General features: G+C 42.7%; 3 protein-coding genes, 6 long non-coding RNA genes, 2 other non-coding genes and 4 pseudogenes across 45 annotated transcripts; 11 read left to right on the top strand and 4 right to left on the bottom strand.

The window, feature by feature from the left end:
- Positions 1 to 190,071: 190,071 nt before the first annotated feature.
- Positions 190,072 to 191,437, top strand: LOC133246823 (kidney mitochondrial carrier protein 1-like; annotated as a pseudogene).
- Positions 191,438 to 270,922: 79,485 nt separating this feature from the next.
- LOC133246430 (uncharacterized) lies at positions 270,923 to 276,272 on the top strand. The gene is made up of 4 exons (XR_009736034.1): positions 270,923 to 271,848; positions 273,693 to 274,039; positions 275,015 to 275,135; positions 275,248 to 276,272. It is a non-coding gene; the product is annotated as an uncharacterized LOC133246430 (long non-coding RNA).
- A 101,884-nt stretch (positions 276,273 to 378,156) lies between these two features.
- PODXL (podocalyxin like) lies at positions 378,157 to 427,611 on the top strand. Of its 2 annotated transcripts, XM_061415401.1 has the most exons (8): positions 378,157 to 378,498; positions 417,569 to 418,168; positions 419,072 to 419,292; positions 419,785 to 419,856; positions 421,713 to 421,860; positions 422,071 to 422,132; positions 422,398 to 422,565; positions 423,581 to 427,611. In XM_061415401.1, the coding sequence occupies exons 1-8, from the start codon at positions 378,435 to 378,437 to the stop codon at positions 423,773 to 423,775; spliced, it is 1,530 nt and encodes a 509-aa protein (XP_061271385.1). In that variant the 5' UTR covers positions 378,157 to 378,434; the 3' UTR covers positions 423,776 to 427,611. The 2 variants fall into 2 exon arrangements, with proteins under 2 accessions (XP_061271385.1, XP_061271386.1); XM_061415402.1 differs by lacking the exons at positions 422,071 to 422,132; positions 423,581 to 427,611 and having other exon boundaries at positions 378,299 to 378,498.
- Positions 427,612 to 430,506: 2,895 nt separating this feature from the next.
- Positions 430,507 to 822,587, bottom strand: MKLN1 (muskelin 1). 8 transcript variants are annotated; one of them, XM_061415397.1, is made up of 20 exons: positions 822,500 to 822,587; positions 799,364 to 799,486; positions 795,837 to 795,904; positions 587,682 to 587,751; positions 569,925 to 570,067; positions 568,138 to 568,226; positions 557,132 to 557,241; positions 553,974 to 554,166; positions 535,971 to 536,048; positions 532,753 to 532,818; positions 517,725 to 517,837; positions 507,395 to 507,607; positions 499,736 to 499,957; positions 496,752 to 496,881; positions 465,843 to 465,990; positions 464,772 to 464,886; positions 462,792 to 462,931; positions 455,554 to 455,656; positions 445,595 to 445,649; positions 430,507 to 440,239 (listed from the first exon to the last, which is right to left on the bottom strand). In XM_061415397.1, the coding sequence occupies exons 3-20, from the start codon at positions 795,842 to 795,844 to the stop codon at positions 440,118 to 440,120; spliced, it is 2,118 nt and encodes a 705-aa protein (XP_061271381.1). In that variant the 5' UTR covers positions 795,845 to 795,904; positions 799,364 to 799,486; positions 822,500 to 822,587; the 3' UTR covers positions 430,507 to 440,117. The 8 variants fall into 8 exon arrangements, with proteins under 8 accessions (XP_061271381.1, XP_061271380.1, XP_061271376.1 ...); XM_061415396.1 differs by lacking the exon at positions 795,837 to 795,904 and having other exon boundaries at positions 822,500 to 822,581; XM_061415392.1 differs by lacking the exons at positions 795,837 to 795,904; positions 799,364 to 799,486; positions 822,500 to 822,587 and adding exons at positions 607,861 to 607,950; positions 646,750 to 646,887.
- LOC133246758 (transcription factor BTF3-like) lies at positions 509,183 to 509,749 on the top strand (annotated as a pseudogene).
- On the top strand, positions 510,900 to 510,971 carry TRNAE-UUC (transfer RNA glutamic acid (anticodon UUC)). The gene has a single exon. It is a non-coding gene; the product is annotated as a tRNA-Glu (tRNA).
- On the top strand, positions 600,081 to 600,411 carry LOC133246759 (ragulator complex protein LAMTOR5-like; annotated as a pseudogene).
- LOC133246763 (uncharacterized) lies at positions 646,966 to 712,692 on the top strand. Its single transcript, XR_009736163.1, has 7 exons — positions 646,966 to 647,584; positions 683,012 to 683,147; positions 690,483 to 690,668; positions 696,044 to 696,168; positions 702,656 to 704,848; positions 706,788 to 706,901; positions 710,232 to 712,692. It is a non-coding gene; the product is annotated as an uncharacterized LOC133246763 (long non-coding RNA).
- LOC133246765 (uncharacterized) lies at positions 736,899 to 761,419 on the top strand. The gene is made up of 4 exons (XR_009736165.1): positions 736,899 to 737,176; positions 750,567 to 750,677; positions 757,559 to 757,781; positions 758,177 to 761,419. It is a non-coding gene; the product is annotated as an uncharacterized LOC133246765 (long non-coding RNA).
- A 177-nt stretch (positions 822,588 to 822,764) lies between the features above and the next one.
- Positions 822,765 to 1,063,037, top strand: LOC133246761 (uncharacterized). Of its 27 annotated transcripts, none has more exons than XR_009736162.1 (10): positions 824,998 to 849,685; positions 875,410 to 875,512; positions 898,242 to 898,412; positions 935,228 to 935,298; positions 938,211 to 938,266; positions 956,266 to 974,537; positions 1,018,473 to 1,018,635; positions 1,028,369 to 1,034,296; positions 1,036,927 to 1,037,028; positions 1,054,664 to 1,063,037. It is a non-coding gene; the product is annotated as an uncharacterized LOC133246761 (long non-coding RNA). The 27 variants fall into 27 exon arrangements; XR_009736158.1 differs by having other exon boundaries at positions 1,036,927 to 1,037,199; XR_009736153.1 differs by having other exon boundaries at positions 1,036,927 to 1,042,173.
- LOC133246760 (dnaJ homolog subfamily C member 8-like) lies at positions 900,820 to 901,765 on the bottom strand (annotated as a pseudogene).
- Positions 1,011,309 to 1,020,580, bottom strand: LOC133246764 (uncharacterized). Its single transcript, XR_009736164.1, has 2 exons — positions 1,020,490 to 1,020,580; positions 1,011,309 to 1,015,625 (listed from the first exon to the last, which is right to left on the bottom strand). It is a non-coding gene; the product is annotated as an uncharacterized LOC133246764 (long non-coding RNA).
- Positions 1,029,673 to 1,073,478, bottom strand: LOC133246766 (uncharacterized). The gene is made up of 4 exons (XR_009736166.1): positions 1,073,385 to 1,073,478; positions 1,056,708 to 1,056,933; positions 1,043,892 to 1,043,984; positions 1,029,673 to 1,036,324 (listed from the first exon to the last, which is right to left on the bottom strand). It is a non-coding gene; the product is annotated as an uncharacterized LOC133246766 (long non-coding RNA).
- LOC133246966 (small nucleolar RNA SNORA13) lies at positions 1,069,986 to 1,070,119 on the top strand. The gene has a single exon (XR_009736212.1). It is a non-coding gene; the product is annotated as a small nucleolar RNA SNORA13 (small nucleolar RNA).
- A 70,975-nt stretch (positions 1,073,479 to 1,144,453) lies between the features above and the next one.
- Positions 1,144,454 to 1,148,673, top strand: KLF14 (KLF transcription factor 14). The gene has a single exon (XM_061414731.1). The coding sequence runs from the start codon at positions 1,144,477 to 1,144,479 to the stop codon at positions 1,145,458 to 1,145,460; it is 984 nt and encodes a 327-aa protein (XP_061270715.1). The 5' UTR covers positions 1,144,454 to 1,144,476; the 3' UTR covers positions 1,145,461 to 1,148,673.
- The last annotated feature ends 4,760 nt before the right edge of the window (positions 1,148,674 to 1,153,433 follow it).

Here is a 1,153,433-nt window from a genome sequence, read left to right as displayed (position 1 = left end):
TCTTATCCATTCATCTGCTGATGGGCATCTAGGTTGCTTCCATGTCCTGGCTATTATAAACAGTGCTGCGATGAACATTGGGGTACACGTGTCTCTTTCAATTCTGGTTTCCTCGGTGTGTATGCCCAGCAGTGGGATTGCTGGATCATAAGGCAGTTCTATGTCCAGTTTTTTAAGCAATCTCCACACTGTTCTCCGTAGTGGCTGTACTAGTTTGCATTCCCACCAACAGTGCAAGAGTGTTCCCTTTTCTCCACACCCTCTCCAGCATTTATTGCTTGTAGACTTTTGGATAGCAGCCATTCTGACTGGCATGAAATGGTACCTCATTTTGGTTTTGATTTGCATTTTTCTGATAATGAGTGATGTTGAGCATCTTTTCACGTGTTTGTTAGCCATCTATATGTCTTTGGAGAAATGTCTGTTTAGTTCTTTGGCCCATTTTTTGACTGGGTCATTTATTTTTCTGGAATTGAGCTGCAGGAGTTGCTTGTATATTTTTGAGATTAGTTGTTTGTCAGTTGCTTCATTTGCTATTATTTTCTCCCATTCTGAAAGCTGTCTTTTCACCTTGCTTATAGTTTCCTGTGTTGTGCAGAAGCTTTTAATTTTAATTAGGTCCAATTTGTTTATTTTTTGCTTTTATTTCCAATATTCTGGGAGGTGGGTCATAGAGGATCCTGCTATGATTTATGTCGGAGAGTATTTTGCCTATGTTCTCCGCAAGGAGTTTTATAGTTTCTGGTCTTACGTTTAGATCTTTAATCCACTTTCAGTTTATTTTTGTGTATGGTGTTAGAAAGTGTTCCGGTTTCATTCTTTTATAAGTGGTTGACCAGTTTTCCCAGCACCACTTGTTAAAGAGATTGTCTTTTCTCCATTGTGTATTCTTGCCTCCTTTGTCAAAGATAAGGTGTCCATAGGTACGTGGATGTATTATAGATTATGATAAATAATCTATAATAATCTTTTGTATTATAGATTATTATAAGATACTGAATATAGTTCCCTGTGACATACAAATCCTTGTTATTTATCTATCATATACATATATAATAGTATACTGATGTACAAATATCTATTCAAGTCTCTGCTTTTCATTCTTCGGAGTCTATAGCCAGAAACAGAACTTCTGGGTCACATTTATAATGCTATGTTTAAAGTTTTTTGAGGAACTGCCACACTGTTTTTCTTAACGGCCGCACCATTTTGCATTCCTACCAGTAATGCACAAGGGTTTCAATTTCTCCACATCCACATCTAAACTCTTCTCAGTTTTTGTTTTTTATAGTGGCCATCCTAATGGGTGTGAAATGGTATCTCATTATGGTTTTGATTCGCATTTCCCTAATGATTGGTGATGTCCAGCATCTTTTCATGTGCTTATTGGCCGTATCAATTGCTGCCTTACTCTGGAAGAAAAATCTGTGTATAACAAAGCTGCTTAAAGTCTAGCACATTATAGAAATACTTCAGAGTTACAGTCTAACTTAGCCCCTCTTTAAAACATTTGACTTGACTTCCTCTCAACTTCATAAATCTCCCTCTTTTTAACCCTAAGGAGTTTTATAATAGACCATTCAGGAAACCTCAAGTATCATCACCCCGGATGCAGCCTCCCAACACTTGACTTGGTTGTCACTTCTTTCTTGGTCTCCATAACATAAGCAAAAATCTCTTCAAATGCCTTCCCCTACGTTTCTCATAAACACCAACCTATCCAGACTTCCCTGGTGGTCCAGTGGTTAAGAATCCACCTGCCAATGCAGAGGACACCAGTTCAATCCCTGGTGAGGGAAGATTCCACACAGAATCTTAGCTCCCACAGAACAGCTAAGCCCGTGCACCGCAACTACTGAGCCCACGAGCTACAGCTGCTGAGTGCCCACGTGTAGAGCCTATGCTCTGCAATCACTGCAAGAGAAACCACGGCAAGGAAGCCCGCACACCACAGGGAGTAGCCCCGCTCATCACGAGAGAAAGCCCATGTGCAGCAACAAAGAGCCAGGGCTGCTAAAAATTAATTATAAATTTTTCTTATGAAGACCAAACTATCCCCTTTGTCTCCTCATCTGCTCGGTCCTTCGGAGGAGGCTAAGTTGGAAAGCACAGGTCCCTGCAGCCACCGTCCGGCACTCACCACAGTCACACCATAGCCTTGGTCTCCAGCTCTCCTGCATCTACTCAGCCCTCATCCTGTTTAACAATGACTTATCAAAGCAGATGGTGTGCATGTTGGACCCCCCTGGTCTGGCTCATCTGCAAATGCCCTGACCAAGGTCAACATCAGGAGCTTCATCTGCAGTTGGGGTTGGTGGCCCTGCCCCAGCAGATGGTGTTACTCCAGCAGGAGGATCGAACTCACTAGCTATGTTTTCTATCTCAGCTCTCTGTTAGTTTCTTTCAGAGAATGTATTACAAATTGTGTTCAGTTGATCATTTAAAAAAATTTTTTTACACATTCTTAATGTCAGGCACTATGCTAGGTCCAGGGGTACAACTATGAACAAAATTTGATAGAACGTGTTTTCTCATAGAGCTTCTGGTAGGATGGAGAAAATGTATATTAATTTCTTTTAAAATCACAGCCATGTGTGTATAATACAAAGTGCGTGAGTACTATAAAGAAATTGCTATTTCAGAATATAACCAAGAAGCTAGCACTGGACTGGGGCATGGGTAGGCCTCCCAGGAGAAGTGATGGTTCAGCCAGCACTGGAAGGATTACCAGAGGTTAACCAGGCAAAGGGAAGAGGGTGGCTGTCCAGGGAGAAGGAAGGACATCTGAAAAGATCTTCAGCAAGATGAAGTGAAATGCTAGCAAGGTCAGGATGGCAGCTATGCAGAGAATGAAGTGGGGAGTGGAACATGATGAAACTGGGAGCTACCTAGCAGCCCCAAACCAGGCCTTGTAGATCTTGATGGAGAACTTAGTTAAATCCCAGGAGGAAAAGGAAGCTGCTCAAGTGTTATAAGTAGGAGATGGGTCAAGATTGGGAGTCAATCATATCCAGGTTGTGGAAGATCATTCTAACAATGGTGTGGGAAATAGTTTGGTAAAGCCTGGGGAGAGCTGAGACACCAACTGGTAGGCTTTCAGGGTATTCTGGGGAGAAAGGATGGTAGTTGATTGGAGGGATGGTTGTAGAAATAGAGAGAAGTAGACAGATTAGGAAGGTATTTAGAAATCAAAATCAACAGGAAAGTGTGTTAATTCTAGATGTATTCAATCTAGACATTGAAGAAGGAAAGCAGCATGGAAAACTTCTAGATTTCTGACTTAAGAAACCGAGTGGATTGAAACAGGGAAAACTAAAACAGAAAATCAGAAAATTAGACCTGAATCAGGCAGAGGCTCCCAGAGGGAGGGGGATCATGAGTGTGCTCTTAGACTGTGGAGTTGGAGGTACCTTTGAGAAATGCAGGTGGAGATATTGTAGCATTCAGAAAAGCAGTAATAGAGTACACCCAGGTCAAGAGCTAGTAGAAAGGTATGAGCCATAGGTCTAACGTAAGAGTTCATTGATGTATATGTGAAGAACTGGATGTTGCCATGCCCCCTCAAATTCATGTATTGAAATTCTAACTCCCAACATGATGGTATTAACAACTGGGGCCTTTGGGAAGTCATTAGGTCACAGGGTGCGGTTCTCATGAATGGGATTAGTGCCCTTATAATTAAGTTTAACTCCATGGTTTTGGGTTTGAGGAACTGACAGTATAGAGTTGACCTTTAGCTGGGATGGGGGAATCTGTGGAAGCAGTAAGTTTTGGGGTACAGATCACCAGCTCAGTTCTGGCCTGTTAAGCTGGAGGTATCTTTAGAGCTATTAAGAGGTTGTGAGAATAAGGAGTTCTGAAGAGGCAGGGCTGGAGATAGAAAATGTTGAGCCATCAGCACATAGATGGTATTTAAAGCCAATGGGATTGGATGAGGTCACCATGAGGATGAGTAAAATTTAAAAAAGAAGTCTGAGCCCTAGGCCCTGGGATATTCCAAGGTTTAGAGGGCAGGAAGTTGGGTGAAGTCAGCACCAGAGCTTGAGAGGGAAAGACCAGTAAAGAAGGAGAAGAGCCAGAAGAAAGGGGTGTTTTATAAGCCAAGAGAAGAAATGCTTCCAGGAAGAAAGAGTAAACCATTGAATGAAATACAGCTGGTCCAGTTAGAGGAGAATCAAGGAATGACCACTAGAATGGCAAGTTGGACATCACTGGTGATCTTCAAAAGATTAGTTTCCACAAATTCATCTCCTGAGTCTGGAAAAGGCTCAAGAGAGAACAGAAGGAGAAATATCAGAACCTATAAGCACAGACAACTTTTCTAGGAGTTTTGCTGTAAAGCAAACAAGATAAGTGGGGTGGGAGCTGGAAGGGAGGATGAAGCCAAAAATGAATTTTAAGCTTTTTTCAGATGGAAGAAATAGCAACATATATGAATGCTCATGGGAATGGTCAGCACAGTACAGGAATAAAATGAATAGGGAGAAGACGAATGAGTAATTTAGGAGATAACAGTGGAAATTGCTGCAGAAATGCCTTTGAGTAGTAAGGGAGGGGAGCCAGTCCTTAAGTAGAAGGGTTAATCTAGGGCTAAAGTAGGGACCACTCACAAGCAGAGGCAGAACAATGTGGCCACTTGACAATTCGGGGTTTTAAGTCTGGGAGGCCTGGTGTGCTGCCGTCCATGGGGTCACAAAGAGTCGGACAGGACTGGGCAACTGAACAACAACAAACAAAACCCAGTCAAGCCTCTGAAGGGCTGCCTTGCGCCGATTCCCTACCCCCATCCAAGGGTGTGGGTAGATTCAGACGTCAATTCCTTTCCCAGGATCACCTTTTATGTACTTCTTACCATTTACTGTGGGATCACTGGTTGGGGGAGCTGTATTAGGTACCACCTATAGTACAACTCAATTCTTTTACAGTGAAAACACTACAAAAAGAGTACTCTGAGCCCATTTTTACAGAGGAGGAAACTGATGGATGGGAAGGTTATAACCTGCCAAGATCACATAGCGAGTAACTGACAGGGCCAAGAGTGGAACCCAGTCTAATCCAAAATCCTTGTTTTAGCTGCTATTACATCATCTCTGAATTTCTGTCTGAAAAGCAGAATAGGAACAACTTTTGTTTAAAAGCTCATAGTAATTTTCCTCTCTTCCCCTCTCTGAAATTACCGCAGGGCCAGTTTTCTCTAAGGTGAAGTCTCAATCCAGCCTTGACAGAAGAGAAGATCTGCATATGAATGGCAGGTCAAGGCTAGAGATAACCAGTTGAAATTCTGCCACTAGTGGGAGGGGGAGGTGGGACGAGAGGTGAGGTAAGAGGGAAATTAGAGACCACCACTGTAGTCAGGGCTTCCCTTGTTGCTCAGCTGGTAAAGAATCCGCCCACAATGAGGGAGACCTGAGTTCGATCCCTGGGTTGGGAAGATCCCTTGGAGAAGGGAAAGGCTACCCACTCCAGTACCCACTCCAGTATTCTGGCCTAGAGAAATCCATGGACAGTCCATGGGGTCGAAAAGAGTCAGACACAACTGAGTGACTTTCATTCACTTCACTGTAGTCTAGTGGACAAGACTCTGAGCAAACTCCCAGAGATAGTGAAGAACAGGGAAGCCTGGTGTGCTGGAGCTCATGGGGTCACAAAGTCATACATGACTGAGCAACTGAACTGAACTGACTGTAGTCTAATGGACAAAAGTTTGGGCAAACTCCCAGAGCTAGTGAAGAACAGAGAAGGCTGGTGTGCTGGAATCCTTGGGGTCGCAAAGAGTTGGACATGACTGAGTAACTGAACAACAACTGTAGTCCATGTGACCATGGTCCAGATGCTTTGTCCAGGACCAAGTGGAGGGAGGTGGAAACAGGAACTGAAATCTCTGAGAAGGAAGGGTCTCCACAGTCCCTCCCTCTACGGAGCTCCCCATCATTGTATTTCCCCAAATGTCTGGTATCTGCTGCCCATGTAATAGCTTATCTATTGTTGGCAGCCCCAGCCAACATCTTGGTCATGACAGTCCTGATAAAGCATTCCACTTCTAACCGATCTTGTCACTGCATGATGGTCACCCAGAGCATTCTTCTCAGACTAGACTAGTATCCAAAATTATCAAAGAGCATGGCACTGAAAAATTATGACAAAAAAGAGAGTAAGCCTCGGTAGCTCAGGTAGTAAAGAACCTGCCTGCGATGCAGGAGATCCAGGTTCGATCCCTGGGTCAGGAAGATCCCCTGAAGAAGGGAATAGTTACCTAGTCCAGTATTCTTGCCTGGAAAATTCCATGGATAGAGGAGCCTGGTGGACTGCAGTCTATGGGGTCACAAAGAGCTAGACATGATTGAGCAACTAACATTACGGCACCGAAAAAATACGACAAGAAGGAGGCATGCCTTGGTGGCAGCACTTTGGAGAACCCTAAGGCTTGGCTCTCCCAAGGCTCAAGGCAGGGAAGAAAAGAATATTGAAATCAAATATTGTTTACTTTTCCCCAGTATTCATTACCAAGAAAATGAAAAAAAAATCACATTATTTTTTAAGTAAACACATGCGTTTGATTACTTTTCCTGTTAAACTTAGATGGTATTCAAAGCCACACGACTTCAAATTATATTTTATTTTCCATAATTTTCTGTATTTCTGAAAATATCTGCAATAAGCATGCATTGCATTTATAATGGGGGGTTAGATGTTCAATCGTTTTTCAAAGACAATCTGGAAATATGATGCCCAAGAAGGTAGTGAAATGGCTGGTGTGCTGCAAGAAAGATGCGGGCTCTAGCAGAAATGCCTCACCCAGGTTGGATGGCTTCTAGCTTGTGAGTCTGATGTAAGAGCAGATGCTGCAGTATCAGTTTCGATCATTAGTGGAAATGTGCTGGGGGACTGCACTATGCTCAGAGCTTGCGGGAAAAATACTTGGCTGGTCCTGGGACCCCGGAAAGAACAACTCCACTCATCTCAGGCTACTTAGCAAGGAGAGAATTAACCTACACAGGGAGGCAGCCTACAATTAGTCATTCCCTGGCTCTTAGGGCTTTCTAAGAAGTTCCTTTTCCTTCCAAGGGGAACGATGGATTTCCAAGCATCCCAGGAGAATCTTGCTGTATTCAAAGAACATACATGTCCTGAAAAAGTTTTTTGTAAATCAAATTTTCGTATACTAAATCCTAATTTCCCCTCCTTTTATTATTATAGTAAGAAACCTTCTTGAGAAAATCCACTCTTGGGTCTATGACACAAGCAAAAGACAGCATGCTTTTTTGTAACAGGCATTTTTTTTTTTTTTAATGGTAAGGCTCAGGGGTCTTCACTGGTGGTCCAGTGGCTAAGAATCTGCCTTGTAATGCAGGGGATATGAGTTCAATCCCTGGTCAGGGAACTAAGATCCAACATGCCATGGAACATCTAGGTCCTTGCACTGCAACTTACCGAGGCCACGTGCCACAGCTAGAGAGTCTGTGCACTGAAGCGAAAGACCCTGCATGAAGTAACAACGATCCCTTTGTCTCAACTAAGACCCAAGGCAGTCAAATACATAAATAAACATTTTTTAAAAATGATGAGACTCAAAATATGGCACAAGTGATACATTTCTGGGAATAAGTTATAAAACATGACTGTAAGTAGACAGAAGACAGGAGAAAAGGGGGATAACAGAGGATGAGATGGTTGGATGGCACCACTGACTCAATGGACATGAGTTTCAGCAAACACCAGGAGATGGAGAAGGGCAGGGAAGCCTGGCGTGCTGCAGTCCATGGGGTCGCAAAGAGTTAGACATGACTTAGCAACTAAACAACAAGACTGAAATACTTGTCTCCTTGGCTAGCAGCTTATGGTCCAGAGGAAACCCAAGAATCTTAGCTGAACTGAATAAAAGACTAGAAGATCTGGAAGAGTCTTCTAAAAAAGCCAGTGCATTTGGATATTAAACTCTTATCTCTCAGTTCCAAACTTAACCGTCTCTTCTTGAGAGCTTGTTTGGAGTTTCTAGCAGGGAAGCGCAGCTACTTATATATCCTAGGTGATTGAAGGTGCTGGAGGGAAGCTGGGTGGCTGGAGATCCTTCAGGCATGCTGCCCCACCCAGCAATGCTGCTCTGGTCCCAGAGTAGCAGCTGGTTCCAACTTCCAGTTCTTTCCATGCCCCAAGAACTAGCTCATTGTGCCCCCTTCTTAGCCATGGTATGTTGAAGCAAGCTTGCTTCACAGAATTTCAGAAATTTGTGAACTAATTTTGAGCACAGTTGCCGTTATAAGTAAAGTTCTATAAAGCCTACTGTATCCATTTATGAGGGCTGCAAAGCATACAAACTGGGTGACTTCAGTGACAGAAATGATAAATCCTTGTTACTGGAATTCCTTCCAGCATACTGCCCACCCCCCAGAAATGGTGCTCTGGTTCAAAAGTGGTAGCTGGTTCCAACTTCCAGTTCTTTCCATGCTCCCAGAACTAGCTCATTGTGCCTGGAACTGAGAAATGTTTTGTCTCAATTCTAGAGGCAAGAAGTCCAAGATAAGGTGTCTGCAGGAATGATTCTCTTCCAGGGCTAGGAGGGATGCTCTGTTCCATGCCTGTCTCCTGGTTTCTGGTGGTTTGCTGGCAGTCTTTGGCATTTCTTGGTTTGTAGAAGAAGCCACCTTTATGGTGATGGGACACTTATATATCTAGATTGTGGCCATGGTGGTTATATAAATCTGTATATATGACAAAATGTCACACAATTATATACAAAGATGTAAGTGCAAAACTGGTAAAATCTAGGTCAGTAGTTAAATTAATTGCATTGTGCCATTCTTTTACCTGGTTTTCATGATGTATAGATGTCACTACCGGAGGAAGCTGAGTGATAGGTACTGCTTTTGCAGCCCCTTGTGAGTCTATAATTATTTCAAAATAAAAAAAGTTCTAATGGACCTAGAGACTATCAAGCCAAGTGAAGTAAGTCAGACAAAGACAAATATTATATGATATTATTTATATGTGGAATCTAAAAAAACAGTACAAATGAACATTTATAAAACAGAAACAGACTCACAGACATAGAAAACAAATGTATGGTTACCAAAGGAGATGGAGGTAGGGATACATTGAGTATGGGATTAATAGATACACACTACTATATATAAAGCAGATAAACAAGGACTTACTGTACAGCACAGGGAACTATATTCAATATCTTGTAATAAACTATAATGTAAAAGAATTGGGAAGAAAAGAATATACATATGTGTGTGTGTAAATGAATCACTTTGCTGTATGTCTAAAACATAGCTTGTAAATCAACTGTACTTCAATTAAAAAAAAATGTTTAAACCAACAAAGGTAATTAATACCCCCAAACTTATTATTCCCTGTTTACTTACATTTTACTATCGTCGCTGTCCATGAGGTCCCAGCTCTGCAGGTCCCTTTTTCCACACTTCCACCTTCTTCCCCCAGCCTAGGAATAGCAGCTGTTTCCTGCACTTATTATATCTGTGCTACCTCAATGCTCCTTTTTTGCTTTTGCAATTCCTTAACACCTGTTTAAGTAAACCCTTATATTAAATTCTCTTTGTTAATTATGTTTGTTTTCCTGACTGATGTAACCAGTCAATACAAGTATTCTCCAAATGATGCAAATGGCTTATGTGATGCTAGAAGACAAAGCATTTTCATTTCCCCAAACTACAAAAAGCCCAGACTTATATGCCTTTTCTGATTACCCCAGGATTTTATTTTAGAAAAGCAGCCTTCCCAGAGGATGCAGAAAAGCAGAGCTTGCCTTGGCCCAGAAGGAAGCACAGAAAAGAATTAGGGAAAAAAGAATATAGATATACACATCTGTGTGTGTGTGTGTGACCAAATCACTTTGCTGCATCCCTGGACCTAACACAACATTGTAAACCAACTAGATAGCAAAAGCTGTCTAAGGAGCCTAGATATGTGATGTCAGAGTAGTTTCAGACAATCGAACTTCATTTTAAAATATTAATGATTTCCTTCCTGATTAGAAAGGTTATCTATGCTTGCATAGTACACTACAAACGGTATAAATAATAGAGACAATCCCAACATCTAGAGGTCTATCACTGTTACTATTTTGATGTACTGTCTTTCATAATTCTTGTGGTATATAACATAAGCAATTCATATCTGTAATATATATATATATATGTATGTATGCTTTTAAATATGTAAAATGAATTGGGTTCATTTACAGATACTGCTTAGGCTACCCAGGTGGTGCTAGTGGTAAAGAATCTGCCTGCCGGCAGGAGAGTAAGAGACAGGGGTTCAATTCCTGGCTTGGGAAGATCCCCTGGAGGCGGGAATGGCAATCCACTCTAGTATTCTTGCCTGGAGAATCCCATGGACAGAGGAGCCTGGTGGGTACAGTCCATGGGGCTGCATAGAGTCAGACACAATTGAAGCGACTTAGCATGCACACACAGATACCACTCCAGTTTTTAAGAAAATTATCAATCCACTCTTCCTCCCTCTGATAAATAAACACAGGCTTTAGGTAAGGATTCCAGCAGAGAGGAAGCTCAGAGGACATGGCTGGGCTCGTGTCCAAACAGGCTTTCTAGTTGACATCCCATCCCCACCTCAGTCTTCAGAATGGGATTCTCAAGGCACACACCTCACCAGTCAGGTGTGGGTGAGAGGACTCGCTGCTCTGAACTCTCTGATCCCCAGAGCAGGTGGTGCACAGCAGACCTGGGAGGGCAAGCCTGGCCCCACCTCCTGCACTCACACCTGGAGCAGAAACAGAGCACTTCTCCCCCCCTGCCCCTGGCATCCAGGTCTGTCCACTCTGGGGAGCAGCCACTGTACACATTGTGCATTTAAACTCCCCCAAAGAGGACTGATGAGCAGAGGGTGTTCAAGCTCATTGTCTCACCAGCTAAGAAAATCATTCCTTCTCTTTTGCTGAGAAGCAAGTGAGAAAAAAAAAAAAAAAAGTGGAAAGAAAAACAATGCTTTCTTGCCAAAGTTCCCTCTTGGAAACATGCGTTCCAAGGAATAGGTAAACCCTCAGAGACAGTGTTTAGATCTTGTTCTTTTCAAGTAACACAGATTTGTGAGCATCTATCTGTCATCAAAATAGCATCAAAAACTGGGTCATTTGTAGTGATGTGGATGGACCTAGAGTCTGTAAGACAGAGTGAAGAAGTCAGAAAGAGAAAAATAAATATCATATTTTAATGCATACACATACGGGATCTAGAAAAATAGTACAGATGAACCTATTTTCAGGGCAGGAATAGAGACACAGATGTAGAGAACAGGTATGTGCATACAGTAGGAAGAGGGGGGTGGGATGATTTGGGAGAGTAGCATTGACAGTGTATTGCTGCATAGTCCAGGGAGCTTGGCTTGGGGCTCCATGATACCTAGAAGGGTGGAATGGGGGTAGGGGGTGGGAGGGAGGTTCAAGAGGGAAGGGACATGCATATACAGAGCTGACTCATGTTATACAACAGAAACTAACACGACATTGTAAAGGAATTACTGCTGTTTGTTGCTGTCGTTCAGCTGCTGAGTCCAACTTGTTTGTGACTCTATGGACTATAGCCCGCCAGGCTCCTCTGTCCTTAGAATTTCCCAGGCGAGAATATTGGAGTGAGTTGGCATTTCCTTCTCCAGGGGATCTTCCTGACCCGCGTATCAAACCCACACCATCTGCATTGCAGGTGGGTTCTTTACCACTGAGCCTCCAGTAAGCCCAAAGGAATTCTATCCCAGTATTCAAAAAAAAACGTGATTTTATATTTTTTGTCTTATTATAAAATAATACACAGTTATCATAGAAATTAGGCAGCTTTAGAAGAAAATGAGAAGAAAAAGAGTAATCCCACCATCCAAAATAACCACTGCTAGCATTTCCCCGTAAATCCTTCTAATCTCTGTTCTGTGTATACATATACATTACTTTTAACTGAATTACAAAGTGTAGGTTGTTTAATAACATGTGTTTTCATTCACTGTGTCTAAAACCCCTTTACTTATTTCCTCACTCCTCTGTTGCTATGTAACCAGCTATATCGAAACCTAGTGGGTTAGACTTCCCCAGGGGCTCAGGCAGTAAAGAATCTGCCTGCGATGCAGGAGACACAGGAGACCTGGGTTCTATCCCTGGGCTGGGAAGATCCCCTGGCGAAGGGAATGGCAACCCACTCCAGGATTCTTGCCTGGAAAATCTCATGGACAGAGGAGCCTGGAGGGCTACAGTCCACGGGGTCGCAAACGAGTCAGACACGACTGAGCAACGAACAGTCGCTATGAGTGAGTCACAACGGAGCGACTGCGACTGAGCAACTAACACACACAATGGTTTAAAGCAATAATTTTCTTTTTTTTCTTTTTTTTTTAAACTTTTATTTTATTTTTAAACTTTACATAATTGTATTAGTTTTGCCAAATATCAAAATGAATCCACCACAGGTATACATGTGTTCCCCATCCTGAACCCTCCTCCCTCCTCCCTCCCCATACCATCCCTCTGGGTCGTCCCAGTGCACTAGCCCCAAGCATCCAGTATCGTGCATCGAACCTGGACTGGCATTTCTTTTACTCATGATTTTGTGGTTTGGGGCCCAACCACATTCCAGGCAATGGAGAAATTGTCTCCAGCCCCCAGAGGGAAGCTGCAAGATCACGTTGCTGAAGAGCAGGTAGGATGGAGGATATCTCTATAGCCATCTTTGGAAAATACAGTGTGCTACTAGCTTATTAAAGAGTCTTCTTCATAATTGTCATGGCTGAATAACATCTATTTTTAAATACATCATCACTGATATAACAAAATTCAGTGTTTGCAAATTTTAGAAACATTGTTATAAACACTTCTATGATGAACATTATAAAACTTTATCTGCATCTCTGAAAATGTGTATCAGGATAAAATATTACAGAGGAATTACTGGGGTAAAGCTGCTTGATATAAATGGCCAAATTAAGTTCCAGGAAAACACTGATTTAGACCCACTTCACTTGAAAGTGTTTTACTCTCTGAAAGAAAAATGATCCCATCAACACTCTTCTTTAAAAATACTGTTGACTATTTTCATCTATTATTTGTCCATGGCTTTTTGGTTTTCAGATGTGAAAGTAATTCCCACTGAAATTTTCAGTGGAGTTTAATTAATCCTATAAATGAACCTGGGATGAACAGGCCTCTCTTCAATATTCAGTCTTCTGGTCTGGAAATCTTTGACTCTGGTCTTTTTTTATATTCATCAGGAGAAATTGCTAATGTTCATTGTTGAGTTATTCCTAGCATATTATACTTTTGTAATTGTTTTAAGTAGAAACACTTTCCCTATTATATATTTAAACCAACTATTGCTGTTAAATTGGGAAAGTGCTTACTTTGTATACTTATTCATATTCAGCCATCTTCCTAATTTTTTATTAGCTCTAGTAGGTTGTCAATTGATTCTGTTAGGTTTTCTGGGTAGACAATCATATTAATTTTTGGCTTCCTTTCAGGTAGCCTAATTTCTGCTTCCTATCTTTTTGCATTGGCTAGGATATCCAGGACAATATCAGTTACTATCATGAGACCAGATATTTTTATCTTATTCCTCATCTGAACCAGAATATATCTGATGTTTCCCCTTTAAATATGATAAATGCTATTATTTAATATAAATATTCATTATCATTAAAAAATACCTTCTATTTCTAGTTTACTAAATCTTTTTTATTCAGAATTGGTGCAGAATTTTTCTGAAGTGCCTTCTAGATATTTTCTGAAATCATTCAGATTTTCTCTTTAGACTTACTAATATCATATTATATTCCATAATATTAAATGATTTTTGTATTTCAAGAATAACCCAATAAAATCATCATGGGTTGTTCTTATATACTAATAAAATTGATTTACCAGCACTTTATTTAGAAATCTTGTGTCTATATATAGTGAGAATTATTTGTATTCCATTTTACATTTCTGAAAGTCTTTTACAGGATTATACTTGTTTTGTAAAGTGAATGGGAAGGTTTTAATATTTTTCTCTACTCCAGAACAGTTTAAATGGCATGGAAATTACTTGCTCCTTTAAAAGTTAAAAGCAAAATCACATAAAATTGGAGCATATTTAGACATCAATTTTTTACCTAAGTATTAATCTAATTAGATTATCTAATTTTTCTTGAATTAGTCATCAGTGTCAGGTAGATTTTTTAATATATTAGCATAAAGTTGTTTTTGTTAAATTATCATTTGAAATTATTATATCTGTTAATACATTTACTTTGTAATATAAAACTACATAGGCATTTTCATCTCTGCATTTTCTCTTGCCATGATAATATTAGCCATAAATTGTCTATTTTATCATTTAGTAATAAAAATTACTCAAATTTCCTAAACTATTTTTGTTTTAAATGAGCTAATATTTTGAATAACTTTTTAAATACTGATTTCCATATGTTTGATTTACCGTTATTTTTCATTATACTAAAGAAATATGGCCTATACACTGTTCATCCTTGTCAATTTATTATGTTTACTTATGATCCAAAGATATGTATTTTATTTTTAAAAGGTTGTTCTTTTTTTATTTTTTGAGGAAACACTTTAAAATACATTTTGACATGCAACATTTAGTCCTGAGTTTTGTCTCCTATGGACAGTTGGGGCAAAGAAGAACAATTTTGCAAAAGAATGTGAATGGCCACCTTTACAGTGGACAGAGCTTCAACTCTGAGGATGTCTTACTGGTTTTTCCTCCTCTTGTGAGAAGCTATGTATCTTTTTTAAATGTTCTCAGCACACTCCCCAGAGATGAGGATAAAGCTAGGAAGGCTCCCTTCCACCAGAGGATGAGGTCATTTATGTTCCTCCATCCCTCCACTTTCAGCCCCACTTCAGTGCCCGCCTTAGAAATGAAAGCAGATGCCCAGGAAGAGATGTGAAAGAGCTCCTTGGTCAAGGAACTAGCACCTGCATGCCACAGCTAAGACCTGGAGCAGCCAAACAAATAGCAAATAAATATTTTTAAAAAAAAACAATGCTACCTGGACGGCATCACTTCTTTACTGCATTCTTACATCTGAGCCATACTCATTCTCTTCACGACATTTTGTTGTCATTTTTGTGCTATCTCACCCAGACTCTTCATCAGAACATTCTCCAAGATGGAGCTAAGTAGACCGCATAGAATCTACTCCTCTTTAGTGTTACTAGACCTACCTGCGGTTGTTTTCATCATAATGTCACTTCCTAAAGGTCACGGATATACACAATATAGGAGCTTCCCACGTGGCACTACTGGTAAAGAACCTGCCTGCCAATGCAGGAGATAAAAGAGATGCGGGTTCCATCCCTGGTTTGGAAAGATCCCCAGGAGGAGGGCTGGCAACCTACTCCAGTATTCTTGCCAGGAGAATCCCATGGACAGAGGAGCCTGGCAGGCTACAGTCCATGGGGTTGCAAAGAGTCGGACACAACTGAAGCGACTTAGCATGCATGCATATGTATGCATTTTTGGCCTCACCGCACAGCATACGGGATCTAGTTCCCTGACTAAGGAACGAACCCATGCCCCTTGCACTAGCATCTCAGAGTCTTCACCACTAGACTGCCAGGTAAGTCCCCTGCTTGGCATCTTAGTCCCCCAGCCACATCTTCTGAAACTGTCAGACATCTTAGGAGAAAACTAGCCAGAAAATCCATGCTCACCTTTCACCAGCTTTCCCTCTTGTCACAGGACTTGGTCCAATAATTCTTCATTGTCCTGTAATTTTCCTGATACTTTCAAACACGTTTTTTTGACTGGCTTGCCGGATCTTAGTTCCCCAACCAAGGATCACACTGGCGGGCCCCCATCAGTGAAAGTACCAAGTCCTAACCACTGGACTGCCAGGGAAGTCCCTAACAGATTTTTAAAGATACACTTCATCTAGCCTTTCTAGCCATTCTCAGCAGAAGAATGAGTCTGAACTGCCGATTCAACTGCTACTAGAAACAGCAGTCTGTCAGATATCACATCTTCAGAGAATATAAAACAAAAGTGATGACAGAGGAGTGACTGCTCAGAGGAGTCAGATACTTTGGGGCGCACTTCTGGATGGTATACACAACAATTCTGCTATCTCCTTGCTCAGAAGTTAGTCACATGGCCATGCCTGGCTTTAAGGGTGGGAAGAAAATGTAGGCGGTTAGCATGTCATATTACCAGCCCAAATAAAATCTAGGTTTTATTATTATGGGCAAAATAAGAAAAGAATGGATATTGGATAAGCAACACAGTCTACACCACATACCTCATCTATAAAATGGAAGTAATGTTAATACCTAACTTATAAAGTTGATATGAGGATTAAAGGATATAGTGAAGGTAAACTTCTTAGCAAAGTGCCTAGTATATGGTGACCAGTCAATAAATGTTAGCAATAATACTAGTTATGACAGTACAGCAAGTCCCATATGTATGCACCTACAAGTTACGAACAATCAAAGACGCGAATGTGCTTGCACGTCCACTCAGTCACGCTAGTTCACATGTCTGGCAAACATGATCACATGCACGCACCCTCCACAGGTGGCTGTGCTTTTGTGTACCTTACTGTACAGAACTGTACAGAGTACGTAGTACAGTATCTTTATTTCAAGCCCAGGATGTCCAGAAGCAAGCGGAAAAGCAGTGATGATGTAGCTGGCACTGCTAAGAAGGCACTGTTCATTTTTAAGGCACAGGACCTGAAATTTGAACGGTACGTAAAGGCTATAGCAGTGGTTCAGATTACAATCCAGTGCTACCGTGTCACCTATGATGAGGAAAAAAAGAGCTACTACCCAGACATTACTGGATCATTTTTTCATGAGGGTAGACAGAATTGTGCGCTTCCCAAGTGGCTCAGTGGTAAAGAATCTGCCTGCCAATGCAGGAGACACAGGAGATGTGAGTTCGATCCATGGATACAGAACATCCCCTGGAAAAGAAAGTGGCTATCCCCTGTAGTATTTCTGCCTGGAAAATTCCCATGGACAGGGAGCCTGGTGGACTACAGTCCATGGGGTAGCAAAGAGTCAGACACAACTGAGCACAGCACACACAGATAGAACTGAATTCAGCAAGGAACGAGAACCTGTGCCATCAACATCAGGTGTGAGCAAAATTACAGCTTGCCCTCTGTCCCCTACTGCTGACAATCCTTCAGTCAGTAATTCTTCTTGCCTGTTCACTGGATGTCAGCCCCCATACACCAGCTGTTGTACTGTACTACTGTGCTTTTCAAGGACCTGTATTATAAGGCTAAAAATATTTTTTGTTTTTGTGTTCCATGTATTATTTGTGTGAAATGTATTATAAACCTATTACAGTACAGTACTATATAGTCGATTGTTAGCTGGGTAACCAGGCCAACTTTGTTGAACTTACAAACACATTGGGCTTATGAACACACTCTCAAAACAGAACTTGCTCATATGTTGGGGACTTACTCCACAGGAATTTGAATATAATAGACTATTAGATGATAAACAGGGAAAAGAACCAATGTTCTGAACCTCCTTTCTCTAATTTCTCATAGTCACTTAAAGTCCTTTATAAATTCAGTCAGATAAACTTTAGGGGACAAAATTTCCCCTACCATTGCTTTGTTTCAAATAGCTGAATATTTGTTTGATTTATAATAGCTGATTATAAATCTAGCCCATAGTTGGTATTAAGACACATTTAAGTTTCCCTTATAATTACGTTCTGGATTATCCTAGACGGTCCAGTATTTGATCTAGCTTCCTTCTTTTCAATCTAACAAATGTATAAATAAATGGGATTTACTTTTCAAACATTTGTAAGGCCCATCTCATTAAACAGTAATATAACCCACGCTTCGAAACAAATCCTTTTGTCAGGTAAAAGTCCTGATTTTCAGTTGCACAGGTAGTACTCAAATTGCTCAGAACAGCTTCTTGTGATATTTGAGGATATCTTGACAGTTCTCTGCCTTCCTTTCTACTACTTAGGACAACTACACCCAGACTGTCATATATATATATAGTAATGGAAAAATTTTAGGGGTCACAGAACTTTTCGTTCCAACAAAGTGACCACAGAAACTAAGGCATATCCACCTTCTTCCAAGGATTCAGATAGGAATGAGTAGGTATGCGTGTGTATCTATCTGTGTGTGAGTATATGTGCTGGAACCCCAGCATGGGAGCAGTGTCACTGTTGATGATTAGGAGAAGGAGAAAAATTACCGGAGTGACACAAATTACTAATTACTTTATTATGCAGTGAGAAGAATAAGAAGCTGGAAGTTGTTTTAGCAAATTCTATTTTTAAGCAAATAATTGTTGGGTTTCCAATGCTCCGAATTAAGTAATTCTCCTCAAGACCTTCTTTACGTCTCCTTCTTTGAACTCCAGGGACTGGCAAAGAATTGCAGCTGCCTCTGGGATGGGTTTAGAATTTCATTTGCAATTTTTTTTTTCCCCAAACATGCTATTCTCAAAATGAGCTAGCTTTGGGGGTGTTTTCTTCTCCCCTGTAATTAGGAGTTACTGGGTCATCCACAGCTTTCCCACCCATTCTATACAAGGTGCTGTTGAGTAATATAAAGAGACTTAAAAGGAAAAAAAAAAGAACTTGGGCCCAATTTTAAGACCAGGCACTGCTCCCTCCCTGACTATGTGACCTTGGGGCATATCCTGTAACCTTCACTCCTGCTAAATGTACAAGGTACTGTGTTTTTTAAACTGAGAAGCACTGTGCATACTTATGCATTGTTATTAAGATGGCCAAGAATGGCAACAGCAAGATAGCTGCATAATAAGAATTACAATAGCTCACATTTTTAGGAGGTTTTGTGGATTTATTATATGCCTGGTGCTCGGCTGGTTTGGGGGCTTTACATGCATTAACTCATACAGCCTTCACTACTGCCCTTGGAAGCAGGTACTAGCATCTTCCCGTGTTGCCCATCAGCTGCAGAGAGGGTGAGAACTGGCCCAGGGTCACAGAGTTAGGGAGTGGCAGAGCCCAGGTTCAAGCCCAGATAGACATGCTGGATCTACAGTCTGGGCTTAGCTGCTGCACAGCATCACAGGCTCAGAGCGGAAGGTGACAACGACCCACAGGCCAGCATATGCGGGCTCAATTCTTGGCCCTCCACTTTCCAACCATAGGCAGAGGCATCCCCTTACGGCATCAAAGAGATGTTCTTCATTTAGTTACAGTTTCAAAACTGGCCGGTTTTAGCCAGAAGTAATCAAGATGGAGAAAGAGGGAAGAATGATGTGATTAGGTCGTTCGGATGTGAGGTAGTAATAGGTACTGAGCTGGCAAATGACTAGACAGGAGTCCAGAGCTGCTCACTGCTCCCCCAAACCACTATCAATACCCCCAAGAGGGACCCCCAAGAGGGACCCAGAATAATCAACCTCTAATTTTTAGGTCCGTCTACCTGCTCACCAGCAGGTTCTGAGAGTTTGGAGAAGCAGAGTCAGTAAGACTTGATAAGGGGGCTTTCCTGGTGGCTCAGTGGTAAAAAATCCACCTGCCAATGCAGGAGACATGATTTCGATCCCTGGTCCAGGAAGATCCCACATGCAGCGGGGCATCTAAGCCCATGCGCCACAACTACTGAGCCCATGCTCTAGAGCCCACATGCCACAGCTGCAGAAGCCCACACACCCTAGAGCTGTGCCCCACAGCAGGAGAAGCCACTGCAGTGAGTGATCCACACACCACCACTAGCGAGTAGCCCTCCTCGCTGCAACTAGAGAAAAGCCTACACAACAACAGAGGCCCGCACAGCCAAAACTAGACAAATAAAACTATATTGTAAAAGATTTGATAAGAGCAAGCAGGGAGGGGGAAATTCTGAGTGGAGGAAGAGACACTGGCCCAGGCAGTAGTCCCCAAAGGCCAGGTGTGTCTGCATGGGAGGCTCTGTGGTCTAGAGAAGGGCTGTGTGAAACAAAATTAATTCAGGGGATGGCGGTGGGCACAGCAGGAGGATTGAGACCACCTATGCCCCCTTCAGCATCCTGCCTCCGTCAGATTTCACAACCAGGAGGTACATGATTCCCTTAACAAAAGTCAAGAGGCCAAGTGGAGGCTGGGTCGCGTGTGTACGGGGCCGGAAGTGCTCTGCGAGGCACAGAGGCAATGACTCAGCCATGGGCAGAGGTCTGGGTTAGAGACTGTAGACAGCCTTGGGTACCTCACCAAGCTACAGTTTCCCTTCTACAACCTAGAGATAACTGTTGCCTCCCTGGCTGTCTGCATGTGGTGCTCATGAGCAGCACCAGAGACTGTGCTTTGCAAACATCCCTGGGGAGCCAGGTGAAAATGCTGGTGAAGAAGGATGCGGTCCCCAGTGCCTGGACCCTGGGGCAGAGCAATGTCTGCCTGGCCAGACCCCAATCTCGCTGGCAAATTTAAGCTGGAAAGACAGAAGAGAGGAGCAGCCAAGGAAGTGAAGCTGGTAGATGCGGACGATGACCTTGCTGAGATCCCAAAGTCAAGGGAGCAGAAACCACGCAGCACAGCCGTCACCACCTCCAGAAACAGGATCCCATTCAAGGTCAGCGTTAAACAGCAGAGGTGCTCCTGGGCCCCAGGCAGCTCAGAACCTTGGCCAGACTGGCAAACATTCCAGCAGGAGGTTAGCAAAATTGCTGCCAACTTAAGTGAGCCTCCTTTGTGGCACTGCAGGGGTCCGTGTTTGTTCTGCGATATTTTCCATTGCTATGTATAGAAAAGAGGGCTCCAGCCCATCCACATTGCAGGCTTCAGTTAGCGAGTGCCCGAGACAAAGGTGGGCCACGTGCAGAGAGGGGTGCTGTGAGGCAGTGGGAAGGCAGGTGAAGCTGATAAACACTGGGAGAGCTGGGGAAACGTGTCCAGACTGGCAGGGCATCACAAGGTTGCATTTCTGGAGCAGTGTGAGCACCTTCAGCAGAGCAGCAATGCTGTTAATAGTAGGAGCTGGGGGCTTCTGATCCCAGACCACCAGGGTTTGTGTGAATCTGAGAAAACAATTTCACCTGTCTGAGCCCCACTGCCCCGTGAGTGATATTAACATAATAAACCTGCATGCATGCTAAGTTGCTTCAGTCATGTCCGACTTTTTGCGTCCACCAGGCTCCTCTTTGCATGGAATTCTCCAGGCAAGAATACTGGAGTGGGTTGCCACGTCTTCCTCCAGGGGATCTTCCCAACCCAGGGATTGAACCCCTGTCTCTTGTAGCTCCTGCAGTGTCAGGCACGTTCTTTACCACTAGCACCACCTGGGAAGCCCTATAATAAACCTAATCCTGACTTGAAACCAATTCCAACATTCCTCTGGATCATATAAAGATATCGGAGGGCGTGATGATGGATCGGGATGATGTTATGTGCTACAGCCTAGTACATGGGACATGTGCGGTCATATGTTCAGTCATGCCTGCCCCTGCCCAGACCACCAAGTTCTATTAGAGAGGATTTCTGACCAGTGACCAATCCAATTTGAACAAAGGGAACTCACCCTAGACAGAGTGGAATGTGCTGTCACACTGGCTTCCCCAGAGAGCCTCGATCCCATGGGAGAGCTGCTGGCTGGCTGGGTGGCTGGCTGGGTGTGCAGAGACCAAGGCCAGCAAGTCCTGAGCCTCTTTCTCTGTGCTGTCAACCCTTTTCCTTAGTCTTCGGCATGAGGCTGAAGGAGAAATAGAGAAGGACAAGGAGGGAAAGGAGTCCCAGACTCTGGGGGCCATCAGAGGTTGGTGTCACACCCCCAGGGGCTGAGATGTCAAAGGGCTTTTCTGCCCAGTCTCTGTCCTGAGGGCCACCAGTGTGCAGACATCTCCAGCAGCAGGGGACAGGGCAGTAGAGGGATTCGCTGGACAGACATCAGAAGGCCAGGGCGGGAGACCAAGTGAAGGAATTCCACCTTGTCCACATTTCAAGGTCATCCCCACCCCTGCAAGGTCACATAGCACCTTCATCTCCTGTGGACAATGTACTGTTTATAAGTAGCCCCATTGAGAAAACTAGCAGATAGATGGGGATGGGGACACGAGAAGGTAAAGGTGGGAACAGGTGATTAGAGCTTTGCACATAATGAAATAACTTCTTTAAATGAAAGAGTGTAGGTAAAAGAGGTCATCAGGTGTATTTACACAGTGTCTGTCCCCAGTCACAGACACCCTTGAGGACAGGGGCCTGCAGTCCTAGCACCACCATTAGAACTGGAACATAATAGGAATCAATAGAAAAATGTTTTGGAAAGAATGAGTGAACAAATAGCAGAGGCTCCTATAGTCCATGTATAGGGTGTGTCCAAGCTACAAGCACCTAAAAGAGGTTACAGATGGAGCATATGTGAAAAAGGGTCAAAGAAAAGCCAGTCCCTCTGGCTGCTCTTTCTCTGCTTCCAGGTCACAGACTTCTCTGCCAACCACTTCCTGAAACTCACCTGCCTAAAACCCTGCTTCACCCTGCCTCTCCCTGCTCGACAACCTCCCGTGGCTCCCTACTTTCTTCTGTGGCTTTTAAGCCTTTGCACCCCCTCTTCCTGCTCTGCTGGTCACTCATCGCAACCAGCCCCTCCCACTGGTCACCATCCTTCCTCGCTTCCTAGCCCAACCCAAACAGCCTCCAAAATCCATTTGCTTAATGGCTCCAGCTGCTAAGAATCTGCCCTATCTATGAAACCTCCAGGTGTCCACCGTCTGGGTGGCACAATTCACCCTTGACAGATCGTCAGTCCCTATTCTCTGGGTTAGTGCTCCCTCACCGCGGAGGCTGGATTCCCAGCAGAATTCCAGTGCCCCCTGTTGTCTGTATCCCCCCTCTCAGAACCCAGTTTGCAGTTGACTGATAAATCACATCTGAGAACTAATGGAGGAAATTCACTTTAACCAGCACCTACTGGTTAAACACCAGCTTCCTGGGGAGAAAGGAGGGATGCTAACAGCCAGTTCTAACAGGGCGGCCAGTGCTCCAGTGGGGTGAGCACTGAGGGGAGACACCCAACTCACCCCCACAGAGCTTGAAGAGAATGGTCTCCCCAGGGAGATAGCTGCAGGGACTCAGGAGGAGTCGGCAAGGCAACATGTCCACAGGCAGCGGCCATCACTCACACAAGGGCAGGGACGCAGATGAAGCAAGGGGCAGGCTGGCATGGCAGTCCGAGGCCTCATGTGTCTCGGTCTTGTCTAGCTTGGATTGGTGCTCAGTGTTTGAGGAACAAGATGTCCTGAGAGCAATTTCTCAGCTAACTAGTTGTTCAAGTAAACCAAGGGAGGTCTGCTTACGGACTACAATGCCTAGAAGTATGAAAGTCACTCAGTGGTATCTGACACTTTGCAACCCCATGGACTATAGCCCGACAGGCTCCTCTGTCCATGGAATTCTCCAGGCAAGAATACTGGAGTGGGTAGCCTATCCCATCTCCAGGGGAACTTCCCGAGCCAGGAATAGAACCAGAATCTCCTACATTGCAGGCGGATTCTTTACCAGCTGAGCTACCAGGGAAGACCCTGTAGTGCCTAAGACCCACTGAAAAAAGGTCCAGATACAGATGGCCAACAGGCACATGAAGAGATGCTCAACATCACTCATTATTAGAGGAATGCAAATCAAAACTACAGTGAAAGTAGTTCACACCAGTCAGAATGGTCATCAGCAAAAAGTCTACAAATATCCAAAAAAGTCTACAAATAATAAATGCTAGAGAAAGGGTGGAGAAAAGGGAACCCCACCCTGCACTGTGAGTAGGAATGTAAATTGGTAGAGTCACTATGGAAAACAGTATGGAGATTTCTCAAAAAAACTAAAAACAAAGTAGTCATATGATCCAGCAATCCCACTCCTGGACATATATCCATATATCTAATTTAAAAAGATCCATGCACCCCAGTGTGCATAACAGCACTATTTACAATAGCCAAGACATGGAAGCACCCTAAAAGATGAGTGGATAAAGAAGATGTGATACACACATGTATACAGACACATATGTATACAACAGAATGTTCCTCAGCCATAAAAAAAGAATAAAATAATACCACTTGTAGCCACATGGATGGACCTAGATACTATCGTACTAAGTGAAGTAAGTCAGACAAAGACAACTATCTGATATCACTTCTATGTGGAATCTAAAACACAGCACAAATGAACTTATTTATGAAACAGAGACAGACTCACAGACACAGAAGACAAACTTGTGTTTACCAAGGGGGAAAGGGTATAAGAAGGGATAACTTAGAAGCTTGGGATTAACAGATATATGCTACAATGTATAAAATAGATGAACAACAGGACGTACTGTATAGAGCAGGGAACTATATTCAACATCTTATAATATCCTATAGTGGAAAAGAACCTGAAAAAAGAGTGTGTGCATATATATATATTTATGTATGTCTAATCCTCCTAAGAATCATGAGAATGGTTGTTAACCCCATTGAACAGATAAGGAAACTGACGGGCTTACAGAGGTTACGTGTGCCTCATTCGAGTCCCTACCTCTAGCCAGGTTCATTTAAGAGAGTATTTGGTGGGGGGTGTGTGTGTGGGCATGTGTATTCTAGTGGCCTTTTAGTGACCCTCAGGTCACACAGAGGATGTCGCCATCAATTCTGTCATTTCACGAATTGGTTGTAAGACTTTGGACAAATTATGTGCCTTCTCTGTGGACCTCAGGGTCTTTATGCTTGTGTGTTTGCTTTTTAAACCTGTAAAATGCTGGAAGTGGCAGTAGATGGGGTGAACTTGGGGCAAGGAGAGGTGAGATCAGAAAAATGACATCCCGTCTGTGCCAACCTTATAGGATTCTCTACCAGATCTCTTCCCCCTAATTTTTATACCCATTACATTTCTCATTTCCAGAACCAGCCTCCCAAAAGCCACCCTCCAAATCAAGCCCCAAGCTATATTTCCTGGCTTCAGAATCCTTGCCTTCATCTATAACCAGGTTTCCCTTGTGGCTCAGCTGGTAAAGAATCCGCTTGCAAAGCAGGAGACCTGGGCCCTATCCCTGGGTTGGGAAGATCCCCTGGAGAAGGGAAAGACTACCCACTTCCAGTATTTTGGCCTGGAGAATTCCATGGACTCTATAGTCCATGGGGTCGCAAAGAGTTGGACACAACTGAGCAACTTTCACTAGCACTAGCCCAAGTTCGTCAAGGAGTTAGCTGGTCAGGGCTCATTGCCTTTCCACCCCAGGGACAGTCATAAATGTTGGGAAAGGAAATGAGAAAGAGAGCACCAGGGCACACTAGAGCTGGGAGACACCCCAGGGACCATCTACAATCCCCTCATTTTACAGGTGAGGAGTTGGGGGTCACAGAGGAGCTGAGAAACTCACCTTCACTCCACCAAAGATGCCACCCACATACTTCCTTCAAGACATTTACAGACTAACCATGGATCATCATTACATGGAAAGTAGGTGGATCAACAGGCAGTGGGGATTGAAGGTAGTGATCTACGGGCACGGGGGCTGTCAAAAAGAGATGCTCAGAATGACTGAAGAATTCTTCCTGAAATAAAAGTGTTGTGTAGCAGGCACTGAAGTGTAGAAGAACATGGAGAAGTTTGCTTGAAGGCTTTAAAGTAGAAATAATCTAAGAGGCTGTGCCATGCGGTCATTTGTGGCTAGTTGTCCCTGCCAATATCCGAGCTCCTCTTCTTTCTTAGAAGTAGATTTCCTGATTTTTCACTAGGCACATAAACACCCACAATTAAAACTACATTTCCCAGCCCCGCTTGCTGGTCAAGCCTCATCAGGCAGGCTTGACCGATGAGATCTAAGGTAGAAGGGTTGAAACTTCCAGGAATGAACATGACCTTCTCTCTTCCTCTCTCCCACCAACTCTAGTGCACACATGATGATTGGTCCTGAGCAGATGTCCTAGATCATGAGGTGCCATGCTAACATGTCAGAGCAGATAGTTTCGGACTGCCTACCCCCAACTTCTTTCCATTCTATGTTAAGTCACTTGTATTAAATTGGCCTTGTTTTCTCTCAATTGAATCTAATTCTAGCTAATACAGAGATAGAAGAGAAATAAGTTCAGAAGCCTCTGAAAAGATCCAGAAACCTAAACAGGGAAGATAGCCTTGTAGAGTTAAAATGAATTGAGACAGATTCTGACACTGACATTCTGGTGCACCTACTGGATATTCTAGATAGACTGTTGGTTTTCAAACCTGGTTGTGCATCAGAATCACCTGGAGAGTTTCTTTTTATTTATTTATTTATTTATTGGCTGTGCTAGGTCTCTGTTGCTGTGCGTGGGCTTTCTCTAACTGCAAAGAGTGGGGGCTACTTACTGCGGTTGAGAGAGCGTCTCTTGCTGTAGAGCACATGCTCTAGAGCTCAGGCTTCAGTAATTGTGACTTAGTTGCTCTACCATGTTGGATCCTCCTGGAGCAGGGATCAAGCCCGTGTCTCCTGCATTGATAGGTGGATTCTTAACCACTGAACCACCAGGGAAGTCCCTGGAGAGTTCTTCAAGCACAGATTGCTGGGCCCCACCTCAGAGTTTCTGATTCAGTTAATTTGGGAAGTTGTTGTTGTTCAGTGACTCAGTCGTGTCTGACTCTTTGCGACCCCATGGACTGCAGCACACCAGGCTTTCCTGTCCTTCTTATCTCCAGTTTAAAGGCATCAATTCTTTGGCACTCAGCCTTCTTTAACTCTCACATCCATACATGACTACTGGAAAAACCATAGCTTTGACTATACGCAGACCTTTGTTGGGCCTGAAAATTTACATGTCTAATGAGTTACCAGGATGCTGGTGGTTCAGGGGACCACATTTTGAGAACCACTATTCTAGACTTTTCAAAGATACTCACCCAAACTCAGTTTTCTTGGGTGGATCTCAACTTTGCACACTGACAAGGAAATGTGATGATTTTTAAGCTGCTTTCAAAGATGATGGAATGTATGGAGGCAGGAGAGGGTCTGAGCAACAGCTTGGGTGAGCTGAGCATCCAGTGAAGAGGAGATTTGTGATGCAAATGATTTACTGGTGTTCAGCTGGGAGCAGAAGGGATTTCAATATGGTGAGCCAAATCGAATTCATTACCTGACAATTAGCTCTAAATTAATGCAAGACTGTGCTGCCCAACTGTGCTCTAAGGGAGAGGGTCCCTGACAGCTTGAGATGGGCAGGATCTGACACATTGATCTTAGCTGGATGCAGGCAGGGCTTTTTCCCAGTTTGCAAGGGTACCCAGAGCTCAGAGAACAGCCATCGCCCCACTCAGAGGCCCTCTCCAAGTTCACCCCCTCCAGACTTGGCCCTGATTAACCCAACTCAGCTCCATCCAGAGTGGACTTGTCTTTAAAAGCCCTTGCACCTCCAGGTTTCGTTCCTTGGGAGACTGCCCTGGGCCTGCACACAGGCTGGCTGCTAATTCTTCAGCAATGAGATGTTGCAGGTTGAAGCTCATTAAATTTTAGGGGAGCAAATGGTTAGCATCGTGTGAGTATACTTGACCTCCTTAATGGAAGTTGCAATTCCCTGGAGGATAGGAATTATTTTCCTTGTTTCTTTGATTAATTTTCTCCCCATTCTTCCCCTTTCTTCCTCTCCCCTATTCTTCCTACTCTGCCCCGGGATACTTCCCCTCGGGGCCCCTGATAGGGGACACACAAAAGATGACCATGATAAATGATGGCCAGTGGATTGAGCATAAGCATTATATACTAGAATACAGGTCCTGATGGCCTCTGACCACATAAAATTCATGGGATAGTCTAAGAGACAGAAAAGGAAGGAGTTAAAAAAAAAAAACCCAAAAAGTTGTGCTCTGTGGCCCTCAAGGACCTTATAAAGAGTAAAGTGCAAGGCACTCTGCAGACCACTGCTGAAAAATCCGATAAGAATTCCAGCTCAGAATGAGGACCCTTTCCCTTCTTCCCAGGACAGTCAGCCCTGCCACGTGCCAAGAGCATCCTCCTCTGTTTTGGGCACAAAAGGTCACCAGCCAAGGGTACTCCCCCGAGCCCTGTCCTTCTCCCAAATTCTCAGGATCAGTAATTCTAAAAAGCCAAGTTGAGCAAAGTAAACAAAACAAGAAGGGCAAAAAGGCCTTGGAGTTCCAGCTCCACCCTGAATGCCTGACCAAAGCCCCTTCCAAGCAAGGGCTTTACTTTCCATCATTGCCTCATCACACACACACACATCTGCATCTCTGATAGACCTCATTTAAAGTACTTCACTGGTTTGGATAAATGGGCCCCCTGTGTTTTCCCTTGCTTGAACTGTGCTGAATTGACATTCAGAAGGAGAACCAAGCCCATCTCTACGCACTGGTCATATTCTTTCTAAATAATAGCTATCTCAGATAATTTGTGGACAGAATCTGAGTTTAAAAAAATTAAGGATACCAAATTATTTGTGTATATTGCTTTACAAAATGTTTTAACTTCCATTAGCTTTTCCTTCTAAAAAAATGTTTTTACTTTTCATCTTTATTGAGGGATAACTTGCGAATACAATTGTATGCGTTTATAGTGTACAATGTAATGATCTGATATATGTATATGCATTATGGAATGATTACCAAGATCAAGATAATCAACATATCCATCACTTTATGTAGTTAACTCTTTGTGTGTGTGTGTGTGTGTGTGTGTGATAAGAGTGCTTAAGATCAACTCTTAGCAACTTTCAAATATACAATACCAAATTAAATATAGTCACCTTGCTTACATTAGCACCTTAAAACGTGTTCTTCTTACAGTTAGAATTTTGTACCCTTTGATTTACATCACTCCATTCCCCCTCCACACCCCCAGTCTATGGCAACCACCGTTTTATTATTTGTGTCTATGGAATCATCTTTTTTTAAAGATTCTGCATGTAAATGATACCACACAGGCTTTGCTTTTCTCTGTCCATGACCTTATTTGATTACCCTAATCATTCCTGGGCTTATCTCCTTGATATAGAACAGCAATGGTCAGTCACAGGACCAAGGCCTCAACAGTGGCCTTTGACTCTCAACTGGGTGCTCTTCCCATCAGACCAGGTCCTCCTTACCACCTGCAGCAGGTAAGGTACACAAGACCTGAGTTCATAAAACACATGTGTGTGTTTGCACGACAGCCTCACCTTCGACCCACCTCCACTACCATCGTCATCACACTGGTTAAACCCCTGAATCAAAGAGTTGTCAAGGAAAATAAAAAATGTCTGGAAAACATGATATATTAAAAATAGCATCTGTATTAGGTAATGTTCTCCTGATAAATGGGCCCAATAGGAGATGCCCATGTATGTGTGTATAAGTATGTGTGTGTATGTTCTTTAAAGGAATTGGCTCATGTAATTGTATGAAATAAGTCCAGATGACCAGGGGCTCCAACATCAAGTCTGGTGCATCACATCACCACATTTGCCCAGGTCTGGATGATAACGCATTATGACCTGGACCACACTTTCTGGATAACAGTCCTCCAGTTGATGTTCCTCAGCATCTGCAAGGCCTTTGTCCTGGAGACCTCCATCCCCCCTGTTCCCTGGGCAGCTGGACAGCACTGCTGGCCCACACAGTGGGGGTGGACCCTATCAGTCGCCACTGCCAACAGGCGCTCTTAGACTCGCTGCCCTAGACAGTCACATGCCTTTCCCAGGTTGGGGGTTTCAGTGAAGTATTTGGGGAAGTACTGGGGGGAAAAGTTTTGGAAACTCAGGGAGGATTTGATGCTGGGACAATTCTTTTTTTCAGCTTATAAACAACACAGATTTTTTCCCTAAATTTCTAGCAGCCAGGAAGTCCAAGATCAAGGCACCAGCATAGTTTTGAGGCAGAATTTCTTCTACAGAAAACCTCCATTTTTAACTCACATGGCCTTCAACTGATTGGATGAGGCCCACCCGTGTTACTGAGGGTATGGTCCTTTGCGCGTGCATGCTAAGTCACTTCAGTCGTGTCTGACTCTTTGCGACCCTATAGACAGCCTACCAGGCTCTTCTGTCCATGGGGATTCTCCAGGCAAGAATACTGGAGTGGGTTGCCATTTCCTCCTCCAGAGGATCTTCCTGACCCAGAGATTGAACCCATGTCCTTGGCTCTCCTGCACTGGCAGACAGGTTCTTTACCACTAGCTCCACCTGGGAAGCCCCATAATGTCCTTTGAAAGTGAAAGTCTCTCAGTCGTGTCTGACTCCTTGCAACCCATGGACTATACAGTCCATGGAACTCTCCAGGCCAGAATACTGGAGTGGGTAGCCTTTCCCTTCTCCAGGGCATCTTCTCAACCCAGGGATTGAACCCAGGTCTACTCATTGCAGGTGGGTTCTTTACCAGCTGAGCCACAGGGAAAGCCCAAGAATACTGGAGTGGGCAGCCTATCCCTTTTCTAGCAGATCTTCCTGACCCAGGGATTGAACTGGTGTCTCCTGCATGGCAAGCGGATTCTTCACCAACTGAGCTATCAGAGAAGCCCATAACTTAAAGCCAGTCGATTGCAGATGTAACCACACTTAGCAGATACCCTCACAATAACATGTTTTATTGAGTAACTGAGCCAGGTCAAGTAACTAGAGCCAGGTCAAGATGAGACATAAAACTATCACATCATCGAAAACAATCTTCTGTTGAAGCTGGAAGAGCTCTGGGGGAGACAAACGCTCCTCTCCTCAACCGAAACCCAGAAATGGAATTTTTAAAAAAGGGGAGAATGCCCCTTTCTGTGACCCAGAGGAGGGTGGCGGCTTTCGTCCTGTCCTGCCAGGAGTTTGACAAGCAAGTTCCTACCAGGGGGCAGGGATCTGGATAAAACTCCCCTCCCCACAACACTGGGTCCTGCCCGCTCCCATGGGTGCCCTCATGACAGATACAGAGAAGATGGGGAAAAACAGCTGCCAACAAATAGGCTCAAAGACCACCCCCCACCCACCCCAGATCCGCTCACCATCTAATCGCCTCCAGATCCTGGAGCAGCAATGAGCTGAGTCCCCACACTCACCCTCACCCTCCCGTGAAACAGTCACCCTGCGATGGATTTTCCTGATTAGCTTATTTCTCACATTTGATAAATAACACCTGCCCCGTTCCAGCGCTTTCCTCTGACTCAGTTTATTAACAACATTCGAGATTTTTCTTCTCCCGTGATGGGTGCTAAAGGCACAAACTTCTAACTAATCATGCCGAGGGGAGGGCTCCAGCCATCCGTGGCTTTGCGCCAGGCAGTGACATGGTATTTGTCAAGGGTTGACGGAGGCAATCCAGCGTTCAGGGAAAGAGTTCTGCTTCTGGGGTCAGGCTAGAGGGTTATCCTGGCCCTGCCTCGGCCTCCGAGTGGCCTTGAGCAAGTCTGTAATCTCCAGGAACCACGGCAACACCATCATCTGAAAAGAGAGTGTCCCTACCTACAAAGTGGGGACAGTTCATGGGACATCAGTATGAAAAGGCACCTTTGAAGTATAAAGTGCTTTGTGAATCCAGGGGCTGAGCCACTTCCGTCCTCACTGTCCTGAACCCCATCTGAGTCTCATCACCCTCATGGCCTCAGGCTGCTCTGCTTTGGGGCCTCCTCTGGTTCTTACTGCTGTGAAAGTGAGTGCATGCTCAGGCGTGTCTAACTCTTTGCAATTCCATGGACTGTAGCCCACCAGGCTCCTCTGTCCATGGGATTCTCCAGGCAAGAATACTGGAGCAGGTTTCCAGGCCCTCCTCCAGGGGAATCTTCCCAACCCAGAGATCAAACCCATATGTCCTGCAGCTCCTTCTTTGGCAGGTGGATTCTTTACCACTGAGCCACCTGAAAAGTCATTGCTATGTACACACAACCACAAACACAGAGGCATTAACAACAACCATTTTCACAGAGGCATGTATATGTAGGGCTGGGTCCCTTTGATGTTCACCTGAAACTATTACAACATTGCTAATTGGTTATACCCCAATACAAAATAAAAAGTTAAACAACAACAACAATTTCCTTACATTCAGGGATTCTGTCGGCTGGGAATTCAGAAAGAGCCCAGCTAGAATGGCTCTCTGTGCTCCATGATGAGGCCTCAGGTGGAAAAAGTCAGAGGCTGGAGGAGTGACTCAAAAACCAGGCACCAGAATCATCTGAAGACCCATGCACTCACAGGTCTGCTCTTGGCGGGACCTCACCTGGAATGTCGGCCAGAACATCTGCACCTGGGCCCTCTGGGGGATGGCTGGGCTTCCTCACAGTGTGGTGGCTGGGTCCCAGGGGCACGCATCCCAGGGGAGCCAGTGGATACTCGTTGGACTGGCCTCAGGAGTCACGTAGCCTCGCTTCCACTGTGAACACTTCCATTCAGATTCATGGGAAGGAAGAGAGGCCACCACCTCTAGATGGGAAGTCCTACTGTAGAAACAGTGCGTAGGAAGGAAGACATTTTTGAAAAATTCAATCTACCAGGGGGTCTGAGTCACGAGATGAATGAACAAGCCAACGGGTTAGAATTCTGGACCAGGGAAGTGACTTGGCAGATGCTGCATCCCCCTATTACTGGTCATTTCTGGCTCCAGGCTTCCATGGAGATCAGCACAGACTGTACCCATCCCAGGAAATATGCCCTGAGCAAAGATCAAACCATGAAGTGTCCAGAGGGTGGGGGCAGATGGCACAACAGCTCTTTCTTCCCATTCCTGACCTCTCTGCCTACCCCAAGGCCTGAGCTGGTCTTGGTATGTACGTCTCCCCATTTCCCAGAATGAGCCCAGCCTCCCACTCCACAAGCAATGCTCCCCAGGGCCGGGTCCTCTGAGGAATTCATAGTAAACCCTCGTTACTTAAAGTGTGTTCCATGGAGGGCAGCACTGGCACTACCCAGAATCTTGACTACAAATACAGAATCTCTCATGGACAGAGGAACCTGGCAGACGGCAGTCCATGGGGTTGCACAGAGTCAGACATGACTGAAGCGACTGAGCACACACTGGGCCCACCTTAGACCTAGGGAATGAGAACCTGCATTTTAACAAGATCTCCGAGTGATTCTGATGTGAAAAAAGCTGGAACAGCATCAGAGTAGGGGAAAGAGAATGGGATTTGAAAGATGAAGGCTACTGAGTATTGGTTCTGGCTTTGTCTAATAGCTGGGCAAATTCAAACAAGTTATTTAACCTCCCTGAACCTCAGTTTCCCTAAGTGTAAATTAGGTATCATAGGCGTGTGTGTGTGTGTGTGTGTGTGTGTGTGTGTGATTACTCCTCCCAGGGCTGGCAGTGCATAAAGTTCAACCCTGAGGGCCAAGCACGGCCATCAGCTTCCCCACCCCTCCACTTGACCGAGGACTGTCTCCTGTCTATTATGGAGTCTGCAAGGAACCCGTGATCAGAGTGGCCTGCAGCGTGGCCAGCATTTCAGGGAGGCATAAGGCTCTGGGAACCCCTCTGGGAGACAGCAGGCTCCTTAAGAGGTGAGAAGAATTCAGGATGCCTGCTTTCTTTTGGAAAAGTTATTTATTTTTTCTAATAGACACTATTTATCGCTCATTTACAGGAGTTCTGACTGGGGCCTTTGTCGCCCTTTAGACTCTGAAAATTAGGTCAATCCCCTCCAGAATTTACTTCTGCTGGGAAACCTGCCTGGCTATGGCAGTGAGGGGCCCTGCCAGGGACTAGGGGCTTAGTGAGGATTTGAAGAACCATGGTCCCTGCACCCAGCGGCAGTCCCCAAGGTCACCACGCTCCCCGCCAACCGACACCCAGGCCTGCCAGGCTCATGCCAGGGTGGTATGAGGGGGGAGGACTTTATATAAAAATCATGGCTCAGTACAATCTTGGAAAGCAGAAGAAAGTGTTGATAAAAAAAATCTTAACATGATATTCATATATTCAGTACCTCTAAGCCTTTCTTTAAAATGTACATCAAAACGATCCCATCCTTCCCCTACGCTATAAGCTTTCAAGTGAAATTTTTACAAAAATCATTAAGTGAAGCTTATGAGAAGCAGTCCTTACTCTATCAGGACCAACAGCTGTAAGTCCATCTTTAGATCTAACTGCAAGTTTTGCTGCTTTAAGTGTCTCCAACTTAGCACCCAGCACCTTGAACACAGTACCTTCTCAGCAAGTACACAGCAGGTGGTTGTCCCAGAAGCCTAGGCCCCGATGTGGGTACAAAAACCTCTCCATTTCTTTTGATTTCCCGGGAGGTCTGGTCCTACATGGTGACCCAGTCCAGGTATGTTCAGGGCCTTAAAGTCCAGCTGGCCTCCTCCCAACCAAGAGTCTGGATGGTCACCAAATTGCCCTTCAAAGATGGGCACACTGCCGTGGGGACATTTGACTACATTTCCCAAAGAAAACTGGCATTGAGGTTACCTCGTGAATTAGAAATAAGAATAGGGAAGTTCTGAACCACAGAGAGCTGGGACTTTCTAGAATAAGTTCTGGGAAGCTGATTCTGCTGCTAATCGGTAGGATGACCAGGCTTCAGTTTTTCTTCTGGACCTTGTCAACCTGACCTGTCTTTTTGTGAACACCTAAGCAGTCTGTGAGATGCCCTGTCTGGTTTGGAGGGTCACATCTGTGACAGTGTTCTCTGAAGTCATTTATTGGACTATTTCAAAACATTACAACTGAAAGTGCAGGCACTACATACATGTTAATAATAATAATGGTCCTATACCGAGCCATCAGCCATCAGGTCCTGGGAGGTCCCCTGGGGGTCTAAGGAGTGGGGATGCAGAGGTCCAAGCTCAGCCTTCTCTGACTCACTGTGGGGCCTGCGGGCCAAGCCCCTGCCCCAGCGCCGTCCATGAGAAGGCTCAGCCATCCCTGCCTCCATCTGACGGAGACGTGCCGGAGACAAACTGATAAAGTGCTTGCAAGCGGATTGCTGACAGCAGATCACACCTCGGCCCCGGCAGCTGCCCCGCGGGGGAGCCAGGCCTCCTCCACTCCATCTGGCTGATCCACAGCCGCATAATCTGGTTACTACAGACAAGGTCTGATGCTTGGGTCCCCACAGAGCCATGTCAGGGCCGGCTCTCCTGGCTAGACGTGGAGGAGGTCCATCTCCATGGGACGGGATCACTCCCAGCCCTCACAGACCTTTGGGCATAAAGGCCAAAGTCGAGGGGTATCTGATAGTGGGATGGGGATTCTCAGGTCCCCTCTGTCTCAGGCAAGATTTGGAGGGCTTGCTAAACTTTCATCACAGACCAAGGGCTGATTGTGGGCTACAATGTGAATGGGCCAAATTGAACCCTGGCTGGCCAGATCCCCTTACCCAGAACCACCTCCACCTTCCTATAAATACTTCCCCATTCTCTGACCCTAACTTTGCTGCCCAGGGTCTCAGCTTCTCAGGGGAGCACCATATCCACTTGCAACAAGCCAGCAATCCTCAAACCTGGCAATGCATCTGCATGTGCCAACGCAAGGGCCTCCCCTTCTTTCCAGGAGCTTTCTGGAGGCAGAGTAGGATGAAGGAAAGGGCAGGAGGTGAGCTTCTAATAGCATTAGGGATCCAGCGTGAAGTAGCTGGGAGAAGAGAGGAGAGGGACCCATGACAGACCTGGGGAGGTGGTGTTCAGGAGGGGTGGGGCCTTGCGAGGTGATGCCTGTTCCTCACAGATGCCGGGGTCAGACAGTTCAGGTGTCTGCAAGAGCACCACCTTCTGAGGGGTGCTACAAATCCTCATGCATCATTTCAAGTGTTTGTGCAAGAGTCTGCCAAGACACAAGACGAAGAAGTTTCACACTGCCCACTACCAGAGCTCCTCTCCAGTGTGTGCCCGTGGAAGTTTCCAGAACACCCAACCTTGCCCACCACCCCTCAGCCTGCCCGCAGCCCCAGGTATGCCCCACCTCTGCCTTCTCCCCGGCTCCCAGGCAAAGTGGCCAGCCCTCAGTTCTCCGGCTCAGTTTCCATCTGCCACTCTCCTGGGGGACTTCCGTCCAGGGGTTCCTGTTAGAGCAAGCTTGTGTATACAATGAATGGAGCCACTCAGCAGCAGCTGGTGAGTGTTTTCAATGAGTTGGAAAATCAGGTTGAATGTATCATGAAATATGGTGCTTACACTGAAGCCCAGACATGCGGGCTAAGTGCTTCATGATTAGACCTGCCTTTACCCACTGCCCCGCCGCCCTTTCTCCTCACCCTCATCTCTCCTTCTCCAGGGTTTTTAAAGTTAAAATCTGCCTAAATATTTTATTAATATGTTGTAAGAGATGCTTCTTCAAGTAAGTGGTTCTTTGCCTTAGGGGTCAATGTGATCTTTTGCAAACAGCAGGCCCAGCGTGTTGGCTTGGATATGCACATGAGTTCATGAGAGCGTTCCTGTGTGTGTAGGTGTCGAATACATGTTTAGTGGGGGTGCCTGCCTGTACAAGTTGTTGTGCTTGCATTTCTGTCCCACGTGTATTTGTGCATCACACACAAACACCACACACACACATACAACCTGGCCCCCAGAGCTATATGGTGTCTGTTTTCAGTTTCTGAATATCTTGAGGGGCTATAGTCTGTCTAGATGGATGGACAGAGAGAACATTGCAGATGACTACCAAGATGTATTCTGCTAAATGATCAGAAACCCCCTCTCAAACCCCCCACAGTCTCAGGAATTGCAGCCCAGGGAGGTCAAGTCTTCAAAGGTCAGCTACCCACTTCTAAGCAGATGCAAACCTATCCCCCAGCCTTCCTTCTTTCCTTCCACTCCTGCCTCTCTGCCCTCCTCCTCATGGTGTTCCTTCCCTCCCAGCCTCCTCCTCCTTCATTTCCCTTCTCCAAGGAGCCAGATGTTAGACAAGCTTGACAAGGACCCCGAGAGCACAGACATGAGAATGGGAAACCATTCTGAAACCTGAAACCATCACCAGCCTTTCATTTCATGGATGAGTAAACCAGGGCTCAGAGATGCAGCGAGATCTCTCCCAAATGCCCCAGGAGGTGATGCCAGAGCCAAATCAGAGCCCAGACTTGCCTAGCCTTTTCCACACACTACCCTGAGAGGAGGAAAACCATTTCATTGGCTCTCTTCCCCACAGAGTGTCAGGATAGAGTGAGTGTGAGTGGGAATGTCCCCAGTGATGGAGAGGCATCTAACCTCAGGGATTCCCTTCCCAGTGACAGGAAGGAGAGGGTACTGGGACACGGGAGCAACGGCCCTGCTGCTATGGGACCTCTGGTGTGACTTTAAAGGGGCCACCTCGGTCCCCACACGCCCCCAGCACATAGTCATCAGAGTCCCAACTCCAACCAGTATAACCGTGGAAAGAAACCATGAGAAGGGGCCAACATGAATCCCAGTTTTGAGCCCTAGCAGGGGCTAAGGACACAGTTGCTGTTCAGTTGCCCAGTCGTGTTCAACTCTTTGCAACCCCATGGACTGTAGCCCGCCAGATTCCCCTATCCATAGGATTTTCCGGGCAAGAATACTGGAGTAGGTTGCCATTTCCTCCTCCGGGGGATCTTCCCAACCCAGGGATCGAACCCGTGCCTCCTGCATTGGCAGGCAGATACTTTACTGCTGAGCCATCAGGGAAGACCCAGACAGCCCTCCAGTTCAGCCCTTGGGTTATGCAGGAACTCTGCACAGGGGGAACCCAACAACTTGCCCTGGGGTCACACAGGTATGTCCAGGTTTGCGTCCATAGAGAACCTTTCTGCTTAAAGACCCCATCCTTTGTGCCACTAGTAGCAGGTCCCTATAGCGCTCGTATGAGAACAATGCTCGGCAAGGCCATCACATGAGGATACTGATTCAAGCCAACGTGTCCACATGGCAGCAGCGTCCCCACAAGCCCAGCAGTCTCTTCCTCTGTCTGCCACACCCTACCATTCCTCTGCCTCCCTGGAGACTGAGCCAGAAGACAGAGGAGGAAGTGGAGAGCGGGGACACAGGTGTGCCTGGGTCTCCAGTCTGCCTGCGACTCCCCAGGCAGAAGTGGGCAAAGTATTGCCCGCACTTTCCTCCCACACAGCCCCGAAGAAGCCCGACTGACTGACGCACAGGGCTAAGGAAGGGCTGGTAATGAGTCGTTCTCCAAGGTCAGGAGCGCCCTCTGCTGTTACTACAGTGAATCGCGGGTCCCAGCCTGCGCTCAGAGATGGTCCTTTGAAAAATCAGTCTACTGGCCTGCATCCTCCCGTAGGAAGGGCTTACAGAGCAGGGTCGGTGGAAATGAACCAGAAGGCCTCCCTTTTCCTGAGTGTAGGAGCCGAGTCTGTCCTCTGAAGACCCAGATGGGGAGGGTGTGGGAATTGGGAAGGAGGAAAATTCATGCATTTGTGTTAGTCGCTTCAGTCGTGTCCAACTCCTTGTGATCCTATGGACTATATAGCTCACCAGGTTCCTCTGTCCATGGGATTCTCCAGGCAAGAATATTGGAGAGGGTTACCATGCCCTCCTCCAGGGGATATTCCTGACCCAAGGATTGAACACACCTCTCTTACATCTCCTGCTGCCTAATTCTTTAGGCAGAGAGACTTTTATTTGGGATTTAGGTCAAAGGCAGAGGCCTTCTCTCCCCTTCGTCCTCTCCATGTATTTCCAGAAGCCCCTCTCACTTCTTCAAAGACCAAGCTGTGTCAATGGAGTGAATGGCCCAACAAAGAGCCCAGGGGAGCCACAGCATCAGTGAAGATTTTACTCAGTCACCCCAGTTAAACAATGTCTGTTTGGGCCACTTTGAGCCTGAGCCAAAGCACAGTGTAGCAGCAGGAAGCACCCAAGACGAGGAAATCTGGGGTCTGGGTCTATTTCTACCATTATAGGGTCTGCTTCTATTTCTACCACTTACCGTTTATCTTTGACTAAGTGTGTTTGCTCCATGCCTCAGTTTTCTCACCTGCAAGACGGACCTTCTAATACCTTGCTTTATAACTCAGAGATGTGTCCTGGAAAATTCTCTTAGGTAACAAACATGTAGCAGCGTTAGCAAATGGGGGTAAAGGTACCCTGGTCTTTTTTCTTTCCCATGAAATGGGCAATTGCAGTGGGAAGATGCAGACAGAGCCAGGGCCATCTTCTCTGCGTGGACTCTGACTCTGAAATGTCGCTGGTATTTCCATCTTAGCTCTTGCCTGTGTCCTTGGACTCTCACCTTAAGGCAAGGCATTGTCAAGGTTGTATAAATAAAAATGCTGTGCGGGGCAGTGGGGGGTTGGATCCAGAAGGTGAAAGTCAGATGATCTGCTTTAGCAGTCAGCCTCCTGGAAGGCAGGGGCTGCCTGGAGCTAAGTCCAGAGGATTTGGAGTAGGAAAGGGCAACGCTGCAGGGTCAGCGTCCCAGGGACAGCCTGAGGACCCTAGGATAGGGGCCTAGAGGCAGGAAGGGAAGGACAGCTTTCTCTGAATTTCGAATCGTCCTGGGACCCAGCCCTGAGTTGAATTTACCTGGCAGAGAGGTCAAGAGCATCAGTGGGAACCAGCTGGAAAGCAAGGTTCTCTCTGTCCCTGTTCCTGAGACAGCTCCTGAACTTCATCACCTACCCCAGTGCAGCCAGACTGCTTCCCCAGCACGCAGCATCCAGCAAGCGCACACAAAGAATCATTATTACGATGATCATCGGCATCATCATTGTGATAACAGTCCTAGCACTCTTATTTCCTGCCTGATGTTCCCTTCTTCGAATTTCCACTTCCTCATCAACAAAAACAAGAATGATCTTTGCCCCTCTTCAGCTTCCCGGGTTGCAGGGGTCGGGGGAGAGGGAGAGCCATATCCCAGGTGCATCTGCGGAGGACAGTTCCAGAGGGACCCAAAATGCTATTATTGAAAGCTAAATGTTCCGTGGCGAAAAGCTGCTGTAGCAATCTTTGCCTGCACTTGATTTGAATGGGCACATTACCGTAATGTCCCAGTGCTGCTGTCAGCACCGGAGAGGTTGAGCTATTTGTAACCATGAGATGCATGAGCAGCATAAAGATCAAATGGTGGAGGGAAGCTGGTCGGGCTTACCTGAGAAAGCAGGGCCATTGGCTTTGAATACACCTGGAATTGGTGGGCAGCCACCTGCCTCAGACACCACTGCCCCCATGGTCTCCTGTGGGGAGGGCAGAAGGGATGGATGGCAGCGGGGTCGGGGAGAGAGAAGACAAAGGTGAGTAGTGTATCCTGTGGGGCCATCATGAGGGGGAGAGAGAGAGAATCCAGGTACAACCCCACCTCCAGTGCCATCACAGATGTTAGAAGTCCAGTCTCCACCTGCTGCTGATCTAAGAGCATCACCGGCCCTCCACAGAGCTTCCTGGGCCCCTTAGAGCTGGGTTGAGAGGATGGTCCTCGGTTCTAGTCTATTCCTCTCCAGAGGAGCAGTGGACCCCAAGGCTCAGCCAGGGGTGGAGATGGGAGTGGGGGGTGCTCTCATTGGACTTGGGGAGTAGCAGGAAACAGAAGCCAGTGGGCAGCCCAGAATCCTGCTGAAAACCACAAGAGTCCCTCAAGCCTACGGCTGCCTTGCAGTTCCCCTAGCCCTCTCCCACCTCACGGCAGGTCCTTCCAACTTTCCCATCAGGCCTGCTGGGATGGACATTTGCAACTGTTTCCAGCACCAGGAGCGGGGCTGGGAGGGATGTCAACTCTAATTTCCCACGGGATGGCCAGACCCCCTCCCATGTGTTTCGTTTTCCTCCAGACCCTCAGATCTCCGGCCTTGGTTTTGTATACTGGGAGTAGTTGATGTTCGCCACGGACTCGCTCACTCCTGACGTTCTCACTGTCTTCACTAGACTCCCTCTCCAGATGCCATGGACCAGCCAAGCCCGAGATTCTCCTGGGCACCTCCTCCTCCCCTCCCCCACCCTATCATACTAGGAATTTCCTCCCAGACTTGCTGCTTCATTTCACCCTTTTATTGTCACGAAACATACGTATTCATCGTTTTAGCTATTTGTAAGTACACGATTTGATGGCATTAAGTACATTCACAAGGTTTTATACTATCACCAGCGTTTATACACCAAAGTTTGTCATCATCCCCGACACCCCCAACATAAACTCTATTCCCAATAAACAGTAACTCCCCATTCTCCCTGCCCTCATCCCAGCTAACCACTATTCTACCTTCTATCTCTATACATTTGTCTATTCCAGGTACTGCACATAAGTGAAATTATACAACGTTTATCCTTCTGTGTCAGACTGTTCCACTCAGCATATTTTCAAGGTCCATGCATCATGTTGTAATACATATCAAGATTTCATTTATTTTTATGGCTGAATAATATTCATTACACACACACACACATATATATACATATATATATATATATATATATACACATTGTGAATATGTGTGTGTGTGTGTGTGTGTGTGTGTATATAAAATTGTGAACAGTGATGCTACAAATACGGGTGTACGAACATCTATTTTGAATCCTCTTGGGTACATGCTAGGCATGGAATTGCTGGGTCATATGGTAGCTCTCTGTTTAACTTTTTGAGGGGCCATCAAACTGTTTTTCCCAGTGACTGAACCATTTTAGTTTTCCATCAGCAAGGCATGAAGGCTTCAATTGCTCCATATCCTCACCAATACTTATTTTCAAGTTTTTTAATTATAACTATCCTAGGAGGTGATAAGTGGTTTCATTTCACTCTTAAGCCCCCTCAATGCCCAAGATACTTGTCGTATTGTCTGAGAATGGTCCTATTCTTGTAGTACATGGGGTATAAATAATCTGGTTTCAGAGGGAAAGCCAAGAGGGTAAGACCTGTGTATGGTTCCCTCAGGACCACCATTTTCACTTCCACGTCCCGCTCGGTGGTGACCAGGGTGGCGTGTGGAGGTGACAGCTCTCTCCCTGAGGTCCTGGAGTCCAGCTGTGTCCCCCTTTCCCACTGACAGAAGCTGGAATGCCAGAGGCCGCAAGAATAGTTTTTGAGGAACAGGGAGAAAAAGAAAGAAAAGTGAACGAGAAAGAGCTGGACGAGTGTGAGGTTGAAAGGGCAGAGCCCAGGAGTGAAAGCGAGGAGAGGAGAAGAGAGATTGAAGAGGGGAGCTAATCACAGACTCCAGTCTCCTGAGAAGTGGGTTTCACGGCTCCTTCTCTGCATTTGATTCTTCTCTCACGGGTCTGAGCTGGAAAATTACAGAGGTTCTGCTGCGGAACTCCCTGCCACCTTAGCCCTATAGCAGCTTCAGAGGATAGAGGGGGTCAGCTTTTCCTGGGGGCCCCATCAGGGCCAGAGGCTAAGCCTCAGGTGGCCCTGAGAACACCAGTCAAAGACCCAGCAGACTGGAGAATCCAGCTGTTGTCAATGCAGCTGTTGCTCCGGGCATCGCCAAGGAAGCGTATCTTTGCAGACCTTCGAGGGGCGCAGGTTGGTCCAGGAGCGGGAGGGCCTGGGAACCGGGTCACAGTGGGACCTGCATGGGGCGGTTGATTAGCCAGTGGCTATCTGCCTGCTTCTTCTTGTCCAGACGGCTCTGGAAAGGCAGAAGAGATGCTCAGAGGCTCACTCAACCCAAACTGCAGGACAGGGAGATGCGCGGAAAAGGGACGAGAAGAAGCCCGGGGAGGCCAGGAGAGAAGACCTGGGGCAGCGGGGAGGCCTGGGACACGTTGATCAAATGTCAATCGAGCGCGTAAGTCTAAACCACAACACGTTCCCCTCTCAGCTCCCTCTCTCTCCCCCTCGCTCCCCGTCTCTCTCCGTTACTATCAAAGCAAAATTTATGAAGGGCTCGAGGCACTGGATATTCCTTGTATTTCAATCTAACTTTTTGCAATCTCAAGTGAACAGCTTGGCTGCTTCTGCCTGTCAGGGAATTTAAATTGCAGATGGGAGGGTGAGCCAGCCGCCCCGGCAGGAACAGCCCCGCTGGTGCGCACCATCATCGCCTAGCAACTAGGCTGGGAAGAACCTGACAGAGCCGCGGAAAGTTCCACTCTGGAAAGTGACCTTGACCCCGGGCATCTCCTGGGAAAAGAAAGGGAGCTTCCCAGAAAGAAGAGTCAGCCAGGTAAGAGGTGTGCTCAGTGGAGGAACACAGCCACAGACACCACGGGCGTGTCCTTCTTTGACATACCTGACTTCTGCCTGGTTTGTGACATTCCATTGTTTTGGAGATTGTTTTCACATCAAAGACACCACCCTTCTTCTCTGTGTACCCTTCACACCTCACACATTGACAATGTGTGGAGAGAGATGAGAATGAATAACACACACACACACACACACACACAATCACATGCAGAGATAGGCGCTTACACTGCTGAAAACACAAACCACAAGCAAATACCTACAGCAGCTAAAAGAAGTAGCAAATCCACTATGTCTGCTCCCCTTTGGACCTCAGTTCTCCAGGATGGAACTGGTGTGGCCTTTGGCCTTGGTCAGAGTTAGCGTTAGAGAGTTTGCTATACTTAGCATCCTCATCTAAAAACAAACAGCATCCCAAACGCACTTAAGGTCATCAACAAGGAATATTTGGTTTTGTTTCATTTAGATGCTAAGCTGTGTTTAACTCTTTTGCAACCCCATGGACTGTAGCCCACCAGGCTCCTCTGCCCATGAGATTCTCCAGGCAAGAACACTGAGCGGGTTGCCATTTCCTTCTCCAGGGGATCTTCTGATCCAGGGATCAAACCCACGTCTCCTGCATTGGCAGGTGTATTCTTTACCATCTGAGCCACCTGGGAACCCTCATCAAGGCATATGCTTTTACTTAAATAACCGACTTTGAGAATGAATACGTAAACAGTAGCCCAATGCGTCTGTTTGTCAAAATCTACACATATCGGTGTTCCCCCAACTTGGAGGCATAATGGACACTCTGCACACACTCATGGAAAAACACACCCACATCAGATACACCCATTTCCAGCATGTGTGCAGAAGATACCTGATGTATTTCTGGGTTCCTGTTATGAGTTGTATTGTGTCCTTGTTATGAGTTGTATTGTGTCCTTCCTCAAAAAAAAAAAAAAAGGATATGCTGAAGTTGTAATCCCTGGAGCCTTGGAACGTGCCTTACTTAGAAATAGTCACTGCAAATGTAATTAGTCTAGACGAGGTCGTAGTGGACTAGGGTGTCATAGGACTGGAGTACTTCTAAGAAGACGGGATGGGCCGCGGGGATACACAGAGACTTAGGGAGGATGCTGCGTGAAGGTGAAGAGACTGGAGTGATGCAGCTGCAAGCAGGGAGCACCACATATGGCCGGCAAACCAGCAGAAGCTGCAAGAGGCCAGGAAAGGATCCTCTCTGTAGGTTTCAGACAGAGTGCGGTCTACTCCACTGGATTTCAGGCTTTTTCGGGACCAGGAGATGATCCGTTTCTACAGTTTTAAGCCACCCAGTTTGCAGCCCTGAGGAATAACACAATCTTCCTTTGTTGACTCTGTAGGAGGGGACCAGAAAGGCCCAAGTGTTGGCAGTGAGAGCTCGGAGTGAGACAGAAATGGGTCTGCACAGGGGTGAGCTTGGGCCCTGGATGGGCCTCTGGATGCAGAGGCTGGCGTGGAGTTTGAGGGTTTGAAAAAATCTCTGTGACTCGGGGAAAAGAGCTGGGTATTGACTTTTTGGCTAAATTGTGGTTTTTCATTAGGAGTTTCTTCAGTGGATGATCCCTGGCCCTTGAGTGTCCTGTGGGGGAGCAGTGATCTCAGAGTGTTGAGGCAAGCACCTCCAGGTCCTCGCCCTGGTCTTCCTCACACCTGTCAACCCCACTCACCAGGCACTTCTCCACTGCTGCCTGGTCCTGTCTTTTAGCTTGTCCTTCTCCCCCATGTGTGGGTCTGTGTGTGGGGAGTATGCATCTTCCAGGACTGGCACCACACCATGTCCTTCACTGGATCCCGCAGAATGCTGTGCGTTTAGTAGGTGCTCAATAAAATGTGTGGGAATTGAGGGTTGAGGCACCCAAACTTGAAAACCATGATTCACACAAAGATGCCTAGTTAGTCACCACCAGTGGAATTAGGACGCTCACCTACTCATTTCTGAATTGTTATTATTGCTATATTTTCAGTACCCCATTCATTGTGTCCATGATCATATTTTCCCCTTTAACTCATTCAGGTATATTCACATCTGATACCTAGGTCTTCCTGGAAATTCCAGAAGGTAGGTATAATGGGTATGATCACCCCATAGTCAGAAACTAGACAGATCTGCATATTGGAGGAGGAGGAAACTGGACAAGAGTTGGGAGAAGATGGTTCTAGACCCGCCCACTGATAGGGCAGGTTACTTCACCTCCCCTATCAGTGTCTGCAACATGTGAAATGAAGGTATGTATTTATGTTACAGTCCATGGGGTCACAAAGAGTTGGACACATCTGAGCGACTGAGCATACACATCTATGCTTTAAGCAAACTGCAGATGACTCCTGACCTCTAATTTCCCAATTATGGTAGACAGAGAAAAGTGCCACCCAGGTCCTCTTCTGTGGTCCCTCGAGGTCAGCTTCAGCTGATGGAACTAAGCCCACAAGATCAAGTATGAGCAAGGCACAAGTATCAAAGGCCGGGGTGTCCTTTTGCCTTATGAGCAGTCCTCACTCCAGCGCCCAGGCTTTGAGACCATATCCCAGACTCAGTCCAACTTCCTCCCCTTTCCAAGCCTATCTCCTACCCTATCCTTCAGCACTGTGGATTTCCTAAGTTCATCTTGCAGCCCAAACCCTACCCCAGCATCCGCGTCCAGAAGGCCCAACCTACGGCATCAACTTGCTCCTCTGCAGACTTAAAAAATTGTGGTAAAATACACATAACATTAAATGTATTATTTGAACCATTTTAAGGTACCATTCAGCGTGTGTGTGTGTGTGTGTGTGTGTGTGTACGCAGGCACACACAGGTACACAGTCGTGTCCAACTTTCCGTGTCCAACCCCATGGACTGTAGCCTGCCAGACTCTTCTGTCCATGGAATTTTCCAGGCAAGAATGCTGGAGTGAGTTGCCATTTCTTTCTCCAGGGGATTTTCCTGACCCGGAGATCAAACCTGTGTCTCTTGCATTGGCAGGCTGGTTCTCTACCATCTGAACCATTTGGGAAGCCCCAAACTGCTTCCCTGTTCCATGAATTCTTTTCATGGAATTCTTTGGACAAGAATACTGGAGTGGGTAGCCATTCCCTTCTGCAGGGGATCTTCCCGACCCAGAGACTGAGCCAGGTTCTCCTTCAGTGTAGACAAATTCTTTACCATCTGAGCCACCAGGGAAGTCCCAGTGGCATTAAGTAAATTCTCATTGTTCGGCAATCATCGTCACCATCCATCTTCCCAGTTTTTTCATCTTCCCCAACTGCAATTCTATACCCATGAAACACTAACTCCACATTCTCCCTTCCCCAAGAAGCCACCATTCAACTTTCTGTCTCCATGAATCTGACTACTCTAGGGACCTCACATAATAGGAATCACACAGTATGTCTTGTCATGCCTGGCTTGTATCACTTAACTTGAATCTCCAAGGTTTATCCATGTTGTAGCATTTGTCAGAATTCCTCCCTTTGGGGCTGAATAATATTTCAGTGTATGTACAGACCACATTTTGTCCATCCATCCACTCATCTGCCAATGGACACTTGGGTTGCTTTCGCCTTTGGCTATTATGAATAGTGCCATGCAGATATATTTTTATCTCATGCCAACTCATTCCCATATACAAATGGGCCTTCCTAGCCTCTTTCAGGATGACCAAGAGCTAAGAGGAAGGGCAGACACAGTCATCTTCCCCTGTTAACACTGCCTGTATATTCCTTGCAGAGACAGGAGGTGAGCATGGGTCCCCACTCTGCAGTTTGCCTTGCCAGCACCCGCTATCCACACAGCCAGGGAGAGCCCCGGGAAGATGGCTGTATTAGAAATAATAGTGCCTGACCTCAAAGAAAAACATGATTGATTGCATTAATTCTACAACAGCTTCTGAAAGCCTAATGTGCGCCAGGCACAGTGCTAGGCATGTGTCACTTCGCCACTGTGACCCCCCTTCCAAGAGCTGGGCGGCCCTGGAACTGGGTCTCCAAATATAACAGGGCAACTAGGCACAGGACATGTGCCCCAATGTGCTGCCCACTTTAGTACAGAGACTGTGTCCCTGCTTTAAAGACCTGGTTCCTTGACCTTTAGGGCAATACCCAGTTCCTCTGCTGCATCCATTCATCCATCCAGGCATCCCATAGTTGTCTTTTCACCTGCCAGTCACCATGTTAGAGAAGTGAAGTTCAAGAGTGCCTTCCACATGGATAAGAGAGGAGCCCCCTGTCCACACACACCCATTGTGAGACATACTGCCGGGGGTGAAGACATGCCTCTCATTACCAAACAGTGACAGAGCCTCTGACCCAACTCCCATGGGAATGTAAGCACGCCATCCATTGCCCACACGGTCAGCAGTCAGTGGGTCTGAGAGCATCACCTCTGGCAGCTCTTTATCCGAGACCTCAGGCTAATCAGCATTATTCAATCACCAACAGAGCAGCAGGCCAGCCACCTACCTTCAGAGACCCCACCACTGCCTCCTTAAAACCCACCTCAGCACCAAGTGGTCCCTGATGAAGCTTGCAAACAGGGACTCGGCTGCCAGTCATCACCTCAGGAAGGAAGGAAAAACCCAAACTGAAAGCACGTGAGCGTCCCCTCTGTGCCAGAGACCCCGCTGCCTGTCACAAGCCAGACATGATGTATAGGAATAATAAGGCCCCTTGAATTACCCATTAAGTGCTGTCAGCAAATCATATGATTTCTTTTTTAATATTGCACATATCTAGCCCCTGGAAAATGATGATGGTGTTATCTCTGCTGGCTGGATGATAAACAGAGCTTCCCCCCGCCCCCCGCTGCCCTCCACAGCCGGGGAGGCACAGCCCCTCCTCCACAGTCATCTCTAAGGAGAGGAAGGAGGAGAGACTCAGCCCGCACTCCCGTTCCTGTATCTTGGGCTTCGAGCCCGCAGTCTTCTGGCCACCTGTGTGGATACAGGAGGATTCACAACTTCCCTACCTTGTACCTCCCTCCAGCCAACTTTCCGTGGCTTCCTAGAAATCATAGCTGCTGTGTAGATGTCTGTAGATGTAGATGTTACTTGCTCTGCTGTGTAGACGTCATTTGCTCAGAGTAGCCGTCTCCGACTCCCCCGTGTTAACTAAAGCAGGACCCTCCACAAGTCTTCCTCCAAGCACCTGCGTTTTTACTCCTGGCATCCCACATGTGTGTTTGTTCAACACATCACTCATGAGACAACCTGCTCTGGGGAGTGTGGGGGAGCAGAAACCACAGCATAACCCCACGATAGGCACACAGTAGGACCCCAGGAGCCACGTGCTAATAACTTAGAAGTAAATATTCATTAATGGAGAAGGAAATGGCAACCCACTCCAATGTTCTTGCCTGAAGAATCCCAGGGATTGGGGAGCCTGGTGGGCTGCCGTCTATGGGGTCGCACAGAGTCGGACACAACTGAAGTGACTTAGCAGCAGCAGCAGCAGCAAACCCTGCTCCATTGCACTGGGCCACATTTCCTAGAGCAATCAGTATTCTTGAACTTTGGTGTGCATCAGAATCACCTGAAAGGTTTCTTAAACCACAGATTCTCTGGGCCCCACCCCCGGCTTCTGATTCACTAGATCTGGGGTGGGGAGAGGGGGCCTGTGCATTTGCATTTCCAACCAGCTGCCAGCTGATGACCATGCTGCTGGTCCAGGGACCCCCCACTTTGAGAATCACATCCTGAGAGAACTCATAAATGCAGGCACCCGTCTCCTGCCCTTCTGCCTTCTGGCCACATGAAGACAAGTGACAAGGGCAGAAAACAGAGCTCTGCAGATCCAGTTTGTCCAAGCTGAATAAACTTCTTCTCATTCCTAATAGTTGGAAGGTAAATTGAGGCCAATGGATGCAGAGCGAGGTGGGCTGTTCAGTGAGTTGGCAAAAACAACGCAGAAACCCGCACACCAGATACACAGCTTCCTGTTCCAATCACTGAGCTGCACTTTTCTGACACCAACTGTAGAAATGAGTTGGCTTCCAAGTGGCTTATTAGAGAACAAATTATTCCCTGTTTTGCTACTCTTTCCATTTGAGTTAATCTGCAAGTCTAAAGTCCAAGCAGGTGCCAGAGTTATTCCTGCAACTGGCACCAAATTGCATTCAGAAAGCACAATTAGCACTTCGTTAATGCGCTTCAGAATGGGATAATCTACATATTACCCAAAGGCGGCCTCAGTCCCCACTGCACTTCACCTTAATGTGCCAAAGTGCAGGTTGCCCTGCTCACAGGCCTTAGCAAATCCAGCGTTTGCCAGGCAGCTGTCCTGCACTTGTCACTTAAACAGAGCAGGGGGACCCCCTGGCGAGAGCAGTTAAGCATCTCAGATGCAGTCTCACTTCGTCTTCCTTCCCATCCTTTTTCTTCCTGAACTATTCAGGCCACAGACCACTGTGGGCAGAGGGCAGCCTAGAAAAGTGAGCAGCTGTGTGCCCAGACAGAGGGGAGATGCTGTGACCCAGAGCTGAGTGCCGGAGCCCACATGTGGAGAAGAGGACCCAAGAGGGACAGTTCAGCTCAGGGTCAGGAGGCTGAGCACTGTAAGAGGTTCCTACATGGGATGGGGGCTTCAGGGGGAGCCTAGTGTGGAGGGCTGGAGCTCTGGGGAATAAGGAGGGAGTCCCTTCAGAGGGCAGCCAGGCGAGGGGGTGGGTACCCAAGAGGACTGAGAGGGGCTTCTGCACCACGTTGAGGGGACAGCATCCTGGTACAGGCTGGGAGGCCAAGAAGGATGAGGAGGGCATCTTGCCAGAAAGCGGTGGTAGCAGCAAGGGCAGATTGATATCAATAACCTCAGATATGCAGATGACACCACCCTTATGGCAGAAAGTGAAGAGGAACTAAAAAGCCTCTTGATGAAAGTGAAAGTGGAGAGTGAAAAAGTTGGCTTACAGCTCAACATTCAGAAAACGAAGATCATGGCATCTGGTCCCATCACTTCATGGGAAATAGATGGGGAAACAGTAGAAACAGTGGCAGAGTTTATTTTTGGGGGCTCCAAAATCACTGCAGATGGTGACTGCAGCCATGAAATTAAAAGATGCTTACTCCTTGGAAGGAAAGTTATGACCAACCTAGATAGCATATTCAAAAGCAGAGACATTACTTTGCCAACCAAGGTCCGTCTAGTCAAGACTATGGTTTTTCCTGTGGTCATGTACAGATGTGGGAGTTGGATTGTGAAGAAGGCTGAGCACCAAAGAATTGATGCTTTTGAAGTATGGTGTTGGAGAAGACTCTTGAGAGTCCCTTGGACTGAAAGGAGATCCAACCAGTCCATTCTGAAGGAGATCAGCCCTGGGATTTCTTTGGAAGGAATGATGCTAAAGCTCAAACTCCAGTACTTTGGCCACCTCATTGGAAGAGTTGACTCATTGGAAAAGACTGATGCTGGGAGGGATTGGGGGCAGGAGGAGAAGGGGATGACAGAGAATGAGATGGCTGGATGGCATCACTGACTCGATGGACATAAGTCTGGGTGAACTCTGGGAGTTGGTGATAGACAGGGAGGGCTGGCGTGCTGAGATTCATGGGGTTGCAAAGAGTCAGACACGACTGAGCGACTGAACTGAACTGAACTGAAGGGAAGATTGATCAAGTAAGGACTTCCCTGGTGGCTCAGTCGGTAAAGATTCTGCCTGCAATGCAGGAGACCTGGGTTCGATCCCTGGGTCGGGAAGATGTCCCGGAAAAGGAAATGGCAACCCACTCTGATATTCTTGTCTGGGAAATCCCATTGACAGAGGAGCTTAGCAGACTACAGTCCATGGGGTCTCAAAAGTCAGATATAACTTAATGACTAAACCACCACCACCACCACCAAGAAAGGGAAGCAGGAGTCAAATTTCTCACTGTTAGAGAAGGAAACTACAAGCATAAAGAGGAAGAAAACTAAAGTGAATCCAGAGGTGTTAGATTGGAATTTGGTGGAATCTATGTAAACTGATGGCTTTTAATATTTAGTTAGACAAATATGTGGGCTTCCCTGGTGCCTCAGATGGTAAAGAATCTGCCTGCAATGCAGTAGACAGACCCAGGGTCAATCCCTGGATCAGGAAGATCCCCTGGAGAAGGGAATGGCTACCCACCCCATTATTCTTGCCTGGAGAATACCATGAACAGAGGACCCTGGCAGGCTACAGTCCATAGGGTCATAAAAAGTCAGACACGACTGAGTGACTAACACTTTCACTTGGACAAATATATAAATACCGATGCAACTGTACGTGCAGACACACACATATTTCCCCACTCTATTCACCAAAAGGGTCTGGGAGCCACGCCAGTACCAGTGTGTATACACCTAGCCCTTAGATCTTGGTTTCTAAATATCATTCTCGACTGTAAGGAACCAGGGCTTCCTGAAAAAATTGACTGATTCCAGACCAGGGCAGGAAGAGTACAATACAAACATGGATTTTCTTACTTTACAAGAAGAGAGGAAGCATTCAAAGAACAATGGGGACTTGTGAAAAGGACACCAAAGGCAGTTTGAAAGGATTCCCACCAGGCATCTCTGAGACAATTTCAGCATTAAAATAAATAATGGTAATAAGGGACAATCCAGTGCATAAAATAAGAAATGCAAGTTCAACCTGATAGAGATAAATGAATAAATTGGAGTTTGATAAGGAATGGAATATTTACCTAATCTCAGAGCATCTCCACACAGTTATTTACAAAAAGGAAAAGAGTAACTCTGCCGTGGGGAAGGCTGGTGACACCAGTTTAAACAAAAGTAATCAAAGTCCATATCACCAGGTCTGGGACAAATCAGAATCATGTGATGCCTGATAAGGTGAGAAGATGAGAAGAACACAACAGCACTTCTGTGAATCTCCTGCCAAAGATGCGTAGACTGAATCTAATCATGAGGAAACATCAGACAAACCCAGGGTAAGGGACATTAATCAAAAGAGTTGGCCCGGAGTCTTCAAAAGTGTCAATGTCTTGAAAGTTAAGAAAAGATTGGGAATCTGTTCCAGATTGAAGGAGATTTGGGAGACAATGGCAATGAAATGCAGTGTGACCCTAGACTGGATCCTTTTACTGTAAAAATCACCACTGGGGCAGCTGGCAAAACTTGACTGGGGCCTGAGGATTAAATGCTAGTAACGAATCAGCTCACTTCCTGCCTTTGATGACTGTTCATGGTCACATAAGAGCATGTCCTTGTTTGTAGGATATATAAACTGAAGTATTCATCCCTAGTGGCTCAGTGGCAAAGAATCTGCCTTCTAATGCAGGAGACACAGGTTCGATCCCTGAGTCAGGAAGATCCCCTGAAGAAGGAAATGTCAACTCACTCCAGTATTCATGCCTGGGAAATCCCATGGACAGAGGAGCCTGGCAGGCTACAGTCCATGGACTCACAAAAGAGTCAGACACAACCTAGCAACTAAACAACAACAGCATTCACGGGTGATGGGCATTATGTCAGCAACATACTCTGAAATAGCTGAGAGAGAAGAGCATGTTTTGCACTGTACATGCAGCTTTCTGATATAATTGAGGTTGTTTCCAGAAAACCATGCAAGAAGCTACAGCAGTGATGACAACAAAAGACTTGGGTCTCCTTCAGCCAGAATGGTCTGGCCCTGCTCTCAATGAGCTCAGCCAGCTTAAAGACACTGCATGAGTCAGCCTCATGCCACCAGGGTGAGGTCATCACAGTCGTGCCTGCCATTTCAAGCATCCTGAGTGGAAGAGTGGCTTGAGGGGAGATCGGTGGGGATGCTGTGTCCTCCTGAAGCCCTGCGTTGATTCTGGGAAGGATCCAGGCCTCTGGGAAGTCAGAAGTCTCTATCACTGATGTGAGCACTGGGTCTTTGGGAAGGTGAGCAGCATCTGCCTTCCGGTCCTGTGGATGGTCCTCATGGACGTTTCTCTCCAGGGCTCTATCCTCCAAGACTTTGCCTCTCTCCTCCTCCTCCTTCTCCTGAGGAAGGCTGGCTGGAGGAATGTCTATGCCAGAGCACGTCCTGAAAAGCACATGTGGGTAGGTCTTGGGAGTCTGACTGGCTTGCTAAGGATGAGAAGCCCCCTTCAGTGTAGACTGGAGCCCTCATCCATGTACCGCAGTGAAAAAAAGCACAGACTAACTGATTCACCCCCAGGACGGGGTGACCAGGTGGCGAGGGGTCTGACAACCACATCATGAGAGGAGAAAAACCAGAAGAGATGGAACATATGTCTTCAAATGTTTGAAGGGGTGGCCCATTGGGGAGACTGGATTTATGCCTTTGTGGCTTCAGCTTAATACCTGGAACCAGTGGTGGAGGATGAAAAGAGGGGGTGTTCAGCTTCACTTGAGGAAGGCACTTTCTAATACTGGATCTATCCAGCATGGCTCGGGGCCCTTGGGTGGACCGGCGTGCTGGGAGTGGGAAAGCAGACACTGATGAAAGCTGCAGCAGCGACCTTGTCAAAGCTAGGATAAATCCAGGAAAGACCAGATTACCCTACAAGGCTCTGATTAGAAAAGGAGCCAGAACTTCAGTAAACAGAGCAAAGACAGACATTTGGTGTGAGCTCAGTGCTCACATCATTGATAGAGACTTCCAACTTCCCAATTAGGGACATTAGGCCAGTAGGACCGATCCACCATTCCAGAGCACCTCTGTCTCCCCAGCAGCTCACTTTCTGCCACCCAGCTCCAACTCTTTCAGCATCAAAGTTGAATAGATACACTATAAACCCTGAGGAAGGCAAGACCTCAAAGCACATTGACCCATGGTGTCTGGGACTCTGTGGCCCCCCAGATGTCCCCACAGAGGCTGCCCCCCAAGTCCAGCTTGGACCGTAGTCCCACCTGTTCCCAAAGACCTCTGCTCTGGCCTCTCCCAAAAGCAAGACGGTGGCCTGCCTGGTGAACCTCCTCCTTTCATCACCTGTTTCTCTTCCTTCAACGCTTGAACCACTGTCCCTACGTCACACAGGTGAACAATCCTCAGGCTTCAGGTTACAACTCCTAAGTGAGACAGGAGATCTGTGCTCTTCTTCCCACTTCACCAAGAGCTGGTGAAGAAGAAGGGTCATTGGAGCCCCTGGTTAGAAACAGTAGAGGGCAGCAAGTTTTATCACCATCATGATTCACTTGGAGACAAAGGTTATTTCAGAGCAGATTTTCCCATCATCCATGGATAAGTCCCGCAGAAACACATATCCCATGTGGTTTCACATTTGGGTTCATTGCTCCAGTTGGATTTATTAAAAGAAGGAGACGGTGATTTTTTAAGAAGGCAGAGAAAGGGGCTTTACAATAGCACACGGGGATGATGTTAGAGCTTATTGGGTTGTCGCGTTGGATACATTATTCCCCAGGGGCCTGAATAAAGAATTGGAGCAGCGAGATCTTATTTGACATTTGATGTTTCAATTTCTCAAGGAACATTACGCCTGTTGAATTTGCAGCTAGGATGCAATACCGAGCAGACCCAGTAGCCAGCTCCCCGCTTCTCAGCACTCACAGGACGAGTTTAAGGGAGACTAGTTCAGGTTTATCAGACCCTTTTATTATTCAACTTGTACCCACCCAGATCCCTGGGCATGAATCACTTTTACAAGACCCACTTGTATTTGGCAACTTTGTGTCTCAGAGTTTAACCACAAAGTTCAAAGCTGAATGCAACTGACAATCAGCCTGTTTTTTTCATTTCATGGTACCTCTAACGGATAACCCCTCTCCACGCCCTGATCTGCCCAGTGAACGCACCATGCACAAGTGTGGATGGTGGGCTGGCAGACCCCAGACCTGGTCGCTGCACTGGCTCTACCATTAAGTCACCAGTAACCTTCGCAACCTCCCCTAGAACTCCCTTGCCTCTGTGATCATCCGTGTTCTACGCACTTCTCAGAATGATGGGGAAGAGATCATGAGATCATGGATAGGCAAGTGCTCGGAATAATAGGGAGTGCTTTACATATATAAAATTAGGTGCCATATAGTCAGAATCAGGTTTAAAAAATGGGATCTGAACACAGGGCTGTGGAGCACAGAGGTCTGGATCATGTTCTGGTCCTTCCCCTCATTTCACAGGTAAGAAGGCAGGCTACTCACAGGACAATGGCAAGCCGGTCAGGTTTGGATGAGTTGTGATGGTGGCACCCCATATTTAAATGCCCACCCAATGGCCACTGCTTGATTATCTGCATTGACAGGGAGCTCACTTCCTCGAAGGCAGCACCTTCCACCTTTGAAAGGCTTAGGAGACTTCCCAGAAGTGCGAGGAAGAGGAAGCAAATTTTGTGGCTTTTTCTGTACCAAATCATTTGGTCCAGGTGACACTAAACCCACACCCTAGACTGTCTCTGCTCCTTTCCCTATACAGTGTCTGGCCAGGGGGTTGTTCCCTATGATACTTCTCTCCTCCAGTCTGTGCAGCCCTGCATCCCTGGTCCCTTTGTTCGCTCTGCACATCAGTCTCTTTGCCATCCTGGTGACCCTGCAATCTACATGGTCTCATCTGACCAGCACTAGCTCCCAGCTCATCACTTTGGTGCGGCGACCTTGTCCTCGGCAGCTGCAGGTCTGAATATTCAGGATCTCTTCACTCACTTTCTGACAGAGCGGCTACCATCAGCAGCTCTTGAAATCGAATGGGAAGCAGGGGGATCAGGTCTGGACAGGTAGAACTTCCACGTGCTCCCAGTCCACTGTTGATACCTAGCACAAAATTTAAGGCCTTGAAACAACCCAGCAAGGCAGACATAGAGCCTGAGGCATGGCTGGGCGCTGGACAGGGGCTGGCACTCCGAAAAGGAAGCACCCTGTGCTGTAGAAGATGGCAAGAGAGACCCGTTGCCATGGTGACTGTTGGGCAGCCTAGACTGCTGCAGCCTGTGAGAAGAAGGCACGAAGAAGGATCATAGTGAGCTGTAGGAATTCACCCACGACCACCATGCAGCCCACCAGGGGCATGACCAGGGCTGGTCCCTTGGCTGGTCACAGGGCTGGAAACGGTGCCTGGGCTGTTCCCCTTGTGGCCCGGGAGGAGGAGGGGATGAGGATGACATTAACCATCCTGGAGGAGATGGGGAGGTCTTCAGGGGGGTGTGTGTATGATGTGTGTCTGTGTATGCAATGTGTGATGGTGTAATATCTGTGATGTGTGTGTCTGTGTAGGGGGGATGTTCTGTGTGTGTGATACATGATGAGTGTGATATGTGTGATGTACGTGATATAACTGTGATGTGTGTGTCTGTGTGTGTATCTGTGTGACGTGTGTGTGTGTGTATGATCTGGTGTGTGTGCTATATGTGTCTGTGCCATGGGTCTGTGTGTAGTATGATCGTATGTGTAATATCTTTTATGTGTGTCTGTGTCTATAGGGGGGTGTTCTCTGTGTGTGATAGGTGATGTGTGATGTGTGTGTGTGATGTGTCTATATGTGATGTGTGTGATTTGTGTGTGTCTGTGTATGATTATGATGAGTGTGTCTGTGTGTGATGGGTGACGTGTCTGACATGTGTAATGTGTGCCTGTTGGGGGATGTTCTGTGTAACACATGCTCTGTGTGATGTATGTGATAGAAGTGTGATGTTTGTGTCTACCTGTGTATCTGTGTGATGTGTGTGTCTGTATGTATCTGTGTGACCATGACATGTGCATGATGTGTATGTCTGTGTGTGTGTATCTGTGTCACGTGTCTGTGCAGTGTGTGCAATGCCTGTGATGTGGGTCTGTCTATGTGGCGGGGAGATATTCTGGGTTTGTAACACATGATGTGTGTGATGTGTGAGGCCTGTGTCAGTATATGATATGTGCGTTTATGGGTGATGTGTCTGTATGTGACGTGTGTCTGTATGTGATGTTTGTGTCTGTGTGTATCTGTGTGATGTGTCTTTATGTATAGTGTTGTCCTGGGTATGTAATATCTGTGAGGTGTGTGTCTGTGTGTGGGGAGATGCTTTGTGTGGGTAATACATGATGTGTGTGATGTGTGATGTATGTGATGTGTCTATGTGTGATGTGTGTGTCTGTGCTAAGACACTGAGCTGACCCAGCCTCAGTGCCCCCTTGGGTGAAGCCTCCTTCTTTTCAGACCCAACAGCACAGGAGCTGGAGGGTGTTGACTTGAGGCTGAGTGAGCCGCCCCTCCCTGGTGCCCTAGAGCAGGGTGCCCACGCCTCTATTAGCACTAATTACACTGCGCTCTGATCATGTGTCTACAGGCTGGCTCCCCTCTGGAGCAGCTGGAACCGAGGCTTAATCTGATTTCTAAGTCCCCGAGTCCCAGCACTACTGTGTGTCCTTAGCACGAGGTAGATGTCCAGTGAGTGTCGCCTGACTGAACGACTCTGCCAAGGACAAGATCAGAGTGTTTGGACTTAAAATAGCAGCATGCAAGATCAAGGCTTATTCACACAGCAGCCTGGGGCGCCTGTTCTGCTGGGCATGGAGCTGAGATGCATCCTCACTGTCACGGAGCTCACATGGGGCGAGAGGGACATGCAGACTGTGACCCTCCTTCCCCCATGGCGGGGACATGGCCAGGAGGCAGGTTTGCTGTGCTGGTCAGTGACAGCACCAGGAGAGGAGCCCAGAAGACCCCACCACTCCAGCATTCACGCAGCAGGCTACTGAGGAAGGACTGGTCTTATTTCATGTTTATTTAGTTGCTTCCAATTTCCATCCAGTCCACCCAGTCTTTTTGGTATACGAGTTTATACATTTTGGACAAAGGTACGTAGAATTGTGTGAGCACAACGAAGATAACTGAACCATTCCCTCACTGCTCTGTTTAGTCTTGTTAACTAACCTCCTATATTTTATCAGTCCCTTGAGAGTCCCTTGGACAGCAAGGAGATCAAACCAGTCAATCCTAAAGGAAATCAATCCTGAATATTCATTGGAAGGACTGATGCTGAAGCTGAAGCTCCAATACTTTGGCCACCTGCTGCAAAGAGCCAACTCATTGGAAAAGACCCTGATGCTGGGAATGATTGAGGGCAGGAGGAGAAGGGGATGATAGAGGATGAGATGGTTGGATGGCATCATCAACTCAATGGACATGAGTTTGAGCAGACTCCGGGAGATAGTGAAGGACAGGGGAGCCTGGTGTGCTGCAGTCCATGGAGTTGCTAAGAGTTGGATATGACTGAGCGACTGAACAGCAACAACAAATTTTTATTTCATATCCCCTGTTAGTGGAGATGAGTTAACTGAAGACTGAGTCAGTTCCTTCCAGTAGCCTACTCAGATCTGCCCCTTCTCCGAGCCCTATTTGACATTTCAAAGCAACAGAGGGCAATACAGGGCAAAGGAAGGTGGGATCTGTACCAAGTCACCTCAAGAAAGAAGCGTTTTCCTCTAGAATTCCCCTTGAATGGGAGGGACGCACAAGCCAGGGAAGGAACTCTGTGAGGACAGACTTTGCCACACTGTACACATCTGAAAAGTTACACCCGATCCCAATTTTATCAGTCTTTTGCCTATCAGTCTTTTGTCTCTTGCTGGTCATCAACCTTTGGTTCCATTTCCATCACCTTCCCACCTACCTGTGCACCCTCTTGAGGTTTTAGGGAAGTAGAAAATTGATCTAAAAACTCACTTTCAAATAAATGTCACTAGAGATTGCTATTATTTAGAAGGAACCTTTAAGAATATTTTTCAAGGGATAAATATTATCCTAGGAGAACGAGCATATGCAAACGCTTTTTAAAACCATCAGAGGTTGGAATCTGTCCATTCATATTACGTTGCTTTTTCAAGTGGTTCTGTAGGATGTGGCTGACTTCTTCCAAGTTTGCTGTTATTACGCTGAATGCTGTTGGAGCTTTGCCTCTGAAACTGCCTTCAGAGTCAGTGTATGAGACATACAAGAAGACCAGCCTCACTGTCAAGTGTATTCCCCCCTCTCCAGTCCTTGAGGGCTAATCTCTATTGATTTGCATTATCCTGATGCCCAACCTCAAGGTCAGGAATAGAGCCGGCAAGCGTCATTAATTTGGAATCCACTATTTTGGAAAAAGATATCATTCAGACAGCAAACTTGAGCCATCCAGTTTCTCTCTTTGAAGGAAGGATTTGTTAAGGAAACTAATCGTACGTGTAAATCAGAAGGAAATTATTTAAAACCCCTTATAAGAATAAACTCAAGCATTCTCGAACACACCTTAGACTAGAGCACCCTTTCTTACCCAACATACTTGTATGCCCATTATAAGCTGTCTTTATTAACCAGACATCCCCCCGTGGACTTGTAGAGATAGTACTTTTTTTGACCTACTTTCCATTACCATCAGCACTGGGGTAGAGGGAAGTTGCACCTGTTTAAAATGATCTCATAATTCAAACTCCTTTTTGTAGCACTCCAGCAAATTCAGACCAACCTTCCTCACGTTAGCCTGAATTAATGAGGTTTGATTGTACTAGAGGGAATCATATGAAATCAGCAATATTCAATCATTTTGGACCTTTAAAATGGCGACTGGATAGAAAAATGATACTGATGAACCTGTAGGGCAGGAATAGAGACATAGATGTAGGGAATAGATTTGTGGACATAGGGAGGAAGAGAAGGTGGGATGAATTGAGACAGTAGCCCTGACATATGTACACCACCGTGTGTGAAATAGACAGCTAGTAGGAAGCTGCTGTATTTTTAGTCCAGGGAGCTCAGCTCAATGCTCTGGATGACCTAGAGGGATGGGGTTGGGGGTGGGGGAGGGAGGACCAGAGGGAGGGAATATATGTATACTTATAGAAGATTCATGCTATTGTACAGCAGAAACTAACACATTAAAAATAAAAAATTTTTAATTAAAATTAAAAATTCTGTTTTTAATTTCAAAAATGGTGACTTTTATATGGTTCAATCTAACATATTTCTTTTCTGGGACTTGGACTTTCCAAGGAACCAAAAGCATTCCCAATTTCCACACTTTCTTCATCTATTTTAAAGACACAAGTAAGAGAGTGGGATTGAATACTCAACCTCCAGCCCTCTGCACTCAGTTTACAAGTACAGAACCTGGAAGAGTTAACAGAAGAAAACTGCTCAAAACACAACTGCTGCAAACTAGGATGGAAAAAGTACTAAAACAAAAATAAATAGAACTTCAGAGAATTGTCATCTCACTGCTGCTTTCCCATCACCCAAACTCTCACCTTCTCCTTTACACCAGGCTGCCAATCTAGAAATCACTTCAGGGACAAAATATATCTTGCCTGCCCATAAGTGTAATCCATTAGAGCCCAAGAGATTCTGACTATGTGAAGAAAATCTCCCATGTCAGACTCCTGAAAGGCTTGGGATGAGAGGGGAGCAAATTAAAGTTTAATAGAATGGAACCTCAGGAAATGGACAAATGTAAATTAGGAGAAAGAAACAGAAATTATTCTCATTTTTACAAGGCTCCTCATTAACTTACTTGATAGCATCCTAAGAATTTGTTTAAGAAATGCAGGGATGTGCAAGCTCAAGAGTGTAAGATTGACTCTCTCTGCTTCCGGGCAAGGAAATGGATTTGCACTGCAGAAAGAAAGGGTTTCTGATGAGTATTAAGAACTTACTGGATTGTGAAGGCTAGGAGAAGCCAGGGAACCCAAGAGTGGCAGACTGTGGAATGCCTTTGTCCAGGGGTGTCATAATGGAGGAGACCCACTTTGCAAGATTGGGGTAGATTCTGTCTTTTTCTGCCAGACTTCCCCCTCGTCCCCCCCTACCCGCCCCCATCTCACCCTCCCCTCCCCCTACCCCCCTGCCTCCTTTGGCCACAGAGTGCCTCTAGAAGGCTCTGTGTGCACTGGGAAACCAGCAGACAAGCCTGAGACAATGGTTTCCTCTGCAAGGCTCAGGGGCTCACCCAACCCTCAGGAGGCTCTTCTAAGACAATCCTCCCGGAAAGACTCTGTCTGCGGGAGCCACATGGAACTGGCTGTCACCAAGCATCAAATTCCTGAAACAGAGACATAGATGCAGCTACCTAAGGGGGCATGTCCTCTGCACTGAGGCAAGGAGTAGAAGGAGCAGTTTACGTTTAGCTTATTTTCTGTTTTTATTTTTTAAAAAGATGTATTGACTGCATCTATTCCTTCATTCAGCAGATTCAACTGATGTCACTGAGATGCAACAATCTCCTCAGGAGCCTGTTTCTTTCCTGTCGTCCCGTCAAGTCACCTTCATCCGAAGGTCAATCCTAATTAAAGTCTCAATACTTCCCAATACTTCTGCAGCTACACGTCCAGGGAGAGAGAAGTTGGGGCTCTTCTAGAAAGACTCAGAAGGCAAAGCGGCATTTTTCCTGGTGTGTTTAGCTTATTTTTAACCAGGTGACAAACAAACATGGCCTCCCAGGCGGTACAGTAGTAAAGAATCCGCCTGCCAATGCAGACGACACAGGTGCAGGTTCCATCCCTGAGTCAGGAAGACCCCCTAGAGGAGGAGATGGCAGCCCACTCCAGTATTCTTGCCTGGATAATTCCATGGACAGAGGAGTATGGCGGGCTACAGTCCATGGGGTTGGAAAGAGCCGGAAGCAACTGAGCACGCGCACGCATGCACGACGTACAGACATGGAGAATGAGAATGCGAGCGGGGTTTGAAGCTACGACCTTTCCTGAGGGAGCTTCTGCAAGAGGCAGTCTCCAAGGGCCAGCTCGATCTCCTACACCCCGTGCTGCAGGAAGGGAGCACTCCTCTCTCCTGTAAAGCCAAACAGACCTGCCACTTGAGTCTCCCTCTCCCACTGACTTGGCACAGAGTGGTGGTTTATGGCAACAGAATCGATGTGGCTCTAAAGGTAAATTGAAAACGCCAAGAGGAGCGAATTATCACATGAAAATGCAAATTGTTCCTTATCTGGGCTGCTCCACAGACGCTATGATTCATCATCGACTGTTCAGCTGTATTTCCAAGTAAGATCTCAGTGAGAAGGGTAGAAAGGCAGAGCCCAGCTACATTCTGCCTGGAGAGATTTATAGCTCCTTTTATCCAGATGTAAAGCACACGGTGTTGGGAGGGAATATGAAACCTATACAGTCTCAATCTATCATGTAATCCTTATTCGAGGAGGGCCAAAGGACACACAAGCATATACTTATATCCTCCCAAATTTCCTCTCTCCAGACGTGCACACACCTCCCTTTCAAGCAGTGCACCTTTACTTCACCTTCTTGTGTTGTTGTGCGCTTAGTCAGTCGTGTCTGACTCTTTGTGACCCCATGGACTGTAGCCCGCCAGGCTCCTCTGTCCATGGGGACTCTCCAGGCAAGAATCCAGGAATGGGTTACCATGCCCTCCTCCAGGGGATCTCCCAACCCAGGAATCGAACCAGGGTCTCCTGCATTGCAGGCGGATTCTTTACCAACTGAGCTACCTTTACCTTCTAACCCGAAGGCAAACTTATCATCCATCCATCCAAGTTTCCTTCACTCATTTACTCATTTTTAGTGGATGTACTGAGGAATCCATCAAGCCTTTACTGCCAGCTACATACACAGTTTCTGACTAAGAAAAGGAATCCAAGTGGCTTTTTCCATATTTTCTTTTGCCAGCATTCAGAAAGGGCACTTGTTAAAGAAGAAACTCCACACTCGAGAACTGGACCAGGGCTCAGCGTGTGACCTGAAAGCAATCATCTAAAAAGCTGGAACTCAAGGAAAGCCATCCCTCCTTAGGGTCAGAAGAGAACACTTACATAATAGCACTCTTGATGTGCCAGCCCAGCCCGAGTGCTTCATAAATATTAATTAATTTACTGAGCTGCATAGATGAGTGTGCCCTGAGTGAGTCACTGGCCCTCTGGCCCTCACTCCACTTCTGGAAACGACCATGGAGAAAAATCACATAAGCTCAGGGTGCTGGTTCCCTAAAGGGCCACACCCTTGCATCCGTTGTGGAGGCTCCACACATCCTACTGAGGGACAGACTTGGATCTGGGTGACTGGGCTGCTTCCCCAGGTGCCCAGATATCTCATGATTCTCTGTGTGTCTCTTCCTTGTCATCTGAGAGGCCTGACCAGTAAACAGCCATGATAAATATTATTGCAAAACAAAATGTTATTCCACCAGTGTTTCAGGCACACAGTTCCTGCAGGGGAGGGGTGTAGAGACTTGGGGCCAGCGCCAAACCCTGCTGGTTTCTGAGAGCTACTGCAACAAACTGGGAGACTTAGAACAACAGAAATATAGTCATGCAGTTCTGGAGAAGTCTGAAATCAAGTTGTGGGCAGGACCAGTCTCCCTCCAGGTACACCAGGGAAGAAAGATCTGTTCCAGGCCTCTCTCAAGCTCCTAGCAGTTCACTGGCTTGCAGCAGCAGAATTCCAATCATTAGATAGCATTCTCCCTGTGTGCCTGTCTGGGTCCAAAGTTCCTCCTTTTATAAGGACACCAGTCATATTGGATTAGGCACTCACTGTACTCCAGCCTGATGTCATCTCAGCTAATTACATCTGCAAATGCCCCGTTTCCAAATAAGGTCACATTCTGAGGCGCTGGGGGTTAGGACAATGACATATGATGACTACCAGCTTAAGGATTCGCGCTTTGCAAGAGGTTGTCTTGGGACTGCAGACTCCAATTAGGGGGCCCCCACACTTGAAATTTGGCCTTAAAAATCCTTCTGTCACTAGCTTTTTGGATGTCCAGAGACAATATTGAGGGGTTATGTGAGGGGTCTACTACCCCAGCTACCTGTGAATGTTTCAGCAGGAAAGATGATATGATTGGCATCCCCAAAGCTCAAATGCTCAAAAGCCAACAGCACTGCCTCGTGCATCCCACTTCCCACCCCACCCACATTTGATGCTCAGCTTTAAGAAAGATGGGGGATTTCTCTTTGCCTAAAACATACTGGCTGTCCTCCCAGGGTGGAGTTGCACTGAGGATGAGTGTTTGACCATCCTTCTCATGCCAAGAGACACATGCCTCCCAGACCTCCACCTTTTCTACCCCACTCCCACCCTCAAGGACCACTCCACAGATACCTGTATTCACAAGAAATTAAGAGCTGATCAGACCGTCTGTGGAAGGCCATCTATACTTCCTTCAACTTTTAGAATCTAAAAAAGGCAGAGTAAGCCTGATTTTTAAATTTTTTAAAAATATTTGTTTTCGTTTATTTATTTGGCTGTGTTGAGTTATTTGGCTGTGTCGAGTCTTAGCTGTGGCACAAAGGATTTCATTGCGGCATGTGAACTTGGCTGCAGCATGTGGGATCTAGTTCCCTGATCCAGGATCAAACCTGGGCCCCCTACATTGGGAATGCAGAGTCTTAGCCACTAGACCACCAGGGAAGCCCAGCACCTAATTTTTTAATCAGATTTAATGAAGGTAACTTAGATACACCAAATTTTATAAATAATTCAGTGAGTTTTGACAAATATACACAGACTGGAACCAATATAGAATATTTCTGTCATCCTAAAAACTCCCTTGTGCTTCTTAGTCATCAATATCCTTCCCCGACCTCTTCTGGCAACTGTTGATCTGCTTTCTGTCTCCATAGTTCTGCCTTTTACAGAAAGTGATAAAAATGAAATGAAAAAACATGCAGTCTTTTTTGCCAGCCTTTCTTCACCTAGCAAAATGTTTGAGATTCTTCACGTGGTTGTTCATTCCTTTTCGTTGCTGAATAGTATTCCATTGTATGCATTTGCCACCGTTTGTTTATGCTTTTATCTGCCAATAAACATCTGGGTTGGGCCCAACTTGGGTGCAATTAGAGTAAAGAATGAACATTTGAATGTATGTATGTCTTTGTGTTTGTATACGTATTTGTTTGTCTTGGGTAGATACTTAGGAGCAGGGTTCTAAGAAACTGCTAAACTGCTTTCCAATTTGTCTGTACCATTTTGCATTCTCAGCAGCAAGGTATGAGTTCATGTTTCTCCACATCTTCATTAAATCTTGAAATTGTCAGTTCCTTAATTTTTAGTGATATGGGTAGCTCACTGTGGTATTAATTTGCATTTCCCTAATGACTAATAAAGTTAATCATCTTTTCATGTGCTCACTTGCTATTTATCTATCTTCTTTGGTGAAGTGTCTGTTTAAATCTGTTGCTTATTTTCTATCAAGGCTTTTGTCTTCTTAATTAAGTTTTAAGGATTCTAATCCATGAATGTGTTATATATCTCCATTTATTAAAATCTTTAATTTCTTTTGGTAGTTGTTTCATAGTTTTCAACATGAAAGTCTTGCACATATTTTGTTAAATTTTCATAATTCTATCATACTTGTCCTGCATTAATTGTGATGATCTTACAGTTTTTCTTCTTTAGATGATTCAGTTTCAAATATTAAGCCAACCTAATGTCACTAAGATAACCTCCCTTGGTCAGGATATAGTTTTTATATGTTGAAGAATTTTAGTTAAATGTTAAGATTTTATTAAGGAGATTGTGTCTATGTTCACGCAGAATATAGTTTTCTTTTCTTATCATGTCTTTGGTTTTGGTATCCGAGTAATGCTGGCTTCATAAAATGTGTTGGGAAGTGTTCTCTTCTACTTTCTGGAAGAGATTGTGTAGACTTGATATTATTTTTCTTTAAATGTTTGATAGAATTAATTGGTGAGACCCTCTGGGCCTGTAGTTTTCTTTGCTGAAAGAGATTTCTGTTTTGTTTTTGAAAGATTCTAAACTATGAATAAATCTCCTTAATAAATATTGGAATACTAAGATTATGGCTTTCTTTTCAGATGGTAGTTTGTGTCTTTGCAGGCATTGGTTTATTTCATCTAAGTTATCAAAGTGATTGTTATAAAGTTGTTTCTTTCTCTTTATTATCCTCTCAATGTTTGTAAGGCCTGTAGTAATGCCCTATTTCTCATTCCTGTTATTGGCAATTTGCATGTTTTTTCTCCTTGATCGGTCAGGCTAGAGGTTTATTCATTTTATTTATCTTTGTGAAAAAATAGATTTTGGTTTCATTGATTTTCTGTATTGTTCTCCTGTTTTCTGTTTCATTGATTTTTGCACTTCATTATTTTCTTCTATCGGCTTAGTTTAGGTTTAATTTTCTCTTCTTTTTCTAGTTTTTTGAGATGGAAGCTGATACCTTTTATATGAAATCTATCTGCTTTTCTGATATAAGAATTTAACACTGGAACTTCCCTGGTGGTCCATTGGCTGAGAATCTGCCTTCCGATGCAGGGGACGCAGGTTCCATTCCTGGTCAGAGAACTAAGGTCCATCATCACAGGGCAATCAAACCTACACACCACAACAAGAGAAGAGCCTGCTCACTCTAGAGCCTGTGCCCCACAAGAGAAGCCCATGTGCCATAACAAAGACCCAGTGCAGCCAAAAAAAAAGGAACTTAATGCTATAAATTTCTCTGTAATCACTCCTTTGGTTATAACTCACACAACGTTCAATTCAGTTCAGTTCAGTTCAGTCGCTCAGTCGTGTCCGACTCTTTGCGACCCCATGAATCACAGCACACCAGGCCTCCCTGTCCATCACCAACTCCCGGAGTTCACTCAAACTTGTGGCCATCGAGTCAGTGATGCCATCCAGCCATCTCATCCTCTGTCGTCCCCTTCTCCTCCTGCCCCCAATCCTTCCCAGCATCAAGGTCTTTTCCAATGAGTCAACTCTTCGCATGAGGTGACCAACATATTGGAGTTTCAGCTTTAGCATCAGTTCTTCCAGGGAACACTCAGGACTGATCTCCTTTAGGATGGACTGGTTGGACCTCCTTGCAGTCCAAGGGACTCTCAAGAGTCTTCTCCAACACCACAGTTCAAAAGCATCAATTCTTCGGCGCTCAGCTTTCTTCACAGTCCAACTCTCACATCCATACATGACCATTGGAAAAACCATAGCCTTGACTAGATGGATCTTTGTTGGCAAAGTAATGTCTCTGCTTTTGAATATGCTGTCTAGGTTGGTCATAACTTTCCTTCCAAGAAGTAAGCATCTTTTAATTTCATGGCTTCAATCACCATTTGCAGTGATTTTGGAGCCCAAAAAATTGAAGTTTGACACTGTTTCTACTGTTTCCCCATCTATCTCCCATGCAGTGATGGGACCAGATGCCATGATCTTAGTTTTCTGAATGTTGAGCTTTAAGCCAACTTTTTCACTCTCCTCTTTCACTTTCATCAAGAGGCTTTTTAGTTCCTCTTCACTTTCTGCCATAAGGGTGGTGTCGTCTGCATATCTGAGGTTATTGATATTTCTCCCAACAACCTTGATTCCAGCTTGTGCTTCTTCCAGCCCAGCGTTTCTCATGATGTACTCTGCATATAAGTTAAATAAGCAGGGTGACAATATACAACCTTGACGTACTCCTTTTCCTATTTGGAACCAGTCTGTTGTTCCGTGTCCAGTTCCTACTGTTGCTTCCTGACCTGCATATAGGTTTCTCAAGAGGCAGGTCAGGTGGTCTGGTATTCCCATCTCTTTCAGAATTTTCCACATTTTATTGTTATCCACACAGTCAAAGGCTTTGGCATAGTCAATAAAGCAGAAATAGATGTTTTTCTGGAACTCTCTTGCTTTTTCCATGATCCAGCGGATGTTGGCAATTTGATCTCTGGTTCCTCTGCCTTTTCTAAAACCAGCTTGAACATCAGGAAGTTCACAATTCATGTATTGCTGAAGCCTGGCTTGGAGAATTTTGAGCATTACTTTACTAGCGTGTGAGATGAGTGCAATTGTGCAGTAGTTTGAGCATTCTTTGGCATTGCCTTTCTTTGGGATTGGAATGAAAACTGACCTTTTCCAGTCCTGTGGCCACTGCTGAGTTTTCCAAATTTGCTGGCATATTGAGGGCAGCACTTTCACAGCATCATCTTTCAGGATTTGAAATAGCTCAACTGGAATTCCATCACCTCCACTAGCTTTGTTCGTAGTGATGCTTTCTAAGGCCCACTTGACTTCACATTCCAGGATGTCTGGCTCTAGGTCAGTGATCACACCATCATGATTACCTGGGTCGTGAAGCTCTTTTTTGTACAGTTCTTCTGTATATTCTTGACGTTTCTTCTTAATATCTTCTCCTTCTGTTAGGTCCATACCATTTCTGTCCTTTATCAAGCCCATCTTTGCATGAAATGTTCCCTTGTTATCTCTTAATTTTCTTGAAAAGGTCTCTAGTCTTTCCCATTCTGTTGTTTTCCTATTTCTTTGCACTGATCACTGAGGAAGGCTTTCTTATCTCTCCTTGCTATTCTTTGGAACTCTGCATTCAGATGCTTATATCTTTCCTTTTCTCCTTTGCTTTTCGCGTCTCTTCTTTTCACAGCTATTTGTAAGACCTCCTCAGACAGCCATTTTGCTTTTCTGCATTTCTTTTCCATGGGGATAGTCTTGATCCCTGTCTCCTGTACAATGTCACGAACCTCTGTCCATAGTTCATCAGGCACTCTGTCTATCAGATCTAGTCCTTTAAATCTATTTCTCACTTCCACTGTATAAATATAAGGGATTTGATTTAGGTTATACCTGAATGGTCTAGTGGTTTTTCCTACTTTCTTCAATTTAAGTCTAAATTTGGCAATAAGGAGTTCATGATCTGAGCCACAGTCAGCTCCCAGTCTTGTTTTTTCTGACTGTATAGGGCTTCTCCATCTTTGGCTGCAAAGAATATAATCAATCACTTTACTTTCATCTTATTCAAAATATTTTCTAATTTTCCTCTTGATTTCTTACTTGACTCATGGATTACTTCAAAGCACATTATTGATTTCCAAACATTTAATGATTTTAAATATTTTTTGTAGACTTCTAGTTTAATTCTGTTATGATCAGAAAGGATACTTCTTATCATTTTAATCCTAAATTTACTGAGACTTGTTTTATGTTCCAGAATGCAGTCTGTTTTGGTGAGAATGGATAAAGAAGATGTGATAACATATATACAATGGAATGTTACTCAACTATAATAAGGAACACATTTGAGTCAGTTCTAATGAGGTGGATGAACCTAGAGCTTATTATACAGAGTGAAGTGAGTCAGAAAGAGAAAAGCAAATTTCGTATATTAATGCATATATATGGAATCTAGAAAGAAGGTACTGAGGATCCTATTTGCAAAGCAGCAAAGGAAATGCAGACATAAAGAACAGACTTTTGGACACAGGAGAAGAAAAGTGTGGGATGATTTGAGACAGTAGCATTGAAACATACATTAGCATATGTAAAATAGATAGCCAGTGGGAATCTGAGGTATGACACAGGGACCCAAATCTGGTGCTCTGCAACAACCTCGAGGGGTGGGATTGGGTGGGAGGTGGGAGAGAGGTTAAAGAGGGAGGGGAATATGTATACCTATGACTCTTTCATGTTGATATATGGAAGAAATCATCACAATATTGTAATTATCCTCCAATTAACAATAAAATAAAATTGAAAAAAAAAAAAAAAGAGCATGTAGTCTGCTCTTGTTGGGTTCAGTTCAGTTCAGTCGCTCAGTCATGTCCGACTCTTTGGGACCCCATCAACCGCAGCATGCCAGGCCTCCCTGTCCATCACCAACTCCCAGAGTCCAGCCAAACCCATGTCCATTGAGCCATCCAACCATTTCATCCTCAGTCTTGTTGGGTAGCATGTTTTATAAATATTAATCAATTCAAGTTTGACCTAATAGTGTTCAAGACTTCTGGATCCTTATAGACTTTTTGTCTTATTATTCTATAAATTTTAAAGAAAGAAACACTGGGTAAAGAAGTAAAGAAAGAATCACTGGGATTTCCAACTAATTGTGGGGTTTTCTACTTCTCCTTTCTTTCAGCTTTGGTTCATGTATTTTTAAGCTGTATTTTTAGGAGCTTATGCCTTCAGGACTTTTATGTTTTCTTGGTAAGTTGACTCTTCTATCATTATGTAACCTTCCTCTTTATTGCGAGCAATTTTCCTTACTCTGAAGCCTGATATCTGGTATTAATAAAGTCATTCCAGCTTTCTTTCAATCACGGCTAGCATAGCACAATTTTTTCCATCCTTTTACTTTTAACCTATCTTTGTCTTTATATTTAAAGTGAATTTCTTATGGGTGTGGGCTTCCCTGGTGGCTCAGCTGGTAAAGAATCTGCCTGCAGTGTGGGAGACCTGGGTTCGATCCATGGGTTGGGAAGATCCCCTGGAGAAGAGAAAGGTTACCCACTCCAGTATTCTGGCCTGGAAAATTGCATGGACTGTATAGTCCATGGGGTCGCACAGAGTCAGACGTGACTGAGCGACTTTCACTTCTTATAGGTGCATGTAGTGTGTTTTGCTTTTATTAGTCACACTGACCAGTCCTTTTTATTTGGAATGTTTAGACTACTTATATGTAATATATATAATCATTTACATGATTGATTGAGTTTAAAACTATCATCCTGTTATTTGTTTTCTATCTGTGCCATCTCCATCTGTTCTCTCTTTTTCTTGTTTTTTGTCTTTTTTTGAAGTGAAGTGAAGTGAAGTCGCTCAGTCGTGTCTGACTCTGCTATTCCATGGACTGTAGCCCACCAAGCTCCTCCATCCATGGCATTTTCCAGGCAAGAGTACTGGAGTGGGGCGCCATTTCCTTCTCCAAGGGATCTTCCTGACCCAGGGATCAAATACCCGGGTCTTCCGCATTGTAGGCAGACGCTTTGCCCTCTGATCCACAAGGAAAGTTACACACCGTTTTATCTTCAATATTAGCTACAGCTTTGTTTTGTGGTTGCTTTGGTGTTTGCTAAATTATCCCAACCTACTTTCCAATAACGTTATGCGTCACACATACAGAGTCAGAACTTTATAATAGCATATTTCCATTTCTCCCTCTCCTCTCTTTTGTTACTGGCATACATTTATCTCAAGTAATGCTATAAACCATAAATTACATCGTTTTCTTTTCCACTTGAGACAGTCAATGATTATGTAACACAGTTTAAAATTGAAAACAATTTATTTTATACCTATTTCTATATTTATCACCTGCAGAACTCTTCATTCATCTGTAGAGACCCAAACTTTTACCTGTCTTCATATTTCTTCTCCCTGAAGAATCTTTTTTTTTTTTTAAATTCAGGCCCACTGTAATGTATTCTCTCACCTTTTTTTTTGTCTGAAAAAGTCTTCATTTCAGCTTCAATGTTAAAAGATATTCTTGTTAGGTTAGATTTCTAGGCTGAGAGTTTATTTTTTTATCATAACCTTAAAACGTTGCTCCATTACCTCTGGTTTGCTTGGTTTATGATAAGAAGCCTATTATCATTTTTATCTTTGTCCCTTTACACATAATACCCCTTTTTTCCTTTGGCTGGTTTTGTGATTTCCTGATTATCTCTGGCTTTGACCAACTTGATTATGATGTGCCTTGGTATGATTTTCTTTATGCTTCTTCTACTTTGATCTTGTTGAAATTGCTGGATCTATGGCTTCATATTTTTTATTGTACTTTAGAAACTGCCTATTTTCTCTTGAAACATTTTTCCTGTCTCACCCTTTCCTCTTTTTCTTCTGTGACACCAGTAACATACAAGAGGCCACATAATATTGTACCATAGGTCACCGATGCTCTGTTTATTTCTGTAGTATTTTTCCTCTCTGCTTAATTTTGAATCACTTTTATACTATTTCTTTCAGCTCATTGATCCTTACTTCTGTAGTGTCTTATCCACTGTAATTCCATCCAGTATATTTTTTATTTCAGATATTGTTTTTCCTCTCCAGAAGTTCCATTTGACCTCCCTTTGTATCCCGCATTTCTCTCCTCTTCATGTTCACATTCTACTATACTTTCTTGAATATCTGTATAATTTTTATAATGATGGGTGGCTTTAACATCCTTGTCTACTAATTTCATCATTTCTGTCATGGCTTGGTCTATTTCTATTAACTGATTTTATTCTCAATTATTCATCTTATTTTCTTGCTTTCTTATGTCTTATAATTATGTAAGAGTGTGTGTGTGTGTGTGTGTGTGTGTGTGTGTGTGTGTGTGTTAGATTCTGCTCTCATATATACAGGGCTTCCCTGGTGGCTCAGATGGTAAAGAATCTGACTGCAATGTGGGAGACCCTTGTTCAATCCCTGAGTTGGGAGGATCCCCTGGAGACAGGCATGGCAACCCACTCCAGTATTCCTGCCTGGAGAATCCCATGGACAGAGGAGTCTGGCGGGCTACAGTCCATAGGGTCGCAAAGAGTCGGACATAACTGAAGTGACTTAACACGCACATACTTGGAATGCATTGGATGCTCTTGAGACTTGCTTTAAGCTTTGTTAGGGCAGGTCCACAACAACCATTATTCCTTGGGGTGTTGTGGCTCTACTACTGAAAAAAAAAACTTCTCCTCTGAGGATTCTACCCAATGCTGCATTTATTAGGAGATCTTCCCACTCTAGCTGGTGGGAACATGAATTATTCCTGCCCCTCTGTGAGCTCTAGGAACTCTTCGCTCTACGATTTCTAGTGGGTTCCCCCGGTTGTGGTGAGTTTCCTCTCGTGCACGTGCAGATCAGTACTCAGCCAAAGATGCTAGGGGACTTCTGAAGACCTTCAGAGCTCTTTCTCTGTACAATTCCATTCCATTCTCTCTGCTACCCCACATGGCAAATTCCAGGTACCATGGCTTCCCCAAACTGATTTCTGTCTTCTCAAACCAACAAGGTCAACAAGCTATGTGCTGTTCCCTCCACCCTCACCTCACACTGCAACCCTAGTGTCTGCCTCCAGGAGTAAACTGGAACCCTAGAGGGTTCATCTTTCTTGTTTTTCTTCTCTTGGGGATCCCATTCCTATGCTGTTAATACCTGCTGTCCAATGTCTCCCAAACCATTGCTTCAGAGGTGTTGTTTTGTTTTTTGCTGTTTAAAGTTAAGAGCATAAATCTGGTCCCAGTCACTATAGGATGGCTGACAGTGGAAGTAGGTATCTATCTCTGAGGGATGTTGAAGGACAAATGTCCACATTTCCTGCACTGATCTATCCCACTGTCTCATTTAACTCCATTGTTATCTCTTGTCTCCCACATATTTTCTCTAGACTGTCTTCTGAACGGCCATATTTTAGACCTACAGGAAAGGATTCAGCATAAAGTCCCCAGGGTACTGCCAGGGCTTTTCCAAATGCAGGCATGTATCTCCAGCCTGCAGAAAAACAAACCAAAGCTTAGTACAATGCTCCCTTGATCTCTTACAGAGAGACAGGTGAACCTGGTGAAATGACCTGACCCTCATCAGTGGGTTTACTGAATGAAGTCCTAGGCTAGAAATTGAGGAAAGCAGGGTTCAAGTTTCATTCTGTGACGTAGCAACTGTGTTCATTTGGGCATGTCACTGAGGTCAGTTTTCTCATCTGAATATTTAAGAGATTGAACAAGATGATCTTTAAGTATCCTACTAACTTTGAGGTTATGATCCTGGGATCTATCTGTAAAGTAAACCTGACCATGGTCCTTTCCGTCACCTTGTTCACATGGATAAGTTATGCAAGAACCAGTCATGCCCTGGTTCTGAACACCACCACCCATCAGTTCTCTATAAGGCAGAAGAGGGTCTTTCAGGTAGGGGGAAGACGCATCGTGGAAGCAGGGTGGTCCCACTGGATGAGGATGCTTCCAGAATGGTCCTGCTTCCATGCTCTCATACAAGTGAATGCAGGACCATTGTCTAACTGCTGCTGCTGCTGCTGCTAAGTCACATCAGTCGTGTCAGACTCTGTGCAACCCCATAGGCAGCAGCCCACCAGGCTCCCATCCCTGGGATTCTCTAGGCAAGAATACTGGAGTGGGTTGTCATTTCCTTCTCCAGTGCATGAAAGTGAAAAGTGAAAGTGAAGTCACTCAGTCATGTCCGACTCTTCGAGACCCCATGGGCTGTAGCCTACCAGGCTCCTCCATCCATGGGATTTCCCAGGCAAGAGTACTGGAGTGGGTTGCCATTGCCTTCTCCATTGTCTAACTAGGCCCACCCTTTATTTTGTTCACTCAAAAAGACATCCATGCATGATTCCATTTGCCAGCATCTTCTTTCCCATCAACGATGTGCCACCATATATAAACACATGTTCCACATTCCTGTTCAGGCCAACTCTGACAGATCCAGTCTTCACTCCCCTCCCCAAATGCCACAGGGCAGAGGATCTTCCCTTCCCCACTCCATCTGTTCCTACCTTGACAGCCAGCCACTGGGTGCTCTAATCACGACTGTACAACAGCTCTGGGCCCAGCATGAAGAGTAGAGGAACAGTGAGGAGTCGACAGGGGGTTGCTAAGAGCATTGCTGCTGCTAAGTCGCTTCAGTCGTGTCCAACTCTGTGCGACCCCATAGATGGCAGCCCACCAGGCTCCACCGTCCCTGGGGTTCTCCAGGCAAGAGTACTGGAGTGGGTTGCCATTGCCTTTACATCATCCCAACCTCAAATGCTCCCAAGGTCTGGCAATCAAGTCCTGAGAACACATTTTACTCCCAGCAGAAATCTAGTGCAGGAACCTTAGGAAGCAGATAGTCATCTTCTGACTCTAGCCACTCCATCCTCTCCATTCTTGGGTGACCCTGGGCAGGCACCTTCCTTCCGTAGGCCTCTGTTCCCTCCTACCTAAAGTGGGGTACAGCATTTCTGGACCCTCTGTGAACTCAGGGATGTTGATGGGACAAATAAGGTCTTAAATAAAAGGACAGAGTTTGCTAAATGCAAGGTGGTGGTAACAGCGCTGAGATAATTGGCTTTCCTGCACTGACTAGCTGCAAATACATACACACAGGAACTTTATTTTCCGGCTTTCAGGCTGTTAAAAGATGCTGTGATTTCCCGGTTCACCCCTAGAGTTTCTTTGTGTTGTCCTGAAGAGAAAGAGAGGGGAAGGAGGTGGGGGTTGGGAGCAGATTTACTCCACAGTTGCTATTTCTAGAGGAGCCAGGCTTGTTGATTGCAGAGATTGCTATCTCTCTTAGGCTCAGGGAAGGTCACCTTCAAACCAGACTCTCCTTTCCTCCTAGTGCTCGGTGCAGGCAGAACCTGGGGCAGTGGTGGACCAAGAACGGGGGTGGGTAGGTGCTGTGCAGACGACGCCCTGAGAGCTAAGAATCCAGGTAGGGGTAAAGGAAATAGGGTGAGAGTGAGTCTGAGAGCCACTTCCTGCAATAGATTACAGCACATGTCTGGGAGGAATCTGAGTTGTTTTTAATAATAATACCCTTGTCTGCCTTGGCTCTTGCTAGGAAGACAATGGGTTATGCATGGATGAAGGAAGGGTTATACATGAATGTCAGAGATCACTGAACACAGCCAATGCCTTGGAGGCAAGACTCAGGAAAGGAAGAGAGCTGGCAGAAGCATTCCCAAAGATGTGATGTTAGTTGCAGGAAGAGAAGAGAAAAAGGCCATTCAAACACTGGTCCAGGCCCCCCTTGGCTCCAGGGAGGAGGAGAGGTGGGGTGCAACCCATGAGAGAATGAGGGCCCACAGAGAATAGACTTCCTGGGACAAGATCCAACATCATCTACCGTAGAGTCCAGACCACGTGCCAATATTTTCAGGAAGGAAGAGACCAGAGTGGTGGCATCCCTAAGGGAGAGTATAAGCCGAGCTGCTCCTTGTTATCCACCTGTGTCCATATCATTCTCCCCCTTCCCACGTGTCTCTCTGTTCTGCCCTGTTGAGGTTCACTGGGTGACCCCCACTCAACCCTCAGCCAGAGCAAATTACAGTGTTCTGGACTCTTTCAAGCAGACCTCCAGGGGCCATTTTCATGTTCCCTGAGGAGGCTCTGCATCTCTGCACAGAGCCAGCCAGCATGCAGGGAGTCCCCAAAGAGAGGGCTTTGAAATGGGGTCTCTTACTTACTGGAAGCAATGAGGTGTTTTTTTGTTTGTTTTTTAAGACCCTCAGTTCAGTTCAATCACTCAGTCATGTCCGACTCTTTGCGACCCCATGGACTGCAGCATCCCAGGCTTCCCTGTCCATCACCAAATCCTGGAGTTTACTCAAACTCATGTCCATTGAGTCGGTGATGCCATCCAACCATCTCATCCTCGGCCATCCCCTTCTCCTCCTGCCTTCAGTCTTTTCCAGCATCAGGGTCTTTTCCAATGAGTCAGTTCTTTGCATCAAGTGGCCAAAGTATTGGAGTTTCAGCTTCAGCATCAGTCCCTCCAATGAATACTCAGGATTTATCTCCTTTAGGATTAACTGGTTTGATCTCCTTGCAGTCCAAGGGACTCTCAAGAATCTTCTCCAACACCACAGTTCAAAAGCATCAATTCTTCAGCGCTCACCTTTCTTTATAGTCCAACTCTCACATCCACACATGACTACCAGAAAAGCCATAATTTTGACTAGATAGACCTTTGTTGGCAAAGTAATGTCTCTGCTTTTCAAAATATGCTGTCTAGGTTGGTCATAGGTTTTCTTCCAAGAAGCAAGCATCTTTTAATTTCATGGCTGCAGTCACCATCTGCAGTGATTTTGGAGCCCCCAAAAATAAAATCTCTCACTGCTTCCATTGTTTCCCCATCTATTTGCTATCTATTTCCCCATCTATTCCCCCATCTATTTAACACCCTATTTCAACCTTAAAGCCTGGGGAATTCTATCTCTGAAGCTCCCAGTGGGTCCAGGGAAGGATCAGGTTGGGGTGGAGAGGGAGTATTAGTAAAGATCAAATCTAGCACACGGTGCTTTCCGTTCACCCTCATTTCACTCCAGGTCTCTGGATCTGGCCTCTGGGAGCTAAGGGAGAATCTCGGGTTTTATTTCTGGTGGTGGTGGTGGTATAGTGTGTGAGTGTGTGTCAGCAAGTATCTGTGTGTGAGCTGAAACATATGTATTCACCTTGCCCCTTGGGTATCATTGGCCTTCATTTTGATGCCTCTGATGGCTGAGTGTTCCCCTGGCCTCTCAATCAAACTCTACCCTTGGTGCAGTAATCTGTCTTTAACAACTCCCACTGCCAGTCAATAAAATGTCAATTTGGTTCTCCTTTTGTTAAATCTTAAACCTGTGTAATGCCGCTCCTTTCTTGGCTTGTTCAGTCAAGCTCATGTTTACCCCCGCTGCTTTCCCCACCTCCTCAGCAAGGTCACCTTGTCCTCGAGCAGAGGAACAGAGATGCTCAAGTGGAGGGTGTCGCAGAGCTGTAGGGGTTTGGAGACCAGAATGGTGGGAGCCCACAAGCGTCTCCAGTTTTCCTTAGCTCTTGGAAATGCTGACAAACCAGCCTCCTGTATCACTGAATTCCTTGACTTTCCCAAACTCGCTCTTCAGGTGAGTAGCATTAAAGTGGACATGCATGAGCACTGAGAACCAGACTCAGCTCCATCAGTCACTGCTGCTGCTGCTGCTAAGTCGCTTCAGTCGTGTCTGACTCTGTGCGACCCCATAGACGGTAGCCCACCAGGCTCCCCCGTCCCTGGGATTCTCCAGGAAGGAACACTGGAGTGGGTTGCCATTTCCTTCTCCAATGCATGAAAGTGAAAAGTGAAAGTGAAGTTGCTCAGTCGTGTCCGACTCTTATCGACCCCATGGACTGCAGCCCACCAGGCTCCTCCATCCATGGGATTTTCCAGGCAAGAGTACTGGAGTGGGGTGCCATTGCCTTCTCCGCCATCAGTCACTAACCATATGATTTAACTTCTCTGGATCTCAGTTTACCATATCTGCAATGGGCATAATAACAATATCCTCACTGTCCAAGAGGACTAAAGGAGTTAACACATGTAAAAACATGTTCTAAGCTGGGAACAAGGAGGCTGAATGGCAGGAAGGAGCGGTCTGAGGCTCTGGAGTCAGAAACTGTAGGCAAGTTACTTAGCTCTCCAGCTTCAGTTTTCCCACACACAAAACTTGGGCTCATTGTGAAGAGTTGAATTAGATAGCCTACACGAAATATTGGAACACAGAAGGTGAACTCTGAATGTGAGGTCTCCTCCACATCCACTTTCCCAGGCTTCCCCTTGGAACAGACTCTGTGACTCACTGAATTTTTTTTTTTTTTTTTTTGAGTGGTGATTGTTTGAGTGTGCTTCTGGACACAGGAGCCCCAGGAGCCTTCATCAAAACTCAATTCAAGGAGAGTCAATTCATCGCTTTCATTTTGCCAAATAAAATAAAATGGGTGGCTTCCCATCAATGGAGTCTCAGAAAAATTACTTTTGGCAAGTAAGCCCACCTCCCAGAGGAATGCTCCAGAACTGGGCTGATCCGGATTGGTGAGTCCTTGGCTCTGAGGCAGGAAGCAGTTGACTTTTAGTCCTTCATGTTGGCAGCTGAGCCCTATGATCTGTAAGGTCTCCTATGGGTTTTTTTTTTTTTCTCACTACTGCTCATTTATCAATACATCACCCCCGAATCTGTGAGGTCAGGACTAGTAGAGTTCAGAGGATTCACCCAGGGTCACATAACCCCCAAGTGGTGGTCACAGGTTGCCCAGCTATAATGGCACTTACTTTCTTCAAGACAGCATCTTTGCCCTCACCTTAAGACTCACTGATGAAAGTGAAAGAGGAGAGTGAAAAAGTTGGCTTAAAGCTCAACATTCGGAAAACAAAGATCATGGCATCCAGTCCCATCACTTCATGGGAAATAGATGGGGAAACAGTGGAAACAGTGTCAGACTTTATTTTGGGGGGCTCCAAAATCACTGCAGATGGTGACTGCAGCCATGAAATTAAAAGACGCTTACTCCTTGGAAGGAAAGTTATGACCAACCTAGATAACATATTCAAAAGCAGAGACATTACTTTGCCAATAAAGGTCCGTCTAGTCGAGGCTATGGTTTTTCCTGGGGTCATGTATGGATGTGAGAGTTGGACGGTGAAGAAGGCTGAGTGCCAAAGAATTGATGCTTTTGAACTGTGGTGTTGGAGAAGATTCTTGAGAGTGCCTTGGACTGCAAGGAGATCCAACCAGTCCATTCTGAAGGAGATCAGCCCTGGGATTTTTTTGGAAGGAGTGATGCTAAAGCTGAAACTCCAGTACTTTGGCCACCTCATTGGAAGAGTTGACTCATTGGAAAAGACTGTGATGCTGGGAGGGATTGGGGGCAGGAGGAGAAGGGGACGACAGAGGATGAGATGGCTGGATGGCATCACTGACTCAATGGATGTGAGTCTGAGTGAACTCCGGGAGTTGGTGACGGACAGGGAGGCCTGGCGTGCTGTGATTCATGGGGTTGCAAAGAGTCAGACACAACTGAGCGACTGAACTGAACTGAACTGAACTAAGACTCATTGGATTTCCCAGGTGGCACAGTGGTAAAGAATCTGCTTGCCAAAGCAGGAGCATGAAGAGACACGGGTCCTGGGTTGGGAAGATTCCCTGCAGCAAGAAATGGCAACCCACTCCAGGATTCTTGCCTGGACAATTCCATGGTCAGAGAAGCCTGGGGGGCTACAATCCACAGGGCCTCAAAGAGTCAGACACAACTGAGCACAGAACATAGGTAAGATTTATTAGGTTCTGTACCTGTTACAAAAGTCAAGGAAGGCTCAGGCCGAGGGAGCATGCGGTGGACTCTGTGCTCCAACAAGGCAAGCCTTTGCTCTCTCTGAGGGAGCAGGTGTTCTTCTAGCTCAAAAGACTTCAAGCCTTTGGTCTCTGTGGCCCAACATATGGTCTTTCTCCCCCAAATTCTAAGGATGGAGGACCTGCCTGTTGCCAATTTACCCTCTAGGATCATGGCTCCTCGAAGCCAACTCCCTAATCCATCTGAAGCTTTCAATTAAAAATTGCCTGTGGAAGCATCCCAGGCAACTGATTGATGGGCTGTGTCTGAGGAAGCCGATCAGACCAAGCTCAGGGATTTGAGACATAGCTATATCTACTTCCCTGAAAGGCACACCCCACCCCCAAGCCACTCCCGCCTCCAGATTTCAGCAGCATCAGGACCCATCGAGGACTGCTGGATGTGCCTTGAACATCTGACGGCTGTCAGCAGGGAGGGCTCCACCAATTAGTCCATCCATGAACAGGAATCAGATAGAAGGCCTTAACTGCCCTGGGACCCACATGAGAATGTCAGCGTTCTACAGGAGGGTGACAGGACAAGAGTGTGGAGCAAATAGAGATTATGGCTCTAAGAGAAATAGGAGTCAGTAGCAGAGAACACGGAGTTCTCTACCGCCTAGATGTCCTGCTATTAAGGAACTGAAGTCCTCCAAATTCCTTCTCTTAAACTCCTCTCAAATTCCTAGTCTCCCATCTTTTCCCAAGGCTGTCCTGTCTTGTCTTATCCTTTCTGACTTTGAGTCTATCAACAGCCTCTTAAATGTTCAAAAGGGTATCTGATTTCCACATGTCAACTGGGTGATCCATTCCAATGAAAGTTGGTTTAAAATTCCATTTGCTTAGGGCACAAGCATGTATACGTGTGTGTGTGCTAAGCTGCTTCAGTCATGTCTGACTCTGTGCAATCCTATGGACTGTAGCCCACCAGGCTCCTCTGTCCATGGGATTCTCCAGGCAAGAATATTGGAGTGGGTTGCCATACTCTCCTTCAGAGGATCTTCCTGACCCAGGGATTGAACACACATCTCATTTGTTTTCTGCATTGTCAGGCAGGTTCTTTACCACTAGCCCCACCTGGGAAGCCCAGAGGCATGTATACACCCCAGGGAATACATAAGATGCATTAGGGTAGAGAAGGGGGAAAAAATTAAACTTCTGTTTATTTTTCTAAGAACAAATTTAAAGAAATTAACCTTTACTAATATATATATATATATATATACATATATATATATATATATGTATATATATATATATATATATATATATATAAAATAGTCATCTTGATACTGACACTCCTGCTCAGTCCATGAGTGGAGCAAGCAGGGGGAGAATGGAGGCCCTACAACTAAAGGGTTGATGGTATGTCCTCATTCAATCCTTCATCTTCAGCCTTTTTTATTTTTTGTATAATCAATCTCAGTTCAGTTCAGTTGCTCAGTCATGTCTGACTCTTTGAAACCCCATGGACTGCAGCTTGCCAGACTTCCCTGTCCATCACCAACTCCCGGAGCCTACTCAAACTCATGTCCATTGAGTCAGTGATGCAGTCCAACCATCTCATCCTCTGCTGCCCCCTTCTCCTCCTGCCTTCAATCTTTCCCAACATCAGGGTCTTTTCCAGTGAGTCAACTCTTCACATCAAGTGGCCAAAGTATTGGAGCTTCAGCTTCAGCATCAGTCCTTCCAATGAATATTCAGGAATGATTTCCTTTAGGATTTCCAAGTTGTATTCAATCATATTAGTCATAATCCCTGATCCATATAACATTTCATCATTAGTCTTTAATTTATTTATGTATTTATGTATTTTTAACGATGCAATAAGCACCCATCAATCTACCATCCAACAGGAAGGCTAGGACCTCAATGATAATTTCCATTCAGCCATGCAGCCATTTGCCATCCCATCATCCTGCTGTCCCTGCCTAAGGCAGCCGCCATTCTGAATCACAGGTCCATTGTTCCTTAATATAGTAACAATTTTTCCTCTAATATAGTGCTAACTTGTCTGCATGTATTCCTTAAAGGTGAAGATTTTTATTTCAGTTGATCTTCAGTTCAGTTCAGTTGCTCAGTTGTGTCCGACTCTTTGCGACCCCATGAATTGCAGCACGCCAGGCCTCCCTGTCCATCACCAACTCCCAGAGTTCACCCAAATTCTTATCCATCAAGTCTGTGAGGCCAGCCAGCCATCTCATCCTCTGTCGTCCCCTTCTCCTGCCCCAGTCCCTCCCAGCATCAGAGTCTTTTCCAATGAGTCAACTCTTCGCATCAGGTGGCCAAAGTATTGGAGTTTCAGCTTTAGCATCAGTCCTTCCAAAGAACACCCAGGACTGATCTCCTTTAGAATGGACTGGCTGGATCTCCTTGAAGTCCAAGGGACTCTCAAGAGTCTTCTCCAACACCACAGTTCAAAAGCATCAATTCTTACCACTCTAAAAAAAGGGTGGGGGGGTACTGTGCTGTATGTAATCAGAGCCTTTTCTTCCTTCACTTCACATTGCTTTGCTAAGATGCTTCCATATTGCTTCATGTCACAGAGGTTTATTCATTTTCATTGCTGTGTAATATTCCTTTATGTGACTATTCTACAGTTTATTCATCTACTCTCCTGTTTGTGGGCATTTGGGTTACTTACATTAATAAAGTTTATTTTAAAATTAAATGAAGTGCAAACATCCAAGAATAGCCAGGACAGTCTTGAATATATGTATGTGATATATATTAGCATATGTAAATATACCCTCTGGAAGGATTTATACACAGAATATATATCCCTGAAGTGTGTAAAAATACTGCTATGCTACTGCTGGCTTCATCAACTAGGATTAACCTCATTGTTCTAACTCACTTTTTGTTAGTAAGGAGAAACCTAATCACAAGATCTGCTAAATTACATAGTATATGTACATGTCAAATTGTATCTGGAGGTACTGCTGGGGATAAACCCACTGGGGATGTAAATCAAATAAAAATACTTAAGGTGCAAAAAAAGAATATATAAAGAATATAAAAATTCACTAAAAGTAGGATAAATTATCCAGTTTAAAATGGGAAGAGACTCAAATACATCATAAAAAAGAATATCCACATGACCAATTAATATATGAAAAGATGCTCAATCTTATCGATCTTCAAAGAAACCAAAAAAAAAAAAAAAAAAAAAACCATGGTAAGATATGACCTCACACTCAACACAATGATGAAAATGTGAAAGACTGACAACATGAAGTGTTGATGAGGATGTCAAGAAACTAGAACTCTCATACCCTCAGGCAAGAACACAGATTGGTACAACATCAGAACAGAGGCATTGTCTATCCAAGTTGTGTATAGATATACTCTATAACTCAGCAATTTCACTACTAGATATACAGCCAAAGGACATGCATACATATGTACACCAAAGGACAGGCATAAGAATGTTTATAGAAGCATTATTCATCATTGTTTCGTGTATGTATGCTCAGTCACTCAGTTGTGTCTGACTCTTTGCAAGCCCATGGACTGTAACCTACCAGGCTCCTCTTTCCCAGGGGTCAAACCTGTGTCTCCCGCACTGGCAAGCAGATTCTTTACCACTGAGTCATCTGGGAGGCTCTCATTGTTTAGTACCACTTGCAAATTCTGCCCCAGGAACACACATGCCCTAGGCATATGTACAACAGGCTATAAGAGAGACTGGAGGACTTCCCTGGTGACCCAGTGGCTAAGACTCTGTGCTCTCAATGCAGGGCATCAGGTTCAATCCCTGGTCAGGAAACTAGATCCCACAAGCCACAATTAAGAGTTCTCATGCTGCAACTAAAGACTGTGCATACTGCAAGGGAGACTGAAGGTCCCACATGCTGTGACTAAGACCTGGCACAGCCAAACAAATAAAATGAAACCCATCAACAACTAAAGTTATAAAAAAGAGAGAGTCTGGAACTTGGCTTTCCTCAAAAGGGAGTGTGAGGAGAGTATTCCTGGGGACAATGGGCTATGGAGAGGAGCTCCCCTCAGCCCCTTTAGAAAACAGTGATTGTCTTTGTAGAATAACAAGTTGGGGATCCAGTACTAAATATCTTTTCTTGTGTTGTTGGAAGAGGGTGTTTTCTATGACCAGTGTGCTCTCTTGGCAGAATTCTATTAGCCTTTGCCCTGCTTCATTCTGTACTCCAAGGCCAGATTTGCTTGTTATTCCAGGTGTTTCTTGACTTCCTACTTTTGCATTCCAGTCCCCTATAATGAAAAGGACATCTTTTTTGGGTGTTAGTTCTAGCAGGTCTTGTAGGTCTTCATAGAACCATTCAACTTCAGCTTCTTCAGCATTACTGGTTGGGGCATAGACTTGGATTACCTTGATATTGAATGGTTTGCCTTGGAAATGAACAGAGATGATTCTGCCGTTTTTGAGATTGCATCCAAGTACTGCATTTCGGACTCTTTTGTTGACTATGATGGCTATTCCATTTCTTCTAAGGGATTCCTGCCCACAGTAGTAGATATCATGGTCATCTGAGTTAAATTCACCCATTCCAGTCCATCTTAGTTCACTGATTCCTAGAATATCAATGTTCACTCTTGCCATCTCCTGTTTGACCACTTCCAATTTGCCTTGATTCATGGACCTAACATTCCTGGTTCCTATGCAATATTGCTCTTTAATTGAATCTTGCTTCTATCACCAGTCCCATCCACAACTGGGTGTTGTTTTTGCTTTGGCTCCATCCCTTCACTCTTTCTGGAGTTATTTCTCCACTGATCTCCAGCAGCATATTGGGTACCTACTGACCTGGAGAGTTCATCTTTCAATGTCCTATCTTTTTGCCTTTTCATACTGTTCATGGGGTTCTTGAGGCAAGAATACTGAAGCAGTTTGCCATTCCCTTCTCCAGTGGACCACATTCTGTCAGACATCTCCACCATGACCCGTCTGTCTTGGGTGGCTCCACGCGGCATGGCTTAGTTTCACTGAGTTAGACAAGGCTGTGGTCCGTGTGATCAGATTGGTTAGTTGTCTGTGATTGTGATTTCAGTCTGTCAGATATGCAAATGACATCACCCTTATGGCAGAAAGTGAAGAAGAACTAAAGAGCCTCTTGATGAAAATGAAAGAGGAGAGTGAAAAAGTTGGTTTTAAAGCTCAACATTCAGAAAACTAAGATCATGGCATCCAGTCCCATCACTTCATGGGAAGTAGATGGGGAAACAGTGGAAACAATGGCTGACTTTATTTTTCTGGGCTCCAAAATCACTGTGGATGGTGATTGCAGCCATGAAATTAAAAGACGCTTGCTCCTTGGAAGAAAAGTTATGACCAACCTAGACAGCATATTAAAAAGCAGAGACATTACTTTGCCAACAAAGGTTCGTCTAGTCAAGCCTACGGTTTTTCCAGTGGTCATGTATGGATGTGAGAGTTGGACCATAAAGAAAGCTGAGCTCTGAAGAATTGATGCTTTTGAACTGTGGTGTTGGAGAAGACTCTTGAGAGTCCCTTGGTCTGCAAGGAGATCCAACCAGTCCATCCTAAAGGAGATTAGTCCTGGGTGTTCACTGGAGGGACTGATGTTGAAGCTGATACTCCAATACTTTGGCCACCTGATGCAGAGAGCTGACTCAGTTGAAAAGACCCTGATACTGGGACAGATTGAGGGCAGGAAGAGAAGGGGACGACAGAGGATAAGATGGTTGGATGGCATCACCGACTCAATGGACGTGGGTTTGGGTGGACTCTGGGAGTTGGTGATGGACAGGGAGGCCTGGCGTGCTTCCATTCATGGGATTGCAAAGAGTCAGACACAACTGAGCAAATGAACTGAACTAAATATCTACTTAACATCAGACTTTTCTTTAGATGAAAAAAATATTGTGTTTTGGACTCCAGTTATTCAACTTGGACTAAACATAATCCATCCTTATGACCCAAGGCCAATATGGTTCCATGCATGGCCTGCTGGTCCATTCATTCATTCATGCATACATTCACTCCTTTTTGTTCAGCCAACTCTAAATGTAGAAGAATATACACAACATATTTGTGTATTCCTCACCTTGCCTGGCCCCCTCCCTCAGTGCTCCCTATCTGTGTCAGAGATAAGCATTATACTAAATCTTGTGCTTTATTTTTCAATGTATCACCAATATATGTATGCCTCATATTATTCATCTTTTAAGGTTTAATGTTGAAGTTTAGAAAACAGGTATTGTACTCTGTAAGCCTTCTAGGACTTGCTTTTCTCTATTCATTATGTTCCAAGATTCACCTGTGTTGTTACGTGCAGTTCACTCATTTTCATTGCTATAAAAATCTCCATTTTGTAAAGATATCATTATTCATTTATCCATTCTTCACCCTGTGGGCCTTTGAGTTGTTTCCAGACAGTGCTGCTGTGAACACTCTTTTTCCTGTCCTAACACCCACCATCTCTCACACTATTGTTAAGGCTATGTTATGCTTTCAGACTTGTATTTCTGGAAAGGTGATAATGATAATAATATGATGATGACAGCTGACACTTGTCTGATGTTAATATTGTTACAGAACACCTTTATCAACGTGATCTAACTCAACAGCTCTAGACATAAGCCAGCCCATCACAGGGTTGGGACATGGCTGAATCCAGGGCCTCTGGGTCTTATTTAGCGAATCATTCTGATCCACTTTTGGATATCAGGACTTAATTACCATCTTTGTCCCTGTAAAGACTAGTTTCAGTGCAATACACTATTAAAAATGGGTGGGACATTTTATGTCAGTGGGCATTTGAGTAAACTGAGGCATATATTGAAATACAAAGGCCATCAGAAAGCAGCCAGAGCTGGTACCATTCAAGATTCTTTTCCCCTTCTCCAGCCAAAGTTGAGATGCTCCAGTTCCTGTGGGAGACCTGGGCTGCCTGGAAGGTAGGATTCCTCTTACAAAGGTCTACCTGGCACCTTTTGTCCCAGGATGAGAGCGAGTTGCCCTTGACCCTTTTCTGGCTGGCTGACTGTCTCTCCCAGTTCCCACATCAACTCCTCTCTTGGGAGGCCAGGCTTGGCGGCAGGATGCCAGCCCTTCTTCTGCTCCTCCTCCCCATCACTGAATAATGAATACCGGCTAAGTGATGGGCTGGTGCCAGTGACCTCCTAGCAAATCTTCCCCTTGGAACTTGGATCAATAACACTCAGCTGCTTCTTTTCAGTTTGGAAGGCGGGCAGCAGGAAACCCAGCCTAAGCCCTTCCCCTCCAGAGACACTGCTCTGACAACCCCCAAGCCCACCCTCACAGGCTCTTACTGATCCCCAAAGTGAAGCAGTGTGTCCACAGAAGTTTGACCACCCTTGTGTCTGCAGTCCGAGTCCCCCATCTCCCCTTGGAATATGAGGGTTATGCTCCATCTCCAGGAAAAGGGCTCTTGTCCTGAGTGCTCTGGCCTGGGTCACCACAGGAGCCCAGGGGAGACTATGTTTTGGATCTGTCAGCAGCCATCAGCCATCTCACAACCTTGAGTTGCGTGGGTTGGGATTGGAGAGGAAGAGAGGGAAAGAGGAAGTGTTTCCACATAGACGGTCAATTCAACAACCTTCGCTGTTCTCTGTGTCTGATCGAGGCACTGTCAGGCCCAGCCTGATTTGGGGATTCACGCCCTCTTTGGGATGCCATACTGTAGAGCAGAAAGAGAAAGAACACTAACACTCACAGCGTGCTTCCCTTGCGCAGGCTCTGCTCCAAGCCCGTGGCTTATAGCTCTTTGAATCCTTAGTAACCTACCAGGTGCATACTAGTGTCTCCGTTTCAGAGATAGAGAAACTGAAGCACAGAGAGGTTAAGTGACTTGTTCAGGGTCGCAATGCCCGTGGGCAGTTGAGCTATAAACTGAATGCAGGCAGTCAAGTTCTACAATGCATGGTCTATGCCACTACACTACACCAAAATCAAGGTATTGACAGAATCAGTTTCTTCTGAGACTTCTCTCATTGGTTTGTAGACTGAGTAGACCAGACTTAAAGGAGAATCTTTATTCTTTCTCTCTTATCTGTTTCATCCACAGAATCAATGCTGTCCAGCATCAGCTACTATTTTCCTGGGTCAAAGATGTGTGTCTGGGACCCCAGATGACCTGCAGTCCATTTACTGAGTGCTCACTGGGTGTGTGGAGCTGAAGCTCCAACACTTTGGCCACCTGATGCAAAGAGCCAACTCACTGGAAAAGACTCTGATGCTTGGAAAGACTGAGGGCAGAGAAGGGGGCAACAGAGGATGATATAGTAGGATGGCATGACTGACTCAATGGACATGAGTTTGAGCAAACTCCAGGAGATAGCAAAGAACAGGGAAGCCTGGCATGCTGCAGTCTATTGGGTTGCAAAGTGTCAGACACAACTGAGTGACTGAACAACAATACTGGGTGTGTGTCCGTGGGGATATGGAATGGACTTGAGATTGGGTCCCAGCATAACCCTCATTCAGAAGGGCCCACAGAGCTCTGATGATCACTGCCTTGTCCAGGTGGATGTGGACTTGTCGTGGACCTGTGGTTGGAGTCATAATTCCCAGCTCTCAGTCCCACCTTGGAGTGGGTCCTCCACTGGGCCGCCAGCCTTCCTCTCTTCCCTCATCATATATTCCTGAGACTTCACACCAAAAGGGAGAAGGACATGGCAACTCACTCCTGTATTCTTGCCTGGAGAATCCTGTGGACAGAGGAGCCTTGTGGGCTGCTATCCATGGGGTCACACAGAGTCGGACATGACTGAAGCAACTTCGCATGCATGCGTTGGAGGAGAAAATGGCAACCCACTCCAGTATTCTTGCCTGGAGAATCCCAGAGACAGGGGATCCTGGTGGGCTGCCATCTATGGGGTCGCACAAAGTCGGATACAACTGAAGCAACTTAGCAGCAGCAGCACTCCAAAAGAGCCCATCCTCCCCACCTTGCTTCCCCATCACCAGTCCTTCTAGACTAAAATCACCTGGCCCCAATTCTAGGGGAGAACAGCTCATCCTGTGATGGTGCCTTCCAGTCCTCAGGATCTTTGGATCTGATTTAAACTTGCTACACTGACCACCACCCCCCACCCTAGGAGAGAAGGGCAGGATTCCTCCAGCCCCAGCTGCCCACATCCCTCATTCACCTCATCCATCATCCTGACAGATAGGCCCTGGAGAGAAGCCACAAGCAGGACAGGGGTAATTAGGATCCATTAAGGAGATGAGGCTGAGCTGCAGGGGGACCATTCATTGCCCAGACTCTCTTCTAAATGGGGCCATCAGCAACAGTGAGCTTGCTCCCTACTGCTCCCCAAGTTCCTGGAGAGGATGAGACAACAGTGGGTAAATGAGCATCTTGAGGACAGAGAGGACTGGATTTGAGGCAAGGGGACCACAGGCCACATTCCTGCAGAGGAGGCAGGGAACTGAGAAGGGCCAGCAGGACCCCCAGCAGGATCAGCAGCCTCCCCATGTGGCCCAGCCTAGGGCCCACCTTTTCAGAGGCAATGAAGAAGGCAGCTCCGGGTACTCCGTGGCTCCTATGGGCCATCTCCAGAGGGCCCCTGCCAGAAAGCAACGGTGCTTCATAAGAGAGGGTTACAGACTGCAGAACCCTCAGCAGTCTCCTCAAGCACCTTCTTCCCGATTAATTTGTCAGACTGGCTGCTTCCCTGACAGAATGAGAATGTTCAATAGCCAGACTTCAGTTTGTGGTTTTTTTTTTTTTTTCTATTTTGATCAGATCAGAAGAATGGTGGGAAGGGGAGGGAATGGCAGATGGTGCCAGGGTGAACAAAGGGGTAAAGTGTGAGAAGCCTCCCCTGCAGGGGAACCAAAATCTGTGCTCTTGTGCACTTGTTCCAGGATGTGGGGTCAACGCAGGAGAACACTGGTGACCCATGCCTGCTCACACACCCCTTGTGCACCAGGACATGACTGGAGAACAGAGCTCCCAGTCATCAGATGCTGCCAATCACCAGAAGCCTGCAGAACCCTCAGGAACAGACTGGTTGTCTTGTCCTGGCAGGCCCTCCCTTTGGGGGAGAGAATACTGCCAGGAAAGCATCTACCATCCAGATGCAGATGTGCAGAGAAGATGAGGCAGTGATCCCTAAATCAAGGTGTGGTGCTCTACCATCCATGACTAGTTCCCTCCTCGAGGTGGTGGAGACAACATTTACCTCCGTCTCCTTGCCAGGAGATAGGCTTGGAGATGCTGAATGACATGCCAAGGTCACACAGCTAGTAAACAGCCCAGTCTGGACCCAATCAGCCCCTCTTTTCAGCAGAAAGTCCAGATCTTTAATACATGCTGCAGCTGCTAAATCACTTCAGTTGTGTCCAACTCTGTGCAACCCACCAAGCTCCCCCGTCCCTGGGATTCTCCAGGCAAGAACACTGGAGTGGGTTGCCATTTCCTTCTCCAATGCATGAAAGTGAAAAGTAAAAGTCAAGTCGCTCAGTCATGTCCGACTCTTAGCAACCCCATGGACTGCAGCCTACCAGGCTCCTCCGTCCATGGGATTTTCCAGGCAAGAGTACTGGAGTGGGGTGCCATTGCTTTCTCCGTTAATACATGAGAGCTATTTATATCATCTAAATCCTGGCAAGTCATCCATACCTTCATAACCCAGTTCCTCTTTAGGAATGTGAATTCTTGACTCATGCATTCATTCATCCAGAGCTGATGAGAAATTGGCCCTATAAGAAAATTTGCAAAAAGGGAACCGTCCAGCACTATTGGTGGGAAAGTTAAGTTGACCCAGCCACTACGAAAACAGTATGGAGGTCTCTCAGAAAACTAAAAAGAGAATTACCATAAGACTCAGCAATCCCACTCCTGGGCATATATCCAGACAAAACTATAATTCAAAAAGATACATACACTTCTATGTTCATATCAGCACTATTTATAATAGCCAAGACACAAAAACAACCTGTCCACAGACAGACGAATGGATAAATAAGATATGGCACATATGTACAATGGAATATTACTCAGCCATAAAAAAAGAATGAAATAATGCCATTAAAAGCAACATGGATGCAACTAGAGATTATTATACGAAGTGAAGTTAAGTCAGAAGGAGAAAGACAAATACCATGTGATATCACTTATGCGTGACATAAACCTAAAAGTATGACACAAATGAGCCTATCTGTAAAACAGAAACAGATTCATGGACATAGAGAAGACTTACGGCTGCCAAGTGAGAGGCAGTTGGGAGAGCGATGGAGTGGGAGGTTGGGCTTAGCAGATGTAAGCTATTATATATAGAAAGGATAAACAACAACATCCTACTGTATAGCACAGGGAGCTACTGATAAATTCAGTATCCCATGATAAACTATAATGGAAAAGAATATAAAAAAGAATGTATATGTATATATAACTGAATCATTTTGCTGTACATCAGAAATTAACTCAATATTGTAAATCAACTATACTTTCATTAAAATTTAAAAAAGGAAATTGGTCCCATGATCTTGATACCTATATGCTATGCCCACATGCAGTGGTGGGACATGTCCTGATTTACACCAGACCATGATGTTGAGTTCCAGAAAAACATCTATTTCTGCTTTATTGACTATGCCAAAGCCTTTGACTGTGTGGATCACAATGAACTGTGGAAAATTCTGAAAGAGATGGGAATACCAGACCACCTGACCTGCCTCTTGAGAAACCTGTATGCAGGTCAGGAAGCATCAGTTAGAACTGGACATGGAACAACAGACTGGTTCCAAATAGGAAAAGGAGTACATCAAGGCTGTATATTGCCACCCTGCTTATTTAACTTCTATGCAGAGTACATCATGAGAAACGCTGGGCTGGAAGAAGCACAAGCTGGAATCAAGATTGCTGGGAGAAATATCAATAACCTCAGATATGCAGATGACACCACCTTTATGGCAGAAAGTGAAGAGGAACTAAAAAGCCTCTTGATAAAAGTGGAAGTGGAGAGTGAAAAAGTTGGCTTAAAACTCAACATTCAGAAAACGAAGATCATGGCATCTGGTCCCATCACTTCATGGGAAATAGATGGGGAAACAGTGGAAACAGTGTCAGACTTTATTTTTGGGGGCTCCAAAATCACTGCAGATGGTGACTGCAGCCATGAAATTGAAAGACGCTTACTCCTTGGAAGAAAAGCTATGACTAACCTAGATAGCATAGTGAAAAGCAGAGACATTACTTTGCCAACAAAGGTCCGTCTAGTCAAGGCTATAGTTTTTCCAGTGGTCATGTATGGATGTGAGAGTTGGACTGTGAAGAAAGCTGAGCACTGAAGAATTGATGCCTTTGAACTGTGGTGTTGGAGAAGACTCTTGAGAGTCCCTTGGACTGCAAGGAGATCCAACCAGTCCATTCTGAAGGAGATCAGCCCTGGGATTTCTTTGGAAGGAATGATGCTAAAGCTGAAACTCCAGTACTTTGGCCACCTCATGCGAAGATTTGACTCATTGGAAAAGACTGTGATGCTGGGAGGGATTAGGGGCAGGAGGAGAAGGGGACGACAGAGGATGAGATGGCTGGATGGCATCACTGACTCGATGGACGTGAGTCTGGGTGAACTCCGGGAGTTGGTGATGGACAGGGAGGCCTGGCTTGCTGCGATTCATGGGGTCGCAAAGAGTTGGACACGACTGAGCAACTGAACTGAACTGATGATGTTGAGACAAAAATCTGATAGTCCAGGGTCCCAGAGCATCACATTCCGTGGACTAAGAAGAGTCCAGAAATTTTCCCCCTTTGGTCACGTAGTTGAACCCTGTACTCCTTGAGTAAAAAAGCAAGAAAATGTATTTTGAATATAATTCAGTGTCTGGTGTAGCACAAATGCTGTCTGAAATGTGTTTGTTGGGTCTTTAGCAGTTTTTTTGTTCTTCCTTTGTGACATCAAGTTCCATGATGTCTGCTGAAAGGAGCTAGGAGACAGTGTTTCCGGACCACAGACAGCAGCTCCAGTAAACTGCCCAAAGTATCCTGCATCCTGCTGTCCAGGATCCCCTGGAAGGCTCGCCTTAGCTTCCTCTTTCTCGAGGCTCTTGGAGAGCAGAAATGGATAAAAATCTGAATCTTGAGTACCTGAGTCTGGGTGCACCTCCTGCAGGGACAGAGCTGCTTCTGCCTTTCTTTGCTGTTTTAGTCAAAGTAGTAGATAAGCCCACAAGAGACCAGGAGATGGGAGATGGCAATGACTAATGTGCTGAGATACACTAGATGGATAGGTAGATAGATAGCACTGAGGCTTGATATTAAGTATGTATGTGTGCTAAGTCGCTCAGTCATGTCCTACCCTTTGCAGCCCCATGGACTGTGGCTCACAAGGCTCCTCTGTCCATGAAATTTTCTGAGCAAGAATATTGGAATGGATTGCCATTTCCTACTCCAAGGGATCTTCCCTACCCAGAGATTAAAACTGTATCTCTTGCATCTCCTGCATCGGTAGGTGAGTTCTTTACCACTAGAGCCACCTGGGATGATCCTAAGTATTCAGTTCAGTTCAGTCGCTCAGTTGTGTCCGACTCTTTGCGACCCCATGAACTGCAGCATGCCAGGCCTCCCTGTCCGTCACCAACTCCTGGAGTTCACTCAGACTCACGTCCATCGAGTCGGTGATGCCATCCAGCCATCTCATCCTCTGTCATCCCCTTCTAAGAGGGACTAATAATTCAGACAGGCAGAAACTGGGAATCCACCTGAGGTTTCCCAAGATAGACTGCAGTGAATGGCTGTACACTTGCACTGAATGGCCGTATACGGCAGCTTTCTTGTTTCCTTTGTCCTTTCGTTGTTTTGATTAATTGTTTCTCAGCACCCTGTTACTTTGGAGAAGGAAGTGGCAACCCACTCCAGTATCCTTGCCTGGAAAATCTCATGGACAGAGGAGCCTGGCGGGCTATAATCAATAGAGTCACAAAGAGTCAGACACAGTTGATGAGTAAGTGCTCACTCACTCACTCATCCTGTTATTTCTCTCATTCCTTTGAAAGGATGAAGTCGCAGTGACCCGTAAAATGTTCACTTTCACTTGCACATTGATGTCATACACTTGTAATTTTGGAAATACGAATGGACACAAAGCTCTTGATCAAGACAGCTCCAGGAACCTCTCCTGCCTCTCCCGGAAGTGGGTTGTTGTCAGGTGTGTTCCATGCCTAGAAGGACCCTCTGATGAAAAAGGCCCTACATTTGGTTTAAAGCATGTGGTCACTATCTAGAGTTCCTCTATCATTTTTTAACAAGAAGCCCCACATTTTCATTTCATACCTGGCCCTGCAAATCACGTATGCTTCTCTCTCTAAGTTAGGTTTGCCTGGGATATGGCTGAACTCCAATGGTAGGTGGACACCATATAATAAAGTCTCCCAATAAAAGATTCATTGCAGCATCTCTGCCTCTTCTGGTTCTTACCTAGCTCCCCAGCACCGTTAATGGCCATGACTCATAGCAGAAGGGCAAATCCTATTAGCCAGTACTCAGTCTGATGCCAAATTTCCTGAGCTCAGCTGTCTGGCTAGCCTGGCTCATTCATGAAGAGACAGAACAAATGGAAGCACAAAGATTGTTGTCTGGACCTGGGTTTTAATAGTAAGTCACTTCCTTTGTTCAGAAAACCTGAGTGAGCTGAGAGTGATTTCCCTGGTCCTAGGGACTCTAATCGGAGAAAGCAATGGCACCCTACTCCAGTACTCTTGCCTGGAAAATCCCATGGATGGAGGACCCTGGTGGGCCGCAGTCCATGGGGTCACTAAGAGTCGGACACGACTGAGCGACTTCACTTTTACTTTTCACTTTTCTGCACTGGAGAAAGAAATGGCAACCCACTCCAGTGCTCTTGCCTGGAGAATCCCAGGGATGGGGGAGCCTGGTGGGCTGCCGTCTATGGGGTCTCACAGAGTCAGACACGACTGAAGTGACTTAGCAGCAGCAGCAGCAGGGACTCTAATGGACCCCATAAGAAACATGAAGCTGTTATTCTTATGCAGCTCATGCCTGTTCCCTCCCCACTTCTCCATTGTTCCAGATAAATGTCATTCACCTATTCCTACAACAAGCATCACTAGATTGCTCCAGGCTGTCCTAGGCATTGGGGATCCAAATGTAAACAGAGAGACTCAGTCTATGCCGTCAAGGATCTTATGGTCTCATCACAAAAGAGACCCAAATACCTCATTCAGCCATATGCACATTCACATGGGAAGGCCCAACTGCCACATTTCAGCCCTGGCACTTATTGTTATCCTCATCGGAGTGTCAGCTCCTCTCTTCTGCCAAACCATGCCTAGCTAACTGAACATCCAGAAGCCAGCTCAAAGTCTGTTTCTATGAGGAGTCCTTCCCCTTCCAGCTCCATGTGGGCCACTCACTGCTTTGTGGCACTCTACTCAGCCGCCTCTGTGCTGCATCCACCTGGGGATCCATGGGCTTCTGTGCCTCTGCGTTCCTTGGTTCCTCTGAGGATTATAGATTTCCCAGCTTGATAGGAAGTGCACAGATCTGGAATCTGTTTTCCCGTGTCCCCTCGTTACTGTCCCTGATGTAGCAGGTACTGTTTGCTGCCAACACAAACTCATTGCCCTCTTCCTCCTGGCCAGTGGGCCTCAATTTTGTTTCACACTTTTCTCAAGGCTATCTCACTGGGAAAGATGACTTTATCTCTATCCTCCTCACCCTAGGAAAGTGAGGCATAAATCTTAAAGGGTCTATGAGGATCCCATTGTTCTTCCATTATTGGATTCAAAAAGAGTTGTATGCCCCAGTTTTAGCCAATGAGATGTGAGAGGAATGATGGGGTGGCTTCCAAAAGTAGATTTTCAACAGATAAAAATAAAATCCTGGGAGGACATGGTCCCTTCTCTTTGGTTGGATCATGTCATGTCTGCATAGGATGCATGGAACTATGGCAGCTATTTTGTGACCATGAGGGACACAACTGGCAGGTTGAGTGAGCAATGATGGAGAGGACCCAGGTCCCAGACAGTACGGCTGAACAGGTATTAACCAACCTGAAACCACCCTACCTACTTTCAGGATTCTTGTTATGTAACTTAATTCTCTTTATCACTTAATATATATTTATTTAGGTTTACTTTCTTTGTTACTGAAATGTCCTAAGTAATAAACATGGTTTTGGCTATAAAATATGTGCCTTACAGGCTTTCTCTGACTAAACGTTGGGTACAGGGCAGGCAGGCTGGCAGATCCCCTTGGAGCTGAGCTAATTAGACTGCTTGTAAGAAATATGAATGGCCCATCAGAAAAAGAATAAAGACATCCTGGTGTTTCTGGGTTCTAGTTCTTACTCTGTCCCTGACTGTAATTTTGACAGCATAGAATAAAGGAAACTAAGACATTGAGGAGGAAAGTCTTGACCTTGGTTGTACCACAAACTAAAGAAACTCAATCTAGACCACCTGCTTGGAACTAATCCCAAATAAAACTGGGACATAAGAAAAATATATCTTGTTAAACCAAGATTCTTTTGTATCAAACTGTTCAACTCTTTGTTGTTGATGTTCATCCCAGGTAATTGCTCTATGCCCCACTTTCCATCCCTTGTTTTATGCTCAAGATAAAAAGGGCCTACCCACAAATAGAAATGTTTGCATTTTAATTATTTTAGAGATAATTATTTATAGCCAAAAGATTGAATCTTTAATGGTGGAATTTCAGACTTCATCAATTCTAGATGATCTACTTTTAGACAGGTAGATGTTCCCAAAATCCTACTATATTCAGTTCAGTTCAGTCACTCAGTCGTGTCTGACTGTTTGTGATCCCATGAATGGCAGCACGCCAGGCCTCCCTGTCTATCACCAACTCCCAGAGTTCACTCAGACTCATGTCCATCGAGTAGGTGATGCCATCTAGCCATCTCATCCTCTGTCGTCCCCTTCTCCTCCTGCCCCCAATCCCTCCCAGCATCACAGTCTTTTCCAATGAGTCAACTCTTCCGATGAGGTGGCCAAAGTACTGGAGTTTCAGCTTTAGCATCATTCCTTCCAAAGAAATCCCAGGGCTGATCTCTTTTAGAATGGACTGCTTGGATCTCCTTGCAGTCCAAGGGACTCTCAAGAGTCTTCTCCAACACCACAGTTCAAAAGCATCAATTCTTCAGCACTCAGCTTTCTTCACAACCCAACTCTCACATCCATACATGACTACTGGAAAAACCATAGCCTTGACTAGATGGACCTTTGTTGGCAAAGAAATGTCTCTGCCTTTGAATATGCTATCTAGGTTGGTCATAACTTTCCTTCCAAGGAGTAAGCGTCTTTTAATTTCATGGCTGCAGTCACCATCTGCAGTGATTTTGGAGCCCAAAAAAATAAAGTCAGCCACTGTTTCCACTGTTTCCCCATCTATTTCCCATGAAGTGATGGAACCAGATGCCATGATCTTAGTTTTCTGAATGTTGAGCTTTAAGCCAACTTTTTCACTCTACTCTTTCACTTTCATCAAGAGGCTTTTTAGTAGCCACTAATTTCTCCTGCTTGGAGGCAGGCCTCACTCCTGCCTTACTCTGCTCTGACAGGTAAGCTTATCTTTGCTATCATGACCTACTCTCTGCCCTAAGGCAGATTTTGGCTGACCCCTACTGGCCAGTGGACATTTTTGTTTGCCCCAGTTAAAAAATCTGAGCTGGTGAAAGAGAAAGAATGGGTCTGACAGTGACCTATTACCTCTCTGCTTCCCAGAAGCAGGAAGAAACAACAGCAACAAATCACATTAACTAATGTAATGGAGTGGTGAGAACACTCTGGGCTACCCCCAGCAGGGTGGAGAAGCTCACAGATGTAGCAGCCATCTTCAGCATTGCCCTGGCTTCAGGGAAAGAAGGTGGCCTTTGGCTACAGGTCCTATTTCTCTTGGGACTACCCAGGTGGCTCAGTGGTAAAGAATCCACCTGCCAATGCAGGAAACATGGGTTTGGGTCAGGAGGATTCCCTGGAGAAGGGAATGGCTATCCACTCCATTATTCTTACCTGGAGAATCCCATGGACAGAAGAGCCTGGTGGGCTACAGTCCACGGAGTCACAAAGAGTAGGGCATGACTGAGTGAACAAGCACACACATGCACATCTATGTCTTCTGCATTTCCAAGTCTCACTGTGCTGAGAATGTACAGCTTCAAAAAGACCTGAGACAGGAGTTCACTGAAGGAGCAAAACTGCTTCCAAGGAGACAAGAGAATGGTGAGGGAGAGATACAGGTTCCCCTGACCACTGTTGAGGCTTCACGGTGGAAGCAAGGAAGGAAGGGATGAAGGGAAGGAGGAAGAAAGGAAGAGAAGAAAGGAAGAATGACTAGGGAAGTAAGAGGGAGAGATGTAAGTTCAGGCGGAGAGGCAGGCCATTGCCTTCTAAACACGAGTCCCTGAGTGGAAGCTTCTCCTCTAAGTGTCTACCCAGCCTGTCTCAGTGGCCTCAGACAGGAAGGGCTTGGCAGGCAGGTGCCGATGCTAAGAGACTAGCCACCTCATCAGCACACAGATGAGATGAAGACGGTGTAGACATGGACACTGCTCCCAGTGCCCTGCAGGCCCCTTCCTGCAGCACTGACCTCCCTGTGCAATAGGTGCTGAGACGGGAGGGCAGCATGGGTTATCTTCCTCTTCAGTGAGCTAGAGGCCATGCCAGGATGGAATCCACTGGTGTGTGCCCGGCTGCTGTGGTAACTCCTGCTCTGGAGCCAAAGCTGCGGGAATGCAGCCTTCTGGAGTGACTACAGAGAGTCACATTTCCCATTTTAGAGCCACTAAACTGGGTCCCCTTGGTGTCCTACATTGTCCCCATGCTACCCACGAGACCTCTGAAGGCAGGGGGCTTCCTGCCCTACCCTAACTTAAAGTGCCTGGTGGTTCCCAGTCTCTAAAAGCATCATTTTAAAGTGGAAAGAAATTCTTAACAAAATTCTAGCAATCAGAATCCAACAACACATTAAAAAGATCATACACCATGACCAAGTGGTCTTTATCCCAGGGATGCAAGGATTCTTCAATATCCGCAAGTCAATTAATGTAATACACCACATTAACAAATTGAAAAATAAAAGCCATATGATTATCTCAATAGATGCAGAGAAAGCCTTTGACAAAATTCAACATCCATTTATGATAAAAACTCTCCAGAAAGCAGGAATAGAAGGAACATACCTCAACATAATAAAAGCTATATATGACAAACCCACAGCAAACATTATCCTCAATGGTGAAAAATTGAAAGCATTTCCCCTAAAGTCAGGAACAAGACAAGTGTGCCCACTCTCACCACTACTATTCAACATAGTTTTGGAAGTTTTGGCCACAGCAATCAGAGCAGAAAAAGAAATAAAAAGAATCCAAATTGGAAAAGAAGAAGTAAAACTCTCACTGTTTGCAGATGACATGATCCTCTACATAGAAAACCCTAAAGACTCCACCAGAAAATTACTAGAGCTAATCAATTAATATAGTAAAGTTGCAGGATATAAAATAAACACACAGAAATCCCTTACATTCCTATACACTAATCGTGAGAAAATAGAAAAAGGAATTAAGGAAACAATCCCATTCACTATTACAACAAAAAGAATAAAATACTTAGGAACATATCTACCTAAAGAAACTAAAGACCTATATATAGAAAACTATAAAACACTGGTGAAAGAAATCAGAGGACACTAATAGATGGAGAAATATACCATGTTCATGGATCGGAAGAATCAATATAGTGAAAATGAGTATACTACCCAAAGCAATCTAGAGATTCAATGCAATCCCTATCAAGCTACCAACAGTATTTTTTGCAGAGCTAGAACAAATAATTTCACAATTTGTATGGAAATACAAAAAAAAAAAAAAAAACCCTCTAATAGCCAAAGCAAACTTGAGAAAGAAGAATGGAACTGGAGGAATCAACCTGCCTGACTTCAGGTTCTACTACAAAGCCACAGTCATCAAGACAGTATGGTACTGGCACAAAGACAGAAATATAGATCAATGGAACAAAATAGAAAGCCCAGAGATAAACCCATGCACCTATGGACACCTTATCTTTGACAAAGGAGACAAGAATACACAATGGAGAAAAGACGATCTCTGTAACAAGTGGTGCTGGGAAAACTGGTCAACCACTTGTAAAAGAATGAAACTAGACATTTTCTAACACCATACACAAAAATAAACTCAAAATGGATTAAAGATCTAAACATAAGACCAGAAACTATAAAACTCTTAGAGGATAACATAGGCAAAACACTCTCCAACATACATCACAGCAGAATCCTCTATGACCCACCTCCCAGAATATTGGAAATAAAAGCAAAAATAAACAAATGGGATCTAATTAAAATTAAAAGCTTCTGCACAACAAAAGAAACTATAAGCAAGGTGAAAAGACAGCCTTCAGAATGGGAGAAAATAATAGCAAATGAAGCAACTGACAAACAACTAATCTCAAAAATATACAAGCAACTCCTGCAGCTCAATTCCAGAAAAATAAACGACCCAATCAAAAAATGGGCCAAAGAACTAAATAGACATTTCTCCAAAGACGTACAGATGGCTAACAAACACATGAAAAGATGCTCAACATCTTCACTCATTATCAGAGAAATGCAAATCAAAACCACAATGAGGTACCATTTCACACCAGTCAGAATGGCTGCGATCCAAAAGTCTACAAGCAATAAATGCTGGAGAAGATGTGGAGAAAAGGGAACCCTCTTACATTGTTGGTAGGAATGCAGACTAGTACAGCCACTATGGAGAACAGTGTGGAGATTCCTTAAAAAACTGGAAATAGAACTGCCATATGACCCAGCAATCCCACTGCTGGGCATACACACCAAGGAAACCAGAGTTGAAAGAGACACATGTACCCCAGTGTTCATCACAGCACTGTTTATAATAGCCAGGACATGGAAGCAACCTAGATGTCCATCAGCAGATGAATGGATAAGAAAGCTGTGGTACATATACACAATGGAGTATTACTCAGCCATTAAAAAGAATACATTTGAATCAGTTCTAATGAAGTGGATGAAACTGGAGCCTATTATACAGAGTGAAGTAAACCAGAAAGAAAAATGCCAATACAGTATATTAACGCATATATATATGGAATTTAGAAAGATGGTAAACGATAACCCTGTATGCAAGACAGCAAAAGAGACACAGATGTACAGAACAGTCTTTTGGACTCTGTTGGGGGGGGATGATTTGGGAGAATGGCATTGAAACATGTATAATATCATATAAGAAACGAATCACCAGTCCAGGTTTGATGCAGGATACAGGATGCTTGGGGCTGGTGCACTGGGATGACCCAGAGGGATGGTATGGGGAGGGAGGTGGGGGTGGGGGGGTTCAGGATTGGGAACACGTGTACACCCATGGCGGATTCATGTTGATGTCTGGCAAAAGCAATACAATATTGTAAAGTAATTAGCCTCTAATTAAAATAAATTAATTTAAATTTAAAAAAAAATAAAGTGGAAAGAGCCTGAGTCACACACCTCTGGTCCTACAGCTTTTGAGACACACCTGGGCTAGTTGGAATAAAACCGCATGGTCCAGGAAAAATTTATGTGATGACAGAAATGTCCCACATCTATGCTATTCAATTGGAGAATGAAATGGAAACCCACTCCAGTATTCTTGCCTGGAGAATTCCATGGACAAAGGAGCCTGGTGGGCTACAGTCCACGGAGTCCAAAGAGTTGGACATGACTGAGTGACTTAGCATGCTGTTCAATGCACAACCAGCTGGCTCACATGGCTAGGGTGACTGATGCAACTGAAAAAAAACTGAGTTTTCAGCTTTGAAAGTGAAAGTGTTAGTCATTCAGTTGTGTCCGACTCTTTGCAATCCCATGGACTATAGCCTCTGTCCATAGAATTCTCCAGGTGAGAATATTGGAGTGGGTAGCCATTCCCTTCTCCAGGGGATTTTCCTGACCCAGGGATTGAACCTGGGTTTCCCACATTGCAGGCAGACTCTTTACCATCTGAGCCACCAGGGAAATGTAACCTTAATGAGTAGAAATTTCAATGCAAAGATCCTCATGTGGCCAGTGATTACCACATAGGACAGAGAAGGAAAACTTAAGGCCTCCCACAGCACCACCAGGGATGCCAAGTAACAGGAGAACAGTAGGAGAATACTATGCTAACCCCCTCGAGGAGGAAAACCCACTGAGGGAGGACAGCTAACTGGCAGAAATCAAAAGTCCTTCTCCACAAACAGCCATTTTCACACTAAAAGTTCCAAGCATCAGTGGGCGATAAAAACCCAGAAAAATGTGGCAAACGGAACAGCTACACACATTTGTCAGCTCAACAAGAGGGAAGAGTGGGACACACATACACAGCAGGGTTGCAGAACAGAGAACCTGTCACTTTTCACTTACATCCTGCAGGGATCTGATGCCGTGAAAGAGACCCGTGTGTGTTAAGTCACTTCAGTCATGTCTGACTCTGCGACCCTACAGACTGTAGCCCACCAGGCTCTTCTGCCCATGGGATTCTCCAGGCAAGAATACTGGAGTGGGTTGCCATGCCTTCCTCCAGGGGATCTTCCTGATCCAGAGATCAAACCCATGTCTCTTATGTCTCCTGCATTAGCGGGTGGGTTTTTTACCACTAGTGCCACTTGGGAAGCCGGTGAAAGGGACAAAGATAACAAACCCCAGGATGAACAGGCTTTGGGGTGTATGATGAATTGAAACCTTGTTTGCCGTCTGTTTTGGAGGGTTCCTGCTGTGGGACTATCTCACAGGTCGGAACTTCCGTTTAATATCAGTAAGATCCTTCTGGGGTTTCAAAATGCCTGGGCTGGGATCTGAGTTAGACTTTTCTACTATCACCTGTGTGAAGGTCAGGTCAGGTCCCAGCCTATCAGTGTCTGGGCAGTTGTGTGATCTAGTGAAAACAAAGTCTTTAGCCTCTCATTTGCATTTAGTTCAGGTCATCAGTGGAGAAGGCAATGGCACCCCACTCCAGTACTCTTGCCTAGAAAATCCCATGGAAGGAGGAGCCTGGTAGGCTGCAGTCCATGGGGTTGCTAAGAGTCGGACATGACTGAGCGACTTCACTTTCACTTTTCACTTTCATGCATTGGAGAAGGAAATGGCAACCCACTCCAGTGTTCTTGCCTGGAGAATCCCAGGGACGGGGGAGCCTGGTGGGCTGCCATCTATGGGGTCGCACAGAGTCGGACATGAGTGAAGTGACTTAGCAGCAGCAGCAGCAGGTCATCAACATGACTGGGGAGGCTGTTCTAGGAAGAAAGGTAGATGATAAAATACGAGGTATGCATTCCAGACAAGCAGACAGAGAGAGGGTACCACAGTCACTGGGGGAGCCAACAGCGTGAGGGGACTCACATTCCACCCCCTGACCTGTTCTTCATCTGGTGTCCCTTATCTCAAAATGACAACCCACCAGCTACTCACATGCCCAGAGAGAAAGTTGGCAGGGGTCACCTCAGATAGTTCCTAGACACTTTCTTTTTCTTCAGCCCCATATCAGATCGGTCATTAAGCCCTGCTGGTTCTACACCAGAAATGTTTCCAAACCGCCCTCGTCATGGCCTTCACTACTTCCTCAGGGACTCTGGCCATTTCTCAGCAGGACTCTGCCTGTGTCCGTTCACCACCTTCCCTCTCTCAGTCCATTTTCTCTCACTTGCTGGGGGTACCAGACTGAAAATCACTCATGAAGTGTGGTTCTATTTAGCCTAACGGGCAACACCAACACCCCTCAGTGGCAAGCATGGCTTCTCAGGAGCCAGTCACAGGGTTTCTCTCCAATCTCCCCTCATACAGGTCTGCCACATGGACCCACACTCTGGTCCACTGTGTTTCTTGCCATTGGCTCTACATGCCTGTGTCTTTGACACACCCTCCCTGTGCCTAAAATGCTCTTCTCCTCCCAACGAACTCTGTGAAGCGTTTTTGGATGCAAGGAGAATCAGACACTTCCGTCCTCTGTGCTCCCAAAAACCTCCTGTGCAGACTGTGTTTTTGTATTCCAAGGCCTGTCTTCTTTTTAGATGGGGAGCTCTGAGCTCCTCAGCGCCTGGGAATATGGTTTCTCAGTCATTTCTATTTCCTGCTCACCTTGCATGTCCCTGGAATATAATGGGTATTTGATAAATAAAAGAATGAATGAATGAAAAGTAGGTTCATCAGACTAAAAGCACAAGACTGCACTTCTCAAGCCCTAACATGCACACGAATCGCCTAAATACTAAAGAGCACAGTCTGACCCACCAGGTCAGAGTAGGGCCTGAAAGTCTGCATTTCTATTCAGCTCCCAGGTGACGCTGATGTGTTGAGCGCGCATCATGGTAACCACACTTTCAGTAGTCAACACAGACCTCCTGTAAGTGGGGAAACACAGAGACCAAACAAACCTTGTCTGTCACTCAGCCATACAACCAAACACCTCTCAGCTATTCAGAACGAGGCTCCATTTATTGACGTGGGTGTATGCTAAGTGAACACATGCAGAAAAGATATAGAACAGCACCCTGCATTGTTTAAATATAACTAGATAAATTCAAGCATGCCTTGTTTTATTGCTCTTTACTTTAGTGTACTTCGCAGATACTGCATTTTTTACAAATTGAAGTTTTGCAGCAACTCTGTGTCAAGTAAGTCTATTGGCACCATTTTTCCAACAGTATTTGCTCACTTGCTGTCTCTGTGTTACATTTTGAGAATTCTCACAATATTTCAAGCTTTTTCATTATTAGTATGCTTGTTCTGGTGATCTGTGACCACTAATCTTTGATGCTACTATTGCAAAAAGATTATGACTCTCTGAAGGCTCAGATGATGGTTAGCACTTCTTTTAGCCACAAATCATTTTTAATTATGTTCATTTCTTTTGAAACATATGGCTATTGCACCCTTAACAGACTACAATGTCATGTAGACTAACTTTTACATGCACTGGGAAACCAAGAAAACTTGGACTTGCTTTATTGTGATAATTGCTTTATTGTAGTTGTCTGGAACCAGCCCACAGAATCTCCTAGGATGCCTGTGATAGAATTTATCAGATAGATGGAAGGAAGGAAAAAAGGAAAGGGAAGGGAAGGGAGGAGATAAGAGAAGGAGGAGGATAAGAGAGAGAAGAAAAAGAAAAAGGCATATTTTATCAGAGTGTTGATAGTGGTTGTCTCTGGGGAATGGAATAGCAGGCATTTAATTTTTTTTTTCTTTGTAAGTATCTGAATTTTCCCATTTTCTACAGTAATCATCCATTCTTTTATAACATTAAAGCTATTTTTATCTTTAAAATTTGCCCAAGAATATACTTCCTCATTTTCTGCACCTCCTGAAAACAAGCTGACAGCTCAGTGGGGGTCCCGGGTCCTCCATCAGGGATTGCTCCACGGCCTTTTGTGAAGGGATGGATGGTACAAGGGCAGGAAACAGCTGTGAGAAGCCCCAGGCCAAGCAGCAGCCACCTCCCAGAAAAGGTGCTCTAAACACCCAGAAGAGTAAGTCAACCATCCTCACCACTGACTGTACAACCCAGGGCAAGAGATGACCCTGGGTCTTGGGATGGGGCCAAACACTGTAGCTAAAATATATGTGCGGGTTTACAGAGAAAATCATGCCAGTTCACATCCATGACTGATAGGCCCGTGAGACTCTCAACTCTTGTCCTCTGGCTTCTCCCTGGGGCTCTTTCTTTCTGCACAACATTGCTTCATTCTCACCCCCTTTGAATAGTTTAAGTCCATAAGATGCTGTCCTTAATGAATCCTTCCTTCTTATACCACAGGGACATGGAGCACCCTGATTATTTGAGTTTTTCAAATAGGAAAACAGGCAGAATAAGGACCCAGGGAGAGAGAGCTGCCAGTGTCGTGTTCCAGCCCTAAACCTGGAAGAGCTGTGTTTCGGAAAAAAACTTCTGACCTTATTTCTCTCTATGCATTTCTCTTACTCCTCTGGAAACCAGAACCCAGGGCCTAGGTAAGGGTCTTATCAACAGAGGTCTAAAGGAGGGGAAAGTGCATCCAAGAGCAGCTGGGCCCTCCCGCCCAATCCAGCACTGTGGGCGCCATGAGCACACAGCCTCTCTTTGTGAGCTGGGGCCACGGTGCTGATAAACAAGGCCAGGGTCACATGCAGGGGGATGCCAAGCTGCCATGGTAAGGAGACTGAAAGCGTTTGGTGGCTTTAAATTAAGCAGCCTATTTCTCTCTCACGTAATAGTCCAGGGTGGGTTTTCAGGCTGAAGGCACAGCTCTGCTCCATGTGGGCATGCAGGACCCTGGCTGGTAGCCATTCTACAATCTCTAATGCCTGATTTTCTAGGCTCCCCGGGCATTGCCTTTCCAGGCAGCCAGAAGGCAGAAAGGATGTGGAATGGTATGATGGGAGGGGTCTATGGTCCGGATCTGGAAGGGGCCATCATCACTTCTGTTCATGTTCCACTTCTAGGTCTCAGTTCCATGTCCACATCTAAGAGCAAGGGAGGGGGAGTCATACTAGCTACAAGCCCAGGAAGAAGAGAGGGTGCATTTTTACAGACAGTTGCAGCTTCTACCACTTCATCACCTAGAGTCAGACTCCAAACTTTAGGGTCACAAATGATTACTGGGCACCTACCTACTATGTGCCAGACACTATACGAGGCGCCAGAGGCTCAAAGATGAGTAGGACACAGTCCCTGCCCTTGCGGGGTCCCGACATAGGGACTGAAGAGAGTCACTGAGACCAGCAGCACAGGGTCTGTGCGAGAGGAAACACAACCAGCCCAGTAGATGTGCACTTAGCAGTTCTAACATGGATAATGAGAAAGGGGATTTGTGCTCCATGGACATGCAAACAGGGACTTGTGGGAATCTGTGGATGATTTCCTTGGGCATATATCTGTGGGCAGAGTGCCCCAAAGTAGGTGTGTGTGTGTGTGTGTGTGTCTGTGTGTGTTTGAATGGGGGAGGGTGCGGGGGCGGGGGGCACACACACTGAAGTGCTTGATGTATATCGGGCATGTAGGAGAGAAAGAGAGAGTGGATTAAACAATATTCAGGACTACTCAACATCCTTAGCTGACATGAGCATTTCCTCTCTATTCTGAAGACCAACAGCTACATCATCTAGATCTAGAAGTCTAAATAATTTTAAATGAACTTTAATTCTCCCTTTAATATTCTCTATTCTTCTAATAAAAGCTCTAATTAAGAAAAAAAAATACATGTACCTAGTATGGAGAGAGTAACATGGAAATTTACAATACCATATGTAAAATAGATAGCCAATGAGAAGTTGCTGTATGACTCAGGGAGCTCAAACAGGGGCTCTGCGACAACTTGAAGGGCGGGAAGGGAAGGGAGATGGGAGGGAGATTCAGGAAGGAGGAAACACAGGTGTACCTATGGCTGATTCTTGTTGATGTATGACAGAAAACCACAAAATTCTATAAAGCAATTATCCTTCAATTTAAAAATTAAAAAAAAAAATACATGCACCTCGATGTTCATAGCAGCACTGTTTACAATAGCCAAGACATGGAAGCAACCTAAATGTCCATTAACAGATGAGTGGATAAAGAAGATGTGGTATATACACATATACCATATATGTATACACACACCATATATATATATACACCATATATATACCATATACATATAGAAATATTTTATATATAGGAATATTATATACAGAGGAATAGGAATATTCCTTGGCAATAAAAAAAGAATAAAACAATGCCATTGCAGCATCATGGATGGACCTAGAGACAGTCATACTAAATAAATTGTCAGGCAGAGAAAGACAAATATCATACATACCATTTATATGTGGAACTTAAATAATGCTAATGAACTTATTTACAAAACAGAAATAGTCTCAGAGACATAGAAAACAAACTTAGATTACCAAAAAGGAAAGGTGGAGGGATGGAATAAATCAGGAGCATGAGATTAACAAATACACACTACTATGTGTGAAATTAACTAGAAGAATTTACTGTACAGCACAGGGAACTCATTGGGAAGGTCCCTGATGCTGGGAAAGATTGAGGGTAAGAAGAGAAGGGGACGACAGAAGAAGAGATGGTTGGATGGCTTCACTGACCCAATGGACACGAGTTTGAGCAGACTCTGAGAGATAGTGAAGGACAGGGAAGCCTGGTGTGCTGCAGTCCATGGGATCGCAAAGTCAGACAGGACTTAGTGACTGAACAACAGGGAACTCCATTCAATATCTTGTTATAGTCTATAATGGAAAAGAATCTGAAAAGGAATATATATATATATATATATATATATATATATATATAAAACGGAATCACTGCTGTATATATAAAGCTAACACAGTATTGTAAAACAACTACACTTCAGTTTAATAAGTAGAGACTATGAAAACATATAGTCTCTCTTATTCTTAGATTTCTGCCCAGAACGACTCAGTTCCACGTTCCAGAATTTCTTAGGCTGCTCTCCTGTAATCGTCCAGCCAGTGTCTCAGCCTCTCACTGTCCCGCAGTCTTCTGTCATGCTGGCGAGGGAACAGCAACCACCACTGAGTGGGGCCCAGTGACCAGTGGTCCAGGCCCCAGAGAGCCTAAATGGAAATGCATCTGTTTGGGTGCTTTCTCAAAGACCCAGACATCTGGGCCTTCCCAGGAGGGCTCACAGCCCTACACAGAACCAGCGTGGACTGGATCGTTTCCCCAGAAGAACAGGCAAGCAGACAGCACTGGGTGATTTTCTGTCCAGAAATACAAAGGTGCTATGGTGTAGGAAGAACAAGACTCCAGGTGGATGGAGGATATTGCACAGATTAATAAACTCAGGGAGAGTCGGGCATCTTCACAGAAGGCGGGGGACACAGGGCTTTGGCTGGAGCAGTGGCCCACAGAGGACCACCAACGGGTAGTGATAAGCTGAGGGGCCCGTGAGCTTTCAGTATTTTTAGGCAAAGAGCAAGGATCCAAGCCATTTGGTTCCAGTAGCAGAAGCTGCTGCAAAACCAAATGAGTTGCTCCTAACAGCAGGCCCCTCAGAAAGATACTCAGGTCACCCTAAGAGACCCCACTCTCTGCCCAGCACTTCCCCTCCTTGGGGGCAAATCTGCTGGCCAACCTCTCCCCACACACAGGCCTCCTCCTGCTTCCAGGCTAAGGGATGGAGAAGCAGTGGGACAGGGTCACCACCCCGCCTCCATCCAGGTGGGGTCACCCTCACCCTGAGTCTGGCTGCTCTGTGGGGAGGAGAGAAACCTATAGACATATTAACTATTAACATATTAACCACAAGGATTTGCCCCAGCTGCAGAGAGCTGTTTAGCTGGCAAGACCCTTTAGTTTCTACTGTCACCACCCGCCCTGCCCCGTGTCCCTGGGTAGCTGACCAAAGAAGGGAGGAGGTACCCTGCTCCATCCCTCATCCGCACAGACTCAGACCCACAAGGGGCCACCCACACAGGCACCGGCCCTGGCTCCCACCGGCCCGTGGCCTTTGCCTGGCTGTGCCCTGCCCCCTTGCTGGCACGCAGCATGCTCCCTTGATGGCCCTGTCCTGGAAGGAGGCATTGTCCCCACCCCCAGGGGCTAGAGGGATCCTCAGAGGACATTCAACAGCTGCTCCTGCCTCTGGGAAGGACAGGCGGCTCCTGAGTCATCGCAGGCAGATGGGAGCCTGTCCTATTTTTTTTCAAAATACCCACAAGAAATGCCACCATCTGCTTAGGTAGTCAAATGTGTCTGATGATCTGACAAGGCCAAATGGGAATCCATGACAGCACCATTTACTGCTGGGACCAGCAAGCGGAGAAAACGGAGAGAACCCCTTCTCTCAGAACAGCAGGCTCCAGTTTGCAGGGTACTTTCTGGGGAGCTTTGCAGCTTCCAAGGGTCCTACCTGTGGAGCTTGTAAAAGAAGCACTGTTTTTTAAATGTGGGTCCCGTTCTCCAGACTCAGCAGGAGTAGGTCTGGGACGTGATGACCTGGGCTTCTGTGGCTTGAAAAGGCCTGCAGGTGTTCCTGGCGCACAGACAAAACTGAGAGGCCCTGGGCTGCATCATCTCACCACTTCCTCACAGAGAGAAAGACGTCCCTGAGAGATGGAAGACACGTTCTGTTATTCCCAACTTGTAAGTGAGAAAACTCAGGCTCGGGACACCTAAACAACTTGCCCAGGCTAACGCATTTAACTAAGCTTAGATCAAAGAGCAAAGTCAGGGCTCTGGTCCATGTTTCCCCATCTCACCACACTGTCCCATCAGAAGAGGGATGGAGAGGATGCTAGGAAGCTCCCCTGGCTCAAGGATGTACTTCCCAGGGAGGGTAGAGCCTGTGAGTCACTCACACCTTGGTTAATCTAACAGTGTTCAGTCACGTCAAGTTTCCACATCATTGTGGGGAAAGACAGCAAATCAATGAAATGGAGGTTATCTTTCCAAACTTCCAGCAGTGTCAACAGAAGACCAGCCCCAACCAGGAGTGGTACATGTGCCCCATAACTGTTTAAGGCAGTTTCCAAGCTCTTCTGATGCTAAAAATCTCCTGAGACACTTAATCAAAACCGCAAATTCTTTGTGGGGGGAAAAAAAAATTAAAGGGAAAAAAGAAAAAAACTGAGTCAGAATCTCCAGGAAAAGGACTGGAGAAAACAGCTTTAGCAAGTGCCCTGGTGATCCTTGTGATCACAGAAGTTGGGGACATTGTTCTAAGGCCGTGGTTCTCCACAGCACAGGGCAGAGATTTCAGCATGGCAGGACTCCCACTCAGTACTTACACCTTTAACGTCCTTGCAGCCTCTCAGGTGACAGAAAGTGACATCTAGAGCTGGATTTCTTAGCCTTCCATAACTGACATTTGGGAGCAGATCACTCCTTCCTGTGAGGGGGACTGTCCTGTGCATTGTAGAGTGTCTAGCAGCATCCCCAGCCTCTACCCACTAAATGCCAAGAGTACTTGCTACCCAGCTCTGATGATCAAACCATCTCCAGACATTGCCCAGCACCCTGGAGGACAAAGTCTCCCCAAGCTGAGAACCGCTGGTCTAGTGTGGAGACCCGTGAGTGGGGTTGGCTCTGCTACTGGCCGCCATGTACACTGAGGCCGCACTTAACTTCTTGAAGCCTCAAGACCTCCATCTGTGAAACAGGGCTGAGGTCTGTCTTACAGCAATGTTGTGAAGATGGATTACCATCCGGAATATAAGCATTCTGATTCACTTAGTAAAAAGCATCCAGAGGTGGAGGGACTTAGCCATGTGTCCCTTAAAGCAGCAGGATTAATCCAACAGTAAACCCCATAAGGGCCTTGTTATGGACTGAAGTGCACCCGCCCCACGCCACCCCCACTCATCTGCAGGAGTTCTAACCCCTAGTATCTCAGAGCATGACTGTACTGGGTGAGAGGGCCTTCAAAGAGGTAATTAGTTACTGAGCCCAACACACAGTTAGGGTGGGCTCTCATCCAGTCTGGTGGGTGTCCCTAAAGAAGAGAACGGGTGGAAACTCAAAGACACCAGGGATATGTGTGCACAGAGGAAAGACCACCTGAGGAACCATGAGGAGATGGCCATCCACCATCTCCACAAAGGACAGAGGCCTGGGGGAGAAACCAACCCTGCCGACACCTTGATCATGGACTTCCAGCCTCCAATACTGCGAGATTATGAGCTTCTGCGGTTTAAAGCCACCCCGTCTGTGGCGTTTTGTGATGTCAGCTCAGGCAAACTCATCCAGGCCTCTTCCTTGACTCTGCCACCGAAGCAGACACTTGTCCCAGATCCTGCTCTTGGCATCGACCATCTCTACCACCATCTGGTCATCTGGCTCTCATTTCCCTCCACTTTTCCCTGGGAAGGGGTCAGGGGCAGGAGGGAACCACACAGCCCCTCACAAGCAAATCCCAGGGTGACTAGGTAATTAATCTTCCACATCCAACACATTCACTCGCTCTCCAGCCTAAAGCCTTTTCGGGGGAGCTTAACAACAGTACACAGGACTAAGCCTCCAGCACGGATTCCTCGCTAAATGTAGGTTTTTCCGCTCAGGGTAATAATACCCTCTGTGCCTACACCACAGTGATAAAAAGCCATCTAGATGAGGGTGCGCTTTCCCAGTGTTTAGTAATCAGCATTTCAGTAGCACCTGCTTAGAAATTTGATTTTCTGGAGAGAGCACCTGGGGACCAGGCTTTTGTTAATAATTTAAGAGCAATACACCACACAGGTGACCCTCCATGGACACAGGACATATAAAGATATAGAGCGTGTCCTAATAACAGCTTTCACCTACCTCCATCCTGCTGGGATCGGGCACAGTTATAAGTGCTGCATACACGAGCAACTCTCTGAATTGGCGCCTTTGGTATTTTCGTTGTAAATGAGGAAACTGAGGCACCAAGAAGTTCTGCATCTTGTCCGAGGTCCACTGTCTTGGTCCAGTGAGTGGCCAGACCAGGAGCCAAAGCCCAAGGTGTATGGACGTCCTGAGGAGAGGAAGTGGGTCCTGTTCATTTGGGCTGCAGCCCTTCCCCACACCCACAAAGCGAGCACACAGATGTATCCACTCATGCCACTCAAGCAGCCCCGACAGGAGAAGCACTATAGGGTCATGGCAAAAGCATGAATCTTTGTGGGGAATCCTGACTCCTCCACCAAACAGCTGTGTCATCCCGGGCCAGCTACTTATTTCTCTAAGCCTGAGCTTCCTCAACTGTGCAAATGTGAACACCCCTCACAGGCTATTTTAAGGAAATAACAGGAAAGTCTCAGCCATAAAATGCCTCGGGGGGCACCAGGCACCAAAGTTCCTCAATGAATGTGTGTTCTCTTCCCTCTCCACCACTTCTTGCTGAAGGACTTTGTCACCAACTCTTCAACTTGGAGAAATCTTCCTCTCATGTCAGGTGGGCTTCCCTCGTGGCTCAGTCAGTAAGAAGCCACCTACAGTGCAGGAGACCCGGGTGGGGAAGATCCCCTGGAGAAGGGAATGTCTACCCACCCAGTATTCTTGCTTGGGGAATTCCATGGACCCTGGCGGGCTACAGTCCATAGGGTCACAAAGAGACACAACTAAGCGACTAATTTTCACCGTTTCACGTGTCAGAAATCATCCCCCAAGACCACTGGTGTCTCCAATTTGCTCAAAGGCTGGTTGACCAGTGCACGTAACCAGAGGCTTGTTATCTTCTGTGTTGAATTTGTCCCCCACCATTCCACAACCCATATTGGAGTGTCTACCATGTGCCCAGCTGTTTTAAGCCCTTGGATCTTTCAGTGAATAGGACGGAGATGGGCTGCTGTCCTTACAGAGCACACACTCCAAACTCACAACAAACTGTGTTTGACTGGTTGCTTAAATGCAGAGTCCTGACTATAGGGTCCTATTCACCTGGTTCTCTCCCAAGGACTGCTCTGGTCTACAGGGGATTTGAGCAGAATAGATAACCACCTCTGGAGCCTTGGTGGGGGGTTTCTTCTGTATGGCCTGGAATCAAGCTCCTATCAGTTGTTAACACCTGGGGGTGAAAATGCTTATCTGAGAAGGAACACAGCCCCCCACCCTGTCTCCCAGCCCTTATCCAAAGCTCTACAACGTGTCCTCCAAGCGACAGGGAGTGGGGTTCACCATTTCTGTCGCCAAGTGAGGGGAGGACAGGAGACAGGGTGAAACCAGAACCTTCGGGGCTTCTACTCTGAAGGGGGTTTCTGGGCAGCCCTCTGGGGCCTCAGCCTCCTTGCCTTTCCTGGACTGGAGGGGAGAGGAGGGTTAGAGAGCCAGGGCCCAGGCCCTTTCACGTCTGTGAAGGAGACATCTAAATTTAAGTTTTAGAAACCAGACTTCTTTAGAAGCCGCAGTGCCTCGCCCCACTGTCTCCGATGTCATGGATACAGACAGGAGTCGTTTCTTGCCTTGGGGAGAGAGAGAAATTGAATCTAGAGACATCACGTGGATCATCGTAGTAGCATCTCTTATATTAAAAGAAAAAAAAAAAGGAAAAAAAAAACACCCCACCAAAGAGGCAGCGGCCAAATTAATTGTTTTCCTGATTAACAAAACACAATTAAGCCCCAAATGCTGACGCTCGGGGGAAGGTTGTTTGTGGTTTTTTCCGGGGACCTTTCTAGCCACCGAGCAATGACAGCTTCATTCTGATCCCAGCAAGAGGGGCTGAGAGAGAAATAACACTGCAGACTCATTACAGCCGCACTGTCTGATTCCTCTCCCGGGAAGCCAGCCCAGTCTCAGGTTGGGGGGACACAAAACAGAGGAATGCTGTCACTGGGCAGCAATGAGCCAGGCCAAGGGGCAGCCAGCAGCCCCAGGAGCATGAGGGGAGAGGGAAGGTGGGTGGGAGTTGGGGCTCTTGGAGGACAGGGAGCCTGGAGGTCAGAGGGCCCAGAACTGCTCCCTGCAGAAACTAACCTTTCCATGAGAACCTGTTCAATTAGGAAGGAAAGATGGGAGGGAGGGAAGGAAGGTGGAAAGGGAGGAAGAGATTGATTCGTGTACTTTACTAGAACTGCAGAGTGGGGACAATGAGACATATTCCCCAGTTGTGAAAGCAGTAATGATAATACTTACTTACTGAGCATCTACAAGGGTGGCTCAGACATCTGCCTGGTGGCTCAGACAGAAAAGAATCCACCCATGCAGGAGACCTGGGTTTAATCCCTGGATTGGGAAGATACCCTGGAGAAGGCAATGGCGACCGATGCCAGTACTCCCTGCTGCTGCTGCTGCTAAGTTGCTTTAGTCATGTCCAACTCTGTGTGACCTCATAGACGGCAGCCCACCAGGCTCCCCCGTCCCTGGGATTCTCCAGGCAAGAACACTGGAGTGGGTTGCCATTTCCTTCTCCAGTGCATGAAAGTGAAAAGTGAAAGGGAAGTCGCTCAGTCATGCCCAACTCTTAGCAACCCCATGGACTGCAGCCCACCAGGCTCCTCCATCCATGGGATTTTCCAGGCAAGGTGCCATCGCCTTCTCCAGTGGGCTACAATCCCTAGGGTCACAAAGAGACAGCCTGACTGAAGCAACCTAGCACAGCACTACTATTTTCCAGGCCTACTGCTAAAAGCAACCAGTATCTCACTCCACCTTCCCAATTATCCTGCTCATTTTAAATGTACGCTCACAGAAGTTGAGTAGTTTGTCTGAGATCTCACCTGAGAAGCAGATTTGCCCCCAAGTCTCTGGGACTCAAACTTGCATGTTGTCAACAAGAGTCTTAGCAGCATTTTCTCCTAGAGGCTACCAGCCAAGGCACTGACCCTCTCTGGGACAAGGCTCAAGGCAGCAGGATCAGCTACTCCTTCTGCCTGGCCAGCCCCTTTGTGCTGGTCCAGGGTTTCCATGGAGCTAAATTATGGTAGGTGGAGAACTCCTCGGGGCCCATGTCTGCAGACACTCTCCACACTCACGTTGACCTCTAACTCTGGAGATGCCTTTCCACTCATCGACTTGGAGCTGGTGGGGTAAGAGCAGGATGAAAGAGGGAGGGACAGCCAAGGGCAGAGGAAGGCAAAGAAGCAAGATGAGCCGGGCAAACAGATGTAGCCCAGCCATGGCTCCAACCCCTTTGGTGGGCAGGCCCAGAACAACACAGGACCATCCCTGGATGTTCCCCACCGATGCAGGGCTCACTCATCCAAAGTCCTCAGCCACACAGAGAACCTCTGAGAGCCAGGCTTGGAGCTGACAAAGCCTCCCAGGGAGGAAACTACAGAGGTTTAAATAGGCAACGACATGAAGCGAAGAACTCCAGACTCTCAGCTGGAGCTGAGTATCAACAGTGAAAAAGCATCTTAAGCCACTTGACTGCATCTTAGCTCTTCAGATATTTTATGCATGACCTAACAGCTAAACCTTAATGAAAGCCAGTTACATAAATTTGGGGAAAACAGCACCAAAAGCACTTCTTATAACACAAGACATCAGCTCCTTTATTGTTTCATTGCTCTTGGCATAAATGAAAGTTACTGAGAGCAAGTACTCCACAGGGCTACATCATTTTGGTATTTTTCACCTTACTCTCAGGAGTACTGACTTCAAAGATCATTTACCATCAGCACAAAAAAAAAAAAAATCTATCTTTGATATCCTTTTTTTTTTTTTACTGATTCAACACTCATCAACTATTAGGATGCATTGCTCACCTTTATCTACAGCTCTGGAAAACAACATGTGCTTCAAAAATTACTTAGGCCACTAGACTCTAGAGTCATGAATGTCATGACTCTAGTCATGAGAGTCATGACTCTAGCCTAGTCTAGTCATGACTCTAGTCAAAAGGTCAAGGGAATGCCCTTGGCAGTCCAGTGGTTAGGACTTAGCACTTTCACTGCAGTGGTCTGGGTTCAATCCCTGCTTGGGGAATTAAGATTCTGCAAGCCACACAGAGAGGCAGAAAAAAAAGGAAGTCAAACAAGACTTTGAACGAAGGTTATCATAAGGAAGTCCAAGCAGATGTATCAATATGCGGGCCTGGGGGAGAAGTCCAGTTGTGTACCTAAAACTCATGATCTGGAGTTGGACTTCTTGGGCTCAGTACCTGGTTCTACCACTTACTGTTTGTGTTTGAACAGTATTTAGAGCAGCTTAAGCCTCCTGACTTCATCCTAGCTCTTCAGATATTTTACGAATCAGAGACCAGCCTGATGTTAGTGAAAGCTGTGAACCTAGGTGGGGCAAGCATCTTAAGCCAAGCCTCAGTTCCCTGAGGCGGTAATGGTATCTGTCTCAACCACTGTAGGGATATTACAGGAACCAATCCTTGGGAAGCACTTGGCACAGACACCACTTGATAAAAGTAAGCTATCATTACTGGATTTTTCCTATGATTAAAAAATATATTGAAAATAATTGGACTGATGAGTCAGGACTGTGAATGTTTATTGTTATCATGAAATCCATGGCCAAGGTCAATGGTGAGGCATTGGCATGAATGTAATAACATTGGCTTCTGCCTCTAAGCCTCCTGTGACATCAGTTGACAAAAACTGCCTCAGTCAGTCACTCACTCTGGGCCCTGCCCTGTCCCTTCTCTGTGTAGTGGCATACACCACCCTCTGAGGGCCTTTCCAGCTACAATGCTGTGTCCTTTGTTGGGGTGAGGGGGCAATGCAGGGAGGATCTACTGCATCTGCACTGGTGAGAGGGGGAAGCTCTTGCCTGGAATGGATCCCTTTACCTCTGGCCGGCCAGTTCTCATCTGTTTCACATTCTCCCCTCCTGCATGAGGCTGCACCAACTTCCCTTGGTGGGGCATGAGTAGCTGGGATGATAGGATGAGGATCATATTGTTCCCTCACACACACACATGTGCACACTCACACACACACACATGCACACACACTGCCTCTTGTGTCTGATGCCTTGGTAGCAAAAGGCAGGATGATTTAAGCCTCCTCTGGGGATAGTGTCTGCACCAGCTGGTGCCTCCAACAGAAGAGGCTGTTAACCCTCCCTCAAAGGGTCTGGAATGAGAACAGCTGGATTACTGGCAGGAAAAAGAAGAGAAAGCAGACCCCCCCCCCTCATCCCACCTGCACTCCACTGGACCAGTTGTCTTGCTCGTCACTCAGACCCAATACAGGCTGATGCCGGGGCCCAGCAGGAATGGAGGCAGCGGGTGTGCGGCCACGGGAAGGCCCTGTCCCACCTGGTCTCCCTGAGACTTGCTGCTTCCTCAGGAAGGGAGACACGAGGGACCATGTTTTGTGGCTGAGTCCTAAACTCTGGCTCACCGTCCTTTCAACCAGCTGCCCTGAGCCTCAGTGTTCCTAGCTGGTGGTCACAGTGGCTGCTCGGACCCTGCCTGATCACAGGGAGATCAAGCTTGAGATAACAAGCACAAAATGTAAAAACAGCTCAGAGAAACAGTCCCAAACCTCAAGATGGGAGATCGGAACGTGCCATCTCAAAGCAGCAGCACCCAGGGTGAACCTGCCACATTCGGTTACAGAATTCGAAGACAGACACCTCCCAGGGAGAACCATGCCTGCCCAATGGCTCCTCTGGGGCTCCCGGGTATAGAGCTTCAGACCTTCTGTGCAAAGATTGCCGAGCAACTCCTTAGCATCTCCTTCCCTTCAGACTTGCAAATTCTCTGCTCCCCACTCCCCATCTCCTGTCCACTCACAGGAGACTGAGGAGGTCAGGGGGCTCTCCTACACAAGGTGCTAAATCTCAGGTTCTGCTCCCTTGCTTGATAAACAAGCATTGTTTGTTTCCCCATGTCCACCACAGCCTCCGGGAGTAGGGCCCTCAGAATTCCCCACCCAGGGACTTCCCCGGAGGTCCAGTGACCTCCCAAAGCAGGGTTCGATCCCTGGTCAGGGATCTAGATCCCATTTGCCACAACTGAAGATCCCACATCCATGCAGCAACTAAGTCTGAAGATCTCGAGCGCCACAACTAAGACTTTCTGCAACCACATAAATAGTAAATAAATCAATCTTAAAAATACTTTTGTAAAAAAAGTTCCCTGATCCAGCAGTGAGAGCCAGAGGCCGGGTTCCTGACTCAGGGGCCACCACGTGATCAGTTAAGTCCTCAGTCCTTCTCTGCTTCAGGCCCCACATCTCTAAAATATTGACAATCATCCCCATCCTGCCTAATTCCAAGGGATGTTTCAAGAAGCAAAATGAAGGTACTTGGGGTAGGAAGTATGATTTAAATGTAAACTATTTATGAAGGTTTTATAACTCTTTCATATTACTTTTGCATGGGATTATTCTGGAGTAAGAAAATCTCTTCAGGAGTTCTGCTATCCTATTGGAAGTTAATGAACCACAGAAAAGTAATAATAAGACTGGGGGTGGGAAAAATAAAACATAACAAATAAAAGTCCCTTCTGGAATCCAGGGACCAAAAGTCTTCATGCCACCACCAGACAAAGTCCTTCCTCTCAGAAACGTGACCTTCATCACGGGGGAGGTAATGGTACATGGGGGTCAACATGCTGCTCAAACAGTCCCTGTAGGACTCACAGTCTTCTCTCTCGTGGAACTCTTCCCACTGCTCCAGAGCTTGAATAAAAAGGCCAAGAAAATAAGATTGTATAAAGTCACGTCTATGCCCCCAGGCCTTAAGCATCCACTAAGAGAAAAAGGTCCAGGCAGCTGTTCTGAGCCATGGACCTTCTATCTCTCAAGCTAAAAGGACTCTCCAGAGAAGACATGATGTTGATCATGATGATGAGCCACTCTCATGACCATCACTCATTGAACCACTCACTTGACCTGGTTTAATGATAGCTTCACAACCTCTTTGTAAGGTTACTAGAAGCATCAGTCAGAGCAACAGTTCTCAAATGTAAGCATGCTCCAGAAGCATGTGAAGGGTTTAAGAACCCAGATTGCTGGGCCCACCCCCACTGAGTAGTTACCCTTCAGTCAGTCTGGGGTAGGGCCCAAGAACTGGTATTTCTAACAAATAAGTAGATGGTGCAGATTGTGCTGCTGGGGATCATACTCATAAGTTAGGGTTCAGAAGAGACTCCATTCAAATGAAGTTCCAAAATCACTGTGGACAGTGACTGCAACCTTGAAAGACACTAGCTCCTTGGAAGAAAAGCTATGACAAACCTAGACAGCGTATGAAGAAGCAGAGACATCACTTTGCCAACAAAGGTCCATATAGTCAAAGCTATGGTTTTTCCATAGTCACGTACGGATGTGAGAGTTGGACCATAAAGAAAGCTGAGCGCCGAAGAATTTATGCTTTTGAATCATAGTGCTGGAGAAGACTCTTGAGAGTCCCTTGGACAGCAAGGAGATCAAACCAGTTAATCCTAAAGGAAATAAATCCTGAATATTCACCGGAAGGCCTAATGCTAAAGCTCCAATACTTTGGCCACCTGAAACAAAAGGCCAACTCATTGGAAAAGACCCTGATGCTGAGAAAGATTGAAGGCAGGAGGAGAAGGGGATGACAGAGGATGAGATGGTTGGATGACATCACCAACTCAATGGACATGAGTTTGAGCAAATTCCAGGAGATGGTGAAGGACAGGGAAGCCTACAGTCCACAGGGTCAAAAAGAGTCGGACATGACTGAGTAACTGAACAACAACACCCTGGGCTATCTACCCACAGCCATAAAATTTTACAAATAGCTGCACGGAGGTTCCAGTCTAAGTCCTCTACTGATGCCAAATCTTTCACACATTCCTGGTTGCCTCGTTGTCTCTTGGGGCTGAACCCAGGGAGGGTAAAGTGTGCAGGGCTGGTCCTGAATGCATCTAGTGTTTACAGCCTTTTGAGGAAGGTCTGAGGACAGGACAAGGGAAGGAAACAGGACCAGATGTGTGACACTTGGAAGAGGCCTAGTGGCCACTTGGGTCAAATTCTGCAGGAAGGAGAGACTTACAGCAGTCATCCGGACTTGCTTTATTTCCATGCCCAGTTCCACCACTTGCCGGATGCAGTCCACATGGTGACTGTGCCTAAGGTCCCAAGTCAAATGGTCACCCCATAAACTTGCTGTGAGGTCGACCTCCAAAACCCAGGCCCGTGCCATGTGACAGGATCCAAGTTGCAATGAAGTCAGTCCAACCAGTGGCTGTGACTCAGTTTCCTTGTTTATTAAAGAGGAGAATGATTCCTGTCCCCTTAAGGCCTCAGCACAACTGTGTACATAAGCAGGACTTAAAAACAAATACCCAGTACTAGCAGCTCCTTTGCACAGGTGTTTTGTAAACATCCCTGACTTCACCGTCTCAGTGATGTGGCGCTCTCTGTGGAGGTTTGCAAAGCACTTTCCAAACGTGCTCCTTGTTGTTGATGTTGGCACGAGCTTTAAAAGATTCCTGGATGGAAGTGTTTCCTGTAGATTTTAACTCGATCCTCTCCCCTAAAATTTTTATCATAAGAGAAAATAAATTGACGGTTTTGCTCAGTGGCCATCCCATTTCAGCAGCTCCATCTCCCAGCCTTGGCACCTCTACGCTTGCTGCCACCGGTGGCCACATCGAGCACTCATTAAAGGCAAATTGGGTTTTTAAAAATAGTGAGGCATCTGCATGTAGTGTTGTTTTATCATTACAATTAGGCAAATGGGCTTCTAAATCAAATGCGAAATGATTTCAGAAGGATTTATAGTCGGCACAAGACGCCGGCTCAGGGCCGGCCCTGGACAGGTCAGCCGCATCCCTGCTCATCATCCCGTGAGGCTGCTGGAAAGGGAGCCCGAGGGAGAACTTGGCAGCAGCATTTCTGCTCTGTCCCCATCACGTTCACAGTCCCTGTGACTCTGTGGAGGGTGATTCCTGGCTCTTAGAATCCAGCCTGTAAAAGACAGAATCCTCTCACCTGTGTCCTCCCTGAGTGTGTGCTAAGTCATTTCAACCGTGTCCAGCTCTGTGCGATCCTATGGACTGCAGCCCGCCAGGCTCCCCTGTCCATGGGATTCTCCAGGCAAGAATACTGGAGTGGGTTGCCATGCCCTCCTGCAGGGGATCTTCCCAACCCAGGGATCGAACCTGTGTCTCTAACCTCTAACCTGCATTCTTTACCACTAGCACTACTTGGGAAGCCCCTCCTGTGTCCTGACCCTTCAAATCTTGGCCATCAGGGGAGCGTCTACTTATTCTACCTTTGAGAAGCACCAGCCTGCCACTAAATCCTGGGGATCACCACCTCCATTCTGCCCCAGATAAACTTTAAAAACTCCAAAGGCAGTTTTTCAGAGCCAATTGCCTAGAAAGAAGGGTCAGTGATGGTTATCTATAAGCACCTGATCAATGTCTTTGACGTCTGGTGGTGTTACTCACTCAGTCGTGTCCGACTCTTTGCAACCCCTTACATCTATCACCCCTTACACAGTTAATATTCCCTTGCAAAGAATCATGCCTTCTAAAATCAGACAGTGAGATCTGTGTCATCCATTCAATTCCCCTTTTTTGCCATGGCTACCAGACATCTCAAAACTAAATTTAATATTCAATTGCTGTCACTTAAGTAGCCTGGATTTTTAGTGTAATTATCTCTGCCCCTTCTTCTCTATGGTTTTCAGCTTCTATTTTATGTCTTATTGAACACATGCCAGCCTCAGAGCTAACATTAACCCTCCCTTTCAGCAGGGGTGGAAAGGATCTTACAATGTTTCAGGGAGCTGGAAGTGGCCCAAATTCATTAATGAGCTGAGCCATAGACCAGTGTTCCTAATAGGGTTCTTAGGGTGTTAGAATGATCCCAGAAGGGAAATGAAAAGAGACCTCTGATTCTATTTATCGAGTGTCCTCTCTGTCCCAGTCACCTCTAAATATCTGATTTCATCTAATCCTCACCACGACCCTCTGAAATTGGGTCAGTCAGTTTCTATAACCCTCAGTTGCCTCATCTGTAATCTGGGAACAGGTTTCTTATTCAAGTTCTTATGGTTAATTAATGGGGCTGGGATTAGCTGCATGATACATCTGACCTCAGAGCACACCCCAGCCCAGCCTACATAGTGCTTTTATGGGAAACAGAGAAGGACATAGCTCTGGCAAGACCCAGTCCTACAGTGCCAGAGACAGTTGATCATGCAAACAGTGTGTGTTCCACAGTCAGGGGCAAGTTAGTACCCCACTTCTTCGTTCTCAGAAACAGCCCCGAGCTAGGCGGAGATCATCAGTCCTCACCAAAATCTTTGTTCTCCTTCTTTTGGGGCCATATTACTCAGTCCCTGAGCCCTTAGGTGGGGCCACGTGGCCGGCACCATGTACATCTGGGGCGTTGCAGGTTGAGCTAGTAGTAAAGAACCTGCCTGCCAGTGCAGGAGATGTAAGAAATGTGGGTTCAATCCCTGGCTCAGGAAGATCCCCGGGAGAAAGGTATGGCAGCCCACTCCAGTATTCTTGCCTGGAGAATCCCATGGACAGAGGATCCTGGCAGGCTTCAGTCGATAGGGTCACACAGAGTCAGACACAACTGAAGTGACTTAGCACATACGCCCCATATACATCACTTCCTGGCTTGACCTGTAAACAGCTCCCCACCCTCTCTTCCCCTCCCCCTGGCTGAACAGAACACCTTGAGGACGAGGGAAGGATGGAGTCCCAAATTGAGAGGAGTCTAGAGGTCCTTGAATGACTCAGTGGAGCTGAGCCCATTTCATCTCCTTCAAATTTCACTGGACTGTGACATGAATAAAGAAATAAAATTTGATTGTGTTTAGGCTCCTGAAATTTGGGGGTTATTTGTTATTGGGGGTCATTTTTTATGGTGCTTGACTCACCCTACTGCAAGCCTAACCATGTTGCTTCCTTTTAACAGGCTTGCCTGAAAAGATTCCAGGGATCTAAGTTTAAAAACTTAATACAGTTCTGATTCAAGAGGTTGTAGGGAGGACATGATTCCGTTTCCTTGTTCCTCTAACTGAAGTTGTCCACAAATCACCCCTACTCGAAGGAGCTTCAAGAACATTTCAAGTTAATCTCCCTTTCTGCTCAGAGCGTCAGTCATACCTGTGAGTCATAGAACTGCAGGGTGTTCGAGCTGAAAGGCACCTCTGAGATAATTATCACAAATTTGGAAGATAGGAAAACAAAGGCCAAGATGTCTGGCTTGCTGGCAGTTTCAGAGCTGAGACTAAAGCCCAAGGCTGGTGACTCTGGATCCAGGGCTCCTGCTCTCCCTGGACAGATGGAAGCCAGGCTCAGGAGGCTGAAGAGATGAAGGCAGCCCAGCCTTGTCTGTCAACCCTCCTAGGGAAGCAGGGAGTGTTCAGAGGAAGGCTGCTCTGCGGATGGAGCCCACTGGTGCCCTCCACTGGACAGACTCAGTCCTACACCTCCAGACACGTCCAAATTGCAGGATTCCTAATGGAGACATGGAACTATGGCAACGCTCTCTGGGTGTCCATGGCCACAATCAGCGCCTGTGTTAAAACCCCTTTGAGATCGTGAGCTAGTCCCTGGCATGTCCCTGCATTTTCCAGTCAATGGATCCTGCCTCCCGTACAAATGTATGTCACTTCAGGCAGGGACACTTGAGTCGACTTCTCTTTCATGCCAAAAGCAGGAAGCACAGCTTCCCGAATCAGAGCCTCCTCTCTTTCCACCCAGCCCTCCCCGACTCTGCTTCACTGCCTCTGTGAAAATAGAGAATGTCCTCCCTCTAAGGTCCTGTCTCTTTTTTAAAAAAATTTAGTTTCCAGCTCTCCATGAAATTAGCATTTGTCCTCTCTAATTGTATTTGTGGACGCATCAGAATAGAAAAGAAAGGAACCCAGGAGAAAAAGAGGTAATAAAAGCTTCCATCTAAATGACACCCGGGTGGAAAATGAGAAACGGGGCCCGGAGGCCAGTGTGCTTGTTGCAGCCTCTCTGCAGGCTGCCCTGAACAAAAGCTTGCTGGGGACGAAGTGCGGTCTGGCGGTGGCCAGCGTGCTGAACAGGGCACCAGAGAGGAATCGTTCTCTATTGAAAAGGCAATTTTCTCCGAGATGGTGAAGAGCCTCTGCCTGACACTGAGACTCAATTTCCCCAGCTCTTTAAAGCAAATGATTAAATAATCGTGGTAAGTCAGACATGACATTTCATCTCACCAGTCCTCTTTGTGTGTGCATTAGTCACCCAGTCGTGTCTGACTGTTTGCGACCCCATGGACTGTAACCAACCAGGTTCCTCTGTCCGTGGAATTCTCCAGGCAAGAACACTGGAATAAGTTGCCATTCCCTTCTCCAGGGGATCTTCCCAACCCAGGGATCGAACCCAGGTCTCCTGCATTGCAGGTGGATTCTTTACTGTCTAAGCCACCAGGGAAGCCCAGTTCCCTTTGCAGAAGTGCAAAACCAGGCCCAGAGAAGGACAGGACTTAACGTAAAATCACCCCACTGAGACACTCAGCCCAGAGCTCAAGGCTATCTCCTTTTCCCTACACAAGAAATGCAACTCTTCATCTGCCTGGGGCATAGTCCTGTCCATCCCCAGAGGGAAAGAACAAGCAACATTTTAAAGTACTTCTGCCACAAGATTTTAGGAACCAGGAGTTCCAGTGAACACTGAACATGGCATAAGGGGCTGATTCCAGATGTCTTGGGTGAACTCAGAGATGTAAATCAGGGGACTCAGGGTTCTAGACAAATCTACCATAATGCCCATTGTGGATAATGAGCCTGGCCACCCTGCTCCATAAGACTAGCATGAAAGATTTGATGAAAAAATATAATCCAAAATTTTACCTTGCTTTGTTTCTGGAGAGGAGACCCTTAGGGTGAATCTCAACCGATTTCTTTATTCATAACCATTTAAAACAGATGGATTCATAGAAATGAACTTCAGGACTCTGCTCCCTAAACCAGCTTGGAGGCTTACACAGGAAGCTAAAGACCCGCAGACTACAAAACATTCTCAAAGCATAAAAGGAGTTTCTTAATTATTTATAAAAATGGCTGTTTATTCGAGTACCATCCTCTTCATCATCTAGGTCCCTGGCAGCTTCTTGATGGATGAATGCCTCCTCCACCGTCTCACCTAACACTGCATCTCACCCACAGGTCCCTTCCCATCCTCAGAAAGCCTTGAAAACAAAATCTTTGCCTTGTTTCCTTCTGTGTTCCCAGCAACGAGGACATCTAATGTGTCATAGGTATTCAATAAATATCTGCTGAATGACTGAATGAATAAGATAACCCTGTTTTGTTCTAAGATTCTGTTTTTTATTTATGTTACTATCCATCCATCATCCATCTCACTAGAATGGGCCTTCCCCTGAGAGGAGACACCTGTCTTATTCCCACCATATTGCCATTGCCAATAATAGTGTCTGACCCATAATAGGTGCTCAATAAAAAGATGTTGAATGACTGCTTCAGAACCCTTGGGCTGGGGTCAAGGTGATTATCTCAATCAAGAAATCTACCTGCCTCCACTCATGTGCAAGGAGCTGGGATAATTTTTTAAAGGTATAAAGCATGTACCTTCCTCCCAAATTTCCCAGAGATTCATGGGGGAGATGGAGACCTGAACAAATGATTGCAAATGAGGTACAAAGCAAGAAAGTGAAAGTGAAGTCACTCAGTCGTGTCTGACTCTTTGCGACCCCATGGACTGTAGCCTACTAGGCTCCTCAATCCATGGAATTTTCCAGACAAGAGTACTGGAGTGGGTTGCCATTTCCTTCTCCAGGGAATCTTCCCAACCCAGGGATCAAACCCGGGTCTCCCGCACTGCAGGCAGACGCTTTATCGTCTGAGCCACCAGGGATTACAAAGCAAGAAGCCATCTCTAATTCAAACACCAGGAAGTCTTTAGAGAGCATGTGATACTTGAATTTGTTGTTGAAGTAAAACAGAGAGATGAAAATATGGAAAAAGACATTCAAAGAAGGGATGATTTGAAGGCAAAGGCATATTCAAGAGTCTAGTTAGGAGGGATTGTGAAAAGGTTGAAGCTAGAATTTCTGGTCCAGACCAGGTTATGCTGAGAAGTTTAACTTTGGTCTATAGGCCAAAAATTCCCAAACTACTCAAACTGAGAACAATTTCTCCCCCTTTTTAAGAACTCTATGTAAACCAGCTGTATGAAGGTAAAGTATTCATTCATATAGAACAAATAAAACTTCAAAGTCCAAAAACGTATGAAGTCCATACTTTTACTCCAGAAACATAAAACGATGATCAGCAATTACGATTTAAGAAACAAATAACTTCTGTGCTTCACTGTCATTTGATAAGTATATCTTTTAAGTTGTTTGATTAGAAAACAAAGAAACGTATAACTGTATGACATACACAAGACTTATTAAACAAATCTGTTTTGTATTGCACGGATGGCCACAGCATTAACCTGTATGGAAAAAGTGACACACGTGTCTCCTGGACGCACTGATAGTTTCGTGAAGCACACTGCGGGTTACTGAGCCCTAGTTCTACGGGCGTCCTCTAAGGTGGGGAGCCACTGCTAAAAGCCATAGGAAGTCATAAATGATGGTGTGTGCGTACGTGCTAAGTCACTTCAGTCATGTCCGACTCTGCAACCCCGTGGACTGTAGCCTGCCAGGCTCCTCTGTCCATGGCAATTCTCCAGGCAAGAATACTGGAGTGAGTTGCCATGATCTGGCTGTTAGCCAGCAGTTAACTTGCAGACTAGAGAAGGGTGCTCCGGGGTACTGGAACAAAGGTGTCCTCATTTGTGAAAGACAGATGAACAGAGGCAAGGATCTCACCCTACTTCTTGCTCCATACCCTACCCCAGCTCGGAAAAACAACCACCAAGCGATGGCCCGTAGGTAACAGTGAACCAAACTGCCCTCTCATGTTGATTTTCAACCACTGAGCCCTGACCACCAGCAAGGGGAAAAAGTCTTAAATGAATCGTATGCAGTCTTGCAGGCTGGGCCCCACACTCTTCCAAGCACCTAACATTTTGGTGAATTTCCTTCTAGACTTTTCCCTGGGTGTATCAGGATCACAGCGCCACGTTCACTTTTTCTTCCCACTCTCTACATTATTCATACTGCTGTGTCATAAAACATTTTTCTAAAAACACGATTTTTAGTTGTCACATAATATTCCACTCAAGAATGCCCCGTAATTTACCATGCTCCCATTGTTGGGCGCGTAGAGGGTTTCCAATATTTCACCATTATAAATAGCTCTGTGAGGCACATTCTAGCACATAAATCTCCGTGCACATCTCTGATTATTTCCTTGGGGCAGATTCCTAGGAGTGTGATTGCTGGAATGTTTGCCATTGTGATGGATCTCACGCCGCACTGTTCCCCCCTGCCTGGTGTTTTTTAGTGGCAAAAGATAAATACCCATGAAGGGATGCATGTAGGGGCTAAAAAAAAAAAGGAGCTCTAAGTGAGCGCCGCTGATGTATCTCAGCAAAAAGGAGATCCTTCCCAAGGGCTAATCTGGGTGACAAGCAAGGCTAGTTATTTATTCGTAGCATTTCACTGACCCCTTCTGTCCAAAAGGGACAGACCTCGAAGAAGAAGAACTCATATATCATATGAAAATGTCAGGGGGAGTGGGAAAGAGAAGACTGCCAATGGTGCAGGGACTCAGCAGCCCAAGACCCAAGGAGAATGACAACAGGCAGAGTCGGAGGGCTTTTCGCTGTCTGCCCTCTGCTGCAAGGATTGCCAGATAAAACACAAGATGCCCAGTCAACAAATTTCCAACAAACACCAAATAATTATTTTAGTAAGTGTGTCTCACGAAATGTTGGGGACATAATATACTAAAAAAAAAAAATACTCTTCTGAAATTCTGATTTAACAAACATGGTGGATTTTTATTTGTTGGGTTGGGCAAATCTACCTACTGCACCATTACTGCACAGGAGCTCTTAAGAGCAGCAACCACACCATTAGGAGGTGAATGTGAATTGAGGGGATATAGCGTGGTGTCCAGGAAATTGAGAGCACTAGTTTAAAGGAGGTGGGGCTGCAGCTTGTTACCAATGAGGGGATTTATTTACAGGATCTCAGCTCAAGGGTCCCTGCCCTTGAGAAAGCCACAGAGAGGGACTACCCTGGTGGGCCAGTGGTTAAGAATCTGCCTGCCAATGCAGGGGACACAGGTTTGATCCCTGGCGCAAGAAGATCCTACCTGCCATGGAGCAACTAAGCCCACACATCACAACTACAGAAACCTCATGTGCCTAGAACCTGTGCTCAGAAACGAGAGAAGCCATCTCAGTGAAAAGCCCTGGCAGTGCAATGTAGCCCCCACTCGGCACAGCTAGAGAAAGCCCACAACAACAGCAACAAAGACCCAGGGCAACCAAAATAAAATAAATAAACACAATTTTAAAAAAGAGTCACAGAGAGATCCAGAGATACTGTGGGGGTCTGATTGCAGCCTCTTCGGGACACGGGGACAAGGATTGCTGGGCAAAGAAATGAATGGACCACACCAGACTAAGGCTATGCCCGTTGCAATTTTTCCAGGAGGAACATAAGGGAGGCAGCTACAAACAAGCAGAAAAATAGTTTTCTCCCAGACCTCACTTCTGCCAGCACACTGCTTTATTTAAGAGAGGAGAAGGAAAAGAAAACTCTCCCTTTACACACACACACACCCTTTCCTGTGGTCGTGCCTTGGCAGTCCCTCGCACAATATGCTCTAAATTAATAGCTTCGGGGAGATAATGGTTTATAAAGCAGAAGTTTGTATGCAACCAGGGAAAATGCTCTGCTCCTCATTATACAGCTATATTTTTCTTTTGCAGTCAGATTATGGGCAAACAAGGTTAAATGCACACACAGACACACACAGAGGCAAATAGGCTTCAATTTTCTGCTCTGTGACCCGCCGCCTCAAACTCCCTTCTTTGACTTTGCTTTGATGATTTTTCTTGCTTCCATGTTTCTCCTGTCCTAACCTCCCTCCTTATCTTCTCCGGCTCATTATACTTTGCTGTTGCTGGTCGGTTGCTAAGTTGTGTCCAACTCTTTGTGACCCCACGGACTGCAGCATGCCAGGCTTCCCTGTCCTTCACCATTATGCTTGGTCCTTGTTTATTTTCTTTCCCCCTTTTTCCTTTTTCTATTTCTGTGCTTTCTTGGTTTTCTTATTCTTCATTCTTTTTTTAAAGAATTTTTTTGATGTGGACCACTTTAAAAATCTTTATTGAATCTGTTACAATATTGCTTCTATTTTTATGTTTTGGCTCTTTGGCTAGGAGGCATGAGGGATCTCAGTTCTCTGACTGGGGATCAAACCCACACCCCTGGCAGTGAAAGGTGAAATCTTAACCACTGGACCACCAGGGAAGTCCCTTATTCATTCTTTGCCTTTCTCTTTGAAGCAGGAGAATGGCCCAGTCAAAAATAAATTTAAAATCATAGAATGTTAGGGAAAAAAAGGTGTCTTTGAAATGATTCTGATGCCAAGAAACCGAGGTTCATGAACGCTAAAGGGACTTTGTCAAGATAGCATGGTTTCTGAGTGCTTAGGATTGGGGTCCAATCAGCCCTCTCTTAACTCAGTTCCCTTTCCACTGAAGCAAACTCTTTCTCCTAAGGTCTGGCATCAGTTGGTAAGCTGAGGGGCTTTCTGTTTTGGGCTGAACTGTGTTCCCCTAAGTGATAATTCTGTGTCCTAATCACCCATCCTCATTGTACCTGTGAATGTGACCTTATTGGGAAACAGGCTTTTAGCCAATGTAATCACGTTAGGATGCAGTCATGCTGGAAGAGGCCAGGTCCTAAGTCTGACGGCCCGTGTCCTTATAAGAAGGCTCTGTAAAGACATAAGAACACTGAGATATACAAGAAGGCCATGTGACATGGGGGAGGGGCTGGAGCAAGGCAGCTCTAAAATCTAAGGATAACTGATGGGCTGGCAACTTCGGAGAGAGACAGGAGACCTCTCCCTCAGAGCCTCCAACAAGAATCAAACCCAAGTTTGGACTTCTCGCCTCCAGAATTGCGAGAGAATGTGTAAGTCGGCCACCATGTGATCATGTGTTACGGCAGCTGCAGGAACTAATGCACCTTCCCATGTTCACACTCAACAAACACAGAGTGGGCGGACTGGGGTCTACAGTGTGGATCTGCAGCCCCAGGCTCTCCTCCCTCCTCTAAGAGCTGCCACATCATCCTGAGAAAAAGGACCAGAGGAACATCTCCCATGGCCAGAGGTCGGACCTGGGATTTCTGAGCTATAAGCAGGACAACACATGGTCCTTGCTTTCCAGACGCTTCTGTATAAAGAAGGCCATGCTAAGTAATGGCTGCAGGGCTTTCAAAAAGGAGGCCAGGCTGGGGAATTTGGGGCAGAATGGATACATGTATATGTGTGACTGAGTCCCCTTGCTGTTCGCCTGAAACCATCACAACATTGTTAATCAGCTATACCCCAACACAAAGTAAAAAGTTTAAAAATAAAAATTAAGAAAAATAAAAGCAACATCCATTTGATTTAACCTCCCCCAAAAGAAAAGGGGGACCAGGCTGCCACAGCCCCAAATCAAGGGACTTCTGAACCTGAAGCTCCATCCAGAGGGAAAAGAAGAACAGCCCTTTATTTCCAGAGCAGGACACCCCTCAGATCCTCGGAGGATGGCAGAGGGCAGGCCAACCATGAGGACACTCCTGTGAGCCAGCAGCTCTCTGGGGCTTGGATATTCAACGTGTCCCACCAGAACTCGAACACTCCCTAGAGCTGGCCTTAGCTTGACTGGGGCAAGTGAGGCTGGGTGGGGAGGGGATTTGGGAGTTGTGAAGTGGGGAGTCCCACGCTGGCTGGTACCCCTCCTCAAACATCCACACACCCCAGGTCTGCATTGGGCATAGCCTTTGAGTCCTTTGGGGCTTCCCTGGTAGCTCAGACAGTAAAGAATCTGCCTGCCATGCAGGAGACCAGGGTTCGATACCTGGGTCGGAAAGGTCCCCTAGAGAAGGGAATGGCTACCCATTCCAGAATTCTTGCCTGGAAAATCCCATGGACGGAGGAGCCTGGTAGGCTACAGTCCATGGGGTCGCAAGGAGTCGGACACGACTGAGTGACTTCACTTTTCACTTCCAGAATTCTTGCCAGGAGAATCCCAAGGACAGAGGAGCCTGGAAGGATACAAAGAGTCAGACACGACTGAGTACTAAGTACATGCACACCTCGACTCCCAGAACTGCCAAGCGACTCAGCCAGGCCCAGAGGGGAGCTCTTCTTCCTGTAGGGGGTGTGGAGAAAAATAGGGGCAAGCGGGGAGGGGCTCTTCCAAAGCTGACCCTCGTATCCCCAGTGTCAGCAGAAAACAGGTGGCAAGGCCCAGCACTCTGGGCCCTGTTCAACCGTGACTCTGGGGGACTTGCCTGTTCTTGGCGCCCAGCAAATTAAAATGTCCTTTATATTTATAACAGGGACAATAATCCGCCTTAGGTTTTGAAGTCAAGGCAGAATAGAGTCAATTCTGCTCCCTTGTCAGATGCTAATCTGACTCACTGATAATGAAGAAAGGAGAAGGAAATCAGAGGGGAAAGCCAGGTTGGTCTGCGTCATCAGAGGATTTGCAAGGGAAGAGGGGCTTTGAATTAAAATTCAATATTAGGAGGTAGGGAAATCAAATGCAGAGAGACTGGCCTGAAAGTGATACGGGAGTTGATGGGGAGAGAGAGAGACAGAGATGGGGGTGGGTGGCGGGGGGAATGACAGCTGTGCTGGCTTAGGGAGAAAAGAATTGGAAGAAACAGAATAATAATGCTCTACATCTGAAATCAGATTACAGATTCCCCTCCTGAATTAACTCCGGGGAGAGCGCTGGGGGCAAAGTGTGGGGGGTGCCGGATGATAACAGTGGATTTTCCATGAGCCTTTATCTTTTATTTTCGTTTCCCCACTTTGTGAGTTTGGGCTCTTCTGGGCGGGGAGGGAGGTCAGTAAAACATTAAGAGCTGAAGGAGAGAAGCAGGGGGAAAGAAGGAACAAATAGCACCTTCTGTGTCTGGCTCAAGAGAAAGTTCAGAATCGGATTCGGTTGCTTTTGCCCCATGTCTTGAATTAAAAGATTAAACAAAAAAAGTAGGGTCTCTCTTTTTTTTTTTTTTCATCCAGAAAATGGAGAGTACAAAAAATGTTCTATTCCCAAAGTTTGAGTTTACATGTCCTGGCATGTCCCTCCCGATCCATCCCTTGGGTGTCTTTGTTCCTGTTTTGGGGGGACACAGTACAAGCTCTTTAACAAGCTCTAGGGACCCCCAAAGTGAAATGTGAGTACATCGCATGGCATCTATTTCAAGGCAGACCATCCCAAACACGCCCTCCAAATTCACTGAAAACTCATTGAGCTGTTGGCACATGATGCGGGAAAAACAAAAACCAGAGGGAATCGTATTTATATAAGGAAAACCTGTCCTGCTGTCAAATGATTCAAAGGGTAAGAAAGCGATTCCTTCTACAGGAGCTTCGGCCAGTGCCCCTCTCTTCTGCCCGTTCGCTGTCATTTTCTAGACCAGAGCTGCTCCTGTGCTGGAAGGCTCCTGCCTTGGCCTCTATGTTTCTCCATGTTAAATGAAACTGGGTCCCTTGTCTTCTCCTCACTGTCTTGGCCGGGGTGGCTATCACAAAGTGCCATAGACTAGTTGACTTATGAACCACAGAAATGATTTCTTATAGCTCTAGAGGCTAGAAGTCCCAGATCAGGGTGCCAGCACGGTTGAGTTCTGGTGAAGCCTTCTTCCAAGCCACAGGCTGACTTCTTCTTGTATCCTCACTTGATAGAAAGGAGATGAGAGGCATAGGAGATGTAAGTTAGATAAAAGTTAAAAGTGGGTGCCAGCACAGGGCAAGATAACAGGCACTTTTCTGCCCTACTCCCCCTAGCGGTCATCACCCAGAATTGTCAGTATTCATTTGCCTTTGGTGATGCCTGCTAGAGCGGAGAAGGCAATGGCACCCCACTCCAGTACTCTTGCCTGGAAAATCCCATGTGCGGAGGAGCCTGGTAGGCTGCAGTCCATGGGGTCACGAAGAGTTGGACATGACTGAGCGACTTGACTTTCACTTTTCACTTTCACTCATTGGAGAAGGAAATGGCAACCCACTCCAGTGTTCTTGCCTGGAGAATCCCAGGGACGGAGGAGCCTGGTAGGCTGCCGTCTATGGGGTCACACAGAGTCGGACATGACTGAAGCGACTGAGCAGCAGCAGCAGCAGCAGCAGCAGCAGTAGCAGCAGCAGCAGCAGCTAGAGAGTGACCCCTTGAGAATGGGGATGTTCAGGTAAGCCTTGCATCCCCAGATGCAAGACAGGACTCCTTAAGACAGGAGGCTCACAAGAACAAACCTACCAGGACTTGCACTCTGCCTAAGGCTGCTTTGGGCCCTGTGACTCTCTGATGTTTGCCCCATACAAAAAATCCCCTTGGTTCAAAAAATAAAAATCCTCCCTGGAGAAAGACCAGCTATTTACTGAGTGCCACCTGCCACATGGGTTAATCCAGGCCTAGACTTTTCCTTTATGGCCAAGCCCATTTCAACCACAGCTGATGTTCCATCTGACCCTCAGAACCGTTGAGAAATGAGGGGCAATAAATCGCCATCCACTGACCCAGCCCTGGCTCACTGCCACCGCCATCACCTCTGCCTCCACACCTCAGAAGAAAGACTTACCAGAGCCGCAGATGCTGCCGAACTTCAATTAGGCCCTGCTGGCAAATTAGTCACGCAGGGTGACATTTTCCAATCATAGAACATTAGCATCCTCCCTAATTATGAAATTGTAGAACTGACTTGTTTGGGAGCAAACAAGACCCTTCCTCCCGGCATTCTCGAGTGTGTGCACAGGAGCACATGCATCCCAGTGCACACACACACGCAGGCTCATGCTTGGGGCCATGGGGTCATGGGGCCACAGGGCCATGGGGTCATGGGGCCACAGGGCCAGGGGACCCGCTTCTCCTCCGAGGTTGTTAAAAGTTGACTTTGCATTTTGCTTGGAAGAGAGGAAAATGTCATGAAGGAAACCCATAAAGCTGAGGGAGCATTTCTAAGAATTTCGCAGATGAACAGAATTGCAGGAAACAAAGGCTGTAGTGCTAGGAGCATTAAACCAGTCTGAGACAATACCATCTGCTCTTTCCATTTAGACCCATTGCCAAGGGTCTGCATTTAAGAGCGAGATGCCTCAGGTTCACCCTGATGCTTGCCTATTCTGTGACTCTGTGGACCTTGTTGGACCTGACATCCCCTCCCTCACCTGTAAGATGGGAACATATACTTCTCCGAATTCATTCATTCAGCAAAGATGTACTAAGTGTCTCCACCACTCTGGGCACTGCCCGAGGCCCTGAAGACGGTGGTGAATGAGGAAGCATAAACGCATCTGTAAACATCTGCACGTGGCCTGATGCTCTTACAACTTCAATGCAAGGATCCCGAGCATCATGGCAGAAAACACGGGTCACCCAGCAGTCGGCGGGTGGCCGCTGCCTAACAACACTGGCCTTGGGGTTTCCCCTAGTTACACAGGCAGCTCTTCCAGGTCAAGGGTCTCTTCTGAGCAGCCCTCCCTGCTGGAACCTCCCAATCGGTATTAGATACAGTTTGTGTCACTAAAAAGGAATGAACTTTTAGAGAGTGTGAAAAAAAAGTTAAGTATACAAGTGAATAGCTATAGGCATTTCCATATTAAAAGTGAGGGAATAAAGAGACAATAAATGATCGGTACATTGTATATATATATGTATATGTATGTATGTATATATATATATATATATATATATGCTGTTCTGTTTGGAGAAGGAAATGGCAACTCACTCCAGTGTTCTTGGCTGGAGAATCCCAGGGATGGGAAGCTTGGTGGGCTGCCGTCTATGGGGTCACACAGAGTCGGACACGACTGAAGCGACGCAGCAGCAGCAGCAGCATGCTGTTCTGTGCTCAGTCACATCTGACTCTTCACCACCCTATTGACTGTAGCCCTCTGTCTATGGGATTATTCTGGCAAGAATACTGGAGTGAGTTGCCATTTCTTCCTCCAGGGAATCTTCCCGACCCAGGGATCAAACTTATGTCCCTTGTGGCTCCTGCACTGGCAGGCAGATTCTTAACCACTGAGCCACCTAAGTGTTAGTTGCTCAGTCGTGTTGGACTCTGCGACCCCATGGACTGTAGCCCACCAGGCTTCTCTGTCCATGGAATTCTCCAGGCAAGAACACTGGAGTGGGCTGCCATTCCCTTCTCCAGAGGATCTTCCCAGCCCAGGGATTGAACCCAGGTCTCCTTCATTGCAGGCAGATTCTTTACTGTCTGCGCCACCAGGGAAGCCCTATATATATATGTAAAATACATATACTATATATACACATATGGATATATGTGCATGCTTATATAAATGTGCGTGCTTGTGTATGTATGTGTGTGTACGTGTGTGTATGTGTCTGTGCTGTGTGTGTCTGTGTTTATGCACGTGTGTGTGTAGTCATACACCCACTTCCATATTCTGTTTATTTCAGAGTTACCTTAAGGTATAACTAAGCAGGTTAATTTTCTAGCAAAGGGTCTAGCACACAGTGGGCATCACTAAGCATTATCTCTCAGTCCTCTGGCTGTCCTCGCTTTAGGACACTCGAAACTGATGACAAGCCAGCCCTTCTATGCGGTACCACCAGCACTGCACTTCCAAAGAACACGGAAGTCTGTACGTGCAGCTCTACTAAAATAAAGCCTGACCACCACGCCACTTCATACATAACACCACTACCTGACCAGTCCACTGTCTCCCATCTTGAGGGTGACATGGTCAGGTCAGAGGGGCAGAGACAGCCACCACCTTGCCAGTAAGCCCAGTGCTGCCCACATTGAACCTGGGAAAGACAGCTACTCATTCAGATTTACACTTTACGGGTCCTCCTTCCTCCCACCTGAGGCCGCCGCTCCACGCACACTGTCAGGGCGCAACTACTTGAGCTCTGAGCGCCATGGAGCTGGCTTAGGCTTTTGAGCTCCCTGCATTAGCCTCCTGTTTGCCCACGCACTCTCCACTGCTCCAAGCGTACCAGCTCTAATTACCAGCCAGAGGCAGACCTTCCAGGCTATGTTCCTTTGAAGTATTGCTCTCTCCCCTCTGAGTTGTATCAGAACAAAACAACCCAGACAGAGCCCCGCCCCCTCCGCACGGCATACCGCCAGTCGTGAAGACGTCATTGGATTGCCTCCTCGGGTTTTTTTTTTTTTTTTTGTAAGTGCCGTTCCTTGTCGCCACAGATTGATCTGCCAGTTAAATATTTAGACGTGCTCATCTGCCTTTGTCATAAAAACACCTCTTGACTTTGAGCAATGAGCAAGGAGGCACTGAGGCTGTAGCTATTCCCTGCCTGAAACCTGGGGAGAGAGGGAGGTGGCGTTCAAAGGAGTACACCACCTCAAATCCAATCAACCCACCTTGATCGAGTTCAGCACACCCAACCTCCAGATTTGGGAAGGCCTACAGGGGGACTTTCTATCCTCAGATGGCCAAATTCCTGGGTTCTACTCAACCAGACCCCCTGGTCTCTCTCAGTCAGTCTGTCCTGCCCCAGCCCTCCCAAACATCAAATGGCTTTCCTGCCAGTTAGTTCATGTCATCTTCATAGTATCCCTAAGAAAACTAAAAGTGCCAGCAATATGGCACGACACACATGATCTCCTTTAATTGTCACGACACAATCACTCATAAGCTGAGATTCCTTGTCCTGATTTACTAGTGAGGCAGCTGAGGCTCACAGAGGTTAAATGAATAACGGTTGGCCAAGGTCACTCAGGAGGGAGAGAGGGGTCTGTGACTACAACTTAGGTATCCCAACTCCCACAAATGTGTTCTTTCCCCCAGATATCCAGAGAAGGTCACCATCTACGTGGACCCTCAAAACTCATGCTTGATCACCTCGGCCAAAAAGTCCCTTTGTTCCTCTGCAACTTCTGCAGAAGCACAAGATCTTTCCTGGGAAATCTGGCTTGTTCCTGTTCACGGGGAGAAGTCAAAGGCCAAACAGACTGAACCACTCAGCTCCCAGCTTGAACGTTTAATCTAGACGGTACTTTTCAGAGCCATGGCCATCAAAGCTCTGGGACACTGCACTGACTGAACGTAAAGTGGACTTTGGAAGGTGGGAGGTCATTAAAAACTCTTCAAGGACAATCAAGAAGGGTTTGGGGCAAGGTGAGGACGAGGGGGTCCTACAATGGACCACAGAGGACAGCACAGCACGGAGGCTGTTTGAATGCTCCCAAGCACACAGTGCAACAAGCCCCGTGTTTGCTCTGATGGAAAAAAAAGTTTGCAAAGAAATCCTTCCTTTCATTCCCCTGTTCAGTTGGAACTGTCTGAGAAGAAGGCTGAGCTGAGAACTGCATGGGATCAAAGCCTGCAGGAAGAGAAGCAACTTCTGCTCAGAGTGTTCACAGGCTCTGCAGTGAATAGTCAGATGGAAGAGGTCAGTTACTGGATCCAACTGTCTCCCAGATGAGAAGACTGAGGCTTCAAGAGAATTCTGAGTGCCTTACAGAGAATTCTATGCTTGTCAGTAGCAAGAGTTCAGAATTCCCAGCTCCCAATCCAGCTTACTAGTTCTATCTCCAATCCTTCCATCTCTCAACTCTCTGTGTGTTGACTCCGAGTCCTTTACTACTGTATGTGTTCTTCTTGGAATGGATAGGGGTCTCAGATGGCTCCATCTTACACAAGTTCCGCTGGTGACATTGAAGAAAAGACTTCCCTCTCCTGGTCCATAAATTAGCTTTGCTAGAGTCACATCCCCAATCCTCAGCTCAGTTAATGTATCCATGATGGTGGAGGCACAGAGAGTGGAATCAGCAGCCTCCACCAGAAGGACCAGAAATGGAAGAGAGGCAGTTTCCCCAAAGAAATGGCAGGAAAAAGAAATCGAGACAAATACAGTAGATGCCTACATACAAAAGCAACTCAGACATTCATGCTTCATGAGATTGTTTTTTTTTTTTTTAATGCAATCTCAAAATTTTCTACAGAATATTTTGTGTTTTAGATTCAAGGAACAGGGAAGAGAAAGCCAAACTCGGGTCTCTGATCCTAACTCATATTTTCCAAGCTGAATTTTTTTCAGAGAAGGCCTGCCTTTGGAGTCATCAGGAGCTGTGCTGAGCTGCTAATAAAGTAGTTTCTCCATTTGACTACTGTTTTATTATGAACGTGCTTCCCTCTTGGCTCAGTCAGTAGGAAATCTGCCTACAATGCGGTAGACCCAGTTCGATCCCTGGGTCAGGAAGATTCCCTGGAGAAGGGAATGGAAACCCACTCCAGTATTCTTGCCTGGAGAATTTCATGGACAGAGGAGGCTGGTGGGCTACAGCTCAGGGGGTCACAAAGAGTAGGACAGGACAGAGCAACTAACGCATTTTATTTTGAAAATCCTTCCTCCATCAGGTATCACCAGTGGAAGTTGTGTAAGAGTTGTAGGAGCAGAATGGTGAAAAATAAGATTTGTAGATAGCAAATCCCTCATACTTCTTCAGCCCTCTGTGCCCCCCACCCCACCTGACTGGTCTTTTCCTGAACCTGCACTTGTAAAAACCAAAGGAAGTGATTAAGAAGAAGACAGGGGAGAAAAGTATAAAGTGGGATGTGCAGTCAAGGGAGGTTGACACCTGCTCCTACTTGGGCAGCAGACTTCAAAAGATTCTAAGCCAAGCTTCAGAGCCCTTCCCCATCACCCAACCTCCACATTAGCTCCTTGGGAGGCTCTGTATTAGAAGAGTCTCACATTTCTCCAGAGAAGGCATACAGATGGCCAATAGGCACATGAGAAGATGCTCAATATCATCAAAATTACAATAAGGAATCACTACACATTGATCAACCCACTCCAGTATTCTTGCCTGGAGAATCCCATGGGCAGAGGAGCCTGGCAGGCTACAGTCCATAAGGTCGCAAAGAGTCAAGTATGACTAAAGTGACTTAGCATGAATGCACACATCAGTCAGAATGGCCATCACTAAAAATCTATAAATAGCAAATGCTAGAGAGCATGTGGATAAAAAGAAACCCTCTGATACTGTTGGAGGGAATGTAAGTGGAAAGTCTTTCCACTAAGGAAAAGACTGTGGAGTTGCCTCAGAAAACTAAACATAGCCTTACCATATGATCCAGCAATCCCATTCCTGGGCATGTATCAAGACAAAACTAAAATTCAAAAAGATCCATGCACCGCATGTTCATAGCAGCACTGTTTACAATAGCCAAGAGAGGGAAGCAACCTCAGTGTCCATCAACAGAGGAACAGATAAAGAAGATGTGGTGCACATATACAATGGAATGCTACTCAGCCTTTAAAAAGGAATGAAATCATGTCATTTATAGTGACACGGATGCAACTACAGATTATCATACTAGGTGAAGTAAGTCACAAAGAGAAAGACAAATACTACATGACATCACTTATGTGTGGAATCTGAAATACAACACAAATGAACCTGTCTACAAAACAGAAGCAGACTCACAGACATAGAAAACAGACTTGTGGTTGCCAAGGGGGCAGGGGTTGGAGGAGGGATGGAGGAGGAGGTTGGGGTTAGATGTAAGGTATTATATATAGAATGAATAAATAACCAAGTACTACTGTATAGCATGGGGAACCTTATTCAACACACTGTGTTAAATTATGATAGAAAAGGGTTTTTTTTAAGAATACATATATGCGTACATATGTATAACTGAATCACTTTTCTATATAACAGAAACAGAAATTAACATGACATTGTAAATCAACTATACTTAAATTAAAAATAAATAAATAGAAGAATCTCAAAGATCTCAGCCGATGATGCTGATAACACTGAACAATAGCATTAGGTGACCTAGAGATTAGTGTTTATCCATCACTTACCAACTAAGGGACCTTGAGCATATTACTTAGCATTTGTGATTCTCAGTTCCCTCATCTATAAAATGAGAAGAGTGGTTGTTACCCCTATACCCAGAGTTGTCTTGAGAAGTAAACGAGAAAACGTCTTTAAAATGCTTAAGCATTCAAAAAGTGTTAGGTGTCTTGTCATTGCTGCAACTGCTGCTAAGTCACTTCAGTCATGTCCGACTCTGTGCGACCCCATAGACGGCAGCCCGTTAGGTTCCTCTGTCCCTGGGATTCTCCAGGCAAGAATACTGGAGTGGGTTGCCATTTCCTTCTCCAATGCATGAAAGTGAAAAGTGAAAGTGAAGTCGCTCAGTCGTGTCCGACTCTTCAAGACCCCATGGACTGCAGCCTGCCAGGCTCCTCCGTCCATGGGATTTTCCAGGCAAGAGTACTGGAGTGGGGTGCCATTGCCTTCTCCGTCTTGTCATTAGCAGCTGTGTATATGTTGAGTCCACAGACTGAAGAAAAAGTATGTCTCAGCCAGACATGAACTGTTTTTCCAGTGTGCTGTTTTAATGAATTAACTATAAACTCATTGAAAACTGGCACTGAATAATGTCCCCTACAATAATTATATGTGTTCTCTGTCAGCAAGCAGTCACAGTATAGCTACTCCTATGCTGAGTTTTTTTCAATTAAAAGAATCCCCATACTCAAAAAAATAGGTGGAAAAGCACCAATATACATCACAGTATGGTCTTTAGAGTGACTTAGATTCTGCGGATGTTATAACTCAAATCCAAAGCTGAGTACTGGATCGCTATCATTTTCAAAGAATGACGCTCTTTCTCTATTGCCCTTTACTACTATTGCTTACAAAGAAATTAGGTAGAATTCATGGCATCAGCAAGCATTAAATATCCCCATCTGTCCTGCTTACCCTAGGAGTTTTGCTCACCTGGATCTTTCTCTCCTGCCCATGATGGATGGCCAGGAGTCACACTGTCAGATTGACTTCCAATCCATAAATAGCTCTGCCATTTAGATGCCATGGGGATAACATTAATACCAAACACAAAGACTAAATAAAAAGCCTTTAGCAACTGAATGGCCCTTAGATTCCAGAGGTATTGATCCAGGGGAGCCTGCTAAGTTATTATGACTACAGTTCTGCTCTGAGAAATCTGTGATCCTGAGAAAAGTTAGCAGAAGTCACAGTCACCTTTAACTACAAAGCACAGCAATGGGACTGTGGGGCCGGCTCACTGCCCCCTGCTATGTTCCAAGGCCTGAATCCATCCGTCCACATTCTGAGTCAGCTGGGGAAAAGCGCTGCGACTCAGTTTCCCCAGACCAACAAAACCCCCAAATTTACAGCACTTCTGACTTCTGTTGTTCATCTCCTAAAATGTCTCCAAAATGGGATGAATATCATTACATTTCTGTATATGAAGAATTTACATAATGAGGAAATTATGGTCAAGTGACTTAAGCGCTCACTTCCCTGATGGCTCAGTGGTAAAGAATCCACCTACAGTGAAGGAGACTCGAGTTCAATCCCTGGGTTGGGAAGATCCCCTGGAGGAGGAAATGGTAACTCACTCCAGTATTCTTGCCTAAAAAATCACAAACAGCGGGGCCTGGCGGGCTACAGTCCAAAAGGTCCCAAAGAGTCAGATATGACTGAGAGACGAAGAACACATGCACAGCTTAAGTGCTAAATTTACTGTTACAGCTAAGGCAAGAAGCTTCCAATGGAAGCCTTCAGACTGGCTCCTGGACCCTGTATCCATCCATTTGGATCATCTCCTAAAGTCTTAATGGATTCAGGGCTCAGACTCTACCCAGCGTTGAGAGTTGCTATCTCTTAGAATTATTGATGCCCCTGTCCCTTAATAATCCCCCACATTTCAGGCTTGGGCTAAATTGAACACACTACCTTGGAATTAGGATTAAGCCACAGGCCTGAGGCAAGCACCAGCCAGCCTTGCCTGGTGCCACCTGGAGCGATGGTGGAAGGGGCTGGCCTTGCATGGGTCCTGGCTTCTCTGGGCGTCGTGCAGATGCGGTGTGGGGCTGGGCTGCAGACTGGTACAGGGCGGGACTGTGTGTCAGCAGAGGAACCCACACCCTGAGGTTCTCCTTTTATGGGGCAAGCATGACAGTGGCCTTGAAAGTAAGTTAGAACCTGCCTGAATGTGGGTGCCAAATGCTCTCAATTCAGGTACCAGCTATTCAACAGGGGTGACTGGGAATGCTGGCTGCAGGGCACCTGGAGAATATGGAGGCTGGGGAAGTTGAGTGCTCACAGCTCCTTCTGCTGATGAGGGAAGGCAGATGTGGTCCCAGTTAGCTTGTTACCAAACTGTTTCACCTGAAGACACCCTGGAGACATTCAGCGGCCAGTACTGCTTGCTCTGAATACTTCGGATTTTGGACTGTAGAGCTCTCCCTAGGGTGCGTGCATGGTAAGTCACTTCAGTCATGTCCAGATCTTTGCGACCCCATGGACTGTAGCCAGGCAGCCTCCTCTGTCCATCGGATTCTCCAGGCAAGAATACTGGAGTGGGTTCCATGCCCTCTTTCAGGGGATCTTCCCGACCCAGGGATCCAAACCCAGTCTCTTATGTCTCCTGCACTGGCAGGTGGGTTCTTTACCACTAGCGCCACCTGGGAAGCCCCTCACTAGGTAGGGGCAGCATAGAAGAGAAAGAAGAGAGAAAGGGCTTTCTATAGTGCCAGTGAGCTTCTCTGTCTCTTCTTCCCAGGATCAGAACTCCAAGAGGTTGTATGTCCTGGGCTACGTGATTCATCATAAAGGTGAAGTAAAGTAACCACAGAGGTGCAAACACCCACTCACAGCTATTCTCCCCAGTCTGGGTATCACCCTGGAACATGGAATTTTGACCCTGCACCTGGTCATGGCTGACACATCCATTTGTAGACCCCGAAGTAAACCTGGGCCATCACATTCTCTTCCAACTGGGGATTCATCTTATGCAGTAATCAGAGCCCCAGCTGGGGAAATCAAGCACAAACTTGCACAATGGCAGTGACCAGGGGGAGGAGCTCCCAGGACCCTCATGGGATCTCCAGATACCCCCTAGTTTTTTCCCCCTTTCTGATCTTGGTTGTTTAACACATTTCTTTGAGCCATGAGATTTCCCATTATCCCTTCCCCAAATTCCCCTTTTGCTTAAACTAGCCGGAATTGATTTCTGCTATTTGAAAACAAACAAGTCTCTTAATTAGTGTGCGCGGAATGACTGTTTTCAAGTTCTTCTGTATCATTCTCATATGTAAACTATTCTGAAAGAGAAAAAATGGGTTTCTTTCATAAGCCTCTGGGACAAACATTTTTTTAAAAATCAAAAACCTTTTTAAAATTAGCAAAGATGTGATTTTCCAAAATTCCATTAATGTAGAAGACATGCTGGTAAAGAAAAAGAACAAGAGTTGCCTGGGAAAGGTTTGTCATAAGCTCAAAAGCTCTTCCTTTGAGGAATTTTTTTTTCTCTGTTTGGAGTGTGGGAGGAACCAAGGGAACGGTGGTTGGGGGTGGGGCACGGGAGGAGTGGGTATAGACTGGGAGAGCCACTTTCAAACGCAAGCAGCCCTCACCGGCCTTGATTTGGGGAGGCAGCGGTGGGCATGAGCTTGGTTGCCATTTCTCAGGTATAAGGTTCTAGGCATCCTCACTGGCAGGCTATAGCATTTTCTGTTTATGTCTGGAGTCATGCCCAGTGCCTGACATCATTGCCCAGGGATTAAAGATAAGTTCTGATTGACGCTACCCACATTTAAATCCTGGCTCTCACCTTGGAGAACACTATGAAGTTTCCTTTAAAAACTAAAAATAGATCTACATATGACCTTGCAATTCCACTCCTGGGCATATACCCAGAGAAAAACAAGGTTTAAATCAATACATGTATACCAGTGTTCATTGCAGCACTGTTTACAATAGCCAAGACATGGAAGCAACCTAAATGTTGCATCAGCAGAGGAATGGATAAAGAAGATGTAGTACATATACACAATGGAATACTGCTCAGCCATTAAAAAGAATGAAATAATGCCATTTGCAGCAACATGGTTCAACCTAGAGATTGTCACACTGAGTGAAGTAAGTCAGACAGAGGAGAAATATGATATCCTTTATATGCAGAATCTAATAAGAAATGATACAAATGAACTTGTTTACGAAACAGAAAGAGAGTCACAGACTTAGGGAACAAACACATGTTTGCCAGGGCAGAGAAATGGGGCAAGGGAGAGTTAGGGAGCTCGGGATCAACATGTACACACTGCTGTATTTTAGATGGATAACGAAAAAGTTCCTGCTATATAGCACAGGGAATTGTGCCCAACGTTATGTGGCAGCCTGGATGGGAGGGGAGATTGGGGGAGAATGGATATGAGTACATGTATAGCTGAGTCCCTTGGCTGTCCACCTTAAACATCACAACACTGTTACTTGGCTACACTCCAATATAAAATTAAAGTTAAAAAAAATAATATTAATAAATAAATCCTAGCTCTGTAAGATCCTTGAACAAGCTACTTCAACTCTTTGAGCCTCAGTATCCTTATCTTTCTGGAAAATGAAATGACATCCCACTCCAGTATTCTTGCCTGAGAAATCTCTTGGACAAACGAGTCTGGCAGGCCACAGTCCACGGAATCACAAAAGAGTCAGACAGGACTTAGTGACTAAACAACAACAAGCCCTTACCTTTAAAGGGGGAGTAGTAGCAACCTACTACCTCATAAAATTTTTATAATAATTAAATAAGATTTAAAATGTAAAATGCTTAGAAAACTAACTGCCAACAAGTAAGTGCTCACCAAATGGTTGGTTGCTATTATTATATTATATTCTAGCACCACTCTAAATTAGACAGTTAGCTGGAGGAAAGAGAAATAGGAAGACATTCTAGAAGCAAAACTTAAATTATTTTTGAAAAATGGTTTATTTTTGTGAAGGAGCTGTTATTATCCTCTAGAACTAATTAGAGAAGCAATGAAACACTTAACACTTTGCCTCCTCTGATAAAACTTAAGTAGGGTTATTAGACGGATCAGCAGGAGAAGAGTTAGAAGTGATTTTCTGAAAAACTCTGCACCAGGCTGAGGACATTTTTGACACTTGAACCACCAAAAGAAAGTTAAGTATTCTCCTTGTAAGCTGAGTAGGGAGACCAAGAGGAGGTTAAAGTGGTAATTAATGGCCTAAGAGGATGCAACGAAAAGGTACTTAATTTGACAACAGATGTTTCTATTTCTCTTAATATTATTCTATATTGTTTCCCTTGTTTTATCTCATAATTAAGAACCAGTAGCTATATTGACAAAGAGTTCTGTTTTTCTAGGAAAATGCATGAGAGTCTTGATCAAACAGTACGTTTCTATTCCATTCCGATAATTCATGCTCTGGATCTTGGGGGCAAGCTGAACCATTCACTGAATGAAGGCTGATGCTTTAGATATTTTATCATTGACTTCATTTCATGCCTTATTTCACTTCATTAGTTCACTTAGTCAAACAGCTCTCTATGGCAGATACTGCTCTCCTCATTTTGCAAGTAAAGATATAAGGACGTGCGTCAATTCACAAGCTAACATTCTACTGAGAGCTTTCCATGTGCTAAGCACTGAGGAAGGTATTTTTTTCAAATATAATCCCTTTCATCTTTTTAACAACCTATTATTATTCTCATCTTTCTTGCAGAAAAAGAAACTAAGGCTTATGTAAGTTCTGTAATGTATCAACTTCACATAGATAGGTGAGGGCTGGGTTTGAACTTGACTCTTAGATGACTTGATGCCAGTAGTTCAGAAAGATTAAAGTCTAGGTCTTTAGTGAGGACCCTTCTCTCTAACTCCTTTGTGCCTTTCAGGTCCCAGCAGGAACATACTGCTTGCATATTTTTAGTATTAAAAATGCCATTCTCATCGTAATTAGATTTATCATGGTGATCATTTTGAAATGTATAGATATATTGAATCACTATATTCTGTACTAGGAATTAACATAGTGTTGCAGGTCAATTATACTTCAAAAACAAGCAAACTCACAGAAAAAAAGAGATCAGGTTTGCGGTTACAGAGGCAGGGGAGGGGGATCGGGTGAAGGTAGTAAAAAGGTACAAACTTCCAATTTTAAGATAAGTAAGTGAGGGAGAGGATAAATGTATACATATAGCTGATTTACTTTGTTGTACAACAGAAGCTAAGAACATTGTAAAGCCATTATATTTCAACAAAAAAAGATAAATGAGTATTAGGGCTGTAATATACAACATGGTAAATATAGTTAACGCTGCTGCACATTATATATGAAAGTTGTTAAGAGAATAAATCCTAAGATTTCTCATCATGAGGAATAATTATTCCTATTTCTTTCACTTTTGCATCTATATGAGATGATGGATATTCACTAAACATATTGTGGTCATCATTTCATGATATTGTTGTTGTTCAGTCACTCAGTCGTATCCGACTCTGCAACCCCATGGACTGCAGCACGCCAGGCTTCCTTGTCCTCTACTGTCTACCAAACTTTGCTCAGATTATGTCCACTGGGTCGGTGATTCTATCTAACCATCTCATGTATGTAAGTCAAATCATTATTCTATACACCTTAAACTTATACAGTGCTGTATACAATCCCTGGGTCAGGAAGATCCCTGGATCCCATGGAGAAAGAAATAGCAACCTATTCCAGTAGTCTTGCCTAGAAAATCCCATGGACAAAAGAGCCTGGTGGGCTACAGTCCGTGGGGTCGCAAAAGAGTTGGACATGACGTAGCAACTAAATGACAACAACACATCAATGATATCTCAGTAAAACTGGAAGAAAAAAAAAATGCTATTCTCCAAGTGACGACATAAGGCTTCCCTGGTGGCTCAGATGGTAAAGCATCTGCCTACAATGCAGGAGACCCGGGTTCGATCCCTGGGTCGGGAAGATTCTCTGGAGAAGGAAATGGCACCCCACTCCAGTACTCTTGCCTGGAAAATCCCATGGACGGAGGAGCCTGGTAGGCTACCGTCTATGGGGTCGCAAAGAGTCGGACACGACTGAGCGACTTCACTTTCAAGTGACAACAAACAAAGCTGTCTTCAAAACAAAAATATTTCCAGTGTATTCTAGTAGCTTCAGGGCCCCTGAGCAGAACCTAGGCAGTGATCGTACAAAAAGTCACGGTTCCTCAGCAAGAAGTCTAGTGTTTCCACAGCCCTGGAGTCCATGGGCAGGCCCCCGTGGGCTTGCACGTTATTTACCGCCCCCTCACGTCACATGAGTCAATCAGAGCATTCAGGTAGGGCTGGGCCCCAAGGGAAAGAGCTGAGACCTACCTTTCCAGTTAACAAAAATCTTCAAAGAATGAGTATGGAGGTATGAAGTTTTTTACACTTTGAAGCAAAGACCATAACAACAATGATGCTAATAATGCTAGTCAAAGCGCAGGCTCTAGCAGAGCACTCACTAGCATCCCCCATCTGAGATCAGCCCCCCCGTTCATTTGTATTGTCTTTTCATCTTGGTTCTTTATTGTGTCCCCTTACTGCCTCTCATGCCTAAACTAGTGTTATATGGCTATCAACAAAGGAAATGTGTTTTATTATCTTAATGGTATACAAATTTAACAGAAAGTTAGGAAATGGGGAGGAGGAAGTAAGCATGTTTTACCATAGATGTTGGTGGGCACTGGTGTGGGCTCTGAGTCTCCAAGAGCCACAGTGGAAGCCACCCTGTCACTCAGGCTGCCTCGTGCTGGGAGTGGACACATGTGAGAGCTGGCTGCATGGATGGGAAGGGAAGATCCCATGTTGGAGACCTCAGTCCTGCAAGGTGCTGAATGCTGGGTCTGTGGCAATAAGTTGTATTTCATGGGTGGGATGGAGAGGCAGCTGTTTTTTGTTTTTGTTTTGTTTTTTTCTCTTATCTGGCAGAAAAGTCTTTTGACCTAAAGGCCAAGGACCAGTGTCAACTGCAGCTGAGGCTACCAGCCATGACCCCCATAGAGCGCTCAAAACAGGGAAAAGCCATCACCAAAGATGAGCAGAACTTTTCAGCCCTTCCTCAATCCTTGATGCAAAAAGGCACAGGCCAGTTAGTGCGCCTGAAAACCAGAAGTAAGCAGAGGAGGTGTGACCTTCTGGAGGGGGCGCTGTGTAGGTTTACAGGACACTGGGCTTCTGAGTCAGGATTTCTGCAGGATCCTGAGAACCCACCCCTGGGCTGACCCAACCAGCCCAGAAGCAGAGGCGAGGACGCAGCATCCTAGATTAGAGGGGGCACTGGCAGGTTCATGGCGGAGCTCTCCCCAGCACTCCGACACACAGACACCCACTCACTCCCGCTCCCTTCCCCCAAGGCCTCTTGCTAATGAGAGCAGATTTATAAGGCTGCTCCTGGGAGAGAGCTGCTCAGCTGTCAACCTGGCTTCCCCCCAGGTTCTCAATGGGGCCTCCAATTTCCAGAGCCAAGAGGCAGGGTTTGACTCACTGAACATTCGGGAACTGCTGACATGGCCAGATGCCGTGCAGGATTCCTGGGACATCAGGAAGGATAAGTCCAGCCCCTGAGGGGCTTCCAGCTAGTGGAGAGTCAGACATGTGTGCAAATAACCTTCAGACACGCCATAGTTGACCTGCCTGCCCCAGGCCAGACAGACATCCCCAGGAGGCTAAGGATGTAGGTCCAAACTCCATGAAGGGCCGTCTCACACGGTACCAAGTAAGTGGGCTCTACTCAGCCCTTAACTGAGCCCCACTCACATGTAAGCAATTTGTTCAGTAAGAAACTGGGACGGTGATACACAAACTACTACATACAAAACAAATAAGCAAAGGTATATTAAGGGTATATGAAGGGAAATACAGTCACTATTTTGTAATACGTTAAATGAAGTATAATGTATAAAAATATTGAATCCCTATGTTATACACCTGAAACTAATATAATATGGTCACCCAACTATACTTCAATTTATTTTTTAGACCACTTTTTATTTCATATTGAAGTACAGCCAGTTAACAATGTTGTGATAGTTTCAGGTGGACAGCAAAGGGATATATATACACGTATCCAGGTGGCTCCGGAGAAGGCAGTGGCACCCCACTCCAGTACTCTTGCCTGGAAAATCCCATGGACAGAGGAGCCTGGTAGGCTGCAGTCCATGGGGTCGCTAAGAGTCGGGCATGACTGAGCAACTTCACTTTCACTTTTCACTTTTATGCATTGGAGAAGGAAATGGCAACCCACTCCAGTATTCTTGCCTGGAGAATCCCAGGGACAGAGGAACCTAGTGGTCTGCCATCTATGGGGTCGCACAGAGTCGGACACGACTGAAGCGACTTAGCAGCAGCAGCAGCAGCATCCAGGTGGCTCAGATGGTAAAGAGTCTGCCTGCATTACAGGAGACCTGGGATCAATCCCTGGGTCAGGAAGATCCCCTGGAGAAGGAAATGGCAACCCACTCCAGTATTCTTGCCTGGAAAATCCCAAGGTTGGAGGAGCGTGGTGGGCTACAGTCCATAGGGTTGCAAAGAGTCGGACACAACTGAGCAACTTCACTTATTCTCCCCCAAACTCCCCTCCCATCCAAGCTGCCACATATTACTGAGCAGAGTTCCCTGTGCTATACAGTAGGACTTTGTTGGTTATCCATTTTAAATGTATTTTTATTTTTGGCCACACCATGTGACATATGGGATCTAAAATCCCTGGGATTGAACCCACGTCCCCTGCAGTGGAAGCGCGGTCAACCACTGGACAGCCAGGGAAGTTCCTACTTCAATTTGAAAAGAAAGAAATTGAGGGCTTCCCTGGTGGCTCAGAGGTTAAAGAGTCTGCCTGCAATGCGGGAGACCTAGGTTCAATCCCTGGGTTGGGAAGATCCCCTGGAGAAGGAAATGGCAACCCATTCCAGTGTTCTTGCCTGGAGAATCCCATGGACGGGGGAGCAAAGAGTCAGACACAACTGACTGACTTCACTTCACTTCACTTCTGGTGGCTTAATGGTAAAGAACCGGCCTGCCAATGCAGCAGATACCGGTTCCAACCCTATTCCAGGAAGATCCCATATGCCTCAGGACAACTAAGCCCATGTACCACAACTACTGAAGCCCACGCTCCTAGAGCCAGTGCTCCGCAACCACAGAAGCCACTTCAATGAGAAACCAGCATGTTGCAACCAAGAGTAACCCCTATTTGTTGCCACTGGAAGAAGGCTCCCACAGCAATGAAGACACAGTGCAACTACAAATAAATAAATAAATAAAAATTGGGGGGATGACATTTCACATCTGTTCCCCAAGCACAGTTTCTCAAGTTGACAGTAAAGCAAAAATTATGTATCAAAAAAAATCCTGGTAAAAATTGTTTATCAATTTGGACTAATTCAGATGGATGAGCCTCCACTGGCACTGAAAAATAGTAGGTCTGCATGAAATAATGAGGTCCCAGCAGACAGGTTTCCACAGGATTCTCCCCATTTCTCAGAAAGGAGACAAAGGATCAGTACCTGACTCATCCCCACTTATTGCTACTCCCCTCTCACAAACTCCACTCCCCAAAGGACCCTCCCCTCCGTCGGCCCCCTCTCAAGCTTAGCACTGAGCTCATAGAGATTGTTCTGATGATGAGACTGTGGCCTTGCTGAGGATGGAAAGAAGGGGGTGACTGATGTGCTGTGTGTATATACGTCCCAGGAGGGGTCGGGGGGAGGGCCCCTGGAGCCCTCCCCAGGGCAGAAGTGGCAGGTAGAGCATGGAGTGTTCAGGAAAGGCAGGTGATGAGCAGATTTGACAGGCCCCCTGCTTATGGGAAGCCAGCGCCTCCTCCCCAACCCAGCCCAGATCTCCCTCTACCTGCCTCGAAACCACATATATTCAAGATAGAATTGTCATGCCACCTAGATCACTCACCTGCCTCAACCTTCTTCCAAATTAGGTCAATTAGTTTTCAATCCCACTCTCAACTTCACAATAACTTGGCTTTACATGAACATGTCAGGGAAGGACCTCTTTCTTGAAGGAGAGTGCTCTTTTGGTAGGTTTTTCTCCTCTTCTGGCCAAAGAGGAGCTTGAGGCACAAGAGGTAAAAAAAATAAAATAAAATGAAACAAATTCTCTAGCAGTCTAGTGGTTGGGACTTGACACTTTCACTAGCATGGCCTGGGTTCAATCCCTGGTTGGGGAACTTAATTAAGATTCCCACAAGCATGTGGTGCAGCAAAATAAACAAATAAATAAAAAGACAAAATGTAAAAATACAATGCAGTCAGCCCTCCACATCTGTGAGTTCTGCATCTGTGAATTCAATTAACCACAGATGGAAAATATTCAGAAAGAATATTCTAGAAAGTTCCAAAAAACAAAACATATCTGCCACAAAGAGGCAACCATTTAAATAGCTTGTCCATTGTATCAGGTATTATTACAAGTAATCAAGAAATGACTTAAAGTATACAGGAGGATGTGTGCCCGTTATATACAAATACTGTTGTTGCTGTTCCGTCGCCCGTCATGTTTGACTCTTTGTGACCCCATGGACTGTAGGACAACAGGCCTCCCTGTCTTTCACCATCTCCCAGAGTTTGCCCAAGTTCATGTTCATTGTGTCAGTGATGCCATCCAGCCATCTCATCATCTGATACCCTCTTCTCTTTCTGCCCTCGATCTTTTCCCAGCATCAGGGACTTTTCCAGTGAGTTGTCTATTTGCATCAGGTAACCAAAATATTGGAGCTTCAGGATTGAACTCCCTTAAGATTGACCAGTTTGATCTCCTTGCTGTCCAAGGGACTTTCAGGAGTCTTCTCCAGCACCATAGTTTGAAAACATCAGTTCATAGGCGTTCTGCCTTCCTTACAGTCCAGCTCTCACAGCCATGCCTGACCACTGGGAAGACCACAGCCTTGACAATATGGACCTTTGTCCGGACTATACAGACGTGACTGAAGCAACTGAGCATGCACACATGGGAGCTCCTGGAGCCAGTTCCTAGGCAGCTCAAGCCTCCCACATCTTCCTGCTGAGAATACCTGGCGGGAGCTTCCTTGGCCCCTTCAGAGACAGGTGCATGCCAGGGGTTCGTGCTTTCTAAGTGACCCTTTTCTGAGGAATAGACACCCCACTCCCCTACCCCTGGGAATATATTCCACAGAATGTTTCCAAGGTCTCTAGGAGAATTCCAGAAGGACTGAGACTCAGTCACCCACAGTGACAACCAACTCATTAAATCACTCTTTACTGCCCCTTCTCCCTCAACTGCCTCCTTGGGTCTTTCCCAAGACAAATTACTTGTACCAAAATACTACTTGTCTCAGGGTAAGTTTGGCAGGGAATCCAAACAAAGACATCTGTTAGGGAGTCAGCTGTATCCCCAGAAAAGGTATGTTGAAATCCCAACCCCCAGGACTTCAAGTGAGCAAGTAAGTGAAAGTCGCTCAGTCATGTCCAACTGTTTGTGACCCCATGGACTGTAGCCCACCAGGCTCCTCTGTCCATGGAATTCTCCAGGCAAGAATACTGGAGTGGGTAGCCATTCCCTTCTCCAGGGGATCTTTTCAACTCAGGGATCACATTCAGGTCTCCCACATTGCAGGCAGATTCTTTACCATCTGAGCCACCAGGGAGGCCCCAGGACCTCAGAATGTGACCCTATTTAAAAATAAGCTGAGGCTTCCCTGGTGCTCCAATGGTAAGAATCCACTTGACAACACAGGAGACACAGGTTCGATCCCTGGTCTGGGACGTAACCCCCATGCTGCAGAGCAACTAAGCCCGTGTACCACAACTGCTGAGCTTGGGCTCCAGAGCCCGGGAGCAGCAACTACTGAGCCTACAAGTCGCAACTAGAGAAAAGCCCACATAGCAACAAAGACCCAGCACCGCCAAAAATAAATAAATAATATTATTTTAAAAAATAATTCCATTTCTGGTGTGATTAATTAAGATTAGGTGATACTGGAGTCAGGTGGTCTGTAGTCTGATATGACTGATGTCCCTTTAAGAGGAGGAAAGGAGTGACACCGAGGCAGAAAACAGGTATGTGATGATAGAAGAGCGATTACGGTGATACATCGACAGGCCAAGGGATGCCGACAAACACCAGAAGCTACCGAAGTCCAGTAAAGTTTCTCCCCTACAAGTTTCAGAGAGAGTGTGGCTCTGCCAGCACCTTGATTCTGGATGTCTGGCCTCCAGAACCATGAGACAATAATCTCCTGTTGTTTCACCCACCCCGTCTGCGGCCTTTTGTTAGAGCAGCACCTAACGATAGAGTCTGCTGCTGCTGCGGATGCTGTGTCACTTCAGTTGTGTCCAACTCTGTGCGACCCCATAGACGGCAGCCCACCAAGCTCCCCCGTCCCTGGGATTCTCCAGGCAAGAACACTGGAGTGGGTTGCCATTTCCTTCTCCAATGCGTGAAAGTGAAAAGTGAAAGTCAAGTCGCTCAGTCATGCCTGACTCTTCGCAACCCCATGGACTGCAGCCTACCAGGCTCTTCCGTCCATGGGATTTTCTAGGCAAGAGTACTGGAGTGGGGTGCTTTCGGATAAACTGAGTTACTGGAATGGGGTGCCTCAGGATAAACCTGAGTGTGGGGCTCAGTGACTCTGGCTGTGAAACTCAGAGGTGCGTGTGGTCCCCCCTGAGATGGTCACCCTCATCTCTGCAGCCTCCTCTCAAAGTGTGAGGACAGGATCTACTAGGCTTGCAAGGCGCTCTAAGAAGCAAAGACAGCTGCGGCTGTGGACACAAGGGACTCGGCGGACGGTCTGTACCCCCCTGCCCCTCCCATTTCCATCCCCCTTAAGCCTAATACCACAATCCCTTACTGATATTAAAAACTGACAAGGAATTTTGCCACCGGCACTAGCATTTTAATATTGAAAGGTTGCAAAATCTAATAAGAGCTACAAGGAGGTTGATGGGGGTGGCGTTATTTTTTCCCCTTTTCGAGCTGCAATAGAACTGGGATTCAATAAGCAAATGTGACAGAATGTGTAATTTCCCCTTGATCCGCTGCGACCAGGCATTTCCTGTTTAATAACCTTAAGCCAGCCTCGGCCCCCTCCAGAGGGTCCTCCTGCCCCGAGCATCTCCCCTCTCCATCTTATCAGAATAATCCTTCATTTGAACGCAGCTCAGACTGGCACTTTGGTGGCACCTTATCACCGCTTGAAGACACAAAGGGAACACGCTGAAATATTATTTTTCCCCTTTGTGGAAAGGCGTTAATGAGATCTTCCTGCCATTGCCCTGCCCCAAGACAGTAGGAGATTCCCTGATCCCAGCCCTTTCTGGTCAGATCCCAGCTTTGAAAACTGCCCATAAAAGAGGGTGTTCCTGGCCCATGCTCAGAACAAATGAGGGGGGCCAGGACAGAAAATTGCCAACTAGAAAGTGACAAGCAATGGGAGGAGCCTCCCCCTGACCTGGAAGAGTGGGCTCTGAGTGTGAGTGTCAGACACACGTGACAATAACAGGAGGGGAGGGCAGCAGAGGACTCTGGGGAGCGGTCTGGGCAGGCCAACAAGCACAGAGCAAGCCACACTGCAGGGAGGGATCCTGCAGCCCACTGGGCCACCTGTCCTAGACTCTGAGCGGGGCCCCAGCTCAGGAGAGAGCCGAGACGGGTGCTGAGCCCTTGAGGAACAGAATGAAGTCACTGGTTCCTGTGTCAGTTTTCTGGAATTAGTCAAAGAGAGCTTTGCTAGTCCTCAGAAAAGAGGTCTGAAGTATAAGAGGGAAAGAGTCACTGACCATCCACTATGGGCTGAACTGTGTCTCCCCAAAATTCATGCGTTGAAACCTGAATCCCCAACGTGACTCTATTTGGAGACAAAGCCCTTAAGGAAGTAACTAAGACTGGATGAGGTTCAATATGATCCAATGATCCAATATGACTGGTGTCCTTGTAAGAAAAGGAAGAGACACCAGATATGCTCACAAGAGGAAAGGCCACATGAGGACACAGTGAGAAGAGGGCCATCTGCAAGCCAGGAAGAAAGGCCTCAGGAAAAGCCAAGCCTTGACCTTGGACTTCTAGTCTCCAGAAATGCAAGAAAATAAAACTCTGTTGTTAAAGCCACCAGTGCGTGGTATTTTTGTTATGGCAGCCTGAGCAGACTAATACATCATCCTTCATTCTTACTACAATCCCCACACTAGAGCCCAGAGAGGAGAAGTTACTTGTCCCAGGTCACACAGCTTGCTCAGAACTAGAAAGAAAACAAAGGCCTGCTCTCAGTTCTGTGCTAATTCTGTTCCACCAGCTTCCTCACAAAAGAACAAAGGACTTGCTCCGAAAAGAGTCAGCACTACCTAATAAATACACACACACATACACACACACACACACACACACACACACACACATACTCAAAAGCACCTGAATTTTTAATAAAGGAGTAAAAATCCCTAACCTCCACAGCTCTGAGAGCTCCTAGGCAGGAATGATAGAGCTTCTTCATTCTCTGCCACACAAACCATCATGGTGAGGGCTTGGTATTTATTTGGATAAACAATAATCTCCCCTAAATGGCAGCCAGCCGCTGAGGGTCACCTGACTGATAACATTTGCAGTTGCTACGTTACTCAGCTCCTAATTTGCTGTCATTTGTTACTTGGAGCTCATGGAATTCCCTGCAAAGCTAAAGGAGGCAGACAGGAAACCACGCTGGCTGGAGTGGGCAATGCTAGATTCCCAGCCAATTACACCCTGGCCCCATGAGTGTCCCAGCCAGGGTCCCCAGCTCTGATGGACAGCAAACTTTCCCCGCAGGCTCCCTTCTCCTTGGGCCACAAGGGGAAAGGATGTTCACAGGAGTAGAGGAGACACAGACGTGGCCCCAGGTAGATAGAAGGTGGGGGGTAGACCAGAAAGCTTCCATTAAGGATCCTCTAATGTTTAACACCGACTCAACGGACATGAATTTGAGCAAACTCCAGGAGATAGTGAAACACAGGAAAGCCTGGCCTCCTGCAGACCATGCGATTGCAAAGCTTCAGACATGACTTAACAACTGAACACCAACACATTTAGCATCAGTAGCCAGAACTCAGACACCACGTGGTGAGTGGAAAAGAGCACCAAATGTGAAACCCAAAGACCTGGCTTTGAGTGCAGGTTCTACTGAAAATAGCTGTTTGCCTTGGAGAAATGTTTAGACCTCTTGGAGATTTGGTTTTGTCAGCTATAACCAGTTTACGGACGAATATAACCCACAAGGGATCTACTAGCACCACCTGGTGCATGACGGGTTACGGAAATATTTGGTCCTTCTTCTGTGCTACCTACAAGTGTGCCTTGGATGAAGGGCTGGCCTTCAGCTCTCAGACGACTGGGAAGGAGCAGCTGGGACAACCATAAAGACAGACAAAGGCAAGAGAGAGTAGGACAGAAGTCAAGTAGAAAGACAGCACCTGTCCTGCCCTCCTCACTCACCCTCTTCTGCAAAGGGTCCTGAGGACCAGGGAGGGGAGATCTGAGGGCAGGCTTGAGAGTTGGCATGAAGAATCTTCCTGATCCCCTCTGGCAGCCCTGGTAGAACAAAACTTGGACCATTAATGTGAAATGGCCTATGTACAGCAAAAAGGCTCCAGGCCTTTCTGATAAAGTAGATTACATAGAGCTCTCCTGTAGGGATCTCATTTATCCACACTTTTCTGCACAGCCTATGGGGCTCCCGTTTGCATGCATGTGTGCGTGTTCAGTCACGTCCGACTCTTTGCGACTCTGTGGACTGCAGCACACCAGTCTTCTGTCCCTGGGATCTCCCAGGCAAGAACACTGAAGTGGGTTGCCATGTCCTCCTCTAGGGGATCTTCACGACCCAGAGATCAAACTCGTATATCCTGAGTCTCCTACATTGGCAGGTGGATTCTTTACCGCTGAGCCTCCTGGGAAGACTTTTCTGTTTGCCTATATGTCTGTAAAAATATTTGGGAACAAGTTCAAGGAAAAGATCTTCCTCCCAGAAGAGTGTTATATCATGTATAAGGTAATTTACTTTCAAACATGTCAGTATAAACAAGATTAGATGTATGTAAACTATTTCTCAGTACACTTCAGAGGTGGTGAGCATTCAAGAGGTCCTAAAATTAACACTCCCAAGTGGGCTGATGGCAGTAGTGGGCAATCAGCACGGAGAAACCCTTATCAGGAACCATCTTCTGCAGAGCTGTTTATTAGCATTAAAATTACCAGTGTCAAAAAGTCTACTAAGTCAGGTTGCCACATGAAGGTTGCCATAAAGAGGACGAGCCTAACCATCAGCTTATATAAATGTACATGCCTGGAGCAACAGCTTGGAGACTGGAAAACAACCAGATCTGATCAAGGTGATCAGAGCAGTCCTCAGGATATCCATGCAGCTAACAAAGGCTGTGATCTAATCAATGGCTTGGCAGAATGCTGCCATCAAAAGCCATGCTCCTTTTCTAGTTTCTCCATGCAGGATCAGATTTCTGTGAACACCTCCCTTCTTCAAGGCTTCTGCCAGCACTGAGCAGGGAGGAGGGGCTGTGATCATGACCAGGTGTTCTGGTCCACCTGCTGCAGAGTGTGGTTGTCAGGGACAAGCCCTGGAATCAGTCTGCTGCTGCTGCTGCTAAGTCGCTTCAGTCGTGTCCGACTCTGTGTGACCCCAGAGACGGCAGCCCACCAGGCTCCCCCGTCCCTGGGATTCTCCAGGCAAGAACACTGGAGTGGGTTGCCATTCTCTTCTCCAATGCATGAAAGCGAAAAGTGAAAGTGAAGTCGCTCAGTCGTGCCCAACCCTTCGTGACCCCATGGACTGCAGCCTACCAGGCTCCTCGGTCCATGGGATTTTCCAGGCAAGAGTACTGGAGTACCCAGGTTGCCATTGCCTTTTCTGGAATCAGTCTGGCTGTTTTCAATTCTGCCCTCCCTCCCCACCCCCCATTCATTAGCTGTGGGCCCTGGGCATGCTTCTTAGCCTCTCCATGCCTCAGCAAATACAGGTAAAGGGCTTAGAATCCTGCTCAGCAAGTAATAAGTGCACTACTAGGCAGCATTATTAATTATCACCCCAAAGGAGAGACTTGAACACCACCCCACCCAGGCTCCTGGATACCAGGTTTTAACTGTGATAATAATAACTACCTTTTAAAGAGAATCTCAGTCACTACACGCACATTCTATCAGCCCCTTTACATCCATTCTACTAGTTCCTGAATCCCCACAGCAGCTCTTTGGGGGTAGCTAAATATTCTTGTCCCCTTCTTATAGATGATGAAGAAGCTTAGAAAGATTAAGTGACTTGCTCCCTGCCACACAGCCCAAAGCAGGGGAACCAGGACATAAACCAAATTCATGTGATTCCAGAGCCTGGGTTCTTTTGTTTTTTAAAAGATTTTTTTTTTTAATGTGGACCATTTTTAGAGTCTTTTTTGAATTTCTTACAATATTGCCTCTGTTTTATGTTTTAGTTTTTTGGCCATGAGGCATGTGAAACCTTAGTTTCCTGACCAAGAATCAAACCCACGTCCCCTGCATTAGAAGGAGAAGTTTAACCACTGGACTGCCAGGAAGTCCCCAGAGCCTGGGTTCTTAACTACCACAAAACCCACCGCTCCTAGGCATGCCACGCACCTTACTGGGACTATTTTGTCTCTCCATGTTGACTTTTCTACCAGAGAGAGAACTCATGGACAATGGAATGGCTCTCTCCATTGGCAACTCCATCCCACTTTGAATTAATACAGGAGTGTTTAGATTTATGTGGCAGTCTCTTGGTGGCTCAGTCGGTAAAGAATCTGCCTGCAATGCAGGAGACCCAGGTTTAATCCCTGGGTCAGGAAGATCCCTGGGAGAAGGAAATGCCAATCCACTCCAGTATTCTTGCCTGGGAAATCCCATGGAAAGAGGAGACTGGTGGAGTACAGTCCATGGGGTCGCCAGAGTCTGACATGACTTAGCAATGAAACCACCACCACCTTTTATGACTCCAGTGGTATTAGGGGTTCACAGTTTTTTTAATTTAAAGATCCCAGTGCTATGGCCCCACTCTGGACCAATTAAATGCAAATATCGGGACTGTGACCCAAGCATCTGTATTTTTTACAGCTCCCCAAGGAACAACAATGCCTCCAAGGCCATGAACCACCCAATGACGGTTCAACAGCAAGGCGGAATCTAACAGACTCTCAGAGTATTAAGCATCTGATTCTACAACATCTGAAGTTCTGAGTCTGGCCACCAGGACAAAGTATATTCCCACTGACAAAAGCATCTCCCTCCCAATTCTCAGAGCAGGGGACAGGGGATAAACACTCAGCTCAAAAGTAAGGCTTTGCAGGAGAAAGAAGGACATGCTATATTTGTGACATCATGGATGGAACTTGAGGACATTATGCGGAATGAAATATGTCAAACAGAGAAAGAAAAATACTGTATGATATCATTTGTGTGTGGAATCTAAAAGAAAGTGGAACCTGGAGAAGCAGAAACTAGAACCGTGGTTACCAGCTGCTGGATGGTGGAGGGAAAGAAAACATGATAATCAAAGAGTTCAAACTTCCCCCTACATGATGAATAAGTTCCGGTGATCTAATGTGCAGCATGGTGATTCTATTTAATACTATGTATACTTGAAAGTTGCTAAGAGCATTGATTTAAACGTTCTCACCACAAATAAGAAATGCGATGGATGCGATGCGATTCAGATGTTCGCCAAAGAAGCTATGTGGTAATTGTTCTGCCACATAGTAATGCACACCTTAAACATAGACGACGTTATGTCAATTATGTATCCATAAAGCTGGAAAAACAGTAAATATGGGTAACATGAAAATAAAGTTTTTTACAAATAAATTAAAATATTAAGATTTTTTTTTTTTTAATCGAGGCTTTGCCTCCCTCCCCACAGAGAGAATAGTCCATGGGAGCCTGGGCTTTCCCTACACACCCCTCACGTAGTCTCCCAGAAACAGCCGCAAGCACTGCCCTCTAGGCAGCTCGTATCAGGCCTTCATCAGTGTCCCCAAGGCAGCCTCAGATACCACATTTGAATCTGGACATTTGGTTATTATTCTCAAAATGAAGGATCAGGCATTGCCTGGGACATAATGAGTTGAATACAATTTTATGGGTCTCTCTGGGAAGGCCAGGAGGGGCGCTGGGAAGGAGGGGGCGGGCAGGGGGAGGGTAGGCGGGATAACAACTCCTGAGTCTCTCTCCAGGGGCAGATAGAAAGCCTAAAGCAGAATCTTCAGAAGATGCTGGCAATCAGCGACATTAGCATACAAACTGCCTCCTCCAGACGTCAGCTCCTGGCAGCCAAGGACCCATCAGGGGCAGCAGGCTCTTAGCCCTGCAATAAAGACTTATAAAAGCTCACTGATGCCAAACCTCTTGGGAGGCCTGCAGAAAGGAGACAGCAGTGTCAGAGCTGAAGACTGAGAATTCAGAGATGGTCAGAGAGAACCATAGGCTGAGGGTAGAGAGTAGGTGGACGGCCATTCTTGGAGAAGCCAAGAGAGATGCCAGAACCGTCTTCGCGCCGTGGAGGACCTGAGTGAGGAGAGAAGGCACTGGCCTGCTGTAGGCGCGGAGCCTGGAGTCACCTCTCAGCAAAGCTGGGGAGAAAAGCCACTGCCCCTAGGAAGATGCTAGAATAGTGCCCCCTACAGGCCTCACCTCCCATAGCACGTGTCCCAGATGGCATCAGTGTTCAGTTTGCTTGGCTGAATTCTGACAGGTTTCTTCTTGCTTGTAGCCCCATCGTCCTTCACTTAGAGCATTTACTCTAGAAAATGCTAGAAACTTCTAAATTCTTATAAATGAAAAAATTGTAAATTTTTTCAAGTGCTGCCTACAGATACGGCCATATGACTTCATTACCACATAATTCTCAGTTAATTATTATAGATGAGGGGAAAGGGGTTGGGGGTGGATAAATTAGGAATTTGGGATTAGCAGATACACACTACTATATATTAAAGAGATAAGCAACAAGGACCTACCGTATAGCACAGAGAACTATATTCAATATCTTATAATAACACATAATGGAAAAGAATCTGAGAAGAATATATACATGTATGTATGTATGTACATGCATATGCACATGGGCTTCCCCAGTGGCTCAGAGGTAAAGAATCTGCCTGCAATGCCGGAGCCGCAGGAGACATGGGTTGGATCCCTGGAAGATCCCCTGGAGGAGGGCATGGCAACCCACTCCAGTATTCTTGCCTGGAGAATCCCATGGACAGAGGAGCTTGGCAGGTTACAGTCCATGGGGCTGCAAAGAGTTAGACATGACTGTGCCTGCTAAATTGTTTCAGTCATCTCCCACTCTTTGTGACCCCATGGACTGCAGCCCACCAAGCTCCTCTGTCCAAGGGATTCTCCAGGCAAGAACTCTGGGATGGGTTGCCGTGCCCTCCTCCACAGGATCTTCCCGACCCAAGGATCAAACCCACATCTTCTGTGTCTCCTGCCCTGGCACTCCTACCACTAGCACCATCTGGGAAGCCCAGCACATGTGTGTGTATATATATATATATATATATATGTATAACTGAATCACTTTATGGCACAACTGAAGCATTGAACATGACTATACTTCAGATTTAAAAATTAAGTAAAATAGGAAAAAAATTAACATAGACTATCTTTGTCCTTGTTGAGGTTGGAGTTTTATTCATTTTGGAGTCCATCTAGATTAAAAAAAATAAATACCTGTTAAGATATTTAACAAGATGGTGTGAGACTAATATGATTAAAATAGCAAATTGTATTTAGCACTTTCTTTCAGCCACTGTCTAAATGCCTTACATGAATTATCTCATTTAATGTTTTCAACAACCCTATGAGGAAGGTCCTAATAAAATCTATTATAGAAAAGAAAACAGAGAGAAGCTGAGTGATTTGCCTAAGATCACCTAATTAAGTGCCAGAGTCTGTATATGAACCCAGAGAGCCTGACCTTGTAATACTTTCGACCACCTCCTACACTACAATTCATCTCACCACCAGAATCAAAGCATATCTTCTTGGCAAATCCTCTTCTTGGGCTGCTCTAAGAGAATCACCAACAGCTAAAAGAACCGTTGTTCTATTGGACTCATCAAACAGTAGACAACTGGCCTATTGCTGGCATTTATATATTGCATTACCGCTTTCTCCCAAAACATCTCATGTCGACTGTTCTATAATACTATAATGCCCACACGGTCTGGATTTTCCAGAGTAATCTTGATTACTCAATCGTGTGACCTATTTTCTACATAAACCACAAAAAGTTAGAGGAATTACAATGTGTTCACATTCAAAAGAGCTTCAAACTCTGTTTTTCCCACCCAAAGGAGTCCCAGATTCCTTTGTCAGATTTCCTTTGTCAAAATTCCTTGGGCTCTGAAAACACAGCCCTGGAACCCTATTGACGGAGGAGTTTTAGCCCACTTCTTACTCCTGGCTGAGGCTATTTACACTTCAGCAAAGCCATTATGCCACGTGGTACCACCACCACAGCTGAGCCAGAGTGGCTCCCAGCCATAGGCGCTGGTGTTTAATTAGCCTCCATATACCTATTGACTGCCATCATCATCCCCGAGCCAATTCTTATTCATACAGACCTCTGGTGGTAGCACAACTATTTTCCAGCAGCCTGATTCTCTCCCCTAGAGAACAGCCAGCAGATTGTCATAAAGCACTGATGCAAGTCCTCCCTGCTCCCTGTATCATGCTGCTACGCCATGGCACCGAGCCCTGTGCAGACCTGGCCAGGTCACACAGAGCCCGGCCGGTGCCAGGAACACATGTGGCCAGGCATTCTGTTGGTCCTGGGGTTTATAGACTGCACACACCCTCACCCACCCACCCATCCCATACCCATGTGTTTGTACAACCCTCCTCTGTGTCATGTCCAAGAAACAAGGAAAATATCCTTGGCCAAGAGCCACGGAGACTGGTGCTTCCAAATGACTGATTCTCAGTTGAAGGCAGGTGAAAGGCAGCCATTTGTATATATCTCCTAACTATCTGCCCTCCCTGGGTCGGGAATATCCCCTGGAGAAGGAAATAGCAATCCACTCCAGTATTCTTGCCTGGAGAATCCCATGGACAGAGGGGCCTGCTGGGCTACAGTCCCTGGTGTTGCAAAGAGTCAGCTAACACTTTCATCTGCCCTCCAGGTAACCCATTGGCCATTGAGCCTTTAATTGATATCACCAGCTTCCTGAAAGCTGTCCCCGTCTCATGACACAAGGGTCATTGGATATGTGGCCTAGAGTGCCAGGCTTTTTCACCCACTCTCCAATAACTCACGTATTTTGATATATATAAAATTACTTAGCCCTTTGCATTTGAAGAGGAAGTTTACATTAAAATATTATCAGCACATGTCAAGGTATTAAATAAAAATCAAAGGCACCATGTTGAGTTAAAGACAGAGTCCATGTCCTCCAGAGCAAGAGCTATAAGCCTGGGGAAAGAGAGGGTGGAGGGCAGACAAATGGTCTGGGGAGACGACAGATGGAAGCAAGCATGGCTATATTTGGTCACCACTGATCCATCACACAAGTTCAAGCAAGTCCATCCTCTACACACCAGTTGACCTGCATGGCCGTGTAATAGAGCAAGACCATGACAAGCTGTCATCACTGAGCTGGGCATGATGAAAGCAAGACCAGAAGGTGAGCAATATGGTCAGAAACCTAGAGAGCAATAGCAAGATGTTAAAGCAGAGTGGACTTCGGAGTATGGCCATGGTTAAACACAAAGAGAGCAAAGTGAGAGATGCTGAATCCAGTAAGGGTATGAGAATCCAACTGGCACCTCTAGGCAGGAACTGGAAAGACTGCAAGGCATTGAGATGGAATGGAAAGGCAGTCCAAGTAAACTCGACAGAGTCAATTCTGAGGGGGCTGGTCTCTCTTACCCGCTCATCAGCACCCATTTTAATGTGTTAATGTGCCTCCTTCGATTTGCATATGTTCCTGGAAAATGCATACTGTGGCTTTGTGTGCCTGCATTTTTCATTGATACAAATTATTGTGCTTATTAAAGGGAGATCTCATTCCCTTTTTCTTAACTCTTCTCGTGAGCACTCTGTTTAAGACCCTCCCGCACTGCAGTGGGTATATCCAATCTCTGTTTCTAACCACTGTGTTTCTGGTCTGCAGGGAGTACCCGCCACATTGTGATCTGGACTCCCCTGATGATGGTAGCCTAGACTGCCTCCAACTTCTCATCACCGTGAAACGATGGGGCCATGAGCCTCCTTGCACATGCCACTAGGGACCTGTGAAAGAATTTCTTTGGGATATGTGCCCAGGAATGAAATTACTGGGTCACATGGGAAATACATTCTTCATTTAACTAAACAGTGTGAGATGGCTTTCTTAAGGGTTGCACACCCTAAGCACCCACCAGGGCCAGGCAATTCCTCTATCCGAGGGTTTTCCTTTGAAGGTCTGGTGCTCAGCCCCTTTCAACTCTTCTCTGTGTGTACCAGGCACCTAATTATCAGCCAGGCAGAGCCCCAAGCAAGAGGAGTTACCCACTTCTTCCCCAGGTGACCACCTAAGTATTCTAAGAGACAATGCATGCTTGCCCACAGCTGTAAAATTCTTCCAGCTCCTCCCTAAATATTCCTTCTTTATTGTCAGGATATCAGAGCATGAAAGAATGAAGGCATATTTTTAGGCAGTATGTTTCAAGCCCATCCCAAGGCTCTTGACCTATTGGCTCCAGCTGCCAACACCCATAAACCCATAATAAAGTTACTATTCAAAAATCTATACTACGTCAACCATGGCTTTGTGAGTCCAGTAAGATTCTGTGCCAATACACCGAGCTTTACGTTGGCTTTCTTCTAATATATGTATGTGTGTAAATGAATAATTGCAGGATCTATAGATTTGACTTGGCTGCCAAGACCTTAAGGCATAAAACTATGTCTCAAATCTCTAGGCCTGGGGCACATACCTTTTTTCTTACCTCTTCTTATTGCACTTCTCTCTGATTGCATTTCATCCTCCCTAAAAGTGACCACTGTCCTGTTTAAAGATGGAGAACCAGTCGGTGCTCTGCATTCCTTTTTACATCTTGATTACAGACGAGCTTGTCGCAGAGACTTCTAGCTGTTCCACCACATCCATTCTTCATGTTTTCATGGCAATGGGATTTGGGGTTAGCCCATGGTAGGTAGCCCAGATGAAGTCTGTACTTCCTAGTTTTCTTGTAGGAAAAAATTATTATCAATGGGATGTGTGTAACTCCTAGGCCACATGCTTAAAATAGAAGTGCCAGGACTTCCCTGATGGTCCGGTGGTTAAGAATCTATCTTCCAGTGCAGGGGAGGCAGGTTTGATCCCTGGTCAGGGAACTAAGATCCCACACGCCCCAGGGCAACTAAGCCCACGCGCCACAACTAGAGAGACGCATGTGCGCGACAAGGAAAGATCCCACATGCAACAGGGAAGACCCTGAGTGCCAACACTGGGGCCGGACACAGCCCAGGATAAATAAATAAATAATACTTTAAAAAAACACTGGTAAGGTAACAGAAATTTCAAAAAATAAAAATAAATAAAGGTGATGGTGTAACCCTTCCTTTTTGGCCTCCTCACACTGGCTGGAAGGGGGACGTGACGATGAGAGCTAGGCAGCATCTTGGATCATAAGATGATGCGATCTGGAATCATAAGAATGACAGAGAACCCGCAGCAAAGAATCTTGGGTCTCCAATGACTGCTAAGCTACGCCCAGAAGACCTGGAAAGCCCACCTAGTCATTCCAATGGAAAAAGAAAACTTTTCTCTAATATTACATATGAGCCTAACTAATACAGATACATATCAGGGTCCAGACAGCCTATGTTTTCGGTTCTGCAGACCATACAATCTTTGTTGCAACTATTCACCTCTGCCTTTGGAGCACAAAAGCAGCCAGGGATTACAAATGGGTGTGGCTATGTTCCAACAAAACTTTGTAAAAATAGACCTTCTTTAATCAGACTTGGCCCACAGGCTACAGTTTGCTACCCTTGATACACAGTAGCACTGACACATTTTTAGACTTTATGTAAATGGCATCACACCCTATGTATCCTTCTGCTACTTACTTTCTTTGCTCCACATTATGTTTTTGACATTTCTCCATGTTATATATGTAGATTTAGTTCAATCATTTCCATCACCAGAAACTAGAACATTGAATGACTGTTTCACAATTTACTCATCCATTTGTCTGTTGGTCATTCAGATTGTTTCTAATCATATCATTCTCACAGTGTTACAATGCACACTCATGTAAATGTCTCCTAAAGCATGTGTGAGTTTCTCTAGAATTCACACCTGGGAATGAAATCACTGTATCCACAAGACATGTGCATTTGCAGCTTTACTAGCTGTTACCAAACTTTCTCTCCATGACTGTACCAATGAAACCTCCCATTAGCATATGATGGCTCCCCTTGGCTCCACATTATTACCCATTCTTGCTATTATAAGATTTCCTAAATTTTGCCAGTCTGACAGATCAGAAATTTGTATCTCACTGTAATTTTTAATTTTTACTTGCCTGTTTACTAATGAGGTTGAGCATTTTCTCATATCTTCACCAGTTATTTAGACATTCATTTTATAAAACTCTCTGATCATATCCCATCTTTTTTTCTGTTATGTTATTTGTATTTTTCACACTGATTTGTAAGAGGCTTTCTCATATTCTGGTTACTAATTATTTATCTTTTATAAGCTTTACAAACATCTTTTCTGAGCCTGTAACTTGACTTTTAACTTGTATTTTGATACACAAGTATTTTTTGTTTTCATATAGACAAATCTATCAAACTTCTCATTTTGGCTATGCTTCTGGCACTTTGTTTAAGAAACCCTCCCTACATCCAAGGTCATGGAAATATTTCCTTCCAATTCTTCCAATATTCTGAAATTTCCTTTCTCTCATTTAGGTCTCTAAAGGTCCTGAAATCTATTTTTGTATAGGTTGGAAAGAGAAATCGAATTTTTTCCCATTATGAATTACCATTGCCATTTTTAAAATACCCTATGCATTCCTAACAGATCTGCAGTGTATCTGTGTATGCAGTGTCACATATTAAATTCCATATATCTGTGATTTTATTTCTCGGCTCTCTTTTCTGTCTCTTTGGTCTCTTTTGTGTTTTTCCTTTTCAAAACCAAACTGCCCTAATCACTTGGGCAATTTTATGATAAAGCTTGATTTCTGGTAAACTGATGTCCCTAACTCTTGTCCTTTTTCCTCAAAATTATCTTGGATATTCCTGGTCCTTCCTTTGTTCTCCCAGGTAAATTTTAGATACAGCTTACCAGGTTCTATGAAAAAAAACAGTTGTTGGAATTTTGCCTTAAATTGTATTCAGTTTATGCATTCATCTGGAGATAATTGACATCTTTACAACAGCGAGTCTTCCTAACCACTCTGTCTCTTGCACTTCCCCAGCATCAGATGATAATAATTTGAGGCAGATTTATGACCAACTGAACCACTGTAATCAAAGATTGCTGATTAATGTTTCTGTGTCAACCCAGAGAAAAGTTTTCACTGCTTTGCTACAGGATTCTGTCCCTGGCCCTGGCCCTTTGAAAATATGTCAATCAATTATTCAGATAACCCCAAGCTGATGGCAAGAGCACATGCCATAGATGATGTAATCAAAATTCAGCATGATCTCAAGTCTAGAATGCATGGCCCCAGCCAAAAAGATAAAATTTAACAAGGATGAATGCATAGCCCAGCAGCAGTCTCTGAAATTCACTTGCACAAATGCAGAATGATTGCAGAGGAAACAGTGACTTGCCAGCTGTTTATGTGAAAAGGATTTTGTGGCACAAGAGAGGCAGTTAGGCAGTCATTGATCACAAACCTAATATGAAGCAATAATATGATGTGACCATTTAAAAGAGCTAATGCAAACATATTAAGGTACAATATGCAGTTCAAGGTGAATTACGAGTTCCCTGTGCTCCGCTGTAATCTGATCACACTCATAGCACTTGCTTCATCTTTGGGTGTCACACCACCATATCTCAGAGCTTCTAAAGAAGGATCAACAAATTGGTGAGACGTGGGAAGCTTCTCATTCAATGTCTGGACAAAGAGGCATCCATGCTGTGATTGTTCTTGTGGTGGACAACACAGACAAAAGTTACAGCTGTCCAGCCTGTGTAGGAAAAAGCTCGTCTTCATCACCCTGAGGATGTCCCCAGCAGAGGAGAGGTCAGGTATACAGGGTGTAGTGAGCTTGCTGCTGCTCAAGTCATACTAGCAGATGTTCAGTGGCCATTTCCCAGGCTAGGAGTAGATAGACCACTTGCCTGGGGTGACTTTTCACTCTCCTATGTGATTAGTGGCTGAGGCTTTAAGATCTCTCACTCCTTTCTGCCTAGTCCCAAGCAAGCTTCTTCAATCACAGATTTGGGGAAGAAACTACACTGGAGGTGAGTACAAGAACAAAGAATAATTATAAAATCAAGGTTTTTTTCCCAGATTAGGAAGGATTTCATTATCTTTTTTACTTAAAAGAATGCATCTACGAAATATTTCAAACATACCCAAAAATCACAGAGAAGATTAAGGCAAATACCCACCTGGCCACCACTGAGCATTAACTGCTAAACCTTTTCATACTGCGTAAGATTTTCAAAGAGAAATAAAGCATGACAGCTATGGTTAGAGTCCTCGCCCCTACTCTATCCCATTTCCTGTAAGAAACAAGTCTCTGAAATCAGTGTATACCCTTCTTGTCTATGTATCTGAGTCTTACTATATGTGTTTCCTTAAAAGTATGCAATATTATTGTATGTGTTTGTAATATTTATGGAAATGGCTTCATGCTATTTATAATATTCTGTAATTGCTTACTTAGGAGACCATCATGAACAAGGCTGACACAAGCATCCTTGCACACATCTCCTTATCTATGTACAACTGTCTCTAGAGTATGTACACCTAGACGTGAAGCTGCTGGATCACAGTCTTCATATCTTACATTTTATCTGATACTGCCTGGTAGGCTGTGCCCACCAGCACTGTAAGACAGTTCCCAGTATCCCACATCCTTGCTGATACTAATAAATTTTTAAACTTGGTTGCTAAATCGAAGGGCAGGGAATGGCATCTCCTTGAGGGATTTTTTTTTTTTTTTTTTTTGCTTTCCGGATACTGGTAAGACTGAACACTTTTCATATATTTATTGGCTATTCAGGATTCCTCATCTGTGAATTGCTTCCTATTTATCCTCTGTCCATTTTCAGTGGCTCATTTATCTTTTTCTTACTGATTTGTGGAATTCTCATGTCCAGTTGTCCCTCAGTATTCCCGGGGGTTGCTTCCTGAACCTCCTGCAGATACCAAACTCCAGGGGGATGCTCAAGTTCCTTATATAAAATGGTGTAATATTTGCATAAAACCCACGCATATCCTCCTGTACACTTTAAATCATCACTAGATTATTTATAATACTGAATACAATGCAAATACTATGTAAATCGTTGTAAATACAATGTAAATGCTATGTAAATACTTGCTGATGCACAGCAAATTTCAAGTTTTACCTTTTGGAACTTTGAGCAATTTTTTAAAACTATTTTGTTTTGCAGTTGGTTAAATCCACAGATGTGGAGCCTGTGGGTACAGAGGGCTGACTGTACTCTGGATATTTATCCTTCATGGATTACATGCAGGGAAATATCTTCTCTCGTGGCTTATTTTCTTGTGGCTTATTTTCTTTCTAGCTCAGCTCTGATTCTAGTCTCACTCCAAACTGAGCCATTCTTCGGAAATCACCTGTTATGTCTGCTGTCACTTAGAACTCGTCGCTTGTTTTACCAAGCAAGTCTTCTGGTGGTTGTTTTATGACACAAAGCTTGCAATTCTAGTAACTTCCAGCAGGGAGTGCTTTTATTTGTGGTAAGAGAGTTCAAGGATTAAGCCATTGAGAGATTTTTTTTCCCCAAAGCAACCAATTCTGTTTCTTCAACACCAGTTAGGAGTCTGACGATTGAATTCAGTTTTTGCCACCAACTATCTGGATTTAGCCTCAGACTTCACAGATTTAAGGGCTTTGTCCCAAAGACTGCCCCTACTTCAGACACTGGCCCTTCTCCTGTCCCTCCTTCCTACTGCTCCTCATGCCTGGAGACCCAGAGCAGGTCTAAACTGTTCACCACCCTTCAGCACCATTTGTTTGAGAATCACTGTCCTGAACCACAGGGTTCTGATGACTATATCCAACCGGACCCCAGTGCTGTCATTTAGGATTGATCAGTCCTAAGATGCAAAGCCAGGTCCAGCAAGGAGGGCAGGAGCTTCCTGAAAATTCTCTCCTCTTCCATTGTTGAGCTTTGGATGCCTTGTGTAACAGGCTGCTCTGTCACTCCTCGGGGCTCTGCCTATATGCTGTTTTTCATGTTATCCAGACATTTTTAAAAGGTCCACATCTTTGGAATAAAGCCTTAAAAAGGAAGGGAATTCATAATCCTGGCACAACATAGATGAACCTTGAAGACATAATGCTAAGTGAAATAATCAGACTCAAAAAGACACATACTGTACCACTCCACTTGTATATCTAGAGTATATATCTAGATATATGTATATATATATATATATATCTAGAGTAGGTGGAGTCGTAGAATGGAGTAAAATGATGGTTGCCAAGAGCTGCATATGGGAGAAGTGGAGAGTCGTCATTCAAAGTTTCAGTTTTGCAAGATGAAAAAGTTTGGCAAAACTGGTAATACAGCAACATGAATGCGTTAACTGAATCATACATTTAAAAATGGTTAAGATGGTAAATGTTTTCTGTTTTGTATATTTTACATTTTAAAATAAAGGGTCCATGTTATCTGCATCTTTTGTAGGTTTCCCCAGTACTGCCTAACACCATGCACATGAATGGTACTCATTCTTCATCAAAACACTTTTATCAGTCATTGTAGACATTTCCACAGCCATTATCTTATTTAATGTGATTTAATCCTCACAGTAATCTTGCGAGGTAAGTATCTTAACCTAATAAATAGATAAGGAAAGAGGCTTATCAACATTCTGTGACTTTCCCACAGCTAACTGGAAACAAAACTAGTGGGGACCCCAGGTCTCCAACTCCAACTGAGTATTATTTCCACCATAATACCTCAGTTTCCTTACTGACCTGTAGATCCAGAACTCAATTGCTCAGACCCAGACTACCAGGCAGTGTTCCAGAAGCTCCCCAACATCAACAGCTAAGGATATATATTCACATGTCAACCAAGGCTCAGAAAGTGACTGCTTGTGAGTGTGAGTGTGTGTGTGTGTGTGTGTGTGTGTGCACGCACGTGTGAGTACTGTCAAAAAAGAAAATTACCACTTCAGGTGCACAGAAGGAAAAACCCACAGACTCTCAAACCCCAGAGTAAGTGCAATAGTTCTCCAACACAGGCGTGACAAAGTCAGAGAAGAAGCAGCCTTATAATCTGTTGCCATGGGCAACATAACACAATTCAATCCCCGTGTCCTTGGCATATATGTGGCTTTCTGTCCTCAGGCCTCACAGATTGAAGTAGCTGAGCAAGGACCACAGAGAGTTCTTCCTCAAGGAGCATCCATCCCACCCTGTTAGCTCAGGATGAAGACAACTCGAAAATAAATCCCTTGAGCAGAGACTCCTCTGAGAAAGGAGAGGGGAGAGGCTGAAAGGCCAGAGGAAAATGGCAGCCATAGGCCAACAGATCATGCTCAAATGGGATAGAGTGTATGAAGCTCTGAAAACTGGTAGAAGGAACTTTTCTCAGGCAAATGGTTCTGACAGAAACCCTGAGCTCCTATTGCTGACACAAGAAGGTCACACAGTCATGCTTTGGGGACCGATGCAAGAAATTCTAAGATTTCTCATGAATAGTCTCTAGTTCAGCATCTTAGTTTTCTCTATACACACAGTGTGACTCACTGCCCTCCCCATTCTCCTGGCCTCATTCCTCTCCTCCTTCCCCAACTCTGACCCTCCCTCTTGTCTGCTTCCCTGACCTCTGGTACCCTGGAAGGACACCATGGAAGTGAACTGGAGAGGGACAAGGAAATGGGCCCCATGAAATGACAGAAGAACGAGATTCCATCTGTCCTAAAATCTTCTAGGCTTTGTCAGAGCCTGCCTTATGCCAGAAAAAGTAAAGCAAAACCTCAAGCTTTTTAATTTTCAGTAAAATCCACTGTCTTCATAGCCCAACACACATCCTCTTCTCTCTTACTCAACAGCCAAACATATAAAATCAGGAAAATGGAAGAAAATAGAAATGCTGGAGTATTTCAATCAACAAGCAAATCTCTTTTAAGTTGCTAAGTCCATCCATGAGGTACTTACACTAAGCTCTGGAAGACAGAGTTGATACACAAGAAATATATCTTGTCCTGATAACCATGTTATTAATGAGTTGTATTAGTCAGGATCTGACCAGCGACCTTAGCTAAGTCACATAACCTCTCTGAGCCTCCGGTTCCCCATAAACGAAATTGGAAAGAGAAGGAGAGGTGGAAAAGAGTACATCTCCTCCCTGCCTGCCTGCAAAGGATGAGCAGAAACAGGGCTAGCAGATCTGTGGTCCTCTGTGTTCAAATAAGGGCTATGCAGGAAGACCTGCATCACTACAGACACACCTGGGAGCTGTAACCTGTCCCTCCTGTTTCACTGTGCTTCAATAGCGAGACCTTGACTAAACCCTTGAAAAGGACTTTCTAATGGCTATTATTCCATCCAGAGCAGAACAAAGAGGAAGGGGCCTTGTGCTCCATCATAAAGGGCCCCCCTAGACAATACCATGGAGAAGGCGATGGCACCCCACTCCAGTACTCTTGCCTGGAAAATCCCATGGGCGGAGGAGCCTGGTGGGCTGCAGTCCATGGGGTCGCTAAGAGTCAGACAGGACTGAGCGACTTCACTTTCACTTTTCAGTTTTATGCATTGGAGAAGGAAATGGCAACCCACTCCAGTGTTCTTGCCTGGAGAATCCCATGGACGGAGGTGCCTGATGGGCTGCCGTCTATGGGGTCACACAGAGTCAGACACAACTGAAGCGACTTAGCAGCAGCAGACAATACCAAGCCGCCTGCAAACCTACAGACTTGTCTGAGGCTAGTCTACAGGGGGTTATTGTAATTCAGGTCAACCAGCTGGTCATTTCTGTTCATCTGTCAAATAAGACTCCTAGACAGGTCATGTTACTACATTTGGCTCTGTTTTCTAGATGACAGACGCATTGGCAGTCCTCACTTATGGGGAAGGAAGAGATATTCCTGTGTTATTGAAGTGTCCCTTCCCTCTGCACCCAGCCTCTTGATGATCAGAATGGTTTGGGAACTTCAGGCCTCAGACTCTCTACTTGGTGGCATGTTTAGCAATGATCTCGATGAAAAGCAGGTAACACTTCTCCCAAAAAGATATCAGTTTTTAACTTACGCTGTTCAGTCATTGAGTCATTGTGACCCCATGGGCTGCAGCATGCCACACTGCCCTGTCTTTCATTATCTCCTGGAGTTTGCTCAAATTTATGTTTGTTGAGTAGGTAACGCTATCTAACCACCTCATCCTCTGCTGCCCCTTCTCCTGTTGCCTTCAGTGTTTCCCATCATCAGGGTCTTTTCCAATGAATTGGCTCTTCCCATCAGGTTGCCAAAGTATTGGAGCTTCAGCTTCAGCATCAGTCCTTCCAGTGAATATTCAGGGTTGATTCCCTTTAGGATCGAGGGACTCTCAAGAACTTTACCTGGTACTAAAAGCAATATAAGTAGCTAACACTTAGATAGCCTTTACCCTGTACCAGGCTTTCTTCTGTTCTTCATTCCATATGTTAACAATGTAATCCTCACTCCAGCCTGAATGATGGTTGCCCACTTCAGAGGGAAGGAAACTACTCAGGAATATGTATATTTCAGATTTTCAGAGAGGATTCTATGAGCAAAAAAACCTAAGAGATCTAAAGGAATAAGCAGCCAAAGGTGGAGTTCCAAGCTCCTAGCTAGGTGAGTTTGCTCAAACTCACATCCATCTAGTCAGTGATGCCATCCAACCATCTCATTCTCTGTCATCCCCTTCTCCTCCTGCCTTCAATCTTTCCCAGCATCAGGGCCTTTTCCAGTAAGTCAGTTCTTCAAATCAGGTAGCCAAAGTATTCCAGTTTCAGCTTCAGCATCAGTCCTTCCAATGAATATTCAAGACCGATTTCCTTTACGATTGACTGGTTTGATCTCCTTCGAGTCCAAGGGACTCTCAAGAGTCTTCTCCAACACCACAGTTCAAAAGTATCAATTCTTCAGTGCTCAGCTTTCTTTATAGTCCAAACTCTCACACCCATACATGACTACTGGAAAAACAATAGCTTTGACTAGACGGACCTTTGTCGGCAAAGTAATGTCTCTTCTTTTTAATATGCTACCTAGGTTGGTCATAGCTTTTGTTCCAAAGAGCAAGCATCTTTTAATTTCATGGCTGCAGTCAACATCTGCATTGATTTTGGAGCACAAGAAAATAAAGTCTCTCACTGTTTCCATTGTTCCCCATCTATTTGCCATGAAGCGATGGGACCGGATGCCATGATCTTCGTTCTTTGAAACTTGAATTTTAAGCCAGCTTTTTCACTCTCTTCTTTGATTTTCATCAAGAGGCTCTTTAGTTCCTCTTCACTTTATGCCCTAAGGGTGGTGTCATCTGCATATCTGAGGTTATTGATATTTCTCCTGGCAATCTTGATTCCAGCTTGTGCTTCATCCAGCCCAGCATTTCACATGATGTGTTCTGCATATAAGTAAAATAAGCAGGGTGACAATATACAGCCTTGACTTATTCCTTTCCCAATTTGGAAACAGTCCATTGTTCCATATCCGGTTTTAACTGCTGCTTCTCGACCTGCATACAGGTTTCTTAAGAGGTAGGTCAGGTGGTCTGGTATTCCCATCTCTTTAAGAATTTTCCACAGTTTGTTGTGATCCACACAGTCAAAGGCTTTAGCATAGTCAATGAAACAGAAGTAGATGCTTTTCTGGAATTCTCTTGCTTTTTCTACCATCCAACGGATGTTGGCAATTTGATCTCCAGTTCCTCTGCCTTTTCTAAATCTAGCTTGAACATCTGGAAGTTCTCAGCTCACATACTGTTGAAGGCTAGCTTGGAGAATTTTGAGCATTACTTTGCTAGCATGTGAGATGAGTGCAATTGTGTGGTAGTTTGAACTACTGCACTTTGGCATTGCTTTTCTTTGGGACTGGAATGAAAACTGACCTTTTCCAGTCCTGTGGCCATTGCTGAGTTTTCCAAATTTGCTGGCATATTGAGTGTAGTACTTCCACAGCATCATCTTTTAGGATTTGAAATATTCAACTGGAATTCCATCACCTCCACTAGCTTTGTTCGTAGTGATTCTTCCTAAGGCCCACTTGACTTTGCACTCCAGGATGTCTGGCTCTAGGTGAGTGATCACACCATCGTGGCCATCTGGGTCGTGAAGACGTTTTTTGTACAGTTGTTCTGTGTATTCTTGCCACCTCTTCTTAACATCTTCTGCTTCTGTTAGGTCATACCATTTCTGTCTTTTATTGTGTGCCTATCTTTGCATGAAATGTTCCCTTGGTATCTCTAATTTTCTTGAGGAGATCTCTAGTCTTTCCCATTCTATTGTTTTCCTCTGCTTCATTGCATTGATCAGTGAGGAAGGCTTTCTTCTCTCTCCTTGCTATTCTTTGGAACTCTGCATTCAGATGGATATATCTTTCCTTTTCTCCTTTGCCTTTAGCTTCTCTTCTTTTCTCAGCTATTTGTAAGGCCTCCTCAGAAAACCATTTTGCCTTTTTTCATTTCTTTTTCTTGAGGATGGCTTTTTCTCAGGGATGATATATTTCAGGAGAGATGGCTGGGGGTTCTGAGAAGGGTGACTCCTTGCTGGCCACTGGTAGCCCTATCCACCCTGGCCTCTCAGCACTGCAACGCTTATGTGAACATGGATTCAAGGATATTTGTGTATCCTGTGGTAGCACCAGTCTAAAAGGCCCCAGAGGAAGTGCTCTCTACCTCTGAAGAGCCTGCTTCTATGTCGGCACACTACCCACATGAACATAATTCTTCCTCCACTTGAAATGGGACCCACTTTTTGGGTTTTCGATGTTCTGTGCTCATTAAGATAAAGGGGCTGGTACCATGTGTGGGGCAGCGGCCATCCAGGGAGGGTCACACCAGCTCCTAGTCTACTGGCCTGTGGGTTGGCCAAAGGTCACTGGGTCAGAGAGGTGGTTGGGGAGGCCAGGCAGGCACCCTGCATCCAAAAGAGGAAGGAGAGTTGTATTTCCATCCTCAGGGCCCAAGGAGTGTAGTCAGGGCAGCATCAGAACCCAAGGGATTAATACAGCCTTGTGCTCTGCAGCCTGTGGACACATCAAGATGTGGTCCTAAGCTGGACACACTGACAGCAGCCTGAGGGCTTCTGTTGCTGGTTTCTTTTCTTTAAAAAAAAAAAAAAAAAAAAGCTATATAACCCATGGCCTGCTATCCAGACCCTACCTGGCTAGCTGGCTGGCCAGCCGATCCTGGAGATTGAAAGGGACTTGCTGGGAGAGGAACAGGTACCAATCGTGATCAGCATGTTGGGAACACAGCTTTCCAAACTTGTGTGTTCAGTCACCAGGTTGTATCCAACTCTTTGTGACCCCATGAACTGCAGCACACCAGGCCTCCCTGTCCCTCATCTCCCAGAGTTTGCTCAAGTTCACGCCCACTGAATCATGACACCATCCAACCATCTCATCCTCTGTTGTCCTCTTCTCCTCCTGCCTTCAATCTTTCCCAGCAATATGATATTTTCCCATGAGTCAGTTCTTCGCATCACGTGGCAAAAGTACTGGAGCTTCAGCTTCAGCATCAGTTCTTCAGTGAATATTCAGGATTGATTTCCTTTAGGATGGACTGATTTGATCTCCTTGCTGTCTAGGGGCCTCTCAAGAGTTCTCCAGTGCCACAATTCAAAAGAATCAATTCTTCAGGGCTCTGCCTTCTTTATGGTCCCAAACATACCAGGACCTTTAAAAAAATTACCTGGTGTCTGTGTAAATATGCACTGCCAGATCCCATCTTCCGAGATCAGAATTCAGGAGGTCTGGAGCTGGGCCAAGGTGTTTGCCTGTTAACAAACATCCCAGGTAACTCTGACACAGGCTGTCTGGGGGCTCTGGAGGCAGCATGTTGAGTAACGCAGAGCTCCCCAGCGTGGACAACGTGATCAGTGCACAAGCAGCATAGGCATCATCAATTCAAAGCCCTGGCCCCACTCCATTCCCACCGAGTCTGAATCTACACAAGCACATTGAGGGAGAAGAACAGCTCTGGAGCCACAGTTCCAATAGTATGAGTCAGAATCACTGCAGAGCCTGTTAAAATGCAGATTGCTGGACCTCACCCCCACAGTTTCTGACTCAGGTGGTCTGGGGTGGAACTCAGTCCTGTGTTTTTTCCAGTTTTCCCAGGGATGCTGATGACTCAGGGACCGCACTCTGAAAACCACTGCCCTAATCTAGAGCAGATTTTCTCAGCCTGGCTGCACACAGTCATCATCTAGAAACCTTTAAAAGCTACTGCTGCCTGGGTCCCACCCTCAGAAGCTCTGGGTTCATTAGGCTCAAGCCTAGCTGGGGCATTTGAACATTTAGAAGCTCTTTTATTGTTGATGTTTAGTTGCTCAGTAGTGTCTGACTCTTTGTGAGCCCGTGGACTGTAGCCCGCCAGGCTCCGTGGGATTTCCCAGGCAAGAATATTAGAGTGGGTTGCCATTTCCTCCTCCAGGGGATCTCCCTGACTGAGGGGTCAAATCTACATGTCCCACATTGGTAGGTGGATTCTTTACCATCCGAGCCACCAGTAAAGCCCTTAGAAGCTCTGAAGGTGACCTTAATTGCAGACAAGGTTGAGAATGGTGGTTCTGGAGTCAGACAACCTGGATACAAATCCCAGCTTCACCACTAACCAGCTGGTGAGTGGGGAAAACTTACCTAGCCTCTTCCACTGCCCACACCCCCGGCCCCACTCCGTGGTCTGCCTGGAGAAGAGCCCCAGTACCCTGCCCATGAACCTAATGGACGGGGGTGGCATGGAGGTTTCATGTATATGCTTCAAAGGGTATCAAACAAGATGTCAGCAGGTGAAACTTTTTCCACGTCCAGTTCACAAATAGCTGGTGCCTTGACTTCTACTTATACCTCTGCCTGTTTCTCTCACCGCATTTTAACTCTACATGTCAAGATAAAAGAGACCCTCAAGCGAGTGCTCACCACATGGCAAGTGCCTTAAGTACATCATCTCATTTAATCGAATCTTTACAGCAGCCTTACAGGGTTGATACCACGATGTCCATTTTCCCGGTAAGAAAATCAAGGGTCAAAGAGGTCCAGCTGACTTTCCCAAGCCAGTACGTCTAGAAAGTGGACCGTCAGAATGTGAATTTCATGTAGACTCTAGGGTTGCCTCTGCTGCCCACTTACCTCACTGCCTCCCCTCCCCAGGAGCTCTGCTGCTTCTCAGCCTAGAAGTTTCTGCAAGAGAATGGGCCAGGGAGGTGGAGGCCACCCCCAAGGACTCATTCTCCCACCTCCAGGTGAGCTTGATGTTTTGAGCGCCACTGGCCTCTGAGATCTGAGTTAATGTATCATCATTACCAGCCCAGGGACACAGTCCCAGACACAAACAAGGTTTCATGTTCCTGACAAATACAAGTGGATTTTTTCTTTAAACATCAGAATAAAGCTGCTCTGCTAAGCTCTCCATGAAGGTGCAAATTGCTAATCTCATCTGAATGTGTCATTGGTTTACCTGGGCTTCATCTAAAGGTTTTGATACAAGAGTCGAGGAATAATATATAAAGTTTCTGATATGAGTTCTACTAATACTTGAGCTTGAGATGAATTCTTAGTTGTTTGTTATGGAAGCCAATTTCTTTTTTTTTTTTTTCAATTTCTTTTTTTAAATGGGGTTGGCAAGCAAGACAAGGACAAGACAGAAATGAACCAATAAAATCAAGAGCAGGGATTAAGTAAAGTCCTGGAGTTTGCCACAGAATGGGGATAAAGGAAAGATGGTAATAGTGCTTCTTCTAAAAAAGACAAGTTGGATTTTATATATATATATATATAAAGTTTCTGGAGAAATAATTTAATTTTGAGACTGTCTCCAGAAATCGGCTGGGCTTATCTTTCTCCCATGAAGAGTAAAGATTGCCCTTTTTCAGGCCAGAGGGGAATCTCATTTCCCCTCTCCTTATCATTTATTAGAAATCAAAATATTGTTTCAAATGGATGTGTTTAATATTTCAGACAATATAATGTGTCCAGAACAAAAGGGCAACATTGGTAGGCAGGCAACAGGGAGTAGAAAGGAGATGAAAAAAGATCCTGAATCACATAGACAAAGGTTTCTCTCCAATCTCTCCCACTTCGTTCCATGAGGCTTGGCTCATTGGTCATCTTCTGATTCTTGAATTTCCTTAATCCTGAAAATGGAGAAAGTAACAAGAGGATTTCCTTCCCTTACTCTACAGCATAGGTGTGGTCCAACAGCATTGATTTTTAACATTTACTTTATAAAGTAAACTTCCAGTGATTCAAGTGATTTTGGCTGCATAGAAACTAAGATGTTTCCCACTGAAAACCCCACCCCGTAAAATTCTGACAACAAAAACTTATGACCTTGATCATATCTATGAGCAGTATGGTCCACCTGAGTGGCTTATTTTCCCTCTGGGGTCTTGTCTGTATCTCAGACTCCTCTTGACTATGGTCTGCCATCTTCCCTAGCCTCCTCTCATATCTAAACACCTGACTGCATGTGCCCTAGACCAACTTCCCTGTTGGTTCTTTCTGGGTATTAAAAAAATGCCTGATGGAGGGACTTCCCTGGTGGTCCAGAGGTTAACAACCTGCCTTGCAATGCAGGGGACGTGGGTTCGATCCCTGGTGGGGGAACTAAGATCCTACATGCTGCCCAGCAACTGAGCCCACGCGCCACAACTAGAGAGCCCCTGAGCCACGACAAAAGACCTTGTACGACACAATGAAGATTCCCCAGGCTGCAACGGAGACCCAGTGCAGCTAAGAACCTTTTTAAATGCCTGATGAAGCCACTCTCCAGTTTTATGCTCCACAGTTACTGTCTCCACTGAACTCCTGATGAGCCCCAGACTCTGTGATCAGTAAAATGTCATTCCTCCATGTCAGCAATGTGGCGAGTTTAAAACTCAGCGTGTCAAGTTTACCTGTAATGAGAGACACCTCCACGAACCCGCATGACAGGATCAGCATGAGGAATACTGACAAAGCAGCCAATTCAATTACCAAACATCCTTACCGCGTGAAGTGCTATGAGAACGCTAAGTAATAACGTTATGGCTTCATCTGAAAGATGTGTGTGTCACCCAGGAATGTCCCTAAGTCAGGAACACCATTTGCAATAAGTCATCGTTAATTAACGCTAAATGACTAGCCCCTGCCGGGGGAAGCAGGCAGTATTAAACTGACATCAGTGTGTGAAGAGTTCATTATGGTTAATGTTATGAGAGCACAGACTGAAGGACTTAATAGTGGATTAGAAGGTGTTTATGTCCAAACACCTCGAGGTGGGCTCCACAGCTGCCACACACAAAGATGCTGGCTGGTTGCTAAGGAAGAGGATGGGTGACTTGGAGGCCTAAGAAGAGGCTCTCGCAGCGTGGGACCATGCGGCAAAGTGCTGGGGGGACAAACAGGAGAGGGAGAGAGCTCACCCACCCTAGGCCTCATCCTTTCCATCTTTCACGTCATTTCCACCAGAGTCTGGGAGATTGAGCAGAAACAATGAGCAAAGAGAGGCAGGTGTCACCTAGGGCGAGTGTCAGCTGGGGAGCGAGATCAGCATGGGTGTCAGGTGGAGGGGGAGCGAGGCTATTTGGAAAACTCTTCAGCTGATTCCGTTTCGCCACACTACCTGCGCGCCCTCCCCAGCCACCCACCTATTGTCATACCGTGGCATTGCCCTGTTCAGTTATTGCTGGAAACTATAAGGCAAACGATGCTAACAAAATGTGTGAGGCACATGATCACAGATCAACAGTGCCATACGCAATATAATCATGAATCTATAGATACATTATAAAGCAAAATGAAAGAATGTAGTGCTGGTGGTGTTCAGTTGCTAAGTCCCGTCCAGCTCTTTGCGACCTTGTGGACTGCAGCACACCAGGCTTCTCTGTCCTCCACCATCTCCCAGGGTTTGCTTAAATTCACGTCCACTGAGTCAGTGACGCACTCTAACCATCTCATCCTCTGCCGCCCCCTTCTCCTTTTGCCTTCAACCTTTCCCAACATCAGAGTCTTTTCCAAATGAGTCGGCTCTTAGCATCAGGTGGCCAAAGTATTGGAGCATCAGCTTCAGCAACAGTCCATCCAATGAACGTTCAGAGTTGATTTCCTAGGATTGTACCTGACACAAACACTAATTCTCCACCCTGCAGTAGCTGCAGCACAGATGGCGAGAAAAGGATAATGGTTCCTAAACCACACACAGGATGCTGCACCCTGCGGCTGCTGCCTCAGGGTTCTTCCTTGAAACCCCCAAAGTGATAGGACCTAGTGGTAAATGCAGTTTATCCCCAAGTCTCTTTATTCAACCATAATAGATGCTTATTTAAAAAGAGGATCATTTGTTTTGCTACTAACAAACCATAAGCATAAAGATTAAAATTGCAAAGCTTTTGTTTAAGATCTATGGCTTTTTATACATTCATTCACTCCCAGGCATTTGAAGGGCACTTTTCTAGCTTTCAAGATACACAAAGGAGAGAGACCAAAGGCTTGCCCTCAAGGCACTCACATGCTAGAAGGTCACAGAGTCAAGGGTGCAAACAGGCAAACAGAGAATGGAGGAGAAGAGGGATCCACAGGTTGTGCAGAGCAGGTAGGGATTGAAGAGGTGATGAAGGTGGCTTAGGGGCAGCTTCTCAGAGAAATACGTGTAGGTTGAGGTTCCCCTGGGGAGTCAAGGTTAAGGTCATTGTAAGCAAAGGGAACAACATAAGTGGAAATGCCAGGGCCAAATCCTTCTATACCCTTGAGGAGGGAGCTCTTTCTACCAGCAGAAATAACTGGACCGGGTGAATACCAGTCTAGGCAGTACAGGGAGCCCATGGGTTTCCTCGTCTAAGATAGCCAGACTAAAGGAACTGTGTGCCCTGGACCTAGTAACTCAGGTGTCAAGGTCGCCATCTGGGGGCATGGATCCAGAGACGCGAGCAGAGAAAGGGGTCCCTAAAGAGAAACAGGTGAGAATGAGTGCACAGAGGCAGGGACCCCCAGGGTACTGTGTGATCCCAAAGAGAGAGAGAGAGAGAATGCTGTCTTTCTAGGACCCAGTTCTAGAACTTTGTGAAATTCAACCATTCTTATGGGTCTTGAATTCGGTGAAATATTCTCGATTCCTTCGAATAAAGTCCCTTTAATTTAAGGCTGTGGGAGGGGGATTGTGGACAGGGCACCAGTGAACAAGAGACACTGACCAGTCCTGGGAAGAAGTGGGCTACCCTGCCCCCTGGTCTACAGTGCCCACGACAGGGGTGATCACAGACGGACTCGGCATTCATCATCACCAGAAGGAAGTCAGAGGACGATAGGCAACAGGATTGGATTAGGGACCGAGGGGCTGAGTTCACCAGAAGGTCTTCACACTTCCTCATCAGCTTTTTACAAAGATAAAAATCTCTGAAGCACTTGCAGTTTCTCTAGAGAAAGACGTGAGATAAATACAAGTTATCATTCACAAAAGGGTCTTTCTTCTTTATTATAAAGCCATCGGAAAGGAATTGCTTTTCCAGGCCACAAGAGAGCTGCAGCCGTATCTCAACAGGTAACCTTGAAAATCAGACACAATAACTGTCCCTTTGCTGAGTTTTTCTTCCCTAACCCACCATCCCTCCAAAAGCGCACTTCTCCATTAATACCTTTTTCCTATAATGAGACTGATAACACCTCCTTCTCTGCAGACAGAGCCATCATGGCTGCCAGTGGGGCTGGACCCTGCCCAGCTGTCAGCTCAGCACCCATCACTGTCTGAGCCACGCTGCTGCTGGCTTCTGGGGAGAGCACGCGAGCCAGAGAAAGTGAGAGTTCTCATCTGTCTTTTCACAAAGACCAGCCTCCTGAGCTAAAGTTTATCTATAGCAGCTTAAGGAATTCTGCTTTTAAAAGCAGAAAGGAAAAGCCCTTCCTGTGTTATATCATTTCTTCACAATTCTTTCTGTGGGGACAGGATGTTGGTGTCAATAAAACTGTACTTAAATATTTCAAATCTACATTGTCAACCTGTAGACCTATAGATGGACACAGGTGAAGAAGAAGGAAACATCTGGTATGAGGCAGATGAGAGTGTCTAAGAGGAAGTCACTGGATAAGTGGGCTTCATAGAAGCTGAGGCCAAAGTTTGAGGAAGGGAAGGATGGAGATCTGAATTGAAGAGCCCAGCAAGCATGTTCTTGGAACTCAAGGATGCTGAGGGAAAACTCCACCCTGGGGGCTGCTACAGCAAGAAGCTATCCCCTCAGGACAAGTTCTCTGACTGTGGATCTCCTCTCCAGTTGAACTTCCAAATAATTCTGTGGCATCTATTGGGCAGCCATGAAATTAAAAGATACTTGCTCCTTGGGAGAAAAGCTATGGCAAACCTAGACAGCATATTAAAAAGCAGAGATACCACTTTGCCGACAAAGGTCTATCGAGTCAAAGCTATGATTTTTCCAGTCGTCATATACAGATGTTAGAGTTGAACCATAAAGAACAAGAATTGATGCTTTTGAACTGTGGTGCTACAGAAGACTCTTGAGAGTCCCTTGGACTGCAAGGAGATCCAACCAGTCCATCCTAAAAGAAATCAGTCCTGAATATTCATTGGAAGGACTGATGCTGAAGCTGAAGCTCCAATACTTTGGCCACTTGATGGGAAGAGTTGACTCATTAGAAAAGACCCTGATGCTGGGGAAGATTGAAGGCAGGAGGAGAAGGGGATGACAGAGGATGAGATGGTCGGATGCCATCACTAGCTCAATGGATATGAGTTTGAGCAAGCTCTGGGAGATGGTAAAGGACAGGGAGGCCTGGTGTGCTGTAGTCCATGGGGTCACAAAGAGTCAGACATGACTGAGCGACTGAACAACAGATTTATTGGGAAATACAGGTTTTTGAGGAGTCCTGGTTTGTGGAAACCTGCTGAGAGGCCCTCCCTGTGAAATGGCTTCAGGAAGTAGCTGGACCACCTGAATGGTCTCCAGCCTCTGAGTCTCATCACGCCAGCAGTGAGACTCAGATGTAACACTCTCCCGTGTCTGATCTTTCATCCCAGGGACATTCTAGAAGACTGAGATAATCTTGAGGACATTCCTCTGGTCCACACCAGTCACATGGGGCACCAACCATAGGGGCTTGGTGTCCACAGGCACATGCTCAGATTTGTTGCCATTTGGAGTTGAAAAGCCACCAGATTCTTCAAATGCAACCCTCTACATATCCTATATATAATAGCACAGTTGAAACATTTGGCTGTCACCTATTGTTCTCCACAATGTTTGCATTTTATACAGTTAGGCTGTCACTGTTAGAACCTAATTTCTGTCTAGCTGGCCCCATGGGAGACATGGCACTGCCTAACTTGAACTTGCCCACCATACTGGAGGAAGTTTGGCCTGAACAAGTTCTCCAGAAGGGCTCCTTGGGTCACATCACCTCTTACAATTTGTTTTGAGGTGAGTCTGGGTTCTGTGCTTCAAAAACAGCATTATTTAGAAGACTGTCTACCTATCTGTTACCTACTGTTGCCTAATTACCCCTCAACTTAGCAGCTTTAAACAGCATCTCACAGTTGGTGTGGGTCAATAATCCAGGCATGGCTTCGCTGGGTGTTTCTGCCTCAAGGTGTCCACGGGCTACAGTCAGGGTATCACCAGGGTTGCAGCATCTCAGGGCTCAGCCAGGGAGGGTGCCCTGCTTCCCAAGTTGACCCATGGGGTTGTTGGCTAGACTGTTTCCTTGAGACTGTTGGACCGAGTTCCTGGCTGGCTGTTGGCCAGAAGCCTCCCCTAGTTTCTTGCCCCAGGGGCCCCACAAGAGAGCCGCTTACAACACAGCATTGTTTCCATCAGAGTGAGCAAATGACAGCCTTAAAGAGAATTCAGGAGATAGAAACCACAGCCTTTGGTGACTTAACTCAGAAGTGACATCCCATTAGCTGTGTTGAGATCTGTTCACTAGAAGCAAATTGGTGGTCCAGTGGCTAAGACTCCACACTCCCAATGCAGGGGGCCAGGTTCCATCCCTGATCAAGAAACTAGATCCCACATGCCGCAACTAAGAGTTCGTATGCCACAACTTTAAAAAAAAAAGATCTTGCATGCCGCAACTAAAACTTGATGCGGCCAAATAAATACATAAAACTTTTTTAAAAAGCAAATAGAAGAAGTAAACTGCTAAGTGCTCCCATGCTCTAGGGGAGAGGATTCAGAAGGACATGAATCCAGCAGATGGAGGTCATTTGGGGGCCACAGTGGAGGGGGCTTACCACGGACCACCTTACCTAATACCATCTTCATTTACATGTCTCTGCTACAGTGATTGTCCAAAGTAAGAAAAAAACAAAAACTCTTTGATCAGATTGTATCTTTGCAGTAGTCAACCGCCCCCACCAAGCTTGTGCTCAAGGGGTAGGTAGGCCCCGGTGGCCATGTCTGTATATTTGACCTCCCTTCACACCACATCCGCTGGGAAATCTGACCAAAGATGGGCCAATCAGATTCCTCTCCAGGGAATCAACTAGGAAAGCGGTCCCCAACCTTTTTGGTACCAGGAACCTGTTCCATGGGAAATAATACTTTCATGGACAGTGAAGGGGGATGGTTTCAGGATGATTCAGCTGCATCACATTTATTGTGCACTTTATTTCTAATACTATTACATCAGCTCCACCTCAGATCACTAGGCATTAGGTCCCAGGGGTTGGGGACCCCTAATTTAGGATACAAACGAAGTTAAACTGAATGATCAAGCAGAAGCTAGGCCAGAGCCTGAGGACGAACTGAACAAAGTCGCCCTCAGACTGCAGTTATCAGAGGATGGGAGCCAGGCATGAGCAGAAGGAACCGGCCTGCAGGAGAGAGGCCAGAGAGTCTTGGGTGCAGATGGGCAAGGACGAGAGGTCGTGAGGCCCAGCAGAGACAGAAGCAGGGAGCCTGGCCTTCTTTCGCCCTTACCTGTTTATTCCGTCTCTGCAGGGCGCCCTCCCACCCTCCACTGGGTCAGCCTGAGTGGACTTTGTTTCTGAGCCATCAAAGTCTGCCTCAGCCAAGTCCTTCCCAGTCTGTTTCATCTTCTGGAAAATAATTAATATAATCAGTTCAATCTCACCCCAGAAATTGACCTTTGAGATAGCAAACTGTGTGCAGAGCAAAGCACATTTTTTTTTTTTTCAAAGCACAGGTGCTATTCAATGCATTTCTGTAGGCCTGTATTGAGATGGGGTTAGAGTTGGCTTCCCTGGTGGCTCGGACAATAAAAGAATCTATTTACCTGCAATGCAAGAGACCTGGGTTCAATCCCTGGATCAGGAAGATCCCCTAGAGAAGAGAATGGCTACCCACTCCAGTAGTCTTGCCTGGAGAATTTCATGGACAGAGGAGCCTGGTGGGCTACAGTCCACGGGGTCACAAAGGGTCAGACGTGACTGAGCGACTAACACTTTCACTTTCAGAGTTGTCTAAGTGAACTAAAAGGGAAATGAAATTATGGAAACGGGAATTTGACTTCTCCAGCAAACTGCTCAGAGGCCGCTAAACTAGAACTAGAGGGACTTCCCTGGTGGTCCAGTGGCTAAGACTCTGAGCTCCCAGTGCAGGGTCCAGGTTCAATCTCTGGTCGGGGAACTAGATCCCACATGCTATAACAAAAACTACCATATGCTGACAAGTAAGGATCTCACATGCAAAATAACAAACATTTTATATATTTCCTTCTAGTCTTTTTTCATACAAAAATGAAGTGTGTGTGTGTGTATATATATACATACATACACTGGCACAGCTTAATTTAATTAATTAATTAAATTGAAAAAACTAGAACTAGAGAGCCGATGCACTTAGCCCTCCACATGGAGTACCATGTCGTATAAATATGTGCCACACACTCACACAAATATGCATTCGTGAGCTCTCATACATAAGTGGCCACACCACACTTTACAAACTAGGAAATGATTCCCAAGTATATAGCAACTTCTCTTCACTTTTTGCAATATATCACAAGACATGTGTACCCCTTGAGTCAGCTCCCATATGGATTCACTTTCCAGAGCACATTTTCGAAGCATTCAACAGTCTGTCAATAGAGAAACCAACTCATCGAGTAGTTTACAGGACTCCCCCAGGCAATGCACGTAAATATTGCAAACAGCGAGTTTATACCGCCAACTCACTGTGGAAACCCAGAAGAATAAGATTTTACACATTCTCTTCCCAAAGGAAATCAGACTGAGTGTTAGAAGCTGGTATGGTACTGCACCCCCTTCATTGATGTAGCCTGAAAAAATTTCTTTTATATTTTTCATACAAATCATGATTTTTTTTAATTACAAAACTAATATGTGTTCACCATGAGGAATCTCGAAATTCTAAAAAGTACAGAAGAGAAAATAAGGGTGCTTATAAATGCAACCACCAAGAGACAACTAAGGCTTGTTTTTATGTATTTCCTTCTAGTCTTTTTTCATACATATATGGAAGTATATATATATGTATATATATATTTGAATAATATATCTACCTAGTATTATATAGCATGAGAAGTATGGGGAGAAACCTTAGCTTTCCAGATGGCGCTAGTGGTAAAGAACACGCCTGCCAATGCAAGAGACATAAGAGATGCCAGTTCCATCCCTAGGTCAAGAAGATCAGCTGGAGAAAGAAATCCACTCCAGTATTCTTGCCTGGAGAACCGCATGGACAAAGGAGCCTGGCAGGCTGTAGTTCATAGGGTCACAAAGAGTGGAACATGGCTGAAGTGACTTTGCATGCATGCATGCATATATTCTAAACAGGTGAACTTCACGGTATGTAAACTACAGGTCAATAAAGCTGCTTTTTAAAAAATCATAATGAGTTACCACTATATATCTTTTAGAATGGCTAGTATTAAAAACAAAAAATAAATATTTTTTTAAACCCTGAAAATTCCAAATACTAGTAAGGATGTGGAAGAACGAGAATCTTGGTGGGAGTACAAAATGATGCAGCCATTTTGGAAAAGGGTTTGACAGTTTCTTACAAAGTTAAACGTGTGCTTCCTGTAGTACCTGACAATCCTGCTCCTAGGTATTTACCCAGAAGAAATGACACAAAACGGCCACATAAAAACCTGCACACAAATGTTCATAACAGCTTCATTCATACTAACCTCAAACCACAAGGACAGCAAAGTTCACCAGCAGGACACCAGAAAAACAAATTGGAATGCTTATTCAGTAGAATGCGTGGTAGCAACGTCAAAGAATTACCAATAGCAGCAACAGCAGACTTGAATCTCAAAACCATTATGCTGCCTGAAAGAAGCTCTACAGATAAGACTATATTGTTCCATTTATATGAAATCCTAGAAAAAGGAAATCGAATCTATCACAAGAGGAAAAAGATCAATGATCACCTGGACCTGAGAGTAGGGGGGAAGCAATGGAAGGAAAAGAAGCATGAGGACATTGGGGGGAGTAATGGAAATATTGATTGGGGCTATGGTTACACAATGGTACACGTTTTTCTAAACTCACTATATTGTATACTTAAAATTGTTAAATTTTACCTTTTCAATGAGTCTTATTTTTTTTTGCAAAAAGAGAAAACTCATCAAACCATACACTTAAAGTAGGTGCACTTTTTTCTATGTAAATTGTGACTCAATTAAGTTGAGCTTTTAAAATGGAAAATTATATATATTGCACTGTGCTCATTTTCGTGGGCCATTAAATACTTTTCAAAAGTACCTTAGTTTGAGTATTATGTAGCTGTACTATTCAGTGTTATCGATGTGCCACAACTCAATTAGCCAGTCCATAGTAGCTGGATATTTAAGTTTTGCTTTGTTTTGGTTTTTGCTGCTGAAAACAACATTGCAACAAACATCTGTGTGCATGAATCTTTGTGTTTTAGATTCCTAGAGAAGCAACTGTTGGGTCAAAGAGTAGGGATATTTTCAATACATTTGGAAGAACGTCTTCTTAAATCTGATTCCCTTAACTGTGGGGGTAGGAAGTCACAGTGATTGAAGGAGGGTAGTCACTTTTTCCACAGCTCCTCTGTTAGTGGAGAGAAGTTTATATGAATTCCCACTGAAAGGAGCAGAGGACTAAAGAAGTCATGGGTCCTTGTCCTGGTCCAGTCACTTGACGTGTAACCTTGAGTCATTTTCCCTCTTTGCTGCTGCTGCTGCTGCTAAGTCGCTTCAGTCATGTCCAACTCTGTGTGACCCCATAGACGGCAGCCCACCAGACTCCCCTGTCCCTGGGATTCTCCAGGCAAGAACACTGGAGTGGGTTGCCATTTCCTTCTCCAATGCATAAAAGTGAAAAGGGAAAGTGAAGTCGCCCAGTCGTGTCCGACTCTTCTCGACCCCATGGACTGCAGCCCATCAGACTCCTCCGTCCATGGGATTTTCCAGGCAAGAATACTGGCGTTTTCCTCTTTAAATACTGTTTAATCTCCAAAATGAGAGTAGTGACTTATGGTAGGTAAATATTTTCTGCACAGAGAAAAATAGGCACTAACCATAAAATAAACAATAGATCATTGAAAATAAAAACTTGTGTTCATTAAAAGACATTATTAAGAGAGAAGACTAACCAGAGACTGAAAGAAGGTAATCACAAAACATGTATTCAACTAAGGACTTGTATCCAGAATTCCTAAAAACAAGAAGAAAACAAATAATAAAGTAGACAAAAGATATGAACATTCACTTCATACACACACAGACACACACAGAGATAAATATTCAAATCGCCATCATGCAGACAAAAATGTGCTCAATACTGTTAGTCATATAGGAAAGCAAACTAACACAAGATACCACTATATATCTAACAAAATGGATAAAATAAATAAGACTGACAATGTTTTTAAGAAGGTGGAGCAACAAGCACTCTTTTCCATTGCTGGAGGAAGTGTAAAATGGAACAGTCGCTTTGGGAAATCAGAAGTACCTGTTAAAATGCAATGGACTTGGACTCCGCAATCCTAACCCTAAGGACACCTGTACTCTAGAAAAAAATCAGTAAATATTATATCATTAAAAGGCACGTACAAGAAATTTCATAGCAGTTTTATTCCTAATAGCCAAAAATTTGAGAAACTCATATGTCCAGCAACAGGATAACAAATCAGTCGTGCTTAATGCATGGGGAAAGCTCTCAGACACAAAGTCAGTGAAAAGAAGCGAGACTTCAGGGACACATACCGACAGATAAGATTTGTATAACGTTCAACAGGCAAAACTAACCTCTGGTGGTAAACTCAGAACAGTGGTTACTTCTGGTATGGATGGTGATGGCATGGACTAAGAAGGGGCGTGAGGGAAGAAGCTTCTGGGGTCAGGTCGTGCTCTGGGTCCTGCTCCTGGCGGTTGTTACAAAGGTGGAAACACGAAAAACTTCACTGAGCTGTCTACCTAAGGTGTGTGCACTTCCCTATAAATTGTTATAAGCTCCATGTGCTTCCCAGGTGCTTCAGCGGTAAAGAATTCACCTGCCAATGCAGGAAATGCAAGAAACGTGGGTTCAGCCTCTTTTTCAGCTCCCTCGAAGCTGCCGATTCCATCTGCTGCTGACCCAGAGCTAGAGAAGACACAGGGCCGCCACTGCCCCAGAAAACCCTGTTAGAGGCTATGCTTCTGTGAACGAAAAGAAGGGGCAGCGGTGAGCATGTCGGCCCTGAAGCCCTTGGTGTATGGAGGCCTGGCCTCCATCAAGGTGGAGCGCAGTACCTTTCCAATTGATTTAACCAAGACACGGCTTCAGATTCAAGGCCAGAAGAATGATGCAAACTTTAAAGAAATCAGGTATGGAGGAATGTTGAATGCATTAGTGAGGATAGGCAGAGAGGAAGGCCTGAAAGCACTATATTCAGGGATTGCCCCAGCGATGTTACACCAGGCTTCCTATGGCACCATCAAGATAGGCACCTATCAGAGCTTGAAGTGGTTATTTGTCAAGTGTCCAGAAGATGAAACCCTTCTGATAAATGTGGTCTGTGGGATTCTCTGGAGTCATATCCTCAAGCATTGTTAATCCAACAGATGTTTTGAAGATATGAATGCAAGCTAAAGCAACACCCTGCAAGGAGGAATGATAGGCAACTTCATTAACATTTACCAGAAAGAGGGAAAGACAGGACTGTGGAAGGGCATATCCTTACCGCTCAGAGGGCTGCTACTGTGGGCTTCGTGGAGCTGCCGGTCTACAGCCTCACCAAGAAGCATCTGATTCTCTCAGGCCTGATGGGAGACACTGTGTATACCCATTTCCTCTCAAGCTTCACCTGTGGGCTGGCAGGAGCCCTGGCCTCAAACCCTGTCAATATGTTGAGAACATGTACAATGAATCAGAGAGTCCTCTGCGATGACAAACGCCCTGGCTACAAAGATACCCTGGATTGCTTGTTACAGACATGGAAGAATGAAGGGTTTTTGCTCTATATAAAGGGTTTTGGCTAAATTGGTTGGGAGTTGGTCCTTGGAATCTTATTTTCTTAGTGACATATGAGCAGTTGAAGAAACTGGATTTGTGACAAGTCAAGACTGCATGAGACATCCACTGAAAAGGCTCACTTCTGAAATAGTGAAGCTTCCTGTCTTTCCCACTGCTTCTCACTGCTTGGCCCACCACAGATTGAGGTGTGAGCAACAGGTGAGGACAGGATTAGCTCAGATCCCTGTGTCCTGGCATCGGACGCTCTGCACCAAACGTTTAACTGTAACATCCAGACACTAGTCCTTACCATTCAAGTGCCCTTCGACATCAAAGATAACAGGAAATGCATGTTTCTTGCTAAAGAAAAATTACATGATCAGTAACTGTGGACCATTTCCTTCAGGAGAAGAGTAACTCCTGGTGCATCTCAGTTCATAGCCAAGACTCCCAGACTGTTCTAAAGAAGCTCTTTGGGACCATGGGATAGAACCTCTGAGACGGTGTTACTGTTCCTGAGCTTTGGGGGGAGCTTTGGCTTCATGTCCGCTGAAGAAACTCACACATGGAGACCTGGTGTATCCCAAGTATAAACAGAGCAGGATAGAGATCCCTGGAACATTGCACTGCTTTGTAATTTCCTATTTTGGCAGGATTCTTTCACTTTATAATAAGTGACTTTTAAGCCTTTGACCACTCGACCTTTGTGAGGACTTGTTACAAAGTATTACCATCTAAACTCATGATGGTGTGAGAGGTTGGCTCGGAAGGTAGCAACATCTGTGTTGTGGGGGGGTGTGTTTAAGCAACTTGGGTTCTGTCCTAGGTAATGGTAGTACTGGGTTAGCCAAAAAGTTTGTTCAGGTTGTAAGAGCTTAGGAAAAATCTGAACAAACTCTTTGGCCAAGTCAATAATTTGCTCTGTGATGTTAACAAAGTTTCTATCTCCCAATATGTAAAATGGGGATAATGACATCTATTGATACTGAGTGTCAGGTGAGGAAAACAGTAGCTCCTACTGCTAGACTTATAGGATAAGTATTTTTACATCATGGTGTCATACAGCCATAATTCCAGAATAAATAGATCCTGTGTATGAAGAGTCATTTTATCATGGACTTCTCCCAAGCGAGGTCCTGTGATAAAACTCTTGTGAAAGAGGCTAACGTTCTATTATGTTTCCCTTCGTGAAACATGGCAAGTGAATCAAAGAGTTGATTTTTCCAGATTTCCTGGGTTTTACTTTAGTTCTGGTCACGTTTGTTAAAATATTTCCTGTCTTGGACTTCCTTATCAGTTTGGATGGAAAATACTTGCTTGAAATTTGAAAAGCAATATTTTTGTATACCTAGAGTCTGATAAGAGGTATAAAATAGCTTCTTTCTTTTCTTTCAAAGACAGGATATCATTCTTCTTTCTCGTCTTCATCTTACTCTTGCAAAATAGAAAGTGACTCTGAGAGAGTCCCATGTCCTTTATATTTCTAGACGACATCCCTAGGAAAGGAAATATGTTTAACATTCACTTGGGTAACTTTGGTTCTACCCTTAGAGTGTGCTCACTCAGTTGTGTCCAACTCTTAGCCACCCCATGGACTGTAGCCCACCAGGCTCCTCTGTCCATGGGATTCTCCAGGCAAGAATACTGGAGTAGGTTGCCATTTCCTTCTCCAGGGGATCTCCCTGACCCAGGGATTGAACCCATGTCTCTTGTGTCTCCTGCATTGGCAGGCAGATTCTTGACCACTGAGCCACATGGGAAGCCCTATGAGAGTAACATTAAATACCTATTCATTGGGGCTCAGGACAGTCACCTCTGCAGTGTATGCATGCTCCCAGTCTGTCCAGCCCCTGGACTGCTTCCTCCTTTGAAGCAAAATAGAAGGCACACAGATTTTTCTTGAGGATTGGGCAATTTTCCTCCCGATCTCCCTCACCTTGCCTTCTTTATTAATGCTGACTTTGAAAATAAGATTTTGTGAAGCAGGATTTCCATTCCAAAAAGAAGAGCTAAGGCAGGAACAGAGGAGGTCAGAGGTGTTGATTGCTTCAAGACTCAGATGGAAATCTAGTTCTCACTGACCAGTTCCAGATGTGACACTAGAGAGCCGAGCCCCTTCAGGCCTCGTCCGTCCTACTGAACCATATCTTTAGAGAGGAGACTTCTCTTCTTACCAGAACATTCCACTGATGTAAGGGCTTTCTACAGAAAGGCTTTCACTTTTGAGTTCCTTGAGTTTAAAGGATGACTTTTTATGAGCCACTCTTTGCTTTTTTTCCCTTAATATAGAAAACATTGTAAGTGTACATATAATTCCTAAAACAGTAGAAGCGAGTTCATTTTGAAGACCATGAAAAGATTGAATGTCATGCAATATTCATTATATAAGTTTTTTCAAATATGTACATGTTCACAGCAGGAAGAAAAGAAAACCAAACCTCCTTGTAAAAGGTTAGCATATTTTTAAGACAAAAATGTTTTTCTTCAGTGCAGACTTATTAAATACCTTATAGAACGAGTCTTAACCTGTTTTGATTTTTTTTTTTCTGTTTCCTGAAAGAGTAATGCAGTTGTTGAAGCTTCTAACCAAGAAAGAATTTGAAGGACTGGGAGACTTGGTCCCTTTGTCTTCAGGGCTGTGATTATAAATTCTCTCCCCCCTTCCCCTTGGGTATTGTTAAATGTAGCAGAGGGATTTTTAGCTTTTATAACCCAAATGAAGAAAGTGGATTTTTTTGTTTGCTTGTGGATTTGTGTAATCATTGATGGCTAAGTGTTGGCTGATTGTGATATAAAGAACGGCTTCTGTTTTCTGTATTTATTCATGCACCAGAAATAGTGTATATGATTACATAAAGACTATAAAAGTTTTCATAAGCCTTTATATTTTGAGCTCTTTATTTAAACATTGCTGGAAAATGTGGCATAAACCTTGTTTCAGTATTTAATAAACTGTAGTAATATATAATAACCAAAAAAAAAGGAAATGCAAGCTTGATCCCTGGGTTGGGAAGATCCCCTGGAGGAGGGCATGGCAACCCACTCCAGTATTTATACCTGGGAAATCCCAGGGACAGAGGAGCCTGGTGAGCTATGTCCATGGGCCCACAAAGAGTCAAGGACGACAACAACCAACAAGCTCCATAAAAAATAAATGAATGCAAATTAAATACAATGAAAGCATTGGACTAGATGATAGTTAAGGTTTTCCCAACCTTGTAGGATCTCTTCACATCTTGTTCTCTTTGCATCTTTGCTTCACTTGCTCAAGCTCCCCTACTCTAAAAGCTGCAACTATCACTCCACCTGGGGAGTCCAAGCATTTGCAACTTTCCAGCAGAGCTCAGTCAAGTTCATTCCATCAGGATGTACATGTCCTGCATCTCACCCACAGCACAACTTATCCAAAACAAAACACAGCCTCATCCTCCCCCTCAGCACTCTCCAGAGCACGCATCAAGCAGTGTGGCTCCCTGGCTCACACTGAAGAGGAAAATTTTAAATTTTACATAACCTCCTTCTCATTCTGCCTCTATAGCTCAGTTTGCCCCTTACAAAATCTAGATCACATAGGTCACGTAGTCTCAGAAAAGTGGGGACTTGCAATACTAGGAGCTGGAGTTTGTCTCACTGACCCTTGTCCTGCTCTTTGCAATCGTCCAGCCCCTGCAAACCTGCTTAATCATGCCTGTCCAGGCCAGGCATCCCCCTCCCCATCTTGACTGCTATTCCCGTGCTTGCAAAACCCCTTAGTTTAAACCAGCCTATTAACAGCTAGTGTTGCCCACTACAGTCTGTCTATAAAAACTCTGTAATCCCTTTGTTCAGGGCTCAGAGCTTGGAGCATTAACTCCTCTGGGCCCGCTGGTGTAATAAACCTGAGTTCTCCAACTCTCCAAGTGTGGTGCTTGCTTTCTCGAGTACTTGTTTCTGCAACAACACCGTTTCCCCTTCTCTGGGAACACCCCTAATGCTCAGGACTGAGTCTCCAGAGAATAAGTCTGTAGCCATGATTCTAACCCATTCCACAGCTCCTGACACTCAGAGGAGGCACCTCTGCTAAGCTGGGCCAGATTCTCTCTCCTATGAATTTAAAATTTGCACTGAGAGCCTAGGGGTTCCTAAGGCACTGAAGATAATGTCACAGAAGAAAGATCCACAAATCCTCTTCACTCAAGCATCAGAAACTTCCTTCAATGGTCCCCTTGGGTATTCAGTTCTTCCTTTTGGTTGGAAGGATTCCTACTCTATATTCCTTTTTTAAGTTGTTTTTTTTTTTTTTGGACTTGCACTGTTTTTAAAGTCTTTATTGAATTTGAATCAACCATGTTTTGGTTTTTTGGCCTTGAGGTATGTGGGATCTTATACCCCTGACCAAGAATTGGATTCATATCTCCCCTGCATTGGAAGGCAAAGTCTTAACTCCTGAACCACCAGGGAAGTCCCCCTACTCTATATTCTTGCATTAAATGTCCTTTTGTATTTTAACTCAGTTCAGTTCAGTCACTTAGTCATGTGCGACTCTGCAACCCCGTGGACCTCAGCACGCTAGGCCTCCCTGTCCATCACCAACTCCTGGAGTTTACCCAAACGCATGTCCATTGAGTCAGTGATGCCATCTAACCATCTCATCCGCTGTCGTTCCCTTCTCCTCCTGCCTTCAATTTTCCCAGCATCAGGGTCTTTTCCAACAAGTCAGTTCTTCACATCAGGTAGCCAAAGTATTGGAGTTTCAACTTCAACATCAGTCCTTCCAATGAACACTCAGGACTGATCTCCTTTAGGATGGACTGGTTGGATCTCCTTGCAGTCCAAGGGACTCCCAAGAGTCTTCTCCAACACCACACTTCAAAAGCATCAATTCTTCAGCGCTCAGCCTTCTTCACAGTCCAACTCTCACATCCATACATGACCACTGGAAAAAACCATAGCCTTGACTAGATGGTCCTTTGTTGGCAAAGTAATGTCTCTGCTTTTTAATATGCTGTCTAGGTTGTATTTCAACTAGCTAATGCCATTTCCTGTTGCTTACAATCCAAAGAATTTAACTATATGCCCTTCCCAAAGCCCACCCTGTCCTCTCTAGTGCTCTGTTCTCATGATTTATTCATGACTTTGTCCTCATCTTGTTTACCTAGTCGACAACTTGGTTTCCTCTCTGTTTCCACTGAATCTTGTCTGACCCATACCTGAAACTTTTCTCAGCTGGTTCTCTCCTTTCCAAGTCTTGAGACTGATGCCTACATCTGGGCCCCTGTTGTTGCTAATCTGAGCTAATCTGATGAAGGTTCCTCTCTGCTCCCCATCCCATCCTTGACCTCTCCAATTCATCATTCACAGTTCTGTTAGAGCTTCCTAAAGCCCAGCTCTGACCAAGCCATTTCCTGTTTATCAACCTTGCCAGCTCCCCATCATATTCTAGAACATGCACGTAGGCTCCTTAGTGTGCCACAAGGCCGTTCTCAACAGCTTCAACTTGCCTTGCTAGTCTCAGCTCAGGCTCTGTTATTCCTCCCAAGTCATATGTGTTGCCTTCCAATTGAACATGACACTCACAGGCTCCCAACATGCAAATTCACCCCTCTGGGCCTTTGCTAACTCAGTTCCCTTTGTTTAAATGTCCTACCACAGCCTGCCTGTCCTCACATCTTCCGTGATAGTTGAAACCTCACCTGGTCTCCGAAACCCAGATAAAAGGTAGCATGTATATGAAGCTTGCCCTTCCTGGAGGTCATCATCCAAAGTGCTTTATTCATTCTTCTGTTGTGAGTGTGTAATTCCTGACCCGGAGGGACAGCTATTTGCATCTGTGTATGTCTGTCTCTTCCAGTAGACTTGCTCCTTGTGAGCACAGACCAGACCTGTTTCCTACTCTAAATTCCTGCCTACCACAGTCCCTGGCATGGAATCAGTGCTCAGTAAACGGGTGTGGAATTGAATTTTCTAGACCTGCGGTGAAAAACAAATGAAAATGGGAGAGGAGTGGTGTAAGCAGAGGCTCTAGGGGGACACAGCAACCTGAGAGAATGAAAGAACAGGCGCAGAAGGAGAAAATCCTTTGGAAATGTATCTCTCCTCCAGGACAATTTTATGATCAAAGGGGACAAATGCTGCCCAACTAATCTAGCTCCACCCTGGCACAAGAACTAATGGCCGATGAGACGAGGTACAGATGCCAAAGCTGACAACAAAAGCACAGGAGAGAGGCCAGGGATTCCTGTTTCCCTAAGCCTGGCTCTGAAACACCTGGGCCCTGAGGCTAGACGCATCACTTCAACCCCCACCTGTCCTGACGGGCGGGTTTGCTCTCCTACACCCAGTGGCATACCAACCAGCTGTTTTAAAAATCAGCAAAATAAAGCAGAAAAGACAAATCCTTCATGGTGTTGCCACTACCCCTGGCAGAGAAATGATGAAGATAAAAGAAAGAATGGGTTGGTTAAGCCAATCTGAATCTCAATAACATGCCCATGAGGCCTAAGACTTCCAGGTGATGGAGAGTCAGCAAGCACAATACCAATCTACCTGGGAAAGGGGTTACAAAGGGGGAATAAGGAGGGGAGGAGATCGAATGGCTTTTTATAGCCCCTAATATCTCTTCTGACAGCAGCCCTCATGGCCTCCGTGTGCCAGGATGCTGGCAAGATGAATGGATTTTCTTCCTGTTAAATACCATTACCTGGAGCACTGGGAAAAATGAAGAATGGGTTGCAGTCTCACATCCAAGCATCTATCTCTTTTCTTCTAATGAAGGGAAAAAAACTACCAAAACAAAACAAATCCCGCATGTCCTCCCCAATCTATCCCCACTTCCTACAACATATATAAATAACTTCAGGGAAAACATGTAGCCCACAGAGCTGCAAAGTTCACCTCCCAACACTCATGCCCAGCACATATAGACGGTGCTGAGGTGGTGAAGTTCAAATCTAGCCCATCAGCATAGTCAGGTCCACACTAGGTCAAGAACATACTTGGAGATCCATTAAGTCCCTTTTAAGAGCCTGTTATCTTTAGAGCCCAATAGCGCTTTCCATTAAGAGGCATCACATGGATGCCACTCTGCCACAGGTGCAAATGATTCTGCTTGTTGAAGGGACTCTCAGTTACTTAAGTGATCTGAGGCATCCATGTGCATCACAACAAAGGAAGGAAGCCAAATATCATTTGTGGTCCCACCTCCAGCAGGGATCATGATCAGAGTCTCAGGACCAGTGGTTCTGAGCCTCAGCTACATGTAGATCAAGAAGAAGCTTAAAAAAAAAAAGGAGGAGTAGCTGAGAAGCTAAAAAAAAAAAAGAAAAAGAAAAAAAGAAAACCACTGGTGCCTGGGCGAAAAATAATTGGAAAAGAAAATGATTTTTAAAGATTATTTATAGTAGTTTATCAAAACATATACTCAGGGATAAATCTAAAATATGTGCAAAGATCTGTATCTTGAAAGCTATAAATTTCTCACTATTGTGAGAAACACAGAAATATGTCAGGTAATGGAAGTATTATGTGAGTTTAAGAAAGCCATAAAATTCAAGGTTGGTATTAAAAATTGATATTTGGCAAAACTAATACAATTATGTAAAGTTTAAAAATAAAATAAAATTAAAAAATAAAAATAAAAAACAAAAAAAAAACAAAAAAAAATCAACTGTATTCTTCTGTATTAGCAGCAGTCAATTGGAAAATGAAATTTTAAAATAATCCTATGTAAATAGCACCAAAAACATAAAATACTGGGAATAAATCTAGTAAAAGTCATCTAAGCCACCCCCTTGAAAATTACAAAACACCGTGAAATACAGTAAATAAGACCTAAATAAATGGAGATGACCCATATTCAGTTTGGAATACTCAATGTTGTTAAGATATCAATTCTCCCCAAATTAATCTGTAGTGTCAATGCATTCTCAATAAAAATCTCAGCAGGCTTACTCTGTGGAAATTGACAAGCTGATTCTAAAATTCATATGGAAATGCAAAGGATCTAAAAAAGCTGAAACAATTTTGAAAAAGAATAAACTTAGAGGTTTTATGCTGACTGATTTCAAGATTTTCCATAGCCTATGTATAGGAATATAGGGGCTTCCCTGGTGGCTCAGACAGTAAAGCATCTGCCTGCAATCTGGGAGACCAGGGTTCGATCCCTGGGTTGGGAAGATTCCTGGAAAAGGAAATGGCAACCCACTCCAGTACTCTCGCCTGGAAAATTCCAGGGGTAGAGGAGCCTTGTAGGCTACAGTCCATGGGGTTGCAAAGAGTCAGACAAGACTGAGTGACTTCACTTCACTTCATAGGTATACAGGTCAATGCACCAAAAGGGCAAATCCAGAAAGAGACACAGAAATATGTGGTCAGTTGATTTTTCAAACAAAGGTAAAAACATAATTTAATAGAGAAAGGATAGTCTTTTCATAAATGGTTTGGGATAATTGAATGTTCATAGAAAAAAATAAACCATGGCCTGTTCCTCACACCGTATACAACTTTGACTTGGAATTAATCACAGACCTAAGCATAAAAGTTAAACTACAAAACATCTGGAAGAAAATTTAGGACAAAAACCTTTGTTTGGGGGGTAAAGATTCCATACGACACAGAAAGCATGAATCTCAAAAAATTGGCAAATTAAACATTATCAAGATTTTTAACTTCTGCTCTTTGACACAGCTAAGAAAATGACAAGGCAAGCTACAGAAGGAAATATTTGGTGTGTGTGTGCTCATGGCCATTTTCTGAGTAAATTTCCATAGCTCTCCATCTGGCTCTTCCCGAGGCCAGTGATCCACACTCCAAATCGAAGAATTTCAGAGGGAACATGGGCCATCATCTCACCCAATTGTCTTCTAAATTAGAATCCTGAGACCTAGAGTTCATTGAAAGTAAAACCGGTACTTGAAAACAAGGCTCCTAAATTCTGGCCCATTACTGTTTCACCAGAAGATCTGAATTCTTTTTTAACATTCTTTAATTGCAGTAAAATACACATAACATAAAATTTACCATCTTAACCATTTGTAAATGTACAGTTCAGTGGTATTAAGTGCATTCACATTGTTGTGAATTATCACAACATTATCACACATTATCACCACCATCCGTATCCAGAATCTCCTTCATCTTGTAAAACTGAAACCATGGACTCCTTCCCCCTGTGTCCCTAGCAAGTTTAGTTCAGCTCTCTGTCTCTATGGATCCGAGTGCTCTAAGTCCTCATATAAAAGGAATCATACAACATTTCTCTTTTTCTGGACTCAATTGGTTCACTTAGCATAATATCTGTAGGGTTCATCTATATTGTAGCACGTGCCAGGATTGCCTGCCTTTTCAGGGATGAATGATATTCTGTTTCATAAGTAGAGAACACATTCTGTTTATACATCCACTTATTGATGGACACAGGCTGCTACCATGTTTTGGCTATTGTATATAAAGTTGCTGTGAATATGGGTACAAAAAATTAAAAAATAGATTACCAGGTCATCCATAAATTCCACTTCTGGGCACTTTGGAGCAACTTCTAGACTGTTTTCTGCAGTGGCATTTTACATTCCCACAAACAGGGCACGTGGGTCTAGTTTCTCTGCATTCTCACCAACACTTGTTATTTTGGTTGTATGGTAGCCATTCTAATGTGTGTGAGGTGGTTTGGAGTTGCATTTTGTTGTTGCTGTTGTTGTTTATTGTTGAGTTGTCGGAGTTCTTTATATATTCTGAATACTAACCCCGTCAAATATATAATTCACAAATACTTTCTCCCATTTCATAGGTTACCTTTTCATTCTGTTGATTGTGTCCTTTGGTGCAGAGAACACAGGTTCATTTTGCAAGAAGACTTCATGAGATTTGGAGAGGTGGGGGTGGAAGGCAGAATATAGACAACATGCAATTTTTACTCTGCAGAGCTGGGTTTCCCTGGTGGCTCAGATGGTAAAGAATTGGCCTGCAATGCAGGAGACCCAGGTTCAATCCCTGGGTTGGGAAGATCCCCTGGAAAAGGGAATGGCTACCCATGCCAGTATTCTTACCTGGAGAATGCCATGGACAGAGGAACCTGGCAGGCTATAGTCCATAGGGTCACAAAAGAGTCAGAGATGACTGAGCAACTAACACTTCCACTTTTTTTCACTTTACTCTGCAGAGTTAAATAGTACAAACATATATCAAATAGAATTCTGCTTCTAACGTGGAGGCCAAGGTAAGGGTGAAAGCACCAAGGAATGAACACCATTAACAGCAGCCCCGAGGCCTTTGTCACAGTATTTTGAGCTAAACCCTCTGATTCTTGAGTGCTAACTCTGTACTGAAATCTGGGCTAGCAAAACCCAGGGTACCTGTCCTCAGGGATCTCACGATCAAGTTGTAGAGATAAAAAACAAATGCCACACACACACACACAAAATAAGTGAGGTGCCAAAACAAACAAATAAAAAAAAAGATATCCAAAGCGGGGAAAAAAACAAGCAATGCCACAACCTTGAGGGAACTACATCCTAAAAATACAGTGGATCTGTTAAAGCACACAACCCGATGATCAGATTGGACTTATAACGATATTAAACAGGGTGCACTGAGGAGGAGAGGAGGTGGCAGTGAGACTTGGAAAAGGTGGTGAATTTAAAACCACTGCAAGAGTTCAAGGAAGATGATCCAAGACCTGTAACTCTTCCAAGAGCAGTAGAGAGGGTGGAAAAAAGGATTCAAGAGAAATGGACAGGATTTCATAACAGAATGGAATAAAGGGGAGAATATCAAACAATGCCTGCATTTTGGGCTTAGTTTGTTTACTGGCTGCCACAAGCCAAGACAAAGAACATAGGCAGTGGAACTGATGCGAAGAAAAGATGGAGAGACTGATTTTGGTCCTTTGGTCATACAGGACATACAGGGAGAGATGCACAATGGGCGGTTAGAAACAGGGATCTGGAGCTAAGGAAAGAAAAATAAATCAGAAAAATAACATTGGTAGTGAAAGATATGAGAGAGGGTAAGCTATTGGAGAAGGCAATGGCAACCCACTCCAGTACTCTTGCCTGGAAAATCCCATGGACGGAGGAACCTGGTAGGCTGCAGTCCATGGGGTCGCACAGAGTCGGACACGACTGAAGCGACTTAGCAGCAGCAGCAGCAAGCTACTGGAAGAGGCTGGTTTGAATGAAAAGAAAGGAAAGCTGAGAAAAGAACCTACATTTAAAACAGGGAGGAGGGAGGAAGATGAGGCCCCCAATTAGGGAGACTTTGAATTTGAATGGTCAAGTGTTCACTCAAAATGTGCCAACGTTTAGTCAAAATGATGAGACCGTGAATTGAGCAGCAGGAACCTTGAGGCCAAGCCTTTCTGGGAAACAGTGAACTAGAATTTCCTTTATACTTTCTGTAAAGGTAGAAGATTCAGAAGTTCCAATTCTTCAGCTGCTATAGGGATTTTGTGAACATGAATCAAGTTTCACGAATCTTTTTGGAGAAGGGCCGACATGCGATGGATATGAGTGATCCTAGGAGACAGAAGCCCAGAGGACTCCCAACTGTCTACATTTGAGTACAAGACCCATGAGACTCTTAAACACAGAAGTGTTTCCCCTTCGATTCAGGATCAATACTCACTTTTCCTCATGGGCCAGATTTCTGTGTATTTGTATTAAAAAGGAAGAAAACTCAGCCCTGAGAATTGTGATTCACCTAAGTGTGAGCTCTGAAGCTTTGGAATCATGACTAGGAAATTGCCACCTCACACATCTTTCGGCTCAATCACCAAGGCCACGCAGAGTCAGCGTTATCGAGCAAAGTGATGACACCTGATGGCCTGTAAAGTGTTATATGATTCAAAGTGTGTCCTGCAATCTGTTATTTTATCTCCTGAATCAGAGAGCAACCTGGTTAAAGTTTTTAGAAAGGGACAAGCAGGCCATTTTTCAAACGAATGACAGGGCTTCTCTTCTGAACAACTCAATTAAGAGGGTCAGGGGAACGAATGGGAAAAGCGATGAAGGTGAAACCCTCCTTGGCCCTGATCCAGGTCCTTGAAGATACTGAGAAACCCTCATGCACACATCACCATGACCAATCTGTCAGAAACACCAGAAGCTGACATGGGCAGGATAGATGGGCTTCCAAAAAGAAAAACAGTAATAACAATCTCACACTTTATAAATTTGGAGTTATGTTTTCAAGGAATAACACGTAGAGGTGATTATCTCACGGAAAAAATGCACATGGCACATAGCTGGCCAGACTGGCATTGACATGCATATGATGCAGGCTTACATATTTATTTGCAAAACACAATGTAATAGAAATGGACATCATACTTTGCATTTATATGGCAACTATTTCTCCAAGGACCTCAAAGGATTCTGCAGCAGTTACTGGATTCATCCTTGTTACACGCTTGTAAAATGAAGGCGAGGCAAGGATCACTCATCCCATTTTATTAAAGAGGAAGCAGATGTCCCAAGAGGATACATGAGCTGGCCAAGGGCATACTATGACTCATTTGTTTGCTCAGAACCATGTAGGGACTGAAATTAGTCCCAAATTGTCCTTGTGCTTGCTAATTTTTCCTATAAACTTCTGAAAAGGAAGTGATTCTGTTTCTCAGCCTTATGTTTGCGATTCAGGCCATCAAATGGACAGGGGGGGATGAACTGGGGAAGGGAAGAGGTCAATAAGCGTGCGGCATTTCTCTTTTTCCCTTCAGTGGCCTGCTGCTGGCAGTGTTCTTAAGGACAGATCCAGGGCTCTCGACAACAAAGAGGGGGAAACCTTCCTGCTGTCGTGGCTCCACAACAGCTAACACGGAATGACCGCCCACAATGCACAGTTTTAGTGTCCACTCCAGTGCATTTTGTCATTTATCTTCCAACTACTATGTGAGGTATTGTTTCCTTATAAAGATGAGAAGGAGGCTCAGAGAGATGGGATGACCTGCCCGTGGTCCTCTAACAAGTTCGGGCTCTGGATGTGAGTATGGTTGTATTCCTTTCAACAGCTGTGCACCTCCACTTTGTTACACTGACAAGACTTCACTAGGCAGGCATACAACAGAAGTCTTAGAGTCACAGCCTAGAGGCATTTAAGAAAGCTAGAGCCAACCTGGGGCTCCACCCCCTCCCACAGATATTCCAAATAGCAGAGCAGGGTGAGTGCTGATGTCACTCCATTCTCTCTGGACAGATCCACTGGAAATGGCTTAGCTGTCAAGTCACTATGTGTCCAGGATAGTTGAGGCCTCCTTGGTACCAGATTCATACCTGTGTCTGCCCCAGACCTGAGCTAGTAGCGGAGCAGGCTGACTTCTATGAGCAGGGGAAGGACGGGAAGGTGATACCCTGGAGGCTGCCCCAGTGCACCCTCTTCCCACCCACTCTGAGCACTGCTCTTTGGCACTTGAGAGTTCTGACCACCACTGGGCAGCATGAGTAGGCCTGTCTTTCAGGGGCCTAACATTCTTCACATAGAGAGAAACCAAGGTTCAGACTTGTCCCAAGTTACCGAGGAAATCAGAAAGTAAGAAAGTACTAAGGATCATTTTCTCTGATGTTCTAATGTAGGTTTTGGTCCCTAGAACAAGATATTACAAGTGGTAGAAAAAAGCCAGCCTCTGGTAATAGGGGTTGGAAAAAAGAGGACCAGTGGCTTTAGTGGGTACCTTACTCTGCTTTACATACTTCATATGCATCATCTCATTTATCCCCACAACTCAAAGGCATAGGCATTCTTATCCCCATTCTACAGATAAGGAAAGAGAAGCTCAGAGTTTAAATAGCAGAGCAAATATGTAACAAAACCTGGATTTCAAACATGTATCTGTGAGGTTCGTGCCCTTTCCATTAAGCCTCACTAGCTTTGCCTGGGAAATCCCATGGACAGAGGAGCCTGTCCATGGGGTCGCAAGAGAGTCAGACACAGCTTAGCAACTAAACAACAACAGTCTCAGGAGTTTGATGTTGTGCCCTTCCCCTGATGACATAATCGCAACGGTAGCTGGGAAGGTTCCAGCCCATCACTGGAGCAAAGACGCGAGTCACAGATGCAGACAAGGCCAAGTGCAGGTGAGACGCCTTCTTCGAGAGGCACTGCAGTCATGGATGCAAGTCACAGAGGTAATCCTAAAATTCTGGCAGTTACAAAAACTGAGTTTAAAAAAAAAGATTGTTGTTAGTTAAATATATGTTTCATCTAAAGCAATACATCTGATAAATTATCATTTCAACATGTAACCAATATAAAAATAATAATGATACAGCACATATTCTTTTTCTATTGTTCAGTTCAGTTCAGTTCAGTCGCTCAGTCGTGTCTGACTTTTTGCAACCCCATGAATCGCAGCACGCCAGGCCTCCCTGTCCATCACCAACTCCCGGAGTTCACTCAGACTCACGTCCATCGAGTCAGTGATGCCATCCAGCCATCTCATCCTCTGTCGTCCCCTTCTCCTCCTGCCTCCAATCCCTCCCAGCATCAGAGTCTTTTCAAATGAGTCAACTCTTCACATGAGGTGGCCAAAGTACTGGAGTTTCGGCTTTAGCATCATTCCTTCCAAAGAAATCCCAGGGCTGCTCTCCTTCAGAATGGACTGGTTGGATCTCCTTGCAGTCCAAGGGACTCTCAAGAGTCTTCTCCAACACCACAGTTCAAAAGCATCAATTCTTCGGCGCTCAGCTTTCTTCACAGTCCAACTCTCACATCCATACATGACCACAGGAAAAATCATAGCCTTGACTAGATGAGGAAAAACCATAGCTTTGACTAGATGAGGAAAAACCATAGCCTTGACTAGACGAGGAAAAACCATAGCCTTGACTAGACGAAACTTTGTGGGCAGAGTAATGTCTCTGCTTTTGAATATGCTATCTAGGTTGGTCATAACTTCCTTCCAAGGAGCAAGCGTCTTTTAATTTCATGGCTGCAGTCACCATCTGTAGTGATTTTGGAGCCCAGAAAAATAAAGTCTGACACTGTTTCCACTGTTTCCCCATCTATTTTCCATGAAGTGATGGGACTGGATGCCATGATCTTCGTTTTCTGAATGTTGAGCTTTAAGCCAACTTTTTCACTCTCCACTTTCACTTTCATCAAGAGGCTTTTTAGTTCCTCTTCACTTTCTGCCATAAGGGTGGTGTCATCTGCATATCTGAGGTTATTGATATTTCTCCTGGCAATCTTGATTCCAGCTTGTGTTTCTTCCAGTCCAGCATTTCTCATAATGTACTCTGCATAGAAGTTAAATAAGCAGGGTGACAATATAAGCCTTGATGTACTCCTTTTCCTATTTGGAACCAGTCTGTTGTTCCATGTCCAGTTTTCTGTTGTTAGGTCCCTGAAATCTATAGTGTGTTTTATACTTGGAACACATCCCCAGTTTGGAGAAGCCACATTTCAAGTGCTCAAGACACACGTGTGGTTAGTGGCTACCATATCAGACAGCATGGGTCTAGAAGAAAATTGCATGGATGGAGGCTTGGAATGCTTGGATTGAGGTCCTAATTCTGAAAAACTACCAAGGCCACTTTAATGGTTGAGAACCTAGACCCTGGAAACAGACTCGCCTGGCTTTGAATGCCAGCTGCACCACAAGCCAGCTGCATGTCCTTGGGCAAGAAACTTAGCCTCCGTTGCCTCAGTTTTCTCATCTGTAACATGGAGATAGCAACAATACCTATCTCGTAGAGTCTGTGAGGGTGAAATGTGGAATCCTTGTAAGTGACAGGGATAGGCAGAGAGTAAACAATGCAAAGGCACCAGCTATTATTTTTGTTTTTATTATTATTATTTTCACTGGGACTCAGTTTCCTAATCTGTAAAATAAGGATGTTGGAGACACAGGATGTTGCAATCCTTTCTTGCTATGTTGTTTAATGCAAACTGGGCTGGGAATCCAATGCTGTGTCTGGTCTCTGAGCATCAGTTCAGAAGCAGGCACTGGGGAGGGAATCAAGTCCAGCCTGGCCCTATAGAGGAGGCTTGTAAAATATGCCTATGGCTTGTGGGAGGGGAAGGTGGAGGCAGGTGGAAGGACTCGCCAGCTCTTTTGTCATCAGTGGTAGAACGTGCTCCCTCCATCCTGGGCTCATGCTGACTCACTCCCTGGACACACTCCACACGCTCACAGGGTGTCCTCCATGGACTTACCACGTCCCCAGTTACAATCCGTCAGCAATGTGAACCTCTGAACTAGAAGAAATTCAAGCTGGGCTTGCGGTTTGGAGTAAAACCATCCTTTCTCAAGTGCCTCCAGCACCAGCTAAGAGAAGAGAATCCCCTAGGGGATGGTGACCCCCAAAGCTTTGCACACCAGCTGTCCTTGGGGCTGAGAGATGAATGGGAAGCTGGGTGGTCAAAAGGCCAAACACTTGAAAAGCTGTGAATGAAGATGCCAAAATCATAGCAGTAGCTGTCCCAAGGGCCGCTGCTCAGAGAATCCTAGCTGTCTGGCTTCTTTCCCCTAGAGACCAAACTGATGAGTTTTAGAAATTCAAGGTAGAAACAGCCCTGTAGGTCAGGCACCTCCTCCCCAGGGAAACTGGCAGGGGAGGGCGCATCCCCACTCTCCTCTCCAGGGATTGTGCCAGCCCCTCTTGGAGGGACTCGGAGGCTGGCACCTCTCCTACTTCTCCTGGGGGCAGAAATCTGCAGCCTAAACATCTCGGTATCAGAAATCCATCCTTCCCAGGATACCAAAGAGAAGGGCTGCTCACCTCAGAGATAGAAGCACATCAACCAAAGCACAGCCCTCCTGCTGAGCAGCGGTTTCCAGACAGCTGTTCCTGTAGATTTGCAGAGAGCTGCATTCTCCCACATCGGCAAGAGAGACACCAAAGACGCGGGGGTCACAGGCCCACCCATGATTGGGGAGTCAAGCACAATCCCAGGGCAGCGTGTGCGTGTGTGCAAAGCTGCTTCAGTCATAACTGACTCTTTGCAACTCTATGGACTGCAGCCCACCAGGCTCCTCTGTCTATGGGATTCTCCAGGCAAGAATACTGGAGTGGGTTGCCATTCCCTTCCCCAGGGGATCTCTCCAACCTAGGGATCAAGCCAGCATCTCTTTTGTCTCCTGCATAGGCAGGTGGGTTCTTTACCACTAGGGCCGCCTGGGAAGCACAAAAACACTATTCCCAGCCCCAGAGGAGGCAAGAATAGGACTCAGAGACCCTCACACTGTAACAACTTTGGCTCCTGGGAGCACCGGGTCCTGAGTCCTCTTTCTTCTCTGAGCTGGACTGAAGGGATGTTTGCACACCTCCCAACACACGGACTGAATCTGACATATTTCAGTATGCTGGGCTGGTTGAGTGCCCTCGACACCCATTGTTAAGGGGCCATGTTCTTCCTTTGAAACCTGCTGAGAGAGGCTTAGCGGCTGAGCTGCACCTGTTAAGAGCCCCCAGAATCCCACCATCTAAATCAGAAAGGCTGGTTCTGGGCCACAGGAATGGAGCTGCCGCCAGGCCTGTATCATCAGTACCACCATCTCACACCCATCAACCTGGACCCAACTGTAGCTTCTCCCAGAAGAGCCAGACAGACAACGCTTCTTTTTTATTTTTATTTTTTAAAATATTCATTCCTTTATTTGGCTGTGCCGGATCTTAGTGACAGCATGCAGGATCTTTAGTTGCAGCGTGTGAACTCTTAGTTGCAGGATGTTGGAGCTAGTTCCTTGACCAGGGATCGAACCCTGTATCGGAAGCATGCGGTCTTAGCCACTGGACAGAGCTTCTTAACTGCGGCGGTCAAACAACATGACCCCAACCCAAGTTGGTCCCAAAGGGAGTTTCCTGTCTGCCCCGTGAAAGGAAATGAAGATCCTACAGGACTTGGACCAGAGAACTGGAACGTGGAGATGGACCACACAGGAGTTTTCCACTCGACGAGAAAAGCAAGTTTTCCGCTCCAAGGCCACCTGTGGCCGCAGCTTCGGTGCCTCTCCAGGCCTGTTCTCCCGCTCATTAGTTAAATGTGCCAACTCAAGAAAAGAAATCAAGGGCTGCTTAGCTTTCCCCACTGGCCCTGTCAATCGTTCCAACGAAGACAATTCCTGCCACACAGTCAAGAAATGGGCCCCCGTGGGCCCAGGAACAGCTCCATCCCCACAAATGTATTTACACAGCACAGTGCTTGTTCTTCACGTTTCGCCAGGAGCCCTCCTCTCCTGAGTGCCTCCGGGAGGTTTTACACCTGAGAAGGCTCTTGGCTGCTGCTCTGCGCACATCCCTCCTGGACCATCAGAACAGACAGACAGTCTGGCTGTGTGGAGATGCCGCCTCCCCCAGCAGGCCGTCTCTGCTGCTGACAGAAGGTTCTCCAGCCGGCGGGGGTGGGCTGGGCCAGGCGGGCTCCTGCAGAACATGTCTCAGTACTCCATGCTCCCTGTCTCAGGCTGCTTCCTCAGCTGTCTGAGATGCTGTCCTCAAGGTGAAGAGAGAAGATGAAAGCTCAGGTTACAACAAGGACTTTGTAGAGGGAAAGAGTGAATGAAGGGAGAGCTACTCTGGGTGGGCTCTGCACCACCCATCACTGACCTTGGGGCCTGGGGCTTCCCAAGTGGTGCTAGCGGTAAAGAACCCGCCTGCCAATGCAGGGGACTTAAGAGACATGGGTTAGATCCTTGGGTCAGGAAGATCACCTGGAGGAGGAAATGGCAACCCACTCCAGTATACGTGCCTGGAAAATTCCATGAACAGAGATGCCTGACGGGCTACAGTCCATGGGGTCACAAAGAGTCAGACATGACTGAAGCGACTTAGCACACACATGGGTTTAGGGATTAAATTCCTTCTCCTCTCTCTGATTAGAGCAGACCTGATCAACACGGGTGTCAACCTGTGAACCAATGTGCAAATGAAATTGTGTCTCTTTTGCTCCAAACCCTCCAAAGATGGCCCATTTCTTGCACAAGAAAAGCCAAAGTCCTTCCCACTGAACTGTGAGGCCCTAGAGACTTTAGCTTCCCTCTCCTTCTCCTCATCCCCCTCACTCAACTCTGTCCCTACCACAACAGCCTCCTTGGTGCTGCTCACACACGCCAGGCTCACTTCTTCCTCAGGGTCTTTGCACTTGCTGTCCTCTTACCTGGACCCCTCTTTCCTTGAGTAGCCAACTGGCTCCTTCCTCACTTCCTGCAAGGCTTTGTTTAAAATATTATTCTCTCAAAAAAAAAAATTTTATTCTCTCAACAAAGCCTGTACTGACCACTCCATTTACAACTGTACACACCTTGGCATACCAACCGTTACCCCACCTTCTCACCGTGCACTTCATTTATTTATTATTTGTCACATCACCGCACTATTCACTGATTTCTTGTGTTTATCTGTTTATGTACATGGGGAGGGCTGGGACTTTGGGTCTGTTTTTTTCACAGTTACACCCTCAGCACCTAGAACAGCGCCTGACCCACATACCAAATGCCTCATAAATGTTTGTTGACTAAATGTACATGTTGATGGAGTCCTATCTTGGGGCAAATTAGACTTGCCAATTAGAAAAAGTGGTTGACAGGAAAGGAATAGGATAAGAGTCCAAAGCAACCAGCAGTAAAGACAGAAGCATTGGTGTCAAGTCGGATCAAGAAAATGGAAATTTTGAGAGAGGAGAGAAAATGAATGGTATAAATTCATGCTACATATTTCCCAGCCAGGTGAGTAGATGCACTCTCTACCTGCTTGGAGGTAAGTGTTACCATCCCATTCAGTGGGTGGGGAAACTAACTCCCAGGAATGGTGATTCCGGTATCTCATGTGGTCCTTCCTAAATGACATAGAACTTGGCTGTGGCTCAAAGTCCAGCAGCCAAAAATAAAGAAGGCTTGTTTTCCAAACCAGCCACCACTGTGGTGATAGCTTATATTCTTCCACCTGCAACTTGCTATTGACTGGGTTCTTTAGCTCCTTTTTTGCTGTGCAGTTTTCAAAGTAATCTTTAACCTATGGGTAGGCCCTTTTCAAAAGAAGACCACCATGCTGTTGAAGGGGGCTTCCCTGGTAGCTTAGCTGGTAAAGAATCCGCCTGCAATGTGGGAGACCCAGGTTCAATCCCTGGGTTGGGAAGATCCCCTAGAGGAGGGCAAGGCTACCCACTCCAGTATTTGGGCCTGGAGAATTCCAGGGACAGAGGAGCCTGGCAAGCTATAGTCCATGGGGTTGCAAAGAGTCAGACATGACTGAGCATCTAAGCACATGCTGTTGAAAGCAGGAGAAGGGACATAATATGAAAGTGAATGGTCGGGTCCAGGCAATGTTCCCTTGCACATATATGCCCCAACACCCACAATGAAGGGATGTCCAGGTGACAATGGAAACAATTCTCTGTCCTTAAAACAGCTGGAAATGGTCTTTTCCTCTCCCACTGAATAATTTGGAAGTGATTTTGAAAATGCAATACAAGGAGGGCAGTCTTTTTTCTTCCTTCTCACCTTAAAAGTACACACTGCTTCCCAGAGCCTGATTAATGTTAAATATGACCTTTTGCAAAGTTTCTTGGCAGGTTAATTTATGATCCTTCCAGATTCTAATGTATCAGGCAGTGGCTGTTTATGTGTTTGACAAAGTATACTTTGTCCAGAGTTGATATGTTTTACCAGATCTTCTGTAGCTCACTCCCCCTTTCTCTCTCTTGCTCTTTCCATCTCTCTTCTAGTCTAACTTTGGGTATTTAATCAACCTTACTTGGAAGAAAACATGAATGTATTTATGAATTCTCAGTCCCTGAGTTGCCATGCACACTGTATTAGCTTATTACCATGTCTCCAAGATAATTCTTCCCTCTCATCTCATTACACCTGTGCTTTCGAGTTCAGGGAGATCTCAGCCCAACCAAAATTAGTTTTAATGTTTGGTTTGCTCCAAGAGCTGCTTTGAGGGTCTCTGTCTTGAACAGGTGTATCCATTCCTTACATCCTTATTGCCTTTGCCTTTGTTCTTCTCGGTCTCAGAAAGAGAAATCTAGTGAATTAGATGGGAGCCTCACGAGGTTGGTTCAGCCCAAGAATATAACTAAGCTTAATGAGCATGTAGATACGTTCACGTGTACCAGGAGTGGATGGGACCCGGGAGCCACTCCATCCTTAGAAGGTGTGCCAGGGATGTCAACCCTGACTTACATGGAAGTTTCAGGATATCAGAGGTTTTAGCCTTCCCTCTTCAGAGCATAGAACAGTGCTCAGCACACAGTAGGTATCTGACTTTTGTTGAAAGAAAGAAGTTAAGATAGCAAGGGAGCAAAGAGAGCAAGAAGACCACATGCTATAATACAAAGACCCCCAAGCCCTTTGTCAGAGGGGTGGGGACAAGAGTTTGGGACCATAAGGCAAGTTTCAGATTTTTATGATGGAGACCCAGGGAGCAAGATGCCAGCACCTCCTTAGCTGTCACCACCTAAGAACCTACAGACGCTCAGAACCTACACCTTCCCCCCAATCTGCAGCTCCCTCTAAGCTCTCAAAGCAGGCTTCTGTATTATATTTGGACCGGCATTTCTGAACACATCATGGATGTCTTTACCACAACAGTGAAGACAGGAAGGAGCAAAAGGATCATGGAGCTACATCAAAGGGCCAGATGAAGCAAGAGGATGTGGATTGTGGGATTTCTCCAGAAATATCCTGCTGCCTGGAGAAAGAGCAAGAGAAAGGGGATGGTTGAGTTTGTCCGAAGTCAAGAGTTAGCCAAATAACTGCAACATAGGGTCAAGAGGACAAGGAGTGGGTGAGGTCTGATTGATCATAGGTCCAGGCCGCACAGAGGGAGCAGAAGCCAAGGGTTCATGACGTCTGATATCTTTTGGTCCACACATTTTGGGGTGGTACAAATCTTGGGCTTCCCTGATAGCTCAGACAGTAAAGAATTTGCCTGCAATGCAGGAGACCCAGATTCAATCCCTGGGTCAAGAAGATCCCCTGGAGAAAGGAATGGCATCCCATGCCAGTATTCTTGCCTGGAGAATTCTATGGAAAGAGGAGCCTGCTGCTGCTGCTAAGTCACTTCAGTCATGTCCGACTCTGTGCGACCCCACAGACAGCAGCCCACCAGGCTCCCCTGTCCCTGGGATTCTCCAGGTAAGAACTGGTGGGCTGCAAAGAGTCAGACACGACTAAGCGACTAATACACACTCACACAAATACACACACACAAATCTTGGATGGGATCATTTATTTTCTAGCCATCTTGGCATCAGTTACATACACTCAACTTTTTGTCCTCCCAAGGAGGACATAGAATAGAGTTGAGCAGAGCTTCCATTCACACTACGCAACTTTGGAGGCTGCTTACGTGGTGTGACAGTGGCTTTCCAGGACCCTAGAGCCCATGAACCTCACTTGTGAGAAAAAGAGACAGATATCACCTCTGTTGTGTGATTTGAAGGACAAGGGGAAGGCTGCGGGGACTCCCTGCCCCAAGCCTTCTGACAGCCTGCCACAGTGCCTGAAATTTCCTTATTCACTGCTAAAGTTTACTGTACAGAAATACTAATAGAGTGCAAATTTTATCTGAAGGGAGTCATGCAGCTGAGATGGTATGAAAAGTTGAGAATGAGACCAAGCTGGGTTTAGATCCAGTGTGATCTAAACCCAGCTCTCTCTATAGCACTGTGATACCTGGCAAATTGCTTAGAATCCAAAAGACCCTCTGTTCTTATTTCTAAAAATGTGAATTCAATCAACCTTGTAGGGCTATAGCAAGGATGGACGGGCAGGTAGAGAGCAATTAGCATGGTGGCTGACACACAGTGAGGACTCAAAGTGCATTTGCTCTTATTATCTTTATCACTGCGAAGGTATGGTGGGAAAGCACTGGACGAGTCAGGAGCCATGGTTTCCAGTCCCTTATTTTTCCACTGATGAACTCCATGACCTTTTTAGGGTCACTTTACTCCTCTAGGCTCAGTTTCCAGAGAAACTTGAGTGGATTCATTCATTCAACATTGGTACTGAGCTCCTGATATGTGGCAGATACTGTTCATCAGCTAGATGATCAATAAATGAATAAACAGGTATATGATGCTCTCTTTTGCCAAGAGAACACATTGGTCATAGCAAACACCCTCTTCCAACAACACAAGAGAAGAGTCTACACATGGACATCATCAGATGGTCAATACTGAAATCAGATTGCTTATATTCTTTGCAGCCAAAGATAGAGAAACTCTATACAGTCAGTCAGCAAAAACAAGACCAGGAGTTGACTGTGGCTTAGATCATGAACTCCTTATCACCAAATTCGGACTTAAATTGAAAAAAGTAGGGAAAACCACTAGACCATTTTATCATGCGTGCATGCATGCATGCATTGGAGAATGAAATGGGAACCCACTCCAGTATTCTTGCCTGGAGAATCCCAGGGACAGAGGAGCCTGGTGGGCTGCCATCTGTGGGGTCCCACAGAGTCAGACACGACTGACGTGACTTAGCAGCAGCAGCAGCATTCAGGTATGACCTAAATCAAATCCCTTAGGTTTATACAGTGGAAGTCACAAACAGGTTCAAGAGATTAGATCTGATAGAGTAACTGAAGAACTATGGATGGAGGTTTGTAACACTATACAGGAGGGAGGGATCAAGACCATCCTCAAGAAAAAGAAATACAAAAAGTCAAAATGGTTGTCTGAGGAGGCCTTACAAATAGCTGAGAAAAGAAGAGAAGTGAAAGGCAAAGGAGAAAAGAAAAGATACACCCGTTTGAATGCAGAGTTCCAAAAAATAGCAAGGAGAGATAAGAACGCCTTTCTAAGTGATCAATGCAAAGAAATAGAGGAATACAATAGAATAGGAAAGACTAGAGATCTCTTCAAGAAATTTAGAGATACCAAGGGAACATTTCATGCAAAGATGAGCACAATAAAGGACAGAAACAGTATGGACCTAACAGAAGCAGAAGATATTAAGAAGAGGTGGCAAGAATACACAGAAGAACTGTACAAAAAAAAATCTTCATGACCCAGATAACCACGATGGTGTGACCACTCACCTACAGCCAGACGTCCAGGAGTGCAAAATCAAGTGGGCCTTAGGAAGCATCACTATGAACAAAGATAGTGGAGATGATGGAATTCCAGTTGAGCTATTTCAAATCCTAAAAGATGACACTGTGAATGTGCTGCAGTCAATATGCCAGCAAATTTGGAAAACTCAGCAGTGGCCACAGGACTGGAAAAAGTCAGTTTTCATTCCAATCCCAAAGAAAGGCAATGCCAAAGAATGCTCAAACTACCACACAATTGCACTCATCTCACATGCTAGCAAAGTAATGCTCAAAATTCTCCAAGCCAGGCTTCAACAGTAAGTGAACCAAGAACTTCCAGATGTTTAAGCTGGATTTAGAAAAGGCAGAGGAACCAGAGATCAAATTGCCAACATCTGCTGGATCATAGAAAAAGCAAGAGAATTACAGAAAAACATTTACTTCTGCTTTATTGACTATGCCAAAGCCTTTGACTGTATGGATCACAACAAATTGTGGAAGATTCTTAAAGAGATGGGAATGCCAGACCACTTTACCTGCCTCTTGAGAAATCTGTATGCAGGTCAAGAAGCAACAGTTAGAACTAGACATGGAACAACAGACTGGTTCCAAATAGGAAAAGGAGTAGGTCAAGCTATATATTGTTGCCCTAGTTATTTAACTTCTATGCAAAGTACATCATAGGAAATGTTGGGCTGGATGAAGCACAAGCTGGAATCAAGATTGCCAGGAGAAATATCATTAACCTCAGATATGCAGATAACACCACCCTTATGGAAGAAAGCAAAGAGGAACTAAAGAGCCTCTTGATGAAAGTGAAAGAGGAGAGTGAAATAGTTGGCTTAAAACTCAACATTCAAAAAACTAAGTTCATGGCATCTGGTCCCATCACTTCATGGCAGGTAGGTGGGAAAACAATGGAAACAGTGAGAGACTTTATTTTGGGGGGCTCCAAAATCACTGCTGATGGTGACTGCAGCCATGAAATTAAAAGACACTTACTCCTTGGAAGGAAAGTTATGACCAAGCTAGATACCATATTAAAAAGAAGAGACATTACTTTGTCAACAAAGGTCCGTCTAGTCAAGGCTATGGTTTTTCCAGTGGTTATGTATGGATGTGAGAGTTGGACTATAAAGAAAGCTGAGCACCAAAGAATTGATGCTTTTAACTGTGGTGTTAGAGAAGACTCTTGAGAGTCCCTTGACAGCAAGGAGATCCAATCAGTCCATCCTAAAGGAGATCAGTCCTGAATATTCATTGGAAGGACTGATGCTGAAGCTGAAACTCCAATACTTTGGCCACCTGATGTGAAGAGCTGACTCATTTGAAAAGACCCTGATGCTGGGAAAGATTAAAGGTGGGAGGAGAGGGGGACGGCAGAGGATGAGAAGGTTGGATGGCATCACCGACTCAATGAACATGAGTGTGAGCACTCTCCAGGAGTTGGTGATGAACAGGGAAGCCTGGCATGCTGCAGTTCGTGGGGTCACAAAGAGTCAGACACGACTGAGCAACCCAACTGACTGAACTGAAGTATGTGAAATAGCGGTAATAGTAAGAAGATTATTAAGATGTAGTTTTATGGGGCTTCCTTGCTGGTCCAAAGGCTAAGACTCTGTGCTCCCAATGCAGGGGGCCCGGGTTCAATCCCTAGTCAGGGAACTAGATCCTACATGCCACAACTTAAAGATTCCTCCTGCTGCAATGAAGATTGAAGATCTGCTATGCTGCACCTAAGACCTGGTGCAGCCAGCCAAATAAGTGATAAATAAAATAAATACTTTTTAAATGTAGTTTTATGATGGAAAGGTGCTAGTGACCACTTTAAATGTTCAAGGAAGATCCATGTGAGGAGGTGATTTTTATACAGAGGTCTACAATGATACCTGGAGAAGGAAATGGCAACCCACTCCAGTACTCTTGCCTAGAAAATTCCATGGATAGAGGAGCCTGGTAGGCTGCAGTCCATGCGGTCACTAAGAGTCAGACATGACTAAGCGACTTCACTTTCACTTTTCACTTTTATGCACTGGAGAAGGAAATGGCAACCCACTCCAGTGTTCTTGCCTGGAGAATCCCAGGGACGGGGGAGCCTGGTGAGCTGCCTTCTATGGGGTCGCACAGAGTCGGACACGACTGAAGTGACTTAGCAGCAACAGTAAACAGATATTATGAACAACTCTATGCCCACAAATTTTACAACTTATACAAAATGGACCAATTTCTTCAGAGATATAAACTTCCAAAACTCACACAAGGAGAAATAGATACTACAAATAGACTTACATATAAATGAAATATATTGAATGAATATTTAATAACCTTCCAAAAAGGAAAGCACCAGGGCTAGATGGTCTCACTGGTGAATTCTACCAAACATTTAAGGAAGAAAACGTATCAGTTCTCTATAATCTCTTCCAGAAAATAAAAACAGAAGGAATATTTTCTAACTCATGCTATGAGATCAGCATTGCTCTAATACCAAACCCAAATATAAACGTCATAAGAAAGGAAGGTGCAATGGTTGGATGACATCTCTGATTCAATGCAGATGAGTTTGAGCAAGCTCTGGGAGATGGTGAAGAATAGGGAAGCCTGGCGTGCTGCAGTCCTTGGGTCACAAAGAGTTGGACACGATTAAATGACTGAACATATATGCATAAGAAAGGAAAACTAAAGACAAATATGACTCGTGAACATAGATGCAAAAATATTCAAAAACCAAATCCAAAATGGTAAGAATTATACACATAATCAAATGGAATTTATTCCAGATAGGCGAGCCTGGTTCAACATTTGAAAATCAATCAATGCAATCAACTAATGTAAAAATAAACAGGCTAAAGAAGAAAAATTATACGATCATATCAGTAAAAGCAAAATATGCATTTGACAAAAATCCAACACCCATTCAGAATAGAAAGCCTCAGCAAAGTAAGAAGAGAGGATAACTTCCTTAACTTGATAAAGAATATCTACAAATGCCTACAATTAATATTATACTTAACAGTAAGAGACTAGGAGCCTTTCCCCTAAGATTAGGGGCAAGAAAAGGATGACTCCTCTCACCACTCTATTCAGCATCATATTAGAAGTCTCAGCTAATAAAATAAGTCAATAAAAGGACACCAGATTTATAGAGAGAGAAAAGGAAGAAATAAAACTGTCATTGTTTGCAGATGACATAATTGTCCATGTAGACAATTCCAAAGAACCTGAAAAAATCCAAAAAACAACAACAAAAAAACTATCTCTGAAACTAGTAAGCAATCATAGCAAGGGTTCAGGATACCAGGCTAACATACAAAAGTTGTTTTCCTATATACCAAGAAAGAAGAACTGAAATTTGAAATTCAAAGCAGAATATCATCTAAATAAGCATCAGAAAGTTTAAATACTTAGGTATAAATCTAACAAAATAAGCACAGAACCTATATGTGCTGTGCTTAGTCACTCAGTCGTGTCTGACTCTTTGCAAACCATGGACTGTAGCCTGCCAGGCTCCTCCGTCCATGGGGACTCTCCAGGTAAGAATACTGGAGTGGGTTGCCAGGCCCTCCTCTGGGTGGTCTTCCCAATCCAGGGTCTCCCACATTGCAGGTAGATTCTTTACCATTTGAGCCATCAGGGGCGGAAACTATAAAATCCTGATGAAATAAATCAAAGATCTAAATAAAGAGAGAAATATTCCACGTTCACAAACTGGAAGACTCAATATTGTTAAGATGTCAGTTCTTCCCAACTTGACCACAGTTTTAATACAGTCTACTGAAAATTCTAGCCAGCTATTTTGTGGATATCAATAAAATAATTATCAACAAAATGATTCTAAAGTTTATACAGAAAGGAAAGGAGGGACATCCCTGGTGGTCCAATGGTTAAGAATCCACCTTCCAATTCAGGGGATGCAGGTTTGATCCCTGGTAAGGGAACTAAGATCCCACATGCCACCACACCATGCCGAAACTACTGAGCCCACTTGCCACAAATAGAGAGACACTCAAGCACTGCAACAGAAGGTCTCTCATGCTGCAGTGAAGATCCTGCATGCTGCAGCTAATACCTAATGCAACCAAATAAATAAGTAAATATTTTTTAAAAAAAGAAAACAAAAGACACAGAATAGTCAACACAATATTGAAGAACAAAGTCAAAAGACAAATGTTTTCTGACTTCAAGACTATCTAAAGTTACAGTAATCAAGAAAGTGTAGTTCTGGAAGGAAAATAGACAATTAAATCAATGAAATGTAACAGAGTTCAGAAACAGGCCCACACAAATATAGGCCAATGGTCTTTGACAAAGGAGCAAAGGAGATGAGATGAATGATAGTGTTTTCAACAAATGGTCCTGGAACAATTAGACATCCTTATGCAAAAATTCAAAAAGCAGAGGCGTCACTTTGCCAACAAAGGTCTGTATTGTCAAAGCTATGGTTTTTCCAGTAGCCATGTATGGAACTTGAGAGTTGAACCATAAAGAAGGCTGAGCATTGAAGAACTGATGCTCTCAAACTGTGGTCCTGGAGAAGACTCTTGAGAGTCCCTTAGACAGCAAGGAGATCCAAACAGTCAATCCTAAAGGAAATCAACCCTGAATATTTATTGGAAGGGTTAATGCTGAAGCTGAAGGTCCAATAGTTTGACCACCTAATGGGAAGAGCCAACTGATTGGAAAAAACTCTACTGATTGGAAAAGACCCTGATGCTGGGAAAGACTGAAGGAAAAAGTAGAAGAAGGCAACAGAGGATGAAAAGGTTAGATAGCCTCACTGGCTCAATGGACATGAATTTGAGCAAACTCCAGGAGATAGTGAAGGACAGGGAAACCTGGAATGCTACAGTCCATGGGGTCGCCAAAGTCAAATCCAAGTTAGCGACTGAACAACAATAACAATGCAAAAATTTAATCTGATACACTTTCTACCTTTCACAAAAAATTAATTCAAAATGGATCATGAACCTAAATACAAAAGGAAAAACTATAAAACTACTGGAGGGTAACATGGAAGAAAATTTAGGTGATCTTGGGTTTGGAAAAGAGCTTTCAGATACAATACCACATGTACAATGCATTAAAGAAAAAAATTGATAAGTTGGACTTTATTAATGTTAAGAGCTACTGATCTGCAAAAGACACTGTTAAGAAATGGAAAGACAAGCCACAGATGGGGAGAATATATTTGCAAAACACCATCTGATAAAGGCCTTGAATCCCAAATGGAAAACAAGCTCTTAAAGCTCAACAGTAAGAAAACAAACAACCCAGTTTAAAAATGGGCGAAAGATCTAAACAGACATCTCACCAAAGAAGACACAGATGACAAACAAATGTATGAATAGATGTTCAACATCATATGTCATTAGGGAACTGCAAGTTAAAACGATAATGAAATCCCAGTATACACCTATTAGAAATCGCTAAAGTCTCAAAGAACCCTGGGGACTTACCTGGCGGTCCTGTGGTAAGATTCTGTGATCCCAATGCAGAGGGCCCAGTTTCGATCCCTGGTCAGGGTACTAGAGTCCGCTAGCCACAATTGAGAGCCCACAAGCCACAGTTAAAGATCACACACTTGACAACAAAGATCCCACATGCTGCAACTAAGACCTGGAACAATCAAATAAAAAAAGAAAAGAAACCTGAACAGGGAACTATATTCAACATCTTGTGATAGAGTATAATGAAAAAGAAATCTGAAATTACATATATATAGTTGAATATATATATAATTGAACCACTGTTCTGTACACCAGAAACTAACATTGTAAATCAACTATACTTCAGTAAATTTTTTCAACCACAATGTAAGTTACAAAAGAAAATAAATAAATACACAAATGTTCATTTGCTTATTCACCCTGCTCCCCCACCAAAAAAAAATAGTTCAACCAATCTGATTGACAGGTTGCTGCTGCTGCTGCTAAGTCGCTTCAGTTGTGTCCGACTCTGTGCGACCCCATAGACGGCAGCCCACCAGGCTCCCCCATCCCTGGGATTCTCCAGGCAAGAACACTGGAGAGGGTTGCCATTTCCTTCTCCAATGCATGAAAGGGAAAAGTCAAAGTGAAGTGGCTCAGTCCTGTCCGACTCTTAGCGACCCCATGGACTGCAGCCTACCAGGCGGAGGCCCATGGGATTTTCCAGGCAAGAGTACTGGAGTGGGGTGCCATTGCCTTCTCCGATTGACAGGTTAGCAGTTTCTTATTTTTGACAAAGCCAAATATAGTTTTACCATGTGATCCAGCAACTGCACTCTCAGGTATTTACCCAATTGAACTGAAAACTTATGTCCACACAAGACCTGTGCAAGAATGATTATAACAGCTTTATTTACAATAGCCCCAAACTGAAAGCAATGTCCTTCCATATTTGAATGGATAAGCAAACTGCATTCCATATGATAAAATATTACTCAGTGATAAAAGAAATAAGTAAGCTACGAACTTGTGAAAAAATATGAAGGAAAGTTAAAGGCATAGTGAAAGCAGCTAGTCTGAAAGGGCCACATACTGTATGATTCCAACTCTCTGACATTCTGGAAAAGGAAAAACTACAGAGACATTAAAAACATCAAGGATTTGGGACTTCCCTGATGGTCCAGTGGTTAAGAATCGACCTTCCAATGCAGGGGGTGGAGGGGTTCAAGTCCTGGTTAGGGAACTAAAATCCCACATGCTTCAGGGGAATTAAGACCCCACTCCAAGACTACTGAGTACACAGGACATGATGAAGATCCTGCGACAAAGATGCCTGTGTGCCACCAAAAAGGCCCAGAGAAACCAAATAAATCAGTAAGTAGTTTTCTTTAATGTCAAAGACTGCCAGAAGTTGAGGGGAAAGAAGGTAGGATAAATAACTGAAGCATAGGGGTTTAGGGCTTCAAAACCCTTCTGTATGATAGGGCAATGACAGATACATGACACGCATTTGTCAAAACCCGTAAAACTGTAAAAGACTAAGAGTGGGTCCCAATGTAAACTAATGATATATTGGTGTCGTTCATTAATTGTAACAAATATACCACACTAATGTGTGGTATTAATAACAGAGGAAATTGTTAAGGTGGAGGTGGTACATGGAACTCTTTGAACTAGCCTCTCAATTCTTTAAAACTAAAATCATGCTAAAAAAAGAAAAAAAAAAGCAATGGCTTTAAAAAAAATATATATATATATGTGTGTGTGTGTGTGTGTGTGTGTGTATATATATATGTTTGGCCAAAAAGTTAATTTGGGTTTTCCCATACAATATTATGGAAAACGTGAACAAACTTTTTGGCCAATCCAATCCCTTAACCCAACAATGGTTCTCTTCTTGCTCACACTTCATGTCCACATCAGTTTGACTGCCTTTTCCTCACTGGGGACGGCCTGTTTGGTGGAGCCTTCTCATCTTGAGGGCTTCCCTAGTGGCTCAGACACCAAAGAATTTTTTTCCTGCAGTGTTGGAGACCCAGCTTTGATCCCTGGGTTGGGAAGATCACATGGAGAAGGAAATGGCAATCCACTCCAGTATTCTTGCTTAGAGAATTCCATGGACAGAGAAGCCTGGCGGGCTAGTCCAAGGGACCCATCCTGAATATTCACTAGGCACTATGGCAAGAATAACACAGAAAATCATGCAATGACTTTCACAGCTTTGTCCCAGAATGGGTCCATCAGTTCTGCTCACATTTGACTGTGATCAAGTCACTTAGCCACACCCACCTTCAAGGGGTGGGTGATAAACTCTTACCCTGAAGGGGCTTCCCAGGTGGCGCTAGTGGTAAAGAACCGCCTGACAATACAGCAGTTGTAAGAAACTCAGGTTTGATCCCTGGGTCTGGAAGATCTCCTGGAGGAGGGCATGGCAATCCACTCCAGTATTCTTGCTTGGAGAATTCCATGGACAGAGGAGCCTGGTAGGCTACAGCCCACAGGGTCAAAAAGAGTTGGACATAACTGAAGCAACTTAGCATAGTATGCATGTTCCTAGAAAAAGAAAAATCAGAATACCCGTCATGAGCCCTATTGACTAGCATGCCCTGACTCCTATTCCCATCCCCATCCAATGTCATCAAAAAGACACAGGGCAAGACCCTTGTGCATGGGGAACTTCAAGCCAGTGTGTAAGAAAACACTGATGCTCAAAGACAGAGCTTCCGCCAGCCCTCTAATCCCTGCTGGTGGCCTCGCTCTACTTCAAGCAAGTTCCACCCACTTAATAGCTCCCACACTCTGAAACCTCTCCTGGAAAAACTAGGTCTTTATTATAAGGCTCTCCCTCAGCTTCATAGCCTCTGTGTCAACTTACAAGAGGGGAAAAGTCCAGAGAGAGACAGAAGGGAGGCCGAGAAAAATGTGTGTTTCAAAAAGCCTTTGTCAGTGAGAAGATCAAGGACCTTGGCCCTGGATTTCACTCCACTGAGTACTGCTCAGCAAGCTGCTTGACCTGTCTCTTCACCTGCCGCCACCAAAGGAGATGACAGGTGACCAAAGAACACATTAGTTGTAAGGAACCGTGAAGCTTTGTTCTGTTCATCGTGGCCAAGAATGCGTTAAACATTCTAAACCCGAGATCAGTGGAAGAAAGGGTGTTACTAAGGACTACCTGATGTGTGTGTGGCAAAAATTTAATTCCAACCACTTTAAAAGAAAAAGGAATGAACTGGTCTGTGCAACCAGAAATCTGAAAGGCAGGCCTCATTTCAGAAATGTCTAGATTCAAGGATTGATTTGAAATCATTAGATTTCTCTCTCTTTCTCTGTCCTCTGACTTTGCAGTTCTGTGTTGGTTTCATTCTCAGGTCATTGTCTCCCATATGCTACAAAATAGGGCCTCTAAACTTGCACCTCTAAATTTAGGGAGTTCAATCTGCCTCAGACATTTCTGTCAGGACAAGAGAGAGACAGAGAATACTTCTTCCATGGTTCCAGCACAAGTACCAGAAAGATGTTGATTGATCCAACCTAGATCACATGTGAACCAGGCACCATGGCCACTGTATTTCAGTCACACAGACTGATATGAAATAGACATTTTGAGCTCACAGATTGACATCAAATAAGCTTCTTGTTAGAAAAAGTTCTCACCTTCCATGGGAGAAGACAGACTAATGCTACACTACCTGAGCCTATCATAGAGGGGGAGACAGACTCAAGAAACACACACCCACTCAGAGAGCCTTTCTATCCTCAAACTGTCCACCCTGAAAATGGGTCTTGGTTCCAGGATCACCTAAGGCTGAAAAAAGACAGAATGACTCCTCCAGAGGTAGAGCCCTGCTCACATCTTCCATAACTGTGGGACAAGCTGTGGACACTCTTTCAGCCTTTTCTTGGTTGAACAGCTTTGCAACATGCATACCCACCCCATGCCCCACCAAGAGCCCATGAGAATCTTGAGGAAAACGCTGGTCTCTATTTTTCTTTGCATTCCATCAGGTGGCTCAGGAATAGTCATTCAATCAATGTTGAATGGATGCCTAGATCCACAAATCCATGGATAGAGAGAATAAGGAGTTTCTAAGAAAGTAGAAGACATGATCCCTGACACCAGATCTTTTTACTTTGTCAAGGACAGTCAGAATATCTTTTAAGGGACTTCCCTGGCAGTCCAATGGTTAAGATTCCACACTTCCACTGCAAGGGCTGTGGGTTCGATCTCAGGTCAGGGTACTAAGATCCCACACACCACAGGTGTGTCCAGAAAAAAAGAATACCTTTTAACAGAGCAGATTTACAAGTAAAAACAGCAACAAGCGTAAATTAACCCCATTTGATTTGAGTCCGAGAGTGATCAGAGAATGCCAAGTAACAGAGAAAGCAAAGTTGGGTTTCCACAGTTATGGAGTTCACTGAGAGACAGCTTTTGCTTCTTATTGTTTGTGTGCAAAACTTAATCACCCTCAGTAATGTGATCCTCAAATGAGAGGGACACATGGTGGATGCAGAGAGCAGCTTGGATGGGAAGGGCCCGTGGCGCTTTGATTAGTACAGAGGAACAAGCCCCACGGCTCTAATTCCTGCCCAAGTCTGGAAGCATCTACGTCCGCCTCCCTTCCTTGGCCACCAGTGCCCTACTCATCTTAACCGTCTTCCATCTGGGGTTAGGGAACTTCTCCACTGGCAGAGGGTGGAAGTCCCTCCAAGCCTTCCTCCTCTGACATATGCAGTCTGCACATTAGCATGGTAATGTCTCATGCCATTAGTGAGTAACGTGCTGAATAATTAGGCTATGAAAATCGAACGGCAGGGATTTTTGTTTTATTAGCAATTTTCCATCCTATTGTGTTAATTTCATCTTGTGTCAGCCGGCTTTCTGAGTAAACAATGATCACAGGCAGACATCATTTCCCAGCACATTGTGCTGCCGTGGGTGACTTAACAGACCAGAAAATGGTTTAAGTTGCCTTTTGTCTTGCAGTCTCTGCCTTCTGTTGATGTCACAATATCTGCAGTCCCTGGTTTCTTAAGGCCCTGGAATATTCATTTCCTTTTTATCTGCATGTGTCTGCCTCTGCCTGTCTGTTCTCAGTCTGCCTTTATGTCCATCCTTGTTTTTTTTTTTTTTTTTCCTTCCTCTTTCTGCTATCTCCTCTCCTATACTTCTGTGTGTAGAAGTATCGGTAATGATATTCCACTTGTCCAGAATCGTATCCTATTTAAAGAATTTTCACATCTCTCTTGCATTCTCTCCCCCTCCCCCTTCATTTTTTCCATACACCTTCCTTTGTTTCTTTCACTTTCCTCCCCAGTTGATCTGCTATCTTCTCATCATTCCCTCCTCCTCACTCCCTCCACTCTTCGTTCTACCTAGCTCCTGAAATGCTATCTCTCAGCCTCTCATCACACTCTCCAGTTCATCCTCTCCCTCCTGCTCACTGAGATTTCTAGCTGACAGATGATTAATATTTGGCCCAGCCATGCTGGAAAGTTTAATGCTTTTTTCTGTGACATCCCCACAGTCATCAAACATCTGCAAGTTTCTCCCAGAGCTGAGAAAAAGTTCTGTTACTTAGGACGTCATTGATGTCCAAGTTACAAAAGCAGCTGCCAAGTTCCCAAGAAAGATGGTGGCAAAAGATAAGAGCAGGATTTACCTGGGTCGCCACATGGGGCAGATCTGGTAGGGGAGGGGACATGCCTTTTGGTAGCCCTTCTTCCATTCCACTCCTTTCTCTCTGGCTCCAAGAGGATATGTATCTGGATTCCTCAAAGCAGGATACTGCTCACTGGCTCTACTCAAATATCCAGGTCAAAGAACTAAAACAATAAGGTCATATATACTTTCTAAAAAAAATTTACTGGAGTATAGTTGATTTAAAACGTTGTGTTAGTTTCCGCTGTACAACAAAATAAATCGGTTATACATATATGTATATCCACTCTTTTTTCTGCATCTTTTCACATATATCTCATTACAGAGTATTGAGAAGAGGTCCCTGTGCTACAGTGTAGGCCCTTATTAGTTATCTATTTTATATATAGTAGTGTATATATGTCCATCTCAATCTACTTTTTTAAAAACACATGGTTAAATGCCAGTTACTCAAGGGCTTGATCTATGCATCCATAGAATACTAGTAACCTGCAGGCTGTCATCTGGGACAGCAGTTTGAGACAAGCCAAAGCAATTTATGGTTTTCATAATTAACCCAGAAAATGCAACACAGTTACTCTCCCTGCTAGAAGCATAAATACTATTCTTTTTATTTTGCCCACTCTTGGATCCTCATCATTCAGCCCCATTTCATTGTCCCTCCTCTATAATGCCCAATATATACATGGCTATTTGGCTTTGTAAAAAATCAGCCTGCTTAAAATTTGAGATTTTAGCCCTACAAAGCCTGGCATGACTCTTGTGTAAAATAAGTCCAGGAAAGATAAAAGGAGCTTTTGAAAGACACCAAGACCAAAAAGGATCTGATATTTTTGTGAACCTAATATACCCTATATGATTTTTGTGAATCATATACCCAGAACTGTGCAGTGAAGGTACAAAAGATATGAAATATATCTTCTGTGGCCTCAAGAAAATGTCAATTAGCCAACAGACTAAGAACATGCAACTGTTATAATGTGTGAAATAAGCTACACATAAAATTGTACTTCCAAAAAGAAATAGTTAATGTGGTTTCAGGAAGTCAATGGTGATTTTAAGTCAGGTTTTAAACATTCCTGGATGGAGAGACAAAACAACCAAAGCACAAAGGTGGAAATGCACATGGTCTGGGGTCACAGAAAAAGTGGCCTCGCTGATGCAAACAGTAATCACTACTGGATGGTAGGGAGGCTGGTGGGTGCTCCCAGTTGTGATCCTGGTACAGCCGCCTAGCAAACATCACCCCAGGACTGGACCACAAAGACCATTATGTTTAGTTCACCATGGGCCAATCTTAGAACCAGAAATGGGCTAGTCACCCCTCACTCCTGCTACACCTTCTTTCGTTCAGCTCTCACCAACTGTCCACATCTAAATATGTCCTGCATCAGGCACACAAACAGGACCGCTGCCCCAGCTAAAATTACCAGTCACATAAGACATCCCCTAGCACAGAACATCAGCGTTCAGCACCATGGCCAGCTCCTGAGGCAGGAGAAGGGCGAGAAACCCAGAAAGGGCAGTCAAGAAAATATAATTGTTCTCTCACAGTCAGCCACACTGCTCTGGTTCTTCCCTTTGTCTCTGATGCTTCTTCCCTAGTGTCCACTCAGGACCACAGTGTCTTGGTGTCCATGAAGACTGACTGTGTTATACTAACATGTTCACTGATTAACCAGTAGAGGAAGAGAAAGGAAAGCTACATATGTACACAGATTCCTCCCCTCTCTAAGAAGCTGATTGCATTTGACAACAGCTTCAAATTCCTCCCCACCCTCTTCCATTTGATGACTAAGAGAGCAGGTCCTGGAGTCAGGCTGTCTGGACTAAGTTCCTCCACCTTGAAGCTGTATAACCTTGGGCAAGTTACATAACTTCCCTCTCTTGCTCCCTCCCTCCCCTCACTTCCATTTTTGGAGGTGATAATAGTACCTATAATATTGAATTAGTGAAGACTGAAAAATAAAGTGATTCTTTACCATCTGAGCCACCAGGGAAGCCCCAGGAACAGACAGAGCACCCATAAATGGCTTTGTTGTTGCTGTTCCTCTTGTTACTATTCTTGGTTAAGCATATTCCTGCCTCAGAGCCCATTCATTTACTATTTCCTAGGTTTAGAAACTTTCTCCAAAATCTTCATGTGGCTTGCTCCCTTACATCTTTGAGTAATCAGTGAGGCCTTCCCTGACCACACCCTAAAAAACAGTCCCACCCTTTCTGCTAGACTCCTACCTTCCATTCCTGCTTTATTTCTCTACCTGAAATATAGCACATTCTGACATTTTAAATATTACTGCTATGTTTTTTTTTTCTTTCCCTTTTTAGGACATGAGCTCCACAAAGGCATGGATTCTATATCCCTAGAGACATTAAACATGACTGGCAAGTCCATGCTCTAAACTATTTGTTGAATGCAACAGTATTAATAATATTAAGATGATTATTCAGGAATTTTTTTCTATTTTATATGGGAGCAAACTGCGACATTAAAAGAATGTGGCCCACCTATTTAAATGCAAGTTTCAATGCTCTTGATGAAGGTGAAAGAGGAGAGTGAAAAAGCTCACTTAAAACTCAACATTCAAAAAAACTAAGATCATGGCATCTGGTCCCATTACTTTATGGCAAATAGATGGGCAAACAATGGAAACAGTAACAGACTTTATCTTCTTGGGCTCCAAAATCACTGTGGATGGTGACTGTAGTCATGAAATTAAAAGTTGCTTGTTCCTTGGAGGAAATACTATGAAAACCTAGACAGCATATTAAAAAGCAGAGACATCACTTTGCCGACAAAGATCCATATAGTAAAAGCTATGGTTTTTCCAGTAGTCATGTACAGATGAGAGAGTTGGAAGAAAAAGAAAGTTGATTGCCAAAGAATTGATGCTTTTGAACTGTGGTGCTGGAAAAGACTCTTGAGAGTCCCTTGGAAAGCAAGGAGATCCAACCAGTCAATCCTAAAGGAAATCAACCCTGAATATTCTTTGGAAGGACCAATGCTGAAGCTGAAGCTCCATTACTAGGCCACCTGATGTGAAGAGCCAACTCATTGGAAAAGACTCTGATGCTGGGAAAGATTGAAGGCAGGAGAAGAGGGTAAAAAAATGAGATGGTTGGATGTCATCATCAACTCAGTGGACATGAATTTGAGTGAACTCCAAGAGATAGTGAAGGACAGGGAAGTCTGGCATGCTGCAGTCCATGAGGTCTCAAAGAGTCAGACACAATTTAGCGACTGAACAAGAACAAGTCAATTCTCAAATGAATCAAGAGCCAACTCTTCAATCTATTGCACCAGAACAATCCATAAGTCAATGTGGTGTTCAGACAGCTCAAGAAGGTGGGTTCCTTTTCTCAGGGAGAGTTCTTGTTTAACAGTTCTTCATCTCCTCCATGCACACCCAGAGACCAGTCTGGGACTCTGGGGAGACTGCAAAAGGCTAGCAAAGCTCTAAGGACATCCCAAGAGGCACACTGTAGAATCCCGCCTAGCAGGTTCTGCCTGACTTCAGACCTTTGACATGGGGACTTGTCTAAGGCCAGACAGGGCCCAGCACTGAGAAGGCTGTGCCAGCAGGGTTCTGATACATCAGGGTTCCTTGTCTCCTCTTCTCCCACAGCAGACAGTGTCTCCATGAACCACCGTGTCCATGAACCTCCTTACCGACCCTCTGCCCTCCAAGGAGGGACTGTGGATATGAGACCCATGCTCCACCCTTGGCCAGCACATTGTCAACATGAAAGGCATAGGGAAGGCATCATTCTGAATCTCCCACAAAGGAGTCTGCTTCCCAAATGGCCAGAGTCTTCACTATAACCTGTTTATGTAAGTCCTTGCATCAGAGCCAAGATGAAAGTGGAGACAGGCTTGACAAGGAGGAACTATTCTAGTTAAGAAGGGACTCAATGATAAGGATGGAGAAGTCCAAATTTGGGCTGCTATAGCCAACCTGGGCAGTTACTTTTTCCAAACTCTAAGCCTGGAAGGTGAGATAAGACCACTCAGGAAGGACAGCTCAAGGAACAGATGAGTGATGGAAGCCCTGGTTCTGGTTTTGTTATGGGAAAGCCTTTAAAACCAGGCACAGTCCAGAACAACTGAGTCCTAAGGAGCAGGAAAAGTCACAACACACATCCCTCTCCCCCTGCCAGGCACAAAGGACATCTTCCACTAACGAGGAAGTCAAAGGAGAACCCTGATGGCCCCAAAGCCAGGGGCTCCACCTCATAGGAAGGAATGACATGCTGTGGTTTGTTCAGCACCAACTAGAGAGCTTGTTCAAAATGCACACCAGGGCTTCCCTTGTGGTCTGGTGGTTAAGAATTCACTTGCTAGTGCAGGGGACACAGGTTCAATCCATGGTCTGGGAAGATCCCACATGTCTCGGGGCAACTAAGCCCATGCACCACAATGACTGAGCCCACGCACCTAGAGCCTGTGCTTGGCAACAAGAGAAACCACCATAGTGAGAAGCCTATGCACCACAACTAGAGTGTATCTCCCACTCGCTGCAACTAAAGGAAGCCCGTATGCAGCAATGAAGACCCAGAACAGCCAAAAAAAAGAGTAATAATTTAATTAATTTTAAAAAAGTTTTAATGCAGACCTGCTGAATCAGAATCTCTGGGGTTGAGCATCTGGACACCGCATGGACAATTCTCCTGCACCCTGCATTTTGGAAGATTTGCCATAAATAGTTTGCCCTGTTGAAGCAGAGTAGTTCAAATTACTCCACTCAACTTTTTGTGAGGCCTTCCATGCTCTGGACTCTGTGCAAGCAGCTGACCTTCCTGGTATATGCAGTTTGAGAAGCTGTGGGGTCACCACATGTGGCCTCCTATCCATACAGTGGTAGGCAGTAGACCCTGGTCCATGAAGCATCAGCTGAGAAGCTGCTGCTCGGTCCAGCAGAGCTGCCTCCAGAGTTAGAAACCAGCCTTGGCCTCGGCATCTGACTGGAGTTCATTCTCAGTGCCTGATGGGAGCAGCAGTGGGCGGAGAGGGAGGGCCCAGTGACCCTGGGAAACTGACACTCTCCTGCTCCCATATCTCACCCCATACATCAATCTCCTATTTACCTCTCTCTCCCCCTTCCTACTCAACTACTTACAGATTCACAGAAGCCCAGACACACGTGTGGAGAAGGGACATTAGCGGTCATCCAGCTCAGGTGCCACCTGATACAGTCCTGTTGTTCATTTCTCTGCTGTCTCCTTCTCTCTGCTACATTGTGAGGTCTGCTCAGGGTCACCCCCAAAAAGACACACGTTTGTCTGCACTACTTGGCAGCTAAAAGCTTGTTAATCTACAATCCAAAACCAGTAAAAGCCACAGTGAGGATCTCGTATATCCAAAACCTGGCACCTAAATGGTTGGCAGAGTGGCCTCTACTTCCCCAGGAAGGACAAAAAAAGATTCTATGAAAGTTCAGCCTGCCCCGGAGAATATTGGCAGCATGTTGTGTTCCCTTACACTAGTTTGATGGCTTTCGATCTTGCTTTCAAACTTGCTTCCCCAAAGGCACTAATACTGGAAGTAGAATTACGTCTAATTTCAGCTCATCACGTCTAACCACCCTCAGGAATCACAGAAAAGTAATTTCTCATGGTCCTGTTGGGGGTAGGTATGGAGAGGGGGTGGTCAGAGATCAAAGCCCCTGGCCATCTCGTAAATCTTGGCCTTCATCACTGCAGGTATGTCTAACGTCCAAGTCATGTGCTGTTCTGTCCAGAGCACCCACTCATCAAGGGCAGGGCTTTGTCTGTTTAGGTCATGGTTGGATCCTTTACAAATACTCAGTGAAGACAATATGCAAGAGCCTAAGAAGAAGAACTTGGCAGTCAGCCTCAGCAAACAGTGCAGATGCCAGAGCTTAGAACAGCTTCCCACCAAAACCATGCATGAAAGACCTTGGGCCACCAGATTTGCTTCACGACTCTCACAGAAAACATCAACCAGCCCTATCAGTAGTTTAGCAACCTTGGAAGGAAAGCAACAACCAACCTAGACAGTGTATTAAAAAGCAGAGATTCCACTTTGCCAACAAAGATCCATGTAGTCAAAACTACAGTTTTTACAGTAGTCATGTAAAGAAGGTATGTGCACCAAAGAATTGATGCTTTCAAACTGTGGTGTTGGATAAGATTCTTGAGAGTCCCTTGGACGGCAAGGAGATTCAACCAGTCAATCCTAAAGGAAATCAATCCTGAATATTCATTGAAGAACTGATGCTAAAGCTCCAACACTTTGGCTACCTGATGGCCAACTCATTGGAAAAGACCCTGATGCTGAAACTGTGGTGTTGGATAAGATTCTTGAGAGTCCCTTGGATGGCAAGGAGATTCAACCAGTCAATCCTAAAGGAAATCAATCCTGAATATTCATTGAAGAACTGATGCTAAAGCTCCAACACTTTGGCTACCTGATGGCCAACTCATTGGAAAAGACCCTGATGCTGGGAAAGACTGAGGGCAAGAGGAGTTGAGAGCAACTCCTGAACTGAACAACAACAAGAACAAATGAATAAGAATCATCTTCTGCCTATGCAACACAGAGTCTCTCAAAAAAGGCTTAAATTCAAGATCCTACTGAGTTAAGGAATTTCAATGAAGGAGCAACGGCTTGGAACCATAAATTCGATTTCACCATTAACATGCTGTGATCTTCCTGGACTCTGTGTTTGAATCTGAAAAATAAGGGCTTGGTAGTGAGAGGATAAATGAACTCATGCTTTTACTGCTTATCAGAGCTTCCTGGAGAAATTATGCCCCACATGCAAGGTCGTGATATTAATGACATATTCAGGTGCTTCCTAAAGTTTGGACCTAGTATTAGAGGGTAATGGCTAGCTGTTTCATCTCCTCCAGACCACATCAAGCAAAATGTCCTGGCATTAAAGAAATGACCTGCTCTCATCTTCTGCAGATTTTTACCATTCGCATTGGCTTCCTGATGGCAGGAGATATTGCAAAGTCAGTTGGTCCCAAGGATATAAATTGACTTCTCAGTTTGGTGATGCTCACTTTCTCTCTCTCTTCTCCTCTCCCTCTCCCTGCTCCTCCTCCTCTTCCCCTTCACTTTGTCCAGTCCATACAGGCAACATGTCAGTAGCTGTTGTCCCAACAGCCGCAGTTGCACAGTCAACAGCAGAAGAGGCAGCCAGTGAGCAGCACATGAGAAGCTTTCCTTCTCTTCATTTCAGGAAGTGAGAAAAGCTTACGCCAAGTGATGGTGAGGGGCTTGGCTGCTTTAGAATCTCAGTCCTCTTCCAGGAGCCTGGCACCGGGCACAGGAATCGCCATGAACACACATACCAGCAGGGCAGCTTCCAGCTGGCGTTGGGGGGTAGCACCCTCAGCACTTTTGGGAGGAGCTGGGAAGGAAGGGGCCAGAGCCAGCTTCTGGCTAGAGCTGAGATGCAGCCATGACAAGAGGCACGGCAGAGCTCAAAGCCATAAGGTAGCACCGTGGAGTTGGACACAACTTCTAACAAGGAAATCCATCTGTCTTTTAGACTCAGGGAGGGAAAATCCTTTGCTGAAGATCACATGATGATGGAAAGGAAAGGCCAAACTTTTCAAAAGACCCAGGCTCTGCTTCAGAGCATTGGAAACTGAGGCAATCAGTAAACAAACACAAAACACCAAAGTAACCAGGTTCTCTCAGCCCTCTGGCACCGCCAACCTGAGCCATGCTTCCTGACAAAGCACCCAGCCAATAATACATGTCCTCATAGTACCTAATGAGGCTTCCCTGGTGGCTCAGATGGTAAAGAATCCACCTGCCATAGGAAACACGGGTTCAATCCCTAGGTTGGGAAGATCCCCTGGAGGGGATCATGACAACCTACTCCAGTATTCTTGCCTGCAGAATCCCATGGACAAAGGAGTCTGGCTGGCTACAGTCCATAGGGTCACAAAGAGTCAGACATGATAACACTTCACATATTGTACATAACATTTGGATAAGACATTAGATTTGCAAAAGCTTTCTAGGAAAAGCTTTACGTGTCAGGACCTTTGCTCAAGGTGGCAGGCCCTGCTCCCCACAGAAGCAGCTCCTGTCACTGCAAGCCCTAACATTGCTCTGGATCAAACTGCTTCTCCATTCCTTTCCCTGACATCACACTCCTGGGACTCTGGGCTCCAGGAGTGGGATCCCAGCCCCACCCCAACCCAATCCAGACCAAGATGCCTCCTCTGCTCTCCCAGCAGGCACTCGGCTAAAACACCTGGGAAGCAAGCACCCAGAGCAAGTGGAGGAAGGGGAAGAGAGAATATGCCTCTGATAAACAAGCAAGGGGACCAAGGCCAGCGGATGGCCTGGGTTCAGAGCTGGTCCATTCCTACCAGCTGCGTGTTCCTGCAGGTGTTTTTAACCTCTGTGCCTCAAATTTCTCACCCAGAATACAAAGATGGATACATCAGCCTTCTGGCCACTGTTGAGGGACACAGGGAAATGAGTGAAGGGCAGAGCCTCGCAGGTGCCTGGCCCCTAGCGAATGTGTAGTAACAAATGGTACCATAATAAGGCGGCTGGGGAGGGAGGGTGGCATTTCCATAGGACAGGTGGAGTCTTACAGTCAAGGAAGCAATTTTTTTTATTTGTTCTTACTGTGTTTAGTCATTAATTTAGTCATTAAGTCTGCCTCTTTTGCAACCCCATGGACTGTAGCCCACCAGACTCCTTCATCCATGGGATTTCCCAGGCAAGAACACTGGAGTGGGTTGCCATTTCCTTCTCCAGGGGTCTTCCTGACCCAGGGATCAGACCCACACCTTTTGCATTGGCAGGCGGATTCTTTACCACTGAGCTACCAGGGAAGCCCGTGTTTTTTAGGTATGTATGTATTTTGCTGTGCCAGGTCTTCCTTGTGGGATCTAACCTGACAAGGGATTGTTTCCTGACCAGGGATCGAACCCAGCCCCCTGCATTGGGAACCTGGAGTCTTAGCCACGGGACATACCAGGGAAGTCCCAAAAAGGCGATTTTGAACTACTTGAAGTGTAGGAGATATGCCCTTCCTATGCCACTTTGTAAATTTCCTAAAAATTTACCTGTGGACACACAACTCCCACTGACTTGGGGTTCCCATTCCCTTATTGAAATGTCCCTTCCTCCTCTGATTATCTTTTTTAATTTTTTTCAATTAATTTATTTATTTTAATTGGAGGCTAATTACTTTACAATATTGTAATGGTTTTTGCCAAACATCGACATGAATCAGCCACAGGCGCACATGTGTTCCCCATCCAGAACTCCCCTCCCATCTCCCTCCCCATTCCATCCTCCTGATCATCTTTTTTAAAGCCCCTGAATCCTAGGCTAGAGGGGCCTTTAGTGAGCCCTTGACCTCTGGGGTCCTTGGTGAAATCCGACTCCAAGAAGAGCAGGGGGAAGACACAGTCGAATTTCTCCTCTCCCACCCCCTGAGCATCTTCCTGTCTCCTGTCCTGTGCCCTAAGCCTCTTCCTCCCCCAGGTCTCTGACACCTGTTAGGGTGAGCGCCGAGTCTCCTTCCATCCTGGGATCCCCCTCCAGAGCCCACACCTGTATTTGTTAATCAAGCCGCGGAGGATGCAGTAATTGCCCGGCAGAAAACACGGGTGCAGATGTTAGGGAGCGCCGGGGCAAAAGCACTAAATGAGATTCTTGTTTTCCAAACAGAGCCCGAGATTTAATTACAGGCTTTCCAAGTGCTTATTAAAAACCCTTCTTTTTTTCCCTTATTGTTTTCCTGCATGGCGCATATTGAATCAGCCACTGCTGTTGTCTTGTTTTTGGAGCGTTCATAAAAAGAACCGATGTGGAAAATTGCAAACACAGATTGTACCCAAACAATATCTTTTCCCTTTGCTTTTCTTTCTGGTCTTTCTTCCTGCTGAATAACACCACCAGAGGTTGTATGCAGCGAACATCCGGGCTCTTTCCCGACAGCCAAACGGGGTCTTTTTGACATGCAGGGACCACCCCTGCACTTGCCTGAGAAAAGAGTGTGGAGGCAACTGAAACTTGCTCTGAGACCAGAAGGGGAAGATCACACACCCCGTGGGAAAGGATCAGAAGACCTGAGATTACAGACCATCAGAGTCAAAAAGGCCTTCGGTGATGGCCATTACATCACCGGACAGGTATGGAAACTTCTAGCCAAGAGGGGAAGTGATGGAGCCAAGACAAAGCATTTCTCCTGCCCAAGCAGACTGAAGAACTTTCCACTAAAATACAAAGACCCTCTTGCTTCTTGGGAGCCTCGTGTCCAGAAAGAGCCTTGGGCTCTCCTTTTCAGCCCATAAAGCTCCTCATCAGAAAATGTGGATGGTCTCTGGGTGCCTTCTCAAGAGGAACATCCCATCTGGAGAGCCGACAGTGCACCCTGCCAAGTCCCATCACTGTTCCAGAGGGGCAAGGTGCAGCCAGACACACTGCCATCCAGGTGCTCGAAAGCTTAATTGCCACTCACCTCCGAATGAAGTCATCTTTAGAAAAACTAGCCTGTTCCCAGGCCTTTCTCCATAAGTTCCCAGGGATAAAATCCTAAGGACACACTGGGGAAAGAGACTGGATTCCCCCGGCGTTGCCAGGTCTCCACCAGCGCTGCCCCAGCCACCATCTCCTGCTTTCCCCACTCGCCGACTCTCCTGATCTGGAACCCAGCTTTCGAAGAAGCTGTGTCTCCTCACTCCCTGGCATCTTCCCTCCCTGCAGCTCCACTGACAGGCCTGGGGAGGGAGGGTGCAATTAGTGCCAATTTAGAGGAGCGATGCAGACACAGGGAAGTTTCTCATGAGGTTCTCATGAACATTAAGTTTCTCATTAATAAAATTCTATTCCTTCACCTGTCCCCTTCTCCTTGTGACCTACAAGCAGCAGCAGCCAGCCTCCCATCCTCCTTTCTGCTCAATATCCCTTTCCTTGTCAGGACAGCAGGGGAGAGCCAGGGAATGGAGCTGGCCCCCTCCCTGCTTGCTCCAGGCAGAGTCCCTCTGAGCTCAGCCTCTGCCCACTAGAAGGGGCTCTCCCAGCTGATGAGGGTGCCATTCGTCCTGAGATATGGGCCAAGGCCTTGGCTGTGTGACTCCAGAAGAGAACTCTCGAGTTCTTCCTCAAGATCCTCCTGAACTTCTCAGTCCTCCAAATCCTATTTTTCAACCTCACATGAGGGAGGGAGTTGGGGCAGGAGGAACCAAGGGAAGAGAAGGCAACTGGCAATTCTTAATCCATCCACTCACACAGAAAGCCAAGGTCCGAGGCAGACCTCAAGGGGCATCCAAGCCCAGCGCCCTGACATGCAGGGCACCTCATCCCTTTGGAGCTGGGGGCCACTCAGGAGGCTGGGCGAAGTGTGGCAACGCCAAGAACAACTTTGACGGTCTGGTGTCTCTGCTGATAATTTCACCAGCAGAATCATGAACCGTGGGGAAAAGGGGCTGTGCTAGATGTTCTAGTTGATTCTCCATTGCCATTTCATCCAGAGCTGGCAAGGCAAGAAACCACACTTCCCAGACCATCAGGTTCTGCTGATCAGATGCATTCTTGCCAAATCTGGAGAGAGTCGCCCCCAGGGGCGGCCGCATCTCTGCAGAGTCGCGGTCAGGCAGGCAGGCCAGGCAGACACAAGTGCTGGCGGTGGCTGGGCTCCAGGGCCCACGGTCATATCACCAAGCCAAGAGTGGGCTGAGCTGTGACAGTGACATAGAGGCAACCCTGATGGGGCATTTCTCCTACCCAGAGCCTTCAGCTTCCTTTACTCTTCCAAGGATTTTGTGACGTCCTCATTCTCTGTATAAAATATCTTTCTGCTTGAAATACCTAGAGTGGTTTCTATTTCCTGCCTTAAAGCCTGACTGCAGCATTCCATACATACAGGGTCTCTAGAGGTCTCTGTCAATCCTAAAGGAAATCAGTCCTGAATGTTCATTGGAAGGACTGATGCTGAAGCTGAAACTCCAGTACTTTGGCCGCCCAATGTGAAGAACTGACTCGTTGAAAAAGACCCTGATGCTGGGAAAGACTGAAGGCAAGAGGAGAAGAACTGCCTTCTTCTTCAGAGGATGAGATGGTTGGATGGCATCACCGACTAGTTGGACATGAGTTTGAGCAAGCTCCGGGAGTTGGTGAAGGACAGGGAACCCTGGCATGCTGCCGTCCCTGGGGTCACAAGGAGTCAGACACGACTGAGTGACTGAGCTGAACTGACTGAACTGAATTGAGAGGTCTCCATATCCATTTTGCAGATGAAGTTCAGAGAGGTGAAGTTACTTCCCCAAGGACCCACAGCAATATCGAGGCAGAGCTGGGACTGGATTCAACCTTCCCTACTCTAACCCAGAGCTCATTTCAGCAGCAGGTGACAAGGAAAATAACTGTCCCTTTAAGACAGACTTTCCTCTTTCCACTAAGTCCTGTCTTCCCAGCTCCCATGGGTCTGTGCATGTGAGTCCATGTGTAAATCCCCAGGCACAGCTGAGCATTTGCCCTGGCACTTCAACGCAGCACACACTGACACTGAGGTGTTTTGTCCCTGATGCCACCAAAAGTCCAAGCGACTCAGCTGCAACCTCGGGGCTGTGGTTCTATTAAAGCTCTTTCAGCGAACAAGCTTTCATTTCATGGACAATTCAGAATCTCCTTTCAGAGGAAATTGATGTTTTGCCAGGCATTTTCCCACTTGAGAGATGGTCAGAACTCAGGGTAAGAGCTGGTAAAGACAATGTAAGTCACCAGCTTAGAACAACAAATAAAAAAGCTGAACTGATGAGAAGAGTTCCTGAAAATGATGCAACTGAAAACGTGTGTCTCCCTGAGGAAACTGCCACCAGCCCCTCACCTGGAGCCCAGAGCAGTGATTTACTAAAGACACGACAGACATGGTCCACATCAACCGGCTCCCGGGTGCTGTGGATGTGGGTTTATCAGGCTCCGCTGGAACTTTAGGAAGTTGTGGCCAAGACTTTGGCTTGGGCAGAGCTTCATTCCAAAAATGGGAAACTCTTGGACCTTAGGGAGATGACCATGGCCATTGGAATACCAAACATGGGAAGGATACGTGGAGGATGGGGGGATGGAGAAAGATCCTGCCGGGAAGCAATGTATTAGAACTTCAGAGAGTCCATCACTATTCTCCCCCTTCTCCAGTTCTTCTTTTCTGAGTCCAAGATGAGCTGCCTTGTAAGAACCAGGGTGGCCTGTTTGGGATGGAGTTCCAGCACTACAAACCCCCAGGAGGTGGGACAGGACAAGCCCTCCCCCATCTTTCTCCCTGCCCAATGGCTCAAGATTCCCTTGGTTCCAAAACCAATATAGACCAGGACCATCTCAGGGAAATGCTTTTATCAGACTTTATCAAAATGAAAAAATAAAAGTAAGAAAAATGCAGGGGGTGTGTGTGTGTGTGCGTGCACAAGTTTTCCAACTTCCCTTTCTTGGGCAGAGTTATCCTTCATTCTGAGATTATTCCCTTCCTGGGAACAGTCCCTTTTTCCTGTTAAAATATCCTTTCTTTTATTAATTGATAATAATAACAGTGGTTTTGTTGTTAAATCAGTGTTTCATTCCCTTTTCTTTTTTTAACATTCTTACTAGACAAAAGAAGTCAGCTTGCTCGTATTAGCCCTGGTTGGTGAGTTTTTCTTTTTCACCCGTCTGTGCAGCACAGAGGCCAGCACCTCACTCCTCCTTTGTAAGACTCAGGCGCAGAGGCCCCAGGCAGTTTCTGCCCTTCTCTCCCCTTAGGGTCTCCCCTTCCAATACAGCAGGGAGCCAGAACTAGGAGGCTAGTGACCCTGTACACCTTCCTAAGAAAATGATGGGTACCTGAGACTGCATCACCCTCTGGGGGGCCCACCTCCCTGCCCACCTCTGCCGTCTCCCACTAGTTCATTGAAAACTATGTCACTTACTGCCCCCAGGGAAACCTCAAATTATCACAAAGGGCTATTGGTGAGTGTGTGAGATTTGAATCCATCTCAAAATCAAGCCTGTCCTCTTAAGAAGGCTCTCAGTTCCAAGTGAGCTCCTGCCCAGCATGTATAACACTTGTATGATTAGCCTCATGCTTGCCTCTGCCCAGGCTCCCCACTGCCTGCAAGGTTCCCTCTGCTGTTCCCAACTGCCCCCAGCTTTACCACGTTTGTAACCCAAATGCAAAATGAGCCAAAGAGAACCATCCTGCAGACACACACACACAGACACACACACACACACACATACCCCTCCCATTGTAGGCTAAAGCCCCAGTCTCTGCAGGTCTCTACCCAGAGTGTGCTTGCCCATCACCCCAAGCCATAGGAATGGGCTCTCCATACCAAGGGGTCCCCATTAACTGAGTTTTTCCCACCTTCACCCTGCAGCCAATCATCCCAGCAAGCTACAGGGTCACCTCCTACAAAAGGAGGAAACTGAGGAAGGAGGCGAACTCCCCGTGGGTTGGAAGGAGGAAGAGATTGGGGACTTTGGCGGAGGGGTTCTAGCCACTGTCTGCTTCTTTTCCCCAGGTTTTGAAACACTGTTGGGAAGAAAACCTCCCACCACGATGTCAGCACAGCCAGACAAGGGGCTTGATGACCAACAAGGGGACAAAGGGAGGACACGGGGAGAATTCCAGCGTCACCAGCACCAGCACGGCTGGAGCAGAGTGGAGCGCGAGAAGAAAGGGAGATGGGCAGCCCGAGGAGGGAGGGCAGAGAGGACAGGTTCGCTGGGACTCTGCCCCAGAAGTTTACCACGGAAGCAGAAGATGACCCAGGAGACCCCGCAGAGCTGGGGCCCAGGGGGTTACGATGACATGACCAGTGGGGAGCACTGGAGTGCCCCTCACAAACTCCCCAGCCCCTCCCAGAACACTCTCCCCTGGGTCTGGAGACAACACTTCCATCTATCACCCATCTGCTGCCCTGGGCACCTTCAGCATCCACGCTGCCCTTCAGATCTCAGACCACAGGCCTCCATGTGTATCCACAGGTCCGGGAGGGCCTGGGCTCACTCTCCACAGTGTCATGCACTCCCGGTTACCATAGTTACCACCACCCCTCCCAACACCTTCCGCAGGTCAGAACTCAGACCTGGCTTTTCTCTCAAGCGGCCTGGCCTCCCTTTCCAGCCTGGCAGGTCGTTGCTAGGCATACAGAACAATTCCAGCCTGTGTTAGGGCCGACTCAGAGCCAAAACTCTTCTGCTCATCACAGCATCTTTTACCTCCATCACTCACCTTCAATTTGCCAGGCCAAACCCAAACTTGCTCTGGGTTGCCATGGCAACTCATCTTACAATCACATATGCCCTGACCCCAGAGCTAAGGGACTAAGATCTGGGCTTTTAAATGTTTGAGGTGGCTGTGGAGGAGGACAGAAGGTGTGCTGGATACTGAAGTAAGAGCATGAATGCAGGGGCTGTCTCTATAGTAAAAAATGAAAACAAGCAAATAAGAAACAAGACGCTTCTTGAATCTACCTACCTCCCTCTGGCCCTGACTGGCCCTAGTCTAGTCAACCAGCTCTCCCCCATGGAGTAGGCTAATAGCAAGTAAGACTAGAAAAACACGGGAGCAGGCTCTTAGCAGGCTCCAGGAGAGGCCCCTGAATCCATTCTCCATCCGCAGCCAAGGGTTGTTTTCTAACTCGGAAGTGTGTTGTGTCAGCCCCTGCTGGATGGCCTCCGGGAATTGCCCTTGCCCTCAGGATAAAGTCCCCTCCTGGAGCCAGGCCCTTCATGATCAAGCTCCAGCCACCATTCTGGCCTTCATCCATGAGCCCTCAATCCCTGACCTGCTCTCTATGATTCAACCACCCTGAATTTCCTGTAATTCCCCAAACCTACCTTTCTCTGTCCTCTGAGTCTTTTGTTTATGCTGTTCCCTCTGCCTAAAATGCTGATCCCCTTTGTCTAGCTACTTTCTATTCAGCCTTTGGGATGCACCTTGGTTACCACTTACTCCAGAAAGCCTTCCCTGATACCCACCAACTAAGCCGGGTGCCCCTGCATGTTCTCCATGGCCCTTTTTCCTTCCCCTCTTTTTTTTTTTTTTTTGGTGGGGGGGAGTCAAGCAGAGTGGGAAGTTGCACCTCACAGCTTGTGGGATTTTAGTTCCCCAACAAGGGGATTGAACCCAGATCCAGTGGAGTCCTAACCACTGGATGGCCAGAGAAGTCCCTATCCTCCCCCTCCTTGAGGATTATCACGTGTATTGGCTGGTCTACCTCCCCACCTGACTCGAAGCTTTCCAAGGGCGAGGGTGATGGTCTTTATTCATATCTGTGTCCCCAACACTAAGTCCATTGCAGAACACAAGAGCCAAGGAATTCAAGGTGTGAATGGATGAATGACATGAAGATGGGAGGGAAGTTTCTGCATGTGTGACTGTCGATATATCATGATTACAGAAAGCTAATATAAGATTTGCTGACTGAACCCTCTCCACTTGCCTTGGCTTGCAGAATCACCGCTCAGGCCTTCAACCTGAAAAAAATAGACATGAAGTTACTTCCTACATTCTTACAGAAGCTTCCAGAAATTTATGAGAAGGCTCTGTCTCCAACTACTCTCACACCTTCTTCCCTAAACACAAGCAGAAGACAAGAGAGAAGTCCAGATAACTTTCAGAAAAACAGAGTTAAAGACCTGGGGCAAAGAACACTGTGGATTTTTCCTCCCTTTTCCTTTGGGAAGAGGTGGAAGATGCTTCTCTGAATCTGAGTCAAGACAAGCTGGCTCCAAGAGAATAGACTGTGGAGACTGGAAGTGGCTGCAAGAAGAAGATGCTACATCTCGTTCACCCCCAGCAGGAGAAGGGCTGGGTCACCCCTGGTCTGTTGGGACACCTCTTGCCCCTCCTCCCCAGCCCCCAAGGCAGGGACAGCCCAGAGCTCTCTCCTATAGCACCACTAAGGATGATGACTTCTGCTCCTAAGAGAGCAGCCCGGCCCCCACCACTGCACCATCATCTCTGGAGGAGGGCAGGGGACCACTGACCTGGATGGCTGGTGAAGAAATGAACTGTATACCAGACCAGACCAGGAGCCCTTTATTTCCATCAAGGGGACTGGAAAGCCAGGGCTCTGTCTGAGATGTCACTAGGAGATGGGAAGGGAGACTCTTCCTGTATCCCTCTTTGCATCCCTCTCAGTTCAGACTGTTCAATAAGCCAGTTCCGTCAGAAGAGGGTAATTTGTACACCCTTTGGGTCTGGAGACATAAGGGCACTGCGAAGAATAATTATGGAAAAGTCCCTCCCCAAGGCTGCAAATGAGCTTCTAGGCTCCCTCTTCCCAAGTTATTTCCTTTTTTTTTTTTTTTCCCCCCATGTTATTTCCATTGTAAAACATTCAGCTTCTGGATGAAGGTTCAGCACTGAGGTCAGTCATGCAAATGCAGAATCTACACCAAATGCTGCTCTCAGCCAGCCAGAGAAGACAGAATGGGTGCAGCGTCAGGCTAGGATACTTCCTCCATCATTCACTGAAATGTGTGCTTTGGCATCCTGACGGCAAAGCGTACAAGCAAATGCAGAACGAACCTGACTCAGCCAGAGCACATGGCACCCCCAGCTCCGCTCAGCTTTGGACAAGACCATGGCTCACAGCTGTGAATCTTGAAGTCGCATTTCTGCCCAACCAGCCCCGATCCAAGAGGGAAATTTCATCCCCTTTGGTTCCTAAAATGATCTGTTCTTCTCACTCCCCTCTTTCCTGCCTCCAGCTCCTTCGGTCTAAATATTTATGACGTCATGATTCATTAACATTCCTCCCAGGATATCTTTAATAAATACGCCGAGGGGTGAAAGCTCCTGCTTGAATATTAAATATTAAATTTATAAGACATATAATCCTCCTAATTAAGTTGAATTTAGTCTTGTGCATTAGATTAAGAGAGAGAAAGTGAAAAATCAAGCTGTGGCCACCAAAAAGCCCAGGGACTTGGAAGGTGGCAGAGCTGAGTTTGGCCATTGTAAATTCTAGCAGTTCCATCCTCTGCTCCTTGGGACACAGTCCCGCAGCATCTCTGGGGCCAGAGCCAGGTAGCCAGGCAAGGCTCAGAGAGCATTCCTTCTCTGTCATCCCTGGTCTCTGCACACAGGTCAGACTCCGATTCTTGCTGTCCATTCAGAGTAACGGGACTTCCAGTGCATTCTAGCCATCCTGACCTTGTAACTCCCCATCCATAGGTGGGTCCCCAGCCCCTCAGCCAAGTCATCCTATGGAAGAGCAACCCTCTAGGACACTCATTCTCCATGCTTCCTTCCCAACGGTATGGGAAGTTGGGGGTGTCCCCGGCTGTCTGTGAGTTTCTTCAGTTCTGGGTTCATTTCACGATGGAATCTACTTGAAGCATTTTCAATGCTGTTAAGGTCTGTCCCTCCCTGGCCTGTTCATTATCCCCTGAAAAAAAAAAAAGTCCCTCCCACAGTGCCCCTTCCCACCTCTCAGGCCTCCTGGGGCTGTCTGTGCTGCCTGCCCTTCTTTGTAGAAAGTCACACCCTGGGTGTCACTCTCTCGCTTCCTCACTGTGTAAGGAGGCCCCACACATACACAGTCATCGTTCAGATTCTACAAGGAATAAAGTCGGCCCTCTGAGAGCTGACTGTCCACAGGCTGCCTCCAGAGTTGAAAAAACTGGGTGACCAGCTCAGAGAATTACTGTGCCTAGTGGGAAGCTACATGGCCAATGAAGGACCAGAGAGAAGCCTTTGAAAGCAAGGTTCCTGGTTACCTGGCTCCCCCGGGTGGTGCTGTTGGGGGCTCTCTGTGCTGCAGGAATTCAGAGCAAAGGGTCAGGAGGAGTTAGGGCAGGCTTCTAGATGGAGGAGTGTGCATGGGGTGGGGGGTAGGTAGGACCTAAAGAGACAAAGAGGATGGAGAGATTTGGAAGGGGGTCAGCAGGTAAGGAGGGAGACAGCTTCCGCAGACACACCACAGTCAGCTCCCTCGGGGGAGGCTCATATTCCTCCCTAGACAGAGCCATGGGGTCGAGGACCGGGGCGGAAGGACCGGAGCAGGCTCCTTCTGCATCTTCCAGTGCTTCCGTCCTGCTGAAGAAGAGACTGACTCTGTAAAGAAAAACCCTCGCCTCTCTGTGCCCTCGTGTGACATTGCCGGTCTGGCGGCAGCTTTCCTTGCAATCGATGGGAAGCGGCTGCTGGTATAAGCTAGCTTTCACCGGTAATGGGAGAGAAAACAGCCTCTGGCCCTTTCTGTAAAGGAGAAAAGCAGCAGAGTGCTCTGAATTCCAAGTGGAAAAGCAGATCAGAAGAAAGTGGGATGTTCCTGAGACTTTCCGTCTCTGCTTCGTGGGACACGCGATCCAGGAGATCCTTGCTGCTCAGAGCCCAGTGGGGACGACAACACTGCACTCAGAATAAAACCGGGGAATAGAAGAGCCACCAGTCCTGGGGGCTGAGGGAGTGAGTGCAGGCAGAACTCAGCCTGGATAAGGGTCTAAAGCTGATGAAACCCAAAGAAAATACAGAGTTCTCAATGCAGCAGAGTAAGCAGGATCCCTCCTGGGATGGCGCTGGCTGTGACTAGCTGGACCAATATTCTAGGAGCTGAGGCTTCTCTGCCCAAGACTTGCAGAAGGATGCCTCTTTCCTGGGCACCTGTTAACGCCCACCCAGAAGCAGCTTGGGTGAAAAGTGGAATCGAGAGTCTGATCACACCTGCTGCTGCTAAGTCACTTCAGTCGTGTCCAACTCTGTGCAACCCCATAGACGGCAGCCCACCAGACTCCCCCGTCCCTGGGATTCTCCAGGCAAGAACACTGGAGTGGGTTGCCATTTCCTTCTCCAATGCATGAAAGTGAAAAGTGAAAGTGAAGTCGCTCAGTCGTGTCCGACTCTTAGCAACCCCATGGACTGCAGCCCACCAGGCTCCTCCATCCATGGGATTTTCCAGGCAAGAGTACTGGAGTGGGGTGCCATTGCCTTCTCCGCTGATCACAGCAGTGCTTGATAAATATGCATGAAAAGAATGGGACGGAAACACTGCTGAGTGTTTACAGTGGTTATCTCCAAGTCATAGAATTGTGGGTGATTTTTATGTATCTTCCCCATCAGCCCTCCCCCTTAATTACTCTATTATTCTTAAGCGTCTGTCCGCTATAAATCCTTAAGCCTGCGGGCTCTTGTTGCATTTTAAATGACCAGTCTGAAAGCATGTTGTCAATAACTTCCTATGAGAGAGAAAGGAGCAGACAGACACAGACTGCGACCACAGGAAGCAGCTCCAGACAGACCCACAGGAGACAAGAGGCTGGTGGCTGGACTCAGGGTCAGCTGGTCAATACCCTTGGAGCCGGGCCCAGCGCTCTCTACCTGCAAGATCGCAGGTGGAAATCACATCAAGAAAGGAAGCCTTTGCCAAGAACAGAGAGGAGCCAAGAAGGCCAGGAAAGCAAAGCATTGATCTTGAGAAATTCTGCTTGAGGAGCTGAGCTCAGTCTAGAAAGGGAATCTGACGTACGGGGGAGGGGAGCAGAAAGGTACAGAATGAGAGGGCATGTGCAGAAGAGTGGGGTGCACCCAGGCGTGGGGGGGGTACCCAGTAATTAACCCTGGGAATAGGAAAGCAGAATACGGGGGTGGAAAGGCCTGAGGTGGAGCTGGGCCATTGTCCAGTTCATCCGTCAGGGTCAGGGACAGGCTCGCTTGAATCGGGCTGCGTGGGGAGCTGGCAAAGCCACCCGAGCCCTTCTGGCATTTCCTCTGACGTCCACATCCATTATGTCTGCTGATGTTCTCAGGAATTGGATTTTAGACTCCTGGGCGGGAAAGGACAGGGATAACAGGATTACAGCACTTCCTGTGACTTCAACACACACACGCCACACAGCAGGCAGGTGAGCTCCAAAAGGAGCCGGCTCAGGGCAGCAGCTGAGCCCTCCTCTCCCAGAGTCACTCCACTGGGGACATGTGAGTGGCCACCCCCCGAGCAGCGACCTCTGCAGTCACCCTGCGGAGCTCATGGCTCCTCTCAGCAACACACCCCCACCTTCCAGCCCCTAAGAAGCAGCTGCAACATATGATGGAGGGGGACTGGGGAGTGCCAGAGTTCTCCCTTACCACTTACGTCAACTCAGCACTGCAGGCTTGGTCTGAATCAAACCCGTGTCTCCTGCATTGGCGGGCAGATTCTTTACTCCGGAGCCACTGGGAAGCCCTGGAAGGCTCAGGATATAACATTAAATCTATCATTTGGGGCAGAGTCATCCTAGGAGAAAGTGCTCCTGTTTTAGGGACCAGCAGAAAGATTTCTCACGTCCGCCGACAAGTGCCGTATCTCAGAGACCAAACAACCTCAGATAGAAGTCCAAAAAATAGTGAGCAAAGGAAAGTTGGAGGCAGAAGTAGCAATGTTTTCGGGAAAGCGGGGCAAAACCTGGAACACTTGCTGGGGTGATTGTCTGCTGTCAGGAAAGCAGTATGGAGTGGAAAAGGGTCCAACAGAAAACCATTAGTGACCTGAGATTGGAACTCCTAAGGAAATCCTCGGGGTCTCTTCAGTACTGACTTACTCAACCCTAAGAGGAGCCAAGAAGACAAGATGTCCTTCTGTCTGTGTCTCAAAGAGCCCTAATCCAGACTGAGACAGATGACACCATCAGGCCTAGGGGCTGTCAGGGGTGGGGGGTGGCAATGTGATGTGGGAAAAGGTAAAATACTGGCCCTTGAAATTTTGACACTCATTCTTGAGTACACGAGGGTCTGAGCCTCCTGGCCTCTCCTTTATGATGATTATCTGCACCTTCTCGACCCTTGGCCTGCCAAGAGGGATGCTGAAATGAGCCCAGGACTTCCCCTAACTCCTATTGTCATGCTCACCCCCTAGAACCCTAAACAGGAACCAAGATAAGGCCAAGAGAAAGGAGACGCAAGCAGGAGAGCACAGGCTTGGATGTGAGGGAACCGACACCCACTGTGGTCAGGCTTGTTCTCCTAGGACCCGAGTTGTCAGAGGGGGTTAGGGCATAATCCCTTCTAGTGACCAACAGTGCAGATTTGTGGGTTTTATTGTCAACACAGAGCTCCCTACTGAACTGGCATCTGGCCAGCTCTCTAGAGTTACCTCATGCTTTCAGGATAAAGCATGGCCTGTGTTTGGCCTGCCGACGATCTCGTTAGAAAATTAGACAATGGAGAATGGGTCTGCGGTCTAACTATCTGACAGTCATGGCCACATCCATTTGTACTGGTTTAAACTCTCCTCTGAAGCACCAAATGCAGATATACAGACACTGGAAACCACAGCTCCTGGGAGCCCGTCTGCCTGTGAGTTGGCAGTAGCCTCCCCAGGTCCACTCCCAGCAGCATCCGCAGAGGAGACGCCACGTCCCTTTGCTCCTACTCTCAGCCCTAAGGTTCACCTCCCCTAGCCAACTCCCATCTCTCCATCCTCCACTTGCTGCTTTTTGGGTTGCCCAGGGCAACACCATCACATCCAGAGGCTGCCTCAAAATCTCCATCTCGGGACTTTCCTGACGGTCCAGTGATTAAAACCCCGCACTTCTGGTGCAGGGAGCATGGATCTGATCACTGGTCAGGGAACTAAGATCCCACAGGCTGCACAGTGAGGTCAAAAAAAAAAAAAAAACAGTAAAAGCAACAACAATAAAATGATCTGCTCTGGATGTCGGTAAAGCAAGATATTTAAAAAAAAAAAAAACTCTCCAGCATCCTAGAGAGGGCAGGCGGGTAGGGGATTATGTCTGGCAGCTGCTTGCCCTGTTTTCTCTCAAATCTCCACTCCAGCTGCCTGGGAAATCTCTGATTAACTCCCACATTGGTTGGCAATTAACCAGTGAGGCCTGGCAGAGCCTCGGTACTGGAGTCTCTGGGATGTCACCTTGCTCTGCTTGGCGGGGGAGGGAACCCCTAGGAGGGGGTTTCAGGAAAGCAAGAAGCTACTCCAGTGCCCACTTCCCAAGGCCTGTGTACCCAGCAATGCCTTCCTTCTGGGCATCAAATGCCTAAAGACAGCTGCGATTATTTTTCCTGAGACGTAGCACATGTCTGATATACTATGTGTTTATATGTGTGTATTCAAACAGAGCTCACGGACAGAGGAGGGGCATGGAGCATTGTTGTTAATACTGTTTCCTGTAATCACATTGCACCGTTATCTAGCCTACAAATAATGATGGGATTAAAATAACTGCAGGGAGATGTGGCCCTGGAGAAAGGTTACCAAAATGGACGGAACCAGCCTTGCTGGTCACCTGATTTTCACCTATATGCCAACATTTGTTTGGATGCAGGGAAAGCCCTCACACTCAGAAAGTCAGAGGAAACTTTTTTGTGAACAAATAAAAGCTCTCTAGGGCTTCCCAGGTGGCTCAGTGGTAAAGAACCCACCTGACAATGCAGGAGACATGGGTTTGATCCCTGGGTTGGGAAGACCCCTCAGAGAAGGAAATGGCAACCCACTCCAGTATTCCTGCCTGGAAAATCCCATGGACAGAGGAGGCTGGCGGGCTACTATGGTCCATGGGGTCGCAAAGAGTCAGACACGACTTAACAACTAAACAAATAAAGCAAAAGCACTGTAATCAGATGTCTGCTTAATAACAGTTTTTATGTTGGCTGAGATGTTTTATTTAAGGATGTTTAGAAGTAAGCACAGTCTTGAAAGAATAGCAGATAATATGCTATAGATAAACTTCCTATTTCATTTTTGAAACAATTATTGGTACTTTATACCTGCTGCTGCTGCTGCTAAGTTGCTTCAGTCATGTCCGACTCTGTGCAACCCCAGAGATGACAGCCCACCAGGCTCCCCCGTCCCTGGGATTCTCCAGGCAAGAACACTGGAGTGGGTTGCCATTTCCTTCCCCAATGCCTGAAAGTGAAAAGGGAAAGTGAAGTCGCTTCAGTGGTGCCAACTCTTAGTGACCCCAGGGACTGCAGCCTACCAGGCTCCCCCGTCCCTGGGATTCTCCAGGCAAGAACACTGGAGTGGGTTGCCATTTCCTTCTCCAATGCATGAAAGTGAAAAGGGAAAGTGAAGTCACTCAGTCGTGCCAACTCTTAGTGACCCCGTGGACTGCAGCCTACCAGGCTCCTCCGTCCATGGGATTTTCCAGGCAAGAGTACTGGAGTGGGTTGCCATTGCCTTCTCTGACTTTATATCTAGACAAGAGAAATACAAACATGATGAGGTCCTTGCTTTCACTATTTTCAACTTTCAAAAATATCAGTCAAAACTTTTTTTTAAAAAAAGTTTTCAAATCAGATATTGAACACCATGTTGATGCTCCCTTAAAAAAAAAAGAATGAATTAATATCAATTTCCAACAATGCGGCAGATGAGATAGCTGAAAAGTCTCCTGTTGACCAACTACTTAGAAATGCTGGATAAAATAAAACATTGTTTAAATGCTTGGTTGCTCTCATAAGAAAGCAAAGAAAATAACCAGAGGAGGAAAAATGAAAAAGGAAAAGGAAGCTGAAAACCAGAGTGGAAAGTGGTGCTGAGGCTGTGGCTGCACTCAGAGCATTTTCTGGTCTCGATTAAGGGGGAAAAAAAATAAAGAACCTTGGGCTTGCATAGCCATCAAGGTACAAGGGACAAAGTCACAGGCCAGGATGAGATGTGGAATCACATCTGAAAAATCATAACACTTGGAGAGCTATGTCTCTGTGCAAGGATGAACTAGAAAAAAATCTATGCACTGTCAAAGGAAAATGGCACAGAGTCCATCTCTTGGGTCCTGGGGACTGGGTAGCCAAAAAATATCTTCATTTTCTTTGTACAATTTTATTTATTTATTGGGCTATGCTGGGTCTTCGTTGCTGCGTGGACTTTTTCTTTAGTAGCAGTAAGGGGAAATTACTCTTTAGTTGTGGTGTGCCGGCTTCTCATTCAGAGAAGGAAACAACAACCCACTCTAGTATTCTTGCCTAGAGAATCCTGTGGACAGAGGAGCCTGGTGGGCTGCTGTCCATAGGGTCGCACAGAGTCAGACACGACTGAAGCGACTTAGCATGCATGCATGCACTGGAGAAGGAAATGGCCACCCACTCTAGTGTTCTTGCCTGGAGAATCCCAGGAACAGAGGAGCCTGGTGGGCTGCCGTCCATGCGGTCGCACAGAGTCCGACACGACTGGAGCAACTTAGCAGCAGCAGCAGCAGCAGGCTTCTCATTGCCGCGGCTTCTCTAGTTGCAGAGCGCAGGCTCCAGGCACGAGGGTTTTAGTAGCTGTGGCTCCCAGGCTCTAGAGCACAAGCTCAGTAGTTGTGGTGCACGGACTTAGTTGCTCCACAGCGTGTGGGATCTTCCTGGACCAGGGATTGAACCCGTGTCGCCTGCATTGGCAGGCAGATTCTTTACCACTGAGCCATCTTTAACATTTCATAAGCACAGGCTCATCTTACACTAACTGCATAGTCTCAGAACCGCCCAACTGAGGAAGTCACATAGAAGTGGCCCTGCTGACAATGTCCTGAGCACATGATACAAACAAGTGTAAGCCATCTCTAGAAGGAGACACTCTGATATACACCGCACAGGATACCACTCATAAAGCTTCGTTACGTAAAAGCTGATCAGTCCAAATCACAAAACACACAAGGAAACGAGAGAGCAAACAAATCACTGGAAACAGCAACCAGCAGAACCTGACCCACAGGTGTGTTAGTTCATAGAATGATTCGATACAGGCTGCCAAATTAAAAATTCAAGAGTGTAAAATAAAGAGTCAAAAGCAAGAAAGGAATAAGATAATGTTTTTAAGTGGTGTGGAATTTCTAGAAATAAATTTGCTGTCATTAAATTTTAAAACTCAGTGAAGACTACTATTTCCTGCAAGAATTTGCAGGATTGTTGGATAGATTTTCCATCTGAAAAGGAAAAAAACTAAATGTTAGATGCATTTTTTTTTAATTTCTTTAAAAATCTCAAAGAGCTGGCAACTAAGAAATGATGAGATCAAAATCTATATGACAAAGGGAATCAAGAATCCTGAAGTTACCTTTGTCCTGATGGCATTTGTCAAAGTAAGAGAACTTGAATCTAAAGTTTACTCAAACTCACAAAGCTTAGAAGACGAAAGACAAAGCCCAAGACCTCCCAACATGGAGAGTCTGAAAGTGAACCTCTTTCCATAAAGTTAGGAAGCCAAAAGGTTATGCACAAGGTAAGTAGGGATAAGCCCAGCTTACCCTCCTACTCCCAGCGACTGTAAGAAGAGTTGCCTTGGCACAAAGGAAAGCAGGAGGAAAAAAATGAACTGTCATTGAAAACCTGTAACCACAAGTCAGATTTGCAGCCCACTTAGATTGCTTACTAACCTCAAACAATTAATTCAGCTTAAATAGGTTAGTACCAATAGAACCCACTGGCATATGAAAGAAGTAAACAAAGTCATCTCTGAAAGAATGGACTTTATTCTGGGGACTCAAAGAAATACCACAAATAATTACCCATAAAAGTACTGCAGCTTAGTCAAAAGTAACCAAGTACACGATGGAGCGAAACACTAATAAGCAGAAACTATATACAGCAGGAACAGACCTTCAAAGGCATCATGTATTGAAACTATAGTGATACATTATAGAAAAATATATGTATTCTTCAAATAAATAAAAGGCTAGCTATAAAAATATGCAGGCTAACAGAAAACTATCTTCCAAGTGACCAAGAAGATTTGCTTCTGCTGCTGCTGCTGCTAAGTCGCTTCAGTCGTGTCCGACTCTGTGCGACCCCAGAGATGGCAGCCCACCAGGCTCCCCTGTCCCTGGGATACTCCAGGTAAGAACACTGGAGTGGGTTGCCGTTTCCTTCTCCAATGCATGAAAGTGAAAAGTGAAAGTGAAGTCGTTCAGTCGTTTCTGGCAGATTTGAGAAAGAACCAAATTGGAATTGTAGAATTAAAGTGGTTAAGTCATTAAGTCGCTTCAGTCGTGTCCAGCCCTTTGTGACCCCATGGACCCCGTGGACCCACCAGGCTTCTCTGTCCATGGGATTTTCCAGGCAAGAATACTGGAGTGGCTTGCCATTTCTTTCTCCAAGATTTAAAGACAAATTAGAATTAAAAACTCAGTGGATGACTTTAACAGCAGTGTAGACCATCTAAAAAGGTAACTAGTAAAAGAGAAGATAAAGTTGAAGAAAGCAACTCCATGGAACAATGGAATCAAGATATAAACAGTCTACAGAGAAAAAAATCCAGAAAGTTGGAAAAAACATCCCACACTTATAATCAAAAATCACCTGACAATCTGAAAATTGACTATTTTTGTTGAGCCTATCAGAGAGCTGAGGTTCTAAGGAAAAGGAGATTTTAGGAAACAGGAAGAGCCTGGTAAAAGGGTAAAAACTTTCAGCTATAACATGAATTACATCTGAAAATCTAATGCATAACATGACTATAATTGATAATGCCGTATCGTGTAATTGAAATTTGCTGAGAGAGTAGAACTTAAGTATTCTCACCGAAAAATAAAAAGATAAACATGTGAGGTAATAAGTTTAGTAATTAACTTAAATGTGGGAATCCTTTCATTGTATGCATATATTAAACATTACAATTTTATTTCCCAATTATATCTCAGTAAAGTTGAAAAATCAAAATATTTTTAAATAAAATAATTTGAAATGAAAAAAATTTTTGACAATGACAACATTACAAATCAAAATTTCTGGACACCGCTAGGGGGACATTTCTAATCTTAATTGCATATATTAGATAAAAAGAAAGGATGACATTTTCATAACCACAAAATTGAAAGCTTAAATAAAATGAATAATCTTTTACCAAAATTTTTAATAGCTGGCCCAAGGAAAATAGAATATACACTAATTGTTAAAGTAATTAAATCAGCAGTTAAAATCCATTTTGGGGGTGGATGAATCCCTGGGCCAGATTGTTTCATGAGCATATTCTATCAAATCCTCAAGAATAAATTTCAACCTTATTCAAAAGGTTTTTAACAGGATAAAAAGGAATAAAACTCATTAATTTATGAGGCTTCCAAAACTTTGATTCCAAAATCAAACAAGGATAATACAAGAAAGAAACATTTCAAGCCAAACTCATTCACAATAATGGATGTAAAAATGTTGAATAAAATTTTAACAAACTGAGTCAAATAATGTTTAAAATCATAATACATCACAACCATGTAAATTTCCTCACAAAGGCAAGGAAAATTCAATACTAGAAGATCTACCGACATAATAAATCACATTAAGAAAAGGCAGAAAAAGCACGTAATCAATGGAGTAGAGACAGATAATCTTTTGATTAAAAAAGCATTAGGTACTTCAAAAATCATATCAAGTAGACACAGAAGGGATCTTCTTAATAGCCACCAAAAACTTTATCAAACATTGTACTTATGGGGAAATAGAAGAATTTCTTTTTAAAATAAGGAATAAGGTAAGAATACCATATTCATTGTCTCTACTGAGCATTTCACTAAAGGTATAAAACTGTAAATCTACACAAATAATATGATTTCCATATAGAAGATCTAAGACTTTTTAAAATAATTAAACTTAATAAGAGGGAGGATTCAGCAAAGTTTAGGGATATAAAATTATTATACAAAAATCAGTCATAATTCCACACATCAACATAAAAAAGTTAGAACATTTAGTTTAAGAAATACAACTTACGATAGCAAAAAAAACTAAAAAGTATCTAAGACTAAATCTAATAAGGTGTGCAAGATCCCTCTTTTAATATGTATTTATTTGTTTGGCTGTACCGGGTCTTAGATTCAGCACATGGGATCTTTGATCTTTGTAGCAATATGCAGAATCCTTAATGCGGGATTATAGTTCCCAGACCAGGGGTCGAACCTGGGCTCCCTGCAGTGGGAGTGCAGAGACTTAGCCACTAGACCCAGGGAAGTTCCTGCATGACTCTTTTAGACAAATTATAAAGCACTATTTCATACTATCAAAGATGATCTAAAAATTTGAGAAGTATAAAAGGATGAGAAGACTAAATATCATTAAAAAAATAATTATTTTCCCCAAACAAAAGTATAATTTAGTGAAATTCCAATCAAAAGTCCATAGAAACTGACAAGTTGTAGGAGAAGTAAATGACCAAGAATAGCCAAAAATTTGAAAAAGGGAAATCACATGGGTGGACTTGCCCTCTCTAAAATCAAGGCTACTAATAAGGTTATAGTAATCAAGACACTGTTGGCATAAGGGGGATCATCAGGTTAACTAGGGACAATCGAGGGTCCAAACAGAGACTTGTGCCTATAAAAATAACTTGATATATGACACAGGTGGCATTGCAGATCAGCAGGGGTAAGAATGGAATATCCAAATCAGAGGTCCTGGGACAATTACTCATATGGAAATATAATTGATTTGGTTGCTACCTCACATCTTACACACACACACACACAGTTGCAAGTAGATTAAGACCTATAAATGAAAAGCAAAACTTTAAAAAACCTTTAGAAATATTTAAACTATGGGAAAACATCTTGTGACCTATAGGCTGGAAAGAAATTTCTTAGTAAGACACAAAAAGCACAGGTTGTTGAAGAAAAGACTGATAAGTTCAACCAGGACAAAATTAAAACTTTCAGGGCATCAGTTCAATTCAGTCCAGTCACTCAGTTGTGTCCAGCTCTTTGTGAACCCATGAATCGAAGCATGCCAGGCCTCCCTGTCCATCACCAACTCCCGGAGTTCACTCAAACTCATGTCCATCGAGTCGGTGATGCCATCCAGCCATCTCATCCTCTGTCATCCCCTTCTCCTCCTGCCCCCAATCCCTCCCAGCATCAGAGTCTTTTCCAATGAGTCAACTCTTCACATGAGGTGGCCAAAGTACTGGAGTTTCAGCTTTCGCATCATTCCCTCCAAAGAAATCCCAGGGCTGATCTCCTTCAGAATGGACTGGTTGGATCTCCTTGCAGTCCAAGGGACTCTCAAGAGTCTTCTCCAACACTACAGTTCAAAAGCATCAATTCTTCGGCGCTCAGCCTTCTTCACAGTCCAACTCTCACATCCATACATGACCACAGGAAAAACCATAGTCTTGACTAGACGGACCTTTGTTGGCAAAGTAATGTCTCTGCTTTTGAATATGCTATCTAGGTTGGTCATCAGATAAACATAATTAACATACAAGCCATAGACATCAAGAAGTTACTTGCGATGCACTAAACAATACAGAAATTCTATCCATGATAAGAAACTCCTAAAAATAATAAATAAACCACCCAATGGACAAATAGACAAAGAATGAGTAGAGATTCATTAAAGGATATGCCAAAATGCTCATAAAGCATATTTTTTTAATGCTCAACACCACCAGAAAACAAGGAACACAAATTCAAACCACAGTAAAATTCCATTTCATACCCATCAGATTGGCAAAAATTGTGACACTACTGGATGCTGGCAGTGATGTGGCACAATAGGAATTCTCTTATGGTCCTAGGAAAGCCACTCTAAAGTACAGCTGGGCAACACCAGTCATTATACGCTAAAGATGTATATAACACATACCCATGGCCCAGCAATTCCACTCCAAAATATGTCCCCTAAAACTCTTCTATATATGGCCAAGAAGACTTTTATTAAATGATTATTGTAGCATTGGCTATAATAAGGAAAAATTGAAATACCCTAAATGTCCATCAAAGAAATGGTTAATTATAGCAAATTAATTCAGTAGACTATGCCACCATTTTAAATGATTAACCTAAAGTAATATATACCATTTGACAAATCTAAAAAAGCATATTTCAAGTGAAAAAAAAATCAAGTTGTAGGATCAGCACAATTTGATAGCATGACACCATTTATATAGTTCTAAAATATGTAAAACAATATGTCACATTATTTAAGGATACATTCTATATATAATAGCTTACATCTGCTAACCCCAACCTCTCATTCCATCCTTCCCCCAGCACCCTCCCATCTTGGCTGCCACAAGTCTGTGAGTCTGTTTCTTTTTTTGTAGATAGGTTTATTTGTGTCAGATTTTAGACTGTGAATTTTACATTCACATATAAGTGATGTCATACAGTACTTCTTTCTCTTTCACTTAGTATGATAATCTCTAGGTCTGTCCACATTGCTGCAAATGGCATTATTTCATTCTTTTTATGACTGAGTAATATTCCATTGCATATATACACTGCATCTTCTTTATCCATTCATCTGTTAATGGACATTTAGTTTTCTTCCATATCTTGGCTGTTGTAAGCAGTTCTGCTATGAATGTGGGGTACATGAATCTTTTTGATTATAGTTTTTTCAGATATCTGCCCAGGAATGGGGCTGCTAGATTATATGGCAACTCCATTTTCGGCTTTTTGAGGAACGTCCATACTGTTTTTCATAGTGGCTGCACCAGTATGTTTAACTTTTAAGAAATTGTCAGATTACATTCCAGAGTGGTCCTTTTCCTTATTCATCAGAAGTGTATGATAGACCCAAGTCCTCCACAGTCTCAGCAGCAGCTAAACTTGTCATTATTTTCTTTCTATTTTAGCTGACAGGTATGTAGAAATATCTCATCATGGTCTTAACAGCATTTCCCTGACAATTGCTGATGTTGAACATGTTTTCATGTGCTTACTTGCCACCTCTGTTTCCTCCTTGATGAAATGTCTCTCCATATTTTTTGTCCATTTTCTAATTCGATTGCTTGGCTTTTTTGTGTTGTTTTAAGATTTCTTCATATACTCTAGACATAAGTTCTTTATCAGACATGGGGTTTGCAAATATTTTCTCCCAGTCTGTAATTCATCTTTTCGTTCTCTTAACAAGACCTGACACAAAGCAAGAGATTTTAATTTTGATGATGTTCAATTTATCCATTTTTTTTCTTTTATGTATGCTTTGGTGTCATGTCTAAGAACTCTTTGCCAGGTCCTATATTTTCTTCTAAGTGTTTTGTAGTTTTATCTTTTATATTTAAATCTATATATTCCACTTTTTATTATAATTATAGCTAATTTTTGCATAAGGTGTAATATTAAGTCGATTCCTTTTTTTGGGTGGGGGGAGGGGTGCCTATGGATATCCAATTACCCTAGCACAATTTGTTGAAAAGACTATGCTTTCTCCATTAAAATATTTTTGTACCTTTATCAAAAATCAGTTGGTCGCACTTGTCTGGTTCTCTACCCTATTCTACTGGTCTATGAGTCTATCCCTCTACCAACACTGCACTGCCTTGGCTACTGTGTGTGTGCCCGGTCACTTAGTCATGTCCAGCTCTTTGTGACGCACGGACTGTAGCCCACCAGACTCCTCTGTCCATGGGATTTCCGAGGTAAGAATCCTGGAGTGGGTGGCCATTTCCTACTCCAGGGGATCTTCCCAGACCAAGGATGGAACCCACACCTCCTGCATTAGCAGGCAGATTCTTTACCACTGAGCCACCTGGGAAACCCTACTGTGCTATACAGTAAGTCTAAATATATATAAGATTGGTTTAATATTTTAAAACTCAATCCATCAATGTAATTTACATACAAACAGACAAAAGAAGAAAAATCGTACACTGACAAATTCAGCACATTTATGATTAAAAACTTTCAGAAAACTAGAAATAGAGGGGCATTTCCTCAACATCTACAAAAAAAGATACAATCAATATACATAATAGTGAAAGACTGAATGCATTCCTTCTAAGATCAGAAAGCAAGTGGGCTTGACCACTGCCACCACCGCTATTCAACATAATACCAAAACTTAAAGGTAGCACACTAAGGCAAGAAAAAGAAATAAAACCCATGCAGAGCACAAAGAGAGAAATTAAACTGTCCCAATGTGCAGCGACGTGACATGATCATCTGGGCAGAAAATTACAGAACCTACTGAAAAGAAAGAAGAAAAGAACTCCTAGAACTAATGAGTTCAGCACAGTCAGAGGGCACAAGATCAACATGTGAAGATCAACTCTATTTCTACATACCAGCAATGAACACGTGGAAATCAAAATTGAAATTTTATATATGCCGTTTACTGCTGCTGCTACTGCTAAGTCACTTCAGTCGTGTCCGCCTCTGTGCGACCCCAGAGACAGCAGCCCACCAGGCTCCCTTGTCCCTGGGATTCTCCAGGCAAGAACACTGGAGTGGGTTGCCATTTCCTTCTCCAATGCATGAAAGTGAAAATGAAAGTGAAGTCACTCAGTCGTGTCAGACTCTTAGCAACCCCATGGATTGCGGCCTACCAGGCTCCTCTGCCTATGGGGTTTTCCAGGCAAGAGTACTGGAGTGGGGTGCCATTGCCTTCTCCGTATGCCATTTACAATAACTCATAAAGAAATTAAATAGGTATAATTCTTTCAAAGGTGTGTAAAACTTACATGTTATACACTACAAAACACTCATGAAAGAAATCAAAGCTCTAGTTAAATGACATACTGTGTTCATGGATTAAAAGACTCTACATAGCAAAGGTGTTGATTCTCCCCAAATTGATACTCAGATTAAATACAATTTCTACCAAAATCCCAGCAAGATTTTTTTGTTAATGTTTATAATTTTAAAAAATGTCCTAGATCAACCAGTTTTTGCAGATTTTGACTGAAAGAATGAATATCTGTGTGCATGTGTGCACATATATGTGTATGATTAGGCCTTAATTAGGGAAATACAACTCATTGTTGTGGTTGGCTATTTATGAAGGGCAGGTGGGGCTGGGAGTCGAAAATGTCCTCCTCCCCAATGAAGCTCTGCTGCCGCTGCTGCTAAGTCGCTTCAGTCGTGTCCAACTCTGTGCGACCCCATAGATGGCAGCCCACCAGGCTCCCCTGTCCCTGGGATTCTCCAGACATGAACACTGGAGGGGGTCGCCATTTCCTTCTCCAATGCATGAAAGTGAAAAGTGAAAGTGAAGTCACTCAGTCGTGTCTGACTCTCAGCAACCCCATGGACTGCAGCCTACCAGACTCCTCCGTCCATGGGATTGTCCTGGCAAGAGTACTGGAGTGGGTGCCATTGCCTTCTCCAATGAAGCTCAAGTTATATGAAATATAAACCAGAATCACAGGTGAAACAAGGAGGTGCATGGACCCCTGGATGTTACAGCTTGAGCTCAGAAACATTTGTACTTTGCCTTTTCTCCCTTCACCCTCATCTGAGGACTGCACGGGAGATATTTCTCTCCCTCGTAGCTGCCTTTCAACACCAAGCTGAACATGACAAGGTCCTCAATAAATTTCAGATTTGACTCTTTCTGTAGTCACTTCACTGCACTCCTCTGTACCCAACCTCTGCCAAGCTAACAGAGATCCAAAATCTACCTGGGCCATTTTAGACCTGCGGCTCTCTTCCTTGCCTGCATCTTGCCCAACCAGGATATCACGTATGCTTTGTATTCTTCCATCTTCCTCCAACTGTTGTTTTCTGCCTCTACACTCCCACTGGTGCACAGGTGTCCCAGTCTCATTACAGAACACTCATTAATATTCACCATGGGTACACTTGCGGGTGTCCTCCCTACCCACAGATGTGTCTAGACTTCTATGAATATCAGCACTGAGAAAGAGATTAAAAATCAGTGGTTAATCAACAGGGAAGATGCAGGTGGGGCTCAGAGCGATGTGGCTGAGGAGGGCACCTGGAGTGGCTTGACTATGATGCCACTCACAAATCAGTTTGACAGATGATCCTATGAGAAAGTCAAATTCTATTAAATAACCTCTCTTGGTAGTGCTTGGGAATTTGGTTGGTTGATGATCCAAAAACTCACAGAGTCCACTGCTCACACTTCAATCCAGACTCCTTGATGCTGTGTAAACTTAGCCCTGATAAGACCTCATTGAATTCAACAACTCTGCTAAATTCAAGGCAACTTGAAATGCTCTGCAATTGTTCACATGGTACTCCTGGCCAAAACACTGGCTCTGGCTTCACTGCCAGTGGTGGACAGGGTGGCCTGTAATTAAGCAGTCAATGAGTAATAGCTGCCTGAATGCTAAGTGCCAGGTGCCAAACTAAGCACATTGGCAGGTAAAAAAAAACAACAACAACAACAAACTAGCTTTGGTCTCTGCTTTCCAGGATCTTACAATCTAATGGCAGGGAGAAGAGCCATCACATAAGAAACTGAGAACTCTTCAATAAGGTACTGATGTCTAAATTTGCTGAGAGATCCAACATTTACCTGGGCCATTTCAGATTCACATGGTCCTCGTTTTTGCCTGCGTCTGGCCCAGCCAGGAATACTGATGTCTACATTTGCAGATAGGTTAAATGGAGTGAATAAATGGAGATATCAAGAAAGCCTTCATGGCCAGGGCAAGATTTTTTCTGGGTCTTGCCCTGGCCATGGGATGGCTAGTGCCTCCACGGGAGGAGAGAAGAATGGCTGCTGTTTGAAGCAGAAGGAACTCACCAGCCCCACAGAGGGAGCTGGCCAACCAGCTGCTGTGCCCACATCCACAGCTACTCTGGGTCACTCTTCCAAAGTGAGAGGGAAGTACGTGGAAATGATGGCCACTGCGACTCACCCAGGTGGAGCCCCACTCAGCAGTTCCCCCTGGAACTTCAGGAGATCAGCCACTGACCCTTCAGAAAAGCACATCTTAGAGAAGCAAAGACTTGGTGGCGACAGACTCAAGCTCAAACAAGCTACATTTACTCTCTAAGCCTCAGTTTCATGTTTCAAACGGGAACCAAATTCATAGGATTGTTGTGAAGAACAAATAAAATAATGTCTATGCATTTCCTGGAACATAACATACACTTCATAAAAAGTAACTCTTGTGGTTGTCTTATGCAGTCCATATTCGTGTAGATTTATTTATCTACCCCCTCACTCTTCATTTCTTCTTGTATTCCTGGTCTTCCCTCCGGAATCCTTTTCCTGCAGTCTGAAGAATATTTTTAGTGCTTTAGGATAGGTCTTCAGGTGAGGGGTTCTGTTTTTGTTTACCCCAAAATGCTTCATTTCACTTTAACTTTTGAAGCAATTATTTTCTTTTAGCACTTCAAAGACAGTGTTACATTGTCTTCTGGTTTCCATCATTTCTGGTGAGAAGACAGCTGTGGATCTTATTTCTGTTTGTTTGAAGGTCACATACATTTTTCCCTCTTTGGCTGTCTTTAAGATTTTTTTCAAATCTTTGCCTTTGTGTCTGGCCATTTTACTCTGATGAGCCTAGATAATATGGGTTTTCTTTGTATTTATCCTGCCTGAGGTTCATGGTGCTTCTTGAGCCCATAGCTTGTCTTCCATCACTTTCACAAAATCCCTGGTTATTATTTCTTTAGACATTGTTTCTGCCCCATTATCTCTCTCCTCTCTTTCTGGGATTTTCAATGCATGTATGTTAGACCTTTTCACTATATTCCTTCTATTTCTTATGCTCGTTTCTGAATTTTACATTTTTTCTTTATCTGGGTATTTTCAAATCCCTATTCTCTTCATATCTATCAAATCTACTGTTAAACCCAGCCTAGCCTATGGTATATTTTTCAGCTCTAGAATTTTCCTTGTTTCTGTTTATAGATTTCAGTTCTCTGTTGAAGTTCTCCATCTTCTCATGTAACGTCCTGAATATGTCCATTTTTAATGTCCAGTTCTCCTCATTCTAAGACGTGCCTCTTCTATGGGTTTATTTCTACTGCCTCTTTTTCTCCATGTTTTTGGTCATGTGGTCTTGTTTCTTGAGATGACTTGATTACTAGTTCTCCGCACAGTTATCTTCCAAACAAAACCCTCAACCCAACACATGTCTCTGAATTTGGTTCTTAACCTCTCTCTCTTTCCTTACTGAGTGGTTTTAGAATTCTGGCAAGTTTATGTCCTTATTCTTCAAACATAAAATAATGGTGTCATGCTTGTATTCCAAACGGTATTTGAGGATCTCAGGAACCAGCCTACCTTTCCACCTTTCCCCTCACACATCCTACACTCACATGAAGCAGAACCAGTTATCACTGCCGTTGCTTTGTTCTTCTACCCCAGTGCACACCTCAGCTATTTCCAGCACACAGTCTGCCCCTTTGTTCATAGCCGACTATCCAAACCCTATTGTCTAAGTCCCAGATTAAATGACATCCTCCATAATTAAACCTTGACTCCTCAGAATCTGTATTAATGGCATCCTTCTCTGAACTCCTAGGGCCTTTTCCTGGAGTGTTAGTTATGCCCAGGTCCTACTTCCCCACCAGCTAACCCACAGGAGGGTGGTGGACAGTCCCTGTGTCTGTCTTCCGAGGATCCAGTCTCCCTCTCATGGCACAGTCATGGGCTTACCTGACTCTCCTCTCAGCAACTGCCTCTCCCCTCTCTCGGACCACATGGCTTCAGCAGAACTACTTCCCTCCTGACTCCCAGAACCTGTGAACTTCACCCAGAGAACTAGCGTGGGATGTGGGCATGGCTAAGCTGGAAAGATGTCACATGATGTCATGTCTCTGTCTGCAACCCTGAGGAAGCTCCCATTTCACTTAAAAGGACAAGCCAAGGAGGCTCTAGATAGATTGTGCGCTCCCCTAGTCCCCTCGCATCTCTTCTGCTATTCTTCACCTCCTGTCCGCCTCAGCCACACCACTGCTTTGATTCTCCTCAGACACACCAGGTCCATTCCCGCCTCAATGCCTTTGCTCCATCTGGTCCCATGGCTGGACCTCTCTTCCCTCAGACATCCATTTGACTGACTCCAGATGGAGACCTGCAGGAGGCCGTGCAAACCTCACTTTCCTGGCGAGGGCTCATCCTGACTCCCATTTTCAGGTAGCATCCACTACCCAACATTCCTTAAAGCCCCTAACTCTGCTTCCTGTCCTCTTTCTCTCCAACAGACTCTGTAATTTGCTTATTCATAGCTTCCCTAATCAGAGAAGGCAATGGCACCCCTCTCCAGTACTCTTGCCTGAAAAATCCCATGGACGGAGGAGCCTGGAAGGCTGCAGTCCATGGGGTCGCTGAGGGTCGGACACGACTGTGCGACTTCACTTTCACTTTTCACTTTTCACTTTCATGCATTGGAGAAGGAAATGGCAACCCACTCCAGTATTCTTGCCTGGAGAATCCCAGGGACAGGGGAGCCTAGTGGGCTGCTGTCTATGGGGTCACACAGAGTCGGACACGACTGAAGTGACTTAGCAGCAGCAGCAGCTTCCCTAATGGCTCAATCCATCTGCAGTGCGGGAGACCTGGGTTCGATCTCTGGGTTGGGAAGATCCCCTGGAGAAGGGAAAGGCTACCCACTCCAGTATTCCAGTCTGGAGAATCCCATGGATTGTATAGTCCACGGGGTCACAAAGAGTCAGACACCGCTTTACTTATGTTTACACTGTATGTACATACACACTGGAATCCAAACTCCTGAGGGAAGGAATCGTCCGCTGGGCTCACTGATATCCCTCAAACCGTAGAACGGTATCCAGCTCAGAGCAGGCACTGTATACATGTTCACTGACTGCTGCGTGTGGAATCATCTCCTGTCTCCATAAGCAGCCTCACTGCATGGCACGCTCCATATGTGGACTTGAAAGATGCTTCTGTTCAGGCAGGGTGAGAGCTCTGTGACAGTCCCAACTTTAGGAGCCCCTATATCTGCTCTCATGGGCAGGGACACCCCCTCTGCCCTGTAGCCACCCATGCCCCACTCCCCACTCGGAGGGAAATCCTATTAACCAGGCATAGGAATCAAGTCAGGGAAACAAAGACTTCATTTGGACTCTGGGAAATGGAGATGGGGCTAAATAGAAATTCTATATAAGAGACTTCCCTGGTGGTCCAGTAGCTAAGACCCAGCGCTCCCAATGCGGGGGGTCCAGGTTCAATGCCTAGTTAGGGAACTAGATCCCACATGCTGCAACTAAGAGTTCACATGCCTGCAGCCATGACATTAAAAGACGCTTGCTCCTTGGAAGGAAAGTTATGACCAACTTAAACCAACTTAAAAAAAAAAGCCTATTAAGAAGCACAGACATCACTTTGCCAACAAAGGTCCATCTAGTCAAGGCTATGGCTTTTCCAGTGGTCATGTATGGAAGTGAGAATTGGACTATAAAGAAAGCTGAACGCCAAAGAATTGATGCTTTTGAACTGTGGTATTGGAGAAGACTCTTGAGAGTCCCTTGGACTGCAAGGAGATCCAACCAGTCCATCCTAAAGGAAATCAGTCCTGAATATTCATTGGAAGGACTGATGCTGAAGCTGAAACTCCAATACTTTGGCCACCTGAAGTGAAGAACTGACTCATTTGAAAAGACCCTGATGCTGGGAAAGATTGAAGGTGGGGGGAGAAGGGGATGACAGAGGATGAGATGGTTGGATGGCATAACCGACTCAATGGGCATGAGTTTGAGTAAACTCCAGGAATTGGTAATGGACAGGGAGGCCTGGCGTGCTGCAGTCCATGGGGTCATCGAGAATTGGACACAACTGAGCAACTGAACTGAACTGAAAAATCCTGCATGCTGCCACTAAGACTCAGTGCAGCCAAATAAACATTGGGGGGGGGGGGGAAACTCTATGTAAAATAAATCTGTCCAAATGTAGTAAAATAAATCTAGGGCTAGAATAAATCAGAGGCTCAGTGTAGCCCAAACGGCCTCTGATGTCAAAATGCAAATGTTCACCAAGAATGCTATGCTTTTGCACTTCACAGGTCCTTTCATAGCTATTATTTCACATTCTCTTCAAAACGGCTCTAAGAAAAAAAATCTTTCCCATCTTAGAAGTTGAGGAACTGGTGCTCTAGAAGAAAAGACACCTATAAAGTTGTCCAGCTATGTGGAGATGCTAGAAGATAAGTCTCAGGATTCAGAGAGCAGAAATTTCCCTTTGGGGTGTGTGAAGCCCAGGGGTGTACATAGGTGTTCCCTGGGGACCTGAGGCCACAGCCTAGACATGGCCTGTCTCCGCAGAGCATCAATTCTATCCTGAAGCTCATCAAAATAATAAATGTTATTTTTACAGCAAAACAAATGTGGGTTTTGTATAAAGCACAGTGCAAAACCTTTGCATGAATTATTAAGACTTTCAAATTGGACTCATAACAAATTTCCACATTTACAAAAGTCAGCTTTGGTACCATTATTCCCCAACCCTGCCTGGCTCTTACTAGCCGTGTGTGTGACTTTGGACAAATGACTTAACTTCTCTGAGCCCAGTTTTTGTCACGTAAAATGGAATGATAATGGCCTCCTCACAAGCCAGTTGTTATGAAGATCAAATTAAGATACATACAAGAAACTCTGCAACCTGACAGATGGGAGAAAAAAATGAAAACATTCATTTTTTATCATTATTATGTGGGAACATTAGATGAGAACCAAGAAGCAATCACCCCATTAAAATCCCCAAACTCCTAAGATGTCCAATTTAAGGTTTCACTTGAGAAGCAAGAACTGGAAAAGATTTAGAGGACAGAAATTGCAAAAATGATTAGGGATTAAAGAGCAAGATGCTTGAGGAAAGGTTAAAGGAACCTGATTTTCTTTGAACTTGAGGAGGAAAGAGCTGAAAGAGAGACTTGGAAAGAATCTTCACAAAATAAAGAAAAAATTTCAAATGTTGTCTACCTCTACCAGGGCTGGAAGGGGACACCACTCAGTGGGGGAAGTAGGGAGGGAGAGGGCCCTTAGGCATCAGGGTATCCATGTGTCTCTTAGGAACCTTAGAACCAATGAGAGAAGAGTAGAACCCACTTCCCCGGAGATGTCCTTGGAGATCCTGAAGATGGGGTGCCGATGCATGGACAAGGAGGAGCTGGTCCTCTAAGCAGACAGCTTGGCCACCTGCAGGGTGAAGTCTGACACACCTTGAGCCCAAATTTCCCACATTATCCTCCCACTGGCCCTGCCTGGCTGCCTGCGGTTCTAGTCTTAAGGTTTTATGATTCCAGAGAATACAGGTTACCTGGAAGGCATCATCCTTTGAGTCATTAAGAGTCTTTAACACTGTAACTTATTCAAATTTCTCCTATCAACCAGGGGAATCCTCAGGAAAGAGACCCAGAGCTAGTATGTGGTGAAACTTAGATGAGAGAAAGGCGGACACAGCCTAGCTGAAGACTGCCAGGGAGCATGGAGGGGAATTGCCTAGAGCAGGGACAGGCCGGAAGACGAACATTCCTCACTGACCCTGCACTCATTCTACTTTCAGAAGGAGCTCCACAAAGGCAGGGGCTTTGAGTGTTGATGACGTTATTCCCGGAGAACCTGGTCACCGGCCGCCCCCCCCCCTCCCCGCCCCCGCACATTGACGGTCTAGCTTTCAGGGATACACCCCCAGGCAGGTGCCAGTCATCGCTGTGACCTCTAGGGCGCTGGGCCCTGGGTCTGACCTGTGCCCCATCACTTCCTGCTCAGGGATCCCAGTGCCGAACCTGAACTGCAGACTCTCCGGGGACCTCTCACTCCAGCCCTGGCCCCCATCCGTCCAGTGTTCCTCACTGCCTCTCCCCACGCCGTGCCTGCCTTGCCCCTCCTCCCTGTCCCTGTCTCTTTCCCTCTGCCTGTCCCCAGGCCAGCCAACCCATTCATCCTGTCTCCTTCCCCACTCTGTCCTGCCTCCTACCTGATCTGTCCTCCTCCTCCCAGATCTGTAACATCTCTCCTCCCCGTTCTACCGTGCTACATACATGCCCAGCTCTGTCCCCTGGCTCTGTCCTGCTCACCCTTCTAGCCCCACATCTGGAGTACAGCTGGCTCTCATTAGAGGAGGGCGGCTCGAGACTATTCATGGGACCTGAAATGGGACACCAATCCCCCTCCCTAACTTAAAAAAAGGCACCTGGTGCGTAGTGAAAGTCGCTCAGTCATGTCTGACTCTTTCCAGCTCCATGGGCTATACAGGCCATGGAATTCTCCAGGTCAGAATACTGGAGTGGGTAGCCATTCCCTTCTCCAGGGGCTCTTCCCAACCCAGGGATCAAACCCAGGTCTCCCCCATTGTAGGCGGATTCTTTAACCAGGTGAGCCACAAGGGAAGCCCTGGTGCTTAGTAGGTGCTCAATAAATACCAGTGAACCGATGAGGAAGTGAATGCATGCTACTCTATGAGTAATTTAATGGCAGTCACACCAGAAAGCATAAGAGTGGAAAAAACAAAACACCCTGATGCCCTCATCCCAGAATATTCCACAGCAGTGAGTATTTCTCAGGTGTGAGAAGACAGCATGTGATTCCTGCTTTCTGGGGAGACAGATCCTGTGAGCGAGATCCTGCCATCACCCCTGGGAAGCCAAGTGATTGCCAAGGCTCAGGATGTGACTGCCTGCTGTTTCTGATGGAGGAGGGAACAATGACAACTGCAAACAACGATACTGCCCTCGCCCTGAAGCCCCCCTGAGCCCTCAAAAAACCCCTATGGGCAAAACACAACCGAAACACAAGTCCACGCTGTTCCATCCCGACTCACTCAGCAGGCGGTGCTGCAAATCCCTAGAAGCCCTGGACCGAGTTCCTGTGGACAGTGAGCCTCATCCTGTGACAACATCCAGATGCTGAGGGAGCCGGATAACTGCTGGGAAGGAACCCGGCACCACTTTCACTCTTGACTCGGCAGCACCCAGGAGTGCAGAGGAAGGGAGATGGCTGAGTGCAGGAGCAGGGGCCCCGGAAGCAGGGCCAGGAGGGAACCGGGGTTCATGTCGGGAGGGCAGGGGTCTGAGCAGGGGGCAGGGGTCCAGGCCAGGGGACCTGCCTCCAGGCCTGCTGGGGTGCTGTGGGCACCCTTGCTCAGCAGGGTGCCATGGAGGGCCCGGCCGGGTGACCCACATGCCTGCTCCCATCCCATCCTCTGTGCTCATCTGAGCTGCCTCGTGGCCCCTCCATTGGGGCAGGGAGCTCAGTGGACACAAGCAAGCCCCTGAGGACGGCACGGGGGTGGAGGTGGGGGGGCCTCACTGCTGGTCAGCATCATCCAGGACATCACCTCCCAAGCTCCTGCTCTCCAAAAAGGTCAGCACTTGTTTCCAGGCCTGGCTCTCGGGTGGTCCTGTGACACCAGGCCTTCAGCTAGCCCATCACACTCAGCCCAGGTCGGCAATTCACTCCTGACCTGCCTGCTGCACGCGTGCTCACCGACTGGGCCTTCTGGTCCCAGCGAGGGAGCGCAGGTGAGAGGTCAAGGTGTGAGGTGCTACTGCCCCCTGCTGGCAGCTTTCAGAATATACCATGGACTATACAGTCCATGGAATTCTCCAGCCAAAATACTGGAGTGAGTACACTTTCCCTTCTCCAGGGGATCTTCCCAACCCAGGGATCGAACCCAGGTCTCCCACATTGCAAGGCAGATTCTTTACCAGCTGAGCCACAGGGAAGCCCAAGCATTCTGGAGTGGGTAGCCTATCCCCTCTCCAGGGGTTTGGATCTTCCTGACCCAAGAATCGAACCAGGGTCTCCTGCATTGCAGGCAGATTCTTTACCAACTGAGCTATCAGGGAAGTCCCACAATATTCCAGGCTGAGGTCAAAGAAGACAGCACAGGCCAGGACAACCTCCCTTCCTCCACTCAGCCTCACCCAGGAAGACACTGGCTCGATGGCTCCTACTGGGGCTGTGGGACTGGCCATGTCCAGGAGAGGGGCCAGCTTGCAGAGTGGGAACAGGCAGCCCAGAAAATGAGAGGGGGAAGGAGAGCAGAGAGAGGGAGGTCCCCAGCCCCCCAGAAGAGTAACCGTAACAACAACTCCATGTAGACATTCTTCAAGGGACCCAGAGGGACTCACGTACATGGATAACCACCCCGAATCTGAGCAACCCGAAGGGCAAGACAGGGCAGGGTGGGTTTCCTTCCACTTTGCAGATGAGAAAGGAGGAGACCCAAGGGGTCTTACCCACATCACACAGCCAGGTGCGAAATGAGACCCCCAACATGGGGTCTGCCTTCCTGGCCCAGGGCTCTGAAAGATCATTTAAACAAGTGTTTTGGGACCCCTGTGAGAGGTCCCAGAACATCTGTGATTACAAGGTCCCATCCTGACAAAAACACACGCCCCCACACTGCCAAGGCCCGGCTTGTCACCTGGCTATGGCCAGGTGTGGTCTAGGAGAGGCCCGGATCTGGCCACAGTCTGAGTTCTCTGTAAAAGGCTGAAAAGCACCTTCAGTAGGGATGAGCAAAGATCAGAGAAAACAGAAGCATCTCAGAGCACGGAGACCGCCCCTCCTCCCCGGACAGCCCATAGGATGCAGACATCCTGGGCTAGTGGCTGCAAGGCTGGAGCGCGAATGGTTTGCTTACTGGACATCACGATCCTGTACCAAGTGACCAGCATGGCCATCCCTAGGGAGGAGCCACGGTCCTTAGGTAAAGGTAGCCAAAGGCTCTGGGCTCTCTGCCAGCCCACATCCTTTCAGTTTGGGAACCTTCTTGTCTTCTCCCTGGGGGGCAGAGCATCCCCTGATCAGTGTCGGCAACCTCTATCCACACTCTCCCCACCCTCCCTGCTTCCTGGTCTCCTGCCTGAGCCCCCTGCCCAGCACTGCCCTCCGCCTCCTCCTGCACCTCCCCCGGCTCTCACCAGGCCAGGGTCAAGCACAGGGCTGGCCTTTCCAAGCAGAATTAAACTGATTGGAAAGAAACAAACGCATCCTTCATCCCTGCTTCTCTGAGTCGGCCACAAGCAACAGCAAAATGTATCCTACAGTCTGGTCGGAGGAGCAGGTGACAAATGGGCGACTTGTTCATCCTCTGGATTTTTTTTTTTTTTTAGTGCTCAGAGAGGAGAGGAGGAATATTTATTAGTGAGGAAATGGGACTTGTCGGAGCCTATGAACGCCCCCACACACGTCTGCTCTCAAGGAAGAAGGAAGACAAGTTGAGGAATTCAGAACCCTCATGAGCTATGGAGTGGTCTCTCCAAGCAGGGGCTACAATCAGATGCTCCCACCAGCTAGAAAGAGGGGCTGCCTGGCAGAAAACACAGCCCAGCTCCCAGCAGCGGCAGCTCTGGGGCTCATTTCCAGCACTAGGAGCCTGGCCTACACCTGCCATCCCTGACCCCTCCCTGCCAACCTGGGCCAGATGAGCTTACCTGCGTGTGTGCATGCATGCTGAGTCGCTTCAGTCATGTCCAACTCTGTGTGACCCTATGGACTGTAGCCTGCCAGGCTTCTCTGCCCATGGGCTTCTCCAGGCAAGAATACTAGAGTGGGTTGCCATGCCCTCCTCCAGGGGATCTACCCGACCCAGGGATCATGAGCCTGCAAATGTGCCAAGTCGGTTCCAGAAATGCTTTCAGCGGGAGGCGCCACCTCCGTGGGGACTCTAGGCTCTTTAGCTCCTGCCCTCCGGACATCCACGGTCTCAGGTCGCACCTGGGCAGCAGTCTTGGTCTCATCCACTTCCCCACCCGACCCTGTCCCTTAAGGAGCCGGCGCTCACTGCCCATGCCTTCCTCGGGGACTGCTTTCCAACAGCTAAGACAGCATTCAGCCCCAGACAGCCAGAGGGATGGATGAGACTCCATCCTTGTCCTCACAGAACCTTCACTCCTGAAACAGATGATTGGTGACAAAAAATCCCATAGCTGTGGCACTTCACCGTTCCGAAGAGTGTTTATGCAATTATTTCATTTCGGATGCCTAAGGGAGCTGCGAAAGGGCTGGTTTTCAAGCCTCCGCTTCTCGGAAGTGACAACTGAGTCTCAGATTGATGAGGGTAAGTCCCAACCAGAGCCTGACTGGGACGTCAGCTCAAAGCTCCCCCACTTGACTGCCCACAACTGGACGCCAGGACAGGGTCCTCTCGCCATTTGCAGGGGCGGGAGAGGGTTTGATTGATGCCGTCACGGAGACACGTTGAGGTCCTAAGATCTGAGGTGTGGAGCCTGGGATGTGGGACTCCACCCACACTAACGTCACTCATAAACCAATGTCCTTCCATGGAAACAACCCAGGCTAGGGAGGGCGGACAGATCATCTCTGTTTCTGAACCATGGGCTAGAAGACGACGGACAGGTGAGGAGGCTCAAACCAGCAGTTCAGAACCTGGGGCTCACTGGCACTGCCTGGGGTCACCTTTTAAATGAACCCTCTGCATAGGTGACCCTGTTTCACAGCATTTCCCAGGCTCTGTATAGCCCAGGGGCTGAGAAATGCCTGTCTAGACAGTGTCTCTGAAAGAAGACTTGGCCGAAGACTTTTCCTCCCCATCATTTCTCCTGATCTCCCAGCCCCAGCAGCCGAGGCCAAAGACCTTCCGGGAGCTCTACAGCCCACGCTGTCTGAGCCTCATGCGTGGGCCTCTCCTGTCCTCTGCTGGACAAGCTGTAGCAGTGCAACCACATCCCTGTGCAACCCAAATGCAGAAATCGCCTTTCCTCCCATCACCTTGCCAGTCTTTGCTCTTTTCCCACAGGATGCTGTTCCTGAACCCTACGCCAGGGCCAGACTGATGGGGAAGGAGCCTTTCCTTCTATTCTCTCATTTCTATTCCCTATTCCTCCTCCTGCAAACGAGGACCCCTCCTTTCCGATCCCAGCACTCAGGGACTGCCTCCTTCCACAGGGCTGACACCCTGCCTGATATGGGCGGGCTTTCCCTGCACTGTGACCCTATCTCTCCAGGTCTCCCTGCCTGGATCTCATCTCTTCCTTCTGCCTGCCAATCTGACCACCTCACCCACCACAGGCATGGACCTCCAGTAAGAGCTGAGCTGGCCCCCAGACATCCAGCAGTGAGCACGACGCCCAGCCGTGAGCACCAGCTCCTGTTTCTGAGCCTCTGCTCCTCTGGGTCTGCATGACCTGCTTCTTGGCCCTGATTCAACCCACTTCAGTTTAACTGACATGGACCCCTGCTTTTAGCAGGCATCTTTCTGGCGGCAGTGGGGACCACAGAGTTCAGTCTGCCAGGGAAGGTGGACGTGGGTAAAAGTCATCATAGTAGAGGATACGGGGTGCTTAACTTTATGAGGACAGTGAACCAGGTGCCCCTGGAGGGGAGCTCTGTGGGGAAAGGATTAGAGTCACAAGCTGATGGGTGACCAGTGTCACCAGAGGGGAGTGGGGCAGGGAGGCTACTGTAATGACTGACATCTACTGGACACCACCTTTACCTATGTTATCATCTACATTTGTCCTCCAGTTAAATTATTATCCAAAGTGTACAGACGACAGTGCCTCAGAGCTAGAAGAGCTAGCCCCTGGTCCCATAGCTACAGAATTATCTGACTCTGGTCTCATCTTCCTCGCATCATATTCTGTTGTTTCTCCAGCAAAAAGCAGAGCCCAAGCAAACAAGTGGAGCCTGGAGGCTCACCCAGGAACAAGCGTGTTCCCAGAGAGGTGGACACAGAGCTGAGTGGTTTTATAGTAGACAGGATGCCAAGACCTTCACCTTCAGAGTTTTGCAAACAGTGGGCAAAGAGGGCAAGACGAGGAGTGGGTGACCAGCTGTCCCTCGATAACCCTTCTCTTCTTTCACTAGTTGAACCCTGAGTTTATCACTTAATTTTTGGGCACCCTAAGTAAAACTACATTCCCTGACTCTCCTTGCTGACAGGTGGGACCATGTGGCTCGGGAGATGTGAGAAGAACTTGTGCAAACTTCTCGGTGATGCTTTTCAAGGAGGGAGCCTGCCTTCCCTTCCGCTTGCGCTTCTTCCACCGACTGGCCTGCAGCTAAGCTTCTATGGTACCTGGTGTCTCACCAACAAGGGCAACATCACAGAACCAGCAGAGTGAGGACCCAGAAGACGCTGTGTGCCAGGCACCACAGAGCTGCTGTGCTGACACGGCAGTCCCCGGTGAAAGAGAAATGGACTTCTCGGGTGTTTCAGCTGCTGTTATTTATGGTCCCTCTGTTGGTGGGGTCTGTCAGGGTCTTGGCCAGAGAGGATGAAGTTGGAGGTGAGTGTGAAGAGGCGCGGTGATGGTAGGTCCTAGAAGGATCCTGCAGGTAAGTCCAACAGGACTTGGAATCTGATTGGATGTGGGATATGACGGAAATTCCTTGGCGGTCCAGCGGTTAAGATGCCACACTTCCTGTGCAAAGGGGTGAGGGTTCAGTCCCTGGTTGGGGAACTAAGATCCTGCATGCTGTGCAGCCAAGGCAAAGAATGTGGGCTGTGAGGATAGAGGACCAGCCTGGCATTAAATTGGCAGCGGAAAGGAGGTGCTGAGACAGGCTGTCCTTTTCTGCTTCTGTCATTTCACTTCTGCATCTAACTTCCCCCTCAGACATCTCTTCTTCAGGACCTCTCCTCTCCCTGGATCCAAAATCACCTTGCCACGACCTCTCTTGCTATATCCCTCACATGTGCTTCTCTTTTTGCTAGAACACCCCCTCCAGCCTACACCACCTTTGCCCCACACTGCCTTTGCCTGACTAACTCATAGCATCTGTTACTGACTCAATGCAAATATCGGAGAAGGCAATGGCGATCCACTCCAGTACTCTTGCCTGGAAAATCCCATGGACGGAGGAGGCTGGTAGGCTGCAGTCCATGGGGTCGCTAAGAGTTGGACACGACTGAAGGTACTTAGCAGCAGCAGCAGCAATGCAAATATGCCTCCCCCAGGAAGCTTCTCTGACTCCCCTGAACTGCATAAGGTTCCCATCCTCTGCACTTTCACACCGTCCAGCACTCCCTTCTGTGTCACCCTGGACTTGTCTGTGCTGGAAGCGTTTTCTTCATGGTCCATGTCGCTCACGTCACCAGGAGCTCCTTGGGAACAGAGACCATAAGCATCTTTGGATTCCTATTCTTTGGAACAGTGTGTGTCTTATGATGGGGCTTCAAGAAATGTCACTCTGCAGGATTTCCCTTTATCCTCGTTTCCCAAAATCACCCTCCAGCTTCCCCCTACCATCGCCCTCTGCAGATTTCACTGTCTGGGTTCCAGCCCTTAAATGCATCAAAAACAAAAACAAGCCAGCGATGTCAGGCGGCCTTCCGCAGCCACCCCTCCCCATGCTCTGACTCAGAAGTGCCATTATCAAAAGGTAACAGGTTTCTTCTATATTCTTACTCCCCATTTGGGGCAGGGAAAAAAAAACATGAAGTGAGCTTTCTCAAGGATGTTTAACTTGAAATGTTCTGTGCCTTAAAATTTAGGTCTCCATTTCAGAAATGATTCAGCCTCAGATGAAAGGGAAAGTTATGAAACACCATGCACGTCAAATCTCCATATACCTTTTCCTCCTAATGCAGCAAAATGATACCTTTATCGCCGTTCAATCAAAGGCTCACCGAGGGAGATAGGGCTGTAGCAGTCATCATCGGATGTTTCCAGCAACCCCTCGCACCAATCTATTGCACAGCATCACCATTCTAAACCCATGAAAGGCTTCCTCAATTTCTCTCCCCCTCATCATCAGCCACACCAGATATTTATTGACTGCCTGTTATACTCAGGACACTCTGCCAGATGCGGGGAAGGAAAAGTTGAGGAGAGATTTCTGAGGGACTGTGAAAAGGGGTACATCTGTACCTTAGAAGTAAGTTATCTGCCTCTGAAATGAGTCTCGAGGGAAAGGAGACAAACACCGTGGCTTTGATAAAGAAAAACGGTCCAGACCAATGGGCACCGTCAGACTGCTCTGCGTGCAATTTTGGCCGAGTGCAGAAAAATGATGCCCTCATAATTATTCAACTGCACGGTAACCAGATCGATATGCTACATCCATATCCCACCCCCCACAGCCTGCCGCTTCTCCCCCAGCACCGCCAATACGAGCCAGCGGGCAACATGTATCCGCGATCCTGTGCCCCATTTGGTCATGAAAATGTGAGGATTGAATGTATCACTGTTCTGAAGTCAAGAAGATCTACACTTTTGAAAAGGGCGGTCTATCTCCAAAATCAGTCGCACGGAGAAGTAAAACAAACGCGACGCTTTTACGGAGAAAAGACAGAACTCTATGGACCCCAAATCTCCACATGCCTATTTTAATGAGCACGAGAAAATGACAGGAACATCATTGTTCTACAAATGTTCTGAGTCACTCAGCAAGTGAAGCCTTTATCCATTTTATTTTCTGAGTATTTCTTTAAATTTCTTTCCACCTTCTAATCACTGAGCATCATTACTAGCAAAATATTAAAATTTACCTGCTACTCATTTGTGCAAGAAAATTTAAAGGAAAATTATTCAATATTTTGAATCGAGGGAGTTTATATATTTGACACACACCATTTCTGTGTCCGGGCTTCCTAGGTGGCACAGCAGTAAAGAATCCACCTGCCAATACAAGAGAAGCAAGAGACATAGGTTCAATCCCTGGGTCAGGAAGATCCCCTGGAGGAGGAAATGGCAACCCACTCCAGTATTCTGCCGGGGCAATCCCCTGGACAGAGGAGCCTGGTGGGCTACAGTCCACAGGGTCACAAAGAGTCGGACATGACATGCACACATATCTATATCGAGTCTCTGTGCCCTAAAGGAAGTAGGCCTCCATCCCCATTTAGAGTGAAGAGCCTAAAAGAAACCAAAAACCGATCTCATCATCCCTAAGGATGAGAAGACTGAGCCCAGGAAGGCGCAGAGCCATCCCAGTCACAATACCGTGACCCCAAGACCCCACTCTGGGTTTCCTGGGCACCAAGCCAGCTGGAAGTGCCCCTCCCCCTACTTCTCCCAGTGCAAAGTGCTGCACCCAAGCCCACTTCTCATGGGAATAGTGGATGTCCTCCCTGCTCCCCCCACCCCTGGCAGAGGAGCTGCCACTCCCCGGACGCCCCAGGTCACCAGGGGCTAAACAACTGGTGCTCCCAGAAAACTCCCAGTAACAGCTGGAGCAGGAAACCTGGACCCCCTATGTCAGGCAGTAAGGGCTCCCTTGCCTGCTACTGGATCACGCTCACACTTGCCTCTGAAATAAGACAGACCCTAGCCGTCGGAATGCAAAACCCCGCTGCGCATCCAGCAGAGCCCACCCTGCCATGGCTCTTTGCAAGGATGATGGGAGGATGGTGTGGACTGTGCGTTGCATGCTCCCTTTTTCCACCCTCACTCCCAGAGAAGCCTAGCTCTTAACCTAGGCTTCATGTGACATTGTGGGATGGGTACCACTCTTGTTGCATAACAGATGGATGGGCGCCCAGAGGGGACCCCTCTGCGTGGCCATGGTGATACTCACAGGCCACTATGGCATGCCGAACCAGTTAGCAGCAAGAGATGGGAAGAAAACCCACCACCCATCTCCCAATCTGCTATCTTGCTATCACTTACTCCACAATACTTCTGTGTAGCTGGTAACACATACACTCCTGAGGGTTCTCCAGAGAACCAGAACCTATGGCAGATGTATACATACATAGAAAGAGGTAGAGGCAGAAAGAGACTCATCACATGGAGTAGGCCCACACAATGGAGGCTGGGAAGCCCCAAGTCTGCAGGCAAACTGGATATCCAGCAGGTCCCACTGTGTAAGTTCCATTCAAAAGCCAGCCACCTCAAAACCCAAGAGGAGCCCACTTTTCAGTTCCAATCTGAAGGCAGGAAAAAAAAATCAATGTCTCAGTTCAAATAGACAGAAGTTCCCTCTTAGCCTTTTTGTTCCACTGAGATCTTCAGCAGATTGGATGAGGCCCACCCACCTTAAAGAGGGCAATCTGCTTTACTCAGTACTAGTCTCTTGATGAAAGTGAAAGAGGAGAGTGAAAAAGTTGGCTTAAAGCTCAACATTCAGAAAACAAAGATCATGGCATCCGGTCCCATCACTTCATGGGAAATAGATGGGGAAACAGTGGAAACAGTGTTAGGCTTTATTTTGGGGGACTCCAAAATCACTGCAGATGGTGATTGCAGCCATGAAATTAAAAGACGCTTACTCCTTGGAAGGAAAGTTATGACCAACCTAGATAGCATATTTAAAAGCAGAGACATTACTTTGCCAACAAAGGTCCGTCTAGTCAAGGCTGTGGTTTTTCCAGTGGTCATGTATGGATGTGAGAGTTGGACTGTGAAGAAAGCTGAGCGCCAAAGAATTGATGCTTTTGAACTGTGGTGTTGGAGAAGACTCTTGAGAGTCCCTTGGACTGCAAGGAGATCCAACCAGTTCGTTCTAAAGGAAATCAGTCCTGCATGTTCATTGGAAGGACTGATGCTAAAGCTGAAACTCCAATACTTTGGCCACCTCATGCAAAGAGTTGACTCATTGGAAAAGACTCTGATGCTGGGAGGGATTGGGAGCCGGAGGAGAAGGGGATGACAGAGGATGAGATGGCTGGACGGCATCACCAACTTGATGGACGTGAGTTTGAGTAAACTCTGGGAGTTGGTGATGGACAGGGAGGTCTGGCGTGCTGCGATTCATGGGGTCGCAAAGAGTTGGACACGACTGAGTAACTGAACTGAACTGAATCCAGATATTAATCTCATCCAGAAATACCCTTCCCAGGTGGTACTAGTGGTAAAGAATCCACCTGTCAATGCAGGAGATGTAAGAGACACAGGTTTGATCCCTGGGTCAAGAAGATGCCCTGAGAAGGGCATGGCAACCCACTCCAGTATTCTTGCCTGAAGAATCCCATGAAGAGAGGAGCCCGGGGGGTGGGGGGCGGGTGGTGCTATAGTCCATAGCGTCACAAAGAGTTGGACATGACTGGAGTGACTGAGCATGCATGGATACACTCAGATGTAACATTCAACCAAATATCTGGACACCCTATGGCCCAGTCTAGCTGACACATAAAACTAGCCCCTACCATAACATATAGTACAGTCATCCATAGGTAGCCCAGGAAAGGTTATTTAACATTTGAAGTTCCTTAATGGAGATACACAGGCTTCCCCAGTGGCTCAGTAGTAAAAAAAAAAAAAAAAAAAAATCCGCCTGTAATGCAGGAGATGCAGGAGACACGGGTTCGATCCCTGGGTTGGGAAGATCCTTGGAGGAGGACATGGCAACCCACTCCAGTATTTTTGCCTGGAGAATCCCAAGGACAGAGGAGCCTGGCAGGCCCATAGCGTCACAAAGAGCTGGACACGACTGAAGCCACTGAGCACATGTGCACATGATGGAATTAAACAGGCAGGCAGTTAGCATGTGAAGCAGGCAGTTAGCATTTGAAATGCTCTCATGAACATCCCACACCCAACAATTACTGACAAGCATTCCAGCCAACTTAATCTCTGATCCACACTAATCATTTTGGTTAATTAGTAGAATGAATGTTGGAAAATATTTTTGTTGCTAAACTGAATGCTGTTCAAGATGCATGGATTGGCTAAAAGACCTCACGGGCATTCTCACCCATGAGTGAGTGGAGGAGAAGAATCCACGGAGCCCGGTAGCCCGTGCCTTTCAGAGTAGCTCCCAGGCCTTGGGATTCCATCAGTGCTTACGGAGGTCTGTCACCTGGTCCCAGTTAGATAGCTGAATGCTCTGCTAAGCGTTGCTTCATCCATCCATCCCCAGTATGTAAAGTGCACAGAAGAAAGCCCAGGGAACAGGGAGCTGGGACATCACAGAACTTATAAACCTTGGTGTAGTAGGGGTGTGAGGAGGCCTATCCTTCACCTGTCTGTAAATAATAGAAGGGATTGCTATCAACCAAAAAGAACTTAAAATAGCGATGACCTAATTGCCTTGGATGTCTGCAACACCATTCATTCACTGCTCTGTCTCCTAACCCCCCTGTTCACCTTCCACTATCATTGCTGTGCTCTCCTCCTTAAGGAACAGAATCAGGATTCAAAACCACTTTGACAAACTAGAATATGGACTGTGGTTCACAAGACGAAATTTCACCTAGGTAAATGTACAGTCCCACGTTGAAGGTTACATACTGTCTGCTGCCAGACTGTAGGATGGGTTGGAAAGTGGGGTTTGCAGCCGACTTGCACCATAATCTGTGAATGGTGTAAACTTAATAGAAGTTTATTGAGTCAAGAGTGAGGACACTCAGGGAAAAGCATTAAGTGTTTTGATGACACCTAAAGATCTGGGGAAAGAGCAATTTCACAGCACTCTGCCCTGGTCAAACCACATCTGGAATATGGCGATAAAATCTGGGTACCATATTTTTAAAGTCATTTTGACAAATGAGAATACATCCAGAGGAGAGTGACCAGGAAAATAAGACGTCTTAACATTATAAATTCCATTTAGACAAAGAATTCATGAGATTTATCTTGGAGAAGAGACAACAAAGGGAAGAGGTATTTAAACATCAAATAGCTGAAGGCTTATTATAAGGAGAGCATTTTGTAGATGAGGAGATTGACAAGGGATGTTTGCCTAAACTGAATAACGAGTTAAGTGTCCAGCAATGGCAAGTACTGGCTATGAGATAATTATTCCCTTATGCAGTAGGTACTATTGCAACCATCATCATCACCACCCATCCTTATCCTTACCATCATCCTTATCCTCATCATTACCAGCATCGTCACATCCCTGTTTCACACACGAGGCATAAGAACTGAGAAAAGCCAACTAAGTCACTCTATAGCAGGTTGCTCATTAAAAAGTCATTTCCAACACTACCATTCTATTATTTTTTAATTATCCAAGAAGCAATCTTTTCTCTTTTCTCCCTGAATGGAGAGAAGAGAAGGGGAGTCAGGCCACCCCGAGGTCTCACATTTCTTCTTCGATATTAGGCAGACTCACAGGGTTCAGGCCCCAGCCTACTATTCACCATCAGGCACCCTTAGCATGCTGTTTGCCCCTCTAGTCTTTAGCGCCTCACCTGTGAGATGAAATTGCCAGAAAGAAACTCCTCGTGGAGTTCTGTGCAGATTGACTGAGCTAAGGCAGTTGCTAATATGCCAGTAAACACACCAGAAATGTTAGCTAATTACCATCCACCTTGAACTTGCTGAGCACCACGCAGACACAGATGTGGTTCCCATTCATAGAGCTTATAATCAAGCTCCAAAGCCCTCTTCTTCCGGGAAAAAAAAAAAACAAATTGAGGGTCTGGAAAACCCTCCAGGGGTTGTTCAGGCCTAGAAATCTCAAGGGAATGGTTTTCCATTCCAGATCCTCAACCTCCAAGCAGCTTCCCCCCAGAGCTGATCAACCTGCAAACACCTGCAGCGGGGGCCTCTGCTCGGTTTCCCTTCTCCCACTTTATGAAAGGAAGGCACCCTTCCTACCCACCCAAACCGTCAGTGCGCTGCTTGATTCCAGGTATGAAAATCCCTAGGGTACCAGACCAAACAGCAAGGTTGAAACACTGGACTGTGTGATGAGAAAATAGGTGACTTGAACTTCCCTGGCGGTCTAGAGGTTGAGTCCACCAGCCAGTGCAGTTGTCTGGTCAGTCTCCTGACCAGAGATTGAACATGGGCCCTCGACCGTGAGAGCTCAGAGTCCTAACCACTGGACTGCCAGGAAATTCCTCTACTACTTCCTTTTAAACATTGAAACTATATCATTTTCTCTTTGAACTCATTTCTCTGTAACACTTTAAAATAATTTTATGATCTAATACTTTGCCTTTAAAAGTACTTTAAATCATCTTATACTCCTCAGCAGCACAAAGCAACATAAAGTTGGTTGGGACATAGGTTCGATCCCTGGTTCGGGAAGATTCCACATGTTATAGTGCAGCTAGGCCCGTACCCCACAACTACTGAAGCCTGAGCGCCTAGAGTCCATGCTCCACAATAAGAGAGGCCCCTGCAATGAGAAGACTGCACACGGCAACCAGAGGGGTCCCCCGCTTGCAGCAACTAGAGAGGGCCCGAAGGCAGTAATGGAGACCCAGCACAGCCAGAAAGAAAGAAATTGACTGCCTTCGGTTTTTGTCAATCATGATTTTTTTCAATTCTTTCCTTGCTCAAAAATCAGAGGAGAAGCTAATCAAACTAAGTGATAGGTTGCAAAAAATAATTTTTGCTGCTGAATCGCCATGTGACCATGTAATTTGGGCTTAAAAAGTTTAAACAAAGTTAAAGAACTGAGCAACAGGTAGCATGAAAAATCCTTCTTTTCCAAATCCTCTTATTTATGTGAATGAAGTTGTTCAGTGCTCATATGATAAAAATAAAAAGAAGTGAGATATACTGACTCCTGTCTCATTCAAGAAATAGCAATATTTGCCCAGGGAGACTTGGCCAGTCCCATCTACCTCCTGAAATATTTCCATTTTTTTAATATTTAACTATTTATAAAATTTTGTAATGTATTTATGTTCTTTTGATCCATAGCTTATTCATAATAATTGCAAAAAAAAAAAAAACTCAATACAGAAAAATGTTCAACACTTAAGGATTTAAAATCACAAGAAATAAAATTTAACTTTATGTTGCTTTGTGTTGCTGAGAAATATAAGACCATTTAAAATACTTATAAAGACAAAGCATTAGATCATAAAATTATTTTAAAGTGGTACAGAAAAATGAGCTTAAAGTAAAAATGATATAAAGTTTCAAACGCTTAGAAAAGAATTTGTACAGGAATTTCCTGGTGGTCCAGTGGTTAAGACTCTGTGTTCTCTCTGCCGAGGGCCCAGGTTCAATCCATGATCAAGGAACTAAGATCCCACAGACCATGTTGTACAGCCAAAAAATAAAATTGTATGTGTATTTTGAATAAATGAAGATAGATATCAAATCTCTACCATTTTAAAAAGTGATGTAACAGTTTTTAATGAACATATTTCAGATACACTGGAAGTTATATCTTTTGCAATTATTTCAACTTATTTTGAAATTGTTCATAAGGGAATTCCAAAATGTGCTAAAAAAAAAAAAAAACACATCAGTTTTCAAATTTCTTTTAACTAAATGAGAGAAAAGATCCCTGGAGCAGATAACATTTCAGATCAGATCAGATCAGATCAGTCGCTCATTCGTGTCCGACTCTTTGCGACCCCATGAATCGCAGCATGCCAGGCCTCCCTGTCCATCACCAACTCCCGGAGTTCACTGAGACTCACGTCCATCGAGTCAGTGATGCCATCCAGCCATTTCATCCTCTGTCGTCCCCTTCTCCTCCTGCCCCCTGTCCCTAAAAGGCTACGGAAGAGGAACTTAAGAGCCTCTTGATGAAAGTGAAAGAGGAGAGTGAAAAAGTTGGCTTAAAGCTCAACTTTCAGAAAACTAAGATCATGGCATCCAGTCCCATCACTTCATGGGAAACAGATGGGGAAACAGTGGAAACAGTATCAGACTTTATTTTTGAGGGGGCTCCAAAATCACTGCAGATGGTGATTGCAGCCATGAAATTAAAAGATGCTTAGTCCTTGGAAGGAAAGTTATGACCAACCTAGATGGCATATTCAAAAGCAGAGACATTACTTTGCCAACAAAGGTCCGTCTAGTCAAGGCTATGCTTTTTCCAGTGGTCATGTATGAATGTGAAAGTTGGACTGTGAAGAAAGCTGAGTGCCAAAGAATTGATGCTTTTGAACTGTGGTGTTGGAGAAGACTCTTGAGAGTCCCTTGGACTGCAAGGAGATCCAACCAGTCCATTCTAAAGGAGATCAGTCCTGCGTGTTCTTTGGAAGGACTGATGCTAAAGCTGAAACTCCAATACTTTGGCCACCTATGTGAAGAGTTGACTCATTGGAAAAGACTCTGATGCTGGGAGGGATTGGGGGCGGGAGGAGAAGGGGACGACAGAGGATGAGATGGCTGGATGGCATCACCGACTCGATGGACATGAGTTTGGGTGAACTCCAGGAGTTGGTGATGGACAGGGAGGCCTGGGATGCTGCGATTCATGGGGTCACAAAGAGTCAGACACTGAGGGACTGAACTGAACTGAAAAGGCTACTGACACATTAACACAACCAATCTGGCCTTCTCTTCCCTTCTCCTCTCTTTCTCAAGAAGCATAACTCCTATTAAGTAAACAGGAGGGCCTAGATTCAGATTCCAGTGAGATGGGGATTAAACTAACCTGAACTTTTCTTGAAATTCTGGAAAAAATACAACCAAAAAAGTATTGTAAGTATGGTGTTAGTATAGTCACTAAGTCGTGTCCAACGCTTGCAACCCCTGTGGACAGAGGAGCCTGACAAGCTACAGTCTATGGGACACTCCAGGCAAGAATACTGGAGTGGGTTGCCATTTCCTTCTCCAGGGATTTTAAGTATAGCTGATCTCATAAGAAAAAGTAAGGGCGGATTCTCCAGTGCCAGAAATCAAGTGGGAACTGAAATCCATGGTTTGTGATGACATTGCTGCTGCTCCCAGTTAATCTGCCCCAGTTAAGTCTGCACCGCTCAATTCAGTAACCAGGACCATCCTCTATCCAAGCATCAGAAATGACACTTACCTGGTACAAGGGAACCAAGATCCCTGCATATAGCCAGAACTCTCAAAGAGATGCAACCTCAGTAAAGAGATGGATTATAAAAATTCACTCACTAGCACAGGGAGACCTCAAGGAAACTAATCTGTTCGTTCCTAGTTTATTAGAATCAAGTAGAGAAGTCTCAGCTGAGAATTCTAGGCACTGGGGCTGTGACTCACAAAGGGATTTGAAATTACACTAGGGATCTAGGACTCTCCAAAAAGAGGAATTAACATGAAATGGATCCGTGACCAGAGATAACCCAGGAAGCTCAGGAGGAACCTGTACTTAACCCTCAGATCAAGCCCCCCCTATACCCAAGATAAGAGGTCACAATCCAAAATTTCAATTCCAAATTATAAGGAAACAGTCGCCTTGAATAAGAACCAGCAGACAAAACAAGCAAGGGTACGAGAAACCCAAAATTTCAGGTAAAGGAGAAATTGAGAGAGACAAATCAGAATATTCAAAATAATGAGACATACACAAAATAATTAAAGGTATAAAGGCAACACACACCATTGAAAGAAGAACAAGCTATTTTAGAAAAGATGCCAAAGAAATCTCAGGGCAGAGTGGTGGGAAGTGCCTCTACACTGTCCAACAACTGTTAAGGCCCCAGTTGGACAAGACCTGCAGAGGGTCTAGAGAATGACTAACAGGCAAAGGGAAAACCAGATGGTTGCAAGCCCATCGTTCGTGCCATGTAGATACCAGGGTGCACCAGGGCTGCCCTCGGAGTGCACCCATCACCCTGCACTTCGGAGCAAAGCCCAGCTCCATCTAATAACCCGTCAGCAGTCCCCTCCTAGACTACCTCTGCTGTTTGCAGAGTTAATAAGAAAAACAGTGGCTTGTTGTTTTCCCTTGTTTTTAAGATCAGTTGTGGGGCGCAGGTTAGTTGGCAGCAGAGAGAGCCGCAGTGCTGAGTCAGCAAAACCCGAGACTGAGCCGACTCCCCCGCAGTACAGAATCTGCAGAGAAAACGCAGACTCACTGCCTGAGATGGCACCTCAGGGCTCATCCTCTTCAACCTTTGTTTTCCTTGAGAGGAAACTGAGGCCCAGGAAAAAGCGACTCGAGAGAGTTGCTGCATCCAATTTCTGCATCCAGTCTGTGAAAGGGCTGAAGCTCAGACTTGGGCTTTCCAGCTCTGAGGCCACAGTACAACGGGCTGAGAGCAGACCTGTGCCCATGGCCAACTTGCCCTTTCTGCTGCCTCCGTCTGGTGAGGCCCCTCCTTGACCCTTCTCAACTCAGAGCCCTGATGCACCCCTCTTCCATCAGTGCAGCCATTTAAGCAGGCAGAGAGGATAAGATGGACAGGAAGCAAGCATCACTCTGCTGCTGCTGCTGCTAAGTCGCTTCAGTCGTGTCCAATTCTGTGCGACCCCATAGACGGCAGCCCACTAGGCTCCCCGTCCCTGGGATTCTCCAGGCAAGAACACTGGAGTGGGTAGCATCACTCCACATAGCAGTAAATCATATGAGAATTGTCTGTGTGTTTTTCAGAGATGCTGTCTTGAAGGGGAAATCTGATCAATTGTACTGATAAGACTTTACTTCCAGTCGCATTCCATGTGTTCGCGTGTTCAGTCATGTATGCCTCTTTGTGACCCCACCAGACTCCTCTGTCCAGGAGATTTCCCAGGCAAGAATACTGGAGTGGGTTGCCATTTCCTCCTCCAGGGGATCTTCCCAACCCAGGGATCGAACTCACATCTCTTACACCTCCTGCACTGGCAGGCAGATTCTTTACCACCTCTGCCACCTGGGAACCCCAAGTTGCATTCTAGTAAAAGAATCTCTAATGGTGATACTTCCTAGGGACAGGAAGAGACAAGAGAGAAACCTGAGCACCCCCCACCACCATCTTTCAGGCCACATTTAGGCCACCCCATTTAGCTTCTCAGCAAGCTAACCGTGATGAAAGAGCCTAAGAGGGAGGACTGGAAAAGGAGGAAAGGGACAAAACAACACCTCGGAGATGAGGCAGGCTGCAGCGAGCCAACAGAGGATCTGGAAAAGAACAAGGCTAATTTAGGCTCTGAACGTGACTCGGAGCCACCAGGAGCAGCTGTGTTCCTGCTCTGTCCCCCACCTCCTCCCCTGCCTTGCCCATCATTCACTCCCCCAGGGCCCTCAAAAGCTTCTGCCCGCACCACGGGACCTGCCGGCTCCCGCAGGAGAGAGCAGCTTCTCTTCCCTTGGTGACATTTCTGTGTGGGTTGCTAATCCCAGGTACAAGCATGCCATGCAGTACTGGGAAAAAAGAGGGTAAGGCTTGTTCCCCAGGGACTGCGGTCTCAACGCAGGTGGGCCTTCCTACCTGAGGAAGCAGGTAGGTCCCACCCTCTGCACATGATCCGGGGACTGCAGAGGGGACTCAAAGGACAATGACGTGGGACTGAAAGGCAGGTGTTCCACTAACGAGCACAGATGCACGGCCCTAGTCAGCAGCACGGGCTCTGCAGACAGACAAACCTTCTGCTCATGTGGTTTCAGGTAAATGATTCATCTCTCCAAGCCGCAGGCTTCTCATCCATAAAAGAGGAATGACAACAGCTACCCCAAAGGGGTACTGTGAGCATTAAATGAGACAGGGCACATAAAAGCACCCAGTTCAGTGCCCTGCATGCAGGAGATACCTAATAAATGTTACTTCCCTTCTCTTCCCTTCTCCTCCAGGGGCCAGGCACCAGTGAAGATTTAAAGAATACACAAACGGTGACCGCAGAGAAAAGTTATGTTCAGAGGAGAAAGGCTACAGACACGAACGAGGATTGGACCAGACAGGTCAAAGACGGGACACCAGCCAGACTGAACCAATCTCAGCCCCCTTCATTAAAGGCTGGATAAATCTCAAAAGTATAACCACAAGTGGAAAGGGCAACTTGCAGAATACACGATTCTATTTGTACACGTTTTTAAACCTATGTAGCATTATTATATACTGTTTATGGAAGTATATGTAACTGCTAAGTTAAACAAGCAGGGCTCATGGGTATAATCAGAAAGTGACTTCATCATTATCTATTAATGTTTCTTTAAGTTTATTCTGTCAGGCATGTCCTTCCTCTGCCCTAGAATGAAATCTAGACAGTTCTAGTCAATAAAAAATGTCCTGCAGTCAATAAGTCATGTCTATCTTAGTGTAATCATCATGGTTCTCAACTTTATTTGGTGACCCCATTTATCAAGTATTGTCATAATAATGCCACATAATAAACCACCCCAAAGCTCAGGGACACTCAGAAATAGGCATCTGTTTCTAGCTCATAAGTAGGGGGCAGTTTGCTGACCTTGGTAGGGCTTGCTCCAGGCTGCAAGTGCTGTTTGGGACTCTTCCACGTCTTTCACTCTTTAGGAGAGCACATTCTACCTGGGTCATGTTCTCCTGATGAGGGCAGAAATGCAAGAGGAAAGTCCTCATTGCAAGTGCATGGCAAGCCTTTACTCACATGACATCTACTAACATTCCATGGGCAAGTCACATGACCAAACCCAATACCAGCCCACTGCGGAAATACACTTCACCACTGTGATCAGGTGGCAGGTGGCAGGGGGATCAAAGCCATGCTCCCCAGTGCCACCATCGAGCTATCCAGTGTAGAGCAAGCCTGGCTTCTTCTCTCCTTCCCTCCTTGGTGCTTTTGCCCCTCCTCCCCCACATTGCCAATCCTGGTTCCTGACCTCTCCAGGTCCACGAATAGGGAAGCGGGAGGAGAAAGGGGCAGGAGAATTCTCACTTGATATGGGGGCCACCATCTCTGAGCCATCTCTGAGTGATCATTCACCCTGCTTAACAAATGGGACAAAAAGCAGAATTGCACAGGAGCACCTAAATCTATTTTTTTCCAGGCCCTTCTTAGTGCACTTTGTGTTACTCTGATCTTCCTACAGAATTAAAGTTCATAAACGCTGTCGTGTGTGTCTGTCCAGGTTGGGGTGGAACCAGGGGGAGCCAACTTGGTTAAAGGCTGAAAGAAACATTCCCAGGAGAACTTCGTGAACACTCTCAAGGGTCCTCCAGAGTTTGAGGATCTAGAGTTCTAAGGCTCCTGGTGACAGCCAACGCATGCCTCATCTGGCCGTCACTTGCTCCTTCCTCGGCCCCTGGGCTTCTGGAGATGTCCCAGCCTCTATCTGCAGAAGACTCTTCACCCCCTTCTCCCATAGGCTCTCCTCTTGGCAGGTTTGGAGGAGCCCATGCAGCTCTCCTGCCCTTGAGGCTCCAATGGATCTCATGTTCTTCTCATCAACAAACTACGGGAGAGTGGGTAGACCCCGGTGAAGCCACCTTCCTCTGCTCCAACTTCAAAGCATCTGGTCTTTACTGCCTCCCTCATACACTTTAGATTTCTCAAGTGAGAGGCTGTGGCCTGTCCACCAAGCACCCCAAAGTGCAGAGGACACTAATCAAAGCTTGAGGTGAGAAGCGAGTACCCCCCACCCCTCCCCTTGGGGGTAAGGGGATAGTTAGATGACATTCACATGTAAATCAACAGACTCTGAGGAAAGCAGATTGCCCTCCATAGTGTGGGTGGGTTTCATCCCATCAGTTGAAGACATTCATAGAAAAAAACCACCCTCGCCTTTGAAGAAGGGATTCTGCCAGCCGACTACCTACGGACTCAAACTACATTGTCAGCTCTGCTGCAGGTCTCCAGCCTGCTGACCCACCCTGCACATTTTGGACTTGCCAAACCTCCACGATTGCGTAAGCCAATTCTTTAATATAAATAAAGAAATAAACAGACACATGTACATCCTGTTTTTTTCTGTTTCACTGGAGAAATCCAATACCAGGACTTCTTGGCAGACGGGCGAGATGAGCATCATAGCTGGGGGCAGTTTTCTTTCTCTTCTTTGAAAACCTGCTGGGCCAGTTCCTGCCTTTTGCCTCAGTGCATTTTATCTCGGGGTCAAGTTGTGTTGCTTTTGGCCCAAGACTGCTTTAGAGACAAATGCATTCCTGGAAACTACGCTGTAAATCCAATTGTTAAAAGGCAAACTGTACTTTCCCATGAAAACAATGTTATGTGGAATAGTAACTGTAGGGTAATACTCAGCACTTGTGTAGAACTTTGCAAAAGACTTTCCCATATCACATACTCTACTGCATTTAGTCCTGGAAGGCAGGCTCTGTGCTCTCTTCAGTGCATGGATGAAGAAATGAGGCTCAGAGAAACGCTTTGCTCAGGGTCACATGACTGTTGGGGATGGAACTAGGACTCAACCCTGACTCAGAGCCTTTCCAGCATCTCCTTAACCAAGTAAGGTCTCAGCCTCAACAGCATCACACACACAACAAAAAAGTCCTCCAAATGTAAAGATTCCAAAACCCTAGCCTCCACAATCATTCAAAATTATAAAATGTTGCTCTGAAGTCACATAAAACAGGCAAATGAGCATATGGGTTACTCAAGAGACCCCCCAAACTATAAAGCAGACATATAACACATAAATAATCGTCACTACCCACCAGCAAGCTGCTAACCTGAGACTCCCGTGTGTCACCATCCACGGAAACACTCTCTGAGCGATCATTCACACCACTTAACAAATGGAACAAAACACAGAATTGCACAGGGGCCCCCGGAATCTATTTTTCTCCAGTCCTTTCTTAGTGTCCTCTGTGTAACTTTGATCTTCCTATAGAATTAAAATCCATAAACGGTGAGGTGTGTGTCTGTCCAGGTTGGGGTGGAACCAGGGGGAGACAACTTGGTTAAAGCGTGAAAGTGTTAGTCACTCAGTTGTGTCACTCTTTGGGACCCCATGGATTGCAGCCCGCCAGGCTCCTCTGTCCATGGGGTTTCCCAGGCAAGAATACTGGGGTGGGTTGCCTTTTTCTTCTCCAGGATATCTTCCCAACCCAGTAATCGAACCTGGGTCTCCTGCACTGCAGACAGATCCCTTACTGTCTGAGCCACCAGGGAAGCCTTCGCAGACAAGGGCGGGGCTAGAAGCACCATGAAGTAGAGGCTGAAAGGATGTGAGTGTGAGAGCTGGGAAGCCAGGAAGGCCACAGCCCCTGTCCATGGGCTGGTGTCTCCTCCCCATCGCCTCTAGTGCTGCTTTCAGCCCCATCAGGAAACATCCCTGAGGCCTCAGTCTGCTCCGCCCTGTCTCAGCAGGGCTTCCTTTGCTGACTCTAGGACCTGCCTGGTTTCCTCCTCTGTCACCTCTCTCTTGGCCCCGCATGTCTGCACATGCAGCCAGGCCCCCAGCTCTGGCGCACCCTGTCCCTGATGGACCAGAAATAAGCAGGACCTATGGGCGCTCAGCATCAATCAGTCTTGCTCTGCCTTGTCCCCTGCCCCTTCCCTCTTCATGTTCCGCTCCCAGTTCTGGTTTCTGCTCTGTCTCGTGGGGAAGAAACAGCTGTGGAAACGAGCCGGACCCCTGTGGTCCCCCCAGACTGGGATCGGGGGCTCTCACTGCCCAGTGGAGCCTGCAGGGCCCCTTAGCCTGACGCCTCCCACACAGACCATTAGCCCACGGGTCCAGGACTCCAGTTCATCCTTTGTGCCTAGTCTGGGGGGCTTCCCAGGCTCTCTGCACCCCTAGCTCTGAACAGCCACCCTGAAGCCAACTGCCCATGGGCAATAAGCCATGGGCACTCCCTCAGGCCACTGGGCTCACCCATCTATGGGCTTCACCATCTGCACCCCTGCCCCTGGGACACTGGGACGGCCCCCACAGGCCACAGGGTCAGGCATGACGCCTTCTGCACCACACATCAGGCTCCAGGGGCATCTTGGACCCAAAATGCCAGGGAAGTAACTCAGGAAAGCAACAGGAAGGCATGCAGGAGAAACTCTAGTGGCTGGAGCTATAAAAGACCTGAAAAGGATGCACATAAAAATAAGATTTAGAGGCTTCCCTAGAGGTCCAGGGGTTAAGACTTCGCCTTCCAGTGCAGGAGGTTCAGGTTTGATCCCACACGCCTCATGGCCAAAAAGGAAACAAACATAAAACAGAAGCAATATTATAACAAATTCAGTTCAGTCCAGTCATTCAGTCCTGTCCGACTCTTTGCAATCCCATGGACCACAGCACACCAGGCCTCCCTGTCCATCACCAACTCCCAAAGTTGACTCAAATTCATGTCCATTGAGTCGGTGAAGCCATCCAATCATCTCATCCTCTGTTGTCCCCTTCTCTTCCCACCTTCAATCATTCCCAGCATCAGGGTCTTTTCCAGTGAGTCAGTTCTTCACTTCAGGTGGCCAGAGTATTGCAGTTTCAGCTTCAGCATCAGTCCTTCCAATGAATATTCAGGACTGATCTCCTTTAGGATGGACTGGTTGGATCTCCTTGTAGTCCTAGGGATTCTCAAGAGTCTTCTCAAACACCACAGTTCAAAAGCATCAATTCTTTGGCACCAAACTTTCTTTATAGTCCAACTCTCACAGGACCACTGGAAAAACTATAGCCTTGACTAGACGGACCTTTGTTAGCAAAGTAATGTCTCTGCTTTTTAATATGCTGTCTAGGTTGGTCATAGCTTTTCTTCCAAGGAGCAAGCATCTTTTAATTTCATGGCTGCAGTCACCATCTTCAGTGATTTTGGAGACCAAAAAAATAAAGTCTGTCATTTTTTCCCACTGTTTCCCCATTTATTTGCCATGAAGTGATGCGACCAGATGCCATGATCTTCGTTTTTTGAATGTTGAGTTTTAAGCCAACTTTTTCACTCTCCCCTTTCACTTTCATCAAAAGGCTCTTTAGTTCTTCACTTTCTGCCATAAGGGTGGTGTCATCTGCATATCTGAGGTTATTGGTATTTCTCCCAGCAATCTTGATTCCAGCTTGTGCTTCATCCAGCCCAGTGTTTCTCATACTGTATTCTGCATATAAGTTAAATAAGAAAATAAGCAAATATAACAAATTAAAAACTTTTTAAATGATCCACATTGAGAAAAAAATCTTTAAAAACATAGTAGGATTTAAACCACCAGCCCCTAACCCAAGCCAACATCAAGGGGAATAGAACTGCCCCTGGTCCCTCAAACGGCCTCAGATCTTTGTCCCTGTGATCCCACGAGTTTCACACATACTGACCTATGGAAGGGAGAACTCAGCACCTAATGAAGAGGGTCACGTGTGTAATCTTCTCTACCTCCTGGACTGTGAGGACTAATTCCAGCAGGTCTGGGATTCGCCTGATCTCTGCCTGTGAAATCCGCAATGTCCTCGGACTGATCTTGGTGGAGGCAGAAGACACACTGATTAAGAGTGTTGCTCTGTAACAGCGCCCCCAAGGACTAGGGTGGTTTCTACCAGCTTGTCGGCTTTGTACTGGTTTGCAGCTGGTCCCGGGGAGACCCTAGAGGCGCTGCCACTAGGTGAGGCTGTGGAGAGAGGCTCTGCCTGAGTGTCAGCAGATACTAGAGTGGGAAATGGCAACCCAGTCCAGTATTCTTGCCTGGAAAATTCCATGGACAGAGGAGCCTGCCAGGCTATAGTCCATGGGGTCGCAAAGAGTCGGACACGACTGAGCACGCACGCGCCCCACGGTGGGTATGAAAAACCCAGGAAGAGGCTCCATCCGGGGCTCAGATGCACATGTCGGGGGCTCCTGGTTTGAGGGAGATCACATCTTGCCGTGGCCCCTGACAGAGGGAGGCGATGGGAGCTGGGGCCTGATTTCTCCAGACCCCCTGCCTTGAGCAGCCTCTGGCTGTGATGCTATCTCCACTTTGATGTTATTCCGGTTAATAAATTGTAGGTTTGCAAGCACCATCATTTGCGGTCTTTGAGTCTTTTTGAGTCATTGAAGCTGTTTAGCTGCTCCTGTTAGTGCATCCCCACTGTGATGGATTGAACCGGGCACCCCTCAAAATCCACACGGTGAAGCCCTAACTCCCAGCACATCAACATGTGACCTTATTTGGAAATGAGGTCCTTGCAGATGCAATTAGTTGAGTCATCACTAGCGCAGTGCTCACGCTCGCACTCAGTCCCTCAGTCGTGTCCAACTCTTTGTGACCTCACGGACTGTAGCCCACCAGCCTCCTCTCTCTGTTGGACTTATCAGGCAAGAATGCTGGAACGGGTTGCCATGCCCTCCTCCAGGGGGTCTTCCCAACCCAGGGATCAAACCCACGTCTCCTGAAGCTCCCGCACTGGCAGGTGGGTTCTTTTACCATTGAGCCAGGTAGGAAACCCCTACTAGAGTAGGCAGGGCCCCTAATCCAGCATGACTGTCATCTTTATAAAAAAGGACATCTGAATGTAGGGATAACTCCATGTGAAGACTGAGCTACAACCAACTGCCACAACCAAGCAATCACCAGAAGCTTGGAGAAAGGCCTGGAACAGATCCTTCTCTAGTGCCTTCAGAGGGAACATGGCCACACACACCTTGACCTCAGGCATCGAGCCTCCAGTGGATAAACTTCTGTTGTTTAATCCACCCAGTTCGTGATGCTTTGTGACATCAGTTTGAGCAACCCAGTACACCTCTGAAAGGCTTTATTACCTCCCTGTCCTGCCTGCAAGAAACGCTGTAGTCAACTCAGGCGCCTCTAGATCTTCCCCTTCTGTATGGGACCTGTTGACTTTCACTCTCTTATCCTGATCTTGGGTGGCCTTGGCCTTCAGTGGCTTGAAGCAGGATTTAAATTCCTGGTCCGAGACTGAGGTTAGATCACAGCAGCGGCAGCTGAATCCTAGGCGCTAGACCGGTGGTCACTGACAAGGCCCTGGCCCTTCAGCTTTGCGGAAAAGAACTCCCACAAAGAAGGAAAGTAGTGAGACAAGTAAAGTGTTTATTAGAAGGAAAAAAGAGTACGGCACGTGTGGATCGACACCCAGGTGGACTCAGAGAGCTGCGCCCTTGTGGTAGTCTGAATTATTTATACGGGGCATTTCTTCTGAGTTTCCTTTGACCAATCATTTTGACTTGCCTAGTTCTGAGTCCATATTTGATATATCTCAGGATCCTCCCCTACACACTCACACATCTCTCAGCCAAGATGTATTCCAAGAAAGTGGCCTATGGGTAACTTAGCATCACTCCCCTCTGGACCTCCGAGAAGTTTTCTAGTCAGGAAGGTCTCCTTGACTTTGAGAATGAGAAGTATGTGGTCCTATTGTTTAGTTGCTAAGTCATGTCTGACTCTCTGCAACCCCGTGGGCTGTAGCCCACCAGGCTCCTCTGTCCATGGGATTTCCCAGGCAAGAATCCTGGAGTGGGCTGCCATTTTCTTCTCCAGGGAATCTTCCCAACTCAGGGATGGAACCTGTGTCTCCTGCATTAGCAGGCAGATTCTTTACCACTAAACCACCAGGGAAGCCCAGTTTGTGGTCTATTATCTCTCATTTGGGCAGGGCCCAGCCTCCTCTCTTGACTGTCCTGCTATTAGGACATGAAATTTGGAATTTGGACATGATATTTTGGAGTTTCTGTCCACAGGGAATGACCCCCAGTTGCTCACCCAGAGGTGGCTCATCTTCCTCCTGCTTCAATCCCAAAGCAAATGTGTTCTCTTTTTAGCCACAGGAGAGAAGGAGCTTGTCCATAGCATGGGGGAATGCTGCATACTCTGCTATCCAACATGGCACGCTGATCAGGTTCAGAATCATCGATTCAGATGAGGTGAGGGCCTGAGGAGTCAGGTCATCAGCCTTACAATTTATAGAGGAGGACTCAGAGAGAAGAATTGTTTGGGGTCTCACCGCTGCTCACTCATAGAAGGAATGTGAAAACAGCTGAGGAATTCTGGCGCTCACTCCAGTGCACTTGTCATCAGTTGAATCCCAGGTTTCTTCCCCAGCAATGACTTTTGTCACCAGCTGCCCTGAAGTGTGGCTGTCTTGCTCATTAGAAGTTAATTGCATTTAGAAGAGGGACCTTGATGAAGTCATCTTTGTAACCTCTTCTGTCATCCTAGGCGGAGGTGTTGAATAAACATTTTGATTGGATTGATCAGAGCATGCTTTCCTGTTCAAAGCTAGCAGATTCACAAAGGAATAAGACGCCAGGCCAGTTTTTTCTCAAAGTGTGTCCAGAGGAAACTCGCATGAGTAAAACATGACTTCCTTTTTTCAAATATATTTCAGTTTTGCAACAAGCCAAATAAAATTTAGTAACAACCTAACCGGTACAGTTTCTCATACCCTCTTTCCTCAGTTCACCTGGCTTGGAATCTCACTTTCAGTGTAGTAAAATCTACCAAACCTGTCAGACTTCAATAAGAGTTGATTCTAAGTTCTAGGTCACTTGGCTGGCACTCCAACAAAAAAAATCTTTTTGTGTTCCATGAAGTTGTATGGCATTGCACAGCAAAGGAACCTCTCACAAATAAATCTTCCAGTTTTCCCCAGATGTATTAGAATGAGTTTTTGAGGGGGCGGGGGGCTGTGCTGGGTCTTTGTTGCTGCACACGGGGGTTTTCTCTAGTTGCGGCAAGTGGGGGCTGCTCTTCATTGCTGTGCGTGGGCTTCTCATTGCAGTGGCTTCTCTTGTGGAGCACAGGCTCTAGGCGCACGGGCTTCAGAAGTTGCAGCATGCAGGCGCAGCAGTTGTGGTTCCTGGGTTCTAGAGCTCAGGCTCAGGAGTTGTGCCCCCACGAGCTTAGTTGCTCCTCAGCATATGGAACCTTCCCAGACCAGGGATCAAACCTGTGCCCCCTGCATTGGCAGGTGGATTTCTATCTACTGTGCCACCAGGAAAGTCCTGGACTGAGTTTTCATGCAGCTGGACTCTCTGTGCAAACAGTGAGTACCATCTTTGAGCTGCAGACCTATAGAAAGTTGACCTTGGGAGAATAAATTTATGCTCCTGATCCAGACTGCTGACTTAGTTGTAAATGAAGCATTCAAAGCCTCCGCTGCAGACAATACACTGAGAATTTCTGGAGGTGAGACCAGAAAACAGACCCCAGGTGATGTTTAACTCACAGGAAAGCCTCTGTTCTCAGCTTGGGCTGTACAGAGGAATCACCTGCCCGAAGAGCTTTAAAATCCAAAATGCGTGCTCCCCACCCCAGAGTCTAAGTAAACTGGTCTGAGTGAGGCCTTGACCTAGGGATTTTTAAGAACTCCCCCAGGGATGCTCTGTGCAGGCATGATGGCAACCCTGGCACTATAGCTTTGAGAGACTGAAACATCCTGTGTTAAGAAGGTGACTAACTCGTGAGTTTGCACAGGACTCCCCAGTCTGAAAACTCAAAGTTCCATGTCCCCTTCAGTCCTGGGAGTGCTGGGACTATTGGCCATCTAAAAAAGATTTGCATCCACATTCAACTAAAAACCAACAGGGCACAGAGCAGGAAGCAAAGCACTGAGCCTAATGCTTTCCCAGTTAGGCGCCCCCTCCCCACCCCAGGGCCAGCTTCCTCCACCGTCTCCTTTGGGAACCCGCAGTGCTGCTGCAGGGTGTGGCTGCCCCAGGGCTCCAGTCCTGATTTCCTGATAATTCAAAAAGCATTTCCTGGTTGGCCTGAAGTTTCTGTTTCCCATTCCCTCCCACACTATATTTAGGCACAGCAGACAGTTCCTGCCTGGGCCTGCCCTACCCACCCGGGTGTCTATCCCAGCCCCTGGAACCTAGCAGGATAGGCCTACAAGATGAAGGGTCTGATCCCAGGGGCTAGGCCCCTGCCATCCAGGGGGGCAGCGGAGTGCCCAGGTGGTGCTGTCGCCACCCCCATGGCCCACTCTGACTTGGTGGGGTGCCCCCAGGCTACACTGCTTTTTTGTTTATCTTACAAGCTTTAAAATAGTATTTCCCCATTTCCTTTTCCTTAGGCCTGGCTGTTCTAAGCTTCCTGTATATGCATCAGTCTACAGCCTCAGTTCAGTTCCGTTCAGTCACTCAGTCGTGTCTGACTCTTTGCGACTCCATCGACTGCAGCACGCCAGGCCTCCCTGTCCATCACCAACTTCCGGAGTTTACTCAAACTCATGTCCATTAAGTTGGTTATGCCATCCAACCATCTCATCCTCTGCGTCCCCTAGAGGCTGAGAAACCCAACAGAAGAGTCTATCAAGTAGCCCCACTACAATTACCCACACTGGATAGCAAAGTTTCAGGCCTGAAGGGCTGCCTTTAGTCTGTCAAACACTTCCTGTGTGTTAGGCACTATATTTATTTTGTTTGAGTTCACAGCATTATCATGAGATGACAAGAGTCTCTATTTCTGGGTCAGGAACCTGAGGCTCAGAGAGGTAAACAACTTACCCCAGGTCACACAGCAGTAGAGCTGTCACCTGATCCCAGATGGACTGGCTGATAGTCTGCGTGTCCGCATTTCCCAAACTTTTTCATTAGTGCCCTTCTCAGGAGACTTTGTAGTCATTTTTTTCCCCTCTAATCAGGCGCTCCCTCCCGCATGAAATTTTAATAATATAGATACCCTGCGTATCTGTGTAGGTACTATATGGCTACATAATACACAAACAGAGAAGACTGTTTTCCTCTTCAAGAACCACTGCATCTCCTCGGGAGTGGTCTCACTCCTGTTAAGAAGGCCAGCAGGGCCTGAAGTCTGACTGATTCCTTCCTTTAGTATTGGATATAGGTAGAGAAGTGAAGTGAAGTGTTAGTCACTCAGTCATGTCCCACTCTTCTCGATCCCACAGACTGTAACCCACCAGGCTCCTCTGTCCATGGGATTTCCCAGGCAAGAATACTGGAGTGGGTTACCATTTCCTTCTCCAGGGGATCTTCCTGACGCAGGGATCAAACCCAGGTCTCCTGTATTTCAGGCAGATTCTTTATCTTCTGAGCCACCAGGGAAGCCCAGGTGGAGAAGAAGGGTAAATCCATAAAGAAGGTTCTCCCAAACGAATCTTCCCCAAAACTCCAGTGTGAAAAGAAGAGCTGGTTCATAAAAAGAGCTCGATGTCAAACATGTCTGCGGAAAGCTGAAGGTAGGACCATCCCACCTCCTGGAGAGTCGTCTTACCAAAATCCCTGAGGAGCTACTTAGAAACGCACCCATTTTATTTTTACACCAATACATATTAACTAAAGACCACAAATGTCTCCTCTTTATCCCTCTGCACTTGAAACTCACGTTTACACATTAATATTTATAACTTTTTTCTTTTAAAAAAATATATATTTAATTGGCTACACTGGGTCTTAGCTGCAGCACTCGGGATCTTTGATCTCCATTGTGGCATTTGGGGTCTAGTTCCTTGACCAGCGATCGAATCTGGGCCCCCTGCACTGCAAGCGCAGAGCCTTAGGCACCCGACCACCAGGGAAGTCTCTTTCCTTTCTTTTAATTTTTGTTTTTCTTTGGCCCTATCACACAGCTTGTGGGATCTTAATTCCGCAACCAGAGATTGAACCCACGTACTCAGCAGTGAAAGCACAGAGTCCTAACCAGTGGACTATGAAGGAATTCCCTCATAAATTATTTTGAATTCATATTGTAAATGCTGCTGTAGATAGAGAGTTGTCTTCTTTTCTAGAGTGGGTCTTTCTGGTGATGTTTGGCCCAGAAGGTGAACAAACAGCTTTTTCTGTGAGTCGGTCAAGGCAGGCCAACCGGTCCACAGAGCTCTGACCATCAGTCCAGAGAACACGCAACACAGACCCAGACCTCCACGCCAGATTCCAGGCAGGAGCAGGCAGCAGAAAGATGTTTCACGATACAGTCATGAAATCCTCATTTATTTGACTCCCTGGTGGCTCAGACAGTAAAGAATCTGCCTGCAATTCAGAAGACCCGGGTTAGATTCCCTGGGTCGGGAAGATCCCCTGGAGAAGGAATTGGCACCCCACTCCAGTATTCTTGTCTGGGAAACCCCATGTACAGAGGAAGCTGGTAGGCTACAGTCCATGGGGTCGCAAAAGAGTCGAACACGACTGCTCGACTAACATCAGATCCTCATTTATTTGACACAAGCCTGTTGCCCGTCTTCTTTGTGCCACAGGGTGGAGCTGCTGGGGTTGGGGCCCCACCGTCTATGTGGTGGTGTCTGCATCCTGGCTCACAGCAGCTGGCACGCTGAGCCTCCCCGAGGCAGGTCCTGCTCTGCATCACTGGTCTATCAAACCTTTAACATCACCTGCCCCCTGCTCTGTACCAGAACCCTCTGGGGACCGCAGCGACGACACAGCCGAGTCAGAGCACTTATCCTGAAGTGGCCTCTCGGCTTGCCCGTCGAGACCCTCGGGGGCAGGTGTGTGTTTATGCATCTTGCTGTCCCCGTGTCTAGCACGGTGCCATGCGTGTTCCGAGCACCGAATAAATACTTGTTGCATCAGTAACCAAATCCACGCGTGAGTGAAAGACTCACTCCCTGAGCAGGGGGGATAGCAAGCCCAGTGGTGTCCCAAGGAGCCAAACAGCTCTGTAGGGAACAGGAGTAGCAACCAGAACACCTGGACAGCACACCAGCCCCTAGTCCTGGTGTTTAATTGTGTAGGAAACCTGCACTGTGTAATGTTATTAGTCACCAATAAGTCCCTTGTTTTTAAAATCCTTGTTAGGAAAAATAAAGCAGCTGAGTATGGTATGGAAATGTCTACACCCCCGTCACCCAGGCACTGTGCAAAGTGATGGGAATTCCGCTGGGGCCCCTGGAGGACAGACAGACGGCCACCAGGAGGGCCAGGGTGCAAGCTGGGGTAACACTGATACACAAAGTCCTGTCAGGGCACCCACCCCCAGCATCTGTCTCATCCTCACACGGCCCCAGGAAGCAGGCAGCTTTGGAGTGGTTGTTGTTGTTCAGTCGCTCAGTTGTGTCCAGCTGTGCGACCCCATGGACTGCAGCACGCCAGGCTTCCCTGTCCATCACCAGCTCCCGGATCTTGCTCAAACTCATGTCCATCAAGTCGGTGATGCCATCCAACCATCTCATCCTCTGTCATCCCCTTCTCCTCCTCCCCCCAATCCCTCCCAGCATCAGGGTCTTTTCCAATGAGTCAGCTCTTCACATCAGGTGGCCAAACTATTAGAGCTTCAGCTTCAGCATCAGTCCTTCCAATGAATATTCAGGGTTGATTTCCTTTAGGATGGACCCCCATTTTTGCTTGAGAAGTTTGGGGAGCCTGGGGAGAAACTCGGCTGCCTCGGGTGCAGAGGTGGAGGAAGAAGGGTAGAGGAGGGGGTCGGAGGCAGGAACAGAGCACGCGCTACCATGCTCAGCCACCAGGTGGCAGGCCCAGGCCCGCTGAGCTGACTATGGTGTCTGGGCGGCCACCCAGAGCGCAGCCTGAGGCAGAGGCCAAGGAGAGAGTGTGGGGAATAGGCCAAAGGACAACACACACACACACCACACACACACACACCACAACACCTATATACCATACATACATACTCCACACACCACTTAGAGTTGGCTTAAAACTCAACATTCAGAAAACTAAGATCATGGCATCCAGTCCCATCACTTCATGGCAAATAGATGGGGAAACAATGGAAACAGTGAGAGACTTTATTTTGGGGGCTCCAAAATCACTGCAGATGAATGAAATTAAAAGACACTTGCTCCTTGGAAGAAAAGCTATGACCAACCTAGACAGCATATTAAAAAACAGAGACATTATTTTGCCAACAAAGGTCCATCTAGTCAAAGCTATGGTTTTTCCAGTAGTCATGTACGGACGTGAGAGTTGGACTATAAAGAAAGCTGAGCACTGAAGAATTGATGCTTTTGAACTGTGGTGTTGGAGAAGACTCTTGAGAGTCCCTTGGACTGCAAGGAGATCCAACCAGTCCATCCTAAAGGAAATCAGTCCTGAATATTCATTGGAAGAGCTGATGCTGAAGCTGAAACTCCAACACTTTGGCCACCTGATTAGAAGAATTGACTCATTGGAAAAGACCCTGACCTGATGCTGGGAAAGACAGAAAGCAGGAGAAAGGAACAACAGAGGATGAGATGGTTGGATGGCATCACCGACTCCATGGGCATGAGTTTGAGTAAGCTCCAGGAATCTGTGATAGACAGGGAAGCCTGGCATAGTACAGTCCATTGGGGTAGCAAAGAGTCGGACATGACTGAGCGACTGAACTGAACACACCACTTACCACACACACACACCACACAACACCTATACAACACATACAGACCATCACCGTTTTGGTAGATGCTAAGTCTCCTTTTTCCAGCTCTTCTATCCTCTCCCCCTCCCTTTTTCTCCTCAGTATCTACAAATTCCAAACCTTTCATCATTATCTCTTCCCAAATACTCCTGTCTCATGCCTCTCTCCCCCATCCACTCCCCAAATATCAGCGTTTCCCTCCCCTCCACATCGTCAGAGGTGAAAGAAAACCTCCCGCCAGCAGAACGTTTTCTGCTTTGTCAAGTGCTTTCTCGCCCTCTTTCTCCTTTGACTGTCTCCACAATCCTCAGAGGCAAGTATTATCATCACCATTTTTAGAAACAGGGAACAGCCTTAAGGGGTGCCCTCCTGGCCCATCCAGAGTGGACGGGACCAGAGGCCAGCCCTTCAGACTCCCGGAGTGTCCCTTGGCCTCTGCAACCCCCACAGGTGATGCCCCACATTCTTACTCAACACTCCCCGCTCTGGACATCCAGAGGCCCGCCCTCTGTGTACCGACATGGCAGAAGTGGGGTGTGAGGAGACGGAGGGTCTCTGCCCCCGGGGCCCCCGCTCATTCGCAGAGGGCTTCTCCAGTGGGCCTGCTTCTCCCGAGTCTCCACCCTCCCAAGGCCAGAGCTCAATTTCTCCAGGGCCCAACACAGATGGAAGTAGACGTGGATGGAAGTAGAGAAAACTGAGAAAGTCACCTGAAGCTTTAAAAATGGGTGCTTCTGTTGAAATGTGCCCAGGGATTTATGCCTCAACACAGAGGTCCCAGGGACCTGGGGTCCTGGCGCGCCCTGGCCGCACAACAGAGGTCAAGACCTCCACCCACACTTCCTCCCTTCAAGCTGTTTTAAGTTCAACAGAAGGGCTCATGCCTCCTTAGGGAGGCACGAGGCACCTTCATAAGCACTGCCTGGACACGGGTTTCTCCATCTGCGTGTGCGGACCTCCAGGTGGGTCCTCGCAGGGACGCTGGGAAGCAGGAATAACACTGAACACCTGAGACAGGGACAAGCAGAGGACGGGATGGGGCGACAGTGACGGTGCAGCTCCCACCGCTCTGCCTCTCTAGGGAAGCCCGCCTCCCCACTCCAACCCGAGTCCCTTGCAGGCTGAGCCCCTTCAGGGCGGCTTTCAGACCTTCGGGTGTGGGCAGCTGCTTCTGGACTTGAGAGAGGCCCCGAAGTCTCGGCCATCATCCTAGGGCCAGGACTAGAGTGGGGCGAGCAAGGTAACCAGGGCATAAATGTAGGGCACTCCCCTGGGCACCTCTCTTATGTCTCCCTAGTACCAGCCGAGCTCTCGCCTTCCAGCCCCACAACCACTCTGCCTCCTTCCCAACCATCCTGCTCCCTGGATCTGCAGTATTTCTACCTCTGTGTCTGAAAAATGGGAGGCGTAGATCTCACACAGCTGGTACGATGACCAAATGAGATAAAGCTGTAGTTTCCAAGCCTTTTTTAGCTCCAGAATCCATTGTTTGCTTTGTTTTTTTAATTATTTTTATCTTCTGGAACATTTATCAAAGTAGTACAGGTTCATGGCTGAATCCTTTGAGAGGCTGCTCTGTGACACAACAGGGTTCTTAGGAATCAGGAAAGTGACAAAGAACAATGACCCTATTTGTGTCCACTTGTAGTGGACATTCCCGGCTACGAGTGAAAATGTCTCTCTCAGTGGTGGGTATCCCAGATGCTAAGATAGCGCTCGGCAGGGGGTGGACACTCAACAATGGCCAGTTAGGTCAGAATCCGAATGTGTGCTGAATACTCCATTGACTGATGGATGGATAAGTCAAATATAGTATATTTGTATGACTGAATATTATCCAGCCTCTTAAAATGGACGTGGACATGGATACATAGCAATGTGGGTGAAGTTTGAGGACATCATGCTAAGTGATACAAGCCAGTCACAAAGACAGATACTGTGTGAGTCCACTCGTAAGAGGTACTTAGAGTAGTCAACTTCACAGAGACTGGAAAGCAGAATGGTGGTTGTCAGGGGCTTGGAGAAGGGGGCGATGGGGAGTTGATGTTTAAGGGGTATGGAGTTTCAGTTCTACAAGAGGAAGAAGTTCTGGAGACCTGTGGCACAGCTATGTAGAGTACTACTCACGTGTACATTTAAATGGTTAACATGGTCAGTTTTACATGGTGTTTAAACCACAATTAAAAATAAGTAAATAACAATAAAAGAACCCAAGTCAAACAGGGGCCGATCAAACGCTATGTGGGAAATTTGAGACTGTGCGGCCAGGAGCACCCCTCCCACCCCACCCAACAGTCTCACCCAGCAGAAAGAAAACAAATTTCTTCTTTTTTTTTTTTTTAGAAAACAAATTTCTAGCAACCACCACGCCAGCCTCAAATGGGAAGGGAAGTCACAATGCATACTGTGGAGGAGGTGGACGGGAGTTTGCTCATGGGATGCTTGAGAGAATGTATGAGTTAACAGTCTGTTATGTGGGTTGAAGGCCAGCTGAAGTATCTCCTTCCCAGGCACCAAACTGCAGACATCAGCTCAGTGCTGGTAGACCCTCATCTAATGACTGTCTGGATTCCTGGTTCCTTGTTCTGTGCAAGCCTGGGGTGCACGACCAGGGCTCCTCAACACACTTCCAGGGCCAGAGTTCCCTGCAGCAGCTACCTGGAGAGCCCAGACAGTTGGCAGCTAGATGGAACCCCCTAGTGACTGCACTGTTTCTGTCTACAAGAAGCTACTCAAAAGTGGGCATTATGATGTGGCTTTGGCAGATCCAGTGCCCTGGCCAGGAGGGAGCAGAGTGGACCCATCCAGAAGACAAGTGGTGAAGATGTTTCTGAGCCCCTGGGCAAAGAACCTGGGCAGAAGCTTGCAGAGGTGAGCTCGTCAGGGTAGCCAGGGGCTGGAGATGGAAGCCAAGCCCCATCACCTTTGAGCCTTGGCTCTACCACTTAAGAAGAAATGCTTCGTGAGCTCATGATAGATGACAGACACTTGGCTCAGCTGGTCTTAGTTAGACCTCCTGACACCCTAACAGGTGGGTGCCGATGTTCCATGTCCCAGAAATGGAGCCGAAGGCTCTGAGAGGTTGACAGTCATACAGTCAAGGGGGTACAGAGGAGGAATTGGAAATCAAGTCTGCCTCTGAGGTCCCAGCACCACAGCCTCCCATTCCCCACCTTGAATCTGGGCAACCAGCCATCATGGCCATCCAGGGCTTCAACACAGTGACTTCACCAACTTGGCTTCTCTGAGCAGGTAAGGTTCAGCTCAGGAAGAGCATCTTCCAACCACTGAGCAGTAGAAAGTGTCAAGGTGAGAGGGTGGCTGCCAGGCTCTCAAAAACCTGCTTCCTAACTCTCTACCTTTCCCAAAGGCCTACCAGTTTCCAAACCTTTTCTTCCTGCCTTTCTAGCCTCAGACTTCCCCACCCCTCAACCCGTGGTCTTAGGAGAAAAATAACCCCATACATTGCATCCTGGCCTCTTGGGGCCAGTCTTTTCTGCTCTAGCTCTGAGTTTTCTCAGTCCTGCCTCTTTTCGTCCCTTCTCCAGCCTCTCCTTACCACCCTGGGATCCTGCTCCATTTTCCTACCAGGAACATATCTATCTTCCTCCATCTCTCATTTTCACAGAAGGGAAACACACAGCGAAACAGCACTACAAACAGAAATGAGGATGCTTGGGCTGGAATCCTCCCAAGGGTGGGCTCAGCTCGGGGGAGGAGACATTCCTGGATTGGGGGCTGGGAGTCAAGGGTTATCTCCGAGCTGATTGCACTTAAAACTGGCTGCCTCACTTCAAAGGGGCTTTTACTGCTAGTTGTGGGTTCTGGCAATCAGAGCCTGTCCCCTGAGCATGCAGAAAACCTGTGAGAAGGAACAGAGCCAGAGGCCCTGCCACACCAGCCCCTGCAGGTCCCAGGCACAGGACTTAGGCTTTGGGGACAGAATTCAGAGCTATTTCCAGTCATAGCTGGGAATCTGGCCTCTCCTCAGGGTGGCCTCTTTTGTGACAAAGGGAGAAACTGAGGCAGAGGACAGGTGGGACCTAGTGCTGGTACCTATGCTAAGCAGGTAGTACAAGAGCAATGAGGAGACCCCCGGGGCCCCTGGACCTGTCTCTCTGCTCCCCCCACCTCCAAGGTGCTTGCCTCCTTTGCAGGCTCTTGCCTCACCACCTGCAGCAACAGTGCTCAACAAAAAGGGGACCAGGGGGACCCAGAATCCAGCATATGTAGTACTTTACACATGCTTCCTCAGGACCTGCGCTTTGGGTCCATTGTCTAGGATAAATTAGAAAGAACAGGGACTTCCCTGGCTGTCCAGGGCTTAAGACTTCACCTTCCTGTGCAGGGGGTGTGGGTTTGACCCCTGGTCAGGGGGCGGAGATCCCACATGCCTTGTGCCAAGAAAACAAAACATAAAACTGAAGCAATATTGTAACAAATTCAAGAAAGACTTTTAAAATTGTCCCCATCAAAAAATTCTTTTTAAAAAATTAGAATAATAATTGATGGTCTTTACACTGAGCACTTACTTATACCAAGGATTTTACATACATTTTCACCTTTAAACCTCCTAACCACCCAGTAAGGCAGGTGTTACACACCTAAAAATGAGGAAAATGTCTCAACATCACTAACCATTAGGGAAATACTCATCAAAACCACAACATACGGCTTCACACCCTTAGGATGGCTATTATCAAAACACAACAGAAAATAAGTGTTGGCAAGAATACAGAGAAATTGGAACACTTAGGCCCCATTGGTGGGAATGTGAAATGGTACACCCACTAAAGAAAACAGTACTGTGGTTCCTCAAACAGCTGAAAAGGAATTATCATGGATCCAGCAATCCCACTACTGGGCATATACCCAAAAGAACAGAAAGCAGAGTCTTGAAGAGATATTTGGATAGCCATGTTCATAGTGGCATTCACAAGAGCCAAGAGGTTGAAGCAACCCAAACGTCCATCAACAGATGAATGGATAAATAATGGTTTACACACACAATTGAATATTATTCAGCCATTAAAAAGAAGAGAATTCTGACAACTGCTACAATAGTCACAAAAAGATAAACACTGTTGGGCAATTAATCTATGACAAAGGAGGAAAGAATATACAAGTGGAAAAGACAATCTCTTCAACAAGTGGTGCTGAGGAAACTAGACAGCTACATGTAATACATTGAGAATAGAACATTTCTTCACACTATGTACAAAAATAAACTCAAAATGGATTAAAGACCTAAATGTAAGACCTGAAGCCATAAAACTCCTATGTTCTCTACATAGGCGAAACATTCTTTGACATAAATTGCAGCAATATTTTTTTGTTCTGTCCCTTAAGGCAAAAGAAATAAAAGCAAAAATAAACAAATAGGACCTAATTAAACTTAAACCTTTATGCATGGCAAAGGAAACCACTGACAAAACAAAAAAACAACCTACAGAATGGGAGAAAATATTTGCAGGTGATATGACCACCATAGGGTTAACATCCAAAACTCTATAAACAGCTCATACAACTCAATATCAAAAAAAAAAAACCAGATAACCCAATCAAAACATGGGCAGAAGACCTGAACAGAAATGTTTCCAAAGACGTACGGATGGTCAACAGGCACACGGAAAGATGCTCAATATGCCTACTAATTACAGAAAGGCAAATCAAAACAATGTTTTACCTCCCATCTGTCCGAATGGCTGTCATCAAAAAACCTACAAGCAACAAATGTTGGAGGGGATGCGGAGAAAAGGAACCCTTGTGTACTGTTGATGAGAATGTAAGTTTGACACAGCCAGTAATGAAAACGGTAGGGAAGTTCCTCAAATTAAAATCTGAACTACCATATGATTCAGCAATTCCACTCCGAGGTATAAATCCAGGAAAAAACACTAATTTGAAAAGAAACTTGCAACCCAATGTTCATAGCACCATTTACAATAGCCAAGACACAGAAGCAACCTAAATGTCCATCAACAGATGAATGGATAAAGAAGGTGTGAGATATATATTTATATATACAGGAATTCCTTGATGGTCTAATGGTTAGGATGCCACACTTCCACTGTCAAAGGCCTGGATTCAATCCCTGGTCAGGGAACTAAGATCTCAGAAGCCACACGGCACAGTTAAAAAACAATACACACACACACACACACAGGAATATTACTCATGAAAAAGAACAAAATATTGCCATTTGCAGCAACATGGATGGACCTAGAGAATACTACATGTTCGTGCTCAGTCGTGTCTGACTCTTTGCCACCCTGTGGGCTGTGGCCCATCCTCTGTCCATGGGATTATCCTGGCAAGAATACTGGAGTGGGTTGCCATTTCTTCTTCCAGCAGATCTTCTCAGCCCAGGATCGAACCCACTTCTCTTGCATCTCCTGCATTGGCAGGAGATCCTTTACCACTAGCGCCGCCTTGAAAGCCCTTAGACGACATTATGCTTAGTGAAATAAGCCAGACAAAGACAAATATACTCTGCTGCTGCTGCTGCTAAGTCACTTCAGTCGTGTCCGACTCTGTGAGACCCCATAGACGGCAGCCCACCAGGCTCCCCCGTCCTTGGGATTCTCCAGGCAAGAACATGGGAGTGGGTTGCCATTTCCTTCTCCAATGCATGAAAGTGAAAAGTGAAAGTGAAGTCAGTCGCTCTGCTGCTGCTGCTAAGTCGCTTCAGTTGTGTCCAACTCTACTCGACCCCAGAGACGGCAGCCCACCAGGCTCCACCGTCCCTGGGATTCTCCAGGCAAGAACACTGGAGTGGGTTGCCATTTCCTTCTCCAATGCATGAAAGTGAAAAGTGAAAGTGAAGTCGCTCAGTCGTATCCGATTCTTAGCAACCCCATGGACTGCAGCCTACCAGGCTCCTCCATCCATGGGATTTTCCAGGCAAGAGTACTGGAGTGGGGTGCCATTGCCTTCTCCCAAATATACTCTGAAATATCACTTATATGTGCAATCTAAAAAATAATACAAATTAATATATGTGCAAAACAAACAGACTCACAGAAACAAAATTGTGGTTACCAAAGAGGAGAAGGAAAAGGGAGGGACAAATTAAGGGCATGGAATTAAGAGATACAAACTACCATGTACAAAATAGATAGCAATAAGGATATATTGTGTAGCAGAAAATAACAGCCACTATCTTGTAATAACCTTTAATAGAGTATAATCTGTAAAAATACTGAATCACTCTGCTATGTATCTGAAACTAAAGGAATATTGTAAATCAACTTTACTTCAACTTTTAAAAAGATAAATATGTTATGATTCCATTTATAGGACGCATTTGAAGTAGTCACATTCACAGAAACAAAGCAAAGGGTGGCTGCCAGGGCCTGGGAGAGGAAAGAATGTTCAGTGGGTCCAGAGTTTCAGTTGCACAGGATGAAAAAGTTCTGGAGACAGGCTGCTCAACATGTGAATGTGCTTTACACTACTGAACTGTACACTTAAAGTAGTTGGTGTTAGCTGCTCAGTCGTGTCCAACTCTTTGCAATGCCATGAACTGTAGCCCGACAGGTTCCTCTGTCCATGGGATTCTCCAGGCAAGAACCCTGGAGTGGGGTACCACTCCTTTCTCCAGGGGATCTTCCCAACCCAGGAATCGAAGCTGCATCTCCTGCATTACAGGCAGATTCTTTACCATCTGAGCCACTAGAGAAGCCATATAGTAGTTAAAACGGCAAATTTGATGTCATGTGTATTCTACCATGATGAAAAGTTTAAAAATGAAGTATCTAGAGTCTCTCCCCAGGGTCAGAACTGAGATCTGAGTTCAGGTCCACCCGGGGCCAGAGTTCATGCTTTTAACCACCCAACCTCCCAAAGCCAAGGGCCTCTGTAGAGTCGGCCACACTCTCTTGCTTGTGCCCGTGGTGACCACGAGCATTCCTGTCCTAGGTGACACCCCTGCTGACCGCACAGTGTCGGGCACATGCACCAACCGAGCGCCCATGCTCCAGGCTCTGTACTGGGCACAAGGGCATGATGGTGAATACGACAGTCCCTGTCCTCCTGGCATTTACAATCTAGGGAGGGCAGCCAGATGGTAAGCATGTAAACAAAGAAATGTCCAAGAAAATTACAGACAGTGGTAATACCTGTTAAGGAAATAACCACGAACCATGAAGGCAAATAACTGCGGCTAAGAGAAAAGAACAGATGGCCTGAGCTAGACTTGGAGGAGAAGGACTCCTAGGGGAGCAGACATCTTAATGGGTCCTAACGATTGACTTGGGGAGGCTATTCCAACCACAGGATACAGTCCATACAAAGACCTTGAGCCAGAACAAGCAGCAAAACCGAGAAATGGATGGCCAGAGGCAGAGGACACGGGATTCACAGATGGGGTGGAAAGGGCAGGGCTGGGTCACGGGGCCCTTGTTGGGTGTCCTGTCCTGCATAGCCTGGGTTTCCCAAGGGCCAGAGGAAGCACTTGGAGGGTTGCAAGCAGGGGGTGAGGTGGTCTGATTTTTGCTTCAGAGATAACCCAGGGGTCTTTTCTTTGTGAAGTTAACTTTCCCTTGGGGTGCATCTAGCCTCTACTCCATCGACCAGCAGAACTCAGGGCTCAGACCAGGACTTCTCAGAGTCATGTGCTCACACGCCCTGGCTCTTCTGCACATCCCCCCAGTGGTGGCAAACTGTCATTTTCACTGGGCCACCTTTGGGGAAAAGAGGGGCTTGGACACAGCCCCACTCACCCAGAGCAGCTGAGAACTGCTCTGAGCTAGCACTGGGGTCGCTCATTCTGTCTGGCCCCAGCCTCGGCTTCCTCCATCTATAATACAGAGTACTGAATGAATTTTCCAGATTGCTCATCTCTAACCAATTATGATTTAAGGAGGGACATGGGCACTGGTTTTCCCAAGTTACAAGGTAGTCTTTCACCGAAATGAAGAGTTTTAGCATCATCAGATTGAGTTTACTAAGACGCTCAGGAGAGTTGGGAGCTGTCCTCACAAGATCCAGCTGATGTGCAGAGATGAAGGTTCTGAAGTCCCTGATCACCAACTCAATGGACATGAGTTTGGGTAAACTCCTGGAGTTGGTGATGGACAGGGAGGCCTGGCATGCTGCTGTTCATGGGGTCGCAAAGAGTCAGACACAATGGAGCAACTGAACTGAAGTCCCTGATCATCAACAGAACCACACAGAGTGCCCAGGTGCTCCACTCCCGCCCTCCAGAGTATCAACCCAGGGTCCCCAGTGTTCGCCCTGCCATTGGCAGGAGCCTGGACTCACAGGATTTGAAGAGTCATGATTATCACACCGGCTGCCTTCTAAGACCCATCTAGGACTTTCTGAATTTTTTTGGCCATGTCTCAAGGCATGTGGGATCTTAGTTCCCCAACCAGGAATCGAACCTGCATCCCCAGAAGTGAAGCACTGGAAGTGCAGAGCCTTAACCACTGGACTCCCAGGAAAGTCCATGGGCCTTCTGAAACCACTTTATCAGCTCCTGTGTGCATATGCATGCTAAGTTGCTCCATCGGGTCTGACTCTTTGTGACCCCATGAACTGTAGCCCACCATGCTCCTCTGTCCATGGAACTCTCCAGGCAAGAATACAGGAGTGGGTTGCCATGCCAGTCTCCAGGGGATCTTCTCAACTCAGGAATCGAATCTGCGTCTCTTAGGTCTCCGGCACTGGCAGGCAGGTTCTTTATCACTAGCGCCATCTTATCAGCCCCTAGGCCTGACATAACAACTCTTCACCTGCTCAAAAGGTTAGAATTCCATGGGGAGAGGCAATGCTTCTGCTCAGGCAATGCTGACAAGCTCCTTGTGTGCTCAGACTGGGCCAATCCTTCGCTCTTCTCTGAGCCTGAGGGACTCCATCTGGGCTCTCCTCTTTCTGATCCCCAGCCCTCCTGCCAACCCCGTTCTCTGGTTCCTACAATGGCCACCCTTAAGAGTTTGGGTGGTGATCTAGTGGCTAAGACTCTGTGCTACCAATGCAGGGGGCCCAGGCTCGATCTCTGGTCAGGATCTAGAACCCCCATACCACAACAAAGAGTTCACGTGGCACACCTGAAAATAGACCCTCCTGCCTCAAGTAAGACCTGTTGTAGCCAAATAAATAAATTTAAAAAAATTTTAAAGGGTTTCGGTATGGAAGTCTCCCTCTTCAGTCCTCTCACCATACATTCCCTGGAGTATAAACCTCATACCTCTGCTGAGGGAACCCAGACACACCTCTAGCCCTCACCTATGTGAAGACCTGGCTCATTGGAAAAGACCCTGATGCTGGGAAAGATTGAGGGCAGGAGGAGAAGGGGACGACAGAGAATGAGATGGCTGGATGGCATCACCTACTCGATGGACACGGGTTTGAGCAAGCTCCGAGTGATGGTGGTGGACAGGGAAGCCTGGAGTGCTGCAGTCCGTGGGTTCGCAAAGAGTTGGGCATGACTGCACTGAACTGAGTCCTCATCTAGCTCCTCCTGGTCAGGGCATGTCCTACAGATGCCTCAAGCTTGGCTGACATGAAAATAATTATTTCCCATGGATTCCCTGATGGTCCAGCGGTTAGGACTCAGTGCTTCCTCTACCCGGGTGCATGGATTCTACCCGGGTCAGGGAACGAGGGTCTCATAAGCCAAAATAAAAAGGAAATAAAAATAATTATTTCCTTTCCCAAACTGGCTCCTCCTCCCGGGTTCCCAAAGCCCTGAAAAGCCACATCACTTGGAAGCCAGACACCCATCATCGTGGACTTCACCCCTTGTCACCTCCGGCAGGATGCCATCAGTTTTATTTCCAGTGTGTCTCTCTCCTCTGTCCTTTCCTCACCATCCCCACCACTGAGACCCTCTCTCGGGTTTCCATCATCTGTCACCTGGGTTACTAAAGTATTATCTCACATGGCCCCTAAACCCTCAAATCCCCCCAACGCCTACCACCAGAGGGGTTTTTCCAAAACACAGGTCTGATCGTGTTATTTCATTGCTTCAAAATCGTTCCTGGTTCCCCATGGTCTTCAAGCCCTTTCCAATCTGACCTCAGCCACCCTTCAGGGTCCGTTCTCACCACTCTTCTAAGCACCCTGTGTGCGTGCTAAGTCATTCAGTCTTGTCCGACTCTTTGTGACCCAGTGGACTGTAGGCCACCAGTTTCCTCTGTCCATAGGATTCTCCAGGCAAGACTACTGGAGTGGGTGGCCATGCCTCCTCCGGGGGATCTTCCTGACCCAGGGATCGAACATGAATCTCTAAGTCTCCTGCACTGGCAGGCAGGTTCTTGACCACTAGCATCACCTGGGAAGCCCCGCTAAGCACTTACTCATCTTTCCTAAACATGTCATGCACTTTTCAGGCATGTTCTCCATGCTGTTCCTCTGCCTAGAATCCTCCTCCATCCTTCCTCCACTAGGCATAATCTAGACTCCATTCAAATGCCTTCTCCTCCGAGGTGCTCTCTCTGCCCCTCCCAGCTCCATTCTGAGGGTTCCCTCTTTCCTCTGGACTCATCACCTTGCCCTTGCCTTTCAGCAGACTCAGTCTTGGTCCCCTTCCAGTGGCTTGTTCCACCAGCCTGGGGCTCCTTAACGAGGCAGGTCCCACCTCTACACCGCCCCACCTGGATCCTCTCAGTATTGAGCACATCAGATATTCAAACACTGACAGAACCCAACTCTTTCATTCATACACTTGTTTAGCCAGTCAATAAATATTTATTTAAACTGAGCTCTATGCAAAGCATAGTTTTAAGCACTAGGTGTACAAGGAAGCTTGATCTAGAATCTACTTGGCAGCTAAGGGACACTCCTACCTCTGCTTCCAGACAAGTGAGAAGGGTCACGGGAAGGTTGCAAAGATGACAGGGGCTCCTTGGAGGGCAACATCCTAGCACAGGTGCAGCCTTCATCCTCAAGATCCAAGTGGCCCCCCGGCATGGATGGCTGGCCACCAGTGTTGAATACCAGCGTCATTTTCCAGTTTTATTCTGTCCAATTGGCTGCTCACTGTGCCGGGAGCCTCACGGAGTCTTCAGTTCCCACCACCCTTCAAGGTCCCAGATTCCATGACTTTTGAGAAGTCCTCCCTGCCTGCCCCTCTCACCCCCGACACACACACTCCTAGAGCATCCACTCTTCTGCCTCAGGTACAGTTCGGCTCCCCCAGTTATTTTCTATCTATTCGTCCTGCTATTTGTATCAGTCAGCATCCCAGAAAGAGACAAAGGGCACACGTTAACTGAGATAACTGTGGGAGAGTGTTTAAATAAAGCATCTATTTTCAAAGGTGTGGGCAGGTTAGAGAGGAACCAGAAGAGATATGGCTATACCCCAAGGCCACCAACAGATGTCTGTCACACCTTTAACTGAAGGAACGAGGGGAAGGACCATCACTGGATCCCGGAAGGAGAGGTTCAACTAGGATCCCAAGCGGGCAGAGCTAGCCAGAGCTGGCTTTCCTAGCCAGCACCCAGGCTCTATTACCACCGTCCTCCCCTCGTCTCCCACGCCCACAGCATCTATCCATCCAGTGTCCTGCACCTTCAGAGCCAGAGAGGTGACCTAGAGCTGGAGCTGCTTCCTGCAAATGCCGATGCTGACCCAGACCCTGATGTTCATCGAGAGGGGCCCACCCAATGCCAAGACACAGTGCTGGTCACGCAGATGTATTTGAATTTTTCGTCTTCATTCCCTAACTCACACAGGCACTCTGGGTTTTCCCCCTAAGACTGCCCCAATGCCTGGGTGAGGAATATGGGGACCACGTTACCCCTTTCTAGGGGTACCCATGGTTTTCTATCCATGAGAACAAATCACCTGTCCAGAGAGGGAGGCTGGGAGAAAGCAGCCAGGGGAATTCCAGGCTCCTTACAACACCATTTGACATCACTCCCCAAGTTGTACCAGGAACGGGGAGGCCCATAAGTCCGCTTGAAGCTTCTCTAAACAGCAGAGTTCTGGAGACAAGGCAGCTCTGGCCGCAGCCCCCACGTGCGATCTCGCACGGGGTCTGGGGCCTTGCCCTTTATCATCATGTCAGCTCACTGAGAGCCCAGCCTCATCAGAGCCATAAACAAGGAGCGGGGGTGGAGGCGGAGGGGGTGATGGACTGCTTTTTTGGCAGCAGAGTCAATTAATAAGGAAGTTTAAAGGGGCATTGTGTTATTCCACTTATGAAAAGAATGTGACCTGGGACCACAGTTCCAGGTACCTGCTCTCAGCAGCTCTGGTGTTGCTCGGAGTGATAAGGGCGGCTCTGGGGGAGTGAGGATTTGTCTGGTCTCCTGAGAGTGGTTTTACTGAGCAGTGGCAAGGAACTCACAGTCAGCAGGTTCATCGGAGCCCTCTGCCATTCCCCAAAAGCCCAGGCTGCCCCTTACAGGTCAAGCCCCTCCCCAACCCCCCACCTCCAGCGGGATTCCCAGACCTCTGTGGCACGTCACCGCCTGCCTACTCTGTGTCCTGTTTTCTGTCTTCTAAGATACGACCGAGCCCAATCTGGTTCCCAGTCCTGTGCAGATGTGGCCCTGCCAGGCATGAGGTTTGAATGGATGGACTATACTACACCAGCTTCAGCACCTGTGCCAACATCAGTGCAGAAGCACAAGCAACTGGGAAGCCGCTTGAAGGCACTGGAGAAAGAACAGTCTCACATACCGACTGATGCCTGCAATTCCACCGTTAGACAGTCATTCCTTTAACTTAAAGAGTGAATTTTCAGGAGTTCTCTGTTCTGGGAGAGGGGAGTGTTCCTGCCACCCCTTCCCACCAGGTGGCCACATGTTCATTCCAATGGCAGCCTTCCAGAGACAATGGTCTTGGCCTTGGCTGGAGCACCTGAGGCCAGGCACAGAGGGGATTGTGGCCTGCTAGTGAGGAAACTCTGCTACAGGCTGGTCTTATCAAGACTAAGCACATAGCACATCAAGACTAAGTGATTCTGTGGGAAAAGGAATACCCAAGGATCCGCAGCTGTGGATCCTCAGCTGTGTGAGCTTGAGAAGGTCACTTCTCCTGAGTCTCAGTGTTCCCGACTCTAAAATGAAGAGGAACATAAGTGGTCCCTGCTCCCAGCTCACAGACACATGGCAGCATGTAGGTCTCATGCCCCAGGACTAGCCAGAGGCGGGGCCCTGGCAGGTCCTGTGCACGTTGAAGGCGGCATCCTTGCGCAGCTCAAAGTACTCCTCAGCTGCTTTCAGGCTTCTTCCTAAGTCTTCCTTCTGGTCCTCAGGCCCCTCCCCCCAGCCCCCAGCCTTGGGTTCCATTCTTCCTTCTGGACCATGCAGATATGGCCTTCATCCCAAACTGTCTTCTAGTCTTCTGAGTTCAGACAGGAGCAAGGTCTTTGGCCACCAGGGTCTGTCCTTTGCCTTGAGGTTGGACATGACCTTCCCAAGAAGTCCCCCCCAGTGCCCCTGGAGAGCCAGATCCCTGAGGATTAGGGGAACAGCTGGGCTTCCAGGACCCCGGGGGCCCCACCCTCGGCTCACCCCTTCAGCTCTGCCCCTCAGCCCTGTGCTCTCATCATCTCTCCAGCAGTGGCTCCAGAGCTGGAAGCCTCTCTGCCCCTCCTCCTGCAGCCCCATGGGCTTTACCTTCAGCACCTCTGAACCCCATGCTCTGGGATTGTAAGACCATAACCTCCTCTGGGTGGGGGAGCCCCACTTCCCACGTGTTCCTAGACCATCACCATCCCCCCCTCCTTTTCTGGTAGTTCAAGGTCACATTAGTCAAGACCTCAAAGTATGAACTTTTTTCCTCATTCTGGTCAACAGCTCTACCATACTAGATCCCTATCTCATTCCCATTAAAGCTCCTGACTTACAGGAGAGAAAGATGCTGACCAAAAGCCACCCTAAGCTTTCCATGTGAAAAGGCTCCATGACAATTCTTGGGCAGGACATCAAGGTCTTTGAATCACCCCCTTTCCAGAGGCAATAGCCATCAACCCCAAGACATCCCAAGAAAACCCTAAAAGCCAGGCTTTCTTGAGCACAACTGGCCCAGTCCCTGGGGCTCTCTTTCATTTAGAATCACTTGGGCAAAGGGGAGGTTAGTGGGTTCTTTTTTCTTAATGATTTTCTTGGTCTTGCTGTGTCCTGGGTTAGCATCCTGTCCCTTTGCCACATGTCGGGGTGGTGGGAGGAGGTGATGGTCATTCATGAGAGTGAGGCCTGAGCAAGGCTGATGTCTGGGAGCCGTGTTTGCAGGTGTGCCCTACCCTCAGAAACCACCTATACACACCATGTATAAGTGTATCAGTGACAGAAAACAGCTGTGACTTTGTGTTTGCCAGTGACTCATAATTCAGCTTAACTTAGCTCCTCTAAAGGGACTTAAAGAAAGTTGAGCACCGAAGAACTGATGCTTTTGAACTGTGGTGTTGGAGAAGACGCTTGAGAGTCCCTTGGACTGCAAGGAGATCCAATCAGTCCATCCTAAAGGAAATCACTCCTGAATATTCATTGGAAGGACTGATGCTGAAGCTCCAATACTTTGGCCACCTGATGCGAAAAACTGATTCATTGGAAAAGACCCTGATGCTGGGAAAGATTGAAGGCAGGAGGAAAAGGGGATGACAGAAGATGAGATGGTTGGATGTCATCACAGACTCAATGGACATGAGTTTGAATAAGCTCCAGGAGTTGGTGATGGACAGGGAGGCCTGGCATGCTGCAGTCCATGGGGTCACAAAGAGTTGGACACAACTGAATGACTGAACTGAACTGAACTGAAAGGACTTAACACTTTAAAAGATTATTTTTCCAACGCCACCTCAGCTAGAACCCGCACTCCAGGATGAAGCAAAGCGGCTTGACCCAAGTGTAAAATATCCATGTTTAAAACACAGATGTGATGCCTCATCATCAAATTTGTTTATGTCTTTCTTTCCTTCCTTCCTTCATTCCTTCCTCCCTTCTCTCCCGCCTTCTTACTTTATCTGTCCAAAGGAGGCTACGATCAACAATGCAGCTAGCTGGTTCTCCAGTTCCAGAGCACCAGCAGGAAGCTTAGAAAGAGGAAAGAACAGGAAAGAAAATACCACTTGAGTCATCAATATTCTGAAGAGAGTTCCAAGTAGTTACTGAATAGGTACCAAAAGTTTACACGCTTTAGAGTCTACCCAGAGTGGGATATTAAGAGCAAACTGGCACGGGGAGGAGATCCCTGATCTTAAGAGTGTCATTAGGGAGAATGACCACCCACAAACCCAGGGCGCTCCTTTTCAAAGACACGGCCCCTTCACTCAGTGGACCACAGACTCGAGCCAGGACGGCCCTTCCTATGTCCTCAAGGACACCCAGAGACCCTCCAGCCTGATGCAGCCAGAAATCCCCTCTTCCAAACAGCTGAATGTCCGCCAAACGCCTCTGCCTGGGCCTGAGGGTCAAAGTGCAGAGGGTGGTATTTTTTAATCTTGTTGCCTTTCTGTCTCTTTGTTCTTCCTTGAGCCTCATTATCTTGAGAGGTCTTTAATAACTGAGCTGGCCTGGAACATTCCTCCTCCCCTTCTCCCACATGGGTTTTGCCATCCCACATGGGTTTTGTCTGTGGAGGAGGAATGGTGGAGTCTCATGCTGCCCTGAGGGCCTCCTGCCAGGGGCAGCTGGCCCCGGTTTGGGGGAGACTGGGAAGAGAGGATCCTGGAGGCGCCACTGAGTCCATCAACCACAGGAAATGAGATGTTAGCAGAAAAGATCTGTCCGTCAGCACTTCTGCCCTGCCCTGTGCATGTCAGCATACACAGACACACACCCTACACACACGTACACCCGTGAGTTCTCCAGCTTACAAGGCCTGAGTCATTGTGTCCTGTAAGTTGTTGAGGGGTTCTGCGGAAGACGTTCTAGGGTGGAATGTGCCAAATCAGGCCTTTTCCTACAGCTCAGGACAACTCTGGGAACACACCCCCATGAACAAGATATTATCTACACCAACAGAGAGTCCCCAGCTGGTCAACATTCGAGTGGCAACTATAGAAGCATTCTCCCGAATGCTTCGAGTCCAAGCTCGCTCTGCTCACCACAAGATAGGCCAGTGAATCAGAGACGAAGTGTTGGGACTAGGAAGAGACTTGATTCTGAAGCCGGCTGACCGAGAAGCTGGCAGGCTAGCTCCTCAAAACAACCATCTTGTAGGGGCCTGGTTGGATCGGAGATGCGGGCAGAGGGTGAGGAAACAAAGTAAAAAGACTGTTCAGTCCTTGAAAATGTCCCCTAGACCTGGCAAGCCTCAGGCAGGAGAATGCGTTAGTTTCACTTCCTAACTGTCCTTTGCAGGTGGGCGGTCCAGGTCGTCCTCCCCTCCCGGAGGCAGGGCCTTATGTATGCCTACAATAACCAAAGCGGCAAGCCGAGGGTTAAAGTCACAGAAGCAGATCCAGCACAAATTCTAAATTAACACTTTCCGGTTACAAAACTATCAGGTTTCCTGTCAGTCCAGGTCGGGGAAGGGAGGCTGGTACAGTCAAGCCCTCAGATGGGACGCTGCGCTGGCAGGGAGGCACCGAGGAGGAAGCCAGGGCCCCACCCCAAGGGACCCCAGGCTTTCAGAGGGGCCGCAGTGTACACAGCAGGTTGCAAGCAGGGGCCTAATAAACCAAATCCTGCAGGAGCATCAGCGAGGGAGCCGGGGACGTAACCGGAGGGATGAGGCACTGGAGCGGAGCCTTAACCTCTGAGGGGCATCTATGTTCTCTCCTAGGGCAGCAGACACAGGAGCGGAGCCCTGAGGGGGACAGGCCTGGCTGGGAGCGGCTGGACCACAAGCCAGCTGAGGGCTGGTGAGGCTAGGTACAAAAGCAGGACCGGATCACAGAAGACTTGAATATTGGGATGAGAGTCTGGATTTCATTTATTCTAGGAAATGGGTTTCCAGCAAAGACTTTCTAATAAAGCAAAGACCCCAGAGGCTGACTGTGTGTGTGTGTGTGTTAGTCGTTCAGTTGTGTCTGACTCTTTGCAACCCCATGCACTGTAGCCTGCCAGGCTCCTCTGTCCATGGGATTCTCCAGGCAAGAATACTAGAGTGGGTTGCCATGCCCTTCTCCAGGGGATCTTCCCACCCCAGGGATCAAACCCTGGTCTCCTGCATTGCAGGCAGATTCTTTCCCATCTGAGCCACCAGGGAAGCCTCCAGAGACTGATTGCTGCTGCTGCTGCTGTTGCTAAGTCGCTTCAGTCGTGTCCGACTCTGTGCGACCCCATAGACGGCAGCCCACCAGGCTCCCCCGTCCCTGGGATTCTCCAGGCAAGAACACTGGAGTGGGTTGCCATTTCCTTCTCCAATGCATGATTGCCAGGGTTCAAATCTGAGCTCTGCCACTTAGTAGGTATGTGGCCTTGGGAAAGATGTTTAGTGTCTCTCTGCCTCAGTTTTCTCATCTGTCAAATGGGATACTGTGCTTCATCAATTATAAGATACACACTTCCCCACATTTTCAAACATCTAAAATCATCTTAGAATCACTGGCTAGGTGGCCATAATGACAGTTGTCTGCAGCTATGTGTGCATATCAAATATTGCAGAATCATTTGGTAGAAAATCCACACTTTTAAGAAATCCTGCATCACTCTTAATGGCACAGAGAAATTATGTGAGAGAAAAACAGATGCTGATGATTCTGAGCCTAAAAGCAATTCAGAAAGGTGGAACTCTGAAGATGTTCCCCTGCTTGGGGAACTGGAATCCTGCAAGCCATGTGACATGGCTGGAAAAAAAAAAGAAAATCTAGACATTTATTGCACCTATAAATTTTCTTAAATATGCACAAGACAGACATATGATTTTGAAAATCTATGTAAGTTCAGTTCAGGTCAGTCGCTCAGTCGTGTCCGACTCTGTGTGACCCCATAGACGGCAGCCCACCAGGCTTCCCCGTCCCTGGGATTCTCCAGGCAAGAAGACTGGAGTGGGTTGCTATTTCCTTCTCCAATGCATGAAAGGGAAAAGTGAAAGTGAAGTCGCTCAGTCATGTCCAACTCTTAGCGACCCCAAGGACTGCATCCTACCAGGCTCCTCTGTCCATGGATTTTCCAGGCAAGAGTACTGGAGTGGGGTGCCATTGCCTTCTCCATAATAATTTCCATATATATGCTGTCAAGTAAATAACCTGATCTGTGTTTGAGAAATGTTCCTGGCGGGGCTGTACTTTATAAAGGAGGATATGAGGGGCACAGGGCAGGTGCCTGCAGTGGTCTAGGAGAGAGCTAGTGGGAGCCCACGTTAATCAGGACCATGGGGATGGAGAGGACTGATGGGAGGACTGGGAAGAATTCTGGAGCTGGTCCTCGCACATCCTTTTCAGGATGCGTGTGTATGACAAAGAGGGAGGAGGTTAAAACATCCCCAGAGGTTTCTGGCTGGGATCACAGAGTGATGACCTCACTTGAAATGAGAAATCAGAGAAGAAGGTGTGGGGAAGGAAGGAAAGACTGATGTGTGGGGGACACGTTGAGTGGGGACATCTGTGGGACAGCCAGATAGAAGCATCTGGCGAGAAGCTGGGAATTAAGGCTCGGCACCCAACCGGCACATCCAAGACTGTGGAAAGAGCAAAGGAAGAGAGGGGGCCAAGGAGAGAGGGCAGGAAGGAGGGACAGAGGGAGGGACAAATGAATGACAAAGCAAGAAATGAAGGAACAAAGGGGAGCTGAACCGAGTCTCGCCCACCATGCATGGCGTCAGTCACTGTTACCATTGGAAGCCTCGTCCCATTCTCTTTAATACTTGAGTTATTTGTATTGTAGTGGTAGCTATTTGTATTGTATGGTAGTCTCCCCCAACTAAACAGCAAGCTGAGCTCAGGGACCACGTCTCCTCCCGTTTGTAACTCAGGGCTTAGCCCAGCCCCCAGCACATGCCGGCTCTTCCATGAGTATCTGTGGTACTACATCTTCCGAGGGGAAAAGCCTTGAAGCCTCATCCTCTGGTCCACTGGCCCTTCACTCTGCTCCCTCAAACCACGCCTGGCAACCACGAGACAAAACTTGTTGGGAACCAGAATGGATCAGGAGGAAAGATGCAGGCTTCTTGCCAGCATCCGCATTCGACCAGATGAAGAGGGAAGAGAGAGACCCAACCAGAAAGGAAAAGACAACGCAAGACAGGATGGCTGAACACAAGATGAGGAGAGAGAAATGAGAACCTTCCGAGCGTTGGCCGTTGCATCTGCCGGGAGTCCCTGATTGCTGTCCCTTGCTGTGACCTCAGTGCCCAACACCAGGAATCACCTCCAGGCTCCCAGTTCAAGTGCTCTCCAGGCTGTGTCTCTGCGTGGGTGGAAAGAGCCATGACCAGGAGCTAAGCTGCAGGGCCGTCAGCCCCTCTGTGGCCGGGACATCTGGAGCCAAGCCCCTCACCTCACAGGATGGACTCGGTCTCCTGGTCTGGCCCGTGAGAGGCGGACAGAGTGGATGCTGGCTCCTCCGTGACCCGGAGACTCTGAGTCTCCCTCCCCTCTCCTGTGCCTTTCTCCATCACATGGGAAGAGCTAGCTGCACCTCACCACGTCACCTTCCTGGTGCTTTGCCAGCACTTTCCAAAGGTGGCCTTTGGTGTGGGACCTCCCGTCCTCTCCCAGCCACTGGGTCTCTATTTCTTTTATACCAATCACCCTCCTCCGGGCTCAGCAGTCCACACCTCAGCTCTGCCTCACAGGGTGGGTCTCGGTCAGTCATCGGGGTCAGTCCTCAGAGTGCCTTTCCTGCGCCCCCATGGAGCACCCCCCCACCCATGACCCAGAGGCCTGGCCGCCAGTCCCAAGCATGCCCCTGTGATCACGTCATTGTTCTGGGTGAGTCACTTGTCCCGTTCAAGGGAAAAGTCTGAAAGGCAAGTTTGGGGCCACCCCCTGGGACATACCCTCCACCTTTCTGAGACATCCCTACTCTGAGGGGACAGTCCAGCCTGCCCAGACTGCACCCTGGGTCTCAGGTTGACAAAGCAGGCAAGGAAGGGGATGGCCCACAGCAGGAACTGAGCCCTGATAAACGTTAGCCAGCCAAAAGGGCAGCTGGGGCGGCCATGAACCAGGGGAGGCAAAGGAAAACAGACGCTGGATGAGATCAGGGAAACGGCACCCCACCCTGCTCCACACCAGCACTTTCCGTGGGTGCCCCGGGGATGGATCCAGGTCTATTTTTGGTCACTGCCCACCCCCTTCCCGTCGCAGCCCCATCCCAGAAAGGCTCAGTCTGCTCCCTGGTCAGCGCCCTGGCCTGCCTAGCCTGGTCCTCGGGGCATTCCACCCCACCATGGAGCAGCGAGACCTTCCAGAATGCCTGGGAATGTTCCGCTGCCTCCACCCTACCCCTGTCCCTCATCCTTTCCTTATCCCCACTAGCTGAGAGAGAACAAAGTCACCTGACTTCATCGGAACTGGGAAAGGGGAGCCGAGACACTGAAATGTAGGGGACACCTGAGGTCCCCGGGAGACCACAGAAGGCCAGGGCCTGGGACGTTTGGGATTGGGCCTGGAAAATGGTAGCCATGACGGTCCTCAGAAATTAACGGGCTTTGCAAAGAGACCCTGGACCAGAATTCAAGTTGGAGGGACACTCATAGGAAGGAGGAGATTCCACGGAGACATTCTGGAAGCTGAAACTGAAATACAAAGCTTCCTAGAGAGGTGGAGGGCGGCAACCCGAATGGCGGGTCTGAGGAATGAGAACCCTGCAAGGCCCTGAGATTTGCAGGAAGGGCTCCTTGGAGAGCAAAGATGGGCAAGCCAGCCCAAGTGCCAGTTACTAGGAGGTGAAAACCTGGGGAAGACCCAGAAGAAGTGAAAGAAATACAGTCCAGACTTTGGAAATGGGGCAGAGGACTAAGGCTCTCTGTGGGCTTAGCTAAGGGAGATACCTACTAGCAGAAGTTGATTTTTTGATGCACTTTATGTCTTGGCACTTGGTTTATCCAGTTGTCAAAACTCCACCTCCCCCAGGCGTGCTTCCTGATGTGCAGAGACCATCTTCTGTTCACCCTTGTTTCTGCTGACAAGTGCTCAGTCGTGCCCAATTCTTTGGGACCCCATGGACTGTAGCCCACCAGGATCCTCTGTCCATGGGATTTTTCCAAGGAAGAATACTGGAATGAGTTGCCATTTCCTTCTCCAGGGCATCTTCCTGACTCAGGGATCAAGCCCAGGTCTCTTGAGTCTGCTGCATTGGCAGGTGGATTCTTTACCACTAGTGCCACCTGGGAAGCCTTGTCTCCAACAGTGTGATACTCGACATTTGTAAGAAACCCATCAGACCATACCCAGGACCTCCAGCTGGGTTTGTAACCTAATCAGCTCCCGGTCCCAGTCCCAGGAAATGATGCAAGTGAGCCTCAAATTAATGAAAGAAAAGCCCTGTTCAGTCAAGTCAAGGGTGTGACCTGGGGACTCAAGTGACTTCCTCGCTCTGAATTCTGGTCCTAATGAGAGCTCTGGGCTGGCTCCCAGGTGGAGGGCACTGCCCTGGCTGCCGGCTGTTTTCCGAAGGGGAGCAGCTGGGCCCCGCTGTGTTTTCAGAACTCAACGTTGCCTCTGGCATCAGCAAATAGCACCAGAAAGTTTCATCAGAAAATCAGAAACCAGGAACTAAATAAATAAATATAAAGGAACCAACAACAGCTCCCTCTCATCACTCTAATTAAAAAAAAATACAAAAAAAAAAAAAATACACAGTCCACTCTGGTCAGCTTTCTGCTGCTCCTTGATGCCCCCTACACTTACACACCACACACACACACACACACAGGTTCACAGGCATCAGGGGACCTGCACAAAGGTCATAGCCTGGGGCCAGGGGAAATTTCTCAGCCCCAAGTATGGCCGCTGCTCCTAGGTGCCCTCTCCCCCTTCACCCCATCAGCATTGGTATTCACGCTTTTTCCAGAACCTGCCCAGCCTAGGTCCCTACCTCTGCATCTCCACACCTACTGTCTTCAATGGCTGGAAAACCCTCCCATCATAAGCTCTCACCTTTGCTCCGTTCAAATGCTGCTCAAAGATCACCCCTTTCTCTAGGCCTTCTCTACAGGCCTTATCTAAAATAACACTTGTGTGGCCGGCTGCCCTCTAACCCTTTATTCTAGTTTCGTTTTCTTCAAAACACCCATCTCTCCGTGAAGCTAAGAGTCACGTTTTGCTGGCTTGTTATCGGTTCCCACTCACCCAGCCCCGACTCCTCCCCGCCCCCACCACCTTCACCCGCCTCAGCCCCACACACTGGGACACCCCACGGACAGGGACTGCCATGCTCGCTGTTGTCCCCCAAGCTGCTTGAACTGTGTCAGATACACAGCAAGCTTTCAACACAGAGGTGTCTACTGAATGAAGTGCGATTCCTCCCATGCCAAGCTGCCTCATCTGACTTACCGCCAGCATCTGAGGGGCTGTTTCCAGTCGAGAGAGCTCCTACCCACTGCTGTCACAAGGCCCCTTCGGACGGCAGCACACGAATGGCCGTTACGCTAGCCTCCTTGTGTCAGGCCCTCCGCTAGCTTCTCTGTGTGTATTAGATCTTTCCTTCCATGTAAGAACCTCATGCTTTCAGCAATTCTGGCTCCACTCAACAGATGAGAAAACCAGGGCTCGGAGAAGGAACTTCAAGTTGCCCAAGCTCATTGGAGTACTCCAGGAAAGAGCCCGGGCTTAAAATCAGATCTGTTGGACTCCAAAGCTCAGCCACAGAGAAGCTTTTTCCTGGGACAACATTAGAGTGACTGAACCATCCCCACTAAAACCCCCTCCCCGCCTCCCACCCAGCCCTGCATCAGTGAGTATAAGCCCACAACCCAGGTCTAGGGAAGGGCACTTTTCCACCTTCCCTACCCACAGCACCTAGAGTGCTGAAGGGATTAACGGGGCTTGTCTCCCTTCACACCCAAGCTCCCAAGTGGAGGTTAATCAGTTTCTTGTCTCAGAATTGTCTGCCAGATAGCATGGGGCAGGGGCCCTCTCTCAGACCCTCCACCCTTTCCCTGAAGCCGATAGCCATCTCTAGAACTTATCTCAGTCAGAGGAGGAAACTGTCAGCCCAACTTTGTCAGCCCATCGCAGCTGGACTCCCCAGGCCCCGCCGCCTAGGACAATGGGGCGGGCTTCCGGCCAGGACAGCAGCAAGATGGGGGGAGGCAGGGCCCCAGGCCAGCCAGGGGAAGGCAGAATTCACGGCACTGGCAGGGAGACGGCCTGGCCATCTATTAGACTCCCTGCAAGTCTCAGGGACAAGCCACTTCCCTAGGGGGGTGGGGAGGGGGTACCTTTATCTCAAAGGGATGCAGCTGGGAGCCCTTAGGGAAAGGTGGTTTCTCAGCCTTGGTGAGTTTCCTCTGCCCAGTGCTCTCTCTCTCCCTCTCTCTCTCTCTCTCTCTCTCCCTCTCTCTCTCTCTCTCGGCACTTTGCAAACATCCTCTCAGGGAAACCTTCACCATACTCTGTGAACTAGGTGCTTTTGTTCTTTTAAGTGTAGCTGATCTCAACTTTTAATGATTTATTACTTTAAATTTTTATTTATTTATTTATTTGGCCACACCAAGCAGCCTGTGGGATCTTAGTTCTCCGACCGGGGATCGAACTCACACTTCCAGCACTGGAAGCACAGAATCTTAACCACTGGACCGCCAGGGAAGTCCCCAGGAGGTACTTTTCTTGTTCCCAGTTTACAGAAGAGGAAACTAAAGATCAGGGGGTCAGACAACTCCCCACAAGTCACTTCTGTGCTGTGTTTCTAACGTCAAGGAGAATGAGTTCAGCTCTGCTATCTGACATCCTTTCCCTTCCCCATCCACACAACGAGGGGTTCTGGGCTCTCTGGCACCTTCCCCGGGGCAATGAGAATATTCGTGTTGTCTACACAGACCACCCCTGCCCCGGCCAGGCCACCTGCAGCTCAGCACCCTCACAAACGTATGGAGATGCTGTCCTGTCCAGTCCTGGTTATAATTCGTGCTTCACACAGTCTCCCAGTTCTGGGGGTTCTGGAGTCTCTGGGCATGGCCATCTCACCACCCACAGTTGGCTCCGTCGGGGAGGACGGGCTGGGGATCCAGAGGTTGGAATTTCAGGCTCAGTCTGCTGCTCCCCAGAGTGTGATCTCTCTGTGCTGGATGTTGGGAAACCTGCTCACTTAGAGGTCCTCAGAGGACTCACAGTGAGCTAGAGACCCCAAGGCCACTGTGGGGAAGGTGCCAGGTGCTGAGCTGGTGAAAGAACAGTAGAGATGGCACTATCCGGAGGGTGAGGAAGGACATGTGTGATGTCAACACTGGCTGAGCCTTGTCCTGCTGGGGACGCCAAGGCAGAACAAGTGCCCCCAAAGGTCCCAGGTTGAATCCGGGCAGAATAAATCATCCTGGGATCCAGTCTACCCAAACATGAGTCATGCCATCCAATCCCTTTTCTCCTCCTGTACAATCTCCATGACCATGCAGACTGTTTGAACCTCACAAACCCCAGAATCTAGCTGATCAGCCAACGAGGCTCAGAAAACACACAGAAACCTTTAAGACTGCTTCCAGCAGAAGGAATAAAATCACCTTCTTGTAAGACAACATCATTTTGAGAACTCTGTCAAGAACCATGTGGACAGATTCTAGGGCTCATTGTTGAGGCTGAAAATTAAATTGTTGCTGCACTCAGACCAAAGATCCAGTTGATTTTTTTATTTGGGACCCTGGTACCCCGGCAGACCCTTGGAGGTTCCTGTCAACTCTATTTTTGTCCCTGTGTCTGGGAAAACTGACTAAATTTCCTTTTATTTGGAACCAAGCCCAACTCTGAAGTTGGGTGGATGTAGCCACACTTCCGCACCCAAGTTTCCGTAGGTTTGAAAACAACGCTGGATGTTGCAGGGAACAGCTGTGTTAACAAGCATGGTTCTTATCTGTCCCAGCCTAGTCCTGCCGGGGTGTCCTGGAGGGCCAGGGCACTGACTGAAGAGTGGCCAGCCACACCCGCTGGGGCCAGAGTTACAAAGAGGTTGGGTCATCAGATAAGGGTCTCAGAGCAAACCCTTAGAAAATGACCACAGGAGTCACTTCACTAGCAGAAGGGACTCTTGCCTCCAAAACTGCCTCCAGAACTCCTAGCAGAAAAATCAGCCTGATTATCCTCATGCTGCCTGGATCACATCCTTCCTCAGCCTTTCAACACCCAAATCTGAACTGGCACAGGTTGGACACGGTGGGCATCATTCTCAGTGTCCCTGGCCCTCTTTGCCCAGGTTCTGGCTTTCTCATCAACTACCAGCCCCCAGAGGGCAGGCCCCTATCTGTGTCCTCTTCCAGAGCATCTAGTGCAAATCCATGCCACTCCCTTTGTCAACACTAGGGCCTCTCTGCCTCTGCCCAGCTGCCCCACAGGTCCTTGACCCTGGCTACACATCAGAGGCATCTGGGGGGCCTTGGAAATTACTACAGGCTCCTCCCAGAGGCTCTGATGCGACTGGGACAGGATACAACTCAGACGCTGGCATTTTTAAAATGTGCAGCCAAGGCTAAGGATCTCTGCTCTAGAGTGTGAACACAACTTGGAGGCAGAGACTGCTCACTCTAAGAGCTGGGAGGTTGAACCGGATAATCCAGGCAGAACATATTAACCTCCTCACGGAGCATCTTTGCAGAAGCAAAGAGATTGATATAGGACGTCATCAGACTGGGGCCGCAGGCTTGGAGAAGGGCATTAGGCCCAGAATAGAATCTTCCTCCCTTGCAAGGAAGAGATTATGACTTCTGGGCACGGGAGAGATTAAAGTATCTACTAATGTAGGTGGTATGAGAACTGGTCAATCAAAACAGGTCACTGAGCACCAGGATGGACACCTGCTGAAAGCCAGCCCAGCTCTGAGCCCTGTGTATTCATCCTTTCAAACTTTCCTCAATAGTCACTACACAACAAAATATTCAATAAACATTTTTGTTTTTTGAGTATAAAAGTAATGCTTGCTCATGGTAGGAAACGCAGGAAAGCATAACCAAAAATTGTCCACAGTCTACCATCTGGAGACAATCACCATGAGCATACACAGGGTGCCTCTCTTCCCTAGCTCTCAGAAAGCCCACATGTGCCTTGCTCTGCTCAGCTCCGGCTGGTGCCTCCCACTGACAGGCCAAGAGTCCTACCTACAGTCAGAGGAAGAGCATCCGATGGCCCCGAGCCTCTCCAGGTCACTCCCATCACTCATTCCTCCTGAGAATGCAGGAAAGGGCAGGAAATCAGAGCACCCTCAGAAAAGAAAGGAAAAGTGAGTAAGCTGGGTGGGATGGGACCACCCAAGGGCAGACTGAGTCAATCAGCAAATATTCCTGGAGGGCAAGGAATCTGGGGGATACAAGACATGACACCCAAGCCCCACCACCACCCTTGAGAACGTTACTGTATAATTAAAGCAACCAGACAGCTCCCCGCCTCTGCCAACCACGGAAGTTAAATGAGTTAATAACTATGAAATACTTAGAACAGTATCTAGAACACAGTAAGTGCTCTCTAAATGTTTGCTGATAGTCTTACTTTTTATGACCCAAGACGACTGGCATGTACGTTCCAAGAGAGTGATAAAGATCAAAAGGGCTCTTTGTTTGCAGGGAAGAAAGATTGTTGAGGGTGTGAGGGGCGGGGATGGAGTCCCAGATCCTGGGAGTGGACGAAGCCCCCAGCCCTGAGCTTTGGCAACATGCCAGAAGCCAAGCCAGGGCCCACAAGAACTTGGACAACCTATAGCTGGTCTCTCTTCCTCCAGCTCTTTTCTTCTTCGGCAGCAGGATGAAGCAGGCAGGATGCACCCAGGCAGGTTCTAAAAAGTTCACACAGTCGCGGTGCCCGTTCTTGGCTGGGTAAGAGCTGCTGGCTTCACTCTGAAGGGGAATCCCCAGAAGGGCTGTGGGGAGGATCTGGGAAAGGCCCCCTAGCCTTGGCAAGCAGAGGGGAGTTTTAGAGTCTGAATGAGGAGATGCAAGGGACGAAGGGGCTGGTAGCCCAGTGCCCAGGAACAGGGAGGCAGGGAGGGCCAGGATGTCTACTGGGCAGGGAAGGGAAACCTAAGCTGTGTAGCTGGCTGATTGGCGTGTGACCTCCACAGAACCTCCAAGACAGTCCACACTTCCCCCTGGGCTCAGGCTGTGCCAAAGTGCCGGCTGACCCCAAGCCTGGCACGGGCGGCCACAGCTCCCCCAGGGCTCCTACAGAGGCTCACAGAGGCTGCTCTTGATGTTCATTTCAAGCCCATCTGGGCTCCAAGGGATAAACCAGCAGAGAAGGCAGAACCAGCCTTACAGGATGTCCTGGGGGGTGTCAAATCCAATGGGGGCTATGCAGCGGAGGTACTCAGGCTGGTTCACACACAAAGATGTTTATGTGAAAGACTTCAAAAGGAAACCAAAAATTCCCCTCTAAGTACATGTATTATCCGTCTTGTCACTCCATCCGCTCACTCACTGGGTGGTGAATCTTGGAAACTGTGCTGAGTGAGGGATGAGCCCACAAGCAGTGCCTTTGATCCGTCCTTATCTACCCTGGAGGGACGGGAGGCCCAGGGCCCAGCTCAGCCCCCTACCTATAATTCATACACTCTGGCCTCCTGGCTCTGGAGGGGCTTGGGTGGTGAAACCTTGGTCCTAGCCGGTACCAGCCACACCCTCCACCCAGGCCCTGGGGATTAGGGCGTGGGGGACTCCTGCATTCATGCGGACCACCTCCCCTCAAATCCCCTGCCAGTGGGGGTGGGGGCTGCTTGGGTTTCTGTGGGCCCCAACCTAGAGGCAGGTCACATAGCATGTCAGCTGGAGAAGAGAGGAAGTGAGACTGTTTCTCCCCTGGAACCTCAGACCTTCCTCTGAGACAAGCCCGTTTCCATGGCTTCCGCCTCTGACCAAACCCAGTGATTCAGTCCCAGTGACTGGAGCCAGGAAGTGCCCTCCTTAGCTCCTAGCAGACCCACCTCGGCAGCTCCAGGAGAACAAGATCCAGGCAACAGCCCTGGGACAGGCCTGCCACCCGCTCCCCATGTCTCCAATAAACCTCAGCTATCACTGCTCCCTAGCAAGGCCATCATCGCCCAGGATAAGGACATCCATTCTATACCCTGTTCAACCCTGAGTTCAACTAAATGCCGTGCCTTTAGTCTCTGTGAGCATGCATGCGTGCTAAGTCACTTCAATGGTGTCAAACTCTTCGAGACCCCATGGACTGTAGCCCACTAGGCTCCTCTGTCCATGGAACTCCATAGGAAAGAATACTGGAGTGGGTTGACATTTCCTTCTCCAGGGGATCTTCCCCACCTAGGGATCGAACCCACATCTCTTATATCCCTGCATTGACAGGCAGGCCTTTACCACTAGCACCACCTAGGAAGGACCTTTAGTCCCTAGATCCTGGGGGTTGACAAAGGAAGGTCTCTGAGGGAAGGGACATGTCGTTTCCAGGCTGCTCTCTGTTCAGGACCTATTTCTTTGGTTTGTGGTTGGCAGGAGGAGAATGTTTCCTGGGCCCAGGTCTCATCCAGTTCCACCATCTGTTATCAGCTGCCCCATGTGCCAACCCCACAGTGGGGGTGTTGGCAGAAGATAGGCTGGCCCCTTGGCTGCCCAGCACACCCCATACCTGCTGGAGGCTCCCTCCATCACCACTTTCAGAAGTCAAGGAGACGGCCCAGCTTCACAGTCAAAGGGCTGCCTCCCTTTAAAGGGCACCCAGTTAATATTTCATCTCTAGAGATGAACAGGACTGGTAACATCAGTGTGGCTACTCCAGGGCTCAGAGTGAAGATTGTTCAGGGCTTCTGTGAATTCTGGTTTGTGCTTCTGTATCAGGAACCTCAATGCTCCCTCCTGTCCGACAACCTGGAGAGGTGGAGAGGGCAGGCACAACTGTCTCCATTTCATCCACAAGAAGATGAGAGATGGAGAAAAGTTTTGTGGCTTCCCTGAGATCTCATTGCCGCTACGTGACAGCCAAATTGACCCTCCAGCTCCTGGCTCTTGTCTGTGACCTGCATGTGCTAGGGAAGTGAAGCTGCCTGACACAGTTCTATTCTCCGGCTCCTCGGGGCACTCCGGGAACAGGAGGGAGGGCATAGCTGCTCCGTGTGAACCTCAAGGATGGTGATACACCCAGACATCCACATATCCTTACAACCATTTGTTCACTCACCAAATATTTATTAAGCACATACCCTGTCAAGCACTGTGCCAGGAGCTGGTGGCAGAGATGCCACTCCTTTTGAGGTGAAAATGTGAAAAGATTTCCATCTAAAATAGACCAAGAGGATATTTAAAAAAAAAAAAAAATGGAGACTTTCCCACATGCGCCCTCAGGGAAAAAAAAAAACCTTTGGAACTGGGAGACTGGTTTCCCCATAAATGCCTGATTTACAGAAAAGAGAGACTTATCTCCTGACCAACAAGCCAATGAACTCTCTGTGGGACTCCGGCTAGACTGCCCCCTCTTTGTACTCCTTGCCTGTAATAAAATTCCCCGAAACTGCCGCTGTTGCAGTAGCTTGCTACCAATGGTGTTTTGCAAAATTGCAATTTATCTGCTATTCCCTGAATAGACAAACTCAATTTCTAGTAATTTGAGCTTGCTTCAGCTTACCTCTTTACTTAGATCGATGGGAGAGACAGAAGTTAAACTGCTAATGCCAATAAAGCCTCTGGAATGGGAGTCTAGTCTAGGAGCCAAAGGAAGGATTCTGGGAATAAGTCCATTTCAAGAGACCCCTGAAGGGTGAAGATGAGTTACCAGGCCATGAGGAAGAGCACAGACACCTCATCACCCAGGTGGAGATCTTTAGCAAACGGTCGGATGGGAGGGGGGTCTAGACTGCATACAAAGACTTGAAAATTATTAGCCTTTATATATTATAGATAACAATCAGCCTTTCCATGCCCCAAATCCAACCATCTTCCCAAGTAAGAGTAGCATACAAACAGTTTTTTAAATAAGTTCCCTGTTTCTGTTACTGATGGGGGTTCTTGGTCTCTTTAATCAATAGAAATTGGTAAGAAGCCAGACAAGAAGTACAGGCAAGGTTTTACTGGGACTCGCAGCATGAGGAAAGAAAACAAGTCACAGGTTCCCTTGCTTACCCACTGAGTGGGGGCAAGCTGGTCCCTTAAATGCGGTGAGGGTGGAGGGGTGGCTTAGGTGATCTGCCCACCCCCTTGGTGGTGCTGTGTGCAGAAATCACAGGGCAGTTCTCTGCTTTTCTCTGGGCACCTCAGAAGAGGCAGTCAGGTTTTGGCCATTTTGTATCTTGTTTATAATTTGCCCCAACTGCACAGGCTCACATGCAGTTATTTTTAGTCCCTTACAGTTTCTTTGCATTCTATTGGTTGAGGAGAAGTTTGTCCAGGTGCAAGCGCTGAAGCAAGGGTCCGGGACCCTAGCCCCAGCCTATCTCATTTCTAGTGCCATCAGCTGGCCCCACTAAACTCTTTTCATCGGAAAGTCTATATCCAGTGGCCCCATCTCCAAGGCCAGCGTTCTGCCTGGAGTCCACCATCTCCCTCTGCTACCTGTATCTCCATCCAGACTGGGTTTGCCTCTCTCTTCCTCTGCTCTACCCTCACACCAGTATAAGAGCTTCCCGTCATGAGCTGACGGTTCTCATCCCCCTTGGCTCCCTTGAGCCAACATCCAGGTTCTCTCCTTCCCTTTCTGAATCCGGCACATGCCCTTTGCTCAGATCCACGTTCCCTGCTCTCCACTGCTCTGTGTAGCAGTTGGGATTGAGTCCTGCCAACTATGTTTTCCAAGATCAGTTGAGAACTTCCATACCTGGTTGTTCTGTGAAATTGGAGAACAAGGTAGGAGAAAGAAAGAAAGAAGGGCGTTTCTCCTCCTTCTGTCTGTTCTGGGTGGGGTCTCCAGCAGGAGCTGTGCCTCATTATTACTTTCAGCTCCCATCAGGCAGCCCTGTGACCCAATGAACTGGATTTGCCTCTTAGTGGATGACTAAAGACACAACCCGGAGAAGGCAATGGCACCCCACTCCAGTACTCTTGCCTGGAAAATCCCATGGATGGAGGAGCCTGGTGGGCTGCAGTCCATGGGGTCGCTGAGAGTCGGACGCGACTGAGCGACTTCAATTTCACTTTTCACTTTCATGCATTGGAGAAGGAAATGGCAACCCACTCCAGTGTTCTTGCCTGGAGAATCCCAGGGACGGGGGAGCCTGGTGGGCTGCCATCTATGGGGTCGCACAGAGTCGGACACAACTGAAGCGACTTAGCAAAGACACAACCAAGCCAAAGATCAGAAAAAGGGTGGATTTATGACCTGCAGCAAGTAAGGAAGAACACTAGGGATCTTTCCCAAAGCAGTGACTCCCTTAACAGCAAAATTGGGAAAGCTTTAAGCTAAGAGTCCTTCAGCTCTCTCCCGGGACTCAAGCCCAGCCAAAACTAATGAAATTCAGGCTCTGATGTCTCATTGCAAAAATTCATTGAGAGACAAAGTGATAAGAGGTGGATTTGTTAGGATCCAGAGAGAAGCCTGGAAGGCTGCAGTCCATGGGGTCACTAGAGTCGGACATGACTGAGCGACTTCACTTTCACTTTTCACTTTCATGCATTGGAGAAGGAAATGGCAACGCACTCCAGTGTTCTTGCCTGGAGAATCCCAGGGATGGGGAGCCTGGTGGGCTGCCGTCTGTGGGGTCGCACAGAGTCGGACACGACTGAAGCGACTTTGTAGTAGTAGTAAGCTAAGAGTACAGGCATATTCATGAAGGGGCTTGAGCGGAGAATTCAGCATAGAATCGGAACAAAGGTCGAAAGAGTCAGTAGAAGTTGCCAGAGTGAGAAAAGATTAACAGCATCATCCCTTAGGTTTCAGTGGATCTAGTGCTTAAACTCTTCAGGCTAATCTTTACCATTGAAACAGAATCCTGAGTCTTTACAACTGATACATTATCTTTGCTATTGTTACTTCTCTCGCCTGATAACAGTTGTTTGTCCCTGCATTCTTTTGTTCCCTTAAGATCACTAATTACTGAGACTATTCAAGACCAAGGATTGTGGCCAGGGCTTAGACCACAAAAAAATGGTCTCAGCCCACAATGGCTTTTCTTATATCAAGAAAACCGTGCCTGGGTTCTCTTTCTCCAGGATCCCCCTGCCATAACTGGTTACAGCCCCTGACGGGATCCCAGATCCCACTAGATGTCCCTGAGTCTGCACTCTGACTGCCAGATGGTCTTCCTTCATGATGTGAGGTCCCAAAAGGAGGCTCTGATTCATGGCTGCCAAAACACCACCCCATCCTTTTTCTTCCAGTCTCAACTTCCAGTGAAGCCACGCTCGGGCTTCCTCACCACTCTCTATTTGGCCTTTCTACAGTTCCAGCGATCTTGTGACGGGCTACCTGCGTTACGTTCCCTCTTTTGCAGTGCTTCTCAAACTTTTCAGTTTTAGGATTCCTTTCCATTCTTAAATATCTTTTGTGATCTTGTAATTTATAATAAATATATATTTGTTCTTCATTACCATTCCTGGCACAAGGTTTGGAATTTCCCAAGTGAAGAGAGCACAAAACATGTCTTTTGTTACGGTAACAAGGTGACTTTGGAAAAGCCTCTAAGGATGGGGGCTGGTTGCTACATTTTGCTAGTGGTCCAGTGGTCCAGATAGTTGTCCGTGTGTGTGTTCAGTCACATCCAACTCTTTGGGATCCCATGAACTGTAGCCTACCAGGCTCCTCTGTCCATGGAATTTTCCAAACAAGAATATTGGAGTGGGTTGCCATTTCTTCCTCCAGGGGATCTTCCCAATCCAGGGACTGAACACACATCTCTTACATCTCCAGCACTGGTGGGAGAATTCTTTACCACTGCGCCATCTGAGAAGCCCAGTCCAAATAGGTAGGCTGTGCCAAACCATAAATACCATGCACAGTCTAACAAGTGTTAGAGGGTTCTACTTGGCACCTCGAGGCTGCTTCCAACTTCTACTGCTGTCACCTAAATATGATCTAAGGGGATGGAGCGTGGTATGGGTTTCAGCTGAAGGAGACCTGACCAATAGGATGTGGGATGTGGGCAGAAGTCAAATGCTTCCCAGGTGGCTCAGTGGTAAAGAGTCCGCCTGCCAATGCAGGAGATGTGGGTTCGACTGAGCATGCACGCACAGGGCAGTACCTCAAATGCCTTGCGAAGTGCTGACACATAGTAGGGTCTCCATAAATACATGTTCAATGAATGAATAAACTCTCAGCCCTGTCAAAACCAGACAATGTGATTTTAAACAAATGACTTCATTTGCTCTGTCTGGACCATAGCCTGTCCTGCAATAAATGAGAGCCTGAGCACGGGATCATCCAGTCCCTCCCAGGGCCAGACTCCATGTCAGCAGAGGAGCCCTGTCCACCAGACAGGCTGTGCTGGGGGACACAGAAGACAAGAACTCAGCTGCAGCTACTGCTGCTGCAGCTGTCGCTTCAGTCGTGTCCGACTCTGTGCGACCCCATTAGATGGCAGCCCACCAGGCTCTGCCGTCCCTGGGATTCTCCAGGCAAGAACACTGGAGTGGGTTGCCATTTCCTTCTCCAATGCATGAAAGTGAAAAGTGAAAGTGAAGTCGCTCAGTCGTGTCTGACTCCTAGCAACCCCATCCAGGCAAGAGTACTGGAGTGGGGTGCCATTGCCTTCTCTGGAAGAACTCAGTACTCCAGACCAAAGGAGCATGGGCATCCATGGGCGACTTGAATGCCAAGAATGTGGCAAGGAGGTCTTGCAGGGCAAGCGATAGGGCCTGGCCCTCATGCCCTGTACCCTAGAACCTCCTTCTGCTTCTGTGACTCCCCCGAGGTTAAAAAATGTGGTTGGAAAAAAAAAGTGGTTGAGGCTTCCCTGGAGATCCAATGGTTAAGAATTCATCTTCCAAAGCAGGGGGTGCATGTTCAATCCCTGGTCAGAGAGCTAAGATCCCACATACCTTGGGCATAAAACATAAAACAGAAGCAGAATTGTAACAAATTCAATAAAGACTTTAAGAAAAATAGTCCACATTATTAAAAAAAAAAAAAAAAAAGAGCTAGTTACAGAACTGCAGAGGGCTTTCCCCAGTCTCTGGCTCCCAATTGTCTGTCCAGAAACCTTGCAAACACAGAGCCTGGGGCCTGGGACTCAATATGTGGCCTCCTTCAGTCACTCATGAACTATGATGCACTGGGCGCTGTTTGAAATGCTGGGACATAGTGGCGCGTATACTAGTCTGTGCCCTCATTCAGGTCTGGGAAACAAGTGCAAAACAACTGATCTATTTCAGGTGGTAGTAAGTGTCGCAAAGAACAGCTGGAGTAGTTAGGGGAGGCTCGTCCACCCATCATCCTATCCTGGGCTAAAATTCAGGGAGGGACTGCCAATGAGGGGTGGGGGAGAAAGAGAAGGAAGGAGAAAAGGAAGAGGAAGTGGTTCACAGAGTGGGTGGAGGGGGGCCCTGGGGTCCTTGCATGGGGCTGGGAGGCAGACTCGGCCTGCTCCCCTCAGCCGAGCCCTGTCAGAGGCCAAGAGCTGCGGCTTTCCTGGCACTCAGCTCAAGTTCATCCTCTCTGCCCCCTGGCTTTTATCCAGGAGGCCTCCTGCCCTGAGCCTGGGAGCTCCTGACAGTCTGCCAGCTGCCCCAGAGGCCTGGATGGGGCCCCAGGGGAGACTTTTGAAAGACAGAGATGGGTCCCCAAGAGTGATGGCTGAGTATGAGTCCACTAATGTGGACTGGCTGGGATTATTCATTTATTTCTGATGAAAGAGTGAAAACACAACAGCATTTTCCCTGGAAATCAAGGAAAGTGTTTGACCCTGTCATTTTGAGAGGTCTCCAGGGCTGCTCCCCAACTCTCCGAGGCCTGTCTGTCAGGCGCAGGGAAAAAACTGAACTCCAGGGATCGGTGAGTCACCACTGCGTGATGGTGGAGTGGCCCAGCTCTGGGAGGGCAGATATGGAGGGGACTGACTCAGGGTTGCTGTGGAGACAGGGGCAGGGGTGTGTGTGTTGCGGGCAGGGGGTGCAGGGGAAGGCCAGGAGAAACAGGCCATGGCTCTAGCTGGTGTCACACAGCTCCATCCCAGAAGGCCACCTGCTGCTCCATCTCTACCCCACAGTACCCAAGTCAACCTCCTAGACTCCTTTGTCCATGAAGTCTTCCCAGATCCTCTCACCTGGATGGGAACTATTTACTCATTTGTTCATTTATTAGCAAACATTGACTGCACCTTCCACGTGGCAGTGGCTGTGTGTTGTGCTTAGTCTCTCTCGACTCTTTTGCGACCCCATGGATTAGAGCCTGCCAGGCTCCTGTCCATGGGATTCTCCCGGCAAGAACACTGGAGTGGGTTGCCATTTCCTATTCCAGGAGATTTTCCCAACCCAAGGATCAAACCCATGTCTCCTGCATCTCCTGTATTGCAGGCAGATTCTTTACCGCTGAGCCACCAGGGAAGCCCGTAGCAGTGGATATAGAAAATTAGAACAATCCTTTCTTTAAGAGGATCACGTTCTACTGGAGCAAATAAGGGAAAGAGCTGAAAGAGTGTTACATGCACGTACGTATACCTGTCTATCCAGCTCACATATGATGTTGGGAGCACATGGGAGGCTGTTTTGAGGGATGGTGGGATCTGCCAGGCAGAAGACAAGAGTCCTTACAAAGGAACAAAGAGACATGGGATGGTCCACAGGAGTGAAAACAGAGAAAACACAGTCACCTCCTCAACCTAATGGGTCCTAAATAAACCATTGCCCATAACTTGCCTCCACAGTTTATACTAACCAAGGACTTCAACATATCTACCGGATCCACATTCAATACCCCATTAACCGTGACTGCAAGTGGCAGAACAGAGGCCGAGCCCCTCGTTCTCATTCCCCGTCTGATTGTCAAATTGCGGTGGGGGAGGGGTGGGAGACAAGTATAACAACTTTCAAATGTAGTAGAAGGTATCAAAATGGAAGTAGCGTGACCAACTCTCCCAGTTTTATTACTGAAAATCCCACATCCCTGGAAGTCCTTGGGCCCTGAGTAAACCGTAACAGCTGGTCCCCCTCGGAAGGGAAACAGAGACCTTCCACGGTGGTCTAGCGGTTGAGACCCTTCCCTCCCAATGTAGGGGCACAGGTTCAGTCCCTGGCTGAGGAACTAAGATGCCACGTGCCACACAGCACGGCCAAAAAATTTAAAAAAAGAAAGAAAAGAAATGGAGACAGGAGAAGAGAGGAGAGGAAGCCAGGGCAAATGGATCTAGCAACCTCCTTGTTGAGGTGAAGGTCAGCTGTAGGTGGACAGAGGATATGTGTAAAAATGGGGTGCTCAGTCGTGTCCAATTACTTGTGACTCCATGGACCGTAGCCCACCAGGATCCTCTGTCCACGTAATTTTCCAGGCAAGAATACTGGAATGGGTTGCCATTTCCTTCTAGACTCTTCCTTTGGAAATATTTAACCCACCATGCCCCCCGCCCCACTGTCACTCCCTTCCTGGTTCCTCCTGGGCAGTTGTCATCTGTCTCCAACTTGTAGCCTCCACACAGTCCCCCCAGCAGGGCCACACTTCCTCCTCACCTCTCACTGACCCCGTGGAGGGCACGCTGGGATTCGGCTTCCCTCGGAAAGATCCAGTGCATCTGGTATCTCCTCCTGGTTCTTGTAGCACAGGCCCCACTGGGGCTGTCTCCAAGACTCTGTGTTTAACCCGTTCTTGTCTTGAGTGCCAGCACACTCCCTGCATACAGAAACCCCATCGCTCACATCCTGCGCCCCCCGACCCCCTGCTGCAGCCTGGAACTCCGAGGCGGGGTTTATTGTTGTTCAGTCACTCAGTCATGTCCAACTCTTTGTGACCCCATGAACAGCAGCACACCATGCTTCCCTGTCTTTCACCATCTCCTGGAGTTTGTTCAAACTCACAACCATTGAGTCGGTGATAAGAGGGTTTTGGGGCAGCTTAAGCTCTGAACAATACGACTCTTTGGGTCTCCCCTAGAAAGGAGGCCTCTAACAGCCCCCACCCCACTCCGGCCGAGGCAGAGGCGGGTGGGGCACTAATGTTGTTCCACCAATGCCACGCGTCCGCCAGACCCGTGGGCCACCAGTCATGCTCAATGCCGCCTCTGTTGCGAGGTTGCTCGTGAAAAGCCCTGTGTTGCGGCTCCCGGCTCCAGCGAGGTCCTGATACAAGGTCTCCATTCATCCTCCTCGGCCACACAGGCAGCCCCTGCTCCCTGAGGAAAGTTGCCTGGGGTCGGGGTACAGGATGCATGTTCCTCCCAGTTCTACAGAGGCCAAGTAAATGATGCCCGGGTTCTGTCTGTCTGCCCAGTACTGCCTGGCAGCTGCTGCCTGAGAAATCCTGCCAGGGTCTCTGGGTCACAGGTGGGCCTCTGGGGAGCCCACTGTCTCAGCCAACAGCCATCCAAGCTCCTGGCGGCCACGACATGAAAGGAGAGGACAGACACAACAAAGCAAATGAATGCAACTTCCTTGGTTCATCTTTCAATGAGCAAAGGGAAGAAAAACTGCTGTCGGCAAGGTACCTACCCCTCCCGACTAATGGATCAGTCAGATCCAAGGGAGAGGCTGCTGGCTGGGGCTGTAGCAGTTAGAGAGCCTGCTAATTGACTTCTTTTTTAACCCATTATTGAATTTCTTAAAATACTGCTTCTGTTTTACGTTTTTGGCCACAAGCCATGAGGGATGTTAGCTCCCTGACCAGGGATCAAACCCATAATCCCCTGCATCGGAAGGCGAAGTCTTAACCACTGGACCACTAGGGAGAACTGCCAGCCAATTTTGGTTTTTGAAGCTCACTCGGCATGGCGTACTACTGAAACCAAGCAGAGCCTCTGGGGCTCTCCAGGATACAAATGACTTTCTATGTCCCCCTCTTTCTTGTTCGTAGGAAAAAGGCTTCAGCTTCCTAGGCCTTCCCTGAGTTCCGAAAGACAGATTCAAACAGTTACTAATTAGGGGAGGGAAGGAATGCAGAAACAAAGGAAAGGTAGTCGAAAAAGAAGCATGCAGTTTGGGGCAGAGTCCTGGCTCCTCCTCAAGAGATATACAGGATGATCTGATACAAGTATCTCTGAGTTCTGTGGGAATGAAGGCCCCCAACCAGGTGGAGGATGGTTACTTCAGGCTGAGCACAACATGTGGATCTCAGAATGGTAGAAACCAGAAGGCTGATAACTGAGATTCCTGGAACATCACCCCATTACCTACCCACCAAGCAATCTGAAAGTCAAACAACCTACAGCTCTCACCCCAAATTTGTCTTTAAACACTCTTCCCTGAAATCCATGAGGGAGTTTGAGTCTTTTGAGTATGAGCTGCCTGTTCTCCTTGCTTAATTCTTGCAATAAACCTGCCTCTGCCCCAAATTCTGATGTTCTGGTGGGCCTCACTCATTTTGTGTCTGGCACATGAACTTGGGTTCCACCACACTACTCTGCAGAGCAACTGGAAAGTGCATCGGAGTTACCTGGAGGGCTTGTTACAACACAGGATTGCTGGGCCGGCTTCCACTCGATGGTGCAATAGGGTGGGGGTGGGGCCTGGTCATCTGCATTTCCAGCAAGTTCCCAGGTGATGCTGATTCTGGGATCAGGGACCTCACTTTGGAAACCACTGGGAGAGGGTCTCCCCTGACCTCAAGGAGGTTACCAATCATTTGAGGCCAATATCCATGTGAGTTCCTAAAGACACTTCCAAAGCAGAAACTACTAAGAATGCAATTCAGGGCTCTGAGGTCAGGCCTGCCTGACATCAAGGGAGGAGGTGGGACTGTTAGGGGAAACGCTGACTGAAACTGCCCGCCCTGGCCAGCACCATAGTAACCATTTGTGTGAGTTATTTTATGACAGGAGGTCCTATTGAGAAACATGCAACTAATAAGCCACCACCAAGTGGAAGAGTTCAGAAAAGGGTGAAAGGAGACACCACATGTCCTACCACTTCCCAGAATCCTCCTCCCTGGCATCCATCTTGGCTGAGCAATGTGTCCGTCACCAGGAAGGACCCTAAGTCAGAGTGATTGGCCAGAGACAACATGGAAACTAATCCCATCACCATAAAATCCGAGCCTTCAAGCCAAGTGGCAGAGCAGTTCTGGGTTCCTTTTACCTTCCTGCTCTCTGCCTGGGTGTCCTTGCCCATTAAAGTCTCTCGCTCTGTCAGCATGTGTGTCTCCTCGGACAATTCATTTCCAAGTGTTAGACAAGAGCCTCCTTGAGGGCCCTAGAAGGAGATTCCCCTTCCTGCAACAGGGCTGCTCAGAGAACTTTTAGGGAAAAGTGGCTCGAGCTCGATGGAGACCATGATAGCAGTGATGAAGAAGCAGGGAGTCTGTGAAGCACCATACTAAAAGTGGGAGCTGGGGGGAGGAGAGGATGGGAGGTGTCCTTCGTGTTAGATGGGATAAAGATAGATAAGAGTCAAGGAGGCGAGGACACTGTTCAGAGGGTCGGGCGGGATAACAGCCAAGCAAGGAAGGGCAGCCATATTGAAGGGCATTGTGGGGGGTGAGCTGTAGAGGCTGGGAAGAGAGGACCCTTGAGTGCCACACCAAGACCTCTGGGCCAGATGCTGTGGCCAGAGAGTGCTGCTATAGGTTTTAAAGTCGGTGCTGGCATGACTAAGTCAGTGATAGAGGAAATTATTCTGGCAGCCGGCAGGGAGCAAGGAGAGCCTGGGCAAGTCTATAAGTTGGTTAGGTCAAGGCAAGCCATGAGCTAGGTGATTTCCCTTATGTTGTCATGTTTATTGGTGTGGTCTTACGTGGGTTGTGTAATTCTAAAAGTAATATCACTACCAACCCCTCCTCCAACAGTTATCTGTGGGCTGGGATAATTTCTGTTTTTCTCACCTTCTGAGGGATCACAGGGACTCCCAAAGATTAGACTGTCCTGCACAGGAGGGACAGGAGATTAGTGTCAAATAAACAGGAAATGAGGGTTGCCAGATGGTCGCCCACACTGCCAAGGGCCCCAGAGCATTGAATGTCACTCTCTGTCTCAAAGATGTTTCAAAATGACAACTCCTCAGGCTCTTTTCCAATCTTCTTTTACTCCTTATGATGTTCTGGAAGCTAATTCCCTTTCTTTAAAAAAAAAAAAAGTTCATTTATTTATTTTAATTGGAGGCTAATTACTTTACAATATTGTAGTGGATTTTGCCATACATTGACATGAATCAGCCATGGGTGTACATGTGTTCCCCATCCTGAACCCCCCGCCCCCCTCCCTGCCCATCCCATCCCTCAGGGTCATCCCAGTGCACCAGCCCTGAGAACCCTGCCTCATGCATCGAACCTGAACTGACGAACTATTTCACATATGATAATATACATGTTTCAACGCTATTCTCTCAAATCATCCCACCCTCACCTTCTCCCACAGAGTCCAAAAGACTTCTTTACATCTGTGTCTCTCCTGCTGCCTCGCATATAGGGTCATCGTTGTTAAGCCTCCAGAGGGGAAAGAGAAAAGAACCCTAAGCCAAGTGAAGAGTCCTCTTACAGGCCTCGGGCAGAAAGTGAAAATGTTCCCATTGCCCCAGAGTGGGTGAGGTGCATCCATCTCCCTGACCCGCTATCACAGCGGGTGGGGCGGGGATGGGGGGTGTGGAAATGGCGGGGTGGGGGAGCAGAGGAGTGGGGGAGGGGACAGCGAGCCAGGCAGAGACTGGGCTGCCCAGTGGAAGCCACTCCCGAGGCCCACCCTACGATCTGGGTTCACAGAGGTATCTTCTTACATGAGCATGAGCAGGAGGTTGAGCAGGGAGGTTCCTAAGTTCATTTCTCCTCAGATACAAGCTTTTAGCAAATGGGCAGCAGGCCAGGAGAAGAAAGCTGCCACCCTATCCTCAGCGCCCGTGGAGCTGAGCCAGAGGCTGGGGGAGATGCTGTTTGAAGGAGGCGCTCTGGAAATTCCTCGCATTTTTTGGCCCTTTGTCTCTGGGCATTGAGATGGAGATCCACATTTGACTCTGCAGAGAGCTCTCAGTCTCGCCTTTGCATTCAAAAGGAAGATCCTAGCAGAGAACTCAAAGAATCTGGTGGCTGTTTTCTCATCTCAAAGACCAAACTGAGGCACTTGGGGGTGGGGGAACATGGGGAGATCAGTTTTTCTCTAGCTCCGTCTTCACTCCACTTCCCCCTCTCACCTCTGGCCCCGCCCCCAGTCCAGGTCATCGGTACTGTCTTGTGAGGCTGCTTTCTGAGATGAGATGTCCTCCAGCACTCTCTGAATCCTCAGGGAGCATCAGAGGCACCCATGAGCTGGCAGACGCAACTGGGAGCCAGGCCGCCTGGGCCCTGATGGCTCTGCCAGACCTCAAGTCAGTCCCCGTGGACCCGATGTTACATTCCTCCCCTCTCCCAGCACAGAGAAGGGAGTGGCCTTGTCCTCTCGCTTCCCATCCCCGTAGTGCTGAGGAGACCAAAGGGGACAGTCAGGCCGTGTCGAATGTAAGAACAGCGCTCATAAGGAGCAGGAACACCATGGCTAGGCTCCAAGAAGAGATCAGCAGGAAGCCCCCTTTGGCGGGTGATTTCAGATGCCAAGTACCCAGGGCCAGCAGGGCTTTGGCAGTTGTGAATAACATCCCTCTGATATCAGTTTGAGATCTGAATCCATTCCCCTCTCCCACCAAAGGCCATTTTGCATCCTAATCAACCAATTCACAAAGCTGGGGAGGAGAGGAAGTGAGGTAGGGGGAGGAGCAGGGGTCCCTGCTGTGACTAATGGCCCAGCCTGCCCCTGAATACCATCAGTTACCTTTCTCAGCTCACTTCTTTCCAGGACTCCAAATCACCCATGCTCTGAAGCACTTGAGTTACCACATCCCTTTTGTGGCCAAGATGAAGTCTTCATCAAGGAATCAAGGGCCCCACAGGAGGAGGGATCCTGCAGATAAAATGAAGCAGACATGTCTGTGACAGTTCCCCGGTACTTCCTCAACCAACCCCTCTCAGAGATCCTTGGACCTCTTGTCAGGTTTCGTCTTCACCAGACCTCTCCCACAGACCTGATCTTCTTCTAAGAAGTTTTTAAAAATGATCTAAGGTAAGGGCAGCAGCTATTGGTAAATGAGTTTGTCAGGTCACCACCAACTCATTGCATCTTGTTGTCGCTCAGTCATGTCCAACTCTCTGCGACCCCATAGACTGTAGCACACCAGGCTTCCCTGTCCTTCACCATCTCCTGGAGTTTGCTCAAACTCATGCCCATTGAGTCAATGATGCCACCCAACTCATCGTGTGACACCAGGCAAATCACTTAACCTCTGAGCTTGAGTTTTCTCCTCTGAAAAATAAAGGATTGGACAAGAAGACCTCCGAGATCCCTTCCAGACAAGACAGCCTAAGTGTGAGATCCACATCTTACCACGGGGACCCCTCCTCATCACCCCTCCATTGTCCAGGTGCTGGCCCTCCCTCTGGGTTTGGCTGGTGCTCGAATTTAGTTTCTAATTCCTTCATGGCCTCAATCCCTATGTGGGTGGCTGCACACTGAGAACCACAGGCAGAGGACCGCCACCCTTCTGTGCAACGTTAGCTTCCTAACCAAACTGTGCACTTCTCCAGACACTGAAAGTATCACAGTGTTCCCCAAGAGGATCCAATTCTCAATGCTGGGGCCATAAACACTGAGAACTCATCTGGGTTCTGGCAACATCTCCAAAAGTGTGTCCACACCTACCTGCTTTGGGGGGTTTGTTTTTTGCTTTTCAACTTTGAAGAACATATTTTCCTAGGGAAAGGGATTGTATTGAATTGCCTAGCCATAACACTCCCCTTCTTCTCTCTGAAGATGGGCTCCAAACTATTAATATTTTACCATGACATCCTGAACGTCCAGAAAATCGGTTGTGCTAGACCCCTCCCCTCCTGGATACAGTGTTCACTTCCTTATACATGAGTCACAAGCTCTTTACAGAGCTCCCTGTGTTTCAGTGGATGTGAGTAAGTGTGTGGATCACAATAAACTGTGGAAAATTCTGAAAGAGATGCGACTATCAGACCACCTGACCTGCCTCTTGAGAAACCTATATGCAGGTCAGGAAGCAACAGTTAGAACTGGACATGGAACAACAGACTGGTTCCAAATAGGAAAAGGAGCACGTCAAGGATGTATATTGCCACCTTGCTTATTTAACTTATATGCAGAGTACATCATGTGAAACGCTGGGCTGGTAGAAGCACAAACTGGAATCAAGATTGCCGGGAGAAATATCAATAAGCTCAGATATGCAGATGACACCACCCTTATGGCAGAAAGTGAAGAGGAACTAAAGAGCCTCTTGAAGAAAGTGAAAGAGGAGAGTGAAATAGTTAGCTTAAAGCTCAACATTCAGAAAACCAAGATCATGGCATCTGGTTCCATCACTTCATGGGAAACAGATGGGGAAACAGTGGAAATAGTGGCTGACTTTATTTTTCTGGGCTCCAAAATCACTGCAGACGGTGATTCAGTTCAGTTCACTTCAGTTGCTCAGTCGTGTCCAACTCCTTGTGACCCCATGAACTGCAGCACGCCAGGCCTCCCTATCCATCACCAACGTCCGGATACTACCCAAATCCATGTCCATTGAGTTGGTGACGCCATCCAACCATCTCATCCTCTGTTGTCCCCTTCTCCTCCTGCCCTCAATCTTTCCCAGCATCAGGCTCTTTTCAAATGAGTCAGCTCTTTGCATCAGGTGGCCAAAGTATTGGAGTTTCAGCTTCAATATCAGTCCTTCCAATGAATATTCAGGGTCTATTTCCTTTAGGATGGGCTGGATTGATCTCCTTGCAGTCCAAGGGACTCTCAAGAGTCTTCTCCAACATCACAGTTCAAAAGCGTCAAAGCATCAATTCTTCTGTGCTCAGACTTTTTTATGGTCCAATTCTCACATCCAAACGTGACTACTGGAAAAACCATGGTTTTGACTAAATGGACCTTTGTTGGCAAAGTAATGTCTCTACTTTTTAATACCCTGTCTAGGTTTGTCATAGCTTTCTTCCAAGGAGCAAGTGTCTTTTAATTTCATGGCTGCAATCACCATCTGCAATGGTTTTGGAGCCCAAGAAAATAAAGTCTGTCACTGTTTCCATTGTTTCTTCATCTATTTGCCATGAAGTGATGGGACCAGATGCCATGATCTTAGTTTTTTGAATGTTGAGATTTAAGCCAGCCTTTTCACTCTCCTCTTTCACCTTCATCAAGAGGCTCTTTAGTTCCTCTTTGCTTTCTGCCATAAGGGTGGTGTCATCTGCATCAGTTCAGATCAGTTACTCAGTCGTGTCCAACTCTTTGCGACCCCATGGACTGCAGCACACCAGGCTTCCCTGTCCATCACCAACTTCAAACTCATGTCTATCGAGTCGGTGATGCCATCCAACCATCTCATCCTCTGTCATCCCCTTCACCTCCTGCCTTCAATCTTTCCCAGCATGAGGGTCTTTTCAAATGAGTCTGTTCTTTGCATCAGGTGGCCAAAGTATGGCAGTTTCACCTTCAGCATCAGTCCTTCCAATGAATATTCAGGACTGATTTCCTTTGGGATGGACTGGTTGGATCTCCTTGCAGTCCAAGGGACTCTCAAGCATCTTCTCCAACACCACAGTTCAAAAGCATCAATTCTTTGGCGCTCAGCTTTCTTTATAGTCTAACTCTCACATCCATACATGACTACTGGAAAAACTATAGCTTTGACTAGACGGATCTTTGTTGGCAAAGTAATGTCTGTGCTTTTTAACATGCTGTCTAGGTTGGTCAAAACTTTTCTTCCAAGGAACAAGTGTTTTTTATTTTTTATTTTTTTCCGGGGTCATGGACCTGAGAGAATCGGGGACTAGACCTCTGATGGCATGAAAGCCAAGGGGGTCCAGCATGACCTGACATTCTATGATGTGGTACAGATGGGACCATGGGAACCCGCTGGGTCTCCTGCCCACACCTCTCCACCTACTTCTAACTTAGGGCTCTTTTCATGTCTCCTCACACTGAAAACTCAAGTTCAGGCTGGAAATTAACTCCAGCATGTTAATCAAAGGGCTTGTAGTATTAGTTGCTCAGCTGTGTCCAACTCTTTGAGACCCCACGGACTGTAGCCCACCAGGCTCCTCTGTCCATGGAGTTCTCCAAGCAAGAATACTGGAGTGGGTTGCCATTTCCTTCTCCAAGTTTTTTAATTTCATGGCTGCAGTCACCATTTGCAGTGATTTTGGAGCCCCCAAAGTAAAGTGTGTCACTGTTTCCATTGTTTCCTCATCTATTTTCCATGAAGTGGTGGGACCAGATGCCATGATCTTGGTTTTTTGAACATTGAGTTTTAAGCCAACTTTTTCACTCTCCTCTTTCACTTTCATCAAGTGGCTCTTTAGTTCTTCACTTTCTGCCATAAGGGTGGTGTCATCTGCATATCTGAACTTATTGATATTTCTCCCAGCAATCTTGATTCCAGCTTGTGCTTCATCCAGTCCAGCATTTCTCATTATGTACTCTGCATATAAGTTAAAAAAGCAGGGTGACAATATACAGCCTTGATGTTCTCCTTTCCCAATTTGGAACCAGTCTGTTGTTCCATGTCCAGTTCTAACTGTTGCTTCTTGACCTGCATACAGATTTCTCAGGAGGCAGGTCAGGTGGTCTGGTATTTCCATCTCTTTCAGAATTTTCCATAGTTGGCTGTGATCCACACAGTCAAAGGCTTTGGTAGTCAATAAAGCAGAAATAGATGCTTTTCTGGAACGCTCTCACTTTTTGATCCAACAGATGTTGGCAATTTGATCTCTGGTTCCTCTGCCTTTTCTAAATCCAGCTTGAACATCTAGAAGTTCACGGTTCATGCACTGTTGAAGCCTGGCTTGGAGAATTTTGAGCATTACTTTGCTAGCATGTGAGATGAGTGCAATTGTGTGGTAGTTTGAACATTCTTTGGCATTGCCTTCATTCAAGGCAATTGCTTGCATTCCCTCGTTGAAGAAATGAAAATTGACCTTTTCCAGTCCTGTGGCCACTGCTGAGTTTTCCAAATTTGCTGGCATACTGAGTGCAGCACTTTCACAGCATCATCTTTCAGGATTTGAAATAGCTCAACTGGAATTCCATCACCTCCACTTGCTTTGTTTGCAGTGACGCTTTCTAAGGCCCACTTGACTTTACATTCCAGGATGTCTGGCTCTAGGTGAGTGATCACACCATCATGATTAGCTGGATCATGAAGATCTTTTTTGTATAGTTCTTCTGTGTATTCTTACCACCTCTTCTTAATATCTTCTGCTTCTGTTCGGTCCATACAATTTCTGTCCTTTATCGAGCCCATCTTTGCATGAAATGTTCCCTTGGGATCTCTAATTTTCTTAAAGAGATCTCTGGTCTTTCCCATTCTATTGTTTTCGTCTTATTTCATTGCATTGATCACTTAGGAAAGCTTTCTTAACTTTCCTTGCTCTTCTTTGGAACTTTGCATTCAGATGGATATATCTTTCCTTTTTTAATCTGAGGTTATTGATATTTCTCCTGGCAATCTTGATTCCAGCTTAGAGCTAGTGATACTTGAACCAGTCAAATTTTCCTGCCTACGAGTTTGGATGCAACACAGAGTGGGCAGCCAAAAAGGTTGTCTGTGAGAGAGGCGGAATGACACGGAAAGATAAGCTGGGACAGAGAGAAATCCTTCCGTCCCTGGCGGCAGACCAAAGTTGGATCAATGCGCTCCTGCTAGTGAGAAGCTATAGGTCCAGCCTGTGGACCCTGCGTCCCCAGGACCTACCTCGCAGGCCTGGAGGCCACAGTGGTGTCCTGATAAAGCTTCTGAAATGGGGCTGTATGCCCTCCGGAACCACCTCCGTGCCCTGAATTTCCCTACAGGTTAGATGTGCTGCTTGTGGGATTTCTGGTACCCTTCCCAGAGTCACAGTCTGTGAAACGGAGACCCCAAGGGAAGTGCAGTTTCCAGATCTGAGGCTGGGCGGGCTCATACTGCCAGAGAGGGTTTCCTTTCCCACCGTATCCATCTCAGACCCTCAGTGAGGACAGTTCCCCACCCTCCCCAGCCCCGGCGCCCCTTCCAGACACATCTCAGCTCTCTCTCTGGGTGATGAGGACCATTCTCAAGCACCTCCTATTGTGTCGGGTCCCATGAGTCCACTCCACCCCATGCGTTCCACTCTGACTGGGCCCTACAGTTTGAGGGGAGTGAAACTGGAGAAGAATGTGTGGAAGTTTGGGGCTTTCATCTCTTAAACAAATAGCAAATTCCTTGGGCTGCCGCTGCTGGAATTGAACAATGACGAACTGGGGGGAGGCTCTACAGCGTTACCTTAGCAACGCCCAGGCTGTTTTCAGGCGAGGGCTAGTAAAAGATGAACGGGAACAAAAATAATAAAGGGACGACTCTGGATGGGGTCCAGGAATGGGGGTCTTCTGGCTGAATGTGTGTGTTTTGTGCTTTGTGGTGTTTTCAGGCCTCCTTTCAGCTAAGTTTCCTCTCAGCTCCCCCAGTGTGTTCCACCGTCAGTGAGGCCGTCCACTAGAATACTAATGCGAGGCCAAGGAAAAACAGCGAGCCATGTTAGGGCCGGGTTAGGTAGGGAAAGACATCACAGCTGGGACCACCTAAGCAAGAAGTGACATGTGTGAAGCCTGCCAGGCTGGCTCTCGAATTCATGAAGGTCAAGGGAGAAAGAGGGCGAGGTTCTTCAAAGGTATCCGGTGCCTGGGCCTTAGGCAGGACAGAGGCTTGTATACTGGCAATCCATCAGACCCTTGCCACTCACAGTGTGGTCCATGGAGCAGTGGCAGAGACATCACCTGGGAGCTTGATAGAAATACAGACTGTAGGACTGCCCCAGGCCTCCTGACGAGGGTCTGCATTTTGACAAGACCCCAGGTAATTCAGTCTTTGTCTCTCCCAGGTTCCTATAAAATCTGCCTTTGTCATGTCAAAGTGGACTACCGCTCACACAAAAACAGGCATACCCAGTTTGCTGATAGTGCATTTTGGTGTTTATTTTTTAACACTGATTTTTTTGTTTGTTTGTTTGTTTTGGCCAAGCTGTGTAGCTTATGGGATCTTAGTTCCCTGAACAGGTATGGATCTGTGACCCCTGCAGTAGAAAAGTGGAGTCTTAACCGCTGGATCCCCAGGGAAGTTCCAACACTGATTTTTTGTGATGATAATGGCAATGATGATGCTGATGATGAAGATGACATTAGATTCTGTTAGGGGTTGAATTGTGTCCCTCCACCAAAGGATATGTTCAAATCCTAACCCCCAGGACCTGTGAACATGACCTTATTTGGAAATAGGGTCTTTGCAGATGAGATCAAGTTAAGATGAGGTGATTAGGATTGCCCTAATCCAATGGCTAGTGTCCTTATAAGAAGAGGGAGGGATTTCGCTGGTGGTCTAGTGGCTGAGACTCCATGCTCCCAATGCAGGGGGTCCAGGTTCGACCCCTGGTTAGGGAGCTAGATCCCACATGCTACAACTGAGAGTTCGCATGCTGCAGATAAAGATCCTGCATGTCTCAACTAAGGCCTGGTGCAGCCAAATAAATAAATATGTTTGAAAGAAAAAAGAGGGAAATTTGGGCAGCAGACGCCAGGGGAGAATGCCATGTAATGACAGAGGCAGAGATTGGAGTTACCTTGCCAGGAGCCAAGGAATGCCAAGGATTGCAGACAGCTGCCAGAAACTAGCAGAGAAACCTGAAACAGATTCTTCCTCTGAGCCCCTACTGCTACTGCTAAGTCACTTCAGTCGTGTCTGACTCTGTGCGACCCCATGAACTGCAGCCTACCAGGCTCCTCCGTCCATGGGATTTTCTAGGCAAGAGTACTGGAGTGGGTTGCCATTGCCTTCTCAGAGTCTGAGCCCCTAAGGAGGAACCAACCTCCCAACATCTTGATATCAGAGTGTGAGATGGTCAATGTCTATTGTTTTAAGCCACCTAGCTTGTGATACTTTGTTAAAGCAGCCCTAGGAAACTCATAGAAAAACTTTTCTTTTTTTTCCCTGACATTTCTTTTCTTAAAGCACTTTCACATACAGTATCTTGTGAAAGCAGAGGCATTTTATGATAGGCCTCTATCATAAATAGAGGCCTATTTATGATAGATAAATTAAATTCAGTTTTTCAAATAAGAAAGTCCCTTCTTTTACTTCAAGAGGTCACAGGCAGTACTATAGCTAGACCCAACCCAGGGCTGTCTCATGCCCAGAGGGCTTGTGAAAAAGGACTCACAGGGCCTGTGGACCTGTGCATGCATGCCTAGACCTGGGCAGCTGCCTTTGCCCCTCAGGACACTGAATAAGAGGGAAGACTAGTCACTCAAAGGTGACATCTGCAGGGTGTGTCCTAGCCCCACACTGGACACAGCTCAAGTAGGCTTCTATCTTATCATCCTAAAGCTTGCATCTGAGTTGTCGGATGTCACCTCCATAGTGACATTTTCCCAAACCCTCCAATTTTATTTTCCTCACAACACTTCACACCATCCATAATGCTGCTGCTTATTTATTTAAGCACTTTCATACCTCCTAACTCCTTGTGCTAGAAGGTACATTCTGGTCCCCAGAATACAGCCTTGCCCTTGACCGTTTCTCAATAAATAATTGGAAGAGAACCTGTTCAAAATATTACACCATGTGCAGGTTTTGCTGTTGTCATGCTGTGCTTAGTCGCTCAGTTGTGTCCAACTCTTTGTGACCCCATGGACTGCAGCCTGCCAGGCTCCTCTGTCCATGGTATTCTCTAGGCAAGAATACTGGAGTGGGTTGCCATGCCCTCCTCCAGGCGATCTTCCCAATCCAGGGGTCAAACTCAGGTCTCCCGCATTACAGGCAGATTCCTTACCATCTGAACCACCAGGGAAACTCTTTCTTGTTTTTTAGTCACTAAGTCATGTCCAGCTTTTTTGCAACCCCATGGACTGTAGCCCACCAGACTCCTTTGTCCACGGGATTCTCCAGGCAGGAATTCTGGAGTAGGTGGTCATTTCCTTCTCCAGGGGATCTTCTCAATCTAGGGATTGAACCTGAGTCTCCTGAATTGGCAGGTGGATTCTTTACCATGGAAGCCCTCACGTGCAGGTACTGACACTGGAAAGAATGTGTCAAGTCCATACCCAGTCCATGGAAAAATGGCCGTGATTATTTTTTTAAATGTCTCTTCTTTTATTTATTCGGCTGTGCCAGGTTCTAGTTGTGGCCTGCAGCATCTTTAGCTGTGGCACGTGGGATCTACTTCCCCGATTGGGGAATTGAGCCTAGGGGCCCCTGCATTGGCAGGCAGAGTCTCATCCACCAGACCACAGGGAAGTGCTGGCTGTGATATTACTGAGGTGAGGGAGCAATTTGCACAGCAACACACATCATATGCTTCTGGTTTTGAATATATATCCCAAATACCTACCTCTGTTAGCCCGCGGATCCCTGTTGGAGGTGGGGTGGCAGGGGAGGGGTGAGAGTCGGGAGCCAGGGACCAGGGCCAGCTAAAGGAGATGGGACGTAAGGCAGAGGCTGTGAGGACAGAGAACTTGCCAAAGTCACATCACAGCAGGGACAAGCAGGAGGGAGACCAAGGACAAACCGTACCTCCATCACCAAGGGCCAAGAGCCAACCAGGCCACAGGTCAGGGGCTCTCTCCTCTCTTCTACTCCTGGTGACATTGAATTGTGCAATCTGGGAGGGTGGCAGCTGGTAGGAATCAGCTTTTGTTCCTATGTGACACAATATGGAGTCCCCAGGGAACGCTAGGACTATTCTAGGCTGAAAACCAACAACGGAAGTGATGACAAGTAGGTGGAGCTGCTCCCTCAGGTGGGGGCGAGGGTAGGTCCGCTGGGTGGGTTAGCATAGTAGAGTGTAACCAGGGGAATATGCCCAGAAGGCCAGCCAGGAGCGGCTTATCTTTCCACCCACCACATTCATGACACAGGGTGCACACACACCCATGCACATGACCAGGGGACAGGGTGGGGTGGAGGGGACAGTGGGCGTGGGGTGGAGGGTGACAGTGAGGGTGGGGTGGAGGGGACAGTGAGGGTGGGGTGGAGGGGACAGTGGGGGTGGGAGGCGTCTCTCTGCTTCTTTGTCACACAAAGGAGAAGCAGGGGTTCCTGTCCTCAGGGAGACTGACCAGTCCAAGGGTTGGCGGGGAAGCTCAAGAGGGAGGGAGTATATGTATACTTATAGCTGATACGTGTTGTACAGCAGAAACCAACGAAACATGACAAAGCAATTATTCCCCAATTCAAAAGGTACTTCCTGGGCTTCCCTGGTGGCTTAGTGGTGGAGTCTGCCTGCCAGTGCCAAAGACACCGGTTCGATCTCTGATCCAGGAAGATCCCACATGTAGCAGAACAGCTGAGCCCATGTGCCACAATTACTGAGCCTGTGCTCTAGAGCCTGGGAGCCACAAATACTGAGGCCCACACCCCCTGGAGAAGCCCTGCAATAGAAGAAGCACCGCGATGGGAAGCCCATACTCCACAACCAGGGAGTAGCCCCCACTTGCCACAACTAGAGAAAAGCCCGTGCAGTAATGAAGATCAGCACAGCCATAAATAAAGACATCAATAACATTGTTTTTAAAAAGATATTCCCTATGATAAACCATTAGGGAAAAAAATATGAAAGAATTCATGTATGCATATAATCGCATCACTTTGCTGTCCAATAGGAATTAACAACATTGGAAATCAAGTATATGTCAATAAAAAAATAAATAAGAAAAAGTCAACACAAGCTCCCCCACAACCCACTGCCAACTAAGTTTTAGAAAGAAAAAAACCACCTCTGCCTGCTACCACCTCCCCTCATCCACCCCCCCACCCCCCACCAAATGGCAATTGTTTTAGGAGTACCTCCCATAAATTTTCTACACTTAGCCAAACTGCTCTTCCTTACACAAGCCCAGGCTCTCCTGCTTTGGGCCTTTGTTCAGCTTCTAGCCGTTTCCTCTGAGTAAAAGGGCACCTCCCTCCTGCTTTCCGCTAGTCTCCCTGATACAGACAGAAGCAGCTGGGGGCTCTCCCTTCAGCCAGCCCCGAGCAGGCCTGGCCCCTGTGTAGGGCTGGCCTGGACTCTGACCTTAGCTCTGTTGCCTAAACCTCTTAGCCTCCATGTTCTTGTGCATAAAGCGTTACCACAGGACCTCTCACTAGGATTACAAGCATCGGTGCACATAGAGACCACCCCTGGTGCCACGAGTATAAAAGATGCTCAGTAGAAGGGGGGATTGTTATATCAGCACACTGGACATGGAGGAGGAAATAAAGACTGATGAGCCAAGGTTGCAACCCACCTACCACAGGCCAGCCTTCTGCTTGGAGAAGTGAGACAGACCTGCAGGGAGAGAAACCAGGAGGGAAGTGCCAACAGTAACAATTCCAGGCAGCACCTTGGCCTCACGTGCTCTCAATGTGACTGCAGCACCCAGCCTTGCCCAGGTGGCATCTGACAGCACCTGTTGGAGCCACCTGTGACCATTCTGCCCCAGGGCTCCTTCGTGACCAGGAGAGCCCCTCTGGACATACTCACAGGTGATGAGATAAGCTCTGCCGTGATGAGGGGGTGGGAGCTGCTCGATAACCGCTGTCCTGTCCTTCCCAGGGGCACAGTTCTGAGACCCATTCTCTGTGCTCCTCAGAGCTTCCTGGCAGGACAAGCCCTGGCCGCCACGGCAGCGACCCACCTGAAAAGGCGTCCTCAGATTGGCCTGCCCTCCTTCCCTGTTCACTCTCTTCACTCCTCCACTCCTGTGCTCTGGGATCACTTCCCTAAATGCCTCACCTGGATCCAGGTCCTGAATCCAGGTCTCAGGCTTTCCCAGGGGGATTGAGATTAAGACAAGGGGGCAGTGGTCAGGGCACAGGCCGGGGCTACCAGCTGGGGTGGGAGTGGCCCCTGCTCACCTCCTCTCAGTGCGTTAGTCAGGATGTCCAGAGAAACAGAACCAGTAGTATGTGTAATGTATGATGAAGAGGGGATTCATCACAGGAACTGGCTCATGCCGTGATGGAGGCTGAGAAGCCCTGTGATCCTGTCTGCAGACTGTAGAACCAGGGAAGCTGGTGGGTAACTCAGCCCAAGGCTGAAGGTCTGAGGATGGGGGCGAGGGGTGCCGGGGGCCTAGGTCCCGGTCTTGGTCTTAAAGCCTGAGAATCAGGAGCACCATGTCCTACGCCCGAGGACAGGAGAGGGTGGACATCTCGGCTCAAGCAGAAACGGCCAATTCACTGCCTCTTTGTTCTGTCCAGGCCCTCAGAGGGATTGGGGCAGCCCCACCCACATGGGTGAGGGCACCTTCTTTACTGAGTCTATGGACTTAAACACTGGGTTGGCCAAAAAGTTCACTGGGGTTTTTCCATAAGATGTTAAGGATGCCCATCCAGGGCAGAGGGCGTGGACGAGGACAGTGCCAGCTGCGCATCCCGCTCAGTGTCTGGGGGCCGAGGCTTCAAGGAGGAAGGTGCTTTCTGAGATGGAGAGGATGGGCCGGCCCTTCCACAGAGAGGAAGCTGCCTGAACGGGGACCCAGAGACAGGAAAACCCATGCCTGTTAGAAGAGACGGGAGGCCCCTGGAAGGAGGGCAGTCTCGCCAGCAGGGCTCCAAGGGCTTCAGGTGAATCCTGGAGGCTTCCCGGGACACCTTGAGGCATCTGGACCACGTCCCATGGCGCTGAGAGCCTCCGCTGCTACTGGGCAATGCAGGCTTAGCTGCATTTTCTAAGAAGTTGGGGAGGGGTGGGTGGGCTGGGCCAGGAGCCTGCTCCACACTCACCTTGAGCATACACACCCCCCTCACACGAGCACTGCACACACACACACACCACCCTCCCCAGACCCACACTGGACACTCACACATACACACCACACATGCACACATCCTGCCCACACACACCGCATACACACACTGCACACTCTCACCCACACCCCAGAACACATACTGGATCCATACACACTAGCCCACACACGTCCATTACATTCACCTGTCTCACACCCTCCACATCTACAACCACCAAGCCCATACACGGCACTCACACATACACATACACCACACCCCACACACACATGCTTAGCACCACAGCGGGTTGTGCCTCCAATAAACACAGGTGGAAAACTGCCTCCTGAACAAGCTGAAAGAGTAAAACATAAAAAACCTGCAGTCTCCGGGGCTGTTGTTGGGCATTCAGACCTGAATAAGGTCTGGAACTGATTTTGGGGTGACCTTAGGGAACCCTGAATATTCATTGGGAGGATTGATGCTAAAGATGAAGCTCCAGTACTTTGGCCACCTGATGTGAAGAGCTGACTCATTGGAAAACATCCTGATGCTGGGAAAGATTGAGGGCAGGAGGAGAAGGGGGCAACAGAGATTAGATAGTTGGATGGTATCATTAACTCAGAGGACATGAGTTTGAGCAAACTCCAGGAGATAGTGGAGGACAGGGAAGCCTGGTGTGCTACAATCTATGTGGTCGCAGAGAGTTGGACATGATTAAGTGACTGAATGACAACAACAGGGAACTCCAGCCTCCACTTCCCATCAGAATCTGAGGGACTTCTGTCTGCTGCCCAGGGAGAGACTGGACTGGGCAGTGAGGTGCCCCCCCCGCCCTCCGCTCCGAGCTGAGCCACAGCCCCAGTCCTGCTCCCATCGTGTTCTCCCTCTGAGGCGCTTTGGCACCTTCCTGTCTCAGACAACCCTGTCCTGGGAGGGCCCTCTCTTGCCTCAGTCTCGGATAAGGCAGGTTATCTGTCCATCTGCTGGCCGCTGACCTGTTTATCTTCTTAGGGCTCTCTTCCTGAAATAACCTGGGGTTATCTCAGCTGCCCGAGCACGCGGCCCTCCTGACAGCCTCCCTCTCAGCGAGAGGGGCCGTTCATCACTGGCAGTTTTAAATGCCTTTCATCCAGGCCTGAATTCCACACATTATTAGGCCAAACTGGAGGCCATCGGGGAAGGGCCGGCACCTCCACGCCCACCAGACCCCCAAACTGCAGGCCCTGCTCAGGAGCCAGGTGGCCTCTCTCTGCTGCCGGGCAGGGCAGTCATGCTGCCCACTGTGCTCTCACCCCAGCACCGGGAAGCCAGGCGGCCTCTCCCTGCTGCCGGGCAGGGTGGTCGTGCTGCCCACTGCGCTCTCACCCCTGCACCGGGAAGCCAGGCGGCCTCTCTCTGCTGCCGGGCAGGGTGGTTGTGCTGCTCCCTGCACTGTCACTCCAGGACCGGGAGGCTGGGCACGTCCTTGCGGACCCAGCCATCCCCTCAGAACTGGCAAGCTCGAGATCGAGCTCATCCTCTGGCTTCTTCCAAACCTCCCATCTCACCCACATTTCCCCCCATTCAGTCGCGTCAAAACCCTTCTAGGCTCCTGGATTAAAATCTCAGGCACAGTCCACACCCTTCCCATCCCATCCTGGCGTTGCCCCGCACCAGCACCACCGCCCAAGGCCCCGTCCCTGCCCTTGCAGGCTGGAGCCCTCGGACAACTCCCTGGGTCCTGGTTTCCAAGCCCCTTCCACATGGCTGCCAGGCTAACAGTCTTCAGTTAGCATTTCACCCTGGCACCATGCTGCTCATGAAACGTCCGTGGCTCCCTATTAATGACTGAGGGCTTCCCAGGTCGCTCAGTAGTTAAAGAATCTGCCTGCAATGCAGGAGACACAGAAGATGCAGGTTCGATCCCTGGGTTGGGAAGATCCCCTGGAGAAGGAAATGGCAACCCACTCCAGTATTCTTGCCTGGAGAATCCTATGGATGGAGGAGCCTGGCGGGCTGCAGTCCACAGGGTGCGAAGATATGACTGAAGGGACTGAGGATGCAAGGCCAAACATATTTGTCTGGCTCCCAAGGTGCATGCCCACCTACCTAACATTCACATCCCACTTGTCCAGTTAGGAGTATCTCTGCTCCAGGCCAGGCCAGACCCCTTACACCAGGGATACATGCCGGCCCTTTGGGGCCTCTGTGCCTTGGCTCAGGCTGACCCACTGACCAGAAATACCCTTCTGTATTTCATCCCCTCACCAAGAACCCCGATGCCTCCCAGTCCCCATTTTGCTAAGTCCTCTTAGACGCTTTCCAGTAATTCATCTATTCAGCCAGTATTAATTGAGCCCTTTCACCATGAACAAGGCTTTCACTGACTGGCCTCCCCTCTGAGCTCCAACAACACAAGGAATGCCCGCCCCACACTTCCGCACGGAATCCCTGAGGTCTTGCAGGGCATCACCATTACAGGTCTGTAGTCTAGACAGCCCAGTATCCCACTCCTTCTGTGCCCTAGACCATGGCTCCTAGACGTGGGGATGTTACATGCTGCACGTGCTGGTTGTTTTGTTTCTGATCAGGGGGCCAGCACAGGGCTGTCAGTTTTTTGTGTCATCAAATAAAAACATTTTTTTTAATTACCGTGATTTCACCAACAAAAGCACATTTTAACACTCACAAAGTAGCACCGGGAAAGTAGGAAGAACATCAACGCAGAGTAAAGGACACTCCTTGAAATTGAAGAAGCTTAGCAGGATGGAACTTGCCTGGAGAATCCCAGGGACAGAGGAGCCTGTTGGGTACCGTCTATGGGGTCACACAGAGTCAGACACGACTGACATGACTTAGCAGCAGCAGCAGCAGCAGGATGGAAAAATTCACTGCGTTTCTCTTCTTCATTTCAGAAATAATCTCAGAATAAAAGGACAGTGCTTTCAAATGGATAAATCTAGTAAACCGGAAAATTCATTGTTTCTTTTTCTTCAGTTCTCAGGGGACGGGTGACTATTTTATCAACACCTGTCCCAGTGTTCTGAAGCCTCTGTCTGCAGCTCCTCACCAGGTGAAAACAGTTCGAGTGGAATGAGGGGTGGATGTCTTTGTTCAGTTGTTGCCTGGAGAAGCCTCATGAGTCTCCTCTCACCAGATCCAGCCTGGGAGCCAGAGGCATGGCTGGCTGGGCAGTGGTGACCCCATGCCTTCAGCTCTGTCTCAGGTCTCAGACACACAGGCTGAATTTTTGCTTCTCTGTAGGCAGACAGGTATTCGTGACACTGATTGCATCTCTTTCTTGGGCAGTAAAATCCTAGAGCCTCAAGGGAGGCAGGTGGGATGGGAGCACCTGGCTGGTGGGGCACAAGAAAATCCAATAGGTCACAGAAACAGATACCCTCCCGCAAAGGGCTCATGGCTCCAAGCTGATCAGGAGCAGAGCTGGGGTCAGACCCCAGAGCCCCTGTCCCACACCTGCGATTCTGCCCTTTCCGGGCCCTGTCTGAGCTGGGCTTCTTCAAGAAAGAAATACGACTGAAACTTCCATTTCTCGGCCCTGGACCATCCCACCCCCACCCCAGCCACTTCCATAAAAAAACCACTGCTGCCTGGAGGAGCGGGGAGAGAGGATTTTTCCAAAGGATGCGTGTGTGTATTGTTGGGAGCCGCAAGCATTTCGGTGAACTCCAGGTCACGGCACAGCCTGACAAATGGCAGGAAGTTCGGGGCTTGGGCCTGACATTTTTTGCACAAAGGGCCTACAGCCCAGCCAGGTGAGCTGGGCTTGGGGACGGACACGGGGCCACCGCCCGCCACTTCCTGCCCTTTGTTGGCCCATGTGACAGCCTTCTCGAAAGGGCCTTTCTTTTGTGCCCGGCTCCCGTTCTTTATAGCGAGGAGTGTCTCAATATAGAAACGGGTGGGCCCCAAGTCAGCAGCAGGATGTGGGAATGCAGACTGGCAGGATGCCCACCAGCAGGGGCAGGATCGTCGAGTTCAAATAACGGGGCCGTGGAGTCCTGATAATAGCCTGTCGGGTATTTATATGCCCGACAAGACATTGCACAGGCTCCACTGGCACGTTTCAGGGGGTCAGGAGTCTGTCGGTCCATCAGCTCTCCTGTCAGCACCACCCTTTGCTTCTCCTGCCTGGGCTGCCTTCACTTGATCATGAATCAGGTCTGCCGGGCCCAAACCCTCCAAGTCAGCGTGGGCTCCTGAGGGACCCTTCCTTCTCGCCATAGGAAAACCTTTGTTGTCAGATTCCTCAGGGTTAGACTCTGCTTCTAGATAGCTGGCAGTGTGTCTGTGGGCATCAATTCCCCAGTAGACCTTTTTAAGCTCTCAGTCTTCTTTAAAAAAATTTTTTTTTTTTTTAAATTAGGCCACTTGGTAAATGGGACTTAGTTCCCTGACCAGTGGTCGAACCCATGCCCCTTGCATTGGAAGATTGGAATCCTAACCACTGGGCTGCCAGGGAAATCCCACAGACTTTTCTTCATTGTCCTCATTTGCAATGGAATCCTTTCTAGAAGGAATCATACCCTCCTGATGCCTCAGAAGACATAGAACAGAATTTGAGTTTTTCAGAAATGGTACAAAATAATCTACTTACAAAACAGAGACTCACAGACCTAGAGAATGAGCTTATGGTTGCCAGGGGTGAAGGGATACTTAGGGAATAGATAGATTGGGACAGACGGGTACACAATGCTGTATTTAAAATGGACAACCAACAAGGACCTACTGTTATAGCACAGAGAACTCTGCTCAATCTTACGTGGCAGCCTGGATGGGAGGGGGGTTTAGGGGAAACGGATACATGTATATGTATGGGTGAGTCCCTTAGCTATTCCTCTGAAACTATCAAAACACTATCAGTTATACTCCAATACAAAATAAAAAGTTAAAAAAAAAAAAAGCCACAAGAGACCTCATCTCACATTTGTCAGAATGGCTATAATTTTTTAAAAAGATGAGAGTTGGCAAGGTTGTGGAGAAACTGGAACTCTTCTGGGTATTTATCCACATTAAATGTGTAAATGACATCTCAATAAAATTATGACCAAAAAATTTGAAAAAAAAAGAATTTGCATTTTTCTTGGGAACTCAGGATCTTGGCTTGGCACCCTGTGTAAGCAGTATAAAGGACCCTGGGAGAAAGAGAAAGGACTCACCTTCATGCCATTTCTCACCTTGCCTGGCTAGCTGTGCAAACTTGAGCAAGCTTCTTCACCTCTCTGGCTCTCAGAGGTAGCCTGACGACACCAAGCGTTGATCTTAATTCTCATGTTCTGTGGTCGCATTTGTTCTGTACCACGTGGTCATACAGTGATGTCAGTACAAAAGCTACTGAGGTACCTAAGGCCCTTTGACCCACACAAGACATCATAGCTGACTTTGACTTGTCATAACCATTTTTGGTAGACTGCTTTCTGGTATACCTAGTTTATTTATGTATTTTTTTAAGATAGCCTAAAGGTTAGTTTTAGACTGCTGTTTACAGACCCACCTCTCTTTCAAGTTTGTGACTTTTTTTTTTAGGTTTCTGACTTCTTAATCTGCTAGAATTATGTGCACATGAAGAGTTAATAGACTCAGAGTAAATACACAAAGTCGTGGATTTACATGTATACTTTATGACATATTTCTGACTAATAAGTGACTTCTTTTTTTCCTTTCTTGACTCTTGCAGAGGGATGAAGTTATCAGAAAGGTGAAACCTGGAAGAGTGCCTTTCCATATATTCCTATGGTGGCTTCAGGGAACATATTGGAAGTTTATTAAATTCTTATTGAACCAGATAACCTCCCCTTCTACTCAGAATTCACGTAGAGTCGGCCTCATCCAAGTTTATTTTTGAGCTAAGGTGTAGGGTGTGAACTGAACCGACAGACCTGTTTGTTGGACAAAATCCTGCTCCTCCTCCTGTTTCCCACAAAACAGAGCATCCCCTCGCTTCTTCATGGCCTCCTTCCTCTTACATGGATCCCCATCCATTATTTCCCCAGAAGGAAGGGGACGAGGCACTGGTTAGGTTTCCCCTCCCCAGAGTGAGATTTGGAAACTCTGGATATTTCTAGAGGTTAGAACCTCTAGGGAGGCAGAGCTCTAAAAGTGATAATAATGAACATCTGCATAGATTTCAAAATGCACAGAGCACTTTTCCATGCTATAGTTCACTTAGTCAACCCTCCAATCCTGAGGTGGTATCAGCTGTACGTGGGGGCTCAACTGAGACCAGCTACAGCCGAGTGGTTTTGCAAGGTTAATCTGGAAGCCCGGGGCTTTTCCAGTGCATCCAACCTTCTTAGCTGGAGGGGTGGTAGGGATGTTGAGAGCTGGAGCTGGGGGCCACCTTCTTCTAAGGGCAGGAAGACAGTTTTCTTTGCATAGAGAGGGAGGTGAGGAGGAGGCGGGAGGGAGGGAGTACAAGATGCCAAGGAAGACACAAGCTTCCCCACTGGAATAAGGTTGTTTCTGGTGGATTCAGCACCTTTCTTCACCGTCAGGGTGCCCGAGGAAGAACCCAGGATTTGGGAGCCGAAGATTAGAAGACATGGGCAGGACTCTGAAGTCTTCTCATCCCACGGAAAATAGAATTCTCTGATCTCCTGGACAGTCCTGTTCTCTGCAAAAGGAGAATGATGACAATAATGAGAATAACAGCATGGAGGAGAATTCCTGCTCCCATCCACCCTCACAAGGTAAACGTGAAGATAGACATGAGCTGAGCGTGTGGAGATGCTCTTACGAAGTAAACCTTAATATTCTGGTGGGTTGTCTTGTTTTCACTCACTCCACAGATAGTTACGGAACATTTACCATGCTCTGGGCACTGAGGTAGACCCCGAGGACTCGCTGATGGAAAAAGACATGGGACCTGTGACATGTGTCCTCCTGGGCCTCACTGCCCCTGCTTTGGTCCCGTTAGGCTATGGGGCCACTTCTTTAGGCATCAGGGTCCCCTTACCCATTTAACCATTGTCATAGGAATTAAGCGACTTCATTTCTATAAAATATGTACATCTAAGACTGCACCTGTCACAGAGGGAATGAACACTCCATAATTGTGTTCTCTGAAAGGGCCCTTTAATGTCACAGCTCTCTCTGAACAAGAAGATTAGGGTTTTTGTGCCCTAACCTCAGTCCCTGGCTGAAGGACTTCCCTTCACCCACACCACACATCGCCCCCTGCAACCCCATCAATGCAGATGAAGATGGGCCTCTGAACTCTGACATGTGCGTGCAGTCTTGAGGGATGTGTATGTATATGTGCGTGTCTTCTTTATTGCCTTAACCTCTCCAAATAGAACACAGTTCCTGGCAGGTAGGGACTCACTCAACCAGCCCCTTCTCCCCTGGGACAGGAAGGGACAGGCAAGCTGTCCATCTCATCAAGTCAGGGAGAAATCCCTCACAGCTCTAGTTCTACTGATTTTCCTTCTGGCTCATCACTGAAGTGTGAAGTATTCTGACAGCACAGCAAGGAAGAATCAGGAAGTGCTTGCGACACTGAAGGCAAAGGCGGAATAATTTAATAATCTAAGGAACATTGGCTACTCTGTTTTCTCAGATACAACCAATTCAGGGGCAAAAAGGAGCCACAGAGACTATAAACTGGCCAGTATTTCCCTGGCTCCCTGCTCCCTGGGCCCTGCCCTCCTCAATCCCAGCCTATCACTAGGGAGTGTGCCATGTAAGAACACAGCTCTCCAGTCTGGCTGCCGACATCATGCCCACCTGCCCTGGTGCAGGCCCGGATGACACCTTTGTGCTAATAATTAGGAGAGGGGCCCTCGTGTTTTGGGCAGGCCACGCCCACTCTAGCTGACACTCCCCAGCTGTGTAGCAGCTCTCCAGGTTCCTGCCATGATGGCTGCCTCTCCATGCTGCTGATGCTGCTGCCTACAGACCTACTCTCTGCCCTGATGGAACCTCTGGCCATTGCAGCCTGGGCCACTCATGCTTCCTGCTCTCTCGATGCCTAGTGTCTCTTTCTGGTTTTATTTTCTTTGTGATTCAGCCCCCCTCTGTATGGGAGCTTGGGAACAGGTATTTGCTGGCCTCAGAGTTGAAACTTCTTGGGATGGCTGGTTAAGACCTTGCCTTCCAATGTGGGGGATGTGGGTTTGATCCCTGGTCAGGGAGCTAGCTAAGCTCCCACCTGCTTCATGGCCAAAAAAAACCCAAAACATAACAACAATGTAACAAATTCAAGAAAGACTTTAAAAATGGTCCACATCACACACACACACACACACACACAAATTTTTTTTTTAAAGAATTGAAACCTCTCTGGCCTGGCCTGTTGTTCTAGAACCTGAGTGACGTGCATGATTCTATTCTTCCCTAAGATGTTTCCTGCCAGGAAGCTCCTGGACTCTCATGGGTGTCAAGGCCTCTCTCTTCTAGACCTAGGTCCTGGTGAAGACACAGTCTGGCTATTGGCAGAGCCCAGTCAGAGTCTCTGTTTTACAGTTGCCTTCTATGCCTGCAAACCCACCTGTAGTACCTCTGTTGAATCCCTTCAGACAGATAGGCCCTCCTGGGAGCACCCATTTGACCTTTTAAATTGCTTTCACTGCTAGAAAGTTCTTCCTTCATTCACTTGACAATTCTTTGTAGAAACCATTCTTTAGTCTGAGACCCAGCCCTCTATTCTGGGGACAGGCCAGGTGGGGGTCTCTGCTCACACAGAGCTTAAATCTAAATTGGGGGCGTGGAGGTAGAAAACACAGAGAATACAAATGATAATGAGATGTTTGAAAAAAACTGAGCTTGGCGACGGGGAAGCTCCAGGAGGCAGAGGATGATACCTCGGAGGCTTCTCTGAGGAGGTGGTGTTCAGGGTGGAGACCTGGTCCACTGGGGACCAGAGGGATCAACCATGGGGATGGTAAGGACAGAGGCTCCAAGAGCAGAAGAGTGAATCTGGGAAGGAAGGCCCATGGGCCTGGAACAGGCGCTGGGAAGGGACTTTGGCCTCCACTTATGAAGGACGTGGGGCAGTGGGGAGGAAAGAAGTGGGGACTGTTGTTGTTCGGTCACTCAGTCACTCTTTGCAACCCCATGGACTGCAGCATGCCAGGCTTCCCTGTCCTTCACCAACTCCCGGAGTTTGCTCAGACTCATGTCCATCGAGTCGGTGATGCCATCCAACCATCTCATCCTCTGTCATCCCCTTCTCTTCCTGCCTTCAATCTTTCCCAGCTTCAGAGTCTTTTCCAGTGAGTCGGCTCTTCACATCAAAGTACTGGAGCTTCAGCTTCAGAGTCCTCACTTTACAGGAATCCTTCCTCTTTAGGGCAAAAACTGTCACCATCTCCACCAGCAACACACTTCTCACCTCTCATCAGCTGATCCTTCTCCCCAGTACACCCCTCCACCCCAGCCTTCTGGCCCTGGGGAACGCCTCCTTAACTGTGAGATCCCATTCAAAATTTCCCTCCTCTGAGAAGCTCCCACCTGCAGGCAGAGGTGATTGCTCCTCCCTGTCCTCCGAGGAGCTTTGTCCCCTCTGCTGGACATTTCTCCCACTCTCAAGGTGACAGTAAGAGAGTGAGCTTGGAGGCAGACCCAGCCTGGCTCCACCTCAACAGCTGTGTGGCGTGGGATATTCATTTCCTCTGCTGTTGTTTAGTCGCTCAGTCATGTCCTATGAGACCCCATGGACTGTAGCTCGCCAGGCTTCTCTGTCCATGGGATTTTGCAGGCAAGAATGCTGGAGTAGATAAGCCATTTCCTTCTCCAGGGGATCTTCCCGACCCAGGGATCAAACCCATGTCTCCTGCATTGGCAGGCGAATTCTTTACCACTGAGCCACCAGGGATTTCCCAGGGCTGCTCTAGTAAAGGACCACAAACTGGGTGGCTTAAATTCACAGAAATGTAGACACTGTCTCACAGTTCTGGAGGCCAGAAGTCTGAAATCAGGGTGTTGTAATGTGGATTCTTTCTGCAGATTCTGGAAAAACCTGTCCATGCCTCTCAACTAGCTTCTGGACACGGCTGGTAACCTTGGCCTTCCTTGACTGGTAGACACACGGCTCCAATCTCTGCCTCCGTCTTCACGTGCCATCTTCTCCCATGTATCTATCTTCACCTGGTCCTCTCCTCTTTGTCTCTCTCCTCATCTTAAAAGTTCACCAACCATGTGGGATCAAGGGACCATCCCATTCCAGTGTGAATTTATTTTAGCTTAATTACATCTGCAACTGCCCTGTTTCCAAAGAAGGCTGCTTTTCAGATACCGGGTGTCAGGACTTCAACATTTTTTTGGTGGGGGGAAACACAATTCAACCCATAACACCTGGGTTAGCTTAAACTGCTTCCTCCTCTCTCAAACACATTTGAAAAGTATCTTCCTTCTAACACAGAGATTAAATGAGCTAATGGGTGGCTAAATTTGCCATGGTGCCTACTAAACCTTCAAAAATGTAGCTGCTGATGTTAATAATAGCTGGTCCGTCCATTATGAGTTCTTCCAGGTGGACATCATACCTTATTCCTTTTTCTTTTTAATCCTCAGTGTCTAGTGCAAAGTTTGTGCTCAGAAATTTTTGGTGTCTGAATGAGCTGCTGCCATTTTAAAGGCAATGTTAAGATCAAAGGAGTGATTTTGAACATCTCTGTCCCCATCAAAGAAAATGTATTGGGAGAATTAGGCAATGGTTCAAACTTTCTTGGATAAGTTTATAATGAGCTCTGGATGCCTAAAAGGTCTCTCAAGATTTATTAAATTATTAAATCAAAAAATGCCTCCAAATTATTATCTCAAAGTAGCTTCAAATTAGTCTCAAAAAGCCTTTTTAAAAAATTCTTTGATGGGCAGGGAGAAATATTGTTAATTAATCTTTTAATTAATACTTATCATAAGCAATATATCAGTCCTAGAGAAAATTTAGGAGGCAGCAATGCCGTCTTTTTTATGTACTGCCTGTACATTTTACGGCTCACTGTGGCCCTCTGTGTTATTAATATGATTGGTATAATTATGTACTTTTGTAAAACGCTTTGGAGCATACTTTTATTATTTTAAGTGATTATAAAGGTTTATGGTTCTTTGCTCTTATGACCTCTCCAGTCATATTAGTATTTTTTGAGCCCAAGTCTTTATTTCAGAATGTAACCTCCGACTGCAGCATTATTTTTATGGAGAAAATGGGACCTGCTTTACAATGACTCATTCAACGGTTAGTTTCCAGGGACAGAGAATAGAGAAAAGTGATAATTCTCTTTTAAAACTTGACTTCACCACCCCACGCCCCCCTTACTTTCCTATCCCCCACTCTCGCCCCAGGCTGTCTCTGGGTACAGGCTGAATTAACTGAAACAAGATGCATCTCAACCCCGTCCTAAGTGGTAGCTCTTTTTGAGCAGGATTCAAGGTTTCTGTTATATTCATCTTGAGGTCCAGTTTCTTTCACAGCCTGTGCTCATGTTGGGCTTAGTAAATGTTGGATTTTAATTTATGGGCTGCTATATTATTGAATATCCCAAGTAAAGTCTCAGTGGCTGCTGCTGCTGCTGCTAAGTCACTTCAGTCGTGTCCGACTCTGTGTGACCCCATAGACGGCAGCCCACCAGGCTCCCCTGTCCCTGGGATTCTCCAGGCAAGAACACTGGAGTGGGTTGCCATTTCCTTCTCCAATGCATGAAAGTGAAAAGTGAAAGTGAAGTAGCTCAGTCGTGTCCAACTCTTAGCAACCCCATGGACTGCAGCTTACCAAGCTCCTCCGTCTATGGGATTTTCTAGGCAAGAGTACTGGAGTGGGGTGCCATTGCCTTCTCCAGTCTCAGTGGCGCTAGTGGTAAAGAACCCGTCTGCCAATGAAGGAGACGTAAGAGACACAAATTTGATCCTTGGGTCAGGAAGATCCCCCGGAGGAGGAAATGGCAACCACTTCAGTACTCTTGCCTGGAGAACCACATAGACAGAGGAGCCTGGCGGGCTATAGTCCATAGAGTCACAGAGTCAGACATGACTAAACCGACTTAGCATGGACCCACAGGCAGAGTCAACACATAAAAAAGCATATATAATATATATTTTGTATCTGCTACATATTTTAGTTGTGATATATATGTAGCTGCCATGTTTTTATAGCTAATATATACTTACTGCATATACACATATATATGTAACATATATTATAGCCCAAACAGATTATTTTTTCTTGCACATGCATAAAATAATCTCTGGAAGAATACAAAAGAAAGGAATAGCATTGGTTGTTCTGTGGGGAGGAGTGTGAGTGGCTGGGGGAGAGGTTGAAGGGAGTAATCACTGTATTCCATTTGGACTTCCTGAATCATGTGGATTGTTACCTATTCCAAAAACTGTTTTAAGTGCATCTATGCCCAGAATCGATAGTTAGATAATCATTTTTGTCCTTGCTGATGTGTCTCTTCCTAAAGCCATAAACTGTGTTTTTCAGGAAGGCACACACAATTTCCATTATAAACTTCTAAAAGTCTAGGATTATCACTTTCACTCATTCTTTATCTTCCAGGATCCCAACTAAGTGTGATGCTCACCCTGGTCCCCAGAATTACTTGAGACAGAAGCTACTATCTTAGTGTTCGTCAATTTTTCAATCAGCAAACATTGGTGGAGGCTCTTCTAGGGCTGGGGCGCCGGCAGTGGGTGTAAAGTGACATCCTCCCTTGAAAGCCAGGGCAGAGGTGGCGGAGCTGGTGGGGCCGACTCAGGTGCCACCATTTATCATAGTTTAGCAAAAGCCCAATGTGGACACGAATAAAGCCCCACAGGGGAGAGAAACTCAGAACACAAACTTCAGAAGGAACTAGGAACTGGTGGCTCAGATGGTTAAGAATCTGCCTGCAATGTAGAAGACACAAGTTCAGTTCCTGGGTTGGGAAGATCCCCTGGAGAAGGGAATAGCTACCCATTCCAGTATTTTTGTCTGGCGAATTCCATGGACAGAGGAGCCTAGCAGGCTACAGTCCATAGTGTCACAAAGAGTCAGACATGAGTGAGGGACTTAACACTAAACTGGGTGCAGTCCTCCCTTGGGACAGAGGGACAAACCTCTGTGTTTTGACCCTCACACCCTTTCTACATTTGTCACTATTTCTGGTCTAGGGGGTGGACCCAGGGCTCCACTAAAAACAGCACAGACCGCACATCTATAAACTGTCCCCCAAGGGTTCCAGGGTTTAAACCAATCTTGAGGCACACCATCATACGACATGGAGTGTTCATTCCAAGATTTCAAATGATTTGCCACATCAACCTGTGCAAAGTCTGAAAGAGATTGATTAAATAAATAATAATGAGTAATAGCTACAAAAAGTGTTATATTTTTCAAACCTTAACAATTTTTGCCTCCCCAGCTGCTTTGAAACCTCTCTGAAAAAGAGTTAGGGCTGATATAGTCTCCCCATTTTGTAGATAAAGAAACTAACACATTCTGATCAGAGAATTCCCTGATATCATGAGCTGCTGCTGCTGCTAAGTCACTTCAGTCGTGTCCGACTCTGTGTGACCCCATAGACGGCAGCCCACCAGGCTCCCCCGTCCCTGGGATTCTCCAGGCAAGAACACTGGAGTGGGTGATATCATGAGCTAGTTGATGATAAAACAAAGAACAGAAATACAACTTTCTGTTGTATTTTTTTCAAATTATCTCTGGAATTTTATTTGTTTATCCAATCAGTCTTCACTGAGCACCTACCATGGGCAGGCACCATGCTAGGCCCTGGGATGTAAGAGGGGTCATAGAGAGAGAGGGTCATGGCCTTGTGTGTAGTCAGGAAGCCCAAAACTGCACACAGAGAAATAAACAAGAAATGGATGAGCCATCCCTGCTATGAAGGAAGAGATGCTGGGAGAGAACTCCTTAAGCGCCAGGATTCTTTGGACCTGGGATAAAATGTCAGGATTCTTTCCGGTTTGAGCAGAGCTCTGCATTGCCTCCCTGCTGCACAGAGGCAGAGCCTACCACCCCAGCTGTGCACTCTGAGTGTGTAAGTGTTACCAGAATGCCCTGGTGACAGGGGAAAACAATGCTTCAGAGGTTGATGAGGTCATGGGAACCTTCAGAGCTACATCCCAGCCCTGTCCCGTAGCTGTTGTTCATCCAGCCTGTTTATCTTTGTGGGTCTGCAGCTCTGTCCCCATAGTTTCACTCACCTCTGTAGCAAGGAAGAAGGATACCTGGGCGAGATACCTTTCCCCAAGACCTAAGTCCCCCAAATGGAGTGTGTCCCCCAAGAGGAGAAGTAATAATGGGGTTGCATAATCCTAGGTTTTATGAATCAAGGAAGAGTGAATAAAAAACTTTAACAAATACCAACCAGTTAAGGCAGTTTGGAAGATCACTGGGCGTGAGAAAGGGGAACAGTGATACAAACACACTGGGGGTAAAAAGTACATTGGGGGTGCTACAATTCTGACTTTTGCAGATGGAGCAAGAAACCCTGGGATGTGAAGAGTCCAGTGATGAAATGAAAAGTTCTTGCACGTGTTTAACTTAAACACAGACATGGTCTTTAGTTCTTGTGTATTGTATCCTGAGGTATCAGTAACAGAAAACTGTCAGGCTAAATATATGCCAATTTTTATTTAAGTTGGGTGGGCTTCTTTGGGGATACAGGGGAGTGTGGGTTTTAACAAGTGTCAGTTCAGTTCAGTTCAGTCGCTCAGTCGTGTCCGACTCTTTGCGACCCCATGAATCGCAGCGCGCCAGGCCTCCCTGTCCATCACCAACTCCCGGGGTTCATTCAGACTCACGTCCATCGGGTCAGTGATGCCATCCAGCCATCTCATCCTCTGTTGTTAACAAGTGTAGGAGGGGTCTTATGGTGAACCAATCATTTCCCGAATTGAGAAAAACACCAGTTGCCTGCTATACCCGCATTATGTTGTAGATTGCTCCTAGGAGCAGATATTTCATCTTCCTCATATTTATGAGACAGGTCAGGCAAGATAATAGTACAATAAATATCACTTTTCATTCATGTATGTTTTCATTCTCTGAATAGTATAATGATTTTAGGAGTCAGGCTGCTGGATGCGAATCCCGAGTCCACTACTCAACACCTGTGTGATCTTAGGTCAGCTACTTCATTTCCATGAACACCTCAGTTTCCTTATCCATCAAATGGGGTACAACACTTGGTCTTAGCCCAAAGGAAGAGAAGCGAGGAGCCTGGTGTGCTGCAGTTCATGGGGTTGCAAAGAGGGGGACACGACTTAGCAACTGAACGACAACAACAAAGCCTGATTTTGCAGCCCGAAGCTTGGCCTACCTAGAGGCAACCACGATGGGAAAACCTGTCGTTCTGGGGCAGGACCCGCTTTTCTGACCCAGCATGAGGGCCTCCGAGAGGGGAAATGTCTGCCAAGGAGCAGCATGAGCTGCTGTTGACCGTTGAGCAATCGCCCTGTTGCCCCTGCTCCTTCCAAGAGAGGTGGGAAGTAGACCAGTTCTTTTGTTGACCCAAGAATATGACCCTCCATTTATTGAGTGTCAACTAGGCATCACATACTCCCTCACATTCTCACGGTGATTCTGCAAGATTCACGCTGCTACTGCTGCTAAGTCACTTCAGTCGTGTCGGACTCTGTGCGACCCCATGGACGGCAGCCCACCAGGCTCCCCCATCCCTGGGATTCTCCAGGCAAGAACACTGGAGTGGGTTGCCATTTCCTTCTCCAATGCATGAAAGTGAAAAGTGAAAGTCAAGTCGCTCAGTCGTATCCGACTCTTAGCGATCCCATGGACTGCAGCCCACCAGGCTCCTCCATCCATGGGATTTTCCAGGCAAGAGTACTGGAGTGGGGTGCCATTGCCTTCTCTGAAGATTCACGGTATTATTTATTTTATAGAAAAAAAGAGGCTCCAACTCAGAGAAGTTAAGTAAAAGCCCAAGGTCACAGAGCTATTAAATCACAGAAGATTCGAACTGCCGCTGACTCACTCCAAGGCCATTTCTCCTCTGCCAATCCCACACCTTCAGCAACGGAGCTTCTTTGCCTGAGATCACTCCTTCCATCTCTGCTTCACCTCTCATTTCCTGGAACTTCTTCCCTTGAACTGGATTCTTCCTCTTTGCTCACAATCATGGGTGCCTCTTCAATTTTAATACATCGAACACACAAATACAACCAAACCTTTCCCTCGACCCCACATTTTCCCTCCTCCCACACTCAATGCCTCTGTTTCCTCATCTCCATACACTCCCCCAAGTTACTGTATGTCGTTCAGATCACTCCAGACGAGATTTCCAGTGACTCTCCCATTGCCAGATCCAATCTGTAAATTTCAGTTTTTACAGCAGGTGACCCTAGACCATCTTATTACTACAATATCCACTTCTCTCTGTTTCCACGGCACCCTTCTCTCTTGGTTACCTCCTAGGCAGCTCCAAATCCCCCATCTCCACTTCCTCAGCCTATTCCATGAGAGCTGAAAGGCTCTGCCTCCAGCTTCTTCTCACAGCAGAGCATCCCAGGGTAATAACCACTGCCATGTCTCCACCCCTGCCTGCACACCGATGGCTCTCCAATCTCTTTCCTGTCCTGACCTCAGTGTCACAGACAGAGCTTCAGTGTCACCGATAGAGCTTCAGTGTCACAGATAAAACTTCTAGACATGGCCCCTGAGTGCCTCAGGGGCCTTCAGAGTCATCACATTCAAAATAGGACTCTTCTTTTTCTACTCCCAAACTTGCTGCTATGTCCTCGACCTCAGTTAGTGACATTAAACCTTGGCACTTGATAATTCACCCAGAAACCCAAGTAAGCCTAGACTCCTTCCATGGCTCCATGCCCTCGACATATCACACATACCATGCCCACATCCAGCAAGTCACCAAGTCCTATCGATTCTGCTCTCCAAATACCTCATGCATCAGGCCCTGTAACTGAACATACGTTTGACTGCTTGCCCTTCAACAGCCAATAAATGGAGGAGCAAGTTTCAAAGAGAAGAAAGATGCTTTATTCATAAAAGCCAGCAATCTGGAGAGAAAGTGGACTTGTATGCAGGGCCTGGCTCCGAAGATTCTGTTCAGCCATGACAATTTTTAAAGGGAAAAAGGGGGAAACAATTTCAATTAATTATTAAGGCAGGAGGTCAGATTCGCCATCATCTTTCCATTGGGTGCAGGCCTGTTGACTTCTTCCCCTCTTCCTTGGGACTCTGTCTTGCTCTGCTGATCTGCCTGCAATTGAATATTCTCTTACCCTCATGGCCCACCTGCAGATTTACTAAGCAGATGCTGGAGGTAGAGAGTCAGTCATTCTTTAACTGTTTAATTCTTCATTCTTATTCCTTCTAATCCAGAAAAGGAATCAACAGTTTAGGTAAGGCGTTGTGGATATTTAGAAAAGCAGAAATCAGGAGCTAAATTAAATATTGCCTAATGAGCTCATCTTTATGATTAAGGTCTAAGGAAAATAGGGATGAACAAACAGCAAAGAGGCCAAGGAGCTGCCTAGAGCCCCTCCTCGTCTTTCCCACCACCACTGTCTGAGCTCAGGCCCTGTAGGAGTAAGTGCCTTAGCCTCCCAAAGCCCTGTGCTCACCTCCAGTCTCGAATCTGCCCCCTGAGCCTCTGTCCACTGCAGCTAGAGTGATCTCCCTCATTGGCAAGTTGGTCCTGTCTCCTCCAGCTTCTGACCCTTCGGGGATTCTCCATTGTCTAAGAATCTCATCCCACCCACCTCTCCAGTCCCATCTTCCATCCCTGCCCGCACACCTTGAACTCTACTTAAGACAAAACACCAGCCTACAGGCCCCTCTTCACTTTCACCCATTGCTCCACCTGTCCAAAGTGCTTTGCTTTTCGTTCTTCTCCTGGTGAAGTCCTACACCTTCTTCAAGATCCTGTTCCCTCCTCACAAGCCATTCCTGACCTCCCCAGGTGATGCTGAGTTTGTCCTGCTCTCTGCTTCCCACATGCCTGCTCATGACACTTGTTATAGCCTCTACAACACCTCAGCTATGTCTGTGCATAGGTGTTGCTTCTCCCCCAGGAGGGCCGAGGCTATTCTATCCACATTGTCATTCTTAGCACTGAGCACAGAGCCTGGCATTCTACGCTGTCTGTGTAGATGCTGTTGAATACTAATAGGTAAATGTATGATTTTGGGAAGAGATGCCCAATTTGAACCTCAGCTGATATTCATGGAATCACAAAACTTAGCAGTCAGAGATAAAGCCCAGCTTCAGAGATGAAATCCAAGGACTTCTCTATCTATTCAGCATTTGGGTATCAAGCACCTTCTTGGGGTGGGGACCACTGAACTGAGCACTGAGATTCCACGCTGAATGAAATTCCAATCTGGGCCCCCAGGGAACTCAGAGCTCAGGGCTTAGAAAGCCAAAGTAAGAGCATCCTTGGCACCTTATGAACAGTGATGTGCCCCAGGATGGATGTGTGTGCTTTTATTTTTTATTGGTGGGTGTGATGGCTGGAGGCTTTGTCCTAACCCTAGATGCAGATGTTGTGGTGGGAGATGAAAGTTATTTAGGATAAGGGTCAGGAGAACTTTATCAAACCTGCATTTAAGGATGAGGTCAGCAGCATCGTTAAATTAAATATGGGGCCAAGTATTATAACAGCGAACCTTGACTGACAGGGACCATGGGAAAAACCATTTTCAACCTGTGCCATAGATTCCTATGTAATACCTACGAGTTGGCATTCATGTTTGCTTTCAGGATCTATATCTGCATCTGTATCTATATTTATGATGTGATGTGCTATTCCGGGTGATCTGAGGAAGCAGGCAAATAAGAGATAACCCACATTAAGAAGCTGACAACATCTGTCAATGTCATAAATAAAAAAGACCGAGGAACTCTCATAAGCTGGAGAAGAAACTGGACAGGAAAACTAGATGAAACGTGGGATCCTGGATAACTTCCTGTGCCAGAGAAAGTACATAAAAAATAAAAGGTCGCAAAATTTGATTGAGGCCTTAATTAGTAAATAGTATTGAACTGATGTTAATTTTCTTTTTTTGGTCATTGTGCCGTGTTTTCCTTAGACGCTAATCCTAAAGGAAGCAATGTAAAGGATATTCAGGAACTCTTGCACTTTCCTTGTAACTCTCTTAGTCTAAAATTATTTCAAAATAATATGTTAATAAATATAATTGTCTAAAGCAAAAAAGAAAAACAGTTGAAAGTCTCCTAGGGGAGCTAATGCATGCTACATATAACGAAAATGTAATAAATCTCAGAAGGATGATGGACTAGCATCTCAAAGTGCTCTCAGGGCTTTCCTGGTGGCTCAGTGGTAAAGAATCTGCCTGCCAGTGCAAGAGACCCAGGTCTGATCCCTGGTTCAGGAAGATCCCACATGCCGTGGAGCAACGAAGCCTGTGCACCGCAACCATTGAGCCTGTGCTCTGGAAGCTGAAACTCCTGAGCCCACCTGCCGCGACTACTGAAGCCTGTGTGCCTAGAGCCCATGCTCCGCAACTAGAGAAGCTACCGCAATGAGAAGCCTGCACACACATCCCATTGTATTTATAGGGAACACACTCTTTCCTTCAACAGCTTGAGAGTAGTGCCCCCTGCCCCACTCATCACAACCAGAGAAAAGCCTTCACAGCAACCAAGACCTAGCATGGCCCCAAATATATATATAAATAAATAAAATTATTATTTTTTTAAAAGTCCTTTGAGTTTTGACTTTCAGAGCCAGTGAACTAGTTGGTGGAAGTGTTATGTTAAAGGGGGCCCAGGGCTCAGGCCAGGTGCCTGGAGCAGTTCTGCTTACTGACCACGGCCAATGTTCCTGCCTGGCCAGCCTCAGTCCTGGAAACCCCATCTGCATAAGGTGAGGGGAAGACCCGCTGCTGCTGGCTACTGGGGACGGTTCAGGGCATTTCTGATTTTGCCAAGTCTCTGGCTACAAAGAGCTGTCCTTTTCATATGCCAGAGATGTCTGCTCTCATTTTAATTTTGCACAGTAATAGGACCAATCCCACATCATGTGAATTTGAAGTATACACTCTCCCTTTGTGAGTTAACATGCTCTTTTCTAGATTTTTGGAGCCACCGATTGAGTGCAAAATTACTGTTTAAATCAGAGAGCACACAATACACTAATTTTAAAATCCCAACTTTTTAAGCACACTGCTTGGTTTCAGAAAGAGAAACAAGCCTTTTGTTGGCACAGATATAAGGGGAACAGTACTAAAAAATATCAAAGATAGTCAGAGCCCCCCCCCCGCCCCGCCCCCACCACAGTATTTATAGGGAACATACTCTGTCTTTCCCATATGCGGCATGGAAAACGGGGCCAGAATGATCCTGCAGAAACTTCCTGAAGAAAACAGGCAGGTCAGCCAGTCCCAAGCCCAGCCTGCTGCCGCAAAAAACCCTAGAGTGCCCCCGCTTCCTTCTCTGCTTCAAAGATCCTGTGCCTTTAGGGCAGCGTATGCGTGTAGCCCCCTCGAGGGGCTAGAGGAGTCCACTGGGCTGGGTCCTGGCACGGTGCTGGGCTCTGGGGACACCCCTTCTTTCCCACCCCGGACCCATCTGGCAGAAAGACTCCATTTATCAACCCAGAAGTCGCTTGAACCAAATCCTAGCGCACCCCCACCCCTTGCCCCCCAGTTAATCATCTTTCCCCTTCTGGGTCTGCTTCCCTTCCCCCCAACCCCAGCCCCGGAGCCACCCCTGAGCATCCTCCGCAGGGGATTCCAGGATCTGCATCATTCAAGCAGCTTTTGAAAACAAAAACCACCTAACCGAGGGGGAGGTCTTTGTTCTTTCACCGGGTTTACTCGGTTTATGGAATTCAATTCCCACCGCTACCCCGGGTCTGCAAATTTCTCCTTCCAGTACTGGGAACGGGGCCTCTTCATTCCCGCAGACTGTCTGTGTTCCCGGCCCTGTGCTAAGCATTTTATCTTAGATAAGTTTCATAGCAACCCTCTGGGCTAGGTAGTGTTATCCCTGTTTTACAGATGGAAAGAGCTGAGGTACACGGAATAACGTGCCCAGGGTTTTACAGCTAATAGATGGACATAGCTAGGTTTTGAGGTCAAGTCGGTTTTAAATCGAAGCCCTAAATTTTCATTGTTGTTCTTGATATAGCAAGGGTAAGAACAATAATAATACTGAGCAATTGCTATATGCCAGGCACTGCGAAAAGTATTTTCTCCAAACTACTTTCAGAAGCAGGTCTGATAGTTACCAGTTCTGTGATCTTCAGATCACTGAAAAAGCCATTTTCAGTCAATTCCATACCTACAAAACGAAGCTGAAAACATCGCTGTTGCGAAGAACAAATGATTTAATATATGCAAAGCCCTTAGAACACCAAGTGGCACATATGATTAATCCTTCAATATTTTGTCTTGTTTTTTGTTTGGTTTTGCATTTCTTTTCCCATCACCTCCATTCACAAGTGAGGTCGGTTTAGAAAAGCTGAACAACTAATTAGTCCAGATTGCTGGGTGCAGACCCTATGGTGCAAACCCTATAGCGCAGACCTGCTCATAAATTGTGCGCGATGCGGGCCCGCCCGCAAGTGAGTTGCACCTGGCAGGTGGGAGACGCGCTCCTCAGGCTTTGCAACAAAACGCGCTGCAGCCGGGAGGCCTGGAGCGCTCCGTGGAGAACACACAGCCTTGGGAGCCTTCTAGCTCTGGATCTGGGCGAACAGGAACGCGGCAGTGTTGAGGGGGGGGCGGTCCCGCCAGACTCGCCTCAAAAGTATCGCGGGAGACACCTGCGCTCCAGGGCGGGCAGGGGGCGGTCTGGTGCCGGGAATCTCCCCCGCTACCGCGCCTCCCGGCGCTCACGCTCACATCCCCCCATCCTCTCTGCCCCGAGCAGGGGCCGCCCGCCAGAAGCCTGGAGCCCGGAGCCCGGAGCCCGGAGCCCGGAGCCGGGAGCCGGGAGCCGGCCGCGCTCCCCCGCCCGCCGCGCGCCAGGGCGGAGTTTCCTCCTCGGTCATTGTTCTCCGCCCAGCGCCTCCCCGCCCGCGCGCTCCTGGGGAAGGGGAGGGGAGGGGGCGGGGGCCGGCGCGGACGGGACCGGAGTCGCCGCAGCCGCCGGCCGGGCCGCAGCCGCGCAGATACCGCCCGCGACGCAGCTGCCTGCCGCTCCTCTGCCGCCTGGCTCGGCGCCTCGGCTGGCTCTGCCGCAGCGGCCGCGAGGAGGGGCCACCGGAGCGCGACTCGGGACGCTCGGGCCACCGCCCGGCCGTCGGAGCCACAGCCAGGCCTCCCGGAGAGGCGTCCAGACGCTCCCGCCGCCCGGACCCTTGGCCAAGTCCGCAGCCACCTGCTCCGCGCCCGCGCCTAGGACACGATGCGCTCCGCGCTGTTGCTCTCGGCGTTTTTGCTGCCGCTGCCGCTGCTGCTCTCCGGTAATGGTCAGTGATGGTGGCTCGGGCTCCGCCGGGACTCCCCTTGTGCCGGTGCGCCCCCGGCCGGGCCCGCTGCTGGGAAACCCGCCCTGCCTCGTGGCGGGACCCGGGAGCAGCCCCTGCGCCCACTACTACCCGGGGCCACACGCGGAGCCCTGACCTTGCACCAGCCAGGCCCCTTCCCACCCCCGGAGAACGCCGCAGGTGCCGGGATCCGAGCGTGGGTCGTCCGGATCTCCACGTGGGTGGAGTTGCGATGGGTTCTGTTCGGGCAAACAGGGGCGCTCCGGCGCTGAGTGGGCTCGCTGTCCTAGAGTCGGGACTTGGGGCACCGCGAGCCTCCACGCTTCCACTGGACCCCCAGCGTCTGATCACTTTTTTCTCCGCGTTGGAGCGGTAAGGGACGGTATTGTGTCGTCGTTAATTCCAGGCAGAGCGGCAGGCTTGGAGCTTATGAGGAAGTCCCCGAAACAGGTGACAAACCTCCAGTAACGGCCCTCGAGGCCATGTGTTTCGCGTTCTGCTGAGTGCATGTGGTCACTCAGCTCACTTGAACCTGTGCTGGGGCAGGTGGAAAGGGGGAGGGAATAAGTGGATTCTCCACAATCCCAGACTCACCTGAGTGGGGCCCCTGCCTCCAGGGCACCGAGGGAACAACTCCCTTCTCTGTACACGGCCAGGAAGGTGAGAGTCCCTCCCAGCCCTTTGTGGAGAAAAGAATTTCTCTCTCATGAAACCAGCCTGGACTGTGCCATAGACACATCTCCCATATTTCTTCTAAAGGTGAAAATCTGGTGGGACAGGTACTGTCCCAGAGTCCCTAGGAACAGCTAGGAGTCTCAGCCCCAGGAGAGAGAAGCATTTCTTTCTTGCCCACCAGAGCAGGTGTCTGCAGGGAGAAAGAGCCCTGTTTCCATTCTAGAGTCAGGAGGGCTGTGGTGACAGTTGAGACAGAGAGGGGACCTTGCTCTTCTTGGTAGGTGCTGCCTTCTGGACTAAAGTCTTAGGGGAAGGGTGGGGTGGCATGGCAGTGCAGTCTGTTTTCTTCGTCAGAGGGAACTTTGCTCATGGCAAGGGGCAGGCTCTCAAGGAGCAAGTAGGTTTGGGCATCCTCCAGGGAGCGGCCCTGAGACTCCACAGCCTGGCCTGAAAGGGGTGAGTGGGTGAAGAGGTGACGCCTGCAGGAGGGATTCCAGTGTGAGGAGCACTGCAGATTTGCACAACCTGCAGGGCTGAGCAGATGCAGGAGTGGGGCGTCTCTTCTCAGTCCTGCTCTCAGGCAAATGGACCTCAGTGTGGACCCGACGCACACCCTTTCTGCCAGGAGCCTCTTAGCACCATCCAGAAGGGAGATGGGCTGTGTTAGGAAGGCTGGGGTAGTTCCCAGTGCCTCTGAGCTTCAGGAGCTGAGCTTGAAGGAGAAGGTGGAGGCTGTGGGATGAGACCTCTGCTCCTCTGTCCTCAGAGGTCACTCTGTCTGGAGCCACCCATAAAATGCAAAGAGCTCCAAGCCCCACTCCTTGCTGGCTTCGAGGCTGGGACTCTCTTCCTTGGCACCTGTGCACTGCCCAGAAACCCTGTCTCTTCCAAGAAGCCCTCTTCAAGCCTAGCATGGGGCATGGAGTATGGTAGGAGCTCCATCTGTGGTAAAGAAAAGAGGAACCATAACCCTGCTTCCTCTCCCACCAGCAAATCACTTGGACTTTCTGAGCCCAGGTGTCCGGTTCCTAAAATGCTACCATTGTATGTAGTGATAACGGGAAGTGTGTTGAAGAGTGTTAGCTGGCAAGGGAATATCACTATTAACATTATTATTTGCTATACTGAGACCAGAGAAGGCTGAAGGGTGCAGACTGTGGCAGAGTTGGGAAGATCCCCTGGAGAAGGGAATGGCAACCCACTCCAGTATTCTTACCTGGAGAATCCCATGGACAGAGAGAGTAGCCTGGCGGGCTATAGTCCATGGGGTCGCAAAGTGTTGGACATGACTGAGCACACCATAGGGACCCAGTAAGGACGGCTTCATCTCTGCTCTTCTGAAGGTATGGCTGGCTGAGTTGCAGTCATCTGGGAGGGTGAACCCCCAAACTGCTGGAATCCTGTGATTTAGTTCTAAGCAAGGTTTCAAGTAGAACAAATGAATTATATCCGACAGGGCCCTGGGATCTTACCTTCTATTGTAGCTGGGTCACACAGCGTCAGCAGCATCCAGCCCGGTGCCGACAACCCATTTAGACCCCTTTCTGGTTTGATATCCACTTGGTTGAACCATATGGCAAATTGTACCTCTAAACCTGTTTCCATATCTGTAAGACAGAATGAAAGAGCAGGGGAACATCTAGTGTCACTGTGACATTTCTGGGCTTTTGCCGAAAGGACAGGTTGACTGAGCACTGTCTTAAGGGTCTGATTGTGTCATTCGATGGATGAATCTTAGGCAAGGGAAAGGCAGCTAGAGGTGGTTGAAAACACTCGAACTTTGGATCAGACAGACTTACATGACTGAAGACCAGATAGTGAACGTCTTTGAGTCTGTAAAAAATGACAACAAATCTCCATCTTGCAGGTTGTTCTGAAAATGAGAGATAACATATTAATGAGTTTGCCGTTGTGCCCAACTCACCATCAGAACTCAAAAAATCCTGGCTTTTATGGTTAATAAGCCATACGCGCTCTTCCCCCAGCATCAAGATTCTGCTAATGTCTGTGTCAATTGCTAAGCAGTAACAAAAAACTGAAGCTTAAAGTGCCACGTGTTGGTGGAAAGGGTGGCATATGTGGAGAAGTGGCAGGATTTGGGAAGGGGTGATTTGGACAAAGTGAGGCAGGGGTTATACAGGGATTTTATTTTATTTTTTAATTAATTAATTTTTTGGCCACCCCATGCAACACGCGGGACTTTAGTTCCCTGACCTGGGATTAAACCAGTGCTCCCTGCATTGGGAGCACAGAGTCTTAACCACTGGACCACCAGGGAAGTCCTAGACAGGGATTTTAAAATAAAAGGATCAGCAGGGGGTGAGAGATCCTTCCTAGGGTGGCCTGAGGCAGAATGAATTGCAGGGTGTAGCGAAGACGTGGATCAGAAGCTGGGGATATGATGGGGGCTTCTTGAGCTGAGGGAGTCAATGAACTGCAAGGAGGCTTTGGGGAGGAGGTGAACTTTCAGAGCCCAGAAAGAACATTCCATGGGGTGGGGCTGGGGACAGCGGGTGTTCCAGTGAGGTGCTGTTTGGGCTTTGAGGCAGGAGTGAGCTAGACAAAGAGGGGGCGGTACTGGGAGGAGACTGGTTCCAGCAGGCTGAGAGGGAGGTGCGGACGGGCTGGGGAGGTTGAGGAAAGACTCCCGGAGACACCAGGTGGCTGCTTGGCCAGAGCTGCAGGGTGTGGCCATCAGGGAGGGAGGGCCCTCTGGGGGTCGCCCAGGACCTAGAGAAGCCAGGGCACAGAGGTGGGGGGAGAGGCAGCTCCCTGCCTTTGCTTTTTTCCTCAAAATTTGGAGGGAGAGGAAGGGGTCCTGCTGAGTAGGGTTTTGATATCTCTGCCCCCGCTTTGGAAGCCCAGAAAGGATGGGAATTCCACCTGGGGTGAATCCCCCTGGGTGGGGAGGGTTGGAGCATTAACCCCGTCCATCCTTCTGGTATCACCTCTGCCGAGCTTTCCTAGAGGGAACCCAGTCCTGTTCCAGGGTCTGTAAGGGCGTCTCCTCCACCACTCAGGGAGCCCCTCAGGGCAGAGCCGGTAGCACATTCATCTGTCCTCCAGGGCCCAGCGCAGCACTGGGCACTAAGCTCAGGAAATGTTATCTGGACTGGGAAACTTGAGGGGAACTGGCCCCAGCCCCTGGCTTTTCAGGCGCTCTGGAAGTGGGAGGCATGAGGCCAGCTCGAACCCCTGTGGTGATGCTGGCCACCAGGCTCTTTCTGCAGCAGCCAGAGCCACTGGAAGCAACCACGGAGGTTCAGGACTTCTGGGCGTGGGAATACAGACCAGCCAGGCGGCCGCTGTGAGGACCGCTCAGCTCCTAAGGGAAGTGAAAGGAACCCTCCGAACAGCACTTGGCACTTCTTGGGAGGGGCATCGGAATGTAGACGATCCTTACCCCAGGAAGGGCCGGCTTCTTCACACCCCCTGGGATCCTGTGCAGGGCTGCCAAGTACAAGCTCGAGCCAGAGTGGATATCCTCCCACGTTCCTGGAGAAGGGGAGTGACCACCCTCTGCCCACTCCCTGCCCAGCCGTCCGAACCCAAGCCTGCCTATAGACTTCATCAGACTGAGAGGAGGCTGGAGCTCTGTCCTCAGCTCAAGGCTTACTTCCTAGTCATGCCCACAATGTAGGATGCAGGGCAGGGGGCTCAGCAGGGGGTGTCCGTGTCTCGTTTCATCCCCAGCCAACCCCACGTAGTGGTGTGCTTCTCTCCTTGTCCTGTGTCCTGTCCACTTTGTGGGGCTGTTAGAACATCAGGTGGCAGATCTGGGATCACCACTCTTCAGGCCACACCGGTAGGTAATCACAGCTCTAGGTATTCTCTGTAGGGAAAGCCTTCAAGAAAATCTACACAAAAGATACACGGTAAGGAGCCTCCTTGTATTTGCAACAGTGTAGTCCATAAGATTGGAGAAGGAAATGGCAACCCACTCCAGTGTTCTTGCCTGGAGAATCCCAGGGACTGGGGAGCCTGGTGGGCTGCCGTCTATGGGGTCGCAGAGAGTCAGACACGACTGAAGTGACTTAGCAGCAGCAGTCCATAAGATACCTTCAAGTAGGCAGCCTACTGGCTGTTCAAAATAGAATTCAGTCAACAAAGGGTGGTTTCCACAGTACTTCTGAATAACCCAGAAAGTCAGAGAACACAGAATTCTAGAGCAGGGAGCCTTTTGGAAGTCATCTTCTACGCCCCCTCGTTTTTTCAGATGAGGGGATGAACTTGCTGAAGTTCTCTGGGCCTCTTGGGGACGTGTGTGCATGTGCGTGTCTGCAGCCGCAGCCACTAGTAAATGTACTCAACCTCAGGGCTCATTCTTCCCTGGGCATTGGAGAAACTCCCTCCGACCCTGTGAAGACAGGGCTGCATGGTTGGTGGTGACATCTCTGCTGGGTGCCCAGGCTCTCTCCCCACCCCTCCACTGGCCAGGTACACTGAGGCTTGGAGCCACTTTGTCACTGAAGATTTAGGCTCCCCTGTCAGAGTGCTGGCCCCACGCGTCGTGATTGCGTGTCTTGTCTCCCATTGCCTGGGCGCCTCTGGTATCCGCAGCATGGAGTCAGAATCCAGAACAAAGAGCAGGTGAGAAGTCATTGTTCCAGGACTAGTGCACAGATTCAGGAGCAGCCCCTCCCCACCTGCCCCCTCCCCACGAGCCCCCACCCCACGAGCCCCCTCCCCACGTGGCCCCACCCCACAAGCCCCCTCCCCACGAGCCCCCACCCCACGAGCCCCCACCCCATGAGCCCCCACCCCACGAGCCCCCACCCCACGTGGCCCCTCCTCATGTGTCCCCACCCTGTGCTGTCATACAGGCACTGCTGTGGACCACTCCCACAACCAGCACAGATCTCCAGCCTCTTGGCCTTCCAGCCACCCATCCTCCCACTGTCCCCACCCCTTGCCCTGGCACGCACCACCACCACCCTCTCTTCCTTTGTAGCCTTACACCCCTCGGGGTCAGCCACCTCCAACTTCCCTAGGGCCAGGGTGCAGGGTGGCACCCTGTCCGCCAATTGTCATGGCCGGAAGGCGGTGGGCCTCAGCCCAGTGGGAAGAGAGTGTGGAGAAATGTCCATGTGTGGCTGGCCGTGCAGCTCCAGCTTGGGGTGCAGAGGACCCTCCCAGAGCTGGACCCCTGGAGATGCATGGACTGACCTGGGAGCCCACAGTTGTCTGACCCCTAACCTTCCAGTTCAGGTCAGCATGGAAGGGACAGTGGGAAGGCCAGGACACTTTGTAATTCTTCAACTGAACGTAGGCAAGGTGGGGTTGAACCCATGCCCCCTTTGCAGCAGAAATTCATAGAGCTCTGTCCGAGGGATCCCTCCATCTCCATCTGGTCTGATTCCTCTGCTAATCTGCTCAGATCCTGCTGACTGGAGTGAGACCTTCCAGCCAGGGCCACAGAGGTTGCCTATGGACAGCCTCTATCTCACAGATTATTCCAGAGAGGGCAAATGGAGGCCCCAGGCACCAAGGGCCATGGTAGATCACATAAGCAGCTCTTATTCCCAATGTCTGCCTGCCACATCTGACATTTCCTTCAGCTCTCTGCTGCAGTGCCACCTTCTCAGAGAAGCTTTCGGGCCTCCACACCCCCACCCCTTCTCCCCTGAGACTTTTCTCCATCTCTCCTGATGGGCATTCATTTCTTTGTCTTTTCCCTGAGTTCCACAAGGGCAGGGACTTCTGTTGGTCAGTGCTGTAGCCATAGCATCCACAAGAGTACCCAGCACATAGTAGGTATTCGATAAATATTTGCTGAGTGAGTGAGCAAGAGGCAGAGTGAGCTGTATTAGAACCTGAAATCTTGTCTGCCAGTTCGGGCTTTCCAACTATGAGGCTCCTGACCTGACTCCAGCAGAGAAGCAGGTGGTAGGGAGGCTGGCCTCATCCATGGCGGAGTGGACACAGAGGCAGGAGGGTGAGCTGCCTTGTGGTCCAAGGTAGCTACTCAGGCTCCAGTTGTCAGGAGAAAAGAACAAGAAGGCTGCAGCTCTTCTGCTAGAAACCACACACACCCCATCCAGTTACAGTTTGTTGAATGAAACTTGGTTCTATGGTCACATGTAGCTGCAAGGGAAGCAGGAAGAGTGAGCTTTATTTCAGGCAGACATGTGCCTAACCAACAATCAGTGCTTCTGTTGTAAAGAAGTGAAGGATGATGGATATTGGAATAGGTCCCTGGCACATGCTATCATGGTCCTGCTCACTGGTTTTCTCTTCCCTCAGTCCTCCTACCTTGTAGTAAGATCCACTTTGCATCTGTCTGCACGAGTGAAACAAGCAGTTGGCCCCTGTGACCTTAGGCTTTGCCACCTTCTGGCTCAGCCACGTCCAGCTTGGTCCTTGCTTTTTGCAGCTCCAGCCTTTTCGTATTGGTGGAGCAGCTCCTTGTGATGCTCAGGGAAACCCAGCTCCCTCCCTCTCCAGTCCCTCAGCCACGAGCTGCACCAGTGAGCCAGGTGCCCTGGGGCCATCCCATGAGCAGCGCCTCAGCCAGGGCAAGCATGGGGGACTCCTGTCCCCCACATTTCTCTGGATGGGAAAGAAGAGTTTCTGTGTCCCATGCTCCTCTTCCCGCCTCAGCAGGGCAAGTGCAGGGCAGCAGGAGGTACTGTTCTTAGGAGTTTTGTCCATGGACTCTTGCGAGAGCAGCAGCTGGAGGCCAGTGACCCTTAAACCTGGAGAGGTTCTGTGAACTGTTTTAGCGCCTCCAAGAGCTTGGGGTACACTCCTGGAGGGGAAAACGAAGAGTAGGTCCGTTGGGAGGGATCCAATTCACATCCCATTCACTTGGTAAGGCTCTGCAATTATCTGTTCTATAGAGTTGGTCTCCACAAAAGAAGTCCTTTGAGAGTTCTCTCTGTAGTCATAGAGAAGAAAAATAGAAATCTCCTGGCATAGTGCCCCAGGCTTCAAAGTCAGAAGCTTGAATCCCAAGTGGCTCAGTAGTAAAGAAACCACCTGTCAATGCAGGGGTTCTCTGGGTCAGGAAGATTCCCTGGAAGAGAAAATGGCAACCCACTCCAGTATTCTTGTCTGGAGGATTCCGTGGACAGAGGAGCCTGGCAGGCTGCAGTTTGTGGGGTCACAGAGTTGGACATGACTGAGCAACTGAGCACATTGTCGCTTACTAGCCTTGTGATTTCAGACTTGTTTCCTGGCTTGTCTCCTCCTGCCTTCCTCGGTGAGGGTTGAATATTTCATATGTCATGTCAGTGATGGGCCTGACAATACTTTAGTTTTATTTCTTTAGTTGACTTCAGCTCTAACCCAAGGTGAGGTGTGATGAAACAGATCCTGCCACTGCCCCCTCCCAAACTGGCGCATCTGCCGTGGCCTTGCTGGGCTGAGCTTTCTCCTCCGTGACCTTTTCCCATTGAGTCACTGCAGCCGGGCCACTCAGGACGAGGGCCCTGGTTCTGGGGGATTAGTTGTACGCTGTAGTCCTGGATGAGGGTGTGCTTAGCTAAGAAGGGGCTCCGATGGTCAGGTCCCTTCCTTCCTAGTTCCCACCCAGGTGCTTCTCACTTCACCCTTAGGGGGCACTGCCCTTCACTTCTGGGCTTCAAGTCAATACAGGCTTTCCTGAAGCCCCTCAGATCCTGACCCTGGCAGCCTCTGAGGTTCTTCTGCCCATCACCCTGTGAAATGGAGTCTCCCATCACATGGCTCTTTTTCCTTTTTTCTTCAAATTTTATTTAGCTATAGTTGATTTACGATACTGTGTTATTTTCAAGTGGACGCTTCAGATTCTTTCCATTATAGGTTATCAATTAAACGTACTTCCCTGTGTTTCTTCAGGAGGTCCTTGTTCTTTATTTTTCAATATAGTGGTACTTATGCTCAGTCGCTCCAGTCGTGTCCGACTCTTTGTGTCCGCTCCGACTCTTTGTGTCCCCGTGGACTGCAGCCCTCCAGGCTTCTCTGTGCATGGGATTCTCCAGGCAAGAATCCTGGAGTGGGTTGCCATGCCTTCCTCCAGGGGATCTTCCTGACCCAGGGATTGAATCCACATCTCCTGCATTGCAGACAGAGTCTTTGTACACTCAGCCACCCAGGAAGCCCCTAGTCATTCAGTGGTGTCCAACTCTTTGCAACCCTATAAACTGTAGCCCGCCAGGCTCCTCCGTCCCTGAAATTCTCCAGGCTAGAATACTGCAGTGGATAGCCATTCCCTTCTCCAGGGGATCTATAGTGATGCATATCTATTAAGCCCGTACTCCTGATTTATGCCTCCCTCCCCCTCTTCCCCTTTGGTAACTGTAAATTTGTTTTCTGTGTCTGTGAGTCTGTTTCTGCTTTGTAAATAAGTTGATTTGTACTATTTTCTAGATTACACATAGAAATGATAAATAATAGTTGTTTTTCTTTGTCAGACTTAGTATGAGAATCTCTTAAGTCCATCCATGTTGGTGCAAATGGCATATTTCACTCTTTTATGGTTGAGTAGTTATTCACTGCATGTGTATAAATTATACACACACACACACTCTACATCTTCTTTATGCACTTAACTGTCAGTGGACATTTAGGTTGCTTCCTGTCTTGGCTATTGTGAATAGTCCGTTTCTCTTTTTTCACCCTGGATAAGTGCTCCTCCCGCCACCCGTGCTCCACTGCCCTGTCCAGCACGTGGGTCTGAGTCTCTCCTTCTCTGTAGCTTCCTTTCTCCATCCTTCCTCACCGTGACTCTGCGCCAAACTCCCAGTGAGTGCAGCCAAGCCAACCAGTGAACCATGCCATTGGTCTTTGCACAGCCACCTCTATATTTTCTTTCTCCGGGGAGGGAAGGAGGGGAGGCCCTGGAGTTTACAATCCAGCCTCTGATGAAAACCAGGCAAACAAGTAGCTCCTCACAAAGCAAGAGGTAGGAGGAAGATAGGAACTCCTCTCGGAGCTGCCTTTGGTTTTCTCCACAATAAACGCCAGTGGGGTGTGTCCTGTGCCTCTGTTTACTGAGATGGTAAATCTGGGCTAGCACCATATGGGGTTTTTTTTTCCCTTTCACAATTCAGGGAGATGAGCTGTGTCCCAAACTGTCCAAAAAGAACACTTAGTTCAGTTCAGTTCAGTCGCTCAGTTGTGTCCGATTCTTTGAGACCCCATGAATCGCAGCACGCCAGGCCTCCCTGTCCATCACCAACTCCCAGAGTTCACTCAGACTCACGTCCATCGAGTCGGTGATGCCATCCAGCCATCTCATCCTCTCGTCCCCTTCTCCTCCAGCCCCCAATCCCTCCCAGCATCAGAGTCTTTTCCAATGAGTCACGTCTTCACATGAGGTGGCCAAAGTACTGGAGTTGCAGCTTTAGCATCATTCCTTCCAAAGAACACCCAGTACTACTCAAAATTTTAATAATTACGCTCTCAGTAAATGTTTGATAAATGAATAAAATATTGTTTTTTGAATAAAAGGGAACCATGATCCAAAACGTTTGGGAAATGCTGCCTACTGTGCTCCCCTCGGTGGAAAGTCAACACATTCTAGGATCTGAAGTGGTCTGAGGGGTCCTCATTACTTTTCTTTAACCCCAAGTTCCTCAGGCACACCTTAACCATGGAACCTTTTCCTCTTTTCGTTCCTCTTTTTAATAGAACATCTACTGGGGGGATGCCAGCGTGAAGTTAGTGACCAACAGTCCCAGTTTACCCAGGATTGAGAGGGTGACTTTCAGAGCCAAAACCCAGACAATCCTATGTAAAGATCTCTGTGTGTGTGCTCAGTTATGTCCAGCTGACTCTTTGTGACCCCCATGGACTGTAGCCCCCCAGACTCCTCTGTCCATGGGATTCTCCAGGCAAGAATACTGGAGTGGGTTGCCATTCCCTTCTCTGGGAGATCTTCCTGACCCAGGGATCGAAGCTCTGTCTCTTGAGTCTCCTGCATGGCGGGTGGATTCTCGTGCCACCTGAGAAGCCCATGTAAAGACCTGGACCAGGTCAAATGTAAAAACACAACTGGCTGTGTCTGGGGTGTCGCAAAGCCAGATCTTCTATTTATTCATTACTTGTTAATTGTTTGGCTGCCCCGAGTCTTAGTTGCAACACACATTATCTTCATTGCAGCACTCGGCTTCCAGAGCACAAGGGCTCAGTAGTCGCCCCATGGAATATGGGATCTTAATTCCCCAGCCGGGCATCAAACCTTCATCCCTTGCACTGGAAGGCAGATTCTTAACCAGTGGACCCGCAGGGAATTCCCCTAAGCAAGATCTTCTTGACGTGGTGATGGAGCAGGAGCAGGCCCTCCTTCCTTAGGGGCTTCGTAGGAAACTTCTGGAAGGCTGTGGCCACTAGGAAAGCTGCTTGTACCTGAGTCTGGGCAGGATGAGTGGCATTCAAGGCTAGTGGCCTCTCCTGGGTGCTTAAAGGTCAAAGCGTTTCTCACATGGAAGTTGGAGGCATCATGAAGACTGGTTGTGCGTCTTCTGATGGTTGACCTTTTCGCTCCAATGGGAGCAAACGCAGTTCGCCAGTTACTTCCAGCTTCCTTCCTGTTGTGCCTCTGCCCCTGCTCTTTTGAGCCCCTGATCGTGACATCTCCGTTTCCAGTTCGATCTGACTCTGTCATCCTGTCTCAAGCCTTGGAGAAGGGGGCTTCCAGAGCCAGCACCCTAAAATGGCTCACCAGAGGTAGTGATGCTGGAACTTTCCACTCAGTGCTAAGACCTCATCCACCCTCAGTCTGTCATTTTCCTGGGATTCAGGGAACCAAATGGCTGAAAAGAGTTTGTTTTTGTCTGCTGAGTCACCAGCTTGCCTGTGCTTCCCAAGCTGCCACTGGCAGGTGAGGCCCCTACCTTCTCCCAGGCAGGTCCATGAGCTGGGAGCCCCTTGCTCAGGCAGGCTTAGTCGTGCACCCCAGCTTTAGGGGGCACTGCTGAGTAGCATGGGCTGGGTCCCTGCCTTCCCACTGTGCTGTGCTGTCAGCCTACTCCCCAATGCACCCCTTTACCAGAAGACCCTTAGAGCATCATGCAAGATTGCTTACCACCCCCCACCCACCTCGAGGTTATCCCGGTGTCAGCTTCTCTGCAGATACAGTGGGTCAGGGCACTAGAGAGCTTATGCTATGGACAGTTAGCTTTTTGAGAGTCAGGCCCTACCGGGAGTGTAGGGCATATGCCCCCAGGATAGACAGCCACCTGGGAATTGGACCACAGAGTTCTGGTTACCAAAGGAGGCGTGACCTGTTGCCCAGGATGCTGACTATCTGTTTGCCCATCTTTCCCTTGATGGAGAGGGAATCCATGATTTCTAGGGTCCCTCTGGTTCTGATGGCTTCCTGGGTAGTTCAGCTGGTAAAGAATCTGCCTGCAATGCAGGAGACCCCTGTTCGATCCCTGGGTGGGGAAGTTCGCTTAGAGAAGGGATAGGCTACCCACTCTAGTATTCTTGAGCTTCCCTGGTAGCTCAGACGGTTAAGAATCTGCCTGCAATGTGGTAGACCTGAGTTTGATCCCTGGGTTGAGAAGATCCCCTGAAGAAGGGAAAGGCTACCCACTTCAGAATTCCATGGACTGTATAGTCCATGTGGTTGCAAAGAGTCGAATGCTACTGAGTGACTTTCACTTTCACTTTCTGGTTCTGACGGTATGACCCAGGGATGTGGAGGAAAGCGATGTCTGCACGGCTTCTAGAGCAGAGGACATACCCAGAAAAGTCACAGAGGACCATACACTGAGCCACATCCGGCCCTGTCTGCTCTGTAACTCTGCCTCTCTCTGGCCCCTGCTTCCCCAGCCTGAGGGGTGGGCATCAGCTACTCCTCTGGCTGCATCTTTAGTCATGATGCTACCACTCTAAAAGCAAAGACCAGTCTATAAAGGACCAGTCTCCCTGAAATCCTCTGGCCCTGGATGTGCCACCTCCAGAGCACTGCACCCACTTTTCAGATGGGAAACTCGAGGCAGGAGGATCATGGTTGTTTACCAGAGTCAGTCTTCCACTTGAGCACTTCTGTCTTAGTGCTTGAGATGTAGGGATACCAGAGACACTTGGCCCAGACATCCAGGCTTCTGCACCCACTCGGAGGGTGGTGAGTTGCAGTGAAGAGAGTGGGGAACAGTATGGTCAGGAGCCTGTGAGGCCGAGAACAAGAGGTGGTGCCTCCCGTTCTCCACCTAGGAGAAGGAGCCCTGGGTCTGACTTCAGAATCACCCTTGTGTGACCCAAGCAACCCTGAACCCCGTCCTGACCTTTGGAACCTTGGAAGGAAACATTTCATTTTGCTCCTAGTTTCTTCTGAAAAGAACAACTGTGAAATCACTGCATGGGGTGTGGGTGTTCGCACCTGCTGTTCTGGTGACGTGGAGCCTCCTCGGCTACTTTTCAGTTCAGTTCAGTTCGATCGCTCAGTCATGTCTGACTTCTTGTGACCCCATGGACTGGAGCACGACAGGCCTCCAGTCTGTGCACATCACCAACTCCCAGAGCTTGCCCAAACTCATGTCCATCAAGCTGGTGATGCCATCCAACCATCTCATCCTCTGTTGTACCCTTCTCCTCCTGTCTTCAGTCCTTCCCAAAATCAGGGTCTTTTCCAATGATCAGCTTTTTGCATCAGGTGGCCAAACTATTGGAATTTCAGCTTCAGCATCAATCCTTCCAATGAATATTCAGGACTAATTTCCTTTAAGATTCACTAGTTTGATCTTGCAGTCCAAGGGACTCTCAGGGATCTTCTCCAACACCACAGTCCAAAAGCATCAATTTTTCAGCATTCAGCTTTCTTTATAGTCCAACTCTCACATCCATACATGATGGGAAAAACCATAGCTTTGACCAGACAAGCCTTTGTTGGTCGTCTCTGCTTTTTATTATGCTGTCTAGGTTGGTCATAGCTTTTCTTCCAAAGAGCAAGTGTCTTTTAATTTCATGGCTGCAGTCCCATCTGCAGTGATTTTGGAGCCCAAGAAAATAAAGTCTGTCACTGTTTCCATTGTTTTTCCCTCTATTTGCCATGAAGTGATGGGACTGGATGCCATGATCTTCATTTTTTGAATGTTGAGTGTTAAGCCAGCTTTTTCACTGTCCTCTTTCACTTTCCTCAAGAGGCTCTTTAGTTTTTCTTTGCTTTCTGCCATAAGGGTGGTGTCATCTGCTTATCTGAGATTATTGATATTTCTCCCAGCAGTCTTGATTCCAGCTTGTGCTTCATCCAGCCCGGCATTTCGCATGATGTACTCTGCATATAAGTTAAATAAGTAGGGTGACAGTATACAGCCTTGACGTACTCCTTTCCCAGTTTGGAACCAGTTCGTTGTTCCATGTCTGGTTCTAACTGTTGCTTCTTGACCTGAATACAGATTTCTCAGGAGGCAGGTCAGGTGGTCTGGTGTTCCCATCTCTTTCAGAATTTTCCACAGTTTGTTGTGATCCACACAGTCAAAGGCTTTGGCGTAGTCAATAAAGCAGGTGTTTTTCTGGAATGCTCTTGCTTTTTCAATGATCCAATGAATATTGGCAATTTGATCTCTGGTTCCTCTGCCTTTTCTAAATTCTCTTGAACATCTAGAAGTTCTCGGTTCATGTACTGCTGAAGCCTGGCTTGGAGAATTTTGAGCATTACTTTGCTAGCATGTGAGATGAGTGCAATTGTGTGGTAGTTTGAACATTCTTTGGCATTGCCTTTCTCTGGGATTGGAGTAAAAACTGACCTTTTCCAGTCCTGTGGCCACTGCTGAGTTTTCTAACTTTGCTGGCATATTGAGTGCAGCACTTTCACAGCATCATCTTTTAGGAATTTGATATAGCTCAACTGGAATTGACCCCTTGACTACTACTTTTTGGAGGTGACTTTTCAGTCATTTGGATACCTGGCTGTGGCCGGGCGTGATCCTGGGATTCCTGATTCACTTCCTAGGCGGGGTGAATAGGAAACTGAGCTTCCTTGACTGGGCTCTAAGGCCCAAACATGAGGACAACTTGGCTTTGTTTAAAAGGAACATGGCTTTTAACTTTTCCTGCAGGCCTTGGTGGGGGACAGGGGGCGGGGCTTGCCCTCAATTGTTCGGCCATATTCATTCGGGAGGATTGTTTGTTCTTTTAAGCAGCACCTGACCAGACCCCCACTCCCCACTAGCCAGTCCTCCAACACCAAAGAAACCCAGGTTTCCTGCTCTGCAAGGGGAGGGGTAGTCTGCCTTCCCCCTGCTTCTCTGGGCCAAGTGCAGAGCAGAGTCATGGGTGATGGGGTTGGGGCTTTATTTAACCCTCTTTGTAGAGTTGAGTGGGGTTTCAAGCCGGGAGCACACTGACCTCAGCTCCTACCCACCCCCTGTCTTCCAAAGCGCTGCACATTTAGTGTGGGCGCTGCGTCCCAACGTGGATTTTCCTGCAGCAAGAAAGATGCAGGTGTTATTCCTAGAAGGGGAGGCTTCTCTCCAGGACAGGAAAAAAAAAAAGTTTGGACATTTGGAAAGCTGAGCCCACGGCCTTCACCTTCAGCTTCCAGCAGGTGGAAACCTGTCGTTCCCTGGGAAAATCGCAGGCTGCCTTTCGCAGAGCTTGCTCCCTTGGCTCCCAGCGGCCACCGGCCGTCAGTGCGGGACTTCCCTCTGGCTCTTGGTCTTTGTTTTGTTTTTGGGCCGGGAGTGTCGACTGGTCCCTGGCGGAGGTTTCCAGGGGCAGCTGAGAAACCCGTACACATCTGGCGATTTTCACAGCTTCGGGAGGGGGGGAAGGTGGCTGTGGGAACGACAACGTGCTCCCGCGGAAAAATATTTACCAGGGTTGTTTTTGAACTGGCTGCTAAGGAAGGAGTAGGATGCCAAATGTGCTCCTGCGTTGGCTGCATCCCAGGACCTGCGAGAAGCAGGTGCAGTGCGGGGTTTGGGGGGCGCAAGGGCAAGGAGAATGTGGGCCTGCAGGGGGATGGGGGAGAGCCACCTCCACGGACAGACCCCCTCCCCCAGCTAAAGTCCTGCTCCCCAGGCTGTGCCTGTATCTCCCCAGCCCGGGGCTCCATTACAAGGAGCGTCATGAGGGCACCTTCCCCACACTGGATCAGGGAGACCCAGATGGGACCCTGCTCAGTCTGGCGGCTCAGTGTCTGGTCAGGAAGACAGGCGCAGCAGTGCTGCTTATAAGCTTCAGAGGAATGAGGATACACTGTTTCCGATAGTGGTTGGTAGGAAACTGCATGGTGAGAAGAGAGAGGAAGCATACCTGCCTGTGCCCGTGGCCTCAGGTGGCAGAGGTGCAGCAGGGCGTAAAGCCCCCCCCGCCCCGTCCCCCCTTTCTTGAGCTCTGGGCACAGCGTTTGTGGCTCCAGCGCTCAGCAGGCTGTAGGCACGGTGGTCAGCCCACCTTACCATCCCAGCAGACCTCTGAAGAATTGGAGTATTTTGACATTCCCCCCCCAATGCTTAGACATTTTAAAATCGTTCACTTTGTTCTAAGGGAGGCCTTTCTCTTTCCCCTGACCAGAAGACCAGGCGCCCCCAGGAAGCCCCAGGCTCACTCAGGACCCGGGTCTCTCTCCCACCCTCTAAGCTCCTTCTCCTGGTGGAGGCTTGTACATCGCACTCAGGGTCCTTGAAACAGACCGTAAGGAGGAGCTGAAGGCGCTCTGCCCCTTCCCCAAGGTGCTGTCCCATCGTCCTGACCTTTGTAGGGGAGCCCAACTCCCTGGCGATGCCCAGTCAGCCGGGCATCACCCCGCCCACCGCAGGTCAGTGGCTTGGCGGCTGCTGGGCCAGCTGCCCGCTCACACAGATCAGGCTTCACATGGTCGGCAGCAGACCGAGGGATTAGGAGGCCCGGGTAGGGTGTTGTTTTAAAGGGGTTAGTCTGTCTTTCCAGTACAGGAAGAGCCACAGCCCTACCATGAAGCCTGACACCCTGTGCCCAGCCTCCCTTAGGCACAGCAGTGAGGGTGGCTCAGAGGCAGGAGGCTGGCCCAGGCCAGGCACCTCGATGCGGGAGTGGAGGAGGAAGCAGGAGGGGCCACAGGCGCTCAGGTAGAGATGGGCTGACATCCTGGGTGACCAGAGTTGACGAATTCCAAGCTCTCTTTCCTCTCTGCCATCAGCAACAGCATTATGAGTAATCCAGAGAACGCGTTTCGAAGCGTCTTGTTACAGGGTGGGGATGGGGTTCTGCCCTCTGACCCCACCTGGAGAGCATCTGCTGGGGGTGGGCAGCCAGCTCTGGCCTGGGGTTGTCACTAAGAGGGATCGCAGAGCTTGCTGAAGGCCCCCTGTGCTAGCCTGGGGGATGGGGGGAGGATGAGAGCAGGGCTGCCCTATAGCAGGCCTCCTGGCTCCCCATTCTGCTCCTGCCCCTCCAAATCTTCAAGGCCCACGGTGCTGAAAGCCCACTCTTGAGTGCCAGCCAGCCAGTCGGGAGTGGTTCTGGGGCAGCAGCCAAGTAGAGTGGCCCACTCGGGGAGGGCCTGAGATTCTGCCTGACTCTGGGACCCCGGTGGCAAGGGAGGCGCTCAGGAGGTGGGCCCGGGGCCAGCCCTCCCATCCTCTCCCTCCCTGCGCTCTGGTGGGACCCATCCATGCAGCTCAGCCTCCACACGGACGCGCCCAAAGCGCGGCCCATGCCCCAGGGCCTGCCCCGGGGCCACCCCAGTGCCCAATGGCAGTAGGACAGACAGACACAGACACACGGAGCAGAGTACCACACTGCAGTGAGTGGATGGTCCACACCTACATGCCACGATGAATCACGCAAATGAAATGCCGAGGGAATGAAGCCAGACCCGAGTCACACTGTGTGATGTCATTGATCCAAAATTCCAGGCCAGGCAAAAGTGACCTGTGATATTTAAAGTCAGAAGAGAGGTTGCCTTGGGGATGGAGAGTGACTGGAAGGGAACAAAGGGAAGGCTTTGAGATGAGGTGTCCTTTTCCACCATCTGGGTGCTGGTTGTGTGCCAGTGCTCCATTCTCCCCTGTGATGGGTGGTACATAGCTCTTCAGTGAGACCTTGTTAAAATAAAGGGGGAGGGGGCTGTCCTGAGGCTCCCCTCATGGCACACAGCAGGAGCTACCTGAACACACAGAAGCAGATGCTCAGTAGCCAAAACGCCGGGGCCCCAGGCAGACAATTCCCGTGGGCCAGCCTGGGAGAGAAGCTCTGTGGATGGGAGCAGCCAGCCCCTGAGAAGAGAAAGGGAGCCAGGTTGGGTGCTACTAACCTGGGCATCGGGCTGGCCAGCCCTGCCCCTGCTCCCAGCTGTCACTGGCCGTTACCCTCAGGGTCAGAGGGAGTTTGAACCAGGGGCCCCATGCATGGGAACACTGGTGCTGTGCAGATTACAGGGCATGAAGGGTATGACCGTGGCTGCTTCCACAGCATCACTCATACGTGGTAACAGTCAGGATGGGAGGCAGCTCTGTGAGGACTGCTGCCCAGCTCACCCCTCTAATGTCTGTTAGTGGACTGCAGTGCTCTTAAATTTTTAGTATTTATTCTTACTTTTTAGGGCTTCCCTTGTAGCTCAATCGGTAAAGAAGCTGCCTGCAATGCAGGAGACCTGGGTTCAATTTCTGGGTCGAGAAGATCCCCTAGAGAAGGAAACAGCAACCCACTCCAGTACACTTGCCTGGAGAATTCCATGGACAGAGAAGCCCGGCAGGCTGTAGTCCATGGAGTCCTAAGAGTCGGACACGACTTAGCGACCAAACCACTACTTACTTTTTACTTTGTTTTTTGAATAGGTAATGATTTAGGTTTTTCCCCTTGTTTGTGACCTGAGTAGCAAATACTTGTCCTGGCTAGCTATCTCATGGCTGGATTTCTAACAGCAGGCCTGTGCTAGTGGCCTTTGTTGGGCTTTCCCGGGACATCACACAATGGGGTCCACAGCTGGATAAAAACCTAGCCTGCTAGCCCCAGACCCAGGAGGGGTTGTGTGTATCAGGGGCCGGCAAACTGCAGCCTCGTAGCCTGTATCTGTATAAATATAGTTTTATTGGAAAGCAGCCACGTCTGTTTATTCACACACTGCTTGTGCTTGCTCTTGGGCTACAATGGAGTTGGGTAATTGTGACCGAGACTGTGTGGCTGGCAAAGTCTAAAATACTTAACTCTCTGTAGTTCCCTGGTGGTCCCATGGCTAAGATTCCACACTCCCAGTGCAGGGGGCCTGGGTTCCATTCCTGGTCAGGGAACCAGATCCCAACTGCTACAACCGAGACACAGCATAGCCAAATAAAGAAATAGATGTTAAAAAAAACTTTACAGAAAAAGTCAGCCAACCCATGTTCTACAGTTCCCTGGCACAATATCATTATCCTACAAATGGGAGGCAGGGCCCAAGAAATGCAAATGTCTTGCCCAGATAGTAGCATGCCCCCACCCCCATCTAGAGCCAGCCCCTGACTCCTAGCCAGGCTGTTCTTCCTCAGCCCACACCCTGCGTTGGAGGCCTAAGCCACCTGCATACTACTTTCTATGGTGTTGAACAAGGTAGATAACGTTTTCCACCTTATTTTCTTAATAACAGAAACTTTTTTTGAGTTTTTTCCGTAAAAGCCCTGGCCCTCTGTTGATAGTATATTTTATTTTTATTGAAGTATAATCAACTTACAATATTGTGTTTATTTCTGTTGTATAGCAAAGTGATTCAGTTATACATACATATATATACATTCTTTTTTCTAGATTCCATATATGAGTGATATTGTATGGTATTTGTCATTCTCTTTCTGATTTATTTCACTTAGTTTGATGATCTCCAGGTCCATTCATGTTGTTGCAAATGGCATTATTTCATTCTTTTTTATGACTGAGTAATAGTCTATTCATTAAAAAGAGTGAAATAATTCCATTTGCAGCAACATGGATATAACTAGAGATTATCGTACTAAGTGAAATAAGTCAAAGAGAAAGACAAATACCATAAATATCACTTATACGTGGACTCTATTAAAAGAGGAATGTATATGTGTGGACAACTGAATCAGTCTGCCAACTGATATTCCACTGGGGCTTCCCTGGTGGCTCTGCAGTAAAGAATCCACCTGCCTGTGCAAGAGACATGTGTTCGATCCCTGGGTCAGGAAGATCCCCTAAAGTAGGAAATGGCAACTCACTCTATTAGTTTTGGCTGGGAAACCCCATGGACAGAACAGCCTAGTGAGCTTCGGGGTCACTAGGGGTCACAAAGAGTCGGACACAGCTTAGTGACTAAACAACACCACCACCATTCCATTATGTGTGCACCACATCCTCTTTATCCATTCCTCTGTTGATGGACATATAGGTTGCTTCTGTTTCTTGCCTGTTCTGAATAGTGATGCTATTAACATAGGGGTACGTGTATCTTTTCAAATGATAGTTTTGTCTGGTTACGTGCCTGGGAGTGAGATTGCTGGATCATATGGCAACTCTATTTTCAGTTTTGTGAGGAACCTCCATACCGTTTCCCGTAGTGGCCGCACCAACTTACATTCCCACCACCAATATCTGAGGGTTCCTTTTTCTCCACGCTGTCTCCAGTGTTTGATATTTGTAGGCTTTTTAATGACGGCCATTCGGACCGGTGTGAAGTGATACCCCATTGTCATTTTGATGTGCATGTCCTACTGATTCAATGTGGAGCATCTTTTCACGTGCCTCTTGGCCGTCTGTATGTCTTCTTTGGAGAAATGTCTATGTAGGTCTTCCGGTCAATACATCTTAATACATGAGTTGCTCACCTTCTTCACCCAGAGTCAGACACTTACTCAGACTCTTTCGTCATCCCCCACATCCCTCAGGATTGGGCTGGGGAAGGAAGCAGAAGTTTCACGGAAACTTTCTTTTGAGACTTGAAGCTTTGTTTCACGGAGGAGGAAGCCCAGGCTGAGAGGGAGAGGGGCGTGCCCAGCATCCCTTCCCTAGCCCATCATCCCTTCCCTACCCCACCATGTGGTCCCTAACTCCAAACCCTGGTCCCGGAGCCCAGTCGGCCTTAAACGGCTCTCCCAGGAGGGAGGCTCAGGCTGCCAGTTGCCTCTGGGATGGCTGGGCAGCCTGCAGGAAAGCCCCTCCTCACTGCCTGTCTCTGCTCCGCCTCTCCCTTGGGCTTCTCTGTGTTGGTGAGGAAACATTTCCCTGGAGCCAGGCCACACCCTGGCCTCCGGTTCCTCTTCCTTCTCCAAGAAAATTCTGGCTTACCCCCTGGTCTGAGAATTCACTGGACCACAGTCACCCTGGTGCAGTCATCTCCCCCACCCTACATGGCAGGCCTCACTGGGAATGCTGGGGAGAGCCTCGCATCCCCCCGTCTGCCTCAAGGCCCACGCTGACGCCAGCATCTCAGGGGAGACGGTGGGGACCTGATCTGGCAGGGATCTGAGGCTCTTCCCCGCTCCCTTGGAATACCCGAGCACTTCCCCTGTATGCTCACTGCTCTGAATGCCTAGAGCTGTGAGTTATAGTTACTGTTAATCACCTTCCTCCACTTTTGAGGGAAGGGGAAACTGAGGACTAGAGTGAAGACACGTGCTTGGCACCTGACCAGGGCGTGATGGAACAGGGCTTGAACCCAGGGGCTTGGGCTCCCAGCTGCGGGCTCTTAACCCCGCCCCCCCCCGCCGGTCCCACTTTCAGGGTGAGGGTGGGGGAAGGGGTCACAATGTAGGACTGGGCAGGGGTGTGTCCACACCGGACCCGCCTGCCTCTGGCTCAGGCCACATGCCAGGTGTAGGGCCAGGAAAGAAGGAAGAACTGCTGGCCTGGAAAAGAGGAGGAGCAGGTCCTCTGGCCACACCGCCCTCCCCTGTGGGGAACAAGGTGCCCAAGGGGCGCCTGCCCTTCTCCGTGGCCGGGAGATACCCGTGCTGGACAGTGGAAGCCCTCTCCTGCGCTGGGAAACCGCCAGACAAGGCCCCACCCTTGTGGGAGCAAGTGTCAGGCAGGCCAGCTGAAACAAGCTGATAAGGGCAGAACAATTCCAGATTTGAAGAATGCCTGGAAGTATCTCCCCGAGGGGGCAGCTCTGAGTCCCTCCAAGAGAGGGGATGCAGAGGAGCTGGGCCTGATAACCCCCTGGGGCGCTGTTCCGTCGTGCCGGGGCACCAGGGAGTCAGAGCTGCCGGGCCCTGAGTGGGGGACAGGGCCGATGGAGCCTGGCCAGAACCTGTGGGTGCACTTGTCTGCCTGACTGCTTGGCCTGACGGGGACAACGAGGGTGGCCTTTCAGACCTGCCTTTCTCACAGTTTGGGGGGCTGGAGGGTCTGAGATCAGGGTGGCGCCAGAGTGGGCTCCTGGTGAGGACCCTCTTCCTGGCTGGTAGATGGCCACCATCCGGTGTGTCCTCACCTGGCAGAGACAGAGGAAGCTCCGGTGACTTCTCTTCTTCTGTCGTGGGGCCCCAACCCCTAACACCATCACACTGGGGGTAGGGCCTCAACATCCAAGTTGAAGGGGAGAGAGACCTTCAGTCCCAGAACACCCCTTATGCCAGGCAAGTTGGCCAGGCGCATCTTTGGGGCCCTCAGTCCAAGCAGGGGGCCATTTGGAGGGGTACAGAGAAGACTCAAAGATCATTGTCCCCATTTTTCAGATGGGGACCATGGGAGTCTAAAAAATAAAATCTACCCTTCCCAAAAGATAAGTACATCAAATCCCTGAAACTGATGATCAGCTTCTTTGGACAGAGGGTCTTTGCTAATGTTACTGATACTAAGCTAAGGATGAGGTCATCCTGGAGTATCTGGATGGGCCCTAGATTCAGTGACTCAGAGACATAGCGGGGGAGGAGGCAGCAGTGTGGCCCCGCCCCGGTGGCTGAGATGGCAGTGATGTTGCTGCCAGCAAAGGAATGCCAACAGCCCCCAGACGCCGGAAGAGGCAAGGAAGGGTTCCCCGTGGAGCCTCCAGGTGGAGCGGAGTCCTGCCAACACTTGGATCTCACACTTCTGACTGCCAGAGCTATTTAGGAATTGGTTTCTTGTAAGCACCCCCGTTTGTGTTGTGGCAGCCCAAGGACATAGGACCCAAGGCACAGAGAGGGTCCAGGTTCTCCCCCAGGCCCAGCGCAGCCCCGGGAGAGTGCCACAGCCAGGTGGTCGAGGTGAGGCGAGTCCGCCTCCCTGTTCCTCTCCCTGGGCTCGCAGCCCAGAGCCCTGACCACCTTTCCTAGCTGTCACCACCCTGAGCCGATGCTGTTCACCCAGGTCAGGGTCCCCCTCCCTCCCTGCCCCCACAAGCTTAAGAACTTTTTGGGGGGATAACTGACTTTGTTACAGCCACAGAGGAGAAGCATTGTGGCTCAGACGGTAAAGAATCCGCCTGCAATGCAGGAGACCTGGGTTTGATCCCTGGTGCAGGGAAGATCCCCTGGAGAAGGGAATGGCTACCCACTCCACTACTTGCCTAGAGAATTCCATGGACCAGAGGAGCCTGGTGGGCTACAATCCATGGGGTTGCAAAGAGTCGGACATGATTGAGCAACTAACACTTTCACTTCTTACCACGCAGAGATCTAATGAGATACCCAGGGCAGAACACCAGAGCAGGCAGCCTCCAAGGACAGGACTCAGCTGAGGCAGAAGTGAATCTAGAAAGGCCTCCTGGTGGAAGGCCTGGAGCTCTCAGCTGTGCAGGAGGGAGTGGCTGGGGAGGATGGCCAGACCCCCGAGAGGTGGGACTTGAGGAGACCCACCTGGAGTGAGGAGTGTGGCTCAGCTCCTGGAGGGAAGAGGTGCAAGAAGCAGATGTCATGGGCTGGGAAAATGAATTTCAAGGTCAGGCGGCTGATTCAATAAAACTCAAGAAGCACGGAGACAGGGACAGTACATGGTGGCAAGGGAGGGGGCATCAGATCTTTCAAAATGAGGGTAAGAGGGAGAGTGAGGGGGCCGAATGCAGGGTGAAGAGAGGACATCTGATCTACGGGCCGTGGGGAAACATCCTGGCCGGGCAGACAGTGGGCCTGCGGCTCCTCTCAGCTCCTAGGACAGCCCTAGGTCCCTGTCCCACCCAGGAGTTTAGGGGTCTCTGTCCTTCCAAAGCTCCCCCCATCCTGCCCCACTCCGCTGAAATGAATTCCCAGCTGCCATACAGAAGCCTGGCAATAAATGGGCCATTTCAAGAAGGGAAGCAGGATTGGTGGGGGTGAGGATGGGGGGCCCTAGAGAGCTGGGCAGGGCTCAGATTCCCACCAGGCTGAACCTAAGGCAGCATCACAGCGCACCCTCCCCCGACATGCACAGAGCCTGCTCCTGGGAGGGAAGGAGGTGGCTTCCGAAGCAGATGTATGTCACAGGCTAGGAGAACACATTTCAAGGTCAGACAGCTCTTGGAAAAGAGCTGGCCTCTGAAGTGGCTGGTTCCGCTGGCTCTGTTACCACGTCAAAAGCAGCGTCGTGCTTGGGAAAGTTGCATATACCTCCTTGGGGAACCTTAGAAGCCACCCAGCCCATTTCACAGACGTTTCAAGAGGGCCAAGGACTTGCCTCCCACCCTTGGGGCTCAGAGGAGAACCAGGACTAGAGGCTTCCGTCTGGCTTCGCGCCTTCCTTGATCACATGCTTCCCTGAAGACGTCGGCTCATCCTGCCTGGTTTCTGCCCCTTTCACTGCCTCCCGCCGGCCCCCCAAGAAGCTTCTGGGTTTTAACCACACTCGGGGGAGGTGAGCTGGAGGCAACAAAAGACGAAGGGGTGGATGCTGGTGTCCAGGCCTGGGTCCTCCCATCTCGTGGCCTTCCCTGCGCACACCCTCTTCCTGGGGCATTCTTTCGAGCTTCCTTTCCCGCTATTAATAGTCCAGAGTCCATCCCAGATAAGAAAATGGCCAGGAGCCGGAGAAAGCAGGGCCTCAGACTGAGAACAGCGCTCCTCTTATCCCAGGGGAAAGGAGTGGAGTCAGCCTTCTTCTCCTGCTCCTGTTTGGTCTGCCTGCTGGAGGTCAGCTCCTTGCTGGCTCGACCCTTCACACCACCTTCATCCTTAGCTCCTCACTGCTGCTCTCTGCCTCCCTCTTCACTCCCCACCACTCATTCCTTCCTCACTATCTCGATTCCCATCCTCGTTCTTGGGGAGCTCAGTACACATTCGGATAAACACTTAAATACCTTGGCCTCCCATTTTCTTGTCCTTTTTCCATCTCTACTGCTGCTAAGTCGCTTCAGTCACGTCTGACTCTGTGCAACCCCATAGACGGCAGCCCACCAGGCTGCCCCGTCCCTCGGATCCTCCAGGCAAGAATACGGGAGTGGGTTGCCATTTCCCCCATTGGTATTCCCATTTCACACCCTGAACTTTATCATCCCCATGCGTGCACCACCTCTGCATTTCGTTCTTTGATCACTGTTTCCTTCCCTTCCAGTTCATTTGCTCGGGTACACCTGGACCACTCTGCTTGAACAGCAGGCAGCCACTCTGATGACCCGTGACTTTGTCACTGCCTGTCAGCCCCTGTGTGTTTTATCCACCCTATACGTCACCATCTACCATTATAATCCCAACCTTACAGATATGCTGAGGTCTCTTGCATCTTCTGCCATCATAACTCACCTGGCAAAAACTCCATTCCTGGGTGAACCCTGTCTCCTGTTCCTATGCCTACCTGCAAACAGTGGAAGGAGAAAAAATCACAAAGTGGCTAATTGGGTTACTATTTTTAAATTCAGGACTTCTGGCCCAATTTGGCACCAGATGCCACTTGACAGTCATCCTGTATTTTTCTGGTTGAGTGGTTCTGAAAGTGTGGTCCTCAGACCAACAGCAACAGAGTCATTTGGCAAGTTGTTAAAATGTAAACTCTGATGCCCCACCCTAGATCTGTTGAATCAGAAATTTGGGCTGAGGTCCTAAGCAGGTGTGTTCACAAGCTCCCCAGGTGATTCTGATACTCCCTAGAGTATTTTTCTAGTAGGCTCCCTTGAGTTCAGTTATTCAGTTCAGTCACTCAGTCGTGTCTGACTCTTTGTGACCTCATGGAGCACAGCATACCAGGCCTCCCTGTCCATCACTAACTCCTGGTGTTGACTCAAACTCATGTCCATTGAGTCGGTGATGCCATCCAAACATCTCATTCTCTGTCCTCCCCTTCTCCTCTCGCCTTCAATCTTTGCCAGGATCAGGGTCTTTTCAAATGAGTCAGTTCTTCACATTAGGTGGCCAAAGTATTGGAGTTTCAGCTTCAGCATCAGTCCTTCCAGTGAATATTCAGGACTGATCTCCTTTAGGATGGACTGGTTGGATCTCCTTGCAGTCCAAGGGACTCTCAAGAGTCTTCTGCAACACCACAGTTCAAAAGCATCAATTCTTTGGCGCTTGCTCCCTTTCCTACCCCTAATGAGTATTTCATACTTTTCCCTTCCACATTACTCCTCCTCCTCTCTTATTTCATCTTTGTCAGTATACTGAATTCCTCTAGACTTGGCTGAGAGAACTGAGGATGTCAAATGGAAACTTGTCTTCCTGTTACCAATGTTACCAATGTTCTGATGGCTGTATCCATCTTCTTCCCTCTGGTTTCCAAGGCAGAAGTATCCTACCATCTAATACACGGGTGTCTCCCTCTGCATCTTAAGGAGGGAATAAAACAAAAAGGGGCATCCTTATCAGCTCTAGCATCTCTCACCTTCAAGGAGAAAAGCAAAACTTTCTTGACTACTGCAGTTCCTTTCCAGCCACTGCCATATTTCTCCATTCCTTTTAATAGCTAACATTTGATAAAGTTCTTGTGCTTCCCAGATGCCTGCCAGTGCAGGAGATGTAAGAGACTTGGGTTCCATCCCTGGGTCGAGAAGATTCCCTGGATGAGGGCATGGCAACCCACTCCAGTATTCTTGCCTGGACAATTCTGTAGACAGAGGAGCCTGGCGGGCTACAGTCCACGGGGTCACAAAGAGTCGGACACGACTGAAGCAACTTAGCACCTTCGTCAGCATGATAAAGTTATGTACACACAGAAGCTCATTTCCCTATCATTCACTCATCTGCTATCAGCCCCAGTTAGGCTTCCACCTGCACTGTTCCCATGGAAACTGCAAGTTGAGGTTGCCGGGAACTTCCATGTTGGCAGTTTCATCACCCAGCACCATCAGCCACTCCCTCCTTAGAGGGAAAAAAAAAATCAGACCTCCCTGTTGCATCTTCCTATTTCCCCCAGAAGTGGCTGTTATCCTAAATTTAGTATTAAATTCTGAGTATAATGTAAATATTTTCTGTGTCTCTTTTTCTAAAACTATATTGTTTAATTTTGTAGATTTTAAACCCTGTAAATAAAACCATATAAATTTTTGTTTTGGTTTTTGTTGTTCAGTATAGTTTTCAGATTGATTCATGTTAATATACATATGTGAAAGTTGCTCAGTTGTGTCCGACTCTTTGCAACCCCATGGACTATACAGTCAATGGAATTCTCCAGGCCAGAATACTGGAGTGGGTAGCCTTTCCCTTCTCCAGGGGATCTTCCCAACCCAGGGATCAAACTCGGGTCTCTCACACCGCAGGTGGATTCCTTACCAGCTGAGCCATAAGGGAAGCCCAAGAATACTGGAGTGGGTAGCCTATCCCTTCTCTAATGGATCTTCTTGACCCAGGAATCGAATCAGGGTCTCCTGCATTATAGGTGAATTCTTAACCAACTGAGCTATCAGGGAAGCCCTGCTGCTGCTGCCAAGTCGCTTCAGTGTCCGACCCTGTGCAACCCCATAGACGGCAGCCCACCAGGCTCCCCGTCCCTGGGATTCTCCAGGCAAGAACACTGGAGTGGGTTGCCATTTCCTTCTCCTAATACATGTATAATAATACATAATATGTATATTACACAGATAAACATAATATGTAACAATGTAATACCTGTCTCTGATTTTCAGTGCTGTGTGATATTCTAGTCTGCTTCTAAAGTAATTTATCACCAATGTTAATAAGCATTTGCTTGTTACCTACATGGAGCCACGTTCCATGGGACACTAAATCCTTGCGCCACAACTAGAGAGTCTGTGAGCCACCACGGAAGATGCCATGTGCCACAACTAAGACCCAAGCAACCAAAATAAGTACTTCAAAACATGTTTACAAATCTTTAATTTTAAAATAGTTTAGATTTACAGAAGAGCTGCAGAGATGATGCAGAGTGGCAGATACCTTTCCTTCATCTTCCCCTAATATTAGCATCTTATAAACCATGGTCCTCTTATCAAAACTACGAAATTAACACAGTACCGTGCTATCACGTAACCTACAGACATCATTCCTATTTAACCAGTATGTCTACTAATGATCTTTTTTGTTCCAGAATAGAGCACTGCATTTTATCCTGTCTCTCTCATCTCTTCAAAATTGTGGCAATTTCTCAGTCTTTCTTTATATTGTTCATAACCTGGATGGTTTTTAGAGTACTAGCCGAATATTTTGTAGCATCCCCTTCAATTTGGGTACGTTAGATTTTTTTTTTTTTCCCTTGGTTAGACTGGGGCTATGTATTTTTAGAAGGAAGAGCACAGAGGTGAAGGGCCCTTCTCAACACATCTTATCCCAGGACATGACGCCTTATCCCAGGTCATGACTTATCATGATGCTAATGTTGATTATTTAGTTAAGATGATGTGTTCACTGGGTTTCTCACTGTAATGTTACTGGTTTTCCCTTTCCGTCCTAGGAGAGTCACTAAGACCAGCCCATACTCAGATGGGGATGGGAGAGAATACCTTCCTTCTAGACGAGGGAAGAGTATCTATCCTTTTTTGGAATTCTTCTGTAAGGATGAGTTGTTCCTCTTCCCCATCTTTCCCATTTATTTATATATTTAATCATTTATCAGCATGGATGCATGGATATTTATTTTATTCTTTGGGTTTCAATCTAGTATTTTTTTATAGAGATTTTTATTTTATTTATTTTTAAATTTTATTTTATTATTTAACTTTACAATATTGTATTGGTTTTGCCATATATCAAAATAAATCCACCACAGGTTTACATGTGTTCCCCATCCTGAACCCTCCTCCCTCCTCCCTCCCCATACCATCCCTCTGGGTCGTCCCAGTGCCCACTGCTGGGCATACACACTGAGGAAACCAGAATTGAAAGAGACACATGTACCCCAATGTTCATCGCAGCACTGTTTGTAATAGCCAGGACATGGAAGCAACCTAGATGTCCATCAGCAGATGAATGGATAAGAAAGCTGTGGTACATATACACAATGGAGTATTACTCAGCCATTAAAAAGAATACATTTGAATCAGTTCTAATGAGGTGGATGAAACTGGAGCCTATTATACAGAGTGAAGTAAGCCAGAAAGAAAAACACCAATACAGTATACTAACGCATATATATAGAATTTAGAAACATGGTAACAATAAGCCTGTACACTAGACAGCAAAAGAGATACTGATGTATAGAACAGTCTTTTGGACTCTGTGGGAGAGGGAGAGGGTGGGATGATTTGGGAGAATGGCATTGAAATATGTATAATATCATATATGAAACGAGTCACCAGTCCAGGTTCGATGCACGATATAGAGATTTTTAAAAAATTATTTGTTTTTGGCTATGCTGGGCTGTTCTCTAGTTGCGGCGAGCAACAGCGTGGGCTTCTCACTGCGGTGGCTTCTCTTGTTGGGGAGCATGGACTCAAGGATATGTGGGCTTCTGTAGTTGTGGCTCATGGACTTAGTTGCTCTGCGGCACGTGGGATCTTCCCGAGTCAGGGATCAAGCTGGTGTCTCCTGCATTGGCAGGTGGATTCTTTACCACTGAGACACCAGAGAAGCCCTCAGTCCCATCTTTTTTAATTTTGTTGATCAGAGTTTTCCAGGTTTGCCTGTTGGGAGCTCTCAGGTTGGTTCCCTGAGAGCTGGACTTGCCCACTATTTTGTTTTTGTCTTTTTTTTTAAGCGCTTCTTTACTTTCTGTTGTTACAAGATGTTCCAGGCTCATCTTGCATTGTATACACTGCTGGTGGGCATGGACTATGGTGCAGCCACTTTGGAAGATTGTTTGGCCATTCCTCAGAACACTAAATATAGAGTTACCATGTGACCCAGAAATTCCACTCCTAGGTATAGCCCCGAGAGAAATGAAACATCCACACAAAAACTTGTACACAGACGTTCAGAGCAGCACTGTTTATAATAGCTAAAAAGTGGAAACAGCTTGAACGTTCATCAGCTGATGAGCGGAAAAACAAAATGTAGACTATCCCTACCATGGACTATCATTCGGCAATAAAAATAAAAAACTGACACGTGCCGCAACATGGATGAACCTCAAAATGGGGTAAATAAGTGAAAGGAGCCACAGGTTGTGCAACTCCCTTTGTGGATCAGCGGTTGCCTGAAGCACGGCTTCTCTTCTGCTGTGTCTTCAGCGTGAGGGTTTATGTTAATCTAATCAGTGGGGCTGACTTTTTAACTTTTAAGTTAATGTTGGGGACTTGCCTGGCAGTCCAGCTGTTAAGACTTTGCCTTCCCATGCAGGGGGTGCAGGTTCGATCCCTGGTCGAGCAGCTAAGATCCCAGGTGTTTTAAACCAAAACATAAAGCCATATTGTAACAAATTCAATAAAGACTTAAAAAATGGTGCCCATCAAAAACAAAACCGAAACGAAAAACAAAACAAAGCAGCAAACCCCTGACTTGATGTTGCACAGGTGAGACCTTGGTCCGCGTCCCTGCTTGCCTGTTAGTCTTCCTTTCTGCTGCTCCCAGGGAGCCTGACTTTGGCAGCCCCCCTCCAGCTATACTCCACTTATCTTCACACATGCTAGCATTTTGAGTTCATGGCAGGGTAGAAGCATATTCCCAGATGTTTGCAAAGGCACTGGAACCTGGGGCTGGAGGGTGCGGGCTTTGCTAGTGTTCCTGTCTCTTTTCTAGAAATCCTGTTGGACTTAGCATGGATTCCTGCCCTCTCCTGGGGCAAAGAGCTTTTTTATTTTTCTTGTTCCATTCCCCAGCTACAGTGGGTTTCCACCACTTCCTTCAGGCTATGCTTAATGCCTTTGTCTCCCAGCAGGGAGAGGGGCGATGGATCTGGGCAGCATCTCCTTGGTGTTTCATCGGTGCCTATCGTTTCCCTCACCCGCTGTGGTGGGGTTCCCACCAGTGGCCTCAGGCCATAGATTTGGTTGATGTCCACTGATAAGTCAGGCTTTTATTCCCCCAGGGGATAGGGGGCTAGGTAGAGTGTCAGTGCTCACTGCTCTTTCTTCTCTGCAGCCAGCCCCACGGGGGAACTTTCTCAAGGCTGTCTCTGGGCATCTTTACCAGCTCTGGGTGGTGTTTCTGGTGCTGGGGGAGCCTCTACAAGTGTGTGAAGCTTTCGGTTTTGGCAGTTCTCACGTTTCCACTTTTACAGGAGCCCAGGGTCAGCCTTTAGCAATTCATTAAACATGTTAACTTTAATCTTGCCAAATTCTGTCCTGTAAGCAAACACTTGAGTCTGGTTTCTCCCTGTGGTTGACTCTCCAGTTTTCAGGGTAGTTGTTTGCCCATGACCCGAGTTTGCCAGTGGGTTCAAGAAAAGTCATTAATTTTCCGTTTCTCCAGCTTTTTACTGTTTAAGGGTGGAGAAACATGCCTCAAACTTGATAGCATCTGCTCATAATGGCCTATATTATAAATATATTACTGGGTTTATGCCTCATATTTTGTATTTATGCCCTTCTGGGTTGTTATTCCCCTTTGGTCATCCTCATTAAAGGTTTTACTGCTTTATTAGCCTTTTTTTAAAAATCAGTTTTTAACTGTGTTGGTATTTGCTATTGTCCTTCATTCATTTGCTATCATCACATCATTTGAGTCTGTGAAAAGATTCAGTCCTGATAACTGGATGAGCAGCTGCTTGTGTTCTCTACTGTGGTGATTCAGCCTAGGTCTCAGTTTGCTGGGCTCAGAGGTAGCACTTTAATCCATTTTGATCCTAAAAAACACATGATTATTCGCCACTGTCCAGGTCCCCTCATTAGACTACCCTGATCACCATGCTGGTCCTGCTGCCTAGGATATGGTGGTTGTCGTTCAATTTCTGAGTCATGCTAGGGTACGGTAGAAGAGAAGGACTTTCTCAGTCGTGTCCGACTCTTTACAACCCCATGGACTATACAGTCCAGAGGATTTTCCAGGCCAGAATACTGGAGTGGGCAGTCTTTCCCTTCTCCAGGGGATCTTCCCAACCCAGGGATAGAACCCAGGTCTCCCACATTGCAGGTGGATTCTTTACCAGCTGAGGCACAAGGGAAGCCCGAGGGAACGAGCCACAAGGGTATGGTACCCACTTTTTTCCTGGAAATGAAATTCTGCTCAGGCCCCGCTACCCAGGGAACGTGCTGTCCATTCCCACTGAAATCAGCAGCATCTCCTACCAGCATGTCATTGTCATTGCTATTCAGTCACTAAGTCGTGTTTGACTCTTTGCCACCCCATGAACAGCAGCGTACCAGGCCTCCCTGTCCTTCACCATCTCCTGGAGTTTGCTCAAAGTCATGTCAATTGAGTCGGTGATGCCATCCAACCATCTCATCCTCTGTCATCCCCTTCTCTTCCTGCCCTCCATCTTTCTCAGCATCAGGGTCTTTTCCAATGAGTTGACTCTTTGCATCAGGTGGCCAAAGTATTGGAGCTTCAGCTTCAGCATCAGTCCTTTCAGTGAATATTCAGAGCTGACTTCCTTTAGGATTGACTGTTTTGATCTCCTTGCAGTCTAAAGCCTTTGACCGATCACAACAAACTGTGGAAAATTCTCAGAGATAGGAATACCAGACCACCTCACCTACCTCCGGAGAAACCTATACGCAGGTCAAGAAGCAATAGAACTGGACATGGAACAATAGACTGATTCCAAATTGCAAAAAGAGTACGTCAAAGCTGTATATCATCACCATGCTTATTTATCTTACATGCAGAGTACGTCATGCAAAATCCCAGGCTGGATGAATCACAAGCCGAAATCAAGATTGCTAGCAGAAATATCAACAACCTCCCAGCATACCAGGCTGATGAACAGTCAGAATAACATGCTCCTATTCCCCTCAACAACACACCAAGTTTAATCAAAATCCAAAACACCATCAAAGATAAAACGCACTATATTTTACGAACCATGTGGGGGAGAAAAAACACTGCCAGAGTGTGCCTTAAAATAATTTATAATTCATCCTCAGCTCAGAGACATGAAAAGATGTCCTTTTTAGAGCACGTGAAGTACAGTGTTTCTCAAAACCTTGATGAAGAGAGTGTCATTTGAGCTCTCTTAAGGAACAGAGAGTGTGAGCAAGCAGACCATACATGATAAACCCCTGGAACACTTCTCTAAGACTTTGGTTTCTTCCTATTCATTATTCCAGAGAATTTCTGGCAACTTTAATATGTAGACTACCATTAAGTTCAGGTTGCAGTCAACCAGCTAAGAAAACAATTAGTACTTCTTGCAGCCGGTTGAGTCAGCATGATGGTCCCAGACCCCTGGTATGCATACCCATATTGATAAATTCAACCTGATAAAAATTGTGATTATTCTTCTCTGATCTAGCATCCTTACAGTCTATCAACTAGGCTTATTTGCTAGACTTTTTGCCGATTTTTTTTTAGGTAGAAGCCTTCTTCTGGGTTAGACTGTCTTTCTCAGGCATCTGACTGTTATCACAGGTTTGAAAAAAATGAAGAGTAGTAGAGATGATGAAAGGATATAGCTTTCTTTGTCATCGAGCTCAAGTGAGGTTATTGAGTTTTGAAGCAGGATAGAAACTGCGTCATCAGACAGGAGAAAAGTGGTTGAGTCTTCCAAGTAAGATCCATCGCAGATTGCCCCCCCTTTTTTTTTAGTTGTTTATTTGGCTGTGTTGGGTCTCAGTTGTGGCACACAGGATCCTTCTTGCAGGATCTTTGTTGGGTCATGTAGGATCCTCCACCACAGCCGACTGACTCTGGTTGTGGTGTGTGGACTTAGTTAATCCGTGGCTTGTGGTATCTTAGTTTCCTGACCAGTGATTGAACCCGCGTCTTCTGCCAGTTATCCCAACCAGGAAGGGTAGTATGTGTCTTACTAGCATCTAGTAGCTAGAGACCAGGGATGTTGTTAAACATCCCGCACTGCATAGGACCACCTCCATAACAAAAGTATCCAGCCCAAAGGGCTTCCCAGGTGGCACTAGTGGTAAAGAACCCACCTGCCAATGCAGGAAATGTAAGAGACACAGGTTTGATGCCAGGGCTGGGAAGATCCCCTGGAGGAGGGCATGGCAACCCACTCCAGTATTCTTGCCTAGAGAATCCCATAGACAGAGGAGCCTGGTGGGCTACCATCCATAGAGTCGTAAAGAGTCAGACACGACTGAAATGACTTAGCATGCATACATTCAGCCCAAAATATCAACAGTTTGGGGTTTGAAAACCTCTGCTTTCAGCTAGTCATCTTTGTAAGAAGTAACCACCCCACCCTACATCCTTAATTTATTAAATATGCTGATGTTCCTCTCCAGCAATCTCATTTTTTTGCCAGAAAGGTGCTCTGATATGATCAGTTATAAGAAGTGCCACTGTCAAATCATAACACTACATTGATTTTTACCACATGTCCTTTTATGCATGCCCTTTATATTGTTCTATGACAGTAGCCACTCAGTCCTGCCAAAGCCACTTTACGGGCACTTCATTCTAGATGGTGGGTGATGTTGTGACTGCCTCTCTGTGAAATGCTGTAGGATAGTAAAGTCACGTCACTTCATGTCTGCAGAATTCCACTTACCTTTAACCCCAGTAAGGCTGAGAAACTAGTTCTCACATTTCTATTGCCTGAGTCACTCCTAATGCAAATTTCTGATTCTCACTAGCAAAATGTATGTGTGTTCATGCACACACACATGAAAGCTGTTGGGTCCTTCTCCAGCTTATGAAGGAGCTGGGATTGCTGATGACCACATTTTGTTGTTGTTTAGTCTTTAAGTTGTGCCCAACTCTTTTGTGACCCTGTGGACTGTAGCCCACCAGGCTCCTCTGTCCATGGGATTTCCCAGGCAAGAATACTGGAGTGGGTAGTCATGCCCTCCTCCAGGGGATCTTCCCCACTCAGGGATCGAACCCAGGTCTCCTGCATTGGCAGGTGGATTTTCTACCACTGAGCCATCAGGGAAGCCCTGATGAAGACCACATTTAGGGTCACCCTTAACATTATCTGAGACAGGCTTATAGAACTTGTGTGAACAGGCAGTGCTGCTCACCGATGCCAAGGACCCAGATGCCTCAGCTTTGGCTGTAGACTCTCGACTCACCTCTGCAGCTGCTCACACCTGGTCATGGTTCTGCCGCTCCTGCCTCAGGGTTCCTCATAGTTGACCACCCCTTCACTCTCTGGCCCGGGTGGAAGTGACTCATTCATAGCAGCTTAGTGCATACTTAGGCTCTAGTCATAAGGGAGGCTGGCATTTTTCAGCATCTGTAGTGTAACAAGAGGCAAATCCTGCTTCCATCAGTCTTAACTGTGTGGGGAATTCTCCAAGCATAGAACTAGGTTACAGATTCTGATCGGCTATGTAGAATGGCCAGAGTCCACTTCGCTGAGTCCCAGCTCTCTCTCCCTTCTGCTCAAAACAGAAAACCAGGAGTCATCCTGACTTCTCCTCTTCCCCTCCCTTGGTACATCAGCAAGTAGTTGACTCTTTCTCCAAAATACAGTCTTGAATCCATCCTTGTTTTGGCTCTTGTGTCAAGGACTTGCTGCAGATGACTATTACCCACTTCATCTGAATTACTGTAACAGCTTCTTCTCTTCCCATCTCCACGTCCGTGTTCCCCAGAGCAGCAAGGGGATGTGTCTTTGTAAATCACCCTCTCAAACTTGTTTGCTTTTTAAAGCCTTCAGTGACTTTTTTGAGCACTTAAAATCCCAAATCCTTATTTTGGGCTAAGGAGGGTGATCTTATGCCTCATTTTACATGGGATACAGTTTTTAAGAGAGCTTCCATTTTATTCCCAAAACCCTACGGTTTGGACAGCATGTTAGTCCCTTTACTGTGAGGCCCTAAGTTTTCTGGGCCCTGCCCACCCCCCCTCACTCAGAAAACTGCACTCAGATTTGTGTTCTCTGAGCTCTTGTCCCTCCTTTGGGGACTTGCAGGTTCTTTCCTTCTCCCTGGTACACTTTTCCTCACCTTCTTCACATAGCTCTCGCCTTATTGTCCTTCAAGCCTTAGATTCATGGGTGTCCCTGAGGCGCTTTTCCTTAACTCTCTAACAGCATCACTTCCTTGTTCTCTGCATCACTTCCTTATTCATTTCCTCCATGGAGTCACCAGAATGTGACGTTTAATTCTCTGTTGTTGGTCAGTCGCTCAGTCATGTCTGACTCTTTGCGCCAGGCTTCCCTGCCATCACCAACTCCTGGAGCTTGCTCAAACTCATGTCCATCGAGTCAGTGATGCCATCCAACCATCTCATCCTCTGTCATCCCCTTCTCCTCCCACCTTCAATCTTTGCCAGCATCAGGGTCTTTTCTAATGAGTCAGTTCTTTTCATCAGGTGGCCAAAGTATTGGAGCTTCAGCTTCAGTAGCAGTTCTTCCAATGAACACCCAGGACTGATCTCCTGTAGGATGGACTGCTTGGATCTCCTTGCAGTCCAAGGGACTCTCAGGGGTCTTCTCCAACACCACAGTTCAAAAGCATCAATTCTTTGGCCCTCAGCTTTCTTTATGGTCCAACTCTCACATCCATACATGACTACTGGAAAAACCATCAGTTCAGTTCAGTCACTCAGTCGTGTCCGACTCTGCGACCCCGTGGACTGCAGCAGGCCAGGTGTCCCTGTCCATCACCAACTCCCAGAGTTTACTCAGACTCATGTCCATTGAGTTGGTGATGCCATCCAACCATCTCATCCTCTGTTAGCCTTTGCCCTGCTTCATTTTGTACTCCAAGGCCAAACTTGCTTGTTACTGCAGGGATTTCTTGATTTCCTTCTTTTGCATTCCAGTCCCTTATGATGAAAAGGACATCTTTTTTTTTTTTTTGGTGTTAGTTCTAGAAGGTCTTGTAGGTCTTCATAGAACTGTTCAACTTCAGCTTCTTTGGCATTAGTGGTTGGGGCATAGATTTGGATTACTGTAATATTGAATGGTTTGCCTTGGAAACAGATCATTCTGTCATTTTTGAGATTGCACCCAAGTATTGCATTTCAGACTCTTTTGTTGATTACGAGGGCTACTCCATTTCTTGTAAGGGATTCTTGCCCACAGTAGTAGATATAATGGTCATCTGATTAAATTTGGCCATTCTGGTCCATTTTAGTTCACTGATTCCTAAAATGTCAATGTTCACTCTTGCCATCTCCTGTTCAACCACTTCCAGTTTACCTTGATTCATGGACCTGACATTCCAGGTTCCTGTGCAGTATTGTTCTTTACAGCATTGGACTTTACTTCACATCACCAGTAACATCCACAACTGGGCATTGTTTTTGCTTTGGCTCCGTCTCTTCATTCTTTTTGGAGTTATTTCTCCACTCTTCTTCAGTAGCATATTGGGCACCTACTGACCTGGAGAGTTCATCTTTCAGTGTCATATCTTTTTGCCTTTTCATACTATGCATGGGGTTCTCAAGGCAAGAATATTGAGGTGGTTTGCTATTCCCTTCTCCAGTGGACCATATTTTGTCAGAACTCTCCACCATGACCCGTCCGTCTTGGGTGGCCCTACACAGCATGGGGCTCATAGTTTCATTGAGTTAAGACAAAGCTGTGGTCCATGTGATCAGTTTGGTTAGTTTTCTGTAATTATGGTTTCCATTCTGTCTGTCCTCCGATGGATAAGGATAAGAGGCTTGTCAAAGCTTCCTGATGGGAGAGACTGACTGTGGGAGAATCTGGGTCTTGCTCTGATGGGCGGGGGCATGCTCAGTAAATCTTTAATCCAATTTTCTGTTGATGGGCAGGACTGTGTTCCCTCCCTGTTTGGCCTGAGGCCAAACTATGGTAGGGATAATGGTGGTAATGGTGACCTCCTTAAGAAGGACTTTAGCCAGGACTGTTGTATTTAGTGCCCCCCGATCCCATGGCAGGTGACTGTCAACCCACACCTCTGCCAGAGACTCCTGGACACTCACAGGCAAGTCTGGCTCAGTCTCCTGTGGGATCACTGCTCCTTTCTCCTGGGTCCTGGTGTGCACAAGATTTTGTTTGTGCCCTCCAAGAGTCTGTTTCCCCAGTCCTGTGGAAGTTCTGTAATCAAATACTGCTGGGGGTTCTCAGTCCCTATGTCGGATCCCCAGGTTGGGAAATCTGTTGTGAGTCCTAGAACTTTAGGGCCGCACAAGTAAGCATCTGTGTCTTACTTTCCATTGTAATCCCAGGGCCTGAACCTGTCACTTAACTGTTCCCTCACTCAATCCCTGTTGTTGTTATTCAGTCTCAGTCATGTCTGACTCTTTGCAACCCCATGGACTGCAGCATGCCAGACTTCCCTATTCTTCACCATCTCCCAGAGCTTGTTCAAACTCATGTCCATTGAATGATGCCAGCCAACCATCTTATCCTCTGTCATCCCCTTCTTCTCCTGCCTTCAATATTTCTCAGCATCAGGGTCTTTTCTAATGAGTTGGCTGTTTGCATCAGGTGGCCAAAGTATTGGATTTCTAGCTTCAGCATCAGTCCTTGCAATGAATATTCAGGACTGATCTCCTTTAGGATTGACTGGTTTGATCTTGCAGTCCAAGGGACTCTCAAGAGTCTTCTCCAACACCACGGTTCAAAAGCATCAATTCTTCGGCACTCAGCCTTCTTTATGGTTCAACTCTCACATCCATACATGAGTACTGGGAAAGCCATAGCTTTGACTATATGGACCTTTGTTGGCAAAGTAATGTCTCTGCTTTTTAATATGCTCAATCCCTGACCCCTTGACAAAATTGAGCTCCCATGCTAGACAAAGAGAACCCCTCAGTGTTTCTCACAGTTGTCCTTAAGTACAATTTGTGTAATTTCACTTTTCCAGTTTCTCCTTCTAGATATATTTTTCCAGAGGAACAGAGGTCCTTCATGCCATGTTTAGAACAGGGTACTTGGATATGTGTGAGTCTGTTGCATTTTCTGCAAGCTCCTGGGTCTGGGAGGAGGCAGGGATGATGAGGGTTCTGTGCTGGGGTGTGGAAACCTTTAACAGTGTGTGTCTGGGGCCAGATGGGGAGGGCAGAGAATTCACTGCAGGTTCCGACAGGCAGTGGGACTGGGTGCTGAGTCCTTCTCTGGAGCAGAATTTCTCTTGACTTCCTCTGCTTTCTCCGCAGCCTCCCTCTTAGAGGCTTCTTGAACCCCAGAGAAATCTGGACACATCAAGGGCCCAAACCCTTGAGCAAAAATGGCAGGGATGAGAGTAAGGCCTCTGGATCCTGGGGAAGAGCTGGAGCAACGGAGAGAGAAAGACTTCCAGCTAATACCCTAATTGATTCTGTGTTGTCTTTGTCCATAGGGACAACCAAGGAACAAAGCTCAACTGTCACGAGCACAAAGCAGTCGGTAACATCCACAACCGCCAGTGATCAGACATCGAATTCAACCCCATTCAAACGCAGTACAGCCCCGACATCCACTGAGACATCCACTGTGACCGCAGCACCGGCCAGCATTGTGGCGTCAACCTCAGCCCAGAAAAGCCCAACTGCCACAGCCAATGAAACCACTCTTGTAACTACTGAAGATCCTACAACCACATCAACCACAGTCTCAGCAAGTCCTGAAAGCACGAGCAGCCGGAATGCAATGAATGATTCACCCACATCCAGAATCCCAACTACCCACAGTGTGACCACAGACAGCGTGACTGCTAAGGAAGGCAGTCAGAAAATCTCCACATCTCCAGATCCGACTATCATCCCAAGCATCTCTCCTATTCTGTCCTCCTCGACCAACCTCTCAAGCACTCAGCAGCCTAGCCCCAGCCCTGTGACTTCGGCTCCTGGGACTTCAGAGCCCACAGGGAGTTTCCCTGAGGGATCAGACAAAATGACCGTAACTACAAGTTTAGGCAGGATGACAAGTCCCACCTTCACAGCTCAGGTGACCACACTGAGTAAGTGTTGCCTTTTTGAAGCAGAAAGAAACTTTCAGATGTCTATGGTCTGTACCGTTGTTTGACTAGAAGGTGGAGATTCATGATGTGGGTTAAGGATCGTGTACCACCTTCGCTCAGTCTGTTTCCCATCCAGTGGTGAGCAGTGGCCAGCAGAGCTGTGTGTTGTGATGAGAGCTTGAGGTTTTGAACTGCCCAGTGGAGAATTTTCCTTTTTTTTTTTTTTTAAGTGCTAGTCTTAGTCCAGTAAATTCATTTCAAACCTCACTGATGGATCATGAGCCTCGTGGCCCATTTGAGATCTATTGAATCAGAATTCCTTGGTGTGAATCTGAGCATTCGCATTTCGAGGGACCGCCCCCCCCCTGCCCCCGCTGCCATGTCATGTGGGTACATGGTGAAGTCTGTCCTGTGTGAGAGCAGGGGCCCTGAGCTGGATAAACCTGGACTCCAGGCCCTGCTCTGCCACTTGTTGGTGGGGAATGCATCAAGCTCCTCTGAGCCTCCACTTCCTTGTTTATGAAAGGAGTAATTATGGTACTTTCCTCAGAGTCACTGTGAGGACTGAAGAAGGAAGTACCTGTGAAGCTCTTAGGACCCTGACATGAAGCAGTTACTCAGTTGACATTTGCTGCTGGCATTGTCACTGCTGTTGATACTTCTTCTCTTGGGTTCCTACACCGGCTCATCCAATCTGCTCATCCTGTAATAGGTTATGGGAACTGGCTTCATCCATCTACCTCCTCTTTCTCATAGCTTGCCTCCTTTTGCCTGTGGTCTGTAAAGCCAAAGTGGGGTGGGGGAAGACTAAAGAACCTCAGAAAACTAAGAACAGAAAAAGACTATCTTTTTTCTGTTTCAACTACTCACCTTTCCTCATAAGCTTTGTTTCCCCATTTACAGAAACACAGGTCGCAGTTGAAGGAACTCAACACACCTCCAGTGAGACGCCAGCTGTCACTGTCGCCACTGGAGTTCAGCAACCTACAGGCTCTTCACGGGGACGTGGGACCACATCTCTTGTCAGGAGATCCACCATCTCCAGCACTCAGTTGACATCAAATGCCCCCCAAAGCTCCAGCACGCCTTCTCCCACCTCAGTAATTCTAACAAATATAGGGAAGGTAAGAGAGCCCAGACTCGGAGAGAAAGGGACTCCAGGAAGAGCATCTCTACCCTTCCCTTCCCAGAGCCCCTGGTGGGGGTGTGAGGAGCCAGTATCATTCACCCACTGTCTCTGGCTTTGCTGGACTCGGCCTTAGACAGCGGGATAACCAGTAACATACCTGGCTGTCAGGCCCCAGCTGGCCAGCTCCCAGCTTGCCCGGAGCTACTTGCTTGGTGTCACCCACCTAACAGTGTGTGTACTCAGTCGCTTCAGTTGTGTCCAACTCTTTGCAACCCCATGGACTGTAGCCCGCCAGGCTTCTCTGTCCATGGGATTCATTCCCTCCTCCAGGGCAGTCTTCCCGACCCAGGGAGCAAACCCTGGTCTCTTGCATTGCAGGCAGATTCTGAGCCACCAGGGAAGCACCTAAGGGAGGGAGGGAGGGAGGATTCAAAGACGAGATCCTATCAAGTTAAGCCTGGCCCTTAATCCCAGTGGCTTCTTTCAGATCCAGTGCCATCCTCCTGAAAAGCTGAATGAGAGCAAACTCTCCCTGAACATCTCCAACGCCAACAGCTGTGTGAGTACCTTGTTCATCTGAGCCCCACCCTGACCTGTATCCTGCAAAGGCGGTTTAGCTCCAGGATTACTCAAAGTGGAAGGGAATGGAGTGTTCCTTGTAGAAAGGAGCTGAGAGATGTGTTCATTTCCTGCCCTTGTTTTTGGTCCTTCCAATCTTACGGAGGGTCAGAACCAGCTTCTCTAAAGGAAGCCCCGCCCACAGGGCTGCTACAGGCCAGAAATACCAGGTCTCCTGAGCTTTCACTTCTGAGAGTCTGACCCAAGCCCTGGTTCTTGCTTGCCTCCAGTTCAGGATGTGGCTTTGTTAAAGCCCATCTCTTTGGGCTTCAGAGGCCTCAGTTGAAAAGAAGAGGCTTAGTCTGCCTAACTTTCGTTGTTCTAAGAGTCTGTGGTTTTATATTTCCTGCTCCATGTTATCTGATGGCCTGCCTCTAACCCAGGGGAGCCGTTGCCAACAGCTGTTCTTCCACTCAGGATGGTGTGTGTGTGTACTGTTTGAGGGAGATGGTGTCAGCACGTGTGTGAGTGCGTTTGCATGAAAGAGAGAGTTTAGCCGTGTTGTCCACTGCCTTCAGACTGCCAGTCTCCCTAGGATTAAGGGCTTTAGTCTGGGGATATCTGCTGCAGCGCTTACTCAGTAGCTGAGGCCTGAGTGAGTGCTGGTGATGGATGGCTCACTGCCGCCCTCTCCTGGTCAGTGGCTATTTTGCAAACACCCCTAGGAACCAGAAAGTGAAAGCAAGCAGCATGGAAAACTTGGGTTTACGATACTTTAATGCTACCTATTTTCTGCAGTTGTTTTCTTTCGGGTGTCCATTTTGCTGGAATTTTCCAAGTGAACTATAGAAAAGCTGGAGTTTTCAAACAGAGCAGGGTTTTCCTGGGATTGGGCTTGTTGGACAAGGTGAGAAAGACACTGACACTTGCCCAGCCTTTCCTCCGGCTCTTTTTGGCTGAAACTTGGCAGGGATGTGTTTGGTGGTAAGCCTTCTTTTGCCATAAATGGGAAGAGGAAAGCCCTGCATCTTTACCTGGCAGCAGGGCTGGGGAGTTAGTAGGCCTAAGGAAATGCCAGGTAGAAAACCCAAGGGATGGTTTGTGGGACAAGCCAAAGCAAGAGTCCTATTCTTCATCTGGTATCCTTATTCCAAAGTCTGGTCAGAGAAACACCAGTTTGGGGTGCCTCTGGATGACTGGGTAAAAGCTCCCCACACTTCACTTCCTCACCCTCAGCCCTAAAGCCACATCAGCCATGCTCTTTCTGCTTAGAAATATAGAGGAAGCCCCTCAAAGATGTCCTTGTGCGTCTTTCAGACACTCCCAAGTCCCCCTGTGCAGTGATGGCCTTGCCCTTCTCTTGTCAGCCTATTTATGTTTTTAGTCTTAGCCGAGGGAACAGGCAAGTGTTTCAACTTTGGGATGGATGACCTTGAGCGGAGAGCCGGGCACTTCCCCTCCTGAGGTCTCTGAACTCAGCATCAAGGGCTGGTGAATGCAGGTTCATTGGCATCTTTGCGCTGGCAGTGCCTCCGTGGGTCCTTCCAGGGGAGAGAAATGATGACAGGCAGCAGATCGTGATGCTTAAAGAGCTCTGAGAAAGAGGGGCACACTCGGGGGAATGGCATTGTTCAACCAAGATGAGATAAGCGGGACGGGAGGACGAGGGAGGAGATGTCCACCTGAGCCAGAGAAGGCAGGGGCTGGCCCAGGAGGAGAGCGTGTGACCCGCCAGTCCAGGCAATCGGTTCACAGCTGGCAACAGCATTGTCCTGACCTTAGCTTGCAAGGGCGGCCCCACAAGCCTAGGCCACTGTTGTGATCCCCAAGGAATTACCTGTTGTTTCCCCACAACAGAACGCAGTTGCTTCAAATCACAAACTGGTCGAGGTGTTGTGCCAAGCAGTAAAATCCTCCTTCAACAAAACTCAAGATGAGTGCCATATAGAGATGGCTCCTGGTTCACATGCCCAGGAAGTGGACATCAAACAAATTACTATCATCAGTGAGTTGAGGGCAAGGGCAGGGAGGCCTGTCTGGGGTGGGAATGGGGCAGGGGGGTGACAGGAGCCACAGGATGGGTCAGTTGTCAACTCTCAGTCACCTGCACGAGAAGAGACACCGCTCAGGAGACGGAGGAACAGGAAGTCCTCTGTCCCTGCCATGTCTCTCTGAGCTAGACCATTGAAGCGGCATCTCTCCCTCTCCCCCTCAGCAAAGCTCCAACCCACGGACATTTATAAGTTGCTGAAAAATGACTGGGACAAGCTAGAAGGCGTAAGTAGACGGCCCCACATGCTGGGACAGACTGGGTCAGGAGCCTGTCCCTCGGAAGCCCATGGTTCCCCGTTTCCACTGTTTCTCATTGCTGAGGAACCTCTGGTTTGCAAGCATCTAGATGGGAGGATAAAAGGGGACAGCAGGGCAGTGGAACAGGCCCCCCAAACCCCAAGTGGAAGAGCTCGTAAGTGAACGGGAGTTCTGAGAGAGAGAGGGACCCGGAACCTGTTTTTTGCTCTGTCACTTTCTCTTTCCTGGCCAGGTGGGAGTCAGAGACATGCAGTTTGGGGGTCAAGGACCACCAGAAGAGATGGAGGACCGGTTCAGCATGCCCCTGATCATCACTATTGTCTGCATGGCATCCTTCTTGCTCCTGGTGGCGGCCCTCTATGGCTGCTGCCACCAGCGCCTCTCCCATAGGAAGGACCAGGTGAGGACCAAGCAGTCCAGTTCACCAGAGGACTTTCACCCTGTTATTCCCATATTGGAGAAAAGCCGTGGGCCCTTTCTGATAGGCAGAGGTCATCATCCCTTACAGGAAATGGAAATTTGCCTGAAGAATTAAAGAGGCGGCAAGGGTTTTGGAGTCAAAGAAGACTTGCGTTAAGCCCTAGCTCTGCCTCTGATTAACTGGGTGACCTTGAGCAAGTCATAATCTCTGAGCTTCAGGTTTCTCATCTGCGTAGTGGGAATATCCACCTTGCAGAGTTGCTCTGTGGATCCATTGCTGTAAATGGGCTGAGGCATACCCGTCTAACCAGAAGGTTTATCATCTACCTTCCTAGGATTCCCTTGTAACAGTTCCGCCCAGATTCAGGGTTCTCAACCCTGGCTGCACACTGTGGAGAGCTTTACAAGAAATCCCCCTGCTTAGTTTCCTCACACCCCAACTGAAACGGCATTTCTGGGCCACTGTATTTGTTTAAAGCTTCCCAGGGACTGTCTTCTGCCACTGAGGTTGTATCCCGGGTAAAGAAGGAGAGAAAGCTCCCTTCAGATGGTTTCCACCTGCAGCGGGAGGGCAAAAGTTTCTGTACACATCAGGTTCAGCCTTAGAGAAGTCCTAGTCATTGGGCCTGATGAAATGCATTTTCTTAGAGTTCTTCCCTGTTCAGAGAAGTGGTGAGGAGGGACCTTGAGAGGAAGGTTTGATGGGGAAGGAGTGGAGGAGAGGAGATGGGAGAACAAAGTCCGTCTCTGCTGACGTTACAGATTTGCCACCAGGGGACAGCTGGGAATTCTAGGGATACTGGGCAGGTTCTCATCTCAAACTTGCCCTGAAGCAAGCCAGCCGTCAGGATTGGCCTCCAGGACCGCCTGGTGTCCACATTAGCTAAATTGGGGTTCCTGAATTATAGGGGAACAAGTGCCAGTATTAAGGTTAGAGCAAGGCTGACTACTCTCAAAAACTACCCTTTTTTCTTGGGTCACCTCTGTCACTCTAGCAACGACTAACAGAGGAGCTACAGACGGTGGAGAATGGTTACCACGACAATCCGACACTGGAAGTGATGGAGACCTCATCAGAGATGCAGGAGAAGAAGGTGGCGAACCTCAATGGGGAGCTGGGGGACAGCTGGATTGTGCCTCTGGACAACCTGACCAAAGATGACCCTGAAGAGGAAGACACACACCTCTAATCGGGGCTGCCGGCCATCTCCGACGGTGCAGAGCTCCAGCCCAACCACCTCAAGTGCCATTTGTAAGGGGAGGAGGAAGACCCTTCTTCCCCTTAGAGGGAAAGACTGGGGAAGAAGAGCAGACTTGGAGGGTCCCTTCATCCCAGTCCCCACAGGCCTTAATTTTTCCCTTTTCAAGCTGAACAAATCACATTCTGTGTAGAATCCTCTTGTAGAATAACCCACTAGTACCTGAGTGCAGTGCTGCTGGGAGAACAGGGAAGAGCCATAGAAGGAACTCTTCGAGACCATCTACTAGCCTCCATTCACAGACAAGATGACCGAGGCCTTAAGAGGGTAAAGTCAAGATCACACAGCCACTGGGTGACATGTCGGAATGAAAACAGAGACCCTTCATTCAGTCCAGTGCCCGTTCCCACCACACCACGCTGCTGGCATCACCCATGCCCTCCCTCCAGAGCTACCCCGGGCAGGGGTGGAAGCTGCCCATCAGTGGATGGGCTGGAGGGCAGAGCGGGGCTGGATCCTGCCTCCGCGGGGTCTGGCTCCTTGAAAGGACAGGTCCCGTTCCTGTCTCGTCTGCCGGCCTTGTCTGCCTGCCTGTGTTCCTGCCCTTTGTTCTCCCTCCCTTCATTCAGTTTTTTCATCCCCACTCTGTTCCAGGGCCTCTGGGACTAACAGAGGTCATTCATGACCCTCAGGCCCTTGTTCTGGAGTCTAGTTTCCTGGCATCTGCTGGCACTGACAGAGCACACAAGACTCCCCCTGTGAACATGTCTGCCCACCAGCCATCTACAGATGAAGAGAGAAAGGGAAGCCCCTCTTTCCAGGATGGGTCCCCACATACCCCCAAGGCTCCCCAAGTGCTGCCTGCCTCCCACCCCCACAGGGACTAAAATCTGCAGCAGCTACCGAAGACAAGATGTTTCCTGTTTCATTGTCATTGCTCAGCCGATGCAATAGAGAGGAGATCCCAACTCAGTCATTCCCTCTGAGGTTCAGTGTGAATGAGCAGCTTTAGGACAGAGCTTCCTCAGGCCCAGTCAGCAGAGAGGTGTCCAGACAGACAATCGACTGAAACAGGAAGGACAGGCTTTACTTTTCCATTTCATAGGATACTCAGGGGCTTTGCAAGTTGCTCAAGAGTTTTCTCTTTTAATCCAACCCTCTACTGCCAAAGGCCAAAGCTCAAATCATTGAGATGTTTGAAGATTCCAGTCTTCTGTGCATAGGGCAAGAAGAGCCTGGAGGGGAGGTGCACTTCAAGCTGCGTAAGGAGCAGCCAGCCCGAGTAGAATCCCAGCAACCTTTCACTGTCAGGCATGGAGCTAGGCCATGCCATGTGCCCTCTTCGGTATTCCTAGTGGGGCTGGCTGCCCGGCGCTCCTGCAGGTTCTGGTGGCATTCTCAGGGAAGCACAGTGCCGACCATTGCCCAGTGGAGGGGTTTGGAGGGAGCTTAGCAGGTAGCAGCTACATAGACGGCACCTGAGGACTGAGCACAGCGAGCTTTCATCTGATTTTCTGAGGAGAGGGAATTCTGTGTGGAATTTTGAACTCTGCCCACGGTCTCTCTGTTGCTAGGCATAACGCCCCTAGATCCTACTAGGAAGATGCTTCAGGAGAATTAAAATGGTCACTTGGCCTAGGCTGCGATAGATCTGATAGAATAGGCTCTCTGCTTTGGGACAGGTTATTTTTTTTAAAGGAGAGGATCTTAGGGGGACAATCTGTGTCTTTCCTTGGCCATCTAATTCCCTCTTCATAGTCTTTAGCCATTTGATACCAAGGGGAAGAGGAAGGCCAGAGGTTCAAGTAGGGCCCCCAGTGAGTTTCCCACAAGCTAGAAAGATAAGGTAACAAAGATCCTGAAGTATTTGCCCTGATTCTTCCCTATTTGGAGGCTGGCAGGATGGAGAATACTGGTTTGGGGGGAAATAGAGGAAAATGCTGTCTCACTGGGAAAAGATGTTTGCTTCTTTCCTACCCAGCATTTGGTTCTTTCTACCCAGTGGGTTTCTATCATGGCCACCGTGGGAGAGGCCAGCCTGGATTACTCCTTTGCTGATTCTGGGTCTCATTCCACCAGCCAGGTTTAGACAGAGACAGCAGATACATTCTGGAAGCCAATCAAAGGCCATAAGCCACAGGCCTCTTGGGGAGCGAGAAGGTGACTGGCAAGGACCAGAGAGTAAAAATGAAGCTTGGTCAAGAGGAATGACTGTGGCTCTGTCCAGAGACAGCCTTGACAAGCTCTGGGCTGGTTCAGAGGCTCCTTCTTTGGGTGCATCTAGTTGCCCAGAAGCTAGAACAACTTGCCCTGGCTTGCTCATGCCACTAGACACCTATGTCAAAGACCATATTGCCATGTGTCTGTAGTGGTCATCTTCTTCCCACATCTTTACTGGTCTTGGATGCTATCTAGTTAATTCAGATTCTGGGGCTAAGAGAGGAGAGAAAGAGAGAGAACTCAGCATTGACTTGAAACAATCTGTGCCAGAGAGATTATAAACTCTTATTTCGGTGGCACACTGGTTTCCCTAAACTTCATAAAAGGCCAGAAACCATGAATCTGATGACTGGACGAAATCCAGGGGGAAGCACACTGTCATGGCAGTGGGGAGAGGCGCAGCAATGCTTATGAAGGGGGGCACAGAATATTCGTGTCATAGGCCAAGATACAGGTTTAATCTAGTCTAGATGCAAGCCTGTTCTTTCCCTTCTCGAAAAGGAAAGCTAACAGAAAGTTTATTTAAATCACTTCTTGAGCTTTTATCTTTTTGACAATATACTGGAGAAACTTTGAAAAACCAGTTCCAGCTGATACACATATATGTATTTTTTGAAAATGTAAATACAACAGCCACATGTTAATCCACCCCGCACTGCTTTGAGTGAATATACTTCGAAAAAAACCTTTGTTAAGAGAGAAGGCTTTTTTCCCTCTAAACAGGAATGTAAATGTCTATTTTACTAGCTTTTGTTTTTCTTTAATGAAAAATGAAATACGAGACAGGCTGATGATGAAGTATTTGTCTTGCAGACTGGGCATTTTTATTTTTAAATATGATCCTCATCCCCTCCCCATGAAGTCCCAGCACGTTACAATAAGGGTTGTAGTCAATATGCACTGGTTGGGAAGAGACTCTCTAGTCATAGAGGGGTTTTAGAACCCAGTCCAATCTTTTATTTTTTTAACAGAAGAAGAGTCTGAAGCCCAGAAAGATAAAGTGACCTGGTGAAACTCATGTATTTAGTGACAGAAAACAGGCTTAAAACCTGGACTGGAAGACTGTCCAGTGCTCTGTGCTTCAGGAAGAAACCAACAAATTAAGGAGAGTGATACCAAGGACAGATCTGCAGCAAGCGTAGGGAGAGCATGAAGACAAAAACAGGAACCTTACTGGTCTGTGGCTTATTTAGATCTAAGACTTAAATGAACAATTTTGTTCTGCCAAGAATAGTTTTGAATAGTTTCTACATATAGGACTAAGGATCAAAGGGAACAAGATGGGAAGGCACAGGGGGCGAGAGTAAAGCAATGGCTTCCATCATTGTCATTAGCTGATTAACTCAGGTTTGGTGAAAATCCTACCCTGAGTCAAAGGAGGGGATTACTATTTGCTCCATGTCTTTTTAAAAAAATTAGTGAATGTTAAAAGAGTTTGCTCAGGAGACTGGGAGAGCTGTATCTTGGTGGACAGGGGTCTAAAGTACACTGGAATTTACTGAGAAACTTGTTTGTAAAGATTATTACTTATTGCTGTTTTCTTACAAAAGTATATTTTGGAAAGTTGTATACTGTCAATTAAACTGCTTTTGTCTAAGCTGGCTCAAGCGCTAGTATTTTGCTCTGATTGGCTTCCATTCTTCACTTGCGCACATGGCTCATCACTGAAGACCCTCTGCATAGTGGTGCCTGCTTAACTGCACAGGCCCAGAGCAAAAGGACAGAAGCGAGAGGAAGGACAAAGGGGTTCTGGCGATGATGCCAAGTTCTCCAGATCATCTCAGGCTGCCTTAGGGAGGAGAACCCAAAGTGCCCCATTTCCCTCACAACACATTTATCAGTGTTTTCCCCTCTTCCTTCTCTTCATTTGCCTCAGAAAAAATTGTGACTCACCCACCACCAAAGATCCCAAGGGGGCTGCTGAACCCTGATAGGTATGAAACAGTTTTAAGGACAAGGCAAACATTAATAAAAATACAAAAAAAAATTAAAGGATTCTGTCTGCCAATAAAAGGATCAGTTTACTTGTCAGAAGCCTGTGCCCGTCCCTTACCCAGAGATATGCGAGCATGCCCAGTAATGTCAGACTCAGACCCCATGCAGCACAGGCTCCTCTGTCCCTGAGATTCTCCAGGCAAGGATACTGGAGTGGGTTGCCATTTCCTCCTCCAGGGGATCTTCTGGCTCAGGGATCAAACCCACCTCCTCCTGTATTTCCCGTGTTAGCAGGTGGATTCTTTACCCAGAGATGTAGTGAAGATGAAGGAGGTTCAGGAAAGGAATTGCTCAAAGATGATTCTGATTCTCTTTGTCTCTTGGGGTGGTAATTATCTACTGACATGTTTCTTCACTGCAAGAAGAAAACTTTATCATTCCTAATCTGCTGCAGGGGAACAGGTGAATCTGGTCCATGCTCATACTTGGCTATACAGCAGTCTCTTCTGTTTGCCTGGCATCTTACAGTTTACACATCTTATTTAGGAGTTGTCACCATTCTACCGATAGGGAAACTGGGGACAGAAACTGAGGATTCTCTCAAGATCACACAGCTAGTTAAATGTACCACTAGGCCTCGAATCTACATCTTTTCCCTCCCAAGTTGTACATTCTCTCAACACCATATTGATGCTTGTGTTCCAATAACAACAAAGTATGTTTCCAGAATGCAATTATAATAGGATTTTCCCTTTACATGGGAGTTCCGAAAGGCAGTTAACATCCTTAAGGCTGCCAGAGTTGGGCCAGGGGTATTTTGAGGTTAACTTTTAAGAGTGTGCCAAGAATACAGAGAGGAGGAGTACCAAGAACTCAGGAAGGCCTCTGGCCATGCTCAAGGTACACTGTTCTAAGAGAATGACTCATCGTTTATCATGGTCACAAAGACCTATGACTCCATTCTCTTCCTGAAGAGGTCATTCACCCTGCTCCCTGCCCTGCCAACCAAGAGGCACTCTCAGTTGTCATTTTTAATTTGTTATGCCTCTTAGTCACTCTAAGTCTCCATTTTACAAGCTCCCTCCCAAACCGCATATTTACTTTGAATCCTAAGGGTGAAAAAATTAAAGAACAGGACAGCCACTATAGTTAACATAGGTGGTACTGAGATAGCTAGTATTTTTCAATGGCCTTGGCATCTTATAGATTAAAAAGTCACTGGGACCCTAGCAAACAGGGTCTTCTACCAGCATTTACTTAAAAGGGAAGGTGAGGCAAAGGAGTTGAGACTGTGCCCAGTGCTACACAAAAGTCACTGGTGGATCTAGATACGAGCCTTGGATTCCTGACTCCTGCCCTGGACCACCCATCCTTACAGCCCGAGTTCAGAGGGCAGGTAGACAACATGTGCTACAGACATTATACCAAATGTCCTAACCTCCCACTTGGTTTTGCCAAACATCAGACTTACTAGCCTGGCAGTGGACAGACCAACAGTAGGAAAGCTACTTCTACTACAGCTTTTCTTTCTTTCTTCCTTGTAATATGAATGTTTCTGGACAGAATATAACTTGACGGCCTTCATCCACACTTGATATGGGAGCAGCTACCATCTCAACTGTGTTAAACACGAAGCCTTCTCTGCTGACTGCTCCCCTCCCACCAGATGACAAATACCTCAAGGGAGAGGAGGTGGTGACCCACATTTCCATCCTTTTAATTCTCTAGAGGATTAACCCAGGAAAGGCCAATTCCTTACCTTATCACCACACACTGTTTTCCTGTTTTGAAAACAGAGAAATGTTACTTACAGGCCATGCTCAAAGCACACTCTAGTAAAATGGATTATTTTTGATTTGTAAAGTGAGAGAACATAATCCCTATTTTGAATAAAATCAGTGGACAACTAACACCAGAATACAGAATCACACACAAAGCCAAGAAAAATGTAAACCAGACCAGGAGATAGAAAGGGCCAAGAGGAAAGCTCCTTGTAAGAGTCTGTCTGGAAAGCTCATACAACTCAGCCCAAACAATCCGTTATCTTTGTTGAGCATATTTCTAAGTTTATTTTTTTTCAAGGATCAGCCCTTAAAATTTCTTCCCCTTCTTTGGAGACAGGGATCCAGAATTTTACCAGCCTTCAGATTCTCTTTATTATCTTTTCTACAATTAATTTTCAGTTCAGTTTTTTTTCCTTCTAGTTCCTAACTTGTACAAGCATGCCCCCACTTAAAGAAAACCTGGGAAACCCAAGCCCAGATTTACAAAACGGATAAAGTAGGACTGGTCATTAACAGGAGACGAAGAAAACACCATTTTATGAAGTCACTTACCAGTGCTCTTTAGGAAACTTCCCCTAGAAACTCAGTAAGATCCACCAGAGCGTCATTTCAACACTGCCTCAAAGAAAACAAGGTCTTCTACAGTGTATATAATTTGCCTGAATAAAACTCACCTGTTTGAGGGAAAATATTAACTTTGTAAAAGTATTTACAAAGTATGTAGGTATTTCAAAAGTTGACTTCAAAACAAGTTTTACCAAATACAAGAAATAGCTTGTAGTGTCCATATATAACTTTTTATTAAGAAAATGAACAAAATACATTCTTTCTCCATATGTACATTACATACAACGTAATTCTACAACTGCGACTGTTCAGCAGATCATCTATTTATTCACAAAGCAGTGTTAACACATTCACCAAACCTGGGATCAGAACATTACTCATACTAAGAAAGAAAACAAAACCCTAAAAAGTCCATACTGATAGGGCAAAAGTGAGATAAAACAGAGGATCATGAGCGGGGTGAGGAAGATTACAGAGCACACTCAACAGAGCCCAGCAATGTAGAACACTAATGATGTCAGAGGATACCTGATGCCCCCAAAATGTTTCTGTTTAAACATTCTAGCTGGCCCATGCCAGGGGTTCCAGACCTATCTCATGATCTCCACTACAGGATCCGTGTTGCTACAGAAGAGGAGAGTAAAGGCCAAGAGGTAGGACCCTGAAATGTTGTAGTTTCTTCCTTCATACATTAAGAAAAGGACTCTCATGAAATACAAAGCTCCTAAATCTTAGCTGATAACCAGAGAAATACATATTTGGAGAGATAGTTGCTAAGCATGGTAAGGGAAATCTTGTGTCGAGGACTCCTTATTTATATACTTATGTTCATCTCTTTTCTTTTGCTTTGCTCTTCTCTGCTTTTCCCTTGGCCTTTGAAAAGTACCTTATCCTTCTTAGGTGTGAGTTTAATTATATTAAAACAAAGTCCATCTAAACAGAAAGCTCTTTGTTATGAATATGCTCCAAATGTCTGTAACGGTACATAAAGTGTTTTAAAATTCAAATTAATCTTAGAGATAAAATTTCAAATGACCTGAACAAGGCAGCTCCCTATATAGCTTTTGGGTAGTATCTTATATCTATAGTTTAGGCTTAAAAATTACATTTCAACAATTATTTTCAGATGGTTTATCTAAAAAGGATAATGTTTTAAAGGAAAAATGCTTGTGGACAATGGAATGGCTGTGTCAAGATTTTTTATTTTTTTCCTGGTCTTTACCATGTAGGGTAACAGAAGTAAAGTAAAATGAGTAAGTCTCAACAGTTAAATAAGAGTGGCTTTCCTTCTTCACATTCTGTAATTTTCTAAATTTCTATGATAAACATAATAATACAAAACCAATAAATGTTATTATTTAAAAGTCCCATTAGAGATGTTTAACACTCTTCAACTTTCAGATGAGCTGGCTGCTCTAACACCATGTTTCCAGTCTGGGAGATGTTCTAACAGAGAGAAGGAACTATCCACAGCGTCAATAAGCAGATCCAGAAAGACAGATTCTACTGGCTGTGGATGAGCTGCACCTTTCTGCTCAACCTAATCTGCAGTCCAACTTTGGTTCTGAGGATCTAGCTCTATCTTTATCTAAATGGATCTTAATTTCTGGCCAAGAGATACTTCTAATTTCTAAGAGTTGACAAAAAAAAAAACTCTAACATCTTTCCCAAGCTGCATTCATAACCCCCCCAACCTCCCATCTTTTCCATTGAAAAGGTGGAATATTGTTTGTTGCCAAGACCAACACAAGAAAAGGAGGCCCTAAGTTTTCCTATACTCTTCTTCTGAGGCTGCAGACTCAGCTGTGGGAAGAAATCTCATTATAAACAAAAACCTATTTCCATAAAAGAATCTGCTCACAGAAAAATGTCTCTTTACAGTTTCTAAACTGAGCTATATGGAAAATTAATACTATATTATTTAATTTGTTCACTTCAAAAGATATTTTATGACAAGTCAGAAAAGCAAGCTGTCTTAAAGAATAACACAATCACAGTGTATCTTGGTTAGGCTAAATGTAATGCTTAAGAAAGTGAGTCCACTTTTATTTCTCTAAATGTGTGGTTTACAATTGAGGGAAAAATTGTTTTAAAACTGGTTACCAAAATCATTTTTCTGGGAAAGGAAAAAAAAAATCTCAAAAAGGAGACTACATACATGACTGTTAAAAACATAGCTTATCCACAGAAGATTGCTCACATTTAAACTTTTAGACTTTGATATTCTACTATCAAATTTGAGGTTTATAGCTAATGTGTATGTGTAAATCGTATCTGACTCTGAGAGCCCATGGACTATACAGGCCATGGAATTCTCCAGGCCAGAACACTGTGGAGTGGGTAGCCTATCCCTTCTTTAGGGGATCTTCCAGATCCAGGAATCAAACCAGCGTCTCCAGAAAAGCCAAGTGAATTTAAGCTAAGTCTTTATAAAGGTGCAAGTATCCTAAGACTTTTAAAGTACACAATTTAAAAAATGTTCAGTTCAGTTCAGTCGCTCAGTCGTGTCCGACTCTTTGTGACCCCATGAATCGCAGCATGCCAGGCCTCCCTGTCCATCACCAACTCCTGGAGTTCACTCAGACTCATGTCCATCATTCTGTCCTGTTTCCCCCCCTTTTACCTTAAGAAGGTAAACACAGCCAACTACAAGGCAACATGCTGAAACAGTCACTTGCCAAAATCTGATCTCCTTTGCTGCAAAATGAATTTACAGAGCTCTGCCAGTTACCGTGGAATTAAACTCATTCTAGCTACTTTCTCTAATGCAGTCACTTCACAGATGGGGAGGAAACCTAAAGAACAAACCAAAATTATTAAGTACTCCTAATGCCAAGCCCAGAACTCATTTACTTCCTGGCAAAGTTGAATAAACAGAGACTTTCTAGAGTATGTATAATTTATTTATTTTAAAACACGGAAACTAAACTGATATCAGTTCAATTCTGTATGGGTTAGAAGTTAAGCATGAAATGATAATTTTCTTCCTAAAGGGCTAGAAAATGAATGCCAACCACATGACACTAGCTGAACTGTAACAAAGGTTTTCTTGAGATTTGTTAACAAAAGGAGAGAAATTAAGCTCAAAATTGGCTACTTGAGTAACTCCTTAATCATGCACAAAGGCCTGTTCAGTACATCACACAGTGTTTTTCCTTTCTGCCAATTAATTTTGCATTCATTAAGCACTGAATGAAACTGAAGAATGACGATCTTTTCGGGTTGGTATTCGCGTGGCAGACAGCTCAGATATCCAGACTAACTGCTGTGAATGCTAGCATCCCAGATGGTACAGAGCTGTGTGCAGCAACAGCTTAAACTTGATAAAAAAACAAGTTCCCTGGGAGCCCCCAAAATTTGTGTGTTAAAATGTTTTATTGCTGGTTTTTCCTCTGGATCCTTATCAAGGAACTGGCTGTATATAAGAAACTGCTCACCTAGTTTAAGATCTAGAGCCCATTATAACTGGATTTTCTGTTTCAAGATCTGCATCAGCTATTTGGGACAGCGAGAAAAGCAACTAACCAAGAAATGCTGCTTTCTAAAGACTGTTCAGAATAACGAGCTTTGATCCCTTTTGACAGGCTTCTTCTCAGCACTGCAATAGATTAATTTATGGTTAGAAACGAAGAACTTTCTTTCTCATTTAGATCTGTGGACCTTCAAATCCATGGGCAAAAAGCTCCTAGTTTTCCTTCTCTAACAAACCCTCAAATCTCCTATATAGATCTGTTCCTGAAGTTCAATACTTTCAAGTGAAAATGCCAAACAGTCAAAACAGGACATTACATATAACTGTTTAATAGTTCATCAAAACTGTTTCAACAGCAGATAAAAAGAAAGAGAAGACAAAGTAGTTCATAATTCCAAGTGATACAACTGGTCTATTTCCTTACTCAACATTTCCCCCTTTATTGTTGCTAACCCTGTGGCTCTCAGGTAATATCCACGTAACACTGTGTTTACAATAAAGCTAGGCAGTGTTTGAGGACACCACAGTACGTATTTGGAAGTCTTACTTCCAGAGAATGGCTACTGTGGAAGATAAACTAGAATTACCCTTTGATTTTCAGGTTTTTACGTTATGAATTGAACTGGAGTTCAAGATCTGTAACTTCAGAGTTCTAAGAGAAAAAAAAAATACGGATTCCCACAAAGGCATCTCTGTGTTCTACGAGAAAATCTGGTTTACTATCATTTCTAATGGCTCCTTAGGTTAAGGGCTGTAAATCTACTGTCAGAGAATTTACAGGATTTATCACTGGCAATGACTGGGTAGGATTTAGCTATTTAAAATTTGAGCTAAATTCACATTCTTTGTTGTTGTTGTTGTTGTTATTCTTTTGGGCCATGTGGTATGGCTTATGGAATCTTAGTTCCTTGACTAGGGATCAAACCCAGGGCCTTGGCAGTGAAAATGTGGTGTCCTAACCACTGGACCACCAGGGAATTCACTAAATTTACATACTTAAGGGGAAGAGACATTTATAAGACTGTACTACACTTTTAAAAATTTATTTTTTTTTTTGGTCACACCAAGAGGCACGTGGGATCTTAGTTCCCTGACCAAGGATCGAATCTGCACCCTCTGCATTGGAAGCACGGAAGCTTAAACATTAGACCACCAGGGAAGTCCCTGTACTATTTTAAGAAAAAAAAAAAAAAAAAGAATACCAATCATTTCATGGCAATTAAAGCTATTCCTGATATTCACTTATCTCAGAAATTGAAAGTCAATTCTTAACACAAAATTCAACTTTAGCAGAAAATCAGTGCTACTCAGGGGAGGTAAGAATAGGGAACTGAAAGTTACTCAGTGTCCGACTCTGCAACCCCATGGACTATACCATGGAATTCTCCAGGCCAGAATACTGGAGTGGGTAGCCTTTCCCTTCTCCAAAGGATCTTCCCAACCCAGGGATCGAACCCAGGTCTCCAGCATTGCCAGCTGAGCCACAAGGGAGGCCAGCTGAGCCACAAGGGAGGCCCAAGACCTCTGGAGTGGGTAGCCTATCCCTTCTCCAGGGGATCTTCCCGATCCAGGAGTCGAACTGGGGTCTCCTGCATTGCAGGTAGATTCTTTACCAGCTGAGCTACCAGGGAGGCTCTAAGAATAGGGGGAAAGAGGCAAAGAAATACAAAGACAACAGGCAAATGAAAATTCTGGTGATGTGCTAAATTCCATGAGCTCTGCTATGAAACTTGCACCTCATCTATAGTATAACTATACTTCTTAGTGCCAGGCAAAGCAACACTGGCTCTTCATTTAAAGAATGCTATAAGCTATAAGCCATATTACTATCCCCCAAATGAAAATGATTCAAGCACTTTTATAGCAGTGTCTGAACATTATAAATTCTTTAATAACATATGATTTTAAATTTCACTAATCTATTGTCATTATCAAGGATAAAAGAGCATGTTTGCTTCAGAATGATTTTGAAAACCCAGGAAGTCTAGGGCTGAAAAAGCCCCAAATAAAATTATAATTGCTAAGAAAAATAATGGAAGCATAATTCATAGTATTTGGGGGATAGGAAGAAATCAAGGTTTAAAAATTATGTATAAATAAAATCTCTTAAGACAGCATTTTTTTTTTAATAAAAAGAGCATTTAGTGAAGAAATCAATAACTGTAGTTATGAGTTCTCCCTGTCAAAACAAACAGTGCTGACTGATATCATCAGCTGATCTAGCTGGCTCCTAATTATTTCAACAAACATCAAAATTTCCACCTTCAACTGAATTACCTCCAGATTAGAAGTTTGGGGCACCCATATCATTTCAGCATTAATACAAACCACAGGGAGATATAGGCCATAGTCAAAAATCGCAAAAGAATAATGCTATTTGACTAATAAGGAATACAAAAAATTTGAGTGAAAGAACCTGAAGACCTAATCTACAACTACTGTTATATACAGACTCTATGACTACTCCTCTAGTAACTATGAACTTTTTCTAAGAAGCCTGTGTACCTCAGATTAAGGATTATCTTAAGAATTTAAAACTTAATTAAAGTTCAGGCTAGAATTTCTGCAAAAGTTTGAAACTGCATGTGCTAAGTCGCTTCAATCGTGTCCAACTCTTTGCAATCCTATGGATTGTAGCCCTCCAGGCTCCTCTGTCCATGGGATTCTCCAGGCAAGAATACTGGAGTGGGTTGCCATTTCCTTCTCCAGGGGATCTTCCGAACCCAGGGACTGAACCTGCATCTCTTGTGTCTCCTGCATTGCAGGCAGATTCTTTACCACTGAGTGACTGGGGTATGAACGTGTATTTTTTGAGAGGGAAAAAAAAAAGATTACAAAGGGTATATTTTTTAATAGCTTGATGATGTTTAAAGTACACATTGTATGATCCTCTCCCATAGAAATCATTTCAAACCGTAATTCTCAAGTGCTTTGTAACACCCAACCAGCTAAAGAGGTAGCACGACATTCAGCTAGGAAATAATCAAACGCCCCACAGTTACCTAATGAATTTCATCTTGTGTTAAGAATAATTATAGGGTAACTCCTTACATGACACTGAGTTTAATTCAGAAAACAAAATCAGAACCACACTGCTTTATAAGTGCTTTTGAGCCATTAAGTATCATTCACAATCTAGCACTGTGTCTCAAACTAGTTTCTGTTTATAAATTAGATTTTACAACTGTTTTATTATCTGAAACTCTATTAATGTATCTCTAAATAGCACTTTTAAGGCAGATGTGAAGAGATCCACTAGAAAGATAAGTTGGCAAATCATTTATGTTCAAGACATATTTCACTGATGAATGTAGTTTTATAATCTTAAAACACTGAGCTCTAAACACAACATGCTTTTCTGTGATAAATCAGTGTATTAACTTTCTAATGTTTTCTATCAGTTTTAAAGAAAACCAGGTCTAGAAGACAATCTTGCTAAAGGTTAATACTGTCAGCTTTAGCACAGAGCGAGGCACCCAAGTCTCAATTCCTTTGCTTCACAGGAGGCCAATACATGTGAATTATTCAGGTTGGCCACATGAGGTCTCTGTCATTCCACAAGATCCAAGTGCATTTTGGAAGTATCTTACAAATCAGATAATTAATTTATCACGAGGTACAAGCACTGAAGATAGTGTTAGAGCCTAGTCTATTTCTAGTTTATTATTCTGGAATAATATATTCCAGTGGAAAAAGGAGAAATGGGGATGAGGCTGAAGTCAGGGGTAAGGAAACTGAGCAAACTGTACTCCACTAACGAACGCATCTAGCACCAGGGTGTCTCAATGGGGGCTCACTAAGCTAGGATAAAAGGATTTTTAAGTAGTAAAGCATAGATATTTGGCTACTTGAACAATGTATATAAATACCAAATTAAATTGTATACTACTAGAATACTTGGAAATACATGTAGCTTTTCACTAAATATATAAACAAGTTACACATCAGGGTTCAGATGTCAAAAGTGAGCAGAGTGTCAATCTTGGTGGGTATAATGAAGCCCTACATTCTCCTGCAATCATTACCAGCACTGCCCCAGGGTACAAATTCTGATTTACCTAGTCAATAACTTCCTAAATACAGTCTATGTCACTTAAGCAACACTAAATGGTTTGCTATGACTCAATCCTATTTTAACACGTTAGTGATAAATATATATAGAAGTGAAAAAAAGAGAAAAGGTTTCACTTAAAGTGAGGAAAGATGAAATTAGAACAAGAGTATTTAGAAAACAATCAGTAGAAAGTCAGTTAGGGAAAAAAATAAAAGCAAACAAAATAACTGAGTCCAAGAACTAAGTTTCCTTCAAATACGGAACCTAAAGAACTACAGGAAAAAAAATGGCCAAAAAAAAGCGGGGGGCGGGGCGGGGGGAACCACCATAATAAAGTAACTATCCTCAAATTAAAATAAATAAATAAATAAAAAAAATAAATGGTGGAGGGGAGCAGAATTTCATTTGGTTACTGTCTTTAAAAGTGCCAGAAATCACAGTGAGTAAAACTAGAGCTTTTAAATTTAGAAATTCTTTCCAAGTTCTTTCCTATCAACTCACTGATTTGTACTTGATTCCTCAAAAAGACTTCACTAGATTATAATATGAACAATAATGTTTTATGTTCTTGACTGTCACTTAGGGAAATCTTTTAAGGAACTGTATAAGTAGTAAGTAGATTCTACTTGCTCACCTGTAAAGTCAATGGGTTATTCTGCAGCTACATAGTTCGGTACTTCCTGAATTATGTACTGTATCTTTCATAAATCTAATTGTTTTATAAATCACTACTGATTGCTTTGGAATGCTTGAAAAGCCAAGGACTCCAAGATTCAAGGCTAGGAGTAGGAGAGATATATTTCTATCCATCTCCAAAAGATGAGAAATCATGCAATAATGACTAACTGAAGAGGGATCTCAAAGTCTCATTCTTATACATGAGACTCTTCAAGAGTGCAAATCAATTTCTTCTTTGGTGAGGCCTAACCTTGCTACTTGGGACATACTAAATTCTCTGAAGGCATTCACTTGGAAGAGCCATCGGACTGGTAGACATTTATTATACTCAGTCTGCTTTAAGTCTGGTAGATATCAGTTGCATACAGCATACTTCTTGGCCAGGTTTAAGTTTCCTATGCCACATTCCACAGCACCTCATGGAATACAAGCCTCCAATCTTCACAACAAAAGGAACTGTGGAACTGCCTTTCTTCTAAATAAAAAAATATTTGCACCATTATTTTTCTTTTTCTCTATTAAAAAAAGCCTGGTCTATGTGTTATATGAAATGCCTGTCAGTTGTAGTCCACTGGACTACAAACCATTATTCTTTAAAATATCAGTATATAGAAGCAGACGTAGGGAGCTAATGTGTATGGAAATAACGCAGCTCTGGAACCCATTCTCCCAAATGGAAACGCTATAAACAGATAGCATTTGTAGGAAGAAACTGACAGCATACAGAAGAAACTGAAGCCCTGGCCCTGAATAGCTCTGCCAGGGGAAGGAGTCCTTTTCTTCCAGAACAGTATCAATGAATGTACCAGTTGCAACCAGAATCCTCCTGCTGGTAATTTTGAGAATGGCCCTTAAAGGTTCTGAAGTATATTCTCTCCTCGGTTTAAGGTTTCTGTGACTCAAAGTTTTGTAATAATCACTACAAAATGTATCATTATAGGAATACTATATACCAATCTTAGATAAGTACGTGGATCAATCTCAGGTTTTGCCTTTTAGTTCTATGACAAGGAGCCCTCTGTCCCTCCTACTGTGTAATACAAGACTCTAGTCAACAAAGACACATATATCACTTAAACATACAGCAACTGCCCTACAGAACTATATACTGTTAAGAATGAAGTACAGAGGTAACAGATGATATAAATCACTTACAAGCAGTTGGGTGATGTAAGGTAAAGTGAAATGGGAAGAAAAGAAAAAGAAAGAAAGGGCAAAACAAGCCAACAACAAAATCCCAATCCTTGTAGCACTGAGTCCGTGAACACGGCTTACTTGTCCCAATTTTAGAAAAATGAAATAAAAATCAGAAAAGGGTATACTGCCTGATTATTTTTTTCTTTTATACTCATGAATTCTTAAAAGTTAAAGTAAGAAAAAATATATATTTAATGGAAAGTATATACCAATTTCACTTTATTAGCCTAATTTAGGAATGGGATGAGGACGACGGGGTCAAGGTCAGGTGTGAAGGAAGAGGGTTAAAACTTGTGACAGCAAAGATCCCTTCAAAACTCTGGTGCAGTCCTCAGTCACTGCAGCCTAACTGTCAGTCAACAGAGCTGAAATCCAGAATACCAAAAGCAGACTCCTGTGCTCCAGTTCTGTCCAGAGACTCTTCAGTCACAGTGTGATGAGGTCCACCAGGTTGCCTTTAGGAGGAGTCATGCTGTCAGGAAAGAAATTTACTAAGGTGTCAAAGAGCTGAGTTCTTTGAGCATAGGTGTGATCCACGTCCGAAAAGCCTGGTGAAAGAGAGATAATAAAGAAACTCATCCACTGTGTTTAACGCTCTACACATAACAGTAAAGCTAGTTGACAAAAGCAGCAACGTATAATGGAAAAATCAAAACCAAATCAGGCTTTGAAACTGGAGAGCAATGGGCTCTGATTCCAGTTCTGCGACACAGCAATGGTATGATCTTACGTAAAGTAAGCAGCCTTTCTACAACTGTTTCCTCAGCTACAAATCTGTGATAATCCTGTTTATGTCATAACCTTTACAGTACAGATTAAGTGCACTTATCTGAATACCACCCAGCAGAATGATTAGTATTTTAGTAACTAATATTGATTTCTCTTCCTTTCTTTGTAAGCATTTTCCTCTTCTAGTCCACTGAGGAATTTTCATCTCTTTTCTTTTTAATGTTTTTGGCCACTAAAACTGTTTTGATAATAAAAATCTAATAAAAATTAAAGGGGTCTTTAGAAAGCAGTGGGCTTCCCTTGTAGCTCAGTCAGTAAAGAATCTGCCTGCAGTGCAGGAGACCTGGGTCCGTTCCCTGGGTCGGGAAGATCCTCTGGAGAAGGAAATGGCAACCCACTTCAGCATTCTTGCCCGGAAAATCCCACAGACAGAGGAGCCTGGTGGGCTGCAGTCCATGGGGTCACAAAGAGTTGGGCGTGACTGTGCGACTGACACTTACACTTACTTAGAAATCAGTATAAAATCATTATGCCACTGAGAGCTGGAAGAAGTCTCAAAGAACTGAGTGAAAATTCAGATAGTCCAGAAGAATGTCCTCCCAGAGGATGGAAGCAACATTTTTAATTGGAGGGTTATTGCTTTACAATATTGTGTTGGTTTCTGCCGTACAACAAGAAGCATCAGCTGGAACTATACGTGTATCTCCTCCCTCTTGTGCTTCCTGCCCCCACCCCCATCCCAGCCTCTAGGTCAGCACAGAGCACTGAGCTGGGCTCCCTGTGCCATACAGCAGCTTCCCAGTGTTTCACACATTGCACTGCATATATGTCAATGCTATCCTCTCAATTTATCCCACCCTCTCGTGGCATGTCCACAGGTCTGCTCTCTAAATCTACGTCTCTATTCTTGCACTGCAAATAGGTTTATCAGTACTATTTTTCAAGATTCCATATATGTGTATTAATATATGATAATTGTTTTTCTCTTTCTGACTTACTCCATTACTTTTTGAGTACCTCCTCGCTTTCTGGCACAGTAGGATCTCCAAGCTTATCTTTACACAGCTTTGGAATCTATCATTTTCCCTAACAGCTCTAATTTCTTTTAGTGGCAAATGATTTTTACAAACCAAGATCAGTGGTGCTGTTTCTAGGACTTATATATATGTACACATATAATACACATATCTCTTTTAAAAAGAATAAAATTATTATTCCATGCTTTTACTGCTAATATTTTTTAAGGAACCTCACGGGATTCTTCCTTTCCTTATTTCATTCCATATTTATATCTCCTTTCTCCTACTAGGGAAACCATCTCTCTCAGCAATATCATCATATGTATTCATTTGCTCAACCTAAAACACATACAAAAGAAGTTCCAGAATTACTATACCCAAATCAGTACCAGCAAAATTCAAGATTTCCTTGCTTTTGCTATCTTTAGAATATACTTCACTGAGAGTATACAGTTTAAGCTGTACTTAAAAGACTTAATTCTCTTTTTTCCCCTATTGTCTGATTATGTCACAAATTTGATAAACATGTTTGTTTCTGTTCACATTCAACTTCAGGGCATTTACCACCTTTGTTTTATTTGTAAAAATGTTGTGGTATAAAAAAATGTTGTGGTATATTGTATTTTTAAGAGAGGACATTGATTCTGTGGTAGTAATTATAATATCATTTTCATGAGATCAAATGATGTAGGAGGGAAGGAAATAAACACTGAGTCTCCTACTACCTGCTGGGTTCTTCATGTATGACCACATTTCACTGTCACAAAAATCATATGAAGCAGTTACCATAAACTCCAATTTCAAATGAGACACTTGAGAGAGATTCAGTCATTCAATAACGTATCACAGTTGGAAAGGAAAGAGAATGGAGTGTGAATCCATGTCTGTCTAACTCTAAAGCTCATTTATTTATTTTTATCAAGTATTTGAGTACTTATTAAATAGAAAACCTATCTTTTATTTTTATTCACCATTTACCAATAAGGAACGTGAAATTTACACTATCATTAGATGAATGGTTAAATTATGGTAGATCCCTATTATGGGACATTGTGTATCACTTACAAATACAATAAATCTAGTATAGTTTCACATAAGCATCTCCAAGCCACATTGTTAAATTTTAAAGAGTTATGTGGAGAATACACATTTTTATATTACATAATAAATAGAACCAGAACACATAAAACCAAACATCTGTATGTGTGTGTGTACACGTATACAGTTGATCCTCATTATTCACAGATTTCATATTGTGCGTTTGTCTACCTGCTAAATTTGTAATCCCTAAATCGGTATTGTGCCACTTTTGTGGTCAATCACAGACAGTGATTGGCACCAAGTGGCAAAAAAATCTCAGCGGCCACATGTAAATATACGTTCTCAACTGAGGTCAAACTAGTTAGTGCCCTGCCCATTTGTTTCCCCTCTCAGACTATAAACAAGTGCTCTTCTCACCATCTACTTGGTGTCATGTTCTTCGCAGTTTGTGTTTTCTGTTGGTGACTTCACTGCTTAAAATGGCCCCCAAGTGAGGTGCTGAAGTGATGGCTAGTGTTCCTAAGTGCAAGAAGGCTGTGATGTGCTTTATGAAGAAAATACACATTAGATAAGCTTTGCTCAGGGTGAGATACAGTGCCACTGGCATGAGTTCAATGTTAATGAATCAACAACATAAATATGTAAGTAAGGTATGTTCCTGCTGTAACAAAACAACATTATATATTAATTAGTTGAAAAAATTCTGTGACAAGAGGCTTGCAGGACCCTAACTCTGGTATTTTCCATAGGAGCAATGGGTCAGTATTAAACAAATTCAGGGTTACAGGTAACTGTATAGAATATTATTGTGAATTGTGGGAATCAACTCTATCTGTATGCCTGTGTGTAAAGATCTGCCAAATGCAAGTGGTCACACTTGAAGGAAGGAGACAGAGATTGAGGGAAGTTGTTCAAAGACAACCTGAATATTAAAAAAAAAAAACAAAACCCTTTAAAATGTGTGGGGCACCAGGAAACTCAGCAACGGGATCATTACTACATAAATGGTAGTGACAGGACAAAAAGGCTGTACTGATTTTAACTTTCATGTTCTTAAAACATACCTTGCTGAAAATATGCTTTTAAAATTAGCTAAAAGTCAGAAGTCAAGCTTCAAAGTGTCCACAGCCATAGCCACAGCAGCCTAAGCCAAAGAACCTCGAAGTTTATTTTTCTCCGAAGTCAGTCATTTTTCAAAACTAAGACAATGCCAGCAGTTTGTAAACCATTTTCCATCTTTCTAAATTTTTAAATTACAAATAATATTAGCAAATAATTTTTAATTCTAAGAGGTTAAGATAAACTGGATGAATTCTGAAGAAGTCAGAAATTTTAGTTGAGCCAATTTTGGGGGAAACATAATTTAGAAAATGAAATAGTTATTTATACATGAAAAGTGTACACATCCATACATTAAAAAAAATAACCCACTAGATTTAAATTCTAAGTGGAGTGAAGGTAAATCAATCAGAAAATGAACGAGAAGAACTAGGAACTCTAAATAGGCCTGAAACCTTATGAAAAAGACTTTTTAAAACAAATGTCAAATTTCTCCTTATGAAAATTGGCATATAGCCTGAATTTACTCCTTATTCAAATTCACCAATGTTACAAAGCTTACATTTATAAGGCAGGTAACAGAAGTGGTACTCTAAATAGAATACTTACTAAGCATTTCATTTTGCTGTTTTCAAGAATACTTAATTCTCTTAACAACCTGAGGTCACTACTCTGCTTACCTCCATTTTACAGATGAAGAAGTTAATGATTAATGATTAGAAAGGTGACTTGTTCAAAGTCATTTTTAAAATTAGCAAGTGGCAAAGCTGATATCTAAACCTAGACTCTGACCCTTAACCAGTATACTACACTCTTCCCTCTTAACTACTACATTGCTTCCCTTCAGACAAGGTAGGAAACAAAACTCCACAGAACATTTCCCTTTTTGTATTTATTTCTGTTGTGTCTGTACTGATCTCAGTCTATCTAGATAAGGTCTGTTTAGAATCCAAGTAAGACAAACTGTTCCTGACAAAATATATTAGCTGACAGTGAATAGAGCAAAGAAAAGAGTTAAGCTAAAGGTAAAATATTTGCTGACAACAGTTTAATATATTTAAATGACTGCCAAGAAATTCTTGTTCTAAAGGCTAAATATAAGTCAGCCAGAGACATTTTAGTGCTATCCACCATTAAAATAAAAATAATGGCTCTGGGCTGCGGTATCCATACATAACAAGGCACACATTCACTCAAACTGAATATCTATGTGCCAGGCTCCCAGTTTTCTATCACTAAATCCATTTCAAAAGATAAAATTCAAAAGGGCATGAAGTTTCTAAAATAATGCCTATAACTAGACTCTATCTCAGGGTTGAGACTCCTAACAACCTGAATACACTTAAAAAAATTTTTTTAAACTAGTTTGTTTACTTATGGCTGTGCTGGGTCTTTGTTGCTGTGCGTGTGTGGGTCTTCTCTAGTTGGGCGAGCCAGGGCTACTCTTCACTGCAGTGCACAGGCTTCTGCTTGCGGTAGCTTCTCGTCGTAGAGTGAGGGTTCGAGAGTGCGGACCCAGCAGTTGTGGTGCGTGGGCTTAGCTGCCCCGTAGCATGTGGAATCTTCCTGGACCAGGGATCGAATCCATGTCCCTTGCATTGCAAGGCAGATTCTTAACCACTGGACCTCCAGGGAATTCCTTCTTAAATAGCCTTTCAGTGTGTGGAATGGTGGTAAACAATTATGTAAATTTTTAGAAGAACCTTCTGAAGTTACGTTTTATAGCGGTCCTCTCGCTCTGTGGTGGAATGTTAACTCATGGTAAGTATATCAGTAATACAGTCTGCATTCCAAAACAATGGTACACAAACTATTTGACCAGGCTTCTGTGCCGTCTATTTGCATAATAACCCAGCGACTGGTATATCAGGAACTGCAAGCTGACCCATGAACTGGGAACTGATGCCAGTTATCAAGAATTTTTTGCATGTTACTTTGAGATCTGTTTCATTTGTTTGGATGACATCTCATCTAATGTTTCATTTTGAAGAAATCAAAATCAAACCTCCCCAATGCTAGGGCATATGGCCAGGTAAAGTACACTGCAATACTTACCTAAAGCTGTGAAATCTGAACCAGATTTAAATAGAGCTGAAGCTAGGAGCTGAAACTGTGGGGAAAAAAGAAAGCAAATTAGCTTAGCTAGGTAGTACAGTGCCAGTCACTCAGTCGTGTCCAACTCTTTGCGACCCCATGGACTGTAGCCTGCCAGGCTCCTCCAACCCATGGGTTTTCCTAGGCAATGATACTGGAGTAAGTTGCCATTTCCTTCTCCAAGCTAGGTAAGCACACTGGAGAAAAAAAATTCCTATAATTTCAACCATTTAGTTACTGGATGTCTGTCCATATGTATTGCTTGGGTCTATTTACCAAACAGAAAGACTGAAGGCGGGAGAAGGGGACAACAGAGGATGCGATTGTTGGATGGCATCACCAACTCAATGGACATGAGCTTGAGTAAGCTCTGAGAGTTGTTGATGGACAGGGAAGCCCAGCATGCTACAGTCCATGGGGTTACAAAGAGTCGGACACGACTGAGCGACTGAACTGAACCAAACTGATTCACCACCAAATAGCGGAAAGAAGAACATCGTATTTAGATTAAAGAACATGCTAATTTTTTTTACTGGACTCTCATCATTTTTCAAAATACTAGACTAAGTCCTGGAATTATTTTATTTTAAAAATATATTAAAGTATATACTTGTTAAGGAACAATTTAGTCCCTAGTACTGTGTTCAGTCGTGTCTGATTCTGTTGGAATCCCCTGGACTGCAGCCCACCAGGCTCCTAAGGAACAAGAGGTCAACTGAAATAAAAAATTACTGCTACTATGTGATCCAACAATTTCACTCCTGAGTACATATATCCAAAGAAACTGAAAACATTAATTTGAAAAGATACATACACTCTGATGTTTCATAGTACCATTATTTACAATAGCCTGATATGGAAGCAACCTAACTGTCCATCAACAGATGCATGGATAAAAATGTGGTATGTATACACACATCCACACCCACAACCCCCTACACACTGGAATACTACTCAGCAATAAAAAAGAACAAAATTCTGCCATTTGCAACAACATGGATGGATCTGGAAGGTGTTATGCTAAGTGAAATAAGTCAGACAGAGAACAATAAATACTGGATGTCAACATTTACATATAGAAACTAAAAAATAAAAGAATGAATAAAACAAAAGAGAAACGGACTCACAAACAGAACAAACTAGTGATTACCAATGGGAACATAGAAAGGGTAGGGGCAAAACAAGGGTAAGATTAAGAGGTACAAACTACTATATATAAAAAACTAGACACAAAGATATATTAAACAGTACAGGGAATATAGCCAGTATCTAACAATAAATTTAAATGGAGCATAATCTGTAAAAATACTGAATCACTATGTTATACATCTGAAACTAATATAATATTATAAATCAACTATACTTTGATTACGGAAAAGGCAATGGCACCCCACTCCAGTACTTTTGCCTAGAAAATCCCATGGACAGAGGAGCCTGGTAGGCTGCAGTCCATGGGGTCGCTAGAGTCAGACACGACTGAGCGACTTCACTTTCACTTTTCACTTTCATGCATTGGAGAAGGAAATGGCAACCCACTCCAGTGTTCTTGCCTGGAGAATCCCAGGGACGGGAAGCCTGGTGGGCTGCCGTCTTTGGGGTTGCACAGAGTCGGACACGACTGAAGCGACTGAGTAGCAGCAGCAGCATACTTTGATTAAAAGAAAAAGAAAATTACTTATTTGGGAATCTATCATAGAGAGATTGATGCCCAAAATACAGTTACTGAACTTTAGGGATGGCTTATACATAATATAAATTACAACTTAGACTGGTATTCCATGGTATGTATAATTGTAGTGTTATATAATTATATAATTTTAAAGGTTCAAAGTGAAAAAATGTTGTAAGTGTTGATTAGATTCTCAGATTAGTTAGTCAGTTTAAATCAGACAATGTAGCTGAATGACGACAAAATAAAATAAGACAAAACTATTGCATCGGGGTACTTTAACAAATTGGTAAAGAAAAATTTAGGCTTCCCTGGTGTCTCGGACGGTAAAGAATCTGCCTGCAGTGCAGGAGACTTGGGTTTGATGCCTGGGTTGGGAAGATCCCTTGGAGGAGGGCATGGCAACCCACTCCAGTATTCTTGCCTTGGAGAATCCCTAAGGGCAGAGGAGCCTGGTGGACTACAGTCCATGGGGTTCAGAGTCAGACATGACTGAGTGACTAAGCACATAAGAGAAAAATTTAGGAGAACTATTTATATTTATCTTGAATGAGGATCCTGGAAAACAGGTCAGGTAAAAGTCAAATAAACAGAATCTCAACAGAGTTACTTGACACTTTGCAAAGCTTGAGCCACTGATGCCACTGATTCTTCAGGATGAATTTCACACACTTGTAGCCTTTAAAATTTCGGTATCAGTCACCTGATTAATCATCCTTTGAATGTAAGAAACTGGACAAATAATCCAGAAGCAACTAAGCAAGAGTTAGAGGGGGAGTTCAGTTCAGTTCAGTCGCTCAGTCGTGTCCGACTCTTTGCGACCCCATGAATTACAGCACGCCAGGCCTCCCTGTCCATCACCAACTCCCGGAGTTCACTCAGACTCATGTCCATCGAGTCAGTGATGCCATCCAGCCATTTCATCCTCTGTTGTCCCCTTCTCCTCCTGCCCCCAATCCCTCCCAGCATCAGAGTCTTTTCCAATGAGTCAACTCTTCGCATGAGGTGGCCAAAGAACTGGAGTTTCAGCTTCAGCATCATTCCCTCCAAAGAAATCCCAGGGCTCATCTCCTTCAGAATGGACTGGTTGGATCTCCTTGCAGTCCAAGGGACTCTCAAGAGTCTTCTCCAACACCACAGTTCAAAAGCATCAATTCTTCGGCACTCAGCCTTCTTCACAGTCCAACTCCCACATCCATACATGACCACAGGAAATACCATAGCCTTGACTAGACGGACCTTTGTTGGCAAAGGAATGTCTCTGCTTTTGAATATGCTATCTAGGTTGGTCATAACTTTCCTTCCAAGGAGTAAGCATCTTTTAATTTCATGGCTGCAGTCACCATCTGCAGTGATTTTGGAGCCCAAAGAAATAAAGTCTGACACTGTTTCCACTGTTTCCCCATAAAGGCGTATAAAAGGACGAGTTAAAAATATATGAAACTTCTTCATATATTTTGGATGTCAGTATTCTGTCAGACATATCTACTACAAATATTATCTGGTCTGTGCCTTATCTATTTTTTTTTTACTGCACCGTTAAGCTTCTGGGATCTGAGTTCCCTCAGCCAGGGATCGAACCCAGGTGCTCTACCGTGAAAGTGGAAAGTCCCAACCACTGGACCACCAGGGAATTCCCTTCTCTCTCTCTCTCTTTAAAAAAAATTTTTGATAATGTCTTTTAATGAGTAGAAACTTTAATTGTGTTGAAGTTCAATTTGTCAAATTTTCTCTTTATGATTAGTGCCTTTTACGTCATATCCAAGAAAGCTTTGCTTATCCCAAGGTGGTGAAGATAATCTGTTTTCTTCTTAAGGATGGACTATTTTGGGTTTTATATTTAGATCCATAATCCATCTTAATTTTTGTGTTAAGAGTGAAACAGGGGTTGAGATATCCATCTATTTAGCATAATTTGTTAAAAAGACTTTCTTTTCCCTATTGAACTTGGTGTTTGGTTAAAAAAAAAAAAAATCAACTGACTGCATGAGTCTATTTCTGAATTCTATTCTGTTCTTTTGATCTATTTCTCTATCCTTAAGACAATACCATACCCCCGTGATTACTATGGCTCTATACAGAGCCCTGAAATCAGGTAGTAAGTATGAGACCTCCAACCTTTTTTTTCAAGATTCTTTTAGCTAGTCCAGAGTCTTCACATTTCCACTGAATTTTAGAATAAGTTGGGATACTGACAGAAACTGCAGTAACCAATTTGGGGAGAATGGGCATCTCAACACTTTTACAGTCTTTCAAACCATGTGATTTATTTCTCCATTTATTCAGGTGTTGTTTAATTTCTTTTAATAACTTACTTCTGTATATTTGATTATGATATTAATACAAAAATTTTAAATTTAAAATTTTCTTTTTTTTTTTTAAAGCAAGGAAAATGACTTTATTTGGAAAGCCATCTGACCAAGAAGATGGCAGGTTAGCACCTCAAAATACTCATCTTATCAGGGTCTGGATGCCAGGTTCTTTTTTATAGATAAGAGAGAAAAAAGCAATGAGGAACTAAAGTGAAAAGGCAGAATAGAGAGAGAGTAAATATTTCATTTTCTAAGTGCTCATTGCTAGTATAAAATTGGAACTGCTTTTTAATTCTATTGGCCTTGTATTCTGTAACCTTGTTGAATTCAATTATCTTAGTATATCTTTTGTAGATTGCATGATGTTTTCTATGTACACAATAATGTCATCTAAAGATGCAAATGGTTTTACTTGCTCCTTTTAAATCTATATGCTGCTTCTTTCTTTTTCTTATGGCACTAGCTAGTACTTCTGGCACAATGCTGAATAGAGGTGTTGACAGCAGACATCTTTTCCTTGTCATAATCTTAACGGAAAGGGTTTAACGTTTTATAATGAAGCATGGCACTAGCTGTATATTTTTCATAGATGCCCTTTATGAGACTTATGATATTTTTTTTATTCCCAGTTTAAGAATTTTTATAATGAATGGGTTTTGCATTCTGTCAGATGCTTTCTTCACTTATTGAGATGATCTATGGTTTTCCTCTTTCATTCTGCCAACGTGGTGAAATACAGTGACAGATTTTTAAAAGTTAAAACAACCTTGTACTCTAGCATAAACCCCCTCTTGGCCATCGTGCACTAGCTTTTTCATATTGCTGGATTCAAGTGGCTAAAACGTTCTTAAGAATTTTGTATCTAAATTTACAAGGGGTATTGGTTTGCAATATTTCTTTGCTTCTAATGTCTCTTTTGAGTTTTCATACCAGAGTTAAGCTGCTTCCCAAAAGGATTTAGAAACTGTTTTGTCTTCTTCTGATATCTAAGAATCTATACCAAACTGGCATTTTTTCTTCCTTAAAGTGTTGATAGAATTTACTGATATAACCATCTAGCCCTAGGATTTCCTCTTTTGGAAAGTTTTCAATTATAAATTCAACCTCTAATTGATATGGAGTTCCTTAATATTTTCTAATTCTTCTTGTTTTTGTAAGTTGTATCTTTAAAGAAATTTGTTCATTTCATCAAGTTGTTGAATTTGTTGACAAGTTGTTTATAATATTTCTGTAATATGCTTTTATTGTACAGAGGCTTGTAATGATTTCCCCTTTTCATCTGTGATGTTGATAATCTGTGTTTTCATTTTTTCTTTTCTTGATAAGTCTTGCTAGAGATTGACTAATTTTAGCTACTTTTTCAAAGAACCAACCTTTCACTTTTTACATTTTTTTATTATTTCCCATTTTACTAATTTCCTATATTCTAAATACTTATTTGGGATTAATTTGTTCCTCTTTTCTAACTTCAAAGATAAACTTCATAGGCTCTATGTAGATGTGGGGGTGGGGGGAGAAAACTGTTATTTTCGCTATTCAATTAAATAAGTAGCGCTGATATGTACTGGCCTACAGTTTTAACAGGTACCAAGTAGTAGTATACAATCTGAATAAAGTCAGACCTCTCCCTGCAACTCCAGACTTGAATATCCAACTATCACCTCAACATCTCAAGTAGGCTATTTCATAGGCATCCCGAACTGAACACATGAAAAATTAAACTCCCAATTCCAGTCAGAAGTCTCCACCTTCTCATTTCATCTGACAGTAACTCTACCCTTTAGTTTTTCAGGCTCAATACTCTAGAGTCATTTCTTTCAACCCTGCATCCAATCATTAAATTTCGTTGGTTCAACCTTTAAAATATATTGAGAATCAAAGCTATTTTACTCATCATTTCTATCACTACTATTTTGGTCTGAGCAATCTAATCCCCCTTGCTTAGATTTATACACCTCCCTCAGAGCTCTCTTTGCCTCCATCTGTGTTCCTTCTTAGTCTATTTTCAATACAGTAATCAGTGTGACCTAATTAACACATAAAGCAGATTATATCACGCCTCTGCATGCACAATACCCTGATCTGGCTCCCTATTCAGTGTAAAAACCAAAGTTCTAACAATGACTTACAAAGTTATTTGTAATCTGTTCTGCCAATAGCTGCTCTTACCTGTCTGACCTCACCTCTAATTACTCTTTCTCCTTACCTCTCTATTCCAGCCACAAGGGATGTCTCCTTGATATTCTAAACTAAGCCAAATAGTCTCATCCCAAGGTCTTTGTTCTAGCCTTCCTTTTGCTAGGAATTACCTTCCCCAAATTATCTACTTAGATCACTCCCTCATAATTCTTCAACTTTCTGTGCACATCTGATTTCTAAATGAGGTCTACTATGATTACTCTATTTAATAGCCGCAACTGTCCAATTCTTACCCTTTATATTTTTAATTGTTTAACTTTCCTATAATCCTTATCAAATTCTAATGCACCATATTTGTTTATTTAATATGTTTATTGTTCCTCCCCACTAGCTTGTAAGTATCTCCTGGGCAAAAGTATCTTGTTTGGTTCACTGGTGTCTCTCTTATGCCTGGCATACTGTAGAGACTCTACACATCTGTTAAATAAATGACACCAGTACTTCAGAAGCTCAGTAGAAAGATAATTAATACAAAACGTGCAAAACTGCCTGAAAACTTGTTTTTCTCGTTTCTTCTTATTATAGAACTCTCTCTAAAAATGGTAGAATCAGTTTTAGGCAACCTTTTCTTGGCCCTTTTCTAGAAAAAATAATGTAATTTTCATAAACATTATTATAATCTCATCACCAATTTAGAATCCACATTCTGGAGACTGAAGAAAGCAAAGAACCATTATTTGGTACATAGTTGACAGTCTACCAGCAGTTCCCCACTAACAGGCACAATGATGATCCAAAAAAGGGGGAGAAAAATCTAAAAACCATTTTTGAAAGTGAAAGTCACTCAGTCATGTCCAACTCTTTGCGACCCCATGGAGTATACAGTCCATGGAATTCTCTAGCCCAGAATACTGGAGTGGGTAGCCTTTCCTCTCTCCAGGAGACCTTCCCAACTCAGGAATTGAACCTAGGTCTCTTGCATTGCAGGTGGATTCTTTACCAGCTGAGCCACCAGGGAAGCCCAAGAATACTGGAGTGGGTAGCCTATCCCTTCCTTCTCCAGTGGATCTTCCCAACCCAGGAATCGAACTGGGGTCTCTAGCACTGCAGGAGTATTTTTTACCAACTGAACTATCAGGGAAGCCAATTGATGATAAAATCATTTAACATTTTGTAAAACATACACAGAAAACAAAACCAAGCTACTACAGAAAATGAACAGCAGTATAGGCCTTTTTCAATAAGGGGAATGATTTCTTACAAGGAAAAGCGAAGACCTATATGCCCCACTAACAAATACTGTAAGTACATATACATACTGGAGCTGTCACCAAGGGACTTCTTTCTCCAAATAAAATCTGGTCACACATTTTTAAACAAAATAATAAACTTACAGATCAGCAATTCTCAATGTTTTAGATGTGTTTTCAGTTTTCCATTATAAAAGAGCAGACAGAGAAGAATCCTCGAGTGTGGGTATGGTTTTGAAAAAGTTTCTAAAGTGATTCTGATGCTGACACATACATGAATAACAAGAATAACATCCCTTTTTCCTAACTTCTACTCAACAACTCAAAGCTTTTAAGAAATAGAATGGAAGTCTGTGGCATACAAAATCATAATTTGATAGTCTTCAGGAAAAGAGAAACTCACCATCAAAATTCTTAATATGACTATTTGAACTTGAGATACCTTCCTGTCCTGGTTTTTCCCATTAGCTTAGCTTTAAGAACAAACTGTCTGTTTTCTTTGGCCTACTTGCAGCTCACACAGCTGAAATTATTTACTTCATAGTATTTTGGTTTGGTTTGGTTTGGTTTGAAAAAATAGGAGAAAAATGAATGTTCCCAGATTATAGCCATTTTAGACAGACTATGGTGAAAACACAAGAAAATCCATTTATCTCTCAAACACACAAGTCTAACAAAATGAACAATAATGCACTTTTCCCAACTATCTTCAGCTTATTAATATAATCCATAACAGATTATTCTAAATATATTCTGCTACTTGGCAAAATCATGATTGTTGTTGTAGCTAAATTATGCCTGACTCTTTGCAACCTCACAGACTGCAGCACGTCAGGCTTCCCTGTCCTCCACCATCTCCCAGAGTTTGTTCAAATTCAAGTCCATTGAGTCAGTGATGCTATTTAACCATCTCATCCTCTGCCTCCCTCTTCTCCTTTTGCCTTCAGTCTCTCCAAGCATTAGGGGATTTTCCAATAAGTTGCCTCTTTACATCAGGTGGTCAAATTATTGGAGCTGCAGATTCAGTATCAGTCCTTCCAATGAATATTCCGGGTTGACTTCCCTTAGGATTGACTGGTTTGATCTCCGTGCAATCTAAGGGACTCTCAAGAGTGTTCTCCAACACCACAATTCGAAAGTGTAATTTCTTCAGCACTCAGCCTTCTTTATGGTCCAACTCTCATATCTGGACATGACTAGGGAAAAACCATAGCTTTGACTATATGGACCTTTGCTGGCAAAGTGATGTCTCTGCTTTTTAATACCCTGTCTAGGTTGGCCATAGCTTTCTTCCAAGGAGCAAGAGGCTTTTAATTTCATGGCTGCAGTCACTGCACTGACTTTGGAGCCCAAGAAAATAAAATCTGTCACTGCTTCCACTTTTTCCCCTTCTGCTTGCCATGAAGTGTTGGGAGTAGATGCCATCATCTTTCTTCAGGGGGTTTTAAATTATGTTTTGCTGATCCTCCACCTACTGAACGGCTATAACCAATACTGAGGAAGAGAACTGGGGCTTATTCTCATTGTAGGCAACTATGAAAGAATATTTTTTTGTTTTGGTGCCAAGAACAGGCAGGCTCTTCTGTTTGAAAGTACAATGAATCTGGTGCCTGAAAGTTATTCAACACTAAATCTGAAATCTGTGTCAATGCTGAACAGAGAAAAACACTGTATGATGTTGCTATTACAAAGCCAAAGCACTGCAACAGCTAACAGGGAAATAAGAGGAATGGAACCACATATAATCACCAATTCTGAGAGTGAAGGTAAATGGATTGCAGTTCAGATGTTGTTAGATGAAGCACGAACAAGAATAGCTGGTGAAAGGAACAAGTGACAAAAGGAGTCTTAGAAGGTAGCAGGAACAAACGTTAGTAAGACCATGAAACTCATGGCAGGTGTATTCACACAGTGGGGATAAGCAGATACACCCTAAGAATATTCTTACAAACAGTTGCTTCCGTCCCATGTTATGTATCAGAAGAGAAAACCAAAAAGTGATGATCTGTTACTAATTTCTCAAGCTTAGGGGCTACTGATAAACAAAGCTTGAGGCCTATGGTAAAACTGTAGTGCTACAACATTCATATAACTAAGTATCAAGCCAGCAAAGATGTTATTCCTACCAATCTCTTTTCACTCTCTTATATTAAAGGAGAGTTTTCCTGCTTCTTTTAAGGAATTTTGGAGTACCAACAGAAAAAGTTTATACTGAACATTACATAACTCTTAAGTAAAAGAAGCATAGAACTATGGTAGAAGTAAAATTTTCTATTTCCTTCCCAATACAAACACTAATGTCTAAGTTACAACTTCATACCTGAGAATTCTTTTCTGAATGGATCACAGGTTTCTGACTTGAATCTTACATTATTAAATAGAAATATGTCTATTCGATTTCTATTTCATCTGCTCCATACCATTTTTAAGATATTTAGTGTTATCATATATTCCTCACTTCCCTTTAAACACTCAAGAACAAAGTCAACAAATGTAAGTTAGAAACTTTTTAAAAAAAGTTCAATCTCTGAAGTTTATTATCACCTTTACCTCTTTAGTCTCTTCTGGGTCTGAATGATCCACAGTTATATAAAGATCATTTTGTAAATATTTCAGAGCACTAAGGGGATCCATTTGGGCCTTTTCTTCAAACCTAGAAAATGCAAACAAAAATAGTAATTGCTTTAGAGTTATGAAAAAGCATCAGAAATGTCTTTCAAATCTGGAGTGATACTCTGTATCTGAGGAGATATTGTGGATATCCAAAAAATCTGTGTTTAAGAATCCAGAAGTAAGAATACTGCCACTTATATAAACAGTGTACATGTGGAGCCTCTGGAAACAATGGTAACACAGGCTGTGGTGCTAGAGACTAGATAAGAACATTTCCTACCCTATTCTTAGGGACTTCCCTGGTGGCTCAGACAGTAAAGTGTCTGCCGACAATGCAGGAGACCCAGGTTCAATCCCTGGGTCGGGAAGATCTCCTGGAGAAGGAAATGGCAACCCACTCCAGTATTCTTGCCTGGAAAATCCCATGGATGGAGGAGCCTGGTAGGCTACATTCCATGGGGTTGCAAAGAGTCAGACACGACTGAGCAACTTCACTCACTCACTACCCTATTGTCAACTACTAACACAGTGGATATATCAAAAATTTTTTATAACAGAACTACAAAGCAGTCAAATGTGTTTCATAAAAAAATAAGTAGGGATAAAATAAAAATACTTTCCTAGATTTGTGTCACATACTTTCCACTGGAGGTGTTTAACAGATACTTCAGAAACCAAAATGACTATAGTTTCTTTTAATGATTAGATATTTTTAATGAGACTACTTCCACATCTCAGTAATAACAAAAACAACTGTACCAACCATTTATCAATTATTTGTGCTAGACACTGTATCAAGCATCTTATATATATCATTTCATTTATCCTCATATAACCCCTATGATGACAAGTTGATGATCATTTAAAAAGCAGAAGAGATGAAGAACTGTTACCTAGTAAATGAATTTGGCCATGCTAAAACCTAGTAAGCAGCAGAAATAGAATTAAACTCAAGTTTCTCTGATTCCAAAGCAGAAAGGAAACAATGAGTTCTCCTAAATTAAAAAGTCTGCTTCGACTATATATTTATTTAAATAATGATAATTCCTTTTGTAATAGAATTATATATGGATTTATTTCCAAAAAATTGGTATGCTTTTCAAAGTATTATACAAAAGGAAAGAAAAAATATTACATTTCATTTGGAAAAGGAAAATAGTAATGAGCCTTTCATGACTATGTTCAGCTGATGGCATCAACAATTTCCTGTGTTTAGAACTAACCTCAGTGAAAGGGTACCTGCAAGGAGGGACAAAGACTGGCAAAATATTACAGTTTTCCTGTACCAGATAGTACCCTGATTGTCAGTCAGCCTTACAACCCTCAGATCAGAGTTTTAGTCATGTTACTCTACCATCCTGTCCACAATTAATTAGTTTTGGCACCTGAACCAAAAGCAGTCATCTTGAGCTTGCTGAGCCATTTATAAAGCAGTCTGGCAAAATTCTTTACAGGATACACTCTCCAGGGAACTTTCTCTAAGATAATCTCTTAGAGAAACTGAATGAGAGATACACAAGAACACAAAAACACAAACCACAGAAGGCAACAGGTAGAAGACATGAAATGGCAGATTCTTTCCCTTCTGTCCTTCTCTCCTGTCCTACCTAGCTACCTACCAAAGCCATAAGGGAAGACAGAGTCAGGAAGTAGAACAAGAATACCAGACAGAAAAGCAGAAATAGAAAGGCTCAATTACAAGGAAAGTTACTGTAGCGTCTAGCTAATCAGAATTGTCTCAGTATCTTAAACAATTCTTTATTAGGCCTCTCTGTTCAAGTGCTAAGAAAGTACTTTAATTCTCTGGATATACTCATTCTTTCCCAGTGAGAAACTCTAAGTATGTCTTTATCCTTTGTAACCTGATAACTTAATCAACACATATCTATGGTTCTAGTAAATAAATCCAGCAAAAGGATCCATTTTCCTGGAAGTTGTGTTTTTTCTAAGCTTTTTTGGTTAGCCTGCTAAAACTTATTACTGGACTTACGTTTACCATCTAGAATTATATTTCAGCCAATAATAGGGCCCTCTACCTAAAGGAACAACGGACTAATCCTATCAAAAATGGTTTTCTTTTGCCCCTTTCTATCCCCAATCATATGTTTGGAAACTTGAATGTTACAGAAGAGTGGCACTTTATTTTCTGTATCATGTGGCACCATTAAGAACAAAGACACATTCTTGGCAGTCAACACACTTCTCTCCCTCCAAATTTGTATTTTAACTAAAATTTATATTTTAACTAAATAGTAACAAATTTCAAAGGCTTATTATTTGCTCAATCACACAAAACTGTCTTTCAACTTCAGTCACTTTATTTCATGAATCACACTCACAAGATTTGCTAGTCTTTCATCATATAATTAAAAATTTAAATAATCTGTTACTGATTATTATTTTCCTTATTCACTTTCATGCCTCACTTTGTGCATTTACTAGTACAAGTCACTAACAATGATGCTTTGTATCTAAAACTTAAAAGATGCCATAATGTTTCACAGTATTTCAGATTCCCATAAATTGTCATTTTGCCTGCCCACTGATAGACTTTTAAAGGAGAAAAACTGCCAAAGATCAAAAATAATATTTCTTAAGATGAGTTGGCTGTGTGGAAATGAATAATTCTACTTATGTCTAGAAGGAATGAAAATTAATTTTTCTTTTCTTTTTTTTTTTTGAAAATTAATTTTTCTGAAGGGCAACTTATACTTCATCAATTCTGCCTCTATCCTATAGAAATTTTGGATAGGGGTGCATACATGCATGCTTAGTCACTCAGTCATGTCTGACTCTCTGCGACCCCATGGACTGTAGCCTGCCAGACTCCTCTGCCCATGAGATTCTCCAGGCAAGAATACTGGAGTGTGTTGCCATTTCCTTCTCCAGAGGATCATCCCAATCCAGGGATCGAACCCAGTGTCTCCTGGATTGCAGGTTGATTCTTTACCATCTGAGCAACCAGAGAAGTCACAGAGGAGCATACAGACTTATATAATAACATTAATTACATTGTTATTTCTGTTATTTGTAATTGCAAATAAGTTGGAAATAATCTAAATATTCTACAAAAGGAGACTAGTTACGTAAATGACACAGAGTAGAACACTATGTAGCCATTATATTTATATTTACTAATGTAAGTAAATTTATATTTACTAATGTAAGACCTTTTAGAACTAACACCCAAAAAAGATGTCCTTTTCATTATAGGGGACTGGAACGCAAAAGGAGGAAGTCAAGAAACACCTGGACTAACAGGCAAATTTGGCCTTGGAATACAGAATGAAGCAGGGCAAAGAAGAATAGAGTTTTGCCAAGAAAATGCACTGGTCATAGCAAACACCCTCTTCCAACAACACAAGAGAAGACTCTACACATGGACATCACCAGATGGTCAACACCAAAATCAGATTGATTATATTCTTTGCAGCCAAAGATGGAGAAGCTCTATACAGTCAGCAAAAACAAGACCGGGAGCTGACTGTGGCTTAGATCATGAACTCCTTATTACCAAATTCAGGCTTAAATTGAAGAAAGTAGGGAAAACCACTAGACCATTCAGGTATGACCTAAATCAAATCCCTTATGATTACACAGTGGAAGTGAGAAATAGCTTTAAGGGACTAGATCTGATAGATACAGTGCTTGATGGAGGTTCGTGACACTGTACAGGAGACAGGGATCAAGACCATCCCCATTGAAAAATGCAAAAAAGCAAAATGGCTGTCTGGGGAGGCCTTAAATAGCTGTGAAAAGAAGAGAAGCGAAAAGCAAAGGAGAAAAGGCAAGATATAAGCATCTGAATGCAGAGTTCCAAAGAATAGCAAGGAGAGATAAGAAAGCCTTCTACAGCGATCAGTGCAAAGAAATAGAGGAAAACAACAGAATGGGAAAGACTAGAGATCTCTTCAAGAAAATTAGAGATACCAAGGGAACATTTCATGCAAAGATGGGCTCGATAAAGGACAGAAATGGTATGGACCTAACAGAAGCAGAAGATATCAAGAAGAGGTGGGAAGAATACACAGAAGAACTGTACAAAAAAGATCTTCATGACCCAGATAATCACAATGGTGTGATCATTCACCTAGAGCCAGACATCCTGGAATGGGAAGTCAAGTGGGCCTTAGAAAGCATCACTACCAACAAAGCTAGTGGAGGTGATGGAATTCCAGTTGAGCTATTTCAAATCCTAAAAGATGATGCTGTGAAAGTGCTGCACTCAATATGACAGCAAATTTGGAAAACTCAGCAGTGGCCACAGGACTGGAAAAGGTTGGTTTTCATTCCAATCCCAAAGAAAGGCAATGCCAAAGAATGCTCAAACTACTGCACAACTGCACTCATCTCACACGCTAGTAAAGTAATGCTCAAAATTCTCCAAGCCAGGCTTCAGCAATATGTGAACCGTGAACTTCCAGATGTTCAAGCTGGTTTTAGAAAAGGCAGAGGAACCAGAGATCAAATTGCCAACATCCGCTGGATCATGGAAAAAGCAAGAGAGTTCCAGAAAAACATCTATTTCTGCCTTATTGACTATGCCAAAGCCTTTGACTGTGTGGATCATAATAAACTGTGGAAATTTCCGAAAGAGATGGGAATACTAGACCACCTGACCTGCCTCTTGAGAAATCTGTATGCAGGTCAGGAAGCAACAGTTAGAACTGGACATGGAACAACAGACTGGTTCCAAATAGGAAAAGGAGTATATCAAGGCTGTATATCATCACCCTGCTTATTTAACTTCTATGCAGAGTACATCCTGAGAAACGCTGGGCTGGAAGAAACACAAGCTGGAATCAAGATTGCCGGGAGGAATATCAATAACCCTAGATATGCAGATGACACCACCCTTATGGCAGAAAGTGAAGAGGAACTAAAGAGCCTCTTGGTGAAAGTGAAAGAGGAGAGTGAAAAAGTTGGCTTAAAGCTCAACATTCAGAAAACGAAGATCATGGCCTACAGTCCCATCACTTCATGGGTAATAGATGGGGAAACAGTGGAAACAGTGTCAGACTTTATTTTTTGGGGCTCCAAAATCACTGCAGATGGTGACTGCAGCCATGAAATTAAAAGACGCTTACTCCTTGGAAGGAAAGTTATGACCAACCTAGATAGCATATTGAAAAGCAGAGACATTACTTTGCCAACAAAGGTCCATCTAATCAAGGCTATGGTTTTTCCAGTGGTCATGTATGGATGTGAGAGTTGGACTGTGAAGAAAGCTGAGTGCCGAAGAATTGATGCTTTTGAACTGTGGTGTTGGAGAAGACTCTTGAGAGTCCCTTGGACTGCAAGGAGATCCAACCAGTCCATTCTGAAGGAGATCAGCCCTGGGATTTCTTTGGAAGGACTGATGCTGAGGCTGAAACTCCAGTACTTTGGCCACCTCATGCGAAGAGTAGACTCATTGGAAAAGACTCTGATGCTGGGAGGGATTGGGAGCGGGAGGAGAAGGGGACGACAGAGGATGAGATGGCTGGATGGCATCACTGACTCGATGGACGCTGAGTATGAGTGAACTCCGGGAGTTGGTGATGGACAGGGAGGCCTGGCGTGCTGCGATTCATGGTGTTGCAGAGTCAGACATGATTGAGCGATTGAACTGCAACTGGACTGGAAGGTACTTTAAGCTTAAATGTTGCTAGTAAGACAGAATTTATCTCTTGCTACCCAGCCAATGTGACAATTCAGCATCCTTGTCCTATATATTCTATAGGAAATACTCTTACTTATTCATAGTAATGACAAAGCAACAGAAGCAACTCGTTTCTCTTATCAATTTGTTTCTTAAGCACAACTTATGAAAGCAGAGTAAGAAGTAACAGGTAAACATGATATGATAAAGGAATAAATATCTATTTTATACCTATACTGCTACTGCTAAGTCACTTCAGTCGTGTCTGACTCTGTGCGACCCCATAGACAGCAGCCCACCAGGCTCCCCCGTCCCCGGAATTCTCCAGGCAAGAACACTGGAGTGGGTTGCCATTTCCTTCTCCAATGCATGAAAGTGAAAAGTGAAAGTGAAGTCGCTCAGTCGTATCCGACTCTTAGCGACCCCATGGACTGCAGCCTACCAGGCTCCTCTGCCCATGGGATTTTCCAGGCAAGAGTACTGGAGTGGGGTGCCATTGCCTTCTCCTTTATACCTATACAGAGGTTTTAATTTTATTTTATATATTAATAAACTAGAATACATAATTATATAATAAATATATAAATACACATACGTATGCATTCTGTGTGTATACGTATGTGTAGGAAGTGGAAGTGGTGGTGGTGGTAAAGTGGTAAAAACTCTGGAGTCGGAATACTCAGGATCAAATACTGCTGTCACTGACTATTGAATGACCTTAGATGAGTTACACAATCCACTTAAAAATGGCTCCATTTCTTCTTTTACAAAAAGAGTAACTGTTACAGTAACTTCTCCACTGACTTATTATGCAAATAACATGCAGGATTTAGCATACAAAAATTGTTCATAAATGGTATCTATTATCATCATTAAAAGCTGTCTCTCCCCTCAAACTGTAAATTTTAATTACAATCTAACACTATTAGGAACCAAAGGAATAGATGTATTTTTCTACATTTTTCAGTAGCTTATCATTTGCTAAGGCTAAAAAGCAAACAAGACTGAGGAGATATATATGAAAATGTTTGATTACATGATTTTGCAATTACATTGCAAAAGTAATGATGCAAAACTATAATATTTTAAATTGTATTCTGAAACATCAAAGTATAAAGAGATTATTAAGTCAACTATATCATCATATTCACTGTTAAGAGAATCAACAATAGGTCAGTCAAATGCCAATAATTCTAGAAATGATATAATTTGTAGTGGGTTAGGCCTTGAGTTACTTGAAGGTAAGTTCATCATGTTCATAGAAATTTTTTCCATTATTTTGACAGTTGCAATATATCCTTGCTTATCTTTAATAACTTTTAGCATCAAGATCTATCTTCACTTTGTACCTTTCTTTGAAAAATAAAGAAAAAAATAAGGAGAGTAACAGGGCACTTACAAAAGTCATGATCTTCACAATATTTACACTGTCGTGTCACTAAATTTCCAAAGATAAAGTCACATCTCCAAAGCTTAGTTAATACCAACAATAGCTGATAATGCTAAATAAGTTTTTAATGAATTATTTTTATACCTGTGTTTTCTTATGAGGTACTTGCAATGCCGCAGTAAGTAATCCTTTGAAGGCCTACACAATTTCAGTGACCAGAAGTCATCTAATCTCATCTTTGGGGAGCATGATTTTCCTGGATTCCCACCAAATAAATAATGAACCTAAAATAAATAAAGCAAACCAGATTTTTTTTAAATGCATGCATACTAAGGAAAGTCATAGTAAAATTTCTTCATTTTGGTAGTAGTGTATAACAAGTAACTTGTTTAGCTTTACTCATACAAAAAAACTAAAACATTCCTGCATGTCTACCAAAGGCTTCCTCTGATTTTTCTCAAGTTTCCATTTTACTTTAAAGTACTGTGATTACTTCCTTAAATTACATTTCATAATAAAATAAGTTGTATTACCACAGTTACACTGAAAATGGAAGACATAAAAATAAAGCAATGGTAGTAAGAAGCTATTCTAAGATACAGAGTTTGCTTAGGCAACAAATAATGGAGATTATCAAGTTAATCAAGTGTCGATTGTAATAAAAAATCTTTTAAAAAAACTGACACACAAGTTGAATCACTGAAGGTCAACAATAACTAGAAAGTTTTAAAAATTTTAGCATCTTACTTTTGTTGAATATGTTTCAATATAAATATAATTGAATATTAGCCTTAATGTTGAATATTAAATGAGATGTATGATTTGTGAAATAACTTTAAAAATATTATTCAATCATATAATTAATACTGTTAGATAGTTAGAATAGGAAACAGGAGTCCAATATAGTAGTGGATAAAAGACAAAGAAAGGGAAAAGCCCACAAAAACAGAACAAAGGAAGTTCCAAGGACTGGCGTGAGAACCTCAGGTGAAGCAAACAGCCCTCCTGGCTAGCCCAATTTACACAGGGCAGGCTCAGGGGGAGGAGAAAAATCATATAAAAAGAGGGGTCAAAATTGAGCCCCGTGCTTCTTTTGGGTTGGTCCACCCTCACTCCCTCCTAGAGGATATATCTTCCCTTGCTTGCCAAATAAAACTGAGCTGTAACTGAGCTGGAACACGGGTCCACTGCTTAAACTGAGCTGTAACCAAGCTGTAACACTGGTCTGCCACTTCAATTTTTGCTGTGGCAAGACAGAACTGAAGAAATTACACACCCCCCGCCCCCGACAATACCACATAAGAAATGTAAAAGGAGCGCAATAATGGCATAATGACACTATTACAGGTTTTGTAATACTCTGTATTCAAAGTGGTAAAGCATTTTTTGATATTTTGAAACATTTATAATCAGCAGTGTTATACAACAGAGATATTATTTCTATCCTATAGATGGGAATTCATTTAACATTCACTTTGGGAGACTCTCAGAGAAAGGGGTTTTAGTTATTCGAATGGTATCGTTTACCTAAAGATCTCAAATGATTGAGAATTTAACAGAAAGAATACGGTTCTGTCAGTAATTTACTATATAATCTAAGCCCAATCATTAAACTATATGTAAAGTTTAAGAGAGAAATACCTAAAGTAACCCTGTGACACTAAAACTTCAGAATTCAGAACTATTTTCACAAGGCTGATGGAATAGATATGTCAATCATAGGAAAAATAAAGATTTCTTACACAACGGGAATATCTAAAATCAGGAAGTTATATATATCTTTTCATATCATGGAAAAAGGTATACAAGTGCTGAAAACTGTGTATCTTCTACTTGAATATTCATATTATAGAAACAAATAGGCCATACTATATATCAGATCTATGCAGCTAAGAAGCAATAGCCACTGGCCATTTTTATAAGAAGTGTGCCAGGAATTATGGATTATGCAAAAATGTTTATTCTTTTAAGGAATTTCAGGGAGAAGTGATATCTGTGCTACATATTCTAGTAAATGTTGGTTATTTTTATTCAGATCTACCGAAAATAATCAGAAACAGTTATTTTGAGATTCTTTCTGATTATACGTCATAGAAAGTTTACTGGTCAATGTAGTTAGGATACCTTGTGTAATTCATCATATACAAGCTGATGGGCAAATCTTGGACATGGTTCTTCCTCCTGAAGACTTTTACTTGGATTATCCTTTGCAGCTTGATCATTCTTATAGACACAAGACCTGCAAGACATTGCTTTTAAGGCATTCTATCCTAGAAAATTAGCAGTACACATAAGGTTAATATAATTGTAGCAAGCAAATTAATGCAATGTCTAATTACCAACAAAAAATTATAAATTTGTTCACATCAAATCTTAAAGTTCTGGTCACTCTCATATAAAATAATCCGAATTTGTTAGAACTGAGTTCTGAAGTTCTTTGATGTCCATCAAAACCTCATTTAAGAACAACCTACTTCATGTTATGAAATAGGATCAGCATATATGAAGGCTTAAACCAAAGGTTGAAAGAGATGATATCATATTTATCTATTCACAATAAAAACTCACAACAGATTGCTTTCATTCTTACTATAAATAAATGTCCTATTTAGAAGATAACAAATCCCTCAGTTGCTGAGCATCACCCTCCATTACTGAATGGAGGTTCTCAGAAGTTCCTCTGTTCTGGAGAATATTCACTTAGGTAGTACTACAGAACATTAGAGCTGGGTCCTCTGGGTCAGTGTTTTTCAAGCAAAAATGTACAGGTGCTCTGTGACAAAAGGGTCCTAGGTTTGAATACGCTAAATAATAATACTCCCCTTCCCGCAATCTTGCTCTAGTCAAACTGCTTCATTTCATAAACTAAGAAAGGCCTGGGAACATTAAAAATACATTGTTCTCCAGCTTACACATCTACATGGTAGCAAAAGCTAGACTAAAATATAATTCTCTTGACGCTCAGACCAGGAGATATCTACTAACTGAAAAATTCAAAAGTAAAATCCATTGCTGGACATCACTGTAAACATAGGCACCAACACTGACTCTTCCAATCCCTAATACTGATATTAAAGTATATGACATCACAAACTAAGGTAAGCCTTCTACTTCCCTCTTCTTCTGAATAAACCAACAACCTCAACCTCAAAGAAATGTTACACAGGGATTTCAACACAGACAAGAGCTACTTACCAACTATTTCTTACAATATCATAAATCCAGAATGAATTTCTGACATTCTCTTCCCTCTTTTCCTTGTCTTTGCTGAGTCCAGATAAGACATGTATTTCATTCAGCTCTGGATCAATGGTTGCTCTCTGTGTGAATCCTGTCATTGGAACTATAAATTCAAAGAGAAAATAAGAGGATAGTATTAACATTAGGTAACAGGTTAGTACTACTTCAGCACTTATCTTCTAACATATGACATAACTTTTATATTAAATAACAATCAAATGTTTATTGCCCTCTCCTCACTCTAAAACATAAGCTCTATAAAGACGAAGGTTTTTTGGATCACTGTTTTGTTCCCAGTACCTAAAACTGCCTGGCATGTAACAGTTACTCAACTATTTGCTGAAATTAATGAACGATAACTATCAGGATGGAGTTAGAAGGAGGAAAGAGGTAGAACGAGTGTGCAATGTAATTATTTTTATTGAGAGAAGGGGCAATGCTTTATTTAACTGATTTATTCTCTGGACTGGTTCTAATTTAATAGCAGAGACAAAATATTTAAATCTTGACTAAGAAAAACAAAAATTTGACACACGGGTTTGTTTAATAAAGTCAAAGTCATCTAAAATACCTGTTCAAGACATATAATAAAATGACAAAGTTTCCAAGAAAAATAAATACTTGGGGGTAAAATATGCCATTTTGTTTTCCCGAGTGGTTTGGACTCCCTAGAGTCAATTTTATGACAAATATATTTTATTTTCCTGAGAAATCCATTAAATAAGTGATGGTCATTTTGCATTATCCAGTAATTTGCAAAACACTGATATGGCAAATGCAAATCTTCTCACTATTGTTACTTGGAAATATTCAGTTCAGTTGTCGCTCAGTCGTGTCCAACTCTTTGCGACCCCATGAACCGCAGCACGCCAGGCCTCCCTGTCCATCACCAACTCCCAGAGTTCACTCAAACTCACGTCCATCGAGTCAGTGATGCTATCCAGCCATCTCATCCTCTATCATCCCCTTTTCTTCCTTCCCCCAATCCCTCTCAGCATCTGAGTCTTTTCCAGTGAGTCAACTCTTTGCATGAGGTGGCCAAAGTACTGGAGTTTCAGCTTTAGCATCATTCCTTCCAAAGAACACTCAGGACTGATCTCCTTTAGAATGGACTGGTTGGATCTCCTTGCAGTCCAAGGGACTCTCAAGAGTCTTCTCCAACACCACAGTTCAAAATCATCAATTCTTCGGCACTCAGCTTTCTTCACAGTCCAACTCTCACATCCATACATGACCACTGGAAAAACCATAGCCTTGATTAGATGGACCTTTGTTGGCAAAGTAATGTCTCTGCTTTTCAATATGTTATCTAGGTTGGTCTTAACTTTCCTTCCAAAGAGTAAGCATCTTTTAATTTCATGGCTGCAGTCACCATCTGCAGTGATTTTGGAGCCCCAAAAAATAAAGTCTGACACTGTTTCCACTGTTTCCCCGTCTATTACCCATGAAGTGATGGGACTGGATGCCATGATCTTCGTTTTCTGAATGTTGAGCTTTAAGCCAACTTTTTCACTCTCCTCCTTCACATTCATCAAGAGGCTCTTTAGTTCCTCTTCACTTTCTGCCATAAGGTGGTGTCATTTGCATATCTGAGGTTATTGATATTCCTCCCAGCAATCTTGATTCCAGCTTGTGCTTCTTCCAGTCCGGCATTTCTCAGGATGTATTCTGCATGTATAGAAGTTAAATAAGCAGGGTGACAATATACAGCCTTGACGTACTCCTTTTCCTACTTGCAACCAGTCTGTTGTTCCATGTCCAGTTCTAACTGTTGCTTCCTGACCTGCATATGGGTTTCTCAAGAGGCAGGTCAGGTGGCCTGGTATTCCCATCTCTTTCAGAATTTTCCACAGTTTATTGTGATCCACACAGTAGTTGAAATATAATTTTATGACTGACAACATACTTGCTACAGGTCTAAAAACAATGCCATTGTTTCAGTATTAAATTTCTTTTATACATGAACAAGTATCATATGCTAAAAAAGCTACACAAACATCAGCCTGAAGTAAAACATCTCAATCAATCCATAATACTACAGAAGCAGATGGTAACCACACTGATACTCGTTTGTCTTTATCTACTTTAGTAGGGTCAAATAATGCAATATTGACTTTTTCCTAGTTTAATTAATGTGTCTTTTATATTCATATTCAATAAATTTGTTAGGAATATTTTAGAGACTATCCAAATGTATCCCACAGTAAATATAGTAAAAACCTGCATGTACACACACATATGTAACATATGCATCCATAGACAAATACATTTATCTTGATACACACATACACCAACCTAACCTTAATAATATCCTCAACTCTCATTCTACATTGTTTTTAGTGGTCATGTAAAGACTGGTATTTTCTAATTAAACCCTGGTAAACTTTCAAAAGTACCTTGGTTCTGACCTGTTCCTCAGATAATCTTGGAAGATAAAACAGTAAAGAAATGAAATCATTTTCATTAATGGTAGAAGCAGAGGACATAACTGCCTAAATTTTTTGCCCTTAAATTTCTTCATTCCATTTAGAATTCTATAACATGGGTTGACAAACTATGGCTCAATCTGATTTGCTTAGGTTCAAATCAGGCCTCAGTCAATCATTCACACTGTGGCTGTGGCTGATTTCACCCCACAATAGCAAGGTTGAGTAGCTGCAATGGCAATAATTACAGCTGGTTCTTCACAGAAAACATCTGCTAATCCCTATTCTATAATCTTTTAAAAGGCAAATATCAAGAGATGTATGACTTATAAATGAACGCAGCAAACTGCTTACCTTAAATAAGGACCCACTGAGGAAATGGAAATTTCTGGGTGGAATGGAAATCAGTAGAGTGGGAAAGAGATTTTGAATTCTATTAAAACAGGGCTGGAGTCACTAAGAGGAGAATAAAGGAGTCCTGGGCTATGCAAAGCAAGGAAGAATGCAGAGGGATGTAAGACCAAGTTTTACATGCTTCCTCTTCCATACTGTCACATTTTTACCTAGAAGCAGCTTTGTAACATAAGAAAAAAATGACAAGTGTTCCTTCTTAAAAACAAAAGCAGTGGGCCGGTTTACAACACTTAGGGAGGCAAGACTTCCGTGTTTACCAAATGTGTATTGTAAGAATTACAAAAAATTACTTTGATTATAAAGCGTATTAGAAAACATATACTTCCCATTTCTTTGCTCTTTCATATACAATATGCCTTTTACTCTACATAACACTGATTTTTGCATCCGAGTTATATATTTAAATCTTTTACTGGCTTTTTAAACAACTTTACTGAATATTAACCAAATACCATGTAATTCATCTATTTACATAGCTTGGTTTTTTTTTTTTTTAATATCCTGTAAAACTATCATCACAATCTAATTTTAGAATATTTTTATCACTCCAAAAACAAACCCTGTACCCATCAGGAGTCATTTCCTACCCCGTTTCTGCCCACTGGGTCACAGCATCATTTGACATGTCTACCAACAATGAGTGTGCAGCAGAGACAGGCACAGTGAGAGGATCCTGAGACACAGATATCAATCAGGAGGCTGTTAAGAATGCAATGGAGTGGAATGAACAAAAGCAGGAAGGAAGTATCAATAAACAAGCATTTATTTTCATCAGCACAAAAATATAAAAATCTCTGAACTGGCTTAAGAGAGACTTGGAATGGACACTTGTGGAAAAATAAGAGTAAAAATGTTTCAGTGAAATTTTTTGGAGGTTTTCAAATATTTTACTCTAAAATATTCAAATGCAAAATCTCTCAAGGACAGAATTTCTATTAATTCTTACGTTTACAGACCTTTACAAATATAATTTTTATTGCATACTAATGACAATGTTCACATATAAAATATTTACATACATGTGAATAGAAAAAAATATGAAAGTACATAAAAATAATAGCTATTGGAGAGGGGGAAGTTAGGACATTTTAACTTTCTAATTATATAATATGAAAACTTCCAATATATATTGCTTTTATAGTTAAAAGAAGAGCAATCTAAACCAAAATACAGAAAAAAAAAATATCTGGGTATACATACTGGGAACTTTTAGTAATAAGTGAAAAACTCACACATCCTCTCAACTTTCTCAAGGACAAAATTTTACATTAATATTTGAAATGCTGCTATTTACATGGAGAGAGAACTCAGGTTTCAAAAGACAATTTTAATGGCACTAAAAACCCCTATGTTTTAAAATCATTTAGTTACAAAACTAAAACTAGAGATTAAAGTATTTTTTCTCTAAAAAATAAAAATGCAAACTTATATCTAAAGAGTTCCTAAAATTAAGGGTTAATTCAAACTTACACTGAATGTATCTATGTTAATGGCCTTTTGCTTAAATTTTACAAATTGTACTTAAGTTTAATTCCTATTTCCATTCCACTCTACACACACTAACAATTTAAACAACATTTCAATAAGAAACCAATAAAAATAAAGCCTTTCCTCTAATTTGAAAAGATACACCCACCCCAGTATTCATAGAAACACTATTTACAATAGCCAAGAAATGGAAGAGACCTAAATGTCCACTAACAGGTAAAAGGATAAAGAAGATGTATGTGTATGTGTGTAGAGAGAGAGAGAGAGATAAACACGACTCCACCACAAAAAAGAATGAAATAATGCCATTTGTAGAACATGGATTTTGCCTTTTCATACTGTTCATAGACAGATGGGCACAATAAAGGACAGAAACAGCAAGGACCTAACAGAAGCAGAAGAGTTTAAGAAAAGGTGGCAAGAATACACAGAAGAACTATACTAAAAAAGATCTTAATGACCCAGATAATCACGATGGTGTGATCATTCACCTAGAGCCAGACATCCTGGAATGTTAAGTCAAGTGGGCCTTACGAAGCATCACTATGAACAAAGCTAGTGGAGGTGACAGCATTCCAGCTGAGCTATTTCTAATCCTAAAAGACGATGCTGCTAAAGTGCCACACTTAACATGCCAGCAAATGTAGAAAACGCAGCAGTGGCCACAGGACTGGAAAAGGTCAGTCTTCATTCCAATCCCAAAGAATGTTCAAACTATCAGACAACTCCACTCATTTCACATCCTAGTAAGGTTATGCTCAAAATCCTTCAAGCTAGGCTTCAGCAGAATGTGAACCAAGAACTTCCAGATGTACAGGCTGGATTTAGAAAAAGCAGAGGAACCAAAGATCAAGTTGTCAACATCAGGTGGATCATACAGAAAGCAAGAGAGCTCCAGAAAAACATCTATTTCTGCTTCATTGACTACACTAAAGCCCTTGACTGTGGATCACATCAAAGCGTGGAAAATTCTTAAAGAGATAGGAATACTCAGTTCAGTTCAGCCACTCAGTTCTGTCCAACTCTTTGCGACCCCATGGACTGTAGCACACCAGGCCTCTCTTCCATCACCAACACCCAGAGTTTACTCAAACTCATGTCCATTGAGTCAGTGATGCCATCCAACCATCTCATCCTCTGTCGTCCCCTTCTCCTCCTGCCTTCAATCTTTCCCAACATCAGGGTCTTTTCAAATGAGTCAGCTCTTTGCCTCAGGTGTGTGTGTGAAGTCGCTCAGTCGTGTCTGACTCTCTGCGATCCCGTGGACTGTAGCCTGCCAGGCTCCTCTGTCCATGGAATTCTCCAGGCAAGAATACTGGAGTGGGTTGCCATTTCCTTTTCCAGGGGATCTTCCCAACCCAGATATCGAACCTAGGTCTCCTACATTGCAGGCAGACGCTTTATCCTCTGAGCCACCAGGGAAGCCACCTGGTAGCCAAAGTATTAGAGTTTCAGCTTCAACATCAGTCCTTCCAATGTATATTCAGGACTGATTTCCTTTCCTTGCAGTCCAAGGGACTCTCAAGACTCTTCTCCAACACCACAGTTCAAAAGCATCAATTCTTTGGCACTCAGCTTTCTTTATACTCCAACTTTCAAATCCATACATGACTACTGGAAAAACATAGTCTTGACTAGATGGACCTTTGTTGGCAAAGTAATGTCTCTGCTTTTAAATACGCTGTCTAGGTTGGTCATAACTTTTCTTCCAAGGAGTAAGCGTCTTTTAATTTCATGACTGCAATCACCATCTGCAGTGATTTTGGAGCCCCCCAAAATAAAGTCTGTCACTGTTTCCACTGTTAGGAATACTAGACCACCTTATTTGTCTCCTGAGAATACTGTATGCAGGACAAGGAGCAACAGTTAGAACTGGACACAGAACAACAGACTGATTCAAAATTGGGAAAGGAAGTATGTCAAAGCTGTATACTGTCACCCTGCTTATTTAACTCATATGCAGAGTACATCATGCAAAAGACCAGGCTGGATGAATCATGAGCTGGAATTAAGACTGCCAGAAGAAGTATCAACCACCTCAGATATGCAGATGATACTACCCTATGGCAGAAAGCAAAGAAGAACTAAAGAACTTCTTGATGAAGGTGAAAGAGGAGAGTGAAAAAGCTGACTTAAAACTCAACATTCAAAAAACTATGATCATGGCCATCTAGTCCCAACACTTTGTGGCAAATAGATGGGGAAGAAGTGTTAATTAACAGTGACAGATTTCATTTTCTTGGGCTCCAAAGTCACTGTGGACAGTGACTGCAGCCACAAAATTCAAAGATGCTTGGTCCTTGGAGGAAAAGCTATGACAAACCTAGATAGTATATTAAAAAGCAGAGACATCATTTTATCGACAAAAGTCCATATAGTCAAAGTTATGGTTTTTCTAGTAGTCGTGTACAGATATGAGAGTTGGACCATAAAGAAGGCTGAGCACCAAAGAATTGATGCTTTCGAACTTTGATGCTGGAAATGACTCTGGACTGCAAGGAGATCAAACTAGTCAATCCTGAAGGAAATTAACCCTGAATATTCATTGGAAGGACTGATGTTGAAGTGCCAATACTCTGGGCCCCCTGATGCGAAGAGCTGACTCATTGGAAAAGACCCTGATGCCAGGAAAGACTGAGGGCAGGAGAAGGCGGGGGGGAGACAGAGGTTGAGATGGTTGGATGGCATCACCGACTCAGTGGACATGAGTTTGAGCAAACTCTGGGAGATAGTGAAGGACAGGGAAGCCTGGCGTGCTGCAGTTCATGGGGTCGCAAAGAGCTGGACAAGCCTTAGTGACCGAACAATGACAACAGCAACACGGATGGACCTAGCAATTGTTATACTAAGTGAAGTCTTTAGAGAAAGACAAATACCATCACTTCTATGTGGGATCTAAACTATGACACAAATGAACCTATTTAGAGAACAGAACCAGACTCACAGATAGAAAACAAGCTTATGGTCACCAAAGGAGAAAGGGTAGGAAGGGATAAATTAGGAGTTTGGGATCTGCAGGTACAAATCACTACATACAAAATAAACAACAAGGTCCGACTTATGGCACAGGGGGAACTACATTCAGTATCCTGAATAATCTATAATGGAAAAGAATATGATGGATTTTGCTGTACCAGAAACTAACACAACACTGTAAATTAAGAGTACTTCAATTAAAAAAAATAAAGTTTTCCATATCTATCTTCAAAAGAAGTCTGGATTTGTTATCTCCTTTGTAAACAGGAGGAAAAAAACTTACTTTTCATTTTAAGCAAAGGCTTTATGAATTCTTACTAAAAAAAATTACATGTAAAATGTTACATATATACAGAAACCAAAGAATTATGGTCTGGCCCTAGCAGGCATTTTAGAGTTGAATTTTTACTACCAACAGCTGCTGCTTATTAAATCAAAAGGTTGGGGCTTTTGGTTTTAGATAGCAAGCTAAACCTTAACCACATTTTCCTTCCTTCCCAACATCCCACTTTAAATGGCAGAATTCCAGCCAAAAGAAAAACAAAGAAACAGGACTGGAAATGTCAAGAAAGTACCAAGAGATAAGAAATTCTGAGGAATCTTGAGAAACAGCAGTTGGGATTATACTGACAAATCACAGCCAAGGAAAAGAGAGCCCAACTCACTAGCAATATAAGATGGAAAATTTCTGAGTAAATCATCAAATACAAAAAGCAGGAGTGGACCATAAAAAAGACTTCTGTGGCGAGCTTATAATAAGGACACAGGGCCCTGAGTAAGAAAGAGAGCAGAGCTTAAAGCGACTCCAAATCTTCACCACAGACGTTAGGTGAAGACAGGAAACAAGGCAGCTGTGCTTTGATAACCATGTATATGTCCTAACCTGCCTTCCTATCCTCAGTTTATGCATCCTATAAGAAAGCCTGCATGCATATAAGCTTGCATCCCGTAAGAAAGGTTGCAAAACTGTCAGTCAGAGTCTGGTTAAAGTGAGAAGTCTATTGAAAAAAAAAGAGACATACAATGCACAGGAAACCACTGTCAACTACCTTCTTTAACTGATATGACCTTTATTCATAAATTTTAATGTTTAGACAAGAATCACATGATAATATGAGAAAAAAAAATCAGCAATGTAAAGAGAGGGACCTAGATAAACAAACAGAACAAGAAGAAAACATAAATCACAGAAAGGAACAGAACTCTAAAGAAAAAGCAAACACTCATTATCGTTGTAGAAAGTAAATATTACATGTGTAACACAAAAATAAACTTCCACAAAAAAGAGGCACAGTGTATGAAAAGACATTAAAAAGTAAAACTATAACAGAAAATCAAATAATAGAATGAAAACAAAATGTGTTTAGTAAAAACAAAGTCATTTCAGATATAACTGACAAATTATCAGAATATATAGCATAAAGATATAGAAATTATGATTAAGATATAGAAAAATGTTAAGAGACACAGAGGATAAAGCCATGGAAGTAAAAAATCTGTCTGCAAAGTACACCAGAAAGAGAAATGAAATAATGTAGAAAAAAGAAATAAAGAAAACTTTACTGAACAAAAGAAATAAGTGGGTGTTGTTTGAAAGAGCCTGGGGTGCTAAGCACACACATACACACATATATACACACATCTCCTAGTGAAATTTCAAAAATTCAGGGATTAAAAGAAAATTCTAAAAGCTTCCAGAGAGAAAAAGCAGGTTATTATATACAGAGGAATAAGTATCAAACTAACACTAGACCTTTTATCAGTAATAAAGAATGCTAGAATACAACTAAGCAATTAACTTAAAAAATTTCTTGGAATTTAAAAAGATATGGAACTAAAAATTCTATTTCCTGTTAAATTAGCAATCCCAATAGTGAGGGAAAAATAAAGGAATTTTTGGATCAGCAAATATATTAAAGTTTATACTGATGACTGCATCTGAAAAAATTCAAAATGAATCCAACATAAAGAATGACATGGGATAGAACAAACAGTGGCAGTGATTTATGACACAGGAAAAGAAAAGGAAGCTTGAAAGGAAATAAAGGCCCATTAGGTCTTAAGCACTGTGTATAAGACCTTTTGGAATGAAAAAGTTTTAATAATGTAGAACATTTTCTCCTCTGTAAGTCCAATCACAACACCTGAATTTATATAGTGCCCCTTCCCCCTCCGTCATATTTTCATGCTTAGAATTTTGATCCTGTTTTCCTTCAGTCAGTGATAAATTTCCTCAAGATAATTTGATTACCACCTCTCACCTCTAGATTTCTCATGTGTCTTGCTTTCAAATGGATTTTCAATAGGGGTCTTCATTTGGTAAACTTCAAGGCAAAAATATCTGATAATATTTTATTTTATCATCATATGAAAGTTAGGGGGATATAAACTGCTTGGTTCATAGACATATTCCTTGAATATTTTTAAAGTTTACTATTTTCTTCCATTCACTTTACTGCTGAACTGATACCTAGCTATCTATCTTGTTCCCTACGGATCACCAACTCTTTCTCTGAAATCTTTCAGAATTTCCTTTAAATCTTTAACATTCCTAATTTTACTTTAATAAATATGTCTTAAGTACGTGTTCTCCCTTATTTTTCCCATTTAGCATACTATAAACCCTTTCAACAACCTGAAGCCTTTTATCTTTTCTGAGTTCTAGAAAACTTATCTCTTCAATTTTATTTCTTCAATTATTTCATCTTCTTAAAATTTCATTTTTGTCTTCTCCTGAAATTGCTGTTAAGATGTTGGTACTTGCACAGTTCTCTATATCTTTTCCTTTTCCCATATATATGAGTGTCTGCTTTCAAAGTCTTTTCTCATTTAGGTTATTACTATTTACTGAGAATTCTCTGTGCTAATTAGTAGGTCTGTTGGTTATCTATTTTAAATGTAAAATAGTGCGCATTTGTCAATCCCAAACTTCTAATCTATCCCTCCCCATGACACTGGCCCTCTGATAACCAAAAATTGGTTCTCTAAGTCTGTGAGTCTGTTTCTGTTTCATAAATAAGTGCAATTTGTATCATTTTTTTAAGATTCTGCATATGCATGACATCATATATCTTTTGCTGACTTACTTTATTCAGTATGATAATCTCTGGGTCCACCCATGTTGCTGTAAATGGCATTACTTCATTCTTTTTAATGGCTGAGTAATATTCCATTGTATATATATGCACCAGTCTTCTTTATCCATTCATCTGCAGATGGATCTTTAGGTTGCTTCTATGTCTTGGCTATTGTAAACAGTGCTGCAATGAACACTGGGTACTGCTCTTTCTATTTTCCATCTCTTCATCTTTCTTTCTTTCCTATTTCTTCCTGGAAGAGTAGTCATTCTAATCTTTCAACTAATAAATTCATTCATTTTCATTCTATTTATAATATTTGTTGCATTCTTCATTTCAAATATATTTTTCATACCTAATATTTCCATTTGGTTCTATTTTTATGATCTTATTTCATTTTACTAATATGTGTTCCCTCTTATCTTTATACTGATCACAGTTGTTTTAAATTCATGGTTCATCTATTATAATAATCCTGCTTTAGATCATGTATGTTGTTACCTTACTAATTTCTTTAGGGACAGCTGCAATCCTCAAATGTTTAGCTTTATTGGTCTGTGAGATAATGTTTCTCGGGTATGAGCAATTCTATCAAGCTATGTACTACGGGTCACCAGAGGCCAGGCCTTAACTACCATCAGCACCAATGAGTTTAAAAAAACTGGAGGGAAAGAGTCATCAGGCAGATACTGAAGCATAGAAACTGAGAATCAATACATCACTTTCTTTTACTACCACACCTCTACGCAAGTATTTCCTAGGTTGAAACCCTTTGGAGGAAGTAGAAAGTAGTCTCCCTGGACTTGAAGGTAGAGAGAGGAAGAAATGGATTAATGAGAGTAGATGGTCAGTCCACATCTGTTTTTCTCAGTACTTCACTGCACTATAGTGTCTGCACTGCCATAATGCTGTTCTCTGGATTCTGGCACTAGTGGTATGGGCTACTACTGCCAGTTTCCATAGTGAAGGAATAAGAATTAACTCAAGGTAATTTTAGTGGAGAGACTGCCTGTGTCTCAGAGTTCATGGAGGCCAGGTGCCTCTCATTTTATTTTTTCAAGACTGATTTTGGGGAAGGGAAACAGCAGCTTATGTTAGTTAGCTATGTTGACAGAAATACTTTTCATTTCATAGCATTCTATATTATTTGAATTATTTTATTAATTATGCATATCACATCATTTCTGTAATAATTTTATAAAAATAAAAACTTGTCTAACAAAAATGGCATTATCAAAAACTAAAAAGACCTAAAGGTCAAAACTAAGAAAGAAGTTTTCTGTACATTTCATAATGATTAATTCTGTATTAATTCTCTTTCCAAGAAGAAAACAAGCCTGTCTTGGAAAGATTTAACAGTTGCTAATGGTAAGAGAAACCCAAGTAAGATGGTAGGTGTTGTGAGAGGGCATCAGAGGGAAGACACACTGAAACCATAATCACAGAAAACTAGTCAATCTGATCACATGGACACAGCCTTGTCTAACTCAATGAAACTAAGCCATGCTGTGTGGGGCCACCCAAGACGGGCGGGTCATGGTGGAGAGGTCTGACAGAATGTGGTCCACTGGAGAAGGGAATGGCAAACCACTTCAGTATTCTTGCCTTGAGAACCCAATGAACAGTATGAAAAGGCAAAATGATACGATACTGAAAGAGGAACTCCCCAGGTCGGTAGGTGCCCAATATGCTACAGGAGATCAGGGGAGAAATAACTCCAGAAAGAATGAAGGGATGGAGCCAAAGCAAAAACAATACCCAGCTGTGGATGTGACTGGTGATAGAAGCAAGGTCCGATGCTGTAAAGAGCAATAATGTATAGGAACCTGGAATGTCAGGTCCATGAATCAAGGCAAATTGGAAGTGGTCAAACAGGAGATGGCAAGAGTGAACGTTGACATTCTAGGAATTGGCAAACTAAAATGGACTGGAATGGGTGAATTTAACTCAGATGACCGTTGTATCTACTACTGTGGGCAGGAACCCCTTAGAAGAAATGGAGGAGCCATCATGGTCAACAAAAGAGTCCAAAATGCAGTACTTGGATGCAATCTCAAAAACGACAGAATGATCTCTGTTTGTTTCCAAGGCACACCATTCACTATCACAGTAATCCAAGCCTATGCCCCAACCAGTAACGCTGAAGAAGCTGAAGTTGAACGGTTCTATGAAGACCTACAAGACCTTTTAGAACTAACACCCCAAAAAGATGTCATTTTCATTATAGGGGACTGGAATGCAAAAGGAGGAAGTCAAGAAACACTTGGGGTAACAGGCAAATTGGCCTTGGAATATGGAATGAAGCAGGGCAAAGGCTAATAGAGTTTTGCCAAGAGAACACACTGGTCATAGCAACACCCTCTTCCAACAACACAAGAGAAGACTCTACACATGGACATCACCAGACGGTCAACACTAAAATCAGATTGATTGTATTCTTTGCAGCCAAAGATGGAGAAGCTCTATAGAGTCAGCAAAAACAAGACCGGGAGCTGACTGTGGCTTAGATCATGAACACTTTATTGCCAAATTCAGACTTAAATCGAAGAAAGTAGGGAAAACCACTAGACCATTCAGGTATGACCTAAATCAAATCCCTTATGATTACACAGTGGAAGTGAGAAATAGATTTAAGGGACTAGATCTGATAGATAAGAGTGCCTGATGAACTATGGATGGAGGTTTGCGACACTGTACAAGAGACAGGGATCAAGACCATCCCCATGGAAAAGAAATGCAAAAAAGCAAAATAGCTGTCTAGGGAGGCCTTACAAATAGCTGTGAAAAGAAGAGAAATGAAAAGCAAAGGAGAAAAGGAAAGATATAAGCATCTGAATGCAGAGTTTCAAAGAATAGCAAGGAGAGATAAGAAAGCCTTCCTCAGCCATCAATGCAAAAAAATAAAGGAGAACAACAGAATGGGAAAGACTAGAGATCTCTTCGAGAAAATCAGAGATATCAAGGGAACATTTCATGCAAAGATGGGCTCGATAAAGGACAGAAATGGTATGGACCTAACAGAAGTAGAAGATATTAAGAAGAGGTAGCAAGAATACACAGAACTGTATAAAAAAGAGCTTCACGACCCAGATAATCAAGATGGTGTGATCACTCACCTAGAGCCAGACATCCTGGAATGGGAAGTCAAGTGGGCCTTAGAAAGCATCACTACCAACAAAGCTAGTGAAGGTGATGGAATTCCAGTTGAGCTATTTCAAATCCTGAAAGATGATGCTGTGAAAGTGCTGCACTCAATATGCCAGCAAATTTGGAAAACTCAGCAGTGGCCACAGGACTGGAAAAGGTCGGTTTTCATTCCAATCCCAAAGAAAGGCAATGCCAAAGAATGCTCAAACCACCACACAGTTGCACTCATCTCACACGCTACTCAAAGTAATGTTTAAATTCTCCAAGCCAGGCTTCAGCAACACGTGAACCGTGAACTTCCAGATGTTCAAGCTGGTTTTAGAAAAGGCAGAGGAACCAGAGATCAAATTGCCAACATCCGCTGGATCATGGAAAAAGTAAGAGAATGCCAGAAAATAATGTATTTCTGCTTTATTGACTACGCCAAAGCCTTTGACTGTGTGGATCACAATAAACGGTGGAAAATTCTGAAAGACATGGGAATACCAGACCACTTGACCTGCCTTGAGACACATGTATGCAGGTCAGGAAGCAGCAGTTAGAACTGGACATGGAACAACAGACTGGTTCCAAATGGGAAAAGGAGTACATCAAGGCTGTATATTGTCACCCTGCTTATTTAACTTCTGTGCACAGTACATCATGAGAAACGCTGGGCTGGAAGAACCACAAGCTGGAATCAAGACTGCCGGGAGAAATATCAATAACCTCAGCTATGCAGATGACACCACCCTTATGGCAGAAAGTGAAGAGGAACTAAAGAGCCTCTTGATGAATGTGAAAGAGGAGAGTGAACAGTTGGCTTAAAGCTCAACATTCAGAAAACAAAGATCATGGCATCTGGTCCCATCACTTCATGGGAAATAGATGGGGAAAAAATGGAAACAGTGTCAGACTTTATTTTTTTGGGCTCCAAAATCCCTGCAGATGGTGACTGAAGCCATGAAATTAAAAGACGCTTACTCCTTGGAAGGAAAGTTATGACCAATCTAGATAGCATATTCAAAAGCAGAGACATTACTTTGCCAACAAAGGTCCATCTAGTCAAGGCTATGGTTTTTCCAGTAGTCACGTATGTATGTGAGAGTTGGACTGTGAAGAAAGCTGAGTGCCGAAGAATTGATGATTTTGAACTGTGGTGTTGGAGAAGACTCTTGAGAGTCCCTTGGACTGCAAGGAGATCCAATCAGTCCATCCTAAAGAAGATCAGTCCTGGGTGTTCTTTGGAAGGACTGATGCTAAAGCTGAAACTCCAATACTTTGGCCGCCTCATGCGAAGTGTTGACTCATTGGAAAAGACTCTGATGCTTAGAGGGACTGGGGGCTGAGGGAAAGGGGACGACAGAGGATGAGATGGCTGGATGGCATCACCGACTGGATGGACATGAGTGTGAGTGAACTCGGAGTTGGTGATGGACAGGGAGGCCTGACATGCTGCGGTTCATGGGGTCGCAAAGAGTCAGACACGACTGAGCGACTGAACTGAAATGAATGGGTAGTATCCACGGGAGGGGAAAGGACAGAAGATCTGCTACATACAGTATTTTAAAGCATTTCATTTTCAACTGCTAAAAAGTGACTGAATGCCAGGAACTTTAACCATTCTTGAAAAATGGACTCAGAAAGAAAAATTAATCAAACAGATCAGCCAACAAGATCATATGCTAGTCAGGAACACATTTTGGGGAGCATGTGTATATCTGAAATTAAATAAAATCTAAAAAAAAAATAAATAAATAAAACAACACAGAAAAAAAGACAAAAAAAAAAAAAAAGGAACACATTTTGGAAGGACACTTGTCTGCGAAAACCCAGAGTAAGAATTGTACAACATACAACTATTATTGCCAACCTGTTATTTTTATAGTTTTTCCAAGAAATTACAATGATAATCATTCAACTCTACTATTTTTTCCATTAGCATCTTTAAAACTTGAAATAGAACAGATAAAAGGGAAATCAAGTAAAATATTTTATCTGACAGCTGACTCACATTTTTTTTTCCTTTGATTTACCTAATAGGAGATTACCAGAATTTGTAATACAAGGAAACCTTATAGGGAGAATAAAAACATAAAGTTATTTCAATTTCTGAGGAAGATACTTTTTTGCATTCATCAACTAATCTGAACTCTGTTTTTGCTTCATGATCCAATGCACCTACATTTTCATTATTATTACTTTTTTTAAGACAGGAAAAAAATAATTTTCAGAATTGCCACAGAAATATGAGCTTCCCTTGTGGCTCAGACAGTTAAAGAATCTGGCTGTAATGCGGGAGACCCGAGCTCAATCCCTGGATTGGGAAGATCCCCTGGAGAAGGGAATGGCTACCCACTCCAGTATTCTTGCCTGGAGAATTCCATGGACAGAGGAGCCTGGCATGGTTCCAAAGAGGCGGACACAACTGAGCGACTTTCACAGAAATATGAATTTTAACAAAAACAGATTTCCACAAATTCTCTGTTAGAATATTTTCAGCTTCAAGTAACAGGAAATCTGAATAATTATACATTAGTTCATAAAATAAATTTTTGCAAGTAGATAGTTCCAGAATGGTTTCAGCAATTCAACCAAATAATAATGCTAGGTTATCATTCTTAGAATTCTCTTGGCTTTCCATTCAAGTTGCCAGTACCAGCTCTAAGCATCACATTATTTTATAGAGTATTCAAACCAGAGAGGGAAAGGACTCTTTCAGCATTTGTTTTCTTCTGGAAAATAGTGTATGCCAATGTCCTCCTGGAGCCTTCCTTGTGCTCACTGGCCAGAACTGTATCACGTGGAAGGCAGGGAAAATGAAATAATCTGGCAAAGGATAAAAATGACTATTTCAGAATAATCACTATTCAACTCCTGGGGTTGGACAACTTGTCAGTAAACAAAATTATGGTTTGGTTAACAAGAGCTAATGATTATAGGGTAGTAACTGACAGTGTCTGCCACATTCTTTTCTTCTAAATCTGGGACATTTAAAGTGTTGAATGAGATCCTACTCAGTTTCAGTAGTAGCTCCAGTTTAAAATTTCTACTATTTACTTTCATTGAAATTTATTGTGTTAGTTTTAGGCGTACAGCATAGTGACTCTTTTTTTTGCAGATTATATTCCCTTATGTGCTGTGTCCTCAGTCATGTTCAACTCTTTCTGAGCCCATGGACAATAGCCTACCAAGCTATCCTGTCCATGGGATTTTTCAGGCACAAATACTGGAGTGGCTCACCATTTCTTTCTCCAGGTAGCCCATTATGGGTTATTATAACATATTGGGTACAATTCCTTGTGTTATACAGTAAATCCCTGTTGCTTATGTGTTTATAAACAGTAGTTTGTATCTGTTAATCCCTTATTCTTAATTTGTCCCTCCTTCCTCCTCTCTTTAGGTAGCCACAAGTTCATTTTCTATATATATTCATTTATATTATTTTTTTAGGTTCCACATACAAGTGATATTATATACTATTTGTCTTCCTCTGACAAGTCACTAATCATTATATTCTCTAAGTCCAACCATGTTGCTGCAAATGGCAGTTATTTCATTCTTATTTTATGGCTGAGAGGAGCCTGGTAAGCTACATACAGTCCATGCGGAAGCAAAGAGTCGGATACGACTGAGCAACTAACCCACAAAAATATTTATACACACACACAGACACAGTGAGCCATCTTCTTAGGTCAACTGTCTGTTGACGGGCACTTGGGTTACAATCATGTCTTGGCTATTATAAATACTATTGCTATTAACATTGGGGTTCATGTATCTTTGCAAATTAAAGCTTTTACTTTTTCCAAATATACACCCAGGAGTGGAACAGCTGGGTCACATAACAGTCCTATCTTTAGCTTTTAAAGTAACCTCCATATTGTTTTACATAGTGGGTGCACTGATTTACATTTCCACCAACAAAGTACAAGGATTCCCTTTCCTCCACATCCCCTCCGACATTTGCTATTTGTAGACATACTGACGATACCTATTCTGACAGGTGTGAGGCAATACCACACTGTGGTTTTGATTTGCATTTCTCTAATAATTAGCGAGGCTGTGAATCTTTTTGGGCTTCCCTGGTGGCTCAGACGGTAAAAAATCAGGAGACTTGGGTTTGATCCCTGGGTTGGGAACATCCCCAGAAGACGAAAATGGCTACTCATGTCAGTATTCTTGCTTGCAGAATTCCACGGACAGAGGAGCCTGGCAGGCTACAGTCATGGGGTCACAGAGTCGGACACAACTGACTGCCAGTTAGCCATGAGAATGTCTTCTTTGGAAAAATTCCTATTCAGGTCTTCTGCCCACTTTTTGATTGGGTTGTTTTTCGACACTGAGTTGTATGAGCTGTTTGCATATTCTGGATATTAATTTCTTGTTAGCTGCATCACTTGCAAATCTGTTCTCTCATTCTGTAGATCCTTTCATTTTGTTGACCATTTCCTTTGTTATGCAAAACCTTTTAAAATGTCATTCAGTTCAGTTGCTCAGTCATGTCAGACTCTTTCCAACCCCATGAATCGCAGCACACCAGGCCTCCCTGTCCATCACCAACTCCCAGAGTTCACCCAAACTAATGCCCATCGAGTCGGTGATGCCATGCAGCCATCTCATCCTCTGTCATCCCCTTCTCCTCCTGCTCTCAATCCCTCCCAGAAGCATCAGGGTCTTTTCCAATGTGTCAACTCTTCGCAGGAGGTGGCCAAAGTATTGGTGGCCAAAGTATTGGAGTTTCAGCTTTAGCATCAGTCCTTCTAATGAACACCCATTAGGCCCCATTTACTTTTATTTCTTCTGCCTTGAGAGTAATCTAAGAAAATATTGTTAAGATGTATGTCAGTGTTGCACCTATGTCTTCTACGAGTTTTATGGTGTCATCATACATTTAGGTCTTTAAACCATTTTGAGTTTATTTCTGTATACGGATGAACTTGAGTTTATTTTTGGACAAGGGAATGTTTTAATTTCATTGTTTTACACATAGCTGTCCAGTTTTCCCAATACCACTTGTTGAAAAGACTGTCTTTTCTCCACTGTATATTCTTGCCTCCTTTGTTGTAGATTAACTGATCATAAGTATGTGGGTTTATTTCTGGGTTTATTTCTGGGCTTCCTTTTCTGTTCTGTTGATCTGTTCTGTGTGAATACCATGCTGTTTTGATTACTGCACTTTGTAGTATGTCTGAAGTCTGGAAGGGTTATACTTCCAGCTTTGTCCTTCTTAGGATTACTTTGGCAATTCTGGGTCTTCTGCAGTTCCACATAAATTTTTGGATTTTATTAGAACTATTATTTTACCTGAATCTGGGTTTCTACCACTCATTATTTGCTTTCTGTAAAATTCCCACTAGCTTTTGACACCCAACAATGTAGTATTTATTAATCTATCTCAGTTGCATGAAGTTACAAAGAATTCATCTCATTGAATAGATCAAACATAACTGGTTAGCTACTGGTGGATAAGGTTGTTTCTGGATTTCTTAACTCTTACAAACAATGTCACATTAAGTATCTCTGTATAACTTACTTTTATGCATCTTGTACATGTGTGAGCAGGGTAAATTCTGGAAAAAAATGCTTGGTCAAAGAGTATATGTATTTTATATTTTATTAGATAACAACATTCAGTGAGTGATCCTTTAATTTACATTTTAAAAATTATGAATGGAGCTGAGCATTATACAAAAGTAAATCTGTCAGCTACTTGAATTTTTTTCTTTGAACTATCTAGTTCTATCATTTGTCACTGTTCTACTAGAAAAGTATTCCTTTTTTTATTGATTTGTAAGAGTCGTTTGTTTAAAAAGTAGGACATTAACCTTTGTCTCAGTTCCCAGTTTGTCATTTATCATTTGACATTTAAATATTTTTATAATAACATTTAATTTGCAAAAAAAATCAAACTAAGTTTCTTTTTTTTTTTTTTTTACAGCTTCTGGGTTTTCCATCATGGTTGGAAAGGCTTCTCCATCCTAAATTATTAAAAGCAATTAGACTTATATTTTTATTTGTTAAATATAAAACTTAAGTCCACTGAGAATTTTTTTTGTGATATATAGACATCAATTAGAGTCAGGATTTTGCGTTTTGCTTGTCAGGTCTTAAGCGACATCTCAGTGCCATTTATTGCATAATCTATTTTCCTTCTCTGACTGGCAATGCCACTTTACCATATACTAAATTCTCATATGTAATTAGGTATACTTTATAGTGTCTGCTGCATTCCATTCCATTAATCTGCACAAAATTGTAGCTTTCTAAATACTTGCTAATATTATATTATCTTTCATTTTCAAAACTGTCTTTAGTGTTCTTGAATGTTTGTTTTTACAGGCGAACTTTAATGACCTAAATCTTTATTTTTTCACTTTTGGCTGCACTGGTTCTTTGTTGTTTTATGCAGCCTTTCTCTAGTTATGGCAAGGGGTGGCTATGCTTCCTTGTGGTGCACAGGTTTCTCATGGCAGTCGCTTCTCTTGCTGTGGAGCACAGGCTCTAGGCGCACGGGCTTCAGCAGTTGTAGCACACAGGCTCAGTTGTGGCTTGCAGGCCCTAGAGCGTGGGCTCAATAGTTATGGCACATGGGCTTAGTTGCTCTCAGCATGTGGAATCTTTCCAGACCAAAGATTGAGCCCATGTCCCTTACACTGGCAGGCTGATTCTTATCCATTGCTCCATCAGGAAAGTCCCATATGACCTAAATTTTATATTGAAAACATGAAATATCTTTATAAGCTTATAACGAGCAAAAACACCCCTGCAAGAGTGAAAGGGGGAAGTTATGGAAAGTTATTATCACCAGTAATGTTGAGAAGAAAAATGGCAGAATAATGGCACACCTAATACAAAAGATGCTAAACAGAAACCAATGAAGTCTAGTTACATTAAAAATAGGCACTCCCATCCCCTAGCTCAGTAACTAATCTGTGTAAATGACAGCAAAACATTAGCTTCAGAGTCTTCTCTATACTGCTGAACTGGCCTTATTTAGTTAACTGTTATGAGTAAAAGGGTCAAAAATATAGGAACTTACACAAACACACACAAAGATTAAAGAAAAACAAAAGACCAATGTCAATAAGCACATTCCCAGGCTGAAAATCTGTAAGATTTTGCATTTAAAGTTTTCATGAAAATATGTTTACAGATAAATCAAATCTTGCAGACATGATTAACACAGCCCTCATTTTTTATTTTCACAGCCTGATAATGGCAAAAAGGAACAAAATTTAACTGTCAAAATTTTGGAGCTAGATGATAAGCCTTTAAGATCAACTGGTCCAATCCCCTGTTTTCAGATGAACAATCAGGTCCAGAGAAACTACACAATTTTGCCAAAGCTACAGAAGGATGAGTGGCAGACCCAGATGAAGAAAGATCAGATCCTCTGATTCTGAATTCACTATTCTTTCAATTATAACAATCTGCCACTATGGTTAAGACAGAATGGTGTAAACACTGGCAGATGTGGGAAAATAAGAGTCGACAGAATTTAAGGAACACAACAAGTAAACACACTAATTACTATAGAATAGGAACTAGATGTTTGTAAGAGTTCTGTATCATCAATGCCCTATTTAGTATCCGGCAAATGTTGAAGACACAATATATGTTTGTTACCTTGAATAAAAAAAACAGATATGAGAAAGTAGTTCCATTATTGTCAGCTGAGTTTCTAGAGCAAACCATAAAGTTCTGGTTGTGTGACAGATCTTCTAAACATAATTTTCAATTAGTGTTAAACAGAGCTTACATATGGGAAGTCTGCTAAACCCCCTGTGTTCACAGACCTATTGCCAAAAGTTATGCAGAAATAAACTCAAATTTTTGATGTGCTGAATTTTGATGTAATTATGTATGTGTTAGACACAATACCAGTAAATCCTTTTTTTCCTAAGCAGCTGTCAATCCACTGATCTAAATTGTAATTTCCTTCTAAGGAAAACATAAAACTGTTATACTCTAGTTAAAAAAATTAGACTTGACAAAAAAAAAAGTTGATGTTTCTTTAGATCTTAAAATGCTAAATCTGAGTTAATTCATTTAAGTAATTATAAATAGCAATCATTTAAGATTTTATAGTATCTGACACAATAAGAAATTACAACAAGAAGCAGTAATTTTACAACTAGATATACTATCTCTAAATTGGTGGTCTCAACAGTTCATATAAATTTCTTCTATGACTGTAAACAATCCAATTTGAAGCTCACATAAAAGCAGTTTTAATCAAATAACTCACATTACTGAATCACAGAAACATAGCAATTATGTGTTAAGTCCATCTCAAATTATACTAATTAACTATAATAAAACAAGTTTAGAAGAACAGTTAATAGAATGTTTAAGTGAACTACAGAGCATCCATATAATAAAATTGGTATTTCCTAAGAATACTTAATAATACAGAAGTTTAAATAGTACTCTGTCTTGTCCTTAAAAGGACTTTGAATGGCTTACAAAATAAGTAATTATCCAGCAAGATAAAATTAAAATTTAAACAGACTTTTAAAAATCAGCTAAAAGTAACTCTATGAGAGGACAATACATACACCACAGTTCTGACATGAGGTCTTCTAATTGGTCTAACTCAAGCCAGTGAAAAAAATTTTAGACTAAGAGTACTGAAAAGATTGAATACTCTTTAAAAAATCCTGAATAAAGTCTGTGCATTTCAGTAGCTTTTTTTTTTTTTTTTTTTTGAGGTTCTGAAAAGCAGAGTCAAGATTATATTGCCAGATGAATGTTCAGAATCATGTTAACAACTAAGGTTAAAACGATATGCTCTAATCCCTAACCTGGGTTTGAGGAGTTAAAGAATTTCAGGAGACAATGCTCTATAAGCTAAGATCTGAAAGATGAGCAAAAATCAGCTACACTTTGGAGGTAGGAGGAAAGAGTGACTTAGGTAGGGAGAACACTATGGGAAAAAACTCAAAAGGCATGAAAAAATATGCCATAGATAATTAATATTCAGTGGTCATGAAAAAAAGAATTGGTGACAAGGTGAGGGTGGATATCAAGAACAGGGAACTAAGCTGAGGCATATCGTAAAGGAATCTGTGAGTTAGGCTGAGTTTAGATTTAATCTGAGGGCAAAGAAGAACAATTTAAAAAAAAACATGGTAAGCAAGGGAGAGAAAAATGATCAGGTTTATATATTTAAAAGATTTTCTGGGAATCCTGGGGTGGTCTAGTGATAAGGACTTGGAGCTTTCACTGCTGGGGGTCTGGGTTCGATTTCTGGTTCAGGAACTAAGATCCCACAAGCTGTGTCGCATGGCCAAAAATAAGGGTATTTTCTTATCTTATTAGTATTAATCAAAAGGTAAGGTGTTAATCTACTTCTTTTTCTTCCCTATGCACAACTATAAGATCCATGACGTTAGAGCTCTCATTTATAGTTTTATCCCTAGTGCTTAGATTATCTGGCACCTAGAATGTGACCAAAAGATATGTGTTGAATAAATGTTAAAGTACACAGTTCTGTACTTAATTGGTAACACAGAAACAGTTGCATTCTGCTCAAAGTGTGAAGAATGGGTTAGGGGAGGGATGGGATACACAGGAAGAAGAATACTAGAGACAGAGGTCAAACAGGTGTTGGCAGTCCAAACTAGTGAAATAGAAATGAGAACAGAGAGAAGATGGAGGCAAAACTAATATGACTTGATTACTGGATAGATCAATGAACCTGTAGGCAGTACTGACATACACTTGTGAAAACTGAGGTACCCAACAATAACACCAGCCCAAACTAGTGTCAATCCACTTCTACTCCTAGAGTGGCTATAAATGAGATACCATTTTACTTAAAATATAATTTGGGTCACTTATAGGCGTGCAAAATAAGGTGTAACATTAAGTAACCTGTCCACACTTACTTGATTAAGGACTCAGATAGGCTCTGGAGAGCTAGAAGAGTGATTCTTAACCCTGGCCACTATTTAGAAGCCCCTCTTAAGGGAGGAGTGGAGGATGTACCAGGATGACAGACAGAGAGAAAAAAGAGGACTTAAAGAAGGGAACAGAGAAGAAGGGGAAAATGGGAAGGAAGAGAGAGGAGTAAAGGAAGGAGGGATGGAAGGAAGTGACCTAAGGAAAGGAGAAAGGGAGAGATGGAAAAAATAAGAAAGAAAAATGGAAAGAAAGTAATTTCAGTTTCACTCTAATATGCCAGCAGAGCCACTGAAGTTTCACAATTCTAATAATGGCAACAGTTTTAGGCAGGTTCTAACCAGATGCTCAACTCTGCCATAAAAATCTTCAGTTAAAGGATGTACACATGGCCTGTTGAACACATAACCTTTGGACAATGCAATTTACAGGCATACTGTCAACATTAAACACTTGGAAAATGTACATTTAGACAAAAGAATGATATTTTCAAAACTTTAATCAGATCAAAACCCTAGCATTCATTTTCAGCAACATGGATGGACCTAGAGATTATCATTTGAACTGAAGTAAATCAGACAGAGAAAGACAAAAATCCTAAGATATCACTTACATGTGGAACCTGAAATATGACACAAACAAACTTATTTACAAAACGGAAACAGGCTCACAGACAAAACAAACTAATGGTTACCAAAGCGGAAAGGATGGGGGTGGAGGGATAAAGTAAGTATTTGGGATTAGTAGATACAAATTACTATATGTAAAATAGATAAATAACAAGGTCCAACTGTATAGTACAGAAAACTTTACATTCAGTAACTTATAATAAACTACAATGGAAAAGAATCTGAAAAAGAGCATATATATATACACATAAATATGTATACACATTCAGTTCAGTTCACTCGCTCAGTCGTGTGTGACTCTTTGGGACTCCAGGGACTGCAGCACGCTAGTTTCTATAGTATGTGTGTATTCTTGGCAAGAGGTGGCAAGAATACGCACATACTATAGAAAATTAAATCAACTGTATGCCAGAAACAAACAGAACACTGTAAAGCAACTATACTTCAATTAAAACAACAACAAAAAAGCCCTTAGCATTAAACCTTTCAATAACCTTCTATATTATTTAGGGGAAAAAAACCCAAATTTCTTGTATTTGTATTATACAAGGCACTGAATAATCAGACTTAACTATTTCTCCAACTCACGTGACATAACCTGCCTCACCTTTGATATGCAATAGCTCCCTCTGCTTTGGAAACACATTAAATTCTTTTGTGCTTTGAAATCTTCGTACATGCACTTCTCTCAGTTCATAACACAGTTCTTCCTAATTCTGTTTCTCGTCTGAAATCTTAAAGATTGCCTCCTCGGAAACAGTTTCCCAACCTATTCTATCTAAGTGGGTCCTCTCATCTTACTCACTATTATAGCATTCAATTTTTTTTCTTCCCAGTACTTAGAAAGCAAGCGTAGGCCTCTCTTCACTAAAATGCGTCCTTTGAGAGAAGGGATCTTATCCTCTATTCCACAGCTATGAACCTAAACATACTTGGCATATATAAGGCACTGAAATATATTGGGAGAAAGGGAAGGAGAAGGCCAAACTTAGATGTTAGTAGATGATCAACAATTACTATTACATTAACAAAAAAACTTGCCTGCATTGTGGGATAATTCACCACAAAGCAATAAAAAAATTAAAGAACCCATAGCAATATTGGTGATTTTCATTTTATAAAAGTTGATTAAAGCAGTAATTAAGCAATAAATCCACTTATCTTTTGGTAATAAAACCATAACGACAAAAAAATACCACAATTTAATGTAAGTTTAAAAACAGTACTGTCAGTCACTCAGTCGTATCTGACTCTTTGCGACCCCATGGACTATAGCACACCAGGCTCCTCTGTTCATGGGATTTCCCAGGCAAGAATACTGGAGTGGGTTGCCATTCCCTTCTCCAGGGGCAGAATATAAAATTGTGCTAAATTTTATAAAATAAATAAGCTTAAAAAGACTAGAAGGAAATACATTAATAAAATGTTAACAGATTATGTCTGAATGGTTTGATAGTTTCTTTTTTACATCTTTCTGTATTTTTCAAATTCTCTACAACAAGCATATTATTACTCTTATAATCAAAACAAAATTGAACAAAAAGAACAATTATGGCCATTCATTGCTGGCCCTAAAGCTAGCCATAGCAATGAATGAAATATACTGAACAATTCTGCAAATTACTAATAACAATTTACTTTTAAAATATTCAAATGATAGTCATTAAAGCCTATTTATTGTCATAGTGCATTTTTTTTGCTCAATCTTTACCACTATCACTTTGCCATTTTTTCCTTTTAATCTTGGGGAGTACTTTAGTATGGTCAAGGAAAAAAAAACCTTTGCACCTCAAAAAAACAAACAAAAACCTTCTTTGCACCTCAACTTCTAAACCCTCGCTGTATCATTATCTAGTTGTATATTAATAAGATAGTACTTCACTAAGTTTAATTTTTCTCATCTAGTAAATGAGACTAATACTACCAATTAGAACTCTTGGTATAGTTCTAATAATACTATTGGTATTGCCATGCTTAGTAACTGGCATTTAGGGTCTAAATAAAGAATAGCCATTAGGAAATCAACTCTGAATATTCATCAGAAGACCTGATGCTGAAGCTGAAGCTCCAATACTTTAGCCACCTACTGTGAAAAGCTGACTCACTGGAAAAGACCAACAGTCAAAAGATAGAGGGCAGCAGAAGCAGGTGGCAGAGAATGAGATGGCTGGATAGCATCATTGACTCAATGGACGTGAGTTTCAGCAAACTCAGAGAGAGAGTGAAGGACAGGGATGGCAAGCTGCAGTTCATGGGGTCACAACGAGTTGGACACGACTTAGCAACTGAACAACTATAATCCATCAGAACATTACTTACTAGATGGATTATAAGCACTCTGAGAGACCATGATCATCTCGTCCAGTGTATCCCTAGTTCAGCATAAGCCAGCATGTAGAAGTTTTTAACACATACCTATCGAATCAATAACTATTTTCCACTACCTGTTTTTCAGGCAGAGCTGTGTCAGAATTGTAGGGGATTACTACTTCCATCTTCTTAGTAATTTTAATGGAAAATTGGATTAAGTTTTAAAAGCTAGAGGAAATCAAAGATTAAATCATATACCTCCACATTATCCTATGGTAGTAGAAAATAAATGAGTAAACAAGATAGACAATTTTAGACATGATAAATAATGTTATTAGTCATTTCTTAGAATTTCTATGGAATTTCAGTCCATGGAATTCTCCAGGCCAGAATACTGGAGTGGGCAGCTGTTCCCTTCTCCAGGGGATCTTCCCAACCCAGGTCTCCCACACTGCAAGCAGATTCTTTACCAGCTGAGCCACAAGGGAAGCCCATTTCTTTCCATAGTTTTATATAATATCAGCACCTACTGCCTTCTTGTTATAGCAGACAAAGAATTTTACTACACTGATGCTATCTTCCCACTAAATTTTATCCCAATTTTTGGTTAAATTGATTTTAGTTTTTGCATTATTATGAAGAGGGGAATACTGCTCATTGTAGAGCCAAAAACTGTACTATGATGATGTCTGCTTTTTAAAAATATTTTCTTTTCCCACTGTGTTCCTATCCTCTTACATCAGATATTATTTACCGATTAATACCTTTTTTATTCCAATTGCTCAAACATCTATTTAGTCTACTTTTATCTTTTATCTACTTTTAGTCAATCCCACTTTTTGGTGAGGAGGAGAGGTCTATTTTCCTGTGTCCTCCTGTTCCAATATGTACTGGGCGCTCATACATTGGCTGTGCAGGCATCATGTTGGGACAGCCCTTCACTGCTTTCCTGTGTTAGATTCTCTTTTCCTCAATTCTCAGAATGTTTTCTTTTTAACTACTTTTACTCCCTTTTGTTAGTATATATGACGTACTAACTTCCGAAAAACAGTGCATAAAAGATGATCATTTTTTAAATCTTGTGTGGCAGACACTGTTAATTGCATGATCCAACAGCCATTTCCAAATCCCTTACTCTGTAGACTATACAAAGGCTGGAAAAGCTAAATGCTTGCTTTCCCAGACTCTCCTGAAGCCAGGACTCACAGTTCCAGTCAATGAAATGTCAGTAGGGAGCTTTCTGGGCACATTTGGCTCTCCTTCCTTTTTTCCTATACGGAAGGAAGGCATGATGTTAGAGCTGTGTTAGTCAACTTTCCACCATGAGGTTCAGTTCAGTTCAATCGCTCAGTCACTTCAAACTCTTTGCGACCCCATGAACCGCAGCATGCCAGGCCTCCCTGTCCATCACCAACTCTGGGAGTTCACCCAAACTCATGTCCATCGAGTCAGTGATGCCATCCAGCCATATCATCCTCTGTCGTCCCCTTCTCCTCCTGCCCCCAATCCCTCCCAGCATCAGAGTCTTTTCCAATGAGTCAACACTTCGCATGAGGCGGCCAAAGTATTGGAGTTTCAGCTTTAGCATCAGTCCTTCCAAAGAACACCCAGGACTGATCTTCTTTAGGATGGACTGGTTGGATCTCCTTGCAGTCCAAGGGACTCTCAAGAGCCTTCTCCAACACCACAGTTCAAAAGCATCAATTCTTCAGCACTCAGCTTTCTTCACAGTCCAACTCTCATATCCATACATGACCAATGGAAAAACCAAAGCCTTGACTAGACAGACCTTTGTTGGCAAACTAATGTCTCTGCTTTTGAATATGCCATCTAGGTTGATCATAACTTTCCTTCCAAGGAGTAAGTGTCTTTTAATTTCATGGCTGCAATCACCATCTGTAGGGATTTTGGAGCCGCCAAAAATAAAGTCTGACACTGTTTCCACTGTTTCCCCATCTATTTCCCATGAAGTGATGGGACCAGATACCATGATCTTTGTTTTCAGAATGTTGAGCTTTAAGCCAACTTGTTCACTCTCCTCTTTCACTTTCATCAAGAGGCTTTTGAGTTCCTCTTCACTTTCTGCCATAAGGGCTGTGTCATCTGCATAGCTGAGGTTATTGATATTTCTCCCTGCAATCTTGATTCCAGCTTGTGCTTCTTCCAGCCCAGCGTTTCTCATGATGTACTCTGCATAGAAGTTAAATAAGCAGGGTGACAATATACAGTCTTGACGTACTCCTTTTCCTATTTGGAACCAGTCTGTTGTTCCATGTCCAGTTCTAACTGTTGCTTCCTGACCTGCATATAGGTTTCTCAAGAGGCAGGTCAGGCGGTCTGGTATTCCCATCTCTTTCAGAATTTTCCACCGTTTATTGTGATCCACACAGTCAAAGGTTTTGGCATAGTCAATAAACCAGTTAAAAATAGAAAAACATATCAAAAAGAACCTGAGAGCATTTATGACATTTCCTAAGTCACTACATCAGTTCCAGATTATCTACATCTGGATTTCTCGTCCTGTGAGACAAAAGATTCCCGATTTGTTTAAGCCATTCTCTTGGTTTTCTACTACCTACAAACACACACATACCCCATTGATAAACCTGGTATATCTGAAAATACCATTTCTTCCCTCGTTTCCTTGCTGTTTGGCTAGAAATAGAATTCCAGGTTGATGATACTTTTCCCTCAGAATATTTAAGACCTTGTTTTCCCTTATGGCTTCCAATGTTGCTGAAAATTTCTAGCATTCTAAGACCTATTTCTTTGAATGTGACCTCATTTTACACTGGTAGCTTTTCAGATATTCTTTTTATGACTGATATGTAAAATTCCACAATGAGCAATGATGTGTCATCTGACTGAGAAGGTTTTTGTTTTTATTTTTTTTTTTAAATTCAAGGTATTGACATCCAAAAGGGGCCATTTATAATCTGCAGACCAATACTTTTCAGTTTAGGGAAATTTTCTGTTAGTCCTTCGTTTTATAATCTAGTCTTGCACATTCTCCTTGCTCTCCATAGTTAGAGAAACTATTATTAGTTTAACACCAGACCTCTTACACTGACTTTCTAAGGTCCTTATTTTCTCCAATTTCCACCATCTCTGTCTCTTTGTCTATTTCTCAGGAGATGTCTTACAATTCTACTACTTTTAACAAAATTTATTTCCAAAAGGTCTTTCTTAGTCTCTGATCTTTCATTGTATCCTATTATTGTTTTATGGATGCAATATCCTTTTTTCTAAGAAAACTGATCTTGATCATTAACTGTCAGTTCATTTACAGTGAAGAAATACAGTTTAACTGAAAATAGCATGTATAGAACGGGGAACACCGTAGGGGAACTGGGCCATGAAAGTAACCACTGTACAGGGGGCTAGCCAGAAAGATCAGACATCTTAGTGGGGGCAGGTACCCCAAACAACAGTATCTGGAAAACTTTTCTATGACACCACTTATTTCCTCTAGAGAAGGTGACACTAAACTTCTGTAGGAGACACACACCTAGAATCCTAAGAGCAGGGAAAGGGTTAGAAGTTCCACTATTCAGTACATGGACTTAATTGTCCTATTTTACACCCTGTTCTCTCTGCCTCCACAGAGCCTCTATTTCTCCAGGATATGAAGTTCTAGCCTCTGCCCAATAGGAAGTATGGGAGAAAGATCCTGAGGGTCACACTGCCTCGCATGTACTTTTTTATTACGGTGTTAGCTTTTTTTTTTTTTTTAATTCTTCCTAAATATAAGCAACTATTATAAATATATATATAATAAATAATAAAAGGAAAAGCAAAAACAGATAAAAGGAAAAGCAAGCTAATCTAATTTCTTACACTAATGCTCTAATTAGGCACTTTAAAGCACTGAGTCTTAAACAAATATCGTTATTCTGTGTATACTAAATGCAGGCAAAGTGACTACTAAGCAGGGTAACTATGTATGTTATCCAAAATAAGACTTTTGAGAATGAATGGGACACTATTAATAATTATGTATAAACTGGGATTATCTCAGGCAAACTAATCACCTTATTATCAGGAGAATAACTTTCTGGATGCTGAGAGTATAAAGTTATAAGGCATTACCAATGAACGATGTGAAATCTTCCCTCAAGAACAAAGACATACTCTACTATATGTGTCTAAAATATAAGTCACCTGAGTGAAAATGGAAGGTGGAAAGAACTAGCAAATATAGGATCATGCAGTTTTTAAAAGGTATTAATTCTTATAATCACCCTTAACAAGCACACATATAAATAATCCCTTGACAAATTTGCATAGTCTTTCTGTTAAAGGGACTCATCATAATAATAATTCATATAGCATTTTTAAATAGGTTGAATTAAATAATTTAGCTGGTAGAGAATTTTTTTCCTCTTATTCAGAATTACTTTGGTTAAAGAAATGGGAAAAGCATTAAGAATGGTTAGAAAGAAAAGCTAATGGGTTATAGTCTTCTACCTGAAATAATTAAGACATGAAAGAAGAATCACTAATTGCCTTTACCCATTCCAGAGTCTTTCTTGGTACCATCTGATATTATGTCTACATGATCAGAATCCACATCATAACTAAAGAAATCATTCAAATAGGTCTTCGATCGCTGGCCACCAAATACATATAAGCAACGATTTTTCTGTAAAATAAAAAAAAAAAAATGGGAAAGAAGAAAAAAAGTCATTTTCACAAAGAATTCAGAATAATTCTTTTAAAATTTAAATGTCTAGAGAAGTAATTTATGAGAGATTCCATGCAATGAAGTACTTACTGTACTGGTATAAAGTGGAAAAGGAAGCTCTGCATATACTGCTAAGGGATAATCACTAGGATATCCTACTGAAGTTAAAAACAAAAAACAAAAAACCCAAGGTGCAGAGTAATGTATATAGGGTACTACCTCTGTGTATGGAAGGAGAAAAAGGAATGTGTGTTGTGTCTGTTTCTTTCTTCAAGAAGAAACAAAGGAAAACTAGTAATAACATAATTAGCTACAGGGAAAGAAACAGGACAGACAGGGAAAATAACCATATCTCTCCATACATACTCAACAGCATACTGACAGTTTTGCCTTGAGAACTATGTAAATGTTTTTCCTTAATTAGAAAATAAAAGTAAAAGAAAAAATAATGTCTGAAATTTGGGGGAAAAAAAACAAGTAAGCCTATATACAAAACCTATATACAAAGATACAATTGGACAGAGACACATGATCATGCAGACAAGTAGTAGTTTTTCTAGTGATTTTAATTCTCGCTTTTTGACTACCCATCCCTAGTGGGCTATCTCCTAAACAGAAAAATAATCAGAAAGAAATCTTAAACAGCATTCAGTGATTCTATTAGTTTTGCTATCCAGTAAGCTATTATAGAAAGAGCAAGTAACTGTAAGTAACATATCATCATCAGAAGTAGGATTTTAACTATAAAGTTTCACAAAAACAAAGATATAAAATTTTAAATTCTATAATCTTAAATTTAACTTGGACATATCAGTATAAACTCATGATTTTTTTTTTCTATTACTAAAAAAGACATATGTGTGTGTATATATGCAAAGGTATACTGGAAGATGGGTACTCCCACTGGTCAAAGATGGAGAAAAATTAGGGAATCAAAAAGAATGACGATAGCAAGTTAAATACACCAAATACATAAAAATCCATGAGTTTATAATAATTCTTATGAAAAACTCATTGGTAAATTTTGGAGCCTCAGCTCATTAAAATGAAAAGACAATAGAGGAAAAGAATCAAAATATTTATATTACCTATCCTGTGTGGTTTACCATTAGAGTAGCCAATTAGTTAATGAGGATAAGTTTTTATAGCAGAATCAGTTAATAAATAAAGAAAAAGGTAATTAGAAAAATGTCCACTTATCAAACCCTATTAAAATCTAGTCTATGATTATAGACTACAGTGACTGCTAAAACCACTAGATAAAAAGTTGACAGGAAACTTAATAACTGATCAATCAGGTTGACAACACCTAAACCCACCTGAACAATTTTAACACCACCGCAGTTGTGACAACTAGACATTAAATGCTCTTTATATTTTATAATCAGATCAGCTGTGAAGTATACTTACAACTCCCCTTTTGGCCCACCCAAAAAAGGAGAGGAATCTAAAATTAAGCCTCCAGATCTAAACACCAGCTAACAGGAAATATGGAAAACAGAGGATCATGTTAAATGATACTATGATAAAAATCAGTCAAACTGAGAACATGGGAAATTCCAAAGCACACATGAGACTTACTTAAACAAATAAGCAGTATACAAAGGGTGAAAAAAAAAAGGAAGGGGGAGTATTCTTATGGATTAAAAGAAATTTAAGAGCTAACAACCAAATGCAATACACAGACCTTTTCTGGATCTTGACTTAGATAAACCAACTATGAAAAGTGTTTTTCAGCATGGCAGGGGAAAAATGAGTGCAGTATTAAACAATATAAAGAAATTGTTTTTACTTTGGTTGGGTTTCATAACCATACTCGGAGAAGGCAATGGCACCCCACTCCAGTACTCTCGCTTGGAAAATCCCATGGACGGAGGAGCCTGGTGGGCTGCAGTCCATGGGGTCGCTGAGTCGGACACGACTGAGCGACTTCACTTTCACTTTTCACTTTCATGCATTGGAGAAAGAAATGGCAACCCACTCCAGTGTTCTTGCCTGGAGAATCCCAGGGATGGGGGAGCCTGGTGGGCTGCCGTCTATGGGGTTGCACAGAGTCGGACACAACTGAAGTGACCTAGCAGCAGCAGCATAACCATACTACAACTATGTTTTAAAAAGTCTTTATCTGTTAGTGACACACTATGGTATTTATAGTTGTAATGATATAATGCCTGGAATTTTCTTTAAAATACCCAACACAATAAAATTTAAGAATAGACAAAGAATAATAGTAATTGTTGAAACTGGTAAATAAGTACGTAGGAATTTATTATACTGTTCTGTCCACTTTGGTATATGTTAAACATCTTTCATAGTATATTTTTAAAGTTTTGTTCATAGCAGGAGCCCATGTTTTCATTATAACACTTGAAAAAATTAAATGTTTGTATATTGGTTTTTGCTGATAAATTTTAATTCCAATTCTATAAAGTCAATTCTTAATTCTTTGCACTTAATGGAGAGTAGCAGAGGGGAAAATAAGAACAGATAATAAAATCAACCTTCCAGATACTAAGAGAAAACAGTAAGTAGAAAGGTATGTAAGAAAGAGAAATAGCTACAACATATAAGCAGTGAAGTCAGTCATAAAAGTGCTGAGATAACTACTTAGGAATTATTAGGCTGATAGGAAATATAATTAGCAAACAGTTCACCGATAAAGGTAGTTGTGTTTTTCCTTATCATTGTCAACACTTATTTATTTCTAATGAAAAGTTTTGCTCTCTTACTGAAGAATTAGATTGCACCACTTCTTTTTCTATTGAGAGATACATGACAGAATAACATAGGACAATGTAAAGAATATTCTTACTGAGTGGAAGAGCATGCAGTGTCCTATTCGAGACTGGATGTCCTCAGGACCAGCATTACAGGAGTCCTCTCGAAGAAGTTTCCAGGTTTGACATTGACAGTTGAAAGCAAACAATCCACTGAACTGCGGTTCGCTGGCTCTGCTGTCGTCTACACTGCCATTACATGTCAAAATCCTACCACCAAAGGTGTAGATCATGTGTTTTTCCGAGTCCATACACATCTACAGAACAAGGCAACAGGTTGAATAGCTTTAGACTGCTCCTGTCATATGAGTTAAAATTAAACCAATGTGTGCAGTTTTAGAATCTAAAAAAACTAAATATTGTCTTAATAATATCAAATACCATCCTTGATTATTATTATGCACTTATTAATTTATATTAAAATCCTGCTCTGCTCACCACGTGGAAGAGATTCAGGATGGATTTCAAAATGCCTTTCCAGGTTTCCTTTTTTTTTCCCCCCAGTGAGAATAAAATATGTTGGGTTAAGGAGTTTTATGCTTTCTCGAGCTGCATAATTTTTACCAAATCAACCAATAATAATTTAGTTACTGATTTAATACTGAACATACTCTGTGGGAAAACAGTGATCACATCCTCCTTATAAAAACTCCCTTTTTTCCATTCTAGTTCGTGCATGCTTAGTTGCTTCAGTCGTGTCCGACTTTGAGACTTTATGGACTGTAGCTCGCCAGGCTCCTTTGTCCATGGGATTCTCCAGGCAAGAATACTGGATTGGATTGCCATGCCCTCCTCCAGGGGATTTTCCTGACCCAGGGATTGAACTCACATCTCTTATGTCTCCTGCATTGGCAGGGCGGGGTTTTTTTTTTTTTTTTACCACTAGTGCCACCTGAGAAGCCCTTTCCATTCTAGGCAAGCATTCCATTCCTCTTGCTACCGTTTAATAAAAGAGAAGATATGTGAATAAGAGTGATGTAGCTTATTCATCATTTTGCATTTATTTTACAAAATTCTCCCAGTTATGTTTTTACCAAAACAAACATACGAAAAGACAATTGCAGCAATCCGTCTTTGGGCTGACTTCTATGGCATGATGAATCTGGCCTCCTTTTAACACAATATGTAAATTTAATTTTCTTTGAGGTACGTCAAGCAATTCATCCTCAAAAGCCAACCCTGACTCTTCCATTCTTTCAACTCAAGATTGTTTTTACAAAAATATCTCTGGGAAAACAGCCACTGGTCACAGGACAATAAATAAGAAACAAATTCTATTTCAAAGAATACATAAGTACAAGTTGGTAATCAGAGACTGAATACAAGTGGCATTTATGCTTAATAATAAATTTAATATTAAATAATATTCAATAATAATAAAACATCTTGTTGTTGCTAAAGCACAAATACTAGGCATTATATGTTCAGTTCTTTCCTCCTATCAAAGTACTTCTGCTGTTTATTACTGGTATTGTTTTTAACAAAAAAACTAAATAATTATAAAGCTTATTTTAAAATTAGTATTTCATCTTAAAAAGAAACAATTCTAGTCTAGCACCTCCAAATCTTTACCTACCACTAAAGATTCACTCACTTGCCATTTCCCAGGTTTCTGGCAGACTTCTACAAATTAAGATGAAAATCTGTAATTCCCAGGGGTGAAATCTTGGGGAGCACGGTTCAAAAACTATGATGTCAAAGTTTTCATGTCCCTGATACTCAGAAGAAAAGTGATCCTATGCTTTAATCTTAAATGATTATATCATGAAAAGCAATCCATCATATCCAAGCAATCCAACTCTATCATGAAAAGCAATCCATACATTGCTGAGGGACACACATAGAGTGAGCGTATTTTCATTTTCTTTCACAGAGTCATACTCATTTTGTTCAGTCCCTGTTATCTAGCCCTATTGGTTCTACTTCATATGACTACAAAGGGCATTTCTCTTTCCTTTGGGGGATATTTAACTTTCTTTTTGATATGGCTATTCTCATTTGTTATCAGAGAAACATAAACATCTTCATTTGGTAGCTCTTTCTTGCACAGCAGGCCAAACTCAAAGACAGAGGAAGATACTGCAGTAGCTTGATGATTCTTTCTCATATCTTAGAACAAACAGGACACAAAATAGAAATAATTTTATTCCTTTAGCTTGGTTGTTCCCTGTAAGATACCTAGTTTCAATGAGAGTCTATTTTCAGATAACAAGTTTTAATCACTCCAGGAAACTTTGCTGTTTATCAGTTTATGGTTTCCTTTTAATTTTTTATCTCTGAAAAATGTTTTGAAAATCCAATGGCTTATTAAAACTATGCAATCCACAGTATCTCTTCCCTCAAGAAATCTTGAGTCTACTCTGTCAGGATAGATATTTAATTTCTAAAATCAAATAAATAATGGATAGCCACTTATTCCTCACACCTATCCCCAATTGTTTTTTTAATTTGAAAGTATCTTATTTTACTTTATTACATGAACACAAGGTTAGCTAGGGTTAGGGTGAGTTCAAAATTAATTTCTTCCTCACAAAATCTGAAGAAATTATTATAAAGCTAAGTAGTGTCGTCCAACCCATTACCCGACCTCCCAGCAACATCCAAAAATCCTCATGTTAAACTGATTCTTGTGTATGTTGTGCATTTGTGCTCAGTCATGTCTGACTCTTTGTGACGCTATGGACTGTAGCCCGCCACTTTCCTCTGCCCATGGAATTTTCCAGGCAAGAATACTGGAGCACATTGCCACTTGCTCCTTCAGGGGGTCTTCCTGACCCATGGAACAAACCCACATCTCTGTGTCTCCTGCATGGGCAGGCGGCTTCTTTACCACTAGGTGCCACCTAGGAGGCTGATACTTGTTTACTCTCGAAGGTAACCAATTTTCTCTCTGTAACTTATAGGATTTTCTCTTTCTTGATTCTGAGATATCATTAAGGAAGTATCAAGGCAGGGATATTCTTTTTTCATTTATCCTGATCTGTACTAGGAATTTCTTTCATTCTGAAAAGTATCTTTCTTTAGTTCTGGTAATTTTCTTCATTTTTACCTTGAGTGGGGTTTTTGTTTGTTTGTTGGCTTCCATTCTCTTTCTAGAACTATCAGGTACATATTCAAATTTCAGAATATTTCAGAACAATTTTGTTTTTCTCTCATAATTTCAGAGAGAAACGTAATAATTTAGTAACCATTTAGAGGTGAGGATGTCCACATTGCTTTTTAATCTATTTACTGAATTTTTAAATTTCACTATCAAATCTTTAATTTATAATTTTTCTATATATTTCCTTTTCATGGACGCAGTAGCCTCCTGAATTGCTCTAATCACTTAAAGATGTCTTCAGTTCACACTACAAGCTGTTTTTAAGTCTTAGTTTGTTGAGTTCAGTATCTCATGTCTCATAGTATTAAATTATCTTCAAATATTTGGATTTGGGCATTACTGTTTTAGCCTTCTTCGTATCTGAGAACCCCTATTCATCTGCCTGTTGCATATACAGTCTACCTAAGGGACTGTGTAGGGCAAGACGAGACATAATGCTGTGAAGGGTGCTGCAGGCAGCTCTCCAGTGCTTTATCTGTCCAGCTCCAATGTCCACACTGAACACTTGACCTGTTAATAACGATCACAGTCCAGTGCTACTCAGTCAAACTGGAAACTGTCCATCTGTTTCATCCCCAATGGATCATGTACTGTTTGCCCCAAAAAACATACTTTGAGACTCCAGTTGCTGCTGTCTTATAGGTTGTGGTTTATTTTGGTTGGATCTAATCCTACCTGCTTTCTAACTCATAAGAATTCCCTCAAATATTTTAAGTTCCCTAAGAGCAATCTTTCTTGTTTTTCTACACAATTACTAATGTATTCTCTTGTCATTTCACAGGATGCTGGGCAGGAAGACAGTAAAAGTGTATGTTCAATGATCCACACTGACCCAGGGAGAATGTCAGTAAGCTGAGATCTCCAATCTTGTGACTGAAGTTCCTCCTGTCTCTTCTTGATTGGCTCATTTTACACTGTCCAGTACTTTATGTCAAGTCCTTGGCTCATACTGTCTTTTCTTTGAAAACCTTCTAGATACTGTCTCTTAGCACTGAATTCAACTGTAGATCATTTTGTCTAGTTGCCCCAAAATGGCTTCTTTATCTTTGAAATTCAATGTCACTAATATATTATCACAGTTGAATTTTTTACAGTTGAATGCCTAGGGCAATTTTCTCTGGCTATAACACATCCTTTTACACTATGTGGAATAGGTTTCCGTCTTGAGGAAATTCTTCTTGAATTTTATGTATAAATATTTCTTCTGTTACATTGTTTTGGTTTTCTTCTTTAATGTGTCCAATAATGTATGTTGGCTCTCTTTTGCATGTCTTTTCTGTCTATACTTTCCTGCTAAGCTAAGTCACTTCAGTCATGTCCGACTCTGTGTGACCCCACAGACGGCAGCCCACCAGGCTCTCCCGTCCCTGGGACTCTCTAGACAAGAACACTGGAGTAGGTTGCCATTTCCTTCTCCATATTTCCTAGCTAGCTGTTATATCCATACTTGCTTTCTTTATCTGCTTTTTTCTATTTCTTATGACCCTTACCCAGTCTTCTTTATGTTCCTTGTAAACTAGTGAAGTTTACTATATTTTTCTTCAATTTCTTCCCTGAGATTTACCAGGCCCAGTTTCACCTGCTCCAATTATTTGGCCATCTCATCTGCATTCTTGAATGTATGCCTTGTAGTTTTCTTCAGAGTTTCAAGCTTCATTAAGTCATTTAATTTATGTTAGAATATTGGAATATAATTTTCATCTGCTGTTAGCATGAAAGAAAGCTTCTGCTACTGTTTTTACTTTCACTGCTTTCCTTTAGAGTACTTCACTAAAGATCTGTTTACTACTGATCTGTTTACTACTGATTACACTGTTTACTACTTATTAGTTTTTCATATTTAAATAACATTTAAATATGATTTCCCATATTTAACTGAGCTAAATTTCCCTGCACCAGATAATACAAGGTTCCTATGGAGGTATGATATTCCTTCTCAAGGAATTCCTCCTCTATTTCTAATGAATTGCATGGCTTCTTCAAAATATGGAGCTTCTGTGAAGCCATGTTTTCTCTAACTGGATCTCATCTGGCTTAGGGGGCCTTACCTGGAGCCTGGAGCTCCCCCAGTTCCTTCAATGGACATGCAGAACAAGCCACTGTCCCTACTTGTCATGGTGTTTCTATACCACTTATGGGCCTTGCTGGGCATTTTCCACATGGTGAAAAGTCAAAGTGAAAGGCGCTCAGTCGTATCCGACTCTTTGTGACCCCATGGACTATACAGTCCATGGCATTCTCCAGGCCAGAATACTGGAGTGGGTAGCCTTTCCCTGCTCCAGGGGATCTAACCAACCCAGGGATTGAACCCAGGTCTCTGACACTGCAGGAGGATTCTTTACCAGCTGAGCCACAAGGGAAGCCCAACAATACTGGACTGGGTGGCCTATCCCTTCTCCAGCGGATCTTCCCAACCCAGGAATTGAACCTGGGTCTCCTGCATTGCAGATGGATTCTTCACCAAACTGAGCTATCAGGGAAGCCCCCATGTTACTTAACTGATTTCCTCAGTAGCTGCAATGGGTTCAATTTCTGCTCTGCTCATGACATTTCCATTAAGATGTACCTCTGCTAGGCTTCCTCTGCATTCCCAGTTCTCCCCATTAAACAGTTGTGAACTTCAATACAGCTTCTGGGTATTCCAGTTGTTTCTGGCTAAATTTACAAGGAATTGGGAGTTGTGGGTTTTCTTTGGCTTCTGGTTTTGCTGAATATGTGACTTGTCTTGTTTTTTTGCTTCTTTAAAAATCTTTTTGATTGGTTCTCATTGTTCCTGAAGAATCACACAAAGCAACAACATGGAAAGCTTCAGAACTAAGCTGCCACTATGTCCTTAGGAAATCTAAAAGTCTCTGAATTTTAATTTTTTTAATATGCTAAAATTTAAAATGGCAAAGTAATTTTTAAACATAACTTCAGGCCTCTAGCTTTCTCATGATCCTCTCAAATTGAATGTTAAGTATCAAATCTTATAGTGTTACAAACAACTCCAAGTATTTCTTGGAGTCGGTTCCAACTTATAACTTTGAATTTGCATGAAACAGAACAGAAAATGTATGCTAGTACGTTGTGTTAATTGTTCAAGGTCACAGAAGTAGCTATTGGCTGAATCACCACTGCAATCTTGGCCTCTTCACCCCTAGTGTCCTGTTAATAACATCTACTGAGTTAAAAGTGAAGCATTATTTAACAGAACCTAGGCTTCAGGGGACATTCTATTTTACCAAAGTCAAGAGAAACATAGGCCCACATGAGCACAACGTATGTGATATCCTCAGACTACCCCTAAGTTATTCTTTTTTTCAACCTGTAAAAACATAAGCATCTTTTGGAAAAGATATTTGGAACAAGTTGGAAGAAAATAAATTGTTCCCCTAATAACATTATCTGTTGATGTTCTATTTTTAAAAGATCAGAGCAAGTCTAACTTTTTTGGAGTTCTTATTTTCTACATGAACAACACTGAGTATGTCAGCAGGAAAGTGCAAAGCCTTACAGAGCTGGGTTATGTACAGCCAGCACAAGTTACAAATTCAATCTGGGGAGCACACCCTATACTAATGTTTTTTATTTTCCACCCACCACATACTCGGTAGGCATATAAGCCACTCCCCTCACCATTCTCCTATAAAATCTTCTTGTTAATATAAACATGGCAGGAGGAAAGTTTTACAGAATTAACAAAAACTGGTAAAGAAGCAGTAAATAAAGACTTTAGTTTTAATGCCTAGATATTAGGCATAGATTATGTCATAAATTCTAGCACCACCCCCCAATTTCTCAAGTACTGATATAATGTTTTGTTCATTAATAGTACTATAGATTTAAAAAAAAATCTTTTTCTTCCCCATACTCCAAAAACTTTGGACATGGGCTGAGCCAAGCAAAACTGCCTACTGAATTCAAAGTGGTTACTATTTAGTTTGAAGTAGTACTGACCTAAACTGAAAGGATACAAAATAAGAATTTAAAAATAAAAAAAAAATTCAAAGACAGATAACAATAACTGGGATGATGAGAGCTATACACATACTGATATTTAAATGGTTTATGAGACTACTATATGTAGTCTTCTTGTTTACAACATCATTATATGACTTCTACTGGTCCTGAATTTAAACTTCATCTAGCACATGCCAAATTCTTATCTATCTTATAGTGAGTTTGTGATTATATACAAAAGTGAATATACTGTACTCACATTGGAAGAAACACTCTACATTTCAAATCCTTGAACTCATTATAAAGTAATTAAAAAATTTTCAGGAATGTAGAATAAACAATTTAAAATTTAATGTTATGATTTATGAATACCATAGAACTAAATTTGCCTTTCCATCTACTCTCTATAAAGTTTTCATAAATTAACAACTGTGTTCTGAGATCATATTACTTTATTTTATACCAAATAAGAGAAAAAAAAATTAAAGAATAACTTTAAACTACTGAAACAATAGTTTCTTTTATTATTTGTCATGGGTATTTGTGGTAGAAATCACTAACAGAAAACTCAGCATAACATCTGAAATTCGAACAGCTAGAGTGACTAAGCACTAATTAATTCCACCATATAGTTATCTATGCACCAAACCTGATGATCAAACACTAGTTTCGGTCCTCCATCAGCAGCAGTATCCTCACTGAGTAACATCCATGTGTTTGTGTCAATGTCGTAACGATAGAAATCACTTTTCAGAGATTTGCTGTTCCTCACAGAGGAATCCAAATAACGCCCCAAAGTGTAGATTTGCCTTCGTTGAATGTCAATGCACATTTTATGACATGATCTAGCACTAGGACCATTCTGTGGAGAGCAAACAAAAAAAAAAAAGAAAGAAAGAAAGAAAATTCAAAGAATAAATAACAGAAAACAAAATTAAATGCTTCTTTTTGCTGACTTTCACGAACAGGTTTGCTCAGAAATTTGATCAAGTCCAACTAATATATGTCCAATATTAGACTTAAGTCTCTATAGAAAAATAAAAGAAGCAATAGGAGACACAAATCTTAGCTTAGAAATGCTTAAACTATACCAGGAAAGACGAGAACAACTATTTTCTATTTTATGGCACTCTGTTTATAACACTTATATGCCTTCTAATGTATACTCCATTACATTTTGTCATTTGGGTACAGAGCTTAATTCTTTTGTACATGTCAATCTACTCAAAGACACTTTTGGTTTTTCAAAATATTTTTGTACACTTCATCAGAATCTAGCATAAAACAGATACTCCAAGAATATTTAGAATTTCATAATTGGTAGGAACCTTAATAAAACTTATAGTTTGATGTTCTCCTTTAAAAAATAAAGATGCAGAAGCTCAAAGAAGAAAGATATCCTTCTGAAAGTAGTAAGCTAGTGAAAGAAGCAGAATGAGAATCCAAGTCTTTCTCTACTTCTTCCACACTTTATATTATATAAAATTGACTCTCCTGACAAGATAAATAATTCAGCTACATTAAACAATTAGGGAACAAAATGAAGAACAGTACATTATCAACAGAAATTAATTAGTTGAGATCACTTGTATCACAAGACAGAAAAGGTTAAAAAAACATTGTAGTATAAACCTAAAAAAAACAAGAATTCATGGAAAAAAAAAAATGGAACTTCAACTGGATAGAAGTGGATTAGCTGAAAGAGGGAAAAGGAAAAATAACTTGTATTTGTTAAATATCTCCTAAATTCTACCTATATAATTACTATGTATGCATATATATTTTTTATTTATCCTTGTAACAACTCCATAAGGAAATAATATCACCATTTCACAGTCTAAATAGTCTGTCTACAGTCTAAGATATAGAATCTAAGACCCAGTGTAACCAAGCCAAAAACTGTTCTTTCTACTCTTCCATACTGTTTTCTCCAGAAGAGAAACAAAAGCAAAATTACACTACAGTATGTGCAGTTATGACTGAGATGAAGAATTCCTGCCACAGAAACAGCAGAGTTGAGTATAAGGTAGAAATACAAAAAGCCTGTGAATGACTGACAGAGAACTGAATATAATCTTGCAAGCATTAAAGAGCTATTATAGATTTCTAGAGAAGGATACAACATAAAAAAGCAGTATTACAGGATGAGTAATCCAGTATTATTTAGATTAGATGAAGGAATAAAAATATCAGACAGGAAAAACAGCTTGACATTCGTGTGAGTATTCACACTAATTACCATTTTAAGATTATTGTTAAATATTTTTGTCAAGGAAAATCTGCAGCAGAAAGGCAGAAATTTTATTTAAGAAAGAATTTCCGCTCTGGCTGCCATGTTGTGTCCCCACATGTGTGCACCTAATTTCAGCTGGTCTGCAGGAGACCCCCTAAGCACCAAACCTAATCCACCAGGGGAGCCTACTTCTGCTCCAGCAAGATGAAAGAAACTATCGCGAACCAGAATAAACTCGCCAAATGGCAGGCACAAGCGCACATTAGTGGGAAAAAAACTGCTAGCAGAAAGAAGAAAGTGGTTCTTAGAACAGTTACAGCAGACAATAAAGAAATTTCAGTTCTCTTTAAAGAAGTCAGAGGTAAACAGTATCTCTGGTATTGAAGAGGTGAAGATGTTCACAAATCAAGGAATAGTGATTCACTTGAACAACCCTAGAGGTTAGGCCTCTCTGGTAGCAAAGACTTTCACTGTTACAGGCCATGCTGAGACAAAGCAGCTGACAGAAATGCTACCCAGCATCTTAAACCTGCTTGGCACAGAGTCCGATCAGTTTAAGAAGACAGGCTGAGGCTCTGCCTGAACAATCTGTGGATGGAAAAGCACCACTTGCCATGGGAGAGGATGATGATGATGAAGTTCTAGATGTTGTGGACAATTTTGGTGAAGCTTCCAAGAATGAAGCAAAGTAAGCCGAGTCAACTTCTGATGAAGATAAATCTTGAAAAAGTTATTGGGAGTTGCTATCTTATATTATGACTGCTCTTTAAAATTTTATGGATCTAATAAAATCTAGATCTAGTATTTTTAATCCCAAGCCCCAAGACAATGCAGCTCTTTGCATTTTTTGCTTGTATACAATTCATTCTTTGCAGCTAATTAAGCTGAAGAAGCCTGGGAGGAAAGTCTGAAACGCAAGTTAATAAAGTTCTTTACCTGGTTAAAAAAAAAACAAAAAACAATTTCCTCTGTAATTAAACAATTTCAAAAACAAATATGAGGCAACATATAATGAATCTATGCCATATTCCCTACAGTGTGAAATCTGAAGTTTTAATAGGAGAATAATAGAACTTCTTGCTTCAGTTTAATTAGCAAAAGTGCTATTAAAATGATGAGCAAATTACTTCCTAACTAAGAAGAAAAAAGGGAATAAAGAATAGAAACCAAGAAACTGGGGAACAGAAGAAAAAATAGAGAAAACTAATAAAGTTATTTTTTTCCTTTCAAAAAATAACGATTAACAGAATTATACCAGTAGTAAGGCTAATTTTTTTTTAAAGAGAGAGAAAATACAAATTGCCAGTATCAGAAATGAAAGCAGTACCACCAATATAGGCTCACTAAAAAACAAAGAACTATCATGAAAAATACAGTAAAATTTGACTAAGAAGATAAAACGGACATATTCCTTGAAAAAATAACATTAAAATTGACACCCTAGGGTTAGGGTTAGGGTTAGTCATTATATCTCTTGAAGTCATTATATCTCTTGAAAATTTGGATTCATAATTTTAAATCTTTCTACAAGGAGAATACAGCCACAGCTATCTATACTGGTAAATTTTATCAAATACTTAAGGAAAAACTAGTATCAATTTTACAAAAAATTTTTCAGAAAACAGAGGAAGAAAAAGACCTCCATTTTTAAAATCTGTATTCTATTCACTCCTAACACATATTTTATGAGGACGACACAACACTGAAGCTATACTACAAAGGAAGAAGAGGAGAAGTAATATACAGATAGCTATTATACCTCATGACTACAAACACAAAACATCTTTAACAAAATATTAAATAGAATACAGCAATATATAAAAAGAATATTTCATAACTAAAGGGGGTTTATCTCAAAGATGCAAAGTCAATTTTATATCTGAAAATCAATCAAGGTACTTTGCCAAGAATAAAGGTGATTTCCCTGGTGGTCCAGTGGTTAGGACTTGGTGCTTTCACTGCTGGGGCCCAGGTTTAATTCCTGGCCAGGGAACTAAGATCCCACTAGCTAGCAAGGTCAAAAAAAAGAAAAGTGAAAGAATAAAGAGAGAAAATATACAATCTTAGCAATAAATATTATAGAACCAAGCACCTGATAAATTTAACACATACTCATGAGGAAGAACTCACAGCAAACTAGGAAAAGAAATGAACTTCCTATATCTGATAAACAAGGTATGACCATCCTAACTCTAATTTTCCACTTAATGGTGAAATACAGAATGCTTTCCTGCTAAGATCTGAAATAAGGATGTCCAGCCAGTGCAGTAAGACATTAAAAAAAATTTTTTTAAAGAGTGGAAACAAAGAAGTTAAATCATCTCTACTCAAAGATGACAGGAGTGTTTAAAACATCCTAAGAAATCAACATAGAACAAAAGACAAATTATTAGAAATAATTAAGTGGATTCACGAAAGTGATGATACAAAAAATACTAAAACATCAATTTACTTCAGTATATTATCAGGAAACAAGTTGAAAATTAAAAATGTTTAAGTTTCATTTATAACAGCAAGGAAAAGCAAAATACACTGGGGTCCATTTAATAAAAAAGACCTCTAATCTTCAAACTCCAAGTGCTGAGGGATAATGAGACTCAAATAAATGGAAATTTAGCCCTGTTCACGGATTAGAAGGCTCAGTATCATTAAGACATCAATTACCTTCAGGTTGATTTATAGACTGAACACACATCCAATCATAATTTCAACAGTGTTAGAAACTGACGATGATTCTAAAATTTATGTGAAAATGTAAAGGACTTAGAAGAGTCAAAATAATTTTTAAAAAGAAGAACAAAAAGGTCTTACATTACTTGATCTAAAGTCACACTGGAATATAAATAGATTAAAAGATAATGGGGCATATTCGAATATCCTAAAAGACAAATATACTTATATACTCCATTGATTCTTGAAAAAGGTGCCAAATAGGGAAAGAAGATAGGAAGCGACCAGAACTCGCATACATTTCTGGAAGGAATGTAAAACAGTACAACCACTTTGGAGAAAGTTTTAACAGTTCCATCAATGGATGCTAAAAGGGCAAAAGTTTGATGCTGCTGCTGCTGAGTCGCTTCACCCATGTCCAACTCTGTGCGATCCCATAGACGGCAGCCCACCAGGCTCCGCTGGCCACGGGATTCTCTAGGCAAGAATATTGGAGTGGGATGCCATTTCCTTCTCTGGAAAGTTTGATGAGTAACATAATATTTCCATAGTCTCAAAATGTCTCCCCTCAAATTACTTAATCATGGAGCAGGAAATCTGGTGAGCACATCGGACAAACTGATGTACCGTGCCTGTCTCCTGACAGGACATATTTAGGAGGACCTGATGTTCACACGTGACATCGCAGCTAGAAATGCTTCACCTATATCCAATCCTAGGGAAACATTAAACAGACCCAACAGAAGGATAGTCTACAAAACTGCCAAATATTCTTCAAAAATGCCATGGTCAAGACAGACAGACAAGTCAAGGAACTAAAGGATACTAAAGAAACATGGCACTGAAACGCACTGCATTATCATGAACTGAGTCCGGGGTCAGGGACAGGACAGAGTTGGGGTAAGAGTAAGACACCTACAAAGAACATTAAGTAACTGAGTGGGTAGCCTTTCCCTTCTCCAGGGGATCTTCCCAACCCAAGGACTGAACCCAGGTTTCTTGCATTGCAGGTGGATTTTTTACCAGCTGAGCCACAAGGGAAGCCTAAGAATACAGGAGTGGGTAGCCTATCCCTTCTCCAGCGGATTGTCCCATCCCAGGAATCAAATCAGGGTCTCCTGCATTGCAGGCAGATTCTTTACCAACTGAGCTATCAGAGAAGCCCATAAAGGACATTAACTAAGGCACTATTGGGATAGCTTCCTATGTGAAAAGGGAATGGGGGTTAAAACAGCACTTCAGGGGTCTTCAGGGACTCTATAAAGTCAAAGTCATTTTTATAACAATTGTTGTTATTGTTCAGTCACTAAAGTCATGTCTGACTATTTGTGACCCCACAAACTGCAGCATGCCAGGCTTCCCTGTCCTTTACTATCTCCTGGAGTTTGCTCAAGCTCATGTCCATTGAGTCAGTGATGCTATCTAACCATCTCATCCTCTGTTGCCCTCTTCTCCTCTTGCCCTCAATTTTTCCCAGCATCAGGGTCTTTTCCAGTGAGTCAGCTCTTCATATCAGGTGGCCAAAACATTGGAGCTTCAGCTTCAGCATCAGTACCTTCCAATGAATATTCAGGGTTGACTTCCTTTAGGAATGACTGACTGGTGTGATCTCCTCGCAGTCCAAGGGACTCTCAAGAGTCTTCTCCAGCACCACAATTTGAAAGCATCAATTCTTTGGCGCTCCGTCTCCTTTATGGTTCAACTCTCACATCCATATGTGACTACTGGAAAAATCATAGCTTTGACTACACAGACGTTTATTGGCAAAGTGATGTCTTTGCTTTTTAATACGCTAAGTCTGTCATAGCTTTTCTTCTAGGGGCAAGCAAGTGTCTTTAAATTTCGTGGCTGTAGTCACCGTCCACAGTGATTTTGGACCCCAGTAAAATACAATCTGTCACTGTTCATAACAATACTATTTTCACTCTTACTCACTTATAAGTGTATGTGATACCTTCCAGAAGCTACATGACCTGTGATATAGCAGCAGACATAAATCTACCTGCCTTCTATTCAGTCACAACTACAGAGACTTAGAAAACTATGAGACGGTGCTGCTTGGCACACGGTGGCTGTCTTAAGGAAAAGCATCTATGCAGTTGTTTTAGCTGCATGCTGATCTAGCTGCTTTTTCCACAAAACATGGTATTTACTCAAAAGAAAACTAACAATCCAGGTACAGGTATTCAGAGATTTTCTGAAAAGTGAATGAAGTATTTTACTTTAAAGGAAAACAACTGATAAAATCTGTTGCCAGTAATAAAATGTACATTTTAAAGCAAATTTAGAATTTTAGAAAACTTCTACCTGCCACTGTGATTGTGACACCTTCTCAACACATAAAGACTTTGCTAATGTGACTGAAGTGATATTAACAAATTTGGTTTGGTATAATAAAATATGTCAACATCTGAAGACCTGACTAACTCACAGAACCAATATTTTTCAAGTGACCATCACACAAGTAAAAAAACAAGCACAGGAAAAAAGATATATTCAAAGAGCAACACAGATCAGTGGATTTTACTGTAACAGAATACAAACCATTAGCTGATGAGGTCTCAGAGTCTATAGTGCAATTACTTTTAAGAAGCAAACAACAATTTGTCAATATGGAGTATAAGATCAAAAAAGAATATGTGCTATTACATAAAAAGGCTACACTTAAAATACTATTAAAATACTACTACTACTAATATTAATAGTCTTTCCAAGAATATATAAATGTGAGGTCCAATTTTCTTCATATATTTTACGTAAAACAGTCTGTTATAAAAGATGACATGCGCAAGAGCATATGAGAATCTAGCTGTCTTCCACTAAGATAGATATTAAAGATATTTATAAAAATGCAAAATTAAAAATATAATTTGTTTTGAACCAATAAAAACTTACATGCATATATACATGAACATTTAAAATAATTATTCTAAAAGCTGAGCCATTCTACTATCTTTCAATCTACTATGTGTTATTGATAGGGTACTTAATCTAAATAAATTAAATTACTTTTGTGTGTGTGTGTGATTCAATATTTTTATAGATTCTACTCCACTTAAAGTTATTACAAATTAACGGTTCTATTTCCCTATGCTGCACAATATATCCTTGTTGCTTAATTATTTTACACACAGTAATTCTGCTTTTTAATTGTATATTATACTTTTTAAAAAATATGCACTGAGGTATCATTAAATAATAAAACTTGTACTTACTGTACTAATTTTGTAGAAAACAAAATTAGATATATGAACCTCTTCAATTTTGGAAGGAATGAGCATTTTGCTAGAGCCATATATCCTCATTCACTTCACTAATGAAACAAAGGTTTTTAGGTATTTAAATGAAGTAAGTAATAATAAACTATAATAAATCTTAATTCCAATACTGGATAATCAATTTACCTCTACTGACTAGAAAATAACAGAAAAGTGTTCTCAGCAAAATAATCTACTATTAATTGCATTCTAAATATTACTTAGAATATTACATTAATATTACTTTTGAGGACCCCTATAATTCCCCTCTCCTGCCAAAGCAGCCACTCTCCTGAATTTTGTATTTATCATTTCTTTGCTTTTCTCCAGCATTAGCTTTTTATCTAACTTATCTGAACTATTTACTCACTACAGAGTAACCATCCATGCCTTAAGGAATTCAGAGTTTTCACTGGGAAACAGAAATATAAACTAATCATTGTAGTAACCCACTCAAGAAATTTAAGGGGTTAAGTGGTCACACCAAACGAAGCTTCCAATTCTGGTTGGGGAAGTCAAGAAAGGCTTCACAGAGGAACTGAAGTGTGAACTGTGTTTTAAAGGGTAAGTAGGCACACACTCGGAGAAGGCGATGGCACCCCACTCCAGTTACTCTTGCCTGGAAAATCCCATGGAGGGAGGAGCCTGGCAGGCTGCAGTCCATGGGGTCGCGAAGAGTCAGGCACAACTAGGCGACTTCACTTTCACTTTTCACTTTCATGCACTGGAGAAGGAAAGGGCAACCCACTCCAGTGTTCTTGCCTGGAGAATCCCAGGGACAGAGGAGCCTAGTGGGCTGCCGTCTATGGGGTCGCACAAAGTTGGACACGACTGAAGCGACTTAGCAGCAGCAGCAGGCATACACTAGATAAAAGCTGAGTACATGGTTGGAGCAGCCTCTGTTAATTCCAAACAGGGAAAGAACAAATTGCATACCAAAGAATACAGGTGAGAATGTTGAATAATTCTAGCAACTACAAGTATGGCTAGCACAGTCAAATAATGAGGCTAGAAAAGTAGATGGGGACCAAATCATGATGAGAAATTTGAAGTTTTCACACTAAGCAAATAGAACTAAGGTAGATAAACTTCTTTATTATTGTTGTAGCTGTTATTACTCATACTTCCCTGATCCATGTCCCTGGGTAGTGCCGCCCATCGGCCATAACTGTGGATTTGATCACATGACTTCTTTTGGGAAAATGGGACAATAACAAATTTAATGACGCACATACGTCTACATCATCCCCCCTGCAGCCTTGCCCCTACATGAGAATAAGACTCATGCTAGCCAACAAGAAGATGAGTGGCTATGCAGAACACACTCAAATAGTCCCAGAAGCTAGTCTAGACTAGAGACAGTCAGCTGACTCTCAACACATGAGTGAGCCCAGTCAACCTACAGACTGGTGAACAAAATACTTATTATTATATGCCACTAAAGTTTTGTGGGTACTTGTAATATATGGAATATATTGTGATATATAGAATGCAGTAGATAACTGAAACAGACTGAGATTAATTATAGGGCTTAAGCAGAGATGCTATGTGGCCCAAAGAAAAAAATTTTTTAAAGACTATGTTAATGAATGAAGACTAGGTTTGGAATCAACAATGGAGGCAAAAAAAGTTTAAGAAAGAAACCACAAAGCTGAAAGGAATAGAGAGGAAAAAATGTCTGAAACTCAGTATTGGGTGCTAGAACTGGTGGAACTTAGGCATTAATTCGACGCAATTCAGTGAAGAGAAAGGATTTCAGGATGAATTGTAAACTTCTTGCAAAAACAATTCAGACACAATCAACCTAGATTTAAAATAGTTTAAGAGCAATAAGAAAGGTATTCTTTTAAGATCTGCCTTTGTATTTTTGAGGAGAGAAATAATCATTTCAGAAAATGGTACTTAATACTGAAAAGGCAAAGGCCGTTTTTACAGGGATAATAATAATTTTAAGACCTCTTTAGAAAGATTAAAAAATACTCAAATGATTAACAAAGGAACACACCAAGTAAGCAAGAATCCAGTTTCCTAAGATGAAAAACATAGCACCAGAGTTTTAAAAAAATGGCCTTCCTAGATTAAAACTGGTGGCTTTGAATTAAGTCTTTTCTTCTTCTTTTCATTTGCTGTTACAATTGTTTTTAGTTTATTTTTCACCTTGTAATCTAAAACTGCTTGGATGGAAAAGTACAATAAAAAATTCTACAAAGATATTAAAAAAAAACATGAATATGTGCCTTCTAGCAGTGTATAATTAATTATACACTTATTTAATTCAAAATCATAAATTCAAGACATTCTATTCACTATGGAAGTTTTATGTGTATATGCATCAATAGACTCACTCATGAATACATATAAACAATTTTAGTTAAAAATAAAATATCTACCATTTGTGGAAACTGATAATATAGTCAAATATGGAGGGGCCAAAGTAGCAAGATAGTGAGGAATCAAAAGCACGTATTTCCAGAGGAAACAAAAATAAATGTACAAAATAAGAGTAGAGGTGACACAAACATGAGAAAAAAGATGGTTTATACAGTTACATTTTAACTAAAATGGTTAAAATCTAAGTTATATTAGATACCCATTTCTATTTATCTCTATAATATAGACTTGTTCATGTAACTGTAGTTCAAGAACCTGCTATAGAAGCTGGAATGCAAGAATACGTAAGCCAAACTTGTCACCACAAATTCTTCTGCTACCACTGCTGACATACATTAGAAAAGAACACAAATCACTCAGAAAGAGAAGTGTATGCCCACACCCCTATCGTAATAAAGATGGGTGAGAACTCAAGTCTGAAAACTTGCCTCTTTCTCAGTGTCTCTAGAGATACAAGTCCACTGGTTCTCTTTCACACTGTACGCCCAGAAGTCAGCAAGATCTTGCGTTCCATCCCAGCCACCAAACAAATAAACAGTCTCTGTGAAAATTAGAAAAATATGTTTAAAAAAATAAACTTAAGAACAGAATTTAAGCAAAGGCACCCACTTTAGCTATTGCTTCTAAGATCATTTAAGAAGATTCCTCTAAGTAACCTTAAAAATGAAATTTTTAAACTGGTAACATTCCAAAATAAATACTAGTATTTCCTAAACATAAGCATATGGAAAGGCTGCTGCAGAACCAGTGTTTTGATAGATTTATAAATATGAAGGTAACTAAGAGGCATCCCCTAAGATTCTGATTCCAAAGGTCCTTTGTGAGTAAAAAGAGGCAGTACTTTGACAGTATCCAAGGGGAATCTTGATGAGCAGCCAGTTTAGGATCTTCTGTGTTAGGCCATGAAAAGTTTACATTTTACCAGCTTCTCAACAATGCAGCTTCAGAGTCTTTAAAAAAAAAATTCCAGAGGAATATACAGTGCATAAAAAAAATTCGCAGTAAAACTGTTTTCTACTACAATATCAAAAATAATAGTTAAAACTAGCTGAGTTGAAGTGAGATATCTTAAGAATAAAGTGATGCATAGCCTTGATATTCCCATGGAAACTGGGGGAAATTACTGTCAATATATTGTGGTAGATTTAACTCCTCAGAAATCAACTTTTAAGTCATTCCAGGTATCCTGAAAATTTGATTTTTTCTAACTCTGAAATGTCTATTATATCTATGGACTTTATCATGTGACAAAACATTTCTTGCTCAGAGACTAGTGAAAATTTTTATATACAACACTGTGAATCATCCACTTTCTTTATAAAATAATAGTACCTTTCTTTTCTTCAAATATTTATCTCCTTTGTAAATATCTTATGTCTATCGGTTATACATACCTACCACTTTTTTAAGTTAAATACTATATTACAGGAAACTATAAAGCCATCTACTCTCTAACTGACATGACCCAAGCCTATATATATGGAGACTGTCACCTACATTACATCCTACCATGAAGGGGTAAAATGCACAGTGCATATGGAAATACTGTAACACTACTTAAGAAAATTCCTGCCATTCATAGAGATATCTTATAAGAGATTTTTGTCATGTTTTCAAGTAATTTCAAACTCTAAGTGAATCTTCTAAGTGAAAGAACCTAGAGGAAATCTTAAACAAAGCTGCTGGATAAGAACAAACCACTGGAACCGTTCTAATCTAACTTAGTAATCATGTATAGGTCACTTCACTTGCCTGGGTCTTGGTTTTTTCATTTATAGAACTCTTAGTGTGGTGATACAGATTTTCAGGTATAAGTTACACGAAAACATTCTGAAGACTGTTGTCAAGCATGAACAGCATCTCTACCTTTAAAACATGCATACACACACAAAATACTTTGTAGTTACTAAGCACCACAAATGCAATAAAAATAGTATCACTGTATCTGTTTCCATGTCTAACTTAAGTACCTAGAACACTTTCGGTTCTGTACAAATGTGAAACAGTGGAATGGTGCCACCTCTCAGAAATACAAAACAATCCATTCTCATTAGTTAAGTAACATTCTATTTCCCAAATGAAACACAGTAATGCCCAGATACTGAAAATTTTACAGGAAAAAATTTAAGAATTTTCATCTGACATAAAAATTATTTGCCAAACCCCATTAGATTCTAAAGCCTGGAGAAGGAGAGGGTATACAACTAAAATAGCAATAGCAATTGACCTTTTGTTTTAATGGTGTTTCTGGGCAACCTCTGGATAAGGTTACCCTGGTTCATTAACTTTAATAACCTTTCCTCTTGGGCTCTGGGTTCTCAATGTTCTTTCTGAAAAGCAAGTTTCTTTGTACGCATAAATTCTCACAGCAGAGAAAACCCACATTTCCACAACAGCCTCATTGATAGCTGAGCAAAATAAAATCTGGCACAGAGCAAAGCATCCCAAGGGAATTAATCCAAGATGTCATTCTTGTTTGTGAATGCTTTGTGGTCCCAGTTAAAAGTTTAATAGTAAAATTGAATGAATCAAGATAGAAACAGGACCTTCTGACATACCTGAATGAAATGCATAACACAATTTTAATTAAATCATCTAATCATTTAAGTTAAATCACTCGGAGATAAAAATATCTAGAAATGAACACCAGCAAAAATATTATTTAACACATAAAGAATAAAAAAACTTTTAAAGATTATAGAAATAACCAGATAGAACTGTAGTGAGAAGAAAGCAAAAAAAAAGGAAATGTTATTATTTGCAACATGGCAGTAGCTTGGTTTACTGATGTCTACTCTCATGTTTATAGGTTACATAACAATTCACGTGCAACTCAATATCAGGAAAACAAACAACCCAATTAAAAAAATGGGTGGAAGACCTAAGCAGACCTTTGTCTCAAATGAAGACATACAGATGGCCAATAAACACATGAAAAGATGCTCAACATTGCTCATTATTAGAGAAATGCAAATCAAAACTACAATGAGGTATCACTTTATACCAGTCATTATGTCCATTACCAAAAATATCTACATACAATAAGTGATGGAGAAAATGTGGAGAAAAGGGAATTCTTTTGAACTGATGGTGGGAACATAAATTGATACAGCTATTATGGAGAACAGTGTGGACATTTCTTAAGAAACTACGAATAAAACTACTCTATGATCCAGCAATCCCATTACTGGATATATACCTTGAGAAAACCGTAACTCAAAAGACACATGTACCCCAAAGTTCTCTGAAGCACTATTTACAACTGTCAGGACATGGAAGCAACCTAGATGTCCATCGACAGATGAATGGATAAGGAAATTGTGGTGCATATATACAATGGAATATTACTCAGCCATAAAAAGGAAAGAAACTGGGTCATTTGCAGTGATGTGGATGAATCTAGAGACTGTCATAAGTCAGAAAGAGAAAAACAAATATCGTATATTAATGCACATATATGGAATCTAGAAAAATGTAACTGATGAACCTATCTGCAGGGCAGGATAGAGACGCAGATGTAGAGAATGGACTTGCAGACACAATAAGAGAAGGAAAAGGTGGGACCAACTGAAAGAGTAGCACTAGAACATATACACCACCAAGTATAAAAGAGCCAGTGGGAAGCTGCTACATACAGCACAGGGAGCTCAGCTCAGGGCTCTGGGATGACTTAAAGGGGTAAGATGGAGGGATGATAGGGAGGCTCAAGAGGGAGGGAATGTTGTTGTTATTCAGTTGCTAAGTTGTGTCCAGCTCTTTGCAACCCCATGGACTGCAGTACACCAGCCTTCCCTGTCCTTCACTGTCTCCGGGACTTTGCTCTAACTCATGTCAGGGAAGGGATATATGTATACGTACAGCTGATTCACAATGCTGTACAGTAGAAACTAATACATTGTAAAGCAATTATCCTCCAATTTAAAAAGAAATTTTTAAATAATTCATATACATGCATAGGGTAGTAAATCCTCCTCAAGCAGCAGCCCTTTCTCTATTGTCTTTTCTTAAAGGAGCATAGGCTACAGAGACTATTTCTCCCAGACGCATGGGAATGTTCAGTCAATATTTTCTCAGTACTAACCCGAATTGGCAAGACGCTTTAGAGAAAAAAAAACAAACAAAGATGACATCATCTCTACCCTCAAGGAGCTTACAATCTAGTGAAGAATATAAAATGTTGACGCTCCCATACTTTGGCCACCCATTAGGAAGAGCCGACTCAGTGGAAAAGACCCTGATGCTAGAAAAGATTAAAAGCAAAAGGAAAAGGAGGTGGTAGAGGATGAGATTGGAGAAGGCAATGGCACCCCACTCTAGTACTCTTGCCTGATAAATCCCATGGACGGAGGAGCCTGGTAGGCTGCAGTCCGTGGGGTCTCGAAGAGTTGGACACGACTGAGCGACTTCACTTTCACTTTCATGCACTGGAGAAGGAAATGGCAACCCACTCCAGTTTTCTTGCCTGGAGAATCCCAGGGACAGCGGAGCCTGGTGGGCTGCCGTCTGTGGGGTCGGCACAGAGTCGGACACGACTGAAGCGACTTAGTAGTAGTAGGGGATGAGATGGTTAGATTGCATCACCAACTCAAAGAACATGAATTTGAGCAAACTCCAGGAGATAGTGGAGGACAGAGGAGTAGTAGTCCATGGGGTCACAAAGAGTCATATGCAACTTAGCAACTTAACACCACCAACATAAAACAAGTACATAAATCACCACAATGCAACATAGACTAAGTGCCATAAGAAAGGTAAAAGATCACCATGAGAGTTCACAAAAGGAAAGGGACCCAGGAAGATTTCATGGTGACAAGTGGTATCTGACCTATGCATCAAAAGGTGGCTTTGTTGACAGAATGAAAGAAAGAGAAGAGGCCTTTTTCAAGTAGGGTACAAAGTAAAATAAAGGTATAGAAACAGAAAAACCACACAAAAAGTGTTTTAAAAGACACAGAATCTAAAGCCAGGCAGACCTTGAATGATATCACAGCTCTACCACCATGGCTGTGGAACCAACACCACATTCCTTAACCACTGGTTTCCTCAGCTCTAAAATTCTATTGGACAGAATACCTATCTCATAAAGCTATCACGAGAATTCAATAATGCACGTACCATGGTGAAAACTGTGTGATGAATAAACACACTGTTCATTTTAAAAGAACAAAAAAGGTAGTGGGATATAGTTAAGTTATAAAGACAGGCAGCAGACAGATCATGAAATGGGATAAACGGCAACATAAATGTTTTGAACTTGACTGCAGACAGTATGAACTTCCCGTGTAGGTCAGAGGTAAAGAATCCTCTGGTCAATGCAGGAGATGTGGGTTTGCGGGTTCAATTCCTGAGTCAAGAAAACTCCCTGGAGAAAGAAATGGCAACCCACTCCAGTACTGTTGCCTGAGAAATCCCATGGACAGAGGAGCCTGGTGGGCTACAGTCCATGGGGTCACAAAAGAGTAGAACACAACTGAGCGACTAAACAACAACTACACACAGTATAGATCCACAGAAGATCTTATGCAAAGATGTGACATGGTCAGATCTGAACCTGCAGCATATGGACTTACTAAAAAGGATGAGCCAAGAAGCAGATTGGGAATAAAGTGATCAACAATAGCCAATGTTAAACATATCAAGCCAATTTCATTCTCAGAGACTAAATGGATCAATAACCAATCAGTCATTACTTCAGCCACAAAAGTTAAAATGCAGCCATATTCTTTGGCACAGGTCTTTTTCGATATCAGTACTAGATAAACCCTACAACTACTCACTACCAAAAGTACTAACCTATACATCTCACATACACTACAAATAAGGTAGAAATGTTGTCACATCAGTGTCTTCACACCATTTTGCACAAAGAAGCAAGCTTTTTATTTTACAAGCCCAACTTCAGTATCTATCCTCCTCTGATTCTTAGACTATGCTAATTGCATAATCCTCCACAAGATGGCACACTACTATTCGTAATTAAATCAATTTTTCCACTTTGAAATAGTACAGAATGCATATACTAAGGACTGACATACCATGGGCCCAATTTCAGATAAAAATCTAATGTCATGCAGCTGTATTTAAAATGGATAACCAACAAGAACCTACTGTATAGCACAGGAACTTTGCTCAATGCTATGTGACAGGCTGGATGGGAGAGGAGTTTGGGGAGAATGGATACATGTATATGTACAGCTGAGTTCCTTCAGCGTTCACCTGAAACTATCATAACACTGTTTGTTAATTGGCTATACCCCAAAACAAAATTAAAAAAAAATTTTTTTTAATTCAAGTCTCAAAAAGAAGAGGGAAGAGGAGGGTTAGTAGCCTTGTAAAAGAGGTTAGCTTAATTTCTAGTGTAATACAATAGAAAAACAAGTGAAATTTTTTAAAAAGCTTTTAAGAAACACAAACTTATATCCAAGGTTAAATGAACTCTGTCAGGACATTTAGTTTATGAGTTTAATCCCTCTGAAAATGTAGCTAAGACCTTAGATTGACATGAGAATTTTTGAAGGGAGGAATAAATTAGAAGGGAAAAAGATACTTTATGTGCTCTTTAACCTTACTTTCTTTAGCCATTCTCTTGAACGCTCAAGACCCAGCAGATTATCAACTGGATTCATCTGTCTCTCTTTAAAAAGAGCTATATTTCTTACGTAAAGCTATGATTACAAAACTACAGACTGATCTTTTGGGTTATTTCAACATATTGCAATTTCCATGCTAAAAGTTGTATTTTCTGCCTATGACAATATACTTTATACTAGGGCTATATTTTAGAATTCCTTTCTGATAACCATATGAAAGAAACAGATTTGTGTCACATGTAGTTATAGAAATATACCATCACATGTAGTTATAGAAATACAGCCATATGAATGTATTTGTATTTAAAAACTAAAGCCCATGTTTACCTACTTTCTTCAATGGTTTCTTTAAAGAATATCAAGGAAAATCATTATGTAGAATTAAAAAAAAAAAAAAAAAGAACTTTACATATACAGTATATAGAACAGTCAGGTTCAGATTTCCATAGAAGGCTCTTTCCAGCAACTTCTTTAACTCTTTAAAATATATCAAATACTGGGGTTTTGCCTAAATCTTATCACCTATTCTGCTTAAGTCAGAAAAAGGCTGGTAATGTACGTTCTTAAAATTCAATGAGAGTTGAACAAAGAATTGCCTGGTGCAATGAAGTTTTCATCTGGACAGACTTCCACTCTGAAGCAAAACAGACATGTCTTTTCTGTCTTTCTATTCGCCTTATTTTATTCAGACTTGAAACACAACTCAGAGTTGAAGAATGTAAGTGGAAAACTGCCAGGTGTAGGAATTATGATCAATAAAATTGACATGCTCTTCCAAGTAGGACAAAATACAACATTCCTTCTCTAGTAATAACAACAGAATTCACTTAGAAGAAAACTTTGAAAATTAGAGTAAAATTTGTGCCTCCATGTACTTTTAAATTCTTAGAGCTGTAGCAAAATTGAAAAAAAAAAAAAAAAAAGATCTACAGACTGAAAAAGGAAAAGAAAATTTAAGGACTATTACATTTTTAATATTTAAGAAAACAAGATACATGAAACACGGGGAATCAATAATTGCTCCGAAATACAAGTCACTTCAAAGAAGCTGAAATAAGCTCTATGAAGTTTTAGTCTAGTTAAATACCTGGCACACTGCAATCACTCAATAAATGTTAGCAATTATTAAGAAAGCTGTTGTTCCTTACTCTTTATATCTGCAATAGCTTTTAATAAGAATGTAAAGGAATTAATTATCCTTTTCAATTTCACTTTATGGTATTTTATAAGTGAAGTTATATACTTTATTACTATTTATATATTTAATACTTGCTAAGGTCTCAGGATTTAGCTCACATCTACTGTGTTTTCTCTTTTCTGCTATTATACTGGAGATTTTCATTGTATCTTCAGCATAAGAATCTAAGAATCACCAAGGTAACAGCAACATAAACACAGGCTTTGGAGCCAGACAGTCCTACAGACCTAGGTTCAAATCCCAGCTCCACAGCTCTGGACACAACATCACCTATTCTGTATAATGAGGATTATCTACCTTTCCAGTAGTAAATAAAATAAATGAACATATTAAAGTTCTAATCCCAACCTCTACATATTGTAGGTATTCAATAAATATTACTCCTCAGGTTTGAAGAAAACGTTTTAGTCTAGTGAAAATGTTCTTAACTCTTTGATGATCTGAATTCATGGATTCTCTTTCAGAAAAATGAATATGCAAACCAAATATTACATATAATTTCAACAGATTAAGAGCCCTGTTCAGGAAATCTTCGAAATGCGTATTTAAAATAAGGACTGGACTTCTCTATACTTCATTACGTAGGCACCAACTTTATAAAGACAGAACTTCTGGTTTCTTCAAATTCTACTTGAGGAAAGTCACAACCTACCTAATTCTTACGAGAAAGTTCTTAAAATGATTTTCAGTATTTTTTTCTAAAAATATGAAAGTATACTTATAGTTTCCCTTACTTTCTAAAACATTAGTAAGGGCAATATATACAAAAGATGAAACAAATATACCGAAATAATACTGGTTAGAATGTGGAATTACGGGTGAGATATTTTTTTTCCCTTCAAAACTGCTTGCTTTAAATTGCTTTTCAAAAATTTTTAATCTGCTTAAAAATATTTCCACTGTGAGATTTCATCAAAAAAAAAAAAGACCTCTAAATTTACATCAAATTCTCTCAGAAGAACTAATAAGTATGTATTTGTATGTTAATGTTGCATATAAATAGTATGTATTTATATTATAAATTATTTCATTTAACTCCCACAAATCAATTATTCCTATTTTAATCATCATCATAACTCCTTCAAGATCAAACAAAAAGTCAGTGGGAAAAAAAAAATCAGGATTGAAATCCAGATATGTTTAACAAATACACATACACACTTCCCTCCCACAAACTCAACCTCCAACCACTATATCTGATTGTTATATCAATAAGATTGTACTAGAAAAGGTTCTTTCTAAGACTTAACAGTAAATGCATCTTAGAAGATGATTAAAATCAACCTAATGGTAGCAGTTATAAGAATACATAATGAAATAAAGTATATGAAACCACCTTGGTAAATTATGCTTTTAATTTTCTAATAGAAATAGAAGAATTTGTAGAGAAAAAAATCCCAAAGATATCCCAGATTCTCTTACACTCAAATTAAATCCAGAAAGCACCAAATGTTACCCTAAAAAAACACAAAGTCTATAAAACATTTTATTTTTCTACCTAGATCCCAAGGTAGTAAACTACAGCTGTAAGATAATATAGTCTATATATAGAACAATCATCAGAAATTTTAAATATATTAGAATAAAATCAATAACGTAAATTCACCTCAAAATATTAGCATATTAAACAAACGGCATCATGACATGATCTACTCACCAAGGTTTAAAGCAATGTAAGAATGTAGTTTCTAAATAAATATCTTTCTTTCCATTCAAAGGAAAATGGATTTCAAAATTTTGATTCAATTCAACAAATATTTAGTACATACTCCATACCAGGCTCTGGGGCCACAAAAATAAATAATGCAAGATTCCTCTCTCCCCCCTCCTCGGCCACAATAAGACTACTGGGGATGGGAGATAGAAAGGAGAGAGCAATGCGACACATAACACCTACCCAAGCAATTCTAAAACAATATGGAAATCACCATAGTAAAAATAATAGGATGAACAAAGTTCTATGCAAACACAAAAAAGGAAATGATTATTCAGCCTGGACCTGTCTTCTGAAACACAAAATAATATATCTAACCACTTATCAGAAATATCTACTAGGATTTGTAAATGACACCACCCTTATGGCAGAAAGTGAAGAGGAACTAAAAAGCCTCTTGATGAAAGTGAAAGTGGAGAGTGAAAAAGTGGGCTTAAAGCTCAACATTCAGAAAACGAAGATCATGGCATCTGGTCCCATCACTTCATGGGAAATAGATGGGGAAACAGTGGAAACAGTGTCAGACTTTATTTTTTTGGGCTCCAAAATCACTGCAGATGGTGACTGCAGCCATGAAATTAAAAGACACTTACTCCTTGGAAGGAAAGTTATGACCAACCTAGATAGCATATTCAAAATCAGAGACATTACGTTGCCAACAAAGGTCCGTCTAGTCAAGGCTATGGTTTTTCCTGTGGTCACGTATGGATGAGAGAGTTGGACTGTGAAGAAAGCTGAGAGCCGAAGAACTGATGCTTTTGAACTGTGGTGTTGGAGAAGACTCTTGAGAGTCCCTTGGACTGCAAGGAGATCCAACCAGTCCATTCTGAAGGAGATCAGCCCTGGGATTTCTTTGGAAAGAATGATGCTAAAGCTGAAACTCCAGTACTTTGGCCACCTCATGTGAAGAATTGACTCACTGGAAAAGACTCTGATGCTGGGAGGGATTGGGGGCAGGAGGAGAAAGGGACGACAGAGGATGAGATGGCTGGATGACATCACTGACTTGATGGATGTGAGTCTGAGTGAACTCCAGGAATTGGTGATGGACAGGGAGGCATGGCGTGCTGCGATTCATGGGGTTGCAAAGAGTCGGACACGACTGAGAGACTGAACTGAACTGAACTGAACTAGGATTTGTAACTGGAATCTCAAACTTAACCTGTCTGAAATCAACCTGCTGAACAACGGACCATATTTAATCCTCTTTTTCCACCCATCTTAGGGAAAGGCTATACTATTTTCCCAATTAATCAGATCAAAACCTTGAGTTATCCTTTACTCCTTTCACTCACTCATATCCAGACTGTCAGTAAATCCTGTCAGCTGTATGTGACATCTTCAAAATACACCCAAAATTTGATTAATTCTCATCACTATGATCACCACTCTAGTAAATTCCAATGCTAACATTACTTCTCTGGTAAGAACTGCTTCCTAAAAGGTCTCACTACTTCTGCCCATCATCTCATTTGTTTTGTTAAAATGCAAAGTCAAGTATTAACAGTAACATTTCTCAAAGCCCAACAATATTTCTCATTAATCTCTCACTATGAATAAAGGTTAAAGTTCTTACAAAAAAACAACACAATCTCCCATCACTACCTCTCTGACTTTATTCCCTATACTCTCTTCTTCACCCACCACCTTATACCAAGCAGCAAATAATCTGGAAAAAAAAAACAAGAGTAGAGGAAAGGTTGGCAAGAGTTTACTTTGTAAACACTATTATTTCAATATGAATACCACTTACACAGAGCAAGAAATTTCATTTGAAATTTTATATGAATACCAGCAGTATTTACTTACTGTGGAATGTCAAAACTTATGAGGTATTTTAATCCTTTAAAAAATAAATAGGTAATGAATCTTCCCAGAAAGCTCCACAAACTCAGACAAAAACATTACATACCATTTCAAGAGTATCATGGGCCTCCTTAGAGCCCACTTATGAAGCCTCATCTAAGAAAACAAAGAAATACCAAAAGAATAGAGCATGGCAATAAAAAGGACTATAGACAGCAAGGGTTAGCTGAAACAAAAGATTGAGAATGCCAGGGCATAGAAGTTACTAGACTTTTGAATGGTATTTTAAAAATTCCTTTTGTTTTCTCTTGATATAGCAGATTCCTGGATTACCTACCTCATAAGCAAACACATGTTTAAACTTAACCTAAACCACAATTCTAGAATCTTATGAAAGTACAAAGGTTTTTCTGACTTGGTTGAGTCCTAGGCATCTTGCCTTACTTTTATCTCTGTTTCTAGACACCTGAATCCTCAGAAGCTGCATTCCTCCTCTACCTCAATCTGGATTCCAATCCTAACTGCATCACTAGTTTATATGTGTGTGCATGTGCATATCAGTCGCTCAGTGGTGCGTGCGTGCGTGCATATCAGTCGCTCAGTGGTGTCCGACTCTTTGCAACCCCAGGGACTGTAGTCTGCCAGGTCTGTGTGTGGTGTGTGTGTGTGTGTGTCAGTCGCTCAGTGGTGTCCGACTCTTTGCGACACCATGGACTGTAGTCTGCCAGGTTCCTCTGTACATGGAATCCTCCAGGCAAGAATACTGGAGTGGGTTGCCATTTCCTTATCCAGGATATCTTCCTGACCCAGGGATTGAACCTGGGTCTCCTGTGCTGGCAGGCAGATTCTTAACCACCTGAGCCACCAGGGAAGCCCTAAATTACACTATTAAAAAAATGACAACTTGTTATCAACAAAAATATGTAAAGGAATAGGTCACTGGTACTGAAGGTAACATTAAAAGAATTCTAAGTTGTTCAGTGCTAGTCAATGTTAGCATTTGTAAGTATGTGTGTATATATATGCATATGTATGTATGCATATATGTGTGCTGCTGCTAAGTCACTTCAGTCGTGTCCGACTCTGTGCGACCCCACAGATGGCAGCCCACCAGGCTCCCCCGTCCCTGGGATTCTCCAGGCAAGAACACTGCAGTGGGTTGCCATTTCCTTCTCCAATGCATGAAAGTGAAAAGTGAAAGTGAAGTCGCTCAGTCATGTCTGACTCCTACTATGTATGCATGTGTGTATGTGTATATATATATGTGTGTGTATGTGTGTATCTCAAAAGGAAGAATTCCTCACCAATAAGTTTTACACACCATCCCTATCACTCACACAAAGGATTATTGGAATGTGGTTAAACTCCTTGAATTTCACCATTCACTTAGTTAGTATTATTTCCACACTATAAGCAGCAATGATAACACTGACCATCAAGTTCACGTGAGTTATGGACAACTTTTTGTTACTTGACTATCATGATTATTTAGTTTATCAGACTTTAAGTTTTTGGCTCCTCTTTTAAAGGCTCAAAATCTCATTTTATTATCACATGCATGTGGGCATGCTCAGTCGTGTCAACTCTTCACAATCCCATGGACTATAGTCCACCAGGTTCCTCTGTCCATGGAATTCTCCAGGTGAGAATACTGTGAAGTAGGCTGCCATGTCCTCCTCCAAGGGATCTTCCTGACCCAGGGATCAAACCTGCATCTCTCTTGTGTCTCCTGCATTGGCAGGCAGATTCTTTACAACTGAGCCACCTGGGAAGCAGCATGGGCCTAAATAAAGCCTGACCCAGCATTTAGGAAGTCTAGGGGGGTTAAAAAAAAAAAAAATCACTGAAACAGATACAAAATGGCTCTAAATTAAAATCCCTCTATTTGGCACAGTGGATAGAGAAGCCTGGTGGACTACAAATCCATGGGGAAGCAAGAGTTGGACACGACTGAGTGAACACACACATCCACATACAGACATATTGATAGATAAATCTTTAAATTTCCTATGGTAGAAATATTTGCTCAAAAATATATTCACAAAGTACTTTTATTACACTTCTATAAACCAGTCCTCAAACAGAAGTATGGATACTGGTCAATTTTTCATTGTAGATCTTTGTTAATCTATAATAAATCCTCAGAAGCTATGACAAATTAATCCTTTAAAGATTCCATCTGGAATATATCCCATGCCTGTAAGTTATTCTTACTTATTTACAATGACTTACTTTAAGTCATTGTTTTCTTATAGTTTCTAAAGCAAATGAAGTAAATACTGAAACAACTCTTTTCCTTTCCTTGAAGAATTTTTTTAAAGGGAGTGTAGGGATAAGGATCTTATGACTAACAGGAGTCTGCTGAAATCCTCCTCTTAATTCATAAAACCAAGATATTACCAAAAAAATGTGGATCTTTATCACTATATGTTGTAAGTATTTTACTTCAAGGATCTCTGACCCGAAAAGTCAGATTTTAATTTTAAATGTCTCTGCTTATACCAAGTTCTTAGGACATCTGCCTATTATTTGAATATTCTCATTTTCCATTCTCAAATATCATGGGTTACAAAAAAAGAAAATCTTTCTCTTTTGTTACACATGTACTTTAACCTATTTTATATAGGCCACATTCCATAATAAGCAACACAGAAAGCACTATGAAAATTCCTTCTGCTCCTTGATTAAGGAAAACTTTAAATGTTAAAGTAAACCACATTATTTTCATATTTAAGAAAAATAGCATTTTATCTAGGAAATAAAAGTAGCTTTCCAAACAAACACTCTTTTTTAGTATTTTCTTAGCAATTTTTAAAGGAGGACCTAATAATATTTTCATCGTGACTGAGAAAAAAAAGGAACGGCATTATAAATTCCACTGTATGTTCAAAAGAGGAGAAAAGCTACTGTAGACAATCTAAATACAAAATTTTACCTCTTTTTTTCATATAAATTTAACTTTTTTGGATTAAAAAAAATCAACATATATAGATCTGGTTCTCTGAGAAATAAGCATATGCATTATTTATTGAACTCTCAGGTAGAAAAAAAAGATGCTTAAGACTACCGCTGAGTCAAACCTATTTCTGTGGGAAGGAAGGGGTTTGGGAAGAGAAGCTAAGACTAGGAAAGCAAATTCCTATGCCTCAAATGAACCTTTTCCAAAGAGACCCTAATAATACTAAGCAAACTCACAAGTTATTCTACAAATTTAGCAGTGGATTTTAAATAAAATATTATAATTTCTCCTTTTACTTATAAAACATGTGTGATAATGTTAATGCCGAGATCATTATTATCTGCACTGCAATAATTTTTTAAAATTATGAATCAAAAAGACTATTCCTGGAGAACTACTGTCAGCATAACACAATACTAATAAAACAGAGTTTCTATTACAAGTAAAATATTATTTGGGTGAATATTGGCATTTTATGTGGTAAAGTTTTTTTAAAAACAAAATAAAATTATACAGAATTCTTGGTATTATTTGCTTCTCAGGATGGTAATTTGAAGCCAATTATAATTTTAGCATTAACCTCTAAATATAACAGTATTTAAGCTGTTCTAGGCTTTAGAAACCTAGGGAAAATTTGTATTATCAAGTTACAGAAAATTAAAAAGGCAAGAAAGATTAACTAAAACAAATTATTTATACACCTGGGGACAGTGTTTAGCAATTAATGGATCTACCAACATTAGGCTACCTAATTTTATATCCTCTCCCTTTAAAAATATACCTTAATTTCTCTTTTACTACAATTCCCATACTATGGCATTAAAATATTGTAAAGTTAAAAAATAAAATAAAATAATATATATAAATGCACTAAAAATCAAGAAATATTCCAGCTAACTGTGAAATCAAGCACATATAAAACTATACACACACACACATAAAGGTCTGCAAAATACATTTCTTCTAGGTTTTCTAATTTCATCTGTGCAGCAGCCTCCCCAGGCTGATGTGCCATTGCCTGGTTTTGGTTATATCTGAAGCTAATGCCTATTTTCTTTGATACCTGGTTATGGCCAATAACATGTAACCTCTGCAAGGAATGGAAAGAAGTATATATATTCATGAGTATCTGATATTTAATAATGTATCATTTTTTAAAAAATCTGCTTTCCATTCGAGTAGTCCTTACCTGTCTGGACATCAATAACCATCTGATGACCTCCCCTCATTCCTGGCCGGTTATCTTCTCCATCACCTGAAGTAGAAACAATATATTTTTTAAAAGAAGTAACAACTACATATCCAGAGTAACTTCATTCATAAGTCTGTAATGAGTACTGAAAATAGCACACACTTATTCCTTCAATATTAAGAATAAGAGGACTCATAGAAGAAATAATATTACTTATAACTAAATTTATAATAATTATTTTGCTCTTTTTTTCTAATTGCTGGCTTTCAGGTTCTTAATGCACTGGAAGCTACTTTCAACTTATTTAGAACCAATGCCATTAAGCAGCAAAGACATAGGTTATTCCAACAAAAACATAAAATCTCTAAACTAGTGGAGTGACAAAGTGAAGGTGGGAAACAATTACAGAATTAGACTGCAGGTCTTATAACTCTAGGCATGGTTTATTGGTAAAATGAGCAGTTTTATTTTTATTATTTTTTAAAAAAATTATTCTTATTTATTTGGCTGCACTGGGTCTTAGTTGCAGCATGTGGGGTTCTAGTTCCCCGATCAGGGTTCAAACTCAGGACCCCTACATTGGGAACATGTAGTCCTAGCCACTGGACCACCAGGGAAGTCCCTAATGAGCAGTTTTAAAGTTCATTAAACTAGCTACTGATAACTATGATGCTATCAAGTTTTACATTAATGATAATTTCCTCGCTGTATATATTTTGTTTTCCAACATTTCAGAAATCAGTTTCCACATAATCCACCACTTTGAGTAGCACTGTGTGACAAAACGTAAGATTTGCTTTCTTAAAAAAAAAAAAAAAAAGATTTGCTTTCTTTTGACTCTTATTTACACATCACAGAGCTTAATAGGCAGGTTTAAATATAATCAGTGAAGGGACTTCCCTGCTGATCCAGTGGTTAAGAATTCGCCTTCCAATGCAGGGGACGTGGGTTCGAACCCTGGTTGGGAAAAGATCTGACATGCTGCAGGGCAAGTAAGACGGGGCACAAACTACAGAGAAACCGAGTGCTGCAACGAAAGATCCCTCATTCCACAACAAAGATCTGCGAGACACAACTAGGACCTGATGCAGCCAAATAAATAAATACAATGAGTGAAAATTTTAAACTTCAGTAGGAAAAAACTATTATTCAACTTTAATCTTACTTTATATCAGATCCTACATAAATGAAGATAAACTTTCATTTCCATGGTTCAACAGCTACAAGATTCTAATGCCTTACTTGATGTAAACTTGAAAAACCTGAATTTTTCTTTGCAACTCTCCCATTAATTGAAATGTATTACGTTAGCTAATAACTTTCCCTGAACCAGCCTTCTCCTATAGGGACCATCCAAGTTTCTACTGATTTCACCGGGATACTATGAAAAAGACTGAAATGTCAGTTCTAATATATTATACATAAGATGCAAAACTGAAGCTATATTCAAGCACTAATCAATCAGAAGTTTCCTGCAAATTCTCTCTCCTTTTTAAGACAGGTTTAGATTCTGCAGCTCATTACTGTAGAAGTTTTGCCCTTTTCTTCCTTCTTCTCTCCAATCAGTAAAGTCAGTATTACCACTTTCAAGAACAGATTAAGAAAACACTAAAATAAATTTATTGTCAGTATGCTTGCATTTTATATATTTAATCCATTAGCTTTCAGATATACAGCTGCAATCTGTTTGTTTGCTACCACATGTAGCAAACACGTGGTAGCATGTTTGAAGAAACATGCTTCTTCATCGTTGAAGAAAATTACCTTGTGACTGATAAAACAGGAAAATGATGCCAATGTAACTCAGAACTTATGGAGGTTCATAAGCAATTTTCTCCAGTATATTGATGTTTAACACTATCTGGGAAAGCTTTCTCAGAAATAAAACGAAGGCTGTGACAATGTATGAAGACCAGAGGAAGAAAGCTGAACATCCACAGAACTGCCTTCCTTTACCATAAGTAGTTGCATTCAAGAACTGCTACACTTTCCATTATGTTAACCATCTGACAAAGCAGTGAGTGCCAATGAAGGAGTGACAAAAACCTCTCCCATATGAAAAAACAGGTCAATGAAGAATATCACACCCAAGATCAGATTTTAAGCTTTGATAAAAATAGTCTTCATTAGCATCAAATGTCCTCTAGTGCCTATAGCTCAAAGAAAGAGTGTGTGACGCAAGGTTTAAAGCTCCAAAATCACTGGGATGCTTAACATAAACGTCTATATTTAACTGTTGTTGTTCAGTCACATCAGACTCTTTACATACTAGCATTTATTCTTATTAGAATTACTACACTAGTTTTTAAAAAGCAGAGACATTACTTTGCCAACAAAGGTCCGTCTAGTCAAGGCTATGGTTTTTCCAGTAGTCATGTATGGATGTGAGAGTTGGACTGTGAAGAAGGCTGAGCACCTAAGAATTGATGCTTTTGAACTGTGGTGTTGGAGAAGACTCTTGAGAGTCCCTTGGACTGCAAGGAGGTCCAACCAGTCCATTCTGAAGGAGATCAGTCCTGGGTGTTCTTTGGAAGGAATGATGCTAAAGCTGAAACTCCAGTACTTTGGCCACCTCATGCGAAGAGTTGACTCATTGGAAAAGACTCTGATGCTGGGAGGGATTGGGGGCAGGAGGAAAAGGGGATGACAGAGGATGAGATGGCTGGATGGCATCACCAACTCGATGGACGTGAGTTTGAGTGAACTCCAGGAGTTGGTGATGGACAGGGAGGCCTGGCGTGCTGTGATTCATGGGGTCGCAAAGAGTCGGACACGAATGAGCGACTGAACTGAACTGAACACTAGTTTTTATTAGTATCTGGCTATTAAGTTCCACAGATTTAGAATGGTATGTCCCATTTCTACCTCTCACATAAGTCCTATGAGCTTTAGTGAGCAATTTTGCAGAATTTAAGGTTTTCTAGGGACACACGTTTGGCATTATAATACCATAACCTATAATTTTACAGAGTCTCTATATAAAAGCAGTTTGTGCTGCTATTCTGTGTAAATAATTCCCAACCTTCTGTTATAGCCATAAAACGAAAAGATTTAAGAGAAAAACTTAAGGTAATAAAATACCTCTGCCACCTTGCTGAGGAGCCTTTGTCTGTTTTTAAGCACCTGATTTTCATTAGTAGGGTACAGTGAAACTTGAGCACAAATGAACTGGAACATTAAAGCAAAGCACCCACAACCTAGAAGGTCAGACTCACCTTTGGTGCTTTTGGGAATGATCTGACTCCATCGTGGCTTATATTCCTGCTGACTGATATACTGATTGAACAAGCCATCTGCAAGCATTAAAGGAGAAAGAATTACATCTCAATAGCTTACACTTTTTATTATAGCAAAAAAGACCAAAATGTGGAAGCCTACATTAAAGAAAATCACTAATATGACACTAAAACAACAGCACATTTTTATAAAATGTCACTTTAGCTTTTATGCTACCTCAAATATAAATAGCAAAATATAAGTTGACACGACCATGTACACAAATTTTTTCAGTGGCAGCTCATACTAAACTTACTAAGTTCTCCCCATTTTTGTACTATTATCCCAAAATCTAGAAAAGGAAATGGGAGATCCAGCAACTTTGGACTAGGCTTTTGTATCTTCGGGAAAAAACAAAACTAGTCCTTTAAAGTGAAAATACCACTTTTACAGTTTAAGTATAAAATTGTATAGAGATAAAAGAACCAGTAACTGTAATAGTATATTTATTGAATACTAAACATTAGAAACTGTGCTATCTTATCTGATTTAATTCTAAAATCAACTTTATGAATTACGCATTATCATCTTCATTTTATAAATGTGGAAATGCGTACTCAAGAGTAATGAATGAATTTAATCCAAATAACAGAGCTCTTAAGTAGTTGGGCGGGGACTCATGTTTCACTATGCTTTACTTTCTTCCTTTAATAAATTCTAAATCTCATTCTTAACAGGAGTTGTTACAGTATAGTAGCTAGTTATACTTGGTACTATGATGGTCTACACTAGGTACTATGATGGAGACTGAACTCCCCACATACATCCATTCTACTCCAAATTATTATCAAGTCCTAATCCTGTGCCCTTCAACAAAGATTAGCTTAAGAATGGTATGAAAGCAATCCCTGGCTACTGAATCATGAGGATCTCCTGGAGGGTGGGGTGGGGTGGGTTGCTTTAGGGAAATATTTTCTTACTTTTAAATGAATATACAGAGAAGGAAGGAAAAATCTACTTTTGTCCCCCTGGAAATGTTTATATCAACATGCAAATGTACATAACTGCTACATTCAAGAATGAAATCAACTCTGTAATGATGACAGGACAGAGAAAGAGAGAGAAACTCGATCACTGAATCCACTAACCATGAAATCTACCTTACCTCTGGACTTGTTATATGATAAAACAACATTCCCTTACTTTTCAAACTAGGGTTTTCTTTTACATGAGCTCAAACAGATTATAATTTACAGAGTTAACCTTTCCTGTAAATTCTGTCATTTGACTCTGATTTCAATCTGAATAAAGGATTTCCTTTTGCTTCATTTAGCCACTGAAAGCAAATACTTTTGCAAAGAACTTATAAAGAAAACTGTCTGTTCTTTCTGACTTGTATACTTGCCAAAGACTGTGTAATTTACAGAACCTCCCTAATCTCTTTCTTTTCTGGGCAATTATGAAGCTCAATTGCTACCACACCCTTCAGCTTTCAAGTCCTCTCACAGGGCTTTGAGAAGAAAAGCTCTATCTCATAAACTCAACTAGTTTCTTTTTCTTTGCTTGTGGACTTTAAAAAATTATTGCAAAAAGTAAGCTTTCTCCTTCTTAAATAAGCACTCATAAATTAGCATTTATATTTTAAATGTTAAAGTAAGGGGAACAAATAGATTTCCAGCATGTTTTATTGAGTGTTTCTATCAATATTATCTACTCCCATAGGTTTTCATGACAATTCTTGCCCCATCCAGTCTATTCTGGCCAATAGTATTTTCCTATTACAAAAGTGGGAAATCTTTTGTATTCCAGACAAAATGTTGTGGTGCTCCTACTAACAATAATGATAAGATGATAATAAATATAATAATTACAAATTCAAGAATAAAACAGTACATTTTAGTTCATTTTGTGAAAGGCACATAAAAGTTAAATGATCCTGTTTACGGTTTGTCTTGCAAACCATAAACAGGGCAAGATAAAATTATTTAAGATGAATAATGATTTTAAAATATTCTACATAATGGCTAACTGAAGAGGTGAGAGAGGAATAAGTAAAAGATGGAACTATACAGAGATAGAGAGAAAACTGAGGGAGATAAGAAAACGGCAGAAAAACACAAAGCAACAATAGAGACAATTAGAAAAGTAATAAATTTTCTATTTTTGTGTGTGTTAGTCACTCAGTCATGTCCAACTCTTTGTGACCCCATGGGCTGTAGTCCACCAGGCTCCTCTGTCCATGGAATTCTCCAGGTATGAATACTGGAATGGGTTGCTGTTCCCTTATCCAGGGGATCTTCCCCACCGAGGGATCGAACCCAGGTCTCCTGCATTGCAGGCAGATTCTTTACCATCTGAGCCACCAATGAAGCCCAAGCCAACACAGGCGACATAAGAGATGCAGGTTCGATCCCTGGGTCGGGAAGACCCCTGAAGGAGGGCATAGCAACCCACTCTAGTATTCCTGCCTGGAGAATCCCATGGACAGAGGAGACTGGCAAGCTACAGTCCACAGGGCTGCAAAGTGTCACACAAGACTGAAGCGACATAGCACGCAATTGTCATATTACTAAGTCTCCAACAGTAATTTGTTACAGGACTTTTGATAAGTCAAGGAAGTTCCTCATCTGTAAAACTGATGTTTAAGAGTTGGACAGAGCCTGAGGTTCCTTCCAAATTCTGCCATTCTAGGATTCATCACTGTTAGAACCAATACATTTATTTACTCCAACTGTGTGTGTCTGGCTGATTCCACCTTATCTTCACCTTAGAAAAGTCACCATCTCCTCTTTCTCCTAAAAGTCTTCTGTGACTATTCTGAAAAAGAAATCACAATCCACTGGGGGAAATTCTTCTAAGAGCTCCTAAGGTAGTGATCATAGGAACGGTTTTAATCAGATGAAGGACTTCCTGATCTTTAAAGTCATTCTGAACACTGGAGGTAAAATTCTGTTTCTTCAACCAATCCTTCTATTCTCACTCTTAACTAACCTGAAAAGCTTACAAATACTTTATCCAGCAAGGGCTTCACAATTTCTCTTCTATCAAACACAACTGTCTTATAAGAATATTGTCAGGAATTTTTCAAAATAAAAAAAGCAATTCCCAAAACAATTCTTACGTAATTTTTGTAAAATCAATTTGTAAATACCACACACACACAGGAAAACACACAGTGACGTACATCAAAAACGTAAAAGTGGCGTTCTTTGATTGGCAGGAGTAGGATAATTTTGATTTTGGTTTTTGCCTTTGTATTTATTTGTTTCCCCCCTGCTTTTTTTTTTTTTTTTGCATTGAGCGCGATTACTATCAGAAGAAAAGCCACAAAACAACTAGATACGTGGATTTTTTCTCAAAACTTGGGGAGAATTTTGCAACATACTGTATTACCAATATAAACCATTTTCACATTTACTTTCCTTACCCCTGAAATGTCTCTTCTTCAAGGCTCACTAGACATATTCAGTTTCTACAAGCAGTGCTTTGTACATTGACATCAGCTTGTTTTAACAAGGACAAAGAGACCTAAGTATGCCCAAAGGATTTATATTCAGGCATGCAGATGAACTTATTTCCAAAATTTAAATATTAAGTACTCCAAACTTAAAATTAGACATGATGATGATTTTACTCTAGATACAGTTAACCTTCTTTTGAATAATGACAGTTAACAGTATAACATTAGAGATGCTCAGTATATAATAAATGCTTAGAATGGAAAAAAGAGCAAGAGGTGGAGGGACTTTCCTAGCCACATGGCTGACATTTCCTTTGAGTCATCTTATTGTTACTAAGTTCCTTACATTTCAACAAACTGTTCATAAAACTCCTACTTCCAATGAAGTCAATTTCTAGTACATGATGGCTCCCTGACAAGTCATGCCATCTTGCAAAGCAGTCAAGCAAATATTTAAAAAAACATTGTTTGGGGAACTTTTTAATTTGCCTTCCTCTATCTGAAATAAATCCCTTTTCTCTTCAGTAGTCTAAAGGTCACACAGTTCTCCTTAGTATCTCTTATTCATTCTTAGAGACTATCAGAAAACTTGAAGTTACTTCAATATAGAATTATCAAACCTGGAAGCAACTCTTTAAAAAGATCTTACCAAAGAAGAGTTGACTTTTATTGCATACTTACTGTGTGCAAGACACCAGAAAGGTTAACTCATTTACTCTTTAAAATAAATCTGCTGCGTCACTTCAGTCATGTCCAACTCTGTGCAACTCCATAGACGGCAGCCCACCAGGCTCCCCGTCCCTGGGATTCTCCAGGCAAGAACACTGGAGTGGGTTGCCATTTCCTTCTCCAATGCGTGAAAGTGAAGTCACTCAGTCGTGTCCAACTCTCAGCGACCCCATGGACTGCAGCCTACCAGGCTCCTCCGTCCATGGGATTTTCCAGGCAAGAGTACTAGAGTGGGGTGCCATTGCCTTCTCTGAAAATAAATCTATACAATGGTTATTACTAATTATTGCAAAGTTTAGAAAACCAGGTTCAGAGAAATTAGTAAGCCCAAAGAATCTAAACAAAAAGGTAAAAAGTCCAATTCCAAAGTCTAAAGTATTTTCAACTCTTTATAGAGAGCATGTAACTAAAAATAAACACACACATATAACTAACACAAATAATAGTTTTTATATTACACTATCAGATTAAACACTGTAGTAAAATACATAACAATATACCTATTCAATAACACTTGAAAAAAAGCAAGAGTCTGGGCAACAAAACTCACCACACCAGATTATTCTACTGCAATACTAAATGTTCTAATAAAAGAAGGATCAGTTCAGTTCAGTTCAGTTGCTCAGTCGTGTCCGACTCTTTGCGACCCCATGAATCGCAGCACGCCAGGCCTCCCTGTCCATCACCAACTCCTGGAGTTCACTCAAACTCACGTCCATCGAGTTGGTGATGCCATCCAGCCATCTCATCCTCTGTCGTCCCCTTCTCCTCCTGCCCCCAATCCCTCCCAGCATCAGAGTCTTTTCCAATGAGTCAACTCTTCGCATGAGGTGGCCAAAGTACTGGAGTTTCAGCTTTAGCATCATTCCTTCCAAAGAACACCCAGGACTGATCTCCTCTAGAATGGATTGGTTGGATCTCCTTGCAGTCCAAGGGACCCTTAAGAGTCTTCTCCAACACCACAGTTCAAAAGCATCAATTCTTCAGTGCTCAGCTTTCTTCACAGTCCAACTCTCACATCCATACATGACTACTGGAAAAACCATAACCTTGACTAGATGGACCTTTGTTGGCAAAGTAATGTCTCTGCTTTTGAATATGCTATCTAGGTTGGTCATAACTTTCCTTCCGAGGAGTAAGAGTCTTTTAATTTCATGGCTGCAATCACCATCTGCAGTGATTTTGGAGATCCCCTCAAAAAAACTCTGACACTGTTTCAACTGTTTCCCCATCTATTTCCCATGAAGTGATGGGGATGGGACCGGATGCCATGATCTTAGTTTTCTGAATGTTGAGCTTTAAGCCAACTTTTTCACTCTCCACTTTCACTTTCATCAAGAGGCTTTTTAGTTGCTCTGCACTTTCTGCCATAAGGGTGGTGTCATCTGTGTATCTGAGGTTATTGATATTCCTCCCTGCAATCTTGATTCCAGCTTGTGCTTCTTCCAGCCCAGCAATTCTCATGATGTACTCTGTACAGAAGTTAAATAAGCAGGGTGACAATATACAGCCTTGACGTACTCTTTTTCCTATTTGGAACCAGTCTGTTGTTCCATGTCCAGTTCTAACTGCTGCTTCCTGACCCGCATATAGGTTTCTCAAGAGGCAGGTCAGGTGGTCTGGTATTCCCGTCTCTTTCAGAATTTTCCACAGTTTATTGTGATCCACACAGTCAAAGGCTTTGGCATAGTCAATAAAGCAGAAATAGATGGTTTTCTGGAACTCTCTTGCTTTTCCCATGATCCAGCAGATGTTGGCAATTTCATCTCTGGTTCGTCTGCCTTTTCTAAAACCAGCTTGAACATCTGGAAGTTCACAGTTCACACACTGTTGAAGCCTGGCTTGGAGAATTTTGAGCATTACTTTACTAGCATGTGAGATGAGTGCAATTGTGCGGTAGTTTGAGCATTCTTTGGCATTGCCTTTCTTTGGGATTGGAATGAAAACCGACCTTTTCAAGTCCTTTGGCCACTGCTGAGTTTTCCAAATTTGCTGGCATATTGAGTGAAGCACTTTCACAGCATCATCTTTCAGGATTTGAAATAGCTCAACTGGAATTCCATCACCTCCACTAGCTTTGTTGGTAGTGATGCTTTCTAAGGCCCACTTGACTTCCCATTCCAGGATGTCTGGCTCTAGGTGAATGATCACACCATCGTGATTATCTGGGTCATGAAGATCTTTTTTGTACAGTTCTTCTGTGTATTGTTGCCACCTCTTCTTAATATCTTCTGCTTCTGTTAGGTCCATACCATTTCTGTCCTTTATCGAGCCCATCTTTGCATGAAATGTTCCCTTGGTATCTCTAATTTTCTTGAAGAGATCTCTAGTCTTTCCCTTTCTGTTGTTTTCCTCTATTTCTTTGCACTGATCACTGTAGAAGGCTTTCTTATCTCTTCTTGCTATTCTTTGGAACTCTGCATTCAGATGCTTATATCTTTCCTTTTCTCCTTTGCTTTTCATTTCTCTTCTTTTCACAGCTATTTGTAAGGCCTCCCCAGACAGCCATTTTGCTTTTTTGCATTTCTTTTCCATGGGGATGGTCTTGATCCCTGTCTCCTGTACAATGTCATGAACTTCCGTCCACAGTTCATCAGGCACTCTATCTATCAGATCTAGGCCCTTAATCTATTTCTCACTTCTACTGTATAATCACAAGGGATTTGATTTAGGTCATACCTGAATGGTCTAGTGGTTTTCCCTGCTTTCTTCAATTTAAGTCTGAATTTGGCAATAAGGAGTTCATGATCTGAGCCACAGTCAGCTCCCGGTCTTGTTTTTGCTGACTGTATAGAGCTTCTCCATCTTTGGCTGCAAAGAATATAATCAATCTGATTTCGGTGTTGACCATCTGGTGATGTCCATGTGTAGAGTCCTCTCTTGTGTTGATGGACGAGAGTGTTTGCTATGACCAGTGCATTCTCTTGGCAAAACTCTGTTAGCCTTTTAGAATCGTTCAATTATGTCACATTAATTACAATTTAAAGGAAAAAAATGTAATCTCACTCTTAAATAAAAGACCTATTGGACACTGAAGCTCAAGTTTACTTATGTTTCATTTTCTCTCTGCACCACTGGTTTGCCACTACTCCAGATCACTTTCTTATCTGAACTATTCATGTCAGTTGGAAGTTGTTTCAGAAGACAAATGTGGCTAGTTGATAAGCTAACTGTTCTACCAAAAACTAAAACTAAAACCAAACCAAACTCAACCACAACACCTCTTTTGGAGAAATCATGGCTTACCATAAGACATAAAAGCTAGAAACATAATTCCAGCTCTCTCATACCTCTCCACACTCAACTCTAAATTCTTGTACTTTCATTTTTTAATATTAAACTATCTCATGACTCAAAATTTTAAAATTACTTAAAATGTTAAATTTTGCAGAGAAACATGATAAATTAAAGATTACCCTCATTTATTAGAATACATATTATTGCCTACTGCCAGAGAAACTGGGTTATCATTAAATAGTCCAGATCAGATCTGAAGCAAATTGTATTTAGTAGCTATTTTCAATGAAATAACATGCTTAAGAATCTTCTTTCATGTCCTCAAAAAGAAGAACAGTAATATAAAGTTTAATACACTGTTTTCTTGGTGAACAGTCATTTCAAACCCATAGGAGACATGCTAAAGAGACTTTATTTTTTAATAGAATATATTAAAATTTTTGAAATTAAACGGTCATAAGCTTGAAATACTTGAGGTGATCAATAAAAATGCTACAAACATTATTAAAGCAGGATAAAGATGGGACTTCCTGGCTGTCCAGTGATTAAGATATCACTCTTCCACTATGGGAGGCATACATCTGATCCCTGTTCAGGGAACTAAGATCCCGCATTAAAAAATAGAAAAAAACAAAAAGGCAGGATAAAGATTTTTTCAAAATATATTGCTTTCAGTTCCTTGTTTTAATGTTAAAGAACTCCTTTCAAGATCTAATAACAAATGAAAAGTTTACACCTCTGCTGCCCAAATAATTTCCCCATGTTTCCCAAATTTCTAATTCTAGAAAGGTCTTGCTTAGTTAATAAACCTTTTGTCTGGTATATTTACTTGTATATATTCTAAATGATTGAACACAAACAACTGAGCTTTCTACTGAAACAATGACATTCTCATCTACAAAACTATGAAAACAACTGTTATACTATTTTAAAAGTCCCCAAAACAAACAAAAAAAAGTACAGCATTTAAATGTCTAAGAACTACTTAAGCTTAAAAGATTATTTTCATATTTTAACAAGTCAGGCAGTTGCTAATATTCTTATATGTCTATTTTTGACAAAAATCTAAAGCAGGAAATCAGAAGGGTCTGCCAAGAATGAACTATCCAAAAGAACTGAAAATATGACTTTGGAGAAATCACACTAAGATCTAGTTGCTAACAATTCTCAAACTATTGAAAGTCTCCCAGCCCAATATCATCCCATTTTTTCTCTATGATTACGACTATAATAAACACATTTCATAAAGTCTCAACCAGGCACAAGCTGATTCTGTCTCTAAGAATGAATACTCTTTTTAAAAGGACATGGTTTAAAAAAAAAACACTTAGGAAGGAAATTTTAATCAAAAGGAAAACACTATGGTCAAACCTCATCCAAGGTTAAAACAAAAAGTACTGAATACAGTCATAGGGCCTACATTCAAACTTTTTTTTAAAATATAAATTTATTTATTTTAATTGGAGGTTAATTATTTTAAAATATTGTATTGGTTTTGCCGTACGTTTAAACTTTTATCAAACTGATTTTTTACCAACACAGAAATTTTTTTAAAAGATTAAAAATTCACTTATAAGTACAGCATAAAAAAGTTTTTGATAGTTCAAGAATAACAATGGATGGGTAAAACAGATTTTTAAAAAAAACTATGCATTTCGGCAGTTTGATCAAATTCTGATAAGAGAAATACATGACTTATAAAAATTTACATTACAACAATAAATACTGGGGAAACTAAACCAGTAAATATTTACTTGGATGGCAAAGCACAGTGGTAAAGTGAACAGACTTAAAATTTAATTCTGCCACTTACTAAGTACACTGTTTTAGGCAAATTACTTAATCAATAGCATCTATTAAATTGAAATAACAATACTTGCCTAGAAAGTAGGTATGAGAATTAAAAAAATTAATTCATATATAGTATTTATTATGTATTAAAAAGAAGAGACATCAATTTGTCAACAAAGATCTGTATATTCAAAGCTATGTTTTTTCCAGTAGTCATGGATGGATGTGAGAGCTGGACCATAAAGAAGGCTGAGTGCTGAAGAATTGATGCTTTTGAACCATGGTTTGGAGAAGACTCTAGAAGTCCCTTAGACTGGAAGGAGATCAGTCAATCATAAAGGAAATCAACCCTGAATATTCATTGGAAAGACTGAGGTTGAAGCTGAAGCTCCAATACTTTGGCCACCTGATGTAAACAGCCCACTCATTAGAAAACATCCTGATGCTGGTAAAGACAGAAGGCGGGAGGAGAAGGGGACGACAAAGGACGAGATGGTTGGATGTCATCACCAACTTAATGGACATGAGTTTGAGCAGGCTCCAGGAGATGGTGAAGGACAGGGAAGCCGGGGGTGCTGCAATCCATAGGGTTGCCCAGAGTTGGACACGACTGAGCGACTAAACAACACCACAGTATTTATTACAGTAGATGGCATATTTGCCTTTGATATAATAATGATATTGATATAATAATTATATAATAATATAAAAAATGATGCAATATTTGGAACTATATATGGCAGAAAACTAATAATTTTTTATACACAAAATAAGAAACATGGCATAAAGGCAAACAGTAATTAAGAGATGGAGGAGCAACTGAAGTGCAGGAATAATTCTGAAAAACTAGCTTGAAAGAGCTAGTTTGAAGAATGAGTTGGAAGCGAACAGTGATAAAAAGGTAAAGTAATCAGGGAAGGCAAATAGAGCACAAACATAAGTACAAAGGCCCTGATGGTTCAGATGGTAAAGAATATGCTAGCGATGCAGGAGACTCAGGTTCAACCCCTGGGTCAGGAAGATCCTCTGGAGAAGGGAACAGATACCCACTCCAGTATTCTTAACCTGGAGAATTTCAAGGACAGAGAAGCCTGGCGGGCTACAGTCCATGGGATGGCAAAGAGTTGAACATGACTGAGCAAATAACACACACAAATAGCTGATTCAATCTGCTGTACAGCAGAAACTAGCGCAACATTGTAAAGCAACTATACACTGCTGCTGCTGCTGCTAAGTCGCTTCAGTCGTGTCTGACTCTATGCGACCCCACAGACAGCAGCCCATCAGGCTCCACCGTCCCTGGGATTCTCCAGGCAAGAACACTGGAGCGGGTTGCCATTTCCTATTCCAATGCATGAAAGTGAAAAGTGAAAGTGAAATCCATGGGATTTTCCAGGCAAGAGTACTGGAGTGGGGTGCCATTACCTTCTCTGAACTATACACTAATAAAAACTAATTAAAAAAAAAAAGACATGAACGAACAGGAGTTGGGGAAACAAGCCATGTTTCAGGAAGCAGTCTAGTGGAAAAAAAAAGAGAGAGAGATTTTGCATTAGGAGTACTGTTGAGAAGAAACAATGTCCCAAGAGAAAAGCAATACCATAAGAAAAAATCTTTCTGTTCTAGAACACAGTCCTAAGAGCCTATTTAAAACAGGAAAAATTTATTTCTTTCAAAGATTACTAAACGTCAAAAACAAGCAATTCAAGATTTTTATGAAGATATAAAAAGGAAAAGGAAGAAAAAATTTTGAAGTGGCCAAAAAATCTGATTCAACATCAAAATGTAGTCATGTAATAGATGAAAATGGCCAAATACTTTTCCATGAATATAAAAAAGTAAGAAACTCTCTTATACAATATTAGCACAATTAGAGATACAAACAGAAAACAGAGATATGGAAAAGATAAGGTATGAGAACAAAGGTAAATAAAACATGAATGTCAGAGTTGAAGGAAAAAAGGAAGGAAAAGAAGAATACATAACAGAAATGAAGATCAAAGTAAGAAAGAAAACATGAACAATATAGTAATGGAAATGAGATAAAGATATTAGAGAAGCTTAAAAAATTAAACATAAATGTGCAATTAAAATGAGAAAATGAAAGAAATGAAAGATAGACAGGCAATGTACCTTTAACTTGAAAGAAAACCAAAATACATAATAGTTAACAGGGTCACCATACTGGAGCTGCCCTATTTATATAATTATAAAATAACCTAAAACAAAGGTATAGCTAATATATTTGTATATTTAAACAGTCACAGGAAAAAAGACAGACTGCAGCTAAAAAAGCAATAGTTGAAACTGCCAATAATGAAAACTGGTAACACCCAAAATGTACTTGAAGAAAATAACTGTCAATCTAGAATTCTATGCAAGTTAAATGTTAGTCACTCAGTCATGTCTGACTCTTTGGGACCCCTTGGACCACACCCTGCCAGGCTTCTCTGTCCATGGAATTTCCCAGGCAAGAATACTGGAGTGGGTTGCCATTTTCTCTAGAATTCTATACCCAGTAAAATATCTTTCAAGAAAAGAGGCGAATTTTCAGTCAAACAAAAACTGAGTTAATCTTCATTAGAAGAAATTCTAAAGGATGTGCTTAAGGCAGAAGGAATATGATCTTAGATATAAAGTCAAAGATTCAAATTGCAATGAACAGCAAAAAAAAAATCAGTAAAATTTGATTAAATTAATGGATACTATAAAATCAAGATTAGAAGATTAGTAATGTCTTCTAGGATCTTTGAACATAGTATGAAAATAAAGAACAATAGCATATGAGCTGGAATGTAAGTAGATGGGAGTTGAAAATCTATTACATTCTTGTATTGATACATTTTGTTAAGTATTTATATTTGTAGTCATTTACAGATTCACCATAAAAAAATATAAACAGGCTGCACTACTTCCAAATAAATAAAGAAAAAATAGAAAGGTTAAAAGTTTAAAAAAATAAGAGACAAGAACCAAAGAGAAGAAATAAAGGACATGACAAAATTCTTCAGTAAAATGGTAGGATTAAACTCATATATTTACCACTAATTCAATCAAGTAAGTAAACTAATGTTCAAATCAAAAGAAGACAGATTAAAAAAAAAAAAACAAAAAACTAAATTTATAGGAGATACATCTCTGAAAAAAGGATACAGAAAGCTTGAAATTAAAACATGGAGATAGATATGCTATGTAAACACTTACCAAATAAAGGCAGTTATATTAATGTAAGACAATCTATGCCTTAAGGTAAAAACATTACTAGAGATAAAAATATACTTTAATACAAAAACTTTCATCCAAAATTAAAAAATTAAAAATTTGTGTGCATCTAGTAATATAGCTTCAAAATATACCAAGCAAAAGCTGACAGAATTATATGAAGAGAGAATTCCATAATCATAGCTGGAAGTGTTAACACATTTTTCTTAGTAATTGAGAGAATCAGATAAAAAACCTTACTAGGAAAGCAGACTTATACAACATGATAAGAAAACTAGACTAACTGGACTTAGATAAAACATTGCACCAACAACTAAAGAATTGGATTTTGTCCAAGTGCACATGTTTATAAAAATTCAAAAAGTAGGCAATATGGTAAGTCTTCTCAAATTCTGAAGAATTGGAATGTGCAAAATATGTACTTTGACCACTATGCATGTAGTTAGATAGAAGTAACGAAGAAAAGAGCCAGAAAACCTTTATGTATTTGGAAATTAAACTATATTTCTTATATAACTATGACTCACAAAAGAGCAGGATCATTTCCTAATGAAATTAATGAACTGGATAAAAATGAAAACAATTTATAGCACAATTAAAAAATAAGAAGAGGGAAATTTATGTCCTTAAATGCATGTAACAGGAAAATAACAAAGTCTGAAAATTAAAAAGCTAAGTATCCATCTCAGTAAATTATAAAAAGCATATTAACCTCAAAGAGAAAAAGAAGACAATATTAAACACAGAGTATAAGTCAAGGACATAAAAGTTAATATAAAGAATCAACAAACCAGTTGGTTCTCTCAAAAGATAAACTTATGATAAAAGTAATGAATTGGGGAGGGAGAAATAATTCATAAATAACAAATATTAGCATATTTTAAGAAATCCTACAAACATTAAACAGATAATAGTGGGGTATTAGGTACAGTTTCATGCTAGTAAGTTTGAAATTTTAGGTGATCTTATTAAACCTCAACCAACCAACCAAACAACTCTGAATAGTCCTATAAAGTTTAAAGAAATTGAAGTGGTAACCTAAAACTATTCCTGCAAGTAAATCTCAAGCACAGATCGTTAAATGGTAAATTCAACCAAGCATCTGAGAAAGAAATAATTCACATCTTACACTTATTCAGAAAACAGGAAGAAAAGGTTAAATCCTAAACATTTTATGTGAATTAGTCTAATAGGTATTAATCTAATTAGGTATGTCATGAAAGCATAAAATATGTAGATACTACCCTATCCATATTTATACAGGCATAAGACTCTATAAAATATAGGAGATCAAACCAGTCAATCCTAAAGGAAATCAGTTCTGAATATTCATTAGAAGGACTGATGTTGAAGCTGAAGCTCCAATACTTTCGCCACCTGATGCAAAGAGCAAACTCACAGGAAAAGATCCTGATGCTGGGAAAGATTGAAGGCAGGAAGAGAAGCGGACAACAGAGGATGAGATGATTGGATGGCACCACCAATTCAATGGACATGAGTTTGAGCAAGCTCCAGGAGTTGTGAAGGACAGGGAAGCCTGGCGTGCTACAGTCCATGGTGTTGCAGAGTCGGACATGACTGAGCAACTGAACAACAAAAAGGGAAGTTTCTAGGCAAACAGGAAGTCTATTAAATAAATATAGACCAACATTTTCTTAAAATACAGACTATACTTGAAGAAGAGCATACTAATATATCAAATATATTAAAAGTAGTTTTTGTTTCTTCCGCCATAAGAAGTCTGAAAAATGCTTTGGATTCCCTGGACTTTCTTATGATCAGGCAGGAACTTCTTACCCTTCTCTACTATGTTTTTAATGGAGCACAAGCCAAAAAACTTTGCAGTGTTTACTTCCTTATTTGTCCAACAAATCATCATCAGTGAAGTCAGCAGCAAACTGAATAACCCTGGAAGGAATGTTTATTAACTAAACACTGTTCCAGGCCAGTGAAGTGTAAAAAAAGTATGACTTGGCTTAAGTCTCAAGCATAGTTACTACCAATTTCCCTAAACTTGGTTTCTTCCTAGAGTCAGAAGGATAAGTTAACTGTCTGCAACAGCAGAGTTACACATGATTTTAACAACTTCTCTTAAATGCTGCTGCTGCTGCTAAGTCGCTTCAGTCGTGTCCGACTCTGTGCGACCCCAAAGACGGCAGCCCACCAGGCTCCCTCGTCCCTGGGATTCTCCAGGGAAGAACACTGGAGTGGGTTGCCATTTCCTTCTCCAGTGCATGAAAGTGAAAAGTGAAAGTGAAGTCGCTCAGTTGTGTCCGACTATTAGCGACCCCATGGACTGCAGCCTACCAGGCTCCTTTGTCCATGGGATTTTCCAGGCAAGAGTACTGGCATGGGGTGCCATTGCCTTCTCCCTCCCTTAAATGAGTCTGTTGCTAAACAGGCAGTTCTAAAACCTGTTTTTAGCTAATTACATAAAATTGCTGGTGGGTCTGTTGTTTACCTTAACAAAATATTAAATGCCATAAAAAGATTTACAACATAAATTTACTTGTGCCTTCATCTACAAAGTTAAAAAATATAAACTAATTCTCAGAAATGGTATACATACACATATATACACACACACACATATATACTTTCATTAGTGGGATTTTGATTATAAGAGATTATTACATATGTTCTATTTGTATATACTCAAAAGTATATTCTATTTAAACACAGTAATCATTTATTTGAAAGTATCATCATCAATTAGATAAACAGTAACAATGCATAAGGTTGAGAGGCAGGTTTGTTATTATTACACAGTGGAGCTGGGAGCAATTCATTTTAACTTAACTTTAAATTTATAAACTCAAAGAAGGTACTGGTTCTGTTTCTCTAACTGTAAAATATTCAACCAATCCTAAAGGCAATCAGTCCTGAATATTCACTGGAAGGACTGATGCTGAAGCTGAAGCTCCAATACTTTGGCCACCTGATGTGAAGAGCTGACTCACTGGAAAAGACCCTGATGACTGGGAGAGACTCAAGGTGAGAGAAGAAGGGGACGACGGAGGATGAGATGGTTGGATGGCATCACCAACTCAATGGACATGAGTTTGAGCAAGCTCTGGGAGCTGGTGATGGACAGGGAAGCCTGGCGTGCTGCAGTCCATGGGGTTGCAAAGAGTCGGACACGACTGTGTGACTGAATAAGAACAACAAACCTGATAAGTGAGTGCCTAATAATAATGAAAGATAGTGATAAGATTAAAATATATGAAAAGAGCACCAGGAAAGTTTACTATTCTTTGTTTCTATTAAAGCAATAGGATTTCTATACAACTTTGCATCATTTCACAAGTTTTATACTGAGCATTAAGCTTTTTCACTTACAGTGCTTCTGACTCCAAATGTGTGGGTTTTCTCCTTACACCAAACATTTCTCCAATTCTCTGACTCCCACTTGATATCCAACAGAGATTCAATTCAATTCTGACAGTATCTACTTGGAGTTAGTGTCAGATCTCATAAGTTAAAGGACTTAGTCTGACAAGACTATCCTCACTTCTAATTCCAATTGTAAATTCCATGCCACTGGTACTTGTGACCTACCAGCTGTAAATTGGGGTTTCCCACAGCACCGTTCAGAGTCAATGAGTCTAGAGCAATCACATAATTTAGGAAAGCACTTTAGTTACTATCACTGGTTTATTATAAAGGATTCAAATCTGAAACAGCCAAATGGAAGAAAAATGTAGGGCAAGGTACGAGGGTGGGGGGTGTGTGTGTGTGTGACTGGAAGTGTGTGTTTGTGTACCTTCCATACCCTTCATGCCACGCTCCCTAGCACCTCAATGTGTTCATCAAACTGAAGTAATCTGAACCCCACTGTTCTGGGCTTTTGGCAAGACACCATTAGGTAGGGATGACTGATTAAAACATGGTTTTAGGTGACTGAACACCATCTTTGACTCTGCTTCTCTCCCCAGAGATCAGGGATGGGGCTGAATCACATGGTTTGATTTTTATGGAGACCTGAAGTTACCTAGGGACTTCAGCACCAGTCATCTCAGCATACAAAAGACACGTATCACTCTGCAGATCCCAAGGGTTTTAGGAGTTTGTGCCAGGAAACAGAAAGACCAAATACTTATTTTTCATTATAACACAAGCAGCTACTCTATACTCTGTTACTATGACAGTTCAATTTTTTAAAAGCATGCTACTCTATACAATAAGAACACAGTTCCTTAAATAACAAAACACAAGACATTAAATATTTAATTGGTATCATCCTCCAAAACAATTACCTTGGGAGATTATATTGTTAGGGGGAACACACACCCTGGTCAGGCACCATAGTAACCATCTGCATGAGTTATTTTACAACAGGAGGTCCCAGTAAAGAACATGGAATTAATAGCTACCACTCTTTCCAGGAAGAGTTCGGGAAAGGTCAAAAGACCATGTGTCCCACCATTTCCCAGAATTCTCGCTGGCATCTATCTTGGCTGAGCAATGCATGTGCCCCCAGGAAGGACTCTAAGTCGAAATGATTGGCCAGAGACAACCCAGAAACTAATCCCATCACAATAAAACCTGAGACTGCCAGCCACGTGGCAGAGCAGTTCTCCTGGGTTCCCTTATCCTACTGCTCTCTGCTTGGGTGCCCCTTCCCAATAAAGTCTCTTGCTCTGTTGGCACATGTGTCTCCTGGGATAGTTCATTTTCCAGTGTTAGACAAGAGCCCACTCTCAGGCCCTGGAAGGGGTTCTCCTTTCTGCGACAATATTATGCCCTAACACTCACATTTCTTTCAGAGTCACATCACAGGCTAGCCAAGAAAATTAGCAATTATGTAGCATTCACATCACACAGACAATGTTTCCAATACAAATCTCTTCATTACCAACTATATCATTATTAACTATATACTAATAAAATTTTTTGGCTTACCCAAGCACTCCCCACCCCCAAATTGTGTGTGTGTGTGTATCAGTCGCTCAGTGGTGTCTGACTATTTGTGACCCCATGGACTGTAGTCTGCCAGGCTCCTCTGTACATGGAATTCTCCAGGCAAGAATACTGGAGTGGGTTGCCATTTCCTCCTCCAGGATATCTTCCTGACCCAGAGAACCTGGGTCTCCTGTGCTGGCAGGCAGATTCTTAACCATCTGAGCCACCGGGGAAGCCCCAAATTACACTATTAAAAAAATGACAATTTGTTATCAACAAAAATATGTAAAGGCATAGGTCACTGGTACTGAAAGCAACATTAAAAGAATTTTTCTAAGTCGCTCAGTGCTAGTCAGTGTTAGCATCTGTAAGTACATGGTTTTCCAAGATGAAAACTTAAATTTAGATACGTGAGTTCAAGTATGTTACTTGCTTATTTTTCAAGTTTCATTATCACATTATGGACCTGTCTTACAGAAAAGAAGTCCCTAACTCAAGGAGCTAAATCTTTAGAGTAAAAAGATGGGGGAGGAGAAGGGAAAGAAGAAAAGAAAACTAAGAACTGACACAAACTTACATTCTTTAAAAACAAACAAACCCTGTTTCTTGTATATACTTAATAATCGCCCTAATAACCAATCTAAGTATGTTTATGACATACCATTTACAGCTTTTTCAATCAATTCTTCACAAGCATCAAAATCACCCTTTAATACCAATTTATCATGCAGATCTGTTAACATTGGATGTTCCAGGGCAATCTTGGTTTTCTTTTGCAGTGATTCAAAGGCTTCTGTATAGTTATGCTGTCTAAAGTGTTTTAGGCAAAGACGAATAGCTTCCTGTTCACGGTACTACTGGAACACAAGAGAAGGTATAAAAAAAAGAGATCTGGTTAGTTATTACTTTAGGAAATAATAAGTGACAATTACTAACCTAAAGCGAGCATTTTAAACATTAACTAAACATACTAAGCATAACTTAGCATTGTACTAACTCTATTCATTAGTATCATTACTAATTCCACTATTAAATGACAAAGCTGAAGCCTAGTCAATTGTAATAACTTGCCAAAGGTCACAAAGTATATAGCAGAAAGATATTAGAGAGATGAAGATATACAGATATATATATTGGAATATTATTTCATGAAGACAAAAGATACCAAAAGATGAAACCAGGCCTAATTCTGAACCTTCAAGAAAAGAACCAGAAAAAATATTTATCAAATCTTACTTAAGATGATAAAAATAATAGCTTCCAAGGTTTTTACTAATCGGGCAACAATGTTGGTACTGAAAGCACAGAAGTCATTAAATACATGCTCTTTGTTCTTAGTAATAAGTTACTAGTTGAATGACAAATATTATCAAATGTTCATGTATTTCAAATTCACAAACAGGTTTTATGATTAAAATCATTGGGAAGAAACTATTTAAGTTTCATAATTTTTTTCTAACCCTGAGCTAATTCATTGATTAAATAGCTATAAAGTAAAAAAAATCTCAATTAATTACAATCCAAAAAGAAATATTCAATGTACTGTCTCTTCCCTAAAAGGATGAATGCCAAAAAACAAGATCACATATATAATTTAAAAGAAAATTTAACTTCAAGTTTAAGTTATGACATAGGGAACAGACTTATGGACAAGGGTAGGGGAGAAGTGGGAGACGATGAAATAAATGGAGAGAGCAGGACAGATGCATATACACCAACATGTGTAAATAGTTAGCCAATGGGAATTTGCTGTAGGACTCAGGGAACTCAAACTGGGGCTCTGTAATTACCTAGGATTACAGAGTGGGCAAAACGGAAGAGGGAGATTCAAGAGCGGGGGGGACATATCTATACCTATTGTAATTCATGTTGAAGTATGACAGAAATCAAACTAATACTGTAAACCAATCATCAATCAAAAATAAATAATTATTTTAAAAAGGAATAAGTTATAAAACTTCCACAAATTTCCTAAATAAGAATACAACAAACTGACATGGAACCAATGCATAATAACCAAATAAAAATATAATTTACTTGTCAGCATTACTGTTTAATAAGGCAGGAACATTTACAAGACTCAAAACACTAATCAGTTTATAGTTTTTGATAATATATTAATGACAAGTTACCAAAACACTTTTTCTTAAACACTATAGCAAGGTTTTCCCTCATCAATTAACAAAAGAATAATTCTATATACAAACTAACTTGACACTAATAGCTTCATATGCTTGGCTTCTAAATAAAGATTTACCTAACTATCTGGAACCATACTAAACAGTAATACCTTGTTATCATCCTGACTTTAATTTCTAGAGGTTTACAATAATACAGAGAACTTGACAAAAGAATGACCAAACAATTTTAAGTTCTCAAATATAATCTGTCCACAATGTTGTGGGGGAAAAGGTGCAATCTGCAATTTCTCACAGTATCAAGCGATTTGTGAATATATTAAAGAAAACACATGTACGTATCAGAGGCTAAAGAGAAAATATTTTCCGGTATCAGAAAACCTTACTCATTAATTTAAAAAAAAAAAAGAACCAGAGAATTTAGAAGACTGTTAAGTATCTGCTAAGCACTATTATGTGTATAACACTGTAATTGTCATTTTTAATGTTTAAGAATATCATCTCTACCTGGAAATAATTTAGAATATTACAGGCAATCCCAGAAAATATATTAAAAATATAGAAAAATCCAGAATCTACTTTAAATTGAATATAATCAAATCCCCACAATAAATTAGTCAAACAAAAAGTTCCTCAATTACACTGACCAGAAAAGAACTGAAATTCTATTAAAAAAAAAAAACAACAAACACTTAGAAAGAACCTATATTGCTTCCCAGCCTCCTAAGAGATGAGTTGACAGTTCAGCCCAAGAAGTCAGGAAACTGTGATGAGATTAAAGCTTATCACTCCCCTAAGGAGAAATAGTCCTCCCCTCAACAAAAACATAGCAGAAAGAGTTAAATGGATATACATCAGAAACAAAGATGAAACATTAAAGGTGTTCAAAAAAAAACAAAGACCCATTTGTTAATAATTTAAATTCACACTTCTCAGGCTGCATTTATTATATAAAATGACCTATGAATAAAATTGGAGAAGGAAATGGCAACCCACTCCAGTGTTCTTGCCTAGAGAATCCCAGGGATGGGGGAGCCTGGTGGGCTGCCGTCTATGGGGTCGCATAGAATCGGACACGACTGAAGCAACTTAGCAGCAGCAGCAGCAGCATGAATAAAATTATTAAATATTATCTTTATACTCCCTATAAGAATAAGATCACACTATTTATAGAAACTATCTCAAATTTTAGTTCTTTAAAAGAAAAAGTAAACATTGCTATTTTACTCAACATGAACACAAAGGAGGAATACATAATAAAAGCAATCCAGAACCACAACTACCCAACTGAAAACTACATACAAATATTTCTATCAATACAGATTTGGTATATTAATATAATAGCAGATTCTGGTGTCACACTGCCTGCATTGATGCACTGCCTTGAGCACTTGACAGCTGTGTGTCCTGAGGCAAAATACTTATCCTCTCTGTGTTCTACTTCATCATCTGTAAAATATGGCTAATAATTGTACCTATCTCATAGAGTGGCAATGAGTGAATAAGTGACAAAGAAGGTTATAACCTAGCAAAATGCAAATGTTTAATAAACACTGATTCATCTTTTTAATTATCATTACTGTTCTCAATATTTTAAATTAATCTCAAGACAAGAGCATGACACAATTCTCTATTACAGGCATCTGAAACATAAAATCCGGATTTTAAAATACAGTCCTACCTTACTATACCAGTTGAGACAGGGTTGTACTACATCAGGATCATCAATGCCACTAAGTTCAACATACCAGATGCTAAAGTTAAAGCTGGGTCCCCATGATAAAAGTGGAACTTGGAGGAGGAAGAAAAGAAAGAAAAAGAAAAAAATTAACATAGTTCAAACAAAACTTTAGCAAAGTAAAACAACAATTCAAACTTAATAGCAAATTTTCTGAATACCTTCTATATGCCCAGCACATTGGTGCTAGGGCTACAGCAGCAAAATGAAACATGATCTATGCCATTATGAGGTTGCTTTAATTATAAAAACATAAGGACATATTCAAAGTGTCATGTATCTATCCCCCCCAAAACAGGACCAGGGCTAGATGATTTATTTTAGCAGGTTAGTTTTTATCAATGCCACAAGAAACAAATAATTACTATAAAAGCTATTTATAATTTAAACTGTATCAGAGCACAGAAAGAGACAAACTTCAACTGCTTAGCAAAGTGGCATATCCCAGAAAACAAAACCAGAAGAGAAAAGATTTAAGGATAATATCTGCTCTGACTATATATTCAAAATTTTAAATAATACTGATTTTTTTAAAAAAGCAAATTAATTCTACCAGGTTTTCACTGCACTAAATAGAATTAGTTCAAGGAATGGAAGGTTGTTTCAACAGGAGTGATAATAATGTAATTCATCATGTTAAGTAAAAGAGAAACATATTTGATTACTTCAACAGATGCTAAGAGCAAACTTTTGGAGAAGGCACTGGCACCCCACTCCAGTACTCTTGCCTGGAAAATCCCATGGATGGACCAGGAGCCTAGTAAGCTGCAGTCCATGGAGTCGCTAAGAGTCGGACACAACTAAGCTACTTCACTTTCACTTTTCACTTGCATGCATTGGAGAAGGAAATGGCAACCCACTCCAGTGTTCTTGCCTGGAGAATCCCAGGGACGGGGGAGCCTGGTGGGCTGCCATCTATGGGGTCGCACAGAGTCGGACATGACTGAAAGCGACTTGGCAGCAGCAGCAGCAAGAGCAAACTAATAAAATTTACTTAAAAAAAAAAACCCCAAAACTCTTAATATATAAGGAACAGAGGCAGAAGTAAACTTTGCTACTTAGATTTTTTTCTTAAGTATCAAAACCTCAACCCACCACCCCCCTCAAACAAACCAAAACAAAACAAAAAACTAAGAGAGAAACATTAAGTATTCCCACTCAAATCAGGAACATGACAGAGAGGCCTAATATCTCTACTATTCAACCTATATGGGAGATCCTAGCCAGTGCAATCAGGAAAACCCCTACAAATTAAGAAAAAAAATCACCTGAAGATGATTTAGTTCATCTACCTAAAAAATTCAAGACATTTAACTGAAAAACTTTTATTTAAAGTTTATATGCAAGAAAAAAAGAAAAAGCTTAAAATATCTCAGAATAAACTTTAAAATATGCAAGGTAATAAAATTTTAAAACATAAATACTTAATATATTTCTAGACTGGAAAACTCAAAGGTTGTAAACATGTTGATTCCCCTCAAATTAATTATAAATTTAATGTAATCTCATAATCCTTATGGTATAGATCCTATTTTTTTGACATCAGACAAGCTCATCTGAAAAATATCAACAATACAAAATATCTAAAATAATACAAATAATAAGAAAATAAACATACTAAAAGATAAAGGAATTTTAAGTTTGGTATTAGTGAAAGAAAACAAAGTAACATTACGGGAGCACAAGAGTATGTCCAAACATCTCTGAAGGATCCAGAGGAATTTCACAGAATCAAGATAACATTTCACATCAGTAATGACAGGACACAGCAGACAGAAGTTTTTAACCTGTGATTGATAGGCTCCCCACAACCCTTTCAGGAGGTCCCATGTGGTCAAAACTACTTTTCATAATAAGACTAAGGCTTTGTAGCATTTTCTTTTTTTTCTAAACTGTACTGACATTTGCACTCATGGTACAAAGGCAATGCTGAATAAAACCGTTGGCATCTTGGTAGTGCCATAAAAAGTAGTAGTATGAGAGTGTTCCAGTGTTCATTCCTTAATACAGTATGAACTGAACTGTATTACTCGCCATCACACACCTGCAGTTAAAATACAAAATGACAATTCATTTAACAATGTCTTCTGCAAATAGATAGCCAGTGGGAATTTGATTTATGATGCAGGGAGCACAAATCCAGTGTTCTCTGACAACCTAGATGGTGAGATGGGGTGGGGGTGTGAGGGAAGTTCAAGAGGCAGGGGACATATGTATACCCATGGCTGATTCATGCTGATGCATGGCAGAAATCAGCATAATACTGTATGGCAGTTATCCTCTGATTAAAAATAAATTTATTAAAAAAATAAAATGTTTTTCCATAAAAAAGAAAATAGCATAAAGTAAGCTACAACAATATAGTTTACTGCACAGCTAATATAGCCAACATTTTATAACTTTAAATGGACCATAAGATATATCATAACACTGTACACTTGAAATTCGTATAATTTAATAAATCAAGTATAATTTAATAAACAGTATAAAAAGTAAATATATAAATAAATTTATTTCTTGGTTTGTGAAAAGTTTTCTAAATTTTCTTAAATGATGCTCACTTTCATAGCTCCTAGAAACGCATACATTTTTTTAAATAAAATGTCATTTTGCCTGTAATATACACTTAAAAACGCAACATAAACTCCTAAAATTGTGACTGCATTATCAATTTAATATTAATTTTAACTGCAATGCTTAATTGTGCATTCATCCTTCTAATTAAAATAGTATGATTAAAACATGAAAAATGTCTCTGATGTCGTGTAAAATTAATTTTAGTAAATTCCTATCATTAAGTACACATCATTTTAATATTCTGTGCAGCACAATGGAAAGTACACAAAAGGTACTTTTGCTGCACGTGAAAGTACGATGGCCTTCTCAAGGAAAAGGACCTGTGTAAGCTGGGAGCTGAAACAGCCACTGAAATAGCTCTGTAGGATACTATTTTTTCTTAAAAGAAAAACTGACATCTAGTATTTAGATTTCAGTATCTGCCAGACATTTACCTGTCATTTCAAAGACAACAAATAACAGTATTTATTGACAAAATTCAAGCTTTTGAGGAAAAATCAGAATTTCGGAAATTCAGTATTCAGCATTGTGAGCTTAGCTACTTTCCAATACTTTTCTGATAAGATTGGTGGTAATAATAACAAGTGTGATTTTTAAAAAATATTATATAATGAAATGTTCCAACATTTGAAAGATTTGCATAACTCAGTGAATCACATTTTCTAAATTACCAATAAATGATTTTACAAGGTACAAAACAGAACAATGGATTTTAGTATCACACCAACATGGTTCAGACTGAGTAATGTCTAAGAAACTAATACTTGTCAATTTTTGATTAAGTATCAAAACAGAGTATATACAATATTTCATATCAGGGCTACTAATTTCCAAGTCCACTGCTATTTCCTAGCATATGAGACTCAATGAAGAGCTAAGATGTACTAGGTCAGATGCTTTCCTATTTTTGTCATCTAAAGGATGCTGAGTGAGTAAAGATAGAGAAAAGCAACAGGAACCAGTCATCAGGATATACGCAGGATTCCCGGAATGTTTAATATGACCTTCAGTTTATATGTGCAAATCATACAAACTTCAGAAAGTTTTATACTAACAAATACTGAATTATCATCACTGTTTCGGTGTGCATTTCTACAGAAGTACCATTTAAAAAGCGTTATCTACTACATCACAGCAATAACCATTAAGCAGTATAAATATCAGAATAAAACAACATTCTAAACCCAAGACCCCAAGAACACAGTCTGTAACTGTAACTTATTAGTGATCTGAAATCGATTCTTAAGTTCCAAGTCCAATTTCAATAAAATCAGGAGGGAAAAAAGCTTCCTATTACATCTATTCAAGTCAGAAAAATGTTCATTTATTAAATCCTTATAAGCAACTGTGGGAGGGAGGTTAATTAGGAAATCATCTCACAAGATCTTCTATTAGACAAATAAAGAGTACAGTGAATTTTTAACAAACTGAAGGCATATATACAGGATGAGCAGAATGATATATACCCATTTCAAATATACACCAGTGATTTTTGGTGGCATTAACAACACTAATACTGAATATTAGACCCACTCTGTGTTGTTTATCAGAAACCTAAATGTGAACTGGAGCACCAAGCACACCTTCCTTGCTCCCTAATAAAAGATGCCTTTGCTCTCACCTAAAATAAAAAAATTTTTTTAGAAACTCCGCACATCCCAAGGCTAAGAGACTGTATCCTAAGATTCACTATCAGTTCTTCCAATGGGATAAACAGGCAAAGACAAGATCAGGATCAATGCCTGCCACACATTTTCATAAAATGGCATGCACAGAAAATGACAAGCTACTTAGTACACAAGCACACTAGGCTCTAGGATTCTGTGATTCTAGGATTGGCAGGGAGTCAATGTACACATGTACACATACGTTCAATATGCTTTGCAGTATCATTTGGAAAGCTCTTGTCTAGATGTAAACAGCTCTTAGAAGATGCTGGTAATTTTAAGCTCAGGTTCTGGAAGACTATAAAAATTCAACATTAACTTCGCTGAAAGAGTGCATCTACTCTTACTCAGTTCAGTTCAGTTTAGTTGCTCAGTCGTGTCTGACTCTTTGTGACCTCATGAACTGCAGCATGCCAGTTCCCTGTCCATCACCAACTCCTGGAGCTTCCTCAAACTCATGTCCATTGAGTCAGTGATGCCACCCAACCATCTAATCCTCTGTCGTCCGCTTCTCCTCCCGCCTTCAATCTTTCCCAGCCTAAGGGTCTTTCCAAACGAGTCAGCTGTTCACATCAGGTGGCCAAAGTACTGGAGTTTCAGCTTCAGCATCATTCTTTCCAATGAATATTCAGAACTGATTTCCTTTAGGATGGGCTGGTTGGATCTCCCTGCTGTTCAAGGGACTCTCAAGAGTCTTCTCCAAAATCACAATTCAAAAGCATCAATTCTTCGGTGCTCAGCTTTCTTTATAGTCCAACTCTCACATCCATACATGACTACTGGAAAAACAATAGCTTTGACTAGACGGACCTTTGTTGGCAAAGTAATGTCTCTGTTTTGAATATGCTATCTAGGTTGGTCATAACTTTTCTCCCAGAGAGTTAGCGTCTTTTAACTTCATGGCTGCAGTCACCATCTGCAGTGATTTTGGAGCCCCAAAAAATAAAGCCTGACACTGTTTCCCCATCTATTTCCCATGGAGTGATGGGACCAGATGCCATGATTTTAGTTTTCTGAATGTTGAGTTTTAAGCCAACTTTTTCACTCTCCTCTTTCACTTTCATCAAGAGGCTCTTTAGTTCCTCTTCACTTTCTGCCATAAGAGCGGATCATCTGCATAGCTGAGGTTACTGATATTTCTCCCTGCAATCTTGATTCCAGCTTGTGCTTCTTCCAGCCCAGCATTTCTCATGATGTAGTCTGCATATAAGTTAAATAAGCAGGGTGACAATATACAGCCTTGATGTAATCCTTTTCCTATTTGGAACCAGTCTGTTGTTCCACGTCCAGTTCTAACTGTTGCTTCCTGACCTGCATACAGGTTTCTCAAGAGGACAGGTGGTCTGGTATTCCCATCTTTTGAAGAATTTTCCACAGTTTGTTGTGATCCACACAGTCAAAAGCTTTGGAAGACTGTAAAAATTCAAGATTAACCTCGCTGAAAGACTGCGTCTACTCTACTTACAAACGAATGAATGCAGTAAGTACACAAAACACTCAGCACAGTAACTGGCATATGGTAAGTGCTCAATAAATGCTAGATATTAGTATTATTAACTCTTATTCCTATAACAATTTTCTGCTTAATAGTATACTTTTAAAATGTTACCTCTCCACATGCTCTCATGAAAGCCACCACTGGGGTACATTCTTCCCCTACCTCCCCACCTCCCTCTGACAAGACACAGTACTCATCCTAGACTTCCAGACTCCTGAGGATCCAGAATGCAGGTTGAGTCCAATCAAAGCTAAAGCTTCTCTCTGAACCTCTGACACCTACTCAGGCTACAAAAATCCAAAAAATTCATAGAAATCTAAGTCATCTCATCTACCAAAACCCAGAACTCCTCCAGAATCCTTCCAAAAAATCAGTACTTCTTTGTGCCTTCACATCACCTTATTTCCTGATACAACTACTACCTTGGCTATGAATCAATATACAAACCTTTCTAGTCACCATAAAACTAATAACCTTATCCCATTCAACTTTATGTTTTCAGCCATCTGATCTAATCGCCCACTGAGGTTTTCCCTTCCAAACTTCAAACTTGCTCTCTTGAATCTAACCACCCAAATAACTACTCTCCTTCCTTACTAAACTTTATTTTTACTTACAAAGCTTACCTGAAACTAAGCTTCTTCCTAAGGCCAACTCTCAACTTTCACACTAATTCCTACTGAAGACTTCACTCCAGTATGAGCTCTTTGGTTTTTTGTTTGGTGATTCACCTTGGATATTCAATGAACGCTGTGACTCAATCCCTCTCAGATTTAAATGTAAAATGAAAAGTACACAGGATTCAGAGTAAGCAAACTGTATTGAAATATAGCTATAAAAATAACTAAGATATAAAATTATGATATAGAAATATATATGCTTTTTATTAGCACATTAGCTAACAAGATTCTAGTGGCAGGTCTAATAATTACCATAATTTCAAAGATACAATATTTGCCACAGTGTAATGTGATGAGAGATGGGAACACCAGACCACCTGACCTGCCTCTTGAGAAATCTGTATGCAGCTCAGGAAGCAACAGTTAGAACTGGACATGGAACAACAGACTGGTTCCAAATAGGAAAAGGAGTACGTCAAGGCTGTATATTGTCACCCTGCTTATTTAACTTCTATGCAGAGTACATCATGAGAAACGCTGGGCTGGAAGAAGCACAAGCTGGAATCAAGATTGCCGGGAGAAATATCAATAACCTCAGCTATGCAGATGACACCACCCTTATGGCAGAAAGTGAAGAGGAACTCAAAAGCCTCTTGATGAAAGTGAAAGTGGAGAGTGAAAAAGTGGGCTTAAAGCTCAACATTCAGAAAAAGAAGCTCATGGCATCCAGTCCCATCACTTCATGGGAAATAGATGGGGAAACAGTGGAAACAGTGTCAGACTTTACTTTTTTGGGCTCCAAAATCACTGCAGATGGTGACTGCAGCCATGAAATTAAAAGACGCTTACTCCTTGGAAGGAAAGTTATGTCCAACCTAGATAGCATATTCAAAAGCAGAGACATTACTTTGCCAACAAAGGTCCGTCTAGTCAAGGCTATGGTTTTTCCTGTGGTCGTGTATGGATGTGAGAGTTGGACTGTGAAGAAGGCTGAGCGCTGAAGAATTGATGCTTTTGAACTGTGGTGTTGGAGAAGACTCGTGAGAGTCCCTTGGACTGCAAGGAGATCCAGCCAGTTCATTCTGAAGGAGATCAGCCCTGGGATTTCTTTGGAAGGAATGATGCTAAAGCTGAAACTCCAGTACTTTGGCCACCTCATGTGAAGAGTTGACTCACTGGAAAAGACTCTAATGCTGGGAGGGATTGGGGGCAGGAGGAGAAGGGACGACAGAGGATGAGATGGCTGGATGGCATCACTGACTCGATGGACGTGAATCTGAGTGAACTCCGGGAGTTGGTGATGGACAGGGAGGCCTGGAGCGCTGCGGTTTGTGGGGTCGCAAAGAGTCGGACATGACTGACTAACTGAACTGAACTGAGCTGAATGTGATGAGAAATACTTATAACTTCTATCCAAAACAAGTCACAGGTAATGCCAATACTATAAGCTACTGCCTATATTCATAACTGAAGACAATGCTAAGAGTTTAGAGAACACAAAGATGTAACACACAGCCACTGATTAATCCCTATAAATCTCCATATAATAAACTCAAAAAGTATAAATAGGATGTCTCTAATGAGGCAAGCAGTTTGCTTGCTGCTTCTGAAATATGAGGAAACAGAAGACAGTTGCTATCACCAAGGATTTCAGAATCTACTTGAGGAAACAAAACTTTCACCCATCACAGAGTAAAAGAAATCAGCATTCATAAAAAGACAGACTTAAGTTTGTATCCTATCTCTATTTCTACTGTATAGTCTTGGTCTAATCATTTAATCTACCTCTCAACTTCAGTTTTCTCATCTGAAAAGTGAGCATAATATACCTATTTCACAGTGTTAGATGTTTCATAAACAACATCTATTTATTACTTTAAAGTAATGTAAGCACATATCCAAAAGCATATACCAAATGCTATGTCTTTGATCCATCACTTACTAGCTATATATACCCTGCGACACATCATTTGACTTCTAGTCTCATTTTCCTTAACCAAAAAAGGCAAGATTTTTTATCTTCCAGTGTAATGCTCAAATGAGATACCACTTGTGAAAACACTTACAAACGCAAAAGCAGTAAAAAAAACACATTCAACTCTTTGCAACCCGATGAACTGTAGCCCGCCAAGCTCCTCTGATTCATGGAATTTTCCAGGCAAGAATACTGGAGTGGGTTGCCATTTCCTTCTCCAGGGAATCTTCCTGACCCAGGGATTGAACCTGTAACTCCTTTTTCTCCTATACTGGCAGGAAGATTCTTTACCACTGAGCCACCTGGGAAGCCCATTAAAAACATATGAAGTTCTAAGAAATGATTGCTGAAATGACATGATGGCTCAAATCATGTGCATGTACTTTTTCTATGTCTAACTGATGCATAAGAGGACCTCTGTTCTCTCATAAATTTTTTAAGGGAACAAACTATTCAACAACCCTAAACAGGCTTCTATTCATAGTTCTTCTAATGAATAATATTAGAGGATTAAGAATTTTAGAAGCAGCAGTAGTACTTTCCTTCAAAGAAAACTCATGGGTATAGAATATGTATTCTGGTAATTCAAATAAAATAACTTTAAAAAAGAGAACGTTTCATTTTGCATGACTAAGCAATCAGATGTTGAATAAGTACTTTAAAATATTTAAATCTAAATTTTCACTGTTGCTACATTTGGAATGTAAGAATCGTTCAAGCATTGTTCAAGAATGTAAGAATCTATAAGAAATGGGTGGCATGAATACTGAGGAAAGAATTATTTATTAGCATGAAAGAAGAAACAACCAAAGAATTTATTTTAAAAATTTGCTTGTTCATCAATTTTCATAAACAGGATACAGGTTTTTATTTCCAATTACTTATTATAACAAACTATAGCTTCTGCTGCAAGCACTGTTACACCAAGCTCAGCCTGGGCAGCTACACGGTGCTGCAAAGGGCAGTTCTACTGCAAACCCCACTATCAGCAGCTGTTTAAGAGCAAAGGCAACTACGACTAAGGCTTAGGCTGGAAGCAGCACAAGGAGCTCTGGACTCACACGAAGGCGGACCCCGGCACCAAGACAGCCTGAGGCCCCTCTGACCATCCACTCTCCCCCACCCTGGCTCAGGTAGATGGCCTGCATTAGGCAGCAGGAAGGATGGGAGAGAAACTGGACAGTTGTGCCCGCAGTGAGGGTGGGGGCAGGGTCCAAAAGGCAAGAGGCCACCTTGCTCAGGCAGGTTACAGGGGCAGGGCTCTGCTCCAGAACTCCTTCTCTCCCTCAGCTGGTAGGGGTTCAGGAAGCAGAACTGGGGTTTGCTCACTTCCCTGCTTCCTGTTTCTTTCAGGCTTCCCAGGTGGTGCTAGTGGTAAAGAACCTGCCTGCCAATGCAGGAGACATAAGGGACTTGGGTTCGATCCCTGGGTTGGGAAGATCCCCTGGAGGAAGAAATGGCAGCCCACTCCAGTATTCTTGCCTGGAGAATCCCATGGACAGAGGAGCCTGGCGGGCTGCAGTCCACAGGGTTGCACAGTGTGGGACATGACTAAAGCGACTAGCACGCACGCCTGTTTATAAAAGAAAGTGAAAAACCAAAAAGTCCAATGATTCTAAAAATAGCTTTCCCTCTATAAATAGTCTTTTCAGATATTCTTTTTGTCTAATTCCATATACAGAGGAGCCTGGTGTCACGGAGTCAGACACATACACAATGAAACTATTTGACTCAATGAAATGAACAGGCCAACTTGCAACAGACTGGCAAATAACGATAATGGAGCTGTTCGTTTCAAAAGAGGATTTTTCTCCCAAATCAAAACACAGGATTCTGGCTTTTATTACCATTCTTTAAGGAATATGATTCACCATAATTACAATTTTAACATACTATTTTCAAAGGTATGAAATAAAGATGGGAATTAACAGTGAAGTCCTCAACTTTCAAACTCTCTAACACAACTTATAAACAAAATAATCCTAAAAACACTAGTTCTGAGGAGGTATTACAAATACTTTTAAAGTTAAAACACTTGCTAAAAAGATAAATGCCTTAGATAGCATTTTTCAAGAATTACTTTGAAACTAATTAGTGGGTTATGAAATTAGTTTTATGTGTTTGACCAACGTTACCACATGCACAAAAAGGAAATACAAAAGAAAAAAACAGAAAATAACCATAATACACTGCCTTAAGGAATCCATCAGTATTTGGTTTTAGAATGATGCAACTTTAGAACTGATAAACCTTCCATAAAACAATCAAGGCTCTCAAATCACTGTATCTCATTAAATAATAAAGTATTTAGAAAAGATTCTATTTGAAATAACTGTCACTCAGATACAGATTTATAAACTAGGGGCCAGCCAAACAGTAAACATTTTGGGCTTTGTGGGCTATACTGTTTTTGCAACTACTCAACTTTGCCATTGTAGTGCAAAAGCAGAGAGATACTATGTGAAAAACTGGCATGGCAGTGTTGCCATAAAATTTTATTTAAAAAAAAAACAAAAAAACAGTGAACCTACAGGATTGGGCCCACACAGGCTGTGTTTGCTGATTAATGATATAAAGAATTTATTTCTACTCCAGAATGCTAAAAGCCTTACCTATTTTAATGAATCGACATGGAAACATCTGTTCATCAATTTTATGCTTTAAGGTAAATGTTTCTTTGTTATAATCATTCTTTAAGCCACTGTGGAAAAAAAATAAGGTAATTAAATCTGATTTCATAATTTAGTAAACATACTAAAACAAAGATTAATAACATACCCAGATTTTAAGGTTTGACAAATACGAAAGGAATAATATAACGAAGTAGTTGAACATGAGAATATAGGACACAGCTTGTACATTCACATCAACTGCACTATATGGTGGTCTCTTAATTAAATGAGGGCTAATGAAAACGTTCAGTGTTAAAGAATGTGACTACAGTGCATGAAAATGTGTGACAAGGTCCAGTGTCCTTTGTGTAGAAAGAAAGAAAGTGAAGTTGCTCAGTCGTGTCCGACTCTTTGCGACCCCATGGACTCTAGCCTACCAGGCTCCTCTGTCGATGGGATTTTCCAGGCAAGAATACCGGAGTGGGTTGCCATTTCCTTCTCCAGGAGATCTTCCTGACCCAGGAATTGAACCCAGGTCTCCTGCATTGTAGGCAGACACTTTACCGTCTGAGACACCAGGGAAGTACTGAATACAATGTAAAATATTCAAGCAGTAAGAAAATTGAAAAACAATTCATACTCATATCTTACAACCTAAACAGAGCCAGATATTCGAATTTGCCAAAGAATTAAGTCATTAAATTCTGACTGAGATGCCAATGTTCCTTTTTATAGCTCAATACATTTTCAAAGACAATCTTACTCTGTTGGTTTAACAGCATCCAGTTTATCCTATATAAAAAGAAATTAATATAATTTCTGTACTTAAACAACTTAGGACTGATTCAAGTATTTATGGAAAAGTCACTTACTTTCAGGCTGCCTTATATTCAATTGACATACTTCCATGGCTTAAATCAAATGCACTCTAGATGTAATAATACTTATATAAAATACTGTGCTAATGGGACACACTATGTCACAAATATATTCTAAAACTGCATGACTTCATTTGTCCGCTCCATTTTATAACCCATTTTTCATCATCTAGAGGGCCAATTAACATTTACTCCTGGTGGTCTATGCTGTCAAAACTCAAATTTACTGAGTTCCTTCCAAGAGGTGGGGCTTTCTGGTGGCTCAGCTGGTAAAGCATATGCAGGAGACCTGGGTTCGATCCCTGGGTAGGAAAGATCCCCAGAGAAAGGAATGGCTACTCACTTCAGGTATTCTTACCTGAAGAATTCCATGGACAGAGAGGAGCCTGGTGGGCTATAGTCCATGGGGTTGCGAAGAGTTGAACATGACTGAGTGACTGACAACTTTCATTTTTTCGTTTCTTTTTCAAGAGGTATGCTCTGCACTAGGTGCAATCCCATAATTTTACTCTGTTTAGTCTCCAATTTATACTAAGCTCTCAGGACAATCAATCTTAATGTTTTCAACAGATTATATATTTTTATAGCAAGGATTACAGCAAAGATATCAATTATAGCTCAAAAGTATATCTGAAGTCATTAGCATTTTAAAAATAAGACTGAAGAATAAGAAGTAGAAAAATAACCCCAATTTTATTCTTTCTGCTTTGGTAACAATATTAATTAGTATCTCGGTGGAAAAAAGTTGACTCAAGCCACAATATTAAAATAAGGCACTAGAAATAAAATAGTAGAAGTATTCTTTTCTCCCTTGTAAGAAATATCAAGGCATGAAGATTTAGCTACAAAGAGACTAAACTAAGACTACATTGAGAAGACAGCTCTTTCCTCCCCATAATCATAACCCACCTGGACAACAGCTCTGTCATGTTTTCTTCATTCATTCCACCAAAGACTTTAAATTTCTTCAAATTGCAGACATGAGTTTTCTCATATTTTCCAAATGTGATATTCTGGACTATAGCAGGCCTTTCAAGCTTCAGAATCAAGTACTACAAAAAGGAACAACCAAATTATATCCTCCTCCACTCAAAACAAATGGTTAGACAATTTGAATAATTAAAATCTTGGACAACTGACTGAATAAGGTTCATCCTGTCCATCCTACACCAATAGATTTTTTTTTTTTAATGTGAAAGGATATCAGGCTACCATAACATCACCACTTTCACCCAGGAAACTACATTATTTTGAACAATGTAGATGAAGGAGGGGAAAAATGGACTAGTGAGATAACTTCTAATCAAGGAATAGCATTTAATAAAATAGGCTATGAATAATCAAACAAATTAGAATACAAAAGTAACAATTACATATTCTCAATGACTACACTTCACTAATAAATTCAATGTTCAAAATCAGTGATAAAATTTTAATCTAGAAAAAAGATTTACCAGTCACCCCTGCCGATTTTATAAATGAAAAAACTCAGACCTACCATAGACATGTCTGATGCAGCTCAAGTTTTCTAACTATACACAGAATAAAATGGGATCAGTTACTTAGGGAACGTATTTTACGTTATGCAGACTGTTTTCAATTATAAAAATTAAGAAGGAAATTACTAATAATCAAATACATGGGAGGAAAGCTATTTAGACAACTCAGTTGTTATGTTGCAGTGGCTTCATGCTTTGTAATAATGGGTAATACTCATGATAAAGGAGAATAGAATTAAGTGGATGGTCTTACTTTGTACCAAACACAAAAATTAACTCAAAATGTAACCAAAATGATTCAAACTTGATCCTTTACAATCAAATATAAGGCATAAAAGTAAGAGATAAAACTATAAAACTCTTAGACAAAAATAGGGATACCCTATCTTTATGACTCTGGTTTGGCAATGGAATTCTGAGATATGACTCCAAAAGTGCTAGCAACAGAATATAAAATAAACTGGTCTTTATCAAAATTAAAGTTTTGTGCATCAAATGGCACTACCAAAAAAGTAAAAAGACAACCTACAGAATGGGAGAAAATACTTTCAGACACTTATCTGATGAGGGCATAGTATTGAGAATATATAAGGAATTTATACAACTCGATGACAAAAAGAAAGACAACCTAATTTTAAAATGGGCAAAGGACCTCAATAGCCCTTTGTTCAAAGAAGATAAACAAATGGCCAGCAGGTACATGAAAAGATGTTCAGCATCATTAGTCACCGGGAGCTGGGTTACAGGGAAAGGAGAGAATGCTTAACTGGTACCAGGTTTTCTTAGAAGGTAATGAAAAAAACTAAGTAGAAATGACAGTTGTACAACACTGTGTATTTGAACACTTAAAAATGGTTAATTTTGTTATGTGACTTTTACCTCAATAAAATAAAAGAATGAAGTTGGTGGTAACATGAAAGATGATGATATAATCAGAAATAATATCTCGTGAGTATTAATTCCCTTAACTTACAGATTACTCAGATTTTTATGTATTTTGTCTCATTTTGGTGAGAAAAGACAGTAAAGCTCGGTGGCTCAGACATAAAGTATCTGTCTGCAATTCAGAAGTGAAAGTGAAAGTTGCTCAGTCGTGTCTGCCTCTTTGTGACCTCATGGACTATACATACACAGTTCATGGAACTCTCCAGGCCAGAATACTGGAGTGGGTAGCCTTTTCCTTCTCCAGGTGATCTTCCCAACCCAGGGATTGAACCCAGGTCTCCCACATTGCAGGTGGATTCTTTACCAGCTAAGCCACAAGGGAAGCAACCTGGGTTCGATCCCTGGGTCAGAAAAATGCCCTGGAGAAGGGAATGGTTACTCACTCGGTATCGTTGCCTGGAGAATTTCATGGACAGAGGAGCCTAGCGGGATACAGTCCATGGGGTCACAAAGAGTCGGACATGACTGAGCGACTAACACTTTCACTTACCTCATTTTAATAGGAGCAGGAGGAACAGGAGTAGTATTTTAAGAACAATAATCATCCTCTTCATCCTCATTTTAAGGATAAAAAAATTTTGGCTTAGAAAGGCTAAGTAACTTGTCATTGTTACACAGTTAAAAAATAGAGTTTAGATTAAAAATCAGTCTATCTGCAAAGGAGGCAAGAATATACAATGGAAAAAAGACAGCTTTTCAGTAAATCGTGCTGGGAAAACAGGACAATTAGCTACATGCAAAAGGACAAAATCAGAACATTCTCTAACATCATACACAAAAATAAACTCAAAATGGATTAAAGATCAAAATGTTAGTCCAAATACTATAAAACTTCTAGAGTAAAACACAGAACACTCTTTGACATAAATCACAGCAGTTATCTCTTTGGATCTGTCTCCTGAAGTACTGGAAATAAAAACAAAAATAAACAAATGGGACCTAATTAAACTTAAAAGCTCTGCACAGCAAAGGAAACTACCAACAAAAACAAAAAGACAACCCACAAAATAGGAGAAAATATTTACAGCGATGCAACTAAAAAGGGATTAATTTTCAAAATATATAAACAGTTCACATAGCTCAATATCAAAAAACCAAACAACCCAAACAAAAAATGGGCAGAAGATTTAAACAGACATTTGTCCAAAGAAGACATACAGAAGGCCAACAAACACATGAAAAAATGCTCAACACTGCTAATTATTAGAGAAATGCACATCAAAACTATAATGAGGTATCACTCACACTAGTCAGAATGATCAACATCAAAAAGTCTACTGTCTATTGGGGAGGGTGTGGAGAAAAAGGAGCCCTCCTATGATGGTGGTGGGAATGTAAATGGGTACAACCACTATGGAGAACACTATGAAGGTTCCTTCAAAAACTAAAAATAGAATTACCATATGATTTAGAAATTTCTATCCTAGGCACACATCTGTAGAAAACTATAATTTGAAAAAACACATGCACTTCAATGTTCACAGCAGCACACTTTACAAACAGCCAAGACATGGAAGCAACCTAAATGTCCACTGGCAATTGGGTGGATAAAGAATGGATAACGAAATATCCAAAGAATGGATAATGAAATACATATCCATAATAAATAATGAAATAATGCCATTTCCATCAACATGGATAGACCTAGAAAATTATCATAATAAGTAAGCCAGAGAAATACAAATATCATATGATATCCCTTACATGGGGAATCTTTAAACAATAATTCAAATGAACTTATTTACAAAACAGAAATAGATCCACATACACAGAAAACAAACTTATGGTTACCAAAGAAGAAATAATGGGGAGAGATAAATTAGGAGTCTGGGATTTGCAGACACACACTACTACATATAAAATATACAAACAACAAGGATCTACTGTATAGCACAGGGAACTAAATTCTACACTTTATAATAACCTATAAGGGAAAAGAACCTGAAAAAGAATTAAATATAAATGTGTAAACCAAATCACTGTGCTATACACATGAAACTAACACAACGCTGTAAACCAACTGTAGTGAAAAAAAGTGAAGTCGCTCAGTCGTGTCCGACTCTTTGTGACCCCATGGACTGTAGCCTACCAGCTCCTCCGTCCATGGAATTTTCCAGGCAAGAGTACTGGAGTTGGTTGCCATTTCCTTCTCCAGGGGATCTTCCCAACCCTGGGATCGAACCTGGGTCTCCCGCATTGCAGGCAGAGGCTTTACCATCTGAGCCACCAGGGATGCCATTAAAAAAATTTTTTTTTAATCAGTCAGACTGCTGGTTGGCTGACCCAATTTCCATTCTCAATCCAATTCTTCCTAGCCACCTTCCAGGCAAAAATACATACATGGCAAAATTCTGGTCAATGAGATATAAGTAGAAGCTGTGGAATAAGTTTTGCTTTTCGAAACAAATGTTACTTCTTTACCATCTGAACTGGACCCCCCACCCCCCTGCAACAAGTAAGAAAAGATCTACTAACAGTCATCTGTGGGACACTCAACTTTCATCAGCAGCTGCCTAACTCTAGCTTTCTTGTGCTGGCAGGAACAGATAGGGATGGTGATAGGGAAGAAACTCATTTGTTTTATTAACCCACTGTTATAGGACCTTCTGTTATTTGATGCTAAAAGCATTCCTACTGATTGACTAACCCCACAGTCAAACCTTTATTTAACCATTATACAATCACAAATGCTTAGGCTTATATAATGTTTATATTCTAGGGAGCTATTAAGATTATAGAAATTGCCATAGGAAAATTGAGCTTGCTAGTCTTAAATCATTATCCTTCTCATCCATATCAAATTAATAGGTGTGGTAACATGATTTTTGGTTAATTGAGTTTCTTAAGAATACAGCTGTATATTGGAGAACAGACTACATAGCCAGGTACGAAAGTATTCATATTTCTATCTTTCTCATGAAATTCCACTTCCTCCCATCCTTTTCCCCTTCTTTCTCTCTTTGGTCATTCTTTAAATTCTCAAGTTTAGAAGTCAGTTTTCCCTGACAATTGGTTAGTCAGGTAGTAAAAACAGATCTTTACATTAATATAATCTATTGTATACTATCCATCACCCCATATACAACAGTTCTAAATACAATAGAAAGCATTTGTCTATATATAATTTTATTTATACCAAATAGGATTTTGTTATTAAAAATTATATAAGTAAAATGCAAATTCTCTAACTGAAGTAAAGCACAGTGATCTGACAAATACATTACAGGTAAAAATTTTAGTGTTTAACCACATTATTAATAAATTTTATAACTTCATTTTTCAAACTCTTGGCCTCAATGATGAATATGTTACTATTAAACAGTGTTATCCCATAGTTAAATAGATTTGTTACTTTTAATTTAAAGAAATAACTGCTGTAGATTTAGTATCAGAAACTGTAAAAAAAAATAGAGAATGAACATTTGAGAAAAACTATTTTACAATCTGTTACCAACCTTTAAATTATATATTAATAAATTAATTTTAAAACAAAACATAATGACTCACAATCTCTTTATCAAAGCAACTTAGGTTCATAAAGGATCAAAGAACTATTACATGATTCTTAATTTAGGCATAGAATTAAGCAAACAATAAAAAAAAATTTAATGTTCAAAACTGCTCACAATTTCAGCCCATAGTGATTTTTCAATATAAAAAATAAAAATATATATATATAAAATCATTTTAAATCATATGAATATTAACAATTTATAAGAAATAAAGATGATAAAAAAGGAGACTACTTTAGCTTTAGATAGGTCTGTCATCTAAAGTATCTCCCAGGAGCTGAGCCTTAAAGGATGAGACAGCATAGTGTCCTCAGGCTGCCATAACATATTACCACAAACCTGGTGGTTTAAAACAACAGAAATGTATTCTCTCACAGTTCTGAAGGCCAGCAGTCTGAACTCTAGATGTTAGCAAGACAATGTTCCCTCCGAAGGCTCTAAGAGCAGATCCTCCTTTGCCTCTACCAGTATCTAGTGGCTCCTGGTGTTCTTTGCTTGTGGCAGCATAATTCCAACCTCTGTCTCCAACTGTCACATGACCTTCTTCCTTGTGTCCCTCTGTTTTCTCCTTTTCTGTGTCTAATAAAAACACTTGTCATTTGATTTAGGGCTCAACCTAATCCAGGATGATCTCACTTTGAGACCCTTATCTTAATTACATCTGCTAAAACCTTTATTTGAAATAAGGTTACATTCTGAGGTTGCACATATCTCCCCCCCGCCCGCCCCCCACCACGAGGGTAGTGGGGAGCACTAATCACCTACCACACAGAGCCAGTCAGGCAAAAAGGCTTATGAAAAATGAGTTCTGGAAACTGTTAAAAGGCCAGCATGATTGGAGCCTAGTAAGCAAGGTCGAGAATGGTATATGTTGAGACCCAAGAGAAGTTACCATATCATACATCATAAATGCCATAGAATCTATTAAGCACAATGGAAAGCCAAGATATGATTAACATCACACACAGTGTATCTGGTAGAAAATGGATCAGAGGAAATGGCCAATGAATTGCATACAGTTATAATAATTCCAACAAAAGAAGAGATGAAGGAGATTTAAACTCAGGCAGTGTGGAGACAGAGAGGATTAGACAGTTTTGACATATATTTTGGAGCAAGAATGAAAGGGATTAAGTAATAGCTGGATATAGGGATGGATTGCTCAGTTGCTCAGTCCTGTCCTACTCTACGCCACCATATGGACTGCCACATGCCAGGCTTCCCTGTCCTTCACTATCTCCCGGAGTTTGCTCAAATTCATGTCCATTGAGTCAGTGATGCCAGCCAACCATCTCATTCTCTGACGCCCCCTTCTCCTCCTACCCTCAATCTTTCTTAGCATCAGGGTCTTTTTAAATGAGTTAGTTCTTCGAATCAGGTGGCCAAAGTATAGGGAGGGGAGAAAGTAGCAACAGTGGTGATTTAGTTTCTGACCTGAATAACAGGGTAATTGAAATATCATTTACTCTGATGGGAAGGACTGACAAAGAAATAGGCAGCATGGAAATGACACTAGAAAAGTCCAAGATTATATATCTGTGTAAATCTCAGTGTAATAAATCAGTGTCTAAAACAACAGTCACTTCATGAAGTCCCATCACTTCATGGCAAACAGATGGAGAAACAGTGGGAAAATGACAGACTTTATTTTTGGGGGGTCAAAAAAATCACTGCAGATGGTAACTGCAGCCATGAAATTAAAAGATGCTTACTCCTTGGGAGAAAAATTATGATCAACATAGACAGCATATTAAAAAGCAAAGACATTACTTTGCCAACAAAGGTCTGTCTAGTCAAAGCTATGGTTTTTCCAGTAGACGTGTATGGATGTGAGAGTTGGACTATAAAGAAAGCTGAGTGCCGAAAAATTGTGGTGTTGGAGAAGACTCTTGAGAGTCCCTTGGACAGCAGGGAGATCCAACCAGTTAATCCTAAAGGAAATCAACCCTGAATATTCATTGGAAGGACTGATGTTGAGGCTGAAACTCCAATACTTTGGCCACCTGATGCAAAGAACTGACTCACTGGAAAAGACCCTGATGCTGGGAAAGATTGAAGGCAGGAGGAGAAGGGGAAGACAGAGGATGAGATGGTTGGATAGCATCATCGACTCAATGGACATTAGAATGAGTAAGCTCCAGGAGTTGATGATGGACAGGGAGGCCTGGTGTGCTGCAGTCCATGGGGTTGCAAAGAGTTGGACATGACCTAGCGGTTGAACTGAACTGAACTGAAAATAACAGTCCCCTTCTGTCATCCCCACTCATCCTCTGTCGACAGAAGGGGACTGTTGTTTTAGACACTTCTTTCCTTAGTTATTTGTAAAGTCTCGTCACACAACCACTTCTTTTTCTTTGGGGTAGTTTTGGTCACTGCTTCTTGTACAATATTATGAACCTTCATCCACAGTTCTTCAGGCACTCTGTCTACCAGACCTAACCCCTTGAACCTACTTGTCACCTCTACCATATAGTCATAAGGAATTTGCTTTAGGTTGTAACTGAATGGTCTAGTGGTTGTCTCTATTTTCTTCAATTTAAAGCCTGAGTTTTGCAATAAGGAGCTCATGATCTGAGCCACAGTCAGTTCCAGGTCTTGTTTTTGTGGACTGTATAGAGCTTCTCCACCTGTGGCTGCAAAGAAAATAATCAATCTGACTTCGGTTTTGACCATCTGGTGATGTCCACATGTAGAGAGGTTTCTAGGGTTGTTGGAAAAGCATGTTTACTATGACCAGAATGTTCTCTTGATAAAAGTTGGTTAGCCTTTGCCCTCCTTCACTTTGTATTCTAAGATCAAACTTCCCTGTTATTCTGGGTATCTCCTGACTTCCTACTTTTGCATTCTAATCCTCTATGATGAAAAGGACATCTTTTCGTGTGTGTATTAGTTCTAGAAGGTCTTATAGGTCTTCAAAGATCCAGTCAACTTCAGCTTCTTTGGCATTAGTGGTTGGGGCACAGACTTGGATTACTGTGATGCTGAATGATTTGTCTTAGAAACAAACCATTCTGTTGTTTTTGAGATTGCACTCAGGTACAGCATTTCAGACTCTTTTGTTGACTATGAAGGCTAATCCACAACTGAGCGTCATTTCCGCTTTGGTCCAGCCACTTCATTCTTTCTGGAGCTATTAGTAATCGCCCTCTACTCTTCCCCAGTAGCATATGGAACACCTCCAACCTGCAGGCCTTATCTTCGTGTCATATTTTTTGCCTTTTCATACTGTTCATGGGGTTCTCGCAATAGAATACTGGAGTGGGTTGTCATTTCCTCCTCCAGTGGACTGCATTTTGTCACAACTCTTCACTATGACCTGTCCATCTTTAGTGGCCCTGCAAGCAGGAAGGGTAAGCTAACTCTACTGTTTTGTGTAAATGCAGTCGGGATTATGATCAGGACTGTCTTTATCTATAATGCTGCTAACCCCAAGCCTTGAAGGGAAAAGATAAACACTAGCTGCCAGTCTTTTGGTTGTACAATAAAAAGGCTTGGGTAAAAACCCTTTTTCTGGATTGGCTCCACTGATGCTTTGTCCTTGATACAGGAACTGTTCTGCCAGTAAGAAACTACCTTTTAAAGTTCCTTTCATATTGGACAATACCCCCGGCTACCCAGAACTCTGTGACTGCAACATCAAAGGTGTCAAAGTGGTCTGCTGCTGCTGCTAAGTCACTTCAGTCATGTCCGATTCTGTGCAATCCCATGGACTGCAGCCTACCAGGCTCCTATGCCCGTGGGATTTTCCAGGCAAGAGTACTGGAGTGGGTTGCCATTGCCTTCTCCATCAAAGTGGTCTCAGTTCAGTTCAGTTCAGTCGCTCAGTCGTGTCCGACTCTTTGCCCCTAAATACAGTGTCTCTAATTCAGCCTCTAGATCAGGAATCATAAAGATCTTTAAGGCTCATACTCCACGGGAAAGATTGTCAATGCTATGGAAGAAAACTCTGATAGAACATCATGGACATCTGGAAGAATTTCACCACTGAAGATGCCATGGTTATTGTAGAAAAAGCTGTGAAAGACTTTAAGCCCAAAACAATAAATGCCTGCTGGTGAAAACTGTGTCCAGATTTCACATATGATGTCACAGGATTTATAACAGAGCCAATCAAGGAAATCTTGAAAGAGAGTTGATATCAAAAAAAAGGTGAGGGATGAAGGGTTTCAAAATACAGACCTTAGAGAAATTCAAGAGCTAACAGACATCAAACCAGAGGAATTAAAAGAAGATAACTTGATGGAGATAAGTGTTTCCAAACTAGAGCCAGACGATGAGGAAGAAAACACCAGAAGAAGCTGTGCCAGAAAACAAACTGACAATAGACGATCTGACAGAAAGAAGGGTTCCAATTATTCAAGACTGCTTTTGACTTCTTTTACGGCATGGACTCTTTCATGACAGGGGCACTAAAACTAAAGCAAACAATGGAAGAAGGATTGCTACTGTATAAAAACATTTCTACAGTAATGAAAAAGCAAAAAAGTCAGAAGTTACCAGGCATTCATGCACAGTTACACCAAGTGTGCCTGCCTCTCCTGGCAACTCCTCTCCGTCTTCCACTGAGGCCACTCCTGAGACAGTAACACCAACCCCTCATCTTCCTCCTCCTCCTCAGCCTACTCAACATGAAGATGACAAGAACCAAGAACTTTATGATGACCCATGTCCACTTAATGAGCAGTAAGTAATCATCATGCCATACAACTGATAAACCTCTCTGCTGTGTATGTGTGTATCATTGTGTGAACATTTAGTAACTGTCCAGCAAGAACTATATGAAACCATTTTTGTGTGATCATCCTTGCCTAAGTATTTATTGTATAGGACACTTCTGACTTCTGTACAAGACTTGTACTGAAATGGATAGCCAATCCTTACATAGGCATAAGGTGACTAATATTTTATATAAAATTAATAAGGTTAGTTTTCTTACTGTTTTGCAACTTTATTTTCAAATAATTATCATTATTTGATAATTTGATATCAACAGTATCATACAGTATGCCCCCTCTCTCATTAGTAATTGGAAAAATTACATATTGACTTATCATACAGGTAAGAGGCTTTCGAGACAATGTTAATAATGTTTTAAATACTGTATTATGAGTACGACTGCAATAAAATATACCATAAATATTTTATGGTATCCTCATCATAAGTATATAGGGTAAGGTACTGTGAAGCAACTGTATCAATTACAATACTACGGAAGAATTGATGCTTTTAAACTGTGGTGTTGGAGAAGACTCTTGAGAGTCCCTTGGACTGCAAGGAGATCCAACCAGTCCATCCTGAAGGAGATCAGTCCTGGGTGTTCATTGGAAGGACTGATGTTGAGGCTGAAACTCCAATACTTTGGCCACCTCATGCCAAGAGTTGACTCATTGGAAAAGACCCTGATGCTGGGAGGGACTGGAGGCAGGAGGAGAAGGGGACGACAGAGGAGAAGATGGCTGGATGGCATCACCGACTCGATGCACGTGAGTTTGGGTGCATGCCATAGGTGTCCCGATGGACAGGGAGGCCTGGCATGCTGCGATTCATGAGGTCACAAAGAGTCGGACACAACTGAGCAACTGAACTGAACTGAACCGAACCATAAAGCAATCATTTTCCTGCTTCTTCATTTATCAATGAATGGTTATACCTGTAAATATATACAAATTTCGTTTTCACATTTTATCTTTTCATTTTTGGTCTCTAGTATTGGTAATACATCTACAGAGTTCTGTATCATGTGAGAAAATACTGGTGTTGGTATGGACAGACCATTCATCTTGTACACAGCATAAACTTATGATATCAATAAACATAGTACAGTAAAAGTACTTTCTATTCCTTATGATTTTCTTAATAACATTTTCTTTTCTCTAGCTTACTTTATTATAAGATACAGTATTAATAAATAATACCTATAACACACAAAATACCTGTTAATTGATTATGTTATCAATAAGGTTTTGGACCAACAGTAGGCTATGAGTAATGTTTTGGGGGAGTCAGAAGTTAACATGCAAATTTTCAACTGAAGAGAAGTTGCCACCTCTTTGCACTGTTCAAGGATCAACTGTATCTCTCTACCTTATGATGTAGCAACTTTACCTCCAAACATTTATCTCAAATAATTGAAAATATGTATCATTTTAAAAATCTTATAAAAGAATATTATATAAGCTTTCTTCACAATCACCAAAAACTTAAATGTAACAAATATCCATAAATAGGAAAAAAGATAAACAAAATGTGGTATATCCATAGAAAAAAATGGTATTCTGTTAATGAAAAGAAATGAAATACTGATGCACGTAAGTGGATAGCAACCCCCCACCTCAAAATTTGAAGTATAAAAAGTCATATACAAAAGAGTGTGCATACGCTCTGACTCCATTTCTATTAAATTTTAGTACAGGCAAAACTAATCTGTGGCAAAAGAAATCCTCTTGCCTCTGGGTAAAGGGTGGGAGACTGAAGGATTCACTGGTAAGGGACAGAAAGAATCTTTCTGACGTAATGAAAATGCTTGACATCTTGATAAGCATATAAATTAATGTGTGCATTTTTCAAAATGAATACTATGCACTTAAGGTTCATGCATTTCACTATATGTAAATTATATTAAACAAAACTGTATTATTGAACACATACAATGTTCTTTTCACAAACTAGGGCAAAATACCATAAAGAAACTTCATAAATTTGCTGGCACCCTGGTTCCACAGAGAGAAATTACATAGAAATACATATATTTTCTGTTTATTCCTCACTTTACAAAACTCTTATTCCCATAATATTGTTATGGTTCACCAAACAGAAAGAATAACAGGAGCATATTGCAAAAGCTATAACACACACACACCCCAACTGTATTAAATAATCACTGAAGTTTCTTGACCTTCAAAAGCAGAATGCCCACAGTTTGTTAAACTTTCAACTCTTCTCTCTCCAGGCCCAGAAGGCAAAGAATATTACCTAATACCATACTTTTATTTTAACTACCTCATAAAGAACTTATAGTTGTAGTAGAAAAACTATGATTTAATCTTTCTTAAAACAATTATCAAGACATATATAACCACCTGTACATTTTAATCAACCCTAGGGCATTCCCCAGTACCCTGAAAGACATGTTTTCCATGGCAGTATTAGTAACTTCTATAAAACATATCTGATATGGGAGAAGGAGGAAATTACTATCTTAAAGTATGTATGGGGTTTTCGTTCATGCTACATTTTACTCTCTACCAGTACAGACAGATGATCCAAAATTGACAGCAATGCTTTCCTCATTAGGTCACCAAATATTTGCTCCCTTCCACAATGGAAATGGCTTTCATTTTTTTCTTACTATATAAATTATAAGGTGAAAATGAGAATCAGGACAAAAGCATAAGAACAAAATTTAAAAGAAATTAAAATTCCTAAATTCCATTATTCTGATACAACCACCACCATTTTGATGATTCAGTTGAACCCTGTTGTACACACTTATACAGACACTTCACATACTCTGAATATCATATATGTTGTTTTTCATGGGAATAACTCTTTCAAATGGTTCTTCTATCTCCCTTTCCTCTCTCATCTCCTCCTCTCTTAAATAACCAATGTCAACAACCAGATATGTATCCTTTCATATCTTTACCTGGTCTCACTGTATCAAATAAAAATATACACATATACATACATACACATTGTTGAAGGAGGGAGAGTTGTTATTCAGGTAACAATAGTAGGATCCTATTATAGATGTTTCTCTGCATCATGCTTTTCTCATTTTATGGAGGAAATTCCTCCAAGTCAACTGGTATGAAGCCAGTTCACTGTATTTAAATGGCTGACAATACTCCATGAAAAATGTATTCAACCATTACCTTGTAGATAAGTACTCTTTTTTTCTCCTGAGCCAAAATCTGACCCTCAGTAACAGGGTGAAATACTGTTTGTTTTTAACTGCTAACTTCTGTGGTAATTTGTTACACAGCAATTGAATGACTGATACAGATTCTAAGGTCAAAAGAAACATCAACAGTCTACTTATTAAGTAGTTATGTCCAAACAATAAGTATTCATGTCTTGACAATAACTGAGTAGCCACCTGAAAAAAATTCTTAACATGCATTACAAGGAAAATATTTCTATTTTTATCTACCCCATTCATAGCCCAACACAAGCTTTAGAAAAGTGTTTAGAGTTCATTCACTCTGAGATGCCATTCTCAAAACATGCCATACATCCTAGCATCCATGTATACACATAGTCCTTCCTCTTTATGGTTAAAAAAGGAGTAGTTGAGAGGCTTTGAGTTTGTTTCCCATCCTTTTCTAAATAACTACACATTAACTTCTGTATCCACGTAAGCTGCACATACTAAACATAATTACAGTATCTTACTGACAAAGTCAAGCACTATATATCAAACAGTATATCCTAATAACAGCAATGCCTTAGATCTATGCAGTCTAATACATAGCCACTAGCCACCTGGGGCTATGTATTCTAAACTAATGAAAATTCAGTAAAATTTAAAACTGCATTCCTTAGTTCTACTAGACTCATTTCAAATACTCAACAGCTATCTGCTGTTAGCAACTGCCATACAATGCAGTGCAGATTATAAGAATATATCCATCACTGTATAAAGTTTACTGTAAACACTATCCTAGAGGTAAATGAAATACAGAGTATTCTTGCACTAAAGACCTCCTAAATGTGATACTGTTGGTTTTCTGTTACTTAGATTATTCTATCTTCCCTTTTATGACACTTTGCCAGTTATCAACTTGCTGTCGATGTGCCTATCTTTCATAGCTATGGTCCCCATGCACAAAGCTGCTTCCAGCTGCTGAAACCTGAAGAAACAATGAACCAAACAGAATAACATTAAATGCAAAGTGGATTCTTAAGAAAAGGCTATTAGAACCTAAAAATCTCATCACATTGTTTTTGATTTTTCAGAGTCCTGTTTTCCTTTCTTTCTAATCTCAGACCTGTTTAAAATATGGTAAATGAATTGCTGGTTACAGTACAGTTGTTCCTATCTTTTCACGGATCTGGTATTTGCAAATTCATCTACTCTTTAAAATTTATTTGTAACATCAAATCAATATTCTCAGTCACTCCTGGACATGCACAGAGCAGCAAAAAATTTAAGTTGCCATATGCAATCCCATGGACAGACAAGCCGGGTGGGCTAGTCTATGGGGTTGCAAAGAGCTGGATACATATTGACTGACCAGCATGCATGCACACTCTCTGAGCTAAGGTCAAACAAAGGACCCTACACACTTGCTCTCATACAAGTGTCTTTTTCATGGTCTATTTAGTGCCACATTTTAAAATATTTTTGTGTGTGCTGTTGGTGTTTCACTGTTAAAATGGTCCCCAAGTGTAGTGCTGAAGTGCTGTCTGGTGTTTTTAAATACAAGAAGGCAGTGATGTGCCTTATAGAGAAAATATCTTTGTCAGATAAGCTTTATTCGGGCAAGAGTTATAGTGCTATTGGCTGTGAGTTCAATGAAATGAATAAACCATATACACAAAGTGAGATGACTTTAAACAGAAATGCATATAAAACAACATTATGTATGGACTGACTGATAAAAATCCAGTAACCAAGAGTAATAAGAGGCTCACAGAAACCTAACTCTGAGTTACAATGAACAATCCACCAGTCTGGCAAAATCTAAAAATCAGTCATAGAAATGATGGGGAGAGTACAAGACGTAACAACTTTCATACACTGCCAATCAGAGTACAAATTATAGAGCCATTTTCTAAAAACTTTTCTATTACCAGATAGAACTTAAATACACATATCCTCTATGATCCAGCAACTGTATGCCAAGGTATATACCCTAAAGAAACTCTTGTATGTGTGTATGAGGAAAAATCATACAAGAATGTTCATATTACTCTGTTCCTAAGAGCAAAAACAATAAAAACTCAAAAGCCTATCAAATTGAAAAATGGATAAATATATTTTTGCATACTGATATACTAGAATACCAAACAGTTCAAACTGTGTGTGCTAAGTCACTTCGATTGTGTCTTGACTCCTTGCAACCTATGGACTATAGCCCATCAGGTCCCCCTGTCCATGGGATTCTCCAGGCAAAAATACTGGAGTGGGTTGCCATGCCCTCTTCCAGAGGATCTTCCCAACCCAGAAATCGAACCCATGTCTCCTATGTCTCCTGCTTTGGCAGGCAGGTTCTTTACCAGTAGCACCACTGGGGAAGGTCAGTCAAAACTAACAAACTACAATTATACTCAGCAACATTAATATCATAATCTTTAACAAACAAACAAAAAGCCACAGAAAATGTATAAATGGATTCAAGTTCTATTATATTTACATAAAGTCAAAGCCAGACCACCTGACCTGCCTCTTGAGAAACTTATATGCAGGTCAGGAAGCACCTGTTAGAACTGGACATGGAACAACAGACTGGTTCCAAATAGGAAAAGGAGTACGTCAAGGCTGTATATTGTCACCCCGCTTATTTAACTTCTATGCAGACTACATCATGAGAAACACTGGGCTGGAAGAAGCACAAGCTAGAATCAACATTGCCGGGAGAAATATCAATAACCTCAGCTATGCAGATGACCCCACCCTTATGGCAGAAAGTGAAGAAGAACTAAAGAGCCTCTTGATGAAAGTGAAAGAGGAAACTGAAAAAGTTGGCTTAAAGCTCAACATTCAGAAAACTAAGATCATGGCATCCGGTCCCATCACTTCATGGGAAACAGATGGGGAAACAGTGGAAACGGTGTTAGATTTTATTTTTCTGGGCTCCAAAATCACTGTAGTTGGTGACTGCAGCCATGAAATTTAAAGACACTTACTCCTTGGAAGGAAAGTTATGACCAACCTAGACAGCATATTAAAAAGCAGAGACATTACTCTGCCAACAAAGGTCCATCTAGTCAAGGTTATGATTTTTCCAGTGGTCATGTATGGATGTGAAAGTTGGACTGTAAAGAAAGCGGAGCACCGAAGAATTGATGCTTTTGAACTGTGGTGTTGGAGAAGACTCCTGATAGTCCCTTGGACTGCAAGGAGATCCAACCAGTCCATCCTAAGGGAGATTAGTCCTGAATGTTCATTGGAAGGACTGATGTTGAAGCTGAAACTCCAATAGTTTGGCCACCTGATGTGAAGAGCTGACTCATTTGAAAAGACTCTGATGCTGGGAAAGATTGAGGGCAGGAGGAGAAGGGGACGACAGAGGATGAGATGGTTAGATGGCATCACCGACTTGATGGACATGGGTTTGGGTGGACTCCAGGAGTTGGTGATGGACAGAGAGGCATACTGAACCCTGGCATGCTGCGGTTCATGGGGTTGCAAAGAGTCAGACACGACTGAGCAACTGAACTGAACTGAACTGAAAGTCAGACAAAACTTAAATCACAGGAATTTATAAACATATACATATATAATACTGTGAGAATATGGTTAACAAATAGTGAAGTCGCTCAATCGTGTCTGACTCTTTGCGACCCCATGGACTGTAGCCCACCAGGCTCCTCAGTCCATGGAAATTTTCCAGACAAGAGTGCTGGAGTGGGTTGCCATTTCCTTTTCCAGGGGATCTTCCTGACCCAGGGATTGAACCCGAGTCTCCTGCATTGCAGGCAGACACTTTACTGTCTGAGCCACCAGTGAAGCCCATGGTTAACAAATATGAAATAATAATTATGGAAGTGGGATTAGAGGACAGATACAAAATGGTGCTCACAGGAAGCTTCAAAGGTTGCAGTAGTTTTCCATTTCTAAAGACTGCTGAAGAATAAACAAGTATTTGTTTTATTATTCTTTAAATTTTATGTATAAGTATGCATATTTTTTCCCTTTGAATATAGCATATTTTGCAATGAAACACTTAAAACATGACGTGATCCAAAAGGTTTGTAAACAGTAAAAAAACAATTAAAAGGAAAAATAAGTATAGAGACTAGGTTTCCAAGAACTACAGTAAAGTTAAAAATTAAGTTTTATTTATCCACCTTCTTTACCTATCAGAGCATTAATTTCCTCAAGGATATGGACATAATAAGTGTTAATGCTGAAAGTGTATAAATGAAAAATGATTATTTTTTACTTCAGATGACTTCAGACACTATTTGTCAAGGAAACAATTTAGCTCATGGTCCTAATACCATCCAAGTACACTTTTTTAGTAAAATAACAAACTATGTTAAGTTTATTTTTTCTAAAAGGCAGTTAACTGAATCACTGAGTGAAAGTTCAGTTTACTAACATCACATTAAATGTTTACAGAATAACTTGAGTTTAAGTGCAGTAGAAGCCACAAGCTGTTCAGATCTGTACTCTGATTAGTTACTACTCAGAATAGTAACAGCACCATAACCAGTTCTTTTTAGTTAACATTTTCCTCAAAATATAACAAGAGACTTAGATTTGTATCATTAGTAATGCCCCCCCAAAAAATTAGATTTTAAATATTCCAGTAGAGAGAAATAAAAAGTCTATTCTTCATCAAACCCCACACTGTATTTGCCTATGAAATAAAAATTCTTCCAAAATGTAAACAAACAAAAAAAGGGGAAATAAAAATTTACCTAACAGTTTCAAAGACTGAATAAACTACTGATGTAATCCAGATAACTGTTAACCATTCAGTACTTGCCTATTTAAAATATGACTTCTAAATGGAATCAGGAATTAAACATAATCTTACCTGCGGAGGATAGTTGCTTTCTGAAGACCACCTTGAAGACTGGTCATTTGGTTTATCAACTAAAATGTTCCTGAAATAAAGAAAAGGAAATTATACATTTAATTAAAAGAATAAGTGAACAAAAATATGTGAAAAGAGGAATAATCTACCAGATGTTAAAATTATCACTAAGTTATATAATACTGGGAACTTGAATAAGAAGAAAAAAAAGGAAACAGAACAAGCAACACAGAAAATGTCTAGCAGTTTTAAGGTTTTTAAATATGATTAAGGTAGTATTTTAAACAACTGAAAAAAGGCATTTTATTTATATATATGTGCACACAGAGAGAGACAGAGAGCGAGAGAGAGACAGAGAGCGAGCTCTACTTCATATCCAGTGACAACATGAGCTACAGGTGTACTTAGGAATTTAAGGTAAACAAAGTAATAAAATACTAATAATTAATACTACACACATATATATGTGTGTGTGTATATATATATATATTTAGGAATTTAAGGTAAATAAATAAAAGACCTAATAATATAATATCATATATATATATACATACATATATGTATATGTTTATATAAATACATACATCTTTTTTTTTTTTTTCAATCTTTGAATCAAGAAGGTCTTTTAAGCCCAGCACCTAAAACAGACCTATGAAAAAAGGAACTGATATACATACTTTGGAAGGTGGTGCTTTTACTGGAAATTATAAGGCTAAAGACAAACAGAATCACACATAAAAAAACTATTTGATAAAGTTATTTCTCAGAGGGATATGGGTTAATTCTGAAACACTTCACACTGGTGTCAAACAAACAGTAAATGGACAGTAGATGATGGGAGTCAAGCTTCTCACTTTGGAGTGAAAAGTAACAGAAAAGCAAGGGGATGAAGGTTGGAATGAACCCAAGGCTACTGAAATAGAGTCAGAGACATCAGTGTGAACTCATATTAATATTCAGCTTTATATAGATACAGATAAATAGATTCAATAATTGTATGTGAGAGTACTCCTAGCTCTGTTCACTAATAGGGACTAGAATCATTGATACTCCAGTAGCAGTGAGTACACTCAATACCAATTCTTGATTTCTACATACCACAGTCCAATAAAAGGAAACAGGGATTCTTGGGAAAGGAGCTGATTCTAGGCATAGAGCAGGGAATTCAGAACATTAGTCTAGAACATCTTGTAGTGCTCAAAACCACCACAAAGGTCGGGGCGGGGAGGGGGGGCATGTCAAAGGGACACAGAGGAGCCAACATGAAAGAATGAATGGCCAAAGCTAAAATAACTAAACAGCAAAATAAATAACAAGGTACTGGATTACAACCCAAATATCCCTGAGTCTCTAGTGATATAAATAACTCTAGCCTAACAATCAGAAAAACATCAAACAGATTCAGACTTAAGAATACTCAACAAAATACATGACCAGTACTCCTCAAACTATCAATACAATGAAAAATAAGGAAGATTAAAAACCCATCACAGACCAGAAGAGAGTAAAGGAACAAGATAACTAAAAGTAATGGTATCTTGAATGGGATCCTGGATCAGAAGACACTAAAATAGGAAATCTAACAAAATTCAAATAAAATGTGAAATTTAGCTAACAGTAATGTATCAGTGTTGGTGTCTTGGTCATGACAAATGTACCATGGTAATATAAGATGTCATCAACATGAGAAACTAGATGAGGGGCATATGCAAACTCGCTGCAACTTTTCTATAAATCTAAAATCATTTTAAAATAAAAAGGGTATTTTTTTTAAAGTTGGATCTACACCTATCACAGAAAAGGTACTTAATAAATGTCAAAAAGATGAATGAATTTTTTTAAAGACAGAACTATAAGAAAAAGAATTTTCTTTACATACACATTTTACAAAGATAAAACATTAATACATAATAATAAATAATAAATGAAATGACCTCATGCATTCTAAAAGGTAAAAACCAGCTAGAAAAATATAGACAATGTAAAACACAAAAGGCTAATTAAAATTTGAATATTTAAACAGCACTTAATTATAAATACAGCCTTCCCACGTGGCCCAGATGGTAAAGACTTTGCCTGCAATGTGGAGACCCAGGTTTGATCCCTGGGTTGGGAAGATCCCCTGAAGGAGGGCATGGCAACCCACTCCAGTATTCTTGCCTGGAGAATTCCATGGACAGAGGAGACTGGTGGGCTACAGTCTATGGGGTCACAAAGAGTTGGACACGACTGAGTGACTAAGTTATAAATAGCCCACACAAAAACTAGCAAACCCAACCATTCAAAATCAATAATAACCAAAAATTAGAGATTAAAACAAAGATATACATTATCCCTATAAAATTGAGCCTATACTCAAAATAACATATTTGAATCATAACTGCAGTTGTTGCCCAGAGCTGGTAAAATGGTACTCTCATATTTTGCTGGCAGAAATGCAAATTGATACAACTTTTCAAGAGAGAATTTTAATATACTATATATCAAAAACATTTCAAATATGTATATCCCTCTAAATAAAAATGATAACAGCCGTGATGACAATGATGATGTTTGTGTCTAACATTTCTGAGCTTTTATGACATCCCAGACTAAGACATCCTGGTCTAAGTGCTTTCTATATATAAACTATTACCTTCAACGTACAGATTAAGAAACTGAGAGAGATAAATTAATATACCTAAGTGGTGGTTGCAGTTTAGTTGCATCTGACTCTTTGCAACCCCATGGATTACAGCCTGCCAGGCTCCTCAGTCCATGGGATTCTCCAGGCAAGAATACTGAAGTGGGTTGCCATTTCCTCCTCCAGGGGCTCTTCCTAACCCAGGAATAGAACCCAGGTATCCTGCAATGCAGGCAGATTCTTTACCAACTGAGCTACAAGGGAAGCCCACACCAAAAATTAAGAATCTCAACCCAAGGCGATCTGACTCCAAAGTCAATGCTTTTAATCACCATAGTACACAGTTTTAGCATATTTCACTTCCTGGAACTTAACCTAAACAATAATCCAGGGGATTTAAAACATCCACATTCATGACAATACGATTTATAAAAGCAAACTGTAAACAACCTAATTGTCTAACAATAGAGGATGTGTTAAAAAAAGTTATGAAATGTCTATGTTACAGAATAACATGTAACCATAATATTATGGCCTCACTTCAATGCTGTTGGCAAATGTTTATTACACAGTGAGTGAAGAGAAAAGGTAGTTTGCAGAGTATGTACAATGAATCAAGTATTGTTAAGTAATAATAATGTTCGTGCATGAAAAGAAAAGACCAAGAAGATATGCTAAATTGCTAATGTAGCTATTGCATTACAATAATATAATATGGTAATGGTGAGATTACAATGACTTTCCTCCTTCTTCGCACGTTTTTGTACTTTCCAAATATTCTAAAACTAACACATCAACATATAATCAGAAAAAAAAAGATGTGTTTTATTAAGCATCACAAAACAAAGATAAGAACTCTATGAAAAGACTGCAGTACTGTTAAAAACTAAAGCTATAAAAACTAGGGGGAAAAAATCACTCTGACATGAAAGTATGAAGGAAAATCTAATGTAACTATGATAAATTGGGACCACAAAAATCACAAAGTATAATACATTGTGGGAGGGGAGATCAAATGACATGAGAGTTAATTTCATCATTTTCATAGCTCCTAAGAATAATGTTTCTGAAATTGATAAAAAGAAAGAGACTCAAGAATACTGAAATTTAGAATAAAAACATACTACCTATCTCATAAATTATTTGAGACAGAATACCAACAACAACAAAACAGCAAAAAGGAGCTAACAGAAGATTAAATGAAAGCAGGACACACTGAAAACAGAAAATTTTAAATACAATGACAATATTAATACAAAGAATCTAAAACAGTCAGACATATAAACAGCCTAAAATAACACAGTAAGATATCCTTTGAACTGGGTGTATAGTAGTAACATTACTATTACATGAAGGCACACACACATTAATAGAGTGACTAGTAACAGATAAAAGATATGTACGGCAGATACAATCTTTGCAAAACCAGGAGGAATTTAAAGAAAAAGTATTAACTGGGATTAAAGGGCTCAAAGGGAGAGATAAAAAAATAAAATTTAAAGAAGTTTGGACTGGAGGAAAACAATAAGATAATAAGAATTCAAGCTAGGATTGTGAGTCAATGAATTAAATGAAAACAAAAATAAAGTAAAAAACACAGTGCCAGAAGAAACTAATAAAACAGTAGCAGGAGATTAAAGTCTCTCAGCATCTAGAAAATTAATAAACATCTATACAATGTCAAAGTAGCAATAAGGATTAATAGTACTATGAAGAAAAACAAAACAAAGTAGAAGAGAAACAGACCTAAATGAGGGACTTAGCCATGTCATAATCTGAAAAATGAGCAGATAGATCACTAAATGCAAAGCTAAAGGGGTAAATAGTTACAGTATGTTATGGTCTTGTAAATTCTGAAATGCCTATTAAACAACCCACTGGAGATTCAGCAGCTGATTAACTGAGGCTGAAATTCAAGGAAAATGCCAGAGCTGAAAAAATAGAGCCATCAGTATATCAAATGCTAAAATATATAAAGCTATGACACTGAATGAAATAACTCAGGGGAAAAAAAGGAGGTAGAAGAGAAGCTGCACCGCCCCCCCACCCCCTACATGGCGCTAGTGGTAAAGAAGCTGCTTCCAATGCAGGAGACATAAGAGACATAGGTTCGATCCCTGGGTCTGGAAAATCCTTTGGAGGAGGAAATGGCAACCCACTCCAGTATCTTTACCTGGAGAATCCCACAGACAGAGGAGCCTAGCAGGCTACAGTCTGCGGGGTCGCAAAGAGTTGGATACAATTGAAGCAACTTGGCACGCACAGAGAAGCTGAAGGACTCATTAAGCTCTGGAGGGTCCATTATTTGGGGGGCCAGAAAGATCAAGCAAAGGAGACTGAGAAGGACCAAAGATGAAGAAACTGAAAACTTACAAACTGTAATGTCAAATGAAGAAAGAAATATTTTGCGAACAAAGAAGTGAAAAACTATGTTCAGTGCTGCTGAGAAGACAGGATTTGGGTGGTATTCACTTCATTTGACTAACTCCAAACTTAAAAGTTGCCACACAGAAAGTGCTTAATAAATATTTGATAGATATGAACAAATACATAAACAGCACTAAAAGGAAAAAAATTCAAATGATTCTATTAAAGTATAGAGTATATTAATTATATTAATATTAAACAAATATATTAATATATTTGTTATCTGTAATTTAAAGCTTATACTAAGATAAAAGAGAAATATGTACACTTGAAACTAATACAATATTGTAAATCAACTATATTAATTTTAAAAATGGATAAAACAGAAATATGATGCAGATCAGAAATGAGGTCAGGTCTAAGGTGCCTTGGAAAGATGGACGCTTGAAAATATTCCTGATGATTTCTCTCTAGTTCCAACACTAAGTCAACTACCAAGTACCTCTCTTAAGCCCAGAAGGTGACAGAGGCCAGAACCAGAACTTTTAAGAATTATCACAAAAGCTTATTAGTACTAGGAGGACCACGAGATCCATGGACTCACCTTTCCCCAAGAGAAATGCAGTAACTAAACAAGCACTTCTGGGACAATAGGCTAGTCTCCAGGGCCCACAAAGAGCTTCAGGAGAACTTTACTGCTGAATATAAGAACATACTTCTCCTAGCTGAAGGCATCTAGCTGCTGAGAGGTGGCTCCCAGTGACCCATGGCGAACCACAAAGAACTAACAATATACAAAATGTTACACAAAAAGCCCCAAGACAAAGACTGCCAGCCTGCCCATAATCTGAGGTATCAGAAGCTTTACCCAAAGAGTACACAATACAAAAAAGTTTGTATAGAAAAATGTACAAAAAGAGCCAAGAAAATTTATTAAAAAGTGAGGAGAGATCATTTTATCAGCTTTTAAAACACTTCAAATTCTTTATAATTAAAACAGTAGGGATTGGTATAGGAACAGACCAAGAACTAAGAAACAAAAACCCAGAAATTGAGCCCGGTGTAGATGAGAACTTAATATTTTATGAAGATGATGTTTTATTTCAATGGGAAATACTACTTCATATTTAAATGATGCTTATACAACTGGATATCCACAGGAAGAAAATAAGTTAACCCCTACCTAATATCATATACAAAATTAATTCCAATTAAAGATATAACCATACACACATACCTAAACATCTCAGAAAAAAACTGAGGGCCAATATATACAACCAAAAAAGTGTTAAGAGATCTTTCTGTCAAGAAACACAGAAGCTTAAACAAAAATTTTATTTAAAAAACTTTAAAATTTTGTATTGTAAAAAAAAAACTCCATAAAAAAGGACAGGAATCACATGGGTCAGAATGGCCATCATCAAAAAGTCTACTAACAATAAATGCTGGAGAGGGTATGGAGAAAAGGGAACCCTTTTACACTGTTGGTGGGAATGCAAACTGATACAAGCACCATGGAGAACAGTATGGAGATTCCTTAAAAAACTAGGAATAAAACTGCCATATGACCCAGCAATCCCACTACCTGGGGATATATACTGGACATATATCCTGAGGAAACCATAACTGAAAAAGACACATGTATCCCAATGTTCACTGAAGCACTACTTACAAAAGCTAGGATATGGAAGCAACCTAGATGTCCATCAGCAGATGAATGGATAAGGAAGTTGTGGTACATATACACAATGGAATATTACTTAGCTTAAAAAAGAATGCATTTGAATCCATTCTAATGAGGTAGATGAACCTAGAACCTAATATACAGAGTGAAGTTAGTCAGAAAGAGAAAGACAGATATCATATATTAACAAACACATATGAAGTCTAGAAAGATGGAACTGATGATCCTATGTGCAGGGCAGCAAAGGAGACAAAAGCACAAAGAACAGACTTTTGGTCTTAGTGAGAGAAGGAGAAGTGAGATGATTTGAAAGAATAGCATTGGAACATACACATTACCGTATGGAAAATACATAGCCAGTGTGAATCTGATGTATGACATAGGGCACCAAAGCCACTGCTCTGTGACAACCTAGAGGGATGGGGTGGGGAGGGAGGTGGATGTGGGGCTCAGGAGAGAGGAGACACATGTATGTCTATGGCTGATTCCAACTGCTGTGGCAAAAACCATTACAATGTTATAAAGTAATTATCCTCCAACTAAAATAAATAAAACTTTTTTAAAAAGACAGGAAACAAGCAATAGTTTAGGAAAAAGTACTTGCAACTCATATGACTAACAAGCTAGTAATCATACAGGGTTTCACTTGAGAATAAAATGAAAAATGAGTGAATGTGTGTCACTGAAGAGTCTTTAAAATTTAATGACTAGTAAATAACAACAAAAATTTTTTTTCTAAATCCCTGTGTCAGGAAAAACAAATTAACACATTAAGATATCTTTTTTTCACCCCTCAAATTGATTAAGTTAAATCTTTACTTAACAGGAAATCTCAGGGAGAAACTGTGGACATGTCCATTATTCCAACCTTGATGGAAAGTCAATTTGCAATATCTATCAAAATTCTAACTGCACATATTCTTTCACCTAGCATTCTCAGAATCTATCCTATAAAAATAAAATCATCAGTATATAAAGATCTATGTATAGAGACTCACTTATGAGTCTAGTTGCAATAGCAGGGAAATAAATCATAAAACACTATACTGCCAGATCTATGCCAGCTAACTTGTAGGGATTTCTGCAATATAAAAAATAAAGAAGGAAGTATGATTTTATTGTTAAAAAAATTATTATTTATATATATTTGTATCCAATTGTGGCTTCCCTGATAGCTCAGCTGGTAAAGAATGCACCAGGAGACCAGGGTTCGATTCCTGGATTGGGAAGATCCGTCACAGAAGAAATAGGTTACCCACTCCAATATTCTATGGCTTCCTTGGTGGCTCAGACGATAAAGAATCTGCCTGCATTGTGGGAGACCTGGGTTTGATCCCTGGATTGGGAAGAGCCCCTGGAGAAGGAAACGGCCACTCCAATATTCTTGCCCGGAGAATTACATGGACAGAGGAGCCTGGCAGGCTACAGTCCATGGGGTTGCAAAGAGTCGGACACGACAGAGATTTTCACTTGTATCCAGTTGAATTAATAAGCATGTGTGGTATTACCTAATTCATATCAAATATATAAAGCACAGATATAAGCCAATAACGAAGCGTGAAAGTCAAAGTGAAAGTCACTCAGTCATGTCCAACTCTTTGTGATTCCATGGAATTCTCCAGGCCAGAATACTGGAGTGGGTAGCCTTTCCCTTCTCCAGGAATTCTTCCCAACCCAGGGATTGAACCCAGGTCTACCGCATTGCAGGCAGATTCTTCACCAGCTGAGCCACAAGGGAAGCCCAAGAATACTGGAGTGGGTAGCCTATCCCTTCTCCAGGGGATCTTCCCAACCCAGAAATTGAACTGGGGTCTCCTGCATTACAGGCGGGTTCTTTACCAACTGAGCTATCAGGGAAGCCCCAAAATGAAGCGTAAGTATCATTAATGAGTTTTATTTATCTTCTTCTACTTATCATATTCAGATTTTAAAAATAAACATTTTTATATAAGCATTAAAGTATTGTAAAAATATTATGACAAACTTTTCATATTTATAGAAAACTGACTACATCATCATCAGATGGTCAAATCGGGCTCAACTTTTCTTTCTTTTTGAAGACATAGGTGATAAAGAAGCAATTAATAAAGATATAACTGTTTCTTAAAATTTTTAAGTGACAGATTATCCCTCAAAGCTTAAAGTCAACTACAGATCAGTTTTAGTTCTTCCTCCCAGATGCTCCTTCCTAAAATCCATTTGCACTCTCCTGGAAAGCAAGTGAGAAACTGGCTGTGGGCAGTGACTATTATCAGCATTACTCTTCATCAGCAGGGACACAGCCACTGTGGTAGCTGTCTATAAAACATGTGCGTAAGTATCCTTACTCATAACTCCCAAAGATCTATAAAACCCACCATCATCACTGGTATAGTTTTTCCTTCTTCTAACACTCAAGACAGACATTAACCTCTTTCACTACAAACTGTCAATCATGATACTAGTTCACTAGCCCTAATCTCTGAAAGGGGAAACATCCCATCCACAGCCTCTGCTGAAGAAGCAATCACAGACAGACAGTGATGTTTTTACTTGTGACTCAACCACCTCAGTGACAGCCAATCTAGCCTAGCTAAGAGAGAGAATGGATCATATGAAAATAATGTATAAAAAATAGAACCAATGAAACAGAGGGAAAAGTATACAGAATAAGAGATAAAAGAGAGAGAATAAGACAGTCAGTAGTAAGATAAGACTGTAGCAGACATAAAATAGAAGAGACTCCCAGGAATAACAGAGAATAGAAATTAATGGCTTTTTGGTTCTAGCTTACAGGAGGCTATTTCTGGCCACCAAAATATGTGATCAAAACATACTTCTAGGTACTCCATGACTAATGTTTAACATTTTAACTATTGTCTGAGAAAACAAGTAAATGATCAGCAAAAAAAAAAAAAAAATACAGAAGACACAATTCAGTATAGAAACTATATGATCCAAATAATAAAGAAAAGTAATCTACTAAGATTAAGCTCAATATATGCCATTCTAAAATATATTTTAAAAAGCAAAATACAAATAACAACTATCAGAGAACTTGTTAAGAACCAATAAAACAGATGGGCTAAAGATTAAAATGGTTTCTTTTTTTCATCAGGGTTAATTTAATTTTAAAAGGTATATTTTTATTCCTACCAATGCAAGATGAAAACCATAAGGAAATAAAACTGAGCCATATTAAGTCTCTTAGATATAAGCTAAAAAAGGCAAGGCTGTGAATAATCAATTTTTTCTATTAAGACTATAAAAATCTATAGTGAAACACATGGACAACTGAAATACAGGATACAACATTAATTTTTTCCCAAGCTTTATGTCTCTACTTTGCAAATTTTTTAAGGTAGTATATTTAATTATACTACCAACTACATGCCAGGAACAAACTATTGAAATGCATTATAAGAAGATAATTTACTGGACATTTTGACTTCAAGTCAGCAAATTAAAAATCTTTTTTTTTTGATTAAACATGTTCAAATCTTAAGCCTGCCTGGCAACATCTTTTAAATTGCTGCTCTTAAGAATACTTAAACGTAAAAAGCAGCACTTGGGCAAAAAAATGGAGCACTTATCATTTTTTTCTGCTAATGGATGCACAGGATACTTAACAGTAAATCCAGTCGATTTTAAACTGAGAGTTTTGAATACTCAAAAGCTAGCTACCTCTAATTTCAATGTGAAGAAGTCAGTCAAGCCAAGTCTGAGAATATTTTTCTTCTGGTAGTTTTAAAATACCCTACTAAAACCTGTGCCTTTTGGTTGAATAATGTGACAAAACACATCTAGAAGAAAGCTCTGACTAGGAATGATAAGATCCTGGAGCTTGGCAACTAATTTGTTGGGTAACGTTAAGCACATCACATAATCTCTCAGGACTTTAATTCCTTTAACTGTAGTGTAAAGGGAAGGGCTGAATTCCTTGATCTCAAGTTTCTTCCAGCTCTAATAGGAGCAGTGCATTGCACAACTCTAGAAAACACCATTCATGAGGCCATGTTAATATTCTACAATTCTATGAAAAGATTTCACATATTTCATTCAAGGTATCATGTATAATACTCCTCTTACACAGCAGTCAATAACAACACACAATCCATTGACTGTAAAACAGCTTCCATTGTGTGTAAACACTGTTCTAGGGTAACACCACAGAAGTGTAGAAGGGGTACCTGTGGCCAAGGATATTATGATGTAATAAATAATAAATGTATATAGCATAAAATGTTTGAGACATAAAAACCATATATAATAAAAAGCCAATTCAAAATGCAAAACAGAAATCAACTCAAACAATTTTGAATATCCACAGTTGTACAGTGTTAAAGAGTATACTATAAAAATTATAGCTTTTCCAAAAAAATCACTTGTACACTCACTTTCAAATACTTCCTAATTTTCACACAGGAGCATCGTGAAGAGGCCTTACCATAAGCTGAAGTTTTTCGACAAATATTTACTCATCTCTAAATGCTAGACATTGTGCTAGGCTCTAGGAATACACTGATAAATAAGACAGAAAGAATCCCCACTTGTGATGCTAACGTTCAAATGAGAAGTAGCAGAAAGTAAACAGGAACAGCTGTAAACAAGGTAACTACAGATCGTAATAAATGATATAAGAGAAATAAACAGGGAGCTGCACTAGGGCAGAGGAGTTCTTTTATTTGAGGTGGTCCCCAAAATGCTAATTAAAAGGATCCACTCATGGAAAAACAAAAGAAAAGTCAACTCTTCACAAAGAAATCAACAAGCTCAAAATCAGAGCAACAGGAAATAATCTATGGAAACCATGGAAATCTGAGAACTAGACTAAGTCAGATAATGGCCTCACAGGCTCCAAGATAAGATAAATCCAAAGAAGGTAAATCTCCAAGGGGGCCTGAGAACATTCATAAAATGTTGAATCTAGACCTAAGAGGATTTCACAACTATCCTGAAAATATTTCCTTATTTTTAGGAAGACAGAAACCCATTCTGAAGAGAAACTGCTGGGAACAGAAAATAAATTAAGCAAAGCATAAAGAATGACAACTCCTAGGAAAGGTAAGATTCATATGCTAAGCTGGCAAAGGTCCAAGCGATATAGAACTCAAGACATATCACAGAGCAAAATATATTCAAAGATGCCTCTCCAAAAAGCAAAATATTCGCAAAGCACAGATATAGATATAAAGGCAAATAGCTTTATTATATCTCATACTATATCTCATATTATATTTCCCAAAGGAGAGAGGTCTTGAGACACAAAGCTCATAAACTACACTTGTCCATTCCTTCAGCCTACAGAAGTGCTTCCATCTAAAACTATTAGAAGTGAATTCTTCGGTGGTCCAATAGTAAGGACTCCATGCTTTCCCTGTTGAGGGTGCTGGTTCAATCCCCAGCCAGGGAACTAAATCTCACAAGCCACACGGGATGGCCAAAAAAATAAATAAATAAAATAACTACTGGAAAACCGAACTTGTTTAAACATTAGAAAGTTAAAATGAAAGCCCACACTAAGAAATTGTAGGAAAAATAATATATGTAAAATAAATCACATTTTAACAGATAATAAAAACACATGAGAAAAATGTGGCCACAAAAAATGATGAACATTATAATCTGGTGTTTCAACATGAACTAAAAGAAATTAAGAAAATAGCTGAAGCTTTATTAAGCAGTAATCAAAATTATGACATTTCAGAAATATTAGACAATATGAAGAGCTATTAAGACTCACAAATGGAACACTGGCAGCGAAGAAGCAGGCAACCTGTGGGGGGATGGCAGCTGCCCGACAGCAGCGCCTGGAAGACGTACTGAAGAATCCACCCACTGCTGGAGTCCTGTGCAGATTCACACAGACTCAATATGGGCTGCCACGGAATCCGATCAGATGAGCATGCTCGGGTGCTATCAGTTCTAGCCCAGCAAGCAGCTAAGGTAAGCCCAGACCCCACTGATACTCCTCTGGTGTATCTAGAACCAGATAATGGGAACATTATGATCCAGAAACACGATGGCATCACGGTAACAGTGCACAAAATGGCCTCTTGACATCTTGTATCACTTCTTCAGCAGCCTGTCACAGAAACTCAGTCCTACCTGATGCTAATTATCTTATAGAACTATTAGAATTCCAATAATTAGACCATTCATGTAATATGCATTGGGCACTTTTCTATTAATTTTAGAGTGAGCTGCTTTTTGACATTCTGTGGACTAACTTATCAAGAAAGTAGTTAAAAAGTATCACATGTTTTGAAGCAGCAGGTTTAGGTCACCTTGTATACATAATTACGTTATGCTTAATAAACCAGGTTGGAGGGGAAAAAAGACTCACAAAAGATTTCTTTCTGAAAACAGACTAAATTACAAATAATTAGACTAAATTGTTAACGTGGTAACCATTATGCAGTATATCAAACATTACGTTGCACACCTGAAACTAATATAATGTATGCCAACTGTATCTCAACTAAAACACACACAAAAAGGAATATACCCCCCTCCCCCAACCCTGCCTAAAAACACCCAATAAAGAAAATACAGATTACAAAACCAAATTAAAGATTTACTGAGCAAAGCCCCGCCCATCAGAACAAGACCCAGTTTCCCTCTCAGTCAGTCTCTCCCATCAGGAAGCTTCCATAAGCCTCTTATCCTTCTCCATCAGAGGGCAGACAGACTGAAAACCACAGTCCCACTAACCAATCTGATCACATAGACCAAAGCCTTGTCTAACTCAATGAAACCACCCAAGACAGACGAGTCGTGGTGGAGAGTTCTGACAAAACGCGGTCCACTGGAGAAGGGAACAGCAGACAATTTCAGTATTCGTGCCTGGAGAACCCCATGAACAGTATGGAAAGGCAAAAAGATAGGTCACTGAAAGATGAACTCCCCAGGTCAGTAGGTGCCCAATATACTTCTGGAGATCAGTGGAGAAATAACTCCAGAAAGAATGAAGGGATGGAGCCAAAGCAAAAACAATACCCAGCTGTGGATGTGACTGGTGATGGAAGTAAAGTCCGATGCTGTAAAGAGCAATATTGCATAGGAACCTGGAATTTAGGTCCATGAATCAAGGCAAATTGGAAGTGGTCAAACAGGAGATGGCAAGAGTGAACATCGACATTTTAGGAATCAGCAAACTAAAATGGACTGGAATGGGTGAATTTAACTCAGATGACCATTATATCTACTACTGTGGCCAAGCATCCCTTAGAAGAAATGGCAGAGCCATCATAGTCAACAAGAGTCCGAAACACAATCTGAAGCAATCTCAAAAATGACAGACGGATCTCTGTTCACTTCCAAGGCAAACCATTCAATATCACAGTAATCCAAGGCTATGCCCCAACCAGTAATGCTGAAGAACCTGAAGCTGAATGGTTTTATGCAGACCTACAAGATCTTCTAGAACACCCCAAAAATATGTCCTTTGCATTTTAGGGGACTACAATGCAAAAGCAGAAGTCAAGAAACACGTGGAGTAACAGGCAAATTTGGCCTTGGAATACAGAATGAAGCAGGGCAAAGGCTAATAGAGTTTTGCCAAGAGAACACACTGGCCATAGCAAACACCCTCTTCCAAAAACACAGGAGAAGACTCTACACAAGATGGTCAATAATAAAATTAGATTGATTATATTCTTTGCAACCAAAGATAGAGAAGCTCTATACAGTCAGCAAAAACAAGACCAGGATCTGACTGTGGCTCAGATCATGAATTCCTTATTGCCAAATTCAGACTGAAATTGAAGAAAGTAGAGAAAACCACTAGACAATTCAGGTATGACCTAAATCAAATCCCTTACAATTATACAGTGGAAGTGACAAATAAGATTCAAGGCATTAGATCTGAAAGACAGAGTGCCTGAAGAACTATGGATGGAGGTCCATGACACTGACAGGAGGCAGGGATCAAGACCATCCCCAAGAAAAAGAAATGCAAAAAAGCAGAACGGCTGTCTGAGGAGGCCTTACAGATAGCTGAGAAAAGAAGAGAAGCAAAAGGCAAACAGAAAAGGAAAGATACATCCATCTGAATGCAGAGTTCCAAGGAACAGCAAGGAGAGAGAAGAAAGCCTTCCTCAGTGATCAATGCAAAGAAATAGAGGAAAACAACAGAATGGGAAAGAAGAGATCTCTTCAAGAAAATGAGAGATACCAAGGGAACATTTCATGCAAAGATGGGCTTGATAAAGGACAGAAATGGTATGGACCTAACAGAAGCAGAAGATATTAAGAGGTGGCAAGAATACACAGAAGAACTGTACAAAAAAGATCTTCATGACCCAGATAATCATGATGGTGTGATCATTTACCTAGAGCCAGACATCCTGGAATGTGAAGTCAAGTCGACCTTAGAAAGCATCACTATGAACAAAGCTAGTGGAGGTGATGGAATTCCAGTTGAGCTATTTCAAATCCTGAAAGATGATGCTGTGAAAGTGCTGCACTCAATATGACAGCAAAGTTGGAAAACTCAGCCGTGGCCACAGGACTGGAAAAGATCAGTTTTCATTCCAATCCCAAAGGAAGGCCACACCAAAGAATGTTCACACTACCACACAACTGCACTCATTTCACATGCTAGCAAAGTAAAGCTCAAACTTCTCCAAGTGAGGCTTAAACAGTACGTGAACTGTGAACATCCAGATGTTCAAGGTGGATTTAGAAAAGGCAGAGGAACCAGAGATCAAATTGCCAACATCCGCTGGATCACTGAAAAAGCAAGAGAGTTCCAGAAAAACATCTACTTCTGTTTTATTGACTACGCCAAAGCCTTTGACTGTGTGGATCACAACAAACTGTGGAAAATTCTGAAAGAGATGGAAATACCAGACCACCTGACTTGCCTCCTGGGAAATCTATATGCAGGTCAGGAAACAACAGTTAGAACTGGACATGAAACAACAGACTGGGTCCAAGTTGGGAAAGGAGTATGTCAAGGCTGTATATTGTCACTTTGCTTATTTAACTTATATGCAGTGTACATCATGAGAAATGCTGGACTGAATGAAGCAGACCTGGAATCAAGATTGCAGGGATAATAACCTCAGATATGCAGATGACACCACCCTTATGGAAGCAATCAAAGAGGAACTAAAGAGCCTCTTGATGAAAATGAAAGAGGAGAGAGTGAAAAAGTTGGCTTAAAACACAACATACAGAAAACTAAGATCATGGCATCTGGTCCCATCACTTCATGGCAAATAGATAGGGAAACAATGGAAACAGTAAGAGACTTTATTTTGGGGGGGCTCCAAAAATCACTGCAGATGGTGACTGCAGCCATGCAATTAAAAGACACTTGCTCCTTGAAAGAAAGGCTATGACCAACCTAGACAGCATATTAAAAAGGAGAGACATTACTTTGCCAACAAAGGTCCATCTAGTCAAAGCTATCGTTTTTGCAGTAGTTATGTATGGATGTGAGAGCTGGACTATAAAGAAAGCTGAGCGCCAAAGAACTGATGCTTTTGAACTATGGTGTTGGAGAAGACTCTTGAGAGTCCCTTGGACAGCAGGGAGATCCAACCAGTCCATCCTAAAGGAAATCGGTCCTGAATATTCATTGGAAGGACTGATGCTGAAGCTGAAACTCCAATACTTTGGCCACCTGATGGGAAGAACCAAGTCACTAGAAAAGACCCTGATGCTGAGAAATACTGAAGGTGGGAGGAGAAGGGGATGACAGAGGATGAGATGGTTGGATGGCATCACTGACTCGATGGACTTGAGTCTGAGTAAGCTCGGGGAGTTGGTGATGGACAGGGAAGCCTGGCGTGCTGCAGTCCGTGGGGTCACAAAGAGTCAGACATGACTGAGCAACTGAACTGAACCGAAAAATAACGACACACAAAAAATAGAAAGCAACAGTAAGTAGACAGCCCAATAAATATGTAATTGGAACCAGACAGGTATTTCAAACTGTGCTAGAAGCAAATTTTCCTAAAATAAACTTGAATCCACATTATAAAGGATACATGATATAGTAGAGAAATTCAACTGAGAATATTCCTAGTATAAACTATTAGACTTTAAAGACTTTAAACATTCAGGTAGAAAGATCAAGTATCTTACAAGAAAAGGAAGATTATTGTTTCAAGGAGCTTCAAAACAGCTATGTTTTGTACACAAATAAAATGAAACAAAAAGTTGTAAAATATCCAAGCACACACAAAAAAATGTGAGCCTGGGATTTCATATATAAACTGTCCTTTGTGTTTACAGGCATAGATGGTCAACAACATATAAAGTTTCCTGAGTCTTTCCTGCAACTAAAAAACAAACTAAACGTAATCAAGAAATAACCTGAAAAGCTCACAGTAAAATCTGATCACAAGAATTAAAGGCACTGAACTAAAGAACTGAAACTAACGATGAAGACAACGACAACGTAACAGTATATAAATATGTTCTACAACAAAGTAGAAAGAACGGATCCATCAAAAATGGGAGAAGAATGGAGGGAACAAGCAGAAGTCAGAATAGACTTATTAACTGCCTCACAAATACTAACTCTTAGAAGGAAAGATCATCGTTTACAATTAGATACTGGGAGAGAGAGGAGGAGGAAGAGGTCCCCAGCTAATTTCCTCAGGGAGACACTAGATTGAAGGAAACTAAAAAACAAAATCACAAGCCATCCTAAATGCCTAAAGAAACCTGTTTTAAGAAGAGAAAGATCAAAGAAAAAAGACAACATAGTGAAAGATTCTACAAGTTTATGTAAAATATCCCACAAAATATTAGAGCAGAATTGACATCAAACGTGTCAGTAAACATAAATGGCCTTAAACACATTTTTTAAGATGAGGTAGCAAGGCAAAAATCCAATCCTATCACATATACAAAAGACATAAATAAAACATTACATTTTAAAGGAACAGCAAAAACAGACCAAGCAAATGAAATAATAATAAAGCAAGGTTCAAATTTAATTTCAGACAAGAGGAACTACTAAGCCTTAAGCAAAAATAAAAGAGTACTTTATAATAAAATACTATAGTTTATAATACCAAGTAATGCTGCTGCTGCTCCTAAGTGGCTTCAGTTGTGTCCGACTCTTTGCGACCCCATAGATGGCAGCCCACCAGGCTCCCCCGTCCCTGGGATTCTCCAGGCAAGAACACTGGAGTGGGTTACCATTTCCTCGTCCAATGCATGAAAGTGAAAAGGGAAGTTAAGTCGCTCAGTTGTGTCCGACTCTTAGCGACCCCATGGACTGCAGCCCACCAGGCTCCTCCTCCATGGGATTTTCCAGGCAAGAGCACTGGAGTGGGGTGCCATTACTAACAAATTTTTTCAAAAAACACCAAAATCTAAAACATCTCTCCAAGTGAATAAAAAAATTATATTAAAAATTATTAGGTCAAAGGAGAAATACAAAGCAAACTGCAAAATTTCTACAAAATAATGCTAATAGAGTAGTGTGACAGATAATACAGCAATACCATCCAAGAGAACTTTCTGTGATGATAAAAATATTCTGTATCTGCACTGACCAATACAATCGCTGCTAGACACATGTGGCTACTGAATACTTAAAATATGCCTAATGTGAGACTGCTGCTGCTGCTAAGTCACTTCAGTCGTGTCTGACTCTGTGTGACCCCATCACTGAATTCTAAAATTCAATTTGTATTCCTACACATGCAGTCATTAACCTCAGATAACCTCATTGACTCTGGTCGAGTTATTAACCTCAGATAGGCCAAAGATACCACCCTAATGGCAGAAAGTGAAGAGGAACTAGAGTCTCTTGATGAAAGTGAAAGAGGAGCCATATGGGGTTGTGAAGAGTTGGACGTGACTTAGCAACTGAACAGCAACAAAATCTGGTGGCTCAGTGATACAATTTCCCTGCTAATGCAGGACACAGGGGTTCCATCCCTGGGTGGGGAAGATCCCCTGGAGAAGGAAATGGTAACCCACTCCAGTATTACTGCCTGGGAAATCCATGGACAGAGGAGCCTGGTGCGCTACAGTCCATGAGGTCACAAAAGAGTCAGACATGACTACGCAACTAAACAACAACAAAATAATCTAGTAATTATCACATTGAATAGTGCAGCTCTCTATAGTACACCAGAAACTCAAAATTTAATAACTGTGTCAATATAAACTAAAAATTTAATATCTGGAACAAGTAAAGAGAGAAAAACAGCCAGCAAAATTAAAAAAAAAAAAAAAAAAAAACCTGCTAGGCAGAGACTATTTTAAGAATTACACAGCTATTTTGCAAGTCTACAAAGATAAATTTGAAAACCTGGATGAAATGTACAACTCTCTGTGGGAAAAAATGTACCAACTGACCCTAGTAGATACAGAAAGCTGAAACAGAGAAATTTCCCTAGAAGAAAAAAAAAAAGTTATCAGAACCCAACTATCAAAAAACACTAGGTAGGTACAATTGTTTCCAGAAAGGAAATCTATACAAACATTTACTAATGAAGGGATTAGCTAATACGATTTTAAAAAGGAAAGCAAAAGGACTTCCAGATTCAGCTCCAAAATGTTAAGAGCTTAGGCTTTCTCTCAGTCTTAATTGAGAGAAGATAAAAGCTGAACAAGGTGAAAATCAACAACTTTCTTTAGATCCCTCAAAAAGCTGAGGTCACTGGGGAACAAACACCCTGTAATCTGGAGAGAAGAGCAAAAGACAGATAATCACAGCTGAGATCACCTTATCTGAAGCAGAAGCCACTGGAGCCAATAATTGATAGGAAAAATTACAAGGTCATTTTGATAAATTTCTAGAGACTGAAAGTGGACTCGTTTGACAGAAATTCTGGGGGCATAGTTTTAGGGATCTCGCATACTTCTGTGAGTTTTACTTCCAGTAAAAGAAGTTAGTTGAGAGAAAAAAAACCCTGCCTGAAACAGAGTAGAGGAAAAGCAACCATTTAAAAATATTGACCGAGTGTTCTTCGTAACGAGTCGATTCCAGCCCCCTCTAGCTTTCCTTTCTCACGTTTGGGGAGAAAAATAAAGGCTAAAAAACACTTTGCAAAGTAAGAGTACAGGGACTCAGACCCAGTAAAAACTGGGATTTAATCATAAGATAAAAGAATGCTTCCCTTCCTTCATATCTAGCCACCACAACAGGGGTAATGTATAATTACAGGAGACTACAACTGAGAGCTTCAAGACACAAACTATTTAAGACCTTAGGGAACAACTCTGCCACCTACCCACTTCCCCAAAAAGAAAAAAAACAAAAGAGACAGAGAAAATATGAACACTAGAGAAGAATGAAGCCTCTGCCACCTAGGGCTACATCAAACACTAACAGCCCAACTTCTAACATGATGAACATAAAACTTCAAACAAAAAGCCTAATTACTTCAGTTCCTACTATCTAATACATCCTAGATCCTTCCAACAAAAAACTTCAGCACGCTAAAAGACAAGAAAAAGCACAGTCTGAAGAGACAAAGCAAGCATCAAAATCAGACTCAGATGTGGATTCTGGAATTATTAGATAGGGAATTTGAAATAATTACGATTACCATCTTAAGAGCGCTAATGCAAGATAGATGGGTAATGTATCAAGGAAAGAATCAGGAAGCTTGAAGTTAAGCCAGCAGACAGTTCCCACACTGAAAGAGAAAAAAAAAAAAATTAAGGAAAAGAATTTCAAGGAACTGTGAGAAAACTACAAAAGCTATAATATATGCATAATTGCAATAAGAGAAGGAGAAAAAAGAGAATAAGGAGTGGAAAAAATATATGAAGTGATAATGACTGGAAATTTTCCAAAATTAATGACAACAAGAAACCACAGATCCAGGAGGTTCAGACACAAGCAGGATATATGCAAAAACATCTACACAGAGGCATTATCATATTCAAACTGTAGAAAATCAAATAAAAAGAAAATCTGAGCGTAATCAATGGGAAAACTCCTTACCTACATAAGAACAAGCATAAGAATGGTGTCAGGTTTCCTACCAGAAACCATACATACAATCAAGAAAGTGTAGAATGAAATACTTAGAAGTGTTGAAAGAAGAAAAAAACCACCAACCTAAAATTCTGTATCCAATGAAACAGAAACAAATGAAATCTCTTAAATGTGACGGAAAAATAAATAACGTGCTAAAACTTCCCAGATGGCGCTAGTGGTAAAGAACTACCTGCCAATGAAGGAGACAAAAGCAACGTGAGTTGGATCCCTGGGTGGGGAAGATCCCCTGGAGGAAGGAATAGCAACTCAGTCCAGTGTCGCCTGGAGAAGCCCACGGACAGAGCCTGGCAGGCAACGGTCCACAGGACAGCAGAGTCGGGCTGACTGAAGTGACTTAGCACATGTGCACTCAAAACAAAAACTGAGAAAACCTACCACCACTAGAATCTGCCTTGCATTAATGGTAAGTAATTTGTTTGAAGGAAAATAATATAGGTCAGATACCTGGATCAACACAAAGAAGGACAGAAAAGGACTATAAGAAGCTAACATAAAAAACTTGTATTGTCTTATTCCTAACTGAGTAATAGATACCTGGTTCAAAGAAATAAAAGCAGTAATGTATGGGGTGATTAGAACATACAGAAAAGCAAAGTGAATGACAGCAATGTTATAAGGGAGGGAGGAATTAGAAATATTTTGGTATTAATATAAGGTACTTGAACTACCTATCCATGAAGCATCATTATTGTTGTTCAGTAACTCAGTCGTGTCTGACTCTGCACAGGCTCCTCTGCCAGGGGTTTTCCAGGCAAGAATACTGGAGAGGGTTGCCATTTCCTTCTCTAGCAGATCTTCCCAGACTAGAGATCAAACCCACATCTTCTGCATTGGCAGTCACATTATTTACCACTGAGCCGCCAGGAAAGCCCATGTCATTTAAAGCTGGATTAAATTAGTTGTAAATATACCAAAGCAAACTCTGGGACAACCACTAAAAACATATTTAAAAGAAGTATAATTGACGTGCTAAGTGGAGAGAAAATAAAAGCACATTCAATATTCATTTCAAATCACAGAAGGCAGAGAAAAAAGCAAAAGGAAGAAGACTAAAGAACAAGTGCAAAGAATAGAAAATAATAATCAATTTAATAATCAATTTAAATGTGAATGATCTTAATCAAACAATTAGAAGATAGAGACTGTCAGAGTGGACTAAAGAACAAGATCTGAATATACTGCCTATAAGAAACTCTATGGGCTTACCTGGTGGCACAATGGTAAAGAATCTGCCTAGCAATGCAGGAGACACCAAGAGATGCAGGTTTGATCCCTGGGTCAGGAAGATTCCTGCAACAGGAAATAGCAACCCACTCCAGTGTTCTTGCCCGGAAAATTCCATGGACAAAGGAGCCTGGCGGACCAGTCCATGGGGTCAGAAAGAGTCAAACACGACTGAACACGCACACACGAGAAACACACCATAGAGACACAGGTAGATGAAAAGTAAACCATGCTTTCAAAAGAAAGCTGACGTTGTATTTCTATCAGGCAAAAGATTTAAGAACAATGAAAACCATCAGGGATAGATAAAGAAGGGCATTACATAATGAAAAGTGTCAAATTCTCCAAAAAGATGTAGCAATCTTTAAGATATCTGTACCCCCCTCCCCCCAAAAAAGTGTCAAAATACTTGAGGGAAAAAATGACAGAATTGCAGGGGGAAAAAAGACAAATCCAGTACTATAACTGAAGACATCAACATCTCTCTATCAGTAACTGACAGATCCAGGAGGCAGAAACTCAGCAAGAATACAGTTGAACTGAACAGCATCAATCAACTGGGTCTAATTAACATTTATAGAGTATTTTATTCAACACAGCAGAATACACATTCTCCTCAAACTCACATTGGGATATTGACCAAGATACACCATAAAATACATATTAATAAGTGTAGAAGAACAGAAAATTATTCAAAGTATGCTCTCAGGCCACAATGGAATTAAACTTAATTACACTTAATCAGTAGAATTAAATTTTATCAGTAACAGAAAGAGTGGACAATCCCAAAATATTTGGGGTAAACAATACTCTTCTAAATAATGCAAAGGTCAAGTCACAATATAAATTTAAAATTATATTGAATTAAATGAAAACAAAACATCAAAATTTGGGTGACAGCCAAAGTGAAGCACTGAATATAGTACTGAATGCACATATCAGAAGATGGATCTAAAATCAATTGCCAAAGCTTCCACTTTAGGAAACTACAGAAAGAAGAACAATTTAAGTATAAAGCAAACAGAGAAGATAAACAATAAAAAGCAAAAATCCATGAAACTGAAAACAGGAAATGAAAAAGATAAAAAAAAAATCCATAAAACTAAAAGCTGGCTATTTGAAAAAACAGTAACATTGACAACTTTCTAGCTAATGCAATCAAGAAAAAAAACAGAGAAACACAAATTTCTAATATCAGATATGAAAGAAAGGTCATCATTACTGATCACTTGGATACTAAAAGCTTACTAAAATAAATATTATACACTACTCTATTTCTACAACATTCTAAGAGATGGAACGGACCAATTCCTTAAAAGGCACAAACTACCAATATTCAAGGAGAAATGTGTTAGTCGCTCAGTCTTATCTGACTCTTTGTGACCATGGACAAGCTCCTCTGTCCATGGGATTCTCCAGGCAAGAATACTGATGTGGGTAGCCATTTCCTTCTCCAGGGGATTTTCACGACCCGGGATCAACTCAGGTCTCCTGTATTACAGGCAGATTCTTTACCGTCTGAGCCACCAGAGAAGCTTCCCAAGGAGAAACATCTTCTGAATAAGCTGATAGCTATTAATGAAATTAAATCAATAACTAATAATCCTCCAAAAATGAAAGCAACAGGCCCAGATGGTTTCACTGGTGAATTCTAACAGATATTTAAAGAAAGTTATGGTATCACTTCTCTGAAATTTCTTCCAGAAACTAAAAGCAAAGTGAAAACTTCCTAACTCTGTATGAGGCCAGCATTATTCAAATACCAAAACCAGATAATGACATTACAAGAAAGAAAAATTCCAGCCCATCTTATGAATACAGATACAAAAATTCTCAACACAATATCAGCAAATCAAATCTAACAATGTGTAAAACTAATTACATACTACAATCAAATGGTATTTATTCCACATATGCAAGAGTAGTTCAACATTCAAAAATCAATTAATGAAATTCATCATACCAACAAGCAAAAGAAGAATCATCTATCAATACATGCAGAGAAAGCACTTCAAGAAATCCAACATGCATTCACAATGAAAAATCTCAGCAAACAAGTAGAAAGGACCTTCATCAAATTGATAAAGAACACACCTCAAAACACCTATAGCTAACATAAAGGTAAGAAGTTGTATGTTTCTCCTTAACATCAGGAACAAAGCATTCCTATTCAACATCACACTGGAAGTTCTAGCTAATGCAATAAAACTAAAAAAGGAAATACAAAGTACACAGATTGACAAAAAAGAAAGAAAATCCCAAAGAATCAACAACAACAACAACAACAACAAAAAAAACCCTCCTAGAACTAACAGACAATTACAGCAAGGTTAGCAAGGTTGCAGGACAGAAAGTTAATACACAAAAGTCAACTGCTTTCCTACATCCTAGCAATAAAATGGAATTTAACAGTAAAAACACACTGCAAGCCACAACTCCTGAGCCTACGTGCTGCAAATGCTGCAGCCTGTGCTCTGCAACAGGAAAAGCCTCCACAACGAGGGGTCTGTGCTGCAACAGAGGAGCTCCTGCTCACCACAACTAAAGAAGGCCTGCACAGAGCAAGGAAGACCCAGCACAGCCAAAAATAAACAAATTTTTAAAAATGAAATAAAAGTAAAAGCACAATACCATTTATATTAGCACTTAAAAAACAAAATACTTAAAGACTAAGTCATATATATATAAGATGTATATAAGGAAAACTATAAGCTCTAATGAAAGAAATCAAAGAAAATCTAAATAATTAATAGAGATATTCTATGTTCATGGATATAGGCCTCAATATTGTTAAGATACTAGTTTTTCCCAACTTGATCTGTACACTGAACCCAATCCCAAACAAATCCCAGAAAACTATTTTGTGGATATTAACAAACTGATTCTAAAATTCATATGGAAAGACAAAAGACCCAGGGTAGCCAACACAACACTAAAAAAATACAAAGTTGAGGAATAACATTACCTGCCTTCAAGACTCACTTACTTATAGTAAGAAAGACAGCATGGTAATGGTGAAAGAAGACATACAGGTCAATGGAAAAGAATAGAGTTCAGAAATAAAACCAATTAGATAATCAATTTTAACAAAAGTGCAAAGGCAATTCAATGGAGAAAAGATAATCCTTTCAACAAAAGGTGCTGTAACAACTGGGCATTCACATAGTAAAAAAGAAAAAAAGAAGAAGACCACCACACACTTTTCACAAAACTTAACTCAAAATTAATCTCAGACCTAAATGTGAAACACAAAACTATAAAACCCCTATGAGATATTATAGGCGAAAAACATGTGGCCTGGGTTTGACAATGACTTTAAACACCAAAAGCACATCCATTAAAGAAAAAAACTGATTAAATTGGACTTTATTAAAATTAAAAACTTCTGCTCTGCAAGACACTGTTAAGAGAAATACACAGGCCACTGATGGGAAAAAAATATTTGAAAAACACTTATATGATAAAGGTCTGTATCCAAAATCTACAAAAGAACTCCTAAAATTCAAAAATAAGAAAACAACCCACCCAATTTAAAAACAGACAAAAGATGTGCATACACATCTGTATAAGGATGAAAACTAAACATATGAAAAGATGTCAACATCACATATCATTCAGTTTAGCTCAGTCGTGTCCAACTCTTCGCAACCCCATGATGCAACCCCAAGCCTGCAGCATGCCAGGCTTCCCTGTCCTTCACCAACACCCGAAGAGTGCTCAAACTCATGTCTGTTGAGTTGGTGATGCCATCTAACCACCTAATCCTCTATCATCCCCTTCTCCTCCTGCTTTCACTCTTTCCCAGATCAGGGTCTTTTCCAGTGAGTCAGCTCTTCACATCAGGTGGCAAAAGTATTGGAGCTTCAGCGTCAGTACTTTCCAATGAAGGTTCAGGGTTGATTTCTTTTAGGATTGACTGGTTTGATTTCCCTGCTCTCCAAGGGACTCTCAAGAATCTTCTCTAGCACCACAACTCGAAAGCATCAATTTTTTGGCACTCAGTCTTCTTTACGGTCCAACTCTCACATCCATACACGACTACTAAAAAAACCATAGCTTTGACTAGATGGACCATTGTCAGCAAAGCAGTGTCTCTGCTGTTTAATATGCTGTCTAAATTGGCCATAGTTTTTCTTCCAAGGAGCAAGCATCTTTTAATTTCATGGCTGCAGTCACCATCTGCAGTGATTCTGGAGCCCAAGAAAATAAACTCCCTCACTGTTCCGAAACACACACCTATTAGTGATGGGACCAGATGTCATGATATCAGTTTTCTGAATGTGGAGTTTTAAGCCAGCTTTTTAACCCTCCTCTTTCACTTTCATCAAGAGGCTCTTTAGTTCCTCTTTGCTTTCTGCCAAAGGGTGGTGTCATCTGCGTATCAGAGGTTACTGGTATTTCATATATTAGAGAATTACAAATCAAAACAGTAATGAGTTATCATCACTCATCTATTAGGATGGCTCAAATGAAAAAAAGCTGATAGTACCAAAGAGCACTGAGGCTTGAATTCCCACAGCTGGTGGGAATACCACTGGCAGCGTGACCACACTGCTAGGTATTTACCCAAACAAGTTTAAAAATGAATGTCTAAGGCCAAACTTCACAGGAATGATTATAGCAGCTTTTGCTTGTAACTGCCGAAACTTGAAAGCAATCAATATGTCCTTCAATAGTTAAAAGGATAAACAACCCACAGTATATCCATACAATGGAGTATTATTCTTTTTTTTTTTTTTTTTGGAGTATTATTAAGTAAAAAGAAATGAGCCATCAAGCCATGAAGAGAAATGAAGGAATCTTAAATGAATGCTGCTAACTTTAAAAATTATAGGAAAACTTGGAAAATACAAAAAACTTTATACAGTAAAAAGATCAGTTTGCCACAGGTTTGGTGGGAGAAGGGAAGGGATGAACAGGTGAAGCACAAAGGCTTTTTACGAGGGGGTGAAACTACTCTGTAAGGTTCTATACGGGTGGATATACAACATGATACATTTGTCACTCTACATTAAGAGTAAACCTTAACTCATGCATGCATGCTCCGTCACTTCAGTCGTGTCCGACTCTTTGCGACCCTATGGACTGTAGTCCGCCAAGATCCTCCGTCCATGGGATTTTCCCAGCAAGAGTACTGGGAGTCAGTTGCCATTTCGTCCTCCAGGGTATCTTCCCAACCCAGGGATGAAACCAACATCTCTTATGTTTCCCGCATTGGCAGGCAGGTTCTTTACCACTATCGCCACCTGGGAAGCCCCTAACGCATGCAAGTTTAAAAAATTAGGAAGTTAGAGGCTGCAGTCCATGGGGTCGCTAGAGTCGGACACAACTGAGCGACTTCACTTTCACTTTTCACTTCCATGCATTGGAGAAGGAAATGGCAACCCACTCCAGTGTTCTTGCCTGGAGAATCCCCGGGACAGGGAAGCCTGGTGGGCTGCCGTCTATGGGGTCGCAAAGAGTCGGACATGACTGAAGCGACTCAGGAGGAGCAGCAGCAGCAGAGGCTTTCACAAAAAAAAATGCAAACTGTGACAAGAGAATCTAACTGTATCACAAATGTATGAAACAACCCCACTGAAGGCAATGGGGAAAAGGTACCGACTTAAGTAACTATGTAAATAAATTAAAGGACTATATAGGACTAAAGGCAGAAGGGACTGTACTTGAGTGCTGTACTCTAGTTAATAAGGTTGATTTCTGCAGGGTACAGATAAACAATTCTGATACTGCTATACATGTATACTGGAACTGAACAATTAAGATGCTTGGCGAATGGTTAGGGCCAGGTTTCTAACTGCTGAGGTGGAAATGTACAGATCAGCAAGGGGAGGAATCTGGAATTACCCATGTGGTAATGGATTAGAGTAGGCAATATGGGTAGGAACCAATGTTTAATATAATTACTAATGGTTACATATAGAAATATTTACAGGTATGTGCCTATACACAGGTTACTATACATCAATTTATTTCTTCACTTTGTCAGTTGAGAGTTACTAAAATAAACAACACCCCAGAAGCAAGGAGCATACCTAACACCCAAACCTTAGTTTCTGATACCATCTTCCAATAAAAGGAACTAGGGCTCCATGAAGAAATGGGGCAGGAAATACATGAGTCTGGAGCATGTTGTGGTACCAGAAAGTAAAGAAGTGTTTAAAAAAAAAAAATCTGTTGATGCGGGTTATGTCCAAAGGGCACAGGAGCCAAATAAAAAAGCTTCCAATAGCCAAATCTGAAACAATTTGAGCAACAAACTAATATTAGATTATAACCCAAAGAATAAAGTAAGTACACGTTAAGTACTGCTGCTACTGCTCAGTCACTTCAGTCGTGTCCGACTCTGTGTGACCCCATAGACAGCAGCCCACCAGGCTCCCTCATCCCTGGGATTCTCCAGGCAAGAACACTGGAGTGGGTTGCCATTTCCTTCTCCAATGCATGAAAGTGAAAAGTGAAAGTCAAGTCCAACCCTCAGCGACCCCATGGACTGCAGCCTACCAGGCTCCTCCGTCCATGGGATTTTCCAGGCAAGAGTACTGGAGTGGGGTGCCATTGCCTTCTCCGTACAAAGTGATATAAATTACTGAATAAATTAATAAATGGGCAGAAGGTAATCTCCCATGCAGAATTCTGAATAAATTATGTAGAAAATCTACCCTAAAGGAGGAAAGCATAATTCCCCACTGTATGTGTGGGCAGTACAGTGGGCTGCATGTAGTAATTTCCTCCCAAAGACTACTGTGTGGAAAGAAGAAAAAGAAATAACTTTACAGTAGAGAAACCTGACAAACACTATCTCAACCAGGTTAATCAAAGTCAAAATCAATAATGAAAAATCATGATAAGAGAATGTGCATAAAGTGATGAAAATGGAACTTTACCTCTTTGCTTTTTCTTCCAAAACACCATAACTCATCTTAATCATGAGAAGGAAAAAAAAAAAAAAATCACACAAACTCAAAGAAAGGGGCACCCTGCAATTTACCTGACCAGTCCTCCTCAAACTATAAAAGTCATCAAAAACAAAGGAAGTCTGTCTGAGAAATTGTCCAGTCAAGCCTAAGAGACATGACAATTAAATACAATCCTGCATGAGATCTTGGAATAGAAAAAGAATATTAGGTAAAAACTAAGGAAATCTGAAGATAACAGTAATAATTATGTATCAATGCTGGATCATTAACTGTAATAAACCAATATAATATGTAATTTGGGTTTCCCTCATGGCTCAGACAGTAAAGAATCCGCCTACAACGTGGGAGACCTGGGTTTGATCCCCAGGTTGGGACGATCCACTGGAGGAGGGTATGGCAACCCACTCTAGTATTCTTGCCTGGAGAATTCTATGGACAGAGAAGCCTGGCGGGCTTGCGGTCCACTGGGTCACAAAGTGTCAGACACGACTGAGTGACTAAGTACAATATGTAATTTAATGTGAGTTATATAATTAATAACGGTAAAAAATGCTGGGGAGTATATTTGTACTATCTGCTTCATATGTCTATAAATCTAAAACTGCTCCAAAAGATAAAGTCTATAATTTACTTTAAAAAAAAAAAAAAAGGCAAAGCAATTACAGCATACATATTAGAAAGGAAAATAAAAAACTACTTGTTTGCAGACAAGATTACATACTAGAAATCACCAAAGAATCAATGGAAAAAAATACTATTTAGTTTTTAAATATATATATCAAATTAAAATACAAAAAGTCTCAGAAGCCTTGAAACTTAAAAGCAAAAAGCAGCTAGAACATATAATGGGAAAAAATCCACTTACAACAGCAATAAAATAAAATACTACACTTAAAAATGTATGAAAAATTTTAAAAATTCTAAAAGGCACATATGGGTGCTTCCCAGGTGACTCAGTGGTAAAAAATCCACCTGCCAATGCAGGAGACTTGGGTTCAATCCCTGGCTCCAGATGATCCCTTGGAGGAGAAAATGGCAACCCACTTCAGTATTCTTGCCTGGAAAATTCCATGGACAGAGGAGCCTGGTGAGCTACGGTCCACAGGGTCGCAAAGAGTCAGATTCAACCAAGTGACTGAACATGCAAAAGGCACATAAAGTAAGCCTAAAATAAACTTAAAGGCATACTGTGTCCTCATGGAGAAGGACTCATCATCATAAAGATGTCAATTCTCTCTACATTAATTTATAGTTTAATTATACTCAAAAATAAGAACAAGTTTTTTTCTGAAACTAGATAATAAAGGTGATACATGCAGTTCAATATTAAAAAAAATTTTTTTAATGGGCAGAAGATCTTAACAGACATCTCTCCAAAGACAACATACAGATGGCCAAAAAGCACATGAAAAGATGCTCAACATCACTAATTATTAGAGAAATGCAAATCAAAACTATAAGGAGGTAGGACCTCACACAGATCAGAATGGCCACCATCAAAAAGTCTACAAACAATAAATGCTGGAGATGGTGTGGAGAAAAGGGAATCCTCCAGCACTGATGGTGGGAATGTAAATTGGCACAACCATTAGAGAGAAAAGTATGGAGGTGCCTTAAAAAACTGAAAATAGAGAACTACCATGTGACCCAGAAATCCCACTCCTGGAAAAGGGAACCCTCTTACACTGTTGGTGGGAATGCAAACTAGTACAGCCACTATGGAGAACAGTGTGGAGATTCCTTAAAAAACTGGAAATAGAACTGCCTTATGATCCAGCAATCCCACTGCTGGGCATACACACTGAGGAAACCAGAAGGGAAAGAGACACGTGTACCCCAATGTTCATCGCAGCACTGTTTATAATAGCCAGGACATGGAAGCAACCTAGATGTCCGTCAGCAGATGAATGGATAAGAAAGCTGTGGTACATATACACAATGGAGTATTACTCAGCCATTAAAAAGAATTCATTTGAATCAGTTCTAATGAGGTGGATGAAACTGGAGCCTATTATACAGAGTGAAGTAAGCCAGAAGGAAAAACACCAATACAGTATACTAACGCATATATATGGAATTTAGAAAGATGATAACAATAACCCTGTGTACAAGACAGCAAAAGAGACACTGATGTATGGAACAATCTTATGGACTCTGTGGGAGAGGGAGAGGGTGGGAAGATTTGGGAGAATGGCATTGAAACATGTAAAATATCATGTATGAAACGAGACACCAGTCCAGGTTCAATGCACGATACTGGATGCTTGGGGCTAGTGCACGGGGACGACCCAGAGGGATGGTATGGGGAGGGAAGAGGGAGGAGGGTTCAGGATGGGGAGCACATGTATACCTGTGATGGATTCATTTTGATATTTGGCAAAACTAATACAATTATGTAAAGTTTAAAAATAAAATAAAATTAAAAAAAAAAAAAAAAGAAATCCCACTCCTGGGCATATACCCAGAGAAAACCATAATGTGAAAAGATATATGCACCCCGATGTTCACTGCAGCACAAGTTACAATAGCCAAGACATGTTTGTGTGCACAGACTCAGTACTGCCCAGTTCTGTGACCCCATGCACTATAGCCTGCCAGGCTCTTTCATCCATGGGATTTCCAGGCAAGAATACTGAAGTGGGTTGCCATTTCCTCCTCCAGGGGATCTTCCCAATGCAGGGATGGAACCTAATGTCTCGAACACAAGACATCTCTTGTGTCTCCTGCATTGGCAGGCATGCTCTTTACCAGTTGAGCCACCAGGGACGCCAAGACATGGAAGCAACCTAAACAAAGCAACCTAAACAAAGTCACCAAGTATTAAAAAGCAAAGGCATAACCTTGCTGACAAAGGACTGTATAATCAAAGCAATGGTACTTCCAGTAGTCATGTACAGACTTAGGAGTTGTACCATAAAGAAGGCTGAGTGCCGAAGAATTGATGCTTTTGAACTGCAGTGCTGAAGAAGACTCTTGAGAGTTCCTTGGACTTCAAACCTACATGTCCAACGAGACAGGAATAGATAAAGAAGATGTGGTACATATACACGGCAGAATATTAGTCATAACAAAGAACAAAATAATGCCATTTACAGTGACATGGATGGATCCAGAGACTGTCACACTGAGTGAAGAAAGTCAGATACAAATATCATAAGATACTGGTCACACATGGAATCTAAAAAAAAAAGAATACAAATAAACCTTATATCAGAAGTAAGTCATGGATGTACAAAACAAACATAGTTATCTGGGGGTGAGGGGGAGATTGGGATTGACATATACACCCCACTATATATAAAATCACCCTACTATGTATACAAATCAGAAGCTGGAATTAAGATTGTCAGAGAATTATCAACAACCTCAGATATGCAGATGATACCACTCTAAAGGCAGAAAGTGAAGAGGAATAAAAGAATCTCTTGATGAGGGTGAAAGAAAAGGGTGGAAAATATTAGCTTAAAACTCAACACTCAAAAAACTAAAATCATGGCATCCGGTGCTATCACTTCATGACAAATATTTAATAGAAGAGGAAAAAATGGAAGCTGTGACAGATTTTTTTTTCCCTTGGGCTCCAAAATCACTGCAGACGGCCATTGCAGCCATGAAATTAAAAGACGCTTGCTCCTTGAAAGGAAAGCTATGTCAAACCTACACAAAGTCACAAAGTATTAAAAAGCAAAGGCATAATCTTGCTGACAAAGGACTGTATAATCAAAGCAATGGTACTTCCAGTAGTCATGTATAGGTTTAAGAGTTGGACCATAAAGAAGGCTGAGTGCAGAAGAATTGATGCTTTTGAACTGTAGTGCTAAAGAAGACTTGGAAGCTCCTTGGACTGTAAAGAGATTAAATCAGTCAATCCTAAAGGAAATCAACTCTGAGATTTACTGGAAAGACTGATGCTGAAGCTCCAGTACTTTGGCCACCTGATGCTAAGAGCTGACTCACTGGAAGAGACCCTGATGCTGGAAAAGATTGAAGGCAAAAGGAGAAGGGGGGCAGCAGAGGATGAAATGGTTAGATAGTGAACCAACTCAACACCAATTCACTAATTTGAACAAACTCCAGGAGATAATGAAGGATAGGGAAGCCTGGCGTGCTTGGGGTTGCAAAGAGTCTGACATGACTTAGTGATTGACTAATAACAAATACATAAAATAGATAACTAATAAGAAGCTGCTATAGCACAGGCAACTCTACTCAATACTCTCTAGTGGCCTATAATGGGAAAAGAATCTAAAAAATAAAAAAGAGTGGATATATGTATATGTATGACTGATTCACTTTGCTGTACACCTGAAATGAACACAACACTGTAAGTACACTCCAATAAAAAATTTTTAATATAACTCAGGTGATATAATTCACAGTTAATAAAGTTTATATAAAAATTAAGCCAGTCTCAAAACCCTGAAAAAAAAGGTCCAAAAAGGGAAGACCTTACCAGATGTTAAAGCAGATATGACGGGGGGTGAAGGGTTGGGGTGAGGCAGGTCATGAAATCTGTGATTAAAACAGTGGAGGATTTTATACGCAAATAGACATTTTAGAACAAAAGAGAAATTATCAAAATAAAAATTCAGAAAAGTCAATAAATGATTAAGGTAGCACCACAAGTCAGTAGGGAGAATACAAAATTCCCAAGTGACAAAATAACTGGACAGTCATTTAGAAACAATATGATTAGATTTGTATCTCACTCTGCATACAGGTTAAATTTCAAATGGATAAGAAAACAAAATATAAAAACATGTAAGTACTAGGAAGAAAACATGTAAATCCATTACAACCTGACACTGAGAACATCCCCTATATATAATTCAAAAGCCAGAAGAAATAAAACCTGACAATTCAACCAAGAAGAAACACAACTTTCAGAAAGGGAAAAATGAAACTTTCCTTATTTGTAGATGGCATGATCTGTCACATGGAAAATCCCAAGGAATTTACCGAAAACAAACGACCAACAAAAACAACTTCCTAGAACTTCAGTGAGCTCAGCGATGCCACAGGATACAAGATAAACACACAGCGGTCAGCTGCATCTCTACAGTCTAACAATGAACAAGCAGAGACCAAAATTAAACCACAAAACTATTTACAATGGTTTCAAAGGAAATAAATATAAATATAAAAAGCATGTAAGGAAGCTCTCTGCCCTAAAAATTACAAAAAGCTAATGAAAGAATTAAAAGCAACCTAAATAAATGGAAAGATATACGGTATTTATAGATTGAAAGACTCAACAAAGTAAAGATAACAAAAGAAAAAACAACAGAATTGTAAAATTACATAAATTACAATCCCATAAATCAAATCTGAATTGGAAACAGCAGTATGAACTCAAGATACTTTTTTTTTTCCTTTAAAAAAAAAAAAATTCCTAGCTATGTCCCCTAAAACAATCTAAAAGAAATGACAATCCAGTAACAAATGTTTCTAGTTTCCAACTGTGAGCTCTAAGCACCATTCCCTCATCAGAGCATGATAAACAAAGGACACTCTGCCACACTGAAAAGCAAGAAAATAAAGATTAATGAGACTGTGTCACAGGAACACAGGAGTGGCCAGCCTGAAGGGGCTCCCATCTGCCAAGGATGGACCAATGCGGCACCAAAAAGAATAACTACAGAAATGTTTAAATATACAATGAATACATAAAAATCTAAGGTACATAAATGCTTTAAAAAAAAATCAGACACCTGGAGGTATTATATCAACTCCGTACTCTGAAAACTGGTCATTAAAAGAAATTAAGCATTTACCTTGCTTTTCCAATAAAACTATTTCAGAGCATTAGGGAGAACTGTATACAAAAATTCAGGTAATAAATGTGAAAGGAATGTTAGAATCAGAAAAATCCGATATTGATAACCATTGTTAGAATAAGCTACTTCACTAAAGTTATCACTGGAGATTAAAACCATTAATGAAAGGTGGATGGAAAACTCTACAATAAAGGGACCAAGCTATCACCCCCAGACTTTGTGTCTCTGAAAGTGACACAAGGTACACAAGTCTTTCCGTAAAACTTCCAGTTTACACAAAGTATGACAGAGGAATTAGTCAAATGTTACTATAAAGAAGCAACTGGACAAATTCAGAAAGTAGGAGCCTTTTCGGGATAAATGACAAACTTCTTCAACAAATCAATGGATGAAAAAAAAAGATAAGAGACTAGTAAGAATAGTTAAGATTACTCTTGAAAATAATTTTAAAAGGCTATAACAACAAATACAAAGTGTTTGGATCCTAATTCAGATAAACTATAAGAAGGCATTTTTTAACAGACAGAAAAATATGGGCCAGGTATCAGACATTATAAAGAACTACTGCTAAATCCATTAAGTAAAATAATGGCGGCTTCCCAGGTGGCTCAAGGGGTAAAGAATCTGCCTACCAATCCAGGAGAAAAGGGTTTGATCTCTGGGTTGGGAACCCTCCTGGGAGGAGGAAATGGCAACCCACTCCAGAATTCTTGCCTGGAAAATCCCATGGACAGAGGAGTCTGGAAGCTACAGTCCATGGGGTCGCAAAAAGTCGGACAGGACTGAGCACAAAATAATGGCATTGTGGTTTTAATAAAAATTGCCTCTAGCAGGGAAATCCAAAGATGGCTCCAAGGGAGCCCTTGTTCAATCCCTAGTAACTTGCATCTAACCAACAGAATACACAGCAAAAGTAATGAGGTATCATTTCTGGGACTAGGCTACAGAAAAGTGTGACTTTCATCTGTTAGCATACTCTTCCCACTCTCTCCTTTGCTGGCTTTGATGAAACAGAATACCATGTTGAAGAGGACAGCCTCTGGCCAACAGTTCTCAAGAAAATGAAATCTGCCGAAAAAATCACACAGGAGCTTGGGAGCAGATTCTTCCCCACTCAAGACAACCGATGAAACCCCAGCTCTGGTCAACACTTTGACTTAGTAGCCATATAAAACACATGAAACAGAGGGTTCATATAAGCTATTCCTGAAATCTTGATCCTATAAACTATGAAATAATAAATACTGTTTGAAGCTGCTAAATTCATGCCAATTTGTTAGGAAGCAATCAATAACTAACACAATGTCATCTGGCTGTGAAGCAGATAAATGAGAGAAACGGGGTTAAAGCAAAGTTTTTTTTAAAGATTAGTGAAAATTAGTCTGATGGGCACTGAATGAGGGGTAAGAGTAGGAACCGAGTTGTTGATAACATAGGAAAGAAGAGTCAACGGATAAATAAAATCAAAATCAGACCTAAAGTATGAGAAAAAAAACTAAAATGATCTCTCCCATTTTAATAGATAAAAAAATGGAGAAAATGACAGATCAGTTTCACAGCACTTAAGTGTAATTTGAACATATAACAATTTCACTTTCACGGACAAAAACCTCAATTGTCTCACATTGTTAACATGCTCTAATCAAGTCATGTAGACAATATGACTGAATTTACAAAGATGTGGATTCTAAACTCAGCTCCAACGCTTACTTCATAAATGACCTTGATTAAGCCGTTATACTTATTGGCCTCAGTGTGTATATGCAAATCAACACCTACACGACACTTCAAAGACTCACTGTTGAGAATTATAGGAAGTCAACAGTCTAGTAAATGGTAGGTCATCTGTTTACCATTACCCAGAGCAAAACTCAACTCTGTTTATTATTACCATGCACTTGAAAATGTCTGATATAAAGTAGTTACCTCAAAGCACATTGGGAACATATACCTACCTACACAGTCTACACAAAGAAATGCACCAACCATGGGGAAAAGAGAACGGTAATGAAATAAAGAAAACTTCCTATATAGAACGGTAAGATAGGAAACTCTGACTAGCCAAAAAATCAACTTGGAAAGCTAATTTATGTGATGTCCTCCCTAAAACAAAACAAAAAAAAAAACAAACAAAAACTGCTGAGACATTCATATAAAAAATAGTTCTCATTTGCTGAGTATCTCAGAAGGCTGAGTCATCAATCTTTTCTGAAATTAAACATTTAGCCCCTTCAGAATATATTTCAAAGCTAAGAAGGGTCTCTTTCTACCAAAAGCAAAGACTATTAAAGTTGGACATGATCTGGGAAAGCTCTGAAAGTGAAAGTCACTCAGTCGTGTCCTACTCTTTGCGACCCCATGGACTACAGAGTCCATGGAATTCTCTAGGCCAGAATACTGGAGTGGTAGCCTTTCCCTTCTCCAGTGGAATCTTCCCAACCCAGGGATCAAACCCAGCTCTCTTTACCAACTGAGCTACCAGGGAAGCCCTGGGAAAGGTTTAATGCTGCTTGATATATACATTCTTCAAATCTCAGACAAAATAACTATATATCCAAAGGAATTATAAATATTTAAAATAAAGTGTTTTCAAGCACCCTCAAAGGTTTCACTTATATGTAAATAATTTTATGGAAATAATCACTATCATCTTTTGATGTCCTCAAAATATCTTTTTTGGGCAACAATTTAGCTTAATTTGAGTTACTATATGTGTCATGCGTTGGGAGGGGCTACATTTACTTAAAAAAACTATTCTTTAATACTCCATGCTATCTTGTGCAAAAAAGACCTTAAGCATCTAATCCTCTTGGTTTTTATGAAAATAAATAAAAGACTGGAGAAACTAAAGACCCAAAATTACCAATTAATTAATGACAGAACTGGGATTAGAACCCAAATCTCCTATCCTTGTTTACTGTTCTCTCTGTACTACACTATTTCCCTTTTCTTTATGTTTTCCTTTGTATTGGATATAACTTTCCTCCCAGCTTAATGTAGTAATTTAAACTGCACTAATGGTGAGAGGTCAAACCGATAACTAACAGATTCCCCCAAATCTGTTTTGGGGGAATTCTCCTCTTATCCTCCTAACAGGTTACCTTTGACCAAGGCCTAAATCCTACGGCACAGCATTTTTTTCTCTGTTGCGCAGAGAGATTCCATAGGATCTAAGTTTTAAAAAATATTTTTTAAATATTTTAAACTAATCTTAATACTATTAAAAATTCAAAAATATTCTAGACCAAATTATTACTACAATGGATACCACGCTCCACAGCAACTTGTTTATCTTGTTTTTGTGCAAAGTTCTGAGTAAATTTCTTTGGACACCTCTGTATCTCTTCGAACTTTTCAAAGTACGTCACTTTGAAATATAGCTGCAATCGTATTCCAGTCTTAAATTCAGTTCTACATATATCTGTTCATGTAAAATTCACAAATAAATTCACAATCATAATGTAATTAATAACTAACAAGGTTCAGAACTGTTTGGTTCTAATGCTCTCCTCAAAAGCTAAGGCGATGTCACATTACAGATCACTGTAGCACAGAATTTGAATGAGTGCTTTTTCTGACTTTTTGAATTATTATATGGATATAATTATTTTTAAATAAATATAAATTTAAATAATATATAAATTAATTTTAAATTATATTTAAATTAATAATTTATTATTATATATTATTATTCTATGCATAATTCGATGACACTAACCTTGAAAACAAATTTATTACAAGTGACAAGCAACATTCCTCATTTAACTTTCAGACAACCCACACTTTTGTACCTTACATGCTTAGAGCTCTCAGATTTTCCTTTACCAAATTCAGAATGTTTATCAGTTCATTCAACCAATAGTCCAAGCGACTGGACCAGCATGCCAACATGCCCCACATGCCAGCCAGTGTTTGTTTCCAAAGCGTTGCCTTCTTTGTAGTTCAGAGTCCACTTTTACAACTTTTGAAATATTTTATTGCATTTCTACTATTATAAGAACGGAAAATGAAAACATAAAAGCCTACGAGTAACATTACTTCAACTGAAACAATAACGGGCATCATAAGGTGATGCAAATGAAGAAAACTTCAGACACTAAGCAGACTTAACTAGCTTAAGTATAAACAAAACCCTGAGAAAAACGGTTAATAGATAACATCAAAAGCTAAAGCATAGGTGGGCCGATTATGGATGTATTCACTCTCACTTCTAAACTCACCCTTTTTGTCTTTTCTTGGAAACTCATTTGGGCTCTTTTAGCATTTTTTTCTTTGACAGCTGGCACAATGTTATTTTGTCAGTAAAGAGGGGCAAGAGAGTCATCTCCGCATACAGTGATGTCTTTGCCTCTTCCCTAATGAACGGAGGGTTGTTTTGCTTCCTAGTTCAGGCGCGCTTCTCCAGCTCTCAGTTTCTATAGTAGAGATGCTTCTCTAGCATCCTGCTCCTAGGGCATATGCAGTCCCCCACAAAGCCCAGCTGACATGTGCATGCGACCAGCTTCTCTAGCACCAAGGAAGTTTCTACACCAGAATATATAATATTTGTGGGTATTTTTTTTTTTAGACTCGTCACATTCAGCAGGCCTTTTCAAACTAATGAATAACCTGAACCCTTCCTGAGCTCAGAAAATTTTTCCCCTTTTTAAAAAAACTTCTCTATTTTTTCTGGTATCATTCTGGACTTACCAGGCAGAAGGTATTAGGTTACAGGTATTAGGTATTAGGCTATTACATTAGGTTGTAGGCGTTCCTGGTGGCTCAGACGGTAATGAATCAGCCTACAATGCAGGAGACCTGGGTTCGATCCCTGGGTCAAGAAGATTCTTTGGAAAAGGAATGTCTACCCACTCCAGTATTCTTGCCTGGAGAACCCCATGGACAGAGGAGCCTGCTAAGCTATAGTCCTCGGGATCACAAAGAGTCAGATACGATTGAGCAAATAACACTTTGACTTTGCATAAAAAGATCCCACAAGGAATAAAAGCTGAAATCCACTCTGAGTCCTACTTAATAGTCCTGCATCCTGATCAAAAAGCATCACTTTCTCACTAAGCCATGTGTTGTGAAAATGAGAAAATGGACTTTCTGGATCAAGGCTAACCTGCATGTCTCAAATTTTAACTGTTTTCCTTATCTTTTTCTTTAAGTTCTAGGCTTAAAATCACTTGCTGCGTGTATGCCTGTAACTACAAAACAAACAACAACAACAAAACAGATGTGTATGTACAGATCTATAGAAAAATTGTCGTTTTTGTGGGAGCTTCATTATAAATCTAGTATCTTGGGCCAAGGTCCAAAAGAAAAGACTGTTTTGTGATTTGGGGGCTCAGAATTTTTTAAAGCTCCCTAAGTAATCTGATTTCTGTGTTGACTATCTGGTGATGTCCACATGTAGAGTCTTCTCTTGTGTTGTTGGAAGAGGGTGTTTGCTATGACCAGTGCGTTCTCTCGGCAAAACTCTATTAGCCTTTGCCTCACTTCATTCCATACTCCAAGGCTAAATTTGCCTGTTACTCCAGGTGTTTCTTGACTTCCAGAGATCAAATTGCCAACATCCACTGGATCATGGAAAAAGCAAGAGAATTCCAGGAAAACACCTATTTCTGCTTTATTGACTATGCGAAAGCCTTTGACTGTGTGGATCACAATAAACTGTGGAAAATTCTGAAAGAGACGGGAATACCAGACCACCTGACCTGCCTCTTGAGAAACCTGTATGCAGGTCAGGAAGCAACAGTTAGAACTGGACATGGAACAGACTGGTTCCAAATAGGAAAAGGAGTACGTCAAGGCTGTATACTGTCACCCTACTTATTTAACTTCTATGCAGAGTACATTATGAGAAACGCTGGGCTGGAAGAAGCACAAGCTGGAATCAAGATTGCTGGGAGAAATATCAGTAACCTCAGATATGCAGATGACACCACCCTTATGGCAGAAAGTGAAAAAGAACTAAAGAGCCTCTTGATGAAAGTGAAAGAGGAGAGTGAACAAGTTGGCTTAAAGCTCAACATTCACAAAACTAAGGTCATGGCATCTGGTCCCATCACTTCATGGCAAACAGATGGGGAAAGTGGAAAAGTGGCTGACTTTACTTTTTGGGGCTCCAAAATCACTGCAGATGGTGACTGCAGCCATGAAATTAAAAGACGCTTACTCCTTGGAAGGAAAGTTATGACCAACCTAGTTAGACAGCATATTAAAAAGCAGACATTACTTTGCCAACAAAGGTCAGTCTAGTCAAGGCTATGGTTTTTCCAGTGGTCATGTATGGATGTGAGAGTTGGACTCTGAAGAAAGCTGAGTGCTAAAGAATTGATGCTTTTGAACTGTGGTGTTGGAGAAGACTCTTGAGAGTCCCTTGGACTGTAAGGAGATCCAACCAGTCCATCCTAAAGGAGATCAGTCCTGGGTGTTCATTGGAAGGACTGATGCTGAAGCTGAAACTCCAGTACTTTGGCCACCTGATGCGAAGAGCTGACTCACTGGAAAAGACCCTGATGCTGCGAAAGATTCAGAGCAGGAGAAGGGGATGACAGAGGATGAGATGGTTGGATGGCATCACTGATTCAATGGACATGGGTTTAGGTGGACTCCGGGAGTTGGTGATGGACAGGGAGGCCTGGTGTGCTGTAGTTCATGGGGTCGCAAAGAGTCAGACACGACTGAGGGACTGAATTGAATTGAATAGTCAAAATTTTATGTTATTCATGCTTTTCTTTAAGCTTTCCCTACAGAATTTTAACTAATGTATTATAATATTCTACTGTACTGCAGAGTTGTTTATATTCACTCTCTATGACTTCTCTGGGGGGAAAAAAAAGAGTATAAATTAAACTTTTTTAGCTTTGGTCACATTTTTAAAATTTCTTCTGGACACTATTATAAATACAGTATGTACCACATTAATATAAATATAATATGCACATTGACAGACAAGATTAAATGTGGGGTAAAATGGTATTAAAAATTATTTTCAAAGATATTATGAGCAGTATTTTTCCATTTTTTTTACAATTAATTCATGTATATACAGGTAAATATCACTATCAGAATAAAGTGAAATTCAGCATCAAGTCTATTTTGCAGATGTATGTACTGAAAATTTCACTTACACAAATACATGGGAACAGAAGGAATTTCTGCTAGTACTGTTAATTTTTTTACTACCTTCAGAATTATATGTCAAAAATTACATGATGAGCTATCATTAAAAATTACTGTTTATGCTCTACCAACAAACAGGTTGGTTTAGATCTTCCTTTTGTTTAAAAAGAAAGAATTGAGAGCCACTTATTTTACAACTAGACTTTTTTTTGTCATTCACCTTCTCAACTTCAATACTTTTACATCAGTCCTTTGTCTGCACTCTGCAGATTCTTACATTCTATGGAATAGATGAGAAGCATGCCTATTTTGCAATTGAGAAATAGGATATGGGACAGCTAGAAGTCTTCAAAGTGCAGGCAAATCACCTGGGGTTCTTGTTAAAAATGCAGATTATGACTCAGTAGGTCTGGGGTGTGTCTGAGATTCTGCGTTTCTAACAGTTTAATTCAGTTCAGTCGCTCAGTCGTGTCTGACTCTTTGCGACCCCATGAATCGCAGCACGCCAGGCCTCCCTGTCCATCACCAACTCCTGGAGTTTACTCAAACTCATGTCCATCTAGTCGGTGATGCCATCCAGCCATCTCATCCTCTGTCGTCCCCTTCTCCTCCTGCCCCCAATCCCTCCCAGCATCAGAGTCTTTTCCAATGAGTCAGCTCTTCACATGAGGTGGCCAAAGTACTGGAGTTTCAGCTTCAGCATCATTCCTTCCAAAGAACAAGTACCTCGTAAAGGCAATGCTGCTGGTAAGTGGGCCACGCTTTTTAGTAGCAAGGGCCTAAACCAGAGGCAGGTTCTCAGGCTTGTCAATTTTTAAGAGAACAGACAATAATAACAAAACTCAGGAAACTGAATCCTTCAAACTATTTTTGCCAACATACCCCCTGGAAAGTCTACATGTACTCCCAGGAATAAGCATGCCCCAATCTGAAGATTGCTACTCAAAATCAGTTACTCAAAATCAACGAAATCAGCTACTCAAAATCAATGAAAATTACTGGGTTTTAAGAGTGCTTCAAAAAATTTTTTTAGTTTTACTGAAATATATTTGATTTACAATGATGTGTTTAATTTCTGCTGTATAGCATAGTGACTCAGTTATACATGTATTTCTTTTCATATTCTTTTCCATTATCATTTTTCACAGGATATTAAATATAGTTCCCTGTGCTATGCAGTAAGATCTTGTTGTTAATCAGGTGTTTAAATTTTTAAATTTTAAACCATTGACTTTAGCCACATCACTCTTCTACCTAAATTATTTGATGATGCCACATTTTCAAAAAAATAAAATGCAAACTCACCAACAAGGAAATGGGCTTTCCAGGCGGTGCTAATAGTAAAGAATCCACCCACCAATGCAGAAGATGAAATACAGTCCCACACAACCCCTACTTTTTATTTTTAATGTATTATTTATTTAAATAAAATTTAAAACTCTGGGCAATGTCCAAAGAACAGACATTAAAAAATAAAAATCAACACAATTACTACATCCCAAGATAATCACTGTTAAGACTTCAGTTAATTTGTTTGCAGCCTTTTCTATATGACTAAGCATACAAATATATGTGTATGTTTAAAGATAAATTGGAGAAACCATTTGAAAAGGCTTTTTTAATGTTTTTTATATAACATTATATCTGAAAGATTTTCTCTATATCATTAAAAAATATTCTAAAACTTACTTTTTAATGGCAGCCAAACAGTCCATCATAATCTCAAAAAAATTATTCTGTTAAATCTAGTAAATCTCAGGACAACATACGTCTATCAATAATATTAGATTTTTGCTAGAGGATTAATTTGCAATCCATACATTATATTTTAGATAAATATAAACATAATCACTGCCCAAAATGCCATGGAAAAGCAGGTTAGAATACCATTAAAAAATTCAAAATATCTTACTAAGTTTCCCTGAAAAAATTGTTAGGTAGTTAGAATAGGAAAAAGGGAGTCCAAAATGGTGGTGGCTAAAAGACAAGGCAGGGAAATGCCCGCGAACACAGAACAAAGGAAGGTCTGAGGACCTGAGTGAGGACCTCAGGTAGAACAAACAGCACTCCCGGCTAGCCCAATTTACACAGGGCAGGCCCAGGGCGGGGAGAAAAAACAGATAAAAAGAGGAGCCAAAAGGCCGGGGTCTCTCTCTCTCTCTCTCTCTCTCTCTTCGGGTCTTATGGGCAGTCATGCCCTCAGGCCTCGAGGATGTAGTTTCCTTTATTTTCTAAATAAAACGGAGCTGTAACACTGGTCCATCCAAGAGCCCTAACGCTGGCCAGTCTGAGGGCTATAATGCTGGTCCATTGCTTCCAATTTTTGTTGTGATGAGACAGAACCCAGGAAATTACACACTCCTCCGACAGAATGAAATACAATTCAGAGTTTTGTTTTCATTATACCTAAATTTCTGCATAGAGAGAGAAAAGCTTCTTAAATGCATATGTGATAAGTGAATGCTTATGTCTTCCAATATGCAAAATCATAAAGGAAGTATAAATAAACAGAGGAGTTCACTGAAAAATAATGGATATGATAAATGTTAGCTCTTTGGTAGGGAATATAAGCTAGTGACTTTGGAATACTATCAGAAAAGCTTCCTTCAGTATATAGTATCTTTTGTAACTGATATATGAAACAAACCTGAATAAAAACAAAGATTAACTTAACACATTTTAAAATGGTGAATCTGGAGGGAAATGTGGGCAAGGACACCAGTCCACGTGTGTAATATATGGAAGAAGCGCCTGACCAATGACCCAGCCTGTATCAAGTGCCCTGTACACTGTCTGGGCTAAGTCTAGCTCCAAGCACCTTTCTGGCTCTAATATGCTACACTAACTCCACAAGCTCCAAATGTTAACCTAATTTCCCAAAGAGCAATTGCTAAATACACACAAGGGTAAATATAAATCCTGCATTCAAAGAATTTAAAGCATGGTTAAATAAATTGTATCTGTACACAAAGGAAGTCACAGCTCATTTACCTCTTTCAGGAAGTCTCCCCTCAAGCCCATGTAAACAACAGATGCTTCATCCTCTGAATCTCACTTCTGATTTCTGTAACATTTACTGCTTTTGTCATTCATCTGAACTCAGATGAACTTTTTTGCTACCTTCTACTGCACTATTAAATGTACATATAGTTCATCACCAGAAATAAATAATATTAAATTAAATGATAAATAAATACTCTCTCATAACTTCAAAGAGGCCTAGTTGTTACTCAGGAGTTAGAGGTACCTAATAATTTGTTTGTTCCAATAATATTCACTGGAAGGACGGATGCTAGAGCTGAAACGCCAATATTTTGGCCACCTGATGCGAAGAACTGACTCATTTGAAAAGACCCTGATGCTGAGAAAGATTGAAGGCAGGAGTCTGAGTAAACTCCGGGAGTTGGTGATAGACAGGGAAGCCTGGCATGCTGCAGTCCATGGGGTCACAAAGAGTCAGACACGACTGAGTAACTGAACTGAACTGAATAATTTGTTTATGGCACAGACAGCCAAAAATGTGAAAAGCCATAATTGTGATTTAAATACCACAATGTAGCAATAACAATAAAAAACACCAAGTCTTCTTTAACCTGTCACCCAAAGTAGCATTTGAGGTTGGAGAAAATGGAGATGGTAATAGATGTCAAAGACTTAAACTTTTAGACTTTGATGATATGTGAATTTTACAATCACCTGAAATTTTAAAAGAAACTGTTCTGTCAAACTTGACATCATTTTCAGCTCTTTTAAAATTTATGCCTCAGTTTGTTTAAGAATTCATAAAAAAGTTTCATAAATATCTCCCATTCAGTATTTTACACGTTAACAAACTATATAAATTTTAGGGGGGAAAATAATGATTTTCAATTAACATCCCCATCATGAACTACTTACCAAAGTATGTGTGAATATATGTTATGTCTCCAAGTAAAAATGTACACTGATAAGTAGGTAAGTAACTTAAAAGATGAAGACATGGAGCCAATCCACACACATGCATTCTGAACAAAAATAAAAGAAGATAAAGGACTAGATCAACTGTGACAGAAAGTTCTTAGAGTAACAGACTTGAAGTCAAGCAATTTGCCATCTAATTCCAGATGGTCATTCTCCTCACAGGGCTTCAACTCATATGCACTAATCAGTCCGACAAAATTTTAATACCAACAACAAAATATCAACCAACAATAGCCTGGCAGTTCCTTAAACAGTTAAACACAGAATTACCATATGACCAAGAAATTCTACTCATAGGCATTTACCCAAAGAAAAACATAAAACCACACAAAACACTTGCACACAACTTTTTACAGCATCATTATTCATAAAAGCCAAAACAGTGGATACAACCTAAATGTCCATCTACTAATGAATGGATAAAAATGCAGTATATCCATACAAGAGAATACCTGTCACAAAAAGAATGTAGTACTGATACATCCTACACGCTACAACATTAATGAACCTTAAAAACAATACGCTAAGTGAAAGAAGCCAATTACAAAGAACACATATTATATAACTTTATATAAAATGTCCACAATCTACAGAGACAGGAAAATCTATACAGAAAGTAAATTACTGGTTGCTTAAGGATAAGAAAGTAAGCAGGTCATAACAAAGGGTATAGTTTTCTTTCTGAGATTATGAAAATGTTCTAAAATTTACTGCAGTGATGTTATACATATCTCTGAACATACTAAAAGCCACTGAATTGTACTTTTTAAGTAGCTGAATGCATGGGATGCAAATTACCAATCCCAAAACATTGTTAAGTCAACTAACTTTTTATATTACTTTTTATATTTCATATTAAATACATATATTCAAGGAATTGGAGGAAATGATCCTTATCTGAAAACTAATCAGAATATTCATAATATATTCTAAAACTATTAAAAGCTATTAGCCAAATCAGGTTCTGTGATAAACTATGCTTTAAAGTTCTCAAGGTTTCATTGGAAAAACTGCCTAAAAGAATTTTAAATAATCTTAACAATAAAAAAATTCTTAAAATACCAAGATAGATAAGAAGCTTTCTTGTCCAAGTCCTTCAAAACGCAACATCCCCAGCCCAAGACAATCAATTTCACTTAAAACATTCTCTGAAATTGCTAAAAATTATGAAAACCATGAAAATTTATAGCACAGATTTAAAGCTTATCATTAAAACTAATTATTTAATATTTTTAACATAGCCAGTATATGACTCCATGTAGCCCCAGAATAAAACTCTATTAAAAGAAGAAAAGTAGTCAAGGTGCTTAGTTAATTAACTCAGTCATGCACTTAATAAACACTATGCTGGACTAGTGGCTCATCTGGTCAAGAATCCGCCTGCAGTGTGGGAGACCTGGGTTCGATCCCTGGCTTGGGAAGATCCCCTGGAGAAGGGAAAGGCTACCCACTTCAATATTTTGGCCTGGAGAATTCCATGGACTGTATAGTCCATGGGGTCCCAAAGAGTTGGACACGACTGAGTAACTTTGACTCACTCACTCCTGCTGGACTACAATGACGGCGGGGGGAGAAATTTCACAGTCCTTATGGAGCTTGTGGTCTAACTGGCGGACAGCTATAAATCAAATAATTATACAAATAAATCCATAATTATAAACTGTATGAAGTGATACATGAGAGGGGTATATATCTGTAAGAACGCATTTAACTACAGGGGCAGAGAAGGGTGCAGAGTTCTTTGGTGGGATGGGATCAGTCATATAGTCCTATGAGAGTGACATTCCAGCTGATAGCTGAATAATAAGTAAGAGTTAGGTTTTGGGACTCTTTTGATCACACTGCTGCTGCTGCTAAGTCGCTTCAGTCGTGTCCGACTCTGTGCGACCCCATAGACAGCAGCTCACCAGGCTCCCCCGTCCCTGGGATTCTCCAGGCAAGAACACTGGAGTGGGTTGCCATTTCCTTCTCCAATGCATGAAAGTAAAAAAGTGAAGTTACTCAGTAGTGTCTGACTCTTAGCGACTCCATGGACTGCAGCCTACCAGGCTCCTCTGTCCATGGGATTTTCCAGGCAAGAGTACTGGAGTGGGGTGCCATTGATCACACTACTTAAATCAAAAGGGAAGAAAGGGGACAATGAAAGGAAGGGGAAAGGAGACATATTCAAGGATGCTTAAAATAATTTAACCTTTCTATTTATCCAAAACAATAGCCTTAACAACAAATACATTGTTGCCATTGTTGTTGCTTAGTCGCTCAGTGGAGTCCAACTCTTTTGCCACCCCATGGACTGTAGCCCAGCAGGCTTCTCACTTCATGGGGACTTCTCAGGCAAGAATACTGAAATGGGTTGCCATTTCCTTCTCCAGAGGATCTTCCTGACCCAGAGATGGAACCTGTGTCTCCTGCATTGGCAGGTGAGTTCTTTTTCTTATTTACTTTTATTGATAGATAATTACAATATTGTCACAGTTTTTGCCATACATCAGTATGAATCAGCCACAGGTATATACGTGTCCCCTCCATCCTGATTGCCCCTCCCATCTCCATCACCACCCTACCCCTCCAGGTTGTCACAGAGCACTGGCTGTGGATGCCTGGCAGGTGGATTCTTTACCACTGAGATGATAACTATAATAAATACCAGTCAGCTTGAAGAAGTGTGAGGATATTTTTAAAGTATTAAATACTAACAATATTTACAACTCAAAAAATTTACATTGGACCCAAGCTCCTTCTTTTAAACAATGCTTTCACATAAATATTCCCATGGAAGTTCTAAAAAAAAAAAAGATAAATAATACAAAAATCATATTTTAGGAAGGGAAATAACTATATATACTACGAAGCAAGGCAAAGGCTATCAGAGTTGGGCTAAGAGAACACAAGGTCATAACAAACATCCTCTTCCAACAACACAAGAGACGACTTTACACATGGACATCACCAGATGGTCAATACCAAAATCATTCATCATATTCTTCACAACCGAAGATGGAAAAGCTTTATACATTCAGCAAAGACAAGACCTGGAGCTGAAGGTGGCTCAGATCATGCTCATTACTGCAAAATTCAGGCTTATATTGAAGAAAGACCATTTGGGTATGACCTAAATCAAATCCCTTGTGATTACACAGTGGAAGTGATGAATAGATTCACGGGATTGGAGCTAGTAGACAGAGTGCCTGAGGAACTATGGACAGAGGTTCATAACACTATACAGGTGGTGGTGACCAAAACCCCCAAAAAAAGAAATGCAAGAAGGTAAAATGGTTTTCTGAGGCGGCCTTACAAATAACTGAAAAAAGAAGAGAAGCAAAAGGCAAAGGAGAAAAAGAAAGGTATACCTAACTGAATGCAGAGTTTCAGAGAACAGCAAGAAGAGATAAGACAGCCTCCTTAAGTGAACAATGCAAAGAAATAGAGGAAAACAATAGAATGGGGAAGACTAGAGATCTCTTCAAGAAAACTGGAGATACCAAGGGAACATTTCATGCAAAGATGGGCACAATAAAGGACAGAAATGGTATGGACGTAACAGAAGCAGAAGAGATTAAGAGGAGGTGGCAAGCATACACAGAACTATACAAAAAAAGGACTTCATGAACCGGATAACCACAATGCTGTGGTCACTCATCTAGAGCCAGACATCCAGGAGTGTGAAGTCAAGTGGGTCTTAGGAGACATTACTATGAAATAACTAGTGGAGGTGATGGAATTCCAGCTGAGCTATTTCAAATCCTAAAAGATGATGCTGTTAAAGTGCTGCATTCAATACACTAGCAAATTTTGAAAAGTCAGCAGGGGCCACGGGACTGGAAAAGGTCAGTTTTCATTCCAATCCCAAAGAAAGGCAATGCCATAGCATGTTCAAACTACCATACAACTGCATTCATTTCACATGCTAGCAAGGTAATGCTCAAAACCCTTCAAGCTAGGCTTCAACAGTACCTAAACTGAGAACTCCAGATGTACAAGCTGGATTTAGGAAAAGCAGAGGAACCAGAGATCAAGCTGTCAACATTGGCTGGATCATGGAGAGAGCTAAGTAATTCTAGAAAAACATCTACTTCTGCTTCACTGACTATGTTAAAGTCTTTGATTGTGTGGATCACAACAAACTGTGGAAAATTCTTAAAGAGATGGGAGTACCAGACCACCTCACTTGTCTCCTGAAAAACCTGTATGCAGGTCAAGAAGCAACAGTTAGAACTGGACATGGAACAATGGACTGGTTTCAAATTGGGAAAGGAGTATGTCAAGGCTGTATACTGTCACCCTGCTTATATGCAGAGTACATCATGTGAAATGCCAGGCTGGATGAATCATAAACTGGAATCAAGACTGTATATTGTCACTCTGCTTACATGCAGAGTACATCATGTGAAATGCCAGGCTGGATGAATCATAAGCTGGAATCAAGACTGCCCGGAGAAATATCAATAACCTCAGATATGCAAATGATACAACCCTGATGGCAGACAGTGAAGAGGAAGTAAAGAACCTCTTGATGAAGGTGAAAGAGCAGAGTGAAAAGGTTGGCTTAAAACTCAACATTCAAAAAAGGAGGATCTCAGCATCCAGTCCCATGATATCATGACAAATAGAAGAGGAAAAAGTGGAAGCAGTGACAGATTTTATTTTCTTGGGCTCCAAAATCACCGCAGACAGTGACTGCAGCCATGAAATTAAAAGATGCTTCTACCTTGGAAGAAAAGCTATGACAAACCTAGACAGCATATTAAAAAGCAGAGACATTACTTTGCCAACAAAGATCCATAGTCAAAGCTATGGTTTTTTCAGTAGTCATGTATGGATGTGGGAGTTGGACCATAAAGAAGACTGAGCACCAAAGAATTGATGCTTCAAATCATGGTGCTGAAGAAGACTCTGAGAGTCCCTTGGACAGCAAGGAGACAAACCAGTCAGTCCTAAAGGAAACCAACCCTGAATTTTCTTCATTGGACGGACTGATGCTGAAGCTCCAATCCTCTGGCCACCTGATGCAAAGTGCCAACTCACTGAGAAAGACCCTGATGCTGGCAAAGATGGAAGGTGGGAGGAGAAGAGTGTGGCAGAGGATGAGATGGTTGGATGGCATCACCAATTCAATGGACATGAGTTTGAGCAAACTCTGGGAGAAGGTGTGCTGTAGTCCATGGGGTTGCAATGAGTCGGACACAACTTAGCTACTGAACAACAACAATGACAAACGTTAAACTCTCAATTTCTGGACCTCAGAAACAAATAAGTCTCAAAAGAGTCAATAAATATTTAAAACAGCTGCTAACAAATAATGTTATTTATAGTCCCTAAATTTTCCCACCAGATATTAGGAATAAGCAGTTACGGTATCTAAAGGCAAAATGATGGAAAACATTGAGCAAAAATATGTGGGGCCCAGGTGTTAGGACAGTACATTAACATAACCATGAAGAATTCAGAAGCCTACAAAATGTAAGTCTACTCCATAAGTACCAAACCCAGAAAGATTTTTGCTTTTGGTTATGACAGAATAGCCCACAGCAGACCAACATCACCTTTTATAACCAGAAAAGCTGTAAAGTTCTTAAGGTATCAGAGACTTTCTGAGGTAGTCAGGATTTGAAATAACGAAGAACTTGTTAAAAGGAGCCCCAGATTCTGTGCAGCTTTCCCTCTCAGGGCATTCCGGCTATTTCTTTAATGGCACAGAAGAGGGGCTGAGGGACTTCCTGGGTGGTTCAGTGGCTAAGACTCCATGCTCCGAATGCAGGGGACCTGAGTTCAATCCCTGGTCAAGGAACTAAATCGCATAGGTCACAACTAAAAATTCCATGTGCCAAAACTAAGACCCAGTGCAGCCAAATAAACAATAAATTAAAAAAAATTTTTTAAGATACGGAGCTGAGAAGCCAAGAAAGGACAGCTGCTAAAGGGCAGAAAAGTCAGCAGAGGTTTTGGGATTTTCAAGGAGGTAAAGGGACAAAACTTGGTAAGTGGATCTTGCCATGACATACCAGACTTGAGGGATTAAGATCCTATAGAAAAGGAAGGTATAAAAGAACAAACCTGACAATGTGTACTGATTTTCCTCTTAAAGCATTTGTCAACTCCTAAAACGAAAAAAGCAAAAAGCTAAAAAGCCAGCAGAAAACAACTGAAAGTAAGGAGCTCCTGCTTTTAAGAGTCGCATGCTGTTGGGAATGCAAAAGCAGAGGAAGCCCGAGAAACACCCAGTCTCTCAGCTGCTCCCTGGAGGGCTACCAAAGTTGTACAAGACAGATGTTCACAAAATCTGAACCCAGCCTCAAGTCAGCTCAATTCCGAACTGTTGAGGTGAATCAGCCACCATTTTACCTGCCTGCCAGAAGATGAGAGAACCTTCTCTAGAGAAATGCTAAAACAGTATACGCAACTAACTATAATTTCTAATTGTATCTAAAATTCTAAATATAATGTCTGGTATTTAATCAAAAGTTACTCCCCAAAATAATGGTAATAATAATAACAACCACCAAGATAAAAATGTGTGAAAAAAGAAACTAGAAAGAGACCTAAAAGTGATTCAGACAGTGGAGTTTTCAGACAGACTCTTAAGCAATTTGGCTGATGTCAAGAAAACAGACCACAATATGGAGATTTTCACCAGAGAATTAGAATCTATTTTTTAAAAGAGGGAAAATCAAACGAAAAGTCTAGCACTAAAAAAAAATAGCTGAAATCAAGAATAAAATAAATGGGATCAAAAGCTGACAAGGCATGCCAGAATAGAGGACTAGTGAACCTGGAGCACAGGTTAGTAAAGCCTATCCAGAATGAGAAACAAGCAGAAGGAAAAAAAAAGATTAAAAAACAGAAAAAAGCATAAAGGATATACAGGACAAGACAAAAGGTATAGTATGGATTTAAGCAAAGTCAGAAAAGGAAGAAGGAAAAAAAGCGGGTAGAAAGAATATTTGAAAAAATTAGTTTGGAAATTTTTTTCTGAACTAATGAGAGTCATACTATAAATTCAAGAGGTATCAGAAACCCCAAACAGAATAAATACAAACAAAACCATTCTTAGGTGCTAATAGCTACATTTCTAAAATTAAAATCTATTGGGGGGAATTCTCTGGTGTCTCAGTGGTAAAGAATTTGCCTGCCAATGCAGGGGACACGGATTCAATCCGCGGTCCGGGAAGATCCCACACGCCATGGAGCAGCTAAGCCCGTGTGCCACATCTACTGAGCCTGTGCCGTAGAGCGCAGGAGCCCCAACATCTGAAGCCTACGTGCCTTACAGCTGGTGCTCCACAGAAGAGAAGCCACTGAGGTGAGAAGCCGCACTGCAACTAGAGCGGAGCCCAAGCAGCAACAAAAACCCAGCGCAGCCAAAGATAAATAAATAAAAGTATTTGTTTTAATCTACTGGAAAATCTCTCATAATTCCAAAGATGAGTAACTGAACAACTGAAAAAAAGCAAAGTCAGATCACCAGCAACAGCTGAAATGTATCTTATCAACATGCAGAACATCCTTGGATCAGCCTTAAAAAAAAAAGTTAATGCAAATAACAGAGCTATTTGCCTATCTGCCAAAAAAAGAAAAAAAAAGTAAACATAATACTAAACCTCCTAGTATTTGATCAAGATAAAAAGTATTGCTACATAGAAGGAAACTGACAATGCTCAGAGAACATATTCATAAAAATCGCAAAGATCCAATCCTAGGAGTCAGCTCCACAGATTCAATCTCCAGTTCATGATGCATATCAAACTTTTCCTATGTCCTGGTATCTTTATTTTCCTAAAGTTCTAAGACCACCAGACTGAAAATATCAGTCTTAGAACAATCAGTGAATAGTAAGGCTCCTAAGTCAGGCCAGTACTAATTTTAGTTTAGGGAAAGGGAAAAAGGAGTAGGAAAGAAAGAAAAAGCTTGACAGTCCCCAGTCTCCAGGGGACTCCAAATAACTCCAAACTAGGGATTCACAACTCCTGGGTTTCAGAAGCCTACAGGATTGTAACAAATTCTCAAATTTGTATGCACAGTAATCACTGCCTATATTCCAAACAAATAATAAATCTCACAAATGTGTTCTATTTTTCAAATGTATATGATTAACAAACTAAAAATCCATTTAAAAGCTAAAATAAACGAAGATGAGAGAGAAGAAAAAAGAAATGACAAGGAGCAATGTCACCTTTGAATTATGTAACCACTCGCTAGACATCTCTAAGGACCTATCTGACCAAAACCACATTCTTAACCCCAGATTACTAAGGATAATACCAAAGTAAAGCCAGGGTACATAGAAACAGTTTCCTACACCAACAGCAGAAAAATAATCTGATATCTTTAATCCAACAATTCAACATCTCAGATCTCTTCATAAATGAATTCAAGATTTGTTTCTATAAGGCAAAATGCCTTATTACTCCTAATGGCCAAAGAACAATAAAAACAAAACAAACTCAGGGAGCCTAAACATTCCAAAATAGGGGGTCAATGAAATAAAATGCCATAAAATCATAATACAGATAATATATCCATAACAAATGATAATATAAAAGAATATTTAATAACATGAGGAAATATTTATCACATATTAAGAAGGAAAAAGAATACAGAACAGCAACAGAGGGACAATATCAAACTGGAAAATAGATACAGACATAACGGAATATCTGGAATATTGCAGGGTGATTAGCTATCTCTGGGTGGTAGGATTGAGAATAATTTAAATTTTGTTTCTATGAGTCTATTTTGCAAATATTCCTCCCATAACTCAGGATGGGTGTTTTTTGGCAATTAGAAAAACATATTCACTTTTAAATGTAAAATTTTAAAATAGCTGAAATAGGTTCATCTCTCTTCTAAAATGCAAATCAGTGTTTTTTATTATTTTATTTATTAATTTATTTACTTTTCTTGGCTGCGCTGAGTCTTTGTTGCTGCGTGAGCTTTTCCCTAGTTGAGGTGAGCAGGGACAATGCTCTGGGTGTGGCTTCTTACTGCGGTGGCTTGTCCTTTTTTGGAGCACAGGCTCTAGCGTTGCGGGCTTCAGGAGTTGTGGCGCATGGGCTCAGCAGTTGCAGCATGTGGGCTCGACAGTTGTGGCTCCCAGGATCTAGAGCACAGGCTCTATACTTGTGGCACACAGGCTTAGTTGCTCCCCAGCACGTGGGATTTTCCTGGATCAGGAATCAAACTCGTGTCTGATTCGTTACCACAAAGCCACCCAGGAAGCCCTGAGATACGTTCATCTTTTATTCTACATACAGTTTTAAATAATGTTTGATTTTAATACAAAAGACTAACAGACAAAAAAAGGTTAACATTTCAAAATGTATCCAATTTTACTACCTAAACTAATGAAGTCCTTCACTATATGTAAACAAGAGAAGGATCATCCCATATTAATAAAATTACTTAACATGTACATATACTTTCAAAGGTCCTCCCAATTTTTATATTAATACATTAAAACTTAAATGTCAAGATAATATAGTATATCTAAATATCTTTCCCTCTCTCCATTCTAACTTATAGCACTTTTTAATCTGTATTCCCAATTAGGAACATATTACAGCCATGTAAAACACTGAAGCAGCTTTGATAACAGAGGTCAGGAAGTCCAAGATCAGAGTCATATCTCCTACCCTTTCAGCTCTTAGAAATAGACAATTTATCTTACCTCTCTGAACCCCAGTTTCCCTAGCTATAAAAGAGAATGATAATATTTATCATAGAGTTTTTCTGAAGACGAAATCAAGGAAACATGTTAAGTCCTAAACACGGTGCCTGATTCATTAGGAGGTACTCAGAGGGGTGATTACTAGAGGCACACACAAGAGTTTTTAAATCTGAGAACCTGCCAAGCCTCCTGAAAACTCTGACCTTGGGCAAGTTACTTGACCTATAAGGACCTTGGTTTCCTCGTATGCAAAACAGATACAATAATACCTATCCACCAGGTTTGCAGTTAAGGATTTGGTAAAATTATATACAAAAATCATCTTGCATACAGTAGGTGCTCCAAAAATTGTAGTATCACTATTAGCAAGAACAATACACATCTGAGTACAGAGATCAGCAGTTTATAAAATATTTTTACATATAAGAGTGCATCTAAGAATTAACCATCATTTAAACAGATGCATTTCTCTTAATTCCCAGAGTAGCTGTAAACTTCAGAAAAAGGTAAAACACAAGCAAACTTTTTAAGCACACTGAAAAGTCAAAGGCTACTTCATTAGTTTCAAAATAAAATTGTGTTATCTATAATGCAATCTGCTGTAACATTTTTGAAGTCCAAATAAAACTAAAAGGGTTAGAAGAAAAATGTTCTTTACTGCCTTTGAAAGAAAAAGTTTAAGTCTTTAGAAAAAAAATCTAAGATCTGAATTTTTCTTTTCTTTTTTATTTTATGACTTCACAATATCTTTCAGAACTAAAATGTAAGTGCCTTTAATACAATAACCCTTTCAAATCTTCTCCACCTTTGTGCAAAAGCAGAACAGCTCCAAAGTTAAGACCAAGCCTGACTGCCTGAGTTCAAATCCTGATTCTGTACAGGAGTTAAACTTGACCAGAGGCAAATTTTCATGTCTCCATGTCTGTTGCTTCAGCTGAAAATGAAGACTTCTCACATAACTGCTGTGAGGATGAAATGAGTTAATACACTTATGGGTTCATAAGAGAGCCTAGCAAATGGAAGGCACACTATGTTCCCCATTGTTGTTACTGACTCATTATTACCCTTCAAGATGCCTTGATCAGTGACTTATAATCAATAAATATTTGCTACTCTGTAGACAATTTCATTGCTAGTCGCTCAATCATGTCCGACTCTTTGCAACCCCATGGACTGTAGTCCACCAGGCTCCTCTGTCCATGGAATTCTGCTGGCAAGAATACTAGAGCGGGTAGCCATGCCCTTTTCCAGAGGATTATTCTCTGTTGGCTTAGATGGTAAAGAATCCACTTGCAATGCAAGAGATCTGGGTTGGACCCCTGGGTCAGGAAGATCCCTGCAGAAGGGAATGGCTACCAACTCTAGTATTCTTGCCTGGAGAATTCCATGGACAGATGAGCCCAGCAGGCTATAGTCCATGGGGTTGAAAAGAGTCAGACAGAACTGAGTGAACATTTTCACTTTTTTCCAGACAATTTCAACAAAAGGCTTTACTTAAAATTAGACTTTAACATGACTGTCACTGCCAGTAAATTAATTACTTAAATTAATTGCTGTTAAGACTTTAGGGCCAAAGTAAATAAAGTCAATCCCTTCCTTAAGCTTCCTAGCATACACAGCTACAACTTAGCCTTACTTGCCAATAGAAGTTCACAGTCATCCTTATTTGCAATTAGAAGTTCAGGTATGGCATACACCAATCCAGCAGACATGAAACTCTCAAACCCAAGATCCATAATACTCAACTCCTTCGAAGAAAAAGTTCAGGTTACTCCCCTATTATAATAGTTTAGTGCTTTAAAATAAAAACTATACTGCATAAGTCAACAGAATATCATAAAGACTAAAAACACAATAAATGAAATTGTTTGGAAGTTAAATATGCATTAAATACTAGTTTACAAATATATCTGAGAAAACTGCAATCGATTTCTCCTATTACAAATGGCTGTCTTAACTCCAAATTTAGTATGCTGTCCACTTCAAATCTGGGGCCAGGATAATGAGACAAAGTCAAAGTAAAGTTGCCATCCCACTAAATCACTGCCTGCTTAAAACCTATGTTTCCTTTTTATTCCTAACTCAGATTATGATACCCAAGTCTCACCCCATGAACAGAAATTTAAGGAGTGAAATCCTAGAAGCAGTCTAACTTGAAACCAGGAAAATGTTCCCAGAGTTATTAGATCAAACAATGCCAAACCATTTCCCAACTCTATGTGATCCTAACTTGGGTACAGAAAAATGATGATTACCTTCAGACTCAACTATTTGGTAAGCCCTGAAAATCAGAAGTCAAGTACCAAGGGACACATTTCAACTCCAGCTGAGAGCTGGAATGTTTACCTGGTTTACTCTCACATTAAAAGTTGGATGTCATTATCAATCAAGGACACAGTCACACAGCAGCCATTAACAGGACACACAGGCCACATCAGGCCACAGGTCACTTGGCATCCTTCACTGAACCACATCCTACTAAAGGCCTTACGGCCAACCCTCGACCTGGAGAACACGACAATGGGCTGGCAGTCAAGAGAGTCAGATTCTTGCGGTTATAGATCCATTTTTAGATTTTTGACTGATTTGACTAGAGAAATCACATTTGAGAAAGCGTGAAGAACTTTTGAAATACAGGTGGCAAACTTTTGAGTTATGCTTCACATATCTAGTCACTTTATTTGTTCAGTAACATAAAAACATATGATATGTAACTTGTTTTGCTCATAAAATCATTTCTGGACTTGTAAAATGATGGTCCAGGGGGACAATCAGCACTTTTCTTCAGGGTCTGCACGCATCTTAAAACCTCACTAAGCTCGTTTCTCTATCAGTATGTATTGATAAAACCGGAGTTCGCTTTGCTCCTTCTCTCCAAGACGAGCTAAAGCTAAATAAATACTGAACCAAAGTACTGTCAGCATTTCAGAAGCAATCTGCTACAGAAAAACATACAGTTCTTCTGCAATTCTTCTTAACACCTAAGTTGGAGATTCAGACCAAGCAAGTACTGGAAGTCAGATTCATTAAAGTCAGACTTTTTTGTTTGTATTTGAGCTTCTGGGCTGGGAAGTTGGTCTGTGTTTACATAAATCTAAGCTCTGAGCCATCATATAATGGAACTCTTCTGTAATGTCTCTCCTGCCCACTCTCTTTTTCAGAACTACCAACCGGAAAAGGTACCCTCTGCAAATCCTACAACGTATCCCCACTTGCAAAGACTTCACAACTTTTCGGCCGCCTGTGACTTTTACCACTCCTTTGGAGCTAATCACTTTTAATGACCACCGCCCCCCTCCCCCAGGAAGAATCACTCTACTCAGCCTTACACTTCGTCCCGGCAGCAACCGACTGAACCTTCCCCCCGCGTCTCCGGAGCCCTCGGCGCCCTTAAGACATCTTCACCAGTTTGTCCGCGGTCCCGACCCTGAGAGCCCCGACTCCTGCCTTCACGTCCCTGAGCTGCCCGCCCCCAAGCCCTTCTCAATTCCCAAACACGGCCGCAGCATCACCTGGCTCCCCGCTGTCCTACGCGTCCCGGCGCCGCCACACACCTCGCCCCTTTCACCCAGACCTTGCTCTCCGAATCCTAACCCCTCCCCGAGGCGGGGGCTGGCAAGGGCTCTTGGCAGCTGCAATGAGACTCCGGAGGCCGCGCGTCCCCCTCACCAGGCCCCGCCTGGGCCTCTCGGCGCGGCTGCCCTCCACGGCCCCCCTGCCCGAGCCGTGCTTACGCCGAACAGTAGGGCAGCACGAGCCCAGGACTCGGCACTTACTCGGGAAGGTAGGTGGAGGAGAAGGAGCTCCACTTGTGTAGCGCGTAGGGCAGAAGCCGGCACTCAGGCGCCGCAGCAACAGCCCCGCCAGCCGCCATCTTGTCAGCACCGAAGCAGCCGCCACCGACCGCCCGCCTAGCCGAGAGGAGGGAAGGGGCGTGGCCTGCACTTAAAGGGACCGCGGCCCGCCTGGGCGATCAGCTCTCCGAGTCTCGCGTCGTGAGCGCTGCCTGAAGCAGTGAGATGCACGAGGGGTGGCTATTCACTCTGGGGGTCTCCGCCGCTGAACTCTCCTGAATGACTGACTGGAGGAAACTGGCCCTGGAGGGAGAGCACCTGAGGGGCTCTCCAGTGGGGCTTGTAAAGGAGTGGCTTAAATGACTTTTCTTGAAAGCAGAGGTAAGGGAAAGGCCAAAAATATTGTGAAAAGAAATAAATTGTAGTTGTGGGCCAGGATGGGAAAATGAGAAGAACTTGGAGAAGGGACCGCCAGTGAGACTGGAAACCACGGCTTACTGCAGTTTCTAAATTCTTTAAGGAAACGCATTGAAGGAAACCAGTGGCATAGCTAACGGCCCTTCCTTCTGGAGTTGTCCTGGTTTTAAATGTCTTGTCGCCTGGTCCACACAGTCACATGGAGACAGGAAGAGGAAAGTCTCGAGTGTCCTCTCGCCCTGCTCAGTTTTCAGTGTGTGAGGCCCTTCGTGGTAAGCATCTATTGGGAGCCCGCTCAGACCCGTCTTGCGCAATCCGTTTGCTCAGTAATGACATTCACCCAGAGGCCAGAAAAACCCTGAAGGAGTCGGGAAGCTGGGTGTCGTCATTCTTCCAGCTGGTAAGTCTGCCTACATTAAGCTGACAGATACTTATTTAGCCCCCAAATTCTGAAAGAGCAAGAGACTGAGAGTTTCAAGAACATGACCACAGAGGGACTAACAGCCCGTATGCTCGGAATTCCGTATGGTCATTGTGTGTGTGCTTAGTCGCTCAGTCGTATCCGACTCTTTGCGACCCCATAGAGTCATAGACCCCATAGACCTCTCAGCCCGCCAGGCTCCTCTGTCCATGGGATTCTCCAGGCAGGAATACTGGAGTGCGTTGCCATCCCCTCCTCCAGGGGAATCTTCCCAACCCAGGAATCAAACCCAGGTCTCCCACATTGCAGGCAGATTCTTTAGCATCTGAGTCACCAGGCAAGCCCATGGGCATCACACCGGCTTCTTATCAAAAAAAGGAACACTTGACTTGAAATATCTAGCAGCTTTAGGTCATGTTCCCATCAAATACCTGTTGGTTTAGCGTTGGGCATATCTATTCCTTGTCTTAGCCACTTCAACACCAAGAACTCTTCTCTCCTCGTCTAAGAGGTTCTACTCCTGCTGCACAGCATCTTCGTTTCCACCTGACCTGACTGATGGAAAAACTCAAGCAAAGCAGTTTTTTTTTTGTTTTTTTTTTTGTTTTTTAGTGAATGACCGAGTTGAAACACCTTGGTACTCTCTTTGTATTCTTTTCCCATTATAATCCTTAATCTGCCCAAAGTGATTAAGTACCCGAGTGGGTTGCCATTTCCTTTTCCAATCTGCCCAAACTTCCCCAAATCCTTTCCTGACTTCCAGCTTCCACAGGGGAGAGCTTGGTAGTGGCCTCCACTAGCATCTCAGATGGAGAATACCAAATAGAAAGGCAACAGTATGTTAATCTTTAAAAAATCATATGTGTTCTGTGTGTTGCAGCATGTTAGAAAAGTATTTGGTTCTTGACATAATGCTATAACCCCAGAAATGAAATTGGGACTACAGAGACAGTGGAAGAGGCCAGAGAAGGTAAATTAGTTCCAAAGATGATTAGTGGTTATTTGGGCAGGGGGAGAGGGGGGGAGATACTTTTAAGAGGAAAAGGTTAAGATAAAGGTTAAGATAATAACTCAGTTCAATTAGTTTGGGACTCGGAATTAGTTTTGGACTCTTTTCAGTGACTTTCTATTCCCTTCGGGTAACGCTGAAAGTCCTTAGCATAGGCCTTTCATATCCTGCTTTGATTACCTGTCTAGTCTTCCCTCTCTCCTTTCTCCTTTGCACTCCTTACTCCAGCCACACTAAACTAACACACTGACTGAATTGGCGCCTATAATTCTGTGCTCTCTCTGGTCTCTAGGGCTTAGTCTAAGCCAAGCTTGGAATACTCTCCCCACTTTCTTCATCTTGCTAAATTCTGCTTGTTTTCCAGATTATTTCATTCTGGAAAATTGGTTGTCATCACCTGTTTTGGGGTTAGGTGCCATTTTTTTTTTTACATTTCTCTTGTCACCTTGAGCTTCCTTCCTTATTGTAGCAAACATCACAATACATTTTGATTTCCTCTTTATTTCTCATTCTCTCCTCCTAAACTATAACTCCCTTGATGGTAGGATTCATGCATATTTTGTTCATAGATGTATGCTTAATCCTGTTAGTCTTGTGTATAGTGGGTGTTCAATAAATATTTATTGAAGAATGAATTAATTGTGCTAAAAAGGAATAAGAATGCCAGGGACTTCTCAAACTACAAAAATGTATCCCTGAGGTGTGATAGCCTCAGAGAATGTAAAGATCCAGGATAGCATGGCTTTCCTGCGCCACAGATTTCACAAATGGTACAATAATTTAAAGCATTCATATGTTAACAAAAATACAGATAGAGATGTTATGATTCTGAACCCAAAATTCATATAAATGTTAAAATGAAATAGAAGACTAAAGAAATTTCAAAATCTACGGAAGTCAGCCATAGTTCAGATCTCCTAAGGGTACGTATTTACCTCCTCTGCCTTTGGGGAATTGCCTTAGTTGATGGGGTTTATTGTAACGATACTGGGAAAGGCCTGGAAACTGTAGGCAGCCATTCTAGTTCCCCACACTCAAAGATTAGTATATATTGATGACCTCATGGAGAACTGGACAATGGATAATCATTTTTCAGGGATCAACAGGTCTAGTAATCCAGTTATCTTGTCATCTCCTAATAGAAATCTTCCTTTACTCCCTGATAATGTCTCAACATGTTTCTCATAACAAATACTGCTCAGAGAGAGTAACTGATTATATTTGGCTTATCACCATTCACTGTCTTTTCCTGCAAAAAAGAAAAAGATTTATTGACAGGCTGTGATATGCCAGGCCCTGTCCTAGAGGCTAGGGAGGCAGGGATAAACAGATAAGCCAGACAAGGACCCTGCTTTCATGAAGCTTACATCCTGACAGGCCAACATATAATAAATGTAGTAAACAAGTCAACTAGATAATTTTATTCTGCACATTTTCGGTGCTAATAAAAGACTATAGTGGAGTAATATTTAGATCAGATGGGAAACTGTCTCTAAGAAGGTAATGTTTGAGCTAATACCTGTGCAGTGCAAAAATGCCACCCATGCAAAGGCTGATAAAAAACATTCTGGGAAGAGAAAATAAGTAAGCTCTATGGGCCTGAGGGGAGAGAGGAATTGAAGAAGAAAGTGTAGTGGTAGCATAGTGATGGAGAGGGAGACTAGAATCAGAACACATAGGGCCCTAATAGTCGTGGTAAGGAGTCATGACATGGAAATGTGAAGGGGAAACCTGTAGGAGGATTCAAGCCATGTGATCCACTTCACATTTTGTACAAATCACTCTGCAAAACAGAAAATGGAATGGAAAGAGGCAAGAGTTGGAGGGAGGAGACTTGACAAGAGGTTAAGCCAAGGCAAGAAGTGATGGTGGCTTGCACTAACAGAGGAGGTAGAGAGAAGTGGTTGAATTGGCATGTATTTTGGGAGTAAAGCCAGCTAGACTTGCTGATGAGGGAGGGAAGGCAGGAAGAAATGAAAAGAGGATAATTCCTGGGTTTCATGTTTGCACCACTGAATAATTAGTGATGCTTTTAACTGAAAGAGGAAGATTTAGGGTTAGAACAGTTTTGAGGTAGAAGCAATCAAGAATTCTGACTTCAATGTACTATAATGGAAGCCTAATGGATATCCAAGTAGAATTGCCAAGCATCCAATGTGGGCATCTATATTGGTCAGTCTTATATCAGACCACCTCAAATAGGCACTTGACCTTCTTCATATCTCACCAATCAGTGCAAGCTTAGGCACTGATTCCTGGGTTAATCAATTTTTTTCTAAATAGCAGAGTCAGTATAGCTCTGGGTATAGCAGCTCTAGAAAGAAGAAACCATCTGTGGCAGCCTTCTGCAGAAGGGGATCAAGGGATACGGAGTAGTAAGGGAAAGAAACCCAGAGTATACATCAAAAATCTTGTTTGCAATCCCAGTTCAGCTACTTTTCCAGCTATGAGACCTTGGGAAAGTCACAACTTCTCAGCATCTCATTTTCCACTACTGCAAAGTGGCTGTAATAAAATCTGTCTACTTCATAGTGAAGGTTTGAAAATCAAGCAAAAGAAGAGGGCCTAGCTTGTTTGCTATAAGTTCTCATTTTAATTCTCACAAAAACTCTGAGAGAGAAATATTGTTATTCTCTTTTTCACAAATAAGAAAAATAAGACTCAGAAAGGTTAACTAATTGTTTGTTATCTTTAGTTTGCCCTTCTAGATGTGTAGGAGGGAGGAGAGTAAGCTTGGAGTGTGCCTTCCCCTGACCTCTCTAACTGTAAGCACAGTGGGCTGACTGTCCTTTCAACCAAAGGTCACAAGTCCTCCCAAGTGGCCTCTCTACACAGCTCTCTGGTACTGGGTTCCAGTAACCAACCCCTCCCCGTGCTCCCTGTGGTTTCCCAGTATGTTCTCAGATCTTTATAAATAGTCCCTTTATTAAACCTCTCCAATTGCCCAATTTGAGAATGCCATCTGTTTCCAGCTGGGACCCTAACTGTTACAGTAACTTATCCAAGGAAATATAGCTAGTCAGTAACAGAGCCAGAATCTCCGTTTCAAAGAGCCCATCTTGTTTGATAGGATCCCCATTCCTTTCAGGTGGGAAGAGATATTCAAAGATAGTGTTGCTAGTGTTGAAAGTGTCAGTTGCTCAGTCGTATCTGACTCTAACCCCATGGCCTGTAGCCTGCCAGACTCCTCTGTCCATGGAATTCCCCAGGCAGGAATACTGGAGTGGGTAGCCATTCCCTTCTCCAGAGGATCTTCCCAACCCAGGGATCAAACCCAGGGCTCCAGCATTGCAAGCAAATTCTTTACCGTCTGAGCCACCACGGAAGCCCATTCAAAGATAAGATATGGTCAAATAATAAAGAGTTTAAAAGCAAAACAAATCCAGCTGACTTTATTTCTAGGCAAAGGAACATAACCAATTGACTGAGAGGGAAAAGGTGTTTTTTAATTTTTAGGAAGGGCTGTCATAATGTGTTGTACTAATTAAAGATTCAAACAAATACTCTAAATAGGCTGGACTAAATCCACAGCTTTGTATATATAATTGGTTAAAACAAGCCCCATACTTCATTGGTCAGGGAAAAAAGTCTTCAGATAGGCCCTTTAAGGGTTTTGCTTTAGCTTACCAGGATCATTCAAAGTTCATGGTTTCTTTAACAATTTCCAGCTGGTTAGGAGAGTTGAAGCACAACACAATACTCAGTGTGCTTGCTATGTGGTAGGCAAGCCCTGCTGTAAAAAGAAGAATTTCTCTTCACAATATTATTATGCAATAATAATATGAAGAAATTAATACCCAAATATGTTCAATGTGACATCTAAGGTCATTTTACAACTGGGCTGTTTGCAGATCTGAATCTATTAGAATCCAAGCACCTAATTCTCAGTCTCTTTTTCCCTAATATAATTAATGAAGGGGCTTCCCTGCTAGCTCAGTCAGTAAAGAATCTGCCTGCAATATAGGAGACCCCAGTTTGATTCCTGGTTCAGGAAGATCCACTCAAGAAGGGATGGGCTACCCACTCCAGTATTCTTGGGCTTCCCTGGTGGCTCATCTGGTAAAGAATCTACCTGGAGACCTGGGTTCCATCCCTGTGTTGGGAAGACCCCCTGGAGAAGGGAATGGCTACACATTCCAGTATTCTGACCTGAAGAATTCCATGGACTGTATAGTCCATGGGGTCACAAAGAGTCAGAGACGACTGAGTGACTTTCACTTACTCACTAATTAATGGAAACTTTTTAGGTCTACAGCTACATTATTCTTTAAATCCTCTGTAACTAGCACACAGTAGATACCCCCAAAATATTCCTGAATTAAATCTCAGTTCCTCCTGAATTTCTTTTCACTCATTGTCTTAGTTTAGGCTGCTATAACAAAAATACCATAGACTGGGTGGCTTCAACAACAAACATTTATTTCTCACAATACTAGAGACTGGGAAGTCCAAGATCAAGACACCAGTAGATTGGTATCTGGAGAGGGCCTTCTTCCTGGTTTGTAGACAGCCAACTTCTTGCTTTCACTCCTGGCCCCCAAGATGTATGTCCTCACAGACAAAATACAAATCTTAACTTATTCCAGCACCAACTCTAAAGTCCAGGAACTCATCTAAATCAAATGTGAGTGAGACATTCTGAGGCAAAATTCCTCTCCAGCTATGAACCTGTAAAACCAAAAGGACTAGAAGAGACATTCCCATTCCAAAAGGGAGAAAGGAGAAATAAGGGAGGGGTAATGAGTCCCAAGGAAGTCCAAAACCTAGCAAAGCAAACTCCATGATCTCTTAAATCTAGAGACTAATCCCTTGGGCTTGACACTCTACCTTCTGGACCTACCTGGAGTAGCCCTGCCCCAGGAGCTCTGCCAAGCCAGAGACACACCCACCCAGGGCTCTATCAAGTGGCAGCCTTCTTCTCAAGACTTTTGTTGGAGGCTGTATGGCCTGTTGAAACCAAGGTGATCCTCCCCACTTCCCAATCCACATACCTTTTAAAAACTGATTTCTGAATTGCCTTCAGAGTCATTCTTGTCTTTTGTTGGGTAGGGTGGGAGGTGGTGGGGGAGGAGACACTGTGTAGCTTATTACAGGATCTTAGTTCCTCTATCAGGGGCTGAACCCTGGCCCTTAGCAGTGAAAGTACCATGTTCTAACCACTGGATAACCAGGGAAATCTTGAGTCTTCCCTTGTCTTAAAGAATAGCTTATGTTCCAACTAAATAGTTCTATGGTCCCACTCCTGTAAAATCCAAGAAGTCCATCAGTCCTGCTTTCTCATTTTTTTTATGATATGAAATGAGAAAGAACATGCTTCTCATTTTTTGTAATATGGACAGGCTGAGAATTTTCCAAGTCTTTAAGTTCTGGTTCCATTTTGCTTAAAAGTTCCATCATCATTTCTCTCTTCTTATATTTTGCTGTGCAAGTAATCAGGAGGAACCACGTAGCTCCTTCAACACTTTGCTTAGGAATTTCCTCAGCTAGATACCAAATTTCATAACCTGCCAATTCTTACCTTCCACAAAACACCAGAACCTGAACATAATTCAGCCAAGTTTTGGGCACTTTATAACAGGAATCCCCTTGCCTCTGGTTTCCAATAACATGTTCCCCCATTACTATCTGAGACCAAAATGGTCTTTACTGTTCATATTTCTACCAACATTCTATTCATGGTTATTTATATTCCCTAAGAAGATGGAAGCATTCTCTCCAGCTCTTCTCTTCTCTTTCTGAGCTGTCACCAGAATTGCCTCTAGGCAGACAGCTCAAAAATTTTCCAGCCTCTGCCCATTATCCAATTCCACAGCTGCTTCCATATTTTTAGGTATTTGTTACAGCAGCACCCCCACTTCTTTTTACCACTTTTTCTCTTAGTCAACATAACAAAGGCTGCTATAACAAAATAACATTTACTAGGCATCGTAAACTACAGATGTTTATTTCTTGCACTTGGAGGCTGGAAAGTCCAGGATCAATGTGCTAGTAGATTCAGTGTCTGGTGAGAGCCCCGTTCCTAGCTTGCAGATGGTTGCCTCCTTGCTGTATCCTCACATGCCCAAAGGAGAAGAGCTCTCATCTCTTCATCCTCTTGTAAGGGCACTAATCACATCAGGGGCTCCACTGATGGTGTCTAAAGTTAGTTACTTCAAAGGTCTTGTCTCCACCTAACAGCGCATTGGGATTAGGGCTTCAACATATGAATTGTGGATGGGGGCTGCCCACAAACATTTAGTCCTTAGCAATAATTTATGACTATATTTTTTAAAAATAAAATGAGTTAGCCTAAGGACCATCTATAGTCAGAAGACTGAAAAAATTAAAGACATGGCAGCTATCAATCAATTTCTGGTCAGTAAATGAAGAAAATCACCATGGGCATCAGAAGAGTACATTTGCCTCAGTATAATTCCCATTGAACATTTCTCGCATACCAGGAACTTACGTATTATTCAGTCACTAAGTCATGTCCAACTCTCTGCGACCTCATGACTGTACCATGCCAGGCTTCCCTATCCTTCACTATCTCCCAGAGGTTGCTCAAATTCATGTCCATTGAGTCAGTGATGCTATCTAACCATCTCATCCTCTGCCACCCACTTCTTCTTTTGCCTTCAATCTTTCCCAGCATCAGGGTCTTTTGCAGTGAGTCAACCCTTCCCATCAGGTAGCCAAAGTATTGGAGCTTCAGATTCAGCATCAGTCTTTCCAGTGAATAGTCAGGGTCGATTTCCTTTAGGATTGACTGGTTTGATTTCCTTTCAGCCCAAGGGACTGTCAAGAGAGTCTTCTCCAGCACCACAATTCAAAAGCATCAATTCTTTAGCACTCAGCCTTTGTTACAGTCCAACTCTCACATTTCGTACATGACTACTGGAAAAACCATAGCTTTGACTATAGGGACCTTTGTCAGCAAAGTGATGTCTCTGCTTTTTAATATGCTGTCTAGATTTGTCATAGCTTTCCTTCCAAGGAGCAAGCATCTTTTAATTTCATGGCTGCAGTCACTGTCTGCAGTGATTTTGGAGACCAAGAAAATAAAATCTGTCACTGCCTCCACTTTTTCCCCTTCTGTTTGTCATGAAGTGATGGGACCTATATATTATCTCAATTAATCCTCAGAACAGCCCTGAAAGTGCACTCCGTTTGTCATGAAGTGATGGGACCTGTATATTATCTCAATTAATCCTCAGAACAGCCCTGCAAGTGAACTCAGATTAAAACTCCAATGTGTCCTCCCTATTATACAATTCTCAGGTGGATGCATTCCTAACATGCCCCCAGGATTTAGGATTCAGAAAGCCAAGAGAACAAGTCTGGTGTTTTCCTAAGGCTCTGCCTCAGCCTTACTTCTGTTTTCTCATGGTTTACATATTAATTCATTGCAACTTTGTCATCTCTGTTTAAAATCACTTCTTTGAGCACAACGCTGCCAAAAGGAGTAGATTAATAGCAAATACTAATATTTTCTAAGTAAAGGGCTATCCCTTTTATTTTCTAGAACCAAGGAACTTCAGCCTAGCCCCAGTGCGGCCTTTGCCCAAGTCACAGGTGAACCCTGAGACTAGCTTCAGGTATGAAGCTCAGGTCTTTCTTTCCCCAGGAGGTGGCAGCAGTGGCAGCAGCCTCCACTTGCTGGAGAAGTCAGGCAGAATTCATCCTTTCGCCTGTTGGCATCTAAACCGAGAAATTCCTCCTTCCAGGGACCACTTTATCCCTCCCTTGGTTTGCTGAGCTTGGTTGAAGCCAGGGCACAGCGAGTGCAAGGACTGGCAATGAATCCTCTCATAAGTGCCTAGTTTTTCTGTAAACACTTTGGTCTGAGCTGTGACCTTGAAGCATGTATGAAGGAGGACCAGAAAGTCTCTAGCCAGGGAAAAGAGCTTCAAAAAGAAACAGTAACCTGAACACTCATATCCACACAGGCGTAAATCCAGAGGACCCCGGCTCACAGTTTGGTGCCACAAAGAACATAGATTCTAATCCCAACCTCCCAGCTACCAGCCAACTGACCTTGTCATTGACTCTGTCAGAGCTGCAATTTCCTCTTCCACCAAGTATGGACGAGGTGATCTTTACGCACCTGCTAAATCTTAAATTATAAGTTAGTACCCTTTTATTTTCTAGATTAAGTAGGATTGGGCCTTTACCCTTTCAGAATTTTAAAAATTCTAGACACAACAAAGCACTACTGATTCCAAGTTAATCCCAGGTGAGCACAAATCCTGGCAAACACTGCCTAGGCAGTGGGCAGGAATCCCAGGAAATGTCTGAACACCGTGCAGCTATGGATGAACTGTCAACTGCTGGGGGTTGCTTTGCAAATTACCACATCTAAATGAAGCTGACAAAATAATATTCCAAAAAGCAATTAACACTGATTTCTACTGTATTTGGAAGCAAATGGTCTTTTGGGAAAAGTGAAAGTGACTCAAAAAAATAAAGTATCCCAGCCCTCTGGGTAGAAATGTTTGAGGTTAAGGGGATTCATCAAGTCACGATCTTTCAGTGCAGCTGTCCATGACCACTGTCAGGGTTAAACCTGGCCTTTGTGAAAGAGGAGATGGAACTAGCTCCTGTCTTTTCCCTTGTTTCATCCTGCTTGCTCTCACTTTTATTGCCTGGACTGCTTAAACACTGATGCATCGATTCAGTTAACACCTACTATGTGCCAGGTGCTGGCACCTAGCTATTAAAGAACTCACAATCAAGTAGACAGATATTAAACAGGTTAATATGCAGTCAGGATTACCATATATAATATAAGACATAATGGTAGTCATAGTGGTTAGCAGTAGCATTATCTCTGCAAGGCCACAGGTCAGATATCATATTTCCTTATTAAAGCTACCTCCAGAACATAGTAGAATCATCTAGAAACAATCCCATAGGTCTACTGGCATTCCCTCCTTTGGGTCTTCAAAACAATCTATTCTTCCTATTTCACATGAAAGTCAGCCTATTAGAATCCCTTTCTACACTAGGAAAGTTTAACTCCAGGTCACTATACATGGACATATCTCTGTTACCTAGCATGAAAGGATGAGACTGATTGGGAATTCCAGCTTCCTCCTCTATCTTTTCTCATTAAGAATATTAGCATAGTAAAAATTGTGGAAGTGTTAGTCGTTCAGTCGTGTCTGACTTTTTGCAACCCCATGGACTGTAGCCCGCCAGACTTCTCTGTCCTTGGAATTCTCTAGGCAAGAATACTGCAGTGGGTCAGTCAGTTCAGTTCAGTTGCTCAGTCGTGTCCAACTCTTTTCGACCCCATGAATCGCAGCACGCCAGGCCTCCCTGTCCATCACCAACTCCCGGAGTTCACCCAAACTCATGTGCGTTGAGCCGGTGATGCCATCCAGACATCTCATCCTCTGTCGTCCCCTTCTCCTCCTGCCCCCAATCCCTCCCAGCATCAGAGTCTTTTCCAATGAGTCAACTCTTCGCATGAGGTGGCCAAAGTACTGGAGTTTCAGTTTTAGCATCATTCCTTCCAAAGAACACCCAGGACTGATCTCCTTTAGAATGGACTGGTTGGATCTCCCTGCAGTCCAAGGGACCCTCAAGAGTCTTCTCCAACACCACAGTTCAAAAGCATCAATTCTTCGGCGCTCAGCTTTCTTCACAGTCCAACTCTCACATCCATACATGACCACTGGAAAAACCATAGCCTTGACTGGATGGACCTTTGTTGGCAAAGTAGTATCTCTGCTTTTGAATATGCTATCTAGGTTGGTCATAACTTTCCTTCCAAGGAGTAAGTGTCTTTTAATTTCATGGCTGCAGTCACCATCTGCAGTGATTTTGGAGCCCCCCTCAAAAATAGTCTGACACTGTTTCCACTGTTGCCCCATCTATTTCCCATGAAGTGATGGGACCAGATGCCATGATCTTAGTTTTCTGAATGTTGAGCTTTATGCCAGCTTTTTCACTCTCCTTTTTCACTTTCATCAAGAGGCTTTTTAATTCCTCTTCACTTTCTGTCATCTGCATATCTGAGGTTATTGATATTTCTCCCGGCAATCTTGATTCCAGCTTGTGCTTCTTCCAGCCCAGCGTTTCTCATGATGTACTCTGCATAGAAGTTAAATAAGCAGGGTGACAATATACAGCCTTGACGCACTCCTTTTCCTATTTGGAACCAGTCTGTTGTTCCATGTACAGTTCTAACTGTTGCTTCCTGACCTGCACACAGGTTTCTCAAGAGGCAGGTCAGTTGGTCTGGTATTGTCATCTCTTTCAGAATTTTCCACAGTTTATTGTGATCCACACAGTCAAAGGTTTTGGCATACTCAATAAAGCAGAAATAGATGTTTTTCTGGAACTCTTTTGCTTTTCCCATGATCCAGTGGATGTTAGCAATTTGATCTCTGGTTCCTCTGCCTTTTCTAAAACCAGCTTGAACATCTGGAAGTTCCCAGTTCACCTATTGCTGAAGCCTGGCTTGGAGAATTTTGAACATTACTTTACTAGCGTGTGAGATAAGTGCAATTGTGCGGTAGTTTGAGCATTCTTTGGCATTGCCTTTCTTTGGGATTGGAATGAAAACTGACCTTTTCCAGTCCTATGGCCACTGCTGAGTTTTCCAAATTTGCTGGCATATTGAGTGCAGCACCTTCACAGCATCATCTTTCAGGATTTGAAATAGCTCAACTGGAATTCCATCACCTCCACTAGCTTTGTTCATAGTGATGCTTTCTAAGGTCGACTTGACTTCACATTCCAGGATGTCTGGCTCTAGGTGAATGATCACACCATCATGATTATCTGGGTCATGAAGATCTTTTTTGTACAGTTCTTCTGTGTATTCTTGCCACCTCTTCTTAATATCTTCTGCTTCTGTTAGGTCTATACCATTTCTGTCCTTTATCGAGCCCATTTTTGCATGAAATGTTCCCTTGGTATCTCTTAATTTTCTTGAAAAGATGTCTAGTCTTTCCCATTCTATTGTTTTCCTCTATTTCTTTGCATTGATCACTGAGGAAGGCTTTCTTATCTCTCCTTGCTACTCTTTGGAACTCTGCATTCAGATGCTTATATCTTTCCTTTTCTCCTTTGTTTTTCACTTTTCTTCTTTTCATAGCTGTTTGTAAGGCCTCCCCAGACAGCCATTTTGCTTTGTTTCATTTCTTTTCCATGGGGATGGTCTTGATCCCTGTCTCCTGTACAATGTCACGAACCTCCGTCCATAGTTCATCAGGTACTCTATCAGATCTAGTCCCTTAAATCTATTTCTCACTTCCACTGTGTAATTATAAGGGATTTGATTTAGGTCATACCTGAATGATCTAGTGGTTTTCCCTACTTTCTTCAATTTAAGTCTGAATTTGGCAATAATGAGTTCATGATCTGAGCCACAGTCAGCTCCCGGTCTTGTTTTTGCTGACTGTATAGAGCTTCTCCATCTTTGGCTGCAAAAAATATAATCAATCTGATTTTAGTGTTGACCATCTGGTGATGTCCATGTGTAGAGTCTTCTCTTGTGTTGTTGGAATCGGGTGTTTGCTATGACCAGTGCGTTCTCTTGGCAAAACTCTATTAGTCTTTGCCCTGCTTCATTCTGTAGTCCAAGGCCAAATTTGCCTGTTAGTCCAGGTGTTTCTTGACTTCCTGCTTTTGCATTCCAGTCCCCTGTAATGAAAAGGACATCTGTTTTGGATGTTAGTTCTAAAAGGTCTTGTAGGGCTTCATAGAACCGTTCAGCTTCAGCTTCTTCAGTGTTACTGATTGGGGCATAGGCTTAGATCACCGTGATATTGAATGGTTTGCCTTGGAAATGAAAAGAGATCATTCTGTCATTTTTGAGATCGCATCCAAGTACTGCATTTCAGAGTCTTTTGTTGACCATGATGGCTACTCCATTTCTTCTAAGGGATTCCTGCACACAGTAGTATATATAATGGTCATCTGAGTTAAATTCACCCATTCCAGTCCATTTTAGTTTGCTGATTCCTAGAGTGTCAATGTTCACTCTTACCATCTCCTGTTTGATCACTTCCAATTTGCCTTGATTCATGGACCTAACATTCCAGGTTCCTATGCAATATTGCTTTTTACAGCATCAGACCTTGCTTCTATCACCAGTCACATTCACAGCTTTCTTGCTTTGGCTCCATCCCTTCGTTCTTTCTGGAGTTATTTCTCCCCTGATCTCCTGTAGCATATTGGGCACCTACCAACCTGGGGAGTTCCTCTTTCAGTATCCTATCATTTTGCCTTTTCATACTGTTCATTGGGTTCTCAAGGCAAGAATACTGAAGTGGTTTGCCATTCCCTTCTCCAGTGGACAACATTCTGTCAGACCTCTCCACCATGACCTGTCTTGGGTGGCCCCACACAGCATGGCTTAGTTTCATTGAGTTAGACAAGGCTGTAGTCCGTGTGATCAGATTGGCTAGTTTTCTGTGATAATGGTTTCAGTGTATCTGCCCTCTGATGCCCTCTCGCAACACCTACTATCTTACTTGGGTTTCTCTTATCTTGGACACAGGGTATCTCTTCACGGCTGCTCCAGCAAAGTGCAGCCACTGCTCCTTTCCTTGGACGAGGTCACCCCTCCTGACCTTGAATGTGGAGTAGCTCCTCTCGGCCCTCCAGCGCCAGTGCAGCCACCACTCCTTGGACATGGGGTAGCTCCTCTCGGCCACCGCCCCTGACCTCGGACGTGGGATAGCTTGTCTCGGCTGCTGCCCCTGACCTTGGATGAGGGATAGCTCCTCTCAGCCGCCGCTCCTGACCTCGGACGTGCGATAGCCCATCTCAGCCACTCCTGCGCCGTCAGAGCCTGGTGCTCTCAGTCACCACCCGTGGGATAGCTCCTCTCAGCCGTGCTTCTGCATGGTCTGCCGTGGCCGGCACGCTTCTGCACGGTAGCCATTCTCTTCTCATAGGACATCTTCCTGACCCAGGGATCGAACCCAGATCTCTCACATTGCAGGGGGATTCTTTACCAACTGAGTCACCAGCTGGAGTGGGTAGCCTATCCCTTCTCCAGAGGATCTTCCCATCCCAAGGATTGAACCCAGGTCTCCTGCATTACAGGCAAATTCTTCACTGTCTGAGCCACCAGGGAAGCATAGGTGATTGGAAGGTTATATAAGTTCCAGTGTTACTGAAAAAATGAGAACTGGATAGAGGGAACTTGGGAATGACAGAAATAGGAGAGCATGGTGATAGCAATTCTAGGAGGCTCCACAAAGAGAATAGAACTCGAACAGGTCAAAAAGTAAGGGAACACAGGAATGCCCAGTGGGACAGGGGACTGACCTGAGCTACAGAGTACAACAAACAAGCAGAAAAGAAGCCAACTATTTCTCCTGGTTCCCCATCTTAGATCCATCTAAGCACATCAACAGAAGCTTGTCTTCAAAGAGACACCAGATGTTGGAATCAGGTCAAATTATTTCTCAAATGTAGATTTTCATACAGACTTTCTTACCGTGTTGATAATTTTGATTTGTTTTCTTCCTGTATATTTCCAAATAAGTTCAAAATTATCTTCTCCCCCCACTTTCAGGATCAGTTTTTAGCAATGCCACTTACTAAACATACAGTACAAAGTTTGAGAACCTCTGGCCTTTGGCCTAATTTTATCCAGTTTAATGTTGAAATTTCTGCTCTCATGCTGCTAAGTCGCTTCAGTCGTGTCCGACTCTGTGCGACCCCAGAGACGGCAGCCCACCAGGCTCCCCCGTCCCTGGAATTCTCCAGGCAAGAACACTGGAGTGGGTTGCCATTTCCTTCTCCAATGCATGACAGTGAAAAGTAAAAGTAAAGTCGCTCAGTCGTGTCCAACTCTTCATGACCCCATGGACTGCAGCCCACCAGGCTCCTCCGTCCATGGGATTTTCCAGGCAAGAGTACTGGAGTGGGGTGCCATCACCTTCTCCGATAGCCCCCCACAATAACCGGCCTTACAGTGGGATTCTCTGATGAGCACGTTTCTTTGTGCAGTCAAGGTCGAAAGCTTTTTCCCGTTAAGCCTCAGGAGAGTGGCAGGCCAGAAGCTGCTTATAACCAACAGCTGAGCTCTCCTCCTCCCTTTGGGGTTTCTCCTGAGAAGGCAGCCTCAAGCACCCAGAACTGCAATGGCACCTAGCTTGGATATCCATTTTATAAGGTTTCCATGTCAACTTTCCCACCTTATCCACCATGTCTACACTTAAAGTGATTTTAGTGCTTAGAATTGTGAGCAGTCGTTGATCAGTATTTCAGAGAATTGGTAACAGGTGATGGTGGTGGAAATGCCACGTTCTACAGATCCCACATTCATCTTAAAAACAAACTGATATGCCTTTTTTTTTAATCCCCCACATTACTCGGTCTGTTGTTTCCTCTTTCTTTATTCATGTTTCTCTTCCACTTCCTCTCTCTTCCTACCTACCTATCTCCTTCACCTGTTCTCCCACCCTATTACTGTCTTTTTTATTCCTCTTACCCCTCATTTATCTATATGACCCTCTGCATCTTCCTGTCCTTCTGCATCTGACTCCATTTCTTTTACTCTATATTGTCTCCTGGTTATCGTCAACACACACCTCCCTCCTCTGTTTCACCATCTTTCTCACTTGTGGCTCCTTCGTTGATTGTGCTATAGAACAAAACCATTGTCAGATATTTATAATTATTAAATAAGAAATGTGTTCATTTTAAAAGCAGATAAATTCTGAAAATACTAAATTTTTCTCTCCAAGGAGAAAAAAAATACTTGCTCATAGTTTAGCACTCCTTAAATATTAACTATAATCATTATTTTTCTTAGAACTTCCTGTGTAGCCCTTCTCTTACTATTTTTTTTTTTATGTAGTTTGGTGACCCTCAATAGAAAAATGGTTCTCTGTTCTTCAGTCATCCTGACAACAGCAGCTGACATCAATGTAGAAAGAGAAACAAGCTAAAAACAGTAGTTGAGTGTATGCATCCTGAATTACATATTCAGTTGCAAAATCATCATCATCGTTATTATTGTAATTGCAGAGGGGAGGCATTTAAATAATTGTTCAAAGTGTCTTCTTGAGGAAATAACTAAATCAAGGCCAGCTGTCACAAACCAACCTACAATAATAATCCCGTATGGGCATCTTCAGCATTCATGGTAACTCTTCAATAACAAATTTAAGCATTCATCTAACGTCCTTAAACAACATAGAAAATAACAAACAAACCTTGATCAGATCCAGTGTCTTACTTACAGTGACCTGTGTTTCTAAGCAGTGTCCCAGAACAACCTTCAAATCACAGACCAAGAAATTAAAATTTCACCATCAATTCAATGGGAAACCAGGCTGTGTGGTCCAGAACCCACCTGCTATGTTGTGGCCATAAATCTAGGTACCCCAGTAGAGTGGAAACCAGGTAGGTACATCAGCAGAGAAATATCCACAAAGGCAAACATGTTTTACTGACTTGAAATTTGTAAACAAATGGGAACTGTGAGAAAAGAGGGACTGTCTTTAATTTACTTGTGAAATCACCCAAAAGTATTTGAGATTTTTTCTTCCCAAGATACTGCTGTGAAATGACTAATAGGAATTAAGTGAGCCTGTACCAGGAACTAAATGTGCCACTTCACTGGGAACAGAAAGTGTTCCCCTGATAGAGGCTATCCTCTCAGATTATTGCCTGGGGTGTCTCAAAGAGACTCAGCCAGACACGAATGTGGTGCTTTTATAAAAAAGCAAGAATCATCTGAACACCTTTGCAAATTTTCCCCATATCTCAGTACTTTTGAGTCATGTTTATATCTTAGTTTCAACATTTCTGAAAAAAACTCAGGAGAGAAGGAGAAAGAAAATCTCCTGTCGCATTTTTTTTTCCTCTTGCTGGCTACTGTGGCTTTCCAACAGGAATCTTGCTAAAAGGCATGGCCTGTGCAGCTTTAGAAAGGTGAATGGCTCGAGACTGCTTAAGAAAGTTGCTAACTGTACTGATCCAGCCTAGCTGGATTCTAAAAATCATACACCCAGTTGAAGTGGCTTGATACTACTGACATGTTTGCATCCTCATACATATTTATCTATCCACAGCCTCATCTTGCTTCAGTAATTTAAATATTTTCTTCAGAAGTATCAGAAGGGGCACCGATTGACGTTTTAAAAGCTGTTTCAAGGCACGATCTGTGTATATTTTTTAAGTGTAAAAGTAAAAAGCCTTTGACTGTGTGGATCACAATAAACTGTGGAAAATTCTGAAAGAGATGACAATACCAGACCACCTGACCTGCCTCTTGAGAAACCTGTATGCAGGTCAGGAAGCAACAGTTAGAACTGGACATGGAACAGACTGGTTCCAAATAGGAAAAGGAGTACGTCAAGGCTGTATATTGTCACCTGCTTATTTAACTTCTGTGCAGAGTACATCATGAGAAACGCTGGGCTGGAAAAAGCACAAGCTGGAATCAAGATTGCCGGGAGAAATATCAATAACCTCAGATATGCAGATGACACCACCCTTATGGCAGAAATTGAAGAGGAACTAAAAAGCCTCTTGATGAAAATGAAAGAGGAGAGTGAACAAGTTGGCTTAAAGCTCAACATTCAGAAAACGAAGATCATGGCATCTGGTCCCATCACTTCATGGGACATAGATGGGGAAACAGTGGAAACAGTGTCAGACTTTATTTTGGGGGGCTCCAAAATCACTGCAGATGGTGACTGCAGCCATGAAATTAAAAGACGCTTACTCCTTGGAAGGAAAGTTATGACCAACCTAGATAGCATATTCAAAAGCAGAGACATTACTTTGCCAACAAAGGTCCGTCTAGTCAAGGCTATGGTTTTTCCAGTGGTCATGTATGGATGTGAGAGTTGGATTGTGAAGAAAGCTGAGCGCCGAAGAATTGATGCTTTTGAACTGTGGTGTTGGAGAAGACTCTTGAGGGTCCCTTGGACTGCAGGGAGATCCAACCAGTCCATTCTAAAGGAGATCAGTCCTGGGTGTTCTTTGGAAGGAATGATGCTAAAACTGAAACTCCAGAACTTTGGCCACCTCATGCGAAGAGTTGACTCATTGGAAAAGACTCTGATGCTGGGAGGGATTGGGGGCAGGAGGAGAAGGGGACGAGAGAGGATGAGATGGCTGGATGGCGTCACCGATTCTATGGACGTGAGTTTGAGTGAACTCCGGGAATTGGTGATAGACACGGAGGCCTGGTGTGCTGCAGTTCATGGGGTCGCAAAGAGTTGGACACGACTGAGCGACTGAACTGAACTGAACTGAAAACACCACTAATGAAAATAAAGTCAACTTCAAAAAGCCTTAAAATGGAAAGAAAAATCTTTCCACGTTTATCTGGAGTTGTTGTTGCTGTTGTTCAGTCAATAAGTCATGTCCAACTCTTTGTGACCCCATGGACTACAGCATGCCAGGCTTCCCTGTCCTCCACTGTCTCCCAGAGTTTGCTAAAATTCATGTCCATTGCTGTCTAACCATCTCATCCTCTGCTGCCCCCTTCTCCTTTTGCCTTTAATCTTTCCCAATATCAGGGTCTTTTCCAATGAGTTGGGTCTTCACATCAAGTGGCCAAAGTATTGAAGCTTCAGGATCAGTCCTTTCAATGAATATTCAGAGTTGACTTCCTTTAGTATTGATTGGTTTGATTTCCTTGCTGTCCGGGGGACTCTCAAGAGTCGCTTATCCCAAGGTAAGTGCTGTTAACTATTTCATGTATATTTTTTTCCACATAAACATATTATATATGTATTTCTCCCACAAAGCAGATCATAAAATATACAAATATATAGTATCCTATTGTGAGATAATAGAAAATATATACATTGACCTGTGCTCCAGTTCCAGCACAGAGCTACTAAACCATAAGTGATAAGAATACTGGGAGCATCTTTTGTTCTGATATTTGGTCTTCGACCCTGCTTCCTGACATGCTATGCTATGCTATGCTAAGTCACTTCAGTCGTGTCCACTCTGTGTGACCCCATAGATGGCAGCCCACCAGGCTCCCCCATCCCTGGGATTCTCCAGGCAAGAACACTGGAGTGGGTTGCCATTTCCTTCTCCAATGCATGAAAGTGAAAAGAGAAAGTGAAGTCGCTCAGTCGAGTCTGACTCTTAGCAACCCCAAGGACTGCAGCCTACCAGGCTCCTCTGTCCATGGGATTTTCCAGGCAAGAGTACTGGAGTGGGGTGCCATTGCCTTCTCCGGCTTCCTGATATAGAGTTCCTAAATAGCTTTGAATTTCCTGGGGGTTTGTAGCCTCTTTTATTTTAGTGAGGTGAGCTATTGGATGGCTCCTGAATGAGGCCTGGTCCCCAGAAAGACCAAGCCAGGATTAGAAGCTTGGTATTTTCAGCCCCACCATGCTTTCTCCAGAGAGGGGGAAAAAGGAATAGAAATGGAATTAATTGATCATGCCTCTGTGATGAAGCCTCTATAAAAATCTCAATAGTATGGGGTTTGGAGCACTTCCAGACAGGTGAACACACCCACCTAGTGGGAGGATGAACCACTCCTGCTCTCAGACCCTCCCAGACCTTGCCCCATGTGTCTTGTCATCTAGCTGTTCATCTGGATCCTTTACATTACACTTTGTTAGGTAATAAACTGATAAACATAACTGTTAATCTTAATTCTTTGAGCTGTTCTAGCAAATAGTGAAATCCAAGGGGTAGGAGATCTTGGGAACCTTCAGTTTGTAGCCAAATCAGACAGAAATCATGGATAATCTGGGAACCTGGTTAATCTGAAGTGGGGGGCAATCTCATAGAACTGAGCCTTTAACCTGTGCGATAGTGTCCAGGTAAACAGTGTCAGTGAAAGTGAAAGTTACCCAGTTGTATCTGACTCTGTGACCGCATGGACTATACAGCCAATGGAATTCTCCAGGCCAGAATACTGCAGTGGGTAGCCTTTCCCTTCTCCAGGGAATCTTCCCAACCCAGGGATCAAACCCAGGTCTCCCGCATTGCAGGCAGATTCTTTATCAGCTGAGCCACAAGGGAAGCCCTTGCGTCAAGATTGTATTAAATTGTAGGACACCCAGCTCATGTCATAGAGAATTGCTTGATGTGGGGAAATTTCCCATGTATCTGATGTCAGAAGTGTTGTAAATGTGATTGATAGTGAAGGAGACGGAGGAGAAATAGTGAGTTTTTCCTAATTACCTATACCTTGTTTTATTCATTTAGTAATGTATCAGAAATATTTCCATGTCAGCACATACAGATCTTAAGATCTTTTAATCATTGGATGTGCCATAATTTATTTAACCACTGCCCCATTGATGAACATTTAAATAATTTCTGGTTGTTACTATAAACAGTATTTCTATGAACATTTTTATACATGTGTCATTGGAAATTTATATTGCTCTATCTTAGGATAAATTCCTGTAACTGAAGTTGCTAGGTTAAAGTATATATAGATTTAAAAATTGGGTTAGATGTTGCCAAATTGTAACCTCCAAACAGTTGTTCCATTTGCACCAACAGTAAAAGTTCACTTATACCCTTGTCTAAACGAAGTTTTATCAAACTTCCAAGTTTTTGTCAATCTGGTAGATAAAGATGGTATCACATTGTTATGATTTCCATTTTTCTAAGCACTAATGAAATTGTATTTTTTTCCAAGTAGTTTTGCCATTCTTATTTTCTTTATGAAACACCTGTTCATATTCTTTGCCCTTTTTCCTGTTCATTTTTTCCTTATTAAATTGTAAGGTCTCTTTATACAGTAACAAAATAAACCCTTTGTGTTATGTTACAACTAATTATTTCCTTCCGTGCCATTTGTCTTTTGGCTCAATTTATAGTATTTTCTTGTTGCTCTTGTCATATTTGTTTTTACCATTAAAAAGTTTCAGGTATTTTACACTAAACCATTTATTAGCACTTTCCTTTTTGGTTTCTGAGTTTTGTCTATGTTTTCAATATTAGCTCTCTTACAAGATGGGTCTCTTTACAGTTACCTAAGTGTTAGTGTACCAAGGCATGATTTGCATTTTACTACATCGTAAGTATAGGTTAAAAAAACTGGATTGGGAGGACTTTCCTAGTGGTCCAGTGGTTAAAACTTCACCTTCCAATGCAGGGGACATGGGTTCAATTCCTGTGGGGGAACTAAGGTCTCACAGACTGTGAAAGTGAACATGTTAGTCGCTCAGTTGTGTCTGACTCTTTGGGACCCCATGGACTGTAGCACCAGGAGCCCCAGGCTCCTCTGTCCATGGAATTCTCCAGGCAAGAATACTTCTCCAGGGGATCTTCCCAATCCAGGGATCAAACCTGGATTTCCCACATTGCAGGCAGATTCTTTACTGTCTGAGCCAAAGATTTTTTTAAATAATAATACATAAAATGAAAAATAATTAGATTTTACTTTGGAAAGAGAAAATTCACAATATCTTTAACAAAAGGGAGAGCCGAGAGACCCCATTCTCTTAGTGTCCCTGGCTGACCTGCTGGCCTCACAGAATGGTTTTCCAGAGAAGGGAATTCTGCCCCTCTTTTGGTCTCCTGGTATACAGCAAATTTGAGAATAGCCTTATCAGTGAAAGGAATATCCAGACTGTTCTGGCAGCAGGCAATCTGGAAACTTCCCTGGTGGCTCAGACAGTAAAGCGACTGTCTACAATGTGGGAGACCTGGGTTCAATCCCTGGGTCGGAAGGTTCCCTGGAGAAGGAAAAGGCAACCCACTCCAGTACTCTTGCCTAGAAAATCCTGTGGATGGAGGAGCCTGGTGTCCATGGGGTCACAAAGAGTTGGACACGACTGAGCAACTTCACTTTTACTTTAACCTGGATTTTGGTGCAAGCTGTTTACCAGAGTTGTCTGGGAAACACACGCAAGCTGCCCAGCCATTGACTTTTGGTCCTGTGGGGTGTTACGCAAGAGAAAGGAAGCCAGTAGTCACATGAGAAGCTGGGCTTGTGTATAGTTCCTTAGGCTGGGAGAAGCCCCCTTCCACAGCTCCAACCCCCCTCCAAACTGGTATGAGCTAACTCTTTATCCAGGCAACACAGAATGATTTAGAACACAAGATTTATTTAGAACACAACAGAAGATTTATTTAGAACAAGCCTGCTCTTTGTATCATATTAAGTCAGTAAAGAGTCACTTAGTGGAGGTGAGACTAACACTTTTTACCCCCAACATTTCATTTTGAATACTTTCAAACCCATGTAACTCAAAAGAATGATATAATGAATGACCCTAGGCTCTTCACCGAGATTCACCAATTGTTAACACTTTGTCACCTTTCCTTTATCTCTTTCTATAAAGATACACTTTTATCCACTGATGCATTTGAAAGTAAGTTGAATACTTTATGAGGTTTCACTCGAAATAATTCAGCATACATCTCCTAAGAATAAAGGCATTCTCCTACATAACTGCCGGAGAAGGCAATGGCACCCCACTCCAGTACTTTTGCCTGGAAAATCCCATGGATGGAGGAGCCTTGTAGGCTGCAGTCCATGGGGTCGCTAGAGTCAGACAGGACTGAGCAACTTGACTTTCACTTTTCACTTTCATGCATTGGAGAAGGAAATGGCAACCCACTCCAGTGTTCTTGCCTGGAGAATCCCAGGGACGGGGGAGCCTGGTGGGCTGCCGTCTCTGGGGTCGCACAGAGTCGGACACGACTGAAGCAACTTAGCAGCAGCAGCAACATAACTGCAATACTATTTTTAGACCTAGGAAAATTAATGATTTAATATCTTTAATTCCACATTCAAATTCTTCTAATCTTCAAAATATCTTTTATAACCATCTTTTCTTTTTTATCCAAGAACTTAATAAAGTCCATACATTGCATTTGATTCTGTCTCTTGAGTCCAGTGCTCTGAGGTAGACATTTAGCAATGCCTGGCGATACTTCTGATTGTCATGACTTGGAGTGCTACTGGCATCAAGTGGATGGAGGCCAGGGATGCTGCTGAACATCCTGAAATACACAGGACAGCCCCCCACAACAAAAGAGTTTGGCCCAAAATATCAATCAAGTAACAAGGTAACGAAGCCAGCCTAGACTCAAGTGGTCAATAAATCAACTACCTCTTGATTGGAGTTGCTGCAAAGTCACATTACAAGACATGTGCCTATTGCACTCAGTCTATCAAAATGATATTGTTTACCTCTTATTGCATAATATCAGGAGGTATACATGTCAGATTGTCCCACTATTAGTGAAGTTAAGTTTGTCACCTGATTAAGTGGTAACTGACAGTTCTCCTTTGGAAAGCTTTCTCTCTCAAATAAACAAGGTGATACTTTGGTGTACTTTGTCCGTCCTGCTTGCCGTTGTATTAATTTCCTAGGGCTGCTGTAACAAAGTACCCACAGATTGGCTAGCTTAAAACAACAGGAATTTATTGTCTTATAGTCTGGAGACAAGAAGTATGAAAACAATATGTTGGTAGACTCCCTCTGAAACTCTAGAGGAGAATCCTTTCTTGACTCTTCCAGCTTCTTTTAGCTCTGGACATTCCTTGGCTTGTAGCTGCAGCACTTCAATTCAGCCTCCATCATCCTGTGGCATTCTCCATGTGTCCCCATACTGTCACATGACTGTCTTCTTACAAGGACACCAGTCATTGGATTAGGATCCCACCCTTCTACAGTATGACCTCATCTTAACTAATTACATCTCAACAAAACTATTTCCAAATAAGATCACATTCTGAGGGCTGGGGGTAAGATTTCAACATACCTTTTTTGGGAAACGTAATTCAGCCCATGACACCCATCTACCCTTTACCCAAAGGTTTTATCATCCACTGATAGTCCTTGATTGAATAAGTTATTATATTGAGAATTGTACAACAGTGTTCTTCTTAACCCTCATCAATTATTCAACATTTATGAGCTGGCATTCTTCTGTAAAGATTTGTTTTTTCCCATTTCTGCCCTATCTCTTCTTTCCTCTCCCTCCCAACTTTTCAAATCACTTTGAATATGTGACTTTTTCTTTTGATACAACCGACTGAATTGTGGTGATCGAACTGTCTCAAATTTCGTTAATTAGAGTCCATAAAGTCAACTATAGGGAAACTGGTGGCTCAGTGGTAAAGAAGCTACCTGCCAATGCAGGAGTGCAGGAAAAACAGGTTTGATCCCTGGGTTGGGAAGATCCCCTGGAGGAGGAAATGGCAACCCACTCCAGTATTCTTGCCTGGAGAATTCCATGGACAGAGGAGCCTGGTGGGCTACAGTCCATGGGGTAGCAAAGAGTCAGACGTGACTGAGTGACTAAGCAAAGTCAACTTAGCAAGTAAAAGTACAATAAGTATTTAAATTTGCATTAAATTGAAAATTCTTCTTAAAATGTTACTTCTCCACTAATCTATCCCATAAGACCCACTTCGCTTGTCCAGGTAAGTTGGGGCTCACATATTTTGCCCTGGAGAAGCTCTGATAAGTCTCCTCATCATTGCCAAAGTATAATCATTAAAAAAAAAAAAAGCCATCATTTATTGAGTGTTTTACTTTACATATATTATTTTCATTGTCATAATAACTGTGCCTTAGTTATGTTACTGTGCTGTGCTGTCCTGTGCTTAGTTGCTCAGTCATGTCCAACTCTTTGTGACACCATGGACTGCAGCCTGCCAGGCTCCTCTGTCCATGGGGATTCTCCAGGCAAAAATACTGGAGTGGGTTGCCATGCCCTCCTCCAGGGGATCTTCCCAATCCAGGGATCAATCCCAGTCTCTTATGTCTCTCACATTGCAGGTAGATTCTTTACCATCTGCATAAAGAATCCGGAGTGGGAATTCCAAGAATACTGGAGTGGGTAGCCTATCCCTTCTCCAGGGGATCTTCCTGACCCAGCAATCAACCAGGTCTCCTGCATCGCAGGTGGATTCTTTACCAGCTGAGCTACCAGGGAAGCCCAGTAATATTACTACGTGTGAAATGTGAAATCTGAGGCTCAAAGTGAGACACTAGAAGGAGCATGGATTTTGCAAGCCAGTACTTTGTATATGGGCTCTATCACCTATCAGGTATGTGATTTGGGGCCTCTGTGGCCTTGGTTTGTTTATCTATACTATGGGGATGATAATATTTTCCTCATAGGTTTGACCCAGCAGCTTATCTAACCTAGACCAAGTGTTTACTAGTTCTCTTCTTTCCATATCCTGATGACAGGCCATGACTTCTAGGTCATGTTAGATAAATGACTGTGCCAGAGTCCACTAGCAGTTAATCAGGAGTTGATCAATTTTATTAATTCAGAATATGCTCATTTCTAATTAAGGTAGCTTTACCTAAGTTTCAGCTAAAATTTACCTTTACTGTATTTAAGGGGAAAAAAAAGGTTTGCTAATTAACTTCTTAAAAAATATTGTGGGAAGGAGATCTTATCTACTCAACCTAGGAACAACTTTTGCATTTGCATAGGAATCTCATTTACAAATCAATGTTCAGAATATGTGGACTCTTTACCTGAAAACAGTGCATTCATTCATTCCAAAAATAGTATCAAGCATCTAGCACATGCAATGGTCTAGGTGCTTGAGATACATCAGAGGATAAAATAAGTATTTCTGCCCTTGTTATCTTCCAATTGGAGGAGACAGATGAAAAACAAGTAAATATGAAAACTGTATAGAGTATTAAAGTAGATAAGTGGCAGTGAGAAAAACAAAGCAGGGGTGTACAGGAGGAGATTGCTATTTTAAATCGGGCTGTCATCCTTTAAAAGGTGATAGTTGAGCAGACTTGAAGGAGGAGAGGAATTTGGGCATGTGGCCATCTGGGAGAACAACAAATACAAAGGTCCTTGGGCAGGAGTGTGCTTGGCCTTCTGGAGGCGTGGAAAGGAGGCCATTGTGGCTGGAGTATAATGAATAAGAGGAAGTATGTTATCTATCTAACACTTAGATAGGCAACCCACTCCAGTATTCTTGCCTGGAAAATCCCATGGAGGGAGGAGCCTGGCAGGCTACAGCCAGAGGGCTCACCAAGAGTCAGACACGACTGAGTAACTAACACTTACTAGTAGCACTATTTTAAGCACTTAAAAATATTAACTAATCTTCCCAACACCTTGTGACATGGGTGCTGTTTTTTTCTCTTTTCCAGATGAGGAAACTGAGACACAGGAAGGTTAAATAACTGTCTCCAAATCACATAATTCTCAAATGATAGAGATGGAACTGGTACTCAGGTAGTTAGTTTCTAGAGACATTTGGTGCTCTTAAGTACCTGAGTATGCTCTCCTGCCTCCTAGTTATTAAAAGATGAGGTCCAATAACTGAAGACTAGAGCCCATAGGTCATTAAAGGCCATTGGTAAATATTCAATTTTTATTCTGAGTGATATGGGGTTTTGAATAAAAGAGTGATACGTCTGTTTTTGTTGTTGTCCTGCAAACTCTAGATATGTGTTCCTCTTGGAATTTAATACGCTTATGAAAAGTCAAAAGGATTTCAATTTATGGGAACAAAGACATTTTGATATATATAATTTAGAGATGCTGCTGCTGCTGCTAAGTCGCTTCAGTCGTGTCTGACTCTGTGCGACCCCAGAGACGGCAGCCCACCAGGCTCCCCCGTCCCTGGGATTCTCCAGGCAAGAACACTGGAGTGGGTTGCCATTTCCTTCTCCAATGCATGAAAGTGAAAAGTGAAAGTGAAGTTGCTCTCGTGTCTGACTCCTAGCGACCCCATGGACTGCAGCCCACCAGGCTCCTCTGTCCATGGGATTTTCCAGGCAAGAGTACTGGAGTGGGGTGCCATTGCCTTCTCCAATTTAGAGATGATGTCCCATCAAATGCCATTTGTGTAAGAGTGATCTTTTCTGTTTTCAAAGTCTACTAGGAACCTTTTTATAGTGTGGATCTAGCAATTATTATGTATTTGACTGTGCTGTCTTGGGGTACCAAGGCAACATTATTTTTCTATTTTGAAGGGAAAAAAAATGTTTAAAAGCAAATGGTTATATAAAATATGTCCTATCTACATACCAAAGGTGGTGGGTTATTGGTGCTACTTTCTTAGGGCTTAATGTGTCAGGACCTTAGGGAATCACTTCAGTGGGGCTCCATGACCCAAAGTGTGGAGTGATCCAGAGCTAGCTGCCCCTGAGAGTAACAAAGGACTCAGGCTCAAGCCACCCAACCTGCTCAAGACAGATTTAGGAGCAGCACATGGCAGAGTCAGCCAGGAGAAAAGAAAGCATTGGGAAGATTACGCAGTCATCCAAGAATGATATTAATGACTGTAATTGCCATAATTTACTTAGCATTTACTGTATGCCAAGCATCACGCCAAATACTTTACAAGCATGAGCTATATAGTATCATCGTCCCCATATTGTGAGTAAAGAAACTGGCTTAAAGAGATTAAGTAAATTGCCTAAGATCATATACAGCTGTGACTTAAGCACAGCTCTGCCAGTCTCCAGAGCCCATATTGAGACTCATTTATTCTATGCTGTCTAGGAATGTACTTGTCTTTGATTATTCCTTCTGTAACCCTCAGAACACTATCTTCCTGGAGGTGGTTCCAGTTCTGTCTCAGCCACGACTGCAGCTAGCTTGCTTTGTTTGGGTACACAGAATCCTGCTACCTGGGGCTGGAGCTTATCTGCCACTCTCCCAGCCTGGCCCTCCCCCTTGGTTGCCACTGAGCAACTAGGCTCATCAGCCACACACCATGAATTTCTGGCTTCTCTCTCTACTCCTCAACTAGGACTAGAGGCCATGCCATAGAGCATTGCTAAATGTCTACCTCAGAGCACTGGACTCAAGAGACAGAATCAAATGCAATGTATGGACTTTATTAAGTTCTTGGATAAAAAAGAAAAGATGGTTATAAAAGATATTTTGAAGATTAGAAGAATTTGAATGTGGAATTAAAGATATTAAATCATTAATTTTCCTAGGTCTAAAAATAGTATTGCAGTTATGTTGCTGCTGCTGCTAAGTTGCTTCAGTCGTGTCCGACTCTGTGCGACCCCAGAGACGGCAGCCCACCAGGCTCCCCCGTCCCTGGGATTCTCCAGGCAAGAACACTGGAGTGGGTTGCCATTTCCTTCTCCAGTGCATGAAAGTGAAAAGTGAAAGTCAAGTTGCTCAGTCCTGTCTGACTCTAGCGACCCCATGGACTGCAGCCTACAAGGCTCCTCCATCCATGGGATTTTCCAGGCAAAAGTACTGGAGTGGGGTGCCATTGCCTTCTCCGGCAGTTATGTAGGAGAATGCCTTTATTCTTAGGAGATGTATGCTGAATTATTTCGAGTGAAACCTCATAAAGTATTCAACTTACTTTCAAATGCATCAGTGGATAAAAGTGTATCTTTATAGAAAGAGATAAAGGAAAGGTGACAAAGTGTTAACAATTGGTGAATCTCGGTGAAGAGTATAGGGTCATTCATTATATCATTCTTTTGAGTTACATGGGTTTGAAAGTATTCAAAATGAAATGTTGGGGGTAAAAAGTGTTAGTCTCACCTCCACTGAGCATGATTTTGCCACGCAGAATGTCTAGAGAGATTCTGCATGCACAGGCAGGTGCACCTGCCGCCTCTGTAGATTGTTCAAACATCACCTTGCATCACTTCCTCGCTTTCTCAGCCTCTCTTCCCTTTTTCTCTTACTCTTACTGCCCTAGGATTACATCTTCTAAATAAAACATTAGCGTTAATTCTTGCTTTGTGGTCTGTTTTTCTAGAAAATATAGGCTAAGACATTCAGACTCAATTTCTCTCAGTGGAACCACCAGGTCCTACCCTCCCTTGGCTCAACACCAAGCTTCCAAAAAATGTATTCTAAAAGATAATAGCTGGTAAAAATATTGTCAGTCTTATTACTATGTCTGATAGATTTCATGTATTCCTCCAAATACATACCGCCACCCTTGATAGTAAAAATATTCTGAACCAATGGCTCAAAACCAGCCTCAATCCTAAATCTACTCTTGCTCTGAAGTTCTTACAAGAACGTCCCCTCTCTTCCCAGTCTTGTTCTGGCTTGGTTCCCCATTATTCTAACTTATGCTATTATAACACCTTCCTAATTTGTCTTTCTGTTTCCACATTTTCCTACTTCTGATCCAATCTGAATACCACTGCCATCAGATAAATAGCCCTAAAAACTGATTTTATCTTGCTCTCCCACTTTCAAAAAACCTTCAGTAACTTTTCACTGAACATAAAATAATGTTTAAAGTTCCTTCTAAAACAAATCTTCACTCAAGGCCCTCCACAAACTGTTGTGAGCTACATTTCCAGCTTTAATGCCAATGATAATGTTTCTCTATTTTAATTACACCATTAGCTGTTCTGGGCTGCTTGCTTTTTCCAACATGTGTTGTGCTTTTCAGAGACCACCATGCCTCTGCTATTGAACTGGGCAACAGAAGAACTTGTGAGTTTTGATAACCACCCTGGGAAGTGTCAGAATGCTTGCCACACCCATAACCACTTCTCAGTTCAGTTCAGTTCAATCACTCAGTCGTCTCCACTCTTTGCGACCCCATGAATCGCAGCACGCCAGGCCTCCCTGTCTATCACCATCTCCTGGAGTGCACTCAAACTCATGTCCATCTAGTCAGTGATGCCATCCAGCCATCTCATCCTCTGTCATCTCCTTTTCCTCCTGCCCCCAATCCCTACCAGCATCAGGGTCTTTTCCAATTAGTCAACTCTTCACATGAGGTGGCCAAAGTACTGGAGTTTCAGCTTTAGCATCATTCCTTCCAAAGAACACCCAGGGCTGATCTCCTTTAGAATGGACTGGTTGGATCTCCTTGCAGTCCATGGGACTCTCAAGAGTCTTCTCCAACACCACAGTTCAAAAGCATCAATTCTTTGGCACTCAGCTTTCTTCACAGTCCAACTCTCACATCCATACATGACCACTGGAAAAACCATAGCCTTGACTAGACGGACCTTTGTTGGCAAAGTAATGTCTCTGCTTTTGAATATGCTTTCTAGGTTGGTCATAACTTTCTTTCCAAGGAGTAAGCGTCTTTTAATTTCATGGCTGCAGTCACCATCTGCAGTGATTTTGGAGCCCAAAAAAATAAAGTCTGACACTTTCCCCATCTATTTCCCATGAAGTGACGGGAACAGATGCCATGATCTTCGTTTTCTGAATGTTGAGCTTTAAGCCAACTTTTTCACTCTCTTCTTTCACTTTCATCAAGAGGCTTTTTAGCTCCTCTTCACTTTCTGCCATAAGCATATCTGAGGTTATTGATATTTCTCCTGGCAAACTTGATTCCAGCTTGTGCTTCTTCCAGCCCAGCATTTTTCATGATGTACTCTGCATAGAAGTTAAATAAGCAGGGTGACAATATACAGCCTTGACATACTCCTTTTCCTATTTGGAACCAGTCCGTTGTTCCATGTCCAGTTCTAACTGCTGCTTCCTGACCTACATAAAGGTTTCTCAAGAGGCAGGTCAGGTGGTCTGGTATTCCCATCTCTTTCAGAATTTTCCACAGTTTATTGTGATCCACACCACTTCTCGTGGATATCTAATTGACAGAACACTGAATTATGTTTCAATTTATTCTGCCATTTCAAGCAAAACCATTTAGTCTAGGAGCAGGCACCTACCCTAGAGCAGTACACTTATGCTCATATGACAACGTGTCAGAGGAAGTTCTTCCTAACTGCCTATACTTGATGGTGAGTAGCCAAACCAGTCAGGCCCTTTGGAGGGTTGAATATGAAATACAAAGAGGGAGTCAGCAGTGGGGAGAAACAAAAAGATTCTCAGAGGGAAGAAAGCTGACATCACGTAGCAGCAGAAACCATGAGCAATAGAAACTGTGAGACAGAAAAGAATAGAAAGTACTTAGTAGCAAGGGCAACAGAATAGAGTCACAATAATAGCAGATAATTAGAGCACAAAGCAACAGATATTTACTGCCAAAGAGCCTGCAAGATAATCCAGCTGCTATGGCTGTCTTGCGTGCTGAATCACCTTCCAGTCCCCACTGGTCATTACTTAAACTTAGATGGAGGCAACTTGAGTCTATCTCTGTTCTGAAAATTAAATTTTTGCCTCCTGGTGTCTGTATCAGTCAGGAAACTCACACTCCGCTGGGATTTTGACAATAATTTAATGAAGACACTATTTACGAAGGTGTAGGCAGGGTTTCTGGAGCGTAGGAAGTATTGAGGCACCCAAGGACTAGTGAGAGTAGAAGCCCAGGGCTGAAGAGACAAGGGATGGAAAAGGTGTTATGAGAGTCCTGAAGGAGCTCGAGCTGCGAAAGGGCATAGCTGCTGCCAGAACCTGGTGCTAAAGCAGAAGGAAGAAGAAATACCTCAACCTCTTTTTTTCTCCTACCCTTTGATACTTGCTGATGCCTCCCATTGGCTAAACCCAACAGTAAACAAGAGGGCAATGGAGCCCAGGCGAGTCATCTGTAGATAACAGTCTCAGGGGGCACAGAGCAGGGAATAGGAGGATAGGAGGCTGTCATGGATTACCTAGTGCTCCTCGAAAAAATATATCCACATGCTACTGCCTGGGACCTGAGAAAATTATAGTACATGCAAAGGATATGACTGAATTCAGGATCCCGAGTGGAAGAGCATACGAATCCTAGTTTACATGGATGGGCCCTAAGTGCAATCACATGTATCCTAATAAAAGAGAAGCAGGCGGAGTTCTGAGAGAGAAGAGGAGGAAGCAACATGTCCACAGAATCAGAACTAGAGTGAAGTGGCCACAAGCCAGGGAATCCCGAAGCCATCAGAAGCTGGAAGAGACAAGGAACAGATTCATCCTTAGAGCCTTCGGAGGGAGCCTGGCCCTGCCAAAGCCTTGATTTCACGCTTCTGGCCTCCAGAACTTTGAGAAAATAAAATTATGTTGTTATTAGCCACCCAGTTTGGTAATTTGTTACAGCAGTCACAGGAAGCTAGTCCAGGGGCCAAACAGAGAATAAGGAGCGCAAAATCTATTCATCTTAAATGCTATGTTGACTAACATGATATCCCCAGTTACTCTGGAAATTCTTTTGCCTACCTTCGGCACTCCCTTTAGTACTTCCTTTTGGACCACTCATATGATTCAGATAAAAAGCTCCCTAGTTATAGTGACTTTTGCATGCAAATATTTTTTCCTCCTAACTAGATTATAAATTCTCCTTTAGAATAAGAACCTTGTCTTGCCCATCTTTGTATCCCATGAAAATCCTAGCACAGTACTTTGAACAGAGTGCACATTCTGTAATTGGTAAATGAGAAAGAAAGCTTCCATTTGTCCATCCATAAATGGAAAATAACAATTTCCACTGACTTGCCTTTCAGAGATAATAATGGCAGTGTTTCCTGGAAACAATTTCTGTACCTGTAATAGAATGATAGAACTGAAACACCCATTCCTGCTGGAGCAGTTCCTTTAAAAAAAAAGAAAAACCATTTGGTTTTAGCATGTTATCTATCCCATGTGGAGCTAAACCTGCTTGCAGTTTCACCCCAAGGAGGAAAAGGCAAGATAATTAAGAAAATACTAGAGCTGAATATTGTTTTTTTCCTCAGGAATTCTGATTCATCAAATAAATATGTATCTTTTGATGTTGTTAAAGTTATGTTAAAGTACAGTCCATAAATGCTGGGGGAATACACACACATAGAATATGCTGTAATTCCAAGTTAGTAGTTGCCACACAACATGATGAATGCTTTTTTATAAAAACAAGATGCTACGGGACCAGAAGGAACTCTATCGATGGAAAGTTTCACCAAAAAAAAAAGGTCACATTCAAGCTGGTCTTTTAGGATTTTATCAGGCAGAGCAAAGTCAAGAACATTTGGGGACCAAGAGAAATAACTTTGCTTGAACTGTTGCCAAGCAAGCCACACCCTCAGTTCAGCCCTGTTGTATCCACAAAGACCTATTTTTATTCATTATCCTCATAGTTTCTTTTCAAGAGAGGAAGAGAATGCTGGGTACTTCCCTGTTTTGCACCTAGATTATTTTATATGTCACTGACAGATTATCAGGAGGGAAGGCAGAGGTTGACTTCTGACAAGTCAAATAATGAGTCCAAGTAGCCATCCTATAATGAATTAATGAAAACTCTTTTCTTTCCTGAGCTTCTCCCTCATTTCTGAAAACTGAGGCAGGCTATGCTGTGAGAGTGCGTGATACCAGGGCATAAATAGCTTTGAGGAAAGCAGGCAAGGAATGAAACTTCTCCCTGGTCTCACCACCCCAAATCAGGAGGCCCTTCTTTGTGGCAACGCCCCCTTGAAGGAGGATTATGGCTGGAGCCCTCTGTCCTCCCCTAGACTGACCTTCAGATGGCTCCTTGAGGAACAGTTCTGTCCGGGGCACCGCCCAGTGTTTCTCCCAGCCCAGCCCTGCTGGGCCTCTGAGACCAGAACTGTGCTGCGTATGAGTGGGAGGAGAAAACTCAGGAAAGCAGCCAGCAGACAGGGAAAGAGCAACCTAAACCCACCAAGGGGCAGAGGGTTCCCTATCCTCCCCCTGCACCTTCCACTAGAAAACAGGGAAGCCGGGCAATCAGATTCCAGCCTGAAAGTACCCATCGCTTGTCCTTGTTTTCTCAAGAAGCCTCTACCTTCCAGACCTTGCCAGGAAGCCGGCGGCATTTTCATGAAGCAGTAATAACAAGGACAGAGCGTTCTAGCCTGCTGGAGCCTGCTGGCTGGTCACTCTTTCCACTGCCTTTTGTTTTCATGCAGCATTCCCTCACTTGCTTCTCAGATTCCTCAGGGCTTTGAAAAAGCCACAAATGCTCCACACAGTGACACCACCCAGCGGGCTGGCAGACATCGCTGACACGCACCCTGCCCTAAGCGATGGCATGTATGCAAGTCCTGACAACTGGCACCCAGCCACACACCTAGTAAAAGGCAAGACAGCTCCCAGAAAGCTAACATAGTCCCCCATCAACCCAGCTGTCAAAGGTGGGACTTTAAGTCCCCAGTCAGTGGGCTGGTCAATTATACACCCAACATCTACAACATATGTTGGGCAGTGGTACTTCTCTACCCATCTTCAAGGATCTAAGTGCAGATAAATCCATCTATCCAATATAGATGTTACCAACAAAGTGCTAGAGCCCTTTCACCATATTAGACTGTGCATACGTACATAGAGCTGATGCTCTCAATGATACAAATTTATTCATAATTACTGGGTTTCAGTATCACCTGTTTCAAACCACACTCCAGAGTTACCCTAACAGAATCTGTGAAAATAGGACCCAGATATGTGTAGTTTAAAAAAAAAAAAACTTGACACTGTTGGTTAAACTATAAAATGAGAGAAATTCTCATATATCATTGATGAGAGTAAGAAGTAGTTCAGCATCTGTGGAGAATAATCTAGAGAGCAATCTAGCGAAGTTGAGAATGCATAGTCTATTCCTTAATAACTTCTATTCTAGATATACTCCCTAGAAGAACTCTTATACAGGAGCCTATGGAGGCATACACCAGAACATTAATTATATAACAATTTGAAACAGCAAAAAACTAGACATAACAAATATCCACCTATAGATCATCCATTCTAGAATATTTATACAATGAGACTATATTGCAGTACTATATAGTATGTTATTACTATGTTATAAAAAATGAACTAGCTCTACAAGTATCACATGGATAAATCTTAAAAGCATGATGTTGAAAAAAGTTCTAGAAAAATATGTACACCATTTATGTACATGTTTAAACACCTAAAATGTATATATTTGTAGCAAAAATGTAAAAACATGTGGGAAGGATTCTCACTATCTTTAAGAAACTGGCTATCTCTGAGGAGAGATGGAATGAAAGGGCCTTTTTTTGTAACTAAAATGTTTTACTTAGAGCTTAAAAACCTTAAGCAAATATGGCAAGTTGATAAAATTTATTAAATCTGGATATTACATATATGTTGCATAAGTAACTCTGAGGGTCATCCATAGCAGAGGGATCTCTTGAAACTTTTAGGATTCTCAAATATTGAAATTCAAAGTTTGTTTATAGGGATGGCTCGTATCAGTGAGCCTTCAGATCCTTTCTACTCTGTTTTTTTCAGACTCTCTAACTTTTAATTGTCTCTCCATCCCCTGAACTTTTCTAGAGCTCTAATTATCTGTGGTGTTCATTTGGTAATTCTGTACTTTCCTGCACATTGCTGAAACAAGCAATTATTCACTCAATAAGTTTATGTCTTACTTCTTGAATTAGGCTATCAGCTTCTTCAGAATAGGGATCATATCTTGTTCATTTTTGTATTTTTTATAATATTTAACACAGATTAAGCAGTAAAGCATATGATTAAGAATATAAGATAAAAACAAGTTCAGAAATGTGGCAGGATATAAGAACAATATACAAAAATCAATTGTATTTCTATACAATAGCAATGAACAGTCAGAATATGCAATCCTCTCCATATCTTACTGCTTTTTCTTTTTTCCTTTTTTCTCTTCTTTTTAATTTTTTTTTTTTCAGAAATCATCAAGCTGATGCTACATTTCATATGGAAATGTAACCCAGAATAATCAAAACATTTTGGAAAAGGAAGAACAAATTTGGAAGATACACATTTCCTGACTTCAGAACTTATAAAAAACCTACAGAAATCAAGGTATAAAGCATAAGAACTCATGTTTAGATCAAAGGAATAGAACTGAATGTCCAGAAATAAACCCTCAAGTACATGGTCAATTTACTTTTTTTGACAAGGGACCCAAGACAATTCAATAGGCAAAAGGTAGTTTTCTCAATAAATACTGCTGAAACAACTGGGTTCAGTTCAGTTCAGTTCAGCCACTCAGTTGTGTCCACTGGGTATCCACGTGTAAAAGAATGAAGTTGGGCTATACCTTACACCATACAAATAAATTAACTCAAAATGGATCATAGACCTAAATGTAAGAGCTAAAACTACAAAACTCCTAGAAGAAAACAGAGAAAATGTTTATGACCTTGGATATGGCAAGGTTTCTTAGATATGCTGCCAAAAGCAGATGTGACCAAAAAATAAATAAATAAATCAGACTTCAAAATTAAAAACTTTTGTGCTTCACAGAACACCATCAAGAAAGTAAGAGGACAACAACAGAATGGGAGAAAACCTTTGCAAATTGTATATTGACAAGGAACTTATATCTAGAATATATACAAATGTATTATGACTCAATAATAAGAAGACAGCCCAGTTAAATCATGGGCAAGGAATTTGAATGAAATTCCTCCAAAGAATCTATACAAATTGCCAATACACACAAGAAGAGACACTAAGCATCACTAGTCATTAGGGAAATGCAAGTCAAAACCTCACAAGGGATAGCTGTTCACGCCCACAAGAATGGCTATAATAAGAACAGACAATAACAAGTGTTTGTAAGGATATAGAGAAATTGGAACCCTCACACACTGTGGGTGGGCATGTAAAATGATGCAGCCACTTTGGAAAACAGTTTGGTAGTTTCTCAAAATTCTAAGCATGGACTTACTATAATATTCATCAATTCCACTCCCAGGCACATACTCAAGAGAAATGAAAACATAGCTCCACACAAAAGCTTATACATGAACGTTCATAGCAGGGTTATTTGCAGTGGTTAAAAACTGGAAACAACCTATGTCCATGAAGTGATGAATGGGTAAACAAAATGTTTCACATGCATACAATGGAACATTTTCTGCATGAAGTACTGATGTATGTGACAACATGGATAAACTTTGAAAACATTATGCTAAGCAAAAGAAGCCATTCACGAAAGACTATAGATTGTATTGATAGATAAGGTCTTTAATGAGGTTAAGTTAAAATGAAGTCTTTAAGGTGGGCCCTAATTCAATATGCACAGCAGGACACCAGGACTGCCCACGCCTAGAGAAAAGAACATCTGAGGACACACCAAGAAGGCAGACACGTGCGAGCCAAGGAGTGAGGTTTCAGGAGCAGTGAGACCTGCTGACATCTTGGACTTTTAGCCTTTAGCACTGTGAGAAAATAAACTGCTGCTGTTTAAACCACCCAGGCTAAGGTGTTTTGTCATGGCAGCTATAGCAAACTAACACAATGGTTTTTTTGAGTGTGTAACAATGCTGTGGTGTATAAGAAAGGCCTATGCTTTGAATTATTGTATTTTGCAGAGTGGCATCTTTTGATCACTTATATAATCAATTGCTAGAAATATGAGAACTCTCTAGAAGCTCAAGTTTAGTGCAATAGTTACCATGAACAGGCCCATAAAGCCCTGGCCTTTGAAAATGCCCTATTCACCTGTTCAAGAAGGTAAACACTTAGAAGATCTCTCCAGACCCATGGGATTTTCATAAATTGGTAGAGACTGATCCAGATCTGCTTATAACCAGGGAAAATGTCATTTAAAATGATGTTAATTACTGAGAACTTTTAATAACATGGGGAAATGATTATAATAGTAAGTAAAAATTCAGCATGCAAATTTAACATGTATAGAGAGAATCACCGTATCTGTATAATGATATGCATAGAAGAAAGACTTAATAGAAATATAGTCCAAGTTAATATTAGTTCCTCTTTGTGGTGAGACTATGGATTATTTTTGATTTATTATTTATACTTCTCTGTTATTTCTGAATTTTCCAAAGTGATCACATATTAGTTTACAATCACAAAATATGCTTACATTTTAAAAACTAAAAACTGAGGCAGAGGGTATATAACCCAATGCTGGGACTGAGAATCATCTCCAGGAGATATGGTTCCGGGACTCAGAGGTCAAATCTGTTAGAGATCCTCCCTTCAGACCTCTAATTCCCAATTCTAAATTTAGGCTACTCTTTCTGGATTTATGTGGCCACCTCTCTTTCTCTCCCAATGACTCAACCCAATATCTCCCTTTCTCTTCCCCACCTTTTCCCCAACATTTGTGCTCTGAGGCTACCCACAGTGACACACTGATAGCTGTGTCCTTCATGAGCAGTGTGGCTAAGAAGTAGCACAAAATGAGAGGAGGGGGTCAAGAGAAGGGAGATACTGAGGGAGACACTTCTGAGGTTTCCATCCTTGTGGACATTTGACTCTCTTGGCCTCTGTCTGCTGCTGCTAAGTCGATTCAGTCATGTCCGACTCTGTGCGACCCTGTAGACAGCAGCCCAATAGGCTCCTCTGTCCCTGGGATTCTCCAGGCAAGAACACTGGAGTGGGTTGCCATTTCCTTCTCCAATGCATGAAAGTGAAAAGTGAAAGTGAAGTTGCTCAGTCGTGTCCGACTCTTATCGACCTCATGGACTGCAGCCTACTAGGCTCCTCCATCCATGGGATTTTCCAGGCAAGAGTACTGGAGTGGGGTGCCATTGTCTTCTCCGTGGCCTCTGTCTACTCCTCTCTTATTCCTTCTCCTTAGGGGAGGGGCTTAATTTGCTTTGTGAATTGCAAAGTACACATGGCAGGTTCAGCTTAGCTTCTCCTTTCTTTCAGAAGGTTATGTATCTACCTGCCCACAGTGAGGATATCACCTTAGTATTAGTCCTCCAGGGGCAGGGTCCCCTTCCTGCTCCCACTGCTACTCCCAGCGTGAGAGGTCCTACTCTGGTCAAATTTTACTTGTGACTGGGTAAACAAGTTGACCTAACTCATTTAGTATTTAGCAATCCATTATCTCCTACAATAAACAGCCTTTATCAACAATCGAAGTGGCATTTTGGTCTCTATCTGCTCACTCTTTTGTTTCATTTTACCAGTTGACCAGAACCCAGGATAGGGATTGGGGGAAAGAATTGGAACTTCTCAGAAACTTGAAAAAGGAAATAATACTTGTTAAGAGCCAGCTATGTGCCCAGCACTAAAACATGTTTTACATATGTTCACTTATTTAATCCCTAAAACCATCCCCATATTTTACATTATTTTCCCATCTCACAGAAAAAGAAACTGAGGCTCAGAGAGGTTAAGAATTTGCCAAAGTCTCACAGCTAAAGCGTGGCTGATGTCTCTGACTTCAAAGCCCAAGCATTTTCCACTGCATAAGACATTGTTTTCAGGTGGCACCAAGGCACTCCTCAGCGACTGAGGCAACAATCTTATCTTTCTTAGTACTTCATCCTAACCATTTGATCTTGGAGAAGGCAATGGCACCCCACTCCAGTACTCTTGCCTGGAAAATCCCATGGACAGAGGAGCCTGGTAGGCTGCAGTCCGTGGGGTCACTAGAGTCAGACAGGACTAAGCGACTTCACTTTCACTTTTCACTTTCCTGCACTGGAGAAGGAAATGGCTACCCACTCCAGTGTCCTTGCCTGGAGAATCCCAGGGACAGGGAAGCCTGGTGGGCTGCCGTCTATGGGGTCGCACAGAGTCGGACACGACTGAAGCGACTTAGCAGCAGCAGCAGCAACCATTTGATCTATCATCCTAACCTTAATCTATCAGTGCAAGGGAGGAAACCAGGATACAACCAAAAAACAAGGAGCAAGGAAATTACAAAGAAACATCAAGAAATGTATTTTTCCCCAGTTTTCTTGGGGACTTTTGGACAAATGGCCTTCCCTGCCCCCCAACTTGTGCTCTGGATTCCCCCAGTTGTAAAATAATTCAATAATACCCAATCCTCATTAGGTCAGATCACATGTCATGCTTCCCTGAGACTGGCCTCATCATGGTTGTCCTTTTGCATCCACTTGCTATTAAAAAAACAAACAAATGTATGTCATATTGCTCTGGATAGCACATGGAGTAAGAATAATTATGTTGAATAATGAATCAGCTTATCAGTATATGAAAACCAGAAGTACTGAACTGATGAACAGAAAATGATTTTAAAATGCCAGTCGTAGGGGCTGACCCTTTAAAGAGACAAGCTGAGGAAGATGTTTTGATGTGACCCCTGGAGGACAGTCTGCTGGCAGGCTAAACCACAGCCAACTGAGAGGGCCAACTACTCCCCAGATGCCTAAGGACCAGGAGCATTTCCAGGAGCTCAAACCACTGCTACTTTCTTCTCAACCTCCCAACAAAAGCTCAGAAAGTGCAAGGGCACCCCACAGGCCACTGAGCACATTCCCAATTGTCCTCTAGGGAAATCTGATGCTAAAAAATGGACCTTTTCCAAAATAGTGGTTCAAACCAGATGAGGAATTACAGAGAAGACAGCCTTCCATGGTAAATACCCAGCCTCCAAATCCCCAATGTCTTCATTAGGGGACTGAAAACACAGGCACACCAGCTGGTCTCCACTGCTTTGAAGCACTGTGGCACAGTGGAAAGAGCAATGCTGTAGGGCTGGAAATAAGAGACTAGCCTTCTAGTCTCCAGCTCTGCCAAGTTTTAGCTGGGTGACCTTGACAAAGGTACTCAAATTCTCTGGGTCTCACTTTCCTCATTTGTTAAATGAGGTTTGATTAAACCATGGTGCCTTCTGGTTCTGAAATCCTATCTTTCATCTTAATATTCCCACCTTACATTTAAAGAAAATCACAGCAGGTTCTTGGGTGTTGTGTTTATTGGAGATCTTGCCTCTAACCTTTTCAATATTTTCATTGGCTTTCCTTCCACAAGATTAAACCTAAATTCTTTAGCATGACATTCAAGGTTCTTTGAGATCAGTCCATGCCTAGCTATTCAGCTGCCCTCCTCTTGCTCTCACCAATCATGTATTCTGTTCTGGCTATACTGGTCTATTTGTATGCCCCGTGCAATTTCAAATACTTACTGAGCATGTATTCTGTGCTAGACTCATCAGTAAGTCTTTTCACATATTGTTTACTTTATATTAATTAAAATAGAGCTCACTGCTATACAAACAAGCTATGTAGGGTCAATAGATTAATGTAATAGATTAGTCAAGTAACAGTTCAGTGTGGCAAGCCACCTTCCACCCAGGGTCCTTCTATTTTGCAGCTCCTCCATCCTCTAAGTTTCAGAGTCCTTTACTTCCAAAGCTAATAGCTAGGAAAGACAAGGAAGAAAAGGCACACCTACTCTTATCCTGGCCGAGAAATGATGTACATCACTTCTGCTCACATCCAATTAATGAGAACTAATCGTTTGATTCCCCCAGAAGTATAAGGCATTAGAAACTGGTTGGGCCAACTCCCAGAACATTTGATGCTATGGAAGAAGAGCATGAGTCTTGGATGGTCAGCTAGGCATTTCATGCCCTTCCTTGATCTGTGCTTAGTAATGTCTTATTCACCCTTCAAACCTCAGTCCAAGTGCTACCTTCGTTGTGAAGTCTTCTCTGACCTACATAGGCAGTTCTGTTGTTCAGTCATCAGTTGTGTCTGACTCTTCGCAACTCCATGGACTGCAGCATGCCAGGCGTCCCTGTCCCTCACCATCTCCCAGAGTTTGCCCAAGTTCATTTCCATTGCAGTTCTAGGTCCTTCTTTTTCTATGCCTCATGCACTTTCCACATTTCCCCATTATGACAATTATCATAATGTACTGTGTGGTTTGCTTGCCAGTCTACTCAACTGGACTATGAGCCTTAAGGGCAAAAATACTGTCTTTTTATTTTTGTATTTGGAAATCTTAGCATGCATGTGTCGGAGAAGGCGATGGCACCTCACTCCAGTACTCTTGCCTGGAAAATCCCATGGACAGAGGGGCCTGGTGGGCTGCAGTCCATGGGGTCGCTAGGAGTCAGACACGACTGAGCGACTTCACTTTCACTTTTCACTTTCATGCACTGGAGAAGGAAATGGCAACCCAGTCCAGTGTTCTTGCCTGGAGAATCCCAGGGACGGGGGAGCCTGGTGGGCTGCCGTCTCTGGGGTCGCACAGAGTCGGACACGACTGAAGCGACTTAGCAGCAGCAGCAGCAGCATGCATGTGTGCATACTAAGTTGTGTCCAGCTCTTTGCGAACTCCTGAACTGTAGCCCACTAGGCTCCTCTGTCCATGGAATTTTCCAGGGAAGAATACTGGAGTGGGTTGCCATTTCCTTCTCCAGGAGATGGTCCCAACTCAGGGATTGAACCCGCATCTCTTGTGTCTTATGCATTGGCAGGCGCGTTCTTTACTACTGCGCCACTGCGGAGTGCTTGGTAATAGTAGTTTTACAATGAGATTTAATGAATTAATGTTAATGAATATTATCAGTGAGTGTATGAATGAATGCCTTAAGGAAAAGAAGTTGGTTTTTACATTTTCCATAATGCTAAAAGGAAAATAAGCTTTCCATACAAATGTTACAATTATAATCAATATTTTATATTATTATCAATATTCCTTTAGCATCTCCCTGAGGGTAGGGACCATATACATTTTGTTCTTTGATCTGACTCCACCATCTAGCATACCATCTGGCACATAGTAGGAACTCAGTAAATATTTCAGGAAGAGTGAAAGGATATAGAAATGAATGAAGACGGGCACCCTTAATTCCATGAGCTGCACAATAAGCACATGGCTTACATTACAAGAGAAAAGTGTTGATGGGGAGGTGAAAACTTACACCATAACTAGAAAAACAGAACAGAGCGCACATCGGGACTCTTACTATCATTACCTCGTACAAGCTATGTCATCATCCTCTTTATATAAGAAGATGAACAAACATAATTGGAGGAAACTAGAATCTCAGTGGCTATAGTTGCCTGTGAGTAAAATTAGGACAAATGGATGTCTCTAAAATGGCTGTACTATGAAATAGCCTTTATAAATTGGTTAATGAGAGAAGCAGGAAGCAAGAGTGCAGACAATTATGGAGTCGTGACAACTGTGAAAAACATATTGAGAAAAGACGAAAACATGTTTTTCATAGTTTCTGAAGAGGTGAAGGGGACAACAGAGGATGAAATGGTTGGATGGCATCACTGGCTCGATGGACATGAGTTTGAGCAAGCTCCAGGAGTTGGTGATGGACAGGGAAGCTTGGTGTGTTGCAGTCCATGAGGTTGCAAAGAGTCGGACATGACTGAGCAACTGAACTGAACTGAGATGAGAGACAATTCTACAATGTTTATAATACATTTATTCTCATAGGTCCCATGTGACAAAGTTTGGATTAGATATTGCAGATGGCTTCAAGGGGATTACTTCCCAGACTTTGTCATGAGAAGCATTTGACGAGAAGGACAAAGTGCAAATGCATAAGCAACTTCCAATCAGAACCTCTGCATGGGCTTGGCCAGGTATCCTGAAACTCTGGGAAGTCCTAAACATAAACAAGTAAGTTTGCAGTGTGAACTGATCTGTGATGGTAACAAAGTCGGTGCTGATACTGACGGATTTTTTCTATGAACTGACCAAGGTGTTAATGGTAGGTCTAGGCATCAAGTAACCTGAAAAATAAGACAGTACACTTTTGCAAACCTTTGATGATACATGAGCTTGAAACCACTGGCCTGCCCTGAGGAGCTATCTGTCTCCCACTGTGGCAGGAACTGCTATGAGCTCAGCACACAGATGGACTAAGCTTCCTAGCCTCTTTTGAAATTGGGCAGAGCTATATGCCAGAGTTCTGGCAAATAGAAAGTGGGTGGAAGGACTGGATGCCAGTTCCAGGTCTGGCCCATGGAAAGCCTCCTGTGTAATATACAGCAGGCTCTCTCCCTACCCACTGGCTGAATGGAGAGGATTCTGAGAACCTAGAGGAAGCTAGAGCCATGTGTTGGAAGAAGTCTGTGAATTACTGCATAGATTTACCACTGCATGCCACACATCTCCACCCCTACTAATTTATATTATACTATATAGTCAAGAACAATAGCTTTTCATTGGGCCAAACCATTATTTTGAAGTCCCTTGTTATAACAGTTAGCTTATCTTGACTAATACATCCTATTTCTGAACTTTCCTCCTGGTCACAAGTAGGAAGAGAGGCTAGAGTAAATTTCAAGAGTCTCAGTCTACAGCTTCAGAGGATCAAGACAAAAGACGATATCAGAGACAAAGCTCAACATAAGGGAATATCATATTTAGCAGAATTCTAGAGTTACATTTAAAGCTTAGACATTCCCATAGAGCTAAAGCCATGCATGTGAGTCTCTGCTTATCTAACTAGTCCCCTCTGGGGGTTTTCATACTCTTGAGAGTACAGTGAATAATCATCTCCCAAACATAGTTATCATATGAACCCTCAGTATAGTCCATTCAAATTTATGTGCTTAGGATCTAGTCAGATAATATGTGTGTGCTTAGTTACTTAGTCATGTTCAACTCTTTGTGATCCCATGGACTGTAGCCCACTAGGCTCCTCTGTTCATGGAATTTCCCAGCCAAAAGATACTGGAGTGGGTTGCCATTACCTCCTCCAGGGGATCTTCCCAACCCAAAGATCGAATCTGAGTCTCTTGCACTGGCAAGCGGATTCTTTCCCACTGCGCCACCTGTGAAGCCCCTAGTCAGATAGCACAACATTTAAAACCTGTTTTGCTTTTTACTAAACATGGTAATTATGAAGAAGAAAAAATCAACTAGTAAGTAACTTTGTGTTTGAAGGTATATTTTTAAAGTGATTATGCAAGGTTTGGTTGAATAAAATACTAATGAAATTATGGGAGCCAACCAAGCACTGTGGCAAAAAAAAAAAAAAAAAAAATGAGGCCTTTTAGTGCTTGCCTGAAGATGTTATTGGGAAACTTTTGTTTACTTGCCAGACTTTGAAAATTAAATCCTTCTTCAAGTAGCCTCGGGTGTTAAGGACAATAAATAAGATGTGCTGATTGAAAACATTTTAAAAAACAACTTGTTATAGCTTTTAAAATAACAAGGGATAAATTCAGCTTGAAGCGGGATATACCAAATTCATATGGCCTGCTCGATAAAACACCAAGCTTTAAAGCTGGATTCTACAGGTCATCATTGTATTGATTCTCTACCAAATGAAATTTTGCAGGGGCCTGCGACAATAGCCCTAGGAAATGCTAGGTAGCTTCTACCTGTAAACCTGATCCCATTAGCGAAAGGGGCAACTGATCTCCCTATCTTGAAAGTGCATAGATAAAGGGATGAACTGGAAGTTGGTCATGATTCAGAGGGAGGAAAAGGTAAGAGATTTAGGAGAAGAGTCCCTGAGGGCTTAGATGAAAGAATCAGTCTTGAAATAGTACTTTTCAAGAAATAAATTCTCTTGCCCTATTTTCAAGAGGTACAAACTAAACTATAATGATCCTCTAAATTTTCTAAAACCTCATCTTCTATCCCTTTTTCCAAGGCACTCCATTCCTTTGTCTTCCCACCTAAAATCTCTGGCTACAGTTAGATCCTGGAGAAGGAAATGGCTACCCACTCCAGTATTCTGGCCTGGAGAATTCCACGGACTGTATAGACCATGGGGTCGCAAAGAGACACGACTGAGCAACTTTCACACACAGTTAAGACCTGGTACTTCTTGAAGTACCACAGCTCTGTCTAAAATCACATAGGAATCCAGCAGACAAATAAGGCTTCCCAGGTGGCGCTAGTGGTAAAACCCACTTGCCAATGATGGGACTCAAAAGATGCAGATTCTATCCCTGGGTCGGGAAGATCCTCTGGAGAAAGAAATGGTAACCTGCTCCATTATTCTTGCATGGAAAATTCCATTGACAGAGGAACTGGGCTATAATCCATGGGGCCGCAAAGAGTCAGATGAGACTGAGCCCACACCCACAGACAGACAGGTGGACTTAAGGAAATGTTGATAAGGTATGGTTGGGGAACTGACCTAAGGCTATCTCCCTCAAGATAGGATCTTTGATTAACACAAAGGATGTGTGGACTCCTTGTGCAGACTTGGCAGGAGTTCTTCAGGGGGAATCTGTGTGACCATGTAAGCTGTTACATGAGTGCTTCCCAACCTATTATCTCAATGATCAGATTCATTTCCCCCCCAAAGCTATAAGCTTTGAAAGAGTTTCATCTACTAAAGAAAATATACTAAGAATTTTTAGGTACCAGGTATTGCATTAATATGTGCTTTACACACATTATCTAAAATCCTCAAATACTCTGAAAAATAGAAACGATTACCCCATCTTACAGACGAGTAAATTAAAGTTCAGATGTGTTAAATAATTAGCCCAAGTCTTACTGTTAGAAACTAAATTCTGATTGGTCTTACCTCCATACCCACATTCTTGCCAATAGATTCTCTACCCTACAGATAATACACACAACCAACCAGAAATTCATATTGTGAAGACACATCTTTATTATGAGTCAGTGTGGCATAATCCCCCATATTCCAGACCTCTGCCTCCCCACAAAAGAGAAAAGCTTTGCATTACTTAGTCAATCTGCTCAGGCTTTATTGTGAGTAAATATACAATGTCTTCTAGGCTTTTTTAAAGTATTGGACATGGTTCAAGTAAGTCCATTACTATCTGACTCTGAGATCCCAGAAAAAGTACCTTTACTGCCTCCCCTATCTAACTGGTAACTTGCAAGCCAAAAGCTTTAAAAATTACAGAATAAATGGAGAAAAAGGATATTACTAATTCCAGGAGTAAAATGAAAATTGTTAGGCCAGTATCCTAAGATTAAGTTCTCTCCTGATATGCAGAAAATTTCCAACAACTCCCTTGTTTTTGTGCTAGCTGAAAAACAAATAACAAAAACAAACATAAAAAGCAATCAAGCAATAGTAACCTAAAAGCCCTTCTGGGTATCCAGAAATACAGGACAACCTTGAGCAAAGTTTAACTGGCTGGATATTTAACTATTGTAAAATGAAAGTGTTTATTTGGAGATTTTAAAATAACTCATCTTCCTTAGAAACCCAAATTCTTACTTTTAGTAATGAACTCCTTTAACCTAGTTGCTTATATTTTCAATGGATTAGTTATTTATAGCAACTCAAAGATAAGAAGTAAACATCAACCAAAGAGAACAGATGCATACTTTTTCCTCACCCTTGAATTTGAACAGTACTCAAGAAACATCTAAAGATCTGGCTATTTTGCATCCAAAGAAAATGCTCTTCCTTAATTGTTTAGAGTCTAAAGTGGTTTTGGTTGGGGGGAGGAATGGAAGGCGAACGGAGAGTTATTTTAAAATGCCATAAAAGAGTCTTCTGTATCTGAACTCCCCAAAGTGTTCTGTCTTAAATACGTGTTAGCAAAAAGATTTGTTTATTCATAGCTAAATTCTGACTAATGACTGATTTCAGAGTACCTTTTTCTGGGCTCAGAGAAAAAGTAGTCTCTGCTAGACTTCATATTCCAGAAAGTTCTGCCCTGACTGACCAACCTCCGAGATAAACGAGCTCCTGCATCAACTCCATAAAGAGGATAAAACCTCAGTCTTAATCTTCTTATCCTTTACACAGGATAAAGGCTGTCTCCTAGGTGTCAGGCAACAACTCAGAGCCCTTTTATCTGAACATTCAAAGTAGGGATGATCATTTTAATACAGTACAAGTAGACAGATTCTCTTTTTAAAACCCATTTTTTAAACTGGCTCTCATCACCTTCACCCAGTGATCAGTATTAGCTTTTTTAGTAGTGGGACATTCAGATATAATGTAGGCCTAATACGAGGCAGTAGGAAGTATACAGCATTCCCCAATGGAGAATTCTTACCAAAATCTTTAATCTGATTCTTCTCAAGTTTTTAGATCCAACTTTGAGTTTACAAGAAATACAGAGGACAGAAGAACAAGTTTAACAACACCAAGAGGAAACAATCAGACAAATCTAGCAAGTGGGACATTCTGTAGAACAATTTGCCCAGAATGGTTGAGAAGTCAATGTCATGAAAAGAAAATGCATGTGGGTGTGGTGCTGTGAGACAGGTCTAGATTAGGAGCCTTAAGAAGCACCAGAACCAAATGAGATATGTGGACCTTGTTTAGTTAGCCATCTTTAAAAGATATTTGCGGGGGGAAGGAAAAAAGGGAGACATTCTTAAAGGGTATATAGTTTGTTTGGCATAATGAAAAAGTTTTGGAAATAGTGGTGGTGATTACACGTAGTGAATTTACTTAATGCCACTGAATTGAATACTTTAAAATGGTAAATTTTACATTATGTATACTTTACCACATATTTTTAAAAAGATATTTTGGGAACAAATAGTGAATATTTGAATGTGGGTGGGTATTTAAATACTATTGAGAAGTTATATGAATTGTGTGAAATGTGATAATGGAACTGTGTACCTAACAAAGATGTGTATATTATTTAGAGATGAATGTTGAAATATTTAGGGGGGAAATATATTTTATATATATATATATATATATGCTTCTATGAGTGAAAAGTGAAAGCTTCAGTTGCTCAGTCGTATCTGACTCCTTGCAACCTCATAAACTATAGCCTTCTAGGCTCCTCTGTCCGTGGAATTCTCTAGGCAAGAATACTGGAGTGGGTTGCCATTCCCTTCTCCAGGGAATCTTCCCAACCCAGGGATCAAACTCGGATCTCTTGCATTGCAGGCAGATTCTTTACCATCTGAGCCACCAGGAAAGCCCCATATGCTTCTATAACTTGCTTTAAATAACTTCAGCAAAAAAGAAGAAAAAGGAAAACTTGAGAACATCTGGCAAACTTTTAGCAATTGTTTGATCTAGGTGATGAATATTGGATATTCATTATACTATTCTGATTCCTTCTCTCTATCAGAATTCTGCAAAGGAATCACGGACAAATCACCCTTCTGTAAAACAGCACAAACAATGATTGGAATTCTGAACTGGAGATATAAGTTACTTTGAGGTGATGCTCTCTGGAAGGCCAGAATGTCCAGGGTAAGGAGGACAGTGGCACAGGATGAGTGTTGGTGGTTAGAGTCATGTAGCCCTAACAGAGGTGTTACATATAAAAAAAGCAGCTGAAAAGAAAGTTCAAAAGGGAGAAGCAAAAGTTTCAACCCAAAACCAGAGAGCCGGAAATCTGCACAGAGAATCATTGCTCTCAGCTATAACTGGCTCCTCTGCTACCCCTACGTCCTCCCTTGGGGTTTGGGCTGCTTAATTGCACTGAAAGGTCAAGAATTGTTGCAGCTCTGGGAGCTAAACAGAAAGGAAAAGGACTATTTTCACCAAAGGCACTGTAGGTCACTTCCTTTTTACAAAACAATGCACCATAATGCAAGTCAAGATTGTGTCTCTCCTGTACAGTTTTGAAGTTCATCTCCATCCTCATACTTCGTGAAGAGAACTTTAGTAAACCCTGACTAGAAGTGCACCCAGAAGAGAAAAGAAGAAGACTTTGAAAAAGAACCACCCAGAGCACTAATATAGTAAATTCATGGCTTCCCCTGCCCAAAATACCTGATAACATCTGCAAAGCGCTTCATTTATACCAACAATTGTAACCTTGTTATAAAACACAAATTGCTTTAATAATTCTTCAATTTCCCTGTGGGTTAAAATCTTCCTTGGAAATCTTGAAATGAACAGCTTCTTCTCATGGATCTTTGATTTTAATGGCACTGTGAAGCATTCTTACTCACCAAGGTATTCTGCTCAGGTTTGGTTTGACCTGTCTTCTCTGCTACCTGCATCTCTGTATCTCTGTCAGGAACCTTCCTCTGACTACAAGCATCAAGAGAGGAACATGAATCTTCTTTCTATCCTCTCCTTCCTACTCTGCTAGAGGGGAGAGTACCTTGATTGTAGGCAGAGATCTACATTTACAGTGAGTAGGGTCGCTGGTCCTTCCTCATCCTCCTTCTCTCTCCACCCTCTTCCTTCCCTCTCTTTTCTCCTTCCAGGCAGCATCATCAATTTACGAGGGCAACTCTCCCTCACACTACAAAGTTCAGCTATTAGTTCAGCTATTTTGTTCTTCTCCATTCTCTCCAATGTTCCTGATTGCTCTCTTATCAACACACCCAGAGGAGAGTGATAACACTGCAAGATTCAAGTTTGGACTTAGGGCAAAGAAAAAATGTCCCCTAAATCTTCTAACTTGGTTGTCAGATCTAGACCAGTTTAACAGAGAGCTCTGTATTAACATTTTAGGTGCAGCCTGATTAACAAAATATTATATCACTATTGACTCTACTATCTGGGCAAAATCTGGATTTAGGTTTTCTTTTATCCTTTGTCCTAGTAATACTTTAATCTATCTATCCATCTATTCATCCAACCATCCATTTGTTCATGTATCTATCTTTCATCCATCTTTCTATATATATCTAACAGCTTTTTTGAGATATACATCACATAATATACAATTCACCCATTTAAAGTATACCGCTCAATATTTTTATTATATTTACAGAGTTGTGTAAACATAACCACAGTCAATTTTAGAATATTTTATCACCCCCCAAAAGAAACTTTGTACCCATTAGCAGTCACTCTGCATTTCCTCCTAACCTCCTCCATCAAACCTCAGCAATTAAGCAATTGCTACTCTATTTTCTGTCTCTATAAAGTAGCTTTTCTGGATATTTCATATAAATGGAATCAAGCTTTTTTCACGTAGCATGGTGTGTTCAAAGTTTATCCATGTTGCAGTAATTCATTCCTTTTCATTGCCAAATAACATCCACTGTATGGATATACCATATTTTATTTAACCATTCATCAGCTGATAGACATTTGGATTGTTTTCTTCCTTCCTTTTTTCCTTTCTTCCTTCCTCCCTCCCTCCTTTTCTTTCTTTTTTTGTAGACTGGAATAGCATAACCATTTTCAATAGCCAAAGAATGGAGAAGCAGGACTCTAGTTCAGGAATCAGCTTCTCTGGATTGTTTCTAATTTTAGACCATTATGAGTACTGCTGCTATGATTATGCATGTACAGTTTCTGTGCTGACATATATTTTCATTTCTTTTGGTTGTATATGTAGGAGAGAAGTTGATGGGTTATATAGTATCCATCTGTTGTAGTCTATTGAGGAGCTGCCAGACAGATTTCCAAAGTGGCATACCATTTTATATTTCCACCAGAATGTATAAAAATTCCAATTTCTCCACATCGTCACCAAACCTTAACATTATCTGTCGTTTTGATTATAGCCATCCTAGAGAGTACGAAGAGGTATCTCAGTTTAGATTTAAAAACATTTTTTTAAATTTATTTTATTCATTTAGTTTTTATTTTATTTTTGGGTGCTCTGGGTCTTCATTGCTGCATGCAGGCTTTCTCTAGTTGCAGAGAGCCTGAGCTACTTTCGAGTCGAGGTGTGTGGGTTTCCCACCGCAGCGGCTCCTCTTGTTGTGGAGCACCGGCTCTAAGGCCCATGGGCTTCAGTAGTTGCGGCACAAGGGCTCAAGAGCACAGGCTCAGTAGTTGTGGTGCACAGGCTTAGTTGCTCCACGGCATGTGGGATCTTCTTGGACCAGGGATCAAACCAGTGTCCCCTGAGTTGCAAGGCAGATTCTTAACCACTGGACCACCAGGGAAGCCCTCATTTTAGTTTTGATTTGTGTTTCCCTGATGGCTAATGATGTTGAGCATCTTTTCATGTGCTTGTTAATTGGCCTTTTTTGTATATCTTCCTTAAAGGAATGTTTATTCAAATTCTTTGTTGATTTTATTTTTTTAGGGTATCAAATGTGATTGATTTTTATTGTTTTTGTAAGCAATTTAGGGTCCTCTGGGTACATCCATTTTGGGAGGAAACCAGGTTGCTTTTGTAGGGCATGCCTGATGTGGTCCTAAGATTGGTTCACACGGTTTTATTTATTTTAAAAAGGACTTTTTGGAGTATAGTTGATTTACAGTGTTGTGTTATTTTCAGGTGTACATCAAAGTGAATCATTTATATTTATATATATATATAATATATATATATTATATATATATATGCTGCTGCTGCTAAGTCACTTCAGTCGTGTCCGACTCTGTGAGACCCCATAGACGGCAGCCCACCAGGCTCCTCTGTCCCTGGGATTCTCCAGGCAAGAATACTGGAGTGGGTTGCCATTTCCTTCTCCAATGCATGAAAGTGAAAACTGAAAGTGAAGTCGCTCAGTCCTGCCTGACTCTTAGGAGCCTACCAGGCTCCTCGGTCCATGGGATTTTCCAGGCAAGAGTACTGGAGTGGGTGCCATTGCCTTTATACACATATATACATATATAAAACTAGTTAGTATAATCCTTTTTATTTTTGTGGAGTTGATAGTAATGTCCTCTTTTATTTCTGATTTTAGTAATCTGAATCTTCTTTCTTCGTTTTTTGGTCAGTCTAGCTAAAGGTTTGTCATTTTGTTGATCTTTTCAAAGAACCAGCTTTGGGTTTTGTTCATTTTCTCTATTGTCTTTCCTATCTTTTGTTTTATTAATTTCTGCTCTAATCTACTACTTCCTTCCATCTGCTTGATTTGGACTTAGTTTGCTCTTCTTTTTCTAGTTTCTAAAATGGAAGAATAGGTTATTGATCTGAGATCCTTTTCTTTTTTTCTCTTCAACATAAGCATCCACAGCTGTACATTTCCTTCTAAGAACTGCTTCGGTACATTCCATAAGTTTTGTTATGTTTTGCTTTTATTTTCATTCATCTCAAAATATTTTCTAATTTCTTTATCAGGTTTTTTTTTTTTTTTTGACCTATTTGTTATTTAGGAGTAAATTATTTACCATCCAGATATCTGTGTATTTATCAAATTTCCTTGTCTTATTGATTCTACTTTATTTCCATTGTGGTCAGAACTCACGCCTTTTATAACTTCAAACCTTTGAAATAACCTAGAGTATAGTCTATCTTGGAGAATAGTCCATATTCATATGAAAAGAATGTGTACTTTGCTGTTGGTTGTTGGAACATTTTATAGATGTCTGTTAGATCTAATTGGTTTATAGTTTTGTTACAAACCCAATAATACATATTATAATTATGAATTAATATAATTTTATATCTTTTTTTTAAGTTAAAAACAGAAAGGAAAGCAGGTTATATTTAGGGTTTGTTTTATCGCCTTCTTATTTACCAGTTCTGGTTCTCTTCATTTGTTCCCATGGATTTGAGTTACCATCTTGTTGCACTTCTTACTCTACTATAGCTTTTCGTTCCCACCCACCTCCATTGTGAAATGTGTTCTTTTATACAATTGCTTTCTAGATCATTAAAGAGAAAAAAGGAGAAAAATTATGCATTGATATACTGTCTTTTATTCTTACATAATTGTATTTACTAGTCCTCTTTGGATTTTGTGTGGATTTGAATTACTGACTGGGATTACTTGTGTTCAGTTTGAAGAACTTCCTTGTTTCATATAACTCTAGCTGTCAATTAATTCTCTCAGATTTTGCTTATTGGGAATGTCTCTATTTCACTTTCATTTTTGAGAAATAGTTTCCTGGATAAAAGATTCTGATTTGAGCAGATTTTTTCCCTCAGCACTTTAGTTTCTTAAAAAAATATATATATATATTTATTTATTTATTTATTTATTTATTTATTTTTGGCTGTGCTGGGTCTTTGTTGCAGGCTTTCTTTAGTTGCAGTGTCTGGGCTTCTCATTGGGGTGGCTTCTCTTTTTGTAGAGCCCTGGCTCCAAGGAGCATGGGCTTAGTTGCTCTGGGGCATGTGGAATCTTCTCAGACTAGGGATCAAACCCATGTCCCCTGCATTTGCAGGTGTATTCCCAACCACTGGACCACCAGGGAAGTCCTCCCCCCAGCACTTTAAATATGCCACCTCACTGCTTTCTAGCCCCCATTGTCTCTGGTGAGAAGTCAGCTATTAGTCTTATTTGGATTCCCTTGTTTGTGATGAGTTTATCCTTGCTGTTTTCCAAATATTCTCCTTCATCATTTTTACTATGATGTGTCTGAATGTGGATCTAGGTTTATTCTACTTGAGATTAGTTGAGAAGTTTTCAGCCATTCTATTTTTTCTGCTCCTTTCTTTCTCCTGTACTCCCATTATACATATGTTGATGTACTTAATGCTTCTTACATTTCTCTGAAGTTCTGTTCATTACTTCTTCATCCTCCTTTCTCTCTGTTCTTGAGATCAAATAATAGCTATCTATCTCGTTTGCTGATTCTTTCTTCTGCCAGTTCAATTATATTATTGAGCTCCTCTAGCGATTTTTTTTTCCCTAATTATCACAATTTTCAGGCTTGGGACATCTGTTAGGTTCTTTCAAAAATAATAATAATTTCCATCTCTTTACTGATTATCTTACGGGAGATTTTTATCCTACCTTCTTTTGCTTCTTTAAGTTTGGTTTTCTTCAGTTCTTTGAATATATTTATAATAGCTGCTTTGAAGTCTTGTCTGCTAAGCTGGATCTGAGCCCTCTCACAGGGTGTTTCTATTGACTGCTTTTTTCCTCCTGTTTGGGTCACATTACACTTTCCTGTTTCTTTGCATGTCTCATGAGTTTTTTGTTGAAAACTGAACATTTTAGATAATATATTGTAGCAAGGCTAGATACTGATCCTCTCAACCTTATTGTTTATTTTTGAACTTATGAGCTTATTGTTGTAATTTGCCTTTTTATTTCTTCCATGACTGAGCTAAACTATCTTGGTAAATTCTATTTCCCTACAGTTTGAAACCTCTGATGTTGGTCCTCAGAAGATGCATATTTGGCCTCGTGTACAGTCATCCTGGGATGATGTTTATTTTAGCATAGTTCTCTTTGACTGTCTCTGTCCCCAGTCTCCCTAAATTGTCTGTCTTTGTTGTTATGATCCCTAGATATTAGGCTCTATTAGTTGTTAGCAAATCACTCTGTTGTTTTCAACAATGCTTGTTGCATACATTGCTACACAGTCTGATCCAGTTAATTTTAAGACCCTCTGCAGAGGTAGTTTTTGAGGCCAGTCTTTGAGATTTGTTCTGATCCTAGGAGTGCTCTTCTTAGCTGTCTTTTTCTCTGGTCCTTTCTAGTAAAATGAACTGGCCTATAGTCAGGCTTGTTGTTCTCAAAGAGATACCAACTCCCCCTTAATTGCTTATCACCAAAATCTCCATTGTTTTCCAAGACTCTCTTCAGTTTGAATTTCCCCACATTCTTTTCCAAATAAAGTCTGTTCCCTTGTTGAGAGCTTCTGAGGGAACAGTGACCCACTTCTCATGGAGTAATACCCTTTTTTTACAAGTGAGGCGCCGGATTGGGGTGGTAGCCTTTGATCTTCTTGGCTTTCATCTCCCTTTACGGAACAACAATGTTAAATGGTAAATAATTTTCACCAGGTATGGTTGTTTTGTTGAGGAGTGAGTCTGTGAAGCTCTCCATACCACCATTTTGGAAATCATCCCCTAATGCAATCTTAAGAGTATTAAATCTCTTCTAGACTGCTAATAGCATTTTTCTGAACTATGCAGAATTTGGGTTCTGAACCAATTATGATATGAAGACTAAACTGGAGGAGAATTTGGAGGTAAAGCTACCGATAGATCACCCCTGACCAAATGAAAACTTCATAGAGAAGATCTGAGAACCATCTCCCTCGTGCATTCCAAGCATAGAATACCAGCAGATCCTGATCAAAATAAACCACTAAAACAGGTATCAGGAAACAAAGGTACTAAATTTCAGCTCTCTTCCTGGTTTTCTGGGTGACCCTGAGTAAGCCAGTTAACCTCCTCTGAGTTCTAGTTCCCAGGAATAGCAAAGTGTTTTAAACTATTTGTCTTACCCCTGGCCCTCAAATAGGACATGTGGTTTAGATTGTATTTATGATGGAGTGATTTTCACTAAATCTTCCCTATTCTTTTTCCCTCCTGCTGTTTCTTGAGACTGACATCATGCCTCTGGGAAATATCTGCCTGGGCTTTGAGAGCTATTGCTACTTTGGGTTTGTGAACTCCAGATTGAGTCCTGTCTGATAAGCAGCATGTTCTAAACACCTCACACTTGTTGGATGAAGAAAGGAAATCACAAAGGCTTATCCCTACCCGCACTAAATGTTTTAATTTGTGAAAGAAAAGACAGTAGGAAACTTGGAATTTCCAGCTCTGGTCTTTCAGTCATGATCTACTGTTCCAAGTCAGAATCGTGTCTTATCCTCCTTGGGCATTATCATTTTTGGTCACTTAAAATGAAGTTGCTCCCAGACAATTCATCTCCCAGCTATTTTTGGAACAAAGTTTGTCTCTAGTAGAATCTTTATAAGATCCTGTGGTCCTGACAGTTTTTGCTGACTTCTTAACAAGCACTGCCACAAGCCATTTGAATACCTTGGAGATCAAGATTAACAAGTCCCATCAGTCATTAAGGTGGTTAAAAATCAGGCTCCCTCCCTTCAGAGAATAGGTTTAACAGGCTCACCCACAGGATTAAAGGAGTCTTTAGCCAAAAAACCCCAGATATAAATTGAAAGCTTACTGACCAAACCAAGATCCAGCTAGTTTTCTTATTAGCAGCAGTCACACTATTCTCCTGACTGGGAGGCAGAGTTTTCACAGCATAATAAGTTGTTAAAAACACTTGGAGCCCAGAAGGGCATCATTGCTTAACAGTTACAGAGTTTTTGTTTTGGATGATGGTAAAGTTTTGCAAAGAGACAGTGGTAATGGTTACACAAGATTATGAATATACTTATTGCCGCTGAATAGCATATTCTAAAATGGTCAAAATAGTTGACTTCATGTTATGTATATTCTATCCTCCCCCAACACAAAACACGTGGGTCCCCACTGCTGCTGGCTCTCTGTCCAGAATGTTCCTCAAATTGTTTAATAATAACATTTAATCTGAGGCTCTGCCAGCACCTGAGTTTCCCGAAGAGCTCCAAAGATTTCCTGAGTTATTAGTGCCAACAACATGGCAAATGGAAAAAAAAAAAATTAACTTCCCATATCCCTGCCTGTTTCCCCAGAAATTTGGAAATAATATGTAGCTACTTAGAGTCCACGGGTGCAGAAAGGCTTAAGATGGGAGTATGTACATTTGGAGTTGGCCTCAGCTGGCATCCACTTCCTCGTGCCCTCATTAAGTGGTACCTGAAATAACTAGCAGGATCATAAAGTGGCTTACCCTAATCCTTCAAATTGTTAGACTTAATCAAGAATTATGACACGATATCTCCAATTAACTGCCAATAGTTTTGAACGTTCTTTTCTGACTGACTATGCCTTTTTCCTGTTTATCTGTTAGCCCACTGCAGCCTTGTGACCCAAGGCTCTGGAGTGGATCAGCCCTCCTACTCACTCCCTCCTGCGCACACCACATCTCCATGGAAACAGCTTGTCAGGCCTTGTTTGGCTGCAGGTTCTGAAGACCTCTCATCTGCAGCCTCAATCCTGCACAGATTCAGTCTTAATAAGCCAGGATTCTAAGTAGGAACTTGTATTAGGAGGCCCATCCTCTCTTGCTGGTGGGGTCTGGAATTGTCTTTAAGATTCCTTCAGGGTACACCTGAAGAATCCCCAGTGCTGGCTAAGTTGCCCTGACCTTCCACCACTGATATTCAGGTCAATGGCAGGGTTTCTGTCTTGAGTTCCTGCTTCAACCTGAACTCATCATCTCCTTCCAGCAAGCCTTCAGCTCCCGTCATCTCTCCCCACCCACCAAAGGTGAGTCTTTCTAAACTCTGCAGGCCCCACCTGTGACCTAATCACCAAGGTCACTTGGTAACTGCTTTTGTATCTCTCAGTCTTATCTTTCTTGCATTCCTATTGCCTCTGCTATGGCTCAGGCCCACATTATTTCCTTCTTCAGTTACTGCAAGTTCCTCCAACCTGGTCCTCCTGCAACAAGGCACAGCCAAAGACAGTCCTTAGCAGGTGGCTACTGCTGTGGGCCATTATTCCAGTACGAAGCAATGGGTCCTGCTCAGCCACTGGTTGGCACCACAGTGGGCCCTGCCCACAATCAACCAAGTGTCAAGCAGCAACCTGATGTTGTTCAGTCACTAAGTCGTGTCTGATTTTGTGACCTCATGGACTGCAGCACCAGGCTTCCCCCTGTCCTTCACCATCTCCTGGAGCTTTCTCAAACTCATGTCTATTGAGTTGGTGATGCCATCCAACCATCTCATCCTCTGTTGTCCCCTTCTCCTCCTGCCCTCAATCTTTCCCAGCATCAGGGTCTTTTCTAATTAGTTGGCTCTTCACATTGGGTGGCCAAAGTATTGGAGTTTCAGCTTCAGCATCATTCCTTCCAATGAATATTCAGGGTTGATTTCCTTAAGAACTGACTAGTTTGATGGTTTGATCTCAGTGCAGTCCAAGGGACTCTTAAGAGTCTTCTCCAACACCACAATTTGAAAGCATCAATTATTTGGCACTCAGCCTTCTTTATGGTCCAACTCTCACATCCATACACGATTACTGGAAAAAACATAGCTTTGACTATGTCACCTTTGTCAGTAAAGTGATGTCTCTGTTTTTTAATACACTGTCTAGGTTTGTCATAGCTTTTCTTCCAAGGAGTAAGCATCTTTTAATATCATGGCTGCAGTTACCATCCGCAGTGATTTTGCTGCACAAGAAAATAAAATCTGCCACTGTTTCCACTTTTCCCCCCATCAATTTGCCATGAATTGATGGGACCCGATGCCATGATCTGGCACTTTCTTGTCAGAACAGAGAATAACGTTCATTTGGTGGAGGTTTACAGAAACATCATTACCTGACTATGATGTGACCTCAAGAACAGAGGCTCCGACATCAAGAAGTTTGCAACAACTCACCACATCTCTCCCTCCCCTTTCCCAGAAAAGGGCTTTGCTGAGAGCTTTTGAAGAGTTTGGGGGTTTTTCAGGCATGAGCTACCCATCTCCTTTCAGGGTCCTGCAATAATAATAAATCTTTCTCTGTTCCAAACTCCAAAGTTTTGGTATTGTTTGGCATCACTGTGAGTCAGGCACACAGACTTGCATTTTGGTAACACTCCTTGCATCCTTGAATCCAATCTCTAGATTACAACCAGTGAGAAAACTTCCTTAAAAAACATATTTGATATATCCTTCCCCCGCAGGTCAGTTAGTCATTCCCATTGGCCTTGGGATAGAATTCAGACCCTCTTACATACACATACAGGATTACACCTTTACAACCTGATCCCTGCTCACCTCTCCAGGGTCAATTCTTGCCCATTCCCCTGCATGTTCTGATCTAGGCCACACTAAACCACTTTACTTCTCCAGTGAACCTCCTGTTCTTTCTCCGCCTCTGCAACTTTGAACTGCTGCATCCTCCACCTGGAGGGTCCCAGCTCCATGTCCCTCTCCACCACCCCACCCGCCTACCCCCTGCTCCATAACCTTTCACATTCTTGGGGAAGCTTCTCCAACTGTCAAGTCTTAAGTCCCTCTTCTATGTTCTCTTAGAGGGCCTATGTTTCCTCCCTTTTTGCTTGACTGTCAACTCCCTGAGGGCAAGGAACATGCCAACCTCTAGTTCAGTGCCTAATATGTTTGTTCAATGTCTGTTGTATATGTGAAAGAGCAAAGAATAAAATTCTAGAATAAAAATGCCACCACATGCTAATTACAAGTACATCCTTTTCCAGAGTCTTCTGTTGTCAGGCATCATTCATCCACCAGATTGGACCAGGCATTGCTACCCCACCAGAACTGCGACTTGGACTGCTGACCACTGTCCTTGCGGGGCCATCTACAAATGGGTCAGTTGCCCCAGTTCACTCTGGCTAGTCCTGGTTGCTTCTTCTTGGCTAGTCACTGGGGAGGTCCCTGCTGGCCTTGTGGCTGAACCCGTGTGGCCTCAGTCAGCAGCTGGAGAGCCATTCCTGAGGGCTGAGATAGTGACTCAGCCCTTCCCTCTCATTGCCCAGGCGAGATTCCTTCCTCCCTGGTTATGCAAGGTCACACAGACTATGTTTTCCTTAGTGGAGTCCAAAATTTGGAATCATGGTAAGAGGAGAAAATGGCAGTTAGTCTCAGGAATAGATAAGATCCATCATGTTTCTCCAGGAGAGGTTTCCTTTTTTTCTCTTTTTGTTTTTTGGTGGGTTGTGGGTGGGTGAAAGAAGTGGTAAGGAACCTGTGTTCATATATAAAGAGATAAATCCAAGGAGAATTTGCATGTTTATGGATGCTTTTTGCTGCAAAGTTCAATGTATTATTTGGGAAAGAAGCCAGAAAAAGAGAGACTTCTCACCAGAGGTAGTTGGCCACCCATGTGTGTGAAACAGCATTTAGCCCTCAGCCCTGTTCTGTTCACTTGTCCCTGAATGGACAATCTCTTATTTTCCAGAATGAGAAACCAACCAATTTTTTGCTGTGGACCTGAATGACATGAAAAAAAAACGGGGAGGGGATTTTGCAAAAATTAGGTTCCCTTGCTTGCAGTATAAGGCTGACACAGACAGGGAGGTATAAGGACTCTAGGAAGAGGAAATAGCAAAGTAAAGGCACAAGCTCACCATCTTCCCTGCAGTAAGAAAGTAAAAGATCCATTAGATGAGAAAATGTACCTGAAAGCACTTAGCACAGTGCTTGGCAAATGGATGAGATTCAATAATATTGACTCTTTTTGTTTTTCTCTATGCTCTGTGTAGGGACTCATAAGGCAGATTTTGTGTAGGAAGAATATAGGGGGAAACAGTGGGAATGAGGGAGCATTCTCTACCTGGATGATAGTCAAAATCTTGCTGTTAGAGTTTCTTTCCTTTGTATCAAAAAACAAATACCAACTAGAGGCAAAGCACATTGTTTTCAGACATTTCTATTTTAGTAATAATGGTTCATTATATTCTTTTTCTTTCAGGCAGTAATGGTATGAACGTATAGGCATTAAACTCACAGATGAGGGAGGAAATACACATTTTCTATTACTCTAAGCTAGACAAAAACCTATCAGTCTAAACTGGAATACTACCACTCATAACATCTACTATATAAATAAACAATTTTAACAAGTATAAGGTTCTAGTAGAGATGAGCCAGCTAAGGAAGAGACTAAGGAACAACTGGGTCATTAACCTCAGTACTGAGATAGTTTCTTAATTGGACATGTCAGGAGACAAGATCTTGTCTGTTGACAACTTAGAAAGTTGCAGTTGTGGAAGCAAAGGGAAAACAGAAAGCATAAGCACTTTCACGCATATGAAGCTCTTAACAGGCAGCTTCTAACTCCACGTATGTACTACCCAAACCAGATAAGCACACTCAGAGTACTTGACAGTGCTCAATAACTGTTTAAAAAAAAAAAAAAACTGAAAGCAAAACAAAATGAAACAAACAAAACTGGTACTTGTTAACATCAGTCAGCTATGTCCCACTTTAGGTTCAGTAATGAAAAGTGAAAGTGAAAGTCACTCAGTCGTGTCCGACTCTTTGTGACCCCGTGGAATTCTCCAGGCCAGAATACTAGACTGGGTAGCCTTTCCCTTCTCCAGGAGATCTTCTCAACCCAGGGATCGAACCCAGGTCTCCTGCATTGCAGGCGAATTCTTTACCAGCTGAGCCACAAGGGAAGCCCAAGAATACTGGAGGGGGTAGCCTATCCCTTCTCCAGGGGATCTTCCTGACCCAGAAATCGAATGGGGATCTCCTGCATTGCAGGCAGATTCTTTACCAACTGAGCTATTAGGGAAGACAGGTTCAATCATGCTATCAGATTAATATAAGCTCTGAAACCAAGTACCCATGTTCTATGATTATACAGCATCATCCCACATGTACTTTCTTTTTATACCCAACAGTTTTGTACTCAACATATATTCAATATGTAGTCTTTACCACCTCCATTTACAAGTAAAGGAACCATGTCATAATAGGTAAGTTGGCTTGCTCAGATTAGCAAGAAAATTAGTTAACCTAGAATCTAAGATTCCTAGCTCCAAAATGAATAGATGAAATGTTGAAATATCCTTTATTAGGGACAAAGAGATCCTCCTTAATATTTTAATGGAAAACTATTACAACTCATTATTTAAAAGACAAAGACCCTAATAGAAAAGTTGGCAAGGGATACAAACTAACGAATCATAAAAGGAGATCTCTAGCAATCAGAGAAATACTTTTTTGTTAATCAGGCTCTGCTTAAAATGTGAGTTCAGAGATCACTGGTTAAGTGGCCTAGCTCTCAGAACAAAGGTTAAAAGATAAATGGGCCTTTTCCTTGCCCTAATCCCAATTTGAGCCTTGCAGTTTTAATACCCTCCACTGGGAATAAAGACTTGAGAAAGCCAAGAGCATTGAGAAGAACAGATCAGCATTGTCTGGGCCTCACAGATAATTATCAGCAGCTGAGGAGAAGGAATGCACAGGGTAGCATCCCAGAGGCTGTGGGTCCCCAGTGTTTCTCAGGGACAGAGTCAAGCCTTGTCTGGCTCTATGTGGAACCCCTGTGGTCTTGCTCCTCAAAATGTGGTTTCTGGGCAGCAGCAAGGACATCTCCAGGGAGCTTATGGAAATGCAGAACCTGACTCCAGGTCTTTTGAATCGGAATCTGCATTTTAGCAAGTTTCCCAGATAACATCACACACAGTGAAGCTTGAAAAGCACTGCCCTAGGGGGCGTGGCTCAGGGCCTGTTCATCACAGGTGCTTAGTAAATGCGTGCTGATTATGGCAGGACAGGGGGATAGCTGCATTCCCTTTCAAGAGTAAATCATCTGACTTATAAAAACTAGTCACTGTCCAGTTGGGTAAAGTATCAGCTATTTTACAAAGGGCTTTAAGTAGGATTAATAATTCATTAATAATGAACTGATAATTCATTATTAATTCAATAATGGTGTTTTGGTGTTGAAATTTTCTACAGTGAATTCAGAGTTTATTATCAGTGTCATCTCACTAGTTTCTTTATATGCCCAGGAGGCATCAATAGGCATAAATCTTTCTGATTTGTCCTCTCTGTTCCACCTTTCACAAAAAACAAAGAATTGGGAATGTAAAATTGAATGAGTAGAAAGGAGAGTAAACATGAAAATCCTGGAGAAAAGAGTGCCCACCAACGTAAGGACATTGCTCTTTTACCTGCCTTTCCAGAGAGTGGAGTCTCTAAGCTTGCACTTTGTGCCATATGGGCATGTGTGTGGAGGAAGTGATGGTGAAGAGGGAAAGAAGAGACAAGGAAGAGACCAAGAATTAAGGACCCCTGTGCTGTCCTATGAGCTGACATGGGCAAAGGTACCAAATCTGGCCATTAAAATGCATCTGAAGCAACTGTGTGCACCATTATCATTATTGTTATCATCATTATCATCATCATCGTCGTCATTTTTAGTTCTCCTTGCAGTCTGCCAACCTCTTTACGGAGCAGATCATCTTAATAGTGACCCAGCCCCTAACTTCAAGGTTGTCCACAGATCTGACGCTGCCAGAAAACCAGTTACAAGAAGGGAGACAAAAGGGATCTGGAGGATGGAGAGGCATTCTGAGTTCCACTAATGAGTGAGGTGACTCATGGCTGACTCAGACAAACGAAGGCAAGCCTGGGAGAGGGGAGGCAGTGGGGGGCAGATCTCAAAGGAGCCCTGCCGAAACATTCAAATGGGAGCTAGGAAGCCAGGGACACAGTGTTATTTAGAGAGCAGCCTGCAGCTCTGGCGATGAGGGAGGAACAGATCTGAAAACAGAGGGAGAAAATTACATTTGAGGCCGAAACTGAGTTGTGAATCTGTAGTTTTGACAAATGTGTAACATTCTCTGGTGACATTGAGCTGCTCCTTGGCAAATCTCAGAATACTAAGTCAATAGGAATTAATTGTCATCAGTTTCCTGGGGAGTAGAAGTAAACGAGGTACCACCCTCTATATTTCTAATGATCTCAATGAGAAAAATAAGCCTTTTTCTTTAGTATTTTACATTTGGAGAACTCTGTGACCTGACCTATGCTTATAGCTTTTTTTAAAATTAATTTATTTTTTAACTGAAGGATAATTGTTTTATAGAACTTTATTGTTTTCTGTAAAACCAACATACCACTGAAGTGTCTTCTCTCTTATTAATGGCTACTTGAGGTTTCAAGTTTGCAGATTCCAAAGTCAAATATTGTTATGAAGGTTTATAATTGCATTTTCCTATATGGACTGTACTGAAATGATATGTCCCACCACATGCTATGTCTAGGTCCCCTAAAGAACATGCATTTGTGAGATGGCTAGATGTAGGCACAGACTACTTGGGTGACACAGTTTTCCGTGTACTAAATATCCCATACAGAGATCAAACCCATGACCTCAGTCTCATCAAGGCAATGAAAGAGAACTGAGCTATCTAAAAATAATTTTGGTTGATTACATATTTATATGTGATTTGATGACTATTGTCACAAATGCACTTCACTGGAATGGCACGACGGTGGAAGAGACAAGGGATTCTTTGCCAGCTTGGCCCCCTGTGAATTTTCACTAAGATGAAAAATAATTTGCTCCAAAAGCAAATTTTTTTCTGCTTTGTCTGCCCCCAACAGACGGCAATGGCAGTTGGATGCAGTTGTTTTAGTCTTGGCCAACTAGTTTTTTATTACCAGCAGGTTTACTGTATTTAATTTGGGGTGTTTTGCAACATTATTAAGCCCAGTATGTCTGACAATTGTAAAAGCAATGGGAATGTTGAATGTGCTATTAAGAAAAGGCTTATGATTATGATGAAAATAAAACTGAAAATGAAAGAGATTAACAAAAACGAATGTTAGGAATGGTAAGAAAAATCACCAGTGTTGCATGTGGCTAAGAGCTGGATCATTAGTCAATAGGGGTGATTCTGAAAGACAAAGAGAGACTCAAAACATGTGAATAATGTTGGCTGGATCTATGCAAGGAACATCAATCATCAAGAAATGAGGAAAAGTAATCCAAGAAATGGAAACAATTTGGAATATGTGAATGCCTATAATCCAAATATTAATTCGGATAAGGGCTAAAAAAGGACTTCCAGGTGGCGCAGTGGTAAAGAATCTGCCTGCCAATGCAGGAGATGCAAGAGATGCAGGCTCTATCCCTGGGTCAAGAAGATTCTCTGGAGCAGAAAATGGCAACCCACTCCAGGACTCTTGCCTGGAAATCCCATGGACAGAGGAGCCTGGTAGCCTACAGTCCATGGGGTCGCAAAGAGTCAGACACCACTGAACATGCATGCACAAGGGCTAAAAATATATGTTCAAACATTTAAAAGCCAAGTGTGGTAAAAATTCTCATTCTGGAACCTTTACTGAAAGCCAGCGATGGTTCCATAGATTCAAGATCTGTTAGATCTATTTGGCAATAAGTTCTATATGGAAGATGAAAAAGAGTTGATTATGACACTTGGCAAAGGCAGTCTTGCTCTTCTTTAGTCGCTAAGTAGTTTCCAACTCTTTGTGACCCCATGGACTGCAGCACGCCAGGCTCCTCATCCTCCACTAACTCTCACAGTTTTGCTTAAATTCATGTCCATTGAATTGGCGATGCTAACTAACCATCTCATTCTCTGCTGCCCCCTTTTCCTTTTGCCTTCAATCTTTCACTGTCTTTTTTTTTTCTTTCTTTCTTTCACTGTCTTGACCGCCTTTCAATTTACATGGACTGGTCTATTTTGGATAAAGGAGCCCAGTAGAATGGATATAGCAAGGAGATTAGAATGCCATCTAGTTGTAAAGCTTTGAAAGACCCATCAAACCCTTTTTTTGTAGAGATGTGTCTTCCTAAATCACTAGTAGCTAGTTTTATCTTACTAATAGTTTTACAGAATTCACCTGTTTATAAGATATATAAATTCGTGGCATATGGCAGGCACTCAATAAATGTATTTGGATGGATGAATGAATATTTGAACACCTCTGGAAATGGAGAATTAATTCACTGTCCCCTCAGCCAGTTTAATACATCTCAATCAGCTCGAATGATTAGAAAATTACTTGTATGGAGCTAAAACCTATCACCATCTTTACCCTCCTCTGGGAACATTTGGTTTTGTTACTGTTTCCTATTCGATGGGTACTCAGGACAGAATATTGTTTTCTTGGCAATGCTGACCAGCCTGTAAGGGTACCAATTACCCCTCTTAGTAAGGATTCCATACTTCAATTAATGCAGTTCAATATTATAACAGTCTCTTAGGTGGCCATATCACCTATTGACTCATTCTGAGCTTGTAGTTGAGCTTGCAGCCCATCTTCTCTCCTCTTCCTGACCCCCAACAGACACACTAATTCCCTAGATGACCTTAAACAAATTATCTGTCTGGGACTCATTTCTCATGTGGAAAATGAGGGTGTTGGGCCCAGTGGTTTCTGAGTTGTTTTTCTTTCCTGTTTTAATATTCTTTGAGCCTAAAACAGGAAGTTCTGGTACAGCTCACGTTGTACTTTTCCGTGGGCTGTTTCACCCATAGCAGCATGAGCATGTAAAATGTACCTGGAGACGTTAAGCTTGTCAAACAACTTGAAACTCCACAGGTAATTTTTCTCAGCTGTGTTAAGCTTATCTTTGCAGATATGTGGACAGTGTGCGGTCGATTGTGTATGAGCGCTAAGGCAATAGGCAGTGCTGAACCATAGTAGTCAAGGAGGGAGAAACCGAGGCACAGGCAGAAAAAAAAGTGACAGCACGAGGGGAATCAGGGTGCGGTTTTTCTCTGACGGAACTCTCCATCACTATTTTAAGACAGAGACAATGACAATGGGGGATATATATTTCACTCAACGGAAAGCCTGGTTTGACATCATGTCAATTTTCTCATCTTACTTCACACACTGTTGTAACATTAAAAAAATTACTCTCAGCCAATGAGCAACTAAATGTGTTTGCTGTCTGGAAGAATCAAACCATATCTCCATACCCCTTGCCCTTGGCCAATTTCTTATAAAGCAGACATCCTTCATGATTTTAGCTGAGTAATTTCTCCTAGTATTTCTGCCTGACAGTCCTTGATCCATGCCTGAGAGGCTGGATCCACTTTCTACCCTAGACTAAAATTCTACACGTTATTATTTGACCTCTTTTGAAAAACTCACTGCCAGCTTTATAACCCGATCTGGGCACTCTCCCCATCGGGGCCTGCATTTCCTGTGGATGATGCATCGGTTTCCTAGGTGACGGCGGGAAGGAATAGACCTGTTAGCTTGTGGCTTCTGACTCACTCACTGCAATGGACGTCAGAGAATCGTGGCTGAACAAGTGGATGCTGATAAAAGCATGTGCTTAAGCAGTGCACTGGTGGTTAAAACCATCCCATTTGTACCAGCTCTCCCTCCCACTAAGCAAGCAGACAGACTGACATAAATCCCAGATGAGAAAAAACAAGCAACAGATCTGAAACCTCTCTGAACTCCCAGTCCTATAGAAATGTACAGTGGAGTCCTATTTACAATCCCATTATTTTCCTTTCCCTGTTTAGAATTTCCTCTTTTTTTCCCTGGAACATGTAAGTCACAGAATTTTCTAATGTCTGATGGAGGCTGAAGAGGGGGAGATAGAGACAAGCCAAAAACTCACCAGAAGCCTATTTACGAAGGTGACATTTCCTTTTTATCTTTCACTTTTGTTCCCTGAGAGGGGAAAGTAAACTCACAATGGACTAGCAAATTATCAGAGTCCAGAATAAAAAAAAATTTCTGTTGGGCAAATTTCTTGAAGCCTAGAGACAAGGAGAGACATGCATGTGTGTGCATACACACACAGAGACACACATGCAGATACACACACACAGATTAACTTTCTAGTTCCCTCTTTCATCATCAACTGATCCCAGCAATGGACAAGTCAAAGATTGCCTGGGATTAAAAAACACGAACTCCTTTGTCCTCCACATCTGAACTACTAAAGACTGAATGGATTCTTTCAATTCTTGAATTCCTTAAATGACCAACAAACCTGAAGGTTCCCGACTGAAGATAATGCATCTTGTTTTCCACGGAGCCTTGAGGGATCCTTTAAATAGCATCAGCAAGCATCCGAATGAATTAGGCAGCAAATGTAGGTTAGCTTTATTTAGACAGATAAAGACAAGAAGAGAAAGTTGTCTGGTTCAAGGGCAGTGCAGCCTGACACAAAAGCATTTCTCAGAGGAGGGGAAATTGCTTTGGGGAAGAGCTGTATTTTGGACAAAGAGCAAAGTTCCTTGGATCAGCATGGGAAGTGATGCTAAATTCTTCCATACAGAGGAGCAGGAATTGAGAATGGCCTACCACTCATTCAAAGGAAAGATCTACAGATTTAAAACGTAAAACAGAACTTGGCATCCTGTCTCTCTCTCTCTCTCCCATTCCTTGGGCACCCTTTCGGGAAGGACTTGCTTCCTAGAACACAAGCTGGGGCAGGGAGTTTGTGAGACTCCTTCGGACTGGGATTTGAGAGTCTCAGCAAATTCTGAGTCAGAAAATGCATCTAGATGGAGGGTCCCTGGAGATGTGGAAGCTCAGAAAGCAGGGAAAGTGGCAAATTTGGGGGGCAATCACTCACTAAACAAAAATGTAGATGCTTGGGAAAAAGTTGCACTCAATAGCCATGATTTTACAATAACTTTTAAAGGAGCATAATCTGTACATCAGAATCCAATATAGTGTAAATCAACTGTACTTCAGTTTAAAAACTTGTAGTCAGTGAATTTTATTTTCCCTTTCCCCACAGTCCTTAGATTATTCCCTGAAAATAAACTCCTTAAGGAATGCACTGGATCTAGAAAAAAATACAAGTTTCTGTGATATTTATTGTTTTTCCACGATTTAAATTTTTTCCTGCTCTTCTCATTGAAAAAGCCAACTGATATTTGATATCAACTTGCAACCATCAGTAAATTCATTAAAAAAATTTTAATTAGTAAATGTTATGTGAATGAATTATATTTATCAAAAAACATGTAATGGTTTTATGAATAAACCATCCATAATACATTATCATGTTTCTAAAGTAACATTGAATTTAAATTTGTAAGAAAATTCAGAAAATCTAAAAGTTTAAATTTTCATTGATTTCTATTTCCCCCAAATCTAATTTTTAGATGTTTTGTCCTTCAGGGGTCTCATAACTTCTAAAAATTATATATCTTTAAATATCACCAAGCCAAGTATCATAGAGGAAATATGTTATAACCCTATCACAAAACAAAATTTAAATTTCATTTTGAATTAGGTGTTTATTACCACTTTCTTCATACTCATCACTCATTCACTCATTTCATTCCTTTCTTCCTTCAACAATTATTTACTGAGTACCTACCATGTGCAAACAGAGTGAACATTAGCCTCACTTGCTTTGCTTCTTCTTTACCAGGTACTTTTCTCTCCCTAGTCAATTCGTCACAATTCTGTCCACCCCAAATCTACTCACTCGTTACCTGGTAAATTAGCACATGGACCAACTGTTCATCCAGTTGGGAAGTACTGTTTTGCACTGTGACCAAAGCACACAAAATTTCCCCAGTTCACTGCGCTAAATTCCATATGCTTTTTTTGAGGTATAGTTGATATTTGATATTATCTAAGTTTCAGGTGTACAACATAGTGATTCCCAATTTTTAAAGATTATATTCCATGTATAGTTATTATAAAATATGAGCTGTATTCCCTGTGTTGTATGATATATCCACGTAGCTTATTTATTTCATATATAGTAGTTTGTTCCTCTCCATATGCTTTTAACTATTTGTGAGATTGCCAAATCAGTTAATCATCTGAAGTCATTATAATTCTAACAAGGTAATGGAAAGTCAATTCCTATATTCTAAAGTAATAAATTCAAAAGACTCATACAAGATCCAATGCCAAGCTTATTTCACTATTATATTAACTTTTTATAATCCCTCCTCACCTAAAGTCAATTCTATAAATTTTTCACTTGTATGGTTACAAGAATCTAATCAAAATGAAACCTACTCTTACACTTCTTTTTGGTAGAGATGAACATTTCTACATGAACGGAAAAGAAAAAATTAATAACATCTCTGGGATCTATATTTCTTGCTCTGACCCCTTTAATCACTTCACTATTATTAGATTATATTTATCAGAACTTTGTAATTTGTACTAACAATGAGACTTTTTAAATGTCCTTCAGTAAGTCAACCTCAGAACTTGTTTTCTATATTTTTTAAATGCTGAAGGAAAAACCCCAACTCATATGTGGAGGTAGAAAGCAAAGTTATAATCAATCACTGATCCAAATAAATGGAACTTTAAAACATTATAGCAATTTCTTGGTTTTTCTGTGTCCTCTGTGTTCACTGCACTAAATATTATTTCACTAATTTTAATAATGCTATAAAAAAGAAAATATTGTAATAGCATTTGACTAAAATAAGAATCCCCCATTTTATTTTTATTTTGTGACATTTGTGGCTCTTCAGCATGACACTGGCATTCTTCCTCTTCTGATGTAACTTCCTTCTCTGTTCCACTCTGTTTTGGTAGAGGTTATTTCAACCTCTCCCTTCTCTGAGTAGTGCTTCAGCTGTTTGTGAGATCCCAAGCTATCACTTTGTTTCCTGAATATCCACTTCTGTTTTCTGTAGCAACACCTGCAGATAAACATCTAGCTGGCCATGCAGATGGACAAAGACCCCACACTCTTGGACCCATATGTACATAGACACAGGTACACACACGCATGCTCAAACTCCTCCACCATCCCCCAGGGAGCTCAAACCACTCCAGCTGTTTGTGGTCTCGGCAGCAAAAGCAGCAGCAGAGTGTCTACTGTCAGTCCTCTGATTGGAACCAGCACTAATAATGTGGCTGCTGCCAAGGAAGAATTTGAGTCCCCTAGACCGAGAAGACAGCTGTACATCTGGCTGCACAGAATGATCAGGGAAGAGGAACAAGAGTTGGGGGTCCTCCACCTGAAGTGCTCTGCCCTAACTGTCTGTTGACAGCCATGTACTGATTTTTCGAGGTATCACCTCTTTCTGAAGCTTTTCCTGCTGAGCTGATTGTTACCAAACAATCCTTGTTTAGTTAGGTGCTCATCTTCCTCCAAAAAACCCCAATAGACTGAAACTCTTAAAGGCACGGACCCTGACTGATTCATCTGTTATCACAGTACCTAGCACATAGCAATGGCACCCCACTCCAGTATTCTTGCCTGGAGAGTCCCATGGACCGAGGAGCCTGGTGGGCTACAGTCCATGGGGTCGCTAGGAGTCGGACACGACTGAGCGACTTCACTTTCACTTTTCACTTTCATGCACTGGAGAAGGAAATGGCAACCCAGTCCAGGGTTCTTGCCTGGAGAATCCCAGGGACGGGGGAGCCTGGTGGGCTGCCGTCTCTGGGGTCGCACGACTGAAGCGACTTAGCAGCAGCAGCACATAGAAGGCATTGAATAAATGTTGGATGGATGAATGGAATTCACTGCTCCTCTTCCATGGATGAAAGTAGCAACTGATTTTTGGTGGAGGGGGAAAGAGAAGAGACACCTAATGGTGTTTATTCTCTTTAAAGTTAACTTTGGAAGGAAGGAGGCCAGTGTCATGCTGTGAGGTTGACCCTGCACATGTGGAAATAACTCAGCAATGAGTTGCCTCATCATTGTCCCGTACCGGTATTTTTCGGGTGACAACAGATAAGTCCAATCCTACTTACAAGGTAAGCCTTTGAAAAACTTTCAAGTGCAAGTAAGAAGAAGGTATTATATCAAGGAAGGTTATGCCAGTGATGAGAAAATGGCTCACATGTATTAAACTGATGAATATGATTCATATTCCAGAGTAAAATGTTTCAACATCTTAAATATTTTAACATCAAAGGAGGGTAAGGATAAGACAGAACTGTGTTGGGTTCTCTATTTGCCTGATCTCATTTTAATCCTCACAGAGAGATCTTATTGTCTTCATTTTAGAAGTGAAGAAAGTCAGGCTTGGAACAGATAAAAATTGGGAAGCCATCTTGGTATTAATACTCAGCACAGCTTAGATTAGAACCCAAATTTGTCTGACACCAAAATCCTTCCTGCTGTTGGTTTCTCTCAAGAGCTAATTTTTAAAATACTGACTTTACCTTTTCGGAGAGATTGAAACATAAAGATTGAATATGTATTGAGCACTGACAGTGAAGCACATAGGGCAGTGTGGGGGCTGCAATAAACCATCCTCCACTCAAGGAGCTGAGGACCGAGTGCAGGAACCTGACACACGCATGGGCTGAACAGTAGACCATGAAATCACTTCATGGCAAAGGGATGGGGGAAAAATGGGAACAGTAACAGACTTTATTTCCTTGGGCTCCAAAATCACTGCAGACAGTGACTGTAGCCACGAAATTAAAGGATACTTGCTCCTTGGAGAAAAGCTATGACAAACCTAGACAGTGTACTAGAAAAGCAGAGATATTACTTTGCCGACAAAAGTCCATCTAATCAAATGATTCTTCCAACAGTCATGTATGGATGTGAGAGCTGGACCCTAAAGAAGGCTGAACGCTGAAGAATTGATGCTTTTGAACTGTGGTGTTGGAGAAGACTCTTGAGAGTCCCTTGGACAGCAAGGAGATCCAACCAGTTAATCCTAAAGGAAATCAACCCTGAATGTTCATTAAAAGGACCGATGCTGAAGTTGAAGTCTAATACTTTGGCCACCTGATGTGAAGAGCCAACTCATTGGAAAAGACCCTGATGCTGGGAAAAATTGAGGGCAGGAGAAGGGGGCAAAAGAGGATGAGATAGTTGGATGGCATCGTCAACTCAATGGACGGAGATACTGAAGGACAGGCAAGCCTGGCTGCTGTCCTTGGGGTTGCAAAGAGTTGGACACAACTGAGTAACCGAACAACACCAATGAAGGGAAGTGTCATGAGCCGCTTGAAAACAGCAGGGAGGAGTGGTTGGTTCTGTTCATGCATGAAGGGTGAGGAATGTTCCACAGAACACAGGAAGATAGCATTTTGAAGAGGCCAGTGAGGATGCAGCCGGTGTTGGGGTACTACAGAATAAGGAAGGGAACATATAAAGGAGCTGGGTGGCAAGTTCACTGAGGTTGGTGTATAGGGGGAGGGTGTGGTTTGGAGGTGGAGGGTGAAAGTGGTCTGCAGCCAGACCACAGAAGGCTTTGAATAGAAATCTGAACTTGAAATGAGGAATTATTGAAGGTTTTTGTTTAGGGGAAGCCAAGGATGCAACCAAATCCTTGACTAAAACATCCAAAAGTATTGCTGAATCCATTCTGACACCAGATCACAAGTACACAAAGCAGAAAGATATAGAAAATCAATATTCTTAGTCAAGATTCAACAAAATGGCTTGCTTACTTCTGAGAAAACAGCAAATAAAAGGATATGTACCTGAATTACCAGTTCAAACCCCATCTGCCCTCTCTCTTCTGCACTGGCCAAAGGTGGTCCCATTCCTTTGATTCCTAAGACTTGTCAACAAGAAGGCCCAGGGCAACAAATATAATCCCTTCCTCCCCCTCAAAGGAAAAATTCCCTTCACTTCCTTTCCTTCGTCAGAAGCCAGCCCGTGAAGATTGCTTAACTGTCCTGTCACCTCAATATACCAGACAAACATCCTAGAATGGGAACTGGATCCTGATGGCTTAATTGAGTTAAAAGGAAAAGGTCAGATCATCTAAAAGCCTCTCAATGGTTTCAGAGTGCCTCTCATGTCTCTGAAAGCCCAGTGGCGGTTCTCAGTTCCTCAGTGAGGGAGGAGCTGAATGAATTTCCTAGCAGAGAATTCAAAAGCACTGGAAGTCAGCAGTTCTGAAAGACTGCAGAAAGCTCTTGTTTACATTTTTCTCTTGGGCTGAAACCCATCTATTTAAACTTTAACCAGAGGCAATTATAAAACCTTGGTGAGCCAGAGATGGCAGTCTGCACAAGACAGGGAGACGGATGCCAACAGTCTGGCATTGAAAGAGAATATTTTGAGAAAAGAGTTGAGGAAGAACTGCAAAGAAGGTTTTGGAAACAAAAGGTGTCACCTAGGCAGCTGCTCTTCAGAAGAATAGGAAGAGAAGCGGTGGGGGAGGGGAGTGAAGTTGACAGGAGGGTGAGCAGAGAAGACAGCAGCCTCCGCTGGGGTAGGCAGGTAGGGTTAGGGCTATCATCATCCCACGAGCTCACAAGTGCCACCCTGTAAGAGCTGACTGCAGTAGCTCCTACTCTTTATACCTTTTTTTCCTCTTTTGAGTCAAAAGTGCTTTAACCCAGGGAGTCAGCAGCTCTGAGAGGCCTGCCTGGAGCAGACACACCCCACTGCCAGGACACAGGCTCCCTTCCCCGAAGGCCAAGCCTCCTCTTCAATTCAGGTTTTCCTGGCAAAGACCCACCTTGGAGCTGATGAACAGTCCAGTGACGTCAGAGGAAATACCCCACTTGACAAAGGACCCTGCTCCGGCTGCCAGTAAACTGAACTCATGAGCATGCCCTGATCTGGGCCTTAGGATTTGGTGAGTCCTCAGAACAAAATCAGAGAAAAATATTGCTGCTCCAAAGTGAATGTTTTTATTCTGGATTTGAAGATGTCAGTGGACCTGGCATTAACATTAGGGCCAGTTTTAGATATATATACAAAAAATGTGGGGAGACCTACAAGACACAAGCACCCCCGACCCCACCAATCTGCATAAAGGAGCTTGACAATCTATCCCCAGATATTCACTTCTTTGAGTTTTGTAACTCTCTGGTTTTGAATATCTTTATTAAGATGCAAACGCAGTACATAGAAGAGAGCCCTTGCCTGAGATGTAATCAGCTAATATTTTTAGCAGGAATTCTCTATCAATTCCATTCAGATTAGAACTATGGCCCTGTGGGATGAAGATCCAGGACGAAGATTGTGGAGACAGAGAATGGGCCTCGGAAATTATGATCAGGGAAGCTGGCAGGAGTCATGGAAGAGGCCAGAAGACAACTGAGAGCTGCATCTCAGTGTAAGTCAGCAGCTGAAAGCCAAGCTCATCTTAATCTTTTGTGAAATTTTCTTCTTTGCTAACCCAGGTCTTAGCAGGGAAAGACATCTGGGGCACAGCCAGAGGACAATAGGGAAGATCAGAGGATTTGCAGATATTCAGGCCTTGGCCATAGTCTCCCAGGGCAAAGAGGCCAAGGTCGTGGGCTTCTCTCCAGCCCAGTTTGCTACTCTCTCCGGAAGCTATGTCCTACAGCTCTGAGCTGCACTCCCAAGTCCAGCCAATCATCTAAAAAATTCATGATACTGTTTGTAAGGGCCTTGGTGGAGAAGGTATGGATGGCTCCCTGCAAACTCCACCTGACTGGAGACAAACAGATCCCGGGGTGAGAGTCTCGCTTATGTTTGTGTGGGTGAGGTGTTGGGGGCACTTCACAAGAAGCCTATAACATAGTGTGATATTTTACTTTTGTTAAACATACGCTGAATTTTTATTTCTTAAAATCTGTATGAGCAGAAATTGCTTTCTTGCACCCTTATCCCTAGAGAGAGAGAAGGTCTGATTCTGATGTCTTCTGTAGGAGGTAATCTCTGAATCCATGGCTGCTAGCAGATATCCCAAGAGCTCCAAAGAAATTTCAAAGGGATTCATACATTGCACAGCACCCACCAGAGGGTGTTATACCTTGGAGAAGGTATTTTGTAAAATCGCACATGAGATTTCTAAAGGAAATCTTGGGGGACTATAAATAAACCAGACAAGAAACATAGTATAGTGGTTAAAAGCCCAGATTCAGGAGCCGAGCTTTCTGGGTTCAGACTCTAGTGACCTTGGACAAGTCACTTAACCTCTCTGGGCCTTAGTTTCCTCATCCATAAAACTTCAGCTAATAGTAGTTCTCAGTTTACAGGGTTGTTATAAGGATTAAATGAGTTGGTATTTAAAGGGTTAAATGAGCAAATGCTTAAAAGCACTTAGAACAGTGTTTGTTGCAGCAAGAACTGTTTATGTGTTACATGTAAAAAGTAATGCCATCAAATCTCTAGGACTGAAAACCTCAGCTGGTTCTATGATTGACCCTGTCTTCAAGAAGGCCTTTGGCTGGCTCTGGCCTGCACTTTCCTTCCCACCGTATCAGCTGGAGGAGACAGAAGAAAGATACTCTGGAACTTTTCACCTCCAGCTTCCCCTCCAGCACTAGGCGGAGGCACTTCTCACCTTGTGCCCACCCAGGGCCGAGATGGCCAGAAATAGGAATTCCTCAGTGCAAACCCCTCAAGCCCTTGGCAGGCTTCACACTTGTGCTGTCACTAAATGCTGCCCCAAGCCAGGGTGACAGAACTCAAGGAAAAGCCCTAGTTGAGAAAAGTAAGAAAAGCAGAGAAACGATGAGCAGGAGGCAGGAAGAAGGATCACGGAGAGGGGAAACCCACCACGCACGGGAAAAAGTAGAAAAGCAGTAGTTAACTGCAAGGAAACTTTTTTTGTCTATTTTTGACCAAGTGAAAAACAACAAACCCCAGAGAATACACTGAGCGAACTAGAATCAGAGGGAGCCAGTGAAGGGAGGGCAGAGGCAGCAGAACTGCAAATACATGCTAATTACCTCACCCTTCCTCTGTGACTGGCAGACACGGCCTCACAGCCATTTGTACCACGGCCTAATAGTGATTTCAGCTCACAGACTTCCGTCCACTTTTTTTTCTTAACAAAGTCTACCACAAGTCTGTTTTGTGAAGTCAAAACAGTATCTATCGTTAGGAAATTTAACTGTCAGAAAAGTTCAGATAAGCATAATGGAGAAGTAAAGAATAGTTGGTGTGACTACAACAAATACCAAATCACAAATATTTGAAATTCTTTCCCTTCCGGGCCCAAAGTAGAGAGGTGCCTTTGTTTGCTGAGTTGGCTCACAGATGACTTGGCTTTTGTGGGTTGTGTAGGATGTTGAATGGGGAGGAGAAACTAGAGGAAGGTCAAATATTTGTCAAGTGCCTACTATGTATCAGGCATTCTGCTAGATGCTAGAAATTTGAGAGTGAACAAAACATGCCCCTGTCCTCTTAAAGCTAACACTTTTTTTTTTTTTTTGCTTTTTAAAAAGTCATAGTAAATTACACATAACATAAAATTTACCATCTTAACTCTTTTAAAGTGTATAGGTCAATAGTGATGGAGAAGGCAATGGCACCCCACTCTTGCCTGGAAAATCTCGTGGATGGAGGTGTCTGGTGGGCTGCAGTCCATGGGGTCGCTAAGAGTTGGACACGACTGAGCGACTTCACTTTCACTTTTCACTTTCATGCATTGGAGAAGGAAATGGTAACCCACTCCAGTGTTCTTGCCTGGAGAATCCCAGGGACGGGGGAGCCTGGTGGGCTGCCCTCTATGGGGTCGCACAGAGTCGGACACGACTGAAGCGATTTAGCAGCAGCAGCAGCAGTTCAATAGTGACACTGTGGTGCAAATACCCTCTGGAATTTTTCTATCTTGTAGAAACTAAAACTCTATGCCCATCAAACAATTCCCATTTCTCTTTCCCCCTAGGCTGGGGCGACCAACATTCTATTATACTTTCTGTTTTTATGAATTTGATTTTTCTAGATTCCTCATATAAGTGGAACCATATAGCATATTCCTTTTTGTGACTGGCTTATTTCACTTAGCATAATGTCCTCAAGGTTCATCCATGCTTAGCATGTGCTGAAATTTCCTTCTTTTATAAGACTGGATAATATTCCATTGTATGTGTAGACCACATTTTGTTTATTCATTCATCTGTTGATGAATATTTGTGTTGCTTCCACCTCTTGGCTATTAAGAATAATGCTGCTCTGAACATGGGTGTAAAATATCTCTTTGAATTAACACTCTTTTAAGGAGCTTATTCCATCATATTTGGATTATTTGCCCATTAGTTCGCCCAAATAGATGGGTAGCAGCACAAGGACCTGTGTTGCTTATCTTTGTACTCCAACTTCTATATAGTGCTGGCACATAGTAGGAACTCAATGAATATTTGTTGAACAAAATAATTTATTTTTACACTTCTTAGTCACTACTGCTGCAGCTGGCTGTTTTACATATCTTAATAAATAAGTTTTGCAATTTTAATGACTGCTATTTTGATTATATTTACATACTAAGCTAGCTTATATAAGGGGGTTAGTATTAAAAAATATAAAGCTCAATCAAAATTCACTTTCTAGATGAAATGCTACTAACAATTCCTTCTCAGTCACTTTGTTTGAAATCAGCTCTTGCTGCTCTTATTTTTCGCCTTCCTTTTCTTTCTTTTCCTCAAGTCATAGCTCTGCATGGATCTTGAGGACCTCACTATGGATATCCTTAATTCAGGGGAAAGTGAAAGTGACAGTCACTCAGTTGTGTCCGATTCTTTGCAACCCCATGGACTATACAGTCCGTGGAATTCTCCAGGCCAGAATACTGGAGTGGGTAGCCATTCCCTTCTCCAGGGGATCTTCCCAACCCAGGGATCGAACCCAGGTCTCCCGTATTGCAGGCAGATTCTTTACCCGCTGAACCACAAGGGAAGCCCAAGAATACTGGAATGGGTAACCTATCCCTTCTCCAGGGGATCTTCCTGACCCAGGAATCGAACCAGGGTCTCCTGCATTGGAGGTGGATTCTTTACCAACTGAGCTACAGGGAACCCCAATTCAGGGGACATCCTGCGGAATAGAGCTGGGCATGGGCCTAGAGTTTGGTTTTCTCAGTTCAAAACCTTGCATCGAGGGTCATTTAGTACAAGATACAGCATGAACAAAGCACAGCCCTGCCTCTGGAGGAACTCTGCCTTGTGGTTATGTGTGGTTATTCTTGGCCACGATTAAGTAAAAGGCCCAGTTTTCTCAGGTGTAGAAAATAGTATTTACCTTCATTCTCCATAACCCACATGACAAACACAGACACAACTCTTAACATTTACAAAACATGAGGAGTTAAAAGATACTGCGAACATTCTGAGTAGCATTGTATTTGCTGATAATTACTATATGTAGTATCAACAGATTTAGAAGCTAGTTCTGTAATCCTTTTCAAAATAGACATTTAGAATTATGATTCCTGGTCAAAGTAGCATTGTTGTACACAAATCTTTGAGGTACTTGCTCAGCTCCAAAAATAAAGTGGTGTTTTTTAAAATGTAAAAGAGAAAAATTAAAGACACAGTTGGCCCCAAGTGTAAACTTTTTCTATGGACCAGACATGCAAAGTAATGAATGGGACTAAAGATGTGCCTGTTGGGCTCCAGGTGTTAAAGGATGCAGAAGATGCTCTAAAGGGGCATCTTCTACAGGAAAGGGAGACTGAAGGTGACATGCATGGGGTGATGGAAGAGCGTGAGAACCAGACCAGATTCACTGCTTGAAGCTATGCACTACACTGAGAACCCCACCCCCATACTCACAAATTAGTTTATGAAAGAGGTTAAAAAAAGCTGACCACTGCCTAGTGGCAGGAGAAGGCAATGGCATCCCACTCCAGTACTCTTGCCTGGAAAATCCCATGGACAGAGGAGCCTGGTAGGCTGCAGTCCTTGGGGTCGCTAAGAGTCGGACATGACTGAGTGACTTCATTTTCACTTTTCACTTTCACTCATTGGAGAAGGAAATGGCAACCCACTCCAGTGTTCTTGCCTGGAGAATCCCAGGGACGGGGGAGCCTGGTGGGCTTCCATCTATGGGATTGCACAGAGTCGGACACGACTGTAGTGACTTAGCAGCAGCAGCCTAGTGGCAGGCCTTTCATGAAAGAATAATGGGGCAGGAATATAGGACACATGATAGGAAGTTGGATCAAGCAACCATAGATCTCCAAGACTAACCTATGACATCTCTATCAACACAGTAAGGGAAAAGAATAAACTTAGCAGCAGCAGCAGCATCTCAATATTTATCCAATATAATATTCAATATTAAATGAAAGACTCCATTCTTAATACTAATAAAGTGCTTAGGAATAACTATAACAAAATATGGATTTATGTATGGAAGATTTGTGGGAAAAGTTAAGATTTAAATAAGTGGAGACATACAATATTCATGAATTCCAATATTCATTATAATGAAGATGTCAGTTCTCCTAAAGTTAACTTTTAATTTCAGTGCAAACCCAATTAAAAAAAATCCCAACCTGCTTACATAGCACAGAACAATGATCACAAAATTCATGTGTTAGAGTTAGGGGTCAAAGTTATTATAGCACTTGGGGATTCCTTTGGCTGCAAGGAAAAGAACATAAAACAAAGTGGCTTACAAACTAAGAGGTTTATTATTTCACATCACAGGATGTCTACTGGTAAGTGTTTTCAGTATTGGATAATTCAGCACCACAGTGACATCATGGGAAACTGGAAGCTTTTCATCTGTCTACTTAGCCATTCTCAGTGTGCAGGGTTATACTTATCCCTTCAGAGTGGCCAGACAGCTGCCATAGTAACGGACACTACATTTTCCTCCAAATCTATATACAGATAGGAACGGCAAATCTTTTTCTTATGTACCTTTTTAAGCAAGAAGAAAACTTACCTACCCCATCCCATCTCCACTATAGTACAATTTCACATAGGTCTCATTAGCTAGAGATGCATATGCTTATGGCCAAACCAATGCCCATGGAATGAAATTACTTTAGTGGACTTAAACTGAGTACTATAAGATAAAGATAAGGCTCAGAGACATCTGAAAACAATTTAGGTTCAAGTTAGAAAGGAGAAAGAAACAATATTCTTTGGTCAGATAACCAACCAAAATACCCAAGGCAATTTTGAAAAAGAATAAGTCAGGGGGATTGTCTTACCAAATACCTGAATTTAAAATCAGAGGTGGTATAATAAACCAACAGTGAAAAGATGAACTATTTAAGAAATATGTGTTGGAATAATTATATGCATATTTTCTATTTCATATCATAAGAAGTTTAAGTTGGTTTAAAGACCTAAATGTGAATTGTCAATTTTTAAACTTCTATAGAAAAATAAAAGAGATTATCTTTACACCCTTGGGTTAGAAAATTTATTAAAGCGTAAAATATAGAGGAAAAAGTTGGTACATTTTACTGAATTAAAATAAGAATTTATTAGCAAAGTGAAAAGAGTCTTAGACTAGGAAAAGATATTTTCCCAGACATAAAACAATCAAGGTATTAGTATTCAAAAATTATAAAGAACTCCTACAAAGAAAAAAGAAAAAGAAACACCTAGAGAGAAAATTTGGCAAAGGAGTTAAATAGGCTAATTAACAGAAGAAAAACTAACGGTCAATAGACATATAAGATGTGAAGTCTCACTAGAAACTAAGGGAAAATGAAATAAAATAATAAAAAGTTACTATTTAGTACCTGTAAGTAGGCAAAAATTTTAATTCTGAAAATACCAAAAGTTAGCATGATGGGGAAACAAGATTCTTAGAAACCAAAATGATGGTTAGTAGAAATCCTAAGACCCAGCAATTCCTCTTAGGTACGTTGCCTAGATTAGTGTTCTCAACTAGGATCAATTTCCCGATGTTTGAGGATATTTCTGGTTGTCACACCTCAGAGTGCTACTTGTAACTAGTGGTTAGAGGGAGGCTGGGGCTTCCCAGGTGGCGCTAGTGGTAAAAAACCCATCTGCCAGTGCAGGAGACACAGGTTCGATCCCTGGGTCAGGAAGATCCCCTGAAGGAGGGCACGGCAACCCACTCTAGAATTGTTGCCTGGAGAGTCCCATGGACAGAGGAGCCTGATGGGCTACAGTTCATAGGGTCACAAAGAGTCAGACACGACTAAAGTGACTGAGCATGCATGCAGAAAAGGGAAGCTGCTTAATGTCCTACTCCACAACATAGAATTATCCAGTCCAAAATGTCAATAATGTCAAGGTTGAAAAATCCTGGCCTAGAAAAACTTTCACTTGGTGTTTGTACACCAGGAGGCTGGTATTTGAACATCAATTGCAGCATTGTTTGTCATAGCAAACAACAATAATAACAAACAAAATAACCTACATGTCAGTAATGCAGAAGGATGGATAAGTAACTTGTGTATATTCAAACAAAGGAATAATGCACAACAGTTATAATTAATGAGTTAGTTCCTCAGGTGGCAACATGAATAAATCTAAAAAATAATGATAACTAAAAAAGCATTGCAAAAGGTTATGTACAGAGTGATATTAGTATTCCTTGACATTTTACAAATACAAGGCAATACTGTATTTGTTTATGAATATATACATATAACAGAAAATTACAAAACATGCATAGGAATGATTCATAGTAAACTTCATGATAGTGATACTTTGGAGAAAAGAGGAAAGGAGAAAGATAGAGAAATGAATGGGATCTGGCTTAAAGTTGTACTTATAAAACTTTTTATAAAAAACAAAAAACCCTAAAGCAAATAAGGCAAATTTTGATTTGTTGAGTGTTATATACATAGGTGTTTGTTCAACTATGTTCACTGTTTTTCTGTTGGTTTGAAATATTTTATAATGATAACATTTTGAAATATGTTATGAGATGTGTTTGCAAGAATGAGTGAGTATTATTTTCCAGAAGCATGGAGATGGTGGAGGGAGCCAGTGTTTCCAGAACAAACTATGTTATGCCAAAGGAAAGTGATAGAAGGGGAAAGTGAACCCTGAATAAAGAAGAATCTATTCATTTAAAGACCCTTTCCCAGGGACACTTGGCAGGAAGAGAGCTGGCTTTCCTGCTGCGCCAGTAATTGGAAGGCTAACCTCTGTCCATGGTCCTATTTCTCTCCCTCAAACAACCGTAGAAGCACTCAGAGGTAGTTTCAAATATGCCTTGTTAGGAAGACATTGAAGTGTTTGAGATAAAACTAAGAAGCTGAGGGAAGAGGAAATACTGTGGGTACAAGCGGGTGTTGAGTATTTGGAAGGAGGTTCTGACAGTCTGCAGTAGTGGCTACAAGCAGAGGGAATCTTGCTGGACAGCCATTCTTTGTAACAACGATGAAAAGCATCTATCAAAGGAGTGAGGTTCACTTGCGCTGAGGTCTGCTCAGTATGAATGATACTGTCATCTCCCTAACATTTCATATTTTTAACGAAAATTTCTTATTCCTAACGCTTTTCGTAATCTCTTTCCAACAATCGTGTAAAAACTGGTCAATATCCACCTCTTGCTTTTACAGAGATGAGGAGAGATTAGCAAAGCTTCTCCAAAGACTTGGGTTCTTTCTATTAACCAATATTTTTACCTAAGCCACTAGAGATAAATAAACAGTGAGAGCAACTCAACTGAGAAAGATATTTTATGGGCATCGCAGAGTAATCTCCTATCTTTTAAAAAGAAACAACATTTCTTGAGATCCCAGGAGGTGTCTGGCACTACACAAAGTGATATGAGCGTGAGAGTGCAGAACATAATGTTTGGGAACATAATGTTCCTCCAGGGACTCAAAAATTAATGCAGATTCAAAACCGTTGAAAAAAAAATACAAGAGTTGGTTGTAATAAATTATGGAAAAACAAAATGAAAGGTGTAGAGGTAAAAATCCCAAGCACGGTGATAAACGAGGGGACACGAAAGCAGAATATGATGAGCCAATTAGCCTCAAGAGAACACAGACTCACAATATGGGCAGAATATACGATACCCTGTGAAGTCAATTTTGCAGACTTGGTTGCTTGTCCACACACACACAAACAAAATCGATAGCTATTTTTTGATGGGCCACTGGCAAAAAAATAAAAAATTGACTTTTCTTTTCTCTAGATATAGTCCAAACCATCCAGCATGCAGTAAAATGTTTAGGGAAAAAAATATGTGTGTTGGTAAACTTTTAATCTAAAAAACTAGACATCTAGTCTGGATGATAGCTGTAATGGAAATACGTACTATTGGGTTTGTAGATGCTGATTTGTATCAGCAACCAGAAATTGTGCTAAAAGCTCCATTTGGCCTACTTTTCTTTACTTGGCTAAGTGACTGGGGACATTTTTGTGAGGCTATTTGTTATATTCAGAAGAGAGAAGAAAGATATACATGAAAACTGTGATGTAGAAGTAAGAAAGTATCTTAATAGTAATATGTGATCTAATCTAGGGCAACTTTTCTCCACCAATGTGACAGAAAGTACTGGGAAATGCAGGAACCTCACTGCTCCTCAAACTGAGCTTTTTTCATCATCCCAGCTTTCCTGTTTTAGCAGCTTCTACCTTGCTAACCATCTGTGCTAAAAGAGGGAATTTTCTATATTGATGGTCAGTGTTTTTAAAAATTTGTTTTATTGTGATAAAAGTCACAAATAAAAATACTATTTTAATCATATTTAACTGTACAGTTCAGTGGCACTAAGTACATTCACATTGTTCTGCAACTCTCACCATCATCCATCTCCCAAATTTTTCACTTTCCTAAGCTGAAACTGTCCCCCTTAAACACTAAATCCCCATTCCCCATCCCCACCACACCCCATCCCAGCCCCTGGCATCTACCAATGTACTTTCTGACTTTATGAATTTAACTAGTCTAGGTACCTCAGACAAGTGGAATCAGTATTTGTCTTCACCAACTGTATATTGGAATGCACTTAAAAAATTTTTTTTTGACCGCACTGTGGGGCATGTGGGATCTTATTTCTCTGGCCAGAGATCAAACCCATGCCCCCTGCACTGCAAGCATGGAGTCTTACCCACCGGACCACCAGAGAAGTATCTGGAATGTATTTTTGAGGTTAACTTAATATATATCCTACAAACAGATTGTACCTTCTTTCTACCCTGCCCCTATGCTATACAGTAGGTTCTCATTAGTTATCTATTTATACATGCTGCTGCTGCTGCTGCTAAGTCGCTTCAGTCATGTCCGACTCTGTGCGACCCCATAGATGGCAGCCCACCAGGCTTCCCTGTCCCTGGGATTCTCCAGGCAAGAACACTGGAGTGGGTTGCCATTTCCTTCTCCAATGCATGAAAGTGAAAAGTGAAAGTGAAGTAGCTCAGTCCTGTCCAACTCTTAGAGACCCCATGGACTGGAACCTACCAGGCTCCTCCATCCATGGGATTTTCCAGGCAAGAGTACATAGTAGTATATATATATCAATCCCAATCTCCAAATTCACTGATGGTCGGCTTTTGATTTGACCTCCCACATGGTCACTGCAACTTCATTCACTTTCATATTTATCCTCTCCTGTATTCTAGTGTTATAATAATATGAAAAGATAAAAATGTCTAGAAAACTTTATTCCTTGTGTAAGGCAAGGAATTGCACAGTTACATTCATATAGATATCTAACAGACATCTCAAACTCAACTGCTCAATTCTACCATCAAGGACCCAGTATTTTTTCCTAATTCACCATCCTTAACATCAAGTCTTTTGTCTTGTACTCACTAGAAGTCTGCTGTGACTCCAGGCATTGTGATGGTGTTCAAATAGCCATATCTATTCCCAGAAGGCTTTCACTTTGGTCTCATTAGCCAGAAGCGAATCACCCCTAGCTGCAAAAAAGATGTGGGAATTGAATATCTAGCAAAAGAAAATGGGATTATTACGATTGAATTACACCACTCATGATTCATCACTTGAAGCTGGACATCTTGTCATTCTCAAGAGTCAGGGCTCTGTTAGCAAGGAGGAAGAGAGGAATGGTTATTGGGGAGGAAATCAACACAGTATGCCACACTTCTCATTCCTAGCTGACCTATCTCACTAAATATCATCATCATCCATTTGTGCCCAAGCCAATAATAGAAGACAGAACTTTGATTCCTTTCTTTCATGTCCAATATGCAAACAATCAGAAAGCTCTGTTGACTCTGCTTCCCATATATACCTTTAATCCTCTGTATTCTTCCCTTCCTCACTGCTTCCATCCTGTTCCTAGCACCACTGTTCACCTGAATTACTTCAGCTGCCTCCTAAAGATCTCTGAGCTTTTATTCTTGCCCTCTACAATTCATTGCCCACACAGAAAATCGCTGCCTTGCATGAAACTTCCTATTGGCTTCCCATTTCACCTAAAATCCAAATTCCTTCCTTTGATCTCCCGTGCCTGTAAGATCTAGGCTCTATCTACCTATCCAGCTGCATCTTGTAACCACTTTTCTGTTTGCCACTGAGTTCCGGTCATCTAGGCTTTCTTTTTTTTTTTATTATTAATTTATTTTTAATTGAAGGGTAATTGTTTTACAGAATTTTGTTGTTTTCTGTCAAACCTCCAACATGAATCAGCCATAGGTATATACATCTCTTCCTCAAACTCAAATTCTTTACCACCTTGGGGGCTTTTGAACAATCCATTCTCTCTATCTAGGATGCTCTTCATTCTGATCTTTTCACCATCACCTCCTCCTTATAATTTAAAAAAAATGATGATATGTGGAATATGATATGTGGAACTTCCCCAACCAGGGATCAAACCCATGTCCCCTGCATCAGGGTCTTAATCACTGGGCCACCAGGGAAGTCCTCCTCCTTGTCATTTTAGATCACTGCTCAAATGTCATCTTTTCAGAGAGGTCTTCCCTGGACATACAAACCAAAATAGTCCTCTAGTCATCTCTCACTTCATCTTATCTTGTTTCTCTGTAATGCACCTGTCACTATCTAACATTATTTAGTTTGTCTCTTTACGTATCCGAGAAGGCAGTGGCAACGCACTCCAGTACTCTTGCCTGGAAAATCCCATGGACGGAGGAGCCTGGTAGGCTGCAGTCCATGGGGTCGCTAAGAGTTGGACATGACTGAGCAACTTCACTTTCACTTTTCACTTTCACGCATTGGAGAAGGAAATGGCAACCTACTCCAGTGTTCTTGCCTGGAGAATCCCAGGGACGGGGGAGCCTGGTGGGCTGCCGTCTATGGGTCGCACAGAGTCAGACACGACTGAAGCGACTTAGCAGCAGCAGAAGCAGCAGCAGCAGCTTTAGGTAACATGTCATGAAATACAGCTATTTATTCATTTTCCAACTTCTCCACAACTAGAATATCAGCTTCATGAGAGCAGACACCTTGTCTGTTGTGTTCACTGCTACAGTCCTAGCCTGTAGATCAAGGTACATGGTAGACTCTCATTGACTATTTCTGAATGAATGAATAAATGAGGAGGAAGATTTATAAGTGGAAATTTTTGCAATAAAAATAACATCTGTAACATATAATTAGCATCCTTAGAGTTATCCCTTATAGAGCAAAATCACTTTGTTAAGGAATATAAAATGTGTTATGATTTAAAGACATCATAATTAATAAGAAACACTAATTTCTTTCACCCAGTCTCTTTCCTCCTGTGTCTTCCTTTTCAAAGTTAAACACACTACATATACTCTTAATCATAGCACTCTATCAATGCAATTATTGAGTACCTTCTCCCCTGACATCTCTCCTTTGCCTAATCATATGATTACATTTTCTCACCATTTTCTGAAGGTCTGGGACAATTTAAAAGGAACACTTGGGGAACATCTCTCCTTTAATTTTGGTCAGAACTTTAAGAAGGGAAAAACCCAAATGTTCTTGGAAAAAGAGAAATACTTAGCATCTGAAAATTTCTGCCTTCTTCTGATTTTTTACATTCCTATATGTGTTCTTTCTAAAGGCTAAAACCATTTCTACTCCCTTTACCTGAAAGCCAGATTTTTTATCAGGCTGTATTCCAGGTAAAATGCTAAAACCAGAGAAATGAATATGCAATCCTCCTTCATCTCCCTTTCTGTGATCCATTCCGCTCTTTCCATACCATCTCATCCCGAGGTGACCCTCTGCAGGCACAGGCTTTGGGATCAGCAGCTGACTGGGCCCAAGGCTCAGCCTGCGTTCTAGGCCTCCCATGCACCTGGCAGGCCATGGCACATTGAAATTGTGCAACAAAAACTCTGGAACATTCACATTTACATTAGGGGTAGAGCATCTTAGTGATGCTAATTCAGTATATTCCAAAATGCCCTTGTGTTTAGAAATATCTTCAAATGCTGCTCATAAATTACACACAAAGAATCCTGGGCTTCTGAACTTCCAGACTTGCCAACAGAAAATAACAAAAGGATTCTCATCTTCAAAGGTCTTTAGTGAATATATTAAACACAGAAAAAAAACTGTTGCTCTGTACTCAAGGCAACCTCAGCCCTTCCTCACCTGCCATCACCGTCTCCCATCCCACACCCATATCCAGCTCCATGTCTACACATTCATGGACAGGCCCCTGAAACTCATGTCCCCAAACAGCCTTGCAACATTTTTGATCATGCATCAGTAAAAAATGTGGGGATATGTAGCCGCAAAATATACACATTATATATATATACATATATATCATCCTTATGGCAGAAAACGAAGAAGAACTAAAGAGCCTCTCGATGAAAGTGAAAGAGGAGAGTGAAAAAGTTGGCTTAAAACTCAACATTCAGAAAACTAAGATCATGGCATCCATCCCATCACTTCATGGCAAATAGACAGGGAAACAATGGAAACAGTGAGAGATTTTGGGGGGGGGGCCTCCAAAATCACTGTGGATAGTGACTGCAGCCATGAAATTAAAAGACACTTGCTCCTTGGAAGAAAAGCTATGACCAACCTAGATAGTATATTAAAAAGCAGAGACATTACTTTGCCAACAAAGGTCTGTCTAGTCAAGGCTATGGTTTTTCCAATAGTCACATATGGATGTGAGAGTTGGACTATAAAGAAAACTGAGCACCAAAGAACTGATGCTTTTGAACTGTGGTATTGGATAAGACTCTTGAGAGTCCCTTGGACTGCAAGGAGATCCAACCTGTCCATCCTAAAGGAAATAAGTCCTGAATATTCATTGGAAGGACTGATGCTGAAGCTTAACTCCAATACTTTGGCCACCTGATGGGAAGAACTGACTCACTAGAAAAGACTCTGATGCTAGGAAAGATTGAAGACAGGAGGAGAAGGGGATGACAGAGGATGAGATGGTTGGATGGCATCACGGACTTGATGGACATGAGTGTGAGTAAGCTCAAGGAGTTGGTGATGGACAGGGAAGCCTGGCATGCTATAGTCCATGGGGTTGCAACGAGTCCGACATGACTAAGCAACTGAACTGAACTGATATATAAATACATATCAAAAATGCAAGTAGAAGAATAAAATAATAAATAAATAATAAAAAGTAAATTCTTTGATTCTATACTGTTGGGAACCTATTTCCAGATTATATCTCAGGTTAACTGGGAAACTGTTTCCTCACGGTTATCTGAATTCTAAAGATAGTTTCTCAAGATTACCAGCCCTGGTTATCCAGTCAATACCTGAATATCCTGGTTAATCTAGGTACTGCTGTGAAGAGATTTTGCAAATGTAATAAAGTCCCAGGTCAGTTTTGTTGTTGTTGCTCAGTCACTCAGTTTTGTCTCACTCTTTGTGACCCCATGCTCTGCAGCACACCAGGCTTCTCTGTCCTTTACAATCACCTGGAGTTTGCTCAAATTAATGTCCATTGAATCGGTGATGCCATCCAACCATCTAATCCTCTGTCATCCCCTTCTCCTGTCAATTTACCTTAAGATATGATTATCTAGGGACTTTCCCTGGTGGTCCAGTGATTAAGACTCAGCCCTTCCATTGCAAGGCATGCATGCTAAGTCTCTTCAGTTGTGTCCAACTCTTTGTGACCCTATGGAACATAGCCCACCAGGCTCCTCTGTCCATGGGATTCTCCAGGCAACAATACTGGAGTGGGTTGCCATGCCCTCCTCCAGTGGATCTTCCCAACCCAGGGATCGAACCTGTGTCTCTTATGTCTCCTGCATTGGCAGGCGGGTTCTTTACCACTAGCACCACCTGGAAAGCCCCTTCCAATGCAGGGGACACAGGTTTAATCCCTGGTCAGAGAACGAAGATCCCACATACTTGCAGTGCCAGCCAAAATAAATAGGTAACACTTTTAAGATATGAATATGTAGGTGGGCCTGGCCCATTGAGGTGAGCCCTTTAAGAGATCTGTTTTCCTCATTTGGTAGCAGAAGAGGAAGTCAAAGAAATCTGAAACATGAGAAAGATTCCAGAGTTATTGCTGGCTTTGAAAACAGAGAAAACCAGTGAGAAGGAACGGGTGGGGCCTCTAGAAGGCAGAAGGAAACAGGGACCTCAGTGACCCAGACATAAGGAACCAAGTTCTGCCAGACATCTGAATGAGTCTGCAATCAGAGACTTCCCTAGAGCCTTCAGGTAAGAGTCCAGCCTGATGAATACCATTATTTCCACCCTGTGGGACCCCAGGCAGAGAATTCAGCCAAACCTACTCCGTCTTCTGACCTAGAGAATGGTGAGCTAGTAAATGAGCTGCTGTTCCAGCCCCCAAGTTGTGGTGATTTGCTACACAGCAGTAGAAAACTAACACATCCCTTTGGCTTTCACATCTCTAAAAGTAATAATGTCAGGCAAGTCCAAGAAGCACTTAGAAAACGAATATTAATAAGATTATTTAATTAATGTGTTTTAAGTTGAAAAGAAATATATTGAATTATTTCCAAGAGGCTATGATTTTTTAACTATTTATAATAGCCATTGAGGTTCGCTTCAGGGCAGCTGAACTCTTTAATCACAGGTTTGTTTTCTCATATTTATTGCAGTTGGGGGACAGAGATAACTTTAGAAGCCACATCATGAGGGTTTAGCGTGTGGAGTTGTTGCTTCAGGGGGACATAGCTTAACCTGCATGTTTTCATTTCACAAAACAAGATGCTGCATTTTATAGATACTCTACTGAATACCACATCTACATGTCAAATACAGGGGGTTTTTTTGTTGTTTTTTAAGCTATAGTTCCCTTTCTAAAAATCTTGACCTTCACCTTGGCAAATGCATTGAAATTTAGCAAGCTGTATTCTGATCTTGAGAAAATTATAAGAGGAGAGGCAAAAGATGATCATACTTGTTTTAATAAAAGTGATCACTAAGATAGATGAAAACCAGAAAGTGGGGCAGGAACATTCTGACCATATAATCATGCACTCAGTAAACAGATACGAATGGTGCTAAGCCTGCTAACCCAGATTTCTCCTCTTGAGTCAGACGTAACCATGGAGTTCTCTGAAGAGCTCAACCCCACAACCAGACAAACAAAGTGGACCGGAGAAGAGGAAAGGGGTCATAGTTAAGTAAATCAGAGGTTGTATTCAGGGTAAGCACATTCCAGTTTGGGGAGTAGACTTTATATACAAAATGAGAAGTAGAGCTTGGTAGTTAAAAGCTGCATGACTCTAGGCCAATTTCTTAAATTACCTGAGCCTCAGTTTCCTCCTGTCTATGTCAGGACAGTTTTTCAGTGTTCTTAGCACCTGGCCTAGAACATGGAGTTCTCAATAAATGATGGCTGCATTAAGATCATACAGTCTTATCTTTCCACCCTTGTCCAAGAATCCTGTATAATCATCTCTATTCTAATGGATGCTAAAAGCCCTGCTAGCTAGTCCGAAGCATCATGTTCAAAGCAAAAGACTACAGGCCGGTGTCCAGGCCTGAAGTCTAATGCAAACACTCCCTTAAGTCAGGGAGGGACAAGCGGATTCCCCAGGCAAAGGCAGGGTACTACTAATTAGAGCCACAGACAGAAAGATCTGCAGGCAAATATCCACAAATAAAAATCTTTTTCTAAAATAATCTAGTTTTCTGGCCCAATCAGTTGACAATGACTTGGCCATTGAAGATCATATTTTTCCAACATGGTCCATTTTCTTGGCTTTCCTAAGTTACTAATTATGACCATGTTTTCCCAAATGTGGAAATTCCCCTTGTGCAGATGCCGCTGCTGGCCAATCCTTCTTTCCTGAGAAGTCTCCACAGCACAAAAATATTTTTGTTTTCCCCAATTGCCCACAGGGAAAATTTCCTCACTTTTTTTTTCTCTCCTCCCTTAAAGTCCTCTGGCAATTTCCAGGAATCTAAATAAACCAGAATCACTTAGATCACAGGAGAGCCTTTGAGATGTTCTACTTCTAACATAGCAAAAAAAAAAAAAAACCTGAACTTTAGATTTAACATTATTAAAACAATCTTAAATTGAGTATTTTGGAGGTTTTGTTTTATTTTGTTTTAATAACCAAAGTAATGCCACTGAAATCAAAATACCTCCCACTCCTGCCTGAGACTATGGCTCTGCGACTTGGGAGCTTAAATTATAAACAGAGGTGATTATCTTTGTATCTGGATCAAATGCCATTATGTAAAATGTGCTTCATACACATTAAAGCCCTACACAAATGTAGGCTTTTGGCACCAAGTGGGTATACACGATGTGAATAGGGAGTAATTATTCAAATAATAAAAATTCGTTAGACGATTTACCCTGGTTACCTATTCATCTTCTGGGTTTACTGAAGTGCTTTGTGCAGGGCTGACGACAGCATAGGTACTCCAGAGATATTTTGTTCTTTTCAGAACATTCATCAAGAAGCACATTTCTGTGCCAGAAGCTAAATTTAGTTGGTGGGGAGAGGGCAGTAGAGTGATGAATCAGACTAAGACTCTGCCCTCAAGGTCTCAATAATCCAGTAAAGAAGGCACAAAGTACATACTAGCTCCGTGGTTCTCAGCCAGGCACGATGTTGCCGCCCCGCCACCCTCACCTCACCCCTGGGACATCTAGCAATGTCTGGAGAGGTTTTTGATGACCAGAACTAGAAGTGGGGGTGCTACCGGCATCTAATGGAAGAGGCAAAGCATATTGCTAAACATCCTACAGTGCACAGGACAACCCCGCTTAACAAGAATTATCTGATCCAAAATGCTATCAGTGCCAAGCTTGAGACACTCTCAAGCAGCTGAATTACTTAGAACAAAGGGCTGATTGATTGATTGATTGATAATTGTTAGTATCAGTCCACACGGTAAATAACTTTCACCCTATGACCCCAGTCATTTTGAATTTGTGCCTGTGCCTAACCCATTATAACTGTTCAATGTCTTTTGAATGAATGAGTAAATTCAGACAGGTGGTAATTAAAGCATGAGATAAGGTGTCACTGCTGCTGCTGCTAAGTCACTTCAGTCGTGTCCGACTCTGTGCGACCCCATAGACGGCAGCCCACAAGGCTCGGCCATCCCTGGAAGTCTCCAGGCAAGAACACTGGAGTGGGTTGCCATTTCCTTCTCCAATGCATGAAAGTGAAAAGTGAAAGTGAAGTTGCTCAGTCGTGTCCGACTCGTAGCAACCCCATGGACTACAGCCTACCAGGCTCGCAAAATGAATAATAATTTAGAGTGAATTGTTGACTAAAGAGGACACAATATTTCTAGCATGATGCTGAGCATATAGTAACTGCTCAGTGAATGTGAACTCAACATATTCAGATAACCTACATTCAGATAACCAACATTCATTTGCTGAAAAAGCTTAAAGTGCACAATACTGAAAAATCTTATCTTTAAAACAGTCCTAGTAGTAGCTTTTCTTCTTGGAAATACTTCATATGAGTGGCATATCATACCATAAAGGGATAAAAGTATGTACTTTTATATGCATTCAAAGTTTTCACTAATTCAAATTGGTTCTGTTTCTAATGTGCCTAATCAGCTAATATTAATGAAGTTTCAAACAATGAGGTGGCTACTTAATCTAGGGAAGGAGGAAGAAGTGTTTCGAAATATAGCCTTAATTCCTTTATATAGTTTGGAGAAGGAAATGGCAACCCACTCCAATATTCTTGCTTGGAGAATCCCAGAGACAGAGGAGCCTGGTGGGCTGCCGTCTTGGGGTCTCGCAGAGTCGGACACGACTGAAGCGACATAGCAGCAGCAGCTTTTAGATAGAATGTGGCTCCTACTCTTTATATATAATAAAAGTAAAAACAAGTGACATAGGCATGGACTTTGAGCCTTCTGCTTGATTTTCACAAGTATCAATAGTAAAAAAAAATGGTGAAGTTCCACTCTCGATTAAAATGAAATGGTATCTTTAAATTAGAACATGTCAGTGACAAAATATTTAATTTACTAAAACCATTGACACTTTTTTTCTGGAAAATGAATCAGGTGGTCTTATATTCTAGTTTAATCAGATAAACAGAGCTATTATTAAGTGAAAATATCTGTACTTCTGATTAAGCAATTACCTTTAATTGTAATATGCAGGTTACCAAGGAAATATATTGGCTTTCCTCTTTCATCTATTTGACCTGCATTTTCTCAGTTGTAAGCTGGTGAGTAAGTCAGGAAATGGCATCTAATTTTGTATTAGCGTTAGTCAAATATAAGTAGGAGGGGAATGCTAGCATAAAAATTTTAAATAAAAATAACTGGGATAATCTGCCTTGTATGATAATCAGTATCAATGTTCCCTGAATTTAACATACATAATGGAGATCACAATGTCCTTGGCTTTTGAAACATAAAGAAAAGAAAATTTCTTTCAAATTTAGCAATTTCCAGCCAAGTCTTTGCCCAAACATGAGTTTAATGAGGTATGTTTAAGAGTAGGGGAAGAGAATTTCACTCTTTCCTTTTCATAAAGAAGTAATTAAATAACAATTATTTTGTCTCAGTAAGAGAAAGAATCTTATGGGATACATTCACCAATAAATAAATGAATGAAGAGTGATGCATTTTAAAAAGTCAAAGATTAGAAAATCAAAAGAATAAACCTTGACTCAGGGAAATATTCAGTATGCTCAGAAAAAGAAACATAAACAGTAAAAATGGACCTTGATGTGACAAAGCCCACCTCCCCCGTTATTGAATAGTTTTACTTATAAAGAAAAAGATTTCTTCTTTATTCTTCCTATAGGGGAAGCAGGTTTGGCTAAGCAAGAATAGTATTCTTAGAGGGGTTCTAGATCAAGATGGCAGAGTAGGAGGATATTCAGCTCACCTCCTCCCCCAGATACACCAAAACTGCAACTACACAAAGACCAACTGTCTCTGAAAATGACTCAAAAACTAGCAGAACAGATTTTCTACAACTCGAGACATAAGGGAAAGGCCCATTGAGATGGGTAGGAGGGACAGAGACACAGTCTAATCAGAACCCACTCCCCCCATGAGTTACCCACTATCAGGAGGGATATCGTAGTCACAGAGCTTTCTCCCTGTGGAGCGAGAGAGCCAGACTTCAGGTAGACTCCCCAGCCAGGGGGACCTGCACCAGAAAGATGAGCCCCCACGAACATCCGGCTTTAAAAACCAGCAGGCTTACATCTGGGAGAGACAGAGGGCTGTGACTCAATTTTTGTTGTTATTCAGTCAGTCATGTCTGCTTCTTTGCGACCCCATGGACTGCAGCACACCAGGCTTCCCTATCCTTCATCACGTCCCGGAGCTTGCTCAAACTCATGTCCATTGAGTCAGTGATGCCTACAAACATCTTGTCTTCTGTCATCCCCTTCTCCTCCAGCCTGCGATCTTTCCCAGCATCAGGGTCTTTTCTAATGAGTCGGCTGTTCGAATCAGGTGACCAAAGTACTGGAGCTTCAACATCAGCATCAGTCTTTCCAATGAATACTCAGGATTTATTTGCTTTAGGATTGACGGGTTTGAACTCAGTTGATAATATACTCTCAAGAATATCAATTGATAAGAGCATCAGCTCGATAATATATGACTATTATCCAACTATAAAAACAAGGATGAAATCTTGCCATTTGCAACAACTTGAATAGACCTAGAGAGCATTTCACTAAGTGAAATGAAAAAGATAAATACTATTTGATTTCACTTATATGTGGAATCTAAAAAACAAAATAAATGAACAAACAAAACAGAAACAGACTCCTAGATACAGAGAACAAACTGGTAGTTGTCAGAAGGCAGGCAGGTTGGGAGTTGGGTGAAGAAGGTGAAGGGAATTAAGAGGTAAAAACTTGCAGTTAAAAAATCAAATGAATCATGGGGATACAGAATAGGGAATATAGTCAATAATATTGTAATAACTTTGTATGGTGACAGATGGTTAACTGGACATTGTGGTGATCAGTTCGTAATGTTTATAAATGTTGAACCCTATGTTGTACATCTGAAACTAATGTATTACTGTGGATCAACTACATTTCAATTTAAAACAAGGAATACTATTCTCAGGTGAACACTGAAGTGGCAGATTTGGATTGAACAGTACATATGACAATGTATGAAAAAGCAGACATCCCTTTGCTGACAAAGGTCTGTATAGTCAAAGCTATGGTTTTTCCAGTAGTCATGTATGGATATGAGAGTTGGACTATAAAGACAGCTGAGCGCTGAAGAACTGGTGCTTTCAAATTGTGGTGCTGGAGAAGACTCTTGAGAGTTCATTGGACAGTAAGGAGATCAAACCAGTCAATCCTGAAGGAAACCAACCCTGAATATTCATTGGAAAGACTGATGCTGAAGCTTACATGCCAATCTTTTGGATACCTGATGCAAAGAGCCAACTCACTGGAAAAGACCCTGATGTTGGGAAAGATTAAAGGCAGGAGGCAAAGGGGGTGACAGAAAATGAGATGGTTGGATGGCATCACTAACTCAGTGGGCCTGAGTTTGAGCAAACTCCAGGAGAGGGTGAAGGACAGGGAAGCCTGGCGTGCTGCAGTCCTTTGGGCTGCAAAGAGTCAGACGTGACTTAGCAACTGAACAACAGTGTATATTTGCCTTTACTGATAAGCATGAACTTAACCAGAAGAGCGGGCAGAATCTCTTATACCGGGAATAATGTAATTTCTATATATCCTGGCATCTGCTGTATTGAGCTCCTGCTACAGCTTTTCTGGCCTAAAGCAAGGGCAGAATGACTGGTCGTTCACCAGGGAAGATCAAGGTGCTGTGCATCTTTCCTTCCCTTCCTCTCCCTACCCCTGGAAAGCTGTTCTCATGGGGATTAAATATATTGCCAAGACAATGGAAATATGAAATGGCACCAAATTGTGTATTCAAAGAGCCACAGGAAGATGGTTTTGCTAGAGTATTTGCTCCAAGGGAAAGTAAAGTGAGAATGTAGGCATCAGATGATAAATAAATAGAAGTGCTAGGCAAGAGTTTAGGTTTGCCTATCATTTCCTATTAATATTGCCTGGAGAAACATCAACAACCTCAGGTATGCAGACGATATCACTCCAATGGCAGAAAGTGAAGAGGAACTAAAGAACCTCTTGGTGAGGGTGAAAGAGGAAACTGAAAAAGCTGGCTTAAAACCCAGCATTCAAAAAACTATGATCATGGCATCCAGTCCCATCACTTCATGGTGATTAGAAGGGTAAAAAGTGGAAGCAGTGACAGATTTTATTTTCTTGGGCTCCAAAATCACTGCAGATGGTGACTGCAGCCATGAAATTAAAACACCCTTGCTCCTTGAAAGGAAAGCTATGACAAACCTACACAGCATAGTAAAAAGCAGAGACAGCACTTTGCTGACAAAGGTCCATATAGTCAAAGCTCTGGTTTTTCTAGTAGTCATGTACAGACATGAGAGTTGGACCATAAAGAAGACTGAATGCCAAAGAATTGATGCTTTCAAACTGTGGTGCTGGAGAAGACTCTTGAGAGTCCCTTCGACTGCAAGAAGATTAAACCAGTCAATCCTAAAGGAAATCAACCTGAATACTCATTGGAAGGACTGATGCTGAAGCTGAAGTTCTAAAACTTTGCCTCCTGATGTGAAGAGCTAACTCATTGGAAAAGACTCTAATGCTGGGAAAGATTGAAGGCAAAAGGAGAAGGGTGTGGCAGAGGATAACATGGTTAGATAGTATCTCTGATTCAATGAACATGAGTTTGAGCAAACTCCAGGAGATAGTGAAGGAAAGAGGAGCCTGATGGGCTGCAGTCCATGGGGTTGCAAAGAAGCAGACTTGACCGAGCGACTGAATAACAACAACATCATCTCCTACTCCAAAGGTGATGTTCATTTAATTGCTGGTAAACTATCAGCACTGGACAATCAAAATAGCTGTCTAATTAAGCAAAAACGATACTTTGCCACAAACAACTGGAATGATGAAACTAATATGTACCAGCTTAGTATCAACTGATTATTTTACATGGTTATGAGAGTCAGCATAATGTTGACTCATAAACTGAAAGCATGTTGGAAACATATCTTGTTGTAATATTTTCAGATGCAGCCAGATTGAGAGTCAATCACGGATATTTAGAATAAATAAACATATCTGCTTATTTCTATTGAACTCATACTCTTATAATTGCTTATGGACTGATCATTCTGCTCTTCACTTCCTCTCATCACTTTTCAGAAGAACTAGACATTTTCAAAAGTTAGGTCTAGAGTCTCTTTAGACCATCATCCAAAGACCCTGTTTAGCTGCCTGAGTGCAAATTGCTTTTTAAAATTCTAAGATATCCCTTATCCCATCTCTGGAATAGCATTCCTGTAACCTCTATGACACTTATTTTTAGGTGGTGGGATGTGGGATGGTTTTTGCTTTCTTTCTTGTATTTGTGTGTGTGTGTGTGTGTGTGTGTGTGTGTGTGTGCGTTGTTTGAATTTTTCAATAGTTTCTCTTTACAATTAATTAAAATTAATAATCATTAAAGAAATCTCTCCTTTCTACTCACTTAGCCCAAATTGTAGTTCACAGTCTTCTACCCTGTTAGCTAACTGATTTTCTAAATTTGCTTCACCAAAACTCAACAGCAGTTTCACCCTTAACAGTTCAGCTTGAAAGAATCTCCCATATGCCCAATGTGAAAAGGCAGACTGTCTGCTTCTTTCATTATGGAAAGTTCATTACTGACCTTTCTTTCATTGTTTTTGTTCTTTGTGTTGTCACACCTAGTTTTAGAATACTGCTGAACTCTCCAATTTCCTTTGAAAAGAATCCCATCATGTGGTACAATTTAGGCAACTTGGAAACACATTGTTAGATAGTATGTGTAAATGTTGGGAAGATCCCTCAATAAGATAATCTCAGAAATTTTCTTTTATTGTATGGGTGTCAGAGTGACAAAAGGGGATGAATTAGGAAGAGATTCATAAAACACTGTGCTACAGGGGGTTCTAAATTCTATACACAACTTTTCTTTGCAAGATCTGACTCTCATAGTGTGGTTGGTACCATGGACAAATAAAATCTCCCAAATGTCTTTAAGCCCAATGGTTCAGCTCCTTTACATTCCTCATGGACCCTAAATGGTTGTATTTACTTGAGACTGGGGGGGCCTGGATCAGTAACATAGTAATAAAATTTAAAAATAGTTGATATTTTAACGGGTGGCAGGATTAGGAATATTTTTTTTTTCCTTTTTGGCCTTGTGATTGAACACTTTTTGTGCTCTAAATACTCATCTACCAGCATAAAAAGGAAAAGGTAGGATATTTTTGTCATTGGAAAATTTTCAGGTCAGTCTGGATGACCATCAGGTATGATCTACAAGAGAGACACAGAAAACTTGACTCATGTATCCTCTTAACGTTCCTTTCATCTTTAAATTCTGTGCTCTGAAGTCCACCCTCTAAACATAGGGTGGTGATGTGCCATACTGAAAGGATAGGAGTCTCTTCTGGTCACCCTCCTCAGTTTGTCTTGAACCAGCAGCTTCTGTGAAGGTGGCAGCTCTGAAAATTAAACAGGAGATGGAACGGGTGGGAAATATTCATAGGAAACTTGGAGCTGTCCAGCAGTCAAAGTCCCAACTAATGAGACTTAGGACAGTTTGGAGCAGAGATTCAGCTATCTGTACAGGTGTTCAGAATGCTTACATGTATGTAGAAGTATTTGCTTATCCAACCCCATCCCAAGGAGATATTTTCTGCTTTCTATATTGCTTTTCATTTTAAATGAGGTCAGTGGTCTTTTAAATTGTGTAGGAAAAAAGAAAGCAATAATATACAGGGTGAGGTAGAAGAAGAAAAGTCAAAGACAAAGGAAGGCAAAAACAGGACTGTTAAAGTGTACAAGTAGTCTTTCAGCTTGTTAATTTAACTCTTTAGACACACACACATACACACACGAACACAATATGTAAACATGCCCTATGACGGTATGTGTTCAGTCCTGTAGCAGCTTCATTATTTATATTTTGCAATCAGTAATACAGTCACTATAGCATACCATTTAGGGAAAAAAAAAGACTGTGTCAAGTTTTAGCTTACAAAGACTTCCCAGAACATATAACAAAAAAAATTTGGATAAATTTGGCCTAAAAATGTTGCCATCGTTTTCCCTTTGCAAGTGGCAGATGTATTCACTTTGATGAATCCCCACTTGATGGAGGTTCCGAAGAGTGACATAAAAATCTCTAAGCATGTTTATAATTGTCTTCTAAGTGACTGGATACTATTTCTCTTTTTCTTATATTTTCTTCTGAAAAGAGGAATCAATGTTTCCACTGACATCCTAGATTTGAAAAGAAAGGGGATTGGGATAACATCTCATCTGGTTCCTATGTATTAGGCAGTTTTATAGGTAAGTAACCCAGTTTTATAGGTAAAGCAGCTGAATGTGGAGAGGCTAATTGCTCTGTAATAATTTATAATAATTTTTAAATTTACAGAGTAATATGTATTCACTGTAGAAGATACAAGAAATATAAAACAAACAAAAAAAATCAAGATCATCCTGGTGTAACCATTCACATTCTGATGTATAGCCTACTAAATACAGATGTATGGTTATATACATATTTCATGCTCAATATTTCTTTAAGAGAAAACAGAAAAGGTAAAGTGAAAGAGCTCTTGGTCCATCTGATCCTAACCTGAACTTATTGTCCACATATTTTAAACATCTACTTGATCATGTCTCCTCTACCCTTGGGCTCAATCTGACAACAGATTGTAAATCAAGTGCCAGATTTCCTATTTAGAAACTAGCAGTAGGGTTGTAGGCAACGCCTTACCTTTCTTTTCTTGAACAGAGACCCAAGAAATTGTGAAGGAAATATGATACTGCAAAAATTGGCTTTATTTTTGTGAGGTAACATTGGAGGTCCCCATGTTGACAGCTGCAAAGGCAGTCACATGTTTAATAGAGCAAAGAGCCCTACAAAGAAAGAAGTAAACTTTAGCTTTAAAAGTCCTTTTATCCTCCATGATTTTGATGGCTTTAAATTTGTCACCTGAATGCGATATTAACATAATCGTCTGCATTTCAGCTAATGAATGCACCTGCTTCTAAGACTTTATTTTAGCAGTTTTAATGAGCTCTTCAAAAGAGTTTGCCTGGACTTACTGCACTGCTAGAGAAATAGCAGCTGTAAGCAACTAACAACACATTCAGTATTTGAATCAAGCTCTGTGAAGTTGTTAAACTTGAGAAGGAGTATCTATCCATCTGTCTGTGATAAGGGAAATGAATCTGAGATGTAGCTGTGGCATTTGGAAAAAGCACTAGAGTAAGTGGGGTTGGCCAGCAATGGTTATTCCTGTTTGGCCATAATATATGGATTCCAAGCAATTCATTTAAGCTCTCTAAACCCCAGTTTCTCATCTATATAATAATGGTACCCAACTTATAACTTTGTAAGAATCAGATGCCTCATTTGTTGTAAGGACTCCATAATGTTAAATTTTTTTATAATTATTGTTTATTGTTAAGCAGATATGACTTTAAGTGGATCAAACAAATTTAATTTGATTGGCTATAAGTTGTCAGATGGCTCTTAGGTGAATAATTGCTCACTGAGACCTATAGTAAGAAAAAACCCAAACTGATCTCTTTTACCTAAGTAATTAGGAAGTCTATATCAATGCTGAATCATCATACCTTAACCCCACAATGAAGATTTTTAAACATCTTCTAGAAATTCTTGAAGTTCAAATCCCTAAATAATCTGATAAGCCATTTAGAATATATAAATATTATGTAATGATGGGATACTAGCATAAGTATTGACTTTTAATATATATTTTAATACTTTTAACTATCAAATTCATTCATGCTTGTTACACTCTGATTTCAACACTACATTTTCATGACGGTAGTCTCCCTCCTCCTTTTTTCTCATATGCTCCTGTGTATTTTAATTTGAAAAGTAAGTAGTAATAACCCATCCAAAACTCAATTGAATGGAAAATGAAAAATAGGACAAATGTCACTTTAAAGGTACACACAGCAGACATATTACAGCTCAACTGGAGGTAACACCCTAGAATAAAGATGCCAGATTGATCGCTCTCTCTCTCTCTCACTGGTTCTTTCTGGAAAATAGGTAGAATAAAGGTAAGAGAGCTATTAAGAAAATGGAAAATCCTCTGATTCACAATTTATTTCAATCAAAAGTGAGACAATTACTCTGGCTGGGATGGATGTAATTTATTTTCTAGATTCCTTCTGCCCGTTATACCCTTCTGACCAACAGTATTTCCTCAATAATTGGAGTTAGTTCATCTATGCTTCACTCCATATGACATAATGCTATAGAATCAGAAGACCAAACCAGTTTAGGAATCTTTGCCAGTTTCTTACAGGGATTTCTCTGAACAAGCATTGAGTTCTAGAAACCATCAACCTGAACCTGCTGGATTAGGTGGGTTTCTGATAACTGCTTGCATCCCCACATTTCAAAAGATCCAGTGTATCCAGAGTTGCATGAAGTATCTTTTCCAGAAGACATTCAGTTCTTCTCTTAGACCATAGTTCTGTAATCTGAGAAAATAACCCCAAGGGAGCTCACTTCCAGCTGTCCTTTGACTGTGTTTTGCTATGGGAGGACAGCTGGCCTCACAATGAAGAGGACATGTTTTCTCTGGTCTGGCCATTCACAGAATAGTCCTTAAAAGGGCACCACTGAAGGGTAGCCACAGCATCACCTTGGAACCATTTAGAACCAGAGTCCCAGGCCCCATCCCAGATCTACTGCATCAGAATCTACAACTTAATGAGATATCTAGGTGGTTCATTGGAGAAGGCAATGGCACCCCACTCCAGTACTCTTGCCTGGAAAATCCTATGGACGGAGGACCCTGGTGGGCTGCAGTCCATGGGGTCACGAAGAGTCAGACACGACTAAGCGACTTCACTTTCACTTTTCACTTTCATGCATTGGAGAAGGAAATGGCAACCCACTCCAGTGTTCTTGCCTGGAGAATTCCAGGGACGGGGGAGCCTGGTGGGCTGCCGTCTATGGGGTCGCACAGAGTCGGACACGACTGAAGCGACTTAGCAGCAGCAGCAGCAGCAGCAGGTGGTTTATATGCACATTTAGGTTCAAGAAGCAGTGGTCAAAGAGATCTGCCTGAGATTGCTCTTTTCAGCAACAGGACCCACCATCTCTTACTCCAGTTATAGCCATTCACTTTCCACTTTCAGTCTCTAAACAGATTTCTCTGCAGTGCTCCTGAGCAAACTATCCCTATCTGGATGAGTTCCCAACCAGTGGGTCTCAGACCCACTGGTAATTGCATTGATAGTAATCTGCATTTCTATGGTCAGGTAGTCAAACGTGGCAAAGCACAGCCTCCCCACTAGCAAAACCATTCCCATTCCTCTCCAAGTCATCTTGCCCTCCCTGTTCCCACAGCTGTAGTGTTACCATGTTCATAAATTATTGTTAAAGAAGGAAATTACCAAAAGAAAAAAAATTGTCTCTATAAACCTGCATAGTTTAGAGCTAAAGAATATGCTAAAATTTTCCATTGTGGAAATTTCCCAGCTACTGGGCTCTTCAGATTTTTTTTTTTTTTTTTTTTCAGAGCTGCAAGCAAAGAATGGAAATTTCCAAGCAGCATCAAGGGCTGCTGTTCTGCTGACTGTCTTGCTCAGCCGGGGTCATCTGCTTCTCTAAGACATCAAGGAATGCCAAGGTAGGTCTGAGAGAACACACACACTTCTTCTGCAGGAAGGAAGGGATGTCTTTGTGCTGCCTCCCGGCTGCGATGAGGAGACGGGTAGGAAAGGTGACATGCCCTGCTCCATCCACTTGAGTGTGAATTTTGTTGATTGTTAATCACCTATCAGCAGCTTATCTTGTTTGACATCTTTCCAATGGCAGCTGGCTGGCAGGTCTTTTGTTTTTTAAGAAATCTCTAAGGTGGATGGGAGACACAAAAGAAAGGAACCAACATTTGTTGAAGTCTACTCTTTTAAGACTGCCAGATATTTTATATATCACTTAACTTTTCTGCGACCTGCCTAAGGTTAACTTCTGACTTTCTGCACACCAAATTTTGAAAGCTTCATCTGTCCTTCTCGAGACAGACTTACCTCCCTCAGACCCTCCCAGAGATTGGTCATCTTCAAGTATGCTCAAAGTTTCATCCCCACCACTTCGATAATAACAGCTCAGTTCTTTTTCACTGGATCTAAGTTGAAATAGATTTCCCTTCACAGCTGCTCCTGATATCTGAGCCAACAGGCATCTAATAGTTCCCTAAATTCTGTCATGTTCCTCCCCATGCACTACTGCTGCTACAGCAGAAGTCTGATGGTGGCAGCTCCCCGGAAGGCCACACGTGAAGATGTCAGCTTCTTGTGAACAAGGCCAAACACCCTGACTGGCTCTAGGCCAGAGAGAATATTCCCAAACCCAGGTTGTGTGGCTTTGTCTGAACGGGTTTGGGAGTTTTGTTTTTTTGTTTTTAATGTCTTTCCTCCACCCTCCCCAGAGTTTTGGGGTATTACAAGTAGATTCTGAATAGACTAAGGAGCAATAGACTAAGGAACAACACATGGTACCCGGAAAAGAACAGTCACAAAGGATTCCTGACACTATTGTTGCTATTTATATTTAACATTATTTATTAAGGCAAGTTTGGTAATAATGAAGATATACTAGCAATACTTTTTTAAAAACCAACACATGGATAGTGAGGTTTTTAAAACACTATTTATTCCACCTTTTCAGTCACATCCATGTCCCTAGATAGCAATGTTGCCTTTGACAATGACCAATTTTAAAACTACCTGATCGTGGAAGTGGAGGGAAGTAAGAATGGTTGGCAAGAGTACTGTAGGTCTGTAGTCTCAAAGACTAACATTTGATTTAGCCATTGGTTACTTCTGTGATAACAATTTTCCCTATCACCTTATTAAGTGAGTAAAAGTCGCTCAGTCGTATCTGACCTTCTGTGACCGCATGCACTGTAGCCCACTAGATCTCCTGTCCATGGGGATTTTCCAGGCAAAGATACTGGAGTGGGTTCCAATGCCCTCCTCCAAGGGATCTTCCCAACCCAAGGATCGAACCCAGATCTCCCTCATTGCAGGCGGATTCTTTACCATCTGAGCCACCAGGAAAGCATCCCTTTACTAAACCCAAGTCTGATTCCTTGGTGGAATTCATCAAGATGGTATTTTAATATAGGCCTAGGTCTCATATAGTACATGCCACATTTCTGACAGGCTTCTTTCCACTCCTCTGCATTTGTCATTAGCAAGAAGATATTGGTCCTCTTAGTAAAAGACAATGATATGATGATTCATATCTGTGGGTGGGGCTGAATAGACATATGATGAATACTCCTTTTCACTTTAGACCTCAGAGATGACTTTGTTTTTTAATTTATGGCTGGAGTACATGCAGGTTTAGATGCTGTTTGATTTCAATCATGGCCCCAGTTCTCTCCCCACTGTTTACCTGCCCTTGCAATGTGATTTTGCAGTCCCTCCCTTCAAGAGTTAAGACTATTTCCCCACTCCCTGAATCTGGGCTGGCTGACTTGTTTTGACTACTGGCAAACAATGCCAATTATAATGTGCCAGTTCCCAGCCTAAGCTCAAATGTGCAGTACTAATTTCTTTCTTTCTTAGAAAATGCCACTGCTACATGAACAAGCCTCAGTTAGTCTGCTGGAAGGTGAGAGCTCCTGAGGGGGAGAGAGGACCCTTCCTAGCTGAGGCCATCCCAGACCAGCCAGTCCAGAAGTAACACCAGCTGACCACAAATGCATGAACAAGCCCACCAAGATCAGCCAGGCCCACACTAGATTAACAGGACTCATTCAGCCAACTCACAGTCTCATGAGAAATAATAAATGGTGGCTATTTTAAGCCACTAATTTTTAAGCAATAAGTTATGAAACAATAAGTAACCAATACAGATAACCAATTCTACTTTTTTTTTCCTTCCTCACTACCAGGAAGCTTAGAGTCAAATTGGAAGGCCAGTCACAGAATCTATGTTCATTCATTTATTAGCCATAAAGGGTTCATGTTTATTGTACTCCTTATGGCTAATGTATTTGCAATCTTCTTTCTCTTTGATAGCAAATTTTAAAAATCAACAATTATCTGCCATGTTGGTTCTAAAACCAAGTCAATCCTGTGTTTTAAATATTTAGGTGGTTTTTATTTATCAGATCAGAAGAGAGGGCTCCAGAGCAGGATTGACAAACATTTTCTGTAAAGAGCCAGAAAACGCAAGTTAAGTAATTACGGCAAGTTTGGTAATAATGAAGATATACTAGCAATACTTTTAAAAGAATCAACACATGGATAGTGAGTTTTTAAAAGACTATTTATTCCACTTTTTCAGGCACATCCACTAGATATCCCTAGATAGCAATGTTGCCTTTGACAGTGACCAATTTTAAAACTTAAAAAAATTTAAAACAAATTAAAAAGTTGGCTTACAGCTCAACATTTGGAAAACTAACATCATGGCATCTGGTCCCATCACTTCATGAGAAATAGATGGGGAAACAGTGGAAACAGTGTCAGACTTTATTTTTTGGGGCTCCAAAATCACTGCAGATGGTGACTGCAGCCATGAAATTAAAAGACTCTTACTCCTTGGAAGGAAAGTTATGACCAACCTAGATAGCATATTCAAAAGCAGAGACATTACTTTGCCAACAAAGGTCCATCTAGTCAAGGCTATGGTTTTTCCAGTGGTCATGTATAGATGTGAGAGTTGGACTGTGAAGAAAGCTGAGCACCGAAGAATTGATGCTTTTGAACTGTAGTGTTGGAGAAGACTCTTGAGGGTCCCTTGGACTGCAAGGAGATCCAACCAGTCCATTCTAAAGGAGATCAGCCCTGGGTGTGCTTTGGAAGGACTGATGATGAAGCTGAAACTCCAATACTTTGGCCACCTCATGCGATGTTCAGTCATTGGAAAAGACCCTGATGCTGGGAGGGATTGGGGGCAGGAGGAGGGGACGACAGAGGATGAGATGGCTGGATGGTATCACCAACTCAATGAACATGAGTCTGAGTGAACTCTGGGAGTTGGTGATGCACAGGGAGGTGTGGCGTGCTGCGATTCATGGGGTCGAAAAGAGTTGGACACGACTGAGTGACTGAACTGAACTGAACTGAATTTTAAAACTACCTGATAATGGAAGTGGAGGGACCTGCTTTGCAGGCCGTACAGTCTGGGTCACAACGACTCAACTCTGCCATTGTAGCACTGAGGCAGCTCTAGACTACATGTAAACAAATGGGCATGGCCCTTTTCCAAAAGGGCTTAATTATAGAAACAGGCAATGGATAGGATTTGGCCCTCAGGCCACAGTTTGCTAACTCATGATCTAGGGCAACCTATGTTACTATGCAAAAATATCTTCACCTATACCATGATCCCATCAACTTTATTGTAATTTACCTCAATTACTTTGAAAAAACAATAAGTGACTTTATTTCCTCTCTCAGAAGACAAGAAGGAGCTGACTATAAAGTAAAGCTGTATACACTAAAAGCATTTGTACCAGGGCAAGGACAATACTGAACAACTTAAAATTCCATAGCCACTTAGTCCATAACTGGTTATTTACTTAATGCTAAAGGCCAGGGTGACACAAGCAATGTCTCATTTGTTTTGTTTCGTTTCCCAGCCTGTAATCTCAAATACTGATTTAACAAATGCACGGCTGTATGTCACAGTGAGGATGGGGCCCCAGTTGTACTTGCCTACTTGGAGCTCCCTGAATGTATTGTGCTATTTCACGCCTCTCTAGCTCTGCACACAATGTTCCTTCTGCCTGGAACACACTTAGCCCTCTTCTCTTACTGGCTAACGCCCACTCTCTGATCAAAACTCAGCTCAATGATACTGCCTCTTGGAAGACTTCCCTGAGTGCACCTCCACCGCCTCACCCTCAGCCTCTAGTCTGCACATTCAGTCTCAGCATTTAGCCTACTAAATTAATCATTAAAATAGTTAGCAATGCTTATACAGTACCAAGGACTAACTATGTGCTAGACACTGTTAAATGTAGTCATTTAATTGAAGTTAGTGGTAAATCTGCCTATTTCTCGAATCCAATCATGCATTCAAAAACATATATTGAGTACCTCACAATGCTTGTGCTAGGCAAAAAAAGATAAATAAAACACAAGCTTATACTATAATGTTGGAGAAGGAAATGGCAACCTACTCCAGTATTCTTGCCTGGGAAATCCCATGGACGGAAGAGCCTGGTGGGCTATAGTCCATGGAGTCACAAAAGAAGCAGACACAATTCAGTGACTAAAAAAAAAAACCCAAATACTATAGAGTAGAAGCCCTCTGAAGGCACACTGTGCCTTATTTCTTTTTTCTCAACACCTAGCAGTGTCCAGAGCAGAGATTTTAAATTAATATTAGGTGAATGAATGAATGAAAATAGCTAATACTTATGCAGTACCTAATATGGGCCAGGCAATGTTCTAAGCTCTTTACATGTCTAAACTCCTTTAATTTTTATAATAACTTATGGGGTGGCTAGCAAGGGCACCCCACTCCAGTACTCTTGCCTGGAAAATCCCATGGATGGAGGAGCCTGGTAGGCTGCAGTCCATGGGGTCACTAAGAGTCGGACACGACTGAGCGACTTCACTTTCACTTTTCACTTTCATGCATTGGAGAAGGAAATGGCAACCCACTCCATTGTTCTTGCCTGGAGAATCCCAGGGACGGGGGAGCCTGGTGGGCTGCCGTCTATGGGGTCGCACAGAGTCGGACACGACTGAAGCGACTTAGCAGCAGTAGCAGCAGTGTAATTACCACCATTTCATATATGGGGAATTGGAGTCATGGAGAATTTTTAAGTAACTTGCCCAAGGTCACACAGCTAGTACATGACAGAGCTGGTTTCAGGGTCCATGTTCACAATCACTGGATGAAATGAAAGCTTGCATGACTCACCATAAATCCATTGTCACTCCTGGAAAAGTAATTCAAAGGACACATCTTTGATGATACAGGTGGCGCTGTGGTAGCAGTTATAAGCTTTAACCTAGGAGTCAGAACTGTGTTCACATTTGCCCTCAGGTGCTCAATGTAAGTGACCAGTGTTATTGAAGTTGTGGATGGGTGTCTCTTAAGCGCACCCTCACATTTACTCACATAACATTCCAGTGGATACTGAATCCCAAACATTTCTCCCACTGCCTTCCCCTGCTCTTGAGTGGACATGCCTTGATGCCTGAGGGATGACCCCATTACAGCTCTGCCAGCATGTGACTGCTGTTTTGACTTTCCTGGTGGCAAGTAGGATTAATTATAAAGCAGATCCATCTACACTGGCCCACTCAAATCAACACTTAAGCCAATGAGCATTTTGAAGAAGCCTATAGAGGCATGTCCAGCATGCTGGTGAACCTGGCTGGCCATGTGTAGGCAACAGGATGGTTGCCAGTCACTCACTGATGACTCTGGAAGTCCCCATGGGGCCTCCTAGGCAATATACCCCTCAGTGGGGAAGACATAGACACAAACTGGCCTGCAGCCACTTCTGAGAACAGGCTGGCTCTGCTGAAAAAGAACGAATAGGTATTTCCAATAGAATTTTGCTTTTGAAGCAGACATAGGTTTGGAAAGTTTTAGATTTGAACATTCAGTTCAGTTCAGTTCAGTAGCTCAGTCGTGTCCGACTCTTTGCGACCCCATGAATCACAGCATGCCAGGCCTCCCTGTCCATCACCAACTCCCAGAGTTCACTCAGACTCACATCCATCGAGTCAGTGATGCCATCCAGCCATCTCATCCTCTGTCATCCCCTTCTCCTCCTGCCCCCAATCCCTCCCAGCATCAGAGTCTTTTCCAATGAGTCAACTCTTCGCATGAGGTGGCCAAAGTACTGGAGTTTCAGCTTTAGCATCATTCCTTCCAAAGAAATCCCAGGGCTGATCTCCTTCAGAATGGACTGGTTGGATCTCCTTGCAGTCCAAGGGACTCACAAGAGTCTTCTCCAACACCACAGTTCAAAAGCATCAATTCTTTGGTGCTCAGCTTTCTTCACAGTCCAACTCTCACATCCATACACGACCACTGGAAAAACCATAGCCTTGACTAGATGGACCTTTGTTGGCAAAGTAATGTCTCTGCTTTTGAATATGCTATCTAGGTTGGTCATAACTTTCATTCCAAGGAGTAAGCGTCTTTTAATTTCATGGCACTAGAAAATAAAAGTGAGAGACTTCCCTGGTGGCCCAGCGTTTAAGAATCTGCCTGCTAATGCAGGAGACATGGGTTCAATCTCCGGTCCGGGAATATCCCACATGCCTCGGGACAACTAAGTCCGTGTGCTGCAACAAGGAGTAGCCCCTGCTCATCGCAAACCAAAGGAAAGCAACAAAAGCCCAGTGCAGCCAAAAACAAAGAAACAAATAATTTTTTAAAAAAAAGAAAAGAAAAGTGATCACAGAGTCCCTGAAGATTCTGGAAGTCCCTGGTCCATCTGAATGTAGAACAAATGTGCCCCTTCTCTTGTCTCCAAAAAGTTTCTTCGAAATACTGGACTCTCCCCGCTTACTCCCTTTGCAGTTAGGTAATACAAAGAGGCAAGGAAGCAGTGTTCTGGTGGCCTCCACTGATGGAGTAGAGGGCCTACAAAGATGTGCCAGGACTAGCTCTCACAAGCCTCCAGTTCTCAGTCTGAGGCACAACAGAGGCCTGAAAGAATCCGGCAGTTCAGGAACTGGCTCTTACAAGCAACCGTGTGATGCTGCGGACCCCTGCAGGACTGTGCCCACAAGTACTTGACAAGGTGCGAGAAGATGTTCTCTACCCATTTCTCCTCTACAGGCTTTCTTCCCAGTCAGGAATTAATTACGGGACTTTTCCAGGAAAAACTGGGAGACTCGAGAAACATCCGGTTGACCAGTGTGTGTGTGTGTGTGTGCACGTGCACCTGCTCAGTTGTGTCTGACTCTTTGTGACCAAACATGTTTTTCTGGGTTTGGGTAGAATTTATAGCACCTTATTTTTCTAATGAAAAGAATTTGGACATTACTGTATTTATACCTCATTTCATATAATTTAACATTTAGTTTTCTGCTTTTTTTACATATTTCATTATGTAAAACTTGCAATTTCCCAATCTAGATCATAAACTCACTGAAGGCAGGGATAATGTCTTTACTTCTTTTGAATCCTCTGCAGGACCAGCATAAAATGGAGGAGTGCAAGACTAGTGGTCAAAGGAAAATGACCCCAGGATTGTGTCTGGAGACCTGGGTAGCGTCTCTGTTCCTGCACCCTTCCACTGGGGATAAGGGCTACAGGAGCCACAGAACCCTCTGAGATGCAATTTCCTTCTCCTAAGATTGCCCCACTTACCTTACCAGTTTGTTGGGAGGATCAAATAAGATAACATATGTAAATTTTGTAAAGCAAGATTTGCTAGCTACTGAAATGTAAGAAATCTTCAGAAGAGGCACTCAGTAAGTATCTGATTGATTTTTAATGATAAGGTATTGTCTTCCCTTCCCCTCTTTACTCTGTTCCTTTCACTTCAGTTCAGTTCAGTCGCTCAGTCGTGTCCCACTCTTTGCGACCCCATGAATCGCAGCACGCCAGGCCTCCCTGTCCATCACCAACTCCCAGAGTTCACCCAAACTCATGTCCATTGAGTCGGTGATGCCATCCAGCCATCTCATCCTCTGTTGTCCCCTTCTCCTCCTGCCCCCAATCCCTCCCAACATCAGAGTCTTTTCCAGTGAGTCAACTCTTCGCATGAGGTAGCCAAAGTATTGGAGTTTCTCAGGATTTAATTTCATCTGAGTGGCAAAGCCACTCCACATCTTCCTGAAACTGTGTGAAATGTCCCTTAGAGCATTTCACTGCATAGTTACCTTCAAATTTGATTGAAATTTAAGCAAACCAACCAAATAAAGTCACAAAGCATATCATGGTCCCACCTATCACACAGGGTTCCTAGATATCAATACATTTGTAACTCACTAGGGTTTCAAAGCCTTTCTTATGCTTTATCAGCTCACTCACATTGTACCCAAGGCAAGGATTATGTATATTTCTATATTCCAGAGTATACTTGATACATAGGAGCAGCAGATCATTGCTCGAAGTCCAAACCAGATGAGAAGAAAATGAAAAATGTAACACCTCGTATGAGAAATTTCACAAAGAAATGACACTATGAAACAAATTTTTAGAATTATTCATTCATTTAGTCTTTATTTTCTACTTGTTCTTAGCAGAGGAGACAATCTCTCTGTAGTAATAGAATTCTACAGAATTCTATTCAATACATTAGAAAAATCTTTTAAACATGGTTATTTCTTAAATGATTCTGGAAGATAAAAAGGTTAGTTACAGGGTTTCTTCTCATTTAACTGGAGAATGAAATGGGGATACTAAGACACAAAGTAAGTTGTATGTTCTAGGGATTAGCTTATATAGATTTCTGACTCCCCATCTAATATGTGGATCCAAATAAAATAAAAGTAAAAATAACTAGAGAACTGATGACTTGTTCCTGGTAATAAGTGCCATCTCTTACTGAAATTTAAAAATTTTATTATCTTCAATTAATTCATGAAATTCATCTGAGCCTATTTTTTTCCAGGTTCAATTATAGAGTGTCAACTGAAGGACTTATAAACAGGGTTGAAGCATTTCATTGACATACTGAATGCAAACTAGCTTTGAACTTCATTGATGAAAATATTTAAGATGCACTTATAATGGGGCACAAAAAGAGGACTCTTTTGCAGAATAAACCAATCTAGAACAGTTTCCTAAGACCTCATTTATTGTCTTTTCAAAACTTTTTATTATGGAAAGTTTCAAACATACCCAAATGTAGAAAGAAGAGTAAGAATGCACCCAACTTCCATTCTTATGAACCCAACATTCAGCTTCAATATGTGGTCAATCCTGTAAGCCGTTCACTCAACATTAGTAACCATTAAACTCACATTATATGCCAATAAATTTTAATGTTCAAAAATAATAAGTGCTTATTCATGTATATTTATTTTACATATATATATTTATTAAACAATTTTAATTTTCCTCAGGCATTTTTCTCTCTCAAGTCTCTCTCACTTCCCAGGGATGAAGTGAGGCCAGCCTCATCCATAGTCAATACCAGAGGAAAAATACTTAAGAAGAGGAAGAAGTGGTAGATTTTAAATGTATTAATCTATTAATTATTCACTTCCTATGACACCATGCCTGCTCCCTTTGCCTAAAATGTAGGAAATAGTGATGATAGGAAGGAAGCACTTCCAACAACAGAACTGAAACTTTTGTCTTTTTGCTCCATTATTATATCAGTTCAGTCAGTTGCTCAGTCATGTCCAACTCTTTGCAACCCCATGAATCACAGCACGCCAGGCCTCCCTGTCCATCACCAACTCCCGGAGTTCACCCAAACTCATCTATCGAGTTGGTGATGTCATCCAGCCATCTCATCCTCTGTCGTCCCCTTCCCGTCCCACCCCCAATCCCTCCCAGCATCAGAGACTTTTCCAATGAGTCAACTCTTCTCATGAGGTGGCCAAAGTATTGCAGTTTCAGCTTCAGTATCAGTCCTTCCAATGAACACCCAGGACTGATCTCCTTTAGGATGGACTGGTTGGATCTCCTTGCAGTGCAAGGGACTCTCAAGAGTCTTCTCCAACACCACAATTCAAAGCATCAATTCTTCGGTGCTCAGCTTTCTTCACAGTCCAACTCTCACATCCATACATGACCACTGGAAAAACCATAGCCTTGACTAGATGGACCTTTGTTGGCAAAGGTCTCTGCTTTTGAATATGTCTCTGCTTTTGAATATGCTATCTAGGTTGGTCATAACTTTCCTTCCAAGGAGTAAGCGTCTTTTAATTTCATGGCTGCAGTCACCATCTTCAGTGATTTTGGAGCCCCCAAAAATAAAGTCTGACAGTTTCCACTATTTCCCTATCTATTTCCCATGAAGTGATGGGACCAGATGCCATGATCTTGGTTTTCTGAATCTTGAGCTTTAAGCCAACTTGTTCATTCTCCTCTTTCACTTTCATCAAGAGGCTTTTTAGTTCCTCTTCACTTTCTGCCATAAGGGTGGTGTCATCTGCATATCTGAGGTGATTGATATTTTTCCCGGCAATCTTGATTCCAGCTTGTGCTTCTTCCAGCCCAGCGTTTCTCATGATGTACTCTGCACAGAAGTTAAATAAGCAGGGTGACAATATACAGCCTTGACATACTCCTTTTCCTATTTGGAACCAGTCTGTTGTTCCATGTCCAGTTCTAACTGTTGCTTCCTGACCTGCATAGGTTTCTCAAGAGGCAGATCAGGTGGTTTGGTATCCCCATCTCTTTCAGAATTTTCCACAGTTTATTGTGATCCACACAGTCAAAGGCTTTGGCATAGTCAATAAAGCAGAAATAGATGTTTTTCTGGAACTCTCTTGCTTTTTCAATGATCCAGCGGATGTTGGCAATTGGATCTCTGGTTCCTCTGCCTTTTCTAAAACCAGCTTGAACATCTGGAAGTTCACAGTTCACGTATTGCTGAAACCTGGCTTGGAGAATTTTGAGCATTACTTTATTATATAATGAGTGGCAAAATAAGGGGTCACTCCATTCTTGATAATAAAGGGACAGAGAGGGACAAATATTGTAACCCAAATGTTTCAAGGTGGAGAGTTTCTTATACCTGAAAGTGAAAGTTGCTCAGTCTATATCTGACTCTCTGCGATCCCTGAGACCCCATGTGCTGTAGTCCCCATGGAATTCTCCAGGCAAGAATACTGGAGTGGATAGCCGTTCCCTTCTCCAGGGGATCATCCCGACCCAGGAATTGAACCCAGGTCTCCGGCATTGCAGGCAGATTCTTTACCAGCTGTGCCACCAGGGAAACCCAAGAATACTGGAGTGGGTAGCCATTCCCTTTTCCAGCAGATCTTCCCAATCCAGGGATAGAACTGGGGTCTCCTGCATTGCAGGCAGATTATTTACCAGCTGAGCTACTGGGGACCGAGCCTTCTTATATGTAACAGGTATATTTATTTGATTATATGTATAAATAAAATTTTGTAGAGTACAAATAGTTTGCCATATAAAATTGTTATTCTAAGATTTATCAAACCATATACACATTTGTAGCCACATCATACCCATAGGAATCCTAAAATAATAATATTTTTTTAAAAAAGACATAAATTAGAATGATGAAGTTGTGTAGAAGTTATATGGGTTTAACAAAACTTTGATTTCTTCTTTTATATTGTTCCCATGGTAAAAACAGCAAAATTTCTGCCTAGATGGTAACATGTACCATTTGTTCAATTTCAGGATCCTTGACTGCTCTTGGGAACAAGTATACTGCTGTGGTATGAAGTGGAAGGTATAACTTGGAGCCAGATGAGGGGAAAAAAAGGTTCCTTTCAGAAGTAATATATTTATGTAATATATGTAAACATAAAAGTTATCCAAAAATGGTTTAATAATTTCACCAAGTAACCTAAATTTTACAGGCAAGTTCTTCATAGAACTACTACAAACTTTGTAGAACTCAAGCCTTCCATTGAAAAAAAAATTTAAACTTTTTAAAACAAATACAGTGAGGACAGCAAGCCACAAAGTGGACTGCAGTGTTACTCGTTGTTTGCTTTATCACCCATGGTACCTTGTTTTGCATCCAGGAGAGACTCAGAGAAATGTAAGGATGGATACTTATCATAATTCATTCCGTGTGGACTTTTAGAATCCAGGATAACAGCTTTCCTTTTTGCTTCAATAGTTACACTCGGATAGGAATCTGGAAAGTGCTGCACACAGGAATGGTGCTTAGTCAAAACTGGGCTCATCTCCAGCTCTGCTTAAGAGTTCATTGCTGTCTACAGGTGATATTGAAGGGAATGAGGAAAACAAACTTCCTTAATTAGTGTTTGGTGCCAATGACCTTAATTCACTATGGAAGAAAGAAATTACATTTCTTCCTCATTATATTCACGATGAATCTCTGAGATACAGGGATACCGGTTACTCAGTCAGAAATACGCATTTATTTATTTAAGAGAAGTAAGCACGTCATAGGAAAACTTTGAACTTAACAAGGGGGGAGAAGCTTTGTCACCATGCAGCACGCAGGATCTTAGTTTTCTGAACTGGAATCAAATCTGTGCTCCCTGCTGTGGAAACAGAGTCTTAACCATTGGACCACTAGAGACGTCCCTGAAAAAGCTTTTAAAAAAGGATCAAGCCAGTAAACCTAAGGAAAACAAAGTGGGTTGGGGAGGAAACAACAGTGAAGTGTAATAAGCAAAAAAATAAAAAAAGAATGAATAAAAATAAATATATTAGTGACCACTAAAAATTTGAGTTGCCTTTCCCTTTCAAAAAATTTTCAGACTAGGCTCAGAAAACAGAATTAAACTATGTATAAGAAATTAACTTCACACTTTTTATTTTATATTTCTTGGTACTGTTTGAAATTTTTTTGTATGTGTTTGTTTTATTTACATTTTAAAATTAAGCAAGAAAGAGAACATATATGAATAGTGGCCCAAATACTAGCCCCAAAACTCAAATTGCCAGAAAGCTAAGTGATGAAACTAATGTTACAAATCACTGTACATTAAGATTTCTTAAGGAAATAAAGAGTCAAAGTAAAGAGCTCTTGCTGCTTAAAATGAGTAATTTTTCATGTAAGTGGCTGTAACGCCAGCAAGAATTTGGTGTGGGGGATACATCAAGAATATAGAGTGAATAACCATAAAGAGAGATGCTTGGGTCTGAAATGTTTTCAAATCCTTAAAGGCAAAGCATGTTTGTAAGAATTTTAAAAACACAAATGCTAACAACGAATAAAAATAATATATTACCTATTCACATAAAAAAAAGAAATTAACTTCAAATAAAGTAACGAAGTTTGAAAATAAACAGGCAATTACAAAAGCATGAAACTGAAAGTGTTCATTGTTCAGTCATGTCGGGCTCTTTGTGACCCCATGGACTGTAGCCTGCCAGGCTCCTCTGTCCATGGAGTTTTCCAGGCAAGAACATTGGAGTGCGTTAGCCATTCCCGTCTCCAGGGAATCTTCATGACCCAAGGATCAAATGCGGATCTCCTGCATTGCAGGCAGATTTTTTACCATCTGAGCCACCAGGGAAGCCCAAAAACATGAATGGCAATATTAATATCAAATTCAAGGCCAGAAGCATTAGAAAGGAAGAAGAGGATGGAATGATTAAAGGCACTATGGCAGAGAATGCAAGATGCCTAGGCCATTCCTTGTCACCCTTGCTAGCAAATCTCATTTTAATTTGTCACAGCCATGTGTTCCAATACAAACAGATTATCTTCCATCCTCTTTTACAATTAAGGATGGACAATACATTGTAAGCAGAGGTCAGTGGGTTGGGCCTGGAAGTTATTCTTTTCTGTCTTTTTTTTTCCCTCTTCCTGACTGGAATATGTATGTTATGGCTGAAGCTGCAGGAACTATCTTGCAATGAGGACTTGGAGATAAACACCACTTACTAAAGGTGGTAGAGCAGAAAGACACAGAGAGCTTGCATTCTAAATGACCATGGAGCCCCATTACCAGTCCTGGACTTCTTTCACTATCAGGTATTTTTCATGTTTGAGAAAAATACATTTCTATTTATTTAAGCCAGTATTATCTGGGTATGATTTTACATGCAGCCAGCTCAATTTCCTGTGGTACAGATACAAACAGAAATAGGCACACACACATATATATATATGTTGTCAGCTATGGAGAACTAAAAAATAGCACAAAAGTTTTTAAAAAATCAAAATTACTAGAAAGACAAGCAGAATTCGATGGTAACTACTACTACGGTTGTCATAGTTGATATAATATGAAGTCAAAACAGATGAGAATATGGAGGACTATAATGATATAATCTACGTTTGTTATACAAGCACGTATATATGACTATATATGTGTGGTTGGTATATAGTATAAATTTTTACCTTACAAAAAGAGAATATGCCATCTCTTTATATGTGGATGGAACACTTTCAAAATCAATCATGTATTTGGCCATAAAAGACGAGAACATATTGTGGTTAGGGTGCAGAAGAAAGGTGATGAAACCAGACAGTCTGTTCTATGGCTTGCTGGCAGAGTGACCTTGGGCAACTTACTTCACCTTTCTAGGCTTTCTGTCTTTATCTATAGGGTAAGGAGCCTGGTGGCAGGCTACAGTCCATGGAGTCACAAAGAGTCAGACACGACTGAGCGACTAACACACACAAGGCTCATAATAGTTAGAAATGTTATCTCCTAGAATTGTTATGATCCCTTCTGGCCTAGCATTTTCCAGATTGATGTCAATTTAGCTACATAAAGCTGCTAGTGCTGCTTGTAACTAACTCAAGGTAGAGGTGCCAGGCCATCAGATGGCTGTCACTGGTCAGTTTCCAGTGAAGGGTCAGGGCAGGATAGAAGGTTAACATTTCTCCCTTTGGCTTCAACTGAACAGCGAACACAACACTGTCTAGCACGGAATTCAAGAGCACCAAAGAATATTAAATGGATGAATTGTTACTTGCAGGAAGAGAAACAGGCACCATGTTTCCAATTATTCTTCATTTCAGACAACAACTAGCTGTTTCCGTTGGCGGGCACAGTAGCTGAATGGGGAACACAATTGAGTAAACTCTGCTGTAGAAGGATGAATGTGGGCCAGTGAATTTTTTTGACACAGTCCCAGCTTTATTTTTGCTTATTGCTGGCAAGCTAATATGAGGGACATAAGGAAACAATTGACAAAAACTTCCTAAATAAGGCTTAAAGGACAAGAAGTATCTATGGCCCCCAACATATAAACTTTTGTACCAATAAGGATTGTTTGTGATATAAGGCAGAACCTCTAAATTTAGCTGCTGGATACAAAAAAGAAGAAACACATATCAATCTTTTTTTTTTTTTAAGTGAAAAAGGGAAAGTGAAAGTGTTAGTCACTCGGTCATGTCTGACTCTTTGCTACTCCAGCGGCTGTAGCCTGCTAGGCTCCTCAGTCCATGGATTCTCCAGGCAAGAATACTGGAGTGGGTTGCCGTGTCCTTCTCCAGGGATCTTACCAGCCCAGGGATTGAACCTGAGTCTCCTGCAGACAGATTCTTAACTGACTAAACCACCAGGGAAGCTCCCCCCGCCCCGGCTTTTTTAAGCTCACAAAGTATTACATTTTTTAATCATAAAAGTAAAATATTGAAATATGTATAATAATTTAAAATAGGTCAAGATAAGATAATTTTTATGAACAAGTACAGTAATATATGAAAATAGGAAAACTATTATAAATACAACAGAAAAAATATGTTTGTATATTGTAATAATTATTTCATGGAAGTAAATACAGTTTTTGTTATAAACTGTGTTGAATGTTTATATATTTTTAATAAAATTAAATTTTATGAAAAATATTATATAAATAAGAAACATTAAAGTTTTATTCCCGAACTGAGATGGAAAGCAAAACTGAACTGAAGATAATAAGTTTATTTTAGGTCACAAACCATTGATAAACTACCTGATGTCAACTGGAAATGAATGGGGTATTTGTTCCTTTATTTTGCAGGACCTGTAATAGCGTCAGCAGAGTGGTATTTATGTTTTTGCATATTTTTCTATGTTTCGTCTCAAACATGTTGATGTACAAATATATAAACTGAAGGTAGTTAATTTTTCAGTCCAGAATATTTCCTAACTCTAATTTCTCTCAGCATTATCTTAGCATATCAATTGTTCACCAATCCCCACTCCTTCCTCTCTTTAAAAAAGGTTTTGTGTGATTACGAAATCAGCTCTCATTTTTTCTACTTAGAATGACCTTCTCGCCAACTCTGCACTCATAAACATCCTTTCTCAGCCTTTGCTTAAGCTGTTGTTATTCACAGAAGCTCCATCTTCTTTCCATGTGTAAGAGAACATCAAACTCAGGAAGAAATTTTTTTCAACTATGGAGTTTCAGACTTAGATACAATTCAAACAATGCATTCATTCCCAGATGAAGATACATACAGGGTGCCTGTCTTTCAGGGAAGAAGACAGACTGGGGAGGAAATCAGAGAGAAATGGAAACAGAGGAGAGAAAGGCAGAGAACAGACTTCCTCTGTTTGAATTGTACTAGAGGCTGAGATTCTCTACTCTTTCTGTAACCCTGTTGATTAACACAATTCTATCAGGGCTACATGCAATTTAAAAAATTCAACTTGGCAGATAGTAGTACACATTTACTGGATTAAATTGATAAAATCAGTGTTAAGAACTACATTAACATGATGAGAAGATTCTCTTTTTGTTCTAGAAGATCTTTTGTTAGGATTTTTTTTATTCTAAAAATTATCTTCCTAAAATTTGTATGAGTCTATCTAATCTTATAAGGCACAGGCTCATCTTGCATTCCTGCCTGTACCCAACACATGGAGGTCAGATACCTTGAGCTGCCCTTATCCTCGTGATGGGAAGAAAGGCCACAGAGTAATTTTAAAAGATAAAGAAGGATTAAGAAAACCGGAGAATGGGTTCTGAGGAAAATGCAACCACATATGAAATCAGGAATCGTTCTTTCCACGTAATTAATAAAGCTTTTTGGATCTTTCTTGTCCCCTCGTGCTTGTTTTTCCCTTCATCAGGCAGGGAAACTCAATTTTGTCTATTAAGAATGCCATCTGCCTCTCTGAAAAAGGACAGACTGAGTGGGGTGGTGATGGTGAGGGGAAAGATGGGGGATTAAAAGTCTTTAAAGTTTGAAAAGGGAGGAAAGTGAAGACTGAGAAAACTAAATTTGTCAGTTTCTTCTTCAAACATCACTTCTGGTTACAAGATAATTTACAGTAGATGAAGACCATGTTTTTACAAACCTAACTCATATCATCATTCTAGTCTCTGATGTCTCTCTCTTCCATTTATTGGTCAATAAAGAAATTCATCTCACCCAGAATCCAATCCTCTAAAATGAGTCACAACGCATGACTCAAGCTTCAACTAGAAACAGTATTTTTCCTCATATTAGATTTAATGTTTCCTTAAAGATTGGCTTGTAGGTGAGTTTCTTCCCCACTCCTAGGTAGCTACAGATTTTGGCAATACTGTGTCTGTTGTATGGATACGTTTGTGTGTGTGTGTGTATGAATAAAACATAATGTATATATATATAGTGTTTGAATAGTATTATAATTATAATCACATGCCTAAAGAAAATATTGATTTTGCCAATTCACCCAAAGAAAGGACAAACTAACTAAATACCATATCATGGAATACATCTGACTTTCATTTTTAAAATCAAGTAATTTTCACTGGAATTTTACAAATTTGACTTAGTCATTTCTTATATGCTAGGGATTGAAATCTCCCTCAGACATTTTCATTATTCATCATAGATGTCAAACATTACACAAAGATTTATGGTGAAATTAGTACTGTGGATCAAGTATAAGTGGCTGCTCCCCAATTGCATTTGACAGCATTTCTATCTTTCAATGGTTCTTGAAAAGTCTAACATTAGGTTTGTGAAAGTCAGAGCCTTTCTAGCTGCAGTTACTGTAAGAGAAATTTTTATGGACATTCACGGTGGGCTGCCATCTATGGGGTCGCACAGAGTCGGACACGACTGAAGTGACTTAGCAGCAGCAGCACGGTGAGCAGGATAGCAGACCTGAATTCATACTATCTAACTTTCTGGGTCTGTGGTGCAAGTGGTAAAGAATCTACTTGCCAATGCAGGAGATGTAAGAGACTCAGGTTCGATCCCTGGGTTGGGAAGATCCCCTGGAGGAAGAAATGGCAATCCATTCCAGTATTCTTGCCTGGAGAATCCCATGGACAGAGGAGCCTGGTGGACTGTGGTCCATAGGGTTTCAAAGAGTTGAACATGACTTAAGCAGCTCAGAGGTTAAAGCATCTGGGAGAGCTGGGTTCGATCCCCAGGTTGGGAAGATCCCCTGGATGAAGGAAATGGCAACAAGATTTTCCAGTATTCTTGCCTGGAAAATCCCATGGACAGAGGAGCCTGGTGGGCTATATACTCCACGGGGTAGCAAAGAGTTGGACACGACTGAGCGATTTCACTTTCTTAGCAACTCAGCACTCACGCATAACTTTGTGGGTCATTAAGTATCTTCTTCTTCCCTTCTCTTCGTCGTGTCCGACTGTTTATGACCCCATGGACCTCCACCGTCCATGGGATTTTCCAGGCAAGAATACTGGAGTGGGCTGCCATTTCCTTCTCCAGGGGATCTTCCCAAACCAGGGATCGAACCCAGGTCTCCTGCATTGCAGACAGACGCTTTACCGTCTGAGCCACCAGGGAAGCCCTCATTAAGTATGGTCACTGTGAAATTAATCCTTGCACAGCTGTATTGTGTGTACTCATTCTGACTCTTTGCGGTTTGCCACTCTGTGTGGGCTGCCATTTCCTCCTCCAGGGAATCTTCCCAACCCAGGGATCAAGCCTGCATCTCCTGTGTCTTCTGCATTGGCAGGTGAATTCTTTATTACTGAGCCACCTGGGGAGCCCCACAGCTCTATTAATGAACCCCAAACCAAATGCTTCAAAGGTTCTTTTGCTTCTGGTCAAAGGTGTAAGGTTCACACTCCTAGGTCTCGCATTCGCAGCCTTTCTCCACTGGCTCCAGTCTATGATCCTACTCCCTCCCTGCTGTCCTGGTCCCACTTGTCTAGGCACTGCTCCCCAAATGGACCCTGTGTTTCTCCACCCTCAGGAATTGACTCAAGCTCTTCTTCTCACCTGGAATAGCTTCTTCCTTTTGCTCTACAATTCTTTGTGTAAACTTTGTGTATTTTATTTAAACAAACTAATGCACGACTACCTCTTCTTTAGGAAAATATTTGAACAATATAGAAGTGTGTGTACAGCAGAAACTGCAAGCTCCTATGAACTCTAGCCCTTCCTTCCCCTCCCCTATCACCTGCTGACGGCACTCCATCCTCCCAGTTTGCTTGTATACTTCCAAAAATTTATATTTGCATTTAATACACTTGTAGTTTTGTTCATTTCATTTTTAGGCAAGTAGGGTTAAACTAAATACATACTCTGGTGGCTAGCTTCCTCCTCTTCAAGACCTATATTAAATTTCCCATCTCCCTGGAAGCCCCCTGCACCCAGCTCACTGCTTTAGCATCCTCCCCCATCCCTCATTACCCGGCCTTGAACTTTTAACTCTTGGTATCCATACCACTCTTTTGATTCATCTGTTTATATGACACTGGGTTTTTAAACTATATTATGTATAAGTTTTATCACTGGAACATAAAGTCTTTGAGGGCAGGACCTTATCCTCATCTTTCATGATGAGGATTTAGAACTTTCAGTTTAGAACTGTATTATACACAAAGTACGTATTCAATTGCCTTCATGGATCATAGCCTTGTGGTGTAGGGGGGCACTTGCATAACTCGATGAGTTATGAGTCATGCTGTACAGGGCCATGCAAAATGGACAGGTCATAGTGAAAAGTTCTGACAAAATATGGCCCACTGGAGGAGGCAATGGAGGTACTTCAGTATTCTTGCCTGAAGAACCCCATAGACATTATGAAAAGGCAAAAATATATGACACCGGAAGATGAGCCCCCCGCAGATGGAAAGATGTCCAACATGCTACTGGAGAAGCGGAGGGCAATTACTAATAGCTCCAGAAAGAATGAAGTGGCTGGGCCAACGTGGAAATGACACTCAGTTGTGGATGTGTCTGATGGTGAAAGTAAAGACTGATGCTGTAAAGAACAATATTACATAGGAACCTGGAATATTAGGTCCATGAATCAAGGTAAACTGGATGTGGTCAAGCAGGAGATGGCAAGCATGAACATCTACATCATAGGAATCAGTGAACTAAAATGGACAGGAATGGGTGAATTTAATTCAGATGACCATGATATCTACTACTGTGAGCAAGAATCCCTTAGAAGAAATGGAGTAGCCCTCATACTCAACAAAAGAGTCCAAATAGCAGTACTCGGGTGTAACTTCAAAAATGACAGAATGATCTCAATTCATTTCCAAGGCAAACCATTCAATACCACAGTAATCCAAGCCTATGCCCCAACAATTGATGCTGAAGAAGCTGAAGTTAATGAGTTCTATAAAAAGCTACACCTTCTAGAACTAACACCAAAAAAAGATGTCCTTTTCATCATAGGGGATTGGAATGCAAAAGTAGGAAGTCAAGACACATCTGGAATTACATGCAAGTTGACCTTGAAGTACAAAATGAAGCAAGGCAAAGGCTAACAGAGCTTTCTCAAAAGAACATGCTGGTCATAGCAAACACCCTTTTCCAACAACTCAAAGAGAAGATTCTACACATGGACATCACCAGATGGTCAATACCAAAATCAGACTGATTATGTTCCTTGAAGTCAAAGATGGAGAAGATGTATACAGTCAGCAAAAACAAGACCTGGAGCTGACTTGGCTCAGATCATGAGCTCCTTATTGCAAAATTCAGGCTTAAACTGAAGAAGGCAGGGAAAACCACTAGGCCATTCAGGTATGACCTAAATCAAATCCCTTATGATTATACAGTGGAGGTGATGAATAGATTCATGGGATTAGATCTGGCAGACAGAGTGCCTGAAGAACTATGGATGGAGGTTTGTAACACTTTACAGGTGAGAGTGACCAAAACCATCCCAGAGAAAAAGAAATGCAAGAAGGCAAAGTGGTTGTCTGAGGAAGCTTTACAAATAGCTGAGGAAAGAAGAGAAGCAAAAGGCAAAGGAGAAAGGGAAAGATATATCCAAGTGAATGCAGAGTTCCAAAGAATAGGAAGGAGAGATAAGAAGGCCTTCTTCAATGAACAATGCAAAGAAATAGAGAGAAACAACAGAATGGGAATGATTAGATATCTCTTGAAGAAAATTGGAAATATCAAGGGAACATTTCAAGCAAGGATGGGCATGATAAAGGACAGGTTCTGTAGGGACCTAACAGAAGTGGAAGAGATTAAGAAGAGGTAGCAAGAATACATAGAACTATACTAAAGATCTTCAGTTCAGTTCAGTCGCTCAGTCATGTCCAACTCTTTGCGACCCCATGAATCGCAGCATGCCAGGCCTCCCTGTCCATCACCAACTCCTGGAGTTCACTCAAACTCATGTCCATCGAGTCAGTGATGCCATCCAGCCATCTCATCCTCTGTTGTCCCCTTCTCCTCCTGCCCCCAATCCTTCCCAGCATCAGGGTCTTTTCCAATGAGTCAACTCTTTGCATGAGGTGGCCAAAGTATTGGAGTTTCAGCCTCAGCATCAGTCCTTCCAAAGAAATCCCAGGGCTGATCTCCTTCAGAATGGACTGGTTGGATCTCCTTGCAGTCCAAGGGACTCTCAAGAGTCTTCTCCAACACCACAGTTCAAAAGCATCAATTCTTTGGTGCTCAGCTTTCTTCACAGTCCAACTCTCACATCCATACATGACCACTGGAAAAACCATCACCTTGACTAGATGGACCTTTGTTGGCAAAGTAATGTCTCTGCTTTTGAATATGCTATCTAGGTTGGTCATAACTTTCCTTCCAAGGAGTAAACGTCTTTTAATTTCATGGCTGCAATCACCATCTGCAGCGATTTTGGAGTCCAGAAAGATAAAGTCTGACACTGTTTTCACTGTTTCCCCATCTATTTGCCATGAAGTGATGGGACCAGATGCCATGATCTTCATTTTCTGAATGTTGAGCCTTAAGCCAACTTTTTCACTCTCCTCTTTCACTTTCATCAAGAGGCTCTTTAGTTCTTCTTCACTTTCTGCCATAGGGTGGTATCTGCATATCTGACGTTATTGATATTTCTCCCAGCAATCTTGATTCCAGCTTGTGCTTCTTCCAGCCCAGGGTTTCTCATGATGTACTCTGCATATATAGTTGTGCTCATTTCACATGCTAGCAGGGTAATGCTCAAAATCCTTCAAGCTAGGCTTCAACAGTATACGAACTGAGAACTTCCAGATAAACAATCTGGATTTAGAAAAGGCAGAGGAAGCATGGATCAAATTGTCAGCATTCCTTGGATCATGGAGAGAGCAAGAGAATTCCAGAAAAACATCTACTTTTGCTTCATTGACTATGCTAAAGTCTTTCCCTATGTGGATCACAACAAACTGTGGAAAATTCTTAAACAGATGGGAATACCACAACACCTTATCTGTCTTCTGAGAAACTTGTATGCAAGCCAAGATGCAACAGTTAGAACCGGAGATGGAACAATGGATTGGTTCCAAATTGGGAAAGGAGTATGACAAGGCTATATATTGTCACTCTGTTTTTTTAACTTCTATGCAGAGTAGTACGTGATGCAGAATGAAGGGCTAAATGAATCACAAGTTGGAATCAAGACTGCCAGGAGAAATATAAATAACCACATATGCAGATGATATTACTTTAATGGCAGAAGGTGAAGAGGAACTAAAGAGCTTCTTGATGAGGATAAAAGAGGAGAGTGAAAAAGCTGGCTTAAAACTCAGCATTCAAAAACTAAGATCATGGCATCTGATCTCATCACTTCATGGTAAATAGAAGGGGGAAAATGGAAACGTAATAGATTTTATTTTCTTGGGCTCCAAAAACACTGTGGACCCTGACTGCAGTCATGAAATCAGAAGATGCTTGCTCCTTGGAAGGAAAGCTGTGACAAATCTAGACAGCATATTAAAAAGTAGTGATATCCTCTTGCTGACAAAGATCTATAGTCAAAACTATTGTTTTTCCAGTAGTCACATACAGATGTGAGAGTTGGACCATAAAGAAAGCTGAGCACCCAAGAACTGATGCTTTCAAATTGTGGTGCTAGAGAAGATTCCTCAAAGTCCCTTGGACTACAAGGAGATCAAACCAGTCAATCCTAAAGGAAATAAATCCTGAATAATCATGCAAAGGACTGATGTTGAAGCTGAAGCTCCAAAACCTGATGTGAAGAACTCAATCATTGGAAAAGACCCTGATACTGGGAAAGACTGAAGGCAAAAGGAGAAGGGGGCAGCAGAGGATGAGATGGTTAGATGGCATCACCGACTCAATGGACATGAATTTAAGCAAACTCAGGGAGATAGTGGAGGACAGGAAACCTGGCATGCTGCAGTCCATGGAGTCACAAAGAGTCAGAAATGAATTGGTGACTGAATAACAGCAACAACAAGAAGGTCTTCAAAACTGTTTTATTGCAGTAAGTGAACTTTAGGGTCCTCATTTCCTGGTCTAAGTTGGGAGAAAAAAAATTAAAGTGTACTATAATGAAATACTTCAGACTTTTCCTGGTTCTCTCCTAAGATTTCTCCCAATCTGTTCTACATAATGGGTTGGCAGATTTCTACAATCAACTGAGAAGCCCAGCAACTTTGTGAGAAGTCAGAGACCCCAGGTAAAATATTTCTTCTCTGATCTTTCAGACCAAGGACAGCTCCACCAGTTATAAACACTCTGAGTTGAAAACACTCTTATAGTGAAGGGGCATTTTCAGTGCAGACTGATGTGGGAAAGAGTTGTAAAGGAAGCACAGATTATCCAAGGATAACACCCTCTCAGACTTTTAGATCTAAAATCTCAACTCTCACCAAACCTCTTCTCCGACGGAATTAATCACTGGCATAACAGCCGCAGCAATTCAGGAAGACTTTCACTCTTCCTTTTACCATAAAAGCTGTAAAGTCACACTTGACATTCCTTTTGAAAAATGTTAGTCTCTTAGATAAGAGAGAAGGTGAAATAACCAGTAAAATAAATCTGTTTTATTTTCAAATACTGTCTCTTCAACAAGTTACTTAATACTTCAAATGCCTCAGTTTCTTTATCTATCTATAAGATGAATGTAATTATAGTGCCTACTTTATTGGGTACTGAGCATTAAAATGAGATGATCAAATGTAATATGTAGCAAAGTCTGGCTTATAGTAAGTCCCCGAAAGTATTAACAGTGATGAGGAATATCATGTTATGGTTTTCACGTTCTGTGTCAGGAGCTGAAAGAGTTTTCTCCAAGGGATTTTGGCCAAAGAAGATAGATAAGAAAGAACACTGCTGACATATTATAATGGTGAACATTAGGGGTGACATTTCTTGGAAAATTTTGTTTAATTCCTCCAATCTCATTACAACAAATTTGCTCAGAATCTTTATTAAGCTAACTGCTGCTGGAAATAAATGGGTTATTAAATGGGAAATCTCTTTTTGTAAAAATTTCCTCTGAAATAGTATTAGTCATAACTGGATTTTATAGTCCTTTTGACATCTTACATGTCTTCTATTAAGTCTCAATTCTTTAGTCCAAATAACCAACTGAAAATGTCTATTTAATAACTAAGGATTTTGTTTTATCAAAAAAGCTGCTATTGGTCCCCAAAGAGTATGTCTAAATCCTTCAATGGAAACCATTAATCAAATCAGGTAAAATTATTTTGCCTAATAAGTAAATACTTGAATACTTCAGATATCCAAAATAGTTGAAACACTTCACGTTGATAATTTTAAGGTCTCTAATAGTTATTGAGACACTGTGGACATACACAGAAAACATCTAAAGCAGTGAGTTGGCTAATTTAGACACAAAGATTCTCAACATAAATTTATTGAGAGTTTCAATAACTCAATTATTCAATTGCTTGTTTCACCTGGCCAATGTCTATGTAATAAATTCACTTAGGCTATCTTAATAATTGAGAGCTCCCCTAATGGTTCAGCAGTAAAGAATATACCTGAAATGCAGGAGATATGGGTTTGAGATGCAGATTTGATCCCTGGGTCAGGAAGATCCCCTGGAAAAGGAATTGGCAACCCACTCCAGTATTCTTGCCTGGGAAATCCCATGGACAGAGGAGCCTGGAGGGCTATATATAGTCTATGGAGTCACAAGAATTGGACACGACTTAGTGACTAAACCACCATGTTAATAATTAATGTGTGTTCATCAATGTACAGGTTAAGGGCATAAGATTTGAGGTCAAAAATTAGGGTTTAAATTTCAACTTGGTAATCTCCTAGATCAGTGAACTTGGGCAAATTGTTAAACCAAAGCCTCAGTTTTTTCATCTCTAGAATGTGAGTAGCATTTATTTTGCTGATTTATAAGGAAAATGGGGAAATATATATAAAGAGTGATACGTAATAGGTTGACATGATATTATTCCTTTTTTTCTTTTTTAGCCACATCAGTTTCTAAGCTGTAATAATAAACAAGTAAATACATAATATTGGCTTCCCAGATGGTGCATGGTAAAAAATCTGCCTGCCAGTGCAGGAGACTCAAGAGATGAGGGATATTCCTGGGTTGGGAATATCCCCTGGAGTAGAAAATGGCAACCCACTCCAGTATTCTTGCCTGGAAAGATCCATGAACAGAAGAGCCTGGTGGGCTACAGTCCATGGGGTTGCAAATCAAGTCAAACATGACTGAGTGATTGAACATACACAGGCAAATACATAATATATCAGATGGTGATAAGCACTGTATGGAGAAACGAGTTAGAGCCCTAAGGTCTACCAATGGGGGAAGTGGTAGCTAAATAAAGAAAAAATGGAGGGAGACATGGAACCAGGTAACTTAGCCTCAGTCCACGTAAATAAACATCAAGAAGCACAGGGCAAGTTATGTTCTTTCCACTTTATTGTTTCATGATTATGACTATCAAAATGCGGAGGTTGCAGGCTAAAATTATGTAGGCAAGTGAAGAAGAGGAAGTCAAGAATGAGCAGATGGGATACTGAGAAACTCAGACTTCCCATTGATACTCAGCAATGCAGTCCAGTGGATGAATTGATGTGTACCAGCTCAGTTTCTTTTGATCATTAAAAAAAAAATTATTTAAAAATAGCTTCCCTGGTGGTTCAGACGGTGAAGAATCTGCCTACAATGCTGGAGACCCAGGTTCAATCCCTGGGTTGGCAAGATCCTCTGGAGAAGGGAATGGGTTACCCACTCCAGTATTCTTGCCTGGAGAATTCCATGTACAGAGGAGCCTGGCAGGCTATAGTCGGTGGGATCACAAAGAGTCAGACAGGACTGAGCGACTAATACACACACATATTTAAAAAATAACATAACCATATTACAGAAAGGATATAACCTAAATACAGAAAAACTGAGATTTAGGAAAAATAAACCTATAATCCCTTTAGCCTAATATACTTAATATCAGCACTTGGGTTCATTTCCTCCTAGTCTTTTTCTGTATGCATACTTAAAGATAACATCATACTGTATACAATTGTGGATCCTGTTCTTTTAAATATAATTTTGTTTCATAAGCATTTTCCTTGTTGCTAGCCAGCTTTTTATAACTATCCTTTTAACAGTGAATAATATATCATTAAGTAAATGAACAGTAATTTACTTAACTATCTCCTTATATTGTTAGATGTTTAGAACATTTCCAGTTTCTTGATATTGTAAATATTGTATCCATATACATTTTCTTTCCATATATTATCTTCTTAGATTTCATTTCCAGAATTTCCAAAACATATTAATAAAATGTTCCAGGACCTCACCATTTTATGGCTCTTCATATCTATTGCCAAGTTGCTTTTCAAAGGGATTATATCAATGTACAGTCCCCAAAACAGTGAATGTGAGTACCAAACTTCATTGTACCCTTGAAACCATTGGCTTGTTTCATTATTAATTTGCTTTTACTGCTTTAGTTTCCGGGTTATGATAATAAATACATATTATATCCGATGGTGATAAGCTATATGGAGAATAGTAAAATAGGGAGAGGAAAGTGTCAAGGAGAGGTGAAGGGTTGGGTTGCTGTTTTATATAGGATGATCAGGGAAGGCCTTTAGGGTTCCTACATTGCTCTTCTACACAGGGATTTGAGTAAAAGTTGAAGAAAGTGAGGGAGTAAGGTAGGAGAATAGTCGGAGGAAAGATGTTTTCAGGCAGAGAAAGCACCAGGAATGGCGCTTAGAACTCACACTGGGCAGTCTTGGAGGAACAGCAAGAGAACTAGTGTGGCCCAGGGTACTGAGAAGAGAGGGGCCGGGAAGGAGATGAGATCAAAGGGAAAGTGGGCCGCCAGGACGTATATGACTTTCCTGAGCAATTCGAGGATGTTTCTTTTATTCTGAGTAGGATAGGAAGGCATTGCAGGGTTTTGGAAACAGGTGAGTCAGGAATTGATCAGTGTTTCATATGATTAGCTGATTTGTTCAGAATGGATTAAACATGCTCAAAATAGCATCTTTCCCAGTGAACCTCTTACATTCTCAGCATCTCCATCAGTGCTCTCAGCCATCAGTACTCAAAACCACAGTCATCTTTCGCATCTCAAAACCAATCATGACCAACTTCTGTCAGTTCTGCCTCCAAAATATCTCTTGCATCTGCCTTCTCTATGCATTCCCATTACCTGAACCCACTGTGACAGTTTCTAACTCTTCCCTCAGGCTTCCATCTTTCTGCTCACCACTCATGCTATATACTTAAACCGTCAGAGCAATCATCCTAGCAGAGCTGATCATTCACGGGTGTGCTCTTTATCTTTGTTGGCCCTTCCTTCCCCCTCCCAAATAAGGTCCAGATTCTTCAGGATGAAATTCAAGCTCTACCACAATCTGATTCTAATCTAGCAGTCAAAGATTATCTCCTATTGTTATTAAGAATTAACTCTGCCTTCCTGTCTAGTAAGTTTCCAGAACCTACTCTGTGCTTTTTACCTATACGTTTGCTTTCAATGTCTCCCCTTCCCTGCATCTTCTGTTTAAAGTACCCTTCCCTTCCAGCCCCACCCAGAAATCCTAACCATACTTCCAGAACCACTCCAATCAACACTTTCTTCATCCCCAATCTCCTTGGCTGGAATTGTGCTTATTTTCCTCTGTGTTCCCATAAGTTCTACTCCATTACCCGCATATTCTGTATCATATGCCATGGTTTTGTTAAATATGCTCTTTTCTACTAGGTGACAAGTTCCTTGAGCATGATTGTCTTGTTTATCCTTGTGACTCCTACAGCACTTATTACCATGCCATGACTTTAGTAGGTGTCCATTAAATGTCTGTGGAACTTAAATATCTAAAAGCTTTGTTGCCGAAACAGAACTAGAATTCAAGTCATCTGATTTTCAGCTCCATATTCCTTTCCCAATACCATTTTATCTTTTTGACTTCTTTCTATAGTTCATTGTCACCCCATCTGAAGTACATCTGAAACTGCTAAGGAATTTTAAGGAAGGATGACTAAACAAAAAACAAATGCTGAAATTATTTTCCGTGTAGCTACTTAAGTCAAAGTGAATCTAATTTAGGGGCACTAAAATTTTGAATTTGAATTAATAAAAAAAAAATGGTGCATGCAGGTTTAGAAACACTTTAGCTTATCAGGGTTTGATTTTTGAGCTGTACTTAATCTTATAGGTGTCAAGTTGCTATGTTTCTTGGTATGCTATGAATTTGTAGTTGGTGGGGGGTGGGAAGCCATTTGCTTAATGACTGACAGCAACATTTCTAGCCCCTAAAAATATGAGATGGTTTAAACATTTGGGAAGAGACCCTGAGACAAAGCGTAAGTCCGAATGATCCTAATCCTTCCCTTGACTTTCCATCTTGGAAAAGTAGCTTAAGAAACTAGTGTTCTAAACTGGGCTGTCCCTTTGGTATTTGGAATTAAATAAGTGAATCATACTCATGATACATGTTACATAGAAGTTACATAAAATAACAGCAAAATTAAGTTATAGTACTTATGACATAGCAATAGCTAGTATTAATATGCAGAGAAGGCAATGGCACCCCACTCCAGTACTCTTGCCTGGAAAATCCCATGGATGGAGGAGCCTGGTAGGCTCCAGTCCATGGGGTCACTAAGAGTTAGGCACGACTGAGCAACTTCACTTTCACTTTTCACTTTCACGAATTGGAGAAGGAAATGGCAACCCACTCCAGTGTTCTTGCCTGGAGAATCCCAGGGACGGGGGAGCCTGGTGGGTTGCCGTCTATGGGGTTGCACAGAGTCGGACACGGCTGAAGTGACTTAGCAGCAGCAGCAATATTAATATGCACATATGAAAATTATTTTTGAGTGGTGAACACTGATGCCTTAGGAAAAGGAAGACTGACTGAGTTAAAATACATATTTTATAAAATGATTTAAGGTAGGGGGTACGAGGAAGAAAATGGAGTGACTCTTTCTCTCCTAAACTGTTTTGCCACCTTCTCTTCATTGTAGCTTAGAAGAGGGCGCCATTGCTATGAAGAATGTCCCATTGAGGTTTTCACAAATTCAAATGAAATAGGATGATATTAAAGCCTTACATTTTACAGGAGAAAAGGTTGAAACTGAAGCACTAATTCATCTCTCTTTACTCCATCTCACTCTGAGCATTACAGCAGCAACTGACCTGTGAATCTGACATGAATTGCAATATAGGATCATAGAAATGAAAGTAACCTCTGAAGTAGTTTCATCTACCTTCTATCCTTGGTGAGTAAGCCCCAAGCTGTTACAAACAAAGAGTTAGTATTTCAGAAACTTCCCCATAGGCAATTTTTCCCAACTACAACCTAAATTCTGCCTTACAGAATGGCATGGATGATTTTTCTCGTGCTCCACAATGGAGACATGAAAACAGCATTTTGCCATAGCTAATGATCATAGCCATTTCTACACCAAATGGATTGTACTTCTGGACTCTGGGGAGACAGCATAGAATAATGGGTAAGAATTCAGGCTTAGAGATAGCAGATTTGTGCTTAAGTCACAGCTGTGTGATCATAGGCAATTTACTTAAGTTCTCTAAGCCTCAATTTCCTCACCCATAATTTGGGGGTGGTAATATAGTCCAGCTGATCAAACTACTTGTGAAGAATAGACTAGAACAAATGCTCTCCAATAGAAATATAACACAATCCATAAATGTGAGTCATATATATAATTTAAAATTTTCTAGTAGTTCCATTAATACAAGTAAAAATAAACAGGTGAGATTAATTTTAGTGATGTATTTTATTCAACATATCCAAAATATCATTTCAATATGTAAAAAATATCAGTGAGATATTTTACATTTCCTTTTTTTGAACTAAGTCATCAAAGCCCAATATATATTTTACACATATGGTTAGACTCAAACTAACCATGTTGTAAGAACTTAATAGCCACCTGTGGTCAGTGGCTACCATATTAGAAAGTTCAGGTCTAGGAAAAAAGTTGTAAAGCGTTTAGCATTATGTTAGGCATAGAGTGAATGGTAAAATGCTGGGGCTTTCATTATTATCCTTAATATTCTTAGGGAACTTTGTAACCTCAAAGCCTTCGCTTTTCTAGACTGACCCTGGCCATGACGCTCCTAGGAGTACCTGGATGGATTAGGTTACTCAGTTGAGCTCTTTGGTTACTTCAGAGGCCACTTCCTCATGGCCACTCCCCATCTATTGTATGGAGAGGGCCACAAAAGGCGGGATCTGCATGGAGAATATATCCAGTAGGTGCCAATGACCTTCAGATACTGACATCTTAAACCCTAAGAAATGGGCACCACCACCAATCTGCCACTTTCTTATATAAAAAGAACAGGATAGGAGATTTGCTAAAGCAACCACTTGCTTCTATAATTTTCCCCTTACAAGGGTTGAAGTGCTATGTAATACATTGTGCTCAGAAACTGATTTGATAATAAACATGCAGTTAGAATATGACCCAGCAATTCCACTGGTATACCCAAGACAGTTGGACCATAAAGAAAGCTGAGTGCCAAAGAATTGATGTTTTTGAACTGTGGTGTTGGAGAAGACTCTTGAGAGTCCCTTGGACAGCAAGGAGATCAAACCAGTCAATCCTAAAGGAAATCAGTTTTGAATATTCATTGGAAGGACTGATGCTAAAGCTTAACTCCAATACTTTGGCTACCTGATGTGAAGAACTGACTCATTGGAAAATACCCTGATCCTGGGAAAGACTGAAGGCAGAAGGAGAAGAGGACAACAGAGGATGAAATGGCAGCATTGACTCGATGGACATGAGTTTGAGCAACCTTTGGGAGTTGGTGATGGACAGGGAAGCCTGGTGTGCTGCAGTCCATGGGGTCACAAAGAGTCAGACAAAGCTGAGAGACTGAATGGAACTGATACCCAAAAATTACAAACATGTTCACTCAAAACTTGTAAACAAATGTAAACAGCAGCATTATTCATAATAGCTATGATGTAGAAACAACCCTGATGTCCATCAATTGAAGAACAGATAAACAAATGTGATAAATCCATACACTGGAATATTATTTAGTAATAAAAAGGAATGAGGTATCAATTCAAGCTACAGTATGGATGACCCTTATAGTATGGATGACCCTTTCACCCTTGCTCAGTGAAAGCCAGACACAAAAGGCCACACATTGAATGATTCCTTTTACATGAAATATCCATAATGGGTAAATTCATAGAGACGGAGAATAGATTAGTGGCTTCCAGAGGTGGGGGGAAGAGCAGAATTGAGAGTGACTGCTAACAATTATGAAGTTTCTTTTGTTCAGTCACTAAGTCATGTCCAACTCTTTGCAACCCCATGAACTCCAGGCTTCCCTGTCCTTCACAATTACCTGGGGTCTGCCCAAACTCATGTCCTTTGAGTTGGAGACGCCATCCAACCATCTCATCCTCTGTCACCCCCATCTCCTCCTGCCCTCAATCTTTCCCAGCATCAGGGTCTTTTCCAATGAGTCTGCTTTTCGCATCAGGTGGCCAAAGTATTGGAGCTTCAGCTTTAGCATCAGTCCTTCCAATAACTATTCAGGGTTGATTTCCTTTAGGATTGACCAGTTTAATCTCCTTGTTGTCCAAAGGATTTTCAAGAGTCTTCTCCAGCATCACAATTCAAAGGCATCAATTATCTGGCATTTAGTCTTCATTTAGCTTTGACTATATGGACCTCTGTCAGCAAGTGATGTCTCTGCTTTTTAATATGCTGTCTGGGTTTGTCATAGCTTTTCTTTCAATGAGCAAGTGTCTTAATTTTGTAGCTGTAGTCACCATTCACAGTGATTTTGTAGTCCAATAAAATAAAATCTGTCATTGTTTCCACCTTTTCCCCATTATTTGCCATTAAGTGATGGGACCATATACTATGATCTTAGTTTTTGGAATACTGAGTTTTAAGCCAGCTTTTTCACTCTCCTCTTTCACCCTCATCAAGAGGCTCTTTTGTTCTTCTTCACTTTCTGCCATTAGAGTGGTATCATCTGGATATCTGAGGTTGTTGATATTTCTCCCAGTAATCTTGATTCCAGCTTGCGAGTCATCCAACCCGGCATTTCACAGGATGTACCCTGCATATAAGTTAACTAAGCAGGGTGACAATATACAACCTTGAAGTACTCCTTTCCCAATTTGGAACCAGTTTTATGTCTGGTTCTAACTGTTGCATCTTGGCTTGCAAACAGGTTTCTCAGGAGATAGGAAAGGTGGTCTGGTATTCCCATCTCTTGAAGAGTTTCTTTTGGGTTGATGGAAATATTTTGGAATTGGATAACGGCAATGGTTGTACAACACTGTGAATATACTAAAAACCGCTGAATTGTTAAAAAAAGAAAGTTGATTTGTTTTCCTACGGATGCACAGTCAGATACATAAGTACTGCCAAAGCCCCAGAATAAAAAAGTATTTGTAAGACTTTAAAAATAGAAGAAATCACCTGTGCCCCAAATATTATTTGCTAAGATATCATCTTTAACTTCAACATACATAATATCAAGTCTTTCTCTCCTTCTCACAAATTAAAATTGTTTTACATTTTAACATTAAGCATGTTAACTACTGCTGCTGCTGCTGCTAAGTCGCTTCAGTCGTGTCCGACTCTGTGTGACCCCATAGATGGCAGCCCACCAGGCTCCCCCGTCCCTGGGATTCTCCAGGCAAGAACACTGGAGTGGGTTGCCATTTCCTTCTCCAATGCATGAAAGTGAAAAGTGAAAGGGAAGTCGCTCAGTCATGTCCGACTCTTAGTGACCCCATGGACTGCAGCCTACCAGGCTCCTCCATCCATGGGATTTTCCAGGCAAGAGTACTGGAGTGGGGTGCCATTGCCTTCTCCGATATTAACTAAGAGGACACAAACCTCAAGGACACACACATATATACACACATATACATGTGTACATGCTCTGTCACCTTAGTCATGTCCCACTCTTTGTGACCCTTTGGACTATACAGCTCACCAGGATCCTCTGTACATGACATTCTCCAGGCAAGAATACTGGAGTGGGTTGCCATGCCCTGCTCTAGGGGATCTTCCCTACCCAGGGATCAAACCCAGGTCTTCTGCAGCTCCTGCATCGGAGGTGGATTCTTTACTGCTGAGTGACCAGGGAAGCCCGTATACATGTATATAAATGCATATAGATATGTCAGGATTTTCTGAAAGAATGTACCTGTCACTCTTCTGTTCAAGGCTCTCCCGTTACCGTCATCTTGCCCTCAGCATGGCCCCACAGGTCTCCAGTACTACCTGCCTACTCTGTGGCAACAGAGTGTAGCAGCTAAGAAATGAGCCGGACAAAACCAGACAGCTTGTGTGGAAGTCTAGCTCTCACTGCTCACTAGCTTTGTGACTTTAAACAATGTTCCTAATTCTTCTGCGGCTCAATTCCCCTTTACAATGGGGAGGATAAGAGTGCCTGGGCTTTTATGTAAGGATTAACAGAATTAACATATATAAAGTGCTCAGAAGAATGTCTGATCTGTGGTAGATATGAGTATTTTACAAATAAAAATAAATAGTTAAAATGCTGTCCCAACGGCCTGCCAACCTTGCTAGAGTGTGCTGTCCCTTTGGAATACTCCTCACAATACCTCATTCCCTCTTTGCTTGTTCAAATATCACTCTATCCTCCTCCCTTGTTTGTTTCTGTTTGTAACATTTATCACTTTTTGATATTCCATATGATAACTACTTTTGGATCTTCTTCGTGGCCCATCAACTCCTATTATTAATAATACTATTACCTGTCTGTTTGCTACTCAGCCCTAAGTATCATGGACAAAGAAGGCACAAGGCCATGTTTTCTGAATGAATGAATGGACAACGGTTATTTCTGGGCAGTGGCACTGGGGATGGGGACAGGAATGAGAGGTACTTTTCACTGAACATCCTTTAGCACTATTTTATATTTTACCACGTGCTTATGTTCTTGTCATAACAATGAAAAACGTGAAATAAAACACTGGAAATAAGAGTATGCAGATCTTAGGAGAAGCTGGTAGCATAAAACAGGAAGACTTCAGGGATCCCTGACCAGAGGAAGATTTTAGAGAAGAGTGTAGGGATGCTTCTGTAAGCCACCTTAAAACCTTACCCCTGAGCAAAAAGTGAAATAACACCCGAGAAATGGCAAACAGCCTTTGGGCTTCAAGCACAGCATGTACACAGGTTAGCAAGAAGTCTTAATAAGATCTTCTGTATTGTGCAATACAGGTCCTGTACCTATGGGTACAATGAGAAAATTTTCCATGGCAAAAGGCCTGTTTCCAGGCACAGTAAACAGAAGCATTTGCTGAGGATTATTTGCCCTCTTCCACCCCTGCAGCCTGGACAGGCAGTGGCCACGGTGCGTAGGATTCCTTGAGCAGCGACAGACAGTATGTCTCCATGGCCTGGGAACAGTGGTCTTCCCCATTCTCAAGCAGGCTTTCTAAAACCTAATAAAGGTGATCCCATAGCAGAGCATGGGACCTATAGTGAACTGTTCTATAAACTTAGCCCAACTAGCTGGAGGTAAAAGCTCTGTCTTCCAGGTCTCCGCTCCTCTTTTCCATCTCTCTCTCTCCTTTCCTGAGCTTTATTACGTCTGCTCTCTCCTGTCAGGAGAAAAACAACTGATGAGTCACCAGCCCCTTGAATAATGCATTATTGCTTCCACAGGATTTTGCATTTAAAAAGTGGTCAATAGGAAAGAAATATGATAATTTTAATAATGATATTAATAATACTGATGGTGATGGCAAAGATAGCTGATGACAGATATTGCTTATTGAATATTTACTGTGAGTTAAGTATCCTACTAAAAAGTAGATACAATTTATTTTCTTTACTCCTCCAATAATCCAATGAGGTAAGTACTGTCATACCTACATTACAGATAGTGAAAGAAAAGTCACATACTTAGCAAGTGGCAAGTAAAGGGTTTCAAAGATGTGTTTCTAAAAATTTTTGCCCTAAGGAATTCCATCATGTTATTCAAGCAAATGGATTTCTAAGGTGAAAACTTTGACACTGTGGGGAGAGAGCTGAGGGTCAAACAATCACAGGACTCTTTGCCAGCAATGAAATCGACCACTGAGGCTTGGACCTTCAAACAATACACTGTGTCTATGAATACCTAGGTTCAAATCCTGACTCTGACACTCATGTGAATACCTGGGGCAAGTCTCACAAACTCTGTGTTTGAGATGATTGTTAGAATTCAATGAGATAGTAACAGTGAAGTGACTGCAATAAGGTGTGTACGGACAGAGAAGCCTGATGAGCTACAATCCATGGAATTGCACGACTTAGCAACTAAACAACAACAACTATATATGTGTGTGTGTGTGTATACATACATATACAAATGCATACATCTTTCAAATGCTGTATATTTTGATTGCTATAAATCCTGACTATTAGAATAATCTATTTCTAGCTTTCATATAACAGAAGTGGTCTTTTACCTGATTTTATAATGTAGTTGTTGGTCTATTTTCAGTTTTTTTTTTTTTTCAATGAGAAGATAGCATAACAGTAGAATTTCAAAGGAAGACACCTTAAATCCCATTTCTCCAATGCAACAGTTATTTTAATTTTGCATTTTGCATTCAGGTTTTACTAATGCTGAGAAGCTACATGGATAGGGCTCTATGTTGAATGAGATTTGGATTTTTATCTTACTCTGTCACAAATCAGTTGTATAAAACAAATCAGTTTTATCTTACTCTGTTACAACTCAGGGAAGTTACATAACTGCCTTTTGCCTTAGATTCCCAGTGTATTAAGTGAAGCGGTTAGAGCACATGATCTTTAAGATCCTTCTAGCTCTTACAGTCTATGTTTTTTTTTAATCTGTTATCTTTTCTTTTTTTGCTTTCATTATTCATGTGAAATTGTATATATAAGGTACATGTAAGTAATGTTTGCAAAGTTACTTAACTTTCTAAACTATATCAGAAAAATAAAGCTTTACATGCAACAAATTCTGCAAAGGTAAGATTATAACTAAAAATCTCAAGAGTTTCAAAAGTAGCTACCAATTTACCAAAGAACTATAAAAATTAATAACTTAATGCATTCATTATATGTCTGTTTCCAACTAAAGCATTAGCAATTCCACACATTAATTTATAAGTAATACATTTAGTTTGATAAAGCCATTCTAATCTTTGTTTAATAAAGTTATTAATTCATAATGTAAATATGTAAATATTACACCAGTGTAGTTTTTCTATGTGGCATTTTTAATTTTGAATGTTCTCTACAAGAAAATAAAAGAGGGAATAGGAAATAAAAAACTGGAGTGATTACCTGACTTAAATCATATTGACAGAAACATGTCAATGTGAATATTTATAACTATTCATGGGATGAAACACTGTTGCTTGGTGTGTATCCTGCTCTAAACTTTCCAGAGGCGATTGGACAATATTAATATTAATCAAGAACTTAAATATGTTCTTACTCTCTGGCCAGCTAATTTGACTTATAGAAACTTGTACTAAAGAGATAGTAAGATGTGCACAGATGCTTTGTTGCAGTATTATACATAACTATAACAAATTGGAATCAATCTAAATGTCCAAAAATACAAAAATGGCTAAACTGATGTTATACATATATTCATTACAAGTGTGTGTGTGTATATATATATATAGTTATTGTTCAGTCACTCAGTTGTGTCTGACTCTTTGCAACCTCATGGACTGCAGCACACCAGGCTTCCATCCTTCATCATCTCCCAGAGTACATTGAATTGGTAATACCATCCAACCATCTCATCCTCTGTCATCCCCTTCTCCTGCCTTCAATCTGTCCCAGTATCAGGGTCCTTTCTAATGAGTCGGCTCTTCGCATCCAGTGGCCAAAATTTTGGAGTTTCAGCATCAGTTCTTCCAATGAATATTCAGGGTTGATTTCCTTTAGGATTGACTGGTTTGATCTCCTGGCTGTCCAAGGGACTCTCAAGAGTCTTCTCCAACACCACACTTCAAAAGCATCAATTCTTCGGCACTCAGCTTTATGATCCAACTCTCACATACATACACGACTATTGGAGAAACCATAGCTTTGACTATATGACCTTTGTTGGCAAGGTAATGTCTCTGCTTTTTATTATGCTCTCTAGGCTGGTCATATCTTTCTTCCAAGGAGCAAGCATCTTTTAATTTCATGGCTGCAGTCACTATCTGCAGTGATTTTGGAGCCCCCAAAATAAAGTCTGATTACTGTTTCCATTGTTTCCCCATCTATTTGCCATGAAGTAATGGGACCAGATGTCATGATCTTAGTTTTTTGAATGTTGGAGTTTTAAGCCAGCTTTTTCACTCTCCTCTTTCAGCTTCATCAAGAGACTCTTCAGTTGTTCTTTGCTTTCTGCCATAAGGGTGGTGTCATCTGCATATCTGAGGTTATTGATATTTCTCCCAGCAGTCTTGATTCCAGCTTGTGCTTCAACCAGCCTGATTATTTTGCATGATGTACTCTGCATATAAGTTAAATAAGCAGGGTGACAGTATACAGGCTTTCCCAATTTGGAACCAGTCTGTTGTTCCACATCCAATTTTAACTGTTGCTTCTTGACCTGTATACAGATTCCTCAGGAGGCAGGTAAGGTGGTCTGGTATTCCCATCTCTTTAAGAATTTTCCACAGTTGGTTATGATCCACACAGTCAAAGGCTTTGGTGTAGTCAATGAAGTAAATGTTTTTCTGGAACTCTCTTGCTTTTTTGATGATCCAACAGATGTTGGCAATTTGATCTCTGGTTCCTCCACCTTTTCAAAATCCAGCTTGAACATCTGGAAGTTCTAGGCAATGCCAAAGAATGTTCAAAGTGAAAGTGAAAGTTGCTCAGTCGTGTCCGACTCTTTGTGACCCCATGGACTATATAGTCCATGGAATTCTCCAGGCCAGAATACTGGAGTGGGTAGCCTTTCCTTTAAACTACCACACAACTGCATCTGACATGCTAGCAAAGTAATGCTCAAAATTCTCCAAGCAAGGTTTCAACAGTACATGAACCAAGTAGTGATACTACTCGCAACAAAATGATTACCAAAAACTGTTAACAAATGTTTTTGCACTTCATTTTTGTCCTTATGTCTCATTAGGGATATGTAGTCAAATTACTGTGTCTTAAAGTTATTTGAAATAGTTCTCTGTATGCTACCAGCTGGATATAATATAATTATGCTTTTAAAAATTAGGAAATGCATTTTTCAAAAATTAGTATTTTATAATTATGAAAAATATTTACATGATTCAAATCCAAATCAGATCTACCTATATATGTATATGCATGCATATATGTATATATATATATTGGGCTTCCTTCCCTGGTAGCTCAGCTGGTAAAGAATCTGCCTGGAGACCTGGGATCGATTCCTGGGTTGGGAAGATCCTCTGGAGAAAGTAATGGGTACCCACTCCAGTATTCTGGCCTGGAGAATTCCATGGACTGTATAGTCCATGGGGTCACAAAAAGTCAGACACAACTGAGCAACTTTCACTCACCCATGTATATATATAAATGTGTGTGTGTATATACATTTATATCCATTCTTACACACATGGCAGCATCCTCGACTCACTTTTTTCCCTCTTTCTGCTTTACATAAAATATATCTTAGAACTCAACCCACATAAGTGTATCTAAAGAACTAAAGATTCCTGATGTCATTTTATAACTGCAAATAACTCTACTGTAAGATTGTACCATACTCTGTTCAATCAGTCCTCTATTTATGAGCATTTGGGTTGTTTCCAGTCTTTTGCTATTATAAATAGTTTCTGTCCTATGGTTTTGTATTATATTTATATATACTCAAGTCTTAAATAGATTTGTACTGTGTAAATTATACAAGATAAGCTTAGATCATCTTATTATACCAACTAGCAGAGGCACTATCAAAGACTACTAGGGTCATGTCAAAAGTCAGGAGGTAATTTGAAGATGCTGCCACAGAGCAAAGAAGTGTTCATTTCAGCTTTAATAAGAATAACAAACATGATGTGTGAAACGAATTAATTAAGTTTCTAGGTATGAGTTTGAATGGTAATTTAAAGACAAACAAACTTAAAAAGCAAAATCATAAAACATCTATTTAGCCACCACTGGTACATGCTAGAAAATCAATTCAAGGAACAATAGGATATAAAATCTAGCCATTTTGCAATCTTGAATAAATTAATGGATAAGATGACTAAATAGCATTATTGACTCAACAGACATGAATTGGAACAAACGCCGGAAGATACTGGAGGACAGAGGAACCTGGTGTGCTGTAGTCTCTGGGGTCACAAAGAGTCAGACACAACTTAGTGACTGAACAACAACAACCATAAACAAACCAGTGACTCCAGGTAACATAAAAGGAGAGATTATAACACGTTATGCACCTCTTAATGGCAAAACACTTTACTATCTATGAAGCAGTCTTGCCAAAAAAAAAAAAAAACCCAAACAAACAAATAAACAAGTACAACAACAAAAAACCCAACTGAATCTATTAAACCCGTTGCAGGTACTGTAGAGGACAGAGGCTATACTATGGGGATATAATGAGAAAAAGTCTAGGCTGTGGGATGTTCTACAGGACAAACAACTTGGTTTCTTCAACAAATAATTTGGAAGAAAAGAAATTATTTGAACCGAAACCCACTTATATTTAAAGAGATTTAACAGATAGATCAGCCAATCTCATTGTGTGAACCTTATTTGGATTCTGCTTGAAACAATCTACGAAAATAAACTATGATGACATTCATGAGACAACTGAAATTCTAAACTGACTTAATTATTTAATATTAGCAAGATGTCATTATTAATTAGTTTGGATGTGATAGTGGTTATGTTTTTAAAGCCTTATCTTTTAAAGATCCATATTGAAATATTTGTGAATGAGATGATACAACTCCTGGAATTTGCTTTAAAGTAAAACAAGTGCGGAAGAAGAAGAGGGAATTAATTGATGGTTTGGTTGGTCATCATAGGTTGATAGTTACAAAAGGTTCATGATGCTTTCTGTCTACTTTTGTTCATGTTTTAAATTTTCTGTAATAAAACAGTAATAGACATTTACATATAATGGGTTTGTGTATGTGTGAATACCCACTGCAAGGGATACAGCAAAATGTGGATGGTGATTATCTCTGGATGATAGAATTGTGGGTGATTTTGGTGATTTTACTTTTTTGTTTTTACTGTACTGCATATTCTATATTTTTATATTACACTTGTATATAATCAGGAAAAATTATTTTTTTTAAATGTTTTAAATTGTTTAATAATACCATTTTTTACAATTCAACTAGAGTTCACTTCTGAAATAATTAGTAGAATAACTTTGTACTTTTAAAATATATTTGGGCAATGCAAATTACTTAATATTTAATTATATTTAGTTTTGGTGGGTACAGAAAATAGTTCATGAAAATATAAAGCTAAGGTAAAGTTTGCAGCTTGGACTTCTCTCATTTGGTGTACTAGGGTAACCTTAAATGTATAGCTTAGGAGTAAATAGTTAATTCTTTTTCTCCTCCTTACATAACACAAAAACAACTGATCCAGTTTGGCATAAACTTTCTCTTCCAAAGTCACCTTTGTGCTGAAATTCAGCACCTCAGGTTTCAGTCAAATAACTTGCAGATGAGAAAAGATTTCTTAACAAAATTTTCTTGTAATTTTACTACTGTGTTAGTTCCTGGCAACTTGGGAGAGTCCTTTTTTCATAGTTAAGTGGGTCGGGGAAATGGTTCTTTCTCCTCCTTTCTAATAAGCAGAAAGAGCAAGCAATTTAAATCATTCTTTTTGTACAGCTGAGATAAATGTAAGTCCATGACAGTAGATGGAATTAAGAAAAAGATAGGTAATGGGTATTTTTAGCTTATTAATAGTTAATATGAGGTACTGCAGAGTTTGTCATTCAATTACAAGAAAATTAGTCCTTTAAGATCAGAAAAAAAATTTTTAAACCAATATAAATACAATTATATTTTGTAATTACATGCAGACATTTAATTATATCATGATCTGAATGTTCTTTTATCAGATAACTGTCCCTTCTTCATTTATTTCTAAATAAAGACCTTACATTTATATAATTTTCTTTCTTTTTGTTTACCTATGATTTTCTCCTAAAGAAACCATAGTCAGCTCCTGTTATGAAATACATTAACAGACTATCACTTAAGTAACATTTTGTTCTGAATGTAGACTATGAAGCAAAGTCATTGGTGGATGGAGTGATTCATTTAGAAGTGAAATTTTCTGATTTAAAACTGATTAGAGACAGATGTCACTTTGGATTCATTTGTCCATTTGAGGTTCCAGGGGTGGTTAATTATATGCTTCACATAAATTCAACCTTCGCTTGCAACTATGTGCTAGGCTTTGTGTATTTTCATATACATAATATCAATGATTTGCTATAATAACACTATGAAATAGTTATTTTGGAGGGAGGTAAAATTGCTTGCTCAAGGTCAAAAAGTAATCTAATAGATGCAAATTTTATGTTACTACTTTTAAGTTATGAACATTGGCTCTTGAGAGCATTTGTAACACTCTCTGGTGCCTGGTATGGAGCTCTGAACTAGAAAGTATGTCAAGTCAGTTTGAAGGCTGATCTTCGTCTGTCTCACTGTAAAACCAGAGTTATCTACCTCCCACCCACAACGGAGGATGTGCAAGAGGTGCAGCATGCTTAATATTGCTTCATGCATGGAGCTGGCTAAGACGTTATCATCTATCATGACGAAACTAAGAGGCCTCAAGGAAAAGAGAGAAGGCAACCTGTTCACAGCAGCAAAGCAGTGCTTTACTTCCTTGATCTTACAACAAATTTAAGAAGGTACAGACATCTTTAAGCCTGGGAATAAATAGTGTTTTGATTTGGTGACCAACAAACTAAAGGTCAACCTGAGAAAGTTGATTCGTGACATATTTCCAACAAGGGTCACTTGTTTCCATCACAATGGACTCAAAGTTAAGAATTAAAAACCTCAATGTCAGTAAATGATATGTTTGGAAGATTGAGAGTTCTAATTAGACGTATATCCACAGTGCCAGTAGAGCCCATTCTATTCATTTACTCATAACCTCATGTAAAATTGTTTGTTTGAGATGTGGTTTTTTAAAAAGTCATTTACCTTCAGGCTCAGTTAAAGAATGGAATATGTGAGAAAAGAATTTTCCAACTTTTGTTGACTCAGTAATGAAAAGAAGAATTTGGCTGCTTGGTAACTCAAAAATAATTGATCTAAGAAACTTGAAATTTGATATGTAAATGCTAAATCCAATTACAAATTTCAAACACATTTTTCCAAAGCATATCCTAGTTCCAGCTTACTAATATCACAGAATCATTCTGATGTGCATTAAATTATTAACTGTTTTTATGAGTGTACTAGAATTACTACTAGGAATTTTTGTGTGTGTGTGTGGAAACATAAATACAGGTTATAAAACACCTTGTAAGTGGACTTGAACTAAAAGATCTTAAAAATAAATGGGAACAACAAAAATAAAACATGACTAACTCTCCTGCCACCATCAAAACAAATGTTTCCAAGGACCTGAAGCCAAGAAAATAGAAATCTATAAACACAAAGGCGAAGATAAATCAGTTACATCTACTAGGTCTCCATACGTAACAAAACACTGAAAACCAACCAAAACCAAAAACTTGATTTGAAGGAAAGAATGTCGAAGAACATTGACCTTTTCTGTCCTTCTGCCTACCACAGAAATTCCCACCCACTGTTGACTTTTAAATTACTGAATCTCCAAAAATTACTGGAGATAGGTGTCTTAAAAATGCAGTAGATTCAATCACACAGGTAATATTCACATTAGCTGAAGTAGTAATTATTGAGGGAAGGGTAATCTACTTCATTCATTTTAATAACCAATGCTTCCTGAGATTTACCACAGAGGAAACCCAACCTAATTATTAAGGTACAATACTATTGGATTGAACTATTTTTCAATCCAAGAATTTGTATTATGGAGAGAAAGCTTGGACGATTTAAGCAATTATGTGCTTCATTTCTCCTTTTCTGTATCTCCACTCTTGCTTACATATAAAGTATTGAATTTAACTTGTTTCATTCTTAATGTTTCACATCTTGTTGTCTTCTTTTAGAAAAATTTAAGCCAAATTTTAAAAGGCTGCAAGTAAGTATTGGTGACTAGTTCCTACGTGTAACAAATCATAGTGCCTAGAGCCCAGACCTGCTGGCCTGGAGAACAAAAGGCCAAATTCTTGCTGCCCTGAAAAACCCTGAAATCACAACTAATGCCAGTTTTAGATTTTATCATCAGTTCAGTTCAGTTCAGTTGCTCAGTCATATCTGACTCTTTGTGACTCCGTGGACTGTAGCACGCCAGGCTTCCTAGTCCATCACCAACTCCCAGAGCTTACTCAAACTCATGTCCATCGAGTCGGTGATGCCATCCAACCATCTCATGCTCTGTTGTCCTCTTCTCCTCTTGCCTTCAATCTTTCCCAGCATCAAGGTCTTTTCCAATGAGTCAGTTCTTCGCATCAGGTGGCCAAAGTATTGGAGTTTCAGCTTCAGCATCAGCATCAATCCTTCCAATGAATATGCAAAACTGATTTCCTTTAGGATGGACTGGTTTGAACTCCTTGAAGTTCAAGGGACTCTCAAGAGTCTTCTCCAACACCACAGTTCAAAAGCATCAAATCTTTGGCGCTCAGCTTTCTTTACAGTCCAACTCTCACATCCATACATGACTATTGGAAAAACCATAGCCTTGACTAGATGGAGCTTTGTCCGCAAAGTAATGTCTCTGCTTTTGAATATGCTGTCTAGGTTGGTCATAGCTTTCCTTCCAAGGAGCAAGCGTCTTTTAATTTCATGGCTGCAGCCACCATCTGCAGTGATTTTGGAGGGCCTAGATTTTACCATACCTCTCCCAAAACACTTTCAGGGACGCCTAACCTACACAACGTCTCCTTGTAGCCAGGCCCACACTGTTTCTATCATTTGGATGTATCAATAATATTGCTAACGAACAAAGTCACTTGAAAGGAAGCTGAACTTACAATCAGAGTCTAAGAATCCCCAGCTCTTCAGGGGACCAGTTAAAGGTATTTTAGTGCACAGGGTAAGTGTGTGCCTGCTAATGCCAGAAAAGGCTGGTGCAATCCTGGCTTTTCCACTTTCTAGCTACGCGACTCCAGGCAAATTATTTAGACCTTGTGCCTCAGTTTTCTCATTTGTAAAACAGCAATAATATTAATAATGACCTTGTAGAGTTGTGAAGATGAACCATTTTAATATGGCTCAGAACAGTACCTCAGGTAGCCTAAGCACTCCATAAACACCAACAATTATTATTACTGGCTGCATGATCTCGGGGAGCTCACCTAACCTCCATGATACTCTATTTGATCTTTGTTCAAAAAGGGATCACAATTTCATGCAGTCTGTATGTATGAAGATCAAATAAGCTCATGCAACACACAAGACAGTCATTTTGAACACATAATCAAGTATTGGATAAATCCTTCAGCCAAGTAGAATCAGTTCCTTTCTGCTCTGTGTCCCTGTAATACTTAACACACACACACACACCTGCTAAGCTCTCATCACACTGTATCATAAGAATTTGCTTACCTGTCCATCTCTCCCAGTAACAGTGCAAACTCTGATTCACCTCTGCACCCTCAGCATATTGGACATACCTGGCACAGGATAGGTACTCAATAAATATTTGTTTAAATGAATATTGTCCAAACAACTGAGTAGGAATTCACAAGGCCTCTGCCAGGAATGATGGATTATCACTTTTTGCCAAGTGTCGTCAGTCGACCACCCAGAAATGTGCTTGTTTTCCCTCAGACACAATGCATTGAGACTCTGCCATTTCAAATGCAGCTTGTGTGGTTGCAGTCCACTCATTCTTGTCCCTTAACTAATAATTATTGAGCACCTACTGCGTGCCAGGCCCCATGCTGTGCTCCATATAGTGTACCACAAGTGGCAACTGGCCAGGCTAACTTAGTGCCTGCATACTTTGTTGAAATAACCTATTTACTACAGAGTCATTTACAACTGAAGATAATAAGCTCTTTGGTTTGATTACTTCATTACAGTGGTAGAATCTCAGGGTAGGAAAGAATGGTTTTCCCTCCCATCCAGGCAGCCAGATAACACTGAGCAGAGTGCCCTGTGCTACACAGTAGGTCTTTGTTGGTTAGCCATTTAAAATATAGCAGAGAGGGGTATTCGGGGGAGAATGGATACATGTGTGTGCATGGCTGAGTCCATTTGCTATTCACCTGATACTATCACAACACTGTTAATCGACTATATGCCAATAAAAAATAAAAAGTTAAAAATTATTTTTTTTTAGTAGAGTCCTTAGAATAATAAGTTAAAATCAGGGATCTGACTGCATAAGTTAAAATCCTTGCTCTGCTTTGTACAAGGTGTTAAGACCTTGGGCAAGTTACTTAACCCCTTGAAGCCTCAGTTTCCGCTTCGCTGGTAGCTCAGCTGGTAAAGAATCTGCCTGCAATGCATGAGATCCTGGTTCAATTCCTGGGTAGGGAAGATCCGCTAGGGAAGGGATAGGCTACCCATTCCAGCATTCTTGGGCTTCCCTGGTGGCTCAGCTGGTAAAGAATCCACCTGCAATGCAGGAGACCTGGGTTCAATCTCTGGGTTGGGACCATCCCCTGGAGAAGGGAACAGCTACCCACTCCAGTATTCTGGCCTGGAGAATTGCATGGATTGTATAGTCAATGGGGTTGCAAAGAGTTGGACACAACTAAATGACTTTCACTTTCAGTTTCATCATGGAGTAAGATTGATGTATTAAAAATAATAACCCACATTAATACTTATTATGGTACCTGTCATATAGTAAGCACCCAATGTGTGTTTGCTATTGTGATTAATCCAATCCCTTACCCCAGTGTTTGAACTTCCATCACAAATGTCTTCAGGACATGAGGCATGTGTGCCCGGTTTCTGCTTGAACACCACCAGGGTCAAGGAACTTACAACCTCCACCAGTTGTCCACCTGATTACTGGGCAAACATAGTAATTGTTGACAAACTCTAATGGGCTGTAACATACATACTTATATCTTCTACACAAGGGTGTTCAGTCTTCTGGGATTACCCAGAGAAGAAATATAACTTTCCTTGCAGGACCGCACTTCTCACTTCGGAAGGTAGCTACATGAGCTAGCTCTCTCCCTCCGCCTCACACACCAACACAGACTCTTAGACCCTTAATCATTTCTGATGTGACACTGATTACAAGATCCCATTTTACCCTTTTAAACTCTTCTTGAAGAACCTTTTGTTTATTAATGGTTTTCTTAAAGGCTGAAGATCAGAATTCATAAAGCAAAACAAATGTGACCTGATCACCAGTGAGTACTAGAGAACTACTTCCCAACCTGAGCACTATATGTCTATTAATACAACAAAAGATTGATCTTTTTTGGAAGTTATATCACACTGAGTTGACTCATCATCTACTCACAATCAACAGGAGACTCTAAATCTTCCTACGTGAGCAATTGTAAGTCATCTCGCCCCCAACCTGTACTGGTACAATTGAATTTTGGGATCTCTGAGTGCTTTATATTTGTCCCTTTATATTGTTAGGTATGATTCACCATTACATTTTGTCAGGATTTGATGAGGGGGAGGGGAATCCTGATTGTACCATCCAACTTATTGGCTATCCTTTGCAGTTGTGCATAATTTATAGATGCACAACAATTTACATCTGTAAATTCATTCAGCGTGTGGTCAATGTTATTATCTTAGCCATCCATCAAAAAGTTGAGGGCAATAAAGCTTTGGTCTAGATTTACATTAGATCCCTAGAGGCCTGGGTATGCATCAGTCTCTTAAAAATTTTTTGAAAGACACTGTTCATTCAATCAATATATATTGAGTTTCTATTATGTAACCAGTTATTGTTCCAAGTGCTGAGCATATACTGGTGAACAAAACAAAATTCCTGCCCTTATAAAGCTTACATTCTAATTTGGGGATAAGCAATAAACAAATCTGGAGATAAATAATAAATTTTCTAAAAATGAAAGCAAGTAAGGGGCTCGAGCAAAGAGATCAAACCACCTAATCCTAAAAGAAATAAATCCTGAATATTCATTGGAAGGACTGATGCTGAAGCTGAAACTCCAATACTTTGACCACCTGATGCAAAGAACTGATTCATTGGAAAAGACCCTGATGCTGGGAAAGATTGAAGGCAGGAGAAGGGGACGACAGAAGATGAAATGACTGGATGGCATCACTGACTCAATGGACATGAGTTTGAGTAAGCTCTGGGAGTTGGTGATAGACAGGGAAGCCTGGTGTGCTGCAGTCCATGGGGTTGCAAAGAGTCAGATACGACTGAGTGACTGATCCGACTGACTGACTGACTGATACTGAAGTTCCAACGCTTTGGCCACCTGATGCGAAGAGCCGACTCATTGGAAAAGACCCTGATGCTGCAAAAGATTGAGGGTAGAAGGAGAAGGGGAAAACAGAGGATGAGATGGTTTGATGGCATCACCAACTCAATGAACATGAGTTTGAGCAAACTCTGGGAGATAGTGAAGGACAGGGAAGCCTGGTGTGCTGCAGTCCATGGGGTTGCAAAAAGTCGGATATGACTTAGAGACTGGACAACATTAACAAGGGGCTCGAGAAGGTTGACAGTGGGTGTGCAGTGAACAGTCGTCCACATGCAGTGCGGCTGAAGCAGAGCTGTTTCTGAAGTTTGCTTACACTGCTCATGCCCTGCATTCTGAGTGTGCATCTGATCCAAAAGTTGTCCCAGAATGGACAGCAAGTCTTTCTGGTTTCTCAAAATTCACTATTTTTTCTACGTGGAGTAATATTAGGAAAAACTCAATAGAATAATGATAAAGAATTTAAATAGTCATGAAATAAGAAAATCTGAAAGGATATAATATCTCAAGGCACTTTGCAACATTTCATCATATGCATAGGATATTCAAATACTGTGAGACCAGCTAGACAAGCAGGGAAGTCAGTCATACCTCCTGATCAAGACTCCAGAGAGAGAGTTTAAAAATTATTGTTCTACAAGTATAGTACATGGTTGAAAATGAAGTAATAGAGGAAGAAATAGAAAAGCTAGCACTTACCTTATTCCAATCCCCATTTTCTCAAGTACGGAGTGGGTTATGAATCCAAAAGTTTATGGAGAGTCGAGAAGATGGAATGCTTGGGCGACCCCAAAATATAGCTGACAGTCTGGATTCTGAACTCTGGAAGAGAAGCCCATAAGGGACAGATTTGAAATCTAAATCTATTAACTACTCTCTGCTCATGATTCTATTATTGATAAATTCTTCTAAATAGTTTTAGATAATCTTCAAATCTCTTTGATGTCAAAGAGACTTGATAAATCTTTGTTTTGTAAAATCCTAACTGTATCCTCTGATTGGAAATTTATTGTCTATTCTCATAGTGATATTTTAACCTTTGTTTTCATTCACTGAGCATCTACTTTGTACCAAGTACTTTGTTGGTTCAATGAGCCCAAAGGTAAATGAAGTAAATATGCTTCCTGCTTACAGAAACCTTTCAGTAGAGCTTCCAGTAGAGGGCAAGACAGAAACAGGAATGGCAGCTCCCATAAAACAGTGTGTTATAAAGAGAAGACTACCAAGAACTCTAGGAGGGACACCTAACCCAGACTTTGGGAGGATTGGAAGTTAGTGCTTCCACATGGAGACTTACAAGGTAAGAAGAAGTTAGTCCAATAAAGAGGTGAGGCAGATCTGTTCCAATGGAGGGCACATGGATGCATATTTTGAAGGTGACAGAAATGACCAAGAATCTGAATACTGAAAATAGTTCAGGATAGCTGAGACACAGTGGTCAGAGATGAAACTGGAGAGGTTAACAGAAACAATTTATACAGAGCCTTACAAGTCATGTCATATAGGAAGTATAATCTACTGAAGTTTGTGATGGCTTGAATGCTGGCATTTTGAAGGGGAATAGTTTAAACTGGTGCTCAGTTTTTTGACTTGAACAGCTGGGTCCCTGGAGAAGGAAATGGCAGCCTCCACTCCAGTATTCTTCCCTGGGTAATCCCATGGACAGAGGAGCCTGGCAGGCTATAATTCAGGGGGTCACAGAGAGTTGGACACAACTGAGCGACTGAGCACATTGGGTGGACAGTGATATCATTCACTAAGACATTTTTTAAAGAGATGAGGCCAGCTGTGGTCATGTTTGGTTTGGGATGCCTGGGGAACACTCACAGGTTATGAGGAGGCAGTTTGATCTGGAAGTCTGAGAGTACAGGTTCAGGAAGCAACAGTACACGATAGGCAACAATAGACTCCAAGGGGATGAAAGAGTTATGTGGGGGGAGTGTCATGGAAGAGAAAAGGGCCCAGGAGAGAAACCAGAGTAATACCAAAACTTAAAACATGGGCAGAGAAAGGATTTCTTCCCCCTCCCCCCCAAAAAAGGAGATCAAGAGAAGGTAAAGCCAGAGAGAGGGAAACTAGAGAGAGGTTTCAGGAGGGAAACTAGTGGAGTGAGGTATCACAGAGGACAAGGGAAAAGCACATTTCAACGAGCAGGCTGTGGTCAACAGTAAACGCTGTCAAGAGATCAAGTGAGAAAAGCCCGAGAAGCATCTACGGAGGGAGCTCCAAGAAGGTATCTGTCCAGTTGGGTGAGAGCTGGGTCAGTGGAGGCAGAAGGCAGCTCATGGTGAATTGAGGAATTGGTGGAACCAGTGAATGCAGACAACTGTTTCAAAAAATTTGCCTTCAAAGTAGAAGATATAATCCCTAGATTTTCTTCCTAAAAGTAGGGACATGAGGCCACCATGAAGACTCACCTACCACCTTTGCATTAGCTCAATTACCTCACGGCCATGCTCTTGGTAGGCATGGCCTGTGTGTTGAAGGTGAACCAAGACATAATGGATGAGCACTGTAAGGGGTCTGGATGAGAGAGGAGGAGCAGGGCGCAGGCACCAGGGAACACGGACCAGGAGCTAGAAGTAAGCTGGAGTTACTATGCACACAGAGGCCAGGAATAGTCATGCTGGACAGGCAGCCCACCACCACCAGCTCTGTTATCCTGAATCCTTCACCATCGGGGTTTCCATTCTCACCCCTTCATGACATGAAGTAAAGTTTCTGACATTCACAACAACTCCTCAGATCTAATCTCCTCAACTCCTCTTAGTAACTTGTATTCCAAGGAGAAGATAGGAAAGTTCTGGCCTGGGTGGTGCTAAAAGGGACACAGAGGCAATGGCAGTAATCAACCTGAAAAGGTTGCCGTGATAGTGACCTGAGCCTAAAAACCAGGAGTTGAATTAGGCCCTACATCAGTAGCAAAACCAGCTGCATGGCTTGATTAAATGAAACATTATTTCTCAATTGCAATCATTCCCGGATCTCTAGGTTCTCTAAAATGCAACTGTGACTGAACTGGAAGGCTTAACTGTCTTCAGACTGTGATTACAGCACAGAGAGGAGACAAAGAATGGTGGTGAACATCACAAATAAAGACAGTATGTTTGTCTTATATGGAGACTAGCTAAGCTGCACAAACCGAGTTTCTGGCTGAAGATTTTTTTTTTCATTTTACTCAACTCAATATAATCATTTACCCACTGGATATTGCTTAAGGGGCAGAGTTTTCATCTAATTCTCATTTAAGGAGACTGAAAAGGAAAAACTAAATAATAATACCTCATTTGTGTATGGTGCTTGTCTTTCAAAGAAGACAGCATAACCCATTTTATACGATCTAATTTACATTAACAATCCTTTTATAATGTAAATACTAGTAAGGGCTATTATCATCTTACAAAGGATGCAGAGAAGAAATCGAGGCATGCAGGTATGAAATGATGAGTTCAACAATGTAACTTCCATTTTAGAGATGTAACAGCGAGCTTGTTCTTCTTTTTGGTTTTATAAGGAAGCCATGCTTTAGAAAAACATGTTTATTAAGCTGTTACCTTACCCTTAAATTTTAAGATGAAAAATACCTTCTTAAAAGAAATCACAAGGGCCAAAATGTTCATTTTGTTCCACAGATCAAAACTCTCTCCCAAATGTAGATGACAATCAATCAATTCCTATCACTCAAGTCTGATTTTAATCAGCACAGTTCTCACCATCTGTGCCACACATATTATGAGTCGTTGGTGAGTATCACTCTCCTCTTTACGTATACTATGCTGCAGTGATCTTGTCATCTCAGTTGGACTTGGAAATTGCCATTCTATGTACTAATTCTGCATATATGTAAAGTCACTGACACTTTCAAGTTTGTATGAGCTTCCATTTGGGTGGGGGTAACATTTTTCTGATCTTTTCAGGTATTCGTTCATTCATTCATTCATTTATTCATACTCTCAAGCACTCACACATCCATTCAACAAGCATTGATTGTGTGCCCCAAATGTGAAAACATTACCCTAGATGTAAAAGAAAGAGGAAGAAGACAAAAATCACTCACTTCAGGAAACTCACAGCCCAATGAGGGAGTCAGAAGACCAAACAACTGTCGTTCAGTGTGGTAGGTGTGGAGATGGAGTGACACATGAAAACAGTCTGGGGACCATAGAGGGGGGTTGACCTCTGGCAAGGAAGGCCTCTTAGATCTGAGTATGCCAGGAAGAAGGGGATTGGGATATTCCGAGTAGAGGATACAGCATGAGCAAAGGCATAGATAAGAGCACCCTGTGCATTTGGGGAATCACAGGAAGCATGGTATAACCCCAGGTTCTTCCATATTCTATGACTGGTTCTATTTCATTATCCAGGCCCTGGACATCAACATGTGTGAAGAGAAAAGTGAAACTGTTAGTCATTCAGTCGTGTCCTACATTTTGTGACCGCATGGACTGTAGCCTGTCAGACTCCTCTCTCTGTGGAATTCTCCAGGCAAGAATACTGGAGTGGTTAGCCTTCCCTTCTCCAGGGGATCTTCCTGTTCCAGGGATCGAACCCAGGTCTCCTGAATTGCAGGTGGATTCTTTACTATCTGAGCCACCAGGGAAGCCCTAGGATGTCAACATAAATAATTTTATGAAGGGAAATATATGGTCCCTGGGTTGTCTTCAGTCATGTAAGTAAAAATACATTTTACATGGGATCTGTACCAAAGTACTTTTTGAAACACTATTTGAAAAATGTCACACAGGTATCAGGTCAAAATCAAAGCTTGGATCTGGTCTACCCAAAGTTTGTATTCTCCATATTTCATATCCAGGGGGAGGCAGGTAAGAACAGCCTACCTATTCATCGAATATAGGTAGGTGAATACTTAGTCCACCTCCATTATGATGTCCGTATAAAAGAATTATATAGAAATACTTCCAAATACAGCATTTTCAAATGCACAACATTGGGTGGGCCAGATTTTTCCTGTTTACCTCTTAACCATTCAGCCTTGGTACTGCCCAGCCATCAAAAACCAGCCTTATAGATTCTTATCAATATCCCTACTACACAGTAGCAAGAGGAGTTTGGAAACTGTCTGAAAATTCTGCACCCAAGTCCCTGCAGGGACAGCTCTTTCCTGAAGCTTCTGAGAAGTCCTGCCTGAAGGTCTTTATGCACCTTTATGAACCAGGTCAGTAACAGATAAAATGCAACCACAGATAACTCACACTGAAACTTCCATAGACTAATCTACTGCCTGGGTAGCCCTACTCTGAAATCCCTGTTAATTACTAAAAGCTTTGCACCGCCAAATTGCATCCATGTTTCTATTTGGAAATTTTTCAGAGACTCTAAGAGTTCAAAATAACTAATCTATGTTGGTTCCTGACCAATTATAGAATCCTCTCTAAGACAACATTTTCAATTTGGCTACACCATGCAGCATCTGGGATCTTATAATAGTTTCCTGACCAGGGATTGAACTTCCACCCTCTGCATAGAAAGCAAGGAGTCTTAACCACTGGATCACCAGCAAAGTCCCTCTAAGACATCATTTCTTCATTCATCTACTCCTTGACCCACTCAAAGAACATCAACTTCCTCATTTCTCATTCTCTTCAAGCCAATCCAGTCAGTATTTGTCCCCCATACTCCCATCACTTCTAGGCAAATAGATGTGGAAACAGTAGCTGACTTTATTTTTGGGGGCTCCAAAATCACTGCAGATGGGGATTGCAGCCATGAAATTAAAAGATGCTTACTCCTTGGAAGGAAAGTTATGACCAACCTAGAAAGCATATTCAAAAGCAGAGATATTACTTTGTCGACAAAGGTCCATCTAGTCAAGGCTATGGTTTTTCCAGTGGTCATGTATGGATGTGAGAGTTGGACTATAAAGAAAGCTGAGCACTGAAGAATTGACACTTTTGAACTGTGGTGTTAGAGAAGACTCCTGAGAGTCCCTTGGACTGCAAGGAGATCCAACCAGTCCATCCTAAAGAAGATCAGTCCTGAGTGTTCATTGGAAGGACTAATGTTGAAGCTGAAACTCCAATACTTTGGCCACCTGATGAGAAGAGCTGACTCATTTGAAAAGAGCCTGATTCTGGGAAAGATTGAGGGCAGGAGGAGAAGGGGACGACAGAGGATGAGATGGTTGGATGGCATCACTGACTCAATGGACATGGGTTTGGGTAGACTCTGGCAGTTGGTGATGGATAGGGAGGCCTGGCATGCTGCGGTTCATGGGGTTGCAAAGAGTCAGACACGACTGAGCGACTGAACTGAACTGAAATTCTACTACAAACATACTTGTGAAGGCTGCAATGACCTCTGTGTTGTCAAATCCACTGGTCAGTTTTCCATCCTAATCTTACTGCCCTCTCAGCAGCCATAATACTTGGCCCTAGTGAGCCATCTCTTTTCACTGAAACATTTTCTTTGCTTTGCTTCCATCACACCACATGTGCTTCGTTTCTACCTTTTCAGTCTCTTTTGCTGAGTCCTTCCTGATTTCTGAATGCTGGGAGCTCCCTTGGGCTTGGTCCTCTACAATTGCCCATCTAGCTCATTGCTTTAAATACCATATCTCTTGTCCTAATGTCTGTCTTGGAAGCTGCGGAGGGTTTTTTCCCATAGAGACACTGAGGTTTGGGTTAGGCACTGAAGGAGGCAAAGAGTTGGCTGAGGAGAGTAGATCCTAAGGGAAAAGAGTGGGGAAAAGCACAAAAGTGTGGAAAGGCAAACTGCATTCAGAGAAAACAGGGCAGTCTGATGTGGGTTGAAAATAACTGGTTAGGGAGGTTGTAGTAATATCGAGAAGAACCTTGGTTTACAGTTAAGGGACTTTATGCTGGACTTCACGCTGAAGACAATAAGCATGAAAGGTATTACAGGTTCCTAAATAGGGAAGAGATGTGAACATTCATATTAAAAAAATAAAATAAAACTGTAGTAGCAGGATGACAGCCGAACTAGAGTAAACTGAGACTGGAGCCAGGAAAGCCAATTAGAAGGTCACTGTAATAGTCTAAGGAAGGGATTATGGTCTGAATCACCATAGCAGCAGGGGGATGAAGAGTAGTGAGAAATCCAAGGGAGATTTAGAAGTAGCATCGAGGACATAGTTATTGATTAGACAGCCACTTGGGAGTAGGGGAGAGAGGCCAAAGTTGAAGTGTAATGACATCAACTAAACTAAATAGGAAGAGAGCAAAAGTGGGGGGAAGGGAGGATGATGATATTAAGTTCTCAGTGACTATAGGCTATCCAGTAGCAAATGAAAGACACATCTGCGGATCAGGAGCAAAGTTTGGACTGACTATATAGGTTCAGAAGTCAGGGCCCACTGGTAGCTAAATTTTCAGGATGGATGGGATATCCTGAGGAGGCCATAGAGTGAGAAGAATGCCAAGACCCTGAGGGGAAAAAAGCACGCAGGCAGCAGTCAGAGGAAGAAGAGCCGGAGGAGGAGATTGGAAAGGTCCAGAGAGATGGCACGAGAATGGGACAGAGTGAAGTCTGCAAGTAAAGGGAGAAGAAAGCTTCAAAGAAGAAAGGATAAACAATTCTCTTTGGGGTAGGATGAATGATAAAGTCTGGGGATTAGATCTGATGAGCACAGTTTCTAGAGCATTGGAAGTCAACCTGGAATGGATAAAGTGAAGACTCTTCTTGGAAGTTCGGCTGTGAGAGAAGCAGGAAATGGCTGGGAAGAAAATGGAGTTGGGCAAGGTGTAGACATTTTTTTATTTTAATGAAATGGAAGTCTTTAGTACAACAGATGGCTAGCTAGTTTCTGATTAAACAACTCTTGTGAGTGCACTACTCCATAAGACAACCCCACTGCATTTTTTTAACTAGCAATTGATCACTCAGTTCAGTTCAGCATGTATTCGTTAAGTACCTTCTATGTCCAAAGCACTGGGCTTGGCATTCCAGTGCCTAAAACTATATGCAAAACATGAGGTGGATTTAGAATATTCAAAACTCACAAAGAAGAAAATCTGTTGTAAGTCCACTATTGAGATATTATGACTATCAATATATTCCTGTGTCCATCCAGTCATTTTTTTTTTTTTGAGCATATATATTGAAAAATAAATTACCTACATTTTCTGATATCATGGCATCTTCCACAATCTGCTTCCTACTGGATGCATAGTTTTCATCAAAGGAACGTATTATGATTTATAGAATACTTCTTTTTGAACTTGTAGGTTATCTCTAAGTGTTCAATATTATAAAGAAGGTATGCTTTACTAAGTACTCTTATATTAAATGTTGTGAGTGTTTCTGGTTATTTTCTTAGGATAAAGTCTTAAAAATGAAATTACTCTTTTAAATGTTTTGCACATATTAAGATTTTAAGTACATAATGCCAAACTGCTCTCTAGAATGCTTGAATCAATTTGAAAGTGAAAGTGGCTCAGTCATGTCCAACTCTTCGCAATCCCATGGACTGTAGCCTGCGGGCTACTCTGTACATGGAATTTTCCAGGTCAGAATATTGAAGTGGGTAGCCGCTCCCTTCTCTACGGGATCTTCCCGACCCAGAGATCAAACCCAGGTCTCCTGCATTACAGGCAGATTCTTTACTGTCTGAGCCACCAGGGAAGCTCATGAACCAATTTACATGCCCCATATTGTATGAGGGTGTTTATTTCCCTGAATCTTTATCTATGGAAGTTATTATTTTAAAATTCTTGACAATTTGTTAGGTACAAAGATATCTGGTTTTATTTGGTGGCTCAGACGGTAAAAAGAACCTGCCTGCAATGCGGGAGACCCAGGTTTGATTCCTGGGTCAGGAAGATCCCCTGGAGAAGGGAATGGCTACCCACTCCAGCATTTGTGCCTGGAGAAATCCATGAACAGAGTAGCCTGGTAGGGTACAGTCCATGCAGTCACAAAGAGTCGGGCATGACTAAGTGACTAACACTTTCACTCTTCTTTCACTTTTTCTTTACTATTAACTCTGGAACTTTTTCATTTTAGTTGACCAGTTGAATTCCCCTTCTTCTCTTTTGCTTTTTCATATTCTTTACCCACATGGCTTGTTCATGTCTTTTACCTTCTCATGTTCTTTACACTTCTTTTTAAATGTATTTTTGTTATAAATTTGTAAGAGTATTTTATATATAAAGGACACTGCTGCTGCTGCTGCTAAGTTGCTTCAGTTGTGTCCGACTCTGTGCGACCCCATAGACGGCAGCCCATCAGGCTCCCCTGTCCCTGGGATTCTCCAGGCAAGAACACTGGAGTGGGTTGCTATTTCCTTCTCCAATGCATGAAAGTGAAAAGTGAAAGTGAAGTCACTCTGTCGTGTCCAACTCTTAGTGACCCCATGGACTGCAGCCTACCAGGCTCCTCCTCCCATGGGATTTTCCAGGCAAGAGTACTGGAGTGGGGTGCTATTGCCTTCTCCGATAAAGGACACTACCCTTTGTCATATATATATTTGGTTGCAAAAATTCTAGAATCTCTCATTTATCTTTTAATTTTGTTTGTGGTACTGTTTCATCTACATAAACTAAAAAGTTTCAAGTAGTCAAATCTATAAATGTTTTCCTTTTACAAATCATAAGCCTTTATTCTTTCACTCAGGTTTTTACCACTCTAAGGTCAAGAAATGCTTGCACCACTTTCATTTTTCAACACATATCACTTCTCTTGTATGAGTCATTTTTAATATTTAACTCTCTATTTATTGAAAATTTATTCCATTCCTTACTAATCATGTTTGTTCTATCCTTTGAGGATGCTTTGGTTTCAGGAAAGAGAAATCTAACTCAAATAGGCTTAAACAAAATATTGAATCTATTGGCTCCCGTAAGTAGAAAAGTTCAAAGACTTCAGGGACATGTTTGGCTAGATGGCTCACACAATGTGGAGAGGATTTGATGGTTCCCTCTTTACCTCTCTGCTTTAGTCCCTAGTGAGAGCTCCATTCTCAATAGACTCTCCCCTCCTGGTCCCTAGATGGTGGCCAAGACCTTCCAGGTTACATGCTACTGCTTTCACTGCCAGAGGAATGTGTCTTTGTCTTAGCATTACCACAAAAACCCTGACATTGTCTTTCCTTGATTGGACTGATTTAGGTCACATGCCCATACATGACGCAGTTGCTGGAGCCAAGGGCATAAAACTCACTGATAGACTTAGTCTGGACCACAGGACCCTCACCCTGGAAATAAAGGTGGAGTTAGTTTTCTTGAAACTACATGGATGCCCTACAGAAAAGAGTGACTGAGAAAGAGGGATACATTCAAGAAGGTAACTAAGGTAAGGGACTATATCTTTAAATGTCAAGATCATTGCTTTTGATGAAAAACAGCAAATCCTCTGCCATTTGAAAACATTTGTTCTACCACTATTAATGCAGTAGAAATTAGAGTTAAGACCATGAAAGGACATGATCCTTTCCTTAGGTAAGAAATCCTTTACATTCAAGTTGTATAGGGATCACCTGGGCATATCGTAGTTTCAAAAAGTCTAATCATATGCGGTTGGAACAATTTCCTCCATGGCTAACTAATCTATAGGTTCTCTGAATTCCTTCTTTAAGACAGGTTCCATAGACCCAGTAGAAATAAGACCATAGCCCTAATTCTCCCCTGAATCCATTCTGGTAAAGTCTCTGTCTCCTGGCTACTTTTTTTCTGGTTAGTTATTTTGGTGATCCCTTGTCTTTTTTTTTTTTTAAACCATAAGTCTTACCTATACACTTTGCAATGTCTTTTCCTGGCTTGTGACCTGAGACCTATACCTTGACCTAAATATCTTCTTAGAGGAGCCCTCCAAGGAGTCAGCTAGAGCTAACTAAGTTGGCCTTTGGCGTGCTGGGGCTTTAAGTCGACCACATAGTGATTCAGAAGAGGCAGGACACAATAGTACCCACGTGCTGTGCACCAGGCACAGCTCAAAATGTTCTGCCCAGGGAAAGCCATTATCTGACTCCATGAATGGATTAGTGCCCTTATAAGAAGAGATGATCTCTCTCTACCTGTGGATACAGCAAGAAGGTGTTCATCTGCATCAGATACCAAATCTGCGGAGAGCTTGGTCTTGGACTTACTAGCCTTTAGAAGAGAGAAATAAACATTTTTTTGTATAAGTTATCCAGTCAATGGTATTGGTTATAGCAGCTCCAGCTGACAAAGACATCATCCTCCCTGCCTCTGTGACCCTGTACAGCGACTGTACAGTGACTTGGCGTCTGTGGGCCAACAACAGTCTCTTTCTACCCCTTTGTAGAAGTTTTGATCACAGTTTTTCTTCTTGTCTTAGTCCTTTCTCTACTGCTTGCTGCTCTTCTGTTCTTCAACTTATTGTATGATATACCATCACTTAATTACTGTTTTTACAGCCCTCCCCCAAACATTGCAATGTGGGAGACCTGGGTTCAATCCCTGGGCTGGGAAGATCCTCTGGAGAAGGCAACAGCTACCCACGCCAGTATTCTGGCCTGGAAAATTCCATGGACAGAGGAGGCTGGCAGGCTACAGTCCATGGGTTGTACATGACTGAGCGACTTTCACTTTCACTTCTTTCTGCCCAAACTTGACCACAATAAATACATCTATTGAAGACACGTTCTGATTTTAAAGGTATTAAAAATGTGTAGGGAAAGCCTTATATATTAGTGTCTAGTGAACTAGACTATAGCTGGATGATTCTGGCTTTTAGCCACCTGTTAACATCAGTCTGTCTCATTCAGTAACACTATTCCTTCTTTATTATTATCTTACTATAGAAAAGAAAGAAAGTGAAGTCGCTCAGTCATGTCCGACTCTTTGTGACCCCATGGACGGTAGCCTATCAGGCTCCTCCATCAATGGGATTTTCCAAGCAAGAATACTGGAATGGGTTGCTATTATCTTACTATATCTATAAACAAAAAACAAACAGAAAACCATTGTCTCCAGTACTTTTCTCAGAGTCTACTTGTCTCTGGATGTTAAGCCCTCTAGCATTATTTTCACAGGTCTGAGTCCTTCTTTAGAGTGAGTTTTCCCCTTACTCCTATCTATTTTCTGTGAGTGTCCTTTAAAAACAAGAGCTAATCAGACGCTCCTTGAGCAGCAACATTGATCTTTTTTACTTAGATGCTCTCTTTTCTGTATTGAAATCACTGGCTTTATAAGAGTTCAAATTTCAAGTCATTTTGCTACTCTTGAGCTCTCTTTCCTAGTTTCTGGCCAGATAGAGCCTTATGTCCGTATTTTCTCTTAACTTGCTCAAGTCTTCTTTATATCCGGTTAGCAAGCAAAGAATTGCCTTCTCCGGGTACTACAAATTCAAGGATACCGTGGTCACTTACTTTAAGCTGTATGTCACTTCCACTTCACCAACACATTCTTCTTAGCTGGTTAGAATTAAGCTTAGAATAGTACCTCTTCAATAAGCGATTAGTTTAAATTTAAGTCATGCCAACTTTATTTGATGCCCACTTTTCAGCAGAATGGGCTTGTCAGTAGATGTTGAAGTTCTCCATTACCCCTATATTGTGGCCCTGTCCTATTAATTCTGCCATTTGTATTGGGAAAGCATTATTGATGTTGCCATAACAGGATCACAAGGCATGTTAGAACTAGCTGACAAAACATGGCCAGTGGAGAGAGAGTGTGAGCCCAGTAGGGAGTGAAGAGCTCTTTCTAGGGTATGGGCTGTAAATACAGAAGCTGGCTTGGATTAGGGCAGCTGAACTATGCAAGACCTGATGTCTCTCACCAAGGTGAAGTTCAAAAAGCTACTAATACTATGAAGTCCAGCATGAAGGCACACATGTACAGTTTAAGGAGACCATGGCAGGAGTGTGGACAACACAATACAACCCTCTGGAATGAGGGCTGGTCAGTGATAAGCTAAACAAGACATCAGAATCAAGGTCAAAAATACCAGGGTTCAGGAGAATGTCCCAAATATAAAGGGAATCTGGATGCAAGGCAAAATGACCAGAGACAGAAGGTGTGGAGGTCAAGGTGGAAGCACAGAATTGAAAAAACATGGAGTGGGAGGTATAATAGGAGGAGCCTACAGATGTCAAAGGCTCACAGCTGACCTGACTGGAAGGAAGCAAGATGCTGGGGCTGATATTGATGACATCAGTTCAGTTCAGTTCAGTTCAGTCCCTCAATTGTGTCTGACTCTTTGTGACCCCATGAACTGCAGCACGCCAGGCCTTCCTGTCCATCACCAACTCCCGGAGTTCACTCAAACTCATGTCCATCAAGTTGGTGATGCCATCCAGCCATCTCATCCTCTGTCATCCCCTTCTCCTCCTGCCCCAAATCTGTACCATCATCAGAGTCTTTTCCAATGAGTCAACTCTTCACATGAGGTGGCCAAAGTATTGGAGTTTCAGCTTTAGCATCAGTCCTTCCAAAGAACACCCAGGACTGATCTCCTTTAGGATGGACTGGTTGGATCTCCTTGCAGTCCAAGGGACTCTCAAGAGTCTTCTCCAACACCACAGTTCAAAAGCATCAATTCTTTGGCGCTCAGCTTTCTTTATAGTCCAACTCTCACATACATACACGACCACTGGAAGAACCATACCCTTGACTAGACGAACCTTTGTTGGCAAAGGAATGTCTCTGCTTTTGAATATGCTATCTAGGTTGGTCATACTTTCCTTCTGAGGAGTAAGCGTCTTTTAATTTCATGGCTGCAATCACCATATGCAGTAATTTTGGAGCCCCAAAAAATAAAGTCTGACACTGTTTCCACTGTTTCCCCATCTATTTCCCATGATGTGATGGGACCAGATGCCATGATCTTCGTTTTCTGAATGTTGAGCTTTAAGCCAACTTGTTCACTCTCCTCTTCCACTTTCATCAAGAGGCTTTTGAGTTCCTCTTCACTTTCTGCCATAAGGGTGGTGTCATCTGCATATCTGAGGTTATTGATATTTCTCCCGGCAATCTTGATTCCAGCTTGTGCTTCTTCCAGCCCAGCGTTTCTCATGATGTACACCGCATATAAGTTAAATAAGCAGGGTGACAATATACAGCCTTGACGTACTCCTTTTCCTATTTGGAACCAGTCTGTTGTTCCATGTCCAGTTCTAACTGTTTCTTCCTGACCTGCATACAGGTTTCTCAAGAGGCAGGTCAGGTGGTCTGGTATTCCCATGTCTTTCAGAATTTTCCACAGTTTATTGTGATCCACACAGTCAAAGGCTTTGGCATAGTCAATAAAGCAGAACTAGATGTTTTTCTGACATACTTTCTCTCTGATCAGAACTGGCATTTAAATTTTGGGGAGCTCGGAGAACTAGAACTATAGGCAGGGCTCCTTAGATAATCCAGCATCTTGTTCCATCTGGAAGGCAAAGGCAAGACACCTAGCCAGCTGCCTTATTGTAAGCTCCTGTGACGTCACTTCTGCTTTTATTTTGATGGTTCTACCAGCCATCAACGTTCAGGTTTGTGAGTTTTCATTTGTATTCGTAAGTTCTTAACTCACATGGCTATTCTATTTTGCCTTTAATTGTGTGTTTCTTTTGAACAAATTATGTACCTTCATATTGGTGCAATACAACAACTAATTCCCTGGTGGCTCAGCTGGTAAAGAATCCACCTGCAATGCCGGAGACCTGGGTTTAATCCCTAGGTTGGGAAGATCCCCTGGAGAAGGGAACAGCTACCCACTCCAGTATTCTGGCTTGGAGAATTCCATGGACTGTATAGTCCATGGGGTCACAAAAGTCGGACACGACTGAGCGACTTTCACTTACTTATTACTTACTGTGTACAGGTACCATGCTAGCTGATTTACATACACTATGTCTTATTTAATTCCCACAGCACCTCCTTGGGAGGTGGGTATTATGATGCTCATTTTAAAAAGAGGAAAATGAAGCTTATATGGTTTATGTAATCATCCTGAGGTCACACATCTGGGACACAAAGTGCTCAGATTTAAACTTAATTTTTGCCTATGCATCTGAGGCTTAAACGACTATATTTATACTGTAATACATTCAAACCACTGACACCTGTCAGCCACTAGATTTTTAAATTTATCTTCTATCCTCTTTTATCTCTAACTCCCTAACAGTACTGCAGTATATAAAAATGATCATTAGTAAGTAGTTACTGAATGAATTAATGCAGCTTAAAAATGTTATTAGAATTACTATGTCCTCTCTTGGTTTGGGTGTTGATATAGACAAGCGATAAGAATTCTTCAGTTTGCTCTACAGAAACACAACACTGACATGCATTCATTCATTACATGGCTGAGAAGGGGCCAACTGGTAATCCACACTGAACTGAGGAGACATGCTAAGTCAGATGTAGGCAAATGTGTTTATATGTTCAAATAAATTTGAGAAGTTAAAATAAAGGGTATACATGAAACAGATTATTTTCTTCAGAGCTCTGAATCTGAAAATCTTTCTCACGACATGGTCTTCTTGTTTGTCTGAAATCAGAGGTTGCCAAATTAACATCCATGGGCCAAATCCAGCCCACCCCTGTTTTCGCATGGCCTGTGAGCTAAAAATGGTTTTCACATTGTTAAGTAGCTGAAAAACATCAAAAGAAGAACGATACTTCATGACATGCAAAACTTATATGAAATTCAAAGCTCATTTTCCATAAATAAAGCTTAATTGGAAACACAGCCAAGGTCATTCACTTACTTATTGTCTATGGCTGCTTTAGCACTACAAAGGCAGAGCTGAGTAGGTGGGACAGAGACTGTGTGGCCCACAAAGCCTGAACTATTACCCTTTACAGAAAAATTTACTAGTCTCTGGTCTCACTAAGTAACACAGGATGTTATAACATTTTAAATATTGTTTAAGTGACATCTATTACTTTGGTTTCTAACTGGAGGACCCTGGACCCAAAAGTCATGACATCTCTTTTTGCCGTGTAGAAGGTTTCCACATTCTCAGGACAAAGTCAAACCCTTTCCTCCTTCGGCATCCTCTACATTCTCTCCCGAAAGCAGTAGCACCTTTTGGCAGAAGCAATAACAAACTGAGAAGCTGGTGGTTTCTCTAAGAGGTAGTATGTTTCTTCCTAACCAAAGTCATTTTTCTCTTTGATTGGAAACTGGGGCTGGGCATCCTTATGAGTGGTTACAGTGTATTACAGAAACGGATTCTCCAGACTCCATCAACCAATTCAAGGTGATATGATGGAGTCACATTGGTGAGGAAAAGCAAATTGCTCTTTTTGTCATCACCCAGGACTTAAATAAAGACAAAAATGACTCAGAATGACGAGACACGGGTGCATATTATTTATCAAAATATTTTCAAGAGGCATTTAACACCCCAGCAACGTGGCATTGTAAGAGCTCAATTAACATGTTAGCTCGGGAGTAAAACCAAGGGATCTTTCTAAGATCAAGTTTGGTTTACAGTACAGTTCAAGAGAATATGCTTTATTTATTTATTGAGACACAAAGACACATACTATTGTTGTTGTTTTTTGTATCTCTATTTCTCTTTCTGTATCTTTGTCTTTCTCTCCAATTTAACAAAAATATACGGATCATTGATTATACCTGAGAGGTACAGGGAAAGCCCTAAGGATACAAAAATAAATCAGATAATTGCAACTTTCAAGGAGCTTACGGTTTATGAGGAAAACAAATTATAGTGATCTTCCTGGACTTTGGGGCAGCATTTAACATGAGTTGATGTTAAATGCTTAACATATTCTTAATATATCCTCCTTAATATATTCCTCTCTTGGTGGCTTTAGTCCCATAGTCTCCTGGTTTTAGTTCTCTGGTTTCTGATTCTTGGTCTCCATTATCAGGTCTTTTTTTTTCTCTCTCTCTATTCAATCTCTAAATGATCAGAGTTTAATCATGGGTCTGCTTTTCTTTTGATTCTATCTACCCTCCCTAGGCAATCTTCTCTCAAATTTATAAATCCAGTTCTAGCAACTCTCTTGAACTTCCAATCCATATAATGAAACTGCAGTAAACATCTCCACTTAGACAGATACTGCAATTCTGCAAATGTCCCAAGATTTTCCATCTCAGTCACTGACGTCCGTACTCATTCATCTCCTTTTTGAAGAAATCTCAAGTCAGTCATGATACTACCTCCCTCTCCATAACTCACTAATTCCATCCAATTGTCAAATTCTTTAAAATAGCTCTTGACTTGGATCATTTCTCTTCCTGAGCACACTATCACTGTAGATGAGGAAGCCATGCCTCACAATTTTTAACAGTTGCCCACCATTATGTGTAACTGTACCATAATTTATTTAACCATTTCTCTATCAATGGACATGTAGGTTGTTTTCATTCTTTATCTACCATAAATAATGCTTCAGCAAAGATACTGGAAGAGTCATTCTTCAATACTTGTCAGTATGTCTATTGGATAAATATAGAAAAATGGAGCTGCTAGGCCAAAGGCTTTGTACATTTAGAAATTTGATAAATACTGCCAAGTTACCCTCCACAGGGGTTATACCAATTTTCATCCTATTGACAATGTAAAATAATGCCCACTCCCCAGCCTGGCAAACTAAAGTATGCTAATTAAACTTTTTGATTTGTGTCAACTCAGTAAGTAAAATAAAGGAGAATAGGGTGGCAGATGATGACATGGTTAGATGGCATCACCGACTCAACGGACATGAATCTGAGCAAACTCCGGGAGATGGTGATGGATAGGGAAGCCTGGCATGCTGAAGTCCATGGGTTGCAGAGTCGGACACAACTTAGCAACTGAACAACAACAGTATGTAAAAAATATCTCTTATTGCAGTTGTAATTTGCATATTACTTGTTATTAGAAAGGCTGAGCACTTTTGCATATTTTAAAGACCTATTTGTGTTTCCTTAACTGCTCTCATAACTTTTACCCAGTCTCATGGGAGTTTTTGATGCTTTTCTTATTGATTAGTAGCAGTGCTCTGATTTCTTTTTAAATTATCCAATTTCCATATTCTTTCAGAATCCTAGTAATTTTTAAAACTCAGAATTTTATCAAATTTTCCCCAATAACAAGTAATCGTCAATTTTTAAAAATTTATTTTTCAATTGGAGTATGATTTCTTTACAATGTCGTGTTAGTTTCTGCTGTACAACAATGTGAATCAGCTATATGTATACACCCCATCCCTCCTGAGCTTCCCTCCCCTCACCACACCCACCCAGGTCATCACAGAGCACCAAGCTGAGCTCCCTGTGCCATACAGAAGCTTTCTACTCTCTATTTTACACATGGTAGTGTATACACATCAATGTTACTTCAAATGTTAACTCCATTATAGGGGAGCCCATTATGAATTGATTTGCAGAAGTCCTGACTACCTGCAAATAGCTTAAGACTGCTTATACCTCTATCTATGCTATGTCATTTAATTTTCCTAACAGCCCTACGAGGCATGTATTAGTATTAACTCCAAAATAAAGCTCAGAGAATATGAATGTCCAGGGTTACACAGCTAATAACCCTTCCACACCTGGAACCTTAAAAGTCTAGTAATCCACCATCACTGGCCATTCCTGAACCACATCAGGCTCTGGTCCTTGATGCCTCTAGTTTCTGATAACCAACTGCTCTTCTCTTTTGCCTTCTATAAACATGCGGTGAACATTTTTAAGTACCTACCATCTGCCAGGAATCCTCATGGGGTTTACATTTTAGAAGGGTTCTCATTTATAAGAATAAAAACACACAATAATAAAGCTTTACTAAGATGGGTAGGAAGGGGCAAGGAAGGGTACTTTCAGCCAGGTGGTCAGGGTGGACCTGCTTGAGGAAGTGACATTTAAACAAAGATTAGAATGATCAAATCCAGGAAAAGGAAATATCTAGGTGAAGTCCTTTAAATACAAGAGCAAATCTAATGCATTCGAGGAATAGAAAAATAGACCACTGAAGTTGGAGTCAGAGGAGAGTGGTGGGAGAAGAGATCAAAGAGAGGTGGTCTGGGATGCCACAGAAGGCTTTCTGTCTGGCAAAGGAGTCTGAACTTTATTTCAAGTGTAATCAGAAGACAAGGAAGGATTCTAAGACAGAAGTGATACGATCTGTGTGTTATGATTTATGTCACTCTAGCTGCATTGTGGAGAGAGGAGGCAAAAGTGGAAATAGGAAAACCAATTAGAAGCTATTACAGGAGCCCACAAGATGATGTCTGTATTAGGGTGGTGGCAGTGGAAAGAGAAAGAGACAGATTTTGGAAATGTTTTTGAGGGTTAAAGTAGACCTAAATTCTTTATGGAGGAGACATGAGAATGGAGGAAAAGGAGAAGAACCGTGAATATCTACGTGCTTTTTGGCTTGAGCAAATGGTGGATGGTGACCTAGACAGCATATTAAAAAGTAGAGACATTACTTTGTCAACAAAGGTCCGTCTAGTCACGGCTATGGTTTTTCCAGTGGTCATGTATGGATGTGAGAGTTGGACTATAAAGAAACCTGAGATCCAACCAGTCCAACCTAAAGGAAATTAGTCCTGAATATTCATTGGAAGGACTGATGTTGAAGCTGAAACTCCAATACTTTGGCCACCTGATGCGAAGAGCTGACTCATTTGAAAAGACCCTGATGCTGGAAAAGATTGAGGGCAGGAGGAGAAGGGGACGACAGAGGATGAGATGGTTGGATGGCATCACTGACTCGATGGACATGGGTATGGGTAAACTCCGGGAGTTGGTGATGGACAGGGAGGCCTCGCGTGCTGCTTGGGGTAGCAAGGAGTCAGACACAACTGAATGACTGAACTGAATAAACTGATGTCATTCAATTTGAAGAAGCCCAAAAGTATCCAGAATTTCATATTACTATATTATTTCCTTCTTTCCCTATGCATCCTTAACCTCACAGATCATGATTTTCTCTTCCTGATATTTTCATTTTCCTTCCTACTTAGTCTTTAGTTCTTCTTATCCAAAAGAACTTTTTCTATCTACCTCCTCTACTCATATCCACTCCTCAGTCCACTGCAATCTGGTTACTATCTCCTTTTCCTAATAAACTCCTTCTTTCTGAACATAACACTGACCTTGTTGTTAAAACCAAGGAATCTCTGTCTATTTTTCTTGACCTCCGTTTAGCATTTCAAACTATTGCCAATTTCTCTTGACTTCTCCAAAACTACTTGTTCCTGGTCCTTCTACCTCTCTGGATGTTCTTTTTTGTGTATTTATTTCCTCATTTTTTTCAATGTTTGCATTCCCATAAGGTTTCAGAAGAGGTCCTTCTCTCTTCTTACTCTATACCTTTTATCTTGAAGATGTCATCTACTTCCAGGGACTGTTACTCATTCTGACGATTCCAGCACATCTCTCTCTCCTGAGCTCTCAACTCAAGTAATAGAAAGCTTCATTTTGATATCCTATGGATACTTCAAACACCATGCTTCAAATTAAACTAAATTCCCTCCTCAACCTATATCTCTTCATCTTGGCAAATGGTACCACCATCTTTCCATTTATCTGAGCTGTATTTCTTCTCCGGTTCCTGAATCCTGCAGACATAATCAATAATAAAATTCAGCTTGTTCTATACCCTGTTTTTCTTGAATCCTTCTCCTCTCTCCATTTCTATTCTTGTTGCTTTAGCTTAGGTGTCCATCATTTCCATCCCCATAATGCTGAAACAGCCTCCAAGCTAGTCTCCCTGCTTATTGTGTTGCTCACACTAATAAATTCTCCAAACTGGACTGAACTTTATAAAATGGACATTTGAGTGCCTCACTATGCTCCTTAAAACTCATCAGTAGTTCTCCAGTGGCTTTAGGGTAAGTTGAAATTTATTAGGAGGATATATAAGACTTTTCATAATACAAGACCTTGTTGATCTTTCTGGGTTCTGCTATGCATTCATACAAGACAGAATCTATTACTTGCTGGGCTCTGTCCTTCACCTTCAACTCTATGGGCACACCTTCTTACCCTCAGGACTTTACACATAATACTTTCTTTGCTTGGTCTACATTTCTCTTTGATTTGCCCACTTGTCTGGATTATTCTACTTATGCTTCAGATCTCCTCTCTAAATTCATTTTCTATGGTTAGGGACCGTGACTATGCAAGGTGAAGGTTAAATGTATACCTTTCCAATGAGCTCCCGTGTTGCTAACATCTTAGTATTGTATGATCAATTTTGCACTTATCTGTCTCCTCATTAAACTACAAGATCCTTCAGAGGAGACTGTGTTATTTATCTTTGTATTCCCACTGCCTAGCACGGTACTTGACACATAGCAGGCACTCAATAATGAATAAAGAAAGTGGAAGAGTTGGGTTTCAAAGTCAGATCTTCTCTGTCTGGTACAAATCTCACATTTCTTCATGCTACTTCTTAACATCTTGAGCCTGAAAATTTTTTAAATCTAGGTATATTTTTGCCTGTAACTAATTAAAATACAGGCAAATAACTAACTCCATGAGAGTTGAGTTAATCATGTAATTCTTTAATAGCCTTTATTCATCATTCCATCATTTTGCTCATCAAAGTACTTTGGGTTAAATGAATCTAAATTGAATGAAGGATCTTTTGATACACTTTTACATCCTTTCTACCTTTCCTCCTATTCCTCCTACAACACCTGAAAGTAAGCAGAGTTAAGTACTTTGGGAGTCAGGTAAATTTTATTTGTCTGGCAACTGACACTATAAAGTGATGTGTCAACAGCATACTCTTTCCCATTATAATTTCCTCCAAGGTTTCTATGGATAGGTATTAAAATTTCAGCGCCAAAATTTAACATTGCAAAATTCAGCTAAAATTGAAATTTTTATGCAGTGAGTTCAGTACAACACAGAATTTTGTAAATAGAATCTTAAAGATTCTATAGCCCAGCATTTCTGTTTAGCTTCCAAGAGGAAACAGACAGGAGAAGACTTGTACTAGCTCAACCAAGGTCATCCAGCCTATTAAAATTTCCTAACTTTCAGCTGGCTGGTCTCTCCTCAGTGCCATAGATACCCTATTCTCTTCCATCCAAACAAATTATCTTCATCAGAACCTACCTATTTACATAGATACATTTCTTTATGATATTGCCTTTTTTGGTATCCTTGTTATAAAGAGGAAGGAACTGAAAACTAAGCAAGGCTGTCTTATCCAGGGACATAGGAGAATTGGCAAAAGAGACAATTAGTACAGAGAGATGGGCTTCTATTTGTACTGTAGCCTTGTAATCACACTATGTTCTCTGAGTGCCCCAACGCTAACCCAAGCTTATTTGTACTTCTGGGGCCTGGATTCTATTCAGTTCTATGCCTTATTTAGTCTAAATGATTTCCCCAGCTTCAGTGTGTATTTTTTTTTTTTGAGCTTTATTTTAGAAATATCATACTTAAATCTGCCCTCAAATTGAGTTTGTTTTAGTTCTAATGCTGAGGAATGAAGATTCTGGGTAAAAGAAATAAAGATGATGGGTTTTTCTAGGCTTTACATTTCAAGAATGGTTTTCTCAAATGGCAACTGGCAGTATACCTTATTCCTCAAATTATGACATTTTCTATGGGAATTAGAATTTAATTGGGATAATTGGTTTTCACAGCAAGCACAGATTTCTTTCCAAGAGTATCAGTTTGATAATATTTTACCAGCTAAAGCTACGAGACAAATATAAACCAGTTCTGAGAAACAGGAAGTGAACCTGACTGGTCTAGGCTGCGTGTCCCTGGTGGTGACGCACATACAGAAATCAAATTAGGAAAACAAGATATGTGGGTGTGAGGGAGTCGATAATAATTCAGGATGCTCCAACACAAGCGAGAACTCCTTTAACCAAATGCCATTCATTTTAATAGCACCCTGAGAAGTTTGATTTCCACATAACATACGAGTGATTAGAAAGCAGGACGAGCTTGAGTTCCCTAGCAACAGCATGTGCTTCTGAGACAGTCATTAGCCTTTCAGTTAATCCCGCCAACCCCTTACTGCTAATGTATGACTGACATTGAAAAAAAAAAAAAATGATGTTGCAGAAAGTGCTTTGATTTCCAGGAGCAAAATGGACAAGAATAATATATATATACATACATATGTATATATATAATATATATGTGTGTTTATGTTAAGTTGTCCTGAGAACTGCACTCAGGTAAAAGGAGCAATTTTCCTACATGCCCAGCCTGTCCCCATGTCCCCATGTTCACTGCTTTTAGTTCTACGTTTCTGAATCCCCTCCCAGTAAAGGGCAGCAGAGGTGAAAATTCTTCAGGCTTTAAGACAGTCCCCTCATCGAATGTAAATCATAGTCTGAAGCTGGGGTGGGCAGTTTGTGTGGCAGGACTGAGGCTGACAGAGGGTAAGGGGGGAGGGAAACCGCAAGGCGTAGTTTTCTTTCTCCTTTAAACAGCATAAACTACCCTGGTTGAAGCTGCTTGGGAAAGGCGGGTGGCAAAGGGAAAGAAGCTATTTTTCCTATTGATTGTTTAATTGCACCAGAGGCTGTTTGTCCAAGGCCACTGGCCAAGAGCATTATGTCTGTGGCTAAAGTGAGGTTGGGCAGGTTTCCATACCCTTTCCTAGTTTTAAACAAGGCAACCCATAAAGCTCAGCCAGGCTATAGGAATAGGGTGTATGTCGACTTCTGCTACTCAGCTGTACCCTAAAGCGCCAGGGCTGATGGGATGATGGTTTTCTAACTCTGAAACATTGCCTCTAGCTCGGTCCTTGGTTCAGGATGCACTACTCCTCTGTGTAGCTTGGGTCACCTGCGGGCCATTATTCGAACGGTAACTACTGCCACTGGTCATCCTTATTGTGGCCTGGGTCCCTTTCAGCTGGGGACTGGGCTCCTTCAGTTTGGCCAGGGTGATTCCTAGTTCTCCCCGCCTCCCCACCTAACCCCCTGCACGCTCCCTTCCCAAGGCGACCACCTGCGCCGCCCCACTTACCATCTGCCCCGCGGGGAGGGCCCCCCGGGGTGGCGGAGCCCTCCCTGCTCCCGGGCGGCTCTGGGGGAACTCGGTGTTTGCCTCCAGCCCTTCGCTACCGGAGAGATCAGGTTCCTCCCCTCCTCCCCCTCCAGCTCCGGCCGCCGCCGCCGCCGCCTCCTTCTTGCATGACACAGCAGAACCGCAGCTGCCGCAGCAAGTCCCAACCATCCGCCCAGGAAGCGCCGCAACCGGGACTCGGGAGGGGCGGAGGGGGAACCAGGCAGGGGCCACAGCCGAGGGGGATGCTTGCCCCCGCTTTGCACCACACACTCTTTTCCCAGCCCAGGGGCATGGGAACAAAATCAGGCTCAAGCCGACCAGGCCAAGCCCGTGAGGAAAGCTGGGGGTTCGGCGTCAGAAGGGATGGGACCAAAGAGAAGGGTGTGAAGGAGACCCCAATTGAGGCAGGTCATTGCAGGGGAAGAAGGGGAAGAAGAGGCCGAGAAGTCGAGGGCCAGACTGTGAAGGAGAATAAAGGAGGTCAAAGAAAGGTAAGGAGGTAGAGTTGCAGAGAAGGGAGACCGAGCTGGGAAGGGGAGGGGACCTGCTTTGGAAGGAGGACTGGGAGGGAGAATTTGGGGAGGCCTGAGCTAAGTATCTAGGCAGCACATGGTGAATTGGGAGGCAAAAGCAGGAAAGGGGAAAGGGATGTGAGAATTAGGCGTTAGATGGTAAGGTAAATATTGAGGGACATATTAAGGAATCAGAAGGGATGTAGTGGAGATCATGCATCATGGCTGATAATCAGAGGGAAACTGATGAGGTGGAAAGAGATATAGTCAAGGCAAAGAAAACATGATCTTCCGCCCCACTCTTCAGTTTCCTATGAAGTTTTTCATAATGCTGCCAATCCAACAGGGAGTTTTCCTTATAAATTGAAAAGCATGAACTAAAACATCAAAAGAGCCGTTTAGCTTGGATTTACAGGATAAAATCCTATGATCCATGCAATCTTTAAGGCAGAGATTTAGGATTGGGGGTTGTGATTCAATAACACGGAAGGCTCTAAAAACCGATGGTATGGATTCACACATAACTGGACTTAAGTCTTTCAGTGTCTGTTAAATGCTTCAGTTAAATGCTACAAATGATGACAAAGTTATTGGTTCAAACTATCATATAAAGGCACAGACTTTTTCTCTGTATAGAAACATATATATAAATCTATAGGTAATTTCTAGCGTCTAGCACGTCCACTATGATTAAGGGGAAAATGTGTTTTTCTGATTATTTGATTTCCCACCAAACACACTACGCATTTTACAGCAGATCAGCTGCTTCTATTTGAAAGAATGTGGTCAGAAAAGTAATGCAAAAGCTGCCACTTTGGTTTTGTCTGTACCTTCCAGGTCATATCGTCGTACCTCACTTCCTGACACAAACAAGTTTTTACTGTTGTCAGCAACAAAGTCCTAATATAGCTGCGGAAGAGAAAAACTGCATTGCATTTGCCTCCTGCAAGCATCATCAACACAGTTACCGGAGGAATGTTGATTCCAGAAAAGCTTTAAGGCTGGTACGATGGTAATTATGTATCAAATGCCTGATTCTATTTCTGTTATTATTGTTTTGTCATTTCTGAGCCACCCAAGAACCGGCTGAACTCGCAGAGGGACAAGTCCGGTTCTTCTTTTTGCCTCGGTAAAATTTAATCAGACCTGATAGAAAACTCATTGCTCTAGGGGAAAATAAAGTAGGAGCCACGAAATGTCATTTTAACAGAGCGTGGGTTTTGTGACTGTAGGAAAGGATTTAAGGACGCTCCTTCTGTTCGGTTTCCTATGTAATGAGCAAAGGCTACACGCACGCACAGACGCCACAGCTCCCGGATGCTGTGGCTCGCTTATCTAGGCTTCTGCAGCGCCAGGAGCCCCTCCGGGATGCTGCGAGGGGCTCTCGGTGGGTGGTGGTGGTGGTACGAACGGCTGCGGCCGCCGCCGCCAGTTCTGCCGCTGCTGTTGTTGCTGCTGCAGTCACGTGGGAGGCCCTTTAAGTTTCCATAGAGAGGCCTCTCCGGTGTCACATGATGGACATGATATAATGAAACAACATTGTGGAGAGGAAAGCATTAGGGGAGCCCACGGCTACAAAAACAAGTGAGTGAGAAGAGGTGGGAGGAAGAGAAACTACGCCACCTCCCCTGCAGCCGAGCCGCACGCAGCAGTTCCCCGCGGGAAGTGGGCGACGCCGGCGGGGGGGAAGGGAGACCCGGTCCCCAGCCCCGGCCGGGGGACCCCGCCGCCCACAGCCAAGAGAACAACTTTTAGCCGGCAGCCTCGGCCAGCACTGCACCTGTCTCCGAAGCCTCCATCGCTCCTCCTGATGATCAAAGGGGAATTCTAGAAGACTGTGCTCTACAAATATACATGCGCATCGTTTTCCCCTTGCGTCTCGCTCCGCAGGAAGGAAAGAGAAACGGATTAAAGCGGCAACGGGTGTTCAGCCCCAAGGTAAGTTCTGGAGGGTGGGGAAAGCCGACCCAGCAGGACTTCGGGATGGGAATTTTGTTCTCAGTTTGGACCTCTCGAGATGAAAAGAGGCATCCCCTCACTGCTGCGAGGCGGCGGGCTCGATGGTCCAGCAGAAACATTTCCACTGTGGACTCCGGTTATTTCCTCTTTCGCACGCCCCGCGGTCCCACCCTGGGACTCCCCGGGGGCCCCTCGCCTCCCCCTGGAAGGGCCCGCAGGTCCCAGCCGGGATGTTGGCGAGCCGGGCGAGGAAAGGTAGAGGTGGTGGCGTTAGCCGGGAATGCCGAGGCGATTTCGCCATGTTTGTGTTGCTAAGAGCACTTTTTTCCCCTTTGAGGTGGCTTGATGCCACATGGCTCCTCCGGAGCTGCTGCCGGGTTGAGAGTGTGTGTGTGTGTGTGTGTGTGTGTGTGTGTTTTTCAATGTCCGCATTCCAGCTAATGTTGCGCAGATAAAATTCAAACTTGAGGTAAACAGAAGAGGAGGAGGAGGAGGGGAGGGAGGGGGGAAGACTGTTTCCATTTCGAGATTCCACCTCTTCACTCCGCGGAGAGTCACATCCCGGAACCTCGAGAGTACTTGGTCCTGTCTTCCCCCCACCCCACCTCTGCTGACCACCAGAAATAAGGCGACGGGGGTGGGGGTGCTCACAGAGGACGCGGCGTCTGCGTTCTAAAGGGGAAAAACAGCACCCCCCGGCATCCAGGCCGTCGGCTACCTTCCTCGTTCCACCGGGAGGGACGGAGGATGCCCTGCTGCGCTCTCGAGTTGGGGGACCGGAGGATCGCGCTCTTGGGCGGGGCTGGGGGGGGTGCCTGATCCCCGTCTCACTCCCTCTTACTTTGGGGAACCGGACGGCACCGCTCCCACCCTACCCCAGGCGCAGGTTCCAGAAGGCGAGCTGGGTGGGTCTCCAGGTTCCGAGAGGGTGGGTGGCGTAGCAGGTGTGTGGTGGGCATTTCTGTTTTGTAAGTTGCATATGATGGGACGACGTGGGGAGTCTTAAAAGCGAGCGGATCGGCAGAGCTGCGTCTTTTTTTTTTTTTTGCGACCAGGGAGAAAAATGAAGACAACCCCTCCCAACCCCGCTTTAAATACCTGATTCATCTCGAAGCTAGGCTGAAGGGGGAGTAGGGATGTGTAAGGGTGAAGATGAGGTTCGTCATGTGGAAAACTGGGCTTCTGACAGCTCATGGCCACCCTACCCTCCCTCCCGGGGCAGAAGATGGTTGTGGGGGGGGGGGGAGGTCCAAGACGGGCGATGTACCCCCTCCCCGGGGTAGGAGCAGCGCAGGGTCCCGAAGTGCGGGAGGGTCCTCAGCCCGGTCGCTGGGGAGTACGGGGGGCCGGGAGGAGGCGGCCACGTGAGGAGGGTCTGCGGAAGCGCCGGAGCCTAGAGCTGGGGGGTGAAGTGCGTAGCAGAGTCGTGACGGGGGCTGACACGAAGCAGCCGTGGGCGGCGCGCTGAGGAGGAGCGGAGACTCGCGCGGGCCCGGGGCCCCAGCTCCGTGGCGACGCGGCTTTATTCCAAGCGGCTGCCCTAGCCTCCCACGCCAGCGCCGACGTCCGGGCCGCGGGTGGGTGCGCACGCCAGGGCCCTTTCCCGAGAGACCGTTTCCGGGCGGGGCCCCCGGCCCGGAGCGAGGGTTGTAAACAGGGTGGTGCCCTCTGCCCTCCCGCCCCCGGCCGGTTGGGGCGCGCGGCCTTGGCGGCGCTCTGGGCAGCGGAGGCGCGGTAGCGGCAGCGGGGGCGCGCCCGCCGCCCCCGCGCGCTCCCCGCCGCCAGGCCGGCCGGCCGGCCCTCTCTGTTTTTGTTTTGATGGAGCCCGCGTGCAGCTGGCGCGTGTCGAGTCACGTGCCGGGGGCGGGAGGGGGGCTGGGGCGCGGTGACGCACGCGTCCGGAGGGCCGGGCGCCCGAGGGGTGCTGTCGCCGAAGGGGCGAGGGGGCGTGTGCCCCGGACAGATCCCGACCGCGCTGGGTGTCCAGGCCCCACCTGGTGGAGTTCGTGGGGGTTGGTTCTCGTGAGCGGTGTGCGGGCGTGGGTGTAAATCCCACCGCACTTTTGAGTTCGTCGTCGCAGCATCCAGGCGAGCCTGCTCTATCCGGGCTGGGGGCCCGCCTGCGCTGTTTCAGTTGGAAATCAACAGACTCTGCAGGCGTGAGTCTCTGTGGGCATATAGAGACCTATCTGTGGCTCTTAATCCAGACTGCACGTCGTAAGTAACTGGACCGGCTTAGAAAGAATTCTGATGCCCGGCTCAATCCTAGACCAGTTGAACCCAAATCCAAATAGGGCTGAACGTATGTGTGTGTGCGCGCGCGCGCGCGTGTGTGTGTGTTTAAACCTCCGTAAGTGTTTTTAATAACCGAGAAAGGTTGAGAGTTTACAGAACTAGCTGGCTGGAATAGATAGCTGTGAAACCAACAGGTGTTGATTTGTCAGTAGATGCTGGTAGCTATATGCTGGCATGCCCTGACATTCTTGATGAAACATTGTTACCCCCATTTTACAGGTGACAGAGTGGAAGCTCAGGAGGTTGAGTAAGAGTTGGTCAGTGACGATCCATAACTAGAACCCAAGCAAGCTGATTTAAAAACCTAGTCTTTCAGTTATTACGTATGTTACTTTGGAAATCTACCTTTACCTAAATGCATGTGTTTGTGCGAATAGGAATAGTTCTGTGTTTGCCTAAGGATCAGCCAATTTATATATGTGTGTGTATATATATATATATATATATATATATATATATATATATATATGTATGTATAGGAGAAGGCAATGGCACCCCACTCCAGTACTCTTGCCTGGAAAATCCCATGGATGGAGGAGCCTAGTAGGCTGCAGTCCATGGGGTCGCTAAGAGTCAGACAGGACTGAGCGACTTCCCTTTCACTTTCCACTTTCATGCATTGGAGAAGGAAATGGCAACCCACTCCAGTGTTCTTGCCTGGAGAATCCCAGGGACGGGGGAGCCTGGTGGGCTGCCATCTATGGGGTTGCAGAGAGTCGGACACGACTGAAGTGACTTAGCATATATATATATATATATATGTATGTATATATATGTGCAAATTTTTGCTTGTATAAAAGGGAGAAGAATCACCTGGTGAATTCGTTGAGACCTATATAGGCTACTAACATTTTCCCTAAGTTTCTTTGAAGAAGGGATCCCAGTAATTTGGAGAGAACTGATTCCATGGAAGTTGTTTTGAGACTTGAACATACGTGTAAGGTGAAGTGAAGAGTCTAGAAGATGCAGATAATTCCCCAGGATTTACACAAGCATTCACAGAAGTCCTTTAGGTTGCTAGACACGATATAATTTTGTTGGTCATTGGCTGCTTGTAGCAGAATGTGCAAGGTGGTTAGTATACGGAGTAGCAGAAGTTTTGCCCTGAAAATTTAGGAGGAAAAAAAAAAAACACAGCTACTCTGGTCTGGAGTACAGAAGTGTTGTTTCTGTATCCTCTTCTCTCTCTCATTTATTTCATTTTCTTCTGTCGGATAAACTCTTAGTGGGAATATTTAGATGTGGAAGTAATCTATTTGTTTTGAAAATGTGTTCCTTGATACATTCTCTAAGGATATTAGAAATAAAACTCACAGGCAATAGAGGTTTTATCCTTAAAAACAGAGGGTTCTAATTACAATGTTTTTGTGACCAATACACATTTGTTAGTGGTACTGCGTCACAAAGAAATGTCTTTGTATTCCTACTAATGATTGCTTTCTAATACTGTTAGCTGTATGGCAGATGTAGGCAAATTACTTACCAAGTTTCGAAGACTGGTTTTCATGTGGCTTGCAGTTTTGGTTAGGGAAGCTTATAGACAGACATAACCACTAGGGCAAGCCTGATATAACTGAGTATAAGCTATTTTTGGCATGGAAATAGCTCTCTAACCCCATCTCCCTCCCTCCCTTGTCATCCTCATCCTTGTTGACCACCAAAGATACTTTAATCCAGCATTGTCAAACCACTTGTGGTTCCTGTGGACAGCTCTGCCTTCTGCTTCTAGGGTACCTCCTTTAGGACATTGCTCTTAATTTCTCATGAAAGTGAAAATATTAGTCACTCAGTCATTTCTGACTCTTTTCGACCCCCTGAACTGGGGCCTGCCAGGCTCTTCTGTTCATGGAATTTTCCAGGCAAGAATAGGGGAGTGGGTAGCCATTCCCTTCTCCAGGGGACTTTTCTGACCCAGAGATCGAACGCAGGGCTCCCACATTGCAGACAGATTCTTTATTGTCTGAGTCACCAGGGAAGCCCCAGTTTTTTCCTGAAAGGTGTTTGGAAACATCCTGCTGTGTCACCTCCATTCCTTGCACAGATGTGTCTCAGTGCATTTTTTCACAACATATATTGTTTTTGTTTATATGTTGGACACCTCTACTAAATTGACCTGATAAAAGGTTGAAATGGTGGTGATTTGTGTACTACTGGCACACTGCAGGCACCCACGTTTATTACGTCAGTCTAAATTGAATTTGAGTTGCATTATTTGGGTTGATCACTCATCTTCATTCTTTACTGTCCTCACTTCTGCTGCTAAGCTGAAACCATGCATCTTTGAACAGAGAATACAGGGTACCACCAACATATTCCAGTAAAAGGAGTAGGAAGGACAGGACTAAATGTACTCAGCTTTTCACTTGTTTCCCAATTTCATTCTCAATTTACCAAGTGTTTACTTGTGAGCTCTGGGAGAGATGTTCAATATTACCATTTTTCGACTTACTTAGGAAGGAAGAAATGGCACTATATTATTGATGAACAAACTTCTGTGTATCGTAGCTGAGTACAGATACATCATCACATTTCATTACACTGTAACTTTCAGATTTAATATTACAGAGGTGTTTGTAGAGTAGCACTGTCCCATAGAGCTTTCTGGAATGATAGGAATGATTTATAATGATATATTTATGATGACTTAGAAGTGATAGTCACTAAGCACTTGAGGCTAGTGAGCCACTTTCAGTGTGTCTAGTGTGACATAGCGGAGAAGGCCATGGCACCCCACTCAAGTACTTTTGCCTGGAAAATCCCATGGACGGAGGAGCCTGGTAGGCTACAGTCCACGGGGTTGCTAGAGTCAGACACGACTGAGCGACTTCACTTTCACTTTTCACTTTCATGCATTGGAGAAGAAAATGGCAACCCACTCCAGTGTTCTTGCCTGGAGAATCCCAGGGACGGGGGAGCCTGGTGGGCTGCCGTCTATGGGGTCGCACAGAGTCGGACACAACTGAAGTGACTTAGCAGCAGCAGCAGTGTGACATAGGAACTAAAGTTCTCATTGATTTAAAAATAGCCACAAGCGGATGGTGGCTGCTGCATTGGACAGTTACAGAGGATTTGCTTATGTTTGAGTTTAGTGTTTGATAGGTATATGTTAACTTGCAGTTTTCTGCCTTTAAAAGAAAAATCTTGATTCATTTTATAGTGCATAACACTGTGCTTCCCATTCATAGGTCATAAGGTGTTTCCAAGATATTTTTAACCTACGTGAGGCCTCCATATTGTCGAGCATCTGTCTGTGGTCTGTGGGCTTTTCATGGAGTTCACGTGATCTCCCATTTTCAGGAGCAGAGTGGAGTGATTATGGGTCATTATGGTTTCGAGTAATTATTTAGAACATCAAATGGATTTGAATCCTTGGTGTATACACTGATTGGAAGTCCCATGAGCTTAACCAGTACTTCCTTAGATGTACTGTGAAGAGCAGGCGCTATGTTGGTCTTGCTGGCCGTTATTTCCCCAGTGTCCTTGCATGATGCCTCACACGTGGCAAGTACCCAGAAACATTTCATGAAGGGAAGAACACTCAGATAATTTCACCCCCTGAATGTAGCCTCAGAGGGTATGTCAGGGAGCTACAGAGGAGGCCGAGACTCAGTGACTGCCCTGTAACTTAGAGTTCTTCCAAGGAATGAATGTGGTCTCTCCAGGGACATTATCCTTAGTTCAGTGACTTTGATTCCTTTTCCTGTAGCAGGATACATAGCAAGAATTGTTACCCCTATTTGATGACAGATTGAAAAATAAAGTCACAAAAAAGCTTTGGTGTTCAGGTCACAGAGAGGGTGTTGGAAGTCAAATTGAGGTAGTTGTTTCTATTGCTTTGCACACTTGTTCTGATTCTTCCTCAAAGAATGAGTCATGCACTGAGCCATGTTAGTTAGGAAATATGGTTTGTGAAATCGAAGGTAATTATAGATGTTAATAGAGTCTGAAAAGAGGACTGAAAATATCTCTCATATGGCATGACATTGAGAAAATAGCTTCTATCTGAGAAACAGGAATGGAAACGTTTCTCTTAAACCTCTAAATCTCTGTGATAATCCTAACACCCAAGTTATAAACTTCTCAAAAGAAAATATTTTAAAATGTAAATAGAAACAGATGTTTAGTTGTGCAGATAACCACTACCAGATTTTAAAATATTTATATGAAAAGGTATGAGATACATCAAACATCTGTTTAGAGCGAGAGCCCAAAGGCTGAAATCATAGCTGTCTTTTCACATGGTTGATGCTGTATTGGTGGGTTGGTGATGCAGCCCCATATGTGGTCTGGTACTTGTAGAAGACGATGTAGTCTGCTCTTGATGCTGTGCATCAGACTTCCCTAGCTTGTGGTCTTCCGTGTGGCTGGATTATAGCCCTGTCCTCATTCCTAGGAGACACAGACTAGCTTCCTGTCATTCTGCTGCTGTGTGTCGCACACATGAAAACTGTTTTTTAAAATGTATTTATTTTGGGGTGTGCTGGGTCTTCGTTCTGCGCAGGCTTTTCTCTGGTTGCGGCAAGTGGGGGCTGCTCTCTGGTTGTGGTGCAGAAGCTTCTCACCCCTGTGGCTTCTCTTGCTGCAGAGAACAGGCTTAGGGCTCAGGGCTTCTGTAGTTGTGGCTCGTGGGCTCTAGAGCATAGGCTCAACAGTTGTGGTGTGAGGGGCTGGGGGGTGGGCTTAGTTGCTCCCTGGCATGTGGGATCTTCCCAGAGCAGGGATCAAACCCAGGTCTCCCACATTGGCAGGCGGATTCTTTACCACTGAGCCACCAGGAAAGCCTGAAAACTAATTTTAAACCAGGGTAAGTAAAATATAATTGAAAACAGAAATCTGTTTTCTAAAGAAAATCATATGCTACGTTCCAAGATAAAAATGTGAAGTTTTTGAGGGGGATCTTTTAGCAGTTTCTGGTCTCTTAGTCCTTTATGACTGCTTTTCAAATGTCCTTGGTGTGTAAATATCTTTGGTGGTAATGGTGGGGAGCCCCCAAATCAGAAACAAACCATCAGCCATGAGTCCCCATAAATTTCTGCTGTTGCCCTCAAACCTGAACCAAAACACAATGATTGCAAGACAAAATCCACTGCTGCTGTCAGTAATAAAAGTTAACCCACTCGACCAAACAAGAAAGCCTATGAGATTTGAGTTGTTGACTTTATGGACAGGTCAATAATGTGAAGTCTTTTTTTCCCTTAGGTATTAAATGTGAATTGCTCATGACAAAAAAATTCATGTCTGCCTAAGTATTGGCTCAGTTAGTAAAGAATCTGCCTGCAATGCAGGAGACCCAGGTTCAATCCCTGGGTGGGGAAGCTCCCCTGGAGAAGGAAATGGCAACCTACTCCAGTGTTCTTGCTTGGAGATAAACTCCATAGACAGAGGAGGCTGGGGGGCTACAGTCCATGGGGTCGCAAAGATTCTGACACAACTTAGCAACTACACCACCACCACCACAAGTTTAAAGCAATGATATAAGAATTACACTTGCAGTAGATCAAGACCTGGTCAGCTTAGAAGATCCTGTGTGACTATTTAGATGTAGATGTAATAGCTTAAAAATCGTTTTGAAGATTTATTGAGAATTTTCTTCAGTGACCTTGGTCACTAACTTGGTATAAGAATTGAAGGAAGTTGCTAGCCACATTTCTTTTCTCGTCAGTGAAGTGGTGGGATTGGGTCAGTGGTTCTCGAACTTTAGTGTATATAGACTTCATTGCTGCTGCTGCTGCTGCTAAGTCACTTCAGTCGTGTCCGACTCTGTGAGACCCCATAGACGGCAGCCCACTAGGCTCCTCTGTCCCTGGGATTCTCCAGGCAAGAATACTGGAGTGGGTTGCCATTTCTTTCTCCAATGCATGAGAGTAAAAAGTGAAAGTGAAGTTGCTCAGTCGTGCCTGACTCTTAGCGACCCCATGGACTGTAGCCTACCAGGCTCCTCCATCCATGGGATTTTCCAGGCAAGAGTACTGGAGTGGGGTGCCATTGCCTTCTCCAAGACTTCATTGAGGGATTGTTAAAACTCAGGTTGGTGGACCCCACTTCAGAGTTTCTGACTCATTAGGTCTAGGGCGGGCCTGATAGTCCGAGTTTCTTACAAGTTCCCAGGTGATGCTGATGTTGCTGGTCAAAGGACTGCGTTTTGAGAACCACTGGATTTGGTCATCTCTTCTAAAGTTCCATGATTATATGCCTGTTCCCCTCTTCTTCAAGCTGTAACACCTACCCTTTGATTTCTGCAACATTATTTCATTTAAAGATTGCTGTATGGAAAACTGAGGTTTCAACGTTTTAAATGGATTAAATTAATTTTGAATGAGAGTTTCTTCAGAATCCCATATAGTTTGCAAAAATTCAGAGTCCATTAAAACTCAGATTGGAGTTCTTACCCAATAGTAGATGTCTCTATGTAAAATATGTTGAAATGTTACTGATGCTATTAAATGACAAAACTGCTTGCTGCTCCCTTAACCTGAATGAATGTTTGGGTATCAAATCTAACCAAGTGCCTCTTAGTACACATCTATAGGGCAAGATGTAGCACATTAGATAATTGTCAGAACTCACTAAATAAATGTGTTTTATTTTATTTATTTGTTTATTGAGATGTAGGTCTTTTCTTAATTAAAGCCAGTCTATGGGTCCATAACAGAGAAGGCAATGGCAACCCTCTCCAGTACTCTTGCCTAGAAAATCCTGTGGATGGAGGAGCCTGGTAGGCTGCAGTCCATGAAGTCGCTAAGAGTCGAACACGACTGAGCAACTTCACTTTCACTTTTCACTTTCATGCATTGGAGAAGGAAATGGCAACCCACTCCAGTGTTCTTGCCTGGAGAATCCCAGGGGTGGGAGAGCCTGGTGGGCTGCCATCTATGGGGTCACACAGAGTCGGACACGACTGAAGTGACTTAGCAGCAGCAGCATGGGTCCATAATGGGTTCTGATCATGTTAAATGGGGATCGTCCTCTGAAAGTAACTGCCTCATAGGAGACTCCTGGTTACAGGAATGAGGTTCCCATTGGGAGATGAAGAGTAAGCCAGGGCATGGCCATTACCTATTTTGTGGACTTTGGGGAACAGTGGAGGCTCTGTAGTTTCTCAGTGAAGGGGCTTTGGGGCTGGAATCTCTAGGAAGACAGTGGAGATACCAGGAGACTTCTTAAAGCAGCTCTTGCAGAGCAACCACACTGTTCTTATGCAGAATATATGTTTATTTTGCCAGGCTGGGGTGAAGGGGAGGAGGTGAAAGAGGAGGTGGACTTAGGAGGAGGGGTTGGGTCATGGAGATGCCAGGGCAGTCTAACCGGTGGTTCTGTGGAAGCATTCCAGATTAGATTCCTGAGTGCCAAGAGTCAGATGGACTCAAGGTTGAGGTGACCAGAAGTGAGATTTGACAGTGCATTTTATTTTTTTTTTCAGAGATACGACATTTGTTTGAAAAAGATCATTCAAGCTGCTGTCTCTGAGAAATGGATTGACAGCGGGCAGGGAGACCAGCTCGGAGGCTGTTTTAGTAGTTTAGGTGAAATAACAATGACCATTGTGAGAAAAGGAATATGCAAATAATTGTAGATGTATTTTAGAAACGGAAACAATGCATTTTAATATGAGTGAATTTATTGGAAAAGAAAGCATAGTAAGATTTTGGGGGAATTCCCAGGTGGCGCTAGTGGTAAAGAACTCGCCTGCCAATGTAGGAGACCTAAGAGACCTAAGGGTTCGCTTCCTGGGTCAGGAAGATCCCCCTAGAGGAGGAAATGGCAACCCACTTCAGTATTCTTAACTGGGAAATCCCAGGCTCCTGGACAGAGGAATCTGCCTGTAATGTAGGAGACCTGGGTTCGATCCCTGGGTTGGGAAGATTTGGAGGAGGGAGTGGCAACCCACTTCAGTATTCTTGCCTGGAGAATCCCCATGGGGACAGAGGAGCCTGGCAGGCTATAGTCCATAGGGTTGCAAAGAGTTGGACACAACTGAAGTGACTTAGCGCACACACAGTCTCATCTGAAAGCAAGGAAATAGAAAAGAAACAGGTGAAGAGTAAGGAATGGGAGGATAAAAATGAAAGGTTTTAAGTATTAAGTGTTCTAAACCTGTGTGTAGGTATGTCAAGACTGGTTAATAGCACAGGCTTCTTTTGTTAGAAAAATAAATTAATGAGTTTTCCTTTTTATTTCCGGTGAATCCTTCAAATTAATCACCAGATGCTATTACTTGACTTACATCAAATGCCTTTCCAAAGTTATGCCCAGAATTAATGCAGTGCTTACACTTTTAGATTGCTTTATGATCGTTAACTAGTTTAAATCAAATTCCTGGAAGGCACTTGCAGTGCTTATTACGGGTGTGTTTTATGGATTAGGAAACAAATCATTTGTGTAGCAGAGGCCGCAGAGCTGGGCTGAGGCCACGAAGTCTCCCTTGCTTTTCACATCTATCAGTTCTAAATTTCATCTCAAAATTCTTTTGTATTCCAACTTCTTTTATACAGCGGTTGAACATTAAATCTTAGAGTTGATTTAGCGTCCATATAGTTAGTCTCAGACTGTATTTCACGGATGCCACCTTAACTTTTGATCTACTGCTGATTACTTTGAAAAGAACTCCATGTGATTTGCTACTCAGATCTGCAGACATTTCTAGACTGAAATATCTGATAGAATCTTTGTAACAAAATCTGTGAGATAGTTTTGAATTCTTTAGACTTGACAGTTTGAGGCTGGGCTTGGCAGTCTTCAAGTGACGAGAATGCCCATGGGCCAGTTTTCATTGAGCAACCAGAGGAGAGGAAGGTACTGCCGTGTGATCCCACCCTCTATCTTTCTTAGAGTTTGTCCCCCCTTCTCCGCCTCCACCCTCAGTACCTTTGAAAAGCTTCCTATGCTTTAGAGAGTGAACACACAACACACGAGCTCTTGGCAGCAGGCGTCATTGTCCTCCCACATCTCTTGAGGGTCGTGTCTTCCAGCTTCTGACATTTCTGTTTCTCTGATAGCCAGGCGGCTGGCTTCTGGTCGGCCAAAGCCCCCTGTGGATGGCCTTTATGATCCTACCTCCACATCTTTCTTCCTTTTCCTTCTAGTTCTCTTTTCTGTGCTGTGACTGATCGTATTTAAGTTTGGTGGAAAGAGTATTGAGGTTGCTCAATACAAGGTTAAATTGCTTCAGTCGTGTCTGACTCTGTGCGACCCTATGGACAGCAGCCCACCAGGCTCCTCTGTCCACGGGATTTTCTAGGCAAGAATAGTGGAGTGGGTTGCCATTTCCTTCTCCAGTATTGAGGTTAGAATAGTGTTAATACCTAATAATGGTCAGTGGGTATCTGCCTCTTTGGATCCTGTACTTGGGGCTCTGTATTCTTTCCACTGGCTTCTAGTTCCCACTCATACAGAACCTTCAGAGTGTCCAAGTTTGTGCCACAGGCCGCTCACCTGTAAAAGGAGGGCTTGGTGGAGCAAGGTGTTTCTGGCCCTAAGGGGCTGTGATTGAGTTTTTCGCATTGTGTTAGGACTGTAAACCCTCATAGGAGTACTTTAGCTTAGTGAAAGTGAAAATCACTCAGTCAGGTCTGACTCTTTGTGACCCCATGGACTGTACAGTCCATGGAATTCTCTACTAGAGTGGGTAGCCTTTCCCTTCTCCAGGGGAATCTTCCCAACCCAGGGATCGAACCCCAGATCTCCTGCATTGTAGGTGAATTCTTTACTGGCTGAGCCACAAAGAAAGCCCTGTTAATCAAGACTGGCCTCCGTGTAGGGTGTTGGTTCTGAGTTCCACGATTAGGGAGTCCAAGACTCCTTGAATTAGTCTGTGTGCAGTGTGTTTGGCCCTCTTTCCTTCAGGAGTTAGGGAGGGGTCCCAAGGGCATGCTTTTCCATACTTTCCAGACACACATGCATCTACGTCAGAAGACCCGAGAATAAATTGAACCCAAACACTCCACTGTAGAAAGGTTTTTGACCCCAACTGGAATCTTTGGCTGCTGCTTTCATCTCCATGATAGAAGCACGGGGTGATATTTGGACTACTAGGGAACTTGCTTAATATTTCTGTTAGTTATTGTACAACTCATTGCTGCTGCTAAGTCGCTTCAGTCGTGTCCAACTCTGTGCGACCCCATAGACGGCAGCCCACCAGGCTCCCCCGTCCCTGGGATTCTCCAGGCAAGAACACTGGAGTGGGTTGCCATTTCCTTCTCCAATGCATGAAAGTGAAAAGTGTAAGTGAAGTCGCTCAGTCGTGTCTGACTCTTCATGACCCCATGGACTGCAGCCTACCAGGCTCCTCCGTCCATGGGATTTTCTAGGCAAGAGTACTGGAGTGGGGTGCCATCGCCTTCTCCGGTACAACTCATTAAAAGTTGGTAAAGAATCTGCCTGCAGTGCAGGAGACCCTGGTTCGATTCCTGGGTTGGGAAGATCTCCTGGAGAAGGGAATGGCTACCCACTCCAGTATTCTGGCCTGGAGAATCCCATGGACTATACAGTCGCAAAGAGTCGGACAGGACTGAATGACTTTCACTTTTTGTTAGTACTGAATCTTTTCATAATATTCACAATTACATCAGACTTCTTATCATTGTCATTCACAGCTGTGTGCTTTCTGCTTTTTATTGATATATCATACATTCATTGCACCTATTGTCCATTTTCTAAAAGTCTATAATTATCATTTTTTGCTATTTTATGTTTCCAGAGATTAATCTTTGCTAGTTATACTGGCAACACTTACTTCATCGGCTTTCTCCTTGTGTCAGTAATACTCCTTCAGCTTTTTCTAATTTTTATCTTTTAAAAATTGTGTAATATCTTTTTTATAGGCTCTGCCCCAATAGAATTTGAGATGACTTTTCAGTCTTCATGCTCATTGACTAAAAATGCAGGTACCTGATAACAAGTGAAAAGTGTTTTTAAATAAAATGCCATTCATAGCCTTTCTTTAGATTTTATCTTTGAAATTTGTGATCTGTTTTATGCCTTTTCGTTAACTGATGAAGTTACTGTGTTTGCAGACTTCTATTTTCATGAAAAAGGTACCAAAATCCTTGTTTGCTCCCACTTTTAAAGGGTTCAAACTGAAGATTCCTTCTGCTATGAATTTCATTTTACTGAACAGAGGAGTTTGCTCTGTGCCTTACATATATCTTTGTTAACACCTAACTAGCAGTTTAGAACAAGGACTTCATAAGCTTAGTGAATCAGTACCCTATTTAGTCATTTCATATCAGCTGCAGAATATTTTCAAGACACATATTTTTCAATAATAGAAGATCATTTAAAATTCTAAAAAACAGAAATATTTCCAGCAACAGATTGGCTTTAAAATGATTTTTAAAGTGATCATCTGTGAAAGAAACCATGACTTATAATAGCTGTAGAGCGTTTGCTCGTGTGTGGGGGATGTGATGATGGCATGAGATCCCGGGCTCCTTCTGTCTGAGGTTTCAGCTGCTTTGCTGAGGAAGGGGCCCATGTGGTTGAAGGTCGACTGCCATGGCATCCTGAGGATCTGACTGGAAATGCCGTCCTTTGGAGGACTGTATTTCCTTGTTGTCTTTGGATAGCACCAGTTGTTTGAAAGCACCGAGTTGCATTTGTATAAATATACATAGTACTTGCTAAAACATCTTTTTGGATCATGGTGCTCTTGTGGAGTTAAGAGATCCATGCTCTGGAGAGATGAGTCACTAGGAACATGTCAGGTCCTGGACATTCCCGGTAAACAGTCTAGTGTATTTTGGATCGGAGCTCCTTCTGAGTTACTGTTCATATGTTGGAATCCTAATCCTTGACACAGAGTCTAGGAGCAGGCACAAGTAAACATGTCCTCTCTGCGCAAACTTTCTGTCCAGAACAGAACAAAAGAAAAACAAACAGACAGGAACACTCCAAGGTGTCTGCAGCCTGTCCGAAGGCTTGTGGATACTGGGGTACTGACAGGCCATTGCTCTCCTTGTTTATTCTCCTGTCTTTCTGTTTTTCCGTGTTCTTTAACTCTCTTGATTTCCTTCCTTCCCCCCCGCCCTCTCTTGGGTTCTTTTCTGTTTCTTCTGTTTTTTTTTTCCTTTTCCTTTTGCCTTTCCCATTCCTGGTATGGGTAGCCCAGTGACAACTGACAGTCCCCACAGGCATTCTTGTTAGCCTGACTAAATGGCAGCCCAGAGCCAAAGGCAGGCTTTCCTCTGACAAGATGCTGGTGCAGACTATTTCTGAAGATTTCTATTTCGAAAGATGTGAGTATGTTTCTATAGCGGATGCCATGCTGAATGGAAAATAACTGTGAAATGTATAACTTTCCAAACTCTTTGGGATATTTAAATAGGCATTCAAATAGGTTTCAGATTGAAGTTTAAATTTTGTGCTAAAGGACATCCTGCCAAAATGTAGGTAGTAGTAGATAATGAATTTTGAGATTCTTTGTATTTATGAAAATTTTGGTAAACAAAGGTGTGGTTTGAGTTAACAATATTGTTTTTAAATTGCCTAAGCTATAACTAAGTTTGGTATAAAAAATGTGACTGAGTCAAATTTGTGTTAAATACACAGCTATTACTTATACCACTCTCACGAATCAGAGTGTATTCTATCTAGCTCTCCAGGGCTTCAGAGCTAATTGAATTCAGTCTCCTTATTCTGTAGATGAGATAGTTTACTTAATTTTACACACCTGGTTAGTGGCATAGCTGACTGTAGTTAAGTCTTCCCCTTCCTCATCCCCTCTATTTTTTTCAGACAAAACTTTTTTTTTTTTTTTCAGAAAGTTAATTTCTGAAATTGAGAGGTAACATGGTCAGAGAAGCCTGCAAAGAGTCTATGAGTTCTAAACCTGGCTTGACTTGAATTTGCCAGTTGTGGGGTGTTTGAATTGGGGGTGTGAACCTCTCTGAATCTTACTTTTTGGAGGCTTGAACTACAGGATCTCTTCCAGGCTTGTGACATATACACAGGTGAGAAAAATGAAATAGATTTAGAATTTTCCTGTTTTACATTTGTAAAATTTCAACTTGAGTCTTATTTCAAGAAGCGTTGCTATTTTTTAGTAGGTATCCTTTGTGTTGTATCTTATTAGTGAATCAGCTTTTCCAAAGTGTATTGTTGTTAGACACAGCTTGTTGTCTTAGTTGACATGACAGCTGCCTCTTGATTAACCAAAGTAGACACACATTCTGAGGCTGGTCTCCCTTAGTTTCAAACTGGTGAAAGAGTGCCATGCAGGAATATTCCATAGACAGATGACTGAGAGATACTTCCCCCGCCCCCTGCAAATTGTTGACAGTGTATTACTGTGTTGAGTAACGTCATATAAATAAAATGTAAGAGAATTGGATATTCTCACTTCTAGGGTTACTTTATTTGGGATTGTGAAACAGGTTTTTCCATTCTCACTAGGATAATATGTCATTGTGTCAGGGAGTGGATATTCGTGGCAGTCTGGAAGATTAGGAAAGAGGAATTTAACCTGTTGGAGAAAAAGATGAGGAGACTGGAGAAGATTTTCTAAAAAGACTGAGCTTCGAGACCTTTCCCTCGTTGCTTACCAGTGGTTCCCATGCCCTTCTTTGTTTGAAAAAACCCATTATTTCCATAAACGCTTTTTGAACTGGGTGCTATAGGAATTACAAAAGAATTCTTCATCCAGAGCTTCTTCTTCTGGGTATTTACTCTCTTGCTGGGTTCTCAATGCTTAGTCCGTGAAAAGATGCAGTAAATGTCTGAGTGTCCCCAAAGAATGACTAGACAAGAAGAGAGAAGGGAGAAGGACTCGAGCAGTAGGAGAAGACCCTAAGGAGCCACAACATTTGAGCAGTTTGAGTTAAGAATAGCTAAATAACTTGTTTTAATTCTCTTTTAGGGGAGAGTAGAAGGGGTGGGATTGGGTTCGGTTAGGACATAGGCCTGGGAATCGGGAAGGGACAGTTCTATGTTTTAGGGTAGTAAATGAGGGGAAGTTCCTTGTGGAAGTTCCTTTATTACCCCATCTTTTTATTTTGAAAATGTCAAACCCTTAGAATAACAGTAATATGAGTACCTGTTTACCCTTCTTCTAGACGAATTGGTTATTAGCATTTTTGCCACGCTTGTGTCATGCTCTGTGTATGTACATGTTTTGAATCAAATGTGGTATATATATATTTGTATGATTTTCTTTAAGCACCTGAATATAAGTTGCAGATGCTATGACATTTCACCTTTAAATACCTGCTAAAGAGAACTTTATTCTGTGTAACCCCAGGGCAATGATGACACCCAACAATTTTTGCATTGCTATAACATGATCTAGTATATAGACGATATTTACATTTGGGAGTGGAATGTGTATGTATTCATTTTAAATCAGGTGGACTTGTCCAGCACAATGTGTGTTTAATGAATTGGTGGAACAAGAAGAGTAGGACCACAGAAACTGGTTTCAGTATATTTTAAAAGTCCTATATAGCCAGTAAGATAGAAAAAGGAAGCCCATTATATTCTGATATGCTATATTCTTGAAGATACAATCTTAGACAAGGACAAAGCATAGAAGAGTGTAAAAAAAGAACTTATAAACCGCGGTGGACGGCTGGATAGATAGAAAAGAAAAAAAGAACATCTTGGAAGGATAAAAAATGAACTATAACATTTTCATGTCTTTAGGAGAAGGAAGTAGATAGCTGGAGGACAGGGAATACTTTTTTTTTTAAACCTTTGAACTTTGAACATTATTTATTAAAAACGGTGAGTAAGCATAGGCTTACGTTGATACTGTCATTAACCTTGTAGGGTATAGGACCATACTTCTCTCTATGTGTTAAAGAAATTCAGAGAATGAGACCTGAAACAAAGATGGAGGAAATTTTTTTGTCTCTTAAATTTTGAAGGGACATTTGATGTTTGTGTCACTTAAGGAAAAGGATGTTCATGGTGTAAGGAGGTATTGTTTTCAGAAAGTGCTGGTGTGGAAAGGAGGGACTTGGTGGCGGGGGGCAGTATCCAGAAAGTCTGTAATTACATAGAGGAAGCACGAAGGAGATCTCTTAGGAGTTTGTTTATTCCTCTTGGATATTTTTTTTCTCCTATAAGAATGAGAAACAAGAGAATTTTGTCATTTGTTTCAGTAGAAAAGTACAGAAGATGGCAAACAGGACACAGAATTTATTTACCTTTTGTGTATATTTCTGCTACCTTTGATGGTGAGAGAAGATAAATATGTTGAAACAAAAGCTGCTAAGAGAAAATGAACATTTAGGAACAATAGCTGGATATTCTCTGTATTTTTAAAAGAGATTCTTGGGTTTTACTGAAGATTATCCGAAGGTTCAAAGAAAATCTTACTGAGTAGTACTAGAAATCAGCGTTATTAGTAAATTATATCTGATAGTGATTCTGGGTGGTATTACACAGTGTGGGCATTTTTATGCATTTATATGGTGAACTTGTGTGATATTTATGCTTAAAAGTTAGTTTTTTGAAGTGTTTTGAAATACGTTGCCTGAAAGGTTATCATTAATTTCAGAGTTGACTCAGCCCCATTCCGCGCCACCCCCCCCCCATTTTTGAATGATTAACACAAAGTTATCGATTGGCGCTCAGTGCCGTTTCTCTTGAAGGCTGGTGTTTATTAATCAGTGAGTATTGAATTGCTCGCGGTGTCCATTAGGTGTCCTGCGGTTAATGAAGACAGATGGTCCAGCCTTGATAGATGTTTCTGGAAAGTTAACACGTCCACAGTGGTGGTACATTCCCATCAGGGATGGAAGCCGCTGACCTCAGGCAGGCCTTCAGGAGGAGGGAGACCCTGCGGTTTGATTGGGCCTTCCTCTCTAGTGTGTGACCTTGCCGGGTAAGAATTTTGATTTTAGCAGTTCTTTCAGAGTTGACGAGGACTGTGAGACTGAAAGATGTTAAGTAAGCTAAGCAGAATTACAAGCGTAAAGGATATTGAACATCTCAGCCAGGTAACTTGTTAAGGTTACTCTGGTCAGTTGTAATCTGGTCAAAAGGATAAAGTTTGGACCTTAACTTTACTTGGTGAACAAAGAAATTAGATGGGGAAGAATCAGATATTTTCAACTGATACTTTCATCAAGTCTTAAGAATTTGGTAGAGGACCTTTTTTTTTTTTTCCCACCCCAGGGCTATTCTGCCTTAAAACCTGGCCCTTAAAATCAGAGCATCTTTATATTTTGGGGCTGGATAAACGTGAATTCTTCTCTGGTGTTCTTTGTAGTTAGTTACCAAAAGCCCCATTGCTCTGTGGCAGATATGTTACAATACAAAGGTAATGATATAACAGCAATAATAATAATGAGTGCTTACCATGTGTTGGGCACTTTGCAAAAATATGGAGTTCCCCCCCTCCACCTATTGTTCCATTAATCCCACAAAAGCCCTAGGAAATAGATAGTATTAGCATTCCCACTTTATAGAATATCGAAGCTTAGGGAAGCTCAGGACTTGGAGCCCAAGTTCAGAGGCAGGTAACCTGACTCCAGAGAAACTTACGATCTTAGCCACATGTCATGGAATTTCTTTTGCACGTTTCACCTTCTTTCCAGCTGTGTTTCCCTTAGGAGCTAGCATGGCCATTTTGATCTGATCTGATCTCTCAAATGAACACTAAGGAAATAACAGTTATTGTTAACATATTTAAGCAGTAACTTTTAGTGTAGTTTCTTTTTGAAGACTGCTGATCTTAATCTGTTTTATGTTAATTCTCAGTAATAGTTTGGACCATTAAAAATGAAGGCTGGGAAAAAACCCAAGGATAATGCAAAGAAAAACTATTTTTTCTTAGATTCTCTTACTGTTAACGTTGTCCCCATTTACTTTTTCATTTGTGTGTATTTTCTTGTTCTGTATTTATATGTGTATATGTGTGTGTATCAATATATTTTTTCCAGATCATTTGAGAATGTTACAGATATCATGGCCCTTTACCCCTGGATATTTTAGTGTGTATTTCCTAAGAACAGGGATGTTGTTCACTTATACAGCAGTAACTGTTTCATAAATTTACACTGTTAAAATATTTATATCTAATCTACTATCTATATCACAGTTTGTCAGTTGACCTAATATGGTCCTTTACAACATTTTTTTCCCCCTGCGGTATAAGATCCAGTCTAAGGTTATCCGTCACGTTTACTTGTTGTATCTGTTTACTGTCCTTTCTCCTGGCGTGTTTCTACAGTTTGTCTTCTATCAGATTGACAGTCTTTAAATTCCTTCTTCTGTACTTGTCTGTAGTTTCCTTATCATTAGATGCAGGTTACGCATTCTCAGTCAGATCTTCATTCTCCTTGTCTATTCTTTTTCAAAATCAGAAAATTACCAGTGATCCAATAATATTATCTAGGTACAGATCTTGGATTCCATCAGTTATTCCGGAAATGTCTTTATGGTAGGAAAATCCTGGGCCATACGTTGCGTCTGGCAGCCTTTCACGTGAAACAGTTTCTCATTCTGTCTGTGGGCTTCATGGCACTGACAGTTTTGAGGAGTAGGTCAGTTACTGCTAGCATACCCTTCGGTTTTGGTTTGTTTGAAGTCACCTCCTGTTTAGATTCAGGGTTTGCACTTTCGGCAGCAGTGCTGCCCAGGGGACACTGGGTTCTTCTCAGTACACAATGTGTACTCAGCACATCATCTTCACAAGCACACAATGTCCGTTTGTCTCACTTCTGGCCATGTTGACCTTGAGCCTGTGGTTAAGGCCCTATCTGCCAGGTTTGACCAGTGTTACTCTCTCCCTCTTTTCAAACAGTAACTATCTTGTGGAGTGATGTTTTTCATTAATAAACTATTGCTCCTCAGATTTATAGGCTTTAGAATCCATGGATGATTCTTGACTGAATCAGTTAGTCTTATGATGGTTGCCCAATGGTGATTTAAAATTTCATCATTCCCTCTTCATTTATTCACTGTCTTTCTTCCACAAAGTGTTCTCTTATCTCTCACTGAAAAAAAAAATCAGATTAGACTCATGAATTCTTACTTTATTCTTATCTTTACTTATTTTGAAGCTCAAATTGTCTTAGATTTGGCCAGCAGGAGCCTCCTGAAGCTGACTGCTCTGTACTTTTGGTGCATCTGCACCGTTCTTTGACACGTCCTCACTTTCTGGCACTCAGTGGTCCTCCTCGTGTCTTGTCTCTGCCTCAGCCCTGAAAGTGGCCATTCCTCCAGGGAGCGTATGAGGGTGCCTAGTTCTCTATATCCTGGCCAAACTGTGACTTTTCATACTGTTTGATTTTTGCCAATCTGATAAATCAGAAATAACATCTCAGTGTCATTTCAATTGGTATTTCTTTTATAAGTGAAATTGAACATCTTTTCATATAATGTGTATACTTTGTATATGTGTCTGCACGTGTGTGTGTGTGTGTTTGTGTGTGTGTGTATATATTCATGGGACTTTCCAGGTGGCTCGGTGGTAAACAATTCACCTACCAGTGCAGGAGATGCAAGAGGCACAGATTCGATCCCTGGATCAGGAAGATCCCCTGGAGCATCTCACTCCAGTATTGATGCCAGGATAATCCCATGGACAGAGGAGCCTGGCAGGCTACAGTCCATGGGGTTGCAAAGAGTCAGACGTGACTGAGCACGCATGCATGCACTTGTATATCATGTCCTTTGCCCATTTTTTCTGTCAAGTTACTAGTCTTTATTTTCTCAATTTTAAGTCTTCTTTATGTATTATGGATATTATCCCTTTATCTGTAATATGAATGCAAATATTGTCTCCCATTTTATCTGTTATCTTTGGTTAATGATTTTTTTGCCATGCAGAAAAAATTGTTAAACATTTTTTTTCCCCTTAATCCATTGCCCCAGTTTTTTTTTTTTAATTTTATTTTATTTTTAAGCTTTACAAATTGTATTAGTTTTGCCAAATATCAAAATGAATCCGCCACAGGTATACATGTGTTCCCCATCCTGAACCCTCCTCCCTCCTCCCTCCTCCCTCCTCCCTCCTCCCTCCCCATACCCTCCCTCTGGGTTGTCCCAGTGCACTCAGTCTTTTATTCTTCCTGGTTTTGACTCATAGTTAGTGTGTCCTTCCATGTATCAAGTTTAGAGATGAACCTGCCATTTTCCCCCCCTCTTATACTTCATTGTTTTACATTTAGATCTCTGATTTGTTTGGAGTCTGTTCCTTATGGTATGAATTTTATCTTTTTCCAAATGACTAATCAATTGCTTTAACCATTTATTAAAAAATCAGTTTTTGCCCTAGCGATTTTTAGACACCCTCTTTATCATGAGCAGTACTGACATTCTATCTGGTTTGAACTTTCTGTACTTCCCCACTGACCTGTCTGTCTGCTTTCAGCCAGTAGCACACTTTTCACTTAAGAGGTTTTATAGCATAATTTAATGTCTTAGAGGCCTAGTCCTCGCCTCTACCATTCGGTGTTTTCCTGGCTGTTCTTGCATATGTGTTTTTAATATGAAGCTCTGTATCAATTTTTCAGCTTCATTGAAAAGAATTATTGGTATATTTATGGGAATTGTATTAAATTGATAAATTAGCTTATAACAAACTGACATTTTTATAACGTTGGCTTGTTCTGTTCCAAAATAAGAAATGTCTTTCTGTTTGTTAAGTTCTTCATTTGTAGCTTTTTAGGAATGTTATAAAGTTTTCCTCAGATGGGTTTTATACATGTCATTAAATTTATTCTTAAATATTTTATTTTCTTTGTGAACCTTTTTTTTACATATTATATCATCTCAGTCAGAACAGATCAGTACATGTAGACCTGTTTCATTCTCTGAAATGGAGCTTTGGTAGTCTGTTGTACCCTAGTTTAACTTTCCCTGTATTGGTATATTTTATGTTGCTTCTGAGTTTTACTTACTATTAACAATGTTGTGGAGGATATCTTTGTACCTATATTTTTGCTTACTTGTATTTGTATCTATAAAATAGATTCTTGAAAATGGAATTGCTTATTCATAGATCATGTAGATTTTTTTGGTGGTGTATAATACCAAATTATCCTCTCAACACTTTTTAAACAAAGTAAACTTTATTGTATATGTCCTCTCTCAAAAGATATTCAAAACTTTCTTTTTGAAAGAAGGGTCATAAAAGTTAATTCTAAACAAAAAGTATGTTTCCATTAACATGGGGAATGTAAAGATAGCAAAGTCATGATTTCTCCCTTAGATAACTTAAAGATAGTTTTGGAAATCAAATATGTGTTTATTTATATACATTACAAAATAGAAGAATTTCTTTGGTAGGTAGACTTAGAACTGAGCCCCCAAAAAGTGTTGAATTTAGGTTAGTAGGGAGACTCAAAGGAGGACATTTAATGGGAGAATAGCATAAGCCTAAGAAGCAGAATTTTACCATGTTACGTGAGGTCATTGAAATAACTGGTCTTAGACTGAAACAGGTGTTTGTTCTTGAAGATAAAGTAGGAACAGTTTGGGGAAGACCTTGTGTCCCACAGAGTTTGGATTTGATCCACTGGGCAGTAGAAAAACCTTCTGAATTAGTAATCTATTGCCATGTAACAAATTACCCCTGAATTTAGTGGCTTAGAACTAAACAAGCATTTTACGGTCTCTTAGCAATTTCTGTGGTTCGTGGGTCAGGGATTTGGGAACTCTTGCGAGAGTTCTGTCCTTAGAAGCAAGCCAGTAGATTCAGCCCACATTCAAGGTGGGGAGGAGGCAGGCATTAGGTTCTGCCTTTTAAGGAGAGGTGTGTCAAAGAATCTGGGGACGTTTTAAAACCACTCCACTATCTGTGTTCTGAAGAAAAGGAGGGGTGTATGATTTTGAAACGAAGACTACCACAGTATCTAGCAGATTAATCTGGTAGCAGTGGCAAAGAATAATTGAAGAAAGGGACAAACAGATTGACCTTAGTGCAGTAATCCAGCAGTAGGGTTAATGGTGGAGCTGGCTGGGGAGATGAGAGAGAACAGGGGTGCTGCAGAAAGAGAGGGAGATGAGAGTAAAAAGTGGTTTCAAGGTTTTCTGGCCTGCAGAATGATCAGGCATGTAGTAACTGGAAAGAGAAAACAATTCTGAGGGGATAAGGGTGCTTGTCTGGTTTTGAACATTGAAGGGGAAATTCCTAAGCCCTTGAAACATGATCCAGGTCTCATGTTGAAATGTCTAGCTAAAGAGGGAAACTTAATGTGAAGTTTAACCCTCATGTGAAGTGAGGGTTACACTCTTCAAGGGATGAGTGTACAGAGAGGCAGACCAGAGAACTGAAGACCAAATCTCTGGGGGAAACCATAGTCTGGAGTCTGGTTAGAAGGGAGTGAAAAAGTTGGCTTAGACCTCAACATTTGGAAAACTTAAGATCATGGCATCTGATCCCATCACTTCATGGCGAATAGATGGGGATACAATGGAAACAGTGAGAGACTTTTTTGGGGGGTCTCCAAAATCACTGCAGATGGTGACTGCAGCCATGAAATTAAAAGACACTTGCTCCTTGGAAGAAAAGCTGTGACCAACCTAGACAGCATATTAAAAAAGAGAGACATTACTTTACCAACAAAGGTCCATCTAGTCAAAGCTAGGATTTTTTTAGTAGTCATGTATGGATGTGAGAGTTGGACTATAAAGAAAGCTGAGCACCAAAGAATTGATGCTTTTGAACTGTGGTGTTGGAGAAGACTCTTGAGAGTACCTTGGACTGCAAGGAGATCCAACCAGTCCATCCTAAAGGAAATCAGTCCTGAATACTCTTTGGAAGGACTGCTACTGAAGCTGAAACTCCACTACTTCGGCCACCTGATGCGAAGAACCAACTCATTGGAAAAGACCCTGGTGTTGGGAAAGATTGAAGACAGGAGGAGAAGGGGACAACAGAGGATGAGATGGTTGGATGGCATCACCAACACAATGGACATGAGTTTGTGTAGGCTTCCGGAGTTGGTAATGGATAGGAAATCCTGGCATGCTGCAGTCCATGAGGTTGAAAAGAGTCAGACATGACTGAGTGACTGAACTAAGAGGAGCTGGATCTGTAGCATTAGAGAAAGATCTGGCTGTGTTCCTGATAAGAACAAAAACGGTGACGTGATGGAGAACTTCAGATATCAAGGAATCTGAAAAGAGTGATGTTTGAAATGAATGCATCTGCCTGTAAGATTATTACAGGTGACAGCAGTTTAAGTGAAGTAGAACAATTTTGGAAATTGGATTATAACATTTAATTCGATGATTAACTTTTTAAAAAAATGTGCCTAAAGTGGGAGGATGAGTGGCTGGCATGCCTTTCATCGCTTAGATTCTGAGATCTTACATCCTTCTTGCCTCCTTTTAGCACCACCAAGCCTTCCTGGAGTGGAACTTTTGCTCAGTTCTTGGCTGGAGGGATGCAGTACGACTTTCCTTCACTTGTTTTCAGGGACTCTTAACTGTGAGTGAAATCAACTTACTTTCTGATTTTTTTTACTTCTCATACTGTTTTGACTGTTCTTATCTGTGCTTTCCCCCCCCTCCCTTCCTTTCCCTTCCCCCTACTGTGGCTTCAAGATGAGATCCAAGCAAGGGGTCACCTGTTTTCCCTTTTTCTTATCTCAGCTTGAAGCACAATTCTGTTATTCATTGGTGGTGTTCACTGAACTTGCAGAGGTGATTAGTGAATCTGATTAATACAGCTGCTGACAAATAGAAACACTAAAGTGACAGATCATTTTGAATTCTTTTATGTTATGTGTCTGTATATGTATTTAATCAGCTTTCAAGGTAGTAAAGGAATTGTCAGTAAGGTGGAACAAAAAAACGTGAAAATATTTTAAGAATCACTGTATGTGAAATAGTTTAAGATTTCTATAAGGACTTGAGATCAGATGGGCCAAGGAATTATGTAGTAGAACACTGACATAGCCTGAAATGAAATCTGAGTTTTTTCTCCTACATGGAGTGATGATGATTATTTTGATTTTTTTTTCCTAAGAGGACTATTTTTTTCTTTAAGAATAACTTTTGAGTCTTCTAAAGACTTTAAGAAACTAAATTAGCGTTCTGAATTAAAGAGTAGACTTTATACTGTGGAAAAAGAAAAACAGAACTATTGCTGATAAATACTAGCACAAAAAGAACTGACTGCTCATGGTAACATGGTCTCTGAATAAATAGGGCAGCATTAAAAGATGTATGCTAGTTCTGCATTGTGCATGGAAGGTGGGCATAGGAAGAGCTGAGAGGCAGGGGAAGGGGAGAAAGCCATCAGGAGTGAGGGAAGTCTGAGAAGCTTTGGGGTGGAGAGTGCAGAAAAGAAGAAACTGTTAGAGGAAGCATGAAATGAGAAACATGGGCTCTAAACATGTCAGTACTGCCACGACGACTCTTACATCTAGTTTTCATTATATGTATTAAGATTTTATGTCAGTGGCTATGAGAGAGAGGGACAGACAAAAAGTGAGAAAGTGTGTCCTAGGAGAATGCCGATTTTGTTGTTTATTTTCACAGTCAAATGTATGGATATATTTTCAAGGACTGTCTCATGACTTCCACTACTTGTACTTAGGCAGCGAAAAAGCAGTTGGTGTGATTAATTGATGTATTTCCCTTTTCCTGCCTCCGTCCGTTCTGTCCCCTCCTCTCTCCCTAATGTTCTCTGAGACTCACTTTGAGCACCATCAGTCCCAGACCCTTCCTCCAGTGGCCTTCTCCCATTCCCAGTGCTCCACACCTTGCTGGGTTCCTCGTCCTCCTCCGGATCCCTTGACTCCAGAATGTCCTGGGAATCACTCTATCCCTGGTCTCCTCCAACATGTTATGTAAATGTCTATTGAGGTGTTTGTTTTCTCTACTGGACTATGAATTCCTTAGTGGAAGGAGTCGAGTCTTACTCACCTGTGGATGCTGCTGCTGCTAAGTCACTTCAGTCGTGTCCGACTCTGTGTGACCCCATAGATGGCAGGCCACCAGGCTCCCCGTCCCTGGGATTCTCCAGGCAAGAACACTGGAGCGGGTTGCCATTTCCTTCTCCAATGCACGAAAGTGAAAAGTGAAAGTGAAGTCGCTCAGTCGTGTCCGACCCTCAGCGACCCCATGGACTACAGCCCACCAGGCTCCTCCGTCCATGGGAGTTTCCAGGCAGGAGTACTGAAGTGGGGTGCCATTGCCTCCCCACGTCTAATGAGTGTTAGTGGAATGAACACACGACTGATTTCCCACGCCTTGTAGTGTCTACACCACCAGCATGGCAGGGGTATTGCTGCACTTCGATGGTCAGGAGATCTGGTGGCTAGGGAGACAGATCACGTGAGCCGAAGAGAATCTTTTGTAGACTGAAAAAATGAATAGAGTGGACTTCGTGACCTTGAGATGCTCCTCCGAATAGGTTTCAGCCACAGCTCGGGAGCGAGAGCCAAGTGTGGATGAATGAGACTGTGTAGTACATGTCACAGCAGAGCCTCACACACCAGACCACCTTGAAAGCCTGTGCCCAGTGTAGCCTGGGGAGGTTGGGAAATGGGTAGGCAGCTGCTCACCTCATGGAGAAGAAGGAGCAGGGTGTACCAGCCATAGAGGTCCGAGGATCACTGTTTGAGAAGTTGAGAAGGAGCTTGAGGCTCCTGGGAGTTGGTAAGTAGACACGTGGTAGGAAATGAGATTGGAAGGAGCTGAGTTTGTAATCCTGATAGTTAGTCATTGCCCTGTTGATTGTGGGGAACCATTGGAGATTTTAAAATCGTAGGAATGGCACCGTTTCACCATTTTAGAAAAATGCTCTGGCAGCAGTGTGAAAATTGGACTGGATGGGGATAAACTAAAGAGAATGGACTAGTTATGACATGAGTGAACGAAGTGGTCCAGATGAGCAAGATGAAGGGCCTGGATTAGAGCACTGACAGTGGAGGTGTGGAAGAGGAGACCAGGTGGAGTATGCTTTGGGAGGTAGAGTTCGTGAGATTTATGGACTAGAGCTCCATGTAGCAGTTGTGAGAGAGATGGAAGAGTAGCAAATGGCTGCTGATTTTTGAATCCTCTAGCTGTTGGATGTGGAGAAGGCAATGGCACCCCACTCCAGTACTCTTGCCTGGAAAATCCCATGGACGGAGGAGCCTGGTGGGCTGCAGTCCATGGGGTCGCTAAGAGTCGGACATGACTTTTCACTTTCATGCATTGGAGAAGGAAATGGCAACCCACTCCATTGTTCTTGCCTGGAGAATCCCAGGGACGGGGGAGCCTGGTGGGCTGCCGTCTATGGGGTTGCAGAGTCGGACACGACTGAAGCAACTTAGCAGCAGCAGCAGCAGCCATTGGATGAGAGGAAGCTTGGACTTGGTTTTGGACATCTGAAAAGGGAGGGCATTGAAATGGCAACAACTAGCAGACCATTGGCAATGTGACTCCGAAGTTTAGGAGAGATGTGGGTGGTGGAGTCACATTGTGTGAATGGGCGAGATTACTAAAGGGGAAATAGCTGGGCATAATGAGGGCAGCCCACGCAAAGGACCCCTGGACATGCCAGCCTTTAAAGGGAAGGAAAAGCCCATTGAAGAACAGCTTCCAAAAGGGAAGTGGTCATGCTGTATTTAAAATGGATAACCAGCCAGGACCTACTGTATTGTTTTATTGGAACTCTGCTCAATGTTATTGGCAGCCTGGATGGGAGGGGAGTTTGGCGGAGAATGGATACATGTTATCATCGGTATGGCTGAGATCCTTTGCTGTTCACCTGAAACCATCACAACATTGCTAATCAGCTGTATTCCAATAACAAAAAGTTTATAAGAAAGGGAAGTGGTCAATATCAGATGCCATCAAGGGGTCAAGTTGGGATGAGAAGTAGGATGAGGCCATTGAATTGGATCAAGTCAGAGGCTTCATTCCAGTGGCCAGGTGCTGTGGGCGTTAATGAGCATAGACAATGAGTATGTATAGACCACCTTAAAAACAATTTGAAATCGGAGGTAGATTCAGGAAAAGGGTAGTGGGAAGGTCTTTATTTTGGCATAAGGTAGTATGCTTCTGTATATGTATAAATAGTATATATAGTTTTGTGTTTTTTTTAACCTATGAGTGTTTCTCTGAATTCTTAAATTTTCTGTCTTGTGTCAATGAAAAACCTTTTTTTTAAAAAAAAGACCTAAGCAATGATAGTGACATACCAAGGTTGTTTAAGTGGATGATCCTGACAAAGTAAAAAAGGTCATTTACAGAACAGTTATTTCTAGAACTCGGGACCTTCATGGAAGTAAGCCAGTGGGCTTCAGTGTTGTTTGAAGGCTGCGCTTATCTCTGCATTTTTGTTCAGTGTTTTGCTTTGAAAGCTTGGAGAGCACCACTGAGTTTTTGAGTTCTGTGATCAGTTGCTAAGAGAGATCTGAAGTCTGAAGTTTGTGTTGACTTTAGAAAGTCATTCTCTGAAGCCCCTTTTTGGAGTGAGTTTAAAGAAAGAAGAGTACCAAAGCCAGGTTCAGTCTTATAGTGGATGCTTGGAAAAGGATAAGTGGTTCTCTGGGACCATTGGAGTGGATCAGATTACCTTCTAAAGTAATGATGAAAACAAAGACTTAAGTCAGAGGGACTATAAAACACCCTAAATTCTTCCTTCAGGCAAATGATACCAAGTCATCAAGGATAGATAATTGTTTTCTGTCCATTTTATTTATTTTTTTTAATATTGACAGAAATTTTATAACCCTTGTCATTGGTACATGTTTAACTGTTTTAGTATCCAGGTAATTAGGAAGTACGGAATCTCTTGCGCTTTATTTCAAGGCTCTTCTGTTGTTCTGACTGCATACATTTAAAAGCAACTAATTAATATCCATAGTGAAAAATATCTCATCGTAAAAATCATGGATAAGGCAGGCACTTGCCTACCTGGAGTCAGGGACTTAAACCACAATAAAATGTTTATAACTTATTGTTTTATTCAGATGTAAATGAAAGAACAATGCTCAAGATAAAGCAAAGATACCTTTAAAGTATACCTTTGTGTGACCCTTGCTGAGTCAGGTGAGTCGGTGATGCTGGACAGAGAGAGTTATAGAAAAAATGACCTAGCAAGGACCCAGGCTAAAGAGAACAGGTAGGTGAGGCTGAGTATATATGCTCAAGGAGAAGGAGTCTCTGAAAGGGGACACCGAGTGGTGCAGCGGTGGGTCTAGTGGCTGGGGGGAAAGCTTTGTCCTTAGAGGACTAGATCTGGGGCCTGTGGGGAAAAAGACTCTCTCTGCCTCAGGACTCAGAGAGGTCACCCTGTGTCTGGGAATGGAGGTAGAGCATCCTAACAGAGAGTATTGGGTTCAAGGAGTTGCTGACCAGAGGGAGAAGGAAATCGTGGAAAGCCTAGGAGAGTCCTTTTTCTAGGCCTACCATGAAATTGCCCATACTGTGCTTAAAACTTAATCCAAATGGATAGCATTTGTAGTCCCAAGGTTCACTCGTAGTAAATAGATGTACTCTCAGTCTGTTACTCAGTAAGGAGTATCAGTAGGGGATTCTTGTTCTCAGACAAGAGACAGCAGGATAATATCTTCACAGGGCAAAACTGATGCATTTAATTCAGGTAGGATGAGAAAACCCAAGTGTTACATGTAGAAAAGTACTTTTTTTTTTTTTTTAAACATAGCAAGTGATCCTTAAAATTTCTTCTTTAATTTCCATAGCTCAGAACATGGCTGGATTTGGCCCACTTAAACTGCTGTAGGTCCAGGAAGGGTATAAACCTGCAATTTATTCATTCACATAGGAAGGAACTCCAGTAGCATCAACAGAATGTAGAACCTGGAGGTATGATAATATAATATGATTGTGCTTAGTGTAGGTGGAATCCTAAGACTGGAATAGGTTTGAGGTTTGAGGTGTTCGATCCCTGGTTCGATTCCTGAGTCAGATAGATCCCCTAGAGAAGGGCTAGGCTGCCCACTCCAGTATTCTTGGACTTCCCCTGTGGCTCAGCTGGTGAAAAATCCACCTGCAATGCAGGAGACCTGGGTTTAATCCCTAGGTTGAGAAGATCCCCTGGAGAAGGGAACAGGCACCCACTCCAGTATTCTGGCCTGCAGAGAGTCGGACACGACTGAAAGACTTGCACTTGGACGTCACTTCATTTTCTTCATAGTCCAAAACTCACATCCATACCTGACTGCTGGAAAAACCGTAGCTTGGACAAGATAGACCTTTGTCAGTGAACTAATGTCTCTGCTTTTTAATATGCCATCTAGGTTGGTCATAGCTTTTCTTCCAAGGAGCAAGTGTCTTTTAATTTCATGGCTGCAGACACCATCTACAGTGATTTTGGAGTCCAAGAAAATAAAGTCTCTCACTGTTTTCATTGTTTCCCCATCTATTTGCCATGAAGTGATGGGATTGGATGCTATGATCTTAATTTTTTGAATGTTGAGTTTTAAGCCAGCTTTTTAAAAATTATTATTTGTGTATTAGTCAACATAATGTATTTAGGATTTATTAAGTCAACAGCTAAGTCTTAACACATACTAAATACAAGTGTATTGCATGTTTTGAGTGAATACTATGACAAAATCAGAGGCAAATGTTATTCTCAAGTGATCTAATGGGAGCGGAGGATGGACTGAAGATGGGGAACTTGGGCTCTGTGGTCCGACCCAACCTGGGTTCAGATCCTCATTTTGACGTATACTAGGTATATAACCCTGGGTAAAGCTGCTCAGCCTCTCTAAAGGTTCCAAGTTTATACATCTAGGACATGTCAAGACGAGGATCTGTGTAATAGTACCTGTTTCATCACAGTGCTGGAGCTAATGGTTTGTAAACTTAGGAACTTGGGAAGTCCTCTGTAAATCTGGACAGCACACACAGACGAGAATACTGCCCTATGGGGCTAGAGTATTGTGACTTTGCTAGAAGTTCAGTGGTAGAGATAGGACTTGGGGAACTATTTGTATGGAAGCAATCACCCAGACTGTTGGATTCTGAATGACATTGCCAGAGATAAACTCAAGAAAAACAGGACAGAACACAGAATCTTGGTTTTTTTTGCTTTTTAATCCACAGAAGTGAACTAGCAGTTATATTTCTTATTTTCTTTGATGTTTTATTTCATTACCTTATGATAACTCAGATGTTAAGGGAGTTGAATCAGGCTGATACCAGTATGAAGATAATTTAACTCATCAACTCTTTTTAACACAGAATTTTGAGCCAGTTGTGTATCCTTGTCATCGGTTCTAGCACTACATCTACTTTTTAAGTTCTGAAAATAAAACAGACTAAGAAGTCATCTTGGTGGTTAGCTATCAAACTCAGGAGTTTGGCTGACTATTAAAGATAGCTAACTAGAGATGGAGGGTTTTCACGCACAGTGAATGAAACTGCTCAATGATAATTTGGTAAATATTAAAGAAATGGTGGAGATGGATTTCTTAGCTCACTGTTTTGTTCAGACATTGTGGTCTCAACTTATTTGAATATCTCCAGATGTTTAATACAACTGATTGCCCTTTTTTAAAAAAATTATGTAATGTTTGATACATGGAAAAGGGCATATGAATCTATAAATTAATAGAACATTATCAACACATTGAAGCTACTGTGTTGGGGGGAAGCTTAACTCATTTACTTCATTATTATAGCTTACTAAACATTATTCATCCATAATTAAATACTTCCAGAACACCACTTCTGTGTCTTCTGCCAGCTGTCTCGTGTGAACCTGGGGTCTTCATTGGTCAGTCGGTTCCGTGTTTGAGAAAAAAAGAGCTAGACATGGACCAGAGGGGTGTTGGGATGAGCTGGAACTGAGTGTTAGGAACTGGGTGTTAGGATGAGCTGGCAGTGGCAGTGTCCGTCACCACATCTAGCCAAGAAGAGAAATCCTTTGGCTGCCTCAGTCCCTCCTCTGGCATCTGAAGTGAAATCCTCTTTGGCTAACTCCTCCTGGAGCCCTTTGTGACCAGGGATTCTGGGAAGTGTAGTTCCTCCTAAGTCAGATGGCTACAGTACACATCTGCACGCGTTCAGTTCCTGTACTTCTTTGTTGTATTGTAAACCAGAGACAGTCATAATTGTTTCTGCTTAGAAAATGTCAGAAGAGTTATTTAAGATATCAGAATAGTTTAAAAATAGTTTTTAACTTATGTCATTGTTTTCTTTTCCATTAAACCATATCTTTATTTTCAAAGCCATGAGATAACTTAAAATAGGAGTAATGCAATCTTACCTTCTTCTGTTGAAAGAAAGAATTCTTTTAGTTTGGTAAGTAACTTGAACCTTAAGCTAAAATAATTTTAAAAATTATCCAGTACAGTGCTATCTAGTGATAAATAATTTCCTTTCTGGTTGAAGATAACTGCTACATTTTACTTCTTGATAAATTAAGAACTTCACCTTTAATCATGCCTAACTCCTAGTGGACATGAATTGGAGCAAGCTCTGGGAGTTGGTGATGGACAGGGAAGTCTGGCGTGCTGCTTTCCATGGGGTTGCAAAGAGTCAGACACGACTGAGTGACTGAACTAAACTGAACTCCTAAGACATATTGTAGGGGACTGTTTCTAAATAAATCAAATATTTGTAAATAACTAGAAAAGAAAAAAGCTAGGAAAAGTTTTTTTTATCCTCAGATTTTATTCTCCCCTACATATACTTAGGTAATGAGTCACAGTTTGTCTTTTTACTGGATACCATTTTTAGGAGAATTTTCTGTTTTTGAGTTGAACAGGATTATTTCAGAAATGTGGTATAGCAGAATGATCATGGCCTTTAAAATCAGGCAGACAAAGGTTTGTATTTGGGGCCTTATTTTTCTTATAATCTGCCAGGCAGTGTTCCAAGAACTTTCTATCTACTGAATCATTAAATATTCACAAAAACCTGATGAGGCATTTTGCAAATGAAGAAACCAAGTCTCACAGAATGGTTAAGTGTTAGGGTGCTTGTCTCATTGCTTTTAGCTTATTTGTGGGTTTGTTTCTCTAAAACAGAGCAACTGTTTGCAGGGGAGGTCTTGTATGTTTTCCCAGCATCTAGTATAGGTTCATATGTCTCCAGGTCAGTTGGTGAATATTTGATTTTTTGATTTATTCTTTTGCTTCCATGAAATGAGACACAATAGCCCCAGCAGGACAATAGAAAATTAAATTGTTTGGTTAAAATATCCATGTTTTCTTCAAGCGAAAAAATACATAATTTTAAAAAAGTATTATATAGTGAGAAACTGGACTAGGTTCTAGTATCTTCATGGTCACTTTTTAATTTAATTTTAATTTCAGCTATACATGCACAGAATTCAGAGTCCAGGAGCTGTACAAGGCTTGTTATAAAACTCAGCCATTTCCTGACTGTTACCCACACCCCAGTCCCTGCTGTCTGGAGTGCAGCTCTAGTTCAAGAACTAATGGTTTTGTTATTTGCCTCCAAATCTCTAAATAGCACGTTGCTCTTTGTCCAGTTTTCAATTGTTCAGTCTTAGGCATTACCTTTGACTTCTCATGATAGAGGAAGAGGATTTCTCTTGCTTGTGCATTGTCGCTCTGTGTGCGGAACTCTCCTCCCTTTTCATTGTAACTATAATTTAATTTTGAATAATAATCAGTGTTTACATTATTATGACCATGAAAACATTATTCACACCTGAGGCAATATAATCCATGGTTACTTTTTTTTTTTTTTCCTCCAGCACAGCTTTTTGTTTTCCCGTGTTAGTAACTTTTTTTTCTTTTTGAGAGAAGACATTGTTTGCTCAAATTTTATGTATTTGTCACTTGTTCCTCCCTAATCTCTTCCCTGGATGTCTAAATATAGTTAGGATACATGGCCTTGACCCAGTTGTTTAATTCTTCTGCTAAAATATTTTGTCATTTATGGTATTAGAGGTCCAGATGACATGAAGACTTAATGCTACTTGTATCTCTAAAACCTTTTAGTTGCATGAAACAGACATCTGGATGTTTGATGCTGATCATATCCTCAGTGGACAGCTGAGCCCTCCTCTCAGACCTAGTGGTCTTTTCTTGGGTAGCTGGAGGGTCTCTGCTGCCACCCAGAGTGGCCATGGGACTCAGGGTCTGGCTGGAAGTGGAACCACGTTTGTGTGTGGCCAAGACTGCTTGTCAGCAAAAGCTGTGTCATGCGTACCTAATAAGCTCGCAGTACTCGCAGTCCAATCAGAAGATCAGAGAATCTTTGATTAGGGAAATGTACTTGAGTCTTTTGACAGATGGAAGCACTGAGTTATCTTTTATAGTGAATAGTCGATAGTAGAAGATTGGATAAATAAAGTTGCTAGGGTGAAATAAAAAATAAATTGCATAGAAGATATGGACAGAGATTAAAATTTTGTTTGAAACAAGAATAAAACAAAAAACTCTTGGCAGTAGCTTCTCAGAGACTGTTATAGAAAGTGATGTTAGAGACATAAGCATAAATGATCCAGTGACTTAGCTTCGTAGATATTTTGTTTACCTCCATCATAGACCTGGTATGCTTGTGAATAGTGTCTAAGATGTTCTTTGGAGGGATGACATAATTATTAATACCTTATATATGTATAGAAGAAAACCTAGAGTACAGAGTGAACCTAACTTGTTTTCACAGAAAATTTGGTGCCGAAACTGTCATTCTCGATGGCCAGCACTAGGAGGCCACAGAGACCATGATTCTGAAGGACTCAGGTTATGCTTCATTCCTGTTGGAGCTGAAAAAGAAACCTCTAGGGTATAAAGCCCGGTTGAGGATTAAACTAGATAGTCATCCTAGTTTTCATCATGCAGGAATAAATGAGTTGAAAATATGCAACGCTATTTCTTTATATGCTTGTGACATTGTAAATAAAATAAGCAAAGTGTGTATTCTTACGAATGCACTTTTTAAAATTGTACTTCTGGTTTTTAGTCTGGATCCAGGCCCTGCCCACCTTTGTCTTGGAGGATTTCAGTAGCTTCCTAATTGACCATGTCTTTTTCCCCTTTTTCCTCCAGTCCATCCTATTTATTGAAAACTAGAGTTTTTATCAGAAGTACTTTCAATCTCATGTGTCCTCTGACTAGAAACCTTTGGTAGTTTCAAATAGTGTTTCAAATCCAAGTCTGTTTGTTCATTCACTCATTCAACAGATATGTCTTGAGTGCCTTTGTACAGTAGTAAAGACACTCGGAGGTTCTGCTCTCATGGGCTTTGTATTTCCTGTGTGTTTTTTCAGTATTCTCCATAGCGGCTCTCTTATAGCTAAACAGACATACCTAATCACCCCTAAAGTTTTACCCTTGTGCCTTTAAACATTATCACCTTCTCCATCATTTCATAATTCTCTTCTTTCAGAACTGCCTCTGGTATTTCAAATTCTAATCTCTGTTACTCTGTAGTCTCCCAACCTTTGTGGCACTTCATTCACACTATATTAATTTCACTTATTTTTAGCTTTTCTCTATTAAAAAAATTTAAATACATGTGTGCTGTTGGTTAGGGATAAGCTGGTCTTTTATTTCTTTGCATTTCCGGTTAATGCTGAATACAGTATTCTCAAAAGGGAAATATTAACCTTAATGACTGTAGCACATCCTACTGGCGGCTTTCCCCATGACCTTTCACCAGACCTTTTCCAACAGAATCCCAGTTTTCTTTTCTAACAGAACATTCTTGCCTGCATATGCTTTGGGAGGAGGTGGGCTGAGGCCCCAGCCTCCAGCCTCATGAAGCTTCCGTCCTTGCCAGTTGATTAGTTTGAGCCAGGAGCGTGTGACCCGGTTCTGGCCTCTGAGACAGAAGTGGGGCAGTGTCTAGAGAAAGGTTTTCTTCCCTGAGGAAAAAGCGTTGCAAGGCAGTTCTGCCTCCTGTGGGTGGAGCGCAAAAGAAGCTAGTCCAAGCACCAGTCGCCACACCAAGGATGGTAGAGTAGAAAAGCTCGTGGGACTTGTGCCCTGGTTGGCAAGACTGAGCCACCCATTTTGGGCATTTCTTGTGTGAGGATAATGAAGCTTGGCTGTCGGGGGATTTTCCCTTACTTGTAGACAGAGGCTAACTCTTCCCCCTCCAGTCTCGGTTTAGATTCTCCGATCTCTCAGAGCTCCTCATACATCTCCTGTCAAGAACTTGCTGTATCATGTGGTGATGGAGCATTGTTGGTACCATGGTTGACCACGTGCTCTGAACTTACTCTTATTCATGGTTATGTCCTTAGGAACTAGCCTGATGACTGATAAGTTTTTAATATCTATATTTGTTCATGTTATCTTGAAAGTAGACATGGGGTTTCTGAGGCCAAGACAGATTACTACTGACGTCAGTAACCTAAGACAAGAGACTCTGAGTCTGTAACTCTGGAATGTCTCCATGACCCCAGTTTCATCATCCTTTTGAAATGTAAACGATACATCAGGGGAGACCAATCTTTTACTATCTCTTCAGTCTTTTTTTTTTTTTAAGTTTTAAGCCTTGTCCTTTAACCCAGGTCTTAGTAAATTTTCCCAGAAAGCTCTAACTGTACAGAAATACAAAAATACTCCCTTCCTGACAGTGATAGAGTAAGTGCTCAATAAATTTATTTGTCAAACATTGAATAATTTAAAAGAATAAATTCAACTGAGTGATCTCAACTGTAGTGGGGGCTGGGGGCTTTAGTGGTGGGATGTAGGAAAATGTAGGAATCATCTGGGGCAAGTTTTTCCTCAACAATATACTTCCCACCCCCAGTTTCTGACCTGTTCCTGTGACTGTCATATTCCTTAATCATATTTGATTTTTTGTGGTCAAAAGGTGAGATCCCGGACACAACCTGCCCTCTGTGAAGGCTTCCTACTAAAGTCAGTAAATGGAACTGTTTGTCTTGACACCTGATCCAAGGCTGCTGTGTCAGTGTTTAAGTTTGTTCCAAATGATTCTTCTATTTTGTATATTTTTACATTCATTTGGTGGGACTTCTTAAAGGGTGTTTCTTTTTTTTTAATTGATAGCTTGCCCCTTTTTTTCAGAGAGAGTTTCAGAGTTGAGACAACTCTGCAGCAAACATACATAAAGTAAAAAGAGCATATAAACAAAATCAGAACTAAGAAAAAGGTTAGAAACACATTGCTTGATTCACATTCACATTTGATTTTTTTTTTGAGGTATAGTCAACAGATACTAATTTCAGGTGTACAACATAATGATTCAATATTTGTATATATTGGGAAGTGATCACATGATTAGATAATGTCTGTCAACATATATATTTACGGATTTTTTTTTCTTGTGATGAGAACTTTTAAGATCAACTCTTAGCAATTTTCCGATATGCAATACAGTGTTGTTAACTATGGTTGTCGGCCATACGTTCCATCCCCAGGGCTTTCATAACTGGAAAGTTCGTACCTTTTGACTTCCTTTACCCGTTTTGCCTACTCGTCCACCCCCCGCCTCTGGCAGCCACCAGTCTGTTCTCTGTACTGTGAGCTTGGTGTTTTGTTGTTTTTTTTTTTTAGATTCCACATGTAAGTGCAATCACACAGAATTTGTTTTATTCTGTCTCACTTCACTTATTTCACTGGTCACAGTGCCCTCGAGGTCCATCCGTGTTGTCAGAAAAGGCAAAATTTCATTCTTTTTTATGACTGAATAATATTACATTGTGTAAATATGCTACATTTTCTCTATTTATTTGTCATTAGTTTGTTTTCATGTCTTGGCTGTTGTAAATAATACCGCAGTGAACACAGGAATGTTCACTTTCCAAGTTGGCATTTTCATTTTTTTTTCAGGTAAGTACCCAGGGGTTCTGTTTTATTGTTGCCTGCTGAAAAATGGCAAATATCAACAGTTATGTTCATGGTTCTCAACATTTTGAGTCACAGACCCCTTTGATGAAATCTGTGGTTTCTCTTCTGAGAAGAGTGAATCTACACACAAACTCAATTTTGATATAATTTCAGGCCCATCCTCCCCCATGGAATCTTTTGTTATTAGAGAAGATGAACTATACCAATTGCTTAAAAAGGAAGAAAATGTTCTTAGTATTTACTAGGTTATAAAAAATTTGTTTCTGTAATAATATATTTCAAACATACAGAAAAACAAATTGAAAGTAAAAATAAATTATCAAATACTATAAGTTTTAAAATATTTGTTTAAATATTATCAGTTTTAAAATATTTTTTTTTAAGTAATAAAATATCACAGAGAAAATAGAAACTTCCTGTTTAGCATTTTTGGCCCCATTCTCCTTTCTTCCTCCTTACTAGTTTGAAACCTCTGTCTTGAATTTAGTGTTTAATACTCCACACAATAAGAGTACTTTATGCTCTTACTGCCTTTGTATACAACTGTATACATACATATTCATACATACATGTGTATGGGGTTTCCCAGGTGGCTCAATGGGTAAAGAATCTGCCTGTAATGCAGGAGACTCAGGGGATGCGGGTTCAATCTTTGGGTTGGGACGATGCCCTAGAGGAAGGCATAGCAACCTACTCCAGTATTCTTGCCTAGAGAATCCCGTGGGCAGAGGACAGTCGATAGGGTCACAAAGAGTCAGACACGACTGAAGTGACTGAGCATACATACATATATAAATACACACACACACACACACACACGTGTGTATATAGTATTATTTATATGATTTCAAACATTTTTTTCTTAGTTGTGCTGAAAAACACATGAGATCTTCCCTCTTAAAATTTTAAATGTGTGGTACATTATTATTAACTCCACACACAGTACCGGGCAGCAGAGCTCTAGAACTTCTTCATCTTGCATGACTGAACCTCTGCACCTACTGAACAGCACCTCCATTTGCCGCTCCCCTCCAGTTTGTGGCAGCCACTCTTCTACTTCCTACTTCTATGAATTTGACTGCTTTAGCTACCTTATTAAGAGAAGGCAATGGCACCACTCCAGTACTCTTGCCTGGAAAATCCCATGGACGGAGGAGCCTGGAGGGCTGCAGTCCATGGGGTTGCGAGTCAGACACAACTGAGCGACTTCACTTTTCACACATCGAAGAAGGAAGTGGCAACCCGCTCCAGTGTTCTTGCCTGGAGAATCCCACGGATGGGGAGCCTGGTGGGCTGCCATCTATGGGGTCGCACAGAGTCAGACATGACTGAAGCAACTTAGCAGCAGCAGCAGCAGCAGCTACCTTATTATATAAGTGGAATCATGCACCGTTTGTTTTTCTGTATTTGGCTTATTTCACTTAGCGTAATGTCCTCAAGGTTCATCCATGACACATATGACAGGACTTCCTTCTTTTTATGGCTGAATAATATTCCATTGTATGTTTACAACCTGTTTTCTGTATTCATTCACCCACTGATGAATGAATCAGAAGACATTTCCTAAATGAAGACATTTAGATTGTTTCCACCTCTTGGCTATTGTGAATAATGTTGCAGTGAACATGGGAGTATAGATATCCCTATGAGATCCCACTTTAAATTCTTTTGAATAAAGATCCACAGGTGGAACTGTGGAATCATTTGGTAGTTCTGTTTTTAATTTTTTAAGGAGCAGCCACTACTGTTTTCCATAGCAACTGTACCATTTTACATTCTCAGCGACTGCACACAAGGATTCCAGTTTATACACATACTTACCAGCACTTGTTACTTCTGTTTTTTTTTTTTTTTAATAATGGCCATCCTAATAGGCGTGAGGTGATAATAATCTCATTGTGATTTTGATGTACATTTCCATCATGATAGTAGTGTTGAACATCTTTTCATGTACCTGTTGGCTGTTTATATGTCTTCTTTAAGGAAAAATCTGTTTAAATAGAAGGTTTCTTGAGTTTTTTGCTCTTGAGTTGTAGAAGATACTTATAGAGTTGGGATATTAACCACTATTCAGATATATATATGCAGATGTTTGCTCTTATTCTGTGGATTGCCTTTTCAGTCTATTGATTATATCTCTGTCAGCCGAAGCTGACATTGTTCTTTGTGTTTCTGCTAAGATTTGTTTATCTTCGGTATTTATAGCTGTCCTTGATTCTTTTAAATATGTGTAGTATTTCATGTTAAGACTGTACCACCGTATGTTTATCCATTCTCCTGTTAATTCGTGTTTGGGTTGCTTCCAATTTTTTACTGTTACAAAGAGTGCTAACAAATACTCTCAGATACACCTCCTTAAGGACGTGCCAGTTTCTCTAGTACACATACTCAGGAGTGGAATTGCTTGGTTACAGATACAGGCTTCGCTACCTTTATTAAGTATTGCCAAATTGCTCTCCAAAGTGGCTGAATCTGTTAAAATTTTTTATTACTATATGATATTTTGCCAGCCTGATATAAAATTCTATCTCATTTTGGTGTTAATTTTCTTTGTACTAAGTGTGGACACTGTGTGTGTATTTTTCACTCAGATTTCCTTCTAATTGGCTACCCACAGTTGTTCTCTGTTGTATCAATTCAATTGTTTATGTTTACTTTTTGATTTTTTAGGAGTTTTTCATGTATTCTGTAAATTAACACTTTGTTGGTTATTAAACTATCTTTTCTCAGTCCGTGGCTTAATTTTTTTCATTTGTTTTAAAGTTTGAATCTTTTATTGTTTAGAATGTTTAAAAAAATTTGACATAGTAATATTTATTGGTCTTCTACTTCGATTTTTGCTTTTTGTATCTCATTTTTAAAAGCCCTCGTTACAGCAAGGATTTTTTTTTCTAAAAAGTTTTAATTTTTTTTCACATTTATCTCTTTAGTTTGCCTGATGATGTTTTTGTATGGTGTGAAACATGGGTTTAATTTTACTTCTTTATAGATGGCTTATGTCTTAGCACCACTGTTTGATAGTCCATCCTTTCCCCCCTGATTTGCAGCACTATCACTGTTAAATATCAAATTTCCAAACACACATGTTTTTCTTTAGGTGTTCTGTGACTTTCATTTGTCTGTACTGTGTAACTTACCATGGTTCAGTATAAAACCTAACATTCTGGAGGGCGTGTTGCCTGTGTTCTCCTTCAAGTTTGGCAAGGCTATTTATTCTTAGCTCTATTTTTCTTAAGAATTTTGTGTTCAGTTCAGTCGCTCAGTTGTGTCGTACACTTTTCGACCCCATGAATCACAGCACGCCAGGCCTCCCTATCCATCACCAACTCCCGGAGTCCACTCAGACTCAGGTCCATCGAGTCAGTGATGCCATCCAACCATCTCATCCTCTGTTGTCCCCTTCTCCTCCTGCCCCCAATCCCTCCCAGCATCAGAGTCTTTTCCAATGAGTCAACTCTTCGCATGAGGTGGCCAAAGTACTGGAGTTTCAGCGTTAGCATCATTCCTTCCAAAGAAATCCCAGGGCTGATCTCCTTCAGAATGGACTGGTTGGATCTCTTTGGAGTCCAAGGGACTCTCAAGAGTCTTCTCCAACACCACAGTTCAAAAGCATCAGTTCTTAGGTGCTCAGCCTTCTTCACAGTCCAATTCTCACATCCATACATGACCACAGGAAGGACCAACTTATCCATGAAAGACCTTGTAGAGAGTTTTATTAGAATCATAGTGAAATTCCACTCAATTTAAGAATATTAATTAGGTCTTTGTCTATAAACATGGTATATTTTTTTTATTTACTCAACACTGATTTCCTCCTATGCACCTGATAACTTTCTTGTTAGTTTCATTACTGGAAATTTATTATTAGAAAGCTTGTATCTTTTAGTTGCCTTCTTTCTTTTTCTGTTTCTTTCTTTCTGTTCTTTTCCCTCCTTACCTTTCCTTTTTCCTTTCTTATTGAAGTATAGTTGCATAATATTATAGTTGTTTCACTTGCACAATGTAATGATTTTTATTTTTGTATATATTACAAATTCACCACCACAGTAAGTTCAGGTGACATCTGTTGCCATATCTAATGACACAATTTTTTTGTTTATGATGAGAACTTTCAAGATTCATTCTCGTAGTTACTTTCAAATATGCAGTAGAGTATTAGTGTCTCTAATCACCAATTAGCATCATGGGGATGTATGTTACATCCCCATGACTATTTGTACCCTGAAACCCCCTTCCTCATTTTACTTCCCCCCACCCCATACCTCAGGCAGCTGCTACAAGTCTTTTTACTATATGAACTGTTTTTTTTTTTTTTTTATTAAGTTGACATTTTAAATGGTAGCTTTTCCTAGTTAAATTACCAAATTATGTTCTGTGACTTCTAGGAATTATATTAGTTTTTGTATATTAACCTTATATCTAGCAACATTAATGATTTTGTTTTTATATTACTTTTAATATCTTGTCTTCATAAATCCCTGTATAAATTATCACTTAGAGAAATTTTTATCATTTCATTTAAAATTTTATATCTCACTTTGATTTCTTCTGTTACATTGATTAGGACCACTGTGCCTTGAACAGAAGTTATGGTTATAGTCTTCTTGGTCTAATTTCCTGGCTTTTAAAGGAAATACTTACAGTATTTAATCACTAATACGATTTTGTTACAGGTTTTTGAAAGAAGCTAAGGAAGTTCTTTTTTATTCTTGATATGCTAGGATTATTATTTTTTTAATCATGAAGGTGGGTAAAGAATTAACAGAGCCATTCTCATTCTCTCAGGACAAAAGTAACCCTGGATGAACTTTCTATTCAGTTCCTCTGAATTATGATAAAAATGGAAAGTTAACCGTGTTACTAGGCAACATTGCTAATGGTGAAAATGACCTTTATTGGTGAATGTGTTTGGTCTGGGAGAAGCTATATGTGAACTCTGAATTCTTGATTAGAAGCAATAACTTTGAGCTTCCCTGGGAGGGGCACTTTTCAGCGATGAGTAGGAAATTCATGGGGACCTGGAGGCTGTGGCTAAGATCATTTTTGAGGTATTCGTTTCTGTTTGAGACAGAAGGCTTCTAAGTCACTGTGACCCTGTGATTCTCATTTCCTTGCATCTGAGCTGTCATCTGAATGCCCAAGAGAATAGCTTCTTATTTGGCCATGTGAACTTCTGGGACGACTCTTCCCATGAAGAGAAACACCTGAAGCTTCCCTGCTGGCATGCTGTGCTTTCTTCTTATGCTTTCTGAGTAGATGGCTGCTATGTGTGGCTTTTGGTAATTGGGTAGCTCAGAATGTGTAGCTGTAAGTCTCTCATAGTGCACAGTGCATCCAAGCGAAATACAGAAGTAAGTGTTTACTGAGACTGATTTGAGTTTATAACTCTCACTTATAACTGTCAATTTCTAGTTTTTAGCCACTGGAAAACTCATATTCACATTGCTGCTGCTGCTGCTAAGTCGCTTCAGTCATGTCCAACTCTGTGCGACCCCATAGACGGCAGCCCACCAGGCTCCCCCATCCCTGGGATTCTCCAGGCAAGAACACTGGAGCAGGTTGCCATTTCCTTCTCCAATGCATGAAAGTGAAAACTGAAAGTGAAGTCGCTCAGTTGTGTCTGACTCTTAGCGACCCCATGGACTGCAGCCCACCAAGCTTCTCCATCCATGGGATTTTCCAGGCAAGAGTACTGGAGTGGGTTGCCATTGCCTTCTCCATATTCACATTGACTATATTAATATTATAAATTTGAACTTATATATAATATACCATTTACTTTTTTTTAATATATTAGGTTTGGTGTATGTTTGTCAACTCAAAAATGGTTTTGCTACTAAAACAAGTTTGATAACTAATGTTTTAGACCTGTATGGTCCAGTGGGTAGGTATTTGCCTTATAATATAGTTATTAAAATAAAAATTAAATAAAATTTTTTAAATTTAAAAGTAATTAAAAATTCAGTTTCTTGGTTGTCTTAGCCTCACTCTTGCCTGGAAAATCCCATGGATGGAGGAGCCTGGTAGGCTGCAGTCCTTGGGGTCGCGAAGAGTTGGACACGACTGAGCGACTTCACTTTCACTTTTCACTTTCATGCATTGGAGAAGGAAATGGCAACCCACTCCAGTGTTCTTGCCTGGAGAATCCCAGGGATGGGGGAGCCTGGTGGCTGCCGTCTATGGGGTCACACAGAGTCAGACACGACTGAAGTGACTTAGCAGCAGCAGCGGCAGTAGCTACTGTACTGGACAGTATAGATTTAGAATATCTAGAATATCGTCACAGAAAGTTGTATTAGACAGACTTTCTAGGTTTTCTGTCTTTTTTATTCATCCAGATAATCTTAAGAGCTTTATGTTTTTACTGTATGTTGTATGCTCTAAGAAACTGCTGGATGAGCCTGTCAGGGATAGTATTAAAGACCCCAGTGTATTATTGTATAGTGATCTGCTAGAGAAATATTTCTCAGATTTGCATACCAGGGCAAATTCTGTTTCTCCTGAGACATATCATTGCATCATGGCTAGTGTGCATTTTACAATTGATTGGCTCTCTCTTTTTGCTGTATCAGTCAGATAGTATAAGTACAAACTTATGGCCTACATAATTTCATCCTTTTTTTCTCTTGTTGGAACGTTCATATTTGTAAGATATAATTTTGCTATAATGTCTGCCTTTTTATAGGTTATAAATGCTTTGAGAAAAGAATATAAAAATTATAATAAATACTTATTTATTGGATGGATACTTTTATCACATTACTTTATTGACTTATTACTGAACCTCAGTATTAAAAAGAAGTGAAGGAACTAGAAACAGTTCTTGGCTGATTATGGTTATAGAACACACACCTGTAATCTGGACTATTTTACAAATGAAGTGACTTCAAGCATACACCTGTCATAAACCTAGTTTAATTCACTTTTCTAAAATGTTTTTATTTTTCAAAATAATGTTTGAGAGCTCTCTTACTAAAATACTTTGTAAAAATTTCAGACTTTTTAGTATTGCTAGGGAGGTTCAACCAAGAACCTATTTGAGTATTCAAACTGGTTAACAGGGTTTAAACAGGATAGAGTGCTGTTTCGTTTCTCTGTGGAATCTTCTGTATCTTTTATATAACAGTTTAATTCTGGGCGTTTGTGCCTTCTCAGTGTATTTTCTCTGTTTTTTGAATTTTATTCTGGGATGTATAAGCATGTCAAACATTATATATGTCTTTTATGTTTTATATTTAGCAACTTTCATTGCTTCTGCAAACACTTAAAGCAACTTATACATTTCAGGCCAAAAAGGTAAAGTAAATTTATAAAAAAGTAAAACCAATCTCAACTAAAAGAAGTTGAAGGATTAAGTATTCCCATCTGTCAGTGGTGAGAGATTTGGGCAATATCTTTGATTTCACATTTTCTAGTTGCTCAAGTAAGAAAAAGAAACAGAATTATGTCGTTTTCATGTCCTGACAACCGGAAGCATATAAACAGCTGCAGAAACCAAACATTTCCTGGAACTAAAGTTGAGCAGAAATTTATCACGTGAATCTTTGTTTAAAGAACCTTGTGAAAAATATCTTCAACCACAGTTATGTAAAAGACCCAGGAGTGCAGCTCACGTGGACTGGGCTCCCCAGAGCCTGAGGAGGCCGCGGGAACCTGGCCTGGGAGGTGCGTGCACCGTAGGGGTGGGGCGGGGGCTCTGGGAGCCAGGAATCCAGCTCCTCTGCTGTGAAAATGCACTGGGGAAGGGGCTTCGGGCACCGTGGTGGTCAGTAGCACCGTTCAGTTGTTTGTTTCTCTAAATATTCAGTGTTGTCAGTGTGGCTTTTATATTGGTGCTGATTTTATTCTGTTCATCCTCAAGTTCTGTGACAGTACTTTCAGTAGAGATAGTTTATTTTATAGATTAATGTGAAGCTTTTAAGCTTTAAAGGATGAAAGTAGCATTTTTCAAGGAATTTCAAGAGCTGGATTTGTCCAACTCAGAAGTCTAGTTCACTAAAGAGTCAAGGACAACCTTGAAATCTTTTTTTTTCCCCCAAGGAGCTTATGCTCATTAGTGTAAGTTTTCATAACAGAATAATTTAAGAGACAGTTTCCATGTAGAGAAATAAGTAAAGGCCAAATATAACAAACTATTCATCTTTTCTATGAAAAACTTCAGTAGTCATAATAGTGTAGTTTCTTTAAAGAATGTTTGTATCCCTTAGACCTGCTATGGTGAATCAACTGAAAAAACTTTTAAACACTTAAGCCTGTCGTACAGGTGTAAGTTGACTTCTACAGGTTTATCAGATAAAACAGTTTTAATTATTAGCTACTCATTTTGGTAAAAATTGACCAAGCACTCCTTAAAGTTGAGTCACTAATAGCTGACGCTTACTCCTTGGAAGGAAAGTTATGACCAACCTAAATAGTATATTGAAAAGCAGAGATATTACTTTGCCAACAAAGGTCCATCTAGTCAAGGCTATGGTTTTTCCAGTGGTCATGTATGGATGTGAGAGTTGGACTGTGAAGTAAGCTGAGTGCCGAAGAACTGATGCTTTTGAACTGTGGTGTTGGAGAAAACTCTTGCGAGTCCCCTGTTTTTAAGCATGTTGGTATCTATCCTGATTTTAGCAGTGTTGTTTTATAGTGATACTTAAGAAAAACAAGAATGACGTATGTTGAAAGTGTATAGCTTCTCATTAAATTATAGGTTGTTGATAGTTCAAAAAACTGCAAATGGTTTTGAACTTTTTGGTGAAACGAGATAAGGTCTAACAGTGATTGAGAGTAGAATGATTGTATCAGTATTCAGCTTGCTCCAGGTTTCTCTGTGAATTTAATTATCACATGAAGATACTGCACTGATAAAATATTCTTATGTAGAGTCTGCTAAGAACCAAGAGGAAGCGTGGAGTCCTGGGTTGAAAATGGAAGAGTGTGTGGGCTGGTACAGCCTGTAGGAGTCATGAAACTGTTGGAAGACAGGCTTATTCATGAAAAAGACCTTGGAAACAGTTGGCTATAGGCTGAGAAATGCCTTTGGAAGAGTTATAGCGTTAATAGATAGATTCAAGAAGTTGAAAGAAGAACCTTGAAAAAGAAAGCAGCCATAGCTGGACTCTGAGTCACTATTATTCCTGCTATTCAGGATAGTCTAAGCCTCTGCATGTCTGCAGGGTCACCTGACAAATAGAGCAGCAAGTAAGGTAACAGTGAGAGCTCCAGAGCCACTGTCAAGACAGTGCTCACAGCAGAGCATCAATAACTAAGCATGTACCTCCACGAAGGAGGAAGCGGCTGGGTAGTTTCAGTAGAAGTCGAGGGAATTGGTGTTGAGATTGAGGCCCAGATGTCATATTTTAAAATGTTCTGCTTAACTTTTAAAGTTAGTAATATTCGTATAATATTGGAAGCTAAAATTTCAGTGGGAAATATGCCATCAATGATGAAATTATATTAAGAGTTTGTGTGCAAGTTACTGTGCAAAATTTAATTATAACTGCATGGTCCATGCTCTCTTAAGAGCCTGCTGTTAAGAACAGTAGAGTCTGAAGATTTAGTTGAATTGCCTACCCATGGTCCTGTTTTCAAACTTTTTAAAAATTCAATAAATGTTTACTGGAGACCTGTTATGTCCCTGGCATTTTCGTGCCACCAGAGGGCTATAGTATCAATCAAAACAAAAAATATTTCCCCTAAGAACCTGAAATTCTCCAGGGGGAAGAGTAAAAAGAAAAATGGCTTTTACTGTGATGAGAAAGGAAACAGTTGCTGGGTTTTAAGGAGTGGCATGATCTGATTTTGTTTTATCTGTATGACTCTGGTCTTTTGTTTTGAGAATAGTATGTGGTGAGGCAAGGAAAGAATCAGCTGGGAGCTTCTTGTAATAATCAGATGGGGATGATAAAGGTTTGGATAGCAGTAGTGGCGGTGGAGATAGGGAGAAATAGGCAGAATTTAGGTATGTTTTTAAGGAAGAGCCAATGGGATTTACTGATGGATTGGAAATGGGATGTTAAGGAAAGAGAAAAGGCAAAGATGACTTGGAGGGTTGAATTGTCATTTACTAACATGGGGAAGCCTGTAGGAGCATCAGCCTTGGGGAGAACATGAGCAGCTTTGTCATGGGGTGATGTTAAATGTGAAGTGTCTGGTAGACATCTGTGGGAGATGTCAAAGAGGCAGCTGAAAATACAAGCCTTGAGTTCTTGTAGGTGGTATTTAAAGGGATGAGAGACCCATTGAGATGACCAAGGGGAGGGAGTACGGATAGAAGAGAATCTGAGAACCGAGGGCCTTGGGTCACTCTAGCATTAAGAGACTGAGACAATGTGAAGTCTAAGAAGAAATGGCCAGTGAAGCAGGAGGAGGGTCAGTAGTATGGTGTCCTGGAAACCAAGCAAGAAAGTGTCTAAAGAAAGAGAGGATCTTCTCTCTGGGGATAGCAGTGGTATCTGCTCAAAGGTGACTGTGATGAACTTGTTTAAATGGATTAGAGAATTCATTAAAGTACCTGGCTGCTGGGTAGTTTAAGGTGGAAGTCATTGGTGACAACAAGAATAGTTTCAGGGGAGTAATCAGGCTTCTGTCAAGCCTGATTGGAGTGGGCTCAAATAAGAAGAGGAGGAAAGAATTGGAGACAGCAGAAATAGTCAGCCCTTCTGGGTATTCCTGTGAAATTGCATTAGAATAATGGGGAATTAATTCATGGAAACGTGGGGTCAGAAGAAAGGGGTGTGTGTATGTGTCTGTGTGTCTGTCTGTCTCTCTCTCAGGTTGGAAGAAAGTATAGACTGTTTGTGCACTGATGAAAATAATCCTATATAGAGGAGGAAATTGATGGTGTAGTTGGATTTAGGATAATGAATTGTGTTGGTCATAGATAACAGGTTAGCTGAAATAACTAGATTGTCCTTTGTCCCTGTACCCTCTCCTTTTCAGTCTTTCATTCATTCATTCATCAAACATTTTCTGAAGGTTAACCAAGTGCCAGGGATCAAACCGGGTCTGGGTAAAGAACAGTGATTAGGAGGTGAGTCAAACGAACAATCTACAACCTCTGGTGACGTTTTTACCACCCGGTGGAGGTAGACCCCCTAAAAACACAAATATAGATTGCAGTGAATGCCTCAAAGGAAAAGTATGGACTCCTTTTGAGAGAAAAAGAGAGGATGTCTTGGTGTACTCTGGATTGGGTAAGATGAGAAGGCATCTCAGATAGGAAAGATGGTCCGGCAAGTAAAGATGGATCAAGAAGAAAAGCATTCCAAGCAGAGGGAGCAGAGCGTGTAAAGGCCTGGGGCAGGGCAGAACCTGGTGCTCCCAGGGACCTGAGAGGTCACCAGAGCTGCCTAAGAGACAGAAAGGAAGCAGATTGTGCTGGGCTTTGGGGGCCTTTTAAGCTTTGAGGTTATATCCTGGTAGCAATGGGAAGCCATTGAAAAGCTTCTAGATGGTAAGTTACAGGTTAAGTTTGCACTGAGGGGGGGGTGGGAATCTACCTGAGCTGCACTGTCATGGTGAATGGATTGGAGGGGGCAAGAGTGGGAAAAAAGAGCTCCAATTTAGGCAGAAAGATAGTATCTATAAAATAGACTGAGATTTTACAACTTTGTTATTAAAAAATAGAACTGAGAATATCCTCTACTTAGCAGAATTTGCCTTAAAGCTTATCAGGTTTTTCAGCACCTGTGAAAAGAACATTTTCTTGTTAAAAATAACATTAATGGAGAAGAGTCAGATGAAGATGTCAGTAATTTCAGCTTACTTAAAATAAAACTTTAAAAAAGATTGTGGTAACTTGGTGAAAAATTTCAAATAATAAGCTTTTTTCCAAACATGTTTTCCAGAAAAAATATCAATGACACAATACCAGAGACAGACTCTTTAATAAAATGGATTGAAGTACATGAATATACACCAAGAATAATTAGTCTACTTATGATATTTTAAGTGTCCATATAATATAAAGAACCTTAAATCTTTTGCTTTAATGGATGTACATTATTTTTTATTTTTTATGAAAAAATAATATCATAAAAACAGTTTATTGATTTAAAAAATTTCAAAAGTTTGCCTTTTCATTTTCACAAGTATCTTAGTTTTAGGATAAATTATGTGATTAGAGATAGGTCTCTAATCTCTCCAGTTGAAGAGTCAGACTGGTGAAAAAACCATCACATTACAGTACAGGATGCATATTTTATTGTTCTAATTTAGGCTTCCTCCCAAAGAGATTTCTTAAAACAGAAGAGCGGTTATAATACCAAGTATTGCTGTGTCAGGTCACCCACAACTCCAGGACCGTGAATTAACTTGTTGTGAGCCCTCACTTTAAAAAAAAAAAAGAAGAAAAGAAACAGAAGTTACTCCCTATCTAGACAGGCCACTCCGGAGAGTTCTATCTTGGTTGTAACTTGAGTTTTCTTACTCACACTGGCATTTTATTTATGCTTTTCAGGGTAAAGAGAGTTTGGGACATTTTACCATCTGGAGTTTCTCTGTGCCTTGCTGATGATCTGAGCTCAAACCTGCCAGATAAGAAAACCTCCTGTAACATCTGAGTAAGTAGATGCTGTATCTGCTTTAATTTATTGCCTAAAAAAAGAAAATTTTTTAACATTTAGGTTTTAAATTATCAGGCATTTTAATTGGATTCTTTAAATTTTGTTGTCGAATAATGATGGCAATTATTACAGTTCCAGTAAGTGAATATTTTTAAATACTGGGATTCTGGAAGAAATTAATCCCCTGATAATAAAAAAATTAATGAAAACATTTTCTATATATAATGGTTTAGCTTTTAAGAATCATATTAAGGACCTAACTGTATATATTAAAATTTTAAGAGCTTACTAAATTTTTCCTTAGTGTTTTATTTCAGCTTTTTACTATGAATGCAAAAATATTGGTAAGACAACTGTTATGAATTTCTTAAATGCAACTATATCTGTACAAAAATTGTATTTTAGCAGGAAATGTATTTTGGCTAACTTGAAATAAATGCTTGTTTGTTTCTTGAAAATAGAATTTTAAAAGTTCTTTCTATTTGAAAATAATGTTTTTTTTCCCCTGATAATATAAATAAGATTACAAAATCTCTCTGGATTTGACTTTGTTTTTTAATTAAAGAGACTAGAAAAGAAGGGCATTCATTCTTTCCAATCAGAATTTCTCTGTGAAATTTAGAGTTGAGCCAGTTTGATATAAACTGTTTTTCAGAATGAAAGCTACTGGTTCTCTTGTTATATTCATTGAATCTGTTTGACAAAGCTAGGAAATTATGAGGTTGTACCAGGACCTTATTTTGGAATGCTCAGGTAAATACAGTGAATAAATGTACAAGATACTTCCCTACTATAACAGGGTTATTTAACTTTGGTCTATATCTGACCTGTCCGATATGGTAGCCAGTGGCCACATGGAGCTGTTGACATTTGAAATGTGGCTGGTCCCAAGTGAGATGTGCTGTGCATAAGATAGGCACCAAAGTTCAAAGACTTGGTGTGAAAAAAAAAAGACTGAAAATATTTTATTAGTAATTTTTGTACGAATCACATGTTTAAATGATAATATTTTGGATATATTGGATGGAACAAAACATTAAAATTAATTTCACTTGTTTTCTTTTACTTATTTTTAATGTAGCTGCTAGACAATTATAACTTACTTGTGGCTTACGTTATACTTCCAATAGATAGAACTGGCCTGTATATAGTCCACATGCTTAGTCATCCATTAATCAGCATTCTTTTAGCTTTGAACCTTCTGGGCTGTGTATGGATCAATTAATACAAATCTGCATTGTTTTAAGAATATGATTCTTTGATTCATCAAGTATTCGCTGAGTACCTGCTATGTGCCAGACAGTCTTCTAGGTACTGGTGTTACAGTATGAAAAAATAAAACTTCCTGCCTTCATGATGTTAGCATTCCATTAGTGAAACCAGAATGAAAACATAAGTAAAATATATAATGTATTTGAAGGTAATAGATGCTTTGGAAGAAATGCAAGGGAAGGGTTCAGTTGTAAACAAGAGTGTTCAGGGAAGGCCTCACTAGATAGGCACTATTTGAATAAAGACCCAAAGAAGGTGAGAGAAAGAGCCCTGTAGATATTTGGGGGAAGAGTGTTCTAGGTAGAGGGAATAGCAGATGCTAAGACCTAGAGGCAGGAGTGTGTCTTGCCTGTTTAAATGGTAGGAGGCGAGATGATCGATTGGAGTGAAGTGAGTGACACAGAGAGAGGGAGATGAATGGTGACACACGTGAGCAGCAGTGATTGTCTGTGCAGGCACACAGGTAATCCCTAGGGAACCAGGTCAGAAAACAAATAAGAATTACAAAGTTTAAAAACAAAGCAAAGACATCAGAAGCTACACTTCATGGGGGGAGATAGAGTCTACTGCTAAAAGAACCATCAACCCTTAGAAATCTGAGACTGTCAGCTGAAAACCAGATGAATAAAATGCGGTATATCCATGTAACAGAATAATACTATTGGGCAGTAAAAATGAACAAAGAGCTGATACATGCTACAACATGTGTGAACCTTGAAAACATGCTAAGTGAAAGACAGTCACAAAAGGTCACATATTGTATGATGCTGTTTATATGATATTCCAAGAAAACACAAGTCCATTCATAGTAGCATCCAAAAGACCAAAATGCTTTGGAATAAATTTAACAAGAGAACTGTAAGTCCTGCATATTTAAAACTACAGACTTTTGTTGAGAGAAATTGAAGTATCCCTCAGTAAGTCGGAATATATACTGTGTTTATAGGTTGGAGGATTCAATATTGGTGATGTGGCAGTCTTCTCCAGATTGATCTGGAGGTTCAGCAAAGTCATTGCCAAAGTCTCAGACAGACTTTTTGTAGAAATGTATTTATAGAAGTTGGCAAACAAATTCTAAAATCTATCGGAAATGGAGAAGATCTAGAACAGTCAGTGTAACTTTAAAAAAAGAAGAAAGTTGGAAAACTTACACTGCCTCTTTTCAAAACTTACCATAAAGCTATAGTAATAAAAACAGTGTAGTATTTACATATGGATGAACATACAGATCAGTGGAACACAATATCCAGAAATAAGATAGGTATGTGGTCAGTTGCTTTTCAGCAAAGGTACTAAGGTAATCGAATAGGGAGAGCATAGCCTCTTCAGCAAATACTAACATTTGGATTTCCTCATGAAGTAAAATGTACCTTGACTTTTACCTTACAACATACACAAAAATCAACTTAAAGTGGATCATAGACCCACATGTAAAGAAGTAAATGTAGCTGCTTTTATACTTCATGCTTTTTATATCCTACTGACTAAGTCTTTGTCTAACTCAAGACACAGAGTTAGTCATTAGGATATAAAAAGCATGAAGTATAAAAGAAAAACGGTAAATTGGATTTCATCACAATAAAAGTTTTGCTCTTCAGAAGACACCACTCTTAAGAAAATGAAAAGTCAAGCCACATACTAGGGAAAAATATGCACAAAACATAAGTCTAATAAAGGATTAGTATGTAGGAAAAGGGGGCTTTCCTGGTAGCTCAACTGGTAAAGAATCCACCCTCATTGCAGGAAACCTCAGTTCAATTCCTGGGTTGGAAAGATTCCCTAGAAAAGGGATAGGCTTACCCACTCCAGTATTCTTGGGCTTCCCTGGTGGCTCAGACAGTAAAGAATCCACCTGCAGTGTGGAGACCTAGGTTCGATTCCTGGGTTGGGAAGATCGCCTGGAGACAGTGGAGCCTGTCCATGGTGTCACAAACAGTCAGATACAACTGAGCAACTAAGCCCAGCACATGTAGGAAAAAAATAAAAAACTCTTAAAATTCAGTCAAAAGACAGCAATCCGATTTAAATATGTACAAAAATTTGAAGAGACATTTCACCAGAAAGATAGATGAATGGCACATAAACATATGAAAAGCATTTCAACATCATTAGTCACGAGGGACATGCAAATTAAAGCCTTAATGAGATATTGCTGCACACCCACTATAAGGACTAAAATTAAAAAAAAAAACCTGACAGTCCCTGCATTGGCAAGGATGTAGGTAAGCCAGAATCTTTACATGCTGCTGGTGGTAATATAAAATGATACAACCATGTTCAAAAGCAGTTTGGCAGTTTCTTTAAAAGTTCAGCATACACTTAACATGTGACCAGCAATTCCATTCTTATAGATATGCTGTCAGGAGAAATACTAGCATATGTCCATACAAAGACTGTACACAGTGTTCCTGGAAGCTTTATTTATGGTTGCCAAAAAGTAGAAATAATGTAACTGTCCACCAACAGATGAATAGATAAATCTATGCACTGGAATGCAACTCCCTAATGAAAAGGAGTGGACTATTCATATATGCAATGGCATGGGGAATCTCAGGATGAGTATGCTCTATAAAAAAAGCAGATTGCCCCCTCAAAGCACCATTTAATTGAAATTCTAGAAAATAGAAACTAATCTATAGTGACAGCAGATCCATGGTTGCCTGAGGATGGCTTGGGGGAGGAGGGAGAAAAGGAAAGGGAGGGGCACAGAGAAGCCTTAGGGGTGATGTATATACTCGTTATCTTGATTATGCATAATAGTTTCAGGGGTGTATACATACATCAAAATTCATCAAATTGTATAGTTTAAGTTTGTGTGATTTATTGTGTATCAATAACACCCCAATAAAGTTGTAAAAAAAAATTGTGTCCATTCAAGAATCAAGCATATATTCATAGCAGATTTACAATAGACAATCCAGAAGATACTACAGACAATTCACAAAGAATCCAAATCCCTCATCTGGTGAATGGATAAGCAAAATGTGTGATGGCTGTACAATGGAATATTACTCAACCACGAAAAAGAACAAACTCCTAATTCATTCTCTAGTATAACATGAATGAACCTCAAAAACATGCCAGTTAGCAGAAGCCAGAAACAAAGGACTATGTGTTGTAATGTGCTATTTATATGAAATTTTTAGAAAAGAAAAAATCAAAGATCAGGTCAGTGGTTGCCTGGGGCCAGAGCGGGAGTAGAGGTTGGCTGTGAACAGGTAGAAGGAACTGTTGGGATGATGGAAGTATTTTTGTTGACAGTCATGCAGCTGTCTGTGTATAACTTACTAAAGCTCATCTGATCATATTGTTAAAATGGATTACTTTCATGGTATATAAATCACACCTTAATAAAGCCATTAAAAAATGGATGGCCAGTCAGATTTTTAAATCCTCATTAAGACAACTGTTCAATAAACAGGGCAGATTGCAGATTTCATTGTACTCTGTTGCTTTGGAATACTTGGTGAGACCTGTTGAATTAATTAATTTTTGTGTCAAATGTTTTTTGGATTCTGAAGGTGAAACAAATCATTATTAGTTGCCTTTCCCAGAGTTTAGTAACAGCAGCAGCTGCATTTCGCTTACATGTGAACATTGGTTTAGAATGATTGGTTTTGTGCCGAACAACTGTTAGCACCCTCTGGCTGGAAGAAATGGTAGTTTCTTAGGTTGATACTGTATTCGTGCACAGTAGTTCAGAAGTGTAGGTTAACCTCCACCTCTCAGTTCTTCGTGAAGGAAATGGATGACAGCTTAATACCTCTGTATTTTTTAGATACAGAGAGGCACACCCTTCTAGGCCTTGGGGTGCCCACCCACCTATCCCCAGCCCCACATACATGGAGACAGCAGGAAATCTGGACATAAGACCCTTGAGGATGAGAGGTAAACTGCAACCAAGAGAACCCCCTGGAGCAGGGTCTGGCCACGTCTGCACCAGCCTATAAATAGGGTCTCTAGGGACATTGAATTTTACATCCTCAGATAAAATTAGAAAATGACCTAATTTTAATGAAAAAGTCAACAACTCTAGAACATCTTGCTTATGATTCAGCCTGTGTGCGTGTGTGCTAAGTCGTTTCAGTTGTGTCTGACTCTTTGCACCCCTGTGGACTGTAGCACACCAGGCTCCTCTATCCATGGGATTCTCCAGGCAGGAATATTCAAACAGAAAAAAATTTGTTCTGCAAACAACCAATTATTTGCCTAAAATTCATTCAGCCATTTTCCCAGATAAAATACCAGTTATTTAACCAAATTTTTCTTTTTCTTTCTCCCCTCAAAGCAAATCCTTTATTCAACAAAGATTTAAGGGACTCTCATATTTGTCATGTACACCAAAGATAAGACATACCTGCAAGGATAAAAGACACATGGAGTTGAGGTTGGAGGCCTGATGATGCACAGTCGGCCTCCAGGGGGAGGAGGCAGGGGCCTCCAGAGAGGCTTTGTTCCAGGAAGCTTTGCAGCAGGGAATGTAGACTGCTGAGATTTGGAGGATGAATAGGACTTGACTGTTAGCCAGATTGGGGGGACCATAAAAGCTGCGACGTGGGGTATAAAGAAGAGGGAATAGCATCAAGAGATGCAGTGAGTCTGAGTGACGTGACTTTGTGGCAGGCTGAATTTGAAGAATAGGAGAGAAAGCGGCATCAAGGTTGAGTTCACCTTTGGCCATGGCCGTCTCAACAAGTGGGGATACCATTCACTGAGGTGGGAATACGAGACACCTAGGAGGTTTGTTTGTTTTGCTTGTTGGTTTGGGAAACCAAGAAATCACTCCAGAGGTTTTATCAGAGGATTGTAGCTATTTGCATACACTTGACTGAACTTTAAAGATGTCCTTCTTTGACCCGACTGGGTTCTGGGAGAACACACACAGAGCAGTAGGGAGGAGAGTGAAAACTGACGTGGTCTTGGTCTGTGCTTGTGCAGCATCTCGGGCTGCGGTGGGCCTCGTGTTTACAGGCAAAATCACTGATGAGAGCTTCAGGGCAGTTTACGGAGTGGAGGTGGTCTCTGACGTGAAAGCCAATCAGGTTTAAGAACTTAGTAATTCCTTTTGATTGCTTTTTCCTACTTCTTATCTCTGCATTTTTATCACTTATAAAGTACATTCTTTATACTTCTTTGGTATAAAGATTAAAAAGGTAAATTTTAGAAAAGATAGCTCCATCTTATATATGTATTAGCTCATTTAACTTTTAAAATAGCCCTGTAAAGGAGGTACTTTTAATCATATTAATTTACGATAAGGATTGCTAATTACTAATAAAGGTATTTAGAAATCAACAGGTTTAAAATTTTTTGACATGTCATTAACACAAAGCATAAGCTCTTATTCATATCCATTGACATTAGCATGTAAATGAGGATGACAGTTCATTATTTTTTAAATTCTAATTATTTCTACCTTGTCCTTCTTTTGAAAGAAGTGCACTGGTAACAAATGTGCACACGTGCTCAGTTGCTCAGTCATGTCCAACTCTTTTTGACCCCACAGACTGTAGCCTGCCAGGCTCCTCTGTCCGTGGGATTTCCCAGGCAGGATATTGGAGTGGGTTGCCATTTCCCCCCCACTAGGGGATCTTCTCAACTCAGGAATCAAACCTGTGTCTCCTGCATCTCTTGCAGTGGCAGGCAGATTCTTTACCACTGAGCCACCTGTGAAGCTCCAACGAATAAATGCAGAAAGTAATCTTATTTTTATACTTTTTGAAAATATTGAAAAATAGTTTGGAAAATAGCTCCTCTAATTCTTCTGAAAATTTTGCTCACTATTCCTCTATTTTTTAATGATCATGAATATATTACATTAAACCAAAAATATTATGTAAACCATTATTTTGAATCTACGTCAAAACAGTACAACTTACAATTAGGTTTTACCCATTGCTTCCAACTTATCTTTCAATAATACGTGGTCAAATCCTGCTTTAAATGTCCTCCTGCTTGGCGTACCTTGATGAAGTAAGTTTCTTGACCTCAGTTAGGCTGTTTTCCTCATCTGTAAAATGCAGACCATGAGGTATGTGTCCCAGTGCTGTAAAATTCAGAAATCATTTCTTGGGCACGGGTGCCAGTGTAAACAGGCAGTTTCCTTTTGTGCCAGAAGAGGGCGTGCCTGTGTTGCCAGCCTGAGCTGAGGTCACAACTCTTTACAAGATGTTGCTGAAAAGTTAGGGACAAGTGGATTGCTGGGAAAATGTGAAAGAAAAAGGTTTTTTTATACTGTCAGGAAAGAGATTGTTGAAACATGAAATGATGTAAAGGAAGGGGTTGTGAATAAGATTCCTTTAAGATATGAAAGCTTTTGCTGACATAGATCACTGGAGATTTCTGCTGCCAGTCAACAACACCCCCCCCCCCTTTTTTTTGCCTGTATCTGAGAATTTTGATTTTGTTTTTCCTCCTTCTTTGCAACTGTCTATAAATCTTTTAATATAGAATCCAAAGTTTAGTTTCTTAGTAGTGATCCTGAATAATTAATGTGATTGAAGATAAATTAGGTCTTCCCTGGTGGCTCAGATGGTAAAGAATCTGCCTGCAATGCAGGAGACCAGAGTTCAGTCCCTGAGTTGGGAAGATTGCCTGGAGAAGAGAAGGGCAACCCACTCCAGTATTCTTGCTTGGAGAATCCCATGGACAGAGGAGCCTGGTGGTGGGCTATAGTCCATGGGGTCACAAAGAATTGGACACGACTGAGTGACTAACACTGAGAACTGTGAAAGATAAATGGGATTGTTTGATCTCAATGCCTTGGATATGTACAAAATCTGTTTGCCCCAAATTAGGAAAATGAATTTTTCATCCTGCCTCCCTCCATACACCTTTTTCCTTGAAGTTACTGAATTGTTTGATATTTTTCTGTCACAAAATAGCTCAGAAAGTTGGATAGGGACAAGGAAAATCATTGTTCTGTGAACCAACCCTAGGGATGTGGAACTAATTTTAATGTACTAAATTTTTTAATTGACAAGATCAGAGCTGAACACAGTGACACTGGCAGTATTTCACATGAATATGCTCTTTGATTAAGTCATCCAGGCAACCCTTTTATTTTGCTAATATTTTTATTATAAATACAAAAATCATGTTTTGTTTTATATAACTGTAATTATACTTTTAACATTTTTCATATTGGAAAATGTTCTGAACCTAGAAAGCAAGGTCTATTGGCATCTCCTTTTACTCTGAATCCTACTTTTAGAAGTTTTCTCTGGGGGTTGTTCCTGGTAATAAACAGTGTCTAAGTTCAGAGTCAGACTGCCCAGGTTCAAACTATGGCACTACTGAGTTTGAAATGTAATAAAAGCAAAGTTAGTCTTATACTTTCTTTCTCATTTGAAATTTGATAATTTCTTGAGCAGAAGAAAGAGAGGTGCAGTTACTGTAGAAGTGATGCACTTTATCTGTGCAGCGGCCAATTTCAAATGATCCTTCCACATCACAAGGAGTTACAAACTTGTAAATACTTTTGAGATTGCTCAATTTCAAAAGAAGAATGTAAAAGGAAAAAAAGAACTCTGTATTTCTATTTTCTTTGCTTCCACTGTGAAATTTGGTCTTGTTTCAAGATGTGGGAGCACCTGTGATAACCTCTTGTCCACATGAAGGTCATTTATCTTCTTTATTTTGGTAAAAAAAAAAAAAAAAAGAGGAAAGGTAGAGAATAGCTGATACATGTTCCTTTAAAGTTACTTTTAAAAATTATGGAATATTTCAGGCATACAGAGAAAGCATAAGGAATGTTATAGAATTAAAGTGTTGGGAGTGCAAATATCTCTTTGACATCCTAATGTCAGTTGTTTTGGATAAATATCCAGATATATAGTTGCTGGATCATATGGTAGTTCTATTTTTGATATTTTAAGGAACCTCTGTCCTGTCTTCCATACCAGATGTAGCATTTTACATTCCTACCAACAGTGCACGGGGGTTTCAGTTTCTTCACATCCTTGCCAACACTTGTTTATATGCGCGCGCGCGTGCGTGTGTGTGTGTGTAATAACAGGTATTGTAACAGGTGTGAGGTGACATCTCATTGTGTATTTGCATTTCCCTGATGGTTAGTGATGTTGAGCATCTTTCCATATTTCTGTTGGCCGTGTGTATGTCTCCTTTGGGGAAAAGCCAATTCAAGTCCTTGGCTCATTTTTAATCATTTCCTTATTTATTTATTTATCTGTGTATATATTTATTTATGTTAATTGAGTTGCAGCAGCCATAATATTGATATCATGGATATTAACTCTTTATCAGATATTTTCCTTTCACTCTGTTAAATTATTTTCTTTGTTCTGCAAAAGCTTTTTTGTTTAATATACAGGTATTTGTCTATTTTTGCTTTTGTTGCAAGCCCAGTGTCATAAAGCTTTTCCCCTGCATTTTCTCCTAGGAGTTTTACAGTTTTGGGTCTTAATGTTTAAGTTTTGAAACCATTTTGAGTCAACTTTTCTCTGTGGCATAAGATAAGGGTCCAGTTTAATTCTTGGCCTGTGGATATCCAGTTTCCTCAGCATTGTTTATTGAAGAGATTGTCTCTTTCTGTTTTGTGTATTCTTGGTGCCCTTATTGAGGACCTTATAGTCATGGATTTATTTCTGTGCTCTCTCTTCTGTTCCAGTCTACATGTCTATCTCTATGCCAGGACCAGTTTGAGAAGAATTAGGTTTCATTTCAGTTCGGTTCAGTTCAGTCGCTCAGTCGTGTCTGACTCTTTGCGACCCCATGAACCGCAGCACACCAGGACTCTGTCCATCACCAACTCCTGGAGTCTACCCAAACCCATGTCCATTGAGTCAGTGATGCCATCCAGCCATCTCACCTTCTGTCGTCCCCTTCTCCTCCTGCCTTCAATCTTTTCCCAACATCAGGGTCTTTTCAAATGAGTCAGCTCTTCGCATCAGGTGGCCAAAGTATTGGAGTTTCAGCTTCAACATCAGACCTTCCAATGAACACCCAGGACTGATCTCCTTTAGGATAGACTAGCTGGATCTCCTTGCAGTCCAAGGGACTCTCAAGAGTCTTCTCCAACACCACAGTTCAAAAGCATCAATTCTTCAGTGCTCAGCTTTCTTTGTAGTCCCAACTCTCACATCCATACATGACCACTGGAAAAACCATAGCCTTGACTAGACGGACCTTTGTTGGCAAAGTAATGTCTCTGCTTTTTAATATGCTGTCTAGGTTGGTCATAGCTTTTCTTCCAAGGAGCAAGTGTCTTTTAATTTCATGGCTGCAGTCACCATCTGCAGTGATTTTGGAGCCCCCCAAAATAAAGTCTCTCACTGTTGCCACTGTTTCCCCATCTATTCCCATGAAGTGATGGGACTGGATGCTATGATCTTCGTTTTGTGAATGTTGAGCTTTAAGCCAACTTTTTCACTCTCCTCTTTCACTTTCATCAAGAGGCTCTTTAGTTCTTCTTCACTTTCTGCCATAACGGTGGTATCATCTGCTTATCTGAGGTTACTGATATTTTTCCTGGCAATCATGATTCCAGCTTGTGCTTCTTCTAGCCCAGCATTTCTCATGATGTACTCTGCATATAAGTTAAATAAGCAGGGTGACAATATACAGCCTTGACGTACTCCTTTTCCTATTTGGAACCAGTCTGTTGTTCCCTGTCCAGTTCTAACTCTTGCTTCCTGACCTGCATATAGGTTTCTTAAGAGGCAGGTCAGGTGGTCTGGTATTCCCATCTCTTTCAGAATTTTCCACAGTTTATTGTGATCCACAATACTTCTTTAACTATTTGATAGAATTCACCAGTGACCACTGGTCCTGTGCTTTTCTTTGTTGGGGAGTTTTTCACTACTGATTCAGCCTCCTTACCACTCTGTTCATATTTGCTGTTTCTTCATGATTTGGTCTTGGTGGGTTGTATGTTTCTAGGCATTTTTCTATTTCTTCTAGATTATCCAATTTGTTGATATATAATTACTCATAGTAGCCTCTTACATTTTTCAGTTTCTGTGGCATCAGTTATGTTTCCTCTTTCATTTCTGATTTTGAGTTTCCTCTTTTCCTTAGTCTAGCTAAATGTTTGTCAATTTTGCTGTTTTTTTAAAAAAAGTCAAGTCTTAGTTTTGATAGTTTTTCCCTGTTGTTTTCCCTGTTGTTTTTCTATTCACTATTTTATTTCTGCTCTAATCTTATTATTTCCTTCCTTCTGCCCAATTTGGGCTTGGTTCGTTCTTCTTTTTCTGGTTCCCTGAGGTGTAAAATTCGCTTGTTTATATGGGATCTTTCTTCCTTTTTAATGTGGGCTTCCCAGGAGGCACCAGTGGTAAAGAATCTGCCTTCCAATCCAGGAGACACAAGAGATGTGGGTTCAATCTCTGGATGGGGAATGGAGTAGGAAATGGCAACCCAATCCAGTATTCTTGCCTGGAAAATTCCATGGACAGAGGACCCTGGCCAGTTCAGTTCAGTCTCTCAGTTGTGTCTGATTCTTTGCAGCCCCATGGACTGCAGCACACCAGGCCTCCCTGTCCATCACCAACTTCTGGAGCTTGCTCAAACTCATGTCCATCAAGTCTGTGATACCATCCAACCATCTCATCCTCTATCCTCCTCTTCTCCTCCAGCCTTCAGTCTTCCCCAGCATCAGGATCTTTCCCAATGAGTCAGTTCTTCCCATCAGATGGCCAAAGTATTGGCGCTTCAGCTTCAGCATCAGTCCTTCCAGTGATTATTCCTTTAGGATGGATGGACTGGTTGGGTCACCTTGCAGTCCAAAGGACTCTCACGAGTCTTCTCCAACACCACAGTTCAAAAGCATCAATTCTTTGGTGCTCAGCTTTCTTTATGGTCCAACTCTCACATCAAAACATGACTATTGGAAAAACTATAGTTTTGACTAGACAGACCTTTGTTGGCAAAGTAATGTCTCTGCTTTTTAATATGTTGTCTAGGTTGGTCATAGCTTTTCTTCCAAGGAGCAAGCGTCATCCTTTAATTTCATGGCTGCAGTCACCATCTGCAGTGATTTTAGAGCCCAAGAAAATAAGGTCTGTTTCTGTTTCTATTGTTTCCTCCCCTATTTGCCATGAGGTGATGGGACTGGTAAATTCTGGGAGTTGGTGATGGACAGGGAGGCCTGGCGTGCTGTGGTTCATGAGGTCGCAAAGAGTCGGACACAACTGAGCAAGTGAACTGAATTGAACTGATGGGATTGGATGGCATGATCTTAGTTTTTTGAATGTAGAGTTTTAAGCCAACTTCTTCACTCTCCTCTTTCACGTTCATCAAGAGGCTCTTTAGTTCTTCTTCACTTTCTGCCATAGGGTGGTGTCATCTGCATATCTGAGGTTATTGATATTTTTCCTGGCAATCTTGATTCCACCTTCATCCGGCCTGATGTGTTGCGTGACATACTATGCATATAAGTTAAACAAGCAGGCTGACAGTATACAGCCTCGACGTACTCCTTTCCCAATTTGGAACCAGTCTGTTGTTCCATGTCGGGTTCTAACTGTTGCTTCTTGACCTGCATACAAAGTTCTCAGGAGGCAGGTAAGGTGATCTGGTATTCCTAACTCTTTAAGAATTTTCCACAGTTTGCTGTGATCCACACAGTCAAAGGTTTCGGTGTAGTCAATAATGCAGAAGTAGATGTTTTTCTGGAACTCTCTATGCTTTCTTTATGATCCAATGGATGTTGGCAATTTGATCTCTAATTCCTCTACCTTTTCTAAATCCAGGTTGAACATCTTGAAGTTCTCCGTTCATGTACTGTTGAAGCCTCGCTTGGAGAATTTGGAGCATTGCTTTGCTAGCATGTGAGATGAGTGCAATTATGCAGTAGTTGAACATTCTTTGGCATTGCCTTTCTTTGGGATTGGAATGAAAACTAATTTTTTTCAGTCCTGTGGCCACTGCTGAGTTTTCCAAATCAATAAGAGACTGAGCCTGGCTATGAGGTTGCAGAGGGTTGGACATGACTGAGCACGTGCTCTTAAGCAGTTTCTTCGTTTTTAATGTAGGTGTTCACCACTGTAAACTTTCCTCTTAGTATTGATTTTGTTGCATCCCATAAATTTTGGTTTGTTGTTTTTCATTCTTTTTTTTTTTTTTTGGTCTCAAGATATTGCTGATTTTCCCTTTGATCTCTTCTGTGACCCATTTGTCACTCAAGGTTGTGTTAATTTCCACGAGCTTGTGAAATTTCCAGTTTTTCTTCTGCTGCTGATTTCTAGTTTGTTCCATTGTGGTTAGAACAGACACTTGGTATGATTTCAGTCTTCTTAACATGTGTGCTATATGTTTTCAAACAAGATACAAGTTGTATCTGTTGAAGGTAGAGTTCCAGGGAAAGCAGACTCTGAGCAGAGGTTAACATGCCAGAAGTTTATTAAGGAGATTTTTGAGAGAGAAATTGGGCTACAGTGCAGTCACAGGAAAGGCCTCAGCCAATCCCAGAGGGAGCTCTGAAGCTGGGACAGCCCTTCACAATTGTCCTAAGTTGAGGTGAGGGGCCAAGCATCTTTAGCCTCACACTGACCAGTCATTGGATGCAGTCTGCATCCCCCGAGGGGACCTGACTTTGACAAGGTGACTCTTTTCAGCTGAGGGTGGTCAGCCTACAGCACTCCCAGTAGCTGGGGGAATGAGTCCCCTTTATTGCTAAAGGGAGACCTGAGTGTCTCCTCTGTGTCTCTCAGAACGTAGTATGTACCTCTTTAGCACTTGGCTTTTTGGCCTAATATTACGTTTTCAAGATTTATTCATGCTAATATCTATAGATATAGTCACTCATTTAATTTGTTTTTACAGTATTCTGTTTTCTAAAAATGTCACATTTTAAAAATACATTTTCCTGTCGACAAGTATTTAAATTTTGCATTTTCACTATTCAGACATGTAGCTGTACGCATTTTTTTTCTTTTTTGGTCTCAAGATATTTCTAATTTTCCCTCCGGTCTCTTCTGTGACCCGTTTGTCACTCAGGAGTGTGTTGATTCCCACGTGCATGTACTTGGTTTATCCTGTAGTTGTACTTAGTTTATCTGGGTATAACCAGAAAATTCCTGGGTCTTACGATGAGCACAACTTCAAATTGTAACTGGAGTGAAATTGCTGCCTACAATGCTTATACTTTGTTTCATATCCTCACAAAAAGAGATTTTAGTTTTGTCAGTTTGATAGGTATGAAATGGTATCTCACTGTGGCTTTAATAAAAATTCCGTTGATTACTAGTGGGATGGAGAGTGCATGTGTATGTCGCTGCTTGAATGTCTTCTGCACAGTGTGTTTGCCAGTCATGTGCCCGTTTTTCCTCTTGGTGTTCTTATTAAGCTACTTTTATATATTCTTCTTACCCATTCTTTTCTGTCCATACATGTCCACTTGTCTTCTGGTTTGGGGCTTGATTGTTCACTTTTTAAATAATGTCTTTCATTGAACAGGAGTTTCCTTTGATGCTATCAAATTTAGTCTGTCGTTTTGGCTTTGGTTCTTCGTGTCTTATTTGAAAAAAATGATTTTCTTAGGTTGAGGTCGTAGCAATAGTCTCATCTGTTTTCTACTAAAAGTTTTCAAATTTTGCTTTTCATAGTTTCACCTGCAATCTCTAAGATGGAATTGTGTGTATATTGTGAAGTGTGGATACCTTGTTTTATTTTCCCATGGACAGCCAGTTTTCCTAGCAGCATTTCTTCATTGGTATGTATTTTCTCCACTGATGTGCAATGCCATTTTGTCACATCAAGTTTCTATCTATATAGGTCTGTCTTTTCCCTGCTTCAATTCTATATTTTCTTTATGATGCCTTTATTTCTTTATTGTGTCTTTTTATCCTGTAGAGTAGCTCCTCCTTTCTTCTTGTTCTTTAAAATTATCCCTACTTTTTCCCTTTTGCTCTAACATATGCATTTTAGAATACATTCCATGAAAAAAATTTTCCTTGGATTGAGTTCATGCGTTGACTTTATGGATTAATTAGAGAAAAATTGACATCTTTTCAGAATAAATGTTTCCTGTCAGTGTCACCATTAATATCTATATTTAGGTATTTTTACTGCAAACATATTTACAGCTTCCCTTATAGCTCAGTTGGTAAAGAATCTGTCTGCAATTCAGGAGACCCTGGTTCGATTTCTGGGTTGGGAAGATCTGCTGGAGAAGGGAAGGGCTACCCACTCCAGCATTCTGGCTTGGAGAATTCTATGGACTGTATAGTTCATGGGATCACTAAGAGTCGGACACGACTGAGTGACTTTCACTTTCACAGCAGACATAATTTTTATACCTTACCTTTTTACTAAATACTGCATTTTGCATATTAGTAAGTACATTTCTTTATCAACAAATTAAGGACTACATAACCATCCATTTACTTAACTGTGCCCCTGTTGACATTTAGATGGACCCAGTTTACGATGCAGAGAAGGCAATGGCACCCCACTCCAGTACTCTTGCCTGGAAAATCCCATGGATGGAGGAGCCTGGTAGGCTGCAGTCCTTGGGGTCGCTAAGAGTCAGGCACGACTGAGCAACTTCACTTTCACTTATCACTTTCATGCATTGGAGAAGGAAATAGCAACCCACTCGGGTGTTCTTGCTTGGAGAATCCCAGGGACAGGGGAGCCTGGTGGGCTGCTGTCTATGGGGGTCGCACAGAGTCGGACACGACTGAAGTGACTTAGCAGCAGCAGTTTACAGTGATGATCTTTGAGCTCACATCTTTCCTATCACAAAATTGTGTATAAATATTCACCTGTGTTTTATTTGTGTAATGCTAGGGCAGTACTCTTGCCTGGAATGGAGGAGCCTGGTAGGCTGCAGTCCGTGGGGTCGCTAAGAGTCAGGCACGACTGAGCGACTTCACTTTCACTTTTCACTTTCATGCATTGGAGAAGGAAATGGCAACCCACTCCAGTGTTCTTGCCTGGAGAATCCCAGGGACAGGGGAGCCTGGTGGGCTGCCGTCTATGGGATTGCACAGAGTCGGACATGACTGAAGCAACTTAGCAGCAGTAGCAGGGTGTGTTTTATAATTAACATTTATCTGGAATAGATTCACATGTAAGATGTGAGAAAAACATTTAACTTACACTCTCCCCACGTGATTGGCCAGCATTCACTTACTTGTCCTTTTGGTTTGACTTTGCCTTTTTTGTTTCACTATCAAGGAATGATCAGCAGTGTCCATACCTCAATTGATGGTTGAATAAATGAAGCAGTTTTTGCTATTTGTTTTATTTCAGGTGTGTTACTCTTCCGTTGGTCTGTTTGTTGATTCTGGATCTACACCATACTGTCTTAATTATTAGAGTTGGTAGAACAAGATCCTTCTTCATCATCATCCATACTATTATTATTTTTCAGATTTTTCTGGGACATTTCTATATCATTTCTCTTTCAGATCAACTTTAAACAGTTGGTCACTTTCCCTCTAGAACTGTTATGATTTTGATTGACAGTATGTGAGTTTCCTGAAAAAATTTTTAAATCATTTATATTTTAATTTTCTGGCCTAATGAGTACTGCATATTCATCTAGCTTATGATTTCTGGAACTTTTTGGTTAGCAAAGATGAACCCCCAGATTTGTTTTTCAATTAAAATTCAAGGCAATTAAAGAAATCCATTGCAGCAAACAGAACCATGCCACATGTTTATTCTGCAGACAAATGTGTTTCTGTGTTGAGCAGCCCTTCCAAGACTCTGGCCTCCTCGCTACAGAACATGGCTCCCATGGTGCCACATGTGTGCTGACTGGGCGGGTTCTTGAAGATACATAGTTGTGTGCTTTTGCTTCAAAGGACTCTCTTAATGCCCTTTCTCCCTCAAAACTTTAAAGGAATTCTGTGCCTGCCCTTCTCAGATTTACCTTTGTATGATTCGGAAACAGGACACAGAGCCTGTAGGGCATGGGAGGGAGGGCTGTGTAACTCTTTTCACACCTGCTTGGATTCTGGCAGTAGTATTTGCTGAGTGAGGGATGGAGGCTGGTTTGTCATGTGTTTTCACAGAGCTCTGATGGCTCCAGGCCAACCCATTTAGCCTTTGTCTTTTTCCCTTGCATAAAACTGCCTATTTTTCACTTCAGATGAGGGTGTCAGGCGCTCAGAGATGTCTGTCCCTGTTTCTCATGCACGCCATCTGTGGTCCCTGGTGTCTGAGGCTCCCAGATCGGCCCAGTGTCTGTCGGTCAGCGTGCGGAGTGGCCGGGGTCCCAGCCCGTGCCCGTCCCTGTTGGTGCAGCGCTACCCAGAGCATCGTGGCATCAGTGTTGTGGACGGAGCTCTTGAAAGTTTGATTGCTTTCAGAAAAGTTGCAAACGTAGTGCAGCAAGTTCCCATACGTCCCCCACCCAGCTACCCCAGTTGCTTACTCTTACATTATCCTATTTGTCACCATTATGGAACAAACATTGGTTCCTTAGTATTAACTAAAGTCTACTGACTTTAGTATTGACTAAAGTTTATTCAGATTTCACTGTTTTTCCTTAATGTCCTTTTCCTGTTCCAGGATCCACCCAGGATATCACATTACATCTTGTCATCATGTCTGCTTAATTTCCTCTGGTCTGTAACAGTTACTTAGCTTTGCCTTGTTTTTGATGATGTCAATTTTGAGGAATATTGGACAGATGTTTTGTTGACCGCCCCTCAGTTCAGATTTCTCTCCTGTTTTTCTGATCATTAGCCTAGTTGTGGGGTTCTGAGAGGAGGACCACAGAGGTGAAGTGACATTCTTACCACCTTATGTCCAGGGAACATGCTGTCATCGTGACGTATCCCTGATGGTGCTGACCTTGGTCACCTGACCCAGAGTAGTGTCTGCCAAGATCTTGCACTGGAAATGTATTCTCCCCTCTCCGCTGTTAGGATACTCTACTATTTGGAAGCAAGTCAGTAAGCACAATAGTCCCAGTTTAAGAGGTTTGTTAATTGTCTTATCTGTCTGGCGTGCGTGCTCAGTCGTGTCTGACTCTTGGCGACTGCATGGACTGTGGCCCGCCAGGCTCCTTGTCCATGGGATTCTCCAGGCAAGAATACTGGAGTTGCCATTTCCTCCTCCAGGGGATCTTCTCAACCCAGGGATCGAACCCAGGTCTTCTGAGTCTCCTGGATTGGCAGGTAGATTCTTTACCCCTGAGCCACCTTGGAAGACCCTATGTTTAAACCATGCCTATTATTTTTTGTACTTTGTGTTTAAAGTCTTAAGCATAAATAAAAATTGCCTGGCCCTAAGACGGACGTGAAGTAGTTTCTCAAGTCCTGGGAGGAGTGTTTCCCAAAACAGTGCTTCTCCCAGTCTTTGTTTGTTTGTTTTATTGGTTTTATTTAAAAACTTTGGATCCTGTGTGCTACATTCTTGTACTACATGGGCTACTCCATTGGAACCTTAGGAGTTCACATTTCCAGATTGCTTGTTGTGTTGTTTGTGGGGTGAAATTCTGAATGAATTTGACTTTTTGATTTGATTAGTCTTTTGAGCTCAATTCAGATGACTACATTTTCCCTTCAAGTCCATTTCTAAAGAAGAAAAATGTTTTATTGTTTTAGCATATAACAGAAATGTCCTTGAAATGAAATACATAAAAATTACGTTTTTGTTCATCAAATCATCATTGTATGTGCTCTTAGGGAACCTATTTCAAAAAACATTGTAATAACTTCGTGATGCTGAAAATGACCAATTTTGCAAATCCACATTTGCAGACACTTAATTTCATCTTTAGGTGTGCACGTTTCATTAAGATGCACAGATTAAAGTGTATTTTTGGAACATTAGAGCTGCGTTTTCCTTCTTCTTATGACTGTTAACTCATTTAAGAAGTTGTTTTAAGTGTGTTAGAGAATTTTGTCTTTAAGTCCATCTTAACATCCAGTACTAGAGGGGAAAGTTCAAAAAGTACATTTTAAGAAGAATTTTGCACACTTTGTGATCACTCGGTACGACAGCTCAAAAACAGAATAATGTTTTTAATCAACTGCAGGGGAAATCCTTTCCCTGGCCCCTCAATTCTACTTTCAGTCAGTCAAAAGAATCTTCAATTCCTGTGGGGGGATTCCCACAGGTTCTATAATAAGTCTCTTTTGAAGCTGTCGAATGTGTGTGGAACGGAGGGCTGTACGACATACGTTCTCTCTCCGTTGTGTGAGTGCTGTTCAGCGTACCGCCACAGTGTTTTACTATTACTCATCCCTTTTTCTAAGTAGAGATGTGCAAGAGTGAGAAAGGCTGAGCTTTATAAAATGGAATAGAAAAAATTAGTTTGTTCCCAGGTCAGTCAAAGGCCTATTAAGTGTAAGATCTTTGGATTTATGCCAGCTCTTTTTTCTGCAGTAAGTAACGAAAACCATACAGAACTTTTGGAGACAGGAGTGCGCGCCCCCCACCCCTAGCTACCTTCTGCTGCACCCATGGGCCCGCTCCAATTAGCTGCAGGCTCTCCTGTCCTTGGTATGCAGGGTTGGGCATCCTTTTACTGCTCAGTTCTGGCAGGTATGTCTCCTGCAGTTATCATCGGGTCAGAGTCTAAGGACTGGAAATGATCTTCAGAAAAGTAATAACTATTGAGCCATTTGGGGGAAAACTGTGCCAAGCTGAAGAGCCTTGACACACCATAAGGAATTGGTATACTCTGAAAAGGGCAGTCAGAGGACATCGAGTGGACCACCTGCTCCATGCTGTGCTTTCTTAAGCCCAGGGGGCAATGCCATGGCTTCTGCAAGGACGAAATGGTGTTTACATCCCCTTTGACTCCCTGACCCTGTCCTGCCAGGAACCTGTGAAACACCAGCAGTAAACAGGAGGCGGCCATCCACTCCACCGCTCTCACGCACACTTGCAGATTTGAGTACTGGATGGAAGTTGTCTTCCATGAACGGAAATCTCCTGGCAGGTACCCAGGAGGCGGTGTGCCTGAGTGTCATCTGCTTTGTCCTCCACACCATCCATGCCCAGGCCTCAGTGGGGTTCGTTCCTGGGAAAAGAGCTCTAGACATATATTGGGGGAGGTGGCAGGGAACAGAGGCTGTCTTCCCTGTAAGGTATTTGCAGGTCCTTCCCGCCCCATCCAAAAGCCAAGCAGCAGTTTAAAAAAAAAGTCTCTCCTGAGTTTTCCTGGTGCTTCTGCAGGCCTTTATAGCTCAAAAACTTAATTAACATATTTTCATGAAAAACTAAACTTTTTTGTTCCTGTGCCTGGCAGAGTCCCATCTGTGAGGGTCTTTGGACATTGCTTTCCATCTTTTATTTTCCTCCTTTTTATGTTGCTTCTCCTATAAAAATCCCTTATTTTTCCTCTGGTGGCAAAACTTCGGGGAGGGGTGCATTTGATCCACCTCCTGCTGGGCTGGCTGTGTTCTCCAGAGGACTTGAGATGGTCCGTAGGGTCCTTGCGTGCCTGCTCTGAGCTGAGTCTGCTTGAAAGGGCTTCATGGGCTGCCTGGTGGAGCCCAGTCCCCCTCAGTCCAGAACCAGACTGCATCTTAGGGTTGGTTTTGAAGCTGCACAGGGACTACCTCTTGCAGTAAATTTTTTTTCCATCTTCATTCTCTTTCCTACATTCATTCATTCAACAAACATTACTTGCCCATTTTGAGCCAGGCTCAGATTAGGTGTGCATGCTAAGTCGCTTAAGTCATGTCTGACTCTTTGCAACCCTATGGACTATATCCCACCAGGCACCTCTGTCCATGGGATTCTCCAGACAAGAATACTGGAGTGGGTTGCCATGCCCTCCTCCAGAGGATCTTTCTGACCCAGGGATCGAACCTGCGTCTCTTATGTCTTCTGCATTGGCAGGCGGGTTCTTTACCTCCAGCACCACCCAGGAAGCCCCTGATAAGGTGGGGATACAGAAATAAAAAAGCCCAGCACCGTCTTCAGTAAGGCTACAGTCTGGGGAGATAAATAGAAAGCAGTGTGCTAACAGCTCTTGATTACAGAAGCGCCCAGTAACTGGGCTGGCAGTCCAGACACTCATGGCAGAACATTCTGGAATAACTGACAGATGACCTAGGTTTGGGAGGCTGGGAGGTGGGGGAGATGATGGGGTTGTCGTCACAGAAGGGGAGTGAGAGCCAGGGGCCATGTCAGGCCCTTGAGGTGCTCCTGGGGGACGTTGCTGCCTATTCAGAGGCCTTCAGAGTCTAGAGACTGAGGAGCATGCTTAGCACTGCAGGGTGTTAGGAGCTGCTTGAGGTTAGTGTTTGTTAAAGACAGCTCCTCAGACAGTTGGGTTATGAGCACATCCCAGCGTTTTACTAACAGTTTTGCAGTGCGAGAAAAGAGGCCCCTGGCAGGTGTATTCAGAATCACTCTTAGTAGGAAGAATGATTAAATCATCACTGAAAAGCATGTCTGGTTGCAAATCCTTAGACTAGACTCTTTAACTGATAGTTGACAACCAACTGGGTGAGTGGTAGTGGGTTCCCCAGAATAGACCTTAATTTTCTTCAGGTTCACTAGAAAAATTGCATAGGAAAGAAAACATTTTATCTGGAATGTTGTTGATGTCTTTCCACTAGGATGTTGTGAATTTCACAGTAGGCAACTTGGTTCTGTTCCAGACCAGGTTTGGGGAAGTTTTTCTTTAATAGGTTCAAGGTGGAGGGGAAGGTGGAGTTAGGAATTAGTAATAGCTTTTCCTCCAGAAGAGTCAGTTTTAGGTTTTTAATTGAATGATCATTGTTCTTACCACAATAAGAGAGATGATGATGATGTTAAGTTGATGATGGAAAGATTTTAGAGGAAGAGCTCAGGGAAGAGAGCAGAGACCCTTCCCATGGGCAGTGGGCCCAGTCTTCCCTCCCTCCCCTTCTGCAGGCCTGGTCCATCTCTGTCTGAGACACCAGAAGTAGTGACAGAACCAGGGAATCACCTGCACCCATCTTGGCCCTGAGGCTCTTCTCTGCATTTCTGCCCTAATTCACTGTAATTACGTAAGATTCTGTCCTTTCTCAGAAATCTGCAGGCTGCACCTACTACTTCAGCCTCCTTCAGTACATCTGCTGTTTGTTAAAATAGGGCCTTCAGAGATGCCCTTGCCCCGGGTTCCTGCCTCTTGGCATGTAATGGTCTGCACTGTGTTTCCTTGTCTCTGTTTAACGACGTCATGGTGTCATTCTGGGCACAGATGTAGCTAGGTTGCAAGAACTGTCAGGGAACCTGAACTTGGGGCAGGTCTCAGTGGTCTTTGGGGGTCACACCCCTCTGACTGGATTCTTCTTTGACAAATGTCTCTGTGGTTGTATTGTTCCAATGTTTTCTCTGTTCTCTCTTATTATAATGTTTAATTACTGTCTTGTCAACATACTGCCAGAAAAATAACCGTCCATAACTACCTGATACGGATTGTGCAGGCCTATTTTAAGAATACACATTTCTCTTCTAAACTTAATGGGAATAGGGACTCGCCCTTAACTTTTATTCCTGTTAAAAACATATATTCGAAATAATTCTTCTTCTTTTTTTAATTGTCATCCAGGTTGCAAAAATATCTGCCTCTAAGAATTCAGGAGGACCTACTTTGTGGGAGAAAAGGTAGTGAGTCATACCTGCGAACTTGGAAATGAGAGTTTGCTTGTGCTTCTTCATCCAGTTGGGAAGTTTCCTAGGCAACCATTTATGCAGCAATTAAAAGATGAGGAGTTAAGAGGTATGTCCATGGACATTTTAATCCTCAGATGCAATCTCTGTCAGATTGAAACCTCAGTTTTCATCTTTTCATTTAAAATGAGTAAATGAAAAAGCTTAATACTTAATTATAGAAAAACACACTGTTAAGATACATTGTATGTTTTATGCATTATCTGCTTAACGCTCTTTCTCTGATGGGAGTGTTTTATATATATTAATGCTGGCTTGTACGGGAAAGGAGAATAGAATTTACTGCTTGAAATGATTTCATTTAGCTGTGAAGTTGTTTGGAAAAGCAGCTGTCTTCTCATGTGCCTGTATCTAAGTTTGTTATTATCAGTAGTTTCCAGCACGTGGCCCAGGGAGGTCCGTTAACCATTTGTTTCTTCTCTCAGTGTTCACACTTGAGTTTATATCTCTGCTGCAATGTCCTGCTCTGTGGCTCGAGGGAAAATGTGGAAGGGAGTGAGGAACTCTTCCAGCAAGTAGACACAACCTTGGTTTACTAAAGACTTTCCTCTAGCTCTTCACCCTCATCCTTTTTATGTAGGTTTCTACTTGGATTGTCCGCGAGGATATGGTAAACATTTCTCTTCCTCTGTGAAACACTTAACACTCCCAGACTTTGTTTAACATGGACTTGCACTAAGTTCCATCTTAATGAATAAGGTGGCTTCTGTCCGTGCACCCGTGAAAGAGGAAGGTCCTCCTAGTTGTGTGACTAGTTTCATTTTCAGTAGTGTCAGAGATAATCCGAGAAGGACCAGAATATTAAAGTACTACTGGTGCTAATTTTAAATAGGGTTACGCTGTGATCCCCCATCAGGGGTTCTGTAGAAATGGTAAACCCAGGATGAGACCTAAATACTGGCTGTTTGTAACTGGAGACTGGGAGAAGCCACCTCCCAACTCAGAGGGCTTAAGGGCTTAATGAGTGTCTTGAACTTATAGCCACAGTCATTTGCATTTTCTTTTGGATGCCTCGGTTGATTCCCTTCTGTCCCAACAACTTCGCTTCTCTCCTACTGCAGAAGTGTGCAGATGAAGTAGGTGCACTCTGTCACTATGGTTTTTTGTCTCCTCCCTGGGTACGTAGATCTGTGGAAGAAATGGTAACAAATCCTGGTGGAAAGTCAAGCCTCTGGACTCTTTTTTTCCCCTAAAACAAAAGTGAGTGAGGATGTACTAATTCTCAGTCACAATGTATCTAAGCCACATAACGCTTAAAAAGTCCTTTTGGTTACTGACCTTTTAGTGGTACTGACGATGCAATTCTAGTCTTAATTTTAACTTCCTTCATTTCATATTTCATTACCTATTTGAAATGGCAGGCTGTAGTTCATGAACTTCCTTAGGTTATTTTTAAACAAGGTGGGTTGTAAATAGGGTAATGCTTTGGCTCATTTTTAATATCTATATTTCTACTTTTTTTGTGAAATAAAAATTGGTTTACCAGTTGATTCATGGCGTTAATTCATCTCACGTCTCCTGTTTGCCAGTCACAGTACTAGGCTCTGGAGATACAAAGATTAAGACCTAATCTCTTATTTTAAAGGTGCTAACGTGGGACAGAAGGAAAGACATGCAAATAAGTATTGTTATAAGAAGGGCAAACACTTCTGTTGCATTTACTGTGTGCTGGAAACTGTTCCAAGTGCTTTCTAGGCATTCACTTTTATCTCATGAATTAATACAAAAGCCCTGTGATGTTTGTACTGTTATTTTCTCTATTCTTTTTTTTAGGGTATAAAAATTTATTACACATACAGAATAGTACCATTAACAAATGCAGCCAGGCAAGGACACACAGTATGGGATGGAGAACGGCTAGCTCTTTGGAAAGTGAACAGGTTGGGTGGCTCGGAGCCTCATGCCATGCGGGTTGGCCAGTCAGATGGGAAAGCACATGCCAAACTCCAAGGACGTCAGGGCGTCCAGGGACTGCTCTGGGTGTCCGCTGCCTTCCCGTCTGATCTGGGGCTTCGAAGGATGCCACAGCCAGAAGCAAGCAGCTGAAGCGAGGGGGCTTTCTAAGGTGGGCCAGGCTCGTCACTGAAGTCACGGCAACACCAGTGTCGGCAGTGTGTTTAATTGGATGATTTCCACAGACTGCATGTGGCGTTTCTAACCATCACACTTCAGTGACGTACAGAACATTAAGTTACAGGCTGTGGGAAGAGAAGGCAGCACCTTCCAGTCCCAGTTGGTCAGGGGGGTAAGCGTTGGGGGAAGGTTTCTTTTTAAACCGAGCCCCTCATTTCAACATACAAAAGAATTACTCTGATCAGTATTAAACTGTATTGAGAACAAAATGGACTAAAAAGCAGTACTACTCTATGTTGGGGTGAAAATGGGAGGAAAGAATGAGTCCTTCAAAGCAGGAGGGAGACAGTTGGGGAAGGTTCTGTGGCCGTGACCCTTGGCGGTCACTCACGCTACTCCATTTGTACTTTTGGTGGTCTCAGGAAGGTCCGGTTTTCTTCTCTTTCTTTCCTTTTGTGTTTGCTTGGAAGTTTCACCAGCTGTCCATGCGGCCATCTCGACTTTGCTAAAAAAATTTTCTGCTACTCCCTTTCTCCTTTGGTTTTTGCTTGAACTTCAGTCTCTTCCTCCCCTTGTCGCTTCCTTTCATGGCTGTCTCTGTCTTTTAATTTACAGCTCAGCAGAGAGTTTCATGGTCTGTTTGTATGTTGCTTGTTTGAACAGCTCAGGGTCATCCTCCTCCACATTTGTAGGCCTGCCTTCCTTGTTTAATTGCTTTTTTCGCTCTTTCACGGTGTGTTCCACAGCTTCTTTTCCTGCCTGAATTGCATCCAGGGCCTCTGCTTTTGTTCCTGACCCGGTAGCAGCTTGTAAGCTTTGTCCACGGCTTCGAAGCCTTTTGTGCTCTGTCGGCAGCATCTTGAGTTTTGTCAGGACACACCAGTATGGATAGTTGCCGAAACCTCTTTTATTTCCTCATGTGTCACTTTGGGATCTATCTGAAGAACCTCAAATGGGTTCAAACTGAAGTAGGAAGAACCAGGACAAGTTAGTCTCTCAGTCTGGTTTTTGGACATTAGCACTGAATCTCTTCTCTATTTGTTCACCTCACCGTGAGTGAAGTCACTCAGTCGTGTCCGACTCTTTGCGACCCCAGGGACTGTAGCCCACCAGGCTCCTCCATCCATGGAATTTTCTAGGCAAGAGTACTGGAGCGGATTGTCATTTCTTTCTCCAGGGGATCTTCCTGACCCAGGGATCAAACCCGGGTCTCCTGCATAGCAGGCAGATGCTTTTACCGTCTGACCCACCAGGGAATTAGAAGGTCATAAATGCTTCCTCTGTGCTCCCTCCTTCACCCGAAGCCCTGCTGTCTCATGGAGCCGCCATTTTCCCGGCCCAGCGACCACATGACTATTTTCTCTCTTTTATACATGGATAAATTAGGGTGGAGAGAGGTTTAGCACTTGTCCAGGGTCATAAAGCTTGTTTTGGTTGACAGTCAAATGCAGTAAGATACAGAAAGAGAGCTGCCTATGGAATGCTCTGGCAGAACAAGGGGACATCCACCTGAGGGGCTGGGGAATGGAGGTGTACTGTCATGCCGTCTTCCCAGAGGAGAGGATCCCTGAACAAGTCCTGTTCAGAGGGCTGGGAGAGTCAACATTTCTCCAGGAAATACTTCTTCATTAACATCAAGACTGCATCGTAAATGAGTTCATAGGTGGAGTCAGTGACGAATACTGGAAGATGAGGGGATAGTAGAAATTTACCAGATCCCTGTATCTTCAATCTAAATGATAAGGAAAAAGATCACCAATTTTGAGGCAGATCTTTGTTCCCAGTTGATCATGCGAAGAGTTGACTCATTGGAAAAGACTCTGATGCTGGGAGGGATTGGGGGCAGGAGGAGAAGGGGACGACAGAGGATGAGATGGCTGGATGGCATCACTGACTTGATGGACGTGAGTCTGGGTGAACTCCGGGAGTTGGTGATGGACAGGGAGGCCTGGCGTGCTTCGATTCATGGGGTCGCAAAGAGTCGGACACGACTGAGCGACTGATCTGATCTGATCTGATGGTAAAAATAAACAAGGTTTTTGAGAAAATGTAATAGAAATGTTAATCTAGTTTCACTCTATAGACATGTAGGATAAATGTGTGAACTTCTAAAGATTCTACAATGAGTGCCCAGTCACTGAAGATTTTATCTTGGAAAACCTGAGTTTTTCTACTAGTCTGCTACTAGTGTTTATTTTATATACATGCAAGGGAAAGATTGGATTACGTCTTTCAGATTAAAAATGGGCAGAACTACCTGATGTAGGTAGATTAGTTTCATCATTAAAGAGATGAAAAGCTATTCAGAAGCTGGGCCGGTGGCCTGTGCCAGGCCAGGCTGTGCTGGATCTTTGCTTTTCCACCTTCCCGTCCACCCCCTACTCTGTGGAGACTCAGCCCTGTGTGTAACCATGCTTGCACACCCTGTACCCCAGCAGGTGGCTCTTACCTGCTGACGTCCTCATTATTCCCAGTCGTCACTGAGGACTGCCTCATCGTCCTCCATCCTGGCCCAACTTCATGGGACCATCCACTTCCTTTCGTGACTGCTTGTCATCACCAGTGATCTCCCCAGCTCCCCTCGGCTCCCCACTTCCTAACCCTTGTCCACTCGTGGCTCAGATCAGTAAGTCTGAAATTCCTTCCTTTACCACGCCCTCTGGTCCATCCAGTTACACCCTCCTCCTCACATTTGTTCTCACTGAGACTCAGCCTGTTCTTCCTGTCTTTGTTCCCTCTTATCCATGTGTAATCCGTGGTCCAGGTTTTAAGTCACTCTCCTGACCTGTTTGTCCTTTTGCTTACACCTGCACCGCTGAGCAGTGTTGGTGTGAATCATACGACGAGGTGGATTGGTACCTGTTTGCGTAAATGGAGGGGTTGGTTGCCCAGTAAGTACTGCACAGCACTTGGACCCTTTGATTCTGGTTAACTGTCCTTCTGATTCTTCATGGTGCCTGTTACTAAGCTAACATCAAACTCACAATGCTTTTCCTCCTCTTTTACTCTCATCTGCTGATGTGCTCCTGCGGTGGGGGCTCTTGTTCCACCCCCCACCCAGCCTTCTCTGGCCCTTGGCATCCCTGACCTGATGACTTCTTAGGTTTTCATCCACTTTCATACTGTCTTAATTGTCTTTGTAGGTTTCATTTCTGTCACACTGAGCTGCTGTCATAAGGCAAAGTACACGTGTCTGTTTTTCTGAGTACAGTAAAACGTTCCTGTGCGTCTGTCCTTTGCCTTCTGTGGCGGGAGAGCCGGAATGTACTGGAGGGTGGCAGGTTCCTGGCGCGCTCGTGCTGTGTGCATGTGTGCACTTTGAACTTCCCTCCAGGACGTTAGCCAGATGCCAGGCCAGGCCACACACAGCAGCCACCTCCCTCAGCTGCTAGGTGGTTCTGTACTCTGCAGAGATAGCGCCCTAGGGCTTATTCTACATGGTTGCGGTGGAAATTTTGATGGGCATCATTCAGATTAGAAATGGACAGGGATTTCCCAGAGTTCGATTTTATTACTACAGTGTTCTAATAAAATTGTCTTCAGTGTGGCTCACCTTTGCAGATTATCAGGGTGCAGCGAGGTGAGAGTTCTGGCCCCCACTTCTGCTAAGTAAACCTCAGCTGCTGTTCTCGTCTACGCCTTCATGTGCTAACTCTGATCTGCTCTTGGAGGGCGGCTGCCCACTCTCCTGCTGCTCCTTGTACATGCTGCCTCTCCGCGGCTCCTTACGCCTCTCACCATTTTCCCCTCTTCTCTTCTCATCTCTTTGGTTGCCTTTTACATAAAAATAGGAACATTCAGTAGACACTATTCATTGATTTATTAATTATTTCATTCCAGAGCCATGTATTCAGGGATGCAGAGATTTTGAGTATGACATAGCGCTGCCCTTGTGGTGGTCATATGGAACCACCTAAATGTGGGATTCCAGTACATTATTAAAGTCTGTGCTGAGCATTACATCGACACAATTTCATACGGTCTCTAAAGAATCCTGTAAGGTTGCTGAGACGATCCACATTTTACAGCAGAGGCTCCGAAAGTGGTCATTTGCTCAAGATCCCTCAAATGGCAGGTCACTTGGTGGGAAGACCATCTGAGTTTGGGCTGCAAGTCTCATGCTCTAAACTACTGTTGACGCAGTTTTTCTCCTCTCCCATGTTGCCTTTCTCAAAGGCTGCTGTACACCATAGAATTCATGATAGAGTAATAGACTGTTTACATGCTGAGTGTTGACTTTACATTTATAGTGAGGAATTGGAGAACGAAGTAGCTGAAAGTCATGTGTGGTGGTGTTTTTATTCTTCCATATATGGTGGTATTTTATTCAGGATGATTGCTGGATGGCAGTGTCCTTTCTCTGCCTGAAAATTATACCACCTTTATTCAGCTTATGGTGCGTTTGGTATCACTGTGATTCTTGTGTGTAACATATTCTCACCAAGGTATTTTATTTGCCCCTCTGTGGCTCAGACTGTAAAGCGTCTGCCTGCAATGCAGGAGACCTGGGTTCGATCACTGGGTTGGGAAGATCCTCTGGAGAAGGAAATGGCAACCCACTGCAGTACTCTTGCCTGGAAAATTCCACGGACGGAGGAGCCTGGTAGGCTACAGTCCATGGGGTCGCAAAGAGTCGGGCACGACTGAGTGATTTTACTTGACTTTACCTTCTAAAGGCCAACTTCAAACTTAGGCCTTGACATGCTTCACCACAGGTCTGATATTTTAAGTGGCTTCACAGAGGGTATGTCGGAACCACTTCCAGATCACTGAGGATGATGGTTTAGCCCAATTTTAGCTGCTGTGATTAGCTGGAAACGAAGTCCTCTGCCTCCTCTGGAGGAACCTGAGCTGACTGCATCCTGGGCTGGACCTGGCAACACTGATGTGCCCCAGCTTCACTGCCTTTTAGAGAGCTCCCAGGTCCTGACTGTCACAGTTACTACCCTCTCTCCCAACTCGTTGTTTTTATTGTTTTACTCTAGAGAAGCAATTTACGATTATTCTGAGAGACTCTTCTATAAGAACTCGCTGTTAATTTGTTCAGTAGCTGTTTCTTGAGCATCATCACCAGCCAGGCTCTCTGAGTGCCGGGGCCACGTTAGAGCACGAAACGAAACTTCTGTCCACTGGAGCTTCGTTCTGGTGTGGGAGGCGCCCAGGAAACTGTGAACACGTGCTGCGATGCCACGTGGTGACAAAGGCTGTAGTGAGAGTAAGGCTGAGGAAGGAGGTGGGAGAAGTGGAAGGGCGGGGCGTGCTGCGACGTTCCTTATGTCCCAGGCTGCACGGCAGAGGTGACAGTTAACCAAGGACCTGTGTGTCTTTGTTAGCTTGGGCTGCTCTAACAAATGTAACATAGATGTCCAGTCTAACGACTTTTATTTCTCATACACTTCTGGAGTCTGGAAGTCTTGAGATCAGGGGCAGCATGGGCAGGTGCTTGTCGAGGACTCTTCCTGATTTCAGACAGTTGCCTTCTTCCTATATCCTCACAGAGTGGAGAGAAAGATCATTTCTCTTGAGTCTCTTCTTACAAATACACTAATCGCCATCATGGGGGTCCACCCTCATGACCTAATCAACTCCCAGGGCCACCACCTCCAAATACCATCACAATGGGGTTCAGCTTCAACCCGTGAATTCTGGGGGATGCAAACATTCGGTCCCCAGCACTCGGTGGAGGAAGAGCACTCCAGGCACAGGGAACTGACAGTTCGGAGGCTCTGGGATGAGACTGCTTGGCTTGTCAGAGGAACAGCTTTGTCCACAGAACAGGCAACAGAGGAAAGAGCATTTGGAAATGAAGTTGGAGAGAGACCGAGGTCCAGTCCGTGTAAGGCATGAGGCGCCTTTCTGAATAGGGGAAAGATGTGTTAGGACTTGTTATTTTAAAAGGTCACTTTGGATGCCCTGGGACTGGGGGTCAAAAGCAGAAGCTGGTGTGGTTTAGGTGAGAGGTGGTGTGCCTGAGGCGGGTTGGTAGCTCAGTCTGGATTGGGGAAGATACTTGGATTAGGGACACTGAAAATAGAGCTGGTGCATTTTCCTGATAAATCATTTGGGAGGTATGAATGAAAGAAGAGCCAAAGATAACTCTGAGGTTTTTAGACCGAACAACTAGGTAAAGGAAGGTGCCATTCACTGAGATGGAGAAAGTAAGGGTTGTGTTGCAGGAGAGAGAGATGGGGCATGAGAGGATGGTCACATCTCAGGTCACTTCCAGACCTCTGGGACAGCTGCTAAGGGTGAGTTCTTGGCTTTGCACAGGAAAGAATTCAAGAGTGAGCCATAGTAAAGTGAAAGACGCTTTATTCAGGGAGAAACATACTCCACAGGCAGAGCGTGGGCCACCTTTGAACGCAGGAGGCCCGAGGGTATGGGGTCAACAGTTGTTAGAGGGATGGGTAATGTCATAAGCTAATGAGTGGGAGGAGTATTCCAGCTATTTTGGGGAAGGGGTAGGGATTTCTAGGATTTGGCCCACCGCCCACTTTTTGATCTTTATAGTTGGCCTTGGAACTGTCACGGTGCCTGTGAGTACATCATTTAGCTCGCTGATGTGTTACAATGAGTGTATGCTGAGGCTCAAGGTCTATCGGAAGTAGACTCATCCACCATTTTGGACCTAGTTGATTCTGGCTAGTTTATATCATGTCATCGGCCTAGGTCATTCTTTTAAAGTTTGTGCTCTACCCACTCTTGTCTCAGTTGGTAGGGAAAGATGTTGGTATCAAAAAGGATTTCATAGTCAAGTATCTTTTGGAAACATGGTTCTAGAGCATGATCAGGACAACTGCTGTAGACGTGACAAAAGACAAGTGAAAGTCGCTTAGTCGTGTCCGACTCTTTGCGACCCCATGGACTGTACAGTCCGTGGAATTCTCCAGGCCAGGATACTGGAGTGGGTAGCCTTTCCCTTCCCCAGGGGATCTTCCCAACCCAGGTTTCCCATGTTGCAGGTGGATTCTTTACCAACTGAGCTACGAGGGAAGCCCAACAAAAGACAGGGAGGAGGCTAAAGAAAATCATTTTTCTTTACTTCCCTGTCTTTCCCTCTTAACTGTTTTCACCGAGTTATTGTATATTGTTGTAGTACCAAGGAAAAAACAGTTTAGTCCAACCATTTGTCAGTTTACTCAAACAACTGATTTGACATTTTAATTGACCACAATCATCATGATTGCACTGATTGTTCAGATAGAGTCAACCACTGTGTTCGGTTGAAGCCAGAGCAGTCAAGGGTGCATTCAAAGTTTCCTGAAGAATTTTCTCAGCGTTACAGAGCAGAAAGGTGGTGTTTTCCCTCAGTGGTAGATTGGCAGAATACTGAGTGGGAGGTCCTTAGGGAATACGGGTAGGAAATAGCAGAACAAGATGAAAAACTACTAACAGAGACTAACTTGAGAGCAACAAACAGATCAGTGGCTGAGTTAGAATACAGGGTATTCGAGAGGATCCATTTAGATTCTTTGGTGGGGTGGATTGCCTCATGGGCCCTCCCAGAGTTTAAGGTAGATTCTGCAGTGTAACTGAAAATGGCTAAGGGGAAGGGAGCTCGAAAGTCTTGGTTGAGAAGAATGGGAAGGACGGGTCTGCCAGTGCCCATCATCCCACAGTGAGGTGTGCAGGACCAGTGTGCCCTCCCAGGGCCCTCAGGGTAGGTCTGTGTGATGGGATGGTGCCCACTTCCTATGTTTTTTAAAATAGATTTTGGGTTTTTGTGGATTTTTTCCAGGTGAAATAAAGTTAGCCATTTCAAAGTCAACAGGGGCATTTAGTACACTGATATTGTACAACCACCGCCTCTGCCAAGTTCCAAACATTTTCATCACCTCTAAAGAAATCTCTGTAACCATCAAGTAGTCATGCCTTATTTCCCCCTTGTCCTAGCTCGGGCCAGCATTTTCACATCTTCATCTTTTTATGGGGCACAAAAAAGCAGCTTTGATAATGGTTGAATGCACAGGCTGCTTCTGACCAAGGAGCCTAGGTTAGGGGTGCTACTGTTTTACAGGCATTGTTTAAGAATATCAGCTGTCCCCATACCTGGAGACCTTGGGAAGCTGCAGAAGTTTCCTCAAAAACCAAGGGAAGAGAAGCTGCTGGGCCTGTGGGAAGCTTAGCTTGACTCTGTCCTCTTTCCTGGAAAAAGGTGTCTTTGGCTTCCCAGCAGATGATCTTGGAAGAACAAGTGTGTTGAGGTGACCCAGAGGTTAAACCCACTTTAAGGCAGCTCTGCTCATTCCCACAGGACTACAAACAGGCACAGTTAAAGGTAGCATGTGAAGTGACCTTTCCAGCTTTGCCTGGTGTGCATCTGGCACCACCATTTGGTTGCTGAGGGCATCAAGAAATTACGTAGAGGTATGAGAACACTGGGCCTTCCCAGGTGGCTCAGTGGTGAAGAATTCACCTGCCAATGCAGGAGACTCTGGAGATGTTTGTTCGATCCCTGGGTTGAGAAGATCGCCTGGAGTACGAAATGGCAACCCACTCCAGTGTTTCTTGCTTGGAAAATTCCATGGACAGAGGAGCCTGGCAGAATAGCGTCCACGGGACCCCAAAGAGTTGGACACAATTGAGTGACTGAGCACACATGCACATTGAATCATTAGTGTGTTCTTTCAAACTAGAATGTATAAGATCGTAAGGTCTCAAGACTTGGCCACACTCCTGTCATTAGAAAATGCCATTGTCCCAGATGTTCCAACAACCAGATGTTGGAAGCCTAATGGTAAGATTTCTAGGGCACTCAGTGAGCTATGTGAAGGCAGTAGAGAAAAATACACAGAGTAGAAGGAATTTTAATTCTTTTTTTTGTCCTTACAGACAGTATGTTTGTGTCCCCACCTGCGAGTTTGTTCATTGAAGCCTTAACCCCCAGTGTTACGGCATTTAGAGGTGGAGCCTTTGGGAGATAATCAGTTTAGAAGACACGAGAATGGTGTCCCCATGAGGGATCAGTGTCCTTGTAAGAAGAGGCAGCTCAGAGCTTTATTTCCCCATCTGCACCCCCGTGAGAGGACACAGTGAAAAGGGGGGCTGTCTCCAAGCCAGGAAGAGAGCTCTCATCAGAACCTGATCATCTGGCACCCTCATCTTGGACTTACAACCTCCAGTACTAAGAAGAAGTTTTCTATGGTTTAATGCACCCAGTCTGTGGAATTTGTTATGGAGGCCTGAGCTAGTAAGACCCCGCCCCTTCATATTTATTCATTTGATGAGCTAGCTATAGGTGCCAGTTGTATGAAACTAGATAATTAAACCCAGACACTACAGTGGTTTGTAAAGTTTAAGTAAAGATTTATCTTCCCTTTAATGATAAGACCTCTTGAAGGGTCTTACCATAGGGTCACAAAGAGTCAGACATGACTGAGTGACCAACACAACACTCTGAAATTGCCTTTTAGCAGTTTGAGGTTTATTCTTCTAAATTATACCATCCAACGGACTGGCCATTTGCCACTTGTGGCTATTTTAATTAATTAAATACAAGTAAAGGTCACGTTCCTCCATCACATACTGGCCATCCTCCAAGCACTCAGTAGCTGAATAACCCTGTTGGACAGAGTAGGCAGAGAGCATTTTCATCACCACAGAATGTGCTTTTCAGCAGAACCATTTTAGATAAGTTCTATTCACACACAAACATTGTATATATGCATACATTTATGTGTGTGGCTGGCATAGTATTATACATATGCTTCTGCAACTTGTTTTTTCCACCGAACAGAGAAACTGTTAATTTAGTGTGATGCACACGTAATATCATGCCAGGAAAATTATAAAACAGAGTGCATCATCAAACAGAGTTTCAGTACAGTAAAACTTTCAGTTTGAAATTTTAAAGGTAGTTGCAGCATATCTTTAAGGCTTGCTCCAACTTTAGCTAGAGACATTATTTTTAGAAATAGTCCACTCAGCCTTGGATATGTCAAGAAAGAAGATTCAGGAGATGTAATTTGAGCTTAATCCACCATGCTTGCCATACATACTTACACACACGTTTCTCAAGTGTCCCTCTTTTATAACAGGGATTGTAATCTTTTTCTGTTTATCCACTATTCAGTAGAACAGATCTGTCCAGAAGGGTAGCCACTAGGCACATGTGGTTATTTAAATTAAGTTAAACTACAAATTCAGTTCCTCAGTTGTACTGGGCATATTTCAAGTAACCATTAGCCACATGTGGCTGGCGTGTATGAGTGTTGGGCAGCGTGGCTACAGAATGTCGCCATTTTGCCAATGGTCCATGTGGACAGTGTCACACTGGAAGCTTCCTTCAAATAGCTTTCTCATTAAATGTAGTGATGTTTACACAGGTGATTAATGGGGGACCCTGCCCAGGAGGATGTGCCAGAATTTATGGGGCTGTATGGAGAGCTTGCCCTTCCCACTCAAGATTGTAATTCTTCCCTCTGAAGACACATATTCCTTCAAGTATTTGTTGAGTAGTTGGACACGACTGAAACGACTTAGCAGCAGCAGCAGCAGTGTCCCATAGGAAGTTAATTGTGGGGAAGAATATTGGTACCAAGAGCTTTTCAAGGTTAGAATACTACTTTGTGATAATTGGTGATGTACACACGCTGTTAAATAGCACCTCTATGTACAAGGAATGTTACTGTTCAATTTAGAAAGTAAATTAGTTACAGTGACTGCAGACGAAAATATGTCGAAGCTCTTTAGAGTGAGAAAAGAATAGAATACTGGAAATGCATTTTTTTGGTGCAAAACGGAATGTGTTCATGTTGACTTTTATGTTAGAAACTACGTAGCCTGGACAACTTCACAGCAAACAGTAAGAACAGTTCTCTCTGGGAAGGGAAGCAGTGTAGGGAAGCAGAGAGCAGAATGGCGTTTCACTGATGCTCTTCTCGTCATGTCCCTATGTGCTTGTTAGAAAAAAACCAATACAGCAATTAAGGAAAAAATAAAAGCCACCCTTAAAATGTGCAGAATGTAGGAAAGGTTGTTTAAGGAGATGAGGGTCGCATAAGATACAAACAGTTGAGCAATAGCAGAGGGCTGGCCAGAGCTTTCACAGCATGCCAGGACCCAGGGTTGGTACAGACTGCTTATTTTGCAGCAGTTAAAGCTATTTAACAATTTTTTAAAATTATATTTAATTTAATATATTTTAAAAGGAAAAATATTCCTAATATTGATTTTTTTTTTAATGCAAGCTTTCTTGACAATTGTGGAATACAGCTTAGGATTTAAACTCTAGGAGATTATTAACCCAGAAAAACCTAGGCTGGGTCCCTGCACTCCAGCTCCAGTTTTTCAGGAAGATGGATACTGATGTTAACTGGGTTTAATTGGAAGGGTGACACACTCCAGTTTATTCAGCACGTGCTGCCCATATGTGTCACGTGTGCACCAAGTAGAGACATAGCAGTCTACATGGCTGCTTCTCCTCCCTATCCTTCACTTAGAGCTCCTACCAGTGACCAAGAGGCGACAGGGCCCAGCAGCCTAGAAGCGGGGCAGTGGGACAAGGTGCTTACTTCCACCATCAGAGTCTCTGTATTTCAGCCTTCAGGAGACCATGGCATCGAAAATGGAGTGTCAGTTTTTGAAAAGAGAACCCTGTAATTCAGTAATGCTGACCTTTTTCTATTAAAGCTTAGTTTCTTTTTCAGAAAAGGAAACTAAGGAGGAAATAACCAGTGAGGGGAAAATTATGTCCTGAACTGCATATGTTACAAAGGAAATCTTGTTTGTTGTGGAGTTTGAAGGCACAGCTTCCTAAAGGCAAGGGTAATTTTCAAAATGGTTAGCAATCAGTATGGCCTCAGAATCCAGACATTCAGAATGGATGCCCACTTAAGTAACTGGTGTTGGCTGTCCCCACGGAAACAGGCTGGATGGAACTGTGGCAGCTCTGTGGCCGTGAGACTGAATTCTGGTTAATGGGAAGTGTTACCACGTGATCCTTTCCAGAACCTCCCTTGGACAGTATGTGTCCCTTACGCCCTGTCGTTTGTCATTCCCAATCGGCTGTCTAGGATGTAGATGCCGCCGTCCTGGACCGGGAAGTTGAGCCATAGGTGATCAAAAGACATGACGGCGGAGTGCCACACTCGCCTCCCTGGGCTTTTTCCTGAGGAAGAAGGAAACTTCTCTTGTTTAAACTGCTGGTACATTGGGCTTCCTGTCTCTCTCAGCCAAACTAACTCTAACTAACATAGGTCCCTGTCATGTTAGGTAGATTCAGTTTTATTTTATTTAAAACTCCCAATTATCCTGTGAACTAGGTAATTCTTGTTCTCATTTAAGGAATTAGGAGTTTGAGGTTAAATAAAAATTAAATAACTTGCCCAAATATACCCAGCTAGAGCCAGCCTTTGAATCCATGTCTGATCTTTCTGATACTAAATCGCCAGAAGCTTAATCCTTGCTTTAGTAATTCATAGAAGCATGAAGAAGGGCATGTGGCACATGGTTTTGTAACATTGACTCTTTGGCAGAGCCCCAATTTTGTGGATTTTTTAAAAGGACGTTGGGTTTTTCAGAGAAATTCATTTGTGGCTTTTTGAATGTGACAAACATGTTAACACTTTTTCAGTCAATAATACTTATCAGAAAAGTTCTTTTTTTTTTTAATTTCAAAGAAACCTATGTTGTTTCTCTGCCAGTATTTGCTTAATTGTAATTTGCTAATGGGGATGTTTCATAGAAAAAGAAAATTGTTCATAAAGAGATCTTGTAGTTCATTTTCTTTAGTTATGTCTCTGTGGAAGAAAATTGGGGATTTTTTAGAATTCTTCTTACTCTGCAAGAACTCTAGACCATTGCCCGTATTTGTTGTGTGATCATGCAAAAATTGGAGAAGGCAATGGCAGCCCACTACAGTACTCTGGCCTGGAAAATCCCATGGACGGAGGAGCCTGGTAGGCTGCAGTCCATGGAGTCGCTAAGAGTCGGACACGACTGAGCGACTTGACTTTCACTTTTCACTTTCATGCATTGGAGAAGGAAATGGCAACCCACTCCAGTGTTCTTGCCTGGAGAATCTCAGGGATGGGGGAGCCTGGTGGGCTGCCATCTATGCGGTCACACAGAGTCGGACACGATTGAAGTGACTTGGCGGCGGCAGCAGCAGCATGCAGAAATTAAGATGACAGTGGAATGAAGGTAATAGGTTTTCCAGATGGTCACGGGGGCCAGCTTGTGCAGCCAGTATTACTGTAGTGTAGACACAGAACAGAGACCTGGGAGGGCTGTGAGCTGAGCTGCTCCAGGCTGGGGTGGAGTGGGCAGGCCAGCAGCTGCTGCCCAGAGGACAGGTAGGGCCCAGCAGATCTGAGGAGGCTGGTGAACCAGTCCAGAGCGAACAGCCATTTGGCAGCAGAAGCTGCAGTAGAGACCAGGCTCTTGACCAGCTGCCCAGGCTCCTGTAGGTCCTCTGGGTGCCACTTCAAGTTCACTCAGTCATTGCAGAGCGAACATTTAATTGGTTCACAACAGCCATCTCTGAGTGTATTTCTGGGAACACTTGGATCTTTAGGGTTTGCTGTGTGAAAAAGGGTCCTATGGCAAACAATTTTGGAGAAATGGTATGTTCTAACAACTTTCCTGAAAATTCACAGTGCACACTTAGCATTATAAAAGTCTAAGATGTTGAGAATTTAACTTTACTGAACAGTCTCTGAAACTTACTTGAAAGTGAAATTTGTATCTTTTTAAATTTAATGTCCTATGGAACTACTACATGACTGTTTTAATCATCAGTTAATAATTGTTTTGGAGATTGATATTTGAGTGGGTTGAGTTCCTGAGGAGATACAAGATTTGAATCTTAATAACATGGGACTTCTCTTGGGGTCCTGTTTGCTCTTATTTTCCGGGCCATATTCTTTAAAGTTCAGTGCCTCTCTGCTTGTGTATTTCACAGAAGCAAATCCTGAGCGTTTGAAAGGCGCTTTGAGGTCATCTAATTTGGCCTCTTCATTTTCTAGTTGAAGAAAGTAGGATTTAGAAAGATTAGGTCACTTGCCAAAGGCCAAACAGCTAATAAATAAGTGAGGGTGCTGGAGCCAAGATCTCTTAATGTACCATTAGTCAATTCCTGGTGGAAATCACTGGAGTTATGTAGTTCCTTACTTTCAAGACTTTTTTTTTTTTTTTTTAACAATATCCCTATTGGGATGGGATAAGACAAAAAAAGTGGATATTTTCTTTCCCGTCAAGGCTTGGAAGAGGTAAAGTGAGCCAAAGAGGGTGTGCCCACAGGGCCAAAGATGGAGTTCAGTAAAAGGAGTCCTGCAGAGGAAAGCAGGAGCCTAGATCAGGAGTGTCCTGAAAGATCACCCTATTTGTGTGGCTGAGGATGACTTAAAACAAGCTCTCTTTTTGAGTTCCTTCCCCGTGGCTCCTAAGCAACAAACAGATGAACAGCTCGACAGACAGGTTTGCAGCTATGGTCATATTTTACAGGGTGGCAGCTGCTGTGAGGCCATCAGGGAGTGCTCATCAGCTGCCAGAGGTAATGCTCCTCTGTTTTCCATGGAGGTAAGGATTTGCAAAGAATGACTTTGCAAATAACTTTGCAAAACACTTTGGAAACGTTTTTAAACAGGGCCTAGGATATTGACATCATTCAGTTCAGTTCAGTTCAGTCGCTCAGTCGTGTCCGACTCTTTGTGACCGCATGAATCACAGCACACCAGGCCTCCCTGTCCCATCACCAGCTCCTGGAGTTCACTCAAACTCACATCCATCGAGTCAGTGATGCCATCCAGCCATCTCATCCTCTGTCGTCCTCTTTACCTCCTGCCCCAATCCCTCCCAGCCTCAGAGTGTTTTCCAGTGAGTCAACTCTTCACATGAGGTGGCCAAAGTACTGGAGTTTCAGCTTTAGCGTCATTCCTTCCAGAGAACACCCAGGGCTGATCTCCTTCAGAATGGAATCATTAGGGTCCAGATTGCTTTGATTTACATTTTCTTTCTTTCATGGTGAAGTTGATAGAGCCTTGCTCATAGATTGCTTTATCAAATTAGATCCTTCATCATTGTGCGAGGTTCTTTTTTGGTATTATTTATTGTGTTAGAATGTCACCTGTCATAAATGTATGTGGATTTCATCTCGAGTATTTTTCTTATGTTTTACGAAATAATGTCTATAGTTTTATAATGAAACAACACTCTTTATCTGTTAAAACCAAAGCTTTCTGTTTGCGTGTCCCCTTTTGAAGGTGCTACATTCAGAATGAAAGCTATAAATCTAACCTCAAAATGTAAGGAATATTAAGTTTTCCTCCTGACAGCCCAAGAGAAGAAGCAAGCCATAAGACTGTGGCGCTGCTGTGTTTCTGTGAACTGTCTGGAAAATTCCTATAATACCAGACACTGGGACACACTTTGTAGTCTTTAGTCCCTGTTGTCATCTCCTGTTGAAAACTGAAAAGAAGATTTACCTCTGTGAAAAGAGATAGTACCAATCAATATCTGTAAACTCTGAGAATAAGTTTAACTTAACCAAACACGTAGAAGATAAATAACAGAATAAGTCTTATTTCTGAAAGTATTAGTTTTCTTCCCATCGCTATAGATCTGATGGCTTTTAACAAGGCCTGGGGTATCGATCATGAATGCTTATAATTATTTATGTATATGTGAATTTATTTCAGAGTAGCTTTAGGTAGAGAGAGAGCATATACCCCATGCTTCTCTTCTCCCCAGACGCAGCGCCCCTCTTTATTATTACCCCCCACCAGAGCAGTACATTTATTATGATTGATGAAACTGCAACGACAGATCTTAATCACCTGAAGTCTTGGAGTTGTGCATTCTGTGGGTTTGGCCCAATGTTTAATGACGTGTATCCCTCATTATAGTATCCCATGGAGTATTTTAACCACCTCGAAAATTGCCTGTGCTCTACTTCTTCAGCCTTCTGCCCCTGCCACTCTCAAGACCACTGATCGTTCAACTGTATCCATAGTTATATGTCATATAGTTGGAATCTCATTGTATATAGGCAGTAACTATATTTTGAGTCAGACAATTTTTCTCTTATTTATGCGTCAGGGATAATACATGAGGGCCTGGCATGTTAGAGGCTTTTTTGAAGTAGAAAACTTGTCAGATACTTTTGTCAAGTGATTCCTGTGACGATTTTACAGTTTGAAGACAAAAGTTACTCTCTTGCATGTGAGTATTCCATTTTACTTCTGTTGACCTGGCGCCCAGACTTGATGAACACACAGACCTGCTTTTGTTTCTTTCTGCTTTCTCCCAGGCTGGCCTCTCTACCTGGTGTGTTCTCTCTGTCCCACCCCTGGAATCCCAGACATCTTTGAAAACCTTGAACTATAGCTGCTTGTGAAACTTTATTTAGCTCTTTTCCATTCAGACAGACCTTCCTCCAGTGTCTTTGTTCACAGTTTAATTATCACACTTTTTGACCCTAGTGTAATTATTGACTTACATGTCTGTCTCTCATTTTTCTAGGTACTAACTTCTCTGAGGACAGGGGCTAGGTCGTCTTCATGTCTGGAAGCTAGTAGGCCTTCAATAATTATTTCTGGAATGGAACTTCTCCATGTTAAAAAAAAATGTGTTTTAGAATTGCTTTTCATTATATCAAAGAGATTTTATCTTTTTGAGTTAGAATGAACTCACTCACCATGCAAAGTGAAAAAACTCATGATAGCATTCTTGTGAATTACTCTTATAAGTCTAGTGGACTCTGGTCATCACAAACACTACTGGAATTTTATCTTAATATTCTGTAAATATCTCTAGATTGTGTATTGCTAATTCTGTGAAAAACCTGAGACTCTAAAGTTTATTTGTTTCCAGAAGATTTAAGAGAGTTCCCTGAAAGTCTCTTAATGCAATGCAGGAGACCCTGGTTCGATCCCTGGGTCAGGAAGATCGCCTGGAGAAGGAAATGGCAATCCACTCCAGTACTATTGCCTGGAAAATTCCATGGACAGAGGAGCCTGGTAGGCTACAGTCCATGGGGTTGAAAAGAGTCAGACACGACTGAGCGACTTCACTTCATGTATCTTCAGGTCCTTATGGTATGAGGTATTTTCTTAGATTGACTTCTCCTCAGAGAGACATGGGCGTCTGTGTCCGTAGTTTATTTGGAAGGTGAAAGAAACAGCAGAATCTCCAGTAGTGGGTTACCAAGCAAGTCACCACTGTGGGCAGCTGGAGCCCTGCTTTGCTGGTGCTCTGGGAGGCCGTGTGAGGAACCTGCCTTGGTGGATCCCACCGGAGGGTGTAAGAAGCTGGATCATTCAAGTGTCAGCTCTGGTCATCCCCTGACTGAAGGCAGAAGGAGGGTGTTGGCACTCATTTCTGGAAGTCCGAATGCCCTGTGGGCCCCCTCTGCATGCTCGTGGCACAGCCCTCCAGCACAGACTTGCAGCAGTGGGCCGACGGGCCAGCGCAGCAGGGAGCCCGGAGATGAGCTCGGGGTCTGTGGGTGGGTGCTTGTGGTACCTGGTGCAGACGGAGCCGTGTGGCTGCTTATTTGGCACTTCAGTCTTAGTCCTTTGAATCATGAAATACCGGATAGAAAGAGAAAGATAATTAAGCACAGTATTTTCTCCTGTTTGAAGTAACATAACTAACTTATGGAGAGGAGAAGGTTTATGAAAGGTCAGTTTGATTGAGTAGGCATTACAACCCCCTGCCTGTGCTTTGGTACCTAACTACTCCTTTGTCTTTGACTTTCTCTCATTATTATGAAGTTCTTCCTTGTACTTCATAGGTTTCTACCTGACGGTGACGTGGGCCTGTGTTCCTGGGTTTCGGAGGAAGACACAAAGCCCCACTGCTCACGCTTATTCCATACATGCTCATTTAATCTTCAGAATAAGCCTGGCACATGGGTTTCATTTACAGATAAGGTGACAGAGATCCAGCAACTGAAGATCCTAGATGTTTTTAGAAATTAAATGATTTGCCAGGGTCATGGAATAACAGGTAATGCTGACCGTCCACAGTGGCCCTTCAGTTTGGGGAGGGGAACAGGTTGACACTTAATAGAACAAAATTTAGGATCACTGCCACACAGAAAATCTGTTCTTCATCTCCCTCAATCCAGCATATCCTTGAATAGAGTGGGAGGTAGGGACAGGAAGGTTGTCTTCTTACTGTACATATACCTTGCTCCCTTCTTCCCCTTCTCCTAAAATGTCACCGACTTCAGGTCAGGATGACAGCTTGTTCATTGTAATCTATCAGCCTCTTGGTGTAGATCCCCTGAAGTTGGAAATGGCAACCCACTCCAGTATTCTTGCCTGGAGAATCCCCATGGTCAGAGAGCCTGATGGGCTACCTTCCGTGGGGTCAAAGAGTCAGACACAACTGAGCACACATGCATGCGTCGTGTACAGCATTCACTGAGTCTATGTAGGGAAATCAAATGATACTCAAACTCTGCAAATACACACTGGATTTCTGTGCATTGCACAGAGTAGAGACCTACTAAGTATTTGCTGACTTTTGAAGCAGCAAGTGGTGGCCTTTGAAAATGTGAAATAGGGGTGACTGTGGGAGTCCCTTCCTCACACCATACACAGGCTGTGTCGAAGGGGTCCTGAGGTGGATTGGATGGAGGCAGCATGGCTAGAGTACTGTCTCATGATCAGTGATTGAAAAGGGAGGTGAAGTCATATGGTAAAAGCCAGGCTGAGTGTTAAGTATGAAGGACAACGGTATAGAAGTGGAGGTACAGAGACCAACAGGAATTGAGTTGATTCCAATGCAGGAAGCCGTTCTGGACCAGAGACATAGACCAAAGCTGTATGTGGGGGTGCATGCATGCCAAGTCGCCTCAGTCATGTCTGACTCTTTGCATCCCCATGGACTGTAGCCTGCCAGGCTCCTCTGTCCATGGGATTTTCCAGGCAAGAATACTGGAGTGGGTTGCCATGCCCTCCTTCTAGAGAAACTTCGGAACGTGTATAAACAGACAACTGCAAGAAGACAGCACTGTTTAACCTTCGTGGATGTAGAAATAAGTATTAAAAATAAATGAGGTGCTTTGAGCTGAGTCCATTTTTTTCTTGTGGCACCCCACTCCAGTACTCTTGCCTAGAAAATCCCATGGATGGAGGAGCCTGGTAGGCTGCAGTCCATGGGGTCGCTAAGAGTCTGGCACGACTGAGCGACTTCACTTTCACTTTTCACTTTCATGCATTGGAGAAGGAAATGGCAACCCACTCCAGTGTTCTTGCCTGGAGAATCCCAGGGATGGGGGAGCCTGATGGGCTGCCGTCTATGGGGTTGCACAGAGTTGGACACGACTGAAGTGACTTAGTAGTAGCTGCAGCAGCAGCAGTCACCTTTAGAGGTGATCTATCTAGAATCCTGTTCTCAGTAATAGATATGGGCTTAGGGTTTTGAGTGTGTGTTTGTTCTATTAGCTAATAGGGCTGATAGAAACTGGGAGATGGGTTTGGAAGAACTAATTTCTCTTTGATGACAAGATAGCAGAGAGGCAAGGATGGAAATCCAGGTGGCTGGAGATGGGACTGGGCATCCAGGATTTTCTGACTGCTTGCTCAGTACTCCTGCACCATGCCATGTGTCCTTCACTAGGGAAGGATCTCTTCTATCAGATTATGTCACAAGTACCGTGTCCTTAACCCTTTTCAGTATCCCCTATTAGAGCACTTCAGAGAACTCGGCTGCTTTAAGGCACCATTATTAAACCTTAGTTGCGTAGATCACCAACCTTAGTGCATTTTTCTTCTGTTTAAATATATTAGGGCCAACCCCATTTCTTTTTTTCTCTCTGCAGTATTTTCTGTTGGCCTCAATGTTATATTGATCATTTGTTCTGAAAACTCTTAGTGAGGTAAATTCTTAACAGTTGTCAGTGATTAAATACTTTCAGTAGGAAAAATGTATGTGATCCTAAACCCTCAAGCTGACATCTGCTTAACTTAGAGGACACTGAATTCAGTTAGAAACTGAAGTAACTGCTTCATGGAGTAGCATAGTTACCATAAGATGAGGTTGAAAGACATTATCTTCCCTAGAATACAGCTCTGTGTCCACTTGCCTTGAGTTTTTGTAGTCTGTGCCCACATAGAGTTTAAGACCACAGTCAAAAACAAAAAAATACCATGATTTGGTAACAAAATATCTCTTAAATTCTGTTTGATGCAAAACAGTCAAATAGTATATAGATAAATCAATGAAAACAATGTATTTTTGAAGGTTGAATACCTAAAGTTATCAGTGTGGTGAACTAACGGACCCCAAGTATTGTGAAATGAGAACTTACATGTTCCAGCTCTAAAACCGCAGTCATGTCCACTGGGGACCCTGGTCCTTTGTATGTAGCTGGCCTTCAGGTGCTCCATATGCAAATAGTGCGTGCATGCGGAGTCATTTCAGTTGTGTCTGACTCTTCGAAATCCTATGGACTGTAGCCCACCAGGCTCCTCTGTCCATGGGATTGTCCACACAAGAATGCTGGAGCGGGTTGCCATGCCCTCCTCCAGGGGATCTTCCTGACCCAGGGATTGAACCCACGTCTCAGGTCTCCTGTATTGGCAGGCAGCTCTTCACCACTAGTACCACCTGGGGGAATGGGCTTCAGCCTGCCAGGCTCCTCTGTCCATGGGATTGTCCAGACAAGAATACTGGAGCAGGTTGCCATGCCCTCCTCCAGGGCATCTTCCCAATCCTGGAATCAACCCTGGGTCTGCCGCACTGCAGGCGAATTCTTTACCACTGTGCCACTGGGTAAGCCGTATGTAAATAGCAGTACTTCTTAAATGCTAAAAAATGCCACATACCAAAAAATTGAGATATTGAAAAACACTTCCTATCCGCTGAAATCTCTTAACTGAGAGTATGGGTATATTTGAAACAGAAACAGCTCGAGCTGTGTGTGCGGTTGCCCAGGTTAACTGGGAAAAAAAAGAGAAAGGCAGTCGGTTGCAGTTTCTGAAGATGTACATGCAAGTAAACCTCTCTTTCCCTTTCTCCTCAGATCTGAGGCTTCTGGTTTAATTTTATTCACAGCCATGAATAAATTACTTATTATTTGTTATGCCTTTTTGTAGCATAGGGTGAGTGAGTGATACATTGCTTGGCTAGCTTATAATCAGTGGTGAGAAAGGTTCAATGTCCTGCTTATAGAGAGTGATCATCCTTCAGTTTTCTGCTGTTCCAGGTGTGCTTTTAATTTAGATGACTGCTTCTAACCAAAGAAATCATCCCTTAGCTGACTGCCTGGAAAAGCTGGACTATATCACTGAGATGTTTCTAGTTCATTCACTGTAATACTCCTGTGATGTCTAAAATAATTTTGGATGCAATTAATACTGTCTGCAGTTGAGGAATGGTGGTCTTTATGATTTGATTTAGTAATAACAGTATTTTTCAGGACATGAAGTTTATGAAAGAAAAAAAATAATTCCACATATTTTCACAGTAAAATTTCTTATGTCATGAGGATGAATGGAAAACTAATTTGACATTTATTTCAGACACACTAGTCAGGAAGTGGTGCTCTCAAATTTCTTTCCCTTTTTTTTCTCTCTTTTGTCAGCAGGTGGCGTCTAAACTGTTTCCTATCTCTTCTGTTTTCTTTGCCTTTTTATTCCTTTCCTTCCTCCCTGCACCATCCCTGCCCCCCTTGGCAAACATTTGTCACAAGAATGGATGCTGTTATTTAAAAAAGTCTGACTGTGACATATTGTCTTTTCAGAAGGACAAGAAGGAAATGAGGAAACAGGTTTTCATTGCTCAAGGCATAATACAACTGGTTGATTTTTCTCTGTTAACGTATTTGTTAGAGGAACATTCATTTTCCTTTAGAAGCAGATGTTACATTTTACTGTAACAATTAAATTTGCTTTTATATTTCTATCGTATTGCTTTGCATGAAGATGGCTCCTCTTTTCTCCTTTTTTAAAATACTAGGCTGTTTTCCAAAGAAAAATGTACAGATAAATTGATTAAAATACATTTGTGCTTAGTTTTGGAAGTAAAACCGATAACCATGATTTGGGCTAGTCATTGTGAATATGAAGTACTCTCATTTAAAGATTTATGATTGGAGAAGGCAATGGCACCCCACTCCAGTACTCTTGCCTGGAAAATCCCATGGATGGAGGAGCCTGGTAGGCTGCAGTCCATGGGGTCGAGAAGAGTCGGACAGGACTGAGCGACTTCACTTTCACTTTCCACTTTCATGCATTGGAGAAGGAAATGGCAACCCACTCCAGTGTTCTTGCCTGGAGAATCCCATGGACAGAGAAGCCTGGTAGTCTGCAGTCCATGGGGTCACACAGAGTCGGACACGGCTGAAGCGACTTAGCAGCAGCAGCAGAGAACACATACAACTTAGTGAAAGATTGTTAATGATTGAAATAGGATTAATTAATATGTATTACAAAACCAGACAGCAGGTCGGACAGTGTGTCTGAGTTAATTAAATATTCTGAGGAATACTACAAGCCCCACACCCCTTATCCCTTTCCCTATCCTTTCTTCATCGCTAAATATGTACTAAATGTTTCCAGAATGAATATTACGTTAGAAGAAAAACAAGTATGTGGCATTGTCTTTGCTGTCAAGGATTCAGTCTTATTGAATGCATATGATTTGCTAGCTCACTTTCCTGCTTTAAGAAGAATATTAGGGTGAACTCATTTTAATCTTCGATATATTATTACCTCTCATCTCTGCTTGTCTAAATCCAAGTTTCAGCTCTGCCATATTCTTCGTAATTATCTTAATTCTACTCCTACCCCTCTCCACTCACTGCCCCACCTTCAAAAGCAGTGATCTTATACTTCTCTGAACATGCCTATTAGCATTTATGTAAACCCTTCTCTTGGCTTTTTCACTTCCTGTTTTATAGAATCATTACTTAACAGTTGTTGAACCTAAAGCATCTTGATTTCTAGTAGTTCTCAGCACGATACCCTCCATAGAAATGCTTTTCATTAAGTGATTTATTGAATGTTTGTTGGATATTAACTTTATGCATATATGGGCTCTTAGAAATAGTCAGACCTGGATTTGGAACTCAGCTCTGTGATTTTAACCTCTCTGAATTTCTCATCTGTAAACTGGCATTGAGAATGACTTCTTAATAGAGATGCTGTCAAGATAAAAGTCAACAGTGTGGGTAGGCATAGTGCCTGGGATGTAGTAGCTGCTCAGGAAATCTTGGTGCGCGTCTGTGTGTCCTCCCAGGACATGTACACGTGCACGCACAGACGCGTGGTATGTGTGCAAGATGCTGGGCTCTAGAAAAAAGTCAGGACCTCACAGATCCTGTGTCCATGTTGCTTAAGGGAGAAATAAAGCCATACAAGGTAGAAAATGATGGTGCTCTTGGGACAGCAGAGACAGAGTGCCATGGGAGATCACTTCTGTATTCCAGAGAAGAATGGACTTGGTTTATGAAGAGTTTCAGTGCAAAAGGTGGCAATTATGTGGAACGTAAAAGAATGGATAGGGCTTGAATGGGTGGAGCTGAAGGCTAGAGAGGCAAATAAATATTTTTAAAGGTGTGTCTTTTCAAAAACTGTTGTTGTGCAGTGGAACTTCCTGGTCAGAGACTGAGATTGGAGATGGATATCCCCGTAAGTAGTTTTCTCAGAAACTTGCCAAACGGCTGTGTGTGTTCTCAGTTGGCCTATTCCTTTTGGTTCAAATGTGGTAGCTGCCACCAGCAATGTTGGAAATGATTAAATAGCTTGGCAGCAACTTCACTAGTACTTGAACTTCAGTAGTCTATAGCACCATATTGGGTATATTTCCCATGGAAGTGGAGAAGGAGAAATTAACTTGGTAACTGTCCCTAAAGGTGTGTCAGCAAGAAGATTAATGATGAAATAATCCAAGATAATGCAGAATAGCTCCCTAGTCCTTTTTGGAAACAGATTTTTCTAGATGTTATCAAGTAGGGAATAAAAGACGCAAGTCATGCTAGAGCCCTCCATCCCCGACCCCTGCCCTACGCCATCCCCAGATCAAGTGGTGGTGTGCTTGTTGGGCTTCGTATCATCTGAATTCAAGTGTGGACCTTCATCTGCAGTCTACACTCAAGTTAGCATTAGTGATCCCAGCTGGCACAGAAGTAGACCTCTCAGACTAGTGAGTCAGTAAGTTATGGAATCATTTCATACTCTCCACTCATACTTTGAAAATCTTCACAAGGTGGCAAGCTGCCAGTACCCACAAACTTTTAAACGATTATCAGAGTCTTCAGCAAGGGCCGCTGTGCAAAGCCTCCTCAGGCAGGTGTTAAGAGTGATCTGAGCACAGCTAAGGTGCGTGCTTCACCCCTCTCCTTTCCTCACCCCCTGCTTAGCTCTGCCACTCCAGGGAGAACCAGCAGGAGCTGGAAGGGGCACTGAACTGGCTGTGGGGGTACAGAAGAGGATGCTAAACCCACCTATTCTAGAGCTATACAGTAGATGAGAAATCTCTATATAGAAATATGTGTAGCAGAAATTGCGGTTGAAGACAGGCACTTCTTTGGAATTGGCAGGTGGCTGATACATCTTACTAGTATTGAGGTGCCACTGACCTGTGGCCGGGAAGGGGCTGTCTCTTCTGGCCAGTCTCCTTTCTTTCCCCCACCTTCAGATGCTCTCCATGTCTTTTACTGTCTAAATAGGAAACCAGGGTGCTAGAATTCCCCAGAGATACCGGTGTGAAGGTTGTGGGCATGTGAATGGGTCAGGGCGCTGCCTTTCGTGGGACCCTTTCCCCTCCCGCTTTTAGAGAAGTCATCCCCAACAGTTGAGTAACTCCCTTTCCCAAGCCCACCTACAGCACTGGGGAATCATCTTGCACTTACTTCCTTGTGTCTCCACTTTAAAAGCACAAAGATTCCAGGGTAGTCTACCCCATAGCTGGAGAACTCTCTTTTCTCAAACTCTAGCCCCCCAACCCCAAAGTCTGTTTACAACTACTGCTAATGTTTATCGTGTACTTACTTGGGGTCAGATCCTTTTCTAGGAGACCATTAAGTATCTTTGCTTTAATTAACCTAACAACCCTGAAAGATGTATTACCATTTTCACATCTGAGTAATTTGTGGCTTATGGGGTTTGACTAAGACGCCTGCAGCTAGTGAGTGAAATAATCTGAGTGTGAAGCTAGGTCTTTGATTACTAAACTGTGGAAGGTGTGTGCTGAGTTCTCACTTGGCCAGTGACTATTTCACTGAGTATGTTGAGTATGTTTCTTACATGCCTTTCCCTTATCTTAAAAAAAATCATTAGAGTAGTTGCATTCCAAAATATCCTCCTGTGTAAGAAATCTGTGATCCTACTCAGCTGCTGTTTGACTTCCAGTCTTTTCCAGCAAGAACAATGGTTTAGAAATTGTAAAGAGTACAGAACTGCAGCAGTGTCCTGAGAAGTGTAGTTCAGTGTTGGGGGAGATAGCCCAGTGATGACTGTTACAAATTAATGGTGCTGCATGGAGCTGGCAAGTATCTCAAAAGACCCCAGTGTTGACTAAATGTTGAAAAATCATACAGAATTTAAAAGGGGGTTGAAGACAGGAGCAAAACAACCTTTGTCCAAATTTTAAATAAAGCAAGATGTTCTGGAAGCCAAACAAATGCTCTGGCTATTGATCACCAACAAATCATACAGTCAAATAGATATTTGTGAACTTTATAGAAAGTAAATGATTTTAGTAGGTCCAGTGCGAGTTCATGAAGGACAAATAATAAAAACTTTTAAGAGTTCACATGTTAAGGGTATGTTGTTGACGTATTTTGCCTTGATTTTACTAAAGCGTTTGACCAAAAATCCTGTGAAGACAGTTGCGTGTTGATTAGATCAGTGGTTTCCTTCCCTGGTGGTTTAGGTGGTAAAGAATCCACCTGTGATGCGGGAGACCTGGGTTCAATCCCTGGGCTGAGAAGATCCCCTGGAGAAAGGAATGGCAACCCACTCCGGTATTCTGGCCTGGAGAATTCCGTGGACACAGGAGCCTGGCGGGCTACATCCACGGGGTGGCAGAGTCGGACACGGACATGCCTGGGCCACTGTCACTGTCCTTTTCGTTTTCTCTCCCTCCCCTGCCCCTCCCTACCCCTTGGCATATTCTCACCCTCACTCCATACCTACTGGAAGGGCATTGCCGAGGAAAGAGCCCAGGAAAAACTGTGTGTTAAAAAAGCTCATCCAGGTCTACTGCAGCCGCTCTATAGACTGGGATTTGAGAAAAACTAACAGAAGTTTTTAAACTTTTGTGGAGGCAGAGAATCCTTTCATCAAATGATATGGAACTATCATATAAAACAGAGTGACATTTACTTGTACTTTAACTTTTTTTTGAGTTTACATTTATAATGTTTATTGAAGAGTCACTAAGAACAATGACATCCTTAAGATATAATGAAAAACTTTAAATCAGGTTGATGATAACTATAATGGCTATATTCACATTATCAGCTGTGTTAAATAAAGTTGTATACTTTGCTTTAAATGCATAATGTTTTTTAAAAATCTATTCATATAGATGATTACTTCCAAATTGTAACAAGGGTTTTTTGCTTTGGTTTTGTTTTTAAATAACTTGCCTTGGGATCCCAGGATGTTTTTTGGTTCAGTCAGTCTAAGGTAGGGAATATTTGTTTCAAAACCCTGAAACTAAACTTATGGAAACAATTGCTCACATGCCTTATCATAAATCTAAAGTCATACAGGAAGCATCTAATTCTTAGAATAAATATTTACCCTCTCTCAAGCAGGGTATTATCACAGAGGACTTTCTACTGTGATGAAAGCAAGGCCGTACAGATGCCCCCTGTGCCTCACCCGCAGTTAATGGCAGCCGACGCTGGGGTGCGGTCTCTGTTCATGTACTTGCTTGAGCAACCTCTTGAGAGCAGACTGTGCACATGTTATTTTTCACACGATCAGAGCGGAGCTACAACTTCCCTTTCCGGTGTCGCACTTACAGGACGTCCACGTGTGCGCGTGGTGGTTCCAGGGGAGCCTGCTGCAGGGACCGCCTGGATGTTCACACAGGGTCTTTGGCACATGACCCTGTGAATGTGCAGTGATTGCGGTGTCTTTTTTTTTAATTATAGCTTCTAAACTATCCAAATTATATTTGAACATTAGAAACAGATGGTGGTGTATCCTTGGAGCACTTTCATAGGAGTCTTTTCAAAAACATTAGTCTGTATTGACTGGGAGCTGATTTATGTTAGGAAAAATGTTTTGTTCTCTGGAATACAGAGATAGTTGGAGACAGCCAGGTAATGCCGATGAGAAAAAAAAAATACCATTCATAAAATGTGTTTATGTGCACAAAGAGCAAAGTAACTTTGAGTACAAAGTGGGGAACCAGTTCTCTTCTTTGCAGGGAAGGGTCCCAGGAAACCAGGGAAGGGTCCCTGGGAGAGAAAATAACTGTGGAGGACATACAGGACTTGGGTATGAGAACATTAGGGAGAAGGAAAGTCATGTTGATATCACTGCCCTCTTAGATTACCTTCTTCATTAACAAATTAACTCTATATACATTTAAAAGTAGAATCCATTCTTAATAAATTCAAAGTTAGGATCCTTTTCATACTTAAATATGCCTGGAATTTCTTTCAAAGTCATTACCGTGAGACAGGGATTTTCTTGTTCTGTGGATCTTTTCAGGCTTCCTAGGTGGCTCAGTGGTAAAGAATCCACCTATCAATGCAGGAGATACAAGAGATGCAGGTTTGATCCCTAGAGGGGGAAATGGCCACCCACTCCAGTATTCTTGCCTGGAGAATCCCCATGGACAAAGGAGCCTGGCAGGCTGCGGTCTATGGGGTCACAGATTGGGACACGACTTAGCAACCTAGTGTGTGCGTGCCCACACACACACACCCCCACACACCCACACATACCCACCCCTTTCCAGGGATACTTTTGCCCAACTTGGCGGCCACTTAAAGACCTACCTGCTTCATAAATGTGTGCTGAGCCTGACCTCTGCAAGAGTTATGGCCATTCAGCCATTCACTTGTTCACCCATACTGGTATATTAAGCACCTGTTTATGTGCGAAGTCCTAGAGAGTCCTAGGTACCCCGCAGAGAAGAAGTCCACACAGGACAGGTGAACGAGACGCCTGGAAACCACCTGAAGTTCTTATCATTAAACTTACCATTGAAAAGATAACACCACAACTTTCACTACAAACTGATAACAGCATAAAGAGTACACCTCCCAGAACTTTTACATTTTAACAGGGATCAAAGCTTTACTTCCAACTGCTTCTAATCAGGCAGCCCATGAGGGGAATTGTGGTTTGAGCCTTGGGATTTTTCCAGCTTATATGGCTTTTTGAGCGGCAGGGTTAAAGGTGGGGACTGGCTCTGATAATATTCCTCCCAGGAAAGTAGCTTTAAGAAACCCTACTGCAGAGGAAAAATTAGCTAGATATCCCACAATGGAAAAGAGCTCTTGTAATTTTACCTTTTCGAGGGGCTAGAGAGGTAGTATCGCCTAGGGGAGGTGCACAGGGCACCCTGCTGTTGGTCATTGGGCAGGTCACTTACCCTCTCGATGCATCTACAAACAGGTAGGGTAATGGTAATAGTGCCCCCTCAAAGAACTGTTGAGGGTCAGAGAAGTTAATATATACAGAGCATTTAGAATTGTGCCTGCCATCTGTTAAAGTTAGCTATTATTTCTTTTAGCTCTGTGTTTTTGCAATGTGTTGATTTTCTGAGAAAGTGTAGGGGACATACAGGAAGAGTGGTCAGAAGATAGTTCAAGCGAGGATGGTCACTTCCTTCTTTCCCCTCCTCACACTCCCCACCCTCCTACCCCACAGACCCTGGAGCTGTTTTGTGAGGCAGTAACGTCATATTTGAATGTATGACCTTGAAAACTTCTGATTAAGTAGTTCTGGGCAAAGTTCTGCTGGTTGGAAAATAAATCAGGCCTCCCACACCTACCTGCTCAGCCAAGAATTTGTTTGCCCCGGGAACCGTGGGTGGGCGGGGATGGAAGCAAGCACACACCCAGGCTTATGTGAACTCTGGTCTGGCTGGGGACCATGGTGTCACCCTTCTCCCTCTGCTCACCAGTGATTTCTAGTCATTGCTTTTCATTCTCAATTCTAGAGAAAGAAATCTTATTTTCAAAAATTGCTTTTCTTCCTCTCTCCTTTCTCTGACTCCAGGGAACTTCCACTCCCCCCTCCCTGCTTGCTTGTTCTCTAACGTTTGGCTCTTTATCTGCCCTTTGATACTGCACTTGTACAGATTTCTCCCAAGCCCAGGCAGTGAGCATGCAGTGTAAGATGATGGACCTTAGGGCTCCCTGCATGGATCCTGAGTTTCAGGGTATGGGGCAAGGCCCTGGAAATGTCCCAGAATTTACTGTTGGTTCTTGTAACCAGGAAGAGAGGCTTCCTGCCTTTGCAGTGGGGCGTATCACAGGCTCTCCTGCTGGCTGTCTCCTATCTCACGGAGAAGTCCTCTGCACTTCCTTCTATAAAAGGAAAGGGGACAGCAGTTCATATGCAAATACTGCACCACCCACTGCGAGGCGGCCAGGCCTCTGGGTCAGAGGCTGGTCAGTTGTCCCATAGCAGCTGCATTTGGCTGGGTAGATATTCGCAGAGCCCAGACCTGTCCTGTTTCCACCCAGGGCTGCAGCACAGGGGAGAAGAAGGTGGGGGTAAGGGAAGCCGTGAGGGAGGCAAGGGTGGGAATGTGTTCATAGGCGTCTGTGGGGGGAGGGGATGTCAGGCTGATGCATGGTTTCAGGTGTGGGTTCACCTGTGCCGTCTGTTCTTTGGGAAAGGTGCTAATGTGGTTTACAGAACTCCTCCCAAAGAGAAATTATGGTCATTAGCAATGGTGCTGTAGTTCCCAGATGTATTCATCTGCCTGTCACTCCCCTGAGATGTCCTTTCATGCTGACCACAGAGCACAGAATTGTCTTGTTTTGAGAATTCGCCAGTAGCAGGGTAAAGAGCAGATTAACTTGGGTGTAGACTCTTTACTGAGAACTGATGGTAAAGGCTTGCATGAATTAGGAAAAGTTGGGAGAGGGAGTTCTCTTTCTGGTGAGCAGAGCTCTGCCATAAGGGCTTACAGAGTCTTGCAGTAGTGGTCCTGTACTTGCTTTTGTGATGCACTTATTCCACACTTGAGGAAAATGACACGGGCACATTTTTTGCAGGCTTCCCAGTAACCATGAAAGATTGTTTTTTTGTTTTTTTGTTTTTTATATGCAAACTTTGGGGGAAATTATTTGTATTATTAAATAGCATATGTAAATATATTTACTTAGATGCAAAGTAAAAGTTAAATACTGGGACTATTGCTGCTAAAACAGCGACTAACAATAATTAGGTCAAAACACACCTAAAGGGATTTCCCTGGCAGTCCAATGAGAAAGACTTCATCTTCCAATGCAAGGAGTGCAGGTTCAATCCCTGGTCAAGGAGCCCTCCCAGCCAAAAAACCAAAACATAAAACAGAAGTAATAATGTAACAAATCCAATAAGGACCTAAATACCTAAAATGGTAAACCTTAATGAATGCACAGTAGTTTGTGTCTTTCTCTGTAGAAAAGGTTCATTCAAACTAATTCTCTCCCAGTGTCAGAATTCCTTCTGCAGTGTGCATAAGATGTGATCACCAAGGTATCGTCTTCTCTCTCTTCAGTTTCTTTCTCTCCTCTTCTTTCCTTCACCGCTCCACTGATGCCTGCTGTGTCCAGGTCACCTTGGCAGGCACTCCAGATACACAGATGAGTGCCCATAGTCCTGCCCTCAAAGGCTTCCCAGTCTAGAAGTACGAACAGCGGGGTGAGGACAGGAAGAGGTGCGTGAAGTTACCTGGATGAGGAGCAGGCTCTCCCACCTTTTGGGAGGAAGAGAGACAGCACAAGATTCACAGAGGAGCTTATGTGGAAGCGGAGATTTCAAGTCTGAAGGGCAGGCTAGAAATGAAAAAGCATCCCGTGTCTGGTACAAAACCATGCTTGGGCTGCAGTGTTTGATCCCCGGGAGGAGCGGGGGGGCAGGGCAGCATGAGGCTATCTCAGAAGTGATGAGAGCTCACTGCGTGGCAGAGAAAATAAAAGTTCTGTGTCTGAGAAGTATATTTTGTCAGAAACTGTTTCCTCGTTTTGTGCCGAGTCTGTCTGTCTGTTCCATTTTACCTTTGGGTTCAAGCTGCAGGAGCAGCTTGAATGAGCCTGCCCTTGCTCTGCCATCTGCCTTGCTGTGTGAGGGGTGTTTTGCTCCTTTAAATCTTGTCGCAGGCTCTGTGTACCTTTGTCCTTCTTAATAGGTGTTGGTTAGTAGTTTGTTTCCTTAATAGAACCAGTGATTCCAGTTGGTCCTTTCAGAGTTTTACAAACAATATATTGGGATCTCCTGGCTTGATCTCACAAACCTCCAAAGAGCTGCGGGCACCGCACCCCCTCGTCTGTCGGCCTCCTTTCTGCCGGGTTCCTCCCAGAGGTTTCACAGGATCTCAGAGGGCAGGAAGCAGTCCGTGGTGTTAGTCCAGTGTCTTCCCTGCTCTTCCTCCCCACCGTATACCATCTCCTTTTGGTCAGCTTAGGGCTTTAGAGAGATAGAAAGTAGGTTTTTGTTTCACATATACTACTGGGAATCCTTGTCCTCGAGGAAGAGTATCTTTCTTTACAGTCTTATAACTATTATAAGTGTAAGATAACTGTTTATCTTACACTTCAGACACAAAGAAATATATACCTGTGAAATGTTAATACAGTTAATTAGGATTGAACTTAAGTAGTTCAGAAGTTAAGGGTTGAGACAGACATGTTAAAGCTCAGGTTATATTTTCACATAAAGTATCTGCAATTAGAAAATACCAGTTATGTTCCAAATGAGAGTTTTGGCCATGTATGTAATAGGAGACCCCTCTGTCTGAAAGTGCAGGGTTTGGGTGGGTCCTCAAGAGGGATTCTCAAAGCCTGTTTGTCAGTGGAAGCCAGTAGTGTCGATGTCGGTACCTGTTGCTGCTGCTAAGTCGCTTCAGTCGTGTCCGACTCTGTGCGACCCCACAGACGGAAGCTCACCAGGCTCCCCTGTCCCTGGGATTCTCCAGGCAAGAACACTGGAGTGGGTTGCCATTTCCTTCTCCACTGAATGAAAGTGAAAAGTGAAAGTGAAGTCGCTCAGTCGTGTCCGACTCTTAGCGACCCCATGGACTGCAGCCCACCAGGCTCCTCCATCCATGGGATTTTCCAGGCAAGAGTACTGGAGTGGGGTGCCATTGCGTTCTCCTCAGTACCTGTAACTAGTCATTAATCATCCATTCTCACCCCTTGATAAAAATTCTGTGCTTTCCAAGCCAGTGCCGTGGTGTCTGTGGATTAGCCTCTTTACAAAGAAAGGATGAGATGGAAAAGTCCAGTAGTTTTGGTCTTTCCACACCATCACCTAGTGCTAAAGCTGGGAGCTTGCCTGCAGCCACAGTCTTGTGGAGGACCTCCACAAAGAGGCCTCCACGTGGTACTCATTCATGTAGAGAGAGGATGACCGAAGAAGAAGAAGAATCAAAAGAGAACCTTGTGTGGTCACTCAGCTGGGAGGCTGAGACCCAGTCAGCTAGCTAAGGATGCCCCAGCAGAGACTGTTTGCTTACTGCTGAGATTTAATTGTCCTACACCATGGAAGGCAAAGTCTTAATGAGTAATAAAACAATTAGTCTTCAGTGAAGTGGTTTCAGTCTCTTATCAGTGGTACTTACAAAGGGCATAGTAGGGAGAGAGGCAGGAGTGTGTTAGTCGCTCAGTCATTTCCAACTCTTTGCAACCCCACGGACTATAAGCCCATCAGATTCCTCCGTCTCTGGGATTCTCCAGGCAAGAATACTGGAGTGGGTTGCCATTTCCTTCTCCAGGAGATCTTCCCGACCCAGGGATCGAACCCATGGCTCCTGCATTGTGGGCAGATTCTTCACTGTCTGAGCCACCAGGGAGGGGCAGGAGGGAGAATAATAAATACCCTCCCACTGTGTACTCCAGTGGTGGTCCACAGACCAGCGGCGTCAGCATCTCCAGAAAGCCTCCTAGAAATGCACAGTCTCAGGCCTCAGCCCAGCACTTCTGAATTGGAATCTGCCTTTTAACAGACCTCCCACAACTCCTGTGCATGCTGAAATTTGAAAAAGGGTACTAGTGGGTGAAGACAGTACCTGATTCACCATAAGCAGTTTACCTGTCTTAGCCCACTTCGAGGAAAGCTGAACAAATAAGGCATATCCCCCAAAAGTATTAAACACTGAGAATTAAAGTTTAGTTTTGTTTGTCACCGTTGACTAAACAGCAGCGTCCTGTCCAGGGGAGGAAGGGACTCTGTTTACTGCGCAGATGACGTGGCCCGTGGCTTGTATAGCAAGTGAAGAGTTGCTTCCCTGCTCTAGAGTGGGATGATGACAGTTATGTGCTGTGATCTGCCCCTACCCCATTAACCCCAAACCAGAAAATAAAAAGGACACTTTACTTTTTTTGTTGTTTTTAGGATTCATCATGTCCATTTGTTACATCATGTTATCATCTTGGGTTTCTCAGGGAAAAACACTGGGCAGAAAAATGTAGCTTCCTTGAGCATTCCTTTTGGGCTAAACTCAAACTGGCACAGCTGTCCACGGTCAGGGTCGGACTATCTTGGCCTCAGCCTGGTTTCCAGAAGAATGCTTGTGTTTGGTGTTTATCCTGTTGTACATCAACAGATCTTCAGGCGGAAAATCTTTGTGTTAAATAGTCATTAACTCCCATGGCCACGTGTATTCAATGATCTTTCTCCTCACTTAGAGAAGCCTTTTATTTTCAGCACAAAGGAAAAGTGCTAATAATTACCAAGATGACCAGTATCACAGGCACACAAATGTTCCATTTGTTTATAATGTGATGTGCTGACTTTTTTTGTCTGTTTGATCTTTTTCACTGTCTGTGATGATCATATGTTACTTCTTGATAGCTAAAAATCTGCTAAGTTTTCTTTAGAAAAGTAATAATTGAAACCAAATAAAACCACTCTAGAGATTAAAAAAAAATATTAAGATTGCTAAAATCAACCATTAAGGGAGTTAGATTTAATCCCAGGGCATTTTCTTAAAGTCCCATGAAGAATCCATCAGCTTTCTAGAAGCCCTGCTATGCATCACCACTGCACTCCAGTCCAGGCCCCTGTAATCTCTTGCCCAGACTGTTTCAAAAGTCTGATAACTGGCTTTGCTGCTTCCTCCCTTACTGTCGCTTCAGCCCTTTCTCAACACAGCAGCCAGATCATATTTGTCTCTGCCCCAGGCACCTCTCTTGCATTGCAGGGCTCTCCAAATAAAAGCCCAAGACCTTTGGGTACCTAACAAGGTCCCTATGTATCTTGCTGACCCCGCATCCTACTACCGTCTCCCAAGCATGCTCTAGATCAGACAGGCCACACTTCTGTCTCAGGGCCTTTGCACTTGCTGACCCTCCATCTGGAACTGTCCTTCCCAAGATATCTACATGACTCTTCTCTGGACTTCCTTCAGGTCTCTGCTCATATGTCAGTTTCTCAATGAGGCTTTCCTTGTCCACCCTGTTTAAAATTTAATATCCCCCACATGATGTATCCTACTGGAATACCTCATTTTATTGCACTTTGCCTTATTGTGCTTTGCAAATAGAGTCCTTTTACAAGTTGACAGTTTGTGGCAACTCTGCTTTGTCAGATGATAGTTAGCATTTTTTAGCAATAAAGACTTTTAAAATTAAAATATGTGTGTTTTTTAGACATTATGCTGTTGTATACTTAATGGACTATAGTATAGTGTAAGAATAACTTCTGTATGCCCCAGGAAACTAGAAAATGCACGTGACTCGATTTATTGAAGTGATGGTCTGGAACCAGACCTGCAGCGTCTCCAAGGTATGTTGCTAAGTCGCTGTGTTGTGTCCAACTCTTTTGTGACCCCAGGGACTGTAGCCCGCCACGCTCCTCTGTCTGTGGGATTTCCCAGGCAAGAATACTCGAGTGGGTTGCTGTTAACTTCTTCAGGGCTCCAAAGTATATGTGTACTTAAAATGCATTCATTGTTTGTCTCCTCCTCCTAAGCAGTAGGGGTTTAGTCTTGTTCACTGTGTCCTCAGCACCTGGGACCATGCCTGGTTTATTCCAGGTGTGTGCTGTTTGCTGAATGCATGAGTGAAGTTGGCCCTTTCTAGCCCCATGACTAGATGTGAATGTAGAGTCAAGGGCATTGTGGGACTTCTTCCTGTCATTTTTGGTCTCTCTCTCTCTCTCATTACATAAGAGGACTAAAATGTTAGGAGAACATCTTTAAAATGTAAACCACAGCCATGAGCCATATAAAAGATTCTACACAGTGAGTTAGTGAAAAGAAAGTGAAGTCACTCAGTTGTGTGCGACTCTTTGTGACCCCAAGGACTGTAGCCTACCAGGCTCCTCCATCTATAGCATTTTCCAGGCAAGAATACTGGAGTGGGTTGCCATTTCCTCCTCCAGGAGATCTTCCCAACCCAGGGACTGAACCCAGGTCTCCCGCATTGTAGGCAGACGCTTTACCGTCTGAGCCACCAGGGAAGTACACGCAGTGAGTTGGGGAACGGCAATTAGTGGTTGGTTTGTAAGGCGATGGGAGGACGACAGTACACACCAGGTCTCCTGTGTGCAGAGGCAGGCCCCGGGGATCGAGGGGGCGCAGGGTGTCCCTTCGTCAGGGAGCTCCACGCTTGTTGCTGTTGTGGCAACATCCCACAGCAAACTCAAAGCCTTTCACGCCTCCCTCTTCGAGGACCACTGCTTTGGGTGCGTGTGCACGTACATGTGTGTGTATTTGTTTTCCAGTGTTGTCTCATCAAGGGCTTCGTTTGGCCACAGTTTATGTTTTCCTTTTTGTTTATAGTGTTTCTTAGTAATCCACTGCCACAAGTCCTCTCTGCAGAGTTGCTACTCAAGTGTATCTTGAACTTTGTGCTATTTCTCTTTTGGTAACTTAAGATTTATTTTGGCTACGGAGTCTTCAGAAACAGTAATGTTACAGACGTGAGTTCAACAGTGTGCGTCTAATTATTGAACGCCACCCCCGCCTCCCCACCAGGGTCAGAGGGCACACCAGGGGGAATGGAGTCCATTCAGTAAAACCATATGGTCTGCCTGGCAGAATTAACTCTGTTTTGACGATGGATGCAGCAGGTTCTAATGGCCCAAAGCCATCATTCATTCAATAAAATATCTTTTGAGTGTCCACTATTGTGGAACACGCTTAATAAGGTGAACACGGTATTCAGCTTTATGGAGTGTCTTACAGTCTAGTGAGAGAAATAAACATGAATAATCACATAATCTGCAATTATAAACTGTGGTAAGACCCACAAAGGAGACGATCAGAGGCTGTGGGAAAATCAGGGAATTTGTCTTAGTCTGGGGTCGTGTGACATGAGCTTGGATCTGCAGATGGCTAGGCGTGTGTGTGCTTTGTGGGGAAGGTGCAGCTTGTGTGTATTAGTTTCCAGGCAGAGGAAACGAGGCATGCAAATCTCTGAGGTGCTGAGGGGTCTGTGCATTCAAGAGAGTAGGAGTTGAGTGTGGCTGAAGTGTGAGGGTGACAGGGCAGTGTGCACGGAGCAGGCTGGAGGAGTGAGCGGGGCCAGAGCAAGGCTTGAGCGTCTGCTCTCAGGTGCCTCCATTAGACTCAGGCAGAGCATTAAAGGAGTTGAACTGGGGCTGAGCCATGGTCTGTTGTCTATCTTTAAATGTTTACTCTGGACACTTTGTGGACAATGGATTGGAAAGGAGGAAGCGGAAGCTGGGAAAACGGCAAGAAGCATTTCATGTTTGTCCAGGGAAAGGGTGATAGCTGCTTGGACTAGGATGGTGGTAGTGGAGGAGAGAGGAGGACACTTGTCTGGAGAGAGAATACTGGAGCCACTGGCATCTGGATTGCAATTGCTCTGACATGCTCATGCAACAGTCTGCTGTTCATTTGGCTGCTCTTTAACCTGCCTGTGTGGTGTCTCTGCCTGGGATTTCAGGAAGCATCTGTTGACCAAAGAAATGTGAATGCATTGGTCATGCTGGATGGAGCAACTGTCCAGGTGTCTGGCGACATACTTTAAATTGGAAATGAATCCTTAGGTTTCGTGGCTTATATGTTAGTCTCTCGTGAGCTTTGTTTATAGTGAATCAGTATTGATAAAACATGATCATTTCCAGAACCTTAGTGAGATTAGACTTTTGGGAGTCAGCAGGATGAGGGACAGAACCTAGACAGCTGTGAGTTCCCCCAGGTAAATGTCACCTGTTGGAGACTGTCTTAACTGCTGTCTTTCCTAGGCAGCATCCTCTTTTGTAATGAATGCTTTTCCATTATCATTTAAACATTTTTAGGTAAATCTATAATAGCTATATTCACCGATTGTTTCTGTCATTGGTACAGCAATTATTTAATTAACCCAGTGCCGCCACCTAAAAGAGAATTTCAGAGGGAAAGGAGTTTGAAAATACAAATTAAATGTAGAGGGATGTAGAGTCAAGGAGGATCTTAGCCTGCATTGTCTCCCTTTGCATCCATCTTTTTTTTTATGCCATGTTGATTTCTTTTTTAGTATTTTCTTTTCAAATCTCCTATTACCAATACATATAATGATACTGTCTTAATAGTTTTATTTAGGAACTCAGTAGAGTCAGGCAGGTGAAGTAATTCATTGAAGTTTAATGAAGCCCTGTTAGCACTCTCAAGTCCAGAAAATATCAAACAATGATATAAAATACATGCTTCTGTGACTACTCACTAACAATATTTTCCTCATCTTTTGCAGGAGAAAATGGGAAAAACAGAGGTACCTTTAATGGAACAGAATAAACCACTGAACAGGTAACTAAATTATCAGGGGTTGGTACACATTATTTAGAGTTAATATTTGTGACGTCCTTAGGTGGTTACCTGGGCTTCCCTGGTGGCTCATCGGAAAAGAACCCACCTGTAATGCAGGAGACTCGGGTTCAATCCCTGAGTCAGGAAGAACCCTTTGAGTAGAAAATGGCAACCGATTTCAGTATTCTTGCCTGAAGAATTCCATGGACAGAGGAGCCTAGTGGGCTACAGTCCATGGAATCACAGAGTCAGACACGACAGAGCACACATTGTCTCTAGAGGGTTCCCTGGCACACAGTAAATAACTACATAGTGTTTGCTACTATTAAGTTTCTTAAGTGTACCTGAGCCTTAGGGCACTGATGCAATGGACATGAACTTGGGCAAACTCCAGGAGTTGGTGAGGGACAGGGAAGCTTTGTGTGTTGCGGTCCACGGGGTCGCAAAGAGTCAGACTTGGTGACTGAGCAACGACGACGACACACCTGAGCCTAAACAAATAACTCGTACAGCCGAGACTACCCGACAAAACAAGGCCTTTGCCCCTAAAGCAAGTGTGAACATCATTGGTAGGTTCTGACATGGTCTCCGTGTAACCCTTATAGTAGCCTGAAAAAATTACTTTCTTAATCTCTGAGCACTCTTGAGTAGTTGAATCCGCATTCATTTTTGGTTTTGAGCACTCATTCATGATAACCTTGTGTCAGATCAGTTTCAATTTTTTTGAAACAAAACAAACGTCTTTAAAATTCATGAAGAGCTTATCATTTGGGGAGATGGCTTCGTCAAAGCTAGCCACTGACATGGGGTGTGGATAGTTAGTAAAGACAGAGAAGTTGGCATTAGAAACAGAACTCAACATTTTCTGATGATGCCAGTGATTACTTGGAAAAAGAAGTTTCACACTGTTGGCCCTGCCCAGGTACTAACTTGACATCATGAAACTGTCAGTGTTATTGAGAACCTACTGCCACATTCAGCATACATTGATTATGTGCCAAGGACTGTGCTTGGCCTTAGGATGGCAAAGTTGAACACGTCGTCTCTCTGCTCACCCATTCTGTCTCTCTGGACCTGCACTGGTTCCTGCCTTCTTTACCTCGCTGAAGGGAGACCGGGGTCTCCTGGCCAGAGGGATGCTCTGGATCCTCCCTTCCCTCTCACCGTCAGCTCTTCTGTCTCCCCCCGGCTCCTATCCCTCTCTCTTTATTCAGGGTGAGGAGAAGAGCTCTGGGAGGGGCCCCCACAGTCTGGTTTGGTCACATCATACATTTCTCTCGATGGCCTCCTTTCCCTGGACTTGTATTTCTCAGTTTACATGGTTCACTTAAATACTTGTTGTTTTGTGATTTGCCGTGCTCTCACTCTGGATTTGGGGATGTTATCTTTAGAGATTGCTTTTCTGTTGAGAGGTGTCACAGATGGTATTACTAACTCGACAGAGGTGGGCGCTGGTGGTATGCTTGATGTGTCACGGTTCTCAAACCTTTTTATGGGAACCCCTGGGAAGAAATTCATGTCACATCGGGACCCAGTGCACACACTTGTCCATGTGGACGCGTGGTTTCCTGATACACCTTTCGAGTATGTGGGTTGTGATAGAATTTTCCTCTATTTTCCTCTGCTGTGTCTTCCACTGTTCCTTTTTTCTCATTTTAATGTTCCTCATAAGCAGTCCATGGGGTCGCTAAGAGTCGGACACGACTGAGCGACTTCACTTTCACTTTTCACCTGCATGCATCGGAGAAGGAAATGGCAACCCACTCCAGTGTTCTTGCCTGGAGAATCCCAGGGATGGGGGAGCCTGGTGGGCTGCCATCTATGGGGTCACGCAGAGTCAGACACGACTGAAGTGACTTAGCAGCAGCAGCATAAGCTACCAAATGGTTTCATAACCTACTGGTCAGTAGTGCTTTACAAACCTAGAGCAAGCTCGTGCTCTGGCAGGGGCACCTTTTTTCCTGCCTTTTTGTCCTCATTCTGTGGTAATGTGCATATCTGTTTTGTCTCTAAACTCCCACTGCCCCAAAACTTGCCTGAACTTTATGTGCAAAACTCTGTTCTTCGTTTAGAGCTTTGCTTCTGTTTGTTTTCTCACACTCCATCCACTCCTCAACTTTCTTTCTGTTCGAACTTTGGCATTCCTCTCCTGACCAGTAGACAAGAATCTTCTTTTTACCATTTCAAATAAGATAGATATCTATGTGCTGTTTGATCTTGCATAGTAAATACAACTTTTAAAAGTAACACATATATTTTCATTAATTTCATGTTTGTTTAGATCCCCATATTCAATTTCCCAGAAACATAATGATTCTTATGCCTTGGCATGACCCAGGAATCACAGAATTGTACTAACAGTGGTCTCCTATGCCCTGCCGTCTTGGCTGGTGTCCTGGGCTGTGGAGGGACACTTGCTGGCCCAGATACAGTGCTGGGTTGCTTTCCCATCCTCAAGTCCATCAGACTGTCATTTTTAGGATCTTAAATTTTCATAGTGTACAGGAAAGCTTGTAAATATATTGGAATGCATTGAAGTTACCTACTTTAATCACTTAATCTTCTCAAGCATTTTTAGGATTTCTGGCTCAGCGTCTAATAAACTGAAATGCATTCATGCTGTACCACCCAATCAAGGGGCTGATGATTAATGAGGGAAAAAGTTTTCATGGTAAAATGTGATTCCATACCTTCATGTGTTCTTAATGGGACTAGAAAATGATAGTTTAGTAAAGCATCCAACAAGCCCAGATCCATTCAGAACATTTGGAAATGACAATTCACTCTTCCAAGGTAGTTAAGAATTTCATTTTAAATGTTTTCTGCTTGATTTATTAGAGGAGAGATACGTTTCATTCTTGTTTTAAGTCTAGTGTTGGAAAAACAGAAAGCTAAAATCTATTGCTTATCTGTTTGAACCTCTAGTCACGGTATCATATTGATTTCTGAACAATGCTAGCAAAATTCTTATTGATTTCAGAGGCCAGTTTGTTTATAAAGGAATCATAATTATATACATCTAAGATTGCTTAGTATGTACAACAAATTTTAATGGTTATAATGTACAAAATGGTTTTTTTTTTAACCTAAGATCAACCAGTATTCACCTGTCTTTGGGGAATATTTCTAAAGTTTATAGGCAGTGAATGAGACAGAATGTCCCAGTTTTCTGAGTTAAAAAGATCTCATTTGAGTAGTCATAGAAGTTTCTAAATATTTTGTTATAGAAGCCAAACCAAAGTCATTCATTTGCTTCTTCGAGTATGTTCTAATTTCAGTCATTAATGAATCCTTTTCATATAATTATAAATATAGCATATTTGCCAAAACTTAGCCAAATGTTATATTATATTATACTATACTGTATTATATTATAATACTTAGGTATTACAGATTAACTCTGTCCTGTACTTTACAATTATTTTAAATGCCATATAGCATAATTTAGATTGCTTTGTTTTATAGTATCTAGGGTTTGAAAGGAGAAGGCAATGGCACTCCACTCCAGTACTCTTGCCTGGAAAATCCCATGGATGGAGGAGCCTTGTAGGCTGCAGTCCATGGGGTCGCTAAGAGTTAGACACGACTGAGCGACTTCACTTTCACTTTTCACTTTCATGCATTGGAGAAGGAAATGGCAACCCACTCCAGTGTTCTTGCCTGGAGAATCCCAGGGACAGGGGACCCTGGTGGGCTGCCGTCTATGGGGTCACACAGAATTGGACACGACTGAAGCGACTTAGCAGCAGCAGCAGGGTTTGAAAGTACTATAAGAAGAGAATAAAGCAGACTTTGACAGCTAGTAGATGTTAAGGTGTATTTATCAAAATCCTTTGAAAAAAATCCATGATCTAGGATTTCATCTTGATTTCCTCCCTCCCATTCTTTTTTTTACTTTCTAAGGGATTTTAAAATGAATTATAAAGCATAAGGGATTTTAAAATGAATTATAAAGCATTTTTCCATTAAGTAAATAGAGCACACTCAATAGTAAAAATTTCTGATGTTTTCTTCTTAGTCTTGATTAAGGGACACTAACTCCTTCCTGAACATCTGTTCCTCAGATATACTTATTCTTTCTTCTTTTACTCACTAATTTATTTGATTAAATCGTTGTAATATTCTACAGCCATTCCCAGGTGGCACTAATGGTAAAGAACCTACCTGCCAGTGCAGGAGACATCAGAGACACAGGTTCGATTCTTGGTTTGGGAAGATCCCCTGGAGAAGGGCGTGGCAGCCACTCCAGTATTCTTGTCTGGAGAATCCCGTGGACAAAGGAGCCTGGCGGACTACCATCCATAAGGTCCCACAGAGTCAGATAGGACTGAAGTGACTTAGCACTCATGCACATGGTTATTTATATCATTTGGGCTGGGACATAATGCATCATCTCAGCATACGAGAGCATCTCGAAAGGTGCAGGCGATGCAGCAGTACCTTTCTGGCAGTCACATCATATCTCCAGACAGTCGAAGGCCAGTCCTAGGAACATGCCAGAGGGACTGGATGTGATGGTATGTGATCCAGAGCCCTCTCTAAATTGAGGAAAAACAAAAGCGACTATGCAGGGAATGGAAGCGCCTTTCTTGGAAACACTGAGTACGCAGTTCATGTATAAGTAAGCCCTGAGGACAGAGCCTCCCTGCCTTCCCTCATCACTCACCATCATGGCTGAGGTTGCTCCAGTCTTGGTCTTGTGTTTACCCTCACTACGGGCTTGTTTTCATTCCTTTCCTTTCTTTGTCCTCTTGCCTTCTGAAGTACCTGCTACTCGTACCTCCCCAGTGATTTCTTTCAAGTAACCTCATGAGCGACCCTGCCGCTTTGATATGAGTCCTGAGTCTTCCCTCTGCCCCTTCCGTTCCCAGCCCATGAGCTCACAGTGTTGGCACAGCAGAGGCAGGGGCAGATGCTTGGAAAGTAGGGACAGAGAGGGAGAAAGAGAGTGCAAATAAATACTAAGAAACTACTTCACTTGAATACCTACTTTTTGAAAAAATTAAGAAACCGTAAAAAACCTTTAGGGAATTTATTTTATTAACAGTGAATTCTAATATGTTTCCTGTCCTGCTCTTGTTTAGTCCAAGTGCACAAAACATGCCTAGAAGTCAGTAGAAAAACACCAGAGTGTATACACGTTAGGTTAGTCCCTTTAACCAGAAGCTTCGAGAGTTACCAGAGGTGGGAGCTGATCCTTGCCGCCTGCCTGGCTTCATTCATAGGCACTTCGTGTCCCCTGCTGCCCCCATTTCAGAAGGTGAACCACATGTCATAAGACAAGGTAATGCTGGCTTCAGAGACCAGCAGAACTGAAAAGGAGATTCTTGATGGTTGAAGGGGTCAAATTATGGCACAAATCTGAGCAGTATTTGGGAACATAAACTACTGTGAGTTTAATAACATCAAACAAGAACTAAATGTATTTTTAAAAGTATTTCATCCATGTCCAATTTTTCTGGCCATTTTCCTTTATTCATTTTCTGTGAGGGGGAAGCTGAAGTGAAAATAGAAACTATTATTACCCCTATATTAAAGCACTTACCTTGATCATGAAGAACATGAGAAGTCATATCGGGTAGCCAAGCACTTCTTTTAAAAGCGTGAATAAAAGAAAAAGAGATAGTAAACGTTAAGATATGAAATAGTGTATCATGGATTGCTAGTTTTGAACTTCAGTGCTTCACCCACTAAAGCCTAAGTATGTTGTCAAGAAATAAAGTGAAATGCTTGGTTCATTCTAAGTACTTAGGACTTGCAGCTACTATTGTCACATCGAGGATACTCAGGACATTTTAATTGTGTTTCCAATAGTTCAGGATGGGTTTGTTTTGGTCTATCTTATTTTTTGGTGATAGTTTGTATGGCAAAGAAAACAGTGAGGTTGATAGCCTTTACTGAGTATCTCCTATGTGCTAAGCATTGGGTGAAGAGTGTAAGGGGGACGTACCATCAGCATTCCAGTTTTATAGAATGTGCCTGATAACAGAAGGTTCTTGTCAGTTCCCAGCAGAGACCATAGTCTCATCAGAGCCCAAGGCTCCTTGGCCTTAAGTAATGTTGCAACAATATTTCAGGGCTTAAAAAGCTTCTTGTTGTACATTGTTTATTAGCTGTGATAGATAGCCACAAAAGGGAAATGTTCCTTATTAAAAGAGGGGGTTTTCACAGAGTAAAAAAGTAACTCAGATTTTCCTAAGCTTGAAGAATTACTTTCATATTTGATGTTAAAGATTTGTAAGTAAATATTTGTAGTTTGCAATCTACTGTTTAGTCCTCAAGGATAAAACAGTGTAATATAAAAAATTGAAAGTAATATTCCCTTTTTAAACATATATAATCAACATGTTTCATGTATTTCCTGAATATTTGTTATTTTCAGTTGTACATGATGTAACTTGCTATTTCAGTAGGAAATGAACCTCTTAGCAGACACATTCTGAAGGATTTCAGTATTGGGGGTTTGTCACATCAATAACTGAAAGAAAATAAATCCAGTATCTCTGATTGAAGAGGCAAGTAAGTATATATGTATCATCAATTTTCAGCTTACCACTTTAATTGAAGGGAACATTAGCATGGGTATTCAAAAGTTTTCAGCAACCAACACAGCCAGCTTTTTTTTTTATTATAGCAAGGAAATAAAGGCTTAACTTCTCCTTTAAAAAAATTTTTTTTTTTCTTTTCACAGTTACTTATCTTCTGTTTAGTTTTGCTTTGGGCTCTTTGGTTTCTGGAGTGCACAGAGACAGCAGTGGATTTGGAAGTGGCTCGATATATATTTGTTAAATAGAGGAACATCCTTATAATCTAAAATATATTGTAAATATTGTAAAACATTTGAATTAATATTCAATTACATTATGGATTTTATTACATTTCCACTGTAGATTCAAATCCATTTGCCTATTATTCTTAAAACTATAAATGTCCAGGGTAAATCTTAACACTTGAATCTATTTTAACAAGCCCTCCTTTCTCCCATCCCCCACTATTCCTATCTTTTTAAAGGTGAAATTAGTATAGAATGATGATCAAAGACGCTTGAAGGGGAAAATAAGTCACAGAATAATTTAAATTTGACCATCTGAATTTGGAATTGGAAGGAAAGTTAAAGGACGTTTACCTTAACCTTTTCAATCTACAGACGAGGAAACTTGAGTTTCTGAGAGCTGACTGGATTGCATCATGCCACAGAGTTGTTAAAGGGCAGAACTAATATAGATAGACAGCAATTCTTCAACTGAAATTTTTAATGATTTTTTTTCAGCTTTATTGAGATCTAATTGACAAATGATATTATCTTTAAAACATAACATCATCATGATCGATGAATATATACCTTGGGAAAGGATTCCCCTCACTTGAATAATTTTCAAAAATTAATTAATACTAAGCCCTCAGGCTTTTTTTGTCTTTTGTTTTTTGTCTTTTAGCACACTACTTGGAAAGTGTGCATCCTTTAGCAAAAGGTAGTGGAAAGCAAAGCCCACTCACACCAGATGCACTGTTCTTTCCATGCTTCTCGATTAGGGGCAGCCTGATGGGTACAGACAGAAAAGAAAGAGAGAGACCCAGTCCTCACCTCAGTGTCCATGAACGTTCTATGGGATCATTTTTAAACCTGGAACCACTTGCTTTTCTAACAGTAGTTGCTCCCTGAGGAGTTCCATGCCTTTCTCAGCTGCTCGTGGCCCTGTCCAGCCCAGAAAACAACACCCCTAATTCTTATATTCTAGGGAGGCCTCTGGCAGAGCCCCTCCTGTTTAGAATATTACCATCCACACAATTATTTTACTGGTAGGAGAGCAGTTCTGGTGTTGTCCATTAGCTTAGAGTAGTAGTGTACTGGGCTTGCTGAGGTTACAGCTTTACGTTGGACTTCCTTCCCCCAGCCCGTAAATCATTCGGCTTCCCAATTTATTAAAAAATTGAATTCTTAGAACCAAGTACTGTTCTCGTGCTGATGGCACAAATGAATGCTCCCGGTTCCAAGTACCGTTAGTGAGCGGGTAAACAGGGCAGGAAAACGCGCATCATCACCAAAAACCCCGTGTGTAATCCCCTAGTCAGAAGGGCCGTGCTTGTCAAGTGCGGGCCTACCGCTGCTTTATCCAAAAGTGTATCTTTCTTAGAAGCTGATTGACTAGATTAGTATATATTTGAGTCATACGTTAAAAAAAAAAAAACTACAGAAAATGTACCCTGTGACACCCCTGTGAAAAGTATTGATTTTAGACACAATACCTGGTAGAAGTAAATAGTTTAATCTGATCTGGAAAAGAAGTAACCTAAATACACCTAAAAATAACCTAACAATGGAGATATAGTGCTAAATAGTAAAATCATCTTTCTGCCTTCTAGTATTGTCTTGAGAGCAGCATATACAGTTATTATTCAGTTAGAAATTTTATTTTGACAGCATTCTACCTGATACATATTTTTTCAAAAGGGTGGTAAACCATTGGCTTACTTCAAAAAGAAATGTATTTGTTTGGCTGTGCTGGGTCTTCGTTGCAGTGTGTGGGACCTTTAGGTGTGGCATGTGGGATCTAGTGCCCTGACCAGGGGTCAAACCTAGACCCCCAGCATTGGGAGCACGGAGTCTTCGTCACTGGACCACCAGGGAAGTCCTTGCTTTTTGACAGATTTTTGACAGACTCCTTAGGGAACGTGTAGGGAATATAGCAAAGTGTCAAATGTGACAAATGGTGACAAAATGATTGTCACATTACACCTAAGCTTCAGAGTTTGTCTTAGTTATCTGAGCATTTCATTGCATTTTGAGAAAATCTTGAATTATTCTAATAATTTAATCCTCCACATCACAATGTATAGTGCTTCATTATGCATTCATTTTTAAATAATTTATTTTAAGTTTGAAAGATAACTATGTATGTTTTGCCACAAGATGCTCTCCTGAGAAAAGTTCCAAGTCTTGTGGCCAGGTGTAGTTGCCAAAGACTTCAATGTCCTTGGGCTTTTGTTTCAGAATTCGTTTGCACTGGTTATTTCAATTCAGATTAAATAAGAGGAGGAATAGTGCTTCCTTTTCTTTCCAATATGTGGAAACATACAGTATTTGTGCATGTGTGCGTGCGCTCAGTTGTGTCCAGCTCTTTGTGAACCCATGGACTGTAGTACGCCAGGCTCCTCTGTCCATGAGATTCTCCAGGCAGGAATACTTGAGTGGATTGCTGTGCTCTCCTCCAGGGGATCTTCCTGACCCAGGGATTGAACCTGAGTTCCTTGCATCTCCTGCATTGGCAGGCGGGTTCTTTACTCTGGTGCCAGCACTCCCCTGGTACTCAGCATTTAAACAGTCCTGTTTTGAGTTCTTAGGTAGCCAGGAACGGTAACCATGCTAGCAGGAACAAAGTTGATTTTTACTTATTACCTGTGTAGATCCTATCTTTAGGGCTTACTGTATAACCAGAAGACAAGGGTAGGTAGATGGAAGAAAGAGAAATCCTCAGTAGTGGATTGGCCCATAACATCTAATAGACAAGCCAGATGAATTTGGGCCAACCTGTAGTTCTTTCATATTTCTCTGAAACATGATGGTTTGCTTGTCACAGTGTATATTATACGTGCAATTTCGTTGGATCTTACTTGAAACCAGTGAGGGGAGTCACACAAGTGGGTGCAAAGAAAAAGGTACCCCCCCCACAAGCTCTGTATCATTCAGACTGGCTTTGCTTACCACAGCTCAGGACATGGAGGGTGTCAGAAATAACTATTAGAAAAGTTTTAAGTGCCAGCACCTGAGAATGAATTCTTTTTTAACTTCTAAATAAATGAGAGTAAGATCATCACAGAAAAGTAGGGACCCCCTCAGTCACATTCTTACATGTTTTCTTGGGAGGGAAGAAGGATTGAGTTTGAACTGATTTGCTGGGAATTGTGTTTAGAATGCGTCCAGGGTATCAAAGTGTAAAAGGGGTATGCTGCCTCTGGCCTGGATAGTGGTGTGTACTTTACAAGCCAGAGAAATGAGGACAGTCAGCAAAGCCTGGGCAGGAGTGTTCATGGTGTAAGTCCCTCTGGGCTCCACTTTCCCCAGTGCCACAGTCTCTCAGTTATGCATGGTTGTGCTGTTAACTGTTAAGGATACTACACGTTAAAAGTGAGGACTCTGGATCCAGACTTCTTAGGTTCAGATACTGGCTTTGCCGCTTAGGCAACTGACTTAATTTCTCAGATTCTTCATTTGTAAAACAGGGTTAATACTACTATATAACTTCCTGGTTTTATTAAGAGGATCAGATGAGTTAATGGGCTTCCTTGGTGGCTCAGACGGTAAAGAATCCACCTGCCAATGCAGGAGGCCCAGGTTCAATTCCTGGGTTGGGAAAATCTCCTGGAGAAGAAAATGGCAACCACCTCCAGTATTCTTGCCTGGAAAATCCCATGAACAGAGGAGCCTGACTGAGCTACCAGCCATGGGGTTGCAAATAGTTGGACATGACGGAGCAACTAACAGTTTCGAAGTGCCTAGAACACTATCAGCTACACAATAAACAATGAGTATGTATTAGCTGTTATTATGTGACCCTGTTTAATTTTTTAAATAATATGTACCTCCATAACCCTTATGTAGGGAAAATAGACACTTAACTGGATGAATGAGTAAATAATAACTTGCATGGTATCTTTATAATTATTGATTGGTTATATAAAAGCATTTTGGTTTGTGAGTTAGTTTCCAAGATAAAGCTATGGAGGCACCACACTAATTAAATTGCATCCACCCGTGATCCTCCTACCTCATCTCAAACATGATCCTTCATCTTCTTTCTAATAAACCATTTTCTTGCCTGGAACTCATGAAAAGGATTATGTTTTGCGTCAGGAAAAAATACACACAACACACATAAGTGTGAAATAGTACTTTATGAACTAATAGTTGCACTAAGTGCAGTGAGCTCTTGTTTTCTATTTTATTCTCTTGTTTCATTTTTATAAAAGTGTTGCTTGCAATGCATTGAAATTATTTCACAGCCCACTAATGGATTACCCAACAATTTGAAGAACACTGCCTTAGTCCAATTTGACTCTTGTCCAGAACCAAAAGAGGGGATACCTTTGATTATAACCAATATTCCCTTCCTTTGCATTTTCTTTGCTAACTTCCCCTGTTAATGGAGCTGAGATTCACCAGCTTTAAACACACACACACACACACACACACACACACACACACATTGGACAGGGAGGCCTGGCGTGCTGCGATTCATGGGGTCGCAAAGAGTCGGACACAGCTGAGCGACTGAACTGAACCTGTTTAGTAAGGACAGAGTTTGCATCATGTTGTCTTGTAAAAGGACTTTAAGATTTACTGCATTTCAGATTCACTTTTAGCACATTTGTAATATTAAAATGCATAGAGCTCATGTAAGATAGGATCCTATAATCATTTTCAGGAAAGAGTTTAAGATTAGGTATGATAATAGTAACAGACTTCTCAGATTGTGATACCTAACTTCTACTCTGCCCCAGTCCTCCCCAGTTAAATAAGGCATTAAGAATGTCAGGCAGAAAAGTGACTTTATCGATAGAGTGGAGCTCTAGAGAGCTGTTGGCATCCAGAGCTGTCCATAGGCTCCAGTATGTCCCTCTGGACCCAGCACCAGTTCCTGGGCACTGACCGCTTAAAGCTGTTTATGCGCTGTGACCATGAAGTTGAACACACAGCACTACCCACCCCCTGCTGGACCCCAACTCTATTCTCACCAGCTGAGCCACCAGCCAGACCAAATAACCTACTTCTTTGAAAGACAGACAACCCAATTCTGACCATGTTTACCACACAGGGCCTTACCCATGACCAGCTGCATGTTGCCTTTGGTCAGCCCCCAACACCCTGCTCCACACAGCAGCCAAGCTGTCCTGACCCCAGTGCTGGGTCTAATCCAGCACCTTTTCCATCAGCCTAGGTGGAAGTCTGAATATCACATTCCCTTCCTGCCCTGCCCACCCGCCTTTGGCCCTTAGTCTTTGTTAAATCCATACACATTCCTTTATCACATTTCAAGTAAACCTCTTCTAAGACTTTTTTCTTTCTTCCCTCTGACTTTGGAGAGCCCGCAGAGGTGCTAGTCATAGCTGATAAGTCAGGAGTAGGGATATGATCATTATCAAGAGGAAAGAACGTGGTATATTTGAAGGTAGCATACAACGTTAATAGTCAGTGTCACCCACTTTCAGATCTCTTAAGCGTCTTAGTCAATTTCATCCTTTTCTGATTATACCTTCCTTCACACTTGCATAGAGAAAGAAAAAGCATTCTTAGTTTGTTTTATTCCTTAGATAATTGTTGGTTTTGCAACACAGTTCCAGTATACATCTCATTTTCGGATGTGTGTGTGTCGCTCAGTCATCTCCAACTCTTTGTGACCCCATGGACTGTAACCCACCAGGGCTTTGGGGCCTTTTCCCTATTCAAGCTGGTTGGTCCCACATGACTCAGGACAGACCCCTTCACTCTGGCCACTTTCTCACACGTACACTTGAAATATGATGGCTTTGGCTAGTGCAACATACTGTCTTTTTTTAAGACTGGGAAATGGCAGTCAGAAAATGTTTAAAGAGAAAGGGCTAGTACATTTTCCTGATGGTAGAATTTTAGTGGTATTGGATTTTCATGAAGTCGTTTCAAACTGTACTCTTTGCTGTCCTGCTTTTAATATTATACTTTTTAAAATAATGGCTGCCTAACAACTCTTTAAATTCATTCCTCATTTTTAATCTCAGGGTAATACTTTTCTTTTGCTAGAGTTTTTGTATATAGTCTGCAACTTACATTACCGTAGGTAGCAAGCTAAAGGCCACCGTGAGAGTGAAGTAATAATACATCATGACTGGGGTCTCACTCATTGAAAATGCATTATCCTGACACAGTTTTGTATTTAAAATGACCTTGAACTTGCAAATATGCTTATTGTTGCCAGTAGAGAAACCAATAGAGATTATAATTTTTCCATTAAGGTCCACAAAAACCAAATATGCCACAGAATTCCTAAGATCCGTGTAGTCCGCAGCATTTGAAGCAGGACTTGACATCGTTTTTAACAATTTTTATATATACCCCCCTTTGAGAGAGAAAGGCATGCATAGAATAAAATGATAAAGTATACATTTAAAAAATCATCTTAGATCTGAGAAAAGATAAAACAGAGCCCTTGGGGTTTGGCAGAGTTGGCTTCAGTAGCCACCTGGAGGGGTGAGATGAGTCAGCCAGCCCAGATCGGGAGGGCTTGCATCCTGTAGCCCACCACATCAACGAGGATGCTCTGCTTTGATCTGGTGCCTGTAGTGGGCTTTCACCTAAGATTTCATTGTGGGAAGGGCTTCCAAAAGCAACATGCAAGTTTGAGAACTCCTGCCCCGATAGATGCAAATTTTACCTGTGTTAGGCGAAATAGTTGGAATACAACACCAAATACACTAGATCAGCTCATAGTAAAAATTAAAGCTCTAAAGTCAGCTTCCTTACAGCCCTGTCTGTGTTAGAGTGTCAGAGTGTGTAGTCATCCTGAGACACAGTCGGGGAGCACTTGGAAAAGCTTGTTCATAGACATACTGTTTTCTCAGTTGAGCTCCCGGCATCCAGAAAGCTTTCTTAGAAACTCTTTGCATATTGGAGGAACAGGTAAAACCTTTTTTATTCAGTAAAACATAGTTTTCATCCTGCTTGGTGATGTTCAAATAATACTTTTCTGTCCATTATAAAATGATGTCCATTTACAATGATGGTGCCTCTCCCCTCTGCCCAGCACTTTGCACTGAAGTGAATTGACAGGTTAAAATGGAGAACAGGTGATGGAAAAGGATTGAGTTTTCTGAAAGTTCACACAGTCTTTCACTGGATAAAGAAAGAACCAAGAATAAGAAATATGGAAAGATGATACCATTTTAAATGCATCTGACAGTGTTTTCTTCTTTTTAAAAACTCTTTAATGTTTAGCAGATAATGGAGGTGGAGGCGGGCACACAGGGCCAACGTCAAGTCTACCATAGGGAATCCACTGCTGGCCGAGCCCTGCTATTCGACTACCATAAGACATGGACTCCAAGTCTGTGTGTTCATACACTTGTGATGAAGGGCTTCTTCTGTTTGTTTATTTTTGTCTTTGGTAAGACTCCCGTGGCACAGAAAACTGTCTATATAGTTCTTGATGGGGTGCCTGGAACATCATGAGCAGTCAGTTTTTAGCAGTGTGTTTTTCTATTTTCCAGTAGTAGCATCTTTTTAATGTAATGTTGACATTTGGCATCAAGTACTGAGTTTTTCAGCTTCTACAGCTCAAGCTTTTGTCTCTCAGAGAGAGGTGGCAGGGAGGAAAAGCCAGGTGAACCCAGGCAGGCTCTCCTCTCCCTTGGAATTAAAGCCTCAGGAGTGAGGCAGCCTCAGTGTGACTGTTGCCTCTGATTTCAGCAGGAGACAGAGACAAAATAACTGAATGTTAAGGAAGATAGCAGCAGCTGTAATCAACTGTTCCACTGACAGGGGAAAAAACTGATCTCTTCTAATTTTAAAGGATTTAAAAATAACCTGGAATGCTTGTTATCATGCAGATCACTGGGCTGCACCCCATAGACTGAGTCAACCTTAGGTTATCTTGATACACATGGTCCAAGAGCTGCGTGTTGAAAACCCCTAGTTTTAAGAAGATCAGTTACACTATTGCTCCATTATTCTTGGTTTTAATTTCTTGGTTGATCATCAGTGTAGCATGAAGTCTAAATTTCTTTTGAGAATTTTTACCATTCTTCCTTGGTATTTCTGAGCCCGAAACCATGGCTTGGAATTCTTGGCTTAAAAACATGTGTACTGTGCCTGTACTTTTGTATAACTCTTAGGCAGCCACATAACACAAAAACCTTTGGCAGTGGCATGAGATTTACTTGTAAATTGCAGCGTCGACAAAGTTCCTTCTTCATTGACTTTGCCTGATGAGGGAGTCCTTTCTCACTGTGGTTTGTTCTCCTCGTGGTTTCGTAGCGTTAGGGAGAATGCTAGAGAAAAAACGAACTCTGTCTAGTTTTTACTCACTCGGACGTGGTGTGTCTTTCGTCTTTCTGAGATGGGATATGAGAGGCATGCCCCGAAGGTGGCAAATCAGACTTCCACACGCGTTACCTTCGCTTAGCCAATAGCTTACTCAGAACGTGTATATTATGATGTGCAGTTTCATTCATCAAAGGGATTTCGGGCTCCAGCAGCAAACAGCCTTGAGTCGTGGGTGACTTCTGGGCTTTGTTCTTTGCATCGACTCCTCCGTAGTAGCAAGAAAGTGCATCTGGCTGTTAGAAGAATTAATGGGAATCCAGGTAAGGGTTAAATGGAGAAATCATTCCTTTTTTTTTTCCTTTGGGTGGATTTGAGATTTTAGAAAATTTTTTCTAGTCCTTTGTTTGGGAAGAGCTCAGAACTATTTGTCTGAAGTTTTTCCCCTCTGAGTTGCTTTATAGTATTACCTTGTATATCAGCATCCCTTTGATGTGAAATCTACCCTCTTCAAATTGTAGTTTCATTTTCAAATATTAAAGCATAGGATTCCATTTTTCTTTCTGTGCATGAAATTTTTAAAGTAACTATAGTTGCTAAGATATAAATTACACATAGTTCCCTAGTTCAGAACTGAAGGCTCTTTTTTTTTTTTTTTTTAGAAAGTGTGCTTTAACAGTTGGACAGGGAAAATCGGTGTTTGCATATGATTTATGAAACAATGATGTTAAAAATATATCAGACTTTCCCTTATGTCAGAGGTCAAATTTTGAGGTATGCCGCTTAATCTGTTCTGAGGAAGGTGCCCGAAGACCTCTCCCCCTGCCACTCCCTATGTTTTCTCCTGGTGGCAGGAGCTCCTCTTCTCTCCCCAGGCGGGGATTCAGTCTGTGTACATTCAGTGCGGTGGCATTTTTCTTGAAGAAGTGACTAAGACTTGGATGAATTCTCTCTTTGAAAGAGGTGGTAGAATTGCATCAGAAAGGCATTTACAGTAAATGGCTCCCCCCCTCCTTCCTGTAATGACCACATATGAAAGAATGCATTAATTCTTGTTTTGAGGAAATGAGAGTTGTAGAGTTCTATGGAAAACTCCCTTCTCATCATTAATTAACTAGATTTGAATGCTAAAAATCCCAGCGTCAGTATCACTTTGTGCTATCTAAATAAATGTCAGAGAGACAGTTTTTCATTCCACCCTCTATATGGAGAAACAATTATCTTGAATTCAACAAGAGGAATAATGTTGAATATGGCTACAGTTAATGGCATAAGCTTAAACTAATTTCATTTTTCTTAAGTGTGAAGTGTGTTGCTGGTTTTGTTCTTCAGGATTTAATTCTCTGTGGTAGAATATGAAGGCTAGAAGCAAACTCCCATAGGTCATCAGCCTGGGGTTCTTGTGGGGACAGTGCTGCCCCCTAGAGGACATAGTGGGAATTTGGTACCGTGTTTGGTTCTACAATGAAGGGCGTTGAATGGGTGGGGATCAGAGATTTTAAATGTTCCACAGTGGAAAAGACACAAAGAATTAGCTTGTATCCCACATCAGTTTCAGTTCCCCTGTTGGATAATTCATGCAGTGAAAATTAGTTTGTCACTGTCTGAACTTAGACCTAAATCCATTTTATATAAAAATATAAGATAACTTTTGCATACTTTTAATATACACAGGATATACTCATTTTCATTCTGGTGTCCACCTCTACCTCTCCTGTTTTGTTTTCCTGTACTTTTAATAAAGAAAGCTTATGATTTGACTTCTCTTAATCCGAATGTTCTTTATAAGTAAGTGATAATCATCTATTTCATTATATAGCTAATGGGACCTGAAAATTATTTACTTACTGAGATATGTAGTGTTTTTATTATAAATTGCTTTTCTTTTAGATTATCCTTCACATTACATTTAGGGTATTACACTGATGTTTTTAAAATATATATATACTAGGTAATGTTTATCAATGAGTTGTATTTCAGAATAGTGAATATAAATAGAGCAGAATTTTTGGTTATAGAAAGAAAGCTTTTGGACTAGTGGGGTTTTGAACCAGTGATCCAGTCCCTCTCTCTAGTTCCAGGAGGGACAGTATGCAAATCACCTAGAGGGGAGGGATACTTGTCTTCTATGTGAAGACCTCCAGGGACGATGTCACATGTTCTACATTAATATGTTTTCATATTTTGAAGTCTTCACATTAAGCTCAGTTCAGTTCAGTTCAGTCGCTCAGTCATGTCCGACTCTTTGCAACCCCATGAATTGCAACACACCAGGCCTCCCTGTCCATCACCAACTCCCAGAGTTTACTCAAACTCACGTACATCGAGTCGGTGATGCCATCCAGCCATCTCATCCTCTGTCATCCCCTTCTCCTCCTGCCCCCAATCCCTCCCAGCATCAGGGTCTTTTCCAATGAGTCAGCCCTTCGCATGAGGTGGCCAAAGTACTGGAGTTTCAGCTTCAGCATCATTTCTTCCAAAGAACACCCAGGGCTGATCTCCTTCAGAATGGACTGGTTGGATCTCCTTGCAGTCCAAGGGACTCTCAAGAGTCTTCTCCAACACCACAGTTCAAAAGCATCAATTCTTCGGTGCTCAGCTTTCTTCACAGTCCAACTCTCACATCCATACATGACCACAGGAAAAACCGTAGCCTTGACTAGACAGACCTTTGTTGGCAAAGTAATGTCTCTGCTTTTGAATATGCTATCTAGCTTGGTCATAACTTTCCTTCCAAGGAGTAAGCATCTTTTAATTTCATGGCTGTAATCTCCATGTGCAGTGATTTTGGAGCCCCCCAAAATAAAGTCTGACACTGTTTCCACTGTTTCCCCATCTATTTCCCATGAAGTGATGGGACCAGATGCCATGATCTTAGTTTTCTGAATGCTGAGCTTTAAGCCAACTTTTTAGCTAGTTCTTAATACTTTCCTGGAGTTTTTATTATCTCAGTCTAAAAACACCGTCTTTGGTTTCTCCCTTTCTGTAGGAAAGGACAGACAAATATGAAGAGAAGCTCATAGGTAATCTTGCAAACTCACACAGGAGTTAAAAACAGACTCAGATTTTCTTGAAAAATGAGGCTTTGTGTCACCATCTTCTTTCCAGCAACATGTTTTATATGTGCCATTTTAAACTTCTGGCTATAAATTTACAGCATATCTTAGGTAAGAAGTCATTGTCTGTGTCACAGGATTATGTTATCGGAGTCACAGCTGTGAGGTCATGGTACCCAGGCACTTGCATGCAGTGTTTACTGATACTTGCTTGGGGTCATGTTTTTAATTCTGTAGACCTTTTTTTTTTTGAACTGCTATTTCTTGTGCATTTTTTGGGTGTTTTTTTCCTTACATGGATATGAGTATATACATGCTTAGTCATGTCTAACTCTGTGGCCCCACAAACTGTAGCCCACCAGGCTCCTCTGTCCATGGGACTCTCCAGGCAAGAATACTGGGGTGGGTTGCCATTTCCTCCTCCAAAGGATCTTCCCAACCAGGGATCGAACCTGTGTCTCTTGCATCTCCTGCATTGGCAGGTAGATTCTTTAACACTGAGCCACCGGGGAAGCCCATGGGTATGTTTATGGCTTCTCAAATATTTTTTAGGGACACTAATAAAAGTTGTTTTGAGGGTTCTTGGTGAAATATCTTTACTGCTTTGAATTTTCTGTTTCTTCTGGTGTCTTTTTGTTGTTAATCTTGGTTTTCCACTTTCCTATTGCAGGCTTTCTTTAAGTGTGTCTTTATCCCTAACTCTTCACTCATGTAAAGATGAGATGGCCTTAAGGCTGCCAGGGTGCATCTTGCTTCCCTCTGGTGGCAGCCAGCCCTTGTGTGGAGAATTGCTAAGCATCAGAGTGAAGAGGACTTGACTTGGGGGTTTTCAGAATCACATTGACTGTTTAGTTCTCACTAGACTTTGTGTTTCATTTCTTTAGAGAATCATGTCCCTTTTTTAAGTTTTAGTTTTGGCCTGGGGGTACCTATAAGGTTTGTTGTATGGAAGTAGCAATTCTTGATGCTTTTGACTTCTCAGTTTATCTTCTTTCTACCCTTTTTATCATCTCTGGCCCAATTCACACTTGCTTTTTCTGAGTCTAGAGCCTCCTTGAGGTTTCACTGGGTTATCTCCTTCCTCAGCAGCAGCCTCTCAGAGAACCTCTGGGGCTGTGAGCTGCCTCTGCATAGCTTCATCAGTCAGTACTTTGTTATTTTATGGCTTCCAGATGTTGGTTGAAATCTCTCAGGCCCCTGATAGTCTTTTAATTGTGGTGAGTATGTATACTTATTTTTAATAACTGTAATGGTATCTTTCATGTGCCCTGACCACCATTTTGAAATAGTATCTTAGTTTGGGCAAAGTACCATAGATTGGCTGGCTTATAAACAACAGAAATTTATCCTTCACGGTTCTGGGAGCTGGTTTATAGAAAGCTGCTTTCTCGCCGTGTCCTCACAAAGTTGAAGGGGGTGAGAGAGCTCTCTGGAGTCTCCCTTTATAAGAGCACTAATCCCATTCAAGAGTACTCTGTGATTTAACAACCTCCCCAAAGACCCACCTACTAACACCACCAAATCAAGATTTCAACATATAAATTGAGGCAGGAGAGACAAACATTCAGTCCATAACAAATGAGAAGTCCTTTCATTTGTTCATTTGTCAGAAACACATCTGAAGAATTAAATCAGAAATGCAGTTAGCCAGGAAAAAAGTTTAAATGAGGGCACAATAACTGCAGTGGGTATTAGAGTTTGGGAAAACTAACCCTCAAAGTAACTTGGCTGGGAGAAATAAATTGGGAGGTTGGGATTGACATCCACACACTACTGTATATACAAGAGGTTAACTAATAAGGACCTACTCTGTAGCACAGGGAACTCTACTTAATGCCCTGTAATGACCTATGTGAGAAAAGACTCGAAACAAGAATGAATATATGTGTATGTATAACTGGTTGATTCTCTTTGCTGTGCCCCTGAAACTAACGCAACACTGTAAATCAACTACGCATGCGTGCTAAGTCGCTTCAGTCTTGTCTGACTCTTTGCGACCCTGTGGACTGTAGCCAGCCAGGCTCCTCTGTCCATGGGATTCTCCAGGCAAGAAGACCGGAGTAGGTAGCCATTCCTTCCTAACCCAGGGATCGAACCCACGTCTCTTACATCTCCTGCATTGACAGGCAGGTTCTTTACCACTGGTGCCACCTGGGAAGTCCAAGTCGACTATACTTCAATAAAAATGAAAAAGAAATAGCTTGGCTGGGAAGAGAAAATAAGCTGAGTTTATACAAAGACACAAAGATTTCCAGCTACAGAGGCTGTAGTTGTTCATCATGGAGCACCCCAAGACTTCCAGCTACAGAGGCTGTAGTTGTTCATCATGGAGCACCCCAAGACACTCTCCTAGCTTTGCTGCCAGAAGAAAAGATGCATCTTGTGAAACATGAAAGTTAGTCATTAAAAAAATCTATAGAAGTAGTGGGAGTTGTTCCTTATCTTTAATACAAATATAAATGTACATATGCTTGTTTTTTAATTTCTTGTCTGCCCTTAGACACAGGAGTTTCTGAAACTCCTGTTCCTTTGTTTCTATAACTTTTATTCCTTAAGAGATAGATTCTCATGCTTCTTTCTTTTCTCGTAAGAAGCATCTATATTCTCCCTTCCCATTTCCTTAGTGAAAAAAAAACCTCCAAATTCCTGTTGGTCATTCCTTTCTCGTACTTGTCCCATAGTTCCTGAAAATGCATAATGGATACCATGAAGATGGAAACAGTTAGATGTTGATGAATTAGTCCTTTATCTTTGCTCCCACAAGGGGTATCCATTTGCACCTCAGAAGAAACTCTGAATTTATATTTCCTATCTTACTATTCCCTCATTTTAATCAGAAAAAGTAGCTGTCTCCCTGTGAATAATCCCTGGAGATCTTCTCCACGTCTCCCACAGTTACCCCCAGGTGGTCGAACCTAACACAGAACCTTATCAGCCTATCCTGATGTCTAGTATAATACTAGGAGCCCCAAATCTATCTTGAGAATTTGCAAAGTAGTTGTTGTTTAGTTGCTAAGTTGTGTCCAAATCTTTTGTGACTCCATGGACTATATAGCCTGCCAGGCTCTTCTGTCCATAAGATTTCCCAGGCAAGAATACTGGAGTGGGTTGCCATTCCCTTCTCCAGGGCATCTTCACAACCCAGGGATTGAACCCGTATCTCCTGCATTGAGCAGCAGATTCTTTTTTTTTTTTTTTTTTTGAGCAGCAGATTATGAATGAGCCACCAGGGAAGCCCTGCCCATTCTTTTTTTTTTTGGTAATGGCGTAGAGGTAATTGAGGATAGCAAAGATCCCCTGGTATCTGATCTCTGTATTCTGTAAGTCGTTTACGAATTTAGAGCCTTCTGGACAGTTCTAGATCAAAGAGCAGGCCCTCTGAGGCCATACCCCAGAAGCAGATGTGGAGAGTGCTGAAGTGTCCTGAGCTCTGAAGATGCCAGCCCCCAGAACATGTTTGTAGTTTATTTCTGTTATTGGCCAGGACAGATACATTATCAGCTTATTTCGGGTGCCCTTCTGTCCAAATCCACTTGCTCCCGTCTCTTCCTGTAACCTGCTGGAGGTGAGGAGTATGTTGAGTGTGGCTTGTCAGTTGTCTCCTGACAAACAGTGGGCCTAACAAAGGACACTTGGAGAATTTAGGGCACCGTCACACTGGTTCTGGAACCCGGCATATCAGTTGACTGCTACTATTGGATGAGAGAAGAACAAGCAGGTGTGATCTTTTCCTCTGGAGGACCGTCTGTGTGCGGATGGTTCCACGGAAATGGGACAGCCGTGGTGAGATGCTGTGATGTCAAGTACGCTCATGTAGCTGGACGCTGGTTAACATGTAGAACATTTCTTCACCTAGGTTTTCTTCTGCCCAGTCCAGTCAATCTCCAACCCCAATGGCAAACACTTTCTAATTTATACACCACTGCTTCTATTCCTGTTCTTGAACTTCACGTAAATGGAATCACAGAGCATGTACTTCTTCTGCCTGACCTCCTTCACACGGCAGTTTCATATTGTCGTGTGTATCCTCATTCATTCTTCCTGCTCCCATGCTGGGGAGTATTCTCTTGTATAAATAGACCCAAATCTTTGGTCCAGTTCTCCTGATGATGGACATTTGGATTGTTTTTCCCTTTTTGGCTGTTATAGATATTAAGCTACTATGAACCAGCTCTTTTTTCTCAGTCTCATTCCTGTTTGAATATCAGTTTAGTTGCTAAACCAGACAGCAGATACATGTTTACCTTTATAAGAAACTTCCAGATAATTTTCAAATAATTATACCATTTTATACTCCAGCCAGCAGTGGATGAGAGTTCCACGTCCTCCAGTTCCTTCTTAACAATTGTCTGTGTGCATGGGTGCTCAGTCCTATCTGACTCTTTGTGACCCCATGGACTCTAGCCTGCCTGGCTCCTCTGTCCAGGGAATTCTCCAGGAAAGCACACTGGAGTGGGTTGCCATTTCCTTCTCCAGGAGATCTTCCTGACCCAGGGATTGAACCTGGGTCTCCTGCATTGGCAGGTACATTCTTTACCACTGAGCGTCCTTGGAAGCCCCAACAGTCTACCACTGTTGGTTGTTCTAACAGAGAAGGCAGTGGCACCCCACTCCAGTGCTCTTGCCTGGAAAATCCCATGGGCGGAGGAGCCTGGTAGGCTGCAGTCCATGGGGTTGCTGGGAGTCTGACATGACTGAACGACTTCACTTTCACTTTTCACTTTCATGCATTGGAGAAGGAAAGGGCAACCCACTCCAGTGTTCTTGCCTGGAGAATCCCAGGGACGGGGGAGCCCGGTGGGCTGCCATCTGTGGGGTCACACAGAGTCGGACATAACTGAAGGGACACAGCAGCAGCAGCAGCCATTCTACTGTAGAGTAAGTGGTTAGTGCAGTTCAGTCACTCAGTCATGTCCAGCTGTCTGCGACCCCATGGACTGCAGCACACCAGGCTTCCCTATCCATCACCAGCTCCCAGAACTTGCTCAAACTCATGTCTGTTGAGTTGGTGATGCCATCCAACCGCCTTATCCTCTGTCGTCCCCTTCTCCTCCCGCCTTCAGTCTTTCCAAGCATCAAGGTCTTTTCCAGTGAGTCAGTTCTTTGCATCAGGTGGCCAAAGGATTGGAGTTTCAGCTTCAGCAGCAGTCCTTCCAATGAACATCCAGGACTGATATCCTTTAGGATGGACTGGTTTGCTCTCCTTGTAGTCCAAGGGACTCTCAAGAGTCTTCTCCAACACCACAGTTCAAAAGCATCAATTTTTTTGCGCTCAGCTTTCTTTGTAGTTCAGCTCTCACATCCATACTAAGATCATGGCATCCAGTCCCATCATTTCATGGCAAATACATGGGGAAACAATGGAAGCAGTGACAGACTTTATTTCTTTGGACTCCAAAATCACTGCAGATGGTGACTGCAGCCATGAAATTAAAAGACGTTTCCCCCTTGGAAGAAAAGCTGTGACCAACCGAGACAGCATATTAAAAAGCAGAGACATGACTTTGCCGACAAAGGTCTGTCTTGTCAAAGCTGTGGTTTTTCCAGTAGTTGTGTATAAATGTGATCTCACATCAAGATCTCTCATCTTACTGGCCATTTGTATACCTTCCTGTTTGAAGGATCTGTTCTATCTCTTAGCCGTTTTTGTTTTTCTTTTTGGCCATTTTAAAGTTGAATTTTTTTAATATTATTGATAGGTAGAAGTTTTTTTCCTATGTTATACTCCTAATAAAATTCTTTTGTCAGAAACTTGTAATGCAGGTATATTCTCCCAGTCTGTATTTTACCTTTCATTTTCTTATAAATGTCTTTTGATGAGCAGAAGGTTTTAATTTTGAAGTAACTTAATTAATCAAATTTCCCCATACATTATCAGTACTTTTTGTTTCCTAAGTAATCTACCTCTCCAAGACTATAAAGATACCCTTCTGTGTTTTCTTTTAGAAGCCTTATAGTTTTAGCTTTTATCCTTTGGGCTATGATCCATCTCAGATTAATTTTTGTTTATCAGGTAAAGTAGAGGTTAGGCGCGTTCTTTTGCATGTTTCCCAGTTGTTCCAACATGGTTTGTTGTCAGGACTTCCTTTTCCTCATTGACTTGCTTTGGCACCTTTACTGAAAATTGGTTATCCGTGTAAGTGTGGGTCTGAAGGAGCCCTGAAGAATGTACAGACGCCATGTGACATGCACTTAAGTCTAGGAAATAACAGTTCACACTGGTCAAGCTTAATAAGCCTCAAGTGACTGGCAGTCTTAAACATAGATATCACGGAACATTTGCATCAAAGGTCACTGGCAGAAACTTTGTGGGATCCATTTTGGGGGCCGTTTTTTGCTTGTTTTATAGAACGAACCTTGTGAGGTTTCTAGAAGTTGCAGCACTCCCACACTGAAGATCAGGTCCTCATCACTACAGAAGTACACATTCAAATCTGTGCAATCCAGCCTAAGCCTGCGGGCAACTTCAAAGAGAATGAAATATTTGAACTTCAGTTTTCTTATTTGAAAAACGGGAGATACGTTGATTCAAAATGACTGATTTGGGACTCAGTATAATTAAGTGTGGGGTCAGACAAAAAAACAACTACTCTTAAGAAGAAAATTCTTTGTAAAGAAACTTGTGAAAAAAATTATTTTGCTGGCTTGTGCTTATTGTATGCAAAAATAGATCTGCTGACTTTTAAAGTCTTCTCTGTGAATAGAATCTCTACTTGGAAAGGTTTTTGTAAACAGTTTCACTTAGCGTTTTTATTTGAATATAAATATAAGAGAATCTTTGATTTGAAAACTGTGGGATGGATAGAGTAGGAAACAACACCGTGACATTACTCTGTTAAGAGGGAGAGAATAAGTGCTGATTATTTCTTTTTAACACCCTGGATTTGTAGAGTTTTAGAATTCGTGTTATCATGGTATGGCAGCCCAGGTCAGTGGTTGAGCGCAGGACTCTGATGCTGGACAGCCAGGGTTGAGACACCAGCTCTGCTGATCCCCACAGGTGAAGGAGTCAGCCCCTCTGTGCTTCTCCCTAAAACTGGCAGAGTGAGAATGCCTGCCTCACATTCAGAGAACTCAGGAGACTTGGAGCTGTGCCCGAGTCAGAGTGAGCGCCATGAACTGTTGGCTGGAGGTATTTAATATTACATTACTTTCATGATACAGTCACTCGAGGAAAGGAAGTCTTTTTTAAAAGAAGAAACTAAAAAAGCAAAAGTGTATCACTGTCCTAGGGTTCAGACATCTCACTATTCATAGCAAACTCCCCAGTTGATTGAACTGATCAGATTTTACTGTTAATTTCCCTTCTTTCTGAACAGGATGCCGAATTAAAGGTTTTTTGTTTGTTTGTTTGTTTGTTTGTTTGTTTTGAGCTCTTTGGGAAGTGTATGCCTTGGAAATACAAGAGATGCTTGATACTAATTGTTAGAATGACTTTTGTCACTGCAAAAGGACTTTATAAGGAAAGGTACTCTTTGAGCTTGCATCTTCCTCTCCTGCCACTTTGCTCTGAGCTTAAGCAAAACACAACAGTCGTTCACTTGAAATACCTCCCCTAGCCTGTGTTTGGACTTGTACAGTTGTGCTCAGCTCCTGGCCCGTTTTTGCTCTCTCAAGCAATTTCCCGGCCAGAGCAGGAACTAGAGCTGTGTCTAGGAGAAGCAACTGTGACAGGACTGTCTTCCCACCCATGTCCCCAGCACGACTCTGGAAGGAGGGACATGCTGGACCCTCACTGCGATCCAGGTGCCCATTTAGAGGCCGGAAAGCACAGGCCCACTCAGGCCACACACACAGGTTGTCAGCACACTATTAATAGGGTTGAAATAACGATGTTTTGGTTACGCACACAAACCAAGTTTGACTGTAGACTGAAGTGTGAGCTTTCCACACGTTGTAACCAGGAAGGCCGTCATACCCTGTGGAAGCCTCTGTCTTCGTGACAGCCTGTGTGGTTGAGGCCTAAGGAGACTGATGGGATTACTGCTGATTTACCCGGCCTGACTGTCCTGAAGTGGACTTCTCATGAGGTCTGCTCTGCGTCATCAGCTTTTTGTTTATGTTCCCCGTGTTGTTTGGTAACTGCCACAGAGGCACGGTGCGGCGGCACGTGGCTGTCATGATCTGGCGCCTGGGAAGTCACCTTCCACTGACCGCGGCTGCTCCCTGCCATCCAGGCCACTCTCGTCTCCTGGCAGCTTTCTCTTCTGGGGCTCGTTCTCACTGCTCGGTCTCTGTAGCTGCCACCCACCTATGCAAAGAGAAAAGAGACACCAGAAGGTGAGCACGCTCAGGCTGTGGCCCCAATCAGCACGCTGCATCTACACCTGTCTTGTTTTCCTTGCCTCCTGCCCTCTTGGAGGAGGAGCCCGCCCGTGTCCAGGCTCTGACCCTGTTCTCTCTCACCTCCTCAGAGACTTTTTCTCTCTCTGAACTTCACCTGCCATCCTCCACTGACTTTCTCCCATGAACACATAAACCCTCTCAAGGCTGACCAACCGAAGGGAAAGGGAAGTCGCTCAGTCGTGTCCGACTCTTAGCGACCCCATAGACTGCAGCCTACCAGGCTCCTCCATCCATGGGATTTTCCAGGACCAACCGAAAACCAAACACAAAACCCAGTGGCCTTCAGGATCGCCTTCCCTTTGGGTTACTTCTCCACTCACGTCTCCTGCCAGGGACCAACTTCTTGGAAGAGCAGGGTGAATTTGCTACCTCCATTTCCTCAGCCCTGCCCCCTGCTCAGGGCTTCCCTGGTAGCTCAGCTGGCAAAGAATCTGCCTGCAATGCAGGTCCCCTCCTCAGGCTCCTGCAGTCTGGCTTTTGCACCTGTGACCAAGCTGGTCTCGCACTGGCCAGAGTGGTAGTTGTCTTCCTATCTTCCGTGGCCGCATTTGCCAGATAAATTTAGATTTGTATCTGCTGTGACCTGTTTGATGTCCTTGGCCTCGCTGACCTGACCTGCCCCTCTGGCTTTTTCTCTTCCTTGCCTCCCTTTGCAGGTTCTTTCTATTTATCTCTAAGCTCCATGCTTTGCATCCAGATGCCAGCTGGACCTTCCTACTCAATATCTTGCTAGCACCTCATAGCCAATGGATTCCAGACTGATCCCAGTCACCCAAACCTGAAACCTCTGCCTTACTGACCCTTCTCTCACCTCATCTTCCAGATCCACAAAGAAACCAAATCTGGTTAAAAATCTGCATCTCGACCATTCTCAAACCCATCTACTCTGTCTCCAGTGTGTCCTTCTTGGTTACCATCATCTTTGACCTCAACTGTTGTCTTTAGCATCCCTCTCCATGCTACCGATATTCTCCCGCAATCCATTCTCCCGACTGCATTCAGAGTGATGCTTCTGAAAAACAAGCTCATCGTGTCCCTTCGCTCTTAACTCTCACTTGTTACTATGATACCCTGTACCCAACTGATCAGGGTCCTGTAGAGTATGTGTTCTCACTCTGTGTGTAAACAAGTCATTAAACACTGAAACCCATGGTGGTGGCGGGGGAGTTGGAAAAGAGACTCATTTCCCCCTCAGCGCAGCAGAACTTAATGAGAATCCTGCCTGCCCAGACATCCCTCACCTCTACCCTCCAAGGTTCCTGATCATCGCTACATATTCCTGCCACTCCTTCACCCCCCCACTCACCTCATGCCTCCCAGTGCCAGCTGCTCCCACCTATAATGGGGAGCATTACTCTGCCTACCCATGCCCGCCCCTGCTGCTTATTCAGAGAGCTCTGCTCTCTACCAGGTGTTCTGATCCTTAAGTTTCAGCCTGTCTTATATTAGCTTGGGTTCCCTTCAGGGCACATTCTGAACATAGGTACAGTCTGGTCTGATTCTACTATAGAGGAGCTGGGTGACCTCTCAGTACCTCAGTTTTCTCATCTTTCAAATCTGACTTTGTAAGATTATAGTAAAGATTAAATTAATTTGTGCCTGAAGAATGTCTTTAAAACTCGATCTGACCCATAAGTAGCTAGTCAATCTTGTGGCAATAATACTAATGACTACTCTTTGCAACTGCATGGACTAAACAGTCCATGAAATTCTCCAGGAAATAACACTGGAGTGGGTAGCCTTTCCCTTCTCCAGGGGATCTTCCAAACCAGGGATTGAGCCCAGGTCTCCTGCATTGCAGGCAGATTCTTTACCAGCTGAGCCACGAGGGAAGCCCACTAATGACTACTACTATTACTAAAAATGTCACTTCATATAGGTTTCCATTCTCGAGCTACCTCGACCAGATTGGAGCCCCCGCTGATGTGTGCCAACAGCATCCCGTCCTTCTTTTAAATTGTAACTGCTAGTTTGGTGAAGGAAGGATGATGGCATCCAGTTCACCATTCAGTGCTTAGCGCAGTGCCTGGTATATAGTGTATGGTATGTACCATGCACGTGTGGGTGTGTGCTCAGTCACTACCCACGCCAGTGTTCTGCCCTGGAGAATTCCATCGACTGTTCAGTCTATGGGGTCGCCAAGAGTCAGACACAACTGAGCGACCCCATGGACTGTAGTCTACCAGGCTCCTCTGTCCATGGAATTCTCCAGGCAAGGATACTGGAGTGGGTTGCCGTGCCGTCCTCCAGGGGATCTTCCCGACCCAGGGGTCGAACCCTCATCACCCCGCCATTCTGCACTGGAAGCAGATCCTTTACCAAGGAGCCACCTGGGAATCCCATGTACTGTGTATTCAACAAATATTTTTTGAATGGACTTAATCGAATGACTTGTAAAAAGAATATTCCAGATATGCTCTATTTCTTACCTTTAGTAAGCTGCCTATAAAATATGAACCATGCCAGTTGAAAAACAGAACGTGACAAACAAAGCATAACCGTGCTCCAGGGGTTTGCCTTTAAACCGAGCATCACTGAGTGAGCCTGGACAGGCTGACGAGCTCTGCGGCTGTCTGTGTCCCTGCAGCAGCTCCACCTGAGAGCCTTTGTCCACCTCCAGAATTCTTTGATTCTCTGTTAATGGGGCACAGTAAGGACACAGCACGTTTTAGGAGACTCAGGGTTTCCCTCATAGTTATATTTTTTTCCTGTTAGCTGATGGGAAAATGTCATCTTGTTTCTTGGACTTGCAGGTTCTTTCCTAGTTGTGGGGAATTTTTCAAGCTAGCTGTAATGAAAGGGTCTCAAAGAACCACAGAGAGGTGTGGTATGTTCTTTTCAAGTTAGACATAATGTCCCTTCTTATTTTTACTTTTGATCTTCTGTGATACTGAGCTGACTTCTATAACTCTATTTAAAAAATCTAATATCAGAAATAAGATCTAAAAAAAAAAAGAAAGAAAATCTATTTTATTTTGATGCTTGCACCCTTGACATCCTTTAAACTGAGTTTCCTACCAAATCAAAAGCATGCTTCAGAATTATGAATACTAACTCTAATGCATTCTTTCTTTATTCTGTTCTCTCTTTTTTCCTTTAATGGTATGTATATATACACACATTATTAAATTGTGGTAAAATACATATGTAAAATTTATGATCTTAATTATTTTCTTTTTTTGGCTACACCACATGGCATGTGGGATCTTAATTCCCCAACTAGGGATCGAACCCACATCCCCTACATTGGAAGCCCAGAATCTTAACCACTGGACCACCAGGGAAGTCCCACCCATTTTTAAGTGTACAGTTCAATGGCATTAAGTACATTTACATTACTGAACAGCCATCACCATCACTCATCTCTGGAATTCTTTCCTCTTGCTAAACTGAAGCTGCATTCCCATTAAACACTAACTCACCATTCTCCCTTTCCCCTCAGTCCCTGGCAAGCACAGTTCTTTTTGTCTCTGTGAATTTGACTATTCCAGGAACCTCATATAAGTGGATTCATACAGTATCTTTTGCTGCTGCTGCTGCTAAGTTGCTTCAGTCGTGTCCAACTCTGTGCGACCCCGTAGACGGCAGCCCACCAGGCTCCCCCATCCCTGGGATTCTCCAGGCAAGAACACTGGAGTGGGTTGCCATCTCCTTCTCCAATGCATGAAAGTGAAAAGTGAAAGTGAAGTCGTTCAGTCGTGTCCGACTCTTACCGACCCCATGGACTGCAGCCCACCAGGCTCCTCCGTCCATGGGATTTTCCAGGCAAGAGTACTGGAGTGGGGTGCCATTGCGTTCAGTGACTGGCTTATTTCACTTAGCATGATATCCTCAAGATCCAACCATGTTGTACCATGTATCAGAATTTCCTTTCTTTTTAAGGCTGAGTAACATTCTGCTATGTGACTAGACCACATTTCTGTTTATCCATCCATTGGATATATTTGGGTTGCATCATCCCTTTTGGCTGTTGTGAATAATGCTGCTGTGAACATAGGTATACACATAATTCTTTGGGACCCTTCTTTTCATTGTTTTGGGTCTAATGATTCCTTGAATCTTCTCTCTTAATGCTTCTATTCTTACGTGAATTCTTGCCTTCCTCTTTGGGCCATTTTCCACCCCTCAGCTGTCGGTCTTCTTTGCCATTTTGCTAATGATGAACATCCTGCTGTCAAGAGTCTCCTGCTTCAGTGTGGCCCTCGCAGCGCGGCTGCTTTGTGGAGAAAACAGCGTGAGGACTGGGAAGTAGTATTTGTTCCCACCTCCCGGACACCTTCCTGATACTCTCTGAAGATATACCAGTGGTTTCTAAAATTTTAAAAAGGACAGCTTAATGATAGAGCAGCTTTTTATGGCTGTTGACAGTCTGCATTAATAGTAGCATATTCTTGATGTATCCGTCCTATAATTGTGATATTGATGTCTGTTTTTCCTCATGAAAGTGATATGTGACAATCATAGAAAACTTACATAGAAAAAATATTACACACAATAAGTAGCACTATTAAAAAGCAACCACTATTAACATCTTGATGTGTTTTTTCTGGTCTTCTTAATGTGAATTTTTATCTATTTAAGATCATATTGTTTTGCACGTTTCCTTGCACTTAATAATAAAATGCAAGCATTTTCTTGTTAGGTGTTTGTAAAGCTTTCATATGACTGAGAGATATTTATAGAATGTTCATTAAGTTAAATAACATTTTTCTAACTATAAAAATAACATTTCTTTTGGAAATGTCAGATATCTCAATATTATAAAGAAGTAATGAAAAAATTTCAAGTTCTCTGCCCACCCTTTCTTAAGTTTTTTAACTATGTTCTTTTCCAGTCTCTTTTTGCCTAGCAACATTTATATCATACTTATATATAATTTTATATCCAGCATTTTTACCTAACATTATATTTTGTGATCTCCAGTGTCATTAAGTATTCTCCAAAAACTGTTATTTAAACATATGAAAGAAAATATGAATTTGCTGAAATTTTTTTATTCACATGCTTTTCTCCGATTTTGGATGTTAGGTTGTTTCCGGTTTTATGTTATTGTAAGTTATTGTATGTACGTCCTTGTATAGTTATCTTCCTGTGTATCTGTGACTGCTTCTTCAGGAGGTATTTATAGATACGTTATCAGTCAATGCAGTTTGAGGGCTTGTAGAAAGATATTGCTGATTTCCCGAAATGATTGTCTTACCTCACTTCGCCAGCTTTGTTCTTTCTGTTGTCCATTTTTGTGAATCTGATTGATGAAAAAACTCCTGGTGTTTCCTAGTGAAATTCAACACTCTCTTGCATTAATTGACCTTTATATTTTGGGTCGAATTGTCTGTTAATATCTTTTATCTTTTACATTTATAATGATATAGACCATATTATCCTATTGCAAGTATTTTATTTTTTTATTTATCTTTCAGTTTTGTCTGATGCTTTTGGAGCTACAGATTTTAATGTTTTAATGTCGTCAGGTTGGGTTGATTACCTTGCCGTTTGTTGCTTTTTCCATTGCTTTGGTGAAGCTAAGACTTCTTTTCCTATCTCGAATTCAGAAATATTTTCTTCTAATTCTTTCTTTTCCTCCCTTTTTACATTCAACTCCTTAATCTCCACAGTATTGATTCTGATGAAGATTATAAAGTGAGAGCTAATTGTATTTTTTCTAGAATATTATCTTGCCCTCATGTTTGTCCAAAATCCCAGTAAAATTGTGATGTGAAGCAAAACAAGGGCTTTTTCTTACTTTAGTGTCTTGATTTTTCCTCTGAGAAAAGTGAGGAGGCTGTGTTATACCCATGCAAGGGGAGGAGCCAGGAAGAGGGTCTGGTTCCCTCTCAGAAGCTTAGCTTCTCAGCTCAGAACTTGCCGTGTCTCCTCCCAGCTCAAAAGGTATGATGCTCCGCACCAGCTGGTGAGGGACTGAGACAGCAGAGGTAATAAGGATCAGGGGCCCACCAGTGAGGGACGAAATAGCCAGAGCGAGCCTCTCGAAGTCCTAACATTTCAGTTTTCCTCAACTAGGATAAGCTGGCAGGGCTCTGCTCACTGGAGGCTTACTTGAGCCTCAGGTTGTAGCTGTGACGCTGCAGGTGATAAAGAAGAGCCCTAGCCTGGGAAAGTCAGAGATCTTGAGTCCAGGTTCAACTGTCAGCCAACTGTGTGTGTAACAGGGGAAAGTCTCTTAGCTTCTCCACTTTGCTTATTTATAGAATAAATCTGAGATTTATTCTTAATAAATTATGATCTCAGCAAGTGCAGAGGTGAGTTGTGCCATGACTCTGTTGGGGGGACATTTCTTGGCAACTTGTTTATCTTTTCTTATTAATCTAGTCAACCAGTGTGATAACCGTGTTTAGTAGAAATATCTCAATGTCATGTAATACTCCTGACTGTTCTTGGTCTACTTCAAGCTTCCCTTCTGAGAGTCCTCTGTTTTCCCTAATAATTTCTTCTCCAGCTACCTCTTGTGTTTAAGAATTTTGAAAGATGAGCTTGTAACCAGGAAATACTCAGAACTGATGTTTTTCACTGACCGTGCCCTGCCACTTGCCTGTGGTATAATTTTTTTTAAAAAGCTGATATAAAGATATGAAAAGCATTTTGAAAAATGTGAAGCATTAAGTTGATAAAAGTAATAGTTATGAGATACAAATACCTCCTCTCAACCAGGTTAATTGTTTTTATTGATATTAATAACAGAAATTGCATTAAGAAACAAAATAATCACTGGCCAAACCTTTTGAATTTCAAGTATGTTTATGTTAACATACTCATTTTAGACAGCTAGCACCGAGACTGTGGTCAAGTGGTTTTTATATGAGAAAGTCATCTATCAGTCAATCCATTATACTTAAGTGTTTTAACATTTATCTCCCACTTTTTGATTTCCAGGGTGAGTTAATACCTCAGATGGAAATTTTTATGGTGTTGACATTTTCCTCTTGAGAATGTATTTGCTGTAATAAAATACAGTGACCTTTTGAAATCAATAAAACCTGTGTGAAAACCAGGACAGTTTTTTCTGTGTGCTCCAGGAGCACACAGCACTACATATTTAAATAAAGCACAAGTACATGACTGCAAATGTTTGTTTCATTACGATTATGTCTTGCCCCGTCTTCAAATAACATGAAAAATCGCCTTGAAAATAAACCTTGAATGGATATGATCTTCATAGAAACAGTTTCTTTATTAATTAAACTTCTCTTTCACATAGTGCATTGCTTTGATCTCGTAATATTTTTTAAAATGTCCTGAGGGCTTATTTTCAAGGTTTCCAAATTAATTTTTATTTCTTAAAAGCCGTAACATATTCAGAGCTCGATGAATCCCAAAGACAGTATTTTTAAACTCCTGTTAAGTTTATTTTTCTTAGTGTGCTAGTCTCCTGCATAATTTTCTTTGCTCTGTGGGTCACATGATTCCTCCCGTCCATAACACACGCACTTAAAATTTTCACTTCCTGATTGAGCCATCAAGATTATGTAAAATGTAAATCAGTCTAAATACCTGTGAGCAGAAATTTTAAGGGAAAAAAAGGCTGTTTCATTTTTGTTTCATTATTAATGCCTAAAATATCGGAGTGAGTGTTTGCCTGTTTGTATTAGGAAAGTAAAGACTGTTAGGTTTTTTTTTTTTTTGTCCCTTCCCTTTCAGATTGCATCAGACTTTGCTTTCATTATAAAAATAAAGTACCAAGTAGATAGACCGAAGGAGGGGTGTAGTTGCAGGACTGAAATCAAAATGGTTCCGATTACTGAGAGAGCTGTTCATGTACTTATGCCTTTCATGATCTGCATGGAGAGAGCAGCATCTCTCAAAAGGTAATGATTTGATAGTTCACAGTTGTAATAGCCATTTAGCCTTTTTGCTGCCTGATATAAATGAAAGTAATTTCTGGCAGACTAGATGACGCTTGTTTTATCATGAATCTTAAAATCCCTGACATTTTCTCAAAGCATTTTTGAAGTTGTCATAGTAACGGCATGATATTTGGAGGGTCTTTTTAGTAGTTCTCTAGCTAGAGTTAATTAATTTTATTAACCCTGGACGTCTTTGTTTTTAATCCTTCTCTGATAAACAAGGGCCGTAATTGCTCAGATATGTATTTCGTGTTCTTTATTTCTTGGTGACTGTAGTTCGAGGACTTGATGTTTTGCAAGTTGTTGTAGGGAAGGAAAGAGGATATTATCAGCTGATTTCAGATAGGTTAAACCTGGGTTTTTAATTCTTTCTAAAATTGCACCACCGTCGTAGTACCTGAACTTAGTTTTCTTTAAAGAGATGGGTCATGGCAGATGTTCACTCAAGTTTTATTGTAACTTACACGGTTGAATTGTGTCACAACTATCCTCATTTTTTCCTTTTTAAAAATTCGACTAGATCAAGAACAAGAAATGAGGAACACAGAAGGGAAATGTCAGACTTTCAAGAGAAAATTATTTCTTTAAAAATGCAGCACTCAGAAACACCTCCAAAATCAGGTTCCACAAAACAAAAAGAAGTGGATAAATCTGACTTTACCAAAGTTAAAAATGCAGCAGTGCTCTTTGAAACTCTAAAGTATGCTAAACTAAATTATCCTCTAGGAAAGTTTGTGGGAATTTTTTATTGGGAGAAAGTAGGTCAGGATCTTCTATTAGAAAAAGCTCTGTGGCAGGAATTCTTGCCAATATGGCGATTGGTGAGGAACGAAGCCCTTCTCTCGGGCAGGGAGACAGTCAGGAGAGAGAGTGGTCTGTGCTAAGTGTGGGTGCCGCTGCAGGGGTTTTAAAAAGTACCTGATGTTCGATGCTTTTTGTTTTGTTGTATTAGTGATCAGAAAGATGTGACAGTTACCAAAGGTATCACGTGAGTTCCGGGGGCTTAATGCTAACGCCCGTATCCCTACTGTTGTGAGGAGTGTTTGCTCAGCCAGGGGCAGTTCAAGACGGTCGGGGTGGCAGCGTGTGCAGCCAACAGCAGTAAAGGTGCTAATACACGTCCAGTGATGTCAGGAGTTACGAGACAGCGGTTTCAAAACCCTGCAGTAAACAAGGTCAAAGTGTCCCGTTTTGCTGGAAGAAGGGTTGTTTTTATGAGCTGGACAGCACATGGATGAAGTAATTTTTCAAAACAAACATCAAATTTATATATTGGGTTTTCCTTCCTAATTTCTGGATTTTAAAAAATTAACCAGATGAGATTTAGTAAGGGGTACATTTTTTTTAAGCATAATTAATATACTTTTTTTTCCTGTTGTCTTCTGTTTGTTTTTAAGTGATTCATATAGTTTCCACAGAGGAAATGAAAATACTTCTGATCTAGGATTCTTAAATGTCCTTTTTTGAGAGCAAGCTCAGACCCAGTGCACAACAAATGCCAATCACCATCCCCAGTAAAACACTCCTTCTAATGCTGTACCTTTTGCTCTTATTTAGACCGGCATCTAAGTACAAGAAAGTTAATGGCGCAGAATACTGCTGAGTGCATGGTTCTCGTCCTAATGCATTTTCCAGCCTTGAACCTGAGAATGCCAGAGGCTGGCGTCCCTGGACGCGCGTCTGAGCGGTTATCTGCTGGTGGCCTGGTTCCTGAGCTAACAAGTGGGTGTCCCGGGCGCGCGTGTGCTAACAGCAGCAGCGGTGCCACGTGGCGCCCAGAGGTCACCTCGGTCTGGCCTGGAGATTGCCGGTCCTCCGTGAAGCTTCTGAGATGAACCGTGAACTTGGGGCATCCCGAGGCAGCACAGGCATTCTGGAGTTCCCCCAGCAAACCTGGATGATCGCGTAAACACAGCTTGTAAAGTGAAAGCAGGGGCCTTGAGGAAAGGAATTACCCTCATCTCGTTCCCGACCTGCTTACTGCGCTGGAAAACAAAGTAAGTTTTGTTTGTTTCTTTGTTAGTCAGTCTCTCCTACATGTTTTTTCTTGCTAACGTTATTAAGGACACTCAATATCTGGCAAACACCAAGTTGCTTTTTTTTTTTTTTTCCTTTCCCCTTCATTGGGAAGTAGGAGATGAAGTTTGTTGAACAGCTAATTGCTTCTTTTATCTTTTCTATCTCTCTTCCTGTATCTAGCCCTCTGGCTGGCGTGTTAGAGATAGTAAGAGACTGAACTTTATCATCAATGAGAAAACAAAGAGTTCTCTTTTTTTCCCTCTGTTTAAATGGTTCAAGAACTTTGCCATTAATTAAATGACAGTGACACAGACAAGGCTGTTTTATGTGGTGCGGCCAGGAGCTCGTCTAATGACGCTGGCCTTACTTGCAGTGGGAAGCAGGGAGGTGCATATATGAGACAGGTGTGAGGCCAGGGGTCTGCATGTGGGCGCTGCAGACACCAGGTAGAAATGGCTCTTGGATGAGAGGCTGTCATTTTAAAACCTGTTAGGAGATGGAAAGGACCTGAGGGATAACAAGTAATTAATAATGTTGAGGAAAAAAAAAAAACAGCAACAGGTTTAATATTAAAATGGGACAAAGACCTAGCCGAACTTTTCCTTCATGTTAGAAAGTTTCATGCCTTGTAGAATTATAGCAAATACGTGTAATAACTTAAAAAAAAATATTTCAGAGGCTTCATCGCCCACACGGAAGATTCTGTGACATCAGCTTAATTCCGACTCTCGGCCCTCATCTTCCGGTTTTGTTTACTTGGTTTTCGGAGCTGCTCCTGTCTCCAGAGATGTTATATGGCTTGATACACTTTTAATACAAAGGTCTGTGCTTCTGCAGATGCACAGCAAATAGAAACGTGGAGTGAGTAGTCTGTGATTTGTGATTAAAATTATCCTTCCTCATAAAATGGACTGCTTTTACCAAGAATTTTCTCCACTTTTCTCAACTGAAAACAGTGTCACTTTGAAGGTAGAAGGGGGTGGCATGAAGGTAGTGTGGTGTTGGAAAGCAGAAATCTGAATCCAGTGTGGAATACTGTGTGAATTTAAACAAGGGCTGCTGTGCCGTAAGGGTTCCAGTTTCATGTCAGAAGGGTGATGGTGGGACTTGAGGTGTCTGTATTTCATATGAAACACTCCAGGCCCCCTGTATGAATGTGTATGAATTATTAATTCAGGAGCCATCTTTAAGTACCTTCTTTCTATAGAGTGTTGTGCTCAGAGCTGTAGTTTTTCACAGTGAAATTTACAGAAATTCAGTTTGTAAATCAAAGATTGAGAACAGTTTGAAACAAGGGCAAATGAGTGGAGCATTACCATCGAAACGGTTTGTTAAAGATGGTGCCAAGTGAGCAGGGCTGTCCCCTTCTGAGCTGCTCCTCCTAATTAAAGGGGAAGGTGGCTGCCATCTGTCTTCTTTCATTCAAGGCAGTAGGGGGCCTGGGGTGGAAGGAAGCAACCCCCCTCTTATTTTTCCCCCACTCTTCTTTATAGGCAGCTTTCTCCCTAGGCAGTGACCCAGAAGGTCATTGATGGTCTGTCTGTCTCAGAATGAATAGTAACATAAGTATGCAAGGCACTTGCGGAAAAAAAAAGTTTATAACATGCATTTATCCATTTACAAGTCTGCTTGAGTTATGTCTGAGAATATTGTAATCCCTGTGTTGATGTCTTTGCCCTTCTTGTTACTAAGGGCACTACTGGTAGAAAAAATGAGGAGTTTTGCTTTTATTGATTTTGTTTTTTCATGAAAAATTTTTTACACTCCACCGGGCATAATCAGAAGATGGCAGCATGTAGCCACCCCGTTAGGATATACAGGAATATTATTCTTATCAAAACCAAAGGTACATATATACACACACACCAAATAATTAACATTATATCTCATATATATATGTATATATATATAACTGCAAGGGCAATTGTGGACCAAGATGTTAACAGGTCTTCAAGATGCTGAGTGGTCTGCTGGTCTACTGCAGCAGCTTTCTTGGACATTGAAATAAGTCATGTCGGTTATCCTTCAGTTAAGCAAGAAGCCTTTTAAACCTTCCCTCATGAGAATGGGTTATTAGAGCATTTAGTTGTAGTTTGGGGCCATAGCTTTAACTGCTTTTGAGACATTGAGTACATAAAAAGTGATTGAGCCTGGTTGCCTCAGTTTTCACCTCTTTAAATGGAAGAAATGTGTGCTGCTTTTAAAAGTGTTTAAGAGAATATAGAATAATGCTTTCAGTCTTTGATCCAAACTTCATTATAACTGAAAAATTCTAAAATCTGGGTTATTTTTGTTTTCAGTTTTTATATTCTTAAGCCAAGTGTCAACAATTATCTAAAAAGATTTGGTCCTTAATACAGTCTATTAAGCCCCCACCCCCAAGTAGTGGATATGGACTTCCCAGAATATGCTGGTTTCTAGAACTCTTTGTGATGTGGAAATGTATTTCTTTTACCCTAAACAATATGTTTGGAAAGCCCAAATGTGAGAGTCATTGTCTATTAATTTTATTTTGAGGTTTTTTTTTTTCTCTTTCAAACTCCTCATCAACTTGCAATGAGCTTTCTTGGAAACTAAGACGTGCTTTATGCTGTTGGATCTTGGGAAGAGCAGTGTGTAGATTCTGGAAACACTAACATCAGTTAGTATGATTGGATGATACCTGAAAAGCAGCTCACTTCCAAATCACTGAAGGGTACACAGTGCTGAACTGGCAGGGTTTTTTTTTTTTTTGCTTTTTCATGTAATTGGGCCGTTGAACTAGATCCTTCCCTAACTTCTCTTTTTAAAGTTGTGATTTACACTAATTGGTTTTTACCCCTCAGTCCTTATTTCAGGGGGACTAAATAAATGAATTAAATGAAGCATCTGTATAAGCTGTGACTGTAAAGTAGTGAAATTAACGTTTTAGCTCACGTGCAAATGGATGCTGCCGCCCTCGAGTACTGTGTTAGCTGGGAAGATTTTAGACTTCTCCTAGAGCGATGCCATCTTTGCCAAGGACACATTTAGAAGTTTTTGTTTGCAATTGCCTTAAGAGCCTCCCATCTTTTTTTTTTTTTTTTTTTTTTATCCACAGTGGTGGGAATTCTCTGGCCTTGGAGAGTAGGAAGGTAGGAAGGAGCCAGCAGTTAGGTCCTATGAAAAACTTTATGATCCAATAACTGATTTGAGTCATTGATTTATGTTAACATTTCCTTAGCCACCAACTACATGCCAGCAGTCAGCACTGCAGATTCAAAAATGGGCATGTCTGGGGCCTGGCCCTCCAGGACATGTTAGTGGGATAAATGACATATAAAGAGGTAACACCACATACTGACAAGTACCATAACAGACAAACCCATGGTACGTGGTGTTGGCAGAGCCAGGTGGGGAGGCATGGGGGAGAGGGAGGAGTTAAAATTTGATTGAAAAATGAAAATTGTTGTGTACATGATTTATAAAGTGGCTTACATAATAGAATTTTGAAAAGGAAGGCCCTGAAAAAAGCCTTCTACTTTAAATATGAGGAAACTTAAATTTACTTCTGAAAGTTTTAAATTTTCAGCTGGTTGAAACCCTTATGAGAAAAAGTGTTCATTGTGTAATAGGCATTAAAAAAAAACAAAAAGAAGTTGTAGCGGTATAAAAGATAAGGTCTAAAAAAGGTTTTGGACTTTGTTAGAATAACTCTGTGTTCCCCAAAGGAGACTTTTGAAGAACGAGTCTTAATATGTTAAAATGGAGTACTTTGACATACTAAATATATCAAAGCATCACATACTGTATTGATTGCTGAGTCTAGCTGTCTAGCATGTGGGAGAGAGTGAACCTGAAGCTTGCCTACATCCTAAGTATATGATGGGAGAGATAAACCTTCCTCATGTCTTTCATGTTTTTTTCCGGAGACAGAATTTCTGTCCCAAAGCCAATAGCTGATCTCCCTGAGGATAAGTTAATTTCAAGAGTTATTTGTGGAGTGTTGCTGTATGCCAGGCACTCACCTAGGAGCCCAGCAGAAGCTTAGCTGACTGCGGCCCCTTGGGGTGCTTTGCATCCTCAGTAGGACTCTGTGGGTGTGCACACTCAGCTGCTGCTGCTTCCTGGGCACCTTTCCTGAGCATAACGGCATGGGCCCCGGCACGATGCTGCCTGTGGAGAGCTTGGAGCTGAGGTTCCACGCACAGATAAACATAGAGGAGAGAGATGAAATGTATAAAAGGAGGGGGATAAATCAAACACCACATGTTTGTAGAAAAGATTTTCTCAGGTTGGGCAATCAAGAAATGCATTATGGATTGAGGAAGCTTTGGCCAGACAGTGAAAGAAAAGTGGTGTTGGATTTGAGAACTGGGGTTGGGAGGGTGGTCCGAGTCCAAGGACACACGAGCAGAGGCATAGATAGGGATGGGAAGAACCGTTGCACCAAGTGGGCAGTGACTCATGTGTTGTTGCCGGGCAACAACAGTGTGTGTGTTAGTGACTAACGGGAAGAGAAGGCAGCAAAGGTCTGTTGAGGCCAGACCCAGGAGGCCAGAGAGGGCTTATGACTAAACGATTTAGACTGAACACTCAAGTCACAGGAGCAGATGAAGAATTTCGATCAGGGGAGTGATCATAGGATCTTCTGGTATCAGTGTGTGGGGTGGCCCAGGCACTGAGAAAACCAGAGTCGGGAAAGCCCAGCAGAGCTCCAGGAGGCAGGAGCAGGGGGCTGAGTGAGGGGGCCTGGCTGGAATGGGTCTGGAGGAGAGGGAGCGGCTGCAGGGAGGAGAATGGAAGCAGAATTACTCCCGGTGTTTTTTTTTAACTCAGGTGCCATTTGTTATTTCCATGTCATCTGCCGAGCCCTTCACGTACATTATCTACTTCAGTATAATCCTATGAGGCTAGTCCTTATTTCCCAGATGAGAACAGGGCTAAGAGACGAGGACTTGAGGGACCTTGGGATTGCTGAGCACAGAGTCCTGAGTTCCTTAAAGGGAAAGGTTCATGGAGTGATGAGGAGTGAGTGGGAATCAGTTGCTATGGGTAGCAAGCATCACCTACACTTGCAAGAGAGATTATAGCATCTACTAATGAGTCCTACTGTTCTATTTTTTTTTTTTTTTGAACAATCTTCTAGTAATTCCCAGCTGTGTGTCCTTGGTCAAATTGTTTACCCTTTCTGTGCTTCATTTGTAAAATGAGAACCTGCCTCATGGGGATGCTATGAGGATTAAATGAGTTGTAAAGCAGTGCTTGGCACGTAGTAAATGCCATGTAAGTGATTGCTTAATAAAAGCAAAGTAGGAACCATGTATATCAGCCATCACATGTCATAGGTACTTTTTCCTGAGTATTCACAATACTTCTTTGTGTAAGTGGCAGCTCCCTGATTCTACAAACAAAACAGAGGCCTGGAAAGTTTTAAGGAACTTATTCCAGGTCACTCTGCTAATGAGTGGTGGAATTGGGGCACAGGGTTCCTTCAACCTGACTTGAAGTTGATAGTCCGCCCACTGGACCGTGCTCTGCCCTTTGGGCTGCTGCATAAAGACTTGGAACCTTCCATGGCCCAAATCTGAGGAGCAGTTTTACATGAAGTATGTTCAGTGCACTCTGCCTAACCCCTACCCTGTTCATCATCTACCCCGCCCCACTCAGTTGTCTTATCTGTCTGGCCCTTGTAGGTACTGAGTTTGCAGTCTTTGTTCTAAAGGTTTGTCCTTCCTGTGGACTGGAGTGCATTCATTTGAGTCTTCTGTTAAGTTCACATGCCATCTTCCATATCTGCTTTGAAGGTTTTCTTCAGACTTAAGAGTTCAGCTCTTAAGTAAAATGGGCACCTCATCTGAATTCTTGGATTTAATCTGATCTCAGAAAGAGAAGTTGTTGCCCATTCTTACAGGCTTTTCCTACAGCAAAGAACTATCTATCCATCTAGTCTGAAATGATAGTGTGATGGTTGATTTTATGTGTCAACTTGGCTAGTACCCAGGTATTTGGTGAAACACCAGTCTAGAAGGTATAAACATACTTATGAAGGTATTTTTAGCTGATTTTAAATCAGAGATATGGAATAAGGCAAGTTATCCTCCATAAGGTATGTGGGCCTCATCCAATTCGTTCACGGCCTTAAGAGAAAAAGATTGTTGTCCCCCATGGAAGAAGGAATTCTGCCCCCAGGAACTGCCTTCCAGCTCAAGACTGCAGCAGCATCCTTTCTCTGGGTGACCAGCCTGCCCTGCAAATTTTGGATTTATCGACCCCTGACCGCCGAAGCCATTGCCTTAAAATCCAGTCTCTTCATCTCTCCCTCTGTCTCTCTCTGTGTCCACATGCACACTCACACACACACCACATTCTATTGACTCTCCTTTTCTGGAAAACTGTGGCTAATATAGACAGGAAGACATAGAAGTTTAAACTGTTCAGCTGCTGTTGATACTAACAGAAACTGCGTCAGGCCTCTCTAGGCATGCTTGGTGGAGGTGTGTACTGCTTGTTGTGTGGATGAGGAAAGCGAATTCCAGGAGGGATGTGTGCACGCACTGTGATGCAGAAAGAAGATGGGAGAGCCAAGGAGAGAATGATTCCTCGAGTGTGGTTCAGTTGCTCTCTTGCTGTTTGGCTCACATGTTCTTATTAAGCAAGATAATAAAGTTACTGGGTTTCCAGACATAATTACTGCTAACATTTGTGAACTGTTTTCAGGAGGTCAGGTCTATCCTAATTGCTTGACAGGTGTTAATTATTTTAATTCCTACAACTACCCAGTGAGATCAGAACTGATATTCACCCCCCTTTCCAGATTTGAGACACCAGGTCCCAGCGAGCAGCGTGGGCACTGCTGCACAGCCAGTGTGTGCGAGCCAGCGCGGGGCCCAGGCCGCCTGGCCCCAGAAGCATGCTCCACACACATCCATCCCACTGCTCCTTGGCCCGAGAGGTCTTGAACGTCACCCCCTCATCTGTCCCTGGGGAGCTTCCGTCCAGAACATTCATCTTGGTAGGGGTGCTTTGGTAGGGCTTGCTTTAAAAGAGAAGATGCCGTATGTTAGTTTTCAAGAGGCCTTCCTGTAATACTTCCCTTGCTGCCTCCTTGAGAAACAGAAAACACTCCCATTGTAGGAACACTGTGGGGTAAATTCTTGCCGGGGTATGCTTTTAGCGACTAGACTTTCCTGTCTAGCCTAGGGACACTGGGGGCCACCTGACTGGCCAAAATTCATGCAGAAACGTGAGGAAGCGGTGATGTGGCCTAGCACCTTGTCCAGCAGTTTGGGTTGTGCTCTGCAGACTCTTCATGTGTGTCCCTTGGTTCTCTGAGGAACTGCCCCTCGTAACTGCCATTTAGCAGGCCTTTGGTGCGTCAGGGATTGTTTTAAGTGTTTCACAAACATGGTCTTGTGGAATCTTCTTCACATTATCATCCCATTTTACATGTAAAGAAAGCAGCGACCCAGGGAGCTCGTGCTTCCGAGGCAGGATTTAAACCTTGTCTAGGGACCCCAGCCAGCCGTGTTCCCTGTCACTCTGCTGGCACCTCCCTGGTGCCTACCATTCCTACCTGCTAGAGTGTAAGCTCTGTGAGGGCAGGGACTGTTTCCCCCTGGGTTCACCATCAGACTTCAGTATCTACCAGGTGCAGGGCCTGACACACAGGAGATGCTTATCACATTGATGTTGAGTGATCAGCGGACTCGTCCTGTTCTTTGGGATCACTCCCCAATACCCATGGCGCCAGGGGCGGGGCAGGGAGAGCACCGACCTACTGAGGGTAGCTTGGACACATGTGGGTTTAGCCCTTGGGCACCTGTTCCAGGGTGTTTTCTCCTTCAGATGAACCTCTCAACCTGCGCCCAGTCAGTCCTACATGACTCCGTGAGTAACTCTCCTTCCCAAAAGAAGTCTGCACAGCACTGTGTACATCGCTGTCGTGATCTGTCAGGATCTCCACCTTTCACAGCTGGTGTGCCACACTGGTCTAGGACACCATTTAAGTAAGACTGGTGCTTTTAAGGGGTCATCAGTTGTGTATTTTTAAAACATTCCTTAAACTCTCTGCTTCTTCCATTATCCCACATTCCTCTTTGTCTCTTTCTCTGTGTCTTTCTCTCACACTTTCTTGGTCTTACACACACATATCCCTTAATTTGTCACCTACATGTCTCATAAACATCTCCTGTCTTTTTTTAGTGAAACACGTGGTATACATGGAAGACCACTTTGTAAAATGAAACTGTGTGATTTATATTTTGTCTCTTTTTCCTTAAACTTCCTCTCCTTTGATCCATAAATGAAAGCTAGATATTGTATTCAGTAACCTTTAAGCTAATTTTTCCTTTTGGACATAGTAAGTTATGATGGCACTGACTGAAAAATTACTGTAAATGTAAGAAGTCTTAGAATTTACATCCAACTCTAGGCCATGCAAGAAATGCAGATTCACAGCCTTCTCTGTGCCAGACTTCACGTCCTCTTAGCTTTGGAAAGCGTCAAAGCTGGGCAGTGTATGTTTGGGAATGACCAGTCAAAACAGTGAGACAGATAAGCAAGAATCTAATTTTCAAAAATTTAAGTGTTGGGGAGGAAGCATGCTTCAAAACAGATTATAGTCTTATCTCATGGGAGGTCTAAAATTAATAAATGCATTTGAGAGATGTTCCCTCTCAGCGTTCTTAAGCTCAGTTATTTTGCTGGCATTCCTCCTTTTGAACCTCTATTCTGAATTGTTTACTTTTTTTTTTTTTTCCAGTAAGGAGGAAGAAAAAGTTCTTCTTAAAAATTCATTAGAAATTAATTTTAATCTCAGCATTTAGTATTCTTTACAATATGATGATAAAGACTGGTTTGAAAGGGCAGTGCTTGGTCTGATCAGCCATGGAAAAGGAGGACAGGCCATGGTCCTGGCCAGTGCATCTTCGCCATGATGGATTCATTGTAATTCTTTCATTCCCTTCCTTGCCAAGCCCAGTGGCTTCTGTTACAACATGTGGCAACTTCTCCCTTGGAGACTGACTCAGTCCAAGTTGCCATAATATTTAGGACCAGCTACAAAGACATTTCTTCCCCTAAACCCATGCCAAATCTAAGTCAAACTGTCTTCTCCTCCCTGGCCATTCAAATAGATTCAGCTCCTGTTTGAAAAGCCCAAGAAATGCACAGGCCTCTTTTTGTTTCCTTGCCTGTTCAAACAGATAAATAAAGAAGGCGTATCATACCGGGTGCTGCTTTGAGCTTGGTCACTTCCTTCTGAAACGGACTCTTACATGTGTTTTAAGAATTGCAACTTAGATGCTCTAAAAAATAAGAAATCCTGTATGTCCTAAGCTTGTCTACAGTAAATCACTGCTGTCAGTGCTGATGGAGGAAAGAAGAGGAACTCTAAAACCACGGGCCTTCACCAGATGTGGCGCTGAGCTCCTGGACGAGCCTCCAGAGGCCTGAGCCTGGGCAGGGTAGGGAGAGGTTCTCATCCTAGGCAGCTTGGACCGACCATCTGCTAAACAGACAACACTAAACAAGTAATATCAACCAACCCATTTTGTTTTTAAGAAAAGAAAGCCTACCAAAATAGAAAAAGAACCCCTGACAAATAAATTTGTTCTGACCTCTAAACCTAGTCCAGGGCTTCCCTGGTGGCTCAGACAGTAAAGAATCTTGCCTGCAATGCAAGAGACCCGGGTTCTATCCCTGGGTTGGGAAGTTCCCCTGGAGAAGGAAATGGCTTCCCACTCCAGTATTCTTGCCTGGAATATTCCTTGGACAGAGGGGCCTGGCAGGCTACAGTCCACAGGGTTGCAGAGAGTCAGGCACGACTGAGGGACTAACACTTCCACTTCCACAAGCCTAATCATTTTATCCCTTGGCATTTGATTCTCGTAAAACACTTGTATGTTTTATTCATCCTTGTAAAAATAATTATATTCCATATCCAACTTTACTAGTAAACATTAATTTCTTCATATTTTTAGCGAGATGTACTTTCCTTCATGGGTTAGTTTGTTTTGAAGTGTAACTTTCAGCACAGTGCATTTTATGAGTTGTAGTTCTGTCTTTTTAATTGGTTTGTTATTTGATATATACAAGAGATTACTCATAACATACAACTAAGCTCTAAAGCACAATTTTTTAAAACATTCCAGTGACCCACCTCCTCCTTTAGGAACTGGAATGGTACAGATGCTTCTGGATCTTTGTACTTCCTTCCCGCTATTCTCTGGCCTCCTTGCAGTTTAGAAATTTGTGTTTATAATTCTCCTGATTTTTTTAAAAGATGTATAAATTTTATCACATAAATGAGCATTGCTAAAGGTATTCGGAGATAGCAGAAAGTGGTATCACACCACGTGTAGTTTTTTGCAGCTTATGTTTTCCTTCCGTATTATGTTTATAAAACTCACCCATGTCGTTGGGAGTGGAGCTGCAGCTCCTTTGTATACGTTGCTGCAGTGTTCCCGCGTGTGTGACTGTATCACAGTTTACCCAGTATCCTGTTTATAGGGAAAGGGGAAATTTACAAGGAGTTCTGTTTAGTCCTGTTAACTTTGAGATGCCTGTTATAATTCCACTGGGGATGTTGAGTTGGCAGGTAGACATTCAAGTTTGTAATTCAGAGGAAGGTCTCTGATGAAGATACCAGCGTATGGATGGCGGCTAAAGTATTATTTCTCCAGCCATTTGTAGAATGCTGTTTAACCCATTGATTGGCTTTTTTTTTTTTCTTTTTTCCAATCTTTCTGGTCACTTTGCTGAAGTGTGACTTGTAAAAAAATAAATGAGAAGAATATGAGCCTTGGAGAAAATAGAAGGAAGTGTCTTACAAACTCTAAAGGGCTGTATAAGCTTGGGTATTTTATTATTACCTCTCTCAGGGAGTCTCATTCAGTCCAACTGAAACTATATAAGTTTGCATTGGAAACTAAAAAAATATATACTTAATTATTATATCTCATTTTAATACTTTGTTAACTTTTAGCTAATAACTAATGTTTACCTAGTGCTTATTTTACATGAATTAAGACATCTAATCCTTAAAACAGCCTATAACAGATAGATGGTATTTATTCATATTTTACAGATGAGAAAACTAAAGTTCAGAAACTAAACTCCGGATTTGAATGCACAGATTTGGCTCCTAAAAGCTGTGCTCTTAGCTAATATGTGGGACTGCCTCTCTTTTCAAGGACAAGTTTCAGCCAGTTCCTTCAGCTTCAAGCTTTCAAAACCTTTTTGGGTCACATTGCAGCATGGCCACCTTGAACCACCTACAAAACAGCACTCAAGGCCGCAGGCGCTGGCAAAGGGCCTTGTCTGAGCTGACTTAGTTTCACCACTGGACTGGCCCGAGATCTCACAGGGTGCCCCCACCTACCAAGTGTCCATTCTGTGCGCATTAAAAATGATGCACTTGATTTAAGTTCTATGCCTAAAGCTTCCCAGTGAGCCAGTAGTGGGCCAGGGACTGTAATCTGGGTCTCCTGCCTTTCAAGCACTACATTTGTTTTGTGTTAATAAACCATATTTCTCCATGGGATCTGGCAGAAATTTGAAAGTGGTTAATTTTATTGCAGTAAATACTAAGAATCCTTTTCAAAGCACAGAAACCAAGCTCCAGGCAGGGAAAACATGATTTGCTCTCAGAGCCTTTGGCAAACTCACACTGGTTCTAGAATTAGATCATAGATCGCTGGCCTTGATTCCGTCTCCCTCTGGTGCTGGCTGCAGGGGTCAGGACCTCTGCTGTGGTCACAAGGCCACACTTGGACCTAGACACACTCTTGCAAGTGGAGCTGGAACATATGACGTCCTACCCACAGAGCCAGCATGTCACAGCTGATTGCTACGGGGGTTATGATGGGGAAGTCACATTCCTGGGACACCGGTGATACGGGTCAGGACCCAGGTGAGTTAGCCCAGCTAACTCCGAGCTGCTACTGCTAAGTCACTTCAGTCGTGTCCGACTCTGTGCGACCCCATAGATGGCAGCCCACCAGGCTCCCCCGTCCTTGGGATTCTCCAGGCAGGAACACTGGAGTGGGTTGCCATTTCCTTCTCCAATGCATGAAAGTGAAAAGTGAAAGTGAAGTCGCTCAGTCGTGTCCGACCCTCAGCGACCCCATGGACTGCGGCCTACTAGGCTCCTCCATCCACGGGATTTTCCAGGCAAGAGTACTGGAGTGGGATGCCATTGCCTTCTCCATAACTATTGGTTCCTAACTCTGAGCTAGTAGGAACCAATACTTGTCTGCCTTTCTTGTTGTGTGACAGGTGCCATGCATGTAACTTGCTACAGTTGTGAATGTGCCATACTTTCTAAACTGTGGTCAGTCAAAAAAAAAAAACTATAAGCATAAGGGGAAAAAAATCTTGAATTATAAACTGCTTGAGTGTGGAATGTACAGGGAGTGGTTTATTACTTTTGTCATGAGAAGAATGGTAAGTGCATTGTGAACCGAATGCACACTGTGATAAAATGATCGAGAAAAACCGAGAGAAAGGATTCAGCAAGAGGGAAGCTGAATTTCCAAGGTTGGTCTGGTTGTGTTCATATGGGAACTGGGGTTGGGTGTCGCATTCACAGGAGAGCCACAGTGCTAAGGTGCACAAGGGCGTGCATTATTTCTTTTAATTCTCATAATTCCCATGACAGCTGAGATGGGACCTGGGGTTTGCCTCTGCCCTGATGGAAGGACTCTAGGCAGTTGGGACAAAAACAGACCCGATTGGGGCTGCACTCAGTTCAGGAGGTTAACTTTGCTGTCTGCAACTGTTCTTAGACCAGATGCTTCAGAACTGTATGATGACCCGTTTGGGCTTGTCTGTGTTCACACTTTCTCTGCATTGCACGTGACTCCATTGCCACTTCTGCAGCCCTGTCAGTTCAGAGTCTGGGCAGCGAGCAGCCTGGCGGCCAGGTGAGCTCAGCACACGCAGCCTGTGAGACCTGGGGCGACGCCTCTGCTCCGTCAGTCACGGGCTGTGTGAGTGCCGGTGAGTCCTCCTCGGCCCTGTGTTGATGGTGTTGTCCGTCGTATCATCATAGGATATGTTGTGTGAGGAGGACACCTTGGATATTCTCCCTGGAGCTAGGCAGTGGGAGGGACCACCATGTCAGTTCTTGCCAGTCATCGGGTCTGACATTGCTCTGTGCCCCAGTGGGTGACGCTGCTTATTACTGGTAAGCAGTTTCCTCGTTGAGAGGCATCCTTCACATCAGAATGTGCATTTGTGTGTGGGTGGTAAAAATGAGAACTGCTTGAGAACTAGTTCTTCCTTCACAGGAATATATCCAAAGTTAAAAATCAGGCTTTCCATGTCAGTTTCCAAAACATGTTGAATGAATAAAAAGGGGAGAAATACTGGACCTTGGTCACAGTTCTTAAGAAGTACAGCTCTGATTCTACACACCCCCTGAGAAGTCAGTGAGGAGAACTGTCTTCCGTAGTGGCTGCTGTATAGCTAAAACGTGAGAGAGAGAGGAGCTAATTGCTCCTCATTTTTGTGCCTCTAGGTGATACGCAATAATTTTAATTTCATGTTCACTTAGGGTTACTATGAGATTTGATGAGATCATAGCTACAAAGAATCTTAAATTCTATAAATGAAGAATCTGATGAAACAGTACTTCTTTGCTTTGCTTAAAACCAGTGTAGCTGCTGTTGCAGTGTTTTTTTCCCTTCCCTGCCTGCCTTCCCTTCCTTCTCTACTGCTCTCTTCTCCGCTTCCCTCCCCGTCCCTCCCTTCCTTCCATTTATCCCACAGTGTTTGTGCAAAACAGTGTACAAACACACACACAGGCAATCGCAGGTTATGATGTGCTAAGAAGAAGAAAATTGGAAACAGTAAAGAGTATCAATAAAGCCGGTGTTTGCCTCTCCGTGTACATAGTAGAAACTAAGGGGAATGATAGAGCTGTTGTTGCCAATTGGAGGATAGGTTTATAAGCATAAAGCCTGGTCTTAGGGACTTCCCTGGTGGTCCAGCGGTTGAGACTCTGTTCTTCCACTCACTGCAGAGGGCACAGGTTTGATCCCTGGTCAGGCAACTAAGATCCCACATGCTATGCGGCATGGCCAAAAAAAAAAAAGACTGATTTTATAAAGCTACTTACCTTAGAATCACTCTTGGAAAAAAAGACTGATTTTATAAAGCTACTTACCTTAGAATCACTCTTGGAGATGTTTGTTCTCATGTAGGTAAAGAATAGATAGAAAGTTAGTTTTTCCTAACGATCACAAAAGATCATTTGTGAAAACCAATGTCTCACATGTGCATTATAGGATTGGATGATGACTGTTGGTTGTGTTGTAATAAACTTACAGGAAAAACTTATTTACAAATGAGTTTAGCGCAAGGATATGCCTTTGTCTGCTGTTTTCAAAGGAATTTGTAAAGGGAAAGCTCATTTCCGTGGGATTTATGGTAGCCATCGGTTCCTAAAGAAAATTCACGGAAAATTCCCATCATTGTTCTTACACTGAAATCAGGGATCAGGTCTTCTGTTCACGTGAGACTCAGTGGGCACAAAAGTGTGGAAGGAAAACCCCCATCCCTGCTGAGGGTGGGCATCCTGGCTGGCAGGGTGGCCAGCTTGAGTTTCATTTCTGAATGTGCATACCTGGAACGTGTGCTGGAAGTGGCTGGCTCAGGGCACTTCCTACTTCCCGCCACCTGGAGAGAGGGCTCTGGAGCTCAGTCCTTCCCAAACCTCACCATAAAGCAAGCAGAGACAGCACCTTCAGTTCAGGGAACACATCCAGGGCTTAACTCCTTAGGACGGTCTTTGAGTCCATTCAGGACAAACTGTGTCTCCTCTTCTTTGGCCCTTCTGACTTAAAAGTAGCCAGGATTTTTAAACTGACTAACCCTTAAAGATTTCCAGAGGAGAAAATTAGAGCAGAGACCTATTACAGCCGAAAGTTAACATTCTTTAATATTACCTCTTATCCTTAAGAGTGGAGCAGTAGATCATTGAAAGTTCATGTTGTGACTGATTCCGTATTTAAATAATTTATAAATCAGTACCTCGTTTTACTGTTGAGTTCTCTTCAGGTCCATATCACCACTATCATTTCCATGAGGTTCCAGGTCCTTTGTAAACAAATGAAACACAGTGCTTCTTTATGACATGAGTTAAATCTAGATCCCAGTGATATTTGGCACTTTCTTAATACCCAGATGGGCACAGCGTTTGCCTTGAAGTGAAGACGTGCGTGGGGTTTTAATCACATCATGTTTTATTTTTTCTCCTCTAAATATCGCCATTTCAATAGTTGCCTCTTAATGAATGACTGGTTGTTTACTGTGGTTTATTACCAGAAATTTGAACATTAAAAAATTCTAATCAAAATACAGATGGAAAAAATTTTCCCTCTCAGTCTCTCATCTCTTATATTAGAATAAAAATAAGTAGTCTTCGTTTTTGAAACTTAATAGTTTAAGAAATCCCATCATTCTCTTTTTGAAAACCTAAGTTTAATAAATCAGAGGAAATTTAATTATAATTCTTAAACTATAAAAAGCTTTTTATAAAAAAAAAAAAAAACAAGGGTAGGGCTAAAATAAGTTTCACCTCTTGAGCCTAATCATCATTTGAAAGAAAATGTAGTCAAGAAGTAATTTTTGCTGTATATTTTCCGCTGTTTAATCACTGAAAATACTTGGAGTTTTGTTTTGTTTTTTCTTTTTAAAACAACAGGAACAAGGCACAGAGTTTGTTCTCTACCGAGGTAAGATCACTAGAATCCAAAGACCAAATTCCAAACAGGCCTCAGATACCTGCAGAGAATCAGAGATGTTCAAGGCAGCCTGCAGGCAAAAGGGCTGTGTTCTGCCCCAGGGGGGTTCTTAAATGAGAGTTTTGGATAAAAATGCTACCCTCTTTTATCTTTGAAAGTGAGTAAATCTTCATAGCAGGTTATTCTCTTGAAGTGAGATGGACACGGCGACCACAGGGAGGTTATGCTTTGGGAGTGCTCATCAAATTAAGGAAAGAAGAAGCTTCTAAAAGGAGCCACGTAGCTCAGTACTCAGATGCTCAGTCGTGTTTGACTGTTTTGTGACTCCATGGACTGTACGCGCTAGGCTCCTCTGTCTATGGAACTCTCCAGGCAAGAATACTGGAGTGGGTTGCCGTTAGGCATTCAGTCTGCTGAACTGCAAGCACAGACGTCAGAGGAGCAGATGTTTCCATGGCCCTCTGCGTTGCTGTGCTGCTGTGACACACCCGCACCTCAGAGATCAGCCCCTGGCTTTCCAGCTTCGGCTGTCCCAGAGGACCAAGCACCGTGGGCTCAGGCTAGGGTCGGAGTTTGGTGAACGTTGTTATTGGCCCTAAGGCAGAGGGCTGGACTTGGGCAGACTTGGGGTAACAGAAAGCTGTTCTCTATTCCATGAAAGTAGAGACACAATACTTTCAGATCTGCCTTCCGACTGCCCAGTATAGGTCTATAGTTACCGTTGCATTTATAATGAAAAGAAATGATCTGACACTCACTTAGCTAAATATAATTTATAATTTTGAAGTAAGATTGAAACGTGAAAGATCATGCTTTTCAAACTGCTATGATGACTTAGACAGACAACTCATTTTATATAATGGTGAGTTAAGCCCGCCAGCAGCTGAACAGTTTTCATCCATTTGTTCAGACACCTGCAGTTGGGTGCTAAATGCGCATGTTTAATTGCTTGAACTTAAATTATAAAATCCCTAAAGGATGTTTTTATCCTGGAATGTAAGTCTCTTGCAAAAACTGCCAGCTCTCCTGTCCTCCTTGCCTGTCTCAGAATGTTTGTCGCAGCCCTGTTTTGAAAAGGTTCATTTTGAAATACAGGAAGTTCAGCTCCTTGGGGAAAATGCAGATGTCTCAGCCTTGAGCAGCATCACTCCAGGCATTCCCTGGGGAGTCTATTTGGTTAGAAATCAGCTTAATGCAAGAACTGTTCTTTATCTCCAGGTTTCTTAAAGGTGACGATTAATATGGTCAAAGATCTGTTTTATCAGCCCAGAGGCTTCTAATGAGAGAATGAGATGAAAATGGTCCTGCAACAGAGCAGGGCACTCTTGGCTTGAGCCTTGTTATTTGTCCCTCCAGCGGTTCCTAGCTGTTGTGACGTCAAGGCTGCCATTCAAAGCAGAGAAAAAGGAAACCATGGCCTCTCTCCGCATCAGTAGCCCGGACAGGGCCGTTGTTTCTCAGGCATCCACAACGCTCTGTCTGGCAAAGCTGTGCATTCCATGCCTGGGTGACCTGGTTAAATGGAGGAAACCAAAATGCTGTCCGTTGAATGCTCTCCAAAACAAGCATTCCACCCCAAGCTTCTGAAGTACAGGCTTCACTGCTTCTGAGGACTTAAGTGGAACTGCAGCATGGCTCTGCATTATCCACTTGCATATTCAGTTTCTGTTTAGTCTTAAAAGAGAGCATATCATTAACAATGGCCTTCATTAATATACACTATGACAATGACATTTTGCTGCCTTTGGGGTCAGTGCTGCAAAACCCTTTCTGGAAAACTAGGGCAGTGTTGAAAATCTTTTGGGATCACAGTCAGAAGTTCAAAACCACTGAACTGCCACCAGTTCTTCCCATCCTACTTCAGTTCACCCCATTCCCCAGTTTCAGATTGCTGAATTCTACAAAGCCTCTTGTATTTACTTAACATATTAATTTCTCATGGTGCATTATTGAGCTTGTATGGCCTCCGCACGTATATGAAAAAGAATCGCTAAGGTTTAGATCACCAGCTCTGGGTTTTTCCTTAGGAAGAGTAACACCTCTTGCTTTTCAGAGAGAAGGAGCTGTTTCGGAGCATCACCAAACCACTGTCTCAAGTAACAAGCCAAGATCCCTACAGCAAGCAAGCATCTTGCAAGGCCACAAGTGCACTAATAATGTTCTCATCACTTACCACATGCCTCTGAATTCACCGCAGTAAGACTCAGTCTCCCGAGGGTGTCCCTTCTTGGGTTTCTCTGGCATAGGAGACAACAGTATTTTATTAAATTCTTGGAAGTCGACATGATAGTCACTAGAAAAAGCACAGCAACCACATTTTGTATTCCAGTGTTGTCTTGGTTAAGTCAGTAATATGCTTTTGAGGTTTTATGTTACAAATCCCATTAAATCTTTTCAAAACAGGTTTTCTCTGAACCTTTGATTGAAGGATATTGGTAGAAACCAAAACTGTTTAATTTTGTACACAGGTGTATATACGCATATCAGGAGGGATCTTGATGTACCGTTCAGGCCTTTCTTTAAAATATCTTTTAAATTTAAAAAATTAATTAATCATGTATTTATTTCTGGTTATGCTGGGTCTTTGTCGCTGCACATGTGCTTCTGCACTTGCGCTGAGCGGCACTTTCTTTCTGGCTCAGTAGTTGTGGCTCGTGGGCTTAGCTGCCCAGCAGCATGTGGAATCTTCCCGGACCAGGGATTGAACATGTGTCCTCTACATTAGCAGGCGGATTCTTAGCCACTGGACCACCAGGGAAGTCTGAAGCCCTTTTTAATTGAATTATTATAAGGCAAAATTCTTCCAGATTATAAACTCTTCTGGGGAAAAAGGTAGAGATAGGTAGGTAAGTAGCTGGATTAACTTCCTGGTAACTTCCTGAAAGAGATGGGAATACCAGACCACCTGACCTGCCTCTTGAGAAACCTGTATGCAGGTCAGGAAACCACAGTTAGAACTGGACACGGAACAACAGACTGGTTCTAAATAAGAAAAGGAGTACGTCAGGGCTGTATATTGGCACCCTGCTTATTTAACTTATATGCAGAGTACATCGAGAGAAATGCTGGGCTGGAGGAAGCACAAGCTGGAATCAAGATTGCCAGGAGAAATATCAATAACCTCAGCTATGCAGATGACACCACCCTTATGGCAGAAAGTGAAGAAGAACTAAAGAGCCTCTTGATGAAAGTGAAAGAAGAGAGTGAACAAGTTGGCTTAAAGCTCAACATTCAGAAAACGAAGATCATGGCATCCAGTTCCTTCATTTCATGGCAAATGGATGGGGAAACAGTAGAAACAGTGGCTGACTTTATTTTTCTGGGCTCCAAGATTGCTGCAGAGGGTGATTGTAGCCATGAAATTAAAAGATGCTTACTCCTTGGAAGGAAAGTTACGACCAGCCTAGACAGCATATTCAAAAACAGAGACATTACTTTGTCAACAAAGATCCGTCTAGTCAAGGCTATGCTTTTTCCAGTGGTCATGTATGTATGTGAGAGTTGGACTATAAAGAAAGCTGAGCGCCGAAGAATTGATGCTTTTGAACTGTGGTGTTGGAGAAGACTCTTGAGAGTCCCTTGGACTGCAAGGAGATCCAACCAGTCCATCCTAAAGGAAATCAGTCCCGGTTGTTCATTGGAAGGACTAATGTTCAAGCTGAAACTCCAAAACTTCGGCCACCTGATGTGAAGAGCTGACTCATTTGAAAAGAGCGTGATGATGGGAAAGATTGAGGGAAGGAGGAGAAGGAGATGACAGAGGATGAGATGGCTGGATGGCATCACCGACTTGATGGACATGGGTTTGGGTAGACTCCAGGAGTTGGTGATGGACAGGGAGGCCTGGCGTGTTGTGATTCATGGGTCGCAAAGAGTCCGACACGACTGAGCGACTGAACTGAACTGAACTTCCTGCAGAAGGAAATGGCAACCCACTCCAGTATTCTTGCCCGGGAAGTCCCATGAACAGAGGAGCCTGGCAGGCTACAGTGCGTGGGGTCACAAGAGTCGGACCCAACATAGTGACTAACCCACCATAGAGTAGGTGCAGTGACTCTTGTAAAGTTAGGATTTACACAGAGCTCACTAGTACTAGACTAGAGTCTAGCTTTGCCTGGACAGACCTGCCTAAAGGCTAGCTAATGCCATGTGAATGTCGTATATAGGCCACCACAGACACAGTGGTGGGACTAGGGCATGTAGCTGATGAGCGAATCTTCTTTATGGGTGTTCTGGGCCAGGTAAGCCCAAGAATCTTGAAATGAGAGAGGAAACCTAAGACATTACTTTCCACTTGTGGGCTGGAGAATTAGTAATCTTTTGTTCACTACTATTTGCATATCAGTAATCCTTTTATTCTTCCTTTTTTCTGTTACTACCATTTCAAGAAGTCTTATCATCTGAAGATAACTGCTACCAGAAAACTTACTTTTAGAGAATTAACTAAACAGTAAAAAGTTTTTAAAAGATTTTAGTGGAATTAAGTCCTGAAAAAATGTTTTAAAGTTGAATCTCAGTTTGTTTTACATTATATAACAGAAATTTGGGCTATGATGCAACAATATGCTCTTTCTTAGACCAAAGATTGGTCACTTCTGTGGCAGAACCATAAAGAGGGTGATTTTTGTTAATAAGCATTAATTTCCCACAGGACCTCTCTTAATCTTTTGATATACAAACCATTCTCTTGAAGAACCTACCCCCTGTGCAGTCATCTCTCTTGACTTTTGCTTCCTCGGTTGTTAATTGTTGAAACTCCCTTTGATCCTTATTTCTCAGTGACTGTGTGTGACTCACAGGTTTCCCTGGGTCACTTTTATCAGCTTTGGTTGAAACTGTATAGTTTCATGTTACAAGTGAACTTCATTGTATTTGCATTTTTATTCTGTGGTACTGACCAGTCAGACAGAGAATGTGAGATGGCTGGATGGCATCACTGACTTAATGGACATGAGTTTGGGTAAACTCCGGGAGTTGGTGATGGACAGGGAGGCCTGGCATGCTGCAGTCCATGGGGTTGCAAAGAGTCAGACACGACTGAGCAACTGAACTGAACTGACCCATCAAGAAAGTGAGCATAATGGATGCTGATGTTAATGAGGACTAAATACTAAGTTATCATTTTGTCATTGTTTTTTTTATATTAATTTTATTTTTATTTATTTTGACCACATTGCACAGTATGTAGGGTCCTAGTACACTGACTGGGGATTGAACCCGCGCCCCCTGCATTGGAAGCTCAGAGTCCCAACCACTGGACCGCCAGGGACGTGCCATCATTGTTCTTTATATTCGGATGATTGGTGCTTTCTTATGCAGCCTGGGATCTACAGGGACTCAGAGAATGATCATTCAAGTAGTTAGGAACACCCCCCTCTCATCTTATGGTACATTTAAAGCACTCAGGATGATTTAGTGGGCTTTATAATTAACCACAGTCAGATTTTGTATGCCGTTTCTGACACTTAATAGATTTTATAACCTTGGGCAAGTTGTCCACAGAACTTCAGATTCTTGGTGTATAATGTAGTCATAAAACCACCTTGTGGAGTGGTCGTGGGGATTAGCGCCACGTACATAAAATTCCTGGATAATGCATCGTGCACGCACCTCAAGAAATGACCCCTGTTAGAGTCACTATTGCATCTGTGCAGTGCCGTTCATTTTATGAGACTTTCACCCTCAGTTCAGGCTGAAGAAGTTAAACTTCAGCAAAGTCACTGAAAGTTTTGAAGGTGTGCATTTCCCTGAGGAAACTGAGTTTCAGAAGATCATATGTGGGGACTGTGTATATCCCACATCAGAGCATATAATTTGACTGACATTTTCTTCTTGCTGTAAATGAGAAAACCAAGTCCCAAGGAGACTGCATAACATTCTCAGGACCACGTGGTCTGCATCTGGCAGAGTCAAACCCAGAAGCCGATCTTCCCACTCTTGTCTGTGTTTCACTGCCACAAAGCTGCTCGTTGGCAAGTAAACCAATCAAAAAGGTTGTCACACTGTAACAAAGTGATAAGGGTCCGGCATATTTATTAGAAGCAAGCGTGGGAGGGAGAGGACAGAAACAGTAGTTAACAGGGAACAGGTGCCGACTAGACTTGGCAACCTATTGGTCCCTGAAGAAGGGAGTCGGGTACAGGCTTTCCAGCCTGGTCAGATGGCCATACAGTTAATTAGGCTAAAATAAATAGAACTCATTTGGTTTTGTTGTTTCCTGATGAGTTTAGAGGGACAAACCACCCTTTCCAGATAGAAACATATAGAATTGAAGGTAGGAGAAGATGCCTGTGTGAAGAAATAAATTAGAGACTCTAATGCCGCAGGAGCATTGAAGCCATTGTGCTATATAGACTTATATGCACCTCTGTGTATGCGTGTGTGCGTGCATGTGTGTGAAAGTGGATTTTGTGACATATTCCCAGTTCAAGACTAAGCCACATTGTAACTTACTGCCCAGTTATAATTCACCAGCTGTCATACCTTCATCAGAAAGAAGAGCTAGTCCTGTAGGTTCTTCCGTGTCTGCCTGTTTGTTTTGCTCGATGGATCCTGCTGTGGCGCTGAGAGACAGGCTTTGCTGGGCCCTGTTTTGTAAACAAATCTGTTCATACACACTTTCTTCTAGCGTTGTATGTGTACACTGGCTCGGCTTTTCCCACTAGACACACGGAAGCCTAGGATTTAGAAGCTTGTTTTCTTTTGGAAACGTGCAGGCGTTGAAGAAGAACACGCACGTGCCTGTAACAGCGGTCACACCGACCCTGTGTGCGTTCTGACTCCTCGACTCTGATTCTGGGCCATGAACCCCTCCAGAACGCGGCAGTCCGGTACACACAGAGCGCCCCTGGGAGGCATCCTAAAGCCGCCAGAAAACTGTTGACTGAACTCGGTAAATAGAGCAAGCTTTTTACCCTTTAAGTTCCTTCTGTGGGCCATAAGTGGGATTTAGTCACCCAAGATGATAAAGCATAATACTAGTTTTTCCAAGAAGAGGTGATTCTTTTCTTAAATCGGAATATGCACTGATAATAGGTATTTATATAGTCGCTTCCTACCTGTAGTTTTTTGCATGTTTTATTTAACATTCCAGCCAAGTTCAAGTTTTTATGACAGGAAGTGTGTGAATGGTTATGACAGGAGTAAATAACATTTTATTTTATGATTACAGTACAGGAAGTAACTTTTCACGCCAAATAAATCTTGGGGGGGAAAAGGGCTCACTTATAAATTTAACATACATAAATTTCCCAGAATCTTTGCTCTTTTAAGTGGAAATAAAACTAGAACATGGTTTTATTTCTTCCTCCTCTTAACTTTTCTTGTCAACAAATGTCTTTGTTTTAGGATGAGGCATTTTTGGGTATTTTGATGTGTCCCAGTATGACATGGAATCATTAAAAAAAATTTTCCAAAAGAGAATAATAAGACCAAATTTTACAGAATAAATAGCCCAAAAAGTTTGAATCCCTAAATAGGAAGTTACTTTTTCTTTGAAGCGTAAATGAAGACAAGGAGGTCCCCAGCTCCCAGTTCCTCTGGTTTCCATGTTCCATAAGCACATGGGAAAGATAGTTTGTTTTAAGATCAAGTCTGCACATCAGCAGATTTACAGAGAAAAGAAGGGAATGGGTAGGCCTTCAGTTAGGTTCACTGTGTGCTGTGCTTATCGCTCAGTCGTGTCCGACCCTTTGTGACCCCATGGACAGTAGCACGCCAGGCTCCTCTGTCCATGAGGATTCTCTAGGCAAGAATACTGGAGAGGGTTGCAATGCCCTCCTCCAGGAGATCCTCCCAACCCCGGCATCAAACCCAGGTCTCCTATATTGCAGGTGGATTCTTTACCATTTAAGCCACCAGGGAAACCCACCCCTTCAGGGGATCTTCCCGACCCAGGAATAGAACTGGCGTCTCCTGCATTGCAGGCATATTCATTACCAGCTGAGCTGCCAGTCGTGTCCGACTCTGTGCAACCCCATGGACTGCAGCCTACCAGGCTTCTCTGTCCATGGGATTCTCCAGGCAAGAACACTGGAGTGGGTTGCCATTTCCAAGGTTCACTGTAGAAGAACTTTAATGGTGGCTTCTGTTTCCCTGACCTGGAAAAAGATTTTTTTTTTTCCTTCATCTTTCTCCTCTCTTTTTAAAGCCTGAGGAGCTTGTAGTGAGAAGAAAATGTTTAACTGATACATTTCTGAGGACTGATGTTACACATGCATGCATCACAGGAGTGAGTGGATGCCTGACAGGTCAAAACTCCCAAGAAGCGCTCCCCAGTTCCGGGCGGCCAGTGATGGAGGGCAAGCCTTCCCTCTGGGCTGGGAGCTTCCCTCCACCACTCTGATTGAAAACCTGGTCTCTAGATCCCTTCTGCCTCCAAAACTCAGTATCACAAATTTTGCAAAGAAGTAGTTTGCAAATTACACGAAGCTGTTATCAGACAACAAGCTAATGTGTTAAAGTTACCGGTACTTAGTTGTCACTAGTTTTCTTTAAGTTCTGCAGAGAATGTATTTGCATGTGGCATGAGTGAAAATCTGTCTCAAGTAGTGGTCTCCAAGGCAGTTTTACCTAACACACAGGCAGCCTGGCACGAAGGGCGGCCTCTGGAAAGCTCAGAGCAGAGCAGTCAAGGTGCGGCTCCCTGGCTTTGAACCCTGGCTCCACTGCCTGCTGATTGTGTGACCCTAGGCAAGCCCTTAAACGTCCCTCAGTGTGCTTATCTGTGGAGGCGTGGTCAGTCATTCAGTCGTGTCCAACTCTGCTGTGACCCCCTGGACTGTAGCCCGCCGGGCTCTTCTGTCCATGGGGTTTCCCAGGCAAGAATACTGGAGTGGGTTGCCATTTCCTCCTCCAGGAAATCCTCCCGACCCAGGGATTGAACCTGAGTCTTGCATTTGCTGGGAGCCACCAGGCTAGCTGCATCCTCATCTATAGGATGGGAATAACCAGAGAACTGAACTTGCAGGGCTGCTGCGAGGATCAAACGAACAGATCTGTGTACGCCCTTGCTGCTGCTGCTGCTCTCTGTGCGACCCCGTAGGTGGTGCCTAAACCAGTCCTGGGGTCAGGCGGCTGTCAACCACAGGTGAGTAAACTGGCTGAAAGAGGGTTGGGTGACCTGGACCAGAGAGAAGTGTCACCCGGGGAAGAGGTGAAACTCGAATGCCAGGCCTCTCAACCTCCCGTGTTGGGTCAAGTGCCCTTCTGTGTGGGGCCACACCCCCTCCTTTCTATAAAAGGATCACTAAAGGGTGCACCCCTTGCCATTGTTTAAAAGGAAGCACTGAGTAAATGTTAACCATGAGGATTTGTGACACGGTTTTGTTTTGTTTGGGGAGGTGGGGGCTGGGTGATAGTGGTCCCAGAGGTCTGGAGAGCAAACACTGATTCTTTCAACTTGGGCTTGTGGGATGTCTACAGCACAGTGAATCCGAACAGGACCCGGACAGTCTCTATAGCTTAATCACATTCTAAATGCCCACCTTAGAAACAGTCCCCGCCACCTTCCCCATTCAAAGGAGTTCCCAGGGGGCAGTGCCTTCTCCTTAGCAGCCACACACCTGTTCAGTTCATATTCTCCCTGCTGGCCCCCCAGCATGTATTTTTTGTCATCTTTATTCTGTTTCGCTCTGTTTTCCTTTCTCTTTTTGAAACCTCTGCATGGGTCACCCAGGACTTCAGAGGAACTCTCATATACAGCACGGTCTGAAGCAGGAACACACTGCTCAGAACCTTGGAGAACTTCGAGCATGTGTATGTGCGTGACACAGTGGGAGGGGAAATTAGCTGATCTAACATTCGGGTAGTTGTCTGGCCTCTAATCATTCACCAAGCTCAGTATCAATAAGGTTTTTTAAATTGTAGATATTTAAAACTGCCCTCCATGTAGGGTTAATCTTTAGACGTCATACAGAGAGGGCCTCTTGACAGCGAGCAAATTCATGATGAGGTCTTGGGAGTGAGGGCAGAGAGATGACTGTTCAGTAGTATAGTTGGTTTTTAATGAAATCCTTAAGGATGTTTATTGATGCTGTTTTTTTTAACTCATCCTCAATTTGAAGGTTATATTCACACCATGCAAATGGTTTCCATACTCTTCTTTTTAAAACATCAGTTTTGGTAAAAGTATAAAAACATTTCACATTCATGAAAATTTCCCTCAAGAATATAATACACAGATGGTTTTATTAAATTTTGCACATATATTCTTTGTGTTTATCTTGAGTGTTCAAAAAATGAGAAATACAGACGCTAGAGTAGAAATGTCAGTGTTGCTACATTAGAAATTGAGGGCTTAGTGGTGCTGTATAACAGATAACGTGAACACATTAGATCTGTTTATTTTTCTTCTTCAGCCCCATTAAGTGGAAGCTTGTGCTTTTCTCCTCCTGCCTTCATGAGCTCCTCCACTCCCATGCCCCCCCATTCGTACCTAAATAGAAGCACATTAACAGCCTGAAAATAAAGGGCAGGCTTTTTTTTTTTAAGCTCATCTCTTAGCAAAATGTCTACTCGTCCCGTCAGAAAACGAGCTCTGACGTTTAAGATGGGATAAAAGCAGTTTTTCTTAGTTTGCCCAGTTGTCAAGAAACTCTTCTCTGAAGTGATCAGGTTTGGTTAAAGACAAGAGAAATACAAAAGGTCATATTTTAGCCCTTCACGGTTGGTTTTCAAGGGGTGCTTTGGTGCAAAAATCACGTGGTCAGTATTCATGTGACGGTGTTAAGATACGTGTTTTTCTGCCCCCATCACAAATCTGAAAATGTTCTCTCTCCTCACAGACCGTGGGGATGGCACCCGGAGGCTGAGCCTTTGGTGTTCTCAGCACCCAGGGTGGGGAAGATGGTTTCCATATTTGAAATCTAGGGACAAACAAAAAAATAACTCTTTTTTTCCTTGAAGGGTTAATGCCCTAAACAGCTTCAGATTGGTTCACTTGAATCTTAAAATTACTTTTCTGGTCACGCGCACGGAAGGTCTAAGCATTTGTGAAATGTCTTTTTTTTTCTTTCTCCTGATGCTGTTCTCTCTTGGCTGTCTTAATTACACAGGGGTTGAGAAACCAAATTAAAATTAGGCGTGGCTGGTAAACAGCGATCACGTTGCCTGCTCTTAGCTCCGCAGGCTTGTTGGAGTTACTTCTCCTCCCTGTCGTGCTTTCCTCCCCACTTTCTTTTTTTCTCCAAAGGAAATATCATAAGCTCTTTTAGAAATACTCACAGGAAGTGAGTATCCATATGCTGGTTACTCGCCGGCAGCTGAGCGTTGACAGGTGGAGAAGTGTTGCTGCCATCGCTCAGATTTCTTTGAACCTTTGCGCCGGAGCAGGGGAATATTCAGGGCGTACAGACCGAAGGATTTTTGTGTACTGAGGGAGTTACAAGAGGAAATTGGTCATCGCGCGTCATCTTGGTGGTGGTGATTCAGGAAGCTGTGATGGGGGGTCTGCAAGGCACGTGGCTGCCGCCGTCGCTGAGGTTTCTGCTCACTTCTCAGAGGGCGGGCTGTCTTCTAAAAATTAACGCTCCCTCCACTGCCAGTGATTCTTCTGCAGTGAGTCACTTCCAGAAATGAATAGCCACGGTTTTTTTTTTGGAATGAATGTTGTGAAATCCCTCGTTTATAATGGCAGGTTTTCAGTTGGTGGTTTTATCAGAGAGAATGTCTCAAGATCAAAACGAAACCTCCTCTTTAAAAGGAAAGAAAGTACTCTCGATACAGAAAGCAAAAGTACTTCCAGTCTCCTCCTGACGCGCTGTCGCGGAAGGTCTGTGTGCCTGCGTGTGGCGACACACGCCCGAGTATTAGTACTTGCCTACACTGTAGGAGTCCTTGGAATTACGGATTCGTTGCTAGTAGCTGATTGATCTCCTGTGAAGAAGGTCGCTAACTACAAGAAATGTTACGTGTGGTGAGTAGGTGGTGGATTCTGAAGATTGTTGCTAACCCAGGGCTCATCCTCTTTTGAGTCATGGATTCAGAGGACTGCTAGCAAGCTCTTAAATACTTCTGCTTTGTATGATTTAGTGGATGGAACTGCAGGACTCATAGAAGCCTGTGAAAGGTTTTCAGAACATGGATTAATTGAATAATCGTTGAATCTTTTGAATATACTAGTCCCTTTGAGGAAGAAAGGCTATTTTACTGACGGAAGCCATTTGTAAGGGGCTTTTAAAAGTTTAAAAAGCCCAGTTACTGCAGTTACTGCCCATCTGTATTTATTTTAACTATCACTCCCATCTTCTTGTGTGAAGGAAATGACTATATGGTTTCAACAAAGAAAAAGTTTTGCCAACTCTTTTTAACTGAAGAAACTTCATCCACGTGTTACTCCTAACTGGATTTTTGTCTTCCTGACTATCTGCAAGGGGAAACTACCCCATGAAGGATACTAACCCTTCTGGCAGTATCTGTGATGTGTCTCATTCAGAACCCAGTGGGCTCTCCACAGATGATTGGCAGTACTTTTATCTAGAGGGGAAAGAGAAGGAATCCAGTTACTGGAAACAGTGAGTGCAGCTTCAGAAATTGTTGTCTCTCCCGAGTGGAGAAGTTGTTTGACCTCCTGACTCATTTCATAGGAATTGGAGAAAACAACCTAGTGTGGTTTTCATTGTTAGTCCTGGAGGATTCCAAAATCTGTGTGTCTGCAAATGAGATGAGCTGGAGAAAGGTAGTGTTGGCACTTGCTGTTTCTACTTGCCTGCTCTCCTAATGGAATTCAGTCCCTTGCCTCCAGACAAGTCCAGCCTGTTCCTGGGGATCCCTTGTGTGGCCTTTCAGTGGTGAGTACTGATGGCAGCAGTTTCTGATTTTTGTGGGTTTTTGCTTCTCCGTTTCTAAAGAGCATTTTATCCAAGGACACAGTTTAAACAGCATTCTTTCTTGGCACATTTACACTATAGTTTATATTGACCTGTAGAAAATACACTGGGTGCAGTGATAGTATAAAAGACAGCATAACCTGTAGACAACAATGAAAGTGAAGAGTTGGGATTTATTTGCATAGAATAGATTTTTGCAGCTTGTTGACATGGAGGCAGTTTTGATTTTGACATATTTGTATTAAGTGATTTTGGGGGGTAATTTATTTAAAACACAGGAATGGAAGGTAATAGTATATTCCAGCAAAAATAATATAATTGCTAATAGTTAAAGCATAAATTTTTGACTAGTAACATAATATATGTGCAGAGAAACTTGATTCATGGCGTTTTGGTTTTAAAGCAGCATTGTCAAATCAGCTAAAGGTTTCAAGAGGACAACGAAAATATGCTGAACTTGGATAAAAGTAGAAACTGAGGTGTTTGAAGTGATTGATATTTGAAGTGTTAGTTAGATTTTGGCCTCTGTATAATCTCATATATGATGGATCCACCAGATCACACCCTCGAGGAGCGGTGGTTTATTATATAATTATTAGAGAGTTTCTCATTCTTTTTGGAGATGGATGAGAAAAAAGTTGACTTAGCCATGCTGGCACGGTTTATTCTGTTCACTGCTTTATGTCTGAATGCCTTAGAGATGGGGTTCTTAACCCTTCCAGGGTGTATTGGGCCCCTTTGAGAATGTGATGGAAGCCATGAATCCTCTTACCACACTTACACGCCCACATTTGCCCACATTCTCCAGACTATTACGGCCACAGTGGCGCTCGTCTGCAGGCCCCAGGTTAAGGACTCCACCAAGAGTGAGACCTCACGGTGGCACTGCCATTCCCCAGCAAACACTGAGACTTAAAATACAAGGCATCTAAGTTGAAAAGAAGTCATTCTCCATGGTCGCTATGTGGGGGTGCAAAGTCCGAGAAAAGGAGGAAGAGTAGAGAGTATGTGACTGATATTAAATAAAGAGAATCATTAATATCAGAACCTCCAGAATCCCTAAGTGTTTAACCTTGGATATTCGTCAAGTACGTTGTGAATTCCGGTGGAGACTTGAGGATTCAACGTTCAACAGTTGAGGAGAGTGTTCCTGACACGGAATGAAACCTCTTTGCTTTCCTTTTTGATTTCCATTGTGTGTGTTACCAAGCCAGGTAGGACTGCCAGTATCTGAACCCCAGAAATACAAATAATAATAGTTGAAACAAATTGGAGAAATGATTCTACATTAGCAGAAGGTATTTGCTGGGGTATATATAAGGTAGTTTAGCTGAGTACACACAAAATACCACAAGAAAGATGTAGCCCTTCTTGCCCGTCAACTAAATTTGTCAGTACTGTAAGGCTGACGTGGGAAAAAATGGACATGATTCTGGAGTGTTTAAAAGGAGTATGACATAAAAGGGTAAGAAAATAAGGCTTGCATTAGTCAGACTCATTCTTGTGTGCAACCTGAGTCACATTTGAAAAAAGATTTGGGGTAGTTGTGGAGAGCTCTGATATGCAAGCAACAGAAAGTTAAATACTCTTCTAGCAAAAGATAAAGTAACTGGAGGTTTTAGTCTCCAACAGGCTAAGGGATTTCTTGCTAAAGGTCTTTAAGTAGTAACAGTGTGATTTATCTTTGTGGCACACTGCTTGCTTTCAGTGAATTGTGATCCTTTGATGGCTGTCCTGTGTAGGCACATGTGTAACACTTACATGAGAGCTTCGGCAAGAATCAATAGATTCAAATAAAACCAGAGTTGTCAGGACATAAGGTGTATAATAAATATACTTCTTTGTTGATTAATAGATAAGAAAGACTATCTCGATTGCCAAGATGATAAAGTAAACAAGTGGCTGAGGGAAGTTATGAAATCTTTGGTTGGGCTGTCTTTCAAGATGAAACTAGGGAATTCTGTTTTAGGTGGTGGAAACATTTATTAATTCCTTCTACAAGCTCTGAGGACCTACTTTGCTAGGTGCGCACAGTCTAGCTACAAAAGCAGATTCACAGCGTACGGTTTAGTGCTCTGGCTGCATAAAAATAGCGTATGTGCGGGACCTTCAAACACTCAGCCACCATCTGTGAGTCTTCCTGATGGAATGGCGTCCGAATTGATCCTTAAAGGACAGCCTTTAAGGAGTGAGCTGGACCAGGGAGGCAGGCATTATGGTGAGGGCTTCGGGCAGGAGGAAGAGTGGATGCAGAGGAAGAGAGGAAGAAGAGAGGCTCAGAGCAGTATGTACAGTGGAAGGTGTGGGGAAAGGAAGAGCAAGAGAAGATGAAGCAGGAAGAGCCATTGATACAGGGATCTATCCCGCTGTGCCGTGTTAGCCTGAAGGTGTCCATCTAGGAGGGTGATGAGGCCAGACGTGTGCACTTAAGACACATCATGGGGCTGTGCTGAAGGGAGTGTGTGTGTGTGTGTGAGTGTGTGTTGGGGCAGGGGGATGGGTTGGGCAAGAGGCAAGGAGACCAGATGGAAAGGTAGCTCCTCTGGTTGTTCAGTGAAGTAATGATGACGCCAAGGGCAGCGGATTCCAGAGAGATCCGCGAGGTGAAAAAAGGGGAAAGGTGAAGTCAGGTTAGTGGCTTAGGTTATTAAGTGGTATCGTTCACCACAGAATGAAATCCGAGAGGAAAAACAGGTTGGAGGGGAAGACACAGCGACATTTGGACGTGTGACAGTCACATGGACAGAACAGGCGGAGGCGTAAGAGCCGAGCAAGCACAAAGGTGGTTTCTATGGGGTTGGACCTTGAAATGTGGGTTAGCAGCAACAGCCTGAAGTCGGTGGTGGTCTTGACTTGTGTGAAGACTTGTTTCTCAAGTAGTAGATCAGTCTTTTAAATTGTTTATACAGTATTTAAAAGTTTTCCCTGAAACTTCTTTTAAACTGTAGAATAAAATAGAGAAGAAATACTAATTTTCTTCTGATTCCATCACCCAAAGTGCTTTTAATATTTGCATATTTTTATTTCCTTGCAGTATTTTCCAGAACATGCACACGTATGTGCGCGCGCACACAGAGTTGCAAGAGCAGCATCGTCGTACAGATGATTTTTATATACAGGCATTTTTATATCCCACGTTAAATGCACATCCTCTCCATGTGCTTTAAAATGCTTTAAAAACATTTTTAATGGTGCATTGTTCTCTAATTTGGGTGTATTCAGTTTGCTTCCAGTTTTTTAAAAGCCATCTTAACATTACAATAATTATCCTTTTCTAAGTATAAACTTTTAATTATATCTTGACTAGAATCTTCCTGAAAAGTTTTTTAATAATTGATTTATAATAATATAGTTTACAATATTTTATTGGTTTCAGGTGTACAACATAGTGATTCAAAATGTTTATAGATTATACTTCTCTTAAAGTTACTACAAAATAATGGCGATATTTTGTATCACGCTGTGCTGTATAATGTATCCTTGTTACTTCTCTATTTTATGAAAGGTAGTTTGTGTCTCTTAATCCTATACAGCTATCTTGCCCCTCCCCACCTTCCCTCTCCTCACCAGTACCCGCTGGTTTATTTTCTGTATCGTGAGTCTTTCTCTTTTGCTATACATATTCATTTATTTTATTGTTTTAGATTCCACATATAAATGATAATATACAGTATTTGTCTTGCTCTGACTTATCTCACTAAGATAATACTCTCTGGGTTCACCCATGCTGTTGCAAATGTTAGAATTCCATTCTTTTTTATGGCTGAGTAATATTCCATTGAATATATGTATGTGTATATATGGGTGTGTGTGTGTGTGTGTGTGTGTACACACACATACCCCAAACATCTTCTTTATCCATTCATCTGTTGATAGACACTTGGGTTGCTTTCACATCTTGGCTTTTGTGTATAGTGCTCTATGAACATTGGAGTACATACATCTTCTTGAATTAGTGTTCTTATTTTTTATTGTTTTGGATATATACCCAGGAGTGCAATTGCTCGATCATACGGTGGTTCTGTTCTTAGTGTTTCTGAGATGCCTCCATACTGTTTTCCATGGTAGTTGCACCAGTTTACATCCCAGCTGTGTACAAGGCTTCCCTTTTCTCCACATCCTTCCCCAGATTTGCTATTTGTAGACTTTTTGATGATAGCTACTCTGACAGATGTGAAGTTATATCTCATTGTTGTTTTGATTTCTTTGTCTCTAGTAATTAATGATGCTGAGCATCTTTTATGTACCTGCTGGCCATCTGTAAGTCTTCTTTGGGAAAAATGTATATTCAGGTCTTCTACCCATTTTTTTAATCAAGTTGTCTTTTTGATGTTGAGTTGTATGAGCTGTTTATATGTTTTGAATATTAATCCCTTATCAGTCCATATCATTTGCGAATATTTTCTCCCATTTAGTAGGTTGCTTTTTTGTTTTTTGAAGTTCCTTTGCTGTGACAATAGTTAACCTGTACATGTGTCTTGGACAAATTTTCAGTGATTTCCTCAGGATAGATTCCTTGCAGTGAACTTAAGTCACAAAGAGCTGAACTCTTAAAGATTCTTGTTATCCTTTGCCTGTTTGTTTTCTGGAAAAATTTATATCAAGTTATACACAGTTTTATCTATTTTTGAATCTTTAGGCAAAAAACATTACATTATTTTTGGTTGATTTACTCAACAGCTATTTGATGAATACTCTGTCAGGCATGTGGCATTTTTATTAGCTGTCAGTAAAGTTTACCTTCTTTATGTCCTGATTAGTCCATTATTTACTTTTGTAAATGTTCTGTTCACATCCATTACCAGCTTTTCTACTGGGGTGTAATTGTTCCATAATGCATTTGCATTGTTCTGTAATATATTTAGTCTTTTATGTGTATGTGACATTTGTGGCAAATATTTTTCCCAGCTTCTTTGATTTTTTATTTTGCTTATGACTTTTTGAAGTATAGAAACTTTACATTTTATTTAGCTGACAATGAAATGATTTTTGTCTTTTTTTTTTTCTTTGTGACTTCTGTTACCTTGGGCTTAGGAATTCCTTCCCACCTTAAGTTAGACAATATTCATCTAATGAGAAATTTTAAAAAACATTTTTTATGTAAAATCCACCAAATGGATCCAGATGGGTTTTTTGACAAAGTCAATCCCTCAGCATTGTGTGCAGAGTCATCTATATTTCCCCAGTTGATTTTTTGGTGCTGCTTTTATTTTATATTTCAAGAGCTTGTACTCTTAAATTGAGCTGTAGGAGTCCATGAGTTTTGGTGGATATTAGCACCCAAGTGAAGGTTATGAAAATACTTATAAGTTAGCATCTTATTGTAAAAAAATCTCACACAGCAAAGCTGAAAGAATTTTACAGTTAACCCCCATATATATCCCAACTAGATTGTGCAATTAATATTTTACCACTCTTTCCTTTATCGTCTACCTATTCATCTGATAACTTTTATACTCCTAAATCATTGTTTGAATTCAAATCTGGGACTCAAAGACATTTTGTTTCATTCTGGGTTTTTTCTGTAATTTGCAGGTTTGATTTCTAGAATCCCATGGACAGAGGAGCCTGGTGGGCTGTAGTCCATGGGGTCTCAAAGGAGCTGGACACAACTTAGCGACTAAACAATAGGAAACTTTTAGCAATTTATATTAATACAGTAAAATAGTGAACACCCTAATAGATACCAAGAGAAACTGCCTGGTTTTGGTCCTTTAATTTCATGAATATAGTTTGCTCTGTCGGGATTATGATGGTCATTCACATCACGATGGGTGCACCGTGCTCTGTGAGCTCTGTCTTCCACTACAGTTGCTTTTTGTTCTTCTGGCTGGAACTGCAAAGGGACAGAAAGGCCACTCAGTAGACGCCGAGATGCTGGTGGAAGTGTGTGGTGGATGGGCCTTGGCAGAGCTGGTGAGGGGACTGGCTGGGCCGCAGTGGGCTTTGAGGATCGGCGCTTGCCGGAGTCGGCCACTTTCCTGAGTGGCTGCTGTCAGTCTCTGCCACCAGAGTCCTCGGCATGCAGGTCGCTTTGCCCTGTCCCAGACCCGCCCTCCTAACATTCGTCTTTGAGTGTCCCTGGTTCACGGCAAGTGATGAGAACAAATAAACCTTAGGTCAAGGAGCTTAGCCACCTCTCTTCCAGCCTCAATGATGAGCACCTTAAATTCCCTTGGTTTTTGGTGCTTGATGGCATCCCAGCTTAGAGATGGGTTTGCAGCCGTGTGCTCACTGCCGACTGATACACAGCATCTGCCTCTTGGGGCAGCGTACAAGTAGCTGATGGAGAAAGGCACAGCCTGCGTTAAAAGACTGCCTCATGGTTACCACTAGAAATAAACTGCCGTTTCATTTTTGTACTGTGTCTTTTTTCCCCATCCAGGCTTCAATTTTCTGTCTGTAAAATGTTGATTTTATTAGATTATATAGAAGTTTTTTTTTCTTTATCCTAAACCTGCGATTTTAGTCTAGAACATTGAGTGTAGGTCAGTGTTCACCTCTTTCTCAGAAATCCGGGAAGACAGGTCTGTCCAGGCTGTTAAGACCCTGGATGAAGCTCATCAGACTCTGGATCTGGGGCTAGAATTTTAAAGCCATTAGCTCCTCTGAAAGGAATGAGAGGGCATTCCTGAGACCGGGCAGAGGGGGAGAGCCTTACTCACAGGAAGCTTGTTAGCTGACTAGCTGCTTGCAGAGCACGTTCCCGCCCAGACCTCCTCCGGGACACTCACCCTGTGGTCCAGTGTCACCTCTGTCCTGAATTCTCTGCTCGTAGCCAATGATGCGATAGTATTTTAGAAGCGTAGCCACCCAGTGCTTTGAAATGGAAAGATCGGCATACTGAAAAAAGTGTAACACAACCTAAGTTAATATTCTAGTAATACCAGTATTCAGAAGAGGCATCCTATTTGAGTGAATTTTCAGAGGGAAAGAAAAGTTAAATAACCTGAGTTTTCCCTTGCCACTGTCCCCTCTCATCTTTACACTCCACCAGGACTCAGCGTGTTGCTTCCCAAACCTGCCAGGCCATTTCCTGTTGCCCTGCCTTTGAACACACAGCTGCCCCACCCTTACCCCTCTGCCCACCTCCCCAGTACCCCACCATGCTCACCTCTCCCAGCCCAGTGCTGCTTAACAGATACCCAGATACTAAAGTAGGGAGTTGATTGGGCTTTCATTAATTTGCCAGGAGCAAGGGAGGGTAGTTACAAAGCACCACTCTAACCTGTTATTTTCTGCGCTATTAAAATATAAAGCAGACCGATGAAAGAACCTGCCTCCCCACCAGTCATCAGCAGGCTGTGCAGGGGGTTTATGAATCCTCTTCTGAATCCACAGCTAGTTTTAAAATCTAGCTTCTGGGCTTGATCTGCAGGAAATACGACGGTGAGGTCATAAATGCTATGGAGGGAGTATGAGGTTATTTACCAGGTCCTGTAACGTTAGCACTGGGACTCCTGTTTAAGCTGCTTTATTAACTGGGTTACACCTGTTTGGAACCTTAATATCCCCAAAGGGGTTAACATGTCAAAAATATAAACCAGCTTTAAAATGAGTCTAAATGCAATTATAAAGTTTTTAAGCATGAAGTTTGGGTACATTCACAGGCAATGGTATTATATAACAGGTTTGTAAGGAAAATAAGATCTGGGGGTACATCCTTAACTTTTGTTAGGTGTCTTGAGAAAATGCTCATGAAACACTGTGGTGTTACTCTCAGGGATTTAAAAACAACGACAGAGAGTACAGAAACACCGCTTTAGATAGATGGGAGGTATTTTCCAGGATGGAATCTTTCACGTACCAATTTAATTGAGAGCCCTCTCAGATGAAACTGAAATACCACCACTGTGGTGATGGCAGTGTCAGTTAGCTGTGACCTAAACTGTATCAGTCATGACTAACTGGGGCTTCCAGGACACCGCGGTCGTGTTTCCTGTCGCCTCAGTCTTCCGGGGGCAGGATTAACGGGGATAAGTCATTTCTGTGTTCAAGTCTCTAATTTTTCATTCATGTAAACAATAGGTGAGAATAGACCTGACCCAACACAGGTTTGAGAGATCTGTACTACTAACAACAGTAGCTAACAGTGTTAGCTGGGCACTATGTATCAGGCACTAGGCGGAGTATTTTACTTGGTTGTCTATTTTAATAAACAATCCTATGCAGCAGGTACTGCTACTATACCCATTTTATAGATAGGAAACTGAGGTGCAGAAAGGTTTTTATTTCCCAAGATTACACAGGTAGTAAGTGCAAGATCCAGGATGGATCACAGCAGTCTGGCTCCTAAACCCAAGCTCTTAATTGGTATCCTATTCAGTGTCCATAAACAACTCATATTTTGGAGGTACTTCTCTTCTTTGGGGCTGCTCAGCTTCATACAGTCCATTATCTTCCATGGTGCTTTTAATGTATTAGGAAGGATGAATGCAGCCCCCGAAGCTGGGCATTTTCATGCCTAACCTTGCTCTGGATCACCTGGTTGCAGCTTGTTATTAATGATGCATGTTACCACAACACAGCCCCATGGCTCCAACAAATGCACTATTGGTTAAAAGAGAGTAGTATGTCCAAAAAAGGGAATTAACAAAGCAGCTATCCCAACTACCAAAAAAACCAGTGTGGTTGGCTCATGAGGAATCCCTTTTCCTTTTATTATTGGAAGTGAATAGAAACTCATTAATATCATGCCTTCCAGTAAGTTCAAGCCCTATAATTTAAGCACACTCTTAGGACCCAGAAATCTGCTGTCTTATGAGACTATTATTGTTTGGTTGACTGCCTACCTACTGCCTCAATTGTGGGGTAGCTGGTTTTCCACTGTTGTAGCACAAAGGCCCTTCATGTATTGGTCTCATCTTTTGGCACCACCCCATCCTTCCCCTATTCCATGGTCTCCGATCCATGCGCTATGCATGGAAGCTCTTTCCTTCCCTCTCTTCCTAGCCAACCACTACTGTTCCCTTCAGATGAAGCCTTCTCCAGGCAGCTTTCCTTGACTGCTGAGGACCAGGTCAAGTGCCCCAAACGCTTCCACAGCTCCCTCTGCTTACTTCTTCATGCATATGTTATATTAAGTTCTAACTTCCTGTTTCTTATCTGTCTTTCCTGACTGGAAAAGCTGGCCCTGTAAGGGCCAGGATTGGTATTGTTTACTTTTGGATAGGGGCTTCCCTGGGGGCTGAGTGTTAAAGAATCTGCCTGCCAATGCAGGAGATGCAAGTTTGACCCCTGGTTCGGGAAGATCTCCTGGAGAAGGAAATGGCAAGTCACTCCAGTATTCTTGCCTGGGAGGTCCCATGGACACAAGAGCCTGGCGGGCTGCTGTCCATGGGGTCACAGAACAGTTGGACAAAACTTAGCAATTAAACAACAACAACTTTTGAATAAAAACCCTGACACACAGGACAGTGCCTGACACGACAGATGCTCTACAAATGTTCAAATGAGAGACAGGTAGAAAGGACATATTTGATGATAAGGGAAACTAATATATACAGTACCTAGTGGTTACAGTTCATAAGGTACATTCATGATTTTACTGTACTGAATGCTCATGGCAACACGGGAAAATCAATTCCTTTAACCCCTTTGCACTGACATGGAAACAGCAACTTACCCCATGCATATACGTGGTTAGTAGGTGGGAAAGCCAGGACTTGAGCTTAGGTCTCTGACCCCACACCTTATGCTCTAATATACCATGTGAATATCCCAAGGCCAGTCTTAACACAGCTATTAGACTGGAGCAAAGCAGCGTGCCATTCTTGTCCTAACCAAGTAGATCAGGAGGGAGAATCAACGGGTTTTAGTTTCTCTTGCTGGCCTCCTTGGCATCCTCCTACCCCCCACCCTCACCTGCATTTCCAGTGAAAACCTCCCAGTGACTCGTGCCAGATCCTTTCCAGATTTCAAGGTGTTGACGGTGAATCTTTTATTTGCAGAGCAGGCCGGCTGCTGGTCTTAATTTGGGGGAGATTTTGGAAAAAATGGCTGACGGAGTTCTGGTAAAGTCCTTAAGCAAACTGAGTAAGATCCTGGTGTGTCAGGGAGTAAGAAATGAGCGGGGTGGGAGGTGTGTGTTGGGGGAGGGGTCTAGGAACCGAGAAAGTGAGCAAGAGGATGTGAGTTGGGGGCTGGTTCACTTGGCAAGCCAGAGGTTGTTGAGAGGCTGCTGGCTGGAGTGCGCTGGGTAATGAACCGGTTGAACAGACCTTAATATCAGATGGGGGTGTTCTTCCCGGGCCTGCGGGGTAGGGGGCAGGGGTGGCAAGCAAGTGAATTGGCGGCATCTTGGACACACAGGGCTTAAGTGACTGACTCACCTGGAATGCAGGGCCTGTGTCATTAACATAAGCAGGGAACTCATGGAACACAACAGAGCCAGAGGAGGAGAGAGAGATTCGGGGCAGCACCCCCTAAACTTGAAGAGTTGAGAATTTAATACTGAGCCCTGCTCTGTTCTGAGTACTCCTGGGAATGTTGTCAAAGGGAGGAATGTTTAATTGCACACAGATTAATTTTGCCACCACGACAGAACATTAGGCATTCCTTCAGCAGTGGTCTGGAGTGTTAGTTATGGACGCCTCATTTTGTACCTGGTTATGCCCAGTGAGGAAATGGCAACCCACTCCAGTATCCTTGCCTGGAAAATTCCATGGATGAAGGCGCCTGTACAGTCCATGAGGTCACAAAGAGTCCGACACGACTGAGTGACTTCATTCATTCATGCACAGTGAGAAGCCATCCCTGCATTTACTGTGGTTTTCCTGGGGGGTGGGCAAGGTCAGGATGAGGTGGAAATATGGCTGGAGGTACCTTCTCCAGGACATTCAGAGAATAAGAGCAGCTTGAGGAGGTCAAGGCAGGCTGTTTCAGTCAACAAAGATTTCTTAAGCGTGCCAGGCACTGGTCAGCACAGAGGATAGTGACCTCTGTCGCCATGGAACTTGAGTAAATGCCCAGAAAAACAGCCTATTAAAACCCAGGCTCCCTGAGATCGGGGGAAATGTGCTGTGATCAGACGGAGCCTTCCCTTTACGTGGTTCTCCGAGGAGGTGATTTCCGAGGTGAGAGCTGGAGGATGGGAAAGGAGTGTGTCTACCGAGGCACCCGGGGGCGGGTTCCAGGCGGAGAGAGCAGCACATTCAAGAGCTCTGGAGTGGGGGACAGCCTGGCCTGTGAGGATCAAGAAGGCTGGTGTGGCCCAGGTGAGGGAGGGGCAAGCAGGCGCGGCCCCTTGGAGGCCTCCAGCTTGATCCGTCTCTGCTCCGGAAGACGTCCACCCCGGAGGTCTCGGGCACGTGGCCGGTGAGCCCCGGAAGTGCCCCCGGCCCATGACCCCAGGCTCTTAGGAGAGCCCAGTCTCCAGAGGCCGCCTGCCACTTCCCTGTTGTGTCACTGTCACTCGTCAAGGGGATCTCAGCAGATGCAGATGTTAGTGAAACCAGCAGCCATGTCAGGCACCCCAGAGTGTGAGAATATGCCCGCAGGACTATACAGTGACTTGACATGGAAACGGCTTTGAAACAGATGATCCGCCTGCCCTACCGTGGTCACGCGTGCCAGTCTTGTGAGCAGGAAGACAGCCAGGCGGCAGGATTAAAACAAAACTCCTGGTCAGTTCTGTGAAGTTACTTTCTTGGCCCCCGAAGTCCTGGGGCAGGTGGTCTGCTGATTGGGTGCAGCTGTTTCCTGGAGATGGGGTGGGGGTGGGGGTGGGGCGGGTTCTGACTCTAAACCTCCTCTCATCTGATGCCTGAGCCTCCCCGGTGAGCAGCCTGGCTGCCTCCTGCAGGCCAGTCCCTCTCACGAGTCCCGAGTGGGCAGGAAGGGTTCCTCTGCGCTGCGGCGAGGTCAGGGCAGGCCTCTGGCCGCACGAACCCTTCCCTCTTTCTGAACCTTTCCCTCTTTCTCCGTGCCTTCGCTCTTTGAATCACCTCTCCCCCATTTTAGCAGAAATGAACTTCGAACTCACTTGGGGGTGGGGCAGGGCCAGGAGGAAGAGAGTGCTCTGCAGTGTTGTGTAAACACCGATTCCTGATCCTTCTTCTCTTTTACTACCTGTAGGGACAGGTGGACGCAGAGAAGCTGCTGGCAGGAAGAGCCGATTGTTCTCGAGGTTGTGGGTTGTGCAATAGAGCAGACGAGCTTTGAAGCCACAGGAGGTCAGAGCAGCTTGACCACGCGGCATATTACACAGAAGTTTCCCTTTATATGAGATCCTGTTTGCTTGACTCTCATCAGGAGTGCCAACCCTTAGCTGGATCTCCGCTAGTCTATAGTTCAAGGAAGTGGTTTCCTTTAAAGGAGTCTACCTGCAAAGTTGAGATGCCAGGCTGGAACAGCTAGCTACCCTTGGCATCTACATTTTAACAGAATGTTGTTATATCTTAGTCTGTAACTTTGTATTCGAGTCCATGAGAAAGAAAAAAATGAGAAGATCCCGTCTTCTTTATCCAGTTACGAAGTGGAGGTAGACGGTGATGTAATAGGTTCTCTGGACCAGGCTGTGCTGAGCTGGCGTCTAGGACAGTGACCAGACGGACAAGAGCAGAAGTGGAAGATATTTTTAGCTGGTCAGGACTGCTTCAAGACATAGGTTTCCCCCCAACCCAGTACTTCCAGCGGGAGGTTCCCTGTCAGGCGTACTTGCTTTGGTTCACTTCACTTCCATGTCATGTTTTCAGATATTCATGAGGCCTGGTGGGCTGCCGACTTGATGGAGCAGCTTTGAAACCCCACAGTTCAGGCCTGAGTCTGTGACATGGCTGGTGGGCCTTTTGGAGGACTTTGTGTCTCCCCAACAAACCCCACTCCCCAGGGACCAGTGTCTTCCCCCCTACCTATGGTATTCTCTCGAAATCAGAGCCAGGGGACATAGTTCATTCTTTTTCTCTTTTCCTCTATTGAGGTGGACTTCCTTGGTGGCTCAGATGGTAAAGCGTCTGCCTACAATGCGGGAGACCTGGGTTCAGTCCCTGGGTCGGGAAGATCTCCTGGAGAAGGAAATGGTACCCCACTCCAGTACTCTTGCCTTGAAAATCCCATGGATTGAGGGATCTGGTAGGCTACAGTCCATGGGGTCACAAAGAGTCAGAGACGACTGAGCGACTTCACTTTCACTTTTCTATTGAGGTGATTCAGGCATGCCTGGAAGTTCTGATGTTGAGAAACATGCCCATCTACAAGTGGGTTCTTAAAATTCTGGGTGAGCCAATTTAAATCGCTGGCAATAGTATATGAACGAAAAACTTCCTTGAGGTTATAAATCAAGTACAACTTAAGAATAAGTGAGAAAAGGAGGGGATCCTACCTGGGACAAACTGGCTATCTCTAGAATCACTCTGCAGGCTGCAGGGCTTCTGTGTGTAGTAAGGAAGTTATAGGTCAATTTCCACACAAGGGTTTGGGCCTCTTTGGTAAAACTTTTGCTCGGCTGGTCATTGTTTTGATTGAGGGCCGGCTGGTCTCTAGCCACGTGAGCAAGTGGTGGCAGTAAGAGCGCAGAAGGCACCACGTGCTGTGTGGAGGAAGTGCTGCCGGGGCTGGGAGGTCTGGCCCCTGTCTATTACCTACAAACGCCAAGGACCTGGGAGGTTCCCGGGCCTCTCTCTCTCCCCCTGTTGAAAAGCTGAGACAGTGTATAGCCCACAGGCCCTGAAGTCAGGCTGCCAGGGTCTGTAGCCTGGTTCTACCACTTGCTAGCTGTATGACTCTGCACTCATTAAGGTTACTTAATGTCTCAGTGCCCGAGTCTCCTCATCTGTCAAATGGAAACAATACCTATCTCACAGGCTGCTGTGAGGCCTGAAGGGGTTAACATGTATGGCATGCCTGCAAGGCAGTCTGCTGTTCCTGGGAGGGATCCATCACACTGGTTCTAGTGATGGAGCCTGCTACTTTCTCCTGCCTCTTCAGGCACATAGACCAACGTGGTCACAAGAGCCGGTCAGAGCAAGTGATGACCAGGAAAGCCCTGGGGTGGGGTCCCAGAGCCCCTTGGTGCCCACCTCCCTCACCAGCTGGTTACACAGCAGCCCTCGCCACCCCCACCCCAAGGAGAAACTGAGCCCCACACAGAGACCAGGCCCCAGAAGCTGCCGCAGGCGACCGATTGCACAAGGGACCCGGGGCCTCGATGGGCAGTGTTGCTGACCTGGGTGTGGCACTCCTGGGCCTGCCGAGGTCCCAGCGTCATGTGCCCATTCCCTGCAGTTTCAAGGGTCATTGTCAGACTGCATCATGGGGCCAGGCTCTTTACTAGCTAGCTCTTGACTACTACTAGCTCTTTACTACTCCTTGGTGAAAACCCTTTCATTTAAAACTTTTCTTTCTCAATCTACATTGTTTCAGACTCCCAACACACTTCCTGGGCTGGCTTCCCTTCAGATACCCCAGTGAGAGGCAAGACCACCAGTTTTCATGCTGACCCACACCCCAACCCCATCCCCTCAAATCACCTGATACTCTGTGGTTTCTGCAAGAGGCTCTCAATGGGAGAAATTTACGTTTATGAGGCAAGTTCAGAGAGCTTATGTCTTCTCTTCAAAATGGACTTAGCAGCTCTGCCTTACATGGTGGGGAACCCCATTCATTTAAGTTGGGGGTTCCATCCAGTCTTTACTAGGAATTACATCTTTAAAGGCTGCCTGGGCATAACGGTCTGGTATTCCTTGCTAGAGACCTGGGGATTGTCAGTGGACATCTATGAGTCCAGGAGGTGCTAAGCAGGTGAGCAGTCTGGGAAGAGAAGGTCAGGTTGAGAGCAGATGAAGTTCTGCTGCTTGTTTATTGTCTCGTAAGTCACAAAGCTGAAGTCTTGGGAGATCTCTGGGTAAGGAGACAACCACCCTGAATAGATAACTGTCTCAAATCGACTTTTACAAGGAACTGAACTGAGAATGGTAAACATTCTTCATCACTAAAATTGATCATCCAAAAGGCCTGGGAAAGGCCAGCCACTTCTTGTGGTCAGAATTCAGAGCTCTCAGTTTTTTTTGCAAACCTGGGAATTCTCTCCCTTCATCCTGGAGGGCCTGGCCTTGAATGGCTGTGTGAGGCTGCCCCCTTGCGGTTAGCATCAGCAGTGCGTGTGTAACCTGTTGCTGAAATACTCTGCAAATACTCTCTGAAATACTGTCGTTTTAAAGGTCTTTTTAAAGACTTTTCTCAGGCGCTGTTTCTCTCTAGACATATCACTCCATATCCAGGGCTTAACCATTCTGCTTTGGCATCTACTTTTGTCCCCTTTTGACTCCAGAGTCACTACTTTCAAATAAGCTGTTCCATGGCCTCCCAACTGATCTTTCAAAAATGTGAATCTGATGTCTTTCTCGTACTCCAAGCCCTTTAACGGCTCCTTCTTTTCCAGGTTCCAGCACCAGTCTCAGAAGATCCCAAAGGCCCACTTCACTGCCCCAGACTCCATCTCTGCCTGCGCTGCTCTGTCTTCCTCGTCTGTTCACCTGCTAATACCTGTGCATTCTGAAGAGTCGTCTCAGGTATCACCTCCTCCACGGAGCCCTCTGCCTTAGGTTAGATGATGTGATGTGATGTAATTAGAGGGCGGAGGGAAGTGGGGAAAACGTGAGCACGCTGTATTAGAACCAGGTCTGTTCTTCTCTCCCACAAGACGCAAGCTACCTGAGGGGGAGACTTTCCCTCTGTGTCACCATGTCTGGCTGTCACTGTTGTCACCACTACAGAAGGAATAAGGGGAGGCAGAATAAAAGCAGGCCAGGACCCAGGTCACCGACTTCCTCCTGGGCCTGGCGGAGCTTGGGAAAGAGCTCAGCTAAGCTCCAGGCGGAGTGAAGGCGCAGCAGTCAGGGTGGGTGGAAGGAAGCCTTGCCTCACAGAGCAGCTGGCTAAACTCTCCTTCCTGCCCGCCCTCCAGATTCCACAGCAGGACCCACCCACCTGTACTGCACACCCTTTTTGACACGTACCCTGAGTACTATCCAGAGTCTAGGACTCAAGAATTATTTCCTGATGGACTTAATTATTTAGCAGGCAATGTGGCAAAAGCACATCCTGGAGTGTCTGTTAAATCAACTGTACTTCTATTAAAAAAAAAGACCAGGGAAGGAAAAAAAAAAAAGACGTGTGTTACTGTCTCTCTGTGGGTATGAGGCGTTGCGCTGGCCACTGTGGGCAGTCAGAGGGAAGGCCTTCTTCTGGGCCTGCATGGGGCTGACTGTCCAGCTGGGGAGAGAATGAGCATGCAGGCCACATCGGGGACAAGATAGCCGGGGTGACCATGTCACAGGGCAGCATGTGATTAATTGCCAAACAAATGGCTCAAGAACATGGTGGTGATTGAACATGGTATGTGCAAGTGCCCTACCCCTCAGCACTTTCGAGCCCAGTGGGCCCTGCCTTCTGCCTCTCTCACCCAGGAGTAACCCCATTGATGCGTCTCATACAGCATAGGTACTCAGCCAGTCAGGCCAAGTCCTTCAAGCTCAGATCCCGGCCCGCCTCCCGGCCCCCAGAGCCTCCTACCCTTGAACTCAAAGCTGCAGAGATGCTCAAGAGAACGTGCCATCTTGTTTCTGAACAACCCACCTCCCTCCCTTGTCCAACCTTGTCCCTCCTTTAAAACCCTCCTCTTCCTTTAAAACCCAGACTAGAGTTCCTCCATAAAGCCTGCTGAGCCTGCAGAGCCCCTTGCAAGTGCTGGATGGCAATGCGCACGTGAGTCTGTCCTGCGGCAGGAGGAGGGAGGGAGGTAAACTCCTGCCGCAGGGTCCTGTCTCTTCTCCTCACACTCTGAGCACGTGTCCCGTAAGTGTTTGTCATTGACCGAAACACATTAGCACTGAGCACGCATCGGTTGGTTCTGCAGTTGAGACCTGCGTGTTGGTGAGTGCAGAAGGTGACGTGCCCAAGCGGTCCAGGGAGGCTGCACACAGTAGGGAAGGTTGTGCACCTTAAAGGTTCCGTTCAGAGAACAGGCAGAGGGCGAGGAGAATCTGAGGTGGGATAGCCCTGTGTCTGACTGCTGACAGCCCAATCGGCCTCTCAAAACAGAAGCACAGAGGAGAGGGAGCGAGCCTGCAGGGCAGAGTGGTGGGGGTGGCTTATTTTAGCTGGAGCAGAGGGTTTACCTAAAGGCAGGCAGGAGGCTGCCCTGGAGGAAGGGTGGGTGTAAGTGATGGAAGGTGATGGGAAGACCTCAAATGCAGTGGGGTATCTTGCAGCAGTGGGCACCCTTTGTTACCTGTGAAAACCATGGTGATCTAACCAAAGTGGTGTTGAAAGTGGGAGCTGCCCCATGGCCCTTCCTTCATTTTAACACCACGGTCCAAGGCCCACCATCTCGGTGCTGCCCGAGACGCTCAGCACCCACGTGCGAAGCCCCTACACACACACACACACAGCCTCACCTGGAAACGCTGGGCTTTCTGTAAACAAAGGCTCTGCTTCCGGCACTGCCCTTGACCTGGCTCTGAGCTGTTGATTCTTTGAGTCCATTCAGCTCTGCCCTGTCCCTGTCCCCTCGTGACTGGCAGTGACCCGGAAGGTGGCAGTGCCCCCGCAGCAGGTGGCCTCCAGAGCTGAGTCACCGCCCTGGGAACAGTGCCCTGGCGAGGCCGGCCCAGGCAAACCGGGAGGTCTCCACCTCGCCCAGCTCTGCAGGGCTCTCAGGCACCGTCGGTGCTCCCGAGAAGGGGGTCCTTTGTGCATCCTGAGTGTCATCAAGCTGATAGGAAAAGTGAAGTAGAGGCCACGGAAGACCAGAAAGGAAACTGTCCTGATGGTCGTTTCTGGCTGGTGTCTTTGGCAAAGCACAAAGGGTTTTTCTCAACAGTTACAGGGGCTGTGGTGGTTTTAATTGAACAGACGCAAATTATCCATTGATGGATATCTTTAAGAATGGAATGAAGAGGTTTTGAAAATGTTGGCTTAAGATTCTGTTTGACCTTGTACAGTAAGAGAGCTCAAGGAACAAAATGACATGGAGCCATAGGGTGCCTAAGCTGCCAGTATCCTTAGAAATGAGCAAACGAGGTTTAGGGTTTCTTTTTTTTTTTAAGTTTTCTATATGATTCATAGATATTCTGGTGGATGTTGTTGTTATGGTGCTTTCATTTCATCCCAGAGAAGATAAAAATGCAGTGTTACTCTTGAAAGGAAGGGTTTTTTGTTTTTTGTTTTTTTAGTCTGACTTGTTTACTACAACCAATGAATAGAGATGACCTCAGTCTAAAAAAACCAAGTTAACCATAATCTCACTCCTTGCCTGGCAAAATAAGCCTTTATCCAGTAGCAAGAGAAGTGCAAGTCTGACCACCAAGTCGTCATTTCAGCCGATTAGATTTTCCAAAAGACAAAAACAGAAGGCTCTCTACGTGTTCACAGCCGAACAGTGGCTCTTGGGAAATGCTCCCAGCTTACTCAGTTCCTACAAGGCCACAAGTCTGGTGACAATTAATCAGACAGCTGACCGAATGCAAAAGCCATACACGGTTAACTATGCTGTGACCACTGAGCTTTCACAGTCAGAGACCACACTCTGGCTTTCTGAGTATGCAGTTCTTTAACTTAAAAGGCTTCATTTTTTACACTTTACACATCGTGAGCCTAGTTATTCTCTACTGCTGAAGTGTCCCTGAAGGTAGAATCCCAGTCATTTTCTTGGGCAGATTGTCTTGAGCACTGGGTGTATTTCCTTGCTCTGACAAGCCTGGGACAGTTTTCAGCAAGGCCATGGAACTCACTACTTAGTTGCCAAAGAGGCTGTGAGCTGTGACTAGGAAGTTGGGTTTTCTCTATTGTTTTATTTTCTGTGAACCACACAAAAAAATATGGACAGTCAAAAGTGTTCCCACTTTCTCTGAGGCAAGAAGAACTGAGGCGAATTCTCCTAGAAGCCAGAACCATGTCCTGATTCCTACAGCCTCAATAAAGGCCAAATCAAAACAGATTTGAAAGCTAGCGGCCAGTTGATTGTAGGATCCATTCCAGCCAAAAAGAATCTCTAGACTCACTGGATTGGGGCATGTGGTTTAGGGGGAGGATTTTTTAATAAGACTGCAGCTTTATTCTTTATTTTTTGACCAGTCTGGAGGGAGAACCAATCTGTTTTGTGGGTAGAGATTGCAAAAAAAAAAAAAAAGGCAGTGCCTTTCTGGTGACTGTACAGAAAGGTTAATGAGCACTGGCCCCAAGCGCGGCCTGCCCGCCCTTAAGGAAGCCTGGAGCATCAGAGTCAGAAGGCTCCACAGAAGCACTCAGGGCCCGAGGAGTTAAAAAGGCAGAGACAGCCAGTCAGCAAGTGCCCGCCTAGGCACGGATTTGTTTATCCTGCCCTTCTGAAGTCAGAGCCAACATTCTTCATGGTTTTGGATGATTCAGAATGCTTCTCTCTTGGCAGGGCCACTGTGCACACAGGGGCTTACGACTGAAGCCCCTTAGGTGTGGGCCAGGGCAGAGACCCACCTCACACTTGATGTCACAGCTTAGAATCCTCTTATATTAGAGCAGCAGGGAAACTGTCACATACAGCTGCCTGTCTCAGAGGTGAAGAGACTGAACCCGGGGCCCGGGGCCTGCCAGAGGTCACTGCGTGGGAAGGCAAGGCCAGCGAGAGCCAGGCCACCCTCCTCCCACCACACAGCTCCCGTCCAAGCCCGGTGGGAGAAGCCGCTGCCCTTTGAGGAATGCTTAGAAAAGGGCTTAGGTCAGAAAGAAGAACCTCATTTTTACAAAATGAAACAAGTCATTTACTTGTCACAGGCAGCTTTCCCCAAACCTCCTCTGTCCACGTGGTGAATGTATTATCTCCTGGACTTCCAAAAATAAAAATAATAGCATTGCTGTCTACGGGCCAAAGTGGGAGACTTGAATATACCCGCCACTGCCCCCTGCCACTTCACTTTTTCTTTTTCTGGATGAGAATTAACTTATTTCACGGCTAGTTCTTAATAAAACAAACGTTGACTCCTTCCCACAGGAGACAGAATTGAGCAATGTTCTCTGAGAACACGCTGTGCTCCTTGGAGCCCTGAGTGAATGTGATGTTTAGAAGATGCTCTAGAAGCTTGGAAGTGCCTCTTGGGAATAGAGTGAAGGGGGTGGAGACGGGTAGTGAAGCCACCGCGGCCGCCCCAGAGGAGCAGTGACTCACCCCGCCTGCCTGGCCGGGGACTTCAGGCCTTGAGACGCCCACACAGGCAAGGACTCAGTTCCCCTTGAGCCCCGACATGAACCTGTGACCTTTAATGGACGCACAGGCCACCTCCGCGTCCACAGGAACCACAGAGAAGGACGCATCAGGACCCTGGCTCTCCACCAGCAGCCTCCCCGAGCCCCTAGGCAGACGGCGCTGAGAGTATCTGTGTAAGGACAGCACCCTGAACTAAGAAATGGAGCCACTTACCCGAGGAGGAAAAGCCACAGGAAGATTTCCGCCCAAGGCCTCCTGGGGGCAGGTGCCCCTCTAGGTGGCCCGCAAGCAGCCGTCACATCACGTATGACTTTGTTAACAGCTCGGCCATGGCATTACCATGACAGGAATATCAATTAAGCATGTCTGACAGGATCTGCTGGTGGGAGGAGCTGCCCATAGTGCCAGTAAGTGCCACCTTCCCTCCTCCCAGGCCTGGAATTCGGGGTGGGGGGGACTCAGCTTGTGTTGAGCTTCTAAGGATGATTTTAGGGGATAAATAATAATGCTTTCCTCTCCACCACTCGTTTTGTCTTCATTTTTAAGAGAGACAATGTATTTTAAAAAGAGCCAAGAATAAGCGTTCAGTCATGTCCCCAGCGGCCTTTCCCAGTCATTGAGGGTGCTGGGCCTCCACATGCTGCCCCAAGGGTGGGGGCACCCAGCAGGGGCCTGGGCAGTGGTTTAACATACTGTCTACCACTGAGTTTTAAAACCCTGGCTTTGTTATGTTTGTGTGTCCTTGAAAAATTAGAATCTAGCAAATGTTTCAAATTTAAGCCACAAGTAAAATCTTCCTAGCCAAAAATTACATGGTAAAGCTGGAGAAACAGAACAGAAAGCCACTCAGGGTTCTCCTTAAGGTTTGTGCATTTGTGTTGGACTCGAAGGTGCTTCCAGTCCTGTGAGGCGAAGCAAGGGAGGGTGTGTGGCGTGTCCTACCCACCTGCAGTCAGAGGTGGGCCACAACCCCGGCCCTCCAGACAGACAGGGATACCTGTACACCTTGTACATCAAGGCATCCCGAGAAAGGGCTCCCAGAAGGACCCAAGCACCCTCATTTCCTCTTGCCCACACCTCTGCAGATGTGGAGACTAGGAGGCCCTGGGAAAGCTTATTATCCTGACCCTGCAGTCCAGGGCCTCAGCTTTGGGTCCCCGTAGACCCTAGAGTCTCCTCTGTCCTGGTACCTAAAGCCCACTTTGCCCATTAGTCTGGGCCCCTGCGAGCCCGCCGAGGCCATGAGGACTGGGACCCCGGCTGGCTCACTTGGTGTCTCCAACCTAGTGCTTCCCACGTAGAGTCCGACAAACACCTGTTTCTTCTGTTCTTCATAAATTTCATGTTTTTTCTCGTCTCTGCTGCCACCTCGGATCTGACTTTCACTGTGTGTGTGCACGCGCGTGTGCATGTGGGGAGGGCAGGATGCACACATGAACTGGCTCTTTCTCACACACAGCAATCCTGCGCTGCCTCAGACGCCTTGTAGTCTAGTTTCCTAAAGTTCCCACGTGCAGTGGCTTTCCCCCATGCTCACTGACGTCACCACCGCCCACCCCACCCCCTGCCACACTTAACTCGATGTCAGCATCCCCGCCCATCCTTCACCTGCCCGGGCCACACCTGTGAAGCCCAGCTCAGAACCCATTCCTCTTCGAACCCCACGCCTCCACCACCCCCAGCCAGCTCCATGCCCATCCAGCCCTGAATGACTGCAGCGCTGTCCTCTGTGTGCACTCTGAAGTACTTACCCATTCTGTATGTGAGAGGTCATTCCACAGTTACATTGTATGGTCACGTGCAGGCACACCGCATCATCTGGTGTCTGGCCCAGTGCTGGGCTCTGAGGAGGCGATCAGGGAATGCCTGCTGTTTGGTTTTGATGTTTCTGTCTTCATTGTGCTAAGTCGTTTCGGTCGTGACTGACCCTTTGCAACCCTATGGACTACAGCCCGCCAGGCTCCTCTGTCCATGGGATTCTCCAGGCAAGAATACTGGAGTGGGTTGCCATTGCCTTCCCCAGGGGCTGTCTTTGCCAGTAGTACTGAGGAGTGACTTCTGGCCCTGGAGCTCTGCTGTTGTCAGTCCCTCCACGGAAGACGTGATTGTCCCAGCCCCTCCCTCGGACGTGGTCCCAAGTTGGCCCCACACATGCTGTCTTCCTCTGGGGCCCTCGCTGTGTCATCATCTCTTTGTTTACTTACATTGGACTTACCTGCCATATTTGCTCTTGTGTCCTCTGAGCCTCATTCACCTCCTGGTACATTGTCATCTTGGTGAAACTGTGACGCATGACTAGATGGATGGACGTAGTTAGAAGATTCCCATCCCAGTTTCGGATTGTATGTCTCTTCTCTTCCCTGACTGTTGACTCCTTGTCAACATCCCTTGGCTTATGTGCTACCCTTTCCCTCCAGAGAAGCCCCCGATCCACAGCCTCTATGTACTGATGTCCAATCTGATTTCATTGTTTCACGCCAACTCTAACATATTGATCATAACGCCTTAGGCAGTGTTATCCAGAATACCACATGAGCCATCTCACAGGGAGGGGAATGTGGGCGTGATGGGGTGGTTGACATTTGAAGAGCTGTGTACCTACCATGTGTCTTATTTGAGTAAGCTATATTTACACAACTCTGAGAATTAATAGCATTTCTACTTTATAAATGAGGGAACTAGGCTGCCCCAGTGACTCAGATGGTAAAGAATCCGCCTGCAGTGCAGGAGACCTGGGTTCAGTCACTGAGTTGGGAAGCTCCCCTGGAGGAGAGCATGGCAATCCCAGTATTCTCGCCTGGAGAACTCCATAGACAGGAGCCTGGCGGGCTACAGTGCATGGGGTCTCAAAGAGTCGGACACAACCAAGCAACTAAGCACACAGCACAAGGCTTAAACGGGTTAAACAGCTTGTCCAAGCTGCGTAACAAGTGTCAGTGGGAAAACCTGAATCCTGGTGTTTTTGATCTCCAAGCTTATATTTTTGTTTCTCTGTTCCCAGTTTAAATGGACCATTAAATGGGAGGTTGCTTAATGGCACTTGAGATGGAAAAGGCAGTACAGAAGTACTCACTCAAGATGAACTAATGCTCACGAGGAAAGGCCAAGACAAGGAAAAGATACTGGTAGACTGATTCTGGGAAGGGATTGACCAGGACCAGCTTCTAACACCTTAAAGGTTCAAGAGAATGACCTAAGAAGACCACCTTTGGGGGCTTCTGTGGCAGAGGCATGTCAGTGGAAAGTGTAGGCTGGCCCCGGACTGCTCCCCGCCCCCCATTCTAGGAAAGCAGCAGGAATCCGAGTGAAGTATGCTGTCCCCTTGGTGATGGGCTGGGGACCAGCCGCAGCCTTGTGCTGAGATGAGAGCAGCTGGTAGGAGGCACTGTCCTCCTGTGCTCATGGGAGGCAGAGGGTGGAGATGTCGATGGAAATGCCTCTGGCACACTTATATCTTCATGGTTGAAAACCCTGGCACCAACTTACATACTCTTCTTGACCAAATTCTTTTCGTGCTCTGGTGTCCCTACCTGCAGTTGATGCCCACACGTCTAAGGAGGCTGCAGGCACAGGGCACAGAGTGCTCCCATGGTCCTCAGAGGAGTGACCGCCAGGGTGGGAGAAGCATCCGCAGAATGAGGCTTTATCTCCAGCTCTTGCAGGAAGAGGTTAGCTGAAGTGCTTCCCAGCACCTAAAATGAACTACTCAAAATACTTTTCCCAGATACTGGAAAGCCCCCAGTTAACAGTCTGATTGCACATCTCTGTTAACCATCTCAAAGGGAAAGAGCTCCTCTCCGACTTGGGTCCTGTCCTCGTGTTTATGAGTAGGCGATTTCGGAAGCCGCCATCACACATGGTATTTAACTATCCCAGAAACGTGTGTGACTCCGTGGTGGCCGGAATTTTGTGTTCACTCTGATAAATCTTCCCACGTGTTCTCCATTTGCTTGCCTTTTTAGATTGTAAGCACAACAGAAAATATCTCTATGTTTCACCTAAAATATCTCTGTAATTCATCTATATCTCTATGAATACATCTATTGCTTTTTCTCAGCTGTTTCTCTTACTGTCAAGATGCTCTTGGACTCAACCCTGACTCTGAAGGCCCTTCCTGGCATAGTGTGTCCCTGTGCTGAGGGCACCATGAGGCACCCGAGCACTGTCCCTCCCCCTCAGAAGCACTGGGCCGAAAGGCTGCTCCCGGGAACCAGGTTCTGACGTGTCCTCTGATGAGCCAGCTGCTCTCTGCCTCCACTATGTTGACATTCCTCCTGCAAAGGGTTGTAGCCATTAACTTAAGACATTTCACTAGGCGGTCACTTGCCAAGATAGACTTTCCGGCATGGCACTGCAGAGTCACTCAGCCTCCCACTGGCTGAAACGTGAAGGCTTGAGAGCCAGGTCCTCCCTAGGTGAACTCTCCTGGAAGCTGCTCTGAAGCCCCCGGGGGAGTCCGGCAGGTCCCACGTGCAGACTCAAGCCTTACCTCAAACCACCAGATTTTAGGAACCTGGGCTCCCACTCCTCCTGTGATGTGGTGAAAGATGCATTCCACCCCTCAAGTTAGATCCCAAAGGGGACAGTGTCCCTGGAACCTGATCTGGGTTGTCCGCCTGCTTCCCAAGCAGGGAAGAGGTCAAATGTGCAGACCCGTGCTGCCCTCTGCTGGCCCTCTGGAGTCTGTGCCGCTGCAGCCCACAGTGGCAGAAACCAGTTCTGAAAACATTAATAGGAGCCTTCTGTGCAGGCTGCTTTCTTGCCCTTCTTGATTAGAGGTAGAGGGTCACTACAGTGTTTTAGTTCATAAGACGTCTACCTGAACGCACCTTGATGGGCAGCAAAATGCACAGCCCTGTGTCTGCGGACAGTCTCCTTAGCAGCAGCCGCACCACCTCCACAGAGAGAGGAGGTGTGCGCCACTTGGCGGACAGAACCCTCTCAAACTGTGTGTCTTAATTAAGCAGGATGCAGAAGGTGCTCCTTACTCCCCTTCTCAAAAACTCATCTCTGAGTAAGGAGAGAAAACGCCTGACTTTGTTCCTCTGTGGCTCTGGGATGTTCCCTAAGGGCTCATACTGTCATTTAAATTCTAGGTGCTGATCTTCTGAACAAACGCTCCCTGAGGATTTCCGTGCCTGGAACTTCTCCGTCAACAGACTGCTGTGACACCTAACGTAAGTAGAGGCTCTTGGTCCTAAATCAGTCTCAAGGGAGCTTTGTTCTGTTTTGATCCTGGAGGATCCCCCCAGTAAAATTCTTTAAATGGTCATCAGTGTTCCTTCTCTGTTTCTTTTCTCGGAAACACTCAACTTCCGATTTACTATCAGAAAAAGTCTATGACATGAACTCCTGCTTAGAAGCAAGAGTATGGGATCTCATATTCAGGTATTAGAATGGGAAGAGGAGAAGGCAGAAAATATTAAAGCTGCTCACTCCAGGCAGTTCCGTTGGAGATGCCATTCGTAGGTCCAAGGGCATCTTTTCAGGGTTTAGTACTCACCAGACCCCTGTGCGAAGTGACTGTGGAAACGTGCCCCATACAGCTCAGGGGTGAGCCCCCGTGATGTGGGGGCCCTTCTGTTTGGCAGCCGTGGCTGATCTCATAGCCACATCTCCGCTTATAACATGCAAAACGAAAACCTGTCTCTTGTTTGTATCATCGTCACCATCACTTACTGAATGTATACACGTGCTGTTTCTAGTTCTGCTCGCTTCTCGTCGGTCTTCACCCTCACATCAGCCTTCGTGGTATGGGTCCTCGTATTACACAGGTGTGACTCCCAGATGGGGAGACCGAGGCATGGAGAGTCAAGTAACATCCCCCAGGTTGTACAGGGAGCAAGTTTCGGCTCCACAAGTCTGCGTTGGGCTAGCACACCAAATGCCCCACAGAAACAGGCAGCTTTGGAGGACGAGCAGTGGGGCTGTATCTGGAGACAGTTTTAGCACTGCCACAATCCCCTGTGGGAAGGGGCTGCTGGACTTAAAAAAGCCTGGAGCTTCCTTAAGATTAGTGGGAGAACAAAGCTTTAGAGAAGACCTAACTTAAGTTTAAGGTCACACTGCAAGTCAGTGTAGCTGAGGGCCCTGGGCCAAACCCTACCGATTTCCGAGTTTTCGCCTTCCTCTTGGTCATTAAGTGCCACTTACTCTGCTAATAGTGACCAAAGCTGGTTTCAGTGATTTTCGTATGTGCTTATTGGTGAAACCCTGTAGCTCAGAGCCAGTTTGTTCAGAGATCCACATGGCCATGTGAAGATTGGCTGTTACAGTATCCGAGCAGCAAAGAAGGATGACTAAAAGCCTGGGCCTGGAATCAAGCAAAGTGGTCTGATCCCTCGTCTTGTTAGTCCTAAGCTTTTTGACCAGAGCGAGTCCTGCACCCTCACTAAATCTCTGTTCCTGCACCTGGAAACTGGAAATAATTCCACAGCCTTGTAGGCGGATGAACATGAGAAAATGCATAGAAAGCACGTAGCACAGTGTTTGGCCCAGAGTAAGTCTTCCAAAAGTGGAAGCTATTACTCAGAGAACCTTTGCGTCCACTTTTGTTTCATGTTGGCCATCCCCCTACAAGGCACTGCAGTGTTCCAACCCATCTAAGAAAACAACATTTGAGTGCAGTGCTTTAAAAATTACAGATGTTTCCTCATACTGAAATCCCGATGCCTCTAAGAACCACTGTAGGACAGGAATCTGTAACTCCATTCTCTAGATCGGCATAAGAAGGCTCAGCAAAATTAAATGATGGCCCAAGATTCCACAGCTAGTTGATAGCCCAGCGCCAGATCCTGAGACTCTTATTCATCCACTTTCTGTAAGAAAATACTCATTAAAGGCACGTAAGTCAATAGAGAACCACCTCCCACCGTAGGATCCAGCAGCTTCCAACCGATAAAAGAGTTGTATCTTTAGTTCTAAATATTCAGGCTAGGACTCTCATATCCTGATGTCTGTTAACATTTTGAAGCTACCTTCTCAAAGTGTCATAGTCAGATACCATCTCCTTTTGCAATCCTCAGGCCCCAAGGGACATTATCTTAATCTGGTTAGCTCGTGCAAGAACCAACTGGCTTTTCACTTCAAGGAAGACAACATGTTTCCGCTGTTCTGCTTTTGCCACACAGGAGTTACCGGTGTGGCTCACTGATTCACATTTCTGGCTCTAACTTTCCTATCATCTGGAAGAAAAAATACAGAGAAGGGCAACTTGTTCAAAAACAGCATGAAGGTAAAGAATCGCAGGTGGGATTTTGAAATGGAAACGCGTCCTTGTGGCCCCTGGGCTGAGAGACACCAAGGAAGGATTTTGTTCTTGAAAGGTGGTTACTTGGCTCCTGGAGATGGAGACTTTAACAATGTTAAGTGTGTATGCTGTGTGTAAGAAAGATTTGTTAAAAAAATAACATTCTTTTCAAATGATGCAATACCTTCGCACTGTCAAGGGGTCAAATAGAAACACCCTGAGTTACAGAAACTCAGCCCTGCCCTCTCCTGGCCTGGAAATACAGAACAATCAGATGGATTGTTGGAGGTGGGAGGATGGGGAGGAGTGGAAACATGTTGATGTTTACTGAGCAGTCTTTCCCTTCAGTTGACTGTCACTGAAACACTCATCAAAGTAAGCAGACACCACGCACTGTCGTCTTGTTTTCCTGGAAAGAGAAGGAACAAGTGCCTGTTAACTTACCAACTTTGTTTTTCACTTACTAGTAAACAATGCAATTTTTTTTTTCTGCTGTGTTAATTCGATAGCCAGCCTGCCCACAGACCTCTTCAAAGAAAACCAACCTCTTGCTTTAGAAGATTATACACAGAGGCCCAACTCAAGATCTCTAGTTCACAGTATTTTGGCTTAAGTCATTTTACAGTCACCAACTAAGTACCTCGGTTTGCTGCTTATTACAAAATTCAGAGAAGTATACTACATGACTGATCCCTGTGCCGATTACCCTGTGTCTGCTGGGAATGCCTCCTCATGTGGAGGGATATACATGGGAAAGGATATATCCACCTTTGTTTTTCTGCTGAATTTTTTAAAAAATATACTTAAAGGATAACACAAAACTTACCTTATCTCTTTGTTTCTGCTAAGGGAACAGAAGAGAGTGGTTTGTAATCTAGTATGTGTTATGGATGTGCATGAAGTGCCTGGGTGGGTTTGACATATATTTGATGTACAAGGTATATGTGATTTTATTAGGCATAAGTAACAAGGAGCAATTCACTCTTCACTTTTCTTCAGGAAAACGTTTTCTCCATAACTGAAGTGTCAGTCATTTGAAAACAAAACAAAACTTCTCATTGGCAGTAGGCAAAAGCTGTAACTAGTCACTTGTAAAACATAAGCAGACCTTTTTGTTCTGGATTTTGGTTTGTTTTTTTTTTAACCAAAAATGATGAGAACAGTCTGGCTGCATCTTGCATATTTCAGTCACTGTTATTATCAATTACAATAGGATATCCAGAAGGAACAAAATTAGTGACATAGTTATTTGAGAATGCCAGTGATTACATGTGTCTTGGCTCTTTTGCAGGTTTAAATGCTTGAATTGACTCTCCAGTTGAAATATTTAACTGCCTGTCACTTCACAAAATATGCGCATTCCTTTGCAGTAACTTTGATGAAATGATTGCTACCCAGCTCTGCAGCCCAATAGTATTCTATTTCCTTATTTAAAGAGATGAGAAAACTAGCCTAGTAGCAGTAGGCACATACACGCAGCTTTTCCACTGTAAAGATGAGTCTGTGTTGCGATCTCCTGATGAAGGGGTCAGTGGCCAAGCCTGTCAAGGATGAGAATGTGAGCTGAACTCCCTGCCCTGCTTTATTAACATCCTGCTGAGCCCACCTGGAATCCTCAACCACAGGCACCTTTAATTGGATGTTCTTCCCACTCACTTGATGTATGAGGCAAGTCAAGAAGAGCTAAGTTTCTGTTAATTAATCTTTAAGCAAAGAGAGCAGAGTTGAGTGAGTGGTACAGCCAAGATTCAAACCCATTCTCACAAGATGATGCTGACATGAGAAAAGCAAAAAAGGACAGGGAAATGTTTTAAGTTAAAAGAAACCAAAGAGTCTTGGTGAGTGAACCTTGATGGGATTTGGGGTAGAAAACAACCCAACAAATCCATAAAAGAAAAATTTTTGGAGAAAGTGGGGAAAATTGGATATAGGCTAGACGTTAGATGATACTAAGGAATTGTTAATTTTCTTCGGTATGAATAAAATATCATAACTATATGGAAGAATGGCCCCATTTTTCTTTAGACCTGCTCAAAAAGTTAGGAGCACAATGTCACAATGGTTGTTGATTCACTTTCAAATGATTCAGCAAAAAGTATACATATGTCGTACATGTAGATAACATCACTAAAGCAAAAGTAGTCAAAGTGAACAATTACTGAATTTAGGTGGAAGAAATTTAGGAATTCGTTCATTGTCCTTCAAATGTAACGTGTGTCTGAAAGTTTTCATAACAGTTTTAAAAAAAGAATGGCACATCTGTATCTTCTTGGATCCCTGGAACCCTAAAGGGAGTGGCAGTAAGCTTCCTAATAAATGATATCAAGAACGATAATGGGAAGGAGAAAAGAACTGCAGCAAAAAATAATTTAAGGAGAACCAGGGGTGCAGTGAACAGAGGGGAGCATAACCTTAAGTAAAGCCAACAGGAATCCTTAACAAACAGATGCAACCTAAGGAATTCCATTCTGAAAAAAAAACATTTGGCTCTCATTAGGGGTCGCATGGAGTCAGACACGACTGAGCAACTTCACTTTCACTTTTCAGTTTCACGCATTGGAGAAGGAAATGGCAACCCACTCCAGTGTTCTTGCCTGGAGAATCCCAGGGACGGGGGAGCCTGGTGGGCTGCCATCTCTGGGGTCGCACAGAGTCGGACATGACTGAAGCGACTTAGCAGCAGCAGCAGCATCAATATATTACTTTGCCTCTGAGCTATTACGTTATCTCCTTTAGGCTCCCCCAAATCATAGTCATCCTTTGAATCAAAATTATCTTCAGATGAAAGCACTAGGTTTAGGAAAGCATGGTCTTGAACTTGTCCCGGAGTACAGTGGCACTGGGTACCACTTAGGTGTATGTTGTACCACTCTGACTCATCCTGCACTGGGCACTCCAACCCCTGGGTCAGCTCCGCTGACCTTTTACCTAAGTAGAGGGTTTCCCTTGACCTCCCACCAAGAGTAAAGAAGTTGACCTGTGCCTTGCCTCTGAATGATAAAAACTGAGTCTTTGGGCAGCATGAGAATAAAAGAGTCACAGTCACTGCCCCATACCCCCGTCAGCAATGGAGACAGAGACAGAAGTATAAGCCTATCCATGTGCTAAGGCTTTCCTTACACCACAAAGGAAGTACCTTGCAGCAAGGTTTCAACTTTTCCCTTCCCAGGTTGTTTATTGTAAGAGAGCGTTTCGAAGGAAGAACAGATCTTAAAGCTTCTTCAGGAAGCTGGTTTCATATGGTGGTTTAGATTTAAATAGTGATTGTCTAGCACCATTTGAAATCAGTGTTCTTGGGGGAGACCAGCTGCACCGCCGGCGGCAAAAGGGGCGAATGGGACGGAGCCCTGAAGACCGGCTGGCGAGAGAGCCCGCCGGAGCTGTGCTGACCCGAGCCACCGCCGGCAGCGGCAAGCAGCGGCGTCACACACAGCAGGCCAACGATGCCACATCTCATTCCTAGAACTTCACACTCATCTGTGCGATAAACCTACAGCACTCTTCCCATGACACAGCCTCCACCGTGCGTGCATCAAAGCAGAGTGTGGCAGATGGCAGACTGATTAATCTTGGGGCTTTCCCAACCCTCGCCTCCTCCTGTGACCCCCCCCCTTAGAGGATGACTGATTTCTTTTGGTGTTCAGAGTCAATATAATTTTCTAGCACCATCTGAAATCGGTTATAATGATTGGGGAAGAGCACCAGGCTGCTGACTAAAGAGATAAAATGTGTTGGCGAACTTCGGGGTCAAGACTAAGAAAATGGACCTATCAAGGTGGTTTTTCTTTTTTAAGTTTTAATGCTAATAAATGGTAATAATACTAATAATGCTAATACTAATAACTATTAGCATATTCCTAGTGGTTATATTTTAGAGAAATTCCATAGACTTTGTAGGGATGTTTGTTTTGATGCTGGACACCTAGGAAAAAGTGGGCGAAGTCAGTTCCTCAGGTCATTTGCGAGGTGTCGTGAGGAGGGAGTAATTTCTGCTCCCAGTGAGAAGCCTGTGAACCTCACCTTTGACACTCCCCTGCCTCCGTGGAGTGGAGTGAATTCCATGGTCAGCCAGGTCTTTCTCTTGAAGGCAGCGTCAGGCTCAGGCAGCTGGAAGTTAAATCTAACAAGGCGTGTGAGGGGAGGTGCACAGATGAGTTTATCTCTCTAGGGCACAATGAAGTTAACATTTCCGTTCAGTATAGCAAACAAGGTGAAGAAGGCCTCAGGTTACCCTTGAACCATTTTCCTGAATTTTTCTTTCTTACTCTGGATGGGACGTCATAAGACTGAAAACCACCCTTGAGTTTCTAGTCCCAGGCCGGGGAGGGCACGGAAGGGCTCAGGAGTGAGCTCTCAGTTGCCCCCCCTCCCAGGGCTCCTCTACAGCTACTGCCCCAGGTGCTGCCTGACCTCACCTGCTGCCTTCACGGGCCGTCCTGGAACACAGAAGGGGCTCCTGCGGGAAGTCCAGGCCTCGACCTTCCACCTTCTCTCTGGCCTGGAGCAGCCCTGGAGCCTGACTGACATCGGGCGACACCTCGCCCTGCTTCACAAAGCTCAGACCGCCACCTCCCTGCCCTCCCCACACCCACTCTGCCTCTCCCCACTCCCGCCTGCAATTTGTCAGGGAGAGTCCTTCCACTTCAGGGCTACGACATGGGATCTGTCATCAAAACATTCTGTCAGCCATGGACATCAAGTAAGGCCATTTTGCTGCTGCTTTTTCTGTCCTCTGGTTATTCCTTCCCCAGAACTCTGCCTGTTGCTTTCTTACCTGCTCTTTTCCCCCTGAGCAACCTTATTTATTACTCCCCTGGTTCAGATACACCTGCTACATGATGATTTTCCTCAAACTAGAATTCTAGCCACGAAGATTCTTCTGAATTCCTTGTGTCCATATTTCCATTTTTCCCCCATATAAAAAATCTTTAACTTTGCAAAGAATCACTTGTTCACTCCAACAGCTTTACCAGACTTGGCCACCTGATAAGTTACACACACACACACACACACACACACACGCGTAAGATAATTGGCACAATTCTTCAGTTGGTCTAGTCAGGACCAAGTGGTCACATTCCCCACAGCCTTCTTCCATGAGGACATCTTACTCAAGACAGGCTGTGGGGCAGTAGTACTTGAACTTTGCCTCCAGAGAAGACTAGATTGTTTAACCGGCTATTCTAAGCAACAGGGATCTTAGTTCCCCAACCAGGGATTGAACCTGGGCCCTTGGCAGTGAAAGCATAGAGCCTTAACCACTGGACTGCCAGGGGATTGCACCCCTGCCCCCCATTGTTTGGTCTCAGTTATAATGCTAAAGCTGTGCTGATTTTCGTTCCCCAAAACCAGCTCTCCCTGCCCGCCACATTAAGGCCTGAGAAGTGTCTGCCTTTCCCCTCCGCTGCCCCAGCCTCACTTCACTCCCCGGGCTGTGCTGCTCCTCTGCCCTGCCTTTCTGAAATCCAGCCTGCACCCTCAGTAGCCTGGGCGGCTTTCTTATCCTACCTCTCACCTTCTGTCCAGCTTCTGTGTTGCCTCCAGTTATCCTTCTGACACGTGTGACTTGGCTCCTTCTCCTTCCCTGGGGGTTTTCACCCCTGCCTACAGGACTACCTTCCTCTCCAGACCCACCCCCGCCCCCAGGGCCCAGCTTCTGAGCTCACCCAGCTGCTTGCTGCTGCGAACCCGCAGCTACCTTCACACCTCCAAGCCTGTGTGTGATAGTTCCTCTGCCCGGATCTTCCTTCTCCTCCTCAGCCTAGAACTCCAGCTTATTCTCCAGCTTCTGGCTCAAGTGATGCTAAATTGGAAAATAAACAACAATGATGATAACAATAATAGCAGCTAACACTGAGCTCCTATTTTGTGCAAGGCACTTGCTAAGCATTTTTACATGAATTATCTCATTTAACTGAACTTTCAAAATCATCCTGTGAAGTCGCTATTACTACTGTTATTCCTATTTTGCACGAGAGAACAAGCAAAAAGAAATGATTTGTCAGTGATGGTATAACCTTAAGATTTTTGTGCAGGAGTACAAACCCAAGTCCCTGATTCCAGGGCTCTTCTCTTCATTAGTCCTGCTGTCTCCACTGTGGGTATCACCATCAGCTCAGTTCAGTCGCTTAGTCGTGCTCGACTCTTTGCGACCCCATGGACTGCAGCATGCCAGGCCTGTTCGTTTGGTAGGCGGGCTCTCAGATGGCCCCCTCTGCTTCCCACCTACGGGTCTTCATGCCCAGTGTAACCCTCTCCCTTGAAGTGTGGGCTGGACCTAGTGACTTGCTTCTCCCAAATAAAACAACAGCAAAAAGTGATAGGATGTGACTTTTGAAATTAAGTCACAAATAGCTGTGATTCTGTCATGCTCTCGTATATGCTGTCTCTCTCTCTCTCTCTAAGCAAAGGCCACGTTGGGATCTGCTCAGTGGAGAGGCACATCTGGCAAGGAACTGACGCCTTCAGACAGTAGCTCCTGAGGACCCAAGGCCTGCCAAGAGTCACGTGAGTGAACTTGGAAATGAGACCTCCTGCAAACAGCCTGGGGGTGACTGCAGCTGCGGCTAAACCCTTGACTGTGGCCTGTGAGAGACCCTGTGTCACAGAACCCAGTTAAATGTGCCCAGATTCCTGACCCACAGAAATTGGGACATTAAAACAACAAAATAAATACAGGTTTGTTGTTTTAGGCCCCTAGGTTTGGGGGTTGTTTGTTACACTGCAGTAGGTGACTGTACAGCTCATAGTCCTCACGTCTAGACTCAAACTTTCTGCTTACAGTACCTAATTTTTTAGATAAACTTCTTGTTGGAATAACTTTGCATTAAAGAAAAGGTAAAGAGTACAAAGCGGTTTTCTCTCTCACCGTCTGTTATGTTGTGTAACCATGGTACACTGTCAACGCTAACAAACCAGCATTGGTGCCTTACTGTTCATTAAGTTTCAGAACTGACTCTCAGCTCACTGGTTTTCCCACCAATGTGCTTTTACTATTCCACCACTGGGGTTGCATTTTTAATAGCATAATAGATGTCATGCCCCATAACTCTGTGTGTGTGTGTTTGTGTATATGTGTGTGTGTGGAACAAGATGAAATATATATGTGTTTGCTAAAATCTGGAAGATACATTATTTATTATTCCTTAAATAATAAAAGAATATTAGAAAAGTCTTTAATTAGGGATATTGTTTATAATTATTTAGAAAAATAATCATTACATTAACTGAAAACTGTTATGTGAAGTGACTGAGGAGGGATGAGGGAGTGGCTCCCAAGTATTAAATGTTAAGGTGCTAACAAGTCATAGTTTTAAAAAGTCAAATATATGTTGCTAAAAACCTTTAAAGGTTTCCACTTATTAATAAGTATATTGAATGCTACAAGATTCACAAATGGTTCTTTGGCATTAGGATGTTGGCATAAATTAATTTTATTTATATAATATGCAAATACTTAATTTGCTTATAACTATTTAAATAGAGACTGTTCAACTAAGAGTACTTAATTCCTATGTAGTGCGATCTTGGCAAGTCACTTGGTCTTTCTGGGTTTTTCCTTGGAATGAGTTTATATTACTAGATTTTTGCCACAAATTAATCATGGACTATAACTACTTAGCAGTTGTAAACGTTTTGCAAACAAAACTCTGTCTACAGCATTTAATCATAAACTACTGTCTGATTAAACGTCTAGCTGCATTATTTTGCAGCATTGTTCCAAGCAATCCATGTAAAAGTAAAACTTCTAGGAAAGAATGAGTGATGTTGCTTAAAGGAGAAAAGACATTCCATTTCTACACACGCTCTTGTGGTTGAATTTTTAAGTAGGGTGTACAAAGGAGGAAGTCAAGTGACTTAGCAGAAAATAACATGTAAGGCGAAACTTCAGATAGATCCTGAAAGGCTATTGAGTGAGGTTGGATATTTCAAGTCCTCTTGGTGACCTACCAGAATCCCAAATAAACCACTGAAAATAACAACAGAAACACATTTGAACTTTGAAAATAATGTACACATGAGACCCCAAGTCTTAGTGGGCAAGATTCACTTCCTGGCTTGTCTCTGAGGGATCAAGCCCTTCTTTGTGGCCAGAATGACATACCTGATGTTCAGTAATTAACTACTGAATGAAACAGACAATAGAAGATGTTGCAGAAGCAAGAGATGCCAACAAAAGAGAAATAAATATGATTGGGGGGAAAAAGGAGCAGAACACAGTGTAACCTCATTCACAAGCCGTCACTTTCCAGAACTCTGAATTCATTAAGTTTTCCGCACTTCTCTACTTTGAAAGTGTCAGATGACAAGAAAGCAAGCTGTTAAGTTTACTGAAAAACTGCATGCATAAATATTTCTAATATTATGTTTGGAGGTTAGTACATAATTCATTTCTGTCTAATGTGCCTAAAATATAATCTTGGCTATTCACAATGATGACTGATCCTCAGAAACCGTGGAAACCGTAAATCATCAAAAGCTTCAATCATATTCATCACCCTATGCTTACTAAAGCCAGAGACTGTAGAAATATGCTGTCGAGACTTTGTAAACAACTCTCGTTTAGCAAAAAATTAAAATCAAATCTGTATACTCTATAGACAGAACCCAGTATTCTTTAAATGTTATTACTGAGATCCAGGTTACCTAACATAAAGTTCACCATTTTAACCACTTAAAGTGTACAGCACAGTGGCTTTTCCTACATTCATATTGTTGTGTAAACTTCACCACTACCTAGTTCCAGCACATTTTCATCACTCCCGAAAGAAATTTTGTAGCCATTAAGCAAGATCTCCTCAGTGCCCCCTCTGCCACCCATCCGCTTTCCATGGATTTGCCTGTCCTGGCGTATATGCGTGCTAAGTCGCTTCAGTTGTGTCCGACTCTTTGTGACACGTGGCCTATGGACCATGGCCCACCAGGCTCCTCTATCCGTGGGATTCTCCAGGCAAGAATACTGGAGTGGTCTGGAGGTCCTCCTCCGGTGTATCTTCCCGATCCATGGATCAAACCCACGTCTCTTACATCTGCAGCATTGACAGGCAGGTTCTTTACCACTAGCGCCATCTGGGAAGCCCTACCTGTTCTGGACAACATGCCAGATGGATACACACAGTATGAGGGCCTGGCTCCACTCACTTGGCGTGACATTTCCAAGGCTCACCCATGTTGTCGCAGTGTCTGTACTTCATTGCTTTTGTGGGTGAACCATAGCCCACTGTACGGGTAGACCACGTTTTGTTTATTTGCTATCAGTCTGATGGGCGTTTGGCTTGTCTTTCTCTATATTTCTAGCAATACATGTCCACAGACTATCAAGTCAGGTGCTGCTGGTCCCACAATAACAAAGGGCCATCCCCTGCCTTCCACAAGCAGCCATCTCCAGCCCAGTTGTTTCTCCTGATTATTTTCTTCCATTTAAAATGCTCATACTGCTACTTCCTCATTTCTGCTATATTTACTTTACTTTTTCTACTATGGGAAATGAGGATTTAGTTCTAACTCACACCTTAAGTACTTAGCTGCCGCTGCTGCTAAGTCACTTCAGTCGTGTCCGACTCTGTGCAACCCCATAGACGGCAGCCCACCAGGCTCCCCGTCCCTGGGATTCTCCAGGCAAGAACACTGGAGTCCATTTACCATCACAGTTTAGTTACAGCACAATTTTTGGTTAAACCAAGAATTAGTGTCAGTAATCATATAAACGCTGTTGACAGCATGAGTGAGTGAGTGAAATCTCTCAGTTGTGTCTGACTGTTTGAGACCCCATGGATTTTAGCCTACCAGGATCCTCCGTCCATGGGATTTTCCAGGAAAGAGTACTGAAGTGGGTTGTCATTTCCTTCTCCAGGGGATCTTCCCAACCCTGGGATCGAACCCGGGTCTACATAATTTTACATTTCTTTTTAAACTTTTAATACTGAAATTAGTAATTTCATAATTTTAACTTGCTCAATTTTCTATGTACTTAATTATTTTCCAGTCTTCACTATGAAACCCTAAGACCATCTCAGCATTTTTTTCTTGGAGCTGTGTATCCTCCCGTGGTGATCTGGACTGGCTGTTTTCTGGGCATGGTTCCCATCCATCATCCCAGGACTTAATTTCATTATCATACTAGAAATTCCTTTTCTCTTCTCCTGGGTTGGATTCCCCACTGTAGATCCTGGAATGTCGTTTGCTTTACTTTTAACTTTGTGCCCATCCTTCAGCAGTTTCCTAAGAAGGGATGTGCGTGCTGAGTTGCCTCAGTCGTGTCTGGCTCTTTGCAACCCTATGGACTGTAGCCCACTAGATTCCTCTGTCCATCAGATTCTCCAGGCAAAATACTGGAGTCGGTTGCCATGCCCTCCTCCAGGGGATTTTCCTGACCAGGGATCAAACCTGGTCTCTGTCTCCTGCTTTGGCAGGCAGGTTTTTACCACTAGTGCCATCTGGGAAGCCCTCAAGAAAGAATAACCAGGAGGTAATTTTTTGAGGCTTTTCACTTTATTTTTATGTTTATTCCTGCTTGGAAAACAGACATTTGTTTTCTAGCTCCCTGTGTTGCTGAGTAGTCTGATACAATGCTAATTTCTGGCTCGTTTTCTCTGGACATTTTTAGGAGATCCTGTTTCTTCCTTATGTTGTTTAAATTTCATAATTATGTGTATGATTGAGGTTTTGTTGATTTATTCAACCAGGTATTTAATATCCTTTTCATCTTGGAGGTTTATTTTTTTTCAACTCTCAAAAATAATTTCTGTTATTTCTTAGATAATTCCATGTATTCATTCTCACTATTCTTTCTTGAAATGTTAATTTTCCTATATTGGCCCTCCTGGACAATCTCTGTTATTTTTCCTTTTTTTTCCCTTTTGGTTTCCTATCTTCTTGATCTTATTTTCATTTCTGGGACAATTCCCACCTATATTTTCAAAATGTAATATCAAATTCTTATTTTTGCTAACGTGTTTAATATCTGAGAGTTTTTGTCTTCTTTTTTTTTTTTAGCCTTTTGTTCCTGTTTTGAGGATTCATGAATGTCTCTGAAGATGTTAAATAGATATTCACCTCCCCCAGCTTTTAAAGTTTTCTGTTCCCTGCACTGTTGCTGATAAACCTGTTTATCCCAGTTTCTTTGTGTTTTAATTTTTGGTTTTGTCTTTCATGTTAGAGGCTTTCTCGGATGTCTTGTGATCCTTGACTATCCATTCACTTAGCAACTGTTGGGCTCATCCTAGGATGCATGAGAGGCAGAATGATGACAAAATGTCCACATCTTAAACCCCAGAACTCGCAGAAATGTTACATCACGTGGCAGAAAGGACTTTGCAGATGAGTTTCAGGTTAAGACCCTTGAGATGGAGAGAGCAGCCTTCATTACCCAGGTGGGATCAATCTAATCACACGAGCCCTTAAAAGAGAGAATGGTTCCCAGCTGTCTTCAGAGGGAGACTTGACTACCTAAGAAAGGTCAGGGAGTTGCCACATTGCTGGCATTGAAAATAGAGGATGTGAGTCACAAGCCAGAGAATACAGTCGGCTTCTTAGAAGCTGGGGGGAAAAAAGGTAACAGAATCTCTGCCAAAACTTCCAGGAGGGAATGCAGCCTGCGGACACTGCTTTTACCCCAGTGAGACCTGCTTCAGACTTCTGGCCTCTAGAATGGTAAGGTCATAAATTTATGTTGTTTTAAGCAACCGAGTTTATAAAAATTTCTAACAGCAGCAATAGAAAACTAATACAGGGTGATTGGCTTCCCTGGTGGCTCAGACGGTAAAAGAATCTGCCTGCAATGCAGGAGATCCAGGTTCAATCCCAGGGTCAGGAAGATTCCCCTGGAGAAGGGAATGGCAACCCACTCCAGTACTCTTGCCTGGAGACTCCCATGGACAGAGGAGCCTGGCGGGCCCAGGACGTGGGGTTGCAGAGTCAGACATGGCTGAGTGACTAACCTGAAGGGTAACTGGAAGGACAGCTGCTCACTGAGAATTCCCAATTTCATTCTCTATAAACTTTGGGTTTTTTTTTTCACTTTTTGGTCTGGTCACTTTCTTCAGTGAAGAATCCTTCATTCTCCTGGTGGGGGTCTATCAGTTAGGCTCAAAGAGAATCACCACAGGTTTCACTAGAATAAATTAATTATAGCCATTAATGTGTGTATGTTTAGTCGCTAAGTCATGTCCAACTCTGCAACTCCATGGACTGTAGCCTGCCAGGCTCTTCTGTCCATGGATTCTCCAGGCAAGAATACTGGAGTAGATTGCCATTTCCTCCTCCAGCTGGTGGGATATTCCCAACCCAGGGATCGAACCCATGTCTCTCGTTTCCCGCATTGGCAGTGGGTTCTTTACACTGGTGCCACCTGGGAAGCCCACACAGGCTTCTGGGTTCACAAACGTGGGAGGGGTTTGCTGGGAAAGGGGAGGGCTTGAAAGCTGCAGCTAGAGAATTAGTGAGATTGTCACTGATGACGTGAGCCTGCAACACGAGCAGAAGCTGGAGGCACCAGGAAATTCCAAGAAGCCACAGCATCTACCAGCAAAAAGGGGCCGTGAAATGGGAGCTTGTGGGGAGAGATCAGTGTACCCACCACATCTGACCGTTGGAATGATGGTGTTCCCTCCACTCTGGCACCCGAATCTTATTCACGTTCCTCTCACTGGCAGACTAGGCCTGGAATCGTGCCAGGAAAGGGGTTCTGGGAAGGGTGGATCCCAGCCTTAGACAGGCACGGTGACAACCATGAGTAGACAACCCAGCAGGGAGGTATATTGTAAGCTTGGCTGCCAGGTTCTGGAAACTGAACTGAGGAAAGCAGCTAGAAGCTGAACAATGAGGGAAGCTCACTGTTCACAGCATGGACTGAAATCTAACCCTCTTCGCAGGAAGGCACCTGATCTTCCCATGGTGTGCCTGAGATTCCCTGAGTCCAGAGCTTCTCCAGAGAATGGCATTTGTGTTGGGGAGGACAGGGGAGAAGACTGGAGATTTAACTGAGCCCTCACCCAGGCTCCCAGTGGGGCCTGTTTTTGGTCCCCATTTTCAGAGGCGACTGCACCTTCCACTTTCCACCAATCCGCACAGTTATCAGTTTGCTGGGGTCTTAAGGTTTCGGCCTGTTTCCTCACCACATTATCTGTCTCCTTTCTTAAGGTTTTGTCCACAGCCTCACGGGCTGCTGTCTACTCTGGCATTCTCTTTGTCCTTATTGGCTTATACTTATTTTACCCTTTATTATCATGTTAGTGGGATTTCAGAAGCAAGTCAACAAGCCTATGAGTTCACTTTGTTTCACTGAACAGCTGTAAGGTTTTTAAGGTTAACTGTATATTGTATAAAGAGCTCAAAGCCAGGTGGCTTGGGTCTAGTTCCAGCTACCTTACCATTTTAAAGAGCCAAATTTTCTCATCTCTGAAACGAAGTGGTCCCATCGGGGTCCTTTTTCAAGACTCCAGTGAAAGCTGTGGTCCTTCTCCCTTAAAAGAAAAACAGTACGTGTGTATACACACACGCACGAGTATATTTTAGAAGGTTCACAGGTCCCTGAGGGCCTTCCAAGAAGCCTCCAAGGGTACTAACCCCAAAGTTCAGAAGCCCTGACCTATATCGCCTCTGAGGCTACTTTTAGATTGGACATTCGATTTTTCAAAGCTGTAAGGTTTAAATGCAGTATATTTCAAAGGTGACATTTCAAGGCATACACAAAAATAAACTCAAACTGGATTAAAGATCTAAACGTAAGACCAGAAACTATAAAACTCCTAGAGGAGAACATAGGCAAAACACTCTCCGACATACATCACAGCAGGATCCTCTATGACCCACCTCCCAGAATACTGGAAATAAAAGCAAAAATAAACAAATGGGACCTAATTAAACTTAAAAGCTTCTGCACAACAAAGGAAGCTATAAGCAAGGTGAAAAGACAGCCTTCAGAATGGGAGAAAATAATAGCAAATGAAGCAACCGACAAACAACTAATCTCAAAAATATACAAGCAACTCCTACAGCTCAATTCCAGAAAAATAAATGACCCAATCAAAAAATGGGCCAAAGAACTAAATAGACATTTCTCCAAAGAAGACATACAGATGGCTAACAAACACATGAAAAGATGCTCAACATCACTCATTATCAGAGAAATGCAAATCAAAACCACTATGAGGTACCATTTCATGCCAGTCAGAATGGCTGTGATCCAAAAGTCTACAAGCAATAAATGCTGGAGAGGGTGTGGAGAAAAGGGAACCCTCTTAAACTGTTGGTGGGAATGCAAACTAGTACAGCCACTATGGAGAACAGTGTGGAGATCCCTTAAAAAACTGGAAATAGAACTGCCTTATGATCCAGCAATCCCACTGCTGGGCATACACACTGAGGAAACCAGAATTGAAAGAGACGCATGTACCCCAATGTTCATCGCAGCACTGTTTATAATAGCCAGGACATGGAAGCAACCTAGATGTCCATCAGCAGATGAATGAACAAGAAAGCTATGGTACATATACACAATGGAGTATTACTCAGCCATTAAAAAGAATACATTTCCTTAATTTCTCTTTCTGTTTTCTCATTAGTGTATAGGAATGCAAGGGATTTCTGTGTGTTGATTTTATATCCTGCAACTTTACTATAGTCATTGATTAGTTCTAGTAATTTTCTAGTGGAGTCTTTAGGGTTTTCTATGTAGAGGATCATGTCATCTGCAAATAGTGAGAGTTTTACTTCTTCTTTTCCAATTTGGATTCCTTTTATTTGTTTTTCTTCTCTGATTGCTGTGGCCAAAACTTCCAAAACTATGTTGAATAGTAATGGTGAAAGTGGGCACCCTTGTCTTGTTCCTGACTTTAGAGGAAATGCTTTCAATTTTTCACCATTGAGGATAATGTTTGCTGTGGGTTTGTCATATATAGCTTTTTCAGCCATTAAAAAGAAAACATCTGAATCAGTTCTAATGAGGTGGATGAAACTGGAGCCTATTATACAGAGTGAAGTAAGCCAGAAGGAAAAACACCAATACAGTATAATAACGCATATATATGGAATTTAGAAAGATGGTAACAATAACCCTGTGTACAAGACAGCAAAAGAGACACTGATGTATAGAACAGTCTTATGGACTCTATGGGAGAGGGAGAGGGTGGGAAGATTTGGGAGAATGGCATTGAAACATGTAAAATATCATGTATGAAACGAGATGCCAGTCCAGGTTCGATGCACGATACTGGATGCTTGGGGCTAGTGCACTGGGATGACCCAGAGGGATGGTATGGAGAGGGAGGAAGGAGGAGGGTTCAGGATGGGGAACACATGTATACCTGTGGCGGATTCATTTCAATATTTGGCAAAACCAATACAATATTGTAAAGTTTAAAAATAAAATTAAAAAAAAAAAGAATACATTTGAATCAGTTCTAATGAGGTGGATGAAACTGGAGCCTATTATACAGAGTGAAGTAAGCCAGAAAGAAAAACACCAATACAGTATACTAACACATATATATGGAATTTAGAAAGATGGTAACAATAACCCTGTATATGAGACAGCAAAAGAGACACTGATGTATAGAACAGTCTTTTGGACTCTGTAGGAGAGAGAGAGGGTGGGATGATTTGGGAGAATGGCATTGAAACATGTATAATATCATATATGAAACGAGTTGCCAATCCAGGTTCGATGCACGATACTGGATGCTTGGGGCTGGTGCACTGGGACGACCCAGGGGGATGGTATAGGGAGGGAGGAGGGTTCAGGATGGGGAACACATGTATACCTGTGGCGGATTCATGTTGATATATGGCAAAACCAATACGATGTTGTAAAGTTAAAAAATAAAATTAAAAAAAAAAAAGTTAAGGAAATAGTTTTCAATGTACTAGTTATCAAGAAACCAAAAAAGCTGGACTCCAGCTATTAATTCATTTCAGAGGGATCAAGAGACTTAATTTGCAGCAACATGGATGGGCCTAGAGATGATCATACTTAGTGAAGTAAGTCAGAAAGAGAAACACACATACCATTCAATATCACTTACATGTGGAGTCTAAAATATAACACAAAATGAGCACATCTAGAAACAAAAAGAGATTCACAGATACAGAGGACATACATGTGGTCACCAAAGGTGAGGGGGAAGGACTGGGAATCTGGGGTTAGCAGATGCAAATTATACTATATATATATAATATAATATATAAAAATATTATATATAGGATGGATGAACAACAAGGGCCTACTGTACAGCACAGGGAACTATATTCAATATCCTGAGATAAACCATAATGGAAAAAATATGAAAAAAAAATATTTATGTATAACTGAGTCCCTTTTCTGTTCAGCAGAAATTAAACCCAACATTGTAAATCAGCTATACTTAAATAAAATTTTCTGAAGTAAATTTAAAAAGGGGCTTCGAGGTTTAAGTGGCTTGTGGACTTCCAGATGATTAGTTGGCATTCCTGGTGGAAGGAGTGACCAGAGATTAAAGGAACCGTCTCATTTGCTCATCATGAAAAAGACCATGAAATCCTGGGGAGAAATCTCACCAGAAGCCTGGCCGGCAGGCATCGAGGGTAGTCCAGGTTACCTCAGCAGTAGTCTCCCTGACAGTGCACTCTTTAGCACACGATTTTTTAAATTAATTTTTGGCTGCACTGGATCTTCATGGCAGTGCACTGCCTCCTTACTGCGGTGGCTTCTCTTGTTGCAGAGCATGGGCTCCAGGTGCATGGGCTTCAGTGGTCACAGCGCACAGGCTCAGAGTTGTGGAACGCAGGCCGAGTTGCCCCTCAGCATGTGGAATCCTGGACCAGGGATCAAACCCATGTCCCCTGCATTAGCAGGCAGACTTCCAACCCCTGGACCACCAGGGAAGTCCCCACAATTTTTAAAAGTGATGTCAAGAAAACAAGCTCAGCTGTTTCCAAGGAGCTGAGCTACAGATGCTAGACAGTAGCATCACTATGTACCCAAACAACCCTATATTGGTTTTGGTCTTTGTGTTTTAGCTCTTTAGGACCTGAGGGGCAGCATAGCTGCTAGGATTCTGTTCATATTATTGTATTATGCTCTGTGTGGATAAGGGGCAAGATGACTTGTTTGGGGCTGCAGATAAGTGGCCGACAAAGAGAACTTTTTCTGTATTGCTGAGAAAGATGAGAGGAACAAGGGCACAGCTTTTGCCTAGGTCAGGAGGAAGTGTGAAGGAGAGATCAGATCAGATCAGTCGCTCAGTCGTGTCCAACTCTTTGCGACCCCATGAATCACAGCACGCCAGGCCTCCCTGTCCATCACCAACTCCCGGAGTTCACTGAGACTCACGTCTATCAAGTCAGTGATGCCATCCAACCATCTCATCCTCTGTCGTCCCCTTCTCCTCTTGCCCCCAATCCCTCCCAGCATCAGAGTCTTTTCCAATGAGTCAACTCTTCGCATGAGGTGGCCAAAGTACTGGAGTTTCAGCTTTAGTATCATTCCTTCCAAAGAAATCCTAGGGCTGATCTCCTTCAGAATGGACTGGTTGGATCTCCTTGCAGTCCAAGGAACTCTCAAGAGTCTTCTCCAACACCACAGGTCAAAAGCATCAATTCTTCGGCGCTCAGCCTTCTTCACAGTCCAACTCTCACATCCATACATGACCACAGGAAAAACCATAGCCTTGACTAGACGGACCTTTGTTGGCAAAGTAATGTCTCTGCTTTTCAATATGCTATCTAGGTTGGTCATAACTTTCCTTCCAAGGAGTAAGCGTCTTTTAATTTCATGGCTGCAGTCACCATCTGTAGTGATTTTGGAGCCCAGAAAAATAAAGTCTGACACTGTTTCCATTGTTTCCCCATCTATTTGCCATGAAGTGATGGAACCAGATGCCATGATCTTCGTTTTCTGAATGTTGAGCTTTAAGCCAACTTTTTCATTCTCCATTTTCACTTTCATCAAGAGGCTTTTTAGTTCCTCTTCACTTTCTGCCATAAGGGTGGTGTCATCTGCATATTTGAGGTTATTGATATTTCTCCCAGAAATCTTGATTCCAGCTTGTGTTTCTTCCAGTCCAGCGTTTCTCATGATGTACTCTGCATATAAGTTAAATAAACAGGATGACAACATACAGCCTTGACGAACTCCTTTTCCTATTTGGAACCAGTCTGTTGTTCCATGTCCAGTTCTAACTGTTGCTTCCTGACGTGCATACAACTTTCTCAAGAGGCAGATCAGGTGATCTGGTATTCCGATCTCTTGAAGAATTTTCCACAGTTCATTGTGATCCACACAGTCAAAGGCTTTGGCATAGTCAATAAAGCAGAAATAGATGCTTTTCTGGAACTCTCTTGCTTTTTTGATGATCCAGTGGATGTTGGCAATTTGATCTCTGGTTCCTCTGCCTTTTCTAAAACCAGCTTGAACATCAGGAAGTTCACAGTTCATGTACTGTGGAAGCCTGGCTTGGAGAATTTTGAGCATTACTTTATTAGCGTGTGAGATGAGTGCAATTGTGCGGTAGTTTGAGCATTCTTTGGCATTGCCTTTCTTTGGGACTGGAATGAAAACTGACCTTTTCCAGTCCTGTGGCCACTGCTGAGTTTTCCAAATTTGCTGGCATATTGAGTGCAGCACTTTCACAGCATCATCTTTCAGGATTTGGAATAGCTCAACTGGAATTCCATCACCTCCACTAGCATTGTTCATAGTGATGCTTTCTAAGGCCCACTTGACTTCACATTCCAGGATGTCTGGCTCTAGGTGAGTGATCACACCATCGTGATTATCTGGGTCGTGAAGATCTTTTATGTACAGTTCTTCTGTGTATTCTTGCCACCTCTTCTTAATATCTTCTGCTTCTGTTAGGTCCATACCATTTCTGTCCTTTATTGAGCCCATCTGTGCATGAAATGTTCCTTTGGTATCTCTGATTTTCTTGAAGAGATCCCTAGTCTTTCCTATTCTGTTGTTTTCCTCTATTTCTTTGCATTGATCGCTGAAGAAGGCTTTCTTATCTCTTCTTGCTATTCTTTGGAACTCTGCATTCAGATGTTTATATCTTTCCTTTTCTCCTTTGCTTTTCACTTCTCTTCTTTTCACAGCTATTTGTAAGGCCCCCCCAGTATCAGAGGAGGGCATCAGAAGAGGGCATCAGTGGGCAAATGCACTGAAACCATACTCACAGAAAATTAGTCAATCTAATCACACTAGGACCACAGCCTCGTCTAACTCAATGAAACTAAGCCATGCCCGTGGGGCAACCCAAGATGGGCAGGTCATGGTGGAGAGATCTGACAGAATGTGGTCCACTGGAGAAGGGAATGGCAAACCACTTCAGTATTCTTGCCTTGAGAACCCCATGAACAGTATGAAAAGGCAAAATGAGAGGATACTGAAAGAGAAACTCCCCAGGTCAGTAGGTGCCCAGTATGCTACTGGAGATCAGTGGAGAAATAACTCCAGAAAGAATGAAGGGATGGAGCCAAAGCAAAAAGAATACCCAGCTGGGGATGTGACTGGTGATAGAAGCAAGGTCCGATGCTGTAAAGAGCAATATTGCATAGGAACCTGGAATGTCAGGTCCATGAATCAAGGCAAATTGGAAGTGGTCAAACAGGAGATGGCAAGAGTGAATGTCGACATTCTAGGAATCAGCGAACCGAAATGGACTGGAATGGGTGAATTTAACTCAGATGACCATTATATCTACTACTGCAGGCAGGAATCCCTCAGAAGAAATGGAGAGGCCATCATGGTCAACGAGAGTCCGAAATGCAGTACTTGGATGCAGTCTCAAAAACGACAGAATGATCTCTGTTCGTTTCCAAGGCAAACCATTCAATATCACAGTAATCCAAGTCTATGCCCCAACCAGTAATGCTGAAGAAGCTGAAGTTGAACGGTTCTATGAAGACCTACGAGACCTTTTAGAACTAACACCCCCAAAAAATGTCCTTTTCATTATAGGGGACTGGAATGCAAAAGTAGGAAGTCAAGAAACACCTGGGGTAACAGGCAAATTTGGCCTTGGAATATGCAATGAAGCAGGGCAAAGACTAACAGAGTTTTGCCAAGAAAATGCACTGGTCATAAAAACACCCTCTTCCAACAACACAAGAGAAGACTCTATACATGGACATCACCAGATGGTCAACACCGAAATCAGATTGATTATATTCTTTGCAGCCAAAGATGGAGAAGCTCTATACAGTCAGCAAAAACAAGACCAGGAGCTGACTGTGGCTCAGACCATGAACTCCTTATTGCCAAATTCAGACTTAAATTGAAGAAAGTAGGGAAAACCACTAGACCATTCAGGTATGACCTAAATCAAATCCCTTATGATTATACAGTGGAAGTGAGAAATAGATTTAAGGGCCTAGATCTGATAGATAGAGTGCCTGATGAACTATGGAATGAGGTTCGTGACATTGTACAGGAGACAGGGATCAAGACCATCCCCACAGAAAAGAAATGCAAAAAAGCAAAATGGCTGTCTGGGGAGGCCTTACAAATAGCTGTGAAGGGGAGGGTCTCTACTAACTGTCCTCCAAGAAATCAGAGCAGCATTGCAGTTACGGTTCTTTATCTCTGGACCAGATGAGAGCTTAGATCAACCCAACAAGGCTTGTTGTTGTTGTTGTTCAGTTGCTCAATCCTGTCCAATTCTTCGTGACCCCATGGACTGCAGTATAGCAGGCTTTCCTGTCCTTCGCTGTCTCCCAGAGCTTGCTCAAACTCATGTCCATTGAGTCGATGATGCCATACAACCATCTCATCCTCTGTCACTTCCTTCTCCTGCCCTCAATCTTTCCCAGCATCAGGGTCTTTTCCAGTGAGTCATTTAATGCCTTTGTTTGTTATATGGTTGAGGTTACTTGGAACTCCGGATGTAGGGCCATAATAGGATTACTACCGAGTGGACGGATGCCACATACCTGTAACCTCGGTGCCATCTTCCTTTGCCTTGGTAGTTTTGTTCATTCTCTTTTTTCTTTTACATGTTGTAAGTTTTAGAAAGTTAAGCCTTTTTTTAAGTACATAAAAATTCATTAGAAATAAAAGCAAATTATAACAACAGGACACTATTTTTGCTCCCATTACAGTAGCAACATATTCATTTATGACAGTAAATGCCTGATGTCAGGAACTGCCAGGGACAAGGGTGAAGTGGCGCAGCAGCCCTGAGGTGTGAGTGTCAGGAAGCAGAGCCATAAGGACGCACACACCGCTCGAGCCCTGCACCCCACTCGTGACACAGTCAAGGCAATGATACAAAGGTGTGGACAGAATCAACTACGAGGCTGCACCTTACATCACATGGCTTATGAGAAACTGGAGACAGTCTAATAGTGGATCCTTTAAATAAATTACAGTGCAGAAATACAAATGATGTACTAAAGACAACGGAGGGCAGAGATGGACTTCTATCTACACATGAAGTCAGTATTTTGTTAAATGGAAAAAGCAAGTTATGAGAGCAACTGCTGAGCCTGCCAAGTACAAGTTATGTTTGATATGTCATATAGCATATAGAAAGCAGTGGCTTCACCAGCCAGTCATTTTTTTAAAGACCTTGAGATGGGTTTTAACAGTATAAGGGGGTGACGGAGGATGAGACGGTTGGATGGCATCATCGACTCAACTGACGTGAGTTTGAGCAAACTCCAGGAGATCATGAAGGACAGGGAAGCCTGGCATGCTGCAGTCCATGGGGTCACAAAGAGTCAGACATGACTGAATGACTGAACAACAACCCCATTCTACAGTTGGTAAAAATGAGAGGTATTCAAAAGGAAAGCTGTTTTCTTAGGTTCAGCAGTCAGTGAGGGTTGGGGAGAGCATCCGCCAGCATCCTGTCTGTCCTACGCCATCTACGCACAATGGCCACCCAAGGCCATGAGTTTTGATTTTTCCTGATACCAGAGCTTAGAACCCTATAGAAATTATTTTAAGTTGATGAAAGAATTTTTTGGCATTGATTTTTTTTCTTAATCCCCATGACCTGGTTCTAGAGAAGTTCTGAGCTCCACATCCCTCATTTAGTCACACTGTCAAGGCCAAGCAACAACCTTTAGCCAACTGCTCTGGACCCACCCTGCTTTGAAAAGGCTCATTCCACCCAGGTGGCCTTAGTATCCAATGGCCAACCCTGCCTGCTGCGTGGAAACAATAGATAAGTGCCTGAGCTGGCACTGCCCTGGTATGTGGGTGCGGTTGGGAAGCTTGAGGCCAAACTGTGCCGACTTGCTGTCTCTGGATTAGCACTTTCTAAAGCTAGAGAAGACAAGAGTGGCAGTGGGTGCCACTCTTCCTTCCTTCAGGAGGTAAGAGGGGTCTGTAGGTGGACAGGGAGCTTGTTCATCAAATTCCTAGGAAGTAGTCAAAGAGGAGGAGAAGGAAAGAAGGTCCATGTTATATCTACTGCTTTTTATAAATCCTGCCTCCAGGGAAACAAACATCCCCAGAAGTGTGGCGCTGCACCAGTCTGTATCAACCCTCAGTGTTGGACACCACCCACCACGGGTTGGGCAGGGATGGTGCAGGCCTGGCAGAGGGTGAGTAGCCGGTCCTGTGCCAAAGGCTTGATGTGGCAGGAGGTGACAGGACAAAGGTCCTGGAGCATGCCAGCTGGGCGCCAGCCTTCTTTGCTGTCAGAACTGGTCTCGGAAAAAAGCACAGCCCCTGGCTATGCTTTTGAAAGAGGCATTTTTACTCTATGAAAACAGCTGCCCCTCCCTTTAGGCTTCCTTCCTGTGACTGAACAGGCCAGAGGGGAAGGTCAAGGGCAGACAGGAGAACCAGGACAAAGGACTAAGGTGTGGATTGAACATGGAGCCGTGCTCTTATCCTAGCTCACTTACTGACTTCCTGCAAAAAATAAAGTTGGGTGGGGAAGAGGCCAGGAGAAACATAAATGAGCAGACCTTCCGCAATAAAACAGTGAACAGTTACGAAATTCTTGGTGTGGAGTGGGGGGGCCCTTGCCTGCAAACGACTGTGAAATGACTTTGGAAAAGGTCCTGTTTCCATCCTGATGGGCTGAAAGAAACCACTAGCCCCATTTTTTCCTACCTAGAAGGTAAGGTCAATAGCGATACCTCCTTGAGATGTCTTGAAAATAAAAGTGGTAATGGCCATAAAGAGAAAAAGAGGGATTGTGGTCATGTATATGGGTCTTTTTTAATCTAAAGATGATGTATCCGACCTGAAATTATCACAACATTGTTAATCAGCTATAACCCAATACAAAATAAAAAGTTTAAAGTCTGGAACAAAACAAAAAAAGATGTGTCCTGCTGAGATGGGCTAGATTCTAGGTCCTTGGGTAAGCTTTTCCTGAGTTCATACCTCTTATCCCTGAAGCAAGAGCTCCTCAGTGCTGCACAGTGTGAGGATTACACACTGCTGGGTTGTGGAAGTGTCCCAAAAACCCAGAACACGTGACTCGTTCCACTTTGCCTTCTGGAGCACAACACTGGCCCTGGGAAGCAGCCATCCCCCATTCCTTTAGTATCTCAGCACAATTCAGTTGAATAAAGATTTGTTGAGCACCTACAGTGTTCCAGGCACTGTCTAGGATTTAAGAGGCGAGTTCCTCTGTAACATGCCCAGAACTCGGGCCATTTCCACCTCAAGATATTGGTAAACTGATTGCAAGTGCTGTCTTTTCATGCTATTAAATCTCATACTGCTCTCCCCATGCTGCTTACCTAGCATGCTACAACTTTCTCTTTGAACTACTTTTTAAGTTCTGAGACAGAAGAGAGAGCTTTGTGCTCAGTTGTGTCCAACTCTTTGCCTGGACTGTAGCCAGCTAGGCTCCTCTGTACATGGGATTCTCTAGGCAAGAATACTGGAGTGGGTTGCCATCTCCTTCTCCAAGGGATCTTCCCAACCCAGGGATCAAACCTGGGTCTCCTGCATTGCAAGTGGATTCTTTACCAACTGAGCCACCAGGGTACCCTAGGTCCTGAGAAAGAGACCCTAAGAAGGGCAGGAGGAACCCCTGATGCTTACTTAGGTGAAAGACACTGGAATCCTATTGCGACCAGGGTCCTCCTTAGTCAGCAGAGGAAAGTCTGATCGTGCGGTTTGTCCTTCCTGAACAAATTTCTTTGTAGCCCGTGATTTGCACCACCTCCATACAGTAATCTCTGCCTTGTTCGTTTGCAGAGAGCTGGTGGAGATGGAGCTGCAATGTGTGTCCATGGAGCAGATTAAACACTATATGCCCCAACCTGCCTGAGACTGTCCTCTCCCTGGCTGGCAGTACTTGAATGGGGAAAAAAAAAAAAAAAAAGGCAATCCTCCCAAGCTCCCAGCAAGCAGGAGTCCCAGGAGTCATGACCAGGATCTTGTCGCAAAGTGGAATTCATCTCTCAAAAGAAATGTATGGCTGACCAGACTTCATCAATTCAGATATGTCTGCCCCTGGTCTGAAATGGAAGGTAAGTGGAAGGTCAAGATCAGAGCTCAGGACACTGGAGAACTCCCTGCTGAGGTCAGAGTGGGTCACTGTCCTGTCACAGTTCTTCCGACACGCTGATTCTTGGTGAGAGCAACAGTGCATTTCTGCCTGCCTTTGGCATCGCTCACATTCATGTTTTTCTCACTTAATAGGCTGTAAGCCTTTTGATGTCAGGGTCCACATTCCCAGCACACGCCTTGCACAGTGTAGCTAAGCACTCAGTGTAGCGCTGGCATGAAAAGTGCTGTTTTCCACAAACTCTGTTCTTAGAGGATTAACCTATGATAAAGCTTTATGTCAACACAGATTTGCTGGGTGTCAGCAAGGCAGCACCACACTGAAGTTGGAAACCCCCACTCTGAGAAGCAGAAGCCTCTCTCTAATCATTATCTTTGGAAGTATGGCATAGCTGTTGCTACTGCCTTAGAAATTGAGGGTAAAATATTGCACTCGACCTATACTCCACTAACTTTGGCACCAGCTGGTTTTTAGACTATTTAAAACCTACTCATATTCCAATGGAGTTCTGGAACTGGGAGCATCCTAATCTATAAATTTTAGCCAGAAGTTCTCTGCCTATCTTACATTCCTTAAAAGGAGTTCAAGGGAGCAGATGGACTTTATAGCTTAAATATGTGGCTTTAGGAGGGGCACACACTTCCTTATACCACTTTAAACACATTCCACATCTGTGAGAACGTAAATCTACTGCCATTGTAGGAGCTGAATTTTCAAAGATCAGATGATTCAGCACCATGGTCAGGGCCAAAGAGATTAAATTTGGGCCTGAAGTAAATCCCCTCTATAGGCGGGAAATAAAGGGACTCTTTACCTGAAGAATTCTCCTTCTAAACAATAATGAGATACCACTACATCTACCAGAATGGCAAAAATGCAGAACGCTGGAAAAACCAAATGCCAAGAAGAATGTGGTGCAACAAGAATTATTCATCACAGGTGGGAATGCAGAATGGTTCCTATCAACCACTCTGGAAGGTCGTCTAGCACCTCACAAAACTAAACATACTCTTAGCATACAATCCAGCAATCATGTCCCTTGAAAGAGTTGAAAACTTATATCCACATTAAAACCTGTACATGGATGTTTATAGCAGATTTATCCATAATTACCAAAACTCAGAGACAACCAAGATGTCCTTCAGTAGGTGAATGGATAAATAAGGGGTGGTACATCCAGACAATGGAATATTATTCAGCACCGAAAGATGAGCTGTTGAACCTTGAAAAGGAAACTTAAGTGCATGCTGGTAAGTGAAAGAAGCCAATTCAAAAAGGCTGCAAACTATGACTCCAACTATATGCCATTCTGGAAAAGGTACAACTCTGGAGACAAGAGAAAGACCAGTGGTTGCCAGAGGGTAGGTGGGGATGGAGGGATAAACAAGTGGAGAACAGGGGATTTTTCAGGACAGTGAAAATACTCTGCATGATGCTGTAGTGGTGGGTACCTGCCACTGTAGATCTGTCCAGACTGTATAATGTACAGCACCGAGAGTGAGCCCTCATGTAAACTAAGGACTTGGACTGATAACAGTGCGTCACTGTAGCTTCATCATTTGTAACAAGTGTACACCCTGGTGGGGGATATTGTAATAGCAGAGGCTATCCACATATGAGGACCAATTATACGGGAAGCCTCTGAACCTTCCTAAAATTTTTGCTGTAATCCTAAAACATTTTTTTAAACCTTTTTTTTTTTTTTGAAGAAGTCTTTAAAAAAGAATTTACCTTCTTCCCTGACTCTAATGGCTGGTCAAGCCAGTGCTCAGGTCAGCCAAAGAAAAGATGCTCGAAGCCCCAGCTCCACACTGTGACAGGAACCACTCTGTCCTCAGGTGCTGCCTGGACTGGAACCCGTATCCATAACCACAGGTCTCAATCTGGACTTACTCCTTTAAGTGTAAGAGTTTGGAGGTGGCTGCTTTTCCCATGCTGATTTTCAATGTCTGCTAATCTGAAATAGAAAAAGCCATCATATCTTTTAGTTGTGTTAATCCAGATGTCTGAGGGGTCCTCTAAAACAGAAGGTAGGGGCTGTCCTCAAGGACCCTGAAGGAAGACTTGGCCCCAGAATCATCCTTTGCCCTTCCCAATGGCTCTTCTATAGGAAAAGCTAAACCTATGTGAGTCCAGGCAAACTTATGATGCACATGACCTTGAAGGACAGAGGGGGCAGGTACTAACATCTCCTGACCAACCCCTGTGTGCCAGGTGTGAAATGGAAACCGCCTTGTCATCTGCACAGCAGCCCGACGCAAGTGCGAGTCTCTAACGCCAGTTCACAGGAACATGTGCACAAGCACGGATGCGGTGCACGGCCGTGGAGGGTGGCGGAGAAAACCATTCTTGTTAATAACCTGTATGCCTTGCATTATGTGATACGTGCAGTCCTAAAGAGGCATACGAGTTAAGCTCTACATTCATGTTGTGTTGTCTTAGAGAACACTCATTCAGGTTTTTTCTTCCCTTATTTCAAAAAGTTTAGAATCCAGAACTAGAATTGAAATCCTTCCAGTGGGAATATAAAATGTTAAATGAAATACTTGGTGGTAGATGACTAATTGCTTTTCTGATCTATTTGAGAATGTATAAGATTGAACAATGTAGAATGTATAAAATTGAAACCACAATGAGTTAATATTACAAAGTGGCATGGACACACACATGCATACACCCTCATTAGGTCCTGATGGGGATACACTGCAGACTTCCAGGTGGCCCTCGTGGTAAAGAACCCTCCTGCCAATGCAGGAGACACAAGAGATGCAGGTTTGATCCCTGGGTCAGGAAGATCCCCTGGAGGAGGGCATGGCAACCCACTCCAGAATTCTTGCGTGGAGAATCCCATGGACAGAGGAGCTTGGTGAGCTGCAGTCCATAGAGTTTCAAAGAGTTGGACACGACTGAAGTGAACTAGCACGCATGAGGATACACTGCAGGTTCCATCCCCATAACAAGTGTCCTAGGAAGCGGAGCAGCGATGACAATCACAGGATGTAGTAATTACCGTTAGTTGGGTGCCTGGATGCTTTCTTCAAGATCTCCTTCAAATTCTCACTTATTCTTTTTTTGCAAGTTCTAAAACCAGATGCTTTTTTTAATACAAAAGTCTAATTGCTGTGGAATCTAATGTATGTCTTCCTTTCATACCAGATCTCCTCCTCCGCAGATATTTGATTTACAACCCTCCCATGACTCACCTTTTGGAAATGGTCTAAAAGGAACCACACCTTTCTTGGTCCCACCTACACATATTGCTAAGTCCTCAACTTTGGGAAAAAGCATTCCTGAGTTATGTGAAGTAATATGAGACAATAAAACGGACTTGTCTTACAAACACAAAACTATAATGACAAGTCAGATTTTTTTTTAGGCCCCATGTGCTGCTTTCTCATACCCCACAACCTATACTTATAAAATCTCTGCCCTTTTTTGGCATGAGTCATACCTGGAGAACATCATAAGAGAGCCTGTGCCTAGTTAAATATTAAATTCTTTTTGAATTAGTGAAAAGAGACAAAGGGAAATGAAGCCTGTATACCTAAATGGTAGTATAAAATGAACAAAACAATGAAGAATAAAGCAATGAAAGGCGATGAAAGGTAAAAACGATGTTCTGTGTCTTTTTGGGGATTGTAGAAATTTCTAAGTTCCCAGCATTTACCCAATTTGATGATACTATGAAAAAATAATGTACACAAAATTCACATTCAAATAACTCCTGTGGCAGGCATCTCCTTTCTTTTCCCATTCTAACAGAATGCCAGTCGTGTTCAGAGGATGAGACAAAATGTACTCCCCACTAAAAATACTTGCCCGCTACACGAGATGGTCCTGTGACAGTAAAGGTCAACACAACAGAAATTAACACAACACTGCAAATCAACTATACTTCAGAAAAATGCTGAAGTCAATGGACTTTCACCATTTAGATTGGCAAAAGTCACCACCTGACATCGCCAGTGTCAGCAAGGTTGTGGGGAAGTGGAATCTCTCACATCCCACCAGGAAGCGCGTAAACTGGTACAGCTACTGAGGAGAGCAGTTTTCCAGATCTAGTGAGACTTAGGTGAACACACCAAGTAGCCCAGAAAGTCTTTGCAGCGTGCACGAGAGAGCTGGAGAGGGAGGGGTGCTATTTTACAGCAGTGAAGCCCTGGAAATAATCTAGGTGTCTGTTAACAAGCAAACTGACAGAAACATCAGGAAAAACTCTTACAATACCCAAGTGAACAAACGCAGAGCTCAGATCTACACAAGGATATGAAATGATTTAGTGGAATGCTGCAGCCGTGTCTCAAGAGCTATTTGTTAAAATTTCGGGGGTTTTATGAGCTGGTTGATATTATATCAGTAGTTTGAGGTCAGTCACATTAGGAGTATTTACAACACTGAAATTAGAACAAGCAATAAATCACACCCCTTTTCACCATCACAAGAGCTGGTGGTTAAGCATTTACCAGCACGTCACTAGACAGACTTCAAACACAGCGTTTATTTTAAAAGGCAAGTTGCAGAATGACACCAGTGTGGTGGCATATATTTAGAGCTTAAAAATATATAGAAAAGTTATATATTTATAATATTTATCAACGGTAGTAAAATGCAGTCTAGAAGGAGAAATACCAGATTTGTGATAACAATTGTCTCTGGAGAGGGGGGCAATGTAACAGGCATGATGGAAGGGAAAGAGAGGACTTGAACTTTTTATCTGTTATCTTCTATTTATTTTAAAATATCTTAAACTAAAAAGTGAACAAAAAGTTAATTTTTTTCAATTATGGGCACTAAGGATAAAAATGTTTACTATTCTTTGTTTATCTCTATTATTTAGATTTTAAGATAAAAAGCAAAGAATGAGTCCAAGGAAAACTTGCATATCACATTTCATTGATGCCATGACATTGACAATAAGATTCACTATTATTTTATATACCACTAAGAGTTTTGAAATCTGTCATTTAAACCATGTTGATGAGGGCATATAAAATCATAAAATCACACATTTTAGAAATAAAAGTAAATGTGTCTTAGACTCGATAAAACGTGATATATTGGATTATGTAGAATTTTGCAGCTTCTACACAAATAGCATTGTATCAGGAAATGAGTTTGGTGCATATCACCACATAATAACAGTGCTTAAACAGCTTAGAAGTTTATCTTCATTTCACATGGACTCAGTCATGATGTGGACAGCCCAGGGCTCATGAACTATCTATCCTGTCTACATGATTTGCTCAGACCCCCAGATATCCTATACGTCATCCTATATTCAATATTTGGCTTCCATTTTCAAAGTTACTTTATGGCCCAAGATGGCTGCTGGAGTGCCAGCCATCAATCACATTCTAGGTATATGGCTGGGAGAGGAAAAGGGCAAAATGCCTTCCTCCCAGCTTAGCTCTCTTTGAGGTATGCTTAAGGAAATCTTCATATATCCATAAAATGGGAAAAGCTCTATGAAGGCAAGAGTCCTATCTGTTTTACCAGTGCATCCCCAGCACCTAGCACCAAGCAGAGCATGCTGAGGCACTGAAGGAAAAAAAAAAAAAACATGTGAAATGAATGGATACTTGCAAAGAAATGGATAAAATGCACCATAACCATTTAAATATTTTCATAAGTAAGAAACAGGGACATGTCTGTTACAATAGAATTTGGAAAACAGATTATAGTGTAATCCTAATTTTATTGAAAATGTATGCCTAGGGAAAGAAAGAAATATACTAATCTATTAACTGGTTTTCTAAATATATGGTGAAATGTCTCTGATTTTTAATAATTTTTTATACTTTTATAAATTTTCCAAATTTATGCAATAAGCCAGAATATTTTTCTGATTAGAAAAACCCGGTAAGCTTCAAAATCCCCCAATCAATCAATCAATCAAGAAGAAGAATGTTTTCGTCTAAGTATTAAAATCAGGTAGTGAGTTTATAAACCAAAAGAAGTAATCAACAGCCACATATGCTGTGGAGAGTCTAACAATGCCACTTCTCTTATCCAGCAGCTTTGTTTTATTAATACAGTTGGGGAAAAGAGATGTTGACATTTGCAGATGACACCCATGTGGAACCATGCCTAGCCTACATTTGGGGCAGCAAATTGATTCCCTATCCCATATCTCAGTTTTTCAACCTAATGGTTAGCATGTGTATGTGCTAAGTCACTTCAGTTGTGCCTGACTCTGTATGATCCTATGGGCTGTAGCCCATCAGGCTCCTCTGCCCATGGGATTCTCCAGGCCAGAATACTGGAGAGGGTTGCCATGACCCCCTCCAGGGGTTCTTCCTGACCCAGGGAAGAACCTGCATCCCTTACATCTCTGGCATTGGCAAGTGGGTTCTTTACCACTAGTGCCACCTGGGAAGCCCTGATGGTTAGCATATAAACACTCATTTTTTAAAACCCTATGACAAGAGAAGTTATCCATCTATCAAAGCAAACTGGTCTGCTTTCAGATCTACCCCTAATCACTTGCACATGGTTAAACTGAACTCAGCACTTCTCAGCACAATGGAGAGCCACCACAACCCCTGGATTTTCTTGTGCTTTCCCACTATTAAGAGCTAAATTGTGCCCCTTCTCCCCAGATTTCCAATACCCCAGAATGTGACTGCTTGGATATAGAGGCTTTACAGAGGTAATTACATTCAAGTGCGGTCACAGGGTGGACCCTAATTGAAAATGATTGGTGTCCTTGTAAGAAGAGGAAGTTAGGACACAGACCTGTACAAAGTGAAAGTGAGTGAAGTTGCTCAGTCGTGTCTGACTCTTTGTGATCCCTTGAGCCCACCAGGCTCCTCCATGCCTGGGATTTTCCAGGCAAGAATACTGGAGTGGGTTGCCATTTCCTTTTCTCCAGATTTTCCTGACCCAGGGATTGAACCCGGGTTTCCCACATTGTACGCAGATGCTTTACGGTCTGAGCCACCAGGGAAGTCCAATGTAAGATAGAGAAAGAAGACAGCCATCTATAAGCCGAGGATAAAGGCCTCTGAAGAAATCAACCCTCCCTGACACCTTGATCTCAAACTTCCAGCCTCCAGAATTGTGAGAAAATACATTTCTGTTGTGTAAGCCACCCAGACTGTATGGCGCTTGTCATGGCAGCCCTAACAAATACACCCACTCATCACATTAATTAGATGCTTGGTGACAGAAATGGCTAATTTTACATGGCAACTTAGCTAGTTGTGTCTTGTTGATCAGATATCAGTCTAGATGTTGCTGTGAAGGTACATTGACATGTGATCAACAATTAAATCAGCAGACTCAGACTCTGCATAATATGGGTGCGCTTCATGCTAGCAGTTGAAGGATTGGCAAGACTGAGATCCCCAAAGAGAAAGGAGTTCTGACTTCAGGCTGTCTTTGGACTCCCGACTGCAGCATCAACTCTGGCCAGCCTTCCCTGAGGACAGCAGACTTGCCAGTCACCACAGGTACACAAACCTATTTTTAAAAATACCTTCCCCTCACTACCACACACACACATACTTCTACACACATCCTATGGTTCTGATTCTCTGGAGAACTCTGACTAACACAGCCAGTAAGGACTGGTTTTCCAGGTACTTAACTCCATGCTGTTGTACTTTATGCAAAACACCTATTAATTTATTTCCAGATTTGCAACTGGAAGAGCTGGTCAGATATTTTCAAATTAATTCATCAGTGTGCTGTTCTTTCTTTTTAATGATGACATTGAGCTTTTGCTAGAGGATGTCATCAGAGAGCCAGAAGGAATAAAGGCCGATCTCTCATCCGGATGCCTAACAGTTCACACCCACGGTGCGCTGGTGCGCTGACAGCCGGTAAATTCCAATAGGGTGAACAGTGAAGGTTGTAATTTTTAAACTGTCTTTGTTATGAGCATCCTGCTTTGCCTTTTGATCCTGCCTAATCTTGTTCCACCCTGTACATTTGCCGCCTCACTTCTTTCTTCAGAAATGACAAGTTCTCTTTCTGCTCTGTTAAGTGCGTACACCGAGCTGCTTATCCAGAGAGAAATCGGATAAGATAAATTAGATAAACGCGGAGGGTTTGGCTAGGGAAGAAACAAAGACACCAGACAAGGAAGTCTGAGGAATGTCATCAGGTTGCATGAGGTACCTGGAGGGCAGGGTACCCCGAGGAGTGGGGGTGGTAAGGAATGACCCTATGCTCACCTGTAACCAGGAACACTTATTTGTGACACCCAGCTGACAGAAGATAACTGGGTGACCAAGCGATGAAGAGCTAAACAAAGCCAACAGAACTACGTAGCTTGCACTCATGAGACTAGCGTTCTTGTCGCCTTGCTCTAAAAAGTCATTGCCCAGAAGTTTCCTTCTCCAATACACCTGCGAATTTCTGAATTTGAAGAGGCTTCCCGTGGAAGTAGGGGAATGCAGAGACAAACAAGAGGCACCCTGGCCCTCAGGAAGAGAGTGATATGCAAGGGGTAGAGCCAGTTTCTGCCTGGACTTTGAAAGAGCTCCGAGGCAGCCCACAAGGCAGACACCAAAGCTGTTTGGGAAATCTTGCTCACCAGGGCACTAAGAAGCAGTCCTGTTTGGTGGACTTTCTGCAGGGATGGAAGTGTTTCACAATGGCACTATCCACTAGGTGCCTCGGAGCACTTGAAATGTTGCTGTTGAAACTAAGCCACTTGATTTTATTTTTTATATAATTAAAATGTAAATAGTCACACGTTGCTGGTCAACACAGCCATGTGGTCTTCACAACACCGTGATTGATGTGTCTCACAGCACATCATCAACACGTCAGCAGTCTGGGAAAGGATTATTCCAAACAAGTGAACTCAGTGATCCTCTTGCTACTGAGCGCTCTGTACTTAAAATCACTAGCAATCTGAAGAGCTGGGTGGGACCAGAGGGAATGATGGCACCTCCTGAAGACCCAAAACCACCGGGGGGGAAGCTTAGCCACCTGGCAGGACCTAACCTGGTGAGCAGTGAATTACAGCATCTTGTGTAGGAAAAACTAGTGTTACATTCACCGAATACGCATAAGATAGACCCCTGCCTAACAGCCAGTTATAACTCAAGAAGCAGGGCTAGAATTTCCCACCTTTGGTTTCCTTACAAAGGTGGAAGTTTTCTTTAAATTTACTTCAATTTAGAGTAGATTTGGAAGAAAAATTCTTCCGGCTGTTAAGGAGCATTCTAAATAAGAGAGAGTAACATTTGTCAAGTGTGTCTGGGGAGAGTTTTTGTTCAAGTGATTAGAAGTGAAATGAACTTGGAATGAGGAAATTTCTCATATTTGACATGATGGCAGAAGAATATTGAGCAAGAAAATAATTTGGCATTTGGTCCCCAGCATGAGTTCGTACATGCAAGCCCATTAACTCACATTAGGAAGGAAATGTGCTTTTACTGGGACATATGCTGGGATGAACCAGAGACTCCAAAGTTCTGACGTAAGGACATGACTTCCTCTCCTTAATGACTGGGGGACGCTTGAGATGTGAGGGGCCTCCTCTCCTTCATCCACATGGATGGGGGAGAAAATGCTTCCTCAGGGTTTTTGCAAGGAAAAAGACCAGAACCATAAATCACAAATGCAAAGTACCGCTCAATATAAATTATTAACAAAGAGCTTACTTATTTGATTTCCTTTTGGGGGAGGGGAGAATGAAGGATTACTTGAGTATAATATGGAAGTGGTTCAATAGCACCATTACAACTGAGTTTTCAAAAGAGCAGGGAACTTCTGCAGATGGTTTCAAAATGAAAAGTACTATTGGTTTCATATGCAGGTTTTTAAAAGAATTATTAAAGGTTGAGAGAGGAGTGAGTGGCTGCAATGTGCCCTGGGGCCAACTTCCAAATAATGATTGTGCCTTGAGTCACTTCTGAAAAATAAGTAAACGAATTCTTTGCTGACAGATGTTGATCAAGTCCATATGCTTGTGCCCATGAGAAGGCACCACCTCACACTATTTCGGAAATGGTCATCCTGAGTCAGAACAAATAGTCATAGCTGATACATCCGATTTCCCTTTCTTTTTTTTTTTTTTTGCTCCATCCTCTGTATCTACCCAAATTTAGTCTTCTTCCTTCAGAGACACTTAACCATGTTAGTATCATCCTTAGTCCTAAAGAGCAAGAAGAGAATTTCCATGGTGGTAGAAGAACTCAACTAAGAATAGAAAGCTGCATAATTTATTGTCCAAACTGAGAAGTGAGAGGAGGCCTTCTAATAATTATGCTGGAACCACAAGTATAAACCACAAGTATAAACTGATCACCCTAATTGAAGAAATAAACAGAAAAATATGTAAAGGTCAGCCTCATTTGTATCAAAGCAACATAAAATGAAACCAGCAGAGACCCACCAGAATGACAAAAATGAGAAAGTTCAACAATACCAGATGTTGGTAACACACGGAATCCTGGAACTCACAGTGCTGGGAGTACATTTTACAGTGACTTTTGAGAACAATTTGACATTATCTAGTAAAGATGAACAAGTATGTATCCTATAATTTCAGCAATTTCATGCCCACAAAATAGGTACTAGCCGGGGAGTGGCCAAGATGGTGGAGAAGGAAGATCCTGAGCTTGCCCTCTCCCACAGGCACACCAAAACTACAGCTATTTAGAGCGACCAGCAATGAGAAAGACCTGAAGACCAGCAGAAGGATCTACAACTAAAGATATGAATACAGACCCACACGAGATGGAAAGTAGGGCCAGAGATGCAGTATGACTTCCCTGGTGGCTCAGACGGTAAAGTGTCTGCCTACAATGTGAAAGACCCGGGTTTGATCCCTGGGGATCCCTGGAGAAGGAAATGGCACCCCACTCCAGTACTCTTGCCTGGAAAATCCCGTGGACGGAGGAGCCTGGTAGACTACAATCCATGGGGTCTCAATGACTGAGCAACCAAACTTTCACTACACCCATACCCCTGGTAGGCAACCCACAAACTGGAGGATTATTACTATGGCAGAAGTCCTCCCCAAGGAGCAAGGAGACCAAGCCCCAGATAGGGCTCCCAGCTTGAAGGTTACCCGGAAGATAAGCCATCAGAAGGCCATTGGGGCTTACTTTCAGGAGAGCCAGAGGGCTATAGGAAATAAAGACTCCATTTTTAAAGGGCACACACAAAGTCACACACACCCAGGACCCAGGGTATAAAGAGTAATTTGAAAGGAGTCTGGGTCAGAGAAGCAAGAGACAACGGGGGATCACCTTAGACACACAGGCAGGCAGCTACCAGTTTAGGGAGCTCATCCTACCATGAGGACACGGGTGTTGCAAGCGCCATTTTGGAATCCTCCCTCTAGTTTATTAGTGCTGGGGCCCAGCCCTACCCCACCAGCTAGACGGCACCAGTCCTAGAAAACCCAGGTCAAGCAGCTGTCCAGGCAGGGTCACGGCCCCACCTACCAGCAGGCTGGCTGCCATAGGACCCCTGAACTGCAGGCTGCCCCAGGTCCTGGCACTGCCCGCCATTGTGTCAGCAGCAGCCCAGGACAGCCAGCGCCCTGAGCCAGCCTTCAGGATCTGGCCCTGCCCACAGCTGGCTGACACCAGATCCAAGCCCCTGACCTTGCAGCCACAGACCCCAGGACCCAGCTCTGCCCACCGGCAGGCAGACACCAGCCATAGGACCCCCTGAGCCGAGGCCCCACCTAGCAGCAGCTGGAAGCCTCCACACTAGGCAAGGCCTGACAACCAACCTGGCCAGGGTTATCCACACCTATCAGCCCACTACTAGCAGAAGGGTCCACACTGCACAGACAGAGGGTGCCCCCAGAGCACATAGCTCTGGAGATCAGAAGGGAGTGCCCTGCTGGGCCTCAGAGGACTCTCTCATGTAAGGCTGTATCTCCAAGATCAGGAAACATAACCAATCTTCCAAATACATAGAAACATATAATAGAGGGGGGCTTCCCTGGTAGCTCAGCTGGTAAAGAATCCACCTGCAATGTGGGAGACCCTGGTTTGATTCCTGGGTTGGGAAGATCCCCTGAAGGAAGGCTTTGGAACCCACTCCAGTATTCCTACCTGGAGAATCCCCAAGGACAGAGGAGCCTGGCGGGCTACAGTCCATGGGGTCGCAAAGAGTCAGCCATGACTGAGCACACACAGCATAAATACAGAATTAGGCAAAGTGAGTCAGAGAAATATGTTTCAAACAAAGGAACATGAGAAAACTCTAGAAGGAGAACTAAGTGGAGATAACCAGTCTACTCAAGAAAGAAGTCAAGGTATGACTGTAAAGATGGTCAAAGAACTCAGAAGAAGAATGGAATACATCTTCTCATCAGAAGACAGAGGTATAAAACAAAGAGCTGGAAAATACAAAGAGAACCAAAAAGAGCTGAAGAATATAGTAACTGCAGTAAAAAAAATTCACTAGAAAAAAGTCACGAGTAGGTTAGCAGATGAGAGAAGCAAATCAGCAACCTGGAAGACAATAAAATCAGAGGGAAGCTGGACGGAAAAAAGTAAAATAATTTGAAATGCGGACAGTTTCAGAGACCTCTGAAACAACATCCAGCATGCTATTAATAATATTGACATTATAGAGGCCCCAGAAGGAGAAGAGAGAGAGGAACAGAGAACATATTTGAAGACATAACAGCTGAACTAACTTGGGAAAGGAAACAGACATCCAGATCCAGAAAGCACAGAGAGCCCCAAACAAGATGAACCCAAACAGAACCACACCAAGACATACTGCAATTAAAATGACAAAAATCAAAGAGAAAATATTAAAAGCAACAAGGGAAAGCAACTAGTTATGTACAAAGGAACTCCCGCAATACTATCAGGTTAGAAGGGAGTGATACATTTAAAATGATGAAAGGAAAAATCCTACAACCAAGAATACCTGCCTAAGCTATCAGTCAGATTTGAAGGAGAAATAAAGAGTTTTACAGACCAGCAAAAGCTGAAAGACTCCAGCACCATGAAACTAGCTTTACAAGAAATGTTAAAGGGACTTCTCTAAAGAGTAAGGGAAAAGGCCACAACCAAAAAATTTTAAATTATGAAAGGACAAATATATAGCAAAAGTAGTAGATCAACTACCTATAAAGCTAGTAGGAAGGTTAAAAGACAAAAGTGCAAAGAAGAATCTATATCTATACTAAGTAGTTAAGCGATACGCAAAAAGATGTAAAATATAACATCAAAAATATTAAATGTGTATATGGGGGAGTAAAAATGCAGGGTTCTTAGATTTGTAAACTTTAGATCATCAACTAAAATAATCATATATATAGTTAATATGAACCTATAGTAACTACACGGAGAAGGCAATGGCACCCCACTCCAGTACTCTTGCCTGGAAAATCCCATGGATGGAGGAGCCTGGTAGGCTGCAGTCCATAGGGTCGCGAAGAGTCGGACACGACTGAGCGACTTCACTTTCACTTTTTACTTTCATGCACTGGAGAAGGAAATGGCAACCCACTCCAGTGTTCTTGCCTGGAGAATCCCAGGGACAGGGGAGCCTGGTGGGCTGCCATCTATGGGGTTGCACAGAGTCGGACACGACTGAAGTGACTTAGCAGCAGCAGCAGCACAGTAACCACAAATGAAAAATCTACAGTAGATACACACACACACACACACAAAAGAGAAAGGAACGCAAACATAACACTAAAAATAATTAGCAAATCACAAGGCAAGAGAGCAAAAGAAGAAAGGAACGAAAGAGAACTGCAAGACAATGCCAGAACAGCAACAAAATGCAATACATACATAATGAGCAATAATTAGTTAATTGTAAATGGACTAAATGTCCAATCAAAAGATAAAGAGTGATTGAATGAACACAAAAACAAGACACATATATATGCTGCCTCCAGGAGACTCAGTTCAGATCTAAAGATAACACAGACTGAAAGTGAGAGGATTAGAAAAGATAGTCCATGAAAATGGAAATAAAAAGAAAGCTGAGGTAGCAGTGCTTATATAGACAAAACAAACTTTAAAACAGACAGTTACAAGAGACAAAAAAGGACATGACATCATGTAAAGGGTTCAGTCCCAGAAGAAGATATAACAACTATAAATATGCATGCACCCAAAACAGAAGCACCTGAATACATCAGCCAAATATCAGCAGTCATAAAAGAAGATGACAGTGACATAATAATAGGAGGTGACTTTAATGCCCAAATTATGTCAAAGGACAGATCATCCTGAGAGAAAAAAAATATATATATATATGTATATATTTCCATCCAAAAGCAGCAGAATACACATTCTTTTCAAGTGCACATAGGACATTCTCTGGGATAGATTCACATGCTAAACCATAAAACAAGCCTCAATAAATTTAAGAAAATTTAAATCATACCAAGCATCATTTCTTACCACAATGCTATGAGACTAGAAATGCACTACAGGAAAAAAACTGCAAAAAACAGAAACACGTGGAGTCTACACAACACGCTAGTAAACAATCAATGGATCACTGAAGAAATCAAAGAAATAAATACCCGGAGACAAATGAAAACAAAAACACAAAAGATCCAAAATGTACGGAACTCAGTTAAGGCAGTTCTAAGAGGGAAGTTTATGGCAACACAAGCCCACCTCAGGAAATAAGAAATACCTCTAACCACCTAACTTCATACCTAAAAGAACTGGATAAAGATAAAGAAGAATAAACAAAGCCCAAAGTTAGTGGGAGAAAATAAATCATAAAGCTCAGAGCATATATATAAATGAAATAGACACTTTTAAAAAATAGAAAAGATCAGTAAAACTAAGAGTTGACTCTTTGAGAAAAGGTAAACAAAATTGATAATTTAGCCAGAGTTGCCAAAAAAAAAGAGAGAGGGCCAAAATAAATAAAATCAGAAATCAAACAGGAGAAGTTACAAGAAACACCACAGAAATACAAAGGCTCATAAGAGATTATTATTAATTATACATCAACAAAATTGAAAACCTAAATAAATGAACAAATTCCTAGAAATGTACAATCTCCCCAGACTGAATCAGAAAGAAATAGAAAATATGAACATGCAGCCTTTGTGCTGCCTGTTCACTTTTGGAAATCGGTGACTGTGGTGTCAAAAAAGGCATAAACCAAACACTTTTGCAGCCTTTTCTGCCCTTTTATTTGAAATCTTTGGTGTAGGAGCTGCATAAGTAATAGATTAAAAAAAAAGGCAACCTAGACAGCATATTAAACATATTAAAAGGCAGAGACATTACTTTGTCAACAAAGGTCCATCTAGTCAAAGCTATGGTTTTTCCAGTGGTCACATATGGATGTGAGAGTTGGACTGTGAAGAAGGCTGAGCGCGGAAAAATTGATGCTTTTGAACTGTGGTGTTGGAGAGGACTCCTGAAAGGCCCTTGGACTGCAAGGAGATCCAACCAGTCCATCCTAGAGGAGATCAGTCCTGAATATCCATTGGAGGATTGATGCTGAAGCTGAAACTCCAGTACTTTGGCCACCTGATGCAAAGAACTGACTCATTGGAAAAGACCCTGATGCTGGGAAAGATTGAAGGCAGGAGGAGAAGGGGATGACAGAGGATGAGATGGTTGGATGGCATTACCGACTCCATGGACATGAGTTTGAGTAAACTCCAGGAGTTGGTGAAGGACGGGGAGGCCTGGCGTGCTGCAGTCCATGGGGTCGCAGGCTGACACGACTGAGCGACTGAACTGCTTGATTCTTACATGTCACCAGGCAGATTCCTGGAACGCTCTCTGGTTTTCCAGCAGGTGGTGCTACAGCTCCACTTGGTGGCTTCTCCCTTGCCCACACTGTGTAGCCTGTCTTAGCGTGCTTTGTGTCTACAGGAGCTTGCTTTCACAGCTGCACTGTGAAGCGCACACATGGAGATGCCACAGACTAGGTTGAGATGTGGGTTTAACACTGGCCCATGGATCTAGTAGGGAGATGCACAGGTGGTACTCCGAGGGATTTGTGGCTGCCCTTCCTGCTGAGTGCCATCAGCAGGAAAGCCTTCCCTTCTCTGCCCCTTTCCCCACCTCCAGTCATGAAAGACCCACCTCAGGACCCTGGGTGCTGCTGGAGAGAACCGGGTTTGTCCCACACAACTGGAATAGCTGGCTACTCACTCCCAACTCTCCTTCCCCCTGGGGAGAGGGTGCCACCACTGGTTACATCAGCCTGGCACAGTGCTTCCTTGGCGGGGGGACACTAGGAAAGCTTCTCTTACCACCCCCTCTGCTGTGACCAAACTGTGTTTGGTCTGCTGTGTTTTGTTTTTTGTTGTTTCTAGAATGGCGTGCTGGAATCTCGCCTCAGGACGGCTGGACTTCTGCAAATTCTCTCTCATGCACGAGTATCTCTCCAGGTCAGCACTCTCCAGGTGTTTTTGTTTTTTTCTTTTTTCCCAATCACAGCAAGAGTGGGATTTGGGCAGGTTCACTGGCTCCCCTCGTTTTGCTGTCTATACTGAAATCTGTCTGCCTGGGTGTATACAGGTACACCTGTATACTGGGTGTACAGGTAGGTGGGCCTCCTGGATCCTGCAACTCCCACAAAGGTGCCTTTGTTTGTGGATGGATGTCTATTTTGTTGTTTTAAAAAGGGGATAAAATGAGGAATGTTTTATGCTCCCATGATGCTGACATCACTTCCCTGACCCTGATGTAATAATGTTCATTCTTTATATTTCATAAGTAGACAAGTATTGTGTAAACAAATGGTATGATAAGAAGTGTGAAAGCTAAGAGAGTTGCTGCCTTCTGTGTCCATAATGGGATTGCTCTCTAGTTCTTTGTGGCTGGGCAGGGGCTGAAGCATGTATAAATTATAGACAGCGGGGCAGAGCTTGGACTTTATTACAAGGCAGCCACTGGTGGGTTTAGGAGGATGATAAGATATACATCACATTTTAAAGGGGGGTAATTCTGGTGGTGTATGGAGGAGGTACTGTTGAGGGCAAGGGTGGAACCACAGAGCCCAGTTAGAGAAGCAGTAATGGTGAGATGGTGGTGACTTGAACGTCACCGATTACAGGCAAAACAGAAGTAGAATTTTTTGGAATGCATTTTGCAGGTGTACCTGATGTGACTTACAGAAAAGTGGGAAATAAGAGTTGAGGCGAAGGGGTGGATTGCAGATGATCACCGTTCTGGGTTGAACAAGTGAATATATGATAGGGCCATGTACTGAAATGGAAGCAAATCAAGGATTAACAGGCATGAAGACAGGAATGGAGACTATTTCTCTCTGTATTGGTTTTAGACAGCTGTGTGCACATGTTAAACAAGAGACTAGAGATTCAATCTCATCTCTCAAGGGAACACCTGAGCCAAAGATGTATATATTTGGAAGTCACTAGTAGACAAATATATTTAACTCAAAGGAGTAAATTAGATCATCCAGAGAGAATATACATAGGATAAAAAATGTAAAGATAGGAGAAAAACCTGGCCTGTATGTGGTCACAGAAGCCAAAAGAAGAAAGTGTGTTTTGAATGTTGTTGAGAAATTGAATGAGACATGAAGCGATTATAGTAGTTGACAAAGGAGCCGATTGGCAGCTTTGACAAGGGAAGTTTCAACAGAGTTCTGTGTGATGGGGGTGGGTGCAGGGGAGGCGGGCTGAGGAGAAAATGGAAGAAAATGACAAAAGAGAATGAAGGGAATTTTGGTAAGTTTCCCTCTGAAGGGGAGGCACGATGGACTTGGCGGAGATGCATGGTGAAGGCCAGTTTTCTTTCTTTTAGGATGAAGGGTACTAGAGTGCGCTTGTTTGCTGCTGGTGATTCAGCAGTGGGGAAGGAACCAAAGATGCAGGAGATTAAGAAGTTAATTCTCCGGGGAAGAGAGGGGTCTGACGGAGGGCACGATATGGAGGGGCTGTCCCTTCACTCTTCCATCCAAGGAGGGAAAAGGCAGGTGGATGTCTGTGTTTAACGATGAAACTATGAGATAGGGCTCTTTGATTGTGGCTCTTTTCACTGACTTATACACAAAATAAGTAGAATAATATTTGATGGAACTGAGGTAAAGACCCCACTGCATATCAAAAAGATTCCCATGAAACAATAGATTAATGAAAAGCATTCAACACCTATACATTTCTTGGTTAAGATTTAAAGGTAAAGAATAAATCCTATGACCCCATGGATTATACAGTCCATGGAATTCTCCAGGCCAGAATACTGGCGTGGGTAGCCTTTCCCTTCTCCAGGGGATCTTCCCAACCCAGGGATCGAACCCAGGTCTCCCACATTGCAGCAAGTAAGTGGAAAATACAATTATAAACAAAGCCAAAAGGCAAGCTGTACTTTTGATCCAATCACGATGGAATAGTTAGTATCAGATGAATTCTCTTACTATAAACAACTATAAAAGATGCACAGTGTACATTAAGAACTGTTTATAATATTTGGAGAACATGTAACGCAGGCAGGATTTGAGGGGCGACAATACCTGAGACAAGGGAAACACGGTGAAGGAGGGTTTCTCATTTCCTCAGGCCCTTCCTTTGAGGGCACTTGCTGTTTCACAGTAAAGCAGGGGAATGGAGTCCTGCAGGAGAGCAGACGATAGAATTTTCTTTTAAATTTAGAGATGAAGCAATCCTACACAGAGAGAATTCAAAAGAATCAACCAATAAACTATATAATTAATAAATGCACTAAGGTCACTAGATACAAGATTAATACTAAAAAATCAATTGTCTTTCTACATGCTAGCAACAAAAAATTAGACAATGGAATTTCTAAAAATGTGTTACCTTTGACTCACCGATATAGAGTACAAACCAGCAATTACCTGTGTGTGTGTGCCCGCTTAGGCATGTCTGACTCTTTGCGACCTCATGGACTATAGCCCACCAGGCTCCTGTCCGTGGAATTTTCCAGGCTAGAATACTGGAGTGGGTTGCCATTTCCTTCTCCAGGGGATCTTCTCACCCAGGTATCAAACTCGGGTCTATTGCATCTTCTGCATTGGCAGGCAGATTCTTTACCACTGAGCCACCTTGGATGCCCATGGTTACCAGTGGCGAGAGGGACGGGGAAGGGCCAATATAGGAGCGGGGGAAAGGATTACGATGGGGTTACACGAAGTCAGGTGTGTGAAACTTTTGAAAATTGTAAAGTACTATAGAATTTAAAGAATCTTTCATTTATTTTTCTAAACATGGGCTGAATTAATATCATACCACAGTATGGATGTCCGAAAATAAAACATCGTCAGATAAGCTCTTGGAAGCAATAGAAAGACAGTCTTAAATATTCAAGGTTGTGCTAGTTTTAATGCTAAAACTATGAAGGAAAGCTGTTTTCCACTAAAATTATTTCATGTTGTACTTCAGCCAGCTGCAAGATGAATCAAGGTAAAGAATTCATGAAAGCTAAAGATATAATTTGAAAAGACTGGCAGTGAGGATCCAGTGATTTTAAAACAAGTATCTGTAAGATGTCAGTAGGTGTACTTAGACATATGTGCAAAGTATAATTTAGAGTAACAAATGGACAAAAGTAGTAGGTAAGTCATTACAGAAATGGAAGATGGAGGATAATTTCCTCTAACATAATACCATTATTGACATTAGTCTTTGCAGAATTATACACTTAAGTATATTTTAGCTTTTTATAGACATGCATATATTGAAATATAAATATACACATAAGTATACAGCTCACTGAATTTTCTCTAGGTGAACACTCTTGCAGTCATCACAGACAAGAAATAAAACACTGTTAGCTACTCAGGAAGTTAAGCAAAGTTTTAAAAATAACTAGTAGAACAAAATCGAATATTCTAACCTACCTCCGAAAAAGCCTTAGTTAAGGAACTACAATTTTTTGAATCAACAGAAGAGGGCGTTCTTGAACTGTGAAATATAGCAACCTATCTGAAATCCTTATCCCTGTCTTATTGCTAGTCAAAGAAAAAACCAGAACATTTCAAATGAATGGCAAATGGCAGATAACGCACAAAGCCAACACACAAAGGTAATGTAAAATAGAAATCATAACATTTCAGCCAGTAAAAAAATCCTCCTCCAAAATGAAGCAGAAAGAAATATGTACAATAACCAAACCAAATTAAACATTCTTAAACATTTGCAGATATAAAACCACCCAGTCACAGATCAAAAACTCAAGCAGAAATAGACACCCCCAGTACCACAAAACAAAACCCAAGATAATATAAAAATGAGAGTCTTGCAATAACGGTGGAAGGATATGTTTGGATCAATCCTCCTCAAATAACAGTTATGAATTCCTATCAAAATATAAAAACAACCACTTGAGGGCACTAGAGAACAATCGAAAGGAAGCAGAAAGGAGCGGGGTTGATGCTTAGGAAAAGAGACTAGAACTGGGTAATTTTCCACTGTGATGCCTTGTTGCCTGAGGGAAGCCCACAGCTACTAAAACTTGGGCAGAGGGACTTCCCTGGGGGGCCAGCAGTTAAGACTCTGGGTTCCCAATGCAAGGGGCCTGGGTTCGATCTCTGGCCTGGGAACTAGATCCCACATGCTGCAACTAAGAGTTCTCATGCCACAACTAAAAACCCCACATCCCACATGCCACAGTGAAGACGGAAGATCCCATGGACTGCAACTAAGACCCAGCACAGCCAAATAAATATATATTTTTTAAATTTTTAGTGAGAAAAGAAAACATACTACACAGAGAAAAGTGTTAGTCGCTCAGTCGTGTCTGTCTCTCTGCAACACCGTAGACTGTACCTCTGTCCATGGAATTCTCCAGGCAAAAGTACTGGAGTGGATTGCCATTTCCTTCTCCAGGGGATCTTCCTGACCCAGGGATTGAACCCATGTCTCCTGCATTGCAGGCAGATTCTTTACCATTTGAGCCACCAGGGAAGCCATACCCAGAGAAAGGAACATGTTAAAACAAAAAGTAAGTGAAAGTGTTAGTCACCCAGTCATGTCCAACTCTTTAGGACCCTATGGACTATAGCCCACCAGGCTCCTCTGTCCGTGGGCTTGTCCAGGCAAAGACACTGGACTGGGTTGCCTTTCCCTTCTCCAGGGGATCTTCCCAACCCAGGGATCGAACCAAGGTCTCCTGCACTGCAGGCAGATTCCTTACCATTGGAGCCACCAAAATGCACAGTAAATCCAATGTCAAAATAGATATTAATAGCAAATCAAGCCTGTCGCTCATTTCAATGCATGTAAATGGAAACTTGCCTATTAAAAAGATTTTCAGATTGATTCACAAAGTAAAACCCCTCTCTGTGCTCAGGAGATACAACTACATCAACCTGATTCAGAACGGCTAGAACTAGGGAGATGCATAAAGGTACAGCAGGCAAATAAGGCGATAAGAAAGGAGAGCTTGTGATCATGTTCTCAGAAAATGCTGAATCTGGACAAAAAGCATTAAATGAGACGGAAGAATAGCTGATAATGGCAAGAGCTTAATTCACAATGATAATACTTCAGCTGTGAATATATACGGCATAAACAGCACAGCAACTACCTTTATAAATCAGAAAGTTAGGAATATACAAGAGACAGACAGAAAGCTACACTAAAACTAGGAGACAGCACTTTTAGTACAACACAGGACACAGGTCAATGGGGCAAAAAATAAAATTATGTAGAAAATCTAACAGCATAATCAATATAGCAACTATATGTATCATGCTATCAGGGTTCTGCCTCAAGGGCATGCCACAGTCTCTGCTTTCTGCTTCTGAAAGCCACTGAAACCTGCCGATACATACCGAATGCTTGGACATTCCCCCAAAATTCGTAGGCTGAAACCCTAACCCTCGGTGTGATGACATTTGGAGGTGGGGGGTCTCTGGAGATAACTAGGTTTAGATGAAGCCATGAGGGTGGGGCCCTCATAATGGGATTAGTACCCTTAAAAAGAGAAACCAGAAAACCAGAGAGCTTGCCCCTTCCTTTTTATCTCTCTCTCCAACATGAGAGGATGCAGTGAGAAGTTGGCCATCCACAAGCCAGCAAGAGAGGTCACCAGAGCCTGACCATGCTGGCACTCTGTTCTCAGACTTCCAGCCTCTAGAACCTGAGAAAATACTTCTCCATTGTTTAAGCCACCTCGCCTATGGTATTTTGTTACTGAGTTCACAAATACACCTGCTCAGCACATGAGCTAGCCTAGAAGAATGGAGAGGAGAACGCATGCCCCGGTGCCATCCACCCACGATGGTGGATGAGAGCTGGTGGACAGTAGTGAGAGCTGCGGAGCTGCAGAGGCTAAATTCCTGGGCAGTGTGGCTGAGAGATCAGGGCACTCTTCCCCCACCCAGCCCACACTCAGTGTAGAGGCTCTACCACAAGGTCAGCCAGTGACGAATATCAGGCCTCAACTGCCCTTGCTCCAGCTTGCTCGTGGAGCAGATGTTTCATGCCGAGAGAGGCAAGCCACTTATCCAGCTCCCGGCCTCTAGAGCAGGACGTCTCTCCAAGAGAAGCCAGTTTCCTGAGATTCTGCTCAGAAGGAGAGACAGTCTATAGGATTAGAGAGCATCTCAGTTCTCAGCTTCTCAAGGGAACCGACTTTATCTGAAACAATGTGAGAACATTCAACACAAAGAACACCCTCAAAAACAATGGAGATTTCATTGGTGAGCAACTCAGTGGAGGTGGATAGTTTCATTAGAGCAACATGCTAAACTGTGGGCCAGCTCACCTAGCCAGAAGAAAAAAAAAAAATCAGGGAAAGAGACCACGATGGAAAACACTTCTAAAGTCAAAACAAACCTCAAAGACCTGCCTCAAAAACACCACCTGCAAAGTGGCCTGATTTAACTGGGTCAGACTAAGGAGCAATGTGTACCCCGGGGCCCTGAACACAACAGACCAATCAGCTGAAATCAACAGACCAAAACAACAAGCCCCAGCATGGAAAGAGATCAGCATCCAGAGTTGCTACAATATATTGTCCAAAATGTACACCTTTCAACAAATAGTACACTTTTAACAATTAATTATGAGACATGCAGAGAGACAGGGAAGTGTAACCATACACAGGAAAGAAGCGGCAACAGGGGCTCAACTGTTGAATTTAACAGGTAAAGACTCCAGAGCAATCATTATAACTATGCCTAAAGAGGTTACAGAAACAATTCTTAAAGAAGCAAAGGAAGGAATGATGGCAATGTCTCGTAAAATAGAAAATAGATAAAGAGACAGAAACTATACAAAAAGAACCAAATGGAAATTCTGGAGTCAAAAAGTATAACAGAAATGAAAAACTCACTAGAGAGCTTCAACATTACGTTTGAGCGGGCAAAGATAGAGTCAACAATTTAAAAAATAGATTTATAGAGATTATGTAATCTAAGAACAGAGGAAAAATGATGAAAAGTGAAGAGAATCTCAAAGAAACATAGGGCACCAATACGCATAACAATATACACATAAAGGGAAGGAAAGGAGAGAAAGGAGGAGAAATAATGGCTGAAAACTTCCCGTATTTGGTACACAAAAATCTGTATGTCCACGAAGCTTGACAAACTCTTAGGACAATAAACACAAATGCTGAAAGTCAAAGATAATGAGGAAAAAAAAATCGACAGCAGCAAGAAAAAGTGACATCATTTTCAAGAGAATCCAATAAGATTAATGCCTGATTTTCCATTAGAAACAGTAGAGGCAGTTAGGTGCATATTACAAAGTACAGAAAGAAAAATTGAAGGGAGAAATATACAATTCAACAATAATATCTGGAGACTTTAACATCTTATTTTCAATAATGGTTAGTGTGTATATATATGTATATATATACATATACATATATACACACATGTTGTGTGTGCTAAGTTGCTTCTGTTGTGTCCGACTCTGTGCAAGTCTATTGCTTATAGCCTGCCAGGCTGCTCTGTCCATGGCAAGAATACTGGAGTGCGTTACCATGCCCTTTCCCAATATGTACATGGATGTTCACATATATACATCTTCTTCTATCATAGGATCCAGCAATCCCATTCCTAAGTACATTCCCAAGAGAATTGACAATCTTCACAAAATAACTTATACACAAATATATGTAGCAGCTTTATTCATAATATCCCAAACCTGAAAATAACCCTAATGTTTAACAGGAGAATGGACACATTGCGATACAGCTTCACAGTGGAAAACTACTCAGCAATAAAAAGGAAGAGATGATGGATGCATGCTATAGCATGGATGAATCTCAGAAACATATGCTTAAGCAAGCACTCAGAAACGAACATATATGTACTTCACTGTTCCACTTATATGAAGTTGCGCAACAGCAAACTCATCTCTGGTGATAAAAATCAGAGTACCAGTTGCCTCTAGGGTCGTATTTACTGGAAAGTGACACAAGAGAATTTGGAGGGGTTATGAAAATGTTTTATGTCTTCATTTGGGTGTTAGTTTCATGGGTTTCCACTGAGTTAGAAAGACCTAACTCAGTTCTCCTTCTGTGTAGGGAGAACCCCCATCTTACCCTTTTCAGCTTCTCCTGTGTGTCTCCTTTATTCATACACTACCACCACATCCACACAGAACACACGTCCAGTGTTTCTGGTCACTGAATGTGTGGGAGCTTTTCCTACCCCGGGCAAGTTCCCTGTGACACTGGGCTGTCCTCAGTCCTGACACAGTCTACCTGGAGGTACTGTCCGAACCCACAGGGTAAGACTTCAGACGCCGATTGCCAGCAGTAGGTTCCCAGGTTTTACTCACAACTTCTGTCTCAAGTGGCTATTAAGTTGGAGGGTCCCATGACCCCCTCCTCAGTTTGATGGATTGCTACAGTAGCTCACAGAATGTAGGGAACATTTACTTACCTTTACCAATTTATTAAAGTGTGTGATAAAGGATGCAGGTGAGCAGCCAAATGAAGAGGTACCCAGGGTGAGGTCGGGAGGGTCCTGAGGGCAGGAGCTTCTGTCTTCATGGAGTTAGATTGTGTTACCCTCTCAGTGTGGACGTGTTTGGACCTGGAAGCTCTCTGAACACCATGCACACTGTGCTACTGACATTTTTCTGGAGACTTCCTTACATAGACATGATCAATTATTAACTGGGGCTAAAATCCCAAGCTTTTAATCATGGCTTGGTCTTCCTGCTAACCAGCCCCCACCAGGAGCCAGCCAGGAGTCCACCCACAGTCACCTCAATAGAACAAAAGATGATCCAAGCACACTTATCACTTGGGTTTTAAAGCTCTGTGCCAGGAACTGGGGGCAGAGACCAATGTATGTATTTTCTATTATCTCATACATACACTTGTCAAGTGTATATAAAATTAAGATCTCTAATTTAATGTAATTAAAATTAAGATCTCTGCCATATGTAAACTATATCTCAAGAAAACTGAGTGAAAAAGGAAATTCACAGAACTAAAACTGAAATCCAGCAATAAAATTTCAGATTACTAAATCAAAATTTTAACTTTGTTATATTTTGGCCACCCTTCTGCTCTGGTTTCAGAGAGAACATCTCTAATCAGTGGCCTGTGTGGGTCTCATGGGGCCCGAAATGTAGGTAATTTTGGAGGTCTATTGTGAGCCAGAGAACACATTTTTACAAATATAAAATTAGGCAGGAAGGAGAATGTTTATTTAAAGTGATAAAACAGTCACAGTAAATTTAAAAATTATAAAAATATGACAAATACCACAAACATCACAAATCTAATTCAGTGTTTTTAGTGATTTATTGCCTGAAAAACCTCTATGTTTTGTACATATCTTGGCTGTATGGATGTGAGAGTTGGACTATAAAGAAGGCTGAGCACCAAAGAATTGATGCTTTTGAACTGTGGTGTTGGAGAAGACTCTTGAGAGTCCCTTGGATTGCAAGGAGATCCAACCAATCCATCCTACAGGAGACCAGTCCTGGGTGTTCATTGGAAGGACTGATGTTGAAGCTGAAACTCCAATACTTTGGCCACCTGATGCAAAAAAGCTGACTCATTTGAAAAGACCCTGATGCTGAGAAAGATTGAGGGCAGGAGGAAAAGGGGACAACAGAGCATGAGATGGTTGGATGACATCACTGACTCAGTGGATATGAATCTGGGTAGGCTCCGGGAGTTGGTAATAGACAGGGAGGCCTGGCGTGCTGAAGCTCATGGGTTCGCAAAGAGTTGGACATGACTGAGCGACTGAACTGAACTGGCTGTATACTCTTAATCACTTGTTTATATGAGAGTGATTTTATGATATTTTTCTATAGAAAGAGAAAGATATTTCTTATAGTATGGCTTTATATATATATTATTATATAACATAGTTATTTTATATTATATATATACATCTATATATTTGAAGATTGCTTATGTGCGTGCTCAGTCACTTCAGTCCTATCTGACTCTTTGTGACCCCATGGACTGTAGCCCACCAGGCTCCTCTGTTCATGGTGTTTTCCAGGCGAGAATATGGAATGGGTTGCCGTGTCCTCCTCCAGGGGATCTTCCCAACCCAGGGTCGAACCTGCATCTCTTATGTTTCCTGCATTGGCAGACAGATTCTTTACCACTAGTGCCACCTGGGAAGCCCTGAAAAATGTTTAGTGAATATGCTACATTATCAAATAGTACTCCTATTTTGACCAGACATCTATGAGACCAAATCCTGCCCTTATAATTTACATGTCTAACAATTCTAAGAAATCTCTGTGTACTAGCTTCTGTTTCCATACATTCCAAATCTTGCTCTTCCACAACCAACATAATTTTGGTACTGGGCACACTTTCCTATTCCAATAGAACCACTAGCCCACACTTTGATGTCATTATAATTGGGTGAGTTGGCTCTGTGGGTGATAGCTTCTAATTCTTAGAAGCCATTCCAGCATGAGGGCACCTGGAAGTAATTTAATTCTACAGAAATAACTGCAAATCCTATAAAGATGGGCTTCCCCAGTGGCTCAGTGGTAAAGAATCCATCTGTAGTGCAGGAGCTGCAGGAGTTGCAGGTCTGATCTCAGGGTTGGGAAGATCCCCTGGAGGAGGGCATGGCAACCCACTCCAGTGTTCTTGCCTGGAGAATCCCATGGACAGAAGAGCTTGGTGGGCTACAGTCCACAGGTCTGCAAAGAGTTGGGTATGACTGAACACACACTTGCCCATCAAGATAGTCTATTAACATTAGCCCCAAACTGAATGCTTCCCCAGCTCTACTTGGCATTAGCCAGATCCAAATCATACTGAGGCCACCCAGAAGGACCAGATCTAGGCAGGTATGTGAGCAAGAGAAAGTTGAAGAAGGAATAGCAACCTTAACTGACTGTGGTTAAAATAAATACCACATTTTGCAAATTTTACAGAAAAATATGACCATTTGAACTCAGTACCAAACCTCTTCCTGGGACCTGGAAAGGGCTCTGTGTGGAGATGGTCCTAAAGCTTAGTTTTCATTAACTGTGTTCGTGTAAATGTGTTTCAGTCTCTAGTTCTTTACAAAGTGGACACTTGTTGAGGGAACTCTCCTCTCATTCTATGCAGAAACTGTATCCTTTTCCTCCAAGAAAATCTGTTTTTTATGTTTCATTTGTGTTTGATGAAGGAGTTGCCCAGTTCCTAGAAAAGTTGATCCTAAATTTATACTGTGATTCATCGTTTAGAAGAAGCAAAAGAAAGCAAGCTGAACGGGACTCCTTAGCAAATGCACTAACCTGAGCCACAGCACCCGCTTTGGGAACTGGAGATCTCTCTCCAGACAAGGTGGTTGGTGAGGAAACCATTTTGGTGGAATTGGGTCTCAAAGGTTTTGTTCACCATAATAATGAGAGCAAAACGGAGAAATCATTAGAAAGTTCAACAAGTATGTAAAGAAAGATACAGGGACAGAGTCCAGAAAAATTCAGTCAGTCTTTCTGTGAAAGACCTGCATGGAAAACTGAGTCAGTTATTTTCTCCACAAGAAAGATGAGTTAGTGATACCCTCACGGAAAGAGACGTCAGACCCACTGGCCACTTGAACATTTTTATGGACCAAAGATATAAGGGATGTGTACATAATTAATGAATAATACATAAATAAAATCTGAAACCCTCCCTGACATCATCTCAGCTCTGCTTTACCGTGAGAGACAGTGTGGAAAAATGGAGGTGCATTCAGCATCAGACACGCCCAGATTCTAGGCTCTGTTCTGCCACTTGTTACCTTTGTAACTTTGGGGCAAGTTAATTAACCTCTCTGAGCCTCAGTTTCTCATTTGTAAGATACTAATCATGGTACCTACCTCATCAGGTTGTTGTGATGATTAAATGAGATAATCCATGGAAAGAATGTGGAATAAAGCCGGATACAGTAAATACTCAATATATGTTAGCTTTTGTGGTGATTGTTATCATATGGTTATCTTAAATTTGTTTATGTATTTATTTGGCTGCACTGGGTCTTAGCTGTGGCATGTGGATTTTTTTTTTTTTTTTGGTAGTTGTGGCATGCAGGGTCTTCAGTTACAGCATGTGAACTCTTAGTTGAGGCATGTGGGATCTAGTTTCCTGACCAGGGTTCGAACCCAGGCCCCCTGCATTGGGAACACAGAGTCTTAGCCACTGGACCACCAGGGAAATCATATGGTTTAGAATTCTTGCTCTGCTACTTACTAGCCTAAAAGCTTGGGCAAATTATGCAACCTTTCTAAGCCTTTGTTTCCTCATCAGTAATATGCAACTCTACAGGATTTCTATTAGGACTCTAGATACTGAATCTACAGTTAATATAGTTGAGATTCTTAAAAGTGGAAACTGTTATACATGACAGCAGACAGCTCGATAAGAAATAATGTTGTGTTAGAAAATGATTTCCAAGTCATATCACCTTTGTTCAAATAGAACACCATAGATAGAAAATGAGCTGTGGAATACAGCCAGAACTGGCCAAGGAAAGGACATAAGTACACAAATGTTAAGAGTTGGCGCATTAGAAGCTGCATACAGTTGAAGGTATTTGACATAGAACATGTTAATGTGATTGGACACATCTTTTAAGCTGTTTGTGATAGCCAGCCTCCAAAAGAGTCCTAAATGCTCCCTGCCTCCCTGCGTGGACACAAATGCATGCCCTGTGTCCCTTCCCCTCGCATATCAGGGTTGGTCTCTGTGACCAATATATTCTACGAAGTATGTCACTTGTCATATTGAGATATAACTCACATATATAAAAGCCATCCTTTTAAAGTATGATTTTGTGATGTTTTTAGTATATTCACAAAGCTGTGCAGCCATCACCACTATCTTAATTCCAGAATATTTCCCCCAAAGAAGCCCTGCACCCATTAACAGTCTCTCCCCACTCGCTAGTCTCCCCCAGCCACTGGCACTCCTGGTGTACTTTCCACCATTGTATAGATAACCACATTTTATCCATTAATCAGCTGATAGACATGTAGGTTATTTCTACCTTTTGGTTATTTAAATAGTGCTGCAATGAACTTATTTGTATCTGTTGTTCATCTTTTTTAGTATGTATGACCGTGGGTTTTCTGGATTGTGATACTCATTTCTAGCTTTATTGTACTGTGATTGAAAGCTGTGATACTGCTATTTTTACACTGAATTGATAGTTTCTTGGTGGCCTTGTACATGGTCAATTTTAGAAAATTTTCCTGGGCACCTGAAAACAAGTTATGTGCTTGGTTTTCAGGTGTGGAGTTTTTTATATCTCAATTAGATATACTTTAATTATCTTATCTTATTAATTATCAGAGACGTACTTGACTGAAAGCCCGAGGTAGGGGGAGCCTCAAGTTGACCCCCCCAGAGGCTACACAGTGCCAGATCATTTCCTGTGGTCCTCTTGGGCCAAACCCTCCTGTTTGTCAGTGTTTCGTAAAGATGGCTGAGCAGTTCCAGAACTCACATTCCCACACAGCAGACAGATGACCACGTTTCTTCACTTTGCAGAATGCAGAAATTTTGCCTGGAGGCCCAACACATTTTCCAACTCTTTGACCTCAACTGAGTGATTGGCCCATGTCCGTTCCTGAGTCATCACAGGCAAGGGGCACACTGCACAGTGACTGCATAGGCCTGGTTTGCTGAAACCATCACCGGCAGGCCTGACAAGGTGGTCCGATTAGGTTAAAACAATAGGCGCTAATCCTGAATTCTAGACAGGATTAATTCCCTCTCACTACCATCCCCACTCCAAGTGCATTTCCTGCTGTTATTCAATGGGGGAGGGGTAAAAGAACTCCCAGCAGACATCCACAGTACCCATTACACTTTTAGAATCTATTGATCTATTCATGAGTAGCAAAAAGAATCTGTGTTCCTCCAGATTTTCTTCATGTTTTATTTGGTGTTCAAATCTGTATGACTGTTAAGTCATGAATGTGGGATGGCATGTTTATCTCATTCGGTGAACTATGTCTTTAATTTACCATGGTCTGATATTAAGATCTTCACTTTCTCTTTATTTAAGTTACCTTGTATGACTCTTCCTATCCTCATGTTTTAAATTCAAGTATAGTAGACTTACAGCATTGTATTAATTTCTGCTGTACAGCCAAGTGATTCAATTACACACACATATATATTCTTGTTTTATATTCTTTTCCATTATAGTTTATCATAGGATATTGAATATCGTTCTCTGTGCTTATGCAGTAGGATGTTGCTGATCCTATCCTCTTATTTTTAAGCTTACTGAGTCACTTTGTTTTGTGTCCTTTATAAAGTTTTGCCTTCTGATCCAGTGTATTGTTTCCTTATAATAGTGAAATTAATTCCATGGGTTTTAGATATTGTTGCTGCTGCTGCTAAGTCACTTCAGTCTTGTCCGACTCTGTACGACCCCATAGACGGCAGCCCACCAGGCTCCCCAACATACTAAATCTTCTTTTACTTTATAATTAGATTTATATTCAATTCTCTCTTTGAAAAATGATGAAATAAGTATAACTCTACATTTCATTACACCATCTTTCCCTTCACACTCAAGTCTGACTACTCAATACTGTTGTTATACTTTTAAAAATATACTAGTAGTTCTCATATTAATGTATCAATTTTGACAAGTGCTAACTCATCATAGAATATGAGAAAATTGACATGTTTACATTATCTCCTACTGTTTCTCTGTTTCCATCTTTTGACTTTAAGATGAACCATTTTTTCTACCTTGACAGTAAACACTACCTGTGATTTTCTAACTATTCCTTCATTTTTTAAATCTTAGTTTTGCATCCAGTGGATTCAATGCCACCACAACTGTTTTTAACCCTAAACTTTTCCATTCACCATTTGATTCACCATTAGAAGTTCAACTTCTAATACTTTGTTCAAGAAATACACCAGGAGAGAATGAATACATGTACTCATATGGCTGAGGCCCTTCACTGTCCACCTGAAACTATCACAGCATTGTTAATCAGCTATACCCCAATACAAAATGCAAAGGTTAAAAAAAAAAAAAAGAAAAGAAATACACCAGGAAACTATATTTGAAAGTATCTGCCTTCAATCTTGGATAAAAATTTGGTAAAAGTATGCATTGCTTTTTTCACAAAGAATACAGAATATGATAGCTCAGTTGGTAAAGAATCCGCCTGCAATGCAGGAGACCCCAGTTCGATTCCTGGGTTGGGAAGATCCCCTGGAGAAGGGAAAGGCTAACCATTTCAGTATTCTGGCCTGGAGAATTCCATAAACTGTCAAGTCCATGGGGTCACAAAGAGTCGGACACGACTGAGTGACTTTCACTTTCAGAAGTATGAAGTCAAACTGATTCTCCTTGAAAATGTGTCTTATTTTTTTTTTGCCTGATGCCCATCAGATTCATTATACATATTTAACTTTGTGCTATATAGAACACATTAACCAGAATACATCTTGTTTGTATTAGCATATGTGATATTTTCTTAGGATATAGTATGTACTTTCAATCTGTAGATTCATGTCTGTTTCAAAACCTAATCCTAATTTTATGTGTGAGTGCTGTTTTTCTTGTTCTTATGCTCTTTTCTTTTTTCCATGGTCCCTAATTTTGAGTATGTTAACCCAGCTCTCTGTCTTCAATATTTGTCATCTTCTATCCCATCCGTTTGCATTCTTTTTTCATTTCCACATAATAGTGTTCAATTTCTTAAGACTTTATCCCATGACCCAGGTGTATATTCAGCAGTATTTACTGTCCTCATGGCTGCTTTAATAGTGATTTTCATTTTCATGATCATTTTACGTTTTCACCTCTCTGTGCTTTCCAGATCTCTTGCTAATTTATTTTTATTTTCTTCTACTATCCTATCATTTGTTTCCTGAGCCTCTATCTTCTCTTATTTGAACTTAATTTTCATGGAGTTCATCTCCTCATTACATTATTTGATTTCATATTTCTCTGATTGCAATTTTTACCAGATCATGAGGTAATTTTTCTAGTATGTATTTTTTTGGTGTGTTTTATTTGTCATGTCTCTTTTTTTCTTACATTCTTACATAGTTTCCATTGTGGGTTTTTTTTTTATTTCTTTAATAATATATTGGTATTTTTATTGCCATTGCATTGCATTTCATTGTAGTTTTAATTTGCATTTCCCTAAACTTTTGGGCATCTCTTCACATGCTTAATAGATATTCATATTTTTTTGTGAAATGAGTATCCAAATCTATTGCCTATTGTTTAATTATATTGTTTATCTTATTGAGTTAAAGGAGCTCTTCATATATTCTGGATATAAGTCCTTTATCAGACATGTGATTTGAAAATATTTTCCCCAGTTTGTGGTTTGAGTTTTAATTTTCTTAATGCTATCTTTTGAAGAGCAACAGTCTTTTTGATGAAGTCTATTTGATCAATTTGTTCTGTAATGAATCATGGTTTGAGTTATCATATCTAAGAAATCTTTGCTTAATCCAAGGTCACAAAGATTTTCTTCAATGTATTTCTTCAGACATTTATTATTTTAGTTCTTATATTTAGGTCTGTCATCTCATTTTAAGTTGATTTTTGCTGGGTTAAGGGTATTTTTCTCCTTTCCCTCAGGATCACTTGTGGTTGAAAAAACTATTCTTTCCCCTTTGTTGAAAGGGCACCTTTGTTGAAAATGAGTTAACTATAATATAGGGGTGTATTTCTTAATTCTGACTCTCAACCCTGCTTAATTGATATGTATATCTATCTTTACACTAAAACCACCCAAGTTGTACCTTTATGGTAAGTTTTAAAATCAAGTACACAAAATTCTGTCTTCTTACTTTGCAAAACTGTTTTGGCTAGTTCTGGCTCTCTGGCATTCCATACACATTTTGGGAACAATTTGTCAGTTTCTATTAGAATGCTTGCTAGGATTGGAGGTATTGCATTGAAACTATAGATCATTTTGGGGACAGCTGCCACCGATTAGTTGTTCAATCCATGAATATAAAATGTCTCCCCATTTATGTAGCTCTTATCTTAGCCATGCTTTCTAATTCTCAGTGTACTTGTCTTTTATTAAGTTTGCTCCTATGCATTTTATTCATTTCAGTACTACTGTGAAAAGAATTTTTAAATTTTGGTTTTGCCATAATTGAAAAAGACACATGCACACCAATGCTTATAGCAGTACTATTTATAATAGCCAGGGCACAGACTGGCTGTGTGGGATACACAGAGTTGGACACGACTGAAGTGATTTATCACACACAGCACGCACAAGACATGGAAGCAACCTAGATGTTCACAGACAGATGAATGGATAAGGAAGATGTGCTACATATACACAGTGGAATATTACTCAGCCATAAAAAGAATGAATTCAAGTCAGTTCTAGTGAGGTGGATGAGCCTAGAGCCTATTAAGTCAGAAAGAGAAAAACAAATGCATATATAACACATATATATGAAATCTAGAAAAATGCTATTGCGGAACCTATCTGCAGGGAAGGAAGGGAGACGCAGATGTAGAGAATGGACCTGTGGACACAGTAGGGGAGGAGAGAGTGGGATGAATGGAGAAAGTAGCATCACCGTATACACACTATCAGGTGTAAGATGGATAGCTGGTGAGGAGCTGTGTAGTACAGGGAGCCCAGTCCTGAGCTCTGTGATGAGCTGGAGGGATGGGATGGGGGAGGAGAGAGAGGCTCTGGAGGGAGGGGATGTATGTATAATTATGGCTGATTCGCATTCTTGTATGGCAGAAACCAAAACAGCATTGTAAAAAAGTAAAAAACAAAAAAGAAAAATTTTGATTTGGGTTTTGGATTATTTGTTGCTGACGTATAGAAATACAATTGATTTTTATCTTGAGCTTATATTCTGAAAACAATGCTAGACTCACTAGTTCAGGTGAAATTTTTTGTTGACCCTTTAAGATTTCCTCCATATAGGATTATGTCATCTGGGAATAAAGACTAACGTCTTCCTTTCAACCTCTATGCCTTTAATGTATTTTTCTAGCTTTACTACATTTCTTCAGTACAATGTTGAATAGGGGTGGTGAGAGCAGATGTTCTCACCTTAACCCTAATAGTAGGAAAGAAAGCATTCATTCTTTCATCATTAAGAATAATGCTAGTTGTAGTTTTTTTGTAGATGCCTGTTTTATAAGGCTGAGGAGGTTTCCTTCTATTCCTGCTTTGTTGAGAGTTTAATCATAAACAGTTTTTGTCTACTGTCAAATGCCTTTTCTGTTTCTATTAAGATAATTATGTGGGCCAGAAATCCTGGAATGTGAAGTCAAGTGGGCCTTAGAAAGCATCACTACGAACAAAGCTAATGGAGGTGAGGGAATTCCAGTTGAGCTATTTCAAATCCTGAAAGATGATGCTGTGAAAGTGCTGTACTCAATATGCCAGCAAATTCGGAAAACTCAGCAGTGGCCACAGGACTGGAAAAGGTCAGTTTGCATTCCAATCCCAAAGAAAAGCAATGCCAAAGAATGCTCAAACTACCACACAATTGCACTCATCTCACATGCTAGTAAAGTAATGCTCAAAATTCTCCAAGCCAGGCTTCAGCAATACGTGAACCATGAACTTCCAGATGTTCAAGCTGGTTTTAGAAAAGGCAGAAGAACCAGAGATCCAATTGCCAACATCCACTGGATCATTGAAAAAGCAAGAGAGTTCCAGAAAAACATCTATTTCTGCTTTATTGACTATGCCAAAGCCTTTGACTGTGTGGATCACAATGAACTGTGGAAAATTCTTCAAGAGATGGGAATACCAGACCAACTGACCTGCCTCTTGAGAAACCTATATGCAGGTCAGGAAGCAACAGTTAGAACTGGACATGGAACAACAGACTGGTTCCAAAGGGAAAAAGAGTACGTCAAGGCTGTATATTGTCACCCTGCTTATTTAACTTCTATGCAGAGCACATCATGTGAAATGCTGGGCTGGAAGAAGCACAAGCTGGAATCAAGATTGCCGGGAGAAATATCAATAACCTCAGATATGCAGATGACACCACCCTTATGGCAGAAAGTGAAGAGGAACTCAAAAGCCTCTTGATAAAAGTGGAAGTGGAGAGTGAAAAAGTTGGCTTAAAGCTCAACATTCAGAAAACTAAGATCATGGCATCTGGTCCCATCACTTCATGGGAAATAGATGGGGAAACAGTGAAAACAGTGTCAGACTTTATTTTTCTGGGCTCCAAAATCACTGCAGATGGTGACTGCAGCCATGAAATTAAAAGACGCTTACTCCTTGGAAGGAAAGTTATGACCAACCTAGATAGCATATTGAAAAGCAGAGACATTACTTTGCCAACAAAGGTACGTCTAGTCAAGGCTATGGTTTTTCCAGCAGTACATATGGATTTGAGAGTTGGACTGTGAAGAAAGCTGAGCACTGAATAATTGATGCTTTTAAACTGTGGTGTTGGAGAAGACTCTTGAGAGTCCCTTGGACTGCAAGGAGATCCAACCAGTCCATTCTGAAGGAGATGAGCCCTGGGATTTCTTTGGAAGGAATGATGCTAAAGCTGAAACTCCAGTACTTTGGCCACCTCATGCGAAGAGTTGACTCATTGGAAAAGACTCTGATGCTGGGAGGGATTGGGGGCAGGAGGAGAAGGGGGCAACAGAGGATGAGATGGCTGGATGGCATCACCAACTCGATGGATGTGAGTTTGAGAGAACTCCGGGAGTTGGTGATGGACGGGGAGGCCTGGCATGCTGCAATTCATGGGGTCGCAAAGAGTCGGACACGACTGAGCGACTGAACTGAACTGAACTGTCCTTTGTTAGTATGGTATATTATTACCTAAATTGATTTTTGAATGTTAGATCAAACTTGCATTCCTGGAATAAATCATACCTGGTCATGGTGTATAATTCTTTTTATAAGTTGTTGGATTTGGTTTGGTAATACTTTGTTAAGGATTTTTATGTCTGTGTTAATTAAGGATATTGTTCTGTAGTTTTCTTACATATCTTTGTCAGACTTTGTTATTAGGGTAAAACTAGACTCAGAACATTTGGAAAGTGTTTCCTCCTCCTGTTTGCTGAAAGAGTTCATGTGAGATTGACTTTATTTCTTCTTCAGAAATTTGATAGAGTCTACCAGTGAAGTCATCTATGTGTGTGTGTGTGTGTATGTGTGTTTGTGTTAGTTGCTCAGTCATGTCCAACACTTTGCCACCCCCATGGACTATAGCCCGCCAGGCTCCTCTGTCCACGGAGTTCTCAGGCAAGAAAACTGGAGTGGGTAGCCATTCCCTTCTTCAGGGGACCTTCCCGACCCAGGGATCGAACCCAGGTCTCCTGCATTGCAGGCAGGTTCTTTACCACCAGAACCACCAGGGAAGTCTATACTTTTTTGGAAGGAAGATTTTTAATCACAAATTTATATCTTTGTTAAAGGTCTATTCAGCCTTTCTATTTATCTTATAGTTTAGTTTGTGTCATCCTAGAAATTTACCATTTCATTTATGTTATCTAACTATTGGTATTGACAGAGTGGTTCAGAACATCCATTTATAATCCTTGTTACTTTTGTAGGGTTGACATCAATGATCCTTGTTTTTTTAATTTTAACTTTGTTTTTTTGAATTTTTTCAATTTTGGTAATCTTTGTCTTTTTTTCCCTCTTAGTCTAGGTAGAATTTTGGAGAAGGAAATGGCAACCCACTCCAGTGTTCTTGCCTGGAGAATACCAGGGATGGGGGAGCCTGGTGGGCTGCCGTCTATGGGATCGCACAGAGCCGGACACGACTGAAGCGACTTAGCAGCAGCAGCAGGAGGAGGTAAAGTTTTATCAATTTCATTGACTGAGCTTTTCAAAGAACCAATTTTTGCATCTACTGATTTTTTCTATTTTTTTGTTTTATATCCCACTGATCTCCACTCATATAATTATTATATCCTTCATTATGCTTGCTTCAGGTTAACTGTACTTTTCCCTTTCTGGTTTACTAAAATGGTAACTTAGATTGTTGATCTGAGACCTTTCTTTTTAACATGATGTTTAAAGTTACCAATTTCTGCTTTATGTGCATCCCTTAAATTTTGATGTTATGTTTTCATCTTCTTTATGTTCAAAATATTTTACAAGTCCCATTGTGAGTTCTTCAATACATGACTTATTTAGAAGTATGTTGTTTAATTTCCAAAGATTTGGAGACTTCCCCCATTTCTTTCTGTTGATTTATAACTTGGTGCTATATATTTTGAATGATTTAAATCTTTTTTAATTTATTGAGATTTGTCTTATGACTGGCATATAATCTATGCTGGAGAATATTCCATGTGTGCTTTAAAGAGTCTGTTCTCTGCTCATGTGAGGTGGAGTGGAGTGTTCTATAAAATGTTAGGTTAAGTTGTTTAATAGTGTTGTTCATGTCTTCTGTATCCTTGGTCATTTTATGTCTAGTTGTTCTATTGATTAACTGAGAGGTGAGTAATGAAGTTCCATTTATAACTTTAAATTTAACTATAAATTTAAACCATGCACTTCTCCTTTTAATTCTGTCAATTTTTGCCTCAGTATTTTGGGGCCCTCTCATATATATATAGGGCTTCCCTGGTGGCTCAGAGGTAAAGCCTCTGCTTGCAGTGTGGAAGACCCAGGTCTGGTCCCTGGGTCAGGAAGATCCCCTGGAGAAGGAAATGGCAACCCATTCCCAATCTCAACTCTTGCCTGGAAAATTCCGTGGGCTACAATCCACGGAGTCGGATATGACTGAGCGACTTCACTTTCACTTTCATATATATATATATATATATATATATATATATATATACACACTTTTATAATTGCTATGTCCTCCTGATGTATTGGCCCTTTTAATCACCATGAAATGTCTCTCTTGGTTTGTAGCAATATTTTGAGTTTTAACATCATGTTGTGTGGTATTAATGTAGCCATTCTGGCTTTCTTACAATTCCTGTTATATCTTTCTCCATCATTTGCTTTCAACCCATCTGAGTTAATGAATATGAAGTCTGATTTTGTAATCAGAACATAGTTATACCTTGCTTTTTTATCAATTCTGACAATATGTGCCTTTGTGGGGTGGGTAGCGTACCACATATGGAATCTTAGTTCCCTGATCAAGGATCAAACCCATTCTCCCTTAAATGGAAACACACAATCTTAACTAAGGAACTGCCAGGGAAGTCCCCAATATCTGCCTTTTGACAGAAGTATTTAGTTCATTCACATTTAATGTAATTATTGATGTGGTTAGATTTATACTTGGTATTTTTCTATTTGTTTTCTACGTGTCTAAATCTTTTTTGTTACTCTGTTCCTCCTTATTGTCTTCTTTTATGTTAAACAAAAATTTTATTGTCTCATTTAAATTGTTCTGCTGATTTAACTATACATTTTGAGTTATCTTCTTAGTAGTTTCTATAGGGATTACAGTATAATACGTTTTAATTGATCACAATCTACTTCAGGTTAATATTTATGTTATTCTAGTAAAACACAGAAACTTTGCTATACTATAGCTCCATTTCCTTCTCCTTCCTTACATCTGTACATCTATAGATGCTGTTTATACACTTATTTTTAATATATTTATATTTAGGTAGTTTACAAAACATATATAGCATACAAATGTGCTGTTACATCTTATATATGTTATACACCCCAAAACACAATGTTATTTTTTTAAAACAATCTTGTGTGTCTTAAGAGAAAAAAAGAAAAATGTATACATTTATATTTATCCATAAATTTACCACTGTTTATAGTCTTCATTCCTTTCTTTGGATTTGAATTTCATTCTGGCATCATTTCTTTTCAGCTGGAAGGACTTCTCTAGTATAAGTCAGGTCTAGTATCAATTCCCCCAGGCTCTGTTTATCTGAGAATCACTCTCATTTTCAGTTCTAAAGGACAGTATGGTGGTTAATTTTATGTGTCAGCTTAACTGTGCCATAAACTGCCCAGATTAAACATTTCTGGGTCTGTCTGTGAGGGGGTTTCTAGCTGAAATTAGCATTTAAATTGGTGGGCTCCATAAAGTAGATTGCCTTCCCCAGTGTGGGTAGATATCATTCAATCCATTAAAAGCCCAAATAGGACAAAAGACAGAGAAAGGAAGAGAACTCACCCCTTTTTTTGTCCTGCCTGCCTGCTGAATTGGGACACTGGTCTTCTGCCCTTGGATTGGGAGTTTCACCACTGGCTCTCCTGATTCTCGCTCAGATTGGAATCATATCATCAGCTCTCCTGGATCTCTGGCTTGCATTTGGTAGATTGTGGGACATCTCAGCCTCCATTATTGAGTGAACCAATTCCTCATAATAAATATCTCGTATAGTATAGATACATAGAGCTCTGTCTTCAGCCCTCTCTCTCTCTCTCTCTCTCTCTCTCTCTCTCTCTCTATATATATATATATATAAATGACACTTATAATGTACCACTTCAATGAGCTTCTTTCACATCCAGTACTCAAAAAAAGCAAGCATGCTTACCAGAATCTACCAACACTAGTTACTGGGCTGGCCAAAAAGTTTGAATTTTTCCGTAGTTACAGAAAAACTCAAACTTTCTGGCCAACCCAATAGAACAAGTATTGATATATGACTTAAAAGAAAAAAACGTTCTAAATAGTTCCAATAGATATCGTGGTAGGTAAGTTCTTCCACTACACAGACCCATGTAGACTGTTTCAAAAGGGATCTCTTTGTCTTGATATCGCCATCTGAAATGTGTGATGAAGAGACATTTGACCACAGAACTGAGGCACTGTTAAAGTTAGCCTGGCACTGAAATAAGAGAAACCAGACTATCCTCAGATTTATAGATATATTATTTAGAATTGATGTAAAAGAGCTGCAGAATGCTTTCTTTAAGAAAATTCCAAAGACCTGTTTCATGCATAAGCTGTTTTTTTTTTTTTTTTAATATTGACATCAGCAGTCCAATACTAGCATACTTTAAGGGTCAAAAACTTCATGTAAATGTTTCCAGGTATCAGGACTAGGTGATATAGACTAGACAGCAATGAAGTGCCTGCATTCAGATCATGCCAACTCAACCTTGAATCTGGCTTTATGTATTTCATAAAACTTGCCTTGCCTGAATATAAACAGAGTACAAGGCAGCAGTGAAATTTCCACATCATTTTCCTCTTTTTGTTCCATTTACAGCAAGAAGGATTTATTTTTCCCTGCAAACACATATTTATGTGTTTTGCTCAGCAGGGGAAGCTCACATTACCAGAGTGAGTTTATTTTAAACATGTGAACAGATGCTTTCGTATGCATAGAAAGGAACTAGCTAATAATCACATCAAGGAGGAGAACTGGGGTAGATACTAGATACCTAGGACTAACTGAGTACAGTGGCTGCATCGAAAGCATGAGGGCTCTTCCTAGGTAAGGAGAAAAGCTCATTATCTCAAGCCAAGCTGTAGAGGAAGGAATTTGAGAGAGTATTGCCTCCAGTTAAAAGTGCCTTAGTTACCTTCCCTGGATTAAGTGTGTGTGTGAAAGTCGCTCAGATGTGTCTGACTCTTCGCGACCCCGTGGGCTATATACATAGTCCATGGAATTCTCCAGGCCAGAATACTAGAGTGGGCAGCCATTCCCTTCTCCAGGGGCCTTTGCAACCCAGAGATCAAACCCAGGTCTCCTGCACTGCAGGCAGATTCTTTACCATCTGAGTCACCAGGGAAGCCCAAGAATACGGGAGTGGGAAGCCTATCCATTTTCCAGGGGGCCTTCCCAACCCAGGAATCGAACCAGGGTCTCCTGCATTCCAGGCAGATTCTTCAGTTGAGCTACTAGGGAATATTATTTCTTCCCTGGAATAATATTAGTGTCAAAGTTGCTCATACCTGGCTTACCTGTGTGCCACTACTGTGCTTATAATATGAGGCTTCAACTTTACGACTGCCTTTCCATCAGCCAAGGACAGTCATGTGTCACTCAGAAGACGATGACAATTTAGAGCAATATATATATATGTGTGTGTGTGTGTGTGTGTATGTGTGTGTGTGTGTATTGAGGTATAGTTGCTTTATAATATTACATTAGTTTTAAGTATGTGTGTATTGCTCACTTAGTCGTGTCTGACTCTTTGAGACCCCATGGACTGTAGCCTGCCAGGCTCCTCTGTCCATGGAATTCTTCAGGCAAGAATATTGGAGTGGGTTGCCATCTCCTCCTCCAGGGGCTCTTCCCCACCCAGGGATTGAACCCGGGTCTCCTGCACTGCAGGCAGATTCTTTACCATCTGAGCACCAGGGAAGCCCAAGTATACGACATAGTAATTCAAACTTTTTATAGATTATACTTCATTTAAGTTATTATAAACTGTTGATAGTATGCCCTGTGCTGTAAAATGTAGCCTTGTATTATTGTTGTTCAGTCGCTCAGTCATGTCTGACTCTCTGCAACCCCATGGACTGCAGCACGGCAGGCTTCCCTGTCCTTTGACATCTCCTGGAGCTTGCTCAAACTCATGTCCATTGAGTCAGTGATGCCATCCAACCATCCTTATAGTTTAATTATTTTATACATAATAGTTTATACATCGTAATCCCATATCCCTACCTTGCCCCTCTCCCCACTGGAAACCACTAGTTATATGTGAATCTGTTTCTGTTTTGTTATATTCATTCTTTTTTTTTAAGATTCCATGTATAAGTGATTACATACTGTGTGTCTTTCTCTGTCTTATTTCACTAAGCATAATATTCTCTAGGTCCATCCATGTTTTTGCAAGTGGAAAATTCTCCTTTTTCTGGCTGAGTAGTATTCCATTGTATGTACATGTGTATGTATACACACATACATACACCCAGTGGAAAAATGGAAGAAGTGTGTGTGTGTATGTATCTGTGTGTGTGTGTGTGTGTGTGTGTGTGTATAATTTCTTTATCCATTCATCTGTTGTAGATGGACACTTAGATTGCTTCCTTCTCTGTCTTGGCTATTACAAATAGTGTTGCTATGAGTAGTGAGGTGCAAGTCTCTTTCTGAATTAATGTTTTTTCTTTGACTATATTAACATATTCAAGGAATGGAACTGCTGGATCATGTGGTAGTTTTATTTTTAGTTGTTTTACAAATCTTCCGACTGTTTTCCATAAGGCTACACCACTTTATCAACAACTTAAGAGAGTTCCCTCTTCTCTACATCCTTGCCTGCATTATCATCTGTGGTCTCCTTGATGACAGCCATTCTGACAGGTGTGAGGTGATACCTCTTTGTGGTTTTGATTTGCATTTCTCTGATGATTAGCAACTTGAGCATCTTTTCATGTGCCTGTTGGCCATTTGTATGTCTTCTTTGGAAAAATGTCCGTTTCAGGTCTTCCCATTTTTTAGGGGTTCTTTATCATTTTGCTATTGAGCTGTGTCAGCTGTTTATATATTTTGTATATTAACCCCTTATCGGATTAGTGTCATTAATATCATATCATTTGCAAACATTTTCTCACACTCAGTAGGCTGCCTTTTTGTCCGTGGTTTCTTTTGCTGTGCAAAAGCTTTTTAAGTTTAATTGGTCTCATTTGTTTATTTTTGCTTTTGTTTCCTTTGCCTTAAGAGACAGATCTAAAGAAAATATTGCTATGATTTATGTCAGAGTGTTTAAAGCAATATTTTTAAAGTAACTCAAATAAATCTAGTTCTGGGCAGTCAGATTGGAATACCACTAAGAAGTGTGTCCTAATTCATGTAGGCTGGGCCATGGCCCCAGATGTAGCAACTTAACCCATCTTCCAAGATGGGAGTCAGGTTGATACAAGTCATGTTAAGAACCTGGTTACCTTCCTAGTATTCTCCAGCTATGAACTGACTTTGAACACGAAAACTCCTAATGCGTTTACAACTTTGTTAAAATTTATGAGCTTTTCCTTTGCTTCAGTTTTCTATCTTAAGTCTCCTAATATATTCAACAATAACTATAATGCCAGGTTAAACCCAGTTATTTTGGTATGGTACATATTCTTTTCTCACAAAAAGAAATTTATGAAATCTAGAAATTCTCTTGATTTACGGGTATCCTGCTTTGACATAAGTCCAACTAGTATTACAACATCATAGCCACTATTTTCTTTGAAATACTGTGTCTTTTCTTAGTTCTTCCTGCACTTTGATGCTAGTAAGGAAGTACAAAAGTCATTAAGCACTAAAATGTATTTATTAGATTTACAAGCCTGACCCATTCTCCCTGACAGTGGAAACAGACCATTTTGAATAAGGAATTGCTGCTGCTGCTGCTAAGTCACTTCAGTCGTGTCCAACTCTGTGCGACCCCATAGACGGCAGCCCACCAGGCTCCCCCATCCCTGGGATTCTCCAGGCAAGAACACTGGAGTGGGTTGCCATTTCCTTCTCCAGTGCAGGAAAGTGAAAAGTGAAAGTGAAGTCGCTTAGTCGTGTCCGACTCTTCGTAACCCCATGGACTGTAGCCCACCAGGCTCCTCCGTCCATGGGATTTTCCAGGGAAGAGTACTGGAGTGGGGTGCCATTGCCTTCTCCGAATAAGGAATTAAAATCATTCAAATATGTCTTTGTACCTGCAAATGAATTAACTCTTTTATAATAAGTTACATCTATATAACTGGAAAATACATATAATCACTACCTTGGGAAACTGAAATAAAACCCATTGGGAGTTTAGGAAAGGACCCAAGACAACTGTCTCCCGAGGGTTCTTTACACCGTGAACATAAAATAATGCATGAGAGATAAAAATCTTGAGAAAAATACTTAATACTTAGGGGAAAACAAAAATTTTTTTAGCTGATTTATTATCTCCCCTTCTCTCACAAGCCACACAGAGCACCGATATAAAACTGTAACACGGAGAATAATCTGGAGGGCCACTAGACAACCGTCTGTTCTGTGATCAGTGTATTTACTGCAGTGAGCAGCATCAGCATCACCTGGAAGCACATCGGCAATGCCGGGCCTCAGGTCCCGCCTCACGCCTGCTTCTGGTGTATTTCCCAGCACCACCAAACAATCCTCCAGGTCTAAGGGACACAGATTGTGTGTCTTATAAATTTAACTCAACTCTGACACCGTCCACCCAGAGACAGTGTCAGACTCCACGGTGACGGGCTCAGTCCCACAAGACAGCCCCCACTTCCGACACCAGTTACAAGTCCAGGTTCTCACCTGTGCTTCTGACCAACCAGCTCTAAATCTGAGCTCCTACAACCTCCTCCTTGGGTTTGATGATTTGCTGGAATGGTTCCCAAAGCCCAGGAAAACATCTTGCATTTCCCAGATTATTATAAAGGATGCAGATGAACACCCAGATGAAGAGGCACATAGGTGAGGTCTGAGAGGATCCCTAGGCAGTTCTGTCCCATGGAGTTGGGTGGTTCATCAGTCCTGAAGATCATCAAATTTTCTTGCTCAAAAGTTTTGATGGAGCTTCATCTCCAGCTCCCCCACCCACTTCCCAGAGGCCAGTGGATCGGGCTGAAAGCTCCAGCCTTTAGCTGCTGCTTGGCCTCTCTGATCACCAGCCCCATCAGCCCCATCCCATCACCTAACTCATAGAAATGCTGGTGCACTCAAAAGGGGCTCCTTATGAACAAGACACTCCTATTGCTCAAAAAACTCTAAAAGCTTGTAGGAGCTCTGTTCCAGGAAACAGAGAAAAACGACCAAATATATTTCCTACTATACCACATACTGAATCAGAAATCCTGGGAATGGGGCCCAGTAGTCCTTGGCCTAACAAATTCTCTAGACCCTGACACTCACTAAAGTTTAGGTACTATTGCTTTATGATTTTTTTCTTCTAATTCTGAGGCCTGGGTTTATAAATTTGCCACATCTCAAAAAGAGAGCAGAGGAAAACTCAGTTTCAATAAAAATTTTAAAAAAAACACCACTTCAAACAAAGGAAATAACAGAATCAAAACTGAAGGCCATTGCCTTGGCTGCAGAATCAGCTAATGCATTTTATTTTAGACCTCATCAGTTATTTTTATTTATTTCCTTTCAACCCCAATATCTTAGATTTAGGTTTTACTGTACTTGGAAAAAAAAAAAAAAAGGCTACTATTCACCCAGAAGGTACTAGAACAACACACAAGTGAGTATCTGGTCTGACTGGCTGCTGCTCATACTTTTCAAGGCTTTAAATCAATCTTTTCAAAAGGTAAAGAACACAAACAGAACACTGCTCTTAGAGGGACATTCACAATTAATGGAAATTACAAATGAAAGAGCACAACGTGGATGTATCAGGGCAGGAACTCGGCAGAAAGCAGAGTTCACTCCAGATGGTTCAATAAACAGACCTGAGCGGCGGGGAGATTTCAGAGCTGGGGCGTGGGGTGGGAGGCAGGGTTTCGGGAACAAATGAAGGACAGCCAGGAACCCAGAGGCTGGCCAACATTGTGCAGCCCACTAGACTCCCTTGGAAGGAAGAGACAAAGGAAGGAAAGCGTGTCACTGGGGAAGAAATTCACCCAGTGGGAAGTATTTTCATGGAACGACCCACCTGCTGCTCAAGACGTGGATCCAGAGCAAGGAAAGAAGGAATAAGAAATATCTGGACTAATCCCCTCCCACCCTCCAACCTTTCGCCTCCCGTTTGCAAAACTCAAGCCGATGCCAGGGAGCCTGCTGATGCAATCACAGGGTCCAGCTCTCAGGCTGTGGTGCAAAGCTGAGAAGGAGGAGAATAAACGGGTGCAGTGAGGTAATAGAGAATAATGAGGAAAAAGAGTCCAGTTAGGACGTTGAGGCTTTGATCCTCATTTAACTCTGATTATGGGAATTGGTGCATTATTTCTTTTATGACAGATAACTTTAATGTTGAACTCCAATTTCTGTAAGGTCTTTAAACAAATATTTACTGTCTCAACATTGCATTAACTCTAAAGATATAAGCAACTCTCCCCCAATTAAAAACCAGAATTATCATGGATTTTTAGAACTTTTGATCCAGAAAATGTCATTGAAATAATCTGTGTAGTTCAGTTCAGTTCAGTTCAGTTCAGTTGCTCAGTCGTGTCCAACTCTTTGCAACCCCGTGAATCGCAGCATCCAACTCCCAGAGTTCACTCAGACTCACGTCCATCGAGTTGGTGATGCCATCCAGCCATCTCATCCTCTGACATCCCCTTCTCCTCCTGCCCCCAATCCCTCCCAGCATCAGAGTCTTTTCCAATGAGTCAACTCTTCGCATGAGGTGGCCAAAGTACTGGAGTTTCAGCTTTAGCATCATTCCTTCCAAAGAAATCCCAGGGCTCATCTCCTTCAGAATGGACTGGTTGGATCTCCTTGCAGTCCAAGGGACTCTCAAGAGTCTTCTCCAACACCACAGTTCAAAAGCATCAATTCTTCGGTGCTCAGCTTTCTTCACAGTCCAACTCTCACACCCATACATGACTACTGGAAAAACCATGGCCTTGACTAGATGTACCTTTGTTGGCAAAGTAATGTCTCTGCTTTTCAATATGCTATCTAGGTTGGTCATAACTTTTCTTCCAAGGAGTAAGAGTCTTTTAATTTCATGGCTGCAGTCACAATCTGCAGTGATTTTGGAGCCTAAAAAAATAAAGTCTGACACTGTTTCCACTGTTTCCCCGGCTATTTCCCATGAAGTGATGGGACCAGATGCCATGATCTTCGTTTTCTGAATGTTCAGTTTTAAACCAACTTTTTCACTCTCCTCTTTCACCTTCATCAAGAGGCTTTTGAGTTCCTCTTCACTTTCTGCCATAAGGGTGGTGTCATCTGCATATCTGAGGTTATTGATATTTCTCCTGGAAATCTTGATTCCAGCTTGTGCTTCTTCCAGCCCAGTGTTTCTCATGATGTACTCTGCATATAAGTTAAATAAGCAGGGTGACAATATACAGCCTTGATATATTCCTTTTCCTATTTGGAACCAGTCTGTTGTTTCATGTCCAGTTCTAACTGTTGCTTCCTGACCTGCATACAGGTTTCTCAAGAAGCAGGTCAGGTGGTCTGGTATTCCCATCTCTTGAAGAATTTTCCACAGTTCATTGTGATCCACACAGTCAAAGGCTTTGACATAGTCAATAAAGCAGAAATAGATGTTTTTCTGGAACTCTCTTGCTTTTTCAATGATCCAGTGGATGTTGGCAATTTGATCTCTGGTTCCTCTGCCTTTTCTAAAACCAGCTTGAACATCTGGAAGTTCACAGTTCACGTATTGCTGAAGCCTGGCTTGGAGAATTTTGAGCATTACTTTACTAGCATGTGAGATGAGTGCAATTGTGCGGTAGTTTGAGCATTCTTTGGCATTGCCTTTCTTTGGGATTGGAATGCAAACTGACCTTTTCCAGTCCTGTGGCCACTGCTGAGTTTTCCGAATTTGCTGGCATATTGAGTGCAGCACTTTCACAGCATCATCTTTCAGGATTTGAAATAGCTCAACTGGGATTCCATCACCTCCACTAGCTTTGTTCGTAGTGATGCTTTCTAAGGCCCATTTACTCCACATTCCAGGATGTCTGGCTCTAAATGAGTGATCACACCATCGTGATTATCTGGGTCGTGAAGATCTTTTTTGTACAGTTCTTCTGTGTATTCTTGCCACCTCTTCTTAATATCTTCTGCTTCTGTTAGGTCCATACCATTTCTGTCCTTTATCGAGCCCATCTTTGCATGAAATGTTCCCTTGGTATCTCTAATTTTCTTGAAGAGATCTGTGTAGTTAAATAGCTTTAAAACATGGTTGGTATTCCACAAGAACTACTCAAAAGACATTAGTATATTTTAATTAACATGTTTTAGTAGCAAAATTATATTTAAATTATATTCTGTTATCCTCCTAGTAACTTTACGAGTAATTTTCGACACATGTGAAACCCGACCAGAAGGTTTTGATATAAAATCATAAAGAATTTAGCAACATTATGAAAGTTCTGATTAACACTCAAAGTTCTAAAGCACATCAAGCTCCAATTTTGTATCCTGTGATGAATGTGTCACTAGTGGAGGGGGAGGGACACAGAGTCACCTTAAAGCAGTTGTCTCTACTTTATGGATGAAGACCAACTAGATCCCTGAGAGTAGGGCAGACCCAGTGGCAGGCTGTGGCTGGCTTGTACTGGCCCAAGACAGCCACTTCTCTGCATCTCTTATCAACTCTGTGCAGTGACTTCACACTGATAGTTCAAAACCAGGCACGATGGGAATGTCTATGGGGATTCATAGAAATTGACACAAAGTACAAATAAGGGCTCCCTTCCTCTCTTCTTTCCTTTTCATTCCTTCCTTCTTCCTCCATTCACTCATCGATGTACTTATTCATTCACTTGTGCATGAATGCTGAGTTTTAAGCCAACTTTTTCACTTTCCTCTTTCACTTTCATCAACAGACTCTTTAGTTCTTCTTTGCTTTCTGCCATAAGTGTGGTGTCATCTGCATATCTGAGGTTATTGATATTTCTCCTGGAAATCTTGAATACAGCTTGTGCTTCATCCAGCCCAGCATTTCTCATGATGTACTCTTCATATAAGTTAAATAAGCAGGGTGACATATACAGCCTTGATGTACTCCTTTTCCTATTTGGAACCAGTCTATTATTCCATGTCCAGTTCTAACTGTTGCTTCCTGACCTGCATACAGATTTCTCAGGAGGCAAGGCAGGTGGTCTGGTATTCCCATCTCTTTCAGAATTTTCCACAGTTTGTTATGATCTGCACAGTCAAAGGCTTTGGCTTAGTCAATAAAGCAGAAAGAGATGTTTTTCTGGAACTCTCTTGCTTTTTCCATGATCCAGCAGATGTTGGCAATTTGATCTCTGGTTCCTCTGCCTTTTCTAAATCCAGCTTGAACATCTGGAAGTTCACGGTTCATGTACTGTGGAAGCCTGGCTTGGAGAATTTTGAGCATTACTTTACTAGCATGTGAGATGAGTGCAATTGTGCGGTAGTTTTAGCATTCTTTGGCATTGCCTTTATTAGGGATTGGAATGCAAACTGACCTTTTCCAGTCCTGTGGCCACTGCTGAGTTTTTCAAATTTGGTGGCATATTGAGCGCAGCACTTTCACAGCATCATCTTTCAGGATTTGAAATAGCTCAACTGGAATTCCATCACCTCCACTAGCTTTGTTCATAGTGATGCTTCCTAAGGCCCACTTGACTTCGCATTCCAGGACGTCTGGCTCTAGGTGAGCGATCACACCATTGTGGTTATCTGGGTCATGAAGATCTTTTTTTGTACAGTTCTTCTGTGTATTCTTGCCACCTCTTCTTAATATCTTCTGCTTCTGTTAGGTCCATACCATTTCTGTCCTTTATTGTGCCCATCTTTGCATGAAATGTTCCCTTGGTATCTCTAATTCTCTTGAAGAGATCTCTAGTCTTTCCCATTCTATTTTTTTCCTCTATTTCTTTGCATTCATCACTGAGGAAGGCTTTCTTATCTCTCCTTGTTATTCTTTGGGACTCTGCACTCAAATGGGTATATCTTTCCTTTTCTCCTTTGTCTTTCGCTTCTCTTTTTTTCATAGCTATTTGTAAGGCCTCTTCAGACAACCATTTTGCCTTTTGCTATTTCTTTTTCTGCCTATGTAATCTGTTAAAAGTGCTGCACTCAATGTGCCAGCAAATTTGGAAAACTTAGCAGTGGCCACAGGACCAGAAAAGGTCAGTTTTCATTCTAACCCTAAAGAAGGGCAAAGCCAAAGAATGTTCAAAGTACCGCACAGTTGCACTCATTTCACATGCTAGCAAAGTAATGCTCAAAATTCTCCAAGCCAGGCTTCAACAGTATGTGAACCAAGAACTTCCAGATGTTCAAGCTGGATTTAGAAAAGGCAGAGGAACCAGAGATCAAATTGCCAACATCCGCTGGATCACAGGAAAAGCAAGAGAGTTCCAGGAAAACATTCGCTTTACTGACTACACTAAAATCTGACTATGTGGATCACAACAAACTGTGGAAAATTCTTCAACAGATGGGAATACTAGACCACCTTACCTGCCTCTGGTAAAACCTATACGAAGGTCAAGAAGCAACAGTTAGAACCGGACATGGAACAATGGACTGGTTCCAAATTGGGGAAGGAGTATATCAAGTCTGTACATTGTCATCCTGCTTATTTAACTTATATGCAGAGTGTATCATGTGAAATGCTGGGCTAGATTAAGCACAAGCTGGAATCAAGATTGTAGGGAGAAATATCAATAACTTTAGATTCGCAGATGACACCACCTTAATAGCAGAAAGTGAGAGGAACTAAAGAGCCTCTTGATGAAGGTGAAAGAGGAGAGTGAAAAAGCTGACTTAAAACTCAACATTCAAAAAACAAAGATCTTAAAACTCAATAATCAAAAAATGAAGATAATGGCATCTTGTCCCATCACTTCATGGCAAATAGATGGGGAGACAACGGAAACAATGACAGACTATTTTCTTGGGCTCCAAAATCACTGCAGATGGTGACTGCAGCCACGAAATTAAAAGATGCTTGCTCCTTGGAAGAAAAGCTATGACCAACCTAGACAGCATATTAAAAAGCAAAGACATTACTTTGCTGACAAAGGTCCATCTAATCAAAGTTATGGTTTTTCCAGTAGTTATGTATGGATGTGAGAGTTGGACTATATAGAAAGCTGGGCACCAAAGAATTGATGCTTTTGAATTGTGGTGTTAGAGAAGACTCTTGAGCATCCCTTGGACTGCAAGGAAATCCAACCAGTCAATCCTAAAGCAAATCAGTCCTGAATAATCATTGGAAGGACTGATACTGAAGATGAAGCTCCAATACTTTGGCCACCTGATGTGAAGAGCTGACTCATTAGAAAAGATCTTGATAGCTTTCTAGGTGGTGCTAGTGGTAAAGAACCTGCCTGCCAATGCAGGAGAAATAAGAGATGTGGGTTCAATCCCTGGGTTGGGAAGATCCCCTGGAGAAGGGCATGGTAACCAACTCCAGTATTCTTGCCTGGAGAATCCCATGGACAGAGGAGCCTAGCTTGCTACAGTCCACAACAGGGTTGCAAATAGTTGAACACGACTGAGTGACTGAGCACCGATGCTGGGAAAAATTGAAAACAGGAGGAGAAGGGGATGACAGAGGACGAGATGGTTGGATGATATCACCAACTCGATGGACATGAGTTTGAGCAAGCTCCAGGAGACAGCAAAGGACAGGGAAGCCTGGAGTGCTGCAGTCCATGGGGTCGCAAAGAGGTGGACACAACTGAGCGGCAGACAAACAGAAAACGCGATTCCCATTTGAAATCATTTATTCTATATTAAAGTCTTTGGGGTGACAACACTGGAAGTCCCCACCTCATACACCAGTTGGTGTTTGAATTGTGGTAGGGGGGACACCTCTGTCCGGGCCTTCAGGGTCACTCTGCTCTAAGCCTTTAAACCCTCCAGCCCAGTGAGAGGAGGCCTCCTGCAGGATACTGGCTCCCCTCCAGTCTGCCCAGCAGTAGGGCTGTGCCAGCTCTGAGCCCTTCTTCCCTGAGCAAGCACCCTTCTCTGGCACTCAGGCACAGGCTCCTTCTCACCAACCTTCTCCTGTTTCCTGATTCCAGGGTTGCTTGTAGCTTGCCTGGGCCTCTCCAGGCACCTGGTGACTGAGGTCCTGATTTTGCTCATTTCACTAATGTGTATTTTTTTTTTTTTTTTTTGCTTAGTATCATCCCTTTCCCTTCTCCTCACACTCCTTTTACTAAAGGAAGGAGGTGAAGTTCAGCTCACCCCTCCCCCACTCTCAGCTCTATAGAAGCTCTATAGAAGCTATATAAGCCGTGGACACCAGCCAAGATCCCAAATTAACCTAAACCATAAATTTTTCCCCTAATACTTGAACCCTTGGCAAGTTCTGGGCAGAATGCCAGATGCTTTCTATCTCAGGCTATGAAGGCCATCATTACCTAAATAAAATCGTGCCTGAAACAGAAAAATCAGCTAAGCAAGCTCTTTAACCCTTTAGTGACATTTCTTTATGCCATTAGAATGTACTGTCAAGGACAGGGCAGAGCACCCTGATAACGATGAAGCTTCTGTTCTTATTTGTACCTTCTTACGTGTGTGTAACCCAAATACTGCTCTGTTTTTCCAGACTCACATAGCAGGCATTTAGAAATTTAAAGAATAAACTACTTTCTGTACACTTGACCAAGAGAGGGTCTATCTGGGTAGATATGAGCAACGGCCCACTTTCTCTGCAAGTTAGTTTCCTCACGTGCAAAATGAGAAACACAAGGGTGCCCACCCAGTGAGGCTCAGATAAGACCCGAAATACAGCTTGCACAAAGCGAGCATCCAAACATTTTCATCATCCTCATTATTATTGTTCGTATGAAAGTCCATCTGTCTCCCTGCACCTAAATTTTAACTTAGTTTGAGTACATAGGATCTTTCTGAGTTAAAAATAGAACAGCAGGACTTCCCTGGCGGTCCAGTGGTTAGAACTCCAAGTTCTCACTGCTGAGGGCCCAGGTTTGATCCCTGGTTGTGGAACCAGGATTCCACAATACACACAGCCAAAAAATATATAAATTAAAAACAATCAAAATAGAATTCAATTACTCAAAAACTGCAGAAATTCAATGGTTTTTAATTTTTCTGTTTAGAATAGTTTGAGGGTTTTGTCGTTTGGTTTGGTTTTATTTTGTGAAGAGGGATGCTATAAAAGGGCAACACGATCATTAAAAGTAATTTTCTGACTATTGTTTGGTAAAGGCCTCAGTTCAGTTCAGTCGCTCAGTCGTGTCCGACTCTTTGCAATCCCATGGACTGCAGCATGCCTAGCATGAATATAAAAGTTGTTTTGGGACGCTATCTCGAGCTTCCAAGGGGGCACCAGTGGTAAAGAACCCGCCTTCCCTTGTAGGAGACGTAAGAGACTGCCTGAGTCAGGAAGACCCCCTGCAGAAGGGAATGGCACCCCACTCCAGTGTTCTCGCCTGGAGAATTTCAGGGACAGAGGAGCTTGGCAGGCTACAGTCCACAGGATCACAAACAGTGGGTCATGACTGAGGCGACTCAGCACACACACGGGACATTATCCAGACAGCTTTTTGAAGTAGAGTTCTAAACATAGTGAAGAAATTGCAATCTGAAAAATAGAGTTGAATCATGAGTTTAAGGTGGAGCAGAGAGAAACAGCCATGGAAAGGGTTTTATAATGAGACAAAATTTATCACTCTTGATTCGGTTCTTGCCCTCCCTCTGTAGAACTGTCTCCTTTTCTCATAGCAGAATAATGTCAGTGGTTTGGTACAATCAGAGAAAGCTTTCAAAGCAGAATATACAGAGGCAGGAGGAGGGAGGGATGTACTTTCTTAGCAGTGCTTTATCTAATATCCATTTTATTATCTTGCAAAATCTAGTGTAGTATGTTGTCAACATTAAAAATTTCTCGAAGGATTCACGCACTTAACAAGAAATAAAAAACAAATAAATATATAAAAAAACAAGAGTTCCCCGGACATTTAAATGTTGATTGCAACGTAAACTTTTCAGTGTCTAATATATCAGATTCTCATAAATGCGTTAAAGCCCTGTAAGAACAGCTGTAGAGCAACACGATAATTATAAAATAGACGCGTTCGCTTACACTGTCACTGGTTATCCAAGTGTTAGTACCACGATTTGGAATTTTCTTTATCTTGTTACTCCAATAAGGAGATTCCTACTATAAAAGCTTGGAAGGTTACTCACCTGCACTCTTTTCTTCTTAGATCTAAAACCTTGGCATCCATAAAGTCTCACTTGCTGGATAAGGATTCTTAATCATTTAAGACCTTTTTGTGTTTTAAAGCTGAAATGAGGATTACTAGTTCATCTACATTTTTATTATAAGTGATGCATTTAGTTACAGAATAATTGAAGGTTTGTGCCTCCTAAGCTTTTCAGGTAGAAACAGATTTGCCTGAATTTATAATCTAGGGAAAGGGAATTATCATTTAGAATTATCCAAGATAAAGAAATACCAATTAGCCAAGTGTAAATTGCTGGTGTGACTATGCCAGTGTCTCACACTCAGGGCTCTTCTTTACTCTTTTCTCTTAATCTTTCTTCCCCCCAGGTCAAGCTCTACCAAGAGTATAATTCTGACTATAAGCAAGATGAGAATATAAAGGTATAGGATGTGCTTCTTTGTTTATTTTGAGGCTTGACACATATTTTATTATTAGACAAATTAACTATTTTTAGATGTTTATTAGGCATTTCTGTTAACTTTTTAAAATTTTTTATTGGAGTATATAGTTTCTTTACAATGTTGTGTTAGTTTCTGCTGTACAGCAAAGTGGAACCAGCCATGTTAGTCACTCAGTCATGTTGACTCTTTGTGACCCCATGGACTGTAGTCCACCAGGTTCCTCTGTCCACAGAATTCTCCACACTGGAGTGGTAGCCATTCCCTTCTCTGGGCGATCTTTCTGATCTAGGGATCGAGCCCAGGTTTCCTGCACTGCAGGCAGATTCTTTACCATCTGAGTCAGACACTAGACCTGGTACATGTACACGTATCCCCTCTTTTTTGGATTTCCTTTCCATCTAGGTCACCACAGAGCACTGAGTAGAGTTCCCTGCGCTATATGGTAGGCTCTCATTAGTTATACATTTTGTGCTTAGCATCTGTAGTGTATATACATCAAGCCCAATCTCCCAATTCCTCTCCCACCCCTTCCCCCTTGGTATCCATATGTTTGTTCTCTATGTCTTTGTCTCTAGAAGATGTGCTCTGGAGCAATTTCCTCCCTTCACCATACAGACAGACAGCACACTCTCAATATGCTACAATTCCTGTTCCCAGAAAGGACAGTCCCTCTTTGGAGATTTGTGCTTATACATACCTATCTTTAGCTTATAAAAATCATCCTGCCAGGCTCCTAATGAAATTGTTATGTGAAGCAAAGGGAACTACTACCCAGGATGCTAATGAGCCAGGTGTATTTTTCAAGAACTCCCAGAACAGCCAGAAATTAAGTGACCAGGATCACAGGGTCTGGATAGATGCTGCTGCAGGGCAACTCTCTCTGGCAGGTGGACTCACACAGAGCTTTTAACTGCCGACCATGAGTGGGTAGGGAGCCGCTCCTCACCCACTTTGCCAGCTTCTTAAGGCAACAGCACCCCACTCCAGTACTCCTGCCTGGAAAATCCCATGGATGGAGGAGCCTGGTAGGCTGCAGTCCATGGGGTCTCGAAGAGTCGGACACGACTGAGTGGCTTCACTTTCACTTTTCACTTTCATGCATTGGAGAAGGCAATGACAACCCACTCCGGTGTTCTTGCCTGGAGAATCCCAGGGACGGGGGAGCCTGGTGGGCTGACGTCTATGGAGTCGCACAGAGTCAGACATGACTGAAGTGATTTAGCAGCACAGCAGAATCCAGACTGTACTTGAACATGCAGATGAGTGTATCATCTAGGGGTCATTTACAAGAGCAAAAGAAGGCCCTCCTTTGGTGAGAGGATTCCAAAGAGGTACTCAACACATCACCTTCAGTAATGAAAGAATAGTGTGCTGTAAGGGGGAAGAACCCATACAAACAGTTTTGACTATCAGTGAAAATTGAAGGGCTTCCCAGGAGGCGCTAGAGATAAGGAACCCACCTGCCAATGCAGGAGACATAAGAGATGTGGGTTCAATCCCTGGGTCGTGAAGATTCCCTGAAGGAGGGCATGACAACCCATTCCAGTTCTTGCCTGGAGAATCCCATGGACAGAGGAGCCTGGCAGGCTACAGTCCATAGGGTTGCAGAGTGGGACACGACCGAAGTGACTTAGCACAAAGATGCGAAGAGTTTTAACTTTTAGATGGGAACTACTGGCACAGAAAATTTTAGGACAAAAAGGAATACCAGGCAAGGATCACCAACTTGGAGGAAAATCTGCAACACAGAAGAAAAAGACCAGAATTAAGAGGAAAGAAGTCCCCAGAAGAAACAATGAAGTGAACAGTCTAGAACTGGAAAAGCACATCTGGCATTTCGGAGAGAGTTGGGGGATATATTTAATAAAACACAAAGAACACCCCATAAAAAAGAGATATCAGAGACCATAAAAGAACATTCAGTGAATAGAAGTGTGATCGTCAACAAAAAAGGAGTGGACATATGTATAACTGATTCATTTTGCTGTACACTTGAGAATTCTATATGTAGATGCAGAATTTTAAATACATATTTAACCCTAAAGTGCCTTGAAAACACATGTGCAGGATAATGGGAAGAGAACTGAGGGCCTGTGGGGCTGAAATTCAGAGACACCTTTCCTGAATGACCCACGGCACAGGAAGTACCATGGAAAACCCGTCACTTACCAATAGACCAACTGTTGGAGTACAGGCTCGAGAGCTAGTTGTTTCTGAAATAAAGTCTACAGCTGCTTTTACACTTTAAGAGCAGAAAGCACACTCTTATAACTGCTCCACGATGTTCCCAAAAGTTGCAAGTATTAAGATTCATCATCCTCCTTTGACACCACATAGAAATTGTCACTCTGACACTTCCTTGTTTATTGCTTGCTTCTTTGTGTGTCGCAGGTTCCACAAAAGCTGAGGTTTTACATGCCTTGTCCATCTCACTATCCCTACTGTCTAAAACTGGGCCTGGCACACAGTAGGTGTGATCTTAACGATGAATGAATGAATGAATGAGCAAGCCTTCCTGGAATGCAGTTTTCTCTGTGCCTCAGGAGACTGTTAGAGTCCAGCCTGTCGTAGCTGGCACTGATAATGAAGGTTCTCCTCGATGCCCACCCTGAGTCCCAACTCAAGGACTTCTAACGAGAGCGTCTTTCAAAAGATTTCTTTCCTGTTGTTGTCAACTCCAGTAGCATAGGTATAAAAAGAAAATATGGAAAAGGCAATATCTGCTGTGACAAAACAGCATAAATGTCTATTAGTGAGGAATGCAGGAACGTTGAGATTTGAGGTGGACAAAAAGTAATACTGCTCTCTCCTCCTTGAAAGAGGATGTTCTTTTGTTTGTTTGTTTTTTTAAGGAAAAGTCATAATTCAAAGTCCACACTGAGGTTCACTGGAGAGTGTGACAGAAATATGAGGCCACAGGCGGGTCTTCTCATCTCTGCTCTCCAACAGCCCACCTAGGACTTCAGACTCCTGCCTGCAGGAGCAGAGCCCCCTGCAAGGTTCACCTGGGAGGGAGGAGGGAGGTCACCTGCGAGGATCTCCCACGCCAGCCACCCTGACCAAAGCACAGAAAGGGTGAGGCTACCTACAGTACGGGAGGTAAATCACGCTGAGTCTCATCAGCGAGATCAGTCACTCCTACCTGGGGCATGGAATCATTCACAGTGTTACACCCTGGGAGTGGAAATCCCCTCGTGAAGCATGAGCGAGAGGAATAAAGTTTCCCACCAGGTAAATCGGTGGTAGGCCTTGCAGTGTTACAGTATGCATCTGTTTATAAGAATAGAATTAGATCTGTATATACTGACACAGAAATGCTCCAAAGGCTATTGAAAGTGAAGCGAAAATTGCAGTGCTATGCATGACCTTATTTTTTCTAAAGATATATGAATCATCGTAATAGAGTTCCATATGAGTACATAAGGAGAAAAAAAGAGGACTGCGTGTCAAACTTAGGGATGGTTATCTTAGGAGGAGGAATTATAAGGGAGGTTTATTGTATTGTAATGATATCTGAGTTTTATATAATGGAAAAGCATTTATTCTGTAATTAAAAAAAAAAAAGAGTAGAAAAAGGGAATTAAATTTAGAGAGTAGAGGGGAATTCCTGGTGGTCCAGTGATTAGGGCTCCATGCTTCCACAGCAGGGGGAACGGGTTTGATCTTGCCTGCCAATGCAGGAGACATGGGTTTGATCCCCAGTTGGGAAGATCACCTGGAGAAGGATATAGCAACCCACTCCAGTATTCTTGCCTGGAAAATCACAAAAGAGTCGGACACGATTTAATGAGTAAACAATACGAATAATACATACACAACTGAGTGCATGTAAATCTGGTGTACTCTGGATAAGTTCTATGGATTGCACCAATGTAATGTCCTGTTTTTGGTGTGTTTTGTAAAAAATTATCCTCCTGTTCGTGGGTCACCTACCTGGGGGTATGGGTCTTTTTTATTTTTTTTTTAAACTGAAGTATAGCTGCTTTATAATGGTGTGTTAGTTTTTACTGTACAGCAAAGTGAATCAGCCATAAATATACATATATACCCTCTTTTTTGGATTTCCCTCTCATTTAAGTCACCACAGAGCACTGAGTAGAGTTCCCTGTGCTATGAAGCAGGTTCTCATTAGATATCTATTTTATACGTAATATTAACAGTGTATTCCCAATTTCCTAATTCTCCACCCCTACCTCTTCTCCTTGGTATCCATACATTTGTTCTCTAAGTCTGTGTCTTTATTTCTACTTTGCAAATAAAATCATCTATACCAATTTTTTTTTCAGATTCCACATATATACGTTAATATAGGATGTTTGTTTTTCTCACTATAGTTATGTACAATGTTACTTTTGGGGGAGGCTGGGTGAATATATATTGGGTCTCCTGTACTATATTTGCAACTTCCCAAGAATCTATAATTATTTCAGTAAAAAGTGAAAAAAGAATAAAAAATAAAGATTGATATATGAGAAGATGATTTGATGACATCAGGCCTTGATAAACTGGCTAGAGTCAATGCAATCTCAAAACTTTAAAAAAATAACTTGACAAACTGGTTCCAAGATATATATGGAAATACAAAGAATCAAGAATCACAAAAACAATCTTGAAGAACAAAGGAAGATAACTGGCTCTATAAGACATGAAAACTTATGGTATAACTATGGTAATAAGGAAGTAATAATATGGTAATAAGCAAATTGATCAATGGAACAGAATAGAGAATCTGAATATGGGGATGTGGAACCATGAATGTAAGAATACTTGGTAGATGACTAAGCTGGAACTCTAAAATAGAGGGAAAGGATATACTTTTCAATTAAAAGTGCAGGGAAATTTGGGTATTTGTATATAGGAAATAAAACTAGATCCTTAACTCACACCTAACACAAAAATCAACTGAGCCATCATATAACTGCTTCAATGAGAAGGTAATGCAAATGAAAAAAAATATATTCAGAAAACACATAGAAAGAAGAATTCAACAGCAGTTTTATGAGAGAAAAATACAATAACCTAACTTTTAGAACTCAGCAGATGGTTGTAATAGCAGAATGAAGAGGACAGAGGAAACAATCAGTGAACCTGAAACAGAATTCTGCTGGTTGTTTAAAGAAGAATTAATACCACGTATAGAGAAGGAAATGGCAACCCACTCCAGTGTTCTTGCCTGGAGAACCCCAGGGACAGAGGAGCCTGGCGGGCTGCTGTTCCACAGGGTCGCACAGAGCCGGACACGATGGAAGCGCCTTCTCATGCATGCATGCATTGGAGAAGGAAATGGCAACCCACTCCAGTGTTCTTGCCTGGAGAATCCCAGGGACAGAGAAGCCTGGTGGGGTGCAGTCTATGGGGTCGCACAGAGTCGGACATGACTGAAGCGACTTAGCAGCCACAGCAGCAGCATGCAATCTCTTCCAGAAAATAAAAAGAGGAGGAAATAGTTCTCAACTTGACTTTTGAGGCTAGTATTGCCCAAAGATAGTGCGCACGTGCATGCACGCACACACACACACACACACACACACACACACACAGAGAGAAAACTGCAAATGCATATCCTTTATGAGTATAGATGCAAATTTTAAAACAAAATATCAGCAAATAGAATTCAATAATATGTAAAAAGACATACATCATAACAATGTAGGGTTTATTCCAATGAGGCAAGTTTGGTTCAATAATTAAAAATCAAGGTATTCCACCATATTAATGGGACTTCCCAGGTGATGCTAGTGGTAAAAGACTCGCTTGCCAATGCAGAACACATAGGAGACACGGGTTTGATCCCTAGGTCAGGAAGATTCCCTGGAGAAGGGCATGGCAACCCACTCCAGTATTCTTTCCTGGAGAATTCCATGGACAGAGGAGCCTGGTGGGCTACAGTTCATGGGATCACAGAGTCAGACACAATTGAAGCGACTTAGCATGCAAACATGTACCATATTAACAGCGTAAAGAATAAAATTCACATAATCATATCAATTTATACAAAAAAAATTTTTTTATAAAACTCAACACCCACCCATAGTGAAAAACTGTAAGAAAGCTTCCTCAATTTGATAAACGGCATATTTAACAGTGAAAGACTGAATGCTTTCTCACTTAGGTCGGGAACAAGGTAAGAAGTCCACTCTTATTAGTATCATTTAACATCGTACTGGAAATCCTAGCCAGTGCAATGAAGAGAGAAAAGGAAATAAAAAGTGATATGGATTGGAAAGGAAGAAATAAAGCTGTTCCTATTTGCAGCTGACATAATGATGTATGTAGAAAATCCCAAGGAGTCTTTAAAAAAAAAAAAAAAACAAACCCTAGAGCTAGTAAATGAGTTCAGCAGACTTTAACAAAGACTGTAACAAGAGACAACGGAGGACATTACATGATGAGAAAGGCACTATTCACAACAGCTAGGACATGGAAGCAATCTAGATGTCCATCAACAGATGAACAGATAAAGTTGTGGTACATACATATACGGAGAAGGCAATGGCACCCCACTCCAGTACTCTTCCCGGCGGGAACTGATGGGCTGCCGTCTACGGGGTCACACAGAGTCGGACATGACTGAAGCAACTTAGCAGCAGCAGCAGCAACATACACACAATGGAATATTACTCGGCCATAAAAAAGAATGCATTTGAGTCAGTTTTAATGAGATGGATGAACCTGCCTGCCTGCCTGCCTGCTAAGTCGCTTCAGTCATGTCCGACTCTGTGTGACCCCAGAGATGGCAGCCCACCAGGCTCCCCCGTCTCTGGGATTCTCCAGGCAAGAACAGTGGAGTGGGCTGCCATTTCCTTCTCCAATGCATGAAAGTGAAAAGTGAAAATGAAGTCGCTCAGTCGTGTCTGACGCCTAGCGACCCCATGGACTGCAGCCTACCAGGCCCCTCCGTCCATGGGATTTTCCAGGCAAGAGTACTGGAGTGGGTTGCCATTGCCTTCTCCGATGGATGAACCCAGAGCCTCTTATATAGAAGGAGAAAAACAAATATCATATACTAATGCATATATATGAAAGCTAAAAAGATGGTACTGTTGAACCATTGTTGCAGGGCAACAATGGAGATGCAGACATAGAAAACAGACTTGCGGACACAGTAGGGGAAGAAGAGGGTGTGATGAACTGAGAAAGTAACACATACATTATGCAGTAACACATACACATACATTGAAACACATGTATTACCATATGTAAAACAGCCAGTAGGAATTTGCTGTATGTTGCAGGGAGCTCAAACCCGGTGCTCTGTGAAATCTATAGGGGTGAGAGGGAGGTTAATTTTCCTCACCTATTTTTTCCTCACCCCTGCCATGCAGGGGACACAGGTTCAATCCCTAGTCCGGGAAGATTCAACATGCCCCAGAGCAATTAAGCCCACGCCCCACAATTACTAAGCCTGTGCTCTAGAGCCCACGAGCCGCAACTGCTGAGCCCGCATGCTGCAACCACTGAAGCCTGTGTGCCTTCAGTCTGTGCGCCATAGCAAGAGAAGCCACAGCAACAGAAGCCTGTGCACTGCAATGAAGAGTAGCCCTGCAACTAGAGAAAGCCCGAGTGCAGCAATGAAGGCCTGCTGCTGCTGCTAAGTCACTTCAGTTGTGTCCGACTCTGTGCGACCCCACAGACGGCAGCCCACCAGGCTCCGCCGTCCCTGGGATTCTCCAGGCAAGAACACTGGAGTGGGTTGCCATTTCCTTCTCCAATGCATGAAAATGAAAAGTGAAAGTGAAGTCACTCAGTCGCGTCCGACTCTTAGCGACCCCATGGACTGCAGCCCACCAGGCTCCTCCGCCCATGGGATTCTCCAGGCAAGAGTACTGGAGTAGGGTGCCACTGCCTTCTCCAATGAAGGCCTAGAACAACCAAAAAAAAAAAATTCTTTGGTACAGTGAAGGAAACTATCAACAGAACAAAAATGCAGATGACTGAATTAGAGATGATATCTGCAGATGATATATCCAATAAAGAGTTGATATCCAAAATATATGAAGAAGTCATACAGTTCAACATCAAAAAAAAAAAAAAAAACCAAGCAGCCTGATTAAAAAATGGGCAGATCTGAATACACATTTTTATAAGGAAGATATACAGATGGCAAACAGACGCGTGAAAAGATGCTCAACATCACTGATCACCAGAGAAATGCAAAAGTCACAATAAGATATCACCTCCCACCTATCAGAATGTCTACTATCAGAAAGAGAACTGTAACAACTACAGAGAAGGATGTGGAGAAAAGGAAACCCTCACACACTGCTGGCAGAAATATAAATTGGAACCGCCACTATGGAAAATAGTATGAAGGGTCCTCAAAAAAATTAAAAAAGAACTACTATATGATCGAGCAATTCCACTTCTGGGTATTTATCTGAAAAAAAAAAAAACACTACTTGGAAAAGATATATTCACCCACTATGTTCACTGCAGCATTGTTTACAGTATAGCCAAGATATGGAAGCAACCTAAGTGTCCACTGATGGATGAATGGAAAAGAAGAAGTGGTATAAAAAAGAGTGAAATCTTGCCATTTGCAACAGCACGGATGGATCTAGAGGGTATTATGCTAAAGTCAGATGGAAAAAACCAAAATACTGTATGATTTCATTTATATGTGGAATGTAAAAAATAAAAAAAATTGGATGAACAAAACAGAAAACAGACTCGCAGATGCAGAGAACAAACAGGTGGTTAGCAGAGAGGCGGGGGTCGGGAGATGAGTGAAGTAGGTGAGGAAGATTAAGGGGTATAAACTTCCAATTACAAAATAAATGAGTCATGGGGATAAAATGTACAGCACAGGGAATATAATCAACGACATTGTAATAACTCTGTACGGGGACAGATGGTAACTAGACTTATGGCGATTATTTTGTAAAGTATAAAAAGATCAAATTACTGTGTTGCACACCTGGAACTAACATAGTGTTGTAAGTCTATACTTCTATTTTAAAAAAATGAATAAAGTAAATAAAACAGACAAGGGTCCCTATATTATTGAATATAGTTATGATGTTCCTCCCAATGCAATAAGAAATATGAAAGAGGATTAGTTACTGGGAAGGCGGGGGCAAAAAATAGTCATTATTTCTGGTGCTGTGATTGTCCATATGGAAATGCACAGCAATTATCTTTAAAAAATTAAAATTCAAACATCAGTAAGATTGAAAAATATTTAAAAATCAGCTGCATTTCCATGCCTACCTCCCTAATAATTAGTTAGAAAAAAAAATGAGAAAGATCCAAATAGTAAAGCAATAAAAATATAATATGCCTACAAATAAACCTTCAAATTGAGATGTTAGACCCTAATGATGAAAATTATAGCATTTAATTGAGAAAATAAAAGAAAATCCAAACAAATAGATTTACAATATTTTTAGATCAAATACTTCTAATTCAATACTATAAAGATATAATCTCCCCACATAAATCTCTATTTCCCACAAGCTAAATACCAATGGGATTTTAAAAACTGAACAAAAGTGTTCTGAAGGACATCTAAAAAAATAAAAGTAGAAAAATAACCAGCACTATTTTGAAAAAGAGTAATAACATTGCATTAGTATACATAGTAAGAAAAATTTCAAAATATATTAACTTGTTTATGGCAATGGCAATTACATCTGCAATGTGGCAGATTACAAAATGTTATGAGTATAGTCTGTTAAAAAATAAATAATGCATAAAGTAGACATAGCAAATATTGTTAGTGGTCTCTGGGTGACAGAATAATGTGCAATTATTTTTTAGATCATTTGCATTTCCTAAGTTTTCTATAACAAACATATAGATACCATAAAGAGGAAAATGTAACATTTATTTTAGCAAAGCTCAGATCACATCTTTACTCTTATTTAACCCCAGCTCTCCTGATCTCTGCTAGGCAGCTTCACATTGTTATTTTTATTTATAGATACAGTGTATCATGGGCTTCCCTGGTGGCTCCCGGGTAAAGAACGTGTCTGCAATGCAGGAGCCTCAGGAGACTTAGGTTCGATCTCTGGGTCAAGAAGATCCCCTGGAAAAGGGAAGGGCAACCCACTCCAGTATTCTTGCCTGGAGAATTCCCATGGACAGGGGAGCCTGGCAGGCTACAGTCCATAGGGTCACAAAGAGTCAGACACAACTGAAGTGACTTAGAGCACGCAAGCACACAGTGTGTGTGTGTATCCTAATACTTTGGCTTTCTGTCTTCCACCCTTGTGAGATTTTTAGAAATGAAACTGTCCTTAATTTGTTCATCCCTAACACAGAACCTAATATATAGCAGATCCTCCTTAAGTATTTGTTGACTGGATGAGTAAATGACAGGAAAAAAAGAAATAACAGTAAAGAAAATTTGCAACTCTCTGTACCACCACTAGAGGGAACCACATCCCTGTCAAGATTATTCCTGGAGCTAATGGATTTTTTTTTTTTTCTTTAATAAACAAAGCTGTTCAAATCTGAGAAATCTTCCAGACCGCATTATCGAACCCACCCAAGGGGACTGAATTTAAACCATTCCTAACAGTGAAATGTGTCTTCTGTGATTAGACAGTCCCAAGATACCCCATCTTATTCAAATTCACTGTACTTAATATCTGCTCCATTCAATCTGACACTGATCAAAAGCAGGCTTATTTGTTACCAAATTGTATTCTGTGTCTGTGTCTTGCCTCCACAACAGGCAAGTAAGCTCATGTTTAAGCTCATTTCTCTCTAATTAGCCAGCTCAGTTCTAATCAGTAAAGGAGTGTGAAAATATTTAATTGAATGAAAAGGTTGACATTCTCCCTTGAATCATGCTATGCTAAGAAAATCTAATATGCAAAAATTCAAATATATAAAACACAAAAGTTATGTGCTTATAAGAATGTTCTCAGATTTATAGACGATTTCAACACAAACGTACAATAGAAAGCCTCTCCTGATACACTTAAAATATGATCTTGTTTGTAGAATTAAGGGGGCAGCCACTTTTACAAGGGACAGTTATGATTTAAATAGTGACAGGCTTTTGCAAATGAGACCTAAGGGGCAGACAAGCCCACTCAAGATGCACAGAGCTGCTTCCAGAGGAAGGCGTGACTGGAATGTGTTTGATGTTTAAAATAAAAAAAGAAGGAAGAAAAAACAACAATGGTGAGAGACCTACTTAGTTGCAGAGCTGCTATGTCACAGGGGCTGTGATACATAAGAAAGAAAGTCAGGAATGGCACTTCTCAGCCTCCAGCGGTACCCACGAGAGGCACAGTGGCTGCTAGAACTCAAATCTCAGTTCTGCCGCTCGTGGTGTGACCTTGAATAAGTTACGCAACCTCTCAATGTCTCTGCTGCTTCATGTGCAAAGTGGGGATGCTAATTAGGACCACCTGCTAATGAGACAATACATGAAAAGTGGCTGAAATAGTACCTGGCACACGGAAAAGAAACAAAACAGTCACCATTACTCATAAGCTCATTCAACAAATTACACCCAAAATTGTCAACAAATTGCGAGCACAGAGTAGATACTAGGGAAGCGTAGGCTGTTACCATATGAGAGTAGGGCCCCCGACAGCCCATTAGTGTTTTGATCCTCATGGAAAGTGTGTTCCCATTACACGTAAGTGGTCATGACCTACACTACAGCTTGAAAACACCAGCTGGGATGATTACACTGGTTCCTCTATTCTGATTCGTTTCAGTAAGTAACCTTTTGATAGTAAGTTGGCATCCTATGCAAACATTTTGCTAAGGAGAAAATGCACTGGTGAGCTGATACCAATGTAACTAACGTGCCACCCCTTATCAGTTTAGGCTGGAGAAGGAAATGGCGACCCACTCCAGTACTCTTGCCTGGAAAATCCCCTGGACGGAGGAGCCTGGCAGGCTACAGTCCGTGGGGTGGCAAAGAGTTGGACACGACTGAGCGACTAACACTATCAGTTTAGGATACAGAATAAGGGTATATTTCCTTTAATGTTCAATTTGGGACCCAAGTCCCTACCTGACCAATTTAACAGGAATTAAGCCCTTCCAGGGATCTTTTCCCGTAAGTATTTGTAATGAAACAGAGTTCTTTCAGTTCAATCAACAAGTATTTATTAAGCACCTTCTATGTGGTAGGCACCGCTGGACACTAGTTGAATACTGAAGTGAACAAAACAGTGCTTCAGAAACCCTGCATTCATGAGGCTCACATTCTGGTGGAGGAGACAAATGGAAATCAGGGCATGACTTAAATAACATCACAGCTGGATAGGGATGTACCAAGGAGGAAAAAGAAAGCAAGAGGGATCTGTGGGGAGGGGGGTGTGTGATATAAATTTCAGTAGAGAAGTAAAGTCTGGACCCGAAGGAGCTGAGGGTGGCATCTGTTGGTCTAAGAGCCAGTTGACCTTACCCACTGAGAGTTTTAGGAATTCAGATGTTCCCCAGTCTGGGTCTCCACAACTGCTCACCCCAAGCCATCACTCCTGCTGAACTCACAGACATCGGGGTACCCCATGACTGCCAGGACCACGTCCCCCATGCACAGGTACATCCGCCTCATCCCAGAGCTCCTCATGCCCTGTATCCCCCGCTACTGCTACCTGTGACAAAGATGAAGGCTGGGCCTGTCTTCCATATCCTCTACCCACACCTTTCTTCCTCCCCATCTCTCTCAGTTGGTCCCAGCAACCACAGAGCATCCCTCCCTCTCCTGCTTTTGATCACAGAATCAGCCACCTCCTAAGATGACTGGCAGAAAGGTCTTCGTGGCCCAGAGAGATAACCTCCAAATCAAATACTTTGACACTGATCTGATGCCTACGGTCTGGGGCAGTACATTTCAGCCACAGGCCCCTTCTTATAAAACAATTCTGATTTGGAGGTCAGTCAACATTTTCTGTAAAGGGCCAGATAGGAGACTTCCCTGGTAGTCCAGTGGTTAAGATTTTGCCTTCCAATACAGGGGGTTCAGTCCCTGATTAGGGAGCTAAGATCCCTCCCACATGCCTTGTGGACAAAAAACAAAACATAAATCATACTATAGCAAATTCAATAAAGACTTTAAAAATCTTCCACACCAAAAAAGAAAATAAAAAACTTAGAAAAAAAAATAAAGGGCCAGGTAGTAAATTAACTATTTTAGGTCTGTGAGTCACATAGGTTTCTATCTTATATTCTTACTTTTGTTTTACAAATCCATTAAAAACAATTTAAGGGTTCTAGCTCATGGATTGTACACAGATCACAGGTCTTCGTTTTGCAATCCTTGTTCCAATCTCTTTGTTGGTTATCAACAATAATAGATTTTCCCCTTGGTTTATAAGTCTGTCTTTCGTTGATTTATTTTTGTTGGTTTAACATTAACAATGTTAATTAACATTAACAATGATCTGCTGCATCAGATAATGTATCAGTTGTAAAACCTGGCACATAATAGGCATTTACTTTGTTGCAGGGTGAAAAAAAAATGTATTATTTGAATGTCAGGTACCAAGGTTCCTCTTGAGGAGGCAATGGTCTTCTTTGAGAAGACCTTGATAGACTGATGACCTTGGATGTGGAGGGTGACACTTCACAGGTGTGGCTGGGATACAGAGTTACACTGTAGGAGACATCAGTGAGCAAATGAACACTGGGGGGGAAAGCAGACGGGCGGAGAGGGTAAGGGGAAGATGGGTGTTGGACACCCATGGAAGGTGACTGAAGCCCATGAAGAAACGTGGACAGAGACACAGTCCTGTGGCCGAGTGGCCAAAAGACTGTTTTATTTCAAGGCTGAATAACATCTCATCTCAAGCTATTTGTATTGCTGTAATACAAACTCTTTCCAGATCCCAGACTTCCAGTTTGTGTTTTTTCTTCACCAGTAGGAATGTGGGTAGCTTCAAAACAGGATTTATGTAAAGATATAGAACAAGATCAAAGATCTGGGCTTAGAAGGCAGCTCTGTGGATCTGGCCGGCCTGCCCCTCCTGAGATCAGCTGCAGCTGCTTCACTTGATTGGAAGGCCAGGGAGCCAGCTTCTGCCTGGCCTGGCTCAACAGGATACCGACACAGCCCCATGGTTTCTGCACTAGGGGAGGGGTAATTCCCCTCAAGCAGATGAGGGTACTCTGACCAGGAAGATGGGGACGCAAAACAACAGATGCCTCCTACGCCCGCATCTCCCGTGAGTGGTATGTGAAGAACGAGGGAAAGAAGCAGGGACCCACATTCTGGTCGTGTGCAGTGAGTGAGAAGGGAACAGCCGCCAAAGATGAGAGTTCAGAGGAGATAGGACGTCAAGAACCACAGGTGGTCCTGAGAAATGAGTCCCTAAAATGTACATAAGTCCTAGGAGAGGTCACTGGGATTTCCCCAGGATGTTGAAGGGGCTTGGGAGCCAATTTTACAAAAATTCTAGATTGTCTATTATTTCCCCTCACCCACTATCCCTTAATTTGCGGCTCTACTGATCTTGGCAGATTAGGGAACAGGCTTGAGCACAGTGGTAGAGAATCCGCCTGCCATGCAGGAGATGCAGGTTCAATCCCTGAGTCAGGAAGATCCCCTGGAGGAGGAAATGGCAACCCACTCCAGTATTCTTGCCTGGAAGATGGACAGAGGAGCCTGGTGGGCTACAGTCCACAGGGTCGCAACTGAGCACAAGTATACTTGATATATACCTCAGGGTCAGGAACAGCACCTCTGAGGTCACTGCCTGAGCAGCCAACCAGCTTCTCCCACTTAAATGTAAAAAAGGAGTCCATTATTTAATAACTCTTGTATCAGAAAGTCCTTCAATACATGAATCCTAGAATTTTGGAATTAAGAAAGGGTCTTTTCAGATCTTCCATTCACCCACTTTATTTGCCTGCCCATTGGGATTCTAAACCAGAGTTTCTGTTTAGAGTGTGATTCTCAGAGCAGCAGGAGCAGCATCAACCTGGGAACTTGTTAACAATGTTAATTCTAAGGCCCATCCCTGATATACTGAGTCAGAAATCTGAAGGGGAAGAGAAGCAGTCTTTTTTTTTTCACAAGCCTTCCAGACACTTCTTGTGCAGGCTTAACTTTGAAAACCACCAGTCTATGGGATTTGTCCAAAGTTATGGAATTCGTGAAAGCGCCAGGAGAAGATTTTCAGCTCTTGTATCTTTTATGTCTCATTCAAATCTCTCCACTGAAATCTGGTCATTTCCTTGCTTTCTGCACAAGTAGTAATATTTTGTTTCAGTCAATCCTGTATCTGTGCCCCCAGAGTTAGTAGATTTCTACACTCAGCCCCTAGAATTTTATCACCATTGCAAAGATTTATTTTTCCTTGTTTCCACAAAGTCAACCCTGACTTATTTCCTCTGAGGCTATGAGGGAGGACACAGTCAGTGTCCAGTTTCTTCCCCAAACATTTTCTTCCAAGTAACTTCAATTACCCTGTCCCAAGTGGCTAGAGTTCTAAGACACCTCTTAAATTTCAGCGCTTCAGGGTCATTCAGCAAAGGATCTAGGGACATTTTCTGGCCTCACAATGCTGCCCAGAATCATGGAAGAGGCAATGTACCACCTCGAGCTTAGCCCAAAGAAGTGCACACTCACTTAGGCTTATATCAATTGAGTCATTCCTTCCATTGCAATATCTTCTCAATTTTCTCTGAGTTTATTCCCTTCCCAGCATCATAACACCCAATTTCCTGTGAGCAGCTGTGGAGATGTTATAGGAGAGGTGGAGAGAATAAGCATTCCAACAAGACCTCTGGTACTAACATAGATACTTGTCCTCAAAGGAACCCACAGTCATCTTGTTCTTGTTGTTGGATTTGGCCACCTTGTGACATATAGCACTTTCCTATGACCATTTAAATGTTTCCACTGAAGCGGGATCTTAATCTGGCCTCGCCTAATATCTTGGCACCCCTCAGGGGATATCCCACCACATCAATAATGGAGTTAAATATCAAAGTCACACAAGTCACAGGGGAAGAGTGATGGCTCGCTATGGTAGCTACCAGTTTCAGGAAAAGTGATTACAAGCTATCACCAGGCACCCCTGTTAAGGGCCTTAATCAAGAAATCCAGGCTGCTGGAAAGCTGAGAAACAAAGGGAAGAGACATATTGGCTAAAGCTGATTTAAAGACAGAGCTGTGCAACCCCAGGCAGAACACCGGCTCACATCCTTCGAATGGTCAAGTGTCCTGTTTCAGGACGGCTTCACAGCTTGTTTGTCCCTCCTCCACACCACATTTGCAAGGGACAGCCCTGACGCTGTGACGCCAGTCCTTTTCCTCCTTTTTACAAAAGTTTAAACAAATCTGAGCTCATACAGTATTTACAGAATATCTTCTTCCCTTCACAGTGTATCTATAACTTATTTTGGGGTCATCGTGTATTTTTTATTGTCCATGTAGAGTCTCATGGTAAATAAATAGGTATCATAATGTAACCAACCTGTTCTCTATTTGGAGGCATTTACTTTCTTGACTGTATTGCCTTTGCAGTGCATTCAATCATTTATCAGTATAAAATTAATTACGTTTGATGCATTTAATATTCTGGTCCTGAATCCTACTTTGTATGGTTTTAATCTTAGTACATATGGATGTGTTCCCTTTGATTGCATTTGTCTCTGACATTTCTGCCCATCCCATTACTTCTCAAGTTTCTCTGTCATCTTCACTTTCTGTTTATTCATTTATTCATATTCATTATATGATATCTAGCTGATATATTCAATTTATAAACAGCTTAGGGACCAAACTTCTTTTTACCCCCACTTCATCTGAGCGTCTTCTGTCTCCTGATAGAGATCTTAAAGCCATTCATATCTATCACATCGTGACAACAGTTTCACCTGATTTTTGTTCTGCCGATTTATTTTAGAATTTTATTTGTAATGCTTCCTGGTTTTTTCCCTTTTATTTCTCACTGCAGTAAATAAGTTTACTCTTTTTTCCCCACTCATGACTCGGAAACTGCATACTTCTGTGTTTTTCATTTGAACTTAATTTAAAATGTATAGATAGAGTTGAATTATACATTTTTCATTAATTTAAAAAACTATATAAGTAAAACATAAATATATTTGCATTTAAAAGTTCAAGTAAGACCAAAGTATGTTCATAATGGAAAGGAATATTTTTTAAAAGCAGGTATATATAACTGAATCACTTTGCTGTACACACTGTAAATCAACTATGCTTCAATTAAAATAAATAAACAAAAAAGGAAAAAGACCAAAGTATGTAAAGTAAAAAGCGAGTTCCCCAGTCTCATGCCTCTTCCTACAGAGAATCTGATGCATAATTCTCCAGTTTCTCTGTGCGTGTGTGAGTGTGTTTATGTGAACAGATTTGCAGACTTTTAAAACACACAAATAGGAACAACATACATTGATTACTACTTGCTTTTTTCATTTAATACTGTATTTCTTTGTAAATAAATATACAGTGCTATGTCAGTACTTACATATGTGTCATTTGTCATAAAAGTCCATTATACAAAAAATTTTTTTTAACTTTCAAAGGCCATATTTTAAAAAAATCTTTATTTGGCTGAACTAGGTCTTAGTCTCTTCAATCTTTGCTGCGTAGTTGCAACATGTGAACTCTTAATGGTGGCATGTGGGATCTAGTTCCCTGACTGGGGATTGAACCTAGGCTCTCTGTATTGGGAGCCTGGAATCTAAACCACTGGACCACCAGGGGAAGTCCCATTCTATGGACTACTCTCATTTATTTAACCATTTTTCTACCCATAGACATTGATATTGATTCCTATCTTTCACTACTACAAACAAGGAGCTAATAAAGAAATTCTTTTATATACATCTCTGTGCACCTGTGGAAGTATTACTATAGTGTTAATACCTAGAAGTGAAACTACTTAGTCAAAAAGTATACACATTGAAGCTTTTAATATGTGTGTGTGTTAGTTGCTCAGTTGTGTCCGACTCTTTGCAACCCCATGGACTGTAGCCCACCAGGCTCCTTTGTCCATGAAATTCTCCAGGCAAGAATACTGCAGTGGGTTGCCATTTCCTTCCCCAGAGGATCTTTCCCGACTCAGGGATCGAACCCGGGTCTCCTGCACTGCAGGCGGATGGTTTACTGTCTGAACTAGAAGAGAAGTTTTTGATAGCTCTGACCAAATCATCCTTCAAACTGTACCATTATATATTCTTAAAAACTCCATGGAATTACCTGTAGACTCACATCCTTACTAATTCTGGGTTTTAACAATCTTTAAAAGATCTGCTTATCTGATGTCTAAAAATGCTATTACAGCATTGCTTTAATTCCTAGCTCACTGAGTGACAGTGAGGTATGACTCTTTTCATGTTTACTGACCATTTGGTTCTTTCTATGAACTCTCTGTACTTTGTCTGAACTCCATGTTCTTTGCCCACTTGTTACGTTATTCATCTTTTTTTCATATTGATCTGTAGGTATTAATCCTTGGTCTGCTATATGTGTGGAAAATATATATTCTCAAAGTCTGTGGCTTGACTTTTAACTTTGTTTATGATGATGCTTGTCCTACAGAAGTTTAATATTTTGTAGTAATCGTATCTGTGAGCCTTTTCCTTCAAAGCTTGCCTCCCTATTGCACAGAAGTTTAAACAGATTCATACAGCCAAGTAACCACCACCAGAAAAAACGATATGGAATAGTTCTATAAACCCCCGAATTCATTCATTCCCTTCTTCCCACACCCAGCCCCATGGCAACCATCGATGCGTTTTCAAACATTTTTCATATAAACAGAATCATAACTTATGTAGCCTCTTACCTGACTTCATTCACTGAGCATAGTGCACATGGAATTCATCCGTGTTCTGTGTATTAGCTATTTGTTCTGGGGTTTTGTTTTTTTTTTACTGAATAGTACTCTCTTGTATGGAATCATCCCTCAGTAACAGTGGGGGATTGGTTCCAGGATGGTCCCCCATACCAAAATCCAGGGATGCTCAAGAACCTCATAAAATGCTGCACTATTTGCATGTAATCTACATACACCCTCTCCAACACTTTAAATACCTCTAGATTGCGCATAAAACCTAATACAAGGTCAATGCTGTGTATATAGTTACCAGCACATGGCAATTCAGGCTCCACTTTTTGAAATTTTCTGGAATCTTTTTCTCAAATGCTTTTGATCCTCAGTTGAATCTGCCAGTGTAGAACTCCACAGATACACAGGGCCAACTGTACTACAGTTTATTGATCCATCACCAGCCAAAGGATATGTGAGTTGTTTCTGGGTTTGGGCCATTATGAATAAAAACATTATGAACATTGTGAAAGGTTCTGAAGTCAATATAAGTTTTCATCTCTCTTGGCTAAATACCAGGAAACGGACTGCTGGATCATATGATATGTATGGGCTTCCTTGGTGCCTCAGTGATAAAAATCTGCCTGCAATGCAGGAGCCTCAGGAGATGTGGGTTCGATCTCTGGGCTGGGAAGAAGCCCTGGAGGAGAGCATGGCAACCCACTGCAGTATTCTTGCCTGGAGAATCCCATAGACAAAGGAGCCTGGTGGGCTACAGTCCGTAGAGTCACAAAGAGTCGGACACAACTGAAGTGACTCAGCACACATGCACTCATGGTATGTGTAGGCTTAACTTTGTAAGTTATCAAACTGTCTTCCAAAATGACTATTTTGCACTCTCACCTGCAGTGTATGAGGAGAGTTCCAGTTGCTCTGCCCTTAGTATTGTCAGGTTTTTAAAAAAACATTCTAATAAATATATAGGGGCTTCCCTGGTGGCTCAGACAGTAAAGCGTCTGCCTGCAATGCGGGAGACCCGGGTTCGATTCCTAGGTCGGGACAATCCCCTGGAGAAGGAAATGGCAATCCACTCCAGCACTCTTGCCTGGAAAATCCCATGGACAGAGGAGCCTGATAGGCTACAGTCCATGGGGTCACAAAGAGTCGGACACAACTGAGCAACTTCTTTCTTTTTCTTTCAATAAATATATAATGGTACCTCATTGTAGCTTTAATTTGCATTTCCCTAACAATGACGCTGAGCATCTTTGTTATATTTGTCTTCTTTGGTGAAATGTCTCCTTAAATCTTTTGTCTATTTAAAATATTGGGTTGCTTATTTTTTAGTATTGAATTTCAAAAGTTCTTTATATTTTTTCAATACAGGCCCTTTGTGAGATATGTAATATGCAAATATTTCTCCCAGTCTGTGGCTTGCTTTCTCATTCTTTTCATTGTGTCTTCTGCAAAGATTTCATTTTGATGAAGTCTAATTTACAATTTTTTTCCTCATGGCTTATGCTTTTGGTAATTGATTGTATCTAAGAAATCTTTGCCTAACCCAAAGTTCACAAAGATTTTGCTTTTCCAGAAATCTTATGGTTTTGAATTTTACATTTGGGTCTATAATCCATTTTTTATTAATTTTGTATCAAGTGAAAGGTCTGGATTGAGTTTTTGTATATGGATTTTAATTGTTTGATCACCAACCATCGAAAATACTATTATTTCTCTATTGTTTTGTGTTTGCTGCTGCTGCTACTGCTAAGTCACTTCAATCGTGTCTGACTCTGTGTGACCCCATAGACGGCAGCCCACCAGGCTCCCCCGTCCCTGGGATTCTCCAGGCAAGAACACTGGAGTGGGTTGCCATTTCCTTCTCCAATGCATGAAAGTGAAAAGTGAAAGTGAAGTCACTCAGTCATGTCCAACTCTTTGCAACCCCATGGACTGCAGCCTACCAGGCTCCTCCATCCATGGGATTTTCCAGTCAAGAGTACTGGAGTGGGGTGCCACTGCACCCCTGTCAAAAACTCAATTGGCCAATTTGATCTATTTCTAGAATCTCTCTTCTGTTCCATTAATCCTGGATCTATCTTTTCATCACATTCTCCCAATCACTGTAGTTTTATAACTCTTGGAATCAGATAGTGTGAACCCTCCCACTTTGCTCTTCTTTACCAAAACCATCTTGGTTATTTTAGTTTCTTTGTCTTTCTGTAACAGTTTTAGATACAGTATCTAACAAAAATAATAATCCTACTAGGATTTTGATTAGGCTTGTATTAAATCTATTAATCAGTTTTGGAAGAATTAACATCCTCCCAATATTGAGTCCCCCAATCCATGTAGAAAGTATGTCTCTCTCTTTATTTATATATTTGCTGTCTTTCATCACCATTTTATAGTTTTAAGTATACAGAAAATGCATATTTTTTTAACGTATACTAAATATTTCACTGGGAGATACTAAAATGGTAATTTTTTGGTGGTAAATAATAATTTTTAAATTTTTTATTTTTAATTGTTGATTGTTAGTATATAAAACTATTGATTTTTGTGTCCTGCAACCTTACCAAAATTACTCATTAGTTCAAGTGACTTTTCGGTAGATTCCTTTGACTTTTCTAAATAGACAATCATGTCTGAAAATAGTTTTATTTCTTCCTGCCCAAGCTGTATGGCTTTTCCTTGCCTTATTACACTAAGTCCTCCAGTATAATGCTGAATAGAATTAAGAGAGTAAACATCCTTGGCTTGTTTTCAATCTCAGGAAAATCATTTAGTCTTCCATCATCAAGTCCAATGTAGGGTTTTTTGTTAGGTGCCCTTTATCAAATTAAGGACATTCCTTACTATTGCCAGTTTTTAAAGAGTTTTTAATCACCAGTGGATTTTTACTTTTGTTAAGAATTTATTCTACATCTATTGAGATGTTTATCCCAGCAACTTAAATTTTATTTTTATGCTGAGATCTCTAATCCACCTAGTATTTATTTTTTATACTGTATGTGGAAGTGACTGAACTTTATTTTGCTCCAAACGACTAATTATTGAAACAATTATTGAAATTGCCTATAATTTCCCCACTCATTTGAAATGTCACTTTTATCATACATTGAACTCTCATAAATACCTCTGGACCATCTCTTTTGTTTCATCAATTTATTGGTCTACGCTTATGCCAGTCTACACTGAATTAATTACTAAATTTGATACATTTTCATATCTGCTAGAAAAATGTTATTCCTGCCATTTTATTTTACTCTTCCAATGAATCTCAATCAGTTTGCCAAATTACGTCAGAAACTTGTTGATATATTGTTTGGGATAGCATTAAATTTATAAATTTGGTGGAATAATTACCTTATAGCACTGAGATTTTCTGATAAGAAACAGATGTATTTCCCCATTTATTCAGGCCTTCATTTGTGAACTTTATTCTTTTATATACTTTCCTTCATGAAGATCTTTATATACTCACCTTACCGATATCTTACTATCTGTAGTTTCTGACATTTTTTGATTTTTCCAAGTAGATGGAAATATTTGCCAAAAGTAATAGTTTTGTATCTTCCTTTCCAATATTTATATATCTTATTTCTGGCCCCATCTCTTTTTCATTACTGCATTGAATGGGGACCTCAAGTTCAATGCTACATAGTAATGGCAGGGGCTGCACTTGGATTCTTCCTCATTTTGATGGGCATGCTTCTATTATTTCATGAATTAAGCATTATGTTTGTTGTAGGTTTTTAGTAGAGACACCTTTTCAAATATAGGACATTTTCCTCTATGACCTGTTTACTAAGATCTCCATTTTAAACTACATGTATTCCATTTTATCAACTACTCTTTTTTTGGGCACTTGTTGAGATAGTCATCTTCTTTTTCTCCTCATCGAATACAATGATTTCTATTAATGTAGTTTTTACTTTCTAACTATTCTTCCTCCCCTGGTGGTGCTCAGTCACTCAGTCGGGTCCGACTCTTTGCAGCCCCATGGACTATAGCCTGCCTGGTTCCTCCGTTCATGGAATTTTCCAGGCAAGAATACTGGAGTGGGTTGCCATTTCCTACTCCAGGGGATCTTCCCAACCAGGATCAAACCTGAGTCTCCTGCACTGGCATACAGATTCTTTACCGCTACTGCAACCTGGGAAGCTCTCGTTCTCTCCTGGGGTAGCTCAATTTGGACAAGATGCAATGTTGGTCACTCAGTTATGTCTGACTCTTTGTGATCCCATGGAGTGTAGCCTGCCAGGCTCCTCTGTCCATGGAATTTTCCAGGCAAGAACACTGGAGTGGGTAGCCATTCCCTTCCCCAGGGGATCTTCCTGACCCAGGGATCAAACCCAGGTCTCCCACATTGCAAGCAGATTCTTTACTATCTGAGCCACGAGGGAAGCAGTACTAGAAAAGACACAGTAGACAGTAAATCTGTCTGTGTCTACCCTGCTAGATTTGAAATGCTAACAATTTATTTAGAAAAGTTGTATTTATGTTCATAAGTGAGATCAACATTTTTTAGAGCTATGTTCATCTGATTTCAGAACTGGGATAGTACCCCTCTCTTAAATAAACTGGAAAGCTTCCAATCTGTTCAATGGGCTAGAATCATATACATACAACATGGGAAATATCTGCTTTTTCGTTTTAGTAGCTCTAGATTGCAAAACTGCTTGGGTCTGGTGCTTTTTTGGTGGAGGAAGGGGTAAATTTTAAATTACTTTTCTATTTATTTTAGGTGATAGTCCACAAATTTTCTCTTTCTTGTTGAACCAGCTTTAGTTATTTGTACTTTCATGGATCAAAAATGTCATCTTAATTTTACATTGTATTTGTTTAAAATTATACATAGCAATTAGTTTTTTCCACATTTCTTGTTCCTTACATTATTTATATCTGTCTTCACAAAGAGTGGTAATGGGCTTTCGTAGTGAAGTCCAATTATTTAAAAATTCCATTAATTTCTATTTCTATTCTTATTCTCTTTTGTTTTACTTCTTGGGGTTTATTTTTCCTGTTCTTTTTCTAGCTCTTGAGTTAAATGCTTAGTTTGTTTATTTTCACAATTTCTTTTTTCTACAAACACTTGAAGCTGCAAATCTTTCCATTTGGACCACTTTGGCAGCACTCACAGATCTCGAAATGTAATGTGCTCATTTGTTCATTTCCAAGTAGTCTGTAATTTCAATTTTAATTCCTCTTTAATCCAAGTTAATTAGAAGTGCGCTTTCTCATTTTTACGGGGATCGTGTTTTGTCTGTCATGTTTACTATTTTTGTTGTTGTTAAACAATAATTTTATATATATGTTTAAGTCTGAATGCTTAACATAAAATGTTAAGCTGAATGACTTCTACTTTTTTGAATCTACTGCAATTTTCTTTGTAAATATTCCATGAAGTTTTTAAAATGTGTCTATCTCCCCATTATTTCTTAAGTATAAAGCTTCTTAAAAATTGAGCCTCCCAATTCTTTTTTTTCATACTTGAAATGTAAATTTGGTTTTCTGTGTTGCATCTATTACTCAATCTAAATTCTTGGGTCATTTTGTTTTAGGTGTTTTAGGTAGGCAGCATATAGGTCTTTAGGGCTTGAGGTCTTTTCTTTCTTTTCCAATCTGAGGGACTCTGTCTTTTCACACGGTTACTAAATCCATTCACATTGTGATTATGGACTAATTTGTGCATCTTCTGTGTATTCTGTTTATAATACTTTGTTATTATTTCTCCTTTTTTCTCATTTCCCCTTCTGTTGAAAGGATGATGTTTTCCTATTTAATATTTTTTAATGGCTAGGAAGTTAGACATCCTGTTTCAACTTTTCCAGCGGTTACTCTATTTTTGAAGCATATATTAAACTTATTTTATAAAATCAATATTTTCAATTACTGGGTATAACTAGCTTCTCTCCAAACAAGTCAAGAGCCTCTTCATGCTTTTACTTCTCTCCTTTGCCCTGCTACCTCCCAAGTAAAGGTTATTAGGGATTTTAATTCCAGATTATGCACTCATTCTCTTTCCTCACTCTCCTTGATCAACAGTGATTTTAAACAAGTTTTGCCGTATTTTGTCACCAGATTTTGTGTTCACCACACCTTCCCCTTTGATTTGTTTTTCATTTTCCCAGAAATACACTATTTAACTATTTTTCCAGAGAGGGTACTTGAATAGCATATTTTCTGAACCCTTCCATTCCTGAAAGTGTTTTTATTGTGCTCTCACACTTGAATGGTAGGTTTACCCGCATACAGAATTCTCAGTTGAAAATCATTTTCCCTCAGAACCTTGAAAGCTTTGCTCTACTGTCTCACTGTTGCTGGAGAGAAGCTTTGACACGGTGGCCACATACCCACTGTCCTCCTCCTCAGGGACTAGAAAGTACACCACAAGGGGAGTTCACCTGAACGCTCTCTGGGCCGCTTCGCCGCCCACTTCTCAACCACTCACTCGTTCAGCAACAAGTTTTTGTGCATGTCATGTCCCAGGCTCTCTACTGGGATTTTCTGAAATGGAATATTTCATGCACATAGAAAAGTATAGAGGATAAATAACACAGCAAACACGATTGTACCCACCATCCATACTGACAGATCTTACCATTTTGCCTTACTTAAGTTTCTTAAAAAGTAAATAAAACACTAATGAATCTGTTGAAATCTCATTCCCTTTCCTTTCACACCAGAGATGTGTTTAATGTGTTTATCTAAAATGTGTTTATCATACCCATTCACGGATTTTATTTTTGATATATGGATATATATGATGGCTAATACGTGAATTAAAAAATTAATAACTTATATAGTGCTTACTATCTGCCTATGGATGGTCTGATCACCTTACATATAATAACTTGTTGTCACTACAGCCCAAGGTAGCAGGTACTATTATTATCTCCTTTTTATAAATGAGAAGTAATTTAATTAAGTCTCATAGCTGATCAGCTAAGCAACAGCAACCAATGCCTGAGAGCCTGGCCGCAGTTTGTGCTATTAACAGCTGTAATCTGCTAATTTAATAGTAAGTCCCATGTACTTAATCTTCACACGTGTGTCAATTGCTCAGTCGTGTCTGACTCTGTAACCCCATGGGCTGTAGCCCCCAGGCCACGTACATGCTATCATATTAGACAAATTCTTCTAAAATCTTGGGGGTTTTTTTCCTGCCCTATTTACTGAGCATAAAACATTATCTGTGAGCTAGCTGGGGTTTTTGTTGTTGTTGTTCATCATTTATTTTTACTAGTGTATAGTACTGCCTTGCATTTTTATCAATATTTAGATTGCTTCAAAAATTTGTGGCAAATGTTCCACTGAATATACCTGTAGCCATCTTCTAGGGCTAACAATCAGAGTTTCTCTAAATATCTACCAAGGCATGATATTTCTAAGTTACAGGGTATGTACAGTGTCATCTTTACAAATTATTGTTAAATAGCTGCACCAACTTATATTCCTCCATGTGAAAAGGGAAGGTCCTGTGCTGAGATTTGAATCTGACTTGTTCGACCCCCCACATATTGCTGAACTGCTGGGCCATCATATTATAAAACCTTCACCTACTTTTTTCTGTCTCAATATAGACAACTCAGTCAAGCCTTTGCTCTCAGTCTCATTATGTAAAAATATTTACTGATAATTTACCATGTGCTAACTCTTCCTGTCAATAATTATTTTTGAAAGCCCGCAATAGTACAGGCACTGAAAAGTATTTGAAATTAGTCAAATAAAGGCTCACTCGATTTTCATAAGGTCATGAATTTTTGCTTTGCTTAGGCTTGTAAATTAACATGAGCCTGAATGTAGCATGAGAGAAGTTCAGCTGGATCCAAAAGAAACTGACAGCTAGGAACATAGGAGTTTTATTCAGAATTGAAATTGAATCTGAAGAATTATATTTAAATTATGAGATTATATGAAATAGAAAGTATTCAATGTTTATAGAGTAATATAAACTGTAAATTTAAAAATATTTAGATAATGAATTATCATTATACTAAAATATTAAACAAAAGAATTATATATGGCATTTGAGAAACTCTACCAAAAGGTAGAATCCCTATCCTCCAAAAACATCCACATAAAAATATATGCTTGCATGCATAAGTTGCTTCAGTCGTGCCCAATTCTCAGTGACCCCATGGACTGTAGCCCACCAGGCTCCTCTGTCCATGAAATTCTCCAGGCAAAAATACTGGAGCGGGTAGCCATTCCCTTCTCTGGGGGAATCTTCCTGACTCAGTGATTGAACCCAGGTCTCCTGCATTTCAGGAGGATTCTTTGCCATCTGAGCCACCAGGGAAGCCCATAAAAAATACGTAGCACTTTAAAAAAGACCCTTTTAATCCTGTTGCCCAGTCAGGCACGCAGAACAAACTGCAAACTGCAAAAGCATCAGACTCATAGATCCAAATGCCTGCTCAGCATCCCCAGCATGTCTACAAGGCACGTCAAAGTCTCCAAATACAGACTCCCTTTCCACCTCCTACATCTTGCTTCCTCTAAAGTCTTCCTCATCTCAAAATACAAAGTATATTCTTCCCGCTGCTGGACTGAAATCTTAAAGAGTCGTTTGTGAGTCCTCAGTGTCTCTCCTGCCCTATATCCAACAGGTCAGCAAGCACACATCTTGCACTGTTCTGCAGACGACATCCAGACTCAGGCCACATCTCACCACCTTCACTGCCCCACTCTGGTGGCACGTCACCTTTGGCTTGGGTTTCTATAGTGGCTAACGAACCCATCACCTGCTTCCACTCTAGTCTGTTCTCCACATAGCAAACAGGGTAAACCTCTAAAGAGTAATTCAAATTATATCACTGCTCAAAATCCTCCCTAAAACTTTCCATATCATTCTTTATATTGGTTTTCAAGGTTCTACATGATCAGCCTTCCCACTCACCCAGATCTCTGAACTCATTTAACTCTTCCAATGCTCTTACTATCTCTTCCTCTTCATTTACTCTGCAACAGTCTTGTATTGGCAGGATAAGGGCGCCCCTAACCCCCAGAACCCATGAATATGTTACACTATTACAGTAATTAGACCAAAAGATGACAATGGTTTGGATTAGGGCACTGGCAGGGAAAACAGAAAAGTGAATGGTCAAGATACATTTTGAAGACAGAATTAACTAAACATGAAGATGAATTAAATGGGGGAGAGGTGATGGAGAGGAAGGTGTCAAGAATAACACCCAGTTTCCTGGCTTGAGGCACAGGATGTATGAAATGGCTATTTGCTGAGACAGGGAAAAACACAGGAAGATTAGATTTAGGGGTAAGAAGAAGTCAGCTTTTGAATATATTAAGTTTGAGACATCACAGGAGGGTTGGGGCGTTATCAAGTAGTCACATGGATATAAAACTACCTGACATCTCTGGAAAATATATCTGGTGTAAAGATTATAATTTCATAAACTGTCAGTATACAGGTGTACTTAAGTCGTGGAAAATGTTAACAAGTACCTAGAGAATGTGTAGAATTAACAGAAGAGGGATTTGTATAGAATTCTGTAGAAATTTAAATTTTAAAGCTTAAGTAAAGGAAGATAAATGAATAAATAACACTGGAAAGGAACAGTTAGAAAGATAGAAGAAAGCCGCCAAAAATGAAGTGCCACAGAAGCCGAACAAGACTGTCTCCAGGGTGACTCAACTGCTCTGAAAGATCTGTTAACCTGACGATTCGATTTAGCAATGAGGAGGTCAATGTTGATCTTGTTTTCTCTTTGAGAGAAGCACTTTTTATTGTGGTAAAACAAACATAACAGGAAATGTACCATTTTTAACCACTCTTTGGTGTTCAGCTCCGTGGCATGAAGTACATTCACACCGTCGTCCATCAGTATTGATCTTAACAAGAAGAATTTCTATGGCAAAGTAAGGGCTAAATATTGGAGAGATTTGAATAATAACACATGAGGGTGTGGAAATGGTGCAAGAGAACAGATAAGCTATCCATCTCTTGAGAAATTTGGCTTTAGAGGGGAATGTGGCTATGTGACAGCAGCTAGAGGAGATGGAGAGTTGAGGGGGGAGTTTTTTTTAATTGGAGCTATTATAATGGCTCATTATTGAATGTTGATTGAAATTATTTGGCAGAGAAGGAGAGAGAGAATGTGATGGAGAGAGAGAAGGTACGTTGTGGACTGTAGACCTTGAGAAACAAGAAGTCATGGGGCTAGAATTAATGAGAATGGACTGGACTTTGCCAAAAGGCGGGAAGGAGACCAGCACAGATGCAAATGGGTTTGCAATATTTCTGGGAATGTTAAATGTCTACTTGAGACTGGTAAGCATGAATGAATAGCGATACTAATCTGTCAGTTTATATATTCCTATTCATTTGTTCCATATATATTTAGAGGATGCCTACTATGTGCCTCCTTTGAATCACTTATCACCAAAGGGCTGGGCAGGTCAATCTCTCTAGGCTTTCAGGAACATTTTTTTGATGTTGCTCTTGGAAGCTTCTGAATAAGCTTGGGAGAGAGATCATTTTTGTAACATTTATTTCAAGTCACAGTAAACACTACATTGAGAAATTACTCTTATTCTACTTTCCATTTCAAATAATCCTCCATTATGCATCCAGAGTGAATTCTTAAGAGGCTACACAAGATGCACTGGTTACAGATTAGCTCAAGAGATAGAACACCAGTTACACCAAAACCCCAAGTTTTCTCATCAACTTAAACAACCGCTGCCCTGTCCATTATTCAGAGAAACAACCAGAGTCAATCAATCCCAAGAAACAAACTCAAACAACTCAGTCCCAAGAAACAACCAGAAAACTCCCCTCTCTATCCAGAGAAACTATCTACGTATAAAGCGTCTCTTCCCTGTAATTTCCTCCAATTCTGCTTCTTTTCATACAAAGAAATCTTTTAGGAGACCCTTCCCAGCACTTGAAGACTGTGTGTTTTCCACTGGAACTGGAAGAGCTCCTTCAGCAACCTCTAAACCAGTACTGGCGCCCCAGCCCCAAGACCCTCGTTTGTACCTCTTTTCCAAAATCCAAGAGCGCCACCTAGACAAACTGCAATATCAGCACCACATCCACAAACGAAGAAAAAACATGAGCAAATACTTACCTTCAACACAGAGGCACCTCCTTTTTGTTCCAGAAAGAGCTTCCCTTAGGTGATCACCTACACAAAAGTAAATGTTACTTTTTCTGCACTGTTGGTAGGAAGGATCCTGTCATCTACAGAAAGCACCCTTCTGAAAATTCAACAGCTAAGAAATCACAACAGAATTATGATGTAAAACTGAATGTCAATGAAAGCACTATTTTGAAACCTGTGGAGTAAAGACAAGACATAAGAAACTTCTCTTCAATGGAAATTTATAGCCATAAGTTATGTTTTCGAAAATAAGAAAGATTGGAAATTAATGTGTTAGGTATTTCAGTTGAAACACTTTTTATTTTTTTAAAAAAGAAGATGTAATATGCTAAACTAGACAAAAAGAATGAGAGATTAATAAAAATAAACACAGCAATTAAACAAATATATATTTTAAAAGAAACAGATATGATCAGCAAAAGCTGGCAATTTTTTAAAAGACTACAGACAAACTTGTACAGGTTTGTCTTAAAGTGTAGACAAACCCTCTGCTGAGACAAAAAAGAACAGAGAATTCACAAATATATATCAGGAATGAAAAGGAGGATATAACTACAGATACCATAAAGAATTTTTCAATAATGAGGGAATGTTATGAATCACATACCAAAATTTTAGAGGCTTGATTGTAATATCTAATTTTTAAAGGAAAGATGTGAATTTCCAAAGTTGACTCAAGAAGATACTGAAAATCCAAATAAACTAATAATCATGAGAGAAACTTAACTAAATTTTCAAAATATGATGGTTTCACAGATGAGATGTACCAAACATTCAAGAAACAAATAGAACCTATTATATACAAATTGTTACAGATAACAGAAAAACATCTAAATGCATTTCATGAGAGTAGTATAAACACGGACAAAGGTAGCACAGGAAAAGAAAATTATAAGCCAGCATCAGTTATGAACATAGATGCTAAAATAAAAAAGCACTTGCAAACTGCATAAGTAGTATATTAAAAAATAACAGTACATCATGGCAAAGCAAGATTTATGTCAATGAATGCAAGGATAAATCCATGGTAGAAAAACCTATCAAAGTTATCCATTACTTTAATATATCAGACAAAACCAATTATCATCTCAAAAGTTTTAGAAAAAGCACTTAATAATATTCAATATTCATTTCATTGTTTAAAAATATTCCTTCTTTAAACTCAGCTGGGAGAGAAAAGGACTCCCTAACCTGATAAAGAGTTTCTATTCAAAACTTACAGCAACTATCATAAATAATGATGACACACTAGAAACATTCTCAATGAGATAGAAATAGGAAAATCCTGCTTACTATTTGATATTATATTGGAGGTCCCCGTCCATTCAGTGAGATAAGAAAAGGAGAAAGTATTATGAGTATTATTCAGAGATAATATTATCTACATAAAAATAAAAGAGAATTTGCAAATAAACTTTAATAAGAAAGTTAAGCATATTTGCTGAAACAATCCAGAGATTAGGATGCCACCCTCTCACTGCCAAGGGCTGGGGTTCAATCCCTGGTTGGAGAATTAAGATCCCACCAGCCACGCAGCATGGCAAAAAAAAAAAAAAAGAGGATTATTCTAAAATCAGTAACAATTCCCAGTAGCAGCAGTAACCCATTAAAAAAATTTTAAAGGATCCCACTTCTAAAAGCAACAAAATAGTAAGATACCTAGGAATAAATCTAATAAGTACAAGAGTTTTAAACACAAAAGTATAAAATGTTACAGAAGGATATGAGGAAATCAGAATAATATTAATATACTGGATGACTCAATTTTATAAAAATGTCATATCTCTCAAAATTTAACCTGAAAATTTAACTGACCAAAATACCAGAAAGGTTTGTCAACAGAAATTGATCAACTGATACTAAAGTTAGTATAGGAAAGCAGAGGTCCAAAAATACCTGTTACAGCTTTTTTTAATGAACAAATAGGTAAATGCACTTCTACAGGTGAAGATTTATTATAAAACCATAATAATTAAAAATATGTGGTACTGGCTCAGAATTGGTTTGGCCAATAGAAAAGGACAAAGTAGAAATCTATCCATGAATATACAGAAATTTAATTTATAATCACAGTGGCATTACCCATTAGGGAAGGAATGAAAGACTGTTTAGCAAATCAAGTCATGATAACAGTTTTCCATATGGAAACAGGGAGAAGAAAATTAAATTCCTACTTTACACCATTCAAAAAATAAATCCCTGATGGATCCATTTTACAAGTGTGGAAAACAAAACTTAAAACATTAAGGGAAAAAACTTAGGAGGGATCTTTGTAGCATCACCTGTGGAGAGGTGTCTTTAACACGACACAAATGACACAAACTCTAAAGATCAGTGACTATGACCACATTTTAAATTTTCTATAGTTCAAAAGTTATCAAATGTTAAATGAGTCACAGAATGAGGCAATATAATGTTGTATATGTGAACTGCTACAAACCAAGAGCGGGGAAGATGAAAACATTCACAGCCCATTGGATAAATAGATGAGGACTGTGAAAAAACAAACCACACACTCAGAAACCTTAATAGCCAGTAAATATCTGAAAAAATACTCAACCTCATTGGCAGTGAGGGAAATTTAAATTAACAATAAGATTCTGAGTTTTAAAAAAAATATCTAATTGTCAGAAATAAGAAAAGTCTGAATTTAAAAAGTGTTGAAGGTCATGTGAGGGAAACAGGAACTCTCATAGACTGCTGATACTTGTGTAAATTGAAAAAATATTTGGCAGTCTCTAATAAACTGAAAATGTGTGTGTAACCTAGCAATTCCCCATTAGAAAGACACAGAAATTCTCGCAGGTATGCAAGGGACACAGGAACATATGTTCATAAGAGCATTGCTGTTAATACCAAAATATTTGCAGCAGTTTCAATATTCATTAATAGGGGAATGAATAAACCCAACATATTCATATACATGGATCTATAATATAGCAACTAAAATGAATTAACAGGATTTATATTTATCAACATGGTGAGAAAGGATGAAAACATACCACGAAGGAAAAACAAAACAAGTCACAGAATATGTACACTCTAACACCACACATGTGCATTTTAAAAATCAAAGCAATACTCTGTGCTTGTATGGGTTCATATATAGTGAAAGTATAAACCTAGAGGAAAGTTACCAAATTCATGGTAGTACTTGCCTTGGAGAAAAGGGTGTAGAATGGTTTTGGGGAAGAGTACAAAGGGACTTCAATTTTATCAGAAATGATGAACAGCTCAATTAAAAACAGACCTGAAGCAGGTATGGCAAAATGCTGACATATACTAGTTATATGAGACAGGTACATGGGTGCCTGTAATATCTCTCTGCATTTTAAAAATGTTTTAGATTTTTTTCTAAATAATAATATTTTTTTAAAAACAGCTAGTGAAGAATTCTCTGATACAATCTTAATATGTGTAGAGTGAGAGTTAATTGTCTAAAATTTTAAAGCAAGCAGCTTTATAATAATTATCTGTTTTAGAACAGAATCTCCATAAAAATAATAAAGCTGACAGGATCATAAAACTACTGAAATGAATAAAGTAGATTCTGTAAGTGTCAACATGGATAGTTTTCAAAATCATATTGAGGGGGAAAAGTAAGTTGCAAAATAATATGTACATTTTGCTGTGCCATTTATAAAGAAAACTTAAAACATATAAGCATAGACATATATATTTACATGTAGATATATAGAGATAATTAGGTAATAAAGAATAATAACAGTACTGCAAGCATACACACTTTATGACACTGATTACCTAGGCAAGTAAGAAGAGAGAAAGGTGAATGAAACTGGGGAGGGAAATAAGGTGACAGTCAGCTCTATCTGGAATCTTTAATCTAAATAAAAAGCCTGAAGCAATGTGACAAATATTTCACGTTTGATTATCCTTAGGAAGTATATACATTAATGTTTGTTATTCTTGAGGTATCTGCATTTTTAATTTTCAAAAGAAAAAGAAAAGTATTAAAGAACTGCAAATAAACTGCACATAATTCAAATATATATAAGTAAAGCTTGTATACATCAAAAACCACGCTATGGCTATTTTTAGAAATTATCCTGTTTGCTTTTCTGTGTGTTTTTAATTTTTTTTTAAGTCAAAGGAGGAAAAAAATGAAAGCAGCGAAGAAATGTAAACATACACACACACATATATCTGACTATATAAAAAGAAAAAGCTCTACAATCACAAAACACCATATGAGCAATTCTATATAATTTGCTGCGTTTTCTTATTTTTAATTTTTGTCAAGAGAAAAATAAAAGACGCTGCCTAATTGGAAACGTGACTTTCTATTATTAAAATTGTGGGAGTCCATTTTAATGTGTTTATCTCGCTGCTAGTCTATAATTTATATTTCAGCGTGGAAATTTGTTTGTATGCCTGTGACAGGTTAATGCAGTTTAAACATGCATTTTTCTTTCGTTGGCTGAATGGTTAAATCGTTACTCAAAGGATTTTAAGTTTCAATTTCAACCATGAGAGGATTCTTTGCTTTTTTCAGGGTTAAAAATGTTTCTGGTTCGAAAATTAATTAATGGCTACGTAGCGGCTCTATTTAGGGAATTGGTACGGACCCTGGGTTGACAGCGGGACTGTTAGATGAGAAAACTTTTTTTTTTTTTTGGTGAAGACTCGGGGATATTTTAAATCTGATCGGAGAGCGGTAACAGAAGTGAAACGTAATCCCAGCCCGCTTTACTAACAATCGTAATTATGAATCGAAAGACATGTCAGGTATAAGCATTTTTTCCCCTTAAAAAAAAAGTTTCGCGGACTCCGCCGGACACCCAGCTGGCGGAGGACCAGCGGGCGAAGGGGGGGCGAAGCCGGCAGGCTGCCCAGAAGTTACGATCGGGGAGTTTTCTCTTTATTAAAATTACCTGGCTCGCCGGCAGAGGCAAGAATGCGAAGACAAGATAATTTCTTAGGCTGTTAGGAATGACTTAGCCCCGGTGGGTCGCGCGTTCCGAGGGGTGTCCTGCCGGCCGGGGCGGGTCCCGCCACCCCCGCGGGCTCCGGTGCGTCAGGGGCGCGTCAGGCGGGGCGGGCTCCGCGCGGGCGGCCGCGGCGGCTGCTGCTGCGGCGGCGGCGGCGGCGGCGGCGGCAGCGGCGGCGGCGGCGGGTGGCGGGCGGCGCGCACCGGGCCTCCTGCTTCTCGCTCCGAGGCAGCGGGGACGGACGCTCCCGAGAACTCTCTCGCCCGCGGCCGGCCGCGCTCGGACGGCGCGCGCCGGCGGCCCGGCGGTGCCAGCATGTCGGCTGCCGTGGCGTGCCTGGACTACTTCGCCGCCGAGTGCTTGGTGTCCATGTCCGCGGGTGCTGTGGTTCACCGCCGCCCGCCGGACCCCGAGGGCGCGGGCGGAGCGGCCAGCTCGGAGGTGGGTGCGGCGCCGCCGGAGTCCTCTCTGCCGGGTCCGGGGCCACCGGGGCCCGCGTCTGTCCCCCCGCTCCCCCAGGTCCCCGCCCCTAGCCCCGGCGCGGGCGGCGCCGCGCCCCACCTGCTGGCTGCAAGCGTCTTGGCTGACTTGCGCGGCGGCTCTGGTGGGGGCTTCGGAGAGTACTCCGGGGAAGTTCTGCGCGACTCGTCCGGCTCCTCCGACCCGACCCCGTGCTCCGGCCCGACCCTGGGCTCCCAGCCAGCCCCGGCCTCCAGCGCAGCCGAGGTCTCGGGACCCATGCACTCCTCCGGCGCGCTCGAGGTCCCTGGCGCGCCAGCCGTCCCGGGAGCGTCTGCCCACCCTGGCGCGGTGTCTGGCGTGGCCCCTGGGGCCGGCCCCGCCCCCGCCACGGGTCCAGGCCCCCGTCGGAGGCCAGTAACACCTGCTGCCAAGCGCCATCGCTGCCCCTTCCCGGGCTGCAACAAAGCCTATTACAAGTCATCACATCTGAAGTCCCACCAGCGCACCCACACGGGTGAGCGCCCGTTCTCCTGCGACTGGCTCGACTGCGACAAGAAGTTTACGCGCTCCGACGAGCTGGCCCGCCACTACAGGACGCACACGGGCGAGAAACGCTTCTCCTGCCCACTCTGCCCCAAGCAGTTCTCTCGGAGCGACCACCTGACCAAGCACGCCCGCCGCCACCCATCCTACCATCCTGATATGATCGAGTACAGGGGGCGCCGTCGCACGCCCCGCGTCGACCCGCAACCCGCCAACCTGGTGGACAGCTCCGGCTCCGTCCCCGGGCAGGTGCCCAGCTTCACCACCAGCTTGTCTGACAGTCACTGCTGTTAGTCGTTCCCTCAAGGATGATTCCCCAGGCCACTGTCCTTGCTTTTTCTCTGCCCATCCCTCTTTCCCTGAGTGATGATACCAAGGCACAGACTGGCTTCTCCGCTCTGGCGGGTGGCGGTTGGAGGGGGTCAAGGCAGGCATGTTGGACTCTGGGGAGGGACTGGGGGCCCGAAAATAGCAGGAATTCTTACAACACGTATATCATCCAAAAGTGGGGGATTGCCTCAAGACAGACCCCCGGAACTGATAAGAAGGGATGAACCCCCGTACTCTCCAGAGTCCTGAAGATTCTCCCTTCCATGGGAACCAGAGATGTGAAACTGGAATTCTCAGGTGCCTGAGGAGCTCTCAGTCTCAAAAGACTCTGGTGTCTTACCCACCCTCCAGGGCGGACCTTGGAGAGGGTGTCAGGGGTGGCAGTCTTGGGAATGTCCAGGACTGGGATGGTGAGAGGCCTTTGGAAACAGAAATGATTTCTATTTCTGTAAACAGTGATGTTTACTAATGTATTTTTAGTATCTTTTAAACAGGGATCCCAGGTTGATAGGAGGTCGATGTCCTCCGCACCCCAGTTGCCCCAGCTACCTCTGCTAGGAGAGGCCATGTAAGAATCCATGTGGATGGATGGCTGGGAGATGCTTCTTGGTGTTTGGGGAGTGGCACGCGTCTGTTTGCAGGTCCTGTTGCAAGGGCTGAAACCCTGCACTTGCGTCGTTGTCCTAGCTTTTCCTGTCATTTGGAGTCCTACTTGGGGAGGTAACTTCCTGGCTCACTCACAATGAGGTTGGTCTAAAAATTTGGAAACAATCATAAATGCACCAGAAATAAAAGGGTGGCCCAGGTGAGTTCCCACTTCACCAAGAGGGCAAACCCAAGTGACTGTGGTTGGGACAGGTCCAAATGAAGACCTTTCAGAGTCATTGTTAACGTTCAGGGAAATAAGGGCTTTTGGTCCCAGCTGCCACTCCCAGGTAACCTTAGGTGTGGTAGATTCTATTCATTTCTAGCTGGCTAGTGGGTTATTTCCCTTGGGATCTGTGCATTTTTGTTTCTGCAATAGGTGAGTTGGTGATTTTAAGGAAGGGAAGTGGGAGTGGCTTCTTTCAAAAAGTCAGCTGCTCTGGATTTGGGGAAGGGACAGAAAGGTGCAAGTTATTGTCATATGGAAGGACCCTTCTCCTCTGACCTTGGAGCCCCTCCGTGTTGCTCCCTTAGTGCAGGAATTGAGCTTCACCAGTATGTATTTTTCTCTGTGTTTCTGCTGCTATGATGAATTGTCGGCCGCTCTGCTTATGTATGTGTGAATGTGACCCTTTCATTAGAGATGAGGCTGAAAGGCATTTCCTGCTCTGGTAAAGTCCCCTTTGGCCCCCGCTCCTGAATATCTTGTAATAGTCCATCAATCATACCTGTGAAGGATGCCATACTATCAAAGGACCATAAAAGGCATCTAGTTAGATTGCTTTCCCCTATTTTGCAGATGAAGATACTGAAGGCTAGATAAGCTCAAAGTCACATGCTGAGTTGCTGGCAAAAGTCCTAACTAAAATTTGGTTATCTGGCCTTCTATCTGACTCTTTCCGTCATGCTTAGTTACCCAATCTGGGCTCTTAGTCAAAGGGCACCACTCTTACTTACTGCCACCAGGATCCCCTTCTTCCCTATTCACTATCATTTCCATGTTCCTTCAGCTGTCCAGTTCCCGCTAAACCCTTTGCCTGTTGTGTTTAACCCGAAAGCTGTTTTCTAAGCAGGTTGAGTACATTCCCTCCTTCCATACAATATGGACTTAAAGTGGGAATGCCTTTATCTTTTAATCTGGTAGATTATTTTTCAATGCTGGTTTCTAGTCCGGGGCACTCTAGCTTCCTTGAGAGAGTAAGTGATATGAACGCAGGGACTCTACTAAGTGCTCACTACACTAAGTGAAGGAAAGGTATTTAGGAAGGACCCAAAGGGTATAAAGAAGTACAATGTTTCCCTGTTGAGGACTAAGCAGGGTGAGTGGAGCTCTCCTTGAGTTACATGTGGGAAGAGGAGGCCCCCAGTTGTGAAGGCGGTTTTGGTGGTGGGAAGTTCTTCGTTTGCTTGTTTTGTCTCCTCAGCTGGGACTTGATAAGAAGGGCACTCTGGGGGCCCCTTGAGGACTATGATTTCTCCTTTGTCCCCTTCAGTAGAAGAGCTGCCATTGGGTAGGTGGACCAATGAAGTTAACGTGAAAGAAACTCCCACTGACCATTCTGGAATTGAGCTCAAGAAAGCGTGATGTTTCCTATCACCATATGATAAATAATGTTTGATTTTCAATCTCCCCAGTAGTGTCCTTATTTGAGTTCTTGTACTTTGGGGACTTTTGTCTGGGATTGGCTTCTGACAGTCTAAATGCGGCGTGTCTTTCACTGACTTCTCCAAGGACTTGGGGTGGTGGGAAGGGAGACAGATAATGGGAGCAATATTTGTAGGCTGGTCTTTCTTGGCCTTGGGTATTGTTTTACCCTTTTCACTCTAGCAGCCAGAGAGCTCTTGAGGACTTTATTAGTGAAATGCCTTGAAAGGAAGGGCCTTCCTAGTTTTATTAGTGTTTCTTTTGCTTCTTTTTGCTAGTCAGATGGACCTTAGCAAGTGAATATGTCTGGAGTTTGGTGGAGTCAATCTGAATCTCTGGCCCTTGCCCTACTCCCACCATCCTGAGTTTTGATATAGGAATGACCTAGTAACAGAATCTATTTATCAAATTATTTCTGAAATATAGGTTGGGGGCTGGGTGTGAATTCCATGTCAGCCCTTGGGCATGAGGGAGTGGGATCCCCTGTCCCTGCTGGAAGGGAATGAAGAGTACAGGCTTTGTCCCACCTATGGGGACAGGAATCTTTATTTGTCCTTATTTTCCTATTCTCCTCCAAGTAGACAATTGTGTTGGAATTCACTCTTGGCCCCTGTCTGCACCTCTTACTCACTTGTCTCCAAAGGAAGATTGTATTCTCTGATCGAGACATAAAGAAGAGGATCATCATGAACACACACTCACTCACTTACTCTAAGCTCTCTTCTCTTTTTTGAACTTCTTGGCTTGCTATATGTACCCACACCACTCAGATTCCAGCTTTCATATGGTAAGCACACCTTCTGTGGGCCAGGCCTGCCTCTTGTACTTCTTTGCCTGCTGTCTGTACCCACACCACTCAAATCCCAGCTTTCATATGGTAAGCACACCTGCTGAGGCCCAGCCCTGCCTTCCAGAGGCAAGTCTGAAGAGTACTTCTCTCTGTCTCCACTTTTGGAACAGCCATGCCCCCTTGCAATTCCCAGGTAAGTGTTTCCTTTGTATATTCTATGGGTGAATAATCCCAGTAGAGGAATCAGGAAGGGTGTGAAAGGCAGTGGAGGGGTGGCTTTGGAAAGCCCAATTTGGCTATAGGTACAGCCTTGTCAACAAAATACTGATATTTTGATCTTCATTGGTCTGATTCTTATATCTATTACCTAGTTGGTTGAGAACTTAGAAAGGAAATGGGTGCAATTGTTCTCCTAAGCCCTAACACATGCAAATATGCATTGGCTACTAAGTCGTGAGAAATAGGCAATCTGACTGGAACTAGGGGACCAAAATAAGATGGAAATGGAACATCTGGTTTGCCAGGGCACAGACTTTAGTGCTGTAGTGATTTGGGGCCTTTTAGTTCTTTGACCTTTTCAAGTTCTAGCAGCTTATGGTAGCTAGTGTCCACAGGCAAGTCATTATTTTTTTAGAGGTACTAGATGTAGGGCTTTGCAAAAGTAGGCTGTACAGGTCACTGTGTCTGATCTTGATTCACATAGATATAGTTGAGGCTTCACATAGATATTCACAAGAATAGGCTTGCTACAGAAGGGAGAGGCACTATTGAATAGAAAAATCTGTGCTGCCTTTTATTCTCTGCCAGAATTCCAGATGAGGAATTTAAGAAACTTAATGGCAGAAGTTCCATGTGTACTCCAAACAAACTTGGGAGAGTCTAGCCCTTCAGTTTTACTGGGGATTAACAGGTGGCATTAGAATAGTTTCACCCAATTTGGGCTAATCTTGATTTGCATTGCATCCTTTTATAGGGTCTATGGAGAGACTCCTAGAAGGGGTAAAGTTCTTTAAGTCATGGGTATTCAGAGCCACCTTCCATTTATGTCCCAAGTTGGTGCCTCATGTGTTGGCTATATGAGCCCTGATGGGAATTTCAAGGACTCAAGTTGTATGTTCAATCACAGAGGAATGGTGGATTTTAATCATAAATATAAAAAGAAATGCATATGTTTGTTATATGGGGATTTAACGTAGAGAGAAGCAATGCTATTTAATTCCAAAGGCTAGGAAGAGTGTTAAAAAGGGTTGTGCCTGGATTCTTCTCTCCCTAGGAAGCAGGTCTATTTAGGATATCAAGTAGGAACTATATTTGTTTCAAGTATATGTTCAGGCCTGGAAGTCAAAATGGAAGCACTGGGAGGGTGAAAAGTGAATAAAGGAAGAGAGACCAATTGATCTGGAGAAAGAAAAGGATTTCTTTAAAACAAATGTTGTATTCTTAAAGGACACAAAAACATTGATAATACAAATTGGAAAATAAAAATGGCAAAGAGCCAAATGGTCTTAAGATGAGACTATAGAAGAGGGTGGTAATTTATTCATTACCAAAGTAGAGGAGGTAATTGGAGCCCAAAGAGATATAACAGAAGAATGGAAGTAAGTTCTCAGAGAGGAAACAGAAATGTGCATTTCCACCACGGATCTCAGATCCAGGGAAATACTGAGAGGTACCTACCTGAATCTGCAGAGGAAGCAATAGGAAATCATCCCATTAACACTGAGACAAGTATATTAGAAGCTTACATAAAATATAGATGTACCTTCAACATTTTTAGCTTAGTCTTAGTGATATTACCATTGTAAATAGGATCACAAATGTGTACATTCTCCATTCTCTGTATGGAGAATGTACAGAGTTAGGCCTTTAAGGGAAAGCATAGGGTAGATGAGACACATGAAATGTATTAAAGTAGTTAAGTTAATAGAAATTAAGAAGGAAAAAGCAAAATCATCTCTGGTTCCAATGTAAATATTTGTTAAAACTCAATACCAGGATTTCCCTGGTGGTTCAGTAGTTAAGATCCTGTGCTTCCAATGTAGCAGGCATGGGTTGGATCCTTGGTTAGGAAAGATCCCACATGCCACATGGCACTGTCAAAAAAAAATAAAAACAAAAAACAGACAAAAGAAACTCAACACCAATTTGTAATTTAATATAAAAACACCTTAGCATGCTATGTAGCAGTAATTAACACAATACTGTTAATAACTATACTTCAATTTAAAAAATAAAAATTTTTAAATAAAAAGTAAAAACGCCTTAGCAAACTAGTAACAAAAATAAATTTTAAATCGATGAAAAGTATCTACAAAAAGTCTACAGAAAACATCAAGCTTTGAAAGATTGCAGGAATTTTAGTTGACCATATGGTAAGATAGCATGTCTCAACAAACTCTAGATAGGGAGTCACATAAAAATATGATAGAAACCTAACCCCAAATCCACATATTGGGAAATGTAAAAGCAAGCTTCTACATAACTCAAGTAAAAGTGGCAATTACAAAAATTTTGATCTGAATGGAAACAAAAAATACAAAATAGCAAAACTTCAGTAATGTAAGCAAACAGCACTGGGGGAAAAAGTACAGCTTATAGCCTTAAATTTCTTATTTTAAAAAAATGGAAGTAGATGAACTAAGCTTTTAACTCCAGAAGAAAAGGAAAATAAACCCAAAGAAAATAGAAAAAGACATTACAATGGGTAATGCATTCTCAATAGGGAAAATATTGCCACTTAGGAAGTAAAAATTAGTTCTTGAGGGCTGAAAAAAATATTAGATATTGCAGTGATTATGGCTTTTCACAAGACTATACTATAGAGACACATATATACCGTATGTGTGGTTTAATATTGGGAGTATGAAGAAAGTAGTGATTAAGGGGAAAAAAGGTCCCAAAAGTTCCCTAGTGGGGTAGTAATGAAAAAAAGTTGAAAAAACACTGCAGTAGATAAAAGCAGAAATTAGTGAAACAAGAAAAAAAATGAGAATAGAGTTGTCCAAAACTCTGTTTTTAAGAGCCCAATAAAAACAGATTTCTTTGGCAAATATTAAGACAGAGATGAGAAGGCATAAAAAATTATCAGGTATAACAAGGGATATAAAATCATAATACATGAGCAGATTTTTAAATTATAAGATAATACAAATAACTTTATATCAATAGAGTTGAAAATATATATGGATCATTTTACAGGAAAATATAAAATTTCAAAATAGTTGAAGAAAATGTAGAAAATCTGAAACCAAAATAGTAGTAAAAGATTTATTTCCAAAAAAGGCACTTGGTCTAGGCGGTTATATAGGCAAGTTCTCTAAACCTTCAAGAAGCAGATAACTTCCATATTTTATAAATCATTTTAAATCATAGGAAGAGAAAGTTATCCAGTTTATTTCATGTTATATAGTTAAGCTGACCTTGATGCCAAAACAAGATATATAAAAGATGAGGGGAAAAAGTACACCACTATTGATTTGTAAAGATTATGCAAAAATCCCAAATAAAATATCATAAATTGTTTTTCAGCAGCAGTGAAAATAATAATGCAACATGATAATGTTAAATTTATCTCAGAAATGCAAGATGAATTCACTAATTGAGCTCTATTGATAATAATTTATATAAACAAATTTTAGGGCTTCCCAGGTGGCTCAGTGGTAAAGAATCTGCCTGCCAATGCAGTGGACACAACAGACATGGATTCAGTCCCTTGGTCAGGAAGATGCCCTGGAGAAGGAAATGGCAACCCATTTCAGTATTCTTGCTGGGAAATCCCATGCACAGAGGAGCCTGGTGGGCTACAGTTCATGGGGCTACAAAAGAGTCAGACAAGACTTAGTGGCTAAACAACAATAACAACATTGATATAATTTACTACATTAATTGAATAAAAGAGAAAACCATTGACTTTTCTATATGTCAACAATCATTAATCAGAAAATACAATAAACTAATTGATTCCATATGCAGTAGCAATGAATAACAAAAAATCTTGTGTAGACAAGACTATAAAACTTTTACTGAATGATGTAAAAGAAAATATGACTAAATGGGGATAATGTTCCTAAAATTCAATACTATAAAGATATCTGCCCTTTCCTCAAATTTATATGTTTAATGCAATTTCAGTCAAAACCCCCAATAGATTTTTCATGAAGCTTTTTCAAGGAAATATTACAGAAGAACATGGGAGGTGAGAGGGAGAGTTGATTTATCAGATATCAAAATATTACAAAGCTATGGTCATTAAAACAGTGTGGTATAGTACAGGAATAGACAAATTAGTGGGCTGAATAAAGAACTCATTGTGACTATAGAATTTGGCATATAGCAGATGTATTCCACATCAGTGTGGAAAAGACAAACTAAATAAATTTCATTGAGAAACTGGCTATTCATGAGAAAATAAAACAACAAAATGTAACATTACATTCTATCCCAAATCTTTCAGAAAAATAAATCCCAGATGTTAGATGGTAAAGATCTAAACATTTTTAAGCCATAAAATTTATTTAAAAACTTGAAGATATCATCATTGGGTTAAAGACCTTCTAGTTAAGGATACAAATTTTTTATTTTATTTTTTTTTAATTTTATTTTTAAACTTTACATAATTGTATTAGTTTTGCCAAATATCAAAATGAACAAAAATTTTAAAAACAAAAATTTAAAGAAGGAAATGACAGGTTTGACTGCATCCAAATTCTAAAATGATTTACATCTGAAAACATGTTGTTCAGTTGCCAAGTTGTGTCCAGCTCTTTGCGACCCCATGGACTGCAGCAGGCCAGGCCTCCCTGTCCCTCACCATTTTCCAGAGTTTGCCCAAGTTCATGTCCATTGAGTTGCTGATGC

Source organism: Bos javanicus, chromosome 4, assembly GCF_032452875.1.
Source record: "Bos javanicus breed banteng chromosome 4, ARS-OSU_banteng_1.0, whole genome shotgun sequence".
NCBI classification, from domain to species: Eukaryota; Metazoa; Chordata; class Mammalia; order Artiodactyla; family Bovidae; genus Bos; species Bos javanicus.
This window is presented reverse-complemented; position numbering and strand designations above follow the sequence as displayed.

Excerpts from the sequence above, each read along its gene's own strand:
- MKLN1 (XM_061415392.1), bottom strand. The coding sequence starts at position 646,847 with ATGGCGGCTGGCGGGGCTGTTGCTGCGGCGCCTGAGTGCCGGCTTCTG. Across the intron at positions 557,242-568,137 it reads ATGTCGATTCATTAAAATAG|TTCCACTTTTATCATGGGGA; the intron begins GTAAGGCTTTTA and ends TCCTCCTCCAAG. Across the intron at positions 462,932-464,771 it reads TATATGATGAATTACACAAG|GTTCATTATTTATTTGGTGG; the intron begins GTATCCTAACTA and ends TATTTATTTTAG.
- KLF14 (XM_061414731.1), top strand. The coding sequence starts at position 1,144,477 with ATGTCGGCTGCCGTGGCGTGCCTGGACTACTTCGCCGCCGAGTGCTTG.
- PODXL (XM_061415401.1), top strand. The coding sequence starts at position 378,435 with ATGCGCTCCGCGCTGTTGCTCTCGGCGTTTTTGCTGCCGCTGCCGCTG. Across the intron at positions 419,857-421,712 it reads TCTCCAACGCCAACAGCTGT|AACGCAGTTGCTTCAAATCA; the intron begins GTGAGTACCTTG and ends TCCCCACAACAG. Across the intron at positions 421,861-422,070 it reads CAAACAAATTACTATCATCA|CAAAGCTCCAACCCACGGAC; the intron begins GTGAGTTGAGGG and ends TCTCCCCCTCAG.